Source organism: Achroia grisella, unplaced genomic scaffold (assembly GCF_030625045.1).
Source record: "Achroia grisella isolate CSIRO2021 unplaced genomic scaffold, CSIRO_AGI_Agris_v1 utg558, whole genome shotgun sequence".
NCBI lineage: Eukaryota > Metazoa > Arthropoda > Insecta > Lepidoptera > Pyralidae > Achroia > Achroia grisella.
The window spans coordinates 2,602,218-3,536,210 of record NW_026712938.1 but is presented as its reverse complement, the minus strand read 5'-3'; the positions used below and the strand labels follow the sequence as shown (position 1 = coordinate 3,536,210).

General features: G+C 31.7%; 21 protein-coding genes across 33 annotated transcripts; 9 read left to right on the top strand and 12 right to left on the bottom strand.

Moving 5' to 3' along the window:
• The first annotated feature begins 184 nt into the window (after positions 1-184).
• On the top strand, positions 185-1,773 carry LOC131848537 (uncharacterized). Its single transcript, XM_059198435.1, has one exon. It carries the CDS (start codon positions 241-243, stop codon positions 1,771-1,773), a length of 1,533 nt encoding a protein of 510 aa, XP_059054418.1. The 5' UTR covers positions 185-240.
• Positions 1,774-29,336: 27,563 nt separating this feature from the next.
• LOC131848493 (RNA-binding protein Musashi homolog Rbp6) lies at positions 29,337-545,498 on the bottom strand. Of its 4 annotated transcripts, XM_059198376.1 has the most exons (15): positions 545,299-545,496; positions 545,179-545,219; positions 364,646-364,727; positions 313,615-313,699; positions 292,624-292,665; positions 205,722-205,814; positions 152,227-152,275; positions 64,774-64,856; positions 50,782-50,866; positions 48,851-48,883; positions 47,300-47,380; positions 35,546-35,611; positions 34,932-35,152; positions 33,091-33,157; positions 29,337-32,943 (listed from the first exon to the last, which is right to left on the bottom strand). In XM_059198376.1, exons 1-14 carry the CDS (start codon positions 545,355-545,357, stop codon positions 33,116-33,118), a joined length of 1,062 nt encoding a protein of 353 aa, XP_059054359.1. In that variant the 5' UTR covers positions 545,358-545,496; the 3' UTR covers positions 29,337-32,943; positions 33,091-33,115. The 4 variants fall into 4 exon arrangements, with proteins under 4 accessions (XP_059054359.1, XP_059054360.1, XP_059054361.1 ...); XM_059198377.1 differs by lacking the exon at positions 35,546-35,611 and having other exon boundaries at positions 545,299-545,497; XM_059198379.1 differs by lacking the exons at positions 29,337-32,943; positions 33,091-33,157; positions 34,932-35,152; positions 35,546-35,611 and adding an exon at positions 41,645-42,185 and having other exon boundaries at positions 545,299-545,498.
• Positions 531,824-572,028, top strand: LOC131848492 (isocitrate dehydrogenase [NADP] cytoplasmic). Of its 2 annotated transcripts, XM_059198375.1 has the most exons (3): positions 531,824-531,828; positions 563,352-563,465; positions 569,762-572,027. In XM_059198375.1, exon 3 carries the CDS (start codon positions 569,769-569,771, stop codon positions 570,993-570,995), a length of 1,227 nt encoding a protein of 408 aa, XP_059054358.1. In that variant the 5' UTR covers positions 531,824-531,828; positions 563,352-563,465; positions 569,762-569,768; the 3' UTR covers positions 570,996-572,027. The 2 variants fall into 2 exon arrangements, with proteins under 2 accessions (XP_059054358.1, XP_059054357.1); XM_059198374.1 differs by lacking the exons at positions 531,824-531,828; positions 563,352-563,465 and adding an exon at positions 563,594-563,700 and having other exon boundaries at positions 569,762-572,028.
• LOC131848491 (uncharacterized) lies at positions 553,653-561,927 on the bottom strand. The gene is made up of 9 exons (XM_059198373.1): positions 561,699-561,927; positions 559,860-560,063; positions 559,558-559,626; positions 558,999-559,139; positions 558,355-558,561; positions 557,752-557,892; positions 556,850-557,575; positions 556,073-556,350; positions 553,653-555,130 (listed from the first exon to the last, which is right to left on the bottom strand). Exons 1-9 carry the CDS (start codon positions 561,840-561,842, stop codon positions 554,473-554,475), a joined length of 2,568 nt encoding a protein of 855 aa, XP_059054356.1. The 5' UTR covers positions 561,843-561,927; the 3' UTR covers positions 553,653-554,472.
• A 3,290-nt stretch (positions 572,029-575,318) lies between the features above and the next one.
• LOC131848417 (uncharacterized) lies at positions 575,319-618,610 on the top strand. 2 transcript variants are annotated; one of them, XM_059198263.1, is made up of 10 exons: positions 575,319-575,540; positions 601,308-601,443; positions 608,492-608,623; positions 612,262-612,912; positions 612,992-613,197; positions 613,889-613,976; positions 614,452-614,599; positions 615,199-615,324; positions 615,957-616,081; positions 617,570-618,610. In XM_059198263.1, the coding sequence occupies exons 1-10, from the start codon at positions 575,463-575,465 to the stop codon at positions 617,596-617,598; spliced, it is 1,719 nt and encodes a 572-aa protein (XP_059054246.1). In that variant the 5' UTR covers positions 575,319-575,462; the 3' UTR covers positions 617,599-618,610. The 2 variants fall into 2 exon arrangements, with proteins under 2 accessions (XP_059054246.1, XP_059054245.1); XM_059198262.1 differs by having other exon boundaries at positions 613,889-613,985.
• A 7,291-nt stretch (positions 618,611-625,901) lies between these two features.
• On the top strand, positions 625,902-637,911 carry LOC131848490 (uncharacterized). 2 transcript variants are annotated; one of them, XM_059198372.1, is made up of 5 exons: positions 625,902-625,951; positions 634,491-634,759; positions 635,077-635,332; positions 636,039-636,339; positions 636,598-637,911. In XM_059198372.1, exons 2-5 carry the CDS (start codon positions 634,519-634,521, stop codon positions 637,780-637,782), a joined length of 1,983 nt encoding a protein of 660 aa, XP_059054355.1. In that variant the 5' UTR covers positions 625,902-625,951; positions 634,491-634,518; the 3' UTR covers positions 637,783-637,911. The 2 variants fall into 2 exon arrangements, with proteins under 2 accessions (XP_059054355.1, XP_059054354.1); XM_059198371.1 differs by lacking the exon at positions 625,902-625,951 and adding an exon at positions 627,161-627,244.
• A 6,399-nt stretch (positions 637,912-644,310) lies between these two features.
• On the top strand, positions 644,311-661,328 carry LOC131848496 (uncharacterized). The gene is made up of 5 exons (XM_059198384.1): positions 644,311-644,520; positions 653,483-653,687; positions 657,295-657,553; positions 658,480-658,774; positions 659,937-661,328. Exons 1-5 carry the CDS (start codon positions 644,440-644,442, stop codon positions 661,137-661,139), a joined length of 2,043 nt encoding a protein of 680 aa, XP_059054367.1. The 5' UTR covers positions 644,311-644,439; the 3' UTR covers positions 661,140-661,328.
• A 2,100-nt stretch (positions 661,329-663,428) lies between these two features.
• LOC131848512 (sugar transporter SWEET1) lies at positions 663,429-666,106 on the bottom strand. Its single transcript, XM_059198404.1, has 5 exons — positions 665,996-666,106; positions 665,584-665,661; positions 664,670-664,896; positions 664,234-664,409; positions 663,429-663,649 (listed from the first exon to the last, which is right to left on the bottom strand). Exons 1-5 carry the CDS (start codon positions 666,070-666,072, stop codon positions 663,542-663,544), a joined length of 666 nt encoding a protein of 221 aa, XP_059054387.1. The 5' UTR covers positions 666,073-666,106; the 3' UTR covers positions 663,429-663,541.
• Positions 666,107-667,023: 917 nt separating this feature from the next.
• On the top strand, positions 667,024-667,461 carry LOC131848536 (uncharacterized). Its single transcript, XM_059198434.1, has one exon. The coding sequence runs from the start codon at positions 667,024-667,026 to the stop codon at positions 667,459-667,461; it is 438 nt and encodes a 145-aa protein (XP_059054417.1).
• A 5,016-nt stretch (positions 667,462-672,477) lies between these two features.
• Positions 672,478-696,770, top strand: LOC131848535 (GATOR complex protein Iml1). Its single transcript, XM_059198433.1, has 27 exons — positions 672,478-672,584; positions 673,146-673,283; positions 673,747-673,916; positions 674,172-674,438; positions 675,093-675,235; positions 675,747-675,934; positions 676,144-676,621; positions 677,001-677,143; positions 677,458-677,658; positions 677,925-678,068; positions 678,439-678,594; positions 680,709-680,723; positions 681,702-681,919; positions 682,654-682,865; positions 683,382-683,556; positions 683,964-684,161; positions 685,567-685,656; positions 687,423-687,508; positions 690,412-690,483; positions 691,298-691,496; positions 691,809-691,914; positions 692,632-692,859; positions 693,578-693,738; positions 694,116-694,284; positions 694,872-695,106; positions 695,840-695,948; positions 696,594-696,770. Exons 1-27 carry the CDS (start codon positions 672,542-672,544, stop codon positions 696,768-696,770), a joined length of 4,521 nt encoding a protein of 1,506 aa, XP_059054416.1. The 5' UTR covers positions 672,478-672,541.
• Positions 696,771-700,406: 3,636 nt separating this feature from the next.
• LOC131848401 (caspase-1-like) lies at positions 700,407-701,641 on the bottom strand. The gene has a single exon (XM_059198237.1). It carries the CDS (start codon positions 701,399-701,401, stop codon positions 700,520-700,522), a length of 882 nt encoding a protein of 293 aa, XP_059054220.1. The 5' UTR covers positions 701,402-701,641; the 3' UTR covers positions 700,407-700,519.
• Positions 701,642-702,198: 557 nt separating this feature from the next.
• Positions 702,199-711,334, top strand: LOC131848511 (protein PTHB1). 4 transcript variants are annotated; one of them, XM_059198399.1, is made up of 12 exons: positions 702,201-702,469; positions 702,710-702,950; positions 703,520-703,608; positions 704,096-704,360; positions 704,616-704,727; positions 705,049-705,190; positions 706,097-706,414; positions 706,639-707,121; positions 707,407-707,723; positions 708,606-708,781; positions 709,050-709,179; positions 709,982-711,334. In XM_059198399.1, exons 1-12 carry the CDS (start codon positions 702,424-702,426, stop codon positions 710,240-710,242), a joined length of 2,580 nt encoding a protein of 859 aa, XP_059054382.1. In that variant the 5' UTR covers positions 702,201-702,423; the 3' UTR covers positions 710,243-711,334. The 4 variants fall into 4 exon arrangements, with proteins under 4 accessions (XP_059054383.1, XP_059054386.1, XP_059054382.1 ...); XM_059198400.1 differs by lacking the exon at positions 709,982-711,334 and having other exon boundaries at positions 702,199-702,469; positions 708,862-709,143; XM_059198403.1 differs by lacking the exon at positions 706,639-707,121 and having other exon boundaries at positions 702,200-702,469.
• Positions 711,335-712,488: 1,154 nt separating this feature from the next.
• LOC131848534 (adenylate kinase 9) lies at positions 712,489-727,511 on the bottom strand. The gene is made up of 13 exons (XM_059198432.1): positions 727,327-727,511; positions 726,657-726,842; positions 723,930-724,134; positions 718,289-723,452; positions 717,092-717,155; positions 716,701-716,828; positions 716,281-716,456; positions 715,187-715,264; positions 714,762-714,859; positions 714,468-714,608; positions 714,040-714,136; positions 713,149-713,296; positions 712,489-712,921 (listed from the first exon to the last, which is right to left on the bottom strand). Exons 2-13 carry the CDS (start codon positions 726,839-726,841, stop codon positions 712,836-712,838), a joined length of 6,570 nt encoding a protein of 2,189 aa, XP_059054415.1. The 5' UTR covers position 726,842; positions 727,327-727,511; the 3' UTR covers positions 712,489-712,835.
• Positions 727,512-728,045: 534 nt separating this feature from the next.
• Positions 728,046-730,344, bottom strand: LOC131848505 (protein Asterix). Its single transcript, XM_059198394.1, has 4 exons — positions 730,183-730,344; positions 729,553-729,664; positions 728,917-729,032; positions 728,046-728,200 (listed from the first exon to the last, which is right to left on the bottom strand). Exons 2-4 carry the CDS (start codon positions 729,662-729,664, stop codon positions 728,102-728,104), a joined length of 327 nt encoding a protein of 108 aa, XP_059054377.1. The 5' UTR covers positions 730,183-730,344; the 3' UTR covers positions 728,046-728,101.
• Positions 730,345-732,085: 1,741 nt separating this feature from the next.
• LOC131848533 (uncharacterized protein K02A2.6-like) lies at positions 732,086-732,841 on the bottom strand. The gene has a single exon (XM_059198431.1). The coding sequence runs from the start codon at positions 732,839-732,841 to the stop codon at positions 732,086-732,088; it is 756 nt and encodes a 251-aa protein (XP_059054414.1).
• Positions 732,842-780,271: 47,430 nt separating this feature from the next.
• Positions 780,272-863,188, bottom strand: LOC131848433 (transcription factor Sp9). 4 transcript variants are annotated; one of them, XM_059198284.1, is made up of 3 exons: positions 863,066-863,188; positions 816,544-816,591; positions 780,272-781,486 (listed from the first exon to the last, which is right to left on the bottom strand). In XM_059198284.1, the coding sequence occupies exons 1-3, from the start codon at positions 863,105-863,107 to the stop codon at positions 780,356-780,358; spliced, it is 1,221 nt and encodes a 406-aa protein (XP_059054267.1). In that variant the 5' UTR covers positions 863,108-863,188; the 3' UTR covers positions 780,272-780,355. The 4 variants fall into 4 exon arrangements, with proteins under 4 accessions (XP_059054267.1, XP_059054270.1, XP_059054268.1 ...); XM_059198287.1 differs by lacking the exon at positions 816,544-816,591; XM_059198285.1 differs by lacking the exons at positions 816,544-816,591; positions 863,066-863,188 and adding an exon at positions 821,420-821,674.
• Positions 863,189-866,725: 3,537 nt separating this feature from the next.
• Positions 866,726-868,230, bottom strand: LOC131848434 (transcription factor Sp5-like). The gene is made up of 2 exons (XM_059198288.1): positions 868,087-868,230; positions 866,726-867,834 (listed from the first exon to the last, which is right to left on the bottom strand). Exons 1-2 carry the CDS (start codon positions 868,114-868,116, stop codon positions 866,845-866,847), a joined length of 1,020 nt encoding a protein of 339 aa, XP_059054271.1. The 5' UTR covers positions 868,117-868,230; the 3' UTR covers positions 866,726-866,844.
• A 10,141-nt stretch (positions 868,231-878,371) lies between these two features.
• Positions 878,372-884,968, bottom strand: LOC131848479 (endoplasmic reticulum resident protein 44). The gene is made up of 7 exons (XM_059198358.1): positions 884,776-884,968; positions 884,577-884,652; positions 883,951-884,193; positions 883,260-883,502; positions 882,186-882,452; positions 880,979-881,177; positions 878,372-879,269 (listed from the first exon to the last, which is right to left on the bottom strand). Exons 1-7 carry the CDS (start codon positions 884,827-884,829, stop codon positions 879,134-879,136), a joined length of 1,218 nt encoding a protein of 405 aa, XP_059054341.1. The 5' UTR covers positions 884,830-884,968; the 3' UTR covers positions 878,372-879,133.
• A 1,565-nt stretch (positions 884,969-886,533) lies between these two features.
• LOC131848515 (uncharacterized) lies at positions 886,534-888,214 on the bottom strand. The gene is made up of 3 exons (XM_059198406.1): positions 887,999-888,214; positions 887,624-887,922; positions 886,534-887,005 (listed from the first exon to the last, which is right to left on the bottom strand). Exons 1-3 carry the CDS (start codon positions 888,060-888,062, stop codon positions 886,934-886,936), a joined length of 435 nt encoding a protein of 144 aa, XP_059054389.1. The 5' UTR covers positions 888,063-888,214; the 3' UTR covers positions 886,534-886,933.
• Positions 888,215-888,423: 209 nt separating this feature from the next.
• LOC131848381 (pleckstrin homology domain-containing family A member 3-like) lies at positions 888,424-896,851 on the top strand. Its single transcript, XM_059198204.1, has 5 exons — positions 888,424-888,546; positions 888,646-888,762; positions 890,517-890,663; positions 895,595-895,722; positions 896,187-896,851. The coding sequence occupies exons 1-5, from the start codon at positions 888,507-888,509 to the stop codon at positions 896,388-896,390; spliced, it is 636 nt and encodes a 211-aa protein (XP_059054187.1). The 5' UTR covers positions 888,424-888,506; the 3' UTR covers positions 896,391-896,851.
• A 121-nt stretch (positions 896,852-896,972) lies between these two features.
• LOC131848380 (DNA polymerase delta catalytic subunit) lies at positions 896,973-900,490 on the bottom strand. The gene is made up of 2 exons (XM_059198203.1): positions 900,373-900,490; positions 896,973-900,298 (listed from the first exon to the last, which is right to left on the bottom strand). Exon 2 carries the CDS (start codon positions 900,229-900,231, stop codon positions 896,980-896,982), a length of 3,252 nt encoding a protein of 1,083 aa, XP_059054186.1. The 5' UTR covers positions 900,232-900,298; positions 900,373-900,490; the 3' UTR covers positions 896,973-896,979.
• Positions 900,491-933,993: the final 33,503 nt, after the last annotated feature.

Sequence of the window (933,993 nt, the reverse complement as noted above, 5' to 3'; positions counted from 1 at the left end):
ATATTACAAGAACTTTATTCAGTGAGATCGTTGCCGAGGTTAGGTAACGATAAAGATCTATCAACATTTGCTAGTAAAGTTCGTAATTGTGTAGAGACTCTACGCTTATTAGATGGCGGTGGCTATATAAAATCACCTGAATTGTTTAATACATTATTATTAAAACTACCTATTGTGTTAAAAAGTAGATGGTATGATTTTGCTATTTCTCATGAATATAGTGGTCAAAACAAGCTAGAAATGCTCGCTGAATTTTTATGTCGTGAGGTTGAGATTCAGGCTAAATTTGGTGTCACGGATTACTTTAGTTTTAACACAACTTCCAATATTGACAGGCATAAAAAACCGGAACATGTAAATGCCGCAGAAATATATGATTTGCTGGAGCAGTCATCACAAACATCCGAGACGGGTTCCTGTATTGAAACATCTTTTACAACGGCTGAAAATTCATTAAAAAATTCATCAAAACAAATTTGTACATATTGTAAAGGATTTCACGCATTAGTCAATTGTAATAAGTTTTTGGCATTGACAGTTCATAATAAATGGCATTTCGTTAAAGAAAATAAATTATGCCAGAAATGTTTAAAAAGAGGTTCACATAATTATAATACTTGTCGTACTAAAGGACTTTGCAATAAAGCCGGTTGCACACATAAACATCACAAGTTACTTCATAATCCAAATTTTATTAATTCAGCAGCTAATATACAGGTATCTGAAGAGTCAAGTCGGCCAATGTCACATGCAGGTAATGGTAATGCAGAGCAGTCTCCGTCGGAATTGGTAACACAGACGTCTTCTGTTAGTACCACTACTTCTTGTAGGCCATTACTAAAGGTTGTCGCTGTCACAGTATCTGGTCCCGCGGGTTCTGTTGATACTTTCGCGTTACTGGATGACGGGTCCACGGCTACCTTCATTGACTCAGAAATTACCTCTCAGATTGGAGTAACGGGTACAGTAGAACAAATTGAACTGCAGTGTGTTGGTGGCTTATCAAAACAGTCGCAAGTCGAGTATGTTGACTTTCAAATAAAAGGAAAGAGATCTGCTGATTCCTTTGTCATCAAACAAGCTAGATCTATTAGTAACCTCGGACTGGCGAATCGAAATGTCAATAAGAGTGATGTTCTTGCATTTCCATATTTGTTAGATATAGCTGACGAATTATGTTATAATGCCAAACCTACCATTATAATCGGTATAGATAATTGGAATTTGTCTGTTCCCATGGCAGTAAGACAGGGAACTAGTTCTCAACCTGTTGCCATTCTTACGGTACTAGGGTGGGTTCTTTTCGGGTTTGTAGCGAATAGAACAAATGCTGTTCATTTTGTAAATAATGTATGTGATTACGATTTAGGTAGTGACAAGTTACGAGTTGTCAATAATGCAGTCGCCAAATTAGGAGTTAGTTCAAATAAGTTACCTTTGCGTGAACCAGATTTCTTGAAATCTTTTCTTAATATTGTAAATCGTTTTTACGAGGAGAGTGTCATAATTAACGATGACATTAAAGCAATATATCCTCAGGTTAAAATCCACAACGTATATTGTGATGCGCAACGTTTTACTTGGAGAGACAGTTCTAAAGAACCATTGAAAACATATCTTATGTCTTCAATGATATATGGCGCTGCATCGAGTCCGTTCACGGATTTGTTAATTAATAATAAATCTCGTTATAAGTTTCCTAGAGTCACACACGTCATCTTTCATGATCATTATATAGACAACTACATTACGAGTAGGTATAGAGTCTGTTAAGAGATTTACTCGATTACTAGCTGTTATTCATACATATTGGGAGGTTAATTTTGAGATATTTGATGAACCAAGCGTGCTGTCACTGATATCAAAGTATTTGTGCTTTAATCAATCATTAGATGAGTTTCATGTAGAAGTAGTTAGCGCACCAGTACATGCACTTGGTTTATTATGACTCCCAGGGACGAGTTTATTGACTGACAATACTTATCTTCATTACTTTAATAGAACTATTTGAACTAAAATTAAAGTACATAGCTGCATTAATGCCAACGTTCATCAATTTTTCACATTTACATTTGTCACTCATCTGTGCCAGAACATTTTAGTTGATAGTTTACAACATTAATTATAACCGCAATTGCGTATAAATTGATTTTTTTATATTGCGACTGCGTAGTTTATGTTTACAATTTATACTTTTAAAATACTTGATACATCTAAATTAATTAAATTAAATTATTGTATTTTCTGTCGTTTATAGATATTTTTATTAATGTAACGGCACTAACTTCGCGCGTTAACGTCTTATATTTGAAATACCCTGATGGTTGAAGATTTCAATATATCTGAGATATACGTCATATTCAATATTCAAGAAGATGCCTTTAGTGATAAGATTGCTTGTGTTGCTGACCACTGGCTTCATAAACCTCAAAGTTAACTGTATTATCTCCACAGAATGGTCCTGACAAACTACACTGCTCGTATGGTATTTGTCTTAGATGTCAGCGACGAAGTCAAGTTTCCTCTTGTTTTAGATAGAGAACATATTAGTAGATACATACAGATGGTTCTCTGAGTTATGAAGGCAAGAGAGCGATAAGGAACTCCAAAGGTAGTGATCATTACAACATTAGCGGAGGTGGACAGCCTTATCAACAGATTTTTGTCCATGCACTTACATTTTTGAAGGAGTTTCTTGTCAGTCCGACAGAGATTGCGATTTCATTTCACACGATAACTGGAGGATTACAGTATGCTTAAGCTTTGGAGTTGATGGGTGAGAGAGTGCTTCCCAAGACTATTATCTCGTCATTCAAACTCAAACTCAGATTGAACTACCACTATTGGAGACATTCTTATAATAGCCGATGGAAGCTTTCCCCGAGGTAGATGGCCCCGGTGACGTGTGGTTACTTTTTCCCTGAAGAATTGGCTGATGTTCAAACAAGGATGTTCAAGCAGTTGAAGAAACACTAAAACGTTCTTTAAATAAGTTAGTGCCGACAGTGATGTCATAGTTCGTACTTCATATAATTTTTCTTTATGTATAATGATTCATTTACTTTTCTTTTAGTATTATTGTTTTGTCATTGTTCTAGTATGAAAGCTGTTTAGTTTAGTTCACTAAATTGAAGACTCTTGTTCTTTTGATCTTTAGACTATGTGCACGACGCACCTCTTTGTATATTATTTATGTATTTTGTCTATTATTTTATATAGAAAAATGTATATGACATTGTCATTCTTGTTCTGTTAATTATTATACTTTTGTACATAATATTATAGTATTGCTTCCTAAAACCCGTGTTTGCATAATTATATTTACCAGCCCCATATATATACAGTCCTTCGTTCACAAGTATATTTTTTGTATGTTAATTTTTATAAAGCTGTTTAAATGGAACTAAACTGTAAAAGCAATTATTTCTTTTAGATAGAAAGACATAAAAAATATAAAATCCTGAATGATTTTATATTTTTTCAATACATCCATAGCTACTAAAAAGCATTAAACAATTTCATTTTCTGGCAGTGAATATGTCGGTAAATCTATTAACTTTAGTAAAATAAGATTTATGGTGTTTGTTTATTCAAAGACGATACAATTTTATCCTTTAACCTGTCAATGTCTAAAGAATCAAGTCATGCCGTTGCTGGGTTTTGCTTAATAATAATAAATGAATTTATAACCTTTTTACGTTTAAAAATGAGAAATATTTTTAGTTTTAAATGTTTCCGTGACCTAGTTCAGGTGATTCCTAAATAAAGTTGATTCCCGTATTTGCTGTAAATTTACTTGAAACTTTTAGAGATATCAGGCAAAGTAAGTAGTCTTCTCATAGTGAATAATAAGTGTAGGTTAGCTGGAATTAACTTTATAATAGTAATAATAATATATCCACAGGATGTTAATTATTCATTTTGAAACTAAAAGAGACGAAAGAGACGAAACTGTTTTCTGTCAAATTGAGATGGTTAATTGTTTTTAAAATAATTCGTACTAGAAATCATATACATGTAATTTATGTAGCAATGTCAATAATGAATTAAAATTCTGACATATTTAGGAATTTTCAAGTTAATCCGAATTATAAAAGATATAAATTTTATTAGGCATATCATATACAAATATCTTAGAATCCAAGCAAAAACTCATTTGTAAGAAATAAAATTTGCAATTAAAACAATAAACGATCAGTCTGTAATAGTTCTTTCTTTCTTAGAAACTGGCAATTATGTCAATCAATAATGTACGAAATCATTACTACTGAAATTACGTACTTAAAATTTAATACAAAAAGTAATTGAAATGGTTCCAGAATTATTTCACAAACAAATTGCAGAACCATGAAAGTTAACATTTTTCGAGACTTCATCTCACGTTGCGAGAGAGCAATACGAAGAGTATTTCTGCAATGTCTGCAAAGGTATTTGTAAACGATTTACCTTGACATAATTTCGAGTAGGTACCTTAAATTGAAGAACTTACCAAATACAATTAAATGTCGTTCATTCATTAAATAATAAACAAAGCCAGCTATCTATATTTCCCTATTCATTAAGTTGCTAGTATATTTATGCCAGATCCCTAGGGAATTCTATCCCTATACCTACTGTCTGACAATAGATACAGTGTGAAGCTAAGATATAGGTAGACCTGATCATTATTCACTAGCTATACTTTTTCTTATTAACTATGAAATAAGTAATAATAATATACTTTCATTTGTTACCCTTTTAAACACATAGTACAATAAAATTGAACGAAATATACGTTATTTTATTATTTAAATTTAGGTAATATTCAATAAGATTAGGTTATATAACTCGATATGAAGTTATTAAAAAGAAACTAGGGTCGTGTCCCAATTAAATTTTCGCAACTTATTCATTTGACAACTGCAGAAGTTGAACGGTCATTAACAATTAAAAAGCTCTTGAAGTAATTAAAAATGGGCGCGTCCTCACAATTTGGACTATTTAAATGCTTATGCGGCCCGTTCCTGTCCAGGCACAAGTTGTTTGGAATGAAGAATTAATTATGAACTGAAGAAGGGCAAGTTGGCGACTTGAAGTTGGAACTGGGTACAATTTGTGGGAACGTAGCAGGTGCTGCGAGCAGGAAACTTGGTGAGACGCTCCTACACACGGTTTGTTGCCTTCTCGGATGATAAAGTTGATTTGAATCACAGATTGTAGGTGTTTTATAATTCTAGTAACTTTTCACTTTAAGACGAACTATATCTTACAGTTTTAACTGTTAACTTTGTTTTAGCAATTCCAAGTTTTAATAATATATTACAACATAAATATTTGGTTTTAATTAGTGGTACAGTATTGGGATATGTTGGTATAGTGTGTGTAGTCATATAACTCGTAATAGTAGCCAAATTTTGTGCCAAATTAATTTATGATTGCTGTTTACTCAAGAAGCGAAATGTTTTTGCCGAATTATAATTGTAATTAACAAGACTAACACATCAATTGACTCTTATTCAAATTAAAAAATAATTTATAGATGAATTATACATATATAGATATGTCATCTATGAATGTATTGTATGAATTATTCACACTAGACTTCTCATATGATACATGAAGCGACAGAATTTTACATTGTACAGAGAAATTAAGACATGAGTTACAGTTAATGATAAACATTTATAGTTAGGCAACTAATGTTTAGTTGTCAGAGAAGAATCTACTTTCCTGATAACAATATTGTATTTTTTGTAAAATTAGTCATTTGAACTCTTCGTGAATAATTTTATATACTTGTATATGAAACTTAGACAGTACAGATAATTTTTGATGTCGTACTAAGTTTTCTATTTAGATATTATGACAACAACAATTGCGCGAGTATAATGTTATTATTTATTACATTGCGGAGATTGACTGATAACCAGCAGGTGGCGAACATCAATTACATAAACAGTTTCTATTGCTAAGTTATGTAATGAATTAAGTAATGAACACTCAAAACATATAATGGTGACACTAAATAGAAATAGTTAAAATTAAGACAGGTCTCATAGTACAGTCAGTTTTATAACGTTTTGTAGTGGCAAGAATGGAAATATTTTAAGAGATACAAATACATCATTTTTATATTATTCGAGAAATACATAATAAATTTTAAATATACCTATATTTAAATCACTATATATAATTTTTCTTGCTGTTCTTTTAAGTGAAGAAATCCGTTATTTATATATGGTATTACCACACAGCCTTTATCCCGAATGGGATGATCAGAGGCATTGTTATTTATAGACGTCATTATAAATGCAACACTAGATATCGGCAAGGAGTCGACTACTGTTTTGCTGATTCACTTTTGTATTTGTGAGAGATTTAGAAATATTGATTTACAAAGTTTTTTTGGTATTAGCCAGATTTGAATTCATGATGTTTACTTTAAACTTCGACTGTTGCTATTCATAATAATATCAAGATAAAATCTGTAGTCACCCTGCCTATATCACATATTATTTTTTAAATATAAATAGCAACCGTTTATTTGACACGTAATATCGTCACATGGCTATGATTAATACCGGTCGAGCGGGTGACTCGTGCTCAATCGCCATCTGCCCTTATTAATTGCCATGTCAGCTGTAATCGCGTCCTTCTCTTTGCTGTCCCACACCCTGTATACAGAGCTGTAGAATAGAATAGAACAGAAAATTCCTGAAAAAAAAAACACGAATTTCACTCGTACCAGGAGAAAATAAATGATTGAGGTAGTAGGGAAGCAAAAATTTAAATAGAACTTCCCATCTAGATTACGAGAATGATAAAAGTAAATAAATGTGATTACTAATAAGTTTATTGTTCATAGTGAAGATTTTAGCCGCAGTATTCTGAATATTTGATGAAGAGAGAAAAATGATTGTATCTAAGAGATAGTTCTTATTTGTAATAAAATACGGTGAATATTATTTATATTGAATTACGGTACGTAAGTACATTTTTTATAGCTCTAAAGCGTGTTCACTCTACCTATATGGCCGTTCGATTAAATTAAACTCCACGATACAAACACAGCCTACGCTTATGTAATCTGAACAGATCGTTTTATATAGACATAGTAAATGTCTCTGACATAAATACGATTAGCCAAAGTTCTCCTAATAGGTTACGAATACACTACTAATGTGTCTTTAACAAAGCAATGGCAAAATTGAATGTTATTCTTGCGTCGACTTTATGAGTTTAAGATACTTATGTCAGGACGACACAAATATTCGACTTATGCTATATGTACTTCTATAAGCTAATTAATTATCGCTAAAACTAAAATTCGTGTTTCTGTCCGACCTTAACCTTATATTTCAGTTTTATGTGGACATTTAAAATATACTTTTTATATTTCTTTCTTCTATATAGACTGTTTATATAATTAACCGTATATTATTTACGTATTAATATGTATTAAGTATTAATGTATCTTACACACGACAGTTTAAAAATAACTATTTAGACTAGTACAAAGCCTGTATTAAATGTATGATTATAGAACACGTTGTTTTCATTTGCTATAAGAAGATATATCCGTACATTTTATTTACATGTACTAAAAATAATGTATTAATTTATTATTTTCTCTGTGATTACTATAGAAAATACCTTCGTTTTTATTTTTGCCCTGTAGGTCGCTTTTAGTTAAATTCTTTATTTTGGACGAAGTAAATCGTTCCTGTCGTTTGCAAAAACGTTCATGTATTTCGGCCGATTTCTCCACTCGTCCAGACGCAAAACAATTTCATACAAACAAATGGGAAGGAATGATATTTTTTCTGTTGAATATTGTATACAGAAAAAAACCTATATAACTTCCATACTTTTAACTAACATGTTTGAATAATAAATAACTCAAATATTTTTCATATTTTATATAATTGAGAATTTATGAAAGTATACTTTCATAAATTCTCAATTATTACGATATTGAGATCTTTAAAAGTTTCTTTTTCGTAATATGTATTGTATATATTTGTTATTTCATACATAACTGATTTAATTAAAAAGTTAAATGAATTATGAGATATATAATTTATTTTCTGCATAATTCTTTTTTTTATATACATCTTAGTATAGTTATATCAAATTAAAATTAATATAAAAATTATATTTAAGTGACATTTCAAAGCACATTTACATTCCCCTACGATCGACATCTTGGCTAGAAATTCAAGGGGAGACAAAATTATTGTAATATTGATTTCATAGGCGTGATTTAATTAACAGGGTAGATCGTGCGCTCGACTTATTATCAGCTAATGATATTAACTAATTAAGGTAAGTACACGTGGATATATATCGATTCGATATTCTGACTAATAAGTGGGTAGCACAATTCTCAGATTCTGATATTGTACAATTAGTAGAATTCACGAGAATTATTTCAGTTATAACTGTGGGACAGTACAGGGTACCAAACTTAATACTAGTACTAACATTAAAATACTGTATTTTGTATATATAATTAAATAATTAAAAGTATTTATTGTTCGTTTCCAATCTAGCTAAAAAAGTAAATGACTAATTGTCATAGATACCTGTGTATATAACTTTAAAAATATTTTTCATGTAAAATCTTACAAAACTTGAAACACAAGAAGACAATTTTGTAGAAATACTCTTATAAATGTTACATATTGAGTTCTATATTTACTATTATTAAAGTTTGTATATCAAGTACAGCCCAAGATATATGTGTTTATAGTACATGTACATATTTCCAATTTACCGTCTAACTATTGCTATTAATTTGTTGACGGAAATTAACGTTAAATAGGTACCTAAATTGGTGTACAGATCACTTTGCTGATGATAAATGTTGAAATTTGAGTTGTTCCATTATGGTCGGAATTAGAACGCAATTTATGTGGCTTCAAGCGATCGGCCGGCTCTATTAGAAGGGAGAAAATAAATACATTTGCTGGCCATATACGTTAACTGACTACAAATATTTGGATTTCTTTTTCTATCAGTAAATGGTAATATGAGTGTTTCTTTATTTTTTTAAAAACTTGCACTGAATGTTAACAGAACAGGTATAATAAAAAGATACTAGAATATTTTTTATACATTATTTATAGTATCAACCGGGTCTTAACATGAATAATTTTATGGCAAATATTGTATTTACCTGTCTCGACGTTTAAGGTAAGGTAGGAAAAAACAACATAGAATGCGTGTTCTAAACGCATCTTTTGGGGTATGCGACCAACGCTGATAATTGAATACTAGGAAATATTAAATCATGTTATCAGATCGTAATATATGGCGCATTTGGGCACTATATAAAGTCTTTTGTTGTATAAAGAGTTTTGTGATCAAAAATATTTAAATTCATAAAATTACATATGAAGCAGAACGTTATTCGTTATTATATTAGCAGCTCTTGTCTCGTGTCACGATTCTGCGTACCTCGAAATCCATTTTTACATTTACATGTCATCATCTTTATTTACCAATTTATCTATTACTGAACGTAGCGTAGCTTTTATCTCCTAGTTTTCATATTATTCAAGTTTTTCTTTTATATATTTTCTAATCTAAACTGATATTTGATTTACGCTATACAATAAACGGTAACGATATAAAGGCGTAGCGGTGTAGGCTAACAGCAGTAGCATACATTACGAAAAAAAATACTGGCAATACGTGACTGACCGCATTGATACTGTTTGATTGATTGTGATATTTACCGAATGCTAGGAATTGTGGAAATAAGCAATTTTTCTGACCAAAATATAGGCGAGCTATCAGGCCAATATACAATACTTCACCCAAGTTTCCACTAAAAGTATATTCATATTTACGATCTAAAATTTCACACCGTTCATTTGGTCTGAAGAATATTATGTTATTATTACGTCCTAGTTTAAATTTTCCATTTTTTTCTTTATTAACAAAACGATATTTTGGGGGAACAATTTCTTAGTAATGGGAAACTATCATGGCGAACGTGACACAATGCGCTACCTGCTGACCTGACTTCTAAGAATCAAGATCATCATCTCTCACTGGTGCCCACCAGCGTATACCGTTAACGTAGCGTATATTTACTATAATCATCGATTATAAAAAAATAAAGTATAATAGTATATTGTTTAATAAAATTTAATAAAGCATTTCTGTAAAATGCAAATATTCATGTCGATGTAAATTCTAATATCTTGACTATTTCATTTAAAAAAATGAACTGCGATTCTAGCTAAATTGGTTGAGTTTATATATACCTATACTCTTTTATAATATACACTTGAACTCGCTATCACAAAATGCACGTAGAATGCATTGTGACGGTAAATCTGACAGATATTATGAATTCAGCACTTTCACTTTGCTTGTGGATATGGTATGAATATTCAATATAGAAGTGATGGGATATACGTAAAAATGATCAGATATTCAGTCTGATCTGAATAAAATTGATATATAATAGTTACATATATTTTACAATATTATCATTACAGAAAATCAATTATCTAAATTTGTTAATTACATCTGTTATAATATGTAGCTTTATAACATTTAAAATATACTAAAGGTATATTATATATGCAACTGAAATGCAAAATCGTCATTTATCAAGGAGGCTAGACCAATTAGTTTATGACAATCAATCTGATTAATTTTATAAACACAAACTTAATAAGATAAAATGAATCTCACTGCGATATCAAAAAGGATTTATTTAGTTAATGAAGTATCTGAATTGCGATAAATATAACTCCATATTGTTAGAGCATTATGAAATGCATTCAAGTCTGTAATTCCATCAGGAGGAGAATATGCCGGGCGCAGTGATCTCGACGCCTTATCGGGCACCTGTGGACTGTGGGAATAAAGCCGTCCATTTGACGAATGAAAGCAGATCTTATGTGGAGTGCCTTGTTTCAGGAACAACGTTCATTTCTACTTGCACAAGTAAAGTAAATAGACGTCTAAGATAATGAATTCTGATTACTTGAATGTATCTCTGTACCTAATTCTGCTATTATGTTGTATCATAGGTATTGCATATATTTACTAAATGGGCAAACGTCGAAAGAGTCGTGGATCAATAGTTTACCATCCCGACTTATAACAAAGGTTATGAGTTCGATTATAATTGATACAAAAAACATTGTATTTCGATTTATATTACCAACTTACTTTCCGATAATGGAATCGCCGGTAATAAACTTAATTAATCCAAGACACTGTGATAAGATCGCCCTATGCTATTTTAGACTAGAATCTTTTCAGTGAAATGTCAATTTATCAAGTTCGACATGATATCTGTAATTGACAATGCCTCTGAGGACGCTATCTAGGATTACAACCGTGAAGGTATACTTTTCAACACATAAGTGTTATAAAAAATTAAAAGAAATTAAGACAAAATGACTGGCTTTTAAAAATTAAAGCTTTCATTCGCAGCTAACAATGTATATTATTTATAGTAGCTACTTTCTCTCCGTTGGCCGTAAGCGTGGGATGCATTATATTATTTTGGGTAGTATTAAGTACAAAATAATATAATACTACCCAAAATAATACTACAGTACAGTTGTACATTAGTTATTTATTTATAATCTTTTATTTATTTCAATTAAAAAAAGTTTTCCTTATGATAAATACATATTATCATAAGGAAGTTCATTTCAAATTGATTTATCGATGTTTATATAGTTTTAATAAAAGTAGAATTAAGACAATTTTTAATAACTATATATACATATCTTAATCGTACCTGTGTAAATTACACATTAAAGAGTAAGTTTGTTTAACAAATGTTTTTTTAAAAAAACATTTTTATCTTATGTTTTTCAGTTTTAAGGAAGCAATCACTAAGCGTAGTTTGATCAGTAATATAAGGAGCGTACCATTCTCGGAAATATACCTAGCAATCACACGAGATACCGGGGTTCGATTCCCCCACCCACCCTTGGTGGAGTGGGGGTGAAAGAGACTTTTAACTTGCAACACAGAAGTAGGGTGTTATAAGTTTCAAGGTTTTGTCTGTATGAGTGCTTGAAGCAATAGCAATAAATTTTTATATTCCTTAAGAATGTTTTATTTAGTACATTTATTGATACTAAGATTATTGAAATTAGAAATTCAACAATTAAGCGTTCAAAAGATTATTCCATAATCTATCAAAATCAAATGATATAACAAAAGTATAATTTATATTCCATTACAATGTATATTTTGTTATAAATGCAAAAGTATGTCTATTTGTCTGTCCACTATTCGATTAAATGTCTATACAATAACGAGAAGTGCTATTGTATGATTGACAGATTGATCAACGTAGGAAATTCCAAAACTAATAAAAAAGCACACAGTGAATGTTGAAAGAAACTTTATGATGTAAAATATAATATTGCTTATTATATACCGATATATTCTTATATTACAACAAATAGCGATTTTTGGAATTTGGATACACAGTCTAAAAATAGAAGACGAAACTGGGAGTGACATCAAATAGCCTTTGTTAAAGTTATGAATATGTGATTAATATAGCTACAAAGGCCATTAAAATTTACGTGGGAGGATTGTCACTTTTGGACTTAGTATTGTGGAATTTGGTATATTATGAATATATAAAAAAGAATGAATATGTAATTAGTACTTTTCAACCACTATTCTTAAAGATTCTGGACCAGGAAAGGTCTTATAAAAACAGTAGGTTAGGTTAGTTTATTATTCTGAATAGACTAGCCAACAAGTGAACAAGCTACCTGATTAAAAATAACTGTTACATATAAATTTATCTAGCACTTTGTCATCACAAAATATATTGTGACTTTCGTCGTAGATACAATTAGTGACCATTCTTCTATCATGTTCTATTATTTCAATGCTTTTTTATTTTATTTTACATTATAGATAAAATACGAAAATAAGTACGTAATTATAATATTTCTAGAGTTAATGGATATTTGTCTACTACCTATTTTTGTTAGGTTATGTAATCTAATTCTGGTGGATAGAATTTAATAAGACACTGTGGGAGATATAAAATATTTACATATACTCGTACGTAGTAATAATTTAATGACCACGTTTATATTTCCGAGATATCATAAATTCTTATATTTTAATAAAAAAAAGTAATTATATTTGACGATGAGTAAAACATTATATCAACAACGGCGCAGTGAAAAGTTTTCAACAATTTCGGACCAGTCCTGAATATTAATAACGTTAAGCAAAATCCATTTTAAAGCAACAAAGACCAGAGAAATAGCGACGTCCAGGTGTTACCATCTGCGTCTCAATTTCGAGGCTCTATAATACCACCAAATCTGTCGCTGTCGGGCGCCCGGTCTGCGTTCACTTGCACCGCTGCAAATTAATACCTGTACACGCCTCTGCTACCCTGGTACTATGGTTTTAATTTCGGTAGGCGCCGCTGATTTACGATGTCCATATGAAAGAGCGACCAGTGCGTACGACTTTTTAAATATGACCTGCAAGTTAATACGAAAACCCCCGCGTTATCATTATTAAGATATTCCAACAAGGGCAGGGTAGGTCAACTTAGAGTGGTGCTGACGACGCCGCCTTTTCAGGTCGGCAGCGTAGAATTAGTTGGGGCTATTCATTACGCGTAGGAAAGCGGTGTGATGTTGATTGCTTATTGAAGTTGTTAAATAGTTAAGGGGTATTGGTTGATGGTATTCGGGTGCGTTCAAACAGGTTATTTTTCAAAATAGGTAATAATAGCAGTAAATCATTATATATTATCATTACAGTATAGAAGAAAACGACACTACACAATGTTTAAGGTTGCTTCCCGGCTTTTACATAATGCAATTTCTTAACAACTACGTCGTATGATTTAATACCACTGTCGATTTTTAATAAATACATTTTATTTACTGCTTTAATTTAAAATCGTCTATTTATGAATATATTAAATAGAGTAAAAGTAATGCAGTTCCAGGAATTGCATTGTCATAGTTGTACTATGCGGTCTATTGTGTAACAAAAGTATTTTACTTTTTAAAATATGAAAATAGCCGATGTGATCAGGTAGGGCGAGCTAGGAACAGAAATAGCGGGATTTTATCTCGCGACGCGATGGCATGAAACTCGGGGATTTAGCTCACAGGTGTTTCTGTATTTTGTATAAAATATTAAAATGGAACGTTCACGGGCACGTTACAAATTAGAGTTCGCAATGACTCACATTATTGCGTTTTCATATTCCATTATTTTAAATTATGGTCATTTTAAATTATGATCAAAGATTCTTCACATATAACATTTACTCAAAATATTTATTTAATAAATAGCGGTGGACGTATTTCATTGGCATAACTTCGTCAGTGTTGACAGAATTAAAGCAAATTTAAGGCAAAGAAGAAATGTAAGTAACATAAGAATAAAAATGATTATTTTGCTTTAATCTGCCAAGCATAAGCATCATGATAGAAATGATATATTTAATAAACATTTTAATCAAAAGTTATAATTACTTGTACACAAAATTGATTAAAGTTATGGCCGGAAAATAATAAAATATATAATACAACGGCGCCGACTTCTCTTATTAAAATGCATATATTAAATAATTTATTTTATTATTATTTTCATTGTATATATATTTACATATAATAAAATTGTAAAAACCGTGATGATGTTTGTTTGTGTGTTAATATTTCACATGACTGGTGGAAAAATTTTATAAAATATGTTAAATATAATGAATAAAGCTCAAATGAGTTGGCAAGTATACATAGAGGTAGATACAGTTTTATTAATTAATAGTACATTCATAATTAGTGAAGTCTCGGGCATCACTAGTATTGTGTTACTAGAGTAGTATAAAAAAATATGTAGCGAATAAATATTTGAGATTAATAAAATATAATAATATTGTAAGCGAGTGTGTGTATAAAATATATTATGTGAACAGGTGCTTTATCATAACGCAAAGCCGCGTGTCAGAGCGCAGCGCTCGCATGATGTACAGAGACCTTATGGGCTTATATTTAACCCCAGTTTACGCGCTTCCAGCATATTAGTGGTTTCTATAATAGATTTTGAAATTCTTTGCAATTAAAAATATTTTATTTTATTATTTTGGTCAGATGGATACTTTCTTTTTCAATATAGTTTTTTTACTAGAATATGTACATATATCTCTATTTTGAACAATTGGCAATTATCAAAGTAGATTGGCGAAAAATATGAAAATAGGTCTAGAATTAAAACGGATAAGGGCACGCGTTTCGTACCTAGTCTTACAACTTCATTTGGTTAGAATGTATCTAGTTGGGTATCCGTTTACTTGGATTCTTCGCGCGTACAGTTATTAAAGAAGGATCACGTTCCATTCGTTCAGTGAATAATACAATATTTTGTCCAGCAATGTATCATTTATATATTTATGCATAGCACATTAATTACATGTCGAGTTGTAATATGGAGTGGGCAGAGAAAATGCCAGGTTATTCTTGATTCATCTGGAAGTGTACAAATATGTAACTAGCCGAAACGAGAGATTCTGTCACTCTCCACATAACATCCTTTCTTACTGGATAATAGATTTATCTGATTATGATGAGCAGATTGGAGGACGTCAACTGCTAAATAAAGGCTTCCCTCAAAGATCTCCACCACGATCGGTCCTTCGCTGCGCGGCACTCGGGCACTTGTAATGGGAATCTTTTACAACAGTTCTTTATATAATACATAAATAAGAAGGTTAATATATATTATTCAAAGTTAAATGTTTCTTTTAATATAATTTACTAATTTCCTTCTCTATTATACAGAAAAATTACAAACTAGAAATAATTCCGTATTCTTCAGATTACGCAATTACATGTCCATCTCGCGATCCAACGTTAATCAGTGAAGACCAACAAAAGGGAATAAGTTATTCGATTTTACCGCTAATAGAGCTACGAATAAACAAACAAGATTAAGTCGGAATAAGCTGCCTTATAAATTTATGGAGGAATCCCTTAATTCCTGAAACTGATGTCAGAATTTTAAGTTCTTTGCGGGAAGATTGCAAGGAAGTTTGTTAATCCAACTGAATGCATAGTCTACTGCTCCGCAACTAGTTTTAGATGAGACTTTTCGTTTGATTTGATTCGATAGAAGTAAGTAAATACTTGTAGTTTTAGTTGAATGCATACACGTATATAATAATAACAACGTTGTAGAAAGTATTAAGTTAACTAGTTGTATACTAATTCCATAATAAGATTTAATTGAGAAACATCCTACTCTGTACTGGAATAACTTTTAATAACTTAAGCATACAAAATATTTTTTAAAAGGTACTTTTTACTTCAGAAACAATAATAGGTAGCTACATAATTAGAACACAAAGAAAGTTAATTAAAGGGGAAAAAAAGAATATGAAATATTATAATAGTCTAGTCTGGAGCTAAGCAGAGCTTGTGTTAGAGGTACGAAACATGTGGGAGAAATAAATATTTTTCCGTAAATACATAAAAATAATCATAACAATACAAACAATCGACGAATACAAAAGTTTATATTGAACCAGGTATAGAAACCGCGGTATGCTGAACCACTAAACCACCGAAGTAGTTATGTATATTTATTTATTTTAATTTTAATTCGGATTACATCCATATTGTGTTAGTAAAAAACTTATAAAACTATGTTAGTAACTTATAATATACAGATATACACATCTATATCTCTTTTAAGATATATATCTTAAAAGAGCCGGCTTCTGTACTAAAGCTTCTTGCATTATTAAAGAAAGAAGAAATATCGATTAAAACTGAAATAGAATCTGAACTAAAGGCTAAGTCACATAATTTCCTTCTAGTTATAATTATTCAAGATTCATAAAACTTTGGACAGTTCACACTAAGTTGGTACATGGAATAGTTTTACCGTAATACTCGAGTGATTTATGTGACATTATTATTTGTTTGAGACAGCGAAAGTAACTTATGATAATATTTCGTAATGAATAGTCAAACTAATATTACTTATAGCAGAGTTATGCAGCCAATTATCTTTGAACTCCTTTGAGGCCAGCTATTTTCTAATATAGAACGTATAAGTCAAGATTGCGAAGGTCTCTAATAACTGGTGATACGCACGGCTCTTTCATATGGACGTCGTAAATCACAGACACCTAGTGAAATTAAAATACCTCACCAGATTTAAGGATATATGTATATATACCCCTTGGACTATAATTTGACTATTGAGTGTGTTATGTGGTCCTGGTATTTCGTGTTGGTTAGGTTATAAATTATAACTAACTGCGTGAAATTACTTGACTTGGGTCAGGTTATTATTGTTGCAATAAATTACTGTTAGTCTCTATTGAATATATTGTTAATATTATGTTTATGACTGTATTCGTATACTTGCATATCCGATAGTCTCAACTTATTCCGTGCACATAGTAATATGTATATTACCAATATACGTATAACATCGATTCTTTAAAAAATGTGTTTATTACAGGGCTTCATAAAATTTGGTGCAGAATATTGCAAATATATACAACTTTGCACTGTTTATACATTAGTGTATGGACATTGTTAAACATACATCTCGAATATCATGAGGTTAGTGAGGATAATTCAATTCCAAATATAAAAAGATTATAAAAATAGGCAGAAATGTATTAGCCTTGTTTATTTAATTTAAGAGGTCATTATGTCTTTATAAAAAACGATGATTGTTGATAATTTCTAAATCGAATTTCTGTTACACAAGTACTTATTATTTATTCATGTAATTACGATATTATAAACATAAATGTAATAGTTATGTTCTGTTACTAAAACCCTGTTTTAGTGAACAATAATTATTTTCATTAGCTCACTATTTTCTCCTTTAATTTAATACAACTATCTACATTTTATGTGCGACCAAGATGGAGTGACGAACACAAATAAAGTTTAAACAATTGTTCTGAAAGGAAACTTTTTGACGTAGTAACTTCATGAAATTCCTGTATATATTTATTTAGTTATAATTATTTAAATTAATATTATTTATATGATACTAAGTTTTAAATAGAATGTAATTAATTGTGTTGTTCTTTGCATACAGTTTATTATGGAGTAGAGCTCTGTAACATAAACCTGAGCGTAAACAGTATGCAGTCGGCACTGTCCACAGTCAGGTAAACTTTTTGACTTCCGTGCACCGCGGCACGCGGTAGTGGTTTTGGAGCCTTCGGCTGTTGGTTTAGGACCTCGTGCTGACCTTTTGATTTTAATATATATGTATTTTAATTCTCACATGTATATAAAACTAAATATATTTAATATGAACATTTAAATTAAACCATTACTAACCATTCGTTTCACTCTTTTTGGTTAGAAGAAAACAGCCATTAATTAATACATTTGTACATGTTTAATATAATAAGTAAAACAAAAGATGAAATTGCGATGATGATATTCATAAGTAATTTTTCATTAACATTAAAGTAAATTTTATTAATTCGTAAATTACTAAATCCTAATTAATAATTAAAAGTAATTCACAATGAATGAGGCCGCGGCGGACAGTATTTAATGGGACCCCACAAAGTTCTAAAACAGGCCGATTTGCTCGGATAATAATTATAAACAAAATTACAATAAAACTTGACCTTTTATTTTTCACACTGTGAAAAACATTGTTCTTTAATATTAGTGAATCTAACTATCTTATGTGTGATCAACGCTGACATAAATTAGATAGTACGTAAGTTGGTGTTATGCTACGCAGACAGTTAAGTCGATAATAAACAACAGTCCTTCTAATAATCGTTTCTAAATCCAGGCCATAAATAAATGTAGAAGCAGGTTGGTGCAATTAAAACTGCTAATCTCTACAACAACAAAACATTAAAGCACATTAGTAAGTACCAACAAGCAGTTAAGATATTACTGCAAATATCTTGTTTTAGCCATATAATACCGGAACTTGACAATACACGTTAGAAAAGAAGATTATCTTGGATTTGCCTCTACTACAGGTACAATATATGATATCTAAATGGATTAACTTATACATTAACAGAACTAAAAATGTATTTGTATTTACATATTAACTTATGTTAAGTTATTAATTATAGATATATTAAAACTTCAATTCCTGTTAATATGTGCTATTTGGTATGGTATTCACGTAAACGTATCAAAATATAGATTTGTATAACATTTGTTTAAAAGATCAATGGAAAAGTTCGTTAATAAAAAACAAATATTATTTAAGGGCGCTTATTTATATTAAATTTATTAAAATGTTGTTTTTGTGAAAAAATCCATTATTGTTATAACTAATATACAATTTGTAGTCTTAGAAACTATTGCAAAAATTGACAATAGACAGTCATTAGAGTCGTTTAAATATTTGAATATTTTTTACCCAATTCAGAAACGAACCTGAAACCACTAGGTAAATGAGTTATTCATGTATGAAATCGGAAATTCTCACCATGGGCATATATCCACAAGTACCAGTCCACAAATATGTCGTACTGCGCGTATAATATTGAATTCCAGAACGTAATAGGCTTGGCAGGATTATTCAGGCTACATTATTGTTATTTGCTTAAAATGATTATTGAAATTGTTTGGATATTTAGTCGTACTACTTTAAAATGTTCATGATCATTTGGGTTTAGGCTTGTTCAATATTTTACGAATATACATATTTACGAAATAATATGAATTGGTAATTAACAATTGAATAACTATTATATGACGATATTGCTATCAATAGTTGACATCATTACTAGGTTGTATTGAATGATAACTATTTCTGTATATAGGACGATATTTATTTTAATCTACAATACCCTGATATGTACCTATGTATATCAACGAAATATTTATATTATGCTTAACAAACACCAAGTATTAACTGACGCAAAAGGCACGCCAATGCCAGTTCTATTCTATTTAATTACATCTAAACTGAAAAAAACAATTTATATAATATATATTTGACAATGATGGAACATTGATTCACAATGATAAAATTATTAATAATTATTACATAAACACATAGACAAAGAAATTATGTTTCACATTTGCGAAATTCAACATATTTTCAAATAGATTAAAAAATAATTCTCGTAATACAATCACAACATAAATAACATATTATTTTATGTATTTTAATTTCTATCTAATCATTAAATAATGTCCTATACATTAAATACACAACTAAAATGATATACTTATGTTATTTGTATCGTAACATTATTATTTTTTATTATTTGCTAGGAATGAGTTGATTATGCCAATTGCCGTTTACTGCGGTTATGGTTTCGATACGATGAGCTTATGTCTCGCAACTGGACAACAATGAAATCTTATTTGAATAATAAACAGATAATACACGATCATCCCATATTATCGCGTAATCACAATTCAGAGCATTTATTTGATTATATTTTCTCTGTTACTTAATAAATTTAATAAAGTAGGGATTTACTACAAATCTCGTCATATATTTATATTACTTTACCTTTATCGACTTTGTAACAAGTCGAATGCACGAGTACCTCTGTATACTTATCTCAACTTGCTTTTGAATCCAGTTGAAGGGTCATATAAGGCATATGAAGGCAGTGAAATTATAAGTTAAGTGGCATGACATCTTAGGCATCTGGAATTGCAACGCATGAGCTGTGCCATGTAAAATTAGAAAATACATCTGTTCTAGTTTACTCATTATTGTACACAAATTTTCTATCTGTAAAGAAAAAGATTTGGACTTATAAGTTGTTAAAATCCATTTTCATATTTCTATATGAAATTTCATAATCTCCAATTTATTTTAATATACGTAATGTAGCAAGAAACATCAATAATAACAACATTTATATAAAAAAAAGATTTGGCGGTATTAACAGAGGAGAGTTAAAAATAAAATGTATAATAGTTTTTAGAAAACCAGTATTTTTCGTACAACGAATAAGTATTTCCATTAAAAGTGGCGCACTGCCCTCGGGCAGCGATTTGGAACAACTTTTTTCTTTGCATGTGTCTTTTTCGTTTTTATTTTTCTTTATTACTAAAGGTATTATTTATAATTCAATTGTACTATTTTGGAAAAAAAAGCTGTTATGCCGTTCAAAAGCAACAAAACCCATTTTTTCCTACAGGTCAATTAATTAATAATGTTATAATATCAGAATATTCAATCACACATAAAATCAATTTCAACTTAAATGCAATTAACCAATAGGTCAAATTGATTCGGTGTGAGTATTTTTCTTTTTACTAAACTATGCTTGCCTTCTGTCTACTACTGATTTGTTTGGCGGCGAATATATGATTGGTATTTTATATAATTTTGTACCGCAGGAAAATTATACAAAAATAAAGTAACTGTTAAAAAAGTATTTTAAAAATGCTCGACATTAGCTCTGTAATTCACTCGTGGGAATTCTCCAGATAATTTCTTTTGTAATTCTTAGTATTATAGTAATGGACCATTATTATTGGAAAGTCCATCCATGTATGCTTATTATACATGAATGTTATAATTTAGGACGACTCGACGACGATTTTCACTGCAATTGTCTAGAAGTAAGCACCGGCTTTGTAATTTGTCATAAATTTTAAAGATCTACGCTATTATTGAAGAATTTCATTTTACAATTTCTCCAATAAAGCAGGACAGTAGACAATTATACTGTATATATATATTAAAAATTCAAATATCCCTTATAAAAGATATGATTGTGTGAAAAACCATCGTTAGTAAGTATTTTGGTTTTAGAAATAATCAAATTAGTGTAAAGACACATTTCATATTACGAATTATACTAGACAATTTTCATAATATAGTTGGTACTATAATTGTATGTAAGTATGAAATTATTGCAATAATTTTCTTAAAAGATAATAATATACAGTTATAACGATTATAATAAAACTAAATGGGACAATCATAATTCGATCGATCATAAAGATAATGACGTAACAATTTACATGATTAACACTAATTTTGGTAACTAACTACATGTATATATACTGTATATACATATAAGTACGTGTGATCTATCATTACGCAAACAATATAAACCTCTATCATGTACATATTCTGATATATCTACTTCGTACCCGCTACATGTAATTAACTGGTAACTTCAAAATAACCTGTCATCCACAGCGCCTATAATAGTAAGGGAATGTACGACATGAGTTTCGTATCAAGTCGATACCTTAAGCCGACTATCACATAGGCATATTGTACAGTAATTGCCAACTTATGTCTGCCAACCAATCGCTTTAATTATCCAGTCCGTTCATTCGGGTGTGAAGATTATTTCGACTGCCAAATGCAGAGATTCGTTCGTTCAATATAGGCGAGCCTCGCATGGACCGACAATGCGATCCGCGAAATCAGATTACTTTATTGAATGCGAGCAGATCATGAATGAAATTGATAAAATCGTCTGCGGTGCGGATGGTGCAATTTATTCTCGTTCGAATGGTCCTGCTGCCATGGAGCTAACCGTATGATAAACATTATATTTTAGATATTCACGCGCAACTCGCTTTCTATTAGCGAATGTGTCAATAAATTACAAAGGAATTGTTTTAGTAGTTGATGTTTACAATTTCAGAATTTTAACATTTTTAGATTTTACCATCGAGTTAAATGTAGAATATTGAAACATTCTGTTACAATGTCTCAAAAAGAAGATAAAGTACATTTGTACCAAATGTTGACAAGTGTTTTTATTTCTAAAGATTTGTGATTTTTATAAGAGTTATTTTATCCACAGTTAGATTAGTGGTAACTATTAGAAGAATAATATGCTGAAATGGAAATACTTTGTGGCAGTTGCGATTCTCACAATATCTCTTACCTTACCTATCTTTTACCAAGCTGTATGACATAGAATGTACACATGTAAATATGTAGTGTATTGCAAAATGTTGTTTGCGTGGGCACCTCAATCTCATCTATTTCTTAAGCAGCTTATTTTGCAAGTTGTACTTTGGTTGTAAGGTGTGATTAAACAGTGAAATTACAGGATAAGTGGCATGGCATATTGATCCTCTGAAATGGCAATGTATGTGGCATTATGACCATTGTCTTACTTGATAATATGATGCTCGTAGTACTATTGATATGTATATATGCGACATTAACTGCTTGTTATGAGATGGGTCATCAATTTGTTTGACATTCAGATCATATAAGAAATGTACCCTTTTAATACAATTTTAAGCCATAACACATGTAAAGGGATCAAAATATGCTGTGCAATGTAGAAAACTTTAAACTACTACATTCTAAACAGTTTTAGATTCAGATTATAACTATTTAATTTAGAAATTAAACCTTAGGTACCTTAGGTAATGTTAATTTCGTCTATTACATTTATATCTATTCCTATATTACATTTTGACAATGTAAATTTTTAACCAATTACCGGTTAAAAAGGATATTCTCAAGATGTAAAGGAATAGAGAATTATCCTGACAGATGTCTTTTCATTAAGTACAATGTACTCGTATGTACTCATAGATGCGAATAAAAATAAATAATGATCCAATTTAAAACCAGGCCATAGAGTCTATCTAAAAAGTGCCTTTCGCAGCAGTGTATAAGAGCTAAAGTTACATTTTCATTTTATTGCGCCCGTAATAGGTATAATAGTAAAAAATGTAACAAACTGTTAAAAGATAGCCTGGGAATCCTTGAGGTACCATTACATCATAACAAGTATTCGGCTAATATAAAATGTGACAAGCTCTCAAGCCAGCAGTTAACAGACTATTATAAAATTTTACAACGGAATTCATCTCCGTTACTTAGTGCTACTTGTGGATAGTAATATTGTAATGTCATCTTTGTTAGATAAATAGCTTTTATCCGTGGTTTTGTCTGTGGTGGTAGGATTTCCCGTCTCGCGGGTGCTATTTATTTACGGCTAGATTGTAAAGTTTGTACATTCGTTACTAACAGCATCCCGCAGGTTTGTCCGCGTGGATTACGATGTAAGTATATTTAACATATATTTTATTGAAATTCTTGCAGCTATTTAGTATATGTGATCAAGTAGCAAAAGCTAATTTTACATAAAATCGTCTGCGTGGATTATTTCACCGTTTCAGTTAGTCGCAAAGTAGATTGGTTATAAGCTTCATTTCGGTTGGTTATAATTAGTACTTGTCACCAGATAGAACTTCTTTCCTATTTCAATTACATAAATTATCCTAACATCTTTACATACGATCAAACATGCATTTAAATTCTGTATTTATATGCATGTAGTGTCTTATTTTAATATTTTACATGAATTTTTACCATTCAAGCAGTGACAAAATTACTAAAATCGGTGTATGGTTCCAGATTTTACTTTACATAACAAAATCACGCTCGCGCTCTATATGTATTTAATATATAGTATAGATGTAGAGTTATATTATTTTCATTTAATAATAATAATAATATTTCAGGACAATTCACACACATTGTCCCAATCTAAGCAGAGCTTGTGTTATGGGTTACTAGACAACTGATATAAATACATTTTTTTGTAAATACATACATATGTATAGAAAACACCCAGACCGATACAAATAATCATGATCATTATCATATCATCATCACTCATGACCACAAATATTTGTACCGTGCGAGAAATTGAACTTGCGACCATCGTAAATATGGTGGTGTGCTAAACCACAGAGGTCGTGAAATTAAGCTACTATCATATTTTGTGCCAGACAATTATTATGCAGAAGTCCACAATGTAATGGATACGAAAACGTCAGATTTGATTCGTATGCTCATTCCAAACTCAAACTGATGGTATGTATGCATAGAAGCGTGCGATATCATACATTTATGCATAGCAGTAATAATATAACAATTGCGAATGTTCTGAAACTAGGGGATAATAGCATAATTAAGTACCCAGTCGTACGTACTCAACTGTTTCTAAATTTTATTCTAAAAGTAATTTGAAATATGTAAATTACTTTATAACTGTCCTTACTGGAATACTTATATCTTAATTTGAAGCTAGGTAATGGCTGTCATTTCGTCTATTTTTCTTTACATAAGAAGCCTGTATCCGTTTTAGTAATATACGTATCTTCACATGATTTAAAATAAGAACCTTTCAGTTGTTAATTAGTGAAAAAGTGAAAAACAAATAGGCAGATACACCTTTGCCTTTATAATGTTACTGTTTACCGACTGAACAAACTTTCAGCCCCTATTTCAATCCTTTTCCTGGTATATTTAAGATAAAAGATTGTCTATATACGTCATAGTGATACAATGTATTTTCATGTCAAATTACATTGTGTTGAAAGACAGACACACTTTCTCATTTATAATGTTACGTACCTCTAATTCTCTACCTTTCGACGGTCGTTGGTTCACTCACTTTACATAAATTATTATTATGATATTAATATTTGTATTCTGTTACTACTTCTAGTGGTCTGTTTGATTTAATTTAGTTTTTAAATAAATGTAATCATAAGTGACTTTTACCGTTAAATTAATAAATATCTTTTCTGATTTTATTTTTGTATACACAACAGCGGTCAAGTGAACAGGTATAATCGCGCTGCGGTTGACATTGTTGACATTGTTATTAAAAGGGATACTGGCTTTTTTTTACAGCAATGTGCTCCAACAGGTTGATCTCAATTTAAAGTCCTTTTTGGTAACTATCGTAGTTATTTCGACATGACAAGCTAAGCGTTACCAATCAATATTTACATTCGCGTTAGTTCTAATCTGACCGCCACAAAAAAATTACGTTAATTATGTTTCTGACTAACTCTCCAGTGATGCAAACACCAATAACAAGCAAAATTAATCCTACTAGAAAAGCGGTCGGCTCGCTCTTTAAAAAGTTAAATTCAAAATAGGTATACCCCGCGAATTATGGAGTACACCACGACTTCAAAAGTTGACAATGCCTCTTACTACCTCTTCTGAGGTGTAGTAATTACTACCACATTATAATATGTAATTTAGAATACGCTATATAGTCGTATGTATATTTGTGACATAGATAGCTTAAATATATTATAGCTTACTTTTTATTCTGGACTACCAATGTGTCGCGATCACACGGACGACCCGGAAGATGTCACAGGCACACTATTAATATATTTCTATAGATCAAGATATGCCAGTGTCGTTCAGCTACTCAGCTCCCTCCAATATAAAACTACGAGTAACAATAAAGGATATTTACGACCGACCGACGTCTAGTTGCAGCCGTAAACTTTTTAATAATATTTTTTATCTTTTAAAGCAGAGTAGGTATTACTAAATTCGTAAGGTGCTATTAATTTTCAATTTGTATAATTCTATTATTTCTGTTATACGGATATTTTTAAGTAAGCGGTGAGGAAATCTAATATTTGTTATTTACATAAATAGGCAGGTGACCGAGTTAGACTTTGTAAAAAGTCGTCTATGAAGGTATCATCTATTTCAGCGGCCAAGCAGCTGGATTTGTAAGCTTGTTTTTCAATTTAAGGATGATATAACATTACATGCATAAAATCTTAGTTTTCCAGAATGGTAACGGGTAGCATCGAGTAACATATATGTTACAAGATATTTTAAAGTTGTAAAAAAATATAAAAAGTAGATACATATACATGGTTTTATGTGATCTCACATATTAGATAAGATAAACTTGTTCACTCTAATGTAATTTAGAGTTCTTTTCTAAATCTAATAGAAGAATGTTATAAATTTGACTATACTTTTTCTTTATTCTACGATATAATAAATATAATTTTAATAATATTATAAACAACAACTATGGAAAGGATTTTGATGAAACTTTACAGTAATATAGCTTATACATCAGAATAACATATTTTTTATTGAAATTTAACGTAGGTGAAACTACGGGCACTACTAGTTGTCAATATTTTAGTATATGGTAAGTTGGTTTAAATACTATGCTATGTAACTTGTGCTATTCGTTATAAAAATACGTTCATTCGACATTTCCTTAAGACCCATTGAACGTTTTTGCCAATCGCATGCCAACGATATAATAATGCTTTAACAGATTGGACCAGTTAGGTCGAAAAGAGGTAAATTGCTCCCGTTCCTCTCTAAATAGAGTCACGTAACGTATAAGGAGGTTCTGTATTAAAGGTAAAGGCGAGTTTCTAATAGGCGGCCTCAAATAAAGGCCAGCAGGTTGTACGAATGAAATTGCCTAGTGGAACACATGTTCGTAAGCTAAATTTCTATTCTAAGGTACAGATTTTTCTGCGTCTAACTTGTGCATTAGCAGAGCACAAAGGGCATTGATGCTTTGTTTGGCAATGTACGTGTACTTGGTACCTGTTGTATTTTTTGTACACAGCTAAATACTACTACAGTTCTGTCTATTATGATTAAAATATTGTTTCTTTAATGTTATTATTAAGTACCCCATTATACTTGTTGTTTTCCACTTATCAGATTTGTTGTCACTTTTTGTAAACAATTCAGACAGATCGTTTACTACAAGCTTTTTAATTTCTTTCATCAGTCTGTTAAGGAATGTATGTAGAAACATTTAAAATAAGCAGCGACAATAATTTTGGCAGTTTTTCATTTAATCGTGAACAATGAAAAGATAATAATAATGAAAAGCAATTTCTTTGTTTACAGCAAAGACTGAGTACTACAGTTTATAAGTTTAATATTATTTTTCTTATCGAATACCAGCGATTTGGCTTCATCTTTTAAATTTAGGTAAATTATACTTACGAATACTTACTAAGTAATCCTCATAGAAACTGCTTAGTTGTGTTTTTCTGCTAGTCTTCTAATATTAATTAGCTATCAGAGAATCAACCACAATGACATCAATTTCAAGCATCTTATGATGGTACCAGTCATGAGATGCCTGAAATATTATGTTTTTATTTATGTTATCTGCGTACATTCAATACAATACATCACCGTATTCAGGTGATTTTTTTATTAAATAAGGTTTGAAACATAACAGGATGAAATAAATAAAACAACTGGTTATTGTTTGAACAATGTCCATATTATATTTATTACCACATACACACGGCACGATGTGAACCTTGTCTTAAATCATTGTATTATAATAGGTATATGTACATTGCACAATGTGTATACATACATCGCCATACACGCGCGCCCCGAGAGGCTGTATGATTATATATCTCATAGTATTATGTACGTTATATAATGTAATATTCCAATAAGAAAGTGCACTGGTGCACGGAATCGGGGCGGCGGACATACCCACCGCTTTTTACAAAACATTTTGATATTATCATTACTTTAATAAAGAGATGCCGTAAAAACTAATTTATTCATCATTACGATTTATATCCATATTGTATACAGATTCATGTAACATATTATACACGAAGAAATGACGAAAATAATGCGCCGATACCGCGACGGAGGGTCGCGGGCCGTTCGCCTATCGTTATCTCCTTTCTCTAATATTTTAAATGTACATGACACCAAATTCGAACGTATATAAATCCAAATTTATTTTAATGTAAAATCTTAGGTAATTGATTTTTTATTGCTATAGAAAATCAGTCAGCACGCGAAGCACGCAATCGAGAAGTAACCGCGAGAACGAAACCAAGCGGGCGGCGTTGCGCGGGGCGGGACAGGGTGCCGGGGGCGGGGGAGGGGTTGCGAGCGCCAGCGGCCGCGGCCTTCCGCCGTCCGCGACCAACGAGTGCGCTACCGTGGCGGAGCGTGCGTGCCGGCCATCCGGCTGACCGCACCACTCCGAGCAGCAGACGAGGAAGTCGCGCCCGCTACAGCCCGCCGTAATAAATTCTCATAGCTCTACTCATAGACACGCTCTGATGCTGCAATAAAACAACCGATCGGCTGGGGTCGGTTCGTGCGGAGCCAATGCGCGTCCGGTTCTACGCGAATAAGTATACCTTTGGTCCTTGAAACATTAAGTTGGCCATCGCCGAATATGCAAAGCTACTGATCTATGGCCGCCACAGCGACACTACGAACTTTACCAGTCTGTCACGTTATTAGATTAAAATTAATTATTATCTTTAATAACAATATAAAGTAGATCGAGTGTAAAATAACGTAGAATGTCATTATACAAAATATAATAAATTATCTTTTATATTTTTATTATATATAAGTCGCATTATTAGGATCACAATTAACGAATTTTTAAAATAAATTTGAGATCTCGCTTATCATTACGTAGTCTTTATTCTGATATAGAACACATTTCTAATATGGTGACTGAAGTAAATCAACTAACGCGTATACGATCAAGCGAGAGAGGCGACGTGGTTACCGCGACGACCGCACTGTGCGTCGGCGACTGTGCGGTAATCGTGCGGAAACCACCTCGCGATGGTGTGGCTACTAAAACACGGGACATATTACTTGGCGGTAAATACAATATATACAAATTATTAATAAAAAAACAATACTACAGTATGAAAACTAATTTATATAATTATGTATACATTTGAAATTTATTGCTATAATTTTGAAGTTAAATAATGTATTATATGCATATATACATATAAAAATAAGATGGTATATTTGAATGCGAGTGTGATTTTACGTGAGAGATAACCTCACAATATAGCCCGTGCTAGGTGCCCTAAGGGTGATACTAACGAAATAACCTCACAAACTCGTATCAACAAACCATAACAACAACAATGAAACTAATCTTTCGTCTAACTAATCCTGATTGCAGTTCGAATGAATCTAATATCGATCAGATGGTATCGACTAAGCGTAGCGCCATACAATGACCGATTACACGATGCTTTTTAATGACCTAGTCTGAAATACTTATTGTTCACAAGTTTCTTATTTATTGACGATTACGGCTATTTCATGTAGTTTTTTAATTTAGACTATTTTCTGTTGAATTTCGCGTAAAAAATTAAAATGTTTTAAGAATCTTCTTGAAAAAAAAAACCACAATTTACTTGTTTTTTTTTACATGCAAGAATACATTCACGATGTCCAAGGACAGAACTAGGTCATTAAAAAGTTAGCATACATGTGCCTCTAGATCGGTTATACGTCACGATAATTGACGGTGTCAGACGGACGGCAAAATCGGTCGCGCGTTACGCGCCAGTGTGGCGCTTACCTAAACGTCTTTTTACACATGCGGTTATCTATGTATATACAATAATTGTCGTTATGTATCGTCTCGATGCAATCGCGGCGAACCGATGGCTTCTCACGAACGCGGCGAAACGAACGTCACTCACTATGTCTGTTTGTTTGTACTCGTACTCGCACGGGGACAAGCGGCCGTGTGCGCTTTTCCTACATTAAAAAGGTCGGTAAGAAAATATAATTATAGTGAGGATGTGACAGTGAATGAGACGGCCGACGGCGACGAGGTGCGCGCGCGCCGCTCCGCCGCCGGCCCGGACCTAACAATTATAACATCTCATCGTAATAATTAAATATTCTAAGAAAAAATGTCTTAAATACCTATAACACCGTAAATATAAAACAAATAATTACGTTAATTTGTTAGGTATGATATCGATATTCCGATCGTCCTATTGACTTCACACCTTTCGATTTCATTATCAATTTCCTAGCTAATGTTTTTAACAACATAATCGCGGTCGCATCTCCAGCGGCGTGTGCGGCTCGGCGGTTGGCGCTCGGCGCTCGGCGCTCGGCGGGTTGCCAGCCGCACCTGACCATTTCAGCGAACGAATTCGGCACGAACGAACAAAAAACGCGAAGCGAGCGCGCCGCCCGGCGACGAGCGCACTCCATCTAACACTCCATTATTCAATTAACTACATACTCATAAGTAATAAATTACCTTTAAAAAGAATATTGATTTACTTCGTATCATTTTCAATATTTTTTTTTGTAACAGGAAACATTTATATTTATAACGTATTTATATAATAATAGCATTTAAAAGATTGTTTATTATTATTACCTAAAATTTAATACCTAGATTTATAATATTAATGTTTAATTGATGTAGGTAATGAGTAATAATAATAGTAAATAACGAATGAATGCAACCGAGTGCAAGTGTATAGCGGTTGCCAGCGGTTAGCGTCGGTAGTGTTAGCGTAGGTGCCGCGGTAATGTCCGCTACGCTACGTCTACGCCGTGTAGCGCTGCGTAGATGTGCGTAACACGCTCTACGGCGGTGATACGCAACTAACCGATACTATTCCGTGTTCGCTGCAAACTAGACAAAGTGGTCGATAAAATGTCTCCAGTACCTAACGAATATGATTAATGAATTGACTTCATATTTTATACTATTACCTCGAACCTGCGCCATTTCTATATATTTTTATATCCCTGTCTTTATTTTATTGAAATGTTTGTGACGTGTAGATAACTACTATACTGCCTGTACGTAAGTTTACTGTTAGTATTAATATTTTGATTAAAATTTAAAATACGACTAAGTATGGTGTTGCTCCTCGTATAAAGAGGAGGCTTGAAATTTTTCAACAGTGGTCTTATATTACGGTAAATACAATCGTAAGAAACAATGAAATATTTATTACGTAATGCACAAAAGTTATTTATTTATTATTAATTATATAATTACAATACCTACTTTCAAAGGTACAAGATAGAAACGAATTATTATCTTAACGCGATGAGAGATATTGTGAAATGTTCCGACCTATCTTTCCAAACGTCCCTATGAATCATAAATACGATCATATTATCCTTAGGATAAAATTTTATATCATAATACATAATATTAGAAAGTATGTATACGCGTAACTAACGTAGTCTTATACGGAAGTAATCGAGAAACTTGTTCGCTACTGAAACAGAACAGCCGTTCAAAGAGGTGATTTTATACAATTCGAATTAGGCGAAAATAATTACATTCATAGGTAAAATATGCATAATATATAGTAGTATAATAATTATGTTAATATTTGACATTAATATTAAAAATAGATAGAATAAAATATGTGTTGGTGGACGAGCGAGGAGGCGCGCGGACGCACTGTCGCGCACCGCGTTATTGTCTCCGGTCTCCAGCCGTCGCTTGTCGCCTGTCGCCTGTCGCCAGTCGCCAGTCGCCAGTCGCCATCGCGCGCGACACGGCCCAACCAGCTTAACTATCTATGCCGCTACCGACCAACTTAACTTTGTACACATGGAATACGGAAGGGCCAAGCTTATTGCGAATGTGATCACATTTCGATACTTCTATAATGGGTATTAAGTTATGGGTTTTAAATTATTAAGCATGCGATTGAAAATGTATTATGTAGACGCGAACGGTTTTTACTACAATTCTTACTCTCAGTATTATATTATATATTTATTTATCGTAATTCCATTTCCGCGCACGGTAAGGATAAGTATTACACCTTAAACTGTAATTTTTCTATGAATAAAATATTTTAAAGACATACCTCCCTGCAATAAAATCGTCTAGATGCACATTATTATTAATATGAAATGTATTTTTTTTTGTAGTTTAAATTGTTTTATTATTCTGACAACACATCTACGGTACAGTCGAAGCGAGAAAAATTTGAAAAAATACCTGTTCAATCGATATACTTTACTATCTTTCGTTCACACGACAAAAAGTATATTATTGTTATTTACAATAGAGGGGACGGTGAGGAGGGTGTTGTGTGGATGAGGAGAGGGGGGGGGGGGATAGGAATTTGGGAGGTGGGGTACGGTGCGAGAATAAGTTGCCGCGGTCGACGGATCAGTCCGCATGGCCGGACGGATAAGACGACCGTTGCCGCTGTGGCACGCGCTGGTGTGTTGTCGCGCCATGCGCTGGCGCACTCTTACGCTGGCAGCGATGGGCGCTGTCACATTGGCTAGAGAGCGCTGCGCGTGACCACGGGCGGGTGGCGGGGCGCTGGAGGAGGGTGGATCTTGCGGCGGCCGGGCTGCGCTCGGGGGGACGCTACGCGCCGCCACACCGCTCGCCACCTGCCAGTGACAATATAATACAATAATCAGCAATATACATTTGTGTATGAATTCTTGATATTAGTTCATACATTCCTACCTATTTACTCTCATTTAGACTATCATAATACTACAAGGTAACTAATGTATACTAAAAATTATACTTACGTAAAATATTTGTGCTATAACGCTTTCAATGATAACCGTTGGTAAAAGCCGCAGGAATCAGGGGTCCCTGAAATATGAGGAAATAATTTGATTAATTATTTATCAGTAGCGTTAACCTATCTCAAGTGAAGCTCAATGGAACCAAATAAAAGTTATAAATTATATTGGAAATTGAATGAGTTTATCCAGTTACCGAGTCATAATTGAATGAGAGTATAAAGCGTTCAGTGGAACATTAACCTCTCCAGGGGCAGATTTAAAGGTAGTAAGTTTGGTATTCGCAGTCGATAGAGCGGTAGCGATGTCGGTGGCCGACAAAATAAAAACAGTGAGTGGATGAGTTAGAGCAATGCGCGACCGCTACGCTACGGTAATTACACCGCTTGTTCTCCTTGATTTACGGTTATTGCCCGTAGGGCATTCCCGTTACCTAATAAGACCGTTTTACACCCGGGAACCACATGTGCCAGACCGGCCGACGGCTGGACCGTTCATTCTCTCATTAGCGACGTATTTGTTTTACCCAAGCGATTACGGACGATTGAGTTAATATCCCATCTGATATATGACGCGACTAAAACAGAAGTGGTTCACTATAAGCTCCACTGACTCTATAAAACATTATTTCTTACAATTATTTCGATGCAGTTAGATAATGACTTGTTTATTATACGTACTTGATTTAAGTATAGCTAGCGCCTAATATTGAGCGATGAGAGGTTCGGTACTATAAAAATTAAAGAATCTTTTGAGAGTGGTTTGAAAAATGTTCTTGAGATACGAGGACGTGAGGAGTTAAGATCTCAGCGGCGGCGGCGGTTCTAGAGGCGTCGACAAGCAATGAAGACTGATGGCGTCTCAGGAAAGCAGTTATGGAGCACGGTCGCAGTTTTAAAAAGCCATTACCCGCGGCACTGCACCGCGTAGATTGCCGCCCGCCGCCGCCACCACCGCCGCCGCCGCGATCATATTTCGGAACACTTTATAATCGCATCTCTCACGCTTCACTCGCTTGCTAACTTATGGTGATTACGCTTTAAGAGCGACAAGGAAGATCGGTTCCATAATGAGATTGGACCGTCTCGTCTAAAATTTTAGTGTCGTAGACTGCTAATTGCGTCTGCGGTGTTCGCACCACTTTCCGACGGCTATCGAGTCAGCGCTTACTCCCTTTGCACTTAATACCTTATTCTTTTATGACTAACTGTTAATTAAATTTTTAACCAGCTCGGAAGAGATCTTTGAATTTATTCGTTTAAGCTGAACTATCTGGTTGCTACTTGCAGCCTGCGCTAGGAAAGGAAAGACTGTCGCTATAAAATTTTAGGGTTAAAGACGAGAGAAAAAAATATATTTCAACATCTCAAATCTCGAATCAAAGACACCGAAGAAAAACAAAACAGAACAAACATTAATTTGAATTCCGTGACAGTTGAAACTTCTCGAACAAGGACAATTTTGAGAATTGCCTTCATTTGGGTCCTACTGAAATAGGCATTTGGAACATGACGTAATAAATGAAAAAAGTTAGAATCAAAAGTTAATAACTTTATCCCATTCATCACGAAATAAAATAAAGTACCTACGAAATTTATCTTATAGTCATTTTATACACAATATTATAATCTTGTATCATTCCGTACTGGTTTGCTCAATAATGTTGCAGATATATGCATGACATGAATGGACTACTTTTTTTATAGCCACAGTAAATAAATTGTACCTTGATATGTTGGAAAATGCATATACATATATATGTAGAAACAATGAGATTTATAGAGTATAAAAGGTGCATTATACACCTTGAAGTTAAACCTGGAACAATAAAGATGTGTACTCACTGGGGTGTAATTGAGGGGTGCACGGCTGACTGCAATCGCCGGGAAGCCAGATGGCTGAGGGCTGGCCGCTTGCACATATCCCACACTATCGGCTGCAGAACCATACACATCGAGCGCGGGCCCAGGCGAGCTAGCCGCCGGGAAGCCGGCCCTGCCACCAGCTGCGTGGGGCGATGCAGGTGGTCCGAAGCCAGCTGCTGCTGCTTGGTAGTTGTTCATCACTGTGGATCCGGCAATGTTGTAAATTAGTATTTACGAAGTCATCAAAAGTCTATTTAATTTACGTAATATTTATAATAATTATAATATAATTAATATTTGTTAAATTATATATATTTTGTTTTTTAATGTGTAGATAGTTGTTTGTTATATTTAAATATAGATTTGGTTTTCTTTGAAAAAATTGGGAATAGACTAATTTGTTTTCATTAATAAATGTAGTTTGAACATGGAACATAGAAAGCGACAAATCAGTGTGGCAGCTTGTCTTGATGCGTGTTGTGTTGAAATAATGAATAGGTAGGTGAGGTGTATGACATAACATCCCATGTAATGTATGATGATAAGTATGTTAGAGGATTTGGACAGGAGTAGAGAATGAAGGGCGTCCTCACCTGAGAGCGCCTGCGCGAGCAGCGGTGTGTTGTTGTTCGGTGTGAGTTGGCCGTTGGTCAGGTCAACTGCAAACATACACACGGTTCGCAGTCGCTCCACATACACGTGTGACGCACACACTTGTTAGTGATAGCACGCACACAAATCCATGACTGAACCATCGTTTAATTTTTAATTCGACAATTATTATCCGCTTTCTCCCTTCTTTCTTACAACACCTCATCTTCTCCGCATTAATATAACATACTGAACGGTAAAGTGACTATCGATGTAATCCCAACTCAATATTAAAGTTCTACAGCGCGGATAAAGTTGAAGCGCGTAAATGCATGAATAATTTAGCCGTAAGAGACAGATGCTGTGCTGAGGAATAAGGATATCTTAAGACTCCCGGGCTCAGATTATGTCGGAACAAAAAAATAACACGTATGTCACGTGCATTCAAATGAAAAAGAGAGCTCCAAGTTTCGCGGGTATAAATCACAGAGGGCGAAAAAACTTTTACAAAATATCCAGTAAATTATCCGACGTGAGTTCTCGCTGGCACGCGGCGGTCTGCTTATTGAATAGGGAGGCGCATTAGCATACGGCTCACGTCGTAGCATCTTAACGCCATTCTCCAAGACGCCGACACGGCAACGCTCCGCTCATGGCTTGTGGCCTCAGTCCGCGCACAACCAGTGCCAAACTACGTTTTACGCATTCCGCACAACGATGCAAATCGAACGCAGATATTTTGATAGCTTTTTAATATCGCGTAGAATTTTCTCACATAATAAGGATCGAAAGTCTTTTCAGCATAAAACTGTGCTCGGCAACCCCATAAAGATTTTTCGACAAGTAACTCGGTTTTATCAAGACGAAATCTTTACTCTAAATAGTTTTATATCTCAACACTAAACAGATCAAAATACATTCTATTTTTTATGCTTGCTCATAGTGTCACCATTACCCCTATTGGCTTGTACGACAAATTTTATTTTTGTCAGATGCGCGAGTTATGATTTAGTGTGAAAAATGGAGGTCCGAGGTCGCACCAGGTGATTACCGGCCTGCGAGTGACTTTGCAAAAAAAGTACAATATAAGTAATGGAGGATGAATGATAGATGGCGTGGCGGGTAGTCGATCCCGCGCCCGCGACCGCTCTCGCTCCCGCCCGCCACGCCTGCGCCCGCTACGCTACTTGTGTACCACACTAAAATGCTGACACAATTTAATAACATTACTTTGCGATGTAAGAGGTTATTTATTTGAGGGTCACGGAGTAATAAATAAGAATTTTAGTGGTGGCGCGGACGTCTTGCCGTCGTTAATGTATCGAACAGACAAACTTCATTCTTTCCTCATTATCAAGGTTCCCAATTCGTCTATTTTTACTAATCGATAATATAAAGGTATTATTAGTTGTTTTTGATTTTATAATTAGTTATTGTTATCTATTATAATTATTAAAAATAGACGATTTATAGCAGTTACAGTTACACGAAATTGTACCAATATATGTTAATAACATGAAGCCTTAAAATAAATCACATATATGTATAGCTGTGGACAGCGTCATCTGGTTCTATGCAAAGAGAGCATGGATGTGATACAGATAATTAAACTGTATAATTTAATCATATTTCACATAGAAAAGGCCTGGAACTATACAAACTGATATTTACAGTTTGTATGTGAACCCAATATTATCGAATTGCAAGATGCTATTTAAACCCGCCCACGTCACTGATACCGTCATCGTAATACGAATCGTATATTTAGATTTTTCAATCAGTACACGAACACTGGTGCTTCGTTTGCCAGAAGCGAGCTACTTTAAAAGCAATATTATGACGTATACATTAACTTCTTTTATTACACAACAAAGTTTTATGAATGTATACATGTTTATTCATCTTTACGGATCGTAAAGTCGTTCATAATGTAAGGGAAACGCTATGGTTACCTAAAAAGTCGGTAAAAAGTGGTTATAAACTAGGTATCGTCTCAATCATAATGTACGTACGGTTTCATAACACACAGTCACAACCAGGTCCAACTAAGTTATGCGAGGCGTGTGCCTGACCTCAAATAATTTACGACTTAAACTATTTACAAGCGAATGGCGTAAGCTTAGACTATAGTATCTATCTACAATGGTCATACATAGATATCTATCTGTATCGGACGGTAACTTTCAACAGTAAACTGCATCGTCATGTTAACACATGCTCCAAATGTAATTTGTGCGTGTAATAGTTTAAGTTTGAAGCTTTGAGCAGTCAAGTGGTTAAAATGGAGTTGCTTAAGTGGAATGAAAATTGTGCCCGTAAAGTTATGTACGTAACTTGAATTTACATATATTATTGACTTTATTAATGTAAACGTAAATAACCCTATTATATAGAAGTAGATTTAGCGATATATATTAGACTTTATGTGTGACCTTATTTTCTTCTATGGACTTTTCCATCCAATATATTACCTATGTGTATTTATCTACAGAAACAAATGGATTGGAATAATTCATATCCCAAGTGCGTCTCACCTTGCTGGAGAGCACACATTCATCTATGAATTCAGAGACCGTCTTTCTAGAGCTATTCGAACTTTTATAATTGCGAAGTTCGGGGAAACTTAATAATTCTTCTTCAGAAGTAGGATGATGCCCCGACGAAATATTCACGGGGCGTACTCACGTAAGACCCGCCCTTGAGGCTACTGTATTACGTCAGACTTTTTATAACATGTTCAAACTCAACTTTGTACAATGAACCACTAAAATTGTGCTCTGAGAAGATAATATCGTTTTTACTTTTATTTTGATACAAAATTATGATATATCTACATAAAACCTATAGTGTATAATGTTCGTAGACATACATGGAAATAACTGATCAAGAAACTTGCAAAAATTAAGTTTTGTTGCCTAATATACAATAAATAATAAAATAAACCGTTTATTAAACAAAATTAATAAATTATATTGCAAAAACTTTGACAATATCTTCTATAAAATTATTAATAGTTACTTAATTAAAAGTTTATTATAATATAAAGTAATGACATTAGGCCGTGACACAAATTCGCGTTATGAAAAATTTAAGGGCATAAAAATGAAAAAATGGATGTACAAAGTTGAAGTTTGAGCAAAAAATATACACTGCGAGATAGGTTACGAGCACCCATTAACGAAGTTCAGTAGGGAAATGGTCCCGTATATAAAAGTTGGGTGTTCCCATCTCTCACCTACGAGATCCTAATACTTCATTTCCCACTTGGCACGATTGAAATGTTTTATTTGGGCGTTTACTGGATATCCCTGCTACCGCACACGTCTCGCGCCGCCCAAAACGTATATTTAATAGGTGCCATCAATAACTCGCCGCGAAGATGATACGTTTTTGGTGGTTTTCGATCGTTTAGCTGGGACTTATCTCAATTGCAAATTAATCGAATTTCTATGCTAGTTCTTGCCGACCGACACGCACACGCCTTGCCCATTTGTAATTCAAAGAAGGAGCGGAGCGGTTGTTTTACTCAAATAGTACTTTTAGTAGGTAACTTTCATTATGATTCGCTGTTTCGTTGTAATCACAACGTGGTTCAGTCATAGATGAGAACATTAATCGGAAACACGTAAAGCGATATTAATAAAAGCAAAACGAAAACTGAGAAAATACAAATATCCGAAGGACATTGAATAGAAAAATTTAAAACATTTCTACTGACAATTAAAATGTCTTATGTTGATAAACCATAGTACTACCCATGTAGTCAAATTATAAATGTACTTGCGGATTATGTCCGCTTACAACTACATCAATAACTACAGTTCGAATTATCTTATTTTTCTAATCTATATAACCTTTTTCTTTCATCTACGTACTCGTACTAATTGCCAATTTGTATAATTTTTAACATTTTAATACAATTCTATGTTATATTTAATTTATCTAAGGCACGAGATATATAAATAACAATTATAAAAAAAACTATTCTATAAGTAAAATCTTAAAACTAAACATACTATAAAAGAGTTTGCACCACCAATTATAATATAATATTACCACAAATTTAAACTATTCAATACGCTTACAATACCTACAGTCATAAAGACGAAGCATTTCATAGTCCTACATCAATTTGATTTCAACTCTTATTAATACAATATTTAATGTTTACTAATCTCGAAGCTTTTCTATTACACATTAAGACCAATGTCGCCCGAAATAATTTTAAATTACTATTGACTAGTCTATTCGGAAAGACCTCTAATTCAAATATTGACATCGAGAGATAAACTCTACAAAACCAGCCTAATCTTTCTTTTCATACCTCTCTAGATTATCTGTCTATTCTAATATCTATTAAAATTTTGCTACATTTTACTAATTTACATCTTAATTCTGATATCACTATTTAAATTCTACCAATTTCTGAGTGTTACTTAAATAAAAATCTTTACAACAATTTTGCACACATTGTTACCTACACTATTCTAATTGTTCAAAAAATATTACGGTATATATAAACTGTATATTATGTTCAAAAATAGAAATTACTCGCCCTATTATTGAAGCGGACAGCACACTCCATCCACGAAACTGTCGTTCTTGTCATCAGAAACTTTTGGCACAGTATGTAAAGTATGCTATTTACAAATAGTGCTGTTATTATAAATAAATCCCTCGTCCCCGGTTCGAGTATATCGAACATTTGGCGATCAATAATCGACTGTAGGGATAAAGGAATGAGGATGATTGTCGTCGAATAACTAACTCGACGGCATGCAGAGGGAAAAGGACTTACTATGCGCAGTTCAGATGCACTGCGCGGGATTGTGCACTCAATTAGGCACTAACTAGAAGAGATTAGTATGCTAATAGTGTCCATTATGGTTTCACCGACACACTCGCATTCGGCGAAATTCTACAATAAAAGTTTACGGTCGATGGAGCTCGCTAGACTAGCGTTTTATAGAGAAAATCTATAAACTAGAACACTAACTAAATTAAATAATAAAAACAAATAAAAGTTCTGACCCATCCAAACAGCACTCGTCTAATCGGCGATGGATCATCGAATGCTATAGAGAAAACTATATTAGCTAATATTTACATGATTATCTAGAAAGTGCTGGAGATTAGCACGGAACGAGGTCGCACCGAGCTCCGACCTAAGCAACAAGCACTAAACGTAACAGTTACTAAAACAATTAACGGTCAAATATCTTAAATTACAAATGGAGTTGGCACTGTTCGCGACACACGGCCGCTCGCCGCTTCGCCAGCTAATTATTTGGACTCAAACCGACGGTCGTACGATCCTTTAACGGATTTCGTTTCAGAGCTGTAATTTGTCGTAAAGTACTTTCCTTATTTTATGTTTCGTGTGGAAATTGTACAATGGACTAGTAGATTCTATATTTTAAGAAATAAATCGTTTCGTGGAGCGTAATAATGTAGATAAAAGTGCAAGTGAGCGACTTAGAACTATGCAAAATAGTTGTGTAGCCGTCTGGGTCGCGGGCTGCATTCTGAGGGCGGGCGTGTTGAATGTTAGGAATGTTGGACATGCGGCGGCGGGCGGGCCGCGGTCTCACGTGCCTTCACCGGGGAGAACACCATCGCTTAGCATTGCTGCCGTTGCAATAAAAAATTAAGTAGGTGCCACCCCAACTCCGAACATGCACGGGCTTACCGGCTGGCTGCGCAGGGGCGCGCCGCGGACACCATGCTGCATGTGCCCCGTTGGATGAGTCAGAAAACGAAAAGCCACCGTTAAAATACATTAGAAACGCGAAGGAAGGCTTCGGATATGAAATAATCAAACTTCACCGCACGCTAGCCAACTCCACGCTAACACACTATCTCTTCCAGTTTATTTTGGTCGCAATCGATATGCGAACGAATGGAAAATAAGCGAGGTACTGATCGACCTCGATTTCTAAACGATCAATTGGACAATAAACGATAAAACGTTCTGCTTATACAACGGCAATTTCCTTTATTTTAAAATATAGCAGCTTCACAATATCATAAACTTATTTATTATTAATGATATAAGACGATATGTCGGAACAGTAATAAGAACAATATAAACCTTATAATTAGAAAAAAACTTATACATTATGAATTTGACATATGGGTTACATAATTATTTTAATGAAGAGATCTGAGCATATATCCTAAGCTTAACTAATGTTATTGGAATTACTTCCTGAGTGGTACCGCAATATAATATTTCTGATTTTATATATTAATTGAAAATTATAGTAATTTCGGGCTATATGGGCAAACCTAGTCGGGCATTTAGCAACACGCATCTGTGAATTCGTGCAACTTGTAGCTAACTCGCTTTGTGACATTGCATTCCTTGTTTGGGATTCGAGAGGGGAGTCTTAGGGCGTAATACCAAAGATCTATTCGCTTTAGAAAAGATTTATTTATGTTCGTAAGAAATTCCGGGAGCCGTTAACGGGTATTCCGGGTAAAAGAGTGGTATAACGTTGGCGTGGGCGTCGTGGTTGCGTTGGTGTGGCGGTGCCGAGGCGCGAGGGCCTTATGAGCTCTGCCCGAGCATCCCTGGCCCCGGGCTTACATATTCAGCACCGACCAAGAGACGACTTTCCGGTGGTAATACTCCCACTAAACCTGCGGCAACAAAATAAAAAAAGCTACAAAGCCGGCTTCGGAGGGTTCCGCCAACAAAACCGCGCTTATATAAATAAACACTCGGAAAGTGTCTCGAAAAAAGGAACGATACAAACGGAACCCTGTCAAAATACTCAGTCAAAATTAACATGAAAGGAAAAACAAAAGTTATAAAAAATATCATTACGCCGAGGAATAGTAGAAAAAAAGAAGAACAACGCCTGAAGCTCCACTCATCGAATCTTTATGGGGAAACTTGGAATTGATAGTTTCCTGTTTACTGTTTTCGGGCTATTTAAAATTGTTTGCACGCATATACACGGAATGATGGACTAGTTTTGCTATGTTTTCGAATTAAACTTAACCCTATTTATATATCACGCACAGTCACGATGCAGGGAACGGGGGTCATTACGTGTTATTCTGAGTATTGAATCGATCATCAAAATTGTATCAGGAACATGGTGTTATTTACTGAATAATTCATACGGTATTAGTATATCTTAACACGCAATAGATCACGTAACATGGAAAACGTCAATTTGATTGCCCGACCTTTAATTATGTCCATATTATAGCGATTAATGTTTATAATTTAAACGGACTGTAAAGTTTTATCATGAGTTTATATGACAAATGGGATCGAATAATGACGTGTGTCATTTGACATGTATAATGTAAACTTACATTACGCAATATAATATTATAGCTTACATGTATAACTAGTTTAGAGGATGGCGATAAGGACGGTCGCACACATAGCGATTAATGATCGAATGTTAACTTATATGTACGTAATAATTCTGTTTATCTTAATTTTGACAAATAATTATTGCGAGGTGTTTTAATGAAGCAGCAGATAATTATATCTTGACGTTGATTGTCCCGTGTTTAAATATTTGGGATCGGTTATTTGGCAACGTTTGCCATAACGTTTAAAATTACACTGAATCGCATTACGATAACAATAACACGAAGAAGATAGCATAATATAGATGTATCCAAAAATATGTAACAACAACAATAAATTTATCAATAACATTATTATTTACGCAGTGTAAATATTAATTAAAATATAATTGAGAATTAACTATTAAATTAAAATTACATACATATTTTATAATTACAGCAAATATATTAAATAAGATATTAAAATAATATTTTTTCAAGCTCGATGTAGAGTTCATATTTTTTACAATCACAATTAATAAATAATTAAATAAGAATCTAAACTAATGCTATGTTTAATGATAAACTACGCAAATGAAGATCTAATCGTTGGTTAATACTCATCCTCTAAACTTAGTAATTTATGAAATTAATACCTATCTGACCATCTACTGTTCTTACCTACCTAATTGATATCTATTTATATATTCTTACATTTAAAAGTACTGTATTACTAACTGAACACAAAGTATGATTTCAAATAATGTAGGTAATTTTTGTTCAATGTAATAAACAGTTACAGATTTCGTAAAAAAACTTAAGTGTTAAAAATATTTAGCCAGTCGTTTAGTCAAGTTTCTTAAAAAATATATATTTAGCGTGAGTAAAATATATATTTAGTCAGATTAGTGTGATATTTTTTAAACACTCATATTACTAATCGGGGGATGTTCCTAAATAAAATAATTGCTACAACGAACGAACATGTTTGTGTGAATATTTTAACGAGGTTATAACGTACGTTGAATGGAATGCGTCACTCATGTTGACACGTAAGGGCGATATTAATTATTTATACATGATGCCGTTACAGGTGAATCTACTTCTATTTACCGTTGGTTAATATAGACAAGGATAAATTACACTTGATTAATTTGTTGGTCTACAGTATTAGACTAGAATATTACATACACAGATTTAACAGTACCTCTTTTATGGACAGGTTTTTGAGACTACTGGAATGGTAATCATGCTATCTTATAAGAAGAGGTATCTCTAGTTTTTTATAGACTATAGACATGGATATGAATCACAACATATCCTCGAACTTTTTGAGTGTTCAAGGAATTAGGTACCATTACAAATAAATTTGCTTTCTGGCAAAAAAAGTTGAAACAGAGTATGTAGAGAAAATATTATATATTATATGTTCTAATGAAAAGTAATTAATATTCAAGGAATAGTTTCTAAGAGAAAAATATAAAAAGTTAAAGGCTTAGCCATGGCTTGTATAAACATTAACTATTTTTTTCATGTTGTCTATATTCTGCTAGTTTATCCAATATATGATTCTAGGACCTAATGCAACTATGTTTTAGTTGGAGCCGTTTAACTTTAATACATAAACAATAAACTAACTTTTATATCTTCTAAATTCGACAGTGTCTAAATAATAAATAAAAATTTAATGCTTGTTCTATATTATATTACACCCACGTACTATCTAAAATATCTTCACCATAATTACATGTTTCAAGTAGGTATCTTTTGAATTAATAATGTTGATTGTACATGTCACAGACACTTAAACTAGTTACTATATATTACACTACAAACATTATAAATCATGACGTTGTGTTCAGTTTACCTATGCCCTATTGAAATCCAAACACTATTCACTACACCATTCTATATAGAGGACATCTAAGTATTATATATGCTATAAATGTTCTGCTAGCCTATTATTATGCCGCTTTTATTGTTAACGGCTAAAGATAAAGAGAGCGAAAGAGATAAAATGTTCTAAAATCTATCCTACATATATCATTATACTACCGCAGAACTACAAAAACTTGCTTTGGTCTATTACCATTAATGTTTAAGATTATACAAGATTTATTATACTTCTATAAATCTTGATTATAAGATTAATATTAATATTAAATACATATTAGAACACTTGATTTTATTTTCTTATCGAACCATACTAGTATTAACAAGCCTGAAATGGCCTACATTTGTGAAAAGTTGGACTTCAATGCCATGCGACATAAAAAGTCGATGGATGCAAAAGAATAGAAAAAAATAGTTATTATATTAATTATGTTTTGTTAAAACGTAATAAAGTTGTTTGTATATTCGTGATAAGAAAACTGTCTTCCATCTAACCACTACAGTATGTGCAGTCATTTCACTAGTGGAAGACATTATTCTTTGTTAAAGGATAGCAAAAGACCTTCTTTCATTCCATTGTCAGCCGAAACGTCATTTCATAATACCCTTTATTATAGTATCATTATATACTACGAATTCTTATATACGCATCAATATAGTCACAACATGGCAATACAAAAACGAATAGTCCATGCGGCTTCATCTACCGCACACTGAGATATTAATATTCAAACCATGATATTTAATTAACCATTTGCGACCGGATACATCGGGGTATAATTTATGGTGGTCTAAATATTGGTGATGTAGATGATGTTACCAATAAGCTGGAAGCGGCGTCGGCTGAGGAATGCTAATGGGCAAATGGGCGCACATTAATTGTGGCGGGGTCGCGCGCCGGCGCACAGTGTACGCACGTTGCGGTCATATAACCAGCCACCGGCAAGGAACCGGATTTTCGTGTGCGGTAAATTCACATGCTGAATTTCAGACGTGGTCTGTGTTAAAAATTAAACAATAGGTCTGTATTTTCTGTAAATGGCCTACGAAACGTTACGTCGAGAAATGTGTAGGAGAGTTTTATGCATGCCTACATAGTTTCTTAATACCATTTTGCTCAACACGGTTTTAAGATTCTTTGGTTTAAGGCTGTTCTCATTCGTTGATTCGTTTATTTCAATAAAAGTAATTAAAAAGCTGCCCAATTGTTACTTTTTATATTTGAACTGCTATCTACAAATGGTAAACTTTTTTGTTAGCGCTAGAAATGTTTGTCTCGCGTGTCGTAAAACGAACGCTCGAAAGTAATTACTTGAAACAATTTATACGACTAATACGAGGGAAAATCTTGACCACTCTCCGATTGTACGACTATTTATTTTTTATATATCCTACTGCATTTTACTCACATTCAACTCGCTCAATTAAAAATTTCCAATAGTTTGCATTTCCGGTTTAATTTAAGTTCAATCGAAAAAATATACGGTTTGTATATTCGCCACGAAAAATGGGAAAGCCAAAGCTTAGTGGCGTAATTATGGTTGAGCGAAGGCAGCTCAAACACAGAGCGTGGACAAATAACGAGAAGAGTATTTGTGCAGCTGTGCTCGCCGCACCTCTTACCTAACTCCGCTCCCGCCCACACTTTGAAAATTTACTCGTATTCTTGTATATTAGGCTTAAGTACGATGCAACGAACTTTGAAATGCCGAAATTACCACAAAAATTAACATTCTAGTCTCATTCACGGGATCGACTAGAAGCCTCTGGTGGACTACTTTTAATTAGTGAAAATTCTTTTTCGTACGCCTCGCGATTTACATAGAAGTCACCACAAAAAGGACGTCACTTTTTCAGTACTTTTGTTTGAATCTGTTTAAATCTCTTTTAAAAGCTTTCTCTGTTAATGAGGAGTGGGTGATGGTGCGATACTAGACGAGGGCAAGAAAGGGCGAGGGGAGAACTGAGATACGAGGCGAGGCACGGCGGGCGGAGAATCGAAGCGAACGCGGTATTTGCGCTAGAGTGTTTGCCCGACGCGTAGCATTTGAGAATCGTTAGGGCGAATCATTTGTAAACATAGAGCGAGGCGCTCGCAATTGGCCGGATTGTCTCGACAAAATGCTGAAGATAAACAATAAGCAGCACTTCTCAAAACATGGACGTTTTGTAATTGACGGCGAGCCGTTTATCTAGATGGTTCAGTCATTGTTAGAGGTGTTAACTTGTTAGTAAAGTTGTTAGTGTGAGTTCACTCGAACTTTTGTCATAGGAGAAGTTAGTTGAAATGGGAAGTTAGGATATAGTCACCTTAGTAAAGGCGATTCAGCGTATGCATTGTTATTCCTGCATATGAGCGGTATGTTATTAAGCGAATTTGTGTCTAGTACGTTAGCAGTTAGTGGAATGCATTGTCGCGGCGCGAGTTCACAGATGCATGGCATGTACATTGTAAACCCCGCTGAGCTCGAGCGGGTGGTATGGCAGGAGTGTCGCCAGGTGGTGATAGTGATTGCCGGACAGTTGGTGGTGCAAGCTCGCCAGGGGATTACCTGCAGGATATGGTAGCCCGAAGCTAGGATAGCCCGAATAGCTACGTCCTGCCGCATACGCGGCATATGCTGCGGGAAAACCTGTACAACAAACAGTCAAATATTATTAGAAGTACACAGTAGCAAATATAATAGAAGTTAGTAATCAAGTCGCATGCTTTTGTATTTTATATTAGTTTAATGTCACATTCTGATACTGATTCATTGGTCGACATAAACATTTGGTATGTAACACATGTCCCTCTGGCCTCGTTCTAAAATAGAGCCGTCACATAGAAGGTAGGAAAGTGTATCGTACTCGATTGGTACGACACCGCTTTGGACAATGTCCAGCGGATGATATTTTGTAAACATCGTTGAATGTAGCGCAGTCTATGTGAACTAACGATGGCTTTGAACAGCAGTAAGAGATACCTACTGTATTCATTAACATATTTATTTCATTAAGAAACAAATTGTGATACTGCGTCTTATTTTGTTAATAATGAAATAAATTTGTTGAACCCAAAACTAAAGCACAATATTATTAACTACATTGAAACAAATAGTACACTATACGTCACTTCTGTTACCCGACTACCGTATTATAGATGTTACGCATGTTATTTGATGTCAAAAATAATTAAAGTGATATCAATTGTTATGATAGCGCCGCATTTTGCATAACTCTACCAATGATTTATGAAAAGTATGAAAATTGAAGATATTATTAATTTAAAATTATAAATAAGACGGACTGAATTGCGAGTAAACCATAAAATACAAGTCCGAACATAAAAAAAACATAACTAATAAAAAGTTAAACGTTAAGGTAATCTCCACTGTAAGCCCAAATTTCATGTCTATATTTCTTAGAGCTTTCTTAGCAGCTTCCATCGCAAGAGGAGTTAGTCAGGAATAAAGATTCTTTGACGTCAATCAAATTCGAACGTACAATGTTCTGAAACTATAAGTCTAGATAGTAAACCACTAGGCCATGATAACACTTAGATAGATGACATCATTTGAAACAAGATATTCTTGTCAATACAAACAAACAACTAGCCTGACAATTTTTGGTACAGTTCTCATAAAGGTTTTTTTATATTAACGATACACAAAAATATCTATAAAGTAATCGGGTTTGTTGAAGTCATAATACTTGATGAACTTAAAACATATGTATATTGTACTATTAGTTCCTTTAATAACATGAGGTTCGTTAAAATATAAAATGAATGATGATCCAACAACAGGCATCGGCAGACACTGTTACTACAGCAGACCGGACGGATCGTTTATCACATTATTGCCAATCAAAATAGTGTATCTGTTAGCCCATATCATCCATCATGCACCAGACGGACATACCTACGACACGTATTATCCCTTAATTAAATGCACCGACACCTAACACTTTAAGTAAATTAACTACGTAATTGATAATGCTCATGATCAGTTAGCACAATTAGGCCTATTAATATAATATTGTTAATAATGACCTGACAGATGCAGGAATGGCTTACGAATGGAGTGACTTGTAAATAAAAAAAAAAACGTGATATAACTTACCATCAGGAAGAGCACCCAATGACCACATGAAATCTAGAAATGTAAAAACATTTACATAAATCGATCTATCCTTATATCTTACATTTATTGTGTGTGTTTATTTTTTATATTATATTATATTATCTGAACTAGTGATGTGCCGTGAGACACTATTTTGCTTGGCGAAGTTTTTTTATACAAATAGTGAGTATATGGTCAGATATATACTTAATTTATATTTATATAAGAGCATTCAATATTACTAATATTCTACCATCAAACATTTTCTATATTGGCATTATAATAATGGGGTATGTTAGTGCTTTTCATCATTGTAGACAACAATGTCCAACATTTACTTTACATGTTAATCTATTCTACACATGGTTAGTCTAAAGCTAAACATGTTAAACAAAAAACGTCTTTAAATATTTTAGAAATGAATTTATTAATGTCATACTACTGAACCTACATAATAAGTTAATACAATTAATTCTATTAGTTTACGAGAGCTACTTTTAATACAAATATTTTTGAGTGTATTATGAACTTACTGTCCAAGGAACAGTAACAGTTAATAATGATGTATTGAAATAATTACAACTAAATAAAACTAATAGTGAACATAATATTTGGTCCTAGTTTGGCATTGCACAATATAAATAATATGTAAGGAGTAAAGATTCAAATAAAATAAATTGATTACTATAAACACACAAAATATTAAAGACATTAATTAAGTACACCTAGACTAGTATAATCATTAATCTTACAACAATATTAAATAAATATAAATAAAACATTTTTCTAAAGATCTCACAAACTCATATATAACATCCAAAGATAATAGGTACCTCTTTCATCCACTGATAACATTTTTTGAAAAGCCGACATCAAACTGTAAAACTATTCGTCGTAAAAAGCTAAAGAATAAATATCACTTACGAAAATAGATTATATATTAATTTCACCAATTGTTTATTTGCAATCAATGATGTAACTAAAAATTATTTCACTAAACTGTTTATTTATATTATGGATGGATATGTAGCAAAATTGGCAAGAATCAGCAGAACCGCAAGGCTCTTATTGTATATCCATTTTAAAAATCTACTTAAAAATAAGGTTAAATACCAGGCTCTGAACTATATTTCTATCTATTTGTAAATCAAACTGAAGTAAGCACCTACTACCTGGTAGAAAAATATTCATCTCTATCATCCCTACATAAAATTGTTCCAGTTTTCTTCTACTAATTATTAACAAATATATATTTATGTAAATTATTATAATGTAAAATAGCTGAGTCTATGGTATGACTAATTTATTTTGATATACATTTCGAAAATCTGCTATCTAACTGACTTACTAATGGAAATTACTAAAAATAAGACACTTTGGATATTATCAGTTTCCTTAATGTACATTGTAATATTCGTATTTTTGGCAAGGCAGGGGAGAGTAGGAATGTAAAAGATATCAGGAATGAATAGGATAAGATTGCCAGCGCAGCGTATAGAGGAATGCATTGAAGATGCACTACAAGTTAAATAAATATGACTATATTGAGTTGTCTGTCATGCACGTCAATTAGAATGGGTGATGCGGATGCTGTTGGAAAAGAATTGCGGATCAGAGAGGCAAAGGAGTCGGCAAAGTAGCATGAGTCAGGGGAGAGTACAGAGATGGAATATCAAGTGCATGAGCACCCAAAAGTTCAGAAACGGAATACGCAAGTGGAGGAATAGCGAGAGGAGCAAGGGCAGGTCGTGGGGGCCTTGGTGCTGGGCGAAGAGCGGCTAGAGCACGACGGTAAGCAGCTGCATGTGCGGCACCAGCGGTACCAGACCCCGCGCCCGCAACAAGAAGCTGCGCTGGTGCATGGACTGGATAAGGGGTATATCGGACGCCGCCTGTCACGCCAGCCGCTACGGCGGTACCTAACAACTCACCGTACGCGCCGCGTCCGGCGGCTCTCGTCTTTGCCAAGTTTGCTGGGAGCATTACTTCTTTTGGTTGGGCTTTTTTGCATTCCACCTGAAACAAAATTAAATTTTTAAGAAAATCTGTATGCATATTTAAGAATCTGTATATTTAAGCAGTTTTATCTTCATAAAAAATATGACCTAAGCTCGTAGAATCTCTTGAACAAGAGTTACTCTGGTGGACTACGACTTATTTCTAGTAAATTTTTATTAATCATTTATTTTACTAATTTCAGCAAGACACTTCGAATACTCATACTTTCCAGGGATCGAACGAGCCGAGAAATTATGGAAGAAAGGGGGTGACGAAATCGGTCGACAATCCGTTATGCTTCACGGTTCGAATCACAAATTGAATTTTAATTTGCTTTACCAAGTCAAGGAGCTTATCATTGAATACTTATTATATAAAACAAGGCAAATTTTACGAGTTTTAAATTATATAATTATTTGGATACGATACCTTCCAATAATATCTCTAATATCATAGTTTTATTGAAATAATATACAATGGTAACAATTATACACAATATTTAAAGTATAAGAATTAAATGATTTTAGTCTGTCCCTGGAAGTAATTTACTAAAATATATAATATTTTAACAATTTTGAAATCCACTTTAATCGATTGATTGAGTAATTTAAACAAAGAGTAGCTCTGTTTGGTACTTGTATATTCCTACCCGCCCCTGAAGGGAGGGCAGGAGGCAAGTATAAATTACCCAATCTACGCTAACCCAAACCTCTAGCAATAGGATTTTCGTTACCAAGTAGCATCGTTACAGAAAAGTACGTAGGCTTAAATTAAAGTCACGGGATAGATAGCCTTAAATTTCCTCCGAAATCCTGTTGAGGCTTTTTTATTTTTTCAAAAGTTAGAGTTGCGTATAATATAGAACGACATATTCTAAAATATACGAATATTAAAGTTTGCAGTTACATTTTTCATAGAGCTGCATAATCACAACCTATCTTCGTTGAGAATACGGAGGTATATAAAGTCGCGTCCACATTTGTCACGCGGACGTCACAAGCCGACAAATGAAGGCTTTGCTAGGCGTTAGCGCACTTTGTGCACTTTGCACAACTTTCTGCGCCGACATGGAACTACGTGCTTTTGCATTAACGCGACGAAGTGAGTACGCGGGCTTTACCGCGTTGAGTGTCTTTCCTCCAAGTTTTATGCCTAGATAAGGCTGAATAATCAACATGTAAAATAAGTTGAGGGACTCGGCTTCACATAAGTTATATGGAAGTTTTCATCTTTAAAACATAATAAAAAGTTACGATACGAACATACTAAGGTATGTATGTAACATAACATATATGGAGGTGTAAATATATATAAGGATATGATATGTAAACTTTATATTACGAAAATCGACTAAGTTATTTGATAAAATGAACTATAAGTAAAAAACATTCTGAAATATTTGAATATTTGTATGTCAGTTTAATCTATACAATTTAGTTTATTTTATGTTCCCTACTTTAATATTTAGGCAAGTCGTTTTTATAACTATATAAAGTATAAGTTTAGATAAAATAAACATGATTTAGATAGGTTTCAATTTCTTATTACAATTAACATATTTCTTTCTTTCATTGTATGTTCGTCATTATTTTATTTTCTCCTTTTTGCATATTACCTACCTGTTCAATAATGAAATCCTATTCCCTAATGTCGCCTTATTATTATACATGTACTTAAATCTATTTTCTACGTCCTTTCGTTACTGTATACATGTACATAAAGTATATTACATCTTCTATCTAAGTATTCTTCGATCGTCCACAACATAAAAATAGTGAGTGTCGCCATTTGTTAGGTCCGATAAAGCTTTACAAATGAACCGGCGCCTACGCCAGAGGCAGTCACTGCTGCCGTGGCACCCTCCATTTGTTCGGTAACACGCAACCGGGGGGACATACCAGAATAAATGCCTGCCCACTTTTAGCTAAGATAATATGACAACGAAATTTGTTAAAAGTCTTATTCCTCTTTGTCACTGCTGCTAAAATTAAATTAAAAACTCAGTTCAAAATATACAAACAAAATCTGGTTCTAAACCTTATTCAACAGTGGAAAATTGTTCCATTTTAAATCTACGTACAATAATACGAACGGCTATGAAGAAAATTCAGTCAGGGGATCCGACGTTAATTGATGTCGCGTCGTTGGCGAGCGGAGTGGGAAACAAAAGGTCACAAACAATTCGCATTGGAGTTCGCAATCCCGATCAAGCGTTCGAGATCGCGACGCAGTTTAATGACACGAAAAATAACAAAGGTAAATTGTATTTAGCCCCAGCTAGGTAGGCGCGCCCTCCGGCCGATATATTGATCTCACTGGAATAGTACCTAGTAGTATTCGACACCAGAGCTCGGCTTAACTCAACCGAGCGGACTTAAGATTTGCTCCAATACGCCTCCACTCGATATAACGCTGCTTCTAATCTCATCGATGTATGAGGAATTTAATTGTTTCGTGAGAAAACACTACGTCCTATGCTTCACCACTTCGTTGAACATTCGTACGTAAAGGTGAATTAATATGAATCTGAAAGCAGTCATTAAATTTTCGCTCGATTGATTTTGAGTGAAAACCTTTTAAGGTAAAACAGTAATGTCAATATCGTCGAAGGTGTAGAATTGTGCTTACCTTTTAAGAACATTGATTTTATAACCATTTGGTCGGAATACATATTAAGCATATTAAATTATAAAAAAATACAAAACATCTTCAGGTGAAAATGTGTAGTTTACATTATTTTACTTACTGGGAATTTCACAATTATTCCCTGTCGACACTAACGGAAGCAATTGGGCACCGGTTGATGTTTTTTTAATCCACCTTTACGAACCTTCAAGCGAACATAAAAAAGTGTGGAAATAAAAAAGGCAGAATAAAATACTCAGGAGTATTACGAACAAAGCCGATGCGTTTAAGTAAATCCGGGCGGGGTTCGAATTTTATTAATTCGCGTAGTATATACATCGCTACGTATAATACTATACTTGTGATGAGTTCTTGGTGAGCACAGTCGTAGGGACTTATAAAATAAAAACTCTTAATTAAAATCTTGACAACGGTAATTTAAGCGAATGAAGTTGTCAGTTTTATGGCTTGTGCTGTTGACTAGGACGTATTACTTTTAGAGTAGACAAAGTTCGAATTAGAGAATGTTATCGACCATGTCCAAGCTCAATACAGTATAAGAAAATGAAGCAAGTTTGTGAACGAGTTCACTGGAGCGGCTCGCATGTGTGTTGACGTTAACTGCATTTTATAAGATTTTGTATCTGTTTCCTAGTACTGAAATTTCTGTTTCCTTTGAGATTTTTGCTGAACTACGGGCAGACGGCCAAATAGACAACTTTATAAAGGATAAAGCATTCAATTTTATTTTAAACGAATACAGTACCACAACGTATTTATATGTATATTACAAAATTTTACAGACGACTGCTGTACAATATTTTATTTGACGTGAATAAAAATAAATAATATATGACCGGCATAGAACTGTACTATACTGTATTAAATGGACAGGGGATATATTACCGTCATGTTGAATAATTTCCTATAATAAATATAATCGAGTTGATTAAAAGGTTAAAGTATTATTTTCCGAATAATACTTGATTTTAAGAATTTGTGATAAATAGTTATTTAACTACGATTATGTTGCTTGTCTTGCAGTGTAGTGTATTACTGCACAATATTGCTGTGTCTGTTTTTAGTAACGTGATAAACATACAAGTATATAAGAAAAATGGATTCAAAATTATCAAAATTACTCTTTTGTTATCAGAAATTCAAGGCATCCATATAAACCGTTACGAAAGCACAAGTCAGGCAACTTTGTAAGAAAGTAACGCGGTGCGAGCGTAGCGTACGAACATACGTGAGAGATAAACGCAGACGACAGGGGGAAGGGTTAGGGGGTAGGGAGTGAGTCAGATAAGTTTATCAGGGAAACCTCTCGCCTGCGTATTGACAGAGCGTCGCAAGCCTGGGCCTGATTGCCGTTAAACGGAAGTCGGGGCGTGGGAACCGGAGGCTAGTAAGTGCTCCAGAAATACTATGATAAAAAATCACGGGTTGGGAGGTAACTTCGATATTTTCTTTGCAAATCCGCAACATTTGGGAAAATGCTGCGGATTTGCAAAGAAAATAGTTTCAAAAATAACTAATTTAATTCTTATAATACTTGTACTATGCATATGTGATACGGATATTTCTCATATATTGTTTAATAAACATTAAAAGTAAAGATCTTCACTTAGTAAATAAATTGATAAGCGAAATAAAAACATAAATTACGAACATATGATGTTGCGTAAGGAAGATCGAGTCACAAATCTTGCGCTCAACAGGTCACGGATAATGAAATACTCCGCCGCGCCCCGGGAGCTCTTTCCATATTTACGTAACTGTTGTTCGAAGAAATAAGATAAGCGCAAGTCGACGTTTTCCGTCGAATTTCAGCAGTTACTTAAAGTGTTGGAGTGTTTATACAGCGCGGTGAGGGGCGACCGAAGTACGATGGGCCGTAATGTGCGAAATTCAAATCAGATATAAACGATCGACTCGTCGCTCGTCGTCGATAAGCGACGCAGTAACGTTACCTGCCACTAGGGTTGACGCCTATCAAAATGAAAGTACCGTATATAAAAAGTAGCATACAATAAATAAAATGTCTTATAGATCAATTAATTTAATTTCTAATTTTATTGTATTCAATTAAGTACATAATAACGTTACTGAATATTTTTAATTGCAGAAAGAGTTATAACGTGACAACATCTTGAAAAGCCTTTCAAAGGTATTTGAGATTGGCTTAATGCTTGCCCTAATATATGTTATAAATTAAATGTGTTATAACCCTACCTACACTCTACAGATAACCGTCTAGCTATTGGAAGATAGAAGATATTTTATATAGGAACGTTGGAAATAGATTTGAACGCCGTAATGTGCAGTTTTCGTGAGCTTTCACGTCTTGTAGATTCAAGTACGTACCTACCTAGATAGAAATATGTATATGCGTAATTGAATAATAAATAAATACACACTAAAGCTATATTATAAAATTAACACATAAATTATAACAATACATAAAATATTGTTTTTGACATCAAGTCCCTTCTTATAAAATATCATCAATAAAATACTAATAAAACACATCAATTGAAAACAATCATAGGTTGCATTAGAGTAAGCAAACATTTGTATAATATTACAAAGCTGTAGCTAATAAACATATATATTATTTGTAAAACGTACGACACTCCGCAGACATAGAAAATAGCAGCTCCTGTCACATTCGCGATGAATTTTATATTACAGTGGTACACTCGCCATCATAGAAATGTTAGTTAGATATTAAATATTAAGTGAAGTACTGCGCTGCGCGGCTTGCAACATTCATAGCGAAGCCTGTCTAATACCGAAGGTTATTTCTGGAAAATCGATTGGGGTTCGATGAAACTGTGGTTTGGTTATGCGAAAGTATTAAGACATTTGTACCTAATATATGTATATTACGGTAGTAACAGAATTCGAAAAATATGCTGCCAAATTATATTTTATATCGTAGTTCAAAATATTGTAATACATAGTTATTATTTAACTAAATGTGTAAAGGGACTCTTTATCATAATGACCTATTTGCTCAGTAATATCAAAATGTATGGCATAGAATGTTGAATTAATACCTTTTCCGCTTCAACTTAAACGAGCTCTGAACACTAGCTTTGTCGAGTAATTTAACAAAGTTTAGTTTTCAACTTAGTAATTAGTCATATTAAATTACAGACTACTATTCCATGTAAAACCTACTGTGGCACTTCGATGGCGTCGTGGCATTAATTAAGATTTAATCTTAGCATGTGTACAATGCAATCCGGTTGTATAGTAATGGACGACTACTGCAAATTCCCATTGAAATCGTCCATTTGAAGTCAGCCGTATTAAGGCCGTTTGCAATTGTAAGTGAACACAATTTTCGCGAATGCGTTGCTTAACTAATTCTTATCACGCGTAAGGGGGCTCTGGAGTGTTAGAGTGGGTATAATAGAGGAGAATGACCATCGTGAATGGCGACCGCGTAGTTTAGCCAATTGGAACATATTATATAATAAAATTCTGTATATTAGCTGGAATTGAAGCCATGGTCTGGAATGTATTATACTAAGTGAATTGATTAATAAAAAAATGGAGCTGTGAATCAGAATCTTAAATTAATGGTTTGAAATGAGACATTGTATTAAGATTCGATTTTAAAGTTTGATATTTCCATCAAGTACCTATCAAGCATTGGTTCTTGGTAAATGCATTGAATATCTTAATCAGATTCCACATGAAAGTCAAACTATTGAGAATTTCAAATGTTAAACGTTACGATGTTACGTCTAGCGCTTGGTGGGGCATTCGTCTGAGGAGAATATTGAATTTATATTCTGTTTTGGACTGATAAATATGTATTTGATTTGACAGTAAAATTATCCGCACTGTTTGTTTTGTTTATTGTAAGTGGTTTCTAACTCAACACTGTATGTATTAGAGCAGCAAATAAAATATTTCTGATCATTTTATTATACTTCACTTGAATACATAGACGTGTATTAATATACTATAATACCTACGAGATCAATTTAATTCTGTGAGAGATTTATAAAGTAAATACAACGGATTCTTTGAAATATAAACTATTTAATATTAAAATAGTAGTAGTATAGTAGTATTTTAATTATTGCATTTCTACCTATGATAGTTATATATAAAGATTCAATAGCTGGAAATTAAATCAAATTAAAAGGCCGAAAATATTACCGTAGGTATTCCAAATTAATAATACCATGGGAAAGTTTAGGACGTACTTAAGCTGGAACAATTAGTAGTAATTAAGTAGGTAGGAGCACCGGCGACGGTCGCCAGCGGCAATGCCATATGGCAGTACCGACTACTAGATTAAGGTCTGCGGCACGTGGTCCCGTTCTCCCGACGCTCGTAACTTGTTTTGCATGAATCTGTACGCGACTTCCATACGACTCTCAGGAGGAGTTTCGGCTCAGCACCTCTAATGTAAATGAAATTGTGCGCAAGAAATAAAGCAGGGCTTCTCGGCCGCTATTTATCGCCGCTCGCGTCTCCTAACTCCCCCGTAATGGGAATGTGGAGACGCCGCGCCGAGCGCAGTAATGAACTGGCCTGCCCTAACGTATGGCCTTTATTGATGATACCCGCACCATCAAGACTGTCACTACTTTATTGTCTCCCTACGCACCGACACCGTTTCAATTAAGCAAGCCTTCTTACAATACTTTATGGCAGTTGAATCATTTCTCTACGTCTTCTATAGACTTTCATACTTATGTTGAGTTGATTAAAAATTAAATCAAGTAGAAGCATTACATGGAGCTGTATTTAATAATTAAATTCTGTGATCATATATGCAATGGATTGATAAATGGAATGGAATTGAACGTGTCATAAACATTGAATTACGAGACATTATTTGTATATTATTGATAAGGAAACAATCTCTTAACAATGTACAAAATAAAAATAGTTGGTTAAGAAAAAAAAGTTAAATTGTAGGCTTTTTTGTTCCGTAACAATATCACGGATATCACATTTGACTGTTGTTCTTGATGACAATGTTTATGCGTTGAGTAATAGAAATAGCGTCCACCTGTACTAATACAATCGATAATACAATAAATCTGTAAATTGAAAATATTTAATTTATCTATAGGTATATTTGTTAAATAATTGCTATTTTGAGAGTCATATGAGTGATATCACAGGTTTTCAATCATTTAGTGTTTACTCATTTTAGTTTGTATAATAATAGCTGTGACAAAGCTGACTTCTTATTTTAAAAAATGTGATTGATCTGCATTTAATTGCATGTAATTTTTATTCTGTTTCATTTTTGTCTAAATAATATTATAAATATATTCCTTTGAGAGAAATAAAAAAAAGGTCTTTAGATATATTATTTATACATAAATAGTAGATAATATAATATATGATTATTCAAATAAGGTCTATGTACATACAGAATATCTCAATAATCAAGTTCATGTGTACGATGCCCTATCGTGCACCACGTGTGATTAATTAATTTTCTTTCACGCTTCGAATTTAACTTAGAGCAGAAATCGTTAACGGCCGGAAAGGCCTGTTGAGCCATAATTTACGTCTTTGCATTCGACTTAGTTAGTTGCGTCATTTGAAAGTTGCGTGCCGTAGGGCTTATAACCATTAAATTTATATTGTATACGTACATAGGAAATTAGGTAGTTGTTCAAATAGCCATTGCCTAGATTGTAATCGAAATTATATTTTTTTACATATAGTAAATTTTCAATATTAAATATTTCTATAAATAGTTTTAACATAAACACGTTCATTATAATATATAGTGTATTGTCTAAGGTAGACTTGGGTTAATTCAACTTGAAGTAGTAAACTACGTATTATTATGGAGGTTTCTGTAGAGATAGTTAAGTAGGGTGGCTCCGAAACCTCGTTAGCAGCAAGTATTACATCCCAAGAACTCGAGGAAAGCCATGGTCCTGCTTGTATTATTAATGACACTCCGACACCGTGCCCGTTCTCTTCCCCTTATGTAATAATAAAATACAAAGTAACGGATATAATACAATTGTAGAAAAACAGTGTTAAAACAGGTACTATAAATAAATCAAAATTAATGTCTTGTGTGATTCAGATGACAGGTAATATCAAGATATAATTAATAAAATAAAATAAAACGAAATATTAATCAATATTGTCAGTGTAAATTACAATAAAAATAACTTTTGTTTATAAGTTAAAGCATTCCCGATAAAATATTGATTGAAGGATAAGAACTTTAAACAAAAAGGTCTGAATAAAGCCCATCGAAATCTTCAGAAACGCGACATGCCAATTGCAAGTTTCAATGAAAAGGGACGGTCGCAACGCTTGATATATAGAAGGCACAAAAATGGCCGCGGAGGAATCGATAAAGCTTAGAAGAAGCGCGCTGGGTCCTGCTAAAACGGGAAGTTTATGGTAATCACGCTTGTGGAGGAGCACGTGATTGATTGTTCGACGCAGCCCATAGTAGGGGGAAGGGATGAGCGGACACAACGAAGCTATACGAATCTTTGAGAGGTGCTTTTTAGAATTACTAAGTTAAAAATCCCTGAATCTCAATGGCAGTTGGATTGAATCTTGTATAATACAAAATTGGAGTAAAAGTATTTGAGGTTCAGATGAAACATAGTTTGTAATTTGTAGGGATTCGAATGTTGTAAATTGTTAGTAAGTTAAATTTTATATTTATAGAACATTTTTGGTCAGTGAAAATAATATCAAAAGTTACATACGTCACTAGGAACGTATTTATCTTATCTATTTGCTCACAATATATTGTTTAAGAATAGTATAAAGTATGAACATTATACACATATATTTGGAGTCGAAATGGCATTTTAAAGGTATCTTTTCTTATCGAGAGCAATTGTACGGTACACATGGGTGTATAGGCCATTCTTTGACGTAGCAGTAACGACAAGGGTGCGCCAGTTGGGCCTACCAACCAGTTAAGACGTTAAGAGAAATGGCGATCGAGGATCCCAAGATTTAAGTGGCAGTTTCAAATGTGCCTACTTTTAGTGTTATTTCCTAAACGGAAACCATTTGTTTGCCTCATGCGCGATCGAGGAGAATAATGTCTGTAATACCAACGAGTCTTTCAGAAGTGTTTATGTGAGTGCTGCTCAAAACATTTTACATACGTAACTTTGAAGTTTTTATATTGCCTTTTATAAAAGTATATAGGTAATGTTAATTGAAATTCGTGAACAGAATTTACATCTAATTATAGTCAATGTCATTGACTTTTAACATACTTAGGCTTAATGTCGAATAATGTATAACTTGAAATATTAAATGTACCAAGTTCGCTAAGAGTGAAGTCATAAAATTTACTTATTTGAAAACATTTTGACTTATAACAATGAAATGTCTTGGTAGCATGTTTGTTTAATCAGCTTCAACCGCAATCTACAAAAATAATATGTTACTTCGATTAGGCGTGCGTGTTTGTTGTTTTAGAATAAAAATGTGTACTCGGATGTTAAATGTCACATAAGGACATACCAATTGTATATTAGAAGTAAGCTTATTAGAAGTCATTAAATATTAATTTACCTAAAGTTTTTCATTTCTCATTATTAGAACTAACTTATACTCTTCTATTATGTAATTATTATCTATGAATAGATTATACTGAAATTATTAGAAGTTTTCGATTTATTTTCTAAAACTATTTCATTTCACTATATCTTTCATGTCACATTTGTAGTCAAAAGGTGTCCAATCGAATTCAACTACTACTCAAACAGCGTTAAAGTTGTTTTTCACTTTTACCTTTCTTAACAGGCTGATTTTAACAGGTGTGACCCCATAAAGAAACGCAGGTGTACATGTCTCAGGCTCGCTTAAATCCGGCAAATAGAAATTGATGTTAGGAGGCGAAATCTAAACTACACTATATTTTACCTATTTTGTGGCACGTCGGTGCTTTGTTGTTAAAATTCATGGTAAGCGGAAGCAATTAAGGGAGTAATGTGTAAGAACGTAATGGAGTGACGGGAATTTGTTGCGAGCGTCATAATGGAGGTCCTTATTTATGTTTTAAAATGCAACTCGAGTGCCTCTTTGGTAGTGTCTAAATTGTATAATCATTGAGCAATTACTTTTATAAATGTATTTTATTTTTTGTATACCACAATTGTTTAAAATAGTTGTTATATTATTAATAAATAATGATTGAAATTATTTATGTTGTATAATTAATATAATAATTGCATTGATGCTACAATTTACATTCAATATTCAGATTATACATAGGGCAATTCTATAAATTCTTAATATTTAAGTTTATAAGCTGTATGAATGAATTTTATTAAGTAATCCAATGATATTTTTCAGAATTTTTTTGTATTAATTTCAAAATACCATTTTTAGTTCCAATCATACAAAAATATGCCTATCAACTTTATAAAGTATTTATATAAAATGACAATGTTTTATTTACTTTACTTACAGTTTACTTACAGTATTTACGTTACTTTTCAGTTTCATTGATATAAATTAGTCCTTGCTACTTGTATCTATTGTGTGGAACCTATCAATATTACGTAAAATTTCCTTTGATAAATGTAAAAACAAAGCGATATTTCTGTAATTATTTATATCGTACTACATTTAAGTAAATTTTATAAAAACTTTACAACAAATAGAAGATTTTTTTGTTATTCGAAGTAAATTGCGGCATCACCCTATCACTCGTGCGGGGAGGCGGAGTCGCTATTAGCTTAACGACCATTTTAATATAAGAGATGACATATTAAATTTACGAGACTAGCTACCCGTAGCGTAAACGCCCATGTTGACGTGACGCCTCTGTCTTCTTTATTGCGTACGTAAATATAACTATTAGATGTGTTTATGATATGCTAAGGCGAATTTTTAATGGCCGGATTTGTTTACGAGTCACGTTTTCATTGTATATCCTTTGGTCGTAAATTTAAATATTCTGTAAAGTGTGTAACGTGAAGAGTTAATCCAAACAATGTTTCTTTGCTTTGTAACTGAAACATTGTTTACGAAAAAAGTGAAAACGGAGTTTAACCGTGGCGTTGATCATTTTGCTCGACACGCAACAAAAAAGGGGAAAATAATAAGCGATTAGTTTTCCGAGTATACACGGCGGTGGTAGGGAAGCTCGCTACATGCACATCTCACGTTTTCACACGGAAGTAAGCCGTAATTACTCTAAAACACTACCCATTTGTTTGATGTCTTTGTTCGTTGTTTGTATCACTTAGGGAGAGCATCACCCTTGTGATTTCGTCCGACGTACGCAGTACCGTGTTTCGTACTACCATTAGGCGAGGCACAATAGAGCAAGACAAAAAACAAGCATTAACAATCAGGAATATGCATCGACGACGGGTTGATAGAATCCCATAGGACAAGCACGATCATGTAATGGTTGAGAATAAGTAGAGATAATATTATTTAATGTAATATAGTTAAGTGTGAAACAGGAATTACATAATAATATTGGTAATCAGGCTTTATTTCATCAGTTTTCAGTATACGCTATGCCATAAGTAATGTGTCATGAATTTTAATTTATTGATGCCATTACTGAAAAAGTGTTAAGCTCCCAAAAGCTCTACGGATTGGTAGTAATACGTGAAAAAAATATTCATAAATGTTCTGAAATTTTATCGCTTATTTTCGAAACCTATGCGAAATTAATGTGAATTTTTAAAATTTGGCTTTGTAATGTCTTATTGTAAGGCGGTTGAACTTAAGGATTATTCGGGATATCATTGAATATTGAGTTGGTAACAAATCGCTAAACCAATTTTGTGATAAAGTTTCTAACATGAGTTATATTATTTAGAAAGTTGTGTTTGTCGCAACTAGGAGATGCAAAGATAACTTAAAGAATTAATGGAAAAATACTCTATCCCAAATACCTTCTTTTTTATAGTCATTATATGAACTTTTGGTTACTATTTTTATATTATATATTTTTTAATCAGATTTATTACAAGAAATACACTTCGTGTACTTAGTGTTTATTGCCTTAGCAATTATCGTAAAATTATTTTTATTGACACTATAAAATGGTGCGTGGATAAAGATAAAGTAATAATTAATTTGGATATGTCCTGAAATTTTCATTAAAATATAGTTAAGACAATAGATGTATTGTGTGTTTGTTCATCCCCCGTTAATAGGCAAGGTTTATAGCAGCACATGATTGTAATAGTCTTGTAAAGGGTGACTGGTAATGTATTGCGAAATAAACCGCATAAAAGCGTCTATGGTTGTTACGATTTAGCGTCCGGCAGGTCGTGCTGATATGTAGGGTATGTTGTGCGTCTAATCATCAAATGGAGTCTTGCTTAGGTGCTTATATTAGATCATATGATTATAACGTATACGTACTGTTTCTGACATATTATGAAATAACTCATTTTATTTCTTAAATATAAGAATAGATTGATCATTGTTAAGCATGTGAAAGAGCATTCGGTTTTCTATTGTTTCTATCCACTACAATAGGATGCAGTCGTGTATATATGTACAAGTTTATACGCAATTTCCCAAGAAAGGGGTTAAAGAAATTGATATTTACACAACAATACATTGACTCCATTCAGAATACACGTGTCGATTGACGGCTAACCCTCTCAGCGGGAGAAAAAATCTAAACATAGTAAAAGCTGGTTTAGTGGCATTTTATTGGCTCTGTTTGGATCGCCGCCAACTCTGTTCCTTCGCCTCTAATTGATATCTGACCGACAACGTTAGCACCGAGATTGACTTGCATAATCAAGATTTCTGTGCTGTAAATAACAGACACAAGAATTTCAGATTTCGTGTACATTCTGATCCGAACATCGGTAGTGCTATCAATGTATCTGAGCTTTATAGCCATTTTATAGATATAGAATATATTAGATATATTTCTACGTTATAAAAGATAATGGTCTAATATACTATTTTTGTTAGTTAACAATATAGGCTTAAACTAAATTTCAAGTATATAACCAATATATGTCAAAAGAATATCTAACATATGTCTGAACTCGAACTGTATTGTAGTTATTAACAAATAAAATATGAACAGAGTATATTGTAGGTAAAATAATTTAAAAAAACTATCGGTAATGCGTAGTGTTGAAGTCTTCAAAATTATAGTTATGTTGATTATTTTCTTAGTTATTATTCCTCAAAGACAAGAAGCTACTAAAGATTTTTATATTTATGAAATTTTTTTTGCAATTCCTTATAGATTTTAATAATTCTTCCTTGTCAAATAGATTTCTTTTACTGATAGTAAAAAAAAAAATATATCTTAAAATACTTACCATTTTGTTGTTGATTTCGTGAAAATGTATTTCGCACACTTTATCTACTATGTCTTCACTTTGAAATGTGACGAAACCGAAACCTGAAACAAAAGAAAATAGGAGAACGTTACTCAACTGTGCTACGATTTGTAATTACAGATTATTTTTCATATGGTATATTTATGATTGTAGAGGTTATCCTTTAAATACACATGAAGTCGCAAAAATTACACAAATATTAAATTGTTAATGGTAATTTAGTAGCATCGTCAATGGCAGGGTTTAGACTACAGAAATACGTTTAGCTTCAGTAGGAATCGAAAACTGTGTTTACAAAACTTTTTTGTAACTTTGAATAGTTTGATCTATCTAACCAAAGTTAGACATTTAACTCATTCCAAGTTGATGAAAAGTTTCATCTTTGATATCAATTTAATTAAGACTAGTTCGTGTAGAGTTAATTTCAAAAGGCACGTCAATCAGATTTTGATAGCACCAACGAGCGGGTTTTATGTTGAATCCACTGAATAGTATAACATTGAAAGTGGATAAAGTTTATGCCTTTATAATAAAGATTTTGATTATTAGATGGAAATCACCTAGTTTTTAAGTAAAAAAATTGTAACATACAAGAATGAATATATAGCAAACTGTACATCATGCTGTATTGTGATCAACTACTATATAAGTATAAAAAATCTTTTCAATAGGTCTGTACAAGTGAGGCATTTTATTAATGTAATAATAAAATGCGTTTTGCATGAGAAAGAACGAGACAGTAATGAAAAAGCATCTTAATTTTCATTGATTGATTGATACATTTATTTACTATGCAGTTTCTTACTTGTATTTCAAACCGAGATCGATTATTGTAAACAATGACTATTTAATAATGAAGTAATATTTGCTTCCAGTATCAAAATCAAACCTGCATAGTAAGTATCTATCGCAGCAGTTACAATGCTTGTTTTTATAATTTGTTATTGACAACTAATTTCTTGATCGTATATGTCACTAAAAAAATCTGCTAGTTTAAACACGTTCTACTAAATCACAAAATCACCTGATATTGGATGGAGTTTCTGTTCAAAGTGGCAAACAAAACAAGGTGATGAGCAGGCATGTTTCTGTCTAACGATTAAGATACACACACGTGACGTGACCACCCGCTACGACAAATAGTATTAGCGAGCCGCAATACAAACAGTAGGTGGCGTCCCGATTATGCTGACACGTATCGTGTACAACCCTGTAAAACTTTGGACTTGTTCTTCCCACTTCCACGTGTTGATATGGGCACGTGAGAGCAAACCTCATGACATGGGATCGATGTCACGCTCTCGCCAAACTTAGCAAATAAAGAGTCAAGTAGCTACAAAGTCTTTTTTATTCGCACCCTTGTATCCAGAGCCAATATGATGGATTTCACGCCTGTTAATATTTATAATGCCGAGAAGTATAGAATAACGCATTGTTATTATTAAGTCCATCACCTTTCGCGGGTTCGAGTGGCCTAAACAAACAGTGGGATCTGTTTCGAAACTAGGCCGTACTTGGTATTTCACGCGCGGCCGGGTGGCTTTGCGTAGGAATTGAGGCAGAGATAGTAACACCCCGAAAAGGCAAATAAGGGTTGAGTTGAGTTCCGTAGATGACCGTTTTTTCTTTATGCATTATAAGGTCGGCGCGGTATATCAAGAAAATCGTTTCTGCGTTATTGCTTTCCCAATAAAAACGATTGGAAACAATCCCCACTTATATAAAACATGGTATTGAGAAGATGTTGGGAACTTGGTAAAGAATTGTTTTGATGTTTAGACTATAAGTTTAACATCCGAGCGCCGCGGCAATACATAGATATATTAGTGGAGGCGATATCCTTAGTTATTAATGTGAACCGCTGAACTAGGTAAATAAACCAATATTCATATATAAAAAAATAGATTATAAGAATTATATCAGACTTATTGTATCATGACGCGAAAATAATATTTAGGAGATATTTTATATATTCTTTTATATCGTTTAAAAATCGAATCGTTAATTATGATACATTGGTAAAAAAATAATATCTGTGATTAAGCAAAATTACATTGAATAATTAAATATAATGTTCTTAAAATTACTTTATAAAAAACTTTACATAAAATTTCAATTTACTCAAGTAGTAAACTAATTTAATAAACCATGTTTCCTTCATTAAAGATAATATAACAACATCTACAGCGATAAATTTAAGAGTCATAGATAAGAGTATATATGGACATAACTTAATAGAAAATAGGTATAGGAAACACTAGTGAACTTATATGCGGGTGTGATGGCTGAACAAATATGGAATCGGACCACAGAATCAAAGTAAATTAAGTTCTTCTAAATGGATGAGTGCCGCGTTTCCTGCGTTAGGCTCGTGTACTTTGCTCCCATATACAGACACTGTGTAAATACAATACGTAAAAGTTGGAAATGAAACGTTAAGAGAAAAGAGAGAAATAGCATTGTCACTGACCACGTAAAAAGTTTTGGGTTTCGTGTTGCCTTTGTGTGCTCGCTCTAGATAAATGGGGCATTTTCGCGAAATTCGTCCGCGTCACTTCTCGTAACAATGGAGAAGATAAATAATCTCTGCGTAAGAAAAGGATTCCGTAAATATAATTATTTGAACTCGCAATTGTAGCTGTGAAACGCTAATGAAAGTTCTTCAGCGTCGCTCGAGGAATTAACTTTATTTTTCCTGGCTTCAATTAGGGCAGATACTTACCTTTATTTTTTAGAAGGAATACTTTAATTAAATCTGGAGGCTTACAGGTGATTTGCTACGGCTAGAGTCTGGCCCTTCACTCTTCTGACGTATTAAAGTCGCAATGCCAATTACTTGCCTTTCTATCTATTTCGTAGACATAAACATTTATAAATGAAAATTTAATGTAAATTAAAATATGTTTGTAAATTAAAAACTATATATAAATTAATATTTATTTATATTCATTTATCTTATCAAGTCATTTGCCTTATCGGCATTTTGATCCCATGTCCAGTATCATTGCATTCAAGCATGTTATGTTAGGGAGCCCGTGTTGGGCTTAGTTCAATGCGTTTATTTCCAATTTCAGGAGGGGATTTTCAAATCTCTGAGGGGACAAAATTCTCTTTCTAATCTCTCTAAGAGGATTATTACATTTTCATGTATACATATACAATATCATATTATAATGTTCATTTTAAAATTGCAGGATATACACACTACATAATGGAAATGGAACTCGATCTCACTTCTTCTAATAATCTAGAAACACAGTCAAAATTATACTAATTATAACTCGTGGTTAGATAAAATATGAAAAGTTTGTGTGGTGGTCGGGGATTACTTTAAAAAAATCCTCCTTTCTTTCTTTATAATATTAATAATATGGGTGTACATTAATTTAGATACGTAAGATATTGTCTAGTCACGTAAGATATTGTTCACAACCTTCCAAAGTCATAGGTAGGTAGTCATATTTTAATCATTGGCAGCAACGCATAGAATAACTTTAATTTACATAAATATACTTTAGAAATTAATTCAGAAAACCTACGCTTGTATTGCTTTTGATTTTTATTAATTCGCGTCAAGTTCGCACCTGGTATGACGCTCGTTACTTTAATATAAGAAGCGGGAGGTTTGAGGCAAAGATTATGAATGTGTCTCCCGATATCGGATATCTCGACACATCTGTCGAGCAGCACGTGGGGCTGACAGGGGGCGGCCGGCCCCCTGCCCCGCTGTGTAGGGTTGTCTTTGCGTACAAGTAATACTAAATTGTAATTTTCAACAAATTTGAAAAAGAAAGAAGTTCTAAATTATACTGTATTGTTGTGTGTATACATATGTAACGCAATATGAAGTACGTAATAACAATATTGATTGCGCTTTATTATTATAATGTGACACAATATTTTTTGATGATCAGTTTTTTTAAAGAATTATCAAAAGAATATTTTTAATTATGAAATGTCATTAATATACTTTTTTGGATTCTAGATAAGTATTTATTTTTTGAACAGGGTTACAGATGTCACAAACATTAATGTAGATACATCACACTCCAATCACACAATCCTTCTCTCTGTAATTTAAAAGTCATGATCAAGGCAGATATGATGCGAGGAGTAGAAATATAAGAAACCAGCGCTCGTATATAACACGAGCTACAAAGTGCATGCAGCAAAGGATATATGAAAAGATCGTGAATTTATTGCACTCGGTTCCCACTGCTTGTAAGAAACCTGGCGTGATATTAGAAATATATTGTTTTCCATTTTTATTTAACTTGCTTGCTTACATCGATATTTCCGTCTGTCTTTCCACTTCATTTGTGATCCATTTTTCAAGCATTTGCTGCCATCCAATCAAGCTCAAAATTTTACACCCGTAATTCCGATATATAGTGAGTAATGACTATGCACTGTTTTTAATAGAGCTGGAAGATGAGCTTTGATACGATATACGTACCAGTCTTGCTAATATCGTAAATTGAAAAGTTTACAGACATATATCAGTAATTTTTACTCAATCATGCTTACATTTAAATTTGGTATAGAGAGATTATACTGGTATTTAATTCTAAAATTCTAAAAACATATATTAGGTAGGAAAACTGTTAGTTGGATCTTAACTTAAATAACATTATGGTAAATTAATACAAAATAACGTAGATAAATACGTTATTTTTACTCTGGATGTTTCCATTTGGTCCTGTTGTCAAGAGTTAACTATAGTACAGCGATATCCATGTCGGTAGGTTGTTCAATTACTGTCACTAGTTTATCCAATATTATACTGATTATGAGAGTAGTGTGCCGTGATCTTTATATTCTGTCCTTATTGACCGACGCTACCGAACTTCATTTAATCTAATTCATCATTGAATTCGACGTATGTGACAATAGTTCATATTTGGTCATATTTATTAATTTCTATCAGTACTCATAACCTTCGAGCATATGGTATAGTACTAATAATGATAGTATAAAGGGATAAACAAATATATTGTAAACAATAATGAAATGGTTTTAGGAAAATAAAATTCTGATATTGTATATAGACCATTATATAAAATGAGAAAGATAACTGCTGAAGCACAATGTGCTTGACAGTACCTAATGTTATATCTGGCAGATAGAAATAGTTTTAAATTGACTTGAGACTATAGTTGCGGTATAAAATTGTATTGAACAAGTTTTCGAAGTTTGAAAGGTTAGTAAATCGTTACAATCATTTCCTTTTCCTTTATCAGATAAAATATGACTAACGGTAATCGTAACATAGTATAAAACATAGTCGCCGCCGCTTTCTTTACGTAAAGTTCAGAATTAGTGATTTTTAGGGATTAGATAGTGATTCAAGAGAATCTACATATATACATATGTATAATACTATATATATATATATATATATTTACAGAAAAGCCGAGAAATGAAAACATTTGTAGGGCACTCGTACAACCCTAGTTATAATTACGTACATAGTGGTCAGTGAACTTTTGATAGACAGGCAGATATTGTGTTTAGATTGAAATTTTATATGTATATATTCCGCTAATAATATATTATGTTCTAATACGGAAAGGGATTTGGCAGGAAGGATTAGGCATTTTGCTATATTATGTACATATGTACCCTGTATACATACAGGGTACATAATATACATAATATATGAAAAAATATAGAAAAATCGTTAAAATTTTAATATTGACTTGATTACAATTTCATATAATTCTATAGTATGGTATTCTTTATACTCATTCCGTAATAGTTAATTTTATTTCAATTACAATTTATAATAACTCCAAATCTTTAAACGAGGATGTGTTTTAAACACGAGTTTTCGGGGATAACCTCTAACTGGCAACCCTATCTACCACCCCCTATCGGAGCCATAGGCAGTATAATCTGGCCGGCAGTGTATGAAACACCGGCCGGTGGCGTTTATGGCGCTATAATAACCGTATAAAACGCGACTTATTGTAGGCGCCGATAACGTTACAACCTTAGCCCTCCACTTTGTGCTCCCCGCGCCTACGCCTGATGCCATTTTTTTTTTGGAATTCCGCAGGAAGAATGTCTTAGGTACTTTTAATGCAGCAATTAAAATTTAAATTAAATATTACCACCATTCTATAACGACCGCGGTCAACTGTATATAAAGTTGTCTGTATAACTTATTTCAATACCTAATAGGTTGCATTTTAATCTGTATTTCGGTTGGACAGTGAGATATGGCAGTAAAATAGCGTATTATCATCAGAGACAATATCTTAGTTCGTCGGAATGCCAATGCGACAATAAAATGAGCGTATTATGATAACGTGATGTGCATCATGCTGTTCATATATGAAGGTAACGGTTACCATTCCCAATCACTTAAAAAAAATGTATATATAAATGTAATGAAATCTTAAAAAAAAATTATAATTTATTATAGGTAATTATAATTATTATGACAAACGAAAATGTTTTATAATACAAGTAAATTAATACAAATTTGTGACCAAATATATATTAAAATTTATATATCGAAAATATGTCACTTGTTTTTATTTATTACATATTTTTTAGATACCTTATTGCGGGGATGTACTATATGCATATTCTAATCTTCGGCGATTCCTACACCTTTCTATATGGTCGTCAAGAACATACTCGACGGACTCACTCATTCGCTTTGCTCTTATATATCTGCTTACCCACCCGACTATCATTCAGCCTCTTGTCCTACACAAGGCACTGGAATATTTTCTTCTCTTATATTTCGAATCAAATGTAGGTGAAAAGGAACATTAGTATTCAAATTGAAACATAATAAGTTAAATATCTTCATAGAATTGGATTTTGGCTTATGCAATTAAAAAAGTATTTTCAACGAAGTTCGAAATATTTCTTATGATAGTACCCGGTTTTCAGAGTAGGTATAGAGATCTGAGCGCATAACTGTATATTTTATATTATATATATCTCTTGTATTATTCATTTTAATAGCTTGTTTCGGGTGCCTATATAAGTTAAGTATAGGTTTAGAAGTCGATCTGAGTATAGTATATTTAACCTGCCTTTTATAATATTTAAGTCTTACAAATACAAATTACAGTTCGAAATATATATTAAAATAATATACATTACACTAAAGCAAGGAGTGGAAAAAGTGGTTTTATTTCCAGGGCAATGTCTTATAGACAACTTTTGCTTAAAAGAGAAAAGGGTGGATGGTTATAACGCAATGAAAGTGGACAAAAAGCGTCGATTGTGCTTTTGTTTGTTCCAAATAAAAGTAATGTTCTATGTTGGCGGTAACTAGCAAGTTTTCATTAGTAGTGAGCTCAACAAGCACTCAAATGAGCAACTGAAGTTGCCGTTGGCCGCGCTCCGACGTCCAAACTTTTGTTATTGTTTCGCTTCATTATTGTAATACGAAATACGCAGCACAATAATTAAGAGATGCTCGGGAATTGTCCCTCCTGACGTAATAGTTGGCCAGAAGTTTTATCTACGAGCTCTCATCGTGACAGAATGTTTGCTACGTAAATAATTGCCGGATTGCTTCTGAGTTCGGCTAATAATAACAAGTTAATCGCACTAGTTATTAGCAAGAAAAAGACGGGGTTATGAGAAAAGGGAATTGCCACGCCAATAGCAGTCATTAGGCGACCAATGCTTATTAGAAACCTATTAACTTCAACAGACTTTATTATCGTAGCTACATACATAAATAACTGTGGTTTCCTTAACGACGGATACATTGCGTGCTTTTTTAAAAAATGTTATTGTTCTTGTCTGTAATATATTATCCAGTCTACAAAATATAATTATATTTCTTATTATCTATGAGTCACAACAAAACATTACCATTTTTCTTTAGACTTGAAATTAATAAAATGAATGAATTCAGATACAAGTATCATGAAAATAATTGAAAAATATAAACAAATTAAATAAGAAATCTGTATAAATGGTAAACACTTATAATAATAAAATAACATGGAGCTAATCTTTTGAGAATGCAAACAGTTTATCGAAATAGCAGTTCCGCAGTCGTTAGATGCCAAGACAAATATGTGTACACATTCTAATGCATTCACAACGAGGTTGAGTCAAAATGCAAACTTTCGGCAAACGACAAAATGGAGAATAAAAGCTCTTGCAGAAAGAATTGGCTTCTCTTCATTTTCTCTATTGTAAAGTTGAATGGGAGGCGAACAATCAACTCTCTCGTTGAGCTGATTGTGTGGAGACAACCTTATTGTCTCCGCTCAGGTAAAATAGAAATACTACTCCGCCGCTACTTTTTGCGTCGAGATGCTCAACTTTTGAATTCTCAAACTTTGTCAAGTTGTTTTATTGTCGGAGCAACATTTCCAAAGCTTTTGATATCGGAAAGATTTACTCGGCAAAAACATTCTCCGCCAATATATTTAGAGCAGAAACTTTGTAGGAAACTTATCAAAAGGCGTGAAAGGAAATTATGCCATAAATCAAACACATCGAAAATTTTTTTAGAGCGATATGTAACACGAGAAATATTCGAGAGAGTGGCCGTTAGGCCGCAACCGGCGGGACAATTTATCAACGGCAACGGAACCCTCGTCCAATCGGTTGATAGCAATGCCATAAATATTTACTTTAATAAGATTCCGTCCTTTTTATTCGCGACTGTGTTGTTTTACGATACACTTTGCTCCACATTGTAACCTCGAGACGTGTGAGCGTATTGTTTTTAGTTTCAACTTAAATAAATAAAACATCCTTGAAACTATGCTGTATTATTTCACACTTAATGGAAAGCAGAAATCACACTAAATATAAGTAGTGGTAGATGGCAAAATTATTAGGCGAAGCTGAGGAATTGGTGTATATCACAATATCGTCTATATGAATTCTCTTTGCTAGAATTATAATACCAGAGGTATTAGAGGGGTTATACGAAGTCAAAGTTTAATATTCTCATTTATTTATACAATGCATCTGAAATAAAAAAAAAACAAAATAAAAAGTATGTAATAAAAATTCAAATAAAAGTTAATTCAGTTAGAGTTGAAATTTCAATGGCGTGTAATCCCTTTAGATTTGTAGCAGGTTGGCAACTCGAAAAATAAAATTCACTTTATAAATTTGTTGGAGAAGGAAAAGTTTCGATAAAGTAAAATTAACCTAAACCGGGATATCTATAATCCATTTACGTCATTTCTGCGATATAATGATCTTTTGGTCTCTTTTCTGGACTTCAGTAGAAAATATAATAATAACTGAAATTTTTACTGAGCATCGATTAAATGTTTGAAATTTTTTTAATAGAAATAGGTACATAGAATTGGATTCAAATCATGACTTGAATTCATATACCTATATATTACAGAAAGCGACTCTAGTGCGATTGGTGCGGTCATTCGAGATGGGGGTAAGATCAGTGGGGAGCTCATAATCAGACTGGAAGACGTGCTCGAGACGTTGAGGATGGGATTAGTGGGATCATCGGACACAAGACGAGAATGTTGTAGTTACAGAACTGTTTCTTGTGAAATGTAATTGAGAGGTACTTGAGTGATGTAGAATTACAGAGCCCAGAAATTCGATAACAAATGTCATTTTATACTCCTTTATTTTAACTATATTGCTTATTTACGTTAAATATTCGTTTTCAAAACCATCTGTTGGTTATGTGGTCATTTGATCTACTTTTCATCTAAATTATTGAAATCGAACGCAGAAGGCGAACCTATTGCTCTCACTACTTCTTTTTTTTTAATAATGTTAGTATCTTAGTTTAACTATATATACGAACATTAATTATAATTATCCTTTGTTATCGAGCAAAATTGAATTAATGTCTATTGACATGTAAAGAGTTAAGAGTCGGAGGCTATTCTCATTAAACGTGAATTAAATTTACTTAGTTATTTCAATGAGCAAAATAAATTACATAGTAAATATTTAAATAAATTTCGAGGACTAAGACAATAATGCAATTTACTCATGTTTTGAATTGGATTGCGAGGTGCTCAAAATAGGAAATAATAGGATACTTAACATTAACAGCTAAATAATTTAAAGCTCTTTAAGACGTGCCAATCTCTTAGGTGAAATTATAAATCAATTACAGGTCAAACCCGAGACAGTGTCTTTAATAATATTAGTAAGAATAAACACTCGCCTGTGAATTTCTCTTCGTGATTCAGACTAATTTGTTTAGTTACAAGTAATTCCTTGGTAATAATTTTTAATATTTCGTCAATATTATTTTTTACATACTACAATTAATTTATTTGTGTATATGTATGTATAATATAATATTTGTATAGTATATATTATTATATTTCTTAGATAAATATTGTATTTATTCGTTTATATTTCGTAGCATTTTGTTCATTATATTTGCACCAACAATTATTCTCTGCATCACCTACAGTTTATAAGCCTGGTAGAAAATGCCGCATAATATTAAGATATATAATTGTGTAGTATATATGTATGTAAAAAATCGGAAATATTTTTTATTGACGAGTATTACATATATATTAATTACTTTTATATTTTTTTAAATATTGTTGTACATTAGATTTTTGATAAATGAATGTATAATACATTTAACTATCAAATAGAAATAATAACATATTAATATTTATAACATGTAAAACTTATAGAACAAGTAAAAATAACTAAGTAGTCTATTAGTAAGAAAGGAGAAAGTAGTATACTACGTATAATATACTACTACATATAATATCGTTTTAATTGCAAATAGAAGAAGGCGCAAGCAACTGGCAACATTGTAATGCGAGCTGCAAACTACGGACCCGCTCAGATTGAGAATGAAGATGCTTCACTCACGTACGGCACGGTTCACTTGTTAGGAAAACCGCAGTGAGAAAACTAAATATTTACAATTGCATCCAAAATACAAAACTTTGCACTCGAAAAAGAGCCATCTCAAAGTTTGTAAACGAAGTCTGGAGCTGTATTTTTGAGCTGTCCGGCTCCCTGAGTCCTCGAGTGACCAATTGCGCCCAGCTTGGATTATTACGAAACCACGCTTGTTTGTCGAACACTACAGAACAGTTTTCCTGCTGATTTTGGCAATATAGGTGTTGTAGGTCTCGCACACGATGCAGTTGTTGCAACTTTTTGTTTTTCGAAACGCAATTTCAACAGAAAATTTTGCTGGATAGGTGATTATTATTTATAAGTAACATCGCTTCACTTCATAGTGAAACTTGAAATAATGGAAAACCGTTTGAGTTTTTAAGCCATTTCTAGATACAGGAAGCGTTGTTGGCATACCGGGGCTTGTGCATATGGAGTACCTGGTACAAGTGGCGAGCATTGAGTGCTGAATGTATTTGCGCAGCGCGATTACGCGTAGGCGGGAAGAGCGTAATGCAACATTTCACATTTGCAAGAAGACTTTGTTAATGGTGAAATGAAAATACAAATAGGAGAAAATATAGTATTTGAGATATTTTTTGTTTATTATTAAAAACTATGTTATCACTTTAAAATTTTGATAAAATATGTGCACTAAATAAATACTATGGTAAGGAAAGTAATGAATGCGGATGATCATGAGCATTGAAGTTACTTAAGAAGAAGATGATCATGACTAAGCATGATTTGATTTAGTAACAGTATACAAGCTCATAAAGTTCATCTAATCAAAGTCGTTATAAGGGCATCAGATTACAAATTCACAGGTAGGCAGGCCAATAAAGATGAGCGTGAGAGAGAGTTAACTGCGGCAAGTAATCGCCGGTCGAGCTGTTTTATGACAATACTTTGCATACAACAGATGTTAGAATAATAAACCTGAAAGACTATATTACCTTGTTACTTATTATTCCGGGTAAATCCATTACTAGCTATTTTAAAGGTTTACATTGTAGAATACCATTTTCCGCAATCACAAGGTAGCCGTCGACAACTGTAAAATTCTTATATATGAGTGAGTAGAATCACCTCAGTTTAGATTGTAGTGATGGAAATGTTGCAAAATATATGAAAAGTGACTTTTTTTGTAACAGTACGAAATAATAATATTGTTGGTGTAATAATACAATCATCTAATGTAGTGAATAATATCGAAGTGATATATATTGCAATTTCAATAATACTAGTTTATGTAAAGAAATTTCTATAACATTCTAAAACAAGCATGTGGAAGATAAAATACCCGTTACTAAAAAGATTAAAAAATGAAAATACTGAATGCGGACAACAAAACTATTCACTCGTGTAGCATTGAGAGCAATTGCCTATTTCTATGCAGCTCCACTTAGTTTAATCGATTGTTTTCAAACGGTGTAGGAATTTACTGCATTGACTATTTCATTTGCAGGTGAAAATATAGATATTTTAAATATTTATATTATTATTTTTCGTATAAGATCTAGTGAGATAGATACTTGAGAATAAAATCATACTTGCGTGGAATCTAATTTTATAAAGTAATTAATATATTTAACACTATATATTTAAATACAACAGAATGATATAGGTACTATTTCTATTGATGCGATAAAAATAAATACCCATAGTTTCATAACGATTAATGTAGTCATAGACTTTCCAAAACTCTTATAAAGTTAGATTTTTACATGTAAAACGTTAGTGTAGTTCAAAATAAAAATCTCGTTCTCATTGAAATTCGTAAAGTTGTCCGTGCCGTTCAACCCGGTAACGGTAAAAGGGTATTACTTATGAATCAATAGTTAATGAGTATCAATGGGAGGCTTTTGAAACTCGGCAGCCTCTGTGTGCATTCTCGGCGCATCATTAATATTGGAAGTCACCCCCTCCCCTCCATCTATTGTCTCTCGAGTAGCCTCCACTTTGTATATTCTACTCCGATTTTTCCACAGAAACGAACTACTCATTGCCTTCACTCCAAAAATTTCCTTTGCAGCATTGGATAAGTATATTTTTATTAGGGTAATATAATGCCGTTTTTATCGGGCTATGTTCGTTTAATCGGTTCTTTCCTCATTATGGCAAAAACCTAAGTGCTTACTAAGTAACATTTTGTAATGCATACTAATATTTATTATAATGAAAATAAAATACAAACAAGCCACCTAAAAGTTATTTTAAAAGTGAACTTTCCCTTAAATAATATTCTCAACTTTTCGAACAGTTTAAAATTGTAAATTTTTTAGCAGCGTTTTAATACTTGGAATCAAATTTAACTGTTTATACACAGAATTCCACTAGAATAACTACGTTTGAACCGTAAAATCGCCAACGCACTTTCATACAGAAAAACGATGTTTTTCAAATGAAAACAGAAATCTCGATTGCAGGGAGTACATTTAAGTTAGTGCTTTATACTATATCTAGTATTTTTCCGATGGAACTATTTTAATTAAAGCCGGTCGGCTGGAAGGAGTTTATAGAGGGACAAATCGGGCGGGAGCCGATAGATTGGGAATGTCCAATTTCGGAGCCTGGCTCTCGATGAAGCTCCGAGTCTGCTGGTAATTGTCGTGGTCATTAACGTTTACGATAATGACTCAGATAGGATAGGCTTGACGCCACTATCGCACCGCTTCCGATATAACAAGCTCGAGATATCAGTCTAATCCCCGCGAATATGCGACGATATGCGACGTAACGTCGTGAAATCCTACGTAGTTCGAAGTAATTCGCCATTTGCTTCCAGCGGTTAATAATTGATCACGGTTGTTCTCTAAATGCAACTCATTTGTGTCATAGTGTAATGGAGTAAAGGTTATTTTGGCTTGTATTTCACTATGTTTATAATTTGAAGCACGTAACACTGGTTAAGTCTAAACGATGATAGTATGGAAATAATGAGATTCCATCTAATAAAGTAGAATTACCTTCGGTAAATGGAGAATAGTTGTATTACAATAATGAAAATATAGACTTGCGTGTTCGTGAAAAAAGTTGTAAGGAAAACTATTATGTATAAAATGAAAGGTTGAACAGATTTTAATCAACTAAAATGTTGTCCATGCGAAGGATTTTTGAACTTTCTATTCACTTCAACTTGGTCGGTGAAGTTTATTCTATTTTATTTAAAAGACTTGAATGTAGTATTTTTTATTCTACAAAAGATAACATTTTAAAAATTCTTAAACATAATCTATTTTATTAACTAAATAGACCTTTTTAATGATACTATTGTAATAAATAGTAAACAACCTGCTGACTCTCCTGATGGAAATTGGTACCATAAACTGCAACACGGATGTTACAGAATCAAAATAATCACTGTTTAAAAGCAAGAGTTATGAATACTGATCTTTGGCTACTATGATCAGACTTTGATAATGGCACCAATTATGACAGATTCAAATCAAATATATTCAACCTTAATGGGCTTGTTCTGTTTGATTCGAGTTCATAAGAACTCGAATCAAAATCGATGAACGAAAAAACTCGAATCAATATTACAGTAACTATAAGCTGGTCGGATAAAATTATACCAACGGTAAATTTAATATAACTATGTGACCATAAGGTCACTGTTACTGTAATATTGAATGGAGATACTATTTACACACCACATAATATGAAATATACAGGTTACAAATAAATACAGGTTTTAGTTTGAGGGTAAAAATGCTGGAAAAATGGATTACAAATGAGCCGGAAAGACAAAGCAAGTTAAATAAAAGCTTTTAAAAGTTCCGTATTGTCAACAAGGAATATCATCATGCATTCATAGCGATGCTGCTGTATTTTGCACTGGTTTTGTACAAGGACGTGTCATTAGGATTGGAGAAAGCACGTTCACATCCCAAAGATGCCATTTGCGCTTTTCGTTCGCAATATTAATAACTGCACTGGTCTATTGTGATGATATCTACATGTTTAGTAATATATTCGCATAATATTCTGCTATCGATTTAGTTAAATATATATAGTTAATTTAACACTAACTGAGCGATTTTGCATCTGTGGTACGTATATATAAGGTCGGAACATGAACAGTTAATAACTTTTTTGTTTGGGAACCGATTGCAATAAAATCCGAATAACCAATGGATTTCATTACGTTTATTACATTAAGTCCCCCAATAATAGTTTTACATTTATATTTTTCAAGTACAGATAGTTATTTATTAATAAAATAGATTTCGGTTTTGTAAAGTAATTTTGACAACTTGCATTGTTTAAAGATTTTTGAACATCTGTCAAACAAAAATGTCAAATGCATCAGAGGTTTCACGTTAAACACTCCTTAAAAGTCAAAGATGTATCCAGGAGTGCAACATGTAAACACACCTTTAAATGAGGCTTTAGATTGCGTGCTGCATAATAGCACATAGTGGGTTCAGTAAACATTTTGTGAAGTGAAATTATATTGCTCTTTTACGTTAAAAGTACAGGTACATGTCATGACGTAAAATATTTTGAATAATTATAACAAAACTTTGTATGGTATGTAACTATAGATTCATAAAATATTCCAAATACAATAATAAACCAATGAATAATTGGGCGATATCCATGAGATAGTAATAGGTACAAGCATTTGTACTCGTATATTGCTGTTGGTAAATGAGTTTTAGGGTTCTGATGTATGCGTCTGGGTTCTGCTTGTACTTTTATTATAACTATAATAAAAATTTCAATATACAACTATAACTGTATCTGTCTTTCTTATTACGTTGTTAGATAATAAAATAAAATGTACTAACAAGTTCTTGTATAATAAACGTCAACGTCACTTACATTATTGAAATTTTGCAATAACAAATGTATAGCAATTTACTATAGTTGATTTCCTAAATTAGCTATTCTACAAGTAAAAGTAGTTTAGTATTAAGCATGCTACTACGTAAAACCGTGAGAGTTGCCAATATGTTTCTTATTAATTTGGACAATATTTGATACAGTTGATATTTTCAATTGTTATTCATTCAATACAAAATGTTATTTCAATTTACCTATCAAAAGAGATTTTGAAAAGATGATAAAACATCATATTATCGAAGTAACTCATGTAATAAATTCAATCATCAGGGTTTAGAAAGACGACAAATGATATTTTCAATTCATTGAAACGGAAAAAATGGTTGTCATATTATGTAAATGTAATGGGAAAGGAATATATTATATTTAGTTACTTCAAAATAAAACAGAGTGGTTTCAAATTATGTACCGTTTGGAGTATTCAATCACGTGTGTAACTAAATAACAAAATAATTTTCTACTTTGTGCAATAATTCGTCCTCAATATAACAAATTAGTCACGCTGTACGTTCTTTCATTTTAGCTTGGCTGTACTGCCTGTTCTATTATTTTTTATCTCATAAACTGAATAAGCCTGACTGTCCTCAATATTCTAAATTACGTTAGAAAATAAACTATATAACAATTTATTGGCATTGAACGATATTTACGTACGTCAATTTACTATACATTTTAATTTATCTTTAATTCAAAATACCTAGTCATCAGTAACTAAATTACCTATGTGTATGATGTCACCAACTTAATGGTATTGTAGGGGTGAAATTAGTGACGTTGGCCAATCGATTAACCAAATAGTTTGTTGTATGATACGATCGCCCGTGGTGGAAACCTAAAACGTAATAATGGTTTGATATTACAATAATGTCAACAGTCATTGATTTATAATTTAAATGAAATTACAGACAGAATTGACGATTAATGTAATAACAATGATATCGTAACATTAAATGTAGCCAAATATGACTTACACATACTATAATACTAAAATTAGATACCAAATAAACAACTGTTTTAACAAATACGGAAGTACTATTAATATATTCTTTTAGGATTCTTTAAGGATTCCTGTTATGTTAAAAAATCAAACGGAATTTATTATATCCCTTAATTGAAATATAATAGACGAAAATGATGATTGCCACAAACGTTTATCCAATTACAAAGTCTTCATTAAAAATTTCATTGAGGTTTCTTACTCTTAACGAAACTACAAAAAAGAAAATACCAAGCTCAACTACCTACTAACTAAAACTCAACTACCAAGGTATTAAATTTATAGAAAATTACTTAATTATCGATATATTATTCGTAAAATAAAAAGTACATGTTACTTATTCCTTTTTCATACTACGATGGTGGGAAACAAGCATAATCACGCTCATCTTTACTATGTGAAATTAACAATACAAAATTTCTAACAAAATTTACCTAACACTAACATTATATGATTTTAAAAAAATATACGAAGTTCTACATCTCAACTACATAGTTAGTTTCATTCTGCTCCGAGACTTTGCACTCATTAGCGGTGAAGTATTTACAATAAAACTTTCAAGTTTCGTCGTTTACTTTGTGACTAAATTTACTACAAACTTACTATTTTCATAACAGTTTTATGTCCCATTAAATTGTGAAAGTACGAAATAAAATCATATTATAGTGCGCTTAGCACGCTTATTATAACTAACTAGTCATTAAAATGAGCGTGCTGCTAACAATTGGCATTATCAAGTCTATTGATTTATCTATAATTGTAGCAACAGTTGCTAGTGAAACGTTAGATATTATTTATGTAAATAACAACACGTGTTCGTATAATAATACAAGTTGTTGTATTATAGACTTGTTTGAATTGAACGTTGACATTTAGATATTTAATTATACACAAAGTATAAACCTTGGAATATCAGTATATATATACATATACATATATGTATATATATTCAAAGAACATTGTTAGTATGACTAGAAGAAACTCAAAATAATTCGTAATAAATATGTATAGAACGAATTGCAAGGATTGGAGACAAACAATTTCTTTTATAAATTTCTGTATTTGATACCTACTACTTTTAACACAGAATAATTTTCTATTACGTTGACTTTTTTCTCCTAAAAGACTATAGGCAATAAATGGTAGCGCAATATACGTTGCTTAAAGAGAAATAAAGTGCTTCGACTAGAATATTCTCGTGAAAAATTTATGTTCCTTTAATATATTTTACTCGACATGTACTTATTTAAACCCTTTAAGTCGTGAGATACCATGTAAAACGCTTTATCATTAATAATACACTTTCCTCGAGATTACGTGGTGAAACCACAAAAAATATACAGCTTTGGAAACACTCTTGCGAACTCTGAGATGGAATGTATTTTTCTGGAACCTTATACATTATACTTGCGGTGGCGTGTCCGATTCCCTACTTACGAGGGAGGAGTGACGTTGCATTCCCCCGGCACTCGATGGTCGCCTAATGAAGCCTCCTGCGGCCGGCGACAAAGCCTCCCCCATTTCAACCCCCTATTTTGTCAACAGGCGATATAGCTCTCAAGAATACACCGCCCATAGATAAAGATATCTTTATATTTAAGTGCCAGCTAATAATCAAGGACTTTTATAGAAGAAAAATAAGGATAAGTACTTAATCGGTGTATGTGTGTGTGTGTAAGTATACTGATCGTTATTTTCCAGGCATGCCAAAATTTCGGAGGCTTATTGGCTCCGCTGAATTTTTCATTCTTGAGTAATAATGTATATATATCCAATAATTCTTATAACTGGAGTACAGCATGCAAAGCCAGCTGCTTGAAAATAGGTGAAACAAACGACATTGTGGAAAGTTACCCGCTGGTACCTAAAAATCCTTTGTGAACAAAATTTCTATACACGTAAGCTACAGTTTCCGTGTCAACGTTTAACTAAGTTATGACAACGAAAAATGCGTAACATCGAAACATGTCTATGACTTGAAAGTTTTCATGCTCGAAACACTATTGCACGAACGAAAAACAGGAGGTAAGAAAATTCTATGTCTTTAAGAGTAACATGGTACAATGTTTCGACATGAGATCTCTCCACTAGGTTAACCCTTTCTTATTAATACTTAATGTATATGTGACCAAGTTAATTTAAACTTACGAAATATACCATTCTCATCTCAAACTCCGTAGCATATATGACTCTGACTATGAATTAACCCAACGCGTAAAGCATGTGAAATGCACTTTGTAATTGTGTAAATTAGAAAATCTTTATTAGAATATGTATATATATGTCTATGTAATCAAATAATGTCATTAAACATAATTCTAAACGCAAAAAGGAATGGTTAAAGTAGATTTGCACGAAACTATGGATAAGTAAAAAAAGATAAGTAGGTAAGTATAATTATTATAATATTTTTTTTATCATATTTATTCTCTTAATAATAATCTCGATAAAGTTTGAAATTCGTTTTGCTATTAATTATAACTAAGGTTAAAATTATAGCTGCCTTAGCTTAATTTATTCAATAAGTTATTTTTAACTTAATTAGTATTTTTAAATTCATATCTTATAAGATCGTGCGTTCTAGCAAAATTACTTATACACGCACTTGAATTTAATTCACGAATCCGTACATAGATGTCGCTACTGGAAAGGAAAACATATTTACAAGGAGCGAACTCGTCAGTAAATCCTCGAAAGGCGCGTCTTACAAATTGTCGCGCCGCGCCTCCGGCTACGTCGTGTTATGAAAACTCCTATCTACAGGTAAAGAGAGCTGAGAAGCAAACAATTTGTTCACCGCTTACACACTGAATAAACATTCTTATCTCGAATATGTTCGTGTAACAGATTCTAATATATTTTAAGCTGCAGTCGCGTGTCTATCTCAATTTTGGCGTTTAGTAGATACTTGTACATTGCTGCATTCAAATAGTTTTATTTTAGAATGTATAATATTTTTTTTAGTTTCGTTTTTTTAGTTAAATCGTCTACATAGCTTATCGTATCTTCATGCTAGATATTTCTGTCGTTAAACAACTTTGTTGGTACGGTAATCGTCATTTAAAGTTGCTTTACTACATCTGGTTGATGAAAATAAGCAGTTCTATTACTGTATTTCATTTCGTGAGCTTTGTCCAACTACCGAGCTAATATTTTATTGATATCTGCTGATTCATACAAAGTTATTTATTTATTCATGTCATGTAACAGTGTTACGCATCTAAATGATACATCATTACACTTAATAGTTCTGAATGAAAACATTTACAGTCCTCTATTTCGTATTTAGACTCTGTTTACATACGAAATAATACGATAATTTTATATTTACGGTTTCAATACAGAATAATACGATAGAAATATCTATTAGTTTGATATTATCTACCTATATTAAAATATAATATACTAATCCTCTCTCCACTTGTACTAGCAAACGGTACAACTCTTATTATAAGGGAAGGACTTTCTGCACCATAATTTTAACATTAAAATGCCTCTAGTCATTGTAACTTGAATCAATAAGACACATATAAACTGACTAAATTTTCAACACCAACGGGCATACGCAAAGTCGCGATAAATAGTAATATTATTTTATAAAACCAAAATTCCAAAACAGTGCGATAAATAGGGACGGAAATAACGATAAAGGGTAGCCATTGAAACCAAAATACAAAACAGGCATAATCGTTTTAATGAGGATTTTAATAATCTCAAACTATAATTGATTCTAATAATACTGTGTAGGTATACATTTGTGTTCTGTTCTCCTAGGGCTCGTAATGACAATCTCGACTCAATTATTACCATCTACTGCTGTAAAGCAATTACTCTAATAGTCCACTTAATATCAACGACGTCTCCAGTAAATATTACGTACAGTTATTGGCAAGTCTTGGTATTTATGTAAACAATTATTTCTCCTTAATTGCTAGACCGGGATACCGGTTCACATTACAACACTAATGAACACAATAATGTAATAGATATTTTCTGACCTCCCATAATAATTGTGTACATAAATTGTTAATGTTATTATAAGGTTCAACGGAGAGCGATGAGACCGCAACAAACATTTTTAAACCATTTCTTCGGGGTAACAAACCATTAATTTTACTGTTCATGTTTTCTTGGAATGTATACATTTCAAAATAGAATTATTCTAGAAAATTATACAAATTACATGATTTTTATTTTATTTTAACTCTTAGAAGCTGGTTTTGCGTATTCTTTACTCAAAGATTATAAACAATTCTTGGAAACACAAATATCATTACAACATAAATAAGTAAGAGGTTTATTAGTATTTCGTATGAAGTTAAATTTAAAAGAACACAAAAAAAGAACTATTTCAATACTACAAACAAGCAATTAAAATAAATTTATATAAATAACTATAATTAGGTATATGAATGCTAGTTATATTTGTGCGTTTATTCTATAACTATAATTATAATGTAATAGATAACGTTTTATGGAACACAATTCCTTATTGTTATTCTTCAAAGAGTGATGCTATCTTGAAATGGTAGCAGTGATTTGTTGAGGCTTTAATTACAGGTAGTTGCAAATTAATGATGTAGATCGGATTTTTATCGTTGATCTAGCGGTTATATGATGGTGGGGTGTTATGACCGAGGGGTTGGTGGTTGATGTGGCGGAAATAGATAATATATATCCCCGCAACTTGAAATAAAGTACGAATATATGTTCAAAAGATTCTATGAATAATAAACATATATAAGTATTATCGAAAATAAGTTCTCTTTTAGGGTTCAATAAGAAGTAAGTTCTCAATTCGACTCTACTTCCATGTCTATGCCACGTAATGTTTTCTACAATTCTAAACTGTTTCTTATATATATATATATTTGATATTAATTTTGTCAATAAGATAGCGATAGTAAATATGCATCAGTATTATTATTAGTTCATTTGACATTTGATAAACAAATTTTATTATTTGGAATGGGAAATTCGATAAAAAGGATCTTAAGTCAGTTCCATTTTATCAGAAATAATCAATATACAGGATCATAGTGTCTGAACGTGCATACTTGTGGGTAAAAACAAGTTTTTTCTAAATACGGAACAAACACAGCAATGTACACGATTGCAGACTAGTTACGATACCTACATTGTTATCTGTGTGATATCTCTCTCCGCTAATAGCTAAAAAGGACATTTACTGGTGTTGTTTAGAGTTATGTAAATATTTCTAATCTCGGGCACCAGCCGGCGACTTGCACGCAAGCTCTGCAAACTGAGGTGACTGTATTTTGCATCAAACAGCCCGAACTTTAAGTCGTAATGTGATTACAACGACACAAGAATACGCTGAGTTCAGTTTGAAAAGTTACCCAGTTAAGAAAAAATAGGAGAAGGTACTTACGTACGTACATCGGAAATATAAATTGAACGAATTACTTTTATTATTGATGTTCTTGGTGTAGTTGTTTAGAATACCACCTTCTGATGGTAGTAAGCTCATTTTCCATATAATACTCATATTCGTCTTTGCTTGGGTCTAGGTCTTGGTCTGATTTTCTATGTATAATAATTATGTACGTAATTACAAACATTAGTACATAAGAGTATCTTTGAGTCGTCTAGTACTATATAAAATCTACTTAGTTTTTTTTTCCAAAACGCTTATGTATTTTTTTTATTTTTCAAAAGCATACAACATACAGTTCTGATGACTAAGTTTGATGTAATATTGTTATGTTACGTGAATGCTAATTATTTAGACAATACCGACTGTCTATATATGTATTTTAAACTGAAATTATATTGATTTTGTAGATGCATAATATCAATCATTGTACAATCAAGTACCACTGTCAATATAATATATTAATTTGTATATTTTTTTACTATTTTATTATTGTGTATTTGTATTTTTAAGAAAACGCAGTTAATATAGGTAACACTTAGCAGCAGGTAATACTTACATATAACTGCAAGTAGACCAAAAATGATTTGGAAAGCAACATATATTTGGGAGTAAAACATACAAACAGGTAAGTAAATATATTGTAATGGATAGTTAGTACATACCAAAAGTTTCACGTATTGCAATGGGAAGTCCTTTATTCAATTTTTCTTAACTCCTAATAGAGGTGACATTGTGGGAGTTCGAAAAAGCAATTTCGCGCTTCTATCTACCCTCGCTTTATGGTAATGTCCTATCCCGTCTATAGTTTTATTTAAAATTGTGCAATATTCGTTTTAGAACTGCGATTCTGTTCTGATCTTACAATAGTGGAGGTTCAAAATCTTTGTTTGGCTAACGTAGACAGTTTGCTAATGCGAGTCGATAAATTTTTAATATGCACTTATTTTCAATAAAGGTTTGTTGATGTAATTTCTTTAGATAGTTTTAAAAAACAAAGTACAAGTCCACACACACACACACATAACGGTAACTGGCATAACAACATTCAACATCAGATAATATATCATGTAACAAATAATTTTGATTTACTACCTAGCTGCATCTAGCTTAGCAACAAGGACAGAAGTGAAATGCAAACGACTAAAAACAATATATGGCTCATTAAAATACTCTGCAATATAATAAAGGTGTCTAAAAAGGCGTCAAACACGAATTAACAGTATTTTGGTGGTGAAAATCAAGTGCGAAGTATAAAGTGTGAAACCAAAACGATGTTGTACAGAGGCAGATGTAATGTTCGTAGATATCGCCGGCGGCGGCGGGCGGGCGGGCGGTCGGTGAGGTTCCGGCCCGCGCGCGGCTTATCACCGCCGATAACGCGTGCCACATACGTACCTACACAGTGTACACGTTATTATATATATGCTACGTTTTAACCTAGTTATGAAGGAACATTTTATTGCTATAATTTCATTCTGTATATGTAGGCATAGATAATTATGTACATGTAGTTGTTTACACTGTAATATCTCAATAGAACGATTTACTGTCAATATTAGTTTTAGAGTTTATTTCGCTACAAAAACGTATTAATATTGTAAAGAGAATGTGGGAGAGAGAGATGTTTTTTTAATAAGGAAAGTAATATAGTTTCATTGTTAGAAATGCACTGATATGCATTTCATTCAATGTAAGAATTTATGTACAATGTATCGCTGGAATTATTCCATTCCATTTCAACTTTACATATTATTTTATGTTGTATATACAGAACTCATAAAGTTATGAGGACCTAGGTGAAGCGCACTGTGCAGGGCACTGTTATTCAGTTATAAAATTCTCCATATACACTGAAAGGTTCCGTTTTACAATTTTTAACTTGATCGAATCAAGATTGATTTGATAGTCTGTAATAGAGGATTATGGAGCAACAGATTGCTCGTATAAGCGACTTAGTTTCGATATCCTTCTGAAATGGATTAATCTATCTCATATCCTTATATACACTCTTTTAACGAGCCGATACAGAAACCGAGATAACTCCGCTTATTTCCGAAATTAGTTTTCAACTACAGTGTTATCGAAACTTGTACACGGCTCGATTGGTCCAATCTGCGTAATATTACACAAGTTCTTGATTAAATTTAATAAAACCAAGACTGTTACCTAATTGCGCTATGCGAACTTTCATTAACGACTGTTCGATTCGTCGAGTTCCGTAGTATCAGATCGATGTCCCTATATTACTGAGATCTTGAAATTCCCGAACAAAAGATCCGGTTTGAATTTTAATTCTGGGCGCGTCACGGTGCGCGATTGAATCATTTGGAAACGTAGAAACGAAATTGAGAACGCCTAGTGAGTGGATGGAGCGGTGCTCTGGTTTAATGAGATTTATCAGCGCGGTTGATTTCGCGTGCCGATTACGCGATTGTGGCGTCTGATTTCCTTATGATATCATTTAAAGTTTAATAAAGATTTTTCATCATAGTTAAATTTAATGTGGATATATAGTATAATAAATTAAATTTAAACATCAGTGTTAATATTTAGAAGTTTATAAGTTTTTTTATTGCGTTCATACAATACCAATTTGTATTGTATGAACAATAGATTAGAATTTATTATAATTATTAAAAAGTATCTAAATAATATGTATAGTAACTATTGGTAGTTATAGTTAATATTAACAAATTTTGAACAGGCAAATATAAGCAAATAAAGCGTCTTTAATTGTTTAAAATAGTTGAAAATAAAATATATATATATACCTTAAATTAGACTGATTAATTAATCGATATAACATCAAATACACGAGTGCTCGAGATAACTCGCTCGTGTTAATATCAGTTTAACATACGTATTACCTTGTTAACTTAAACCAGAAACTTAACAGTAACGAGCTCTCGGTTGCTTATTATGCTTCGTTTCACCTGCAACTTTAATATTACCGTTTACCTGGATTGCGGGAATAATGAAAATTTTAGCTGAATATGCTCACGTTATATAGACAGAAATTATTAAAAATCTGTTTAACGATTAACGTTTTCGCGAATCTTCTTTGTTATGTAAGTTTTAAAATAAATTTTACACGTCTACTATAACTCGCTGTTATTAAATGATTTCCTAGTAGCTTTAGGCAATACGTCATAGTACACCTCATGATAAAATAAATCATCATAGTTAGGAAATAAAAAAATAAGTATAGAGTAATATAGATATTTAAACTTCGAATAGCACTGGATTTTGTCCACCAATTGAATTAAATTAAAAAAATTGGTTTGTCAATGAAATTAGATACTTATTAATGAACACTACGTCACATAATAAAAAGATATTGTTCGGTTTCTAATGAATGCTGCTTATTATTTTTGTACTTTTAAAGTCATAATTTTTATATGTATTTATGATACCTATGATATACATGGTACTTATGATATGAAACATTGTCGGTGTTTATGATTAATTAAAAAACTCCTTTAGTCAGTCCCCAAGTGTGACAACTAGTAAGTCTATTTATTTGAATATTATTGAATTATCAAAATCAATATAGAAAATATAATAGTATAAATAATAATAATAATAAAAGAGAGTTCAAACAAAGACTACTGCATGTAAAAGTAACAACGAAAACAAACTGCGAGTTTTAGGAAAAACAAAGCGTTATAAACATTTCTCTAATATGTAGCAATATGAAAACAAATAGCAAGTACGAAGTTAAGTGTACGAATGAAAGCAACAATAAATTCAAACTAATGAACCATATTTTATCAATTAACGTTATGAAATATTGAGAATGGAATGGCGAAAAAAGCTATTACGTCGGTGTAGAGCGAAACTGAAATAAAACCGGTATTAATTTAATCGAAACTCCTCTTCATTAGTTTCAGTCGTGCGGTTGAATGAGCAAACAAATAAAAATGTTTGATCTGGCTAGTTATTGAAATTGGTTGATATTCGAATCATTACAATCGAACGAGCGCTTCGTCGTTTATGGTTTGCCGTCGAGCTCTATGCAACTTGCACTATGGATACCTGTTGCATTATGTATGTATTAGGGCTTTAAAATTACAGTTTACAGGTAACTTGTATTCTTGTTTAGCACGTAACTACTCGGATGATATCTCTTGAATAATAATGTTTGAAACATTATTACTGACGTGGATACGCAACGCAGAATATTAATTATTGTTGTTTTAATGAAAAATGTAAGGCATGTACTTATACTACTACTACTGTAGTATTTATGAATATAGTCATTAATACAGTGATTCCAAAAATTTTCAACGGATTTACAAATTTTTGTTAATAATCATCGGTGACATAAATGTAATTTCGATTGGACAATTTTTTAATTTAAACCAGTATCTGATCTATCAAGTGATGCATGTAGTTACTTTTTATATTTAAATCAATTTTGTATCCACATAGTAACATTCTAGTTAAATTATTCGTTGAACAGCCGATATCCGATTTTATCAAGCGTTTTTATTCTGCAACAAACAGCGGTCACGAAATGTTGGCAGCCACTAACGTTTTAGGCGTCAGTTGTAAATGTATTACGGGATTTCAGCTAAATGTCAGCTATTAGAACCTGTGAAATTTGGATGAATATTATTGTTGCTTTTATTTTGTATACAGTAATTTTATGTTAAACAGTTTCATAGCTTAAAATGGAAATATTCGATATGACTGAAATGTTTTATATATGTAAACGAATAACATTAGAACTCCCAATTATTTAATATGTAATGAACAATTATGCAAAAATACGAAGAACGTAATGAACTCTGTATATCGAATTAATGAATTCGATTCTATTTTTTAGTGTGTGATTTATTGATTCGTTTTTCGCTCAGTTCGTGGGATACTAATACTATCTAACATGAAACCTAAAGAAGTAGAATAATATACTAATGTATAATTTTTATCAGTTGATACAAACAATAGTTCATAATAAACTTGCAAACCCAATCACATTGTTCGAATGGAAGTTATGTTTAACTAACGATTTGTACTAAGGAGAAGTTATATCGAGTATAAATATACTCATGTTAATTAAATTAGTATTGTTCTATCAAATACTCAAAATTCGAACATTACAAATCTGTATGTCGGCAAAGTTTGCACTAATAAGCTAGCGAAGACTAGGAACGACGGCATACGTCAAGCGAACACTCGAGCGAGTCGAGTGCCTTCCCGCATTCGTTAGCGACCGCGTGAGGAATACACTTCTGGCCCACCCTGTCCCACTCTGTCCCACTCCTCGGCTCTTTTCATTAGGAAGTAATTCAGAGTGCCGGGCTCTCTTCCGCTTCATTCCTCCACGTTTGTACGTCGGAAGAGTGCTCATGGCCTCGCTGAATCAGGTAAGGCTTTTGTGACAAGATTAAAGGGAACACGATTTCTTAGCAGCTCTAACTACCGGGTTGTTCCAAATTTGAAATGTAGTTCTTGGTCGGTAAGATATAAATTGCTACGGAACAGTTTAGTGTTAATTTTATTTTGTGCTAAGGAATGGACGGTAAATAACTATGCATTTAGCTTAGTTTTCAAATTACCTGGTATTATCTGCATATGTTTTTCGTGAAAATAATTGAGTTTATGATATAAACTATGCAAATATTCATTAGATAGCTTCTTATGACCTTAGCCTTATAAAAAGGCTAAGGTCATAAGAAGCTATCTAATAATTTTTTTTTATTTACACTAAGTTAAGGTTGATCATTATAGCATTATAGCGTTTAATTTATTATATGACTTAAGGGGTAGAAAACCTATTGAATAATACCTAAATTGCAATCATTGACATAAAACTAACAGAATAAACTATAACGCCTCATGTATATTCTTAAGGACGGGCGTGTTTTTTTATTACCAATTACCTAGGACGTAAAAACTGTGTAAATAACATAGTTTTTTACTCCCAAGCGAAGCAGAGATTGTGTTACGGGTACTAGATAACCGATGGATTTTTTGTAAATACATATATAATATACATAAATAACATTCAAACCTACATATACAAATGTGTGCGTGTAATCGAACTTGTGACCATCGGAAGTAAGGCATGCTAAACCGATAGACAATTGTATTAACGCGTTCTTAGCTAATAATTTTAATGTTTCCACTATATATAATTCTCATCTTACAAAACGAAATACATGTATGCTGCTTGGCAGCAGAATAAATAGGTGAGACATGGTACTCACGAAAACAACTTTGTTCAAAGTTTCCCGCCGCTAGATGATATATCGTGGTAAAATTACTGAGTGCGACGTCACTTCCGAATTACTCGCTTGAACGCTAAAACAGTGTGTGAAAACAATTTGGTAATGCACTTTTATCTATCTATATTTCATGTGTTCCATTTACCAAAAGCGGAATGTGCACTCTACCTAAAATGTGGGTTGTAGTATTTAAACGCCAGGGGTTTTAAGGTAGGCACTCATTTAACCATCTTGAAAAAGATGACGGGTATATATTAAAGTCATTTCCAGTATATTTGATTGATATTGGATTCCTGCATATGATGTCTGATATAAAAATTCTTTAAAATAAAATATATTCTTATTATGCGACAGCACGTGTATTTCGAATTTAAATGTAATCCTGACTAAAGAGTTGATACAATAAATAAATTAAAAACAATACAAATGAATAGGAATAAATTGAAATTCTATTTTCATATAATAATGAAATAAATACATATGAATAAGATCAGAAGTCATTGCTTTAATAAGAAAAAGATATCTTCGTTTACCTCATAAAGGAACTGGCGGATAGATGACATATAAATAGATTATATTAAATAACCGAAATCCTAATATTGGTATTGTGATGAAATATTTATGTCTGGTACTATATATAGCTTCCCAGAAATGGGATAAAGGAAGGCTATCCTAGATATCCTATCTGATCCTAATATCCTAAATAAGGAAAAAAAATAGTTTGATCCGAAACAACAACGTATGCAGTATTTCAATAGAAATATGGAGGGAAATAGTACATAATCTATGCCTATTGTTGTATTATATAGTTTAAATTAAAACAATAGGTTTAAAAGCCCATAAGAAAATCCAATAATTTAGACTTTATTCTAGTTTATGTATATTTAATATATCATTTTAAGTTTCTGTAAATTTTAAAAAGTTATGAATATATAATTTTATATAAATAAAATCATATACTCATAACTTACTTGCATAACATAGCAGTTATATATTTAGAACTTCACATATTATTTAAAACAATATTTACCTACTATTTATAAAATATTAAAAACTAGCAGCAATCATTGATTGATATTAAATCATTTCAGAGTATAAGATGTCTATAGATGTAGTTATAGATATAATTTTCATATCAAAACTAAACCGAAACGAAATTTTACGTTGAAACTGGATAAAAACATAATATAGAAAGATCGGTTTGGCACTATATATCTACAGTACAACATACTTGCGAATATGGACAATAAAGACAAATGTTCTAGGCATCGTGACACGACCCTCGCGCCTAGAGGATGACTATTAAACGAGGTTAGCATACTTAAAATTACCCAAGGGACTGTAGACCCGATTTACTGGACATTGAATGAGCAATAAAAATATAATTACGTTGTTTTACTTTGGAATTAACAAAAAATCTCCAAGGGAAACGTAAAGAAATCTTCTCGGTTAAATTTACGGGCGAGTTATGTTTCGAATTGTTTCTGGAGGCTGAATGATTGCGCAATGGAAATTATGTGGACATTTCTATCTTTATAAAGATTGACTATATTTATATATAAGACTGACTTATTTTAAAAAATAGATAACAAATATGGGATTAAAGTACATACTATATTAAAAAAATATTGTAATGGTAATATAATAAATTAAAAAGGCCAACAAAATTAAGTTGATAATAACAATAAGTAGGAATACATTTACAACTATATATATTTGATTTGAAATTTAGAAACAATTGAAATTTAGTTTAAGCAATATAACATTGGTTTCTTTGACCACAAAACAGATAATAATCATGAATTTAGAACTGACAGGCGATTCATTTAAACAAATAGCTAAATACCGTGAAGAAAGCGTTATCAAGAATGTAAATGTAATGACCTATTAAATTTCTACAGGCTGCATAACACTAGCACAGGTATTTACGCAAAAAGCGTATCATACGGATCAATCGCGCTTTTATCGCACGATGAAATCTGTTGCGCGTGTGTAGGGCACGTACCTACCTCGCTTGTATCGCGGCTGGCGATCGCGAACCCAGCGATATTAGTACCATTCGTCTTTGTCGTACCATTTCCTAATTTGAATAATCGTAGGTGAGAATGCAGAATGATTTGCCGCAGAGTGGGAGGTCCTTAAGAAAGTTGTAGGGAAACATTTGTAATGTGTTGTAAGCAATAGTTACCTTTGTATTCGGACGCGTGACGTCTATTTTAAGCGAAAATAATACGGTATAAATGAATCGCATGAATATAAACTGTGAAAAATGAGATAGCGCGAGGAGGAGAAAAATTGCAAAGTGAGAATTTTCTCATTACACCACAAATCAACTGTTAAAACAAATATTTAAAAAAAAGAAAGGAATTCGCAGACAACAAAATGCTCCTCATCCCTGGCTACCGGGGAACGCGAAATCCGATTTAATTTATTTTTATCGCGGGGCTTTATAATTTCATTTTCGCACTTTCCATTTCGAGAGAACGCCGGCGCCGCGGACTGCCGCTCTATCCGAATGAGATCTCCACGAAATCAGGTACAAAAGAACGATAATGAACGCTCACTGCTTGCTACGTAATCTAAATTATTATACGAGTCGAAATTCTTACTTGGCAGAGAAAGAAATCTACTTTATCTCGGGCACCGGGAGATGTTTAATAAAATTAAAACGTCGGAGTAGGACCCTTTTCGATGTTTACGATGGCTCAGTAACAGTATTTCGATTCTAATTTTCTTTCATCTAAGAAAAACGCTTTAATAGTCTGCAGTACATTTACAATGATAAAAAGAATCTCGTTCGATACTCGGAACAATGTAAATAAAGTGATTTCAAAGTTTCAAGGCAATTGCAGTGTTCGAGAAGTTTTGACATACAATTACAAAACTCGGTAAAAGTTTGGCAGTTACGATAGTTGATATATTATATGATACAGGTTAGAATTGTTTCGTTTTTATTTTTAAAAATAGAGCCGGCCAGTTGTCTTGGCGAGTTAGACGTTACGCTGTCGGGGCGTCACTAGACATCATGTCACTTATGAGAATGCACCAGTTTAGCGGTAGGCGAGTCAAACTTTGTTTCCCAAAATACACGGGACAGGGACGTGGAACCTCCACCGCCATCGCGGCGCCGTTCATCGATTCTCCCTACCCTCTGCACTAACTCTATTTTTCGACTTCCTTTTTCCTGCCTGCCGTACGACTGACTTATATTAACTTCATAACTTGTTAAACACAACTTTTAGAAATATGAGATAAGTAAGAGCCCTGGAGAGATTTGAATGAAATGTTTCGGGCGACAGATAGCTATACAAAATATATAAGTTACTAAGGTTTTAGCGTCGCGGGTCGGGCGGTCTCCCTGTGTAAGTATCGTATTACTGACTACGAGTACAATTTTAGTATTTTATTTTATAAGTAATAAGAGGAGTCGTCGAGATAATGGCAGATGATGTCTGAGCTTTTCTGTAAAACATAATCCGAATAGGGCAGACGTCTCTGAAATAACCGTTTCGGTAATCACGAATTGTCACACCAGTGAACTGAGCTGTAATTAGGCAAATGCACCATGTAACGCGAACTCGGCAGGAGGAGGCCCGCGCTGCTCCGTTCGCTCGCCTCGCTCCGCTGCCGTATTGTTACCCGTAATCATTATATAACCGTACTTTTACTACACAATTAAAATTAAAGTGTTCCTAAAATTGTACGGAAGATTGTACAGTACTCTATTTCATATCAACGTAACGTAGCGAGTTTCTCTAAAAGGTTGTACCTAAATCCAGGAGCAAATTTTAATAGGACTACTATGATCGTATGAATTATTAATAACACATCTGAGACATTGTAATATCTCGGAGGATATAGTAAGAAACAATACGCGGTAGTCACTCTACGGGTAAACTAAATTGGACTTGCTTATATTTCGTCTAGCACGTTGAATTCGAAGTGATTGAGCGAGAGCGTAATATTGCATCTTGGATAAATTTAATTTAGTTGAATTTAAAGATCGTCGGTAAGAAGGTGGTAAAAAATAAAACAGTTTACTAAGAAAAGGTTAGTTTAGATTCGACAAAGGTTAAAATGTTCCCGGTGGCAAGTTCACCGCCGCGCTTTGAGTTTATAAAGCACCTTATTCGAAATAACAACGCGAACCGCCGCGGATGTCTAACTTAAATAAGATTTAATATTCCTATCCGGCAAGAAGTTTCCTGAAGGAGCGTGTGTAATCAAAATCTGCACTGGTAAACTTTCTACTGGAATCTCCTAGCAATTGCAGGAGCGGGTTGCCGGTAAAAAACTGAAATGAACCTGTCGCTTAAAACTAATTTCATTACCAACTTTCATGTTAGAATAGTTCTTTCGTGTTTTGTAGTTTTTTCATCCTAGACTTGTTCACAGTTTAAAAATCAATTTGTTACAAGTTGCAGAAAGGGCAACTTGTAAGGTGTTTACTCGGGGTAGGAGACGGTAGTTGCGACGGCGGCGGCTCACTCTCTACGAAAACTTAAACCACTCCTACTCGTACCAGAGAATTTCTTTTTGAAATTAACCAACTTTATGAGAAATATTTGCAAACAAGTTTTCTCTACACAAAAAAGAGTACTCTAACAAAATCTTTTCACAGGTTACACGAAGAATATTAAAAACAATTTTTTTTTAGAAAAAGTTAAATTTTCGTTCCCCGAATTTCTTTATTGAAGTTTTTGTCACGAGACGTTTCTTCCCTATATTTCTGTTTGGCGTCCCTTATTTGTTCATTCTATCGCATTTTCCTTATTATCATCTTACATTTTATTTTATAAACAGTACCTGCGGTCCCTTCTGGATATACACGAATAATGTGTTGATCCGTAATTTTTTATTTTTCGGACCATTTTAATAAGTGTATAAGGTTTTTAAGTAATTTTCTGTATACTGTAAGTAAGAGGGGAGATAAGACACTGACAGTGGAAGTATTCATTAATAAGTAATAAAAATGGCTCTTGAGACGTACTGAGGGAGCGAATCTTTAGAAGACAGAAAAACTATTAGACGTGACTAAGTACGATTGCGACAAAGCGAAGAGAGTGACCCTTGTCCTTCAAGAGCGCAATTAGTCCGCTTTTTGCTGCACTAGGATACTTTGAGTAATGATTGGACACTGAGCACGAGCGAGCTGTGGTTGTTTACTTTCGTAACAAACGCTGATTTATTGTTGGGTCTACTGTATATCTGACTCTATTTAGACATAATATACACATACATACATATACATTTTATAAAAGTAATATAAAAGCATTTAGACTCTAGACAGACATATATTTTTTTCTCTCTTTTAATGCAGAAACTATCACCACTTAATATATCGGTATACATTGAAATTTGGTGGTTAATCTCCAAGTTTGTAATTATAATTGACATTAAGAGCTTGGTAAAATGAAATGCAACTATTAAGGCATTATGATAATATCATAAGCGAAACTGTATTGCATGCAAATGTGTGGGCGGTTTGCAAGACTTGGCAGCGAGCTCGCGGTCGTGCAATCCCGCAAATCTGAGCACTGTGCTTATCAGTCGTGATTCATACTTATGTCGTATGCACAACAAAACAGTATGTAACTATGAAAATGGCACAAAAGAGCATGTACCAACCCGACGACTTTACTTAGTAACTGAGTGTCACCAGACTTCGTTTTATTTCGAGGATAAGGATGCTCATATGTCCCAGGGATTCACTGACGCTTTGGCGACGGAGAAAAGAATAGATCGTGATGAGAAATGTGCTGGAATAATTTATCTTTAGGTTAGTTTAGGGAATGAAGCTTGTCTCCGACAGAAGCAACGGATGACGGCTTATTTCTAATTCAGGGACGCGTTTTCGAAGAAAAGATAAAGCGATGCGGGTGAATAACTGAATAAAAACGATGACTCGCCAAGTTGCGTGGAGGCGAGCCAAAATATCATTCGATGCCGAACAATACCTGTATTGCAGTGAAACAACAGATACGCGACAATCTGGTGACGTTAACAACATTTTTTCACTTGTAGGTCGTTACAAAAATACAGATAACAGCGCACGTGCCGTTTATGGCTGAAGATGTTGAGGGAGACGCGAGCACAAAGCGGCTGAGATTTATTGGCCCACCGTAAACGCGCGTAAGAGGAAGTTTGTACACTGCCGCTCGACGAATCGCAATATTTAACGTTCAACTATTTCCATCAATTTGTTCTATCAAGAAAGGAAAAACTTAAATTGGAGCGATTAAAGCGCGCCCGTTCGTGATTGATTTCTTGTGAGAGACGTTGCCCACCGCCGCACCACACCTCCCGCTACCGGTAGAGCATTGTACCCATAGATTTATTTCTGTTTCGCCGTTTTTATTGCGTACTCGGAACTTATAACGAAATAGTTACGGCTGTTAAAAGGTTTTATTGGTTAACCTTCGGCGTGTGCGGTCATAAAATAGATTCGTAACCAAAGAAGCGTACGCACACCACTAGATTTATAACTGAATCACGTGGAAAAGAAACAAATTTGCCCTACAGAAGGATATAAAACTGGAGATATAGCAGGAATTTATCGGTAAATTGTGGAAATCTCAGTATAATAAAATATTTTCTATTGAATATTGTATGAAAAGAGTTTTACGGGGTCTCACTCATTTCACTCCATTTTAGTACTTACCTTTTTATGCAGGTTTCTTGAATTTTAGAATATCAACAACTCTTACAGTTAACGTGAAACTACACATTTATTACAATAAATATCATCGTTGGACAGCATTTTACTTACCTGAAACAAAATAAGACATTTATGAGACAAGTTTAATGAGTTAAAGTGACAGACTACAATTAAAATTGTTAATATGCCGTTGATCAGATTGGAAGTGGTGCGAGCGCGACCTCCCCTTGAGCCTACGAGCAAATTCACTTAATTTACCGCTCGCGTTGAAGCTCCGCTAAAACTTTACGCACTTAATAAACTCCGAGACGAATTAAAATTCCGTCGGTTTAGTAACAATCGTGTTGGAACGCCGTTAACTCTTTCGCTTTTCGCCGAGTTATTAATAAGGGACACGCCTCGGCCGCTGTGATTTATCTGCAAAAATAATGACAGTGGCTGCTAATCAGTATTATTAACAAGTTAATACTTGAGCGGATGGACAGACACAAATTGTGATAAAGTTTTCATAAATATGTAAATTATTTTTGAATGTGCGCGATGGTAGTTGAGTTGCAGGTTGTTTAGCATAAACAAATCGGCGGCGCCTCTATGTTGTTGTGCTATCCCAACCACTGGCAGAGTGTTAGACAAGCAATGGGAATAAATAATCTCACAGTTAGATGCTCCATCCTCGAGGGCCGATCGTAAATCAGGACGAGACGAAATTTCCGTCTAATGTGAATGTAAAATTCAGGGAACAATGCCGCTGTAGTTTGGGGATCTCTTTAGCAGAGTTGTGCGTATTTAAATAAGGTTCATCGTCGATTATCTCTGCCACATTTAATTCAAAATTTATATGTACATTGCTGGGAATTAATAGTTTAAATACTACTAAGTCTGATGTGTATGTGTTTCTGAGTTTTAGAACAAATTTATTATCTAATGTCTTGTTGTATTTATAAATACCAAACGAATTTATCGTAAATACTAAATTTAATGTGGTTTAACCTTTAGTTAATGTATTCTTTCAACGTTGCTATAAAGTTTCTTAATTTAAAAGTAAAATATGTATAGTAAAAAGTGTAATTTTTTAAACAATATTTCTGTCAAAAGGTTTAAATAGTAATTAAATTCCACTGGAAACATAATAATGTGAAATCATAATCAAATTGTTGCCTATTTGTTGTAAACAAAACAACAATCGTTTGTCAAGTTTTTGAGCATCTATACAAAATCCATTTTCACTGCGTTAGATATCATCATGGCTGTTACTAACGTTTTGTTATATGTTAATAATGAATATTCGAAGTTAATTGACTTAATTAATGCTGTAAATCCAAATACAATAAATTTAAACTGGTTTAATCAGATGCTCTCCTCTATAAATAAACACGGGCCACGTTATTCGCAGAGATTAAATTTAACACTGGTTTTAGTTCAATGTTTTGCTGCTTAAATAATAAATTTCGAATACATGTGACAGATAGAAATACATATTACGTAGAATATATATTAAGTATTAATGTCTTTATATAAGGTAGCGTACATTGTTAATATCAAAGATGGTGAGTTTCAATTCATATATAAACTCCATATTACACACATTACGCTATATTAGGATCAACTATTTTATCGGTATTTTCGCATGATATCACTTGAACCCATGGAACCTTGGATCATTCCTTCGCTTTTGACCCTTTCAGCTGTTATAATCCAAATCGAGATCCTGTTCTTATTTGCGTTATACTGTAAATCCTTAATTCGAATTAGGCAGGCATGTTGATTCAAATAGGTAAGTGGGCAAGTCCCATTGATTTAGTAGAATGTTAATTACATTTGAGTTAACAAAGAGGCTAGATCAGACTAGTTCGAACCGAGTGAAAGTTTAAGCTTTGTCAAGGGATGGATTAGACTTATATTGGTAATGACAGGTTGGGTAGAGATGGGATTAATCGATTTGTCCATCGATTAAGTGACATGTCCGCATATTAAGTTAGTAAGTAAAACTATTATTACATGTTAATCCTATTGTTCATTATGTTGCGAAGAGTATATAAACTCAATTTTATTATTGATTTTTACAAATTAAATTTAAATGTTATTGTTTGCTTTTCTTCAAATGTTTTGATATTATCATGGTACACTCAATTGTATAGATATTTTGCTAGTTGGTAGGAAGTGAAAAACTTTTATCATTACAACCATCTCGCAACCGCTCAGTTATTATTTACACTCCAACTTTAATAGAGTCTTGGTTTGTCTCAGAAACATCTTTAGCGACCACTGTCGGTTAATGAGCATCGCCGCCACAGACGTCCCAACGCTTATTAATATTCTATATTGAATTCCAGCTCCGCTGAATTTGAATTTAAATACTGGATCGTGGCTTGTATGAATACAGCCACAATATATACGAGAAACACTTATATCTCTAGTTATGGGATTCATCTTAAAGTAGTTATATATACCATTACCATTACCTATATATAATTTGTATTTCAGATCTAAAGAACTACCTCGTTAATATATATTATTTAAACTTTATTTCTTCTTTATGCATTACATGAGCATAGAAATCCGGCATTAGGCATGCTTAAGTTAACAATAAAATATTAATCTGAAAAATCATCAATCTTGCATCATATTAGAGTAATAAACGATCACCCTCAAGTAATATTGTTTTAATAAATAGAACATTAGGAAGTAACCTTCTCAACAAATTTCTTTCAATATAAAAGAATACGTTTATATACTAAATATAGATAATACTAAAAATTCTGTATACAAAAATTTAATTAAATACGACTTAATCTTTTTAATAGATAATGTTTATAAACGCTTTTCAAAAATTAAAAAATTCCACATATTACATGACGTAAAATTGTGAAATTAAAAACAAGTTTCGGTTTTGCGTTTTCATGCCGTCGGAAATAACGACCAATAAAACGTTGAATTGTAATGAGTATTTTAGCATGGAAGCCATTTTTATTGCCTTTTCTGGGGAGTGACGGCAGGAAGAAAAACAAATAAAGTGCACCCCGCCCAAGAGATAAATTGGGCCGTTTTTATTTATTTATAAATCACGCCTATAAGATATTTTGTAACAACCTTCGAAAACCTTTGGCATTTCGAGGCATGGTTATTTGGAGCGAAAACGGAAGACAAACATATCATTCACCGCTCGCCCAAGAAATTCATGACTTGAAAGTACTTAATTATTATATTTAAAGAAAATATATTTATATTTTAATCTTCACAATTATAGGTATTATACAAAAAATAAAACTTTAACAGTATTATCACAATTTGCAATAAGTAAATTACATTATATAGCTAATTCTATAGAAATAACTAATAATACTTTCAGTGCACTCAACATTAATATCTTATAGGAAACCGAGAACTTGTAAGCGGATCCATGTAATCCTTGCCGAGATTTATACCAACCGCGTAGGCAACGCAGTGCGGCTACGAGCTACGGTTCGTAGCAGGTAGCTACGTGCTACGACGTTATGTTGTAGAAATCTATCTGGATACACAATTACTATGTTTTAGATAGTGGTACATAAAGGTACGATCAATTTGAAGTGAAATGTAAACATAAATTTGTTTAATATATTTCATATGTAAATACATGTACCATTAACTCGGTAAATAGATACTGTTCATGTAAATTATTCAAAGGAATTCTTGTACTAAATAGTCTAAATAGACTAAAATGATGTCGTTACTCTAAAAGAAATGATAGATAATTGAAATTATTGATAAATTAGGTATTATTATTATAATTTATTTTAGTTAAATATTCATTGACATTTATGATTTAGTTACGAATATATTTTTATGCATGTTATACATACCAGTTGGAATAGGCTATTAATTTTTGTGGCTAATTTGACATTTATACTATACAAATGATTAACTTAGAAGGACAAAGTATTTAGCTTTATAAAATGCGGAGTTAATAATTCAAATACTATAACTACCTTTATAATTGGATTTTCGAAACATGATTACATCACGCATAGGTTTTAATATTAAAATGTACACCTTGGTGAGTAAATTAAGTGATATGTATGTTCATATCACCTGACACGCGTTGTGTCTTTCCCACGCGCGTTTGCACAACAAATCGAAAACATTAAGTTGCTTTGTTCTTATGGAATTTAACTGTTACAAGTACATTATTTGAATAAGACTATGATAAGATTAGTGGAAATTCTCGCTAAAACACATAAGACGATTGCTTTAAAATGAGAACTGTTTATTTTATGTCTTCTATTAAATAAATGAATAATATATAAAGAGATTTTACGTTCTTAGGTATTAAGTATTAAGGTATTAATACTTAAGGGCATACAAATTAAGTATAAAACAAATATTTTCATATTTGGTGGTAAATATATGTAATAAATAATTTCATTTCTTCCGAAATGGATTCTTTCAGTGAAGATATTTAAAATATAAAAATGCTGATTTAAAACTATGGACGTCAACAGAACGCTAAGAAATACCTGTATTAGAAAACATTTCTTACCCTTACAGAATTATAATACTATTTACTAAGCATAATCTACATAGCACTAACATTTGGATAAAGAAATAAAGCTTAATTTCAAAAAGGTTACTCAGTATCGATTAATCACATCCGAACAAAACTTTAGCATGGCTAATCAACAACCGGGAGATAAAACTAAAAGTTTAATCGTAACTCACGATACGATTACTTGATTCCCTCGACTCCCATCAAAGTTATCGAAATGAACGATGTAGAAAGCAAGCGTGAAATCATTAGGGCATGAGATAGTATGGCGGGGCTAATGAACCGACGTGTCCTCGGGCAGTACTATCATAACTCGATTAGAAAAACGTTTTACACGCGTTGAACGCTATAGTCACAGTCAACTAAGATGTTATTTACCACTAATGCTTACATTGAAGAAATGCTAGTGTCCAGTTTGTTTAGTTACGTCATTTGAGAAGACCTGGAGAGACTCGCAACTATATGTATATTTTTACCTGATTTAAGAAATACCTAAATTGATATATATATATATATTATACATAAAACATATTGTGTTTTGTCACAAACCAACTCGCCGATACATTATACATATTTGTAATTTTTAAATAGTATTAAGGGAAAAATGTTTCATTTTTTATTAGTCTTTTCTATATAGTTGAATCGTTCATTTGAAAATGTACTCAAACTTCGATCATTGTGGTAATCGCTCTAGTAAGAACTGGTACTTCAAGTTATTCTGTGATGTTTCGAAATTTGTTCGTGTGGAAACATCGAGAATAGTTGGTAAGACAGATGTGTGTACTCTAACGGCTTCCATCTCCCTGCTTAGTTGGATTAGGCTCGCGTCATTAATCGCTGAAATTGCGTTCACGTGACCCTCGCGAACCGGGAATCTTCAATTAGAGGCAACTTTCCAATTTCAATTTCATCGATCGGCCGTACCCTGACGCTTGTGATGATAATGACGTGTAATTTTGAAACTATGGAATTGTATATGTCGATATCATATTCTGTTATTTGTACACACTTGAACTATAAGAAATTTCATCGTCTGTCAACTATTTTATCATATATATGTATATGTATAAGTTTGTACCCAGAAATATTTTTATTCAATGAATTAATATGTTCCTCCGATAATCATTTTGCTAATTAAAAAAAAATAATATGCAGTTATAAAATAAGTAAATAAGGCACTCAGTATATTCTAAAAATATTATGTTATATTATACGAAATAAAAATTGATAGTTAATTTTAATTTGATTAATAATTAAATGGCAATACAAAAGTTTAGTTTACGAATAATACTTCTTTATAATATTCAAAATGTCCTTAGTGAATACTTATACTATTTGTAAAATAATGCACTGATATTAAAGATGGACAAATTAATATTCATTGTCGAGCATCTATAATTGATCTAATTAATTTTGTTTGAATCAGTCAAACTGTAGTATACAGTGGCTTGCTGTCACAGTATAACGAGCGAATGGCTAGACTTGTGGAGACGTCAACGATCAATCACGCGCGTCACTAACGCCATCTATCAATATGTCATGCCTGACGACGCGCCACACCAGATGGCAGCACCAGCTAACGAGAAATTAGAAAACAATTTTGGGCAACTGAAGCGGGAATTATTGTTTGCATTTGACGGCCTCGGTGATCTAGCGTTTAACACGTCGTCTTATTTCCGATGGTCGCGGGTTCGATTCCTCGCACGGCGCACATTTGTATGATTGTTTGTATCGATCTGGGTGTTTTTTATGTACAATATGTATGTATTCACGAAATAAATGTATATCTATGTATTCGTATCAATTATTACTAAATAATATGAGTACTAACTCATAACACAAGTTTTAGTCTAGATGGCGCTGTGTGAATTTTCCTTAGATTATTGTTAGTATTATTTGATATCTCTATTAGTTAACATCTATCTATTTTTATAATTAACAAAGATAATAGTCTGTTTTCGTAGTGGTACTTATTATACTTAAGTACCTACAAGCAAGTTTAATATTGTAATACCTTACATCAAAACCATAAATAAGTTGTCAATAATCCTTTGTATATTCATGACTTTAAAAATGTCAGATATATTTTTGTTAAGTACATCATGAAGTTTCATATATTGTCCTACTAATAGGGGATCATCGTAAGTATATTTAAACTCTCATCATTTCTTATTATAACCATGAAAAGCCTAATTATGCATTATACCCATAAAATTAATATTTATTTATAAACAATATTGCGTAAATTTATTAAATAGGTATTTAATATTTTAAGTTATACAGGTACTCATTTACTTCTTGGATATATAGAATAAACACTCGTAAACTATTACAACAACCGTACGTACTTTATTATTATGTCTGTAGTATATTTCGCATATTTTTTCGTTGAAGCGGAGGGACTTGTCAAACTTTAACAAAGTTGAATTTTTTTATATGGTTACTATTTACTAAGCAAAAATATATCAAAATTAATATCACATTGAACTTTGTTAAGAAACATATCTTTTGTCCTTGAGTAGATATGAATAAGAGACAGCGTAGAACTTGCGTTACACATTTAAATCACAGAAAAAAATATTCACGTTATTTTATATTTAATATAATTACTGAATAAGTAAAGTAAATAATGTAACATCCTAACTTTAAATTGATGATAACAACTTCTCTGAAATTAAGTATTTGAAGGTACATAATAAATTATATATTTTTAATTAATTTAATTCTACAGACGAATGAAGTCGCACAAACTAACTAGTGTAATATAAAGTAATACTTTGCTGCTGGAATGAAATAATGGAATCATGTCTATTGAATAGAAAAAATACGTCTCAACGCTAGCGAAGCTGCGATTGTTTTCTTGGAAATAATTTTGCATCCGATATTGAAATTTAAATCCAATAAGAGTAACAGACTTGAATAATTATTTTTTATTTCTAATTCCATGAATTCATTATTTTAATTAAAGAATAAAAGAAATATTACATCTCACGTGTGGCAAATTAATATTTATCTATTATGGCAGTAGTTTTGTCGATATTGTTATATTCTTACATATTTATATACATTACCTACATGCTAAGGTAGTAGTATTAATACAGATTAGAATTACGATATATGCGATATTACAGCATTTTCTTAATGTCATAATAATCCTACTATCCAGATCCCTCTGGGAAAGAAGTATACCTACAGAGACGGAAATTGCTTGTATTATATACATGTTTTTTAAATAAGGGTTATGAGAGTTATTTTCTTTTTTATAAAAATATCCATATATTTGAAAACAAAAAGTCTTGTCAGTTACAAAACAAATTACCAACGATTGTACTGTAAACGGTTTAAAGCCATCGCTTCCGCGCTATGAGAGTATCCAATATTCCGGCGATGTACAGAAAACAATTACGCCCACATATTTACAATTCCCATACACCTATATAATGCATTACGAGGTGATACTTATTTTTTATGACGAGAAAGAGGAGCGTTCGGAACAATTTAATCGCAAATTTAGCGTCCCCGGCACGTACCCAAATCGGACACTTTTATGACATCAGACACTTTGCGTTAAATGCGGCGGCTTAAAAAGGGTTGATAGCGAGTAGCCTTGTCACCTGGAAAAGCTGGGACGTACTACCTCCATCATGCGATGGCCGGACGTTCATTGATAATTAATGGGTGTTGCCAGTGTAACGAAAACAAACGACGGGTACACGCGCACGATAACGATTAATATCTTAGCGCAGCAAAAACAAACCTACGCTACGGTTGCTTTGGTGTGATAAATCATATCTCTTGAAGGCGCAAAAATAAATGAAGCTAATGATAAATGGTGAGGAATTCGCCCGTCGCGAGTGCGCGACTCGTCAATTGAGTGGAGTGAATTTGGAAATTAAAATTCTCGAAGACGGCAAGTGGGGGTGTAGGTTTGGAGGCAGTATAAGCTGACGCAGATGTAAGTATATTAGGAGAATATTTTAAAATTTGAATTCTTATAAATTTATTTACTGTTTTTATTCTCAATAAGCTAACTAATATTTCTACTATTTATAAATGCCAAATATGAAATAGTTGTAATAATATTAGTGTTAGAATTACCTTTACTAATTTATTAAAAAAGAGTTTTAATATTCAATTATTGACGCTTTAGTTCGCTAGGAGAGCATTTTTTATATAATTGTAAATAAATATTGAATAATATTTAATTGTGTATGAAAATTGATAAGTGTTATTGATGCTAAGAAATAAGGTTTGTTGTGTTAAGATATTAATTTAAATTCCATACCTATTTTGATGTTTGAATTCTGAAGTACACTATTCTTACATTATAATGAATTAATTACTTGTATTATTATTACGTATAAGCTTTTGTCACAAAATAATGACGTCACTATCCTTAACAAGGACGTCTCATTCAATAAAACTTTTATATTAACCAAAACTCAATTAAGTTAATTGTTGATTATTGCAAAGATTTCTCTGAGCACTTACAATCTGTGATTGTTACGGCACTATGGACCTAATATTATATTAATTCATGGAATAACGAAAGACCTTTATCATTTTGTAAAATGGAATTTCTCGCTTCACATTTATGTCAGTAATGATAAGGATAAGAATACGTATAAAAGTTATAAAAAAAAATATTGGCGTGTTATAGAAAAAATTCTCTCCGATATGAGATAACTACATTGGAGATTTAGAGGGAAAGCTCGACAAAACTCTCCGCATATATTGTCAATCATTCAGTGTGGAGAATTTCCTTACTGCGAACTGTCAAATATTTATCTTTTTTCTCTTATTCATGGCTATGTCAATATCTGGGAGTCGGGAACGCCGGAATGTAAGTATTGAGACTTTTTTCTTGCCAGTATTTCGAGAGATTTATCTTAATAAAATAAATATTATCTATTTACAGATAACTCGTGGAGATAATAGGATGTGCTATTTTTAAAGTTTCATATATAGTTAATATGCCTCTCAAAACTTGTGATTTTATCTCTGAAATTTATTCCACAACCTAATAGTTTTTATTAATTAGAGTCAATCTTTAATTAATAATTAAAATACAGTGAAAGTATCTGAGAGTACCTAACTCGATATGTCCCGATTCATTATTAAATATTTGACGTAAATACAGCCGAATAAAAGCAATCATTTTACAAAAAGACAACGAACTCTTCGTTAAAACACAAATGGCTTTCTTATTTTACAATGAGTCCTTTTTGTTGACAATTCATCTCAATCATGTAATTTGAAAAGACTTGGTATTTGATTTAACGATAACGGGGATGCGGGCCGTTCCCTGGATACCTCACATCGAGCCTCGGAAATTGCGTTAACCACATTCGAGAATCAGGAAATTAGAAACGTTCGTGGGTATAATCGAATGTCTCTCTCTAGCATAGAAATAAACTTGTCTTTTGTAACAATTAAATGACAACAAGAAACAAATTGTAGATTACAAATTTTCGCATTTCTTTGAGGCGATTGCTATATAAATATATATTATATACATGTACTGGCAATGTATGCTATATCTATATAATACATTTTAGTTTAAATAACACATTCATGTTCTATAATGTTCAGGAATTGTTCCCACAAGATTTAGTTTTCTCGTCGCGGCCGCAGACGCCACCGACCGACTGCGCTAATTACGTTAGTCCTCCGCCCCGCGCCCCCAAAGTAAACGACTCCGCTTTCAGTGTAAACAACTGCTCGACTTTACCAGGAAAAATTCGCAAACCCACTTATTTACGTCTCCAAGGTATACAGTGACAACGCGCCGACATAACAATGTTGTACGATGTACGAATATAATAGAGCGAATTGAGAGTAGAACACCTTAATTTCAAACTGTTTGTGGTAGAGATGTCACCCGTTGTGTCATCGTGATTGTCTGTTCAATCGGCATTTGATCAATTTAGCGTAGTTTCAATTAGATATAGTTAATATTTATGAAAAAGTAGTGAGGGGGGTATTATTTAAAAATGTATTATCACGAACTAAAAAGTGTTGTGTTGTGGTCGATTATTAGTTAATATTACTTTTCGGATATTATTCTCCATATTGACAATGTAACAAAATTCCTGTCATTATAATATTAGCTTTTCCTATGGTTTTGTTTATACACATTATTTTATCGCCTCTTCCTTTGGAAAGTTTCTAGAAAGATAATAAATAGTTATCACGTACGAATCATTCCTGAGAAATGCCTGTTTTTAAAATAAATTATTTTTAAATATATAGAGAGTCTATCGATTAGATTTTGATGATGTATACAAAGAATAAAATTAGTAACTAAGAGATATTGTTATAATTTTCCATGTCGAAGTTATTAAGTATCAAGAAAGTAGCCAGCAGCAGAGGAAAAAATAATAATATGGAGGTATAGTGCGCTTAAATTTAATTTTGGATGCCTTTTCTTGCAAGATTATATTTCATAAAGTGTTCAAAGTTTTCAACGAGTATAAGAGCCAGCATACCTAAGTTACAGCCCTGATCAAGTAGGGCTGTGACTGAAGTTACTTACTGAGATAGATAAGTGAGCGGAACTAAGTGAGGAGCGAGTGTTAGAAAATTGTGTAACACTTGAGGAAACATTACAATGCAGGGTTCTTGAAGCAAATGGCACAATTTAGTGAACGGACATGCATTCGCTATATACAGAAAGAGATTGAGGAGAGATTGAATTTTTTAGTTAAAAATGTATACATGGGAACAACCATAATGTTAACCCTGTTATTTTATACACTTCATTTTAGACTAAAAGTTTCTTATACTAGTAAATACAAGTAACATTTATCTAAATGTATGAACGTCTACTATATACTATAACAAATAAGTTTGTTTCCCGAATTGGGACAAATAGGATAAATATTTGTATGAGGCAAGTGTTTACTTATATACAGGGTGTTGGTGTTATTATTGGCCGGGTGCGGTTCCACTACCTTTCACCATGAGTAAGTGCGAAATGATAAATGAATACGGTAGACAGTGTTTTATTACTAAGGTTACTAGTAACGGTCAATAAGAATATTAATATTGATATTGAATATATAGCTATATATATGGATATTTTTGGACTTAAGATACACATCTTGAGACTTTGTTTTGCAATTTCCTGTGGCTTGGACCCGTGTTAAACCCGTTATCATCCGTTGTCTCGGAAATTTGGAACAGTCCCTTCTTAGTACACACTAACGTTATATAAGAAATTCATGTGTAAATTTTTGCCTTCTGGATTTAGCAGTTTTCTCTATGCTTTGATTGAGCAGTCAATCAGTTTCTCTAAACTAGGTCAGACTTGTATATTGCAGCTACAAGAGCGCATACCTGAATGTTTTAGTATATATAAAAAAAAATACTATAAGACTAGTGAAAATCTGCTGGTAGTTGCGACCATTATGATAAAAGTGAGATCATTTTGATACTAAAGATATATTTTCTAATATCGTACCAATTGTTCGTCGTAATTATTGTATCCGTCTGAAGTCAATAGTTCTAGTTATATGCCAGCAAGCAGTGCTCTGAAAGAGGGCGTTACAACTATTTTTACGCACATGTTTATACAGATTATTATATCTTAGTATATTTATTTATTAATGTAGTTGAAATGGCAAATGATGTTACTGTTATTACTCGTAAGTGTTAATTATTATCTATAACACGCAGAGCACCACGGACATCCCGCTACCATGTATCCATTGGTCATATCTAATCCTTCAACCGAAACATATATTATAAAGCAAGTTGCTTGGCGCCTGTATTAGATGTGATAACACCCACGCACACAACATTGTACAAAGTATACTTCGGTATTATATAGGTGAATAAAATAATATAAGTGTTATCTGTAATATCTGCATACATAATGGGAAGGAAAAAGTATATTTTATTAGCTAAATCAAATACATAGATCTGAATTCCAAACTAATAATAGTAGAACAAAATATGTCAAGATGTATCTCAAGTCTAGCGTGAACAATCCAGATATTATATTTCCGAATGTATTGATCCCCTAGGATAGTATGTTCGGTTTCGTTTCGGTGGAACTTTTCAATCCCTCTGCGTTTTGGGAGTTGCACTGGACAATCTTATCAGGGAGGGTAGGGGAAGATTTTCCAGTGTCCGGCACCCTCTCACCTTCCACGATTTCCCTGGACGACGTGAACATCCGATTGGATTTCAAATTATGCGTTATGCCTTTGCTTATATAGGGCCTTTAAAGGATTTACATTTTTACGTATGTTGCGAATATAATATCTCTAAAAGAATTGGTCATTTATTTATTGAGTTTTTGTTGTTTCCGATATCCTGTTACATGTAATATTTGTTGAAAATATAATTCTGAATATGCAGATTTGTACTTTTTTATATGACATATAAATTGTAATCTGTTCAAATATGTCGAATTATGAATATGTACAAGATAAAAAAACCAAATGTATTGGCATATAACTGTGTTGTTTGAAATTGTTCAAAATCGTGTTTAGAAAGAAATTTAAATATTCCTTGCATGGTAATTGCACTTATAATTTTCCAAATAATATTAAACTTACGTACATGAACACATTGCTTCATATTACAGCATTATCTGCTTTATACCTATGCCTGAAGCCTACCAAGTATATAGATGGAGTGGAAATTAAAAGTAAAAATAGCTTACATAACTTAGTAACAATATTATATGTATAGTGTGGACTATTATAATGATATATGAAGCATAAAAAATCGAACTAATAAAATAAACAGTGAAATCACTTTCAGTCTAAACAATGAAAAGAAGTCTTAAAATATAATTATGATACTATATAAAAATATAGGTAATATTTATTTTAATACAAGAGTCCATTTCCATAACTTTGTTATTGGAGACACATTTCTTTACTTAGGTTGTACACAAACCCTCAGAATACAACAAGTTCGTCATACTTGAATTCTATATTAAGATAAAATACTAGGTAACAAATTATATAGTTAATACAAATATGGCGTGATGCTTGCAGTAGTCGCTGGAACAACGAAAGTTCTTACTTAAATCGCATTAGAGACCGCGCGGGCCTCGGCCGTCTGAGATAATGCCATTGCAATACCCGAGATCCGATTGTATTGGCAAATTGGATCAAATGCAGCGCTCACCGCACAAAAGATAAGAGTTGGATCCCGGTACAGTAATATTATGTTGCGGTTATCGGCCAGATCACCCCCGTGTACCGCCCTTGGGATCAAATGATCCACCTTAATAGTTCCATACGGTTCTCTGACTTTTTTTAATCTCTATATTGCAATTTATCTATTCTTTGAAAGCCATCGATAATTTGCCGAGGAGATAATAATGCAGTTTGTCAGATATACGTACGTGTACAAGTTCTGTTTGTGACTGCTATTAGATAAAAGTTTCTAGTTTGTGTACTATATTTACGTAGATGTATTTCATAATAATATGTTTCTACTATTAGTTTCAAACAGGATATTCTGAGAGCATACATACTTAATTTTATTATAATATTTGTATGTACGGTACAATTGATGCAATAAATACTAACACTAAATCAGATAACATAACACCAATATAAACCGTTGCAATTCCTGAAAATATTGCTCAGTACTAAAAAAAATATTTGTAATAACGCTCCATATCAAACATTGCCGCCGACGGCAAACCATTCGTACCAGTGTTTTTGCGAGAAATGAAAAAATATTGTCCATGTAAACGACAATGCAGATTATTACTGCCCGTTGGGGACATATAAAGAGTCACATAAGAAATATAATTGAGTACTTTTACTCGCCAGATAAAGATATGGTTTTTGTCTCTCCACATGTTGTTTTATATCCGTCCACGTTTTAGTCATTGCTATGATTACGTCCAAACATCAGGTCTCATTTTGCTGTCATTATGGGGTGAATTTTAAATTTGTTGCGAGGGCGTCTCACTCAACTATGTATGAAGGACCAACCCTCAGTGAGCCGCATCCGCTCGCACGCATACAGTATGAACCCTTATTGTCTGCGTCTACTCCAGGTAAACCGATTATGTGCTAAAAATTCATAAAGCTATTGTCATCTTCGTACGGAGCACTTAATGCTTCGTAAGTGGCCCCGACGATTATGCCTAAATTTGCGTCAGTAGCAAAAAACAACTGTGTATTATATTGAAAAAGTATATCGAAACCGTTCGTGACACATAAATTATTTCATCGCATTCACTAAAACAAATCTCGATTGAAACGTGGTAAACAATACGGCACGGTCGGGCTTATCTCCCTTTGACTTATGATATCATCATTTCCCTTTTTGCAAAAATTTACCGAGCAAAAACAAGAACGCAGCTAGCATACTAATTTTCCTCGGTCAATATATTGGTATCGGCGCGCCTCCCGTCAGGCCCATCGCAATACGAATGGTAAAATCTATTCACAATAAAACAGAAGCAAGCAATTTCAGTGTTAAATCTCATAATTCAAATTTCTCTCGTTGTTTACCGGCCACGCTTCGGCGGGTATATAAACTCTCAAAATCTACCCACATCCGTAACGAAAGCCTGCTCCGTTATTTATGGAAAGCCACGTTTCATTGTTGTTGTCGGTTTTCATTTTAACGTTTAATTTTTTTCTATTTATTATATTTTCACCACTGTTGCGGTCTACATAACACAATAATTTGTTTTACGGTGTACTCTTCCTATGCAGTTGAATTCTGTGATTTACATCGTATATTGATGGTGAATCATAATTTCTAATATAACTGTAAATTTATCTACATGAAAAGTGATAAAAAACTAATAGTAACAATTATAGGAACTTACTTCCGATATGGAATCTCTATGACCCTACAGATCTCTTTTAAAATATATGGGATTAGACCAACTTACCTTGTTGCTTTAAATCGTAAATAAATATACTAAATAATACAATCTGTAAGCATTTTTATGAGAGTCTAAGGTGCTATTTTCTTAAGTTTTGCGAACGCAGATAATACCTATTTGCTGCTGGCCTAACATAAAGAGAAGTGATTTACTGGAATATACAGCTTATTTGCATTGCCAATACATCTCGGTGTGTGAACGTAAAACATTCGGACGTAAAATCGAATGGACGAAATAAGATATAAATGGCCGCTTGCACATAGAATCTCGGATTTTACAGCCACCTCATATATCTTTAAATGAAATATCTCATATTCAATCGTCTCGACATTATATTCTCGAAATTTCGATAAGTAGTAAGTTAACTGCGTTGTATATCTATTTAGCGACAAATTTTATTATTCGATATTCACAATGAAAATTTATGGTTACTAAATGTTTTTGAATATTTACAATGTATGCTTAGCTATAATAAATCTTGGCGCTGTCAACCGAGCGTAGATATCGCGATGTCTTGGGGCAAGCAAAATTCTATACGTGAATAGAAATTGTTGTGTTAGAAACATTGTATCAGATATTTTTACATGTAATATCTATTATGATTCGATGTTTACATATTTTAATAATGATTAAAACTGTACTAAAACTGTACAGTAGGATAAAGAACTTAACAAACGTGAATTCTTAAAATAAATAACGCAAAGATTCTTCGGTTTTTGGGGATCGTCTACTATAAGGAGGATTGTCCGCTTAATTGTTATTCTCGTCGTATTAGAAAAATCTCTATTCGACTGTATTTTTATACTTTTCTTTATACTATTCTGTATACTTTTGTATCTCAATTTCTTTGTCAATTATGTTTAGTTTTAAAGTATAAATATATACATATATGTAGGTATGTGTAACAATAAGTATATGTAAGTATAGATATATGTACGTAGCAATTAAGATGGATATATTTATAGATCACTTTTATATCTGAACTAGCAACTACATATTAGATTTTCTATAGCCATCGTATATGTTGGTAGCTCAAGTACGAACAGGGTCTCTGCCCTTCATAAATACTTGAGCGCGTACGCTTTAGTATCATAAAAATGTAATTAAAATTCACATCAACCGTCGGCCTTAGTTGCAGGGGTAGGGGTTGTAACTATTGTTTAACACGTGGAAAGTTTAAATATGGAGTCTAATAAAAAGTATGTTTTGCAAAATACATCGAGTAATTAAACCGTATAAATAAAAAGATCGGCCAAGTACGAATAACACTGGCATATGTAGAGTTCCGTACGAAGTTATTTTACATATTTCTACATACAAAGTATAAGTTAATTAAATAAACTTCTGAATTTTATATTATTTTATTAATAAAAATCACGCTACTTAGTAATCTATTACTAATTTTACATATAATATATAATTGAAGCGTGTATATAAATACTCGCAACAAGTATCTACATATAATATTCTCGTACCTTTTAATTAATTTGGTCATTGCCTAGCAGTAGGCAAATAAGATAGATTAGTTATTTCATATTTGTCGCAGTTTAGGATACGAACTAATCAAATCTAATCAAGGAAAAATCGTATCGAAAACACAACATGTATATTAATAATTATGTAAATTGTAAATATTATATTATTGATTGATTTTTATTATAAAATTATAAATTTATAAGTTGTCATTTGTAAGGAATGATTAATACTCCAAAGACTGAAAATAGCCCTCAATTAAAGTAATTATCTACATTTCATTATTGATGTGAAAATGTACTTGTAATAGTATTAACGTAGTTGTAAGTTGTATTTACCGGATATAGTAATTGTGTATTGACGTACCAGTTTGCCGTTTCTTGTTATAACCTATATATACATACCTGAAACAAAGAGAGTATAACATAAATATAAAAGACAAATTACACGTACAGACACGCGAACCATTAAACAAAACAGATAACGTTCAAATACAAGGCAAACAGTGAAAGATTGTGTATAGAACGCCAAGGTGTGGTGGAAATTCATTTTTCACGAAGTCGCCTGATATCAGCTAATGCTTTACGCCACTTCGTTCTACGGGCTCGACCGCCATTCTGATAGATAGGAAATGAAGACAGATTAACCTCGCGTGACTCATAAGGTTGCCGTAAACTCGACTAAGACAACGAGTTGGATAAATATTGCGTTGCTATCAAAACTAAGTTCGACGGGGACGGCAACATGTGGCTTCGACATAATGCGCTTGAGTACGGATGTGTAACATTGTTACAGTTTACTCATAAAATATATCATCTAGCATCACTCGGGATCTCTTCTTTTTTACGTTGTAAAAATATAAACGTTGTATGTTTAAAACCTTAATGTACCTGTGTACATTATAGTACCTACTAATAAGGAAATTTTTACTTTCCTTGTAGAGCTTATGACATCTTATGACACAGATTTTGTTTTTATTCTGAGCAATTCAAAGTATTTACTTCTATTAGTACTATAATTATTGCATTTACAGTTACCTTTACCATTCTCGATGGTTTTTTGACAAACATAAGTCCAGAAGAAAGGTGACTCTAACCTTTCTTCTGATAGGTCCTATATACAAATTATGTATCGGTCTGAATATAATTTATTTTTTCTATCAAAATTATATCATTACAGAAGTATAGACTAGAGGTGGATATAATGTACCTATCCATTTTTCTATTATACGCTTTTATATGGGCAAAGATTGGTATCTATCCTTCAATTACTGTTTTGGTTAGGCTAAGTCGAGGCATTTAAAGCACTGTGAAAATACGCCGAGTCACTGACGCATATAATAACATTGAACGCGGGCACCAGTTATGTTATGACCCATATTTGTACGTGCGTGCGTGTCGACAATCACGCTTTAGAACCAGTTTAATGTTTACACATATACAAGCTAATTATTATTATTTTTTTGCCCTCTATCTACCCGTCATGAAATTATGGCTCTATTAAGAGCTGTTTATGTTTCACTGCCACTTAACATAACAATTATTGAGACAACTAACAAAATATCAAGTTAATTAGAATTCACATTGATACTACAATTCGCTTTTCATCGTTGTGGAAAATAGATATGAAAATTTAGCGTTTATTAATCGAGTATTAAGTAGACGGTGAATAACAGTCAGCATTCATGTAATATTCAGATAAGGAAAGAAATGGAAATTTATTTTAGGGCGTATCACTGAATTCTCAAATTAACCTGCGTTTTACTGTAAAAGCCAAAAGCAACGTAACGTTAAAAATTAATACGAAACGCGAAACTCTCGTTTATTTTTATTTTGGGAATCATTTATTTTCGTCAAACAATTAGGCTGCGAGCCCGCGTCGCTCGCAAGGCCGGCTCGGCTCGGTGGAAGAAACTTCACGTCACATCGGCTCGCCCCATCCAAAAAAAGGGTTGTTTTAACGCACTTTTTTTGTTGCATAATCCCACGCAACGCGCGAAGCCCATTGCCCCCGGATAATGCGCGTCACTCGAGCGTCGGACGGTCTGAGTTTGAATATGTCATTTCCAGTCCGGAGTAAATCCAGATTTGTTCAAGTGACTTTCTAATTCCGCTCGCAGAAAGAACTTGTGAAACGTATACCGTGTACATGAGACCTGTAGCAACCGCGAACAGTTCCAGCTAAGCCGATCTCGCTGGCTGGACAGAATTGTTGCTAAAAGTTGTATGGGTCGCAACCACTGCACACCACACCCGTCGCAACCCCTTCAGACCTCTACATACTGAGTGCTATACATTGATTCACTTATACCGCAGCCGAAATAAACTTTCGTACTTAAGCTAAAACAGAACCGTTGTTTCTACACTCTAATCCTTATAAACGCCAACCGTGAAAGTTGATTGTTAATCTGAAACGGATACTTTGTACCTACAGCGGTATTTACTGAAGTTGACTCGTTTCGCCCACGTTTAGTGAAATCCTTTAAGTCGTGGATCGTGATTGAAGGTTGGCTAAACAACTCTGTTGGAAAATTAGGTCAATGAACTAAGCGATGTAGCTGACTGTATAGCCCATTCGAGGAAAGGATAGCATGATTAGTCGAGGGTTTCTCGAGTACTTCCCGTTAGTAGCAAGTAAAAGTTTAATTAAATTTCTATTATGTATATATTCAGACGAAGTTATAGTCGCTATGTCTATCTCCGTAAAAGTAATTCGTTCATTTCACAACAAGACAAATGATTAATCACTTTTTGGCAGTCAAACCATGGAAATAATAGTCACTACGCAAGTCAAACGTCTTTAGAATAAACAGACGAATGAAATAAATAAAATAACCTGATATCTGTAGATGTTATTATTTTATTGTGCTACAAAGGAAAGCTTTTAGAGTTATCTGGAATGTACATGTGAACGAATACAACTATGATACATATATTATAGATATGTAATAGATATCCAATTGAACTTTCATTTATTGTATACGTTTCTTAATAATTATATAGGTATATTACATACGAAATGTTTATGACTCGTGTTAACTTAAATCTCTAGATTTAAGTTAATTAATGGTAAATAAAGTTGCATAGATTTATATAAAAGTGTGTGTGTTAGATTTTATTTTATTGTTTTAAATTATTCTTGATAAACACAGTAGTATAGTTTAATTTGTCTAATAAACTTAAATATATTAAACCACAAATGAAACACTAACACGATTCATCAAGCTCACTCAAATAGTGCAGAGAGCGATGAGAAATTATTTGGTACTATAATTAGATATCGCTCAGTTTGTTTGCTTACTATCAAAAGCCAGTAAACCTTTATTAACCAACAAGACGGCAAACATAACCATTAATTCGAATTTGCCGAAGTTCCCCGTTTCGCCGTAATATGATAGATTGTATAAAGTAATCGATTCACGGAATTCGGACGGAAAGCAGAATGGGTAGCTTACAAGGCAATCAGAGGGCAGTAGGAGGCTTTATTAACCCGTCAGGGTAGAGCGGGCTAATCAATCGCTGCTCGCGTGTCTACCACGCTATCTGTCTTTGCCCGATTTCACCCAGATAACGCCGTCGACGTAAGATTACCTACGTATACGGGAATGGCCCATTTATAAAATTAACTTCTTTTATCTTCCCAAATAGACAGTATTAGGGGGAGTAAATAAGTCTAAAGTGCTTCGTAGGAAATGAATAGGCCGATATTAATGCTCGATCGGCTTCCTTGTACTTCGTATATTCGTGAAAGCGACGTGTAAAGAATCTAAGCCGCTAGAGAAATATTGTGATTTTTATCGGCGTCATACTTGGTCTATGCCAGAAATACTAAATATATTTATATACTGATAAACACCCGTGACTTCGTTCGCAAATATTCTTCCTGACGAGACAACAATTTTAAGTTGTATATATTTCTTTATAAAGAAAACACTTCTATTCTGTAATATATACAGTATCTATAGGTACATATATACAATACTAGCTGTCCCGACAAACGTTGTTTTGCCATGTAAATTTAAGTACTAATATCGCTATTGAAAAATAGGGGTTGTTGGTAGAAGGGTTGTGTGAAAGTGTAGTGTAGTAAAAGTGTTGTGTAAAGTGAAAGGAAAATTTAGGGTTATACCTATTTATTAAAGCTAAATCTTAATAAATAAAACAAAATTGTCTAAAAAATATAAATAAGTGGATAGAGATAGACAGCCCTTATAAAAAAAATATAGTAGCAGTAGTAGGATATATAAAAAAAATATAGTAACTGATTCTATACTAGAGAGTTGCAGAAATGTATATATAAGATATAGTTACAAATAACTATACATGATGACAGGGAAATATTTTTAAACAAGCCTTAATTAAAATCGTTAATTGAAATTAATTATTGAAGTTAATTGAAATTAATTCATAGACTCAATTATTGGTAACCTCCATTCCTTGTTTATCCTATCTCGGTGTACGAAGAGTTTTTTGTTGTGTTTTCTTAAAACCAATGGAAAACATAAGTCAATATGGACACAGTAATCTGTTTTCCAAAGTTTGAGTTTAACTTAAAAGCCAGAGATTTCTAACTTTAATATATGTAAAATCTCAAATTTACGTATTGAAACGCGTTTAAACATGACAACAAAGTTGCTCGAAGCAATGAAAAATACTTTATACACTTCAGAATTTTCTAGTTTTCATAAATCACCGAGCGCTGAATGCCAGAGCGGGAGAAGTTTAAAAGTAAAGTCGGGTAAATTCTCAGCGGAACTTTCTATGAGATTAAAGTCATAATTTAGTTGATGAGCGGGCATTATGTTGTCGAATATGAAACCGAGTGTACCCCATTTAGGGAGTTGGTTTCCTTAAATAGGAATTCACAGAAATTGAAAGCAAAAAAGAACCTTTAGGGTCGAGATAATTCCTAAGTATCGTTTATTTGGTATAACCGTACATCTCCGAGATAGGAAAAGGGACTGGATCATTAACGTCAACGCGGATCCGGAGGCAGTTTACGCGCACCGATACCTTTAAGGTATTTACAAAACGGCTAAGCGGGCACAATCTAGACAGGCGCAATGAAAAAACGCCGCACCCCGCGTAATCCTGGCGAAATACCCTTTAAGAGCTTCACAATTTAATGCTAAGTATCGCAATTTCAAGACGACGGTGAGCCGGTCCTCTGGAGAGGGTTGAAAAAATGATACACGAACGGGTAGAATGGGAGGGTAGGGGGCAATCACGGTTAGTTAGCGGGCCAGCTGCTCCCGGGACGCGATAACACTTAAGGTGTTTTACGTCATTTCTAAGTTCTTAGGGCGGACTGCAGTTTCAGTTTCCTCCGTGTTGTTATATACTTTAAACTAATTTACGTTTCTTTTCGTGTAGTTATGAAAAAACTAATTATTAATAATAATATCTAAAGAGTCTATTAACAACGATCGATAATTATACTTATTATGTATGCATGTAGGTCACTGAAACATAATCTTACAATTTTACAAGTAAATATTTCTCCGTTATATAGATAATATTACATAAACTCATGTAAATAGTCAAAATACTTTTTCTTAATTAAGATATCTTACAGATGAACGTTGTGTATGACGTGAAATAATAATATCAAAATTGCCACAGAGTCAATGCCTGAATACGAAGAAGACTTGTCTTCAGTTGATTCATAGAAGAATAGAATAGCAAATCATTTATTCATATAAACTTAATTTAAGCACTTTTGAGTCATAACAATTTCTTTTTATCTACCGCTCGTTCGGAAAGCTGTCCTAACACAAAAAAATGAGCAAGAAACTTGTGCGTTGTTCTTTTAAATAATCGTTGTAAGTTTACATTTACAAGTCGAAACGTGTGAATACAAACTACTAACCATCACTAATTTATTTGGGTCAAATATAAATATACAATAAGATTAAATCAGTCGTAGTGATAAGAGCAGTGCTACTTGTAGGGATTGGCCCTATAAGTAGGACTCGTTCACGAGTATGACGGATAACCCAGCCATCTCTGGGCTCGGCCATATTTTAGGGAGCCCAATGACCGGGGTTTCAGTTCTACATAAACAAGTGATAGACTATAATGGTGAACGATGGTGAATAATTACAATTCATGTACAAAAAGTCAATGTTGTTTCACGTACAAAGATTAATTAGCAGGAAAATTTAAAATATACACGCACGATAAATATAATTGGTTTTATTAATCAGTATATACGCAGTTTCAAGCAATTTATTGGACAGTGTGAGCTCGTTAAGAGGATGAGTGCTTAAGCTCTCAGTTTAAATAATGCGTTTCAATTTAAACAAACAAACTACCACTATGACAAGTCTATTTGAAAATAGGTATAAATATTTTTGTTTACCAATGCGGTAAGCAAATTATCAACTCCATGGGCGAGTTGTTGTTAGTAGCAAATGGACAATAAACCAAATTGATTGCTCTAATAAGTCACGTAAATTACTAATTGAAATACAATGGTTATAACAATAAATTACTAATATTGGGTTTATATACTATATATACTACGTACTTAATTTAGATTGCATAGATATGTTGGCTTCAAATATATTCATCCAAATGTGGGCATGTTAAGTATTGACTTCAGTATGACGTCGATATTTAGTTAATTAATGAACTATCTAATCTGGGATACAGTGGTGAACGTACATTATTATATTCCTATTTTTTATTGCAATATTAATGTTAAGACTTAGAAATTAATCGAAAAAAAAAACCTACATTTGAAATATATAAGGGATATTTGTTCAGTCAAGTACTGAAGAACTACTACCGTATTATGCCAGTGATATACACGATCTGTATCTTACGTATTTGTATAAATAAGTAACATTTTAAGTCAACAAAAAGTTAAAGTGTACTGGACCGTTTTAAAAGCAAGCCGTATCAAGAAATGGCAGTAACGTAGGAAACAGTTACTTCCGACTGTTAAAGTCGGTTAAGCAATAAAAGTTCTTCGCACGTTATGAACGACATTTTAATTTACAACAGGAACAAAGTGTAGGTGCAATACATTTGACGTAGGTAGCTCTTGTATGGGCTATTCGTTTGCTTTACTACCCGGTGCTATTAGTCACTTTACTATTCCTTACTAAGTATTAATTGTTAATACTTACTTTATGCTTACTTCAAATACTACATTGTCATTTTTAGAGTTCAGTAGAATGTATAGTATGCTTTGTTTTTAATTAGTACACATAGCATATAGAGTATATAATTGTACTTTAATAAATAGATTTTCTTGCCACAGATACAAAATCCATTGTTATTTCACAACAAATGCATCCAAATTAAAAAAGATCCCGTTTTCGTAGTCATTTTACAGAAGAATCCTAAAACAAGTTTACACAGACCGCAGTTGAAACCTTTTGGAAAACATGGTAAGTAATCAAACCTTTACTTTGCCCTAAATGAGAAATAACAACTAAGGTTTATGCCAAAATGATCGTAGTATCCCATTCCTAGTAATGGCAGCCACTGAATTAATTAGCTGGTATTGTTCAGAGTGGCAGGTGTACGCGTGGCTTTACAATGCCATTACACTACGAGTATACTCGTACTAGTGTCGGTTGAGGTGAGACTGATCATGTGTTTCAAAGTTTTATTCATAGTAAGTTAAAGTAAATTCGAACAATCGAGAATATGACATTTCATGCTATAAATTAAATTTCTTTGGTTCATAATTATTGTTACTTATTTATTTATAACTTGGTATAGATACTTTCCCAAGTGACGGTGTATATTTTTAAAGTTTTTAAACGAATATCTTTTAAGCAATATTTAAGATATTGTTTCACAAAAAACAAATATCTGTCGTAATAAAAACAGGATACCCACAACCATGAAAATGGAAAATAATCAATGAAATAAAACCATTTAGAATCGTAACTTGAACCTAATACTATTAGAATTAAGTCAAAGCTAAATAGTCGATAATGTTACTTCCATATTAATAAAGTTGACAGCTTTTGTAGGAAGGAAGGAAGATCACAATACCCATGTTATAAAAATCAAACATATAAAACGGATATTGCTTAGGAGGTATAAAAGTAAATTAGTGAAATCACTATCAAATGCAATAAAAAATAATAGGTACCAAGATTAATAATAATGTGACAATAATTATGTTACTATAGTTTGAATATAATGATATGTAATTTCAAGTATTATTCAAAGACAAGTAATGTAGAATTAGTATCTATTATTACTGAGACATGCCATATATGCAAATTACACTCTTGTTAGTATTACTATAAAATTATATTCAAACCACGCTTAGTTGATACATTAACCGTGTCGTGCCATTTAATCAAATCGCTTTCGAAATAAATGGAGCGTAGACGAATCAATAACGAGAATTCAATTTACAATTCTACGTACATCACTGACGTATCAATTGTTCAATCTAAGCGAAGACAGATAAACGCACAGATCCAATGATGCTTTCCGATGAAAAAGACGAGATTCATCGATACGATGCGCCAGTCCCGAAGTGAAAAATGTACATTTGGATGGCGTTAATTCGTTTAATTTCCGGTGAGAGGGCCGAGGGGGGCTGGCGAGTCCACCCAGATTAATTCAGCGCCGAGCCTGTCACAGATAAGGACACTGAAATAAATTGAAAATGTTCAGAGATTGATTTGAATACTCTCCAGGATATATCGAAGGCGGCTACCGCTAAATGCTGACAAACCGCATTCTTATTCCAAGATTCTTTTCCATAAGCGGGTAGGCTTATTATCAGAAAAATATTGCGGCGTTAATGAATAAATTAAACTTTGCTAGTCGCCGAAATAAGAGGGAACTTAAATTATATTATCTTGAATATAGAACAACAAATTTCAATTTAGCTAATTCTCTTAGCAAAATATTATGCCTATTTTCAAAGATTTTGTACAACGTTGCCAGACTTTTGATAGTTCACAAGTATCAAAATTTGAATATTGTGTATTAAATTGCTTATAAAATGGTTAAATTAATGCAATCGCCGGGAGTGAGTCGAGATGGGAGACATCGTTCGAAGCACTCGTGATACGAATGTCAAATGAAGTCTGAGGCACCCTCGGAGACCTCGGGACTTCGGCTCGCTGCTACCAATTCGACCCACCATTTACATATTACGATTTTGTATCGAAATAATTAGGAAATGAATATTTCTTTTACACCGCTTAATACTTCAAAGTACAGTCTTCATAAAATAGTATATAAGTCATTACAATCGTAATACATTTAAGAAAAAAATCCATCCAACCATCCATACGCAGTAGAAAAGTATATAAATAATAAAATAACTAAAGTAGTTGAATCGGACGAAGGTACAAGGAGAATTCATTTAATGTCATATTCCAGTAAAATTTGGAGAATCAAAATGTCCGAACATGAAACAAATTGATTGCTGCAGAGGTACTCGGTAGGCGCCAAGCTGGCCGGCAGATTGGTAATAGCGTATGCTAAACTTATTAGCCAAACGGAAAATGGTATTATCAAACGGTCTGCTGTCCAGCTTGCCGTAAAACTACGTTCGTCTGTTGATGTTGACACTGAAGCACTAAGTGATTGTTGCGACCAATCAAACGTTGGATTAATTGACTGCACTCGGTTCGAACAAGATTCAATTTAAATGGACAAGATAAAATGATAGGAAGAAATTTTGACATAGTTCGAGAGTTTTTAATTCGAAAAGATAACAAACTGTCAACATTCTGTGAAAAGGTTTTTGCGAAAACGGTAAAATAATTTATCCTAGGTAATCCTGAAGTGTCAGACGATAATAAGAGTGACGTTTAGAGCGGGCGGGCGCGGCGGTTAATTCTGCAGTGGCAGTGCCGGCCGATTGTGACACGAACTAAACCCTGTTGCTACCAGTAAACCCATCAGGTGCGAGTTGTACCGACCTAATATTGTAGAGACACTGAATGGCAGATCATTTAACTTTGTTGCGAATTCGGTTACTATTGTTGATGTTTATTGTCTTACATTGGTGCTTCTATTTTTTAATATTGTCTCTGGTTTTGTGTTTCTTTATTTTCTAAAAACAGTAGGATAGACAACTGTATCTATTATTTCATTACCTACAAAATTAATTTAATATAATATATAGAACAAAGCGGCTATTCATATTACCCTAACAAAGATGTATTTGTAGGTAGCAGAGAACTGCATAAAGAGACCATTGCATAAGTTAATTGCGTTACTAACAATAGTAATTATATAAATGCTACTAGTGACGAGATAAAATCGTATCGTAAAGAAGTACCTTTTACAGTTTACTGTTACAGATAGTATTCTATGCCATTATTTTATTCATATTATTAAATATCTTAATCAATTACAAATACAAATTGAAAAAAAAGTATTTATAATTCAGTTATTATTTTGTGTAAAAAATACAACTCATTTATTTTCAATTATTTTAATTGTTCTTTGTCAAAATATGTCAAATATGTTATAGTGTAATAGCAACCATTCATATTAAATATATAGTTTTCATTGGCTCGCATATTTATGTCAGTAATAATGATCCAAAAAAAGTGAGAAATATATTTTAATTGCGGCAAAGACAATTCCATCGCAATAATCAAGTAGACATTACAAAACTTCATTAAATAATGTATTCTTAATTATATGTTACTTTACGTCAGTAGTACAAATCTTTTGAAGGCATTTTAAATTGATAAAGAGAATATAAAGACATTAAAATGGCTGTAACTTACCTTATGTAACAAATCCAGAGGTAGCAATGCTGGAATCCTGGCCACAGAATTCCCTACGAGGATTACAAGCAAGAGAGAAAAGTAAGACGATTAATCCCACTGGGTGCGGGTGTCTGAGAATTTATAATAAAATGGTTTCGTTCTGTGGCTTTAAAGTGCACCGGTGTATTTGCAGTTATCGAACTTAACTGGAAATGTAGTTTATAGAGATTATCGGTCTTAATAATAGTTCTATTTACTACTATTTTTAATTTAATGTTTAAATGCTTATTGCTTTAGTTCGCTGTCGTCTATATTTCTTATTATTATGAACTATAATGGGAATATACTATAACTGTTACCGCTATTTTTAACTGGATAAAAGCTAAGTCATTTTGATATTCTTTATTCCACTATTAGTTTAGGCAAAATTGTGCGTGAATAAAGCGTTTTTGTTTATTTCAAAGATTTATATTATACACTCATATACAGAAATATGTTTATATAGTATTTGTTATAACGTGTCGTGCCAACATTATGCTAAATTATTTTAACCTTTTCAGAACGTGTATTGACCTTTATAATGTTTCTTTAGTATATTTACTCTATAAAAGAAGAAACCTTATAAACTATGCCGAAACCCTAACTAATGTTTAAGGGGAAATTGTTGTATATTATTATATTCCATATAAAAAGTTTTACAACTGAGCGATTATTATATATTGTATAATCTTTTGTGAAAGGTCACTGGTTTGAATAGAGTTTTTATACTGTCGTTTTAGAAATGTGTAATTGATCCACATTCGTACCATTTATCATTAAAAGTCACAACTTAATTTATAACAAATAGAAAAAAATCTTTACTAAATTACGCATGCCTACTACTTGCGTAGCTGAGGAATAGGTACTATAATTCTCGCATACATTTTCCATAAAATTGGACAGTGATTATTATGCCTATTATCTGCGCAGGTCTTTATTTTGATATCATACCCACATGATATATCTATGAAATCCATAAATAATAATAAGTCCAGGTAATAACTATATGATGTAATTAACAAATAATGGACACTTAATTGTATCTGGCTATGCGCATTTCCACATAAAAGTGACCTAAATTCGGTAAATAACAGTTATTGTGCGATTGCCATGAAACCTTTTCAAGAATTGCGTGACAAAATAAATGAACTAATACTTTTTAGTTGCCACATAAAAGGTTATTTAGTGCTATCGATATTTTTACGTAGCTTCACAATAATTTGTTCAATAGGCTAAATGTCGTACCCACCTGTTTTAATGTCAACTGACAATGCCTGGCATACTAACATAATATTACGTAGAACCTTCCTTAATAAGTATAGAATGATGCTTGAGGTACTTAAGTAATATCTACTGTATGTATTTGATTTGTTTGTTTAGCGTAGTAGCGTCACATAGGTAAAATACTTTTAATAAATTTCAGTCATTCAATTAATATACTTATATCACAAACGAATTAGTTAAACTGTTATATGATTCTTTTGAAGTAATGTAGGTAACATTAGTTATAAGTATGTTAATTGAATGATTGAAATTTATAAAAGTATTTTACCTATATGTTCTTGATTTTCAACATGCTACTACCAATGTTAACATTGTAGTTCATGTCAATGACTCTTATAAAGTTCATGCACATCTAAAACGTTTATAAGATCACTAAAAAAGAGACAACGATTTTGATGCAAACAGTAGAGAAAATCGAATTAACGGATCGTAATACTGGGATAAACTTAGCTCCGATGTTTTGTTTACCGAAATTTGATATGGAATTTTACTAACAGACGGCTGTAAGTCCCGCCCTAAGTCAACATTTTACTGTGGCTCACGAGATTACAGTGTTTGTGTTTTTATTCCTCGATATTTTAGCTACGGTTCAGTCGCAGTGGTCACAGTGTGCAATGTGGGAATGCGATGGAACAAAAGAGAAATAAACAAAAAAGTTAAGTCACTTTTACATACAAGAATTTAAGAGCCAAAGAGTAAACACTGTCAATGATGTTAGGTTCACATTTTACGCGATTCCATATCCTCTTTATATTTTCCTTACATGGAATTAAATTTAGTAGCAATCTAATCTAAGTAATTAAAACGCTAAAGGTTTTTGACACGATGTTGTACAATATATAATAAGATATTAATACATTTTAGAAATTAAATATGTATCTATCATAAAATTACATTATTGATAACATTACTTTAAAATTATCTTTAAACGATTTAATTAGAATTATCAAGACATATATTAAAATGTTATGAATGTGATCATTTATAATTATAGAAACACATAAGTAAAGCAAACTTTCTACATATGTGACAGAGTAAGACATCATGTCACCATCCTTTTCATCCCCAGGGTGTCGTAAGAAGTGACTTGAAGAACAAAGTAAACAAATACACCGGTGCAATAGAAGGAAAACTTGAAATAAAACCTCATACTATGCCCCTCGGCCAGAGTACGTATAGAGAACAATTGTACTGTTAGAAATCACAATTTCTCGAGATATTTTATAGCGGTGCCAATAAAATAGTGATCAATTTGTATTCGAAACATTCAGTTGTAACTCCCACGGCATTTTTGGAAGATCCTGTTGATATGTTCTCCCAGTACTAGTATTTTTTTATTGACCAAGAAAAAATGAAATTAAATAACAAAAAATTGTTCTACAAAATTGTATTATTGATTGTAGATATATTAACTATTCGTTATTTTTTATTTCATTACCCCTAACAACAGCTTAAGAGTAAGTTTTTGAAAGTATTTTCAATGATAATATTCAATATATAAAACTAATAATGCAATATAATTCACAAGTTAGGTTTAGTTTCGAAATTAAAGCGGCGGCTTGTTTTTTTATAATATTAGTAACAGTAAATCTCAAACTGATTATCTTAACATAAGTAACTTATCTCGTTATCTTAAAGAGAATAAGTAAGTAATACCGTAAGTGTAAGTTGTACACACAATATACACATCACATTGCTACTGGAATATAAGAAAGATGCTATTGGGTAATAAATAATATAATCACAGCACAGTTTACAGTTTATTCAGGGCGTATTAACGTTATCAACTATACGGAAGCTACTCAATCTAATTGTAAATTCATTTTCTGTAACGTCGGCATGACATTCTAATTTAATCCTATATGTCACTGTCAAATTAGAGACACTAAACCATAGGCATATCACCGCAGTGACATTTCTGAGCATGAGGGGAACAAATGGATCTGACATTCAGTAAGTATTTCAGCGACCTTGGCTGTAATATAGGGTAAGCAAAGGGTTGCCGACTCCAATTACGCGTGCGTAATATTATAGCCATCGGTTTTCAACTCTGTTCTTCTTACAAATTGAGTGACGTTATAAATTACAATAATTATTTACTTCGTAAAATTTATTCGACAAGAATAAATTAGTACGAGTTATTTCTATTATTAACATTTTAGACCATAATGGAAAACGCATATAAAAGTCTGTTTGAATTATTGTAATTATTTAACAAACTTACTCAAACATATTGTTCCACTAAAACACGCTTGTTCGTAAAGTATTCCGCTTGGTCCATTAGGAAATTGTCGTCCGTATAATTTCCGTTGTTTATTATTAACTAAAGAAATAAAGAACAACTGCTCCATGATATGCGATGACGGACGCGCAATTTGCCAAGTTGCGATAGGCTCCAAAAGAAATACGAAAATAGGAAAACTTAAAAGGGAATAACTTACAGTTTCCAACTATCTAGACAACGAAACAAAGTTTTGTTCTCAGAGGCAACGGCGGTGCGGGAGCGGGGAGTGACGTCACTACTGACGGTGTAAATAATTGCTCTGTCGAACACACCTGCCGGGAAAGAAAATTAAGCGAAACGCAATTTGACTGAGTGATGAAGCACCCAGAGTGGATCAGTTTAATGAGGAGCTACGAACGAAAAATTGTTCTTGTATAATAAATTCATAATCTCATTTACATTATTAACGCCTACCATTTATTCTCACATAATTATTCACAAATTAGAAGCTAAATGAAAAACCCGAGAGGTTTGTGTGAGAACGTTTCATAAGAAAATTTTATGTTAGAAAATACGGTGGATTCGCATGAGACGAAGCTACACTGATTTGAAGTCACAGCAACACCAACATTTTAGTCACACAACACACGCCGCACAATCGCGTTTATGTTCTCCTTGCATGATAACCCCCTCTAAAGACAACGATACTAACGCCAATCAAGTCCCCAGACCTCGTAAAAAGGGACTCTTTTACTGAAATTACTATCGGATTACTTTTTATTCGAGCCAAATAACCCACTTCGGATAATTAGCGATAACAGTAACGCTTCGCAGTCAGACAAATGAAAGTTTGTCGCGAATTTTTCGCTGGCCAAATTGCGAAGGGAACAACGCGCGGCGACTGTGTTTATTAACAAATTCATAAACATTGACTTGCGAATAAAACGGTGGCGAACTGTTACTCCCCAAACGCGAACGAGCAAACACGTTCCATATTTTCATGGGATTCAAATAAAAATAAAGTGGATGACCAGAGGCGGTCTAATTTAATATGAGCGCGGGACATTTCGTCATATGGGTGATGTACCTGCTTTTTATTGCCAAGCGTGTATGAATACAAAAATGTATCTCCGGACGGCCGCTTGTCAGCTGTTAAACAGTTTTATTATTTGTCGGACGTCCATTGGCGAGTCTATTTGCATAATTGAACAGCCACTTGGAGGCACTAGCATTGTTATACTCTGCCGTGTCATTTGTCAGATTCCCCGTTTCATTTATGCATGTGGCTCATAACGAGAGCGGAGCCCGTTTTCTGGACTATTCATTATTTCACCTTTTGTTGTTTGTTATCAAGCGGCTACTGCATGTACCTAGTCGGTATATCTATTCGATATTTTTGTTATTTGGGACACATAAAACACGTGTTCTGACTTATATAAATACAGCAGAAATTATTGATCACAGAAACATCAAATTTCATGGATGGATTAGATTTCTTATATTTTTAGTACTTCTAACGACTATGACAAACATTCGTGCTGTTTGTAAAATAAAGTTGAACAGGTTTAGCCAGAAATTTGGTTACGTAAAACAAATTTTGCATTATATGAGGCTGCAACAAGTTGAAATATGACTAGTGTTTGTTTTACAATACATATATGTAGTTCGTATGGTACTAAAGTAGATGAAAATGCAGTTAGGTAAGTTACATATGAAATTTACATAGCTACATAATATTATAGATTTTTTAAAAATAATAACCGAACAATAGTTTAGAACATTATAAATTTAAATAAATATAAAAAGAGAATCTATAGCGCTGGAAAAACATGTTGTTTAACTTACTGTTTTACAGGTCTGTATACTGTTAAATAGACATAAAAGCAGAAACATTTTACACCTCGTTGTATGTACCTGTTACTGGCTTTGAGCAAATTCAAACAGGGACTAATGAGGTTAAGTACCTATTTGCGCGCGCCAATCAAACTTGCCGATCGATTGTTTGTAAAACTAGGTAAGAAACGATGCCGATTAGATCACAGCAATAAAAGTGCTATAAAATGTGTAGTTGTACACAAAAAAACAAGCTTTATCTTTCAGACGTTAAGGTTTAATGGCACTAGTTGCCATAGCCACTCGATGTAGCCGTGTGCACCTTACGAGCCGATTTTAAAGTGATGACTTTCAGAAGCCGTAACGGAAATAGCTACTTAGCTCGTGAAATGCGAAGCACTTAAAGATTCACTACAAAACACCCAGCACCGCTCACCGAGTCTCTTCCTTTGATTTACGACATTTTTTTGCACGTAGAAATTCCCGAAAGATAAACCATTTCGCGAAAGTATAGCAGAGAATATATAAGTATTTTTTTAGTTTTGGGCCGTTTTACATAAACTTATATCAATATTGTAATATTTTAAATGATGAATATTATATTGTTAATGAATAATTTACACAAAATTATTTACTCATCCAAAATTTAGCACACGTAATTTCATCTTTGATATTGTTAGTGTGTCAAAATACTATATGTTATATGAAATAATTACTTATAAAATATAATAATAGACACTGATTATTTAATAACGTAAAAATTAACGATTGCCTGGACACGAAAATTATATTTTCCATAACAAGTTCCCATTATGGGTAACGCACTCCGGAGCGTCCCTTTGGGGGATTACACTCATAGTCGGTGTATAATGTTGATACACGTACTTAGCTGCTTTTCTAATGTATATATTTCGTAACTAGATTTTAACTGCGGCTTGGTTCACCATAATATTATCATTACAAATCCAAAATATATTATTTTGAGGATAGTTTAAGACATACCTATGTACATATATTTCAATTGTTAATAAACAATAATTCTGCAAGGTTTGCAAGACTCATAAAAAGTTCTATACAAAGATTACTGCTTCCCTTCATTCCACCCTCTAAGAGCAAAGATTAATGTAATTTAATATAATATCAGGACATTTCAGACAGCGCCATTTAGTCACAAGCTGAGGTGAGCTTGTATTATGGGTACTAGAAAACAGGTATAAACAGATACATGATAAATATAGAACACACCCAGATAGGTACAAACAATCAGTCTCATGAATACAAAAGTTTGTACCGTACAATGAATCGATCCTACAACCACGGGAAGTAAGGCGGGCAGCTAAACTGCTAGATCACAGAGACCGTCATATATAATATATAGTAATATCTAGTTGCCGATATATTAATATAGAAACAATATCCTGGAAATATTATATGGTATTATGTCTATGTAAAAAATATATGTGTATCTATGGCAAAGTAAGTCATCTCTTACTTCAAATACGCGAGCTTTGCTGCTCCTACCCATACGAGCCAAAAGAAGTATTATTACAAAACAACAAATCTAATAAATACTCTATAAACCTTATCTATGTAACGACTTTACCTGTGGACCCTTATTACCTGTGGACAGCGTACGTTTTCCTCTATGATATTTTTGGGTGTCAACCTTCATTTCTATATTTTCTCATCGCCCGCCAAATAATCATCTTTCGCATAATCTGCCCATAGATAATTTACTTTTTAGCACTGTACTATATTTTGTTATTTATATTTAATGTAATTCATATGATATACCATACATACATCTATTATAATATAATTATATATCAGTACTCTTTTTTAAATGAAAGAATCTGAATACAACCAATATAATATTCAATACGGATAATTTACATTCCGAATCTTTCCTTGAAGATTCTCAGTATTTTTCTGTATAATATACAAATTATATAAGCCGAAATTAATCGAGACCTTTTTCAGATATCAAAATACCTAAGGCTATTGTTAAGAATGATTACAAGAATGTTTTTACAAAGTAAATGTTAATTTTTATTACTCAAATACTTGTGTATTAAAGTATTTGATGTATTGTTATTACGAATAAAGGGCCTTTGGGTATTCCTTGTATTTGTTTCTGTTTTATTTGATATTGAATAAGATTTTTATTTATTGTAATTATAATATATTTTTAAATTTTATTACAGAACAATTACATCATATTCGACATTAAATACAATAATACACTTCAGATTCTAATTACGCGTAATCGTAACAATTTATTTACGCATTACATAAAGAATAGAGTACCCACAAACGAATGAAAATGGTTACTTCATTAATTTTCTTACAGTGAAACAGAAATGAATGAACTCAATTAAGGCAAATGCAATTAATAGCCACGAATAATGGTCTCGGTGATTTATCAGTAATAGCTACTATGTCTGATTGACGTTTTTAATTTACCATCAGCATTGTTGAAAGGCTGAAGTGAAGGGTTGAAGTCTTTAAGGCGCCTCGAGCCGTCACAGTTAGACAGCAAACGGTCAGTTCTTCAGGGGGTGAGTTGCTCGACAGCTGTATGATAGTTAATCAGTTCTGATATCGGTATTTAGTAGAACATTCAATGTAGTTTAAAGTGATAGTAAAGATGGCGGTGATTGAAGTAAGTTTGTAGATAATAATATTGGTGTTGCGGAGAAATATAGTATAACTTAGGTGACTAACTTTTTGGGCAAAATATTACCACTGCTATCGCAATTAAAAATACCATAGGCAGATATATAAGACTATACGAAAAAGGTAAAACTGTTGGTCTACGTGTGGTTGTGTAGGCGATGCCTACGACTCCTATATATTAACACTTCTAAGGTCTAAGCTGTGACTAAGTGTTGATTTCCAGGGAAAGACTGATACTTTTCGCCATACGTTATACAACGTTGTATAACGTGCATTAAAGTTAAAAAATAAATAACAGAAACATTGGAAGCAAAAAACTGGCAGTTTAATTTTGTCGCACTGTTATCGTCGATAATACAACTGTCAGTGAAACGTCATCGTTAATGAAAACAAAAAGGGGGAACGGTTAAATTAACGCCTCTACACAACAGCTATAACAATAACGTCAAACCGCGCCGCATAACGGGTTTAATTTACAAAACCATTATCGCGCACATACGAGTAACTTCTCATTCTACTGCCAATAAATCCACTTACCAGTAGCCTGTTGAAACCGACTTATTTTGAAACATGGGATAATAATATGTGAAAACGTTAATTAAGTATGTAAATGCGGTAAGATCTAAATGATCGGCCACGAGCCTCGCAAATTACTTTTGTGAAGCACCTACTAAGTGAGTGTTAGACCCACCACGACACCAGCTTAGTTACCTCACAGTGAAAACGTATCGCAAACGGAAGCATGATTCGAGCGATTATAGTAGCTATACCTAAGAGTTTAGAGCTTAAATTTAATTAATTGAACTGTTGCGCTTAGGTTGTTATTCGCTTGACACCAGTCAATTATAACCTTCTATTCGATTTGATGCCCGTTTGGTCCCTTGGGCTGTGCACTGCTCGCTTTGGCCAGCAAAGTTTAAATTAATTCTTGATTGACACATCACAGCTTGCCAACCTTGTATTTTTAAATACTCCTAATATTTAGTCATCAATGTAATATGTGTATTAGTTACAAGCATTTTGAACGTCTATTTTTATTACATTTATGGCTGCCATAAGTTACTGAACTTAGTAGTTTCCTGGCCAAAGCGAGCAGTACATAGACCAAGAGACCAAACGGATATCTATGTATATTAAATTAAAATAAATTAAAACAAAAAAAAAATACTGTAGCAAATTCAGAAAAACAGAAATAACTTTTCATAGAGTAGAAAATTAGAATTTACAGGATTTTCGTACTTTGCAATAATTTCAGTCTGATACCTTTTCTCATTTTACATAAAGTAGACGCGACAGATAAAGTGAGAGGGACAATAAAGTTATTTTTATCCTCTAAAAGCACTAAAATAGCCATTTATGTATAGAAAGAAAAGTATATTCAAGACCGAACCAGTTTATTATATGCAGTAGGTAATAACAGATATACTTATCAAGACGAGGAGAATGTTTGCAAAAGCTTTTTTTGTATACATAGTTATTATTGATTAAATTCAATTAACCAAAATTAATGTTATTAAGACTAGCTAAGTACACGACTACGTACTTGTATTTAAAACAACAATACTTTATAACTTTTTTTGGTTCCAGTGAAATAAAAAAAAGAACATATTTTATGTCAAGTTTACCAGAATATATTTGTAAAAACCACACCTAATCGGTTAGGCCATTTACAAGATGCAGAAATGCATACAGAAACAAGCGGACAAAAGTTCTATTAGTTATTATTAGACAGAGTTCTATTAGTTTCCCAGTGTTAAATATTTCCCAATATATCTTCTAGTACAGCAACATCTGTACTAGAAGATATATAGGGAAATATTTACGTACATTTTTATCTTTGTATTAATATTATAAAATTATATCATTTGGATGCTCCACAAACTATAATGATGTGTATTGTATGGAACTAGACAATGAACTACCCGAGAGAATGACTTTCCAAATAGTACACACATCCCTCGTACCTGAGCAAACATAGAAGAGTTCGTTTCACGAATAGGATATATCTTATTTAAGTTCCATATTTTCGCAGCAAAAGATATAAAATTAAATAATAAACCTTATCTGTATGAAACTATAATGTGTAAAAAGATAGTGTAACTAATAAATAGACAAGATGGCATGTGCCTTGCGTGTTTTGACATCAGATTTATGAACCAGATTTTAACAAAAGTTCCAAAATTGCCCCATTGTTATTACTATATAGTTTATATCCTATATAATCATTAAAGTTTATGAAAGGATGCTATACAAAATGTGAAATTCTTACTAAGACACGGACGAAAGAAGTATCTAACGTGCCTACTGAAATATCTGCCAAGTATATAATAAAAGTTATAATTAAAAAACCCGATCAGAACCAGGCGATTAGAGCTATTTTTGCCATATATAACATTACCATATATTAGTAAAACTATTAAATAAAAGTTTTAAATAAAACCACAAATATGGATACTTTTCTCCTTTACGATCTCCCCTTACGTAAAAGGATATACTGAATTAGAATCTGAAGAACGGACTTTTTGTAGTGTTCACACATCAGACTTATACATTATATTAAAAACCTTTTAAAACTATATTAAGTAAAGACTCAATTGTATCACTTTAATAACAATAACTAAAATAAAAACTTAAAATAAATACAAATAAAAGAGAGAAAGACAGAGAGGGGAAAAACTAAAATGATGCGCGGAAATACGAATAAACATCAGCCTGTGTAAGTATAAAGAATGCGAGCATCCCCAGTCATTGTTTTAAAGCCGGGTATTTACCTATATTTTTTCATGCAAATTTCCAATTTACCAGTTGATGTCCGGGAACGACTGAGTAAATTCAGAGCAGATCGCGCGCGACATTTAATTGACAAGTGAATCAAATGTGATGTACGAACGAATTTGGTAGTGGCATTATATTTTTTTTATTTATGTGATTATTTTAATGTGGAATCATATGTCATTGTCACGCACATTCATTTCAAATAACTTCAATAATTTATCGCAATAAAAAATACTACATACGACCGGTGAACGCCATAATGCAGAAATATTAATTAAAGTTGTTATAACAAAAGATGAATAGTATTTATAGTCGGACATTAATATTTAGTAATAATTCGATCAGTGGGTTTTTATTGATTTTCTATTTATTTTATACATGTGTTTTACCATACCATTTTTTATTATAAACTTAAGTTTTGTTTTTAACTTTTGTCAACGAGAATTGTTTACTTTTTAATTTTCTCTTTACCTATTATAGATAGTTGCATACATACACACCATACAGTACAACATATTACACGAAATCGTCGCAAAATTGCGAAAATGCAATACTTGTCAATCTTCTGTATGGTCTTAAGTAAGTCATATGCACTTGTATTTGTGCATTAAAGATTCGACGAGTAACTAAAAATCTATAAACGGTCTAAAAATTTTCTCCGACCTTTGCATGAATATGTTGACCCATTGACCTATTTTTCTAGTCTGCATTTAGAGTATTACAAAGAACTGTTACCATAGTCATGATAATCACGACTCTCCTCATTGAGCTCATCTTCTACACCTGTTGCCGGCAACGACTTCAACTAAAATTTAGTGGCATACGTGTTACAGCTTTATATGCGACACTTGTATATAATTTTCAAGGGGTTGAACAATAACGCTTTTGGGGATATCGCCTTCTGTTAAACATTACTGTATAAAGTTTTCAATTTTGTAGATATACAGAGACCACATCGAATGATAGTTCTGAGAAATACAAAATTATTTTAGTATGTTTTTTTATTTTGCTATAGAATATTACATGTTCTGTAGTAAAATAAATAAAGATGATGTTTATATTAATATTTATTTATCACAAGCGTTTATATACTTTTCCATTCTGAATATGAAAATTATTCTTTTTTATAATTTAATCATCAAACAAGAGTAGCTACGAGTAGTATGAATGGGCATTATAATAACATTATGGTAACTTAATTTTCTTATTGAAAAGAACTATTCACATAGCGGCTAAAAGTAATATTTATAACGAGTTTAATACTTGGAATCTATTTTTAACAATACAGAAGTTTATAAACTTTCTTGAGATTTCCTGGAGTTAAAAAGTGAGTTTGCAAGATCGAGGAGTCACGCGTCGCACGAATATGTTCCTCTCACTTTACCGTTGCATTACGTTATACCCTGTTACACTTTACTGTATTTCGCTTATGAAACGGCCCGTCTCGAACTGCCGCTGTAAAACTTTCAGTGGATTGTTACATTCGAGCCAACTAAATAAAGGCTATAGGTTTCCACCCGAGCCTTTTCATGGGCGACGCCTTTACGCCGATTTTATGTTGCATGAGCAAAATACAGCTGTAATTTCAACACGGGAAAATGTATATTACGCCGAATCCTTAGTAGAATCTGACAATGCGGGGATTTCTTGAGAGAGCCCCGGGCTAGGTGAGGGTAGGCGCGACTCGAGTTTGTTACATAAAAATCCCGTTATCGCGACAGAGGTCGACAGATTACTTTCTTGTTAAGAGGATGAAAACAAGAGTTAGTTCGTTTTCGACGAGGAAATAAATATGAACTTTTTAAGGGTTCTTTCCTTTCTTTTTTACCGTTGTACATTTCACGCGCCTTTATTGTGCTATTCTCTAAGCCAAGAACTTATTATTATTGTTATAAACGAGAATTCTCAAATATTTACTAACTTACACTTATATATAAACCTTGCTTCTTTTCGCTTAGACTACGTGATTGAAACTTCATATACTATACAAAAATGTTTGATAAAATCGATACAAAAACCAAATAATGCAAAAGTAAATAAATGATACCATTTATGTTGACGAGGGAAATTAAAGCAACTTATTCGAGCGAGTAAAACAATTTGCGTTACGAGTATGTTTCAAATTGTGCAAAAGTAATCAGTGGATTTATTTCTCTACTAGTAGAATGATCTCCCGGTTGTGTCCCGGCGGCAAACACGCAATTTGTCCTCAGCGTTAAATCGACCGCAAACAAAACGGCGCGCAACACTGGTGGCGTCATCACTCAGCTGTGGTCGTCCATGATAATGAGATGAACCTACTGTTCAACATATTAGGCTGATTGCAATTCTGTCCTTGCTATAGGTGAAACGGCACTGTGACCACACCTGCCCGCATGTTGGCCGATGGAAATTCGAACGAGAAATATATGTAGTACCTGTGTGAGGTTATTTATCAATGTTACATCTACATTTATATTGCAATTTTATGTATAGACTGTTCCTCACTTTTACTATAGATTATTAATATAGTAATTTAGTTGTAAATATTCGATCAAATAGGCAACTAGTTGTCTATCACATACAAGTGCAATTGGGTTATGAGCAAACCAATATTAAGTTTTTCAACTTGTATCGTAGACATGTATTTCTTTGTCCGGATTTTATTAATTAACTATGTATTTTACAATCACTAGATTACAAATTTATAATGTTAATTGCATTATGTTAATTAAATAATTTTGTAATAAAACAACTCAATTTCTGATTTGGTAATTACTTTTTGAAAGATATAATAACATTAGACGTAGGTAAGAAAACGTATAAAGCTCTTTTTTTAAGTTTATTTATAGGAATTTATTTTCTTTTGTCACAAAATGTTATACGACAACGAGTTTTAGAAAATACCAAAAACCACAAAAGGTTCTAGCAAGCGTTAGCGTGACTGTATTCAGAGCATTACCCGACTGCGGTTAATGAGGTATTGAGATAGGTCGTTACCGTGGCCCTAACACCTGAAATGTGTTTTCTTATTTCTTTATTGCTATTTATAAATTAAAATCTTATTACATAAAGTATTATCCCTAAAACATGAGTTGTCATTAGAATATTTTATTTATTGATGTTGCCGTTTATGTCACGTCATGTTATTTCCGATGGGGGTAGTCATTGTACATATAATTATGGTGAACGCAACACTTTGAGGAACATCTATGAGGAAGACAGCCAATCATCGTATTTCAGAGTAATTTTAATTTGTTATTGAAGTATCCTCACCGATTAATCATGAAAATCTAATAATACATAAAGTTTTGGTGTCGAAATGATCTAAATCTATGAGGTTCAATTTTGATAGTAAACTACCGAGACACGACGCTCTCTATATCTAACTATATAAATATTTGTAGTTCTATATTATTTGCGTTCTTCCAACATTTCGTATGGCAACCCAAATGAAGGTCTTATGAAATGTTCGATAAGTTCTAAGAGCGTCTAAGAGGGTATGGATTAAGCCTCTTGAATCTCGATCCTTCCATTAGGGTGTAGGATCTAGTAGTTCGAGTATAGCACTGAGTTGCCATTGTCACAACTTACTCCACTTATTTGCTTACTGACACTGTGTAGTCAGATCCAATAATTTAAATAAGAAGTATAAAAACATATTTCAAAGTAAAACGATGAAAAAATGTTGTATGTTTGTGTGTTGACTCTAGCACCTTAATTGCGCAACTAATAGTGATAAAAGTTAGCATAATGTGTAAATATAATAGTATTTAGGATAAACTATTAACCCCGTTCATGTGAACGAAGTAACGAGTAGATCCTAGCTAAAGCATACAGTATTATGCTACGCTAAACATTATCCGGAACTTAAAATTTTGAAACGAACACATCTACATAGTATAATCGATTTCACGGAATTTATACGCTTGATAGATAGAACAACACACTAATTACGTGAAAACAATAATATTAGTTTAATAAATGTCTACCATTATTTCTAGCGTGTCAGTAGCGAAACTTTAGGCGTGGCTGTTTGTGTACTAATTAATCACAGTAACAAAGAAAATTATATATTAAAGCCTCTATTGCTTTCCCATGTTCGTCATATAATGGAAAAAGAATAAAATACGCCAAACACGATTTTTTTATTGTATAAATTTATTATTATTCTATGCCAGGATATTCATTTAAAATAAGGAGTTCTAAAATTGACAAAACGGTTAATATTCACCATATAATATTTGAAAATGTTTACGATAAATGCAAAAATAAAATCGTAGTTATATATTTAATAAAATATGCTGTATAATCAATCTAAAAATGTTAGTATACGCACATTTTATATTACTGTGTACATATATTTATATAGGAGATAATAAATTAAATTATAATATTTTCAGTATCATTGTAAGTTCCAAATTTAAATTTATATTTCACACGAAAACGAGCAACAAAGAAAAAAAATCATTGTCCCGAACGGCGACGTTGCTTTAATTCTGGCGACAGTAATATATCGAGGGTCATAAATAAAAGTAATTGTTCAAAGTAGCCGAGGTTTTTTCCATAATTTTATTAAAGAAAAGTTAAGGACATTTTAGATACCATTTGAAATCATCTGTGGCAACTTTAGCTATGCCGTACAGGAGTATGACATAAAGAGATTTCCTCGGTACCGACTTCGTACTAAATTAAGGGGATAACGCTCTGTAGACGTTAAGTTTTAGCCAGTATAATTAACTTGGCCTTAGTAATTAAGATGGTTAATAAATGGGTGCGTAGTAAGTCGCTTTGTGATAATTATGCCAGGAATCCTTTAATATAGCCAAAACAAGCGCGAATAACTTGCGCGAATAACTTAAGTGTTCGTGTTAATGTGACAGAAGGATGTTGTTATGCTTTAGGGCGAAACTTACTATAACTGCGGTGTAAACTTTATTAAGTGCGTGCCAGTTATTCTTAAAGGCTAGTTAATACGATTTGATAGATACCACTCTATGAGTAATATAACTGAAGAAGTTTATTTCTTAAAATAGCAGTTACACATATTATCTTAAATTATAGATGCCTACTTATATCTATGTAAAGAAAAGTCTACATAACACCTAGTGATCGTAGATTTATGTATATGCTATTATTGTTTACTTCTATTGGATAAAACTAAGTTCCGAATATAGTAGTTGGATAAAAAAAAGTATATATACGTAAATTTAATATTAAATTTACTTGAATTACTATTACTCCTACCAAGTTAGAAATAGCACTTACATCATATATTTTTTATATTTTTATCTTATTTCCTGTGTATATTAACCTTGCCCCTTACATTCCCCTACGAAAGCTATATCTACAGTTTAACACTTCGTTATCAATATTTATTGTTTAGTTATCCTATATACAAGTAAATACTATATAAAAGAAGAATTTTATATCTGAAAACGTAATTTGATATTTTAACATAGAGAAGACAGTTATTATCCATTTTACGTTAAAATATCAAATTTTGTACTACATACAAAGTCAAAGTCAATACATCAAATTCATGAAGATCATCAATATTGGTACGTGCTGCATCGCTGAGCGAACGGAGTCTAAGTTCACCTGAATTATTGCACCGCTGTGAGATGTTATGAACACGGAACATTAGTAACACTGTTTTTTTTATACTTTGAATTTGAACAGAACTGTAACATATATTATGTGTAAATTATTTCTCTTTAAAGTCTCTATCTTTCTGTGTCCTTTATCTAATTCTTTTTACTAAATTCTAAAAATCTGTAATCAACATGTTCAAGAATCATATTTATAGTTTAATTAGATTGTACCCATTATTATTATATTAAATAAAATTAATTATGTAATTATGTTTTAGCAGTCAGTATTATGTTTCCTATTCGCTCTATATACGTTGCCTTGCCTTGTACTAAATCTTGTAATATCAATACAAATATTCAAGCAAATTTAAAAATCTTATCCTCAATATTCATCCTCTTATGTGCATAATACAATGTTATGTATTTAAAACTTACTTACTGAGTTAGACTGTGCTTCATTTCTCAATTAATGTCGAGTCTAAATTCAAATGGAAGAGAAACCAATATATCTGCTAATATCTACGTAATAATCTTAATCTATATTTCAGTAGATAGCACTCAATTTGCGTTCAAATCATCTCGAAGATCTCCAGTGGCCTTACAGAGGAAATAATATATGCAACTCTAGTCCCACAGGTCTAATGTAGTTTGATAGCATATGGACTAATCTATTAGTATTGTGAGCAAGCTATACGTTCAATATATTACTGCTACTGATTGAGGATGGAATCATTTATCAGTTAGATAGTTAGTAGAATGATTAATAATGTTTTCTTAAAAAAAATAAAACTTTGTCATGCTCACGATACCTTATATAATTGAATTAGCTAGATATTTCTATTATTAAACCAGAATGAGTGTATATATTAATAAGAAAGTAAACTCTAGGGCAGTGGACACCGATTTGGCAAATTCATTCACTATTTGAAGGCATATTATATCAAAGCGAAGCTAGCTAATATCAAAAATGTGAAAGTTGTTGTTAGAAAACTGTTTATTTGGAGACTAAATTAATCAATTGTCATAAAATTTCGTCCATACGTAGCGTTTGGTATAGCACAAGAAAAGAAAAGTAAATTTTTTATTCCGGCAATTATGGTATCGTGGTTGCGTGCAGACGCAGGTGGTATTGTAATATATACAGTACGATCAATATATGTAGGTACTTTATATAATTAATTCTATTGGAATAAACAACAATGAATTCTTAAGAATGGATAGCTATCGGAACCATTGTAATCGATCGTCAATGGCGCATTTAAGGAGTTGACGCTTCCACAATGTACATCGTGAGTGTGTTTTAGCAAATCACTTCCTCTACCCAAATACTTGGGACCGAGCACAAAAAAGAAAGGGTAAAAAATAGTGAGTATAGGAAATGACATCGTGGAAAATTATTGGGAGCTTAAAGGTAAATAGAGTAGAAGCGATTGAAATGTCATTGTGTCATACGAACAGTCTATGTAATATGGATTGGTGGATCGACGTCGCAGATATTTAGGAATAGCTTGAGTATTTCATATGGTCTATTAAGCCAATAGTATCTACGTCATTTGTTACGTGATACATAGACACTACTACTTGTACTGATACTGTCTTACTTGAATTTATATTCACAATATTTAGTTTAACCATTGACTCTCGGGTCGTACCACCGTATTGAGAATTCTAAAAAACAAAAAAAAAAAGATATCAAATATCATTCTTATTCGTTCTATTGTATGTTATTTTATAACTACTTGCAATAAATCTATTTTTAACAAATCCATTTATAAGTTTCTATTCAGTACCGAGTTTAGACGAGTCAAGAAGAGATAGACGTGGTAAAATCCGGCTATTTTCACCATTTCTCGGAGCGTTCTCCACTGGGCTTTGAAACTCTCAGTAACGTGAAAATAGACTTATTGCAACCAATATAGATTGTACCGTAGCAGCATCTTAATATTTTAGTACTGGTTATAGTGATAAATAATAATAGAATTTATATTCTAGTCATAACTGAAGTGAAATATCACACAAAGGATACTTTGTGAGGCTCATCTACAGAATTGTGATTATTATACATAACATACCAAGATTGTGTAGTGACAGATGCAGTAATGTTTTAAGAAAATACCAAATTTTGGATAGATAATAATAATGATTGATTGTAATACATACTCCAAGTTTACCGAACAGAAAAATGGATGTGAGTATTTAGAATTCTAAAAAAAGAATATTATATACTATAATACAGTACATAAATGTAGTAAGTACATTAATATTGCCGAAACTTATACTCAACTGTAAAGCACAGTATATGAGTTATGGTATATATATTTATAGTATAGAAACAAAATGTCGCCTCTTTTACATGTAACATCTTTTAGAATATAAATGCAGTATTAGTTACACTTGGTACTTGGTGTACACTAGTTTCCAGAACGATCGGTATCATACGTTATACTGCACTGCGTAGATACGAGACTAATCTACGTTAAAAGTTTCAGGCCTCTAACTTTTACCGTTCGGTCTGCGTGCCTGTGAGATTAAATCGAATTTTCTGGCGTAGAAGTTCCGTGTTTAGCCAATAAAGTAAAATATAAATAACTATAGAGACTATTTATACGAGGAGTAAGCAGAGATATTAGTCGATTTCAATATTTTTATCAATTTAGTCAACATACCAAATTGCTTGTCCACCATTTTGAGTATATTTAGGTATAACATAGCTTCAGATTAATTAGTATTGTTATTTTATTACTCTGGTTTTATTATCATTGAACCATATTGATCAATCTTTATCATTGCTAATAAATTGACACAAATTATAAATGCGGAAGTGTGTCTACCAGTTTGTTTGTTAATGTTACATGACAATACTGTTGAACGAATTTAAAAAAAAATTATGCGAAGATAAAATGTAAGTATCTCGAGAACGGACATACCTATAACTATCAAATATTGAAAAATAAATACGCTAAGCCGCGGGTAACCTTCAATTCAGTTAGCTCGTGATATTTCAATACGAATTCAGAACTGCATTGGTACAAAAACCGCCCAGTATGTAAATACGTAGAGAGCAAAACACAGATTGAACTTGCTTTAGTTCAAATTCTAAGTTCAATGTAGAATATTATACCCGTATCTCAGCATGGTTAGCGTTTATTATACAAACCCGGAACATTTTGATAGAATATCAATTAAGAAAACATTTTAATTAATTGAAAATTACTTCAAACTTCATAATAAACATTCTCCATCTGCTTCCATCCGCGACCACGAACTCAAAATTATCTGAAATATCGGGAGAAATAATTATGACAATAAATTATATTTAAATCTAATTAAAGCGTGTGAAATCCGGTCTATGTATTTTATTATTATATAGCATAAAAAAATAATAAGTTCCTGACTGTAAAAAACGTTGTGACTAGTGAGAATCTATTCTAAAAGAATGGTATTGAAAATTTCATGAAAAATGTTTTACCAAAAAAAGGTATAACAATAATTTATATGAACTTTCACCTTAATTTATTTAAATTAGTTCGATATTGATGCTAATTTCATAGGAATAACAAAAATAAAATCATTTATCTTCTTACCTTATAAAATATGAATAGTTAGACGTATACCTTTACTGTATATACATTTAAGTTTATATTTTGCTTCTATCTACCGTTGCAATCACAATATATCAGTTACAAAAGTTGCAGTCGTTGCGAACTTTTAATATAATTATTGACATTTCATCTCGGTATGTAAATATATCTCGTCACCTATATTATATAGATTTTTAGGAATATGTCTTTATGACATAATAACGGCTTCATTTATTTATAAATATGTAAAATTTTCGGATTGTCCATAGTATATTGATTTTAAAAATTATAAATATTAAAAATCTATAATGTAATAATGAAATATAAAGGAATCACATTGACCTGAATGTTTTTTTTAATAAACAGCTTCAAACAGATATAGGCTTCAATATTTTACAATGTATTTAAAAAAAATGTTCTAAGAAATAATTTGTCCTAGTGATTTTTGGACAGAGTTTCGAAAATAACAAGTTAAATCCTAGTTACATGATGTAATTGGAATATACATGATATTAACAAGGACTGTGGGTAACCCGCGAGATGCATCTAAACTCGGCGTATTCCCGTTTCTCCCTCGGGAGCCAACCACGTGCTTCTACTTAGTACTAGGTAAATACATGAACAAAACTTTGAACATCGACCTTACGAAACGGCAATAAAGACCATTTTACTTTTTGCTTACTTGTGAATAAAATTGTTCCGTTTACACAGTCTGAAAGCTTTGCTTTAGAACCCTTGCCAGTATTAGAATGCTTCGACATGTACAAAAATAGCTAGATAGAAGTATTTTTCCAATTCAGTTGAACGATATTTTGCTATATAAAAATCTGATTTATTTATCCACAATAATTTTTGTTATTGACTATTTTTTTAAACATGAAAAACCAGATAATATATCCATTGATATATTCAGTGATATGTGCTTTTCTTCATATTAAACAAATCAATAAATAGTAAATGCTAACTGTTTGGCCGCAGAATTAGTTTTCAAAATGTCGATCTGTATTTTTGTAAAGAATATATTATTAACATAATTGTTTTTGTAGTTCTTTTATAAACGCGTAAGCAGATATAAAACTCTAAGACTCTATTTTGCCATCATTTGATCTTACAAGTATTCCTCGTATTGTTATCTTATATGTTCTATGTAGATATGAAAATTTATGAATAAAATAAAAGGATGCATAGAAACTTTAGTACGTGAAGGGCATAAAGTTTAAACACTGTTATATAGAGTACCCAACTCGCTTCTTTCGGCTCACAGAAATTTTATAACACTCGAAGAAAACGATCGCCATTTATGATTCACGCGATAGGTGTCTTTACATATCACGCACGACGTCAAATGAAATATAGATAACACTACTCTTATGCAAAGTGAGAGGTGAAATTTTCACGGTAGTAGGCACGCATTCTTAGAAATGTCTCCCATAGGCGCTGGAGGCAGGCTGGTGCCGCCGTAAGAATACGCTCCGCTGAGATTGCTTGCGCTAGTTTTTTTGTTTAATATTTATGAACTCTGCCTCTTACGTCTCGTGTCTTACCAGTCTTACCTTTATGTAATGGTATTTTCTTCAAGCTCAGTTGACACTTTGAATGGCAAACGAACCCGAACATACTCTTGGAAACGGTTGTTGATCAGTGTTCGTTACTTTGCTGGGAATGTGTCGGGGAGAATAATAAGTATCTAAGTTATCACAAATTTTTGCCATTTATTGACTTTGTCAAATATTAGATATGAACATAGATGCCGACTTTTATATTTCATTCTTTTAAGCAGGAAATTAATATATCTTTGTAAAAAATAAAAGGTTTAATCATAAGTGTTTTATTGGCTCAAAATAAAGTTATTAAAAAAAGACAATAGAAATTTTGCAAGGGGTCATCGTTAATTATTTTTTTTGCCAGCAGGAAAGGTCGTAAATAAAGTAAAGGGTGCTATTAAACGCATTATTCCCGCATATTTAATGTACTGAAAAGGCTAAAAGGTTTTTATTTTTCACAGATTCAACAGCTTTAAACAGAAATCGCCATTTGAATTAAGTCCCTATTCAACATGTGATTTATTCGCTTAACATATCCATTATGAGAAAAAAAATGTTTTACTATAACGGTCTAGACAAACAAAAAATCATCATAATGTCTATTAAAAAAAATTCACTAATATACGTAACTTTAGTAATAATATTACAGTTATTCTCATACACATGTATATAGCTCAGAAAACAAATAATGAAACATTTCAAACGTTTCCCGATTGTCTCATTTAATAATAAGACGCTGGTAATAAATTTAAATCTGGACAGATTTCAATTTATTAACGGTATTGCCATTGACAAAATTTTCGTTAATAATTTAGATGATGAGAATACACCATTTTGCAAAGACGGAGGCCGGTCCTCGCAGCGAAAAATAGATAATAAAATGTATTGAAATGGCTGTGGGTCGGCTTATCCGGTTGAAAGTCAATGAATATTTGATTTCAATTTTTTTCCCGACGTCGCCGTGAAGTATTCAAGCCATACCTAATTTGATTTTCGCCATTCCGGCCGTTCGCAGGGGCAGTTTGCATTCATATTCAGTTTGAATACGCGTTTGGGTTGCCTCTTCTCCGAGTTTGATACAAATAAACAGCAGATATTTTTACATTTCTTGCTAGGATAACCCGACCCAACTGATTACGTTGTGGGGATAATAACCCGCCAGTGGTATTAGGGGCGGCCTAAGGAATATTTATATAAGATTATTGCTTACCAACTTATATTTTTATATATTGCATGTTTGAATAATATCGGATCTTTATGCTGGAGGATTAATGTAATTTGTATTTTTCAGGGCTACATTTTTATCTACATAATAATATATTGAAAATGATAATTTTATTACAAAAGTATGTATATGGTGTATTTGCATTTTATTTAATATGTTTAATGACATGTTTTTATAGTTATTGTTGTTGTACTTTGTTTCAAATATTTTAAATAATTAACAGTAGAAAGTTCTGAAAATATCAATCAAATGACATGTAAAGGGCACAACCGTACAGGCCAGTAAAATGGGAGCATATCATTTCATGTCTTATGCCAACAAGAAAGGAATGTTTTTCGCTTAGCCCTCAACGAAACAGGATTCGTTTTTGCGAACTTGCATAAATGACGGCGCAACGATATTTCACCGAGGCTGAATATTTGGGTCAACCTGTTTTTGTGTAATGGGGATTACAAAAGCAAATTTAACATTGTATTTGTTGTAACTGTTGCAAGGGAACCTTCGTTCGCAACAAAAGATGGCTTGCCTTGATACGATTTTCGTGGATTTTAATTAAAATCTTACGCGTTGCGGGGATAATGAAAGAAACTGATTACATAAGCCCCTGGACTTTAGTGTTTTGGGATAAATTTATTTACGCGCTCATTTCACAAAACTTTTAAAATAAGTTATTAATAAAAATAAGGGGAACGCGGAAATTGAAAATAGGACATCCCTCAAGCGGTCCCTTTTACCCTCGCTGTAATATAAAATCTGTACTAGGAAACCATATATTTTATCTGGGTGTCGATTTGTTATTTATTAGTCGGGAATAGTCGTATCACGAGGGAGGGAAGCACAATACCGAACCGAAAAACGGTGAACCTATTTAGTTGCGATGCCACCTTGAACCTCCGTTTCGCCTCGGCTCGCATGAGCCAACCGTTTCACCACTCTAACTAGAACTCCCGTGACTTTCACCCTTCATATACAATTTTATGTTATGAATCAAGGGGTGTAAACTGCGACAGATCTGTTTCAGCTGGCCGCATTTTATCGAGAGTTGTATTTATCTGCTACTCGTTAAATGGCTACGATTTTGTGGCGAAGATGCCTGAAGAAATGAGCCGAGACGCGAACAAAAATGATATGTTTCCGTGTGTGACATGCAAACCTTTCAATGTTGTGTTGTATTTGTTGAGAAAAACAAGCTGATACGCTACTGCTCGTGCGTGTCTTCTAAGTTATGATCAGTAATATATGTTATTATCCTAACAATTTATATTCTATACATTGTTCGGAATATAAGAATGGCCTTTATTAAATTCTATACAATTTACTTAGCATTAATAACAGAATTAAAGAACAAATTTGAGTCGAACGATTTTAGTGAGTTTTTGTAGTATGGATATTAAAGATATTAGGAATATTTTGTAAGTAAAAAAGTAAAGGTTATTTAAGACAGCTTTAATGATTTTGTATTAATTATGTCATAATTGTATATAAGTATTTGTATGATTTTTATATCCAAAATATAGTTGTACTATTTTCGATATAAACACTTTATTACTTTGTCACTTTGATATTATTGATTGATTGTTGTGACAAAGTACAAAAGACCCTAACCCAAACGAAATTATATTCTCTTGATTGTTGATAACAACTACCCTCTTCACTTTCGTGACAAACACATATGTAGTTATTTATAATAATAAATAAAAATAAACTTTAGGGCCAATATAAATTGAACTCATTATATTATATTTTTTCCACGCAGAAAATAAAGCTTTATTTTTTGAAAGCGAATCTATTACAGGATGTTAATGTAGGTAACAAACGTGAGTAGGTACAATTGCCAATTATTTTATTTAAGTCAAATAATTGCCTATAAGTATTAATAACACGCAATCTTTTGCTTTAAGAATAAAAGTAAATTAATGAAATATTCAATTGAGTTGAATCGAAACGAAAGTATTATTAGTCGTCGTCGAACGAAAAGTATTATTAGTAAAAAAATTACTTCTGCGTAAAGTCCTATTAAATCATTAATGCCTTATTATGTTTTATCGATTCTATTCCTAAAACAGTGTAGATAGCGTTGTATAAATAAATTAAGCAACACTTACCTCTGTGCCTATTGGTTTGTTTGTCGAACATTAACATGGCGTCTTCAATCTGCAACAAGAGAAAAGACATAAAATAAACTTCAAATCCTCAAAGATCGCGAGGAAAAATAGCGAAAAACAAGGGCGTCGTGCGCGATTTGAGCCCCGCCCCGGCAATAAAACACTCCGCCGTTGTAATAACGAATAAGCACCGGTACAGAGTAAACCACACGCTGCAAATAAACTTTGATAAGCGGGGGCGAGCAGGTAATAACGTATTCATAGAGAAATAAATGGAAAGTCGGCGGTTAGGACACGAACAATACAAGCCAGCAGATGCGCTGTCATCGCTCGCCTAACCCGCCTTGCCCGCGAACCTAAATTTGGCCACGAAGGAATATTTTTAAAACTCCCCGTTAACGCAAGCCAGTGATAAATGTGAAATAGAACGAAATTGCATTGTAAATATTCATGTCGACGGCAACGCGTGACGCCTCCGCATGCGAATACGTACAGGTTAATTATAAATTCCTTATTAACTTTTCAGATGCGTTAGATATGTCGTATCGCGGCATGGCGAGGGTAAACAGAGCGAGTAACGGAATGACCCACAGTGAAAAATGTGCGTGCGTATAAAAGCGGGCAAGTTGAGTTTGGCAGGCGGGGGCTTGGGAGCTTTGTCTCGACGCCGGCGTCGGCCGCTCCCCAGGGCAACATTACACGGGAAGGTCTACATAGCACACTCCCGATGATCGATGTCGAATACCCGTAACAGGTGACCTTTCGCTGAATTATTCCTACCTGTAGAAACGTTTGTTTAGTGGTGATTTGTTTAAGCGGGAATTGCTACGCTTTACTTGAGCATGCGTGAACTGAACAATCCCCTTTTGTGGTGAATAAAAAATTTTCCTTAATTTAGGATCGAGAGCGAGTGATTTATTTTAGATCTTTTGTTAAAAAATAAGACGCCCTACTTCATTCTTAAAACGAATAAAGAATTATATTTAGAGTTTCATTCTAATAAAGTGTTTCATAGATCATTAATATTAATAAAGAAGCGTAAGAGTTTTAGATATTTCTTATTTTTTACTAAATTAATAAATAAGGTGATTTTCATCACTAGTTTATACGTACCAATTACGTTAATAGCAAAATCGTTGCAACGATTTAGGGTTAATTCCATAATAAATTCTACAATACTGAAGTATGTATTTTTTTTATATCGTATTGTACTTCCTGGGAAAGTTTCTGAAGTATCATTTACTAAATATATGAGTATTACTAAAACTTAAATTTTATTTTATTAATTTCAGTTAAAACGTAATGTTATGCACTTTATATAATGTTTACCTTATTAACCATAAGAATAATTATTTGGCTGTAATGTCATGAAAATTACAGATTTTGAGATTGAGAATATTGTTACAGAATATACCTCAACTAAATATAACATATGCTTAATTTAAGATCTAAACTTGATTGTGTACATACTTCAATTTAATAATACAAAAACTCAAATACATTAAATGTTAACAGAATACACCTTTAAGGATTTCAATGAGGTTATATTACATATAGTATATGTCCGTGTACATTACGACCATTTATAATACAACAATGTATATAGTATGCAGATCCGGTCCGGCTATGTGCATAATTTCAAACAGGACAATAGTTAGCGCATTAATGAGGATTGTTAAAACCGGATATGACAGAGAATAATAAGTAGGTTTGGGACTGGTTGTAATTATCATATTTAAAAAATAATAACAACATTTATACATAGTACCTATGCTTAATATGACCAAGCCTAAGTATCAATATCTGTCAGAATATCCGAACTGAAGGTTGACTCTGCCGGAATTAGATATCAGATTGAATAAGAACCACGCTACTAATAGAATAAGTTGGATAACGAACGGATATAAAAGAAGAGTAGAGCCATGAATGGTTTGTGTGAAAGGATGCAATAATATCAAGGGTGTGAGAAATGAGATTACTGAAAAAACAACGCTAAGTTACTCTAATCTAAGATATCTGGATGTTTGTTACTCAATAACGCTTAAATGACAAAACGTATTCGAATACATTTTTGTAGACTTATAAAACAAATTTTGAATAAAATCGTAGAAAATCGGGAGTCACTTATATTTTTAACATTTTCCTCCTAACTTATAGATATAACAAGTGCATTCTTTATATCATATATATCGAGATACTACTTACACGATAAGAGGTTGTTGATGGTTTTCATCATAAGTTAGTGTGCCCGTTACTATCAAAATACGTCTTAGAAGACCCATAGTATTTTACGAAATGTATCTAATATTTAATTATGGTTTAAAATTGAAACATTAAACTAATTTAGTACTAAGAATAAATAAGTTACTAGAGCCAGAGAATACAATTGAAATACAGAAAATAATTTGAATTAATATTATTACATACGTAATACTCACCCAAGTAGCAAATATTGAGTTGAAATCTTGAATAGTCATGGATGGAACTCAAAATAGAATATGTTTACCTACACATCACATCGACACATCCAAATATTGTTCGTTTATTTGTAAAGGATAACTTGTCCCATTTCGTGGTATCTGGTTTACCTCAACTCGTATTTGGAGGCGTTGATAGGTAATTAATAGTGGTAGACGAATATAAAATGATATTCAGTATCTGTAAAATGGATACATTTTGTATATCTAGGGTGGAAATAATTAATTTCACAAGTATTGTAATAAATATTAGATATTATATGCAATTTATAATAACGATCTGGTGTAATATATAATATTTGACTATTACTATTACTCTATTCTTCTCCTGCTTATGTTATCCTGTAAATTTCCACTTTCATGTTAGTAAAATATTGGAACCTATTACCATCATCCGGAACAGTAAGTTCAATAACTACTGCATGCGAAAGCTATTCAATAAACTAAGAATTATGAAAAATTTAATACAATTTTGTTAGCCTACATGACTAAGAAAATTATATTAAATTAAGAAATTTAAATAAATTAAAAAAGCATAGGGTTTTAAAGAAAGAAATACTAAGAATTTTCTATATATAACTGTAACAATTCCTTATTTATCAGTAACCGTCCAATAAATACCTATCAAAGATGGTGCCGATGATAGTGGTATAGTAATATTTATACTAGATATAGTAATATTATTTTTATCCTTTACTCGGTTTTGTTACAAAAATACATTGATATATTTTATCAAATAAGCCATCGGCCATTGCCTGACCAAATCACTGAGGTTCCTACCGAAAAAATAGATTATGACGTATCCTACGACATAGATTGTGACCTAATGCGGTATTGTTACGGGCAATTTGTGAGGCCTATATCGCGTCATTACCTTCTTTCCTATTTGTAACTGGGTGTGTAGGACAAGGACAGTGACTGCCGCGATTCGGGGCCACTCCCTGGGGCGACGTTACGGCGAAACCGAAGTTCGGCTCAGTGATCAATGTCGAACCTCAGAGGTGTCTTTTGAGTTAATGCTTGTGTGCGATTACCTTTAGATTATGGTTTTGTTGGATTTAAATATTTGATCGTATGTGCAGCGATTACTTTTATAGGCATACAGTCGGATTAAAAATGGTTTATTCATATAAATATATTGTATGTATATAATTGTGTTATGTTTGTGTTGTGTATTTTATTATCTATGTCTTATTATTTTATTTAGCAATTACAACAAAACTTTGCTTTTTCATAAACAACCAAAGATGCGTGCTTTGAAGTCTCTAACTCATATTAATATGCAACGCGGGAAGTACCTATCGTCAGTAGGATGTGCGTAATGCAGAATGGTCTCAAGTCACGTAAACTTAAGCGTTATGAGTTGAACCCTAAGAAGAACATTTATGAACATATAGAGGCGTGACCATACTAATTCCCCTTTTAATATTCGGGAGATGTGTGGCACACTCTTGTGTTATTGCCGACAACTTTGCTAATTTCATACTTGCTGTTTTTCTACCTAACTAGTAAGGATGTCCAAACATGTTAATTAACATTCTGTAACTGTAAATTATTTTTTAATATTTTGGGAAAAATTCGATATGTTGATTGGGTACATTCTTGTAGAGTTGATATAAAAGTTTTTAAATATTACTTCAATGTAGGAAGTGGTATTAGTTTAACTAAAACGTAAATAATACAAAAGAATATACATATATCTCAATATGTGTTTACGCCTCCTCTTTCACTCTCTCTCTGTTTCCGTAGCCTTATAGTAAGTCAACAATTTCTCTTTGTAATTTCAAATGAATAGCTTTTCTCTAAATGTATATGAAAGTATATACGGTACCAACATTAAAGAAATTAAAAAAAATGTTTGTCTGTTTGTTCTTGTTAATCGACAGAAATAATCGAATAAACCGATAAATAATCGAAGCAATTTATCAAATAATTTTTGATGGAAATTTTACATGAAGCTAGTTAAGCAGTAACTTATGCTTTTAATTTCGAAATTTTATTAATTTTAATAAAAAAAAGTTAAAGTTACGGGTAACAATTAGTTTTATTCTCAATTTATACCACTACTTTTTGAAGTCTATAGAAAATTATTAATACAAACATCTACGTTTAATCAAGAATCTACTATTGCAAATGTACTGTCAGTTAAAGAACACGGAAACTATGTAGACTGCTGACCTCCAGCTACTTCGCTACTTGGACAGTTGTAGAACAATCGTCCAGTGGTAATGGTCAGCCGCGCGTCCATCAATGTGAAGTGTTACTAACCTGTTTAGTTGGGAACTAAGTCGAAATACTCACCAACTCACTACTGTTGTGATTTAATTAAGAAATTTTGAAGAGAAACCTCCATTGCAGGAACTGTAGATCGACTATCAAACAGTTCCTGTTATTAACTTGGTTTAATATAATTACTGATATCTCTAATACTGAATAAAGTAATAAACTATACTACATTTCAGCTCTACAGGTTGTTCAAATCATCTATTTACCATTGTAAGTTGTTCAATTAATCAAGTGAAAATATATTATGAATATTAAGAAAACATCGACAATAAAACCCAAGTATGTATCAATATTATAATCTAGTGACGATTTAATTGCATTTGAACAGTTTAATATACATATATATAACGTTATATTTAGAAAAACTCTTGTATGAATTTGCTTCTTATTCATGTATTGTTAAGCATTTTTTATTATATACAATACCTACATTTGAATATCTTTATAAGAAATATGTTGGATTCACGCTTGTCCGATTCTTTTAATGGCAAAGCTGGAGGAAACTCAATAAAAACGAATCACAATAAGAACACTCTTCGAGAAATGGCATAAAGAAAAAGTTTTCATTTGTTTAAATATTTCCGCGGCTCTGAGTTCCCTCAGTGGCTCTCAAGTTTCGTGTCTCGACATTAACTCGCCCGTGGCGGCCTAATGGGACAAGCCACCTGCTCTTAAAGGCGACATAACAATTAACTTGAAGAAGAAAATATTAGTTGAGCTAATAGAGCCACTCAGATACACTCCGGCCTCTGCCCTCCATAAATAACACCCCTTCCCAAGTCGGAGACGCTCTACAATTTTGTCGTATTTTCGTAATGATTCTCCGAGGAGTATCTACTACACTAACTCACAGAGGGTACCGTTTTGTCCCTGTGTTTTTATAGGCGAATTGATTGGGAACCTCTGGAAATAATCTCGGGATTAGTTTTCTTAGGAAACTTTTTGGTCGAGAAGTTGCCAAAGTTATTAACATACCAGTAAAGTAAATTTTATTGAATAGTTATTAAGTATAAGGTCACGCTAAAACAAGGGTGTTAATAAATATACGTTATTTTTAATTCCAAATTACGCGAACGCTCCAATTTCATAGACAAGAATATAAAAATGCTTAGTTTCATTATTATATTTCTGATACTTTACATAATACGTTTTACATGAGCGTATGCTATAAATTATATTCTAATGTTTTATAATTTATAAACACTATTTAAGGAAGGATCCATAAAATATAACTTTAGTAAAAATAAATTAAAATCGTATTTTTTAAATAAAAATATTCTATATTTTCGTCACTACTCTTACATGTACATGATCTTACAATCTTTAATATTAATAAAAAAATATTTTTGTGTATAATCCAAAAGCCAAATCTTATTAGCAATTACGTATTTCTCAAACCGTGAAAAATCTGTGAATAAAATATGAGGGAAGTTTAGGGAAACCCGAAAACGCTTTCCGTATTTGAATAATCACTTTAACAAACAAAACTCGGCCGTATCCGCTTCATTACTTATTAACCTGCGCCTGATTACGAGACAAATAGAGACGAATTCAATATTTTGAATGATTTGATGTTGAAAATACATAATACCTTTTTGACTTGTTAATTGCGATTAGTTATTAAATATGTACTTGTACAACAGAAAATTTATATCAATAAAATGGACTCTTAAGTAGTTTTATTGACTTAAATTAAATTTTCTTGACTATAATATCAAGTAGACGGGAGAACAAATTCGACTTCTAATTTTTGTCTACTATGCCAAATATTTAATTTTATTGTTCTATATATTTTTATAGATTCCTACATATTTGCTTTACTATACAGAACTATATCCTATTTTATTAATATATAGGTACTATGTATATAGTAAGAAATATGCTTTAATTAAAATGACTATATACTATTGTAAACTATTATTTCCAACTTCACCACAAAATATTTTGTTTCAATATCAAGATAATAAAACTGGGGTATCGATAGATTAATTATGATAGCTAAAGATGATTAAAAATCTGTGTTTCCGAAACCGTTGAAACACTTCAAAAGACAAATCTATTGTTATCTTTAGACTTCAATAGACATGCTCAGCTTCAAAGGAACATTGGTATTAGCACAAAGAAAGTCTGTACCCGTAATAACATCGGCTTCTTGAAATAAGTCGATATAAAAGTAAATAAGATGGAATCATTAGATTGAATTGAATGAGTCTTAAATTATCTTTCATGATGTAACTCTTATGTTGGAAAAATTAGTTTAAATTAACAGAACGGGCAGATTATGTAAAAATGAGAAAATACTTGTATCAACTCTGATTAAGGATTTAGGAGTAATTAAAAACAGCGTGTAATTAGAAGTAGTAATCATTAAAAATATGCATGTGGTGAATTAAGTATTATATAATACGAGACAATGTTGGATTTACTTCTATTTGATTACTTCCTGTGAAGATAGATAGATAAATTATGATATAATATTTTAAAGTAAATGTTTCAACCCTCAATATATTTATTGATAAAGAAAGATTAATATATATTTTGTAATCTTAAATTTGCTTGTTACCAGGATAACTTTTTAATTACGTGACTTATCTGATCGCGTGCGCGCAGCAAAAAAGACCAGTAGCCTATGCCCCTCGCTTTTAATTATTATTGGGGCATTTTTCAAACTTTATGAACACTTCAAAACTTGGGACCTGGTCTGGACCGCGGTCCGCTGTTAATTACCAACTTTTTAAAAACTGCAACTCATAATAGACAGCCCGGCTGAAAGATGAATGATGTGTTGGCGTTGTCGGCCATCTTTTTTTAACAAAGTTCATTGAAACATGAACGTAACAAAATGTATTAGCAGTATCTGAATAAATTATAACCATCTTTCTTAAAGTTTTATATTTTTAAAAATATTTTAAGAGTGATTGGATATTATGAATAGTATTGGTATTGCTAAAAATATTTTTTACTAATTAAACATCAAAACTACGACCAAACTTTCAGACCTATAGATTTTGTTTTACATTAATAAATCTATGAAGAGGAATTGAATTGAGAATTGTCTTTATATAACATGTCTTACCCCTATATCAAGTCAGAATTGGATATAGCGACTGGAATAAAATTGAAGACAATTTAAGAGCTTAATGTTCGTTAAAATGAACGCCATGACGCTTTACACTGCTTGTTAAATACCTGTACTATTTTATTTTAAAAGTTAAATAATTTCTACTGTAATCATTATTAAATTAGTAGTAATTAAATGTATATGATATTTAATTATTAGTATTTACAGAATAAAATAGATATATCCGTAACAATAAAAAAAAGATGTTGCATGATACTGAACTATGAGCATTTACGAAAATATCTACATATTTCGATATATTAAGAGTCGATATAACACCACGTTCATGAAATGGGCAAATTTCTAAGTAAACAGTTTAAATGCAACCTAAAGTTGCAGGTTCGCTTAATTGATTTACAATGGCCTGCATTGGATACAATAAATAGAGCTCAGATTGTATACCTAGTTGAGTGAAAAATTGCAATCGACTCAATACTTGACGTTGTGCAAGCGAACGTAAGCCATAATAATTGCTCCTGTTCATTAGCACGTTTACTTAATTCTGTTTTTGTTTTACAAATAATTTTATAATACAGTAAATTGTAAATTCTCGTGTAATCGTATAATTGTGTATAAATTAAATTGGTAGTTTATAGTTATTTGGCCCGCGTAATCTGGCTGCCGTGAAAATATTCGTGAGATGTTAATAAACTTTGTCTATCCAATATTACTCAGATATAGCGTATCTGTAATTTATAATAAAAAAGTTGTACTTCTTGTAATAGACGTTTCTATCTTTTTTTTTTTTTTTCCACATTTCAAATAAATATTTTTTAGCATGTACACGAATGGAAGTATACGAATTGATAAGTTTCATTTCACTAGTTTATAATTACATAAAAAATAAAAATTTCTAATCTAATCTAATCTACATTTTACCTACTTCACGTAGCTATAAAAAATAAATTATCCATATAGCATTCAATATTTATATTCAACAATAATATATATACTATAAATAAATATAGTTTGATGTTACTTTTATAATTATATATACCTAGAAATATAATAATAAAAGAAACATAATACTATACATAAGCTCGAAACAGTTCTCACAAATTCATTCGTCATATCTGATTTGCTGAAATATGCTACTGACGCTCTTCATCTTGGATACTTATCATGAATAGAGTTGACATCCATTGTGATATTTTATTATTACTCTGTGAAATGCAACGAGCCGGGACAAATTGTTAAATCCTTACAATGGAGATTCTGTCTTCGTCGGGTTGAGTGCGCAAAAGTTGAACGAGGATCTCAGTTCCAACGAGAATGTAAAGGGAAGGGATTAATTGTATAATCTTCAAGTAAGATAAAGTTGAAGATTGCGGTTGGTTAGTGGGGTTATTTATGTAGAGTGCGCTCGTAGACCGGGTGTCTGAGGCGGCTGCGGTAGAGTGACGTCACACCAACGCGCCCGCGCCGCTAGCTACTCCGCTCCCAATCTGCATATAAATCGGATATCGATAATGACGTTGCCATCGCAAGCATCCCGAAATTCGTTCAAAATCCGATAAGCCTTGCCCGTGAAAGCCCTAATCCACAGAAGTTTGGATGACCCCGATAGTGGATAGACCTACCGTCTTCTATTATGTAAATTATCAACCACATGAAACTTTTAGCCGGCCACTGCGGCTACTAAGTTTGTGGGCAAAAGTTACGATATTGACTTAGGGACGTATCTTTTGAGAGATCGAATTTGTTAGTAATTTAATATTGGAATGAAAAGTCAGTGGTCGCTAATAAATATCTATTAATGCTATCATTTTGGATAACTACCATATTTTTAAAAATAAATCCATTTTAGGTAGAATTTGCAAAAAAAAAAACTTCTATATGACTCTCAGACTCACTTATTTCAGCTTCCAAGCAGCCTGGTTTGCAAGTTATAATACTTCGATTTTAAGAATAGATAGTGAAATTATAGGACAAGAGGGATGACATCTTGATTCTCCGAAATGGCAACTCATGAACGGTATCACGAACGTCACATGAGAACATGATATTCATAGGGCCGTTCATGTATATAGGCAACGATTACTATTTACTATCCGGTTGGCCGTCTGTTTGTTTGCTATTCCAATTACATAATAGAAAAAAATATGCATGTAGAACGAGAAAAATATCTGTGAAAATATAGAACTGGGGTTTGCGCCTGTTGCGAATAACGACGGGAGCAAATGAGCAGAGTGTAGGCAAACATGGTAACGGCGAATTGTTTGAACCACATACATACATAGAGTACATGGCGGATTTTCCCACTTGTAAAATCTCATGATAAATATTTTTTATATACATATATTAGCACATTTTTATTAAAATATATGTTTTTGTTAAATTTAACATTTGGGTATCTCGCTAATACCCAAGAATAAGAAATAAATCTGTTTGTTAAGTAAATAACTGGAGATATTTAATACTGAATTAATGAAAACTATATATTTTTTTAAATAGATACTTAAATATATATTTATACATCACAACAATAGATCCAATATCGACGAATTTGAAGTTTAGTTTTGCAAAAAGGAAATGTCTTAAATAATTATATAAAACTTGACCCTTTTCCAACTTTGTAATGAGACTCGAAATAAGAATTTTAATTTCAATAATTATTCATTTGCTTGGAACAAGTGGACGATATTGCAAAGTTGCGGACTGCTTTTTCCATTGGCATTTTTAAAAGAAACTTTTTTAAGCGGTCCTCTATTGAGTGCATGTAACTTTCCTTTTAGGATCCGAGCGCAAGCTCCAAGTATTGCAAAGTTAGTGTAATTGTGTCGTACTTTTTGGATCTTTAAATATAAATCATTGTAAATTAATAAAGTTATATTATTTCTAATTACTGCGTAAATTAATGATAGAATGAATTAACCGAAAGGCTTTTGTAGCCTAAGGTGATTTGTATTTATCCCAGAGCCTAACTAGAACACCAAATACCCTATCTAGCTCAACTCAGCTGCAAATGAATCACCAATAACAAATCAAACTAATTCAAGATAATAATCTCAATATCACTTTGATTTTAAATATCAGATCAGGTCAGTTGAGTTTGCAAACGTAATATGTTACGGTCGCAGTAACACTAACAATTAACAATATTTGAGTACCTGATTTGCGATTTTTGTTATTTTATTTTTAACAGTGCTTGTATAAAACTCATAGAGGAGGTAATTATCATGCATTAGCTGTTCTTCGTTATCGTATAAAACATGATTCAAACTAAAAAACATTTGCTCAATTGTATTGCATGGTATTGCATGGTACCAATTGTTTGACTTATCAGTAAGCTCTACACACGCTTAACTTGGGCATGTTTACGTGGAACAAGTAGGCATCGATAGATAGATAACGCGATACTTCCGACTCAGACGGGAGTAGCCGAATCGCGTTATTTTCATAAGGTGGCCTTGCCCTGACCTAGTTCCTTTTAATCCATCGCTTACCTATAAGGTTTTATTGGCAATGGCCCATTACGACCTATACATTATCAACATCATCATCCGATTTTACTATTTCCAGTCACGTAATCTTGAACGACGAATATAAACCATACGACTGTAGGTCGACAATTCTAGGTACGGATTCCTAATGGATATGCGAAATGCGTGAGCTTAGATATTACAGGATCAGGGACCAATAGTAGCTCAGAGATAGCTAAAAGCGAGCATCATATTGGTCGTTGATCACGCCATATTCTCTTTACCTTTCGCACACAGGTGTGCGGAAAGAAACCAGCGTTCGTAGTTGTTTCCTCTCACTTCCATAACTTTAGAACAGGGACTCGATTCAATTTGTATGAATGGCAAAGTGAAAGAAATATGTTTTCACAAAACTTTTTCAATAACATCCCAGTCATAAAATATCATGTCATTTTACGTCCTCCTTTAGTCTTTTTGGGTTTTTCGTGCGTAGACCCCGGGTTGAGGAGTCAACTCCTAAGACAAATATGAATAGGGAAATGAATTATATGGAAAGCTCCTTCTATGTGACGTGTGAGAGATTGCGTCGCTTTGCGTCGACCTCTGAAATTTAACCAGTCGTTTGTGTGCCGCGCAAAACTTGCCTCGAGGTTACATTAAGCCGATTGCCAGCGTCAATCAAAACCCGCCTTTTTCCGAGATACCATAATATACGGAACCGCAAACCACGCATGCAGGCCTATGTTTTGATCCTTTGACTTTTTGCGAACATTAATATTGGTTGAGTGGGTACTATAGAATGTGCATTTCATTGAATTTTAATTTAATTGTTCGCCAATGTGGTTTATATGCGGTTAGTGACATTACCTAGCCTGTTTATTACAAATTAAAATTATTATCACACATTCACATATAATTAATGTTTTATATTTTAAAATTTCCGTCCATATTTATATTAAGTCATTCGACATTGGATTTTGGGCACTTGATAAATGACTTGTTTTAAAACCAGCGTCAGGTAATTTTGTGCAAATTTCTGCTTTTGCTGTTCTGGCTTGTTTTAAGAAAGTTTGACGATTACGTTCACTTGTAATAATTTATGTTTTGGACCAACGGTAAAACGATGGCAGCTGGTTACAGGTGAGGCCTCGTCATTTCCTCAACTTTTAACACCTTTTAATGTTTTTGAATATGTTGTTTAGATATTTCATATAATTTTACCAGTAAGCTTTACAACAAAGAGTCTTGAAAGCCAGACCGATATCATAAAGGACAATTTTTCAACATACGTGCAATTTTTATAATTAAAATATAAAAATTGCACGTATGCAAAATTGTCAATTTGAATAATGAAATGTAAGTAAGTATTTATGAAATCCTTTGAGTCGCATAGGTGACTGAAAAACCTACAATTACGTTTTATATCATCATTTAATTAAAGGGAGAGTAGTCAAGGTGCATTTTCAACTTTTGACTTTGTGTTGACGGTAATACTGATTCATTTCTATTTCTCAGTATGCATGATTTAATGTAGCAAGACATTTTTTGTGATTACAAATTCTTACCCTACCATCTTTAGAATAATTTATTATGTATTATTCTGATATAATCTCTATATCTACAATTAATATTTACAATATTATAAAATCAGCAATTTTCTCCAAATCTTAGGCGGATCGGTTAAGCCGATTGGTCCAAATTGATATATTTTTAATATATAGATTTTTCAATTTTAGAATCCAGTAACATATACACCATTTCAAAATAACTATAACCGTAGACGGAGTGAAATTCATATTAATAACAATTGAATATGGTATTGTCGCCATGAATTGATTGTAACTAAAATATACATCCGGTTTCGTCATCCACACTAGAAGAAAATTAAGAGTTCCGGCAGTACAACGCTGAATAAACTTGATTAATATTCGAGAGGCGAAGTGGGGGTCATGTAACTGATATATCGAGCGCCATCCATCACTTGCGATCGCAGCCGGTTGCATGCGTGCGCACGTAGCAATGCTGCAAAGCAAACAACATCCAGTTTGAAGTATAGTAACAGTCTTTAGTGGTATGCATTAGCGTCGAAGTATCCAGAAATTATTTAACGATAGACTCGAAATTCGATGTTACATACATATAAAATTATTTGCTTCGACAGTCAACAGCCCTGTAAATGTTAAATATATTTGCATACACATAGTTTTAGCACTTGATAATATTGGTACATACTAATAGTTAACAGATAAAATACAAATAATTTACAGAAAAAAATATATACACAGTTGAAGTGTAATTACAAATAATAAACTATGCAATTCATTAACATTACAATTTTTTAATTTAACTTTATCTCTTAAAACAGACAACATGGGTGTCCATATTTTAAAACTTTCCATGAAGTTGTTTTAAGTATACATAAATAATGTGTTCTAAATATAGCTAGCTATAATAGAATAAATAATTAATTTGTGCAGAATTATAAGTTATTTTACATATAATGTTATTAGTTAGACCCGTGGCTTTACGCGCTTGAATTGTAATAAAACGTAATATGTTGTTATCCAATAGTTATAAGCAATATGTTTACCAAATGCCTACATGTATTAATAAATCTACAGCCCTTGGCACTGCCCATGTAGAACTTCTCGTTACAAAACAATACAACGAGTTACACCATGAAAAGAAAAACTTCTGATCTCCATAAAATTATTTATGTACATAGGAATATAGTATATATATTGCAGAGAATTTTATTATTAGAAATAAATTCATTTTAATTAATATTATTACATTAAATTGAGAATTCTCTACTGTTAGTCGTCGATTGATAAAATAATGGAACTGATATTTTCATGCGTAATTATTAAATAACATTACAGTTACAATAGAATGATTTTTACAACCTGTACATATAAAAATACATAATACAAATAGTGGAAATATTCCACAATCAGTACTTACTGATGGTCAAAATGTATAGTCCACTTTAATATAAATGAAAAGCGCATTTTATCCACTCAATTATGAAACCTCGATACTGACTTTTCCTTTTACGCTATTTTAATTTCATTTTTGTACGCCGTAATCCTCTTACCATGTTTGGAATCGAGATTATGAAAACAAAAATATTTGTTCAGTAAATTCCGCATAAATCGGTATTCGTCCAAATTCCGTATTACGAGGAAGTGCTTCACTTTTAATTTCTTTAACCGATTTATTTATTGTCTATTTATAATTAATTGTTTTTTATTATTAATAAATATAATGCTGTGTATTACATAATAATCACTTGCTCTGTCGGGATTTGTTTGTTGTTTACCAATATAATTAAATAATCAATATAGTTAACTAACTGTAACACTCCAATAAAATGTTCGTTTATTAAAAACACAAATCACTTAAACCCTTATTACAAGTTTTTCAAAACAATATAAAGGAATAATAAGAGACAATTGCTGATGAAAGCAAATAAAAACGCCAATAACGCAACAAGGTTTGTGAAGAACGTAATCCATTTATTGCGAATGAAATAAAGATGGCGAGATTGGCTGGATCACAACGCACTTACACAAATTTCGTTGCCGTGTCTTCGGCGATGAATAATAGATGTTGGCCGCAGCTTCACTTCGACCTCATTGGTACGCCCACACGTGCAAACACATTTAGATATAGCTCTATATTTTTAGACTTCTGTGGGCAAAACGTATAAATTCGAAAAATGTGGACCCTCAGAACCGACCCTTCTGACATCAAGGCGAAAAACGACAGGAACTAGAGAATTTACCTCCATAAACAAAACAAAAAGTCGTGCATGAAGACATTAATTTTGTTATGGGAATGTGTTGTTTCAGTATTTTGTACTTTATCGTGTTATCTTCACGATTCCTCACTAATTCATTCTGAATTAAGAATACTTTTTGATTTGATGGTGATAAAAGAGAATAAATATACAATTACATTGAGTGGACATATAAACTTAAAGTGATTAGGTATAATTATATACAATAGTAATTGTTAACTCTAGTACCGCACTGTAAGAATTCTGATGAATCTTTACTGTTTCTGCCTCAATGTATGATTAATATCTATTATTAATGCTAATTTAGTAGCAATAGGTTGTTATTATATCTTTACACTTCAATATATTCAAGCTATAAAGTAAAAGAAGATTGAAATTGCTAATACAAGTGAAATTTTATCCTTAAGAGTATGAGAGATATATGGTTATTATAGATAAAACTGAAATATTTTATAATAATCAAATAATCATCATTTCATTATAACGATCACTACTTTAGATAAAGTGAGCTTTGATGCTTATCGGAGAAAATTAAGTAACTTCTTCTAAACTGACTTTTATTTATACAGTTATTTTATATAAATTAAAGTCAGCACGTCGCTGCTTACTCGATTAGTATATTTATTTAAAGATACAGTCAGTAAACTTTAACGAAATTTTTAAGCATACGTGTCCCTCTAGTTGACTGTTGGCTAGTAATAGCTAAATAGAGTTACTTGTCTCGATTGTTACATTAATTTATAGTGCCCGTGCAGTGCAGAATTAATTTGCTTTGAATTCTATGTAGCATCTGGTATATATTGGTGTTACAAGTTTGTCATAAAAAGTTTAATCGTGATTTATATTTCACAGTTCTAAAATGAATTTTAAAGTTTTGATTGCATACACAGATCAGGTTTGAAGCATATATATTCATAATAATGTTACATATGACTATGTACAAGATAATCACATGTAGGTACTAGTAATCATTGTGAATGAAGTAACTAGTATTAAAAAGACTAGCCTTATATCCTTTGAATGGCATCAAGACTATTCAACTATTATCTAGCATATGTGTAACTACAATGTAATGTTATAATATAATATGTAGTATGAAACTGAAGTTATCTATTACATATTCAAAAATAGAATCAAATTCGTTGATGTTAAGGGAGTATATCCCTCAAACTGTGATATGAATATCAAGCTATCATAAAGCTCAGTTTCAGGTCCCGTATTATATACCCTATTTACATAAATGAATTGCCAAACTATCTATCAAATGTAATAAGTAAGTTTATTTGATTACAAAACACGTTGTATATGAAAAAATGTGAATTATTTAGAAATAATGGAATTTAAACTAATATTAACGGTAAATTAAAAAATACATTATATTTAACGAAAAATAAACTCCTTTTATTTTTTTTATATAGGAAAACAACCGAATGTTACCTTTCATGTATAGTACCTAAGTATTATAGGCATTCTAAAGTACATACACCAATCAATATTAAATTGTTTAAATAATAAATATAATTAAGTACAATGTATTTAAATAAAATATAATAAGTGTAAATTATAAACTGATAGATGTGGCTATGTCGAGTCGTAAATTACAATGGCATTCAACTTGTATGCGCATATTGGAATTATTTGAACATTTAAGCGGTGTGTTGCGCTACCATCAGATTCTGTGTGCTTAATACCGTATGAGATTTATGTTGTCTATTCAACAATCTTGTTTGTCCATTCGGGAGGCACGCATACTAGCATCGATCGACTACGTTTAACGGCTAAAGTCACAGTTCCTGAATTCGTTTGTTCTGTTCACACCGACTGATCCGCACGTATGGTTTTTTTTCGACATACTGTTTTCTGGTAAAAGCGATTTTGTATAGAGCACGATAAATAAAAACGAGCACCACATTTCGTAGAGTTACTTTATAAGCGAGGCACATCGGCCGGGCGCGGGAACTGCAAATGGCGCGAAACGACAATTTTAAAGCACAACATTGAATATACTTATGTACCTACCTGGTGTTCGCACGTGCGCGGCGATTACTCGCTCCCCGCCAGTACTGAGCAACTTGTATACCGGCGCTTTTAACGCATTACCATGAATAATATATACTCAAATTGAAATGTCGCATTTGTGTCGCTCGAGTTGCCTATCTGCTTTCGGCTCCCGCTGCTGACGCGCGTCGTCAGGTTCCACCTATATGCCATCGCTCTCGATCGTTCCATCAATAGATTACACCTTTTAGCAAGTCTTTCTCTTTTTCTAACTCTTTAGTATTGCACATGCATACTGCAACGAGCACTTTGTTTGTAAAGAGTGCTTGATCGATTTCTAGTTATTTGCATTGCTCATTCATACGATTTGTTTGCACTCTGTAAATATATTCTCAGCACAAAGCAATATTCTTTGAAGGCGTGGCTACCATAAAATTTATAGGGCGTATAGATAAAATATTTTTGATGAGTAACATTTGACTCTTTATCAAGTACAATTTAACGTAAAGCAGAGCTTAATTTCCTACTCAAATTAAACGCTTGTTAAAGCAGACCAAAGATAATTATTACAAGATCCAAAGGCGAAGTAACAATATAATTTTGAAAATTACTTTCACCAAATAGTCCTCTCTTCTTTGTACCACGCTGCGTAAAACGGAAGCGCCACAAATTGCCGCCTTAAATATTTAATTTGAGAAGAAAATGGATTAGCGGGTAATTGTTAAGAAATTAATACGTACGGCCCATTAGATTTCGTAGTGAATCCCACCAATAGAGTGTTCAAATAGTCCTGAATTCTAGAGGATTTACGTGCTCGATTACATTTGGCTTTAAATTGGGTAATAATTATACGAATTAGGGAAGATTTCGTTAGTTACCATAAAAAGGGATCAGATGACCACGTAAGGAAGGCATAAAGCAAGGGTCACCTTGAGAAATCAAAGCCGGGCTTATTTATGACCTGGACTTGGCTGTCCTATTTGGTCAAGATAAGTCCCTGTATTATATATTACAAAGTTTATACTGTTTAGGACGGTCACCTTAGTCCATTTCGACAAAGATAAGATCTTCATTAGTCGCACATCTCATTCATCGTGTGCGTGGAGTTTACAGAAGGAGCGAACTCGAGCCTTGGTAATTACACTTGTAGGGTACACAGGCTCTGAACTACTGTAACTGATACGAACTCCTTGCCCCTTTAGTGATTCTTATTGTCCCATAATTATCCCTTTGCTGTTTAATTTTAGTTCCATTGGCTTCCGATTCAATTACTAGTGTTCAACGATTTATAAAGTCAATAGAATAAGCGAAGTATTAAAATTAATATACTATGACTATGAAAACATCATACTTCTTCCAAATATCTTTAGTAAGATCAATTTGTTTTTACTATTTAGATCAAAAACATGTATTGTATAGAATTGTAGCAAAGATCGTAATTGTAATGAATGCGCTGTATGGAATTCGTGTTTTGTTATTATTACTATAAAGATAACTTCATTAGTTATTCTAATCAGTTGTCCAATTGTAGGGAAAAAGAACTGATGCCCCTTACTATTCTTTTGTTTTTATCCTTTGGTTTGGTTTGCGTTAATCTACGGTAAGGCAACTAGAGCTTCTCTGACTAATCCATACAACTATACGGGACAAATAAGTTTGTTTAATACTAAGAAGTGGCATTAGTGTCGAGTGTTGCGTCGGCGTGCGGGTCCGTCCGTAATCAGATTAATTAGATGATTTTGCTGGCGTTATTAAAAGTTGAGCCGGATAGAGCGCAGCTCTGTTACCTTCGCCAAGATACCGGGCTTATGCGTCGAGTCTACATACTACTTAGTGGATATTATACGTGCTCCCGGAATGCTCTTTAATGTTTTAGTATTTTCAACTGAGGTTGTGAACTCGGTGCCGTTTTGTTTGTGCACCACAGTGGGCGGCTGGAATAATTCACTTAAGCTTAACTGGGAAAGATAATTAGGATTCTACGTCGGTTGATGCAAAATGAACGCGAAAAACAAGGTGGAAGATTTTTTGTGCTCATTCAGAAATTGAATTTTATATTTGCTGACTGAAGTTTTAACGAGATGAATGTGTATTTTTAACATTTAGCTACATTTGAAAACTATCCTACCTTTTCATTTAAATTAGATGAAAGGACTGTAATGGTATTAAAGTTTTTATAATATGTATTCAGTGTTTTCAAATTTAAAATACGAGTGATTTATTTATGCAATGTATAACAGAGTAAGCCGCATAGATAGACGGCTCTCTTAGCAGTGCATTACGGGCCGATGGGCACGGAACGCGCGCTCGAACACGAGCCGTGTGCTGTCAATCATAAAAAAATCATCACAAAAATTGGGTAGAATTCCAGTGGATAACCCTTATTTAGCATAGACGGGTAACTGGACGCGCGAACTTTTTAACACAAAGCGTGGCTGCAACTGAAATTACACAAAGCGGTCACAATGTAAATAACAGGCATAGAGATGTTAGCGGGGTCATACAAAGTGATTTTAGAGAGCTTTTCTACCATGTAAAATGTAAAGTTGAATACTCCATATTTTATACGTGACATACGATATAGCGATCCGCGTGTGATCATTGTTGTTCTAAAATAAACTATACAATTTTGCATGCGTTTTTTTAATACAAAATCATTTTATTCTCATTATTCTTCATGTAACGTTCTTGTTATAAATAATGAAACAAGTGTATGCTATGTATGTGCCTAATAGCGCAGTGCACAGCGATTCTTGTTGTCCATTCTTTTGTTATTTCTTCTTTGTTTCTATGAAAGGTATTGTTAAAATGGCCAGCGATTGCGCTAAGAGTTGAGATTAGCGTATATACGTATGTGTAACCTTAAGTTAAGACAGATAGCATGTGTATCTGGTTACAAAAGTATATTAAAACGTAGAATATTTTTACTTGTGTGAAAAATTCCGGATCACGTTCTCATGGGTCTTGTTAAATTGGTTATTTAATATTTAGAAATTACATGCTACTTTGTTTTTATTCTCTTAAATACTTATCGAAATTGAATTACATTTATTTCCTACAGGAAAAAGTAAAAGTACGATGATAAATATTTCATATGTAAATATTAAATCCATTACATTTGATTGTATTTACCGAGTGTAATTTGATTTCATACATTCGTTTATTTAAATGTATTAGGTGTATTTTTATGTACTTCATAAATAAGAGTGGTATATTTATTTATTAAATTTCTATTTTAAGCGTAGTGTTCGTCAAGGATATGTTTCCTTATTTACTTTCACATTTTTAAAAACTTTTATCGATAAGTAAATTATATCATGCATTCTTAGTTAAAATTAAATTCCACATCAGATCTCGACTGAAAAAACACAAAAGGCAGCGAAATATACACGCCTATAGGAGCTTATTTAATGTTAGGTATAACGTACCCGCGTGCCACGCGGCATTATCGGCCGAAATGGACAGTCCGGCCCCTTGAGAAGCCCAAAGGGTTCGGTTTTCGTAGGCACTCAATAATTGAAGTCGTTGAAATTCCGAGCGGATTGTTGCGGCACCTGAGGTGCGGCATGGGAGGAGGGGGTCCATTTAACGAGAAACAATAACGTTAATGTTTATTATAATGCCCGATTTATTGGTGATTCTCATTTACGGTTCACGTTTCGAATTAAATTCGCGTAGGCTTATTAACACGCCGCGCATCGCACGCGCTACGTAGTCGATTTTACTGCGCGGTCCGGCTTAACGGTCGACTGTAGCTTAATTAAAACTAAAACGACTCTGTAAATACATTGATCAGCCTAATACCCTTTGTATTCATTCGCGTTAATCAAGCAGACTGCTTTTTGCGGTGTAATCATTGCGAATAGAGATTGGTATCGGAGAACGAACTCCAGACGACCGTTGGGGGCGGTCCCGCAATGAATAATAATTAAACGAGCATTAAAATGATTGAGGTGAGCCGTTCCTCAGGTAATAGCACGCGTGCCGCGTTAAGCTTGCAATTATTGGACTTCATTAGTACCGGGCCCATAATTTTTCCCTTGTTAAAGTTTTAGTGGGCGCTGGAAGTAACCGCGTTCGGTGTTAACGAATAATCCGATAATATCGCATCGTTTCATAACGAGTTACATGTTTTGTTTAACAAGTCCAAATACTAAGCTTATATTATAATGTATATTTGACCTACTTTTATATATTCAACAATATCAATATTTTTAATCATTTTAGCAATAAGTTATTCTAACGCTGTCCTAGATGAGGCAGTAACTCTTTTTTCTCATTTTAACTCGATAGCCGCTGGCTATTACCACGAAATCCTTTATAATTAAAGGGAACAAAGGTATCCACATTAAAATTTTACAATGTCGACATGTCAAAAAAAAAAACAAAGGCGATTGCCGGTTTGAAGGGATAATCGTTCACACGTACAAGGCTTCCTTGGGGTGTGGGTAAGCGAATTTATGTGCAAATACGCCTCGGGACTGGCCAATGTGCTAATGAAAGGTAATACATTATTCAACCCTTGAATTATACAGTAGCATGTAAATCGATATTTGCACCGCATAACCACAATTACGTACCTACGAAATCATTTATTGAATGGAATTTTAGAAAGGTTTCGAAGGGATCATTCCTGTAACATGACGCCATGATTATTTTTTTTACCCGAAATTAAATTTTAAATTCATTAAAGCATCATATAACATAATAACTCAGGATAATTCACACTGCACCATCTAGTACCCAACTAAGCTGAACTTGTGTTATAGATACTAAACAACTTTCAGACTTGTTTAATATGTTTTTTTTTAAATACATGCATAATACATTTGTATATAGAAACACCCAGACCAATACAAGCAATCATACTCATAAATGCAAATGTTTAGATCGTACGAAGAATTGAACCCGCGACCATCGAAGAAAGTCGGTGTGCTAAGTCGCTGGACCACCGGGGCCATCAGTTAAGTCATACATAGAAACTACTGAATCTAAAAATATGTAAATACTAAATCACATAAAGGTGTGAGAACCCGCGTAAAATATAAAGGAGCTATATCACTATATTATGCATGACAAGTATTGAAATCCATCGAGAAATATGTATGATAAGGTTACCCGTAGAAATAAACGGGTTGGAATATTTTATTCAGAGAGACAAATGGAAAAAGCCAACCGGATGGCCATGTTCGGGCGTTGATTAGTCCGACAGAAACAAAAACTATTCCCAAACCGGGCCGCGGCCAACCAAGTGGAAAAAGTCGATACGAGAGCCACCAGTAGGATACTGATTGTAGAACGTAAGCGGCAATCGCCGAGATGCGTTGCACAGTGAATGCACACCATTTTTAAATGATTACTACCCCTACCCTACACCCACTCGGGTTGCTCTAGACCCCTCGACTCATAACCATTGATTGCATCTATCTACAAGCGTAGCGCACGCATAGACATAATTACAAAGAGCTATGAACCAATTAGAAAAAGAAACGAGTACGACATCGAAGACTTTAATTATCCCTGGAAACTTCTTTTTGCTATTAATCCTTAATGTTACTGAGAATGGTCTAGACCACGTGTTTTACTATCTTTTCATGTAATTGTATTTATTGATTTTGTATAATGTATTTATGCCTCATGGATTTTTTTCTGTCTACATATTAAATCTAACATTGTGTATTTTAACAGACTATTTAAAAATCGTACATTTCCATATGTATGCATCTTTTTAGTCTATTCATGAGTCTACTGGACATAAATTTGCAGTAAAAGCATGATTACCTAATCAATAAACATTTTTACAAAAAGTCTGATGTATATTATGTAAAATATTTTCATTCCAAAGATAAAATATATTCGAAACATTTAAATGATCTTTCATACTTCAGTTACATTTTGACATACATATTTTTATCGTAGATATAAATTTACATATAGCTGCATCTCTTAAATGAATGAAAAACAAAACAAAAGACAGATCGTTGTAAATAAAAACGTATCAAATAACTGAATAAAATAAAAAACCGTCTGTTGCGAGAATGAATTCATCTGTCGGATATGTAAAATGTTAAAGCATTCATCTATCCGCAACTCCACACACCGGAATACATGGCAAATGTAGAGCATACAAAACTGATACGACGGTATACCTTACCGCATGAAAACAGTAACTGGAACATTTGATTAAAATAAATAAAAGGAGACACAGTAGTAGGTATCAGCTTCCCACCCACCCACTGAAAATTCCGCAAATGTATCAATGTAACATCCCTATCAATATTAAAATATTTTCAGTCGCTTAAAATAAACGATCTCGTCCAACGTACTGCAAAATTGATGATTTTACATACTAAAACAGAAAATTCATATGTGAATAGTTAAAATGAACAAATACAAACAGTCATACAAATACTTGAAGTGCATATCGACACAAATGTATTCGAATTTCGAACGCATGTCGACCCAAGAGAGAAACGCAACATTCTAAAATGGCACATCTATTCTAAACAGAAACTGAAGTAGTGTCGAGTTACAAATGCTGTAGAAAATCTAGACATTTTTGGCCGTACTCCAATAGACAACTGATCATATCTGTCAATATCCTTTGAAAATGCAATGCTTTTAAAACAAATTTGTTCTAATACAGAAATTTAAATAATCACTTTGGGAAAAACGGCAAGAAAACATATGGGACGTGATAACTGTCATCAGGACTTCGGGTCACGCCTGTAGTTGCCTCGTAACCCTGACTTCGAGACACAGGTACGCGATGAGAAGACGAGTTTGTTTCGACAAAGTCTACTTCGGTAGACTAACACTAATAAGAAATTCATACTCGTAGTTTAATCAACTCTGTAATACGATGCTAGAGGTATGGTGTAGTGCGAATACAGTGCGCATTACGAGATCTCAAGTTGCTAATTTGTAGTAAAAGAATTTGTATATTAGTGTATAGAATACACCTGTTAGTTTAGTTTGCTTATTATATGCTTTTCAGTTGTTTATTGCAGAGGTTTTTCTTGTATACTTGCTCATAAAAGACTAATTACTCTTGCCAAAGTTGTCATACCCGTACATATACTAATAAATGGTTAGAAAATGATGTACGTGAATAAATATAAATGTACAAATCCCTGGTATAAACCTAGTTGATTCAAGTCACTCTTAATCTAATTATGACAATTCACTAAGTTACCACTTTCGAGGCCTCTGCAATTTCTTTTAATAACTTGGAGTTGTGAAGACGCCGAAAACAACTTTTTAATTAAAGATAATCAGGCTAAAACGTCAGAAATAAGGCGGTGTTACGAAGTCAACAACCAAGTTCGACTTCTGATGCAGGCCTTGTTGACAAGCCGTGAACTAAAGCTTAACTTTGCAATAAAGCGTATTTACTATGTGAAGAAAACACTAACTTTTGAATTTAGTTGTTCAATTTATTATAGAGTAAGACAGAAGGAACTAAAAAATATTATTATATACATACATATACATCAAGACAAGTATACATATCAAGGTGTATATTATATTACTATACATCTTGCTTTATTAAACCATAACAGAACTATAAAAAAGTGTCACTTTAAGTGAGTGCTATTTTTATTCAACAGATAGAAATCCTCTGAGTGATGGTTGCCTGTGTAGATAGGAAATTACCAGTATATTTACAGTGCTGGTGAAATGTCGAGTTGTGAAGCAATATTTGTTAGCACATTTATATACAATTTCATATTCATATTAGAATTAGGTGGTGGCAGGAGTTACCCGATGCTTGCGCAAAACATTGTTGTAACACCCAGCGTTTAATCAACAGTCATGGAAAAATATACGTAATACCACAGATAACATAATATTACATATAAAATATTTATAATTCACGTACTAGAAAGCTACATATATAGGTTTTATCAATCTTTTTAATCTTAATTAACGCAAAAACATCTTATTGTTTTGTTCATGCGAAATAAACTTTATGTAATATTATAAATATATTTAATTACGTATGTACTGTTTAGTACAGATAGTTTGTATATTATTTACCGTATATATGTAAACTAATTGTTGTCTCGACAGATACAAATAGTTACATAAATGTAATAATCTAGAGCAAAGGACAGGTTTAATAAAAAAACTAAAGAATATGTTATTTTTATTTCAAAGCGACGTGCTGACTAAATGCTTATTTTTACGACTTAAATATTTAAGTCAGGTTTAAAAAAGTTTTAATTAACGGTACAAGGTGAGATATAATAAACTTATATAATACTGATGCGGAAAAGACAAACGCGAGATAAAACAGTGCAAGTTATATTGAATAAAAACTTTACTCTTGCATACTAATGTTAAAATTTGTATTCGACTGAGTTTGCTTGACTTTTCATTAAGTTCCTCGTTCGTCGCTGAGATGAAAATCAAAGTAATCATTAAGTCTGATTAAGCGTCTCACAAATCGCAGTTGCGATGTTTTCTTTGTCTCATCTAATTACGGATAATTTAGCTTTGTCTTATATTCAAAATATTACATTTATCTTTATTAGTGAAAATGATTTTCTTAATTAAGAAACATTAAACGTTTATAAGTTGAGATTGTGTTGTAGATATTAAGAATATTTATGCTATTCATATTTTTTTGTTTTATGAATCTTATTGTTCTGGTTAGTCTGTGAATATTTCATAACTGAAATTTAAAAGTGAACAAGTATTGTGAAAGAAAAAGCTTTCATCTTTCCATACTATTATATTTCATTAAAGTAAAATTGGACGCGTATATTCAAGCTGTAGCTAAATAAACTGGTCGTAATACAACAGTCGATGTGACAGACACAGCGCGCCGACGTTGAAACCTTACAAGAGTGCACTTTAGTTAGGAAAAGACAGGTAGTCGGTGCATTAGGCGAATTAAAAACTTGCTAGCACGTCTCTTCGTTTGTTTTACAACATGAAAATGGGACGTGAATGAAAGAGTTGAAATCAAACGTTTCTAAACACGAGAGCTTCAAAGGGCGCAAAATGAACACGTTCAAAGTGGAACGCATTCAAATAAGTTGGAAAATGGTCCCTGTGAGCAGATAATCGCGATGATCGAGGTAGAAGTAAGTTTTCATGTGATGAGCATTGAACTGTAATCAACATTGGATTCAGTATCGAACAATAATACATAGATTGCAGTTCATTTATACGACAGCTATAGGTATTTGACGTTATGTGTGTAATTTACTTGTATTACAGAAAAAATATAATATTGATTTAAATTTAGAATGGTGCTTTGTCATTGTATTGTATACACCGTACATCATCTATACACATACAAAAGTAGATTTTTTTACAAAATCGTGAGTGAAAATGTGAGTTTGTCTCATGTACTTCTGGTGCCTGCTAGGTTGGCAAATTACATTCCAATTTTAAAAGTAAAATATGACAATTTATAGACAATTCTTGGTCCAGTCATACTTAACTAATAAATTAGTACAAGGAATTGTGAGTAGAAAGTATAAAAAAGCTAGCGACTGCGACTGTCAAGATTTGATAGTTATAGGAAATCTCTAAGTAAGTAATAAAATAAATAGAAATAGAAGTTTCATCATCGGCAGTAGTATTTCACTAGATGTGTTAAAATGAATACACGACTATATACTTATTATAATATTAATATTAAAGTTAAAATATGAAGTAAAAAAATATAAGTATAAATTACTTATACTTCTGCATAAACTTTCATTACAAAGAAATATCAAATTTCGCTCACAACTTAAATGGTTGTCAATTCGTAACCGCAGAGACCTGCGTATCCTTTGCACACTCTTCTCTATTATTTTCGACCTTTCTTCTCCTACTTATCTGAAAGATAGATTTCGGTTCATCAGCGACTCCCATCCCCGTAACCTTCGCTCAGCTCATAACCTCCTTCTCTTTACTCCTTCCCATCATTCAACCTTTATGTCCAACTCTTTCACAGTCACGGCAATTAACCTTTGGAATGCGTTACCTGTAGACCTGCGCAGAACACAGAGTAAACCCATTTTTAAAAAGAAACTTTTTAACTACCTACTGAGTCGCCAGAATGAGCTATAACTGTTTGGCGTTGAATTAAGAGTATTATATTCATATATGTATATATATATTTATATATATGTACATTATATATCACATTTATATTTATATCGTGTATATATTATTTTATTTTATGTAATTTTTGTATCCATATCATACATAGTATTTTTATTTATTTATGTATATTTTAGTTGAATATTATATTTATATATCTACTATATAGTTTTTATTGTCACAGTTTTTCGCCACTACTGCCCTACAACGCTATTTGTATATATATATATATATATATATATATATAAAAAAAATAATTATATAAAATAATTGCAAGAATATATATATAATTTATAGAGTTATCCATTTGAAAATAAATTTATAAAGATCCTCCATAAAAAACATAACTATTGCGGTCGCTTCTCAAATTACATATAAAACTTCCTGATCGGACATCCACTTAATGCCCACATAAATGCTTTACAGATAGGATCAAACCAAAACTCTGTCAGATCCTATACTTTTATACAACTATTTTGTAACTAATAAAATATTTAGTTGCGTATAAAACCGCAACGGACGAACGCGGGGCGTACCTTTGAAAGCCGTTACTGCCTACACATTTAGTATAGAAAACCTTCGACAAGAATTACTAAGGTCAAATGTAATAAATTTAGTTTTAGCCCGCAAACTATGTGGTCAGAGATTTTCGAGGGAGCCGGGCCTTTTGTTTTGTCGATGCCTACTTTATTCCATGTAATCCATTAAGACACATAACGAATAGTCGGAGAAGGAAGGGATTTCATTGACAGCGCTCTTAACCGTCTGATGCCGTGGCAAAGATTTGTAATGTGTTTACGAACCCCTTTTTGTAGGACAGTAAGGGTAGGGATGCGGTTTTCTAAAAGGCTATTTGTTATGATTTCAAACAAGATCCTGTCAGATGGAATGGCTTTTGTGTTCTATTTTCTGTATCCAATATTTTTAAGATCCAAAACAAAATAAATGTACTGATGTTATAGACAACGATTAAGCTTTGCGGTAGATTGTAGGTGTTTAAATTTAATGATACCTATATAGTAACAATATGTCACAGTGCTTTAGTTTATTATAAATTACTTAATAATTATATTTTGACATTTGAATTATATACTATTATATTTTTAAAAGCAGTTCTCATATATTCACGTTTCACAAATACGTCGATAAAAAAAGAATAATATATATGAATAAAAAGTTCTATAAAATGTATTTTCCTTATTTTTTTCTTCTAAATATGATTATAGCTCTAAAATTGAGTGTAAAAAGACGCGTTATAAAGCCACAAAGGCTAAATCATCAAATGCTACAAACGTAATAAATTATGTGAACGATATGAAGACATCAAAGGTGAAAAATAATTATTCTATATATTTCCGAATTTCTTGGAGCATCACGGGCGTTAAATGTCAATACCGCCATTTTCTGATTCATTTTATATAATACCTATTATTATAAGCAAAATACAAAGATAAAATAAATATTTTTTTGGAAATCGATTTTCCATCTCGGAGGGTAAAAATTTTGAAAATCAATTAACAAGAGTTGTAACCACAATTTGAACATTGTTGTAAAAGAATAATGACGGAGATTGTTCGTTTTAACTTTGAAACAAAAGGGTTGTTTTGGACTGAGTGTGCCCTGGGGTGTGATTTTGGAATCACTCGAAACAGCTCGATCAATATCCAGTGGGAAATTAACATCAGTGTAGACAAATCCAGATCTAATACAACTAAATGTCGAATTAGAAATAAATTTTGAATAGTATAAAATAATAAACTATTTTTTATTACTTCTGTAAATATTGCAATTGAATATAAATTTGTTTGTAAATATAATTTTTAGTTCAGAATATTTAAAATTATTCAACGCAAATGACTTTTACGAATTAAATTTAAATATTGTTAGCTAACGCAATTGAAATCCTAACAACCTTCATAAGTGTATTTAAATTAATTTATTCAAGTTCCTTTTACTAAGAAGCGACTAAAACTATACTATCTATTTTTTTATAACTATACAGATTTTCATCAAACCAAAATATAATAAATAATATATCAGTAATATTTATAAAACTCAACGTTGTTTTTAAGTTAAGAAAAGATGTTCCTCAGAATAAAAATAAATCACTCTCAGCGAACTTGCACAATTGCTTTATGTTTTTCTCGAAAAGAAACAGAAAAGTAATAACTTCTCAACCAATTACAACACTCTAGTTACATTAATCCACTGAACCCGGCCATTTCTTCCGAAAAGGAAAGTTTCAAAACAACTTACCCTCTGAAAGAATCCCGAAAAAAAGCATAAATATCAATGGCGAGGAGGGCTCAAAGCGATTTAAGCGGGAAGGGGACAAACACGCGGCCAAATGCGTTTTACGACGGATGATACCGAGATTCGGAAATGATCAATATGATACTCCATCTTCGAGTAAAAAGAACTTTGCCATGCCAAGTGCGTTCCATGAAATCATATCGCCATATAATTGTTAGACATCATGTAACAATTTTCTTCAAACATTGAAATTATTATGGAATCGTTAAAAATGTTCCCCTGTGTACTGGCGTCAACATGATTTCATTATTAACGTTTATTCGCACGCACACAAAACCCGCTAAATAAAGCTTACACTTTGATATGATAATAAATTAAATAAGCGTCATAAATACCACACCAAAATTAAATTAACGGATTATTTGCGTACGCAAATGTAAAGTAAGTGATTAAGCGTTACCAACACGTGTTCGCTCCCAAAAGACTAATACGTTATGTGGCATAATTACTTTAGGTAAAGCGGCGCGCCAGTTTAGGGTAAGATGAAGAAGAATCGCAGGTGTAAATGGCCGCCTATTGCGCTTTCCATCACGGCGTTCCCGTTTTGCGGCGCTTTTCGAATATCAAGCTAAGATACAAGAAGACGAGGTCTAATTTGGCTCACCACGCGAAATGCCTCGGACTATTACAGGGTAGCGCGTTTGCGGTGTAACCACGTCCCGGACAGCGGAACATTTAGAGCCAATTCCCCGCTGGCTTGTTGTATGAACAATTAAGTGTACCGACCTGCCACGCGGGAAGAAACATAATGAATGTTTACTGCTGCTAAGTGCTATATCTAATCGCTGAACTGTAGAGCAATATTGTCCCGCCTGCCATAGACGTTTCTCACTACTCACTCACCTTTGTAGCTCAAGTTAAGTTGTTTAATATTTCCACTTCCACAGAGAAATATAATAAGATGAATTTCTAGAGTCTTCAGTAAAGATACTTGGATCGTTGTCATTAAATATATTCAGTATATTCTGAAGATGTTCAAAGAAAAATGCTTACCGCATTGTATCCATTACATACCCGCAAACGTTCATGGAACTTACCTGTAATGATAAAAATAAACATATAAAGAACATCCTGTTCCATCGGGTGTAACAATATGTTGTCTAAGTCTGAACAAAGCCCGTTCACCATAATGAGCGTTGCGTGCGGCGCGTCAAACATGTGAGCAAACAATTTAGGCACGCCTGAGTAAATACGACTACGAAATATCTTTGCTCGGGCCTCGTCTGAGTGGGGCTTTGCTCGCATTTGTTCGTGGGCGGCTGTACCTCGAGTTTGTGCTGAACGTCATCTTTTCAACAAAGCTTTCATTGATAATGAAATACAAATACGCTACGGTCGAATTCTCGGTGCAGCCAGTTGTGTACGGAAAATGTGACGAATCCAGTTGTTAAAGCCACAATGTAGAGGCCAAGAATTCACGAAAAAAGAGAATATTATATTTTATAGAGTTTGTAATTTATTTTACATTATATTTAAGAGTTTTATTCCACTTACACGTGTCATGTAAATGGATTGTTTGTGTGTTTACAACACGACAATGAAGTTTAGTATGAAGGTACCAGGAAGAGTGGGGAATAAATTAATTTAAATTACTAAGCGAAAAGGGCCCAAGAAATGGCTCCAGCAGCTAGAATCCGGAACTTCGCCTGTATTTTAATAGCACCGAAACAAAGGTGTAGACACAAAGGGATTAGCTGTATTATTGTTCTATACACGTCTATAGAATTGAAAACAATGAATCACAGTATATGTACAACTTTTCAAAATTTTGTTGTTTGTATATTCTCATAAATATAATACATAAAATAAATTTAAAATTTAAAACGAATTTAGCTTTATTTTCTGTACATGTAATGAATGCAAAGTTGGAAATCGTAAATAGAAACAGCCGACAAACTCGCTGCATTAGGCAGCAATACGCAGACTGCAGGATTGCGCATATATTAACGTCTTGTCCTTTGGCGAGATATCTCGCGAAGTTCCTCGTAGCTCGGCGATTTACATTGCTTCCGAAATAGTAAGAGAGAGTCGCCAAGCCGTGGACAAAGTAGTTACTTTAGACCGGATCGTGAACTCCGCAAATGTACTCCTAAACTATTTTGGTTAAAAGAATGTCGGATAAAGGGGAGCCACAAACATACCTTCTATTTATTTTTCCTATTCGCTTTTTTTTATTAAGCAAGTGAATTTCAGAGATATTTGGTTTTCTCTTAAAAACAGTTAATTACAAACAATGATAATAGAATGCATAAAAATAAATAGTCATTATAAATATACAAGCTATTTAAATTAATTGGTTTATTTATCCAAAGCTGGAATACAAAACATTTGAAAATTCAATAGTACAGTCAGAAGTGATCGTACGAGTGATATTAAGATAACATACAAAATAACAAAGGTTAACAAAGCCGTTCTCATTACGCTAACGAGAGTGTAGCACTATCTAATCACAGCTGAGTTGCCAAAATTACGCGGTTCGCTGTATAAATGTGGGCTTACTTTAATCTCGCGATGTAGTCGGCAGTAATGCCAGTGGAGCCTGTGGCTGGCTGAGGAGCTTAGAAACCGGAGATATGCCATTTCCATGCCATCGATTGTACGAGACGTGCCATTAAAAACGAATAAGTTATGGTATACATTTATTATAAATTTAAAACATTCTTACTTCCATATTTAATTTAATGTACACTGTAATGTACGTGTCATTTTTTGTTTAGATATCGATTAACGTGACAATATATTTCTTGGTAACAATATTGTGAACACGAAAGTTTGTAAGTATGGATATTTGTTATTCTTTCAGACAAAAACTACTGAACGAATTTTGATGAAACTTTGCAGCAATATAGCTTATGCATCAGAATAACACATAGGTTTATTAAAATTATATATTGAAATTTAACGCTGATGAACCGTGGGCACAGCTAGTATTAAATAAAATCAATATACATACATACTTACTTTTCCAGACAATAAAAAAAATAAAGTCAAATAAATAAATAATTATAAATCCACTTGAAATCTAATAAAAAAATATTTTTATAAACTAAGTTGTAAGTACACAGGTATATATTGAATGGCGTAAATTTAACATTCGTAGAGGAACTTAGGTACAGACACAGTGAATTATGATTTGTGGCAACGACAGGTGCGTTCGATGTTATGTGTGTACACGAACCGACATACTGCTATGTACAATATAGACATGACTTATTGAGTTAGGGGAGTTTCGTCATAGTATTGTCACTATTTTCGGTTTTCGTGTCTATAGAGAAAATTTGGATGTCCAATTATATATATAAAATACTAGTGGTGCTTGCAGTTTTACTCGCGTGAAATTTATAGCCTATATATTATTCTGATATAAATATAAGGCTATATTACTGTAAGGTTTATCAAAATCCTTTTAGTAGTTTTTGCGTGAAAGACTAACAAACATACTCACAAACTTCCGCGTTTATAATATTAATAATTAAGATGGAAGTAACTTGCATATCCCACTTATTCCATATAAAGTCATTGTTTTTTTTTATTTATTAGTGACTGAGTGAAATAATACTAATAAACAATTTAATAATATATAATTAATAAAACGAATGATTATTTTCAATATACATAGAAGCTAGATGTAAACATACCTTTACATTTATTATACGGATAATATAAAACAGACAAGGACTAGGTATTTCACGACTTTGTTTTACGAAGGTTAAAAAGAGAGTGTGAAAATACCCCAAAGCAACCGGTCCTTTAACACGTCCTTATTTTGCGTTACGGGAGAAGTAATTTTAAAATAAATTAGTCTAATACAAGGTACAAAACAATTTTGTTTACACATCTTTACAGTACAAAGTTTTTATGTAATACTTTTGGTTATATTATTTGTATTTTATAATGGCATATTTAGATTAGATATTAGAATATTCTGTAAGAAATAAATTATTTTATCATGAAGTAAATGGAAATTTAAATATCTAATAGTATTTTCAGAGAAACATGTTCTAGAAATAAAACCACATGTGTCACATAAGTTTAACGCTCGCAATAAACTACTACGATAACTGAACTAACATGAGTTTTGAACAGCGAAAAGCATAAAGCAACCTGTTAAGTAGAACCGCAATTCATTTAAAACTCTAAGAAACAATCCTTATTTTCAGCAAGTGTAAGAACATATTTGCTTGGATATACACTTACGTGGAATGATACGTAACGTGGCGCATTGTTTTAATTTGTTACACCTTTCACTAACATATAGGTACTTTAATATTATCTTTATTTCTAAGTAGTTAAAACTTTCGTGTTCTTCATGCAGTGACTACCAGTTTTCTGTTCCTGATTGACGATACGTATTAAGGAAAACAACGTTTCGGAAGTTATTTGCGAATCCATGTTGGGCGACACTGGTAGTTTCAAACCGCGTAGTATGCCCCCGGCTAACTTATCACTTAGCCACGAACAAATTAATCCAAGAAGATTACCGTCTTAATACTATGACCTGTCTCGATAACTCAAGAGCGTTGCCGCTTGTCCTTTATCATTCTGGCTCGATATTGCCGTAATTTATTCCAGAGAGAGCCAAATTAAATATAAAATGTCGTTGCGGTGTATCACTGTTAGTGACTGTGATAAATGAAGCCATTAGTAACGCGAGCTGTACTTTTTTCGGTTCATCCGGCGCCGGGGGTTGCGGCGAGCGGGAGCTTGTGGACAATTTCATTAGAAAACGTTATAAGTGTGTTGTCGGGTGACGGGGTGACGTGGGTGACGCTAGGGTGGCGTTGGGCGGAATTACAAGCGACGCGATAAATTTCGTCGCCTCGCGACATTAGGCCCGCGGCAAAATACAGATACTAGACGCACTACGCAGCCAGCGGCGAGTAGAAAACGCGCGCTCACCCGCTCCTTGCTCGAAATTAAACAAGGAGCCTCTACAGCGAACTATAAAAATGTCCAATAAATCTAAGATGCTGGTCTCGACGTGCGGACTGCAGAGGTTTATCAGGACTCCCGTTATTTGTGTTCACGCTTTACAGGTGCTTCGGCATGATATTGATCGCCAATAGCGTTCCTTTGTAAGAGAAATGTTTTTGGATACTCGTTTCCAATATTTTTGTTTAGCGGTTCACATTTTTTAAAATATAAATCTAAAAACTATATCCCTGATCTTATGACTGAATTGGAATTAATTTTTCATATAAAAACCTTGATACTATATAATTTTCAATAAGTAAATTTAATAATTTTCTAATATAGTAAAATTTACTAACAATAATGATACATCAATTAGAATAGAAATAGAATAGAAAATCATTTATTCAAATAAACTTATATTGAAGCACTTTTGAATAGTCATTACATTTTTTAATCTAATTTATTAATTAAAATAATGCAATGTGTTACTTCATTAGTAAATAATAAAGTTTAGAAGGAACTATTTATACTTGATGTTAAATAATTGAGATCATTTATATATTTTTACAAAATATATAAAAATATCAGTGTTTCCTAGCACAAACATTTTTACAATAAGTTTGCACTGTAAATAGGTTTTGAGATATATTGTAGATATATGTATATGTACACATAAAAAATACGTGTCACCAGAAATAACATTATTGTAAATATTGAGATGAGTAAATATTCAATAACGTTCAGCCAGTTCGAGTGTGTCACTCAAAAAGATTGTCAGCTTTTGCATCTTGAACGAAAATTGACATAAATGTGATATACAACGGGAATGTGAACCCTTTTTACGAATGAAGGACATATCTTAAGCGGATATTAATGGATCAACACGTTCCTGGTCGATATTATAAGCACTACCAACGACAATAACCCCACTACCAGATTAAGTTAAGAGTTTAGATGACTTAGTTTTTAATATTATTTTTAAATATCTTGTTGCCAATAAAAACACTATACTTTGTGTCTAATTGTCTATAGGACAACTGAAAATTATTATAATTAAAGGTTATTGAACCTTCATTATCATCAGAAAACAATGAGGTTTCTTTATATTTTAATAACCCTAAAGAAATCGGTACTAATAGTAATATATTTATATTCACATAGTTAAACATATATATTTGGGTAGCCTTGTTAAGCAACCGCATGAAAGTAAACTATACTATTGTACAAATAGTCGTTTACTAAATAACACTGTGTAACTGCAATATGACATTTTTCAATTTCCACCACTAAACGAAAGACTTGACAAAAAAAAAACAATACATAGTTCGATCGAGTGTCACTTGATGCAATGTATTTTAAAGGAAAGTCGTGGAGCGCGGCACTTTAATTTCCTCGTAAAAATCAAGATTGCTACATGCGATTAATGTTCTAAATAAAGAACGATATAAAACCACCATCTCAGTTCATCCCCATTGCAGCAACTAACTAGAGACAGCTAATTCGAAAGAAATCAAAGAGGAACTTTATACGTCTTTAAAGTCACAGTGGTGGTCGCATAAAGACCATAAGGAGGAGGTAGGACTTAAAAAACAAAGTGGAAGTGAATAAACATTAAACACGAGCACTTAAGAGCGTTTTCATTAAGGAGCAACAACGTTGCATGGTTGTACCTCAGACAGCGATTACTTCAGAGGAAAAACTAATTACGGGTGACAGAGGGGGCTGTAAAAAGCTGGGATGGTGCTACATTCTATGTATCTAAGTATTTTCGCAGTCAGCTGTGCTGTATGTTATATTTTAGCTGTGTTTAATTATATAAAATAAAAATCTAAGCGGTACTTGGAGAAAAAGTTAATTATGTTAACGATCTGTTTTTATTCTTCTATTTTCAGGATTCCAAATAAATGCAGTATAAGACTTAATAAAACGTGTCGGTAACAATATTGTTGTAATTAAAAATGCTGATAGAATTATACAATTTTTTTCTACTAATCAGTACGCTGAACATTAAGAGTAAATACTCTTGAAATTATGCTTAATCAAAACTAAATAGGGAGACTAAAGTTACAGATATACTGATCTTTGTATATGTATTTAGACGAAAAATAAACGTATTACCAGTCTAGTACTAATTTCATAATATACTTAAGCTTTATAGTCACCTGACATTCATACATAGTTTTCGTACAAAATTCGATACTACAATTTTTGTTTCCTAACAATAACGGAGAAGTAAGTACAATTTACTTTTTCGATTACATTAACATTCAAATTACTACATAGTCGTGGTTAGGGAGACTTGGATTTATGGCACTTGTTGGATATCTGAAGCATAATAGAGTTGATTTTCGTAATAAACACGCTTTGTCAAAAAGGGAGTCCATACATCAGAGGTCTTCATAACTTCATTAATTTGAGCGTATTATGCGAAATTCTCTAGGTAGCGCAGCGTGAGCATATCAGACCTGAGTACGGGTAAATAAAGCTTCTATTGCTTGTTTTACTTATACATTCATATATAGCAAAATGTGAAATAAAAACTTAGTTCAGTCTCATGCTAATTTCCTATTTTTATTAAATATATATTGTTACAAATATAATATTTTTGATGAACTCTACTTCATCAAAAACTTCTATAAACTTTCTTATACAATACAAATTTCATTATATACACCTTGTTAGAATAATTGTAATTGTTTTAATTAAAATATTACATAATTCATGGATTTATTTATAATATTTTGACATAATTACGAAGATTTCGAGAAGAAGAGCAATTGTAACATTACTGCGGACATTGACCCATTCTGATGTGACATTTTTATAAAGCTGGTCGGTACATAAAAGTAGGATCCACTCACGTGAATACACACAAATCTCTACTACTTGTGAAGCAAATAAAACTCATTGAAGTGGCAACGTTATTTGAAGTACATATACTATTAATAAATGTGGTACTTGAAGCAACGAATAAAAATGTTCGTGTTCAAATTAATTAAGGCATTACATTGTTAGCATAGTCAAATTGCATGTTGGATACGTGTTAAAAACCTCGGTGATTAAAGATAATGATGTCGCTTCAACTATGAATGAACATATTAACTACAAATACATGCTTGTAACATATGAAATACCGTTTGTAATAACTTTGGATTGGTGCATTATAACGAACATCATATGTTATTAACATCGGCAAGATTGGAGAGTGGATAGTTTTTAACATTTATCAAATTAAATGCTGTTAATATTATGGCTTCGTTACTTTAAATATAGAATTTGTTTGTTCTGTTTATTGTGGAAATGGTACCCTCCTGATAATATTAATTATTAGGAGGGCAAACAAGCTAGTAATAGCAAATAATCATTACCAATTAATACTTGCAAAAAAAAAGAGAAACTAGTGGAATAGGTTCTATTTATGTGTTCTTTCTACTTTTTCTTTTATATCTTCTTAAAAATCCGATCAGAACTTTTGTCTAAATATCAATTCCATATTAAGGCAAGGTTATTTACAACAAAAACAATTTAAAAAGCTTCGACGTACGGAGGAAATGACAAATCTTCATAACTTTCCATCTGGGAACGGAGTCTAAACCTTAAATCATTGCTACAGTATGTTCTTAATGTCTATGTAACAAGTAGTTTGTCGTTTATGTTCCTTTACTGCCATCTCAAGTTAGACTGAAACTCTTTCCAGTTTGGCGACTCATATATTCGATCGAGGAATCCCATTAGGTTTTTTTTATCTAACTGGAATGGCAACTAAGCTGACGGCTCATCTGATGTTAAGTGACATATGTCGGTCGTCGTGTACATGAGTAACATCATAGACTTTACGTTCTTATTTCCGTGATACATCTCTGCGTTGTTATTCCAGTGAACCAAAATATCATTGAAATTTGAAATTTAAGTTGAAATTTGGTAGCAGAAATATTATAGGTTACGAAGGCTTAACATTAATGATAATGCTTGAGATGAAGTATCACCTAGGTACTATGACGATGTTATGTCCATATATGCTGTTCTAATACTTCCTAGCCTCGATAAACAGACCATGTCTAGATTTAATGACAAATTCGGATATTGATGTTCAATGAACAATGCTGTTCATGTATGTAGCAGACGTTATTTCTTTGTAGTCAGATTGTGTGAAAATTTCATTTCATAAAAATACTTTTTGTTGTAGTAATTTATATACTATATAATGCAAGTTTATATTAATATATACAAAATTAAAAAATTCAAATAGCATATTCACTAACGTTTTTGTTATATTATATAATAGCTGCTCATAAAATAATGCAAGAACTGTTTGAAAATAGCCAAATAAAAGGTACGGGGCAAATTATTGGCTATAGCTCGGTTGTGTATGCTCGTTTCTGTATGGCTTGCTGTGTTTACTACAATGTTATAACAATGTTACAAAACAGCACTATTGTAGTTCGCTTTGTTACTGTTAGCTTTTATTAGTGCGCCTTTGATATCTCGAAGTGTCGTAGTTTTTATTACATCACCTGCAGCGAGAGCCGTGCCATACCTAATCATTTTATATTAAACCTTACCGTACCAGAAATAAAATTAGTTTTTTTATATAATTGGACTGGCAAACAAGATGACGTCCCACCTGATGGTAGGTGGTAACCATCACCTATATACATGAATAGTATTACGACATCATGTTATGATGTTATTATTAATACGTTGCTATTCTGGAAAACTAAAATGTTATGCCTTTTATTTTCTAATGTAACTGCCTTATCCAATACTTAATGGCGGCTAAAATAAGTAGACATAGATTTTTTAGATAGGCTAACTAAATTATGAACTAATAGTGATAAACTAACTCAATATTTTAAACGAAAACGTTATTATGACTCAACTATCAGTTAATAATCATAACCTTTTGACCCCAAAATTATTATTGGTCATACCCGCGTACGCCTTGCGTGTGGCGTTTTACAATAAATTACATATTATAAGCCATTGTAAATAACACGAACGTAATGATTTGATAGAACTAATGACCACACTATAATGTGTAACTGAAATATAAAACAACGCCATCTCATATACTAATATAAATAATACACGAAACATAATCTGTAATTTGCAAAAGGTACAGTGCAGTTACCATTGCTTTTTAAATAATGTAATTATTTAGATATATCTGAAACATTTCGATATGCTTATTTATTCATGTTCTTTATTATTAATAAACATTTTCATTATTAATTTCATTTTGTAAAACTTCAATATTATGTTAACATTTAACGTTATTGTAAATAATCCACAGATCTTACTTCACGTGAAAAGATACTGTTAAGATTTAAGCTATTTTTCGACCCTCTATCGCTATATGTATGCTCATTTAATGATAAATATACATAACTCAGAGGTTACATAGTACTCACAACCTCTGTTATGTCCCTCTGATTGACATACCGCTTCAATATTCCTGTAGTGTTTCAGCTATTTATATCTCCTCCGTATATAAAGGGATGATGATATTACCGAAGCCTCGAAATGTATGATGACAGGAATTTGGTTTCTACAGATTCTGTGGCAATTCTAAGGGTCTTATTGGCATGCATTACGGAACCCAACGTGCCCTATCGAGATTCAGAGCGACACGAGCGATCCGACGGCAAATATTTATTGCCTAAAGCAATTAGATTTTTACTGCTTTAAAATTACTGTAAAGGGAACTTTTTACAAAGATACATTATCTAATTCTGGCGAGGATAACAGTAAAGCAGGTTTTATTACTACGACGCTGATGAAAGTAGGCGTTTTATTGATTTTAAGAACGGCATTTGAAAGTATTTAAGGCTTCGTGTTGAACGTAAAAAGTTTCGGATTCGGTACTTAATAGACACATTTTTTAAAGAATGCCAATTACTTCAAGGACGTGACAGAAGTACTTTCATTTTATTTACGTGAATGTATTACTTAATGTATATTATAAACATGAAAGTTTATAAACGTGTTCAGAAATGGTTTTATCTGCCAAATTGAATAAGAACTCGGAAAAATTTGGTTATCTTTTTTTAACATTGTCGTTTTAGTGGTAATAAGTATGTAAATTTGTTCTATTATAAATAATACACTCTTAACTCTGAACTAGATCTATACATCAATTAAAACAACTGAAGGGGATTGATTGGGATTGACTGAAATATTGTATAACTATTAGACACATTGTTTTTAAAATAAAAAGTATAATCCATCACATTAAAAAGTGTTCTTGTTAGTAAGTAACAGTTATATTTAAAGTGCAACTGTGATAACAGATTATATTATACTAGCTTTTACCCACAGCTTCGCTCGCGTTAATGTATCCCCTTAGGGGTGGAATTTATCAAAATCCTTTCTCAGAAGATGCCTACGTCATAGTAGCTTTATGCAAGCAAGGTCTCAGCCCGATCGGTTTAAAATTGACAAAGTTTCATACAAACTTTCATCCCCTATTTTATCCCCTTGGGGGTAGAATTAATCAAAATCCTTGCTTAGCGAATGCCTACGTCATAACATCTACTTGCATGCCAAAATTTCAGCCCGATCCGTCTAGTGGTTTGGGCTGTGCGTTATAGATCATTACGACAGTCACCTTTGAGTTATATATATTTAGATTTACAGCTGTATATCCACTGAATATCTCTATGAATAACTAACTTTTATGATTCTTAATATAGCTTATAAAAGATTTTATAACGGCCACTAAAAAAATAATTTAATATTAAAATTCTTTTATCAAAAACAACCTACAGCGTGGACCGCGAAATTCGTAGAAAAATACTGAGAAGGCGAAATAACAGAACTGACACCGTGAGATACTAAAAAATATAAGCGATTTATTGCTGAAGGAAAACGAACGGGTGCCGGGATTATATTAAGTGGTACTCTTTGCAATGCCTGCGGGCCTTAGGTCCTGGACAGCCTTTGTCTTACTCTTGCCTATATATCTATATACATACATTTAAAAGGAATTTCCATATTCGATAACAAAACATACTCAACATAAATATTTATTGGGAGTTGCTTTTCATACTAGTTTTGTATACATTATTGATAGAATAAAATATTATTCATTGATATAAAAGGTAACATATATGAAAAATTTATTTGAAGTTATATAATTTTTCAGTATGCACGAATGCATGCACGTCGTACAGTATTAATACTTACATTGCTGTATTGAATCTATGGACATTCTACGTTTTCAATATAGAGCAATATTATATAGTTTGATGTTACGAAATACATTGGAGATGAGATGATATAAAACACATGTTGCGCACAGTATGAGATCTCCCGAGCACCCAATAATTCAAAAATGAGTTAAGCTTCAGCTTGATGGGATAGTTTATTGCAGCTTATTTATTGGCAGTTTTGATTTATGACCTTTATATACTATAACCATAAACAGTCAAAGATTTTGATTTAACGTTTATTGTTTGGTTTTTGTAGCGCCTACGTATAACTTTTATTACTACATTAGCTGACCTGGCGAACTTCGTAGCGCCTAACAGTTAATGAATATCATATTGTCGCGACTTACTGACTGCATGATATAATGACAGCATGTCTCATTGATCGACTAATCTAGAACAATTTGAAATCCATTTGTAATTTCTATATTTCAAATTATACTCATTTATTTCCGATACTTTCATATTTATTTTACTATTCGGGGTGGAAACGAATCGAACAAATCAGATAATAGGAAAGCCGTTTTTTTTATCGAGTCATAACCCAACTTTGTTTTATACTATTATTAAAGAACGGTTTTCAAATAGATTCGCAAAGATTTTTAAAATTATTACTCATTATGCACCAACGACGTTAAGTAATATTTTTAACGTTTTCGTTACGTTACAATGTCCGCTCATTCTTTTGTGAGCACGTAAAGTAGTCACTCTTTGTTTAGATAAAATCGTAATGCAAAGTTTTCTATGACTTTCAAGATACATGTAAACGCTGATGGCTTATTTGGCTTTCGGCTATTTACCATTCACCAACCTACATTATCGAATCTTTTTTAAAATTTAATATTTGAAGTATTAAATTTAAAAAATTGTTGCTTTTCCTTAATATACCTATGTAGTTTTTCATGCCATTGTTATAAGCGAATGTTTTAGTTAGGAATAGATTGAAACTTCCCAAATTCCGTTGAAGTATCAGCCGAAACTGTCACCTGATATAAACCAGTACCGATCATTGTGTAAATTACTTAATATTTCCGTTGTGATATAATAATTTAATATAAGCCCGAAAGACCCAATTAAAATGCATAGACAATAAACTAAATTGAACGCAAAATGTTATTCTAAAGCTGGGTACAGACCTCATTTCAATTTATGTCCGAAATTGAAAATTTTGCGGTAAATTATATCAAGTGAACACAGCTTCAAAGATATTATAATAAGAACAATTTTGTTAGTCTACTCTCGCACGGCTCGGTCGCGTAGGTAATTCCATTAATCTTTGACATTAGCATTGGGGGGGACGGGCCGGCGCCATTTGATCTGACGACGGCCTTACTTGTAATGCTACATATTAATGTCCGTAATGAATTATTATAATAGGACGGTTCTTTTTTAAACAGGCACCGTAAACTAATTCAAAGTTAGAAAGACAAGCTTTCGTCTCGTTAAAAGAGGGGTTATAATAATTTTTTTGTACTACTTACTTGTTATTTATAGTTTTCCTACAATATTTATTAATATTTAAAGATAATGTTATAATCAATAAAAAAGACATATTTACTTTAGGTCATTTGCTGCTGCAGTCACTGCTCTTTGACTTTCCAAAGACCAATCGCGTCTCCCAGTTGTAGTCACGACACCTCCATTTATACACAAATTCGGGTGAACCCACTTGAATACCCGAATAATCCACCGAGGCCATTCTACGCTCTCGTTTGTTGAAACGCCAAATCGCAGAGCATTATTGTAATTCGCTTCACGATAGCTTTCGAAGAAGCTATTTATTTGCGCCGTAAGCCCAATCCTCGCGGACTTGCGGGCACGCAGTTTAAATTATGGACAGTAATATTTGAAATAATATATCCAACAAAAAGTAGTGGAATCTGTAAAAAATATATTTTGACAATAAACGCTATTTTAAGTTTCCAATATACATACATGAATTGAATCAAAAGGATTTAAATTGAATCATATATATATATATTTTGAATATATATCGGTGAGCAGTTTGGGTCAGATTACATCCCGTCATATACCTCACTGCAAGACAATACGTAGCTGATCCTGGAAACAAATATCGTCACAGCACCGCACAGATTTTTAAGTACCTATCTCGATATAAAATTAGTCAGTACTCGGTATGTTTGTAACGATCATGTCTCAATCAATATACTAAATACTTTAGGTATATGCAAATCAAATCACGATTGCTGCCCAGGTTTCAACACCGGTATCGCTACAATAAATTATATAAATGAAAGGAAATAACTTTTCTTATATATCATGATATAATGTTGGAGCACATATGGCAATCTTTATTCCACAGAAGTGCCGCAGAAGTGAAAGATATTTCAAATATAAAAACACGTGCCCAATGCTAATAAAGTTAGGCAATATCGGAAAGGTATTTTGTATGAACGGTTTCCCAAGGAGGCCAGAAAAAAGGGACATAAAACGAGAAGAAACGAAAGTGGAAATATGGGGAAGTCATATTTTATTTACTGCATACAATCGAGCCTTTATCACGGTTTGTATCGAGTTAGAGTATTTGCTAGTATGCGCCGTTTAGGGAGATGGCCGAATCGGTCTGTTACAGTTCAATTGCATGTTTATATTTTATCGTTACCTTATTTTGGACACATTGTACACATTTACATATGGTTAATTATGTTATGAAATAAGAAAAGGTTAGTATAAATATTATATTATTATTCAAAAGTATAAAAAGGTTATTTGAGTAAAGGTTATTTATATTTTATTCTTAAATTTTCAGCTAAATATTGCAAAACTATATAATATTGTTTAATATATCTACTTCAATTCGCCTAAAGTCAATATATTAATATTCTACGAAAACCAATTGCACACAGCACTCTTTTGTTTGATGCTTGCACAAGTAGCCAATTTAGGTACCCTCGGCCAAGCAAATTGCACATCCTTTTGTAGCTAAACACAGAACAAAATAAAATTAGAGTACGCCAAAAACATGTTTGGAAATGAAAGTAGATGGAAGCATTACTTTAGCAACCCTTTCAACTGGAGACAATATTCAGTTCAGTTAGTGCCACCTACTATTTGATATTCAGCAGTGGTAAAACGAATGGTAAATGGATTATGCATATAAACTTAACAAGCAGTGTTTCTGCTGGCTATTTGAAAATAAACTCAAAAGTTAGTCGAGCAAAATACGGAAATAAAGCTTCACAGGCCACACTAAAGACGCCAAAGCATTCTATCGATAAGGCTCAATAATTGGATTCGAAGGAACGGAATTTTTGCGAAAAAATGTTCGACAATTTGTCAGTCAGCTAGGCGGGGGATCTCGACGACATGATCGTGCTTCATCATGGTTTTTTCGTCAAAGTGCCTATCCCTGCCCCGCACGGCCCACCTCGACAGGGAATTCTTATTACTTACTCGCTTTGGATACATTTTGTGTATACTGAAGTGAACTTTCCTCAAAAGAACTTTAATTCTCTCAGTTCTAAATAGGGGGAAATCGAGCAGCTTTATTACTTCGAGCACGCTTGCTTTTGTTTTCTTTTACGATACCTAAAACACGACGTTACGACATTATGTCGTAAGTGAGGGATGTTGCGTTGCCTTGACTCGACGATAAGATTCTAAGAAAATAATAAAGACGTCCCTCTCAAAAGGCTACTTATACTTAATAACACTTTTTCCGTAACTATAAAAAAGAACGATATACTTCAATTAAATAGACTAAAGATTAGAAGTTATATGAGTATTCTATATATGAAATTACGTCGCTAAAATACAAATAAAAGTTTCGACACATTACTTTAAATATAAAAAAAAAATGCAAGGTTTTCTATTAAAGAAATAAAAATGTCTATCTAAATAACGAAAACTCACCAATCTATAAGGAAGAAGTTTCCCAGTGAATACAGCCAGAGTGCGAGGCATTGGCGCGGTCGGCTTCGTGTGAAAAATACCTTTTCATCTTGGGAATTCGTGCAGAGATGCCAAACTCTTATATTTATAAGGAGAAACGAGAAATAAACAAACTGAATGGATAGAAAAAAAGGAGTATACCGTCTCCCTCGGAATGGCTGTAGATCTCGCTGATTGTAAGATACGTCGTGCCGCACCTTGAATTATTTGACAGTTTGAATTGTCGCGGCCTGCCCTTTCCTGTTGTTATTTTTCGCCATTTACTACCGTGTCACTCGATAACACGTATATAATACAATAAATCGATACATATGTTTTATAAGATAATATTTATTTATTGTGTATTTAAATGTATAAAAAATCAATTTCTGTCAACAAAGTACATCTCTGCGGATTACATATTATTAAAAAAAATAAAGAGATTGTATTCGAGTGTAAGGAACGACTAGGTAAGGGATTATTCAGAAGTTATTACATTAAAATAAAATCATTTTATATTTGAACGAGAGACAAAACTAAGCGGATCAAGGTGAGTATCAAAGGATCTCATTCGGGTGAAATATTACGTTTCACGTGCAATTTCTTCGAGAAAGTGTCGGCGCGTCTCGTCCAATCAACATGGTCGTTTGCTTGAACGCCTAATTATGTTTACGGTGTCCTTTTTCCGCTATTTTCTGCACGGATTTATTTCGATCTCCAATACACTTCACAGTTTTAAAAGTGTTTTTTATTCTGTTATAAAACAGTAATTACATTTTAGTAGGTATTGTTAAAAACATAAAAATACGCTGGTCTTAATTTTATTCCTTCTCTACGTGTACCAATAAAAAAATTTTAACATTTTCAATACTAACAAATACCTACGTATCAACGTATGTTATATTTATATGAATTGACGGCTATGATTAATAATCAGGGGTCACTTTGTACAAGATGAAAAACACATCAATCATATTTATTTAGGTTATATTATAAATTACAGTTAGTTTACATATAAAATGCCAATTATAAGTAATGTAATAATGGAATATGACAAGCTGAAAATATTTTTTTGTATAGTTGTCATATCCACTACGTAGCCAGATTGGTTCTAACTGATTTACTTATGTATGACCACGCATAAAGTCTACAAATTAATCTATTTATTAGTATCTAAATAATTAAAACGGTAAATCTTAGTTATTTTACGTTTAAAATACATTATGCAACATACGAAAAGACAAAGTCCAGGCTACGTACATTCTTGAAATACCTTTTAACTTTTACAACGCTCTTAGCTAAATTTTTGAGGTGTAAAATAAATTGCATTTGTTCATTACTTGTTCCATAGATACAGCGAGGTAGGAGAATCTGTGTAACGGTTATCCTCAGAGGAGGGCCACGCACGATCCATTAATTATGGCCGCAGCGTGCCGCGTGAGACGTCAACCTACTCGTAGCTATCACCCCCATCCCCAATGAGCGCATACGCTAACCCCCTCCCCCTTAAATCCCAACACTGATCTTTTCTCAGCATTTTTCACAAAGCCTTCATAAAATAAATGAATTAGCATACCTAATTGTCCCTCGAAACGAGAACAAAAAATGAAGAGACCCTCCGCAGAATCCGGACGGATTTCTACGAGGCAATCAAAATTTAGGAATAATTTAACAGCCTGATCCACACGCAATGCTGGGTTTTAAAAAGTTAACGTGAATATAAAGATATGGAGGATGTGGGCTATCGTAGGATGAGAAGAAACTGGAGATATACATATAGTATGTTAACAATAGTAAATTACTACTAATTATATACTGCAACAACGCACATATGTACATAAATATATTGCAGTAATAAAAAAAATTAACTGTATATGTGAACGCAATTAATAAATTAAGTAAGAATAATTTAAAAAATCCTCTTAAATATTTATCACACTGCCATAAATAGCGATAATTTTTTTTTAAACAAAAATCTCAACGATGAACATATGAAATTCATTAAAAATATTCGAATAAATTTGACATGATTTTTTATTCCTCAAATAATCGGCTTTTATCCGCCCCATCGGCCTCAACATTGTAACAGGATCAAGCAGCTGACGCGTGAATCTCACTCACAGCATATCAATTGAGTTTATTGAGCACCAAAATGTATATAGGAACTCGAAATTATAAAATTATTTGCATCCAAATCATTTTATTCTTTTATTTTATCTATAATAAATCGAGTCTGTATAAGAGGCAACGAAAAAGAATTTCAAACATTGATTATAGGTCTCTCATTACTTTTTGGATTTACCCTCTTACGTGTTTGAGTGCGCAGAGATAGCCTCAAGCGCCTACAATTACGAGAACAGTGCTAGACGGCTAATACAAATCGGTAGCCCGAGGGTACGTTTATCCGGCCCTACCTTGCTTCTCTTACGCCTCTTACAGGAATAACTATTACATCAATGCTTAGGGCCTATTTTATCATAGAAAAAAGCCTCTATTAAATTTTTTTATATATTATAGTGAAAATGAAATAAATGTGTTTGTAGTTACGACTTGAAGCGGCTTAACTAATCGAGGATGACTTAGACGCAATCAATACATACATATTCTAGTTATTCTACGTCATAAACTACAACTAACGTACCGTTAACAAATATTTCACTACATCATCTTGTCTCTTTATATGAAAGTTTATGGGTTATGGTATTGTATTCAACTTTGTATATTTGTAACGTTGTTATTATATTATTTTGAAACCACAATTTTGACAAATGCTTGATATTATAAAAAAATCTTTCATTTTTATCTTAGGTATGTATACCTATACTCTATACTAAGTTTTAAATTTATGCATTTTGATAAAGTTTTTTGTTTAGACTTCGATTTTTATTTCTAATTATAATTTAGTAAATCTGTTACTGTGATGAGTAGTGAGAAAGATCTCGTAAAGAAAAAAAAATCGAAGGCTGAACAAAAAACTTTATCAAAGTGTATAAAACCTAAAACTTAGTACACTGGTATCTTTTTCTCGTTTTAGGAAATAGTTCTGAAATTCCTTCTCGTGAGGTAGTTAAATGGTTCAGAAAAACTGTTCTGAAGCATAATTAGTTCTCTGTTAGTATAATATATTGGCACTTTGCTGATACTACTTTCCATTCAATGCAAGCAAAAAAAAATTAAACGTGTCCGTAATTTTAGAGACGTGTTTTTCCTTTCGTTCTTTAGAAATACATTCAGTCGTAATTTTTACTTATGTAAAAAGAAACTTGGACAATTTGAATAACTATACAAAAGTATTGTTAGTAGACAAAGTAGAAAAAATTTAATTTAAATTACAATAAAAAGTTATTCACTGGATTTAAATTATTTTGGCTTAGTTCGCTAAGTTCTATATGAAAATTATATATAAAATATTTCACGTAAATTCATAGAGTAACATTAAAAATAGAAGCTAATACGAATTACATTGCTTCAACACGAGTATCGTTTGTAGCCGAAGCTTTAGCAGCCTTCGATCACCCGTCAACGTATAACCAAATTAGAGCAATTTAAGTCAGGAAATTGGAAACGTTATCGGGCGGCCAGTGCTCTGCAACGGGAGCAACACTACCGCGCTGGTATTTTAGACATCCACCGTTTCGGCAGTCGTGGCTAATGCCGGAACAATGCACAAATCTGGACAGCCAGATCCGAGCGGCTCCGAAGATAAACGACAACCGTGAAGCACAGTAACAACTGATTGATATACGGCCTCCGATGATATCGTATACCTAGTTGAACCAAATTCCGGACCCGCTTCAGTCACAGTTCGAGTACTGTTGACAGTAAACGATGTTTAGACAGTAAACGCGTAAGTTAACTACGTATCGGCTGAATTGTTTGTTTATCTCAGTTATCTATCGGATTATTCTCAGAGTCGAGCGTTCGAGAGCTGTTTTTGTGCTGTTTTGCTATAGATAACAGTAATATTGGGCAATAGGGGAAACTAATTTTGATGATAATAATAACTTATTTACTAATTTATACAAGATCTTGCAATTATAATAGATTAAAACATTACACAATATTATAGCCTTTTTTATTTTACACTATTTAATTGTATAAGAATAGATATTTATAGTGGCAATTTAGATTTGCTTCGAAATATTACGACGTATTTTTGAGAGGACTAACCAAATAAATATTGTTTTTCAATCAATATGTAACTACAAAAATAATAAATACTAGTATAATTTAATATGAAAGTTTAAGAACTTAAATAATAACTATTAAACGCATTAACATGGTAGCTTTTATCATAAGCTCCGATTATGTAATTATTCAGTCGACGTTCAGAATTTGGATTGGTTCAATACCCAAAACAATAAGCGAATCAAACATGCAACAGAACTTTCTCAAATACTCTCTCTTGTAAGGGCAACGCTGCCCGTATTTAGCTTAACGAAAAGGGGATAGTAGGTCCGCCAAGTTCATTGGATAAACTTGTTAAGTCATGTGATATAGTAATAAAAACGAGTTAGAATGAAACTGAACGATAAAGGCTATTATTTCACAATAAATAGATTATAAGATATTTATTCGAAAAGAAAATGCACATATCAACTACCGCACCGTGACACTATATCTAACATCAAAAGGCTCTGAATTTATCACAATTTTATTGTATTTGAAAATCGAATAATATGAGCAACTTTGCATGAGTTATTTTTTATCGTTTCTAAATCTAAAAATAACACAGATATAATAAATATTATTCAGAGAAGGAGGATGTTTTTACTTAAACATCGCAGCCAAAATTCTTGTGAATAACGTTGTCCGCTTAACATTAAATATAAGATCGCTTTAGCGAGGCAGATAGACAGATAAAGACGGCATACATTTTCATGAGAAGAGAAAAAAATAAAATATAAGCAATCTGTGGTATAACTGTAGGGCCAAGTGTGCGTTTCTGTCGACTAGGGTAGAGATTTGCAGACGGAGCTCGTGGCGTGTGGTAGAGAAGAAGCTTAAGCGACCCAGAAAGCCAATGGAAATACTACTTTGCTACGTCTAATTGAAGTGAACATTACAAAAACAGCGGTTCTTGTAGATAACACTTAATCGACATTGGCTTCAGCGATTACACCGGTCGTTCGGCTAATTAATTTTTAAGTCAGCATCCCGGAGCCGGTTGTGCCGACTTTCGAGTGAATTCGACTGCGATTTACATATTATATAAGGGGTTTGTTTTCTTGATTTCAAATCTCGATTTGAATTTTGTTGTTGTTTGAGAAAAGCGGGTTTGAAATTAATTTGTTCGTAACAAACGTTTAATTTCGACAATGCCTAAGCCTACCGATCTACTTGGTTACTGTTACTACCTCAATTTAGTCTTGTTACCTTCATAATTAGAATAGTATAAATAATATGCTCTTATTATATAAATAGATTTCACATCTCATTAACGGTGTGAATATTCTATTGTGTTTATGTAATGCGTTAAAAAGTTACTGTATTAACAAATGTGAATATTGAGGAATATGTACAATTAATTATTCTTACTTATTTAAGTTACTTTTTAGATAATATGAATAACAGATTAAATATAAAAATAAAGTAGTTCTATTATCAACTGGATTTCAATTTCATAAAATTATCTTGCACATTAATTAAGTTTATTTATTATTTTATTCATTTTAGGCATTTTGCATGTGTTTTTTAGCTTAGTTAATTTCATATTATAAAATTAAATTACTGTAATGTATCACTTATTATATTATATTTGATAGAAACATAACATATACCACGACATATCCATTACTAATTAGTGATGTAATAATTATTATGCATACGATGAGTAAGAAATGCGAAATTTTGCACGGACCGCGTCGGCCATAAATCCTACAGTTCCTAAATCTTTGAAAGGGCACTGTCGAGCAGCTTTCATCAGAAAATTCTCCATTATCTGAAGGAAATCGTTACCGGGGTTGCTCGCACACCCTTCGGCCCCGACCCATCGGGCTTTCATTTACGGCGTTGCGTGTACGCGTCCCCGCGGCTTTTGCTTCAGGTGGGTGTAGTCATTGTGTTCGGTATTTAAGTGGCTCATTTGATATTCCGAGACAGTTTGCATTCGGAAAGCTCGCACGTAGGGAGCCCGGGAGGTATCGAGACATCAGAGTCACGGATCGTACGCACACACTGGCGTTTTGTGCATACACGGCCGACAGAAAACGTTCAAGTGTGCCTACCCAAGGATTTGTAGTACTGAAAACAAAAGGTGAAAAATTTTAACGATGATGATTCAGTGAAATATTTGCTTATAATATGACTTCTGTTTGTCTCCTTAACTTGAACATCAAGAATTTAACGAATATCCTGACATGTGACGTATTGTCGCCGGCGGCGTCGCATACAAGACCCGCTGTCTACAAAACTTTACGAGGCTACCTACGCACACGCACGCATTGCGAATTGCGTCGTGTCGCGTTGCGCAATGTTTATCCACAAATACACTAATGAAGGCACCTACAAAAGCGACTAGATTGTTAATTAAACTTGCTCAAAATGTGACACCCTTACGAAATGATGCCGAGCTGGGAGCACAGTGCACGGCTTCAATGTTATTGAATTAATTTGTAATCAGAATTCTCGGTGTGCGTTCTTGGATGTAACAATGGTATTCCATAATTTATTTACCCTACACGCTAAGCTTCAATACATGCCATTGTTTCTAACTCATAGTTGTATTCATTACCAGGAACTCCCGCCCACTAAATATCCCGAAATTACTAATATCTCTAAATATCATTATCGTAATAAAATACGAGTATTTTTATATAAAATTGAAAAATATGAATATCTTTTGTATTTAAATAGCATAATTGCGGTTACATATTACAACGTAAAGACAAAAGTAATTCAAAAGACCCCATCATTAGGCTGCCGACCAAAAGGAATAACCATTGCCTTAATCATTATTCTTAAAGACTCTTCATTAAATTCCTTTTATCTCTCTCGGGATATTTCCTTCGCTCGGCATCAATCACATTCACTCCGAAAAACTCGTTGGCTTTATTCTAAACTCTCATAATAGGTAATGAAGGTTTTGATCGTCGCGGGCGGCTGGCAGGCGCCGATTACTTTGAGAGCTGCTACAATGACTCCGGACTATAGTCAATGTTGAATTCTGAAAAGTTTCGTAGTTCACATCCACGCTAGATACGGGGCTAATTACCAGGAAACTTTTGTAGATAGACACCTGCACTGAGCCGCGGCTGCCAGACAAAGACCAACTTATCGCAGATTTACAGGCCTGGGCAACGTGCTTAGCGAGTCTTAACTTTAATGCGTCCTATAAAAGTCCAATTTCGTGTGTTCTACTTCGCAAATTGAGACAATAGATTCTTGGAAGACAGTCTTATTCAATATCGACCTTAAGGAGTACGGAGACAAAGATATTGTTTCCTTTATATCTAAACTGTCGCCATACGATTATTCTAACATAATTTTATCATAACGTTTTCTGTAAAAGTTTATTTTCATTAACTTGATGAACACATTCATTAAAATAAACAATTTGAGGTAATACTTAATCTAACAGCTTAACGTTAATCTGTTTAATGAATTTCCATTGGAACAAAGTACAGTAGGCAAATATCATAACAGAGTTTACAAGTTTGGCTGAAATGCCAAATTTGAGGGTAACGTATTTAATATTATGTGCACGAAATGATTTAGCTGTGGGCAAAATTAGCGTTGCCTAATAACAAATGGGACATGACAGCGCAAATTCAGTACACTTTTCCAAAAAGTTGAGTGTAAATTAAATTTCGCGAGCGAAGTTGTCGTAACTTCGCGCTTTCAACTGACATGTTGCGTATAATGCGGCGTCGAAATGCTCCAAATATACATTTTGTTAACTTATCATCTTTAAAAGGAATAACCGGTTGTTTAATTGTTCTATAGACAATTTGTACTTACCGGTCCGAATTGTTCGAAGTAATTCTTTACGTCTTCCAGCGTTGTGGGTGCTGATAGCCCTCCTACAAAGATTTTCTTTGTCCTGGTAACCATCTGTAACAAAAATTACGATATTTAATATCAAGCACTAAAAACATGAGCAAGTTTATCTACATAATTATAGTACGGGTATGAAGATGCGGATAGTTAGTAACGCAAAAATAATTGGAAACAGATTGAACCGATGTGTGGCTGGATAGCGAAATGTTAAAATAATTAGTGTTAATATATTATGCAATCCTCCCGCGAATGTTAGCGAAAGATATTTATGTTTGTTGAATGCATAATATCTAAGGCCATCTTTGGAAAATAATCAACCACTAAACAATACCTGACTAATAAAATTTATTTTATTTAGTCCTAATATTTTTTTAATATATTTGGCATCAACTGTATGTAGTTAATTGGTTGATTGATAAAACGCTTACAATTTATCATAAATAAGTTATTTTCTCGATACGTTAAATATGCTTTGACAAAATAAATTGTAAAAGCATATTGAATACGGTAAATTGAGTATATAGAGGGAACTTCATTATACTGTCAATATCGTACCTACACATTTCTATCTTAAAGGCTGTAACTGTTTTCTTCTTGAATATTAATGCAAGTAATAACAAGGTATAAAAGCACGCTGTGACAAGTTAACAATAGCTGTCGTATTTTTAAAAGGCTTCAGATCAGTAACAATGTTTAAATAAGAGTCGGGTTACTGTAAATATGATGTTAAGATAAGCTAACAAATTTCGTGAATATAATAAAGACTTATTACTATTAGAATACATTAAGTAAAAATATTTATGACTTACAATAGCTAACACCTAACAAAAATGGCTGGACAGTGTGTCTTTTTGATAAGCAATAAATTACTTTTAACCGTTAATCTTATTTAAAAAAATCAGATTAAGAATAAATAGGTAGTAATTTTTCATTGTCCATGTACGTCTTTTTTAATTAACCCTATTGATGAAGATTAAAATCATTGTATTTGTATAATATTTGAATATGTATTGAACCGACATGGAGAAATAAGCTTATATCTATTTGTTAATTATTAGACATAGGCTTATATAATTGTTTTTTTACTACAGAGAATATAAACAAATTCGCGTTATTTTAATTTGCAGAATGTAATCAAAAATTATAATATTTTATGAAAGATAGGATCTATAATCAACTTTCTTTTCTCATCAAATTATTCAGATGTTTTGTTATGATCACGTTAGTTATTTGATCTTTATAGTAAATATACTTATACAGTTTCTGTGCGTACATAACTACTGCTTGAACCTTTCAAGGCTCTAGAAACACCCAATAAATATTATTACGTTTCTGAAAGGAATCCCTATTACTATGAGTGGCGAAAGATAATAGCTCTGTGGAAATTGAATGAAACAAGATTCGGTAACATCTAATGTAACTAATGTAAGTGAGTAAGAGGGCCGGAGTTCTGGGCCGATCCCAAACGAAATCACACTCAAATATACGTAAATGATGAATAAGTGGCACGGCGGAGGGTGGCATGGAGGGGTAGAGGGGGGGGGAGGGACGCAACGTGTCCAAGTGGCGGTCCTTTCCGCCCCGCTCTCTCCTGCCTTTTCCCTGTAAATCTCGAGTGTGACAACATTCCCTGTCTCCCATCACGTTGTCTCGTCAAATCGTCCTATTTTTAGTTCGTTTAATCTTGTCACGTTATATATATATTTACTGAACAATATTAATACACGCTTTAATAATATCTGACATTGAAACTACTACCTACCGCTTATTGATATGTATTAAGTAACGGCAATTTAAATTTAATATAATAACGCAATTTCCAATAAATCAAACAATACAATATTAAGAATTCAGAGTGAATCTTAAAGGTATAATGATTGCAACATTAATAAAAGATTTAAAGAATAATATGCATATTATTGATAATCTATAATAATAAAGTTGAATAAAAATTAGTGTAAATGTAAATGTATCATCTAGTTCTTCACAGATATCTCACCAATGCCACTAAACAAAGCACGGTGTTACGCATTACCATATGTCTACAAACATTGTTTCCGCAACTCAGCAATTCAGATTGGAATTTAGCCAGGGTATAGAAATTGACCACATTAGTGACAATATTTTCTAAGTATCTTCATCTGCATCGCGAATCACTGAATCGAAGAATTTCGCAGAATTTCCAGCATACATCAGTACAATGACAATTCAGTGCACAGTATGTATCTTCACTACTTCTTGCTATTTAAGTATAAAAATATTTTTAGAATGAATGACGTTACGACTGTAACTATCAATATCAATAACCATACTCGTATCGTTAAGCATTATATTTCTACCTTTTCCATATTATTATTATTGTTAGTTTAGATAGAAATACGATAGATTTTTTTATAATATTATTTGGTAACGATTGGATCATTCATAAGCACACAGAAACATGTATTTTATTTATATCAAACTTTGTAATAAATACATTGCAATTTGATATTACAATTCAATGTTAACTTCCGAATGATGTGATCCACGGAAAGGAATACATTTAATTCGGCAATGGTATAATTTAAATACTCACCAAACGATAAATAAAAATTTGATTAATCGGCATTTATAAATGGGATTGCAAAGGGTGTCCCATTGGGAACGAGTGTCAGGTTTACCTGTGGCCACGTCAGCCGAAACTGTTGGCAATTACCTTAAATGTGGACAACGCAGTCCAGTCCACTGGGAAAATTATTATTCACCGCATATCCAATTTTTGGTCCGCTCTAAATTGGTACACGCTACCTGTGATTGCCCGAATTAATTGTGCCACGAATAAGTTAAATTAATTTATTTGGACGTTCAATGAATTAAATCTTTGACTTAAAACGTAGTTTGAGTTAAACGTAGATATTAGTTTCTAACCTTAATTATTAAAATAAACTTTTTTCTGAGAAATAAAACTGTTGTGTTTTCTTAGTTTTAATTAAAACATTATATCTAAATGTCATTCAATATGAACAAATAAATTAATGATATGAAGGAAGATAATGATCTAAAACTCATGATATTCCAATGTTTTAGTGCATTCTATAGTTTTTTAAACTATCAAATTTTGGTAATTTAATAATAAAGATGTAATATATTGTTTATATTAAATTTACAAACGTATTAATTTAAATTTAAAATTCAAAATGAAATATAAAACATCTGAGTTGAGGAAATGAACGTGGAAATGGAAATGATGCGATGAATTTGTAGTGAAACTAGCAGACTGCCTTCACAACACAGAGAAGGTATGAAAGAATGTGTCTGTTTAAATATAGAACATGCCTATTATACTTCATTATATACTATGAAACAATATTCGTAGTTAAAAGAACGAGAGTGGAATGATACAGGGGAGATTTAGTCTAACTTATCTTGATTATATGGATGCTAAATAGTTGTATATATATATATATATATCTTTTAACAGAGATTCTTACATACATAAAGTAATAAGCAACGATATGTAATTAGAAAATATCAGGAAAAATAAATATTACAAATAATAAATCGACACATTGTGCATTGTTAACACAAAATGAAGAAGGTACGGAGTTATTTTAATAATAATTATAATACTACTACTATACTATATTGATGTTATGATATGATGTCAAAGAATTTACCAGTACAGTTATTTAAAACAAAATTACCAATATTGATAATGTAGTTGAATAATATTGTAAATAAAATGAAATATATTCCATTTTGCGCAAAGTACTTGTTTAACAAATACATAATAGTAGTTATGGTGACGTCACAATCAATAGATAGCTGGTGATTTCAAATTTCGAAAGAACAACAGCAGACAACAGTGTAGTTGCCAAATAACATTAACCGCCCCCTCGTTAACGGGCTCGGTTACTCGTCGTAGTAATTTCGTTGTGAAAAATACAACAATTTAATTTAGCCTAACTTGACCGCGGGGCGACGGCAAACACTGAACGGTATAGCACGACAAAAAGCTACACACATCAATTACGACGCGACGCGAAGCGACGCTGGAACGGCCGCGTTCGTGTGCCTTTACGTGCGGCTTACCAGTTGCTCTAACTCAATTCATAATGTGCCAGTACCGAGTTGTACGTTGCGCTGAAATTTTTACGTTTCTATCCACTGCAAAGGTAGACTATATAATATATGGATGTCATGTTGGCACGCCACATCGTGAAAGTTATGATAGGATACTATCCGGCTTACACAATATATAATCTCTAACTTTAATAAAAGTGATGAAATATGAGTAGATCCTCAAATATTTCATACAACTATATGCAAAATTATAAAAGGCATCTTCAAAATGGATATAAAATAAACATGTAAGAAAGAAAATAAATTAAACTACGGTATTAAATCGAAAAGTATCATGGTATACAATATTCAGTACGTATCAGTTAAGAAGAATTTGAAGCATGAAAGTCAACTGTTTGATATACCTAGCTATATTTAATCTGATAAATTTAGTTTGAATTGGCAATATATCAAAGCCGTCACATGTATAAAAGCAACAAATTCATTCCATATCAGACATACAGATTGAGTTTCTTGGGCAATAGAAACACGCTGAAATTGAATAATAAAATATAGAAGCTATGGTACAATTTTTTGTTACCATAACTTTACATATTACAGGCGCGCACTATCTGCACTACCGACGTGTATAACTGCATTCAGCGGGGGCAATCTCGCAATTCTTTTGAATAGATATTTTTATTGCTTAAATCCACTCAACAGTGTGCACCTTTTTAGTGTAAAAAAAATAAACTACTGCTCACGAAATCTAGCTGAAAACATTTTCTTTTACGAGTTTTCTGCAACATGAAAGAGTGAACATGCCATTTATTGCGGTACTAACAGTTGGGACAATATTAATCAATTTTTACACACACAGAATTTCAGAGGATCGTCGGCACAAAGGTCGGTCGGCTCAACCGGTGCTGACGTTGCATTTCATTTTTGTTTGCCCACAGCCTCTGCTCCGCTAGTCTGCTCTTTGTCTTTCTGAATAAATGCGTATTTTGAAGCATCTATTTTTCATTATTACTAAACTCGCGAGATAGATTTTATTATTTATTTTTTCAGTGGTCATTGAGATTTTTCTGTTGATAAATGAATGTACCGTACCATTCATATTGATGTCTATAATATTTCACCATTTATAACTTTTTAATTATTACAACATCGTCATTAATGTAACATTTTCACTTTTTGTCGAGAATATTTTGAATCCAATATGCAGAGGTTCAGTCTATTTTCATAGTAGAATTTGGTTTAATAAATAATAATGTTTTCAGAATTGAATGCTATATTTATTATTAGAAATACAAATATGTACATATAGATATGTTCCTCGCATTCACTACAGAACAGTGAGCAATGAACATTCCGCATAGATACGAGATGATCCCGTCTCGTCGTGTAGCACCTTATCTACTTCACAGCTCATTAGGTCTCGCACGGGGCGTCTTGGAACAGATCTGCGTCATTTGTAACAATACAAGGATTGCGCGGATGGTAAATGGTGATTCTGTAGCTTAGGGTGCCATTCTCGTTAGTTCAGTTGTAGTTGCCACTACAATGAATGTGCACTCACATTATGCAACATCACGCAATGCAAGATATCAACCGTGTATTGTTCAATGGGCACATTAATGAAACTATACTACATTTGGTTTCATCGATATTTGTACGGCATAATCCCCATTTTGTTCTGTATTCACTATAAGTTATTCAGTATGCGAAATTATTCTGCGGAAAGTTAAATATGTAAAAAGTTAATCGATTTACAAAATGGAAGTTAATAGCATGTATGTATGCTATTAACTTGCTTTTACTTTTAGCTCATAAAGTCTGATCATTATTAATGATCATATATTGACGTTGTTGTTACTGCATTAAATATTTTTTTTACTTAATTAATCTATGCAGTTGTCATAGTGGCTTTGCAATTATGCTTCATTGTGTTCTTTATTCAGTGATAACTGCACCTTTTACCTGTCTCTTGTCTGTGATGAGTTACTGTAAAAGGAATGTTTATTTTGTGTTAGGAATATGTGAAGTGGATACATTTAATTAAAAGAAAAAATAAAGTGGCTCGAATTCCTAACTTTTGACTTAATTAGGTTGGATCCCTATTTCCTTGTAACAACATAAACGACGGTAAAATATACATTTCGAAGTAATTGATCTAAAAGAAAAGCAAGCAAGCCCATATATTTATTTCATTTTACAAAATATGGATCAATAAAAATTCATAGAAGTTACCGTATGTTTTCATTCAATATCCGATAAAACGAGCGCAAACAAGTAAATATAAAAAAAGCGAATGCATGTAAATGAACAAACTTCTCAGAATTACAACGTGAGCTGAATAAATAACGGCTGATCGATGCGTTGATAAGCCCATGAAAAATTTAAAGAGGATCCGTACAATGGCAGAAAGAAACGGATGAAGTAGGTAAGAAGTGGGCTGGATATTGCTTCTTTCACTCTATTACCCGTACGGAGGCTCTCGACGCGCGAACAAAGGGCCACTTTCAATACGTACGTACACCTACCCCTAAATAGCCTATAGTCTTATTATTTCCGTGAATTGAATATTTATAGCTGCTGATGGATGTATCAAAAGATGTGGTTACATATACCTTTCAGTGCCTTCATAATTCGTCAAGAAAATTTTATATTTTGATTAATCCGGATTATACACATATATAACAAAGAGTATACTTCTGTCTAATAAAAGAAATAAAAAAGTTAAAAGTTTAAGGGTTACTTTTTGTGGGAAGCATTTACTGAAATGCATGTAAAACCAAATGTAAGGAAAATAGAAAACAACAATTAATGTCTGTAAGAATTAATTTATAAATAAATATATTTTGCACGTGTGTTGTGTTCTTTATAACCTTTTTTGATGTAAATTTACTTAGTGTTACTGACTAAAATAAATATTTTTATATTTGTATAATACATATTAGTAGTAATAATATTAGTAATAAAATTTTACTTGTTTAGTCCAAAAAAATCTGATAACAATAATGACCCAGGAGAATTCTCAAAGCATCATATAAATATATGTTAGAAATAATTTTATATTCTACATATTAAAAAACTAAATCAATACAAACAATAATCATGAAAAACAACATTTGCAACGTGTCAGTAATCGAATCCGCGATCACCATTAGTAAACAAACGCTATACCACTGAGGGAATCATCTACATCTATTAAAGATATAAATAGCAAAATAAGTTCAATGTTCAACTGTTCTGCGTTCAACGTTACAATTTGTTATTAATGTCAGTTATTCAAATCCGTCGTACTCAGACCGTCATTAAACTCAGCGTCGGTTACGTACGTTCAGCATCTCTTGTAATAAATATAATAAAAGTAATCTTGAAAATATGCAGACGTGTTGTTGGGTATAAGAATAATTTTACCCTCGTAAAACGTGCTCGGTAGGGGGCGAGCTCCAGAAACGCTTCGCTCGTGAAACAATAGGCGCATTTAGCCATCTAAAAAGTAGACGGCGTGTGCACTTGTCATCGAAAGCCATTCGGAACACATCGAAATGACTCCATATATGAAAGGGTATGTAGTTTTATATATGTAGTGCCTGTATATAGTCACTTTTCTTTATGCGGTAGCGCCCAGAGAGTGGATGAAAGCAAGCCGGGTTTTGTCGCTTTCTCCCCTTCTTGTAAAATGCAAAAAACTAAGCCTATAGCAACACTAGAGCGCTGTAAGATTGCTTTGTTCATAAGTACACAGATGTCAATGTTTTCTGCGATATAGTATGAAAACACTAGGCGTAACTCCATTGCTTTGCCGCGCATTTTAAGGAAAAAAATATTGTGTATATTACGTATGTTTCTTATACTCTAGTAACAAACATTTAAATAATTTAATAAACTATTCAACATTAATTTACAACATATAGCAGTTATATATAAAAGCAAAGTGGAGTGACTCAATAGGAGAAAATATTAATTATATTATACCCTACATTAACGTATGCATAAAATTCATTTCAAACGAAAACTATTTTTATCATAAAATTACATACGTCACATGTCTTCATAATTCAACTTAATCAGAAACTTCAGGCTAATTGAAGCACCTGTAATGCTGTTAATAAACTTGCCAATCAAAATAAATATGTATAATAATTAGTAACTACGCTACGAAAGTGTAATTACTGATTGGTCGAACAAAATAAATAATAACGTTCCCAAGTAAATCAAAACGTAAAGATTCCTCTCTCTATTAAAAGTGAAGGATATAAGATATTCTGAGTTTTTCTTTTTGCTACGCATAATCAAATAAACTTGATTTTATGTTTCGAGTCAAATTATAAGCCAAGGGGAGGGCGAAATAAAAGTGAATAATGAATGCCGTGCCCGAATCCAGGACTGTGCGACCGTGGCAATTATTTTGTTTCGAGTACCATCAACATGGTTCGTTCTTTCAAATTTTCATACATTAACCAAATGTCGAGAATGCGTAATAAGGGCTTAAATGTTGTAAGCCATCGTGGGGTTGCCAAGAGCATACATTAATATACCAGGGGACTGGACAATCGGACATGTTTAAAACCAAAGGTCGACTTAAAGAATTACACACAGGAGTACATCCGTTTAGAAACTAAATTTTAAAATAAAGACTGAGATACTTTTTACCGAAAGTATACAAGACTAATGCAATTAAATCTATGGAAATACAAAGTACTCTCTGTAAATCAAATCAAAGGATCTATCAAATGATAAGTATAACAGAGACTACTTACTTGATTTATAATAATTCAACCTTAAATACATAAAAATGACATATTTTCTACTAGTTCACATGTTTTATAGTAATCCTATTCCTTACAATTGCAAACTTTAATTAACACAAATTAATTGGAAATATCAGTAATGTGTAAGCAGTTCCGCAGTGTAATAATAACTAAAATAGCTATTTATATGTTCACTTCACATTATAGTGAATAGCGTTATATTTTCTATTTGCTACAATGATGTGAGTTATACCACTAAATGTTGACGAGATCTAAACTTCTTCAAGACACGAACCACCCACGCTACGTCAAATAAATGTATAGCGCGTCATTCGCAACAGTAAATAAATAGAAACTACAGAAACAAGTGTCGTGTATGACGGAGGCTGCCTACAAAACATGCAATCCCTATGAATGATTGCCGGCTGACTGAACTCTATATGGCTCCTAACAGTATTTTTTCTAAATCCCCACTAAAAGAAAATGACGTCCAAGTGGCATCCAATGCAAAATGATACGTCCTACGCACATATGACAGTTGTGTTTCGAGGGGTGTATGTCGCGTGGGTTGAGTGCTTTCGTTCGATACCGTACGTACGCGAACAAAATAAGCTCCCCTCCGGGTAGCGAGCGGTGTCAAGAGGCTATAGGATTAAACTTAAACTAGGTTTGCCCTTAGTTTAATTATACAAAGGTATGTACTCTTGTAACGTGAAAATGTGTTCTCCGCCACATATGCTAGAAATTACGTAATTATATCGTTTATATCAAGTTGAATGATAAATTAGTCATGTACAATGGTGATAAAATAAAAAAAAATACTAACATTGATTCTTATTATGTAGTAACTATAATGATAAAAACAGTACATTTGGTTAGACAGCTTCTATTCCGATGAAGGCTAGAAGATAAATTGACTTCGAAAATTAATAATGAATATCAAAAACTGATAACTATAGATATGTACATACATATATATAGATACATATGTTCTAACAACGTTCACATTACAAATTAAATAATTATATTTATATATGTGTATGCAATATATTAAAAAAGTGACGCAATAATTATGTATTTTTTGAGGTTGCAAAGTATTAGTCATAAACTATATATATAGAGAATTTTACATGAAAAACACTATTACAGGTATTCTATACATTTATGTATTATTGATAGAGCAATGTCGCAATAAAAGCTAACATCTTGATGGCATATTCCGCTAGTGTACATATATGACGTAGTATAAGAGCTTGTTCCCTCAGTAATAAAGCATTGAAGTGTGTATTTGTTTGGAAACTTTTATACCTATAGCTGTAGAAGAATTTTAAACGAGCTCGCTGAAAATAGAGAAGGAATGTTATATTTCAAGATTACGGGATCGTAATCTCCTTTGAAATTTAATAATAGGGATCATACGAGATAAAAGTTATATTATTCTACAATGCTATGTGTAATATTAGATTAAGTTTCACAATAAATGTTACTTTACGTTTTCATTTATAACTTTTAATAATATTGCATTTTTATTACTATCTACGGTACGAAAGATAATTAGAGAATTGTAAAATTGCGCCCTGATTTAAAAGTACTAATAATAGTAAGACTTCTAATGTTACTTAGTGCATAATAATATTACATCAAAATAAAATTGATTTAGATTTAGACCATATATAGAATGTATGTAGGTATGTACAGGGAGCTATATTTTTTTAATATTCTTTTTAGACTTCAACAAAACACAGTAACACATATTATAAAAATAAATCCGCCAAATCACGGTCAAAACTAAAAATTACATTAATAATGATCACATCTGTATCAAAACTCGTGTTCACAGCATATCAATTAATTATAAATAACGTATTTCTATACTGGTATTAAAATACCAAATAGCGAAACCTTTTATCTCATTTAAGACTCTCAATTACTAAATAATAATATAAAATAAATTTAATATACTTTAATTTCATTTCGAGAACTTTTTTGCCGCACAAAGCTAAACTAAAAAAACATTCAAATTTTCTACATCAGACATTCGTAGAACGATTGTGAAATAATGCTATATAAAATTAGGTATGATGAAATCGTCATAGCTAATTTACGGCATCCAGTCTCAATTGAATTAATCACCATAACCCCTTCAGTTCGCCATATATTTGCACCCTCGCCCTTCCAATGAATGTATTTGACGCATGATTTATACATCGTGCCGATGTGACCGACATTTACAATGCAACAAACAAAAGTTGGGCAGTTTATTACGTTTTTCTGTTACGTGAACGTAATAGGACATATACTGTCATAGAATTACATTATGTACATTTTATACCAGCACCATTTTAATGACTACACTATTATAACTTTTTATTACAATCAAATTAATGTATCGTCTTTTCACTGTTATAATATTATAAATAATTAATTACATATCCAAAAGACATTTCTCTGTCAGAATTTATCTGTAAAAATTAGTTATACTATAGTTATTTCAATCTTGCCTATAATAAGTTTATTGCCATTTTTATGTTAGACCATCCAACAGATGCAGTGACCGTCGCATTTATATTAGTAAGGATTTATTGCCTACAATGGTTTAAAAGTTATTGTCTAGATCAGATTGATTGAAAAGCGCTTTAAAACTACGTAGTAGACAAACGTACAGAGTTTTATGAGAGTTGAGATATAAAACTAGTTAAATGCTCTTCGCATAGTCGTTGAGCTGACGATGCTTCCGGGCGCGACCAGCTGATACGCCGTAATATGCCAAGTACGTTGCTATGCAACGGAAACTTGGTTCCTACATAACACTTATAAACATGTTTTTCGAATCTAATCATTATATGTTTTGTTAGTTATTTAGCTCCAATATGGTGTAAATATTACTTTATGAGTTCATTGTATTGTTAGTAAAATAAAATTATACAATTTACAGCATAATAAAATATATCAGATTATTAAAAATAAGTATGTTATTAAAAATTAAACTCAATAATTGAGTCCAAGTATAGTAATCTAAAAACTATTTCCGGTAAACCATGAATTTTGAAATTTTGTGATAGTAAAAACTTAGACAAAGACTTAGAACTTAGAAGTAAAACATAGGTTACTAAATTCTAATTACTTGAAATTGAAGATAGATATACCAATTTTTTTTAGTTACACATGATTATATGTATAATAATTGGCATTATAGACATTAATCATGAGAATACTAATGTCACTTCATGGTGTGTTTATTTATATACATTATTAATAAAGGATACACAGTGACAATTACATTTTAGGGTAATCTAAATCTATTAAAATAAATATATTTGATACATTTTGTGAACAAATATGACTACGTTAAAGTGTGAATAAAATCATTATTTTTAATTGTAATAAACTGGGTGTGGGGTACCTAATGGGTGGTATAGGGAGATAGGTGTTGCGCAGGCGCATCATAGGCAGCACTCGAGCACGCGCCGCTACTCGAGCATCCTCGAGCGGCCACTCGGAACCCGCCGCGTCGAATTGAAAAGATACCTACCCCGACACCGCACTGAATATTCGCTCAACGTATCAAAACCGTAAAATGCAAATCTATGCACTGCGGTAGTCTAGAGTGCTCAGCGAACCCCAGCTCGCGTACCGCATTTCATCAAATGCAATATGACTCAAATTATCATACATAAGTAGTTTGTCAACGGAGTGACATTGTAGATAATATTACTGCGTTCTTTTGCTATTTTAAAAACTATATTAAATGACATGATGACATGTAAGTACTTACGTTGCCTTTAGGTACTGAAATGAATTGTGTAGTATACATTTTTTTCTTTCTTCAGAGATACAATTTCAATTTTCAGAGTACTACACAGCTGCTGCAGCTTTCTTTAAATTAGGGAAAATACATTAAATTTAATTACTACATGAGTTGACCTTATAGGCTATAAAACGGTAAAAGGAAACGTAACCGCATGCAGTACAATATGTTATGAAGCACAGGGTCGCAGGACACGTCTTTCAGCAAATACCACACAAACTTGCTCGTGTACATATGTATGCTCCAATTTATAATGCGGACAAGCCGCATTGAAATGGATTTACAGCTGCAAACCTGCTTGTCTTTGATGAGGGTCTATTTTGAGATGCGGGCCGAGCGCACCGAAACATTCCAATATTTCGAGCCGATATATTATTATTACGTTCGAATCCGAATCGATGCCGTGTTATAAAATTTATTACGCACTCGTCTCCTAGATGTTTCTTATTTGTAAACAGGCGCTTGAGCAACTCCTCGCGGGGCCCTCGATAATGTTTGATGTCTCGTTAAAAATAAAATCCGCCGTCAATTGACACGTGTAAACCCATAACTAATTCGGCGAGTGACACGACGAGGGACGAACCAGAAATAATTTTGCTGACGTTCCATGTAAGAGAATCATGATTAAAATTTTAACGAGATTATCCAGAAATGCGGCGTGTGTTGCGTGTTGAGATGTGTCAAAAGTCGATTATGTTTAGGTATGTAAAATTATTTTACAATATTTGATATAGTATACCATGATTGAATGATAAAATTTCGACGAAACTGTAAACTAGACTTTATAGGCGCAGTAATAACAGGTTTAGGGCCGAGGTCTGATTTTATTAGTAGTACTGCTATAAAACTATTGGGTGAACCGTAGAGTTCAAACAGTTTGTTGCAGATTTAGGTGGCATGTTTAAGTTTCGCGTAATCCGGTGTAGGTAAACTGTAGCCCGCAGTGTCTTTTAGGCACGCCTACTCAGTATGCAAGCGTTTTCCTGCACATCCGTTGTACGCGACCGCGGAAGGACTTCCGTACACAAAATACTATGTTTATGTTCAGTTCTTTTAGAATTCCTTGTCGTAGTTGACTCTTCGTGCCGACATGTCGCGACAACGTACAGAAAATATAGTTACATTCTTTAAAATGTATTTACTATCAAGAATAATTTAAATAAGGTCATATTGTATTAGTAATTCTATTAGATTTGCAAAGTTGTTTGTTTGTTTATTAATAAATTGCTCTCTGCGGTCAATAAGTATAACATTTATTTATTTAGTTATGAATATAGGTGTATAACAAGGAACAGAACTTTAAAACAAAATCTACTGCTTAAATACAAAGCAAAATATATTATGTTATTGTCCTACTGAAGCAAATTATATCAATTTAAACAGCTTTTTTGTATTTAAGTACATAGTGTAATAGTGGCTTTATGAACGGATAGCGTAGTTCGAGATATTTGCCGCACTAATCTCCATTTTAAGAACGGTCGTACGATCCTCGAGCCTAGGATTAAGGAACTTGCGTGACACTAATTAAGTCGGAATTAAGGGCAAGCCTATATCAAGAACCACAGCGGGAGTTATAAATGAAAGGGTATTACGCGTGTTTACTAATACAAGCGGTGGATACTAAGAGAAATGGCAGAATACGTACTTTATAATAATTGTTGAGCTAAAATTCTGAGCCCCGACTCTATTTTACCTAGTACTACGAATAATACTATATAACAGTGCTCTCTGTGACAGAATTATAGTCTCTACATTTGTTAGAATTAGTAAACATTTACGATTCTATTTTATGCAGTAAATTTTTGAACACCTAATAAAATATGCGTATATCGAAAAATATGTTACCACCAAAATTTGCCTTGACAGTAATAAAATTTGCTAAATAATATGTTGTCAGTATGATATTCCCATAATCCTTTTGAGGAAACGTGAGTATAACACAAATCCTACTTAGCTGGAACTTTCGTCGAAGTAGGCAGTTGCTTTTGATGGCTCTCAACATTGACGAGCTAAGACGAGTTTATTCAAAGTTTTCTACTTATTAACTTGCCTATTAAAGACTTATTTACGCCAACATTTATGATGACAGTTATAGATTGTTCATTCAACTATCTTACAAGACACTGACAGCAAAAGAGGAAGTGTTCAATAAAGTTTGGTAAATTTATATTTTAATGTGCCTTAATTCGGAATTTTTACAACACTGTTAAAATTTCTATTTTAATAACGACTTTATAATGAAACGTTATAGAATAAATGAGATCAACAAATATAAAATCTATTAAAAACTGACCATGAATAAGATGAATATACCTACCGACATAGTAAAATGGAACGGTGCAAAGATTGGGCAGCGGTTGAGCGTGGTATTGGGGCTCTATCGGACGTTCGCTGCGCCCGAACGCCTAATCCCCAGCTCTAGCGGCTAGGCTCTGCACGTAAATTTGTGTAATTTCGTATCTAGGCCAAGTGCCAAGGGATCGAATCGCAATGGTGATTGATATGATGGTGTAAGCATTGCTACACCCCGTTGAGACGCTGTCACTCAAATGGACAGCGCGATGCATATATAATAGAATTATGATCGAAGTTGAATGTAGTTTAGTACTAACGTGATTTAAATAGATAAATATCTCAAAGGATTAATAACTCAGGACAATTGCGACAGCGCCATCTAGTATCAAACTAAGCTCAGCATGCACTATAAGTATTAAAAAGCAGATAAAAGTACTGTAATACTCTATTATATAACTGATTCAAACAATATCTATGAATAGACATATATGAATGTATCGAGCGAGAATTGAATTTGCGACCATCTGAAGTAAGACGATGTACTAAGTCACTATACTAGTCGCCGTGGTTGTCACTTTAAATATTTTTTTTATTTATGTTAGAATTCGTAACCATCACAGAACTAGGCATCTGAGGATCAGGGCAGACATTATATCAAAATAGACGTAGGCGTCTAAGTCACATCCCGGTGTGTGGTAATAATACACAGGAATTTGGTATTACCCTTAAGTAAATATTATTAATAATACCCTTAAATTGGTTTATTTATTGCTGAAGCTTGTATATATATGATACATTTAATTTATCAAATAGAATACTGATAATTCTATTCGTCATATTCATTTTATAAAATGTTGAATTGATACTTATTTAACATTCCTATTAAATCTAATTACTCGTACTCTTTTTCGCCATCTAAAAATTAAAAATATTTATTCATTTGTCATGAAAACTGATTCGAAATACATACAAATAGACGTGCATATTTATGTCAGCATCGCTAGACATATCGTCTTACGTCCACGGACAGGTGGATAATCACTTTAAATAAGACGCGTTTCTCTTTGAATCCAATATAGTATTACAGCGCACTTCCTCCTATAAAATTTTAACACAGCAATACTGAAATTAAATTAATTATAATAAAGTACATGGTCCATAAGATTATTTTTAATTGAATGTAAAGTCAAACAATAATCGAATTCTTAAGATCCTAATTTCCCCCTTATGTTATTTTTACCGTTTATTATAAGAAATTTCAGTACTCTAGCCCCAATTCAGTTATTATTTTGGCACTGATTTATTTGTTACTTTATCTATTAAGTATTATTATTATTATATCTGTGTATAATTTGTTACAATTTCTTGTTTTTACTTAGTGACAATATCTAATTTATTATGTACAATACAAATAATCTTACATCGTCCATAGTATAAGAGTGATACCCTCAAAATTACAGAAAGTTATCTATCCACTGGTTCAATTCTACGCTAACTGATCAGTCAGACAGAACAAGTATTTTATATACCTATACAGGTACATAGACATAAATACAAGGTACAGATTACAGTCGGTGTTCAATCAGTCGTTAGTTCTGAAGTCAGTTGTAACGATTGCACAAACACTGCATTCAAATTGCAAATGCCAGTCACTGACGTTTCAATTGAAATGTAGTTTGTATGTATGACGATTTAATTTTATCTACACGGATGGTTATTTTTATACCGCACATAGAAGTAAGTATGGAGAATGTATTTTATTGAAATATGAATATTACATTCTAATATAATATACAAAGCACTTTTGTAATGATATGTTTTGAGGAATGTAGGTATACAGATAAAAAGGTTTAGTACCTGTTGTGTTTTGTCACTAAAAATAATAGGTTCTCACAATGTTTTGCGAGACAACACAGTCATGATAACCAAGATAAAATAGATGTGACAAATTGTGTTATGTTACACTATGTATATAAAAAATGTTAAAATATTTGTATTACTTTTTTGTACAGAAAAAAAGAGGAAAATAATAAGATACAGTGACCTTAATAAATAAATAACTACCACAGTGTATATAGAACTTCAGGATAAAAAGTATTGCATTCATTTATAGTTCTTAGACTAATAACTAAGAATTTGTACTCGAAGGTTTAGTTATATCGGTAAAAGCACCATTGAAAGGTCATATATTTAATTTTTTTTTGTTGGTTGTTATTCTAATCTACGACAGAATGTATATAGTTTCCAGTACACGAGTTCATATTAGTTTATACAAGTATATTTATTGTGACTTCAACGAAGATCTGAAATAAATTTTACTATTTGATGTTATCAATCAATTGTACATTTAATATATAGTTTATAATGTTTATATATTGCATTTACATAATTTCATTGGTCTAGCAGTTTGAGATTCTCGGTTATGAAAATATTATGATACAGCTATTTAGTAAATGTTATGATTTAGCGAGAAACGTACTCAAGTATTCTAATAATAACTAAATATTTTAAGATATATTCAAAACTATAATTTTGAATCATAGAAATGGACTAGTTGATACAACTGGTACATTACAATGTATACTGTAATTAAATATTTGTCTATAAGTAAGACATTTTTAATTATATTGTGCCTGTATATGTATATACATTTATTAATATTTAAGTAATACAGTAATGTCATTTTGCCAGATAATAGGTCAAAATCAAACTCATAACGTCAGCAATATAAGTCGGAATAATTAACAACAACACAATAATTATCATAGATCAAATTAATGAACTGAACACGTATTGATTGAAGTACAATACAATACAATTTAGTGTAAGGTGTGCTTGCTACGATATTAAAATATTTAACAACTATGTACATATTTCATTTTATTCCAGTTTAGTTATCTAGGTATTCCATATCAATATAAAAGTCAAACCGATATGATCCAACTAGATGCAAATTTGCAAATTCTGGTTTCCACATTTTGAAGCTTTCCATCTCATATATAGAAATGTTTAGAACGTCGAATTACATAGTTAGGCGATCGCTCTTCGAACCCACGGTACACCGCGCACAGTGAGAAACTGAATTTCAAATACGTAAAATCCTGTGGTTCCGTCTACAGCGCTCGCTTTTCAATTTATGCCATTAGCTCTCTTTCGTATCATAGTTCATTTATGTATATCCGGCAATAAAAACGCTAAGGTTTTAGTAAGCTTTAGTTATAGAAAAGAATCAAAGACTACACAAGTATATAATTTGAAATTATTTCCATATTAATAATTGGAAACTTCGTTCACTTTTGTTATTGTTACAAGTTTGGAATACATTTAATATGTCAACGAAAACGCTATAAACGCGTTTGGGCGTAGATTTTTTGTGTCCACAAGTTTGGAAACTTATATTAAATTTGTAGAAAGTTTACCGAAGATATTAATATATATTATATTTGACAAAATACTTTTTGTATTCTTATAAAAGTTAGATATACTGTTTATTGATTATACGACTGAAAGTATGTAATTTATAATATAATATTTTGTAAAAATATTACCTCAACTTATACAATGAATTGATAGTTCAATTCATTGTATAAGTTATCGTAGCATATACGACATACATGCATAAATAATTAATAGCCAATAAAAGCCATTTTATCTCAAAAAGGCACCTTTTTAGATATCATCTGTTTAGTGGTTTTAGGCCTCATACTTTTCTATTTGCCTTTAAATATTAATTTAATCCTTACAATTTTAATATTCACTCTTACTATATCAACTCAGTATATCTAATTTATATATTATTTGTGTTATATTAGATATAATAGTATAATGTTACAAAATAAGTAGGTAGTAGCCGAGTTCAAGTTGTCCTGTCATAATAATAATAGGAAAATGCTCATCCTTTTTCAAAATAAGTCGTAGTGGCAAAACGGGCGTACCATACAATAGTAAACAAAACCTCTGTCAGTTTTATAAATTACAATAAACCTTAGTGATCGTGAGTAGAATTCGTGATGCCTCCTCTGCCGGCGACAAGGGGGCTTAAGTCGACCAGCCGCTCTCTATGAGCCTTATTGCAAAACTCAACTCTCTGTGCTTATTAACTAGACAATTTTACGAATAAACGGATATTACAAGTCTTGTCAATCAGTATCCTTCACTTAAGCCTCTTTTATCAATCGATACACGATAACAACCACTCACAAAACGATTGGCTAAACAACAATATATTATCATACAGCACAAAAGGTTTCACTGAATACAGTTCCGATATCGGACGACGCACTGAGTAAGACGAGCTCGTTATTATTTGATAAGTCCCATGATAAAAATCCTCGCGGCACGCAACTATCTTGGCGTTTACTCATCAAAATAAAAACGACATTGTATGATACTTTGTGCCCTGCCTTCAAAGCATGAATATGAATAGAACCTGGAACTCCGAAATAAAACAATCTTTTGACAAGTGATGAAGGATTGACCTTCATCACGCAAGAATTTCAGCAAATAAAAGTTACCGGGGCATGTACACTGATGGCTACACCGCTACAGAAATATAAGTTGATTGAAACGATCACAGGCGACGTCGCGCAAATGCCATCGTTAAAAATTGAATTTTTACCTTTTACTCCTCAACGATGTGAGGATTTGCCGTAGATTTACGTACAGGGTTATCTTATTTACAGTCTGGGAAATTCTATTTGCTTAAAGGTCGAGTGAAGGCAATATCGTGGACGTCGCAGCGCTGCGGGCGCGGGATGCAATAAGCGGACGACCAGTGGCGGAGCCGTCGCCAATTTAAAGAAAGCCCACTGAACCGAAAGACAAGCGCATTGGCGGCTCACGAACACAGCACCCGCACCCGTTCTCTAAGTCTCCTCATATAATTTTCAATCCAGCGAGCTTTAAAATCGATTGCTCTTTGGAAGTGCAAAACGAAACAAGGGCCCGTCTACCGTTCACCTCTACACGTTTTAATCCGACAATTTTCCCATGAAAATTAAACTAATAGTCGATAGGTATTAAATTTCAGTTAAAGTTACCAGTTTATTTTAAAATAACGTAGAGAATATTTTCATAGACAGAGTGTCGTTGACAAAATACAGAAACTGACGCTCGTTTTTGCTTACATTTTTAAATTGTAAAAATAAAAATCATAGATAAATTCCTACTGAACTTATATTTTATATGCATACAATATTGGTTTTAGTAAGTAAATAGTTGCAATCAAATATAATACAGTCGGTAGTGTAAGTTCGATTCATATCGCTATTGTATTAGTTGATATTCTCATAATGGATATAGCGTGATTTCGTTAACCCTTCTCATGTAGCACTATTGAAAGTTTGGAGACGTACCTACATATAAATTAAACCGCAACGTTTACGTATTAGGGTGGATAGTTGTATTGAAGCAGTCGGGTCGGGCAGTTTCGTTTGTCCCTACAAAGCTTTCATGCAAACTCCCAAATTGTATGAACAAGTGCGTAATGTCGAGGCTTATCTGTCGCCTTAATACCTGTTTAATGAAAGGGTTTGATCGTAAATCTACATGGTTAAACTTAATACACCGTCCTACTGGGCTTCGCTCCCGCCAACGGTTAGTAATTAATGTGCTACCACCATAGAGAAAGTTTTACAACTATGAGTATTGAAACTACATAAGTTTTAAAGTTTGAATCGAGGTAAGAGAGGTGTTCGAGTTCAACTTTAATTTGAGTTTAAATATGCTGGTATGATCTACGTACCGATTATATGAAATTATTAGAATAGTTTTCCAGGCTGTATAACTATTGAAGTTTCAATTTTAATGGTGTAAAGTACCAATAATTCTTCTCGTAATAATCACGACGTGTAAGAGATACGAAAGTTTTCGTTTTCCTATAAACGGGAAATTTAACAATTTTTATAAAATGATGGAGCTACATACTTAACTGGAAATTAATTTGACTTTTATTTTGGAGTTACATCGTAATTAGATTAGAGTTTTTTAATTATAATAGACAAAAAGAAAAAAAAAAACATTATCAATACATTACAATTTGGAATACAGAAATTTTACTAGAAGCTACACACGACTATACCATTATTATACACGGTATGTATTTGTAGTGAATTGAAAACACAAATCTAAGTCGAATTTATAATTAAGAGGCACAACAGAAGGGTTTTATGTTACAATTTGTGCCTCTTCACTGTAGTGACTGTGAACATCTATTGTAAAATGCTTGAGGCACTACAGCTGTAACTTTATCTTAACTTTAAAACTGGGAATTCGGTGCCTATCTAATACATGAATATTATTGTTGTATTTATTCAAGTGCTGTTATAATATTAAAGGTCAATAAAGCTCGAAACTTGCTAAATGTAGTGAAAATCTAAAATATTTGACAATATTATAATCGAAGTGTAGATTAACTTCCAAAAACCTATCGAATTTTTAATGTTATCGTTTTTGAGTTCAAATTGGAAACACAGGTTTTATTATAGCCAATTAGTTCTTAAGACGAATAATTTTATAGTAAGTATACTACCCCAGTCAATCCTATATTTACAATAAAATTGTTCGTGTTAAGATCCAATTATATAAATATTAATAATGTGTACTAATCGCAAAAGTTTAAAAATAACTAAATAGAAACTATTTTAAAAAGCTCCTACCTTCTAAGTTTCTAACTAATGGTTAACTTAATGAATTTATAAGCGTAGCGCTTCAAAATATCTGAAGTGGCTTATCGCATCATCCGATTGCGGACTAATAGATCCGAAAAGGTGAAGATATTGGGGCTTAACAAGTATAAACACGGAAAGTTGTGAATTAATAACGGCAACCTCAAACCCTTGCTTCCCAAGGGAACTAGTGGGCATGCTATAATAATAAGCTTCAAAACAAACTACAAGTAATTATAACAAGAACAAGCACTATTACCCCATCAAACAGCTTAAGGCGATGTCGACACTCGTTTTACATTCAACTAGGGTCAATTAGAAAGTAAATACGAGCCATTTGGCTAAAGGATAATTTGTTAGTCTTGCGTGTTTACCTGCTCTCCTGAGTTACGAATAATCTCGCAACTTGTTATCTCTCACTGAGAATAATAAAACAACAATGTTTGTCTATTCGCGTTTTTTATCTGACAGTAAATAAAATTTACAGCAGTTTATATGCAACTTTTAACTTAAATACAGTTTGCAATAACGCGGAAATACTTTTCCACAATTACGTAGAATAGAATTAAAACTAACGTTGCATATTTTAAACTAGCTCTTGCGTACAACATCAAAAAGTCATAATTTGTCGTTGTTTTCAATAGAAAGGTAAAAGAATATATAATATAGTATGTGTGATTGTTGATGCATGATACCAATGGTTGTAGAGCACTTGTACTATTCACAAATTAATAATTGATGGCAAAGTAAACTACAGTATTTTTTTATTTTCATGTATAGAAAAAACCAATATAGAACAGAAATGCTACATACAAAGTGGAACGGTATAACTAATAATTTACTTATCAAAGAAAACTCTTTGACAAGTTTGTATAGTTTTCTAATAGTACGTTTTCATCATTTCACTTTGTGAAATATACTTGATTCCTAACTAATATTTATTGTTTGATTTGTTTTGATGTGGTATATTAGATTATTTAAATAGGTTCATATACATATCTGCTAAAATAAAAATCTGTGGAAATATTGTATCAAAACAGCACTGGGAATGTCAATCTTAATAGTACATACTCTAAGTTTGTTAGTAACAAACACCCCTAAATTTTCGGATTATTGGAAACTTGAGAAATAAATCCGAATTAATGTTGGTCTATTAGTGAAGTTTTGTCAAAATACCTAGGTTTGGCTTACAGATAATAATTTAGCGGAAAATCTATTCTCCTTGACCCCGGATTATCTAAGAATAATGATTTCAAATAACCAGAATTCATTTATGAATGTTGTTGATATCTACGATATATATATTTTCCGAAACATTACGATATTTAAATTGGAGATGGATTCTTATTAATATGATTACATATATAATTTAAAGCAAACTCTGTATGGGTATCTTGGAAAAATAATTTCGAGAGATATATTTCAATATACTAATAGTTCGAGCACAATTAACTGTAGTAGTATATAACGATAGAACGGACACCGGTTCAGATAAGCATCTGTTATTAACATTCCATAAATTCTTTATCAATATCAAAAACTTATTGACAGCTGCTTTAAAATTAGTTTTGTATAAGGATAGTTTATTTGTTTATTTATGAATAAAAATACTACAACGAAGTCTCAGAGTACCACATCGCATTAAAACAAATATGTTAAATAAAATCTGATGACTGTCGACAGCTGCTTTGAAATATGTATTCACGTCAGCATCACTATTTTTAGAAATATTGATAAATATAATTTATTTTATACCAAGCTTAGATAATATATCACTAAACAAAGCGAAATAGATAATATCGTCCATTCCATCTATCGTTCGTGGAAATGTTGCTTTAATTTGAAATAACATAGCAACAGAAATAGATATGCTCTTTAAAATATCTATTGCATAAAGAAAACCAATATTGTATACTCTATTTAAGGAATACTAAAATGTAAGTTATTAAAATTTATATTTCTGGTTTTTAAAACAATAATTCTCTTTTTTTATAGGTATTAATTTATATACATATTACCTCAGATATTCGCCTTAATAAATACATAGTGTATAATTTTAAAAGGTAATAAAACCATAACAATTATAAATACAGGAGCTGTAATAACATGCCTATCGGTAGTGTAGTGTTGAGTAATAAGTGTTATTGGTTATTCATAGTAACGTGCAATATATATTTAAACGATTTAGTACATTGTAACAATAATATTATTGAGTTTATTCTATTTTAAACTTCCTACCATAATTTAAATTTATTGCGACCACACATTATTAGATTATGTGACAATACATATTTATTTCGCTGTTTCCATAATATATACCCTATACTATGTAATATTATATTATCTGTGCCTATACTATGTAGATTCACTCTTATATCTCAACCTTCAAATTTATACATAGCTTTGCAAAGGAAACTGCTTATCTGCACCAATGCACACACAACCGTAATCTTTCTCAGATATTTTTTTTTAAATAAGTTTATTAAAATGCAAAGTTTCGTTGTAATTGGCATATCTCATTTTAATCTAGTAATAACGTAGTTGTTAATAATCCCTAAAATTCATAGTTTTGGATTGAGAAAATGCCACGGTTAATAGTAATTCTATTATTTATCTACAATGGATAAACTGCGATTAAACGATCTATACTGTTTAAATGTTTAATGTTGTAATTATATATATAAATTGTTTTAATCTTTTTCTGTATCGTAAATTATTACTGCAGACTTTATAATGGTCAACTGACTACTACAATTCGTGTCAAACCGTGACTACACCAAAATATCTTGTAAAAAACAGTAAAGTGTAAAAATATACAAAATTGTATAGGATATATAGAGAGTAAGTGATGTGTGATGTAATATGATAGCTAGGTATATCATAATATAACAAACAACTGAGTTAGGTGCGTGAGACATTTAAGTTTCATCTATCATCCGTGCTCCTCCATCATTAGACATGTTTGCTTCTAACGACAGACAGGAACATCGGATTGCTGTTAAGGCTAACACAAGTTTGTGGAATTGTGATCTAGTTACTACTTCATCTATTGACCTTTGCTAATGTATAATTTAGAATTAATTGCTCACTCTTATATCGAATGACTACTACGGACAATCTCTTTAAGTATTTTCGTAAATGCAAATTGTTCATACTGATGTACGTATATAAAAAAAGTTTATTACTGTGTTATGTGTCTAGTTCGTATATATATATATGTTAAATTAATAAAATAAAAAAGTGATACTGAAGAGATAATCTTGTTCTTTCGAGTCAATGGTAATCAAAACATACTTATTCCAAAATTCTGCGACGTCTCTAGCGCATTCGGTCGCATTGTTCAAATCTTCCTTTGTGCAAAATGAGATGTTATGGTCATAAAGGATATGAGAGTAGGTGGGCCTTGAATAACAATGTTAATTATTTATACGTACTTTATCTCATATCTTATTTAATTATTTGTTCAAAACCATGTATTAAGGCAGTGAGAAAGAATGAAGAAAAGTTAATGTGTTAATAATAACGAGTTCTTTTTTGTGGCAGCGCGCTTCCGTATGACGAAGCAAAATTACAATAAGTTTCTTCTCTTTTTTGTTCACTTGACGTAAGTACTGTATAACGAAACGAAAAGCCTAAATACATCGGTGCAAGAGAAAGATGATTCGAAACAAAACACTATTGTAAGTTTGGTTAGAGAGGAAATAAATAGTAAGGTAAATCTCGAGGCCCCTTTTTATGATTATGATGTCATAATATTAGTATATTTAGATTTATGTATTAAAATACATATGAATTATTAAATAGCCTATACGATATTTAATAATTAAATATATTGTCGAAATAAAATATCTCCCAAAAAAATAATTCGAAAAGATGATATTTTCTGTGTTTGTTTACTTGTAGGTAGTTCTGAGTTAGGTACTAGTTCGTTACTTATTCTATTCTTATTCTGTTATAATTGTTCTGATTATTAAACAGTTCTTATCTGACAATCAGTGTGTTTCATTTAATCTTACATTGTTAATTTAAATTCATTGAACACTGACACATTTTTGAAACCTACATGATTCAGAATAGATAAGTAAATCCATTAGATGTAATTGTCATTTGATTCGATCAACAGGTACGCAACAGTTACGATTTAATAATTTCTGAACAAAATTGGGTCAGAGTAACACAAAAATCATTATCTAATTTTCTATAGCGAATGATATAATGGAAATGAAAAAAATAACTGATACGATAGTGTAGAGATTTGAAACAACACGCAAAACTAATATTATCAGACTAATATGTACGTGGTTACAATTCATAGATGTACAGAATCGTGATATCGTAACTCTACACATTATATTATTACTCAATATATGTATTGTATATAACTGTTTTTTTTTGTTATATAGTTAAGCGATTTTACCATAGCTATTTTCTTATATATATATCATATGCGACAAAGGAGCTTGCAGTCTAGTCTAGTAACCTCTTTGTGGGATGTCTATCATTTGAAGAAGAATAAGATCTTTTTTTAAGGTTCCAATATCATATACGTTCGTAAATACAGCTTCGGAAGGTGATACCATATTGTTGTTGCGCGTGCTAAGAAGTTTTGGAATAAATCATGGAGAACGACTGCTATTCATTCAAATGGTAAGATGGCATTTTAATTTCTGCCGAGTAGTACGATGATGAAATTAAGGAGCGGGTATCAATACTAACAATTCCTCAAAAAACTATATTATATATCGTATGGTAAATACAAATAAAAATATATGAATAAGCAGATAATAAAAAATAAGTATCTATTATAGGTACATCAGACCTATCGTACGTTGAGTACCGTTCTTTCAAATATAAGCATTAATAATTTGTAATATCTAAGCAAATGGCTTCCTTACAGAAAAGAAGGTTTGAGAGATGTTTGAATAAATGTTATATGGACAGGCATGCACAGGTTAATACTAAAGTAACAGTTTACTTCACTTACAACTCAATATCATGAACAACAATTCATTTAACTGGTACTTTTGTATGCGTTGATAGTTTCATAAAAATGAACTGGTTATTTAATAAGAGTTTATGTAGCAATAAGTTATACTGTTATACGTTTTTTCGGGGACCACAACGCGTATACGTTTATACGTGATTTATTCACGAGAGTTATTAAAAAAATTTCAACTGCTCAGAGGCTTCTAACGTCGTATCCTTTTTTATAGTGTAAGAGAAAAAAAAATGAAAATAAGGATAATATTTTTTTTTGAAGGAGCAATTTGCAATGACTTATTTTCACACCCAAATGCAATAAAGTTGTTATTGCTGCTTCATGAAAAATATATGTACGATGATAGGCTTTGCATAGAGTGTGATATATAACTTCTGTACTGATTAGATGCTAATTTTAGACACAGGACATTAGTGACAGACATGAACTACAATATTCAAAATAAAATTTACGTTTTATGATAATATTTATGACAATGGAATTTATACACCAAAATCATATAATTAGTTTAATCAACCAATATCTCACACAAAATAGTATAATAATAATAAATGTATAATGTAATGCATTCAATCTGCAGATCAAAATTTTATTTCGATATTATTACATTTTTATATAAATTTATTTGTTTATAATTAATAAATTACGCCTTTCATGTTGTAAATTTTAGTGCATTTTATAGTTCATTTTAATACAACAATACTGTGTTTTTGTGTGAATTTATAAAGACATTATACATTTAATTATGATTAAAAATCCAATTAAAGAATTTTTATTATTGTTTTGTTCATTTAGAGGAATTTTGGAATTCTAAAGATATTGATTGTAATTTTTTTTTCTAATTTAATCTGTTAAAAATATATACTAACAATTTCTTTTATTATTATAATTTTCAAGTAAGTAATACATAAATAATCTAATCGTTTTCAAAACATAGAACAAAAATTACAAGCATAGGACAGCCTGTTGATATTGGTCAGAAAAATCTTTTTACACACATATCTTAGGTAAAAAAATATATTACTAATTATAAATATTTAGTACTACTAATTATAATTATAGTCGTTATTATGATTGTATTTATTAAATATAATTTTCAATTAAAATTGCTACATTGTATGTACTATGATTTTGTATTGAGAGTGACTCGTATCTCTGCAGATATTGGGACGTTGTTAGATCGGATAAGAAAGACACTCGGTCTTATAAAGTTGGCAAACGATGTCTGCAGGTGTGTACCCATACATGCCGCTTGCCAATTCTGTTAAACAGACTTTTAACAAATTTACCTCATACTGCCAATAACAGTTATATACTTTATTTCAAAATTGGAGTTAATTAAAACAAATAATTAAAAAAATACACGAATTTATTAAAAAAATAAAATAATTATATTTGTGGCTTATTTATAATATCATTATTTTTAATAATAAATATTATTCATGAACTTATATGTGTAGAATTTTTTGTATATGTAAGTAGTCATTGAGGATTGAAACGATTATTAATACCAGTATATTTTTTTTTAATAGTCACTGCTTTCTATTTAAATTGTTAAAAAAAACATATATAGCAGACTAAGGATTACGCATTATATGTTTACGGGTTCTATTGAAAATATATGTACACTTTGCCTATAATTTGTTACAATAACTATAGGGTGTTACATCAGTAACATTATGACCAGTACAGTTTTATCAAAACAAAATATCCAAAACCCTTGATTTTACTTTCCGACAAATTATCCTACGAACGTAATTTAAGAAAAAAGTAGGTAAACTTGAACTGTTCACAGTTAATATCACCGTTACATGCGATTCCACAATTTTATTTCCAACTATTAGTGTTGTGACTCTTATCTTATCGCATAAAAACAAAATTCGTGGTTGTTATTTTCCGATTCAGTACTCCTCTGGCCGAATTGAAATATTAGTAGATTCGTATTTAGAAGTGTCTGTATGAATATAACAGGTCGATTGATCTGTTTGTTGTTTTTAGTGAGGGCCGAGAGGAGGGAGCGACACGACGGCGCCGCCCAGCCGATAGGAACCACTTGCGGCTGGGGCAATGTGCATCTGTGGCGCGCACTCTTAACTTTACAAAACTTTGCGCTCCCAAAATAAACTTTTTAGAAGTGCGTCATCCATCACAAACGGCACGTATAAACTGTGGCACGGTCACGGTACTAACCCTGAGCGATGTGCACGTCGGGTCCGGCTCGTGAGTTGGCTGGAGCACTCTCGCGGTCGCGATAGGAAGCACTGACTTTAACACTTTGGACATGTAAAGTCGGAGCGGGCACGCGAGTGTCGAGTCGCGCGGCGCGGGCCGGCGTCGGCGCGAGGAGAGCGGCGGCGCGGCGGCGCGACGGAGTGCGGACGGTGAGCGACGCGGGTACGCGGGTGCCGAGCGACGAAGCCGCTGCGAGTGTGGCCGCCGGCGCCGCGGCCGCCGGGGGCAGGTTCGCGCACGCGTCGCCCGCCCAGCGCCCGCCCCCCGCATCGACCGCCACCACCCACCCCCGCCCACCACCCGCGACGCCCGACCGACTGTTTTTCTCTCGGCACCCGACCGGGGGACGCACCTGATTTTTTCCGTGATATTTTTTCCTCCCTTCTCTTCGCGACGCGATCCGTTCGCTTTCATTACGGTTTCGAGTTTGATTTATCACCGCGGCGGCTCTGAAATATTCTTGCGATGGAACTGGGTGTCGAACACTCACCTCCCAATTAGCATCGATTGATCGTAATAAACGAACAGCTGACAATAATTTACAGCGTGTTTGATTAATTTTCTGACGTCTAATAACTAAGTACGTCATTCTTCTTTAATAACCGTTATTGGTTGCGGCAATTTAAATAGTTGATAGTATTGAAGAAAACGAAGTAGTAGGTTTCGTATTGATATGCAAATTAAGTAATAAACCGATCAATCGTGTCATTTCCTCGGAGTTACGACGCGCGTAGGCCTTCCGTAGCGCCTACGCCGCCCGCAGCACTTTGCCCGCTGTGCGTTTTGTATATATACGTTCGCGATTCATCGATTTATACAGTACACACATTACAATGGTTCAAGTTCACGATCTGCAGTGAATCAGAAATTTTAAATTAAAAAGAAATATACAAACTTTTGAATCATTCTACTACCAACTATATGTAATATATGAAAAAATAAATTAATAACAACGATGGATAACTATATTATTGCTTATTTCAACTTTATTGTCAGCTATTTTTGTAAACTAAGTAAAGTTCAATAATAAAACATAAAAATTTAAAACGATATAAAATTGTACTCATGATAATTATATAATTTTATATGGTTTTCAATACAAACTAATAGATGCTAATAAAAGAAATGTGAAATTGAGTCTATCTGTTTGTGTATGTGTGTACCTTTTGACTGGCGGCTTAAAAGATCGTAATGAAATTTATGTGTTGATAGCATACATCACAAGGATAGATATAAGCTATTTTTTATCTTTTACAAATGTAGATAAAGTTGCAGGTATCAGGCAGGCAGGTTGCTCGTATTTTATTTTAAAAACAACTAACTAGCTCTTACATCCGGAATCATTACGTTTTTTGGACAGACATAGTTAGGAATTTGCAAAATTAATATGGATTTGCTTTAATTTAAATAAAGTAATACCTCATTAATTAAAAACGTATAGTAACTATTTATTTATTAAAAATGTACTTGTATATTTTGCGTGTAAATTTTGCGACTCAGTTTTACACTTTTCTGCAGATATAATTGATTTCCATTAATTCTTCTCTATTAGAATTTAATAAAGTCTATTATTGTAAATAATTTGTGGTTATAATTAGATTCGTACAATAATTTGCAAAATTGCTAAAACGCAAGTAAAATAACTCCACCGTTCAAGAGAAGTCGCGTCGTGCATAACAAACAATAAAATTCAACATTATTTGGACGCGATTCAATTCTAATGTTTCCATATTTGTGTCATATCATAACTTACTTTGAGTGGAACAAAAATTACCCGAAATGTTATTTGTATATGACTCGCCGTTTTATTCGTAGCATGTGCCACAATTTTTGAAATTGTCGAGGCAACTTTACCTCAGTTTTATAGTTCAGAAGCTGAACCAGTATGATGCTGAAGAGATTGTGGCACCGTGTATCTATCATATTCCTTGCAATAAAACTTGTAGGACACTGACAAATGTAATATGGAGTGGAGACACACGAAATCGTATAAAACTTTGTCTTTAGAACTTTGTATTGTCTTGCAATAAGTTTTCGTGTACTACCTTGGCCGCATATGATTTATTTTTAAGTAAAGTAAGAACACATTAATATCGCAGAGTTGAGACATGTTGTCTATTATTGGAACTAAGTCACCACAAAGATGAAAAGTTTTAGTTTTTCTTTGTGCTATAGATATATTTACGTTTTAATGTACATTAGATATACTTTGACACTTGAGCTGTCATAACTAATCCAACAATATTTTAAGTTGAAGTAAGCGAGATACCATTTTTATTTATTATAAATAAATAAACAAAGTTAACCATAACTATAAAAAAGATTTTTTGTGATATTATTAATATATTTGAAAATAGATAAAATGAAAGAGAGCATCTAAGGCGCTTGGCTAATCCAGCTCCGATGGAAACACTTAGCTTTAAGCTGTAATTCAAGAAAAGTAGGATAATATTTCATAATACATGGATACTGTAGTAACTCATAATCCACAGAAAGCCGCTTGGAAGAGGTTATTAGCCCAGTAGAAAATATTAGATACACAGTTAATAATAATATAACCAAAAAGTTTGTTTTATGTACTTCAGAAATTTACATTTAATACTTTCTTCGTAATATGTACCGATTTTTTAATTTCCATAATAATATATTAAAATTGTGTTAAACATCATCAATATATTTTCATTACATAGAAAATATTTCTGTATGAGAGTCAATCTTTCGCAGTATCTGAACAACATTCTATGCGAAAGCTGCAAAACCATCAAGGCTGTCACTCTACGCAACAAATAATTAATCATGCTTACAATGTCGAGATGTCGAGTACATATAAGGAGAGCAGAGGCAATCTCAATGACATATCAGGTTCATTCTGATTCTTCAATTAAAAAGAGAAAAAAAAACTGAATTATTAACAATAGACAAACTCTTCAACTTTTATAAAACCAGTCCAATCGCAGTTTCTAAAATAACAATCAGTAATCGAATTGTTTTCTGGCTTCACTCAAGCTCAAAAAACTTGCACGTCACTTTTGACCGGTCAATTTAAACTGCATACGAACCACTCTCACATTCTCTTATTTCAACTATCTCTGCATCTGAGAACTACAGTTAACTATTAAATAGTAAATACAATATTATTTTATCACTACAATTTTATTTCCAAATAAGACATATAAATGTTAATTCTACTACTATTTAATTAGTAAAGAAATCGTAAGGTAAGAAAGAAATATTGGAATAAGTGATTTAGAAAAGAAATATATTAATTTTATTGTGCTGTCTTATAACTATATGTCTATATTATACGCATGTATACATTTTTGAAAAAAACTTTTTACACGATAGTGGTTACTAAATTAAATACAGGTTATTTATGTATTTTAAGATTTAAATAGTAACTAAGAATTATATTAGAATAACTAATTATTAAAAGATATATTCTATATAGGCAAAGCCAAAAATCACCTGAACTTGTAAATGCAATGGTAAATGAAAACCAAATAAATCTATACAATTAAATTTTAACAAAGTTTCATATCAAAGCATTTTAATAATAACGATGTTAAAATACACCACATTAACTATCTGTTGTTGGAATCATTTACGTGTAATAGTAACCGCATGATATCACACGTGGTTAACGCCTAATAATGATTGTACCCAATGAAATTAAACAAAAAGGTCTATACTAACAATACATTAATTATATTGACGGTCTCGGTGGTCTAGCGGTTTAGTATATCGCTTTACATCCGATGGTTGCGAGTTCGATTCCTCGCACGAGCTAACATTTGTATTCATGAGTATGGTTGTTTATATCGGTCTGGGTATTTTCTATGCATATTATGTATGTATTCATAAAAATCATTTTATCTTATATTCTTAATCGAAGTTTTTATATCAGTTTTCTAGTATCCATAACACAAACTCTGCTTAACATGGGACTAGATGGCGCTGCGCTAGTCCAGAGTTATTATTTATTTATTTACAAAATTACTACATGCGTTGGAGGGTGTTAGTTTTTCACTACAGAACGGTACTTTTATTAGGATAGGAGGCCGCATATAAACTACTTTTGTCTCAAAAAAAAATTTGAAATGAGGTGAAATTAAGGATGAAAGTTTGTATAGGTAAAGTACACTTGTAAGTAAGTTACATTTTTTTGTATTTTTATTAACATTATTTAATAGAAATATCCATGTATCTATAACGCTAATCGTGTCTATAAAAGATGTTCGTCTCTCGGTCACGTTAACTGTCACCTTGTTTTCTATTATAGTTACATATATAAAAAGAACATACATAATTGTAAACTTATTAAGTAATTATTTTTATTTTTACTAATATTAAACTGTCATAAAAATGTATTGTGTTTTCATTAACTTTTTTAATCATATTTTGTATTGATTATATATTTATTGTTCAGTAGCATAAACAGACGATCAAACTAAAAAGATCATTGTACGCTTATATAATTATGATTTCAGAAAGAACTCAATAAATTCTATCTTGATTCTGTAATGCGGGTATAATTTTCCTTGTCTCGATCATTTTGTGTCATTAAGATAGCCCAACCATATTCGAATTTCACTATCGAGAAAGGGTTAAATGAGTGCAAGACGTTATAATTTTTTTATATTTTCGTTGTATATTTCTTTTATTTTTAATGTATGTAAGATGTAAAAACATTAAATGAAGATTTTGATCCTATAATGTGTCAAAACCTTAACTCTGAATTAGGTGGTAGGGCTAAAAAATAATATAAAACATGCGTTTTATAAATATCTCAATTTATATATTAATAAAGCTTGAGTCTATGTTTCTGAAGCTTATCAAGAAACGTTAAAAAATAAATTCATTAAAATATAAAATAATTGTTTGATGTTTCTTATCATTTAAAATGTTTTCATTATTTTGACTGGCAAAATAGCTTTTTTCTCAAAATTAATTATTGCGCCTACATTATATTTAAAGTGAAGCTCCCTTAGATGCCCAATTACGACACTAATAGGGCATTATTTCACTTTTTTACAAGTGAGGCGCAGCCGTAATCGCGCCCGCATGTCCTGACCCACAGGTAATGCCTATTATTTTTCATATCTCTGCTTCCGTGCCGTGTTGGCGATTACTTTTAATTTCAACCGTTTCGTTGTTGAAAAGCGTGTTCTACAAACAGTTGTGAGCTTTTTTAATGAACGCCGTCAAGTTATGACTTTGATGTGTATTTTAGAGCAGCAGTGACACGATAGTTGAAATTGAAAAGCAAATAATTATTATCTTTTATGAATTTATGTTGCACCAATATGTTTTAAACGGAATAAAATAAAGATAAAAAATGTTATTTTATAGAAATAAACTTTTTATTATTATTTGTATAATATATTTTGTTGTAACGTTGGAATTATAATTGAAGTTATAGAATATATGTTAAGTAGATATGTGTAGGAAATTTAAAAATAACACAATTTAGTTGTTGACTTTCGGTCTGAACCTTTTATAAACCCTTTACGTTATAAAATATTAAGTTATAAGATTTTTAAATATAGACAGCAATATTCTGAAGTCCTCGTGTTCGCAGCTAAGCTGTACGTCTAGTAATCTTCTGTTATGACATGTACTGAAAAGGTAATATGATACTATGAAATGCATTCGCAATATGCCTAATATTCTTTCTCTAAAGAGAATCACATTGACATCAGAAAATAATAAAACCAGTCAAGTGCGAGGCGGACTCGCATATCGGAGGTTGCATGTAAATAGCACACATAGGTTTTTTATTTTATTCTTTTCTTGTATATTTGAGTACAAAGTAATTTATTTAGACTAGACTTATTTATGTTATATTATCCTATATTTATGACATGCTGAATAGTAGGTAATTTGAGTATTTGAATAAGATTTCATATTACGATTAACATTTGGGTGTACAGAATTTCTTTTCGAATCTTTGTGAAGGGTTTTATAGTTTTCATTATGTGATCGAATACTATGTAACAATATTACTGCAATATTATGTTCTATTGGACGGATGGACAGACAAATGAATACTGAATTCAGCCACAACATGAACCCTTGAAGACGATGCTATTATTGTAATGTTATTTATATTATATCTATTTAATTTGAGTCTTGGGTTTAGAATCCTAATATAAAAATGGAATATTTGATACACAACTTGGTCACCGTCGAAAGAATAAAAAATACTTAAAATTAAGGGTTATTAACATATTATTCTATTTAGGTAAATATTCAATTGTTATTCAATTTTTAAAAAAATCAATTTAGTTCAATGAATATTTTAATCCTGTATTATTCATCACATTATTTTCTTTTAATTTAATAAAATAAGATAGAATTTAGTAACATCATTAACGAAAAATAAGTAATATTGCTATTTTAAAGCTATTAAGCTGTTTGTTTCTAGTCTTTTCAATTATCGCTATATTAAATCGCTTCTTGACTGTTGTACTTTTACTTTTTATTTTTTGTATCTCAGCGACGAGTACCTATCTTGAACTTCTCACAAACTTAATATATTCTTCTGATACTTTCACCATTGAGCATCGTGAAAGTTTTTATCGCTTCAGTTTTTTATTGTTTTATTTCACGATATACGTTTTGCTGTTCCATTGTTATTAAGAAAATAACATTGACATTAAAACGGGAAAGATAATATTTTAGTAATATTAAAGAACTTAAATTTATTTTGGTATCATGATAATCGCAAGCACAAAATAATAAAATCCTTTTCTGATGATTTTAGAAAAATATGTCAGAAATAACATTTTAATTAACAGGAATATTTTATACATAATATTTTTTTTACAAACTATTTATACATAACAATAACAAATAAAACTTCGGGATATTTTATATCGATAATGCTAAAAGATGTTGAATATATCAGTTGGTAATGATGGACTAACATACATACAGGCATCATAATTGACTTCTAGTTCAAAAAAGACTAGGGTGCTAACGAAATAGGTGCTAGTGAAAAACGACAGTTTGCTTCAAAAGTACGAAAACTATACTGTTATTATTTAATATTGGTTTGTAATTAATATTTACTATTAAAAAAATCATTTAACTGAATCTTTGGACAGTCCAATAGTATCTATCCATGCAAAAATATTTTGCCCAAATGTATTATTTAATTAATACAGATTTTACTAAAAATAAACGAAATAAATTCTACACTTATAACAGTTTAATAAATAACGCTAAAATCCACATATTTTGTTCCTTAGGTTTTTTCCTTCAACTAACTAAGATTTTACATTTAAAAAAATGTTCATTATTAGAAAACTACACAGCGTTTGAATAATATAGACTATATTTCCCGTAGAAATTCCCAAAGGAACATGATATAAGCGGAGAGTTTGAGTAGGCGAATTCACAGGGAACACCTAGTTTATTATATTATACTTCAGGGAAGAGAATATAAGCTTCTCATCTATGTCTGTAAATAGCATAAATTATGTTGTTGCCATGACTATTGCAGATTAAGTCCCATGGTACATATTCGCGGCTTCGATTCCTCGCACGGGACAAATATTTGTATTCATTAGTATGATTATTTGCATTCTATGTATATTAGATATATATAAATTTCCAAAAAAAATGTATTTAATATATCAGTGACAATACAATATCTTCTTATCTTGATGCTAGATGGCTTTGTGTGAATTGTCCAGTGTAATTATTATTATTCTTGTTTATATGTGATACCACTTCGGATAAATAAAGTATCACGCGATGCATGTTGTATCAGAGAAGCAATGAATATTAAATAATATATAAAAAATAATATATTTTATAAAAACAATATATTTGTATGTTTGTCCTCTATGCATTCCGAAGTATGTCATTCAATTTTGATAAAATTTGAGTATTTACTCTAAGTATACCGGTGAATGTTACGAGAAAAAAATGTTTATCTTTATATTAATCGTTCAATCAACTGTCATAGAGTATGCATATACTAATTAAGAAAGACATGGATATAAGTTACTATTTACAGATCAATATTCCATATAACGTGAACAAAGCTGTGGATAAAAGTTAGTCTTTAATAACAATATACACTCCAGGATTATCGTGCTCTCTTTGTTAGATTACGGTAACAGTAAAGGACAAGTTTCATCTAAGGGCTTCTATTTTTTTCATTCTAATTCGCGTTGATTTAAAATTATTATTAAAATTATTCTATTATTTCTAAGTATTCTATAAACAAATTTATTTTACTTCTATTTTAATTACACCGGTACATACGGTACGTACTTATTACATGTAGGTACTGTGAAGGAAGGGGATCAAGACTAGGCGAGCAATAGAAAACGGCCCCAGTATAGTAGAATATTATATTGACTTACATCACATATGTAAAAACAATAAATAACAATGTTATAAAAATATAGACAATGAAAAAGGTATATAAAACAGTTTTCAACATGTACTTTGTTTTAATCGACAAATTGTCTTACCTTTGGCATTCAAACATCTATCTTGCTAGTTACATTTGATGGGTTAAATCAACCTCTCTGAATGTAAACGGCCAGTGTTCCGTCCATTTAAGTACATAAGGGGATGCACAGGCTGCCTAATTGGATCAGAATAGGTAGCAGTGACGTAAGGCACGCTCCAAGAGAACTCTACGGGGATCCTTATTGCTGTCTCTTCTTAACCCCCCGAGATGCTACGGTCTGATAATTTTAGCTGAGGTCTGTCATTCAATTTATTAAATCGTATGCTAATGTTAGTGTAGTACAAAGTTATACAATTTACTACCAAAGTTACGTAGCTATTAATGTTATATATGTTAATCTATGGTTGACGGTGAAAAATTGTCGAATATTAAAGTAATTTTCATACGGATTGTCTTCATATTATTATTGGTTTGAATACATGTGAATACAGACTCTCAAAATTACTGTTTTCAAGAGTGATAACTTCTGACATGAAATATCTGAGTGACAATAGCTTTTACAGATATCTGCAGCATACTGTGGTCGAACCTATTTCTTAACTGCCACCATATTTTTATAAAAACAACTACAATCAAATTCGTGTAAAGAATATTATTTGTTTTTCGGTATCTCATTATTTTACGTCTTTCTCAAAATAAATAACAACTTCGTGTATAAAACGGCCTATCACAAAAATAAATTAAAACTTTTGACAAGTGCTAATTAATTTTGTTAACACAGTAAAAACAGTCCAAAGATACTTTGCAAAGTCTAAAATAACACAAGCAATTAAGCGGTTTAACAAAGTTAAATCGTTACTATCAGAGAATTCGATGGTACTAAACAGATAAAAGTCTCATCAAATACAATCAGCGGTCGCCTGGACAGAGCTTAAAGCACTAGGCCCCTGTATCCCGCCATTTCCTCGGGGCGAATTTCATTACTACTAGCTTGTCCAATAATCCCAACTGGGCAAGTGCCTTAATCTGCCCCGTTCTCATTCAATTCCAACTCTTAAACGCACCACTTGCCTCATTTTTACTTATAATCCATTTTTAATTGCCTTCTCGCTATACCATTATTAAATTCTCAAACAGAAATTAATTAAAGAAACAAGTTCGAAGGCCGCCGATGCGACAATAGATTGTATCGGTGTTAATTTATTAAAGAAAGCCGCGTTAAAGACTTTCCTTACTGATTGATGTTAATTCGTGGAATAAGGTTTTTGATAAGCAAAAACGATCTATATTAAAGTTAAAACTGTTGCAATTGTTTTTCATAAATTATGAGTATATAATTTTCAAATAATTCGAGACTAAACAAACTTAAATCATGTATGTAAACTTAAAACATGGGTGTAACGCAAATATGTCATTTGTTCATTCATCATTCAAGTTTAATTTATTATATTACATATGTGATTAAAGTTGAAACATTACTGTGATTTATATTAGTGTTGTACAAGAAATATATTTATGAATGTTTAAAAGTAACATTAATTTTTAATTGATTTATATTAACAAAAATAAAATACTACTAGGTACTCTATGATGAAATTGTTGTTCATCAACATTAATCCTAGAGTAAACTGTCTTTCAGACATAAATGTTTTCGTAATTTTTTATAATACATATTACCATAACGTTTATTGGATCTTTCGTAGCGTAAATGAGCTATCAGTTGTTACCGTATAAAGGTTATAATCTCACTTAGATTGCAATCTGATTGACCAATATTTCTTTACATGTAAATATTAAGAAAAAAAAAATTTTGCTTATAAATTAAATATTATTTGTTACAGAGGTTTGGTCGAACAGAACTTTTAGTAATAAATTTGTATATAATCAATAAAGATGTTAACTGCAAAACCCTATTTACCTACTGTATTAACTACAAAAATAATTATCCATTCCATCTATTTTGGTGGAAATATTCTTACTTTGTCACGATAATTGGAAAGAAAAGTGACTGTCATAAAATTAAGAAAATAACTGAAACTGAAGTGTCTATGCACTACATAGGTTTCATTCGTATACATCGTTATTGATCTACTTTACTTACATTATCATATTATATCTTAAACAAGGTTTGTTACCAAATATCAGCAAATCTAAATTAACTATGCGGAATATTACTAGCGGGTGTATCTGAACGTCGCTTCAATCGAAGACTGCAGTTACGATTAGTCGATGATTAATGCCCGTACGGCGACGCCATCTGCTGTATTAATTGCTTCATTTCCTCTCTATGATACCAAATGGAATTTTGTGTTTCCATTTGTAAATTGGTCACAGTTTTTGTCTCATGTTTTAAGTGGATATAGATATCGGCAGACGTCAGTATATCATACTATTTGGCACATTTTCGTTTTCCCACACGTTTTGAAAGCAATTAGGTACTGCACTGTTGACTTTGATTCAGGGCCCATTATTGTATTTGTATAGGCTAAAAAACAAACAATTGCAATATACGGGCACGGAATTTGGCGCCTTAAGAACGAGTTAAGCTCCTTTGTAAGCTTCGAAACTTTTCACAAAAGGGGCCCGCATGATTTGTGAATGCGTGTAATTTTTCAAACGTCATATTTTTTGTAACAGTTTTTCCGACCTTCTGAATAAAGTTTGCTATTGTGCCAGTGAGACTTTTTGGTATGTGTTTTTGCCTTTCTTGGTGCTTTGTTATGAAAAGTTTGATAGTGTTGGACGAGTGAGTACCGGTGAGTTTCGTTTTCGGTTAATAAAATTCAATGTTCCAAGATTAAGGATTATTGGACTTTGTACAATAGAGTTTTCTACTTCATACAAAATTTCGATTGAAAACTATCAGACAATTTGCAACGTATGCTGTTCCATTTCACGAAATAATATCCTGCAGTTGTCATCAATAATGGAAATACTTCAGCTTTACAGTAAATTAAAAATACTTTAAAATATATAACATAAATGTACTAATTATGAAATATTTTAGTGACTTTGTTATGATGGACGACGATTGCATTAATCCAGAATTATTAAAAAACCATAGAAAATAGTATTATATTACTATTTCTGAGACATATAATCATGTTAATTTTAACCTTACTTTCTTACATTCATGAAATATTTTATGAGAACTAGTTAAGTCTTTAAAAATATATTCTACATTTCTTAGTATTGTATCTGAATAACAAGAAACTCCTCGTCATTGCTATACTCGTAACAGGCGATGCACTCATACATCTAAGTTTCATTCTCTCAGCTTACACTGTATTACATGTGGCAAATCCAAATGTCATAATAACGTACCGCACTGCTGTGCTATGTAGATTGTATTAAACAAAGAGAAATTAAGTAGAAGACACCGGTGTAGCGAACCGCGACCAGCACGTAAGAAACATTGTATTTTACCCTCAGAGATATGAGTACTGCTGGTACTTATGTCATGCGTTACAACTCATATATTCTCACAAAAATCTCTTGTATAAAGTTATTAAAGAATGTATTTTCAGACAACTTGTTTACGTTCTGGAGGTGGACGTTTAATTTTTCATAAACTATACAGGTTTCCATTTTAAGTTGAAACCCATTTTAAGGGAATTTCAAAGTAGCAATTTATTTCAAACGCTTAGCTTCAAAAGGTGTAAATAAAGTATAAAGTACCTATTTGTATTTAAATTATTAGGATAAGCAGGGTGAATTTGAATAATAAGAATTTCATTTCCGTAGGAACACAAAGGTAAGTTATGAAATCTTTTATAGCTACAAACACCGTGACCATGTCTAATTCATCACTGCGTTATAAAACAAACTGATTAGGTAAATAAATAGAGGCGTTTTCGATTACCATTTCCCAGTTGAAACGGCAGCTGCTCAATTAACATAATCCCGTTTGGGAATAAGCAAAGTTAATTTTGTAAAAACATTCAACATTTTAAATTCCGAGTATTCGTATTCAGGGAGGCGCTCCGATCATTCAGTATTTGCTGTGTAAGTGGTCATTTTTCAAAAAGCGATTTCACTTCGAACTACATTCATTTACACATAATAATTGTGTTCGCTTGCGGCTGCTGACTCATTATCATATAAATGAGAGAGAAAAGCAACGGTCAGCCATTAATCAAGGGAATGGAGCAACAACACTGGCTAATACACTTATCAACTTTAATTCAATAATCCGGCGCTCGCGCCGCGTGCTAGTCCGGCCAATGGACTTTTCGTAACGTGAAAAATAAACGGGAAGAGCAACGCACGAACTCACATACTAATTCCAATTAATAGTGTCGTACTGCCCCAGAACTACGTTTAATGGCGACACTGAAATATTTATAATCAATTTATATTATTATATTCTTCGTAATACTGTGACATTGCCATTATTATTAAAGTTTATTATGATAAAAATAATTATTAAATACTGGTTCATTTCCTGCTGATATTGAAATTTGTAGAGTCTATTAATTAACAAAAAGAGGTTTTTCATCTGTACGGATCACATCAACTTTATTTGTTGGTAATTGAAAATTGCGGATATCAATCAGCGGATATCCACAATTTTCAATTACATTAATATGTTTATCCGGCCATCCATAACAAGGACTTATTAAGCTGTATATAAAAAAATAAATTATGGATATCATACAAAGCTTTATAATCATATGTAGTACATTGTGCGTTACTATATTGAGATAAGAACTTCATTAAAATGTATAAAAATGAGACTATATGCTGCAAGTAAATGGTAAATAATAAGCACATAATTTTTTTTGTACCTTTAAGTCAACAGGTCATTGCAACAATACGAAAAATAAACATTAAAAATTCTAAAATCATTAAAACAACCGGGAGGTTGTCTCTACATAGACTCAGGTAACTGATAAATCTTACAAAAACTGCGCAAAATTTATTACAAGACATAAATAAGACGTGTCTACGGTACACGGGGCGTAGCGCTACGCTCCGAAGTCACTTGGTACGTTGTATATAGAAAATTGCCTGCATCTAAACTTCTTAAAACTATTATCATAATTCCATGCTCACATTCTGTGACGGCAGATACTGGACCGAGTTTTCGGTGTTTGTTCTCTGCGCACTATAATTTTGGCTTATTTATTTTGTGATTAATTTCCGCTGCAATAAGGTTCTACCTGAATTTAGTCGTTTTAGTACAGTTAAACTAATAATAAATATTAAATAATAATAAAAACAACTTTTGTATAACTCGGGTACATTTGGAAGGAATTCTCGAAATTATAGTAGAAATAGTGTCAAAATAGACTGAATAATTTGAAAAAAGCGAAGTAATAGACCGACGAAAACAGTAACTTTGTTCAATGCTACGAGTATTTATAGCATAAAGTACAGAAGAGACAGCAGGTAGTAAAAAATATTATTTATTACAAAATAATAGCATATATCAATATTTGTTTGTTATTTTAAATAATTATTGTACATTTCATTCTTGAATATTTAAGACGTATGTTCAATCACTCACGTAAGTTAAGTATAAGTTTTTATTTAAAAAATATGAATCGGTATATATGCATATATTGTTAAAATGGACTATATCACTAATTAACGATCTAGTCGATTTTAATACTAATATATTCAAGTTAGGACATTGTAACAGTGTCTTCATGTTATTGCCTCAATTAATCATAACTTTGTGTTAGTGAAATTACTCTGGCGGGGGACCATTGGTGCATGAGTTCACCAAAGCATGAAATTGGATCGCGAAACCTTAACGCTTGTCGTTAAGAACTCGGGCATATGCCTGATTTTAAATTTTCATTGTAAATCGGGGACACCTTTAAATGAGAGGAAAGGAAAATTGTTTTACTGTTACTTATCTTATGTAAAATTTTTCATCATTCCTAATGAAATATCGGTTTCCTTGCACTCATTACTATAAAATAATAAAAAATATTATTTGCATTGATGTAAAATTCATCGTAATTGCTTCAAAGGATAGAAAATTATTTAGGAGGTTTATTATTTTCATGTCGTATTCAAGAATGTTATTAAGAAATCTATAATCTAATTATTCTATAAATTAAGATGAAAATAAATAAAATCTGACTATGTATCTAAGACGCAGTAAATTTGCCACTTTACATAATTCTATAAGATTATAAAATATTACACTAAGGGTTGAAAGTGCCTGTAATAGGGGTTACTCGCTTTTAAACTACATACACATGTTATAATGTTGGATAGGTCTGGTATGAATTCATAACGTTTTATATGTGACTCGAACCCTTGTTTAAATTGATATAGTACCACTATAAAATTCTACAACTTTACTACTTCATTAAAATCTTTTACGAGGAAACCTATTTTCATCCAATGGTTTATAGAAATGTTTAACAACTTTAAATATTTAATTAATCAAGATTTCACTTACATTTAAAGACACGTGTTGCTTCATGCACGGTAGGTGGTGCACAAGTTTAGATTTTTTCTAAAAACAATGCCCGCACGATGTTCCGAGCTAAGGTATTCCTTACAACAGTTCTGACTTTCATAGCGAAGACAAAGAGACTTCCTACGTCCCAACAAAAACTCATCCACGCCAGATGATGTGTCTATGGCGAGAAATTGCAAAAAAAAGAAAAGAAGTAACTTCTACGTGTGTAAGTACGTACGCGTGGAATTTTAAAACGAGGCGTATTTTTCCTCCTATTCGTTGAAGAAAACTGTAGCGTATCCGAGAGGATAGACAAAAGGAGGGCTCTCTATACTTTGTTAGATATCTGGTGTAAGTAAAAGCGAATGTAGATGAGCTTTGCCCGCCTCACCCCGCTCTCCTGCTTAACTACTCGTACAAACACAAAAGTCCTTACATAAATCTTGTCCTGGCGAGGACTGGCGCGGCGCCGCCTCACCTCCGGAGGTACGAGTAACTACGCACTCCCCTCCCTGCGATGAATTCGATAACACAACAAATTAGAATTTTGCTTCGCGCCTCTGCGAATATACAATGATAAAAATGTGAATTTACCAACCTGAAGCTTTAAGCACAGTTTATTGAGTTTCTGCGTGAGTGGCTTCTTTATTTTTAAGACACGTTTTCATACACACTTTATTACAAATTACTTAAAGGTTCACTTTATAAATACAAACACCTATTCTGTTATAAAAGCAGGTAATTGTAGAATAAGGCTCATTGATAATACCGAAATATATATTTAAATACATAATTTCCTAGCATAACTACTTATAATAATATTTACATATATGAATATCAACATGTATTTTGCATTATATTTTACGGAACGACGATATTATTCGAAAATAATATATTTTACATAAATTTAACACTTATGTATATTATATAATACTCACAGTAACAATTTACAATCAGGTACTATTCAAATGGTGTCGTCGGAGCAATTGATAATGAGATCTTGCGCGTGATAACAACAACTTGGATAACTAATCCCAGTCAATTGGAGCTCTGTTCAGATCCACAAACAAAGGTATAAATTATCAGGCATAATATACACTCTACGACATTGAAATAGAATATATAATACTTTATCTAATAGTGTACAGTCTATGCGGTTGATGTTACACGCACTCAAGTATTTTAACGAAACCTTTATGCGAACAAAACGAACTCACACACATATCTCTGGATTTAATTAACAATTTCCTAGAAAGTCATTATTAGATGGTGAATGGGAGAAGGCGTATGTAATTGGAGTTATTGTACTTAAAATAATATTTATTTAATTATATTTATTTGGTGTGTAAATAAACAACAATATTATTGTACTCGCGTGTTTATTTATCATCAATAGAAACATTCTTTCATTCTTATTTTCACAATTATGTATAAAATCTCTCTAAGAAAAATCATTCTACGTATTTACTTCACTAATTGGGATTATTATACATCTGTCATCCATAGCTACAATCTTATATTAAATTATTACATTGTAATACGAATTTAAACATCACATACTGCAATTCTTAAATATGCCTAGTATATTAAATATACATAAATAGGAGGGGAAAAAACTTCAAAAGTCTTTCAATATTCTGATCTGCAACGTGAGAATTCATGTAATATTTAGATAAAGAAGGAAAGTTGCTGTCAAGAGCAACCGTGTTGATTAGTCGCACAAGGGTCTCCGGAGATTGGCCTTCTAGGGCTGTGCATCAAATATTCTACAAGTTTATTCCTACTAAACGCTTTCAATGAAAATGAGACTATAAAGTTTCCGGGCGACGCAGAATGATTCTATTACGAATATGAAATGTTATTACCTCGGACGGATTATAAGCAGAAGCAGGTTTCTCACAAATGAAATTGCTTCTCTCCTTTGGAATCCATTTTAAGGACGAATGATATAATTCTTACGAGTAAAGACTTTGTCAAGCGAAAGATGCGTTTATTAGAATGATAACTGTCACCATTAATTGTAAAATGTATTATTGTACGTAATTACGATTTTTAAATACTTGATTACTTTTATTGTTTTATTTCAAGGACGAATACGCTATATACAATTCTAGCATATTTGTGCGTGGCTCTTTTTCACTATATTAAACAGATTTTTCGTAACAAGTTTAGAGGGATTATTACTTGTTTAAAAGAATCATATTCACTTTCATTTAGGAGAAATAAATACTCAAAATAGAGTAAATAACACAAATAAGAATCATACACTAGATAATTCTCTAAACTAAATAATAACTCTGAAATTTTATAGGACATTAATTTTATTACAATTTTAATGACATAATTCATAAATTATGTCTATATAGTATTAGATTCTTATATTCGCATAGTAAAGTAAGCGAAATCCTATATATTTGCTAATGTAATTGCCCCCTTGATACTGTATAACTGTGTACTGTAAATGCGTATTTTGTCCACAGTCCGAATGTGCTGCACTTTGTCGTTGTAAAAGGTATGCACAGGAACTTTGGGAGATACTCTCACAGAATTACTATTTTGTTCACGAACATGAAAACATGTTCATTTAGCTAGAATGTGATCCACGTTTAGTCATTAAAATATTTGTATAAATTTATATGTCCTTTTGAATTGATTAAAAAAATAGATAGAACTGTCTTGTGAAGATTATGAGTATTTTTAAGCTAATCACTCTGTTTGCAATGAAGTCTTTGGACTAGTTGAATGGTTGGACTGATGTCCTATATTATACGACCTAGTTTCAAAAGGAAGATCAACTGTCTCTGTTAATGGTTTCATATAATGCATATTCTGCTATTTTTAAACCAATTTAGATTTTTTTTTTAATAATCGGATGTAATCTGTTTTAGAACTTAATCTCAAATTATTGTATTTTTTTTATTGTCTTACTGTTGGATAAATAACATTGTAGCTTGTAACAAACGAAACTGCAGTAAATAGGTTTAAACAGAATGTTTATTAGCGAAACTCCGACGCTTATCGCCGTTCAGTTAACATAAAATCGTTGGTAAAGGTAATTTGATCAGTATTCGATGTTATAGTTTTCGAGCTCAAATGGAAATTTGAAAGTAGGATTTTGCGAAACAATTACCAATTCCCACGGCTACAATTCCATTAATATTATTATAATATCATAATTGCGATAACAAAAATTACCAAATAAGCGGCTGTTAGTGTAAATAATACAAAATTTTGTTTTGTAGATACTGGTGTTTTATCTGAAGACATAGTAATTTGTAAATGTATTTATCAGTATTGCATTATAAATCAATTTATTTTTATTTGAAAATAGCTAAGTAAAATTAAGAGTTTCCTGTTAACCTACTAATTCTCTTTATGTATGGAGTTCAAACCTATCCGAAGCCAAAAAGATTCCTCTTGAATTCAGATTTGTTAAGATATGGTCGAGAACTATGTTTTCCATGTTAATATAATCCGACTACTCCATAGGAGCTAATATTTTTTCATTTACAAATTATACATATTGTATCATTGACCAGTGTAAAAAGTAGTATGTGTACCTCAGCCCTAAATCTCAATTTCAACCCCCAAGCAGCTTGCTATGTAAGCTGTCTTTCGGTTGTAGGGTGCGATTAGACAGTGAAATTACAGGGTCAGCCTTAGCCTTCTGAAATGGTAACACATGACTGATATCAGTGATGTCACGATACGAGTATAGGTGATGGTAAAGCTTATAATTAAGTACATCGGAAAAAAATACATTTCAAATAAAATTGTGTATTTATTAATAAAAAATATAGTTACCATAAGAAATAAACGTATTCAATCTTAGATGCTTACCTGTAATGAAAAAAAATATTTTGATTAATATAAATTATTTTAATCGGATAATATTTTACAAGACACAAGATTATTGTACCTATCATATCCTCATATAGATAATATCTATTATTTGAATCAATAATAGGAGAAACTAAAAGTGGTTCTCTTCTTGTATAGACAAATAAAGTTTAGAAATGTATATATACCACTGCTAAGATTTAATAAAATTTATTACGAAACTACACTGATCTGAAATAAAAAATAATGCAATATTCTTTATATAAGTATATTATATATATATATATATATATATATATATATATATATTTATATCTTTTTCATCACACGGGTAGATTTTCTTTAAGATGTTACAATATGTCCACATCATAGGAACCTATAAATATATTTCAAAGAGGAAACAGTCAAACTTTCTCCACCTAGTAACCCCATTAACTCTTATTTAAGCTAGAATAATAGTGATGAACACAGCGATAGTAAAAATAAGATAATAACCAAAATAAAAGTACCTATATTATAAACAGTAGGTAGGTATATTATAAATTATACTACTTTTTTATAATAAATGTATAATTAAAACGGCATCTAAATTGCATCATATAATCACTATATCTAACTTCGTAAATAGTTAAACCATATAAAAAGACAAAATGAATCCAAAATTGTTTATTTTTAAACCTTAGCAACTCTAATCCCTTAATATATTTTAGGATATAGACAGTATTATTTTAAATTCAAAATAATAAGATTAACTAGAACCCCAAATCGCTTCACTCGTGACTTTGTCATCAGGCTACTCCAAAGGCCGGTGCAGCCGGGCGTAAGGACGGAACGGGACCCACGACCTGCGTGTTCCTGACAGCCCATGGAAACAAATCGCTACTAATACATACAGCTAATATACCCCTTTGTTTTTGCTCAACTATGAACAGTATCCTTAATATACGAGTATACCTATATAATAAGTTACTGTTGCTATGTCGAAAAGCATAAAATTTAATACCGGCACAATATAAGTAATTTTTAATTCAATTTGTCAAATTATAGCAATGTTAATTGATCAACAAATCCGCAGATATAACTTAATACTGGTAATAATTATCTACTTAGGTATAAAGATGTAAATTCTTTAGATTTATACAGCTGCCTATAAAAAACCTTGAAGTGACATATATAGTCAAAGTTGGCACCGGAGGTTTGTGACAGATTTTAGAAAATCACTACAGTGATAAAAATTATGTTGGACAAGGAAATAGAACGTCTAAACGTCGTAAACTTATTAAAATTCTAAACAATTTACTAGGTAATAATATAAGATGTACAGACGATACTTAATAAAACAAATAGGGACTACATTATTAAACAGTTGCAGTTTATTTTTGTACCTGTCAATATTTATCCATATTTTATACAGAAATTGTTGTATGTATTTGTACAGAAGAAGAGAAGACTACAATTAAACCAGGTACGTATTTTCAGAATTTATAAATAATATAACAAGATTTCGCATTGCATTTATTCAGTTTTGTGTTCGTTAATCAAATGAAAGAATTATGTGTACTATGATTAACAGAGTATATATAACCTTTTAACACCTTAAAATAAAAATATATATTATATAATTTTTCAGTATCGAAAGGAGGACGATGTTATTATATTATTTAACAATTCCATTGGCCACAACGTACTTGACAAATTAGATTTTTGCAGGCTATTGCTGGCTAAGACGAAATTACTACCGACTTTGACTCAAGTGCAGGCTTTTAAACGCGAATTAGAAGCTGCGTCACTCAAACGTTAATGGCGTATTATGACGGAGTAGATGTCACTTACAAAAATTATGTAGCCATCTTGAGTTTTTCAAGCATAGTAAAATTTTTATTGCGTCTATAATCAATATATAATGGCCGAACACCAGCTTGGGTACGGGAGGTTGTAGAGGTCAGTATTAATTTTGAACAGAATTTATATATGCAGGGCCGTATGGAAATAGAATTTTCATATTCATACTATATTTCCTCCTCATAATAGAAGGGATTACGCCTTATAACCATATTTATACAGAAATGGCCAAACGGTTTGGCATAGTATTCTATTACAGTTTTTCTTCTCTTGTATGGGTGCGACGTATTTTGCTCTCTGTGTATGCTTAAAAATTTATCAAGGTGTACTTGAAAATAAAAAGAAGCAATGCTTTAAGATGTATATAAAAAGCAAGAATAAAATTATTATTATTTTATTTTTAAGATACATATTCCGTATAAATATTAAAAAGGATTACGTGTATGTTCAGTCCACAAATTGCCCGGCAATTATTTGTTTTTCAAAATCTGCTTATCAAACAAACGTTTACAATTTTGAATTCTGCGTACATATTGTTTAATGTGTGGTAATATTTAACAATGTAGGCCCCATGCCGTAGCAACATAATCGGGTCGGCCACCATCTGTCGGAAGTTTTACAATGTTTATGAGCTCCATCGGGAAACGTACATAAATTTCGACGATTGGACGTTCACAGACGATAACACGGTACAATGGTTTAACCCTATTAAGCTGGATAATTGTTTATAAGTTGCCTGTATCGCCTAATACATTTGAAGCGATAATATTTTGTATTCTAACATAAAATCTTTGTATTCTCCTACTTCATAATAGGCTTTATTTTTTGTAGATTATATGAGTTACGTATCTTCGTATATATTCCAATTCTATACTGATTACATTTTTTTATCACTGGAAACGTTCTAATGCTACAACTATGATTTTAAGTTAATTGTTGCCTATATTTTGTTTGATTAATTTGTTTTCCTTGCTTATTTAAATAGGAGTGAATGAGTGAACTTTCTACGAAACCCAAATAGCAAAATACGTATGCAAAGTAAGTTAGTGGTCCACAGAAAATTGTATTACGACACTTGAATACTTTGAAACTATACAAAGTCTCATAGAATTGATCCGAAAAGTGTTTGTTTATGTAGATCTTCTTTTAAAATCTCTAAATATTCGTGCACACCAAAACTTTACTAAGGAATTAAACTATGAACGCGCAACTGAGCGTTGAAGTTAGGCAACGATATGCAATAGTATCAAAGTTTACGGACATTTACAACACAAAAAAGAGTCTCAAAATAATTTTGAATTCAGTATTAATCCTCGAACTGAATCCCAGGCATCGTTTCTTCCATACTTTGTGGGATTTCCGAAAGAAAGCTGCTTCAAGAAAGTTCTATTCAAACTCCTGTGTAATCTTACTTATAAAAATAAACTTTTGCATTAACTGATTTCGGATCAGGGGTGAACAAGTTTCACAAGGTAGGCTAACCCACCCAGTCTCTTCGTGGAAGTTACGGAGTCAATCAACTAGAAAATAGATACAAATAAATACACGCTTAGCTAGTTTTGACTTGATAAGCGTAAGTACTATCTGGGGTTCGAATTTATGGGAAAGTTCGGCAGATAATGTAAAAGTTGAAGATAAGACATGATGCTCCAAGCTTTGTATGCCTACTCTGTCGATATTTTTGTGTATATATTTATTTATTTAATGTTCTGCACACAAAATTGTATACATGATATTCATGATACTAATATACCTATACAAAAAATATACTATAAATATAAATCTTATAATCTTATCATATCTTAATTTAATCAAATCCAATATGTATATAGTTAATCATTAATTTTATGCATAGATGGTGTCTCATATACGTAATTACAAAATTAATATTATTAGTATGTTGTTTCAATTTGAAATAATATTGAAATATTTTTTTTTATTATAAACATAATTTACATATTAATATTAAAAACAGATCAAGTTAGAGACATTGGATTTTCGGAGTAATCTCCGGTTCAACAGATCCGATTTTGAGCATTTTTTTTTGTGTTAGATAGGCCTTTTATCGAGCTTTGCTAAAACGAGCAAAATGTCACATAGTTCACCTATTCCATAATATATATTACTAGCTACCCACCCGGGCTTTGCACGAATGTACGTGTATTATACATATAAACGTTCCTCTTGAATCACTTTATTCTGAAAAACCGCATCAAAATCCATCCCTTTCATAGTTTTAAAGATTTAAGCATACATAGGCACAGACAGCGACAGCGACAGCGACTTTATTTTATACTATGTTATGATGAAGATTGCAACTATTCTTATAAATAAAAGTATATAGAATATACGTTTAATATATAATATCTGTATATTCCTTTCTCTTAACAGATATACTCGTATGTGCTTCGATACATATATTACCTACTTGGATTGTGATTGATTCATAATAGGGCTAAATTTAGAAATGGATTATAATATAATGACTTATTGTTTAGGTTTGAATATTCTGTAGAGTACCGTTAGAGGTATTCATTGTGTCGTTACTGATCTTGTGTTACAGAATGAAATATTAACTTTTGCAGAAGTCATAATGTTATTTGATTGTCACTTATTAATTTAATAATCAAGTTATTGTATTAAACTGTACGACAACGTGGATAATCAATTTAACTGTGGTTTAAAATATTAATCTCATATGTATACATATCGTTTTAAACTATATATAACTAAAGAAATAAAGTTATTGTAATACAATAACTGTTTCGTTGTTTTCATTATACAAATTACCATAATTAATTTAACATTTAATAATACCATAGACAAATAATATTACAGACAAACAATATCACTCTATTTTCAATTTGACTACAGACTTTAACAATAAACAGAAGAGTATGTATATATGCGTGTTTGTATCAAATACATTACGTTATAATACGTTTTTTAGTGATTAATATATTTTTTATGCCTATTAAAAAAAATATATATAAAAATTCTGCGCACTTCTACATAAACTATAAGTGTGCAAAAACATCATACTCCTCCGTCCGCGCAATATTCATAAAAAGGGGTATAAAGTTTTTGTTTAACACATTAATGTATAGACAATGATATTTTAATACAGTATATTATATTTTTATAGTATTTAAGTATAACAATAGTATACACATAAGTAATCATAGGCTTATATAGTATCACAGGCTTTGGAGGTAATTAATTGATACTTTCTCAGTTCAACTAGTTACTATGTAGCATCTTACTTACTCAGCTATGATATCATACCATATTTCATTATCACACTGAGCCATATATATATTTATTGTACTAAGGTATATAAAGGCCTCGATTTTCGAACGCCAATTCCATTTTCTTTTTCGTAGATACGTGTCGTACTTATGCGAAGCTAAGTGTAATTAAGGTGCAAAGATACCACGAAGTCTGCCTACTGGAGAGGCTCGAGAGCTCTCTATTGGTCGACTGTGTACTCAAAAACGCTGAGTGTTGCGTAGGCCGGTATTCCTGCATGCCGTATGATCAAAAGATTCAAAGCTAACTTAATTGGGTTAAAGTTTTTTTCTGAGTTTTTCCATTTTATAATTATTTATTACATTATAATTATTTGTTATATTTGAAAGTAATAAATATATATTATTAAACCTTTGTATGGACAAACAAAAAATAGTTTAAAACATTTTTTTGTAATGTAGGAAATGAACAAAAGTACCTACAGGTGAACATGTATTTAGATACTTATTTTTCAACAGTAAAACTATTATTATATTCCTTTACTCTTTCGCCAAAACAAAATTATGTTCATTGGAGCAATGGTCCGTAGAGATATATGAGTATTTATAATAAATACATAATATAACTGGTATCATCGGAGTATATCGCGCTCCTAAATAAACTATTGGATGAAACAGACAGAAACATCGAACCCAATCTTATTACGATGCTCTAACTTATATTCCACATTACATTAATTTCTCCGGAGACGTCTCGCAAACTAAGCAATAGCAGCTGCCCTCACGGTCGCATGTTTATTGAGAAATTGCCTAATCTCGAAGAGCTACAAAACAAAACCACAAGACATCGGAAATGTTGAACTAAAGTATTTCTTCTCTCCAAGGATGCTAGTGGTGGTACCCTTGTCTGCGCTAACCGATCACACCCTTAAGGCTCCCGAATTACTGTCCGGGCTGATTATCCCCCGCACCCCGCACACACCCGCGTTCATCACCCCTCCCCCAGCCCGCAGCCTCAGCCGTCCTCAGCCCCACGTCAACTATTATTTGTGTTTCCTACTTATAATGTGCGCTTTGGAAAAGTTCAACAAACACCAGTCATTTTATTAAATATAAGAAAACTTCCTCTGAACTTTTGTAGTGCGCTCTGGGATCGTTTATTATTCCATTAGTTCCTTACTTGAGTTGAATGAAATAAGACGTCTGTAATTGCCCGATTAAAGCTGTTATTCAATTTACGATGAACAACTTAATAATATCCATTTCAGCATAATAAATCTCATTTAAATAACTCGTAAAACCTGTTTTAATGAATTGCCACTGACTTTAATAAGTAATAAATATTTATGTAGGTATGTGTACGCGTTCCACGAAGAAAATAAATTTCAATTTATCGCCTGCTCTGCTTATTCTCATTAGAGTAAAAGATGAGAGAAACATTTTATCAGAAAACATCTCCAAATATTTCTATCGTAAATATCCTCTTCCCAAGACATAAAGGTACACACAAAAAGGCAAGAGATTTTAATACTCTTATATTCTTGATTTTTTTTCTTGAAAATGAAAAAATGTGTTCATTGGCGCGAAACGAAATCATCGTCCCAAATACATCTCAACAACAAAGGCTTGACTGGTGCGTCTTCTACATATTTTTCTTTAAACACAACGTAATATTTACTTGCTAACATATATCGTCTTAAGGGGATGAATTATTGGGTTGCAAATGTGTGGTGGGCGTACGAGGGACGTGAAGTAACAATACAATGCTAATGCAAATTATAATTTGACGTGGGAAACAAACAGAACCTTAAAATCACTTACAGAGTAAATGGAAATATACACGTACCTATTTTACGAGTATACTATTTAGTATATTTCGGGTAAAAATATTTTGCATATATGTACTGTGAAAACAAATTGTTGATAATACAAACAAAAATTAATTAAGTAAACCATTAAATATAAACAAATGACGAACATTGGGAAGAGATTTTAGTTGAATTATATTTTTACAATGTGGAAAATTAATGTAATATTTTTTTTACATATATTTTAAACTAAACGCATGGTAATCAATGTATGGGATCAATCTCCATACTAATATTCCTCATATTTCGGCGTATATTAGTGGAAGTAAACCTTAACATATGCCAACCAAAATTTCAATATTAATCGACATATTGAGCTCAGATACTGCTCAATAAGCAGGTCTCCAAAGACGTTGCACAAAGCATGTCAGACGCATCGGAAGATGGATAGTGGTTGTAATCAGTTAATGCATTATACGGTTTGCGTTCACGACGGCGCGGTGCATATAAATATTTACACGAGTTAAATGGCAACACCTTTTATCTTATTAGCTGGATGGTTTTGGCTTAATAGCTAAGTCGTCGTAGTGTAATGTAGTGAATATGTTGGACGCTTGTTGGACGTGACTGGGGTGGATTAGTTTTGAGTAGGTTAACTTTGCTCACAGATTAAAATATTATGTTATTAATTGGTACGTTCCTCAAAATAAATCCTATCTCAATTAATAGAAGAATCTCAATTATTGTTAATAGATTTTTTATAGTTCATAAAAACAAGTTCGTGTTTTCTTTTCCTCTAAACTAATACGTTAAAGTTAAATGCCGAAACAAATTTAGTTAAACAAATGTTATATGCATGAAATTGTTTTACGTAGGTATCTAAAGTTCCGTATAAAACTAAAAAGACAAATGATTTACTATTCATGATTGTTCCCAAAAGTCTTACGACTACGTGGGCGAGGCATCAACAACGCATAGTCCAAAAGTAAGGTGCACATTTAAAAGATAGATGGCGTCATTCGGATAATTCTGTTATCAGCAACGAGAGGGCGCCCCTGCGCTCGTATACTTAGACGGCCGTTTCCTGCGACGTTAAGTCCTTATAAAGGTAACTGTTCCACTGAAAAACTCCTATTTTACTGACAAAGTATCCTTTTAACCATCTATGTGAATAACCTAAAAGATTACGTGTTTACTCTATAATGTTTACGTATACATTAGTCACTCGTATAGTGATTGTTATCGTAGGAAGAACTTGACTTTTACCTTCTGATTTTCCTATTACACAAAAAAATAAAGCAACAGTGACAAAACAAATAATCTCGATTACATCACTACGCATACTCAGCAGATTACTAAGTGTAGCTATCTCAGGAGACAGAATATCGCATAAGCATAGAAACAGAATTACTTCTTCCAAAGTTTAGATTTATTGGCTATTGCGTAACTTCGCTCGGCAGCTTTTAGTTGTTCTTAATACTAAATCATATCAATATGATTACAAATTGCTGACGGATAAAAACAAGGTAAACTAGGGCGGGAAGAATGATTAATACGTATTAATAATCAATATGAGTGCATGATCAAAATAACAGCAATGAAAATGTTCAAATTCTACGGCGAGCAATCACAATACGAATTAAGATCGGAGCTCACATTTCAGCTGGAAATGACACATTCGTTACCGACAATGGGGACCGTTTTGTCGGTTCAATTCCTCCATTCATTCTGCCATGTAAAAAGTAATTTGAAGTGCTGAGACGCATGAGTGCTTACTTAGGTATCTATATTTGAAGGAACCCACTCCGCGATGCGTTAAATCAGACTTAGAATGAGTGAGGCTGACTTCCGCGCATGTGTGCGCGCTCATACGCACCGTCTCACTCGCATTTTCGTGTATCGCTCGCGAGAACACTTGAGATTTATAAACACACTACTAACAAGCATACTATATATATATATATATATACATTTTCATATTGCTTATGGCAATTTTACTTGTATATATTTTATTTTTAGTAAATGTCTCACCCACTCCCTAAATCACTAACTACTATAATATTATATTAGGTGTGTTATAGAACTCGTGTAGAAATATTTTAAATTACACTACATTTGTAGGTTTTGATGCAGAAGGATGAAGTTAGGTTAATTACAATATAGGACGTATCAATTTTATTTTTAAGTTTTATGATAGCGAAATATGAAATATGCATATTTTGAATAGTTCTTAAAATTAGTTATTTTAGTTTTTTAAAAAGCGGCATTGTTAGGCAGTATTTATTTTTTAGAATAATAAATTATAAACTGTCTCAGATAGCACTAAATAAAGTTAATTCATCATAACAGCACAGACTCTATAATACAAATTTTTAATTAGTTCTTAATGAGTCCTTAATATAATATTAATATTTGTATATCATTCCTATCAATTTTACTTTCAGGAATAAATAACTACGTGATGCTATATTTTTGAGACAGACGTCGATTTGGCGTGGAGCTGTGTGACCCACCTATTGAAGGGGCAAGGTGGAGCTCATGGAGTGGCTAGTAACAATGACGACGCAGATAAAGGGGGTCGATAACGTGAAATAGCAACGTGAAAACGTGGCGAGAAAATAGCATTATTAACCTCACGGGTATAATACGCGCGCCTGTGCGCCAGATATGGTAATGATTATGTAAATCCCTTCTCACAGGTACATCTTGGGAACGTTATATACTTATTAAAACCAAGATTGCGAGACTGAGGGGATTGTCTCTCACAAAAACTTTCTCCAACCTTCAAAGTGCTCCAAGTGTTTATAGGCGCTCAAATTTTATGACGTTAGCAATTCGAAATCTCAGGTTCCTGCAATCGGACCATCGACATTGCAGTCTTACTTGGCGACTCTCTTTTCAATTTTCTTAGTTTGCCGCTCGAAGCTGGAAAGCATTGTATGGCTAGATTCTTATCTCTCTCAAAAGCTATTTAGCTAAATGGAATTTACAAAGCCCGCACTGCAGTTCGACGAAGTACATTGTAATATTTAAAATCTCGAAATTTGAGTCTAAAACCGAGGCATTGTATTTATGTGTTTAATATTTTCCAAGATCCTTTAAATTTTGTCTTTATATTTTTTATTATCTTACTTTGCAATATTGCTTCTCCATTCGCTGTACCGAAGTTAATGTACGAGACAAAAGTTTAAATATTGAAGTATTTTATATAAGTACCTATATTGTACAATTTTCGGTAGCAGCTGATAAATATCTTCTAACAATTATACAGAAGCGCTGTTGAAAATGTTTAACTTAAACCACCTAATTGAGCCCCGTTAATCAAGAGCACAAAGTTTTCACAAGTGCTTAAATTATTTACCTCAAACATAAAACATCGACATTCAAAGCGTTTCTTGAATATTTTCGCTTACACAGACGTCGAGCAGACACAAAGTGAATTTGTACGAATAGAAAGTATTGAAAGCGAGCTGAGAGTATCAAAAATACTGACGCTGAATCTTGTTAATGAACTTAATGAGTGAAGAAACTGGGAGTTGTGTAGCGAGGGAACTCCGAGACAGCATCTTGCAAGTTTCAATTCCAGAATACTGTTACAACACTGGGGTGCATTCGCGTAGTTACGCGGGTACAGAATGAAATGCATCATAAAATAAATACGACTCAATTTATGTCTCATATTTCAACATTAGCTGTTTGTATTGAGCAGACGTTGATAAATAGGTATGTTTATTTGTGAAATTAACAGAGAACAATGACTTCCAACGCATTGTGAAATGTGCTTATGTGTATATTAATAAAATGTAATAAATATAAATATATTTAACAGGAAAGATAAAACTTACCATAAAGTTTTAACTACTTAGAAACCTGTAAAGAAACTTAGCTCTTTTTAAGATATATATACATATATATATCTTTTTATTTATAGCAAGTCACTTATTATTCTTTAATATTGTAAATATTACAGTAGACATTAGGGCATATGATATTCCCAGGAAACAAAAAAAATTACTGTGTCTACTTATTTGTCTGTTTATATTACAGGTTTTAAGGTAATAAGAAAATTATTACATTAAAAAACCTTTATTTAAAATACAGATATAGCGAATCAATTGATCATCATATTTTAGATATATAATAGTAAATAAAAGCTTTAATTTTATGTAACTATATATTATGTTAATATTAAATATATTAACATGATATATTTATAATATAATATTTAATAGATATTATAGACTTATTTATTTAATAGATTTTAGCGAAACATTTTCCATTAAAATTCAATGTTAATAGCAAGGCTTAAACAAAATACTGCGTGAATATAAATACGATATTTTGCAACGATTCTAAAAAAAATATGAAAATTGAGGCGTTATCCCATTAAGCCGGTGGATAAGCAAATAACAAAAGGGGAATAGGAAAAATTCAAATGTGACATTCAAATGATAAAATTGGCATGCACTGTGCGTTAGGGATAAGACTAATGTTGACGTACTTCCTCTATTATTTTTGGTAAATGTATGAGCTGATCCTCAGATATAGTTAAAAATATCCAAATATATATTTGGATGTTTAACTGATATTAGTTAATTAATTTGTTTAATTTATAATGCAAAACAACACATAAGCTCAAACTAAGCATTTAAACAAGTCAATTTATATATTAATTTGTATATATTGATATACGTTATAAGTTCTAAGATTGATGGTTAGTCAAACTTCAGTGGTAATATGTTACTATAAGGAGTATGGCTCATGTGACGGCGGGTGTACTTATTTCTTTTAATTTTAAATTTAAATTTTTGGTAGTAGTAAGTCGTTTATAAATTAACATGATTTTTTTATTAAGTATGAAATAAAGAAGTTTCCCTCAAAAAAAAATCTAGTACAAATGTTTAAAGGAATTTTTTAAAGTTGCTACGGATAAATGAGCAAAACTCTATTAATTTAATGTAAAAATATCAGTACGGACATTCTACAAGTATAAATGACAATACGACAATACACAGGGAGTTGGTAGGTAAGTCTCAACTTTTAATAAACACTGACATTAAAAATATATTTTAATACAATAAGATTATTATATCCAAAACACTATTTAACATAAAATACTATTTTCATATAAAACACGATAAAGTAACAAAAATAAATAAAAAGAGACAGAGCAAAATTGACACTAGATATAATAAAGAGATTGGAAAATAATTTCGGCAAAAAGCAAGTCTCAAAAACTCACGTCAGACACTCAGTAAAATGAAATACGTAGCCGGCACCGGCCTTCGGCAAACGGTTTAATATCGAAATGTGATCACTTAGCGCAATCTCTTACAAAAGAAAAAAACACAGGGAAAGTCCGAATGTACTTAGCTTTTACCAGAAACCGAAATATGTTTCAATTTTTACAAAAAAAGCGAAATTTGATTGATGGCTTTTCAATATATTAACAATGTATTCGCGATTTGGATAGATGGGGAAACATTGAGGATTTGTTAGTTTCCCCTAATTCTTTTCAACGTTGTTTGTAGGCAATTTGTTTGCATGTTCTTCTTGTATAGAATAACAATGAATACAATAATGCCAAAAATAGGAAACCAACCGCAGTTCTGTAATAGAAGTCACGAAATGAAAGCTTCTCAGCCGTTACTTACACAAATGAAATGCGTGCTTGTCCGACATTTTGGTTCATATCCTTGATGCCATGAACTTAGTCAAACCGACATCGACTTCTGAATTATATACAATCAATCTAGTAGATTACAAATGATTCTTATTTCATGATCGTTTACATTAAATGACCGGTACAAATTGTCATTCGTAAACATTTATAGCCTGTTAGTACGAGACTAACAATATACACGCTGAACTAAAACATGGTGTATATACATATAATTTACATCTTTGAATTTCGTTGGCGTAATTTAATAACTCAGAATGTTGAAACGGCCATTGAATTCTTCATCGTTGCAAAAGCACCCAAGAGGAAAATATTTACGCTTTTTCGAAATGCAGAAATCAAGTAACAAGGAATCGGTTTTAGCGAAGAGAAGCGTTAGGACCGACTGTTGAATAAAACGGGAGAGTGCGCAGTAATAATACTTACCTTTCTGAAGTATGAGTAGGAAATTCGAGCGTGCTGCATTGCTGGAGCATCATTGGGAGTAGCCAGTAATTACTCGGTTCGTGTTCCTTGAAATATTTTTTATTGAAATTCTTCGCATTGATTGTGGCGGCTGTTGTTGTATTTGCCGAGCTTTATTTAAAAGACAAATTGGAACTTACATCTATTGTTTCTTCTTAAAAATATTACACAGCTGTATGAGGATAAGGTCTTTATTTGAAATTTAAAAAATAGAATGATAATGTATTCATAAAAAGATAGGTTAGCGTATACACGAATGTCTGAGAGGATTAAACATAATTTAATTTTAATGTTAACGTCTAATTAGACATTTCATTACAATAGCTTGACCGTGTCTTCTAGAAAATTAAAAATACGATAAAATCGTCTAAAGTTTACTTTAATCAAATTTAGTTATGTAGTTTTCTATAAGGAAAATAAATAATTGTGTATCTTTTTTATATTATTAGTTTGGACATATATACGCAATTACCGGAGCGTCTAAACAATTCAGTAGCTGTTAAATATACATATATTATATTTTATATCGCATTAGTTTAATCGGTATTTCAATTAAAGTATAATACTTATAAGCTTAATTAAACAATATTACAATACAAATATCTCTAATTAAAGTTTGAAACAACAATTCTATTTAGAAAAGAGGATTATGTGCGTTTTGCAATGCAGTCCCCAACCTAATCACAGACAACTCCCGGCTGCTATTTGCGTGGCCGGCGCTTTTGATCGTCCGCTATGTGTAGAAATTGTTTGAGATCTTTACCATATTAAATGAAATAATATCATTTATTAATTTCACTACGTTACTAACTTATCTTTCATTATATTACTAAATACTATATCCTATTCTCATTCTTCATTCTAAGTCCTTATGAAAGTATTCCTGTATGTATCCAATCCAAAGTATTCTTAGGTATTATTATGTATTGTTTCCTTTGTATATTATGTTTATAATTAATAGCTAAAAAATTGTAAGAAGAATAGCTGAAAAACAGATTACGTGCCGATAGGAGTAGTTAATGTTAAAACTTTCAGCCAATCTTGAAAAAAATATTCGTTATTTTTATGATGTAGATATTCGATATTAAAATACTAACGATTTGTTTTAATAAAACTAACGTAACTTATCAACAATCACTACTAAGTAAATAGGTCCTAGAACCGATAATAATATATGATTTTTATCCTCGTCGAGATCAGTGGTAGGGGTTCTAATATACTTATTTATATCAGTTGATTGTTCGCCCACTAATTGAGCCTGCGTTCTGTGATTTTCCATTGTGGCGCTTCTTATTGTAATTACTTGCAATATTTATGCGCAGTCTCGGTATTGTTATGTACTCAGTATTATGAAAGTATTATTTATAAATTCGTAATCTTTATTGATTTATTTTCTAATAGTAACGAATAAATTAATATAATTTAATGAAGTGATTAATTTTCATTCGTTGTTTTCCATTGGTTGTCTGGAAAAAATAGTGCTAATCTGAAGTTTATTTGTCCGTTGTGATATGTGTTGTATTTTGATTGTTTATATGTCCGATAAAAATTTCTTTTGAAAATGAAGCATATATCTATAGTTCTTATAACCTTATTTTATATGTATGATATTATAATGTGGTATATTCATCATCTGTTGATCTTGTACTGCGCATTCAAATTAAAAAAGTGTAATTAATAAAAAGAAATAAACAAATGCAATATTAGACAATCATTATTCATAATTACGAATGCTTTTACCACTATTCATGTTATTCATTAAATGCAGACGAATTATATTTTTAATGCCGCAACCAATCAATGATGAATATCAAAATGGATTGGATTATCCCACTAATGCACAGACCAATTCAGACGTACATAAACGGTTTAAATATATTCCGAATTTCAATCACAAATTTGGTATTGGCCCGTAGAACCGACGAGGCAGGTTCGATGTAACTACTCAAATGCAAATAGAACTAACTGATTGGCTCACCCCCTAGGCAGACATAAATGTGAGTATTTTCACTCCGTCACCTGTCTTTTCACGCCGTGCCGTGTTGCGATTTGATAAATAAATTGATCGCAATGATATTAAAATGTTATAGTAGAAACCACTATTTACATATCATAAACGGTTTTATTATATAATAATGATCAGCCGCTGCTCATAACTTTGTAGGTTTTGTATACATTAACATATTATACATATATAATATGTCACTATGGAATATCGTATCAAATAGTGTAAGAATTTCTGAATTCGGTTTACTGGTTCCGGTGTTTACTTTCCTCATAACAATATATGCTTATATGCTCTATCTTTATAAGTGTAATAATAGAATAGACTATAATGTAAAACCCCCCAGCAAAAGTTACTGTTACCCGCAAGATTCTCCTGATGATTTAAATTCTTATTTGACCGTAAGATATCTAGTGTTTTTTTCTAATGTTCAACACATGTTATGTTATATTTCTATTATTAGTTTCTATTATTATTTGATTGATAAAAGGCAAAAATAGACAGTATTTTTCATTACGTTACACGATACTAACATTTAAGGACAACATTTTTATTTTTTTTTTGCTCTTGCTTTTATTACCTTTCGAACTATAGTAATTACATATCTTTATTATAGTAGCCTTGTAGAAATATAAAGTAACGTTGTGAGTTGACCTGCGCAACTTCGTCTACATCAAACGAAACCGCGGGCACGGCTGGTCATTACATAGTATAAAACAAAGTCGCTGTTGCTATCTGTCCGTCCCTATGTATGCTTAAATCTTTAAAATTACGCAACGGAATTTGAAGCAGTTTTATTTAAAGATAGAGTGATTAGACTTACTTGATATTTATCATTATAATTTGCCCAATTTACATAATATGTTTTAAATTCTAGCCTATGTGCTATTCTATAAGCTGTGAAGCTTCACCAAAATCCATTCAGTAGTATTCGTTTAAAAGAGTAATAAACATACATCAATGCATTCATACTCACAAACTTATAATATTACGAAGTAAGATTTAATATATATTTATGGATAGATATTTTTTTTAATTAAATAATGTTTTAGTAAGGCAACAAATCACAATATATAAAGCGTAACTATGTATGAAGAGAAAATCAGCACGGCGGGTTGCCAATAAAAGCAAACATTACAAGGGATATTTACTATCGACTGCTTACCCGAATATGATTTCAGACCTTACTTTACTATTTTAGGGGCCTGTTTGTTACTATTTCATGTTTGTTGCGTTTCATTTCACGCAGTGAGCGGCCGAATCGTAATTTGAAGCTGGAACATTTACGCATTGCAAACACGTAGGTAGGTAAACGAGAGTATCGGAACACAGATGCAGTATTCAAATTCTAAGCAACCCACGAGAATAGCTTAGTGAATAGATAAGATTAATGGCAGTAGATTTGGCTGGCGGTAGATTGACGCGTCGGTGGCCGGCCAGATATTAGCACGATACGTAGTCATTGATTGGTATCCAGTAGTAAAGATCTCCTATTTTATAGCAATATTTTAGTAGTGTAATAGATTTGTCGGAATAAAACATTAATATAGCAGGTTTTTACTCATATGTAACTTTTTTTTATTTGAAATTTCAGCATTTCCAGTTCAACAGTTCAGTAACTTTGTACACCTAATATTATTATAAATATATTAGGTATATTTATTAATGATCTGTAAACTTACGAAATACATGTAATAAAATAAATGAAATATTATACTTCTATTACCTACTATATGTCGATTAATTCGTTCATTCGTTGCGGAGGTCATATATGACATCGTAAAAAAAATAATATTGATATTATTTGTTAGGCCTTATATCAAGTAGAATTTGTATACAGTAAATATATAAACTCTACTTGATATAAGGCCCAACAAATAACATCAGGATACAATTTAAGCGGAGGCTTCAAAGTAGCACTGAACTTGATATCACTATGGTTTGGCAACGTCACGGTCACATTTAATATAAGATCAACTCTCTCTGAAAATAAGATCAACTCAGAACATAGTTTCTCAAGAAAGCCACAATATTTGAATATTTATGATAATTAGTAAAATTCGTAATTCATTCACTCAGCAAAATTTTATGATTACTGCTTCTCACTACAATTTAGATGATGTATGATAACATAGATTAATTAACATTTGTATGTACTGTTTATAAAGTAGAAATTAACTAGAGGTCATTTTATCAATACCATTATAAGTTGTAAGTACCGTTATCTGTATTATATTGTATCTACATAGGTCTGTACAGGGATAAAGCCAACCAACAAACTAGGATGTATGTTGTAGGTATTTCGAGTAAGAGCTTACCAGTATAATACGCGATGACAAAGCGCCCCGAGCCGTGCCCCGTTTCCCAGTATAACTTATTTGTTACATACTGTTGAATACAAGATTGTAACACAATGTTTAGTTTAATCTAAAAATTCAATCGTCATAAAATTATTTACGATATATATATTATTTTTGATATTTCAAAGTTCAATTTTATAGAATGTTAATTAAGGTAATATTTATTTCTTAAGTAACCTGCACTATATCTCCTGCTAGGTAAAGGTCTTTTCTTTATTTCACCTGATATTGCTATTACAAGCTAATGATTCCCATTACTTCTTAAAAGGGTTGAAGGACTAAGAATATTCAAATTCCAAGTGGTAATGAAAAATATTAATATTTCTATGTCTTGTGAGAACCTACCGCTATATCTCTGAGAAATTTGACTTGTTATCAGAAAATTAAACATTTGTATTCACGTTTTTTTAGATCTATGAATCGGTATTGTAAATCACTAGATTACAACTATCTCAAGCAGCAAAACTATCCTAAATAACGTTATACATAAATAAAGTTCATGTAGATTAGAATAAATAGATTATAAAATATAGAATATAATACATAGAATAGAATAGAATGGAAGAAATAGATTATAAACTATTAAGTAAATATAAAAATGTTAACTTGAAATCACGAGAAAATAACAGTTAACAAGCCACGAGTTTAGGGTTGAAGTTCATCAAACAGGTGTAGTCTGGGCATCGCAAAATCTTATATAATTGAATGATAACAGCCGCAAGACACAGCTCTGTTTATGTAAATTTGACTCGCTTATTAGACCCTCCTCAGACGATTAGCCGGTACTCGGTGAAATTGAGAGCTTTGTATCGGCCGAAGTTTCATTTTACTCCCTATCACTATTTAGGGAGACTCAACCGGATCAATTTTATGACTGTTAACATTTTGAGTTTGTTATTTTTATATTATACTCGTGTCTGTTTTAATTGAATAGAATACTAAGGTTTCTACTTAAACTTTACTTTCAACTATACATTTTTGAGTCAATTATATATATTATTACTTAAATGTTAACCACAATGATATTAGTTAATATTTTATGTAAAGCTATAGAATATCCTACGAAATAATAATCACTAAAATACACTATACTGATTCATTGAAAAACAATTTCCCCAACACAAAGGGTGTTAAGTAGGTACTTTTATCAGACACCCATTCAGACGGTCGAGAAGAAAATTTGCATTAAATCCATTTACGGCGAAGATTATAGGTTCTCGGAATAGTCTGCTTGGCGCCGGGATATTCTGTAGGCAGTATCGGAACGCACAATACACGTCGATTCGGATTACGCTATCGCCCGTCGCACGTAAGTGGCTACGTGGCCTCGTATAGGCACTTACCGGCACCGCAATGAGATGCCGCACAGCTTCCCAGCTAGATCGTGCCCCAAGATTGCGCTATCACCAACGATATGCGACGCTTTGCGCCATAATTGAATTATTACTCACTCAGAAGGTGTTCGAACGCCAATATTTATAGCACATAAACTGTTGACGCACAATTTATATGGATGATTTAGTAAGCAAAGTGTTACGAAGGATATGTTACAACTGCTTGATTGTTGAAAACAGTCACATAATATTAAATTGTATAAATGAAATATCAACGGTGAATGAAGTATAACAATACATACATAGGTCAGAAATATATAATTTTACTAAGTGCCGTTTTTGTTGAGAATGTATTTTTAACTATTTATTTTTCATTGCGACCACAATAAGGTTGTGTCACAAAATACAATATTAAGCCACCTGTATTCAATAACTACAGAATTTTTAGGGTCATCGCTCCGTCTCGCATTTTTATCCATAAATAAATTTACCATACATATTAGTCATTTAATTAAGCTTGTGTCAATTTGTATAAGTGACCTTATTACTGTAAGCAATATTTTCATAGCAACCTTTCACAAGGCAAACTTCATTAAGTTCATGAAAGAAAAAGTGACTGTGCAAAAAAAATAATATGAATCAAGTATTATGGTATACAAACCTTAAATAGAAATTAATAAAAAAATAAGAGCAGTAATCACAATAGTAAGAAAAATTTGGTGAGATAATGAGAGTTCAGTCATCATAGCAGCCTATTAACAGTTAGTTGGGGTGGTACTGGTGCGAACAAAGGGAACAAATCATGAAATATTATTTAAGGCAAAAAAGGAATCTAGGATCGAACACAGTAGTATAAAGTAAGGAAAGTATGTGTATATCTCCTAAAACTTATATGTATCAGGATAAATCCTGAACACCATCGCCAATTTGTCCCGTCGGAATGTTTCCATTCAACCAGTTACGGCAATCGTATTCGCGCCGGTTAACATCAAATTCTATGCACATTGTCGGGAAGCAATTTTCACTCAATCCCTCTCGTCAACAAGTACAAACTTACGTGGCGCACGTGCGTCCCTATCAATAGTATAACAAATAGGCTGATATTTCGTCAGAAATAACCCGAATCAAGTTTCAGCGCGAAAGCTTTTGTGTGTGGCAGGTGAAAAAGTGAGAGGCCTGATTTATTCGTGTCGGCGCCGCCTATCGCTGGATGATTGAATGGGGAACGTGTTTATACAGCATCGGCCAGACCGTGAAATATGACAACTGGAATACGTTTCCAAGTTCCTCTATTTTTAATAGTCGCATTCGACAGGCGGCGATCTTGCGAGGAGCGCCCGTGACTTGCCTTTTTAATATCAGAAATATCGAGTGAGTACGGATACAAAAATTTGATTTATGTCAGTATTGCACGTATTGTTTCTTGCGTATCGCGTCGGGTTATTCTGTTCCTGTCAAATGCTTCTTTCTTCTTTTTAATATACACTGCAGTATTTACATTGTCCGCGTTGTATTCAAATAAGTTTTATGACATAAAGGTCCGACGGCACTCCGATCCAAGTAACCAGCAATGTGTGCGGTTGATTTAAAGTTGTTCGGGCTAGTTTGTAAACATGTTAATGTCACGTAGATTTTGGAACGATACAGGGTTATAATATTCAAATTACCTTAATGTTAGGTATGATATTTTAATGAATATGATAAGTAATACCGTATTTATCTTGACATATTATTATGTTAACTATAATTTTTGCCACTAAGTATTAGAAAATAATCTATATTATTATAGTCAACCATGCATAGTGGATTTTTTTTTAATCGTTAGGACAAATTCACGTAATATTTATAATTTAACGAAATATTTCTATAATCAGATTGCATCATCATGATAATCAATGATATTGAAATTATTAATTCACATGATGATTATTTAAAGATAGTAAACGAAATATTATGTAAATATCGGTTTATTTGAAAAAGTGACACACAACAATTGAGAAGTACAAGTTGATAAAATACAATTCCAATAAACTTTCAGAGTAAACATCAAAATATACATAAAGACCGTGATATAGGCAACGATTGTGTTCACTTACAACATTCCACTTACTTGCAATAAACTGTATCAAACAAATAAAGAACTACCATAAGTGCTCTTGTTAGACGTAATATCACGTTAGTAGTCATAAAAACTACGCGGAAGGAGTGTAAACAAGGGTAGGGCTAGTACGAACCGCAATGCACCAAAGTAGGTGACGTTGCTTCTTATAGGACGACAGTAAGTTGGTCGTTTATCAAAGTCAATATCGACTGTCAAGTCGACGCCCAGACATATTACAGCGACCTATTACTTGCACACGCATGTATGTCGCGAATCGTTAGCTAACTTCATTGTGCTTCCAGATTTTCGTTCCAAGTACCTAATTGGGTTTAGATATACCCCGAGAGAGGTTTTATACAATAAGAATTATCAATGATGATAATAGTTTTTTTTTAAATATTAGTTTTTTTTTGGGAGATCAACAGAAGTAAGAAATAAGTTTTTGCTTAAATTAGAAGTATTATTCAATAATTATTATCATTTTAAATATCTATGATAAATAAGTATAATAGATAACTCTAATATATTTTATTAATGCAGTTATAAAAGGTAACTGAAATTTTATGTTAAATTATACTTATATTTTGTTGTATTCAGAAGATAATTCACAAAAGCTATAAGCATACGAAACGGATGTCATACAATAAACTAGATAAAAGAACGGACCACGTATTACGGGACCTCAATCATGCTAATTTTAAATGTAATTAACAAAACAAAAGCTCAACCAAAATTATCAGGTACGTTAAACATTGAGGTTATACATTGCAAAGTCGTTTGTGTGGGTGTCTATGGGTACCCACTAAAAGTACTACACGATATATATGCGAGTGCTATCGCTGGAGTCAGGATGTCGTGTTCTCGTTTTACTGCGACTCCAATGGTGCTGACCCGCTCTTTAGATGGTGTAGTATGTCTCACCTACTTGAAGCCTACAGCTTACCGTTGGGTGAAAGCTGAGATATTAATGAAATTACAAGCTATGCAGGCATGATACACAATCCTTTGGGATGGCATCGTATAAGAGTATCACGCTCATGTCGTTTAAGTAACAGTGGCTACTTACCTATGTAGTTGCATAAAAAACTTCCTTATTACAATTTTAGAAAATCATGTTTCTTAAATGAATCAGGCATTTCAATAAACGACAAATGAATTTCTGCTGTTTATTATCTTTAAACCCTTACTAGTTTAAGATCATATTTCTTTCTAATATCCACTATACTAAATAAAAAATATAGCTTTCATGAAATAATCATATAATCAAAGTCACGGGCCTACATAGTAATGTATAATAATAGCTCCATTACAATATAGTATCTATACGTGTATATACATTATGGAATTTATACGGATATGGTAGGAGCGTTCGGGCAACTGATAGAATTTGCATAATATTACAGCAAATATGCACATAAGCCTCATTAACTCTATCGATCTACTTATCATATCAACTAATAGTACCTTAGCAGAAAAGAAAGGTATCAATTACGTTTTTCAACGGTCTACGTGCATCGTCTTGTGGTTTAAAAATTGGATCAGTATCGAATAATAAACCCTGTACTATTTTTAAACTATTGTATAGAATTTTCGACAACCTACAAATCACGATATATTATATAATTTCGTATAGACAAAAGGTATTGTAATTAACAATAATTTATTTAATTTTGAAGAGTTTTAACAATTCTATCCAAGTAGATATAATCAAAATATACTGAAATTACTAATAAATAGTTATTTCGTTTTTTGTCATGTTATTTGAACAAATGTTATATTGTATTAAATATGCATAGTCTACTGTATAGTGACAGTTAGTAAGAAGGTCTATACCGGATAAAGAATCATCAGCACGTGGTAAAAAAATGATGATGTTGTCATCGTAATACTGAATTAAAAGATAAAGATACTCTTAATATACATGATATTTATAAGACTATAATATTAGTACCACTTCATTATGTGTCATTACCTTTCTATGAAAATGTGTCTTTATATACCGTAAGGATCTAAGATTTCATACAAAATTAACAAAATGAACATGAACTGTTATTACCACTATAAATCTCATTTTATTATTAAACTTATATATTATACAATAACTGCGTTAACATTTAAATGGGTTGGAATGGATTTGATTAAGCTGATTTATAAATACGTATTTCTGAGAAATTCCATTCGATAGATTCGTACTAAATGAATATTGGAATTATTGAATCAAAAGCAGAGAGACAGGAAGCAGTTAATGGAATGTCGCAGTCAATCGAGTCTGATATAATCGAGATATTGAACTCTAAAACGAATAAACGGTGTATTCTAAGTTCCACGAACACAATGAAGATCGAAATGACAATAATTTCCAGTTTACAAGGATAACAATGAATTCTTAAGTATGAAACTAATAGATCGAAAATAATACTTAATTTGTATCACTTGTACAAACCGTGAGATAATGGAAAATATATTTGTGTAAGAAAGTTAAGAGAGTTATTAAAGAAAGACAGCGTACAAACAGATCCGTGCAAGAAAAGAAAATCTGGAAAATATCGTACTAAGCCGCTTGACCAGCGTAATAGTACTAAATCTCACTGTCCAATAATCAGACAATAATAGGTCATTAGTTATATATATTATTTACAATAAATTTATAGTTAAATAAATACATTTTATAGCCCAATGGGTTCTTATCCAGACTTGGACCAAAAAGGTCGTGAGTTCATATACTGACTCAAAAAAATATTACATTATACATATATGTAATTTTCTTACTATCTCTGTGGTGATGGAAACATCGATGAGAAACCAAACTAGTCTGAGATCCGATTGTAGCAAATCTACAATTGGGTCTCAGACTAGTTTGGTTTGGTTTACCCCAACTACGTTACAGTTAAATAAACCGAGCTAAATGTGGACATCACAATTGCTACGTACCACATGTTGTGTAGGTAGTATATTTCTATACATTGTACAAATTAATATTGACTTTAGCCGATTCATAATACATCATAATAGTCCAATAGTCAGTATAGATGCAAATAAACGTAAGCAAATGCATTATATTGAATCATCAACAATATGGACCCCGCTAGCTAATTAACGTAATTGATCGGCTTTCCACCGCTCCCGAATCAATCGCACATTCTACCATTGATTTGCATTAATTACCACACTGATGTCACATATCGTACACTCATAAAGCAAATGATTATTTTGATGGAATAAACGTTTCGTGGAACTATTATTGTTGTAGAAGTTAAATTGAAAATTCTTTCAGTCTAAGTTAGATACTTATAAAAAGATCTTCAAATAATAAATTTCAAACTTTTGTTAATGCTACGCGCACTGCAGTTTCTTATAATGTGAGGAGTAATAAAACGTAAGTCATTGTAGCCATAGGGAATTTTAGGACATTATAATAAGCTATCTATTCAGTACGGTAATAATAATCTTATGAAATTCGTATGAAAGTATGACACCAATTTAATTAATTATGTAGAGTTTGATAGTGAATTCACTGCAAGAATTATGACTTAGGAATATGTAGTTGTATATATTATTCGGTTCATAAACAGGAAATATTATTATAATGAACTTAATACAGCGAGATATACTTTAAAAGTATTATGTAATATTTATGCATTTATCTATAAAAAGAAGATTAGAAAATAAAAATAAATAGGATGTCAAAAATAACAAAGTAAAATTTTTATCATCAAAATATTGTAATATAGAAAGAAGTTAGACATAGACAAAATAAAACTTACTTTATTATCTAAATGATAATAAAAAGAAGAAAACAAGTCAGTTTTTACAACTCAGGCTCTTTCCATAAGTAGTAACCTATATTTTATTAGAAATAGAACGTTACACATATTCGCTGTACGAAAATACGTGAAAGGTAACTAATGCCTACTATCTAGTAACAAACATCACAAACAACAGAGGCTCTGTTTCAAAACATACAACTTTGACATCTGCCAAACTAAAACAAACACAATCCAACCGAGGGCGGTGGTATACACCCGACTTAAATCAAATAACTGTATTGCTTTTAGCTTTGTAAAGCTTCAAGTGCAATAGCGTCAGTGGCGGATGTTCCCCCCATTCCTAGTCTGTAGTCTATGATATTGCTCCACGCCCTTTACGTGTTCGTCGAGGTCTGAAGACGGCGCGAGGCTTCACGACGCGGCGCTAGCACGCACACCGCGCGCCGCTCCCGCGCTCGCCTAACACGCGCGCTCTCGAGAGATATGGCAAGCGTGACGGCCGACCTAACTGCTCCAGTATATCCCTTTAATTGCCTTTTTTCTGGAGAGTGGCTTTAAGCGCTCCCGCCATATCTCCTCACGTCGCAATTACGGAGACGTCTTATGATAAATCTGCCGTAATTTGCATGAGATAGCATACGCTCTCAACTTTCACGCGAAGCTTCCTACTCTTGTCGTTTATTACGTTAGAGAACGTTTCCCAGACTGAAAATGAGCTATTTAAGTACTAACTAGATAACGTTAACTATAGTTTTAGATGAAAGACTTTTATTTGTAAATATATTTTTTTTAGTCATTTAGTCCTTTCTTTTGGATTAAACAAATTTGGAGAGGAGTAGGAAAATAACAATTTTAAGTCGGATGCGCTCATACAATTTCTCCAGGCGGAAATAAGACGGTAAGAGGCAAACAAAACAGACGGCACAATCTCCGTGTTGCAACGTGGCGAATCGGCCGACACCCCAAGGCAGCTAGCTCTTCGCCAATCTCGGCATTTTTTCCGTGTTGCTCGTGGTTGTAGCACGGAGTGGTGAGCGGCTGAAATTATAGCATCAGCAAACTCGGCGCATGGCCCGCGCCCTACGAACTGCAATGGCGGCTATTTGTCGAACGATGCGCCAAAACATCGCATCGCAATCGCACGGAAAAATCATTACTCGCTAGATTGCTACTCTGCTTTTTGAAGGTGCCTTCAGTGTGCACTGTGGGTTTTATATTTCACAGTATATAAGGTAGAGTTTGTATTATCTTGTTGGCAAGCGTTTCAATGCAGTTTCTCATTTCATTTCATGCGAATAAATGAGAGTTATATTAAAGAGTAACGTTGAAATTAATAAGCCTAATTGGCGGAAAAAATCTGTAAAAATGTGGTAGGTATATCATGATACAATGAATTTAGTTGTGTTGGAAGTAGAATTAGAATACGCTATAATCAGTCAAATGTTACATTACTATTTGTAGGTATATTTTACCAAGTAAAAGCTGTTTTATGGGAGACATTTTTTTGTTAATTACTGTATTTATACAGTTATAATTAGAAATCTCAATCCTGTATTATTATTTATTTATCGTGATGCTATTCTAAAGCATGTTAAGGTCATAAACAACATACAGAATAAACAATAATCTCATCATCTGTTTGATGACACCGACGGTGGTTTATAGCTCGTCATTAGCATTCTCGCTTAGGAAGTGGATAACTTCTGCATTTGAAGATAGTTTGTAACTTTCGGTTAAGATGATAACCAAGAGCATTATAAAGTGAGAGAGGATCCATCAACTATATCAGAAGTTACATGTGTTTGTACTAAATCTTTATCGTAAATTAAATATCAATGTCTAATATACTATTAATTTATGACCTATTAATATATGACCATAAACTAAAATTGGAATCAATATATAATAGGTTTTTATATAAATATTATAGTATATATATGCATAAAATCAAAATAAATAAACATATAATTTAACTTAATTATTTTTTCGGTAATTTTGTGCATATTACAATATCTGAATTTGATTAGCATCTCTACTATCTACGTTTCGGCCTATTTTTTATATTTTCTGTCCTAAATTTAAAACTTAAGGTAAAAAAAAATGATTCTTTTGTAGATAAACTATCTCTCTCTAAAAAATGCTATATTCAAAAAGTACGTTAAACAGTATCGATAACTATTTCAAACTTCAAATCGAGACGGATAAACGAACGTTCATTTCGTTCATCTTAGAATAATTAATATTTAGCATTATAATTAGAAATTCTGTAAGTGTTTTATGTTTACACCGTTTAAAGACTTGAACGTATCTCTATAATAAAATTATTTGCATATATTACTTTAAACACAGAACTAGCTCTCTTTGTATACGCATGCAGTTCTAATCTAATTGGTTGAGATTTAACAACATCAACATATTACACAAGAAAGAAAAGCAATTAGATCTTTTTTTTAAATCAGAATATAATAAGTTCTTCACTCACTCCACATCATACGGTACAATATAGTAATTTAGCAAACTTTACCTTCAGCCATATTTCATAGTAAAACGAGTGTCAATATTAAAGTGTCGGTTGCGATCGTGGCCGAGCTCCTGATGAGCCAGTAACTCGTGAGGCGGGCGACCCATCATGTACGATGACACCCCATTAACCCTAGCTGACTGCTTGGTAACTTACTTCACTAATACGTTTTGGGTGTTTAAGGAGTTGGGGTAGCTATATACCTACCTATATAAATGACAATAAAATAGTAGGGTTATATAGTCTTATTAATGTTTAAGATTATGTTGTTGCCAATTTGAAAATATAATATTACAACTAATTTGAATCTGTTATGTAAGACTGTAATGTCATATTAAATTTGATTATATATTTTTTTCTTTTTCATTGATATATTGTTTTTTTTGTGGTTATTTCCAACAACTTATAATGGATAAAAAGGCACGAATGAAGACGCAATATTTATTCTGAATCTATCGCTCATACATAATTATCTAGTTTCATGTTCATATAAATAAGTTTTAATTTATTGTTACAAAAGATCTAAGCATATTATCTGTGATCTAAGTATCTGCTATTCATTCAAAATATAAACAATTAACTGTTTCTGTCGACTTTGCTATTTTTGTAGATAAAATGTAGCCTGTGTGCATTATCCTGATATAATCTGTCTTCATATAAGTTTCATAGAGATACATTCAGTCATTTCATCGGGAAAAGTTAAAAAACAGACAAAGAGGCACAGTTTTGCTGTTATACTAAATTGGTATTGATTGAACAAAAATATATATTATATAAATGGGTATTAGATGTTATTTTTTATATTTTATTTATACTGTAAGTTTTGCTTTTGTAAGCTCAACTTAATAATTACTTTACATCTCAGAAAATAGCGGTATAATATAATATTCTTGCAAGCATTATAAAAATAATATATTGTCATTGTTAATATACGAATGAGTATAATATAGCATTTTGTAAAAAAAAATCTAGGTCAATCGGTACAATATTAACATATAGAATCGTATAAAATAAAAAAACAATAATAATACGAGGCAAAAATACACGAAAGTAATAACTTATTTTTTTAATTAGAGTTAAATTTATAAGGATTAAAATAAGCAACATATAAAAATGTCTAACATCAATATATGAAACTTAGTTACGTTTGACATATTGATGTTAGAATAGTTATTCTTAAATATAAACAACATGTATTTAATAGAAAAATGTTACAAGAATTTAAGGCACGAATATAAAAACTGGGGTAACAGTGAACAGTGACTCTTATGGTATAACGGACGTAATGTCTTGTTGCGCTTGTAAAATGAAGAGCCTGTGTTATGGAGATATACGGCGACGTATCCCAGCAAATATGAAGTAATCTTAGCTATACATGTCATAAAACATCCCTTCACTCCAAAGGTATTAACTTTGTATCACATACCGTGTGTAACTTGAATGAAAACATTGAAATATATTGATTTCAAATTTACAACAATAGTAATCTAGATGGATAAAAATTGCAGAAAAATATATTTATTCTACTTAAAGCCAACTTCAATCTTTGTCCAAATGTATATATACTTATATAAAAAATAAATAAATATTACCAAAATAGATTTATAACTTTTTAGTGACCAAAATCTAATAATAAATATCATCTCTACCTAAATGGGAAATTCTTTCTTAAATGTGTTATTTATTTAAATATAGAATGTAATTTTTCGTAATTACATACATATTATACATAGAAAATATCCAGTCCAATACAAACAATCATACTCATGAATATAAATGTTTGTGCCATGCGAGGAATCGAACCCGCGACCATCGGACGTAAAGCGGTGTGCTAGACCGCTAAACCACCGAGGTCGTCGACTACTACGTCGTATACTGTAAGTCTTTCGTATATACAAAAACTAACTCTACTGAAAGATACGATAAAGTGTAATATACTTGTTTTAAGACTGTAGCAAAATATTAGATCACGCTTTGTCCTTTACGCATTTCGTCCGCGTCACGGGTGACCAATTTTATTTAAGTATTAATAAAATGACAAAACGTGACCCGGGCAGTGGCCATCATCTATCACCGCCGGACGTCAAGTGTTGCCCGAGCGATTAAAAAACTGTACGTAGCCAATGTACCGCAGATTGCAAAAGTATTTTGGGACGCACCGACGGTAAATGTTTCTAGACAAGGGTGAGATTAAATATTAAAATCACGGTCAGGAATTTGGGTTCGAAAGTAACGGTGGTGGGCATGCGCACTGCTATTACAAAATTCACTTAACGACCCAATGGGTAATGGGCGAGGTAAAAATAAGTCTAAAAAGTTAATCGTATAATATACATTTATTATATTTATATTTAAATTATAAATTCGAGTGGTTTTTATTTCTATAATTCTGTGCCAATTATAAAAAGAAAACCCAAACCCCATACTAAAATTAAAATTAGCTATGAAGTAATAATATAGGAATAAAATTCTTAATCTAATATTTACAGTGTTTATGTTATAATATTTACGAACACACGATATTTATTTCCTTTTTTGTGTTCGTAAATTGGCATCGTTATTTTTACCAATTAAGATAAAGAAAGGAAAGTAATTCATGTAGATATAAAACAGAATCTACATTAGATTTATATCATCTGAAAGTACAGGATAACACCATCTTAAGATTACCGGATTAATTCGAAGACTAAATAACGTATGTAGATTTTAGAAATCACGTTTTCAATTCGAATATATCTTTTTATGTGCATTTTGTCAAATTTGTAGTTTGTATAACAAGATCAGAGGTAAGATCTTAATTCTGAATGGAAGTTCAGTGCTGTTCAGTGTTCGTTCATTAGGTGGCGGTTACCATTTACCATTCGGAAGGATGTCAGATTATTTACCATTCCAACGACATAAAAAAATTGGCGATTCTATATAAAATTAATGTAGTTTATATCCGTGTTGCCTTTATATAAATTTTGCCCAGATTAGTAATAGGCTTGATTTTGTTGGACAAAATATACTTGTAGTATTCTCGTAACAAGCACCACGCAACGCGTGTTATTTCAGTTCGGAATAAAATCTTCAGCGTGCACGCAAAGTCATAAAGTTCACATAGTTATGGTTATTAAGCATTGACAACATATAATCTAAAGCATTTATCGCAAATTTGTATTATTGATACCTACTTAGGTAGTATTACCCATGAATTTACTTGGATGGGATTATTTAGCTCATTCGCATGAATTTTTTTGTACTGTTTTCTTAGTGTGCACTTTTCGAACGGTATAAAACAGATGCTGTGTCTATTTTTTCTCCGCTTATTTCATCTCAACCACAAAAATATTATATATTAATCCGAAATACGAACATGAAAAAACCAAGTGTAAATCATATTAGATAAAATGATAAAGTATAAAGAATAAAACTCAAAGAAAAATGGACAGTTAGAGAAATACTTGTAGATAAGATATGAAAATAAACTAAAAATTAATACTTGCTCGCACTAGCTCTCATATGTATGTAAACGAAAGTACTTATAAAAATAAATGTAGAGGCATCAATTAATACAAGGAGTATAGTAAATTTCACATCAAATAACACAAACATGAGACGATGAAGTTAGTTGGAGGCGCGTCGTGTGCGGACGCGATAAGAGCAACTAATGATTGATATACCTACTCGTACGTCTACAAACTAATGACAGGGTGAGGGGTGTTGACTTTGAAGTTATTAATTAATACTCCTATTATTTAAGCTACGATGATTATATATTTTACATATTTATAAACGATCACCATCATTACCGCTTACTTTTCTTTTTTATTTCGCGACTTTAATAGTGTAGTGGTTTTGTACTGCTTTACTTACAGATGAATTCAGGATCGATTATCGGGGAATTCAAATGTTTGTATTCCTGAGTAAGTATTTAATAAAGTGTATAAATATTTCAGTCAATTGTCAGGTAAAGTATCTAGTCATATAATATCTGTTTAGTTTGGTTCTAGATTCAACATTTATTGACTTAATCGACATTTATTTATATTTATTATCAATTACGTACATCCTAAATTACTACATATAATGTAAATGTAGTTTCTAAAGAACACTTGCACTAAATATCTACCATTTAGAATACCTCACCTCATTTCGACATCACAGACACAACAGAATTAATTCTTACATTTTAGTGAAAGGATTTTAAATGTACAATTTAAGTGATGTATATGAAAATTAAAATTCACGACAGGTATTCGGATAATAATAGAAGACATTTCGCCTTGAACATTACTCCAAGTAAAAGCAAGCCAGGTATTAACTTGAAAGTTTTCGCGACAACGCGTGCAAAAACAAATCTTAATTTCGATAATGAGTATGCACTAGTTCCTGGTTACAAACTCAGAATACTTATTACTAAAGAAGTTAATTAATTATAGTAGTTAAAATATCATACTCCAGATTTTGTAGATATTCTTGGTAATGTGAACTTTTGAATTTTGAATTTGAATTCTTTTGATAATGTCTAATTTCATAATTTAGTGAACATTAATATGCAGTAATATTATGAACAGCAAGAATATAAATATTTGTATATTTGTTTCTAAAATCTTTCAAACTCTTTCCTAAATAGCTATGTTGCCAGTCAGTTATAACAAAAACTGCATCCATGTGTACAGCCCCACAGCATACAGCGCAGTTGCAAAATTGGTAGAATCTCATACATTAGAGTACTATGTAGTCTAGTACAAGTGTATAGGTACTGTTTCTTGAATATAAAAAGGTAAGGATTAAAAATGTTTGAAATTATATATTGATGTCCTTCATGGCCTAGCAGTTAGCACATGGCTTTATTTCTGATGGTCGTGAAGTCGATTGTTCATATGATGCAAACATTTGTATTCATGATTGTTTGTATCAGTTCGGGTGTATTCTGTGTATATTATGTATGTATTTACAAAAAAAAATATATACATATTTATACCTATAACACAAGCTCTGCTTACTTTTGGACTAGATGGCACTGTGTTAATTGTTCAGGGTTATCTATTTATTTATCAATAATATACTACTTGATACCTTGACGAATTACTAAAAGATTTACATACTAGTAAGCAAGACTATACTGTACATTTTGTTTCTATGTACGAGTACATACTAATACAGGAATATGTTTTCTAATAACTGATTTATTCTACTTCTTTCTCTAAAAATATTGATAAATTTTCTTAAGATACATAGGAGTTCATGATAAAGTTATTATTAAAAATACCGCATTTTCCTTTTCAACTTGGCAGAGACACTTGCTTCTATCCTGATATACTACTTCCCCTTGATTCATTCATTCTTTAACATACTTGAGTATAACCATAATGTATGTTTAAATAAGATTTACAGTGTCGGCCAAAATTACGAACTTTTAGGTAGGCATTTCTTACACATTTTGGGCGGTGCTCGAAAAAATGGAAGATTGGAGCTTTATGAAGGAACTTCGAAGAAAAAACTCCCGTTTGATCAATTTTCATTGAAAATCGCTGGCATCCTACAGAAGTAATTTATTGCAAGCCACACTCCAAGGAATTCAACCCAACGTGCGTTGAATGGTTGTCCTGCTCCAACTTTTGTCTACTTTGTTGTAATTTTATCGAAGTATTTGTCATAAAGGCGTAATATAGAAACTCTTCATACGACGCTAGAAGTATTAAAGTAATTGTTGACAAGAATTATGTAAGGAATTCATAAAATATACGAGCGGCAGCCAAGTTATGAGAAGGTCTCAACATGATTAAATGCAATTTCTTTACAAAGTATGCTCGGGCGTTCTATGTGAAACTTTTGCTTTCAATGAACCGTTTTCTTGATTCTGTTCTTACCTATGTATGATATATTGGAATTTGAGTGTTATTTAAAAATGATTGGCGTGCATATTAATTATACAAGAATACTGAAAACAAATTCAGAAACTTGATTACCACTTGTGATGTATGGGATTCGAAAGCTTTTATTGTTTTACTGGCTATCCCAGAATTCACATTTCCTTCTATAATATTAATATATTGCGATGACTCCTTTTCTGACATTATTCATTGTTGATTAATTACATTTTATCATAATTGTTCATCTGTAATCGAGATATAAAGAAATATAAATAATACTGAAATAATAAAACAATTATCATGGTAAGTGTTTAAAATGATTCATGTTATCTTATGTCATTTATTTGTATTGCTAATAAAAACATCATGTATATTTAAGTGAAGCTCAGTACTTAAACAATGTAAGTTACTGACCATGTTTTCGTTTAACAAAATAGCCTTTTTATGCGAACATTGTAACGAAGCACACTATGAAGTAATGAAACAGATGTGGCGGTTGACTTATGGATGGTACAGAGCTCATAACTACCGTCCGGCAGCGCATAAGTCCGCCGTACCGCGGCCGCAAACTAAATCGCCACAACCGCTTACATCATTTACAGATTTGTTTAGTTTAAGAGGGTTAATCTATTTTAAGATGATCGCAGATTCGATCCCTGGACTTAAATTATTTTAAATAATTGTAACAATGTATCATGAAGACTGTTATCGCAGGTGATGTAGTAGGACGTTGATATAAAACTTCACGTGCTAACTTTTTTCTGGAATTCAAGGAAGTAGAGAGGTGAGTCTGCTATCATCTATATAAAGATGAAGATTTTTTTTTATATTCGTATATAAATAAAATTGCTATTTGATGATAACGATTACCTAAATATGTATAATATAGATAAATCAAAATTTTAAGAGGACATTGATACAATTGCATAGTCATTTCTCTGTACCAAACACAGTCCAACTTCTTTCTAAGTTAGTTTCAAAGACACACTGGGTTTTGTCTGCATAACTAGAAAATATACTTCTGTACTTAGCAAAAGTATAGTCACGATTACTAACGAAGTACCTACTTGGTAACTTTATTTATTCAAAGTAGCCAGTTTATTATGCTTACGTGTTAATAATGTTCTTCATAAAAATCTAATTGATAATGGCGCGAACGTTTATCGCGTAAAAGTCTACATTTTCATTAAATCCACCCTAAATAGTTATAAGGAACTTTGTTATTTGGCTGTCAGTCAGCTTTTAAAAGCCCGACAACAAAGTTAAAACGAAGTAATTAAAAAAGAAAACACAAAATACTTACAAAGTCGGAAGCTCGGCTCTCTTCACTTAAATTACTTGCGATTACACCGACAAACCGTTTAATGAAACACGTTAAATCGCACGAAGCGAAGCGGGCCCGCCGGCTTGTGCCGTGCTCTTACGTCTGCCATAGTTGCCTAACTTCGCCACTTACTGTGGTAGGTGGCGGCTAGTTTTTCCTCAAATATCTTAGCCGTAAGGAGAGTTGAAACTACTTGTACAAAGTCCATTAAAGAGTATAAACTCACGCCGCGGTGATTACAAATGCTGCCGATTTTGGCGACGGCTTTGGGGTCGATTAAAGCTTTTTAATTGAAATTACGGCGAGTAAACTTTGAACAAACATTTCTGAATTAAATAATAAGTCTCTTCGAGTCGTAAAGGTGCCCAAATGGCGCAGTAAATCATCAGAAAATTTGGATAATGCTTTATACTTGTATATAATTTGGATTCTATGTGTATTGGATACGTCGATTTAATTAGTAGGGAAAAAGTTTTTAAGTTAAACAATTAGTTTGTTTTATGAATTTAATTTAAATATTGTTAACGATATTAGGAGTGGCATTATTATTCGCTAAACTAAGTTCACATAAAGAAAGCTATAGATGACATTCATAAATGTCAAATACAGGGTACGACGCATAAGGTTCTAAAGGTTGAGAGAAGCTCGTTGTCTTACAGTACATATATTACGATAACGATAGAAAACAATGTAAAAGGTAGTTATCCCACCCAGTGGATCTAAAATTTTTACTATGTAGGTCATAAGTCCAATCCAACTTTTCGGTCTGAGTACTTTTGTCAATTAAGGGTATAAAAAGACGAATGATAAAACTAAGTATAAAGTCGATCAAAGTTACAAGCGTTATTAAGCCTTTAAGTTTAAGGAAAGACTACCTCATTTTGTGTGTCTCATCACTTGAATAATAAAAAGACTTGATACAGAAGAATCATTCGATATGCCGTAACTCTTATAATTACATTAATTTAGGTTATGAAAGTATTGCTGCAATATATTTATTTAACATATTTTTTATATAATTAGAATGGCAAAGCTATCACGCTGCCTGATTATAGGTGGTAACCGTCACTAATATACATGGACATCGCATTATCATGTTGCTAAGGACTAAGGTGCCATGCTTCTTGTCCTGTAATTACACTGTTTAATCGAAATACAGCTTATAAAGGAAGCTGTTTGCTGAAGTACATAGGTGAGACAGAGAGTAACCTCAGAAAACTAAAAATTAAGCTAAGGTGGAATTTAAAAAAATATATATCTACATAGAGAAAGGATAAATTTAAACAAATATACCTAAGTAATAACTAAGTAACTATTATTATAGCTATTTACCAATATTTAAAGACATTGGAACCATTTTTATTAGGGAAACAATTCGCGGATTAAAAGCGAACAGGTATTATTTTACAATGTGCGAGTCAGCGCAGTCGCTTCATATAAATATGTAAGCGAAGGAAACGCTGACGTCTGCGTTCCGCCGAGTCTGCGGAAACCGCGTCAATTAACTTGGCCGCGATGACATATTAGCCTTTGTTCCGCGCTCGTTTCTCCGCACTACCCACTGGTATTCACTTGTAAGAAACTACGTATTTAAAAGATATTACAAACTTTCTCAATACTATTAGTACATTCCGACCCAACAATACAGTTTCAATTTAAAAAATTTGAAATTGTTATTATATTATTTTAATATCTCGCCTGGTCATCTGCCGGGTGGTAGACAATTAAATGCCGAATCAATTCTAAATTAAATAGAGCCACTGTGAAAATACAAAGTTTAGTAACTGTCAATGTCAAACAAAGAAGATGAAAAAAGTTTTTTCTTCCAATTCCATTTTCTTTCACGATTCCTCTTTCACAGTCTCTAAAAGTTTTCAAAATAAGAGGTTTTCGCGAGAGTCTCAATTATCGATAAAGACGATATTAAAAATTCGTTTGTTTTGTTCTTAGCTTGCGCCCGGAGAGTGGTGCCCCTTTTTTCCATTGTTTGCGTAAGAAGGGAAAGCAGAAGCGGCGACAAACGATAATCAGAAATTTGAATTTCGCCCCCACAAGTACTGACAAAATCATCCGATTTTGTGCGTCGTTTATCATCGCAATTAATTAGGCGAACAAAAAACTTATTATCTTCGTTCTAAAAGAAATTGTTTATGTCAGTGAACAGTTCGCGCCAGTTAATGTACCTAAAAAACTTTGCCTTTTATATTTTTCTGTAATTAATTCATTGAGGTAGCTATATCGGTAGTCGTCTTTTAAAATTACCATGCTTTATAGGTCTTGATTCTATACTTGTTGGGAAATTTAATATACATAGTTTACGTTGGGCGGTACTGCGATGTGATGAAGGAACATAGTCTATAAATGTATTCGTGAGCATTATAGTGTAACATGTACGAGGCAGTGCTCCCTTAATGTATTCATGTAATTCGCATAGCCGGCATCCCCTTTGACCAGCCACGCAACACCGCACTGGCTGCCCGGATAGAGTAATATAACGTGATGTTTTAAAACCATCCATCACGTTTAATGTCCATATAAAAAGAAGGAGCTAGCGTGCTGACTCTCTACGGAGTTTTTTTTCGCAATTCGCGAATGGTCTAATTCCATAACACATTCTGAAAATATTTGAGTCCAATATTTTAAAAAGATAAAGAATTTTAATATGTAAATGTAGTTTGTAGCTGGCTGCATTTTGGTATTTGAAGTTTGCGTTCATTTTAATAATACAATATTGTGCTTTAGTTTTATTGTATTCTCAGTGTAGTTCACCCGAATTATGAATTGACTGCACTTAAGCATTCAACAGTCCAAATACAAAAGCAAGTGGTTTCCAACTAGCCTTGGCGGGTTAAATAAAACCTCAAGCATCGGCTACTTGAATATAAAAACGGTAGGATGCGGACGAGCTGGCTCTGTGCTGACTCCAATTTGCATTAAATGCGGCTTGCCCCCACCAGTGATAATTCACATATATATCAGAATTGCAAAAGTAACAGAAGTTAATTCACATTCTGTGTGAAATTGTAGTCATATCCAACTCTACATTTTCACAATACGAACCGCAAAGTAACTTGAAATGTATGATCTAATAATTCTTTGTGCAAGTAACGCGAACTGGATTATTTAGCTACAGAATTATATGTAGTTTATAATGTACATAAAATTAGCTTTGACTATTTATTATAAAAATATAAACAAATACCTGATGGGCAAGAGTTTTATCAAAGTCAATGTTTCATAATAGCAATATTTTATGCTTTCAAAGCGGAGTGGTTTCTTTATTAATCTGGAAGCATATTTGTATTTATTTTTTGGAAAATTTTTACTTAGTGCAACTTAAGTTTTATTATTGAAAGTGATATTTTCTTTCAAAATTCAAATACATTATATAAACGAGATATTTAAATTTTCATTATTTTTCATCACAGAGACATTTTTACTACGGGCTGATTAGGTAATCATTTAAGCCAATTGTTGGAAACAAAATTAGTGTACTAATAATTTGCAATTTTTAGTCCTGTTATTTTTGTCCCTTATACATATTTCACATCTCATATTTTTTCAATTGACGATATGCATTGTACAATGCTCACTTCATTTACGTTAATGATGTCCCACTTTCAACTTTCAGTTTTACCATTTTTAAACCATCTTATCTAAATTAACATTAATCTAGTTGCTAAGAGTTAAGCCATAATTTTCCGTAACGAACAGTTGTTAGGTTTCTTATAATTTGAGATATAATTTTATAAGGTGTTCTTTCCGATTGTGTGTAGATTGAAAAATAAAAACTTATACGAAGCTATTTTATTCAGGAATATACAAATCTAATTCCTGTTCTGATATACTAGAGCTTTAAGCAAATCGAACCCATTCTACTGCTGGATTTGAAATTGATTTTTTACATCCCGATTTGAAAATCCATTTCAATCATATAAAGCAAATGGGAATCAAGGAGGGTTCCACATGAAAATCTGTTTTAACGGGTGAAGTAAATCTTCTATTTTACTCAAAATGAAAATAACTTTTTCTAAAATGAAGACGGAATATAATAATGTATAGAATAATACCGCAGTAGGATAACAATGTACAATAGCAAGAGGTTATTATCTTACTCATATTATAAACGCAAAAGTTTGTAAGTGTGAATGGATAGATGGATGGATGGATGTTTGTTACTCTTTCACGCAAAAACTACTAAACAGATTTAAATGAAACTTTATAGTAACATAGCTTATATATTAGAATAACATACAAGCTATAAATTTCATAAACAGCGAACTAGTAGGTACTTATTAATGATATAAGTCGAGTTTTCATTTTTAAATTTATTTCTTAAAATGTTTCATTATTGATGACAATACTACACAGATGCGTAATATAGTATGCATACATAGTAATGTTTTTGTGTTTAAATTATAATATTTATATAAAAATGGTACAAAAATGATTTCTATCCCGGAATGGTAACTGTTTATTTTTTTAATATTTCCAAAATATATCAGTAAAAATATTGCAAAAGAACAAATTAAAAATATTGTAAAAGAACAATAATAAATAATATGTATTTATTATTGTTCTTTTACAATATTATTCATAACTTTTAGTTTACATTACATTTTCTATCTTATTATGTCAATAGGTAGGTATCTCTTCTACCATGATAATTTAATAAACATACTATTATACACAAAAACAGAGGGAAAAGGAAATAGACTAAATACGTTGTTATTCGATTCAATCACAAGCCCATCTAGGATACAGGCGGGGCCGAGATCACAGCCCGCATACTAAATTATTAGCCCTTAGTTATTTATGCATCGTGAGCCAACATCTTAATAGCAAGTGAGAGTTATGTCCAGCCTAAAATAATATTTTGAGTAAATGTTTGAAAATAAACAAACGGTGTTCAAGCGGTATGCTTTACAATCACAATATGTCGTAACTTTGCAACGCTGCGCCGTTTTGTGGCAATTTAATGTTGAAATGAGTTATTATAAGGGTTTCATTTGAAATTTACGAACAAATGTAATGAGCTAAAATATTTGTAGAGCTTACCTTTGGATGTGCTCTTCTTGGAAAGGCCACTTTGGGGTCAATCTGTAATGAAAAAATAATGATTTATTATTAAATTACTTCTATCAGTTGTTTAGCACAAGATGTACTTAGTTTGTGATAAAATGGCACTTTATAAATTATCCTGAGGGTATGAAATTATTATATGTACATATATATTAAAGGATTAATACATTTAACTGGTTCTACTCAAATGAAATTTACCTAAATATTTACCTATCTACTATGAAACGAATTTAAAAAGTCAAGTTCAATATTCAAAGTGTACTCAAGATACAGTTAGTAACTGAGAAAGATACAAAAAGATATCGACACTACCATAGTAGTTAGTATAAAATATATTAGATTATATTATCTAACATGTTAAGATGAAGTTATTATAAACTGCATATACCTGTATCGATCAAACTCCATTTAACCTGTTTAGTTGTGCTCCGGTAATATGTATTAAGTAGCTACAAAAATATTTAAATATTTTTTTGACGAGTTTTATACAGTACTTGCTCTTGTTATATCATATATGCTGTTTCAGCATTTGATTTTATAAATAAAACGTGCATCAAAATAATACAATTTATTAATTTTCTGAAGTAATGAAACATAATTTTTGGAATTGATGCTACATATACCTTTTTTATTTTTTTTAATAGCACCTTATCTAAGTATAACAAAAGTCGTATTTTTATTAATAAAATTGTAATTATAAACAGAACACAAATGAAATATTTTATCACTAAAAATATCAAAGGTTCGTACTTCTTTGGGTGTATATTTTGCGTTTATAGCGGTCAACGGCACACTGAGATAGAAACAAAAAGACACAGCAGCGCTCGCTGCCGAGAGAAAATCTGAGGGCTTATACACTGCCACGTATGAAATAGCGCTCGGTTACATGAAAAAGACGAGAGGCGAAATCGAGTGACAGGACCACGGCGCAGGATTTTCAGTCCGATGGTTTTTTGCAGTCCCGGATTTTAAACTGGACAGTGCGGCCGCACGGCACGGCGTTGCGAATTTATCGTCCCTCGTTCCACAGCGAGAGGACCATAATTAGTTGAGACAAACACATCTAAACAATTTATTTTATTATACTTTACAACAATACCTACCATTTAATTAGAGCTATGACGGAAATAATTTATTAGGCAATAATATTATAAATCTGTGCACAAGACAAAAGATTTAATATACTTACATACATACGTACAATATAAATAACATTTCACTTTCTTTTAAGTAATTTATTTTTCATAATTTGCGTAGTAACAAAATATTAGCTTAAAATATATTTTCGCTGCATATTGGTACGAAGGTTTAATTTGACAATCAATCTGTATTGTAGTTTCTTTCAACGTAATATAGAATTTATATTATTGAGAGTAAATAAAATTTGGACCAAGTATATTTTTATTTTGTCACATAAACGTCACTGTGAATCGTAATGAAAAATTGTCCAGCGACAGGCCAGAAGCATGGCATGGTATATCGTAATTATGAGCCGAAAGTGCGAGAGAATTATTTAAAAGATTTTGCCCAAGAGGACTGCATTATTACAATATCAGGAAAACGGCTTTACAGCGTCATTCATACATTCTTAATTATTTAATTATCTTTTGAGTGCGCCACGGCATACCGCGGCTGCAGAGAATCCTGTACAATTTGATTAAATTGGATTTTGCACGGAGAGAAAATTCATTTTTACGTCTGAGTAATGATGTTATAATTAGGGACGTTGATAACGGGTACTCATGTCGACGTATAAGTAAAAAGTGCATAGAAAAGTAAGCGTATAATGTTGTTGGGAAGCTTTTGGTCGGCTCACGCAAGCAATTTTGTAAACGTTGTAAAATGACCACGAAAGTACACAGAGCAAGCAGAAAAATCATAAAACCCCAGATGGTGGCGCTAAAGCGATTAAGCGGGTCGATGATAAATTTTAACGAGTTATTTTAATGGAGGCGATCGCAGTCAGTGGCTAGCCGGCAGCCTGCGTCGATAGAAAAATAAAACGAAACTCAAAAACTCTGTTTAAATACGTGACTTGGTGATTTTTTTTATTATAAAATGTTTCGTGAAGTTTTAATGGTAATGACTTTTACAAACAGTCTTTTAAAACTGGAAGATCAAATTTATTTAAATTAATATCTTAACTTGCGTTATTAATAATTATAAAGACTTGAGTATGTATTTTTCGAGATTTGGGTTTATTTACAGTGTAAATAATACAGGATGTGATATTTAAACACGATATTAAATTATTTTAAGTGAAAAGACATTAAAACAATTGAAAAGACAAAGTGAAAGAGAAAGTTTATTTTCAATGAAATTATATTTTTATTGTACTTAGTGTCCTCTTGACCTTTTTTTGCTCTGATTTCTAGTATTAAGTATTGCAAGTCGGTTAAGGGTTTTTATAAAACTCAGCGATATGTATTGGTTTTTTCTCAGCTGGATTTAGTAAGCAATATTTTAAAAATATAAATGTTATCTTTACTTAATCTGATTACTCTCATCTGGGATTACAACTTTATATGTATATGTACATAATATTGCACTTCATTATTATTTTGCTTCTAGTACAATATGAAGTATTCCTTTATATATTGTCCAAAAATAGTAAAACTTTAGTCCTTTACTAAAAGTAAACATAGAAGCAATTTCCAGTCGATACTGCTTTTACGGTAACGAAAAGAAAAAGTATTCCCAGACCTGTTGACAGAACACATACATATGTAATATGCCATAACAGCACAGCTTGAAAAATAATACTCCTGCGCAAAAATGACAGCGAAACATCGATAGGAATGTGACATTTTGATATGGAGCCATTTGCGTGATTACAATCGACGCAGTGGCGCACCCTCCTTAGCCGCGTTCGACCTCCCCCTTCCTACAACTTCCCTTACGATAAAGATTGACATCGATGCTTTTAAATTTCAAATTATCCTATGTCAAGGTACAAGAGACATTCTAAAGTGCACCTCGGTATAACTATAATAAGAACTAAAGTCTTATAAACGCCTTACAAATTTTGGCGTGTCATCGCAAGAAAAGATTGTAGGCGAAAGCACATTAGTGGGATATCACTACTGGTTGGAAAGAGCATGTTCGCTTTATGTACTCGGAGCGATGGCATCGACATAAAGTCGATTACGTTAAATTTTATATTAAGCAAACAGTCAATGTCGATGTCTCGTGCGGTTTCATGAGACACGCTTTGACATGGTACAAAATGTTGTTTTTATAAATGAATTAATTAAAATTTCAAGCCCTAATGGGGTAAGGCATTGTGCAATGTTTACGTTGATAAATATACTTAATTACTTTAATCAATTAACGATTCAAAATAATCACTATAATTATAATTACTTTTTAACAAAATAGAAGTAAGTATTCTTTTTAAAATATTAATTCTGTATAAAAGATAATCCTCGAATAAAACAATGTTTCAAGTTGAAAGTGATATAAATGGAATACTTATGGTTACAATATACAAAACTAGGTAAAATATATGGTTTTAATTTTTTTTTATCATATAATATTTAGGACATATTTACCACAAAAGGTTTTAAAATTTATAACAGTATTATTGCGTAAATTATTATTTTACTGTAATAGTTTAATTAGTTTTTAAATAATTGTTGACATTGTCAATAAATAAACTATATACATAACTATAATAAAAATGTATGTGACTATTACTACTGTACTATATTCTAAATAGGTATTTCTAAATGTACGTACTCTGAATTACATTGTTCTAAAACTAAGATAGCAGCAGTTCTATTCTCTACAAAATTAACATTTAATTAAATTCAATGATAGGTTAAAACAGTATTAAATCCCCTATAACTAACAAATGTCACGCGCCAGTTGAATCGAGGACAAGAAAGTTTAATGATGTGCACTCAGTGCAAGCGGTAACTAAATTTATTTACGTAGACGACACGTAAGTGTCGCCGGGGCGATGTTAAGTGGGGACCGCATCATTTGCTGTTCAGTCAGCAACCAACGCGCACTCTAACTCCTAGTAATTGGAACGAATTTGGCTGCAGGTGCAATACTCGAGTTGGCTGGCTCAAGATTAGTGGCGAGCTATTGCAACCATATTCCAGGCTGTTCCCCTTGAAATATTTGATGTGCAATACGCGACCTGCGGCGTGGCGTCCGCTTTCCTCGCGCCATCACCCACCCACGTGCGCTCTTACTAACTTAAATTAAATTAAGAACAATATTTACCCTCGTACCAGGATAAATGATATTGCGCACTTACGTTAGAATTAATGTTAAGCGACGACTTATGTGCCCACATTCTTAGCGTAAGCTACTGCATGACGGCGACGGCTAGAGTATGCATATCGAATGGAAAGAGAGGCCGATAGCGCGACACCTTCACGAGATCAACTAACGAGGCAAAATAATAGCGACATTGTTACGTGCCATTCTTTTAATTGGTACAGTTTTTACTGCATACAGAAAAATGGTAATACGTTGCGATACGATCGGGAAACACTTGACATAGATTGTTTATAAAGTAGAGTTTAGCTTTAATACACGGCGAGACAAGGTGTAATGAAACCCCGCTAGGGAGGAGGCTCGACAAACGTCATTACTGGGGCACGCATAAATATGCAAGGCAGGTAACGCACATTTTCATGCGACGTCGCAAGAATTTTATCGCTCGTTTAATTCTGTGAGAAAAAATGGGATTCTTTTCGGTGTAACATGAGATAGGCGGCCGCGTGGGAACCGACACACTGGCCTCGCAGCCTATACGAGCTTCGCACCTAAGTGCAACCGAAATATATTTTATCCACTTTGTCAGATATTACTTTCTCTTAAATACTGACGTCGAAAGCGTAAACGATAGAAGAGAAGATACGTAATCTTATCCATCAGTTGAACCTTATTCGTTAGGCGCTAATGTGGGTGCTTTGTGTAGTTAGAGGTGGGCCTATTAACGTGTGTTTTATTCATTGCCCTTTTCCTTCACTGTATGTTACGCGTCCGCTACAATTGCCTGGGACCTTAACGACATAGTTCTATTTTCTTAATGCCCTTGTTAATTTCGTTTACATTTGTTTAAGTGTTTTGTTTGTTATTTACTTTTATCTTCAAGTAACAGTCTGTGGTTTTGGATATTCATCATTTTGTGGTTTTATATAAGATGAGCAATAAAATACTTTGTATCGTTATGACAAACTGAAGGATTGCGATTTCTGGGAAGAATGGCGTGACAATGATAGTGCCTAGTAAGCGAAACCTAACAAAGTAGTTTCGTACGGAGATAAACCGTGAAAGTCAGTTGTGCTTTTAAGTCCGATAGAGAGAAATACTGAGTTATTTTTCGACTTTTATACTAAATATACCAGTTGTTAAAATTATTACTCTAACAATGATATATTTTATCTATTTTGCACCATTTTTATAAAGAATACACCCCGTATATAGCGTATATTATTTTAATCCATTTATATTTTTCTAGTAGACTTATTTATTTAATAGTGTAAAAAATTAAATGTATTAGATAAACAATTTACACTGTAGTTTTCCATGACCAGACTTGATATTATATTCAAATATTTAATACTAGCTGTTACTCGCAACTTCTTTGGCGTTGAATTTAACTTTTTTTAATAATATAAATATAATTTACAAAATAAGGTAATAAAATCCACTCCTCTACTCGGTCCTGCCACTTCATAGAATAGCAAACAACCAGATAGACAGTTGAATTTTTTTTAGAGATATAAATATATCTGTACATTGTAACGTATTGCGTGAAAAACCGTTAATTTGAAATTACAAACAGACACTTCAACATTATTTATTTTTATAGATATAAAATATCTAAAATGACTTCATCACTTATGATACGAGTATATACCAACGGACATAATTAGAAACGATGTCATTAATGAGGCATTAAAAATCTCATCTCTATTCATTATCAAATACTTTAATAGCAGTCCACCCAGTCGTCTACTAACAATTGACAGGAAAGATTAGGTAAGGTGTAAAGTTTAAGCTTATCTAACAATTCATGGCAGCACAAAAGCGTCGGCGGCATTAGCACAATGTGGCCGGTGGTCTCTCGAGACAAAGATTACGCACTGTTCGCCCCCATCGTCCGAACGCGCTCGCCTAAAACGCTGATAACAATAGCTTGCTAACCACTGGATGAGGCTGTTCATTATCCGGTGCAGGCGGTAACGCGATTATGTTGGTTTGGAACTTACAGGAGGTTGGGTACCTGTGCTACTTTTGGAATAAGCCATGATAATGAAACATTAAAGATACATTTTCATTTTTAATTAACTGTAAGAAGCTAAGACCGAGATATATTGTGTAAGAAAGAATTTCCTGTAGAGTACAGGTAATCATACGCAGTATCAATTAATAATGTAGACCGTTCCTCTTTAATGGGGGACTTGATGTTGCGACGATTTTCATAATATTGTATAAAGACCGTTAATTTCTCATTTCATTTTTTCTTGTAATCCAAACACCTTAAAAGTGATGATAATGATGATTATGATGCTTAAAGATTACAGATTAAAATAAAATAATCTAGGGGTGTTCTCTGTTAGCCTAATCAGGGCACTTTCTAATAACTTTGAGAGCATACATACAAGTCTGCGGCGATCAACCTGAAACTGAATGTTTGCGGTGCAACTGCAATATAATAGCAAGTCAGGAATAAAAGTTATAAGGTCAGTTTAGCGGAAACTATAATACAATGAGATGGCTCGTCAGAACTATTCTGAAACAATAATTATTTAGATTATTTCTATATCAACAGTTTTAAATGGAACACAATTTCAAATAACATTTTTTATAAATACTTGTTATGTTCCTTTATTATTTACATATAAAACTGTACAATATGCATTGTCTATAATCTCTATTAGTAAGGGTTTTACTTGTTTAGATAGTAAATATATTTGCATTTATCAGTAGCACAAATGAATGCAAATATAATGAAATAAAATTCAATAATATAATTAAAAGCATAATTAACAAGCAGGGGATTAGTAGGTATTACGAGGTTGGTGTAGATTAATAGCATATTAACACAATGAAAACAGTATTTACTCTATACTGTATAAATAAATTATTTTCATCCATGTATATTGAAGTTTAAAATTGACGTGATTAATTAATTTAAGGATAAATATAATAACCAATTTCAGTAGTTATTAAACAGATCTGAAAAATAAGTGAAATTGTAGTCGTTTAAATGATCTGCATACATATTATTATTATATATCATAATATTAAAAAAAAAAAGATATGAGACTTAGTAATTGGACCATTGATTTATTGACAGAAATTATGGGAATGAACTTGAATTAACTGCAATCATTGATATATGTATTGTAATTTCAATCTCGTTAATGATTTATTTCCCGCTTCTAATATACCGTTAGCTCGGTGGAACACTTCATCATTATTATTATTCACAAAAAGTTATTCTATACCAACATGTGTTAATTCCTAGTATGCCTATTATGGTTGACACTTTTCTATAATATAAAAACCTTAAATGAAGATAGACGTTATGGGTTTTTTTGGATGTTCCTTGTATAGTGTTAGATAAAAACATAGGTTGTAGTCTGCAGCAGACTACTTAAACAAAACTATATATAATGTACCTTGCGCAGTTGATAATTTTATATGTTCATCATAATATTCATCTGCGCAGGTCACAAAATTATGTTTATATTATTTTCCGTCTATATGAACTATGTTATCTTGGACTCAAATACTTTTATATTAAATGGAATATGATTTTAATAGATCAACTGACTATTCAAATTACTATGTTTTAAACAATAAATTACGACAATGAAATAAATTGATCAGTATTAGACAATGTGCCAATTCCGCTAAATAACGGCCCAGTAGTGTAGAAACTCAATAGTTATCCTTCAATCGGCCATTTCCCTAGAGAATGGGTTATCCAATATTCAATGTACACGAGGATGGACATTTTCAACTGACGTTATTCAATATCGATCTCGTTGATTACTCAAAGGCGCATCCAGCAAATAGGAAGCATCTTTGTCCAGCAGTAGACATCCGGCGCAGATATTTGTAGTCAAAACAGACTTAGGATGCTGTGTGCACTCTGCGCATGTCACTCTACTTGTGTATTATTTATTAACTCCAACAAGCTTCCGATGTTACTTTATTCCATTGTGGAAATGTAGCTACTGTGTATGTCCGAGTTTTTGGACTGACAGCGCTGGGAGAAACTTTGCGTGCATAGAATGAATGCCTGTCAGCCAATGTAACCGAATGTAAACATCGTGAACTATTTTACGTTCCTTGACGGTTTGTTATTCGGACTACGAGTAAGCAAATTTTATAGATTTTTCATTTGCAAATTTATAGGATAAATTTAAAGTTCTATATTTAATTTATATAAAGACTATTTGTGTATTAAATACAACTCTATTTAAACATGGAATATATTATTATTATTATACGATTAGATGTAATGTATCTACAAATTAGAGATTAAATTAATTGAAAAAAATATAGTCAATCCATGGTATTTTTTGCGCTTTATTATTTAAATATGTGATCTACTAATATCATAAAATCTAATTCAAACACATAAAAAAATGTAAAAAACATTGTAACAGAAATTATTTCAGAAAATTTCATTTATCAGGAGTTTAGAACCACGCACCATTAATTGCTTTCAAAAGTAGATGGATAACTAATATTTTCAATATATATGTAAGTATTATGCCTATTTTTTAATTACTGTTAGTAATACAATCTAAAAGTATGAGTATCAAATCAGTCAAGATAACGCCGTCTGCGTTGGCAAAGCACGCAATTTATTCAGACCGGGTGCTAGTAAAGGACCCTATATTAAGCATTCTTGTTCCCAATGTTTTCAGGTGGGTCGTATGAACTCCACTTCAACTTATTATTTCGGGGTGGTGCCACCGACGTTGTTTTTCTACCTTCCTCTAAACTTACAGAGTACATACACTTAATCCTTTTATTAAATTCTTCTACTATTTTATACTGAAATGTGTACTACATATTCCGTGGAACCTATTTGAATCCAACGTAGAAGGGTATGCATACTGCCGTCTCTCGGATTAATTTGATTTGTTATCAGTGTTTTCCACCACTGGACTGGATTTACTTTTGTAATTATTTATTTTTGACTATATGTACCGTTAATAACGACCAACTGAATTGTGTCAGCTTTTTGTGCTCGTAGTCATATGATGAGCTGTTATTTATGAGTCTATGGAGAGGATATTCTGCTCTTTAACATCCAAATACATTTAGAATACGTATATGAGGGTAACTAAAGCGACATATACCTGCAGTATAAAAAAAAATAAAAAATTTTAATGATAAAAGGTTGGCTCCCACACTTTTATTGAAAATTATGGATATTATAAAAAACCAATTACTATTTCGTAAACCAAATGCATAATGAATTTAAAATGTAAAAAGGGACTGATTTAATATGTATTAAAAGGAGTAAATGAATGCAAGGACCGACGTCATGTTTTAAAGCGACAATATGCCTAAGAAATTACTGTATAAAAGTCAAGTTAGACTTGAAATTATTAACAATACATAGCTACATATGTTGAATTTTACTACAGATATTATTTGCATTTTGATAAAAATAATTATACTATTACTAAGAAACGTTGAATAAATGGCGTTAATTTGTAACATTGTAATTAAAATTATCAGCTAATATTGGTGTCTAAATATATTCGATCAGTGGCTTTTATTGGATAATCGATTTAATAACACAAATTATTTTACTAGAATCTATAGTAATAATTATGATATATTATGTAAAATCTAATAGTGATAAAATCTACACATATAAATAAAATTGGAGTGTCTGTTTGTAATATTGAAATAACTGTATTTTACTACATGCATGTGAATATAAATACGGTACATGCACCAAAATAACATTTTTTACAATTTTTGTCTGTCTGTCTATCGGTCTGTTTGTTCCGGCTAATCTTTGAAATGGCTGTACCCATTTTAACGGGACTTTTTTTGGTATCTGATGTAATAAAGAGTAACTTAGGGTACTATTATTTTAGAAAAATAAAGTTAAATTCCACGCGGACGAAGTCGCGGGAACAGGTAGTAATAAATATAAAAGCTTAAATTTGTAAAGGTGCTTATCTGGAATAGTTTTCATTTATATGAAACATATATTTTACGATAATTCGTTTTTGATTTCTCCCAATCTTCTATATAATCTTGGATCTTGGAGTGTACCTGCATTTTTCCACATCCGCATTAGGTAATTATCCGTTTTGTCCTTCTCATATCCGGAAGTTTCCACGCCATACCGGACAATCAGAACCCGGAGTGGGGCATGTAGCGGTGTAACATGTCTTTTACTTTTTTTTCATCGTATCCGAACTACCGCACCGTAGCATCGTAGGTGGGCTTACATGAGGAAAATCTTGATTCTCTATTGATATTTTCTTTCACATACACCTCACTACTCTACTATGAATAATTGCTATATACAAGGGTATTTGTTTTACTAGTATATAAGTTTGAATAAGCACATCTTATTATAAATACATTGTTTTGAGTTCAGTTGATAATTTCATATTGTTATCTTGCGGGACACATTTGTTCCGTAAAAGCAAATAACAGGGTTAAAATAAAGTAAAATACAGACGTGTATCCTTTTTATTTTAGCTCTTAAATGTTATTGAAAATAATTAAGGAACTTTAATTCAACCTATATTTAATATGAAATAATGATGAATTAATAAAAAATATTTATTTGCGACAAAATTGAGTAAATATACAGATTGGTATTGTGAATTTTATGAGCTGACTTATAAATATAATAATTAACTACATACATAACTACATAGTCTAAATATATATAACTAAAAGGTGACTGACGTAGTGATCTATCTACGTACAGCCCAATCCACTGGACGGATCGGGCTGAAATTTGGCATGCAGATAGATGTTATGACGTAGGTATCCGCTAAGAAAGGATTTTGAATAATTCTACCCCCAAAGAGATAAAATAGGGGATAAAAGTTTATATGAAACTTTGTCAATTTTAAACGGATCGGGCTGAGACTGCATGCATAAAGTTACTATGACGTAGGCATCCCCTAAGAAAGGATTTTGATAAATTCCACCCCTAAGGGGATAAATTAACGCGAGCGAAGCCGCGAGCAAAAGCTAGTTTATATACAGATGTGAGAGGCAGACAATTAATAAAATAATAAATATCGTTATTATTATTCAATAATTACATTAATGTTTAAACGCGATTAGATAATGAGAAAGCTGTTGGGCGGAATAAAAATAAATAATTGATCACTCCAAATCGTCCAAAGTATCTCATTTAGAAAATAATACAGAGACATGAAAATTTAATGATGTAGGCTCCAGCACAGTTTTATATCCTTAGTATTTTTTATCTCTCGATAAAAGCTGGGCCCTCGTTTTCTACATCATTAATGAACTCGTTATAACGCTAATTGTTGCCACAATCGTACCGAGGCGTGACATTAAAGCGACATCAAAAATGTATGTACACTATTTAAAGATTTCCATTCCGGTGTACTCGCGTGTAGGCGATTTACGAAAGCGACTGGCCCCGTGCCCATTAAAGCAGATTACGGGCGAAAAAAAAATCAACAAGCTCTTGGCGTTATGAGTTAATTTTGGAAGAATAACGCGGCCGTCGGTTAGTGTTTGCCTTTATTTGGTGTTCCGGCCGGTTGTTTAAACGGGTAATCCGGGGCAAAAACGGGTTGAGTCCGTTATGTGGTGGTGGATATTCGTACCAAGCAAATGTTCTCGCTACGTTGTCGGGCGTAATCGCCGGACGATAAAAATCACTTAGCGCTTAGAGTAACCGCACTAGACGTTACGTTAACCACTAACTACGGGTATTATATAACAAGTGGGTTTACACCCAACATTTAATAATTAAAGATTTTACTTTCACATCACCTGTGCTTTCCATTTATCTATGTGACTTTCCAATTATGTATGCATTTTTTTTCTTTCGCGAAGAAGTCGTGTCTTTACTTTTTCGTGAAGTAAACAGCATTGGATGTTTATTAAAATTGAGAGCCATTAAGTTTCAGATTCATTAAAAATGAAATTAATAAACATCGACCGTACAATTGATTTGTACGAATAGAAAATATAATGTTCATCATGCCGTATATCTCACCATTGAGCAAGTAATTACTACGAGATCTCTCGATGTCATAAATAAACATATTACGCAAAACAATCCTGTTTTTATTCGTTCACCAAATAAGTAGGCAAAATTTTATTTCCGTGACTTAATATAAATGTAATTATTCTGATTGGTAATAATACTATCACCAACATGAATCTGAATTACCTTTCAATTTTTATTACTGTTCATTCAATTATTGTGACAAGATAAATAGTAGTATTTCGTATTCATATATTTAAATACAGAACGTGTTTCATGGTGTGAATAAAATAAAAAAAAAACAATGCCAATATCGCGTACGTGTTTACAAGTTATGCAATAATTCAAATAAACGTTTTAAACCAATGCACGGCAACACATTCCAATAGCTGTAATATGAAATATTTCATTTTCATCAAAAAACCACAAAATTCGTGGATATTGTGTAGGTTTTTAAACGAAAATATAATTTAGTGAATGTGGACCATTCCTACGATGTACATTTGGAAGTCAAACAAATATTTTTAAATTATAACCGATTTCATAAAATATCTATTCAGACTGTATTCTAGTTAGATGTCATTTTTAAATTATATCATGAGCAACATTTTCTTCATAGAATATATAAAGTTCTTGATCTATATTATTGTAGATACTTCTCATCCTTTACACTGCCTGAAACTTGGACATCTAGGCAGGTACACATATTTAATGGTAGAACTAGATTTGATAGAAGTCAAGCACGGATGGAATGCCAATACAAAGTTTGTACGATGTACTTAGATATTATCTATACATCTATTCATATAAATAAAATTGGAGTGTCTGTTTGTAATATTGAAATAACCGTTTTTTACTACATGCATATGAATATAAATACGGTACATACACCAAAATATTTCTTTTTACAAGTTTTGTCTGTCTGTCTGTTTGTTCCGGCTAATCCCTGAAGTGGCTGAACCGATTTTGACAGGATTTTGTTTGGTAGGTGTAATAAGGCATAAGTTAGGCTTAACTTTATTTTAGAAAAACATATTTATTTTAGAAATATAAAGTTAAATTCCACGCAGACGAAGTCACGTGTACAGTTAGTTTTATTATATAATCAATCAATCACAATATATTATTTTTTCATTTAACAAATCTATTCCCACAATTTTTTAAAAATATAATGCTGAACAATTATTTATTCAAATGAGCAACACCCAAGTTTTTTGCTAGTTCTTCTTGTGTTGTTTTTGATCTATTTTTTTATTGAATATTATTTTTAATAAGTTAGATGACATCTAAATATAGGTACATTTTTTAATATTCAAGTAATTTTACATTCCATAATAGTAAATTCGAGTGGCCACAAAAAAATCCTTATTGTTAGATTTTACTACCATTAAATTCAGTAAGTTTCGCGTTGTCTCGTTAAGGCTCACTAGATGAAATTTAAGAGTCGCAGCCTCCACACAGATCCGGCCACGACAAAAGGCTGCCCAGGGGACCTGCGTATTGTAGCAAAAGGAATTTTTAATTGGCCTCGAAATAAGGGTCTATACAACTTTGGGGGAAAACGGCTTTTTTCATGACAAGCAATTCGTTACGGACGTCGCCCTTATCTATTTAGAGAATTTTGAAAGATGTATTATATTATATTGTATTAAAAGTACGGACATTATTTGACATGTATTCGTGTAATTTTGGGTTCTCTGTGATCTGTTGAATTTTAGATTTTATATATATAACAATCTGAAATAGTATTACAGATATTTTTGAAGAAACTATAAATTCTTATTAAAAGCTAGTAGGTACGTCGTAGTATTAATAGTGAATAAATACTACTTAATACTTTAATTAATCAGATTAATGCTTGGTTATAGGCATGAAAATATTAGGTATTTATTTACGTTACATTATTAACTGGCTTGAAAAATATCCAATTTTGATCAGGTTGTAGATAATAATTTATTCTTATGTCATTTCTCTATTAATTATATAATACTTTTTGGATAAATACAGGTACTTAAATGTTAATTAATTAGTTATAGAAATTAGGTACTTACTAATCTCTATCAAACATATCTATATATCACGCATCTAAACAATCTATTGTAATCGGATTTAATATCATAAAACAAGTCAGATTCTTAAAACTTATATTCAACCTTGTCAAGAATGGGTCGCTAGTAAACCTGAAAACTTTTTTCTTGTAGCGGGTGCCGCATTGGGATTGTAAATTGTTACATTTTTATTTTGTGTTTTGTACTTACTTTGTATAAATAGGTAGTATAGTAGTAGTAGTATAGATAATCTATGTAATTTACGTGATTTCAATTCATAACTGTCGATTTAATTATTGGTGAGAAATATATTTTAGACTTAATTAACTGAAATGGCTAACAATCTGAAGATGCTGGAAATAAATAACACTTAGGATGTTAAGACATCTATTGACTCTCATAATAAAAGAGGACTGTCATAACTTCGTTTCGTAATTTCATGATTATATAACAATATAAAGTCAATAGTGATAGATGTAAGGAAGAAGATGTGTGACAAGTAATATGAGAGAAGTTTACATTCTGTCATTGCTATTACAAACAGAATTTAAAAAAGCATGTACATATATATGCGTTTGTTATTTATAGGTTTTAATAACAACGAAACCTCAACCAACGTTCACAAATAACATTACAAAATTTCGTTAATATGAAAGGATAGCCAGCAATTGTGCCCGAACATCCGCAATGGTCGAGCAGTTACAGAGTGCATCATATTTTTGAACAACACCAATATAAAACCGCATAAAATATTGGACATTTCCCGCGGAAGTGAAAATTTTAATTTTTCCAAAAATTCCGCCGCTATATTTTAAGAGTCACCGTGATTTATTAATGCAGGAACGTAAATGCCATTTATACGAAATGTGAAGAGACATTTTATGTCCATTGTATCACATACTGAATGACATTTTAATCGTTGTGTTAAGAACAATTATTATAATATGTTGATATTATTTTGAACATAACGGTACTGTCCATTATCTATTGTTGATCAGACTATATCTCAATTTAATTATTACTACTATTACTACATCATGGTGCTTTCAAGACGGGTATGTTAAGATTTCTTAAGGGTCGGCAACGCGCACATGACACCAGTGGTGTTTGAAGCATGCATAGGCTACTGTATACGTTTACCATCAGATGGGTTGTATGCTTGTTTGCCACCATCATGGTATAAAAAAACATATATCAATATATATTGGCAGCCTTGGCAGTCTAATGATTTAGTACACTATCTTAGATGCGTACTAAATCACTAGACGGCCAAGACCTGATGGTATGTGGTAACCTATAGATATAAACACCACTACGAACATCATGTGGTACCCGTGAAACCATGTGCTGCCATACCACAGCACTTAAGACAAGATGTCTTAACCTCAAACTTCATACAGATACAAATCTTTAAATATTGAATATAACTTTACATATTAGTAAACTAAAAACTTCTCACAAGGTACATTCAAGAAAAAATCATCCAATATGTAAGTAACATAACGTGACCTCTGAATCCGCACAAAAGGAAACCGGCACATGTGCACGCTGTTTAGTGGTTCAATCGTAAACATCTCTATAAATATTGATGACGCAGAAAGCTATTATGTTCAGGCATACTCCCGAAAAATGTGCACAATTTACGACGTAAAGACATGCGATTAACTTTTCCGCTTAGAAACAGAGAGGCGAAACTAGTTTACCAAAGATGGGACCGCGATAAGGATAAAAGGTAAGGAAAAAATATGGAGCAAATACGGATTAAAACGATCAGTTTAATTAAGCAAGATCGTAATATTTTGCATGAAAAGATTTACCTATTTACATTAAAATTTCATAGATTCCAGTCCACATTGCGATAAGCCTGATTACGAAAAATATATTACATAAACATATATTTAATAAATTATTGAATATAAGTTGAATTTATGATAACTAATGAACACTGAAATAACTTTGGACGGATATTTTTAATTCAACATGATAATTATGTACCTATCCAGGTACAGTCGTCTACAATACATTTCGTAACGAGTGACAATAATCTAGTAGGTTTGACATTGACAGAATAATGCAATAATAATAGGTTTACATATTAACGTAATTTATATCTATATTTAATTGGATTTCTTAGGCCATTATGAAAGTTTAGAAGGCTTTTTTATTATTTAGGTTATCCAATTATTATCATTTTAACATTAGTATTTTACCATCATAATTCTTTTTACGTAGAATTTCAGGTTACTACTTACCTACACATTTTGAAGCAGTTTATTAATAATATTAATTATTTTTATAAACAAGGTTAATTTAACTGGAAGTAGAGATATACTGTTGAATATATATTCAAATCGTCACACATAAACCACTTATCGATGTGTTCAGCAGAGTATAAAATATTGATACAAATAACAATAGTATAAAGAGCCGATATAAGAACATTGAATGTAAACACTATCGCGATCTTCCGCGTTCGTTTTATGTAAATTGAGAAAATGCTCTCTCTTCTCGCTCGATTTGCGAGGCTTCAGCTAATCTTCCGCCAGTCTACTACAATTTAATCAAAGTAAACAACGACGGGAGCTGTAATTTATCTGGATTATTTCGTGGCGAGCGATAGTAATCGACTTTTTTCTCCATCTGTACACAGAATGGTCGGGATGGGAACTCGTAATGTGTCTCGAATCCCAAGATACAAAGATGATTATTATCTACATAAATGGCTAGACGCTATAGAAATAACGGTTTCTCTTATATTTTTGTTGCGGGATTTGGCGAACCAATTCGCTATATCGGAATAGCTATTCTATTTTTATAATAATAAAACATTCGCAACAGTTAACCCATTCGTCTGTGACAGGGATGTATTAAATCTATGGACGGACATATGAATTGATGTATATACACATTTAAAAATATATTTTGTACTTCAAATAAATTTAAAACATTTTTGCTACAAATATCTACCTGTAACAAGAATTTCTTAATATTGCAAAAATAATATAGCAAGAACGTTTAATCATACAGTACATATATTTCGAATATTATTATTTAGGAGTATTAATATATGTATATTAATTTGAAATTATTGATTGATTGATTGTTGAAGCGGCATATATTGTAACATGTTATAATTAAGAGATTATTTACGAATAACACAGTTTGCATGTTTTTTTAGTAAAAATTTCATACTATTGCAGATTAATCTTATTTTAATATAAATTGTGATTAAGTAATACTAATAACAAGTCAGGTAAATTTACACAGCTCCCTCTAGTTCCAAGTTCTGCTTGAACTACATTGTTTTTTGTAAATACATACATAATATGCACAGTAAATACCCAATATAATACAAACAATCATATTCGTGAATACAAATGTTTGCATCGTACAAGGAATCGAACACGCGACCATTAGAAGTATGGCGGAGTGCTAAACCGCTGGATCATCCAGGCCGTCTATTACGATTAAATTAATATACTTTCACACTCTACATATAATATACAGTCACGGCTCTACAACAAATTAAATAATAATTTGTACGTAAGGTATGTACCGTTAGTTAACTAACTTTAACGTATAATGTGTGTTGTATAACCGCTAATTTAAACGTAACTTCGTAATTTTACAACGGAAAAACAAAATTTACGTTAAAATATTAAAGGTAGCTGTGATTTAACGGTTTATGATCGTTGTAAACGCTATTCGTATGGGGACCGAGGGATTTATATTACCGTGGATGTGTCAATAAACTTCACAAGAAATGGACGTAGTCTCGCGATAAAGTCATGCTTGACGGCCTCGCTTGAATTTTGACGGAAATCTTGTAACAGAGGTAGATTTGGTTAAACAGGTCAGATTTCTCAAATTTAATATTACGCTTTAACAAGATTACAGATTGATTCTATTTATGTAGGCAACGTAAATCTTTAATTACATCTGACTAATATGAAGTCGAAAAATATTTACAATTTTACTAAACTTATGTTTCAATATGAATTATATGTTGTATATAACTTAACTTATTGATAGAGCTATATATTCAGCGAAAATTTTTTTTTTAAATACATAGACAATACTAAATTAACAAACTGACGTAATCATGAACACAAATGTATTGTACGAGAATCGTACCCACTAAATTCCAAAGTTTAGTGTGGATCGATAATAATTATGGCGCTTGTGCTATGTATTCTAATTTTCGAATATAACATCTAATCTAATTAATCAAGTCAAAATCTACGAAATCTCCGTCTACTAAATAATCGTCAATAATAATTACATATTCGGATTGCCAAATCTAGAACTTTCCACTGACTATTTATTGCCATTAATCCTACATTTATGTAGTTGTATGATAGAAAGAAAAGTATTCAAAGAGAGTCATTAAAAGAGAGTATCCTGGGAATGTTGGAAATATAGCGAAAGAGTTAGACCGATCGATGTCCAAAAGCGGAGGTGAGTACGCAAGTTAAAAAGTATTCTCGTGAAAGAAAAGTAAATAAACAGACAGAATTTGGAGCAGTTCACCTTTTCTAGTTTACTAGTATTACTACTACAAGAATTAGTTTGATAAAATTTATTAATGCTGAAATAAAAGATTGACTAAGGTATCTGTATAAGAAGAATGTCAGATGAAATGATGACTAAACATAATACATAATGCGACAGTGAAAGGCCCTAGACTGCTCTGTCATGCTTATATAAATTTTGGATAACGCACTTCTTTATACAATGTTATTATATTATTATTATATATTTTTTAAATATCTATTATTTGTCACTTCTTCTAAATTCACATCTTTAATAAATCCGAACAACGTATCTCTTGTCGTTAAAATATATAGTATAATAAAATATATAATAGAGTAACACACATGAAAAAAGAGAGTTATGCTTATAATATCTTAAAACTATACATGTTTCTCTCTGCCTACCGCATCATAGAAATTGGCGTGAAGAAATATAATACTAGTTACGTGTTTTCTATTTTAACAGAAGAAATGGCGCACTAATATTTAATCCGCTGGAATATCAATTATATTTAAAAACCTCTCCAATTTCTCTCAAACAGACTCGAACATTGTCGTAATTGCCAACATCCATTAAAGATAACCAGATAATAAGAAAATTGAATGCATTTCCTACCAGAAATACTTTCAAAAATATAAGTTGTAATCCTTTATATTTGTATTAACTATTTAGCATCCCTTTCGTAGACTTGATATTGATTTGATATTAAAAAATATACTATGATAGTATATATATATATAAGTAGTAACCAGTAAAATGTATATATCCTTCTATACTATATTAATCACAATATCTGAAAAGAAATCACAGGTATGACTTGTTTGTGTTAATGAAACTTGTTTTATTTTCAATAATTATAATTAATAATCGTATGCATGACAATCAAAAGTTGAAAAAACAGAAGGGTCTAATATAAAAAATATATTGAAAATATAATCGCAACAAAGATCAATGTATGTATATTTGGACGTCTCGACAATGACTTTAATTTACGACACTGTTGTTACTTAGATAAATTTCGTCGTACTAACCACATATTAGTTAACTTAGTTAAAATGTCAGGAATTGTGAGTAATGTCACTGAGCCAAGGTATTAGAGTGTTTACCTACATTACACGTAAATAAACAAATAATGTTTGCTTTTCCGACTTGTCTGCCAAATCTTATTGTATCAAATCCCCCATCTGTGTATTTAAGTGTGTTCATCACAAATAAAAGACAATATTTGTAATGGTTTCTAATATAAATAAACATTATATTTTTTTGTTGTTTTTTTGGGAAGAATAATGTCCGGTTACGATTAATTGGGAACCTTTTTCCTTATTATTCCAGACCGAAGCTTGATTTATTTCTTATTACGTTACGTATATCTATTAGATAGTAATAATACCTATAACATAAAATGTACGTAATGCGATTATAGTTCTTGTTTGTCTAGATATTGGCTTTTGGAAATGCCATATTTAATATTAAGTCTACATATATATACTTTGTTTTTATAATGATTACTATAATAAATAAGAGAATTTAGAAAACAATGTTAATGTGGTGTTTACGAATAACACGTTTATTGTTTGATATTTTGTTACGGAACGTACAATTTAACCTGATGTATTTATGTATGTATATATAATGCATTTGGGTAAGATCTGAATGCCAATTCTGTAACCTCAAAATACTAGGTGATCCCACGACTTCATCTGCGTGGAATTCAACTTTAAATTTCTAAAATAAATGTAGCCTAAGTTACTCCTTATTTCATCAGCTACCTGCCAAAAAAGTGCCGTCAAAATGGGTCTAGCCAATTCAAAGATTAGCTGGAGAGGCAGACAAAAATTGTAAAAAATGTTATTTTGGTGTATGTACCATATTTATATTCATATGCATTTAGTAAATAACGGTTATTTTAATATTACAAACAGACATTCCAATTTTATTTATATATATAGATGATATTCGTAAGTAAAAACCACAATAATTTTTATAAATCCCATTACCATAGAATCACAAATCTAAACTATTATATATACAAAAATTTCCTGAAAATTTACCTTTTATTTAGATTCGAACTTACGACCTTAGAGGTCAATAAGTCCGGATAATAAAGTACTAGGCAACAACGCTCACAACATCATAATAAATATAGATGATAAATATAAATAGACTTACCTTTTTGCCATCTAATTCATGTGTTCCTTGAGCTAATACTTTGTCTACGCTAGCTGGGTCGCCGAATGTAATAAAGCCAAAGCCCCTGAAACAATATAACAGCTCGCTTAATTAAATTATCATAACTTATTATTAATATAACGTAAAGATAGACAGATGTAGAAAAATATATATCCATCAGATATCTTATACGCATTTCTAGTACAAACTTCGCTTAGTTTGGACGTAAATATGGAGTTGTGTGTTATATATTATTTTATAAGTAAGTTTCAAAATAAAACTTCACTATATAGGTACAATATGTAGAGATTCAAGATAATATTATCTTTATTCTCTTCAATTTGTAACAATTCATTGCATAATCACAATAAAAGATAGTGCATTGACTTCGAATAAATTCCTTAGAAAGCTAGAATATATATTATATTTCGTTTGATATATACTCTATTCATTATAATAATCACTATATTAATTTCATTCACTAGTAGTATATCAAAAGTACTATACTTATAATTTTAGATACAATAGATAACCTTTTAATATTTGAATTCCATAAAGATAAGACAGCCGATTTAAACCAGCATTTGCTTTTCAGCAGATTAGTAAACATGCATGTTAAAAATTCATATATTCAAAATCAAAGTGTTTTGATTAACAACAACTCTGTAGCAACTTTGTAAATATATACAATTTATTTTGTCTATAAGAAAAAAGATTTTGTATTCCATATTGTTCGTAAACAATTTGTTGAATTGAGTGTAAACGATTTGTCATTTATTTTCCATAAAGTACTACGTGTCACTTGGGAGATAGTAGGATTCCCAACTCGTGTGAAACGTCACAATCGGTCACCTTTTCCCTCTTAGAACAATATACCAAACAAATTCGAAATTCTCATTATATTTTATAACTATTTATTGAATAAATTAAATTTAAGTCCACATCTTAAAGCTAGAAAGTAAGCACACTATTAACTTTGTGAATTGATGCACCCGTGGTAACGGTATTTTCCTCGCATATGTTATGTCGTCATCATAGATGCTTGCAGAAAATCTCTAGGAATTATTTGATTAAAAAATAATTAAGGCGACAAGGTAAGAAACAAAATTTCGTGAATAGGTACATTCTGACTATCATCTTGCAGTACATGAAATTGTATTAGCTTATATTTGGTTAAAATGTTTTAGTTCAATTTTGTTTTTAAGCAGCACTTCTTGTACTTAAATTTTGATGTAAATATTTCGTTACCTTGTGACTAAATATCTTTTTAATTAGTACTAGTGTACCACAATTAATGAGTCTCCAAAATTACGAAGAATAAAATAACTGATTAGTAGTTTGCCCAATCGTCGGTTGTCATTGTACAACATGCATGTATATAGGTTGATGTTTACAGATTACGTCAGTATTTAAAATCCGATCTTCTAATGGTATTTATTTATTTTAGGAAGATTAACGGTGTAATTTTACATGTTACTAATCATATAATAAATTACCCTATGCCAATTAATAATCTTCGCCAATAGTGTATCGTTCTTAATAATAATTAAATGTAAATAAATACTTAAAATAGTTATGAAATGCTGAAATTAAATAGGTACAATATATTTCTTCCTGTCTAAATACTATCTACTGTGAGAAAGTTATTATAATTTTAATGATGCTGTTATTTACCTTTTTCTGAGCTACACTTCAGTTTTCTCGTTTTAATACAGTAAGAAACAAATAAGGTTAATAGTGCTGGACTGCAGGTGGAATAAAAAATTAGAAACGTCTCTGTACTAGAGCTTCGTAAAGGAGAGGACAGGCCGATACGAGCTGTCTCCCTGATTGCGAGACGCAATCGCCGCTGCGACTCTAATGATGCTACTATTTATTTTGTTCAAATCTTTTAAAGTTTATTCAGGAACTTAAAATGTTAAATTTGATTTGATTTTAAACGTTTTTGCTCAGCGTGCCTATGTTTGTATTACTTAATTTTATATGGCCCTTTGACTGTAGACACTTCTATTACATTGAAGTAAATTGGTTATCAATTTAAACAAACTTTATTACACGTACATATAAACATTATAATCTCTATGCTGAGGTAATAGTATTATTAATAATTTGGAAATAGATATACCATACGACAATAACTAACGATAGTATAACCAACGTTTATAAATGAAAAGGTAAATGTTTCTACCGCGATGTAATAACTCATTTATTATTATTATATTATCTCATGCAAAAAAGGTATAAATTTGAGTTTTCTGTGTATTTGTGTCAATGCCTCTGTACATATTTTAATACGTATTTTTTTATGTGTGAACGCTGACTTGATGGTTTATAGCCACAATTTGTCATTATTATTTTCAGTATTTCTTTACCAGAGATTACTTAATATTTTAAATTTCATAAATATATTGTGTGACAAGGTAGAAGATAGATAGACAGTCAATAAACATGCTTTACATAGAAAAAAAATAGTTATGTTGGTTAAATAAGTTTCATTATATTCTAAATACATTTTTTAAATGTTTGTATAAGAACCGGTAAGACGCTGTTTCTATACAATTGATTATCACATTGTAGTACGGCATTCATTAACTGACGATACCATATTGATAATAATCGACTAAGGTGATAGACATATGTTGTGTCATGAATATAACATACATAATTCTAACTTCAACAATCAAATAACTAACTATTACGTAACTAACAGTCGAATTTTATCACATATTTATTTTGATTGAAATCCCATTCCAAACACGTATAAACATTTTTTTAAAGCGATGCACTCGGTTATATTAAAATATTTATTAAATATTGTTATATTCATGTTTCAACACACACGTTATTTACTGCAATATGTTTGTTGCATATGGACCTGTTTGCAAATCAAATAGTCCATTTATCGATGAAATTGTCGGTCAGTTTGGTAGAGTATTACATATGATATACAAATGTTTGGCCGAGGTCCAGGTGCTGCATAAATAGTGAAGTCCTTGTTACGGGTCGCTGTTAGCATAAGATGATCCAGTTCAAAACGAGAAAAATGTGGGAACGTAAAGAGTTTTATTACAATATTGTTATATATTAAATAGACTATGCTTTTTTGGCAATACAACATATATAGAAAGATTTAGATCTACTAATATCTGAAATTCACTTAATATATTAATTAACTTCAGTTTAACTGAATTAGTTCAGTTTGTCTAAAAATAAACTAACTCTAATAATAAAATTTTTTTTACACAAACAATCTTGTTTAGTCATTACTAGAGCTATTATTTTTCCTCACAATTTTTCAGTGACCATTAATCAGAATTTCGGTTTTTATTACTAAAGCTTCCTGTCACTTTTTCAAACCCTTTTCCAATATTGTAATGAGATGCAGACCTCCGGTCAGTAACAAGTATCCAGATACTTGTTACTCAATATAGAATAAAGTAATACAATATAAAATATTATACCACATTTATACTTTAACTTGAGAGGAAATTTTATGAAATTTAACCCGTGATATAACTGAAGTTTAAGTAATAATTATCGCAATTAATATTTTTTAAAAATACAATACACAGCCGCGGTCAGTTCAGCCCGCGGTTTGTGCCCACCGGCGAGCGAGCGATAAATAATAAAAAGCCTTCTCCACTTTAGGACTTGCAAAAATCACAATTTATAGAGCATTTTAATTTCACTTAGCCGATCCATATTTTACATGTGGCGGCGCGCCCAACCGTACCCGAGACTCGAATTAATACTAAATTGAAATTGTAAAAATGGAAATACCATTTTCTCGTTGTACTTCGCACGCTACCTACAGGTGTTGCCAGACATATTATAATAACACACTTCTTAATATTTCCAACAGAGTATTCCTAGAAATAACATACAAATTGAAATGAATTTATAATATTATTACGCTGTTGGAAAATTCTTTTTAAATATTAAATTAATCGCTTTAATCCTGCCCTCTGCCTGTACACAGATTAGTTAATATTCACTTGTTACTGTTATACTTGCTACAATTGTTGGGGTTATGGAGTTAATCACTTATCAAATAAAAGTAACGTATACGTGGATACTCTGTATATTTTAATTTAATTGTTTTACTATTTTTCCTAAAATGATATATTTCATTTTAGGAAATGGAAATCGATGGAATCGGAGCTAACTCGAGCTAATTTGCGTCAACATAAAAATTGACTACAAAGTTCTTTATGTAGTCAGTAATTTTTATGTTTAAGTAAGTTTACACGAATTTACTTTTTTTTTATAATTAAATCCTATTTTCTCCAATCGTTTTTATACTTCTACATATAAAGCCATTTTTTTATATCCATATAGGTATTTACAGAAATAATTATTGTTGACATTACGATTTGCATGAAGCCGACTGTACCTAAGCCGCAATGGAACAGAATAAAGCTCTTAATAATATTTCTTAGATTGAAATATATAATGTGTGAGGTAGCTCTTTATTATTATAACCGAATTTTCCTTGTGACACCCTAAGGCGGAAAGTCTTTTTATTTCTAAGCTTATTGTTAATGTGAAATATCTTTAAATCCGAATGTTTTTACATTTAGGCTACATTACTTTCTATTACTAGAGGGCGTTGTGGTCTAGTGGTTAGCTATCCGACTTGATATAGCGATGAAAAAAGATCGTGAGTTCAAAATCTGGGCATCATCAGGAAAAAAGTATTTTATTTCATATTTGTGACTAACTCTCCGGTAATAGAAACACCGATAACAAACCAGTATACATTTTAGGCATGTCGAGTGTTCCGTTCGCCATAAAGTCATGAGTAGACAACGCTTCTGACTACCCAATCTGGGATAACAGTCTTCATGACTATCATATAATATAATATAGGTATACATAATTTCTATTATTTAGGTATATTTTATAAACTCATAAAGTGAATTAACGAGAAACAAATCTTCGGTTTAATTGATTAAAAGTTAGTATAGCTACTAGATTCGTTTAGTTCATAAGTGTTTAAAGAACTTCGAACGGAATGAATGAATTCAATTATTGACTACAGTTATATAAATGTAAACAAGATGTAAAGTTCTGTTTCGCTTTATTCGGTTGAATAAAGTTAATCTTGTCTTTGTGATTTGAATTAATGTCTATAATATAAAATTAAAAATATATAGTAGTAATATTATAATAGTAAATGTATTAACATGTATAAATATTAAAGTACAAAAGGTATATACGAGAAAAATAAAAAATAAATTGTAACAAATATCTTTTCCTTAAAATATACTTACATTTATTAATTTAAATATTCCAGAACATACATATAAATGAAGTCTTGAATTATGTAGTTGGTTCTTTGTAAAATTATTCTAGTTAATATAGTAATTTTACAAAAATCGTGCGTATGTGATTGAGGTAAAAAAAATTCCAGATCCTATGTAGAGAATTTTAAATAGGTACCTATACCTCGTAGGTAAACATAAAAATACCGTCACGCTTGTTACCACAGATGAGGTAGGCAGAGACATTGCCAACAGTCAATGTTGTGGAGAACGCAACACTTGTCATACCCACATTTCGCTCCGTATACGCCTCCACGTGAGCGCCTCCTCGATTTGTTTTTGTGCGATATTGGTGTTACCTTCACCGGACATTAGTTAGAAATATATTTTTTATAGATGATAATGGAATGGTGCACCCTCCTGCGCTAACGGTTTACGCTGGCGGGGCACCAGTGGAGGATGATAAGATGAGGATGAGGTCAGGTCAGTTGGCCCATCGTGATAAATTCACCAAGATTTATCAAGATGGTTTTCAGGGGGAACTGCGTGGAGGTCAACCTGATATGGTACATTGCTAGCAATAAGATCATCAGTCCACATTACTAACAATCCCCTTTCCCCCCAGTTAGAACTATTAACTGGAAACAGATTCATTTTGTCGATAGTATACGACTAGATCATGACGCTGGTAGTACTTTTTAAATAATATTAGGTCAGGACAAGTCTTTATAAGATTCATGGTTTAATAAACTTCTTATTCTAGTACGAAAATGTATAGGAGGCGCTCGTGTATGGAAATTGAAAATAACGAGGGACTTCGTTCACACCGCGCATCAAGCCGGCTACGTGACTCGACCAATTATTATCGACCCGCTTCTGTCCTCTCAATAACCCCTATCTCGCCCGATCTTCACACCGATAGAGAAACGAGGTAGCTCTCGTGAACTTGGGTGCACTGCAGCGCCGAGTGGAGAGGCCCTTTACCGAATGGAGTTACGTCCTACTTATCTTTAAGGGGACGTGCCTTATTTTCTTCCTCTTACAAGAACAACTCAATTCTCTTTTGGAGATGTGATAATAGGCTTATGAGAGTTTTTATATGATTATTTTAAAGATACGTGGAAATATTAATAAATAACTTACTAAGTGTAAAAAAGCATAATGTATGTCGAAATTTATTTTCCTCAGAACTCAAATAATATGGCAACAATGTTACAATCATGCTTGTTTTAAATAGGTAAAAAAAGAACACATGAATACTATCATATCCTGCAAGTAGCGCCATCTAGTTTATTTGCCTGAACTACTCTGGTTCATCATAAAATCCTCATCTTATATAGGTATATATGTATATATGTATATAAAACTATCGTGTCACAGTGATAGTTGCCATATTTCTTCGTAACGAATTTGATAAAATTTTATGTATGCTCAGTAGGTTTAAGAATAGGTTACCTATTCTTATAGCCCTAAGTGATAAGGGTGGCCTACACGTAATAATTTATCTTTTATTTTTAAGAATAATATTTCTTGTGGTGTGGAGTTAAAAAATACTTTCCCTCTTTAAATTTTCATGATTCTGCCACCAACCTATGTAATTTAAAGAGAATTGAAGACTAATAACAGCTAGTAGTCGGATAATAGAAAATAATAGTAGTGTTTTTATAGTTGTTAACAAATTTTTATATTCCTAGTAAACTGCAGGATTACGTTAATCGTTTTCTGGACTTAATAGCACTGAATGGAGAGACGCGGGCATTCGTTTGTTAAGCTCGCTGCGATATTATTTCGGAAACCGATGTGCAATGTGAAATTAGGAGCAACCGATAATCCGGTTACCAAACATATACATACAGACACATGTGTAAAAATTAATTCGTAAACGATTTTAAGAATTACTTCCAGATCTATGCAGATAAGTACATGTATTCGTAAATGCTGTCAATTACGATGGTATGTTTTGATATTTACCATTACTATTATGATATTCAATTATAACAAAACTTTCATTTTATTACTGGTAACCCGCCCCGACATCGTCCAAATGTTTATAGCTTTGTGATTTTTTATACACCATACCGAATATGTCATTCTAGAAAATGTACCTTTGAGAATATTTTCCTCATTATAAAATGCGCTCTCTACTAATATAATATTAGTATACATTTGTTGTTAATCTTAAGCAGATGCACTGCTTATAATTTATTAAAACTTTATGATACGATATTATCTCTGATTTCAAAGGAATTACATCGAAATAACAAGCATAAAATATTGTAACAAACTACTAATAGCGGCTTATAAATTGTAGTTTTAAACGGGGTAGGTACATAATATAGTGCATTTCTGTTAAATTTTTAAGGGTATTAACTCATGGCTTACGGAAGCAGGGCCAGTTAAACGACATCATTAATTAACCGTTGACGATACAGCGCTAGTTTAGCGGGACTGTGTTGTGGTTTTCTGGCCTCTTCGGTTATGCACAATGGGGCTTAAACGGCCCAGCCGGTAGCTAGCACAACCACCTACTCTTAATTTATGGATGACGAGATTTTGATATTAGCATCCGTGTAAGGTTATCTAATAAATGTTTTTGAACATTTAAATTTAAATTTTACATATTTTTTCTCTTCTACTTCATTAACTTTATAAATATCGATAGCAGTAATCATTAACAGGGATTCTTGATTTGTTTAATGCTGTACGATTTTGGATACTCTAACAAATTACTAATTAAACTGTATTTATTTTGAATGTCAATTAATACTTATTTAAAAATTAATGTTGTGACTTGTGTTTTTGTATGTAGAACTATAGTTGATATTTTAAATTAATAAATGTGCTCATTCGTTTTTTAATTATTATAAACTCCGCGTGCCATTAAATATTTAATATACAAGTATATTAAATATATGAAGTATACTATCACATATATCATGGGAAACATTACATATATGGCGAGTTCAAATTTCAACAACTTCTAAATATATCTAATAAAAAGACAATATCGAGTATATATTTCCGCGGTGTTAATTGCATGTTACAAACAATAGTGTTATTTGAAATAAGCCTATTGTTTTCCGCAGCGTTAGGCCCAAACTATCGAAATGAGCCCGATAATCCACTCGCCTATTGTGTGTTTGGACAAAACTCGAAGAAAATAAATATAGGAACGGGCTCGAGGTAAAACCCTAAACCGCAACGTCAGGAACAAATAGCGGTAACTCCCGTATTCATGGCTCATGGCTGCAGCCTCGGGTGGAAACCGATAGCAATTACAGGCAGAATTAATATCACGCCCCGAATGTTACTCTCACATTTATACGTATCGAGTGCAATATTGTCTCCTTTATTAGTTGCCGGGACAAATGCCGCGCTGTCGTAATTCCACCCTTATTTCGCTCTTCGATTACCGACTTTCTTATTTAATCTTGACGGTAATTAATGCTTTGTATCGGTACGCCTGATATCGACTGGCCAAGCTTTCGTTTGTGTTAGTTAGCTCAACAGTCCACAAGTATACTGGCTGACATTTGACATGGCTAAATTGATTTACAGTATAATAAATTGACATTCAAGTAGTAACCGATAGCACCATTAATTTGTGTTAATTGATAATCCACCAGGGCGTGAATAATACGTCTATTTTGCATATAATATGGATGCATATATTGTTTAGCATTTGGGTAGACTACAAATATCCTCTGCAAAATTAAGTAATCCAATAATTAATCTAAATGGACCGTGTAGCCGAATGGTTCAAAACAATCAGCTCTGCCGCAAAATACGCGCATTAAATGAAGTGAATGGCCGCCTCTGGGGGATCCCTGATAAATTAAATTGATTAGAATCCCGTTCGATAGCGGCCGTCGATGTAGCTCCGCGTAAAAATAAAGCCAAGTGAAAAATAACGCGTCTAGCTGATCATGGTTTCTGTAGTCTTATTATTTACTCATGTGAACTGAACAAGCATTATACAACATACCTGTATAATAATTACAATTTATGTACTTCAAATAGAATTATCATACTCAAAGATTTTTGTATTAAGTCGTCATAAAAATGGTTAATTAAAAAAGACGATTATTCGATTTAATATATTATTTTTTAGTAATACCAAATGGTGTATTCACATGAATGAATAATGAAAGAACCTGGTAATGCCATTCATACACACATTAATAAAAACGTTCGGCTTTTGTGTAAATATTTTAATGAAAATAATAACTAGTTACTACCCGCGACTTAGTCCTTGTAGTTGGGAAAATTCACGACAAAAAAATTAACCTCTGGCCATCTCACTCTCGGCTCTCTTTTTTCTACAGAGCATACGAGTACTGCCAACTTTTAGAATTTTATTAACAATAATAGATTTTTCCTGAAGTTTTTCTTGTTATTTTGTCCTTATTCCCTAAACACAAAATATAACTAATTTATTAATGAAACATATTGATTTTACGATGAAATGAAGAAATTCATTTTACGATGAGCAAACAAGTAACATTTTTGATTGATACATTAAGTTTTGAAAAACTTTAACCGTTTAATAAATTTATAAAAGTAATTAATTAACTATTATAATAATTATACTTCACTGATAACATAACTAATTATAAAATATAAAGTGATAATAATAAGCCTAATATTACCTACATATATAAAACAATGAGCAAAAATGCTTGCATTGACATATAATATATAAATAATATACCAACAAGTCGACTCTTATATCGCTAGACTTTATATGAAAATATATATGGAAAGTGATAAACGTTGTTTACAGATACACATTAACAATATTAGAGAGTACTAAGCCGCACATGGCAACTATCGTGGAACAAATTTACAGCCTTGTCCATGGTCGGGGCATAATCAGTGAATATTAAGATGCCAGCAATAGTGTGTTATTTCTATGTAACTGAATTGTTAAATAACCTGACGGCCTGACTGATGGTAAGTAGAACTCGTCGTCAATATACACGAACAGCGCAACGTTAATATACGCAAAAACTGCACACGTTAGTCTTCTGGAATAGTAATGCGCAAGTGTACCACGGAATCGTGATATCCATAGTGCCTTTCGCTTATATTAAAGACGGGTACTACTATTAATTAATATGTAAATTTACTGCCATATTGATAAATAGATATTGGGAAATAAGCTGCTTAACAGCAAGAATAGATGAGACTGAGATACTTACGCAGTTTGTCTTTCATCACGCAGACGACTATTATTTCTGAGTTAGGCTTTCTGCAGAGGCTATATCGGTAAAAATAATATTTCAACATAAGCTTATCAGTTGGACCATACGGACTATACAGCGTGTGTTCTTATTACCAAACCATCGCCGAGTACCTAGTCTATCTAGTACCTCGCGAGTTGCATTTGTGTTAGTTGAAACTTGGGCGATGTTTGGAGCAATATCGTGCGAGCAGTGAGCCAGCTTGATAAGCTGGCTTCCATGTTTGCTTACAGTATTGCGACGTATTGTAATGCACAATTAATTCTCATAGCTTTACTAGTATACGATACCATATAAGATACCGTATGGTGTATAATATAGGGAATTCAAAATCATTTTAAACCTGTCTAAATTACATAAATAAATTGTGATTATAATAAGAATATATGAATAAATTAAATAAACTTAAGATATCACTATCGGAATGTCATTTTTTTAAATCTACTACTCAATCAAGCGTAGGTACTCATCACAATAAGAATGAGCAAAGGACTTGTATGTAGATCTTTTAATTTATACAGCAGTACATTTTTTTCATTTTGTATGAATACAAACTGCCAAATAGTAAAATTCATAAAAAAAACTAAATAGTTACATGAGTAACAAAATAAATCAGACATAGTTAACAGCGCAGACCTGTTCCTATAACTACATAATAGAAACTCAAATAATAATACATCTAAATTTATTGAATTTAAATATGAATTAAATAATTTTATTAACATTAAATATAAAAACATTTTATTGCTTAGGTAATTCTAAAAGAAAATAAATTTATTAAATTACGTTGTTAAAAAAACATATTACATACAATTATAAATGTTAGATCACTTTAAAACTTATACTTTTATAAGTTTTAAATACTTTAACTTTTGAGTACTTATCGTAGATCATCACATCATTAGAAAAATGTAAGAATATGAATGTATATGTTTTATGCTGAACTGAATACACTACATACAAACATCATATGCGTTAGGTATACGAAAAATACAAACATTGCATTTACATTTTGTTACTAAAATCAATGTCAAAATATAAAATAAAATGTTAAACGTTTCAGAAATTATCAACATACTTAATCTACAATGTTGCTCAATAAACATGACATTAATTTTACAATGCCTACATTACAATTTTTAAATTTAACATTGCATAAAGGTTTGGTATGTCAACAAACTCATTTATCTCTTCCAATATAAAATGAAATCGCGTATCAATATGCTTGGTTCGATTATGATGGACTGGATTTTGCGCTAATTTTATAGCCGAAACTAAATATCGTATATATAATTATATATTAGCGGCTGCTGTTAAAGCAACAACAAAGCCACTGTATACTTTCCCATGCAACTGGTCCATCTGCCAGCTTCATATAAAAACATATGAACGGCGCGTTTCAACGCAATTAATCAGCATCTGTTTAATAATCAATGGTACCTTTTAAATATTGTAGTACATGCTTTGCGGCTAACCAATGGGCCCAAATTGTTCCGGGCGTGCCGATCATCAGTTCCTGATAAGGATAAGAACAACATTCGTTCTGATCATTAGGCTCTAGTTTCTTATTTATTGGTGTGCGTACCGTTTTACAATCTTGCATACAATGTGTGTCCTTTGATTCATTTTCAATATCCCTTCTTCATTTGATATATTAATACCTAAATAATATTTTAAATCGCCTAACTCCTTTAAACTGAAATACTTTTCCACATTTTTCACATTGTCATATGTCATGTCATTTTTATAGAAAAGAATTATGTCATCAACGTAAATAGCTAATATTACTAATTCGTCACCAAAAAGTTTCGTATATACACATGGTTCCGAAGGAGTTTTTGTAAAATTCATTTTTGATAAAGTATTATCTAATTTTATATTGCATTTTTGATATATTATCCATATTTATTAATGTATTGTTTAAGTCCAATATAAAACCAATTTTTCTGAAATATAATACCTCAATTGAAAGTTCATTTGGATGATTTTCTAACTACAGGAGTTAATTTCTGATAACAATGTTCACAATACCCATTTACAAGGTAATCTTTCCTGATCTATCTACTAAACTCCACGATTTAGTTTTTGGAGAGATCTGTACTCATCTGCCATAAAAGTCTACAGTTTATTGCCTCCGTATAAGTTTCATCTGGTTCCATTATTTCATACCTGATAAGTTAAGAACTCAGGTGATTTTCTCGTTCTCAAAGGATATCGACGCTCTGTTTCTACGGTTTCTGGTGTTTCTCCATGCTGATTCGGATCTATAGGTAGGTGAGGGTATCACGGTCTCTTCATGAGTTTGGGCATCCTCAAATATATCCTCTTCAACTGCCTTTTCTACTTCTGTATTAGTAGAAAATATAATAGGCATGTGTAAATTATTAGAAAAATCAGCATTGGTATTACAGTTCTTAATACTATGAAAAACATTCTCAAAAAATGAAACATCTCGAATTTTACAACTTTCTCGGACATTGAACGAGATAAGTATTGGGTTCAGTGATATATTAGTTTATTATCTAATTTCCTCCTATTACATGAAGGAATATGTACAAATGCACAGCCAAACACACGAAGATGGTTTAAGTTCGGTTTATGATCATACCATTTTTCATAAGGCGTCATGCAACTTAAGGCACGATGAGGATCTATTCTTTAAGTATACAGCTGTCTCAAAAGCATCTTGCCAATATGCCTATATAAATAACTGTCAGCTAATAAAGAATGAATGCCTTTTCTGCAATCGACCTATTTGTACGTTCAGCCACACCATTTGACTGTGGGCTATAAGGCGCTGTGGTTTGGTGAGTAATGCCCGTCTGAATGAAGTATATTTATTCAGCTATCCGTCCTCATATGACCGTTTAATTGTTTTTCCACTAGAGCTTGATATATTTTTCACTTCTGTTTTATTTGAAATAAAATATACAAAAGTCATTCGTGTAAAGTCGTCAATGAAAAATAAAGCATATTTGTTACCTTGAAAAGAGACTTCAGGTAATGGGCCACATAAATCAGAATGAATAAGTTGTAGTGGCTCAGTCGCTCTTTTACATAGAATGCTTTTAAATGGTTTTCTGACCTGCTTGGCTTCAATACATGCTACACAAGGCTCCTATCTGCTATACCAAAATGTATTATAGCTTGACCTTTTAATGATTGTAACCCAAAACGACAAAGATGACCTAACCTCCTATGCCATAAACGATATTGTGACAAGTCAGTTACTATATCGGCATGATTTCAACTTTGTAATTATTAATAGTACAGTCCAACGTATACAGTCCATTCGTACCATGCAATATTGATTTACCTGCAATACAAACATTTAGAATTATAAAAATTACTCTCTATAACCTTTATCAACTATAGTTTGGACAGAAATTAAATTCGCCTTTAGTTCGGAACATAAGCAACATCACTAATCCTATCAAAAAATTTACTTTTAGTATTAATGGGAACAGTACCTATAATATCTGTACCGTTTGCTATTGTAACTTTACCAGAACAAGGTTTAAGAGACGTCATCCAATCTAGTCTCGAAGACATATGTTTCGTTGCTCCTGAGTCAATTACCCACCTGTTCATTTGTAAACCATCATTTGCTCCAAGAGCGTGAGCGCTCAATACGGAAGATTCTTGTGATGTCTTGCTTTTAAAGATTTTCTTATTTGGACAATCTGGGCGTTTATGTCCTGGCTCCTTGCAATCGTAACATATAATTTGCTTCTTCTGCTTCTTATATTTATCTGGACGGGTCCTTGTCTTTAATGCTGATACAGGCTCCATATCGCGAGATAACTCATTTAAAAGTTTAGTTTTGACCAAATCAGAGGTAATTTCAATGTTGCTATTCTCTAGTCCCATGATAAGGGGTTCATATTTTAATGTAAGACCGCCTAACAGAATCGCCGCAACGGAAGCATCTTCTATGACTTTCCCTATATCTGCGAGATCTTGGACGGTGCTCATTATTGCATTTATGTACTCTTCCATGCCAGAAAATTGTTCGAGATTGAATTTGTATAGTTTTCTCTCTAAAGTTATTCTTATGCTGCGGTTTTCATATGCCTTTTTCAACTCATTCCAAGCATCTTTGGCGGTTTTACAGTTCCGTACATGAGTTATGGCTGGGCCGTCTAACGTCAAATTAATTTTTGACAAGGCTTTCCGATCTTGACGGATTCTTGTCGCTTCTGGTACAACCACACCTTCGGGATATCCTACTATTGTCTCCCAAAGATCTTCATGCAGTAAGTAATTACTCATCTTAAATTTCCAAGATGAATATCCTTCTTTATTACAAAGATATATGGTATTACTTACGCAGGAACTTGAACTCGAAATTCCTCGTGTTGTATACACATATACAAAAATAATAGTAAAAATATGTAACAAAAATCCATATAATTTTAAATTATTTGTTAGAGCTATTTTGTTAGAAAGATGGAAAGCAAAGTAAAAATATAAAATAAAATGTCTATAACGTTTCCAGCCAATATTATCAACACATTTTCACTAAAATTAGTTAAATTTCAGAAAGACCTGCTTTCGTTGCTCAATAATTAATTTTGCCAAACAAGTATTATGTCATCATTATAATATACGTTAAACCAACCAAAATACTATATATAATTATATATTAGTGGAACAACAAGCCAATAATTCATCATACATTATTATTTGTTTACAGTCTGCATGGGCATTGTTTGCCGAATGGGTACAAGGATACCGCGACAGCCAATGTGTGCTTAGTTAATAATTACATAAGCTACGTCCATATTACATATTGATTGCCATTTATTTATTAATGTATTGTATTGGTCAAATAAAACCAATTTAAATATAATTCAATTGAAAGTTCATTTGGATGATTTTTGTTAACTTCTGATACATCACAAGATATAATCATACATACATGGGAGTATTATAAAAGTCTGTTTCCAGTTTCACCTATTTCAGATGCTAAGCAGCTTGCTTTGTGATCTGTGGTTCGGGTTGCAGGTTGAGATTAAGCAGTGGAATTACAGAATAAGAGGCATGATATATTAGTCTTCTGAAATGGCAATGTATGAGAGGATTCAGGGAGATCTCTAAAGTGCTGTTCATGTATATATACGATGGTTACCACTCACCATTGGTTGGCCCGTCAGTATATTTGCTATTTCAATTACGTACATATAAAACATAAGTAGATTAAGATTTACGACACAAATATAATTAGCTTATTAAATCATGGCTATTAAATTAATTAGCTTAAATATTTCAAAAACTCTTTATTAATAAACTCTCTGTTTCAGTAAAATATGGAATTTTAATAAACAATATAATAGTTGTACCTACCTAATAATTCTTTCATCAATCTTCTAAACTTTTTTTGAACATAATTTTACGTAGAAACTCGCAGCGAAATTTAGTTGAAGTTAATTAATAGCTACTGTATCTAATTTATTCCTAAAATCGACGCATAACACATCGATATCTATTTATATCTACATTTGCCATTGGAATGTTACTATTAATTATTTCTGAAAGTATTAAGGCGGTATTCCTTTTTAGAGGTGATTCCGTCTACATTTCTATTTTTAGTAAAAAAATTACAAGTAAGTACCATTAAGACTGCTCTAAATGCAAAAAACTCTACACTAGTGCACCCGGAAGGTAATAGTGAGAGAGCATTGCCAATATGTTGTAAAGTATGTAACAACGGCGCAACACTTTCAGTAACGACCACGACCGTCCTGCCTGCGTACTGAGTGTAGCGAACAAGAATTACAGTTAAAAAAATAAATGACTTCAATTAAAATATCTGAAATTTATATGTGATTCATTAATCATGTATATGGTTATTTATTTATTTATTTATTTACAATTTATTTATTTTATTTCAGATTTTGACTATTGCACTACTTCTTGCTACGAAATGTTTTCCAAACAACTTTAACTTTAATTTAAAAAATGAATGTACATAGATATTTTCTATTTTTTTTACAATATACTTTTACGTAAATTCATTTAGATCCATACAAAACAGTCATGATACCAATTTCTACTATTTTATATTTGCTGTTTGTTTCGATTTATTTGCTTGAAACTCGATTGTAGACTTAACTGTGTTTTGATTGTTAGTCTTTTCATAAAAGCAATAAATTAATTTGAAAATAACTTATATTCACATATTAAATACATCAATCCATTATTATTGCTTGCCAGCATGTCTAAAACGAACAGCCGTATAATCGACATTCAGTGGCAGCAATATTCAGACGTTCATAATCTACGTACTACGATGTAATTAATTTGTGGCTTGTTACGGAAAGCTTACCCGGCCTAGATTAATGAATTGTAATTATTGCAAACGCACTTTGTATACCCAATTGGACTATTTGTTGTTCTTTGCTTGAAAGATTAATTGAGTGGATACATTTAATGAAATTATTTTTATTTCAGACAAGATTTAGTAAAATATTCTACTAGGTTTTTTATTACTAATTATACGTGCAGATTATGGGTAAAGTGAAAATTAAATGAGTGTGAAGGTTCGAGTTTTCTGCTCTGATGATTTCTCTTCTACAGATTCTGCAGGTGACAAATACGTACAAACAGATCATCCTCCTTAGACTTTGTTTCATATTTATCCAAGCAGGCACACATCAGTATACTTCAAAATATTGTATTTAAGCAGTTCTTAGGAGAACTCTCGCATAAGCGTGCTGAGTAACTATTTATTTTTGTAACAATAAAAAACAAAATGCAACTAACCTTCAACCAAACATTATAAAAATTTGTATAGAAATGAGCAAAGTTATGAGCTTATTGTGAATAGTTCATATCAAAATATGTTTCGAAGACAAAGTCACGAAAAACAAATAGTATTTGATACTTTCACTTGAATCTTAAATTTCACGGATAATATATTCCCAATATCAAATGCTTAGAGCTGCCAAAGACTATTCGTTTATAACTAAAATGTATGTAACCGAAGCACAGATAAATTATCTGCAAAAAGTTCTTGGATAAGGTAAGTTTATTTGAGAATAATAAATGCAACGGTTTCCCCAAGTGAGTATAGTACAAATAAAATAACAAAACGGCGTTTTGTCAGTCCTCTACACTCACTTGAAGTTGATGAATGAACCTAATATTACATCTAGGTAGAAAAAGGTACACGAGTTTTTCCTAACCATGCATTTGTTAACCATTACTAACTATAGTATATAGAAGACAGGTATGTTCAGTTTTTTAAATTCATTTCTGAACAAAGGTTTTGTATTTAGGTCATGAACAAAATTTTGTAAAGAGAAAGGAATGGAAATGCTACATAATGTTAATTTTGGTAAGTTATGGTTATCGTGCATGTAATATTGTGAGAAGGTTTGTCGTTCTCACAGCCATGATATAATCATTTTCAATGCATGCAACATACATTTGCGAACTAGGTTGTGTACATATTTGAATGTTTGTTTTTGTTTATCATATTAAATTGTATAGTACTATTATGTTACTTTGTAGTATTTAACATCGCATTTTGATCTATTTTTTATCGATACCAGCAGCTTGTTATAGTAATTATAATGATTTTAAAATTTTCTTCTGTAAATTACGTTAATTATAAAATTTATTTTGATCATAGGGATATGAAAATTAAATAGTAGCTATAATATATTTGTTACTTAAGAATTGTATTCGTAGTAATTTAAATATCTCCTGGACGTATTCGAAATACTAAGGAGAGGTTTGTATTTTTAGATATGTATGTTTTGTAACTTATAGGTAATTTATTGTACTTATTTTATTAACAGATTTGAAGAATAAATAATAATTTCTATATGATAAAAATAATTATTATACACCTTGCCATGTCGTGTTAATTTTTTTAATGAGTTTTTAAACAGTTCATTATCAAATAAATTTAATGGTCTCTTATAACAGTATCGAGTTGGTCAATCAGGATAAATCTGCGTCAGATATTCAATAGTTGATCTTCCAATGGTAACCCTTTCAGTGACAGATATCGGATTATATTTTTTAAATTTATTTGCAATTTTTTTATTATATGTATAGAACAAAATTAGTAATTGTACTAAAAATAATATAATTGTCAGTATATATAATAGTCGAATTCTCAGATATCTGGTAGTTGCAAATGAAAATATAGTTACGATCACAATACATTTTAATAAACTGAAATTGAATAAAGCAGACGGGGTGTTTCCGACAGTCTCTACATTAAGTACGATCTAAATCGCAACCTCCGGTAAGGACGGGCGACGCTCCTGCATTATTCCATTTCGCCAAAATACATTAGGCAATAGTTAGCCATTACGAGGTATTATTTGACCAAGCAGAAGTGGCGTGCCGGACGGCAGTTTTGCTACTACGAAATTTACACTGGTAGATAAATACCTATAGAGCAGACGGTCCGATATTAAAACGTCTGCAGCTTTTGTGGGGGAAACTAACTGAAACCGTTTAAACGGAGAGCCTCAGCGTTGGCAACGAAGATAAAAGTTTATGAGTTATACATAAAACGATTTTCAAATCATATTTATGAGTGTCCGAACATCTGCAATGGCTAGTTCGCAAGGAAATTGAAACCGTCGAGTGCATAACGCTTTTACGAACAATTTAAGTTGGTATTGTGTTCAGGACACCGCGAACTATGCGCTTTTTGCAATGGTCAGCGCATCCGGCCACAACTTTATTGTTGTGTAATGTGCCCTCGGTCTTGTGCAAGCGTACAACTTTCTAAGGGGCATGTTACACTGTAAAAATATAGATCACTAATACATGCCAATGTTTTTTAATCTATCACTTTATGAAACTTTTGTTTTTGTTAATTGGGTAATTAATTTTATAACTGTTGTTAATTTTACTTGTGTATTTATGTTATGTGTTCCTATGTAATACAAACCATTCTCATTTATAGCATTCAAACTCATATCATTCAAACTCCTGAATATTTCGAAAATTATCTATCTGATATTTAAGTGACATAAGCTTATTATGATAATCTCTGATGGTCTCTGACACTAATATTTCTTTGACCTTCCTTTCCTTCTGCTGTCTCTCTTGACAAGTGGTGAACTTAGTATACTTTTAAGTGGTTTCGTATACACGATACTCTTAGAATTTTCCTTTTATTTCATTTAGTAACCTCACTCATAAATTAAAAAGGTGATAACATTGCATTTTTACTATTATTTGTTACCGAACGACTAATACCAAGATATAGATAACATTTATAAATTTTATAGTACCCTCGCAATAAACAATTTAATCCTATTATAATAGCAACTAAGTCAGCAAAACTTTAATATAATTTGCATCAAAGCCAAACTACAGACGTCAGCGGTTACACTGACTGAAACGAGAAAAGACAGTTTGGTGTTGTTAATATGGAAACATAGATTGAAGGAAAATATATCATTTCGTTATAAGTAATATATTTTAGGGAGTATAAATATATAAAAAATAGATTTTTATATGATAAGGTGAAAAGATCATAACGTGGTCATTTTACATTATATTTCGTTTATTATCGTCGTATATAATATTATGTATAATATAAGATAATAAATAATAACGTTATAACTATAAAAATTATTATATTATTATTATAGTATATATAATATGCGTTCACGGCGGAGTCAGCGGTTTCAGCGACGACACTGACGTCACCAGATGTGGTCTCACCGCCGGTCGCCGTGCCCCCCGTGTCCCCCGCCCGCTGCTCGCGAGCGCCGATACCGCTGCATGTGGAAGCAGCGCTAACAAAATCCTCGGTGCAACCACAGCGTCGAGATTTTGCCGCCGTCGTCGCTAGCAAACCGATTGCTTCAGTACAGCGGCGTGTGCCAAAAACGGCACTGAACATTGACCCTACGTGTACTGCCACTGGTAACCGCGACGATGATGGCTTCGTCGTTACAAAAGAAGAGGCGAACAAACAGGGTCCATAGGAATCATTGTGGCACTGCGCTCAATGGGCCCAACTTTCTGCTGCTTGCTGCTATACCGACCACGACAATGTACCTGTCCCGTCTACATTACGCCACTAAGGAGCAGGACATTGTCGATTATATTCATACCAAGAGTAACCTGACATTCAGGGTAACGCAGCTGAAGTCGAGTCACAACGCGAGTTTCAAAGCGTTTTTGGCCCTGGTCCCCACCGACTTGCTGCCCACCTTCATGAAAGAGGACTACTGGCCGAAAGGTGTGGTATATCGGCGCTACCGTGGCAGATTGCCGTCTTCAGTGCCGTGATCACACAGACAATATCATTGTATTAGTTTTTAAATATTATATTATATGTATGTTAGTCTATAAGGTATTTATAATATGGGCCTAGTTGCCTGAAATAAATGAATAAATAAATAAAAAATAGTTCTTACCCGTAACATTGTCAGCGCAAATGTACACTCTATTTTATTTCAATTTTAAACTAAACGCATTCATATAAGGTTACTAAGATAAGAAGTACCTATATTTAATTAAAATACACACTGGTAACAAAATAAATAGATAACCAAAATTGAAGTGTACTCACAATCATACTAATATTAACCGTGAAGTGCCATCGCTGAAAATGAAAGGCTCCTTTAATTTTCTCGAAATCACCCGAGCTCGATCTCGGTTTTAATTCGACAAGGAGAAGAGCCAGCAATCAAAAGAACTAACGGCGTCTCCAACGAGGCATTTCCATACGAGAGGGGGGTTTTGTAAATGACACGGTATTAGTTCGCAACTGATTACATTCCCCGCCGCCTTGCTGCAAACGACTCAAAATGAAGTAGCGACGAATAAACTTCATTACGCCGAGTTAAGCATGGGAAATTATATGGAGGAATTATCTTCGAATGGCAGCAGTGGCACGTACATACGTACACTTTGCGATTATGGCCTTAGGCACTTGTAGGACGTGTCGCTCGCCCCGAGTCTCGCAGTTTGTGAGACTCTGGTATCTTGAAATTTAATAAGTGCCTGATATTTTATGTTCCTAAAACAGTTTTATAACATGAATTTGCTTGTATTTTTTATTCTTTCTATCTTATTTATATCAGAAATAAACAATTTTTTTTTTTATATTTCCAACAATAGTAACTGTTACTTAACTTACATTGGTATAGTTAGTTTTATAACGTTTTTCAATAAACTTAATATAACCAATTTTGATAATATATTACTATAACTACTTTGACCATATTTTACTACACATCACAGAACGGAACTTTGCATGTTGCTATTTTAAATAAATATCGTTCCGAATTACATTATTAGGAATTTAGTATGATAGTGTATAGCATATCTCCTTAACTTATCGCGTGTCCCACCCAATATCTTAGAACCAGACAGTCCATTTTAAGGGTTTATAAAATGAGTAATATTTTTTTTTAATTCAGTACTTATTACAGTGAGGCGTGGGTGATGTTATACTAGAAGGAAAGAAATGAATATCAGGTATAAAAATAAAAGAGCAAACGTAAGATTACATAGAACTGAATACTGGGCTGGACGTTGAATGAATAAATCAGCGAATAAGTGAATGGAATAATGAATGATTTAGTAAGGCTAAGCCCACATATTCGTATCGTTATATAGAGATACTCTTATAAATGAGCCAAATATACTATATCCAAATATATCTTCAGTATTTGTGATTGACAAACATTGGTATGAGTGACAGTAAAACATTCTATTATTTTTTGTCTACGTGTAATGTTATAACAGAATATTATGTTGTGACTATATTATTATGCTATTATTTTAATTATTATACCAGTAGTGACGGCGATGCACAGGCATGTTCATAAATTGCCATCTATTGGTGATAATAATAAAACAACAACAATAAATAAAGCAACATACTACGCGGCGCCAATTTTATTTATTCATAGATAAATTTAAAAAATGTTCAAAAATATCACAATAAATTAGTGGTAGTGGGTGGGTTTTGAAATATTAACAAACAAACAGATAGATTTCGCTTCGTCATGATTTTACAATTCCATTATATATAAAAATATTAAAGATTCTCATATAGCACTTTTATTAGTATATACAATATATAGTTATAGTGCTTTAATCTAAGTAATGTCAATAGAGATCAAAGTACAGCTAAGATTTTTCGCTTTGTGGAATCGATTTCGGGTGCCACCGCTTGACGAAGTACTCAGTCCCTCGTGAAAAGTAAATAGTGGCCCGATAGAGGGCTGCAGAGATCTAAATCAGTCCTTATCTCGTGCTAAACACTATTCTTTTGAGAGATTTTCTATCTCTGCGGACACTTTGGAGTGGGTTGTATTGGATGTCTAAATTGGAGGTTGCAATGGATTTCCTAGACTCTTACTTGTACACGTTACGTGATTGTAAAATACTGATTCTGAAAATATTTTGAAATAGCTAAAAAATGTATATGCTACTTAAAATTACTGGACACAATTCCTATGTAGGTAGGTATTACAATTTGTATTTGCAAAATTATTATAACTAATGTTACAATAAGTAACTTTACAGTTATGTTTAAAGTTCTAAAATATTAAAAATCTTATCTATATAAGACATTATAATATTATTTACTTTAAAATTATATCGTTATAAAAGATAATACTTTTTTTAATCAGTCTATAAATAACTGAGGTAAAAAATGAGAAAAATAACAATAAAAATCTCAATTTTTTTAACCCGTTTAAATATTTTTATATGCATTTCTATTAATATAAGAATTAAACTCACTCTATCAGCAACATTGTATGAATGTATTTATTATTTTCCTATGGAATTATAAATATTAATATAAAATATAAGATTATGATTTACCTCTTCATAATAAATAAAGAGCCTGTGTAGTGTAATTTCAACCTTACAATAGTAACTTTCAAGGAACTAAAAGTGATCATTCTTCATCAATTATACTTAATCAAATTAATCTATTCTCCAAACATGCCTTAAACATAACAAGTTATTCTGAATTAGGCCTCTGAAATCTCTTTTAGTACAGTTCTGTTTCGTACAATATCATTGTAAGCATTGCTGACATACGTATTTTTTTACTTATACTTAAACTTAAACTTTATAATGTTTAATATGCGTATAGTATGCATGGTTTTTTATTTTAAGTTCAATGGTTGTTATTTTTCATAAGAAATTAGAGAATGTTAAGATTTATTGGAAATAGCATTCGAAATAGGTATAATAGCAAAGTCACTTTATAGATAATTAAGATTTAAATCTACCAAAAACAATATTCACAGCAAATATACAATACTTATCAGTAATAACTATACAATTAAGTAATAAGTACAATTGCCATATGTAATGTAATACAATATACACACGAATTAATATAATCGGAACAATAAATATATCATTTAGCAAGTCGATCAATATCGGTATAACTAATGAATTAAAATATTATTATTTGAAACCTAAACAATTTAAACACTACGTTATAATTCTTAATAAAAAATAATTACATTGTTCAAAATCAGCTTGTGCAAATTGTACTGCCTTCATACCTCTGTTCAGCTACCATGTATCATCTATAAATGAAGGTATATGTATAGAGTAACGAAATAACTTTTAATTAATGGATAGGTACTTAGAGACACACGTAATGATCGGGGACAGGGGATTTTGTTGGGAATATGTCAACTGGACATTGTTGCTTTGACCTTTTCTCCGCCTAAAATTATATATATTTGTACAAAAGGAAATTCTTATTATTAACGGAATAGAACAGTGAAATTTAAAATATATGGTTAAAAATTAAAAGTAATCATAAATCATCTTTTAATTAGTAATAAAATTATATGAAATCTCTTATTTTTTACTAAATATTAACAATTTAAATATGGATACAATACCTTAAAAATATTTAAACATGGGCAGAATAAGCTATATGCAATGCTCAAAACATAATAAGAAGGGTATATTATACCTATACGTTTCCTACCACTCGAAACCAGAATAAATAAGGATTTTCCAAAGGGCTCGTAACATGATTCAACTATTGTATTAGGGATCAAAATCGATGCGCACGGGGGAGAACGAGAGCGTAAGAAAAACAATTTGCCGACATAACTAATAACAGGAAGTCACCTCGTTACTCACAAGTGAACGTTACATCGACAATCTCGCGAGCGCGCCCTCCACTTCCCGGCTTAATGAATGAGAATAATTTTGGCAAAATACTTCGGAGAGACGGGACACACGCCTCGGGAATTTTTCAATTTGCAACTGACATAATGTAATAAGAGTTACACCGTGAGGATGCTGGCGTAACGTAATTAATAACCTGTGAAATATTACCTGTTACAATGAATTTACAGGATAAAAGTTGAGTGATAAATTTAAATAACAAGCCAGCGGCACCTAGTGGCGCGTTCAGAATCCCCGAAATACTTGCAAATAGTTTGTCAGGGTGATAAGTAGGTGTGTCGGGATAGCAAGTTTGTATTCGCGTGCCTAATGAACGCGTGAACGAATAACTTCGCGAAAGCTTGAATAATGTATGCTTTAACGAGATGTTTTTCTTGAGGGAATCTCATTAACCCACTTTCTGATTGTGTGAATGTAAACTTAGGGAAGTTCTTAGTGAGAAGAATCTTTTATGAGTTTCGTAAATTAAATCACCTTCCAATGTGCGTTACTTTTTTCTTCTTTGGTCATTAAGGCGAAAAAAAGAAAAAATAATTGTCCATTTCCATAAGAAATAATGTAGTCTAATATCTGGATTTCAAAATCGCAAGTTATGTAATCGCATATAGATGACTGGTCTAAAATCGAATTCCCTTTATTACAACCATAAAATTTACCGATATTATCTCAAGCGAACCAACCGGGCCATAAAAGTAATCCTTCTATTTTAATGGTCCTCCAACCTGTGGGATGCAACAATGTGGCCCAATTTGCTCCCGAGCTGTCCCGTTATTGTTCAACCGCCCCCATTCTTCTGTCACAAATATACAATTTGCATGTTATATACCTACTTTTGCTACTTGACACTAAAATTTATACAATTGAGTTAGTACATAATTTAATTTCAGATATTAGATCCTTATCACAAGTTTGAGGGTAAGTTAGTATTAGGCATTTCAAGTTTACGCACAAACAACCATAATAAATTTACACTACAAGATGTTTCATGAACAATGGAGTTGTTTGTTAGCACAACTACAACCAATATAACATTTTAAATATTCACATAAAATCCTTCACTCGACGTTGTTTAATCAGCATGCCAAATTCGAGAAAAGTCGAGAATACATCAAATATTAACATACCTTGAGCGTTGTTTCGATGAATGAGATAATATCTTGTATATGCATCTAAATCTGAATATACCATACATATAAAAGAAGTCTAAGCTACTGAAAAAACGATTTAGTCATTTGTACTCTATAGAAAATCGGGCGACCTAAAATCGTTTCTTTTTCTCGGATCCCCCTCGAATCACCATTAATCAAGTGGAACTCTGAAGTTTCACGCTACCTCCTGAATCTAATTTCGCAAACAAAGAAAGCGAAAACCTGTCTACCTTTATCAATCAAAACTGTTTGAAAATTCTATTCCGTTAGTTCGCACTGCGGAGTCGAGCATCGGAGACAATTGGAAAAATGTATCACGAATAAAAAGTCGTATCGGAATGTAATATCGAGAGGACGCGGCTCGGAATATTCTTGTCAAGTGAAAATAAAGGGTCAGGAAAATACCGTGACAGGTTGTGAGTGGACGGTGGTCATCCGGGCACAAGTTTCGAATAAATAAACCCGGGAGCAAATAACGTCATCTTCAGGTGCGGCATTGGCCTTCAGAAAATCGAACATCTGCTCTTATATTATGGCATATTTTTGACATCCAAATCGGACTATTCCTAATTTCGTAGAAATGAAATATTTTATTTATAACTGACGTCTATAAGGTGTCTAGTTTTAGTTATTTCTAGCTGTTGGTTTGCGGTTACAATTTCAACATTATTTGTTACTGCTCGGCTACTGAATGATACATAAAGATAATAAATGACTTATGTTTCAGACTTAACTGTAAGTTAGAATTTAGTAAGTTTCTGTATATTTTATTCGATGGTCTCTGTGATGTAAAAATAATATTTAAAATCACTATAGTAATATTTGTCTAATAATGAATAATAATCTAATCCGGGCTGCGATGCTGGTGATGATGATTTGTCTAATACTATCATATACCCTTGTAAATTTATTGAGACTAAACGTATAGATCAACCTGGTAAGAATAACTATCAAACCCTCAAGATAATATAAAAAAGCAAATATTAGGAATATATCAATATATCCAAACCATCTAACCCATAATACAGCGTGTCAACAAGAATCAAAACAGCAGACTAAGATCTGTTTTAGCATTGTCTATAAATATCTCATATTATGAAGTTACAAGTATATAATAGTTATTATTAGTTAATAGTATTTTTAAATCTACTATAGATAAAAAATGTACTTAAGTATATAAAATGTTATGCAAGTAATAAAAAATTCAAGAATCACAAAATGCTGAGCACTTCGCTACATTTCCATTGCATTTGACTAGACAAATATATCAGTGGACCTACTATCTGCCGACTTCATTGACTCCTCACATTGGGGAAAAAAACCAATCTCGCTTTTCTATCTACTACTTTTGCAATATCAAGAAAGCAATTCAATGCAAAGTTCATCGAAAATATCTATTAATGATGTGATTATTTTAAATATTAATATTAGTTTTATAACATTAGGCTTTAAGTTTACATGAAAGCGTTGCTATATAGTTTTATATTTACATATATATTATATATTAAGCTATATATTTTTTTTGTTTATACATTTTTTATTATTTATTATTACACTTTTTTCTATATAAACAATAAGAATTTTATTATATATTTTTGTATACCGAACTTAGTCTATCTAATATAGAATTTTGACAGACAACAACAGAAAGAATGTTCTCCATGTATGAATAAATCATAGGTTCCAAATTACATATTTCGATATCATACGTACGAGATTCCGAAACCTACTATTTACAAAAAATGTGGTCAATAAAAGAAATAGCTATTAAATCATATCTCAGTAATGGTTAGATATAATAACTTAATGTTATTTCTGTTTTTGAGTATTGTTGTCAATAGTTTTAACAACTGATGGAAAGCAATTGACAAAATACATTAAAAAAGGGTCAACTTTATTAGGAATAATATGTTTTACCAGATATTTGTAACCAAAATTATCATTGCTATTACTGATCTACAGAAACCGGAATATAAGTACCTTACAAAGAAGCTACTTAGGGTTAGAAATAGATGAGACAGAAGTATCTTTGCGGCCTGCTTTATACGAAATCTCAGGTATATATATAATATATTAATACATTCACGCAGATTCATATATATGGCTGTAACTATAATGTATATACAATAATTGCATTATGGCAATATTTTGGCCGCCTGCTACTTTATTTTTTATTTACAAATAAAGTACTAGGTGGTATCGTATCAACAAATGGTGGTCCACTAATAAAGTACACCACTATATCAATAACATAATTTAAGATTTTAATGTAAAAATAACACGACCCTAAATCCTTCCGACTCAATGGTTATAAATGAAATTGGTTCAAAAAGCGCTATGAGGCTCACGCACCTCCATACCCCTTCAAAGGTAGGATGTGCTCCGTTTTGTTTCATAGTCCAACAGAGGAATGTTAAAGAAGCAATATTATGCAAATCCAAAGGTGGAGCCCACAAATATAAAAAGCCCTTGTTCGCCTCTCACTTTGCATCTCAAGGCAATGCATTTGACTGATACCGAGATGCCCCTAGAGAAAAAATAAAACAGCTATTTGAAATTCTATGCGTTTTACAGCCACACAACATATGAAGTAGTGGTGGAAATTTAAAATATACGAGTGCATCAAAAGTAAGTGTTCCGCAATATTTACATAGTTATAAAGCACTGTATAAAGCACCTAAATTAAACAGATTATTATTGCGTCTTAAAATCTTTATTAAAAAGAATACTAGATGATATAGTGATTACGTTCAATAGATATTCAAGCAAATACATGTATAAATACAAAATTAATCAATGTTTGATATCTCTGGATGTGAATAATCTACATATATTTCAAAATCGATCGTTAGCAACACACTATTCATTATTTTTATACCACCTAAAATTATTATTATTATAAATTAATAAATTTCTCTAATGTCACGGTCACGGACAAAAAAAATTAAATATAAAGAATATATAATATATTATAATATAATCATATTCACTGGTAACAACGACAACGGAGAGTGATTTAACAAGGTTTCTAAATCTGACATCGTAACTGGACGTATAATCTCTAAGCACCATCAAAATAGCAATTTCTGTCCCATTCACTCCTATCAGTGACGTTTATTGTGAGAAGAAGATAGCTAAATACTGACATAACAAGTACGAAGGCTTGTTGCGTGAATCCATAGGATGTCGACCTGATAGCAACAGCCGATGTCGGTCGTCAACGTTGCTTTTGTCTTGTACACTGACGCTGCCAAACTGAACCACTGGCATTTGCATAACAATGCATAGAATTTGATGCTTACCTATATCCCATAATCTTATAGCAGATAATAAAATATGCCAAGTCTATTTTGTTCAACAAAAACACCGATTATCAATCGTAAAAATTTTGCATGTAATCAGCAAAGCAACGGTTGCAAAGTTCTAGTGAACACTGGATAGTTATTTAAAAAGGAAATGTATATTTAAAGGCAAGGGGTTTTCAATAATTCTAAGCTGGTAACCCTACTAGACTGACAAAGTGCAAGAGCCTTTAGTACATTGTACAAACATCGATCTCGATCTAAATCAAATGGAATAGCATTTCAATGCAAGTTCGGATCAAATTCATAGCTCGGATATACATATTGTATATACCAGTCAGTTTCCCTACATAGCCAATAAGATCAAGCCATTCACATAATAGTCCTATTGTCCCTAGTTGAAGATGTAATCTCAGAAGCAATTCGGGCGCAACTGCCGTTAATAATTTTAAATCTTGGAAACAATTATAAAAAAATATTAGCAGTAGTGTTGTTCATTTGTTTGGTATGGCGCATCTGTTTTGCTTTAAGAGAAAATGCAGTAAAATACGTACTCTGTAGCTTATTAAACAATATTATTTCATATTATACACGTGACATATACAATTATGTATTGTTACCAGACTATAAATAATATACTATTACATACTTCTTAAATATTAGTGTAATTAATACATATAAATTAAAAATACATATGCATTAACAAAGTAATGAATTACCGTAATGTGGAAAAAGTATACTATAAGTAGTATTATAGATATATTTGAATAAACTAGAGTGGTAGCAATTAATTATCAATTTATTGAGATGCTTTCCACATTTAAAACATAATATAATAATAAATAGTAATATTATTCTAGCTCTAAAATATAACACTGTTTTTTACGTGACATCAGAGTGATTTTTCAAACAACGCAAAGTAAAAAAATTACGTTAAAGTTAATTAAAATAAAACAACGTTAAAGTTAATTTGTAATTAATAACAAATTAAACTCTTCAACATAATATAATGGTACATATTACAGGTAAAATAACGTAGTATCTGCAACTACTTAAAAAAACTTACAGCCTCGGATAATTAAGCAGGTATTAAACTTTTTTAAACAACATACAAAAAGTTAAGCCACAAAAATGAATTCCTAAGAGTTACATTTTTCTCCGAGATACTGCCAGTAATCTGCTAGACCAGCAGGAAATCTTCAGCCTCCACTCCTTCCTTAATTAGCAGAATATTTCAGAGAAAAAAGGCAACAGGAAGCATTGCAGAGAGTAATAAAAGGAAGCGGCTCGTGGCCGTTATGGCTGCCTAATGGAGTCACGTCAACTATCCAAAGATATAGACAGATTTATAACAAAATGAGCAGTAAACGGTTAATAATATTTTTAATTTCATACTTAATTATTTTATCTGTATTTGTAACAAGCAAATTTACAATTCGGTAACTTTAGCGCTACATTATTACACAGCTTAAATTTATTAATTTCGTGGTCATGACACTGAAGCTGGCAGTGTAGTACGGTATCGCCAGTATACCTTGAGCTACGGATTACTTCATAAAGAAAAGGTAGCATTTATTAGTGGAAACTCTTACTACAAACTTCATATTGAAAACGTATCAGTTACCGGTATAATTAAAAATAATAAAATGATTAGGAAATGAAACTTTAAATAACATTTTTTTTAATTTAACGCCGCTCCTGCCCTATTCCTATTCGAACACTAGTACCTACAGGACGTCTATGTCAAAATTTAAATATTTCATAACCTGTATTTGAAACTGCTTTAGATAGTTTTAGTATTTTATTATAGATCAGATAATTGATTAAAACAAAATATATCAGTCGTCATCATCAAATCATCTTTTATTATTACCGAATAACAAATTTCGAAAATGCCATTTTGTTTTTTTTAAATAATAGTAAGTCATAAATGTATGGTATATTAACCAACAAAATAATAACAACTAACACTTACTAAAATACGTTTACTGATTCGAACATATATAAGTATTTATATTATGAAAATAGATAGAAAAAAATATAATTCCAAAATTATTTTGACGGTACGTTTGTAAAAACAAGCTAGTACCTAACTCCAATTCTTTTTATATGTAAAAAACCTCTACTAAAAAGGTCAAAAAAGAACTTGATTTGCGACTTAACTTTCATGCTTTGGCATTTAACTCAACCGTAAAAGCATCGAATAAATTGTAGGTCAGAAGGGACAGATAAAGCGAGTGCCGTATTTCCACAGCTTTTTTACTTTCGCGTTATTTGGTGGAATATTGACTAGCTAATTCTTATTTCGCTTCATTTTAACTGAATTTGTATTTAAATTTATCATGGTATTTGACATTAAATGCATGTGTATACTACATATTCATTGTAGGATTACAAATTTATCTATTATAACGATTACCTACATTACTATAACTTCCTGGTTTATTATCGAAATTAATAACACTGTGCCGTTTATTTGCATAAGAACACTCAATAGGGAACATATAAGTCATTTTTGCACTAATTTTAAATGAATACCCGTTATCTAATATAAATATGTACAATTCTTGATACTACCATCATACAATAAGAAAAATAAAAAATTCTAGGTGCAAATGTGGGCATGTTTCTCAATTATCTCACTATGTAGATTATAGGAAATAATGATGATTATAATTAAGTTAGTTAGAGTACGTTAGCTCGTAGAAGCTATTGCAAGCTACTTTTAGAATATCTAAATTACCATTTTGGTACAATTCTTTCTGTCTGCATTGAAACACTTTGATTTAGAAGAAACGACTTAGACATCTGAACTTGATCCTCGAAATGAGTATCGGAAATTTACATCAGCTCGTAATACCATACCGCCTGAACCTTTATTGTAAACGGCGTAATTTGAATTTCGTCTTTGATATTCAAATGAGTCTCTACTTGAGACACTGCCTTAGTTATTTGAGTTTTTGTAAAGCAATCAAGTTTGTTTATAGGAGCTCGTGTAATTGTAAATCTCGCTCTGTGGTCTTAATTAATGCATGAAATCACTTTCGGGTCCTTTGATGAGACCCTCTCTGGAAAAGTGAACGTAATACAAAACAACAAAGGGAAAATCGACTATGTCTCACGACTAATTTATTTTGATACGTCACATTGGTTCATTAAAATTAACGGCGACTATAAATATACACTGATAACATATGTCTTATTTACCAGTGTACATTTATATAATAATATATTATACTATTTACACATGTATCCACCATCGAGTATCGTAAGAACGAAATGTGTATGCTTAAAAATGACTACTCTAATCTAGTTCACATCAATATATGTACAAGAAAACCTATTCTAATATGAAAATAGATAATTTTAGTACAACTTTAATGGCCTCGCAGTCTAGCGGTTTAGCATACTGCATTACTTCTGATGGTTGCGGGTTCGATTCGTCGCACGGTACAAACATTTCTATTTATCTATTTAATTATAGTAATAGATTAACTTCGAACAATTTGTCCTAGATTTTACTTAGGATTATTTAATAAATGTTATCATAGTCTTAGATTGGCTTTACTATGTATTCTATTATACAATGTGTTAAAACCAGGACTTTATGATTTAAATTAATAATAAAAATAACATTGCCTTAAAAATCTATAATTATTAAATTAAGTGACTGTACAAGCGTTTCAATTTTCATAGCTACCTTGGTATTTACCAAATTTTTCATGTGTTTCGTGCGTGCTAGAAAGCTTTCCGTGTTGTAAAGTTTTCAGTCGTACCGTCTGTCTCGAGATCGAATCGATACCGAAGCGCGATCGACATGTCACGAATTTTAGTTTACCATGAATTGTAACTTTCTTGCTACAACGGTCATAGCTCGGAAGTACTATTAATACTACTAGTAATAATTAATGATAAATAATTAGCTTAAGCTGTGAAATTTCACAGTACACACCGATAGTTACAGTCTAGTTACAATACGGAACTGTACAAGTGTACAAGTTTATAATACAATAAAAAAATATGTAAAATCTGAAACAATCTTTTGTGATTTTAATGATGTTTTAAAATTATAAAATACAAACCCTAATAATAGGAAGTAAATTAAAATATTGCAAACACGACAATGTGTCGACAGGGCGTCGTGTTAGCACGTTAGCGTGCATTCTTTCCAAGCGTTCATTAGCATAACAAGTAGTTTCGTTAATCAAATGTACGAAATTAATAGCACAGTTTAGAGTCAACGTTCCGCCCGGCAATCACATGCCCATTACAAATTGCTTGCAATTACTGCGACAACACCCACCCCCTTTGAGTGGAAGTGGATTTTTATACGGCAAATATTAGATTATGTTTTGCATATGCGCGGTCATAAGTAATTGAGGTGTGACGTCGATTCGTTAGCGCGCCGTATGTATTAATTATTTTCGATTGTACAGATTTTCTCTTATATAAATAAATATAATTAGAACGTCTGTGTAAAATGGTCTCCCTTTAACTTTAAATTAAAGCGATTGTATGTATAAATATAGGTACTATTTATGTATCTAGTACCTAGTTTAGACATAAACAAGGTACTCCAAGATACTCGTGAATGAGTGCTGCTTGTGGGAACTGGTCTGCTTTTATCACGACGACTGATTTAATCTTATTGTGTTTTTATATTTGACCCTAATAAATTAGTGCAGTTTTTAGTTTTATTCACACGTTTCGACTTGTAAAATTTCACACACATACAACACACCTTTATTTATTACTCGTTCTTCTTGTGACGAAACAGCTTTCGGAATAAGCGGTAGATTAAAAAAATGTAATAGTCATAACTATTCAAAAGTGCTTAAATTAAGTTTATTTGAATAATTTTTTTTTTTTATATTCTATTCTATTCGATACATAAATAGCATAGGTTAATCTCTCTATAGATCTTAAACAATATAGAATTCCTAGAAGAAAGACATAATATAATAAGGATAAATTAACTGTAGTAATTATTGTTATGTATAATACATTAAAGCATTTTCAGATTTTCCGGTAAAAAAAATCTTGCATTGACCGCAAAGTGTAGACATATCACTACAATACATTTCTGTGCATCTACATTTTTATTAGGTATGTAATTCTAAACTTTTATGAGTTTTAGCAGTGAATCTATAGATCAGTTTTATTACAAAGAAACTGAGAAAACCTGAACAATTTCACTAATACATCTTCACACAATGTTGTATAGTATATTTATGTATGCTTCCTTTCAATTCCTTATGTAGTATAATATATTAATATTTGTTGTATGAAGTGCAGTAAAATAAGATTTTCCTTACTATAATATATACAAGTATACCATCCGAAGCTAAAATGAGGCGCTCCGGCATGTAGATCCGCAGATATTTATTTTTACTCACTCAAAGGTGTATAAAGCTTTCCATTCCTCATCCTTTGAATGATGTTATCACGATTTCCCAAATGTTTCGCTCTTTTTGATCTAAATTCTTTATATTTGGCTTTGCCTTTTCCTACCACACATTGCGATTCTTTTGTGGTACGATAAGGCTTAGTAAAAAATCGAATGTTTATTCGTGGCGCACTGCATTGCAAACGCGAAGGATTCTTTTAAATCTTACATTGTATTGTGCTCCCATTTTATATAAACTGAAAACTTCGGTTAAGTCAAAATAACTCCATAGTTTGTTGTGGGTATTTAAATGACTAGCCGTTCTACAGGCTTTGCCCGTACAGAGAAGTTATCTTCCGCTGCTGGGAAAATATCCTACAATATTTTCAAACATCTACTAAGATTCTAACTAGGACCTAATATCAACTTTCAAATCCGATAGTTTTTAATATTATATTACGAAATAGACTACCTAAATTTATTTTTTAAAATATTAGCAACTTACTTATCTTTCAGTAGTTGTAACCGGGATAATATGTATATTGAGTAGACGTAGCAACGGGTATTAATAGATTTATGAGCTGACTTGTCTGTTTGCTCTCACACATTTTTGTTTGTCGTCCCAACAGTAAGGTATAACTTTATAAAGGGGAAGTGTTCATATTAAACATAAACAATATTGATAAAAGTCTTAAAAAGTATACCAATTGTCAAATAAACAACAAAGCAAATATTCCTAATATTTGCATTGTGTTGTAATAACGGAGGCATTGTTTAGAAATTTCATTTAATTTGGCGTATATACTTGTGAATCCTAACCAAATTAAATTCCTTTATCAATTTCTGTTTATTTTTACTTGATACAATTATATTTTCATTCATTTGTGACATTCTTATTAAAAAAGTATTTATATATTCTTATCAAAGTAAGAATTGCGTAGTAGTAAACAGTCATAAACAATACAAAATAACTTACCAGCTGAGTACCAATATCATTAAAAGGAGCTTATCACAAAATTTATTCACGGTCTAACTTTTAAAGAAGTCGTTCATTCCAGGCTAAAAATAATCAAGATATTCATGCGATTAAAAACTGAAGAAAACAGACAAAAAAGAGAACTTTAATTAAACTTTCCAAAATCATTATCAGATAACATTATTCATTAATTTTAAACACTCTTATAGGGGAGCCGATGCTTGATAATTTTTGCCGAGTTCTAGAGTAGACAGGAAATGACGTAAAATTTATCTCCAGACCGGAGGAATTACTTTGTACCAACTCCGCGTTGGGATGGAAATCTGTGCAAGTTTATAACTTTGGAGAAAATTGTTTTTTTTTTTCAAATTAGATAATATTGTATTAGCTTTTTGTAATGCGACAACTTTGCTTGAACATTTATTAATTTTTTTATAGTCCTAAAATTATGTCTGTTTATATTAGGTGTATCGAGAATGTTGTTGAAGACTTGGTGTACTATTCCGCCTTATAGATCGCAAAGATCCTGCGTTTCATTGTTACCAAATCCCAAATGACAAACTAAATAGCTGATTATATATTATGATGGTACACGTAGTGTTTAATTTATATATGTCCTGCCAAATATTGTCACCAGAACGCAGACTGTTATTATAATATACTATATAATAATATTTTTTATCTATAAAATTATTATTATTTATTAGCTATAAAAACATATTGAAAGATTTTCATTATTTTATACGGATTTACAAAATATCGACAACATATTTCCAGTAGGTACCTAGTATTTATTAAAGGGACGTTCGTCCATGACCCGAGAGGAATATAACGCATTCAAATATCGACACAATTTATCAACCTACAAGCATTGGCTCAATATGTTAGGGTCGTTTATGGCATATTACAGTTGAAGACTCGTCAGCTCTCCGACGGAAAAGTCAATTTGACGCAGATTACGGGCCCGTTGAGGGGAGTCTTACTAAAATGCCAATGTTTGTAGACATTTCGTTTAATATGAATAATGAACAAAATGGTCATGAAAATTCGAACGACACTCAATGCCGAACAGTACATAATTTTAAGACAAAATTATATGACACAAATAACTTGTGTGTATGTAAACTGTTTGGAATAATACAAATATAAAATTTAAAGCTAAGTTTACCATAATACATTAATGAAAACCGCACTCAAATTGGTTAGGATCGTTGTAAGATTAGCTCGCACAAAAATAATAGACAAGAATTCTAAGAATCATTGTTTTGAATTCTATTATATGATAAAGACTCCCAATAATAGTTCTTCTAATATACTCGTATTTTCTTATACAGATAGCCATTAGTTACATTTTTATTACATGTATAGATTATTAAACATTAGACGTCTGTGTACTCGTACATAAATAAACAATATTTACTTATACTAATAAACTGTCGGTAGTACATGCGTGTGTGAACTGTAGCTAAGCTCTGAGTGGGCAGTGTAAGTCCATGGACGCGTCTCGCGACGATGTTCTATTACAAAAGGGAATTGGATCTTGATTCATTGGTTCGGAAAATCGGCAGCGTACCTTGATAATTTCATTTCTGTACAATTTGACCGCGTTCGTGGTCAGACGATTCTTGGGGCCTCCGCGGGCCCGAATACAATACAGGGACTCCCCTACGGCTCTCACACACAATACTAAGCTTTTATTGCCTCCTTTTACAATCTTCCATTACCTCCAAGGCTCCGGCGCTACTGGGAATCAGTTTCGTTACAGTTTTTTATCTTTCCCTTTGAACAATTTTCGTGTCGATCAAGTTTCCACGACGAATGTTATTTCATTTCTCAATGGAGTAATTCAAACACTTACGAAGTACAGTCACATGACTAGTACGTTTCTTTTACGTCCAATCAAACTAAACTTAGATGTAATTTTTTTGTTCCAAATGAATTTTCATTCGATTTTGAATGCAGCTATTAGATTTTTGAAACTTAGCAAAGCCGTTATCCTTTGCTAAGTTTATTTCAAGAAACAGTTTTTATACAGTTGCAAAATATATCTGATTTATAATGTAAATAATGCATTTACATTATTAATTAGATATATTTTGTTATTTAGTTACTATTATCAAATTATGATAAATTTATTTACAATCAGTGGAATTTTAAGAATAATATAGCGTTTTCAGAGAATCCATAGAATCGGATCGGATACGTTACATGTGTCACAATATGTTGGTACCAACTACCAAACACTGATAAAAAATTATATATTATTTTTGGTATAATTTATTTTGATTATTCGTCATTAAATAAACATAGAATATAGTTAATAATGGCCTCAATATAAATGTTTATATTAATTACAACATAAATAACGACTAATTTATTCTGTAGGAATAAATAACCTTTCACAAATACAATCTATCCAACATAAAATTTATTATAAAAGCTTCTGTGAGATTGTCAAATAAAAATTACAAAGTTGGAAAACCAAGCGACTACTAAAACTAAAAAATAAAATATTGGTTACTATCTCTGGTAAAGGTTTAGAGACATGTGACAGCAAATAACAACGGTAACAACGAGACAGCACTCGAAGCTATTGGAAGCACTAGAATCAAAAATATCACATTAGAGGCTACCTTTATCGCTGGTTTGCGCGGGAACGGACACTGGCTACTCCCAGTTCGGCTTTTACACAGATTGTATTGGCGCAAATACGAATTGGACACGGCAATAATGTAAATACACCTTGCTGCCGGCGCAAATTGAAAAATTTGTAAAATTCATGAATACGAATAAATGTGCCATTGCCGCGAATGAGGTATCATTTATGCAAAGTGTACGAATTTATATAATAATGGATCCATTTTCGGTATAAACTGTGATTAAATATATATTTCGTCTGTTTACTAATACAATTACTGTAATACTTGTATAAATGATATGCGATAGTTTTGTACTACATTAGATTAGATGAAACTATAAGGATTAAACGTATTAGTTGCATATACAATCAATGACGATATAAAAGGCCCCCTTTTCTAAGAAGAGGGCAATATCGGAGCAGTAGTGAGAGACTCACTATATCGCTTCCCAAATCGCCTCGTGCGTAGCAATGTCGGACCCATTTAGGAAGCAATCCAAGGCGCTCTTCATATATATATATCTACGTACTTCATAAGACAATCAAAACGTTATTTTATATAAATTATAAAATAACAGGATAAGTGAATGTTTAAACACTTATTAATACATTAACATTTATCATAACGTATAGTGACTTAGTGCAATTGGTAAATGCTAAACAAACCTCTCTACTTCGGCATAAAAAAAATATTTAAAGTAAAATGAAGGCCAAAAATGACAGTATGATGTCGAATCATTTTAATTTATTTTAATCCTAGATATGAAAGTTCGTAAATTAACAAAGACGTGGGATATTCTCGGCGCCAATTTTTTTTCTAAAGAACATAAAAGTTAATACTTTTATCTGACAGAGCTCATTTACTCACTGGAATTTTAATTCGTTTAACGCTTTGCATGAATTAAAGTTACTGCGTACTGTATAATTTTTATAGTAGCCAAAAAGGATTATCTTTAAAATGTTTATTTTTATCATAACAATGTGAAGTAATGTAAATGCTTCAGGAGATATTTAAAAGCAATTGATTCGTAACAGGGCTGCAGACTCCGGACTGATATCGTACCCTCTCCCTGTGAGCAACTCTATCTCGGCACGTTCCGTCAATAATTTTCTTTGAACATCACAGATCTCGCTCGAGAACAAATCGAGATGTAGTAAACATCGAATAAAGCGACTTGTCTATAAAATATCATTTCTAGCTCTTTTGTTTTTCCATCGAATCTCGTTCCACAAGTGGGCAATAATTGAAAACGAAACTGTTTTGCGCGGAGGCGGGATCGCGAGACACAGCATAAAGGCGCTCAGAATAGATTGAACGTATAAAATTTTCAGTCGAAATTCGCACGAACCGCCGCCGCGGGAGGTGCTCTGTATCTTTTTACTAACCTTACTTTTTATTCCATTAGCGCGCGTGTGAGGCCCCTCTAGCCAAATATCGTGGAATAATAAAAGCTGTTTAGTAATGATAATACGGAACGCAGCTCTATCCTAACTGAATTAAACTGGTGCGCCATACATTTCGTGTTTATATTTTACCTTCACTTTTCATGTAACTTTATTAGTGACCTTTTCGCTACGGGTATTAGTAATAATATATTACAAATGCGTGAAATCATAATGCTCTAATAAAACAAGTTTATGGCCACGCAGACTAAGTTCTACAATGGCTGACTGGTGTAAAAAGTTAGTCACATTTTAAGTCTGCAAAATCCTGGAGCGTTTCAAATTGTGATCCTCTTTGGAGCTTTCTCTTTGCTTTATATGCGCAATGTACAACGCTATTGCTCTAACACAAAACTTTTTATTTCCGTTTATACCGAGTCAATCGTCCGCGAACATTTTTCAGGCAAACTTTAACAGTGGAGGCAATCGCTCCTGAAATTCGAAAATGAAATCGTTCTGAGCGTCGCCAAGATTTATCGATGGATGTTCGAATTTACTTTGAAACTTTCGAGGCATAAAACTTATGACACGTAATCATATATTTTAGTCGATATATCCACGAATATATATTTGAAAATTAATTGTATTTTATTTCACTGCAAAATTTTGCTCGCATTACTCATTTTTTAATTATAGACGCAGCTTTTTGTGTTCAGTTTACTTTGTCTACTGGTACTATGTAAGGAACTCAAAAACACATTGTTTCTTTATCAAACTCTAATATACATTTAATAATATTTTAGAAGTATAAAAAGACCTTTGTATATAATAAGAATTAAATTAGTATAATGGCGAACTTATCACAAGAATTTCTTCTAGTCAACAGTATTGTAATATGATATATCATCTTAGTCATAAAGATGGTTTATCTACACATAACGAATTAATTGTTTATTCCGTTTTATATTAATAATATGACAGTATATTAAGTTATATACTGAACATGTCCGATTACTAGTAATTCATGTTATACAATGGTATGTATTGTATGTTATGAAAAATAACTTGCTAACATTTTTTCTTTAGAGAGTAGCAAACAAATATATAAATTTTCTGACTGGAGACTGAAGAGGAAAGTTCTTCATCCCGAGGGTGCTTGCTGTATCTCGATATATTTTCATATCTTAGCGTTATTTTCTCCGCACATAGGTGCTATTAGTTGTTACCTTATAATTTGTAATGTCTAAAGTTCTCACAACGCATGTATAATTTATTTCTAAAAATGCTGATTACTAATATATTGATATACCAATAGGATTGGAATCTGAACCTCTATTCGCTGACAATTTTTATCATTGAATTCTGTCCACTGGCTATAGATATTTTCTAAACCTCACCATCATACGTATATAATATATATTAAAAGTCGTATGATTACATTATAGGAAGCGAAAGCAGTAGGAAAAAACACCTTTTGTTTTAGAGCTTTCTGTCTACATTTTTTTATTACTAAATTTGAACTCATTTAACCGCATTTTAAGAAATCCTGCATATATTCATTATTTCTTTTCTATTTCTACTATTACAAACAGATACAATGTAGATAGTACCAATATTAGAACTTATATATACCTATCAGTCTTATAGAGCTTGGACGTTGTAATCGCATAGCCTATGTTGTTATTTGATAAAATAGCTATCAAAGATCAAATAATTTATAAACCCATCAAATAACTACTTAAGTTTATCTATTACAAACTAACAAACTTACATATCTTTCTACTCTATTACAAGTAGATATTGAAAAATGAGAGCCATCTGTCGGCCAGTGATAATATTGGGTAGTAGAAAACTGAATTGTCGTACCGACGCAGAAATCAATCACGGGTGATGTGTGGTATCTATTTGTTTGTGTCTTGTGTTGCAGTAGCACTAATCCTTGGCACATAGCTAGCGTCATGTTCCTATAAAAATATAAACCGATCGTTTTATTCTATAACTCTCTTTTTCCCTTTGCTATTCATTTTACAGCTTGTTTGTAAAAAAAGAAGTGTTATTTGATGCTCAAAATAGAGAAAAAATGAATGAAAATCATGAATTTCTAAAATATCTTATAATTAAATACATATATAAATTATAATAATAAACTAATATAATGAAAATTTGTTGACTTGGAATTAAAAATACAAAACAAACCAGAAAACCTAAAGTTTATAGGTGTCATGAATTCATTAAAAGTTCCCATAAAACAAACATTGTAGTATAAATCTAAATAATATCTTAAAATAATATTTTCTAAATATTAAGTCTGTGCATAAACATGACTTACTACCAAAGGAATAATAAAATGAAACCCACTATGGTCTAATATTGTACGTCAACATATAAAATACTTTTTTTCGAGGAAAACACGCAGTCCCTACGGGTTAATAATAAATCAATATCACTGAATCTAATCAAACTGATCCGCAGAAGTAAAGCTGCGACCTGCTGTATAGTCTGTATTGAAGATAAATGTGTTCTGAATGTAGTGAATATATATTACCTACGTTTTATGTTTGCAGATAATGTGGGATTGTTTCATTGTTAATGTAAACAATATATTCCTTTATGATATAATATGTAAAACACAAAAATATTTGTACCTATGTCTGTCTGTCATACACATAGTTTCAATGAACTACTGTTTTAATGAAACAAATATATTTTAGCGTTTAGCCTATTTTTTGAAAAATTCTATAAAACATCACGCTACGACTATATATAATGGGAGCGTAATATTATATTATAATGCGCCAAAACTGGTAAAATGTGATGCAGCCGAAGTTTCACGGGTATCCCAGTTATATAATAAAAGCATTAAATTACAAATTATAAATTAGTAGTATCATAAATATCTGTAGAACTAAACAAGTGGTTTATTATAATATATTTATCTAGTAACTTTAGAATTTTAAATTAAGTAACTAACTGTATTACTACATCCAAGACCATTAAATAATCATTATTTGTATCACCATTAATTCCCTACTCTACATTCCCCTAAAAACAACGTTAGAACGTTTTATTAAGCGGCAATTCTCTTATTCAACTTTCAAACAACATTATCTCGTGACCCGTTGGGAAAGAAATAAAAGAACGTAATATCAAATTCCAAAAGTTTTAAAAATCATAATTCGTTCAGTACGATCTTGTTACGAGGTGGAATTGGTAAGAACTCCACTCGATATCGGCGGGGCGCAAAATTTAACCAAATAGGTAATAGAAGTGTGTGGTGCACGAGACGCAACTGTACACGGGTGGTCTTGTTAGACCGACCCAATCTGGATTTGACTCAGCAAGATCGTAAGCGTGTGTACACACTAACATAACACTGGTTTGAAGGTTTTCGTTAATTTAACGCGCAGAGAGCGAGTTCAGTTGTTGCATAAGTGAGTTCTACGATTTCTATTAATAGAATTGTTCTAAAGTAGATCTAAGTAAAACATTGCTTGAACTAACTTTATATAGAATAGCATACACGCCTCCATAAATAAATACTTGTGAACTGATTTATTGATCCTTTACTGAGTATCTTCTGGAAATATTGTAGTTTGTAATCTTAATGTAATAATATTACTATAATTGTTGTTTGTGTTAGTGAGAGTATGATGTTGATGGTGGATGTAGTGGATTCATGAAAATTACCATAGTTACTGGTGGTAAGTGGTTGAGTTGTTAACTTTGTGAATTTAATATCTAAATAATATTGTAATTATCGTGCGCGGAGATGAAATAGCAAGTTCAAAAAAGTTTTCATGATTATATTGTACTAGCTTCTGCCCGCGGCTTCGCTCGCGTTAATTTATCACCTTCGAGGTGGAATTTACCAAAATTATTTCTTAGAGAATACCTAGGTCATAGTAGCTTTATGCATGGAAAGTCTCAACCCGATCGATTTAAAATTGACAAAGTTTCATACAAACTTTCTTTTTTTTCTCTAAATAGGGGAAATTTATCCCCTTGGGGGTAGAATTAATCAAAATCCTTTCTTAGCGAATGCCTACGTCATCACATCTACCTGCATGCCAAATTTCAGCCCGATCCGTCCAGTGATTTGGGCTGTGCTTTGATAGATCACTATGTCAGTCACCTTTGAGTTATATATATTTAGATATAGTTAGACACTTTGTCAGTAATTCGATGTGACATCTAAAATTTTGTAATATGGGTGGATAACTATAGAACTACTTGCATACTACTATATATTAATAATTCAAATATCCAGTATTTGTGATTGATATTACAGTTTACATATAGTTCCTAGTACATTACGTGGTTTGAATAACTAAAAAAATATATAAAACTACGATTTCCAAAGTAGATGACATCTTTTCGTGAACTAGAAAAAGTGACAGTTGTCAAATGCTTCATAAGATTTTGGTACGACCCATCTGGTAATTTTTGATGTCACATGTAATGCAAAATCTATGCATATAATCCTATATATATAGCAAAACTTTACCGACGTCACAAACACTCAACACATAACTAATAATATTCTGTAATATAATTAACAAAACAATTGTTGTTTTGTTAATTCTAAATAAGACCAACTTAAGTCGATTTAAATACCCGATTTTTCTAACTTCGTTGAAATACGTGAGAAAATACGTATATAATACGTACGTAAATATGATACATACTAAGTGACGTCGAATCCGGTTCTCTCACTAATACATGTAGATAAAACCTCAATGTTCTCTCGGATATAAATACCCAAAGCTTTACTCATCCCCTGATCTAGAAGTAGAATTGCTTGTTCGCTCACCGCAATCGCCTCTTGTGAATAATTTATGCAAAATAATTTCTTCGCAAATAGAACTTAATCTTTTACTTTTACAATTATATTATAAATCAAAATAATTATAAACAATTACCTACTATTGCTAATAATAGAATATATAAATATCTTTAGAATATGTATTATATTCAGTAACTCACTATGTTTAAAAAACTAACTTTGCCGTTTGAATCTCTTTGAATTAACTACATATATTACAGCTAGTAATAATATTTTTGTAATTTTAAAATCCCACGTCGTACATGTAGTAATAATATTCAATCCATAGTTTAGTGATCTGACTTAAAATATTCGAAATCTGTTGCTTCTGGAAGTATTATTTTTATTTCTACCACATTAGTAGTTCCAGTATATAGAACTTTTCGTTTCATTTAAATATGCAACAGACTTTTAGTATGATGTTTTAGTAAATGGATAATGAATTCTTGAAGCAATCCTCTTTAATAATAATTATATATTTGATATCATTGTAACCACAGGTTTACATGCTCCGGTGCACTGACGCACTCCAAACAGAATTGTTAGCTCGCTCACCGCTCGTCACGTTTCCGAATCAGCTTTACTCACGAGTATTCTCCTACCGGCTAAAAGTAACTTGATCTTTCGTTTTCTTTTACGTGCTACTTACCTCACCAAAGGTGCAGAAGGCATAGTTCAGATATTCAATCGATTTCCAACTAACTTTCAAAACAAGAAAGTTCTCAATTCGCGTGTGTTACATACATAATCTTCGCTAGAAGTGAATTGCGATAATTCATATTGCAATGAGAGATATATATTAATAAAAAAGGTCATTTTATCAAAATCCCACTTTATTCACTTATCTCCTGTATATAAAGCAACTAGCGATTAATTATTATTTTAGTACTTTCGAAGAATGTTAAGACAAAAATATATATATATAGATACGAGTAACCTATATACATTTTTTTGTCTTAAGTTGGTCATTCAGTGTCCCTATTTATTACACCACATAGTATAGATACGTGTAGAATTTTTTAAAGTTAACTTTAAAAAAAATCTGCATCACATGAGACATGTCCTTTAAAAATGTGTATTAAGTAATAATAATAATACTGGCTCAGTATGCAGCGTTCTAGGCTACGACTACATTAGCTTGACCAATGACCAACTATCCTCGTACATAGATAATAAACTAGCGGTTTATAATACTAGTATGTTAGCCTGCCCATATCGTAACAGCCGTGGATAGCTTCATGCGATGGCCGATTAATGAAGCCGCCTAGCTCAGAACTGCTGTAATAGTTTCACGAGCAACCCCTCCACTCTCCCTCATTCTCCTATCCTCGAACCCCCTACTTGATTATGCATCCGTGCTTCAAACCGATTATCGAACTAGTAATGAACGTTACCGCGAAGCAAATTTTGTAAGTACACTTAATACTTTTTCATCAAAATTTATCGGTGTAAACATAAATTAGGTATTCTAGTTACGATAGTTCGAAAATTTCACACAACCTTTCAGGTATGTATTTATATCTTACTTAGTTTGTATAGGTACTTGTACTTTTGTAATTTGTAGAATAATTTTGATTTCAAGTCAAAGGTCATTTAAAAAAGGACGTTCAAAAATCACGATTGACAATGTATATATGAACCCCATGTATTTCATTCCAAGGGGCACGATATCCATTTCACATCATATATAAAATGGGACCATAAAAATAAAATAAGATTGTTATAGGTTGCTAAGTAAATAAAATTTTAAAATGAAAAAAGTAATTCAACATTGAGATCAATAAAGTCAAAAATGTAAGTAAAAAAATTCCTATATTAATTGCAAATAAAAATTATTGAATAATTTTGTACCTGCCCTAACTATCCTTGGTATAAACTAAGATATTTTTGTGCATAATATATAAACAATAAAAAAGCTAGAAAAAGTTACAACAAAATTCATTATTGACTTTCTACGCTGAGTGGAAAAATTGTATGAAAATTATTGCAGTAGATATTTTAGAAGAAAATGAAACATCTTAATCTTAGTGTTATTTCAGACCAGTAATGATAACCCAATAGTTATATTAAATAACATTTGTGAACAAATCGTAGAGTACTATTTGCCTTTTATTTTCTGCGTAGGTTTTTATATAAAACATTCAGTCTCATGATTCCCAACGCGCTTTCTTCGGTAATCGGTCACTTTCCTTTCTTGGTGAATAATGTATTTATTAAATTCGAAACAGTATAAAAAATAAAATAATTTATACGATGTTTAAAAATTGAATAGCTTCAATAATATTTTATAATATACCACAATCAATATTATTATGCCCATATGTAAACACTATAGTTGGGATAATTACAAGTACAATTTTATAAATATATTTCATATGTAACTCGTGAGTGTCGTGATGTCTAAATTTTTGTATTGAACTTTTTGTTAACTTGTATTGAAATATAAATTATCTGTATTTTTAGCCCTTTGCACATCTGTTAAATATGACATCGTCTTAAGTGGCGGCGAGGGGAAACGGAGCGGGGAGAGGGCTCGCAATCCCTCTCATTTAACACCGCTCCACTTCTCTGTAGGTGTTTGCCGAAGCGATTCCAACGGATCCTCCTTTTATGGTGCTACTTACGGTCTCATAGTGATTCGCGGTTTTATTTTGGACGGCTCATGAAGCCGCGCGCACATTTTTCATGCTGCGAAAAGCGAACACAGTAATCTTTGCATTTATACCATGATCCTCTATTGATTTTAGATTTTTAGTGGAAAACGAAACGAATGAAATGGGTGTGAATGGAGACGGGCTCGCTGAAAGCCGATGTAAGCTCCGCTATGATATAAACATCCATTCAGTTGGGCATATATCACAAACTCAAAAGTTAACAGATATTTTTATATCTGATATTATATTTTAGAACTGAACTATTTTTAAATTTAATCCATCAATTTTAAATTTTTAAATAACAAATATTCTTATAAGTCAAATTGGAAAAATTTGCAACTGATAAATCATGTTCACTCCGAGAAACAGCAACTCGGCTTTGAAACTTGGCCCGTAAAATTATGATAAAAGGTTTTGTTACGAGTAAAATAATATAAGGAAATTGCCTCTAAACACTTAAGAAATAAGGTATTATCATCAATTTTCAAGTTACTTTAGAAATGTCCTCGTTTAGAGGAAGACATTTTAAGTAACATGAAATAATTAATCTTTATACAAGCAATCAAGATAAATTCAACAATTTTTCTCCCTTACATCTCCTTACATAAATTCCAATATTTTTAACGATACATAAACTTGCCACTTTTTTTTTGTAGATATCCTCATTTCCCTTAAGCCTAAAAGAAAGAAAAACAAAAGAAAGGAGACCTACCATTAAAATAAATAAAAGGAAATAAAGCACCGACCGCAAATTATTTCACTTACCTACTTCTTTTTATAAAAATGCGAACGACGCATTAAATTTTGGGGAGAAAGGAAACTCCCTTGTAAGCAATATCGAGGAGGCAAATTTTTCAGATATTGCCTTCAGGTAGCGCACATTTATTATGTACCCGAATATATTACTCTTGATTCATTGACTTTCGATATTGATTTACTTTGCTTGCATAAGCTGTAGTTGGGGAAAGTCCGTGGCGAGCAAACTAAACGGCCTTTGATCTGAAGAATTAGGGGTGAAGTTTGTCTGTACGGACACTTTGAAACATAGGATAAGTTGCAGAGAGTGGCGTAGCTACCAAATCTAAATCGACGCAAACATAAGCAGTAGTCGACGACAAATCTCACAGCACTCACCTATATACTATACCTACGTTTTAAGAATATAGTATTTTTTTATTATCGATATGATATAGTATTTTTGGGTCTGCCTGTAAAGAAGCTTCAAATAAAACTTTGCAATATCATTTTTTTTTTATTATTTTCTGGCTATTGCTATTTTGCTATCTGTACACAATATCTAGGCTTGCAAGGTACACAGTCTCTTAATATCGTTGTTTACTGCGGCAACTTCTAAACTGTTATCACTTTGAGGACACCGACCGACGGCGATGTAACATCTCGCTCTTGCCGATGTCCACTTGATTTACGGTAACGATAAGGTGTCGACCTAGAAACTTTGCTATTCCCTATACCGCTGACCATTTAAAATAAGACAAAAAATATATATACTCCTATTTGTCTTTAATCTTAATTAAACCTTGAAATAGGCTACATAAATTTCATTTTGTATTACGTAAAATCTAATTAATTATTAAAGTTTGAAGAATTTCAAATTGTTCTTGAATTATTTAAACCTGACTGACCCGGTGAATTTCCTATCACCTAAAAACGACATCCAATAATTTTTATTCCCGAAATTTTATACAAAACCATTCATACAAACTGTATTACAAATATATTTTTCTTGATAATCTTTATATTACATTTTCCAATGTTGTTCTGCTATTAAAGAGAAGATAAATGCAACAAATTAACCTATATTTATTGTGAATACTTAACACAAACTATATAATAGCAGTTTAAAGCACGATAAAATAAAATTAAAGTCAGTCCATTCAAATAGGGATAAACTAAAGACATCTACATTGGATTTGCGTGAGAGCTGCACACGTAATAGCAAGTTGCATTCAAATACCAGCTGAGTCAACCTAATATCGATACTGAGGGTATTATTTCTGGGCGCAGAGTCTAATATTGAGTTGTGAAACCGACGATTTACCTAACAGGAACGACGTTAACAGAGCAACTTTAGCTTGACACTTTGACAACTTATTTCTTGTCTCCAGAGTTGCTAAGCCACTCAGTTTGTGTATATAGTGGCTTGATTGTTGTTCCGTCGGATAGTGATTGTAAAGCGATCGACTTTTCATGATCTACGATATTTGATATGTGTAGAATAAAAATTCAATCTCTGGTGGTAAAGTATTTTTTTGTATTGAAGTTGTCCTGGTGAGCACATTCTTACTTTGCAAGTAGTATATAGGTCATCAAGTCTATACAAAATAAATTTTATATTTTAATAACGTTTTTAATTTTATATGTGGATATTAAAAATATATATATAATATTCAAATCAAAAATCATTTATTCATGTAGGACATCTTAGCCGCTAGTATTTTTTTTTTATATTTTTCTTTTCATATTCAATGTTCTTCAAATATACTATGTTAATTAAAAGAACTAAATGCTTTTAATTTTTATTTATCTATACCGTAAATTTTTAAATAATATGAATACATTCTTAATTCGTCAATAGATATTGCACAAATAATAATGGGGAGACGCTATTCCTGAATACGTATCAAAATATTCGAGGTATGTCTGTAGCAATACAAGCATTAAAGGAATTTAGTTTAGTATCCTGTTAAAGTGAATACCGAAATCCTCACTCATTCAACTCTACCAAATGCTTAATTCAGTTGGAATAATTCGAGTTCTATTGTTAAGTTCCTAAATTTGAAATCCAACATTTAACTACTTACAATTCAAAGGTAACCGCAAATTTCGAAACGAGTATGGTTCTCTATGGAACGAAACTTATTTGCAAACCGATAACTTTTAGCACGTTTCTATGTAGTCGGTAGTTACCTACACCGCCACCTGACTGACCGCTCTTCCTAACTATGCAATAAAAGCATTCCATGATTTCTGACCCCTACAACATATTTTTTATATTTTCAACGCAACTTCAAATAGAAAGAAGTTTTTAATTTGTATGCATTATTATATTTGATAAATCCTTTCTTAATTAATAGTTTAATTACATTTGTGAGTTATTTAGAATAAAATTATAAATTACAAATATTTTGAATACAACGGATAACAATGTAACATTCTAAGTAAAAAAACACATAAGTAACACATATATTTAAACATTCAACCTAGGATGTAAAAGTATGTATGTACATATATGTGTGTAATCTTACAAAGTAACCTAAAAAAAACAAACATAGCTTACAATAATTTTAATTAACTAACTGTAAACCTTGACGTCCCCACGCGAATCAAAACAGAAAGCAGACTATAGGTATGTTAATTTTGGACTTCCTCCATATTTATGCCGAATTTAATTCAAATTTGTCAGTGGATAAAGTGCATGCAAATATTTATGTAAACTTTTACATATAATATTTCTAGGATTATATTACTACAGTTACGATAACTAATTTAATATATCAAATTAATTAATTAAATCAATGACGTATCATCTGGAGTACTAGGATATTGAATTTATCGAGGTTCAGTTCATGGCTGCTTTATAATAATCTTTTAATGTAAGTAGTAAGTACTATTTATTTTTTGTTAACTACTGATTCGTTCCGGTTACACGCGGATATTTCAATCAATTTATATAAATCCTTAACGAACTATATACCAAAACCTATCTTAGAAAGCACTCTGATGATAGATGAAAACCGTATGGAAAACAGTTCAGTAGTTTTTGAAATTATCGCAAATATCCAGACAGACGTGTAGAAGGACTACAAAATCCTTCGTACTACTAAGTTATTTATATCTTATAGATATAATACATATACATATTTAGAAGTAATGCTAGCTATTATATCAATAAATAATCAATTATTCTATTTAATCTGTACATATAATATTTTAATAAAGAGTGTATTATATAATATTTATATGATAGAAAGTTATCATAGGTCAATAGAATGAATGTTTATAATAAAAGTAAGTTATATCAAACCTACCTCGACCGCCTCGTTGTTGGATCTTTCATAACCATAACTTCTGTGATTTCCCCGAATTTGCTAAAGTAGTCCCGAAGACTTTCTGCAAAGAAGAGAAATAACATTTCTATTTGATTATTAGGTTTATATATTTATACTCTTAAAAGTTAGAAACACAAATATACAATTTCATATTGCAGAGAATTTGATTTAAAAGGGAATTCCCTGCAAATCAATATACATACATAGCAATAATGTTCTATTTTATATATAAAGTACAAGAAATTAAATTATTGTCATTGTTGCAAATTAGTTTTAGTAATTATTAAAAAAGATCAAAATAATAATTATCTTTATTTAAAATTTACTACGATATTACCTACATGTTTTGATATTAATGAATATTTGGTATAAGCGCGGTTCGCTATACGGCGCCATTACACTACTTGACTTAATAGAGTTTTAAAATTTAAAACTCAATTGATTCTACAAGTGTTTGATCTTTTCAGAATATATACGGAACACTAAAGAATGTCAGCGTTGATTAATGGTGAAGTCAGCATGCAATCGTTACTTTTCATTACTAGTTCGAAGTGCACAACCGAAGGCTAGCCAGCGACGGCCAGATTAGAAAAGTTCTATCTGTAACAAGTCGAAAATCGACTTTAAAAGCAAGTACTAAAATTTGGTTTTAGAAGCGCTACTACGGGATTGAAGGCAACTTTAAATTGGAATGTATCCCGCAATAAGCCTCTCGTGATTGGCCTGTTTGTTCTTAATTAGTATTAATCGGAACTTTACAACCAACAGTAACTTAGAGTATTGTAAAATATTGCCTTAATTTTGAAATAACAGCAAAGAATGAGCTCTTTAATACTACCTAACACGTGAATTACTTTTCAGTTAATGTCGGAGTATTTTTTTTTATTATTTAATAATGTTATTATTGAACGCAGACACAGATTAAGTTTCAATTAATTACAAAAATACATTTCAACTTTCAAAGCTTTAAAACTTGTAAATTGGATACATTTTTTTATAGAACATGTAAAATATGTACTACAAATGAACATAGATGATTATTTTTGTTGCACTCTCATACTAAAACTGCAGCATTTTTTATGGAATAAAAATTAATGCTTACGTACATTTCAGCAAAATACATATGTATGTATTAATTTTTATGCATTAAGCAAATTACGTATTATCTATTTACATAACATCAAGATTAATATAAGTAATGCATCCGTTACTGACCGGAAATTATGTAAAATATATCTAAAAACACGGACGTGGGAAATCAGCATATTCATTTTAGAGGGGCCTACCCACCCTATCCATTAGTGAGTCATACAGCGCGGTGCGGTCGCAAACAAATCCGCGGATGCTCCTTGCATATATTTATACGAGACGTTTTAACAAGCCAATATAAATAAGGGAACGCGATACTAAATACTCGAGGTTCGCGTACAAGCAAATCTCTTGTGTCACGATAAACAACCGGAACGGTTGAGTCCTGTCGAGCGTGCTCGCTCAAACATTCTGTCTGACGACTCTTTCAGTCATTTGGAGGGAACGACTCTTATCGTCTTACTTTTATAGACTGCGAATCGAAAAGGCTTCGACGTTACAAAACGAGACCCTTCTATTGTGTGAAAGTGTTGAGTGAATGTACCATGAACGTTCTTTGTCGTTGTACCAATACGTTACGTTTTATGTTACATACTTGGAAAAATACCTTCATTTCTCTAATATGCAGGAGCATTCCATTTTTCAATGTTATCAATGAATAATTGTTGCTATTCTGATGTTGACTACTTTTTATTCTTTAAATATATTAGTGAAAGTTGCGTAGCAACATTGTAAATATTGACTATGTTATCTACATTGGACTAGTATGGACTATGTTATGAAATATCGCCATTCATGTAAATAATTAAAAAGTGTATTTCTAATAGCACTTTTCTTATTGAATTGTTGTTAAGAAAATGGAAGAAACGTTTAAATATGATATTATTATCGGTATACAATAATTGCTTTTCTCGAAATTAATGCAAAAATGTATAAAATAGTGGCTTTATGAAATAAAGTTTCGCTCAACTTGAATTCGGACTCATTCTGTTTAATGAATGTGCATCCCAAAGTTTCAAACTGCTGAATGTACTTTATGTTCGTATTTGTATCTTGGTACTAAGTTTTATTTATTTATGTGTGTAGATTCTGTTTTATTACTACATTACTAATTAACCGACTTCAAAAAGAAAAAAGTTCTTACTCAAAATGACTGTTTATTATCACTATACTCAAAACGATATTTTTGTGTATTATGTTAGACAGTAAATTCTATTCAATTTAACTTTTTTCTATTTAAACACCGAATTTCTTCATTTAGTTCTTCACTTATCAATTAGATTACTAACACTACTAACCAAATTTTATTACAAATTTATTATAAATTTACTATCAAAGCAATTAGTTAACTAATTTATGAGCAGTAAATGTAAATACCCATTCAATACAATGTTTATTTAAATTGTTAAGACAGTTTATTTATCATGTGCATTGACTGATATATTCCCGTTTACTTTCTGTGTAATAACTTTAGGCGAGGGGGTTACATTAGATATTATATTATTTCAAAGTACATGAATATCTGTATCCGGCGCATTAATTACGTAGTCAACAAAAACATGCCGTAATCCGCTAAACTAGAGAACCCTTATTTTGGATGTATATTTTATTTAGATGACGCCTACGAGGCAATACTGCGAAGGACAGCGGGTGGATTCGGCACAGTTGTTCAACCACCATAAAATTAGCATTTGGCTAGCTAGTAACATTTTCATCCAGAAACAAGTTGTATGGGCACCTGAATTATTCGACCGCACTTCTCAAGAAATTGAGATTCGAGATTTTATTACTAAAAAGTGAATGTTGTTTTGTTTTTTTCCGTCCATATATCAAACCACCACTATTCCTTATATTCCATTTTGAGCAATACAAGTAAAATTGTAATATTACTTAGGTACGTCTATCTAATTTATAATAAAATATATTATTGTTGAGCGTATTAACTCAATATTCGTGTACTTTTACTATTACTTTTAGTTTTATATTCCTTACTTGAGAATATATTAATTCCCCATAAAAACATATTTTACCCTCTTCATCATTTACTTTCGCATCATAGTATATGAATGTAAGATGTAATAATGAATAGGATCACGGACATATCGTTATCATGTATTCACGTTGGCAGTCCGGAGAACTAATGCCAAGCCACCGGACCTGATTTTATTACCTTATCGCACTCTTCAACCGAAAAACATAGAAAGCAAGCTGTCTGCGGTACTCAAATAGGTAAGACAGATAACATGCAGTCTACTTTGTATAAAGTCGACCTCGGTAAAAGATTTTGAAAATCATTGTATTCTTAATAAAAACATTTTATTTCCGTGTCAGTTTAATAGTAGTTTTATAATGATTAAAGTCGTTTCATTTGTGGAATAAAACCTCAACTTAGTTGTAGTGTCATAGTTTTAATTTATGCTGTTGTACTGTCTCCCATAACTAGAAGGGCGGAAGTCAGTTTAAACCAACTTTTCTTATTATTTTTCTGATTAAATTCATTACGGGTGCATTTTGTGAGAGCTTCCCCAGTAGACTGTATGTAAATTTATTAACTATTTGCTAAGCTCGTGCCTTTGCTCGCGACTATCCAATTACGAATTTATGCGGTTTATATATTTTTATATAATTAAAGTAAATCTGTATATCATAACAATTTTACTAATGACTTATGGCATGAATAGAATATATATTTTTTTAATTCTATATTTTCATATTAATTCTCTTGGATACTCATATATTTTATATGTCCGATAGTTTTAATTAATTTTCTTAAAATTAATTGCTAAGTTATTCGTATTGCTTAAAGATTAATAATAAAAATCTTAGACATACTAAAAGAATATTAACCCTGCCATAGTATTATATTAAATAGTGGTATAATGTAAAATAAATAAGCAAAGATGTGTACTAATAATAAGTGCATAAATAAACTGTATTATCACATTAAAAAATATTTTTACTCGCTAGCATTAATTTGATGATGGATTATAGTGGAGTACAATAATTATTATATAGTCAGCGGGTGTTGGGGTGCGACGCAGCACTTGCTCAACCACCATTAAATTGGAACTTGCCACATTTCCTGAACTAGCACCTTGCTACATATAATACCTATCCTCATTAAATTTAAAATAACTTCGAAATTAGATAGGTAGTTATCCAACAATTATATTTTATGCCACAAGAATGAGAACTTTATGGTTTAGTAGTTTACAACTCGACTTAACACCAAATATTGTAAATTCGAATATGGCCGAAACCAAAAATCTTTAATTTTATATTTCTGATTGAATCATCAGTGAAGCAAACATAAATAATAAACTGAACAATTTTGAAAGAAACGTTAAGCTCACCCGCTGTCATATACACACATGTAACATATGTAAGGTGAAATGTAAGCATATCAAGTGTTACATTAGCAACAGCATTGATATTTGACAGTACCCATTAAAATATATTATTATTAATATTTAAAATATAGGTATTATCAAAACTGAGTTCACGGATTGTCAAAACTTATTTTTAAACTTTCGCCTTTAGTATCGCGTTAATTAATAATATGGTTAAACGGGTTTTAACATGAATAATTTTAAGGCAAATAAGGGTATTTACCTCTGTCGATGTTTCGACTAGGTTATGTTAGGCGTGGTCACGAGCTGACTAGGGTAAAACAGCGTTTAACTATACTAATAATGATTGCAAAAATTAATACAATTTAAAGACAATGCGAATTCGTTAAGTTTTAATAAAATTTTGGCGTGACATGTGTATATCATGAATAAATAAAGTTTCCGTTGAATTCTTTTTGAGATAAGTTAGAAATAAAGTTTGTAAGCGTGTTTAGATGTTTGAAACTTTGTTATTCAATCACGCTTAAACAGCTGAAAATCCGCCCAAAATGATGTTCACACAGGTATCAACGGCATATAACAGAAAATATGTGAAATTATAAATACAGAAATAATAATAATAATACAGGACACTTCACATAATGCCATCTAGTCACATTATATTATGGGTACTAAACTATAAAAGAATACTTATATTAAATTTACAAAATGATGTGTGTGATTGATGTTTACATTTTTTGTAAATTTATATTTAAGTATTTAAAACAGCTATTGTATAAGCTATTATTATTATTATTATGGGACTAGATAGAACTGTGAACAAAAATGTATATAAATATATATATTTGTAGTTTATTACCTATATGGTACGGTTTACTTATAGGAGTAGCTTTTTCTATGGAGAGAATGATGACCTAAACACACGATAGGAGTAATATATGAAGTGAAACCTATAAACGTCTTCTAAACATGTGAATTACATTTTGTCCAAAATTAATATAGAGTGCAAATTCTTGATTATAATATCTTACGAGCTTTCAGCATATTAATAAACCATGTTACCTAATCCAAGAGATGGTAGTAGGCTTACTCCCGTCAGGTCGAATTTGAATATGCTCAAAATAACTGGCCAGTCGATCTATATTCATGAGCATTTTAAGTATGTACGTTATATACACATGAACACGGGCGACAGCATTAGTAACGAATTCTGTCTCTTACATTGTTATAAAATATGACTCCTGATGTAGTCCAATAAAAAAATGTCCATTGGTTTAGACTTTTTTTCTTTTTCGGACATTATAAAGATAATCTTTTGTATAAAAAAAAAATAATTATGACAATATTATGATAGTATTTTTTTCAAATTTAAATAAAATTAAATGTTTATTCAACACCAATTTTATTGATTGACATACAAAATCTACATGTTTAAAATTATTAAGATAATTTCACATAGAAGCAAAACAACGTTGAGGTATGGGATATCAACTTACCTACAGAAGTGGCATCCCTAATTTTCGCATTAGTCAGATATCAAAGTGGTGCATTAGAACTCGTATTCCTTTAATAAGATAAAATAATATCATTACATCTTCCGCAGGACTTTCTGTAATTGTTCATCCAACAATAATTACGTGAATTCTAAAACAACTTGAGAATTCAAATGCTCCCTAATTGGCAGTTTTAATTTACTAACTTTGGTACGGAATTCAGCAAAGTGGGCAAACAACTTGTCGTGGTCGGTTGCTGAACGAATCAAAATCGTCTAACTGAAATTTATAAATTTATTTCCACAAATTATAATGATTGGAGCGGATAATTTAGACGCCGTAAACTGTACGAATTTGTGCCGCCCAACCTTATAATTAAATTAAACAAGTTGTAGTTTGTTCTGTATTATATACAAACCTATTATGATATCATATTTTTCATTAATATAAATTAAGGAGTTTAATAATTTCCCAAATTCCATTGATAACTTGTAGAAAACTCTTGGTGCATAACAGAGCCAGTTTTGCAGACAAATGTCCTTCGTTTTATATATATAAATGTTACCAATATATTACCTCATATTTACATATGTGTTAACTTCTTATATTATTTCTTAATTTGGTATTATAATAATTTCGATATCTCATAATATTTTTTAACTAAACAGAAGTGATTATTGCCAAATTTTATTTGTTTAGGTATTATATCTAAAATAAATAGAGAATTTCAATAGTAGTGACATCATAAGTGATACAAATAATTGATAAAATACTCAACATTTATTTTTCACCCGCTGAAAGTTGGGTTTGTGTTTGTATACGAGTTGGACAGTCTGCCACAACACTTGCCCAACCACCATAAAATTGGAAACTAGCCCGGTGTAACCGGCTGAAATGACCGATCGTACACAACAATGTAGTAAGCACAAATATGCGTGTACATTAAGACTAATTTACATTACGAAAATGTGGTAATGAATCTAACTTCACATTATTATTTTAATTTAATATTCTGCAAAATAGTGTAAATTAGAATCGAAAGTGTATTGTGAAAATTTCAGTATTTTAGTTCCATAGCACAAATATATTTTTTGTAATCAACGTGACTATTTATAAATATTTTTTTTGACGTGTAGCCTAAGGAATTTCTTTGTATATCAATTATGTGAAAATAACATAGTCAACATTTTGATATCCTATTTTGTTACATTTGCATTTAGGTATTAAGAAAATAAATAAGTAACCCGGGGAAATGTTTATCACGAATAGCTGATAAATCAAAAACCTTAGGATTCGGGATACATAGACGTAAGATTGATAGATAAATAAAAAATAAATAGACATACATTGGCGATTTATCTTGAGGTTGTAATACCGCCGAGTTTTTCTGAACATATGTAGGTACAAAAATATTTATCAGCCACTCTTTGGTGAAGGGAAACATCATAAAATACGTCTAAGAACTTCTGCGGCTTGAATAAAAAAGGGTAGACAAACTGTTGTGGCCGATACATGGTTTGGTGTTATCTAAATAAAATGCAAGAGCAAATATGTTTTTATATGCATTATACAAAATGGTTATTTTCTATCGACGACAAAATGAAATTCTACTGACTGTAATTAGGAAAATCATAATTAGATAATATTTTTTGTACATTTTGCTTACATAATATCATTGCCATATTACAATAAATAGTTTACCACAGTTTTGATCTCATATATTTATTATGATAAGTTGTAGTCGTTTTTTTGTCAGGAACCTAATAATAATAAAGTAAACCTAAGCTGTTTCTTATAAACAGGTTTTGATATAGTTACATCAATATCAATAACACAATACATTTTGTAAAAGTATTTATAGGGATATGTAGATTTTATTTAATTAATAAATTAATATGAATGATACTCGCTCATATAATACGATCGATCACTAACTGAAAATATGCAATGCATCACAGCACACAGTGGCATTAATACACGGTGAAATCGTTTAAAAATAGCGTACACATGAATGCAGTAGATTCTATCTATATCTGCACACTGAAATAACTTTGATAACTCAATTCTCCAATAGTAATGAAGCAATCAATCAAAATGTAAACGAAAACAGTCCGCATTGCATATTTTATCTTTAACAATCCTTACCAACCGAACCAATTAACGTAAAAACCTTTCGTACAGTTCAATGTTATAAATTTGGCACTTACTCTGACGCAAATTTTCACTGCTGTCAGCAAATAAAACGTGCCGCAGTAATAGTTTTGCGACGCGATGCAATAAATTGACACATACATAATAGAATATTTCATTTTTATACAATTTCCAATGGTCATATTTTTTTGTTAGGTACTCCTGTATCGGTACGCGATTAATTTAAAATTTCAAATAACTGCATAAATTAATTTTTGTGAGCACGTTTTCATTGAAATCTGAGTATACGTATGTAAATTATATAAACTGAATTAGGATATTATTTGTCATTCTCGTTTAATCATAATAATTTGATCATGATAAATCAAAAGTAATTCGTTAGTCATTCACGAATTGAGCTATATTTTTTTCCATATTACATATATAAATAATTAATTCTTTATAATATAGTACTAAATATAAGATTTAATTAAATAAAAAAATACTTTCGCTTCAAATCCTTTGGAAAAGACAACAGCTGCCTTAATTTTAAATAACAATAAATCACCCTACCCAATCACGCAGAAATTCTTCGAAAAGAAATATGAGAAAGCAAATCACACTTAAGAATCTTCAATAAAATTTTATTATGTCAGTCTAAAATGTCGCGTGAAGAAATAGCTTCTTTTCTCATTTTATGACGCCTATATAAAAAAAGCATTTATATTATACACCAGCTAAAATCACAGTAGAAAAGGTAGCAACTCTAAAAACATAAACTGTACCACTACACTTACTCAACATTACATTTAATGTTCATAGACTACTTTAAAATTGTGTCCTGTGAATAAAATCAACTCGTTAAATTTGTATCGCGTTTGGCCACCTGCCAGCCACGTACATGTTCAAATCCACGAATCTCTCACCGGCTTCGCTCGTCCTAGATGATTCTACAATCGACACGTAAATACTGAATAATCAAAGACTTATCTAAAGAATCTCTAGGGAACCAAAGATTTTCGAGACTAAAGCGCTCAAAATTTCTTTGTGGGCCGCGCTCCCCGGGGAGGGTTACTTTCAAAAGCAATCGAATTTGAATTGAAATCGTCTATCGCTTTTTGTGGATACACGCTTCAATTTTCACGTGTTTTGTTTTTTATCGTTCCATTGCATTATTTCAATTTGTTTACGTGATATCAATCTGTAGGATTGTATTTTGTATGGAATTCAGGATAGTCTATTTTCAAACGCAAATTGCTGGCTCCACAATATTGTGTGTGAAACGTGACCACGTCATATCTCGTTTTACTTTTTGATGCCACTGAATATATTATAAGCAACTAACAATAAAATAACTAACATTTTTATATTCGCCATACCTACTATGCATGAAAATACATATTTCGTTACTGTGTTTCACAGATACAAAGCCACTGAATGTATTCTGAACTGCAATACTTCAAACACTTGTTAAGCCGAATTTATAACTACTCGAAGCGGCGGAAAGAACGCGCGCACATCAAAGTGATTACGGTAGAAAAACGTCACAGAGTTGAGTGGAAACGTTGTAAAAATCACGACGACGTGTGAAGTGTCATCCGGGCGTCTCAGTCGAGTGGCGATCGCTTGTTTTTCCCACTTTCGATGAGCGCCGCGGGCAAAACTCGCTTCAAGTGCCCTCGCCTCTGATTCCAGCCCTGCACCCGGCTGTGTTTTATGAGGTCAAGAGAGAGCCTCCACAAAAAACACGTACCGTTATAAATTACGCACTGACACATTCAGATTCGCCCATAATATACACGATCGTAATATATTGTTTTTTACGATTTTATACGGTTGATTGTTGGCGATTGCGAATTATCTACTTATTAGCTTTATAGGCTAACGTATTTTTTTTTTAATAATTCAGCAAATTATTAAGAAAATTAAATTACAATTAGGTACTCCTTTTTCACTTATAGAAGTTTCTACATACAAATCATCCTTATATGAGAAGACATGTGCTCAGCTCAACTAGTAATAGGTTGTTATAATGATGATGATGCTGATGACGATGGTATTGCATTGTAATACTATATCTTTTTTTACGATTGGATTTACTAAGTGATAGTAGTCATAATTTTTTAATTCTATTTGAAAGTCTACCTTGCAATTTAAACAACAAAGATCGATACAGTAAGTAACTGTTCCAATTAGGTTGTTTCTGTTCTTTGTTGTGTATCTACGCAAGCGAGTCAAACAAAACGAACCACCTAATAGAATATTACAAGTTAGTGTAATTTATGTATGTTTATTCAGATTATAAATAAGGCACCATTGTGGTTATTATACGTGTACGTGCTGCTGGTCGGGAGATTAGTTGACAATGTCAAGACGAACAAAGTTACCCAAAGTTCATCTCGTTGAACTTGCGCCGCTGTGTACCCTTAAATTGAAACAGTACAACATCTGCTGACGCTTTGATAGTTATCAGTATATATTTATGCATACTTCCGCCTTCAAGTACGTACCTATAATATTGTTTATATTTTTAACCAATTACTAAAAACAGGGATAAAATTTAACTTTTTTTTGTACATGAATAATATTGCTACTCTTAAACTGAACGTTTTTGAAATCAAATCATAGTATATCAAATAAATGAACAAAGATAATTAATTCAGAAACAAAATAAAATTGCCATATTAGTTACATTGTTAATATATATTTGCTCTCTGGTATTATTAAGTTCATTTTTATAATGCTTTAAAGCATAAATAAATAATTAAAGACCTTAATTATTAAAAAAATGTGTACTAGTACAGCAAATAGTGTAATGATGTTCTTAAATTAATTATTAGCCGTCATAAGCATGCTATAATTTATTAGCACTAGAGCCATACAGGACACGTTAACGCGTCCTGCTAACCAAGCTAAATCATATGATGTCACGTAAACAATAATCGAGGGGACGATAGTTCAGTCGCGTAATATATTACCAGGTAATACTGTGTAATTGTCGTAATCTCTGTCAACTACTGCGACTGTCTCCCATCTGAGATATGGAGCTGGCAAGCGAGACGTTGCTAATTTCGCGACATCCATTCATTTAGCAATCGCGAATGTGAATGGGTTCAGACAGCAGCTACAGGAAGTAGAATGAATTGTACACAACGCACATATATTAACATGCCAATATAATCTTAAAATACAGGCAATAACATTCACAATAGCGTGACGTTTAAAAAGAAGGTTAATCTGTTTCACGTCCTAACATGCGGCATAAATTATCGTTCGTATAAATTACATTTGAAAATAGAACCAGCAATTAAATACACGACCATAAATTCTGGTCTATTATGTTTCCTATTTAATAATGTTCCAAATTCGAAAAATCGAACAATAAACTCCATTTCTGGCCTGTAAAGCTGATTACAATGGATTTTATATCTGAAGTTATGAAGTGTAAAGATAGTTAAAAGCCGATATTCATTTCATTGTAAAACGATTGCTCTATTTTAATAAAACAAACAATATACTGTATAAGGATGTCGTGTTTTTGTAATGATTTATTGAAACCTGTATTTTTAAAATTGCTTCGAAATTCTGTAAGGTACTTTTTATGATAATGTAAATCGTCAAGATTTCCCTGGCAATGATTATGTAGCAATAATGCAGCAACGACATAAAATACACCACGATACGGATTTTAAAAGATGCTTAAAGATTCATAAACGTAAGCTTTCCACCTCAGTTCGAGTCGTAAACTTGAGTGTAATGTGTCTGAATATCGCGTTACGTGTAATATGACGGTAACTTCGGGCGTTAGGCCGTCTTTCTGCACCTGGTGACATGAATAAACTGTGTCGTCGCGGTCTAATATTAAGTTCGGCTTGTTTATAATGTTGCTTCCCGAGAGTTATAGAGACGTGTTGTGTTTGTTTTAAGTTCGGCGTAGCTACGTGTAGGTGTAGAGTAGTTCGGTAAAGACGTCCCAGGGATGACATTCAATGACGGACGGGACAATAATCAAAACCATGTCCCAATTTAATAATGAAAATATATCTTATATAATGTCAATCTCTTAAATAATTATATAAAAACGGATCCAATAATTTCAAAACTTATAGTACTTGAAATTAAATATCTTCGATATTGAATAAAACATTAAACTAGTCTGTGAAGATTTCACTCTAATTCGGAAACATGAGCATAAGACTATGATGTTGCATGAGCAGTTCATGAATAATGGTTATATTATGTCTCTTAAGAATAGTACTTCAGAATGATACACTCTGCCAACCATATTTAGAAAAAATAACATAAGATAAATTATTGTAATTGTTCTAAGTGTGTATGTATGTATGTATATATGTATATGAGTGTGGGTGTGCATATGTGTATGTATATATATATGTGTGTGTAAAGTGTATAATTGTCAAATGTATATGTAAAAATGGTTGACAATAAATGTTTTTCTTTCTTTTCTTTCTCTGTGTAGACATTTTTAATAATTTACTACAAAAAAATAAGAAAATACAACTAGTATTCTATAATAACTACATACCACAAGTGATGGGACAAATATGAGTAACCAAGTTGTTTTGTAATTTTGAACTTCCGCTCTGTCCTGATGGGACAAGTATTCGTGAGACAACTTGCCGAATTATTCAACATATGGATTAATACAATACGCTAGCGATTTGATATTGTTCTATTGTTCAAAACCACTTTTATTACCGAACCGTTAAGCTACGCATTTATGGTTCGAAATATCTGACTAGGAGCATGTATGTGGAAATGTTGTTTAGGAAAATTATAACGTACATAGTATGTGAATAGGTATGTTTTCCTGTTAACAGTAAGTGGTTTCTTTATATGAATATCTGTATACAGTATATATACACGTATTATATTTCGATTCTACATATATGTATTAACAGTAACTGATACGATTGAAGTCGAGAAATTTATACTCAATAACAATAGTCATTCATTTCAGTTTCCTATTGATGCCCTAAATGACAGTCAATATCTATTGTTAAATCTATTTCTATTATATAAGTAATTATATTAAAATATATAATAATACGGGACTTAAAAACACAAAGCAAACTTATACTTTTTTTAAATTTGACGTGGTCATTACGTAAAATAAAGAAAATATCGAGATCTTATCATGTTACACTTACTTTTATTGAGTTCCCGAAATTTTGGCAGTGATATAACCGCCATGATCATGAGACAATTGAAGAACAAACGGTAGATAGTAAATAAAATAATAGGCAGACATATTTGTCTACCTTAACAAGTCTTCATTTGTTGCTACTATTGAAACTCGCTCGATACTTATCTCTCCAAACTATACTCACAGTATCTTACCAGAATATTGAGTGTACTCTCAGTACACTTTCCAATCGCGATCGAACGATCATCGAATCTATCCTTGAATACAGTGATTGGTTTGATTAAACAAAACAAAAATCGTGATCGGAGAGTGGTTTAAATTGTTAGTACTGTGAAATTATTAGAACAAACTATAAAGCTGTGTCTCTACAATAGATATCTCTTCTCAGAGTTGTCGAGTCAACTAGTCTGAGTGACTTTAATTCATCGCAGGCGGCATCTGGGATTACTTGAGGCTGTCACGGGTATGGCACGGTTCGGGACGCTCGATCTTTGATCGGAACTTGTAGGTTAGTTCGAGGATATTGGAACCGTATAGATGAGATGCAATTTATATTATGTACTATATAAACGTGGATGTTGGAGATTTTGAAGTTTACCGATACTTAATATTACTATATAATTGAATAATATTAATTGATAGTATATAATGGAAAATGTATGTAATGTAAGTATACAACTATAATAGAACACAAGGTATCGACTTGCTTCGAGATAAGTGGTAATAATCCCTCATAAAAAGTTCAACGGACATTGTGATTAATCATTGAGACATCAGCAACTAGTACTTGGTTAAGAGGTGAACGTTTAATAAAGGTATTTTCGGCCGAAACAGATAAAACAGATCTATGCAGACAACCTTATCTGTCTCTGATAAATCACCAATGATAATAAATATCATCAACAAATATAATAGAAGAGATTGTAGTTTACTCGTTTCTTGATTTGTTACTATCCAATATATACGTTGAAATCTGGCCGAAATGTGTTGTAATCTCCACAGTGTACAAACCAACAATGAATCTTTCATAATGTAAACCTACGTAGTTTTATTTCTAATATTATAAACGTGCAACCACAGTTCCCGTAATAGGTATATCATTGTAGATTTAATAGACAATATTGCGGAGGATAGAGTTTCTTGTGAACTTTACTCGAAGTTGTGTAAGTTTCAGCTCAAGATCTGTCTGAAATTGAAATGCGAATCAAAATGTCTCTCTTGTTCTGTTTTTAAATACCTACCACGAAAAGCTATATAAATTATTATATTCTATTAATAAATTAGTTTAAGATTTTAGAATTTATTAGATTACAGAAGATTCGATAATGGCAGGGTCGCCATATAGCATGTACACATTTTTGTGTATACTGCTTGTTTATTGTTTTAATTAAAACTTTGATACTACTTACTTACAGTACAAACATCCTTATAATAATAGTTACATGTCTAAAATTTTATGTGTACTAAATAATGCAAGACAACACCCACATGATAACTCTGGTATTTCAGGCGTCCATAGTATATTATGCTAAATAAATGAATAAACGCGGACAATTAACACAGCGCCATTTAGTCTCACGGTAAGTAAACTTGTATTATCGGACAACTGATATAAATACTTAGTTTTTTTATAAATAGGTACATAATATACCTAGAAAGAAAATATTAATTAAATAACTAAAATGGTATTATGCCAATGTCAAAATTATTTATTCGCAGAGAATATTTTTGTTCCCACTTATGCAAGTCAAGTCTTATTAAATCACTATCTCTACTGTTCAGTTAGGCTAGATTCAATTGAAAAGAACTGGCAAAGAACTCAACTGGTATATCTTTTTTTACAATCTTGTAATATTATCAGTTCATTAAATCTGTTCAAGCCCCAATCGTTATACCAATCTAGGAAGGTTAGAAGAGTATTAAACTTTAATTATCTAGAAACACTATTTGTTCGGCAACGTATCTCTTCCACTCCACCGACATTCGACAATCGTACGCATGCATCTGTTTAAGTTTGTGACCGTAGAACCAACTCAGGCCAACAAAGCTTTTCAGCTTCATTTAACACATTGAAATGCATTATAATAAACTGCTACTGGATATACAAATGAAACCTCGCGCTTGAGGTATTATGTAAATTTTATTCAAATTTAACTGTAATTTAGAACTTCCTTCACGTTTTTTGCTGACATTAGATAGTTTCGGGAAATGAAAAGTACTGTCTGCTGACTGTGACTATCTACTAAGAATTTATAGCGGCCAAATAAGTTGCTACGTACCGCTCCATGTAAATATATTGAAACCGTTCCTCCTTTTTCATGTATATTAAAAAAATATCTTTTGTAAAAGATATTTCGATTGATTAAATGTACCTATTCTTATGCTTTATTATTATTATTATTATTTTATAGTCTTTTTTAATCTTGAACTAGGTGTTCCCGCAACTTCGTCCACGTTGAATTTAACTTTAGTTTTCTAAAATAAATGTAGCCTAAGTTATTCCTTATTACATCAACTACCTACCACTTAAAGTCACGTCAAAATCAGTCCAACCATTTCTGAGATTAGCCGGATCAAACACACAGAAAGACAGACAGACAAAAATTGTAAAAAATTTGATTTTGGTCTATGTACCGTACTTATATTCATATGCATGTAGTAAAAAACGGTTATTTCAATATTACAAACAGACACTCCAATTTTATTTATATGTATAAATTAATAAAAACCGACAGAGCTTTTACGAATTATAGGGATTCTGTTAGCTGCAACGGGCAATTGAAGGATAACTGCTCTAAAGTTTTATGTTATTCGATATTTAGCTAATGATAATGATCATGATAGTCAGCTAAAAGCACAAATGAATATGGAACTGTTACTTTCTCTTACTTCTCAGTTTATCCTGCTTTTGCAGTGAATACTATAATAGTATTCCTCACGATGTAGTACTAAAGCTTACAATATATTTTTGAATAGTTGATTACATTTACTATAAATTATTTTAAAAGTTGTTTTGCCTAAAATTTATTATAATAAAATTAAATTTTGGAGATAAAAGCAATAAAAAAACATATATTTTAAACCTGTAGCATATTAAGGACAATAAGACCAGAAGATAATAGCAAAGACGAGACTTTTGAAATACTTAAGTAGCCATTAAAGAAAATAAACAATGATTCGGTAACTTATCTAGATTTGTTGTGAAAGTAAATCGCTTACATTTTTACTGCTGAAAGTTTGCTTGAAAATAAGAATTTCTTATTTTATGACTACTAAAATGTCTGAAACAAAAAGAAGCATTCTTCTTGAATTAAAAATAGCAGTACTGTTCAAATAGAATTCTGTTCGCTAACACCTCAGGTGTAATGTGCATTCTTTATAGTCCTGCAGCCAATGTATTTTACAATTCAGACAAATTCACGAATACTGTTCATGAAACTGAGTGAAATCTTTCAAAGCTAATTTGATATAAAACGGCTTGGTCACATGTACGACTTGATATAAAAATATAGAAATCGATATATACATATCTCTTGCTAATTCATTATTTATTTTTCAGTTAAAGATTTTTGCCAATTACACTTTTTTATTGTGAGTTTTTCAGTATTTTATATTTAAGATCTATTTTAATTAGGTCGTATATATATGTTACTTGTACATATACAATTGTATAATAAATACTGTAGAATCATTTCAAAGAAAGTGTGACTGGAACGGGAAACTCAACTGATTGAATAAAAACCAATATATGAATATATAATTGTATATATGTATAATTCCCAAGGGGGCGAACAAAGAAGTCATTTTGACTTCTTTGTTAATAATAATATATAAAAAAATGAGATATCAAAATAATATAACTGTTTATAAAAAAATGTTGGAAAAGATGCCAGCAACAGATAGTTTCTAATTTAATCGACTCTTTAATGTCTCTATACCAATAAAGTGATTGATTTGAAAAACATATTACACATTTAATATACTAAAGCGAACAAATTGTGTTATATTTCAGTAACTTAGTAGTCAGCTCCTGGGCTATCATTTACAAACGATCAGCAGCTTCAGCCTATAAACGCTTTTATGTGCATCTTATAACCTCTTACAAAATGAAAGGAGAATAAAATGTAAACTACCTACATCATCCGAAGCAATTTTAAATTTGGAATTTTTTTACACACATTTTTTCACATAATAATGTTAACTATTTTAAATAACATTAATATTTTATATTTTTTATCTGACTGAAATGCTACAACAATTGACATCCTACCTGATAGTAAATGGTAACTATCGCCTATATTAATGAACAGGGCTATACTGTTATCACGTTATCATGTATCGACCAGATATCCAAAATGCCACCGACTCATTCTTGTTCCGGACGACTGAGATATTATGCCTCTTATTATTAAGTTAATGCCTTTATAATTTCACTGTCTTATCTATCAACTGAAACAGAGCTCAGGTCGCAAACCGCTTTTTACAAAAACTGCATCCGTGAAAACATATATAATGTACACGGTGTAATACGTCGAACATATTTTTATTTCCATTATATATATAATAATCATATTATATTTTAATGCACACAATATAAAAAATTGCAGTACTTTGGTGGACTTAACAATGCAAGCGACGCGCTAAATACGTATAATCTATTATATGTTTTTATATTATTTACGTAAATAGAAGATAAACATTTTTGTTTAGTTTATTGTTTCCAACTGCATGTTTTTACGCTATATTATACAATATTACCAACCTGTATTTTTTATTAAAGGTACAGGGGCAAGGAAATTGTTAGTAATCGGGATTTGTTGTTGCTAGTAACTGGCCTTCCTGGAAACCGTCGTAGATAATGCGCTGACTGGCCTGACTTTATGCTCATCCTATCATCATCCACTAGTGACCGCCATCAAAAACCAATAGCGTAGGTGGATACTGTATTAATGTGATAATATTATTATTCATATTTGAAACCATATACACATATTAAACAAAGTAGAAATAAAATATAAAACTACATAGGTATATACAAAAGATAATTTCTCCAAACTCTCACCCTATAAAACCTTTTTACGCGTATCCTGCAATATTTTGTACAATGAAAGTAAGATTAACAAATATCGTGGGCACTCTTTCTTGGCCGGTTGAGGTACTGCGCCCTATCACGCGATATAACCACTTGTTCCACAAGGGAAAAAAAACGCCATATAAATAACGAACCGGAAATAAAAAGAAAAGCTTTTGAGAAAAGTAAACGGTTTATGAGTAATGCTTCTAATTAACACCGAAGTGATTTAGATTTTTAATTCAATTTAAATAGTCCGACTTCTTTTCACGTACGAAACGCCTCATATAACGACGTGGTGTCTGTGGTGCTATTCATATATATATACAATGGACGGTTGCCACATTCCATTCAATTTGTTAATTTAATACTCTGTCTTCGTCTGGAAATAATTATTTGCATATGACTGTAATAATAAATTACAATATATAGACGTTGTAGTTTATAGTTGTAATGCAATAGAAGAGTCGTCGGTAATACATCAAAATTACCGTCATCACATTATTTGGAGGCATTGAAATACCCTGTAATATGAAAGGCAATCTTGTCCAGCGAGCTCTGAATGTGCCAGTGAAATATAATTTCGATCGGACGGCAATCAGGACCCGTTGAAGGCGGCGCGTGAGGCGACTTACTAAAATATTAAAGGTACAGCTTGGTTTGGGACGACATACGACCATGGCGGATCGTTCGACAGCAATACCGACATATCTCCTGTGGTATCACAATAATATTGGCATTGTCTGTTAAAGTTCAAATAGAAACTATAAGTTTTATCACTTTTTTATAACCAATTATAATGTTCAGAATGCAATAATAATATTCATTATTTCTAACTTCATTACTTCTAGTAACTCTTTTTTCCTAGAAAACAAGAATTACTATATACCAAATAAGTACAATAACAAATGTTATTTTATATACATAGTAGTAATATTTAGATAACTGGTAGTAACATGGAAACTATATGACATGTAATAGTATATTATTGTGAAATAACGATGAAGAATGTGGAATAACAAAGCACCAAAGAAATATAGATTGTTTGCTTGAAGCTAATATGGGTAAGAGGAAGTGGGAACTGAAATAATTGTCTCGAAAAATTATGTACATTTACGAAGGCGATAATATTTATATTATTACTACTATCATGCACTATACCTATCATTTATTCTGGCAAGTAAAAGTGTATTAATTATACTTAAAGGTGAGAGTCTGTAGTGAAATTAGGATACATGGATACGTCTTAGTCCACTGCAATGGCATTGCAAAGGTATACCACCACACGGGTGTCACATGATAACATGATTTGTTCATGTACATATATACGCCACGTTTACCGCTTATTACAGTTACATAAAAAGTATGAATCAGTAAGTATAATAATAATAATAATAATCTCAGGACAATTCACACAGCGCCATCTAGACCCAAGTTAAGCTAGCTAAAGCTTGTGTTATGGGTACTAGATAACTGATACAAATACATAGATATTTTTTTTTTGTAAATACATACATATTATACATAGAAAACACCCAGACCGATACAAACAATCATACTCATGAATACAAATGCTTGTGCCGTGCGAGGAATCGAACCCGCGACCATCGGTCGTAAAGCGGTGTGTTAGACCACTAGACCACCGAGGTCGTCAAGTATAGTGCATAAAAATAAATATTAAACATTAATTGTACTATGTTGTAAATAATTGGTTACTTAATAATAGTTTAGTTTCATGACGATGTTATAAAAGTACAAAATCAATAGTGCCAAGACGATAAATGTAACATATTACATTTATTATTCACAGCTACGACCGTGGGCACTATTATTACCTATTAGTCAATATAGAATCAAACTTATTATTAATTTTTATTATATACCTTGTTAGTTATGGTTTGATTAAAATTGTAGTAATTTTAACCTGTTTAATCAGGTAAATAAGGGGATTTACCTGATTACAAAGTTTAGGTCTTATATATGTATATAAATCATCTCTTAGTTCTTTTGTAAGTTACTTGCAAACTGCAAATTACCTGTAACAATAAAAATAATCTATTATTATCTGTAAACTATTCTAAATAGATCCAGATTACGTTTTTCACCAATTGCAAAGAAAATATATTAAATTTATTATTTTCATAATTAATTTTTCCTCGATTACTCCCTAATAGAAATGCCTGAACAATCCTTCTATGAACATTTTCTTATTATGATGTCCTTTCAATAGAATATATATGGAAATAAAGAATTTATAGTAAAAATAAATAAGTACTACCATATTATTAGAAAAGTTATTTTCTATTATTGTATCTTTCTATAAATTTTATATAGGTATATTATTTCGAGACATTATTAGCGTGAATTAAATATATACATAAATAAAATGAAAAAAAATTTTACAACATTTAACAATTACGTATAATAATTATTTTTCTTCCATTGGAGTATTCATAGTTATTGTAAATTGTAAATTATATACATATCAATTTACAGACTTCGTTAAAATAAATATTTAGAAAATATAATACTCATATTGCTCTTAAACGATATTCATAAAAAAGTTATGTCAATAGTAAAATGAAAGTGGCTAGTATATACTTCATTGGTTTTTAAATCGTTATTGTTATGTTACTGTAATTTCAAACATATAACATTGAGTATTAAGTAATTATGCTGCTATACAAGTAGAAACATATCTTGTATAACTACTAAAAATCAAAATAGATACATGTAAGAACGAGTCTGGACAAAGTCTTTAAAAATAAAGTAGAGTATATTTATTGCTATAAAATTGTAAGTACAAATAATTTCCTATGCTATTATCTATGGTATTGTATGTTAAACAGAAAATCTTTAATCCTCATCTATTCTGCTGTAATTCAAAGTTGCAAACTTGTCCGAAGCTGAAAAATTCTTCCAAGTGAAGCTGTATCATGGTGGAGGGAGAATAGATCACTCCCTGTAGGAAGGTGTCAATCGCACGGCTGATTTATAGGGGGCGCTATGGCGGAGCCGACTAAACTGTCGCGCGTTTTGCTCGTGTTGCAAAGCGCCGGCAAACAACTCACTCACCTGACGCTCCTCCCTCATCGAAAATGCGAACTCTAGTAAATGCCTTTATAAACGAATCCATTTTAAATTCTGAATAGTCTACCGAAAACACGAACGGAACTTCCAGACATGACATGCGTGTTAACGATATGTTGGCGCTTGGTCAATTTCAGACGGAAATTTCAGTGAGTTTACGTTGAATTTTGTTGTAAATTAAAACGTACCCATCTAATGGATCCGGCGCAACCCTATTCAAAGTTGTAACCGTAAACATTTTCTAGCTTTCTTTTTAATTACAGAAACTCTGAGACGTACAAAAACAAAAAGCTTAACAAGGGAAATTGTTAATTTTCAAGGGGGTCTTTTATGCAAACTTGGAGCGCAAACTTGACCTAAGAATTCAATCAGGACTCGGTTGGCAATAATTGCACAATCCAAGAGCGCACTATTGCGAAACTTTACATCCCGTTGTTGGCGTTCTATTGAAAACATCTTAACGCTATTCGGAGTTCTACACGCCATGCGCTAGGGTAATAAATTGTTACCGAGCAAACTACTTACAAACGGGTAAACTTAAAATTTAATCTCCAAATGAAAACAGAAATTTTAATATTACGAATTGAACTATGCTGATTACCAGATGCATCTAAATCTTGATTTCTAACATAGAAGAAAAAATCTTGATTAAAGATACTTTTTCATGCGAACTGAGTGCGTCAGTGACTGAAGACTAATTCGTTGAATTGACGTTGGTAATATTTATATTCGCGATAATACGAAATATAATTGAAACGTTTTAGAAGCATTGAAGAAGTTTTTAGTTTAATTTAGCGGCAATCAGGACGGCCGTTGAAGATGGCGCGTGAGCCGAATGCCTAAAATATTAAACGTGGCGGAATGACGGAACGCCCTGGGACAACCGACCACAAATTTGATGTTTTGCATTACTTCTCCAGCGAAATTTGTGAGTACCGAAATGAAACCTATTTATATTTAAACATTATAATTATTGCATGTCCTATGTTAATATTATTTTGTGTTTAGATCTCAGCTAAATTACCTGGTTTCATACGCTTTGCTACGTATTATTGTATATTTATAAAGTGACGTGTATATGTGTCTGTTCATTTATATAGTAGGGACTTTCTTAGAGTTATATTATTACAAATATTCCACTTCACAGTATTTTATAATAAATTTTACCAATAAATTCTTATTGTGTTCTTAGCGACTTTAAAAAAATTTGTCATTGGGCTAATCTTATAAAAAGTAACCTTAATCATAAGCATAAATATCCCAAGTGTTACCCCTCGTGTCGTTTCACGATATCGAATTGTACTGGTTACCTTGACATTCAGACAGGCACAATATGTGTTCCAAAATCTCTAGTAGGTAATTTCTGGAAATACCATATTTTATCAATTTTTATTTATTTATAAAATACCAACAATCGATTATCATGAAGTATCCTAAAATATGTGCAGTTTTCTTAGAGCGATAGAAAGTAGAGTAAGGGTTGTCACAAGTTATGATCTTTGTTTGATCAAGATTCTTGGATAAAATAAACATACACTTCGAGAACAGTTATAAAATTAAATGAACCAAAAGATGCGTGTAAGGTTTCATTGCTACATCATTTTATATTCTCTGTTTTCCGTTTTAGAAAGCTAACATAATGTTATAGAAATAAATAGAATTATAAAACAAAAAAGTAAGTAAATATTATTCTGTCTAATGACATTAATTAATTAAATCTCATTTTGCTTTAATTATTAAAAGATAATTTCTTACAAGATTAGCAATGAAACCGTCATAGATCATTGTTTATACTTCACGTCAAGAGTAAGTAGTGGGCTTTAGTTGTAATGTATAATTAAATGAAAATAAAACAAATTGCTACGTAAGTATTTGATAATTTTCACTAAAAGTTACATTATATACCATAATAACTCAACACGTATATTATTTTCATTACTTTAAAATGAATTGCTGTATCAGAGATTGAAATCAATCATTCGAGATTGTGCCAGTATGTATTTTGATTTGAATACTGCAGCAGGGTAATATTAAAATATCAATTTGGTTATGCAATCAATCGTCTTTCATTTAAGTAATATATAATTTTATATAGAATAAATGGAGCGATTAATTTTAAAATTTTACTTTCTATACTCTCTGGTTATACATATTTTGCAGAATAACAGAGGTATTATATATCTTCTTAACAGTAATTTTATGTTGCTTTATAATTATTATACAAGAAACAATATAATTATGACGTTTTTACATATTAACTTAAAATTAAAATAGCTTTAACTAATTTTAATATTTGAGGATACTTTATTGAAACATTCTATACTTAATGTCATCATACTTAGAGTAGTATGTAGATATACAAATACATTTTGTAATAAGAATGAGCTCCTAATATAATTGTGTTATAGCATAAAATGTTATTAGGCATTTATTTGAAATATCTTTCCTACCGGAACGCTGCCACGCCGGGCCGACGCAATCGCGACCCTCGGACAGAAAACGTCTTACTTTATTTGCTTCATTTTCAACGAAATACAGATTTTCAAGAAGTTTTGCGTTCAATTTATATAATATTACCTTCTTTCAAGATGCACAGCTCGTTTCTGTAAACGATTTTTCAGCTTAGTCAATTTGACGAACGTCTGTGTCGTAAAACGGAAAACAAGATTTAAAAATTTTTCAATCATTGTACTTTGTGACATTTTTCTTAAATACAAATCTTTGTGTCTTTCATAATTTCGTATCCTTCGAATCTGATTCAGTACATATTCGAATATATGTATGTGACTGTAGCTTACATATGAAGTGATACAAAAAAAAATACACTTATTCGAATTTCAAAGCTTTTCACATAATAAGTTTAATACGTAAACTTAAATAAAGTTAATACGTTAATAAAGAAATAACTACCATCTGCTGCAAACTACTAAAATATATCAGTAAATTAAAATTCAAACCCGTAAAATTGATTTTAGATTTAACGTGAAAAAATGTAAAAAATTACCTTGGTAATTAAATGGAATGAACTCCGCCGAGGTAAGACTATTGATTTTTCAAGAAGGGTATATTAACTTAAGGGTCGAAAACACGTGACACCCCTGGTGCTTCAGGCGTCCATAGGCTACGGTAACCATTTACCATCAGATGGGCCGTATGCTTGTTTGCCACCATAGTAGTATAAAAAAAAAAAATACAATGTGTGTAATATGTTCTTTATTTAATGTACAGGCAGTGCTCGTTTAGAAGTTTTATTATTGTATGTATGTATTATCTGTACACAATTGGTGAAAAGCAATACACGTATATGCAAAATTGTTAAAATAGTTATGCTTAAATGCTCAACAATAGTATGTATAGATATGCAATATGATACTTGTCATAGTCCGCTTCCGATAACCCCAAATCGATGAAATATAAATCCATTGTCTAAGTTTGCACAGACAGTGCTCCTCGCTGGACTCAGAAGATTAATTTTCTTAGTTTAGATTGTTTCGTGACCCATTGTGCAAGCGATAATTGGATTTTCTCAACTATTCGTGATTTAGTTACCTCTCCAGTTAACACTTAATATCATATTTTAAGTGTGACGTTGAAGTTTTCTTATTGCCATAACCCTTAAATTTTAAGTCAAGCACATCTCCGTAACAATAAGAAATACACACTTATCAAGAAATTTGCTCTTCTTTTAAGTCAGGTAAATAGTAACTACAAGCTATTTATGTCACATATGTACATAAATAGCTTGTAGTTACTATTAATTACGGTAACACTTCATAAAATAATTTGATAGAGTCAAAATGCGTTTTAATTTTATTTATTTATTTAAAGTTACGAAATTTTCTAATATTTCCTATAAATATATATTAATAGTTACTAATAGAAGCAAACTATACATACAGATAAGTAGGTAGATTTTAATAATAAAATGTATGTAGATTTATGTATAAAACATATTATAGAAATTTTAACTTTATCTGTAAGAGGCTTCTTATTTTATTTATTATTATAGAAACTCTTTGAAAAACCTTCCGTATTTCAAAAAGTTTTTGGTTGAAACAACCATCCAAGGCAATATAACTATAACTGTTCTGTCTATCTATGGGACATAGTATAGAGAATTAAGAATGTGACATAAGAACAGTTAGTATTATTTAGTGTTTCTTGAAGTGACCCCAATGGCTGTTACTATTACCACTGAATAAGTAAATACCTTTGATATTGATCTTTTCTAATTTTGTTGCGGTTGTGAAGTCGGTCGGCTTTTCATTAAATATTACTTAAAAGAGTTCGTAAGTGACTTGTTTGTGAGTATAAACGGAGGATCGTGTCACGATATAACAGTTCCAATTCTATTTAATTTTATAGCTTCAAAGTGTTTATTTGCACCAAACCAAACTTCTCAAAGGCGATAATAATTACGAAAATTGTTTTAGGACTCGATAGCACTCTCTAAGTATATATACATATATTGAACTGAAGATATATAATTAAAATGTCTTCAAATTAGACTTACTTTGTAACGTAGAGTTTTTGTCAAATTTGATTTGATTGTTTATCACACAAAATGTCAATAGCAAACTGAATATAGTGGATTATTCCTTATTTGATTGGAATATTAAACATCTTTCATAGAGTACTTATTTAGGTACTAATTATACACAGTATTTATATTATTATGAAACATTTTTCTTATTCGGTACGCTCTTGTCAGAACGGTCGCTATGTAGAATGGCATTATGTAGTAAAGTGAGAGGTAGATATCATTATAATGTGTTACACATTATTTAAAAAATAATTAATTAATATAAGAATTTGAACTTTTAATTTAAATAAGCATAGATAATAAAGCCTGTAAAATTCATGAGGATCGTGTATACTTATCGACAAGTCACTTTTATTCCGCCTATGTATTACGAGTACGATAATAATAGACGACGTAATATTGCAACAAAACACTAGAATGTCAGTGGCTGATAGGTATATTTATTATTCAGATAGATCGAAACAAGCGGTTGTAGAGGTACATGCAAAATAAATCAAGCAAGAAAAAGAGTTTTCATTTCAATTGGTAACTTACAAGTGATACTTAGTTATTAATTTGTAAAACGTCTGTAGCATTATTTATAGGCAGGTTGTATGTCGAGACTTATACTGAAGTACTATATTCTGTTCGAGTGTTCAACTTATGCTAATTAACACAATTATATACCAACATACTCTTAGATCAATATACTTTATATTGACATGTTGCTCAATTATCACATTCTAACAGCATAGTAGTGCTTATTAGCCAAATGTCGCATTCACCAGCTACCTCGTACACCCTTGTTGATTATCGCATCCATCAACTAACTCGTTCGAGTGTCCCACGATTAGCGAATCGTCGTGGGAGTGACAGTAATTAGTCAGACCACCACAAATCGGCCAGTCGATTAATGGAATACGCGTATCCATTCGATTTTGCTACTGTTTCGTGAATATATCTACGTTACTGTATGTGTATAAAGATACTGTTCAATTATACTTTTGTATGATTAATATTATATATATACCATATTTGATGCTTCCTTTTCAATCTAGAGAGCTTATACACTACATATTAGACTTCATTTCATACGAAAAAATAAATCAACATAAGAAATTAATGTATAATATATAGAAAGGCTAAATGCAAACATTAAATTTAATAACAAGCTAAAATGATAATATTTATTTTATGCAGTTAGACAATGATCAACTGAGATTGTAATATGAAGAGTCACAACGACCATTAGGTTTAAGTTTCAAAAGGTTCTTTAGAACAATACAGTGAAAATAAAATAATTTATACAGGAAAGCTTAACTTCAAAAGAGTCTTTCACTCAAAAATAAAGCGTGTTGTAGTACCTAAACAAGGTGGAACATTGTTTTGCATAACAAAGGGAAAAAAACACCTAAAGGAAAACATAAAGCCACACTTTATTCGCAGAATACTTATTCAAATGAGGCTGTCCCTTCTAAGTTTGTTTTCAATCAAAAACTCGCGCAGCTTTGTCCCGCTAAACTTTATAAATGAGACGATTATCCACGACGCGGTGCCGAGGTCCGACCCGCGATAGGTGTGTGGTCGCCGCAGCCCTGTCGCAGGCGAGACGTCGCCACACCGCTCCCGCGTCGCCTGCGGAGCGCTGATAAACCACTGGTCACCTGCGCTGCATGAATTGCAGCGCTTTTTAACTTTCATCCAGTCTAAGTCCTTTAAACTTCATCCGCTTTAAATGCTCGCATTTTATTTATGATTTAGACGTTGTCACTACTCCACAGAAAACTTAGTAAAGTTTTCGCAATATCCATGAGGAAAAAATCTTTTCTCTGTTATAAGTCGCAACGTCATTATGCAAAGCAGGAACTCTCGAGTTTACATTTAATGAAACGTGGTAACCTAGTTTGTTTTCGAATGATCTTTATAAATATAAGTAGGTAGTATATACGAAGTAATATACGAACATGAAAAGAGTACAATAACACGAACAAGCAGAGTCTAAGAATAGTGCATCAAGATTAGCTCGAGGCTGCAGACTGATTACGTCGCGACGTAAAAAGAGAGCTCCCCCGTAGCCTCCCCAATTCTAAGATGAATATTTGTATACCTACGTGTACATTTTCAAAAGAAATAACGTAATTTTAGACCTGTAATTTTACAAGTAACAATGATTGTCCTAGTTGTGCCAAAGGTATTTCTAAATAACAAATAAATTGTAAAAAAATATTACCTTATCCTAAAGGATGTTAACTAAGAGCATATTTTGAAGTGTATTGTGTGTGTATAGTGGATACAAATTACAAGATAACTATATAAATTCCATTTTCAAGACAAGTGTAATCGAAATACAATTAAATGCAATTATCGCAATAATAATATATTTTTACAGAAATTTTTGTTCATTAAATATATTGTTTAACCGTATAATGTCAGATATAGATATACATCGTAAACGCTTACGCTTGGTTACGCACCAAAATAAAATTTGTAATTTATTTAAGAAAGAAGAAAATCTTGAAGCATATCGTGTTATATTATTTCCATCTAGAACTCTACGGCTTTGCAAAATATTAAGTTAGTATCGAAGTGAAAAAGTAAATAGAATAAAAATGGGCAATCGCCTGTTCAAAATGAATTGCAAACAATATTACATTTTGGAAGCAATCTACGTTAAACCAAAAGGGAATGATGTGGCAGCTCTTTATATTGCAATTTTTGTGTCCAAACAAAACGAATTTGCCGCGCAATCAAAGCGGGAATCCGATTGATGACATGGCGGAATAATTGTTTCGTGAAATTGAAAATATCGCGGCTTGTATTGTGTAACACCTCATAAACGTATATTGCTCTCAAATTATATGCTATTCATAGACTAATACTGAATAAACAAGTTATTCATTATTTTATACTATTAAGTTTACGTTTTATTTACGCAGTTAGAGAGAGTCCTTTATTTTATATCAAATTCCAAAATATAATGTTAGATATTTGTTTTTTTTTATTTTTTATGAAAGTATGTTAATTATTATATGAAAATCAACATTAAACATGAGTATTACTAATTTTAAGATTTGGATTAAAACGTAAACTATAAAAATGACAGAGGTCGAAATCAATACAAAATAAATAAATATCAATAATCAGAATTCGTTAGTAAATTTATTTTCTTCCATATACTAAAATTTATTTTAGAAAAGTAGCCTACCCACCAGCTTTTTTGGCCATACTATGTCATAACATATACCTACCTACTTACCAGAAATAATAACTAAGTATCTAAATTATGTTGCGCCTTAGAGTTAATAATAAATAATTATAAAATTTCGGTTCAGGGTACAAATATTAGGCAGAAATTTTCCTTTTCCTAATTGTCACTGTACATTCGACTAAACAAATCATTATATGTTTTCTATAACAATTGCTATACAAAGATATTTTAAGTTCACAGAGCATTAGGATATATTTCGAACAGGTTTACGCAATCAAGATTAAAGCAAATAAAATGTGGTTGAATAAAGTTTTTGTGTTATTTTTTTAAAATTATCTGTTGTACTAAATGGATTAAAGTTAACAAATATATATTTTAGAAAAGTTCAGATACTCGTGTAGTTAAGAATAGACGACTACGAAACCGCAAAATCCGAAACCATGAAAGAATTTGGTTTAAATGTACATATATACATTCGACATTTTTTTCACAAACACAATACTACAGAAAATTCCTCGTATTACAGAAACATTCATGAACATACATACATGCAATTAGATACAACAATAAAAGGAAAGACTCTAAATCTCATCACACCTGCTACAAGTGCAATAAAACTTTACCAATAAACCATATTTCACAGTCGACTTCAATCTCAAATACCAATATATTATGAAGCGATTTCCTTCGTAGGTACATAAGTCAAAGAATTGGAGATAAGTTTATCGGGGAAGCTCTTCGCATATTCATTCTTTTTATTGGAAACGAAATTGTCGGTCTCCGGAGGTAGATTATCATGATCTGGCAAACCTACATTGAAAGGTTAAAATGAACAAGCAAACATAAAATGCGCGATCAGACAGCAATATACAGTGACATAAGTTGAACAATCACAATTTGGAAATAGGGATTGTAAACATTTTACTGTCGATACGCGAAACAGGATCAAAACTTAGTACTCCAGTAAAAAGCACTTTAAAATCGAAGCCCGCAGCGAAACATTTTTGCTTTGGAGTCGACAATGTATGTAGAAAGAAACAAGTTTACATAAATGTAATAAAATAAAACATTGTAAACCTAACGATACAAATATATTTTAGTATACATATAGATAATTATTCTGGATTTGTTTTCCTCCTCTAACTCTAACGTTGTATATGTAATTTATTCATGTTCGTCATTTAAATATAGGTTCCTGAATGATTTACCCGAATACCCGAGAGGTATGATGCAGAGATAATAATGATGATATAATATATAATAATAATATAATATAATAAGGCAATGATGATAATAATAATATTACAAAATATATGGGGATATTTATAACTTCGAAATAAGTTAAAAAAATAGAGCAAGAATTATACAGCAAGTTTTTCTAAACTGATAAGTTTGAGTAGATAATGTGTCAGGATAGCCGATCCATATTGTATATACTTAATTTCCTAGGAAAATAGTGAAGTAAATAGAAATCAAAAGTACTGTAATAGTATATAATGTAATAGTAATAGAAATAAAAAGACTTCTGTTTTTTTTTTGTCGAGGAAATGAAGTCCAAGTGATGACACATTGTGACAACTACATATACAGATATAATATCTCCAAATCATAAATGCACAGTGTACATCCAAAAACGGATAACCGAAATCTATTTATATAAACAGCAAAATCTATAAATATAAATAGATTTCGTAAGGCAGATTTGGATAAAGACACCAATTCCCGTTAGTTTACTAAATCAATGCAGACACATGTCGAATTCTCCTACTAAAATAACCAGGATTTACAGTTCCAATTTAATCTCAATACAGTTTCAATATTGCCGAGTGTTCATAACTTCTGTCTCCGTACGTCGACAGATTACTATGCGCTGTCACGACCGCGGCACACCTCAAAACTCGGGATCAGGAGCGACTAGTCGCTTCCTTTTCTAAACATGGTGTACACCAACGACAAGATAATTAAAAATTGATTCCAGTAGAACAAAATATATTTTTATTATTGTAGTTCGCTCCATTACTTCACCTATTTCTGTTATGTATAGATGTACGTATTATGACCATCAATATTATAAATTCACACAATCATATAGCTTACATAGCATAGCAGTATAATAATTACTAACCTAATGACTTATTATTATTATACTGATAACGGGTGTGTGAATTTAGTAATAAATAAAATATGCCTATACCTTCCTACCTATATACCTTCGAATAGAGACTCTCCTTTTTTGAAGTCAATTCAAAAATATTTAATTAACTACAAAGTGCTTAGATGACACGTAAACACAACGACAACCTTTCGTTACTTATTTATTTTCTCCATGTTTAACTAATAATGAGAACTTCCATTTGAATATTGTAGTGCAAAATTACCAATGAAATTATAGTAACGTGCCTGAATATATTGGCTGCAAACAATAATTGAATTATAAAACATTACCATACAGCGAATGCTTTTAAGCAAATCAGTTTATATTTTGTGTTGGAAGTTTTGCACATCTAGGTTGATATTTTTATTTATAAGCATTTTGCTTTGTAAACTATGTTTCAGTTTGAGGGATGAAATATCGGAGTAAAATTACTTGGGGCGGGACATTAGACCTTCGTCCTCGGGAATTATCATATAAAGGCATAATAACATTCCTCTTATTGAGTTTCTATACATAGCCCACGGTAGCTACTTTCCATCAGGTGAACTGTCAGCTTCTTTGCCGTTCCAGTTAGATAAAATAAACCATGTAGGTAAGTAACCTAATTAATTTTAGTTGCTCTCAGAATATCATAAGAGATGACTTGATGAAAAAGATCAGTTATTGTAAGTACAATTAGATCCATAAAACCTACATACCTACGTATATAAAAACTTTATCTGTGAAACTAGCACGTGAGTTAATTGCAGAATAGCAAAAACATATAAATTCGTTCACTTATAGGGAAGCTATCGTGTTGTCTACATTTAAAAAAATAGTTTATCAAGAACCGACTCTATTTAGTAGTCGATTGAAAAAAGAGAATGATACCTGCCAATAACAATACCGTAACCTGGTTTTTAGTCTAATACAATAGGTACGCTTCGGGTTATAGCTCCTAGTACAGTGTTATACCGTGGTATTAACGAGAATTTCTTCGGATATAGTGAAAATGCATTTTAGTTTGTTATATTCTAATCGTAACTCATTCGCTGGTAAACAACTATTTAAACTCCTATATATATGTTTTAAAAATAAGAATTCTATTCTCAAAGTTGACAAAATTTTAAATGAATACGAGTTTATTAAGAAAAAATACTATAATGTCACAGACATGCTACTTCAGGAAATTACAGTGTTTTGCTTCTACTACTTACTATTATATCAATACTGCTATATCTACTACATTGTAAGAGGATAATTAGATAATTATATTAAAGTATTAAGCAAAGTCAGTATTAAGTTTCTATGTAATCCAAATAATAGTTAATGTTTCTCGAAACTTAATTGCGCAGAATTCACCAAACTGACTCTAAGTTTAAGTTTTCTTGGTATTATCACAAACAAAACTTTTGCCAAAACAACACATAACTCGACTAGTCAATTTGGAATGTACCCGGAGATAATTAAATTTGTTATTAGTTATACCCCTCAATGCAGACCAGATATAGGGAGACGTTTAAATTGAATAAGAACTTCAAGTTTCTTCAATATTATCCCCGTGAGATTGAACACGTGAAATATATCGGCAAATGTAGCGAACAAAATCAGATCAATCGACGATATTAAATATTGTAACTTAATTTATTATGTGCTTATTTGCAACTAAGTTCAAGAATGAGTATCTTTTTAGCAAAGATGTAACATAACATACTCGTACATAGTCATATATGAGTATGTTACGCTATATATTTGCTCCTTTGACTAAAACCTTGAAACTATATCAAAAGTGATATATGATTTGTGAAATATTATGTATATAAAATTTATAATAAATCTGAAGCCAAAAAACCTGAAAAAACTAAAAATATGTACATAAGCCAGGATCAAACCGGATATTGCTGACTATGATGATATCAATAGACCACATAGATAGAATTATGTGAACCAATTGTTTATTATACTTCCAAATTTCTGTATTTTCTAATTTTAAAGGACCAATTTTATTCAGTACAGATTAAATAAATGAGCATTCAACTTGCAAGGTCACGATGTTCAATAATTCTCAGCAATTCTAGCAGCAATGTAACTGTCTCGACTCTTATTTAATATTCCAATTATACATTTATTACGGACTATTTCATAGAATGTGAATATATTTTAATTAAATATTTACACTAAATGATCTCATCTATTACTTAGATTTGCCCAAAGGAATTTTAATCATTAATTACATTTTCTTCAATAATATACAAAATCCACTTGGCTATTTCTAAATTTGTAAATAATTATACGAAATTCATATTTATCTTTATAAGTGTTGTTGGCGATATAACTTTTCTGATTATTTTATTTTTAAAACGTACCTTTGTAAATTTCATATAATAAAATTAATAAAAAATTCTTTTAAATTTTATCTTTTCACAATAAAATTGTCCTAGAAAACAATATATTTATCAACAATACATAGTGGCGAGTTTTTCATTATTATTTAATGGAAATTCAGTCACAGTACAACTGTAATAATTGTTAATGAACAAACATACATATTATTTTATTTTAAATTAAGTTGATATTCTTCAGTTGACTTATGTGTATGATTGTAACATAATCTTGTCCGATTATGTTACAAAGGTATCAAATCACCTACTAATTGACTAACTAGATAACAACTATTAATTCACTTATGTTCATTGATCTAAATAATCAATATATTGGCATTAAAAAATACTGACATTAATTTTTAAATGTAAGAAATTTATAATATTACAATATTGTCTTTAACTAAATGTATTTCCATATTATTAATTAATGTTATGAAATTCAACATACCAGTACATGTAGCAATGATGCAGCGATGGAAAAAGCGGAATAAACTTAATTTATTTATTCGCAGTTAATTATTATCTTGATGACGCAGACATAATTACGGGGACTAAATAGGAATGAATAGATACTGTCTATTATACTATTATATTTATTTTCAAATTTACTAGGAGTTTGTTGAAAACTTAATATTGTAATTATAAGTTTGGCATTAGAATAAAAACTAATATTTGATAGATAATTGTTTATTATTAAAGATTATATCAAAATAAAAAAATATATCACATAGAAAACTCAGTGAGAAAGAGGGGCTAATCGAAATATGAAATCGATTACAGGGTAGTTATTGTAGAATGCATGTACATTAGTGTAGAACAAATGGCCAGGCAAATACGAAGCATTACAATTACTGCAGTCTAGTGTTTGTACACAAAACGTATTTATTACTGTAGTATCGTTTGCGGAGTACAAATATAGCATAATCTGTCTTCGGTATCGATTTTGAATCGAATTAGAGTCGAGATTATTTAGTAACGGCTACCACGTGGACGAGCAGCAGCGTCGTCAATAATTCATGCGGTAGGCACGTCGTGGCCGCCAGCCGTTCCTAATTGATTTCTGATGCGGCCTGTGAGTTGATCGCATCACTGCCTCCTTGTACTGCCCTCTGAGGACCAGCGCGCCTCATTACGTACTTACAGAATCGCGTAAGCTGCGGACTATTAATAGGTAGATAATACTGTAAGTTGTTCAATACATTTTTATTCTATTAATATAATTTTACAGAACTGAAAACATTATCGACTGTGTTCATTTATCAACACTCTATTTAACTTTAGTTATTAAATAAGCAAAATGAATGATACATTTAATAACCACACTAAATAAGAGTAGAATAGACGTGTACAAAATAGATAGGTACCTAAAAGGGAAGATCAAATTAAGTATTAATCCGGGGATTACACACAAGCCTTCCTAATCCTTTTAAGTTATCAGCAATGAAAATGGTAGGTAGGTATATATACTTAGTTGTACGTAAAACAAAAGCTCCTACCATCGGTTATCTAAAATTCTTTAGAAAAGTCTCTAATAAATCATCCAAAAATTGAACACTATCACCATCGGATACTGAAGCTACTGGACCAACGAGGCGTTTTATTGCGCCATAAAAATATGGATGTCGACTTTATCTCTGTTTATAAATTGTAAAAGCGTCCTTATTTGTACCGAATGTAGTTCGCTGTGCACTGTTTGTTCAAGACTAATTGTCATTCTGAACACATACATAATCCCGCCAGAGAGGCCATGATCTTGAACAGGGAGTGACAGCGGGCCGGCCGTGTCCGTATTCCGGAATCCCATCATGATACGCATTCGTAATCGAATTTGAGAGGATAGCGCCGCGCAACATGTACTGCGTCACTCACAATTAACTCTTACTTACGATTGCAAATTGATATAATGAACCTATAGTACAAAAACGTTAGGACGAAAACATATTTTACTAAAATTCTTATTTACAGCGACTTGTATCTATACATAGTACAAACCATCTTCTTCACTGTCTGTCATTTTCTTCACTCTTTCATTATTTCTTCACTTACTTACTTCTGGAGCTACAAAGGATTTTGATGCGGTTTTTACTATTATTTCGAGTATGTATGCATGTTATATGACCTCCATCATATTAATTGCACACCTCTGCAATGCCAAAGTAGATCCTATTACTGAATAAACCTTTATTTAAATAATCTACCTACTTATTGCTGAACTTGAAGGGTAAGGTCAAATATGTGTAATTAATTTAAATTGTAATTTGGTATTAATTAATGTGGTAACCGATAAATATATCCTAAATCTGGTTAACTTTTTCATTTTAAAAAATACTATTTTCCCAATCAGTTACATCGATAGCCATGATTTAATTAGTTGTTATAAACATAACCTACATGCCGTATAAAGTATACCGTAGCTGGATACTGCATACATACAGTATTATGTTTAAACAGAACCAAAAATTAATATAAATTTAACATTATATATATATTAGTTTTAAATATAACCGATACAACAAGCTCTCAGAATACAGCCATAGCCCTTCCCGCTCGTAATGACGGCACTACGTGACTTATGGAAATAACGGGTTGTGACAGCCAAGATCATCAGCCATTACGCTCAACTTACAACTCTAATTGTCGCGCTCCAAATGTGAATCCCCTTTGTTAAATCTGCATACAACTAACGACATTGCCACGGTTGTATACCATAAAAGAAATATTCCCTTATTGTTAGCTAGGCACTATTACTCAGAATAAAATATTTCAGGAGAAACTAAAAACAATACTGTTGTTTTAGTTTGTTGATATCAAATTTGAAATTTGGTATATGCAATATTTTTTTTGCACCAATGCTTCAATTGTGTTAACATTATGAAAAAACATATGTTCTTTCTTTTTATTTTAATAAAAATACTTCCATAAAATAGACAAGTGAAAAATACTCCATATACCAATTTCAAATTGGATATCAACAAACTACAATAACAGAATTGTTTTAGGTTCTCCCGAAATCTAGTAATGCTAATGTGGTCTGCTCAGCATATGCCATGATGAGGTGCCACGACGCTGTTATTCTTATTCTGCGGATACTTACATACCACTATATACTTTATAAATATATAATAATAATAGTAATTTAAATACATATAGTATGGCAGCGCATGGCAGTAAATAAATATAATGTAGCTGCAATATGTTACTATTCATATTAATTTTAATTAATTGTGTAGTAATTACATAATGATTTCTTAATAAGTTATATCTTTTTTAATTTATCGATATTTTTAATATATTTTATAAACATATGAAATACTTGCTTTAAGTATTTCGATATCTTCGTAGCACATAGCAAGATCGGCATCACGAGTTTGACGCTTCTGATATTGCAATCTCATATTTAGTCTCTTATGAATATAACCTTCGTAGAAAGAATCCTAATTTTATTTCGTCTTAACTTCAACGTAAAATGATACAGTGAAATAACTACAAAGCACTTTGAAATAATTTTATTTTAGTTAACGTATCAACCATAAGCAACAAAATGTAATCGAATATCCGTTGCATCGTCACTCAAGAAAACTTATACCTGGCGACAAGCGACAAGCGACAAAAACACGAGCTTCCTCCGTGTCGCGCGTCGCCGGCGCTCTGAGTGACGTTAATGAGATGAGCGAACGACAATTTGTTTATCCACCCTCGTGCATACGTAATACTGCACTGCACTGCACTGCACTATAGCACGTCGTCACACACAGTTAGTGTCAATATATCAAAATATATTGAGAGGTATACACATTTCAGCTTTTCTTTAATTCAAGATAAAACTGAAAAGTTATTGTGCTATTTTGTAGATCTCTCCGCCGCGCCGCGCCGGTATGTTTATTACTACGTCTTATTATGGAATCTACTGATAGTACTGTTTGAAATTGTATATAATTTAATTAGATTAGGTACTATTGCTCTAATCTAATCCTTTTTGAAATACGAATTGTGTAATATTAACATAAGAAAATGTTTTATTTTCCATAATATATATAATAATTGTTGTTTATATTGTATTTTTACATTGCATTAAAATATTTTTCTTTCTTTCTTTCTTTCTATTATTATCTTTTGCTATTCTATATATTATAGATTGTCGTAATTGTTTTTGACTAGTAATCAGTAAATTGAATCTTCTGATCTGAATCTGAAAAAGATATTCTTTAAGCAATATCTTTATTTTTGTTTATTACATACTTCGATGATAAAAATATGCAAGTAATAATTTAGAAACCATAGATAAACAGTAAGTATATTAAAGTTACATTATACAACATTGAAGTTATAAAATACATATATATATATTCATAAATTTCAACGATATAAACCAGTTGCCCTGATCTCGGGTAGATTAAGAAATCGGGCATCTGTCGAGAATTTTGAAAATTGTTTTGACAGCTACTGTCAGTAAACTCAGTTGTCAAAGATTCCGAAATCGTTAATATCCGTCTTTAATGGTTACAGCGAAGCCTTATTATGTATCTGCCTATTTTAGTAACTTGTAACTAGGTAGTTTTATAATATCCTGTGGGTATATAGATTATACAACATATAACATCGACACAACTACATGTGTATTTTAAGTAATATGATCTTGTTGGTTTAGCCCTTTAGCACGGGAATATTGGAAGTAAAGCGGTTCGTAGCTTTACTTCCAATATTCCCGTGTTCGATTCTCGCACGCTACAAACCTTTGTATCTATGAATATGATTGTTTGTATTACTCTACGTGTAAAATTTTCTAAATGCAAAATAACATAAATGTAAATATTTATTTTATGTATATATTTATATAAAAATATTTCAGTATTTCTATTAGCTATTTAGTACTTTTATTATCTATATATAATTTACAAACTGAGAAAACAATTTTAAGACGACAATATTTTTATTCTACAAAAGGTAAGAGCCACTTTAAATATCAGAATAAGTAACATTACTGTTTTTACATTTACCATTACAAACTTTTAAATTTCTCATTCTGATAAACAGAAAAACAATTCTGCGTGTTTAACGGTAATTTAAATTAATTTTGGAGTAAGCATATACATACGTTATTGTTTGTATGAAAGTATTAAGCAACACATTGTATGAAAGTTCTTGTCAGTTTTGAGTTCATGTCAGAAGCAGAAATTGCGGGCATCCAGATGCCTATTACATTTAAACTGTTACTTGAATAGTACCACCTTCGTGCTCATTTGAAATACATCTGTTTTACAAAGTTATAGTCTGATTTTGCTCAGTTTGTCTAGAATTATTCACTTCAAAATTAATGTTACTTGGTCGTCATTTCTATGTTTTAATGTGTTCCTATTAATCCTAACCAATTTATAACCAACTGTTTTAGCATTTTCTTAATATAACCTTATATTATAGTAAGTACATCATTTCGTCAAGATTTAAGTCAGTTTTTATAGAAAAAAATTTTTAATATTTAAATTTTTTACCGCTTTCAGAGTAGTTAATAATAATATTCTAATATCTAATATACTATAGGTGTACAGATATTTGATTCTTCATCTTCAGTTTTAATAACAACTAAGTAAAAAAACAAAACAAATGTTTCCAACATAAACAGTTAATTTTCATTGTGCAAAATGAAATTGTTTTGATTGCCAATACGTCCAGGCTCGTATTCCTTTATATTTCATATTATCAACATCCGTGATATAAAAGTCGCGATCTTGTATGTCGCACACAATAAATGCCCGTCGCGAAATCCAGTTACGTACAGCGAGCCTCGACAATTGATAGAGAAACTGTGTGCAACGATGAAATTTAAAAAGTCATTTATTTCGAAATGCTTTTTCTCGGAACGCCCGCGGCGGAGCGATATCAATTTTATTTTCCGTTGTGGCTTCCATCACGTAAGCACAGTCTAAGCACAATCAGTGCGTTAAAAACAAAATATTATTTAAAATAATCTTTAGTCTCTAGTCATGAAGATTAGAATACTGTTTATTTTTTTAATTAAATACTCTATCTTGAGTAGATATTTCGACACACAATATTTTTCAAACGTCTACAAAGATAAAAATTCAGCTGTATGACTTAGACTAGACATTTTGTAATTGATATGATTTTATTCTTCTATTCATCCCGTAAAAATATTGTGCAGATTTGTTGGTCGGTCTGTATCTTTGTGAAATAAAATGTACTTATGTGGGTTCAGAAATATGTTCTCGACAGTGAAGATACAAAAACAAACTAGACACTCTTCTAAAATTATAATATAAAGTGGTTTACAATTGCGTTTAGAATACAAATGACATAAGTAATAACAATACATAAATTTAAATTTAAAAAGAAAATTAGTTGTATAAAATAGGAGTAGTTGTTTATGCGTAAGATGAATGAGGTCAAACATTAGACGTTCTTCCAATATTAGATCTCCACGTAACTATAGTTTGAAAATAATGAAATAATGATATTAAAATGGTAATTTAAAAACTAATAGGAAAATAGTGATTAAATTAAATTACACCTACTGTTTATTTTATTCTATGGAACAGGACAGAAGTATAGAGCAATTCGAGCAATCTTTATAGGACTGCTTACCATAGTTACGTCATGATATAACATTTCCACTATATATTTGTTAATAATTTCCAATATTTTGTTATTTACATTTACAATTAAAATAAATATATTGGCAATGAAGAAACTTTATAGTAAGTCTTCTAAATGCTTATCTCACTTATTCCTGTCGCCATGTAACTTGCAACAATATCTTCAAGGATAAGATATTACCTATGTCATTGAAATTGGAGAGTATAGAGTCAGATGAAATGACGATGATAAATTAACTTTGTCATATTCAGGGTGGTGTTCATTTATACAGACGACGATTATCATTTTCCACCAGGAGACTGACGTCTAATTTGGTATTCATAGAAAAATTAAACAGAAAAACTGTTACATATGATATTTATTTGGTCATGAAAGTTTATCTCTTATCGACGTAGCATATTTAGGTCGCAATATGTTCAGATATACACTTATGATTCGGTTATGATTCAAGGTTAGTGTCGTCAAGTCCAAAGTGAGAGAAACAGATTTTTATAAAAAAAGGTAGGATTATGATTTTGGGTTGTGATTGCTTCGATTTCGAAGTGAAACGAAGTGTTTAGTATAACTAATTAATTATTCTGAATTTGCGCCCATTAAGGTTAATTGCAAAATCTATAAAAATCAATTAATACATAAACGATTTGATGCCAATAGAGGTAATCACGGCTTAGATATAGGTGTATAGATAGGTCACAATAACAGTATTTCCATATTTTTTGTACCACTTTACATGAAATTACAGTATTTGCTATAGCTGATTTAATTTGAAGTATACAAAGTGCTAGTGCTAGCTATATTATCAAATTTAAGTCAGGTCATTCCTTTGTGTTTATATCAGCCAGTGATATGTATCTTATTACTTTCATATTATTATGTTAAAATACTTGTACGTTATTTGTTTTTTACATTTTGTAAATGCAATTTATTTATGTACTTTTCTGAAATATATATTAGTAATAAGACGGTAGTATAATAGTAATAGTGTTATTTCTAAATACATGATTTTATATCAATATATTGTTAAGAAAAATACATGTATGTATGTTTATGTATACTAAAGTTATTAATATTAAAATTATTAGTTAGTAAATAATAATAAGAAGCTGTAGAAAGTTGTGAATTAAACTAACTCAGCTATCTTAAACTAGTATATAGTACACAACTAGGATGTATAGATATACTCAAAGTAAACCTTTTTGTTATTTAAATACGGCGACTACTAAAATATTTCCTAATGTGAAACTGACATCAGCATGTTAAATAGTTTCTAGGTAGTTCTTGTACACTATTCTTCATAGCAGTAACGTATGCAAATACCAAATAATTATCTTAAAATAGGTAAGGAAAGAAAAGAAAAGAAAGAAGTAAGAAAAATCACTAATCACATTACTATAATAATAATGCCAAAGCCAATCCAGACTGAATAGACCAGAATAAGAAGGTCTGAGAAAGGTGAAATGATATTCCACTAAAATCGCGACACAACAACACTAACTATTCAAGGTGCCTACAAGGTCAACTTGTTTACTTCATCTTAATATAACTGTTACTTAATTTTGACTTTTAAAACTATGGAAATGCGTCACAGCTGCCCAAGCAGATGCAGTAGCGTAGAAATAAATAAATTACCCTGAGGCATCGAATTACCTATGCGTCGTACATAAATACTATTTTGAGAATATCGCAGAGATATTTTCAAGAGACTTTCTGTGACTGTATAAAATCAATTTTTAATATCAATTATTATCAATACATTTAAAAATGGAGATGATTCCCTAATTTTGTCCTTTTTATGGGTGTGCATATAACATTAGGTGTAGGTCTACATCCAATATATGTCCAATTATGAATAAATTATGATATTTTTAATCAAATTATTTACATAGTTTGTATACTAATTTTGTTATACCGAGTGTTTTATCTCAAAAAAAGTATGAAATTATTTATATCTCACAAAACTTAACAAAGGAATTACGAACAAATACTTATACACACAAATTTTACCTTTAATACACACAGGTCGTAGTTTATTTTCAGTTACCAGAAAAAACACCCAAACTCATAATAATCGTAAGGTACCTATTTGATTTACTCAAAGGACAGGATATATGTAATAGGTACATGTTGAAATGACTCAACAAGTGTCTTTTGAGAAGGAAAAATAAATACGATACAAAACGTTTCTCGCTTAGTAAATAATTGTGAAGTATGAATTGTATGTTTTCACGTACTCCACGAAAATTAATGGGACGATTATTATTTAGTTTCTAATATAATTTCTAATTAAAATAACAATTATCTTCGTATTAATTATGTCAATTACTTATAATGTTTATGAAAAGACCTGACAAATATTTTTAGCGAAAGAAAACATTTTCAACGACCGTCTCGTCTGCGGCTTTGTTTGCTGCAGTAACACAATACAGTATCGTTTTCGAGAAACAATTTCCTTTGAATCATGTTCAAACAAAAATTAATTTATATCGTTCTCCGCACAAAATGAAATCATCACGAGGGTCTGAGAACGCTCTCAGCGTTCTGTGACTATGACATATTACCCGAAATTTACGTAATACTAACACCATTCGGGCCCAAGGCGTCTATTACGAGATATGAAAAGTAAAACGTTTATAATACGAACGAGAATGAAGTATGGGTGGTGGAGTTAGAAAGAGAAAAGATAAGAAAATAATGCGCCCCCATATATCATCACAATCGCCAGAATTCTCAGGCCGGTTGGGTTTGCCGGCCACCGACCCTACTCAGCTGCGTGAATTTCCTGAAAATATTTAACTAAGCAGGAATCACCCACGTTGCTATAGTAACTGACCCCTACTTGAATTACTATAGATAAATATATATATGAGTATATTAGCAAAATTTATTGCGTTTTCGGAACTGAACAATTGACTACTTTTTTGTGAGTAGTGATTTTATTTATTTTTATAAAAAACTTTATTTAATTTACACGTTACTAAGTATCACGTTCTTGAAATACATTATGAAATACGTTACACGCATACTATAAGTATGCGTGTAACGTATTTCATAATAAACTTACATTTTAACTACATACATTTTTTTGGCATTTTATAGTTTTTTTTGTTATTGTAGTTTTTTAGGTATTCAAATCTAATTTTGACATTTAGTGCTAACAATTAACACCTCTAAGTATAACACAGTAATAAGTTTTTTAAATATTTCGTTAATAATAATATAAATCAATTCCATATTAAATTTATCGAAATGTTATATACAAAATTAACTTCACATCGAGTCGGCAGCATTTCGCTAACGAGTTCTAACCGAATGTTCGGGCCATTTCATTTGCTTACGAATACAACAAACTACACAAATTATTCTTGTAAAGTATGAGAAGTATGCCGTCACGCATAGTTGCGTTAGTTTAAACCCAAAACCGGTGACTTTGGACATCATTCATTCAGAAATTTAACCAACAACCCACTCTCCCTAATGGCAAGGGTTGTCAATTACATTTTGCGGTTCATTCAGAATAAGTCGAAGTCATACTTATGTAAACTAATTTATATTAAACAAATAAATCCTTAATTGAATTAGTAGAGCTCAGTTCACGCTGTTTAATTTTATTTTACTTTCATATGAGATTACAGTATTGCTCAAAAATATGTCATAGAGTAAAAACAATGTATTAATATATGACTTAACTAGAGATTATATTTACCTAATTATTTTAATAAAACATTGAATGTGAAAGATACTTTTTAGATAATTAAATGTAATATTTTTCTGTAGAAAAGTAGACAAATGATTATATATGTACATACAATGGTATAAACAAGAGCAAAGAAATCAAAGGTTTTGATTATAAGGTGAATCGAAATTCTTTCAGTTTTAGAAGATATCACTTACAATAAGTTCTCACAAAAAATATTGTGAATTGTGATCCTTTATTAATGGGATTAATTCCATGAATAAACAAATAAATTATGGTATTATAGTCTTTCTATATTTCGGTCTAAGTTGCTGGCATCAAAAAAAGAATACTATGTTCGACAAAATGCATGTAAGCGAAACTTCATGCGTTATGCATTTTTATACAGTTGCGTTTATAATTTATGCTACTCTCTCAAGAAAATGGAAACAACAGCGAAAGGCCAAGCTACTCGCATACAAGTAAGTGAATTGTGAACTATCCTTGTCCCTAATATGATAGTGACAGAGGAAAAGTACCTAAGCATCCACACAATATAGATACCTAAACAATTTTAAGCATATACGGTAAGTTTAGTAAATACATGTATAGTTTATTTGCAATTCTCTTCTCTATTCACAAAAATATCATAAATGAAACTAAAAATGTGTTCATCATCGTTTTCTTATATTAAATACATCTTTTTTGTAAGTAGCGCTACTCACAAAGTCTATGTAATTCTACTTAATTTATTTAAAAAAATCGCAACGAAAGAGACTAGTGTATTCTATCGTGTCAAAAAAATATCTTTTCAGAAACTTATATGTATTTTACTATTTTCGACCTACCGCTCTTAGTTCCTTAGTACTTACTGTAGTTTCATTGTATCTGTGTATTGACCAACTTTAGAATTGTATTAAATAAGGAATGAAGAGAAACTTAGTCATTTAGATGTAGTCAAATAAAAGATAAATAATTTACAGCGCTAGGATCCAACAAAACACTAAAGGTTCATTCAGAGTTCGACCAGGTTGAGCTATGTATATGTATAGTACATATATAGCCTGCGTCGTTCTGGAATAATTTGTATTTCATATAATAATAGAACTTTACAAATAGAAGAATAAAATTCAAAAGTTAGATTTATATATATAAACCTTTTTACATAAACTAGTATCAACTAAATAATCTATATACATATATAAACCGATAGTAATAGAGATATATATGAACTCCCTTTGATCTTGATTCTGTATATATTTTATATGATCGACTTGAATTTTTATTTAATGCAATGCAAGCTTTGATCATTTATATTATTTATTTGATTTAAATATAAATCTAAATTCATGACCACGAGTAGATAATTTAATAATCAAACAAAACAAACAGATGAAAAAACTTTTATCTTGTTATCATAAATTTTCCTGGAGAGTAAGCTACAGTTCCTACTGACTAAGTACCTACATGGGGTGACTAGCAGAAAATTATTTACAAATAATATACACCTAAAGAGCCCACTAAGTGAAATTACATGAGTCGATGACAATGCAATTTCAGTGTAAGGGTAGATAATACAATTAGTGAATGATTGATAGTTATAGAAGAACAAAAGTAGAAAACACACGGAAAAGATAACATACATTTATTATATTTTTGATCAATGGTGTTTCTGTAGTTTTATGCAATTCTGTATTCTGTATATGACTCGTCCCGAACGTCTGACTAATGTGCTATCACATAGTCTAAACTTAAGCTAGAAACTTTGAAACTTTCTTACATTTCTTTGCGTAGGCGACTAATCAAGGAGTTTCTGAAACTTCCACAGGAAGATATAACTAAGTGTTAGCTACTTGATGTAAATTGCTTATGCGTTTACCTAGAATACCTCGATGGATAGAATATTATATCAGGTCTTAATTTGTAATAGCCACAGTAGTAATAAAATGTTTTATGTGTCTAGAATAAAAACAAACTTTTGACGAGCATGATGGAAAATGGGAATTATTCTCTATATCTGACCTTCCAAAGTGTAAAGTAAGCTACTTGCAACATAAATACTTAGGTAAGACAGACTTAAGTAAGTAGGCAAGTTTTACGAACTCTATCTTTGGTCTTTATCAACTATAATTGACAAACCTATAAAAAATGGCATAGAATATTTTATTTGGTTTATTCACCACTAAACTTGGCACAAAAAGTGGACTTAATGCTCTCCCATTCAAACTTTGGGATGTGCAGAGATACGTAATTTTGGCTAAAAGAATAAAGAATTTATAACAATAAGTATCTATTACAATAGAGTGCTATATAATGAGATATTATATATTTTTTGTAAATTATAGAATAAGAATTAAATTGATATTTATTTATCAGAATAATAAAAACAAAATATATTTCTCGAATTAAATTATCCTCACGTATTTTTCAATGCGATGTGCACCCGTGAAACTCACATACATTGTGGTCAATTTGGCGTAATGTAATCAATTGCCAAAGCAATAATATAAATCAGACGAGACAGTTTTAATTGATACCGTTCAGTATTAACTGCGAATCCTCGCACGGGAGCGTACTTGTGTCCTACATCTATTTAGAAGATCAAAAAATGGTACAACTGTTGCTCTTGTTATACAGCAATTCGATGAAAAATGTTCATTTATAAATGATATAGTAATAATAATGTTTCAAGATAATTAACATATCGCTATCTAGTCCCAAAGTAAGCTGAGTTTCTGTTACGGGTACTAGATAACTAATACAAATACATAGATAATTTGTTTGTAAATACATACATATAATATGTACCTATGTATTAACTTTTTACGAATACAAATGTATTAACTTACTGATGAATTCAAATGTCTGTACGGTACAATCGGAACCGCGAGCTTGGGAAGAAAATTACTAGACGACCTAGGTCATCAAATTCTGTGTAAAGAAATTTGTGTAGACCGTTATCACCTAAACAATTGATAGAAGACCTAAACAGCAAAAGGACAGTGTTTATTTTTTATTGTTCCTGTTTTAGTTTTTGTTATTATTTAATATTTAAAAAAAAATATCCACTTTTTTATGAAATTAAGAAATAATTATTTTTAAATAGCTAATTGTTAATAACGTTTAAACTAATGGTAACGGTTTCTTTTTGTAACGGAATGGCAAATATGCTTACTGCTTACCTGATAGTAAGTGGTAACTGTCATCTATATAAATTAACAGTAATATAGATATCACTTCTGTTATCATGTGACGATAATATCGCCCATGTGTTGCCTTTACGAGGAACAAAGACATCATCATCATTACATAATATAAAACAAAGTCGCTGTCGCTGTCTGTCCCTATGTATGCTACGCAACGGATAAATCTTTAAAACTACGCAACAGATTTTGATGCAGTTTTTTTAATAGTTAGAGTAATTCAAGAGAAAGGTTTATATATATATAATACATGTACACCTGCGCGTAGCCGGGGCGAGTAGCTAGTCATAAATGCAATTTCATTGCCTTTGCTTAACAGCTGATATAGGTGAGACTGAGACATGAGTAAAAACTTAGGAACTTACAAACATAACTCTCCAATATTTCAGATAATGTATTCAACTAATTAAATAACATAATAATTGTATTTATACAATGGTACTTCTATAATTTCTATATTACTGTTACGAGTACTTCATTGCATTGTTGACTTTTGTACTTGTGTTCTGTAACGAATCGCGTAACGACTATTGTGAAGCACAAAAAGCGGATGATCTGACGTAAATCCCCTTTGTGTAAACCGTTTGCTTTGAATTGACAACATAATTATCGACTGACGACTATTGCAGTGAAGCGAACGGTCAACGCACTACCTGTGGAGTAGGCGACGGTAGACGATGCATAACAGCCAGTTGGTGACATGTATTGTATATGGCGAGATCGGAGTACAGATCTACCATCTAGTAATTTACCATTTAATGGTAGATCTATATTGCGATCTCGCCATATACGATTTGAATGTTAGGGGAAACGTATTGACAAGTGTTTTTATTTTAATGTATCACGACATGCTTAAATAAATCCATTAATATATGAAATAAATATAAAATAAAGCGATATAAAAATTACGACGATGAAAACACTTGGTTATTTAATAGATAGAACATCAATAGGTCCTGGTTGCCCAAAAGTGAGATCAGCTAGCTATAAAACTTTGGGTTTCTTTAAATTGCGTATCTTAATAGGAGATTTTGGAAACTCTCCTGCTATTGATCGCTGTTGCTATATATTTCTAAACAAGAAAGAGTAACATTAAACAATTTAAATATATATAGCTTTTATAAGGCAGTGTTTTTCAGCTTTACATTGAATTATTGCCAATTCCTATGACCAATTTAAATACATAAAATTATAATTTTGAAATTAAATTAAATAGTCATGCCCATGAAATGTTTTTCACTTGAATATTTTAAGACGTTTTATATAACTATCACTTTTGATTCATATTATGTTTTTTAGGATAACTTTAATTACAGTTAAAGTTATATTAAAAAACGATATTTTACATACATTAACGTGTTTCAATTACTCTATGATCATATACTATAATATCTAACAGCCATCATGAGAAATCTAATAAGTCGAAACTACATGGGATTTTATTATTTTAGTCTGAAGTTCTTGTGGCTATCTTCCAACTTCAATATATGATCAGCTCAATGGCATCATGACACCGTAGAATGAATGCCAAATTTTCTTAGCTATCAAACGCCAGCTGATGTAGAAAAATAGATTGAAAATTTCTGTAAGTTATTTTCCATGAACAAAACACATTGAAAAAAATTAATACATTATGTAAAAGTATATAAAATAGTCCCAAATACGGCCAAAGCATCAATTACGTGATACACGTTCAAATCCCTATAGATTTTTCAAATGTAAAATTGATATTCAAATTCATAACCTCCTTCTCATCTTTAAAGTTAGTTGAAAACTGTATTACTCCATCTATATAGACTCAATACATGTATAATAAAATGAAAGTTTTGAAGATCCTAAAAAAAAAAGAAAATAGGAGAATGCAACAATGTTAGGAACTGGCTTAAAGGCAGGATTATTAAAATGGAATCCTTTTCCATATACTGTGACATTAATACTCGTAACAGTAATATTTACATTATATTAATATTAATTAATTTTGTATATAAGTATCTACATATTTAGTCATGAATTGTAACCCACAAACGCCAATGTAACTAAGAGTAATGGCGGCTTTCCGCTGTATTTATTACTTACCTAAACTAATCTGACAGGATTAATATTTATTGTATTAACTTTAAACTAATTTCTAATTGTAAGGGTCAGTGTCCAGTGCAGAAATAATTGGCAATGCACTAAGAAGCACGCTGCAGCAGACGGTAGCGAGTAAATTCAAATACATGCACTAGATGGCGTTTTTAATCCTACGCTGAATGACAAAAGAAGAAATTCCATGCCGCCAGAGGTCGTTCATTCACAATGGGTAATTTAATTTAAAATTTTGTTTCATTTATCTAAATAGTTACTAATATTAGTCTTTGTATATCTTATATTCATTATTTCATTGCGCAATATTTCATCTGAAATTTAAAGTATGCATTGTAGTGCTAGTAAATGCTGATTTACACAAGTAACAAAATACCTTTGACTTGCATTATCTCTAGTCGCTTTTAGTGATGTTACCAAATATTTGGAGTCATGCGAGATGCTCTCGTTCTCTAAACTTCTAATCGGGATAATCCTGGATCAGGATAATCACAACTTAACTGCTGAGGCCACTGTATAGCTAGGATTTACAAACGAAGAGAAAACAAATAGAGGTAATGTCCGTCAATTTCGTTGAAAAACTAACGTTATCACGTAATATATAAACAATATAAATATATAAAACATATTTTGAATTTAATCATTCAGCAAATTAAAATATAATATAATAAAATATATTTTACAAAATTTGCTATATTCTTATTTTTTTATAATTCGATGACCATATCTTTAGTAGGTACAGTCCAATAATCAATTATATTACCAACAATGTCAACCACATCTTACCAAAACTTTTTTAGAGATTTATTAGATTAGAGAGATTTTATTTTATACAGAGTACCAAACGAATCTCATAATATATGGTGCTGATTATTATTTTAATTAGGCAGCTAATATAATATACCGTATACAAGAAAGATTTTCAAATACATAAATACAGACATTTCCATTTTTACAATCACAATTACTAACAAGGGAGTGTATTCATTAATGAAGCCATACAAAGTATTTCTCTATTGACTGCCAAGCACCTAGATGATGTACTAAAGAAGTACTCTATACATAAGTATAACACTGAAACCATATTTAGCTATTAAAATTGTTAAGTAACAAAGCGAGTGCTTGACACTTTGTATGCGTATACCTAATTTGTAATTAGGTATGGAGCGGGAACGTATCTTCATATTTTACCCAGAACACGTATCTACCATTAATCCGAAACATGGTCTATCTAATGCACCAAATTTCATACAAATCCAGTTACTTGCCTAATTTATGCGAGATTGAATAAGAAAGATTTACATAGCTTGTATAGTTAGTACTTATATAATGTATAGTATATGTGATATAAAATAGATGAGATAAGATATAATAATTTATCTCCACATGGTTACATAATTTATGAAGATAATAATACTAACTAATAATAAGTTACGAAATGGTTGTTCAAAATGCAATAGATACTTTTTTTAAGATTTTCCAAATAAATAAAGAGTAAAATTAGAAATTTTGGCGAGGAAGGTGAGAGAATTAAATTTAATACTTTATTCATTTATTATACTGGAATTGTATTAACATTATTTAGTAAGAGTTGTTTATATTATTGTTATAATTTAATAAGTAGTAGGTACCTAGCTTATATGTTCGCAATATGTAGAAAGTTGAAGTAAATGCAGCTTGAAAGAAGAATAAATATGAAGAATTACCATATACTCTTAAACTTGTATATTTATTTGTTTATCATTATCAGCTAAATCTACATTGAGAATGTAATGTTTAATCATCAAAAATTAAAAGTGATTACCATCAGTTTACCGCCTTATCTCCACTTAGTCCGTGTGTAATTAAACTTCCTTATTTATTATATTAAATAAATTTAAAGTAATCCTTATGATATTAGCTATCTGCGAGTGCAAGTCTTGTCATAATCGGTCTAGTATTTTCAAAATTTAAGAAGTACAAACAGACTAACAGACTTATTTTTATTAATTTTTTGATGTAAGTACCGTATATACTTGCATATGCATTAGGTTAAAAGCTGTTAATTGGGTATTATAACAAACACTTCAATTTTATTTATTTGTATAGATTGGAATATAGATTATTTTTCCGATATTCTGTTCCGTTATTCTGCTCGTATTCTGTTCATGCACTATTGATGAATACATGAACATTTGTCAATATCGGGCAACGTTGCCACAGTGAATAATGTCCACCTACGTATTTGCGTTCATTTGGTATGACTTGATGTAATTTCTTCTAGGCAGGCAAACATGTATGTAGTTAAGAATTTAATACAAACTGTAGACACTTAATAATTATAATAATAACGCTTCCTATGAGGCGACTACGTTGTTCATAATTCAGAGAACAGTTGTTAGCGACAACACACGTACTGAAGAAATAAAGTGCTTTTGTTAATAGCGCATTTATTTGTAATTATTATATACTATTGCTATATCGTGAACAAATAGCAAAGAAAATATATTTAACTATAAATATAATAAATATCGTTATATAAAAACACAACATTTATATACGCAATTCCACAATAAGTATACCCATGCAGAGCCGGGGCCGTTCATTATGAAATAATAAGAATAGGCATATTAAAGGAAAAATCTACATATATAAAGAAATTATCATATTCGTGAAGGTGTTGCTTCCCTTTGCATACGATGTGAAATCAGAATACATTGAAAAATTGAATAAGGAATATCTATAAGCAAATATCCGAAATAAAATTGCCTATTTAGGATTCTGTGCCTTCGCGTGAAATTCAAATATATTACTCATTCGTAATATCAAACAAATCACAATTTAACGTAAAAAGACAATAATGTAAAAATCTCCGTCTTTTGTTTATTCTTCACTAGTAAATAAACAAAATAGAACTTGTAATTATATAGATAGATAAGAACTGAAAAAATATTTATTTTAGAAAATTATAAAAGAAATTTCTCTCTGAATGTATACTTTGCGAATTTATCCAGTCAATCGTAAATAAACTTGACTTTTTCTTATAACTATCTATATTATAGTATTGACATGCCTACATAACTTAAAGTACGCGCTACCTATTCCCACTTTGCGAATTATTACATTCACTAAATTTCCATTACATTGAAACAAAGGGTCAAACTAAAAAGTTAAAGCGTTTTCAAAAGGTTCTAATGAAATACTTTTTAATCTTCATTCCTTCTGCAGTTCAACAATTGTCAACAAAGTTCGCCGCGTTTCCACTGTAATCTTAATTGAAAATTCAATCATTTATTCATCTGATCGGAGTCGTTAAGGCTCCTTAATGGCTTGCGTGCTTTTCACTTCATTTTTACTTCCCATTGAAATAGCCAGCCAATTTTCTCTAATAGGTAATCGAAAGTTATGACTGTACCCGCAGTATTATGAGATTTTTCGCATCCATGAATGATAGATATTAAATTATTACATTAATAAATTTAATGTAATAATTATATTATATTACTCAATTACCTTATAATTAATTATTAATGTTCTTATCGATATATAGGTACGTTATTTCTAATGAAGAAGGGACATTTCTATTTTGCGTAAGGTTTATATTTCATCGCTCATAAAATTGACGTTTTGCGCGAATAAGGTAATGACAGTTGATTGATGACACTGTATGTAAATAACCCAAATGGGAGTCTAAAATTGCTAAATGAATCTTTACTGCATCTTTGGATTTCTTTCATAAATAATAGAGACGCAAAGGTTAATAAATCTTCATTTAACACTTCATAATACTAATAAAAAGTATTTCTTGAAAAATTTTATGGACATCATTCGTTATATATTATAATGAATAGAAATTTTAAACATAATATATGACATGAGATATAATAATATCGCAGGACAATTCACACAGCGCCGTCTAGTCCAAAATTAAGCAGAGCTTGTGCACTAGACAACTGATATAAATACATAGATGCATTTTTTTTTAAATACATACAAAACACAAACAATCACGTTCATAAATACAAATATTTGTACCGTGCTAGACACCGAACCCGCAACCATCGGAAGGCGGTGTGCCAAACCGGTAGACCACAAAGGCTGTCAAAGTAATATCTTTAGTTTAGTTTTATCTGGATAAATGACGCTATATCAACGTTCTACATACTGCAGTTCGGCTTAAACGGTATGTATGAACATACCGTTTAAGCCGAACTTTATGCTTCATTATAGCTGGCATTGTTTATTAAAAAAATATTAAATATTCATACAATAATTACAAGTAGTAGTGTTATATGAAAGGATTTCGGTACTCCAGTTGTAGACTACACTGACGAATTGATTGACAAATAGTCGAAGTATCTATCATGGCGTTCGTGAGTATTCGAACTCACATTTGAATTTACGATTATGTCCACTCCTTCCTTTGGTCCATTAAATTCTAGTGTTTGCACACGACCAATCTAACAAATATTCGGATTTAGAAATAGTGAGTTTTCCGTGCAAATAAAAGGAATTTTACTTGCACGCGAGCAGAGGAATAAAATATTTCGACTGATAAGACTTCACAGTACTTGTTTTATTTCTAGGGAAGCTTTGAATTGCATGAATACTTAGAAAATACTATATAGATATTATACGTGGCAGAAACTATTAAAGTGATTGATAAGATCGAACAGAAGTCAAGTGTCTCAAAAAGTTATGACATTATGATAGCAATGGTACAAAGAAATAGCTAATAAAAAAATAAGTATATTTCCTTTGACAAAAAATTTACTACCTACCATCTGTATTTAAATTTATAAGTTTAATATTACCGTTTGAGTGAACGCTATACGTTGAAAAAATATTTTACTCAAATCCTTTTAGTTTTACATACATATCCTATAACTCAAAATAGCGTCAATTAGAGAATTTCTTTGGTATATGATTACATTTTACTTTTTTACTACAAATGATTAATAATAATAACGCAGGATAATTCATACAGCGTCATCTTGTCTCAAGTAAGAGTTTATGTTACGACATGAGCTAAACAATTGTAAATATCTTTTATTTATAAATATATATGCATAATATACATAAAAAACACTAGGACTAATAGAAACAGTCATACGTAAATATAACTCATGAATAAAATATTTATATTACGAGGTATTGATTATCTCATGTAAGGAGATGTGCTAAATCCGGAGACTAGAACCTAGAGTGAGGCTTTTTTTAAACAAAACATATTAGTAATATTTCCATAATAAAATGTATATAATTGTGTATGTTAATTCGTAGGAATCCGTATACTTAATTATGAAAAACTTCTTATTCATACTATAATTTATACATTAGTACAGAAACAAGCGAACAAATTAAATTAATGTGTACCAGCGTAATAAGTAAGTCCTTTTGATAAGATCTTCCGTATTTATAGGTCTGGATAATATAATAAAAGCGCTGTCTTACTCTATCCAATATTTATTTTGCCCCACAATAAAATCAGCAGACGAACGAACGAATATATCTGTTGTACGATTGTGATAAAAACAAAAGGTAAAGGAAAATGCATTTATTCGAGGCTTATCGAGTTTCCAATAACAGGTGATAATGAAGTGAGTGAGTAATATTGTGTCGTGGGCCCAAAGGCTTCATTTGATATTCATAACATTTTTTCTATCTAGCTTTAGCCGTTCACGTGTTCAAATTAAAACTTACTTATTTATCAAACGTAGTATATGTACTACTACTGAATTGAGTTAAACGTATATTGTTATTTGTATATCGCTGTTGCGCTGTATAAATTACGTTTAATTTTAACTTCCTCTGTATTCTTTCTTCGAGACGTATAATTTATAAACATAAACACTGAAATATTGTAGCTTTCAGTTAAAAATATATGGTTTCTGACTGAAAATAATTTCAATTCGTTCGTTATGTAATTTTATAAATGACATAATTCATTTGTAAATAATTTAGTCTCCCACATTTAATTTTTTTTATTAATATCGGTCTATTTTGCTATTTTACGATGCTTAATGCAAAGTTGTCATATCATAGAGATATGTAATCTAGATTAATGAATAAATGAACAGAATGGGGTTCAAAATCTACGTATTAAAAACTAAGATAAGTGTTTTAAAGTAGTACATATATTACATGTGAAAAACTAGAATAATATTTAAATTTTCAACACATATTCTTTAACTACATAACTAAGACCACAATCTATGGTGTCACTGTTATATAGAACTACGTAATTTTATTCACAATACTCTCAATTAAAGTACGTACGCCAGTTTCATTAACAAGAGATAGATGGAGCGTATCAGACAGTAGCCATGTCGAAGCTACCGTCACTTATCCGCCACACCTGCTAGTTTAAATTGTGCACTAAAGCTTGATTAAGCATTAATTCACTCCACTTGTTGGTACATTTCCATTTCCCTCCATTAAAATTGCTTTGATATAGTCGTGTATTTTAGTAATTTGCTATTTTTAACCAATTTCAAATAAATTCGCTTGAAGCCCGTAATAATATTTCGTAATATATATATATATATATATATATATATAGAAAAGGAAATAATCATTATTCGAATAAACACTTTTCAGTACTATATTTTATGATACCATCGCCTCATTCCTAATGCAAATTGAAAAATACGCTAGAAACTTATATATATGTATATATCATTTTACTGGGTACAGATTTTGTATGAATAAGTACAAACTACTAGACAGTATGGTTTCAGTCTACATTAACCTTTACGTTCGCCAATATTTTATTGCAACCCAAATAAACGTTTGACCTTGAAAGGAATTTAGAAATAATTGCCTCATGCAAAACACGTACAAGAAAACATTTTCACAAATGTGAAACAATAAGTGCTATCGCAGCTTTCAAGCGAAGCCAAGAACTCAAACTTTGTGAGAATTTATTTCATTCTTATGGTACTATTATGCCGTTCTCAGCTACACAACATAAATAATAATGCGGACCGTTATAGGGTCATTACAGTGAGAACGGCCCAGCGTCGGCACAAGGCTCTCCCTCTCACGTATTACACACTACAGTCCTCATTGTACTTGTTTTGACTGAGCTACTGAAGAAAATATATGTCTATGTGTGCTTCGTATGATTCTAGCTATATAAAATTGTCTGCCCAAATGACCTTCCTAAGGTAAGGATGGCCATTATGAAGGTTTATATATACGGAGTGAAAAATACAGCAGTTACTCGAAGGAATGATATTTGATACTTACCTGGACGAATGAATAACATATTTAATATGTACTACTTAAAGGAGACGCTGTTATTAATAAATAAATAATATTATGTTATCGTAGAAAATTAGACGTATACCTGAAATAGTTAGGAGTTGTTATCTTAAAAGTGAAGTAGAAATGTAGACATTATTTGTAAAGCTTAGCATTAACAATGGTGTAAAGTTACGCAGACTGTAGGGCCAGACTGATTTTGATGATTATTTTATATTACCTTGACATTGGTTCGAGGTTGATTTAAAAATAATATACCCTATATGGGTAGATGAAGTAGAAAAGAGTATTCTATTTAAAATTTAAAGTTTATCAAGGCTAGTTGTATGCGGGAGTATTATGTCCAGCTTCATTATCTTCATAGGTAAATACATCCGCATCAGTCTTGAGACAGGCTCGCGACATATACTGGTATCTGGTTGAAGTCTTTGCCTACACCCATTGAGGCCGAGATGAAAGCGGGGTCATTACCTGAAACAAAGAACGAAAGCCGCTCAAACTGCGCATAAATCGTGCCACCGTGTTTACATACGTCGAAGCTTCCTAGGACGCCGCCAAAGAAAAATGCAGCCTACTTTGCAGGAAAACGTCTACTTTCAACGGAAGCTTTTCTGAGGTCTTAATACATTTATGTGCTTTCAAAGACATTAATGAATGCGTAAAGTATTCTTTGAAATATCAGTGGAACATACGTATAATTATCTACCTATATTATTATTTACCTCATTTAGATTACCTACATCATATTAATAGCTTGCAGTTTAAATTGAAAATACTACACATCTAATTTTTAAGTTCAGAGTAAATTGCTAATTTTGTAAATTTCATTGTTATATTATAACCCACTCTATAAATGATCAAAGATTTATACATTTAACTTACCAAAAATAAAATGTTTTTAATACTGAGTTTACCTCTAGAGGTAAACTGCAAAAAGTCGTCTCCATGGGTTCCTCAGTCTCACCTATTTCATTCACCAAGCTGCTTGTTTTGTAAGCTGTGTTTTGATTGTAGGGTGTTTAGATAGTGACATTACAAGAAGCGAGACATTTTAACTAATTCTTTAAAATGGCAACGCATGATGAAGTGACGTCCGTAGTGCTGTTGATGTAAATAAGCGATCGTTAACCCTTACGATCAGGTGGCGAAGCGGGTTGTTTAGCAGTCAAATTAATTTCTATATTTTAAAATCTTATAATATAGATATAAATTTGAATTAAAGTTTGTGATGTATTGTCAAATCGTATACTATAGAGCTCATTTAAAATAAATAACCTCTAAAGATTTTTATAATTAAATTCTAACATTACACACCTATCAGTAAAATGTTTAAATAGACACTGTAACATCGTACACGTCAGTTCCCTAAAAGAAATAGGATACGGAATTTCTAGTCGAATAAAATTACAACTACATACCTATTATAATAAATAAAACAAAATAGCTTAAATATCAATTTAGTAAACAGTGGCAGGTACGTAAGTCTCGCTAACAATAGAACACGGTTGTAAATCAGGGAGATAGTGTGCTAGCTCACCTCTCATGTAAATAGGAAGTCAGCCAGATCCGCCCACTGTCTCAGATCTAGGTTCACAGAGTAAGCAACGATTAAATAATAATATTTAACACATTCTTATTATTAATACTGTTTGTCGGATCTCAATACTTTTTTGTATGTAAATAAGGTAGCCGTGGAATAGAAGTACAGCCATGTCATAGTCAGCAACTTTTTCAACTACCGTCAATAAATTGTCCAATAAAAGATTATAACTCAGAGCTCACGATATCTATATGAATTGTACTATACTACCAAACTTCGTTTAAACTTTATCACTGTATTTCAAGTCAATATCAATAAATCATCGCGGTTATAATTTGAGTATTTTTAATTTCTACCATAAGTGTAGCATTATAGTTGCAATCAGTGGAAAGGTCTTTTGACGCATGCCTCATTTACCACAAGAAAAAACCGAATAACTAGGTACATTAGAGATCACTGTCTTGTTCTAGATGAATTACTATTCTAGTTCTATCTGTTATTTTTCTAAAATTATGATGTGAATGACTATAAAAAGAAAATGTCTAAATATTTTTTATTGTCTAAGTCGGTTAAAAATTACTTTGTAGGTATTTATTATGCTTATTATGAGACTATACCAATTTAATTGTATTTAAATTAATACAATTTATAATTGTACCTGTTAATCTATAAATAAAATATTAGCATCTTTATAAACATTTACATATTTTATCATGTATTAATGTATTTTTTTATAATTTACTTAAGAGTGACAAACTAAACTTCATGACTTTTTATTTTTCATTAAATAGTCTATATGAAAAAATAGTTAAAAATAATTCTTACATAATACAACATACAATACAAAAATGTTAATTTAAAATATTCATCTTTATATTCAACATTTACATATTTTATCATGTATTAATGATATTTTTTTCTTAGGTTGGTTAAATAATTACCTAATTTAAAAATAGTATATAGTAATTTATCACATTATTTTTCAAGAACTTAGTAGCATTCGATTAAGCTGTTATTTTGTACTTGATAAAATTACAGCTTAATCGGAGGCCAGTAAGTACATAATAATAGCGTTATTAATAATATTATATTGTTTAATATAACATTAGATTAATATTTGCTTATTACATAATACATACCTAACTATTATAAATATATTTACAATAGTTACACTTTTCCTAAATTTTCAAAATTTTTACTGATATGAAAGTTCTTTTGTTAGAAGAATATTATTATGTTGGTAGGTATACATATTGCAAATTTCGAAAGATCTTAATAAAATAAAAAAATCATTCAATAAATCTTTACAAAATAATACAACATACAATACAAAAATGTTAATTTAAAATATTCAAGGAATGCAATGAAGTAGTATGATTAAAAATTTATAGTAAACATGAATCTTATTCTATTTGACAAGCGAAAACAAATTATAACAATATATTCACGAGTCACAAATATTTATTTATTTTATTTATAAAAACTTCTGGGTGCATATGGCGGACTTAACACCATAAGGCATTTTCTCCCAGTCGACAAAAGTATATATATATCTACATACTTAAATAAGTATATAAATATAAATATATTATATATATATATATATATACATATACATTCAAGTACATAATAAAATACATATAAAATTTATACATATATACCAAATACAAATCAACAATGTATATGTATATACTTCAATTCGAAATACTTTCGTTTGTTTATTTAGTCATATTTATGATATTGTAGAGATCAGCAAGAATAACCAAATAATCTTAGGTTGGTTAAATAATTACCTAATTTAAAAATAGTATATAGTGAGTAGTCCTTTTTTATTTTTACTAGTTTCTATTTTAATTCCATCACATCGTCATTCCTTTGCGAACTATTTTTCAAGAACTTAGTAGCATTCGATTAAGCTGTTATTTTGTACTTGATAAAATTACAGGCATTCAATCGGAGGATTTTTTCGACCTCAGCCTGGCAGTAGAGCTGCAAGTCAGTAGAGATAAGAGCAGTTATTAATAATATTATATTGTTTAATATAACATTAGATTAATATTTGCTTATTACATAATACATACCTAACTATTATAAATATATTTACAATAGTTACACTTTTCCTAAATTTTGAAAATTTTTACTGATATGAAAGTTCTTTTGTTAAACTCTACTCACATCATCAGCATATTATTATGTTGGTACTTAGTATACCTCTTGATAGACGCATTAAGCGGGACGGAGGAAGAGAAATGCCTGTTAAGGTCATTTAGTTGCAAATTTCGAAAGAGAAATGACATCACTGGACTGTTTGCATCTTAATAACAAATTTTTTTTTATTTTTATATAATAAGATGTTTAAATGAAATCCAGTTATATGGTTTTAAATTTACAATACCTGATTTCGTTTCCTGCTACTTTTCCTATGTTAATTTAATACTGTAAGTGCACATTAAATCAAAACAAGCATTGAATAAATCTCGTTAACTGTCGCGGCTTCAGTAACAATAAAATTGAAAGAATGTCTATAATTCCTCCGTTCAATCCTTGTGTATACGCTTCATTACAGATTTATGTTTAAATTTGATAGAATTGTAAGAAACGTAGATAACATCATGTCGGGAAATACCTGGTGCGGGAACCTGACCATGATTGAGAACGAAATCAGGGGAAGACACGTAAATATGGTCAATCCAACTATCGGGTGAATTTATATTGGTATGGGTGGGACCAGTCCGGAGCAACGTCAAGTCCACTGAATTCATGATGTGACAGAGCTTGCGAGAATTAACAGAATCGCGAATAAGGTCGGTATTGAAATCGCCCATGATGATATGGTGAATGTGCTCTGACATGATGGATTCGAGAATTGTTTCCAATTCGAGAAAGTAATCGAGAGAGGGGGGACAATAAATAACACCTAGAATTATTTTGGTACCCTATAAATGCGAATAAATAAAAATTCTGCGTTACCCGAAACAGTAGAAGATGCTACTATTTCAAATCTGAAACTACTGCGTAAGTAAATCGCAACACCACCGCCACGTTTGTCCAACCGGTCGTTACGAATAATAACATATCCAGGAAGACTGTAATGGGTGGACGGCATAGATGGCTTCAGCCAACTTTCTGAAACTAAAATAGCATCTACATTGACATTGAAAAAGGTATTAAAAAGCTACCATGATGCTGAGGAATACTTTGAGCATTCAGGTGACAGATATTAAGGCTATAAGGGTAACGCTGAAATTCGTCATAAAGATGAGAAGAAAGCGATACGTCTAAAAATACATCAGGAGATGAAGTTAAGGGACTATTACTAAAATTATAAGAGTCATCGAGAGCAGAATAATATGATTCATCATCTGACATCACAACTCAATTCAAAAATATAGTTTGCTGATTTTAATTATAAATATAAATAAATAAGAAGAATAGTATAATAATATAATAAAAATAAGAGTAAAAAAAAAAAAAAAAAATACTAAAATTAATCCAGTACAAATACTCTGCTAGTACCAGCCGGCCAACTGTTTACAATACAAAAGAAATGTTTTCGTACATACATTAAAATATTTTACACACTAGAATTATAGGCAAATACAAAAAAAAAAAAAACAAAAGCAATAAATTACTACCTTAACTATTAAGCCACTAATCACTAAGTTTAGTGTATAATGACAGGAGAAAATATGGCTATTTATATTCAGCTGACTAAATTAAAGTACTCTGTGAATAAAAATAGATGTCAACTAAATGTCAGATACCAAAAAACAAATACGTCAAAAATGAAAAATTTACCTATTATAATACAAACAAATTAAGTGTAAAAATATTAAAATGAGGGTGAATATAAAACAAGAGTAAAAGCAAATGTTACAGTTATATAAATCGATCGTATAATATAAATCTACAACTACTTAGTATGTTTCACCTTCATACCACGACGAGTTCTTGTGACTCCAGGAACCAAATTGTCATGCTGAACCGCTTGGGATGGTGTATGCAGTATATTGGACATAGTGGGCATGCTAGAATTGGGGACTATAGCGTCCAGGTCATCAATGATGTTAATACGGCAACGCCTGCCTTCTGGATCTTTAGCGTAGATGTTGCCACTGAGCGACCAAACATTTTTCATTCCTAACCGCTTGCGGGCCTCTAAGAATAACTCTTGTCTTCGTCGGGTTAAGAATTCAGATGACAAACTTTTATATATTTTTCCAAATAGATAAACCCAAAGCTTTGGCGAAGTCGGAAAACAATGAACCACTGTAGTCGATGACAGCGGAAATATCTGATAAGTTATATAAAATCACTGTGCTCTCTATTCTGAAACTCCACCAAGGAGGAGGTCTTTCATCTCAATTTCGTTGAGGAGTAGACTGAATATTTGATGTGTATAGTTTTTAAATTCAGATAATTGTGTGATTATTCAGATCCGTATATACATACGGGGATACGTATAATAAAAGTTTACTATCTATTATTTGTTTATCAGCCACTTTTTTCTGTCCACTTTAAATATATTTTTGTCTATAATCATACTCATATTATAAGAGGGAGAGCGGAATTTGTTATGAAAAAAATAAACTACGGAGCCACTCACAATGTAGGAATTTCTGAAATCTGTGCGATTTGAGAAATTCATTCACTATTTGAAAGGTATATTATTCCTGTAATACAAAACTAACAAATTTATTAACATCCAGGCTAGTATGTTAATAAATGTAATTTGTAGAGATACTTTTGTACACAAATTTATAACGTGTTTTATAATTTTTTTATCTTGATCCATTTTTTTCCACCCATGCAGATTATCAATTCTATTAAATTTGTGTACAAAGGTATCTCTACAAATTACATTCATTAACATACTAGCCTAGATATACACATTTTGTTGGCCTCCGTGGTCTAGCGCTAAAGGACACCGCTTTTCTTCCCATGGTCGAGGGTTCAATTCCTCGCACGGCACAAACATTTGTATTCATGAGTATGATTGTTTGTATCGGTCTGGGGGTATTCTATGTATAATGTGTATGTATTTAAAAAAGTCTATGTATTTTTAGTTATCTGGTGCCGATAATACAACTTTTAGCTAGCTTAACTTGCATCTAGATGGCGCTGTGTGAATTGTTCAGGGTTTTATATTTATTTATATATTTACGTTGAGCATATATGTATATATTTTTATTTATAAAATAAGGAAAAACATATTTATTGACCTTTTCTAAATCTTTTTGGTAATATTTAAACTGTAACAAAAGATACCGGTATGACATTTTTCTGTTCTAAAATCTATTGCTTACGACTAACCAATAAATTTTATTTAATACTATTTATTCAATTTTCAATCTTAAAGCTAGAGCAATAAAGATATAGGAATACACTATCGCAGACTATCGCACAAGGCGTTATTGAGACACATGGTCCGGGCTTTCTTAGCGATTCTGATTTACTGCATGTGAGGGGCAATTCTGCGTTTTTAATGACCATTGATTGTCGGAGAATAATAGATGACTGTAGATCCAGGCAATTCTTTCTAAGAAGCTTTAGAGGAACATTAAACACTCAAATATTACTAATAAGATAGTTGTATTAAGATGTGAGTGGACCATAGATCATCATGGCTGACGTAAATAAATAACAATAAACAACCGGAACAATAAACAAACAAAACAAAACATGTTGCAACCTAGTCCCAAACTAAAAAGAGCTTTTATACACATAGTCAACAGACAAACATGCTTGAATATTTTTTTTTACCTACAATACAAACAGTACTAAGGAAACTAAGGAATACAAATATTCAGGTAGCATGATTTTTCAATCCGAGTATTCAACGCAAAAGAAAAATAAATCGCCACCACTAATCCACTGTGGTATCAATCTTTCTCATACATCTTATGAACATAACTTTTTTAAACCTATTGTTAAGATAAATAATAAGTCATAAAGATACTTATACTTTCTCGCTACATATATGCAGTATTCAATAATATAGACAATTAATATAATTGCAAACAATTTCCACCACACACACTAGAGTAAAAAGTGTAAGAAATAATGCAAAGTTATGACAACAAAATGAATGTTTTGTTTATAAAGTTAAGTAAATTTTAGATGCGTACAAAATAAGTAATTACAACAAGAGTTTGTTAAAGGACCACCCGCGAACAGTTTTTATTAAATTCCTCAGCACATTGAAGAAAATGTACCAACAGCAACACACCTGCGGCCGCGTGTTGGAGATGATAGACACCGTAGATTAATTTGACAGTTTTATACAATTTTGTCTTTAAGCGACCTCATTAATGCATTTAATATTGCTGACATTTTATAAACTGCCTCATATATCTTAATATCCCTAAATACTTCTATCGTCTACATTGTGACGCTGCTGAATAGAATAATAGATGTCCGCTATATAGAATATGTAGGTTTGCATATCTATATAGGCTATGAAGCAATGTCCATTAACGAAAACAATACGCTGTTGACTTTGTTGATAGTCTTTCATTAATATTATTTCGTAACGTATTTTAAAATCTATTTCAAATATCTATTTACTACATGAATGTATAGTCCAATGTTTTTATTACTTATTACCGACGAAGAAATTGTAAAACATCAATTGCGTGGACATCTCACTTATTTCAGCCGCCAAGAAGCTTGTTTTATAACCTTTATTTCTATTGTAGAGCTAGACAAGACTGAAATTATAGGATAAGAAGCATGACATCTTAGTCCTCCGAAAGGATAAGGTATAAAGGGTATTGCGGCCATTACATGGTAACGTGATGTCTGTAATTAAGCTCATATGAATGACCTACAGTTACCATATACCATCAGGAGAGCAGTCAGCTTGTTTGTCACGCCAATTGCATAAACATTAGGGTTGTCAATCTAATACTGAAATATCCTTATTACAAGAGGCTTAACAGTTTATATCTACTAAAGTACACCTGTTTACATTTATTTTAATCTACATATTTATAGTTGTTGTTTCTGTTTTCAATTTATCGTAAATATCTTAAATCATCACACGCCGAGATTGTATCATATACTTAATTAATGTGACGTATTAAACAAGCCGCAACTACAGTTGGTTGGGCATACGCCAGCCACTCTTTTTATTCATCTTGTTCCATACATCGACAGTGTGTTTTGTTCAGTATACACTAGTACATGTTCAGATAACTATAATGCATTCTCTGTAGGAATGAGACACTGAATGCGACGATAGCTGCGACCACAAATCAGTAGCTACTTTGTTCTTTCACGGTCGAACGTTTCTCTTTCGAGAAAACGGTATTGATCTATTTCTAAAGTGATTACTGTCTGTTCGTTATCCTATTGTTCTATTTGAGCTTCATTGCTGACATTTAAATTTAGAATAGAGACACGACTACACTTCGAAAAATACTTCACGGCTAATGTAAAACTAAGTTGCGCTTAATTGGTTAGACAGTTTTGTTCTATTTAAATTTTTGTAAAATCGAGTAGTTGGTTTATTTATGCAAAATAGTTTTAAATAGAAGCATTATATCGCAATTTCTTTAGCGATTAATTTATTCACCAAATGCGGAGGAAATACATTATCTTCTTTATTTTTGTCTGATAAAAAATCAAGAAGAAAAGGTTGCAATATTAACATTTTATTAAATAAATGCATCTAATAAAATATTAATATTGGTTATGCCAAAATAAACTTTGCATAGTTTAACTTTTTAACAAATTCTAACTATGTAAATAATTCATTAGGTACGTACATACATTCAGGTAACTTACATATGTAGACCACCAGTTGAGACGAGCATAAGAGTATTTTAACTTGTTGGAATTAAAATATTTTACTACTTAATACACCTAATGGATTCAAAAGAAACGTGAAAATTTAATTGAATTCAGAAAAGGGCCAGTACAATAGACATGTCTGACAGAGACCGCAGGATGCCTGAATACGAACTACACCGACTTTATAATGCCGAAGCGACAATACACCCCCATTTATAAGGCGTTTTCCACATCTACGAGGGTCTAATTCAAATTCAGATTGACTACCTAAAATCTCTCCTTTCATATGTTAAAGAAATCTGTTTTCGCCTACACACTGCAGAGGAATTTACTTCGGTAGAAATTACTAACGGCCCATTCAATAGGATTTTATATAAAGCAAATGCAATGGAATTCTGAAGATATGCTCATAATTTATTTACAGTGGAAAACTATTTTAAATATTTGCATAGTTAAAATAGTAGTTTGTTTAGTTAGAAGGGACGAAAATTATAATACATTTATTACCTGTATAAAGAAAGTTACAATTTATATGAGTATTAAGGAAAACAAACAAAGATTATTAGAAATATAAGTAACTAGCTACTCGCCCCGGCTACGCCCGGGTGTAAGCATTATACATGTAAACCTTCCTCTTGAATCACAATATCTATTAAAAAAACCGTTTCAAAATCCGTTGCGTACTTTTGAAGATTTAAGCATACATAGGGACAGAGAGCATTAGATACAGAGAGCGACAGCGACTTTGTTTTATACTATGTAATGAAAAGATAATTTCGAATATTTTAACCCATGTATATTTTTATGTAAAATTAAGATAAGAAAAATAACCCTGGATAATTCACACACCTTCATCTGGGGCTGTACTTTGCTGTTTTCGTAGAACGGGGTACTAAGATAATAATGAAAATATTCTTTTATAATACAATAGGTGTGTGGTATATACTCGTAATATACATATAAAACACCTACCTCAATACAAATAATAGTCTCATCATCAATACAAATATTTGTATTATGTTATAATCGATCCTGTGACCATCAGAAGTAAGCTGATATGCTCACCGCCAGACCACCGAGACAGTTAAAATGGCAAGAACGAGTAATATTATTAAATCCATCCACTCGTAATCTAATTAGAATTAAAACAAGAAGAATAAGAAGGTAAATAGGAACAAGAAGAATCAAGAAGAAGAGTCAAGTCCGCTTCTTACTTCTACTTACCTATAACGAAGAGCTGCATTCTATTTGTAGACGATCACTACGCATGAACATTCACAGTAATGAGACAAATAAGGATCGTTTAAAACCAAGTATAACCATCACACGTGCGCTTCGTACGATTTCATGAAAGCACAGATAGCAGAGCATTTTAAAACTTGTAAAAGAACTGTCTCCAAGACTCGGCCGTAGAATGTTCTAACGGAAACTTGCACAATTCTTAGACGCAATAAATGGTGCGATCACTGCATGCACTACTCAGGAAAGAACCAATTTTATTTCACTTCTATTGTTCTACTTGAGTTTTGTAAGGATTTATTTCAAAGTATCTATTTATATAATTGGTATTACGGTTATTGTTGCGTTCACTTTATACGGACATAAAGTGTGAAATTTAACAAAAACATTCAATTTTTTATAAACTTCATAAATGTTACTCAATAAAGCTATACAAATAAAAACAGTCTTGTCTTTTAACATACAAATATACCGTAATTTAAATATATATATTTTTTTCTTTATAATACTCAATGTTCTGTACATTGTATATTATATAGAACATCTAATTTTATTTTATTATGATACATATAATAATAATATCGCAGGACAATTTTAACAGTCATATAGTCCCAAGATAAGCAGACCTTGTGTTATGGCTACTATACAACTATTCCAAGCAAATAAATCTTCTCTAATACTGAAATATTTCTTACTAAATGAAAGGTCCAGACCGATACAAACAATCATCACATAAATATTTTTTTTTGTACCGTTGAGGAATCGAATCCATCACCATAGGAGGTAAGGTGGTGTGCTAAACCGCTAGACCACCAAGGCCGTCGATATGCATATTACAGCTACAATACATATAAAATCACCGTTACACTATTGAATATAAAATATTAAGAAGTATAAAAATGTAAGAAGCTTATACACAGCAAAGATGTGTATTTCCACATCAAGTAACAAACAGAAAACTAAAAAGTTGCGACGCGAACTATTCGAGTACACAGCACTAACACGTTCCTTTTACGTATTGGCAAAATCCTCGTCGCAAGAGTGTTGCTTCACTTCCGCATAGCACCCCAATCACAGCCCGCATGCTCAGCTGAAAGAATCTTTAAAACAGCTCAATCCGATACTGAGTGTTTACTACGATTTCACGAATGAAACTCGAAACTCAACAATTTTGTATTATGAAAATAATTTTGTAATTCTGACATTTAAATTATATGTTATATGCGATTAAAATTCTTTTCTGAGACAAATACGGGACCAATTTTTTTCCTGAACTTATTACTATCTGTTAATTTAGTTAGGTTTAGTTTAGTTTTAATTGACAACATTAACCAAAACCCAATTTGTCAAATTGTTAATAAGATTCGGTGTAAATGAAATTAGATATTCCATTAGCTCTACGGTCAGATATTGTTGTTTAGAAATTGCGACAGTTTGCCTATTTTTCAATAGATATTAGACAAAGACTATATTTGTAAGTAGTTGAGTGTGCTCGCATACAATAGAATCACTGTAGGTATATTCTGTGATGCATATAATACTGTTTACGTCTGCAGGCGGCGGTTACCACTCTCCATCAATCAGGTGGGCCGTCTGCTTGTTTGGCATTCTTAGTAAAAAAGAAGTTTAGTGTTGGCATACCTACACTTTTGCTATGTTTGTCCTTTACAATAGTAGGCAAAGGGATTTTGTATTCTACTGAGAATATAATAGACGAAAAACTCGAAACTCTTTACCTAAATATTTGGCCAGTGCAGTATAGGAATCATTGATACAACCTTGTGTTGTTTTTAAAATTATTTACTGCATTTTTCTTGAACTTCGAGATCAAAAAGACTAAGTTCTTGTATTCAACATAGTCGATATGAGAAGTGTTCTTTTTTTATTAGGATCCCTTAAAAGTCGGCTTAGTCGTTTTAGTTTAGTAAGATGGCACGAAAAAGAAATAGGTTACATTTTCTATTCAGTCTGAACTTGGAGACCTGCATAAATTTGTTACGTATCATTATGGACTTTGACAAATATTCACATACTTACACCTAGTTGCTGTTAAGCTTTATGATGTTAGAAGCAAGCGCCTGGTAAATTTAAGCAGAAAACATTGTTTGGTAGAAATTAAATAGGCCCCAACAAATTGCGTTCATAACGACGGTGTAGGTCGCTTTGTGTTGGTGGCGATGCTTTGTGAGCCCCCACTTTACAGTAACTTTTGTAAGGTAACACTTCGTAGAATTCCCGTCTAGAAGCACTTCGAATTAATATGACTAAAGTTTAAAAGTTAGTTCGTTAAAGCAGTTAATAGGTATTAAGTACCTAATTATAAAATAGAATCCATGCACTAAAACTATTAATGTTGTACACGAGTCATACTACTTCCGTTGTTATACATCGATCTACTTACGTTATCTTTAAGGATTGTAGTCTCCTACTTATTTTTACTTATTCTACTTATTTATTAATAGCGCTAAGATCGGCTTTTCACATCCTTTATATTTTGTATCCTTATTCATTATTAGGATTAGATTAGTACTATAAGATTCGCAAATCTGCATATTTTAGTCCCTTTACATAAAAACACAAATGGCAGAAAAATTTATACGCTTAATATAACACTGACATATTCATCTATTCTACAAATATTACACCTTAGTACTTATGACGAACACAATCCAGTTGTAATGTTATTATGTCAAAACGAAACACAATATTCAAATACAACTGCTCTCACTTATAAAGATACAAACCATAATTTATTATAATAATATGCAATACAAATGAAACGGCACTGTCAAATCGGTGAGTACGTCTAATTAACCGCAATAGTGACTTTATGAATGAGAATATCAGAATATGAATAAATATAACGCTACGTTGCTGTGAAATCAACTGGCAATTCTATGAATTACGTCTGTCACAATATGAAACGTATAGTTATATTATCATGAACGTACAAAATAACACAGATGTCAAAAAGGCGTCGCCACGCGTGTAGGTACGCTCTGATTCCTTTCTACTTCTGTCATAGAAATAACCGCGGACGTTGACAAATAATAGCACGTCTTCAAATTCACGTAGGAATTCAGCGCAATAGATATATTCTACAGTTACAACAATTTCAATAAGATATACTCGACTTATTGCTGTGCGAAACAAAACGAGCTTGTCGCATATAGGCGATGGCTGGTTGAAGCGAGATTATATACACTTGACAAATAGAGCCGACTGCAACGCCGCTGCCAGCCAATTCACCAAATGTTGTGCATTGCATGTAGCAGATAAATTTAGCACTACTCTTGCCAATAGCAGGCAATAAATGCTATGAATGTTGCATTGCTTCAACTTTGACCTATGTATATGAGCTGTATTTATTTTTCAATGATTTGTATTATAAAATTGAACGTTGTTTTCAATTAATGTTTTATTATTGCATTCGAAATATATTCGTATTAGAATCGATATTTGTTGCGATGTTAATAGTAAGGATTTGTCTATTGTATTGCATAATTTTACATGACATTTGCATTAACTTATTATAGGACCTTATTCAAGAAAACTAGTCTATCATACAGTATTTAGTAATACTAATCCATAATAGGATATATATATAATATACTTATATATTACGGAAAAGAGAAAAAACTGATGATCAAAAACGACAACTGCAATGGATTCATTTATGCAAAATTTTCAGTACCATGAAAATTTCTGGAAATGCTTCCATTATGCTCATATGCTTTACATATAAAGAATTCCTTTATAAAATTTTTAATTTGGAACTCGAAATTTTTATCTGGGCGCTATCATTCAGTCTGCTCATTTAATATAACACAAAACATTTAAGCGTAGCTCTTTACGCAACGACTGTATAACATGCAGGTAATGTTACGATAAAAAAATATTCATTTTACACACGAAAGCGTCGCGAGTATAAAATTATTCCGCTATCTAGTGCTGCGAACTCCTGATTTTGCCATGTCGTAAAATTTTTACATCGTACCGTCCAAAATAGTTGGAATAATGTTGCTTACTCCACCTGACGGGATGCGATCGCTATCATTGTTATAGAGCATAGTCTCAGTACGCACCTGCCATGATCATTATTTATATACACAGAACAGGGAATGCAGTCTCAATTACTGCAAGGAAGAACGTCAGTGATTAATTTCATGTGAAATATAAGTGTAATGTAACTGAAAATAAAATAACACATCACAAATAGCAAATCATTGTTATTTTTTTTGTATTATCTATAACTAGATTTAACTCTTAAACAGTATATAAATATAATATATTCTAACATTTCCCTTTGCATACTGGAAGAATAGCATAAATGAGAACTATGGACTTTTATATATTCAGTGCTACTATTATCTTTATAATATTTCTTTCCTGGGTAGGTTACTAAAATATTTTCAGATTGCAATCATGATACACAAGTAAATAGAAGCAATTCTACTCATTGAAGTGTTAGACCAAAACCAATTTAAAAAATTAAGACAGTCTTTAAAAATATATCCAGAGAATCGATACAAAACGTAGAATCAGACTGCTATGACCGCATTTCAATGACGAGGCAAATACGGAAATAATTAGAGACGCTTTATCCAAGCAGATCGTATTCAGTATCGCATAATGAATGAATCGTCACGCCGCCACGTCACGAGCACTGAAGAATAACGTCATGACCTCATGACTTCTAGCGTATTTAAACCACGCTATTCGCGTACTTTCGTTATGTATACATTAAATTAAATTCATCATTATCGTAATTGCGGATGTGAAAAGTCACGGGCTGCCTCCCTTTGACGACACGATGCGAAATCACACGTTGGAAATAAATATTACGTAGACGCATTTTAAAAATTACTTTAATTTACATTTTAACATTAATTACGAATAAACATATAAACAATGCGATGAATGAAGGTATAATGATTTTTTCATATATTATATTCATGTATTGAAATATTTTTTTCAGTCTTTGATACATTTTACATATTTAGAAACATTTTATGTAGATGAATATAATAAAGAAGAGGTGACTTAACCTCTCCTTTTCACTCTCATTTTGATCCTATCCTATCCTATATATATTCGAGTAGTCTATTTAAAAGTTTGAACAGAATACAAACAATATAGAGGTTTGAAAGAGCTTTAGGTATATGGCTCAGCATTTCTGCCAATACAGCGCGATAGAAAGTCAATAAATAAATTGCAACACTTGTTTTTTTACAGACGAACATTTTAACCGGCATTTGCCAAAACAAAACGGAACGTCATAAATATCGCAAAACCGCAACGGATAGAATCGAATACTAGCTACGAGGGGAGTAAAAAATATTAAAATTTTGAACGATCACAATCCCAGCTATCAGTAACAAAGCACGTCCAATCAAATCGAGACGTGACAATGAATTGGGACCTTTTCGATTCTGCGAATATAGGTCCGTCCGACTTATTGGCTATTCTTTATTTGACGATTGCTGTTTGACACCTCAGCACGATCCGGTTGATATTTTTATTTAATTAACTTTTACTGTTGGTTGCGTTTATGGGACGCGAAGGACGGGAGGCAGGGTGAAACACAATGCTGACTAATTTACGCGCGGTTTCAGTTGCTTTTCATTTTATTTTTTATTAGCGCTTTTTGTGTTTAAAAACCGTTTGAATTATTATCATAAATTGGCTATTTGATAAAATTATTACAATACTAATATAGCTTTTGCCGTGAATAACTTTAACTTAGTGTTACATTAATGTATTATTACAAATCTATTGAACCTAAGATTTTTACGTGAAATAAAATATTTAATTGAAAGTAATTGCAATGAACGAAAATACAGACAAAGTTAAGTTTGCTTCTTCCAAAACTGTTGAAGATAAGACGATAATAATTCTTCGTGAAATGTCACAAAAGTTCATAACTGATAAAAGTTCAGTCCCTTTTCTGAAATTTTAATAGAGATTTAATTTTCGCGCGCGCCCTAGTCGGTAACGATAAAGGAACTGTTTAAGCTTAGAAGTAGCTTAGAATAATGTGGTATTAAAAGAGGAATATCCTAACTCACTTGCTATTTAAGCAAAACATTGCTGTGCTTTACTGACGGCTCCTCTACAAGACATTCTGTCGTATCGACTTCTCGTTGATTAATATTAATAGTATTAAAGATAGAAAAGTATTTTTAACATTTAGTTAGATTCCAAATTGATTTAAATTAAAGTTATCATATGACTGTACTGTATTTAAAGTACATTATGTCCCTAAAAAATAAATACAGATAATTAAAAATACACGTATTATAATATACCAAACAGTGCAACATTATGGAGATTTAGAATAATATATCAAAGGATAAGGCATACCTTATCCTTTGATAGATTATTTTATGCTTTTTATACTTTTGATTCTTATCGTTACACCATAGTGTAACGATAAGAATCAAAAGTCTCTAAAATAGAATAAGATAATAAAATTAGCAAAGTAAAGTTCTGATTTATGTTATCACTATTGTTTAATTTGTTATTTAATTTACTGCCACCTAAGAGAATCTTAATAAATAAATAAAAATAGACACAAATTATAGTTATATTTTAAGACATGTCCGAGCAGGTTACAACTCCAGACCACGACGCTATCGGGGAAAATAGTAATATTATGCACAAATCCCAATATGTGTTCTTTCACGTCGGGAATCGTACGGGAAAAACAAAATCAGCCCCATACTTACCGGCTAGATATCCTGCCCACGCTATGCAAGTTCGTAATTGAAAAAGTTTACGTCGTTTTTATCGAGGAAGCCTTTTATTTGTTTTTCAATTTGTTTCACCAGCCTCAAGTATCTCTTATAGTATATGGTTGACATAATATAACCATACGAGTCTTGGTATAAATTTAAAACTTTAGCAATATTATACTCTTCCGCAATTTCTTGTACTAATAAAAATGCAGTTGTTTTACGTAAATAAACGTATATGGTTTAAATATTATTAGTTAACTGTCATTTTAAATGTTTAAGTGTAAGGAGTGTAAGATAAATGCAAGTCATGCAATGCAAGTAATTCTACATGAGCATCGTCTCGAAACATATTTATTAGGAAATAAAAAATAAATGCGTTCATTTATTTCTTTAAAAATATTTGTTAAAAGGCATTAATAATATAATGGAACATTTTTAGTTGTTTGTTTTTAGAAACATTAATTGCATTTATTTTTTATAAAGAACTTTGAAATTCCATGATTTTGATGTCTCGAATTTTGTATATAATTTATAAATATTTATTAAAAATGTAACGTTACACAAACCTTTCCACATTTACTTTTAGTCACTAGGGTCGATACGGAACTTACGCTAATGAATAATAATCTCAACTCTAGCTTTTGCATTGACGTCAATGACTATCTCAATAATTCATGATGGATACAACCAAAATTATATTTTTTCATTTTTCAATAAATACCTTGTATTGATAATAATAGGTTTATTAAACCAAACATAAACATAAAGAGTGACTAGAATTTTTTGTCTACAAATACGTAGATCATATAGACGAGTAGGTATGTATTTATTAAAACTCATAACGAAAAATATTAGTAGGTATATTATAAAATCTCACTATTAATTAACTACGTTATTTAAAAACTACGTTTTTTATACATGTTTTTTAATAGTAGGTACCTCATTACTATTATTATTATTGCTAAAAAACTGTTACAGGTGACTTCGTCTGCTTTCATAAATTTATTTATATTTAGTTCTATAAATTCTTTAGTTCAAATTTCGTACATTCTGTTTCGTTTAATGGTGACACACACACAGACTGGCATTTATAATATTATTATATTATTGGTCTTTTCTATCATTAATTATTTTTGTCTAATTACTAATCAACAAAACATGCAAAAAATAATGACTAAACCAATTATAATGTTATTTGTTCGATTCATTATAACTATAATATATTACGTTAATATGTACTAATTAGTTTACAGTATGTTACTATAGAACTGACAGTTTGACCTCTTACTAAATTATTAGATTACATTTGAATTTATAAATCAATAATGAAAGACTAAAGTCTAAACATATTTAAAAAAAATACTATTGTACCAAAGTGCAAACAAAATTAATTAAATTTTGTTATATATTTTCTGACTGTATATTTTAGAATACCCGCCCAACATGAATTTACAAGTAAACAAATCACATGAAACACGATTCGCGCATAAAATTAACATTCGTACCTTTTTTACAAAACACTAATTCAATTCAACAATTAATATCACTTTTACGCCATGTAATTAAAGTCGGAAAATGTTGATTTACCATTATAGTTTCCATGCAATATATTCCACCTAATAAGGCTTATTTATGCTTTAAATCATAATGCAATAGAAATAGAGCTCTCAGTTGTCTAACTGCTGATACTAGCACGTATGCCTTTTCAAATAAGGTTTCTAGATAATCGAGTCATTAGTAGCAGGGTAACACGAGAGGTGAGTATACGTCAAAAGGTGTAGGCGATAAGTAAATGCAATTTCCTTGAAGTTTCTGATCTTAAATAACTGCATTTATTACTCTGCGCCGTGTAGGGTATGAATGAGAATAACTACATATATGGCTTCATTTGAAATACGATAGGGTAGTGTTAATTGCTTCAAAATAAGCTGGATAAGCTATTAGTTTATTCAGCAAAATTACACGGGAAGTTATGTAAGACATACGAGATATTCTGCTTGTAAACTAGAGTTTAAGTTAAGAGTTTAAGAAAAGCAATAAGTACCTTCATGTTACTAAAGATGATAACTGAATAACATAAGCTATATAATTCAATTAGAACTGTAAATAAGTGTAGTACAATTTATATTTTGTGCAAAATCAAAATATTTTAAAAACGATAAGTAATCCAAACTAACAAAGTAGCAAGAATTGACAAAGATAAATTGAACATTTTCCCCAACCTTACAAGATTTAACCTAAACATTACCTTAAAGTGGTCACCACTTACTGTAAAGCTTGTCCCTTGCTTACTTAGTCAACTAAGTAGTGCCAATCCAACTACTCAAATACAAGCAGACCTGAGACATTACTTGTCCCATCCTTACTCTCCATTAAACCATTGATAGATTATATCCTTTCAATACATGTGGTACTACTACTTTACCTACATTTTCTCCAATATCCTCATTGTACGTATGTAAATATTCACAGATTTGTCTAATTAAATGGAATGGCAAACAAGTCTAGTGCTTGTCTGATAGAAGCCTTCGCCTTAACCAGACCTCGCCTATATACAAGAATAGAAGCACATAAACATGACATAGTTGCTGCATCGTCTAATCAATCATCACGCTTTACAATTATTGTTATGGTTGCATATCTTATATTTTCTGTAGCCAAACTCAACCAGAACGTATCATACAAAACAGTGTGCTTGGCGTCAGAAATAGATGGTCTATAAACACGACTTTATAAAAAGTCTACCTCGGTTCAGTTTTCGATTCCAGTCTTACAACTAGAATATCATTTTATCTGTCTGTAATAAATGGTATGTATGTATAGCTAGTATCTACATAATTGTAACCACAATATGATGATCCGTGTATGTAAATAAGACATAAATATGAATAATAACATTCTTACGTCCAATAATAAAATATAATTTTACTAAAAATATTCAAGCACTACGTTTATGATGGACATACCTCTATCTAGCAGGCGATTTTTGAGCACCGCTTCTACTGTTTACCCTTTCTACAATGTGTATAAGAAATATAGAAGCATAAGGCGATCCTTTCTTTTGCATACAACATAGGATGACGTTTTAAAATATTTTACCATATCTATTATATACCTATATGCTATTGACGGATTCTAATTCAAAGTGGATTACGTTTACTCTCTGTTTGTGTATTTTTACGTGATGTCCTTTACAGGTTGGCAAAAACTATCGAATACCACAGATTTCTATCAACTAACTCTTATATTGACTCCGACATTCCATTTTCAAAATTATGATTGGTATAAAATCTTTAATCAGAGAGCATACAACCTATCTAATCATAATAGGTCATTACTTTCTTGTATCGTGTTTCTAAGCCTATCTTTCATCCTCTTTCTGCTCTTTCTCAATTACAATAAACTTTCTATTAAACCATAGAGCTCACGTGCATACGTGTATGTCAATCTACCAGTGATCATATCATTTTGGAATGAACGTGTTTTCTTACATGGTAAACGTTATCTACCCTGGAATAGTAATAATAGAATGAAATAAATAAAGACTACACTACACTTACGTATACATATGCAGGTAGGTTGAGGTAACCATGGCAGGCCTTATATCGAAATTTTCGATTCTTATAAATATCGAATTTGCGATGGCTATTAGGATTTATGAGTCTACGACGATTCACGAAGAGTACAACTGCCTGTCACTACTTAGTAGTTACCTAAAGGCTCTACGGTCTTCCCTAATAGTGATTGATCTCTCATCGTTAGCAAATCTACACCCATATTGCTATACGTGTTTTGTCTCTGAACTAGGTATCATTTTTAACTGATTGGCTCTGAAGCAGCTATTAACATTTAAAAACCCAATAAAATAATTTTGTTCACTTGCCTAGATTTATTTGGAATACTATAAAAAACAGTCGGCTAAAATGATTAATTACTTAGCTTTCTTCTTTTTTAAGCAGAAAGACATAATGTTTTCGGTCAAACCCTAAATATGAATTGAATATGCTATAAATTCGTTACACAACAACATGCCATGCCATCAAGCAAGTTTACCGTCTTTACCACGACCCAAATAACCCATTTCAATTTTTAGAACTTCGAATCGATACACTTTATCGCCACCAACATTTTATCAGAGCAATAGCGATTTAATTAAACTTTAAGTCGAGATCCCGATATCGTTAGATCACAAATCAACACCAGCGCCTGTTTGAATTCATAGAAATGTTTTCCCAAAGTAAAACAGTTATTCTTAATAATTTTGGACCATTTTAATACATTTAAACTTTGACCGGTTCATAATAGTAACTTCAACTCAGTTAATATATGATAGCTGTTTATCACGGTTTAGCTTATGTCTTTAATACCGATTACTGTAAATTTCTCTTTTTAGCAGATGCTAGTATAATAAAATAATTCAGTATTGTAAAGTATTAAATAATCGTTATTTAATCAATCATCAAATCTTTAACATAAATTTTAGCATTAATAGCTGGGGTTATAGACACTCAGGGCTTCGTTAATGTGTCTGAAAAGCTATTCACTTCGAATAATACCACAAGGATATTATATGTTAGAAAACAATCCCTTTCCCCCATATCCTTGTGGGATACTAACCACAATGCTAACAATATCAAGTTGACCTCCACGCGGTTCCCCCTGGAAACTATCATGATAAGTTCCTGGTTAATTTATCACGATTGACCGCCTAACCTTATGCTCATCCTATCATCCTCCACTGTTGCACCTCGACAGTATACTATTAGCGTAAGAGGGTGCACCATCCCATTATCATCTATTAAAAAAGGATACTTTTGCTCAATGAGTAAGTATATAGGGTATCAACAGCATGGCAGCTCAGACATACCAAGTCTTCTTAGTATTAAAGGAAATATATACTCATAACTTTAATTCCGATAATTATTGTTTTAATTACATTTAGTACATTACACATATGACCGTTAGGTACTTTTAGTTTTAAAGTCAAATAAATTGATAGAATGCAATGACTAAATATATCTAACTACTATACACCTACTCACAAAATTTTAATAAAATTTTATCCAATTCTGTATATTCATGTTAACTCGGGGATGAAACAGCTGTGACTATCTTTCTATGTAATTCAATACTGAGGGAAAAGGTATGTCAGCAAAATGTGAGTCAGCGAAATCAGCGAAACGCATTGTCCATCGGCGAAGCGGAACGTAGCCACTGCCACAAAATGGCATTCGTTTTTGGCAGCTACCTACTGCGATGCGCGCAAAACTTAATTGCTCTATTGTTAATTGCGTAACGTTTCAACGTTCACCGCATCGAATTGTGACCAATTTGCATCAAAACCGCTATTATAACTTTTAATTTCGGGATAACGCTATGCGGCTGCGTTTATGGATGCAGAAATTGTTGGTATACCCAGTTATTTGTCGACAACTAACAGTTACAATTTAAATTTTAAAATTCAATAATTATTATACCTAATAATAATTAATTTTTCTAATGTAAGTAATAAATTTCTAAAGCATGTATATTAAGCTATATTTAATTTTTTTTTAATATTAATTAAAATATTACAATCAAATCGGAGTTACCTAACAACGATAAACACCTTCAACAAAATTATTCCACGACATAGTACAAGATTTACAGGAACAAATCTTGAAATGAATTAAAATTTGCTCGGAAAAACGACTAAGTTTGGTAGACATTTACCATGATTGCAATAACATTGGAAAAGTGCACCAAACTCTCTGAAATTACAGTTATAACTAACTGGTGTTTGAATATTAAAGGAGTCCTTTAGAAACTTAAAATGAAACAAAAACAAATTATGAACCCTGATGATAACAAAAAATCGTAAAACTATTTTTGCAATTAAATCGTGTTCGCTACACGATTTAATTGAAAATATTATTTTCCAATATTAATTACCGTTGTAGAAACTACTAATTTACCCACATTTAATTAAATTTGAATTAAATAGGACAAGAGGCGAAGATCGGGTCTCTCAAATTAATATGCTTTCTTAATGATATTTGGGTACAGAATGAACTTATATTTTTAATAGCACATATGCAGGTGTTCCGGTTCGGGCAGAAATATCGGCACAAACTCATAACATATCCAATATTTATGTACAGTAATTAGATTTAATTATGAGCTATCAAGTTGGTATGATCAATGTGGTTGCTATCGTAATTAATTAACGCTATATTTACACACATGTGGATCGTAGGTCATCAGCCCCGGTATTTGGTATACTTTATTAGCACTATTAAAGATTTATGCATATATCACATTTTATCTGTTACTATATAGGTATATTCCGCTGTCTGCGTGACTTCTCAATTAAAGGTAAGAGAAAAATAAAATATATTTTTTAAATTTCATCCTATTCTGGAATATATAAGGGTTTGAATCTGGTATTACAGTTAAATAGCAATTTGACACCTTTCTTAATTTTGTTTCTGTGTTTTCTTGTCCTAGTTAAGGTTTTAAGTTATTAGAACATAATATGTTATTACTCTTTTCTTTTTTTATGTGTAATAGGTTTAGTTCAGATGTTATCCCTACATATTTTATAAAAAAACAAATTTTATTTCTAAAATACTATTAAACTACCCAGGTTACGAAATAATACTGAACACTTCTCTGAGTGTTCAGTATTATTTCGTAATGTGCCTTTTCTAGTAAACTTAACGTCCAAAAACGGAAATCGTTAATTGTAAAATAAATTCTGTGGTTTCACAAATTTTGAAGGCGACCCGAAGCTTACATCAAAAGGGTTTTAAGATGGGAATAGAATGGCACTATTACTTATCAAATTCCTTCTGTGATTTGGAACCTCTATAGATGCTGCTTATAGGGTCTAGCCTTTTTTTGAGGTCCGGATTATTTATTTTTACTAAAGTAACAATATATTCAATATTTTGTTCTTATAATTCAGTTGTTATAGTTGATTTTCTATTCAAAATGTTAAAAATATAAAGTTGAACAAGATATGTTTAAAATATTGTGTAGCCTAACCGCCCAAATGATGATAACTGGTAACCACCGTGTACCTTAAATACTTATACGTGAACAGCATCACGAATATCACGTTATTATTTGATACCCGATCGTCTCGTCGTTCTCTTCATGTGTTGCCATTCTGGAGTACTAAAATATTATAACAAACTTGATGGTCTGTCGATTTAGCACACTTTATCTATTTTTCTAATGTCGCAGATTCAATTCCCGACCAATACAAATTTTAGGAAAATATAAGTAGATAAAGTCTTGTATACATTGTATAGCGTTCTCTATGTACCTATAATAAATTAATTGGCAATGGATTTACAATACATACATCAAGTCTTTTCCAGCAATATCTGCTTGGTTAATAATAGCTACTTGATAGTGTGAAATATCAAAAGCTTATTTATATATTTATAGATATCGCGGTCACAGGTCATGTCAGAAGTAATTCGTTTTAGCCTTGAGTGAAGTGAAAAATTACAATTTAACCATTTAGTGTAAATTCAAGCCAGTTATCATTTATCTTTACCAGACAGTCCAGTAGATACAGAGTTGGGAATACAGCAGCTGAAAGATTATTTATAACGGGCTCAATTACGTAGGTCCTCGTGTCGGACCGAACGTCACAAGACACACTGGCGTCAAGCTTGTCTTTTGACGCGTATTGCTTAATTAACTATCCTTCATTTAGTATAGACGCAAATGTATGACTATTTTTATATTCTGTGACCACGAAGAATATAAAGTTGAGAGTGAGTAATTAATTAGTTAGTTTAAACTGATAATATATTCAATTTTGACAACTATTGCTTAATTAACTATCCTTCATTTAGTATAGATCCAAATATATGACTATTTTTATATTCTGTGACCACGAATAATTTAAAGTTGAGTTAAACTGATAAATATATTGAATTTTGACATGTATTACTTAATTTAATATCCTTCATTTAGTGTAGACGCAAATGTATGACTATTTTTATATTCTGTGACCACGAAAAATATAAAGTCAATATTAATTAGTTATTTTTATAATATATTGAATTTTAACATGTTAAGATTTCATCAGTATTATTTGCAAACATTCAGGCTGTTAAACAAGACAACAGGACTGGGTTTATTTGTTTTTAACTACTTACACCTCAAAACGAAGCAACTACTCAACGTTGAAACTACATAACATGTCTATCAAACGAATTCAAAGTAGAAAAATTGGTATACAGAATGTTATTTACCTACGCACTGCGTAAATGTCATAGCCAAAGACCATTTTTTTAAATTCTGATGAAAAATATTTCCACCTCGTTATAAGCGCGCAAGTTAATGAGAGCTGCAAATAAAACGTTGATCCTCTCAGAAAAAAAACTGTTCATTACAAAGTTATAGCGAGTGAAAAATTATACTCATACCGTATAATGTAAATAGAGCTCGTAATTCTGTTTATAATTACATTGTACAATATTTATTATGGTAAGACATTGTGTCGATGATGATGATGAATTAATTAAAAATACTATTTTAAAGTCTTTTAATTAATTTATTAGTGAGATATGCTTATTTACGAAACGAAAACTATTATTCTAATTTTTTTTATTGTGTTGATAGCAATATTAGAATTTGTATTGGTTATAAAAATTATGAGGAATATGAAGGAGTATTTCAAGCTGATGTTGTGCTTTGTTGTAGGTACCTACTACTAATATGTGGGTAAATTATGAACTAGTGGCTTCATCGACTAGAGGAATTTTTCATAGAGTATGTTATCAAATGTATGTACCACATATAACCACAAATAGACTAAAGATGATAGAGAAAAATAAATATCATTTTTTTTTATTTTATACTTATATTTTAAATAAGTTACTAATTAATTAGATGGCGTTGTATAAATGTTTTATCATTTTATAATGTAATAATTGTCGTCAAAAGATGGCGTATCACGGGCTCCGCTAGTATTTTATACAATTATAGTTGCTGGGATACTGTAAGTAGTATAAAATTTAAATATTATAGATAATATTATTTTTATTTTATACTACTAATATTACTATTGTGTACTATATACAACAAATAAGAAAAATAATCATTAATTTATATCTTAAATAACTCTAAATTCACATGTCATCAAATACATTTATCAATATTAGTCAGGAGAAAATATTATGAATAATGATAGTGGCAGAGATGCAGAGCCTTTGCTCCAGCAGAGGTTGCTCCATAAGAGCCAGAGGATGTCAATTTTGCTACGACGTGCCCGAGATGCAAAACCGCAGACCAAAGATATACTTACGTTTCCTCCGACATGTCATCATCATAAATAATGTATTACGTCCCGTGGCATCTGAATTATTCAACGTTGACGGCCACTTTATTAAATTTCTCGTTTCAGGAAAATAAACCACCACATATTTATTAACTTTGAAAAGGCGTCTTGCTTGTTAATTGATTGCAATTGCGTTTAATTAATTTGCTACTTGTAACAATAATGTAATAAATATAATAATCTATTTTGAGAATGGAGAGTAATATTACTAGCATTCAGTGCGTCTTCTTTACGATAATTGCTTTGGTCTAGAAAAATATTTAAGTATATATATTTACTAACATTTCAATTTCATTCGATTGGAATTGTGTTACTTTTTGTGATATTATCTAATGTTGGTAGATAATATTCTGTGTAAACATATCTTAGAAATTCAGATAAAAAATAATTAATGCAGTACATACTTACAACCCCATTTGTAGTTATATGAAAATCATTCCGTGGGGGTAAATTTAGCTGCATATCAAGAAAGTTTCGAAGCTACTAATTAATGCAACGAAAAGTTATGCACGGATTTGCAATTTACACGTTTTGAGGATAGAACAAGTAATGCGATCTATTAAGTCTTGCAAGAAATAACCGTTTGCATTCAGAATAAAATAAAAAAAATATTATAAACATGCTTTTTTTAAATATGTACATATATCATTATTTTGTATTATGTTTTCCGTACGCGTTATTGCCTGAAGGCCTTTGTATGAAATTTCTATACTAAACACACAGATTTTCTTAGATTAGCATAAAAGAGTAGGTAGGTACTTACTTGTTTAAATATACTTTGTATTTTAATATACCTAGGCAAATTCCCAAATTACAAAAATGACATACCACTTACACCAAGTGATTGATTAGCAATGAAAATTGGTACACAGTTAGATAATTGCATTACCATATAACCGTTATATACAGCCAGAATTACTACATTTAGAAGGAAATGTTTTTAAAACAACCTCAAATAAAAAACTTAATCGTAACTATTCCGGTTCAAAGCACTTCTTTCAAACATTTATGAATATAATAAAGTTTATCACTTGGTATGTATACTTTTTATATCCTACAATTGAACTTTGAGTCTATAACAAGCACATCTACCAAATACATACTAAATAGATAGAATAATACCGGGTAGCCGTCGAATGTTTTTGAGGAACCATCCACATAGAATTAAAAATTCAATATCTTAAAAGTAAAGTTACAATAGTTTTATTTGTAGATACTTATTGAACTAAACCGAAGAAGAAAAACTTATGTGTTACTTAATAAACAACTATAGAAGCTGAGTTAGGGACAATTGTTAATTATTATTACTGAACTTGTGGCCATATCGCTGGCAATATATAAACCATTGTGGTTAGTCCGGGTGAATTAGCTGTGGTAGGCTAACTAGTATGACATGATTATAATCCTATCACCTTCCATTAGTACAACCAATCAGTCCTTCGTTATCCTATTGTATATGTATGTATATACATATACATACATATGTATACCCCAGGAGAATTCACATAGTGCCATCTAGTCCTAAGCTAACCAGATTGTGTTATGTGTATTAAACGACTGATATAATAATGGTACAAATACATGGATTATTTTTTTTGTGAATACCGATACAATTTTAATAGAAAACACCTAGACCGATACAAACAATCACATTCATTCATACAAATTTTTGTACTGTTCGAGAAATCGAACCCACGACCAATGTAAGTAAGGTGGTGTGCTAATCCGCTATGCCACCGACGCTGTTATACATAACTAGCTTTCGGCTTAGTATCCTGTACCTATAAGACTAACCTACATACACGATTACCGCTACAAAAAAAGCTCAAATGAAGATGATTCATATGAAGCTCAAAATCGCTTGCCGCAGCAACTACCTAACTACATATATACGAATGTTAAAAGAAATATAGTTTCCTAACACAACAAATTATAACGAAATTTTAAGTTAGGCCACATTATAAAACAAACGAGTATCGCATGGATTAATTGTGATCTGTCACGCAATTTGCAACGTTATATAACTTCCATTCGTTAAGACTATTAATAATAGACTGACAAAATAAATCAAATTAAGCCGATTGGAAAATATAAATAAAATATTGTAGACTTTTATGTCACGACAGCAGCTATTATTATCATAGTAAGATAACCACAAATTATTCTATTAAAAAAATACTACGATCTTAAAAATATTAAATCAGTTTCGTATGGAATTAATTGTAATTTTTGTTAGTATCCATAAACATAAAAACTGTACTGTTTTCACAAAATCTTTGTTTAACATTCGCACAAAATATTCCAAATTTTTGGAAATCGAAAATTATATTGGATGGCAATCAAACTATGAGTTATAAATAACCACAGCAAACCGTGAATACACACTAATTCAAAGGAGTAATCCCATTGCTTATATGAGAATTTTTATTCTATACCCAGTAATTTCACTGCCAAATCTCACCCTTAAATCGGGACACACAAAGTTTAGTTTAAGTAGACACACACAAATCGCTTCTGTTAATGCTTGATTAATATTAATTGTCAATTAATCCTGCCATATAGATTCAAAGCATTCCAAAATACTGTAGTGACAATAAAAAAAGATGAACAAGACGAAAATGCAGTGAAAATGAGACTTTTGTCGCATTCAAAAATATTTGAAGCACCATCGACGATCACTTGCATATGAAGCAGCCATCCATTACAGACATTCTGTGGTGACAATGAATGGTTTTGCCTGCATCGTCTACCTGTAGTCCTATATCATAGATATAGCTTAATTTTAGTTGCCCTTTGTTCACACAGATTATAACAAATATATAGTAATACACTTGTTAAAAATATATATTGATATATATATAGTTAAATGAGTGACGTGAGGCATAACGAATATAATTAATAATTACAGAATACCATACAGTATAATTACAGTAATTAATATAATTCACTCCACAAAGACAATGAAATTAATTAGCAATTTTGGGAATACCTACGACTAATCTAGTTTAGATCAAAAAAGTATCTACGGTCATGAATATTAATATGTTACTACTACATAAATAGGTACATGATCATCAGATCATCAAGAAGTATTAAAGTGGGTCGATTGGAGCTAGGGAGAGCAATGCAAGGCGTAGCACATCTCACCACTTCAGCCTCTATTCATAAGCTCCTTGACACATTGTTCAAAGCACCCCACATACGTACAATTTCTACATTACCTCATTTTATGGGTCATATACACCTACATTTACTACTTTACGAGCGTAATTTTATGAATGTACACAAGCAAACGATGAGCCTAAATCTCTCTAAATCCTGTATGCCAATGTAAACCATATACACAACATTATCATAATTTGGAATATTATTCACTTATAGCCTAAATATATCCATATAATGTAGATGTAAACCAACATTTTGTAAACATTACTCTATTACAAAATTTACATATTTGATTTGTTTTAATTGATGTTATTGACTGATTCTCAGACGATAAAAACACTGTGAACAAACTAAAATAATTAATAATAAGGCTAATAGATTCTCTCTATACAGTAAGTCGAAAATATGTTCACCAAGTCTCAAGTGATCTCATATTATGATATTAATAATATATGCAAAATTTAATGCAACATTTTCCACATGTTCCATTACCTATCTATCTTCGTAATACTATACAATACTATTAGTATTATGTCATCTGGCAATACTAACTTACTAATAAAATTAGTGAATTATAAGAATGACAATAATAATATCAATGTACTACTTACAACCTGTTTAGTCATTCCATTACACGTATAATACTGATTATAAAAAATTCATAGTATATAATCAAATGTAATAATATATGGCAACAATTTCTCTTTTACTACTACAAGTGACAAGGAAAATCCGTTCAGTACAAAACTACATTGTTGGTGCGTGCTATTTCCAGTAATACGTTTCGATGAACTTTTTCAATAGAAAGCTCCTTCGATAGATCTCGGGTGCCTTTTCCTGAGAATAAACTTAACTTTGCTCACATGTTTTGACCTTGGACGTGCGGAAGCGTGCAGTGGTAGTAAAAAGAAATTTAAAAAAATAAAAACATTAAATTTGATTAATATTAGGACTACCATCGCTTTCGATACAATTGTTAAAAAACGTATGAACTTATTTCTTAAAATTATACGAGAGACTTGACTAGCGATTTGTAAATTTTGCAATAAACTATATCTCACTTTAACTGTACATTTATTGTATGACATTTTTATCATCGGAGATTCAATATCAAAGTATTAATTTACAAAATAAGTTTAGTATTTATACTTATAAATAGCACAAAGCAAAGACGCAGTTTTTCTGCCCGGTTCTTAGCAAACTTCCTTTTAAAATACGTATAAGATTTCCATACGATTATCACTATCGTTTCTTAGATATATAGTTATATAACCACTATAATAGACACTCTACCTCTGTGCAAAGCCGAATATATATATACATATATATATAATTTTACATTGAATGTGATCCATTAGATCTGCTGGTACATCTCACGCTACCAAATACACTTGCTAGTTTATAATTCAACTACATACTAAAAAGGTTTACATTGTACATATAATTTGAAGCCATCAAGACCGAGGTCAATTGGGGTTGAAATGTATATAGATGTTGAAAGTGAACAACCAAAATATTGGAGAACTATAAAATTCAATACTCTACTTACATCGTAGCTATATAAAAGGAAGCTCAAGCTAACAGTTTGTACAGTCAACCTAAACGTAATTCCTAAGATAGCCTACAAGACGTGACATCTACTCATTTTATTGACTCTGTTTTATTTATATCTACCATGTCATTTCATATGTATAAAACCATCTTATAAAAATTAAAAATTAACTTTAGATTTATTTAAACTGCCAAAGCAGCTTAAAGATCTTATCTTCAGGGTGGTTTTAAAATACAGTTAACTTACGAGCTCTACTTTTGAGCTGATTGAAAATTGATAAACGCGGACCTTGGTGCTTAATCGACGTCAATAAAATGCAAACTGAATTCACAGCAACGTGAGCAATACTACCCCAATATAGCAATCTCCGATGGCAATTAAGACTACGCCGGCCGTACAAGCTGAACGAATGGAGCTCTTCAATCAACGAATCAATCAACAATCGCGAATGGGTCGCCACTTGCCAGCGACAGCTGTACAAATTTATTGCTCCGAATGAAGCTAATTTTCAAATTTCGAAGCCTGTTGATCGCCGTTCAACTGAAAATACAACATGCTATGTGACTTACAACAAGCGAAGTACCTCTTACTTTGTAGATGCCAGCTATTCGCATACTAAAATAGACGGCTATGATCGGTGAAAATTTCTCTGTAATAAAGTACCGGGCAATAAGATCGTATTCTAAAAGAATAGAGCGCATGAATTCTACGGATAATATTTACGATTGAGCTTACATTTTAGTTTTTATTATATTGTAGCATTGTATACACTGTCTTCATCCAATTGCCACTTCAATCCAAATATAGACCTTCTCGAGGAACAAGTTCCGCGTCATCCACATCCATCGAACTCCTGTAGTAATTGTAAAGTTGTTGCTCTATGTAGTAACATACATTTTAGAATCTCTTTTACTAATGAGTGAGTTCACATGCTATGGAATTAGCACCTTCTTTGCTAATATTTCTTAACTTTTTCTGATTATTTCATACCGTTGCGACATTCCTGGCCTTTACTATACAAGTAGTGGCTCTATTCATTTAATGTAAGAATATTCTTCAGTTTCCTAAGTCGTCACTATGCTAATATAATAAAGTAAATTTTAATGTATATGTCATCTATTAAAATATTGAGGATAGTCATAATGCCACCTTCTGCATTTCGATCTATTTCGTATTTTAATATTGTATATTTTAGTACTTCGAATAACCAATAAAATAGTAATATCTTGTAGATTTTACAACTTTTCATTATACCGAGCACGTGAGTCATGTCTAGGAATATAAATTCAACTATAAGATTTTTTTTAACATTGTAGATTGTAACAGATGTTTCACTTGAATGGAGGATAAATAAAAACGTCAGTTTCAGTTTTAGTTTATCGAACTACTGACAAACTAAACGTAGCCATATATTCGTGTGCTTATATAATATAATACTATATATTAGCTGACATCAAGAAAGTACAAAAATTTAAAAAAATACTACGTTTATTTACATTTCCATTTTATTCATTTTAATTATATATTAATGATTTGAAAGTGTTATTTAACACAAAAAGTGCAACGTGTGAATTTCAAATTAGATGACATTAAAAAATCAGTTCAACCAGAAAATCTTTACACTAATCTTTACGTACCAATTTATAAATAAGACAAGATATTCTGAATGTCTCTTCGAAATTATTTCGAGACACAGCGGTAGATCCCGTTTCTCAAGTCAAATTGCATTTACCACTACGATAGTAGATAATGTTTCTAGCTACCACATCTGGGATAAAAGTTCTGAAGGTACATTAGATACTTTTAAAAGAGACAGACAAAATTATATTATATTACATTAATTATTAGTACTATTAGACAAAAGTTTTATAAATTGATTTTTATATTTTTAATCTACTACTTTTTAATCTTTATATTTATTCTCTATTATACCTATACGAATAAAGTAATAGTGAATATTTAATCACTATTCATAATCTACTCTAAAACTAATCTAAAATTTAAATCAATTTTCTACAAATCTAATAATGGAATTGCGACAGCGTGCCATAGACGCTGACTGAATTACTTCTTTTGCAATGATAATCGTTTTAGCATAGAACTAGTTAGCCCTGCTATCTTTGACGACTCTAGTTAGCCAGAGGAACATTTCATTGTAATCTTGCAATTTAAATATGAACTGTGAAGGAAGATTTTAAATTTATTTGAGCAATTTAAATTTATCAACAGGCTTGGACAGTTGTAGAAACATTGAAAAAAATTAAGACTAAATCTTCCTATAAACAGTATCTGTCAATATTTTTATTTTCTTTTATAACTCAATTTTGACTTTCATTCGTAATATTTTCTTTGATAAATGAAGTGTGTATAGAAAATACATTCAGCCTGATAATTACAAACAACAAAAACGCAAGTAAGTTGTTATGATTCAGATGTGATACACTTGTGACATATATCTATACATTCAGCAATAGATTTTATGAAATATAGATTTGTTAGCAGCCTAAACCTACAATTAAATAAATCGTTTTAAAATAAATACGTGTCCTATAAATATTCTATTATCTCTAATAGAGATGAAACTTTAAGTTATTTTCTTACTTTAAAATTAGTGAAAATTCATATTCCAGATATCTAGGTAAATTTAAGCTGAAGACCTTTCTCATGAGTACTTGAGCACGTAAAACGATAGCAAGTAGACTCTCATCAGTGCCGTCTCATTAGGACTTTACTGGACACCAGGCTTACGATGCAGTACCATTAAAGCACACGATTGCTCGACTATTCAGTGGTGCCTGCCAAAATCGTCTTAATCCTTATTTTGTATACTTATACTGCAAAGATGTAGGATATAGTATATATATTTTTATTTCAATATTATATTGTTTGAAATATTGTACTTCTCTATTTATTAGTATGGTATAGGTTATCACTTAAATACGTTTAGTTAATTAATACGATAAAATTTTATAAATAAAATAAAATCTAAATTATCATTTACTTTAATATAGTACCAACTTCTAATTACCTGATATGATTTTACAAATTTACTTATAATAATTTTATATAGTCAAATAAAGAATTTTAATTAAATATTATTTACAGTACAGAAAATCATGCATTTTCTATGTCTTGCCCTTTTTAATTACTTTCTCGACTATATATTAACTCTTTACATGTCCAAATAAAACTGCTACAACTATTGCTGTCTACAATTTATTACGTTAAATCACCATGAGTCAAGGGCCAAAATGGCTCGTATACACAATAGTGTTTACAAAACAAGTGATTTAAGCTATCGCGGTCACGTAGCACGGGGCCGCTAATCTTGAAAGTTTCCGCTCGTCCCTCAGCTACCTTTTACAGCGATTTACCTGAAAATAATAGAAAAAGGCGTTAATTTACAGCATTGGATACGAGCCAAACATTTCAACTAGCCGTCTAAGTCCGTCTGTAGCAAAATGAATGAAACAAGTGGACATTTAGACGGTCGTTGTTCCTGATCGGTTATCAAGGCGAGTTGAGAGATGGGCTTAGGTGCGAACAGACAATATAAAACTCATTTATATCCCGTCATCGTGACGCGAGAGGCGTGCCAAGGCGTTTTCCAATACGCTCATTTATCACACCGCCCCTCAACATAATGAGACGCATCTCAACACACGCCCAAAATACTTTAAATTTATTTCTTATTAAATATTTTTTCTGATAACAGTAATTATGTTTGGAAATGAAGCGAGGCTCTGATCTGTTCATAATCATAATTTACGCTAAGGAATATAAGCAACATTTATATAGATTGGTATCCACTTTGTTATTGGTATGCTTAGTCTGCAGAGTACCATTATTCTTTTATCAAGATATAACTAAACATACTATTTTGTGTTTCATTCTGACTGGGTAATAAGATCCATCTTTAGTATAAGAGCTGAAACAGTATAAGCGAGCCATCTATATACACAAACTATACTCATCAACTAATAAGTAGATTTTTAAGTAGTTCAACATCAGTAGTTGAGTTGTCGCGAGCGACATTAACCTAATTCGTCACAGAGATGAACACATCTACATCTGAACACATTACACTAAATGAATACAGAGTAACGAATTGGGGATTCCTCAGCTATTATTCATAGAAGCCACTGGCGAGTTTTCTAATACAATCATATAATACAACCATTTTTCTCTTTATATACAACATTAGAGATGCGTAATTTTTCTAACAACAACTACAATGTTATAACAAAATGTTGTTTCTAACAGTGCTAAAATAATATTGAGAAACCTATTAGTAGTCTCTAACTGTCTACAATAGTTTCAAATAGGTATTAGCAACTATTTTGATATAATACTGAAAAGACATACTAGCTGATAGACTTAACAGTTTGACTGACATTACAGTGTCTCTCGTGTAAATCTCATATTTTATTATTCCTGAGAAGTAATGTTATGTGGCTAATTCTCTATATCCATTAATTTCACTGCCAAAACCTACTCTACAAACAGAAACACAGCTTGCAAAGTAAACTACTTTACGACAGAAATAGGGAAGAAACATAAAGATTTTCATCATGAATAAAGTTAAATTTCAACTTCAACCTTAAGTTATAAAATTTAAATGTATTCTTTGATTTCAAATTTAAATATATTCAGGCCAACTGTTGATATAATATTAAGACATATTCAAGTAGGTATAAATTTAAAAAGATTGTCTGAGTTATTAATAAACTCAAGAATGGCATCAGCCCGGTGAAAATAAATCTGTTTAGTGAACAAAAACATACGCTTGTATAGATTACATAGAAAGCATGTGTTGCGATCATACGGTCATAACAAAATATCTCTGCAATAATTTTGACACGGAATGGCATGTGGACTTTAAGATCTGCCCCGCATTGTTAGTTTGTTCTAATAATTATGATGGCCAACGAACACACTCTCTCATATATTTTGTACTTCTAATCCCGTAAAGTATTTTTATTAGTTATTCTAGTACCTACTAGTATAAAAAAGCATTGACTGTGCATAGTTGTCCAAATATATAGTGCATGTATATAACTACTTATATCAGTTCTTTAATACCCATAACATATAATGTGCTCAACCTTAGTCCTGCGTTATTATTATTATAAATAGTTATGTAAGTATACTATTAGCATTAGTTAGAGTACTGAAACCAGCATTTAATTTAGTTTTTTTTTCATTGACTGACTATGTTACGGCAAATAAATAAATATTATTGAAGAACTAATGTTTAATATTAAAAAGTAACCAAAATTGTTAAATCAATTTTCTTAAAATAGAAAATTCTGGAGATGGCCAGATTAGTAACTATATCTTTCGTATTAAAAGATATTATTTTCATTTCTATCATGTAATGTAAAAACTAATTAAAACAGATACAACACCAATCTTTTAAAGATAAAACCATTTATATAAAATTAAATTGAGAAACGTTTTTGATCGATTTACTATCAATGCAACTGAAACTAAACACCTGAATATTTTTTGCCGCCATATAACCGATTGGCTTCATTCTCAATTTGACAATCTGCTGTCAGCAACGTTTGAATACGAAGCACGTAGCGAAATCAATTTTATTAGAATATAAAAATAAAATCAAACAAATAAGTATTTCAGTCCTATCGTCAGCTGTTATCGACAGTGCGTTTACATATCGCTTTCCAACTTTCCATTTTATCTGTCCCTAAGCCAACTAATAGGAACATTTAACAAACTAAATCTATTAGGCTATTCTCATATGATGCAGTTACTAACGAACTGAATTAATTTTTAATTATTTATACATATATATATATGTATAAATATTTAAAAATTAATTCAGTTCGTATATATATTATATACTTAATATATATATTATTTACTCATTATCTGCCGTGACCAACTGTTTTAGGAGAGTACTTCAATAGAATTGAATTCATCAACATTTCGCCAGAATTTAAACATCGTAAACAAGAGTAGAGTAGACTGCATAGTTGATTATAGACATCGCCATTATTTTTTGTTATTACCAAAACTTAACACTTCTCTCGATATACCTCACTCATTGTTTCGGCACGTATATACATAGAAGAAATTTTCCCAATACAAGTATCATATAATGAAACTGATTACTGTATTGCAGTTTTTAGGTTATTCGTCGTCATTTAAAATCAAAAGCAGTTAACAAGATCTCGCTTTTCTTCAATCCTAGGTTCAATAAGATTGATGTATATGAAAATGAGCACAGAGTTATAAATTCTAAAAATATATTCATGCACGTTAGCAACAAATCGTGGCTGCCCCTATTTAAAAAAAGAGTAGCGACCATCGCTTATCATCTGGCTTCTGACTGTCAGTTACTGTCGTATTCTTCCAAAAAAATTTTTTTTTGCAATACACATGTAGCGTCAAACATTAGAAATAACGAGAGTAAGTCGTAATAATCACATGACAGTCGAATCATCAGCCAACTAGGCTAACGCCTGATGACGCATGAGTCGGGAAAAACAATTTTAAATAAACCATAACAATATGCTCTCGGATTCAGTTTCAAAAGATTTTTGGCGTTCACATTCTGTAAGTACATTATTCTTTTAAATGGACTACAAAATTTGACAATCGAACTATTCCGTTTACCGCAAGGGGGCTCTCTCGGCTATTAAAATTGTTGCCAGATTTTTTGTATACTATATCAATTTACCCTAATGTACTTCTTTTATTTACTCAGATCATTAAGTTAATTGTTTGTAATATATTATATATTTAAAAACGAAGTAAAAGTAATAAAACTAATTCATTATTGGCAATTGATAGCACATCTTTTTTTTATAAATTGGAATACAAAACACCTATCTCGCCCATAGGAACAAAATTTCCATGTTAAAAAAAAATACAGGTCAGAAAAGATGTGACATTACGTTAAATGATAGAAGACATTAATTAATCTGATTATATTATATAACAACATGTAATAAGTACGAAATAACGGAATATAGTCATTATCTCAACATTATAAAGACAGTCAACGGTCACGCGCGCAGCGACGCGGGTGCGGTCAGTGCGTGCATGGTGACGCGCGATGACGTCTGAGGTGCTGACGTCACACCCAACCTCAGATGACTCTCATAAAACATTGCGGAATAACACTATCCAATTCGCCCGTGAACACTGCGTGATCTCGCTTATACTTTCAACTGTTCTATTTATGTCTGTTCAAATAATAATAACCAGTGGATATCGTGAAAAATGCTCGGAAATAAACGAATTTGTAAACAGTATAGGCATATTTGAAAATACACGAGTAATCAAAATACGATTCAATTTTATTAAGACCAATACAAACAGAGAAACATACAGCGATATTGAACAAAAACGTTCGTTGCCGTTCCTCAAAATACACGTGTGGAAATAAAAAAGATAATCCACTGTATTGGACGTAGGCAAAATATTTGGTTATTGTTAATAAATAAAATTGAATGCTGGATAAGTATAGAATGATTACAATTGGTTAAGAGTGCAAAACCAAGTGTTATGAGATGTTGGAAATTACATTTCTAAATACTTTTAATATACGTTTATACAATATTATACTATATATCTGCTCCTACATATTATTAATTTAAAAGACAAACACCTAATATTCCCAGATATCACTAGACGACTACATAATATTCTAAATCATTCAAATGATCATGGTCAGCACGTGATAAATTTTAATGTGTCGTTTTCATTAGTCCAAAGTATGACTTCCGCAATAATAAAAGTTTAGTAGTTTAATATGACAAAAAAATATAGAATAATAATAGAATGTAATAGAAGCTGGTTAATTAAAGTTATGACACTATATTGCCTATATTGTCGTTATTTTCTATAGAATATTGTCAAATTTAAATTATTTCCACATCGAATGATCAACAGGTTTCGAAATATGTTCCAATTATAAATTATAAATAAATCACTGCGATGCATATTTCTTTTGGAGATGTGGTGGTTCAGGTGATATGCTATATGATTAGCTATTTATTAATCATCAATCGATTATTTTATAAACTAAAAGTATAATATGTATATTTACAACTATGATGTCTACATATTTATTATTATCTAATAAAAACTCTATCACTAATTTCTTTATAAAATTAAATATTATTTTCATAGACAAGCATGAATGGTAGGAGATATATTTTTACCATCGTCAAATTTAAAAATAAGTAAGTACCCAATTTCAGCACTGTCATCTGCGTCGCTTCCGTTAAAGGGCACTTATTAGACGAACGTCATCTGACAGGCGGTTACAATTTTGATTTATTTAATTCATTATAGATAGGAGAAAAGACTCAATTTGCCAGTCATACTTTAAGTGTAGATATTGTAACAAAATTCACGTCTGGTTCTATCTAAATAATGTTTATAAATTGTGAGATTTTTTATGGAATGACAAACTCATGATGGTAAGTGGTAGTATTTGCCACGGTGCGCGTGGTGCTATATATATTATCAACTTATATATAAAATTCTCGTGTCACAATGTTAGTTACCATACTCCTCTGAAACGGCTTAACCGATCATACCCTTAAAAGGTAAGGGATATGCACCCCTAAATATATATGTTTTATTTTTCGACATAATATTTTATTTCCATTTTATTATTACTTAGGACAAACAACCCAAAATTTTCACCCTTCTACCACGAACCCCTATTTTTTAATAGCTATTTTAATTTATATGACAAAACAACGTTTGCTGGGATAGCTATTGTATAATACCATTGTAAGTAGCACCACAAATATACGTAAAATTGCAATTTCCCTTGATTGATAACCTTGGAATTTCACTGCCATATCTCACCGTTTAACCGAAAATAACTTACAAAACAAGTTTGCTGAATCTTTATGTATATTTACATAAAGATTCAATCAATCTAAGTATATATATTTTTTAAAGCTTGCTTTATAAAACAAATGTTGCTGCTATAGCTCCTGATATACTTTCCAATAGATAACAGTGCAAAAAACTAAACATTCCACTGAATAGAGACTATTGATAGATCTGAATCACATTTTCCGTTTGCATGCAATATTGAATATTACATTTACTTTTTCGATCTATTTGTTTGCATCTGATTTTGTACGTACGCGTAAGCATATATATAAATTTATTTCGTTAGAATATTTACATATATAGACGAGTCCAGGAACGATATACCAAAAGACTAATAAATTTATAGATGAACGTCTACAAATTTATTGCTCTTTTGGTATTTTTTATTATTTATTCTAATAAATAATAAAAAATCGTATCTACGAGTACCATGTCAGTAGGTATTAAAATATTCAATGATAATAATAAAACAAAAATTATTACAATTTTTATGTAAGATCGAATCTTAATTTAAAGAACATTTCTTGATAGATGGTTCTTATCTTCTTTTATTGAAGTTGGTTAAAAAAACTGAAACCCCTATTGTACGCTCCAATATATATTATCCAAGGGTTATTATCCACAATTCTTTTTATGACCAACGCTGGAACTACAAATGTTCATTTTAATATTAACAGGCTATTTGTGTTACAGGAAAGGGCGCCACTGGGACATTGCAGGGTTACACACGTGCGCGATCACGTGACCACACGTGTATGAGTTTCCACGAAAGTTGACTAATTGAATAACATAGCCGACTTTAACCACAGGTAATTCCTATGTTTCTGACATTCACAATTGGCTCATTAAAGTTCCTACACTGTACACTTCGAACAATGTTTTTATTGTACGGACCCATAACAATGGGGTATTTTGTGTAATGAGCGAACGGCATGCATTTGTTAGTTTGTAATTTACAGGTTGCGTTAAGGTATGTAAAAAAGAGATGTAAATAGTACAGTAATGTATTTTATCGATAGGTGAAATTATTTCTATTAAATTTCCAGCAAGAAGAGTTTAGAGAAATATTTATCAATGTAAATATTCACGACTGGTCTTTTTTATGGATATATAGAAAACAGTGCGCCCGCCTATGTTAATAGGGCACTAGTGGAAGATTATAGAATGAGCCTGAAGTCAGTTAACCTAACGTGGCTGATTCGCCAGGAATTAACTCCGATGATTTCCACCGCGTGGAAGTCGACCAGTTCATTGCTAACAATAAGGCCACTAATCTCCATTAGTATACCATCCCGTCCTTTCTCCTTCTATTATCCCAGATAAAATAGTCAAAGGCATTGTCAATAATCAATATCGAGAGATGAACACAAGACTTAACGTAAGTATATTTCGCTGGGTATATTTTAATACAGCATGCCAGGCTCGAGAGACGATGGTGTCTCCGCTTTATATTGTTTTGTTATCACTGTTGCTATGGACGAGTCAGGAATATAAAAGTGAAACAATTTTTTTGGTTGGGTCTAAGTGACTAGAGTACAGACAAGTAGCCTATGATGAATGCGTTTGGATATTTATAAATTCCCTTTTTTATCTAATAGGGTTCATATTCCTAAAGCAATTCCGGAACAGTTACGCCAAAAAAAAAGTGAACCTATTATACACCAACACAAACGGTACTAGTGATATTTAATAGCCCGGTAGCAGATGATAATAAAGTAATTTTATAGCGGATGGTATCATAATTAAACAAAAATTATAAATACGTAATGGTACTTAGAATGACTTAGAAGTGTTGGAGAGATTTATAACCGCTTTAACAGCCGCTTTTAACTTTGATGGTTGCTCTTGATCAGTGCCCAATCGAATTTTGCAAGGGCAGAGGCGATGGGGTGAAATTTGTATTGATTTTTTGAAAAATTAACGGAGTACGAAAAAAGAATCGTCGGTGGTAAATTACAAGTACATATCGAACCTCAATTTAACGGTATAGTCTCTCTCTCCTCAATTTTTTTTAATACCTAAATGTATCTTAGTTGTAAATAAAATTTATCTTACGTTGTATACTTTTCAGACTTCGATTTTTATATTTACATAACATAAGAACTGTAATAATGTATATAGATACGGTTTAATATTATCTTACTGTCATTAGAAATAAATCGGTAATAACACAGTATTAAAATAAACAAACTTTAAATTAAAGTAAAATAATAATAAATATTGTACATATATCAGTATATTGTTCTATTATTCAATATTTCATATACAGATAGATTTTTGCATGTAGGCATTATCTAATAAAGTTAAAGAGACATTGGAGTGTTATGTAATTTAGTCCAATTGACCATATTCACCCCTGCCCCTGCCCTTAATGCATCCCTGCTTTGATACTACATATAAATATAAGGTAATCTTACGCAGCGAAATTAAGAGCCTGACTAGTAGATGACCCTGACATCACTCGGGAATATTGTATTAATTACATTTTCTTTGATGGAATTTTGGATAACGTTGCCAGCCAGAATATGACTGCCTGTAACTGCCGGCTGATAAATTATACATTGACAAAACTGTATTTTAAAACAGTTCAATTTTTTTATATAAAACGTGTAATTTTTATGAAACAAAGTAAAAAATGTATGAAACGAATTTAAGATTATACTTTTTACTATTGTATAACTGTAAGTATAAATATATTTTAAATTCTATATTAAGTATTAATCTTCTCATATATAAATTCTGAAAATATTGCTTGTGTGAAAAATGAAGAATTCAGAGAAGCTATCTTCAGTATTTAACCTATTTATCCTTTAGAGTCCACTCATTCCATTCTATATAGAAAACGAAATATCTACAAAAAAACTGTCTGAAAATACTTCATGTAAATAGCGATAATTTACGGTCAGCCTTCGTCTTAATAACACCTGGTTTCTATTTAGGGTAAAATGTATAGGGATAGTGTTTACTTAAATCAATCAAGAGTATACAAGTATGCGACATTAGGTTGGGGCCCACGTCCCCAGCCCCTTCATTAATGGAAGGGATAAATCTCTTAATTAATGCTAGGTATTCCTACGACAGTCTTGTTTGTTGCTTGATTCTATTGCAAATACTAGCATTTCAGAATTATCTTTGTTCTATTGTAATTAATAATAATAATAATGTAGGACAATTCATACATTGCTATCTATTTCCAAACTAAACAGATCTTGTATTATCGATATATCACTTACGATGGTCGCGAATTCGCTTTGTCGCATGATGCATACATTTGTATCCATCTATACTCACAAAGTTTCGCGTTTATAATATTAATAATAAGATTCTTATATATCTCCTTGCATAACTAAAGACAGAAGCGATATATTCTTATATAAAAATAGCAATAGCTAAAGGCGCCCATATATTGTCTATACGTAAAGGATAAGCCATAAAGTTTTCAACAGTTTCCGGGGAAAAATTTCCAAAACTACTGCATGGAGTAAAATTCATAACGCGTTTAGCAGTTCCGCTCACCTGTCTCGTTATACTTCGGAATTTTTAAATGAAATTCCGAACGTCGCGGCCTCCGCCAATGTAGCAAATTCTATAAATTCGGTATCGCAATTAATCTTACGGTGTAATAAACATACAAAGGCGTTTGAATAAAGTACAGTGGGACGTTTATTCCTTATAATGGTAGGGATGACGCTAAATCTTGTAATTAATGCAGGTGCTCGCGTTTGAGCAAACTCGCCGAGAGGATCTTCGGCAATTATCGGAAATTCGCTTTCTGTTACACGTTACGCGGAAAATTATTATACTATTATTAATTCTACTAAAAGCTTCGTAGGCGGTGCGGCACGACATTCAAGAAATGAAATTGTTTAATTGAAAATCGTTTCCCAACTTTTATACCATAGCAGGTATTGTGTAGGTTAGCTGTTTAATGGTGAAAGCGTGAGAAACTGTGAAACCAAATACTACGTATCATTTATAGCAACTGGTGTATGTACACTCATAATTACTAATGGTTATTCCTTAATTTTTGCTAAAATATTATTGTTTATCAATCATATTGTGACTATGAAATTAAATAGCACTGATAAAGTTCATTTTTTATATTTACTATTTCTTATAGTTTATAATTAAATTGTTATTCAATTATGATTATGATAATACTCTACTAATTAACAGTATCTTAAAACCAATAATTTCGTTGCAAAATTGTATACAATAATTTAAGTAAATCTCACGTAATAACGTAAGTTTCAGTTCAATGTAAAGTAAAGCAAATAAAGAACTTTATGTTTTTACTTGTCTTGACGTATTAAAAAATTAAATCAGAAAAAGAAGTGATGATTAACTATCTAACTTTACTGCTCTGATCACGAAAGTGTATGTATATATGTATATAGACTATATACCTAAAATTACATAATTATAAAATTTATGACATTGATTTAGGTGTATAACACTTATACTACAATTTCAATGGAAGGAAATGTTGATTAATTACATCAAACCTTTCGAAAATTGATTAGGTATTCAATCAATTTGTTCTGTTTAATTATATCAGTAAACTTATTAACTGAGATCGAAGTTATTGGCGCAATGTAAATAGAATTGAAATGTCGATCAAACTTGTTTTCGAACTAGTAAGATCGATAGAAAATTAAGGCTCTTTAACAAAGAATTATCACGACCTATATCGTAATGCTTCTAATTTCAAATTTATGAATTATTACTTTTAGTGATTATCAGCCCTAGTAGTACCCAGTTAATTCTTTTTTAACATTTGTCCCGGTAGGAACTTCCGACACTGCATCGTTAGGCGAAAAGGAATCGAGTCAATTGTAACAAGTTTTTGCTTGTACTTTCAGACTGTTACATCGCCCGCAATCTACGTCAGCAAGGTAGGACAGCAAACGCACTTCTGGAGTGTGTTATTGATTTTCACCGCCCGATGGGCGGAGCCAAATCTGTGCGAAAGGGATCATACGATTGCCTCCTCATTAAATCAGAAGAAGAACCACCATTTTCCTCCGTACAGTTTCTAATTAAGGACGTACCCATTAACCAACTATTTAAAATAGGTAAGGTCTCGTGGAAAAACATTTTCGCGAAAATTATGGACGTCGAAGTTGCAATGTCACAAGTTCGAATCAGTAAATCACAGATCGGGTAGTTTTAATACATTTTAATTCTGAATTCTAGAACAGATAGCAGAATTAGACAAAATAGAATCGATTTTTAAAAATTCAATTTAAAATAATTTATTCTCATAACATGTTTCACATTATTATTATTGATATCGGAGTTTTAAGATTTTATTTTCTATTCTAAACTGAAATAACAAATATGCAATTATTGTTTTTTTTTTTTCAGATAAATATTAGTGATTTAGTCCTACATAGAAACTAAACAATATAATGTAAAAACAAATTTATTTCTACTAAATTATCATCATATTTCTAAATAGTTCTATTATTTGAATGGATAACACAACTTATAAAATAGAGCAGACATAACAAAAAAGCGATGAATAAATCTATTTTAATACAAATTCAATTACAATGGAAAACTATACTTAGTTGTATGAACAACAGTAATCTGAAAGGTTCAACCCTCCAGCTCGTCCGAGATGAAAATGATTATTTCGGGTTTGGACTGATATACCGTCACGAATATTTATTAAAAACAATATTATTGTGAGGGATATAAAGTAGTAAGTTTAGTAACGGCTAAATATTAATTATAATGCATATTCTTATAGTTGCTGTATACCACTCCACTAGCAGTTTAAAGCATAGCTCATGATGTTCGCCATCTATAGTTGAAAATATTTTCAAAATATTTCAAGCATTTTTGAGTTTATCCATCAAAACAAAAACAAATGCGTTTAGTTTATAACAATAATCTATATGTGTACTACATCTTGACAAGCTCGGAGATTAGGACACCGTCTTACTTTCGATGAACGCGGGTTCGATTCCTCGCACGGTAGAAACATTTTCATATATGAGTATTGTATGTAACGGTCTGAGGGTTTTCTATACATATTATGTACGTATTTAGAAATTATAATGTATTTAAGCACTTCTATCAGTTGTCTAGTACCCATAAAATAAGTTTTGCTTAGTTCATTGTCCAGTGAAGCTGTAAAAGCGAGATGCGGCCAACAGCATTAGAGTAGTCCGGAAAAAATGCTCTGTTTAACTTGGGATTAGATGGCGCTCTGTGACTTCTCCAGGGTTATTATTATTATTATCTAAATTAATATCTTTAACGTTATGATGTCTTTTACATATAATATTTCTGAACTGTTGCTACCCTAAAAACTCGTATAATTGTTTTAATAAATCGTTGTAAAGCAAAAAAAATAGTCCGTTCTTAATTTTTATGAACTGCTGTCCTATTACTGTGCTGGATGTCAACAACCCGGATACTAACTGTTAATGTTAAATAGCTCAAAATTATCGTTGGTAGGTATAATCATTGTACGGGCGTAATAATAGGTTTGTAAGTACTTCTACTGTCATTGTGCATACAATTATGAGTTAGTTGTAACATGTACATTTGGTATTTTTAAGACGTTACATACAGAGATTATCGTTAAAATACAATATAGCGTGTTTAAATAAAAAAAATATCTTTGAAGGACAAATTGTTAATTGGTTTTAGTTAAACAATGGAATAGAGTTTAATAAACATTTTTATATATGAAGAAAAGAACCTAACATTATTGAGTACCTAGTATTTTATTAAACAAATGAAAAAATAACCTTAAGTATATTTTAGTTACTTAATGGTAAGAATAAAAGATATAGATACTAAAAGTCAGATGAATAATAATTTTACAATGATAAATAACAATAACTTGATGCTAAAATAGCTGGATAGCATTTTTGATAATTAGTTTAATAATTTTACAAATATTATTTTCAATACAAAGTTTAATCTTCTATTTTATTTTACTCCCTTAAGGGTGAAAGTTTTACAAAAATTATATATTTATGTATATTTAATCAACAGGGTAAAAAATAAGACCCAACCTTCTAATTTTAAAAATAACGAAACTTCTATACAACCTTTCACCTCTTTTTCGCATTAAAAAGTAGCCTATATCCTTTTTTAGGGTCTACACTATCTGTGTACCAAATTTCATTTAAATAGATTCAGTAGTTTGGTATGAAAGCACGACAGATAGACAGACAGAGTTACTTTCGCATTTATAATATTAGTAAGGAAGTAAGGATGTATAATTTCTAGTACATACAATAAACTTAAATATATACTCAAATATAAATAAATTTCACTTTCTATGACTGGCATATTACTTTACATATACACTACATAAACAACACTATAAATGCCTCAAGGCAGTCAGCGATTTGATTTAAACGATAAGTGTGAAAAATTTAAAGCAAAGTCGTCTCGTATCTTGCCCGATGACATTTTAGAGTTCAAGAGGTCAGGGTTGAAGGGACGTGGCGAGGACGCGGACGTGACGCGAACGTGACACGCGGCGTCGATCGAGACAAGAATAACAGGAGGGTTAGAAGCCGTGCATCAGATCTGCATATTATATGACTGAGCTTACAGTGGCAAATTCATGATAAATTTGTCACAATATTTTTTATACTACTTTGGTGGCAAACAAGCATACGGCCCATCTGATGGTAAATGATTACTGTAGCCTATGGACGCCTGAAATACCAGGGGTGTTACGTGCGCATTGCCGACCCTTAAGAAACTTTAATATAACCTTCTTAAAAAACCCCATGCTGTAATCTCGTGAGATAATTATTTCCAGGAGGTATCGCGTGGAGGTCAACCTCTTAATAATCCCCCCCCCCCTGCCGATAATTAATATTTTAGATTACCACATAGTGCACATATACTCAAACTGACTCGAGCAATGTCACAGGTACAGTTTATAGAAAGAAACAAAATCAGCATATAGAAAAAGAGCTAATTTAAATAAGATGCAGATCTGACCTAGCCATACCACAGATCTTCATTATATATGACTTAGCTTTTTTTTATACTACTATAGTGGCAAACAAGCATACGGTCCATCTGATGGTAAAGAGTAACCCACTCATACTGAAACTGACTCGAGCAACGCCACGCGTTCAGCTTACATAAATAAATAAATTCGGCATATAAATTAAAAAATATCAATTAATATTAATTTATGTTAGCTTCACCACAACTATAATAATTAATAATGATGTTCATTCATCATAAAATACATGTTTGTTAACGGTGTTTTATCATTATCGGTTAAATAGGTGGATAGTAGGACGTCACTGAGACTGAACGCTGACTGCTTAAAGAATTACGACAAGTCTATTATTATAATTATTTCCTGTTGTGTATCAATTACTTCCGATTGTCAAACCCTTACAATTTTGAATTGGAGTCCAAGTGAACAATGTCCATTTGAAACTTGAAAAAAATAGAAAAGAAACTGGCCCAACTCAGCACAATCAAGACTCTCAAGTGCAGAAACATAAATGAAACCATTAATTATCCGCGATCCCAGTTATTCTTTCCTCCCGAACCCTCTCTTCGTCGCGCTTGCTTCTCTGACCCTCCTTTATATTTTTCTCTCCCGTTAATTTGTCGAAAATTAATTGAAGGGATATTTCTGACGTAAATAGCTTAACTTGAAATGATCCTGTCGTGAGTTTTAAGAACTGCATAACAAGATGATATCAAGTATTTTCACCGGTATTTTATACTAATAATCTTTTTCTTATTTGCGCTCTTTTTATCATTTTCATAAGATTCGTTACTTACAAAAGGACAGTAGTAAATATGTTAAAAGTAATATTTATTATAAAAGCTCCTAAAAAACAGACTTTTATCGCATATTATAGATAACTCAAAGACTAATAATCAGACGGTGTTTAAATTTATATAGGACTATAAAAGAAACACCAGCTATCAAATAAAAAGGAACAGGCCAAATTGTGTGATATAAAAAAAAAGTTATAATACAACACACAAAAAAATAAGCATACAACATACGGGCTAATTAGAAATCTTCTCCTTTTTTATTTCGGTTGAAAAGACAAACGGTTAATTTACTAGGGACTGTCGAATTGTGTAACAACTCATTTAATAACCAGTTCATTGACTTTAAAATAATTAACATTCGTCTTCTATCATTAGTAAGGATACGATTATGGTATCACCACTATTACCCGAAAATATTTTTTTACATTTCAACTGAATTTGTTTTATTGGTAAACTTTATATTCACAGCATATACTGTATTGCTATATAAGCAATTATAACAAATATTATAATGAAATAGCGTATTCAAATCAAATCAAATAAAGTGAAAATTAATTTATTCATGCAGGACATTTTATTCGCTTATGAACGTTTATTTTTTGTATTAATATTGTTTTCCGTACCGTTTTAACTCTATTATATGTATGTACATAAATAGAACATATATGTATTTTTATAACTGGAATTATTACGAGAAATCGTAACGTTCCAATACAAATGTGATTTAATGAAATCTAGCAATATACTTATTGCGAGATTCTTGGTGGTTCCATATTAAACTTGCTGCTAACCCAACTCTTTATAAATTTATATTTAGAACTCGAAATATTATAAGAAATCGTAGCATGCCAATATAAATGCGATTTAATGAAATCTCGCGATAAGTACCCAACTCTTTGTAACATTATTTTTGGAACTCGAAATATTACAAGTAATCGTAGTATGCCAATATAAATGCGATTTAATGAAATGACGTAATAAATATACAACTCAATATAACTTTATTTTTAGAACTCAATATATTAAAAGAAATCACATCATGCCAATTTAAATGCGCTTTAATTAAATGACGCGCTAAATATGCAACGCTGTATCGGTAAACCTGTTGTAATAACTCTGTATTAATTAATGTCAGTTTTTGGCAGTCCATTCGCTCTTCGCTACTCACTGTCAATATATATAAAATTATAAATGCAATGCCAGTGAAAATTTTAATGCTATTAGCTGCTGCCTGCAACTTCGTCCGCTTGACACAGTTGCATAAAAATGAACTATAGTCTCTACCAAATATTCTGTAAATGGCATAATATTATTATATTTCAATTAATTACATATTACGATAGTAAAATGTGAGAGAACAAACAAATTTCGTAACAATCATCTCCAACTATGATACATATCTAAAATATAATCCGCAATCGAAACAAAATTGTTGTCCTATAACACATGTTTAAACCATATCGATTAAAACAAGAATCATACACAACGTTCGATATTGACATGATGTTACGCACGCACTAAGGAGTAAAAATCTTCAACAAATATAAAAATACAACAAAATCATGATTCCATTGAAGTTCAAAAGAATCCGTCAAAATTTAATTAAATAATCGAAAAACGTTTAGCGCATTTTTCACGTAAGAGCTAAAAGGGTCGTGACACGTCATCTGTTGGACCGAATAACTGGAAGGATTGACGTCTCGCCGGCTGCATTGTTTACCAAAACAATAGCCGACCTCCGAGCCTCCGAGTCATTAACCCACCTCCGATGTCAGCAGTACCGAGGTGCCAGAGTTTGAAAATCTCTATGTTTTAAAATACTACATTTGCATTTAAGTAATGAGTTATATCGCTTAAAAATGTTATAATCATGCTGAAGCATTTCTTACTTTTTAAATTATAATTGTATACCTTTATTTTAATTTTATCCCTGTCCCTTAAAGTAGTCGCCTTAACACAAACTAATATTACAAATGCAAAACTGTGTCAGAATGCCTACTTGTTAGCTTTACATGACGAAATGATAGGCCAATCATAATAATCTAAAAATTAACATGAAGATAGCCTATGAACGTCATAGGCTAATCTTTAAAAAGGAGAACGATTTAATATCATAATCAGATGTAACTAGTTTAATAATCAAGAAAACTGTGGACTAAATAATAGAAATAGACTGAAGGTAAAATTAATAAATAAGACTGAGAGACTGAATGCCTACGTAGAAAGTGTCTATTCCAATTCTATAAATCTATACATTCAGTACATAAACGACGATGCGGGAAGTCAATAACATCGTGAGTGGTGATGGGGATTGTTAGTAATGTGGAGTAATAACCCCATTGCTAACAATGTATCATCTCAGGTTGACGTCCACGCGGTTTATTCTGGAAACCATGGTGGTAAATTGCCATTTACCAAGAAGGGCTAATAGATCAGATTTCTCGCTTATTTTACGTTGGCGCAGACGTGTGCATCATTCCATTATTATTCATACAAAAATTACATCTAGAAATCAACCGTTCTCCATACCATAATGCTCTTTGTATACAATATATACTCTAATAATTTCACATCATATTAGTGAAATGGATAATAAATGTCTATCATAATAACATGACAATGTTTAGTTCCAATGTGTTTAATTCATTAATATGAGTAGTCCCCGCTGACTTAAACATTAAACCGTGATTAACTATTATGATACTTGGGTAACAGTAGCTACAGTCGGCTTTATAAATATATTAGGTTATAGGCTAATCAATAAACATAACATAACATTGAAAGTTATTAATTTATTATGAGCTAACAAATCAAATATTTCTTTACTTCTGAAGTACCCGATTGCACAGTAAAGAAAAATCCAAATATTAACTAAATATTACATATAATAAAATATATACAGGCTGTACATTACACATGTACATCTATTGAAAAAAACTAAACATATGTTTTACACAGGTCATACAAAAACTAATGCATGGAATTTATTGTAGTTTCCACGAAAAGGTTATATTATAGGTTTAAGGTTATATTGATCACTCCTGATGCTTAAATCTATATGCAGCTTACTGTACCTATTATTACAGACTCTAATCAACCCTAACTAAATGGGGGAGGAGATTGTTAATAATAGGGATTAGCGGACTCATGACTGGCAAAATACACTCGAAACTTATGAGGAGTATATATTACACTTTAAAAACTAAATTAGTATGACAAAATATTCCAAAAAAGGTCGGTTAAACATTAATTTTTATATATTTTTTAAAAGAATATATGCCTTTCTTATAAAGTGGTTTTTTATTCAATATGAATTATAAACGAAAGTTTTTGGTAATCCTATTCACCTACATATGAATAAAAGATGGGCTGTTTTTGTTGGAGCATTGAAGGGGGACTGGACATTAGAGATATTATTATAATAAGTTATATTTTACTGTAATATCGTGTAAAATAAGCATAACACATTTTTTAATAACAGTGTATAAGATTCATTAATTATGTTGTATACTCATAAATGATATTACTGTCTGAAATGTGTACAGATTTTGTTGCAATAAAGTTAAGTATATAGCAATCTATACTGAGTAATTTTTTAAATTGGATCGCATCTTTTTTATTCAATGCTCTTGGTTGGCGTGCCGCTGACCGACTTTTGCGGGAATGCACCCCTAGGGTATTCTATAAGAATTTCCCAGTTCATGATTACAATCTCTATGATAGTCTATTTTGCTGAAATAATTCCAATTTTTGCGTTAATTTATGATATTCTATTATTAACAACAGAACTATAAAAAAGTGTTTTAAATTTCAAAGTTACCTGGCAAATAATTACGAGTATGTTTGGAATCGTTTACAATCGATATTCAGAAAAGGATTATTTATTTGACTGTTTATTATATAGGTATGTATTATGCCGTATCGTCGCAGACTACAATACTATACAACTTTTTAAACTGCACGTAGACTCAATTTTTAGAGAATACTCTTTTTTGATGTTTAGTTATATTAATTAGGATCAATAAAATAATTTAATTCTGTTACTTTTTGTGTATACTTAGTTAAATATAAAATACAGTATCTTTATTACATGTTTACATTATGAAAAACGGATATTAAACAAATTTTAAGGCCATTTTCATCAAAAAATTATGTTCGACTATAATATTATCGGTTTAAATCGTTAACGATATTAATCGAAATGCATTTCGCTCCACTAATGGGGTTGTCACGGCGCATATCAATAATTTCCGACGTGTGAACGCGTGCCGGTAGTCCAATTTACCGGAATTATCAAACTACTAGAATGATCTTACTTTGCTTACGTGTAGTTTATTGTTTTAATACAATGCGATCGTTGCAGTCGAAATTGACAAAATATTGTTTACATAAGACTAAATTATAAAGTAATGTTGGCGTACAAAAATTGACTCTACGTGTCGTAATTCTATTCTCATGTTCGGATTATTGCCAGAATTATAATCTGTCTCTGAAGAAAAAGTCAATTAAATCGAATAGGTCACACACAATTTGTGCGGAGACCAAAATCGCAAAGGTTCAAGAAGTGGTAGATCACTGACAACCTTGGTTAGTGTAGTATTTTAATACACTGCCTTCATTTGAGAGAAATCCTGCAGAATACGAATATTAATAATAAAGGTATGTTTAGTAATATTAGGACTTTCAAAATGTATTATGTATGTATTGTCAAAATTTTACTTAATTCTTGACTAGACGGTGCTAGTATAAATTGTCTATTAGTAGTTAAGAAATAATTATATATTACTTACTAAAAAGAAATAAATAATTCTGAATCTACATTAAGACAACAGTACAAAATAAAACAATCTAAATTATAAATGAAACTAAAGTATGATAATATAAAAAGAAACAAAAACACGTTTAAAAACTATAATAAATGTATTATTATCGGCAATACAACGACGCTATTTTGCTACCATTTAAGATGCTTTCTGCGAATATTTGCCGGCTTGCAACTTACATTTCTCGTACTTGTCCTACTTTGGAACACTCCAATACTACTTACTTTTCGCTGTCAAAAGTTTTTCGTAGCTACATCTATTCAGAAAACATTTTCCGTATAAGGATGAATTACTTAGGTATCAGAAATCTTTCGTAAGTATTCGACGTGGCCAAGAGTTTTATAAGTCAGTAGACTTAATATGCAGTTATATTCTTGTCTATAATGTAATTCTACAATTCTTTGGACAAGGCTCTGGTCGGGGCCTTTCGGCTTTATCCTGCCTTCATCCCTTTCATAAAAGGGTCAAGATATTGAAATTATTACCAACGTACCTCTCTCACTTCCCATAGTGCTCACCTTACTCAGTCTGATATCATAGTTGGGTGAAATATTACCCTATTAACAATCCGGGATTCGAACTACGACCATTCATTAGAAAATTTTAAATGGTTAAACTTGTGCGGTGTGGTATTAATTACTCTATGAAAGAACAATGTGGATTCCATAAATTGTTATGAGCTTTAGAATTTCTTTACACTCATGTCAAAGGTATTTATTCGAATATTATTTTAGTCTTTATTACATTATTTATTCTTTTCAGTTGACTGGAAAACGTTATTATAATCAACATTCATTTTCATTATTTTTTATTTGTATATTACGAACTACTTTCACAATAACTGAACAGATCCAGGCGAATCGTATAATTGCTAGAATATCCTATTTCCAGTGCCCGGAATATGTATAAATGAAAAAATACTCGCCACTACCTGTGTGTATAGATATAACATAACATGTTGGTCTATTAATTGCTTCGCTTAGATGGTGGTAGGTACTCTTAAGACTTCTTATCTGATCTCGCATTTTCTTTTATTATAATTCAATTCTATTAAACTTATAAAATAATTATTGTATCAAGAAATATAACAAATCTAATTTAGTACATTTACTTTAATATTGCTTGAAGTTTTGAATCGTACAATTGGAAGGATACCAACATAGTTCACCAAATTGTTTACAAAAAATAAACAAGAACTGGAATCAGGACCAAGCATATTAGGCAATAAAGTTAATTGTTTTAAACTTGGCTGTGTAAATGACCGTATTAGCTGGAAAAAGGCTGTTGGAGTATGGGCTTAGTGCAGCGTACGTATGAATGGAGTTAATTGGGCAATCGACTCATTGAGGCGTGCTGAGGCGGGCAGTTTGGCCGGCGCGGCAGCACGCGTGCCAGTTGGCGGAGGTTCCATGTCCGCTAATCAGTTTGAGGATATATTTCCGAAACGATTGTAAGTGCTCGTGTATGTGCGCTATTAGTCGAGCGTTAAAAGAAATAATTAAAGAAGTTGTATTGTTTATTAAGTAACATGATATCGAATATATTTGTATGTGGCAGGTATAAATGCTGATTAGCTTTATTGTGTTTTTTGGAACGTTTATAGATACTTTCATTTGTACTCTATTAGTTATGTATATTGTTAAAATTGACATATTTTGAGGTATATCTTTTACATAATACTCTATTTTATTTACATGTACTGCATCGGATTTCTAATACGTATTCGTTGAAATGTGAGGTAGTTGATCAGTAAAATTTATTAGGGTTTATTATACAGCATTCTTCATCTTACTTTGGTTTTGGGCGATGACAGTTATAAAACTAGTCAAAACAGGCTTATAACTTCTGAAGAATATTACTTTTACGAGTTATCAACATATTCTCAATAGGATGTTGTTGACTATTAACTAAAGGTTTGATATGTTGGTAAAACTAGGCTACAATCGTGCTGTTAGAGATAATATATAATTTCATTCTAACGTATTTCATATATTCTGTTTATTGTCATTGTCATTCAGAGTATTCTGATTGAAATATTTGCTAACGCATTATCTTGCCCTTAAAAAAACAAAACTGTTCCGAACGAATCGGCGTTGTTTGTATAAGAAGGTAAACACGATGTGTTTGTTAGATATAACTCTATTGATTTGAATGAGACGTAGACCAGAATAAAGTCGTTCATGAGGAGCCAACCTCTCTATTCTGTCGCGTAATTCTATATGCATTCGTTCAGGCGCACTCAAGTTGAAAAACCATCGCGCGTGAAGATGTCGCAACGCCAAGACAAGGATGGCAAATAGAAGAGGTGTGAAGCATAATTTTACGGTGCGCAGTCTTGCTATAAACAACAAATACAAACTAAAAACTAAATTCGAAGCTAAGTTAATTTATACGGAACTAAAAAATATTCCGTTTCATTATAATCGCCATTAATAAAAAGTACGTACAAGTTCTTCGAAAAAAACAATAATCATTTTAATGAATGTTTTTAAAATCTTTTTATAGGTACATTATCTGTATAGTGGTTGGCTACTACAGTATATACGCGAACATAGATATATCTATATAATGTAGGCTAGTATATGGCCTATACTAAGAAAGTAGATTTTATCCCAAAATGTATACCATTTACAACATTTTCCGTAGAAATAATTAAATTCATAAAGTATTTTCTTTTATAACAACTATGTTCTGGGTATAACTGTGAATGAAAAAATAAATGCAAGTTTCAAAGCAAGGCAATTAATTTTTATTTATACTATGGATTTAGAAATGCAATTTCGATACTGTATAACTTTGTTAAAAAGAAAAGCCTTCAATAAATTTATTTTCTAATTGTTATACAGATTATTAAAAAAACACAAATGTAAACAGCCACTTTCACATCATTACATTTATTTTCAATTTGTCATCTAACAAATAAATTGGAAGACTGATGTTAATTAATATAAAATACACATTATGACACCATTAAAGGGAATTTAATATAGGAAACGTACAAAATAGGTAAACGTTTGTGAAGACTATTTTGTCACCAGCGTTAAACGAAGCAATTTCCGCCCCTTAAATTGACTCCTCTCTCTGTGAAATTGGTTTGAAATGATCTTTAACGGTACTTAATTTTGTTAACTAAATCGTTCCTCCTAAATTAAGACCCAAAAATATTCTTAGACATTTTACTGGTATTTGTGTCCGTGAAAATACTAAGAGACGTTTAAATATTTACATTATTCTCTAAATTATAGATTTTTATTGTAATCTCTACAGAAGTGTTAGCTAACATATTTTACTTTATTTTGTATTTTTTTCTTTAAGTTCCTTTGTAAGTTACATGTATTACAATGAGAACTGACGGCTTACCTGGTAGGAATTGGGAATTTAACATGTTATTTTATGGTGCCCGTGTTTCCACTCAAGCATCGTGAACATTACGTTACCTTGTGACGCCTATGATTCCACTCATGTGTTGCCATTCCTTCATATTATGTTATTTTACTGCCTTATCTTCCCACCCTTCCAACCAAAGTACAGTTTATAATAGCTTAAATAGGTGTGAGCCACGCAGAGCCTTTTTTTTACAAAGTTTAATTCGGCAACTACATTTGTCTAGCATTATATACTCATAATAATATATATTATATACTCATAAGAATAACGCATAGCCTCACAAATATATTTCCTTACGTGACACAGTAGGAATTATAAACAATTCTAATGATATTTTAAACAAATACACTATAAAATTTTGTCACATGATAAATTTAAGCCGGCAGCTATTGAAATGCAGATTTGAAGAAGCTCATTAACACCAACATCCATAATACAATAATAATTTAAGTCGTAGTAAAAGTAGACAAATATGTAAAACAGAAAAGTATTTCATTATTTCCTAATATGGAACTTACATAATTCAGAAAGACATAAATCAATATTTCGCCCATTATAAGGATTCCATATATATTGCTTTTTTATATATGTAAGTCTTAGAAATACTACGTATTTCTACTTTGATGAGAAATTGTAAGTTGATAACACAGTAACTAGAGATCCATGGTCTTAATCTCCGGACCCAACTGTTTCTCAATACATTTCTAACTTTTCCATTCGCGCCAAGTTTTAATTTCATTTTATCTCCACAGCGTTCTGATATTTTATATTCAACGATAAATCAGATCAGTCAATTGATTGAAATTTCAAATGCATATTATATATTAGTATTCAATTGTTTGAATACTAGTTTGTTTGCTCCTTTATCAGCTATTGTATTTTACAAAATTACGACTAATAATATTAAGTATTAGTTCGATCTAGGTCTACATTATTTTACTGTGTTATGATCTGTTTGAGTTCATTTTTTTTTATCCGATACGCTTCGATAATGAAAGTTTTCACGTATATTATAGAATATAAATAACATGTTTAGACCTAGCATCCATCAGGGTAATTATTTCTTAAATAATTTATTTAATTTACCTATAAACCAGATTTGATGGTTTTACAAACAGATAAACTCATTTTACAAAAATTTGGATATCATAATTCCAAACACACATACTAAAATTTCTTATTGAGTGAGTTATAAAAATCGTCTTTTTTTTTTATTACGTTTGGGATACAAACAGTTTCACAATGTAGTATGTATATAAGTACATAGATATGAATTAATAATAGTAAAACCAATACAGATATCCACGGGTTAATACTTATGTTATGTTACTCTTATTATTATATATGTACATTATTTATTTACTGGTTTCTAACTAATATATCTAATAGGGTTTTCTTAAATTTAAAGTATGACAAATCAAATATATCAAAATCAGGAAATTTGGTGTTAAATACATCAACAATATGGTGAAGAGGTGCTCGTGCACCGGCGTACGTCCGATAGGTTGGGGTGAAGAATACACAACGTACCCTCACCGAACGACAGTGCACACTGGTTGGCACCACGTAGCACAGCTTATTAGTTAACTCAGTACAATCAAATATATTTGCACAAATTTTATACAGGGTCATAGTATTAAGCAAAATTCGTCTACGTTCCAAACACAGCATCCTGTATTTGTCTAATAGTTGTGTGTTCGATAGCCTGAAGCGACAACATTTAAAGTCAATTGTTCGTAAAAAATTACTTTGTACTTTCTCCAACATCTCTATATATTTGTTAAATACCGGACTCCAAACAGGGGTCGCATATTCCAGTTGGGATCTTATAAGAGATTTATAGAGAAATAGAAGTGTAGAGGGTCGCTTAAAGTCACAAGAAATTCGCATAACAAAGCCAAACATTCTCATTGCACGATCTTTAATTGAGTTTATATGTTCATCGAGGTGCAACTTTGAGTCCAACAAAATACCTAAATCTTTGACTAATGTAACGGTTTTCAAATCAGTATCTAATAATTTATAGTTATAATTAAATTTACATTAATTTTTTGTAAAACTTATATTGCAGCATTTAGTAAGACTAAATTACAGCTTATTATTGATGCAGTAGTGAAAAAATCTATCTAAATTTTGTTGAAGTTGGATATGATCATCAAAATTTCTAATAACTTTGTAAATCTTTAAATCGTCCGCATACATCAGAAAACTTGAATTTACAAAGCAATTTTTTACATTATTGATGAATAGAACAAATAATAAAGGTCCAAGGATCGAACCTTGTGGAACCCCAGATGATACATTGACTATATCGGACTTAAGACCATTGACGACAACTGTCTGTGTTCTGCCTGATATATAAAATGAGAACCACCTCAGCAGGTCACCTCGAATGCCATTATAAGCTATTTTATTGATAAGTAGTTTATGATCTACCTTATCAAAAATTTTTTTAAAATCAGTGTAAATAACGTCAGTTTGCAATCGACAATCCATATTTTCAAATAGATTATTAGTAAAAATCATAAGGTTAGTTATAGTCGATCGACGCTAACAAAACCATGCTGTTCACACATAATACCACGATGGAGACTAGGATAAACAACATTATGTATTAAGCTCTCAAATAGTTTTGCCAATATAGAAAGAATAGATATTGGTCGGTAATTTTCAATATTGTGTTTATCTCCGCTTTTATGCACTGGTGTTATGAGCATGTTTCCATAATGTAGAAAAAATACCCTGTCTTAGGCATCTATTATATAAAATGTGTAGAGGCCTAGATAAAGCGCTAGCTGTAGACTTAAGAAAAATTACAGGTATTCCGTCTGGACCTGGTCCTTTGGAGATATCTAGGTCACTTAATCCTTTCGATATCATTTTAAGGTTTAATTCGATATCATTTATAATATCACAATTATTGGCAAAAGAAGTTTTCGGATGCCATTCCTTAAGATTCAATGTTGACGGCTCAAAAGATGAATTGAAAAAGGAAGAGAATGTATTATAATTAATAAATATTACATATTTCTGTAGGTTCTGATACAGATGTATTCTCATAATGCATTGTGGCCAGTATTGTGGAAGTGTTTTTACAATTTGACATATAAGTCCAAAAATATTTAAAATTAGCTTTAATCCCATCTTCCACTCGATTAATATAACCAAAGTAACATTTTTTACTCTCAAATTTAAATCTAGAGCGATATTTAGAGAATAACTCATAATCAATTATATTACTATATTGTTTCCTATATTGTCTTGCTCTCATTAATTGATTTTATAGATGACAACCGCGCTCCTTAGATTTACGTAAGATTTGAATATAGTTGACATATCTATACAAGGAGAATTTTGTGACTTAATTTAAAACAACAACCAGTACAATATCTCACACTACCTCATTTAGCGTTGTAGTCGTATTAAAAATGTATATATTATGTATAACGTAAAGCGTTAATATTGTTATATTAAATTTTGTCAGCTGGCCGAATCGAGTTTATTTATATTGATTATTCAATTTCCTCGTTTAGTATTGGGTACAAGTCAGTGAATTATTGTTTCTCTTTGAACCTTATATTACTGAATAAAATCGAACACTAGAACCAAGGTGAATTGTAATTGATACTTATATTGTAACAACGACTCGCAAAAACATAGCCTATTCTCAAAGCCGAAAGTTCAAAATACAAAAACACTCTGTTACCATGAAAAAATCCCCTAAGCTGCACCTGCCTCGCAATAAACTCTCAAGTAAAACAAGACCGAACTACGATTAAACCGTAAACAAAACTGCTTCAAGTTCTCTTTGTAATCAAGAGCTAAGGCGACAACTTACTTAATTTCCATAAACAGTTTAACATAAACGACGAGAATACTTATACTTACAGCGAAAGTCGTACCTTGAAAACAATATCGCTCAAGTTTCGATATTACGTCAATTTTCGATGCTGGCATAATGTAGAGATTGAACCTACTTCAATAAATACCCTTTCCCTTAGAAATTAATTTACAACTTCAACACTGTACCTTCGAAAGCTAAATTTTTATAACTTATTATTTTTTTATATTCATTACTTTATATATTATTATATAAAACATAAAGATTTGCTAGTTTTATAAAGAAGGCGTTGGTTAACTTAGTTACTCTCATTTAAGCGTTGAATTAGTCGTCGTCTAACTACAGACTTAATAACTGCTGCGGTAAAGAAAATGCGCTATAAAATTTTATTAATGGCCACGCAGTTCACGCTTGACTCAATTAAAGGTTCGACTGAGGCTGAATATTTTAATGACTGTTAGTTAGATGGTGGTACTTTATATGGATTTTATAATTGTTTTCTTTAGGTATACCGCAGAAAAAGCATTCGTTATTACCAGTAATTAATCAATTTTAAATTATTATTTGAAATCCAAAATAAGATTGTCTTATTCTAGAAATAATTTAGTGATTTATTGGCCTTTGTCTATTATTTGCCTTTAAACACATCTATGATAAATTGGTAATTGTTTTCATTTGTTTACCAAATTATGAAAGCAAAATCGTTTTGTTTATGAAACAGCACTATCGATTATGAATAAATATAGAGCTACATAACTATGTAGGTATAAATGACTCCAATATTAACTAAACGAATAGTGGGTATGGGCTGTTGGCGACCGACCGATCTAAAATTTACACTTCTACCCTCAAATCGCTAATTCACGACATGACTCAGGCAATATTAACGTTATTGTAGCTCTAATACTAGTTGTATATTATTTTTGTTTCATTGTTGTTTTATGTAGGTATCTATCAAACCGTACTTAAACATTTTTAAAGAGTTAATTATTGATCGTCACATTTATTGTATATATTATTTGGGTACTGTTATATGTTTAAAAAGACTTATTGTCTGTGTAACGCAAAAAATATGTTTGTGTACTCTTAGATGTATATCTATTTGTATTGATTTTGTTATACTTAAATAAAGATGAATAAAGAAAAAAAAAATATATTAACTAAATTAAAAAGAGATCCATTAATAAATGATCAGATAGTATCACTGTATCTACGTGCTATACTCATATATAGTATATTACTTATCTGATGCACTGCTTGTGAAACATAACAGACTCCGTACGTTTAGTGCAGTATTATATAGAGGTGTTGGCTTAAAGTGCAAATTGTGAACAGTTCGCACAGTTTGGAAGGTAAATTCACGCATTCACACGTTACATTCGCCTAGGCTGAACTCAATTACTTCGTGAAATCTAAGTATCATGAATACTTAGATTTCAAGTAGTGATTAGTGTTAATACTTGTTTGCATATCTAACCTTTTTCTTTTCGTCTGTTATTGTTACTTATCTTTATATATTTTCCATAATACATAAATTCTCTTTTGTAAAGATATTCTCGAGCACTATGATGTTGGTTGGCCGCTAAAATAGACTTTGCTCGCAGAATACTTTTTACAAAGACTACCTCGATATTCCCGGTTACTCGCAACTTCGTCAACTTTTTCAGATAAAAGATAGATTAACCTATATACGTCCTAGTGATCTTCATGCCAAATTTCATTAAGATCCGTTCACATTTTTTTATACGCGAAAAGGTAACAAACAGTTAAAAGGGTAATTTATTTCTAATATTAGTATTGATAACGGATACACATCTACGATAAAGGAACCAAGGGCTATTTATTAGCTATCATGATAATAAAATCAAGAAATATAAAAAAAATATGTGAAATAAACTTGTTAATATTTGAAAAGCGACAGTTTGTAGACTTACTACCAACTGTAACCTGTACCTGTCTAACCAATTACAAGTATACAAACTCGGCTAGGCTGAATGTTGACAAGTGACATTTTGATATATTATATTACTATCAGATACGTTATTTATGAGGATACACGTTAAGAAGATTGACTAGCCTGTACATTTAATTGACTGCCATAGACTTGTGGATAATATATAGGAGTACAAATCTACATTAACTGTGAATTGAATATGAAATTTAATTGAAAACAATTAATTATTAACAAATAGTCTTACTGATATATTTATTACTACTGATTCAAATTTATTATTAAAACTGTTCAGTTTTGTTTTATTTTTTTTATTATTATTACAATTCTACAGATTAGTAAAAACATATTTGTGGAACTTTACATAAAAGAACAATGGTCTTATAAATTTTGTTAGATTGAAAAGTAATTATTATAAAAATACAGTATGATGAAATAATATTAATTAAGAAATAGAAATTATGTTAATCTAAGACGGTAGTGTATCAGCGTCACCGTAGCAGATTCCCGACGTAAGTGCCGTGACCACAGAGACAATTTATAATTAGATCTATTATTTAATATATGTATTAGTCTATAAGATATTTATAATATGGGCCATTAGTAGACTGAATTAAAATAAAATAATATACTGTAATGTCAACTGAAGGAGAAAGTTGTAAATTAAACAAAAAAAAGAATTAGATATCCTGAGTCAAACATAAATACTCTACAAATTAGTAACCGATTAGCCAGTGCATAAATACTCAAATAAAAATTATTGTACATAATCTTAATTGACACTTCCTTATTAATTGTTTCGTATATTATAACTATTATAAGTTTTGGCTCTCGTAGTTTTTTACATTGTAATCAAAACGAAACGTTAAATTTGTTTGGATTACAACTAATGTGATTGGTAGATGATAGTGATAAAAGATGTAAATAGACGATACATTCTCATTCCTTATATTTATATACTTTTCTAGTCGCTATCGATACACTTAATAAAAATAGCTGTCAAAGCGCTCATAGTCCAATAGCACTTTGCGGTCGATGTCGATCAACAACTTTATACAACGTTAAGTGCGGTCACCCCTTGGAGAGAATATACTCGTGATGTATCTAAGAGAAGTGAACTTCGTAGGTTTATGTTTCCAGAGCAAGTTAAGTGATGCGCCTCCAATCAATACCCTAACTATACCATCTGAGGCACGTACCAAATTCATCGAAAGGGGTCCTTCATCTAAGCGTTTGGCCTTAAAAGAACCTACACCGCCAGGTTCTTTTTATTAAACCCCCTTATTCAAAAACATCCTATAAACCTATTTTAACTATTACAGTGTTATTAAGCTTTAACCAAACAAACAAATTCTTCAAGAAAAATTGTATCTTATAGACAAAAAAAAAGAAGGACAACAAAGTTCACAGCTTAAACCACTTTTTAGGATGTGTGGCAGTGACATATCTGTGAATATAAATTTTTAACTAAATTATGTAATAAATGTTCTATACTCATTGGCTCTCAAACCAAGGCCCTCTCTGGGCGAGTGGCCGAACTATTTTATCAGCTTGCCACCGAATTGTTGTTGCGCTACTGATCTGAATTGTTCGGGTTTATTGTAGTATTCAAACATCATTATATATTTGAACGGTAATGAGTTAAATAATTAGAACAATCTATTCATCTATAGATACTGATCATCCATGGTAAATTGAAAACAATTAACTTATTGAGTAGCTTGTCTTATAAATACTTGTGTATATTTTATAAAATATATTATATCGTACTGGTGTGACATCAGTGAAATTTTCATTATTAAAAAATATTGGTTTTCGTATCAGTTCTATGTATGTAAGCCACAATAGTCTGTAAGCGACATTTATTAAGATTGTCATATATTTCCATGTTAATATTTAGAGTAGCACAAAACTGCAGTAGGTACGTGTCTTCCAATTCGTTATTATTGTCTCGTTTGTGATTGAAAATGAAACCGCATTAAACATGTTTATTCTCGCATTTAGCATGTGAACGTTATTAGTGATATGAATGCGGCATGGTTAGTGGTTTTCCATATAGGAGCGCATTGTTGGTCTCATCTTTTTATTCGTCGGTTAGTATACAGTATTGTCGACACCAGTTTCCCACGCCTCTCTTGACTATTGCAATATAAATTGCAAGAATGACACAGTTTCAAATGCTAGGTATTCAGTAATAGTTAGCTAGAATGAATTATCACAATTTGTAATACAAATATGCCAAAAGGTTACCGCTCATTCTGTTTTTAATACTCAGCACAACTGTGAATAAATTTTTAATTAATTAATATAACTAACTAATAAAATTTAAACCAATAATTTATGCATCTAATCTAATAATACATATTCTGACTGCTTTCATGATTAGAATATGAATACTGCTATAACTTGTGTGTTTCAATCATTCTATTGGTGTTATTAGGTATACCTTTTTGCTTTCTTCTTTTCATCTTTATATAGAATAAACAGACGAAAAGAAGAAAGCAAAAAGTCGGGATTAAAGGAGTCGATTTTATAAAAATAACAAATAATCTGTAAAGATTTGCAGAAGATATCATATATTGAGCTAAAATACCACCTTCCTTTTGAATTATGTGCGAATGTACAAATTTATTTGTAAAAAATGCATTTGATTTCTAAACTCAAATTATTATCCTAAAAATTATCGGATAATAGAATCATTTTTAGAATATAGAAAACGATCATCAGGTAAATATTATGTTACAATCTAATATCTGATGTTTATGTCTAAATTTAACAAACAGTAGTGTTTCCGTACTGAATATTTGTGGTCATCATGCTAATTGTAGAGGAATTAAACAAAATAATATAAATCCTTTAACTACTTATATTTGTTGTGATACAATTTCCAAAACAAATTTAATCATTAGGTGTTAGGTATAACAGACATCGTAACAAGATAACTGACAAGATAACTATTGTAAATAATATCGTATTATGATGAAACAATAGCGTAAACATAAATATTTCTTATGCAATAATTTCATCTTATCCTATGTAGTTTTCTGTTATTTCTAGTTATGATTTTGTTTCCCAACAAAATAAAACTTTAACAACTTCAAACTAATTTTGATAGTAGGTAACACATTTTGGCATATACACTATCAAGTTTCTCGAACATCGGATACCTACACGCCATGTTAAATTATGACAATCCAATAACAAGTTAGGTGACTCGGCTGGGGCCCAAATTGTTCACATCGACATGAGTGCCAAGTTTTGGTATCGTACATATAGGCTACACAGCACCACTCCCGCCTTGCCAACACAAAGACACGGTCGTCCAGAGAATGCTATAATATCACCAATTACTAAGGTTTCTACTTAGGAATCTATACACACATGTATAAAGTGTACGCCATGTTTCTTGATCAATTCAGTTGCTTGTTACTTCTGAACTGAACTGACCTGAAAAATGCACTAATTTAATACCTTAATACAGGCGTAGATGTAGGAATTATAATATGAATTTACCGAGATAGACAGTAAAAATCGTCTACGTGTGTCTCTGAATCTCAGCATTCTTTAGACACTGTGTTTTTGTAGCAGGGTGAATAAGGTTTAGTCCACGGAAATGGAAACCTATAAGCGATATGACAGATACCAATCATATGGTAAAATGATGCCAGTAGTGCTGTTCATGTATAATAATAATAATAATCTCAGGACAATTCACACAGAACTATCTAGACCAAGTTAAGCTAACTAAAGCTTGTGTTATGAGTACTAGATAACTGTTACAAATGCATAGATACATTTTTTTCGTAAATACATACATATTATACATAGAAAATACCCAGACCGATACAAACATTCATACACAGGAATACAAATGTTTGCGCCATGCGAGGAATCGAACTCGCGACCATCGGAAGTAACACGGTGTGCTAAATGTCGTATGGCGAAGGTTACTGCTTATCATCAAGAAGACCGTCAATTATTTTGGAATCTCAATTATAATAGATAAAAAATAATGTACAATAATTAAAAATCTAATTATTTCTAAATTCTCAGAAAGTATTATTTCATTTGAACAAGATACCTTTTTTTGTAATAAAAGTGCATTGTTTTAAATTTGGTCATTAAAATATAAGTGCTTATTATCCACAAATTTTCATATAATTAATATATTAAATATATATATTAACTACAAAATGTATATTGCAAATGATATTAAGATTGAAGTTGAAGCTACTGTAATTCAAACCATCGCTAATACCTGTTACGATGTAATTAACATTGGAGTTCATTGTTTTGTGTTGACGCTATCTCGTGCCATAGCAATATCCTGCATTAGTTACCTAATTAATTTGAATTGACATGATTATCCTAATTGAATCGTATTTGAATAATCTTGGCGGAATATAATTTACTGATACTAAATCCTTACTATTACTATTATAAAATAGGAGGCATATTATGTTTATACAATATTAGAATATATACAAAGAAACTAAAAATACATTTATCCATGGTCGCTAATACCTTATACCTACCTATAACGTGGCCGTGTTGACGACTACGTCAATGAACATAATATATTAGTCTGAACTAGAGGATCTAAACAAAAGGCGAATGAATCTATCGTTACCAATATAACATCAAATATCTATGTCTCAAGATAAGTATCAATAAAAAGCAAACGGCTAGTAATAGGTAGTAATAGATACTATTATTATATTATTATTGATAACAGCTGGCCTCATGACATATTCAATATTTCATTAAAAACCGTTCAACGGTTTAGTCCCAAAAAGAAAGAAGCAGACAGACAGAAAAACACACCTTCGCATTTATGGATAAACATGTCGCCTAAATAAAATACGAATAAAAAAAATCAGTTATGTCAAAAGATATATTTATACAGAAATAGGTAATAATATATTTTGTAGCCGTAAGAGGGTATAAATAGATACTTTTGAAAATAATACCACTTAAACATCTGTTAGTTTAAAAATAACCCCTAAATCTGAAGGAACGTAAAAGTACAGAATAGAGTAGAAGGGGATTAAAGATATCGCCACCACACACTCCAAAGTGTTCATAAATATTCTTTTATTTTTCTTCTTCAGCATAGGTGTCTGTTTTTGTATATACCTACTTATTTTATTTTATAAAAAAAATATAATATGAATTAGTATAAGTACAGATAAGAAATTATTACATAAATATAAGTGAATATTAGATTTCTTGATTGATTTTTTTATTGTAATGACTTGTCACACACCTTCACAAACTTCCATCTATCTGTAATCTTAGTTTTTTCTTGTCTGAATCTGCATTCAGATAGAGACGACTGCCTCGGTCGATATACTTTACTGTTTATATATAGTAATTTTTTAAATTTTCCTACATTTTCAATCATATGTTATATACAAACCTTACAGTATACTTTCGTTAATAACTGTCAAAATTTTCGAATTGGCATCCACAACCAGAGGATGCTGCGCCACGGATATCGAATACTGTCGGATGTAGTGGGCCACATGACGGCATCCGGCAAACTCGCCGGTCGCCCGGTCACGTGACACCGATCACTGAACGGTACAGACCGTAAAGCAAATGTTTCTTTTATTTCACATGTTGACATTGTTAATATTATCGTTTTTCGTAATTTATATTCGACTATGATTAATGAACGATGTAACACAAAAAAATATAATAGAAAATTCAATAATATTCTATAATATTATAATTAATTAATTAAGCAGCAGCCCTTTTTTCTAAAATAGAAACACTATAAATGCCGTATAATGCATTACGTTACTTATAATCTGTGCATCATATGGACCACAAATATAAAATACTCTGATCTACAATGCATAATTATGAGAATTTAAATTTGCAGAATCCATTAACAAGTTAGCATCTCGATACGGGAAGCTATATTAAGGAAACCCAGGAATATATTTCTGGAGTTTCAACTGTCAGACCCATTCACTACCGCAGGTGCATAATTTAAATATATACAGCAAGATCGGTTTATAGAGAGCGACGTGGCCTAGTGGTATACAACTCTGTATTACGTCCAGAAAGTTACGAGTTCAAATATAGCGGACACCAAAAAACACTTTGTGAGTCTATTTATATAGTATATCTGGCATACGTTTATCGCAAAAAATATGATTTGATTCAATTTGATTTGATTACTTTCCGGTGATGGAAATATCGATATCAAATTAAAAATTAATCCGAGTCCGAATCCGAAAATTAATATAATGTTGGAATCAAAATATACAAAGCGAAATGGATGTGAACTGTTGCGTTCACCATAACAACGACATTTGACAATGCCTTAGGCGGTAGGCTTGTTTGTTTGTCAGTTTGTATGAAAACAAAGCGTGTCATATTTTATGTATATATTGAGTGACTTACAAAAACTATTTATACTGGGACCAACCTTTTTCCGTATTAACTTGATTCGAAACTCTGCAATTACCATATTACCTGGTACTTCTTTTCATTCGTCAAAAATGTTCTCTATATTCATTTCATGGAAAAAGTCCGTGCTGAAATTAGAACTCCTAGTAGTGGATTTACAAAGCAGCAATTTTCAATTTCAGTGTTTATTTATGTAGGTATTGGTATATTACGCGATCTCGATTGACGAGCGAGCGACCAATCGGTGATCCCTTTGGTAATAAATACAATTATGTTCTGCTATTCTGTTATAAAAAAGCTATATATAACAATAAACCGTTACACAAAAATGACATCTAGAATTATACAGTAGGTATAATACAAAGATACCGCGCAAACTTCAAAACGTAAAACAGAAAATATTGTGTTCTCCTTTTCTTCATTTTTTAACGTGATTAAAATTTGAATACAGTATGGATTATTGGTGACTTTTGTATATTAAAAATCTACTTCAAATACTAATCCCTGATACTGAAATTGACAAAACTCTATATGACAGAATGGTACCAAATATTTTTGAGTAGAGTAGTAAACATATTGGTAGTTCTATTTATTGAATATTATTTATACGGTAGTCAATTGTTTGCACTTATCTCATTGATAAGTTGACACATGCATAAGCAATTAGCATTTTTTTATTGAAGTGTTTGGGCTCTTACTATGTATTTTAGGCCTGTAGTACTGCGACAAAGATCTAGTTTTGTACACAGGCGGATCCAAAATAGAATATAATTAATATACGGAGTAAAATCCAAAACCTGCGACTATATATATTAAATATATATTTTTTATATCATTTTATATATAATATATTAAAAAAATACGTCTCAATCTATCAGATAATAACCTACGCCTTAATAAAATGGTTGGAAATGCTTCAATCTGAATATACCTATACATTTATAGGACTAGCGAAGCTGCACTACAAGCACTTCACTCGTACGAAATCCAATCTAAACTCGTTAAAAACTGTATCTTGTTACTAAATGAAGTACGAATAATACGTTAGATCAGTTAGTCGAAAGTACGCTACCACGTCAAATTCATAAGATATCCTAAGGAATAAGAATTATTCCATTCCCAAAATGGAGAAGAGCAAAATTCCTTATAAAGGGAGGCACTCGGCACAACCTAATACTTACACGTCCTCAAGGCACTAAAAGGACCGTTTACATTTTTCACCGTGCTAATTTTATTTGACTCACCCTGAATATATTATGTCCTATTATTATGGCGCCCGCCCTCCGCTAGCGTTTAATGCTAACAATGAGGAATTCTTTCCTCTTTAAATTGTTAACATTAAATTTCGGAGAAAATGTAAAAAATCTGATATCATTACTTTTTTATTGCTCATTAAAAGTGGCATTAATTTCTGTTGATTAATTTTCTCTGGCGTGATTTTTCCAACGTAGAATATTTTATTCATATTTACGCAACACTTATTCAAATTATTACATTATAAATGTGGAATGATTTGTGTAAAATATATTAAGAAATGTTTGTTTATACAAATTAATCTTTTAAAAAATAGAGATCGTTATCATGTTTTACATATACAGATACTTATTGACCATAAAGATTAACACCTCTCATCATCTAATCTTATAGATACTAAACATATCCACGTTTGTCATTGTTACCTACCCCATAATCCCGTCCCTGTAGTGATTATGGTAGATTAGTTTAATTATAGGATCATCACCTCGTCAATATGGCGGTGAAATAACACAAAACCAAACAATAAAAACTTCTTATATTACTTTTAATAAAGATTATTTATATTCTATTGTATTCCATTTCTATAGCCAACTTATTAACCTTTTTATTTTACGCAGGAGTGGTTTGCTTTTGGGTTCTAATGTTTTTGTATGTGTCAGCTTATCGATAATTTCTATCTCAGATAATATATGTACATATGACCCACAATTAATAGATTCACCATAGCCTAAATATACAGTTATTTAATAGAATTTCTCATTACTCTAAAATAATAAATACTGCCACAAAATTTCAGACTTTCAATATCATAAATAAAGTATCTCAAAGGAAATCTTATCCGATTCTAAGTTTATCATTTGAAAGTCTTTAATATTTTAACATAAAAATAGCCGAGGTAAGACAGACATTACTTATACTGTGGGTCGTTAAGGACCGGATAATACATAATTCATAAAACTATACGCTGAAGATTTAATTTCATTAGTTAATATCAGGACTTACTTTGCTCCCGTATCTACGCCCAAAGGCACTAAGCCAAAGAACTTCTTGTGCAATTTATTGCATAATTCTACCTGGAACAAAAAGAAAACGTATTAGTGCTATTCTATTACAGTTCTCATTCGTCACAAATAATTCTCTGCCTGTAAAGATATCAAAGAAAATGCTTTTACTACTTTGTTTACATTCGCCGTACATTGTGGAAATCGATTCAGTGGTTCTATAAATAACGATAATCTAATAATAAGAGCCACGCAATCATACCAATTTGGTAACATGTGTTTAAAAAATCTGTGAAATATAATTTTAGTGGAATACTCTAATACAGGCTCATCTGACATAGGTTTACTTAGTTATACATTAGTATGCTAGGTTTGCTAGGACTTCAAGTATTTTAAAAATAGTTACTATGTGAAACACGGTGACTTCATCAGGAATCAGGACGTGGATATCATGACGATATTAATGAATAAAACGTTGTTTGTGATTTTAAACCGTAACTATTATTTTCTAAGATCGAATTTACATTAATGAAAATTCTAATATAGCTACAAAATTAACATATACAGCTAAATTGATAATGGTCTTTTAATTTTAATTAAATCTATTATAATATCCTCGTTTGAATATATATATAAAGCAATTTAATCGAAAAAAAAAACAACGTCATTACAATAATTATATTTGTTTTACATCATTTCGCCATTGTCAACTAGCCAAATAATGTAGTAAAATTTCGTTCGTTCGTAATTACTTAATTACCTAGTCGAAAATTTAAAAACTAACATTTGTCAAAATATTTAATGCCGCTGTCAACGGGTACGAACTCATAAACACATTAATGTCAACGTTTGTGCCATATTAGTAGTACGCAATAACCATTAAAGTGTTTATATACCTAGAACGCACTGTTGTAGTTATTTAAGTTTCAGAAATATAATAAAAAATTTAAATCAACAATAAATATAATATCGTTATTGTTATTATTACTTCCTTTATTATTCATAATAGGATATGTATATGTTTTAAAGGCTACTTAATACATTTTGTATCTTTGTTGCAAGTTTTATATATTTCCCAAAACATAGATATAATAAAAATATTTTTGAATGAAGGAACGAAGGAAAGAAATTCTTAAAGAAGGATTTCAGATATTCAGATGTAAACATTAATTTACCCGTAATTACATCTTATTGTTGTTACTATGTTGTATTTTTTATTGTATACGCAATTTAAATAATATGTGTAAGAAGCAGATTTATTATTACAATGGCAAATTTACTTGTACAATTAAAGTAATTATGTACGCAACGTTCGTGAAACCAAGTGATTTTTTATATAGATTCTAAAGACTGAGTACTCCTTGAGTATTGCTAAATTTCTGCGTGAAGAAGTATATTCTGATGTCGACAATAGTATAAATATATATATATAAATCCTTAAAGTTCCCAGGATACGTTACACCCCAAAATATAAAGAAATACAAAATTTAACAATCGTCATCTAAAATAAAAACAATGATAGCATAAATATTTATATCATTTAACATGCAGTAATCAATCTGCTGTCAACTTACAAGCAACAAGCATCTAATTAACATTGATTAAAACATTCGTGCCACATAATTACGTGCTACATGAAACGAATTGTCGTCGTGTTTTAATTAATCCACACTACGTAAACTAATAAACGAGTTTATAATCCCGCGAATCAACAAACAGACTGGACATGAATCACTTCGGCATTTATTCAACGGGCCGCGGAACATTATTAAAACAAATGGTAAACTACAATGCAGTCAAATACTAGAGGCGAGCATAGGAAACAAAGCGTCCAATAATAGCATGCTTCGATCATTCCCATTATAGCCCAGCAGGTCTGGATATACTTGGACATCTACCTGGAACACTGCAACTTTAATGGAGGCAGTATCATTTCGTTCTTAAATAAACTGTGTTGACCCAGTCCGTGTGACAGTTCCTAAATTATCCTGTATCTACTTTGGTAGCTTTTAGTCGAATATCGTGTTTTGTTGAAATAATTTTAGTTTTATTTCCATATAAGTGGTGGAATGGATATATGCTAAAATACATTGATATTTTTGGAAGCATGCTAATGATTTAAATAAATTCTATTGCATTGTTTAATATTTTTACATTTAGTAGGTATATGTCCTCGAAACTATATGGAGGTATTTATATTTTAATATATCATATGCTCTTGAGCTACCCTATACGGGATCTTGCGTGAGAATGGATAAATTATAAATAATAATTAAAAAAAGAATTAAACAAAATGTGTGTATACATATAAGACAGATACTTTTAAATGTTTGTACACTAGAAATATAATAAAAATATTATAAACATTACATTACTATCAATATACATTTATTTGATGAAATTAATAGGAACATTATTTTCTTCTTTGCAAATATATTCATTTAGAAAATGTTAGTATTCTCAATATTTAACCAGCAGATTACTTATTAGTTGCTCTAATCTCATTATAATTACCGGATAAAGATATATTATAATTCAATTGATAGAATTATTTCTATACAGGCAGTGTTAATACATTAAAGCATTGCAGAATGCAGTCAGGCTACGATAACACAAATACAAGAGCTTTAGAGCTATCTGTAACCTCATGCACCGCAGTTAGGCTACTTATGCGTAATAATCTATACCAAGCAAATACAGTGGATTTTAGCAAGATACCCAAATATTAAACGACGTACGATGAACTGATGGCTTTTAATGTTAATAAGTTTCTGTTCTGGAATATTCCGACCATTCAGTCCGACTCTACTATGCAATTAAGTTCATTGATATATACGATTAAATTATATTTAGTTACAATATACTTTATAGGAAATATTTTTTATTGGACTGGTTAATTGAGATTGCCAAAGTTAATTTCCGAAGTGTAGAAATGTCTCTATTATCTAAGAATTTTGAACATCGAGCTTTTGTATACAAGCTGTTGTGGAGTTTGATAGTTCTTTTTACAGAAAATACTATATTATTATGTATATTCATATTAATAAAACCAAAGATGTCGTTTCGGCATATCTTGCAATATCTGAGAAATAGGAAATTGTAAATAACTTATAATTAACTGAAGTCAAACGAAAATACTTAGGTAAACTTGGCCTGAGCATATTTAGAATATTGCATAATTAACTATTATTATTTAAAATACAGATTTAATAACGTAACCGTAAATTCATTTTACTAAACTACAGTTAAACTAGGCAAATAAATTCATGCAGTCTTTAGCTGAGTGAAAATATAAAATTCATTTTCTCCGAGACGTCAGCGGCTCTCCATAGAACACTTAAAGTATCTTAGAAAGATACTGCGTATAATTTTCTCTAAAAGTCTGAGATTCAAAAAGAGCGCTAAGAAAAGAGGAAAAATAAACAACACTTGAATCTCAACGCTGCCATCTCATCTAGGGAGAGCGACGTTTAGATGTCGGTCAGAGGAATAAACAATGTTTAGTGTTTACAATGCATCTCCATAGAAAACTAGGCGCTTAGAAATTTTGGAAAACAACTTTAACAATTATTATATCCCAATACCTCATTTCTTTGAGGCCGTTTTCATGGTTCCTGGAGAATAATTGGAGGAAAATTATTCATGGACAGAGCCAAATCAAATCGTTTTTGAATGTGCAATTGATATATATTACAAGTTTCCTTCAGAATTTTATGAAATTTTAAATCAGAACAAACAAATGTTTAAGTATGTATTTTATTATACTCGTAAGCTGAAAATATACCACAGTATATAAATAGTTTTAGCATCTACTAAACTAAAAATAACGTTTTGTTTTATAGACTATAATACTATCGCTTTCTATATGATGAATCCAAATTTGGCATCCTCTTATCCATATATAAGTGACTCGCCTTTGATTTGGATATATGTATGTATATAGTAAATCGTCCCAAAGAAACTCGATAAATATTATATTATTGAAACTCATACATTGCAATTTTTAGAAGAAGTAACCAAAGACACCTACAGGCGAAAAGCCATTTCTTTATATATCATTAAATTCTGTAGAAACAAATATGATGAGATTAGGTAAATATAAATTTAAAAGGTAAAAGTGCTAGCTAAACTGTGGCAATATTACAAAAAAAGGGGTTAATTTCCACCAACCTATAATGACGTAATCACTCTTAGCAGATGTTATTGCAAGGAACTTGACAAGAGCAGCTTAGTACGATGGCGGGAACAAAACAAACACCACTGGAGAGATATTGCAGGTTGAGGCATCTAAGCTTAGAAAATCCTTAGGATGTCTGCAATTCTGTCGCTATATCAATAATTTTCAATATTACCATATTTGTGTAACGTCTATATCGACCACGGATAAATTTAACCAGCAACTTGACACGAAGTAGATATTTCCAAAAGATGAAAAGGAATTAAAAGTGTTTTGCAAAATTATTTTATCATGAGTACTATGTTGCATTCCCAACTCTATCAATTTAGTGATCAAGCCTATAAAAATAACATATACTTACAAATGCAAATTAATATATACGCATGTCGGTTTGGTTTGGTTTTTATAAATATTTTAAATATAAAATTATTGGGCAATAAATAATTTATATGTCTTCAAGATTTACTATTAGATTTCATAGCAAAAACAACCAAATGATCTAAATCTATAAGATAAAGTCTATTTTTAAACACTAGAGCGAAACTCGGTTCCTGGGAATCTATGTGTTATTATTTATTTTGAGTCGCATCATATATTCCGCCTGGTAACTACAATTCGATCGTCAATACAAAACTTATTTATTTACTTTTCACAAGTTTGATTTATCATATTATTATTACTGAGTTTTTCATATTACACTATGGGTAGCTAAGGTTACTTTTGTTTATATCACAGCACATAAGAAACAATTCTATCCTAATGTGATAAAAACAAATGTAGAAATGGTTTCACTTTAATAAAACATGTATATTCTACAAAGTAAGGAAGTAAGTTCATAAGGCAAATACCACACGAATTTCAATAATTCTACAATTTTAATTCTACAAAAACTACATGCTTCAAAATAAACAATGAACAAAAATTATATTCAGATAAAGTAGTTGAAATTAGTTAGATATTGTTATGGAAAATAACGGTAGTTTGGATTAGTTATTTTCAATATCTGAATGCAAATAGATATTTGGGTAGATACTCTTGAGCACAGTTTAGGTAGTAAAATTATGTCGAACGCATATTAAAATTTAGCGGAAATATTTAAAGTTCTAAAAAGTAAACAAGATAAGTAGTCTGACGCAGGGCTAGTCTGTACGTTATCACTTTTATATATCATCACAGTTATGTGTGTGTGTGCGTGCGAGACAATATTAAAATGATCAACAGTCTATGCTGATGATGACGACAAATAGGTTGCGACATTGATCGATTGTATTCAACAAACATGTGGAAGTAAAAGTAATTTGGCAAAATTATGACATAGGTACCTAAATAATTAGGAGTCACATCTGCTACCCTTTGAGTTTTCCTGATGAATAGTAGTGTATATCATCGCTCTTTTCTTGAATTTTTCTATTACATGATTGGGTTCGGTATAAAATATTTTTGTTTCATTTCTGATCTTGAATTAGTCAGTTCACTAGTTATATCACTAAAATTCATTTATACAAAATTTACTTATGTACAGAAATGTACACATCTATCTAGATATATATTACACCAATACAATATTAAAAGTTTTACAGCTGAATCATTTGGCTATTTTATTAATATTTGTATTATTTTCCATTTCGGACGATTGCTCTGCAGTTTACTTATAATGTTCAATGTCTAAAATATCTATTTTAAGTAGATAGTTTACTTTGAGAATAGTTTTTTTTAGAATCTACTTATAATATATAATACAAATTGTTTGAAATAACAATGAAATAACATGAGTGAATCGATTAGTCAACATTGTAGTTTAGTTGTAGGTATAGGTAGCTTTCAACATTGTGTCCAAAGTATTTGTTTTATCAGTAAAAAGAATAATACATTACGATAATATATATAATAATATAAAAGTGAGTGATTTTCTTAAAATTACCACAAAAACAACGGAGGATCAAGTATGTACTATTAAGGAAAAAATTCCATAATAAAAGTTCAGGCTTCCGAAGATGTGGTAGTCAAATACTGGTCTGTATAGAAAAAAAAACGGCATTTTATGTAGCATAAGATACATTTCTACATATCAACAATCATGTTATTATCAGTGTAATGTCGTAGTATGGCAATAATAAGCGAATCACGAGTCACTGATCACGATAAGTAAGTTCGTCGTGCCGCCGGCTTGTCGGTATTCCGGTCTAGCGGTTATACTTAATTCACGAAAATAGTTCAGAACTCCAACTATGATGGATTGTACTGACAATTTATGTGATAATGTATTGACTATTAATTCAGTATCTTATAAGATCACGTTCACACTATGAAGCGATAACATTTAAATTGATACGGACGTACATAATTAAATCTAAAATTCATGTTATTCACAGCCCAATGAATGCATTCTAATTGATATTACACAGGCCGTATATATGAATTTATAGTAATTGTGCTTAAAAACTAGGATTATGTCCCCAGTCAACCGAGCGGTCTATCAATTTTCCAAATAATACTATAGTTCATATCTAATTTTGCCTGTGACAATGTTTGGAATGTATATATAACTATGTATTAAATATATTTCTAAAATCATTACTTTAGGAAATATAGAAAATTTTTAACAGTTTCATCTACATTTATAAAGTGTTATATGTTATCTGTGATAATCATATAGTTTGTACACTATTTGTGCTGGTAGATACATCGTCGTCAGTACCGTCTGCTTACCAACAATCGTAGCTACAGACTCAACGTAAAACAATATTGATGCATCGCAACATTGTTGTGCGATGCAAGTGTAGAGAATTATGCAATAAATCACCGCATGCGGACAATGTTATAGCAAGCTGTAAAATGGATCGACGTTATCGTTCACCACATTTTTAGGCTCTTACCATACTGAAAATATCTTATAATAATGTAATAACATATGAGATTATTTTTAAATATTGATAATTATGCTTTCTTAAACCCTCAAGCAAAAATAGGAGTGGAATCGTAGCTAGTAAATTAACGGAGCCCTCTTGATATGGCTATTTTGTTAGAAAGCCGACATGATCTGTTACTTACAATCATGAACTACATAGCTAATAAAATTTTTTTAAAACAATACTTTATTATAATCATGTAGAGATTTGTGTAAAATATAAAAGGAGAAAGAAAAAAAAAGGAAGTTTGTGTATAATATTTCTAAATTGTAGGTCATCTATAGACTTGCTTTGCAAATTCGTACATAGGTAGGTAAATGTATAGATAATATGACTATATTGAATTTTTTTTAGTAAATATGCATTAAAACCGTATTACTTTCTTGATTATGTTTTATTATGACTGCGAACGTTACGGTGAAATAAATTATGCGAAATAATGAAAATTTTCAGTTCAATTTGTTATCTGACAATATTACGGAATCGGAGCTCCAATGTGATAACACCCTTGATCGAACTTTGTGGTGTTCCCAGGGCCACATCCTTATCTTGCGGCTGTGTTTACGCGCCCATCTTGCAGGCGAATCGATTTTATTATTATTATATTCCAGTATGTTATACCTATATACCTACTACGTTAAATCTACTAGCTTTTATCCGTGGCTTCGCTCGCATTCATTACTGGCTGTTAAATGGCGCTGAAGTAGCAAAATGTTGATATTTTATTTTTTTGTCTTTTATAAAAATATTTCTTTTTTTAAATAAAAAATATCCTATGTTTATTCAACAATGTGTACAAAATTTTACGATGATCGGTTCAGTAATTTTTTCGTGAAAGCGTAACAAACATCCCTACCTTCACATTTATAATATTAGTAAGGATATACACACACAATCCAATAGCTACCATCTCCCGCTCAGTGGTGGTTTGAACGGAAGTGAGATCTACAATTTGATTCTAAATCGATCTGATTGAGAAAACGAACTTTTATATTACATAATAATTCTTTAAGCTTACTTATACGATACATATAAAATTTCGCAGTAAAATTTTAATATCAGCATTAATTTTAAATATTAATTTGGAGAAAATTACCTATTTATTAACTGTATAATACTGCAATAATACCACAATCATGATCGCTAGAAATATGAAGTGTATACAGTCTGCACAGATATTTTGTATTTACATTCTAAGTTCGTTAAAACATATTTGATAGTTATACACTATATTTGTACTATTATTTGTACCTATGTGTTTCTAGCATTTTAGCATATTAGCATATTTATGTTGACGTTGTATCTAAACTATACTTTTAGCAATAAATTAAATCCTAAGATTTGTAAAGCCCGTTGTAATTACATTATAGGTATAAAGCTTGCAAAATATCTAATTAACCATTTAAATTCACAGCGAAACATAGACTATGAGTAACAACTGTAAAGACTGGTCATGGGCCAAGGAATGGGATTGTTTGTAATGTGGATTAATAACCCCATTTCTAGCAATGTACTATATCAGGTTGACTTCCGCGCAGTTCTCTCTAGAAATCATCAAGCATCCTAGTGAATTTGTCATGATGGGCAAAATGACCTGACCTCATTTTCATAACCGACAGGACAGGTGCACCATAGCACTATCATCCATTAAAAACATATAAAGCAGTTAATAATTTCTTAATCTATCCAAAATTTTTTATCACTTAAGAAATTAATACAATCCTGATCTTTCTCATCTCTGTTAAGATGCAGTCAGAGAATTTATTAAATATATTTTATTTAAAACATATAAACAATCATCAAACTACATTATACACAACATCCGTACGTTCAATCGATCGCGCTAAATTTAATTTTCAACTTGGAATTGCGACGCGTCGTAGAATTGCTCTATCTATGTAGCTTGCTACATGTCACAACGCAACGTAACGATAAAAATAGTTCATTTAAAGTCACTTGAAACTGATTTTCTATAAAATTAAATACTACCTATGTACATACTACTTTATATACTAATAACTAAAACTACAAAAACTAAACTAAAAAACTATAAAATATTATATTAATTTTATATAATTTGATGTTTTGTTTTTTAATACACACGCAAATCAATTACTTACTCGGATAAGTTACTCGATATTAGTACGCGATATACATCACTGAACAGTTTTGAGGTTCTAAATAGGTAGGCAACTGTGAAATATCCAATATTTGTAAAATATTTTGTCGTGGTCAAAGTTTATTTACACCACAGTCACGGTCGTTAGTCGTGCCTCACTAATCAGAGGACACCAACATCTGATACTTCGACGAAGAAGCCATGGACCAGAAGTGCTAACGGAAACAAATGAACTGTTGCTTGCTGAAGGCTATCTAGGACTGGAAGATGTAAGCGACTTCCGCCTTTGCAAACATCCGTTAAAGTCCAGTTTCCTTTGCTTACTAGAAGATAAGCAAACAGGTCTGGTTGCTTTCAACGCGATGCATTCTATTGCAGCCGCAGCGAGTCGGTCGGAGAGACATTTGACACGTCCTCGCTGACAATAATATGTGTGAGCAAACCGGAGTGAAATAAATACAAGTGACATTGGCACGCACACACCTCCAAGAGAACTCTTCACACAACCATGTACACAAACTGAAACGGGGTTAGTTCCCTTTTATCTAATATCGGCTTGCTGTTCAAATATTTATAAGGATATTCACAGTTTTATGTTTCGCTAGTTGCTACCCAAAATGTTTGAGATACGAGTAGGTATTTACATTTTGATAAAAGAATCGACAACAATCATAACATAATTAGTAAAGCATTAATTCCAATATTCTCATCTAAATCCATTTCAAAAAACGTACCGAATTAGACTTTTTAAAATGTCGTCTGCGTGGATACCTCAGACTCATATATTTTTAGCCATCAAGCAGCTTGTAGTGCAAGTGGTGTTTCGGTTGATAAGGCCATGGAAGAACATATATGAAGACATAATATCTCAGTCCTGCCGAATGATAACGCATGTTTGGTATTAGGAAGGTCACATTATAACGCGGTTTATGTGGTTTTGTACTATATAACATAGATATTCTGTTATATAATACAACAGTCCCCTGCTTCATTTACCATCAAGTGTACCAACAGCTTGATTACCATTCCAATTACGTAAACAATCCGCCTTACTACATCATACTATCTCTTTGTTCCTTAGTTAAAACAAACCAGTCTTAAAGTTGAACGCGCCACACCTTCACAAATTATCAAATCTACCCATTCGTTCGCCTTCGCTTCGTTTATTAATTATACGGATGAGTTATCTCCTACCCCCGCTATGCCTCTCAGCCCCTGGTCCTTTACTAACGCCAGTAACTTGTTTATCGCGCGAGTGCGGAAACTAGATCCGTAACTTCGATCGGAAAATATCTTACCAAATTTCCGTCGTAGGCGCACTTTGGGAATAAATGGCCTTGCATTTATCTTACAGACTTTGAAATATAGGTAATCACTTATCTGCTATATATTTATCATATCTATAAATAGTAATATATATTATAATTATAAATAACATTAGTGTATAAATCTCATTGTTACTCTATAATGAACATAACGAAACGTCTAATAACTATATGTATAGCTTACAAAATTGTACGTATTCACATAGAGTTATTTCAGCAAAATTATAAGTTTCTGAAATAATGACTCTGACGCAGACATATTAAAAGCTAAAATCGTTAAATTAGGTTATAATAATATAGAAGGGTCGCAGAGTTGAAGTGACAGTGCAGCGCGGGTGGCTTCCGTACCTACCGGAGATTGCCTCCCAGACTCCCAGAACCCTCTCCCCGCTCTAAATCACGCGTCTAACTCAATCATCTGGGTAAAAAATCGAATATTAAATATATGCAGCAGTGTATGAGTATTCTATTTTAATTTAAAAATCACTATTTCTGTAGTGACAAACATCTTGTAATTTATTTCTCAAGACTACTACGATATCCAGTTTTATGTTAATTATCACAAACAATTCCACAAATCGTTAATTTTTTTAAATTTACAAACCAGTTGACTTTGGACTAGTTTTTTTATAACTAACACTATACAAGTAGAGAAAATATGTAGCTATTACAAATTTCATACGAGTTGATAAACAATGATTCTAGGCTAGCAATATTATATTTACTAGATGACTTATTATCTAATAGATACGATATCGATATTGTGTCAAGGATAGAAGAATATAACCCGCACTAAACAGCTATAACCATATAATATCATCTAGTTGAATCGACCCAATGCCAGCTAGATAGATAGGTTATCTCGTATATCATCGAAAGAAATACGTTTGCGACAGTTGGGTCAGTCAGAAGAAAAACAACCGCTCAAGAGCATTGTAATAAAAATTGTACAACTGTTATAATTTTATAGTGTTTTATTTTATTGGTACGGGAATAATTATATTTCTAGTTACACTAAATTATTAATATTTTGTCAAAACAAAGTTAGACAATAAGTCATAAGACCCAGGTCTATAGTAAGGTGTTAAGTTCCAAAGAATAAAATCTAGTACGAGATATTACTCCATACTCTTCTTACAAGACAGCTAGAGATGTCAAAAACAAGAGCGCGTGTAACTACACATCAATCAAAATAAACTTATTTTTGGACAATCTATGACGACTATATCGCATTAACATACTGAAATTTTGGACTCACATATTAAAATGTTTGTAAAGTGTAGTACGTAGTAAGTAGTACACAACTACATATATTGATATTTTTTTTTTAATGCTCTTATAATTTTCAGTAATTCGTCTAATTATTTTAATTAGACGAATCACTGAAAATTATAAGATGTATTGTATGCATGTAAGTTTACATTAAGGGATTAGTCAAGTACGTTGTTTATGCTTTATTGTTCATTTTGCTCTTTCAATTCCAAAATAACACATACTTACACAGACACACCAATAAACTTTAAAACAATGTTTACTTCTTTAGAAAAGTTTGCGCTCGGGCCTTGACAAAGTTAGGTTCTTGCCTGTTATATCTATGAACCAAAAAGGTTATTAAAAAACAAATAGGTACTAGATACATTCAACAACCATCCTAGTCGTTATTTATTTTTGAGAACTTCTCCTAATAATAAATAAGCTAAGTTTTGTAAATTTACTTAATAATTAAAATAACTTTAAAATCGTATTAACGTCTAAATCCTAAAATTTTTAATTTCTGATTTAATCCAAAAGTGAATGAACCAATAAACTAAATACATCAGTCCATTGATGTCATTTTCTAACAAAATCAAAGATTTTATAGTTACATTGAAATTTAAAAGCATAAATGCTAAACAAATTAAAGTAAATGATTAGATATGATTTTTTTAAATTTCCTACACCCTTTTGTAATTAATTCCTCAGAGATATTATGAAATCCTTATTTCGACACATCTTATTTGTACCACTATTTCTCTATACGATAATTAAAAATTGGTTTTATTAGTATGTATCATAAAATTTGCCCTTTGACTTACGAGTAACGAACATTAAAACGAGACATTAAAATGTTCAATACCTACAGATAATGTTGGAATAGTTATCTGACTTTTTAATATTTAGGTTACAAGATAATTTATATTATTTAGTGGTACAAATTCGGGAAGTCAATGTAGATTTATCTTTCTCAAAGGCGAGCTAAATATCAGTACAATGCACCCGGTGACATTAACATTCATCAGAGCAATTCACAAATTATTCGGCAATATACCGCCGACTACAGATGGACCGTAAAACCGAACTAAACATTTATAACACAGTGTGACACTGTGTTACAATCTTACAAAATTATATTTAGATACATTTTTTTCATGACACATATTCTATATGTATTCTGACAGATGTAAAGAATTCTTTTTATTATCGTTAGTGCTACAGATTAGTTAGATATATTTGTAATGCAATTTATAAATTATTATTTTATAATTGAAATACAACTACTTACTTACTACTCAGGATTGAGGTGTAATCTAGTGCAAATGATTTAAAACTGAATAGTTATCATTTTATTCACAGTTACAGTTATGGTATGCAATATGGATTAGAATCTATATTTGGCTTTTTATATTTGAATGCAATATCTAGCAATCCAAGCAATGAACTTGTATATCATATTGTCTCAGTTAAAATAGATTACAGATATATTTACTGTCACTTGCAAAATTAAATCGACACAAAATTATTAATGTCAGCCATATTCCAACTCACGATCGCTGTGGTCTCAGAGTTAATATATGTTATATGCAACGATGCTCTTAATGCATTATATACCGAAACTATTAGTTGTTACATGAATAAATTTACACTTTAAGAGTTTTAAGTGCTCTTGTAATTAGATACAAACTAAATTAATAATAGACATTTTTTTACTTTCACATAAAGGGTGGAATGTCGGTTATAAAAATGTATAATGCGACAAGATAAGATGTTCAGAATTCGGGTACTTATCCTTTCTGCTAAGACGGCAAACAATATTTCTGAGGCTTGGAACAACGCCAAAATTTGATTTTAATGACAGTTTATATACGCATATGTCCGCTCTCTTAGTATTTTCTCTCTTTAGTATTGCCCCTACAGTGTATCAAATAGAGCTTACTGCTAATGTATATCGCATATATAGCAAACAAATAACAATAAAACACTAACTACTGGAACTGACAAATCGGTCTCGTTCGCCTTTGAGATAACTCAAGCTGTTACACGTCAAGAATACATGTAATTATCCTCTGTTATATTCAATCTGTAGTTGAATGCATTAATCAAAAATATTTTTTTTTTTTATCTGAGCTGTAAATATATCTTGACCTATAACTCAACTGTCAGCTCAAAACGTCGACTGAATATTTATAAATACGGCAGCAGAGTCGGTAATGCGTCCCGACAGACAGTTGCTAAATTTCAATGTGCTCTATTTCGAATCCGTGGCTTCGGCTTTCACGGCGACGGAAAATAAGCCAGTCTGTGAGTCTCCGATTGGGACCGGTAGACTTCTACCTGAAGATATAAAGCTTAGCCTTGTGCTCAGCGCTGGATGCTATTGTTGCATTGGGCAATGAAAATTTATTGAGTAAAGGACCTGTTTCTGTGTGATAACAGATTTAATACTATTAAATATAGGTAAAGATTTCAATTATATTTTTGAAGTAAAGTATAATAGTAGTTAGTTATTTCAAATGTGATTATCAAAATTATTGAACTATCATTACTATGTGGTAAACGTATTGAGGGATCCCCAGTCCCATTCTACTCCATTATTATTCATTTATTAATCATTGAAAACTGAAGCAGTGTTTTAAATGGTTACAGGAATATTTTATTACTAAAAACTTATTAGGAAACGAAAAAAAATTTAATTTTATTACAATATAAGTACATAGTAAAACATGATTCAAATTATCAATATTGTTATATTAACAGTACCACGATTATATATAAACGCTAACATGCAATTGCAATCTAAGGTTATTTTAATCACAGAATAACGCTCAACAAAGATACCTTACTATGATGTTCACTTTTATTACCATTTCACACAGAAAAGATTCAAAAGGTATAAAGTCGTAACACTGGTGCCGATTTGAATACCCATCATGAACTTATACCCTAAATATATTCACAAAGCTTTGGAAATACCCTAAATCCGACATACATTGTAGACCATATTACTCGATGCTACAATTTCTGCTCGCTTTTGACTCCCAAGCCAAATTTTTGAGTTATGCCCATACGAAGTGAAGACAGTTTATGATCTCGTATCCTATTTTCTGAAAACGCTTCAGCAACCGTTACATACTGCAATCCATTTGGCTACAAGAGACGGTCGTGGATTACCCCTCGAGTGACTCATAGCCATGTATTGTTAGTACAATTAGATTTCGTCTGAACATAACATTTTAGTGTAAATTATTTCTGTTATTATATATTTTAACACGCGTTTATTAGTATTGTTGCTGACAAACCAGAAACATTGTAAACAAATCGTGCTACTCAATTTGCATTCCACGCTATTATGTCGCATGGATTTAAAATAACGAAATTATTTTAGTGATTAGCTATTTTACGTCTTGTTATTTTATACAAAATATTTCCCATAGTTGTCGGCTACATTTTGTTAAATTGTACTAAATAAATTTTGGTTAACAATATTGAAACTGCAGGTAATGTGTTTGTACATGTGTACACTAGCATAATTACAAAATTGTAGACACTAGTCATAATTTTACTATCGTTAACTTTTTGTATAATTGTTTACACAAAGTCGTATATGAACCAAATCACGATACAATATGTACTGACGAACATTTTATAGCCACATATTGTTATGTCCCCATAGAGCACGGCTGCGAACGTAATTGCATTTCTAGACGTTGTGACATCATTCCGCGTCTTTATAGGGCAATTACTGTCGTTATCTGGCATTGATATTGCATCTAATTTATTCAAGCTCCCATCTACATTTGAATAAATACATGCCAGCTGCAGTGACCTCCTGAATCTATTTTGTTGTTAGACTTTTCGTTTCTTGCAAGTCGTTCCATTAACATAAGACGTCTATTATTCCTTACCCTAGCCAAGAAACGTCTTAAAATGGAACGTAAACTACTACGGAATGCATTACATTAAGGAGTAGGTTTAATTAAATGGGATATTTTTGATCATATGACCCCTCATGGGTGGGTGGCGTATGTCGTCCGCTCAAGTTAAATTGTGGAGGAGCAGATTATGTTTGAATATTTCATGGAGTAGTATATAGTGCGATATGCAAATTTGGGGACATGTCCTCTTGGAACTCGATTTTGACGTTTCCCAGTCAAGCGTTACATATCACGCCTCTATCTGACACCCACATGTGTACCGCACTTCACTTAATCGATCAATACGATTCTGAATCTTATCTATAGTGTTTTATAAAATTTTTGCTTTGAACTATATTTGTTTGTAAACATAACAGTACCTACTTGTTCAAGATGCAGATGCTACAGGTACGCCCCATATGGTCATTATTAAACTTTCTACGTTTGTACCAATGTTTCCAGTGTATATAACCTAAATTCGTGTTTAAATATAAAAAAAAATAAAATAACTCAGTACTAAATATGTTCCTACTTTATATATCTCCGTGTATCATCTCCGACTATTATGACATGCTTCAGATGACGCAGGATCGATTTCTCGCACGCATATGTAATCATGAGTATGGTTGTTTATATTTTATAGTCTGGGTGTTTTCTATGTCTGTTTATGTACCCATGACACAAGTTTTGCTTAATTTAGGACTAGATAATGCTGTTGCAGTATATCCTGTGGTTTCTTGGTATGGTTCTGGGATGGTTATCATTATTATTATTAACAACGTTGCTTTAACAATTATTTCCAATATTAAATGGTTATTCCATGTTATTCTGTAGACAAGGTAAAAGGCAACAGAGAATGTAGAAACACAATTTGATATAGTTTTCCACTTTAATATAGGTACCTAGAAATACATTTTTAATATAAATAATGAATTCCATTCTAATATACGTAACTATTATTATAAGTTGTCTCGTTATCATAACACACAAACTATTAACGTAATAATTCCAGAATATATTCAAACAACGCAATAATTTAATATCACTTAAACTTTACTAATTAATGTAATAATTCAAATGATAATGTGTTCAGATATTGGTAAATTTTACTTTATAAGTTTATCATTATTGCAATAAAATCATGTAAGTGAAATAAACAATACTAAAGCTTTGATACATATGTAGTGATGTTTATGTGAGATTATAATATACTGACCACCTTCATGAAGGAGGAAGGACCACTGGCCGAAGGTATGGTGTATCGGCGCAACCATGGCAGAGTACCGTCATTAGTGCCGTGACCACACAGACAATTTATTTTTATTTTTTCTATTAATTTGAACATCTACGATATGTATGTTAGTATTTATAATATGGGCCATTAGTAGCCCGAATGAAATAAATAAATATAATAAAGTATTGCATATTGCACAAGAAAGTTGAAAAAATTATAACACCGTTCACACACATACCGTCGTCATCTATAAACAATGTTAAAATATTTTAAAGTTGATAAGTGCTTGTTATCACTGTGACATCCTGATTTTTATACACTAAGATTGTGTCGACTTATGTCAACAACATCTTATCTCAGGAACATGGTAAGAATACACATTAACTTTATCAAAATGATAGAACGTTTAGTTGTTCCCAAAATAACAAACGTCGGGTTTGCTACGAAATTGATGAGATACATGTCGTTGTGCAAGTTAAGATGGGCACACCAATAAAATAAACAAATTGTTGCTATGTCATACATAATTACAATTTTTTCTGTTATAATGAACAAGTGTTCATTACGAAAAAATAAATTCTAAATGCTGATGATAGAAGAACGTAGAATACACTTACACTACCTAATCTATATATAAAGACTTTTAAAATAAATAGATAATCATTAGTAAATATGCAAGTAGCTACTAATGAAAAACAAAATTAATTAGATTAATTAATTAGATAATTATAATTTTATCCTTATGTATCGAACAGTCATATTCGTAGTATCATATCAAATCAACCTAGATAGATCTTAATAATAAGGTTATGTTAATTGTTACGTTCTATATGTTTTGAGATTGGGTAGCCTATAATTTGATTATAGGAATAAAATGCCATCAGTGCTGCTCCAGAATTTCACTAACAATCATGGAATGAAATTAAATATTATATGATACTAATCTATTTATCTATATATATAATATTACCCCTCCTCCCGATCCCCCCCTCCCTCCCGCTTCTTTTCAATTTGACTGACAAATATAAATTGTCCAAATCTGAAAATATTTTTTGGACTTTTATACCAAATAGATCACATGACCATGAACACTTCCTTTTTTATAGTGTTGCACTGAATTTTATATTTGCTCGCTAGATTCCTTACGGTACAAACAAACCCTTTAACTAAATAGTCCTTTAAATGCTTCACAATAAGTGGGCCATGCCTTCATTTATTTGAGCAACAGGACAAGACTTTTTTTTTAATTAGCACATATTTTTTTCAATCAAATAACACATGCACAAACATATCGTCAAAACTGTCACAGATGGAGTAGCCAAAGGAATTGTCAATTATAGACGACACGGTGAACACATTTCTTGTCATGCTCACAGTTTACTAAGCATGTTTAAATCCAACGTACAACGGAAGGAGCGAGACTATTGACGTCTCCTGCACTGTTTTTGTTTTATAAATTAACATAGTTTTTTTGGTGTCGACCAGACATGAGTTATCATGACCTTGGATATATGTCGGTTACCTTTTGCATACAAGTCGGTGTAGGAAACCACTGAGTCGCGAAGCTTTCAATAGGAGTAGAGTAACCAGTCTATTTATTAAAATGTAAGAAATTACTTTTTATCCCACTTTGCTATGTAAAGTACTATGCTATGATAGTTACTACTCGTAGTACAACATTTTGAACGCCACTATCTGAATAAAGACGATGAACTTAAATTGACATTATGAATGCAGCGTGAATAATGTCATCTATGTACAGTTGTCCGCAGAAATATCTTGTAAAAACCCTTTGCTATAGAAAGAATCTTCGGTATTTTCTGACTGATATCTCTCAAAAGTCAAAGATAAGATCCGCTTATGACATCTATAAAAATATCTCGATATATAAACTTTATATATATGCAGATATATACTAAAAGACAAAACTATAAATGAGTTTTCTAATTAATATCTAAAATCATAGCGTCAACTATATAACTATACAATTTCTATGAGCCTATATTTATCTGTATATTTTTGAAGCTGAGTTCGGACGAAAAATTCTTTATCATCATCAATTTTCATATGACAACATCGCAGTCAAACAGTTTGGCGTGTAGTTCAGTTTTGTGTCTTTCCTTTGTTTTCGTTTTTGTGTAGACAAAAAAGTTAAAACATTTATTTAGATATCCATACTTCCATACTTAATGTATTGTTACAAATTCAAAAGCTTGTCTGTCGGCTTGTTTGTTATCAAAGGAAATATAACGTGAATTATGAAGTGATGATGATATTACAACGATGGACACAGACTATATTTTATTTCAAAAAGCAGATGAAATCGCGTGTAATAAGAAGTAAGTTATAAAATAAAGAATGTATGACTCAACATTAATAGACATAAATAACGATATTTACACAAAACATTAAAACTAAAACTAAACACATACCCTAATTTTATTAGGGACCGACATAAGTCTGGAGTATTCCACAATTTGATATCCTAATGGAATTTGCAATGTAATTTTAGAATATAAAATTCTGTAATCTTCAAGTCAATTTGACAACCTATAAAAATCTATTTACAGTGAGATGCTTTATCTACTTTCATATTACAGTAAATCACAAGCTACAATCAGCTCATCATATATTATACATACATACGTCTAGACTGCATATTTATCCCGCACCCTAAAGTGCTATGCTAACGCGTTTTGGCGTTACCAATAAAGTTGCGCATGGAATACCAAGGAGCTTTTAGTGGATAAAAATCGTCAACTTAATGCCTAATGGGTCAATATTATATTTATTATTCCCTCAAAAATATAACGCTGGAAATGTTAGCAATGGATTACAGATATCATCTGGTTTTTTAATGTAATTAGAAAGAAAAACCGGGTAACGGTTCACCTGATTATATTAACAGTACCACGGATATCACATTATCAAGCAACGCGCGTGATATCATTCATATGTTACCATTTCTGAGGACTAAGACTCTTATCTTGTAATTTTACTACCTTATCTTTACTTACCCCTCATCTAAAACACTTCTTACAGAGCAAGCTACTTACCGATATAAATAGATGAGACTGAGGTACTCACGCAGACGAGGTTAACTTTTACTTTAAACTACAGACGATGGTAGCTATAACTGTCGTATACACATAAACAGCACTATGGGCATTACGTTATTACAGATATTACAACCCGTGATATCACTCATGTGTTGCTATTCCATAGGGTAAGAATTTAAGATAAGATGACATCTTATGTCATACCTATTATCATGTTAAATCACTGTATTATTTCAAACTTCATCTGAAACACAACGTATAAAGGAAGATGCGTGGCGCCAAAAATAGGTACGGTAAAGATAAAAAAAGTAAAGGCTAACCTTACCTTAGCAACTAATTTTGTAACATATAGCGCCATCTAGTCTACAAACTAAGAAGCATTTTACACTAGGTATTATTATTATTAGACAAATGGGCATTGATATTTATAACCTTGACTAAGGGCAGTATTCACTAAAAATAGATAACACATGGGACACATTGACATAGATGTATAAGGAATTCTAAAAAGAAAATAAAGTCTCTGAAATAGCTCAGTAAACTGCTAACGATGTCGCGACTAAACTCAACACCAATAAACTTATTCTAAAATAATTGTATAGAACATTATTTTCATTTATAACATGATCGCTACACTTTCACCTACTTCTGCAGCTAGCAATTGTTTACATACTGTGCTTCACTTATGAAAGACGAAATGTGAGAGTGATGAGAAATGGCACATCTATATCTTAAAACCTGTATCCTTAGGTCTCTTAAGTTCGTAGTCCCCAGCATGCTCATTATGTCTATCCAACGAGTATTCCTTTCGACCAGAAGTGCAAACAGATTTCAATTACATAAATAAACTAAATTAGATTTATCTAAAGTAAACCAAATTGAAGCTTCAACAAGGAAACCATATAATGACTACGCGTCAAAAGTAAAGATAAACAGTTATAAATGAATCGTTTAAAAATAAATAATAATAACTACTATCAATCCGTCATTACTATAAAATGAGACAATCAATCAATATTCTCACAATAACTAACTCAACAATTTCGGATGTCTAACAGTTAATTTCTCCTATGACATTACATATTATTTATATTGAAATTAATATATAAAAAATGTATAATATTACACATAATTATATATGTAACATTATACATTTTTTATATATTAATTTCATATGTGTGTAACATTGATACATCAATGTTACACAATAATATTAGTGATACAGAAACATTAGTTATAAACCTACAATAATAAACTTCAAACAAATTAAACACCAAAATAAAAGTAGTTTCTTAAGTAATATTTTTTAAGTCACCTATTTCTACCGGGTTATAAGTATGAACAATGTTGGTCCTAGTTGTCTTGGTTCTAAAAGTTCTAAATTCTTGGTTCTTTGCGCAAATAATTCTGATCTGATGTGTGGTGGCCTAATGTGTGTCACACACGGTGTTACTCCAGCCGTTCAACCCGACTTACACCCAAAAAATCGTCACTGAATCTGGCCAACATCAAAGAAATTGACTCTTCGATGAGGGAGACTCCAATAAAATAACCAAAACCTAATACCAAAGATAGCGGAAGGCTCGCCTCTCGCTAGCCCCCTGCCACGATGTGTTCAAATACACCAAGCGATATGTGGGCACATCAAGTGCTGTGTTCAAGGTGAAAGGGGATTGTTAATAATGTGGACTAATGACCCCGAGAATTGCGAGAATTATACCACGTAAAATTTACCTCCATGCGGTTACTCCTGGAAACCGTCATGATAAATTCCTGGAGAATTTATGATGACGGGCAAACTAGCCTGACCTCATGTTCATCTTATCATCCTCCACTTGTGTCCCGCCAGCGTAAACCGTTAGAGCAGAAGGGTGAACCATTGCATTATCATCCATAAAAAAATAAAGAGCTGCCTTCGCCGTAACCTTAACAATTGAAAAAGCATCTGACTATCTCATCCGGTATAACAGTAGAGACGGTATGTTACATCAAAATTCAAGTTCGACAACGCCAGTAGCTACCATTTGTGGTGGTGACTGTACCAACATATGAGATAAGTGTTCCTTTCCTGTCACGGAAGTGAGCCGGCTTTGTTAATTTAGTTATTACCGGTTTTAGACCAATTTATTTAATAGTTAGCTAATAAGAATTTATGTTCATTATGGTTTTTTACACAACTAGCATTAAATCTCATTTGTTTATTACTTAGTATATGTATATGTATAACAAAGTATTAAAAAAAGTTTTAATATATATCTAAACTTGAATTGAACTTGTTATTCTTTAAAAGGAACCCATCGATTAGAGAACAACGATCTTATAGACATAAATCACATTTTACATTGAGGATTAAAAATTAAAGATGTTTCTGAAATACATGGTTCACCTAATTTAAAGTCCAATAAACTAATGCTAAAATCAACCTTGTCTGTATCTATAAATCAAATCAAACAATATTGGAACGCACAAAGCAAAAACAATACATCTGAATAATAATGTATAACGACATAAGCCAACCCATCATATAGGGGCTGGAACCTGACGAGAATGTATTATGACACACATAAGGAAAAACATTAGAAAGCCACAGATCAACAGATTATTCGAAATCTTTTCTAACCTCAGACGAAGATTATAATTCGCTATAAAGATTATAAAATTTGAAATGAAATTGCTGAAATTGAAGATATTATTTGAAACAAAGTGTTTTGACTCAGAGGATAAAATTTATAGAGATGTTATATTTAAAGAGCTTGATATGAAGTAAACAATTAAAGCTAAATAATAAAAACAAATATATAGAGCCTATCAGTGAATCATGAAATGAAAAATAAAAGAAATACACCTTGAACCTGGTTCACTTTTTACCAAGTCAACGTCGAATACACCATGCCATCTTCAGGTTTTCCATAAATCTAACATAGTAAAGCACGAAACGAATATATAAAGCAATAGTTTTACCGAAATTGACACGAATTAAGCGATATTTTTTTTGTTATAGTACTGTGTAGATCCTAAGTAAATTAATCTATCGTCACTAGTTATGCAAAACCATATATGAGAAAGAACTGTGCAAAATGAAATTATGGTCAATATATTTGATTACTTAAAAAGACCACAAGACTGAAAAATTGAAATCAACGGCTGCGACTAATGATTATTATTTTCTTAATGTTAATCAATTTATTATAATATTGATAGTCAGTATAGTGAAATTATTTTAAAAAAGATGATGCACTAAAATCAGGTAAAATCGATTCAGCCTCTGATATTGAACAAATTGCTTTCAGAAATGCCGTTAAATTTGTTATACGTTATGCACAGGATTCGAGTCATATTTACTCCATACAGAAAGATCTCGTAAAGTATACGTTCGACTAAGGATAAAATTGTGTAATATACAAAATCGACTTCAACAGAAGTAGATTCAATATGCATTAGGGGAAGACATTCTAGTTTATTAAGGAACAAATCAAGGCAGTAAAGGACAATATAAAATAGAAAACTGTAGTAGGTATTACTACAATATATATACCTAACTTGAGTTTCTGAATAACAGAATAACATAAGCCACAAATATTAACTAAGAAATATCATTATGTATAAGAATTTAAAAATATCATTAAAATTCTTAATGGGGATTGGTTGATGGATTGATCTGCTCATTATAACTATTTATATAAATAAGTACACTACAATCAGTACTGTAACAACTGAAATCTAAAATATTTGAAGTATAATGTATCAAAAATAAATAAGCAAACGATGGTAAAATTATATTAGATAATATCTAAAATATTCATAGGTATATAATATATCTGTATTTTAGTAAAGTCACATTCGCCCAACGACATTGGAAATGTTCAAAATTCTCGAAATTCTCACGGGAAAGTATGATAACACATAAAATACTAACCAAAATAAATAGATAAATAAAACTATTGCAGGCAGAATTTGAAATATCTACAGCAGTTTCGATGCAAGAAAGTTATGAAAATTATTCACAAGGTATTCTAGATGTTATGCTTTATGAAACAACTTCTTATTAACGATGCTTTAATTATTAATATGTTTGTTCATCACGTATGGTGGAATTTAAAGAGACGTCATGTTGGTTTTGTATAAGTATTTTAAGATGGGAAATAAAAGGGCTGCCTCGTCGCGCACATGTGTGTAGCTTTTAGAAATTGTATTATTAAATTTATCAATGTGAAGGATTAGAAAGGTCGAGAAGTGACATAACATTTTGGCGTAATCGTATTGCAAAGAGATATCAACTCGGCTTTCTACATGGACGAATTTATATTTTTAAGACAACTAATGAAAACTTTTTACATTCTTGACGAAAGTTTATTTGAATACCTAAGGATATTTATAATTTTCCTTATGAATTTTTATCTACTCTACAATATTTTAGTAGATATAGTAGATATTCTCTTCGAAATGGCTTTTTAACACCTTCCTTCATTCCTTCGTTGGCAGGTTTAAGAATAACAAAATAATACATAAACTCTATAAACAACTGATTATTAAAAAAATACTATAGTATATATTGATATCCGTCATACGTTGGAAATAGTTTTATTTCTTAGCAATATCGATTTAAACAGACGTTACCTTTTTAACGAGATTACAGCATTTCAGCTCTCCGAATTATTAAAATTGCTGAAAAGTATTAAACAACTGACAAGAATAGCAACTGTATATAGATAGTATATTTGAAAACTAATGAAGCAAAAACTATTTGCTATCAATGAGCTTTCATGACATCTAAATGAGAAATATATAACCCACTCATCTTTTATACAAATTAAGTCTCGTACGCACGTACGCACAAGGAACATTTATGATACAAGACTTTACCAGGTTCTTTTAACAGCGAAATACAACGACATTCACAACATTTGTACCTACCCAGGTGAATCACACAAAACAACATAACCTGAAACTCACCATTGATGATTATCTTCTTTGGTCATGATGTATTCCAGAGTAGACAGACATTTCATGACTGTGTTCTGCTGTGTTGATGAACATAATCAACGTATCCTTGCTTTGTTGAGTATAATTCAATCAAATGCAGCAAAGGATGAGCAGGCTCCTCTTACCACTGTTTATTTAAAGGAATTTGAGTTAGTAAGTTAGCAGAGTTTATAATTAACACACAAATTCTCCTACCTACAAATATTGTGAATTAAGATAATACTCGTATATCTACTACTGGACAACGAGGTTCGAAATAACAATGAATATTTAAACAATAAATATGATTTACTGGAGAACAAAAACAATATTGATATAAAGAAAGAGAAGGAAGAGAACTTTGTATAATAAATTAATAATGGTAAGAACTAGTTATTCTGTTAGAGTAGTAACCATTCAATTTCATTATACCTACTTACGGTACATACATAAGTGTCAATGAACTATCTAATAAAAACAGAATATAAATATTTTCCCAATTGTTTCTCATTTTACCCTACTATGTAATTTTATAATTCCTATACGATGTTACAAATTAAATATTTTTAATAAAAGAATCTCTTAATAATTGTAAACATCTTAACAAATCGTCAAATATCTTCACACCAATATTTATAGAAAGGTTATGGAACTTTCCAATTCCATTTATTTACGAAAAGCAATTCAAAAACATAACAAATAAAGATCGACTAAACAAAATTATAGAACTTTAATAATAAAGTAAATAAAATAATTGATTGAAAATAGAAAACATACATCACAGCACATAGACACATCTCATAGACGTTACATAAATGCGAACTTTATTTGACATCTCGAAAATATAAAAAAAAATCACAACGAACACGTGCTCCATAAAAATTATAATACTTTTCACAATATGAAAGAAATTCGAAATTGAAGATTATTTTATACCAGTTTGAGTTATAAGTAAAAAATATAATTGTGGGGTTGTTGTGGGCCTGCATAAAAAATCATATACTAAATATACGGTTACTTTCTATTTTTAAATGGGTAGTCCGCAGTAAATAATAGATGGCTAAAGATAATGATAGATTGAATCATAAATACACGTATTGCCTCACTTGATGCTCATTTTGTTTGAGTTATAAGCAAAGAATTTCTTATTGTAAATATTTGCTTGGTTATAGATCAAATATAATGTATATGAACAGAAACACCTAATAAGATTTCTAAAATAAAAAATATATATCCTAACAGAAAATAAAATGTATAAACATTGGCGATAATATACGAATAGAATCAAAAGATTAAATTTTGGCAAAATGAAATATATACGATGCATTTATATGCATTGAGAATGTTGAGGAGTAACTCAATAAGGCCAGACTCAGACTTTCATTACACGGATCAGTTGGCTTGTAATATGGATCACCGGGTAAAGCCTTTCTAGAGCCTCTAATGATTACTAGATAGCTTCCTTGCATCCAAATATTGTAACTTCTATAAGACATAAATACTAACATAGATTGTGCTTAATTTTACAAATAACTAATAATACGACAACTATTTAAAAAGAAATTAAGACTGTGCATTAATCACTAAAATACATTACAATATACATAGAAAAAACAATAAAAAGAATAAGGAAATCGTGCTCTTATCATATCATGCATAGCGTGACATCGACCGTGCGCGTGCGCAACTAACTAATAAGCTGTCTATGCTCCAAGCGGCTAGTCTACGTGAGATATGCTTCCGGTGGTTCCCGGGAAAGACTTATTTATGCGGTGATGTTCCGCACTGTTCACTGTTCGTGTAAGAAGCTGTGTTACCAGAGCATGAGCGGTACAACCGACAAAATATTTCTCTCCGGAATCACGACGGGCAGACTGTGTATAAATGGAGTGCCTCACTTACCAAACTTCGGAAGATGGCAACTAAGGTGCTCCACCACAATTACCGCTTGCGTAACCCTGGGAAAAATATTTTTCTCCGTGAATCTAACGTGTAAGTAATTTTTATAACAGTGGTTGTTCTTATACATAAGGGCATCATATCTCAACAGTTACTCCGTGAATCAATTGCTCAGGGGTGTGATATTGTCTTACAATTAACATGCTCATTTTACTTTACTAATAGGTACTCAGTGAAGAATTAGGATTATTTTAACGCTATGGAAGTTTAACTTCTGGTGTCTGTATTTACTTTAAAGAAAAACTGAATTTAATAAATTAATCTACTTGAATGTAAGAACTTGAAATAAAACACTAGGACCGCTATTCGGTACTAATTATATCTATAGAACTAAAACACAAGTAATATCTATTTGTAGGTATACAATCTAACATACAATTGCAACAATTGGTTACTAATATTGTTGATAGAACAATACTTCAACAGATTGAGACAATAGTAAAAGTATACGTAGGTAGATATATCGGTGTACATACTAATAGTACAATACATTAAAGCGTTATAATAAAATGTAATGGTATAAATCTCCTTAAAACTATCATATTTTTTATTTCTTTTACTCTCTAGCCCCCGTACTTATAAATAATATTATGATCTGAACAATAATTTTCCTACCTTGTATGTATATTTTAACAACAGTTTTGGCATAAAATATCAAATTAGTTGATCTATAAGTACAGGGATTAGGTGATTTGCTGTAACAATCACACAATTACCTGAAAAATATTGCAAATCAATAATAAACCAGCAAATATTTTTATATGGTACACTTTAAATAGTATGTAGTATACATTAACATTATATACGTGCTATACTATAAAAATAGTCTTACGGGGAAAGCCAGTGTTATATAAATGGAAGTGTAGATTTATTTTATTTATATAAATACTGTTACCTTTTTGGATAAAATTCTAAAGATGGTTTCAAGTATTAGTATGTCAAATTCATGACTGTACATAAAGAAGTGCTGGTATGTGATGTTACATGTCACGATGCGATGCTGTGACCTGTGTAACCATGAGAGATGAGTAAAGTCTGTCGCATTTACATTTTAAAAATAATTTTAATATATGAAATGACGACGTTCAAAATATAATATATTTTGCTTATCACTCGATTGTATGGTAAAAGTAAAAAAAATAATAAAAATTTAGCAGAATCTCTTGAATTACTTACATTATTATGATGACCCGTAAGAACCATGCAAAACACCAAAAAAGAAAATAATTCTGCTGGTTTCACCAAAAAATTGCCCAAGTTTAATTATATATGAATTCAAAATGGTATATATTTGGCGAAATAACTAAATAAAGGATTATTTGCCAAGTGGAAAAGAGTAAATTACCAGGAAGGTATTTCATATAATTATTGTTGTGTAAAGGCTATGGTGTAATGAATGATTATTAAACACTATTATTATTAATTGTTATCGTCACATACCGTTAGATGTCCTGCATTATAAAAAAAACCGGAATTCAAAACGTCATATAAAACAGCAAGTAATACGTGCTAGGGAAACTATATTTAGGCGACACTTACTATACAATGCAGGCATGATGATATCGTTATGTGATAAAGAAACCTTGTGTAATACTGCAGACTGCAGTTTTCTATCTTTAGTTTAAGAAATAGACTAAAGGCAACGTGGAATGATGTAGAGCTAAATAAAGTGCCCGAGAGCGAGATTTTCGAAAAGATTAAGAGTATAAAAATAAACTTCCAAGAATAAGGAAAACTAAGATTTGTTTAATATAGAATATATTGATGGTAAGAACAAGAATAATCATAATAATCAATAATGGTATTATTATGAGTATAAACGACGAAAATCAATGTTATCAACAAAGATCCAACTTGTTTGTTGTTATTATAAACAAATTTGTCAACAATATCCAAATAGGTACTCATTATAATTAAATACTACACGCATTCTGAGATAATTAAATACTGAAACCCAAGTACTATACAGATAGTAAAGAGATTGTATTCGCAAATAGACAAACAGATAAGATTTTTTTTATTTATGAATTGTTATAGCCGACTATAAAATAATATAACTAACAATTTAGATGTTTTGATGAATATTAATACCGCAAGACATTGACCTTCTACATACACACATACATAAATATCGTCACGACTATGCTCCGAATTTGGGTAGTCATTGTACTATCGGCGTTACAGTCAACGTAGCCCTTGATGTGACTACATTTTGATGAGAGTATCAGTTATCTTCTATTTTTAAACAGAATTATTGTTTTTTATTATCACACTCCGACAGGTCCTTGTACTAGGTACAAAGGTATCCAACGAGTACACAACTCATATGATGGTAAACAATTGCGATAGACAATGAATGTCTCCAATACATGACGGTTATGCGTGCATTGCTTGCAATTTATTACGCCTTTTTTATAGGCCCCACAGTGCAGTGCACAGGAAAAATCTAGAGACATGTACAGCATCACGGATATTACTGTGACTCTAGATATATTCGTATGCTTTTAAAAATACATAACTAATGTACTCGTATGAATGAACAAAAAGAATTGGAAACGTTAAGAAAGAAGAGAAAGTTAACTTTCGATTTTCGATTAACATTTTTTTTCATTGTACCTGTATTATTAGATATACCTATTGTACCTATATACCTAATAAAATTTTAATAGTTAGCTATAATATAATACATACAATATTATATGTATGTATACAAAAAAAATATGAGCGATCCTTATTAGAGCAGTTTTAGAATTTTTGTCTATCTGTCAATGTATTTATATATGCATCACGAAATAAATACTAATAACTACTGAATAGAACTGAATGTAGTATTCATCGATACACGTCTAGATGTCTTAGACAATATTTAAAACATCAGGTCCATTTTACCTTATTCCGTGTATATTAATCCGTCCGAAAAAATCTAATTCCGTGCGAAGCAAGGGCATGTCGTTAGTGACCAATAATAGATTTCGTTGCTGTCTAAAGCTAATCATTGATCCTCCGGTTTATTAAAACACGAAATTGTATCTAAACTGAAAAGCACATTGTTAAGCAAACAAACATGCATTGTAGAGCGGAGCAGGCGCGGTGTCCGGCTTCGGAGGTCGACTCTCAATGAGCACTCGCCAATTGAGATAATGGTCTCAAATGTAGATGATTACTGACCCATCCATTGGAAACTAGCTGTTAGAGGCTAGTTGTGTTCGCGATTTATAACATTATGTGCCGATATAGACCTACTATTACATTAAGTTAAAGTTACGCGTCGGTACTTAACATGCGTTTACATGCCATCAATATTGTTCGTATTTAACTGAAGTTGTCGTCTAATAATAACTAGTAATTTCATGCTTTTTGAATACATGTTATATTGTAATATTATATATTTAATAAAGACATTATTATAGACAAAATGCGTCGCGGATTTAAAATGAATTTAATTTTGTAGCATTTTTGACAAAACTGTATTTATAGTATTTCTATGAGCTAATTACAATTCTACTACTTATGTTACATTATATAAACAAATTTATTCACATTTATAATATCACAATACATTTTATTTCAATAATAAATTAAACCATTTTGAATATTATATTTACAGAATCGGTATACGTCCATTAATATTCCGTTATATTTCAAATGCTGGAAATAGAAATACTGTATGTGTGTGGAATATATGGAATACATGAAACATTCATGATTTGTCTTTACAAATGGTTTACCTGCAACTGCGACGTGTTATAATTTTATCATACCAACATGATGCATTTGTATTTACAAATGTGAATTAATTATTTAGTATAATGTGCTAAGGTATGTTAGAAATATCTACTACTACTATAACCTAATATGTCTTAGCACGTTAGAAAATCTTTAGTGGTATATCTTTGAAGACGCATCATAAAATTAGGACTAAGAATGGTTGTTCATTTTTGTATACATTTTTGTTTAAAAAGTATAGGTATCATTCTTAGAAAAATAATTACTTAACAAATCATATAGTGCTTGGAGAAAGAACACCAAAAATAATAAAATATAGGAAGCTATCTTCGAGAGGTTCAAATAAGTTCGTATGTATATACGCAGTACAAAAAAGATTACTTTTTTAATAAAAGTTATATGGTACATTATCCACATTATCCACATAAACATGTTTTACTTTCATTAATAAGAATAACTGTTTTAAAAAGTTAGCATTCCCCGGTCGTGAAACAAACAAAAATATTTTTAATGTACCATTAGGTAGGGTCAATAGTTCAATTTTAGTTTATTTGTCTGTTTATGTATTAACCATGAGATGTTCAATGCTGTATACACGAGTATAGCTATATCGATTATATGGAATACGAAGGACATATAAAAAATAACGTTTTTTATAGTGATAGTAAGTATGTATAATACTTATCCTTAACATATGTTGTAAAGACTGTGAATAAATAAAACATTTATTATTTACATTTTCTATTGCTTTTTATGAAATTCTGTAAATGCGATTATTTATGTTTTGAAAAACAGAGTATTTTCTTTGAACCCAATTTACTATCTTCAATATTTAATATACCTACCGTGGGCCACCTTTTCACTCAGTAAATAATGAGATAGTCATAAAGATTCAAGTAGATATAAATTTAATTATATGTCAAGTGTTGCATTTACCACGATGTTGAAAGTTAACAATGCCTCTGACAAACTTGTCTGGAATAACGGTCATAAAGGTGTACCTATATACTTATGAAACATCGTCATGGTTAATATTCTGTGGAATCGAATACTTTAAGATATGTCGCTTCTTCAGTAATGATCAGACATTTGTTGTTAATTGCTGTTTATGACATAATTTTATTATTATGAGAGTGCTATAAAATTCAATGTACCATTAAGACTGCGTAGCCGATGATTTACACAGTAAGTTTCGTCGTAACCAAGATTTACGGTGTCACACAAACGGTTATTTTTGAAGCAGTTCGACTCTCTTCACACTTTAATTATAGACGTACATACAATATAACAAAATATTATTTTAGTCTTAAAGTTGCCTTGAAAAGTTGAACCGATCAATGATTTAAGTGTTCGTGGTCATAATATACTTTAAAAATACTACAAATATATTACAGTACATTTAGAATGCAAGTTAAATGCCCTATTGGGAATTTTCTGATGTAAGTACATATGTATATTGTAGTCGTTTCTAATTGCCTATTGAGAATTGTGCCAAGGTATTGTACTTTTGTTCAATTGTGAGAGAGGTTAAGTTTATTACCGTTTATTTGTATCTCTAAAAGTATCTTTATTGTGATATATTATATAAATCATATTAAATTTTATTCACAGTAATATGAAGCCGTAGTGATCAGTTTAGTTTGGCTATATTAGTATATTTAATATCTTCTATTTTTTTAAACACCGGTTTAACAATGAGTACTTTAGATATAGTTATGATGAAATAATATTAAATATTACCTATTTGATTGTTTGAAGAGTTCAATTACGATTTTCTATATTTCAATATCATCATTTGTAGTACCTACTGTTTAGATATATAAGGAACAAAATATTTTTATTAGAGTAATATAATGCTACAGTTACTTAAGTCTAAATTTAAAATATATAACCACATTTCCATGGGAAATATCAATCACGATTGATAAAGCTTCAATAAAAATTAATCTCATAAAATCCACAAAGATTGGCACCAAACGGCGTCGTAGAAATGTCAACGCAGAGTGAATGGACTCGAGTTTTTGTTTATTTATTTCTGCATACGTCCGCATGCATGTGCCAACAGAGCAAAAAGATCAGAAGACTTAAAACAATGAAGCCATTAGCCGCAGCTATTTCCTGCAAACACAATATAGATAATTAATAATATTTATGAAAGTGCAATTGTTATATTCGCTTTAAATAGTGACTTCGATTATAAAAATAAATGAGTTAGGTTCCTACCTACTGCTTAGGCAGTTATTTTAAAGCGAGTAATTTTAATACAATATACGTTTTACGATGTATAAATAACTAACAATCTAATTAAGATTGATTAGAATATTTTCGTAGTTATAAACGTGAGGACATTGACATCGGTGACGAATTTGTCGGCACATCATTCTTGATGCAACATTGTAACGACTCGGCCGTCTAATTGTGCTAATGTATCTATTACTAATTCGATAGAAGAATACTTAGACTATACGAATCAGTCACATGATAGGTATGCCATCATGTTGTTTAGATATTATTAAACTTAATTTATTATTAGAATTAAGAAAAAGACAGTGATGGAAAGTAAGCAATTGACGTAAAATTAATTCACTATTAAATAATTTTAATTACTATTACTAGTTCAGAAATATAAGAAAAAATCTTTAAAATAATTAATAATAATGTAGTCAGGACAATTATAATATTTATTTAATTTCCTTTAGAATGTCACATTAAAAATGGCTGCAGTATGATGTGGACGATAACACCTAAAGGATAGGACTAGGAAAATAATAGAGTATGACCTCTCTGAGTAAGTTCCATAATGCGTACTGACCCTATTAAAACAGTTTATGGTCTAGTATCATATTGTATCTATATATCAACACAGCCTAAATTACATGGCCAGGCAATAGTATCCTATAGTCCAATCCCATTTAAAACAAAGACCGAATTCTCGTTCCTTTCCTTCCTACACGAATTTTAGTTTATCGTGAAAGTACACTAAAGGCTTTCTTTTTACTCAACTTTCGAACATTTGGGGCATGCTCTTTTTACACACCAAAATCGAAGACTACCTTCGGTTACCTTATCAGTTATAGTACAACAGCTCTAGTTTCTATTTCATATTCTGTTGTAACTGTTATTCCATATTGTTTGGTTACTTTTCGCATGATGTGAAAATTATTCACATGGCTTATCAGCTGAGATTGGAAGATTGGTCAGCCGATAAGCTGGGTCATGTGACAGGCGTGGGAATGATTCAAACGTAGTAAACCATTTATCCCGTCGTCTGGGCAGGCTAAGATTGAGAAGTAAAACTTTCAGCTTCTTCCTTCTGACAGAAATACAACATTAAGTTGTTTTGGTATGGATTCAATAATATACCTTAGATACTATAACGGGGAAATCACTTTAATTGAATATCAGAAAAATGTGGCATCGAGTAGGTACTATGGGATCAATTTGTCGAAATGCAAACTTTTACATTGTTAATTAAAGTATATTTAGTTAAATTACATAATAAATAACCTTCAATAGGTTCCTATTTTCATTCAATATGCTACACAGCCCCTCCTAAACATGCTGTTACTACTGTATCCCACAACTATCCAAATAATGGCATTAACTCATCTCATCTTGCAGAAAATATATATATATATATATATATATATATATATATATATAAAGATATATATAGAAAATCTTTCAAATTCTCTTGTATTACTTATGAAAGGAGATATTATTACTGCGTAAAATCTAGTAATACAAGATCTAGTCAAAATATTTATATACTCCACATATAAAAAAAATTCAAGGATCTAGTCAAAATATTAATTCCACATATTTCGTTTACTATAGAATATATAATAGTTCTCCCTTTCAATAGGACGCCACTGAATACAATCCCGAGCCATTTGTTTCTTACTACCTTTAGATATCATTCAACTTTTTAAACTATGTACATGAATCTACTTTCAAATTTATTTACTTATATATTAATTATAGTAATTATTATGTGAATAATATCGATGCATATAATGCATCCAATGTTAGTATATCTATCTATGCCTGTGTAATTACGCGTTATGTACTAAAGTTCAATGACGTGTCGCGACTCCTTGCGTTAGTTTCTAAGTGCAATAATGCTATCGCAACGAGCAGTTCATCAGCGGGATGCGTGTGCGCAGCGCAAAGGTCAACAAATAAGGTTGTGACGCATACTAAAGTTTTAGCTAAACTACATTCCCTGTTATTTTGACTATCATAACTAATTTAATGTATCAAATAAATATAAATCTATATCACATTCAAAAGTGTGCTTGGGCAGTTCTTTCTATGCATTCTTGATATCATTATGACACAAGTAAATAAAAACATATTTCTTATTGATTACATTAACTGATTCTAGCCTTTTACTTAGGAATATGCATTGCGAATTAATTAGTAACAGTAGTATCTAGTAGAGTACTACCAAGAAACAACTCTATTAAAAATGTATTTGTTGAAAATTACTTCCTCAAGATTTCATCTAAAAATAATATATTTTATAATGACATTATTTATACTAACTGCATACACAAAAGTAAAAATTACACTAATTAGCGAACTCTAAAATCTGAAAAATATCAATCTATTAGCAAACCTTGAAATAATAGAAAATAGGAAAAATACCTATATTAAAAGTTTATGTGGCAACCCTATGAAAAGACATCGACATACAAACAACTGCAGCGGAGTGTCACTCAACAGTCACAATCTCGACGCAAATAATCTCCGATGAGTCGAATATGTTAACAAGACATTTTCGGCTGAAGTATTTCTTTCATTAAAATGAAACAACTTCTTTCAGTTAAACATCAAATCGAACAATTGTTTATATTTTCTATTTTCAGATACCTATTTTCAGAATAAAAATTAATAATAATTAAATCCATAGAAATAATATGAATGGGGATAGCTATCAATCTGTTTGTTATGTATTCGGAACTAAGCGGTTGATAGGATATTAATGAATATTAAAAATAAGGTCTTAAAAAACATTACAACACGGACTCTCTTTTATAAAAAAGGATACAAACTCTGCCTGAGTTAATATAATATAACAGTAGATTCGTTTTATTCGTATTTAGTAAATATAATGTTTTTGGTTAGTATTATGCTATTATGTATTCACTGCTGACAAAATAAACAAGACTAGACACAGTAAAGTATCATGTATACACTATCATGTATATTTTTTATTATTTAAATATAAATATAAAAGGCGGAGGTAAAATGTAAAGTATTTTGGCTACATAAAAATAGCACTGTGTTAATTTTCAAATAATACGAGTACAAACAATATCGCAAGCAGCAAAAATATAAACAGAAACGACGTTATTTTGTGTTTTGTCTACATTAATGACACTTCACTTCATATTTAAAATGTTATCATTTAAAATGTTACAATTTTTATTTAAATTTAGACCGACATTGTAAATACAGAATTCTATAACGGTCAACTGACAAATCGGTGATAGGCCAAACTATTAAAATTAAAGGTGAAGTCTAGATATACCAAAATATAGTAGATTTGTAATAAGTAAATCGAATTAGTATATTTCGAAATGCACTTAATTGAATAAAAAGACAACCGCCTAGCCTGAAAATTTATTAAATGAGGAAATGTGGAAACAAAATATTTTGATATTTTCCTGAAGTAAAACGGCTTAGATCATAACTTAAAAATTAGTATGGAGCTAAGACAAGAGTAAAACTGCGAATATGCTAATTTAATCAACAAATCAGCAGATTTGGCGAATAGATTATTTTAAAAGCTGGATAGTACATACAAAGCCTTCTAATATAATGAGAAACAATAACAATCGATGTAAATTGGTAAAGAAATATAGCTGTAGTAACTAAGTTGGTTAGAATTACAGTGATTAGATTACACAGCGCATCTCATATTTTGTCAGTTTTAAATATAGGTAGCAATTTATATAAAAAAGTGACAGTGCTAGTATTTTGTAAGTTTCATGAAAAACTGAAAAGTTTGTAAGAATGTTATATATATTTTACTGCAATAGTGTTCTTATCATGACATCGAGATATCTTGGCTTTCATCCAAAACTTTCACTCAAATAATGGGACCATTGCATAAAATTGTGATAACATTTGCGATGCATAAAATCGCCATTTCTTTATTATCATTAAGGCGATGGATAGAGATATAGTATGGATGTAACAATTTAAAAAGTTTTTTTTAAGAGCTTGGCTGGCTACTTTAGTAGTCCCGGTTCTACTAAAATAAAAGTAACCAGCCAAGCTCTTAGGAACAAACGTTTACTGAAAGTCCAATACTATCTAAGAATAACTAATAACAAATCTGTTGATCGGAAGGAGAGGGGAGACAAAACATAAGGAACATATTAAGGAAAACATGTATTGATGTAATCAATTTTAAACCAAATAAATGAAAATCTCAGCCTCGAGTAAATATATTCGCTCTATACAATGCACTAATTTACTTGATGCAAGACTTTAATTTTTTAATCTAAATTTTGCTTTAGCGTATCCCTAGACACACAGAACCCCTGTCCCGAGTCGTGCGAGCGTGACATGGTGTCTGGGAGGCTTCCATTAAACGTCTTTAAAGTCTAGGGAAACTACCATTAATTGTGGCGGACGCAAGTCTGCATAAACTGACGTTGGCAGTGCCTAAAACCTTAATTCCTACCGTCTAGTATATGAATTAAGTGTCGTAGGTTTTACGATATTATCTGCTGTATAAGTAAATACGCAGTATAAATATATTTATGTACACTTCAATGAAGATACAATGTTTTATCACAAAAAATATCCTGACTTATCTGTATTTATCTGAAGTGTTTATTATTTAGTATTATTACCAACTATAGATAGCTATAAGTTTATGCTAAACTCCTAAAATTAAAAATCAATTTTAATAAAAATATATATATGAACGAAAAAGAGTTGGTTGTATTTTCAGGGTAAAACTATTAGATGTAGTTAGTAATATTAGAAGTATGTAGAAAACTAAATATTCTTGCATGTTGTCAGCAATTTGGATGGGTATATTTACAGCTGGATTCCAAAGTGGCATCGATATATCGATTCAAACATTTGTTCTAATATGTTCTTTCCGATAGGAAACGTTTTGAGATTTAGCTGATGTGACAAATAATATCCTGCTAGTTTTTTCTTACAATGACGCGGGGCAAAAATATGTGCAAAAACAATTAATTTGTATTATGAACTTGCAAAATCCTGTCTTCGTAGATCTATGTACATGATACATGAAATCTATTTAAATAATGGTCAGTGTCTACACAGTGATTGTTCTCTTAATCATCGACACGTCACATTCATTTGAATTCATTTATTAGCCTCCGTCTAATTCGCTTACTCTGTACCCACAGAATAAAAATTATTTGTTGGCTTATTGAGATAATTACTTCAGCCCGCATTGATCTTAATAAAGTTTCAATTGAATAGTGTATAAGCCATGCTCTGTGGTCTATATTAATACTTATAAATGCTACGTCATATAGGATTAAAATCATGACCAAATTATTTCCTTTGAACTATAATAAAACTTACAGTGAAAATAATACATAACATTTGATATTAACCTATAAAAATAACGTACTCAAGGTCGCTAGTCGCAAGAAATGCAAAATAAAATTTAGTTCAAACAAACAGATGTGCTTGATCTGGCCGAATCGCCTGAATCACATTATTTTCATATTGAAAATATGTAACGAAACCTTAAAATAAGCAAAGCAAAGAAGATGAGAACATCTTCAGTTCATCTTACTGATATAAATAGATAGTTTTACTGTGTGATACTAAATAATTTTATTGTAGAAAAGCGACTTCAAATTTAATTTGGCGGCGCTTATAATTTATGTATATGTATACCTATGTATATTTTAAATATCCTATATCAGTCTACATCGCAATGTTACAAATCGGTTATATCGTTTATTAAAGGATAATAGTTAGGTTTGAAAAAGAGAAAGAGAAAAATACACCTGAAACCATAATCATAATATATGCTTATGCTGCTAAAGAATTAAGTTGTCATACATATCTATCCTAAATCGCAATATACTCGTATATTGCCCTTCAGAATGAAATATGCACACATTGTGGCTTACAGAACGAGAGTCTCTAGCATGAGAAAAATATAATATAAATAATAAAAATAGATAAAAACACAGAGTATATTTTGAACAAGATTTCCCCTCAACTAGATTCATAATAAATTTGTCAGTCACGGTCAAATGCAAGAATAGGAGAATATATTTGGTCAGTACGTGGCTCAACACGTGCTAAGTACTGGTAAAATGAATATATATTCTTTGTTCAAATAAGTATTTCAACATAATAGATTTCTCCAAAGATTTTTAAAGCATTAGGATTTCTCTAACGCGTCGTCTACAGATGTATTATATAGGTAGTTAAGTAGTTTGGAGCAGTGACAGCTCGATTTGTGGGAAGCTGGATTGCGATTGGGATATCCTAAGATAGAACTCGGTCTAAATTCCATATTTTAAATTCTCGTTAAGTTCTTATTTTATACTTTTTTATGGAATCTTCGTGCTAGCGATATATTTTTTATTTATTTCTTTATATTGCTTTATTGACCACTTAAATTGTACAAATGGTGGACTTAATGCTACGCCATTCTCTCCCAGTCAACCTTTGGGGTGTATAGAGATACTTGAATGCGGTTAAAAGAAATAATCGCAAGAATATAAAAACAGATTACTCAAATAATAAGAGTAACTTAATGATGCGGGCATGAATAAGTACAATACAGGTTTATAATAACACTTGAATTCGCGTATACCTATTTGAGAAGTTATTATTAAGGGTATTTACGATGGTTAGTAATGAAGATCAATACACCCTAATTAACCTTATCTTACTTATATAACATCCAACATATACTTATTCTAGAACTAGAATATACTCTGTTCACCATAAAATAACAAAAATAGTATATTAACTATTAGTTAATATCATTATTAATTGTACCTACCTAATTATGTGTTTGGGTATCTTTAACCAGTTTATCAAATATTTCCTAATAAAATTATTGCAAGTCTAATTACCCTGACTTTTAAAGGCCTATTGCCATAAAATATAAAAATATGAGTACTCATAAAATCATGACCTAGAAGAGGTCAAACTAATATAATAATATGTTGAGTTAATCTATTAAAAAGTAATTAAGAAATCTATGAAACAATCATATCACGCGGAACATCAATGCCATTACGTACTTTTTTAATAGTGAATTCTACTACAAATTAAATAATTAGACTGACAATAATAATTACCTACTACCCATTATTTCAATTAATGTAATGAAATACTAATTATCACATACAATGATAAATTGAGAACCCGCGGTATGGCATTTGAGAAGAGACAAAGATAATTAATGCACGCTACGTGAGTATACTCGAACCAGAATCGAATATAGATACCAAAAGTTTCAAATATTTGCTTACTCTTGGTATAAAAAAATATCTCTATGCTTCGAAAGACATTAAATGAAATATGAAATGGCTGTGCTGTATGCTATACCTTACTTGAGAATGTCAGATATCAATAAATCTCTTTGTGTAAAAAGTAGATAGTTATTTTATTACATAAGTTGTTAAGGCCCTTAAGCAGCAATAGTATCCAATATGTAAACACTTTTTTAACTTGTCACAATAAAAATTATTGGTAATATGTGAAAATATTTTGAGTAGTCAATAACCTAAATGTCACAAAGTAGGTGTTTATGTAGTTATTTAGAATACAAGAAATAATCTATTCATCGTCCTTCCTTCTTTCGTAAGTTCTTCGCCGCGTCTTTGTACATTCTTTATAATCTTAAAGAACTAGTGAACGGATTTTCATGCGGTATACGTAGGTACATCAACACAGGTAATTTTATAGAAAAGTATAATATGGTATTGAAACTGTAGACAGTCGCTGTCACTTAATAAAATGAGCAAAGTATATAAACATACAATAAAAGGCAAGATTAAGATTCAACGATTATACGGTTTCATTTGATCTATATTTATCGATTAGCTTTCAATGAACGTGGTAAATATAAAATAACAACTTGACAGGACTGTGCAGGAAATTTGGATCGAATTAATAGACTGATGTTTATAAGAGTAGAAAATATAAAATATATTTTAACAATATATACGACTAAACCAATGATGATGATAACTAAAGTGTTTACATATAATGGCGGTATCAAAGTTTAGGATAGGATACATTATTATTATGAATCTCATATTAGTACCTACAGCTAATATTTCTACCTACAGAGGTAGAAATAGTCGCTAATAACTTAAAAAATGCTATAAGTTTGAATAGTAGTATCTGAACACTTTATAAGGCTGTGATATAATAATCCTAATTGATCGAATCATAGTCATAAAGACCATCTAGTATAAAATAATATGTGGTTGTCCAGATTTACCAATCTGGGTGGCGTCCGGCGTGCCCATTAGAACGTCAATGTCAAAGTTTAAAAAATGCCAACCATTTTCCATCACGCGTTACCAGATTGATGGTCATTTCCAGAGTTATAAAAAAATGAATGATCTTAAAAAATATCAGCCATTAAATCTTGACCTTATTTTTTGTAATAAGACTCGTAATTAAACTGTAATCGTAAATGTGTTTACTACATTTTTCGTGCGGCCATCTGCAGATACTATATAATATAATTGGTGTCATTTCTACGTCAGTATTCATCTGATAACACTTGACGCAGTATATGATACGTAGATCAGTATCACATAGGTGAACTCGACAGTCTGTTTTACTCGCGTTTATCTGTGGTACTGTTTATCGTCACAAACAAATAGACGCATTATGAAAGCATCTACATACATGTAGGAAACCATTTGAATTTACAGTATTTCATAGTCTTCTATTCCTATGATATTAAAACAGGCCCAAACATTTTTGCTTAAAAATAATCATTCTCAAGAATATAAATGCATTACATTAGCATTTATATTCTTGAGAATGATTATTTTTATCGGTCTGGATCTTATCTTTGTATATTATGTATTTAATCTATACATCTATCTATACATACAAAAAAATTGGAATGTCTGTTTGTAATATTGAGATAACCGTTGTTTTTACTACATGCATATTAAAATAAATACGGTACATACACCAAAAAACCACGTTTTACCATTTTTGTCTGTCTATCTGTCGTTCTGTTTGTTCCGGCTAATCTCTGAAATGGCTGGACCGATTTTAACGGAAGGTTTTTTGGCAGGTAGCTGATGTAATAATGAATAATTTAGGCTACTTTTATTTTGAAAATTTCTTTTATTTAAGAAAAATAAAGTTAAAATATTATTATTAAAATAAGTATAACATATGCTCCAATAATGATACTTTCGTACAATACATGAAAAATAAATACCTAATGATTTTCTCCGAAAAAGTAAATTTCTATAAAGAAAACTTCAGTAGTCTAACTATACATACCTACATATCTATAGAAACTGATACCAAATTGTGTTGTTATTTAGATATTCCAAAACGCCACGGTTTAGTTAAACACAAAAAAATAATGTCATCCTGCTGCCCGTTTCACGCCGATGTCAATTAGCATGTCGTTTGAAGATGCGTTGCTACTAAGTCGAACATTCAATACGTTACATCGACCCTAATATAATGCTGTAAATTAAACTCTATAGCCACGATATTACTTCTCATTATAGATATACGAGATGCAATATGTGGCATTTCATAAAAGACGACAGCTAGTCGGTTGCATGGAGTCGTGTGCGCGACATATGAGTAATGACAATAACGCAGCAACGTGTGTCTAAGCCGAATGGTCCCAGATGTGCGTCTGGATACGGATTGCACCAGTTATGCAAGCCACATAGTAATGTTCATAATTACACAAACAAGAATGTTAATATATATACATGCACATAACACTAAAACCTATAGAAAATTTAGAATTCCCAATACTGCGAATATGAATAATATTTAGCATACACATGAGTATATCATGTTTATCTTCCGTATAACTTTTGTCTAAATACTATAAAACTATTGAAAGAAATATAAAAAATATCTTATTCTTGAGTTAATATTTATATACCTATTAATTTTTAGCATCTAGTGCGTGGATATTCGATAATTTAAGACTTGTAAATTGAACTACACACAATAATCGATATTCTTTCAAAACGACTTCTAAAAATAGATTGTTCATATGAAGGTTTTACATTATAACTGATATAACTTCTCCAATGCAATTTCTACATGGAATAAAAAATATTAATGCTTTACTTCAAATTGCTCTTAATTTTCGGCTTTATGCTAAAGAATGTCCAGTACTAAAAAATAAATCTCTCCATTTTTAAAAACTACATAAGGTAATTAAATGTAAAGTCTCACAATGAAAACAAAGAGATTATGAGCAGGCAGATATGTAAATTCAAGACCACGAAAATGCCGCAACATATGACGTAAAAGTGTAGGTAACATTACAAATAATAAATTGTGTAACTTCTAGTAAAACAAGATTACAATTTGGTATTTGCAGAGTGACAAATGGAAACGTAAATCAAGAAAAGCATTAAGCACTTAATTTAAAAATATTGTTCGTAAATGGATATTTTTTTACCCAATATTGATCTATCCTCACACTATATTATTACGTGACAAACCTATGGATGATTATGCAAAAATGGAAAGACGTGAAGAGGGAAGAGTTCGGTTGATTGGTTGAATGCGTTAATCTCAGAAACTACTGGAATAAAAAATCTTGAAGATTAGAATCTGAATATAGTCCAATAACACTCATCAATCATCATCACCATGCAATATTCATACGTCAGTCAAACTCGAGACATCGTCCGCGAGGCAAAGTCCATTGACCGAACAAAATAGCCTATAATCTTTTTCGTACTAAATACTACGGGTATGCACAATTTCAATTTCGGTTACGCCGTTATTGATTGCCTTTCAGGTTTAAAATTTATTTATAAATATTATTATCAAAGTAGTGGTTTGTAAACATTTATATTAATAACAGTTTAAGAAAGTTCTTTATCATAGTTGTTTCTTAATAATTCTAAACTACCGTTATGAACTCTCAAGCACATGACATGCGAGTGGGTCTCTGTTTTTTTCTACACGCTCAGTGACATTTTATCGTTTGACGACACCAGAGAGAGATATAAAAAGTGCCACTTTGTGAATAGCGGAGGAGGCAATGGTGTGTGAAGAGCTCACGCGTCTGCGCCGGTGGCCTTAGCGTTTGTTTACCTATATTTGTTCATTTCGTTATTTTAAGTAAATCATTGATACTAAGAATCCAATTAAATTAAACCGAACAAATTAACAAAATTTGTATGAATAAAAAAATCATGAGTAACAACTAATCATACACGTCGGTTGGTAATAAAACCGATATAATAACATAATACTTTCTTCATATTCTGGCCTATGTTGGTTTAACGTATTCATTCGCCCAACTCTTACTAGTACTAGCTGTGACCAGCGACTTTTAGCGACTTTTTCAGATTTTTACATATAAAATAACTGTTTGTTCTCCTGTTACAATCTGTAGTTAGCGTCAAATATAAATAAGATCCGAACTAGCATTTAGTCCCGAAAACAGACAGACACAGATTATTACATTTAAAATATTCTTTAGTGTCTAAGAATAATCGCACTCTAAATGGTCAAACAATTACTGTTAATGTTAAATATGTAATATCTAACTAGTAACTTCATCGATCCAGGCACCTTATTTCAAAGAAATGTATTTTCTTTTCTATTCATATGTAATATTATGTTATCTGTGGTACAGGTAATACTGTACATACTCGTACACTACCTAGCGTCACATAGTAACAACCCTACACGGTTTCAGAGTAAATAAACCGCATTACTGTCCTTTATTACCAGCTAAAAGCTAAACGATACTCTGTGATTTATTATTTTTTTCAGAGCTTGATTTATGTGGACTAAAGAAGTGTTCGCATGCGCACACACATGTCTATTTGTGGCTAGGCCGAAATAACTGGCAAAACGAAACGTGTATCCGGTCCCTAGTCGTCGTACTGTTTACGCTCGCAAACGGCCAGTGCGCTTTGTAAAAGGGATTATACCACGATTTGTGGTAATGCGGTTGCTTCTTCACTGGTTATATTTTTCTTTGACCACTCGTTATCTTTTCCATGTCATCAGTTGGTATTATGTTTGTTAACGTATCGCATACTTCTATATGTAAGTCATACAATTTATTTCAATTAAGAAATAATAATACACAGGTATAAATAATAATACTTTTTGGCATATTCATACTTCTATAGATAATTAAAAAGTTATTGAGGCTTAAAAATTATCTAATATTAACGTAATATATTTACAACTAGTTTACAACTCACAATAGTCATGTTCTATGAATATTTGATTTTAGAATCTGAATAGTTCGTTGTTATTTTACAAAAAGATCTTAGAAAAACCACGCTATTTTAATATAGCAGAACTACTACACTACAATGATGTGAAGTCAAAAATAAATTACTCATTTTACTGACTGACGCCCACACCGATACGACATTTACAAAGCGTTTATTTCGATGCTTTTATATTTCACTCACTAGAGACTAATAATAATTAATTCAATTATTAATACATCTTACAATCTTAAATAATATTAAGTACCGAGACCTTTTGGATCTGTAGTATTTTTGCATTAAAAATAATTTTATTACATATAGGATTTTGAAGACGTTGTTTTTGTTTATGCATATATAAAAGATATAGGCTTTTGTATTCAACTGCAGTTATTTCTACGTCACGATTTTTTTGGAAAGTCAAATTCGTAATCTGTTAATAATCGATCCTGTTTATAGGCATTGTATTTTATTACCACATTAGTCTTATACTACAATAATTTTATGTTATTAGAAATATAATTTTTGGTGAACAAACTAACGTTACCAATCACATCTGCTAATTTAAGAACTTTTACGATTACTTACACGAAATTGAAATAGTACGTTATTAAAGTAGAGTAGCAATAAATAGGGGTCCGAAGCATCTCAGACGATAATAGCAACCACCAAGGACTCATAAGTCGGTATATTTATCTGGCATCCCGTCAAACTCAGATGCGATCTACTATATCCTCTTCCGGCAATTATACTACAATATACATATATATACACTATTTACTTTATTGAAACTGGAATGGCAAAACAAGCTCCAAATGATGGAAAGTTGTAACCGTCGTTAATTGACATGAACAATACCTACCTAACTTCAGATACAACAAAATATAATGCGACACCCATGCTAGCATAGGATTCCTGATGAGTAAAACTATTACTATTATTTATGCATACATACCCTGTAATTTTACTGCCTCACCTCATCTCACCCTTAGAACTGCAGCACAGCGTGCAATACAAACGGCTTGACGACAGAAATAGGTGAATTACAAAAACCGTGGAAGATTTTGTAGCCTCTATGTAGTCCGATCTTCTCACACATCAAATTACAAGACCATGTATCGCAAAAAGCTTCACGACCGCGTTAACGACTTAACTCGGTTATTTACTGTTCAACTTTTCTAGGTTTTTAGAGTAACTTCGCACGAGTGGCGAGTGATTTGAGTAGTCGTTTTATGTTGTTTAACTATCTGTACTTAATATTGGCGAAGTGTAGGGACATATCCGTATAGTAACCGAGCAAAAATATATGTCACTAGTCCATCCCGAGTTATATCCCGAGTATAGTAAAAGTCGACTAGAGGGATGACAGTACATGACAACAGTGCAAGAGAAATTGAAATACTTTTTCTATCAATCCGGTTTGGTCATACGAATAGTTTGCGAATAAATTACCATTATGTTTTTAATAAAAGTGAGACATTATATAATCTAATACATAATGACACTATAAAGTAGTTACAAAGAAAATTCATCACAGAGCATTCCACAAATGCTCAGTAAAGAAATTTCAAATTGAAAATTTAGGTCCAAAAAAGTATAAGGGGTGTACGTATAGATAATTCCTATAAGATTTGATTAGAACTTCCATAATGACTGTCAATGTGAAGTTTCTATGTAGCTGATGTAGATAGAATTGGTATCATACCACAAACCCATGTGGAGATTAAATAAGGACAATCCGTTCGTTCTGCATCAGAGACTCCGCTACTGCATTATTCAACGTATGCAAAATCTCTAGATTAATAATAGATGAATTCGAAGGTGAATTCCTCGCAATCGACATGCGAATAGAGTTGTGACCCTTTCAGCGTTTGAAAGGGGTTTGCGAGCTCATTGTTTTCGCAGGAAATTCAATGATAATTTCTCATATTTGAACAGAATTTTATGCGCCTGTACAGTTTGGCACTATTAAACTTACATTTTCAATTCTTAATCCATGTATATCTGCTTCCTATCATATATTTGTAGGTACATTTGTACAAAAAAAAAACAGAAAAACGACCTTCGTTCTGTGATGAGACCAGAAATAAAATTTAGTTTACTGTACTTCCATACGGAACCAACACAGTAAATATTACCTGCTGTAATAGTACAGATAGTAGTACAAAAGTAGGCATCTACATGATTCCGTCAAACTGAGTTAGTCGTGACGATGTCTCGTTTCTCGTAACTGCTCTTTGAAGATGTTATAACTAGATTCCCTTGTTTCTTGATTGCGGATCTTGTTCTAACTTATAATTTTATTATTCAATTATCGGCAGGTGCTAGCCATTCAAAACTTTGCGTTTTCAGAACTTGGGATTTTGGCATTTCTCGCGTTGCTTTTACAATTATTTTGAAGAATCTTTTAGTGAGTAAATTCTCCCTAAAAAATTTGAGAAATAGCACGGAAATAAATTTAAAGACTAGAGAAGTTTCTCACTATTTATATGTTTACACGAAATTGTTGCAATTAGAACCTTAAGAAAAATTTAAGAGAAGAGTCTTCTATTTTACTGTAATTTTTTTTTGGAACGTTCATACAAAAGCTACAACGTAACGGACTTGAATTATTTTTTCAATCGATAAGTACAATCTATGTCAGTTCCATATGACATATTCATGATGTGTAGTGGGTTTATTTTTATGGTAGTTAAATCAAGTAGAGTCTAATGGTCTGATTTTTTTAATTTAGGTATCAAAACCTTGGTAAAAAGGCTAAATTAAAAAAGCCTTAGATAATTCGGAATCCTAAACTACTTTCCTCGTCAATGCTTTTCAAACAGACCGGCAGTGCTACGTGCTACAAGTGACATGTATTCTAATTATCTAAGCCATTTTTTAAATACACTTAATATATTGTAATAGCACAATATCATAAATAGGTAATCGAAATACCATTAATATAATTATAATAAAATATTCAACATCTCATTATATCATATAGAATATAAATCAACATACATACAAATACAAGCTAAGGAAATCGTGTAACAAACGTAATGAAGACGCAATGCGCAAGAGCACGAGTCAAGCAAACAATCTACCTACTTGATAATAACCATAACGAGTCCAGTACCAATACCGTTTTCAACTGTATTGTATTCAAGCTAAATGAGCACGCAACGACCTTAAACATTAGAGAGTTATAACCAAAATTCAAAGAAAATGGTTTAGGAACCATAAAAGTAGGAAAACGACCTGGCAATCTAAGTGTACAATATCCTAGTAAGTACAACGAAATATTTAAAATGCTATAAGTAATTTAAGACAAACAAATCTGAAATTTGGCAGCCCTACAGATAAACCATATCCTGGATTAACACATAAATTTAAACTCCGGTAATGCAATCCTGTGAATAATTTACATTCGAAGTCCAAGTAGACGACATCGCGAACAAAAACTAATTAAGAAATAAACTTTAGAATTTCTCTAAATCTCTTTAGAAAATTACAATTTCGAATGTCTACATGTAACTATAAACAGGTTATAGATGTAATTACTGTAATTAGTTTTTTTATGTCTGGATTTGTAGGTTTTAATTTAATGTGTACTAACGGTTCGTGTACGACTTAGGTAAAATATTATATATTTTGAACGATATATGTTATATTAGAATACATAAAGTTCAGATTCAAACCTATAACAAAATATCCAAATATTATTAGTCCATTTTGTAGGTACAATACTTAGCGTTATTTCAACACACTAATCGAAGAAATAGACAGACACAATTTTGTTTTATACTAATGAGATACTGAATCTGCAAGTAACCAACTGATAATGTCTACTTTGTAGCACATTTTATCTGTTAGACACCTAGCTTAGTTTGTATAATTCCTTAGGCAGCGTGTCAGTGATACAGCCCCGCGAGGACGATGCAAATAATAGAGCTGAGCCTTTTGTCTAGCAAGTGTATACCTGCTTACTTGCGCTCGCAATGTTCAAATAATGAGTTACTTAAATAATCTAGAATATATTGTCCTTGTCTTATTTCATAACCACAAAACTATGTTTTATGTCCTATGTTCTATAAATACAACAATTGCAGAACATTATTAAGAAATAACACTAGTTACATTTTTATTACCACTTAATGTTAGAAGAATAATGGAATTATCGAGAAATTTATTATATTACTGAGATACTACAAAATTAGAAATTTTGAGCGCCAAGAATGCAGTCAAGTTCCCATTTTTAGAGCACTATTCTAGAAAACTTAATTAGAATTCAGCCAACTGGTAGTTATCTTTCATTATTATATTTATACGAAATTTTTTGGTACCAAATACAGGGGTAAGCGAGTACATTTATAATATTTCTTTAAAGAATGGGTTTGAAGTTTCTTTCGTAAATACAAGATGATATTTTTTTGCCCGTAAAGCATTTATTAAATTTTACATATCATTAAGAACATACCTTTCCCTTTTGGCATATTTTGTTTTGCGTTGGCATTATGATTAATTATTGTATTCAACCGAAAAGTTAGGCTGATGCTTATGCATTTAGATTTTTTTGGGAAACATTATAAACTGTTTTTTTAATGTTCTCTTAGATTTCGATATTTTAAGGATAATTCATCGGTACTTAATACGACGGGATTTATAAGGACTTTGTCGCCTAAAAAAATATAAGAATACATGGGTACAGCCGTTAGATATTAATTTAAAATTAAGGCTGTAAATTCAATATTGGGTAAATACTAGAACAAAATACTCCATTTCTATAGATAGATAACACATGTTGTAAAATAACTCTGACTCATTCAAGTACATAAATAAATATTTCTAAGTACCTAGAAATTTAAGTTATTACAAGTAAAAGTGATGTTCGTAACTATATAATAGGCTAGATTTTGAAAAAATTCCCACGAGATAGTAATCAAGAAATCCACTTAACTGATAACAACGGTGTTTAGTGCTATATAGGTGTTACAACATTGCCTTTTCATATTTTAACAAGAATATATTGCCATGTGTCATTATCACCGTACTTAAGCAACGTGTGTGTTATCTTGGTACCCTATGTTTACTCATCGAATTATTAAACTAATATAGTTAATATATTACCATTTCTACTCCCCTTATCTTAATAGAATATTTCAATAAAATAACGCTCTTCATATATAATTGCAAATTTGAAAATTGAATAAAGCACTTATGTGCTTGCTTCATCGTATATAATAATAGGTGATTTTTAAATTATAGTATAACCCGTATATAGGATACGGACTTTGTTATTTGTAGAAGGGAGATTATGGGGACCGGGCTACACCCATCAGCGATAACACTTGGTATGTCGTGATACTTATAATTTCAAATATTATCTTATCGACCCAACTGAGGCAAGGTGCAAACATCTCGTGTAAACATTTTACGCCACCCGAGACTGATTTCTGTTAGAATAAATTATTTTTGTGGGTCAACAACCATTTCTATTAAATTTTAGTAGAAAATTTTAATAATTGTTAAATATATTAGAAAGAATAATAGAACCTAATGGTAAGTTGATTAGATTGACATCGAACCCCATAATCATACACTAAAATCGAAATTATTATCAATTGTTTCAATACAAAACATTATTTAGTGACTTTGTCAACATCTTAAACCCTCATAGTCAAAAAAAGTATCTACTTACTAGTGACGAGGCAAAACTATTAACAAAAATATATTTGTATTTTTCCCTCGACCTTTCCGTCACAGTTAATCTGTTATTACATGAATATCATTAACTACATAATATACCTACTATAAATAACGTTATTTAACTGTTATCAATGTAGAGATAGTTAAATCAAATAAAACATTACAAAACTCAGTTTTTTACTCGTATTTCACCATTTTGAATATGTATTTCATTGTGAATCGATTGACGCAATAGGCAAGTAATCAACTACCTAATACTTGATTCGCATATGCAGTAACACAAGAAGATATGTACCTAAAAGATATTGCTCGTTGCTTACGATATATTTCTATGATTAGTGACTGTTAACTCAAAATGAAAAACATATTATAATACGTCTCATAATATAAAATTCTAATAACCGGATAAAGATAAGCCGAAGTGTGGGGTTAACGCTCTAAGTGTTCGTTATATATGCATTTCCCGGTATACGAGCTTGCGATCAACAGATCCGATAATATCTCAAGTGTATTGCTGATGCAGCGGCCTAGATATCTCCAGAGAAGAACAAAGTTGGCATAGATGTGGAGGATCAAAGTGCAGCGTGGGCGCCGACCCAATACCGCGGGCGGCATCACTCGCGCACGCGCACCGGACCTTTCCCGTTGCACTCACGCAATTAATTGATTTCAATGCACAATAAAGTTACTTCCAGCTACGAACACGAGGCATTTCGTTTTTGATATTTTAGGATGCACTCTAATAATAAAATTTCGTTTAAAAAAAATGTATTCATTACAATCAGTTCCATTTCATAAACTTATTTTAAGATTTTACTACTCTGTGAATTATAAGTTTAGCATCAGAACTATTTTTTGGATTGGATTGGAATAAAACAATCATTAAAATTTTGTTGTGTATTTAAAATAGTGTTACAAGTCTATATTATTGCTTATTGCCAATTATTCTCGCGCCCTACAATGATAGAGATGAACAAAACCGCGCCTGTGCCGGTGCCGTGCATTACGTACTTAAGATTGAGGTTATGTTGTGATAACTGTTTAGAGAAAAAGCCGGCTATAAAAGCCTTCTATAGGATTAACCACTGAAAATTAATAGAGATAAGGCCGAAAATTGTTCGCAAGCCTTTGGGGCGGAGAGGTTTGAGCGGCGGTGGAGGTTGCGCGCGCATCCGGCATGGCCGCCACCGTACACCTGATTGCCAATACACCTCAACAATATAACTGGATTAGAGCATATTACACGCGTTTACGACGCTGCAAACGGCCTCGATATATCACACATAGAATTCCTCATGTTCACTAATGAAACCATCACCGCTATCGATATTTTCCGATCACGAATAAGTAATCAGCTGACTATCAAACTTTTACCGGTGTTTATCTAAAACGATCTCGCGAAAGGTCGAAAGTTCATCACTGAAAACGCGATTTCGCGGTTCTTATCACGGAAGAGTAGATCTTCAGATGCCTAAATGGTCGACCATTGCCGATGAGTGCATCAGATGCATATCCGCCCGCAGCGCAGGCGGAAAGCGGCCGATGAACCGACGAGCGTACCTGGACTAGTCTGCCAGCTGAGTCCTCCGACGAACATCTTCCTGCAAGGTAAACATAGAGTTTAGAGGTGGATCAGACGTCGGGATGCAAGTAACACACACTTCCAGGAGGCGGACATACCCCGGATCGTTGGGCACCTCGGCGGGGCTTCGGGCCGTATCCTGGTTCTGGGTTTCCATGGGCTCTGACGCCGGCGGCGCGGGGCAGGCCGGACGGCGGGCACACTACGACTACGAGCGAGCGATGACGCGACGGGGACGGCTCCCGGAGTCGCTCAGTTACACTACCGACTACCGGCACGAGACTGGCGCGTCGCGCGTCGCGGCGCACCCCTCCACGCAGCGGCCGCCCGCGCCCCCGCCCGCGTTCCGCTACCCGCACTGCCCGCGTCGCCGCCGCATCGATTCATTCACTCCGTACACAATTATTCATACGGTGGGCACGACGGACGCCAGGAGTAGAGCAGCGCGCTCGGCACCACCACGTGAGCGCGCAGCACGTGCTCGCGCCCCTCCCCCCGTCCGCGCCACGCCGGCCCCCGCCCGCCACGCTGTGAGCACGCCCACCGCGCGCCCACACGCTCCTAGCTACGTAGCAACCCCGCACTGCAAATGTTATGTACTTCCGAACTTTGCAATAACGAATATTGATAATTACAAGTTTAACAATATCACTAACTTGAAACTTGATTTGATTTTTTCGGAAACTCGTACACTAGGATTACGTCAATTTATTAAGTCAAAATATAACTTTTTTCTGACGTTATTGTCAATTACGAATACAACCTATTTATAGCAAATTCTATGAAAGAAAACTCGCACATGACGCGTATACAACTTAAGCGTCCAATGAACTCCATAGCGTAACGGTATGCTACGAGACGCTACGCAGCTATCGCGTGCTACACATTGTAGGCTCCGATAATGGATTGACGGCTTTTATTGTTTAGGTATTATCTTAGGTTTACTATCCTTAATAATGTTCTACATCGGAAAGTTTCTAAATATATTTGACGAAAATTGACGAATAAAAATTCTGCAATTATATTACTGCGGTAATACAACAATTTTTAAATATTAATGTTGATCTTGTGTATTGAAGAAGTCAGTAAGGCAGTCGAAGCAAATAGGTACAGTATAGATAGGCTAGGAACATAATGAGCAATAGAAATTATAATTTGAAAATAATAAATGCAGAGGAAAAGAAACAGAAAGTAGTCTTACTTATCACTCATTCTATAAGATAATAAAATAAAAATTAATGGACACAGTATAATCATAATATAATAAATCTATACAACCTTACTGTCTGATTATACTTTTGCTGACTTGAATTAGAAATTTTGTCCTGTGACGTCACCAAAATATCAAGCGAATTCTTATTTTAAAAATAACGTAACGCGGATTCAATTAGCCCTGATTTTACCGGTTCTATTTACAAATTGATAATGTGCATACCTCACATGTTACAGGTAGTCAATAATATTCCTTACGAGAGTCTATGGTGTCCGTAGCGAACGGCCTTGGTATTAATTTAGCGTAACTAAACGATTTATTGACTTGTATTTCAGACAAATACATAAACTATATGTCTTGCTGTGGTAAGCTTATTCTTATCCACAAATACGATATGGATCTTATGATTAGCCACAACTGTCTACAGTAGCCCAATTTGAGTAGTAGTACAAATCACATAAACCTACCTCAACAAATTAATATTGAATCAACATGCGAAAACATCATTTCAAAAATAATTATCAAATTTTGTACAAAATTGGTGACGATATCAAAAGTAACATATTCAAATTATAATTATTTGTTAGTCATATAAAACAGATTACATTTAGTTGTGTACGTACGTATTCAAACTCAATATCCTTAAAAACATGGACCGAAAAACGAACTGACTGTTCAAAACTTGTTGAAAATATTCATGGATTAATTTACATTCATTATATCAATTTGAAATAAACAAAAATTTTATTAATAAATAAAACATACAAAATTATTAGTGATCACATCATTTATTACATAATTTTGGTATGAAGCTCGCGATGAGATATAGATTACTTTCACAACACTAGATTACAACCACATTTACCATTTGCAAAAAAAATATATATAAAGATCTCAGTGTAACATGCAACTTTGAAAATGATGCTGATCATAATATTATGTTCAACAATTGAAAAATTACCTAAGATTTACTGAAAAAATGGTATTGTCACCATTTTATCAGTAAACCTTTAGTTGAATATTCCTTATAAAATTATCATTTATCAGATAGTGAACTGACATACGCAACAACAGTGTAACGAATAACGTTAAAAATCTCTCTAACACTTTATCAATTCTGTCATACAAAGACAGATCGCATATACCTTGGGAATTTCACGGAAGGAATCTGAACTACTACAATTGTACATTTTTATCAGTATCCGATAAACTAGATTGGGATGAATATACACAACCGATAAAATAACCGTAAAATATTTTATATGTCTCAGTTTACAGCTGTTTTATCGCTTGTATTTATATTGGATGTGTTGAAATAATGTCATATAAAACTGATAATTCAAAATAACGGAACCAAGAGGTCGCGATGTTGTCTTATAGAAAGCGCCTTTAAATAAATATACCATTGCATCGAGCTATCAGAAGGACCGGTTTCAACTAAAATATCTACATATCACAGTCTTAAACTATATGGAATAAAAGATATTTTCAAAATTTACTAAAGTACCAAAATTAAAATCTGTAAGTAGTACTAATGGAATGTTATAGATGTAAAGGGAGAGGTCGATCGTAAAAAAACATGGATGGACTCTGTGAAGGATGATTGGCGCATAAGGCAAATAAGCTCAGAAATGACTATTGATAGGGATCAATGGAAGACGGTATCGGTATGATACGACTCCAAATAATGGGATTAATGGAAGGCAATGATGATATTATGCGATGTTTTTGCGTATCTTGGTTGAAACAATAGATAGTATTATACATGTATAAAATTTGTATAAACGCTTTACACATTGTATAAAATTATTATTGTGAGGAGACGCGTACTCTACATACAGCGTCCTAGTCGGTATGGTATATATACATATTTTCACATTTCCCTGGTACTAAAAACCAGTTTACTTCAGTAGGCAAAACTTAAAAGCTGTTACTATTGTCAATTTAACTTTATATTTCTCTTTAATAGTATCACATTTATACAAGACATTCACAAACAGCACTAAGCTATAAACCTTACACACACATATTTTGTAACTTATTTGCGTTCAATATATTGTATATAAGTTACTTCTAATGTGATGCTTAATAAAACCGGTACGAATAAAGTTGCGACATAAGCTTTTCTTTCATTCTTCACTAATAATTTTCACTACCTTTACAGTACGAAATGATTTTTTTTCGGACTATTCAGTTGGTCGTAGTTGGCCTGTTTTACTGCAGGAGAGGTGAGGGCAGAAGGCACCCGCAAAATGACTGACTGAATAGTGCGACTGAATACTAACTCCTGTCTGACGGATTTGACTCCAGTCTAAGGGTACCTCTAGGGGTTCGGACCTCGTCTGAAGCCGTCGTTATATAGATCCCTGTTTGACTAGGACAAAGGAATAGCGGCGAAATAAGGCCGGGCACTACTATGACATTGACTTATGACCTGACTACCTATGATTGACATATGACCAAAAACAAAATAACCCATAATTTTTTAGTTAGTGGACCAGCTAATTTCAATGACATTCATCGTCATGTTGTCGCCATATTGGAGATAAATAATTACACAAAACACATTGAAACCATTAAAGACATTAGACAAGACAAGACTATTTAAAATGAATAATCACATTTACAATATTACGACATTACAACATTCTCTATTCTAGAACTTCACTACACATAGTAACTGAATACAATTCTTAGTTACCATATTTTAAAATTTTGTTGTTTCCTCAGGATAACAACATAGAAAGTAGTATTGATACATAAAACATTGTTACGTTATATATTTCAGTGCCTAATTTTAATAATAGGAATATAATATTAATACGTAATAATTAAAACAACCCTTTGAATACACAGCCATAGTATTTAAACAATAAAATACATTTAAAAAAAGTCCATATATTATATATATAATAATATACAATACTCAAAATCGTTATAGGTCGTTATAATATGATAATTAATAATAATAATTAACTTAAAAATATTTCACGTAAATGTACAACCTATACAATTTACAAACGAGTATATAGTCTTGTTGATAACATAATATATCGATACATAGAGGTTGCATATTATTATATATATAATAATAAAACATGATGGTTTCTGATATCTATATATATATATGATATATGGTATTTATACCATATATCATAAACTTATTCGGACTAATGATCTGCCAGCATATACCTACATCACTCCCACATGACAATGCTAAAAATTATTACTCTAAATCTCCAACAACTGGCACAATAGCTTAGTGCAATTAATATCAAAGAAAATACGAACAGTGTACCAAATTACATTGACCTGTAAAATGGTATGAATATAAATATTAATACTAAGCAAATGATGTTCTTCCCGACTATCTGTTTATATCCTAAGAAGCCGGGCGTAAAGGAAAATAGAAGAGATCATAAAAAAATACCACAATGACAAGTCAAGTAACAAAACTACTAGTAGGTAGTACCAGTGAATGGGTGTTGGCAACAACTAAAATATTACGGAAAAAGAATATCATGTCATTCACCGAGATATGTAAATATCATCTCTAAACACATTTGACAATGATAGGACATTATGCAAGACTTTCATAGCGCATTAGTGAGGAGATAAGCAGCATCTCGGTTTATTAGCGGCGTACCCCAACGACGGGGCTTTTCCAGCGATGTAGTTGTGTAATAAAGTATATGGAAATGATCCTATCATAGAAATGACGTATTCATTTAAAAAGGTAATAAAAACCTCGGTGTGGTAAAACTTTCGTGCCAAAATTCGGACAAAAATTGATGAACCCACTATCAATTCGTTCATAATCGCATTAAGATAGCTATCTAGTTCGATGGTCATATTCTGACAAATATAGACTATATTTGTTGAGTTGACTAGTTTCGAATATTAAATATTCATAATTCAATTCATTTTTTACAGATCGAGGTGACCTATTCAATCGAATGCTATCAAGCTGAACTATTTTAAGCGTCGTTAAAATAGTTTTGCTCGATATGGGTTACTAGTAACGGCCGGCGGCCTCTTTTTAAAGAGCAAATCAATATGATGCAATAAGTAGAAAGATGCCATAATATTGTAGGTATACTATTAAAAATAACTATATCAGTTAGAGGAAAACGAACTAAAAATAGATTCAAACACGTTATTGTCAATCTGAATACGTTATACATATCATAGTTTGCTACTTCGATACAGATGTGTCTTCCAGAAAACTAAGAGAAGGATTATTATCTGTGAAAACTTTCATGTCAGAAGCTTTAGTAGTAATTTGCGTAAATCAGATACTTTCAAGAAACTCATCAATAAAAATAGAATTAAATAAACTAGAGATTAGGGTAATGAAGTAAATATACGAGAACAAATTGTAAATTTAGAGTATGATATTTTGAGATAGTTCTACTAATAACACTTAGTAGGTAAGTACTGCGTTTCCTGTGAGTTATGAAATGGAGAGGCATCCATTAATAAAAATAGATTTCTCATGCATGCTCTGCACGTAATATGCGTGTATTTTTTTGTACCGTGATTGTGTAAGATTTATATTAAAACAAAATATATGACGCATGACATTAATGTTGAAAAAATTTGTGCTACAACTAAATATTATTCCAGTGCAGAATAAGGATCTAAATTAATAAAGTAGGAACCGACAGATATAAAACGATATACTACTGTTTGCTCCATTTTATCTGCATAGCCGGTAAGAAATTTGGCATATAGATAGATAACTATTCATAATGTTTACTGAACAACTACAAAATATTCATAACTCAAGGATACCAAATTTAATCAAATATAATATAACAAAAAATCTGTAAATACCATACTTATATCGCATATTTCTTATTAACAAAAATCCAAATTAACATAAAAACAATTTTAAACCTTAATATACCAACTTGTACAAGTTATTTGTATGAATAACTAATAAGAGTCACAATAAATTAATATTACTCCACCGCCTAATGTCCTCATAAACACTATTGTCAAATCAAAAAAGGAAATATAAATGAAAGTACAGCCGACAAATATAACTTAAATTTCTATTTAATAATATAATTAAAGTAAGTCGTTTACCCAGAAGTTTAAATATATATAATAGGTAACATAAAAAATATCAGTCGTTTACAAAAATAAGTCTAACAGTTGTGACCATTTCGAATAATTACTGTGTTCAACGTCCATAATAACATTGCTATTACGTTGCTATTTGGCTAAAATCGTATAACATAAAACTAAAACGCGATGTTTATAAAACATATTTAGAAGCAGTCAGCGCAAACAACCATTTTTTTTTTATTTCTCTTACGCAGAAGATACATTACAGCTAAGCATATTATAGTGTAACTAACAAGCAAATACTTATACGTTTTTTTAAATATATTGCATATTACATATTGCAAGCTAATAAAGCCACTAATTGCACTGAAAGCAAGCGATTGCAGATAGACCGAATATTTAAACCCGACTAAATTACGACTTCTTACACAATATTACAGGAATATAATTTCACGCATACATAATTTATTACAAAATATTGCATCCAGAAATCGCAACACTATATAATAAGCATTCAAGACTATTAAAATCTCAAAATAAATCAAATTATCTGGTAAACTAAAATTATATATAAAAATAATCATTTTAGAGACTTTTTGATAACAGCATACATTAAATAAAATTTTTAATTAACAGTAAATAAATAAAAGCGCTTAAAACCTACTTGTTCTAAATGAACAATAAAAACCATATTTAGCTAAAAAACATTTTGTTGCTAAGCATTATATATAAAAGTTGTAATTTGAGTTTTATTGAACACATACATTCCATTCCAAACTACTTAATACTTGCATACAGGCAACAATAAATATACACACATATAGCGAAATTGACACTACAAAAATCGGCAAGTGATATATCTACTACAAATTACTAATACTTAGTAGTAATAGTTCTTTAATACTCTAGAAACTACACACAGCTCAAAATCACTAAAATCACATCCGTATTCGAAATTTTGAACACCGTTTAATAGAAATTCTGTCAAAAAATAGAGCATACAATAAAATCAAAACATATATTATATACCACAAAAATTTTTAACTGATTGTACCGTATGCATTTATAAGAAATTGGAATGTTCATATCCTTAATTATGTAGCGATATTACTAACATCCATTAACGAACTAAACTCTACAATTGCGTAGTTATGTACGGACCATTTAACAATTTCTTTTGCGAACCAGTTCATAGAAAATCGCAAGCCCATCCATTTTAATCAATTGAGAATTGGTAATAGCATAGTTCAATAATTAAGGACCGGTCATTATTCCCATTTTCATAATCGATATTATTCTATCTTACATGTGGTCTTTGGATAAATGAGAATATTAATAATTTACGAGTACATAAACATATATAATACAACAAACACAATATGTACCTACCTAAAACCTTATGCAGATCTAACAAATCTTATTTTGTATTTTTGTTAAATATTTTACATTTGACTGTAACAATTTATTGTATTACATTAAATATATTTATATCTTAGATTAGTAAGATAATAAAAAACTGAAGCAAATACAGTGGTGGACTTATGTGTTACTAAGTTACAACAACGTGAATAACGTTAACTTTTTTTTAATGAAAACTATTTAACGCAATTAATGCATATTATCCTTAAACACAAATAGGGATTATGTCATTTAATTATTTCCCTTTGTTCATATCCATAAAAATATAGATCTGCTTATAACAGGAATAAGTAGTTATTAAATATATTATATGTCTCACGATTCACACTACGAAATTGCCTGCTACAAGGTCTCATAAAAGAAAGATATCTTATTCTATTGCAACTATCATTATGAAAATGCAAACTTAACATAAAAACAATGACTGCTTTTCCTACTCTAAGTGAACAAACTCATTAATAACAATAGGACGAGATCCAATATTGTACTATTTAGCAAGTAATAACCACAGCCATGTAAGTTATAATTATGGAATTAGGATATACCAGTGTAATATCTTAGTTTATATTTGGCACTTTTAATTTTATAATAGTCTTATTATAATATTATATGTTCAAGCTGGTAAATATAATGGAAAAATATTGTTCGTATGTATCATAAAATGGAAATATAATCATTTTATTATTCACAATTGAATTTAATTGTGAAAATAAATTAAGTAACTATATACTATTACTAGTAGGCTGTCTATCATTATGAAGAGTTCTCATTGTGGGTCAAACTTTACAAACTATATCTTACCTATGATAGTAAATATGAATAAATCTTTTTTAGTACCTCCATTTCAACAAAAACGCATTATCACAATAAACATACGTTTAAGTACCTCGCACTCATAGATAAAGTGTAAACTTTTGTATTTACTAGCGCAGATTGGAATTCAGTAACAACTACTTCTTCAATACTGACAATGTGTTAACTTTTTTAATGAGTGAGTGCCAAATTAAATCACTCAGGTGGCAACACTACCCATCTGTCACTACTTATTATAATATTGTAAAATCATGCACAACCACTTTTTATTATTAATGTTAAATAAATGTTCTAGTCCTTATTAAAAACCGTTTTACACAACTACCTCGAATATTAAGCAGTACATCATTATATTAAAGAAAACTTCTTTTTAACACAATGACACAGAATTATTAATATTAGTAAATATTTGCACACTATGTACAAAAAATACTAAGTACCATAATAGATCCTTTTACTATTATATATAATTAAGTGTTATCAGTAACTGGACGCAGTATAGTTCTTTCTATGAATAAAATATATATAAAAGATTACATTTGCAGGTACATCATTTAGTTCAACTATAACATCAAGTCTTATTATTTTAGAATTAAACTTTGGCACACTCTAAGTCTATGACATCAAATTCAAATTATGATATATATACTAGGTTTATGAGTTTAGTGAATGTGGGTAGTCTTAAAATTATCTAATTATGAGATCAACATTCATTTTGCCAAAATATTATGAAGATGAAGATTTTGTATATGATTTAATTATTGCTCGGCTGAACGCTTCCATCACTTGACGCCAGTAACGCAGATAAAGTCGCGTGTGTAGCACTTAATGTACCTGATGTTGGGCTCATTATGTTGGATGTCGAATGACCAACATTGGCATTGCTATGCAAACCTCCGCCAGTACCCGAACTGACTATAGTTACGTTGGGTGGCGGTGTAACGCCATTTGCAAATCCAGTCGACAATACCTTTTGTGTGTTATGCATCATGAAAGATTTAGCTGCACCTGCACTACCAAGTGTCAGGACTTTTTTCAACATCACAGACGAATTGCAAGCATTATCAATCATATCCTTTGTTGTAGATATATTATCAAAGTCATTTGAACTGGCTGTTACAACTGTACTGATCTTTGGAGTACTTGTTTGAGAGATGGGTCTGACTGCAGCTACATTGAATGACACTCCAGAAGTAACTGCTGCCAAGTTCGTACGGTTAAGAATATTTCGGGAAACAATAGCATTATGCAGTATGTTACCAGTGGGAAAAGATTTAGAAGAGACATTAACATACTGTGGTGTGCCGAGAATCGTCGCGTTGGACGCTCTGGTTCCGAAGCCAATTATCGTACTCGCTGTCCCTTGGGACATCACTGTGCTGAATGTACCAGTTTTTGTGTTAATTGGTATTCTGTAAAATAAAGGTAACATATTTTTAGTTCAATAAAAAATAAATTAACAATTGAGTAGACGAATCATAGGGTAAAATTATTTAGTCTTAGAAATTTTGTAGGCACAGTATTTTTTCAATATCGTTACTTGTAAAACAAAATTAAGAATATTTAGAGTTTTTTTGTTTTCAAGGGGCACATATATTAATATAATAGTCTTTGACATTTTTTAACTTTCTTAAGATTGTCCCTAATTATCACGGTAAAGTTCCCTTTCTAGTGGGAAAGGGAATCTAATTACCTTTTAGAGTAGCTCTATAGACAAGGTAAATTACATAAAAGGACATCAAATCTTGTTCTCAGATATTGTTTATAGAACAGTATGTAGGTCTCGTTTATAAAAAAATAATGCTTACACGCAGAGAATGCGCTCAATAAAATATTGTTATGTTAAATCTACGTATATATTGTATGGATCAGAGAGCTGGCCCATAAAGGCGACGGATGAGAGACAACTGCATGCAACTGAAATGCGAATGTAGAGATGGATGTGTGGTGTGACGAGGATAGACAAAATAAAGAATGAATACATCAGAGGAAGTATGAAAGTGGCACCGATGTCGAAGGGTTAAAGAGTAATCGTCTATCATGGTATGGGCATATAATGCGTAGGAATGAAGATCATATCCTAAGGACGGTGTTACATATGAATGTGGATGGTTATAAGGGTAGAGGAAGACCGAAAAAGAGATGGATGGACTGTGTAAAAGATGATATGGTGAGAAAGGGAGTAAATAACGGGATGACTGCGAACAGAGATGAATGGAAGAGAAAAACATATTACGCCGACCCCAAATAAACGGGATAAGGAAGCAGATGATGATGTTAAATCTACGTATATGATGTATTTTATCATAAATGTACAATACACATAATTTTACAAAAAATATCTAAAAACTAACCCGCGAATCATCTGCGAAGTGGAACCCGGAATGCTTTGTATAGTCACAGTGGCTTGCGGTAAATGATGCACGGTTCGTGTTGCTGACGATGGGGCGGTTGGGCTAGCATGGGTCACGTGACCCGGGTGATTGCCGTGGCCCGTGTGGCTGGTGTAGTAGTGCAGGGTGCTGCCTGTGAGACGTGGCGGTGCTGCTATATGAGCAACTGGCACACTATGTATCATTCCGCTTGTAGTGGACGCCACAGTTATGCACTTAGTCGTTTGGTTGCTTGAGAACTAGAATATTATAAATAGAACTCGTTAAAATAAATAATAAATAAGCTTGGACATTTCATACAGCGGTATCCATTGCCATTACTATAACAGAACTTGTACTATATTCTAGATAAATTATTATGATTTGAAATATTTTTTTATGTTATATTTTATATATATATATATATATTAGTTATATATTTTTTAAACATATAGTAATATCCTTATAAAAGATTACATTTTTTAAATGTACACATATACATGAACTAGCTGTATCCCGGTTCGCGGCCCGCGGTTTCGCTCGCGTGAAATTTATAGCCTATATGTTATTATAAGCTATATTACTGTAAAGTTTCATCAAAATCCGTTCAGTAGTTTTGCATGAAAAAGTAACAGACATCCATCCATAGTCACAAACTTTATAATATTAATAAGATAGAGATCAACATATAATCCACAAATCTATATAATTACTAATCCGAATTGTTCCAAAACATGAGTGTGTGACTTATTAACTCACATTATTAGTGTTCAATGTTGTCCCCAAGTCAAATTCATCACCAACTAATGTTATAGTATCAGGATTTGCCCCAGTTAACTTTTCAATAGTCTTCCTAGCATCTGCATCACTCTCTATGTTGCCCAAGTTTCTGCTTAAAAACTCGATGTCCGCATCAAGCAACCCATCAACCAAGTTACTCTGTTCATCTTCAGTCTGTTTACATAAAGAAAATGCATCATCATTCTCTAACTTTATGTCTTCAACTTTGATAGCTTCAACATTTATGTCATCAATATTTTCAACTTTGATATCACTCACATCCAAATCTTCTACTTTGATTCCTTCAACTTTTATTTCATCCAAATCTTCGACTTTTATACCATCCATTTTTATATCATCAATATCTTCAACTTTAATATCAGCAAAATCTGCATGCTCTTTGATCTCTGCAAAATCTTGTGTGTTATCACCATTTATATACTGACTTGCATTGAAATTAGTATCATAATTGTCATCAAGAGGTTCTAGCTTTATATCTTCAGTTAAAGTTAATTTGTCATCATGGATAACACTGGTAGATGGTTGAGGACTTTCATCGCCACTTAAAGCTCTTTTCAGAACATAACTTTTTATTTTTCGCAACATGAATGGTGGCACTTTAAAGCCTGTTAGCTCTCCAAGCATTGGTAATGAATTGTGTCTGTATGCATCACTGTTTGCAAGCTCCTCTATGTCTTCTAAAACCTAGAATAATCATAGTTTGAGTTTGTTATATTATTTTATATTACTTTCATTTTATTACTACTTATTAAATAAAAAAGGATCATCACTATTATTTTATATTAAACTTTGTAACTATTCCTTCCTACAAATCCTCAAATTTTTATGTATAACAATATATCAATGATTGATAAACATACCATTATGTAAGTTTTTCCACCAACAGCATTCACCAAGTTGTGACTTGCTATCCATTCTTTGTCAGCACTGTCTGCAGGATATCTGAGTAGACCAGCATGTCTTGTGTATAAACGACCGCGGGAGTTACCTAACCCTAAAACCTAGAACACAGTATAAAATTAGTGCTGTTTATAAACCTCAAGATTATGTAGAATTCAAGAACATATTTCTTTTCCCAAAAGAGTACCAATGAAGTCAAACAACATCTCATATAATATCAGAGATAAATATTTTGAGCATGTGTAATTTTACTGTAATTTTACTCCCCTCATACCCAGAATGAAGAAAATAAGCAAGCTGCTTGGAACCAGAATACATCATAAAATGTCTATATAGGTCTTCAGGAAAAAATTCTCTGGTAGTTGATGATAAAATTATGAGGTATAACTATCAACTACTGAGAGTAACTTAAATAATAACATGTCTATTAGAAGTTGAAATTATGGTTATTTTTGTACAACAACATATTATTTGTATTACAATAAATTGATTGATTGACTGTTAAGTAATAAATGCTATTTTTGGTTTTATTTGTCAGTAGAAACAAATTAATAATGAATTACTTTGTGTGCGTGAGACCCCATAATAAACAATGTATCTTGAGTTAGCCTTGTCGGGTTCCACTTCTCAGGATCTCTGATGGCAGGCGACGGTAAAGGTGATGAAGATGCACTATCTATGTTTTCTTCTTGTTTTACCTTCTTGCGTTTTATACATAAATCAATGTCATTTTCCGTTTCTTTGCGTTTATTTTGTGATGGACTCTGCAACTAAAAGTAAGATACTATTTTAATATCATTATAATTATATGTTATTGTAAATAACCATTAAGTGTTGAAAACTATTTTTCGTCACCTTAACTGATGCAACTATTGAATTACAGCTACCTTACACCAGACAAACCAGAACAATATCATATTGAATTGTAAAAGACTGCAATGCCTGTAATCATAGTCACAAATGATTTAACAATACATATTAACTATGTCGTTGTGCCTCTGTACCAGAGTTTTCACTTCCATATACATATACTTCGAATCAGATTACAGCTAGTAACACTAGCCCAGCTACAGTAATGAATGAGAAAAAGGTCTAGGTTGTCTGTAGTCTAGGAGGTCTAATATTACAGTTAAATTCAGTCTTCTATCTACTATAACATGCTCTGATCATAATTGCAATGCATAACTTTTATCACTACTCAACTTACATGAATATGCTTTGTAAACTTGGAGTCAGTGCTGTTACTAGACTCTGAGTCACTTGTCTCATATGGTGATGGTGCAGGTCTAGGGGGAGTAGTGTACAGAAGGCGAGTAGCATCTAACATGGCACGGCATACTGCTCGAACCTGTAATATATGGCATATCAATTGAAGGAATAAATCACAAAGTGTCAATATAGATGGAGATTAACCAGATATATTTCATTCTAAGTATCACATTTTGTGTCGGTTTATGCCAAATTTTATTATAATTGGTGAAGCCATTAAGACACTATGACGGAATAGAGATAGTTTTAAATTTGTAATACTAAAGACAGAATAGATTTTCGTATAATTTAAAATCATTTACAATAAATTCTATTACCTGTTTCATTTAATATTCTGATGAGTATTAGCTAACACACAGGCATAAGTTATTGAATTCATTAGAATTTTTTTAGCTATAGTATAATAGCTACAGTAAAATCTATATTTTTAGGAATAATTATTGTACAATAGATTATTCATACATTTTTAAATAATAATATTAGAATAATAAACTTACCTGATCTTCACTTACTGACTCATCCCCCAAATTCAGCCTTATGTTATTAACAGCAGGAACAAAAAACTTCTGCAAATTAGATTTTTACAGAAATTAGTAATTAGTACATAATTTTCAAAGAAATCAGAATTATTATAAGCAAAATATATATTTAAATTAGATTTTTTTTTTATTTTATCATTATGTAATTGTATCCAAACAAATTTGAATAAATTTCAGGCATATTTGAGTACTAATCTCATAAATACAAGGAGTACTTTTATTCTGGTTTGAATTCAAAATTGTAATATGAAATAACTTACTTCCAAATACTTTTTAATAACTTGATCAATCTCCCGTGTAACAGCTGATTGTATAGTCTGGCGCAGCATGTCTAAAGATTTGTTTGCACTTGCTCGAAACTCAGCAATGGGTCTTGAATGTGGTTGAACTGGTCCAGGCAAACTGAACCTTCTGTGCATGGCCGCTAATGTATTTATAGCAATTTGGCGGGTGATAGGTTGTTTCTGGAAAATAATATTTATACTATAAAAATCAAACTCATTAACAATCAAATTGAATGGTTAATTCAACAGCAAAATAGTTTAAAATATTTAGATTTTTAACTATTTTAAAATAATAATAAATTACATTAATTTATACTATATTTTTTTACCACAATACAATTTTTCTACAACCCTATGTACCTAATAAAATATATGAAGAAGACATCAATAGTGTTATATCTAATTTAGCATATCACATAGTGTAGAGTCAAGGCCAATGCTACATCTGCGTGCTCTATAACTCCTCTACTAGTTTTTACATATCACATGTGTGTGAGACTGGATTATAATAACACGACCTAAGGTCGGATTTCACCAATCGTAATATAAACACATTCAAAGTAACAGATTTTCATTCCTTCAGTGTTACACACTCATAAAATAATATTTGATACAGTGAGTAATTTAAATAAAATAATGATTGAGTTATATATAATTCTAGGAAATATATATAAATCAATCATGTGATAATTAGGATAAATTTTTTAATTCTTAATTTAATAAAGAAATAAATTTAAGAAACTACAAAATAAAAAACAACAACCTTTACCTATAAACTAGTAAAATATTATTTTATTGAGGATTTTTTTCTACACTACTGGCAATTTTATTTTTATTCCCGAAATTATATTGTCAAAAATTTTATTAACAATACAATTTTGGCAGCTGCTGTAAATATGTCTAAAGAGTTAACTGTACGATATCAGACATTCAAAATTTATAAATGTGTTAAGCGAATTTTGTAGTGGTGAAATGCAAAATGAAGGTTTGAATATGTTTAAACATTTTAATGACGTTCAGTTGGAACTAAACACGATCAGTTTCTTTGGTGAAATCCAGCCGGAGATTACTGTAACTGCCATTGGTACTTAAAGATACTTCAAGTTCAATTTCAGGTTTGAACTTTGGAACACTATACATGCAAGTCTGTTGTTTCTGTGTAATAGGTATTTAAACAACTCATAATGGAGGCGCAGCAATCACTATTCCCACACTGTTGGCACAAAATAAAATTGCAACTATTGTCTAGATAGTTCTGGTAAATATTTGGTCTAATGCGCAGATTTTATGTGGCTTACGTTGTTCCATGTTTATGTACATCGAAACTATTAAATATAGTATAGCATGAGCCCTAAAATTGACCTCACAGCAATCAAGCTTAAAATATTTGGTCTAATGCGCAGATTTTATGTGGCTTACGTTGTTCCATGTTTATGTACATCGAAACTATTAAATATAGTATAGCATGAGCCCTAAAATTGACCTCACAGCAATCAAGCTTTAACAATTGAAGAGGAGAGGGGGGAGGGGGATTGTTAGTAATGTGGACTCATGACTCCATTACTAACAATGTACCATATCAGGTTGACCTCCACGCGGTTCCCCCTGGAAACTATCGTGATAAATTCCTGGTGAATTTGTCACGATGGGCTAACTGACTTGACCTCATGCTCATCTTATCATCCTCCATTGGTGCCCCGCCAGCGTAAACCGTTAGCGCAGGCTGGAACACCATCCCATTATCATCCATAAAAAAAAAAAAATTGAAGAGGAGATGAGCGGCTATGGGAATGTGATTGTTATATGGTATGGCACCTGCATATTGTTGGTATCGTTGACTCGTACTGTAATTGTTGTTTTTGCGGGTGCCGGGAAGTTCCATGAGCTACTTGAAGAATTCGCCGTAGCAGAAGTCTGATGGGACGCTTCAATATTATTCCAGTTCTTTTGAATCACCATTTCGACTAAAGAAATCGTTATCACAGTATTATAACAAGCTTCATAATAAGAATCCAATTAATGATTTTATTAATAATTTAGGAGCAAACAGATAAAACAACAACTACTATTGATTCATAATACAACATAAACTATAATCAATATTTCAATTTCGGTAACTGTCTTTTTTTTAATTTTATGTATGTTCCTAGAGCTGCGGATGGCTTGTCAATGAAATATCGATATATTCCAATCGAGTTATCGATTTAAAGAAACAATTCAATATATTGATTATATTTGATGTTGACTCTTTTCAATATCGATGATACTTTAATCTAAACTTAATAGCCAACTTAGCTAACTTTAAATTTTTTAGCCTCGTAGAGAGTAGTTAAAAATTGTATACCTATATCACAGATAACATAATATACCTATATATAAGCTAGCCTATATATAATTCAATTTGTCTCTGAATCTGTCAGTCAATCACAGTAATATTTTCATGACAGCTTACAATTAGAGTTGTTATTTATTAAGCTCTACACAGTAATAGAAAAGGTGCAAACAAAACTTGAAAGAAAATAATATATAATTTCCGCCGTAGTCAATAATTTACTCCTATATAATAAATATGTCGTCATACCTCGTACACTGTAATATTATCTTATCAGTACCACTGAAGACCAAAAAGTTCCTTAGTAGAAATTATTGATAAAACAATAGTTAGGGCTGTGCTGTTAGTGTTTCGTTTCTATAAAGGTACTCTTATATGATTTTGGTTATTTAATGAGATTATTGCAAGATTGTTTGTCATTGTGTGTCTATTGTTATCATCACTAGGTAACACTGACATGAGACGTCAATGTCAAAAAGCAACAATCAAAAAAATTATCTTTTTTTAGTGCTGTACATTTCAGTCTATAGATAAACATATATGTTACAATGTTGCTGTGCTTCTAATTTTACCAGTAAAGCTAGTAAATTCATTGAGACACTTTTTTAAAGCAATTTATTTTCCGGCGATATAGTGAGCTTGAAATACAAAAATGATTAGGTACACTTTAAATATAGACTGTTTATATATCTTTAAAATAACAAAGTGGACAAATTCAGCTATTCTTTTGAATACTCAGAGAAAGGCTTGAAGTATAATAAAGATACAGAAACTCATCTTTTTAAAATGAATATTGCTTAACTGTACAGTAACATGAGAAACTTGAGGAAACTTTGTTTTTTACTTAAGTTGGTGTTATTGTTGGTAGCTGTTTATACGAATATAGTGTTGAATTATTAATTAAAACTAGAATTACCCTTTATTATTCGATAGATAAAATGTAACTAAAATCTTCTTATATTTAATGGCTTCACGACAGTTGCTTTTTTTAAGAAAGTTTTTGGAGCTATAGTTTACCGATTATTTTAATTACTAATAATATTATTTATATAATATGCTGCTAATTTCAGTCTCTGTTTGTTGGCAACACTGGATTTGCCCCTCACTCCTCCCTCACCTAACTACTCTTTAATATACATATTACGTTCGTTAAAATTATTTTCCAATCCCTTTCTTTTCCTTACACATTTAGTATTATTAATTAGTTTATTGTTCGTCTCTCAGTTCGTCGTCTCTTCGGATTTAAAAAGGTAACTATCCCAATATTTCACACTAATCGCAACTTGATAGTATCACATTCATTATTGTAAGTAGGTATACGTATTCCAACTATCTTACAATCACACTATCACCACTTCAACCTTCCCTTTGCGGCTGTCAGGCAGGTTTCCTTAATCTCATTCACTCAGTTATATTGCCGTTGTAATACTGGTTAGACGAGTTTCTATCGTTTGCATTTTTTTTTACAACAATTTTGATATCGGGGTAAGTATTAATATACCTCCTTATATATTTATCTATATCCAGATTTAATTTGTAACAATATTAATACTTTTTTATATTTGCTTATTTAATGGCGTCATGTTTGAATTTACAATGTTGAACTTTGAACATTCTTAAGTAAACAAGTATTCAAGGATTATAGAATCTTGTTAATATTTCTTAGTAACTTAGGCCGGTACATAAGATTTTAATATCACTTAATAATTATTATGCTATGGTAGTAGCCATATTCTTCATTGCAATTATATTTTATTCAAATATATTATAAGTAATAATATATTCTAGACCACTCCATAATTGCCTAATTTCAATATATGAATACCTACTTGAACAGAGATAGAATTGATTTTGAATTTGAATAGTCGAAACAATATAATTTAAAATAAAATATATTTCAATTAATATTATAAAGAGTCAAAGAAAGTACCAATTTTATAACTATGTTGAGGGTAAGCATTTTAAAATTAATGTAATTGGTTTTATTAATCATAAAATGTACAATGATATGTGTAACATAATATACAACAAATATGAAACATTTATTTGTCTGATTGTACAGTTCCACTTTCACCAATACATTTACATATAATACATACTCTTTTGTACAGAATAGTAAATTTTATAATTTTATTTCTTATAAACAATATTGTTATGTTTGTTTAATATAAATTTAAATTTGGTGTTACCATGTAATTTGAATGAAAAGTTATATTTGTTCTGCAATAAAAAAAATGTGCCATCCATTTCACGATAAGGAAATAAATTCCATTGATTGCTATACTTTAATCATTATAAAAATATAATTTATTAATCTTGGGAAAGGTACACATAAATATAGCAAATATACTATACCCATTGGGTTATCCTGTAATAGTATGTAATAGCATACTAAGTGTTTAAGTTACAACAGATCTTTCTTAATTGTGTATTGTACATTTTTGTCCATGTGCCAGAAATCTTAATTTAGGAACAATTTCCCATTGGGCCAAAATAGTAAAAGGCTTAAGAGGTGTACTATAGTCTACTGAAAATTAATTTTCCAAGTTTTTACATGAAGGTGCAGGTCTTCAACTCACCCACGGAACCACAGCTGATTTAAAACTAATAGGCTTAAAATACTTTTCTTAAACATTTTGCAGATTTTTTGGTTTTATGAGGTAATGATTGAATAATTTTGGCCTGGTTTAGTGACTATTTGCCTGTGCACTCTCATAAATGTAGTTATTAATCCTTTTTCGAAGGGATAACATTGTTAGTATTTCTAGTTATACATACTAATCCAATATTATACTTGATATTATAATTGTGAAATATCCTGTCTGACAGTTTGTTGCCTATTGACAAATAAAATGCTAAAGGGATTTTAATGAAAAGTGACAAGAAGATTGTATCAGGAGTACGGACATAGGCAAACTTTTATCTCAAAAATAAATGTGCCGATGTGAAAGTTCGTTATGGGTACTATACAACTGATATAAAAACTTATTTTTTTAATTTAAAAACTTAAAATTATTGTTTTTAATTAAAAACTTAGATATTTTTTTTATTTTTCAAATACAAACAATATACATAGAAAACACCCAGACCTATACAAACATTCATATTCATGAATACAAATGCAACGCGCGAGGAATCGAACCCGCTATTATCGGAAGTAAACCGGTGTGTTAAACCCCTAGACTATCGATGCCGTCAATATATTACATCAACTATATACACCTATGTATGTTTGTCTTTTTTATTATCTTGTGGACTTTACTTCTAACTGTGGTATTCGGAAAAACAAAAGGATATAAAGTTTTTTTTGTAGGTCGATTGGAATAATGCAAACATTAAGTTGTTGCGTAAGTAACATTAAGAGGACTATTACAAAATGATGCCGCTCAACTTTAGGTTTAAACGCATGGATTTACGCACACATACAGTAATACACGCACACAGACGCAAATAACCGTGTAGCTCAATCGGTGTGGATTTAGTATGAACCATTTTGATCCTTGTAATATTTTAATTAATAATGTGATATGTTTCTACTTAACTGAGACTACTTATTGGATTTTTTTAAATAACGTGATTTATCTTAATTATCAAAGTGCTAATAATGACCATATTTTTTTATTATATTATTCCTAGAGGGTTGATGTCAGGATGCTGGCCGATTGTACAACTAAAAGCCAAAACCTTAAGTAATATGAGTAACAAATAATTGGGAGAAGGACAGGAAGATGAACTTACTATAACATAAATTTACTAATTAATTCTTCTTACATATTAATTCAGTTTATTTATTAATAGATACAATATAATTTATTATAAGATACAATATAATTATTTTATTTATATATAATAGTTCTGTTTTCAAGGCTTTGTTTTGATTTAAAGGTCCCATCTTTATATGTATATTAGGTGTGTCCGCGACTTCGTCAGCGTGGTATAATGAAATTGACCAAATAAAGGAAATATATTTAGATTATAACCTAAAAAAGTTTCTTTGTTTCAATTAAACAATGACGATACTTTTATACAACCTTTCATCTCCGCTTTTAATCCCTTACAATACTTTTTTCGCACTATAAAGTAGTCTATGACCTTTCTCAGGGTATACTATCTGTGTATATGTATATCTATCTATATAGACTACCTGTGTATATATATGGTAGTGAATTTACAAGATACAGGGGAATAACACCCGAGTTTTCAGGAATGGTAACGCATGAGGGAAACAATGTGCTGATATGAACATGGCAGGTACTGCTCATGTATATAGGCGACGGTTACCCCTTTCCATCAGGAGAGCCGTCAGCTTGTTTTCCTTTCTAAGTTGTAAAAAAAGCTTCAACTGCTATCATTGCTGTTCCTGCATCATTGACGTCGCCGCATGATATTGGCTGATATTGCAGCTTCTCGTTCTTGGTTGGCCGATTCTTGATTCTTGATAAATAATTAATTGTTAATGTCAAACCTTTTTATAAATTATTATAAGACGCCTCATTGATTATATGTAATGAAATCACCATGAGCTATAGGGATTTTGGACAGAACCTTAAAAGACCTTAGAAACACCTCTGCTCTCATTGGCGGGATTACTTTTATACTTTTGCTGGAGATTTCTGAAAGACTCTCTGTGTCATTAACATCGTCTCCCTTATGGACTTTAATTGAAAGTTTAAAACTACTGACAAATTTGAGAGCTCATTTTTATGGAAGCACAGATAGTGATTTCCCACACTAAATGCTCAAACTTGAGGAAGGAATTTTTCAAAAGCATGATCCAGTCATGAAATTTAAGCCCGCCGAACATGTGCAATGGCGTCCCATTGGATATATTGCTTACTAAAGAATTGAAGCTTATATACCAAGAATACCGATGATTCCAACTGATCTGCCAATACCATTTTAACGGCTTCAATTTCCGGTTAAAATATCATCTACACATGTAATAGATCTATGTATGTTTTGATCTTAAAAAACTACGCAGATTTTGATTCGTTGTTATTTAATAGACAGAATAGATAGATTCAAGAGGAAGGTTTATATATAACGTCCCAATACTGTACACGGATTTTTAAACGCGCGATAACCTATATATCCCATATTCACGCGGGCGAAGCCGCGAAAACTTTTCACCCAAACACGCATAATTATTTGACATAACTGTACAGTAATGAAAGTCCAACGAGTATAATAACAGAATAGCTACAATTTAGAAATATCTGTATTGTGTAAAATAAAATAAAATTGGATAAAATATCTCTAAACATTAAGGAATATAATTTATATATAATTTGGTAATTTATTTACAATCCACATTGCATACTAGATGATATACACTATATAACACAAGACAAATGTACGTAAAAATAATAATGGTATTTTTATAAACAATAACCCTATTTTAATTTAGAAAAAAGCTACAAAATAAACTTAGAGTAAAATTGGTTTAATTTTCTTACATTTTTTTTCTCAGATAAGCGTTATTTTTTAAAATACTAAAATGTTCTCTTTTTTAATTTTAACAATTAATTGCCATTAGTGTGACGAAATACCATTCTTGTGCTTTTCATAGTCCAGCAGGGTAGGTAGGTTTTATTTGTAGCATAACTGTACTTTTGTCTTGGCATGCTAAAATAAATATTATTATTATATATATATATGTGTATATATATTTAACAACAACTTTAAATTAATATTCGTAGAAATAAATATATTAGCAAAATTAATTAAATATTACTTAAATTATCAAAATGGTTTAGTCGCTCTATACTAATGTTCACTGACGAATGTCTTATCTTAGCGGTGTTGTAAAAAATGGCATAGGTACGAGCGCTAGCGCGCCACTGAGAATTTACTTTTGGCGCAACGGAATTTATACAACTTTAAATTATTATTATTGTTTATTTTTTTCTTAGAAACTTATATATTTTTTTTATATTTCTAATTTACAAGTATATTAACTTTATTATTATGTTTTTTTTATGCAAAAATTTCGTTGTATTTATGAGAAAATTAGAAATGATTATGGCAAAGTTTTGTTGAAATTTCGGGTTTCATTATGATCAATTTTTTAGATATTTAAGTTGAAAATGAAAAAATGGACGATATTTTGTAATTATCAAGTTTTAATAAATATTTTGTTTGTTTATTAATGAACGACGACCCCAAACTTCTGTCATAGAAACTATGTAGGAAGACTAAACATGATGTTGTTTTTATTATGTAAATAATCGTCTTAACCTTTTTAAAAAAATGTGAAAGGCCGTTTACAATATAATTTTACAAAAAAAAATGTTTGCTTTTTTTTCTCCTCGTAAATTAGATATAATTTAACAATAAATGAATAAAAAAACTCATTTTCTACTACATTATTTATTAAAAACATTAAAAAATATCCGAAAGACTATTTTGTGTTGTTTTCTTATGGTTATTATTATGTTTAATAACTATGTACTTTCGGTTTATATATTTATACGAACTTTCACAGTAACTTTTAAAATGACCCGTCTGTAGCACGTTGTCTATTTTTAGTCCACTTATGTCTCATTCAGACCCAATATCTCTTATAATTCTATATTCATCCTTCCTTAAGCAAATGATCAAACCTACAATATCCACTTTGTAATGTTACTACATTATTATCAATATGATATACTAAAAGAATGTAGGTAGATACTTACGATAGCGATTAAACATCTTCACTCATTCTGGATTCTTTTTAATAATTTTTGTATTAATGACTACTTTTTACAATTGTATTCTGTTTTGAGTAACAGTAGATACTCAATAGATAACGGCAGCACAGCACAGATAAGACAATAACTAGTGGCTTTGACTGACATTACTTCATGAAGCGATCCCTTTGACGATAAAAATGCGTGAATCTTAAATTTGTCAGAAAGTATCTCGACTAAAGTCCGTAATACGGACTTTAGTCATTCGATTAAATTAAATAATCAGATTTTAAATGTTTTCGAAAAATATCTCTCTAAGGTTATAGTTCACACTCGGAATATAAAAGTCCTGAAATTTTAGTTAACATTGATAACCTAATTTTATAATTAGGTTATCAATTTATCGTTGTTGCCAAAATTTTATCGGGAGCTGTTCACCGCAAACAACTAACCGCTTGTTAAATCTGATATTGTTATTAATTTTGCAAGTAATAAATATGTATGTATTAAGCAATTTCGTGAAGTTTTTCTATTTCCAAATATAATATAGTATTGCCTTCCACTATGTGCGGTGTTGCCTTCCGCATCCGTTCACATACACACTCGCACACAAAAGATAAGTGGTTTTTGTCGAAAATAATAAATATTTACTTGGTACATTTATATAAATTAAATATAATTATTTATGTACATAAATAATATTTTGAATGTGTCCCAATGCCAGTTTTACCTAAAAATATATTCTGCCAGGTATTAAAATTAAGACATACCTACATATCAATAGAATGTCAGAAAATAGAATGTGTGAATGAATAATGTCTTCTGTATTACTTTCTATTAATAATAGTTTAATATGTCATGTTCTTTGTTTACAGAGCTACCATGTCAAAGATAAAGGCCGGACCAGTCGTTGACATCCTTGGAGATGAAATGACAAGAATTATCTGGGATCTGATTAAAGATAAGCTTATTTTACCATTCTTAGATATAGAATTGCACACATATGACTTGGGTATGGAATACCGTGATCAGACAGATGATCAAGTTACCATTGATTGTGCTAATGCGATAAAAAAATACAATGTTGGTATTAAATGCGCCACTATTACACCTGACGAAAAAAGAGTAGAAGAATTTAAATTAAAGAAGATGTGGAAGAGCCCTAACGGAACCATCCGTAATATTCTTGGTGGTACCGTATTTAGGGAAGCTATTATCTGCAAAAATATTCCTCGACTTGTAACTGGTTGGGAAAAACCTATAATCATCGGTCGTCATGCTCATGCTGATCAGTACAAAGCAACAGACTTTGTTGTACCTGGTGAGGGTCAACTTGAATTGATTTGGACACCGCCATCTGGACAGCCAATCAGACAAGTTGTCAATGATTTCAAGGGCGCCGGTGTAGCTCTTGGTATGTTTAACACAGATGCTTCAATTGTCGACTTTGCCCATTCTTCATTCAAATATGCCCTAGACAGGAAGTATCCACTTTATCTGAGCACAAAGAATACTATTCTTAAGAAGTATGATGGTCGTTTCAAGGACATTTTCCAAGAAATATATGATAATCAATATAAGGCGCAATTTGAAGCCGCAGGGATTTGGTATGAACACAGATTGATTGATGATATGGTTGCCTATGCAATGAAATCTGAAGGTGGTTTTGTATGGGCCTGCAAAAACTATGATGGTGACGTTCAGTCGGATTCGGTAGCTCAAGGTTATGGATCTTTAGGTCTTATGACATCTGTTCTTATTTGCCCGGATGGAAAGACTGTTGAGGCTGAAGCCGCTCATGGCACTGTGACCAGACATTATAGATTCTATCAGCAAGGAAAGGAAACATCCACCAACCCTATTGCTTCTATCTTTGCTTGGACCAGAGGTCTCTTGCATCGTGCTAAACTAGACAACAATAATGAGCTAAAGAAATTCGCTGAAACTCTTGAGAGTGTTTGCATTAACACTATTGAATCTGGTGTAATGACAAAAGATCTTGCTATTTGCATCAAGGGCATGAATGATGTAAAGAGGTCAGACTATTATGAAACCTTTGAATTCATGGATAAACTAGCCGAAAATCTTAAAAAAAGCTTGGGCAAGTGACTATATATTCAAGAGCCAAGATGTAATCTATAAAGTGTATTTTTCTTTTCAAATCAGATATATTTTTGGCATATGGGTATATATAATATAGGGAAGGTATTTTTTTTATTTAATGCATTTATTTAATTGTATTTTTTTTTTCAATAAATGTATTATTGTACAGTGCCTTAAAAATAACATCATAGTCTTTCTTTGACTGTTACTAATTCCATTTCCTATAACAGGGTTCTTTAGCCTCCTAGACACCGATCCTAGAGATTGAAAGGAATGATACCGTATATATAACTCCATTACCACAAAGAGACACTAGTTCGTAATTACTTATAGTTAGACAAAACAACAATAAAATACAAACATTAGGTTGATCTTGCGTAATATTTTCTCACGCGACATCCAATATTATGATTTTAAGCGTATGGTAGTGTCACGGGCTTTCAACGTTAAAATACTTGTATCGGCAGTACATATACTATACTACTTGTTACTAACTGCGTAAGTAATTAGAAAAGTTATTAGTATTTTTTCATAGGCTTTGTATGTAAATACGTACAAGCATAAAATAGTGCGTTGTCATTCTCAAATACTTGTATTAGTTGCGTGACTGATATTTATTCGAATATTGTTAACAAAGTGGACTTCACTCAATACAAAATACAATACTGTACTTAAAACGTGAGAATGTGATTAGATTTGTAGGTAGTGAAATCTTATCAAAATATAATTATTTGAACAGAATTTGTTAGACTGATACTGAACAAATAAATATTGGAAACATTTTTCTTTTGCTAGTTTAAAAATGAGATAATTATGGCAGTGTACCAGGGTAACTATGGGGATAATACTTTATTCTTCAGGAGTGACGAGGCATGACTGCTGACGTGGATATCTGATTTATGGTATTTAATGCATACTTGTGGTCAACGATTGGCAGGAATATTTAGTTAATTATGTTTCTCATTCAAGTTTATTTATCTATATACATAAAATGAAATTAGAGTGTCTGTTTGTAAATAACCGTTTTCCTACAAGTATATGAATATTTATAAATAAATAAATACCAAAATGTCATTTTTTATTATTACCATTGGCTAATTTCTGAAATGGCTGGACCGATTTTGACGGGACTTTTATTGGCAGGTAGCTGAGGTAATAAGGAGTAACTTAGGCTACCTTTATTATAGAACAATTCTTTTATTTTATAAAGATAAAGTTAAAATTGCACGCGTACGAAGTCGCGTGGAATATATAGTATAATATATTTAGTAGCTAGTATACAATATATTTAGAGTACGGTTGGTTAAATTACCTAACATGAATATCAGAATACAAGTTATATTCAATAAAGCAAAGTGCTATAATCCTGAATATTCTTTAGTAGGGCAACTTCGGTGCAGATGAAATTGATAGGATTACTATAATGCCGATTTTTAAATAATATGCTTGTTACATAATTCATTGACTATTAGTATGTTGACATGATTTTATCTAACTAGGGCACTGACCGTACCATACATAAATCACGAAGTGTACAGTTAATTCTGAAGGTCAAGCTCAAGACCGATGTTATGCTTTAATTATTACTTTAGCGACCCACCCCAGCATCACACGGGTTATTTAATTAATTGTATTATGACATGCATAGATAAATGTTCTTTTTCTCATTAATCAAACCAATACAGCCTCTTCTTTGAAATTGGAACATATAAAGGTAGATCATATAGATCATAGACTATATAAAGTTGTCTGCGTGGGTACGTCAGTCTCTAATACCTATTTTAGCCGCTAAGCAGCTTGCTTTGTAAGCTGTGTTTTGGTAGTAGATTGAGCCAGAAGAAATGAAATCACAATAAAAGAGACATGACATCTTAGTCATTTGGAATGGCAAGGCATGAGTGTTAACATTATGTTCATCGTGCTGTTCATGTCTACAGGCGACGGTTACAAATTACTACGTTTTATGAGTTGATACTACCGTCATTATGGTGTCACCTTCATAATTAATCTATACAGTAATTGCTATCAAAATACAGTGGTAAGTAAAAGTGGTTGCATTGTTTGTTACACAAAAAATCTTTTTAAAGCAACACGAACTTGCATATTATTAACTAATTTCATATCTATAATTGACTAATGTCATTTACCTACGTGCGGTCGAAATTTAAAATAATGTAAATAAAAAATTTTTCACGTAGATACTTATAAATACTCTTAAATTATCTGATAGCTAATAGTTTTTGTTACAAATGTTTACTATATGAATGTAAAAACAAAACACACTACACTCAATTAAAAAAATGAATGAATAATTATGTTTATTCCAACTACTTGCAGTCGCTTCTTATGAGTTGGACTGTGGAAAAATTTAATACCTTTATATCAGGGATCTTATGGATATGAAATATCTGATACGGATAGGTTTCGGATATAGTAGTGATTATTATACCAGATACGGATGCGTATATGAAATTATTTTGGATTATCCGTTATTTTCGGTTAATTTCGGTTACGGATATTAATTTTTTAAAGAATTTCAAAAGATTGACATTTTAATATGGATTCAAGGCTTGGGTATTTACCTACTATGAATATAAATTTCATATAGCACTGTGTTTATTTTTTATCGCTTAATTCGAATTTTAAACAGATGAAATTTTCAGTAGTTCCAGAAATTACCTATCAATAAAATGCAAATTTTGTCAGTATGTATGTGGATACATACTGGCAAAATATTATATAACTAGCTGTTACTCGTAACTTCGTTGCGTGGAATTGACTTCTTTTTTAGTTAAAAATCCAAAATATAGTAGCCAAAGTTACTTCTTATAACATTGGCTATCTGTGAATGAAAGTCCCGTCAAAATCGGTCAAGCCGTTTCAGACATTAGCAAGAACAAAGAGACAGGCACACAAATTATTTTATTGGTATAAGTACTTACTGTGTATCTATATCTACATTACATACACTTTAATTATATTTAAAGTGTAGTAGTATACAGTTACAATTTTCCCATGTTTTGCGGAAATATTTGTATGTATAAGTAGTGAGTTCGCGTGCTTATTGTCGGGCATTATTCTATTGATCTGGTATTTCCGTGAATTTTAATCTTATGCATATTACATATAACATACCGCTTGTCACATGTAGGTAATAAATGTGCCAATTAGTGGATACTCAATCCATCATTCGAACGAACAAAAATTTTTTTGTTAAATATGCAACTAATAGGCCTCGGTAGTCTTGCAGTTTAACACATCGCTTTACTTTAGATGGTCACGGGTACGATACCTCGGACGGTACAAACATTTGTTTTAATGACTATGATTGTTTGTATCAATCTGAGTGTTTTCTATGTAAATATATTATGTATGTATTTACAAACAAAAACACGTAAGTATCTGTTGTCTAATATTCACAACACAAACTCTGATTAACTTGAGACTAGATGGCCCTGTGTGAATTGTCACGGTTATTATTATTATAGGCTACTTCTGATCAAGGCCAATCATGGTCACACGGCTGAAGTCGGGCGCTTAACCTAGTTTATATGTCAGACAGTAACTAGTCAGCACTAATACAATTCGAACAATGTATTTTAATATTTAACTAGCAGATCTAGCCACGCGTTGCTGTGGCTAAGGTTCTTGATAAAATATTGCAACTAAAAATTGAAATGTAAGATTCAATTTGGCTCAAATTGCATACAAATCAAATTTGCATTCTGTTCAGTAGTTTACGAGTCCATCGCGGACAAATAACGTGACACGTAATTTTTATATATGTAGATATGCTGATGACGGCGCATTCAATTGTCTTATGATTTATAGTATTTGACAAGAGTACCTACATTGGTTACCGTTTTTTCCTGTATTATATTATATTATATTACATATTGATTAAATATGTTCCATTAAAATCAACGAGAACTCGGGATAAACTATTATATATATTTGTAACGTGATAGGTAAAAAGTATAAGTTATTGAGTTATCGGAACGGTGACGATATATACTCTTTCTTTTCTATTTAGTAAAAGTAAACAACCAAAATACTTAGTAATCAAATACTTTCGTATCACAGTATCTTACGTACTTACAAATACCTATCTACAAAGATCCTCATCAAATCGATGTAAGTACACACTGTCCTCTCTTATGGCTTACCCTAATGTGGTGAATCGGTTAAATTTTTCTATTACTAAGTCCCTACGAGACGGGTCGGCAAATAACTTTTCTTAGTGAATTACCGGCGGTTTCCCCTACAAGATCGGCCCTCCCGCCATCTCTCCCTCTGAGTGGAGTGCGCCATTCAACGACGGTTCGCGAAGCTCTCACGGTGCTTACTGCTTAGTACTTCAGTTTGGCGGGCTTAGCGTACGCCAACAGACGCCTCGGTGTCTTCTTACCGGATTGGCGGGAACTCCTCGCGTGTCCTGTAACGTAACATAAATCCAATCATAAATTTTAGTTTATGTGTAAACCGTGTAAGATGTCTATAAAATCCAGCTTCTTGATGCTTTTGCCATTGCTCATCTTAAGTAACGTTTCGGTAAGCTATCTCGTTGTTTATTATTATTACGATTATTATACATTTTCATATTCTTATTCGGTAGTTTTGTACAAATTAGATTTTTTATAGTAAATAATTAAAGAAATATATAATTTAGCGAGATATAAAGAGTATATATAATTGAAAATTCTACATTACCGAATAGATAAGTTAAAGGAAGTATCCGCGGTAACATTTTCAGAAAGAATTTTTCTTACTTAGTTTAATTTGGTATTTATTTTCTTATTCTGTATAGATATCTAATCATACATAGCTAGATGTCTGTTTTATTACAAATATTTATTCAGGTTATTATTATTAAGTAACATATTTATCTATATCCTATAAATATACCTCTACTCAATTATATAAATATGAAAGTTTTAATAACAAATTATTTCAATTATTTCTAAAATTTATAGATATATATATTAAGCAAAATGAGTAAATGAATTATTATTTTTTTAAGTTATATGGGTAGGTAATTCAAATTAAGAAAACATTATACATTTTTTTTTATTTTCGAGTGTTATTGTAACATAAGTTTAATTTAGAATTTTAACTTAAAAAAATATTGATTTGATATTATTACTTATGGGATTCAACTATTTTACGAGTACAAAAATAGTTCTAGCTAACTGGTATGTAAAAAAAAAATACGTTAATCCTATTGTTTATCTCTTTGCTAATTTTTATTCATTCTCTCTAAGCTGTCGTTTTAACATAAGTAACAAATATCCAAACATCTTTAACTTTCAGGGTTATAATGTATTAAGTAGGACTAAACGTACGAAATACGAAATAAAAACGTTCTTAAAGTGTATTTCAATTAGAATAAAAAATATTACTAGTAAGACTTGAAGAATAATGGCTACTAAAGGTCATACAACATTAAATAACTTACGATGCAATGAAATGCATCTATAACTCAAGTTACATTGGCATCTCACATAGCCGAGGGCAGCTAATCATACAGCGGAACTGTTACTGAACTTAACCAAAACATACTTATTGGTACAAAACGTTCATAACCTACGTATAAGTGCCGACCACATACGTTTAAACATCCATTAGCAACGATATGCATCGGTACTAACTGTAATTGTTGCAACATCATAATATCCAAATCGATTTCCGCTCAAAAATCGATTGTGGACAACTCGAATATCGACATACCGTACATATAGAAGGGCGTATCCAGAAGTAGCTATACACCGATGAGAACCGCTAGTTCGTCATATCAATTACTACTGCCGCTCTGATGCACCCAATTACGGGCTCTGCTTCACATAATTCTTATACGCAGACGTTAATATTACCCGACGGATAATCGTTGAGTTTAAATCATTATTATGCGGTTAGAAAATTTGTTTTGAAATAGTGATAAAATTTATAAGTGTTTTAATCTGAAAATATTCAACATAACACAAAATAAATAATATCCTTAATATATTACTTTTATTACCTGTTACGCGTGTCGTGTTTTGATTTTTTGAGGTTAGTAGATACCTAGCTTTTGTCCTCGTAGGTACAAGAATTTTCACGTCAAATTTAATTAAACGCATCTTAAATATTATCTCCGCCGTTTAGTTATAAAAAGGTAATAAGCATACAGACAGACACAATTTTGCAGTTATAATGTTAGTATAGATTTGTTAAAACTAATCAACTTACAAATAACTATAAATAACGCGTCTTCTTTTGGATAACCTATATGTGTAGTTATTGCTCATGGTGTCCTACATAAAATACGATCGATACTCATCCGTAAAAGGATTTTCTTAGTAGTATGTTACATCTGTAGTAAAATAGAGTAATCCGACTTTAAGAACTAATTTACAACTTGTTAAGTTATGTAATGCCGTTTACCACAGTGTAAATTTTTCATGTAATGTCTACTACAAGTGTGTAGGTTAGATATATTCTTCTATTTAGTGGTTATAAACAAATAAGTCAGTAGAAATATATACAAAAGTTATACATATGAAAAATATCTGTCTATTAGTTGAAAAATATTGGAGAAAAATCATGATTTTATAAGTTGAATTGACTACAACAAACCTTATGTTTTGTATATCTGTGTCTGTACGACACGACAACAAAACATAAGGATCTACATCATTATGTTTTGTAGTCAATTCAACTTTTCATAAGTTGATCATGATTTTTCTCTCAAGCCTTAATCAATTTCAATAGTTTATTTCAAATATATACTTATATTGTATAATAATGAAGAGATAGTTGATTTGGTTAAGCATCTTTTAAATTTAGTGTGAGAATAGTTCCGGAAAACGGGTGGAACGAAATATTATTTTAATGTTGAATATCCTATTTATCCAGGAAGGATATATGCATAGGATATATAATGACGAGCTACGAGCAATAGCAACGTAGATGAAAAGATATTGCATAACAAAGATAATTTTACACAGAGGAAATTTCGCGAGTCTGCTAGTGTATAATAAATTAAGATATATAGGTACGTATAATAAAGTTAAAACAAAGTTCGTATTTACAGAATACTTATCGCGTATAAGTGCAGGGTTGCTGTGTATACATAAGCGTAATCATGATGACAATTATAAAACGACAATTTGTTACTTACCTGTAAAGTTTTTAATATGTTCACATTTGCACCATTATTTTATTTATTTATATAACTACTATAATTCTATGTATACTATAGTAGTTATATAAATAAATTATAGTAGTTATAGAAAAGGCTATATAATATGTTTAATTAACTCAATACCACGCGGTACTCTTTTATTATACAAATTATAATGAATATAGTATCAGATAAGAAAATAATAAACGAAAGCAGTAAAATATGCATACCTTAAATCATATCTAAACAGTAGTTGTGATTCACGGAATTTTGATTAAAGCTAGATAAAGCGGTATAAAGCTGATCTAGCGCGCGTGGGAATCGTTTCTGTCCACGCAATTAGGGAACGCCGGGAGCGGAGGTAGTTCAATTACCACATACGTTGTTTTTATTGTCAATCGTCTTGTGAAACCATTGAAAACTTCTGAAACGATTTAAATGTGAACATCCAAATAGAAATAAAACGTAGGTAGGTTAACTATGATAAAATTCTTAACATGTACCGTTGATAGAGATTATCATAGTGCTGTTTTTACTACTACTTTTTACTATAAATGAGTTTTGTATTTTGTAATTGTCATACATTTATGGAAGTTATTACATTATCAAATACCTATATGGTTATATCGTAGTATATTTATCGTAATAAATAGATACTAATATTATAAAGAAAAATTTTTTTTCTGAGTTTTGTACTTCTCGGCACACGAATATTCTTTTAGTGTTAGTGTTAAGCCTATTTATCTAGGATAAATAGGCTATCCTAACACTAAAAGAATATTCGTGTTTCGCTACGACTAATAAGATCAGAACTGCAAAATGAAAAATATTGCAAAAACGGGACAATGTGACGGAGGCGAAGTTGTGCAGGTAGCATTAGTATTGGATAAAGAGAAAAAAATCGGATTAGATTATGTCATATTGTTATTTTGCAATAATGATGCGTACGTACTTGTAAATTTGAATTAATGTCGTTATATTACTAGGTATATAGAGGTTTTCGAATTAAACAAGAATTGAACACATTACTATTTTCTTGTCTGTAAGTACCTATATGATGTACTTATTAAGGAAAAAATCTAAGTAGGTAAAGATATATTATACTTGGATTTATGTAGAAAAACCTAAGTTAATATGCAGACGGCAATAGACAAATAGATACAGATGATGAATGCAACAAAAAATAACTACTTAAGTAGTAAGAAAAATCAATATTCGTGCCATGTTAGACTCTATGCTTAATGCTTTCAATATCTCATGATCTCAAAGTAAAGATACATACCATATAAAGCACGATTCTAATAATTTCCTTGTATATCTGTTATAATTTCTTACGGAATGTGTTATCAATTAATCGATGCGCAACAAAACGCGTCAACGCAATGCAAATCACTCGGTACGGTAAGTGAGAAAGTGATTTGATGAAAAAATATATCTTTTCGTTTAGTGCCTACATGTGTTGCTACTCTAAGTCATCGACCCAATCCAATTAAAATTGCATAATAGAAGCTTTTTCATCGTGAATCAAATTGGTTTTTTAAACGTTAACAAATTTACGATAAGTATACCGATAATGTCAATGTCAGTTATCTGTAATCAATGAAGATAGATCATCAGAGAGTGTCTATTGGGGACGAGGTATGATGATGTTAGGCAAAAAGTAATACCTAGTCTCAACGCGATCCGTGTTGATTCTTTGTGTTTTGTATTTCCACTCAAACATATAAAAACGGCAAATATGTGTTCTTAATTTGCTTATCGGATGTTTGTAGAATGTAAAAGTGGTTACAAACACGACTAAGCTGGTTGTAAAAATTGCTAATGAAATCATCAAAGTCACACTTAAATTGAAAATAATATCAAAAATTAACAGTACAAATATTTTATTGTATTGTTATTTCCAAGAAACAAATCATAGAATGAAATTTAAAGTCAACTAGAGTTAAATAAATGATGAACATACTCATCTTTTATGTAAAATATAAGATAAAATAATGACAATAGTCGAAACAGTCAAAGGATTTGCTACAACTGTTAACATTTGTAATAAAGCCAAATATAGAACTTGTATTATACTTATTGGTTGTGAACGACAAGATCTGGTATCTACCTACTTAATATTTTATCCATAAGGAGTGATGGTGAAAGTTAAATATTTAGATCGCCCACATTTCGCGATGATATTGTAGTGTAAAGCTCAAAACGTGACAGTGAGAAGTCTATTGTTGTCCCACAAATAAAAATAGCATCACGTGTACTAATATTGTTAAGAGATATGATCTTATCTCAATTTAACAGTACGTTGAACTTAATACCAATCTAATTTCGATCGGGTACGTTTACTTTCGAAAAAAAATTCTATGCTTAAATAGAACTTCAACATACTACAATGCTATTGTATCGCAACTAAAGCCCCAATTAGGGGCACTGTTATCTTATTTATCCTATTGTTAAATCACTACATTATTAGTATCCATTATTATAACAGGAGCTACTTTTGCTTTGCCTTCTAACTCGAAAACTTCTTCCAAACGTATTTTAGAAAATATCTAGATACTAAGTCGGGAACGGTTTTCGTATTTCATTTCGTTAAAATTTATTACTACATATAAATTTAGTTTTATAATAAATTTCATTAAATTGTGATGTTTTCAAAACTGCCAGTTTTTTTTTCAAAAAAGAAATTTCCGAAATTAGACATATTTGGGAAAAGAAATATTATATAATGCATCATAGACAATTATGACATTATTAAATATAACAAAACTGAATTAGGTTAAGTAAATTCAAGTCCAGTCACATATTGAATGGTCACATGGATATGGTCAGTGAGTACCGTTGTGTTTGGACCTGCCGCTTGCCGTCAATGGTCGGGTCGCCGTGCCTACGACCCTGTGTGCCCTATCGATCCACATAAATGCAGTTTATAATGCTATCATCAACTTGCGGCCCGTAAGAATAGATTTACGTGTAGTAAACATAAAAAAAGGTGCCTTATATACATACATTTGTATAGAAGTAGCTAATGTAAAAGTATATACTACAATCAAAGTTATTATTCAAAAAGTGACTTATTCTTTTTGCACTTAAATTTTTCTTTGATCATGACTACACTTTCGTTTGTTTCCTAGTAAATCTTTATGTTGCGTAGTATGTTTATTAAATTTATATTAGTAATATTGGTTTCTATGTATTATTGCACTAATCTGTATGTAGTTATAGGTACCTATGTATTTGTAGTAATATGTATAAATATTTTATCCATATCCATACAATATCCATACAATGCAATCTATTTTCTTATATTTCATTATTTATATACAATCTTACAACATACAGCCTACAGTAAAGAATAATTGAGAAGTACTATTTTCATGCCTCCAGACATTGTGAATGTAGTTATTAGAACATTTATATGAACGTATCGCCTTTTAGGACCTACACTGTTGCAAAACCGTGAGAATCGTGTCATACCTTTGAGCAAGTGGATTTTGTTGTAGTAAGAATAAGTTCAAGTTTATTTTATAACAACACTAAATAAATTTATTTTTTAATTTTGTCGTCAACTTGATTACACTATTCTTTGATATTTTGGACTAAGTATCTAATTAGGGATTTAATACAGTAGTTATAGATTAGATACAAAATACATGCAATACTCTAGTACTCCTACATAAGTACATTACTAAACTTAAAGTCGATAATATTTACAGTAAATGCCATTTTATCTAAGACGTTTTTACAAAATTGTAGTATTCTAAGTTGGTTCACCAGAAGAAAACTTAGGATAAAGTTGTTGTCCTCCGTCTCACTTATGTAAGTTAATTTTGTCAACTCTTTTATGATTTGATGGATTAGTGAAGTTGCTGATTATGAAGAAGTCGTTGTATTCAAGTCCTCAGAAATAGCAATGCATGCAAAATTGCAGTTTATTTAATTAATTTCCATCATGTAACGATTACCACGTTTCGTCAAATAGACTATTGGCAAATAAGTCAATGGTTTATTTGATGGAACGTGTCACGTTCACTGATACCTACATAAATCAACAAACAAAATTACATTATAATACAGTGTTAGTCTTTGTCTAAAAGTAATTAATAATGTTAAAAAGAGATTAAAAACAGGGAGATCGGACTTTGTCATTAGAAAAATAAATTTTTCAACGACTGAACGGAATTGAGAACTTATTTCAATATTTAAATGTTATCATAATCTAGAGTGATTATTATATTAATACTACCACCAAGCTACATGTATCTTTAGGCTTTCACCTTAGTATTACGAATTTTCTGCATAAGTATATAGCACTACAAATACTATATTTGTACTAGTATTCTTAGTTTATTAATTAGTGTTCTCAACCGGAATATAGAAATACCATTCTAGTGAAGTTATCAGTAGGTACCTATTACAGTACCGTTATTTTATATTACAGTATATTATTATTGTATCTGTGGTGAGTACATAGATGTTCCACTGGTATATTGTTTAATTGCCAACTGAAAATACAAAATAAGACACACTTCATAGTGCTTATATTGCATCATGTTACTAGGTCATGATGACTAAGTATAGACATTTTAGTTTATATTTTGAAAAGCATTGTTTCACTTTTTATACTCGTTTCGATTTCTGTGGTATTATTGAAAATACTGTCGTGACATGACCAGCTCTGCAACTTGTGTACATCTTTGTCTTGTTTAGAGTTCGATACGATTGTATATAGAAGTTGTGGAAGAATATTTTAAGTCGATACTCTATGTAGAGATAAATTACATGTAAAAAATTCAGCTCAACCGAAAATTAAAGCCCAGGATATTAGGTATCATTTGAAGTACCACTGAATCATCCAATTAGGAAGTAAATCTACTTTCACAATTTTCGTGTTTTGTTGATTAAAGTATTACTTCGAATTTATTAATCAAAAATTTCTTAATGACTTCAAACGTAAAAGAATTGCTTATCTTTATCAAAACCTGTTAGAGAAACAGGAATCAAAATTAGAGTAGGTAAATAATGTTTATTGCTAGCTGTTAAATGTATTATAAATAAGTAACCGCAATACAGTTTATTTTTTAAATGTGGTCAATAGTGGTCAGAGTAAGTATTCTGTTACTGTGGACACGTTAAAAAAAACAAATGGCCAATAATAATTTTCAACTTTTAACCTAATAGCTATACTTTATAGTAATCTTAGCAACCGGTACCCTCGTTACAAATTACAAAATTAACCTTTTTTTATGGATTGAAAAATGGTAACCGTCGCCTGTATACGTGACTAGCACTACGGCCATCATCAAATAGAAGATGACGCCCGTGATATCTCTCATACGTTGCCATTCCTGTGGCTAAATTGTTACACCTCCATACTGTGTTATTTCACTGCAATAACTCATTATTTCTACTCTTTAAACTGCAAAATGCGTGATATTTTGGCATACTGATCACCAAGGTTTCCTTTATTAGTTTTTTATGTTGTTATACGACTATAGAAATGTGCCGAGTGCCTAGTAGTGCCTAGTAGTGCCTATTTGCCGACTCGCTACACACAAGTTCCTGTCCCTGATAAAAAGAAGTTTAAATGTATGTACATATTTACTATTTCACCGCATTAAGAAATCTGTCATGCTATCATTCAATGGACCAGTTAATAACGATAGAGGATATTAATTTCAAATTCAAATCAAATCTCATAATCACAACTTATCATTACTGTCAACACCAATATAAAATTAAACCATTCATACACACTTAATATTTTAATTGTGAGCTACATTTAATTGAGTTAAACTGTGATTATTACGAGAGGTAGACAGCCAACAAAAACTGACGGCCGCAGTGAGCCGCATAATCGACTGACAAGCAGAGCTGTAGCCTGTATCATACCGCTGACAACCAACCTACTTACACATTTCAATAATAACACTAATCAGGATAGCTGTAATGTAATTAATTAACACAGTTATCCAACACAATAGAATTGAGGTATCTAGGCAAAAACAACTGGCCATAATGTTTTATACCTACCAAAGGATTTTAAACCGTTATTTGTTATGGATCAGACGAAATTACTATCTCGTGACTATAAAAGTAAAATACGGACAGAATGACATGCGTTTGTGTAAGAATATTAAACTCGTTTCACGTTGATATGGTGTATAACATAAAAAGTTGACAACTGACGTGAACACGTTAGGGGTTCATTATGTATGTCTAATATCTACCTACTTATATTATGACATTTATCTATCTACTATCGTAAACAAATATATCCAGTAGATATTAGTTGTTAGGCTAGATAACATTTTTAAAATAATTTATACAATATTATTGTAATTCTGTGTAATGTATATATTCCTGGTATTTGATATTTGGTATATGCAAAGTAAGAAAAAAATAATCAAATACAAAATTGGTTTTGGCGTCCGTTTAAATGGTCGATATATTATTGCAGTTATTGTCATACTTGCCAGACATGGATATTTGACTTAAATCCAAGATATAAAATTTCTTTACCTTCTGTTATTGATACACAATAAAAGGTAATCTAAATCTGAATATTGAGATTAGGATTAGGATTTCGGTTGTCTTGTATACTTTAAGTCAGAACAATATCAATATTTTTTTATGTAATTATTGTCGATTGTAGCCTTAAGTATGGCAGAAATAGTTTTTAATAACCTCAGAAGCGTAGAAAAATACTGGTTCATTTTATTACAATGGTACAAAAGTTTTAATATAGTTACTTAAATTATAAGACTGGGTTCGCAAAAATGAACATAGTCGCAATGAAATTTTGGTAACCCAGAAATGTCAAATAAAATGCATCGAAAGTTAGCGGTCAGATTACTCAAAACTTGTTTCCCGTATCCAGAAATCAATGTGGTGTGTAAGTTGGGCAGTGCCCCTAGCGAGGGTGGGACCACCCCCGCTCTATAAATCACTGTCCGAATTACCGCTTTTCTATAATATTTGTAATCCGTCGGACGAGCGTACGCTTCAACAAATGCTACACCCCATACATACGGATCAGAAATTAATTGGAGCTGGTAGATTTGTCATCACTTTTGGTTACGACGATATTATATTATTAATATAATAAGTAATACCCTCGCCATATAGCCTAGGTATAGAACTAGAATTTTAAAGTAGTAACCATAATTTAAATATTATATGTAATTGTAAACTATATAATAATAATAATAAACTACAGTTTAAATTATGTTTATTACATAATTTAAATATGGAAATATTACTAAAATATGGCTAACAGCCACACACATATATATTTATTTGCACAGTCAAGCTGCTCTACTTGCACTAACAAGATTTGCAGATTTTTTTGTTAAGTTGAACAAAAACAGCAATACACATCCTATCTGATTGTAGCCCATTCATGCATAAACGATGTTGGTACCTTGGAAAGTACACGCTCTATCCTAAGGAAATAAAAAGCATGGCTCCTAAGAGTATCTTTTAATTCTTGTCTCTGACGGGTCTAGTTAGCGAACCCTAAAAAAAGCGAGCACAATATCTCTATAGGTCGTAGTACTATAGGTCAGAAACAAATACATAGTAATAGCCCAGACCCCACAATACTTTTTTTATATATCTATTTAGAAGGAAATAAACCACCTGATATATAAATACGATCAAGTGCGGCAATTCTCTTGTTGTACTATGTGTATTATTTTGAAATAAAATAGCTGGTAAGGAAAAGACTTCATTGTATAAAATAGGACGTTGTTAACATACATAGGTACTTACTAATTTTCACAATATATCTGTCTCTAGAAAGTGAAGATATTTAAGCAAATGCATTTGCGTTCAGCATTCTTGCTTAATTTGCATTTATAGATGAAGATAAAAGTTTATAATTATAGCGTAGGTACATGCACAGACACTTATTTCGTGCGTGTAGTTAATGCATTAAGTCAATTGGCACATGTCTATTTTTCATTAAAAAAGTAAACTTATTTTGTGAAGTAGGCGCTCGTTGATGGATTTTATTATCATAACAATGCATAGTATAAAAATCTCACAATCGCCGTGTGGGTCGAAAAAGTTGGTATTCAATACGTTTTATGGCTGCAAAAAAGATGATAACGTGTTATTTCCTAATTTTCTTGCTTGCTTCCTTTGCTTGTGTAGGTCATATTGTAAAATGACCCGGTTACGTGTGCTGTATGAATATATCTAACTGCCTATTTATATGACTCACACGCACGTCAAAGATATAGAATAATCATAATGTAGATTTATATCGAAGAAATATGTTTAATCTGACAATAGTATCTCTAAGCATCGCGTAATTGGAGTATTACCTTTAATGCGATAATATTTTACAAAAAATATACACATAATCTACTAATTACGACACGAGCTGTTACATACTACGAAAATGTAACAGCTCATAAATATTCAAAGGGCTTATTCACATTTAGCAACTATTAGGTACTACAGTCAACACTAGTTTATAAATAGTTTTTTAATCCCAATAATATAGTAAATCCGAAAGTGAGTTTCTCCGTTTGTTTGTTACGCTTTCACACCTTTAACAGATTAACCAATCATCTTGGCATATCCATTTGAGATAGTCAAGGACATTTCCTACATTTTTTCCGGTCGATAATAGTCACGCGATCGGAATATTAATAATTATTAAATTATTTATTATTTACAATAGTATGACTATTGTAAATATACTTAGGCTCTCTGGACATTATCATATACATTAAATATCGCATTAAGTAGAATATAGCAAATAAGAAATATATTTCATTATAATCTTATTCCGAATCATATATTTTTAATTTGTCTTATTTTGAAATTTGCTTTACAAAGTAAATTAAAGTATTAGAAATATATTTTTACGTAAAATAATTATAGTTGAAAATCAGTGGTTTATTCAATGAAAAATGTGCTACATTAACTTTACGACCTTTTTGTATGGATGCTGTTAATAATTTCATAAATCGAAAAATCTTAAGTGAGGTCAATTTATGTAAAGTTGTATATATTCATTAACCTGTAATTGTCTGATTTATAACAAACAAATAAACCATTTATCTCTACCTATGTGTATTTTATAATTTGACGCTCCCCTATCAAGTGAATCACAGTCTCTTAGAGCGGTGTATCTACCGATCTGATGCGAAGTCTATAATTGGGTATTAGCGTTAATACTTTAGTCGGATACCACCCGCTCAGATGGTACGATGTACGAGTAGGTAGGTACTAATTCACCACCCTGTAATACGGTACTACTTTGATAGTACTAACTGGATACCCATAATAATAGAAAAGTTAAAATTGGTATATAATAAAATCTTATACTTATTTATAATGCTTGTTTACATGTTATGTACATACAGGAAAATTAGTGGAGAATATTTAAGTTGGAAGAGGCAAGCGTGCATTAAAAATATATTTAGTGTATTTAAATAAAAAAAAACTTTATCCATAACCCTCTATTTTGAAGGATGGCGGAAGAGACCTTTACTCACTAAAAAACACACGATGTACCTATAAGCGCCTATACCGGAGCTGGGGATCTATCCACAACCCTAGATCTTAGACATATCAAGAACATTGAGTATGACAAAATATCCAAAAATATCAATCTACGTAACTCTATTCATGCATGTTTAACTTGCACTTAACTGGTTTTCTACTTACACTACGAGTACAAGTCACAACCACTTAGATACTATAGTCTGATTAGGTCAGATAATAAGGTACGATACTTAGCAAACTAAATTAATACCAGTAATCTACAAGACCAGATTTTCTCCAATATCTTTAAATTACATTATACTATCCTGTTACTTATTTTCTATGAGAGAGAAAGTCCCTTTCAATAAACATCAAGTTTCACAGCAAAATTCACTAGGGAATTAAACTATGTCTACAATATATCGAAAAGCTTACAATGTTCGTTCTTACAATCAACTTGTTTACAATTTTTCGTCGATTTTTTAAATTATTTAATCCGATCGTCAGTCTAGACGGAGGTCGGGTGGATCGAGGCGGGGATGCGTGCCCCGGGGAGATAGCAATATTGCAAACCAATAAAAATGTATCCATGTTTTCTTTGGGATAATAATCTCTCCACGCACAAGTCTCTATGTCATTTTTAATGCCATTTTCTATACGAATACGAAAATTAAAAATAAACGCTGACTATCACAGATATATAAGTTACAATTAGCATTATTTTTTATTTATTTCATACTTTGTAACTGCAACTTCGCCTGCTGACCGTATTAATAATTTGATTGTCCCAAATAATATGTCTATCTTTCATGACAATTAATATAACGGCTGAGTATAATGTATAATATTAGTAAGGATTATATACTTAAAATTATTTTAATTTTAATTTTCATAGAATAAAAATATTCTCCTTTATTTTATTTATGTAAGAATAAAATAGAACAATAATTTTACTTTATGTTAGCTGTGGATTAAGTCTTATTGTGTCAGATATTGCTTACTGACTTACCTTTTAGATTGCGCGACTTATATGTTCTTTACTACAGGTGCTTCATTTGCATTAATGAGACCCTACAATCACTTTATCAAATTATAGTAAATGCGTTAAAAACTACTTACTCTAAAACAGTAGTGCCTAATATAAACATAAGTTTTTAACGTTTTAAACGCTGATTCAAATTTGTCTAAGTATAATCATTTTATTATGAAACGACCAAGCACGACGAATACCACATCAAATCATAAACAAAAAATATCTAAATAACTTTGCGTCTGAATTCCAGCTGAGGTTCCGTAGATATAATAATATTATTCTCATGTTATCTTCACTCAAAGTTGTTAGTACATTGCTTATTTCTTTCTTTCCTTTCTTATGGCAAAATAATTACGTCAATTTTCTATTTCTCAAACTAGTTGCCTTTATCATGAGAAACTAGTAACGCACATCCATATCGGCGCTAGTAAATACTCCGACACGGTTCGTAGATAACGATGGCTGTTTATCATTAAGCTTTATACTTGTTTTATATTGTTGTAAAATAGTGAAAGCTCATTTGAAATCATCTATATTTTTACATTGTATAAAATGAATTCATTTCCGCTGTCTGTTGGCTTAGATCTTTTAAACTACTCAACGGATTTTAAAACAGATTTTAGCATAGAATTGAGTAGTATTAGATTGAATGATTTAATATAAAGGATTATATGTATCATAGATGTACACCAGTGTGAATCTGGGGCGGATAGCTAGTATATATATTATAATATATATACGAGTAGATATATAAATAAATCGATTGCTGTTTACTAGTCTTAACAATGAAACTACTTTGATATTTGTTGTACGCGTTGACAAAAAATTTCGATGGAATTTTACTGAAAAGGTTATTTCGAATTAATTTTTATCTAGGAACAATTATAATTATTAAGATCTATTAGATGACGTTCAAAAATCGCTGAAACCTTTCTCATTAAAATATATATTTTTTTAATTATAGATCAAAATTAAATATATAATAGTTTGAAGATTACGTAGAATTTTAAAAATGTATTTATTTTACCTACCAGGTTTCCCGCAGTTTGGTCAATGTAAAATTTATAGTCTATGTGTTATTCTAATTTATAAGCTATGTTATTGTAAAGTTTCATTAAAATCCATCCACACTCTCAAACTTCTACGTTTATAAAATTAGTAAGATAGGAATGTATGTACCTACTATTGTGATCCTACGTAATTTGTATTTGGTTGGTAGTTAAATTATTTATTTTTTTACAGAGCCCTAAAATTTTATTAGTATGTACCATTAACGCAATTATTTTATTCTAAAATTACGGCTATACATAAAACGGACAAAAGAGTTAACTCGTGCAAAAATGTCCATCGTATATTAAAGGACAATTCCGTGCAGTGTCATTTTTTACATCCATTTCATCGCTTAAATGTCTGCTTTATAATTTGTACTCATCAAATTGTTGAGTAATAGGTACCTAACTTCATGTTACAATTTCTATTGTTGTGTTTGGCGAAATCGTGAATCTCGTCGGCTCAGTAACTGCACCTCTTAACGGTTCAACTTTGACACACAAAACGAGGATTTCACATAAAAATTCCCAACTATTGAAACTCGGATCAGAGATGAGATAGCCATGTGAGAAATGTGAGATGCTACGCGTTTATAAGAGTTAACGCTAGTATGTATACTTATTTAAGTACCTGAGTATAACAGAGAGAATAAGTAAACATGAAATTAAATATTATTAAAACCCATAATACTTATTATAACAGTGTTAAATCTACCAATCTACCTACGATTATTATTAAGGTCGTATTGGAATAGTGACTGAAAATAATAGAACAATATGAGCACGAACCCAACCATAAGGTTCGTGCTCATATTGTTCTATTATTTTCAGTCACTGTTCCAATATACTACATAGTGAGGATTGAGAGGAATCATTGTATGACATTTGGTATACCGTATAAGACTGTGACCAATGATACAACAAAAGGTGAGCTAATCCAGAAGTGTATAAACTTTACTCAGTTTTTTTTTAATAAAAAAAAATACTCGCACTATCCGACAAAAATATGTAAAACAATAATGTGTGTGAAAAATCGCAGTTTTACCTACTACACTACAGGCTTACCCGCTGTGGGACCAGTTAACTGTTACTTTTGAGAAGAAGAACATGTAGGATTATGACCTCATATATTACTTAAAGCTACCTTTATAGCATCAGTAGTACTAATTGAACCCCTAGGTGAAAACGTTTGTAGACACTAGCAGCACATTAAGAGCATTCTCTGTAATTCACTATAGATTGCTATTACTGAAACCGTCATATCCAGTTATTTCTTTGCATTCTGAGAAAAATATAGGATTAATATAACAATAAATTGTAAATCTATATCTTCTATTCTATTAATTTACACTTGTATTCAATAATACAAGTGTAAATTAATAGAATAGATATTTACAATATTTTGCATATAAGTTTCATACACACATATATGATTTACTAAGAAAGGTTTTTCTTGAAAATACCCACGGGAACGTCAGATGTGGGTTCCGCTCGGATGAAACCACAGACTATCTTAGTCTTCTTTTTACATTACCTATAAGATGTAAACTCCTAGCAAATTGACTTATGGTTTTCGATTGCACAGTAAATTGAATTAGATATTTTGATAATTCGTTATGTTATCAAGTGTAGTGACATCACAATAACTATAATAGCTGCTAAACGACTGCATGATGAGGAGATTTCAACTTGACAGTTTTAGTGTATCCTAGTAATTTTCTCAGTTTCCGATTCTCTTGAGGAACAAGGTATACTGGTTCTACAAGTATGTCTTTTAAACCAACCACGCTCTATTTGTTATCTGTCAAAAATTTAAACAATTCTATGTAGACTTTATCGTTTATCGTCATACTAAATTGATTATATTTATCTATTATATGTCCATTTTGTAACCGTCTGCATGAGTATGCAAATGCTTGTAGTGCCTGTACACAATTTTACACAATCCAATATTTATTGTAGGATGAGAAAAGATTTTTGTTTTTAAATCACGCGCTAAGGATTATAAAGGGACTTAATAGATTTGCCTCAATTTTCTACTCGAAGAATAGAAGAAGGCGTTTGTCTTATTAGAAAATCGCTAGATCCGTTTTACACCATTGATGCTAAACAGAAATATCACACGCCATGCGCTTATCAGATGGAAAGTGCTGGAAGCAACACCAAAGATATCATTGAATGAACTATTATGTCGCCTAGTGCATATCTCACATGCGTTGCGATTCCTGAGATGAAAGCTCTTATCTATTAGACCTGAGCGTACGGGAATATAATTATATCTCAGTCTATTAGTTTTTCGTTGATTATTATTGAGTAGATTAATTACAAATATTATACCTAATTACGAAGTTACTACTGAATAGATTGATGAATGCATGCTAAATGCAAGTTTGTTACTCCTTCACGCAAAAACTACTGAAAGGAATTTAATGAAATTTTACAACCGTATTATAGCTTATATGTCAGAATAACACATAGGCTAGAAATATCACGCGAGTAAAGCCGCTAGCACAGCTAGTAAAGTAATATTTAAAATTGAACTACTTGCATTACATAGAGCAAACTCGTAAAATAAAGAAATAAATTAACATTTCGTGCTAAATTATGATTAATGATTGCGTAGGTTGTGTGAAATATTCAAATTAAATTTTCATATTTCCACTTGTTTCTTGAGGGAAGTATTTTCGTTACATGAATGTTATTCTGCTGAACTATCTACGAAATGGTTATTACTATAATTATTTTAATATGCTTTTTTATTCATACTATTCGTTAATTAACTACTGCTACTAAATATTAGTTATTTAGTAGCAGTAGAAGGTATGCGAGGTATATAATAGTTTAATATGTGTAATATAGAGAGTTGTTATTTTGCCTAGCTAGCTGTTTTAGAAAACTCATCAGTGATATCTACAGGCTGATCAAAAATTTTATCCGTGCAATGTGCAATGTCCGAACAAACTTCCTTAGCTTAAACATGCCCATCACATTATAAGGATGCGGCGCCTTTTAAAAATGCACTACTTTTTCTCGTGGGACCTGATAACCTGCATCATTTGATATAAGACTCAATGACGACGTTGAGAGGGCGCGTGCGCGGTCAACGACCACGATGTGCAAGTTCACTCGTACATGGGAAGTGAAGTTGCGCGCAGACACGCGCAATGGACTCACTACCACTAATCATATAGGGATGCCGTTACGAAAGTACGTAACTAAAAAAAAAACATAATTCAATTTTTTATTTTAGTCATCGGGTGGTCAAGATTTCTGATTCGCACAAGTTCCACCGAACAACAATATTGGCATTATTGATATTAGGTTCGAAAAACAATATTGCACAAGGTTGTAGTGCTCAGTTCTGTAATATCAAATATAATTTTTGTAAGTTTATAGGCATTTGTTTTTGTTTTATATGTCTTATGTGAACTTTATCATAATAGTTAGTTTGTCTGGACATTTGTATACATCATAATTTGTCTAGACATACTTTGCTAAACAAATAAAATGTAACCTACCCCAACTGTTTATACTACATTTATTAAATTACTCATTAGTGATCTCTATTTCCATCGTATACTTTTATACTAAATAACAATGTAATTATAATCATAATGTTCTTCTTATAAGGATATCGAATACAGCATTATACTTTTTTCCATAAATCATCATTTATAAAACAAAAACAACTACTTTTAGGGTTCTATTAATGATTAATATGATAATAATAATAATAATAGACTTTTTCTATGTATATCTATTTAGGTATGATGTTCATTGCTTAAATCCTACGACGAGTGGTAACCCTACTCGTAAGTGGTAATCCTAAGACCAGTAGTGACCACTGTGTCCTTCTAGTTTGTTGGTAAGGCCCAGGCCGGCCGCAGCGGCCCGCGGCGACCTATAGACATAATCCGGATCAGGTGTCAGTCATGTAACACGCAATATACGAATATCAGACATTATTGAAGGATGCAAAAGATAAAAATAAATCTTATCTCCTACAATGACTTGACTATTATATTGTATATGTGTTATGTAGCAAAGTTACCACTGCGCTTGGACGGACATGATATTGCTACCGTGTTAAATAATGTGTACACTTTATACCGCGGGTTCTGATCTAGATTTTAGAAAAATAATACGTTGATTAGTTATTGAAGAGTAGATATGTAGGCACAAACTGATACCATGTTCATCATCATCATTATTGTTATTATAATAAGTACCTATATACGTGTAGAATTATATGATAGAGTACGATAATTTCGTTTATCTGTATTATTCATAGATTAGAAAATTTTTCATTGTCATCATTTTATATAAGTTACTTTTACATAATCTATTCAATAACTGTACTAGGGAATAAAATTTGTGTAGGTAATAAAGAATGTCAGCAACGCTTTTCCTTTTGAAGGTCTTTCGGATTTCAATAATTTGGTTTGCTACTTATTTTTACAGATTATACATATACTATGTAATGAAAATTACCAATATTTTTTTTATACAGTAGATGGCATGATAAAATTTATTGTGTTAATTTTGTAAATATTATAATTTACGTAACTGAGTGTTTAGGAATATGTGCTCAGATCTGATTTCGTACTAACTTCGTATGTCTAAAAACCACTTAATTGCTATCAATATAATCTTAAAATATGTATTGTAAATAAGCGAACAATTATTGCAATATTTGAATAGTTTAAATTAAAAATTAAACAGAAAAACAAATCTTTTCACTATACAAATCACGATTCACAGACAATATTACCGGGAATATAGAACGGCTTACATTATGATGAGCACAACAGCGGATAATAAAGATTTCATAATTATCTTGTCAGTTCGCACGTAACTAACTTCCGTCAGAATTCATTTTGGTATACCTACTTAGTTAGATCTCACTCAACTCAATTGGAACTTTCAAGTAGAGCACTAATTTTACAACTATGAATACGTACATACGTAATGATGGTTCGATACAGTATCTCATATGTTTAAATTAAATATAGAGTTATATAAATGAGGGGATTTTACAATATTAAATTTGAATTGTTCTATTCTATTTGTCTGCTCTAATCACTATGACTGATTTCCTCTTATTAATTGTTTAACCAGTTAGCTATATATTCAATATTTTTCTATTTGAGTATTTAATTGAATTAGTGCTAATTGGTGGTTTGTATTCACACACTTAAACTTAAAAATGTAAGTAATAATAAAATAATTTAAAAGAGCGACATGCAAGTTTCTTGCTCTTTCTTCTTGTGATAAGACAGCTTTCCGAATGAGCGGTAGATTAAAAAAATGTAATGACTATTCAAAAGTGTTTCAATGTAAGTTTATTTGAATAAATGATTTTCTGTTCTTTCTATTCTTTCTTTCTACTTACAGGTAGTTTTTATTAAGTACTTTATTATATTTTAATGTCATAATTTATATTCAATAGACCTACAGGAATTTATAGGATATTCCGATTTTATTAGTTTTATGAATGTTTAATTACTTATAATACACGTAAGTTATGTCTGTATATCAATTGAGTAAACAGAAATATTGTAATGCCAACAATCAAATTAACGAAGGTTTACCCAACCTTTCATTTCGCTTACTCTACCGCTCTTTTAGGGTTCCGAGCAATAATTCAGAAAGTTCTACTGCAATAGATTTGAAATGTAGAATAGTTTTAAATACTACTGACCCAAGTAAAGGGATGGAAATGAAAAATTAGAAAACAATCCTTTGTTAATAAGATGGTCCGAAAGTAGGGATTCGAAACGATGTCAAACGACCTTCTACATGGATATTATAAATGCTTTAGGAGTTTTTCTGTCTTTGTTTACAAAGCTTCTGACAAGATTATTATTATAATATTAAAAATGTGAATATATTTATTTTATTTTATATGTACTTAATATTTCGCCACCGCGAAGTATAAAATAAACTCCAATGAATTAATATGAATATCGTCATAAATTAAATTTAACACATTGATACGAAATGTTATAAAAACAGTTAGTAACTGGTTCAGAATAGAACCCGCCACAAGTTAAATGCCTAATTTATCTTATCTTATACATCGAAAACATCCAATAAGTAGTGTTCATTGACCGTATATGGTAATTCCAGATACATATATCCACTTTGGATTTATTTGAGATATTTGCGTAAATTGTTCTACGTCATACCGATTTAAATAGAAGGAAAATGAATCTTAGTTCGAGATAGCGTTGTGAAATTGATAAGCATATTATTAGAACATTTATATGAAGTAAGTAAGTACATATTATTGTCACAGTAAAGTATTAGGCATAACATGATAATTGCGAAAATTAACACCTTCAAACATTACAAAATATTATTATTTATTTATTTAAATAATTATGTTTAGTCACGATGTACGGAAATTAAATGAAATATGGATAACGTAATGTTATTTAGAATTTGTATATATAAATAAGAGCTTATACGAATTTAGAATACTTATCAAAATTGTTTAAGGACGTTAAACTAGATGGAAGGCCTAATACGCGATATAAAAGCCAACCAAAACCAACATATCTTTTTAAATGTTTTCAAAACATTTAATAAGATATGTTGAATTAAAAATAATACTGAACCCCAAACCAACAAACGATTATTACTTTATTTTACGTTAGTTCAAAGCACAAATAAAATTCTTTTAATCAAATTTGTCGTGAGTCTTAAAGTACATTCAGAAACTTTTTCATAAATGTTGACAAAAAATAGAATTTATACTTTATCTATCTTCAGATAGAATACTGAACTGATAAACTTGCAGTTTTAAAAAAAAGTCGTCTATAACAGCTGAACCTAATTGTAAGTGGCGAGGATAATAAACTTATTCAAATTTCTAAACTAACTTGTCGTGACATATTGAAAACAGTAGTTTTGGTATCATACTGGGTATTACAAATTACTATCGATTACAATGTCTTTGAAAGTGTAATTGTATCTCGATTTAATTTATTCAGAAAATCTAGTCGTGCACGTTTAACTTTTATTTTTCGTATGATTTATGTTTCTGTGTACATAAAGATCATTCAGAATTGATGTAACCATAAATTGTGTACGACGTTTCTTGTGGTTATCTATTGTTCTCTGAGGAACGCGCATAAAACTTTATATTGTTTTGCAACCGAACTTAGTTCCTGGCTCATCCTTTTACTTACCAGCTTACGACTTGTGATGAAACAATAGCATTAAATATTTAGATTTTATTACTGGTATTTCAAAACTTTCCAAATGGGTAGTATTACAAATTAAATCAAATATGTTCGTCATAATTATTAAATTAATCAAGAAGCTATAACTTATATACATTGTTTTATGAATGACAATTGAATGGTGAACCCACCCACAGTGCTTGCGGGGCACCAGTGGATGATGATAAGATGAACATGAGGCAGGTCAGCGCATCGTGACAAATTCACCAGGAATTTGATCACGATGGTTTCCAGGAGGGACCGCGTGGACCACCGGTTCACCACGTGGGAACAGGTTGACCTAACATGGTGCATTACCCCATTGACTTGACTGATATCCCCATTACTAAATGTCCACATTACTAACAATCCCCTTCCCCCCAAACAGACCATTACACACTATAAATAAACATATATAAGATGTCTTATTTGTACTAGAATTATATTATTTTCTTGCGGCGGATTATATAAGACCCATAAAACTTATACCGCATATAAGATGCAATAGTTTGGCGTCTAGTAAATACTGTAGGGCTAGGAATTGGGCACCGGTATTTTTGTGTCACTGGCACTTGAAATATTAAAATTCTAAAGGTAATCCTGTCGAAACACGCAGCATAATAAATTCTCGAAGTACCAACACCGCAGCCATCATCTATTACGTGTTTTCCTATATTCTTGTCGTGTTTGTGTGAATAACGACACGCCACCTATAAGCTACTTTCTCAAGGCGTACAAAGATACAGTTACCTTTTTGTAGAGTTCAATGTCATCAGTATAATGTTATATAGTGAAATATCTTCCTGTATATGTATATATCTATATCTAGATCAGTATATATAGATATCTATAACAAAATAAAAACGTACTAGGTCGCATAAGTGCATATAACTATATTTTACTCATTTTACGCTCTTGTGGATACGTTAATTGAAAAATTTACATTTCATTTGCTCAACAAATATTGTCTCCTGAGGTTAGTAATTATAAAGTAATCGTTTGTCTTTTGTCATCACGAAACGCACTTTTTATAATTATGTTGTATGCAAATATACACGATGCTATCATAATTTAAACGTCTTTCAAAGTTACGATACATAAACCTATTACAGAAAAAACGTATGTATACTTTTTTTAATAGTGTCTTTCATAGTGATCAAATTAAAGCGAAATTTATTTATTGTAAAAAATGTTCTCTTTTGCCGCAATGTATTATGAAAGACATTAGGTTTTTAGGTGTGAATGTACCTAAGCATAATATTATAAAGAGTAATTAATAACATTTATATCCAAAACCAAGTTTAGTTTGTTTGTATTGTTCATTTAAAATAAAATTAATTACCAAAGTTATTTCTTTGAAAATAGTTAAGTTTAAACAGTTAGCAAATAAAACATTTCTATATTGATTTTTGAGTTCAAAATAATTCAAAGTATTATATTTTGTATCGGATTTTTTACTAATTATTTTTGATTTGAACAACTTCATATAAATTAAAAACTTCATCTCTGCCGCCATTTTTAACCTAACCAAACTGCGCGAAAAAAATAGCCATATTTCTGGTTCATTTATAAAACAATAGCTTTACTTTTGTAGTACGTAGTTCCGTCTTGACTTCTTTGTTGGTCTGGTACGTTATAATTTTACAATAACATTTCTTCACGCGTGCAGTGATCCTTATATAGGCGTTCAACTTTTATCCGATAAGAGCCGCGATATAGGTATACGTTATTGTGCTACTTAATAGATATTCAATTGCATCTGGAATCCAAATTACATAGCAACAACCAGCACGAATCGATCCCTAGATATCGAATGTAGCAAGTGGTTAGGTGATTTACCAGGAAATTGATGAAAGCCCTGGTCGTGCTGAGGTCATTTTGCTCGCTTCGACTGTGGTATCACATCTATCACTCGATTTGGTCAGTTAATTGTTAACATTACTTACAATTGGCAATCGAAACAACCGCAATCCGCGTGATAGGTAATGGTAACGGACGCTTTTTTGCGTTTGCTCGTTTGATTTCTGACAATTGAAACTAAACAAGAAAACGGTTATATTGGAGGAAATAGGACACAATTAAAATGGTACCTACGTAGTTATTGTATGCTTCGATCTGCTACTAATTCGATAATACAAATAGATTTATTACTATCGATAAATGATAACGGGGGTAGAGTGCATTGCTATATAAACATTACAATTTTATAGTTACCTAAGGGTGTAGATGTTTTGATTCGTTATTAACTTAAAGCAAAATATTGTTACATCACAATTGCTCTTTTGAAAAACCTAGGTGATATTATTTGCTATTATTGTAAATTTTTAATTAGTTTCACTAAATTAAAGACTATAATTTTATGATAAAATTTTTATTTGAAAGTACAAACAAATACGGTGGTATCTGGTTTAAAAATATAGAGGGACAGAAACGGTAAGAAAGGTTCAATTTTATTATTTACAACAATTATTAGGATTCTATAACAAAAGTGGATATTATCACATAGAAAACCTAATACATCGAAAACTTACCCAAAATATTGTATTTTTAATTATAATACAAAGGAATTTCACGGAACATCAAGGACTGTCTACTCACATTCACCAGTTTTCTTTTACAACATTGTATATTTCTATTTTATCAATATAATGAACATAAACAATTTGCTAAATGAAATTCTTTGATCCAGAATAATATTATTGTATAACAAAACTGTTGTTCTCATGAATTATTTAATATTATGGCATTGTATGTACATCCACATAGGGACCCTTCTTCCGGTATAATGCCATGTATCCGGAGCTTGAATAAGTTATGCCAAGGAATCCGAACCGACTCGTAAAATTTTAATTTCGGTAGATATGGAATAATGCTGCTTCGTTGGGGAGGATTCATAATTATTATCATGACTATAGAGATAATTTTAATATATACCTAAGTATAAATAAAAAAAAATATTCCAAATGATATATGAGAGTTCAGTGTAGGTGTGACGGATATCCTCATATATGCGAAGACAACGATAACTATCACGTCACAGCAATTTGCAACTATGACCTAATGTATATTAACACGAATAGATGCAAAGTACTCGAATAATCATGTTTCATATTTCTCATACATACGTACTCATAATACAGTATAACCAGCTGTAAAGTAAGATATTAATACAATCGTATAGGTACATATCTTTTACAGCTATAAAAGTAAGATATAAACGAGCTAAAGTAAAAATAATAAGGTTATAAAACAAATAGGTACAAAATAGTTCTTATTTTAACATTAAAATTCTAGAAGTTTAGTTACAACTGTATGCTACAAGTTACCAAGGCCAATTACCAAGGTCATCTTGTGAGTATAAGATAATTCTTACTATATAAAAAGAAAAAATATCCTGAGTGAAATTTAAAAATAGCATGAAATCTTAAAAGTGTATTAAGCCGCGCGCGACGTTAATGTCATACTACAGACCAAGACGCAGTCATTTACTGCTATGGAATCATTATTACCTATTGCAGGTTTTATGTTTGTGTTTAACATTATAGTAATAATAATGCAGTGTATAATTATACCGATTGTCTGAGAATACTATATTATATTTTTTATACGATCTGGATTAATAACAAGCTCAAGGCTTAACTTATGAAACAATACAATAGATATTCGCGATAATAAATAAATTTATGCTTTTATTCTAGTCATTTCTCATATCGCAGACTGACTCAAACTGAAACTAATTGAAATAAAAACTCAAAATAAATAAAAAATAGGAAAATAAAAACGTATATAGGCACCTCACCTTCAGACTAGCTTATGTACGGGATGCACATAACATCATTGATTTCAATCCTCACACACACTTCTTGCTTCTTTTATCTTAATAAATTATCTACTTCAGTCTTCCAATTGACTGCACTTAATCGTGTGCGGAGCTAATATAGATTATATAGCTTTTATGAAAAAATATTCCAGTATTGTTGGTTATTGTGAGAAGATTCTTATGAAATAAAATTACTATGTTACTACAGCGGATGAGTACACAATCATTAAAAGGGTATCAAAATAATATAATGATTTATGAACATAATGGCGAACGAGCTGCCAGGTGCGTAGTACGTACGACTTCCCCACTTAGGACTATACTAATTAGATAACTACTTTACATTCCCGAATGTTTGTGAAAGGCGAGTAGAGACTACTAAGTGAAGAAAGAAAATACGAATAAAATCCTATACCAACGCCTGTTCTAATATTTAATAGTAAAATAAATTAAATACTAAATTGCTTTTTCACTTTATGTAAGTAAACTGCAATTGTCTGTAATCTTTTGATATAATTTATCTGTCTTTTCAGAGAATAAAAGGTGGTATACTCGGTGAGCAGTGTAAATCAAATAAAGACTGCAGCCCGTCAAAATCACATTGCGAAAAAGGTGTTTGCATATGCGACCCTTATTATGCTCGAGTTGACAACATTACTTGTCTGGAATGTAAGTAAATATTATTGTATATACGTATGTATCTGCTAATTTCTCGCTACTAAAACTGTGTAAAATAAAAGGAATGTAGTCCTATTTGGATCAACCATATTGATTTTAAATTATTTGAATTATTATAAACTAGCTGACCCGCGCAACTTCGTCTGCATGCCACTTACATGACATTTATCGTTATATTGCGCCCAATATACATAATATCATTTTAAATTATAGCCTATGTGTTATTCTAATGTTGTAAATAAATTCTAAATAAGCTATGTTACTGCAAAGTTTCATTAAACTCCGTTCAGTAGTTTTTGTGTGAAAGAGTAACAAACATCCATCATACTCGCAAACTTTCGCGTTTATAATATTAGTAAGATTTTAAACCATTTTAGTAGTTTCTGAGTTATTATAATTCTTCGACATGAAAACAAAATGTTTCTATTTTAAAATAATGAGGTAGGTATATGGAATTACTTTTTTGTAATCAAATCAATCTCAGTAATCGAAACACTTCGGTTGTAGCTTTCATCCCTAACTATAGATCAGGTGTTAACTAATCGTACTCATGTGGTCTGTGGTTTTTCAAAGAAATTACTTTCACTGCAATAACGTCTGCCAATTGTCGGTAGTTGTCATCATAAGGCACCCGAAATTAACTTCTGCTCGATAATATTTCACTTTCCAATAACCGAACACAGACATCAATCAAAAAATAATACAATAATATACAGCCGTCATCACGTCGCGATTCCTTTGCAGTTGAAAAAGGTGAACGTATTTATTCATATCACAAGTACTTTATAGGACCAATATCTCTGTTCATTTACTTTCACAGATCGCAATGTCTTCTACTGATTAATGAGAAGTTAAAATTGTTTTTAATAAATCTGTAATATATTACATACCCATATATATGTAGGTATCCCAATCTAGTTAAATTGAAAGTATCTCAATTCAGGTACATATATTTAAAATAATATTCCTTTGAGACAAAAAATGGTAAAGTGATATTCGAAACGTTTTCCGACAAACTCAAATGTTTTTATGAGATTTGCCTAGGAAATATTTATTCATATCAAATACACATTTATCTCATTTTTTCATTTATACTAGGAGACAGAGGTATGGGAAATAAATACCTACCTAAATAATTAAACATCATGTCACCTCATGATAAAATATTGATTTTTGCAATAGAAAAAGGGTTTATTAGATAAACCCTTTTTCTATTGCAAAATTTCAACTTCTAGTATAGTTTATATATACTTGTAGGCTTAGTATTATTATGTAATATTATGTTATCTGTGGTATTATGAAAGCATCTTGGCCCAATGATTAACTATCTGGTTCTAATTTGGCAATCATCATAAAAATGTTGTATGTTACTTTACATTCCCATATCTCTTTCATCACTTCAAATGGAAGAGATGTCCATCACCGATGGTCGCTGACTATCCTGCCAGCGGTATAATAGCAGAGATTGTATATTACAAATTATAATTAATTTAATCATATTTCTTAACATTATGGAAACTACCTTAATGACGTTTTGTCGAATTCTAAGGAATGTTGTCGGAGTTCCTCTATATGCGGATGTGGTGAATAACACAGTACCACTTAGCGGACTGGTGCATCCAGTCTAGCGGCATTTCAAACCAGGATAGAACTCCATAACCGCTAGGCGACCACACCGCTGCCCCGTGCCGATTTATTTATAACCTAAGACCTCACATCGTATTTTTATAGATGAATTATTTATTTAGATGTATAGTACCGTTTTATGTTAATACTTACGACCCACCTCAGCCTTATTTTGATGCATTGTAGGGCAAAGATTACTAATTGCAATATTTTACAGCCATTACAATTAAAAATAACATGTAATATTATTTGAATGATATAGAAAGACATAACACTATTCATCAATACGCCAAAGCCTCACACATAAAAATATAAAAGCATTTTATGTGTGCACAAATGGACGGACGCAGCGAATAACATTGATTATTCAGATATTTTAAATGTTATATTAGTTCAATCTGTTCTAATAGTAATAAAAGATATATAAAGTGACATGTTACATGTAAATGAGATACGAATACGAATTTTATATTTCATATATAATTTCATAACATTCTACATATTTTATCTTTCTACTGCTGGACGCTGGTGTCTCTTCATACAAGGATATAATACATTTACTATTGCTATATACGTACACTTACTTTCATTGTTTGTTTATTATAATTCTATACATAGAAACTTACATAGAAAAATTGAAAAATAATATACAAGTTTATATCTAAGTTTATGTTTATATATTTAACTTGATTAAATATGAAACGTTCGCATGCGCTATGGTGCTGACTATTATTGGAAATCTTGAAATAAACAAAATGTGAACTCTATGAAGATACTGATTTACTTTTATATGTAATACTACTCTACTAGATTAGTTATATTTAGTAGGGTAGTATCAAATTCAGAAGTCAGAGTAGAGTAGCAACTGCATTATCAATTACAGTAGTATTAAATACCGGGCCAATAATGAATCTAAAGTCTAATAAACAAATAACTAGTAAATCCGTTATTTCTATGTAATATTATTACGTCTAGGTTACTGCTAACTATAAAATTTGTTCTACAATCGTCTTATGTTAGTATATAGTTCGCAACAGGCCTATTACATTGATTAAATTAATCTTATTTATTATATTTAATTTAGATAACAGTGGAGTGCGACAGATGGAGTCATTTAAAAACAAAGGCGTTCATTAAAACTTGTTTATAATATTCTGTAGATTGACCAGACTTAAACAATTTAGGAAATTAAGATTATTATACATAAAATTTTATGATTGATATAAAGAGGTTTTATTAGAGAAAATATAACAAAAGCCTTTCAGATACAGAAAAGAGGCCACGTCTATCTAGTCTCTAGATGTAAGCTGTCAGCCTGTCGACCGAAACTTCCTCTGGCTATCATGCTGAGCTATTATCGGATATATGATATTGCAAATAACAGTAGGTAAATACCGTTCGCTGATATCTAACCTTGTCTTTTCAACTGCTAAATGTACACTGTAATTATATTATAATTATTCTATTATGTAAACATAAACCCTGATTTCTCGCTCTCGCACCCCAATACATCTACAAAGATATAATAGATATAAAACATTAGCAAAGGCATTTAATTAGCATTGAAATCAGTTATTATCCATATTCTCCGTGATTTTGAAATTTAATCACCAGATTATATGCTTACATATAAGTAGATTTAAATGAGTTAATATATGAAAAACTGAAGAAGAGAGGCAGTAAAAAGCTATAGAGACGAATCTAGGTTCTTATTGTACAAGTTTACAATTTTTGCTGTAATACGCAAATAATATACTTACTCGTAGTTTGTTCGGAATTAGTTAAATATTTTATACCTTATGTACATCTAATATTTGAATCCCTAACAGAATTTTCAAACATGCGTTTCAGCTAGTTCATAGTATAATCTATTATAAATGCGAAAATGAGCGTGATTGTTACCTTTTACAACTAAACAGCTGAATTAATCTTAATTAAATTTGACGTGAAAATAGTCTGTATCACAAGGACGGATATAGGCTATCTATAATAATAGGTTATGAATTATTTCTTTGTTTTATTGATCGAACTCGTTCGTATGCTATTAAATTTACTGTGATGAAGCTCGGATGTGTCGTCACAATTGTCTGTATCGTTTATTTGCGGGGCCAATTTAAATAAACTTGTCGATGTATACAGCGGTCGCACTTCAAGCTCCAATGAGTTATCGTCTGTTTTATGCGTTGTACAGCAGTCTTGATGTTCTTTATTTACAAGGATATAAAACGGGTATGCAAATACAATAAGCTGTTGTTCTCCTTCATGATAAGTGTGGCCCAGAGTTGCTTTGTTTAAATTAACTATGTATAATATTTGCTCTAATTAAAAATTCCTGTATATTTCTCTGTTGCGAAAACTTTATTTTTAATGACTGAATTACTATTTTTTAACAGTTAAGTACAACGATTACCTACTTAAATTCCAAAGGTGCATGATGCCATCAATTATTTATGAGTAACTAATATCATCATACATCAGACAATTATTATGTTACTTACTTTTAAAAAGAACAATAATTTTTGTTTCTTAGGAGAACTGGTCCTCCCTATTGAAACTGTAACCTGTCATGAACTGTCATGTTCATGACTGTTTTAGAAAAAACAATATAAAAAAACTTTTATTTAAGTCTTACTATGAATTACTACTATCTGTATACGGATAGACAAAAAGCTTATTATTTTCCAATTACAGTCTTTGTCTGCCAAAACACCTGTCGAGGTATGTCTGCAGGCATGTAGTTCTATCTTATTTACTAATATACATTTAAAATACTTTATTAATATTATGAAATAACTTTGAGACTAAATTGCTTTCTGGGAATGTGTTCCAAAATACGTGGATGAAATCGCAGGTATAATCAATATAACATAATATTTTTAGAATAAATCAATGCGATAGTCGGAGAGATTAACACAAATCCGTATTTTCGTAGCCGTTTTAAATGACCCATCGCACCTCTATGATGAATCAAATCGACCTTGACTTTGTAGCTAGATTACGATTACAGATTAGAAATCGAAAAGTCACGCACATCATATCCACTGTTACGCCTGTCAGTTCCGTGCCCAATGTAATAAACCCAGTGATCACCTTATTGGTCCCCGTTTCTAGATTAATATGTCAGCTAAAAGATAGGAGATGTAGGTACCTACAAACGTTTAGATGCAGATACAATATACTCGTATATGACGAGTACAATATACGAGTATATTGTATCTGAAACTAAACGTTTGTTGTGAGTCCATTCAAAGTTAGATCTAAATATAAGCTCGATTCACAAACATGGTAATTACGTTACAATGAATGTTTGCGAAAGTAATATACCTATATATTATAATTAGCGAAGTCAATGTTTAAGTACTCGGTTATATTCTAAAAGTTGGAATCTTTCAAGTTTTCTGAATAGTATATTTTTGATTTAGCTTACTCCGTATTTTTGTGCATTGTATTTGGATATAAATAATTTAACAGAAATGAAATTTATTGCGACTTGAAATATATTACTATATCAGATGTTACAGATAATCTAAAAGATATACTCGTTAGGTATTTTCCACTCTCGTAGCATCTGCATACTTATGTTGCGACAATGCAACAAAATTACAGTATCTATAGTCTGTTAAAAATGAAAATGACTCATTTCACGTGACTATAATTATAACGGTTTTAATTTGGTAATATAGAAAATAAAATATTGTTAATTTCTAAAAGTAGACAATTGAGTAAGTATAAATTATGGTAGCAATTTAATTTCCCGCCGTAATTACGGCGCTGTTTCAAAATGATTTATTAGGTGTTAGCATTAATTACTCTGGTCACGCGGAAGTTTTCGTTGAAGGAATCATCGATAATTCAAGCATGTCCATTGAATTGGTAGGTACCTTTAATTTCCTAGTACTACTACCGATTAAGCATAATTACGTGGACATGTCGTTTGAAAGTCTAATCATTCTAAAGTCACGATATGCATAATTATGAATAATATACCTAAGTACCTAACAATGGTACTATACAGAACCGAAGACACTAAATATATGAAGAAATATTCGAGTATAAAAGTGTATGAAGCTGTACTCAGTGAAAAATAATTTGCAATGCGAATAGTTTCTAGAAAAATCACATACGAGTACCTAGACCATTTTTCATCAGTTTTATAGGTAGATACTACTAACTGAAAGGAAATGTATATACTCCTCGATTGTATAATTTTCTCTTTGTACAATCAGTTTACTAAATAAGGAACTATTTGAATTTGTCTAACAAAGAATATATATTAGATCTAGAAAGTGCAAAAAAGGCATTACAGTTTATAGTAAAATGAGCATAAGTGACTTCATGCATTAACTACAACGTCTTTTTAAATTTCACCGGAACCTTATTCTACGGAACATTAAACATTGTATCAAATAGGGTCAAGCGCAGGTCGCGAACTTGTCTCTGTCGGTGTTCATTCGCTGTGCCATAAAATTATGACGCTCTTGTTGTACCTATAGTACATTCACCATAATTGACCATACATAAAGAACCAGAGTCGTGGCCTAGTGGTTTACTATTCCGACTAAAATAATATTAAGTGGTCGTAGGTTTGTTGTTAGCTAACAATGAAACGACGCGGCCACGAAATTGCATAATGAACTAATACTACACTCGAACTAAAGCTATTTTTTTTTTAATTTGTAACTTCAAAATTATGAGGCTTGTGTTTGCTTTTTGTCGTAGAAGATTGATCTGTATATGTCTATGGCGGCCTAGCTGGTCTAGCGGTATAGTACATCTATACTACTGTACATCGTTTTACGTAAATGGTCGCGGAATTCAATTCCGCGCCCCATACATGAGTATGAATTTTGTATTGGTCTCACTATTTTCTATGTATTTACAAAAACAATATATCTGAGTATTTATATTACTTGTCTAGTAACCATAACACAATCTCTGGTAAGCTTGGGACTAGATGGCGCTGTGTGATTTGTTCTGGGTTGTTATTATTATCATTATATACAAGAAGCCGTAAGTCCTATTTAAGTTTCCTTTTCAAATTATTAGGGAATTATTAAATTAGTAGGGAACAATATACAAAAAATATTCTTCCCTACTAATTTAATTTATTATTTTATTCAATAATTATTGTGGAAAATATTATGTAACACAATTGCAAACTGTTTAGCCTATTAATTTAATAACTATTCGTCTCTGACATATTTTAAATTTATTATTTGATTATATCACTAAATATTAAGTTGTTTGTTAAATATATATAAAATAAATCGTCACGACTGTTATCCTAGATGAAGTAGTTGTAGAATCAAGCGTCGATAATGTTCTCAACGCAACATTTCACACGCCCAAATTACATTGAGTTTCTACGTGTATAAATATGCTATACTCATTTGCTAATTATTGTTAATTTCAGCAACACTTTTGGGATCCGAATGTTCAGTTCCAGAGCAATGTACACTGAAGGTAGCATACAGTGACTGTTTGGATGGTGTTTGCCGATGTACCGATGGTCATCTACAATTCAGGAAACACACATGTCTCTCACGTAAGTATTTATTTATTAATACTACAATGCACAAATTGCGAACTTAACACCTCGAGGGCCAACCAGTCAACCATTGGACAAACAGCGATTCTAAAAGAAAATTTAATTTATACAATATTATATAATGTCTACAATATTAAGGCTTAGGCTTGCTGTATACTTTACAAGTATAGTAAAGTTTACTTTATTTTTTATTTACCATCTGTCTCTATATAGTGGACTCGAAGTTACAATGGGGGCCCCATATTTCTAAATTAGCCAGTAGACTTAGTTCTGCTGCTTACGCAATTAGAAGGATAAGCCAATTAACAGACGTGGCGACGGCAAAACTTGTATATTTTAGTTATTTCCATAGCATTATGTCATATGGCATACTGCTGTGGGGTAAAGCTGCCGATGTAAATACTATATTTATTTTACAAAAGAGAGCCATACGTTCTATTTATGGTATGGGTTCTAGAGAGCCATTACGTCAATGCTTTAAACAATCAAATATCCTCACCGTTGCCTCACAGTACATTTATGAAAATATTATGTATATAAGGAAAAACTTAGATAGTTTCAAGAAAATTAAAGACTGTACAAGTAGAAACTTACGCAATAAAAATAAGTTAATTTTACCTAAATGCCGTCTACACAAAGTTAGTAATTCATTTTATGGTAATTGCGTAAAATTCTATAATAAACTGCCAGAATCTACGCTAAATCTGACAGAGAGACAATTCAAACTTTATATTAAACAGATTTTATGTAAAAAAGCCTATTATAGGATAGATGAATTTATAGATGATAGCAATATATAGCAAGTATAAGTTTATTTGCGGACAACGTTATAATTTATTTTTCATACTGCTTTCTTGATATATGATAGCGTAGCGGCTTTTGAATTGATTGCCGCATGCATCCTCATGTAAAGTGCGAATACTGTAACTACCATATAGTAATTTTTGTAGCTGTGACGTGGTCGAATGGAATGAGTAGTCATGCTCACTAAAATGTCCAGATATGTGGCGGCGTGGTGGGCCGGGTCTTTGGGCTCCCTAAAATATGGTCAAGCGCAGTGATGGCTGGCTCATCCGTCATACTCGTGAACGAGTGCTGCTTGTAGGGACTAGTCTGCTCTTATCACTACGACTGATTTAATCTTATTGTGTCTTTATATTTGAGCCTAAATAAATTAGTGCTGGTTGGTAGTTTGTATTCACACGTTTCGACTTGTAAAATGTGAACTTATAAGGATTATTTATAAGAGCAACACACAAGTTTCTTGCTTATTCTTCTTGTGATGAGACAGCTTTCCGAATAAGCGGTAGATTTAAAAAAAATTGTTGACTATTCAAAAGTGCTTAAATTAAGTTTATTTGAATAAATTATTTTCTATTCTATTCTATATATGTATCTGTCAAATAGACGTTTTCATTAGACCTCTGTAATTATTTATATAAAAAAAACATCTATTAAAAAGAGCAACACACAAGTTTCTTGCTCATTCTTCTTGTGATGAATCTGCATTCCGAATGAGTGGTAGAATCAAAATATGACTATTCAAAAGTGCTTGTAATGAGTTTATTTGAATAAAGATTATTTCTATTTCTATTTCTATTTCCCTTGGATAATATCATGATCCATATCATCTTCCATTTCTTCAGAAAATGTACAAATTATTATCAGGCATTTCTGTACGAGTTTCGTTTAATGGAAAACACATAAACGTAAATGATGTTTTATCTGGGTTCCAAGTTTATTATGATGTTGATATAAAGCTCTTACGACATCCGCAATCAGTTGAGATGGGTTTTCTTTTGATATCGCCTCTAATGGTGTAGTAAATGAGCAGAACTTTCATTTTCGAAGTGGCTGTGGCGCGAACGGCTCGCGGCTCTACTGCTTGAACTTACTCGTAGGTTGTACGCCGGCTAAATATCCAAGTCACGGATTCTATTGTCGTACTAGATCGAAAGTATATTAAACTGTCATGTAATTTTATAAAGTCATAAGACGAAAATGTTAATAATATTGTTCTAAGCAATTATTTATATAATTAATAATAATAAAATCCCTGGACAATTCACACAACGCCATGGGACTATTTCCAAGTTAAGCAGAGCTTGTGTTATAGGTACTGGACAATTGATACTTAAACTTTTTTTTTTTATAAATACATACATAATATGCAGAAAACACACAACAGACTGTTGTTTGTACAAATGTTTATACCATGCGAGGAATCGAACCCGCGACCATCGGCGATAAGGCTGTGTGCGGTAGGCGCTACACCACCGAGGCCGTTAATTGGAATCACAAACAAGCTGACGGGATACCTGTTGGTACGTGTTAACCGTCGCCTATATACTACCGTCGCCTAATACTTATCTGCGGACATTACGTTATAATGTGACTCTCGTGGTAGCACTCATGCGTTACCATTCCATACGACTCAGATATCATGGCTCTTCTCCAGTAACATCAGTGAGTTATTTCACCATGCTACCGAATCCCAGCTTACAAAACTGGCCGCTGCCAGCCAACATAAATTGGCGACTGAAATAGGTCCAATGACGACTTTTATATACATATATAGATATTATTGACACCATAATTTGAAATATTGAGTTTGAAGCGTTTACCAGCGTACGGAATATTTCCTTGAAATTTTCTTAATAGCCATATTTCTGCTATAAATCGAATAAGTGTATGAGAAAACTATGTAATTGTTCCATAAATATACTTTGTTGGATGTGTATGTGAACCTTTGTTATCAACATAACTTTATGTGGGAATTTTACTTGCTACCTACATTCTCGACTATAGTGTTTAAGTTTTATAGTTATCTGAAAAATATTTTCAGTTAAGTAGGGCAGTGTAAATTTAGTTTACCCGGTAGTCGGGTTAAGCATCGGTTTTATATCTTATAACGAAAAGCGTTTTATAAAAAAAATTATGTCCCTAAAATCGACTAAAAATTATAACTTTGATAACAGGTCTGCAATTGTTGAATAAAGAATTTATCTATCTATCTAAATTTATATTAATTCAAGAACTCAATTTTCTACTTAATTATGTGTTAATTTTTTTAGGCAAATTCTAATTTGTTTACAAAATTTTATATACTTGAAATGTAATGTATATAAACATTATTGAGTAATATTTCATCTCAAGTAGGTAATCACTAAAAATACTGTTTTATGAATGGATATTAAGGTCGATTGAGCACTGAGAGTTTGCGTGTAGTACTTTACGGTTCCTGATTAACATATAATGGCTAATCAAATTACAATTTAAGATTTTCATTCTCAACGATTGTTTGAATTGTCCCCATTATATGTTTATAAGAAAATAGTTTCGACATGCAAAAAAACTTTACATAACGTATCTGTATCTATATATCTGAAATTTCTACATACAAGAATGCGTGTCATATGCGTGGACGACATACATAGAAAATAACTTAAAACTGTATCTTGGCTATTAGAGCATGTGATAGTATGGTCGAGAAAATTGCCAACCACTCGCTGCAGCTATAGCACGAGGTCAACAAAGATTGGCTGGTTGCAACGGTCAATTAACGTTCAACAACTAATTTGCCTAAAGCACATTACGTACTTAAAAGTGTTCCAACCAATGCTTTTCTGTTTCAGCTGCTCCACCCGGCCACGTATGTTATAGCAACGAACACTGTCGATTATGGGATAAAGAAAGTCATTGCGAATATGTCATACCAAACCTTTTTGGACGATGTGCATGTAATTTATATTTCCGACAAGTTAGCGATAAATGTATTATAGAAAAACCATCAGGGTATGCAACAGAAGCGGTCGTTGCTGAACAAGAAACTATGATTGTTGATGCTACTAACGGGTCTATTATTTATAATATGCATAAACCATCAGTAAGTTATAATATAGATTCTAGAAATCCACACGAACCCCCAAATATAATTGACGAAGATGGTATACAACCTAGCAAATTACCAATGTTTACTAACAAAAACGAATTATTTAGCACACAAGAGGACAGTCCATTTATGCAGGCAGTCATGAAAGTACCAACAGCTGATCCACTAAAACGTTTGCCAGTGTCAAACAGAAAAGATGGTGATCCAAATGAAACAATAAGCGTTGACGAATTGACGGCCAATTTACATGCAAATGATCAGCCTATCTATAGAGTAGTGACACAACCATCAGTTGATAAAAAAACAAATAAAAAAACTAGCGGTTCTTCGAAGGAACAAGGTTCAGGAACCAAACCTTACAAAACAGGACACCAAAAGAAATCTTCCTTAAAAGGTTAGTCTTCAGAATTTATTTAAAATAGAATCATATATTAAAAAATTGGTCTTATCTTGGTTCTCATATTTTTTTATAGATAAAAATCGTTTTCGACCTGACGTGGCTCCTATGATTGATCTTGGACCAGCTTCGCTTGGAATGCCTTGTATGAGAGATTCGCAATGCCAAGAAATTGATCCATATACCAGGTGTTTAAATAAAAGATGTGATTGTACATATCGTACAAACTCTACATCTGCTTGCTCGGCCCGTAACAGAGGTTGTTTACCAGGAACTTTCCAAGTTAGTATCTTATTACAGAATACTGTCACAAATGTTAGACGAACCGCTGCTACCGATCGTAGTTAATAAACTCTCGATGTTATTCGAAAAATATATTTATTTGGCCAATACAAAAGAATGTTAGGAAACTTATAACGAGTAAATATCATTATCATTATACATAGTTTAATGTCGATGTCGTTGTCTGTCCGTCCCTATGTTTGCTTAAATCTTTAAACTACGGATTTTAAAGCGTATTTTTGTAATAGATAGAGTGATTCAAGAGGAAGGTTTATATGTATAATACATGTACACCCGGGTGAAGCCGGGACGAGTATCTAGTATTATTATGAACGTAATTTCATAAGTATATATTTGAGGTATACAGATGCGACCAAATATGTTATCACTCAGCTTTATGTTTAGGCTGTAATGCACAAACGCTGATTTTCAGTGGAACCAGAGATGGTAGTAGTAGATGGCTTTATGGCCTGCGTGAACGTGCGCTGTTGTTGGTAGTTGGAATATCTTTTGTCACTTGTATATTTGTAAAAATGTATATGTTCTGTTAAGTGAATGAATTAAATATATAGGTAAAACAAAGCAATACGGACAATTACAGACACAGAGGAAATTTTTTTTTCTAATTTTTTAAAGTTTTATGTTTAAATATAACTACAGATTTATTATAGTGTATTATTGTTTATTATAGTGTAGATCAACGGGTACATGTATCAGTTGGTACTTCGTCTGCGACGGCCGCAAAGATTGTCCAGACGGGTCCGATGAAAAATGTCAAGGTAGTAAAGGTAACTGTCTATGCACCGATTCCTTTCATTGCACTTCTTTTTACTTTATGCTTTCACTTCTTTTGAAGTGTAACGATATTTCACTAGAAAACTATTCAATCATTTCACTTATTACTTATTTCTTTATACAGCCAGGTACCTAAGTACGTGATGAAATATATGTATTTATCCACCATTACGTACATCAGTAATATGCTTTTACAATAGGTACATTTAATAAGTCTCTATTGCTAATATAATCAATCTATACCTTAATTTTAAACAAAATTACTTCGGATAGTCACGGGTTCGATTCCTCGCATGGTCCAAACATTTATGAGTGTGATTTTTGTATTAACCTGGGTGTTTTCTATGTATATTATATAAGTATTGAACTATTTCTATCAGTTGTTTATTACCGATAACACAAGATCAACTAGAGTGTAAAACGGTGCATATATTTATTGCCAATCTTGCACGTTTACAGACAGATCAGGCGAACGCTGCCCTATGCATGCTTTCCGCTGCGGAGGTCCCGGATCGCAATGCGTGTCTAGGGCTTCAAGGTGTGATGGAACTCCACAATGCCCTGGAGGCGAGGATGAAAGAAATTGCCGTTCAACGCGTCGTAGAGGGTAAGTTTACACAAAACAGCACAATTCCGTAATCCGTTATTGTTACTGAATTGTGAAAATACAGAGATGGTAGTGTTCCCTGAGAATCGGAATTGGCATATTAAAAAGTGTTTTTCGGGGAGGTGATAGAATTATAATGGGGACTTGTAGCCACATCGTCAGGTCAGTTTCGTGGCAATCAAGCATAGCCTATAACACGTCTGAAGTACCAGAGGTGTCACGTACACGTTAACTACCTTCTTGTAACTCAACTGCCTCTCGGAAACTTGGTTATCTCGCAAGGATGGGGTACATACTCTAACTTACCTTCCATACTGTTATCGTCAGCTGATGCCCTTCCACCATCATTAGCGCAGGCAGATGCACTATTCCGTATGCGTATAAAGTTATTATAAATATTGTGTTTACTGTATTAAATGCTGAATCCACAACTAACATTGCCCGTGCGTTTGTTTATTGAATGTAACATATTTGTTTTTTCATCGCTGTACATTAATAAAAGTACAGATAACATAATATTGTATAAGTGAATCAAATTTAGATACCTTCTGTAAATATCATGAAAGTTTATTTAAGCCTTTTATTTTATTACATTTCAGCTGTCCACGACACACTTTTCGATGCAACTCCGGTGAATGCCTTCCAGAATTCGAATTCTGTAATGCCATCGTCTCCTGTAAAGATGGATCTGACGAACCACCACACTTATGTAATGAACAGTCTAGGTAAGAAAATCACTATCTATCTAACTATATGCTATATATTTTGTCTGATATTTATTGAAGTTCTACTGTACGGTATTCCTTTACATTAGATAACTTTATCAAGTCTTTACTGGTTATAATAAATTTATACCTTAATTACTTCCGATAGTCACTGGTTCGATTCATTGCGCAATACAAATATTTATATTCATGAGTGTGAAAGTTTGTATTTGTCTAGGTAATTTCTATGTATATATTGTATATATTATTATTATATATTGTATGTGTATATAATATTATGGATTAAAAATAATATTGAAGTATTTCTTCTTTTCTATCAGTGTCTAAGACCCAGAACACAAGCCTGGGACTTGAAGGCGCCATGTGAAGATATTATTATTATGAGGGGAAAAAATGTAGTGTTAATGTTATTAAGCATTTAAATTTTAGGAACACGTTTTAAGGTCCCGTTTTTCTCTTTCACAAGTCATACAAAAAGTATATAATATATACATTTACACAGTACAGGCGGTGGGCCTACTTAAAAATTTCATAATCAACACACGTGTGACCTAGAGTGTTTGCTCAAATATTTGACCCATACCAAGACATTTTAGTACAAACATTTGACATCACTTTGAATGTTTGTGCAGATGGCGCGCCGCGGACTTCTGCCCACTGCGATGTGGGAACGGCCGGTGCAGGAGTACGGCTGTTGCGTGCTCAGGTCGAGACGGATGTGGCGATAACAGTGATGAGATAGCTTGCACAGTTTGTAGTAAGTACTATTAACAATAATTATAATTTGATATATGTAATCAGGTAGATATGGTATAAGATAAAATGGTATATCTTATCTGAGATGACCCTGTACTTGCACGATGCACTTAATTATAGAATTATTGTTGTTTACTCAGCGAGAGGCAATTTATTAAATGGTACCTACTCTATTTTTGAATTTATCACACACATATTTTCAGTTTGTATATAAATACAATGAAGGCAATTTATTTGTAGCTAATGTCAGAACCTTAATATATATTTATCACGTTGTTATGTTTGTCAGTAGACAAATAAATCGTGTCATTTCTTATTTATGTCTGACAATATTCTATGTAACAATACAAGTTAGACAACCTTCCCAGGCCATGTTTGATGGGGATGAAATAGGTATATGCCTTATTATTTCAAACGTTACTTATGCTTGATTGCCACCACAATAATTGGTGATGTCAAAAATCAAATCATACCAAACAACCTACATTCACATTTCAAATATTAAGTAAGATTATTGTGTTATTTTGTCTCGTGTTTTTATAAAAAAATATTTCTACTCACATTATTGTTATGAAGTAAAAGGAGAGAATAATTAGGTCGGCTCTCTATTTATTGTAAAACGGAAAATTCGAAATTTATGATTTTTAAAGAATACAACCAAAGAAATTTCACTGAACAGACCGTGACTTAAATATGTGTGTGCCTACATATTATATGCGAGCAGAAAGTAAAAGTTGAATGAATGCAAAATTGAAGTGCCGTATTCGTTAGGGGTAAATATGTCTAATGGTTGACTGGCACCATGTCGGTTGGACCACCTGACTAAACATGTGAAATAATGACATTCTGTATACATCGTTGATTTGACACGATAAAATATTCCGTTACTCGAACAATAGACACAAAATGAATCAGTTACGCCGCTTTTCAATGCTATATTTTTATCTAAATGGAATGGCAAATGCCCCACCTGATGGTAAGTGGTAACTGTCGTCTATATATATATATACATGAATGCCACTACGTATTTAAAAATTGTTATGTGAAACCCATGGCACTATTTATTGCCATTCCGGAAGACTAAGACAGCGAAATTAGGTATAGGATCATCTCACCCATCAGACAAAACATACTACAGTCTACTGGCATCATTCTGCCATTTTCAAATAATTATAAACTGAATTATATTTGTATTGATATTTAACGAAAGTCGTTTATACGCGTATTATGTTTATTTGTTTGTCAAATATGTGAAATGTAACTATCACCCAACAGTGTTTAATTGTAAACCTAAGCCAGGTGTCCATTTATTACAAATTCAGAGGACTAGGGTAGTGAAATTACTGGATAATTTTGCAATTTTACTACTCCATCTTACACACATGACATGAAACATATAAAAAAACTATCTGCTTGTCGGCTGAAATAATTGAGACAGAGGTGCAGACGATTTTGTACAAAGATCTAACAATATTTTATTTCTCTGCAGGATGTCCAGGCCCCGTTCATTCGCCGTGAGTGACTCTGTGAAGACTTTTATGAATTTCTACACATTTATTAGCGACTAAGCGTCGCTTAATATTGGTTCTTGACGGTTTATATACAATATAAGGTCCAAACGCGAATACTTAAACTTCCCGACTATACTCATAGCAAAAGAGGCTTAAAATAGACAAGAAATCATAATTTATATTTTTTTCTATGACATTACTTTTCTGGTAGCTATATATTTATTTTCATAACGTTATTGCACTAAAAACACTGACACTTAAGTATATTAATAGAGTGTATGTTACTATGTTAATAATTTTCATACTACAGTAAAAAAAATATATACGCATATATTTCTGTTATAATGTAAACATGTATTACAATTTACAACGCATCATAAGATTGCCTATATCTATATGAATAAGTTCTTACTCCATCCAGAAATTGGTTTATTTTTCTATTAATATTGAACGAAAATCGTTTGTAAAATGACTACAAATGTCATACGCGTGTTATATTTATTTATTTGTCAAATGTGTGAGATGTAACTATCGCGAAAGTGTATTTAATTTTAAGATTAATTGCGCTCAAAAATGTATTAATTAATGGTATTACATATTTTATTTATTATAGGTAGGAACCAATAAAGAATTGACAAACAATAATTATTTTACGATTATGTTGTATGTAGATTAATAACCCTAACCGATTTTTATTTATTTAGTTGTACTATTCTACTTTATATTTAAATTCAAGCTATACCATTTGCAAAATCTTTTCAATGAAATTCTGCACTAGTTATTTTTTTCCACAATAAATAATCTGACGGCGTGTAAATTGTTAGATGCCTAATTATTATTTTTTTCACTTGCCATTTTAAATTATTATTCATCAATTAAAATCACTATTTTAAGTATTTAATTAGGCGATGGGCGCTATAAGACTGACGAGTGAGTTACTCTTGACACTTTCTATATATGTAGATGTAGAAAATTTGAATATACTTACTGCCAATTCTGATCAATAGCATTATTGTAAACCTAATATTATTGTTCTTTGATGTAAATATTGAAACGTAGTCACTTATAGCACTTTTATGTTCGTAAAGAATTGTGTGTAACATAACAAAAATTGTCATAAAAGTTTTTGTAGGTTACCCTCTAAAAATACTTTTGAGTTGAAGTAGTACTTGGAGTAGTACTACTTCAACGTAGAGCATACGAGTAGACTACACTTTCTAGTGTGAGATCCACATGGTTAGTCATGACTCTAAGTTTGTAATATAGTGTGTTTATGTGTGTGAATGTGATAAATATTTATTAAATTAAATTAATTTTAACATTATTTTGTATTTTTTTACTACAGACTCAATACATGGGTTGTCAGACGTACCATATATTTTATCCCTTTAGCGTAGTTTTCTAATCTGTGGGCGAAATAAAATAGCGAGATATTATATTTATATTTATATATTTTCGTTTATTGACCAATATTCTTTACATATATAGAGAGTCATAAATCATAATATATAGTAATGATATTTATAAAATTTATATTTAATTACAATGTATTAATAAATAAAATTAAATCCGTAGGTACACAATACACGGTATAACTAGTTACAATACATCGTAATATTATAATAAGGATGTTTTTCGAAATAATATTTTATTTTAAATTAAATTTATTTTGGGGGTAATTCATAGAAATAGATTCATAAAATAATTTGTACATTTTTGTTTTTAAAGTAATGCCTTGTTTAAAAATTTTATCAGGTTTGGTTTTTGGCAATTGAATGTTATCTTTTATTCGCGTGTGGTAATTATTATTATCGAAAATCATATTTACCTCATTGCTATGTAATATTATGTTATCTGTGCTTTTATCGTATATTTTCATTAAACTGAGGTAGATATACAATGAAATTACTATCATATTTTTTTAATTTATAAAGTATGGTCTGGCTGATAGGCGTTATGGAGACCAAAAATAATCCTTATGGCTCGTTTTTGTTTCCTGAGTATTTGGTTTACATCGCTAGCATTGTCCCATATTGGCCCTGCATAAGTAATTAAAGACCGGATGTAAGCATAATATAGAGACATAAGTTTTTTATTAACTCATGATTTTCATTTACTTACGGGAAAATTGGCTGATGCAACTTTATTACACAGTTTTTCGATATGCAATTTATGATACTACATTATCTATCAATTTATTAGCTAGAAAAAGTAGATTAGAATAGAATAGAAAATCATTTATTCAAATAAACTTAATTTAAGAACTTTTGAATAATCATAACAATTTTGTTTTATCTACCGCTCGTTCGGTAAGCTGTCTCATCACAAGAAGAACGCAAAGAAACTTGTGTGTTGCTCTTTTAAATAATCCTTGTAATTTCACATTTACAAGTCGAAACGAGTGAATACAAACTACCAACCAGCACTAATTTTTTTGGGTCAAATATAAATATACAATAAGATTAAATCAGTCGTAGTGATATGAGCAGATCAGTCCCTACAGGCAGCACTCAAGTGTATTCTTCATATTTTTTATGTAATTAAAATAAAATCAAAAATACTTTATTCAATTTGAGTAATACACTTTCTTACTAAGTTCTATAGAGTTATGGGAAGCTCCTTTTTTGTATAAAAATGTCTGTGTCCTGTGACTCCTCATTGAACTGGCATTCGTTATACGTGAACAGCTCCTCGGATCCCGCATCATCATATGATGCCCATTGATCATGTGTTGCGTGTTATCGGTGGATTATATTTCTTATGTATAATTTGTTGGTAGTGTTATACATCACAAGATCATTATTTATCGGTATTAAGTACAATTCCATTAGGTTTAAACCAATAATTTAGAATCGTAGTGACCGAGTTTACTTCGTGTTCTAAAGTGTTTTTACTTTGGAATCTTACTCCCACGTTTGTATCATCGGCAAATAATATTACAAGGCTATTCGGTGGCAGATTTGCCGGTAAATAATTAACATAGACTAGAAATAATAGCCGACCAAGAATAGTACCTTGTGGTATTCCTATATCATCTTGTGCTTTCTGTGAAACAATAGTATTAACCGAAACGGAACTTAGTACCTAATAGAACTCAAGTAGAGTTCTATTGCTTAAATAGGATTTTATTATTTTTAATGTTTTACCTCTAAGGTCATAAAAATTTAATTTGTCAATTAATATATCATGTTTCAAATGCTTTAGATAAATCACAGTAATACTGGCATACTTCCACTATTTATCTAAAGATTCATGAATATATTCAACTGTATTTTGTATGGCCATGGTTATTAATACATCTGAAAACACACCAGTTCCTATACAAGTATTGAGTACAAGTATTAATCCAAGCGTTAGTTTTTCATTACTCAATATCAGTTTTATTATTCACATTCCATATCGAAAATGTCTTTTGACTTCTTATTTTTCAGTTCTCTTATAATTTTCTTTAAATCTTGCAGCATAATTATTTCTAGAGCTACAGTTCTTAATATTTTTAGCATTATTGAGATATTAAATATATTTGGTTTTGCAATTTTATATTACCACTTATATTTTATATAATATTACAGTAAAATTCCTTTAATATATTTAAAATAAGTTTTGCATTAGTGATAGGTACACCATTCTTGCCATTTATTTTTTTCTATTCTAACTTTACTATATTTAAATATATTTAGTTAATATAGTTAATTAGTCTGAGATTTATAATTATATCCGAGATTTGCAGTTTTTTCGCCGTTAATAAAACTTTCTTCAAACATTTTCATTTTTTAAATTTTATTTTACTCTTTATTGCACTAGATACAGAAAAATATTAATTTATATATGTAAATATTATTATATACAATCATAAGTACAAAAGGCGGCCTTATCGCTAAGCAATCTCTTACAGGCAACCTTTAGGTAAACGGTGAACATAGATATATGAAAAAATGTAGGTGGTGCAAATAACAACACACTAATATATTATATAAATAATACATGCAAATATACATAAATATAAATATACTATTATATGTACATTATTATACATACCTCCATAAATTTAATAATACACATATTCATGAAAAGTTTGAAGGAAGGAAAGGCATTACAAGAAAAGAATAAATAGAACTAAAGGGAAAGGCAATCTGAAATTTCCTAAATTTCTTTATCTTTACCTTACATCTTTCAGTAGGATATAAATAATAGATTGCAATATCACAAGTTTATTCAACGTGTCTTTGGAATTTATTATGCCTTTAGTTTTCCAGTAACTTTTCTTATTTATAATATTATATTTTTTTTTTTGAGAATGCGATTTCGTAAAAATATTTTAAGTTACAGCCTGCATGTTAGCGTCGTCTCAATTATAAATATCATAATGAAATGTTTGGTCTTTATTAAGTAAGTAAGTAGTGAAAGAAATTGTAGTTATCTTTTGAGAATTGCTGTCCAATGTAACTATTATTTACCTCCCTTTTATAATTATACTGTATTTTAATATTATAAACTAATTCGATAGTTTTGTGGTCAGAGATATTATATTCAAGTACTTTAATATGGATACTGTTGTTACATTAAATTGTAATAAAATTGTCAATAAATGTTGCACCGCCTTCGACTATGCGCTTAGGACTAGCAATTAAAATATGATTCATGTTAAGGGGGTCTTCCTATGTGATGGGTTGAAAAAATCGATTTTTTTTTTCATAAATTGCTCCCTTAACATGTCTAGAATACGGTAGTAAAGCGATTTTAGAAAATTCGAAGTCGTTTTAAAGATACAGCAGGTAAAAGAAAGAGCGGTTCGGAGCGGTGAGTTGGCAGTTAGAGACCGGGCCTATTGTGTACCGTCGGCTTTATACCTGGCCTCCCTTTTATTAATATATTTGTTTATACAAGTTTAGACACGTTTCTACAGACTTAAACAGAAATTTCTATTGTTATAATATTTTACCGAAGTTATTTTAGTCTTGGTTGAACTTCGAAGAGAGCAACAGCTACAAATTATTTTTTTTCATAATGAGTGGACGGAAAGGAAGTACGAGTGGAGTATGAGAAAGGAAGTTTGGGCAACGTACTATCACAAATGTTCTTCTGATGAAAACCCTCAGCATCAATTTTGTCCAGAAGGCGAAGACAGTTGGTGTAAGGCTGAAGCTAAAATGAACTGGACCAATTTCATCACGATAAACCACCTCTAATTCCGCAAGTCCAAGAAGCTATCAAACCGGTTTTCGAAGATTTATCGAAAGACGAATTATTAATTCGTTGTTTAGGAGCAGAGACACAAAACAATAACGAATCTTTGAATTCTTTGATTTGGACTTTCGCTCCTAAACATCTTCATTCTGGTCCCAAAGTTGTTGAAATTGCTAGCTACTTAGCAGTTATTATCTTTAATGAAGGTTTTCAAGGTATTTTAAAAGTTATGTCGATTATGGGATGCCCTGTTGGTCGTGAAGCCCAAGCGTATGTTGAGAAACGGGATGAAAAGCGAATCTTACGCTCTGAGCGGCGCGTAAGTGATGTCGTTAAACAAGCCAGGATTGACTCAAGAGCTGAACAATCTGCTTTAAAAGAGTTTCACGAGGAAGAGGAAGGAATACTCTATGGACCAGGCATCGCCGATTGAGAGTAAGTTGATATTTTAATAGTTTTTAACGGACTTGAAACTTTAAACGCGTTTTTCTCAAAACTGTGTTTTTCAAACTTTCCTCCATTGTATCTCAGAAACGGCTGGACCGAATTACTTGAAATTTACAGGGCACACTCAATATATGTAAACGCATGGAATGAACTATTATCAATCGAAAATTTTCAAAACTTCGATTTTTTTATAGCAAAAAACAAAAAAAAAAAAGCCTAATTTGCAACTTCAATTTCAAATGTCTATCAAAAATCCAATTTTTTTTATATTCATTTGATTATAGGTCATTCCGTGCTTTTAAGCCTACAAATTAAAACGCCGTTTTTTTTTTTTTTTCAGATAAGCCGATCAGCCGGAATCGTGGAGGAAGTGGGAGCTCTTTTTTTCGAGGCGGGGGTGTTCAGAGCGCTGTAACTCTAGTTTGACTGAATATTTTTAGCTGAAATTTTATATTTATACTGTCCAAATATGTGTTAATAAATGATAAAAAACTTGAAGCTCTAAATATTTACTGGTCGTAGAAAAAAAAATCCTAAAATATCCCTAAAAAACAGGCCGTCACATAGGAAGACCCCCTTAAAGTCTTTAAAATTAATTTAAAATTATAATTATAACAATGTCATTTGTATCGAGATCAGATGTATAAACTTTTGAAATTTTCAAATTTTTAATTTGCACTTGCATATGGTTTACAAATATTAGTTATATTTAGTTTTCTTGAACATTTATGGTTTACATATTTTGCAGCATTTCTCCCTGGTATGTGAAAAAATTAACACCTTTCTCTCACTTTCTGTGTACGAATTGTTATGATAGTATTAATTTCGATGTAGCAATTATTTGTTTGATCAGATTGCAGTTTGTGTTTTATTAAATCTTAGCAATCTACATGTTTTGCAGTGTGTTTTGATTTTGTTCGTCTGATATTTTATCTTTTTAATCAATCTGCGGTTTGTTTTAAGTTTTTATCAACTCCAAATTTATTAATTGATGATTCGAGGAATAATGGAATATTTTTAAATGCATTTTAATAAAGAAGCTTTAACCACCAAGGGATTATCATTTTTATATTATATTGTTTTTCATGTTATACTTCGATGACAAACCCCAACTTGCGCGAAAAAGTCATGAACCCGAAAATTGCCAAAATTCAGACATTGAAAAATTAAAAGATAAACTCGATATTGCATAATTATCACATAGTGTCTTTGATGCATTATAAAATATTTTAAACCAGTGGTGATGTAGTAAGTATAAATGATCCGGATGAATAATTCCGATTGATTATGAAACACGCCATTTAGACTATTTTCTCTCACTTCTGACGATCTTAGTAAGAATGTAAACAGATCATCATCATCATCAGTACGTAGACGTAGCTCTACCTAGAAGCGTGGGATACTACGGTTGCCAATTCGCGGTCTCCACTCTAGAACACGTCTATTCGTACTAGCGAGCATCGGTTCTGCGGCAGATATGACTAGCCCACCACCACTTCAATTAGTAAACAGATAGAAGTTTTTTTTAAATAATAATGAGTACATACTATGTTTTTTCTTTAAGTTATAGTTGTATCCTCGCTATATAATACGGTTGACGACACGCCTATACATGTGGGGAAAATCCTTACTTCCTTACTCCTTACTATATTATAAATGCGAAAGTAACTATGTCTATCTGCCTTTCTTTCACGTCAAAACTACTTAACCGATTTAAATGTAATTTGGTACACAGATAATCTAAACCCTGAGAAAGAACGTATGTTACGGAAATATTGTCATTTTTAAGTTAGAATAATTGAAGGTTATATATTAGACCATTGATTAAATATATCTAAAGAAAAAGAGTTCTAAGGTGTTGAAAGAGAGATGAAAAATTATATTGTCATTTTCAAAGCTATATGCTTAAAGCTTATTTTTTAGGCTGTTGATTATGGAATTCTGTATCGTCATTTTTGAAGCTAAAACTTTTTCATTTGGATTTTATTGAGTTAGATTATTAAATATTTTTTCATTATTTGGTCTCTATTTTACGCGGACGAAGTTACAGCTTGATATCAATTACCTCAAATGTTAGAGAAGAAGATATAGAAGAGAAGTAAAAGTAAGGTATATAATTGGTTGTACACCGAATAATGCAGCACTATTTTCGTTGTGGCTGAATACTTGAGGGACCACATGTCTCCACCACTTGTTCATAGATTTTAGAACAAGAATGTTCTGAATTAAGGTCAACAGCGAAATACAATATAATGAGGATTAGACACAATTGGGTTGAACATATCTAATGCTAGTTAATTAATAATTTGAACACCTGTCATTTTTATTTAGGTAAAAGAAGTCCAAAAGTTATCGCATATTTTTTTTATTTAGTCGGAATATATTGGTTCTGTATCCTATAATATAAATAGGTTAACAGATAACTACAAAACAATTCCCACCAATTGTTAGTTAGTATATCAACCTACGCAAGGAACGATAACAATGATAATAAATTAGTTGAAACAATAACTGCTATATAATTTGCTCAGAAACGATTTAGTATCAGACGATAGATATACATAATAATAATAAAGTTTAAAAAAAAAATTAATAATAAAATTTTAAAAATAATTTATCATAATTTTCTACGAAATTAGTGCTGTTTCTGGCTTTAGTTTAAAAATATACAATAATAAAATGTTTGTTGTTCGTAGTAAAATGAAATTAATGCAATAAAATTAATGGTGAGTACATTATCTATACCTACTATGTATTTTATCCAGTTGCGAAATATCAGGTTGAAATTCACCGCTATAACTATTATGCGGTTGTACAAAATGCTTTTGGAAGGGAAACGTTTCTTTTGGGCAGTGGCATTGAATGCGTTAAATCGAATTATAAAATGTGATGAGATTTATTGACGCCCACAATCAGTTCTTTCTGTAGCTACTGCTAAGTAACTAATAGAAGAATGTCGACCTACCAATATAGTAATATGGTACTTTTTTACTTATCTAATATTTAAACACTGCTTATTATTTTGCGGACAATTAGTAGTAGGTCGACATTCATTTTATAATTCGATTTAACGCATTCAATGCCACTGCCCAAAAGGAACGTTTCCCTTCCAAAAGCATTTTGTACAACCGCATAATAGTTATAGCGGTGAATTTCAACCTGATATTTCGCAACTTTATAAAATATGTTGATGATGATTCATTAAACATTAAAAATGTTTCTTTTTTCAAGCACGCTATCTCTGCTGATTATTGTAACCCAACGATAATTTAACCTATTGTAGGCGTTGTAATTATAAATTGAACGTACATAGGTGTTTAATGCCTAAAACTAAATCTTTAATTCTCAATAATACTGAGTGGGTTATTGACTTTTCAATGTAGTAGTCCGCCTCAGCTTCTCTGGGGTAATCGTAACATAAAATAAAGTAGTTAGGTATACTATGAGTATACGTACAGAATATTGACTCTACTGCTAAATATGTAAACTCAAGTATGCAATCTACAAGTTATCCTGATTTATTCTGGATAATTTTCCCTTGATGGGCTAATACTATTTCATTATCATACATAAAAAAATTGTTAAACCAGTTTGACTATAAGGAAAATATTTATTGCGAGTGATCAATTAGTTGAAGAAGTGTTCTACAATAAAATAAATACGGTTTACGCTGTCTGCTTTTAATTCTATAATTAAGTATTGGTATAAGTATGTAATATTATGTTAACTGTGGTATAAGTGAATTTTCATGACAGTCACACAGATTTTATTTATAAATTAAATAATTAATTAAACAAAGGTTCCGTATTTGATATTTATACAAGTTGTTGTACCTGTATCTACTCAATAACCCTACTTGTATTGTGCGCATGCGTAAACATCTAAAAACAGTAATGGCGGTACAGCATCCTAGTCCGTATCAATACATACAGCTTATCTCCAAAAAAAAGGTTTATTTCTGACAGATGGATTTGTTACATTCCATATTATAACAAAAACAGGATCCGTAATAATAGCGAGTAAGTACTATAGTTATTTTAAAAATAATAGCTACGTAAGTTATAAGTAGTGACAGATTTACATAAATCCATTAAAAAAATAACATAATTAACTGTATATTCGAAATGTCTACTAATAATGTTATTTTTTATTTTTATTATTGTCACTAAGAAATATTTTATTTATCTATTCAGTTTTGACAATTGTTAATTCTGGTTAGAACTGTGGTAGCTTCTGGTTAGAACTGGCAAGAAACGATCTGTTTTCTTTTATATTTATCTGTCAAAATAATGATTAATATAAATTTGAATGTTTAATACATTCTATGTATTAAAATATCCATAAATAAACATCTAACGTTATATAGAACGTTTAATTTTGTAGTATTTAATGTAAGTTCTGAATATAATAAGTATATCTGTATCTTATATTATTGCAAATTTTCACATATCTATGTCGTTATAAATCCCATGCCTATTCTCATAAAATATTATTTACGTCTTTAATTAATTTTCATACACATAATTGCACACGGTTTTTCCATAATAATTATTATTACACTGGACAATTGACATAGCTCCCATCTAGTAACAAGTAGAGTTTGCCAAACAACTGATACAAATACTCCTATACTTTTGTTTTTGGAAATACATAGAAAACATATATTTACAAAACTATGTACTTACAACTCTATGTATTTACGAAAATAATCTATGTATTAGTATCAGTTATCTAGAACCCATAACACAAGCTTTATCTGGCTTATATTGGGTCTAGATAGCGCTATGTGAATTGTGCTGAGATTATTATCATTATTATCAAAGTCACTGATGCTTTCTACCAGACATACATTTTCGCTTTGTACATATTAGTACATTTGTAATATTATTTTGAGATGAATGCAGTAAAATTAAACTATAGCACTTGTGAATAATAATACAATCAAGTCCTTGACTCTTTGTGTATATATATCATATTGTCCTTCTTCGTGCGTCAGTATGCTTCCTGTTACCAGCCGTGGTCGATCGGTATTAATATTCAGCCTTTCGTAGATTATTTACTTCTATGGTTATATCCTGTGCAGTGCAACGTATTGTGAAAGTAGGTAGGCACCACTAAACAAATGAGATAGTAGACGTTGTTGTTACTGGAAGTGGGCGAATATGATCAGTCTGACGTGTTGGATTCTTATGTTTTATCTGACGCCTTCAACTTGGTAACTATCAGATTCTATGGGTTTTTGTTTTCTAGGAATGTAACTAAAGTATTCTAGAATTTTCTCGAGGCAAACGGCGGAGATTTCGATTTGATACATATTTGCCAACTTTGTGTGCTTACATGGAATGTATCTACATAATTTTTCATCACGGCCAAATCTCGTAAGCATTGAAGCGACGATAATAAACCTTTTTCAATGTCGTATTATCGTATATACTTCAATAAAAATTTACAATAGTACAATAGTAATTAATAAAATTTACAATAGTATATACAATATATAAAATGACATGTAAGTCTCTTGTATAAAAATAATTGTATTGTACGATTTGAACAACCAATATAGCACCAACGTTGTCAATTATATCATGCACATATCTACCGATACATAGTCAATGAATATGTTCAGAATTAATAATACATTTTTTTCATTATTTATAAGTATAATAAGTAACATCATTATTAGCAATTACACAGACAATAAATCATTTTAAACGTATAACATAAGAAAATAATATATACAATAAATAGGAAGATCAATGAATAACTCTTTCAAAATATTTATATATTTTAAAAAGAGTTTTCATTGATCTGGTCGCCGATGGATTGGTTTCATAAATTACGATTATAATTTTTGTTTCATCGTTGCATTATGTAGGTTACCTAGTACAAGCATAAAGCAAAACTTATATGCAACCAGTATTGGAGCTACAATTACAACTTGAGAGACTTGCACTTGCTTGAGAAGTGTTGTCATTAATAGATATATTAAACATATTTATTGTCATATAAATACATTTAAATTAATATTACACATTTTCTTAAAAAAGTATTATAAATGAAAATTTATATAGAAACTGTTGTTTTGTTTGATAATGTAATCGTTTCTAGGTGCGAAATTGCGTAATGAGAATATTGAGTGACGATGGGGAAGGGGTGAGGGGGATGAAATCATTAAATTCGTATAACGTAATTTATGGATATTTACGTCTTGTTACACGAAAATGATAAAGTAACAATATCACTAATGTTAAAATGTTCAACTTATTAACCGGTCATCATACTTATAATTAACTTCATTTATAAATTGACAACTTACAAGTAAATATAGTTACTCAATAGAGTTAGATGTCTAACCGATTCAATATTTGGAAATTGCTACAAAAGCGTATAGGTACCTACAAAGAATAAATTGCAGTGACCTCGCAATGTAGATATGATTGAATGATTAAGAATCGTGACTGTTCTCAACATCTGAACATCCGCTACATTGGTATCTATGTACCTATGAAATCCTTACGTTTTGTGGAAAAAAAACTAATAGTCAATCAGTTAAGATACCTATCAGTGAGCTTGTTTATAACCTTTAATTATCTACTGTAATGACTCAACTAATCATGATAAAATTTGACTCAGAAGTAATTCTAGGAAATACAAAAACCGTTGTAATTGAACGCTATTTCAGACTGCCTCAAGATATTTTATCTAAATCTAATGTATTGTAGATCTTACGTTAACCAATAAATTTCAAAATATATTACCAACAATATTTATACCTATATCTATCTACATTCCAGACAATTAAATTTTATGATTAAGTAAACTAAGTGTTAATATTCAAGTGAAATTTTTGCAGTCCAGTACAAAAATAAAATAGTATATTATAAGATTAAATTATAGTAAGGTGGATAGTTATTTATATTGATTTAAAATGAATAGTAAATGAGGTAACAATCTATCAGTACAAGCACTTGTGTTAAAACAATTTGGTCATCACAGTGAAAATAGTAGATACACTAGATACATACTGTGCCGGTCATAAATATATATAACCCTAGTCAGTCACTGCACTGAATTCTAAATACAACTATGCACACAATACTTATTCAGTGCTGTTGCTGCGTGTTGTACCTACTGTAATATCTAAGGAATGAGTGCAGCAAAATTATGAAAACACCAAAGTAAGTGAGTAAGTCACATAAATATTTGTTTACAAAATATCGAAATTGATTATGATCATAACAAAACAATAAATATCCATACGATCATATGACAGTGCTTTTATCAGACCGACGAAATTTCATTAATGTTTTGTTTTATACGTGTGTAACATTGCGAGATGTTCTTTTGGAAACAATTAATATGTTTTTTACCACGCAGGTCAAGGTAGGTTATTGTTATTACAGTGACTATGATGAGTTTTTGTGGCGATCAATTAACCATTAAAATAACCTTCGTTTACACATTTCTAAAGCCGTTGCAAAGTAGTACTCAGAATAAACAACCACAATTTTATTGGACAAATATAAACATAAAGATAATATTCTATAGCTATTTATTAGTTATATATTTTTAAGGTAAATTTAATAAAGCGTAAAGAATAATCATTCTTACATGCATTAATATTACATTACCAGTGTCGATAACACTACAAGTGTTGTTTAAATATAAACTATTTAAAAAATACCTACTTGATCAAATTTATTATTACATTAATTTTTGTAATGACAAAATAATACTAACACAATTATTATGAACGCCAGAAATATCATGTTTATAGAAAAATACTATAAAATGTAGGCGTGTCACAGGTGTATTTAGACAGCATGGCCGAAATTATACTTAATCCATAGAGCGTGCACTGCGTAGATACTATTCGTTCGTTCGTTCTAGAACCCCGAATTCACTAAAAAATTATTGAGAAATAAGGTTTTGTGTGATATAGCACGGATTCGGATTTAGATAAAGGTAAGGTAAACTATATCTATAATAACATCATTTAGATTTTTTCTAGGCCCAAGTTGAGAATCGTATTTACCTGTTCATTAATAAAATGCGAGAAAGTTTGTTTGTTATTTAACATTTTTATTATTAGGAATTAGATATTATTAAAATTAGCTCATTAATTTTAAGATTTAAAGTATTTCAGATAATAGTCCTTTACAGGTATTATTAGTCATTTTAAGTAATTTAAGTAATAGACAGTATGAAAGTTATGACGATAAAAGTAAACACTTAGCCTGTAAACGCTAGTGCAAAACCAAACGCGAGCAGATATAAGTGGTTATCGTTGTGCAAATTGTCTGTTATTATAGAGTACCTAACTAATATAAAAATCCTGTGTATCTTATATACTCGTATAAACTATAACTGTAGTTAACTAAATAAATAGAAGCAACACTAGTTATATATTAAATTGAATAGCCTATAGAAGAATTTTAAAATAACATCTAATTCTTTGGTATGTTTATTATATAACATTTTCATTTTATAGTATTGAGTATATTAGTAGTATTTATTGAGTAGACATACCTACATTGAGTCAGTCTAGTGATGTTATTGTTCAGTGATGTATCGTACACGACTATACGAAGGTATGAGTAGGTAAATGATATTAACAGGATTGTTCTAAACAAAAGAAAAAAACATGAATAATGTAACTACCTACGTATCTAGTCAAGACGTGTCAATTTTTCAATAACCATGTTAGCCTCACCTTGATTTCAATTAGATATTTACAATAACCTGAACATATAACATTTGCGTGTGACAGTTGTGTAGTTATATCTCCATATAATTAGATACCTAAGTATATTGAAAATTTATGTCCATATCAATCGATATAAATCAGTTTTTCTAAATACAGTGAATTTACCAATTTTCTCTATATTCGGCCTATGAGTAGGTGACAAAAAATTAAATGTTTAACAATAAATAATTCTAAGTGTCATTGTCCTATGATATAATAATAATAAGTATCTATTAATATTAGAATAATTTTTAATTAGGAACATTCTCTTAGTTTATTGTAAACAAATTAATATTACTGATTTCTAGTATATATATTATAACTTAATATATAACTTTATAGTAAAAATTCATAAAGTTATAACTATAGTAGCATTAGTATAATGACTTATGATATTCGTCTCGTTATGATTATTCATAGATCACTGTCCTCATTTTGCTGAATTTCAACAATTCTTTCGAAACAGTCAACATTGACATTATCTTGTTAGGTTGTTGTTCAATTTCAATATACCCCATCCAAGAGTGACTGGCTGATGTGAAAATTACCGACACCCATATTGGTACTAGTAGTTATATATTTTTTTAAAATTAAGTATGTATTTTATTTATTTATTTATTTATTCTTTTGCACACAAAAATGTATACAAGGCGGACTTAATGCCTGATGGCATTCTCTACCAGTCAACCGTCGCGTTGATCAGAGATAATAATAAGGCGGTGCAATTTAACAATTAATATATAAAGAAAAACAAATATGGATAAATACGGAAAAATAATATTATATATATTATTATATGCAAATATATAACATACTAATATACCCGCATAAAATACATATACAATTACATAAATAAACAAAAATTAAGGCCTATTGATTACATACAAAATAATACATATATATGTATATATATACACACATACATATAATAAAATTATATTAAAATTGCATATATAGTCTCATGGGATATTCTGCAGTTAAAAGTTTGGCTGAATACTCTTACAGAAATTTTGAATAATGTTCACGCAATGATCTCTTCAAGGAGAATTTGGATTGACATCGTCTGAGGCCAACAGGAAGTGCATAGGTGCAAGGTATTTTAGGATAACAACAGCTTATATTATCTACTATTTTACAATTTAAAAATATACTAATCTTATCCAATTATAGTAATTTATGACATAATTTTCACTGAACATAAAGAACTTTACTATAATACGATTAAATAGATAAATACAAAAGCAGATAGTGCATCACCTGCATTTGCGTACGTTGGCAGAAGTATACGTTGGCGGAGCACTAAGGAAAGATGAAATAATCAGGATGAAATCTAATTCCGGACCACTACAGGTCTGCCTGATTGCATAAATAATACATAGTAAGGCCGCTAGTCCCTATTACTAAAATCCTCCTCCCTCCATATGTGATAGTAATGAACATCAGCGATAGCGATGAAGAATGAGTTTTCGTTATGGAAGCATACCTTGGATAGATATTTTTATTTATTTATTTTTGTTTTATTTTATTTCGGATTACATCCATATTGTGTTAGTAAACAACTTACAAAATTATGTTAGTAACTTATAATATACAGATTACAGATACACTTAATTCATATAACTGTGTCCACGTCGAGAAGCACTGGATCCGCAATGCAACGATATCCAGTGCCTCTGAAGCGGACAATCAGATATACTTGCTACAGTTGTTAGGATGCTGTTTGTGCTCCCCCGAATTCTAGACATCAGTGATGTAGCTCTTTTGCGCATTCGCGCCGCCGCAAACATCTCTGATGCGCTACAGAACCGAGGGAGCCCCAATAACAGCCTAAACCCATTATTGTACTGTACACGAAGATCGTTGTATTCCCTGCGCATACTCAAATCATAGGCCGCACGTGTAAAACGACTGACAATACGCTTTAAACAACGTTGTCTTCACGTCATTATTACACCGTGCAAACCTATGGGCCAACATATTACATGAGACCGACAACGCTCTTTGTTCTTTCTCTATATCATAGTCATCATTCAAGTACTCCGATACAATTTGACCCAGATATTTAAACCGCGACACCTGATTCAATGGTGTGGGACATAATGACATACCGCTGGCATATTTAATGATGATATCCTTAAACCTTTTTATGGGTACTTTTATCTTATTACTTATTTGCTTTGATTATTATTCTTCTTAAATACATAGTTCCATATTCAGCTTTATTGTTGTGCATGCAAAATTAAAACAATGTTAATATTAAATTTGTAAATTTAATAAATATTAATAATTAATATTAGTCATAATGATTCCCTGTAAAAAATGTCAAAAGAAAATGTATGTTACAATATTGCGTCAGTTATTTCAAAGTAGCATTATTATTGTAGCTAAATATATCAATTATTTATTATCCAACTTTCAAATTTAAAAATAAGTATATATGGCCTAATTTTGTATCAAATTAAAGAAGGAACTTTAATTAGGGTGGCTTATCCCTTATTATCGTTATATTATTGTTTCAGGTTACAGAAACTCAAAAGGAAAATAATCATGAAACAGTATAAGATTAACGTCGGTGCTCTAATAGTTGGCTCCATTTTTATCACACTTTTTCCATATTATTGGTACCAGTATTCATTGGACAAACCTCGCACGCCGAGAGCTAGACTAAAAACTATCAATTCAACTCCCGCGCAATATACAGTGAACCTACCGATGCATCACGTGCCTCTTGATGAAATATATCAAGACCAAACTGAAAATTATTCATTTGAGTTAGATAATAAACGCGGTATGATATCTCTTTTAAAAATAAGTTTGAATAAAGATTATGAATAGGCAATCATAATCTCTTTTAGAAATTGTTTGCTATTTCAATTCTTCGAGTTTTGCACGTAACTTTTTTATCATGCTTTGTTTATTAATTGCTTCTTAAAACCTATTTGGAAAGTTTTGGAATGTTATTAATTTACTCAATCAATACTCGCAAAGATATATTTATTATTACATAAAGATTATTAAATATCTACATCACAATCTTGATCTGATTGTATATCGTATTTGACTAAAACTAACGAGATATAAAATTTTGTTCATTAATTTTTAAAGCTGATATGATTGATACACCTGGATGCCAGATTCCTGTGTCTATGATTAACTATAAAGAAGAAAACTCTTCAGCGAAGCCTGGATCTTGTGGGAAACGAGCAGTATTTTTAAAGAAAATAGGAACTGACAAAGTTCATATTTCAATAACGGCAAACGTAATGAAAAAATATTTGAGAAAAAAAAATGGAAATTTTCATTGCTGCTACAGATTTATAAGTAGGTCAACTCAGCCTGGTCATGAACATACAAATATTAAGTAAGTACCTACACATTTTCAATTCCACGTGTTCTAAACGGTTTATTTTCACGGGTTTCTCGTAAATACTACACTAAACTGAAAGCTAATGATATTGTTTATCAAACAATCTACTAGTTCCTAAAAGAAATAAAATGTAAAATTCAAAATAATTTTTAAACCATTCACCTGAACTCATAGATCTCATGATAATTTTTTATGAAAAGTTCAAACTTTGTTTTTTTATTTCCACTTTGTATATTGGTGACAACTGTACAGTTTCATGAATATTCTTATTTAAGTTTTTTTTATTCATATTCGCGATATACATAATTTCCTGGTACCTAAACTAAGTAGAAACCTGTATTTTAGGTACCAGTTCTTTGTATATGTTACTACATTTGTATAGATCAATACAATGTATGTTACTGCACAATTACTTATTAGCTTACTTTTTTACATACCAACTGTTGCTCGATTTTCAACACTAATAAAAAAGGCTTGAGAAGTCAAATTACATTTAGTTCAAGAATCATTTTTCAAACTTTATTATTAAATTTTTACATTACTTTTATCAGTAATTTTTACAGTACATTTTTCACGTCCATACATTTTTACATAATTATATACAGTAAAAACTACACTATCTCATTATTAACTACTTTTTATTGTTTGAGTAGGTATTATGTTCCTTGAATTGCAACTCATATTCTTAATCATTTTACAGATACACAAATTGTCAACAGTTCGAAGATGGTGCCACTGTATTATTGGAGACAGACTTCATAAACATCAGATGCTTTGAACATAACAAACAAAATACGACACATGTTATATATAACGATGTGTATGGATTCATTAAAAAGATCGACGTTACAAAGCCACCAGAGACTGGTTGCAATGAAAAATACAATGTTTTGATGATAGGAATGGATTCAATGTCGTTACCTCATATCGTTTTTACAATGCCACGCACGGTTAATTTCTTGAAAGAAAATTACTGGCCGGGTTTCAGAGGTTTTAACAAGGTATTTAAAATAATGAAAGTATGTTCAATTATTTTCGCAAATAACCGCTGAACAACTCTTAATATTTGACATGTAGATAGTGTCGCGAAGACGGATATAAACTATTTTCTATTTTATTATTGTTGTATGAATATTGGATTTGATTAATTAATCGGCGTCTACTTCATTGTAATACTAATAACTATTTATATCCCATTATTTAGCTTAGTCCACACGAAAAGAGAAAGCTATAAAAATATATATGTATATTTATTACAGGTGGGTGACAACACATTTCCTAATTTAATGGCTGCTTTTACTGGTAAAAACATATCAACAATATCAACAATATGTTCCGGTAAAATGGATGAGTGCAACAATCTCCTAATTTGGAGCACGTTCAAGGAAGCTGGCTATGTGACTGCGTATGGAGAAGATTTCATAAAATTACCGGACACGTTTAGTAAAGACTACGTATTTAAGAAGCAACCTACTAATCATTATATGAGACCTTTATTTCTGAGTGGAGAAACTGAACCAGGTGGCCAAACAGTATGTGCAGGAAAGGAATCCTCCGGCCAGCAAATATTAAATTATGCTCTCGATTTTACTACCACATATAAAAATGATTCATTTTTTGGTATGTTCTGGATAAATTCCTATAGTCATAATCCAAACAGCCGTTCCAAAAATGCCGATAAAATGTTTGAGAATTTCTTGAATCAGTTAACCTACACGGGAGTTCTGATGAATACTTTTATCATATTCTTTAGTGATCATGGCATTCGTTTCGGCAATCACCGTTTAAAAGTAGAATCACATTACGATGAACGACTGCCATTTTTGTTTATATGGACCCCTACTAAATTTAGAGGCAAACATCCCGAATTACATAAGGCGATAGCAATCAATCAATTTAGGTTAGTTACTCCCTACGACTTGTACAATAGTCTCATAGACATCAATAGAATGTCCACTTGCAATAATACTAACAAAGATATTTCAGAAGGATGTCCTAACTGCCAAAGTTTATTTAACGTTGTTAGCGCCAATCGCACTTGTCAAGACGCTGCTATACACGCTAAGTGGTGTAGTTGCCACAAATTATATCCTCTCGACATTCAAGATAGTGCGGGAGTGAAAAGTGTACTGCACGTAGTCTCACATATACAATCAGTAATAAAAACTATAGAGCCAAAGCGATGTTGGGGTTGTAAGTCTCTGTCACTACAGAAGATACATAGGATACATTTTTATTATGATAACAATAAAGTTAATTTATATTTTGTGGTTGCATTCCTTATGTCTCCTGGTAGTTCATCTTACGAAGCGACAGTAATGGCAAAAGGGAATGAGTTTGAAATAATAGGACCTATAAGTTTTATTTCAACATACAACGGGCTCGGAAAATGTGCTCTTAAGGCAAGGGATCGATTGTTTTGTGTGTGTAATAAAATATGCTAATTTAATTCTATCACTTACTGTACGATCATTCTTTCTGATCTGTGATATTATGTAATATTTACATTCAATCTATATAAATAGTCATATTTTTTACATTATATAATTACGATTTTCTAATCTTTGTGTTTTGAATAGTGGTAAAAAAACTAATTTCTATTTTTTATAAAATTAAAGAATTTATTAATTATTACATCTGTTCATGAACTACTATGCGTATAAATCTGTTACAACTTCCATTATTTAATAACCTGCCTTCTAATAGTTATTAATTATTTTAATACCTATTAGTTAATTTGCATAAATTTTAATTATAACAAGTAAAAATAAATTGCCGTCGAACTATACAAGGTATATTTGATCATCCACATCAATAAATAAATTATAATATAAATAATAACGCCCACAAGAATAGTGCTACTACTTTAGTGGAAACATGCGAGTAGTGTTGGAAATTTAAATTCTTATAATCCTAGATAAAAGCACCTAACCTATGCCAATAATTCACTATGATACTTTCTTACCAAGAGTGTGTAATAGTATATTCTCTGTGGCAAGAATAATACTACCTCTGTCTTGCTATCTGTGCAATGGGTAATTATGAATGCCTTCGTACTTCAAACGGTAATAACTCTGTAACAACTACAACAGATTGTTTTAATAAATTATCGATAACATCTTAGTCATAGTCATTATAACACCCTACAATAGGCCGGCTGATGTTGTGTTTACTTTCAATTCATCGTAACATTTCTTCGTAAGTAATATTATATTTTGGTCATTTGTCTCTATAAATTGTTGGATAAATATAGACATCATATTATTTCTTTTATATTTACTGCCATAGTAAGTAGTAATTATGTCAGAACGAGTGAAAAAAATCCAGAAAAGAAAGGTCAGTATATATCAGTTTTAAAAGTGTCTTCAACTATCTTCTATATTTCTATTGACAACCCAGTTACTTCGTATTTTAAAAAAGGTATATTATGGTTTTTAAGAGTCGGCAAAGTGCACGAGATAGCCCTAATGTTTCAGACGTTAGTGGGCTAAGGTTACCATTTAGGATATTAATTATATAAAAAAAACTGCCATTCAATTTTTTCTCCATATTCCATAGTATCTATTGATGCTTACTTATTTAATTGGAATGACAAACAAGCTGACGATTTACCTGATGGTAAACAGTAACCGTCGCAGTATGCATGAACAGCACTACGGCACATCACGTTATCATGTGACGCCTGTGATACCACAAATGCCATTCCAGAGAACTAAGGTGTCATGCCGCTTATCCTGCAATATATTTACGAAAAAAAAGCATTATTACTTCTGCACTGTTTCTATGCTCTGCTATTATTTCATATTTGCTAAATAGCCCATTTGTTTATGTAGATATATGAAAACATAAAGAATTTCGAACATAAATGATTATCCTTTGACAGTTACAATTTTATTTTAATGAATTTTAGATCTCAATCAATACCTTATAAATTTTCCCGGCTGTGCAATACCTGAATACAAAATGCCATTTAAAGACGGCAATGAAGTAGTCTTGCGGTAAACGACTAATACATATAAAAAAATATCTCAAGACAGAATGAAATTTGTATTTGAAAAGACTTTTGTAACCTGCTGTTATGAATACATATGTAGATCGACCACATACAATAAGGAAGACAAACTCGTAGAGTAAGATAAACAATACATTTTATAATACTGTAGTTATTATAAAACGTTTTATAGTTTTATAATAACTTGAAATTTTATAATAACTTGAATGGTAAATAACCCACGGTACATCTGATGAAAAGTTAATCTTTAGGTGTCATTTTTAAACATGAATAGTACCAGGGGCACACCTGAATATACTGTAAGAACCATATCCCTCATGCTTTGCCATTCTTTAGGACTAAGGGGTCATACCTTCGTACGCTGTACATTCACTGAAATATCTCTTTTTCCAACCAGAACACAACATACAAAGCAAGATATTTAGCGGTAGAGACATATAGCAGACAACTCGAAATAAAATTCTAAACCAGGTCTACTTGTCACCTTCTAGTCATTTTTCATAAAGTAAAATAAAATCATACACACATGCTTACTTTTGGACTTTAGGAACGCTGTTAATAGGGTAATTCCTTCTTTTATGAAGATTGATCCATTGTTAGTGGTGACACGGTACTGTATAAGGAGATATAAGTAGTTGTAGACTTAGCTATCTATTGCACTAATATCTCGTATATAACCTACTACTATTTACTATTAGAGCTAGTTCCATAAATAAAGCATTTATTAGTAACAGTAACTTATTGCAGGTATTCACCTTGTCGGCCGTTACACAACGGTACAGAAGTATTTCTAATTAGTGATTTTATTAGAATAAGATGTGGACCAGCTTTAAGCCCTGATTATGAAGATGTATACGGTGTATATATTTGTTTATATTATGTAATTATATTTAAAGAGGTTCGTGAATCGTAAATAACATTGAAAAATAAAGACAATCTTATAATAATATTATTTTAGGTAGCTTTGAATACATTTCCTAATTTGGGTCTGAATCTACAAGAAATGTTACCCAGATATGTATTCGTGTAATGATTTTATGATTTGGAAGATGTTTTAAGAAGCCGGTTACGTCACTGCGTTTGGAGAAAATTCACTTCATTTGGTTAGTTTCCGCCTAAAACACGGCTTTAAAATACCACCTACATGAAATCATTATTCATTTCAGGAGAGTCAGAACTCGGTTCTTTATTTTGTACCAAACAAATCAGCTGAACAAAATTTAAATTACATTCTTGATATTACGGAAACCTACAAAAACAATAATTACTTTAGGTTTTTTTGGATCAACTCTGACATTATTTATTTAGCTATTATTTAAAGCAATCAGAAAAGAATTTCGACAAAATACTAAAAGGTTTCCTGCAGAAACTAACGAGCAAAGGTTTAACGATAAATACATTTATAATATTATTCAGTGATTATGTTCCAATTAAAAAGTATAAGGAGTCGTACTATGCGGAGCGGTTGCCTATGTTATTTATAAAGGTGCCGAATAAATTTTCGAAATATTATCCACAAAAACGCTAACCTTGAAAAAAATGAACACCGCTTAGTATCGCCTTATGATTTACACCTGACATTATGAACAATAGAAACAATTCGCTTCATGTTCCACAACCTGAAAAATGTCAGCATTGTAAAAGCTTATTTAATTTAGTACCTGAAAATAGAACCTGTAGAGATGCCGGTATCGACAATAAGTGGTGTAGTTGTGATGCAATGAATGACGAGTTTTTGTACGATTACGGAACACAGTTTGATACGCGCGGCTATGCACATACATAATTTAAGTTTAGAAGTCCCAACAATACCGTGTACTTATTGCCAAAAACTTACGTTTAAAAAGCTTTTAAGAATAAATTCGTATACTGACAACAGCTACCAGTATTACGTAATAGCACACATTTGTAATGTCACCGGGGGATGGTCAGTTCGAAACCACAGTTCGAAAAGATATTAATTATAAATACGAAATTCTTCCACCAACGAACACCATAAGCTCTTACAGAGGTAAGGGGTGGTGCGCTCTTAATTATAGCGATCGTGATATCTGTAGATGTATACGGAAACTAGATTGCTTTGAATCTAAAAATAATAAACTTAAAAGTAAAGCCGAGTGCCGAGGCTTTACTTTTAAGTTAGATCTAAATTAGTAAGATCTAAATCAGTATTCAAAACCAATTTAGATATTTACTAAAAAATATAAAGTGAGTATCTATCTACTATAATATAATAATAGTAAGAATATAGGAGTCAACAGAAATTTAGTTATAATCAAACACTTTACTGTATACTTACGAAATAAGTATATTTATACCTATGTTTTAGTATTTTTATTAAGATACATTTTGTAATAGTCATAAATGCTTTGCTATACAGAGTAATAAATAGTTTAAACATATTTATATTTATTTAGTTTACACAGACCTTACTTCTTAACTCCATCAGAGCTGCAATCTGCATTTATAATATTTATTATCAACTGAGAGACTGGAGGCCTTTTAAAGAATTTATGAAATCCAAGTAATAGTGTGATATCGCCAACACTAACTGATAGATATATATATTATTTCTGACTGATTCTCCAGAGATGGCAACGCTCCAGATTCAGCCTAGTTTGAATTCAAAATATACTAACGAAATAAGCATGTCATTAATTATATTCACCACGTTAACAACTATCCCATAACCCATCCTTAATCTCATGTGTACTAGTAACTTTAATATGGTATAAAATAAAATACTCAAAGAAAAAAGTAATGTCACAGGTATGTACACCAAGTACTAAGACTGCTAGGTAGGTATTATGTAATAGGCAATGGCGATTATAACTGTATATGCTTTCAGTTACAGCCAAAATTCAATAGTACACATTGCCATGCAAACAAATAAAATAAAATGTCGGCCTACATTAGTAGAGCCTAATTAATTTGGCACTCCTTTTAAGCTGACCGTACACCAAAGCTACCACAGCACAGATGGCGTATAGGTAAATTAATTTAACTAAGAATAAACTTTAACAAAGCCACATACTGTGATGGCAGTGGTGCTATTTATCTAAGTACTATATAAAGATGAAACGGAAACGGATCAGTCAGAATCATCGTCAGAATCAAATTCTCCAGGTATCATCGCATTGATGACGTAACGATCATGTACGGGTGGAATCTGTACAGATACCTACCGCAGCCTTTTTTCTGAAATGTGGCAGGTACAAGGTCAAAATTTAATAGCATTAAAAGTATATTTTAGATATGCGTTCACCTCTACACTTCGTTTATAATTATATCCATTTTCCCTCTTGGGTATAACGTAGGTATAATGAAATGAACGCGTAAGTCATTAAATTACTAAAACACTGTTTGAGACGGAAGTAGACAGTTTCGTGTATCACACACGACAAGTACCTAAATAGATCACCTGATGAGACTACGATCAACACAGATGACTTATGGTCCTTGGCGTCGCGCCGAGGACTAATCCTCTTCTTGGTAATTCTTGGCACACGCCCGGAACCCGCGAACGCCTTCACCGCTGCATGTGGAAGTAACCCCAACAAAATCCGCAGAGAATCACAAAGACAACATTTTTCTGAAGACGTTGCTAGCAAACCAACTATACTGTGGCATGTACATAACATCATACCTAGTATGTTACGAGTGCTAACTCTAGTAAACTGGCAATTATAGCTTGGTCATTGTATAAAAGAAGACACAAAGAGGTCCAATCTGAACCACTGCACCCTCTGAGCCCAACATAACAAAAAAATCATAATAAACAATTTTGAAGTTATAAAGGAATAAACTAACCTATATACATATGTAGTACTCGTACATACCTGTGAAAACAATTATATTCCATCTTTTTTTCAAATATAAGTAAAAAAAAAATTATTTCCCCCTATACTTGTTTTACTTGTTTAAATTTTGATACGGTATACCTATTGTAAATAATATTCTAAACAATTGCAATGATTGTTCGTTATAAACTTTGTATGCCATAAATTATATACAAAAATTATCTAAAATCTATTAAGCTATGTACATACTGTATTCTGAATCTATAAATTTACCTCTAATTTTAAGTTTTTAAGTTTCGTGTCAAATTTTGAATCCCAATGTACTTATACCTACGTAATTGTAGATAATATTTTAATTGTGTAAATCATTAGCTTAAGTCGCTGGAAAAAAATAAAATAAAATTGTCTATGGTCTATTTTCTGCAATGTAGGTATCCTAAGTGATAACTAGGACATTAAGATTATATGAGTTTGTAAATTTAGTACCAAATAATTAAAATATTATTAACTTACTATACTAAATAACTATTATTCCTTAAGTCCGAATTTTATCCGAAATTTTCCATCGAGGTAAAATGTAAAATGTTATTTGCATGGCTATCTCACTCTCTACTATTTGAACCGTTAAGCAACTTGCTATGTAAGATGTGTTTGGTTGTAGAGTTCGATGAAGCACTGAAATTACAGGATAAGAGGCATGACATCTCCTCTGGAATGGAAGCATGAGTGGTATGATAGGTTTCACGTATTATCATGATGTTATTGAAGCTGTTCATGTATATAGGTGACGGTTACTACCTATATCACAGAATAGATTATCTGGTGCCTCTATGTTGTTCTTCTGTTCCGTCTTATTTGCCTTCCCAATCACATATAAAATATCTCTACGCCATAGTAATTGAATAAAACCTTATTAAGAAATAGATGTCCCCTGTTTCGAAATTATCCAGCAAAAAAATACTTTACATTTCTGCCTAAATAATGCCTGCGTATTTTTTATTTCAATAAATATTTAATACAGCACGTGTATTTGTTCCTAAATACATTAAAGTTTTACATCCGTTACCTCAAACAATACGCTATAATCATATTGTACTCGTATCACTATGACTGTCCACTGTACTATGTAGTGAGTTCATAACAATCGCAAGAATCAGACGCTTCTATCTAATATAGTGCTGTTTATATGTACAATATTTATATATATACAAAATGTTCTCATAAATATTTTGTGTTAGAAAATTAAGTGCATATGAAACGTGTTGTTTGTGATATAGATATAAAATATCATGATATCATTTTACAGGAGAATAATTCATAAAGTAAAACGATTTAATAATTGTATAAATGTTAAATGGAAAGATAATCTGGTAAGTTTTCATTCCATTTTAATTATTTTTTAACATTATTTATTACATTTTATTAGGTAACTAATTTTATGACTACAACAATACAAGCTTAAGGACGTTGTAAGTAGAGTAATCAGTCTATATGCGTAAAATTATAAAAATTACACACAAGTAAATCGACATAAACAACAATAAATATTTTCATGTATTCAATATAATTTATTATTGCTACAAAAATATTATAGTCATAAAAAGAACGTTTATTTCCATTAATAAATATTACCGAGACAGACTCCATCATCCATTATCATCAAGAACAAATCATAAATAAATATTTATTATTTGGTTTAAAAATCAACATTACAAGAGACTGAAATTTAAAAATATTTCAAATTCCAATTAACCCACGGAAAAAAAAATCTTTTAAAATTTAGGGACTATCGTACAAAATAAAAATACCCTACTAATTACTACTTTACCTCACAAGTGAACAAATTGTCTAGGATAGTATAGGAGCTCTATCTGAGATGGAACATATACCGCCTAATTTGCCAATCTAACATTTTAATCGGCTTAGACACGTTATTAAAATCACAGCAATATCCAAATTGTAGCGGAGATGACTCTAGATGGCTCTGGAACGAATATGAAAACTTTAGGTTATGTATACCACAAAACAAATATACCATACCATGGGTAGGAGGAGCTACTATACATACTATACTATCTACTATATATAGATTTTTTATTTTATTAACTTAAAATTTTCACTTTGACGTACGATTCCGAACATTTTCTTTCTACAAAAGTAGTCCTGATATGTAATTACATACTGATAATTATCAGGACTACTTTTGGATCATCACATATTTTTTTTATTGAGTAATATTTTAGGCATATTTATTTATGGTATAGGTTTATTCCTTTTCTGTTTCGTATAAATCTTAACAAGTTTAAAAAGTTGATATTTTTACGGAACAATATTGTAGTAGCAAAAGTTTCTTAGCAGTCTAGTGGAATTAATAATAATTTATAACCATATACAGGATTTTACTAAACTTAAATTTCCATTCTACATAAGTTATAAATTACTTGTACAAAAAGAACATAAGGTTTAAAAATTATATTGATATTAATAATATGATATCTTATATAAGAAAATATTGTTGTAAACTGTAATATTATGCCTATGTTCTATTATGTGTTTATTGTTTGTTTGAATGGAGAAAATAATAACAACTGCATTATGAAAGAAAAATGCGGTGCAAGCGTCCTCTAGAACGTTTAAACAAACATTACCAGTATCATACCAGTAAGGTGAATTTAATTCACACACGCGATTCTCTCACATACAAATTGTAATAATTGCATTGGTTTTATAAAATGCTATATTTTATAAATTGCTAATTTTTTGATATAATCGTAAATACAAAGATAATCTTCTTCTTATTTTATTTATATTACAGTCCCGTACTAAACTTTCTTTTCTAAGGCTGCTTTTCAATAAAAGTATTATAATAAATCTGTGATTTCTTCTGCTATATAGTTATAGTAATTTAATATTTTTAAAATATTTAACTATTTAAATTTATCATTTAACATAGGCCACTATTGATCACTAACAAGGTAACCATTTTCTTATTTATAAAGCTTACTGTGCTTGTTCATGAACTGGTGAACCTTTCGCAATTAAATGTAACTAGCTGTGACTTCGTCTGTGTGGAATAGTGACCTTGACCAAATAAAGAATAACATAAATTAAACATTTTAAAAATGACATATTTCCATAAAAACTTTCATCCCCTATTTTATTTTAGCCACTTAAGAGTAAATTTTTCACAAATTCTGAATGTCATACTTATTTAATCGAAAGCTGGAAGCTTGAAACTTAGTATGTAGCCTACATACAAAGTTTCAAGCTTTTAGCTTTACAAATGACGATATTTCTATACCTTACATCTTTCAACCCCTTACAACCTTTTTTTATTAATATCTCACCTATGTCCTTTCTAAACAGTCCAGTCTATACTATCTATGTACTATCTGAGTACCAAATTTCATTTAAATGGGTTCCGTAGTTTTGGCGTGAAAGCGCAGCAGACAGGCAGAGTCTCTTTCGCATTTATAATATTAATAATAAGGATTATATATCTTGCGGACATGTCGCTTTGAAATATAGTTACAAAGTATATACCTACATAATTTGTTTTACAAACAAAATTTACACCATGTACACAATTTACTTCTAGAGTAGTTTTTAAGTTTAGAACCTTCTCCTTAATACAATTTATCTTTTTGTCAAATTTCATCAAAATCCGTTCAGCATTGAATCATAAAAAGTAATAAACAGACAGACAAATACACTGTTGCATTTATAAAATATTAACATGGATATCGCAGTTAATTCGGAATACAAAGGTTTATTTTATAACTGCTGTCTGTCTGTTTATTACATTTTTATGATTCAATGCTGAACGGATTTTGATGATTAGACATTTTCATTCATGAAATTTATCAGTATAAACTTTTGCATTCTGAATTAACTGCGTATTATTTGTTAATCTAATACCTCTACTAGATTAACAAATCCGATATATTTATTTTATCATAATTAATGAGAGCAAAGTCAATACTTAGTTAAGCTAGCTACTGTACACCTAGTAGTTCATTATCTTTATAAGGAATTACAAACCGGTGTCACAATATGGACACCAATGGAGAGTGAGGGAAAGGGATTGATAGTAATGTGAACTAATTACTCCATCGCTAACAATGTACCAAGTCAGGTTGACCTCGACGCGGTTCTCTATAGGAACCATCGTAACAAACTCTTGGTGAATTTGTCACGATTCGGGCTAACTGACCTAACGTCATGCTCATCCTATCATCCTCCACTGGTGCATCGACAGCGTCTACCGTTAGAGCAGACGGGAACTCCATTCCATAAACATCCATTAAAAAAATCTGTGGAAGTGATAGATTGAGCTGGAAGACAGGTCAGTTACTACGATGGTTTCTAGGGGAGACCGCGTGCAGTTCCCTCCTTGCCTAAAACATGTTAGTAGTACAACGACACCAATCGCAGCTTGTATGTTTTCTTATGGATGACAGATCTGTGCTATTATACGTTGTCGGATGCAGAGAAAAAAGACAATGACCGCGTCTTCTCCACGCGGTTTTATTCTGAAAATCATTGAGAATATTTTTTAATCTAATCGCCTACCATAACAGAAAATAGGTGTTAGTAATGGTGTTTAGTGTCCCATTTGCGAGTTGCTATTGTGGTGAGAGAATTGGCCAGCTTAGACACTGCGTTACTGTGTTTAGCTGTTTCCATGTGAGCCGCGGGGAGGCTCCTATGTTGCTAATAACTTTCTATCAAGTCAACCTCTACGCAGTCCACCTTGGTCAATACCGTGGTTAATTCGCCACGATGGGCTCACTGACCTGACTTCATCCACATCCAATTATTCTCGACTGACGCCCTACCAGAGTAATCGATCAGTACAGACGAATGCACCATTTTATATTCATCCATTGCAAAAATACACATCCACCACACAAATGTATGTTTGTTGCGCTCCAGTACGTCAGCACTGAAGTACAACTACAGGGCAGGGCGGCGATAACTACATAATATAATATGTTTATTTTTTAAACAAAAACAACGTAATCAACATAGTGAAACGATATGATAACAAAATTATTAGTCATTAATTAAATCTTTATTTTAAAGGAAAAACTGCTTGTGATTTTTTTACCTACTACAAATATTTATTTATTAATTCATAAGAATAATTATTATGTTGATTTTAAAAGTACAAAATTAAATCATCTAAATCTAAAACTACAATGTCATAATAATAACAATACCAATAACAATAATAATAAATACATATATAGGTCTGAATATGTCCTTATCAAATTGTAATTAAAAAGACATCTTGTTAACATAACTTATTATTGATTAAGTGAGGATTATTTTGTAATATTAAATTGTAATTATATGTAGATTGTATTGTATTTGAAGGCATTAATTTTCAACCGACCAATCTCTTTGCCATGAGTTATCTTATCTAATTGTACCATAACGAATTGTTTTTGTAATTAAAAATATTTATATCCGTAAAACAAAACTCAATCTAATACAAAGTAGGAGTCGGAGGGAAAGGGGATTGTTAGCAATATACCATGTCAGGGTGACCTCCACGCGGTTCTTCCTGAAAAGTATCGCGACAAATTCCTGGTGAATTTGTCACGATGGGGTATCTGACCTGATGCTCATCATATCATCCGCCAGCATAAACCGTTAGTGCAAGCTGGTGCACCATTCCATTATCATCTATAAAAAAAATACAAAGTCGTCTGCGTGGGTACCTCTGTAGGCGTTATTTATGTTTCGAAAGATGAGATATGATGTGATATTACATGTACGTCGTATAGGGTACAGGGTACATAATGTACCCTGGGTACAGACATGAGATTTCTCCGAAATGACAAGACATGATGGGTACCACGCACAACAGATGATGTGTGACGTGTTGTCCATGTTGCTGTTCATTTATATTGGCGACGGTTGCCACTTACGAATACCATCAAATGGGCCGTCAACTTGTTTGCCAATACACATAAAAACCGAATCCTTTCAGTTAGTAACAGTGGAGGTAATCAGAGGTAGTTTCAGACAAAGAGAATCCTTTTGTATGCAGGGCAGTAAATTGTTTTATTTGAATTTTTGAAGGGGCACAGGCATTTCTTACTTCTAAGTTTTCATATGAAAATGTTTAGGTTCTTATATTTATTTACATTGTTTTATGAGTAATCGTGCTTGATAGTGAAACTGATGAAACTATTTAATAACGAAAGAGTAAAAAAAGGGATTTTCTAGCACGTGTATATTTAGTCCACTGTTTAGCATGTCTCTTTAGTTTGTGGTATTATATGCTCTGACTATTAAACTACATATTGAAATAGTATGAAAGTAATTATTTTAAACTCTTACCTATAACGACGCATCCGTTATCAATCAATTGATTGATTGGTATAAAAGTAGGCTTTAATACTTATATGCTTCTTCATCCCAAATATTCATATTCTAGATTAAGTCAACGACAAGATTAATGTTATCAATATTACGGCATTATGTGAACATTGATTTATCAGTTGCAAGCAAATTCCTTTTACGTTTTTAATATTAATGTGGAAGTAGGAAAAACATCACTCTTGCATGCATTAACAAATCAGTGTAAATATAAGCAATATTGATAAGAATAATCTTCTAGTTGATTAATCTTGAACAGTAATAAGTCCCTAAACAATAAAATATCTATCATGTATTACGATCAACATCCATCGTAACACATGATTGATCTTTTAATAATAGATAACGTCTAGCAAAGTTTATTTAAAACTTTATTTCCATATTTTCATCATTGCCTTGCCTTTATCCCATTATTTGGGGTCGGCGCAGTATGTCATTCTCTTCCACTGCTCTCTATCAGTCGTCATATCTAAACATACTCTTCTTTTATTCATATCATCTTTCACACAATCCATCCATCTTTTCTTAGGGCGTCCCCTCCCTTTACATCCATCCACATTCATATTATACACTTTCCATAAGACATGGTCCTCATTCCTCCGCATAACATGCCCATACCAGCTCAATCTGTTACCTCGCAACTTTTCTATAACCGGCGCAACTTTGAAACTTCCTCGTATATACTCATTCCTTATTCTGTCATTCCTGGTAACCCCACATCATCAGTATCATCTTGTAACTGAATATATATCGGATGTTAATTAATTTAATTGGAATGATTATTCATTCATTTGAGGAAAATACATTATGGTGACAATGTATTATGGGTAGAGATGAAAATAAAAACTATGGAAAATCTACACAACCCCATTGAATTAGATTGATTTTTATCGATAGATACTTAGGATGTCAACAGGGAAGCAGTTTAAACTACTATAACCATTTATAATAATGACCAGGCTAATTCACACAGTGACATCTAGTTCCAAGCTAAGCAGAGCTTGTGGTTTTTGTAAACACATACATAATATACATAGAAAACACCTAGATGCAAACAATCATACTCATGAATACGAATGTTTGCATGGTACGAGGAATCGAACCCTGGTCCTGACCATTGAACCTAAAGCGGTGTACTAAACGGCTACTGGTCTTTGCTAACTATTTTCCTAAATATGTAATACTTTACATCAAGTAGACGAGTTATAGACTAGCTATATAGTTGATGTAGTTTATATGTGATAGTGTCAGCTGAGCTCTAGCCTTTGCGGCCCCCCAAAGGCCTGACTGGCCTGGCATGGCCGCTAGCGTAGACTATGCTACCTACTACCTAGTAGGTGGCAGCTAGCTAGCTAGCTGGCAGGAAGCTCGTAGTGGCGAGTGGAAATAGCAGTCCAAACCCGCGGAAGGACTTATGGAGCGTATAACTGCAATTCAATTCACTTTTTTTAAATATTCAATAACAAGCTCATATGTCCTACATATTTAAATCGAATCCGAGCATTTTTACATTTTACACGTCCACTGATTGGCGATTCGAAGATATCCCAAACAAGCAATTTGCTCCTAAATCCCGGCATTTATAAAAATATTCTAGGTACTTAAAAATTACAAACAAATGACAACTGACAACCGCTAATTAAAACATTTTAATGATAACATAACCAATATTGAGTGATTTGTGACGAGTGAAAATACATATAATCATATAGTAGTAGATGTAATTATATATTTTATTTTCAGTGATGACAGCTTTTGCCTCAGTAGTGCGTAAATAAATAAAATCATTTTAAAATATAATATATAAATGTCATCTCATTTGTATGTGTGTCAAAGGAAGTTTCGTTAATCAACAACCAAGTTTCCTGTATCTACACTAAATAAAATAATTTATTGTAGTTATCTGATATTATAAGCTCTAACTTGTTTTCTTAGTTACTGCCTAAATTAGACTTTCCACAAAGTAATCTGCGCGGTTATCTTTATCTCAATTAATAGAATCGCCAAGCAGCATGCTTTAGAAGCCATATGGTAATAAGATAGTGAAATTACAAGGTACGAAGACATGACACCACATTCCTCCAAAATAGCAGTGCATGAGGAGTCATAGGTGTCATAGATGATATCCGTGGTAAGTACACAGGCGACGCACACTGGGTTCAAAATTAAAGAAGGAACATCGATTATTTAAAATTATTAAACGTTTAAGTAAATATGCCAATCGATTTGCCAATTGTTTCCTAAAACTAATATTTGTATAGATAAAAAACCATTTCTGCTTTTCTTATAATGAACGCGTCAAATGACCGTCAATTTCTTTAAGGGCTTAGTCGAACCCGCTTTGAAACGACATTAGTTTTAATCTATCGCTGTTTTTCTATGATTCCATACCTATGATCCGATATACATACGATCGCGTGCATAACAATGCACAAAGGCTACTTTTTAACACGAAAAAAGGGATCAAAGGTTGTATGGAAGTATCGTCATTTTTAAAGATAGAGCTTGTAACTTATATTTTAGGCTGTTGATTAAATATAAATAAACATGACATTCAGAGTTTGTAAAAACTTTACCCTTAGGGGAGGAAACTTTTTATTTTGCTTAAATGAAATATAAAGAAATGAGATAATACATATATATGCAATACATATATATATATATATATATATATATAGTACGTTATAGATAGATGACGTCATCAACAATGTGACTCGTATGATTAAATATAATAATAAATAAAATTCCGCAATTAAAACATGAAATCAATCAATATATGAATATTTATAGATTTATTTTTATCTATTCTACTTTACATAAAGCATTTTTGTGACAAATATATAAATTAGTACTTAGCTAATTAATAATGTCAATGCCACTAAGAGCTTAAATATCTACTCGTAACTACCATAGTGACGCATTCGATTTTACAGTCTCATAATCCTCACAGATAAAAGGGATTATATGTTTTTGTTTATTCGCCTTCCTGTAGAATTAATTAATATTGTGTTATTTCAAAGATATGAGATTGCTATGATTAATGAAGAATAAATACATATAGATATACGTGCCTATAATTGATATAATAATATTAATACACAAAGCACCACTAACAACTCTATCGGCAGTGCTGGTCCAACTCCGGACTGTGACTGATATTGTGCGAATTAGATACGAACGTCGACCAAATAATAAATACAAAGTAAAAAATAGAAACGCTCAATATGTTGCCCATATCTATAAATTTAAAAGTACCCCGTAGACCTAAAAAAAATAAATTACTAATAAAAAATTTGGTAATTGAAAGGACATACAAACTGATTACTGGATGGTAAGCTGGAACCGTAAACATCAAGTTATCATGTGATAACCATGGTATGCTCATTGCCTTACCATTAATCTTTGATACGGACTTACAATTCCCCTGGTGTTGCGGGTGCTCATGGGCGACTGTAACCGGGTACCATTAGGTGAACCGCAAACACGTGTGTCTCTTGTGCTGCAAAAAATCTTGATAACTACGATGGCATCCCACTTATCCTGTAACTCACTATCCTAATCACACTCCAGAACCGAAAGACAAGTTATAAAGCAAACTGCTTACCGGCTGAAAAGTACCTGGGTAGGTAACTTTTTTGAGCATTCATAAATGTTATATTGTGCATCAGACAGTGATACCCACATTGTCCTATGATGCATAAGTGCAACGACCGCTGATCTAGAATATTTAATCGGTGCATAATAAATAATAATAATAATAACAATCCAGGACAATTCACACACGACACGATACACGACTTCACACGGCGCCATCTAGTCTCAGGCCACCCAGCTTGTGTTATGTGTAATAGACTACTGATAGAAATACTTAAATACATATTTTTTAGTAAATAGCAGCTAACTGTCGTGGAATTCAGTAAAATGATTATTCTCTCATTTCAGAATCATCATTGTATCAACTGGCTCTACAAAATGAGAGTGTCAAAAACAACCACGACCGCACTGATCACGTCATGGATAATACTCTCAATGTTTTATTATAACATCTACAACTTAATATCTTACAATAATACTCTAAAAAATAAGTTTTATGATATGCAAATTGATAATAATAGATCTAGTCATCAGTTCGTAAATGTTAATAACAGTAAGTATATTTGATATTTTTTAAACTTTGATAATACTCGTACTCTTTCTGTCTGCAGTTATAAATGTTTATTCATCACTGCAGATAACGATCAATTATGTAGTCATCTATATAACATATATTATCCTTACAGATAATAAAATCGTAAAATAGGGACGAGACGACGACTCTGTCTGATTGTATTATGCTTTTACCAGCCAGGAGGAATAAGAATAAAATTCTCATATTTGTAAGAAAACTCGTCTGAAACGGCTTGACCGAATCTTATGACATTTTGTGTGTATATAGAGGAGGTATAAGAATAGGACGTAAACTATTTTTCATCTTTTCTCTATTTTCCCTATGTGATAATGTGATAATGATGATCACCCCAATATATAAATTTTATGTTTTAGCATAAAAAATAGATATAAGCTTAAATGTTTCACCCTTTTACCATTAACTTCTTTTTTAATAGCTATATGGCTTTTAAAAAACACAGTTAGATTATGGTAAAACCGCCGAGAGTAGAAAATTGTTAAAATAGTAGGTAATAATAAGAATATAAGTAGGTACTTTAACAAATTTCCACTCTCGGCGGTCGGTAACTGATTAATTTATATGGCAAACCACGTTTACTTAGATTAGTTATTATATGTATATGGGTTAAAATATATACGTCAAAAAATTATTTTTTATTTTTTATGACCGAATTTTGACCACAGGGCGAGAGTTATTCTTGATTTATCATCAATAGATGGCGTCTTCAAATACACAACCTGTATGCGCACGAAGTCGTGGGCTCCGCTAGTATGTAATAAAATGAGACAAGAAATTCTTATTGGTACATTCGTATATACTCATAAATAACTATAAATATTTATTCTTTTCTATTTTATTGTCAATTAGGATAAGTATTATGTACATATATACATACACACATTTATATGTACTTATGTACATATATACTTAAATAAATAGATTTTTTTAAATTGTGTATATAGTATGGTGGATGTGTCTGCACTAACGTTATATTGTAGTGGGACGCTAGTGGAAGATGATAGGATGATCATAATGCCTGGTCAGTTGGCCGACCGTTGCGAATACAATAGCAATTAACCGCGACGGTTTCCACAGAAAAGCTCGAGAGATCTGAAATAATACATTGCTAGCAAAGGACAAATAACAAACAACCACGTCTCTCCCGGTATGTAGGATTCCTTTTATTATCTAAGTACCTATACAGTAATCACTGAATGACTGAAATATTCACTGAAACTAGTGAAAACACGTTCGCGGGGTAAACTAATAGTTTGTGTTATATAAATGTATATATTCTGTTTTTGATTATTTACTTCATTATATGACAAAAATATGGGATAATAGGTAGGTACGATTAAGATATAAGATTAAGCGATTTGAATTTTATTATTAAAATTAGCTGTACCCGCGACTTCGGCCGCGTAAAATTGTGACTTAGACCAAAAAATATTTAACGACCTAACGCAATAAAAGCCAAATGAAAAAGTTTCATCCTTTTCGCTTCAAAAATTATGACACTTCCATACATAGCTATCATACATAACACAATCAACCCCTTATAACTCTTTTTCTAAATATATATTTAACAAATGGGCTAAAAATTAAACTTCAAGCTTCTAGTTTTAAAAATGACAATATTTCCATATGAATATTTAACTCTCCTTTAAATTCTTTACAACCCATTTTTCTTTATTTATATTTAACAACAATCAACAGCCTAAAAATCAGTTTCAGGCTTTGAAAATGGCAATACAACCTTGCACCTACCCTTTCAATCTCCTTACAATCCTTCTCCATATTAAAAAGTACCTATATCTATTCTCAGGGTCTAGATTGTGTGTTCCAAATTTCATTTAAATCGATTCAGTAGTTTTGGCGTGTAAGCGAGATCGAGAGTTGTATGTAATAAATAAAACCAATAAAGCCAATGAAAAAATCATTCTAGCTTAAAAAGTCATGATTTTACATAAAACTTTGATCCCTTATTATATTTTACCCCCTTGAGGGTAAAATTGTTACAAACTGTGAATGTATTTAATCACCAACCTAAAATATGAGTCTGAAGCTTCTAGTATTAAAAATGATGATTCTTACGTACAACATTGCATGTACCCTTCCCCTTACAAACTATCCCTCGCATTCAATGATGTTACCCATTTAAGGGTATTTTTTACAAACTTTAAATGTCATATTCATTTATATTTAAACAACAGCCTTAAAAAGAAGTTTCAAGCTTTTGGCTTCAAAAAAGACGAATTTACATAAAAACTTACATCCCCTATTTTATTTTACCCCCATAAGGATAACATTTTTATAAACTTTGATGGCCTATTTATTTATATGTATTCAACAGCCTAAAAAATCAGTTTCTAGCTTCAAAAATGACAGATTTACATAAAAACTTTCACCCCGTATTTTATTTTACACCCCTAATGTTAATTTTTTTACAAACTTAGAATGTCATATTTACTTATATTTAATAAACAGCCTCAGAAATAAGTTTCAAGCTTCTAGCTTCAACAATGACGCATTTACATAAAAAAATAATATCCCCTAATTTATTTAAGGGTAAGGGTAACATTTTTTAAAACTTTATATGTCATATTCATTTATATTTAATTAGCAGCGTCAAAAATAAGTTTCAAGCCTCTAGTTGCAAAAATGACGATTCTTCCATACAATCGTTCAACCCCTTACAACCCTTTTTCGCAATAAAAAGTAACCTATGTCCTTTTTCAGGGTCTAGACTATCTGTGTACCAAATTTCATTTAAATTGGTTCAGTAGTTTTGGCGTGAAAGCGAGACAGAGAGACAGACAGACAGAGTTACTTTCGCATTTATAATATTAGTAAGGATTTAATAAACTTGTACTGTAATATGAACGGAATTTTGTATACATTATTACTAATAAGTTAATAATAGATATTGTCAAATATAGTAAATGAAATGTCTTGTTAAACGCTAGCTATAATTATAGTAGGTATATTAAGTACCTACTTATGCCGGAACTAAAGTTGAAGTTTTATTAAATGTTCCTATATCATATCAAAATACACATTAAAAGATAAAAAAGTTTATTTTTTATAATCCCATTATTATCTTGGATCAAATCAAAAAAAATATATAAAGTTATTAATTCGTCATTCGTGACGCTTTTAAGTAGCTACGTATATAGATATATAACGCATAACTTTCTATAATGATGAAATGATTGATATTAAAATTTATAAAAAGATATGACTTTATATAATTGGAGGCTTATTTAATTATTTAAACAGTTATTAGCGTAACTTTATTAGCTTTTGTGAAAAATGATACTTTCTCGTTGTATTTAAGTCACAGTCGCCTCATAATTTAGTCAAAGACCATATGCGCTGCACCATATACTATATACTATGTGTAAAGTGGATTTTACTGTATCTACCTAGGTTTCAGAGAAAATTGATGTCGCTTATAATTTCAGTTTGACTACATAATAATCTAGAACCTACTTATACTATTTAGCCAGATTATTTACCTACTAAGCATCTTTCTTGTCTATTAAATAGTATAGTCAATCATTTTTTTATTGCCTTAATTTTTCAGATCCCCAAGATATACTGTTAAACACACCCGGATGTTATATACCAAACTATGGGAAAAAAATAATATTTAAAGAAGCAGATTACCGTAGCAGTAAATGCGGCCCCAGAGCAGTGTCCATAAAGAAGGTATCTGATGACGAGATTGTATTCTTAATAGATAAAAGCAAATTAAATACTTACACGAAGAACAAACATTATTCTTGTTGTTATAAATTCGTCAGTAGATCTACAGATCCTGGAGTAAGCGACGTGAAAATCACGTAAGTTTTAAACGATTCCATAGATGAATAGAATTCAATTTTACAAGTTGCTCTGATAATATATTGAGGCAATCTCGAAGGGGTACCTAAATGGAATAATTCCCGCTAATATCTATGACTTCTGTATTGCCAGAGTCTAATAAAAAGAAGTACTAGTACAAGCAGCAACAAATTCATTACCATATATTGTAAACAGCTACACCAATAGGCTGGTCAACAAACTAGGTCGACGTTTCACCTAATTATATATGTAAGTAAATATTTCATAAAAAAAATATACCTATTTAATGAAATAATATTGGAAATATATTAATATTTATTTATTATGATAAACACGTGCATGTGGGGATGGAAATATGTCTGTAACGAATTTGTATTGGGTGGAAAATCAAACCAAATTCGTTTTAGTGTAAGCAGTACCTAGGTACTATAATATACTAGGTGACCCGACAGACGTCCTGTCTTAACTATGAATTCGCATTGGGACCTATCAATAATAAAATAAATATCCGCGCTACCTTTTTAATTTTTTCTTTTATAAGAACCTTCAATTGCAATAACAATCACAATAAACAAAAGAATCAGCGAAATCGGTCCACGTGATACTGTTACCAAGTAAATTAAGGATTAATTTTATATATATACATTATATAATATATTTGTGTATACATGGTATAGACAAATATCTTTTCTTTCCCCTTGGCATAGATACAATTTGAAAGTAGGTAGGTACCTACATATTACAACAGTTCTATAAATAAATAATTGAAAATATTTTATTGTAAACGTGGAGCACAAAATGGGTCTAATTATGTTCTTATGTAAAAATTGATTGAGCCTTTTCAGCGCTAAGATGTAACAAACTGAATATATATATTTTAGAAAATTATAAATTTGTCTAAATACATTATATATATTTCGAACAGATATACATCGTGTGTTACATTCAACAATGGAACAACAATAAAATTAAATGAGGAAGTCATTACGGTAACTTGTGGCGTCAGCCCTGACAAAAAGTTCAAAGTTATTTATGAAGATGCTTACATGTTGATAAAGAAGAAAAACAGCAGCAATCATGAAGAAAACAATAATAAGTCCTGGAATGTACTACTATTGGGCATGGACACGATGTCGCGAGCTAGGGCTTACTACAATTTGCCTTTTACTATGGAATACTTTCAACGACAGGACTGGCTAGACTACAGGGGTTATCATAAGGTATACTCACTTTTTTAATTGGAGGTTAAGTTTGATTGGTGTACTTACCGTTACCTCTAGTTAACAACTATTTGCGCTGGCGGGGCACCAGTCGTCTCTTATCTCATCCTAAGAATATATCAGGTCGGTTGGCCTACTGTGGCGTTTTTACCAAGAATTAAAACAAGGGTTACAACTAGTCCCCAACATCCTTTTTATTAACAATTCCAAGCGCCATAAGGAAATTAAAGTTAGTTTGAAATAAAATCTGGAATTTTGGCCTTTAGTTTAAAATTAAGAAGTAAGTGTCAGAGTCACATAAAAGTCGGTAGCATTTTACTGTAAGGGGTAATAGGGAATGAAAGTTAAATTCCATATAAATGCATTCTTTTGAGTAATATCTATAAAAATGTCATGTACATATTTTCAGTATTATTTGGAAACTCTGCAACTAGCTTGTATTGGAGAGTACATATTTGAGTATATATGTCTTCTGTAAATGTGTTTGTCATAATTCTTCCTAAACGGCTGGACAAAGTTGGACATAATTAAGTGTACATTTCAAAGCATTCCTGCATGTTTGGAAAATATAATTGCACTGGTATATGGTGCTGTTTTACTGATCAGGTCGACATCTGCTGGGTCAGCTATTATACCTATATATTGATATTCATTTATGCCTAATATCGTCAATTTAGTAGATAGGTACAGATAGTGGCCACACTCAGGTATTATAACGATAATCTGTAATCGAATGATTACTTTGACAAGTGCCCTGATTACTGAGTAGTGCCTATGACGAAGGGAGGAGATTACCTATTATTTGGAAACTCTCCATTACGTCATGACATTATTAAAAATTAGGCAATTATGTAATAATAAATATTTATAAAATGTACTATGATCGTATATAATATATTTCGTTACAACAAAAAAAAACAGTCAAATGGAGAAAGTTTTCTTTACACTCGTTGATAAATAAGTATTTAACAAATTCGCTCTCAAGTAACAGCGATTATATTTGTGAATTTAGTTATTAAATATAATAAATTATGTGTACCTAAAACTTTATCCTCATTCAAGTAGTAGGTAGGTATATAATGTTGTACTCATAACTTTGTCTCATGTCTAAAATTTAATTCTTGATAGTAAATCAATCAATTTATCAAAAACAATATTTCAGGTGGGTTTCAATACATATCCGAATGTAATGTCCTTATTAACCGGGAATAAAGTAGAAAAAATGTACAGAAAGTGCAAACCGAACATGAATCATTGCAACGACCATATAATCTGGACAAAATTTAAAAACGCTGGCTTTAAAACGGCATATGGTGAAGACAATTTATCACTTCCCGATACATTCTACAATTATGGCGGCTTTGAAAGCGTACCGACTGACCACTACATGCGACCCTTATTCTTAACCGGAGAAACATCTAAGGGCAATGTTGTATGCACCAAGAAAATGCCTTCTGGCAAACATATACTAGATTATGCCCATCAATTTATGCATGCCTATCAGGATGAAAATTTCTTTGGTTTCTTTTGGATAAATTCCTACAGCCATAATCTAGTGGACATTCCTGGTCTGTTAGACAAACACTTAGTCAATTTATTTGAAAACGTATCCGATACAGTTTTGAACAACACTTTCATTATATTCTTAAGTGACCACGGTATTAGGTACGGTGAAATGAGGTATCAAATGGAGTCGTATTACGAGGAACGTTTACCTATGTTTTTTGTATGGGTTCCATATGAGTTTAGGGAACGCCATAAGGAGAAATATAACAATCTCCAGTTGAACCAATATCGCCTAACAACACCGTACGACTTACATGCAACTTTTTGGGAAATATTAAAGATGACCAATGACTCGATAGACATAACTAAGCCCGCGGCATGTCCCGAATGTACTAGTATATTTGAAGAAAAACCACCCCATCGTACATGTGCGGATGCAGCAATCGACAAAAAATGGTGCGGCTGTCACAATTTGGTTCCGGTGGACACAAAAGACGTCGATGTCCACAACAGCTTACAATTAACAATTTCACACATACAAAATATATCGCAAAATGTTAAAACTAAAGACTGTATGAAGTGCAGTGAATTTACATTGAAAACAGTGCTGAGAAGTCATTCATACATTGACAGTGCTTATAACAAAAAGTATTATGTAGTGGCGTTTCTACTATCGCCTGGTGACGTAGGGTACGAGGCTACTGTAGAAAAAGACAACGCTGTGCTTACAGAACTGCAGCCTACAACAACAATAACCCAATACAACACCAGGGGAAATTGTGTCATAAAACCTAATGACCGATCGTACTGTGTATGTGAAAAGGTTCCAAAATGTTTTAAAAAGCACAAAACAAAATAGTTTGTTATATTTAGATTTAATTATAATTACTTAGTGTATAATATAAACGGTTTTGTCATTTCGAACCCTGCTCGACTTATCTATAGCCATTATCACACTGAATAGGCGTCCTACTAACTTAATAAATCTGAAAGTGTGTACAGATGTTTGGACGTTTGTTACTTTATTCACTCTTAAACGGCTGGATTTTAATCAAAGTTACAAGTGTAGACTATGTCACTTTTTAAAAACACGGAAATTTCTATATTTACTAATATATTTGGCCTGTGGCCTACAGTTAATAATAGTTATAACAGTTATCGTGCTACCTTCTGAAGTTTTTTTTAATTATTATGGCTTGCCAAATTATAATAATATAATAATAGTCTCGGGACGTTTCACACAGCACCACTAGACCCAAGTTAAGCTAGCTAAACCTTGTGTTATGGGTATTACATTACTGATACAAATACATCGATATTTACTTTTCGTAAATACATATTATACATATAAAACAGCCAGACCGATATAAACAATCAGACTCATGAATACAAATGTTTGTGCCGTACATCCGATTCGAGGAATCGAACGTGCGACCATCGGATGTAAGGCGGTGTGCGGAACCGATAGACCACCGAGGCAGTATGTAATAAATATGTCAATAAATATTTTAGATTATTTTCTGTCAATCACACGTACATAACTTAGATTTATTGATGAACAACGTATTTATAATTAATTTAGTGAATCAAATCGAAACATTCAAGACTGATCTTATCACCTTCACCTTATTATCAACCATAAAAATAATAAGAACTAATATTTTATGTGTACTTCGTTAGGTACGCTAGGTATACATTTATGCATTTTAATAAAAATACATGTTTATATCGAAATACCTACATGAATTCTGAATGGTTATGTGTCGACTTTTACATCCCAACCCGGTCAGCCTTCAGATTTTCTTTCAATAACAAGTGTCCAAACATTTTCACAAAACTTCTTTATTTATAATTTTAGTCGGTATTATTCTTCTATAATTTGACGCACGGACGACTAAAATAATTTGTACAGCATAACAGAGAATATATGTATTATACATTATTACTACTTATTTTGAACAAGCGTAATTATAATAATAAAATATTTAAAAATATATATATACAATAATTGACATAAAAATATTCCGGAATTTATACATTATCATAAATTTCTTTAACAAGAGTTTAACACATATATTCTTTTTAACACGTTGACGGACAGTAGGAACAAGCGAAGTTCGAAAATTGACACTATATGTTTTTGTGATTTTTAGAATGTTAGAAGTATAGTTTTACTCTTTCTGCTTAAATAAACTTATATATTATATATTATATTATATATATAATATATATTTATCATTTACATTATCATTATTTATTTATATTTCTAAAAATAAATTTTGTTTTTTTATTTCTGTTTAAAGTATAAAATGAATAATAAACAAATACATACCAGTATAGTTATATAAATAATAATAAATATCGTTAAACGTATCAATAAGAACTATAAATTCAATAGAAAACACGATCGCACTACTCCCTTCACAACCACCTGCATAATGAATCTGCAACTCGTATAACAGGTGAAATATGAACTTCAACCTAAAAAGATGTTTTCAAAACACGACACTATGCTTCTACGTATACGCCAGTAAGTGCACATTTGTGCTGCTATAGCCGTAGTGTCTAAAAACGACCGTTCGTTCTGGACGGCTATAGCAGTCATGCCACATTGTGAACTTCGCTTTGACGGCTATAGCCGCAATTGTCCGTCAACGTGTTAAAATACAACACTCCTTAATCATTTATATAGTTATACCTATTGTATATTTATTGCACTCAAAAATACAGTTATAAATTTATCAAAGATAATGTTTAGCAACAAATAAATACATTAAGGACATAACAAATTACTGTCATGGATTCGCAGAAAAAAATTAATCTAGATAAAAAGTTGAATTGCTTGAATTCCTAAAAGGCAATTTATTTTTTCTAATATATATATATTTTAATATTTTGCATGTACCTTTTCAAGGTACAATATTATTAATATTTCGTGAATGCAGTGATATTAATCTCAAATACTTCATTGCACATAATATGTCATATTAGAAAAAATTATTACATTTTTGGAATTCAAGCAATTTATCATTTAACTTTTTATCTTCTATGGTAAAATACTAATTTTGGTAAAGATTATACCAGTTATCTTTTAGTTATATATATAATAAAATTATATTACATTTTAAATATAACGATATTATGGGAGATCTATTTACACTGGAAAAATAAATTAGTTAAAATTATGACAAGTTTGAAATGCAACAAAATTTCTATGAATAGGAACTAAGATAATTATACTACCATACAAAATATCACAATTTATGCTAGAATACTCTTCGTGAAACTTGGAGACTGCGGATTGCGAGGATATATCAGAAACAGGGACAGTTGACTTGCTGCTAACACTGCACCAATAAAATTTGGCAACTACAAAAAGCATAGAATAGAAACATGTACTAGTTATAAAATAAATACAATGCCAAACATAGAAAATTATTATTTTTTTCTTTTTGCGATTACGAGGTTTAATATTAAAAATCGAATCTGTAGGTATCTCAATCTTACCTATTTCTTCCGCCAAGAAGATTGCGTTGTAAACGGTTTTCACATCAGATTAGCAGTGAAATTACATGATAAAGTACTCCTAACTTCTAGTCCTCTGAAATAGCAACGCAGGAGTGGTATCACAGGTGCCACATGATAGCGTGAGAGTAGTGCTGTTCATTCAGATAAGCGATGATTACCAACTACCATCAGATTAGCAGATCGCCTTACTTCTGATAGTAGAGTGTTCGTTGCCTCACCTGATACAAACATTTGTATTCAAAACTATGAATAGTTTGCATTCAAATCAGTACAAACAAAAAATCAATTACATAAATTCATTTTTGCATTTACTAAATAAAATTGAATCTATCAGTTATATAGTACAGGCTCTGCTTAGTTTAGATGTTTGAATTATTCTGGGTTATTTCTGACTATACATACTAATATTGTAAGTTATTACTCACAATTAAATAGGGATCCTCTTCTATTAGTCCATATAAAAACCATAATGCAGACACGAAAAATGACATCAAAATCATTGGAAATGGTAAACACTCTGTATTCTTCACCTTCAATACATATACAAGCTTACTCATTGGTGCAGCAATTGTAATTAAAGTAAGAGAGCATGCTATAAGACCTGAAATTAAAGAATAAAATATAGACAAATTTGAAAAAAACATTTTTTTATTCATAATTCTAAGATTTGTATATTTTAGTTTATATCTGCCGAACAGTCAATGTATACTCATATAAACTTGCATCAAAATTGGACCAGTTGTAAACACCAAATCCACAGCCAAATATATTTTAAAACATTTTAATATCCAATTAAAATTATTACATATAAAATTATTTCATAAATTTTACCATTATTAATATTAATCAATTATTACTTACCTAAACGACTCAAGAGCAGGTCATTATCCTCCTCAAAAGTCACATAACCAATGAAGAAAATTGATACCAACACTGTCAGAAATATTTGTTTAAGTAGAGAGGACTTCTTAAAAGTGTAAACATAAAACACAAGTGTGTATGATGCCATTAATGAGACACCAATAGTATTGACTAGTACTATTTTGTCATCATGTTTTGTTAAGCCATAAAGAAGCCACAAAGCACATCTAAAACAAATTGTTTCTGTAAATATTCTTCCATATGCAAGGTATGCACTGGTGGGGCACCAGTGGAGGGTGAGCATGTTTTTAGCAGGTTGGTTAGCCTGTCATGATGAAATCACTTGGTTTCCAGGGTAGCCGTGTGTCCAGGGTCCTAGCCCACATTACTAATAGCCCTCTTTTCCGCCATACAGGGATTGAAAACTCTTGAGTTCATAATGAACAACAATAGTATATTTGGATCCAACAAAACACTTTTTTATTAGAGGGGTTTCGGCTATTGTCAGGTGCTTGGACTTGAAGCACTGCGACCTACAGAGTACTATTTTACTCACCCTTTAGCACAGTTCCTTACCTGGACCTGTCATATTGCAGGATATTCTTTGGAACGAAATATGCAGATACTTGTTGTGCCTAGGCTTGCCATGTTTGTTCAATTTGCATTGTCCTGTGAGGGTTCTAGTTATAATGCATTTATTGTCAGAATACATATAACAAAACACTTGTTACTAAATTAAACAATCTGTTCAATTAATTACGTTATTATTGTTTACATAGCTAGAGAGTTAGGCGGAAGTGTTTAACGCAATCCAGATTAGAATTTGCATACTTTTTATTTAAGTTTGTTTGTAGACCACAGCCATAACCTCTCAAGACAACAAAATTTTATAATTCAAACTGTAATATACTTACGATAATACACCACACAGAAATGGCAGTGGTGATGATTCTGCAGTTGTTTGGTTCTTTACATACTGTTTACAAACAAGCCTGCAAATAAAAATGTCAACAATCATTCATAAACAATCAAACATCATTACATGGGTATCTCTATCAAAAACCTACTACAGTTTGCAAGTGATTAATTTGTAAGTTGTGTTCTAGTCTAGTGATGTAGCAATAAAATTTCAGGATAAATCTGACATCAAAGGTTTCTGCATTTACTTCACTCACCCCCCCTATCCCCCCCCCCCCCTCATGTGAGGGTGTTGTGGGCATCACATGACAGAGGGACAACCATTTTCTGTACATATTGAAAAATTCGCATAAGTTTGGGCAAAATATAGTCAATAAAAAATATTAATTTCAGCAAATTACTACTTACGTGCCCGATAGAAACTGTAATACTGTTGTTATAACAGCCAATCCGCTAACTAAATCCCTCGCATCAGATAAATGCATCTTTAAATTCTCCTGTCAATACTTAAAACAAAACATTTTGAGTTCATTGTGTCATTGGTTTGAAATAAATATTTTTCATTGCATTTTAAATACAAGTATTAAAACTAAATGTAAAAATTTTTAGCAGTTGTTGATATTATTGAGAAGGAAGACAGATGTACGGAAAAATTACAGGTAGTACATTTGCGCGTTATCGCCACAGAACACCAATATGTTATCGCTGACTGTCAATATCTCTCAGACTGACATTAAAGACCAGTGGCTAACTATTAAAAGGAAGTGCTGTGAACTAATTTTAGATTAATAAATATATTTAAAGTCTACGTAACTCCAACATATTTATTAATCCAAAATTAGTTCACAATAGCAATTTATATGATTGTAATATTTTTAAAACCCCCATTTTTATAAATAAGAATTTATACAATAAATATGATGTTTATGATTACATATCTCAATGGAACAATTATAGGCATGTGTATACGGATGGTGCTAAAAATAAAGACTGCACGGCTATTGCTGTTTATGATGACAAGGAAAAAATTTCATTCGGTAAAAAATATCGAATAAATCGAGCATTTACTGCTGAAGCTTACGCTATTATTTCAGCGCTGGACTATATTGATGAAACGAACAATAATGATAAATGGGTCATATTAACGGACAGCATGAGTGTCTTTTTGGCCCTTGGGTGTTGAATGAACATAGAGGTTAATATACATAATTGTATTTGAGTAATAAATTCTGTCATTGTTAAAAAGAATATATTGATAGATTAAAAGTTACGTTTAACATCATGTTCGTATTTTATTAAAAATATCCATTAAAATCTAGGTAATTTTCACTCGGAATATCTCCCAATTCAACAGGTTATGGGCTAATAACTACAAATAATATAAAAAATATTAATATTTACATAAAATATAATAATTAAAATTAAAAACATTAAAAATGGCGAGATCGGGTAATAGTAATGAAGACCACATAACAAGACTAGTAGATAATGAATCGTATAATATCTGGAAGTTCGAGATAAAAATAATACTAAAAGCCAAAGGATTATTTGAAATAATAGCAAGCAATAATGAATTGAAAAAAGATGGCGACTGGGAAAGAAAAGATGCTCAAGCTCAGGCTATTATAATTACATCTATTGATAAAAAACATGTACAACACTTATTAAATTGTGAAAATGCAAAAGATATGTTCGACAATCTCTGTAGTTTATATGATGGTTCAGAAGAACGTAATAAATGTCAAATCTTACAAGAATTCTTCAACTATAAATATCGACCTAGTCATAACATTAATGAATATCTGTCAGAAATAGAAAATCTCACTTTTAGACTAAAAAAAAACTTGGACAAAAATTGGATGACGAAGTTATAACATCAAAAATATTAAGTTCATTACCAGACAACTATTCATATTTTATTACTGCATGGGAATCAACACAAACAGATGAAAAGACCCTTAAAAACCTAAAAAGTCGACTTTTAACGGAAGAAAATAGGCTGAATAAAACTGAATATATGAATACAACTGCTACTGCTTTTAAGACGCAGAAAGTTGTAAAATGTCTAAATTGTAATCGCATGGGTCATAATGCGAAACAATGTAGAACAAAACCATGTTCTATTTGTAAAAAGACAAATCACATAGAAGCTAATTGCTATTTTCGGAAATACCACATTCAAAAGAAGAACAACTATAGTACAGATAAAAAACAATTTGTAAATAAATATCAAAAGGATAACAAACACGTTACCTTTCTATCTAAAGAAATGTCAAATGACCAGAAAAGCATACAATTTATAGTGGATTCGGGTTGTTCAATTCACATGATAAACAACCGAGATACACTACATGATTTTCAAGAAATTCAATCTGAGATCAGTGTTGCTAAACATGATGAAACTATGATGGCACAGGGTCAAGGTATAATAATTGGTCGAGATATAATACTGCAAAAAGTTTTGTTCGTACCCAGTTTAACTCAAAATCTTCTATCTGTAAACAATATAACAAATAATGGCGGTGAAGTGAATTTCTCAGATCAGTCTGTAATTATTACTAAAGATTCTGAAACAATCCTACACGGTAAAAGAACAGCAGAAGGATTATATGTCATAAATTTAGAAACATTTATTGACAGAAAAGATATGTCACTATATACAACAAAGAAAGACAACACAAGTATGTGGCATTTTAAAATGGGACATCCGTCAAATGAATCTTTGTTAAAATTATCAAAATTTGCAACTGGTATAAACATAGATGAAAAATTATTAACCAACATTAAATGTGAAATTTGTATTATGGCGAAACAAACTCGAAAACCATTTTATTCTAGAAATAAAGCTACTAGAAAGTTAGAAATTATTCATACTGATGTGTGTAGTATCGAAGATGAAACTTGGGATGGTAAGAAATATTTTATGACTATACTTGATGATTTTACACATTTCGTAAAAATCTATTTAATGAGAAATAAGTATGAAGTGTCACAACTCCTGAAAGATTATATTAACGAAGTTGAACGTGAAACAGAGAATAAAGTCAGTACTATAAGATGTGATAATGGTGGTGAGTACACCAATAATGATCTTAAAATCTGGTGTCAGAGAAAAGGGATAAAACTAGATTACACTATTCACCATACACCTCAGTTAAATGGAAAAGCTGAAAGGTTAAATCGAAGCATTATGGAAAAAGCTCGTACTTTATTATTCCAATCTGGACTTAAAAATGAAATGTGGGGTGAGGCCGTTTTAGTGGCTACATACCTACTTAATAGATTACCTACAGTTGGAATGGATATTACACCATATGAAGAATGGACAAATAAAAAACCAAATCTTAAATATGTCGAATGTTTTGGCAGTACAGCATATGTAAAAAAACTTGGTTATTTAAAAAAACTTGAACCTAGAAGCAAAAAATTAATAATGGTTGGATATGCTCATACAGGATATAGATTGTGGTCGGATGAGAAAAGAAAAATTTATGTAGAGAGAGATGTAATTTTTCATAATGATGTTAATGAAATAGCCAATGATTTTGATATGAATATAAATAAGGAAAAACATAATAATACACCTTTGTTAACGGATTGCCAAAATGACAATGTAGAAATTAAAAACTTTAATGATACGGTAGAGATGGTACGTATGAATGATAAGTATGAACAAGATAAAGAACAGTCACAAGACATACAAACAAATTTTTTACAGAATACTCCATGTTGTTCAAACAATAATAATATTATAGAAGAAGATGATACTTTACTAGGTAGAGGAAAAAGAGAAAAGAAACGAAATATACATCCAGATTTCGTATATTTAACATACAAAGAAGCAATATCTGGAGATGATAAATTAAAATGGAAAAAAGCTATAGCAGATGAAATGCAATCATTAGAGCAAAATAATACGTGGAATATAATAGATGTGGAAGAAGTAAAAAATAAAAATATACTAACGGCAAAATGGGTATTTACAATTAAGGAAAGTGGTCGCTATAAGGCTAGATTAGTAGTAAAAGGTTGTCAACAAAAAGAAGGAATCGACTATACGGAAACGTACAGTCCAGTAATAAATACAAGTACATTAAGAGCAATGTTTGCTATTGCTGCATATAAAAATTACAATATTATGCAATTTGACATTAAAACAGCTTTTTTATATGGAGAGTTATTGGAAGATATATACATGAAGTTACCAGAGGGTTATGAAGAAAAATATGTAAAATTAAAAAAATCACTCTATGGCTTAAAACAAGCACCATTAAAATGGAACGAGAGATTTACATCATATTTAAAAAATAAAGGATTGTTACCTATAAAAGCTGATCAATGTTTATTTAAAATGAATCACTTATATTGGGTATTTATGTAGACGATGGAATACTCATGGGAAAAGATAAAAAAGAAATGGAGAAGTTGATAAAAGAGCTGGAAAATGAATTTGAAATGACGTTGAATACAGAACCTAGTTTATTTCTAGGAATAGAAATTAACAAAAATGAAAATAATCATATTACATTAACACAAGAAAATTACATTAACAAAATAATAAATAAATTTGAAATGAAAGATGCTAAAAGTACTCCAATACCAATGTGCATCGGAGCAAACAAAATAGAGACAGAAGATGAAGAAGTTGATTTTAATAATTCGTATTTTCCTTACAGAGAACTTATAGGGTCGCTATTATATGTTGCTAATAAAACTCGTCCTGATATAGCATTTGCGGTCAATTTTTGTAGTAGACGAGTGGAAAAACCAACAAAGCAAGATGTCATTAATGGAAAACGAATATTAAGGTACCTGCTACGGACATCGAATTCAGGTATTAAATTTTATAACAGTAATCTACATTTAGAAGCTTATTGTGATGCTGATTATGCTAATGATCCACATACAAGAAAGAGCACAACAGGCTATATAATCTTTCTATGTGGAGGACCTATTACATGGTCATCAAGACAACAGCCCATAGTTGCCATGTCATCATCGGAATCCGAATATATAGCTGCTGCAGATTGTTGCCGGGAGTTAATGTACCTAAAAAACTTAATTAGTGAGGTAGTAAAAGAAGAAGTTAATGCAACGCTTTATGTAGATAATCAAAGTACAATTCATTTAATTAACAACGGTATTATGAACAGAAGATCAAAGCACATCGATGTCAGATATCATTATATACACGAAAAAGTCAGTGAAGGACTTTTAAAAATAAAATATTGCCCCTCTGAGCATCAAATAGCTGATATTCTGACGAAGCCTCTTGGAAATGTAAAATTTTCTTATTTAAAGTCCTATATTATTTCTTAGTTTATAAAACAAAATTAAGGGGGCAACTATACAAGTAATTTTATTTTATTTTAAGACAGAAGTTTTTTTTTATTTGTTTATTGTAATAGTTATAGTTCAGTGAGTAAGTAATATTAATATTTTTTTTAAAGTAGTTTTCTTAAAATGTTTAGTGGTGTTCTTAATTACTTAGTTCTTAAATACATGTTAAATTAAAATACAATTAAGGGGGCATGTTGAATGAACATAGAGGTTAATATACATAATTGTATTTGAGTAATAAATTCTGTCATTGTTAAAAAGAATATATTGATAGATTAAAAGTTACGTTTAACATCATGTTCGTATTTTATTAAAAATATCCATTAAAATCTAGGTAATTTTCACTCGGAATATCTCCCAATTCAACATTGGGAACGTTTCTTTTAGTAAAATATCTTTTGTTATACAAAATATTCAAAGGAAAATATATGATTTTAAAAAACGCCTTAATATGGATATTAACCTTATCTGGACTCACTGCCAACAAAAAAGCTGATGAACTGGCTAAGTTCATCACAAACTGTAAAATTCAAGGAAAAGAAAAATACATGTTAATCCCAGCTTCATACTTTATCGTTGAAATAAGAAAACAATTAAAACTAAATGGAAACAACAGTGGGAAGAATCCATAAAAGTTAAAGATAAATGGTTCAGAGAAATACAGCAAGAATTTAAACCGCCATGGTTCGTTCAAGGAAAATATGCGGAAAGGAAATTCTATTCAATTTTATGTCGTCTCAGAATTGGACATGGAAGATATAAAAAGCATTGGCATAGGATGAAAATGGTTTCGTCTCCTATATGTGACTTTTGTTCTACCGAGAGAGACGAAGATCAATCATTAGAACACTTATTTTTTGACTGTCAACATTTCGCAATCCAGCGATTAATATTTATTGATAAATTGATCAATATATATGATAAAATGGAGATCCCGCGCTCCATCCAGAATCTATTGAAGAACCCAGAAACTTACAAACCCATTTTTGAGTACGTTATATCAAGTTTTCAAGATTTGTAACTTCTGAAGACAATTATTGGAAAAAAAAATTATATAAGAAAATATTACTGAAGACAATGGCTGTATGGGCTGAGTCCTTTTGCCTTTCCCTATAAAGGAAAACCCGAACCAAAAAAAAAAAGGTAGTGCTGTTGTAATCTAAAAAGAATTAAGATACAGCAGCTAAGCAATATTAGTGATATTTATAAAGTAATTATTTTAATAAGTTATTTGACATCAAAAATTCAAATGTTCATCCTAATTTCCGAAAATTGTTAGTTTATCACTGACAAAGAATATAATACTAGAGATCACTGACTTCCATACATATAATACTGTCAGTATTACACTGCTATACCATTTATTATTACTCTCTGTAATCTGTAGTTTAGTTTGACAACAGACAAATAAATCTATACCTTGTGTCAAAAATAAATAATTTGTTTATTGTGCAGAGGATATTGAAGTTGTCTCTCTTAATTATTAATTCAACTAATTATTTTTCAGTTTTTTATCTTTTATATTCTTACTGTCTGATATAAAGAAAACAATATGAATGCGTAACTAATTATCTGTAATGTATTATTTTTTCAAGGATTAACAATGGTACTAATATGAAGGCCTTTAAGCTTATCGTACATCAATCTAGTTTTAGTCGTAAGTACTATTTTTAAAGATATCCATTCTGTAGTTTCATTTCAGAGCAATATAGTTTTTTATATATTTTATTAAGCGTTAGATAATTACAAGAATTGCAGTAGTTCTGCAGTATGTGCAATTTTATCTTGACCAAGTTTATTTTCCAATTCTAAGAAGCAGAGATTCTCAAATAGACTATATTGAAATATTATATCACCAACTATTGCTATTTCAAGAATGTGCCATGAAATACTGTTATTTTTAGCTGCTGTTAGCTAAATTTCAACTATTATTGGTGTATAATCATACACTAAAAGAAGTTGAACTTTATACCACATAATGAGAATACCTGTGGAAGCAATAACTAATTGACTTCAATATAAATTCATAATTCATACTAAATGTATAAGGGAAAGAAGGGATTGTTAGTTCTTGATGGATTTACCATAATGGGCTTATGGACCTTACTGTACCCTCATCCTATCAGCATCATTAGGCAAGCAATCATTGTATGTCTGTATATCAAAGGAAATACTAAATGTATAATAAGTAATATAAGAATTACTTAATTGTTTTCAGCGGAGGATTTAATAATAAACCTTAAGGATTACCCCGGTCTAAAAGAAAAAGATATTGTGGAAATTTATCATCCTGAAAATGATTACCCAAGGCTGTTGTTACAAGTCACTAAGGTGGATGCACCGGGTCGAGTCAGAGGTTATACATATTTTTCTGTAAACACAAATTAGCACTGGGATTCTTTTTACTGTGAATGTGTAATGTGTGTAACTGTGTAATGAATTGTATTCAGTTATCATATAGACAGCACAGATTTAATATTAATATTTATAATGTTTAAATATTTCTCAACAATATAACATAGAGTATAATAACATTGTTAATTTATTTAAGATTATTTATTATTATAGTACTATTGAGGAATTGACTATGAATTAATTAAAATGAAGTAAAATATTTTTGTATGTAGATTGACAGCATAGGTGATTTATTTATTGACTACCCAGCAAATAGTTTAAATTCTAATTTTTCAACTTATAACAAAATGCCAACTCATGTAGATATGTAGATAAACAATAGGCAAGAAAAAACTAGAGTTATGATTACACTATGTATGTAATACATACAACTGAACATGACCATAAATATTATATTTTTACAGACACAATCAGTGTGGAGCATAGTATAGCAACAACTTTCCAGTTAAGAACATTTGCTGATGTGTATGTCAATATTGTCAATGTTGCCGATGTGGCTCTGGACTCTGTTGAACTCACATTCAAGGATCTGTACATGGGAAGGTCTGAAATGTGGAGGTTGAAGAATCACTTGGTAATATTATTAACATTACATTTTATGTAAGATGTACTTGTATAATTACCATATTACTCTGGTTTATCATTTCATTTATAATTGTTTAGGAAGATATCTTGTAGGTCCTGTACAAACAATATTTATTATTTGTGAACAGATGTGATGAGCTATTAAACTGTAATAAGCTGCTCTAAAATAAAAATCATGGGGTAAATAGGATACTAGTGAATATGAATAGTGCAAAAATCATCAATTTTATTAATTTCCTTACAGGTAAACACATGTGTCTATTTAAATAAAAAAATTGAATATTGTGGTGGGGCAATTAGATGCCAAGTGTATGAAATGTGGTCACAAGGAGACAGAGTGGCTTGTGGCGTCATTACTGAAGACACAAAAATAGTTTTCCGATCATCAACATCTATGGTCTACCTATTTATACAAATGTCTTCCGAGATGTGGGACTTTGATATTCATGGAGATTTATATTTCGAAAAGGCTGTGAATGGGTTTCTTGCTGATCTCTTTGCTAAGTGGAAGGTAAAAATTATTCATTAAGTCTAGCATGTAATTAATTATACATATTACATATTATCTATACATCGTAGACAATAATTGGGTATGGAATATAATTTAAACACACAAAGCGTTAGTGGCCTGAGTGTTTAAGCACACCTTAGATCAGATGGTTGTGAATTCAATTCATACAGTAATTTGCTTTTACAAGTATGATTGTTTGTTTTGATCCCTGCATATACCATCTATATACATAATATACATTGCAAATGTATTTACAAAGCAATGTATTTAAGTATTTCTATCAGTTGCTTAGTTACCCATAACACATGGACTGTTTAAATTGGGACTCCATGCATTTGTGTGTTTTATCCAGGGATAATTTTTATTGTTTACATTACAGTTATAGTTTTTGGTGGACTGCCAGATGGCTCCATATATTTGCATGAGTCATGTCTATGATGATTTGTGCTTATTATTTTTTTTAAACTGAAAATTTATTATGAAAAGTAGTAATAACTTCTTATTCTAAATGTTTTCAAGATTACAGTCTGTGATATATACTATATAGTGTGATTTATATAATTGTAACTGTAAAATTAATGGAACTGCGCCATATAGTCAGCTCTATGATCTTCAATACCCAGCTTGAAGTTATGTCTAGTTTTTATATTTTAGAAAAATGGAAGCAATCATGAAGTTACAATAGTTTTATTTTCAAGAACTTTCTATAAAGCTAAGACATTAGAAGAGTTCCCTCAACACATGAAGGAGTGTCTACAGCAAGATTATAGAGGACGATTTTATGAAGATTTTTATAGGTATGCAAAGTTATTAAAAATTTATACACAAATGTATACAATACTAAAAATCTTAATCCTAATCCTAATAATAATAATATTATAAATGCGAAAATAGGGATGTTTGTTAATTTTTTCACGCAAAAACGGATGAACGGATTTTGATGAAACTACCGTAATATAGATTATGCACCAGAATAATACATAGGCTATATTTTTTATAGAAATATAACATTAACATTTAACAAAACAATTATTTATAATCCTATCTATAAATAGGTAAATTCATATTGAAGGCAAAAATGCACCACTTATCTCTTAGATTAATTTGGTTTACTTAACCACTAAAAACTTAAGAAGTTGTCAAGTCTCTTTAGTGATTGTTAATATCATGTATAACTAAGATGTTTCTTACATGAAAACCTTTCTATTTATACACTTCCATTACATATTGAGGGGGGCATAGTGCGAAAAGTGAAGATACGTTACATTTGTAGTTTATTTTAAACACAAGCACATTTTAATCTTACAGAGTAGCTGTTCAAAACGAGAGATACGAAGACTGGTCCAATGTACTCTTGCAATTAAGAAGACTGTTTACGGATTATCAAAAGATTGTATTACAATACCATGAACGACCTAACATGGAAATACCTACTGCAATAAACTCTACTGCTGCACAAGGGAACTTTTTAGAAGTGCTTAATATGAGTTTAAATGGTAATTTTTTTTATATGTGAAAATACTAAATAGTTATGTAATGCTGTATAACAGTGATATAAGAGAGCAACATATAAGTTTCTGAAGTGATCATTCTTCATGTCATGACTACATTCCAAATGAGTGGTACTCCACTAGTGCCCTCGACCCTATTTTCGGTAGACTAATGACCCAATTTTAATAATTCATATGTGGTTTCTTTGTTACAGTGTTTGAAAAACATTACTTAGATAGATGTTTTGACCGAACTGGCCAATTGAGTGTAGTTATAACACCAGGAGTAGGTGTGTTCGAAGTTGATAGAGAACTAACTAATGTTACCAAACAAAGGATTATAGACAATGGAGTTGGGAGTGACTTAGTCTGCGTCGGAGAGCAACCATTGCATGCTGTGCCATTATTGAAGTTTCACAACAAAGACAATAATTTGAATTCTATCGATGATTACTCTATGCCTCACTGGATAAATTTATCATTTTATTCCACGAATAAAAAAGTAGCATATTCAAATTTTATACCTAGAATTAAACTGCCGCCTAGAAAGAGCCAGGAGCCACTCAAGAAAATGTATGAGGATGAAAAGAATGGAAAACTCCTTAAGGAGGACGAATATATGCACAACTCTATTTTCGATTATGATGCGTATGACGCTCAAGTTTTTCAGTTGCCACCTGCACATAGTACGTGGTTAGTATAATAAAAATCATGTTACATTTGTTTATTTCAGAAACATTCAGCTGTATTTTGATTGAATTGACTAATTCAGATTTTATATTCATATTTTTATTTAATTAACTCAATTTCTTTCAATGTTAATATTATTTTAATTATTTTAGGATTAAAAGTGAAATAAACATATTACAGAAAAAATATACTAATTGAATTTCTTGCCAATTCTTCTCTACTGAAGTAGTTAGGGATACTGGACTGTAGGAGTAGTGCTAATAAATATTTCGTGTATATTTTGCTGAAAGTGTCAAGAAAAGTCACAATTATTTAATCACATAGTAGTAACCATGTGAATTCATTTCATAGTAAATTTACTATGCATCGTATAATATTTCAGTGTGCAAAGGGTGGCGCGTACGAAGAAGACGTCTGTAGCAGGTTTAGAGGGCATGAGCAGAAGAAGTCCGCCTGCTACACATCATAGAAAAATGTCAGATCCAGACATACATCACAGTTTGGGTGATATACTAAGTATAGGAAGTGTGTATATTGTGTTAATACGGATTTTTTTATTTAAGTGGCGAATAGACAAGTTTAGGATGTCAAGTGGATCCTTATTTCTGTTTAGCTCTGACAATAGTTCATTCTCATCAAATTGTCACTGACATAAGAATATAGTGGCCTCTGATTATATTATCCATTCTATGATGCTAAAATTCGAATTAATATGTTTTTTGTAGTACATATATATTTATCTTTAATTTGAATGACAGCTTTTATAACAAGAAATATTATCAATAAGTTTCTAGAAAAACCTTATATTATTATTTTACATTGGTAAAAATATTTTTCAGATAAAGCAAATGTATTCGACTCTAACAGTGACGCAACGGATAGCCCTCTATCCAATAAGCGACTGTCGCCCCGCAGTTCGATCTCAAACCACAAGCCGGTTATTAGGACTGGCCGAGCTCTCATCAATCCATTCGACCCGTCACATGTTACCGTCAAGCTTACCAGTAATAGAAGGAGATGGACACATATATTCCCTAAAGGTATAATATTTTTAATTTAAAAATTAAACCAATATGTATATGTATATTCATTAGGTCTCAATAATAAAGATGCCAATCGCATAGGATTTATTTACATAATCTACACTTAAAGTGTGTTTATGACAAAGCCAAAGCTTATAGTACAAATAAATAAAATGCCAATTACTATTAATTGCATATTATTATATAATTTATTACAAAATGCTACTGCTAATTGTAATAAATGTGAACAAACTGGCTTATGAAATTGGTTATAATTTGAACAGGCCCCACCGGTGTGTTGATACAGCAGCACCACTACCAAGCGCGTCCGGCTGGCGAAGCTGCTTCCCGTACCGAACCACGGGACAACAACAAAGAAAACGGTTCTGCCGTTGTGAATAATAACCATTCTATATATCAAGTTGATGGTAAGTATTATCTACTATGTTGCCCATATGATAGTTGTCTGTCTACCACAACCTTCGATATATTTACCCAACTTCATTCGAGATGAATAATATATGTTTTAGTAAACTGTAACATCATTCTTGTTCTATCAGGAAAAGTCGGAACGGTCTTTAATTTTTAAATTTCTGTCAATTTTATCTATATGCATTTTAAGGCTACATGTCCCTGACCCCTCTCCACACACAGGTTTTTAGGTAGGTTAGTAGGTTAGGTACTATGTTTTTTTTTATTAAATAACTAATAATGTCCATGAAATTTTCTCCATAATATCTTACAACTTAGGCAACATTTTCTTTAAACAAAATTGTTTTAAAATTATATAAAATCTAGGGAACATCATGGGTCGCAGGCGGATGATTAGTACATCGGTTGCTATGACGGTTTTGGGGACAACATTAGGTGCACCGTCCACCACCAATAACGCGTCCTTGGCATTACTATGGGGCGCCACTGGTGAACAGGAATGGACGCCAGCCCTTACTACAGGTGTGTACTTTTTAGTTTATTTAAAGTGTGTGAGTGTTATATTTTTTGTTGAGGCTATTGCAAAATTTCAGTTTAAAGTATTTTGGTTTTCTCTGTCCATTTTATTAAGTTTTCATAAGAACGCGGTCACATTTCTAATCGTAAGTTAACAAACTTAATAGTAATGGATAAGATATGCTAATGTTTTACGGACTCCATTGTACGGTCGACAATCTGTCATGTTTAACGAAAGGATTGTATCTTTAATAAACTGCAAATTTTAAACGTATACTTTATAAAACAATATTGGAAAAATATATTAGTTGTTATATTATATGTACTTTCTGTGATATAAGTATAGACTATAAATATAATTTAATTCATATACATGAGACGTAATTTCTTTCTTACTAGTGTTAATAAAATTATTTATGAGGTTCTAATTCTCATTTAGATTGTACTACATACAATATCGTTTCATTGTATTTAAATACCTAGTTTATAATGTTCATATAAATCTTATGATGAGTGCTTGATTAATAAGATGAGTAAAAGAATATTATGGTTAACTGCTAAAACAAATTAACGTTCTAGTAACATGAAATTGAAAATAATAAAATGGATTAGGAATAATATTGTTTTTACGTAATGAAAATAAAGTCTAGATACTTGTTTTCTTTTCGATATTTTATATTTTTAACTATTTATTAGATAAAATTATAAACGGAGCATAAATACTTTATACAGAAATTATTTATCTTAGAACATTTACAATAGAAAGCGATATTAATATACAAATATTGTTCCATAAACTTCTATAACTTAACAAGTCAATTTGAAACTTAGTGAGTCTGTTAGTAACATTTTATTTATGACTGTTTGTCACTTTGTCCTATGATATTTTAAAAATATATTTTATTTTTTAATTTTGTTTGTGTGTGGTAACTGGCAATAATAGAGCTTATTGTTTGTATATTTATTATTTGCAATACAGTAAACTAGTACAAAAACAATTTACTTGAATAGTAATCACCATGTTCTATTGTAAATGGTATAAGGTTGATTATATCTGTGACGAAAAGAATGTAATTAATGATGAACTCTTCATACACAACACTTGTAATACTATAATGCCTTTTATCTAACTTCATAAACTTTTACAAGAGTGTACATTTATCTATCTTGATAAATTGGCTTGATAATTTCTTAGTATAGAAGCTGCCATCGTGGTCCTAATTATCTTTATTTCATCTGAGATTTTATTGTCAATAACTAGAGTTGTCCAATAACAATAAAATACTAATGTTTTGACACAGATATACATTATTTATTAAATTAAATACCTAAATCTATATCATTGCTGGTATTTAGTTTAGTAAAAAATTAATATATGAAATAATTTTATTTCAGGCAAAACTTAAATAAGAAACTGAAAAGTTTGTTTAATGTATCATTCATTTATTGTAAAACCATTTCAATATTTCATTCTAACTATCACAGTTATAAGGGTACCTTAAGGGACAAGGATCAATTTAGTTCACTGTTCGCAAGGGAAAACGCAGGGTTTATTTAGAGTTTATAATGTTACACTCTTAGAATTTTATTAAATGTAACAATCGATATAATATATGTAATATCTGTCAGTCTGTTTACATTATTTTATTCAGAATACTGAGTAAGTGAGCCCGGCTTCCACTTTCCTATAGTTTTTTAATTGTAATAATAGTCGCTTGAACCTAATTTATTTGTTAATATTGAATAAAGGTTTACAATTACTAATTGTTTTACATTAATTATGTTACTACTACTATATTGGAATTTAATTTGTGTTATCAGTAGTCCCTGATTGATTACTTACTAATAGTAATAAAAGTTGAAATTAAACATGTACGGGTATCTATCTCGTGAATTCATTAAATACTTTTATAGGAGTGTACGTATTTATTAATATTATAAAATAAATTTATTCACTTCAGTTTGAATTTGTTAATATTATGTTGGTAGAATGAACCACTATTGTATACAAATCCTGCGAATGCCCTTGTTTACAGTTTAATAAATACCCATCTCATTTTTAATGTTTCATGATGCCCATCGTCGCATTGAAAACGCGTTGGGATGATCACCACGCAAAGCGAACCGAGCCATAGGTTTGATATAATTATTGGATTTACGTCGAGTAGTTAATGCCTATGTCTTAAAGTGATTAATTGCCACGCTAAAGGGGATTTGTATTATTGTACTAAAACAAGCAAAAGTGCTTCCTAGTATTGTATTATTTAGCGCAAATCCAGTATCTATTATCGCAGTTTAAAACACGTTTATAAGTTAATAATGAATATGCATTAATTTGAGTAATTACAAAATAATAGCTCGGCTTTTCTACTTTTTGCATGGATCACCCTCTAATTCGCATGCGTAATTTCATACGCTTAAACTACGCTTGCACTAAAAGCATTTTGATATGACTATTTGAACATTTTTTTGTTTTTAAATTACAGTTTCACTATTTTATAAATTGTATTTTTAAAATCAATCTGCGACTGCAGCCTTTTGTCGCATGATTTCAAACTTTTGTCACACAATTATAAATCAGCTGATTTTTCATGCAATTGAATCGTGATCAAATCTTATTATTATAAATATAAAAATGTTTGTTATTTTTGATTAATGTATTTTTACTCTTTCGCGCAAAAACTACTACTACACTAAAACAAATAAAATGAATATTTAATGCCACTAAATAGATGTCGTTTATTTGATTTGATCGGAATTCGATGGCATGAGAAATCTGCATGATTAGTTAACACAAAGTTCTTTGTATTCCTATCTGCCATTGAAATGTAACTAAATTGCTATTTCTATTATTTAATAACTTTAAATATATATCAATACATATAATAATACTAATACAAATACCATGCCACTTCTATTAGTATATCATCAAGAGAAAAATATTAAAATGTAATTTAACATTAATCATTATATCGTAGACCCATGTAGGTATACGTAACATCACAGTATTATTTTTTAAATTGTATTTGTTCACATTACTTTTAAATGACATATTAATACAAATATAATGATTAATTATTCCTAAATTCTTATAATATCTAATCTTTATATAGGTGTGGACTGGAAATCACTAACAATTCCTGCGTGTTTGCCTATAACAACGGATTATTTCCCGGATAAGCGTTCGCTTCAGAACGATTATCTAGTTTCGGACTACAACTTGTTACCAGACGACGTGAATGCAGATTTCGCACAGAACCGTGCTATATATAAAGAACCACTAACAACTATGGAGGTGTTTAAGGAGTTGGTATCCCAAAGATTGGCGCAGGTTAGTATATATTTATTATATTCGAGTAATAACAGCACTTCTACTATCCGGCTGAAGATAATATAAGACACGAATATCTTCAGTCAGCGCTACTTTATTTTACTAGTATCGTTTAGAAAAAGTTATTTATGGGAATGGGTATAAAATTTTACAATAAGATACCGAAGGATATACTGGAAATACCTTTCAATAAATTCAAAACATCTATTAAATCATAGTTTTTCAGCAAAGCCTATAACACAACAAATGATTACTTGAATGACAGACGTGCATGGCAATAATAGTTTATGCCCAGGATTTCTACTTAATGTTAGACATATACACCTACATAAGTACACAATGTAAAAATAAACTGGCTATTAAAAAAAAAGCCTGTTGAGTTTCTTGCCAGTTCTTCTCAATTGAATCTGTATACTGAACTGGACGGTAGGAATAAAATATTAATACAAAAAAAAACATTCATACCCACGTAAAATGTCCTTCATGAATAAATGATTTGATTTACTAGCTTATAACTGCCACTTAGTTTGCACTAGTGTTCATGTCAATGTTGATATGAAATTTTTCCATGGTGTAGATCACCATGCTGTTCTACATGGTATTGTGTATATATAGTTTGGTTAGGTTTATAGTACTGAAAGTTTGAAGTCGGATACAAGTTCTAAAGCAATAATATGTATAAAGCGTCTAATTCTCGTATGAACGAAATTAAAGGTTATGACATTATATTCCAGGGGTTTCAATTAATAGTGGGTGTGAGTGAGAATGACGTAATCGAAGCTCACTGTCCTTCGACGCCGGCGCCGCCACCGTCGAAGGTGGCTCCGCAGTGCGGTAAGCCTGCCAATGCCGCGCCTACAAAACGATACCTGCTTTCTATCGGCAGGATATTCCACAAGCTAACATTATTTGGTTCTACCATTACCGTTACTAGATACAGACCGAGGTAAGAAATAACATATATTTAATATTTCTTTTTTATAAGATTTTTATAAAGTAAGGATATGAAATCCTTTCTTTATAAAAATAGCATAGAAATAACACACTGCTGAAAATCTAGTCTTACACTGCTTTATGATATGATTAACTTATGCCTATTCAGGACATATTTGTTATTTTTTTTTTTTGGACGATAGAACGTACCTGAAATTATAAGATGATTTTTTAAAAACATTTTTCGCTGTTACACATAATACTAGCTGATAACGATCACAAACAGTAGGTATAGATAATTCGGTGTTTCCTTTTTTATCTAGAGGTAATTTGCGTGTAATGTAGGAAATTAATATCATTATATAGTATAGAACAAAGTCGCGGTCGCTGTCTGTCCGTCCATATGTATGCTTAAATCTTTAAAACTACGAAACGGATTTTGAAGCGGTTATATATATAATATATGTACAACCGTGCGAAGCCGGGGCGAGTAGCTAGTATTTAATATAATGTGATTTAATAATTACAGACATCCGTATCCGCCTTTCAATATACACTACCGATATCGGTTCCACGCACCCAATCATGACACATACGAGGTTTCATGGGTGTCTTTCACTACTGAAAAACTAGAAACATACAACTGGAATTATATGGACCATTACATTTGCACCAGGGGCGATACAGACTTTGCACTAGTAGAGGTAAGAATTCTCCATATTATTATATTACTCATACATACTTACTTACAGCTATTTATTAAGTTCGGAAATACATATATATGTCCACAATTACGAAACCTTCGTTATCGTAGATAGACTGACTATATGATTCTTAAGCTGTATAGGTGCTGTAATATATATTGTATATTTTAAAACTTTTTTATGATACTAAATGTGAACCAATAACACAAAAAGAACAGGCAGCAAAAAATTGTGTTTAATTATAATTAGTAATTTGACAATTTGGCCATTCTATATATTGATAAAGTAATCTCACAAAGATGTTTTACATATAATTTGATGATGATGTGTTACATATAAAAAAAATGTAATATTTATATAATTTTTTAAGCATATAATTAAACTACTATAAAACTTCTTCCCATAAGGCCCTTAAATACTGGCGATTCCGAACGTTACTTTTGCCGCTGCCCTGTCCCGCCACCAAACAGATACTGGAAGATGAAACTACACATTGTGACATCTATCCGACTTCAACACGACAAGACCTCGATCAGCTGACCGATGGATTTTTAAAAATGACAGAATTATACTTCAATAAGGTCAAAAGACCTAATAAACAGAGGGTTAGTACACCACACACAAACATCTATAAAGGATAGAGTATTTTAAAAAATTTGGATTTCATTTATATTCTTCTTACTGTCTTTTATTTTATGGGAGTAGTTAGTAGTATTTTGAGATAATTAGTCAATCATCATATGCTAGTCTATTCATATTGAATGCGTTGTTTCAGAATTAATTCTTAGGTTATCAAATAAAAAGCAATGAATTTTACTTGAATAATAATGCGTTTTATATTTATGTAGTTATGGATAGACTATCTATAAACTATCAATATATAATGTTTACGAACTAAGCAATTAGTTTTAATGCTGTAATATCTAGCCACCATTTATTTATTTTTTCTTTCATAGAAACACTTAGAGTGTAGATTTTCCGTATTGATTTGTAAATGTATACTTGAATTTTCATTTCAATTCATTTATAATAATTGTATAATCTTACTGAATGTATCTTATTCGCATATCCCACTATATTAGTAAGTAATATAAATTATAAATATAAAAAATATGTCATTTAGCGATCACGTCACATCGAATCATTCGAAATTCACAATTTTTGATGCATTACATCAATTATCATTATTCTTAAAAATGAAATCCAAATTTTATGGTTATAACGGAGAAAATAACTTTATTTTTTTATTTTTCGATATACAGTTGCAAAGGCTCTATACTATATGAATATACATGTTACACTTACATGTTTCTGTACATATTTGTTGTATACATACTATTTTAATACATACATAATATTTTGTAATTAGCATGATATATATAGAATGCACTTAGTATGTTTCACTGCATGTTTTCTGTAAAGCACAACATTAATAAAATTGACTTTCCAATCTAATAACTGTATATGTAATATACAGATTGTCTAAAATGCTTGCAACATTTGAACATAATGATTCACTAAATGGACGCTCAAACATGAAATTCAATATCCTTTGATGTTAAAAGCATGATTAAAAATAATACGTGAATCCCATGGTAGTGGAGAATAAATTACAAAAAAAAACACTTAGCACATGTATGTTTGTGAAATGCGCATGTTTTTCGTACAATTTTCATGGACTTAAGTTAAAAAATATATTTTTATGTTGCATTATACATATTTGTAATTTCCTGTTTGGGTCCAAATGCATGGTATTAACTCGATAATAATTATATCAAAGGTAGAAAGCCCCGTTATAGGCCCCATCGCCACTAGGCGAGACTCGTTGCTGTGGCGAAGATAGATATAAATTCGGCCATTAAATGCCTCAAGACACGGACTCTCAATATAATTATTGAGCAGCCGATCTAATAGAGGCGACAAAACCGGAAGCGAACGGATGCGCCCGAGTGCGATCAGGCGCGATCGTATGCGACCGAACGCGACCGGCTGTACGCTCGCGTGCTGCAGATGGCGGGCGCGGTCGGCGCGGGCGGCGCCAACGACTCGGCGCTAACGCGGCGGCGACATTCTACCTCCATCCTCACTAGGAGCGCCCAGGTACTACCCGTCTGCTGGATAATAACTGCACGCCTCTACTATCCGCAACTGTCCATGATTGTCTATACCGTTTGTCGATTTCGTATCAGAATTGAAAATTATTTTTTAGTGACGTTGCCGTAGTATGCGCGCGTGTAACGTGACCTTGATACAGTATTTGGTTCTAAGTGCACACAGCACTGGTATTATCTATATCATATGTAATATAATAAATAATAATAATAGCAGTGTTTCCCAACGTGGAGTCCATGCCCACAGGGCTGAAATTAGATTTTTAAGGGTGACCCCCTTAATGGACGAATTCGAAAATGGACTCGACACTTTCGGTACGGGCCATTTCAATGTCATACTAGATTTCGATGTCAAATTTAATGGGAAAACAATTTCTTATATATATATATATAATACTAGATTTCAAAATATTTATATACTCGTATTTATGATAACAAATATCAACGCGTCATCAGCGATCAATCTAAATGCAAAGAGACACGACACTTGCTGAATATAAAATACTGTAATTATATATTATTAATGACCATATTGTATCAAGGTTTACGTAGTTATTATTTAGTGTCATGAGTCCGCGACCACACCCCGCCTCCACCTTCGCTCCGTATCAATAGAGCACCAAGCCGATAGGACTATTTCCAATAGAACAATTTGTTTATTTATGTTATAGTCTCGTATCGTAATAAAATGTAACTGTGCTATAATATATTCTTATAGGTTTCACACACAGATTTCCCTGTAAGTATTTTATAAGTCAACCATTGTTTGTATATATATTCAATAGCTGATTATCTAATTGTTTTCATTATTAAATAAAAAACGAATATTATCGTAATACAAATTGTATTGTTTAACGCGAACAGAGGGGTTAGTACTACATTTAACTAAAATTGGAGTGCAGTTTAGCAATTTAATCTTCAAACCTCAATATACATGAGGACTAATGCCAATAATAAGTAACAGTTAATAGAAATTGTCACAATACTAATACACTATTTACTATAATCTTCAGCCGTAATTTTATATATAACAGTGCATATGCTGGGTTTTTGTGAGGTGGTTGCGTCTTCTCTGTTAATAGTAGCACAGTTTCATTTGCAATTATTTATTACATGTCCAATTTATTTGATAAAAATCTTTTTTCGGTTTATTTGCAACAATATATATTAATTGGCATATTATTTATTTCATGAAATTATTATTATCACTAATAATTGTTTACTTCAGTACATTATTACATAATTCAACAAATCGTCTACGATATTCAGGTAAACTCGGGTTGTTAATCTTGTGAATGAAATCATTCACACTGTACATGTGAAATGCGTATTTATCTGCACTGCTTATTATAAAATTATGCAAATATAATGCACGGAATGCACCTATGATACTGTGAGTTATATTGTTTGCTGGCTTCTTTTGTTTATATATATATTATAGTTTTAATTCCTAAAGGTCAGATCAATTGCTTAAACAAGTACAAGATATAACTATGTAATATTCAATATGTTATTGACTTATTTAAGTTGTCTGAATCTATTACCCGGTCACATTGTGAGGAGCCACATTTGAATCTTTGGTGATTGACATTGAGTCATCAATCAAATTAAATTGAAGGCAGTTTCAGTAAACCGTCCTGTGTACACTTAACATACATAGTATTATAGTTAAATTTATGATCAAATGCATCCAATGTGGCCGGAGCACAGACGACTGTTTCGTTATATTCTAACATAACATGTGTGTGGTATCAGGGAGGGGGCGTGTCGAACTCTCCATTCAGGGAGCGTGTGGGCAGCACGCGATTGCCGGACCGGCCGCGGCTCCGGATCGAAGCTGTGTCAGTACCACGTCATTCACAACTATCTACATAATACTATCTTATATATATATTTCTCCTTCATACAAATTGCAGTCATAAGTAGTCTGCCAAAGATCCATATTCACTTGAATAGGTTTTAACTGTTAAGTCGATACAATCCCAATTCATTGCAAAGTAAGTAATTATATTCTACAGTTGTCGTGTACTGACATTCACTATTTTCTAATATGAATAAATAATATAAACACAATTTTACAAGTACATAGAGAGCATATTGCGAAACGCTTATGCTTGATATGACTTGTAAAATTTTGTAATAGTCTATGTATTATAACTTTATATTCTGAACAATTACAATTATTTCTCTTGAATTTTCTAAATTTACCTTTAATTTAAATGTAACGGTTTCTTATTATGTCTATTCAGATACTTGTAGTTAACTTTGAAATTACAAAATATTATAATACTATAAATTCATAACTAAACTTTTCGATCACTAAATTATTTTTGGACTATAGTATCGTAAAGTATATTATGATACTGTATCTGTATCATACATTATATAGATAATATAGTATACCCCATATATGTTCAGTAATAATATTATTAATTGTAGTATTAGTTTATTATGTTTATTATACACATACAAAAATCCTTACACAATTGGTATTCTTTCCAAATTAGTACTTAATTTTATTCACGCATGGATTGGTTTACGTTTTGATCATGCTTAAGCTACAAGTGGTGTCGGTTATTGTTGTATGCTTTTAGAATGTTTTAATTATATTCATTATATTCATCCTTCATTATTAATTTGTATATATGTATAAAAGTGTATGCGTACTCATGTATTTTACAGATAGTAATAAAAACTTAGTATAATAAATGTATGTAATTTAATTAGTATATAGCTATTAAAATATAAAAATCAATATGTAACAGAATATGGAAACGTAATCCAAAAAGTTTTTTCCGAATAAATATCTGATATAACTTAGTTTTGAAAATAAAAAACATGGCCATCTATGACACCAAAGTCGGAAAATAAGCTGCATTACAAAGCTTTATAACGCAAAATTCATATACATAAAGAAGCCAGGCTCCTCTTATTACACAAGCTCAAGTTTTGAAAGGCTCAAGCTTTAAATAGTACTACATATCGCACGACTGAGAAACAGAGAGAAAAAGATCTCACTCACAACTACATTAGTGATAACAAAACAAACAGACGACGTGCAATTTATATTGTCTTGTATTACTATTGCTAATATTATTTTCTTAAGGTACTAGTAAGATACCTGTTGTTATGAATATTCTGTACGAAGTATAATTTATTCTGCGATAAAACAATTTTATTTATAAAAGGTATATAAGGAATTGTGTAAATTCTGTAACATATTGCTTATCAGATAAATATGTATGTATTAGAGATTGTAGTTGCATTATTTTTGTTCACTTAAAATTCCATTATACATCTTATTTAAGGCTAGTAACAGACATTCTGTTAGTTCTCAAATTGCTCGAATGCGACTAACGTTCGAAGCATTGGCGCATTTGGCTATGCTACCCATAGCCGATGAGGGGGGCAGAACGTAGCGACCAAATGTAGCAATCGGACTCCATCAGAAAGTTACAAGGAATCGGGTAACCTGACGACTACTAAGTACTAAACGCATGTCTATTACCAGCCTAAATATTAGTTTACTAGTAGTGCCCATAAAGAATTCCTATTTTTTTAACTAAAATTTTCTATTTTTTACAGAGCCTTCTAATATTAACGCTATTTCAATGCCATTCTTGTCTTTTGAAATGCCATTTGCTTGTTGTTCTTATCCTTTTTTGAATGTTTCATTACAGCAAATATCACCTACTAAGTCACTAAACACTATCCAATGCAACAAGTAAGTCGCTTTCATCATCCATATTATTATTTATGCCATCTGAAATTATATTAATCATTACTTAAATTTCAAAAGATAGTACGGTTTTGATAAGTCGTGAGTTAACCAATGACTATAACTATAATATATCCCTAAACCGATTTTTCTGGTAATTGTGCAGTAATAAATTCATTTATGAATTTAAAGGCCTACGTCTATTGCATTGTCATAATTATCAATAAAATACACATTTATGTTAGAAATATCGGATTATAGAATATATGCTAAGCATGACATTTAGTGCTGAAGGTCTTGGGACTTTGACGTATTTTAACTTGTAAACAACGAAAGATTTTTGTTAATAGTGGACAAGACAGAGAAATATTCAGTTTCCAAAAATTGCCTCTACAGTAGGTACTAAACAAGCTAAATATAAAAAATAAATAATAAGAATAAAAAGAAATTTCATATTATAACTTAAGGCTGTATAGCATGTTTACTTTAAATAACTGTGTTACTTTGTAAAACACAAAAAGTGGCATGGTCGAAATAACGATGGAATAATTCCATGGAATAAGGTAGATAAACGGCTACTGAAGCTGACCGATAGTTTTTATTTATTTTAATTTGCCAATACCTTTAAATTTGAGGCATTTAGTAAGATTGCATTGATATTTTTATTTAATAATTAATAGTGTAGTGAATTTTCTATAGTAACGATATAACCGGATTTTTCCAGAGAGCTATTATAGTTTACTTTAACTCATTCCACCTGTAAACAGTAAAATCATGTTAATTCATTATAGATGCAAAAAATATTGTCGAATACTCAAAACTTCAGCTACGAGTAGTTGCAACATCTTAGTTCCTAGTTTAATAATAACTATAAAACTTACATTAGTTATTGCCAATACAATTATATATAAGTACTAAAACGCTTAACAGCTTTGGCTATTGCTTTGTTTGCTAAATTGAAGCATTGGAACATACATTAAATTAAAAACATAGCACGAAATTTAATGATTCTCTATTAAATTTCAGGGCCGCTGCAAAAACCGTGCTGGAAAGAACACACTCACAATCTGGTGAATGCGACGACACGTATGATGACGGGTATTTTTTTTTTATCTATTTTAACGCTGCGTTATTACGCCATTATTATGGGTGCTTTTGTTATCGACATAGGCATATCGCAGGAAACCGTGGTTTCTATGTCCTATTTTGGCAATTGGTTACAATCGCTACACACTATTCAGCGGTCAGTTTAATATTAATAGTGTGAAATCAATATTTTGTTATTCCTTTTATGCAGAATGGAACGAATATTTTCGTTCACAGAATAAGGACTCGAACAAAATTATAGACATTTAAGTTTACGTACTGTACTTATTTTAAATATAAAAAAACTGATGTTACAATCTATTTGTGAGAGGTATTAAAGAATATTTTCGTACACGTCTTTTGAAATATAGATGCAGTCAATATATATCTCAGTAATATTAGATTAGCTGACGCGCAATTTCTTTTGTGTTACATTTTCTCCGATTGTATCACATTTTTATTGGTTATTTTCTACTGGTCGTAGAATGATTTATATATGCTACTCACAAATAACGTGGCTTTCTATTGGAAAAAAATATTTTCGGGTCGGTTTAGTAGATCCCTAGATTTTCCTTAATTTTCATTTGGAAATACACCGAATTATATCTCTGTTTGATATTGAAATTAGGTACATCAAAGTCAGTAAGCAATTTATTACCTACTTAATTAAATAAATCAATTTTCACTTGATTGTTTTATTATTGTTTCATTGAGTACTATTTATATAAACGCTATTATTTAGAAATCATTTCAATTCATTTTTCCGCGATATTTGGTCTTTTTTTATTCTATTCTGATCCAGAATTAATAGTTTCGTATCTTACAGCGTAATAGAACCAAAATTAAAAGCGAATGCTAGCCTATCTGATATCATCGACCGCATGCGCCACCCTACTCTTGGTGTGGGCTTTCTACAGCAGACCGTCAGCTTGCCGTCCCATACCTTTGTATCCATATACGCGATACATTGGCTACAAGCTAACATGGAAGGTGTGAATTCTGAAAAAGCAACTGCTATTATGGAGGTAGGTATAAATAATTATAGGTATAAGTATATTCCGTATATCTTTATTTTGCGTATAGACAGATATTTGATGGTCTCAACTGATAAAAAGAAAGCTAATAATTATATCATTTGCCCAGATGGAAATGACACTTGAAAACTTTCAGATTACAAAGTTTCATATAGGAAATATATATAAATTAGAAAAGCGTCATCTTATTATTTCGTTCTATTTAGTATAGGATGAAATATGTATACCAAAAATATCAATCCTTTTTTTGTTATCCTAATGGTAATACATATACAAAAAGCTTTTGATTATTGTTTATTACAGAAAATGCTTCAGGAGAAAATGATATGCCATGCGTCCGGGGATACAATGAAACGTTTTGTTGTCGGATACTATATGTATCATATTCTTCCACAGAAAAAAGAAAAAGGTGAGGTCAATTCACAACATCTCAAAGTTAAGATGTTTACTACAGTAATATATCTTAACTTTTTACATAGATTATTATGATAGCCTCAGTGGTCTAGTAGTTTAGCGCACCGTTTTACTATCCGATGGTCGTGGGTTCAATTCCTCGCACGGTACAAACATTTGTATTCATGAATATGATTGTTTGTATCGGTCTGGGTGTTTTCTATAACACAAACTCTGCTTAGCTTTTAGCCTTATGAGAATAATGTTAAGTATTTGACGGATTTTAATAATAATAATGGCTTTACTACATGTAGGCATAATTATTACTGTTTGTTGTTAGTCTGCGTTATCTGCCAATTAGTAATAGCATGAGTCTTATTACGTAGATAGAGTTAATTAGAAATCATTTATAACAATATTATTATGTTTAATATAATAAATATTTTTATTTTTATAAATCCTAAATTTTAATTCATAACGCTGACAATTTTCCACTCGCTACGCGGTTTTTATGCTGATATCGTATCCCTAATTCTTGTTAACTTGTTTTTACTTAGAACGGCATTTATTTAAAAGAGCAACACGGAAGTTTCTTTCTGTTTCTTGTGATGAGTTCCAAATCCAAATCAAAAAAATCTGTCCGTTCCAAATGAGTAGTAGAATAAAAAAATGTGACTATTCAAGTGTTTATATTATTTGAATAAAGAATCATTTCTATTTCTATTACATGAAGAAGTATCAGACTACGTGAAACCCCTCGGTGATTTACAAAGCTTTGAGAACGAATGGATGGAAGTGCAAGTCCTGGGGCCGCGCTCCCCACTCCTGCCGGTAGACACCACCAGCGGCGCCATTGACATATCGGGCTTATGTCCGCTCACCAACGACGTCGGCGTGCCTGCTTTCCTATGTGACAACATCGACCCAAATTATATGCAATTGGAAAGCGACGTCGATTGTAGTATGTATATCCTTATTTAACTATTACTATGTACCTACCTATTCATACATAAAATTAGTCTAAAGTGCAAATACCAAAACAAGGGAATAACATACGCTATGTTTAGGTTATTCTCCACCTTTATCTTAAGCCCAATTTACACTCAGCCCGAATGGGCAGGAAAGCACGGAACGGAGCAGCGCGAGAGTGTAAACACGATACTTCTACTATACTCGATTGTCGGGTTTTCGTGCGCGAGTCAAAGGAGTGGCAGCGTGTGTTTACATTCAGCCCTCTCGATCAGTCGCCCGGCAATATTTCCGGCCCAGCCTAGCTGTAGCAACTTCGAGTGGCATCGACCGGTTCCGGACGAATGGAAGACGATTCGGTTGTAAATCCTGCAGCGACTGAATCAAACGTAGCAATAGAGATAGATACTCTCATTGAACATGATCTTGGTTTTGTCAAATTCATCCGATAATATGTCTAATCATAAATCATCATATTAGTGTAAACGTCTAAGTAATCTTTTTATATCAAGAGTTTTAAGAATACACCTAATTTACTATTTAAAAAATAGAGTTTCATTATGTAGTCGTTATTTTTATAGAAACACATAAACGTCCCACGGCATGCATCTCTGTACATAAGAGATCATAATACAGCGAACAATACCGAACTCTTTTTATATTCTAAGTGCTTCTCATCTTATTTATATTAATAAAATGTTTGTCCACAGTACCATTGTACAAAAATACTCATCTGGACATAGACGTGAACAACAAGAGTGATCGCATTGAGTGGGGCCACGCGCGTTACCAGGCCACGTTCCGGCCCGACCAGGCTTACGAGATGTGCATACAGTGGACGATTGCCAGCGGAAATATTGTAGCTGAATTAGTCAGTAGCTTAATCAATATATTTATTTACTTACAACACATACATGTACAGGTGGCATGCCACCAATTATATAAAATTAATTTAGAAGTAGTCATACTTTCAATTTAAATTTATTATAAATTAGTTTTCTTTTAAGTAAAAAGTACATACTGAATGCCCACCTGATAGAACGTCGTAAAAGCCTACAGACATGAACATTACAAAACATTGCATTATTATGCCAGTGCTGAATGATGTGTATTGCGTTCTTCTCATTAAATTCGAGCAGCCTGTCTTATCTTAGCGGATTGCAATCTCAAATATACTTCAAAGGGTATGTATATTTTTATAAGAAAGAATATTTATTTCCTGATGTTAATGACGTTTATTTATGACAGATATTTGGATGGGCCAGAAAAGCTCAAAATTGCCGACTTCAGATGGTACCAATCCCTGCGGACCCACTGGCATTGCCGTTTACATTGAAATCAGATCCATTGCGCGGACCTATCTACGTCCCCCTCAACGAAGAACCGCTGCTTCGCAACAGGAGTGGTTTATTTGAAGGTAAATGACTAAGTAATGTTTTTACATATACTAATATATACTTGTGTGTTATAATATAACCGGTGAAGACGCAAAGAGGCTTCGACGCTTCTCAGAGGAGCTTGGTTTGCTACTTTAGTAGTCTCGGCTCGACACACACAACTACGAGAGGAGAGGTTAATGCAGATAATAAAATTGATTACATTGTATTACATACTTGTGTACTGTATTATGTCATGGAGCCTACATCTAGCAGTAAACCCCTACTTGTACTGTTTTTAATATTCTTTATTTTATGTCATTTGTCTTTAAAAATAAGCCATCACAGAACTCCTGGTGCTTCTTGTATGCTTGTGTCGGTTTATTATATGTATATAATCCATTAACATATTAATAGAATTGTGCTTCCGCCTACACTAGCGGTATACGCGGTCGGGATACCAGTGGAAGATGTTAGAGTGCACATGAAGTTAGATCATTATAAATATAATTACTTATAATTTTTACAAACTACCTGATGCGACCGATATCTTCTAAATCTACTTTTATGATTATCTTTAAAATCTAGATATTACTCCAGGTTTGTGCTCATCGACCTAAATTTTTAGGTTTCCCAGAAGACACATGGCTCGAACGACTGTTTCTGTTCCAAGAAGCAATCGTTGGTCGTTTCGGTTTTATTAAATGCACCGTAGAGAGTACGTCGCACGAGGCCGGAGTGGGTGACCACTTGTACGTACATGTCACTGGCAACATGTTCATACTGATACCCACCACTGTCAAATCAGAACAAAGATCGTTGCCCGTGAAGCCGGTAACAAAACAAGTGAATAGTGATAACAGGTGAGTGGATAACGCAAATCGATATTATTTGTAGCTTTTCGGAATAATATGATAAAATTCGAGGACATTCTACACATTTTCTATAAGTAGGTACGCCTAAACGTTATGAAAAAGACTGCAATACAATAATTATTAGTATATTTAACTCAAAATCATATTGGGGATATTTTATTAATATTATTTTTTTGTGCATATTGTTATTAACTTATGCATATTTACTAAAGATTAAAATAATAGTAATTATAAGTATATATAATTATTTATAAAAACGTTGTAAACGGGGAAAATAGGACTACAAATTGTCACATTTTCCCCGTTTACAAAATTTTTCATATATACGCAGCGACTACCGATACCTGTCTGTGATACCCACAATTAATGTGGATTTCTATTGGTAAAAGAATTTTCAAAATCGGTTCAGAAGATATAGAAAGTACCTACTTTACTAGTACAATCTCTCAAACTTAACCTGTTTATAATATTAGTATAGATTGTAATTGTAAGGGTACTAAATCAAGAAAGAGGCCAATGGAACTCAAAAGTCGCAACTTTATCCGTCCATTGGCGTCGATAATACCATTATATTTCAGAAAGCTAAAAGCTGTTGATTAGATACTTGAAATAATCTTAGAAACTTAAAAAAGTCTATAATCAAGTAGTGTCTCATATGAAAAAGAGATTTTGATACATTGCAAAATTATTGTCATATATAATATTTTTATATCTTTTATAGATACCCAGTGCATATGGATGCAGTTCCAAGTCCACACGAAGGTTACATTACCCGACATGTTGTGCCACAAAGCGGCAAAAATAAAGATGACTATGATATCAGTCGACGAGTAAGTAATGTGTCTATAGTCTTATATACTCAACTCTTCGTGGTGTCCACGCAATAGGAAACGAATAAACATAATTATAATTTATTGATATATATGAATAAAAATAGTAATGCATATTAAATAATTATAAGGACCTCGAACCGAAAATGTAACCATTACCGATAGAAGAAGGATCGTGCGTGGCAGGAGTGTCGGTGAAAAAAATAATATAAATATGAGAAGCTATTTTATATTCATATTTAGAAATGTATTTACGCAGTACCATTTTGATAAAATTAATATAAAGTGCGTTTAATCTTATCAGTCAATTGAATGTGAACGAATTGAGTGCTCAATATGAGTAGTGACGTTATTTCGAATTATTACAGAAAATGGTTCCTATCCTAACTCGGGCTATTCTTCGGGCTATTTTATTTCGCCACCGTAGCCGCTAGATGTCGCTAGATCTGAAGCAGTTCGGATTACTAGTGGGTGCTTAGTAACAAAGCAAAAAAATAGATGGAAATTAATGGCTTATGTGCCAATGATATACCTATAACGTGACGTTATTTCGGATTCAGGGAAAATTAAGATAACGTAAGATGTCATTAGCTCTTTCATTTATGAATCGTAGCAGAGACATACTAACTCAAATTTATGTTTCAGATGGGCTTCCTTTGGTCGTGGAACCACATGATATCTAAGAAGTGGAAGTCGTCTCAGTTTCCCGCTACAGGTGATGAGTCTTTCCAAACAAGAATGTTGCGAGATTTCAAACACTTCTGCGCAAATCAAGAACAAAGACTGAGTCAATTTTGGGATCAGTGCTGGGAACTTAATTAAAAATATATTCATCTAATATTTTTGGCATTATTTTTAAGTTTCTTCCAAATATAAGGGTCTGACATGGGGTGTTATGTACTACATTAAAAAATACTTTTTTGAAATGTATGAAAGAAACAAAGACTCTGTCGAGGTAGGGTTGTTATCTATTTTTTAAATGTGTGAAATCATATGGCCTACATTAAAAGATAATTTTTGAAATGTATGAAAAAATTGTATAATATGAAATTTTTTATTTATTTAAATGTAAGGAAAATACATACACGCCTAATTTTTGACTGATTGAAGTCCTGTTAAATTATTATTGTTAATAAATTAATTTTATAACAGTTTTAATTTTTTTTATGACTTTGTTATGTATATGTTCTTTCATATTATGATATGAAATGTCTATCCAATCTGGTCTGAGTACTGCCCATAGTTCCTATGGCTATAGGCTGTACTAACATTATACCAGGAAACAAAAAAAGAATGAAGAAAAAAAAGCATCATAATTTTCAAAGTTTATTGCTCAATTAAGCCTTAAGTAGAAAAGAGAAGTTTTAAAAAATATTTCACTCTTTCAAATATCCATGAGAGTTTATTATAAATAATTCTGCCTCTAGTTGATTATTATTGGGACAAGTGTGAATCAAGGCACAATTTTAACAGATCGAATACAGATTGGTGGCTTGTATCTACATATATCTATAAAAATTGAATCTGGTCCATAAATTTCCTCATGGATAACTTGAATCACAATCATATTCTAATCAAGTATAAAAAATCAGTCCTCATTACTATCACATAATCATTCCTCTAATTTATAAAGATAAAATGCATAACACCAGTAGTAAAATAGCTTTTTGTTAATATACAGCTAAGAAATAAAAGGGGTCCTGGAGGAAAAGTAGAAAAAATAATGAAAATAACAAATCAAGGAAGTATGTTCTTATCTTCAGAAAAAGTAATACTTGCATTCACAGCTTTCTTTCGGAAAGCTTACCTGTTTTGATTATGCATATTTTATGGATCAAGAATAAATATTCTTATACATGTTGCCTTGCAATTACAGAAAACCATGAAATATCAATCTTTGTATATATGCAACTAATCTAAGGGAACAATATATAGAGTACATACGCTTAACTATTGAATGTAATAAACTGATTTTTAACCTAAATCTAAATAAATAACAATTGTTTCTTTTTGTCATCAAAAATCATCATTAAATTTTATTTTATTGAATGCAGATTATATTAAAAATAAAATATGCTTAACTAATATGAAATACATAAAAGTAACCTGCATGTATTGAAACTATAAAATATAGGGTAGAAAGCCAAAAATATGGGGTTATAAAAAGGTTGCATGCAGACTTTCCAAATAAGACATTATATCCCTCAAATTTGTTATAATCCATAATGCAGGTACTCAGGTTTATTTCAGGACCCTTTCAGTTTTTCCTTGTTGTATACATAAGTTATTTATATTGTTTCAGATAATAAAAAGTACAGAAGTATATATATATTTATATGGATGGGCATATTTTTATCTTTGCTATATACTATGACTGTAAAATTCCATGTATATGTTAATTAAAGAACTCACCAGCACTGCTTTACTCTACAAACACATATTAAGCATATAGAAATTGCACCATAATTGGACAATAAAAGAATTCATGGAATGCTTAAATATAATCCTTAAGTTTGATAAGTTAACAGTTTAACAACTTAAAGTTATTACATAATGTTGACTTTAAATTATACTTACAGATATTGTACTTATGATTACTAGTGATTAATTAGTTCTTACCTACAATACCTCTTTATTCCGTGACACATTATAAAAATTGGAAAGTTCACTTTAATAGAAAAATATAACATAAAATCGTGAGCAATAATTCACAAGGAATGAAAATAACTTCCTAAAATGCTATTGGGACGAAAATTGGTCAGCAGCATTGGGTGCATCATCAAGAACATTGTCAATGAACTCTAACAATGTTCAGAATGCTTAAATAGAGAGATACACTTAAAATATCAGATCACACAGAAAAATGTGCCCACTGCTACTAACCATTGGTTATTCCAATTAACGAGAATCTACATCTCTCTCATCATGCTCATAATTAAATTATTTATACTTAAACATAATTACTAAAATAAAATTGTTCTGTATTTGTGACATTTGATTTAACAATGGAAATATAACAGACTTATACAAGTAGTACTTAATACTTGTAGTAGGTATAAAATACTTTACAAATACAAATGTTATACAATATAGAATAAGATTAAATATCACACTATAAATTCTACATATAAAAGTTGTTGTGCAAAATTGACAATTGTATAATTGTAAAAATAGTGAGTGCATACACCAATAGATAAATGTTTGTGCAACCATCATATCAAGAGAAAAGGCTTTTTAAAGAATATTTCATTAATAAACAATACAAACAAAAAAATCTGAACACAATATTAAATGCTGTCTGCAGACTCTGCAGCACATATCCAAATACATAGATGATATGTACCAGGTATATTTTTATATTTTTTTGGCTATATATAACATGAACCTATTAATTATTATAATACCACAATGACTATGTCTCAGTACAAAATATTATAAATGACATAATTTCATAAACATTTAAGTACAATACAATGAAATATCAGATCATATTACACAAGATATTTTTGTTTTGTATGCGAACCTGAACATATCATTATTACTGTCATTGTCTGACACTAATAATAGACATATGAAAATACCTACTGATATTCTAAAGAAAACAATTATGCTTACCTAGTTATGAAATGGTACTATAGTTAAAAATTTACTTCTAAGTGAATTCATTTAAAACTACTTCTAAAGCTTTATAAAAAAATGTGCTATACTTTACTTTACTAGCACAACAAATGGCACCAGTAATTGCTTTCTTTCATCATGTTAACACAGCACAAATTACATTTTCATTTCTTTATCACCAAGTTTATACAATTTTAAAATTTAAAAATAATTACATGTATTTGTTATTGTGTTATTGTTTTTATCTTATGCCTTTTTTATGGCTAGATTTATATACAAATGTTAAACCATTTGCCATAACTATTTGTTTTATTTCACAACTTTTCATTTAATATACACTAATTGTTTTAGGTAAAAACTTAAATCCAGATCCTCCCTCAAGGAAGGAAATGAAATGATGTAACACTACTCCATATTAAATCAGTATGAAAATATACAAAAATAAAAATAACTACACTTCAAATAACACTATAGTGATGCAGTTTTCTGTAACTAAATTTGTGCTAATAAATATTGTGGTTAAGCTTGAAAACATATGCAACGAATATGTAACTGACTTCACATCTTATTACACACAGTATATTTTTTTATTTAGCTACATACATTTTTTAAGCAAGTTGCTATAACAAAAGTTTTGTTTACCTTCCAGTATGTATTGAATACAGACTATAAAAAAAATAATCAAATAAATAGTACAAACACAAATGTTACAAAGAATTATTGAATGAATGCTGATAGAGATCAATGGCAAAGGAAAAAAATATACCAATTTCAAATATAGTCAATAAAATAATGATGGTGATGATGCAAAAGACATTGAACTTCATTAGTTTATATTTATATGGCAAGGACACATAAGTGGGATTTAGGAACTATTTTCTAATGAAATGTAAGAAAATGTAGAGAAAATTAATAACAAATTAGTTCAAATATAAAATATAAAGATTTATCACCTACTTCTTCCCAAAAACAAGGAGACGAGTCAACATGCTGGTGATACATGGAACTTGTTTTTGTTGATGCATTGATGGCACATCAGGTGTGTTAGATTCATAATCGAGAGCTACTTTTTGATTAACAAAGGTCAGGAGCTGTAGGATGTCTCTCTCAGTACCATAAAAACGCAGTTCTTCACAGAGAGCTTGCATAAACCAAGATCCTCGTGTTGTATTTCTCCAAGAGAAGTAACCAGGGACTGTAGAAAACGCAATTAAGAAATCTGCATGGACTGGAATTCGGTATTGTGTGCTTGAAGATCCATCAGTCTCAGTAGATGACAATGTAATACCACCATCAAGTCTATCACCCTGACAGGCTTGTATAAAGAACAGTTTTGGTTTTCCTGCTAAAGTAGGGCATCTATCAGCTGTGAAGTGGTACCAAAGGTTTTCTGCTTTGTAATGAGTGTCTTTAGCATATAGGATACCCATCTCACCATGAGTCAACACTGCCATCAGTAAGCAGTCGTCGTCGGAGTAATCCATGTCGGCAATTTCCAGCACACGAGCATTAAGCTCGTGGAATCTTAAGTTGTTGAAAATAGTGACACGAAAGCCCAATCCTTTTAGAACTCTAGCTAAATTATCGCTATCAACATTAGTTCCAGTGCGTGGCTTTAAGCTGTGCACATCAAAAAACTCGTGGTTAAATATAATAGCAACTCCGCGTCGCTTGTGGTCCATTTTATAATAGGGTGCGTTTCTGTTTACTGGCATTTTTGCATATCGTGGTTTATCTGAAGATCCATGACTGCCCCATGCGTCACCTTCATCATTCGCACCATTAGTTCTTTGTTCATCATTTCCATTGTTCGGTTGTTTAGATTCATGTGACATTTTCAAAGCTGTTGTTGAATTTTAGTTATACAAATAGTCACTTAATAGCTTCTGACGTATTATCGTACAGTACTCAAAACATATGCTATTTATTAAGCTGAGCTTATCAGAGCTGAAGCTATGAACACAAGTTGTATTGAGCGCAATGTGGAAGAATTTGGATAAAAAATATTCAAAACCCACAAAATCACCAGTCACAACAATACACAGATAAAACTTCAAGACAGTGTTGCCAAATAACTATCTCGTATTCCCCAAAATTTTATCCACACCGTTACATTGTTATGGAAAAAAAATCCACAACCAGAAGTGCTTATTAGTATTTTTATTATGCTTATTACAGTTTTTGTGCATTTTAGTTCACAGTCTTGTGTACTTTTTTTTAGATATACATAAATTTGTTAAAAAAAACATTGATATTTTCCTATTATGATTAAATAGCACTACTTTGTATCAAGTTTATGCCTAATGTTGTTACTGGAGTTACAATCTTTGTTATTCTGTCAGTTAAAAAAATCATTTGGTGTGTGTCACACATAAACCTACGTTCAATAACGTATGAACTGCAAAGAATACAATTAATTCAATTAATATATCGGACCCAAATTAATCGGTCTTGTTCGATATCCGACAACAATGTCGATATATTTTGTTGTAACATCTCTAAACAGGGTTGCCAATTTTAGGAATTTCTAAAGTAAAATAAAACCGAATTTTTATTGTTACAAAATAAAAATTCCGTACCTACTTGTAGATTGAACCTCATACCTAGTGACTAGAATAGTAATATCATAATTATTATTGTTTAGCGACCCTCACGTTGCGCGTCGTTAAAATACGCAAATAGAATAAAAACAACTAGACCATAAACCATCATAGTCATATTAACAAAATTTTTACACCGTGAGAGAATCGAACTTGTGACCATCGGAGTCAGACGGTGTACTAAACGACTAGACGTCTTTATTTTGTATCAATCCATTGGAGTATTCTGTAAAGCTCACGTTGGAAGAGAAGTTTAGATGCAAAATGGAGTTAATAATTATTTTATCATAGATATGGCTGTTTGTAAAAGGTAGTAAACGCATTAGTTTGGGACATCTAAACGACATTTGTTTTGATTAGTATTACGTTTCTATGGTTACTAAATCAGTAGTTTATATATGTAGATAAAACAGCAGCTCAGTAAGTTTACAGTGTCGTTTAAAATTAACAAACTAATCTATTTTAAATTATATTGCTTGGTTGAATGTTCGGTTAAACAATCAAACTTCAGTGTATTGAATACAAACATGTCAATTTTTAAAGTAAAGCCATGGTGGACCAGTGCTAGGCAACAATTAGACGAGACCGTACCAGGTGTACAAAATGCGTGCTCGCTTAAAGTGGAAAAATTTAATTCACACAGTGATAGTGACTGCATTGTAATAAGTGAAGAATACTTGCTGAAAATATATAAACCACTTCCAAATCAAGATACATCAAATATAGTATTAGAAAGTCAATTAGGCGAAATTATATTACAAATTGAAACAGGGAAGTTTTTAGCGTAAGTTTTCTGTTGTACAGGTATTTTTTCAAAATCTATATAACTGTGAAATTATACAAAGAAAATTTATATAATATATAAATATAAAATAACCAGTAACAAAAAAGACATATATCATAAATCGAATCTGGAACACTTTAGAATTAATTACCTATGTATATATTGATCTACCTATTAAGGCTAGTAGGTATGTGGTTTGTTAGTACCTAATGGGGAATATCAGCCATATTGTTATACATCAGGTTGACCTCCGCGCGGGAAGTATGAAAGCTAAGAACCATTTTGGTTTTCGATGCGAATTCGGCACTCTAACTTACTTAACTGGCTTGACTTCATGCTAATTCTATTTATATTCTATATGTTCATCCACTAGTGCTTCGTCAACTAGCGTGTTTCCTGCAAAGATGAACTATTAAAAAAGAGCTACTATTAGATCTCCAAAAACAGTTTGTAGTTTGTATGTATGATATAAGTACGGTATAGATATAATAGTAGACTGAATATAATTTTATCGTGTCCAACCATTTATTATAGGTATTAACTGCTTAATATTATTTTAACGGTTACAGTGGTTCTGTGGATCGACAAATACTTGTACTGCATCCACAAAGCTATGCGATTTATACGTTGGAGAGAAAGGAAGGCCATACTGATGCTGGTAAGTTGAATAAATTGTATATACCTGCTATATATGTAAAGCTAAATGTTTTTTTTCGAACGCACTTAAGAATGGAAAAAGAAAATATTTGTGTTCATTAGAACAATTAGGCTATTATCTATCAAGCTAGGATAGGAGACGAGCAAACAAACGTTATCACGAAAAGTAGTAGGTATTGGCGGTATACGTATCTACTATATATTGGCGCGGATTACATTAAGTTTTGTGCCTATTCTTTGTTAACATTTATAATCATGTCTATGTTTGTTTGTATTGGTAGGGTGTTTTCTATGTATATTATGTACGTATTTAAAAAAGCATTCTATGTATATCAGTTGTTTAGTAACCGTAAAATAAACTCTGCTTAGTTTGCGCTTGAGTGAATTGTCCAGGTCGATTTTATATATGTGTACTTATATTTCTTGTTTATACCTACTAGATAGGTACATACCTATAACAAGTACTTACCTAATTATAAATGTTTTAGGCGACCAAAATGTGTTGAAATTGATGATAAAACATTCGTTTACAAGAAAGGCTGAAAGTTTAACGCATGGACCTTTTGGGAATGTAAAATCAAGGAATTTTATATGCATACAAGGAATAGAAGGAAGTTTAAGTTTTTTTGATCAAGACACTTTTCTTTTTATGTGCATATTAGATAATATTATAATTCCAGGGCCGATTTGTTACATAGCAAGTTGCGACTCATTTGTAATCTGCAAATCTACGTGGATATTAGAAATATACAGGTAAAATCCTTCTTTGTTTGTAACAAACAAAGAAGGATTGCAATATATACCATCATCATTATATTTACATGTAAAAAAATCGTAAATCAGGACGAGATATAAACTGTCTATTTGGTTGTTAGCTTTCACGTAGAGACGGCTGTAGGAATGTGAATGAAATTTCACAGAATATGAAATATATTTATAAGAAACATACATATTTCTAATATTGTTTTATTACAAGGTTACTAATAAATAACTAATACTGTATTATAGCTATCAACAGTTACGAGAGTTCAGTGAACTGAATGTACGACAAAATAAGAAGAACATACCGCAATGGATATATAATGCCGGAGAGGAGGTAACATCCGTTCAAGTAATTCAGGTTTGTACTGTAATATCGGTAGTTTTCAATGAGGTTTTACAAGACGGCATTCAGTTTAACTATAGATAGGTGTATTTATAAACCTAATATTATTTTGAAAGAATATAAATGAGATTACTGCACCATTAGTATGGACACTTTTTAAAAAATCAATGTCTTGGTTTTAATATAGAAAATTTTCTAGAATACTGAGGATATTTTCTGACTACTTATTATGTTATTATTAATGATGTAGATACTCAGATAGTAGAGCATCTGTTTAATGCATGTAAAATATACTCTATTTTTTGGTATCGCATTAACTAATTTATTGTTTTGCAGACTAGCAACAATTTTTCCAGCATAATTGCATTAGGCGAAAGACATTTGTACTGTTTCCAAGATAATGGACTTATGAAATTTATGATTAAATTCGATTATATGCCTACATGTTTCTATGCGTATCTCATCGGCTGGTTCTATGGTATATAAACTTATATTATTTGTAATATCTATAACGAATTTCAGATTAAAACATGTAAAAATGGTATAATGATCATAGCAGATCACAACCACTCTGCAATTACTCGTAGATAAAATATTTGCAAGCTACGACTCATTATTAATCCGTATGTACAAATAGTGTAATCAGATAATATTGTGAGTCATATTTTGATTCTACCACTCATTCGGAATGCAGATTCATCACAAGAAGAATGTGATAGATGTTTTTTTATATAAATAAGTAATTACAGTATAACAAGTCAGAGTGATAATTTCTATAAAAACATTATTATTGTTAACGAATTCTTCAATTTTATAGTAAGCTTTTTTTGCAAAGGAACTATTTTATTTGACATTTAAATCTTTTTTCTAGCAGATTTATAACAGACTCTGGTATTTTATTGTAAAACCTTACGCAATTGCCATAAAACGAATTACTAACTTTAGCCAAACGACATTTTTTTAATATCAGTTTGTTATTGTTACGTAAGCTTTTATTGGTGCAATCAACTCTTTTGAAACAGTCTATATTCTTCCTGGCATAGATGATATTTTCATAAATGTATTGAGAAGCAACGGTGAGGATATTTGATTCCTTAAAATACTCTCGCAATGACTCCCTGGAACCCATACCATAAGTAGAGCGAATGGCCCTCTTTTGTAAAGTAAATATTGTATTTATATCAGCTGCTTTACCCCTTACCATACGATACAAATTTTCATTATAATAAAAAGGTTTCTAAATCAACGAAGTGGCATACCTACTTATTATCGTACTTATATAGATATTTTGTTGTATTTAGTGAAGAAAATAGTTTAGTTTCGTTATTGCAGCATTACCCCTATATAACAATTCTAGATTTTCCAGATTAACAATTATTTTCAGAGCCTGGAGCACGTTTACTGGTTATGGTAGCATCGGATGATGCTAAGTTGTATGTTTACGAGAATACATCATTGTTATGGTCGTGTGACTTGCTCGATGTTCCTATATCTATATCCCGTTGTTTTCTGAAGACACTACCCGGTGGAATTGTGACACTGTCCAATACAGGCGTAGTTACAGTCTGCTACTTAGGAACGGAACCTGATCTCAATTCTAACGCTGCACCGATGATTAATGAAGAAGGAGATCCTGAACAAATTCAGTCAGAATTAGAAACAGTAGAAGAAGCACTGCAAGCCATAGTAGAAAATAAAGAGGGTAGGTAACTGAAATCACTAGTGTGGGAACATTTGCTGTTTTGCTATACAAAAATCAAGACTAATAGTTAGTAAAAAATCCTATATAATTAGGAAATCTTTTATGCATTTTATGTAAATAATCTTATTCTAGATTTTTATAATAATTTATAGGAAATTTATTCATACATAAAAATAATTACGTATGATTAAATAAAATTAACTTTTTTAAATTTATTATTCCAGATAACAGTAATGAATCGAAAATAGACGAAATTATAAAAATAAAAGCGGATGTCAGTAAACCAGTACAAAACCTTAATAACGACTTTAAACATGACAATAATGAAGCTTTACATTTACTTATGTGTCCAATAGTAATAATAATGACTTGCAAGGATCCAAAACTTATTCAGAATGTCCAAATTACATATGCATGTTGCGCCCCATTTACATTTTCTGAGGCTATCATATGTTTAGATAATATTAATGGTACAGAAATAATAGAAACACAGATATTCTTATCAAGCGAAGGTGACGTATCGGAAACGGCAGTGGATATTCTTTTTACCATAACAGATTCCGCTGGAAAAATTTCTGTGCTCTCTCGAAAAATTATGCTTCCAATATCCCTTTATTGTTGTCCCATCGACGTGGTCCCGGAGAACGAGATAAAACTTTTCATTAACTCCAACCATTCGTGCGTAAAATTTGCTGAAATATTTACAGGCAAGTAGTGGTATTAACACAACTATTTGGATCTCGTTTATTGACTATTGAAATTACAGTCTTATCCTGCAGTCTTGGAGTCCGGTTTAGACTTTTAATTCATAAAAGAAATGCATAGGTAACTTATTGTAAGAATATGTTCAATTCGCGTGTCTGAATATCAATATTTAGATCGTCATTTAGTATGCAGTTAGTATACTGCCGACTAGCTGTAACATTATAGTTTTATACATAATTAATAATTATTTATTTTATTTTAAAATTACATATAATATAAATTTACAGATTTTTCTGAAAAAGAATTGTTCCAATACGGGGGATCATCGGAGATTGTTACATTTTCATACAGAGCAATTAAAAAAACAGTAACATTTAAAAGCTCCGGAGAACAATATTCTATAGAAGCTGATGATTTTCCTGAAATTGCATCCATATTAGATTATTTCGTAGTCAAGTTAATGGATCATTTTGCGCGTATGGGTCTCACTGATTTTCGGTTTTACATTAAATGTGATAAAGACTTTTTAAAGCAACTCATCCACAATTTTTTAAAGAGCATCGAAGCTCATGCAAGAGAAAGAATAACACTTAAAAGTTTAGAGGTCAGTTACTTTTTAAAATGTATTTTTTCTAGTTATAATTTTTTATACTTAGATACATATCATTTGTCCTGACAGGCAAAACTAATGAAACTCGAAAGTTGAAATGTGGAACATAGGTTTATTTTATAACATATTAAACATTTGACAAAAAGTATTTTAGAAAATTTCAACAACAATACAGGTACAAAAAAAAACTGGTGTGAGTAACGTAGTGTGTGTGCATAGCTCATACGCAAAAAGACAACACGTGTGAGAGGGGGCAATGAATAAATTAATAATCCTGTCGCATTTGTGAGAATTAAATGGTGAGCCCGTTTGCGCTAACAGTTTCACGCATGAGATCAGTGCTGTATGAAGGATGAGCATAAAGTGAGGTCAATTAGCCCATAGTGGCGCATTCATCTAGAATTAACCGCGACAGTTTCCATATGGTTTCACGACGGTTCCTATGCGTGGAGGTGGACCTATCTTGGTACATTGGTAGCCCAAGTAAGTAGTCAAAAACGAGTCCGCACAATATAAACATTTCTATTTAGTAGTATAGGTACATTCTTTATAATGGGTCTGGGTTTACTATGTGTATAACCTATGAAATAAAACTAAAAAATAGTGGGGTCGGTTTTATGTAACACTGGGATTAGAGAATTCATTCAACTGGAGTATCGCACGCGCCGGGCGTACGCAGACCGCGAGGCGTGAGAGGAACATTGGTTAAAGGGTAGATATTATGGAGATAAGAACAATATATTAGAAAGATATTGAAGACTTAAATACTAAGTGCAGACTATAGGGACGACGAGTGTTCATGATGTGTGATGATGATTGCCAGAATAATGTTCTTATTTACATTTATATGTAGATACACCAATTTATTGCTTGCAGGACGATTTAGACATATTACAGAAACAATTCACACTGATACAGAAACGTTTGTTGGTACAATATGGATCGCTGCCCCCAGGCGACTGCGATCAGCTCGAGTTTCTCATGAAGGACACGCATAAACGTATTCAAGATTCAGTTCATAAAATTATACAATCCAGGGAAAACGTTTGCAGGTTTGTAATTATATAAAAAAGAGACTTAATGCTAATATTAAAAATAAAATGATAAGATTTTAAGTATTTCTTAATTGCAGATAACTACTACTTAAATGTTACGCAAAATATTTACTTCAGTAAATATTTTACCTCAGTTTCTTGAGTCATTCACATATACGATTCAATACGACTAATACATGATTAAGACATATAGGAACAAGTATTCTGTTAATAAATTTAAACAAATGACTACGACAAAAAATTAGCTATTAAGAATTTTTTTTAGGTCAAGTACAACACTAATGAGTATTGGACATCTCATAATTCACATTCTAAAGCAAACTACTCCGAATGATTTCAAAGTGAAACTAATTGAGGAAATGCTGTCATTAAGTACTATTTACGAACTGCATCAAGTAAGTCTTTTGATGCTTTATATATCCACACACGGTCCTCCTACTTACGGCATGTGGTTCCCGAAATACACGACGACATATTTTTTCATATGTTTACATGTAAAGCTGAAGAGTTAGGATCGAAACTAACCGAAAGAAAAATCTAATTAAACAAGCATGTGCGAGGTGATTCCCGCTCGCCGCCACCGCGCTCCGCCAAGCCCATGGGGTATTGGGAAACAATTGACTTATGCTTTGAGGAATAGTGTCAAAACATTGTTCGACGTAACTTGAAACGGCGTAACTCGTGGACAGCCTGCTAAGTGCAGGCAGGTAGTATGCTGTTAAAAAATATAAATACTTATATACTTTAGTGAACCATGGAGCTTTGTGTGTAACAAACTGGTATGTTTTTGCCTACCTACATACCTATCTATCTGTGATAAAATCACTTATTCCATACATTCCCGCTGTAAACAAAAACATTTCTTTTATGAATATAAGCATCTTCATCATAATTAGGTGGCTCCTCATTTTATGTAGGTCAGTAGTATCAATATACAAATCTCTTTTAAGTTTCTAAGGGATAATGTGTCAATTAACATCTTCATTCATCCTTATCCCATTTATTTGGGGTCGGCGTAATATGTTTTTCTCTTCCAATCATCTCTGTTCGCAGTCATCCCGTTATTTATTTCCTTTCTCACCATATCATCTTTCACACAGTCCATCCATCTCTTTTTCGGTCTTCCTCTACCCTTATAACCATCCACATTCATAATTAACATTAAATATTATTAAGGTTTCTATTGTTTAATTATAGGAATGGGAGGAAGCTGTTACACAAGCATCTTCATACATAGTGAATAATGTCTTACAAAAGTCTGAAAAAGACAAAGAAAAATTGGCTCCAGTTACTGAACAAGGAATATTATCTCATATCAATTTAAAAAGATTTCTTAAACAAATCCGCATGTTACTGGACAAAATGTTTTCAGATGCATGGACTGATGATACAGAAGCTACAGCTCACACAACAAAGGAAAAAGTTACACGTATTGAAGAGCTTGTAGAAGTTATTTAAAACTTATAATTATATTGTACATCTAAAGCGATAATTATTAGCGTCATATCATTTTATTGATATATATATTTTAATATATTAGAATTTATTTATTTTAATCTAATGCAATTTAATTACTCGTATTTGATATTTTTGAAGATTATAAAGAAACAAATATCTCATATTAAGATATTATTATTACTATTTTAAAGCCTACATATTTTAACTGCAATAGAATTCATGTTAATGTATCGGTATAAAATAATTATTCTACTTATATTGTTTGTTTATCTCTCATTCGTACTTGACATTGGAGACAATATGTGTTAGAAAATAAAAGTATTACGTCTATTTTTATTACCGGTAGTAACGGTTACTTATTCAATTTTTGTATTAAATAAAACAAAAAAATCTTTTAAAATTTCTATAATTTTTATATTAATACAAGTTAAATATATAATAGTACTTAAATATTTTTATACGTGTATTTATGAAGTTATCTCTACGCTATGTCTATTAGGATGAAGGCAGAGATGTGTGCATTCAAATATTATTATAAATTTTACATTTTCATGACTGAACAGTATCAAGAACTGTTCTAAATTTTAAATCAATAATAGTAGTTGTGAAATAGCGCGGTGACAGACAGATGGACGGACAAACCTACAGTGTACTCGTAAGTATTCCATATGACCTTTTTTTTCGGTCTGGTTTCCTAAAAATCGTCCTGAGGAATGTGATTAAGAGATTATTTGCTTCAAGCACATTGCAATTATATTTTCATAATTCGTGCGAGGTTAGATAAGATTTAACATGAATATAACCATGTCCAAAAACAATAAAAATTAACCATGTCCAAAGACAGCTGGTTGCAGTCAAAGTCAACAATTCTAGAACGAAGGAAGAGATCTATTACTTTACGCTACTCATAATAGAGCGAGAGCCGAAAGTCGCAAAACGTAAAATACGGCATCGCTTGGCAGGTAAGGTCAAAGTAGTTGGTGCAATATTAGATATTCTGAATCGCAAAATCAGTTTCGAAGAAAAGCGGTTAGGTCCAAGTTTATTGAGGTTATAAAACAAAGAAGAGATAGATCATTCACCACGAAATAAATCATTAAAAAAAAGATATCGTCTGTTTCTTAGCGAGTTTTTTAAACGTGGTGAAATTCAAAGATGGAATTTTTTTTTTGATAAAATGTACTTTATCAAATAATATAACTGCCGTCGCATTGTTATAAAACGAAGAGATGCCTATAAATCACGAAATTAATTAGTGAAAAAAAAGAGAAAAACATATTATATTTTTTGGATAAAATATATTTCATCCTTAAAAATCTTTCAATAAAATTCAAAACTTCTACCAAAGTTCCCTAGTCATTACACTGATCTTAGGAGACGCGGTTTCATGACATAGTATGTAAATACTTCTGTGCGCGTCGTAATTGAACCCACATTTCCTTTCAAAATATTGATCTTGTCGTTCCATAGCGGATTTTTACAGGAAAGTAAAATTCAAATAAGGGACTCTCGCAAATTATACAAATCGCTGGAGGGGAACACCAGAAAACTTTTTCTACAAAGAAGGTTTTTCTAAAAACCTTTCGAAGGTTCCCCGAACACAATTTTTTTAAATAACTTTATTTAAATTTAAAGTATCAAACAAAACGCTCTCTTGTAATAACGGCAAAGATAAAAAGCTAAAGCATCGGTCGATCTGAGCACAAGAAGTACGCATATCTATAAGGCTTTATATCTACAATTTATCTGCAAAAAAATACAAACGTATTATCCACTTAAACCACAGCGTACTAGCTCCAAAATTTCACTCAAACTATCTTCAACAAATTCGACTACACCTCAAAAAAAAGGCACTTTCATGATAATAGATAACTTCGATGAAAATAGATATATTGCAAGCATATTTTCACATTCCAGTGACGCTAAACCATGCAAAATCTCTTCGAGATCTTGAGCTTAGCCTGTGCGTCATCAGCATTACACATTAGGTTACAAAATACCAACTGAGGCAGAAGAGGCTGCGCGTTGTAGTCACATTTTTTTGATAATACACGAAATAGTAAAATATCCTCGAACATCCAAATTCATCGTTCCTTGTGAAGTTCAGTAAAATTCAGAACCCACGTAACTATTGACTGCCTTGGAGGAAATATTTCCTTTTTTATTTTATTAATATTCCATCGGTTCTCATGCCATAGCGTTTGGAATTCCTATTTAGTTTTTTTTTAAACTATGAACTTCACTTATTATACTTATTTACAAAATGTGGTCATATTTACGCAAAATTGTATACCTATTGTTTTCTGTTATTAACATAGATACTAGTTTGTAATTTATATATTTTGAAATAAAGTAAAATATAAATATACTGGTATCATTATTATTTTATTTTATTTAAGGAAATTTTTAAACGATATACAAATAAACTGCCCTGTACAAACATCAACAAGCTTTATTCCATTAGAGAGTTGATATAAATATTAATATTATTTTAAAACAATCCTTAAAAGTTAATTTAAGCGACGTGTAGTAACGAATAGAGTACGAGGTTAAAGTATAACATATGTACTAACAGCAGAAGTACCTTGTCACGTCATTTCTTTTTTGCATCCTTCAATCCTGCCCCAGCGTTGAATTTGAAGAATATAATATCTCCATCTTCAACCACGTAGTTTCGGCCTGCCATTAAAAGTTTTAATTTTTAATTACGACTAGCTGCGCCTTAATACCCATGGTATTCAGAATTGTTTTTACTAAAGACGATTATAATAAAAATAAGTCCTTCGGAATAGCAACGTATGGAGATACCACGGAATTCACATGATAACGATAATAAACGTATTTCAAGTATATAGACGATTTTTAAAAACATTATTTTCGAAGAAGTTCCCAAAAATTTGATGTACCTTGTTGACGATATTTGCCTGCTGCTTTGCAAGCCGCTTCGGTACCCTCCTCCTTGAAATCTTTATAATGCATTACTTCAGCCATAATGAAGCCTTTCTCAAAGTCTGTATGAATCCTGCCTGCAGCTTGAGGTGCTTTTGTACCTTTCTGTTGAACATAAATATTTATAGGTAGGTTAATTAGTTAGTTATAATATAGCAGTTTTATATTACATTCAAGTTGTTACGCTAATGATGTAATAAAGAATATAGAATATAGAAATAAAGATAATAGGATGTGGATGAAGTCAGGTTAGCAAGCCCATTGTGGTCAACTCACCAGGATGGTTATAAGGTAGGACTGCGTGGAGGTGGACCTCACTTGAAATTGCTAATTCCCTCCGCACCCTCTTAGTGGTAAATGATTACATTAGTCAATATATCATACATCTATCATAGATTAAAAATCTTTTCCGTATCCTTAATTATGATTGATATAATACGATCAAGCATAACTACATCATGCTAGTTATGTAGATATTTATTTGAAGTAAAAAGAAAATATTTCAAACATTTCTTTTGAATACCAACTGTCTGCCCTACACCTTGGACTAACTAAAAAATAAAATGATATGGGGCGTAATGATGAATAATGGTTAGAAAAATTAAAGTGATTTCAATAATCGGCATAATACACCCAAGTGATAAGTTTGACGTTTTAAATTGCGTTTGCCACTATAACTGCAAGGGTTTTTATAATATACATTGTAAAATATTTATCATTAGGTATATTATAGATCTGACAATATTACAAGTTATTGCTACATGTTTGTACATGTTGGCCTGATACGACTGAACTCAGAGTAGAGAAGAGTTAACACTTGAGAGCAATTTCTATTTATATCAACATACCTGAATTGTCCAAGCTTTAACTTCATCAGGACCAGCGGTAAAGAAGTATTCTAATTGCAACGCTTTGTAGCCTTGCACAATTATTTTGTCCAATGCACTAAAATATAGGTGGTAATATTATTAAGATATAACATGATATAAAAATATAACGGGTTTTTAGTGGTACCTACTCATTTTCTAATTCTGCTAAGCAACTTCGTCATAAGCTGTGTTTCAGTGTAAACGGTGAGATATGGCAGTGAATTTACAGAGAACGCGGCATAGTCTTTAGGAATACCAACACCTATGAGGTACCATTGGGAAAACAGTGTATTTTACGATAATCATTTTGTACATGAATTTAGGCGATACTTGCCATTTTACGTCAGTTTTTATCAGCCATTTCAGCAATTTAAATACAAATCCGATGTTATACATAATAATTATACCTTGTAATGTTTTGTTCTTTCAAAAATGCTTGTTTTTCAGCAGCCTCCATATCGAATAATTTTGTTTCTAAAGCCCCAGAGAAAGGTATTAATGGCGCCCCAGGGTCATTCTTGTCGATCCATTCCTTTAGTTTTGGTAACCTATATTGAAAGAATAACAGCAGATATTATTATATATAAAGTATTCATCGCCTGTATAATATATACTGAGCATTCGTAATATACTAAATCACATAATCGCAATATGAACAAAATATTGAATACTAATGTATGTGAATAAAACATATATATTACCATTTGTTCTTTTTCCTAATGTAGTCTTTTTCAGATAAGTTGACAAGATACAAAGCTGGCTTTGATGTCAGGAATAAGTATTTATTCAGTACTTCTACCTGAAAATATTCAATAATATATATATATATTATAATAAAGGTCTATTGACGCTTTTGTCTTTTACAAATGTATGTGCCTATGTCCATCTGGAAGACTGAACATTTTTCAAAAAGAAACAGTGCTAGAAATTGCTATACGTCCATATACCTCATGAAGTTTTAATCACTATGAAATATAACAACAATCCTTATATCAATCAAGTAAAAAATAAATAATATTATGCAAAGTATCTATTTGTATTAAAAAAAAAACATGTAATTTCTAAACTGTATAAATTATTCAAATAAATGTGTAATATATTAACTTGGACACAAAACAAAACTTACTTCTGCAGCACTCCAATCACCGAATCTAATGTGTTTCTTTTCATCCACCAAAATAGATTTAATCTTATTCAGTGCATCCTGAAAACATACAATAACAATTAAAATCCGTGATGATTTGTCGAATTTATTACACAACAATATAAATGAGACAAGGGAGAACTATTTGTATTGTGTGCTACTGGATTTATATTATAAATTTCCACACAGTCCCAAGGAAATATTGTGGCGAGTTCGCTACAATGGAGTATTTCTTCTGACTTCATATTCATACTGTCATCTTTTCAGAGGTCAGCATATACCGTTAATGCAAGTACGTTCATTATTTTTAATAATCACTCACAAGAAAATCAATGAGTGGGCAGGGAAGTGAGTAGCGCGAGAGTGTATACACTATACTTCCCATGCCATTGGCGCTGCCACACGCGCTGCCCGGCGCTCCCTCGATTGTGGGTTTTTCGTGCGCGAGTCAAAGGACTGGCAGCGCGAGTGGCAGCGTGTGTCTTACATTCAGCCCTCTCGCTCAGTTGTCGCCCGGCAATATTTGCGGCAGCGCGGGAGGCAAGCGGCTGAATGTAAACGTAACATAACAATGACAGCGAATGTTAGTGCACGATGATTCGTCAGCGGTGGGTTAACGTGCAACAATGCATGCAGTTTAATAACAAAATGGCGGAGGATGATGTTAAAATATGTAATTTAATCTAACATTATCCAATTGAGCATATCAAAAGCGACTTTTGGGATTCGTGTGAAATATTTGAAACGGACGACATTGTTAATGCTAATTTTAAAAACGTGCCATCTCTAAATCGTTCGTTACTAAGTTATTCCGTTTCTTCAAAAAATCTGTCATTCCAATTCTTCTTATATTGTGCTTTTTCCTTGCTCTTGTATAAATATGCTAGCGGCTAACCAACGTGTAATCTGCATGCGACAGCCGTAATGTGGACGGTAAGCTGCATGCATCTTATGGCACAGCACTTAAGCGAAAATTGGTACGGTAATTCAACATGAAAAACTTATGATATACTTATTAAAATCTAATTAATATTTTTAGTTTATGACAATAGAAACAATTAATTAATAATACATACATATTCTGGCTTGAGTTTCTTATCATTGCCGCGGTTAACTACACGGTCTAACTTTTCTAGATTTTGCAACAGTTGTTCCTCATCCTTGAGCCTCAGCTCTTCGCCAATGGTTTCCAGGTCTCTTACAGGATTAACGTCACCATCAACATGAATGACGTCCTCATCATCAAATGCACCTGTAATGTAATTTAATTTAGTGGTGTAGGACCCTGGTGCAATTTGTCTTACCTAGACAATTTAGAATTAGTGTTTTATCGCACGCACTATCCATGACCATGATCCAAACCTTGATTTTTGGACTATGCATTTTCTACGTATTTCTATTCAAAACCTTTAGATACAATTTATGTTATAAGGGTGTGATTAATGTAAAATTAAATATTTTAACTCTGAATAATAATAAATAATGTTTATACTCACGGCATAAATTGAAAATAGCATCGCAGGCTTTAATATGTGACAAGAAAGCATTGCCCAGACCTTGACCTTCAGCAGCACCGCGCACCAACCCAGCTATATCAACTACGTTCAAAAATGCTGGTACTTTACTGAAAATTAAATATACAAACACTAGGCACAATAATTCTTGTAAATAAATATCAATAAAATTGTATGCAGTTAATTAAAAAAATATGGAAATAATTTCAATTACTTATATTAGATACTAGCTGTTACTCGCGGCTTCGTCGGAATTAATTATTTTTTATTAAAATAACTAGTTTAAAGACTTTTATTTAAATTCTATTATATATTACAAATTAATAATCAACTGAGGGAATTGGAAATAGATAATAATAACAAAAATAAGCACCTGGCAGGCTTGTGGTATTCACAAAGATAGTCAAATCTCTCATCTGGGACTGGTACCCTACTTGCTGAAAGAAATAATATTGTTAGGTTTATGAATAATAACAAAGTTATAATCGCAATTGCTATTCAATAAACTGGTTTGTTGTACCTAGTTTATTTAATTACATACTTGAAAATAGACAATAATTCTGAATCTTCTCATAAGGAGGGATAGAAGAAGGTAAGTTGCAAGCACTTGAAAAGAGAAGTTCGAAATAAAAACTGTGGACACTCCTTGCCCATAGACAGTGTAGTTAATTTAGAGAGAGACTTAATTCCTCTTTTATGATCAGTGTCACGATAAGGGTATGGTGGTGACCCATAGGAGATAAGACAATTAAAACTACAAACTAAGAGTTACGTTTATTGTGGTATAATTATCATATATTTTAGTACAATTATTGTATTCTAGGTAACATATAGTCTAGATATTCTGAGACACTCGTAGAACTTTGTTCAATTGTGGAAGGTTTGCGTACCGTTCCGGAATCAGAATTATTTAAATAGCAACATATAGGATATTTTGTGAAGGGGTTATCTATTGCTCTTAAGCGCGATCCAATATCTATCATCAATTTACATCGAGCTTTATATGTATTAAGGATTTTAATATATATATTTATAACAGATGAATCTAAAGCAGGATTATTAATTTTTAAATACAAAGCTACATACAACAATGCGGACACCTTAATATTAAGTCCTGGATATTTTGGTCTCAACACATTAACTGAACAACAAGCATCAGTTATAATATTACCAACAGTTTGTTCTAAATAACCCAAATTAGGCAATTTTCTCAATGTGAGCGTCGGGAAAAAATTATGCTCTTTAAAAACGGAGATGTCAGAGTATATATGAGGTCTAGCCATGAATTTACGCAGACATTCAGGGCTGCAAAATAAATATATTTTTCCATGAAAATTCACTGCATAATTTTTATTACCCCTTTCAATTTTTTGGGCCGGTAAATTTTCAGCATAAGTTACTATACAAATTCCATTTTCATAAACGAAAGAATAATTTATTGTATGTATTATAACAGGGAGTTCAGGAATATCAACATTCTGGTTGATTAGATAAAAATGAGGATTTTTCAAAACTTCTCCCATGTGATCCTTACAAATCCAATAAAATATATTTCTATACTGTACTATACCTTTTTTATCTAAGACGTAAGTGTTATGACTTAAAACATTTTTTTGTAAACATAGTGGACACATATTTTTAAAATTTGACATTCGTTCTCGAAAAAGATCATTAGAAATACACATGACATCGGCGGGTACAATATTTAAGTTTACGTTATTAACATAATTAAGAACTTTATTAATTATCTCTTTAATAATATTATCAGCGTCTCGGAAACATTGCCATCTTGATTGGTTTCCGTCAATAACGTAAATATTTTGATAGTCCTTGTTTATCCAATCTCTAATTCGATGACTAGTTTCAAACCATTTCGTATATCGGTATTCAATGAAAGGAAACGAGTAGGGTGGCTTATTTTTTAAAATATTATAATAAACTTCATTTTGTGAATTCTCCAATACATTATTTTTTGTTGCAGATATATCAAACATTATAAGTGGATAGAGACCTATTCTTGACAGTTCCACTGCTTCGGAACATGTTTCAGGAAACCCATCCATTATAAATCCGTTGGTAATAACGCGATGATCAATTGTGATAGTTTGTATGGCTTTTACTACAAGATCAGTATTAACTAATTCTCCGTCGCGCAACGCTTTCATAATTCTAGAAGCTAATTCAGTCCAGTACATATTTTCTAATATATACCTTAGAGCCATGCCTTTGGAAAGACATAATAATCCATACTTATTCGACAACCTTCTTGCTAAGATACTTTTCCCAGATTTTGGTGGTCCAATTATTCCAATTCTGAGAGGATAATCCAAATATAGTTTCATAGGACTTTTTTGTACGTATTTGAGCGGATTTTGCCTGAATTTCTGCACATATTCTTCGCTAATAATAAAGTAAATGTAAGATCTATATATTATCGGAAATATATTACTCTTACGTTTGTTTATTTTATATGGATTCAGTACAGCATTTGGGTTTTCATATATGTGTACAGGACAAAACCGATTAAATTTACTTAAAAAATAAAAGCCTTCCAATAATAACAATTCTGCGATGTCACAGTCAACTATAAATGTTTGTTCAAAAAACGATTCGCAGCGATGTCTTAGCTTTGTTAACTTAGATAAAGTAACTGTCAGAACTTTGTGTAAACTTTTTGTGCTATCGACTGATGTTAGTTTAATTTTTTGTTCTGTTAACACATCCTTCAATGTTAGAATATTTTCATCGTCTATTTCGAAAATACTTTCTAATCTCGAGTTCAGCCTTTCACGGGCATCGTTTGGTTTTTCCCATTCACTTTGATCTATAGGTTCCGGGTACATCTGAACCATTTCATTAAAATTATTAAATAGATTAGCATCTACATTAGAAGATCCTGATGGATTAGCATCCATTATAACACTTTCTTTAGAGACAGCTAGCGCAAGTGACCTTTCAGGGAAGAATATATTTTCTATAAGTTCATCACAAATTAGTTTAATAACGACATTCTTCGTAATAAAATCACTCCACTTCTTTTTCTCTATGTCGAATTTTATTTTGGCTCTTGTTTTAGTATCATTCAGTTGATTTTTCCAAGTTCTAAACATATGAGGTGACATCCTTTGTAACATTGTTTCTGAATTAGATTCCAATTCAATTATTAAGTCTGGAATACAGAAGCATGCTATCATATCATGTACATCAGCTGGTAATCTAGGATAACCATCCAACACAAAACCTGTTACCCTATAAGGATCATCAAACCATATTTTTTTAATTAGTTTTTGCATTAATAGAGACATTATAGGTGTTCCTTTTTCAAAATAATTATATACCATACGGCGTAATTCCATTTCGTTTGATAATATATCTGAAGCTAAATTTTCGTTTTCTTCACCCATTTGGAATTCTAATACGCCTTCTTCATCTATTGGCATATCAGTAAAACTATTTTCAAATTGTCGTCCCACTTTTTTGTAATGTTTTGGTATTAAATATTCATGGACTATTTCTGAGAAATCTAAGTGGATCAAACCCAATTCTCTAGCTATACATTTTGAAACAGTTGTTTTACCACTACCAATACTACCGATTATGCATATTCTCAATGGAGGTAGACGTTTAAAAGGATCGTTATAATGTTGATATGTAGTTATATCCTTTTGAAATAATTCTAAAGATTCCTCGTTACAAAAATAGTAAATTTTATTGTCATATTTAATACTGAATTCTGATTTACCTTCCCACAATGTGCCGTATTTATGATAAGCTATTGGACAATATATATTAGTTTCACATAATTTTTGGGCATCATTATACGTAAGGATATCTTTTGGCAGTTCATCTTCAACATCTAGTATTTCATTTTCATCATGTTCATGAATTTCGGGAGTTATATAATAACTCTTACGTAATTTTAATAAAACTTCTTCAACTATTTCGATATCCGTTTTAAGATCAAGCTCTACTTCAATAAAACATTTAGAGTATTCCTCTAATTTTAATTTTACAGTATCCCAGTTTTCTCGAAATTTATCCAAAGATTCGACAAATGATGACAAATCTGATTGTAGACTCTCGGAAATTGAATTGCTTTCAAAATCTGTTTGTGTAACAGATGTAGAATCAAAAGCAGTATTTACTAAATCGTGAATAATTATTTGAATATCTATCTCTTTGGTATCAACCACTTTGTTTCTTAATAGTTCCGTTTTAATGAGTGGATCATTTGCTAAAATAAATCTTTCTTGATGATTCTTGAGGTGCTTTTCAATTTCTAAATAATGCTTAAAAATTTCTGGCTCAACATCTTTATTCTCTATTACTGCAATAGTATTGTCAGGTAACATATTTGATTCACTAAGATAATTCCAATATTCTGGATCAGATGGAAATCCGTCTATTACATATTTTCCATAACATTTATCAAAATCTGTATTCATTTGCATTTCTTTGTCCAAACTTGACAATAGATTAATTATTTCCCTTACCAATTCTTCAATAGTAGGTTCAATTTCCTGTTGTAAATCATTAGCTACAATGTAGGCTGTGATAGCTTGTGTTACATCTTTATCACCTAGGACTGGTATCATAGGTTTCTTTGTAATAGTGGTTAATTCAAGAGGAGCATACTGAATTAAATTCTTTTCATTAACAACAGTTTTACATAATTCAATATTATCTAAAAATGGTAGAAATGACAAGCAATCCTTTAAGAATTTTAATTTGTTCAGAAATATTGCATCTGGTACTTCAGTTTGTTCTTCCATTTCATTATTCTTTTGCTGCATAGAATTCAGATATACAGTTAATAAAGATATATATTTTTTTAAAAGAGGTAAATTTAAATCTAGCCATAAATCCAGCTTCGCAAGTCGGTCCGTTTCCATCTGTTGCCATTTCTCATATCTGGTATCCTCTATTGTAGCTATTATTTCAGATAATATAGTTCTTGCAAAACTATCATATTTTTTCCATTTTTGCTGTTGTAAAAATAATTCATAACTTATAACAGGAGCATCAAAAATCCAGGAGAGACATTGTGAAATCATAGTTTTACCTGAAGACCTAGTTCCTAACACTATTATTCTACATGTGGGTTCTAAATAATTCAGTTTTAAAAATGGACGAGGATTTCTACAAAATTTTATCATGGATTCTAAGGAAGATAAAAGATAAACATGCTTAAAGAAGCTAACAGCAAATTTGGTATTTCCTAAAACAGATTGCCTTTTTTTAAGTTGTACAGGACATCTATTAAACCAAGGAGATGGGTGACAACTAAATTTAATAACCCCACAATTAATGACATTTAATTCATTAACCAATCTCCAAAAATCTTCAATATCTTGTGGGGGTTCTTCGATATAAAGAGGTTTAGGTATAAGAACAGGTTTTATTGGCAAAGTAAAAAATATCTCATTTAAAATATGAATCATACAATATGTTGAAGTTCGTGCATCCAACTTTATAACATGCTTATGATTAAAATCCCCAAGTTTTTTTTCCAGATATGGTAAAATAATTTGTTTATAGTTATATAACTGGTCTATTGAATTCTCTACAAAATTCATTGGATGCTGGCAATTGTATTTAGGGTTAAAATTATGAGAATCGTAAGGTGTCAAATAGTCACTAATTGAATATCTTTCTGGCCATCTAGTTTCTGATTCCTGTTTTACAAGAAAAGGTGTAATGCTATGTAAATTATTTAAATAATTTAAATATTTATGATTCTTTTTGGTTACTAAATCAATATCAGTACAAGTCAAGTAAACTATAATGTCTGGTTTCATTGCTAAATTGAACAATTCATTTAATTGTTCAAGTACTATAGTTTGCTTAGTACCACAAAAAGTCTTTTTAGGTAAAAAAACATTAGAACAAGGTTCAAGTAAAAATTTAGGCAATGCAACTGCTTGTTCATTAGTTTCTTGTATTTCTTCTGCATGTTGTTCCTCTTCAGATTCATCCTCTTCACCTATTATTACTTCACTACTATATGAAGTAACAGGGGATGCCAAATTATTTTTCGTTTTTCTTGGTTTCCTTTTCTTTAAGTTACAAATTAAATCTAGTAATAAATCCTTCACTACTTTTATTGCTTCTTCTGAATACAATGTATTTACAAAGTATAATAAATCTCTACTGGATGTCACAAGAGGTAATCCTGATAAAACATAGCCTCTATGCTTTACTGCAGGCGATTCTAATTTCCTTTTTATTATGGTCATTATGTTATCAAATTTCAACACATTACCAAGTCTGAAATTAAAGTCTAAACAGTCTCCAGTCAAACTTGCTTGTTCTATTTCATCATTGATAACATTCCATGGACACAAATGAACGCAGTTGTATTTCTTTGAAATTGCCTCACCAAGAGAATATGCTCCTGCACCAGGTTTATTCAGAATTAAATAGCATGTAGGTTTTGCAGTTAGATATAATTCCTGTGCATCAATGTCTGTCCAACAGTCACAAAATTCTGTATTATCTGGAAGTGGTATTGTTGTATTATTTATACCCAGCACTGCTGAAGCTAATGGCTTAACTTTACAATCTGTATTAATAGGCACCCTTTTATCAATAATATGCATGGGTCCATTATATAGCATACAATTCTTGATTTCAAAATTTTGCAAATCATATTTGTCATAAATAACCAAATTATCTTTATAATTCTCAAATCTTATCATTTTAGAATAAGGATTTCCGTATAAAATTATTTTTGTCTTTAGTTGTCACAATAATGACAGTAATATAATACTCATAATTAAACTAAAGTTATTAATTCACTGTATAGAAATTCCAAAAAGGTTACAATTGTAATATTACCGTATAAAATTTTGTTTAGGTTTGTTTAAATGTTGATGGGAGATAATTTTATGGTATTTCTTTATCCATATGTTCATATATATCTTTATACATATATTTATATCAACCATATACCATAGTACAGCACCCCAGAAAACACCAAAATGCAACTTACTTGACAGTATCTAGATTGGCTAATATATAAAATGAATGAAAGGAAATATTTTTTCATTTTTTGAAAAAAGGCCAGAAAAGAAAAATTTCTAATTGATGTTAGTTCTGCTGATTAATGCGTGGTATCATATAAATTAGGTTCAATTCAAAATTACTAATTATTTTTGTAACTTAGTTCATGACTGATAGTAAAATCCAGCCTTAGATATTCCAGCTTATGCCAGGTTGTTGAAGTCTGGTATTTTATGTCTCTTAAGACGTGTCATATAATCAGGCAATGTCAGTTGAACAGCAAGTTTATTTGGATGTCTGTTCCGCTTGATTTTATATTTTTTTATTGTTTGAGAGATTTCCTCCTTGAGAGTTGATCCCCAGGTGGTGATGAACCTCAGAGTTACGAATAAACCAGGGTGCATTACAGGTTTGCTTCAATATGTAGACACGCGGCAGCGTGTCAAGCCGATTTCAAGTAAACTGGCCTGCAGCACCGTGTGTATATTTACACGAACCATTTGGAGCCACTTTTGACCCCCTCATAACTCAAAAACTCTTTCACATAAACCTGTCAAATTTGGTTCATATATTGAGACTTGCGAGATAAATATGTGTTCCAAATTTCATAAACATATCTCAAACGGTTATTTCGATATTAATGTCCAAAAATCGTCATTTTTATCACTGATCAACTATAGATCAAAATTATAACCCACTTCCAGATGACCTAGGAAGTTCAAATTTGGTATGCAGATAGGTAATTAGGTGAATATAAAGGAAAAAATCTGAAACTGGTAAATTGTTATCATTTTACTACAATTTTTCACTTTAATTGATTCTATTTCAACTTATACTGGACGAATACTAAAATTCTATGAAAACGTCGATAGCCACCAATTGATATTGATCCCTGGCGAAATATCTCATCTTGTACTGGACGGAAAGTAATATTGTATGAAAACGTCGATCATTACCAATTTACGTTGACCCCTTCACATCAGTGTCGATAACTAGCAAACTTCAAATATTGCATTGAGCGGTAAACACTAGTTGCTATAATTTAGATTCTGTCTAAAATATACTCGTACTTATAACTAGGAGTATAGTCGAATTTCGTATTTATTATGTTATTAACTGAGATTTGGTATTAATTATTGTTTCAATATTTAGCGCACATCGATAGTGTAAAATCATTATTTTTATAAATAATTATTAAATAATAGGCATTTCGGTATAGGGCGTGTGGGAGCGGTGCGATAAAACGTTGACGCGAACCTGTCCGAGCGAATGGCAGCCGCCCTCATATGTCTCAATGTTTTGTTTCTCGATATCTAACCTATAAGGTTGCGATTTATGCTACGAAATTTATAGCTTCCTTAAATTATACTTATATATTTGTGATTATATTATTATTACATTATTTTAGTAAATACGTATGGTATAGACAATAGTTTAAACCAAAAATTAATAACAATTTTAGTATAGTTATAAGTAGGAATGTATAGTTAACTCGAGAATGAGAACTCATTGGTAACAAATTGTTTTCTTGAGAATTCAATAGATAACAGTCAATTTGTTACATAGTCGTCTTTACTAACTATAACGTGTCAATACCAAGTTTCAGATATTAAATAATGTATATGTTGAAAGAGAACAATTCCGTATTTGCTTAACATATGCTATTACTATCCACAAATCACAAGGCCTTAGTTTTGGCAGTCCTCTTCTCAACATAGCCTCCTCTATATTTATTAAAGGGCAGGTTTACGTTGGACTCTCCAGAGTTAAAACCTTAGATGGAGTACGTCTTAACAATTTAGATCCAAGTCACGAGAGCTCTATTGTAGAGTACAACCATCTGTGGACGTTATACCGCCCCGATTTGCCCAAAAATTCCTGATACTGAATTGGCATTGCACTTGAACATTTAAAAGTTACAAGAAAATATAGAAAATAACACAAAAAAAAGACAATTATACCCCGTAAATATACGAAAATACAGTAATTTATCAAATATAATTTGTTATTAATTTAGTTATAAATAAGTACCTCGTATAATTTATGTACAAAAAGTAATGATATCCCATCAAAAACATAAATGTGAAATGATAGCCGAGTTTAATATTATGATATATGCCTTGATTGTTGACTTCTACGACAAAAGAGATGAGATCTAAAGGGATGCCAAGTTCAATGGTCTGTCCTGAAATGTATTTATAACAATATAAAATATCATTTCTTCTTATAACTTAGGATAATATACTGTAGCCTAAGGTCTAACTTGGCTAGTTTTCATATACGAAATATACTGTTATGTTACTTGTCGGTTCCTATTTTAATATTAATAGTAACTAGCAATCGAAAGTAATAATTGGTATATGAGAACTGGCCAAGTTAGACCTTAGGCTACAGTATATTATCCTAAGTTATAAGAAGAAATGATATTTTATATTGTTATAAATACATTTCAGGACAGACCATTGAACTTGGCATCCCTTTAGATCTCATCTCTTTTGTCGTAGAAGTCAACAATCAAGGCATATATCATAATATTAAACTCGGCTATCATTTCACATTTATGTTTTTGATGGGATGTAGTTTTAAGCTCTTTGAATTTTATGTACATATATATATAAATAGAGTAGAGAACACAAAGTAGTTGCCATATCTACCTTATAACTCTATTTTTATCGCTATCTAAATATATTTCTTCAAACTTGTTAATTTAATCATTCACAAAGAAGAACAGCAAGGCGAATGAATGTTCAATACCAGAACAGATTGTATTTATAACTTGTGTGAGTGTGTTATAAAGCTATCTTATTTTTGCTACCATGAAATAATAAACCTGTTAAAGTTCTGGTAGGTACTACTACTAGGGTAGTGAAGCAAACTTGCCATTGAAGAAACAAGTTATAGATAATAATCACAGCTAAAATATTAAAATTAAATACTTATTTTCATTGGGATCAATGGTGCAGAATGGAAAATTTTCTGCTGCTGCTTGGCTTTTTGTTAACACATTAAAAAATGTCGACTTCCCAACATTGGGGACCCCAACAATGCCAACTTTTAAATTAGTTCCTACTCTTCCAATAAGAGGCTTCTTTTCGGGTTCTTCAACCTTCTTAGGAGGCATCCTGGAAATAAAAATGTATGATTCTAAAATTACACTTACTTTTTGTTACAGCACCAATCTTGGTGTCTCCAGTCAATTATCACACTAATTCTCGTAGAGATCAAAATGCCATAGATTTCTAACATTTCGGCATATGCGGCCGGGTTGCGATTCTTAACACTCCTTTATAACTAATTTATTATAATTACCTACGTTGAAACTATCATTAACACTATTATTAACAATACGTTTCAACAGGGAACTTTGTTTAGATACATATTGCAGGTCCACGTAACAAACTGTGATAGCATATGAAAATTGGACACAGCAAAATAGGTTAGGTTACAGATTATAACAGATACCAATTTCTTCGGTCAGGAACTAACACCTCTAATATTCATATGAAATTAGGATTAATTGCTGTATTTATGTCATACTAATTTTAATATAATATTGTATTTGTTGGTTATTAACCTCTCGTGAAGTTTAGAAACAATAGCACTCACCTGATAAATAATAATATGTACTTGTAAGTACCAATATGAAATTAGAAGCGATTATAGATACAAATAATAAAATGTATAATTTTACTTTTATTTAATTACATTTACAAGAAATTGTATTTGTAAAGAGGCATGTGAAATGGAATAATTTCTTTCAAATTTGACCACCACAGTCACAGATTAGACAGAATTATTGATCACAGAGTGTAACAGACTATGTAGACAGTGTTGCCAAATTACCACCTTTTTGTTTCAAATTTTTTTCAATATTCCTCTGAAATTCATGGTTTTAATGATATGGATGTTATATAGATTGCATCAATGGGAAAAAAATAACTGACTTCAACAAAATGCCCAATGTTAGTGTTTTTAATATCTACCTCTATTCTTATTTAGTTTTTATACACAAAGGAAGTTTTCAGGATCACAATATAAAATAAAGAGGAGTAGCTGATAACCGGAGATGAAGTTTGGCAATTCCGTACAGACAGATGAGTTGTGGGACGACCTCTGCGAGATGTACTGTCCTTAAAATGATTGAATAGAGTCTGTTAACTAATCTACATCAGCAGTAAACAACGGTTTGCAAGCGAAATATTGTGATGACTATGCATTTTATAAAAGACTAAAGTATTGCATGTTAATTAAAGATTACTTAGTATGGCGGATGGTACATGGAAGGAACAAACAATAAGACTAATAAATTAAATTAAATTTGTTTTATTGTTTAGTAGTAATAACAAACCTATAAGAATTATGCTATATAATAATTATTATTCTATGTTATGAGTGCAGCCCATGGTGGCGACATAGGTGCAGGATTCTGAAGGTATGACATCACTACAGCTGATATTGACAGCATGAAGGAGCTTACAATCTGAAAAGAATAATTGTTATAGTTACAAGATGCTGTTAGATAATAGATTTACTAGCAATAATGATCAGTTTAATTAATAAGTAATTACTGTCATTCCATTAATCTAACTGAACCTGTGAATATTTATTAATCTTTATTACTACTGCCTACATTTATATACAATAAGTTATATAAATGGATAAGTTATTAGTATAGTAACAGTATGTTATTAGTATGTCAATACACTTCAGTCAGCTTGTGACCATGGCTATTGCTACCTAGTTGAAACATTGACAAAGGAAAATATTTAATTTATCACAAAATTATTTGTGTTCAAATTGATTTAACTATATTGATAATGTGTCCTAAATGTGAGAATTTAAAAATAAGTCCGTGTGGGATTTTATTTTATTTTTCTAATTTTTTTTTGTTTCTAAAATAAAAGTAGTTTAAGTTACTCCTTATTACATTAGCTACAAAATCGAATCAAAATCGGTCCAGCCATTTCAGAGATTAGCTGGAACAAACAGGCCGACAGACAGACAAAAATTATAAAATATGTTATTTTGTTATACGTACTGTATATATATTCATATGCACATAGTAAAAAACGGTTATTTCAATATCACAAACAGACACTCCAATTTTATTTATATGTATAGATTAATAATTTATCACAATTATTCAAATAAAACTAAAGTCACCGTAATTTCAGATGTATTAAAATTTTTCAATACCTGTTTAGTATCATCAGACACTCTTGAATTAGCAAAACTGATACTAGAGCAAAAAACAGCTGTCCAAGCACACCATTTTAGACGCATCATGAGCCCACACATAGAAAACACCATACCTGAAATGTATGAGCAATTTTTTAAATTGACTATAAATAAACAAATAAGATTAATTTTATTTTGGTATTCTATGTACAATCTAATAATAGGAGATTAATTAATAATTAGTTATTTTTAAACTCTACTATTACTAGAAATGTAATTAAAGTACATTGTCAAAATATAAACAATTATTATTTTTCTATATTACATATAATAATTTTTTTGTTTATAGACAAAAGTAGACATTTATCATCAGATGTTTAGACAAAAAGAGGACAAAAATTGTGCATTAACTCAAAAAATTTAATTTTAGGAAATTGACTCAAAATTTTAATGTCTGTGTCTGTCGCAGCCACTGAAAGTGAAGAGGCTGAATGTGACCTAATTTTTTTGTTTTAAATAAGGATAAAATTCGTAACAAGATGGTAATAGGGTTTAAGAGGGATGCACAGATCTGTATTAGTGCAGTATTACATTGATCATACAATATGCAACTATCTGTTTTACATGATTTTATTGTGTATAGTTTATGTTTACCCAGTATATTCATATAATCAGTTGTAAGATCTTCAGTTGGAGCTGTTGTCGGGGGTGGTGGCTTGTAACGCCTCTCTCTGTCTGCACGTCGTGGATCTGATGTGAGCTGCATCTAGAGCACATGCAATTGTATTTATCACTTTACTCAAAAATCATGGGACTTTTAGTACCCAAATATATTTAAGAATAATTTTTAATTCTTTAAAAATTTAAATTTTCCAGCAGGAATTTGATATTGAACAGTAAAGGGCAAAATGAAAAATAAGATAGATGCTATTCTGCAAATGGATTGACAGAAATTATTAAAAAAACCTTTAAAGGAAATCCTGAGCAAAATAGCGTAGAAATTACAAAACAATAATATGCTTGCATTGTATTTTTTAAGATACATAGGCATATTTATGCAAATTTATGATTATACGTAGAGAACATATATCAATGTAATCAACATTAAGATGAAATACTAAATAGTATGACCAATCAAGCAGTTAATTGTAAATGATTATAGAAAATCAATCAGAAACAGGGAAAAACATATAAATTACTCAATTATCCCTGTACATATACTATATAGAAAATAGGTCAGGATAATAACGATATAATAGACATCGATCAATACTCTTTACTTACTTTATGAGTTTTTAGTACTGGCCCACAAATAATTGAATCTTTTTATTTCCTATCCAAGAAAATTTTACACTTTTTACAGATCAGCTATGTGTAAATTGCTGAAAAGTAATAGAGTACGATCAATAAAATATTTACTCAGATGAAAGATTAAAATTTGACAAGTTGTTGAAATTTCACTAGACTTTTTTATTTAGACGGTTTATTTTTTTATTAAGTATCTTTACGGCTTTGGATATTATTAATAGCCAAAAAATATAACCAGAGTAGCTAATAAAGTATGACCAATCCACTTCATTTTTGGAGAGGAACATCTAAATCTTTCATATATACATATTAATAAAATACTGAAAATATTATGAAAGATAGAATAAACACCATTTGTGTTTGATGATAAATATTGTAAACAATCTACAATAAAATATTAGAATATTTTATGCGGTCCTTTCTTTATTTTTATTATCATCTTTATCTTTACCATTTTGTTTTTGATCCGTTACAAAAATTTATTTAAAAATTAAAACGTTGATTTGATTTTGACTACCAACAATTGATATTGTAAAACAGGGTAAAATCACTTAATAGCAACACTAACAGTGACATTTTGTTACTGGCCAATACTGGCGGGCTTTTCAAGGAATTAGAAAGAGTTAAAAAAATATATTTATTTTACTAACAATGTATTATTGCACTGTACTGTTATTTATTTAGATGATAATTACATTACATAGAGTTTTTAAACACATATCCTAATGTAATGCCATTTCTTTTGTTTTAATTTTTCAAACATATCCAGTGATTTTACTTTCGAAATTCTTCCTAATCTCCTTGTGTGTACAAGGAGATTAGGAAGAATTTCGAAATTCATTCATATAATCATCGAATTCATATAATTTTAGCTGGAAAATATCTTCTGTGGAAAATACTAATCTATACATATAAATAAAATTGGAGTGTCTGTAATATTGATATAATCGTTTGTTACTACAAGCATATGAATATAAATACGGCACATACACCAAAATAACATTTTTTACAATTTTTGTCAGTTTTGTTTGTTACGGCTAATCTCTGAAATGGCTGGACCGATTTTGACGGAACCTTTTTTGGCAGGTAGCTGATGTAATAAGGAGTAACTTAGGATACTTTTAGTTTAGAAAAATAAAGTTATATTCCACGCGGACGAAGTCGCGGGAACAGCTAGTATTAAATGTGTTCTCATTTATACCGAACCGTATCCCACTTTTTTATGTGTATGTTTTTATTTGTAGTATGTTAATATAATATGTATAGGTAAGTAGGTATCTTTTACCTACCTAACTAATTTTGTGAACTTTTATCTATATCTACCTAGACTGTTTATTAATATCGGAGGCGATTTCACAGGTGTAAATGTCTAATTTTCAAAAATGTTACCAGCTGTAGCGGGGTAGGTAATGTCTTGCACAACACAAAGTGTATTAAATTTACGCTCTCCAATGTAAGGAAGGTGGACTCAAAAATCGTATTGAACAATAAACTTATTAACTTTGTTGATTATATTGTGTTTCCAAATTGCATTGGGGTGTTCATATTTCGAAATTGACGAATAGACTTAGTTCTGCCGCTTATGCGGTAAGAAGAATTAGACAATTAACAGAGGACGCAAGGGCTAAACATATTCAGTGCTCACCACTCGGATTCGAGTATGGCAGGGCCATAGTGGCGGTGCCTCCCACTCGGATCCGAGTATAATATCACTGATATGACTACAAATATTCTTGAATATTTGTAGTCATATCAGTGATATCTTGCTTATGGGGTTTATCTAATGAATTTGGTAAAAATGGACGTATGTGTATTAAGTCTCTTCTGTAAGTTGTCCCATTTATATCAACAAGATATGATCGATCTGAAAGAATATCTGTTAATCAATTATTCCTGGAGTCCAAGATTTATTTGAAGATGGTTGAATCTGAACTACTACGGGTTGTCCTATTTCTAATGTAGTTGCTTTTTTTGCTTTTTTATCATGAGAGTATTTGATCATTTCCTTGTTACTCTTAATAGTTTCTGCTACATTTTTGATTACATTTGGTTTTAGCAAATCTTTAATAACTAGTGAAAAACCTCTTGTTCTACGTGAAAATAATTTTTGTACAGGACTAGAGTTTATTTTGTTAGGAGTATTTCTTAAGCAATGTAGACTTGACCAGAAATCTTCTCCGCTTTCTGTAGCTTTCAATAGCAGTTTTTTTGCTATTTTCACTGTTGCTTCAGCTTTACCATTTCCTTGAGGGTGATGGGGAGAAGATGTTACTTGTATAAAATTCCATTTTTTACTAAAAGCTGAAAATTCTTGAAAGATGAAATTAGTTCCACCATCCGTAATTACTATTTCTGGCACACCGTGATGTGAAAAATTTCTTTTACAGGCTTCTATTACTGGTTTAGATGATAAATCTTTAATCTTATCAATTTCAAAAAAATCCGAGTAGTGATCAACCGTTATTAAATATTTTGACTGTTTTCCATTTTCATTGAAGAAGAAAACATCCATAGATATTATTTGGAATGGATATTCAGGTATTTTGTGACTTTGCATAGTAAATTTTTGTTGACTTGGTTGATGTTTTATACATGATGTGCAACCTTTAATTAGGTCCTTAATGTCATTGGACATAGATGGCCAAAAAATTGCATCCTGGGCTAGCTTTAAGGTTTTTTCGATTCTTGAATGTGCCTTATGCAGTTTATTTAACATTTTTTCTCATAAACTTTCAAGTATCACCATAGCCTGGTTTTTTAATATAAGACCGTGGTAAAGAGTTAACTCACTTTTTAAGTTGTAGAATGATTTAATAGCATCGGGAATATCTTTCAAATATTTTAGCCATCCCTGTAATAAATACTTCTTTAGGACTGTCATGTTATGATCGTTCAATGTTGCATTCTCAATTTCTTGAACACAGCTGTCTTGCTACAATTTTAAATATTTTCATATTTTTTGATTTATCAATATCTTTACAATCTAAATAAAATCGAGATAATGCATCTGCCACAATCTTTTCTTTTCCAGATACAAATTGCAGTTCTAGACTATATCTTTGTAACATTAAAAGCATTGATTGAAGTCTTTTTGGAGCATGAAGAAGAGACTTTTTGAAAATGTTTAATAATGGTTTATGATCTGTCTTAATAATTGTTTTTTATTGCCAATAACTAACTGATCAAACCTTGTGCAGGCGAAAACCACTGCGAGGAGTTCCTTTTCAATTTGTACATATTTCCTTTCAGTGGGTGTCAAGCATCGTGACGCATATGCAAATGGTTGATTTTGCTGGAACAATGCCACACCCAGAGCTCCTTCACTGGAATCACATTCAATGACAAGTGGTTCATTTTTGTTATAATATTTCAATGTTTTTAAGTTACATATTATAGACTTCAGTTTGTCAAACTCTTTTTGAGCTATTTTATGCCATATCCAAATTATTTTTCATATGTCAAGTGTCTTAGATATAATGATTCACCACTCAGATTAGGGATAAATCTACTAAGATATGTCACAACACCCAGAAACCTTTGTAACTCTTTTTTGTTTTTTGGTATTGGTATGTTTGTGATTGATTCAATTTTAGATGGATCTGGTTGAAGACCTTTATTAGTGAATATATGACCATTATATTTTACAGATGTCTGAAGAAGTTTGGTTTTAGCTTTGTTTAGTTTACAATTGAATTTAACTAATCTGTCAAATAACTGTTTCAAGTTTTTATTATGATCTATGATAGCTTCAGCCATTGTATCTCTAACTCCATACACAAGCAAATCATCTACTAGCGCTTCTACTCCATTTAACCCTTGAATCATTTCACTCATTTTTATTTGAAAATGATCTGGTGCTGAAACAATACCAAAGGGGAGAACCTTCCAACGGTACTTACCGAAGGGAGTCCAGAATGTAGTAAGCCTGCTGCTTTTTTCAGATAGCTTTAAATGCCAAAATCCCTTTTTAATGTCTAAGGTAGAGAACACTTTAGCTTTTCCTAGTTCTGGTAATATTTCTTCAATTGTAGTGAACTGATAATTAGATCTTTGTATAGCCCTATTCAATGGAATGGGATCTAGGCATATTCTAAAATTGTCTTTCTTTTTAATGATTAAAATATTGCTTACCCACTCTGTGTGATTATCTTCTTTAGTGATTACACCCTCCTCCTCTACTCTTCTCAATTCCTCCTTCAACATTGGTCGCAGTGCTATAGGGACACGTCGAGCCTTCAGAATTACTTGTATAATACTTTATTTGGTGGTACTGCATGATCAATTTCTAGATCAATTTCACCTGAAAAACTCCCTCTGCCTTCAAATAGTGATCCATATGTATTTAATATTTTGTTTATTTCTTCTATGTCCTGGGAGTGACTTATAACTTCCTTGCAAAATTTTACAATGCCCATCTGGATGCAAGCCTTACATGACAATAGAGGAATATGATTATCTTCTACAACTTGGAATGTTAGAGAGTAATTGTTTTTATTAGTTTGTGTTTTTAGCATAATATCTATTTCCCCATGCACAGTAATATGGTGTCCACCAAAACTGATGGTCGTATCTTTTGTTTAACATAGTCTTTGCCAAACATTTGTTGGCCATTTTGAAGACCAGTAAGACACTCATCAGCAGCTGTATCCAGGAGGCATTCTGTTGTTTTCCATTTATTATTGACTAGATAATTTAGTACACATTTTGCTGCACTTCTATGTGTATTATTTGTAATTTTATTAATAATATACTCAATATCTGTATCCGAATCAGTCAGATCACTGATATCATTGTCAGTCACATTCTTCACCATCTTTATTGATTTCTTTTTTTTACACACTTTATCCAAATGGTTTCTGCCCTTACAATTTTCATATTGTTTGCCCCAGGCTGGGCATAATTCCTTTTTATATATATGAATATTTCCACAAAATTTATATTTGCCTTTTTTAATCTTTTTTCTTCTACTTTTTTAATTTCTGAAGTAGATGACACATACATATCTTTCATTTGTTTATCAGAGGCTTCAGCTGCACGGCATAAGTTTATAGTTTCTTTTAATGTTAAGTTATCCCTGTTTAACTATTCTTTTTTTAATGATATGTCTCTTAATCCTAAAACAATTTTATCTCTTAACATTTCCACTTTAAACATTTTATAGTCACAATCTTCAATTAATTTTAATAAATCTGCATAGAATACTTCAAAATTTTCATACTGCATTTGTTCTCTGCTTAAAAATGTATATCTATTGTATATGATGTTTTTTTAGGTACCATTTTTGAGCTTATGCTATGTAGTATTTCTTCAGCCGTTTTTGTTTGTTTGTCTATGTCTGTAATTCCGAAATTACCATATTTTTTTAAAGCTTCCTCACCTATGGCACTAAATAATATATTAACTTTTCTTGGTTCTTGGTCGGCCGGCCATTCCTCCATTTGTGTAGCGCGACAATAGTTTTTCCATGACGAATAAAAAGTTTTGAATGCATCTTCAGGATCTATATTTGTTTTTATTGGTGATAGCCATGGTACATTTATATATTGTGCCGGTCCCGGTTGCGGATTTTGTATGAGTCTTGCGATTTGTTCCTGCATAGACCTTAAGAGCACAGTTTGTTGTTCAACTATATTTGCTAGAGATGTGTCCATTGTGCTGAAATTTCCGCCTTCTGTATTATTTGAATGTTTATTTATAGAATCTTAATCAACTAACAATATTAATTATAAATATATTCAACAGTAAGCCACCGGATTCTATGTTGTTACCCATATTTCTATATATTCGTATACCTATACTTAATCAAAATTCGCCTTAAAATAAATTGTTTGAAAATAGCTTACTTACACAAGTGTACACATTCAATGCGGACAAAATAATGAAAAATAATAGCAGGCTATTTTCGTAGCATTAAGTCATACGTTCAAATGTCTTATAAAATATTTTCTTTGTGAAAAAGAATATTATAAAATTGAAGAATTTACAAATGATAATAATGCTATTTTAGAAAATGTCTAACTTGTAATTCATTGACAATGTAATCTAATTGAAGAGAGATCAAGTGCGTTGCGGTTTCTATTTGTTTCTATTGTTTGATTGGTGTATGCCTAATCTTTCTTAATCTAATTAAAACAACATTTATTTAAAAGGGCAACACACAAGTTGCTTTCTCATTCTTTTTGTGATGAATCTGCATTCCGACTGAGCGATAGAATAAAAAAATGTGACTATTCAAAAGTGTTTATTTTAAGTTTACTTAAATAAAGATCATTTCTATTTCTTGCAATTCCGATTAGTGTATCCGTAAGTTTTTTTTTTAATATTTTTAAATAAGTTTTAAAACTTTACAACATGTTTCTACGACATACTTTCAAAATTAAGAATGCTAGTGTTTCAATTACTGAAGTTTTATTATAAGTGTATAATTCAGAAATATTTTTTCCGTAGGTACATATAGTACCTATCTAGGTACTTTTTAAAGTTTTAAGCGAACAACATTTTTTTTTCTTTTAAACAGGTAAATATTTTAAATAGGTGGTGTTTTAGCAAATATTACACCATACACTTTTTAAGAAACAAAATATGATTTACAGAATTGGCATTTTGATACAACAACCCTAAATTTATTACAACCTATACTAATTTCGATAGATACGTTATTAATTTTATGTTATTTGACGACCGAATAGAAGATGGAAAAGATGAAATAGTCAGAGGAGGCCTTTGCTTTGCTTGGAAGTAAGCAGACGACCAAGAACTACTAGGTATATACGATATAGTATCTATGAACTCCAACTACCATTAAAATATTTGCTATAGATATTAGATAATACAATATGTGGTAAAAGGGAAAACAGTTAATATTTTTTTTGTTTAGCATGAGATTTCAAAGTAATGGAGGCTGGCCCATAGTAATTATCTACTATAATGAGGCACATGGGTCAGCATTAGGTTCACAAAAAAATAATAGTTTGTCAGTGAGAAACTAACACTTATTTGCTACCAATACCTACCTATACCATTTCAGCTTCCCGCTGGCTGGAGTAGACCTCATATTTCAATAAAAATAATATACATTCTGAAAGGTCTACATTCTTCTATCTTTAAACGGTGTAGGTAGGTACTTACCTCCAAAATTGGTGTATGTTGAGGGCAAGCGCATTACCTACATAATGTTTTACAATATGTACAGGTAGCTAGGTACCTACCAACTTGACTGTTCTATAGATCCTGATGACTTTGACTGACCTGTGTAGTTACCTACCTGTATCTATGTAGATATATAATCGTCTGCATTACATTTCCCGAGTTTAATTGAAATGGTCAGAAAATGCAAATGTGATCAATTAACGGAACTGCTGTGTGTATCCAAACCTTAAATATATTCGGTGTTTTAGCATTTTATTTAAAATGGTATGGACATGGTGTGGCTTGCTATTGGCCGATGACTCGCACGCCTACCGCCCGCGGCTCACACGAACACCGCCTCGTCCAACCATTTAGAAAAGTACATGTGAAATCTAAAATAACATTATATATCAAAATTTTACATACCTATCTAAACAACTAAAAAGGAAATAGACAACCACATATTTAGTGTCTCAAAAAAAATACCTAAGTGTAGAGTAGGTATTTGAATATTAAGTAAATGATTTGCAATGTAGATTGATTCAAGATTTAAAGGTGCCGGTTTGGTGCTTATTTGAACAAAAGTTATAAGACTTTAGATGCATGAAAACAACAACCTATAGGTTACACGACACTAAAATCGGATGCAATATCAAAGCAGTGATGGCGAGATCCCTGAACAGCTTCCTATAGCTCACTTGCGGCTCGTATGTAGCGAAAGGATAGATTGCACATGTATGATATGGCAGTGAAATTACTGGGGATGATATTTTAATCTTCCAGAATAGCAACATAATGAGGGGTACAACGAGATGGCCGAATGAACCATTAGGAAGGGAGTAAGGAACTGCCTAGAGGCTCTGTATCGGATGTCTTATGGGCCCATGGGGGCCATAGGGCCCTCATGCCCGCATACAAGACATTGAAAATACATATTGGTTTTTTATTGGGATTGACGGTGCTTCTAAAAGTGCCGCGCCTATACCTGAATTAATTATAACATGCTGTAATACGTCCCTCCATGCTATAATATAATACTCCACGAGTGTACCAGAATGGCAGACAGTAGAGACAAAATATGGCGAGCTGTCGTGCGGCGGATGACAGCAGCCTCACATCCCACTACATAATGACCACGATCGTTCTGACAAGAACTAAGCGAATAAGAAGAAGATTAATACGTCCCTGTAGATCACAGTTACATAAAAAAATCAAGATTTGATAAGACGTGACCAAGATATTCAACTTTGTGCATACCTATCAGGTAGGGATATTTCTGTGTCACAAAATTATACTTAGGTTTATTTATATAATTATACCTACATAGGTATGCGATATTGATAATAGTTATTATAGACAATGTAGGTATTTCATGGAAAACGGATGATTGTTAAAAAACATAATAGTCTAACGGATACTGAATGTGCAATTATATCTAAGTATGGTACCGAGCGGAGCGTATCAGGCGGGGACAATTAACTAATATGGCGGGATTAATTAGTAGTCTCACAGCGAGTTCGTTATTAGTTCTCTTGCTGTATTATCCGCAAATGTAATTGTGCTTGATGCACGAGTAGATACAGTCACTACCACATGTTGAAATGTTGCCATAATGTGGGGAGGGGTATTTGAACACTGATGACGACATATACATCTATAACATAGGAAGATGGGGTAATTGCGCTTAAGCGACATTACAAATAAAATTCATACTATTAATAATAATCAGTATGTATGTCTTTACTAATTATTAAACTATAGTTATATACCTATAAAATCAATATTAATTATTTTAAAATATCAATCAACATTGATTAAATATCAATAAAAAACAACATAGATGTCCATAATTACCCTTAGCTATTGGGGTAAATACGGACAAGTGTTGGGTTAATTGCGGACAACATCCCATGTATGAAAGAGGTCTTATTTCATTTGCAAAATTAAAAATATAAAGTCTTGAAGAAGATCCAGCACTGCAATTCTCATGTGCTCAATTTTTATATTTTAAATATAGAAAAGTTTTTGGTCTTCTTTGACAATACTTTCTGATAATAAATGCAGAAATATTCATTATTTTCTTTATAACATTGAGAATTATTTAAGTTTCTATTACACTTTTGTCGATTTTCTCTAGTATCTTTTGATTTCTATTTGTAGTTTTGGACTATTTTTTGTTCCAGGTTCTTTCTCTTTCACTTTTTTTTCATTTTCACTTTCTTTTTTTTTATTCTAGATTTACTTTTGCCGGCATCGCGGCGTGAAATAGAAATAGAAATAGAAATAGAAATAGAAATAATCTTTATTCAAATAAACTCATTACAAGCACTTTTGAATAGTCATATTTTGATTCTACCACTCATTCGGAATGCAGATTCATCACAAGAAGAATGAGCAAGAAACTTGTGTGTTGCTCTTTTTAATAGATGTTTTTTTTATTTAAATAATTACAGTATAACAAGTAAGAGGCATGCGATAATCAACATAGAAGTCGCTACGCACTCATTATTAATGTAATCAGATAATATTGTCAGTGCTATAGATTTAAAGTTTTTCTATAAAAACATTATTATCGTTAACGAAATCTTCAATTTTATAGTAAGCTTTTTTGCAAAGGAATTTTTTTATTTGACATTTAAATCTTTTTTCTGGCAGATTTATAACAGACTCTGGTATTTTATTGTAAAACCTTACGCAATTGCCATAAAACGAATTACTAACTTTAGCCAAACGACATTTAGGAAAAATCAGTTTGTTATTGTTACGTAAGCTTTTATTAGTGCAATCACTAACTCTTTTGAAACTGTCTATATTCCTTCTGGCATAGATGATATTTTCATAAATGTATTGAGAAGCAACGGTGAGGATATTTGATTCCTTAATGCGTGCTGATGAAAATAATGAAACGCTTTTTATTTTAAATAAAGTTTTTTCATAACTACATTACACCTATTAGGCAGAGTGCGGGCGAGTTCCAACAGTGTCCTGAAGGCAATTGCTTGTAAAGTAGACTGTCCCATTCTAAGACACTGGGTGGGACGGGTAATATGTTAAAAGTTACATTTTTTAGTTATTATTATTATTGCGAACAAAAATCTTCGGCATGTCAAAAACTGAAAGTTTTATGCTACAATGTGAACCTCTTACTCTCCTCATAATAGTAACTAGAGGTATCTACGATTAAAGTAAACATTTGTTCAACTGTTCATCTAGGGCACCTAGTAGGTATCTACTCTAAGTACCTAATTAAATGATTTATATTTTGTTTTACGCCAATTACGGTAGTTCCATGCTGGGGGCATAAATAAAACAAATGATTTTTAACTTACATTTAAATATTATAATAAAATATTATATTCTTAGTAACTAAAATCACAGATACTATAATATTACATGTATAATCTAGAATCTTAAATCTAAGTCATCGGCGCGTGAAGATCTGCTCTTCAGCACTTTTCAATAGTAGCCCAATGCATTACCTCTGCATATGTACTTACCTAACATGGGCAACCTATGTATTAATTACGTCACGATTGATACTATTAAAATGTTTTAAATGGCTAAAAATGTTGTACATAGCATTCTTTCTTTTAGGCATCTTAACGTTATATGGCATAGATGCTTATTTCATATAATGTTTAAACTAATGGACTATAATACCACCACATATCTAATAACATATCACAACACTTTGCCGATTAATCGACAGAGTTCTCGAAATTTAATAATTCCGCCACAATTTGTATTTATAATTTGCCAGTTTGAATCAGACGCGACTCTGGCAAAATTAAGTCAAATTACGCGGCGGGCCTAATTTTATTAGCGGCGTGAGTTAATGTACGTCATTACCCTGTGATCGTCGAGGGCAAAACAATGCTTGGGTGTTATTTAGATAAGATATTTATTATTTAAATCGGCCCCGTAAGTATAGGCGAGGGCGGATGGTAATTCGGTAATCAATGGTTGTAAGTTCATGGCTGGGAAGGTCACCGGACAGACACAACAAGATAATTTTTCGTCTAAGCAGGGACGGTCCAGTGTCTTTTTTCGGGTAGTCTGTAGGTATAGTGTATAGTTAAAGACCATGTGATGGTCTACCTATGAAGAAACCACGCTGAAGGAACATTCGATTTTATACCCGCAGCTACAATTTTACCACCTCTTGCTCGCAATTGCAAGTGTCTTTCTCTGTGTTCACTGTCTTATTGTCATATAGGTATATGTCGCTTAAATAATTATATTGTAGGTATATGTAGTGGATTATAATGCACTGGTGGTAATAGAATAAACATTCAGAACTGACACAGTCTTTGAGAGACATCGATGGTATAATATAAACTTCCTCTCAAAGATACGTTATAAAATGATTCACTGAAATAAATTAACTTTTTAATATTAATTTATCATAGAAGCTTGCATTACCTGATAGGTGGTTATTATTGTGTAGTTCTACAGTAGATACATATATATCTAATAATATACCTATCTAAGTATGGACTACCCTAAATAGTAGGATTACCCTAAATATGGCATATTGAGGTAATATTTACCTATGTTAAAATAAGTAGGTACCTAAATGAGTGCGTAACCATTAGTCATTTGTTGTAACGGTTCCATTCAACAATTCGTTACTGAAATTTTAAAGCACCGTTTTCTTAAGAAAATAAAAATAATCAAAGACGGGTGTCACGTGCTGACATGAAACACCAAAATCTTGCGGGGCGGAGTTCAACAACAATATGAGTCCTGGAGAGTCTAAGGACTCTAATTTCAGGGCGAGAGCTCCACTTCCGGAGCCTGCTGTTCGGCAAATTGTCGAAGAAAGGGTACCGCGGGCAGCCATTGTCAACCGATTCGGTCGAATAAAACATATTTAACAGAATGTAGCCGATCGTCCTTTGTACTGTTGCGCACTCCTTAATTATGTGGCACAGTGAAAGGGTCATATTTTCTATTAAATTTGTACAATAGTTATACAGGTTGTGTCATTTATCGGTCAATATTATTTAAAACAGCATTTGAAGTGGCCGATGTAAGTGAATTGCAGTGGCAGTAACATGACAAATGATACATTCACTTTAGTGTCTATCATATTTTTAACTTTAAACACTTTATATCAAACCTATTCAAAATAATGTTGTAATTTAATTATTTTGTGGCTGAAATAATGGAAACGTATCCCCGCACCATTTCATATCCCTTCCATTATTTTTCTCGAACCGCTAACCATTGTTCTCAAAACGGATCCTTCTGTTTAAAATTAAATATTTGAAATATAAACTGATTATTTGTGAAACTATATAAATATTAACTATTTAGATAGGTAGGTACAAGGTAACATTGAAAATGTGACTCCAATTCTTCCAATCCAATTTTCTTATAATATTTCCAAGGAAAACGACATATGTTACTTAAATCAGAAGCTTCTGTAAATATAAAGTTTTTTCATTCCACAATGAACTTTGTCCAAAAATATACGAGTAGCCACCTTAATCTAAATAATTAGGTATAGTATAACATATTCGTATTGTTTATACATTAATATAAAAAACAAAAGCTGATTCGTGGAACAAAGCATACTCGATTCGCTGAATATCTTGTTATTATGCACTTAATATGTTATATAATTTAGTATCTACTGTTATTGACCTACATTTGTATAAAATTTAGTTCATAATACACTGAAAATTTATCGTTATTTATCGTAACGATATTAAAATTGAACATCCTGTATAAAACACGCATGTAGTGGCAAGGCATTGCTATTGTTCCCTCATGAGTAGATTACTATAATCATTGGCCACGTAACATGGTAAATGATAAGGTGTGCTCTAGCGCTCAAAACATATGCTTTCGTAACTTGCTCGTTCCAGCGAGCATGGCGGATCCTGTTTTCATTAAACAACCCTCAAATTGACGTTGTGAACGGTATGTATTGAGTTATGATGATATATTTATATCTACTACCAATGCAGATTGACAAATAGATCTGACATCCCAGCTAATAAAAAGTGGTAACCGTCCCTCATAGATTTCATAATTCTATACTCTACAGAAAAGCGTCTTTTGAATGATCACCATTTGATCTTTGTAAAACGAAATATGTTATACCTGTGTACCTTGTATACAAATATTGTAACTTAATTGAAGTTGTATCCATTGGTTCCTATTTCTCCTCGTTCTGCCATAAGCACCTATATTTTACAAACAAAGTTTAGAATTTAATATCTATCTTAATATAACAAGATACCTACGAAGGTATCTCTTACTCCTCAGGAAATGGAATGCAAAGTTTAGTATGGCCGTTACAATATAGGTAGTTGGTAACATTCGTGTTATTGTGGTGGTTGCCACTTTTCATAAATGGGCTATCAGGTTATTTTAAAAATAAGTTTCGCTTTAAAAATGTGTGAATAGAAATTTAAAATATATATAAAATAATAATAGTCTCCAATCAAGTCAACACCTCGTAAATATCTATAGGCGTTTGCCACTTCTTCTCCTACCCGTACTGTTGCAAGCTGGATAGTGCATGCCTTCAAAAGGCAATATTGCCTCATTATGCAACATCCATGAGCAGACACGCGGCCTGTCATTACGGCAAATGGAGGCAAATTGCGTAGGTTACATCTAACGCACTGCCGACGTATTGCTACGCCGTGTTCAATAATGCCGACTCCCGGTGAAAAGCGCGAACTTAAAGCTGTCAGTATTAGCGTATGGTAATGAGGGACAAAGTTAAACGTATTCACAGTGACGAATAGTGCCGATTTATTGAATGAAAATTGTAAACCATCAATGTCAATTTAAAGCAGCGAATATGAAGTTTAACAATCAATAGCGTCACGATTGCAATCCAAGGTTGGGTCTTGAGATGACATGATAATATAATTCAAATGACAGACAAGTTAATGGTCCATCTGATCGCAAATGCTAATTGTCACACATATTACTTGAACAGCACCATGGACGTTACGTCATACATCATACCCTTAGTACCTCTCAGGTGTTGCCATTCTGGAGGACTACAAATTCATGCGTCCATACCCTATTCACTGGCAACAACTGTACTGAGCAATGCAGTGCTTCGCGATTAAAATAAGCGAGACCTCTGCCTCATGCAGATAATTTTGACAAAGTTTACATTTGTATTTTATTTTAGTGTTATTTTAGGAATAAAGACTATTTTAGATTAAAAATGGAAGTCAAATTTTGCTTCAGTTATATATATACTTGCACTAGCTGTGATAGTTGCATAGTACCTATAGTGTATATAAAAACAACTTTAATATTTTTTATAACTTATCTATATTTATTTAATACCTTTTCATAATTAGTAATTAATGATTTAGGTATTACTAATCAATCTTTAATGATTTACTACTAATTGATCTTTATGTTTTTAGTCTATGCTCAAAAACAAAGATTGAATATAGAGACAAAATCATAATAATATTTAATGAGGCAGTCCAAGAATATATCAGCTACTTAAACTTCTATGAAATTATAGAATCTACGAGCTTAATTTCTATAATGCGTGTTGTACTTTCCTTTAATACGCCTAGTTGTATAATGTCAACCAATCAACCAGTTCTGATAAATCGATTTTATTATAGTATATCATAAGGTCATATGCACATGGTTTTGCGTGTTTAATACCTATATAGGTGAAGGCACAGTCAACGTACGTATTCATTAAAGAACATCACCTAATTGTCGCGGCTCTATTATTTGCTGTAATTTGCGTAATAGCTGCCGCCTCCGCGGTACCTTTTGACTTATTGAAGAACGAATGTTACCCATGATCATACACATGAAATGCTTAGGTATACGTAGGTATAATTATATGGTTAAATATTTTTTTGTAAACATCTCATGTTTTTTGGACTTAAATATTTCTATTTTCTTCTACCTAGTTATTGTTACTAGAACTGAAGAAATATTTAATTTGTTTTGATATTCTTAACACACATGACTAACCTTTTTTTATATTATGACATAAATATTAGCGTATCAAAATGTTAACGTATCACTATGTTAACATTTTGCTACTATTGTCTACCCAATAGGCCTGTCTAGTTAGTAATTAATAGAATAACAACAGCTCATTTAGTTCTGTTTGCATTTTTAAACGTCTTTATTTAATTTCTATGAAGATCTTGTGTTTAGTTGAATTTAATCTGATGGATTATAGTAATTAGATTAACAAAGTTAATAATAGAAAAACAAAGAAGCGTAGTATATGTATTAGGTAGTGGTAGTATAAGCAGTAGAACATTAGATAGTAGTTAAGAGACTTTTATGATGACATGTAGGTTTCAACCATTACCTACAACCAAACTAGATTTATTTCTATAAAGCCTAGATCCATAAAAACTTAGAAAGTGCTATTGCAAGAGAAACCTTTGTTTTACCTAGGTATAGGCAATAATATATTTCTGTACATAAAGGTAGGATAGCAGTAAAATTATTTTTGGAAATTAACGGAAACATAACACTTTAGTATTTTGAATTTGTGATTCATTAGTTTATATTTAATGAGTTACGGATTCCAAAAATATTATAATTATTATAATATTTAATTACTTTGTTTTTTTTTCTATTGGTGCCATTCATATCTATAGGTTACGGTTACTTTTTATTAAGTAAGTAGATCAACTTCTTTGCCATTACAGTTCGTATAGAAAAATGACAAATCCAGCTATGTATTCTGTACGCTGCCTAGCCGTAACAGAAGAATTACCCGCATCACAGCGTACGTTAACGAGCGAAATGACATCAAAAATGAAAATTATTTTTAATCGTGTCCAATTGGCGTGCTGGCCGATGTAACCTCTAACTACTGGTCGGCGTGTAGCCAACCGTGGCTTTAATTAAACGGTACAGTCTAGCAGTGCCTGATGTCCGGAGTCCGGACCAACGACATTTAGACATAAATGGTGAGTACTTACCTAGATTACATTAGGGCTGCTCAGCGGCAGCTATATTACTGCAAAGAAAATTAATAATGTATCGCCACAATTGTAAATTTTCAATTTACTTATATTTCAGCGTGTTCATTACATATCTACTTGTATTTGTATAATACATACATGAGCTAACTGACCCTGCAAACTTTCGTTTTGCCACAGAAATTAATCAGTTATCAACCGCAAAATCATTAAAGTAGTAATATCGCTATTAAAAAATAGGTGTTTATGGTAGAAGGCTGAGAAATTACATACAACCATTATTTACTGCAGAATCATAAAATAAAAATAAAAAAAAAAATCTAAATAAATTTAAAAAATGACATGGTATGAAATGGCATGAGACAAACATACAAAACGTCATTAGAATTGGTCAAGTCGTTTCGGATGAGTTTTATTACAAACACTATATATTTATTACCACAACCTAGACAGTAGAAATTTATTCGCTAATCAGTTATCTAAAAAAACATCGTGATCTGGCACTACCTTATATATAGGAACAGTCTCTGTTCATATAGGATATATTTCTTTACTTGGTTGACTACTTGTCTTGCACATTACGAATATCATTTATTGATAACAAACTTTCGTTTGGACATATTATTGTTTTTGACAACATTTAAATTTACTTCGTGATTAGTAAGAATCATTAGACACAATAGCATTTCGATAAGTTAGGGCCATCCATTGGCACGAAAAGTAAGTAAGTGTCTAAATGTAGTTACGACATCTATTTAAAGCAAGTACCTATATGTGTATTTGTGGCAAGTACCTAATAATAAGAACACATGTAGGTAGCTACTGGTGAGCGGTAAATATTAAAAGCATCTTGTTTTTGTTATTCGTATTGCCGACTTTATCAGGTTGAATACCGTAGCTAACCATATAATCACTACTGAAATATTTCAGTCCACTTATAGTAATTTCGCGCATTAAGCCACTATCGTGTATATAATTTGGTACCTACCTATGTATAGTTTAAACAATGCGAAATAATAAAAGTGAATCGGGCGTGGGCCATTTGCATTTCAGACCAGCAATGTGGATGGTGTTTTTCCTTTCTTTCGAAGCTTTCGTGGTGTAGCTAGAGCGAGAGGAGGCGGCAGTGAACAGTCACGCGGTATCCCACTCGCTTCGTACCAAATTATTATTTTGATTACGTTTAATTTGCATACGGCTGGAGCCGAGGCCCGGGGGCGCGCCGCCCGGCGTCGTAACGACCCCTCTACTTTTCTGTAATGTTTTCGCCATTTTCAACAAAATTCCACACAAATCATATAATTTCAGGCATCATTATGATCATTACGAAGAAGCGCTTGTAATCCTCGTACCTCCGTAATAGGTCAGACGATACCTATTCAAATTCTTGATAACTACGAGCAATCAACATAGAACCTGCCCCGGGATCAGGTTTAATAATGCGATGTCTTCAATTATTGGTAATATCGAACTCTTAAACGTTCTTAGGAAGCTGACTGGCGGGTCTGGTGGGCTGTGAACCACTCATTTGATCAACGTAAGGTCAGTGAACAAGACAATGTAGAGTTATGTTAAAGGTCTATCTACCTTTAGATATCAATATCTATACCTATAGATATTCATATCTAAAGGTAGATAGACCTGAGCTACATTTGTGCTCTATGGATACCTATCTATAGAGCACAAATGTAGCTCAGGTATATAAGCACAAATTGTGAAGTACATATTATTATGCCACAACTCCTACCTACTAGTAAAAAGTACAGCTACAAAAATATAGGCTATATAAAAGTATAGGCTAATCTGACGGTAGCATCAGGAGTAAAGGACCGTTAATACTTTTTGTAACTCTTTGCTGTAGTCTGCAAGCAAGTGTAGTACCTACCTTATTCCATAATCAGAGTGTGCGCCCAAGACAATATCTCTGAAACATCACTAGATATCAACATTTAAGAGATATACAGAGTGTGTGGATGAGTACCCTATTGATGTCTAGCGGTGCAATAGTAGATGTTAGCTGTTGGCTTTATATGCTCATCTTTTTAATAGTAGATAACTTATACTTGAACTAGTAGGTTACATTTAAAACGAAATATTCCAAATAGGTATGTAGCACAAAAGTGTTAAGGATATAGTCTGTGATAGCTCGGATCTTATCTAATTCGCAGCATTCATAGTGATTTGTTTATTTTATGAAACCCTGTCTTGTAATTAAATGAACTAAATATAATAGGTATTTACTACTTATTCTGTAAATTATTTTTGATTGTAATGTGCGTGTTTGATGAAAATGTGTAAAATTCTACGCTACTGTGCGGCGCACGCGCATTGGCGCCGGGTGCTCCAATCGGCGATGTCCGCCACGCCCACGCCGACTGAGCTACATTTGTCTTCATGCGCAGTGTATGGTCACATGAACACATCTCTAAAATGTCCAAAAATATAGAGAAAACTGACTATATTGACGATCAAAACAACAAACAAACTACAATTACAAAAAGATAAATAAAGTTATAGTATAAAATTTTTACCCAGGTAGATTTTTTCCAAAGGCCGTCAAAGGCAGGAAGTCCGTGTATACTTTTTAAAATGTCTGTATATTAGGTATATATTTTAGATGGCATGCAGCTAGCTTTGTAAGTTATTTTTATTTAGGTAATTAAGAGGCAAAACGACAATTAAAGTATCTATAGAGAGCGAGAGAAAATTAAAGGCAATTAATATTCAGAATACGGAGACATACCTGCCTAGGTAGTATATCTATAGATAGATACCATAACAATCCTCCGGAAAGGCAACACATTAGGGTATAATGTAGACGACAGCTCTCACTTAACTAACAAGTGAGCCCTTAAGAGTTAGCATGGTTTGCAGCATGGTCATTCTGGTTAGATACAGCTATTTACAATGTCACTTTTTGAATTCCAAATTACCTAATCATAATGTGTCATGGGTATAGGAATATTTTTTATTTGACACTTGTTACTTATCTATAACCTAAAGAATTTCGCATCATAGTTAAAAGAGACGTAGGTAGGTAACATCGCGTAAAATGCGACTCTAAATATGATAGGTATCAATTCAATCAATGTAAAACTGGCCAGAATCAAGAGATCTTGATTGAAACATAAGAGTCATAATCAGTTTCAGGCACAAATTGTCGTGAATTTCCCATAATTTTAAGATACATACTGACACTTTATGCATTTTAGTTATATCTAGGTAGGGCAAATGGGTAGGTAGGTAGGTATCCTGTTTTTCGGAGGCACAGGTGATATAGAACAATTACCTTATATATTTCATAGTTCTGTGAGATACATTTATTCGGTCTGTTAAATGAAATACTATTGTTCTGATATCATAAATATCAGTTGAAATCCTTTGCTTTGTACATGGTTTTTATATGAGTAATATTTTTTTAATAATTTTCTGCTTTAAATATGGAAGAATATAATTTCTATGGCATTAAGATATACCTATGTATATTTTCTAATTCTAGTAAAAAAACATTTCCTTCTCAATCCATAGGTCCTTTTTATCATTGTCATAGAACCAACTTTCCTATGTTTTTCGTGGATTGCCTTAGCTTTTTTGATGAAAGGTCGATAACCATTTCTTAATATTCACAGACTGATTCTTTTGTCCAATTGCATTTGAAGTATAATTAAAATAAGAAATATTAGATAAGTAATTATTAAATTAAACAACAGATCTTTACTGGACTACCTATATGTGGGCATCTTCTTAATTGACCGGGAAAGATATCCATATTGATATAATTACAGGATAAGGAGACATGACATGTTTCGGCATTCTGGAAGGGCAACTTCGGCTTCACATGCTATGGTGCTATAGGCAAAGAGTGATTAATTGTTATTCCCTTAGACTGGCCAACTTATTAGTAATCTGTATACCAGCTTTGAAATGTTAAAATGATTTCATGTTTTGTCCATGACAATGTTACATATTAATGGAGTACTGGTGATGAAGACAAATATCTGAGTTACCTACTTATTGTATCGTAGTGATTGAATTCCCGTAGCGGATTAGGTACGCATCAGCTATAATAAACTCAATAACTTAGAAATCAAGCTGTAAACGTATTATTGGGGACAATCGACGACGATCGCTGTCGGCTACGTTTCGATTGAGCTTTTCAACGGCTCGATATCCGGGACATTCCGAGAGTTGGGCCTAATGACATAATCGCAGCCTGCGGCATCACGCTGGACCACTCGCGAACTGATAACAGTGATTACGCGATAGCGGAGAGCGGAGCGGTCAGCGGGGCGGGCGTCGGAGCAGAGCTGCTGCAAATTGATTCATAGCTAGCGGCACTGATCTGGGTATGCAAGTGCACCTGACCGCTATGTTGCCTATGCAAGCACTATTTTATCACTAAATATTTTGTTTATTATTTATTACATTTGCACCGCCAATAATTATTCTCAGCACCACCTATGGTTGACTGGTAGAAAATGCAGCATGGTATTAAGTCCGTTAAATGTCCTGTACTATGTTTTGTATTGTGTGTATTGAAGTTAAATAAATAAATATTTCAGTTGATTTTTAAGTCATAATTAGATATACTGAGATTTAACGAAGTAAACTGTGTATGTAGTCGTCTGCATGGCTCTCTCGTCTACGTCTATCTCACCTATTTCAACAATCAAGTAGTTTGCTTTCCGCGGTGCTGTTGTTGTTGCAACATTCCATCAGGGGGTTCAACTTGTTTGCCTATACCTAGAGCTTACCTTGGAACAGTCAGAATAATTTTTAAAAAACATCCTAAAAATCAATAGACTCTATCTGTTATATATTTATGACTTGGAACAGTAGGTATTTTTATTAAAGTTTCCTTATATTCTTGTCTACTGGTGCACTATTCTTTGGTACAAAGCACCGTAATAGACGACTTGAGGTATCAAATCGTCTTTTACGGTAAGTAGGTACATGGAGTATAAAGAAAAGTAATGGAAAATTGCAAACTAACTGCGTAATTGCATAAATGTAGTGTCTAAGGACAATGTGAAGCTAAGTTTAGGTACGTGTACAATTATATAGACAGTATTAAATTATGTTCCAACTTATTTTTCAGTTTGGCTTTTTATTGCTACTATACAGTGAAAGTGTCATGAAAATTTATATTTTCATGACACTTTCACTGTATAGTGAATTTTCACTGAACTTTCACTGAATTTAACGCCTTCATAATATCCTTTATATTGACTGGATTTATTATTTACTATTAGGTCCGTATCTTAAGAAGATTTCCATGTCTATATGTTTTCTTTATTAATTTTGTACGTACTTAGATTAACTACTTATCTACTACAGTCTGATAGACCTAGGCATTACACGTAAATGTCTTCATTAGATATGCTGAGACCTAACCTACTTGCTGAGAAACACATAGCTACTAATGTAATTAAAAATAACTTTTCTGTGTTATTTATTACATATAATTTGATTATACCCTGTAGGTACCTTCCAGTTCAGATGCATGAAAACTTCATTCAATGCAGCTGTAGGTATGTAAAAAATTTCTACGACAAAACCTTTGTGTGTAAATGAAAATCGAACACAACTACTCAAGTAATCATATCTTTGTATACTCATGTGACGATACAAGTGTCACAACTGTGCCGTTTCTGCATAAAATATGCAATGAATTCACACTGCATTCATTACAAATGTACTTACAGTTTACATTCGAATAATAGAAAATAACGGCTTTTGATTTTTCCTAGCAGTTTTTATTGTCCAAACCGGTGTTTTTTATGCATAATAGGTAAATCGCGCAAGATTATAGTCTATGCGGAATGATACCGTGTTGCCGTGGGACTAGAAACGGCAGTGCATTAACAAAGGACGTCATTTGATTGTAAAGGCAAACCTACTATTTTCTAAGTAGAAAATGACAAAGAACAGTACTTACCTTTACCTACTTTCATAATTTTTATGGGTATTCACAGATGGTTTCGCCTTGTAGTCTAAGCACTAGTAATTTATGCTTGCGCATTTTTAAAATGTTACAATACAGTAAATGGTTATTCTATTTTTATTGCCTTTATTTATCTACCTATTAGAGCTTGCATTAATAGAAACTGATTAGATTTAGGTGGAAACTTTAACGGCTGTTTGAACGTTTCCGTACCTAATAATTTCCATTATCGTAATTTAAAATATCTAAGGGTTACTTCCATGTTGACCCGGTACCTACTATCATAATAAAATAATTGTGGTAACAAATGTTATAAAGTGACTTCCTTTAAGAACGCAAATTTAAATTAGTTAAAAACCATGTTTAAAATAATAGTTTATTGATCAATCTATATTATGGTCTTATAAAAAATTTAGCCCTTAAATACAGGTAATAAGTTCTAGTACTATTATGGACTCGTTGCCCATAAATATAGCTAATACCTACCTCAATTAAAAAAAATATAAATACAAGCATATTTGGTCGAAATAAATTGCATTAGTTAAGCATTTACTCAATACCTAATAAGTATTCGAAATCCTCCACACAAAACACCTAATACAATAAAAATTGTCATGAAATATACACCTATTAATATCATAATAATGATTTATAGCCGTCTTTAGAAGATTAACAGCTAAGTAATCACAATATTAAAATGACATAAAGTGGGATACAAATGTCGTCATAGGTAGGTCGTAAATGTGGGTCTCATAACCCAAGGAGGCCCTTTGTACCGTAATTATAGCTTAGAAGAGACCGAATCAAAGTAAATGCGACATAAAACTTTATTTTATTACTACAAATTGACTCAAATTGACAAAGATTGCATCGCAATCAACACACTTATTATTTTTTAGAAATGGTCTTTCTATTATATTGAGCAGTAGATATAAGAATAGCCAAGTAATTATTGTGTATTACCTACTACAATATTGAAGTGGTTCTAACATAGATTGCTTTAGTTAGGTAACAAATTAAAATAATTGTGGATGGTTATATATTTTTTATTAAGTAGGTATCATAATTCCAAAAAAGCTTCTAATGAAGCATGAATTTGGTTCCCTTTTTGAATTGTTTGTCTTTCTACCACGTCTAATTTTTATCATACATACACAGAATTTTAATAAATTCAAATTACAAACTTCGATAAAACCGTAACTTGCGATAATTCGCAAGTTACGGTTTTATCGAAGTTTGTATACCTACCTACTGGAGTGTTTCTAATTTATGTTTTGTGTTCAGGTTCTTTAAAGGGGGATAATAAGATTTCATAAAATTAGGTCGTGTTTACGTTATGAAAGCCTACGGTGGGGTACCTAACTATATACATATTTTCAAACATTACGAAATAAAAATGTAGTTGTACTAATACAAAAAAGTAATTGGATTTGATTTTTTAATTCTTAAGTTCCTAATACTTAATATATCCCAGCAAAAAGTTACATACCTACCTATTTAGATTCTGTAGGTACACGTCTACATGTACAGGTAAAGTAGTGCCTATCTATGAGCGCTTATATAGACTAGATTTAGCGCTAATGTAGATTTGTTCTGATGTCTACACACAACACTGAAGTAAGAGCAATACGTAGATGGCGATCTATGAAACGATCTAGCACTCGCCGATACGGCTCTGACATTGTTTTTAATTTTAGGGTCAGGTCAGATTACTTACCAAATGCACATTTAATTAAAGACATACCTATTAAATAACAAATTCATGCTATTTGGTCGGTTGTGTTTATGAGTTGTCATACAAATTTTGACAAAAATCTGTAAAATTTTACAATTATTTACAACAGGAACAGGAGAGTTTTATTCTGATCCTACTTAATTGAAACTATATTCCGAATGTGTGGTGGTGTAAAAAAATCTTCATTTATATATTAATAATCATAATACTTCATTCACACCTGCCTAAATTTAATAAGTAGGTATTATTTTTTTAAAGAGAATAATTTTCATTAAATTTAATAAACCTATTCTATTTATTATTTACACAGTTATTACGTACACATTGAAAAATATCTTAATCGTCTTTATCGTCACAATTTAAATTCTCGCTAAATAGCATCTATTACACTAGAAACATACTGGTTCCCCTATTACACACAAGATGGCGTGTATCGGTTGAGTTTTCAAATAATGAATAATATTTTACTTCTTAAAGTTAGTGTAGAGTAGAAAGTGTTGTGTCCACTTTTGGTTTTGTGTTGTAGTGGATCTCTGGCGAATCCCAGGTTGAAATTGCGAGAAAGGTAATGGTAGAAGCTGGAGGACGCCTGATCCTCTTTTCGCTAGCGCGTCCGCGGCATCGTTACTAGATATATGATCTACTGTGCCCTTTATTCACTGGATAATTACTCGATTCCGGTGGACTAAGATGTTACACCTCAAAAACACATCTTATAGATAGTTCATATAGTACCCTTAACAATTCTGTCGAATTAAGAATCTTGCCTTTTATGAACTTGGTTGAAGATAGAGTTTCTATTACCATCAATAGCTGCAGTGAAAAACAATGTATCCGCATAGTTCTACAAATCCTCTCACGTTGGTATAGCGACATGCAATTAAGACATTAATTGATTACTATCTGAAACATTCATTACTTGCTTGAAATGCTAGTTTTTCTACTTTTTTATTAGAATTCTCAGTCATTAATTACCTACATGAACGCTCTTTATTCTTTGCAAAATGTAACCGTCGTAGAAGTTATGTACCATGTCAATGGATGTATAGCACCGTTAAATACTTTGGTAATTCATTCGTGTACTTTCTTGTACTTATACCTATTTATTTGTTTGTAATTATTAGTAATTTAATATTGGGCTGTTGGTCAACCCAAACACTTTTACTATTAGATTTTGATGCTTGTCGGATTGTTATTATTAGTATTTATTTATTTCATCCAGGCCACTAATGGCCCATATTATAAATATCTTACAGACTAATATACATATACCTAAATGATACTGAAATTAAAATAAAATATAAATTGTCTGTGTAGTCACGACTCTGGTGACGGCAATCTGCTACGGTAGCGCCGATACACCACATCCTTTGGCCAGTAGCCCTCCTTCATGAAGGTTCTGGTTCTAGCTTGTTGAATGTGATTGTATCTGTTGATTGGATGTTTTGTATGTATATTATGTATGTATTTAAAAAATATTAGTATCAGTAGTCTAGTATCTATAACATAAGCTCTGCTTAACTTGGGTCTGGATGACGCTATGTCAATTGTCCAGGGTTATTATTATTATTAATTGAATTTGTATGAAAATGTTTGTATTGGTAGTTGGTTTCGAAGTTAGTATAGCACGTGTTTGATGTCCGGGGCGGCTGTGGCCTCTGCCGGGGCGGTTGGGACGTCCCACTCGCACGCCTCTTACAATTGTTGCTTTCAGTATTGAAGTCGCCGTGAAAATTAATTTCGTTCAGTTAAGTATGACTATGTTGTATATTATAAACATGTAAGCCAGTTTGTACGTTTTTGTACATTAGATTAGAGACCTGAACGGATGAAACTTCATAGAATTTTGCAAATATGTAGTATTTGGAATAAGATGGATTTAGGATACTATTAATCTTAGTTACGCGGATGAAGTCATGGGAAAATGCCAGTTATTTTCTATACAAAAATCACAATATTTTCTTAGTAAAAGAAGTAGTAACGAACTAGTAAATCCAAAGTTGTATTTAAATCGCAGAAGAATTAGTAGACATATCTAGATGGTTTGAGTGTAGAGAATGAGTAAAGCAATAAGAGAACGAGCAAAAATTACTCTTTTTTAGTTATCTGGAATAGCATACTAGTATGAGGTGACCGCCCATACGGTAATTGGTCAAGCCTAAAAAAGTTGTAAGTATACGTCGTAATAATAACCTCTAAGATTTTATGCCTACATTAAGCAGCAAGAATAAGAGACACAAAATCTTCAACCATATAGATAAATTTCTACATGTTCTCCCTATAGTAAATATGAGAAGAAATATGTCAAATTTAGCTTTAGTTTTAAGTTAGTGCCTACCATAGACAAGTAAATGTTTGCACATACCTAACTTTTTCACAAACAATCGGTCATAAGTCGGCGCAACAAAGTTAACGCGTCGTCATCACGTGTAATACACGATGTTGAATCGTTCCCGCAATAAAACCGACGTATTTTACTACGTACCATAAATAATGGTCAATATGTCGAGCAGCATTGTCGATAGTGACAAATTGCGCCTCTCGCTCGCCGCCGCATTGTCGGCTACCGAACCAGAGACACGCTATTGTCATCCCAGCAGTACAATGCCTTACGGATTTGCCGAACAACTTTTGTCGGCTATCATTTTCACTTCTGCGCTTTGAGGGAATGTCGATTAGTTTTATTACGTCTTGCGGGTCGCGAATATGTCCTCAGCTTTAAAGTTTGTTTGATAAATGGGAATTCTTTTTTGCATTGTGTTATGTATGCTTGTAAAGATGATAATAGGAAAATTGATTGAATTTTGAACATAAAAACTCTAGGCCTTCAAATGTAAAGTACAAAGCAAACAAAATTGAGTATAATAGAAAAGGTTGACGTTTTGTATAAGCAGAGAAGGCATAGTTTGTGACATTGTTATCTGATAAAATATGAACTTTATTTTAAATTATAAAGACGATATGAGCGGCAGATTAAAAAAAAATTATGACTCTTCAAAAGTGCATAAATTAAGTTTATTGGAATAAAGGATTTTCTATTCTATTTTTATATATAAAAATTTTGCCATTGCTAGAGCATGGCAAATTGTTTATAAGTATTGAGAATAATTGTTAACATAGCTATAGGTACTTACTTATGTTGTAATTACTATGTTTTTTATAATAGTAAAAAAATATACTGAAAATCTATCCTAAACCTAAGTTTGATTCGTGCGTTGCTGCCGCCACAGATCAAAGACATTGGACTACCTACTATGTATTATTGCTCTTTTTGGCAGAAATATTATCAAAATCCGTTCAAGAAATAACTAGATGAAGATAAGACTTATTACAATTAATTCATTGATACATTACAACAATCATACGAATAAAAATTAATGGAATTTCTATAACGTAATCAGTGTTAGTCTCCTATTTGTTGTCTTGTGTACAATTACCTATTATTATTTGCTTATTTGGTCCACACTAAATAGGGTGTGAACCGTATCCCTGGCACTCCCTACTTCTCATACATATTTGCTTTAAAATCGAGCTGCATAATAACATTATTGTAAACTAACAAAAGCAAATTACTGTGAAAATGAAATAAAAACCTTCTCTTCATCCCCTACTATTAAGCGATGATGTAGCGATACTCTGCGCAAGCACAAACTGTGAATACTACCCGCTATGCTACATTTGTACGGGGATCTGTCAGTTTGAAAACCATCTCTATGATTTTAATGAAAGAGTCTTATTTTATTACTGTCGATCATTCAGTATTGCTTCAGTGTAACAGTCTAAAGTAAGCGTGACGGGTGAATAGGGCATAAAAAAACCATAAATCAAAGTCAAAAAGGCATAGAGAATGGGCATAGCGGCGGTCGCGGGTATTTGTCACCAGCTGGTGTGCGCGGGCCGAGTTGCTTCTGGCTGCGACAACGCATTGTTCCCGCTCCCATCAATAATGAGGGTAATTTCGAGCATTTTGTCACATTAGCGACATACATATATTGAACTATTGTTGTTTGCTCTATTGGTGAATTAGTCGTATTTTTGTTGATCTTGTATATTATTGTACTTTTAATCTGATATTTTAGCAGTTTCTTGCACAATGTATGCCTACCGACTTTGTTTGAAACACAATTATGTAACTATAATTATTAAAATTGTATTAGAAACTAGAATATTAAATGCGAAAGTATGTTTGTTTAATTTGTTTATAAAGTTTATGAGATTTTATAATTCCTGTACAAAAAAAGTAGGTACAATATAATAGAAATAATTTGAATTTATCATAGAAATTGCGACTCTATTCAAATAAACATTTGTAGAGGCGTTCAAGTGTACCTACCTGATTTTGAGTGTCGTGTGTAGGTTCTTATAATGTAGTAACACTTTTATTCAATAAATACTTAATGTACCTAACGATTGTATGGAATTTAAATGTTGGTATCCCAATTCTAAATATGGTAAATACTTACCTACCTTTTTTTACATAAGGTAATCCGTCATGCAGATCCGCCAGCACAGGGGAAGGCGATTGGATACTGCCGGATGCCTACCGGCTAAAACTCCATAGTGTCCTTCTTTTGCTACTAGCGCCAGGATCACGTGATTGAAGTGCATTCACCGTGTCCCTGGCAGTGCAGGCTCTGCAGCCTCCTCCTCTACTTACATGTCTGCTTATCACAAAAGTTCCCTCTTGTTATCTTTACATCATATAGGTACATCTTACATGCTATAACTGAATATTGGTTGGTGTTATTCGATCAAATTATTATTGAGTGGGATTGTAGATTATAAATGGTAGGTATAGGTAGATACTATTAATTTAGGTACATGTTTATAAAATTGCTGTTTACTCATCAGTACCTACTACAAAACTTATAACACAAATCTTGACCATTGTTTAGTGTTTTTTTTTTGAGAGCAATCTTTGAAATTCTAAGACGATTTAATAATCGAGTCGTGGAAATAATTTATATTATACTAACTAAGTAAATCGTTAATGAGTACTGTGAAGGATGGAGATCAAGATGACGAGCAAAAAGTAAAACGGCACCGTAATGGTAATGAAGATATAAAAACTTAATAAAATATAGTATATAAAATAGTTTCCAACAAGTACCTAATGGTAATGAAGATATTACTTAATAAAATAAGTAAAGGTACATTCATCTATAGATAAACTACATATCGTTGAACACATCCGTGAATGCTACGGAGTAGAGACTCTGTACAAAAAGTAGCTACTTATATTCGTAATTTTTATGTATTTAAAATCCCTAAAAATAGTTATAATTAATGCTAACATTTATTTAACCTACTTACTCAAATAAGTACGTAGGTACATACTGCTAAATCATCGTTACAGGTTTAAATCTTTATCCTTTATGTCAATTTTAACTTACTTGGTTAAAATATTTATTTCCGAAGTCAAAACCATATAACGTCACGAAATTACCGCATTTGTGGTTAGACTACACAAGAGACCCGTGCGCCATCTGGCGAGCCGTAATGACTTCCCTGACATGCCTCTACTCTTTGTGTAGGCTATTTACTCGATATTTTTTATTTCTTACTTCCGATGCCTTTTATCTCTGTAAGTACACCGCTACTGCTTTTGTTGTATTTAAGTACTTAATGTGTTTTTGAAATGTAATTATGTTATAAGAAAGTATTGCGCACAATGCGAGAGAGGGTTCAAGTAGAAAGTCGCCCCTATTCAATTCGCGATGCCACTTTTCAAAATACCGTGAAATTGATAGTTTGCGTCTAACCGCAACTTATTTTTGTTAGTGAAAAGCATCAACGTCAATATTTCTGTAGTTATGTAAATACTTACAGGTAGCTATCCATATAACTAAAACAGTTATCAACTAAAAAGACTCGTTTAAAATCTGACATACGTAAATTGTACTGATTGTATCTGTACTTCATTATAGTTATACATTTTTAAATGTATTAAAATTTATATTAATTAATTAACTTGTTAAAATACGAATTACTTAATATAGCTTTATAAACATGATATGTTAGTTACACTCAATTGTGAATAACTACTCGCCGCTAGATGGCGGTGATTACTACAAGCTTAAATCACAAAATTTATGTTAATAAAAAATAGTTTTAGATTTAATGTATATTTCATTTTTGTGATGTGGTAATTATATGAAAATCTTTAAATAAATCGTTTTAATCGTTACAATACTTTGCAGAAGATAGATAAGTAACAATATTAGAGAAGAGAATAGAATTATTAAGAGCAACTTATGTAACACATCAACAATAACATAATTATGTATTTATTACCGTACTCGAAAAACAATTAAATGTACCTAATTTTTGTATACAGATACAGTTGCAAAAAGTCAAATGTTACTTATTACCACATCCTTTAGTTGGAATGAAGAGTAACTAAAGAGTGCATGTGCAGATGATTTATGGTGGTGTTCTTTTTTATATTAAATGTTACTACCAATTGTTAATTGTTATGATAACCAAAAATCCTTTGTTAATTTTTACTCTTACCTACCTATATATCTTATTACCTCACCGGTGATGAAAGCACCGACTACAATCCATATTGATTTTAGAGAATGGCGGTAATCTCGCCCCCTTCCACTAGATCTCCACACTTACCTACCCTACAAAATGTGAACAAATTAAGTGTTACATTCAGTACAACGATGACAATTGACAAAGCCCTTGAGCATCCAATCGTCATGACTGTGTATCTCCATAACAGTCATAAAGGTACCTAAAAATTATATTAAAATTCGTAGGTGTACAATTAAGATCAACGAGATGTAGCCTGCCCTACAACATCTACATGGCGGGCCATAGCCATCGCACTCGGGGTAGAATGCAAATGCGAAACCCCTGGCTCCGGCATAGGCGCTAGTAGGTACACCTTGTGGTTATTGGTCGGTAAAAATTCTACACACTGCCTTATCCTCCCTCCGGCGTGGTGATGGTATTTTGAAGATATTCCACACGTTAAAAAAGTGTACAATTAAGATATAAGTCCTATATAAGATTCCGTGGGTATGATTGGTGTATAAATGTTTTATACACAAAGGCGTGGCCATTCATACTATACAGATTCATTAAGCGAGTGAACGATTCACTAACCCGTGAATTTAATGAGCGTATAAATCACACATATGAGAATGATATTTTATTTTAAAAATACATTAATAGAATAAAACTAAATAATACCTACTGATGCAATTAAATTACGTAGCTATGTTCTTTACGATCTTACCTATGTTTTTCATTAATTGTTGTCTATTAATAACAACAGAAGCACTTATTCGTATAGGTAATTTTTACCAATTATGTACGATATATATTTTTGTTTGGGCATTGAGAAAAATTTATAAAAAACTCAATCAGTATAGGGAACTATTAGGTAAGTTTTCTGTCGCTATGTTATGATAAAACTTATTCGTGTATACAATTAATTACAAAAACGTTAGATATTTACAAGTAAATAACACGTACCTAACTAAAACAACGGAGTAAATGCAATATTCTTGTAGGTGAGTATATTGAATATATCAGATTTCAATTGCATAATGTATGAATCAATGACTAATACCTAATTGTTATATATCAGTTTACATAATAGGATCTCATTCGCGAGTCGGGAGCATTATTGTCGTTCTAACATTTTTTGATATGATTTTCAATTGCATGAATAACCATGTGCTATGTAAAAAGTAAGTAGTTACTCGTGTTCGTAAATTTTTATCTACTGCTGCTGTAAGGGATCTGAGTGAACAGTATGTGTGAATGTGAGCGTTTCTGTTTTTAAAGAATCGGTCAATGCTTATAATAATAATTATCTTTGAATATTATTAGGTATTTAAGCGTTATTAAATTAGTTACGTTAGTACATATATAACAAAATGATTACTAAGATGATATAATGCGATCGAATCGCAGTATCAATCTAAATTAATGACTCATACAGTTTAACATTCGTGAGTCAACGGACAACCACGTCTGTTCATAGCTTACTCAACTTATTACGGTGACCTTTGATATAAATACATGCCAATGTAATAGAGGGTGTGTTAAGAATAAACAACTTTATAAATTGATACATCTTTAATAGAAATGATGCATTCCAAAGATAACAGTGGAAACTTATAGTTGCAATAATTTATCGAATGTCTTGTTAATTCAGTTAGAAATACTTGAAAACAATGAATTATTTTTATGCCACAGTTGCTAACAAGCCTGCGCACCATATAATAGTTCATAGTTCATGGAAACGTCCTATGCCAAGGGTTTCATTATGCTCCGTAGTTCCCATGTTACGTTTTTAACAAACTGAAATTAACATTTTTTTATACATATGTATATACATTTATAATTTTGTGTCTCTTAAAAACTTTATTACTCGAATTGTAACAGAAAGTATCGGATGGTTCGTAATCACGATTAAGCTAATTGTCATACTCATTATCTATCGAATGAGAACTCCTAATAATTGGGGAAGAGGGATTGTTAGTAATATATTATATATATAATTATTAAATAAACTCCTATCAATTGCCTTACATAATGAACACAGGCGTAAGTCTATGTCAAAATCTCCGGGATAAACCTTAATCTAGAATCAGAACCTACAATTTATCTGTAGCATTTACGAAGAGAGTTCTTCTGAATACCGTTCAAGAGTATACAGATTAAAAAAGGTTAAAAAAGATAAAATAGATTTGCATAATTTTTCGTTCCGCAAAAACCGTCTATACAGTTTAAGAAAATAAAAAAATGAGAAATTGAATGTCATCTATTATGTTGTTCTCAAGTTAGGGTAAAGGGTCCTGGGAAATGGGATTTAATTTATATATACCTATATAACTTACATATACTTAAGGGTAATACGTCATCAAGTGCCAAGCTTTTCTTCTAGATTACATTGAATATTCTTAAGGCAAGTATAATATACTTTGATTTATGAAGGAATACGAATACATGTTGCTATACCTTTTAATCCCTAGAATGTGGTATGAGAGGAGTATGAGAAAAAGGATGTCAAAACCCGTTGTAATAAACATGTACTACCTCAATTTTATAAGCCCTATTTTGTAAAACAAAGTCAGACGCTTATTAAATCAACGCATATGAGTAAACATGTAAAGCATCTTAATTTACGAGATGTCCAAACATTTTACCAACGGACGTGTTGGCTCTGCTCGAGCGGTCTAATTCGATTAATTTATTTTGGCTACCAATTAGCGAAACAACAGCGAAACAGAGCATGGAAAGCGAACAAAATACGACTATTTATTATTTTGCGCATTGTGTCGTGGCTGGGCGGCGCCGCGAGCACAATGGACCCAACCATTATGCCGATAAAACAATAAGCTCTTTATTAAAAAGACATTCAATAATTTATTTTATTCATATTTTATTCGCACGGAATCAATTTTGAACAAAAGTGTTCAATAACAGAACCACAGATGAAATATTTAAAATTATCAAAAGGGTTATGCACGGACATATATAAGGTTTATTTAAATAACACCTTACTACGAGTATCTTACTTATATGGAAAATAGGTATAGGTAATATTAGTAGTGTAACATAGTATTATCGATTAGGTAGGTACACTATTTTAATTCATTTTGAATCATCAGAAAATTATGTTGAACATAGGTATTGTGTGTTGTTTTGACGGATAATATAAAAATATGTAGGGACACTAAGTATATATATATATATTAATGATATTTTTTTCGGGTAGTTACTTTTACATAATACTTATTATTTTATTATCAGCTATATGGCCGGAGTTGTTATTCCGCATAAATCGTATTGTACTGTCAGTCGTATGAAAAATAAAATGGGCGGTGTGAAACCACACAAACAGCTGAACTATTTGGGGAATTTTAGCTATTCAAGTCACACGCCATCTGCTGGGGGTCGATTGAGACATTTTTGCGAAATAGCGCTATAATTATGCAGTTCCGCTTCCGGCGCGTGCGCTTGCGTCGCCAAATACGCCCACTACATTTTTGGATTTTAGCCATTTTTGACTGCCTCAGACAACAAGGCATGAATAATTAATATGTTAAAATACAAATATGCCAATCTTAAAATCAATTTTATTAGGTAAATGTCTTTTCAATATTATCAGTAGGTATACATAGCTACATTACCAGCACTTAGGATTCTGCAATGTAAAAACTATTATGTTGTAACATTTTTTTCAAAACATATTCATTTAATGAAAGCCAGACTTGACAATAAATTACTTACGCTCAAATTGAAAATAATTTACGATCCAATGACTGGAATTCACATTATTAATTATGTAAGTCTCGACACCACATTGCAAGATTTATATTACTGGCAGGAATTTGTGTTTTTGCTTCAACACGCGACATTCATTAGCTGCTAACACGTTGACTGAAAAAAGTATCGCACCTCCACTAATTAGCATATTATGTACAAATCACGAATTCACACAGCAACGGTAAGTGATACTATAAACACGATTTGCTCATAAACATAGGCTAACTCCTAACATGCCTACAAATAAATGGGGCGTCTGTGGTTTAGCGATTTAGCACACCGCTGTACTTCCGGTGGTCGCGGGTTCGAGTCCTAGCAAAGTACAAACATTTGTATTCATGAGTAAGATTGTTTGTATTGCTCTGGATGTTTTCTATGTATATTATGTATGTAGTTAAAAAAAAATTACCTAAGTATAGCTTTCAGTTATCTAGTACCCATAACACAAGCTCAAGCACCAGCTTGCGATGTGTGTGTGAATTGTCCAGGGTTATAAAAAAAATAAGGTGAATAATACAACATTTATTATCAGCGATATAAATAATGTAACACAATATGACCGTAGAATAAAAAACAGTATTCAGAGGTACTTAAAATTAAGTTTACTGTAATATTGACTTCAGTCTAAATTGGTACCTTTACTAATTATGATATGGAAGTGTGAGGTGCAGCTTTGAAGGATCTTCCATTATTTCGTAGATACAAATATTTTGTCGAGTGAACCTGTGAAGCCGTATCCCTGAAAAGTACTGTGTGGGATTTTAGATTCTTATTATTTCAGTCGCCATGTAGCATGCTTTGTAAACTGTGTTTTGGCGGACGTTGGATATTGAAAATACAGGATAAGAAACATGATAACGATTGAGTGATGCCATGGATGTCACAAGATAACGTAATATCTGTATATACGACGATGTGCCATATATATATATAGATAGGTACCTATGGCGACCTCGGACCGTCCGCTGCCTGTCAACTTGTTTACCATTCTAACTAATCATTGTTTTTTCTTAAGATATGAAGCACCAATCTACATAAAGATTCACAATAGGTAAATATGCAAATTAATAAAAAGTTTCTAATACTTTATGTTATGTATGAAGTTACGTACCTACGGTTGTTTGATTGGCGACAGTCAACTCGGAGCCGACAAAGCTGCTATTTGCATCCACTTTGTCATTCATGTCGTACCCTGGAACTCATTCCTATTCTGTTATGCCTCCCGCAGTATGTAGGGCTATGGTAATGAGATTCGTTTCCGACTTTCTTTATAACTTAATGATGTGTGCTTCATGTACGTAATACGTTTCCTTTTATGTAGGCGAGTTGGGCTGAAGTTACTGAAAGTGAGTTCGAAAAATTGCTCAATAAGTCAGAAGAATTGTGGCTAGATATGTACTTACCCGAAAGAATTCTACATGCATAGATAGTACAATACTGTAATTTTAATGATAATTTAGCGCTAATGTTCGTTATAAGGGGCTGTAGGCACTAGTCAAACTGTTAGTATACTGAGTCATCACCATCATCATCATCATTTTAGCCCGGAAGACGTCCACTGAGTTCTAAATGAGACGCTAGAAATATATTCAAAATCAGTTCCATTTTAATTCTAGATATAAGGTACCATATAATAATGCAGACATGGCTGTAAATAGGTATATCAACATTCTTCGGTTGTTTATAAATCATTCAAATCCATTTAGCCTTATTGGCAAACATTATTTTCAAACATATTCAAAACTTTCACATTTTAAATAATTACACCCAATACAATTGCTTATATACTTTTAAGTAATGTATATTTTAGCATACAATACTTACTTGTATTGTTATTTCTATGTATATTTAACTATAAACACGCCCACATTGTTATAACGCCTCTATTTGCATAAAATATTGACATTTGACATAAGAAATACATAGATAGGTAATGTTGATAAATATACAATAACAATAGCCATGACTTTATAATGTAGGTATGTATGTATCTATCTGTCAGATACAGACAGCTACAATGTCATTAGATTTTATATGATTCCATTAAGTTATATTAACATAGAATATAAAAGGGTCACACATTTAAAGTATTAAATACAGATAGATTAACCTATTAAATATATTTTGCCCTTTTCTTATAAGAAGTTATCTTAATTTGATGCTAAGTAAAACAACAGGTAAAGTAAATGTAATGGGTCGGAGGAGGTTTAAGTTTACATTATTAAAATATGCTTGATAAATTAATCTGTAGTTATTACATAATATACTAATGCTATAGGTATGTATATACCTCCTTGTACGAGTAAATAATTTAATATGTATATAGTAACAAAACCCCAAAACCAAATGCGGACCCCGCGTAACGGGAAGAGACGAGGTAGAAGAAAAAGTATATAGTAACCAAAAAAAAAACAGTACCAAATTGTAAATATTTATGTTATCGTGCCATTAGCTCTAATAGATCAAACATTTCTTCTTTGTGTAAGTTTACCTGGCGATGTTTTGATAAAATGTTTGAAAATAATGAACTTTTAACAAGCCGTTGATATTCACATCTGGTGACATTAGACTTGTTTAGATATATTATCAATGTGTCCACATGAATTATAAAAGCAATTAGATACAGCTATCATTATACAACAAACAAAAAATGGACACACAAAAGATAGCTCGATTACTTTCAAACATCAAAAGGATAAAATAAAGTAGGAACTAATAAAGTGACGCCATTGAAGATTGCTTTAATGTTTAAAGTCCCCAACCGAGGGTTGATTGAAACGCTCCCCTACAAAGACCTAAAATGACAGAGTCGAGTTCTCATTTTGGTGAATAGATTCGTTAATTTGCATCATCTTTTCGTATTACTAACTTGCAATTTAATATGAGGTGACATATAGAATAATATACTAAATGCGTAAAATAAACACATTTGTAAAATAAACGTTTGAAATGAAAATTATATGTTAGTATTATTACTAGTTTTAATAGCATTAGTTTGAAAAAGTTACAGTGGCGGCATTTTTTGTATTATGTACGTTAAGCGATCATTTCATTCCTGACCAAAGTATATTAGTTATCAAAAGTGGACCCATGATCAGCACAGTCCTTGTTCTGGTCCTGGCGTTTTTTGTAGATATCTAAAATATTTTCGTCAATTAGTTATTAATACACTATTTCAAATAGTAGGTATAAAAATATTATGGTTAAACAATTATATGTATAAATATGATCAATATTTAGACGGGCTACACTATATGGCATTGTAAATCTCTTGTTTAAATAAACAGCTGCCAAAGTAAAGTTATCCTGTCAAAGGGTAGAGGGCACGTGACAACTGAGTCACAGTAGCAATTTGTCGTCATTATTTTATCACGTAACAAAAAGACGCAGATTAGCAAATTTTCAATTCCCCCGTCACTATTTGAGGTCTAGTGATGTGATTCAAATACATTTGATAAGTGTTTAATTTAGTTAGTTATTACCGTATCTGAATATGGTCTTTATTTATACCTAAGTATAATAAAGATGGAATGGAAAGATAATTTTACTATTTATAAGTAGATATAATAAAGACGCAAAGAAAAGAGATATGGTAAAAAAAATACGTTTTCCATTGCATGGAAAAAACTCAATTCTTGACTTTGAGGTGGTCCTTCGGCCTCAGAGTCAGTTTATTACTTAGTCGACGTAAAATGTTTTTTTCTTGATGATATCTATTCAACGTTCTATAAGGATATGATGATTGACAGTAATGCAATGAGAACACTTTGAATTACAGCCTTATACTACAACTAGCTTTTGCCCGCGGCTTCACTGGCGTTATTTTCTCAGACAAAGTTTCATACAAACTTTCATCCCCTATTTTATCCCCTTAGGGGTGGAATTTATCAAAAAATTTTCTTAGGGGATGCCTACGTCATAGTAGCTTTATGCATGCAAAGTCTCAGTCCGATCGGTTTAAAATTGGCAAAGTTTCATACAAACTTTCATCCCCTATTTTATCCCCTTGGGGGTAGAATTAATCATAATCCTTTCTTAGCGGATGCCTACGTCATAACATCTACCTGCATGCCAAATTTCAGCCCGACCCGTCCAGTGGTTTGGGCTGTGCGTTGATAGATCACTACGTCAGTCACCTTTGAGTTATATATATTTAGATGTATATTACAATAATATTAAATATAAATACATTTACTAACGTTACGTTGATTAACTTATTTAATCAAAGTAACGTTAGTAAATGTATAGTAGATAGTTGACAATCTATTATATTAGATTATAACTGCACCACATAAAATAGATAATATTTTGTTACTTATTTCATATATGCAACAACAATTACTGTTACGCAAGGACTTTGCGTTGTTCCATATGACAAATAACGATGTATACCTAATGTATAAATAATACCGTATTATAGGTCGTTAGTATATTATTTAAAACCATTCTTACGGTCCATACAATTTAATGAAAAATAAGCTAAGTTGCATCACTATTGTGAATTGACTGCTCGAATGCTTAACGCCCCTTCTCTATATTGGCGTCGTCGCGCGTCGCCGATGCATTATTAACTACTGTTTGATCTTTAAGGAAATAGATAAATTGTTTATATTGCCATATTGCCTCTGTGCAAATATATTTAAAATAAAAAATATGTTGACATTTTATTTGAATATCAATTTTTATGATCTTTGAGAACAGATTTCAGCTATAAAGACTTTGTAATATGTAAATCGTATGCACGAGTTCCTCAGTCGAATTATTTCTTGCTTTGTAAGATGTGTTACTTTGATTGAAAAGTGTAACTCACTTTAGGCAGTGAAATTGCATGCAGGAAAAGATCCATAACATCTTAGTCCTTCGGATTGACAACTCATGACTATATCACGGGCGTCACACAAGAACGTGATGTCGTAGCGCTATTCATGTACCTATGTATGTGTATATTAGGTGACGGTTACCACTTACCATCGTGTTCCCACCTATGTACTTCTTCGGCATTCCAATTACATTAAAAAATAACTATATCATAATAGTATCAAAGTGAATGAAGGAAATGGCTGTTAGAAACTTCAAGAAAAGTGAAAATATAAAACCTTGCAAACATTTAATTTTTTAATTTCAATAAGGAAATGCTGTGTATTCTCGACCAACTGATATTTGTTTTATATTATTTTTTGTATACTAATTTTACACTAAGTAAATCCATATTTATTTGAACCAGTCACTAGTCTCGGTCCGGTCACCTAGTATTCGATATTCTACCTTAATTAATTTAATATTATTAAGATTCTTCAAATTGTCAAAGATTATACTTCTATGCATATGTGTGTCAAATACATGGCAGTATTTTTATGGATTCTAATACTCCGTATTAGAATGATTCAAATAATCCATAAAAATACTGCCATGTATTTGAGACACATATGCATAGAAGTATAATCTTATTAGATAGTGTGCGAAATTTCATAGTCTTCCGCGCAATTTTCGTAAAAAGGGGTACAACGTTTTTGCTTTACCTATTAATATAAGTAGATACACATAAGTTATGTGCAAGTAAAATGAGAGACAAATCTTTTTATAGCTCGGCAATAATATCTGTCGGTCGAGACGTCCTCGTTTGAGCGGAACATTAAACACGAACGAGCAAGTGAAGGGTTGTTTTCATTTCCGTGATTAGTGCCGCCGAGTTTGGTGAAGATTTATCACCGTCGCAGTAAGTAGGTTCGCCGTATTCAGTTGACGTAATCCGAGGATCCTCTGTCATAATTTAGAGCATATATAGTTGTACTATATAGGTAATACTATTGTGTTTTAGTTTTAATAACCGATAGTCAGAGAAATTTCGAACATAATTGGCATTATATTGACATTGTCATTATTTTGACTCTGATATTGCATTCAATTATATGATAATTTAATACACAACTTCTTACAAGATAATCCCATTTCGATTTTTACTCGTATTACCCACAAAAAAAACATGACGTTCTCTTTTAGCTCTATAAATTGTAAAGATGGGTACCTAGCTACGTCATATTATAACTCGGTTATTATGAGAAAGTCTCGCAATAATCATAACATCTGGCAACACTACTAAGAGTGTCAAATGACGCAGCGGATGGCGGATGGCGGATGGCGGATATGCCGCGTGTGACGAACTGCGCCACTAAATTAAAACATTTTAACTTGACAGTTTCGGTCATGGTTGTATTGAACACGTTTTAACGGGTATTTATTCTTTAAACAGAGGAGAACCCATTGAATCATTTATTTAAAAAATACTGATTATAGGTACTTTTCTATTAAATAATAATATGTGCTATGTTAGCTCGTAAAGTAAATCGCTGAACGATTGATTGCACGCAATGACGCGCTTTGAAGGACCTATTCAGTAGCGCATTACAATGTGCTAATGATTTCTAATAATCAGGACATTATTTATTTTGCTTTCACGTTACTTCAAAATATTTTGAAAATGCAATAAAAATACTGCAGTTCCTTTAGGTATTTCATTTAAGCTTTTACTGTAACTAAAAAGAAGAAAATCTTTATCGACAGGGAATTCATCCTCACACGCTGGAACCTAAGTGGTCCCGAACTATGCGCTTACAGAGGAGCTTCTTCCCGCGTACACTTAGATTGTGGAATGAACTTCCTGTCGAGGTTTTCCCACAAGACTACAGAATGGGTTTTTTTAAGAAGGGTGTATTAAGGTTTCTTAAGCGTCGGCCACTCGCACGTGATACCCCTGGTGTTTCAGGAGTTCATAGGCTACGGTAACCATTTACCATCAGATGGGCCGTATGCTTGATTGCCACCATCGTAGTATAAAAAAAAGAATAATATCCTCTGACGACCACGAAATACGAATTATTTCTAGCGAGATGTATTTTATAACCGGGCGCTTGTTCTGAGTATGAAAGACGACTCCATTCTATCTATATTCCCCCACAGCAATATGTCAGTAAGTCAAAATGATCATCACAGCCACTGTTTTATAAAGCACGCTGACAGTTTCAATAGTCGTGTATCCTTTTCATAATAAGTGTCAAAGAAATGCAATGACTTATGTTATTGTACGTGAAATTAGAAATTCATAAGTTTATTAAGTTTTCTCGTACAACAAAATAGATACTTACATGAGCATATTTCTTATGTTTGCGTTCCCCAAATTAATGTTCGCTTTGTGCTTCAACGTTTCCTTTCTCGTATTGAAGTATGGCAGATTAATGTGAGTTCGAAGAAGTCGATATTACTTCTGAAGGGGTCTAAACTTTGTGATTTACTGCGGCCGGCCAGTGCTGTTAAAAAGTTGTAAACTGCCTGTGTTTCCGCTGTGTTCTGCAACATTGTCTCAAGGTTTCATCTAAGTATACTGATTACCAATACCAAAACAATGGTTGTAAAATAGTTATCTGTATAATCTGTAATTATTTTAATTTTAATATGAATAAAATGGTCTCCTTGGTAACAATGCAGCTTTGCCTAGTCAAAGTTCCAGGGTTGATATATATAGAAATTCAATTTAAGAAATAATCTTTGCACATTGTCTTGCGGTTTAGGCATCTATATATTTATCTATTAATATTAAAGTATACATTTCATCTGTAAAGAAAACTAAAAATTCTGACAAAATAATTTGCGAAAAGAAGAAGGTGTGAGAAAGAATTAGTGAAGCTAAACAAATTTAGTCTACCATTACGCTGCAGAGGCTAATAATATTAAGGTGATTCAAACAAAATTAAGAACCACAACTTGTAAACTACGATAAAAGAAATCAAAATAAACATGATAATCTGGCACAATGTAAGACACTAATTAGAATTGTCTAATTTATTGTTGCCTACTTAATTTGTGGCAGATTGTCGGCATTTCTCGGAAGGTGATCGTGTCCTCACCATATGCACCCACGCCGCCTTTGACCCGCTGCGACCATGTCACGATTTATGAGCCTTTATTAATCATAACGTTTAATGAGTACTGCTTCCAGAACTTGTTTCAATGTTACTATAATATATTTAATTATTTAGTGCTATAAGTGTAAAGATTTTACACAAAATTTGAAGTAAGAAGATATTCAATATTTTTTTATGATTTTAAATTATTATATGATGATGATGATGATGATGTTATAATTATTATATTTCCCACTTAGCTTCATGTATTACTCCATTCAGTTGCTTATTTGTTTTCCTTATTTGCATACCTACCTAAGAGACAATCAAATCTGTGTACTTTTATAAATTACAAGCTAACCCGTTCAACTTCGTCTGCATTACGCTTACTTTTTATACACATTTATTATTATTATTATTATTAGTATTTCGCCCAATATAAATAATATATTTTTAAATTAGTAGTATCCGTTCCGTAGTATTTGCGTAAAAGAGTAAAAAACATCTATACTCACATACTTTCTCGTTTATGTACATCATACCAGTACACAACACTAGTGTTAGTCATAGTAGTAACACAATATTAGTATTAGTAAGAAGACGTGTTATTTTTTTTATAATACAAATAAAGTATAATTGATGGCCTCGCCAACACACCCCTAACTTCCGATGGTCGTTGGTTCGGTTCCTCACACAGTACAAATATTTCTATTCATGAATACAATTGTTTGTATTTATCTCAGTGTTTTCTATGTATCAAAAAAGTATTTAATTATTTATATCAGTCGTCTAGTACCGATAACACAAGCTCTGCTTAGCTTGGGACTTGATGGTGCTGTGTGACTTTTTTTGGATTATTATTATTATAATCGATGCAATCTATCTAATATGATTAATTATAAGGTAGATGTAATACAGTAGCATAGAAATATCTTTAATTTGAAGAAGAAATTGCGCGAAAGTAAGTAATAATCTGTTTGTATCTATACATATACATATGCGAGCTTTATTTATCTCTTTTTCTATTGTTCTTCTTTGAGATATAAAATTATATAATATCATTATAATACAATATAAATTTATCAATATACGTAGTATATATACACTTTATGTAATTTAAGTAAAATTGGCTTTCGGCTTTTTACAGAGTTTGTAGAAGTAGAGTCATATCTGTAAATTAAAAGATATAACTAATATTTTAAAACAACAATTCTTAAAAAGCTAACGTTATCATAATGTTACTGGGCTATAGGATATTATAGTATTTATTCATTATTTAATTTCGTTACAGTTTCGTGGCACACCTATTTAAATAATATGTTTCACGATAGGTGGCACAAAACCAACAACATGCTTCAAACAATGTATGAAATATGCCTTTGATGCATCAACCATCGTTGTACAACTGGTGAACATTCAGTAGCGAACCGTTTCGGCTCATCAACTCGAAACGTCAAAGGCTTAAGGAAACTTAACTGGTCACCGTTGTTGAACGAGTAAACCCACCTGGGCGAAGGAAACATAAATAATGTGTCCGTATGATGTGAAAGTGCCAGTTTGTGTCACAGTAACGGATCATTACCTAGACTATGATGAAAGATATTCTAATATAGCTATTTCAGTTTGGTTATAATAAACTTGAATTACTTATTCTGAAATTTATAAATATTATAAACAAAAGTGATTTAACATTTGAGCCCGCACTAGACGATCTTATATCGCGGAGTCCACAAAACAATTGGCAGATGTTACAGATGAGTGAGTGCAGTAGATTTAACATGTCATTAGAGTCTGTAATAGATCTGAATAAAGATATTTCAATTTTATTTGATTTCAAAAACATTTGAGTTCAATTCTACAGAACATGTTTAAAGAAAGGTATTTAAAATTATACATACTAGAACTAGATAGACGTAGACTCGTAGACTAGAGATTAATGTAACTCACCATTAAGTGGATTATTGTGAAAAACCTGATATACCTTAAGCTTGTTTAGTACCATTCTGCTACAATGGTGCATCTCAATATTCATATTTAAATGTGATGTGCAGGCGAACGAGTTATTAATTGTTAAATAAATATCTATATGCTTAGGTATCACTGTTTCAAATTAATAATTGGATGTACTAATTTTGATATTTCAGATTGATTAATAAACTTGCTTCTTGACATAAGATAATATGATATTAAAATATCATATGATATTAAAGTACCCGAAGAAACGTTTTATAAGTCGAAGTTCAGTATAAGATATAAATTTGGTTGCTTTTGGAAACAGGTTTCGGAGATAGGGACTTAAATATGTAAATAAACTTAGTATTGTTTTTTATTTTTTGTGAAATTGTATCAACCATAATCATCAACAGGTTTAATATTTCTATTATATTACTAGCATATTTAGTACATAGTTACATCTCCTAATTGCGAAGTTTGTGGGAAAGAACATCAGTATTATATTTCGATAGAATATGTTCTTAATGCATCTAAAAGAGACTATATTATCCAACCTCTGAAGTTAAATATATTACTCATATATTCAATGCAATAAAGGCAGAACCAAAATCGGATACAGCCAAGTTATTGTACTGGCTGGTTTCGCAATCGATTGTTATTTCTTTGTTATTTAATATAGGTACATGGGATTATCATCGTCACATTTTGTGTAAAAAAATAAAAAGGAGCAAAAGAACAAATTACCAGTATAATTGCAAATAATCTTTGAAATGGTCACATCTATTTACCTAGCTTCCCAAAAAATTCAAACTAACCAATGCTCTCAGTGTAACTTACGGTAATAAACATTTTAACGAAAACAATAACAAATATGTACCATCCACGTAGTATAGAACACCTATTCATAGCTGCCCAGAAGCACATGCTAGCCCATTTAGGTATTAACTAAACAGACAGTATTACAAATATTAACAAAAAATACTATGATATAAGGCCTAAATTTTAGCAGTCACGTAACATTTTATATGCTATACTCTTTTATATTGTCAAAGAAATTCTTGAAAAATATTAATACTTACCTAACCGAAGAATTCCGAATCCGTCGAGGTTGCAGACAGGGTGGCTTCATGAGTGGAATATAAAATAACAAGACCCCTCATCTCCGTTCAATCGTGTTACTCGTAATTCGCTTAGGGGTGATAAATCACTGTTTAGGGCACGGGTTTTAACTTGATTAGGAAGGTTGACTCTGATAACGACTAGTTTATGTGATTATAGAGGTCAACATGCATGATTAAATTGTGAAATTTATGGCACTGTTACCAAGAAATTATTACAAGATTATTAAATTATCATGACTCTATTAAATGTAGGTACCTACGTCATTTTGTTATTCTATAATTATGTTCCGTCTAATTTCTAATAATAAGGTAATTGAACTGCCTATGTTAAGGCTCGACAATGCACACGTTGACCGTTGGTGTTTCAGATGTCAACCAGGCTACCATAACCATTTACTATCAAAAGGACCATGTATTTGTTTGCTATCATCGTGGTATAAAAGTAGTTATATATTCACTCGTATACTAATCATTATAACTATTTAAATCTCTTTGAAGTAGTTTAGATTGAGTCTCTTATTCATAATTGTACGTATAGCTTGTAAGATTGGATGCTTTTAATGTACAATTCTTAATTTATTAGCTGTCAGAAAACGTTTTATCCATAACCTAAACTTTCACAGACTTTTTACTTTCCCTTTGGGTAGTACGATATTTATTCAATTCCAATAGGTAGGTACAATATTAGGTATATCATAATAATTAATATCGATTCAGCCTTTTTTACTTTGTAATTATTTTATTTGATCCAAATTTATTTATTTATATAGAAGATAGATAGTATATTTGAAGCTGATAGAAAAATTCTTTGGCTTCAGTAACGCCTATCATTCCCAGGATATAGACATCAAGTGCCGTAAATCCTCGGGACCACCATAGAATGTGATTAATAAACAGAAGATTAAGCTAGACCACGTCGTGATTACGGACCACTGTCGCAGATGAGCTTGGTTTTTACGGCACGAGCTCTGAGCGCCCACCCGCCGCGACGACACTTACTTCCCCTCATTATTTGTGGTTTCAATTCGCTTTTTACGACGAACGTCGCCCTCATTGCGGCTGCTCCTGTAAATTGTACCCGGTCGAAAATGACGTAATATACTTTCACTGCTACACGAAATGCTACTTTGTAGGTGTGCAATAAAACTTTTATTTGTTTTTAGATTAAAATCTGATGACATTCTCTTGGCTTGCGTAAGCATCTGTATAAAAATTCATTTGTTGAATGAGCAGTGATGATAAAAAGTTGTCGTTGTTTATCAGTTCGGATGATCTGTCAGTAATTACTGCAGAGGTTACCAATGCTTTTATCGACAATAGGGACAAGATATTAGTATGATTTTATACTAAATCGTCTGGTATTTTGGTTAAAGGATGAAATATGGCAATGAAATAATAGTCAGAAATTGCGTATGCCCCACATAAAGTTGCTTTGCTTGAAAAAAGCATGTATGTAATGGCTCCACGACTAGGTAGGTATATAATAAGCTTGCATCATTTATTAAATATTAATGATCTTGTTGTCCTAAGTAAATTTAAAATTGCAGGAAAGATTTTTTAATAACTAAATTAATATTGACATAAATATAAAAAATAAAAATATTCATATTGTAATTTGAGTGGATTATTTTTATTATATACTGTAAATACATTTGCATAAATACTAGAACAAATAAAATGTTCTAAGTATTATATTCTAAAAATTAATTTATATCCATGTTTTTGTAAATATAGTATGGAGTTGAATTGAAATGATAGGGTACATGACATCTTAGTTCATTGGAACTGTAACTCATGACGGATACCACGACCGTTAACGTGTCCATGTGAAAGCGTGGTGGTGCTGTTCATATATATATGTATGTTTAGTTAATGGTGACTATTTATCATCTTTAATGTCATTTTATTACCTACATACAAAAAATGTTATAGTTGAGCAATTAAAATAATAAAGACTCTCGTGGTTTAGTATTTACTATAGCTAACTTATATAGGTACATCTAAAGGCATGAAATTGAAAGCAGTTAAATCAAGGACACAATTAGACTGTTAAAATTTGTCTGAAAAAACAGCTTGCATTGTAAGCTGTGTTTCGGTTTTTAGAGAGCAGATAAGGCAATGAAATTATAGGATTAGAGTTACGCCATCTTCACCCTCTGGAATAGCAACTTATGAGTGGTATCAACTGTGTCACATGATAACGTGATGTTCCTAGTACTGTTTATGTATATAGACGAAAGTTACCGTTTACTATCAGGTGGGTGACGGCCCACCTGATTGTTACTACAATTACTTAAAAAAAAGTTTAGCATCACTATAAAATAACTAACATTAGATGATATCATAGTATCTGTAAAGAAATTTACACTATCGTTACCGTTTCCCTTAACTAGGTAGTTAAACTTATTTATCCAGATTTCATTCAATAAACTCTATATATTGGTACTTAAGATTATTATATACTGAGTTACATTACCTATCTATGAGTAAAATAATTCTTAAAATGCAACAAGTAATTTTGGATATGCAGAGACTAAACATACTAAATTAATGTTAGGTGTTTATAATATTAGTATAAATAAAGGTAAATTTGGAATAATTATTTTGATTTTTCTAGATTCATCTAAATGCAACCTACCGTTTAGGACTCCTTGAATTCGGCGTGTTAGCACGCCGAATTCAAGGAGTCCTAAAAGTCCAAGGAGGGCACGAAATACTCAAGATTTTATAATTCGTAATATTATACACCGCTTTACGACCAATAGTCGCGGGTTCGATTCCTCGCACGGCACAAACATTCGGCGTGTTAGCACGCCGAATTCAAGGAGTCCTAAAAGTCCAAGGAGGGCACGAAATACTCAAGATTTTATAATTCGTAATATTATACACCGCTTTACGACCAATAGTCGCGGGTTCGATTCCTCGCACGGCACAAACATTTGTATTCATGAGTATGATTGTTTGTATAGGTCTTGGTGTTTTCTATGTATAATATGTATGTATTTACAAAAAAAATATCTATGTATATGTATCAGTTATCTAGTAGGTACCCATAACACAAGCTCTAGCTAGCTTAACTTGGGTCTAGATGGCTCTGTGTGAATTGTCCTGAGATCGATATTCGTATTCCTTTGGCTTGCTCTTGTTTACATTTATTAGCTACCTATTATTTTTCTATAATACCATAATTATATTTTAATGTCGACCGTGCGATGTAGTAGAAAAATATAACTAACAGACTTTTCGAACCCTTGTTAAATCAGCACAAGATATAACGTGTTCCTAAAATTCTATTTTTTTTGTTGTTCATTTTACTTTAGTATGAGGGAAAAATGATAAATTAATTTTATTTTAGGTATACTACTTTTTGTTTTCACCCTCGTTTGCCTTTTTACCTTTAACCAATTACATATCTACATATTTTGCTTTTGTATTTCACTATGCCTACACTGCGGACTACCCCTACGAATATTTTTAGTTATTTGTATTTAATATATATACTAAACTTAGTATGGGTATCATAAATATAAGTAACTAAATTATAAAAAAAAACTTTTGTTTTCTTATAATACAGTAATACATTTAAGAACAAGTTTAACATGAGGGTTGTCTGGGTTATTTTACTAGGTACTGCATAATAAAGAAGAAGTAGAAGAAGTAGGATTTGTCTTTATAATTTTCTTAAGTATGGGAAGTAAATAATAATACAAATATCCATTCGGAAAAAAATATATTCAATTTTTATAAAATCAATATCAGGCATTTTTAATTCGCACAATTTTGTACAATATACATTATAGGAGTAGTTTTACACTTAATTTTAGCCAACAAAACTTTAAGAATATTCGGCTTTCTTAGATTGCAATATTTCGACATATTTTTAATAACATAAAGAGATTTCATATATATAAAACCATACATACAATTGTACATATAAATATGTATACGGAATATTTACCATGATTGTTTTTATTGACATTTCGGTATTTCGATGTTATTAAAATCAATAAAAACTTTATATATTGAAGTGATTCTTCGTTTCATTTTAATTCCAAAGAAATAAATATAATCTCGTATTCTCATATATTTATCAGAAATTGTATGAAATTTAGAGACTAATATATAATATAAAGAAATATAAAATAATATTCTAGACAAGAGATACCTACCCATACTCCTGTCTAAAATATTATTTTATGTTTTCTATATCAATTCCAATTTTGATTTACGTACAATGGTATATCACGTCTGTTCTTCTTGAAATATTAAATATATTGAATTAGTATTACAGTTTTAGTAGTATATTTACTGCAGGTTGTAACTGTTAATTAACACTTTAACTGATTTTGGAAACAGTACAAAATTCGCTTTGATAATTGTAAAAAGGAATATTGAGTGTAAGTATATATTAGGCTAATAATTTGAAGTAGGTATTTACTACCTCTAATTATTTATTGTTCAAACATTTTAAATTAAAATTACTTTGATATAAAAGAGAATAGTTATCTGTGTTAAAAAAATTATGATGATAAATAAAATGATTTGACAGATATTAAACTAGTAAATAGACTAAATGCATTTAAGAAGGTGTACCTATCTGTATACAACATTATAAACATATTTCGTATTAATATAACATGATTTCGTATTATTATAATTATAACAGGATTACTTTTAAAATTGTAGGTATATTTAAATAACTTTCAGAAATCTGGTCTGGTATTCTGTTCGAATACTTACATAGGTCAATTACTGATATTACCAAATTTTAAATAAATTATAACTGCAATTTTGGACTAAGTGTCATTCTACTTACATATCTAATTTTATTAATTACCATATAGTTTCTAACTATCATATAATGAGATAATTATATTCAACATTATCTATACTGTACAACACTTTTAAGTCTCACAATGAATACGCACACGAGGACTGCGACTGCGTGCAGCATCGTATCGTCTATAATTACAGGTCCACATTAATTTACAGTGTTTGATATGTGCTATGTACACGTGACAGCGGCGGCAACGATGGCGGCGGCGGCGGCGGCGGGGCTAGTATCACAGGAGCGGCGGTGCGTGGTGAGGATGCGGCACCGCGAGCGCCGCCGCCGCGCGCCCCCGTCACACCAGCGCGCTCGGCTTCACGTCCAACGGATGCTCGGGCGACCGGCTGCCGGCACCGCCCTCGCCCTGACTGTTTTCTTCCGAATCTGAACACGACTCCGAACTACCCTTCTTTCCTCCGTTGTGGGTTTTCACGTGTTTTGCCAGGTGGTCTGACCGCATAAATCTCTTATTGCAAACCGGACATGCGAACCTCTTCTCACCGGTGTGCGTGCGTAAATGTCGCTGCAGCTCATCGGAGCGCGTAAACCGCTTTCCACAAAATAACCAATTGCAAACGAACGGTCGCTCGCCAGTGTGCCAGCGTAAGTGGGCTTTCAGGTGGGATGTCTTTCCGTATACTTTACCGCAACCAGGAATATGACAACTATGTATATTTTTCTTTCTAAGGTGTGCTCCTGCAGGTCCTAGTCGTTCAGCTTCTTGACAGTTAGGGCAATCGCAGGTAGCTCTCCCCGCGTAGCGGCGTTGAGATCGAGGTGAAGGTGCTTGTGCCGGTGGCGCTGGGGATCCGGGTCCATGCAATCCGAAAGAGCCTTGTGTTGGTAAAACTGATTTATATGCATCCTGAAGAAGATGGGGAGCAGGCGGCAGTAAATGGGCTCCACCAGAGAGGGAATGCGTGAGTTGGGAGTAGTCTTGACCGGCATAATTTGCCATCTGTCCACCAACGTCTAACCAGCCGCTGTGTACATCCCACCACGTACTGCCTACAGCACCAACGCCACTCATTTCAGCAGCTTTTAGTGCTCCGCTGCCGCCTCCGCCTCCTACATTAAACGGCCATGATTCGTACGGATGCCGCGAATACATAGAACCAAGACTCGCACTAGATTCACTTTTGCCTAGAAGTTGGTCTCCAGATGACGGAAAATAAAGGTCATTTCCATAAGCTGATGGTGCTGCAGCGCAGGAGGTAGGTCCTCGTGCATACGGTGTACACGCAGGAGGCTGAGAGCGGGGCGTGCTGCTCCCACCAGGCGGCGAGTGTGCGCCGGGACTTTTCTTCCAGGGATGGAACCCTTTCCCTACTGCGGCGTCCGCTAACGGAGGAGGTGACTTGCTGGATAGCTTGTTACACTGCGCGGCCAACATCGCCAAAGGCGTGCCACGTAAGCTCGGATGTTCCTGGAAAGAACAGACAATAGACAGTTAATTATTTTGAATAAAAAAAACTATTCTATATTCGGGTTTAATTAACGGATCATGTTGAGACCGTGAGAATCGGTCTGACTGTCGACTCAGATTTATAGTCTAATTTATATGAGAACTGATGCTGCGGCGTTCGACTCGTGCCCGAGGCATTCGGAAATAATATAAATAAATTATGAGGGGTTTATACGTAGTGTATTTACAATTAGGAGCCCAGTGACAGCTCCCGGTGGCTACCATTCGGAAGCCGCAGGATGTCGTAATTAATAAGTATGGTCTGCATTAGTTTTACTTTTAGTAAAATTTTACTTACATACCTACTTTGATTGTATGTTGCAAGTAATTATAATATTATAGATTTTCACAAATTACATTAGTGTAGTAGGAGAGAGGGGGGCAGAACACCCCGTCATTACGTCACGTCATTACGTTACGTCACTTAAGGTTTGAATTTTCAATAAAATTAGGAATGTTAATCTTTTCTAAGTTTTTATACTTTAATTATAATAATTGCTAATTACTCTTTTATAATTTGTACTTATTTGTAACTCTTGTTTAATAATTAAATGGAAATATGCAAAAAGTCATATCTCCCCACAATCATCTAAGAAATACTTAGGTACTTATTTTAATTGTTAGCACAGATAACATAATATATGATCGATATAGCTCTGTCTCTTTCGTTTAAGTTGCAATAAATGTAAAAACCAATGTGATATGATAATGCTCTGGTCTGTCAGTTTTATCCAGTGGGTGCAAAATAAATAAACTTATTGAATAGACGGATTTACATCCAAATTCATATGAGTAAAATAGCGAATTACATCCTATAAAGGTATAGGAGGAGAAATAAATGGCCAAAGAATAGAGTAATCCTTTCATCGTTGTTCATTTTCGTGGGTAAAAGGTGAGTACATCCGGCCGGATATTTCACCCCAATATGACACAATGGCTCAGTAAAAAAGTCCCATTGTGTGCAATAATGTAATCCGAGGATCAACGACACGGGGCCAGTAGAACGGTGCGGGGTTCGACCACGCCCCCATACATTGTGATTGGCGCAGCTGTCATGGAACGGTGTGCACCAACCCTTAGGACTGTTAATCGGTTTATAGATAGGTAAGTAGATACTTCGAACCCAAACTAAGATTGTGTAAGAACGCTAACTTAAACAAATGTTATATATATAGCTACACTATAAACTATTATAGTGTAGCTATAAATTAAACAGATAACTTTATTTTCTATTTGTTGTAACCCACGAATGAACGTCCGCGCGCCTGACTTTTTTAGACGCCGTGTATTATTTCATTGATTGAACAGTAGGTGACGTATTAAAAATATTCACAATAATAATTATTGTGAATATTTCATTCCATTCTCTACTTTATTATAGTAAAAGAAGTTAGATAAAATAAAGGTATTTAATACACGCATTCGTCGGAGGCCGGCGAGTTCCAGTAAATAGAAATAATGGGGCCGGCCCAGTGCGCTATCAGAGCCGGCATCTGCCGAGTTGTAAATATGGCTGCGCTCTCAATTAACCACGACAATTACGATTTACATAAAAAAATAATAAAACTCCGCTAAACTGCCGCGGAGGCGCTGACGTCGCGTCGTTCGTGTATGGTATGCTTTAATTTGAAAAAGTGTTTGATAAGCATGTAATTCGTAGAATAAAAATGCAAGATACCGAGTAGTATACATAGAATGACTAACATAATCTAAAATATTGTATGATACAACACATAAGTTATTAATACTTAGGTATTTGAAATAATACAGAAGTACAAATTTGTGTCTAGATAAATTATTTTGTGTAATAAAAACCTATTAATTAGACTAATGTAGTTAGATTGTTTTACAGATATATTACAATTATACAGATAGTTGTATATTGTACCTAAGTACAAGAATGGTAAGTGCCAAGAGAAGAGCGGATGATACACCATGGCCCGTTGAAGTCATAATTATCATAGGTATTATGTTCCATTTGGGTGCCCGAAACGAGTGATATCGGGTAATTGGTCAACGTTCGGAGTGGATCAAAGTGTGGATGACGGTTCACGCCGCCACGCTGGCGCCGTCCACACATTACAATGTTGATGGCCTTTTCCTTGTCAAAAATGACGAAGATCTTTTCTCGTAAAAAATACGAGATGAAATAAAACGAGATTACCTAATGTGAGCACAAAATTGTAATATCAGTCAGGTAGCGACTCTCGGGATGATTTCACCAGCTGTTACATTTATTTTGTAGTGTCTGCTGTACCATTTGTTTTTGATGCATGTAGTTGGTAAACCGAATTCATAACACATTTGTAATTACTACAAAGTATTTTTTTTTTGTAAAGAATATCGGTGCATAGCTGGTTTACTACCATGTACCTATTATATCACTAAATAAATATTTTTTTCATTTCTGACTGATACAGTCAATGAAACACTGTCGGTATTCAAATCAAAAATTATAAGATACTGTGATAGCTACGTTGGCTTCAACAATAGCACAATATGGGCATGTGGCAAATGTAACGTTCACCACAACATCAACATTTGCTTTACCTACATCCTAGGACAAGAATCGTGACGGTATGTTTGAATTAATTTTTTTTGTAAGGTTCAGTTTATATCATATTTATTTTATTATAGCATAAACATACACATTTAAATACATATACCTATAAAATATTACCTGAATTGTAGTAGGACAGAGAGAAAAAGGAACGCAAAATACTACGAATCAAAATGAATCTTATTTACTAACATATTTATCTTTTAGGCATAGCTCTTTTTAAGCACGTAATTCATCCATTTGGTTGAAATCTAAGCGGCTACCAACATCTTTTTCATATTTCTCCATTTATAGCTATTTACGGATATACTTAAAATATCATTGACTAGTTGTTTACTTTATTAAATTTATGGTTGGTACCATCATTACTGTCACTACTGGATCAGGCTGACACCAAAAGTTTATTTCTTACTAGGCAATAATTAAAAGCTTTAAATTTTATACTACGGACATTATATAATAATATATATATATACAGTTGCAATAAAATTACATTTTTTATAAAAATAATAACAGAAAATTGCTTCAACAAGAATTTGAAAGGCGACCGGATATATCAATGGCCAAGTGTATCGGATTACTTAATTATAGACAACCATTTATTAGTTTAGTAGGTCAGTGAACAAACCACCAATTTATTCGATGCAATTCATAGTAAAATTGCACAAGATTGCCCAAAACATTAAGTCTCTTGTTTCAAGTTGCACTATTACATTAATTATTAAACTCTGTATCTATTGGTGGCTATTACAATTATTTGATGATAACAGAATTGATAAAAGAAGCAACTTTAGAGCCCTAATTGAAGCAATAAAAGTCATAAGTAGATATTAATACAATACATTTGTAACAATAATAACTACTTAATATAAGAAATAATATATTCCTTACAATAATTACATACCACAACTTAACTCAGAGGGAGTTACTGGGCATGCTCGAAATGAAATAATTTTCTTGTTACAGTTAGTTTAAGAAGTATAAATAGGTATACCTATTGCTAACTAATAACTACGATATATCGTAGTTGCTAGCAGTGATAGTAGGTAAATGAAGTGTCATGAAGAAATGTTGCAGTAAATATACGTTTTACGATTTAGATAATGTGTAACAATGTTTAATAAATGCAGGTACAATAAATACAGGTATTAAGTAATATGACGTGATGAAAAAGAAGCGAAATAAACGTGAGAAGCAATAAATCGTTATAATTGGAGGTGGTATACATGCTATGTTCACAGAGCAAAGCTAAGTTGGTACAGCTTCGTAAGATTGGATAATTTTAAATTATCTACCAAAATAATGATGAACTGAGATGAATATTCAAGCGAAACGCTTAGCTCTCGACGTGTTATTAAGATGATCGTGAAGCTGTTATTGACCAAATTGTATTTCATAAAAATCATCACTATACTTAAGAGTTAATATTTTTCGACAACACATCATTATTGAATATAAGAGACTAGTAATATTTTTCCGTATTAAGTCTTACAAACATAGGTAGGTATAGTGAAGAATACACATATGTCCTGCATAATTGTAATCCCAGATGAGATAATCCAGTGCATTGTTAACTGTCGACTATACCTCAATAATATCATATTAATTTTAATACAACAACTTTTATGATAGAATACTCATAATATAAATGAATTAATTACAATTAATTAGTTTTAAATTGCAAATATCCCATCACAGGGCGGTCAAGTTCGACTTAATAATCCCAAAGCAAATTGGCGACGTCTAATTACACAATTAGGATATTATCGAGTTAATTCCGGGTGAAACCTAATGCCGTCGCGCCGTCGCTGTCGCGTCGCTGGCGTCGCGCGTCATTACCACGACCCCACTCTATTGTGATGCAAACTAATGCCACATCCACGATTTATGACATTTTGTTGCGTTTGATATCTCGGGAAATAGGCAAGAGAGGCATATTGCCATATAGAGTTGAGACTGTATTCAAATAATAAGTAAAAATGCAAAATAATAAGTATATGTACTTATATTATAACGAAGAACCTACGTACAACTTTATTACTTATATAAAATAATTATTTCATTTATCTCTATATCAACATTTCACTATTATGAAATAAAAATGAGATCAATAAAAGTCTTTTAAATTTGAATTTCATTAGTTTGCTTGGCTAATTTCATATAATAGTGGCAATTGAGCCTGTTAACCATTGCCATTGAAACTTCACCTATAATTTGCATGCACTCTAAGAAACCTGTCTAATTTTAATAGCTACATAAGTAAGTAGGTATACTAAGGTCATCTCAATCAAGAGCGTAGAATTGCATTACGAAATAATATACAGATACATTAAATTTCATTGTTAATCCAGTGTACAAAAATAATTTGGTAGATACCTTCTCTAAAATATTATTTGTAAAAAAAATATTATTATATATAGCCCGTTATTAGAATCTGCTAAAATAGTAGGTAATTATTTTTATCATAACCTAAAACTTTTATATATATATATATGTAAGAACGCTATGCAATCTACGAGGACAATAAATAACTACATCACCATACGCACCATACGCACTCACAATTAAAATGCTTATGTTTTGAAGTTTGTTTCAATAAAGATTAATTCAATTTATCTGTAGCTAGCAAACAAATTAACATGTTCTCTTTGATAAATTACGATGCTCGAATGTATATTAATGATAGCATAGTATAAACGTGAATTTAGAGCAACCAAGAGAGAATTCTTCATTCATTTATTCCATACTTCTTCTAAGTCAAATAGGAATATTATTATTAAGATCTTTCTTGGTGTACACAGCTGCATTCGTTAACAAATTCTGTTATTTGACGTGTAATTGCATTAATCCGAATCTTCATGCTTTTCTCGTTTCATCTATTAATTTTTATGTATGAATATTTACATCAATTCTTTTTGAAGAACCTACTTACCTATGTTAGATAAAATTATGTGTTTGTCCTTTCCCACCACAGCCCATCAACAGCTTTGAGTTTACCCAATGCTTAACCGTAGAAAATGCCATATCTACTTTACTAATTACTTAACTGTACAATTTTATAAGAGCAATAAAGAATAAAAAAGAACTTAAGTGACATGAAACTCACCATAAAAAAAATAACTAGGTACTATGAACAGGTTTTATGTAATGGAAATACATAAAACCTGTTCATTCAGTTAAAGTACTCATTTGCTAAGAATTAGTAAGTAGACTAGTAGTACTTATTCTAAACAGACAATGTCGGGAACATCTAGTTTTCTATAATACATAAATAGAAAACAACTGTTGTAGGTATCAACAAAATTAATTATCATATCTAATTAGGGTTAAAGCGTTAGGTTACGAAATAATTCGCGACGCTAGTCGTCTCCGTTGAACTAATTATTGTCAAGGGTACCGTTCGCTTGACATTTGACTCTGTCGAAGGGGAATATTGATTGGTCGTCCATCGTTGTATTTCTATACAGAACGAATAATTTTCCTTTATTAGTATATAAATTTTATACCTACTTTCATACTATTTATGTAGTTACATAGTATTATACGCCGTAGTCTGATTTCAATAATTAAAAACACTCGTCCGTTACCAATTTAGGAATATAAAAATAGTTTATAAGGTTTTCATGTCAAGCAAATTATTTTTTTATAAAAAAATATAACAATATAACTTCTATTAATTCTATTAGTATAAAATATAAAGCATTAGAAAATCGGAAGCGTAACTCATTTATGTGCATATTTAAAGAAGAATGACGTCATTAAAATATAATCGTATAGATATAACAAGGGTCTACGTTGGTTTCGGGAAACATTTTCGGTGTGTCAAGGCGTGAAACCGCGCTAGTTAGCTGTGGTCATTACGCTTCACGCCGCCACATGGCTCCTCAAATTGAGCCGAAACAAATTATTTATTTAAATGGAAATTGCCTTGTGACCTGACGCAGTCCGGCATTGACGCGCATGTGCGTTTAATTCGACCGCCACGACATATGGGCCACAGCGTTACTTTTTGCCTATTGTAGATTCAAATTGCTGTGGTCTTATGGTGTTGAATCTTTACGACAACTAGGTATTGACAAATGTAAAATATCTCTTATTCTTAACTACAAAAGGTATATATATTTATTTTTAAAATAATATTAATCAGATTAATAAATGCAATGTTGTAAATAATACCTACCTGTTGAGAATACATAAATTATACCGAGAAATTTGTATTGCTTAAATCTACCGAAGTTGGAGGTCGATGTTAAAGTGATTAAGCTGATGAGTGGTAAAGTGACGAATGTTTTCAAAAATGGGTTATGTTACCTACCTCATTGTTTAAATCTCATATATCTTTTCAGCTCATTATATGGGAACTATGACTGATTAAGTGAATCTAATTATACTATTTCATATAACTGTAAATGTAGTAGTTAGGTATTGACGTTTATACATGCACACACACACACACACGATACAAATAGGTGTTTAATGGGCAGGCTTTTGAACATCGTCGGTAATGTGTTGAGTTCAAATTTGTTAAGTCGATCAAATTGTGTGGTAATGTGTGGGGCACGGCCGCTTGGCGCCCAGAGTCCGCTCTTTGCATGAATATACTCGTACATATTTAGCCTGAGGGCTTGACGGCTTCACTAGACCGCTATTGGAACAAAGATTATACTCAAAAACAGAATATATAGAGTTGTATATTAATAAAAAAATATATTACATTTTGTGTCGCAGATAAAACGAACTTCAGTTACAAAATAATATGAGACTAATACGGTAACAAACATGTTATCAGAGAGAGAAGAAAGAAAATAAAGGTTTTAAAACATTATGTTACAAACAAAACATATTTAAATAATAAATACTAGTTACCTACGTACTCAACTAAAAGTTTCTACCACCCAATCACATTACCTAATCATATCACACGACTATTGTTACTAATATACTGTGTATCCATAGAAATTTTCATCGATCACAATAATAACGACTTTGAATTACACGGTTTGAGTGTCAGAATTTGTCAGTCTTCATAAATAATGTACCAATATTTTGCGTGACGGAATTTGCTCCAAAATGTTAAGGCGACCTTCACCGCCGGGACCAGATAATAGGTGCACCGATTTGAGAAACCAGTTCCACTGCGATAAAAAACAAGCGAACGTCGAATGGAGCAAGGGACCCCCTTCTCTTCAGCCTTTGTTCAGTCTCTATAAAACGCTACACGTATTGTATGTGACTGACTTTTGTTTTATTGTAAGAGTTTATTTGTTGATCTTTTGTTGTTATAGGCCGATATGTGTGTCCATGTTATACATATATAATATATGTAATACATACAAATATTATAAATCTGTAGTTTGTTAGTAGTTCTGAATTAATAATTACTTAGTATCCTAGGTACCTACTAAGTATAATTTTCATCACGGCTTTATCATAAACTTGTGCATGTGGTTTATATTATTAGGTTACATAAATTAAGCATACGTAAAGACTTATCGACTTTAGGAATTATTATTGAAATCTCGGAACCAAAAAGTATCAACGACATCAAACTTTTGTATGTTTGCTATTGTTAATTTAATAATTACTTATTCATGTTTTCTGTTTATTATTTACTAAATGATTCAACATATATTTTAAAAATAACCAGCAGTTCACTCAAAGTAATGGCCTCCACATTTCAATGATTATCTGCATTTGTAGGTAGGTATAAAATAATAAATACTTTATTAAATATGTAACTGTTTATAGTTATTAATAACTATCTGTTGGTACAATTTTGTTAAATAATACAATAAAAAAGTATATAATTGGTAATAATTCAAGGTCAGAGTGCGAATGGGTGCGACTGACAGACGTGACGTTGCGTGCGCGGCTGTACAGCGCCGACGGGTCCGCGTCTCTCTGCCGACACTTCCAAGAATACGTCGTTAAAACACAAGTATTTTTGGTAGCGACTTAATGCCAGTAATTTCCATTGAAATTATTATAATTAGCTGCATTTATACTACAGTAACAAACAAATGGAACTGTCGGAACGTAGAGGTAGGTATCTCGCGGCTTTTGCGATTGGATTTCTGCTTGTATCTTTTGCTTACCAATCGCTTTAATGTCTAGTTACAAAATGTTATTATATTTAAATACTTAATGGATATATATTATTTTGTTTAATTATTTTCACCTCCACCATTAGCATGTGTGAAATTACATTTACGAATAAGTTATTCAGTGCAGAAATATGACCACCGACACTGGAAGCGTCATGACCTTTTTTATCAGAAATCAAATTACGACGATATTGTGACACGTGTTTTGCCTCTTAATAAAGCATTATTAGGCAATGGATAAACTGGCATATAGCTTAGAAGCCTAGTGGTGCCTGTTCGGAGATTAAATTATGACCTAGAGTCGTTGTCATTAAATGAACTATAACCTAATGATATCGACTTACGCAAAATAACACCTAAATTAATAAAATATTAGGAATCACATTTGCCAAATTTGAGTCAAATATACAAGGCAATTATTTAGAAAACATAAGTATGTTTTCTGATATATAATATACTTATATTAGATATGTAGAAAAAAGAATCATATAGCGGAAATACATCATCTTCTTCAAGTTATTTAGGTTCTAAATTGAAAATAGGTTTCATTAAAATCTATTTATATTGTATGTCAGTACAAGCAAAGCTATATATACAAACATTTTGTTATATAAAAAAAATATTTGGGATTAAAAGAAGATACCTATTCACTGTGTCAGAATAAACAGTAGGTAGTGCATGCAAGATAATGAATGTATTAGATATACTAAGTGGCATTTAATAAAATCATACATTGATACACGCTAGGAAAATGTAATACGGGATCAATTAGTAGACATTTTATCCAAGGCACCTCGGGTAGTATCGTGGAAATATTTTCAGTGGATGCACCATTGTAATTTCTTACATTCTTGTTTCACATTTTTTTACATTTAACTAATTGACGAACGTATGATATTAATTGCTGAGAAAATTACTGACGGACTGCCCCCGAGGGCCTAAACCACAAAGCCTTGGCAACGGCCCAATGCACTCGCTCACTCAGTAAAAAACGAACAATTATTATGCACTCGTGTATTTCTTTCCAATTACACCTATCCGAGACCTAACGTTTCTATAATATTTTGTATTCATACTGCGTTCTTACCTCTAATTGTCTCTCTTGATTCGGAACAGCCATACCAACCGTAGCGTTGAATACGATAAAGATTGAAATATTAGAAAAATAAGCCTCGTAACAACAGCAACAATTAGATAATAGAACAAAATACTATAATTTAGCGACGCAATAAATGGTTGTTTTAGAACAATTGCGCATCACTAAGATTGAAGACGATTATAGGCGCTGAGTGTTCGATCGTCACGTAGTTGGCGCGGCGGAAGAACAAAGCGCTCGTATCAAACAATTGAACAGCCACAAAAAGTCCCATAATTCAATTTGCATTCCGCTAGATGGATGTAATCGACGTCGGCAAGAAGTGTGGGTATGGTTGCGGGCCGCGGGCGGTAGTGCCTGAGAACAGCTTTCGCCACTTTTCAACACTTCTGTGAATCGATTAGTGCTGTTTCTTTTCTTGATTTTTACCTAGGTTATTGCTCATAATAACATTATGATACTGTATTTTTTTTGCTTTTATTGCGATTAGAATATTTCACTTAGATGCTATAATGGTATAATATCTATAATTATTAGTAAATGTATCTACCTAAGTCACAGTTATAATTTTTCATACTCTGATTAGAATTAGTAGCACTATTTACATCATCGCACCGACCACAATCTAAAAGGGTCTATATAAAATAAAAATTAAGTAGGTACCTAATTACAATTAGATGTTCTATAGCAGACACACTACTAAGAATATAGAAAAAATGTTAACGTTAAATCTTATTAAATGAATACGTAAACAAATATAATACATTATTTATCTCGATACGTTCTGTTACCTATTAGTGTGCTGGAGATATATCGACAAGAACAGCGTCGGTTATGTATCGGATATCGGTTGGATGCGTGTCGACAGGCGCGAGGCGTCCGCTAGGTGACTCGCGCATTATTATGATAATGCGGGCGGCACCGATGGTATCGCGCGCTATCCGCTCTCGTAATACAATTGAATTAGCATAGTGCAATGTCGGCCGCGGCGGGCGGTCCGCCACGCGACCACCAATGTGTCCTCATCTTTGATTTCATTTTAAAAAATCAACCGTTAACATTTACTATCTCCGAATTTAATCATTGAAAGTGCGATAGAATAGTTCGGTATACGTTCGTATATATAATTTAATCGAGATCAACACTTTTATGCAGTTGACAGGTAATTAATGCACGTACTTATCGGTAAAATGGGATTTATTATCTCGTAGCTCAGCTTCAGTAGGTACTTTCAGATTCATACAATTATGTGGTATTAAAGTTGGTCAAATTAAATTTAGTAGAAGCACTATGATTCTACATTCCTCCAAGTACTAACGTACCTTGTCAGCCATAAATATAATTATTATCAAATAAAAAGAAAATGAAAAAGCAGTTAAAAAGTCTTACATATTTCAAACGACGTATTTTATATTAATACATTGAGTCATCGTAAATAAAATAATGAAACGCACTGAATACAGTTTCCGATTGTGCAAGTAAATTGTGCAAAAGTACTTTACATCTACATATACATGTAGATATACAATTACTATGCAACTGTACGCAAATTGTCCTAAACGTTTCCACACGTCCGTTAGTTGCGGTGTATTGAAGTTATGAATGAGGAGCACCGGTCGTTGGTTGTGTTGAATGAGAGACCGCAAGCACCGCAGCATGCTTGTCAGCTGCGAGTTCCACGTAAGTACTACCTACATATTTATTAAAAGACAGGAGCAAACATCTGCCAATAAATTGTTTATTGCCGTTAATATAATTACTACCTAGGGTTTAGTGCCCGTCGGTGGTAGAAAATGATTCTTCTATTGTAATATGTTACTAATAGGTATATTAGGTACTTGTAATACATATATTAGAAAATAAGGCCTAGACCTATCTGAATTGTGTCACTTACTTATCTTATTATATTACTTTGTTTTTAATACATATTTATAAATTGACAAAATTATATTTTGTACAAAAGTAAGCATTATAAATCTTAATAAGAAAAGGTATAGATAAAAAAGTTTGTGAAATATAGTCGGACATACTTCTGAGTATTACTAGTAAGTATATTTAGTACCTAAATGAATAATATATACAAAAAACCAAGCCAGAGAAACCTATCCGAAAATTAAAATATAACATTGTGAATGGGCGATTTTTTACCTTCTACTAATTACTGTAGCCAACTAATTTAATGATTCGTTTCATACAAATGTCGATACCACTTTACTACTACCTTAATGACATCTTGATATGACAAATGTTTACATATCAACGGGCCCCTCAAGGATCAACAATGTGACATTAGCCAGGCCATCAACGACAGGCGCGGTTTAAACCCTCCAGTGCTCGTATTCATGGAGATTCGCATCGACGCGGCGACGTGAAATATGGCACTCGGAGGGGGCTAATGGCGTGCGACCCTCTTAGTAGCGAGCTTAAGAGGAAGCTAATAGATACTTGCCCGTTCATAACCGGTTTTTTTAAAATGGAAGTATACTTAGAGAATAAGTATACATACAGACATAGATTCTTAATAAAATCATTACACTTACGTAATTATTTTTATATAACTGTAACGTTTAACAAGCTGTTAATTAATTACCTACCTGATGAATAGCGACAATATGGCTTATAATCTGCTGAGTTAAAAGGTATAATATAAAAACATTTATTCAGCATTACTTCAGCATTCGTACATTATATACCTAACCGCATAGAAGACTTGGATAAAGTGTTATCAAAAATATCTTCCTTGGGGAAAATTATTCAGTTTTATGAAAACCATCTTTGAAGATTTCCTAATATAATTCCCTTTCTCTTTTATTTCTGCTTTAGATGATTACAGTGATTTGCCTAAACCATATATTATGTACAAATACAAGATTTTACTTTATAGAATGTCAAGCGTGAGTGCGTTTAATGGCCACTACAATACAAGGAGCGCGGTCTGACCCGTACAGGGCGACAAATTGCAAACGGAAAATTTACACTTAAAAGCCGGATGCCGCTGATAATAGTTGCAATTTCCGATAGTTTCTATAATAGATGTAATGGGACGTGTGCACTGACTTTACGGGTCGTAATGCATTTAGATTTATGATCTGTCCTTCTATCTATGACCATATATTTACATTATGATGCTGCTTACAGTCTCTATCTTTTTATACATATACATGAGCAGACTACAGACCAATCAGATCGATTCAAAAGCAAACTTGACACGAATATCGCCACGTATACACTATTGCTGTAACTTTTCATCTCTACGGAGCTAGGAGAAATCTAAATGTCTAAAATCACCAGTAAAAGACAGTGAAAAATAACATATTAAAAGCAATATTGCAAGAAACTTATCCTATACCTAATTATGACTTATCATTATTATTTTAAAGTATTAATAATATATAAACAGCTCAGGTTTACCTACACGGATTTCGGTTGTTTATTTGGATTATCCAGAGTAACAACAATCATAACTAACGATTATTGTCAATTCTTATAATACGACGAAGGTGTTTTTTGTCATAGGTTTCCTCGTTAACCGTTTTATTAACCATTACCTATATTATAAACGTAGACTCGAGGCGAAGAAGTGACAGTCACTATTAGATGAAAGCAAAACAATTTGTTGTTATGGTGATGTGATAAGCGAACAAGCGATGTGGTCCGCAGCATGAATGGTGCTATCTCGTCGGGGCGCTAGCTCACTGCGGGCGGCGAGGAACTCTACGGGGTGCCCACCAGGGAGTCACCACAAGTACCCATCTCCTTTTGTACCTCTAGTTAAGTGTTAAATTAATTGTTGCCCACACACCGCTATGCGACAGACACAGAGAGGGTTAACATTAATCTTTCATATTGTCATTTTTACCTTGTCATCACAGGTTTCTGAAGAAATGTCACTAATCAGCAGTCATAATATAACTTCAATATTCAATACTGCTCAGTGATCTAAGACCTAACTCTAATCTATCTAACACCATTTATTTCCTGCAGAACTACCGTCAAACACTCCAAGTTAATCTAGTTTCGCTACCATTATTTCAAAAGCTCTCAGCCTCCATTCAGGCACTACAATATGTCCGAACAATTAATGTACTCTAGTTGACTATAGAACAAAGAAGTAACCGCTTCTTGAAAGTTTTCGTCGAAGGCATTAATTAGTGGTGCTGTATCTTCGAAAATAACCTCCTCCGTTGTCGGGCCATCACATATTGACAGGGCGCGCGATGACGGCGCTGACGGGCGGCGGCGCGGCGGCGGCGCCTGTGCCCCCGTGACTTGCAACTCGACTTCATTACGTGCCAAGCCGCTCGCGCTTCGTTCTACACACTAACAAGCCGGCCAGCCGAGCTAATGCAATGAGTTGCAAAACTCCGACCATCATCGACTCGAGACTATCGACGACCAGTATCGACTCTTTGTCCTCTCAATAAAATCTACCTTATCGAACAATTACATCTAATATTCCAGAAGCCGATTAGAAAGATTCCGTTGACATTAATGACTCATAAATCGATGATTTTCCGATCTCGGGAGATGCCTTGATGGGGATGCTGACAGGAGTCTGTTTTAACTGGCGGTAACAACAAAGGAGTAGCGATTGTCGAGTTATTCTGTTGTAGTACATAATCATTGCAGATGGTAGAGTTTGCCTCGGTTATTGAATATCGAGGTTCTAATAATTTTGTTATTTTATGTTTTTAATTGCTGTGTTTAAGGTAATTAAAATGCTTATATTTTAAATATATTTTATATGATTTATTTATTAGATATTTGGAAATATTAAACAATTTTTACCTTGTTAATTGGTAATAAATGGTACGATATGATGGTTTAAATATTTTGGTACACGTTGATTACTATATTTTTGTTCTTGTAAATACGTGTTTTAGCTACAGAACATATAATTTAGTAAATTGGACTGACGACAGTAAGAATCCTTTTAAGTACAATTACCTCTATGTAAGTAAGGAATAGGTCAATAGCAATTTTATTGTAGGTACTTTACAGTAACAGTTGTTGTTTGTTTGACAGTACCTACAAATTGTTAAAAATGTGAGTTACGAATAAATGGCTGTACCTACTTTTTATTATCACATACAATTGCATTATTTATTCTAAACTAGTCAAAGCTTAGGTACCTATACTATATTTTATTGTAGTTCTAAGAATATGGCTATTGTATTAATATAAAATATGTAAATATAGATAGCTATATTTTGCATGTGTTGGCAGTTAATTTGTTTCCCTTCCAATTTAAACAATAAGAATAGATTTATTCTTATCTGAATTTTCAGATAAGAATAAATCTATTCTCAGCTCAGAAATTTCTATATTTTTTTCAAAGATCGTTACTTACTTCTTTTCAGAGCAATTAATATTTTCAAAATATATTTAACTGGATTATTTTAATTATACTAACACAAAAATTTAGGTAAATTATAATTTCACACACCACATGATTGTGTTTAATAAAAGCAATGCGTTTAATAGTCAGATGTAAACCGCGTTTACAGATACTATATTATTATATGCTACTAACTGTATATTTATCTATACTTATCTTGTAATGTTTTACAATAACGTAGGAATTCTAATTGAGACCGCGATGTGGATTATCTTATTAATATTACAAACGCGAAAGTTTGTGAATATGGATGGATGTTTGTTATTCTTTCAAGTAAAAACGGATTTTGAGGAAACTTTACAGCAATATATCTTATATATCAGAATAACATATAGGCTATAAATTTAATGCAGGTGAAACCGCGGGCATAGCTAGTGTTCCTAAATTAATTAATTCTACACAGAGTAGTGTAGCTAATGTATAAATTACCTAGGTATCTAATTAATACTTTATGTCATCTGTTAATGAAATTTTAAATAAGATTACTTTAATAAGGTCAGTCAGTACCTTTACCTAGTGTTAAACATTAGGTAAAGATACTGACTGGCAAAGTACTTCTTCATTGTAACGGATCGGTGGACTGAGTAGGTGTCTAAGTGATGAAAACACGTGGATTTGAATAGTAAAATATATTGTATTGGATTTGAACAGTAAATTAATATAGCTGCGAGCTAGTAAAGCTAATAGCATAAATAATATCAAATAATGTCATATAAAAAGAACAGTTCTGAAAACATAAATTTAATAATAATAAAAATATCAAAAGAGTCAGAAGCGGTTGGTCGCCAACAGTCATTACTACTAAATATAAAGTGAAAATAACTGACATTTGAAATATAATGAGACCTCATAAAATATGATATGAATACATGAGTTTCTTAATTTATTACAAAATTTGTAAATTAAAGTAAAAGTAGTTTGTATAATTATACGTAACATATCTTCCACGTTTTATATGAATGGACTGCATATTATTTATAAATACAATTATGTATCACGTTAAATATAGATTCGCAATAATAATTGTAGAAATATCTATATTATAACAAGAATTCTATTACTTAGATATTGGACTTGAGAGCGATTTCTCTCAGGTTGTTCCGATAATACAGAGTAACCACTGTATAAATAGACTTCTCGTATTCAAAACACGTCGCCGAGCAAAACACGCAACATCTAATAATTATCCACTCTTAGTAACGGTTTCAAATTAACATTGGTAACACGCAGTATTAAAAGACCATTTTGCGGTCGCGAGAGGAAGCCATTTTAGAATTGTGGTGTTGAATATAACAGCTAAAATGGTTTTTGCTGGGATGTGCTCGGAATGTAAAGCTGGCTCAAAAAATTGGCGATATAATTGGACGATCGTGTGATGGGTAACACTGCGGTGAGTAGGTATTAAACATACGTGTACCTAGTACGTGACGCTATTCTCGTCTATTTGGAACAGCCTTTTCGGGACAAAAACGATAAGCTATTTAGTGTACGTGTAAGTGTATCATATACATACAACATTAAAATGTGATGTTTATTTCAATACCAATTATAATTGTTATTATGTAAATTTAAAGCTAAAAGTATAATCACAATATAGACTGTTGTGCTCTTTTAAGGAATTTTATTTTTCCTTTATATATAACCTATTGAATATATAGATATATTATATCCCTAAAGAAGCTGCTGTCAATTACAATAGGTATTGTAGAATAAAAAGCAAAAATTTATTTAATTTTTTATTTTCTATGGTGTCAAACAAAAGTAACCTAGTAAGTTTCTTCAAAATCATAAATATTACACGACAAAAGTTATACACACTTAATATAGAATAACAAAATATGATAAGTATAGGTACCTAGTACGGCGGAGCTAGACCTAGAAAATGCAGGCGTTTCATATTAAGCGGTGATTAGTAACTTTCATATTTACATGTAAATAAATTATGGTACGTGTAAATATGAAAATTATGATATGATACTCAGCAGCTCCTGAGCTATATATTACATTAATATAATCTATTATTTCTTAGAAACAAGAAATAGGTAATTATAAATTAATTACTAGTGATAAATATGTAGGTCTATACATTGCTATCACAAGAATCAGCCAATAAATAATTACCCTAATACATTTCATTAGATGCTAACTTTAGAAATTGTCGTCTGATTAATTTTAAATGAACCTTAAAATGTCGATGCGGACAAGATATCCCTGAGGCGTTTAGACTTGTGACACCAATAAATTTAAGACAACACGCTCACTGACAGATTTGCACATCATTAATTATGTTTTTGTGTTAAAACGAGCCGCATGCCGTGAAGCGACGACTGGGCGACGAGCATTGTTAAATTTGTCGCGAGACACCGATGCGTTGATGGATGACCGCGTAAATAACTTTAACGAACACACAAAAGACAACTTTTAAATAAGTACTTACTCAGTGGATGTATAGATAACAATAATTATCCTGTTTTCGCCTACGAGATTTATTTTTATTAACCATGTAGTACCCTCAGTACGACTAGCCATTCCGCACACAATATTAAGCGTAGTAGGGGTAAAAAGAAAAAAGTGGGGAGAGCTCTCCCCTCCACTCTACTTCGCTACAGTATCGTTGAGCAACCTCATTCCTTTGTGCGCAAGCGCCAAGACCGCACGCAATCACGAATATATTTAGAGTCTAAAAAAAAAAAAAAAAAAGAGCAAAATGCCTAAGCGATCCCACGAAGAAAAAGAAGAACGTTGGCGTCGAAAATTGAAGAAATACGAAGCCAAACTTCAGGGAACGTCTGCTGTTTATAGAAATGACGAAGAAGTTATGGAAGGTTAGTGATTTTACTTTAGTCCAATGGGTGTTAAGAATCACTATAAAATTTTTTTTTTTTTTTGCTCCGAGTTAACACGTGAGGTTAACCTGTAGCCTTTTTTGCTCCGAGTTAACACGTGAGGTTAACCTGTAGCCTTTTTTGCTCCGAGTTAACACGTGAGGTTAACCTGTAGCCTTTTTTGCTCCGAGTTAACACGTGAGGTTAACCTGTAAGCATTCATTACTCAGAGTTAACAAGTGAGGTTAACCAATAGTGCCTTTTGTTTTTTCTCCTTAATGTTAATGTGAGATATTAACAGAAAGCTTATTCTTTTCTAAATTATAACTTTATATTTACTTACCCACAAGTTATATATATATTTATCATACATTTACCAATAATACATTCTCTCGTTATCAGAAAAACGAGATACGGAACCGGAAGACGAGTGGTATCCGTCTTACGAAGAAACCTCGGATACCTTCAATCTTGGTACGCAAGACGTAAACGAGGTTACCCTCGCCGAGAGCTTCGCTCCAGCCGCGGATTGTATAGCCACCGCGTCCCCCGAAGCGATAGTTCAGACTGTAACACCCAGCGTCGCAGAGGCAGCAGATACTGGTGCTGCCACAACCCTAAACATCGATCCTGATCTCATTGAAGCTCTGGGAAGTTTTGAAGAGAAGGAGGCTGATTGGGGCGAACCCATAGTCGACCACATTGCTATGCGACTCAATCCTTTATTAATAAATGGATTAAAAAAGGAAGACAAGGAGACACTATTAAAGAAATTTCCTTTCCCTAAAAACGTCCCGCTTGCTAAACCCCCAACTTTAAATGCGGAAATAAGCACCATGCTAAGTGACCAGAACCGCAATAGGGACAAACGTATTTACACTAAGCAAACCCAACTAGGAGCTGTGATAAGTGGAATTACTAAGGCAATGTCACTTTTATTATGTAAGGACCCCAAAATAGTCGAGATTTTGAGTACTTTATCCGACACCAGTAAAATATTAGCAGATTCCCACTATCTCGAAACTGACACCCGACGATCTCTAGTCCTACCTTTAGTGGATAAAGATCTTGTAAACTCATTTCAAGACCGTAAACGAGATGAATTTTTATTCGGGAACAATATAGGAGAGGTTGTAAAAAATAGTAGAGGTATCAAAAAAACTAGTCTGTTTATTCAGGCACCTACAAATAATTTAAACTCCAGGGGACCTCCGTCTCGCGGCCGTCCACTCAAGTCTTATGTGAACCGTGGCGGAGGTCACCATCAACAAAGGCCGTATCGCCGGCGAACTGCACCGTTCCCGCAACAGCCGGCGCCAGTGCCAGCACCAGTTCGACGGCAGCCATATGCACCGTTGCTACGGCGCCCACCGCATGCCACCGGCTCGAACGCGAACGCGTCTCGACCTCAGACATCATCGATGGTACAGACAGCGAGGACACTCCGTTGACTTCACCACAATTACCACAGGTACATGCGGGACGTTTACAATACTTTTATAAATCATGGTCATCTATTACAGATGATCAATATATTTTGAACTCTATATCCGGCTACCGAATTCCTTTCATAGAAATACCAATACAGAATCCAAATTCAATTCAAACTCGCCTTTTTTCAGCTAAGGAAAGTAAATATATGAAATCAGAAATATCTCATTTACTGAATATAGGAGCTATACAGAAATGTGTTTTTGTCAAAGGCCAGTTTATCTCCGATATCTTTTTAGTAAACAAGAAAGACGGTGGTTTTAGATTTATTTTAAATTTAAAGAAATTAAATAAGTTTGTCGATTGCAAACACTTTAAAATGGAAGATATCAGAACTGCTACTAGGCTTTTAACTAAAGATGCATATATGGTAAATCTTGACTTAACTGAAGCCTATTTTTTACTTCCGGTACATAAAAGTCATAGAAAGTATTTACGATTCTGTTTTCAACAAAAAGTATACGAATTTACTTGCTTGCCGTTCGGTCTATCGTCGGCACCATATATTTTCACAAAAATACTTAAACCAGTGATAACTAACTTGAGATCTAAAGGTTTCTTATCAGTTCGATATTTAGATGACATTTTATGTATCGGAAGTTCCTATGACGAATGTAAACACAATGTCAATGAAACAATTGAATGTTTAACTAAACTAGGCTTCGTTATCAATTACAAAAAGTCTAACCTAATTCCTAGTAGGTTATGTAAATTCTTAGGCTTTATATTAAATTCCGAGAAAATGATTTTAGAACTACCCGAGAAGAAAAAAATACATATTTTAAAAAGCATTAATAAAATTTTTGTGTCAAATACAATTAAAATTCGCGATTTTGCTAGTTTTTTGGGAACCCTAACAGCAGCATGTCCAGCTATAGCATATAGCTGGATGTACACAAAATTATTCGAGAGAGAGAAATTTTTGGCATTACGTAATAACGGCGATAACTATAATGCAGTTATGAATATCCCAAACAGTTTCTGTGATGACTTATTATGGTGGAAAAATAACATTTTACTTACTCAAAACCCTATCCGACGTGGAAAATTCGAATTAGAAATTTTTACGGACGCGTCTAAAACCGGTTGGGGGGCCGCATGTAACGGCGAGAGAACTGGCGGTCATTGGTCAATCAAAGAACAAACTCATCACATAAACTACTTGGAATTGCTAGCTGTGTTTTTCGGACTAAGATCATTTGCTCAGGATAGAAATAATTGCGAAATTCTACTACGTATCGATAATACCACCGCTATATCCTATGTAAACAGGATGGGCGGAATCCAACATCTCCATTTAACATTCATTTCAAAAGAAATCTGGCAATGGTGCGAATCCAGAAAAATTTTCATTTTTGCTTCATATATAAAATCCTCACAGAACTATGAAGCTGATTATGAATCAAGACGGCTAAATATTGATACAGAGTGGGAATTGTGTAATAAAACTTTTTTAAAAATTATTAATCGATTCGGTCAACCTGATATCGACCTATTTGCTTCTCGCTTAAATGCTAAATGTGACAAGTACTTATCCTGGAGGAAAGATCCGTATGCTTTCAATATTGACGCCTTCACGGTAGATTGGCATCCTTTCTTCTTTTATGCTTTCCCACCATTTTCACTTATATTAAAAATCCTAAACAAAATTGTTAGTGATGACGCATCAGGTATATTGATAGTACCATACTGGCCTTCACAACCTTGGTACCCACTGTTTAAGTCCCTCTGTGTAAGCGAAATTGTAATATTTCCACCTAGTAAACATCTCCTTTCATCTGCTTTCAGAACAATACACCCGCTGCACCACCATCTTTCATTGGCAGCGAGCATTGTATGCAACAGGCGTTCCTCAAACAAGGTGTACCAAATTCTGCAATAAACACTATGTTATCATCCTTGTCCAAAAATACCATAAATCAGTATTCATCCAGTTTTAAAAAATGGTGGGAATATTGCATAGAAAAGAGAATAGATTTTTACGATGTCGAAATAAGTTCATTATTAGATTTTCTTAGCAGATGCTTAGATGGTGGAGCGTCCTACTCCACTTTAAACAATCATCGCTCAGCAATATCTTTAATTTCAAGAAATTGTATAGGCGAAAATTCAATGATTAAAAGATTTTTCAAAGGCGCATTTAAATTAAAACCAACATTCCCGCGCTATAATATAACTTGGAACCCTAATATTGTGTTGGATTATCTGTCGTCTTTACACCCAAACAACACATTGTGTTTAGAAAAAATAACACATAAATGTACTGCTTTGTTAGCTTTGGCAACAGGGCAAAGAACTCAGACAATTTCCCTAATCAGATTAGAGAATATTAATATATATGATGATAGAATAGTTATTATGATTACAGACTTGGTGAAAACATCAGCCGCAGGTCGAGCCCAACCGGTGTTCGACCTCCCGTTCTTTATAAGCAAGCCGAGTATTTGCCCTGCTGCCTCAGTAATCGCCTACATGTCAGCAACTGCTTCAATCAGACCACAGAAAGAAAATAATTTATTCCTGACTTGTAAAAAACCTCATAGGGCTGCTTCACCATCGACCATAGGGCGGTGGATTAAGCAGATCTTAAAGCTAAGTGGTATCAACACCAATGTATTTCGAGCACATAGCACCCGTCACGCGGCGACCTCGGCTGCACTACGCGCTGGCGTCAGCGTTGATACAATCCACCGTTGTGCCGGTTGGACTGGAAACTCTACCACTTTTGCCAATTTCTATAATAGACCGATTATCAATAGGAATACTAATCTTTTTAGTAATATATAAATAGTTCATTGTTAATTTTAAGATGATTAATTTATAAGTAAGATGTGATTGTTACATTTATACCTAAGTACATTTTTTGTTACAATAATAAAGAAATATATTATATAATAGAAATCTATCAATAATATTCAGTATACTTGCCTTATAGTTTTATTTTACAACATTGACTTTTCTCTAAACATCTACATGGTTAATAAAAATAAATCTCGTAGGCGAAAACAGGATAATTAGATGATCAAACGAACTTGCAAAAGTGAAGTTCGATCTTAATTATCCTGTTTTCGCCGAAGAGATTTAAATTCCCACCCAATCCCATATTTTGATCCCTTAAAACAGGCGAATGTTGTAAATAAACCCAAATCTTTTTTCTCTAAAAATAATGAGGTTGCTCAACGATACTGTAGCGAAGTAGAGTGGAGGGGAGAGCTCTCCCCACTTTTTTCTTTTTACCCCTACTACGCTTAATATTGTGTGCGGAATGGCTAGTCGTACTGAGGGTACTACATGGTTAATAAAAATAAATCTCTTCGGCGAAAACAGGATAATTAAGATCGAACTTCTCTTTTGCAAGTTCGTTTGATCATCTAAATATTACCTACATGTAAGTTAATTACTGCCTATATAATCATTGTTAATATACTATGTTACGATAATATTATGTTATCTGTGCTGTGCAAGTAATTGACCCGCTTTTAATTGTAATAAGTTGTTATTAAAGTAAAAAGTTATTTACTTTTCCGTAGAATTGAATAATTTGTTATATCTTGATGATATAAGTAGGTAGTTTGCCTACTAATAAATGTATATCTAGGTATGTAGCTGCGTAATTTCGTAATTACTTATTATTACTTAGTTATACATTTTATAACGAAAAATAGAATGTTTTCCACCATGGCACATTATGAATACAAAAATAATAACCGTTTTTTGTTAGATATATTTTTAGGTGAAGTAATAGAATAAATTATAAAAAATAATAATAAAAAGGAGAATTAAATACATAATAAAAAAAATGACCTACTAAAAGTCTCATGGGTGATGGATAGAATGTAATGAATACCGAGTTGTCAGTTTGCCCGTCTACTCGTACTTATGTAGTAGATATGTCAGGGCACTTCACTTTGTATTTGTGTACAATTTTGTAAAATATACCTAAAATTCCTTTGATATCTATATATTAAATTTTAACAGAACGTACAATTTTTATGACTGAGATAAGGTACCTATATAAATATGATTATCATGTATAGTTTCCTCATTTATATTTATTCATAATTTAGGAGTAAGAACTCTTTGAAAATATAACCAGATAATTGAAATTCTGACGCACTAAAGTCACAGCTATTGACTAATATTACAATAAAGACTAAAAATGTGTTGTAGTCAATACCAAGATCGTTTAATGGTTGACAAGAATGTCGTTGCGCGTACGCAGTAAATATCGCTTCCCGACAGCTTAATTTAAATACCTTTTGTCAATGAACGGGTTAAACAAGACTGTGCCGAGTGATAAAAAAGAATTATGGCGGCTGCTGTGACTGGCGACGGATTTTATTTTTCTAATTGGTGCATGTGACAAATATTTTAATTAAGTACACATACTTTGGAACGTGTAAACAGTATCTAAATCATTATCTATATTGGACCAATATTTTTTCTAAATTTAACTACAATTCCAATATGTATTCTTTATGTTTGTTTACATACGTTTTAGCAGATCTAAATAATTACAAACCATAAACAACACATACAAAAAATCAAATCATACAATATATAGTTAATTATTTCTTATTATATCTTAGTGTATCTGTATTTATTTTTATTACTTATAAATCTAGGCAAGTATTTACCTATAGAATAACTAAACAAGGAGTACAAGTATTTATGTCACAATAGCATAATAATAAGATAAATTAGGACGTAAAAATGGTGAAGTAAGAGAGAGAGGTAAGACTGGTGAAGGGATTACATAAAAACATAATCTAGTTTCACGTCAAGAGCATTTTAAACCAAACAAATCTACCCGTAAGTGGCAGAGTCTTCTCAAGTGTTTAATCCTACGTGTAACTTCTTGCAAAAAAGCTATCAAAAGTGACATATCTCGAGAGCCTATTGTGGGTATTAGGCTAATGCTATTTCGCCGAGGTTGTTATTTGTGGAGTATTGTCAGATTTGTCCATTTCGTCCCGTGACAAAGCACCTTAATCCTCACTGTAGCCATTTAGCGATGGTACACATAAAAGTTTCGGCGGTGGACACAAGGCACAATAGTCATTCAGATCGACTCACGCTGAGCCCTTGAATGGGCGGTCGGCAAAAAAATCTATTAGACACGCATAATGCTTTCAACGTATTGAAGTGTTGTCCTAGTGATTGACACACGTGTATCGGGCGAAGTATAATAACTGAAAAATCTGTCTGTTCGTCATAACTTTGGAAACTTAAGTGATTTAGGTAGTGTAGGCATTGTAAATAGTATAGTAGTAGTTTTTTTGTAAATATTTTAATGTTATTTAATACTTAAGGAGATTTCTTCGACTGATTTTTACTTTTTCTATTATAATAGATGCTATATCTATTTATTATTAACATTCTTTAATAAAGAGCATTCGTATTGCATTTTTCCTTTAGTCTAACACTAAATTCATCGTAGGAATATTTAGTAGTCTCTTTTATTACTACTGATAATAGATTCCAAGTACTAATATTAACCGAAATATTAAAACGTAGATAGCTATCCATCGATATATAATATTGTATTAAGTAAGTAGGTAGGTACAACTCTACCATTGAATTCATTTAAAAAAAATAACATGTGTCTTTGTCTTATTAGCTTTAATTCCAATACTGGCAAAGCATTATCTAAAAATATCATCTTTTGTAATACTACTGATAGCTTGCTAAGAATAATATTACAAATACATACTAATGTCTTGGGACAATGGCATTACAAGTAGCTTCAAGATCTAAATTTATGGTTGTGATGTTGAAGTTTATAAAATAATAAATGTGTATGTCAAAATAGAGGCTTAAAGCAAGTAGAGAGCATCAAGTATATTCATTCTTAGTACCTTGAACATAAATATGCTAAAAATATTAATGTAGATAGATATATTTCTTTTTTTAATTCGAATATATATATATATATATATTTATATATTCGAAATTAAAAAAATAACATAAGTAGGTGTATAGATATACCTACACAATGAATAATGAAAATATAGACACATTTGAAGCAACGGGAAACAAAAATAAACAGTTATCCACTAAATATCTATCGATTTTTATTATACGTTACACATTCAAAATAATAGATCAATATCATCAATATTCAGTAATAGTATCGTATGCATCTATTGTTCGTTATTAAAATTACCAAATAATATTATATATTACTTATGTAGTGTACAAAAAAGATACTTCAATTTGAATCGATACTGTGGAACAATACCTCATTGTTCTCTTACTGAATCTAAAGCTTTGGGCACACTGCACAATTTTTTGGGAGGAATGAAATATTCATTTAAAGTAGATACTGAAAAGATTGCTTTTAGCAATAAGGTCGCCTTATTGTAATTATAAATGTGTTCTTTAATATATTGTTCGTCTTTTATTTACTGTATGTTACACATAAAGTATATTCTATCTAGTACATTCTATTGAAGCTATAGGATTAAAGAATTGTTAATTTCTATTGTCTAAAATGGAACCTAATGAACATAAAATAAAAATAAGTATTATAGGTACATCAATAGGTTAATCCGTTAATTGAGTAGAACTAAAACTGTGTTTTTAGGGTAGATATTTAAAATTATGTACCTATTCTAATTTTGTTATAAAAAAATGCCACAATATTATAAAAGCTAATGCCAACAAAAATTTTAGAGCAGAAACTTGCCTAAGAAACAAGTGCTTGAATGGTACATAACCTACATATCTGGATACCTACTGAAGATTCATATTTCCAGCTATGTACCTAGTATCTATTCTTAATAAGTGTGTATACACTTATTAAGAATAGATACTTACTAGGTACATAGCTGGACAATATATCAACATTGAGAATGTATGTATATACATTCTCAATGTTGATATATTGTGCATGGGTAGGTAATTTTTTTATTAATAAATATAGTTTATTATGTTAAAGACTAAAAAGTAAAGTAAGTAAGTGTTAAAGAGTTAAAGTTATAGTAAGTTAAAGTTATATTTGTGGATGCCTCCCAGTGTATACTCATCCTAATCCAAATCAAATACGGATGGATCTTTCTACTTTCAATGTGTTCTCTACAATTCCCAAATTTGTGCTCGTTGATATTATTTTGCGCTTGAAGATGAATTGTTACGAGTATTCGACGGGACACGGAAATTGAACGATACTCAATTCATCATAACCATTAATATTCAACATCTAATACTGATTGAGCTATAGGAATGGAGATTTTACAATATTTGTATTTATCTACCTAAAGATTTTTTTAAGAATATACCAATAGGTAGCTATCCTAAGAAGGTAAAAACCATCGCTCCTAGTCCTGTCCCTGATGGGTCTATAGGTAGCGGGCTGACTCTGAAAAAGGGCGAGCACAATAAATCTATGTACCTAGATCGCAGTGTCAGCACCAAGCACCTGACAATAGCCTAAAACCCGCAAGAAAAAAAAGCTAGAATAGCTATGGTGCACTCGCTATGCTAAGAAAAAAGTAACACATAAACCAGGTTAGTAAAATGAATGATCTACTGCGATATTTTTAATATAAATAAATTTGTAAATATGATCTATAGGATCTAGGTGGTAGTATCTACCACCTAGGAAGGTATGGTTGTATGGTATTTTCTTAAATACAAAGATATTTTGTTATTAAAAGTCAGCTGTTTTTAAATCCACATTGCGTATGTGACGGTAGAATAAACAAGGACATTTCAGGTGTTTAAAAAATTCTTGTTTATAATAAAGAGTAGGTACTTACCTAAGCTACCTATATGTGTCTATTTCCGGTAGTACCTACCTAGTAGAGTAGAACGCTAAACCTATTCAGGTAGAGTTCATTTCCATATTTTGTTTTTGATGAGTTACAGATTTATCATTATAACAGAAACGCTATAGATACAGAAACCAAATTAGCTAAATTATGTATTAGGAGGCATAATAACAAAATATTTTCTACAAAATTTCTACAAAAAATCTACTTAGGTAAGTGCCCTGGATGTAAATGTTCACAGAATTAACAAAATTTTCAAAAACTGCCTATTGTTTATCTAATGTGTTCTATATAGATAGGTAGGGATACCTAATACTTGTAGATGTATATCTATCTACATATATAGTAGTTATAGAAATCTAGGAAAATTTTATGAGTATAAAATGGAAAAATACTCACAATGGCCTTGGTGGACGGCACCGCGGGCAGCGGTGCGTACATATCGGTAATCATTGTCCACTAAAAACAAACACTGAACATTGCAACTAAAACAATATCCGTTCGAAAAACAAAACTCGGGTGTCAGTGCGCGTGGCTGTCAGCGCGGAGCCGGCGCGGTGTCCACATACTTGACGTTTTGTTGTGTCAGTGGCGCGTGGGGCTCGGAGCCGAGAAGAGTCCGGCACGCGGGGCCCCGCGGGAGTGGGCGGGGCGCGCCAATCCCGGCCTCTTACGGCGCCCCGCCCACGCCGCGCCCCGCCCGCAAGGTCGCCGAGCGGGCGTATCGATCGCACGCGCTCCTACGAGACTCCATTTTATTTCGGCTCCCTCGATTTGCATAAACTTTTTGTTTCGAATTGTTGCTTAGTACGCGCACTTTCGACTTTTTTCTTTATTTTCATTATGGTATGGGTTCGATTATTTTTTTCGTTTTAGTAGGTAGGTATCTATAAACCTCGAAGCCTTTGGTGTATTTTTAATACACTTTTTAGGTATGTATTTTATTATATTATTTATAAAAGTTATTAATCGATAATGTGGACACTTATACCCGAGAATGAAAACAATATGGTAGGCATGCCTTTTTTTTAACAGTGAAAGAATTTTTGTAATCGATTCAGTGGTTCCGGAATTTATTTTCCTTATAATTAAAATCTTTCTCCTTATATAAGTATATCTAATGTTAGATATTATGTTATCTGTGGTATAGATGACACATTTTATACTAAGTATTTAACCAATAACTTAAAGTAAGTAAGACTGTTTAGTTTCCTTTGTAAAAGTGTAAACAACTCATTTAGGTAGGTATACTAACGCCTAAATTTAATTAAAAATTCGTGCAAGTTTGGTAATACCTGTTAAGCGAAGGTATCTACATTTTTTAAATAGGTACCTACCTATAAGTAGGTGTACAAGCTTTGCCCACGACTTTATATGCATGTTTGAATGATAGGTATTTCTATGGGACATACGATAAAGATTTTTTTTATTCTGAAGAATAATATTAGAGACCTATCTAATTTATTTTTTTAAATCGATTAATAATAATCAAACACTAGACACAGGAAACTTAATTATAGTTAGGTAGGGAGGTCTTAGTTATGTCAGTGAGAAAGCGAATTCAAATCAATTCAGTTGTTTCTATGATAAGCACGTACAAACGCACAGACAATCTATTTAAAAAATCTCAATGAACAGCATAGAATTGCAACTACCTATATCGTCTTATAGATCTACCTATCTATATTTTATAACGGCAACTCCCCAACAAGGTGTTAAAGATAATGAAATATAATGTTCACCACAAAAAAAAACATTATAAACACCACCAAATTCGTAATGGAACATAAAAACACCATAAAGGTATAAAACACCCCGTGAAAAAAATACGATGGCGCCCTTCCGCAGCCGTGTTCCCGAACCGCTAAACATTATCTGAAAACGTCGCCTTAAGAATAGCCTAAGCGGCTAATAGTTTTATGACACGCATAACACGAGTGAAATATCCTATTAACGGCATTCTATATTGTGCCTTGTTGTGTAGTGCCAAGGTGTAACATCGCGTTCACTTCCTAACGGAAATGACAGACGCGAAGCATTATAGCGACATTAGACAGGGTGCCATCGGGTTCATAAAATAGTGAAATTGTGAGGGGGTGTGCGCGGCAAGGGGGGGAGGAGAGGTGGGCGTGTCGGGGTAACGAAATAAAAATGCTCGGGGCCGCTCACGAACGACCGTGCGAACTCCGTTTAACGCAATAAACATTTTAATTTGAACACGAAATTCACGCTGAGATGCAAAATTACGGTATGAGAGGGCGGCATGTGCGAAGAAATCAAATTAAGAGGAAATTTTCATGAGAGGCAATATTTTTAGGGGTGATAAATTGGACGGTGCACATATTGAAATATTAGGCATCTAAATTCAATGATAAAAAAGCTCGCTTTGGCTACAAATAACATAGATATACTTACATATAGGTATCTAATTAACAATAAAACATGTATGAAGAAAGTTTTAAGAGTAGAATACCTATAGACTATAAAATAAAGAGCGTGCACAGTTTTATCAAAGTGATTGGGCCTGTGTGTCTACACGGATTTTTATAGTCAGCTAGTTACTTCAGTTTAGAAGAACTAGCAAGAAACTCAATTGGTACCTACCTGCATATTTTATGTTATTACCGATTTTATTTCTAATCAATTTTAATGCTTAAATTTATACTATAATATTGATATAAGTAACATATTTAAAATAGTGAAAATTCCTTGTCTAAACATCTAACGCTGTACAATGTCGTCTCTCACTTAATAGTTTACAGAGTAATAGATTATATTCAATAAGTAGGTATTTATTAGTTTACATATTAAATGGCTTAAAATCACTTTAATTTTTTTCATTTGAAATATTTTAAGATAACGATCTGTATAAATTTCTAATATTCCGAAATATACCGACATACTATAGCTACTAACTACAAAAACACATTTACAAATACTCAGTGTAGAACCTGATACGTGCCTACGTATATGTAGATATATATATCTACATATACGTAGGTATTCTGTGCGTAAAGATTGATGGCTGTCGTTGGGCGCATGACCGGCGGAAATCGGCGGATGTTGGAGGCGCCGGAACGTATCACTGCCTATTACGTGCTCTGTCCGTTATACGGATTATCTACTAGAGATCAATACATACAGATATACGTAAATACCGACAATTGTAAATATTATGTAATTGCTTACTTATATTACAGTTTACTTTATACTATTATGTAGAGAAAGTGCGGATTTTCTTTCGAGGAAAGTAAACTGAAAAACAACTGCGCTTATATGACACTTTTAAACTGTTTCAATGGTACCTATATTATTCCAGAGTTTATAACACTCTATATAACTATTGGATTAATAAAAAATAATTAAGAAAGTTATAACCATCAAGCGATAGACAGGGGTGGGCCAGTAATAGCGAAATAAAGAAAGACATGGTAGAGACGTATAATGACTACAGACAAGAATCTTATGTTATCCGTGATATTATATGTTACCGTGGAATGATTCAGTTCAGTCATTCTCATTCTTATCTTTCACGAGTGTTTTGCGTTGGCGACATTCCAATCCTCAAAAGAAACAATCATATGATAACGTTACAATTACCAAAGTTATAAAGGTTAATTATATTACAGTTTATCAACTACATGGATATGTAGGCGAGTACTGAAATACTGATGAGAACTGCAGTCTATTGTAAACAATAGTTAGATATTCAAGCATCAACAAAGCAAATATTTTGATAAAAACTACTCAACATTTATTAAACTATTTAACACATGTCGCAATGCATTTTGTATTATTTGACGATAATGTCCTATGTCTGTAGTATACGTGATATATCTAGATTAAGCAAATGACATCCTAATTAATAATAAAATAATTACACACACATCCAGACTATGAAAAAGCCCACTTCAAACATTAACGATTTTATACAGCGACAAATTTCAGGTTTCATATTTATAGACGTAAATATCTGAACAATTAATTTTTATTAATATCAGATTGACAGATTGTTTATTAATATTTTCCAATTTTTTATTTTATAAAGATAACTTGGCGTAGTTTGTCTTCTAATACAAATTAAAATTATAAAATCTTACGCCATTCTCCTGTAAATATTTCAGCTATTTTGTTCCAATACATTTCAGTATTTGTGTTCTACTTATAGCAACTTTCACCTATCCTCATATTCACCCTTTCCATTCCACTTACGGCCACTCACGGTTTTCCCCATAGGTATACTTACAAGGAAATACCTATAGTGTTACCAGTTAGGGTTGCCACAGCTGATACATTACATGAATTATACAAAAGATTTAAGATTAATTGGAATTCTATTAGAATGTGTGAAAAGATTGATATAATGAACGCGAGTTGTTGGCGACCGAACACCTCGAATTACTTTTGATATTATTATTATTTTTCGATTTATAAATTTATATTCATTCACATATCTTGTTCTTTCATAAATTTTAATCGTAATTCTGTAATGTTTTTTCATCATTTAGACACCAATACAGTCCACCGATCTATTACCTACTCGGGTATTATTTCAAAGATTAGGTAGTTAATAGTTCCTTCTAAATAATTATCATTAATCATTTATTTCCAAGTCATTGCTACGGACTCAAGAAGTCAAGATTTGTCTGGATATTAAATCTCAGATTATTTATTTATTTCAATTAAGTGCAACCTATATTTAATTGCTTACTCTTATAAAAAATAGCTGGTTTGTTTATAAATTCTAGTAATTAATTAATCTTGTGAGACATATAGGTAAACTATGGAATAATTACAACAGTAATTACAAGAAAAAAGCTCCTTAACATCCCACAGTGTACATACCAGATAGTCAAAATGAGCAGTTAAGCTTACGAGTAGAGGGAAAAGTTATTTGCAGTTGTAGCATAACATATATTTTCACGGAATTACTTTATTTGAATTCATAATATTTTAACTTCGAAATAATATAGAGTAGAAACAATAAATTCTAGATATTACATAGTGAAAATCCTTCAGTCCTACACACGACAATATCGGAACAGTCGCGAGGCGCACCTTGAATTGGTAACTATATCGATAAATGTGTAGTGAAATCAAATAAAAAAATATGTATATGTGTATGTACCTATATATGTGATATATTTTCACGGAACTTTACTGCATTTTATGCACGTCGTAACTATTTATCACTATCCCTACGTTCGTATAGGTAGTGTGATTTTACCAATACGGGAAGTCCGTATTGGTGCTTATTTTAGTACGTGTTGTTTGTGGGCCGTCTTATTACGTTCAAATTACCTATAAGAAAATTTCACAATTGTTATTGCATATTATTTATTTACTAAAAAGAAACTAGACAAAACAATTTCCAATGAATTAGTGTAATTAAAGTACGTAATAGTATTTAGTACTAGTTAAATACGCTACATAGTCAAAAAGAACTTACTCCTTTTAACTATTAATACCTATTTAGGCATGTCTGGAATATCTACGATATCTTCTGTTTTAAATTAATATTATAAAAGGAAATGGTATTTGGTTTAAAATGTTATTTATTTGAAACACATGCCCTTAATATATTGATGTGTGTAATACAAAAAAATAAACCATCGGAGGTAGAAAATTACATATATAAAGCGAAATAGCTATTTCGAACTTTTAAATTGGCAACCCTATTCTTAGCAAATTCAGCTTGTGGAGTATTTCTTAAACCGACTGTGTTTTGTAAGTGCCAGGACGTAGGATCCAGGATTTTTATTCGTATCTACTGTAATGGATGTGTTTTTCGTTTTTATAAATAGATAAGTCTATTTGGCATATACCTACCTAATATCCACAGGCCTACCTACATATTAATTGTCTGCAAATAATATATTAATAACCACAGCGGTAGTAGAATTTAAATTTACAATGAGATAGCTATACCTGCTTCATGCCTCGTTAGATTCGAACATGTTCAGTGAAATATGTAGCTACATTATCTGGTCTACAGTCAGTATTCATTCAATTTTAATTTTATTAAAGAGAATAAATTTATAGGTATCTAGTATTAGTACAAAAAGCTAAAAAGTTTACGATTCCTCTGATTATAGGAAAAAACGATCTTATATCAACTAAAAATATACACGGTGCTAATGAAAAAAACAATAATTACCTAGTTATTATTATATATACCTATTAGTAATAGGCTATTATTACCATTTTACTTTAGATGGATCATAAGTTAATTTGCAAATCCGAGTAAAAACCAGCTCTTTCACGTGATCAATTTATATGAGTTTTGAAAAAAAATATTATTAAAAGTTTACTGTTTATGTCTATAAATTTCTATTTACATTTTAGGCCGAACAGTATTGATATTCATTATCGACATATAAATTATGTGACATTATATAATCAAAGTATATACCTATCTAGTATAATTTTTGAAACAATGATTTCTACATATGGTGTTATAAGTGTATGAATATATATGTACCGCATGTGTATGATGATCACATCATCAATATAGGTATACCTGCAAATTTCATACATTTTCATACAATTCGGCCACACGCGGACTGGCTGGACGCAGCCTGCGGCGCCGCGCCGTTCAATGCATATTGTATGCAGCCATTATTCAATAAGCTTTTCAATTGCGCTTTCTCTAAGCTTCAATCGGCGATTGTTATAAACCAACACCTAAGAAATTTTATAAATAGTAAAAACAGCGTTTGTAATTGTTCTATAACTAAGTAGGCGGGATAGTGTATAGTATACCTACCTATTACAGCAGATCACAGTAACAATATGAAGTTAATTATGTTTTTAACGAAAAATCACTAGGGCCATTAAGTAGGTATTTAGTACAATATTTACTTACCTACTACATGTGACAAAAATATTTGTAAATTAATCAAATTTGGTAGGAAATCCTTTCGATTAAAGTTGATTTGAGAACCCCCATTTTATAAATATTTATGTTAATTGTTATTAAAGCAAACTAACAAATGTCAAACACCGACTGCCAAAACAGATACCAACTTGACAACATGATTGGCGTCATCTAAATTAGGTAGTTATTGGTATACCTACCGGTCAAATTAAGCAATCATTGATCAACAATCAATTAATTATATAGAAACAAATTCGCAATTCCACAACCTTGTAGGAAATCGCCTGCAGATTCCTATGCGTGTTGCACATTACGGTATCACGTCACGCGGTATCGTGGTGCGCACGCGCAAGAGGACCGCGTATCGAATGCATTACTCGCCTCTCATCGCTCGCACAATGCCCATTTGCCCATTTCACAGTGTCCATCGAATCGATGACGACTAATCAAAATAAATTACCGATTTCGTTGTTCGATATTCGTTCCGATATAATTTTCTAAGTTCGTGCACAATGGACAGTGATGGCGTCACTTGGAATTACTGGTCGGAACCAAGAATTAAGTGACAAAACTGGCACTGTGGTTATCTGGACATTTATTAGGCCTTTATTCTTACAAATAGCAATGAAATATTATTATATAAATATAAATAAATACATATTATAAATAATAAAATTAATCTCTTATTTAGCAAAAAATATAATGTACTTCATAATTCAAAATATACATCTTTTAAACTCTTTATATTATTATACAATTACATACATATAAATATTATATATATTAAAAAAATACTTAATATTATTTATAAATATATCATCGTAACATTAGACTAAATAGTTAGTACTAAAGTTACAAATATATAAATATACATAATACCAAAAGCGTTACTTACTAATATCTTCATATCCTTGTGATCCGTAGACACAGGGTCGATACTAACCTGTAAGAGAAAATTACGAATTATACATCTTTATGTAATTTTTTATGTAGATTTACATTGTGGAACATATTGAATATTGTTTATAGGAATGAAAAACACATTAAGTAATGACTAAATAACACATTGTGCCGTCTACGATAACCATTATTATGAGTACTGTATAGTACACCTACAGAGCACATAGTATTCTTGTAAAATAAAGTGTTACCGAGGCAAGGGTCAAATACCTAGCCTACCAACTTAAACACACAGTAACACCTATACATCTCAAGTGTTATCTAAAAAATATACTACGACTACTTGTACCTTAACACAAAAGAAAAATTACATATATCCATTAAACAGTCATCAAGCGCCGAGCATAAAATAAAACCAGTGTATCTACAACAAAGTTCTGGGAAGTGTAATTTAGGACGGTGTGATCCCTGCTCCTATTTCCCATAGGTGGGTACTAAAAAACAAAAACTAATTAGAAAGTCCCTAAAAAGTTAATATCATAAGTCGGACGATGTACACACGAGCGAATTTAATTTGGAACGTTTTTAATTACGGCAGGAGATTCGTTCGAAGCGGTCGGTTTGGGCGCCGCGCGGCCGCTAGCCCTGTAATTATGGGGCCCGTAATTGCGAGACCCAACAGAGTGTACCCCGCACCATACCCCCACCCCTGCACGCTAGCAAAGTGTAGTAAATAGTATTGAAATTAGAAAATCCCCTGCCATAGGATTTATAGATTCCTGTTTGAAGTGAGTGTGTAGGTAGTAGGAACCAAGACCAAAATTATTATCTATACAACTGTCTCTACAACCGCGAAGACTGTAAGCTAGAGGCAAAGTTTAGAAGACATTTATGAGTTTTAGTAATTATAACCGTATTAGCTTTTTTAAGCTATGAGAGACAGCATCTGACCATTACATATTCTATAATCTATCTTAACTTAAAATTTATGTAAGTCCGTTCAACGTTTATGCGTGAAAAGACACAAACAGACATACACACTTCTGAATTTATAATATTAATATGGATGCTTTTCTAATTTCAGTAGGTAACCTTTAAGTAAAAAACAACAATGTAGCTACTATTATAAAATGAAAATATTACATATATTTAATAATAATAATCTCAGGACTATTCACACAGCGTCATCTAGACCCAACTTAAGTTATCTAAAGCTTGTATTATAGGTACTAGATAACTGATACAAATATATAGATAGTTTTTTTTCGTAAATACATATATAATATACATAGAAAACACCCCAGACCGATACAAACAATCATACTCATGAATACAAATATTTGTGCCGTGCGAGGAATCGAACCCGCGACCATTGGACGTAAAGCGGTGTGCTAGACCGCTATACCACCGAGGTGGTCTATTTAATGACAAAAAACGAAATTATAAGGATTTTTTTTATTAAAAAACATATATACATAATCTGAGAATATTTACACATAACATTATGGACATTAAGCAATTTTCGAAGTCGATAAATAATAGGATATTTTTTTTCTTTTTGCCATATTAAAACTAATATTTGAAGTAGGTATTACAAACATTTCAATTTTATTCTACTGTTTCAAAAGATATTTTCAATTAATTATACATATACAGAAACCCTATAGAAGCAGTTGCATAGTAAATAAATTAAACATAGTAATATTATTATGATCATATTATTAACACTTTTAATACACCGTAATTACCATTTCCTAGAGTTAGGTAGTGCATTCGTCAAACCACTGCTTTCTATCAGTTCAAAAGGCTTGTATTTACTTAATCATGATGACTGGCTTATTGTGAATCGAAATGTATTTTAAGTCTACATTAAAATAATTATACATTCGATCTAAGACTTTGAATGGACTCTCTAATTAGGGTAGCTACTATTTGTTGTCGCTTTATATGGCAGTATTTATTTCATAATAATTATAACATTGTAAAGTATGAGAAAATCATATAATTCTATTTTATTGAGCTGATTGAATAGCAAACATAATACTTACAAAAGGCATATAGATAATCTAACTTCTATAAATTACATCTAAGATCGGTCAATGCAGGTCTAAGTGCAGTCAATAAACATTACGACATCAAGTAACGCCGCCGCGATAACACGTTGCCATTCCAGGGGACTAACAAGTTATGCCTCCATATCCTTGAATTTTGTAAAAATAATGCAGTAGCCTTATTTCACCCTACAACCAAAACACAGCAACAAAGCACACTGCTTGACAGTTGAAATAGGTGAAACTGAGGTAAACCACTGCAGATGTGATTTTACGAGATCTGCTTGGAGTTATCATAGATTATTGTGTTCAAATTGCGTCTATGCTTCAACCTTAACTATATTTATATCTTGAACAGCACACCTAAGTAAATAATTCTTCGAATGCCACAAATGATTTTAAATAATTTCAATTTGATAACATTTTATGTAGTGATGATTTCCAACATTGTGAGCATTTGAAATGGAAACGGAAATGTAACAATGTTCAGATGGTACTAAAGATAAATAAAAACACGACCTGAACACTGCATAAAAATACGACTGCAAGTTTTATTTTCGTTATTCTACCTTTAATTTTATATCTTTTAACATTGACATGCTCCTGTAAATACAATTCTAGAAATTGACGTATTTACCTAATATTAATTAAAACTTAATGTCATAAAGGTTTAATTACAATTCATACTAATGTTGTAAATGTTTGTATAGGAGGAAGAAGATAAGCAAGTAATATGGACAAATGAACCTATACTATATCAGGATGAACTCCACGCGGTTCTTTCTAGAAACCATTGTGATAAGTTCCTGCTGAATTCACCACGATGGGCTAATGACCTGACTCATGCTCATTTGGTCATCCGCCTCTGGTGTCACACCAGGGTAAACCGTTAGCGCTAGCGTTAGCGATATGTATCACAAGGACGGAGATGGACTATCTTTACGACGGGTAAAAGCCAGCATATAAGGAACAAACAGCTACAATAGTATTAAATATTGTAATATTAAAAGATTTGTACTTTTATAAAGGTTTACTTTTTATTCACCTAGATTGTTTTAATATTAATGCTTCTTTGCGTATTAATTTTATTCATTAGATTTCTATACCTAGATATGTATTCACAATAGAATCGATATCACTACTAATTAAATCAAATCAGTCATATCAAGTGAACATTAAAGCCCCATAAAATCAAACAACAATTAAATTAGCTTTCTATCGCATAAAAACTTGTCTTACTGTGAAGTAGCCGACGACAAAGGAAGAAAGGCAGGTCGCGTCATTGTCGGCGAGCGAGGCAGCGGGAGGTGTTCGTACCGTAATCACACCACGTAATCGCACCAATTAAATATTTTTATTCCCATTCTGCTTTGTTGTGCCGAGGTGTGCCTTTGTTGGCTCATTTTCGTGAGCGTCTTTTGTTTGTCATGCAACGTTTTTTTTTTTGCGGATATTCGATCTCATTTGGTACGTGGGATCAAACAACAGTCGGTGTGAATTCTATGTTTGTGTTCCTTTCAAGTTATGTCAAAAACGAGCAGTTTTTAAATTATATTTTATTTTTGTGTATAATATGTATCTATTATCGGATATTTTCAGAACTGATTGTAATATCTTTTTATTTATTCCATCACACGAGTGAATGATTCCTTTATAGATTCCATATTAATGTTGATTACTTCAAAGTTCCTTTTTATGATATTTTATGAGAACAAATTTCTAAATTGTAAATTAACTGAAATAATCAAAAGACTGGTACTGAGTTTTTTGCTGTGTGTGATTTCTTTGAGTATTGTACATAAAATTAAGAAAGTTACGATATCTTATCTCGTTGTATTTATTATTATTGAGTCCCCGATATTTCGGTAATGTTATAACCGCATATTACGGGTAAACTACTAAACGAGCAGCGGGTAGATGGTAAATATATAAATTATGGGCAGACATATTCGTCCACCTTCTCAAATCTTCGTTTGTTGCTACTATTATACATAGAATTACTACTATAGACCCTCGCTTGATACTCATATCGCCAAACTATATCTACTCACTATATCTTCACAAACTGCAATATTGTTTCCAATTTTGTTTAATCAACCCAACCACTGGATTACAGGTATTGACGGCATATAACCGTCTTACAGATTGAAATCTTTAACATTCCCGATTGAAATTTGTAACCCAGCTGAAATATCAGGAACTTAATAATAATAAATAAAACATGTACAAGTAACAAGTAGAGGACTTTTTTTGGGGAGGCCTTTGTTCAGCCGCGGACGTCTTCCGAGCTAAAATGATGAAGAACCCGATTTTCTTAATTTTACGCAGTAATAACCGCATCAAATTAAAAAATTTATACACCTAACTACATTTTCCGAAAATAGTTACCAGAGCTATTTACATACTGTAGCGTTCTATATAATAATCAGGTTGACTCCTAATTAGTAACTCAATTGCACAATATATTCATTTAAAATATTAGGAAACCTTTTTTATTTTATACCATACCTACCTATCAAAGGAATATATTGGTCATTGTTAACTTTTACACTTTACTATTCATTGAAAGATTTCCCTAAGCCTTTATATTATTTTTTAATGTACATATAGATTATATAAATTAAAATAATTAAAAAAAATCTAAGTAGGTAGGTGCTACGACGATAGGTATTATCTGTGATAAAGAAATCGCTATCTTGTGATTTATCTAAATGAATTAACAAATATACCGCAGTACATTTTTGACTTATTTATTTTTCAGTTACAATATGGATCATAAATAGAGATTTATAAAAATTAAATTTTGAAAATATAATTTACCTCGTTGAAATAATTATTGTTGACATTGTGCGGTGCGGGGTGCGAGCCCCCGTGCTGCTGGTAGTACGCGCAATTCATGTCAGCCCATACATCTAAGCAAACCCACTCACTAATCCTCGGCACTCGCGGTCAAAATTTTCCGAATGAAAATTCCTCGGAGCAATTATATCGTAACGAATCGATGCGGCGAACGAATCTCGCCTACTAATTGCAGGGTAGGACACGAGATGCGGCGGCCAGCGACGGCGCGAGTGCGTCCCTCTCTCCTCGCGTTCACTACCGGCGCGCGCTTGTGTTGTGAACGCGCGCCGCTAGGTGGCGCCTATGCGCGTTGTTTACTCGCGGGGCGGCGCGATGGCGCTGGGCGGACGCGTAAGGCGGGCACTTTTATGGCACACGCAGAACTAATATAGTCCGATAACGCACTTTTTACTGTAATCAAAGCAATGAACTTGATCCAAAATTCTGGGGGCATTTAAATTTACATAAAAATAAGGATAGCAACTGATTGATGGTATGGTAATATACCTAGGGCGATTAAAGAAATGTAAATAGTGATTTGATTTCGTTTGTTCTGCAACATTTAATGATGCCTTTTAACGAGAATTAAAAGGATTTCTAGTTTTGTGAGGTAGGTAATTATCATAGTTTATGTCTAATATTTTAAGAGATCACTATACAAATAAATAAAATAGACATAAATTCAATTCAATTTATATAATCAGTAGGCTACCTACTCTGAAAGATACTATCTAATATTTGGAAACTTATCATATTACAAAGCTAGGTATTTTATTACAATTAGTATCGCCCCTGGCCACCCCATCGAAAATAAGGAGTGTACTTACGTACTTTAATTTTTATATAAGTAAAATTACTTATTACCGGTTTCACAGAGAAAGTGATAACAATCAAGTCGCCATCATATCACAACGCCAGCTGGCGCTCACCCTAAGCTGTTACTGAGTACGAATTTCGTTACAAATAGGTATTTTTTCACCGCTTAATAGTAATAAATGTTTCCGGTTCGTAATAAAGAGCATTGGGATCGTTACCCCAGCGTCTATTATAAAAATTGGTCCATTTTTTACGGTTCCAATCTGTGCGGGGGCGGATACGGATCGTATGACAGGATACACTTTCCTTTACTCTTGATATCACGCAAAATCTCGTCACGTGATACCTAAACAGATGTTTAAGTGAGATTTTACATCATATCTATTATGCGTGTATATGCAGTTATATACATAGATACGAACTTATTTTTATATAGGTACTCCTATATGAAAGTATATAAATATATACTGATTTAATACTTGTTTTCATTTCTTTGTACAATTTTTCATAAAAGCTACCAGTTGCAAATAAACTGATAACAATTTATCTAGGTAATAGAAAATGAGTAATTTATTTTTTTAAGTAAACTCCTCCTATCTGGATAGGCAGGCCATATGATTTTTAGTCGGAGAATAAAAAATGTATTCACTACAATTAATGAATACTTGATTGGACTACAATTGAAGCCTATTTTTTAGTCCAGCTCAAATTCAGTCAGCCACCCTGAAAGATAGGTGCACAATTTCATAATCCGAGTTTTATTGATGCCTAGTAACTCACTATGCTACAGTGACCATACGTTCTTTATTGATAAATAATAGAAATGTAGAGAAATCAATAGGTCTATACAGATTTTACCCCTGTGCGGCACAGTAGCTTTTGCACACAGTTATTAACAATTTGTTGCCGTGTGTTGCGACAAAGCGTGTCGATGTCGCCGGCGATAGGGCGTGTTTTGTATGGAACATAGAATAACATGAGTGAAATGATAGTGATTAAAGGCGAGTAAGTACGCGAACTGGGCGCGGCGCGTGTGCGCGTAATTATTGTAATCTGCGTATGCGCACGCTGCGCCGGCGACTAACCCGCAGCGCTGCGCCTCCTCACTTACTGTTGTTCCATTGTTTCTATTAACACATTCACGAGTTTGCGTTTAGTCTTTCTTAACATTTCCTATTGTTAGTCTGGTCAACGCCTAGGTCTATTGGAGCTACATTCGTACAATAAATAAAGAAAGGTCTTATTAAGCACAACGAATTCAAGTCTTTAGATTAACCTATACATATAAGTCAGTAAACTATTTTATATGTGTATATCAATACAACAACAGTTAAAAACAATAATACGCTATAATTTTCTTGACAGCCTCGCTGCGTAATTCCTTACTCCTTTTAAGTAGGTGCCTAGACGTTAGGCATTTTCATGGTTTAAATATTCAATTTAATCTAGTAATATTAGTCGCGGTAACACGTCAAAATAATATTATTTTTTTAATTAAATTATTTTCTTTTTGTAAGTAAAATTCATGGAACATGTACGTCGCGTGCGCATATGGGATTGCCGCCCACTGCCTCCGCCCTATTCATAATATCAAATTGCAAATGAAAAATAACAAATGATATTTCTTTATATTTATAACCATTGCAATGATTTACTATTGTGAATGATTGCTAGGGAGTGCAAAAGAATCATATTTGATAGAAAATATTTTATATATAATCTACATTAGCAATATAAAATAGAGCATAGAAGAGTGTTGTTGTGTGACTTGGAAATCAAAAGGTAACAATCACATTAATTAAATAAGCATAATAATACACAAACCAAGTAGGCACTTAAACACTATCAATTACGTCGAATTTATGTTCAACAATGTAATTATATCTACCTACCTATATTTTAATTTTCCTCTATAAACTGATAATAATATACTATTACCTGGTAGAAGATTGTAAAAATAATTTTCCTAGATAGTAAAAACTGGTGTAATATGACACTTTTTCAGTAATCAATAAAAAAATATCAAGAAAAATTTTAAGTTCCTCTTGCATAAGAGGAACTTAAAATTTTTCCTTTCCTCATAATCTAAGTCAATTATTAGGATTGAACTATTAAGTATATATTTTTTAATGTAATACTGTACTTGTTTTCTTTTAATTGTCTATGGAGATAAAAAAATACATATTGTAGGGAACATATTTTTTATTATTAGAATAGGCAAACTAATTGACAGCACATTTGGTGAAAAATTTTGCGTCATCTAAGAAACCACGAGAAACCGTGTCGCATCAATATATGCACATATATACCTACTACGCCGCATATAGAGAAGAAAAATAAAATCATGTTAGGCGGCATATACCTACTCGGGAGGATCGCACAAAATACTTTTTATTAATTATTGTCAATTATGTTAATTAATACGTGAGATGAGACTTATCCACATTGCAAATGGTAAATATACATTAAAAACTGGGGATAACGTGATAAACTATTAGAACCTTATAAATTGTTCATATCAAACTCCATTCGAGTAATTTATTTATCTAAATAAAATAAGTGTTCGAATCTAGATACAATTTCTTGTCAATGAAATGTTTGTTGTTAGCAGATAAACAATCTGATATATTCGTAGTTCAGACTATATATCTATATATACGAAACACTAGAACAAAAACTGCAAAATGTATAATAAATAGTCCTACTATTCCTAGTCGTACTCAGGAATAGTGTAACTGTCACATAATCGAAGGATTATAAAAGGTGGAAAGTATTAGGGAAGGTATGTATCTAGAAATGGATAGATACAAGCTATGATATCAATAATTATATGAACAAACTAACAACTGACAACCCTTGGTCATCGTAAGGAAGGGTGTGCGGAATCCGGTTGCAATCTTACACCGACTTCCGCTGTGTATAACGGTCTACATTTACAAATCTCCAGTTCTATATTGTATGAATGTTGTTATTTTTACAGAACTTACTTGAATTGTATGCGACAAAAGTTAATACTATAAACTGGTTGAGTTTAATCATTAGGTACGTAGTATAAAACAAAGTCGCAGTCGCTGTATGTCCGTCCCTATGTATGCTTAATTTTTAAAACAACAAAAAAAACTAATTGAAAATCCTATGCATATAAGTATATGCATAGGATTTTGCAGTTTTTTTTTAATAGAAAGAGTGATGATTCAAGAGGAAGGTTTATATATATAATACATGTATACCCATGCTATGCCGGGGCGAGTAGTACGTACTACTAATAAAATATAAATACCTACAAGTTTCAAGTTTTATAACATTAAAAACATTTAAGTATCTACATATATCGAATTATTTTAACGAAAAAAAGAGAAAATTTTCATAATTATTAAATATGTATATATACTGGTTGTCTATTATTTAAATGTTGTTAAAACTTATTTTATTTCCACCAACTTGAAAAAAGAAGGTCTCTGGTCGTTTATACGCATATATTTTTTGTGTGTTTCTAATTTTTTTCTTCATTAAGTTATTTAGATTTTTTTTATTTGTAAGCTGGTGCTTCTCACTCAAATTTAATCATGATCTGACTAGTACTTTTTTAGTTATCTTTCATAATGCAATTAGTCGGTTTTTTCGAGGCTGACATTCGGTATTATCTTTTTGATATTCATATCTAAGGGACATAGATAGGTCTATTTTAGATCGAAATTTCCACTTAGGTACTTACCTATTACGACCAAACTGACTAAATTTTATGTCAATAGATGCTAAATTGCCTGCATTGATTACAGCAGAAATAAAAGAGTGAGTTTTATTATTAGGACGATTAGGATCACTATGTTGGTACTATCTATCCAGTGTAAGTCATAAAAACACTGTCATTGTATAACTGTAACGAATATTATGAACCTTCTGCTATTTCACACAATACCATAGATAATCTATAATATAGATACCCAAAATATTGTCCAAACTGTTACACGTGTGATTTTAAAGACGTATTGTCACCACACTCAGCTCCATTCATGTCGAGGTTTCAATGAATGTTCCCCGTTTCCTATGCAAAATCGTTTAATCCCGGAATAAAGGCTTCCATTTGAATGTTTCCGCTGGGAACACGGATCACAATGAGATGTTCACTTGACGGGATCATTTAGATGTCAGTACTCGACTCTGTTTACAAGCATAATAGGATTAAATATGAAATGTGAATTGTATTTTGTAGCATTTACTTGTAAGTACCTACAAGCTTTGCAGATTTTATTTTTGATATGAGAGTTATGAAGTATCTACTCACTTGTGTGAATAAAACGGAATTTGAATTATTAACATTATATTTATTCTCAGTGTTATGAACAAATCTGATGGCGAATCGTTTCTATAATACATATAGAATAACTTTACTATGTCGAATAGATGTAAATATCAGTACAGTTACGTTTGATACAATAAAAAATATTTGAGAGATTTACGCTCTGTTAATATTTACTACTCTTTATTTACAGAATATTAGATATTATTCTATTAATTGATAACATTCAACAGTATATAGCAATATCTGCTGATATTTGAAAAGCTTTTATGTTAATTAAAACCACCAGTATATGATAGAATTAATTAGATGTAATAATATGTTTTACAATTACATTTAGTTAAATTACACTCTTGGTATCTGAATTATGTTAATACTTTATATAGGCATAACCTCCAGAAGAAGCGAATTAGCGAGGTGCGGACTATAGGATATACTATACATAGTTATAGTAAGAATATGGTATTTACCGAACATATTTACGAGTCCACTTCTAATTAATTTAGGTTTTTATACTGTTACAAATACTGCAATTTACTGAGTTATTGATAAAACATTCACTACTAGAATCTGTTAAAAAAGATAAACATATTCAAATAAAATACGACATTGCACAAAATATTGAGTACCAATTTTGTGCAGTTTCGTATTTTTTAGATTTTTTTTGCATGAGTAAGTATATTAGGTACTTTTATACATAAATTGTGTATATTTGTATACAACTTATTTTAAAATATGGTTAATATACATACAGTACCTTAATGCCACTAAGTGCTCTTAATATCACCAGAAATCCAAGTTTCTATATATCAAATTCAATTTAATTACGTGCTCTAATAAGAATTAACAACAATAGCGTGTATATGTCAGCGAAGTATGAAGAATGAAGCCTAAGGTGCGAGGTACACCGTCGAACAGAACCTCACTCCTGACAGCATACCAGACGCGACGCCGACGTGCCAAACAACAAAATAAACCAACGAACCCGTGTAATAATGGTGTTTCCACCCTGTAACAATAACTACATAATAGTCGAGAGCTTTTACGAGCTTTTGTAAGCTCGTCGAAGCTTCTACTTGCCGTTTTTTGTGATGAATGCCGCTTGTTGCACCGCACTTCACTTTATGACTGGGAATATTTTATTGAATACTTACTCCGCGTTTAAAGATCGAAGTTTCTGTATGAAGGAAACTTAAAATCCGTTTACAGTACTTTGTGCCATCATCATATGCAGTTGGACAAATGATATATCTGTTTTCTCTTAAAGTATCTTCTTTTTCATTGACATTACAGGAAGAATTCTTTTTATATATGTTACTTTAAAGTAATTTGCAATCTATATGTAACTTAATAAAGATTTCGTCAATTCATTATTATTAATGACTGTAAAATTATTTACAAACATTAATTTATTTCATATATATTTTAGTGATGAAACTCCAAGTTCTAAATCTTAATACGTGTAATGTTCATTAAAAAAAACTATTAGTATAGAAAAAACATGTTTATATAATATAGGAACATAAATTTAACAGTTGACAAAGAACCTGAACGTGCAGTGAGACACTGACAAATTATCTATTTCCATATAAGAGGGCCCGCGCAGCCGATCAATGGAGCGGAGGTATCTGATACTGAGGATAAATTTTCCAATTACATGAAGCGATAACTGCAACCATTAAAGAAATAATAGCAGTTATCCACAGCAAATATTAATTGAACATTTCAGTTCAAAACACATCGAATTTTAGATACATACTCTTTTGAGCCGTAAACGGTATTCTATTAAATTCAATTATAAAAACATACTTAAAATATGCATATGGTATACTGTAACGTTTTTATATAGATTGACTGGATAATGTTTGCTCAAAATTATAATCATATAAAGTTAATGGGCGAATCATTTTATTAATTCTTAGCATATTTATATTCGATGTGAAAACACGCGGCGATACCTACAGACGAGGTAGTGGCGTGAAGATGCACCGTTGTTGAGATAAAATTAATGGCAGCTATTAAACCGCGAAACACTCTACGGAAGACTTCATTAATTTGCCGCAATAGAATATACGCCCCTAAATTGCAGCGATCCAACAATAGATTTATTAATTATTAAAGAACATTAAAACTCATGAGATTAATCTACATAGTTTTAATTTAAAAGCATGTAACTATCAGTTGATCATGTAAATTTTGTTCTTCAGTATGATTTCACAGATTTAAATTGTATTCTTAGGAATAACAGTGGACATTGCAACTTTGTTTCGCGAATACAGGTAAGTTTGGGAGGTACACGCGGAGAATATATGTACGAGTATGTCGGAACGAGTGAGAGATGGTGGGGAGGTGATGGTCGATAGCCGCAATAAATCAAGATATTATCTGCGCGCGAGCATTACGGCCACGCCGATATCAAAGGGTAAGTCTGCTCCACACGAACCCACCTCGCGTGTTTAGATTAAACGGGACTGAATTAAACTTAAACACTTCTTTATACTTCAAAAAATATAAATTTATAAAATTACTTGGATTTATTTTTAAGTCGATACCAAACAATATCTTGATGTTATCTTTTATAATGTCGCACTATGTATCGATTCACCGACATAAATTAAATATGTGCTATTTTAAAAGCAATAATCAATGATGCTACAATGTATAATTACACATCGAGGTATATAATTTTAAAGCCATTCATTAAAATTCAACTAAAGATGAACAAAGTTCTCCGAGAATCACAAATCAAACGCAACTCGCCGATGGCCGCAGGGCCCATAAATCAGAGGCGCGCTTAGGCCTTCTTAGCTTTTCTAGATAGAGATTTATCCTGTAATAACATGTTGCTTTTCACTAAATCAACCGCCGAATTATCCGGTAGAACAGCAATGATTAATCGGCGAAGCTGCCGATGTAATGACGGGCCGGGATAGCAAGACGCTTCAAGGACCTACTGATCTGTGCAATATCCAGATATTATGATTGCATAGCTACATAGATAGATAGAGATTTGCTGTGAGTATCAGGAGCTATGTGCCTTAAGTAAAGAATATTTATCTAAAGTCTAGTTATACTTTACGAAATCTTTAGTTTACTTTAGAAAACCCAAAATAATTTACATATAGATAAAGTAACACAATAAATGTTATTAGCCATTCACATATAATGTAGAATATATACATATTCATGTCTTCTTTCATAGCAATTAAACGCAAGGACTAGGTATAATGTATTTCTATCCCTTAAAAAATGACCGAAACCTTAAACTTTGGTATTTTTTAATATCCACTTTATCTGTTTACTTATTACTAAAAAATGTTTAAACATAAAATTTTGTAGTTCGATGTCCTTTTCTAGATATTTATTTGTGTATCACATACGGTTACTAAATATTTATTTCGGTATTTCAAAGAAAAGGATTTCATGTTAAATAAAATCTTACAAACTTACTACTTCATCATAAGCGAAACTTTATTGTATTATAAAACAAGATATTAAATGAAAATTAGTAATTATATAGAAATACAAAGGCAAATAGCAATTAGAATACAATGAAGTATATGTGGTAGGTAACTAGTGGATTCGCATTTAATACAATCGACATGGCTCTCTCTGCAATAGCGATTAAGTTTAATTAAACGTTATCTTTAATTAAAGTTACATGTTCTGAACGATATTTCATAAAAATAAAATCGTTTTTAGTGCATCTAGGAAGTCTTTATTAAGATTGCGACTGCAAAGAGGCGGGACAGTCTACTTGTTGGAGAATTTGAATAATCACCGAATTACATATTAACATTGTATTACATGTTATACATATAAACGAACAAACATCCAATACTTCATTTCATACTATTTATATCTAACGAAAGTATGTACAGCAAAAAAAAACTATTATATACTGTACCAAAATAATGTGTATAAGATATATAAGACAAATGTTAATCTATTTACTGACTACTTCGGACTTCATATACCTACATACATGAATACGTATAATTTGAATATTAGTTTAGATTTTTTAAATAACAACAAAATGACAATCTCCTTGTCATGAATATTATCATATCAACGTCTGGTATTAGATTAGATTTATCTACACCGTCAAAAAATTACGGAAAAATCACGTAAAATGTATCTGGATATTTTTATATAACTAGCCTGTACATATTATATGTAGGTAATAAATAGATTTTTAATAAATCATTCACATTAAATTTAACTGTCTCCTATTTTCATAGGCTACACTATACATATGAATCTAATAACTTGCATACAATATTTATTGTAAACTACGAGATTCACGTAGATAGAAATACTACGTGTGTAAGACTGCATAAGTTGATTCGCCGCAGATTCTGTAGTTTGCATACAACGCGCGCCTCATCGGCCATATTTCAACGATAATGATAGCGAGCGAGCGTGATAATAATTGTTATTACTATGATCCACATCTGCTATTATTTTATAATTGAAGCCTTTTGGGTGAAACCCTGCAATTATAAGGAGAGCCTCGAGCAACTAGGGGAACATGCAACAAGGTGCTCGGGTTTTTGGTCCGTTCCCTAATTTATTAAAGATTTAGGAGATTGCATTCTTGTGTAGATCTCGTGAATAATCCCGAATACGACGTAAATACAAACAAATATACACAAACATTACTTTGTATATTATAACAAATGCCTAAAAATAGGGTATGTATATATATATTTATAAAAAATATGCCGCATTTAACCAGATGACCTGACGATATTGTTCAAATGGGCAACAGTATACAAATGCCATGTAAACAAGATATTTAACTATTTAAAACAAGTAATACTTTTTAAAAGTCGACAACTCATTTGTATTTGCCGAACTTATTTATATATCTATACTGGAAAACAGGCATCATACAGTTACGTCATAACTGTGGTAAGTCAATCAAATTAATATATAATATTCTAGAAAGAAACAGAAACTGCAGATGAATACTCTCTCTTGAAGTGACCCTTTAATTGTTCATATTATTAATCGGCCTAAAATCTATACATAATCCCTCTGAATCTCTGAGAACTGAGAGTTCATTATTTATTATGAATATTAGTCAATTTTTATTTAGCCCAAAAAAAGCGGCGAGCGACGGCGGGACGAGCGGCCGCCTGCAATTAACTTGAGCAACCCTGTAATTATGGACAGTAAATTTCTGGACGCGTCCCTGGCCACGACTGGCCATATATTGTTCTATCTGTGCTTATTTTGGATTAGCTCACTGATGACGATCTTTTGATCCTCGGCTTCTTTGTCTTATTTTTAAAGACACTATATCACTAAAAACCTTTCAACGTTGGCTTTATACTCACCCTAACGGACGACCTCTGCTTGATATGTGTATATGTTATAGTGGTTGTATTACTATTAACTATAGGCAAATATAGTATATTATTCACCTTATAAGAACCTTTTGAAAGAAATTCTCCATATGATAGTGAAAGACTCATAAACACGTAAATAACATAATAGAATATCCGTTAAAAGAATTAAATAGAGAGGCTAAAACAGACACTTTGTTTTATACCATCAGAAATGACTGCCGTAACATGCAATTTCAGTGATGTTTACAAAATACTACATAGAATAAAAAGGTACTGCAAAATTATAGTCATAATGTATAACATAATTATTCAAAGCGTCTACACACAATTTGGCACCCAGTCAGTTGGGTCTATCTGTCCGATCTTGACAAATTTTAATATTTGTTGGGCAGATATGTTGATGTAATGTGTGTAGAGAAGTGGATTTGATATTTAATCACACTTAAAGGGCTGGACGAATTTTAATAGTATTTCTCATGCATTCAAATCATTTCCCAGTTTAACATATAGAGCAATAATTTCGTTGCTTTATTACCCGATTTCCGGCAGGTAACATACGGGATATACACTAGCACATATTTAAATATTACAACATTCAACAGGCCGAACAGTCGGTAGTATTAGCATCAATTTTCCGGCTATCATTGAAAAAATAATAATAAAAGTTTCTCTCCCCTATTTCAACGTGACCGTTAAAATGTTGAAAACTCTTAAAATAAAGGAGGCGCAGAAGAAAAAACGTAAGTTAATTATATATGTGGGCGCTATCTACGGTTAAAATCGCTCTGCGACCGTCATAATTGAGTTTCCTATTTAAATAATTTAGACCGGACACTCAAATCTCATATTCATAATAAATAATATCATAATTACACATGTAGGTACGTCTCCTACTTTTATATATTTAGATTGACACAACGAGATATATTACTTTGGTCCGCTATAATTTAGTACGTTTTCGTGCAGGTGTAGCCTGTCAATTTTGTCATGTAACGTGAAAATGATATTCATAACAGGAAATAGGTATTAATATTGAGATATGGCGATCTCTGACCCCTATTCATTCACAATTAGGCTCGTGTCGTGTCGTGACATAGTTCGTGTCGTGTTTAGTCGTGATTTCGAGACACAATGGAATTCCCGTCATGACTCGGCAGAATACAGAGTCATTCATGTTCTTTGCGCCATATGTGTACATGTAAGTATGTTATGTTGTGGAAGTATCTATCACGTACGTCGTCTAATTGATATTTTTTAAGGTATGATTATTCTTCTTGTTCAGCATAGGATAACCCACTGTTTGCTTTATGGCTCTCCTATTCGTTTCCACGCTGCAGGGCGTCTGCCTGTACGATAGTTTTCTGGTTAGCGGTCTGACTAAACTTCTTTTAATGTTTTGAACTCACAGGGTTTCCACTCCAGAGCGCATTCGGTTCTAACGGCCCTTCAATTATGCATTTGTTATTGACGTAGGTTTCATTATACCTAGTATCTCTTTTACCATAGTATCTATGACAGCATAATAAAATCTCTGTACATAACATAGTGCGCAATGCGCAATGATACGAATAAGAGAATGTAGTAGTGTACTCAAAAGTTGATCATATTGAATTATTAATATATGCATATAACTTTAGAAAATACCGAAACCAATACAAAAAAATCAACTCTAACTCTTATTGGAGTTTTCACGACCGCACTGTTGCTCCTAGCTTCATTTCCCATATTATTTGCCAAAAATCTAAAAGTGCTTTAGTCATGTTTTGTATTATCGAGATATTTGACTTACAATTCGGTACATATTAATTTATGATGTACATAAACGTGACAAACATTGATCCAAATAGGATAAAAACGAAAACGGTCCGGCCGTGGGGGCCTAGCGACCTGCGACCCTCCATTTGCATACAATGAAGGCGCGCGTGGGCGACGCGCGCATTCTTCGTTTGCACGCACCTCGAGCAGATCAAGCGTCGTGTAAGTTTCAAAATGAGTATATGTTTCTATTTGCTTATTTATACGAGCTGAGGTCTGAGGATAATAACGAATGATTTGATATGAATTATTCTTCTAAATTTAAATTGTTTTAATATAAATGTTTAATTTAGAACAAACATTATCATAATTGTATCTGCTTAAATGTCTACTTTGTATAGGTTTTTGTTATTCATTTATTACACTGTATATTAGTATATTGAATCTGTACCTACTAAGAAAAAAATAGAGAATGGATCGTATTTTATGAAAAGAAAAGAAGTTTTGTATAAGGTAGAAATATGTTTTCATCTGAGAAATAACGTTTTCACTCTGGTTACTATACATTAAACATTGTAACAAGAAACTCCCCTTTGCTCAGAAAACTTCTTACCATAAAAGTACCTACTAACCACGTACTCCAGATATCAGAGTAATAAATATATTACTTCAATATTTTCCTTATAAAATAGTATTTTCGAAGCGTTCGTCTTGTAATAATTCTAATTTTTAATTAAATTATTTTTTCTAAATTTGAATGGCCATGCGCTTTTCTTAGTGGCCAGTATTGCCAAACGCCTTTAGCACGATCTAAGTGAGCTAGTGATAGAAACTTTTTATACATCTTGGCATGTCTTTTTTGTAATGATTTTCAGTTCCGTTTTAAATATAGCATTAAATGTGAAAGCCCAAAGATAAGAAGAAAATCACGAGGATGATCTGGACTTCCTTAACACTGATGTGATTGTCTCTTATTTTAAATAAACAATCCATCGGTGATATAGTAAGAAAATAACCTGTCGTTGCTAAATATTTGAGAATATAGGAAATGGCGTAAGTACTAAGTAGGGAAGGGTAGGGCAAGACGGGGTAGCGAAGTAAGACGGGGTACCCCCCTTACAGAGAAAACCAAATGAACCTCAGTCAAAATAATAATACTAGTAATAAGCTATTACCTCTCCCCTTCGGTCGCCTGAGTACCACCGCAGTGAGACGCCGCGCCGCGTTTAGAAGTTTGAGCGAAAAAACAAGTTTTGACGAGTTTACTTATTATTTTCAATTTTGTTAACTATATGACAAAAATATTAAGTTGTTGAGTGGTTGCTGTTATTGCAAATTTTTTTGGAAGAGTAAAAAAGCTTAAAGTAAGGAGATAATATTTCGACCGCTTAAATTTATTGTTCCTATCTTTTATTGTTTTTTTTATAAAATTAGTACCCGAAGGGGCAAGATGGTATATGGGATACCCCATCATGCCTCGTTCGAGTTTAATGTTGTAATTTTGTAGAATGGTACAGACCTACGTGCGGAAAACCAGTAGGGTGAGTTGGTCAGAGGAGGCAAATGGCACCCCGAAATTTCAATTAGAAAACCGGAGAACACATCAGCGGTCTTGCCGCTGCAGGACTGAATAAAATACCTGTAGTTAGATTTTTAATTCATTAGGCGAAACCCTCGACCTCAAGAAAATTTCTCCTGACAGAATATATAACAAAGACGAGACTGGGGTATCCATCGTTCTTAAAAGTAAATGTAATATTATCACCAGAGCAGGGAGTAAGCAAGTTGGATCTTTATCTTCAGCTAAAAGGGGAACTACTATCACTGTAGTGGTTTGTTTCAGTGCAGTTGTGCACTAAATACCACCAATGATGATATTTCCTCGTAAAACGATGAAACCAGAACTGATAATAAATGCTCCCCAAGGTGCGTGGGGTGCTTAAAGTAAGACAGGCTATCCTTGTAGTTCCTCCCCTTAGTAGTTTAGTCCATTACTTATAGTCGTATTAAACTTGAGGCTGTTTTGTTATTTTTTAAAACCATTTGATTTTAATTTCTAATTGTATTTATCGTAGCAGCTATAGTTGTTTTAACAAACACCGTCGTGCCATGTATGGGGTAAGGTGGGGAAAAGTGACCTTTTCGCTTTAACTATTAATTCTGAGAAAAATAATAAGCTAATTTGAGTCTATTGTTATTAATACAATAAACCGATTACCAAAGTTTGTAAAACTAAAGAAAATATGATTGTCCCTATTTAAATGTGAGTTTTATTCAGTGTCAAACCTTTACTACCCCGTCTTGCTCCACCCTCCCCTACTCACCTTTACGTAAACTTTTTGGTTTGGAAAACCGCAAAAAGCAAGCAACCTTATCAACTCACGCTACAAACGTTTAAACTCAAAGAGTACAAAACTCTATAATCAATATATATATACCACTATTGCGATGAAGAAATCATTAAAAGATTTCATTATTGGCGAAAATTAAAAAAAAAAACAAGCATAAAGAACAAATGAAACATAAATAAAAAGATATGTCTCTTTTTTATTTATGGTTTAAAACATACAGTACGTTACTTACCTACTATCGACGTGTACAATGCGTAAAGTATGTTAAGCCGCAGTGGGCGTGCTCACATCGGCATGTTTATTTCAATCGGCAATTTTTCAGTGCCGCACTGCAATGCTGTTGCCAGTAAGATTTATTGCGTCACAATGCTCTCCCTCGCCACGTCGCGGCGAATCAGACGATGTGATTAATGGCTGACCGATCTATTTACTGCCCACATACAATAATCTATGGACTATCAAATTACTGTAGTCACACTTATAAAGTAACCTAAACAGAGTTGTAAAACCAGTATATTAAAGTTAATACCTAAATAAAAATAAGCATGAGCTACTTTAGACAGCTTAAAGTTTATTTAACATGTGCTAAATTAATAAATTTAAGCTGTTTAAATAAAAAAATAATAAATATTAAAATTAACCGTAACAGAATTAAGTGGCAGTAATTTCCCATGAACTCGGGTGTTTCTCATAGCATGAGCTACGAAGGGTATCTATCTGCTAGGGGTACGTTAGGGGACGCGATTTGACCGCATTACGAGGGACAAAGCGTCAGCACCCCCGGGGACTATTTATCAAATGATCATTTGATTTTCTTGTGTTTGATCACTGAACACATTAGAATTTGCAACAACGATGTTGATTTGGTAGCTTTACTTTTTATGGTTGTTTATTTTAGATATTACAGAAAATGCTAAAGAAATATCATCATAGTTCTGTGGTTGGATTTGGTCATAAATACCTAATCAAAAAACATAACTCAATATTTATATAACACAATACATAGCTCAATATTTTATTTACCAAAATAAATATATTTATTCTGTATTTTTTATTTCTGTCTGCCTACTTATTTTTGCCATATTTTTCATGTAAATTTAATTTATATAAAAATTGTATGTAGGTACATACATGAAAAAATAAAATGCTCAAAACAATTTAATAGGAAACTAATATACATTCGAATTAAAAAAATGAAGCAAATTTACTTAGGTATAACTTTACCAACGAAGAATCGATCCTAGTCATAAATAGGGCTCCACTTTACTAAACCAAAGGGCAACCACTCACCCTCTCCCTGTCCTCGGATACGTCTTATAAAATACGATCTGTTTTGATTGTGGCCTGGGGCACAAATCAATTAGAGCTCCCCTCGGCCTCCCGCGGTGCAACGCCCGCGACACCCGAACCAGTGGCTCGTTTTATGACACATCTCCTAACCGAAAAGCGATTCATTAACATTCACAGACTTTATTAGCAGCAATTGACGGCAACCGTTTTACGATGCACACAATCATTCATTGATTTCGGAACTGTTTCCAAATGAGAAACGTCATTCAGATGATATTATTTGTAACTTGTTAACAGTTTCTGGAATTGAGTCAAGTATGTTACATGCTAATTTAACGATAATTTTCATTATTTAATGCACTGCACCTGTCTGCAAAGTAAATGACAGTATTATTCCATTGACAAAAAATAACAGCTTTTCCAGTGGTCGTTTAGTCTAGCAAGTTGATAATTATGTTTTGCAAAAACAATGTCCTGAGTATAAAGTAAATAGCGCTTAATTTTTATGTTCTCAGGTGCCCTTGAAAAAGAAGTGCGATAGAATGAAATATACTACCAACTTATATGAGTAATAGGGAGACACCGTTGTTGTTTACCGAGTAAATTGTTATAGTTTCGAGCTCATACCGAGCTGTAATCGATGCGGTCGATAAACTCGAAATACGTCTGTATCATTAACCGTATCGATTTACTATTAATCTTCAATTTAATACACTATCTAATATAGAAAATAATGACGTAATAGAGGCCGCCGGCGACAGGGTCGTTTCCCACGCCGCAGCGGACAATTTTAATATTTTTTTTAAGATGAAAATAAATTAAGTTTCGGTAATCAGACGCCGCCCGATCCCTGACCCGCTTCTTCGCAATATTTCTAAAAGCTATTACAAATACATTTATATAACCACACAAAAAAGCTCTCGAGCAATTTTCGCCACATAATGAGGCCATTATGGGGAATTTTGTTTTACCAACATAATAACACCGCCTTTTATTTCAAGCGATCCTGTCTGCAAGGACTTCGGGTTTAAAAGGACAATATTATTCCGAGCTTGATGAGATTTTCGTGCTAAAATTTTAAAACTAAATTGGCGTCATTATCTCTTTAACGCAGAGGATTAAGACTGACGGTCAAATAGGTCATAAGTATGTATTAATAAAACGACAAATAAGTATCTTTTATGAGAAGGTTCTAATTCTTTCAAATATTTTCAAAGTTAAATTTTTCTATTTATTTAATTACAGTCTCATACACTCTCTCTCATTCTCTCACCTACACCATAAAAAGTTTTTACATATAGGTACCTAGTTTTATTCTTTAGTATCAATACAATTATAAACATCACAATTAAAAACGGGAGATGATATAGTAATATATCTTGATATTTTCATCATCCATGATATCATTGTTTTTACAGAGGTCGATTAACAGTTTCTATTAGACAATCTACGAATGATAAGCAAATAATATGATGCCAATCGTTTTTTTAATAAGAGATTTAAAAAAGTAATAATCATTCTATAAGATACTTATACGGTATAATGACATGTAGCAAATATTATTTTACACATTTAATAAAAGTATTTTTCAAATTAATACTTTAATTAAGATAGCTGTACCTACTACACACAAGTTCATAACATAAAAAAAGTTCGTAACATATATCATAATTGTGTGATAGTGAACAGGGAGTCACTATTTGATCTTAAATAGTGGTAGATTGAGTTGATTTTGGCACGTTATAAGTATAACCAGTGTTTGAGCCTGATACGTGCGCTCGCGCAGCCTTCGCTCCCGACATTATCCTTGTAATTGGTGATTTTGTGCAATTTATGGCGATATGCGCAATTTACGAGCAGCGGACAAGTGGGCGACGTTGCGATTTCCCTGGCACAAGCGAGGACTCGAATGAATACTGGGGTTTTAATTAAAATTTTATATTACACAAATTACCTGCCAATTATATTCCATTAAGCTTCATAAAAAGAAAATAATTATAAACATAGTCTTTATTTAATAGAGTAGGTAGGTACTCTTGCAATAATAATACAAAATTTCGTAAATGATCTGCAGTTGTACCTAGGTCGATTGTACATCCATATTTGTGTATTTTATGCGTTCACTTTATGGCAACGAGCCCTGCCTGCGTGGTGCGTGATGATCATATTTTATTACTGATGAAGAAGCACATATATTTGTTTGTTGAGTACACCATAGTAGAATATGAAATTCGAAAAAACCAAAAATGTTTTTTTCGTTATTTAAATGATTTAATATTGAGTTGATAATTAGACTGTTTACATATTTACAATTGCCTATATAGAAGCAATAAAAAAAGTTCATTAAATATAGTATACACGAAACATCTTAATTTTCGAGTGAAAAATTATGATCAGCGAAATAGTCCAATATAAACGCATCTAGTGATAATATTTGTTAACCATCTGCAGCTATACAGAAATATCAATGGAAGTTGAATTTAACTACTGTATATACCTATAAATAGCAATTACAATTTTCTATTATTGAAGTTTGCAATCTTACATACAGAAAAACAAAAAAATATTAGTTACATAGCAAGGGTTGTTTGCTAGACAATACAATCTTACATTCTACACCGACTAGCTTGTTTTCTCTAATATGGTAATAGAGCGTTACATATAATAAGTTTTAATGCAATTTACGTTTTGGGTGAATTTTCGTTGAATTAACTAGGTACTTTAAATTGTAATGAAAGAAGTAGAGTGACGTTCGACGTCAAAATATTCTAAACCTACCATTGAGGTTACATACAACATCCATTAGATTCCAGCTTGTTTGTTGTCCTTAGTGAATACAAAATGCATTAAGCATTCCAAACGTTACTTTCAGAATTAATGTTGTTATTATCAGCGCAAAATATCGACTGCACTGAATTAATGAAAACATAAAAACGTGATCGATTTGAGCCGGCTGGCAATTGTGACACCACTTATAGTTTTGATGAAATAATTGTTTGCAAATTATTATATGTTAATTTAATGTGGCCCTTCGGCCATAAATTGCACGTAATTTAACCTGGAGAGGACGCAATCGAGCATCGAGCCATATCACGCACCCACCCAAGATAAATATTGCGTACCTTCATAATAACTAAGTTGTAGCACATCTTGCAGACCTGCTTGTTAGTTTGTATGTATGTATTAAATTATAAATTAACCGCTAAATTGTTTATCTTAGAGATAAGTACTACCTTTATTAACATTTATGATATTCTGTTATGCGTACGTTTTATTAGCGTTTTGTGTAATACTTATTATGAATGCTACAAAACTATAAATCATGCGATAAAAATTTTATATTTATTTTAATTTCACTATATTTTTGTATGTTGCTTATTTAGTACGCATAAGTTGATTTAGAAATGTGAATATAGTGGGACTAATCATTTTATTTGTTTACATACTTACCTAAGTACATTAATTTAAGTTCTTTGTATACATTTTCATAAAAATCAAATAGGGTAAGTGTAAATAATAATTCCACTGATTGCTCAATCTGACTTGTAGTATTAATAGTAAGAACATAATAAATTATTTCAACTGTAATCCCAGTTAGTTTGAGGTAATATACCTTTGAATCTCAACTCGAACTCAACGAAAACTCAACTTTTCGTTGTTGAAACCGTAACACATTTTTTATTTCGTATGTATGTACTTATATTAATGAATATGCACCTGTTATCTGTTGTCATAATTCGTACTGCATGATCAAAATAATATGATTTCATCAAACTTTAATTCAAATTTAAGTAAATAATGTCATTAGTGAGGGAGTAATGTGATTGTTAGTAATGTGGACTAATTTAAAAACCATTAATAGCTATGTACCATGTCAGGTTGGCCTCCACGTGGGTCCCACTGGAAACCATCGTAATAAATTCCTGGTGAATTTGTCACGATGGGCAAACTTAACTGTACCCATTTTATTATCGTCCACTGATGCCTCGCCAGTGTAAACTGTTAGCATAGCATAGGTGGGTGAACCATTCAATTATCGTCAATTAAAAAAAGTAGTATCATTAGTGATAAAACATTTAACAGAAAATGGAAACCAAGCTCATTGTTATTCGTAAATACATAGATATGTATGTAATACAAATTATATTTTATTTCCTATTTAACAACCGGTACCTGTAATACAGTAATAATACTTAATGAAATAACAACATTTTTAATCTACATCTTTGAATGACATTTTATTGGCATTTATAACAAACTATTAATATAAATTTTTCAATATATTATGATTACATAATAATATATTAAATGAGATTTACGGGGAAAATCTCATTCATTATTATTTCATTATTTTTCATTAGAATTCTTCGGGAAACTCTTTTAAGTCTATTTTCTAGATATAAATTAATATTATAGGGGAAACACTTCATTTTTTCTTTTGTTGAGGAACTAAAAAAAGATTATCACCTACCTATAATACATTTTCACCCATAAATATAGCAAAAAATCAGTTATACAAAACAACGATAGGACAATATTTTTGAATCATTATTAGGCATTGATAGAAACTGCTTAGCACCTAGACCAAGACCAAGTAGGTACCTAATGGATTGAAAATAGAGTCGCACAAAATACCTACCTCCTGTTTTTCACACAGATTGTTACTGTAATTTAAAACAATGAATAGCGTCTAAATAATTTTATTTGTACTATTGGATAGATACAAAACAATCCTATATTGTAGAGATCCAAAAGGCGTCCGAATTCAGAAATAACCGTGCCCGCTCCGCTCAGTGCGCTCAGCCCGCTCTTATGACAGCGCGGACGATATTTATGTCGCGCGGCCCCGCCCACCGTCGTGGCTCCATTCAGCCTGTTTGTATTTATTTCGTGCCTATTTATTTGTATTTGAGTTTGCTTTTGAATAATGCATGAGCGGAGCGTTTCCGTGGTGTGTAGGCAGCGTGACGCCGCCGCTGTCGCTCCCGCGCGACCCTCGTCGATTGTTCGGCAGTTTTCTAAAAATCAAGAACTGTTAGATGCATCGACATCAGCATATTTGAAATTGGATCAGTGAATAAATGCAATTGTAAAGTAAACGAACATACAGTTATGGTTAGTAGGATCCTTGATCCATGATATCAGGAATGATTCCTAAAAACAATGTCAGTATCGTAACGAAAACCATCGTAAGTAGCTGACGTAGCTAAGTAGTTTCATTATATACTTTACTAATGTACATTAATGTGGAATCGTAAGTTAATATTAATAAATCAAAGACCACACAATAAGAATCAGAATTTGAATAGGTAGGTACCTATAGAACCGAACTGGATTGTGATAAAGAACAACCTTTAATTGTTTTTAATTGTCGAGCAAAGAAAAATTCCCTCACACCTAGTAGAAAATACTCAAAATATTTTAATGAAAAATGATAAGAAAAATATTTTGAACAGTTGGTAATAATTCACATTTAGAAGTTAAACTAAATTATCTATTAATCTTCTGGATAATAATTATATCTAATCTATACATCCTGCTTTATAACCATCAAAATGTTTATACATTTAACAGTTAATAAATACATAAAAAGCATAGCTACGCTATACACATATCTATCTACTCGTAAAATATAATAGTATGTATAAGTAAGTATAATTTGCATACATTATTTTATATTCTCACGGAGTTAATTAACAACCGATGGGAAATAACAAAATTAATTATCGATAACAGCATTCGATTCGTGTATCGGTGCGTTCTTTATTCGGTGGGTAAATCACGTCGGCTATCGCGTTCGTATCGATTCGCCCCGCCCACACGACGCGATCCGTGGTTGCGTCACCGCACCGCATCACTATGGACAGCGACCGCGCGGCCAAGGGTTCAATCACAGTACTTACATACCTCTACTGTTATCATAAAGACCCATTAGACTTAGAGAAAATGAAGATCAAGGTGATCTTTGCGGAATATAGTCTTTTGCGTAAAGGTACCCAACCTTTGTCACACCTATTCCTGCTGCCAGGTAATTTGCTTAGTAAACTGTATTTCTTCTCCTAATCATTTCTTATAGCATAGTAGGTTGTATGTCGCCACACCCAGAGAATACCGATATTAGACTATTATAACGCCAAAAGAAGTGTGAAAGGAATGTCAAACAAGTCGCCCTAAGAAAACTTGATGAATTTTCCATACCATTTCCAACACATAAAAACAATTAGGATATCGTAAGACAGGTGTATAATGAATATTTCATGTTAGCCATAGCGATGGCACTTACAAGACATCGTAATACAGACTAGACTATCCCGCAACGCTGCCCGCGTGTCTTAGGTACAATGTTTCCTCTGATAATGTACTTACTAGTCTAATTACCTATAGGTGAAAGAGCTTTTAAAATCGATTAAGTGTTATTTTTGTTTATTCATCACAAACAAAAAATAAAATTAATAAATGGACATAGAAACAAAATATTTCCGTTTTATAATATTAAACTATACATTAATATAAATAGGTATGGTATATAGGTAAGGTATGAACAGAAAACAATGAACTCGGTCAATAATCTTCCCAGAGATCTGCCGCAAGCAGACGCAAGACAACACGTATAAAATCATAAATCACATTGGTACGCAGTGCCTATGCACGCGACATTAATCGTCCACTTTACAAAGATTAAAGCCAGGCGCCGCGCAAACCGAAATAATGAACTTATGTAAAGACATGATACCTACAATTATTCATTGACAACGTGCAATTGTTGATTTATAATTACCACCTTAGCTAGTAGTACTTCTAGCAGTTAGTACAGCCATGCAACAGTTTACGAAATCTGCTATCAGCGACTATTAGCAACGCAACTCGACCGCTGCACTGGCAACTAGTAGGTAGATCGTCAGATATCAACGTCAACTTATTTTTGCTAACGGCTATATTTTAATGTATTTAGATTGAATGTACTTAATGTGTCAGATGTTACCTCACAACTCGCCTCGATACGTTTTATCGATTATCATCTATAACAATTTGCATTTATTATATCATTTTTATGCGACATACAACTTCATTTTGATAAATTTCGCATGGTTTTTTATATCTGATACAGTTAATTAATACCTACTGCGGGTTCAAAATACTTACATTAGCATAAGCAATTTGGAGGTTGTATTATTTTTAAACAAACATACCTTATATAAACATGTCTTACTTCCGATGGTCGCAGGTATGATTCTTCGTACGGCACAGATTTTTGTATTCATGAGTATGATTGTTTGTATCGGTCTGAGTGTTTTCTGTGTCCAATATTTACAAAAAAAAACTATGTATATGTATCAGTTGTCAAGTACCTATAACATAAGTTTTAACTAACTTAATCTGGGACTAGATGGAGCTGTGTGAATTGTTCTGAGATTATTATTATTATATTATATTCGAAATATTGCGCTTAGTACAAATCAGGTAACTAACTTTAATAATAAGCTGTTGTGTAGCAATTAAGTGGACAATAGCAATAGCTACACTTAAACGTAAGCACTTATGTTTTCTTCAAAATGACAGCATAATAGGTATAATAAAAAGCAACACGTGCGCGCAGCATCGCATGATGGCGCTCATCAGAGGCCCTCGACCCGTTTCACTATCTCATTGATTGTTTCACGACAGGAAAAAACATCATCTCGCATGACGCTGCCACTCTGCGCCTTTTTGATTAACGTGTATATAATTATGCAATTAAATTTGTAATATATTTCATGTATAAACCACAAATAGATACAGATTCGATACTATTGTTTGGATACAGAATTAACAAATTTTTCAAATTGCATCATTTTTGTCTCAAATACGTACACTAATTGTGTCATATAATAACTTGATGTTCATAAGCGGCTAAAATGTCGTACCTACATGAATAAATGACTTTTTATTTTGATTTTGGATAAGGTAATTTAGTTACGCTTCTTATGTTAATTATAACTATGTATAAGTAAATAGGTAGGTACTACAGCATATGCATTATGACTACCCGTTACCCACATCTTAATAAGGAACCTAGGTACCATAGTTAGCGGTCATATGATTATTACCAATTTTGAAAATATGTTCAATATGTTCCGTGGTCCAGCTGTTAAGCACACCGCCTCACTTTCTATAATCACAGGTTCGATTCCACACAGGATTCAAACATTTGTATCCGGAAGTATGATTGTTTTATCTTGCTCTTTTATACGTATATTACGTATTTATAAAAATAAGTATTTAATCGTTTATACCCATCAGTTGTTATAATAATATATGACAGTAGGTACCCATAATATAAGTTCTAAGTATTTGAGAATGGAGCTGTGTGAATTGTTCTGGGATCTCATTATTATTAAGTTTTACATATTTTCGAATTTCAAATTTGGTAAGTTATTAAGGTAAAGCTTTGTTAAAACTACAATATGTAAAAATGCTTTGTTAATATACAGTGGACAAATGACTAACCTTTGTTAATTGTGACAAGTTGTCATGGCAACAAGGCCGTTTCGGGTCGCTACCTCTCCACAGTTTATGTGTTCATTAAATGCTCCCACCTTATTTATATCCCCACAGGCTATTGTTACTGCGGGGGATATTAACTGGCGCTTTGTCTATAGCTGACTCTGCACTCAGTGAGGGGGAAACAGAAGTCATTTTATTTTCTCAAGAGAGATGTAAAAGTTGTTAAAGCTAAAAGCAAAATACCTTTTACTATTTACGGCAGACAAATAATATCCAAAGTCGAGACTTGACAAGACAAACAGTCATGGCCATTTTTTCAAGCCAACCGCCGACATCTCACAGTGTAACTGTCACAAATGTATGATTAACGCTTCGCAGCGCTCGCATTCCTTGATGGCGGCAGCCCGTTACAAGTTCATCCTATTTAAATTTAGCGCGGCGCGTGCCGTTGGTGGGTGTCTCAGGGGTTTACGGTGCGTAGGGGGGTGGGGTACATGGGCGTGACGCTTCACCATCACTCAAGTGACGAAAATTGACGGAAAATGGGCGGACACCGTTTGCCCGCGACGTCATCAATTATAGCGTCCCGACGGTCACCGTCGTGCACTCTCGCCGGTATCGACTGCCGAGTGCATACTTAATATCCTTTCTAAACTCGATGCCTACCTATTATTAGATTAGCTGTGCCACGAATTACAATCTACGTTGGTATTACTCAGAAATACTTACTGGTTAATACTCTAAATATAATTTTAAACAGGGGAATAAAGATGAAACTAGCCAAGTCAACTCCTTATTTTCTTCTCTAAAGCAACAAAGATCGTTTCCAATAAAAAGACATTTTATTAGATACCGGAAGGCGCAGATAGTAGCTAGATGCATCTCTAGCACGCAATCTTCGTCGATATCTCGAGCAAAGATTATTGAGATGCAGTCTAGAAGCCATCAATCGCTTGATAATTCGATCTAACCGAGCGCGCTATTGCACAACCATTCATCAGATCAAAGCTTGGATATGACGATGATACCTTTATTAAATGGTAGCAATCACAAACCTCAATACTCCTCCTCCTATAACCACACTACATATAAATAGAGGTAAATGTTAGATACATTCGGACACAAAAATGGTGAAAAAACTTTACAATTAACGTCAACCACAACGAGATGGTAGTATTTTAAGATGTTTGCATAAAGTTTCTCGAGAACGAGCTAACGCAGGAAGCCACAACCAGTACAAAAGCTCGGCGATCGATTTTAAAAATTACCCATAATTAGCATGTATCTCTGGTCCGAAGGATTGTACGAGTCTACATTTAAAACTGGGAAAACAACCACAGGCTGAAGTATATTCCAGTAGCATTTACCAAGTAACGGCAGGCGAAGACGACGGACGTAAATTACTACCGGAGCTGCAGTGCTGCGCTATTACAAATTGTAGTACTCCGGGATCAATTGTTTCTGGACGTATCTCGAGATGGTCGAACAATGTTTAAGCCGGATGGACAAACTGGATTGTTTAACTTACTTGTTTTAAAGCCACAATTTACGGTGTAAGTAGCAAATACAGATATACAGTAATGTATATACTATGTAGTTAAAATTGTTTAAAAAAATCATGTTTTTTTTAAAGATGAAATCTTCATCATATCCCCAAACAGGTACAGTAAGATACGTAATCAATTAAATACTTAAATATATATAATAATAAAATCGAGGTAAGTCCGTAAATATTCCATTATCATTTCAGTTTGCAGATATTTTATTTCCGTTCGTGAAGGAATACTTGTTAGTCGAAGGAGCCATTTCGTACTTGAAGTCCTTAAACAAATGGGAGATCAATTCTGCTACAGTGCATATACTATATTTCGTTCAATAAAATTATCAGAGAATGTTTTCATAAGATATCATTCGGGATATCGATATCATAGATTTCCTTAGGTAGCAAAATCATAAAAGTGTGTCAAACAACTTGACGGATTTTTTTCTTAATACTAAAAAAAATTGTATTTCCTCAATTGAGTCTCTTTATATCGACTGCTTAGATCGATGTGTGATTTCATATTATAGACATTTTTAAAGTACATTCCGACTGGTAGGTGCCTAGCGGTCGTGCCTGAATAAAGTTGATTACACACAGTGTACTCTAATTTATTCAATTAGCTTGATACTTAACTATTTCTTGAGGACGTTGTTGAGATGGATGTGTGGTGTGACGAGGATAGACAAGATAAAGAATGAATACATCAGAGGAAGTATGAAAGTGGCATCGATGTCGGAGAGGTTAAAGAGTAATCATCTATCGTGGTATGGGCATGTAATGCGTAGGAATGAAGATCATATTTTAAGGATAGTGTTACATATGAATGTGGATGGTTATAAGGGTAGAGGAAGACCGAAAAAGAGATGGATGGACTGTGTGAAAGATGATATGGTAAGAAAGGGAGTAAATAACGGGATGACTGCGAACAGAGATGAATGGAAGAGAAAAACATATTACGCCAACCCCAAATAAATGGGATAAGGAAGAAGCAGATGATGATATGTCAAATTTTGCCCGTTAATACTGAATGCCATAAGGAAAGTAAGAGAAAGCATGTAAAGTTTTAGGGTCAGTACTCAAAATACCTCAGTTTTGCATCGTTGCTCTTCTTCTACAATTCACATACAAGTCGTTACTTACATGTGAATTGTGAGTCCAAGGCGTTCCGATCAATATTTCTAACTGTAATGGCAGGTAACAGAGGGTACTGAAAAAGTATTTTTACCTACCTTATTGAACCCTGAGAAACATAGTTATTTCTAAATTTTAAATACCTTTATTTGCCATAAAATTAGTTCCTGTTAAGACCCGGTTAATACCTAATATAAATAATGCTGAGAAATATTTAAATAATTTATTCAGAGTTACAATATTAACATTGTAATAGGAAATAAATTACAATGTTATCAATAAAGCTATTCATTATTCATTTAGAGAAAATTTAAAATAATTTAAAGGCTAAACGCAACGCTCGCTACTTGTTCGGACAAAGTTAGTAAAGTATGAATAGAGGAAGATTTGCCTTCTTAAATGCAAATTAATTAAGTGCAATATAAGTAGATATTTTACATCACACGAGATTTAGATAAACTTTAAATTGACACACATTTATAGTATCGCTGGGATTCATACTCATGTTCTTTGTAGGATATATGCCCACTGAGATTATATACATAAAATAAAGTAACACTACATTTTACTGTAAATTACCATGGTTATAGAATAGTAGGTATGTCTCTACATTAGATTAATAATGCTGAATTTAAATAAAGTGACATTAATCCAATCAACTCACGAAATTAAGTCAACAATACTTCATACTTAGAACGTTGACTTATGAACGTTGGCATGAACCTTAATACAATACTTCAAATGTCCAAATTTAGCATTTTTAATTTCAACGTTGTAAAGGCTTAACTCCGGCTCTTATATTAGATAGTATTGGATACCTGGCTACAACAGCTAACGTGTGCATTGAGCTTAATTTAAGTGCTATCAATGCAGAAAACTCTTGTTATTCAGTCACGTCTAAGACATTTGATCGTGTAACGAGAAATACGGTATTTGCTATAATGTTGCGTAATTATTCAAACATTATCGGCTAGTCTCATATTGTGGTTAAGTGTTAGGCGATACAGGCATCGCCTGGGGCTTTATCGGTACTATCGAACTGACCTACTTGTTAGTAACATTTTAGCACCAGTGAGAAATTGTTTTAAATTGAACTAAATATTTTAAAATATTTTTTATTTTACTGTTTTAATGTTTGTTTCTATTACGTGAATATTATTAAATGGGTTGTTTTTCTAAAAATATAATATAAGTACTTATAAAAATTCAGAATAGTTTCTATACAGTAATAGTAGCAGGGTATATTTTCCCGTCTAAAAGAAAAAGGCACATATCATTAAAATTCTGTAAGGTTGTTAATACTTTCAGTCAATTATATTAGTATCAACAATCTGAAACTACTATTACAGTTCTGATCAAGAATCTATCAATGATATTTATTCGTACTAAAAAAAAAATTAAAGTAAGCATGTAAACCAATCATATAAGAAGAAAAGCATTAACTCTCTACAACTTCCTATACTAGAAAAATAATTCAGACTCCTTAGCTACACATCTCAGTTTTGCCCAAAAAAAAGTATTAATTATTACGAACTTTTTGAAAAAGATCAGTGCTAGTATTAATAGCATTTCTCAACAATATAATCATATCTAATTGCATATTTAATATATCAGATATATGTATTGAGGATAAAACCCCACTCACCTCATTTATGTTACTAGGATACGACTTTTAACATTGCTTTCTACGAATATGCTATAGAGGTTTTTGCTAAATAAGCTAATTAACGACCTCTCGGTCTGGACCGTTCTCTTGTTAAGTACAAAATATTGGGATACAAAGAGACATAATGAACAGACAGAGAACTGCGCCCGAGCGTCGCCGACTCTTTGATGTCTCAATTAGTAATGCGAGCGCGTAATTGTGGCGAAAATTAATTCGCGCTCGTTCTCCGACAGACGAGCCGCATAGCGATTGTATATACTATTTGATCTTAGTCTTTAAATGCATAGTTAACGTAAAACGACTCTTATTATATCAAAATTAATTACAAATAGACCTGGATACGAACAAGCAAACACGATGAAGTGTAGTAGGCACTTCCATAAGTAAATGTGATGAGTAGAGTATTCACTCCTATATTTTTATTTGTATATAGGTAGTTAAATATACCTAAGTAGGTACTTGATATTATAAGGTTAAGGTGGGGAGTCTTGAAATATTCATTTTTTTAGTAAATGTGCGTTATAACAGAACATATGGCGGCTATAAAACGTCTTAATATTTAAATTAATATTTCATATCTACATTCCTATAAAAATAATAAATTTAATGGCTATTAACGTTATAAAATCAATGAATAAAGAATATTAATTAATTTTACATTACAAATAACTTCAATTTTTGTATTTTTTTTACTATTAGTATAGAATTACGATATGTTGAAGAGAATATATTAGCATATTACACATTTTACACTTGAAAGTTGTCTTAATAAACCAATTACGGTTCATTACCTAATGCTGGCCGGAAGAAGAATATTACTCGCTCATCATTACCGCCGCCACAAACTCCCCTTTGTAAAATATTGCATTACACATATTTAGATAGGGTTGCCACGTTTTGCAAATTATATAGTTATGCTATACATAACCCAAGATAAGTACATTTTATTGTAAAAAATACTACCAGTATAGTATTATCATTAGTTTTAAATACACATTTAGTCAATAATACAGTATAAAATTGTATTAACAACCCTAGATAAAAGAAGAGTCAATAAAACCATAAACGCCCTTATTTCCAAAGGCTTAAAGGTTGCTGCTTTTTGTACGTAGCAAGTGAAAAACAGCGTGAGCTATTTGTGGCAATATGATGAATGGATGTGGTCATTTCCCGCCCGTTGGCCTCCATTATACTTGTCACACCATATGGCTGATTTGCCTGAACCGACAGTACGAGGGGAAGGGACATTGTTTGTTTTATAACCATCTGAAAGGTTTCTTCTTGTGTTACTATTTCATTAACTTAAGATCTGTTATATTTTTTATTAACGGAATTAAGAAGAAACGAATAGAAAAGTATAAAGTAAGCAATTTTCTATAATAGTAAGTCAAAAAGTCTACATTATCTGTATTTATTTATCTATTAATCTCTTACAAAGTTAATAAGACTAATTTAATAAGTTCACTATTGACTAAAGTTTTTAGCTCCGAAACATTTATTCCCCAGCATGTAAAGAAGATCATACAAATCATTTCTTGTATATGTTGTACAAAGTTATAAAGTTATCAAGTTTCAACTTACCCCTAGTTTGTTATCCATTCCAGCAGCATAAAAAACGTAAACTAAAATTGAAAAAAGTTACTATATACACATACCTACCACATACCTAAATATGATGATGTAGAATATATATATATCTATCATAGTTGATGTAGGTAGCAATGTCCACTAAGAACTGGGAACATAGCACGTAGTTGATAAATGACGGCATTCTTGAGAAAGGTTTAGGCTATTATTGGATTAATACAGGTTGATGGTCTGCTGGTAGATAATGATGATTATGATGACTTTATTCCAATCTCTATTCATCATATAGCTTTATATAGTTTAGACGTAATATTTCATTGCCATCAATGCTGGCACTTACCTGAATGTAAGGATTACAAATATTACATTACTATTTAAAACAATATTGTCTCTGTTGGATACCAGTACATTTGATTTGTAGATTTTTATATGAAAACGAACGTAAACCACATTTTAATAATTAGTGATCATCACTGGGCGAGTTGGTAAATTGTTCTTCTGCCTCGTATTAAGTAGTATGTAGCAATAATTTGTTACGTACCTTTTTATGTTATGTAGGTACATAAAGATAATATCGTCAATTTGGAAAGTTCTAACAATAATAGAAGCATGGGCAGGCTTATAGCTCCGTATTACGTATTTCACAACTAACATAATATACTTCAATGTATTCAGCATCACCATTTCAGAAAGCAACGTAACTGAAAGCGTCCCTATAAAGAGGGGAGCACACAATGAAACTGGAAGTTGAATGCAATAAAAGTCACATTAAGTCAAGAGCGAGGACCTTTGCGACACTGTTACTCGTACAGTTGCATTCAAACTGCCGGGAATTTGAACAGGCTCTGTCACCTTAGGCCGAAGGTATATCTATTCTACACCCACCATTATTGGAGCACATATAGATAGGTATATTTTGTTTTCCATGGATGAACATGGAATGGTGCATTTTTTTGAATTACCAACATAAATACCTGCTTTGTGATATATAGATATTAACCTTATTTTGTGTTAAATGATTATATTGTTACTATTTATTTATTGCTATAACACTCTAGGTATATTTAAATGACTGATATTTAGTAAATATAACATATTTGTATAATTCGACATTTTTTGTTTCCAATTTAGATTAGTCTAAATTGACAAATTGTAAATAGAAAATAAGAGGATTGAATGAAGACAAATATTTTCGGTGGCGTGCCCAAGATTTAAAACAATGTTATGCTCATATCAAGCTCGTTGCAGTTAAATTTGCACACCGGACTCCAATGTGTAAAAATTAAAACAATGTTGATTATATTATGTTTTACTTTTACGTTCAAGTTTATAGTCAACATTTATACCTCTTAACAATGTTTTTTATTGTCATGACGTCGCTAGACATGGATATTACCAATAAAAAACGGTGGCCATTTTTAACCCCGTTACTGAGAGCTAAAATAATGTGGTAACTTCTAGTTTAACTAATGAGATTTCCTTTCAAATGAAGCAGCTTGCAACGTAAGGTACTGACGGCAACTAGCAGTACATTATTCAGAGATACCTACGTTAAGGACTAGTACATAGCCTCTCTTTAGTATAAAAAAGAACTAATTCATGTGTCTTATTTAATATTCCAGGACGAAGAGTAGATTTTATGAGTGCACTGCCTGGACAGTCACCTAAATTATCTTCGGGGCAATTTACAAATTTCTATACCACTAGTCATTCGTGTAAAACGACCTATACTATCCGTAATTAACTATCCTATTGATTAATAATAAGGTTAATCAAGTAAGGTAGTACAAAGATTTCTTCATGGACTATCATTAAAATAATTCTATAATGGTCCCCTTTAATTACTGGGTCATTATATTCAGTCTGTGTCTTGCTGAAGCTTATTTCAGGTGTTATTTTATTAAAAATTCAAACTTGCCACAATTAAATTTCCACTTTCCTCAAGTGGACGGATAATTTGGTTGTTCAAGTATTCCGTGAAGTCGATTTTAAAGACATTCTAGCCTATAATCACGTAGAATAATTTCAGCTGAACAATCGCGGCAAAGGACATAATTATAAGCCAGAGAATTTAATTAAAATCACTTATGAGAAAGGTGTTCTGTTTCACGCGTAGTACGCGAGAAACGCGCACAGCACTCCCTTTGCCATCTGATAGTTTATAATTATTTTAATTGTCAAATTGTAGAAGTTTTAATTACTTGAGTTTATTACTTAGAATTAAGTTTTGCTACGTGATATTTATTTATAGTAATAATTGATCGATACATTAGCATTTTATATTTGCATAGGACCAAACAGTGCGTGTTCAAGTAAGAACAGTTTTGATACATAGCGGGCGATTGTAACCGCTACACTGATGTTGCATTCGACCTTTTCAAATTTACAGATAGATAAACTTTTCCCACAACAATTATTAAAAATTATATACCTCTCATGATTTTTATTTTTCTAAGTTTTCTGATGACGTAAATCCTCAACACACGTGTAGGTAATAAATCACGGGGTACGCTGTAATTAAAAGCACGAATTCAGGTAACATTTTAGAGCACATAGTGTATAATTAATTTTTGTTTCGTTAGATGAATCACTGATGATTAGATGCGCCAGTGGAGGAGAGCCACGACCATTTGTGGATGCAGATGTTTATGTTATAATTACCATTGTTCTTAATGATCTTTTCACTATGAATAACTGAGAAATTATTCTATGGAATTTAGACCAGGTAAGTATTTGCTCATCATAAGGCAAGCCTTGCTTTGTTTACTACTTAAGTTTTAGACGTCTATCGCTCTAACTAAACAACTGAACGGATCTTAATTAGAAACGTGACAATATATTGCATTACGTCTTTCATCTGACAAAAGCAGACAAAATCGCGGGTCACATGTAGCTTATGAGGTTATAAATCTATATAGAATTCTCAATAGTACAATTCGAATATATTTAAGCAAAGGCCATAAATCAGTATGGATCGCGTTTTAAAATTGTTTTTTCGCACGTCCTTATGGGCTCGATTATAAGAAAATTATAATAATTGTGCGCGCCATAATTACGTGATGTAATGTAAAGTCAGGATATATAGTGGCCAATTTGAATTTATGTAAAATATCGCGCAATAAATTAATAAATTTGCATTTTATAACTTTGCCCTCGTGGCCGATGTGGGCGCTATATCTCTGTTTAGGATCAGAAGCTTGTATCTGCAAATTACGGTATCGATCTAAGAGGTGACTTGTCCAATCAATTTCATCGATATTACATGATATAGCTAAATTTCCGTAAGTATTTTTTAGATTTGCAATATGAACATATGGGTATATTCTTTTGTCAACCATTCCAATACTCAATAAATTAAACCGCATGATTACCAGATTATGTTTTGCAGTCCCTTGAACAGACTCTTATTAGATAAATTTGGTTCATTTATAAACACTAATTACCAGTAGGTGATTTTTTTATGTACAAAAAAAACTTTTTAACATGTCTTATTTATACAGAATTGCAAACAATAATAATATGTAGGTAATTGATTTCTAAATGAGTACATTAGGTACGATACCTAAGTATAAATATAAAGTTACCATTAGATTACTGTACATACATAGCTAGCATATAATGATACCTACATTTGCCTATATACTATTATCTTTATATGTTGTCTATATCTTGATCAGTTCAGATTTTTTTATTTTTTCGTTTAATTTTTATGTAAAGAATCAATCTAAAAATGTTATATTCGCCATGATAAGAGTTAAAATACGTATCATGGGTAACATAAAACATGAAAGTATTCTACAAACTTCTTTACCATTGAACTATGCGGCTTACTAAGATTTTAGCGATATAATTAAAATGAATTATATGTTTTTCTTGACATTCACAATATACATACACTGTATTCCTAACACGAGGCACTGAATTGTAAAATAATTGATCAAATTAGTGTTGGATTCCCGCTTATTCTTTTTGTGTTTGATGGTTATCGGCTGTATAAGTCACGATTTATTGAGATTCGCTTGTTGCCACAAACTTGACATAGTTCACGAACTGCGATTATGGTAACATTATTTTTATCCGAGTAAAATGTTTTCTTGGTATGATAATGCTTAATTCTTGACATATTTTATATAATGCGAGCCCGAGGCGAACCGGCCGACACTATGTCTAATAAATTTATGAACCTTCATTTTCATGTTGATCGGCGCTCGAAATTATAATCGTCGCGCTCGGGGCGCGACGGCGCGTGAGTGGTGTGACGCGACTACTCGCGCGAGATCGCGCTGCATCGTGCTGTCACACTATACCGCATGCCGCGTGGTACACCAGCACTTTAAGTCTTAATTCAGTTGTTATCCAACCACATACAGAGAAGAAAAATATATTTTATTATTATTTAAAAAAATCCTTTACGTCTTAAAAATTATATATCTATAGAAACCTAAACCTAACCTAGCAGCGAGTAACATATCAGTCATAGTTTATTAATCAGAATAGACATCACTACAATTATTGCAGTAATGCTCCAGTTCGAAGCTCGAATCTCTACTTTTTATATAATAGGGGTCCTTTATATTCATCGGAATCTTGAATCACCGGGGTTTTTCGAAGTGGTTATAGCACCATAGATCACATTCACACAGTTAGGCAGATTATACAGAAAACAGAAGAGTATAATCAACCGCTGTGTCTAGCCTTTGTTGACTATTAGAAGGCCTTTGACACTATCGAGACCTGGTCTATCGGTTCCAAGTCGACTGGCGATACATCGATGGCGATAAATGCTGATGTCTCTATAAAGCTGCAACAAGGACCGTCCAAGTAGAAAACCAACAGACTAAGCATATCCACCAGAAACGTGGAGTAAGACAGGGATGTTATATCCCCTAAGTTGTTTACAATTGCGCTGGAGGATATGTTTAAAATGCTGGATTGGAAAAATTATGGCATTCATGATAACGGCGAGAATATCTCTCACTTGCGAATTGCTGACGACATTGTCATCATGACTGCAGGACTTACTACAGATGCTGAACGGCCTGGCTGAGTCGTCTCAACGCATCGGTGTTCGAATGAATTTGGACAAAACCAAGATCATGTTCAATGATCGTAAATTCGAAACCGCCAGAGAACTAAGGTCATCAACGTAGCTCTTCGTATTCGCAACATGAAGTGGCAGCGGGCTGGTCATATCTGTCGCAGAACCGATGCTCGCTGGAGTAGGCGTGTTCTAGAGAGGAGACCGCGAATTGGCAAACATAGTGTAAAACGCCCCGTAGCTATGTGGAGCGACGACATACGTAGGTTTACGGGTAAAAACTAGAAGAGAAGGGCTGAAAATCAAGCCCAGTGGCGTGCCTTGATAGAGGCCTATGTCCAGCAGTAGACTGCAGTGGGCTGATGATGATGATGATGATATTCATCTGAAACGGCACAATTATGCGCCTCTTTTCTGATAAGCAGTGATAATACTTATTAAAAATGGTAAATACCTCTCATATAAATTTAAATTTACTTAAATTGGACATTTATTTCGCGTAGCTGACTGTACCCAACCGAGTTGTTATATTTATAATCCTAAATTGTATAACCCGTTCGTTAATCGTTAATATTGATACTTCGATACTGTACACAAAAATATACACTGTTACACACACCACACTATATAATTTAAATTTATTGCACAATATAAATTACAGGTTGAAAATAAAAGAAACACATCACTCAACAAATTCAGCGAATCGTGTCCTTCTCAATAGTTTCCGAGTAAACTAGATTCTACGAGTAATACTTATTCATACGTGATATGGTAATGCTAAGTAACATTTGTATTCTCACGCGATCACAACATGTTGAGGAGTAGGTATAATAAACAGAAATTATCACAAAAATGTGCAAATATAAATGTCACATTGAAAGTGTACAAGTGAGACGATGTGTGGTGGTTAATGATCTGGAAACCGGTTACAAGGGTGAGTGAGGAACACTATGTTTTGACAATTCTAACAGGACACAGCTCTAACTAGTCAGTATTAAATATATCTGTTTGGACGATGTGAAACTTTGTACCTAAATTTAGTTAAGGAAACGTAGACCAAACTATAAAGTAGGTACTTACGCACTTTATTGTCATATTTAAAATAAAAATATATTTTAATAAAAATGTCTAATGTTTAAACAAACTGTTTTTCAATAGACCTTCTAAAACAATGTTTTTTAAATGGTATGTGCCTAATGCGAGCTTAAACAGAATTGGCTGAACTATTCGTTATTATCTAATTCTTATTGTACCTTTAGTGTATATTGTGTTTGGATACAAAATATCACAAGGTTAGTAAGTTTTGTAAAGTATAACTAAACTTTACTTACAGCAAACATATGCACCTAAGTATAAATCTGTGTAAAGGGAAATGTCACAACAAAGTTAGCACGTGCCCGGCTCTCGGGATACAAAAAAACAAACTGCTATTTTATGGAAATAACGCCATTTACCCGCGAAAATATGTTCAACAAAGCAACTTGTCCCGGAAATGAAACTGTGCGAGGGTATGTAGATTTATCTCTATTCACATCAAAACATGATTTCAGAAAAAAGTAAGTAATAGGTTACATAGCTTTAAAGGTGAACTTTGCGATAGTGTGCTTTCATTCACTAGTAGTTTTTTAACGACACAGACTATCTTACTATATTTATGACATACAAATAATGCTGCTTTCTAATCATGTTAAGCACCAAGAATGACGTCACAGGACCAGTCTTACAGGTTGACATCGACTTCACCAATGGAGGGCCGAATGGATCGGATTGGCCGCGGCAGATATAACTGCGTTTTTCTCGTTTTGCTTTGCTGTGGAACAAACATTGTGTGTTGGAATTTAGATGTCTGATAGGACACTAAAATACTTGTTGTTACTGACTATAAGCGCATTAAAATAATGGTTCAAGAATTATTAGTAAGTTTTTATTAAAGAAATATCTATGAATTACATTACAGAAAATTTACATTTATTCGAAATCAAAATACCTACGTATAACGCATACGTAAAGTAAGTTAATTTAAAAATGTGCAAATCTGAAATAATCTCTAGTGTGTGCATACATAGGTTTAAAATATTACATAAATGTGTTATCTAGTATTAGGATCACGGATTTAATGAGTAAATTAATTGGATTGCGAACAGCGGCCCTGAGATGTAATTTCTGGAACTGGTTCTGTGCAACAGCGCGTTTGGAACTGATATTAAAAACAGACGAACGTCTAACCATACTAAATAATTATCAACAGATAAGGTGATGACATTCAATAATGTCAAAAGTTTGTAATGAAGTGCGGGACACATTTTCGATTCAATTTAAAATTATAAAAATATAATAACGACACTTGAGTTTCTTAAATAACTTTTTTAACTGTCCTAGTTGAGCTAAGAGACTCATTTAAAAAATAGCAATAAAATTTAACATTTCATACTTCCAGACTAATATGATGCTGTGTCTCTTATCTTAATAAAATTTGACGAGAAATCGTATCACGAGGACATATCTCAAAAAGCCCCGCAAACGACAGTTAGTATTCTCATTATTAGGATTTTCACATTGAATATCACAGTCATTCGAAACATAAGAGTTAAAATGATGAGTATAGTAATATTTAAAACATATATAGTTATATACAAATATAGATTTATTTAAGACAAACTAAGCAGTCAATATTAATGGAGAGTATACATAATTCAAATTAGTCATTTCATTGCACTCAAACGCTCATTGCCTTCAGATTCTAATCTAGTCTGCAATATTTAAAGAATATTAAAATTATACTAGACATTTCAAGTGGACTGCAAATAGCAATGGTGCCTGCAGCCGCATGCGCACGCACCAGTGTGTACGCTATTAATGCGAAATAACTATAATTTAGGCGATGCCAGTGTTTGGCGTTCAACCGTCAGCCTCTGGAAAGGCGACGGAAGCCTGTCACAGGCGCAATTACAGTACCGAGAATCGGCATTAGTTCGTCGAGCTGAACTATTTATGTAAAATAAGAGCAACCTCTCGTACGGGGAAACAGCGATTGCACGCATCGCTCATTAAGCACTTTAGAGCAATTTGAGAAGAGAAAAACTCGGACGAAACGCGGCACCACATCGCGTGGTCAATTAAAATGTTGCCGCACGGTTGCCGAGCGTCAAGCGACCACTACGCAGTACGCCAGCTCGCAACCAACGGTATTTTTGCGTACATTGGCAAAATAACACAGCTCACTTGTTTCTGAATTGCTTGCATCCTTTTATCTAAATATATACTGATAGAAAATGACGAGGGTTGTGATGGCGTCGCGGCCCTCGTCTGGATATGAAGCTTCCGCTGAGACCGTTTAGGTACATATCACGCAAGACGTTAATTACAAAGAAATTAGCATTGGACCGACCATTATTTAAATGAATTTTCTATACTATTATATATATTTTTTTGTCATGTTTCTATTTTTTTTATTTATCCTGCAAAGAAAATAGATTAATACTTTTTATGCTTGATTAGTCTATATTTTTTAAGATTTGTATAAATACTAATTGCTAAATAGCATAACTGACATAAGCAAATAAATAATTACTTGAGTAACGAATAAATCAGTCACAGTTATCAGAGCAAACCCGTTCTTACAAGCAACCCATCCTTTAGGTTAATGGAAATGACAGTTCATAAAACAAAGGGAAGCAAAAAATAAATTAATAGATAAGTACCTAATGTTCTTTAAAGCACGTTTGTCCCATAATTACAAATAAAATATAAAAGAAAGCAGCTGGAGCAGCTCTCATTTGCTTGTCTATTGTTTAAGCGAGTCATTCTGGTAGCCGCTGCCATTACAAAACAAATATTCGTGGTGTGCTCCATTACACCTGAACACCGTGACTTGTAGGTTGTGCGGTCGAAAGGAGCCAGTGCGCCTACGTAGACCCCACGGTAGGTTCCGGTGGAACTAGTTTCAAAATATATACTCCATTCTATCAATAGTACGGGCAAGTTTATATTAGGTATAGTGGTTTATGCTCTTTGTATGTAGGTAATGGTCGACTATAGTGGTCCATTAATTCACAATTGTCAACTCGAGGCAGGGTATAAAGTTTAGCACTGATTGTTATATTAGAGTAGTTAATATATGGAAAATTAAAAAAGTAATTTAGAAAAACTACATTATCTGCACCTAGTCCAGTTAATTAGACACACTAAAAAAGGCTTTTGGTGAGTATTTATTGAGGGAATACGTGTTAGGCATTTTTAAAAACTAATTTACAAACTTTAATTTTTGCTTATCTTCTTATTCTAAAAAGACAATGTCACATACTTAGGTATATGTTTATTTTATTATTTCAGTGTTATAAATAAAAAGGAGCTTAATATACTAGAAAGATACACGTACAATAAAGTGATGCTTTATGAGTTGTTCTTTTTCATTTGACTTTTACAGTAAAATTAATGTAAGATTATGTTCAGTGTACTTACACTTAAATTGCTAACGTATATTGTGATGTCATAATATAATAAAATCTGTTAGGTATTATGCTAATGACTCAGCCTACCTATATCTATGTATATATATTGAAAAAATAGAAGTTTAAAAAATGGGTTACTTTTTTGGGACTAAGGGTACAATTCGGTCCCATTTGATCCGTTAATGTAAACTAGGTATAACATCTGGTATTTAAAGGTACGTTATATTAATTTAAGTATAACTATATCTACATACTAATATTTTATGTGTAGAAAAAAAAAATTAAAATTATTTATAAAAATAATTTACAAGTAACAAGACAATACATAGAAGCGATTAAAAATACACTGTAGTGTAAATTAATAAATAGTAGGCACTCGTACTATTAAAAACTTTAAAAAAAATACAGCCAATATTTTGCTTAAAAACAAAAGGTTACCTAGTACATAATGATTTTGTTACATATACATAGAGCACTTAACGCTATGTTCACTAGCAACTAATTGAAGCTGTCCCAGCGGACATCAATCACGAGTAGACGTAACAACGAAAACACTGTTAGTTTTGCCGCCGAATTATTAATTACATTCTCACAAAAAACTCACACACGACGCCGAAAAGCATAAATTTCTACCTTTTTCACCGCACAAAGGAGCCGTGCTCTACACAATATAGCGCTGAACAGATTAGCCTCCCGCGCCGACACGCTCGTCGCGGCATAATTTTTGGCGCCAGTAGTCCTACCTTCAGATTAAACTAATATGAAAAGGAAATTGACTAGAAAATGGACGGAGGCCTATGTGTCATTAAGGATTGGATACGCCGCTCGAAAGCGCCGGCCTACCTTTATTTATTTGACTTCGTTTAATTGAATTAGCATTTCGGTAGTTTTTATGAACTGTCAGTAATGGTCGGAACTAAACTTAATAGGCAATTTTTAGATAATAACAATAACCTTTATGTGACGGCTATTGCTTTATAAGTAATTTTATATTTTTAGTAATAATAGTAACTTATCAGTATAGTGAGGTAACCTGTAGAGACAGGCTTATGAGTTTCGTGACTTCTATAATATTATTTACAGAAGTTACCTATGCCTTACTGAGTAAGGAACAAGTTCTTGTAAATGCTACTAATTAAATAGATTCCAGAAACAATTTTGTTACTGAAATATTTATTACTAAATCATTTACAAAGAGGCAATTGATCAATTATTCACTATCCTGTGTAGGACTTGAATTCGTATTCAAAGGGAAAATATCAAGAAAATTTCGACATAATACTCCGATGGGACATGCGGTACGGTAGTTTGGGTCCACTCGACCCCGGACTCCATGAATAGTAATAGAGGTTAGGACTCCAGGGAGGGGTCCAGAGACTCAATCGCAGTTAATATGCCGCTTATGGTGCGTGCTAAATCGACAATACCCAGGGGTGCTCTCGACACGGAACCAATATATGGACCTATCCGGGTCGGTTTGTTCTTAAAATTAAACTTTATTATACCGTGAAAAACCGTGACCAGTTTCGTTTATTTTGTTCTTTTAAGGGTTTATTTTAAAGAAAGAAGTGAAATGTATCTAATCTATTTTATTTACAATGTTTGATTAAGTCATATTCTTCCTACTGAACTATGTACTGATTTGAAATCTATGCCTATATACACACGCAGATACCCACTCCAGTGACTTTTATAGGAATCAAGATTCCTTTAGAATGATAATAGAGTATAGTGAGTTAAGGTTATCAATCATATTTTTGTAAAGTGTTATCTTGTAATCACATGAATGTGTGTAGAATGGGATGATGTCTCAGTAGGAACAAAGCGTGATGTAAGCACTGCCTGCCGGCTGGACTCACATTCATGAGCAGGTCCGGAGAGGAGGTGCGGTTGCCGCTCATGGCGCCGGCGGTGGTGGCGCATGTCACACACTCACAACACTCGCGAGGCGCGGCGCAGGCGGCGCGGGCGGTCTGCGTGCGCCGAGCGACCGCGACTGCCGCGCGCCGGCCCCCACCGCACCACGCGAGCCCCCACCGCTACCGGCTGCCTCATTTCTCACTATAATTTGCGTGTTGCTTGTTTTTTACCATTATTACTCCCTCGTTTTGTTTTACGTATTATCGAGTGCATCCCGCTCGCACCGGCCGCCATGCGCGGCGAGCGCCGCCCAGATAATAGCCGCGTGCAATTACGCTGTGGCCGCGCGCCACCACCGTACCGCGGCGAACCGGGCTGTAATGCGAACCTGACTAAGTACACCCAGCGCCATCTCGTGACGAGCGGCACAACTAAAAGATGCCGAAACATTAAATACAATCGTAAACTACCGAAGCAGACTTTGTACGAAGTGGCTCTCAGTGTCATCAATTACAACCGCCAAGTAATTTGCTGTTTCACTTGAAGAAAAATAGAACAGTAAAGTTACAGGAGTAATGTCTAAATTAAATACCTTATCCTGACTGACAAGGCAGGAGTAGTAGATATAGTATGGGGCATCACATGGTAACGTGATGTCCGGTGTGCTATTCATATATATATGTGTGCGCAACAATTACCACTTACCATCAGGCAAGCCGTTGACGGTCATTCAAAACATGTAAAACATCTCATGATGAAACATGAGATGTTGTGTAATATAAAATCTATTATGTAACACAAATTAAAATGAGACCCCAAGACCTTCCAAGACTAATAAATTAAAACCTATTACTTATCTACCTTAATACAGTCAAGTCGCAATATATGTAGGTACATTACTAAGTAAATTCTATGGAAACCTGTCCCATTAATTACATTCCAGTTTATCGAATCATAAAAACATAATATCGTTAGCTTTTTTATGGTGAAACAGACTGACGCTGATTTTGAAAAACAATAAATTGATTATAAGTATAGGCGTTGTTGCTTTCAATAAGGAAAAATCGGCAGGTCATCACATACTATGATAATCAGAATATCTATATGGCTCGTGTTCCTGTAATACGTTTTAATATCGTCTATCCATATTTGTACAAACACAAGTGCTTCCGAACTGAAAAACTTTTATACGATGGTTTTACATTTTCAAAGATTGATCGCCCACCAATTCTTGCTGGAATTACTTTGGATTATATCGATCTTGAACTCGAATTCAAAAGCGTTCATGTAGGATATTTTACTAACATATCTATACAAGTAATTTTTTTATATTGCTTCTCAAACCGACCGTAGATCTTATCTCTTGGACACATATACTTATTCGAATATTATTAAGCAACGAATTTTGTTTTTTGTCTTTGAGAAGTGCATACAAAGTAATGGCCCACCTGATGGTAAGTGGTATCTGTCTTGATACACGTACGTCGCATACATGAACAACACCACGGACATAACGTTATCATGGTGATGCCCGTGTTACATTTGTAATAATGATGATAATAAACATTATATACTCAAAAGTCCTGACTCACATTCTGAAATTTCATTTGCCTTCAACTGAAACATACCTTACAAAGCTGCTTCCTGGCTGAAATAAGTGACAGTAAGATATGCAAGCAGACAACGTTTTTATAAAGTCTATATTAATAAATTAAACATATATTTACAGCAAAATACAAATGAAATTTTACATTATGATTATATTTGTTTATTTTACGAAGCAATTTTATCAGGAATCAAAAGGTGAAACGGAAACAATTTTAAATAGGCAACGACAAACTTGCATTTAGATGATACTATTTATGATTAATGGCTAAAAGGTTGCATCGACGCGATAGCTAATATCAGTCATGTGCAGTAAAGTTATAAACGTGGATGTATCAGTACTGTGCAAAGTTACAATATGCTACGCGCTTACTACACTAACGCTACGCTGCTACGAGCAAGTCCTTTATGTACTGTTAATATTAACTTATTATCATAACTAACAGTAATTATTCAAAATAAATAAGTCTACGTAAGTGTAAAGATATCTCTATACTATGTTTATCCAATTACATCCAATCCTGTATAGGGAGATTTTATTATATTGAATAGGCTACTTATAGGGAAGTAGCCTATTCAATATAATAATTCATCCGAGAATATAGACATTTCTTATAATCCCTACTTTCTAAAAGTAAGAAATCTAACGAAAATTTGAACATAACGAACAAATAGACTATTTGTTTCTAACAATTATTACAGTACTGTATATATAGTGCAATAAACTTGTACCTACGTAGTTTTGACATATATTGGTATATGATAAAGTTTGGTTAGAGATGATTTAATTTTTAAACTTTTATTTAATACACAATATTATATATTTATATAATATCTATGTTATTAACCGGGTCTGAAAACGAATAATTTTAATGGCAAATAAAGGTATTTCGACTAGGTCAGTCAGCTCGTGACCACGGCTATATTGTAGAAAGTCGAAAGTGGCAAATATCTTTATTTGCCATAAAGTCTTTTCGTGTTAAGACCCGGTTAATAATATAAATAAGAGATGATTTAAATTAAAATACTTATTCATGAAATAGTATGTATGTAAATAATTACATACATACTATTTCAGAGACAAGACTTTACTACTGATGGATTTTACTACAGTTAGTATCTATGTATATTTTTTCAATTGGGTTGAATAATAAAACGTATTTCAATAAAGCTCGAGACTCATGTTAGCATTTATTCCAGTAATAACTGTGTTTTTATTACAATACTTGAAGTAGATAATAAATAATTTGGATAGAGCTTTGTCGTTGCATGAGTGAATTCAATTGTGGACTGGATTCTGACCAGTGTAAAATTATTTATGCATAATTATTTTATTCTTCTTCTTTATTTTAAATGGCCACCAATAATTATCAATTTTCTAAGTAAAATATTATGTCATATTTTTATTTTGATTAGAGACGTATAAGGTGGTTGCACTATGACAGGCCATGATAAGGACAATTATTATAAAGACAACTTTTAATAATTGGCTATATGAGGAGCATGGCCTAAATGGCCCATAGTCTACCTATCTTAAATACAAATGTATACATATAGAATAAAAAATAAACTCATATTACACTATATTTCTAAACAATAGAAGACATATAAGATTTTGGAATTAAATGATGATAAAAAACATTATGAAGGTTCGCGTCATGAAATCCTATCAGACAGTTAATTAGTTTTAAGTGTGTATACTTATAAACGATACTACGATGCCATATGATGATGTACTTACTATCAATTAAATGTAGAAATTTATGCACTGACATAATATCAATAAATAATCATCGTATTTAGTATAATATTTATTACTAGAAGTTCAAAAGCAAGGGCATATTAATTTCATCATTAGTAATATTAAAAGTCATAGATATTTTGATACAACTTTCTTTATTTAAAAAAAAAGAAACAAACCTAGTTAAATAACATAAAAGGCACATGTACTCTTATATATACACAACATAATAATTCTTTTTAAAATCACCTTTATGGTAACTAAACAAACGGCTATAAACAAAACATAGTTTACATAACGCTAACATCGCTAACACCGATAGCAGTCACAAATTCTGTGCAAAAAGCGAATATCAGGAAAACTCACTATTCATTTGAAGTTGTATTAATAAACATGCACAGTTATGTAATAAAAGATATATTTTATATGTACTCATTGTCCCAGTGCAACAGGAGGCTGGAGATTATAATGTCCTTGGAATACAGCGTAGTTATCTTTTGTTGCACACTGGTATGTACTCAAATGAGTAGTCGGATATTGTTGATATACTCGGTGATCTCTCATGGGCGCGCGGGCATAGAAATCTTGCCGTACGTCAGGATACCATCCACTCATTACACCACCACCGAATGCCGCACTGTTGTACCCACTCGCCGCACTTGACACTACATTAGGAGCAACTGAGGCATAGTTAAGAGACATTTGTTTGGGAAAGCTTGCAACCTGTGGCACTGTTCCGTAGTTAGTACTACCAACTGACGTAGGAGGTGGGGATGGTTCGGTTCTCAATTGTGATTGTTCAGATTTCTCCGTCACTTTAGCCGGTTCGTCTTTATCATCTTCTTTCGCTTTCTTATTCTTCCTGGACACATTCGCATGAGTCTTGACATGTTTCGCGAGGTGATCCGACCTCATAAATCGTTTAGCACAAAGTTGACAAGAGAATCTTTTCTCGCCAGTGTGTGTCCTTAAATGCCGTTGAAGCTCGTCAGAGCGCGTAAATCGTTTGCCACAGAACAACCAATTGCAAACGAAGGGACGTTCTCCGGTGTGCCAACGAAGGTGAGCTTTAAGATGAGACGTCTTCCCGTACACTTTTCCACAGCCAGGTACATGGCATACGTGTTCTCTCTTTGCGCCATCTTTTCCATAATTGGGTCCGAAGCCAGCGGCTTCTGTGAGGCAGTTAGGACATCGGCATTTAGCACAACGACGCTGAAGTTCACGTGCTTCTTCTGTAGCGGCGGGAGCTGATGGCCAGTATGCCGGGTATTGGGGTGGATAAGGTGGTAATTCACGCCACGTAGGTGCTCCACACCAAGCGCCTGACGAAGCACTGCTACACGACGATAAATCCGATGCCGGCGATAGTGCGTCTCCTCGACCGTAGCCGCAGGAATATCCTCCCATCATATTCATCATCTGCAACAATTATGCATATTAAATACACATTTCATACTCATCTACAATTACATCTCCATACTTGTAAAAATAACAAGATGTTGTTCTAGTTTAGGTAATAGAGTTTAATAAAATAGACATTGAAATGAACAGTATTTCAAATTCAAACAAGAATAATAAAATGTAGTGATTATAACTTATTCCATAATATTTGACACAATTATCTATCAAATTGTCTTTTAATAGTGAAAAGTTGTGGGCGGGCGGACGGACCTGTTGAGCGGGCGGATCCACGTATTGCATTTCCGGCGAGTGTGGTGACAACGTAAACGCAACGAAACCGTCAACTGGATAATTACAGGGCGGCACTCCGCTCACGCCGAGACGTTTTTAATAACTGGCTTGGAATAGACGTAACGAGCGGTTGTCACCTCGTCCCGGCCCCGCTCCACCGCCTGAGGGTCCCAAGAGCTGCGCGCGCGCACCCAGACCCCCCTCCCTCCGAGCACCGGCGCAGCCTTCGAGATACCCCACCCCGATCCGTGAATTATGAGCTTACGAGCTTTACCTCGTAAGAGAACGAGAACTCCCGAGCGGGACAGCCGTAATACCGAAAGGTTATGTTTACATTGCCCGCCTTAAAATTAAGAGGTGGTACTATTATTTATTTCAATTGACGGTTAAAGTCAAAGATTACACGTGTCTTAAATGGATATTATATAGTAAAATTAAACAGTATTTCAGCGAACATATAAATTATATTTTCGTAGTATTTGACAGCTCATTATGAGCATTCTACAACAAATTAACGCAAGTTTATTGTAATGTATGTATGGTATACATATGTAACATACTAATTGACAAAAATATAAAATGAAATCTACTTGTAGCGAGTACCTTTGAAAAACTTGTAGGTATTTACTTATTGGGTAGGTACGTACTAATCATGGCAATGTGGAAGATTTACTAACAATACCTAGTAGGTACTATATCTATGTTATTGTAAACAAAGTGACGACGTTGTAAACGAAGTTATATTAAATCCTCTCTTTGTAGAAGTAGAACCGACCAAATATATTATTGTTGTTGGCCCTAGACATATACGTATATATATACTTTGTTGACTTAGACATATATGAAAGTTAAAAAAATAATCTGTTAATATAGGAAAATTTATAATACAAACATGTGTCACGTACCTAAAGGTAAAAATATCTATATTTTATATATATCAAAAAAAAAAAATTGAGCATATTAGATACATTAATATAATTTTTAATCTACGTGATCAGATACGATATAATCTCTCAACTACTAAGAGCACCTATCGATATTATTTTTATGTATCCAAGTCCGGAGCGCTTAATGTTTTTAATTTTTTCTCTATTTCGGTCGGCAGTTCGCGGCGGACTCATGATTTATGCATATTCGAGCGGAGCCAAACCTTTAATTACATGTTGTTAAAATATGGCAGTTTGTTATATCGTTCCCGTGCTTTTGTTTTACTAAATGCCGCTCTCTCTAAAGAGAACTAACTACGTTTCCTTTCCCTCACGACCAATCATAATTTGTTTTTATTTCTATAATTACCCATACATCTGACAACCGATGATCTTATTTACAGGAACAGAAATGAATGATTTTTTAAGTACTTCAATTATAATAGTAATACATTAGTTGTACTATAAGATATTACTCTTATTACCTATAATTATATTAATAATTTTCAATATAAATATAAATAGCCGTCATTTAAAAAAATGATTAAAATAATACTCGCAATAGACCTCACAGATTGCGATTATTATTTTAATATTTTTTTTACTTTACAAAAAACTATGATATACTTAATACCAATAATTATTTTCAATGATGATATAACGACAATTAGCACAAATCGCTGCATTAACATAGGTGACCAGCTATAGATATACAATTTTCAAATTCAAATTTGCTACAACAAAGTAATTAATCTTAAAATTTATTTAGTTTATTTTAATTTTATTTCATATTACACTTTTACTGTAGAAGATATGACATCTACAAGGAAACAGAGAACATATTTACAAAATTTTCGAAACTTATATTAAATAAATTATCATTAATTAATTCATTTTTCTATTGTCTAACTAAATCATGACGCAAATTAGCTACGTAGGTAGCTATATTACAGTTTCAAATGTTTTCTGACACACCTACACAGATTCACCAATAACAACAACAACTGTACGTGAATTTAAATTGAATCGACTACACTTGTTCAAAGTCATTGTGTATTGGAACAATATTATTTCTAGGAATCACAGTGCTACCGTTAAAGATAAAAACGCTAACCTGTCGACATGTTTACGACTTGATAGAACAAAAGTTCGTCACTGGATACATAATGTAGGTAGTACAAGGAGCTACTGTAGCCTAGTCGGCGTCCATTTGATCACAAAGGCCACATGCAGTGGACAACAGTTGCTACTAATGCGCTATGATCGTTCGACTCACGCCATAAATCTTGACGGCTACCAATTTTTTCTCACCAGCCCACATTCAAATTTAAAAATATAAAAGAGAAGAGCTTTAAAACTGTAAAAAAAATGTACTAAGCATGGAGAAAGGTCCTCTTTACGAGATGAATTTATCGATTTTTATTGAATATTCACTTAAGTTTGCTTTGAAATTATCTAAAAAACAGAAGTAGTCGGAGGCATCTAGAATAAAGGTATTTAAGTAAATAGTTTTGAAAAATCCAATAGTTTTTAACATTGGCCTCGTAATTATTTATATCTTTTTTGAAACTATAACACGATACCTATACAAATCAAAAGCTATATTGGATCGGCAAGCACACTAGGCGATAAAAAGCGCTCCACAACACTTCTCCAATATTGTGTTAGTTATACCAATTAATCAGTAAGTATAAAATAAGTTATTATTAGCATTCGTCGTTTTTACAAAAATAAAAATACTAGATCCAATTTAGTTGCGGGTTGCAACAAAATGGCACTATTGGGAGACATTCCTAAAATGTTTTAGGTAATTGTTAATGTAGTATAGGTACTGTAATTATGTACCTATATTGTCATTACTAACCTGACACAATATAAACTTACATAAAATATTAAAAACAGTCAATAAACTTTATAATGAATGGTCAATTTTCAATACCAATCAAAAAGCTTTCGTTTTAGTACCAGGGATATTTTACACTAATTATGGGTTTCCTATATCATGGGCGGGTAATTGGGCTTTATCGCACGTTGTCCTTCACTTCCTGTCTTTTGGGCGTACTCATGAATGGTTATAGTACTTTATGGATACCGCCATGGTGTCAAGTTGCATCTATTGTAGCACTGCAGCCAACGTGGCACCCACGCATTCTATAGTAAGTAAATCGTGTGTATAACCTTCCTGTGAAATGTTGAAGAGTTTGACACAGGGTTGCCAACCGTATGTGGTTCCTCGTACAAAACAAATACGAGAGTTTGGCTATTTAGTACGAGCACATTTTTACCCTCATTCAACTTTGTACGAGATCTTGACCTACGAAAATCGGAAAATATTATGACTTGAAGTAAGATTCTATAAGATTTTTGTTTTCGTCATATGAGGCGAAGGAAATGAGGAGTAGGTATTTTGAAAGCTTAAAAGTTGGCAGTTAAAACAGTTTAGTTATACAAAACTTTTTTAAAAATCACAACCACCCACAAACATCATCAAAATCCCATAATATTTGCATCCATAAACGACGGTTACCAATTTCCATCACTTAACCGCCATCTTGCCATCTCTTGTTGGTCGAATTGTAGAAAATGATACCTTATAAGATAGTAAAAATTACTACGTAGGTATATGATTCCGTTGTCTGTACCAAAATCAAAATCTTTGGAATTTTAACAGTGATAAGAAAATATAGATACTATATAATAAATTGATTATAGGTACCTATTAGCAAATATTAAGACCTATTTATAATTAGCAATATCTACAGGGAATATTATAAAAATATTTCCTTCACCGGAAAGTTAGTCAGTCAAAACTATAAATCTATAAACAGAGATTTTTTATTAGCTAGATTAAAACCCACGACCTTTTAGTGTGAGTGTGAGTCGTGCCCACTGAACAATCAGCTCTCATACACGGCTATCTATTATACATATCAACATATCTAAATATATATAACTCAAAGGTGACTGACATAGTTATCTATCAACGCACAGCCCAAACCACTGCAGGGATCGGGCTGAAATTTGGCATGCAGGTAGATTTATGACGTAGGAATCCGCTAAGAAAGGATTTTGATTCATTCTACCCCCAAGGGTATAAAATAGGGGATGAAAGTTTGTAAGAAACTTTGTCAATTTAAACCGATCGGGCTGAGACTTTGCATGCATAAAGCTACTATGACGTAGACGTAGTTAAGAAAGAATTTGATAAATTCCACCCCTAAAGGGATAATTTAACGCGAGCGAAGCCGCGGGCAAAAGCTAGTTTCTTATAAACTTCTTTATTTGAGAATCAACCGAGTCTCTAAAAAAGTTACATTTGTGACATTTGCACATTGAGGGTATTGTTAGTTTTGTAACGTGATATTTTGCGTCTACAAAAGAGGTAAAAAAACTCAAATGTAACGTGAAGGAACTTGAAATTAGTATTGTATAACTCAAACGATTAGTGTTATCTGATCGGAACTGATGCTGTAAAGGAGTGAATATCGGGATGTAGCTATTGTCACGGCTGTACGGTGTAATAAGATCTCCAATGTACCTGTTTCGCACAAAAGACACACAGGTTCGCACCAATCCAACTTTACTATAGTATGGTATACCAGTATTTTTTTAATATTCGCTGTTGCTTTTTTTTTAATAGTCGCTGAGATCAGCGTGACAATTTTGTAACCAATTTCAAAATGGAGATTTTTAAATCGACTGTATATGTGTATAATGTAGATACATATTAATATTTACTTAGAGTCACGTGGGGCAAGTGTGCGCAGCGACCTAAGTGTACGCACTCGAAGTATTTCAAAAACGGTTTATAGGTACGAACTGATAACACCCCTCCTCATTAGCGCACAAAAGGCTATACTTAGTGCAACTTTTTCACTGTCCGCCGGTGAACCATTTTGTTTCCGTAAGTGAGTATTGTTTTTTGTTTGAATTATTGCGATTTTTGTCTTAAATGAGAGACTCATTCCTTTGTAATATATTTATATTTTGAAGTTATGCTTTATACCATCGAACAGTACATTTTATGTAATATAAGCCGTGTTTAATCTTTTGGTGATGACGATTACGTAATATTGCTCAGTTCTGGTTAAATTTTATTTTGATGGTTTGGGGCAAGTGTGCGCATACGAATGTCGGGAAAGAGTGCGCATGCGAATACTTACCCCGCTCCGCTTTGGCTTTGTATTTATGATGCAATTTGTTATTTCAGAGTTTAATTATACATAAAAAATGCCTCGATTATAAAAGAAATATGCCAGATAGAAGTGTTGTCACAGAGGAACAGCTAGAAGCTGTTAAATGATTAATTTCGGAGGTTAGCAGCAAACGACAGTGTGGCACCCGCAATAATGAGTGTACCTTCGTCTAGGAATGAATATGTACGACTGTCATCCATCCAAGAAATGCCGAAGTTGGCCTTAGGCATTTCTTGGATGGATGACTGTGATTCAAAATCGGCGAAAGAAAGGCAAAAAGTCAATCATTGATACTGTAAGTCCTTATAAAGTAGAATTGGAAAAAAGAAAAAACAAGAGGAAGAATAAATTGCCAAAAAAGAAGATACGACTTGATCTGAAAATAAATAAAATGACGAGCAGGAATTATTTTGCCCACTGTGTGGAGAAAAATACCTACATATTTCCACCGAATAAAGACTGGATCCAATACAGCATCTGTAAGAGCTGGTGGCATGAACAATGCAATAACTTTGAAAAGGAAATATTTGAACTGATGTATTATTAGGTTGAGGATGTCTATTTTCTGATTTGTCGTATGAGTCTGACTCTATTTACTGTATGTTACATGTTGCGTACACTTACCCGCACTACTGCGCTCAGTTACCCCTATGCTTGGGTACGTGTAATTTAAACAGTTTTGATTTTGTTGATTTCCAAAGAATTTGTGTAAATGATAATTATTTATTTTGCGTTTAAGTTGTTGATTATTAAATATTTTATATAATAAACCTTGTTTTGTTCCAGTTAACTTCATATATTTTATTATATGATACTTCAAACCTTAAGTGCGTACACTTGCCCCACGTGACTCTACATCTTTTTTATAATGGATGACTGATATCCTATGCACATCTGCTGGTGGGGCACCAGCGGAAGATGGTCAAGTCAGTTATACCATAGTGACAAATTCATCAGGGATGACCACGATAATTTTTAAGAGGAGACCATGTGGAGGTCGTCTTGATGTGGCGTGATCTACTTACTCATTACTAGAAGCTGTTCAAAATTAATTAAAATTAATGTAAGCAAAAAGTGAATGTGAGCAAAATCACATTAAAGATAAACCCAGTAGTCCATCTTATATTAGTCGTCTACTAGGATATATTAAACTTGTTTTAAGTAACTAATCTATAAAATATTGTTCATATGTGACATAAAGCCACTACAGACTATAAATTTGGTAAAAATCTTATTCATAAACTTATAAACATAATAAGGGAAGAGGTCGTCACCATAGTCCATCGTAAAAAAAGTAACGTAGGTAAAGCAATTCTGCGTAGCACAGGCACCCTGCGGCGCCGCGGCGACCTTCAAAAGCTGCCCTTTACGCCAAGTGACAGCCGAAATTGCTCTACATCAGCAAAAACTGCCTCTCTGTCGTAGTTTGTTTTACACAACAAACTGTTCCGAACAGATATGAAGACTGCTAATGACACATTTGACGCCAGTGCATCGTGCTGAAATTGGACCTTGCATCTTTTTTTCTGACCACGGTCACTTTTGCTCTCTTGATGAATGGTAAATGAATACAGATTGGCAAAATTTGCTTTTTTTGCAATATTTTTCTACTAATGATCACCTTCGTCTATTACTTCGTATTATTTCGGGCTATAGAAACAAGTAGGTTTAAATGTTTTAAATTTAATATTATTATTATTATTTAGAACTCCTATTTTTGACGGCCTATTATTATGTAGTTTATGTGTCTAATATCCATAACACAAGCTCTGCTTAGCTTGGGACTAGATGGCGCTGTGTGAATTGTCATTAAATATTATCTATCTATTTATGTCCTTACGGAGTTATCATAGTAAATATATGTAACATATTTTATAAGATAATATAGATATGTATATTAGCGATTCTATATCAAATAGGTACGTTATTTATGACTATAGGCAATGGTTTTTACATTTTTTCATCAGATGAGTCGTCGGGTTGATAGCCACTCCATGTCATACGTTTTGAAAGTATAAAATAGGTATATCTACCTACCACACACTCCACACTATTTCTTTAGGTACTTATTATTTATAGTTTCTCAAGGTATTAATTTAGACATACCTAGTTTTACAAAGATCAATTCACTAGTTGGTGAATTAGGTACCTTGTTCTATACTTAGACTTACCTACTGCCAGTGCCTTGTGTGAGTCCCCACATTGATTACGCTAAAACCTATATTATTATAGTCCAGCAATTCTAGCGGCAATTAATTAGGTCAATACACAAGCGAATTGAGTTGCCTTTACACGTACGCTCTTTTACGAGCGAATAGGTTAGCACGCAGGAATGAATGTGCATATAAAAGCACAGAAAGAGAACGAGAAGACTGCGCAAGCCGCCAGCATGCGTAGGTATTGCGTTCTTTAATCGAATTTAAATAATTAATTTTCATTACTAAATGACGAACATCTGACTATGGAGCAAAACCATAATTATAGAGTTATTGAGAAAATATATTATCTTAAACTTGTCTCTAGAAAATAAAATTTGTGAAAATAAAACTTAAAAATTTAAAAGTGAAATTATATTCATACTCGAAACACGCGCGAAAGTAAGAGTGAACATACTAAATAGTTGAATCTTTCACTATTGCACGCGCAAAATCGCACGCGCTGATTATCGCTTCTGAAAGAAATTAAAAATTTAGAAACAAAACAGAGAAACACTGATAAGGATCGAAAAATTTATTACAACACACGTCGTGATACATACATTTTGTACAACCATTTCATATCATACCAAGCATTGTATTAAGTATACAACCAATAATAGATAATGATAGATAATATAAATATCGCGGAATGTTATATTTCATAATCAATTGTATATAGCGTGATATAAGACAAATTATTTTTATATTTAGGTATTTATATATATATATTGTTAAAATTTATTATCGAGTGTACCGCCGTAAAAGAGCAAACGGCCAGAAGGATATACGCAGTTCGCAGATACGAAGCTCAATTTCTGACATTTGGAACTTAATTGTTAATAAAACCTGGGACTGTATTGTTAGTACAATAGAAAATGTTATCCCCATTGCTAGCTATGTAGTATGTCTAATCAAATTCAGATTATATAGGGTACTATGTTTCTTCTCGTGATACAATCCAGGATGGATTTCATCATCATGTAAAATTTCTTTAAAATCCGTTCAGCTGTTTCGTAAAAAGGTCAATCCAACAAATTATTCATGTGAATGGAACTTAAATTGGTAACATATATAAATAGGTAGGTATGCAATATTGGGACATTACAAACGACACAGCTTGACACACGGTTGATCGTCCTGATATGTTGAGTTAATCTCTTACGTCCTGGACCAAGTACCCTGATAACATACATTACTAGTGTCCCGCCATTACTACATATCATTAGGTCAGTCAGGTTGATCATCGTCCTCAACTTATTTCTAAACAGCTGTTGGGTAGGCCGTCAGTCCCTTTGAAAACAAAATTGATTAATTACTGATAAATAATTACAATGACCTAAGTGGTCTCCTTTGATTCTATACCCTTCACTATTCCTTCATGCTATGCCAGCATAACCCGTAAAAGCTGGCACAAGCACGCTTCTATACTAACACAAAATGCACATGGAACAGTGTCTTGCTGTGCATGGTGTTTCATGCATAATACCATAATTCTATCATAAACAGTTACCCTAAGGCATTACGTGTGTTACAACCTTTATAAAAACATTCCTACTTTGAACAAAGATTCTATGTTTAAAATGTCAAATTATTTCTACTATAACATTATCATGCCTAATCACAATTTAGAAATTAGTTTTTCATTTGTATAATGTATAATTGGAATATATCACATACAATAAAATAGTACTTATTTGCATCAGTATGGCGTAATGGCGTAGCCATGTAAAGATGCTATATTCGATTATATAGCGCAAGAAATTAAACATTCATGTAATACAATACAAGGAAATGATATCTACCTAAGAAAATTATATAATACAAAGTTCTAGTAGTTCATGTTAAGTAAATTAGGATATTCACTGTAAAAGTACAATTATTAAATTTTAGATGTGTTAGAATAATAAGAAGCATATTATTGATCGATTCCAGTATGTGTACTACTGGAATCGATGTACTTATATTCGATTTTTATGAAATTAAACTGGAGAAACATAAGATTTGTGGGAATCTGCGTATTTCAACATTCTGCGTATTAAACCATATGTAAAGAAAACCATAATCCAATTAAGAATCTATCCCTTATGACAATGTGTTGAAAATATAGTTAATGAATGAATCATTATATTAATATAAGTATTTGATATTGCATGTACGTCAGTATAGATTTATTGATATTTTTAAAGAATATAATATATACACGACTGTAATCCCAAATGGGGTAATCAGAGTAATTGTCAACTACTGACATAATACACTGCATATGCATGGTTATATTTAAATGCAACATGGTGAGCCTACAACCGTGTCTCGGATTAACAATAGAAATGTATATTAAAACCAAACACTATTTACTATATTTAATGTTAATTTAAGAAAATATTTTTTACAATAGTAATAGTGTATTGAATGAGTGTGAAATATTTCAATGCTAATATAGGATTACCTAAGGGAGTATGTGCAAAGCAAATTTTCATTTTTGCACTTAATTTACTTCACAAATTATTTTGGTGCCATTTTCCGTATATGCAGTACATGGTGAAAAGTTGGCAATAATGAGTGGGGGAGATAAATTCTAAAGTCAAAATGTAAAGGAAGATCTGAAAAGTATATACTTTATTATCACCAGTTTGTAATAGAACGCGTATAAACAGTCCTCTTTATCACTGTTTCAAACATTGTCCGTTACTTTCCCGATCGATTAACTGACAAATTACCATAAAGAACAATCCTACTTGTACATAAAATGAACATATTAAACATGTTTCTGTATATCGTAAACAAATCTTAAATCAGTACTTTTAATATTTTACAGTATTGAAATTTACTCACTAAATATATAGCATATATTTATATAATATATTATTAATACCTGACCATACTATAAGAGGCTTTTAATCTAATAATTGGTATTTCAAAAGTAATATTGTCGTGTGTGTATGCAAAATTATTTCATATTAAATTTATGTTCAATGTACATAAGTATATACCAAATTATATAAAGTATATGACTTATACAAAATGACATGATTTCTTTGTTTTTAAACCACCGACTTTAATCACTAAAAAACATTTCATCAGAATATAACTGAACAAAACTGAATTAATATTAATATAGGTTAATATTATTATAGGTTCAGATTGACAAAATGAGAACCTGCTCCCTTTTGAAATGTTATCAATAATTATAGAATTTGCGTAAATAACAATAATTCCACAATATTATATATGTTAATCACAATATTTGAAGAATATTGAAAATTACCTTAATTATATATCAAATACCCCAGATTACTGCAGTATTCTTTCAGTGCCATATAAGTGGAAAATACTTTCCAACAAATGTATATTAATGCATCATGATTATATAATATAAATATTTAAAATAGAGTGAGAAGTCTAGAGATTAAATTAAGTAATGATAAGAAATTGAAAACAGACTAACATAAATAATAAATTGTATTTAAGATGGAGGTATTTATTATTTTTATGTGTTAACATATTTCAATGATTTTAACTACGAAAACTAAATACAGCTGTACAATTTTGTCGAGCTTTTCATAGAAAAACAATTACTAAATAATTCAATGGAACAATAAAAAAAAATCCGTTCATTATTTCCTAAAACAAGTTAAATCCATTTATAAAATTATATCTTTAGTGGCTTGTTTCTTATACTAAATTACATGACCTAGACACAGTAACCTTATAATTCATCTCTGAGGAGGGTGTACCGATTCTTGGATGGTGCTAGTTTCTTGAAAGTGGACTCTGGTGGAGTGGTTACTTTCACGTCTGAATCCAATAGAGCTTGGTCTGGGTCCGGGCCGTAGTGGAATTCTCTGTAATGAAATAATTAACAATTTAGTACAGCACCAATTTTGTATTACATAACATAACATTGATATACAGTGGACCCGCGGTAATCCGGCCCCTCTCTTATCCGGCCCCCCTTGTAATCCGACATGGTTTATTATTTATTATTTAATATTTCTTTGACTCCAGTAAAAACATAATTTTCTAACTTTGGTTTGTTAATGTTTTATATGTTTAAAAAAAAATCTGACTAATAACCCATAAGGAAACTTCATTTACCCATAGGTAAGGTAAAACTAGAATACATTAAGAAACGTTATGACGATGACGTGCCGATAAAACCATAAAATGAGGGCTTAGTCATAACAATGATTGTAGAACGGTCGATTATTTCCAGTAAATCAATTTAAAATCAATAACAAACGTGATAAATAATTCTACTACTATTACTACACTTGACTGAACATTAAATAATTGCGCATCAGTCTGTTCGCAATAATCGCAAAAACTACTAAGCAGGGTTTTCATCTTTCATCGTATTTTATTGAAATACTCAAGCAAAGCAGCGACGAATCGCTAGTGCCAATAAAAAATAGTAGAAAAGTCCGCTTTTCTACTAAATCTATGGCCATTCCATAAACCAATAGCATTATATCTACTCAATTTCGTCAGACAAATAAGTACTTTACGAAAAGAGGCTATTTTAAATTAGACGACCCAAGTCCGCATTATGAAACATATGACCATGAAAGATGGGGGAGAATATCAAAATAGAAGAAATAGTCTGACACACAGCCTTATCCAAAAAAGATGCAAGGTTCTCCTAAAAACATAAGGAAACAACTACATAATAATGTCAAATGACAATACAATATGAAATCTATTAATACATGGCCATATTTATATTATGAAAGATATCAATTAAATATAACGTAACTTGAATGCAAGCATAACTTAAAGTGGTACTCCGATAACATTAAACTCCACACACAATAGAATTAGTAAAAGGTATTACATTAAAACAACATGTTTGGCATGATAAACTTATCAGTAGGTACAACACAAAGCCGCAATATACGAAACAAACACGTGCTACTAAATAGTACTTTATGTACAAGAAAGACAACGACAGGTGCATTATAAGCCAGCTGTGTAGATATGATGTAAGAACAAATAATAAAAGTTAAGTTATCAATTTCAGCTTTTACAAAACACTTTTTTTAAATTTAATCTTGTTTTACCACTATCGTGTTTCAGTTTTCATGCGGTTTTTTTTGTATTTCTAAATTTTCATTTTAATTTTCGTTCATATTGCAAGATTTTAATTAACAACTGTAACATTCATAAGTTTGGATTAACTATGTATAAACATATGACATAATTTCTTGGTTAATTATTTAGATAAGTAATTTTTTACAACCATTGTAACATGTATGTCAAAATCTCATTGTAAAGTGTTACCACATTTTCATGTTCTAAGATAAAATATATCATTTTAACGGTCCTTTTACATTCTACTTAAATTAGTATACATAAATAACTTATGTTTTAGCTTCACAAGTTCTTACTGCTGCTTTCTGATATTATTAAAGATACAACTGTTTTCCTCTAAATTACAATATAATTGTTTAACCGTTGGTAAAACCAATATTCTTGAGATCTAGTCTTCCAAAACCTCAGTTTAATACTATAAACATTTTGTAAGTATATAAATCAATATAAACTGTGTACTAACCTATGCAGTTTTCCTGAATATAAATCCTGTAGGAATTGATACAACCTTCCAGGTTTCTCCATATCTTTGTAGCTTGGGAAGAGGTACATGTGACGGAATGAATCAATAGCAATAAGAGGCAAATCCGAAATTGACTTGCCAAGATGATGAAGTGGATGTTCAAACCTAACTCCATCAGCAGTCAAAAAGTTCACATTCTCTGAAATAACAAAAAAAAACCATATTAAAATCTTAAATAAATAATAAATAACAAAAGTTATATTCATTTATAAATAAATACAATTATTATTCTTTACTTCTCATTAGAGCTCATACTATGATTACTAAGTTCATAGTATACATAACATGTAGTAACTAATGCAAACAGCCATACTCATAAAACAGACATCATGTACTGAAAAAATGCAGTTAAAATGCAACTCTTCTTTTGATTGTAAATAGTGTTGAATGCTACTATTTTAGTTGAGTTCATATTGTATGTTTTACTTTCATGAATTTAATCAAATTAGCAGTGATATCATCAAATACAAAAACAATATATAATACATATAAATAAAATTGGAGTGTCTGTTTGTAATATTGAGATAACCGTTTTTCACAACATGCATATGAATATAAATACGGTACATACACCAAAATAACATTTTTTACAATTTTTCACTATCTGTCTGTTTGTTCCGGCTAATCTCAGAAATGATTGGACCTATTTTGGCGGGACTTTTTTTGGCAGGCAGCTGATGTAATAAGGAGTAACTTAGGCAACTTTTATTTTTAAAAAATCTTTTATGTTAGAAAAATAAAGTTAAATTACACGCGCACGAAGTCGCGGGAACAGCTAGTATAATGTAAATAATAAACATAAATGATTAGGTAAATTAGTATACCTATTTGACAAAATTGATTATGATTTTAAGAATAAATGTGGCATTAAAAAAATATTAATATTAATTTAAAAAAATTATTTGTAATGTTATTTGAGTGTAAATAAAAATAATAATAAAATCCTAGACAATATACATAGAGCCACTACTCTCAAGCTAAGCAGAGGTTGTGTTATGAGTAGAAGCCTACTAATATAATTTAAAAAAATGTGAGAGTTCAAATCTGCAAACACTGAAAGTAATGTAGTGAATGATTAAAACTTTTAGATCAATAAATTTGGCATTGGTATAATAAGTTCAGAATATAATTAAGAATTGATACTTACGCTTTTCACCAACCAAATCTCTAGTAATTAATTCTTTGTATTTCTTCACGCTTTCTGTGTCTGTCGGATGGTGGAACAGAATAAGGAAGGGTAGACCTTCTTCAGTTAATTCTTCAGCATTTTCAAATGTTATTTCACGAACCAGGGGTATGCACTTTTCTTGAACCCAGGCATATAACTCATCAAAATTAGTCAATGATCCCCTGAAGGTTTCATCAGGTTCTGTAGAGGTTCTTTTGTCGGTCCTAAATACTACCACTGGTTGACCTAAAAGTTTATTATTATGGTAAAAGGGTATTATTTCAATTGGTTCTGGTGTTCTGTACTATACTACTCTGTATTTAGGTATAAAAAGGAGTAATAACACATTATTATAGTATGTAGTATTCTTATTCCCACATCAAAACGACCTATAAAACAAATTGTGGGACTTAAACTTTTTTGTTCTACATTTCATTTTTTATCTATTGATCTACATAATCAAGTTTTTTTTAACTAATATATGTGCCAATTGTTATTAATTACAAAAATTCACAGATAATAGATATCAAAAACAGATTATACATAAATAATATATGATCAATAAATAAAATATATTGATTCGAATATTTTTATGATTATCTTACATTATTATTATGATAACAAGTAGACATTTTATTATCATAGCTTTATATTTTTTAACCTGCTATGAGTGTGTGCCAGGACACTATGATCCATGAATAAGAAAAACTAAAACAGAAGGGAAGTCAATTTTGAATTCTACACTAGAAGCATTCAAGATCAAATGAAAGAAGTCATAAGGTGTGTACACATATGTATAACATAAGAGTAGAAAAATTTGTTCCTTATTATTGTTACAACATGGTACTCAGGGTACTAAAAAGAACCCCTTTGATTTCAACTAGAAACAAAAAAAATATGCAGATTGGGGGCTGCATAACTTACACTATTAATATTAAATTAAATTGGGAACTTATCTTTTACATAGTCAATCAAAAAGTGATCTGCTTTTTACACATGAGTAAACATTTACAGCTATATTATCACACTTTAAATGTAATATTATTCAATTACCTGGAGGATGCATTTGTTGTGAGGCATCTCCAAAACCTGCATGAAATTGACACTCATCTTTTAGACTCGCTGCTACCTTTCTCAAGGTTTCATACTCAAGTTGATCTCTTCTGTCCATATAGCCAATAATATGTCTCTTGTCCTCACTCAAGTCATGCAGTTCTTTAAGAGATCCAAAGTTTTTAACGGGATCTGTCAGTTGCTTTTTGATGAATTCAGAAAATGCTTCTACCGAGCGCTGACCTGTAAAAATAGTTACATTTAATGTGAATACAAAAGTGAGACTTTTTTAAAAATTTCATATACATATTTTACAGTTACCGTTACAACAAATCCATACATTACATCTGTTTGTAGCCTTTTCATGACAAAACAGCTAAATAGAATTAAATGAAATTTGATATGAAGAGAGACTTTAGTACAATGATGACCATAGGCTATCTTTAATCTCAAGAAGAATCAAATAAATAAAAGGAAGGTGTGAAATACTGGATGGTTATGAGAATAAGTAAAGTTATGGGAAAATTTTGTCAAAATTACAAATATCTATAATTTCAGTTAGTTGGCCATAATGTCACACAACACAGCCAATAATGTCCCATGAATTACTCTTTAATGAAAATTAAAAGTGAAAATATTCACAGTAAAGTGGTGTATATTTCAATAATTTTAAAGTTTATATTTCTCTCACCTCTGTATTCTTTTTTTGCAGGTATGCCATTACGAAAGAGTTTTAATGTAGGATATTTAGTTATATGAAATCTAGTAGCTATAGCCCCTTCTTTGTCACAATCCACTTTTCCCATAACAACTTTACCAGCATCATAGCCAGCTTTTGTCACCTCATCAGCAGAATCATCAAATATTGGCATCAACATATTACTGAATCTACACCACTCTGCATAAAAGTTGATGAATACTATCTCATTGGAAGCTGAAAATAATATGAAGTAAGTCAAATGCTGTGTGTACCATTGAACATTTGTTTGGAATCTTAAATTTAACAATGTTGTACATGTGACATTTAAAAAATATATAATAACTTATACACAGATAGATATATATACATAATATCATAACATACAGATTGGATTTTTTATAAACTATGTACTAAATAGTGCAAAGATTGCAAGCCAAACATCTCAACTTTAAAGTTCATTAACTTTGGCAATGTAAATTTTCTGCTTTTAATGTGATAAACAGAAATCTAATGATAAATAAAATGTGAAATAATTGGAACTATAGAGATGGAAAAGAAATATATAGTGTATATAATTGCCAAAATTGCCGGTTCTATACAACTACCATGGCACTCACCTAAGACCATATCTAAATTATTCTGTGTAATTGATACTGCACCGCTATCGGTTGGGTTGTAAAAACTATGGCAGAGCTGAAACATAACAATTGTAAAATCATTAGTACAGCTATTAAATGGACAAAAGCGTTGAATATAGCATAAAATCAAACAATCATTTCACTCAATACGATTAAGTTACAATATCATTTAAATTACCAAGACTAATGCACATGCTCCGAATCTGAAATTAAATAAACTGTCCCAATTCATGATTAAACAAGCGAATTGCTTTTATTAAATCTTGAAAGAAGAAAACAGTGTTTGTTAATAAAGAATATTCATAAAACAGTTAAAGCCTAATATGATAAAATTTGCCTGTTGGCACTGAATTGAAATAGTTTTTATTCATTCTCTCTATGATCTGTGTAATATATCAGTCTCTCAGTCACAAAACTCAACCCATAGAGTGCCACAATTGACATATACAGTGACAGCCAGTGGACTGACATTAAAAAATTGCCTTGGTTGACAAACCGTAATATTGGCGCAGTGATTACTTACTATATACGGATTTTGTTAATTGGCACGGTACACTCGGGGAAAACTTACGTGGCAATTATTCCTATCATTTGTAGATGCCGTTTTCTACATAACAATTCTCACAGATTTTTTATATACCTTTATTTATTTTATACTCGGCCTAAAAGGCTTTAACCTTTTACCTAACCACGGAGGTTGATGCCCGAAATCGACGCTGGTCCAGAGGTTCGCGTCGAAGTCCCAACCTCCCTAGGGGACTGCGGATGACCAGTTAAAAATAATATCGTTTATTATTGTCAAATCCGTTCCCGCAACTTCGTCCGCGTGGAATTTAACTTTATTTTAGCCTAAATTACTCCTTATTACATCACCTACCTGCCAAAAAAGGTCCCGACAAAATCGGTCCAGCCATTTCAAAGATTAGCCGGAACAAACATTTTAAAAAATGTTATTTTGGTGTATGTACCGTATTTATATTCATATCGTAAGAAACGGTTATTTCAATATTACAAACAGACATTCCAATTTTATTTATATGTATAGGTTGTGCCACAATCCAAAATTAATAATAATTACAGATTTATATCAGTTACACTCAATTAATATGCGAGTGTTCAATTACCACGCATTAACAGTAATTTAAATTCAAATTCATACAAATTTTTACTACATGCATATGAATATAAAGCCGCTGTCTGTCCCTATATATGCTCAAATCTTTAAAACTACGCAAAGGTTTTTTTAAATAGATAGTGATTCTAGAGGTACATTAACATAATAATATATAATACATGTGCACCCAAGCGAAGCCGGGGTGAGTAGTTAGTTAATAAATATAGTAGAAAATGTTGGTATAATGTCATATTTGATAAAATCACAGATAATATGATATTTACATAATAAAACTAATTTATTTGAAAGAAAAAATGGTTTTTATATTAATATATATATAGTAAAAAATACTATATGTAAGAAAACTAACTACAGTACATAGCATGAGTTAGGAAGGAATAATTTTCTAGTGTATACATAAACCTTTTAGTCTTCAGTTTCATTTATTGTCACATATAAATTTACAAAAAAGATAAAGTTATTTCTTTAGATACTATTTAGATATACATTACATGGTTTATAAAGTTGTAGGAGTAAGTTATAGAATACATGCAAATAACAAGTCTGAATCTACAATTAATATGTATATAAAGTATAGTCTCTGCTTATAGTATTAAATAATACAATTACTGAATTTATTATTTTACCTTTACAATAAATTTTAGGTAAAGAGGTAGAATTAGAACCTTGCATGGTAAATAGGCAAGGCAGCAATAGATTTCAGACAGACTACTAGGCAACTCAAAGTTATCAAATATAATAAATACCTTTCATCTATTTAAATTTATTGTTTTCCTTAATAAATATATTCACTTATAAGTATATAAGGCATTTCATGATATAGACATTACAAGTAAAAAAAAAATTGGACGGAATAAAATTTCATTACAATTACCTACATTAGGTTACTCCCGATAATACTTATAGTGCAAAACTAAGTATATAAGGCATTATCTTATATAGACATCACAAAGTTACAAAAAAATAATTGGACAGAATAAGATTTCTTACAATTACCTACATTAGGTTACTCCAGATCATACTTTTAGTGTAAAACTAAGTATATAAGGCATTTTATGATATAAACATAACAAGTTACAAAAATAAATTGGATGGAATAAAATTTCTTAAAATTACCTTGCTACAATTAATTATATTAGGTTCATCCAGATAATAGTTTTATTGTAAAACTATTATCTGTTAACTATGTGTGCTTAATGTCTTAAAATAAAATTGATAGTAGTGCTATTCCAGAAATTCCAATCAATATTGGTTTAGTTGATGTGCTGGCACTCTGAAATAAAAAAGTGATAAAATTTTAGTTTTGTATACAGTAAAAATAGAATATTATATAATAATATACTGTGTTTAGGACAGCAGTTATTGTTAGTCTTGCACATAATTGTTTGTGGTTGGGGTCACTCAATTTAGTTTACAACTCTCTTAAGAACTAGTTCCCTTTAGTTGGTTTGCTCCCAATGTGAAACTGACAAAGTAGGCTGGTCAACCTCTAGGCCTATAAATATCTTTTTTCCTGCCAATATGTGTATTTGTTTTTTTTAGCAAGCAAGACTTGTGTTTCTAAACTAAAGAGTTAAAAGAGTTAAAAGAACTGAGAAATACTTTGTATAGTATGTTTTTGTAAGTGCTCTTCTGGCACCTGAGAACTAGTTCCTTTGTGAAATACACAAGCCTAGTTGAAGGTATTTAATTCTTAAGATACTTTGTAATAAACTAGGTGTGAAGATAGATTAATATTATTATGCAGGTACATATGTTAGGTACACTAAAATACCAACAAACAATTTTTTAGAGACAATAAATGAAAAAATTAGCTGTAGGCTACACATAATTTTATCATTTATTGTCTCAGTAGTACACTATTGTCCATGTTTACATGTAAAATACTTACAATAATATAATAGTTACAACGATCACCTTGACAGCAATCTGAACACACCCAATCTTGGTACCAGATGTGCGTACACAGTGGCATATAATGATGTCTGGTAGTTGCACATTCAGTTTTGTTAGAACATCTCTTGGATACATAGTACTGTTTCTTAGCGCCTTGAGACCAGTAAGGTGTACTGCCCCATTTAATTTCAGTCAAACAAACATCTTGATTATATTCACATGTCTTTATAGTTTTTACACATTTCTCAACATTGTCCTCTTGGTTTTCACAAACATAACATTCTAGGCTGGACACTGTGACAAAAAAAACAGAATGCTATGATTCGTTTTAAAAATTAAAGAAATTACTCTACCAAAAACAGTTACATACCTCTTGTGAATGTTATAATAAAAGTCAGTAGAGTTACAGCAATAATTATACAGTAATTGGTCATGATTATTTCAGTTTATATATAAAAACTATATTAATACGGTTTTAATTTATTATCTGAAATTCCATTTCGCTTCCTGAGATTCAAACGTTTCACTAATGTTAAATTAATTAAGTTTTTGAATCAATAAATCTCGGGCTCTTTTTCTCATATAAAGCTATTTTGCTTAAGAGTAAGAATAATAAATTAAAAAGTTTGATTCTGATTGCTAGAATCCGTTGCCACAAACCACACCCTCGCGCTTTTTTCCTTACAATGGCTTGGTTGGCTTGAGCATGTTATCAAAGTACTCTGTGGCCTGTGGCAACTCTAGAACAGACTATGTATACTATTGAGAGATTGTGTTGTCTTGTTTGATTAGATCTAATCTGTGCGGAAAATATATAAAATTTCAGTTTTCTACTTCACATTCCATATTTTATTTATTAAACATAATATTTTAATGTAATGGAGGGAATTCTGTGGAAATGGACAAATTATTGGAATGGTAGTTAATATTTTAGAATTTAGTAATTTCCGATATTGTTTTACAATTAGTTTGGTCAATGTTGTTTATTATTGTTAATTATTTAATAAACTCCTGCAGGTTGGCAAACCAGATGGTTTATACTAGAAAATGGCATATTATCGTATTATAAATCACAAGAAGAGGCAAATCAAGGATGTAAAGGCTCAGTAAAAGTATCTGTTTGTCAAATAAATGGTAAATGTCCCTTGTAAATAAACAATTAAGAAAACTTGATTACATGCATGTCATACCTATTTTGCTATCTAAAAACCAACTTACCTGCTATATACCAGACTTGTTGTGTCTTTACCATTATAATTATTTTGTGTCATAACTTATCTCTGAATTTCATATCATAAAGTTCAATAATATATTAGTGTTGTATCTAGTATTGTGATCATAAATAACACAGTAGGTATCTTTTTATAAATAATAAAAATATTACAAGAACAACAAATAATTCAAGAGGTAATATTACAAACATTAAAATAAACCATCATCATCTCAGGCCAGAAGACATCCTTAATTAATATGTTAATCGCCATGTCAGTCATATGTGTCTGATACTAAGTTCTACATGAGCCATGTCTGACATACGCAACTTGGCAGAATGCCATGGCAATCACAGATGTCTGACACAAACAATAAATTTGCATTATGTTTCAGAAGCTTGGCCTATCAGGAACAAAACCTGAAAATTTCTTGACTTACTACAAACAATAAAATGAAATAAATTAATGTCAGATATATAAGACTGATACGTCTTGTTGGGGGGAAGTGGATTGTTAGTAATGTGGACTAATAATCCCATTGCTAGCAATGTACCAGGTCAGGTTAACCTCCATGCGGTTCCCCTGGAAACGATTGTGATAAATTCTTGGTGAATTTGTCACGATGGGCTAACTGACCTGATCTCATGCTCATCTTATCATCCTCCACTGGTGACTCGCCAGCATAAAGTTAGTGCAGGTGGGTCCATTCCATTATCATCCTTAAAAAAAAAGATATGGCTTGTTGAGAAAAAAGTTTTAATACAGGGCCATATCAGTCATATATGTGTGACATAAAAAATAGTGGCTTTCTAGGAATTTTGGCTGTGTTACCTTAAGTTTCCTCGATACATTTTTAACTAAATTATCTAATAAAGTTACCATGGCCCATGTGAAACGTTTTCTGATATTATAGTGGCTATTAATGTGTTAAACAAATTGGAAAAATCCTAACTTTTAAAATTTAAATTAAACCATATTCAAACAAAAATAAATTATTTCACACACCTATTTACACATAGAACCAGACTCATGTCAAAGATAAACTATGAACATTTGTCAAAATTTAGATCACTAATCACAAAAAGTTTTTGAAATAATCTCTAGTAGTATCCCTTTTTAAAACTCAATAATAGCAAGTCTATAATTAAATTAATCTGTAATATACATTCTGTTATTATTTCTATGATTAGTACCATTAAGAATATAGCAATATTAAGTTTAAACTTTACAATTTTAATGGGTTTTGTTGGACAGAAGATGTTATTAGGCAACTTGAACTTATTTTATTGTTGTTAAGTTAATATTGCCACATTATGTAATATATACATAATGTGGCATACTCATTAATTACTTAGCTACTTATGTATTCTATGTGGCATTGTAGTGGTGAATGTCCAGTGCAATAATTTCTCTGTATAATATATAAAATTATATCTTAATTATTGAACCCTTAAAAAATGATTCAACAACAAATATCTTAAAAGTCTATACATTCACTATTACACACATTGGATGTAGAGATCAATCAATTGGATTAAAAATATCACCAAGTTTTTAATTTATTTATTCTAAACATAGTGATCATTTTCAAGAAATTAAAATTGGTTTAATACAACTTTTTGGTATATCCTCAGAATCCTGGTAATGCATAATATAATTTTCATGTCTTTATTTCAGTAAACAATATTGACAATAGTCGTCTAGATCTTGTGATACCCGGACAGCAGCACATGTACTTGAGAGCACCATCACCTCAAGATAGACAGAAGTGGCTTGTTGCACTGGGAAGTGCTAAGGCTTGTGTAGACTTTAAAGAAACAAAAGGTGTACATCTATCTTAATTTAAAATAACAAAATTATATATAAAGTAATTCCCATGATTATTTCACAGAATAGTGATAGATGAACTTATGAATCTGTAGCAAGAAAATCAGTCCTTCAAAATTATGACTTGGTTGTGGACTATGACATGCAGATATGTAATTATATATATATATATCGAAAAATACGTGTTTTAGTGAGTATATAACTCACTAAAACACGTATTTTTCGAAGCACACATCACACTGGCCAGAATGACATCTATTGACTCTTTTTTACAAAGTACCCACTTTAGTACATAACATATCTTTCCCCCGAGATTGGTAAACATTTACACAACACAATTTACGTTCACTTTTAAATTTCATTGTCCATGCACATTCTGTTAACACTTAAATAACTAATTACTAGGCTATTGATTTTCTTTATTAGAATGGTCGGTGAGTTATTCTACTTCAAATGATTCGTCTGTTTCAACCTCAGACTCTTTGTCCTCTAAGCTACACTCTGCCCGCGATCTTACTCTCTTGGAAGATAGTGTAGGTGGGGATAATGATAAAGCTCTCTTTGTCCTTAATATTTCACCTGAACTTCCTGGCATTACAATGTCTTGTGGCCCTGATATTCCAATGATGTCAGCCCATTTCTCTGGTATAACCACATGACTTTCATCATCACTATTATATTGGGTTGCATCAGGCCTTGAAGTATTTTTTAAACTGTCTCCATTAATTGTTATCCCTCCTTTATGCATCTGGTTAATGTGTCTCAACAACAACCTTCCATTCCATCGTACCAAGTATCTACATACCCCTACTCCCTTCTCCACCATTCCTCGTAACCATCGAGGTCCTTTGCTATAATTGCGAACATACACAGACTCACCAATTTCAAATGACCGTACTTTAAGTTTTTCATTGTTTTCATTTGCACTTAATTTTCTATCTGTTTTATACGATAATGGATTTAAATAGTCGAACTGTGTTCTGAACTGACGGTTGTTCAGAAGTTCCGCAGGTGTTTTTTCATTAACACTGTTAGGTGTGGCTCGCAATCCATATAATAAGTTCGGCAATCGGACATGCCAGGGTTCTGATGTTCTTTTCCTAAGTTTATTTTTTACTGTCTGCACTGTACGCTTGCCCATTCGATGATGGATGATAAGGAGGTACTAATATCTGTCTAATACCACAGGTCTTAAGATATTTCTGAAATTCTTCTGAAATGAAACTTCGACCATTGTCACTTACAATAGAATCAGGTAAACCTTGTTCAGCAAAAATATATCTTAATTCTCGAATCAATGTAGCACTGCTAAGATCATTTACTATTTTAACTTCTGGTCACTTAGAGTATGCATCTATGAGTATTAAAAAAGATTTACCCTGAAAAGGTCCAGCGTAAGCAACGTGTACTCTTGACCACGCCTTATCTGGTTTCAACCACTGATGAGTAACTGGAGCAGGCATGTTCCTATTTTCTGAGCAAATATTACAGTTTTTTATCATCTCTTCAATTTGTTTATCCATACATGGCCACCAAAAATAACTTCTAGCTAAAGCTTTACTAATACCTATACCATCATGGTTCCGGTGTAATTCTTCCAATATATAAGAGCGCATTTTCTCTGGCACCACCACTCTATTTCCCCACAGTATACAGTCACTATGTACAGATAATTCCTCTCTAATTTTCATAGACATTTTATAGTCTGTATGTACCTTAGAAGGCCATCCATTTCTTATCCAATATAATATTTTACTTAAAACTTTATCTTTTCTCGTAAGTTTTGCTACATCTTTAGCTGTAAATTCTAGTTCCATTGGTGTCTCTTCAATTAATAAAACTCCTGAATATTCCTTTTCTATAGTTGATTCTTCTGCTGGCCACCGACTTAATACATCAGCATTTCCTAACTTCCTGCCTTCTACATATTGAATCTCGTAATCATATGAGTTCAATAAAAGTGCCCACCTCAGCATTCTGGGTGATATAATTGTAGGAATTGGTTTTCCTGATCCACAAATGCCTAACAGTGGTCTATGATCTGTTTTAATTATCACTTTCCGTCCACTTATGTATTGATGGAATTTCTTCAAACCAAAAACAATAGCAGCTGCTTCTTTATTAATCTGAGCATAGTTTCGCTCATGGCTATTCATAGTACGTGATGCAAACATAACTGGTTTCACCATAACATTGTTTATTTCCTGTTCTAGAACAGCACCAAGTCCATACTGAGAAGCATCACAAGACATAATCAATTTCTTGGTGCCATCATAGTGAACCAGCGTATCTTCATTAGATAACATTGTTTTCAATTTTGTAAAAGCAGTGTGTTGTTCTTTGTTCCATTTCCATTTGGAGCCTTTCTCTAATAATCTATATAATGGTTCAGCAATGGTTGCCTTATGAGGTAAAAACCTATCATAAAAATTAAGAAGTCCTAGAAATGCCTGTAATTCCTTTATATTTTTTGGTGCAGGTGTCTTCTCAATGCAATCAATTTTCTCTTTAGATGGATGTATTCCTGACTCATCTATTAAATAACCTAAAAACTTGACCTTAGGTACTGCAAACAAACATTTTTCTTTATTCACTCTTATACCAGCTTTTTGTGACCTCTGTAACACCATCTCCAGTCTTGCATTGTGTATGTTGATATCCTTACCAGAAATAACGATATCATCTAACAGAACAGCTATTCCTGTTATTCCTGCCAGTAATGAAGTCATCAGCCTTTGAAAAATACCAGGACAAGCTTTAACACCGAAGGCCAACCGCTTTACTTTGTATAATCCTCTAGGTGTATTTACTGTAAGCAAGCTGACTGTGTTATTATCGACAGCCACCTGTGTGTATGCTTGCTCCAAATCAATTTATGAGAATATTACTCCCCCCTGAAGCTGCACAAAAGCTTCATTAAGTGTAGGTAAAGGGTATGTATCTGTATTAGTAGCTGCATTCACTGTGGACCGATAATCTCCACACAAACGTACTTGACCATTTGCTTTTAATACTGGGACTATCGGAGTAGCCCATTCAGAATGTGTAGTAGGTTCTAGTACCTCCTCTTGAACCAGTCTGTCTATTTCTTTAAATACTCTTTCTCTAATTGCAAATGGAATGGGTCTACTTTTAAGGAACTTTGGTACAGAACCGTCTTTTGGTGTAATATTCACTACTGGTCCAGTGTATTTGCCTAAACCAGGCTCAAAAATCTGTTTGTATCTATATAACAATTGTGTTGTCTGTCCCTTATTAAAATCCATTGATTTAACATTATTTAATCCTTCTATACTTATACCCAATTGTGCAAACCAATTCCTGCCAATTAGGCTTGAACCACTACCTTTTGTAATTAATATATTCATGTTTACTTATTTGATTATATTTTACATGGACTTTCTCACCTAATAATACTAATTTACCTTCTGTGTAAGATTTTAATGCAATATCTGTTAATTCTAGTTTAGGTAATTTACCCCTCCAAATTTGTTTGGCTGTTATCTCATTTATAATTGTATATGGGCAACCTGAATCTACTTCCATCAGTAATTCCATTCTATTAAGGAATACTCTAATCACAAAAGGATCCACTTTGTCTTGTCCAATGCTGTTGATTCCCACTTCATATAGCCCATTACATTCTGAATTATACTTCTTACCTTGGCTGGACTTCAATAAACAGGCTGCCTCTATATGACCAATTTTCCCACAATGATGGCATTTAGTCCAGCGGAACCTACATTCACCCCTATGTGGTTTCGCACAACGAAAACAGGTTGACTTATTTTCATTATTCTTATTTGTGCTTTGAGAAGACATTCTCTGACTCACCCGTACTTTGTTAATATCCATTGGCACTATTGTATCGAGAACTGGAGTATTTGTACTACATGGTGTGATAATATTTGCATCAAAATTTGCAGTTTCCTGTGATAATACTATGTCACAAACTTGTTCAAATGTTAATTGCCTTTGATGAAGCAGTTTCCTCCGAATATCTTTATCTAATATTCCACACACCAATCTATCTCTCAGAGTACGATCTAAATCAGTGAAATTACAACCTATACTTAATTTACGTAATTGAGCAATATAATTTTTTATCATTTCACCTTCCTCTTGATTTCTTGTGTGAAATTTATATGATTCTACAATTTCATTAGGTTTCGGATGGAAATGATTATTCAAAATGCCCACAATAACAGAGAAAGTCACATCACTTATTTTACTTGGAGATATCAAAGAAATGATTAAATCATATAATTCAGGGCCACAGACCGCCAATAAATTCGCTTTTTTCTTTGTATCTTCTTCAATTTCACTAGCTTGGAAGCAAAAACATAACCTTTCTATGTAATTTTGCCAACACCCATGTGCTATATCAAACTCGTTAAATTTTATGCACATTATTCTTATTTATGTAATTAGTTAGACAATAATCACTTTATTGCACTTTTCCACTATTTTCTCTCGTCGCCACTATTATATACTCACTAAAACACGTATTTTTCGAAGCACACATCACACTGGCCAGAATGACATCTATTGACTCTTTTTTTACAAAGTACCCACTTTAGTACATAACAGTAATCATTAACCAATATTTTTAGTAAGCTATATCAATACAACCCTTAAAAGAAAGAACTTTATTTTAATATTAAATAAGCATGGAGCTAAGTACATGCAAATTTGCCTGGTATTTAGCTCATAGCTTCAAAATAGAATTAGTCTTAAAGGGATAGTCTATGCTGCTAAACTATTAAGTTAAAATACAAGTAATAGTACTGATACATAATATCTAATTTGTATCATTATATGTATGTTTGAACACTAGAGAAACTTGGGTAAACCAAATTTCTCTAGTGTTCTAACATACAACACTTTGATGAACCTGAAACATTGAACTCAGTTTATCTACATTACAGCGACTTTGGAAGATACAACATCATTGGGCCACAAAAAATCTGAGTTACGACTATATTGTGATCTACTGATGCAACAAGTGCATGCTGTGAAGAGTGCAGCTACTGCTCAGGAAGGACCTGAACTTCAGGTATTATTTCTATACCATTCATTGGTAATTTAAGAGCTCTTGTTGGTGAAACTCTTGCTTAAATATTAGTTCAATAAATGTTTATTGAACTAATATTTAAGCAAGAGTGTAAAAAATAATAATGTTATTATTTTCCATCATTATTTTTATGTTGATATCACATGACTCTAATTTTATCCTTAATTTGTTTTAAAAAACTTGAACACAAGTGGACAGCCCTGTCATACCCATGTTTAATTTTTGCGTTTTCCTTTACTTTATTATGCTTCCATGCCATTAAAGTTTGCCATTTGCATATTTTTTTCCGCGTTATACTATCAAAGGCCTTTACTAAGTCTATTAATGCAACACTCATCTTAACGCTAAGTTCTAATCTTCTATCTATTATCACACTTATAAAGTCAGTTTATATAATTCATGTTAATGTAAGTATATATAGATCAGGTTATGTATCTTTTTTTCAGAAAATTGAAGATGCGTCAAGTCTTCTAACCGCAACATGTGACACATTTATCAGAACCCTGGAAGACATAATGCGGCTCTCGAGCACAGCTGGAATAAATTCTGCAACATATGAAATGCCATTGCCTAGTTTACCCAAGAACAACTGCCCTAGTAAAACACCGAGGCAGAGCTTAAGTAGATCGTTATCACAGGAAAACAGATGAAATGCTGTGTAATAATTGAAACTGTTGTATTTAATTTAATTTATGTTTTAGCGTGCAATTTATTCTGTATATATACCTATAAAATACAACAGTGAATGAAAAAATGAAGTTCGTGACCATTATTCCCTAAAATTGTGGAATATTATTTATTTATTAGTACTCAGTTAAATCTTATTGTTACTACAAATGTGATTGACTGTTTTGTCTATTCTTATATTAGTGATCGAAGGCAGCATGAATATAGTCAAATTAATTATTGTAATATTTATTATCTACATTATTACACCTCAATATATACAAAATTATATTTATTTTAAAAATGATGTACGATTACTGTGTTTAAAAGACATCATTTTATTAGGGTATAGGTACTTAATTTGAAGATCTGATTAATTCAGATGTTGAGTGTTGCCGAATAAATCATTCCTTCTAAAGTATTTATTAAGGATGATATAAATTTTATTGTATTATTTTAATAAAAACTGCAATACAATCATTTTTTTATTTACCTAGTTCAGTACAAGAGTTTACATAAGTATCATAAATGTAGAAGTTGAATTTTTAATTTTGCAGTTACATAATTTCAAATTCACCAAATTGGTTCACCAAATCTTAGAATATTCTTTTCTTGAGTGTCAAGTTCCATTCCTATTTTCTTTCGCATGTAAAATATAGTACAATCTCTATTTGTGCAAAGGACTTCCTCATGTAAACTTCCCTGGCATCTTTGACATTCTGTCCAAAGTCTTGAAAATTTGTCTTGAAGTTCTCTTAATTTAAAAATTTCTGTTATGTACAATTGACCTTCCTTATCTAAACAATGATTACACAGAGCTTTGGTTGCATCATTAGGCATTATAGATTTGCATCCAATGCATTTTTCTTTTTTCTTTGTAAATGCAGCAAGTGCACCAACTTTAGAGGTTACCATAGCTTTAGTTCTAGTGTGTTCTCCTTTCAACAAAAGTGATTCTGCCTTTTCACCAAGTATTGGCTCAAAAATTCTAAGAAGCGGTTTTGCTAATTGGTTTTCCATATAATAGTTGAAATCAATAGGTACACTATTTTCCAATACATAAATTGGATCTTCCGCTTTCATGTAGGCGGGCGTATTTTTTGCAGCAGAACACAGCACATAAGGTACTCTATCTCCTAATTTAGGTGCTGTACCAGGATCACGTTTTTTCATTTTGTTTGCTAATTCTACATGGGCTTGTTTCGCTGCATAGTCATTTTTGGTTAATTCTTTTGTGATTACAAGTTGAGATATATCAATGCGATTACATAATAAATCTGCTATTACTTGCTTAGCATATCTAAGTGCACCATCTGGATCTCTATCTATAAGCAACTTCTGGAGGCATGTACTCATCATATTGGAAACTAAAGGACAGTTATCTCGTCTAACTGTTTCAATTCCCTTGCAATCCATTTTATCATATTTTTCTGGTTTTGTGAAGTACAAGCCAGCATATCTCTTTTTGTTTATAAGTAAATATGGATAATATACTTTTTCAAATTCTAATTTTATGGGTTTTACAAACTTAGTTGAAACAAATTCTGCAGCATCTTTACCTAATTCCATACTCTCCTCTAAGGATTTTACACCAAATTTTACCATGACAGAATCTGTATCTCCATAAATGACAATAGCATCTTCTTTATATCCATTAGCTTTTGTGTACCTCTTCTCAACTTCAGTTTTGGTGAATTCTATCATGGTCCGACCATAAGCTGTGACACTGCCAGAAATTTCAAGACAAGGCAATTTGCCCACTTGAGCTCCTGTAAAACCATACACGGAATTAGCGCTGATTTTTAGTGCAAGTTGACGACCATCTAAGACAGATCTTTTGAAAGGATCTTTTTCTTCCTTTAATTCTGCCTTTGCTTTTTTTCTAGCAGCAAGTAATGATTCCAAAATCTCAGGTAATAGACCCTTTCTGACATTTGCTTTCACAAACATATTTTTAGAGGGTGTTATAGTTACATCATTAATATTCATATCTTTCTGCATAGTTGGTGGCACTAAGGTAGTATAACATAAGTTATGGGCCATCATTATGCTTGGATATAAAGAGGCAAAATCCAGGGTTGATATAGGATCTGCATAATATCCTTTTTTTGGTTCAATAACAGTTGCCCCTTCAAACTGATCATCTGATCCTTTCCCTTGATGAGCTGGCATTAAATATCCTGCATCTTTAGCTTTTCTTAATAATTGACTAACTACTTTTATTTGCTGCCCTCTAGTTAGCAAACTTAACAAAGAAACTCCTGTTACTCTAGCCATCTCCATGTAATTTACAATACACATTAACTTATTAAGTAGTTTTAAAGGCAAATATGCATCTTTAAGACAATACATGGCTAATCTTCTTCTTGTTTGCTCATTTTCATTTTGCAAATCACTAATAATACTATGGTGAACATCTTCTTTTTGTTCTTGTAGAAAGTAATAACTTACAGCATTTAATGTATATGACCGAAGTTTATATTCACGCACGAGAAACAGTAGCAAGTCAAAAGGTACTCTGCCTTCAAAATTGATACTTTTATTTTCTCTACGCCCCATTTGTTTTGACTGCAACACAACATCTTTGATAACAGACCTTATATTCTTTATGCGTCCCAAATAATCAAAATTGTCAACTTTCAAATGTTTTGCCCTATTTATTAGATATGGCCAATCAAAATTACCAATATTATAGCCAGTTATAATATCAGGATCTAATTCACGAAAGAAGTCAGCCCATGTAGCAAGCATTTTTGCTTCAGATTGAAAACTGAGTACTTGTGATCCTACTATTGGAGCACATGTATTTAAGGTGAACACATTTCTGAGATATGGTTCCTTCTCACCTTGTCTAATTACCATAGATGCAATTTGTATAACAGGGTCATGATTCGGTTCTGGAAAAATACCCTTTCTGCCCGCACACTCAATATCAAAACTTAATATTCTGATTGGAGCAACTTTGGACCATTCTCCTTCTGGTTGATGGGTAATAAATTCATTCCATGCAACATCTACCTCTATTTGACATCTGGACTCTGGTTTCATAGTAGTAGTTTTTGACCTCAGTAACCATTTTCCAACAGGTAATTCAATCCAGCTGCAGCCGACAACATCAGTATCTACCATGAAACGTACATCAAAATCAATATTTGTCTCATAAAAGGATGGATCCATCAATCCAAATGTTGTTGGCTGATTTTCAATAAGTCTTCTCGAAGCTGCTATTAATTTTGGCAATGCCACAGAAATTTTTGCAAATGTCATGTCATTATTGCCTTTATAATACATAATTGAGCGAGCATTTATAAGTCGTACATCCAGAACGGGTTCTTTTATATTGTCCTTATTTGATCGCGAATCTTCCAATAAACATTTACTTAAATTTGATTTTAGCTCTTTGCAGGAAGATTCTGTGAAATTTGTAGGCACAGTCACATAAAAATAGGGAGTAAATCCATGAACATGACAGCAAACAGAATTTCCTTGTATTGTAATTCCATACATTCTCATAATAGGAACAGGACCTAGTTGTGAGCCAGGCATACCTTGAACTGGTTGGCCATTATAGTGATCTATATCCAGTTGTTGGAAAACTAATACATCTTTTTTTGGGTTTAAATCTGGCGGTGAAGGTCGAGACCACTTCATATTTGTAATTTGATTTTCAGGTCCTTCACCGATACATTCTTGTGAGTCAAACTCACATTCCATTCCAGCCAGTTGTTCTTCAAAAGTACATGGCATGTCATCATTATATTCGTCATCATCACGAGATTTAAATCTTTTTGCTGGTGGACCTTTATGTTGGTTTCTTTTGTCCATTATGTATTAATACATAAAAGTTACATGTAACTCTATGATTGATAAGAATAGATTTCCCGCCAAATGCCTAGAATTACAAAAACATTCGTTTGAAAAAAACAGCAATATGTTATTATGTTCAAAAGATTTAAAATAACTTACCTAATATTTTCATATAACCAGATGATAATTCAATTACAATTTTAGTTTTTAAGTAGTGTTTTAATTAAATTATAGTAATAAAAATGTAATTTAAGAACTAATGAAATGACAGCCGTGAGCCGGTACAATACGTACAGAGCAATTAACACAGATATAACCACAGACTTGGGAATTCAGAAATCCGAAACTTGACATATCTGTTCCTAAGAACAAGCACTCAATAATAGCAAAACATAAAAACAATAAAGTAAAAGAGAATAAAATAAAAAACCTAAATTTGTGGCTAAATTGCAATTATGTGTACGCTATAATAACACAAATTACAAAATTGTTAATAGCTCAGCTTAAATCATGCAAATAACTACAGAAAATCCAGGTTATAAAAAGACCATTACTCTAAAAACCCCTACTTTCACCACAAAACAGTTTCCTTTCAGATAACCTCCACGCGGTTCCCCCTGGAAATCACCGTGATAAATGTTTGGTAAATTTGTCACGATGGGCTAACTGACCGACCTCATGTTCACCTTATCACCCTCTATTGGTGTCCAGCGTATACCGTTAGCGCAAGCGGGTGCACAATTCCATTATCATCCATAAAACTTCTTCGAGTCAAAATCATTAAATTTTCCTCACAACTTGGAGAATTTGAGTCGGAGGTAATTTGAGAGGAAATGAAATGGCAACCTATAATAACCTGGCATAACATATATAAGTATCCCCGTACAGTTGGCAACTTTGTATTTAGTCATGTCATATAATTTTTAATATATTAAATTACAGGTAGTTTAATTTAAAAATAAAACTCGTTTTTCAAAAATTCGAAAATATGTTTTTTTATTATTTATATAGGGTTATATTCCACCTCAGCCTATGTCGATGGACATTAATGTGCAAAAATCTTGTTTACTGTTGGATATGTAGGGACGAAAACTATCTACGTGCTAAAATATATAGTACCTACTTCTACAAGTAGTGTGTATATTTTAAGAACTTTAGACTATTATTTTATTTATAGACTATTATTAATATTATAATATAATATTTTCTCAATTAACTACATATTATGTAGTTAATTGAATAAATATTATATTATATTCAGGTTTTTAAACAAAATGGGGAGAAAATAGTTTTAAATTGGGCGATTTTTACTAATTCAGGCGGAAGGTCTTCGCCATAGAGCGAGTATACGAAATCTATGGTGTCACTACAGATAACATTCTTAGACAACTTGTTTTGATAGAGGGCGTTACATCATCAGGACCTTACTAAATACCGCTGATTTAGCTTAAGCCAAAGAGTAAAGTAAATATACCAGGCATATATATGCGCATATGGCGTAATTATTTTATCACTTTTCCAATTTATTGATCAAGTTTAGCATCAGATAATTTTTTTTAGAGACCGTCACAAGCTCGTTTCTACAGATAATATTCTTAACGAAAACCTGTGGAGTGCTAACTGTGTCACCTGCACCATCCTGTTTGACCGATATGTATACGCCTAGGCCAATAGGCAGTATGGTGGAGTCGAATAATAAAAATTTTAAAATGTTATAGGTCGTGTAATATAATTTATAAATTAATGTTAAACTAAAAATGCATGATTGTAGTGGTATTGAGTTTTGAAACTTAGTGAAATTTGTTTCTGCTGCTTTATTCAATATCTATTATAAGACTCCAGATGTATCGTAAATCCCCAACTTTGCCTTTCTTAAATAATTTGCTGAAAATATGAAGACACTTGTGAAAAGAATACTTATTCTTGATTGGTTGTATCACAAATTTGTAATCAAAACGGGATATAACGTAAGAGTTCATTGATTATTTTCTAAGATTCATGTATCTGATTCAATATACCTCCTCGAATACACTATTCCTTATTGCTACTTTTTATAATGCTTTGTTATTTGGTATTCCTCAGAATTTTTCTATCTTGTTACCCATATATTTGGTACATCGACACGAGTACTAACCCAGTACGCGCCTGAACCTACCCGCTTTTTACTTCTTGCTATCATAGCGTCGCGCGCCGCCACGCCGCGCCGCAGCCGCCTTCCACGGCAGTTTTAAATATACCTACTGCAAATGATATTAATAATTAATGTTATTAAAACATTGTAATTTAAAAAAATTATGTACCTAAATAAATGAAAATAAATTCTGTAGTATTATGTGTTATATTTAATTATTACAAAAGAACTACTAGGTATAAGTATAAAGTACATACATTTGTTAGCTTCACTAACTATAAGGCAGTTTACGTTTTACTGTTACCTTCTTCCCAAGTTTAGGTAAGTTTTTTTTATTTATTAACACTAGTTCATAGATACCACACACTATTATAGGTATTGCTGGCTTGCTATGCTCTACTAGCATGAAAATTATTATCTTCTTCTTCTATATGCTGAATATATATTGGTCCACTGCTGGTATGCCTCTTGCATATATTTCCACATTTGTTAGTCTACGGCGCATCTTGTTCAGGCCGGCCCTTCCGTCTCTTGATGACGTCCAACTATCTGACAGCTGGTCTCCTTACACTTCCCATCCTAGATCGTCACATTAGTAATCTGTATGTCCATCTATAATGTCTACTTGTTGAAGTTGAGCTGAAGTGGCATCTGAAGTTGTATTGGGCCGCCTTCAGGTGTACGATTCTTTTGATGATATTGGTAACTTCATCAAAAGAAAAAGAAAAAGTATTTTTTCATGTTTGTATTGACTTCTGTACTGGTGCCCGTTATCATTATACGGCAGAAGGTATTAGAATAGTTCGAAAAAAATCTTAAATAGTCTAGGTATACCTAACCAATATTATCAGTAACATAAAAGGGAGGTGACGTGTATTACGGTAACACCGTAGACTAATTACTTGAACGTAAGTAGGATTATGATCAATACTTTGGACAATGAGTTCATTAGTGATTACCATAACAATAAGAAACTGGAACAAATATGAGTAGAACTTACATAGTGAGGGTTCCCTATAGACATCTTCATGGCCTTTTTCGAAATTGCCTATGGTAGGTACAGTTTCACATGATGCGCGCATATAGGGATACCTACGGGATCTGAACTTAATCTATAGATTTGGTGAAGGTGAAGATAAGGATAACTTCCATATAGTAAATGATAAGTATAATTAATAAAAACATATAAAAAGGTTAATTCAATGAATCAATAAAAAATGTTATAGACTTATGAGTCGTTATTGTATGATTAAGACTGATAATGCATTTAAAGACAAATGAACAATTTAATGAGATAACACAAGTCGAACTGTCTTACGGTGCATTGCACTCTGTAAGGCATTTGACAGCAAGATGATATAGGTAGGTAATTTAAAGCATTTCTTCGCATATTTTCCTTATTAACTAAGCCTTGTTTAATATGCTTATATTTTGGAACGGTGTTTAGGTGGCACCATACTAAATAATTATGTTAGTAAAACAATATTATAATATAAAAAAATAAATAGAAATATTATAATAGGTTTGTTTCTTATGTGAGTAATTTGGTGTATATAAATATTAATTAATTTGACGACCTAGGTGGTCTAGCGGTCTAGTACTCCGCTTTACGTCCAATGGTCGCGGGTTCGATTCCTCGCACGGTACAAACATTTGTATTCATGAGTATGATTGTTTGTATCGGTCTGGGTATTTTCTAGTGTATAATATGTATGTATTTACGAAAAGAAATTATTTATGTATTTGTATCAGTTGTCTAATACCCATAACACAAGCTTTAGCTAACTTGGGTCTAGATGGCGCTCTGTGAATTGTCCTGAGATTATTATTATTATTATTAATTGACAAAAAATTAACTCGCAATGGTAAAATAAAATGTGAAATGAATGCGTTACGTCCTAAAGAGTAAAATTACCTGATCTATATTTCACGTTAACATGTTTATCATTCAATCCAAGTGACGACGCAATCAACAACCTACAGAAAAGTAATTAAATGACAAAATCATGGAACAGAAAGAACATGTCAAGTTTAGTAAAACATCCTAAAGGCAGTCGGCGCCGGAATAAAAAGCACCTATTTAAAGTCTTTGACACTAATATTCATGTGATAAATCTCACTTGCATTCCTACATAATTATAGTCGAGCGATTAAACTTCATAAATATTTAATTTTCGTCTTAGTAACAGGCTCGCGGAGATTAATGACTCATATATTCACGTTTTTCTTTTACACTGCTGTAACCGTTATGCAGACAAAGCGTGCAGATAAGTGTTATTGAATTTGAAATAACAAAAGTTTGTCCGTCCTTTGCGGCATGACGCTAAGTGGCAACCCACAGGGCTCTACGAAGGATGGCACATTCTCGAGATAAGATAGTGGCCCTTCATAGCCGCATTGCAATGTGATCAGTCATCCTATTCCTTCTATTTAAAGGGAAAAATATATTTTATTGGAAAGAAACCTTATAACGATATGTACATTTGGCCGAGAAATGAGAGTACTGTGGATTTATCGGAGTCACCAAAAAATGTGTCCATTAAATATTTCCACGAACATTCTCAATATATTACTGTACAATACAACAAACAAGAGACAGTGATAAGTCCTCTAGATTTGGTCACGTTAGATGTTGGATTCTAATACATAGGTACGACATAATAATGATATATCGATAAAAAGCCAACTTAATTAAGATTGCATAAAGAATCACTTAAATTTTGGCGATCATATCAGGTACCACATACACAAAAAACTAAATGAAAATACAGTCACATTGGAAACCTTTGCGTTTTTTAAATTAGCTGAAAAAAGTAAACGTGACGGCACGTTTTGAAGCAGCAGCTCTCAGGCTAATAACCTGTAGATATACCTATGTAGGTATGCCACTGAAACTCAAAGATAGATAGAGTAGTTCATTCTAAATACATCTATAATGACAAATAATTGGATTTTTTTCAGGCACACCATGTACCTACTATAAATTTACGACTATTAGTACTAACAGTATCTCATAGCTTTCCGAATATTAAAAAGTGTCTTATTTATTAGTACCACAAATAAGACAATATTGCCTATTATTACTGATCTATCTGTGTATTAAGATTGATTAAAATGTAATAAAAAGTGATTGAGTAACAGGGACGAAAACATCTTTACAACATGTAATATTCATAACATTAATCCTTACTAATATTATAAATGCGAAAGTAACTCTGTCTGTCTGTCTGTCTGTCTCGCTTTCACGCCAAAACTACTGAACTGATTTAAATGAAATTTGGTACCCATATAGTCTAGACGCCGAGGAAGGACATAGGCTACTTTTTAATGCGAAAAAAGGGTTGTAAGGGATTGAAAATGGTAATGCAAGGTTATCTTTATGCGGTTGAATACACACTTATTATAATAATGGCTTAATTAAAAAATTTGATATTTTGGAAAGTCTACTTTATAATTGTGTTATTAAGTCTATTTTCAAAAATTTTTAATTTCTGAATTACACCAGTATTGTACTAGATATGCGACTTATTAACGCTCATATGTCATAAATAAACATATATGTCATTTGTATAAGCAGCGCGCATGCGTTGCGTTGCGCGCGCAACTGATTATTGTCAATCCGTTGTCTCCTTATGAATTTAAATGAATAAACGTTTGCTCTGCAATTTTATTTTATAAATACATAAATATAATCCTGGTATAGCCTATAACTGATGACCCTGCTCTTGGACAAGAGCGTAAGAACATATTATTAATATTTTTGAAGAATAAAATAACATATAATATTAAAAATGTTGTCAATACATATGAACAACATTTCCTTGGAAGAAACAACATCTACCGTTCCATCCGAGCTATTCAGGTTCGGAATACGCGTTTCTCCATTCTGGCCAGTAGAGTCAGAGATATGGTTCGCGCAAGTAGAGGGATAGTTTGCAATTTAGAATATCACATCTATTATTTTGATTTAACAAAATTTTATTATGTTATTGGCCAACTGGACCACCAATTTTCAAAAGAATTTAAAGAAATGTTTAAACTGTTTATTAAATATAAATAAATATGACATTTAAATTTGTAAATATCACATTGTCACCATTCAAGGGGTAAAATAAAATAGCAGATAAAAGTTTTTATGGAAATTCGTCATATTTGAAGCTAGAACGATGAAGCTTTTTTCTTACGCTTTTTTGGGTCAGTTTATTTAATAAATACCTTACTAATATTATGAAAGTGAAAGTGACTCTGTCTGTCTGTCTTAAAAGCCAAAACTTCTGAACTGATTTAAATGAAATTTAAAGTCTAGATCTTGAGATAGGACATAGGTTACTTTTTAATGCTAAAAAGGGTTATAAGAGACTGAAAGAGGAATTTTTTAAAAGTTTAAGCTTCAATCTTATTTTTTTGCGTATTGATTAAATATAATTAACGAAAATGGGTTGTAAGGGTCAAAAGGGGAGTTAAAATGCTGTATGTATGTATTGTCATTTTTTAAAGCTAGAAACTTGAAACCCATTTTTTAGGCTGTTGAGAAAATATCAGTACCTACCGCCACAGGACTCAGCCATAAATGGTTACAGTATAGCGACATCTTATCATTGGTACATGATGACACTAATATAAGTAGCATTAAAAAAAACAAGAAAAAGGGTTATAAGGGGTTGAAAGGGGAGATGTAATGTATGTATGGTATGTATGGAAGTATCTTCATTTTAAAGGTAGTAGTTTGAAACTTAGTTTTTGGCTGTTGATTGAATTGTATGGAATTACGTATGGAAATTTCATTTTTGTAGCTAGAATGATGAAACTTTTTTATTGGGTTAGATTATTAATATATATTTTTTATTATTTGCTCAAGGTCACTATTTTACGCGGACGAAGTCGCGGGTATAGCTAGTATAAACATTTAAGTTCAATAATTACAATTGATTAATGCAACTGTGTACCCTTACAAGCAATTATGTTATCAATTTGTATTTTTTCACTGTGACAACTGCAAGCATTTACAAATTACTAATTTTTTTTACCTATTACTGCTTAAGAGCAATGTTCACATCAATGTCAGTACAAAGGACTGTAATAAGCATTGTCATACAGATAACGATTAAGACAGTGAACTCCCCGTCGGTCAGTCTACGTCCACATAGCGGTTTGTGGATCCTCAGGCATTACAAACTGAGGTCAATGCAAGTCTAATAAAGATAGTCGAGTAATGCAGCTGGGTAGACTCGTAAAACGACACAATCGTGCCGTTTATACCACCACGTTTTATTACTCTATAATAATGAATGAGTTTATTCAATTATCGATACTGAGAACTAAGGAGCAATGTCGGAGAGATGAGTGATTTACGTTGCGACTACTGTTGTTCCACGACGATGATGTCAATGATGATTTCGTCGCCATGCTAAGTATTAGACTGCTGAGTGCAGTATTTAAACAAATAAAAACTTCAATCTTAAATGGGTAGGTTTTTTTAAACGGAGAATACTGTTAGTAAAGTTATTTCATTTCAATATTTCTTATCTTTGTAATAATTATTATGCTGTCACATAGGCCAATTTTGAAATAATAAGTCTAATTAACGTCTTATTTGGGCAGGGTACTCAAAAGACTGACATAATTTTCTGTATAGCAAAGATACGCTGTACAAAATACTACTTAAAAAAATATTTGTTGCCAGAAAAAACTTAATATCAATACGAATAGTCTCTTAGTGAAGAAAACTAAAAGAAATTTATTTCTTAAACTACACAAAATATAAGAGAAATAGTAATACCTACATTCTGGGCAAAAGCATCTGACTCAGCTGATGCTGTGAGTGTAACATTTACACGTACACTGCACAGTGCTGATTTTGTGTCAGTCCCTTTCATCGAAAAAATATAACCTTCTGGGGGTTTATTGTTGTCTTATAAAATAAACAAAAAATATAGACGAACCATATCGCATTGGTTAAAAACAGGATTCAGTCTTGATAACAGAAATAGAGAATAAGATGTACATACATAATATATAGACAGTATAAAATGTAAAATTAATCAATATGTTTGATGATATATAAAACACGTAATATGTAGTGAATATATACTGAATATTAAATAGTCTTTTAATCAAGAAGAATCTGGGATGGTCAATTATAAAAAAATATAAACGTACATCTTAGTATATTTCGCAAGCACATAATACATATCTAATAGTGGCAAGTCCAGATCAAATTAATTAATTGGGAAGGTTTCGTAGCCACCCAATTGTCTCTGTCTGACACAGTCATATTTATTATCACTGTAAACATACGAGAATGTAATGTTTCGAGCAATGGGCACTATATGCAGTTTTCACTTTACCTATAAGCACATGTAAGAAATATTGCAAAATAATTCAATAACATAAATATGTTTAATTATATAGTATAGACGAACTTATGCTGGCCAACAATTGAACAGCTGTCATTTGAAACTTGAAATTTATATTTCCACTAGCTGTCCCGGAAAACTTTGTTTTATAGCAAAACAACAAATACATTAAAGTCGTTATTAAAAAATAGGGGTGAAAATTTATTGTTGTATGTATTTTTAATGCCATATTATAAATAAAAAAATTCACAAAAAATAAAAAAATATGTTAGGGGTGAACTACTATGAAATATAGATAGTAGTCGATTCTCAGACCTACTGAATATGCATATAAAATTTCATAAAAATTGGTCAAACCGTTTCAGAGGAGTATGGTAATTGAGATTGTGACATAAGAATTTTATATATATGTATTAGTAGGAACATCAACAACATAAAAGTAGGTATTTCCTTTCAGAAATAATTAATTAATTTTTAGGACAACTGAATACAACGTGTACTGCTCGGGTAATGGCTAGAGCTAAGAACAAGTTTAATTGGACATTTTACAAAGAATATCTATTTGTACGAGTATATTAGTAAGAGCAAAACAAAATCCATGATTCATATATGAAATGAACTTTGCTATATATTTAACACAGACATAATCATGGCAGCAGTTCTAGTATGAAATCCGCATCAGAATCCGTTGCGTTGTTTATGAGGAATACCTACACTGAGAAATAGACGAAAGCTATTGATATATTTATTTTTATAAGACGATCATTATAGATATTAAGACGATTCAAATAAAATATATAGGTTTAGTAATTTTGTTTTATCATCCCTTATAATAATATAAAATAAAATCTTTGTCTATATCTGTCGTTTCCTTTAACATTAATACCTTATAATTTTATAAGAGTATTGACTTAAAAAATATATTGATTAAGTTGTTGTAATTTGGAACCAAATGATTACAAGATTATGAAAATATTTAACACGCAACCATCATTTATATGTAAATCTCAATATGCTATAGCTAAATTTTATTGCTGAACAGAGGCGTTTCTAATGTCAATCGCTGTATTAAATGTCCGACTACCGGTACACTCACAACATTAGCGTTCTTATTATGTGCTTCAGATATATATCTAAATATAGTTTTTATTTATTCAATGAATCATTTATAAGTCACCGATGTTTTTCACAGGGGCCTGTACAGATCATCTGGAGAACTGTTTTTAAGTGGATTTAATATACACTGGACGTTAGTCATCAAGTAGATTACTTTCTTGTGTTAGTACCTATAGACGTATTTATAATTTAATTAAATGCAGGCGTATAGATGTGCTGTTCAATCTGATGATTGATCTTAAAAAGGAAATCGTCGCCATGTTGTCGTCTAAAAATAAAATAAAAAAATAGAGTGCTAGAGCTAGTTTAGAGCATCTTTATGGCCAATGTAATATATATCTTACAGACTGACACAATATATGTACGTATACCTACGTCACTAGAGAAAAGTAGTTTATTTCACAATATAAGTGTACGCGGGAGGATGAATTGCTATTTGTCAATACATAGTTCATTATATATATGTATATTCGGTAGAACACATAAAGCGATGCGAAGTCTCGCCTTAAGCTAAGTTGTTCGATACCGCCTAAGAGATCGGGATCGTAGACAATTTTCATAACTCTGAACCGAGTCAAAATTACCATCTCCAATAATAGTGAGCATCTCTGACTCCACTACTATCTTCTGGTGGTCTGTATGAGGGCACATTTGTTAAAAGACCTTGATGACAAACCCGATCTAATTCACCTATTAATTCGAATTTGCCTTTACTCTCGATGGTAAAAAACTAGCGTTGTGTGATATCGAGAAAGAGAGATTATCAGTCGAGTGTTATATTTTTACGTATGCTCACAATTTGCGGTCATCAACTCGCCCTATATGAAATGGACGTGTGAAACTAGCTAATTCTCATGACTAGTTAGTACTGAAAGCCGTTATGTAAAATATGATATTATTTACGGATTATGTTACGTGACCATGTACATCAAGTCATCTATGTGGGTAGGTAACTCTGTTTCACTTATTTCAGTAACAAAACAGTTTGCTTTGTAAGACGTTTTCTGGTTGAAAGAGAAATAAGAAAACGAAATTGAACGGAGGAAATATTAGTTATATATTTGAAATAAACAGTAACAAAATGTAAGTAGGCAATAATGGAAAAGTTGAAAGGCATTTGTGCATTTCCTTTGTGTTGTTGTATAGATTTATGTAGGTGTCTTCAAAATATGTCGTTTATAAATCTAACGTATCAGTAGTAAAACACAAGTAAAATGAAACGTTTATAGGTTTTTCCTGATTTAATTCTATTTTACTATCCTATCTTAACTTAACGGCTTTCTTTCCCACGGTCATAACAAATCCAATGGTTAGATAGAACAATTTATTGCGCACTAACAGAAAACATAGCGTTATCGTTACTTGCAAAATACTCAAAGAATGATTATTCACAAAGCTGTTTTTATTGTTTGTCGTAAAATTGTTTGTTTTATGTGGATGTCCATCAAAATTTATGCGACCCTATGTATATTTCAGTTTGACTATAGATAGACATGAATGAATGAATTAAAGTATAGATAATATTTTGAAACAAATATTGCACCATTGCGTTAATTCCAAATTATTTTCCTACTGCAAACTGCAAACGTTCTACTTAAAATTAACTAGAAAACTAGGTTTGAAATAATTTAATTTTATGACGAGAGAAAAATAAAAAAGTTGAACCATTATTATTCATCCCGGGTTTATAGCGGTTATTAAGTTAGGTAGGTACCTACTACCTACCTACTCAATATCTAAATCTAACTGAAATAGGTAAGCCCAGAAGTGCCTACTTATAAAATGATGTTGACCTCATTTAGTCATGAATGAATCTGTACGATAAAACTACTTGTCATGTCTAGTTTATTATTAGAATGTCGACTCATCGTTATAATGGGTAACTCAGCCAGCCAGCTGTCGCCAGTTCACCGTGTGTTCCTTCTGTTTCCCAGAAAAATATTGACGTGGCCCCACTCCACTAAACTTCCATGATATATTTGGGATTATTAGATACATACGCCGTCTTATATATATTAGAAAGTAACTAATCCCTTTATGCGTACATGGAACATATACTTATGAGAAAAACTATTACTGCCAAACTAACCCAAAATAATGAGTGTTAAATTTTTTCTTTGAATTCTTTGTATCTGAAACAGCTGATTTAGATGCGATTATCCTTAAGCAATGTAGTAATCTACATTTTGAATCAATTGTTTATTATTCCAACCGGTTTACAATTAAATAAGTTGTAATCTATTGTTATTTCGTACACTACGGGTAAATAGCCGCTGAGTTCAATTATTCAGTTATGTTCAGATTTCAGAGTGTCAAGTCGCATAAATAAATTACTAGAGATAGACTTTACACGAAATTGTCTGCGTGGCTATATGTTTTTCATCTATTTTTACCAGTCAAAACCTTTGTGGTTGGAAGGCATGAAATAGCCGTAATCGATATCGATCGATATGCTCGTGTAATACCCCCTATAGGATGTCATTACATTATCAGATATTTAAATAGATGGATATCAATTTTACTTCTATCCTGTGTTTGAACAAAATGTACATATTTTGACGATGCAGTAAACCCTTTTCGTAAAACCATAAAATCCGTAAAAATAGTATTTGTTTACTATCTACCTGTATTCTTATTTAAGTCAAGGTAGTTCTAAATTCAATATATGTGCATTTATAAATGACTCTTAAATATTAATAAACATAATACAAAAGAATCCTAATTTGTTATTACAATAATGTTCATAACAAGTATATAATCAATATTAAGTATATAAAAAAAAATATATCACAGCTTACACTTATACAATTTGAATGTATTTCCAGTTACCTTTTCCACTTACCTTCCAGGTCAATGCTCCCAGTATCCATGCGCTGGACCACAATTGACTGTACTAATTACTAACGTAAACTATACAATTGAGTAATTTTTTAAGGTATTTTATATTTGTGTGTTCAAATATATAGAGTCAATATTTTATAAAGAAATTTTCTATAAATAAAAATAGATGGAATGGTTATTATAGGGTAAACGAATATTTGTAAGTTGCCACGCGAAATCAATTTATTATTAGATATTGACACAAGTACAGTCAGTGTGCTATCTATATCCGACTTTTGTACTTAATTATTTTCCAACCGAATTTGAATTTATATTCACGTTTACTTATAAATACCTAAAGAAAAAGTGAAAATATTTATATATAATGTGTTACTAAATTAAATACATTACCTGCTGTAGAACATAGTGTAGGTTTCTTACATAAATTAGTATAATAACGGAATTTTATATCTCGACAGGGTTAAATTATTAAAACACTATTTCTTCATATTATTTCTTCACTGCATGTAAATAGAGGGCTTTCATCGATCCCTCAGTTATTTAAGCATATTGTCAGCGATATCACAACAGCTGATTCTAAACACCAAATTACTTGGAAGTAATATTTGCATTTATTAAGGATACATTTCGTATGAAAAAAAAAAACCTACATTATATGTGTCCATCTAGTACTTGCGATGCTTTGTAGAAGGGAATGCTGATAATTTGGTAGACAATGTAATTCTATTGTCAGATGAGTACTTTAATCTCACCTTATTCAGCCCCCAAGCAGCTTGCTTTGTAAGATGTGTTTCGGTTGAAGGCAGTGAAAATATTTGTAAAAGAGGCATTGTTATCTTAGTCTTCAGGAATGGCAACGTATGACTGTATCGCGGGCGTCACATGATAATGTGATGTCCGTAGTAACGATTACTACTTTTGGTTTACCATTCCAGTTATCTAAAAAAAGATCATCTGTATTTTACCATAATACCTATATGTATTTGGATTTGTCATCCAATGTATCCATAATTAAAATATCGATGTACTAGATTCCGTGTTGGAATACTGTACTTTGTAAGATCTGATTACAGACACCGATATTCGAAAGTATATTATATAGGTACTTGTTTTTACTGTAATTTTTATTTTTTATTTTTAATTCGAAATTTGAAAAGAAAGGATGACATTTCAATTAATAATAGATACCAAATCTATTATATCATACTCACTACAATTTTTGTGTTTTTACATAGACCAATATATTATTTATATCAGTTCTAACTTATATTTATTACTGGTCTGATATATGAGATCAATAAATAACAGTAATATTAGTCCTACTTTCGCCCTCGAGGTTTGAAGTGGTGGCAAAGGTTTTGATAACATACAGTTATATTGTGCTGATAGTCTTTGGCAATTTGCCGGATGCATCTAGATAACGTTCTAATTTTGCATGTTGAGTAATAATATATATATCTATGTACATACATGTCTACCTTTAGCTCCCAATACGCGACATATTACTAAATAAAAACAAATAAAATTGATATCATTAGACGAAACGGATCTAGAGGAAATAAATGACACTTGAATGGTCTCTTATCAAGTAATTGAGTGTTGACAGAAAAGTCACAGAGATACGTTTAATCTTTGACCTTTTTATCTACAATCCAATAGTAAGTAATTTATGTAACTTTTTCTGAGTCAAAATTAAATAGAAGTTAAACTATATCGATAACGTCCGGCGTCATATTTATAGCTAAGCGTTGGTCAAGATTATCATGTTGATATTGACATATGCAAGTGTATTATAAAAGTGCGTAGGTGGTGTTGTAAGCTTCGTTTAGCCTATTCATTGTGCGTCAATTTGTTTTACTTAATCGCTGACTGTCGTCACTACCCTTTATGGATTGTTTTTCAATGTGACGTCATACCACTCTATTATACTACAGATAAAAGAAGTTAAGTAGGTAAGGCACAAACATTTATTTCAGCCTTTTTATTTCATATCGTTTATTCAACAAAAATCATCATATGTTCATAATTCTATTCATACACCCTGTTATATACCTGATATCAATAATTCCTTATATAAATCTCTATCAGGACAAAAATCAAGAAAATTTGATAATTATTTGACATGAAGTGTGTTATCATCTGGTTAGGGTGTATTTGAATTCTTAGATATTGATAAGCTAACAATAGTATTTAGAAAATGACCAAATATACATTTTAACACTCTCTGTTAATGATAAAAAAAAAACAAATGGTCTATTAAAAAAGATATTATATTCTTTTATTTATTTTACGACTGTAAGAATCGTCGTTGGTCATTATTATTACTATTATGTAACTCTTTACGAATGTTATTTGACGTCTTCTGTTTTCTAAATTGTATCGTAAACTGATAGAAATGATTGGGAAAATGCATGATGTCTCGGCTTTGGCTGTCGGAATTTCGATCTCCATTTGAATTGGACGAGGTCTTGAACTCCTGATTCTAAGTAAAAATCGTCACTTTTATTCGAGTATATGAATAATGCTACGGATGCACCCTTCAAATTGAAATAGTTTTAAAAGCTGTTTGGTGGCTGTAATATGTGATATAGACATCAAGCATACTGCAAAAAAGAAAACTGTTATTTACAGTCCCAGATCTCCTTAAAACAGTATATCAACAAAAATATCGGATTAGTTAATGATATTAACTCACAGCCATACATCTCGAAGTTGGACAATAAAGATACCGCAAATATTATTTGGCAAAAGTTGATACATTTATATCAAACATAAGGGCTTGTCTATAATGAAAAGTAAAAATATTCCGACACCGTTTGCATATGAATATAACATAAGAGTCTGTATAAGGCACTGCTACTATTAATCAACTATATTGTAAAATGATTTGTTTATAATTCTATACATAACGAGATCCGCTGTCTCTCGCTTACTTGTAGAGTTATATTAGGTGTAAGAAAGAGAGTGGTTTTGTTAGGTACAAAATTATTCACAGATATTGATCTCCGAGTAATGCCTTCACTATTTTAATATAATTATATAAAACTCAATGTTATGTCCATCCGGGATAGTCAAAAGTAGTTTATAATCGTATATATGTAGTATAAAAACTATAATTTAACCACTAACATTTTAATTTGTGTTACACAGTTGTAGTTTAGAATTCGATATGTTATTGGGATTATGTGATGAAATATTTAGGCTATATACTATATCACATAGTATTCCACATACTGGACATACGCATGCGCCTTGTAACCTAACTTATTTAATTTAAATCATATGATGTAATCACAAGTTACAAACAGTTAGTAGAATATTTGAAGGTATTAGTTTGTAACGTAAAATGAAGTAACTATTATTATTTAGATTCATTAATATATTTACTGATTTTAAACGATCTGATCTCTGAGGGCCACGTAAACTATGTGATGTTTTATATTGCACGTGACAATGTGTTAGAGCCCTAAATGCAGTGAATGACATTTGCTTGTGCGATGTTATCATGCCAAGTAAAATGATCCCATGATCCCAGACAATTGAAGCGTATCAAGGCTTCACTTCAATTATAGGTTGACAAGCGGTGATCTTGAGGTTAATAGAACCAAACAGCCCCTTGAGTTTGGTGCGTTTATTAAATGACTGGCACAATAATTATACATTGGTTTAATTATATGTCAATGGAGATAGTTTTCAGTAACTTTGAACGGTAGTATTGGTTTTTCCCGGTTGATTAATCATAATTTTATTATTAAAATTATAAACGCGAAAGTTTGTCAGTATGGATGTATGGATGTTTGTTACTATTTCACGCAAAAACAACTGAACGGATTTTAATGAAACTTTACAGTAACATAGTTTTTGCACCAGAATAACACATATACTATAGTTTAAAATGGAAGACTAAGATTATGCCTTCGTACCTCATAACAAAAACTGAACAAAGCAAGAAGTACCGTAAGTATCAACCCTCTCATTGAACGTTGTTTACTGAATGGATTATTAATTATAGAGTATTTAGTATATAAATTAATAATGTTAATTTATTTTAGAAAAGGAATTAAACATAGACAAATTCGCAATTTTATGTTTTAAACACCCTTAAAGATACAGCCTTATCATAATAGATACGGTCCAGAAAGTATTTTATTAATATGTATATACCTACAAGAGAGATGTTATGTGCTTTGTAGTCGTAGTATAGTTTATGATAGTTATGAGTAATATTTTCATAAGCTTTTGTTTCCTAAACGCGACAATTCGGGCAGCTAGCCAATGTACCACTTTTCAGTTCTCTTTAGTATGAATATATTAATTTCAAGTAGATATTTTATAAATATTTTTTCATTATTTCAGAATAAGTATTATAATTATCCATATCCAAATTAATACTATAAATACGAAGTGTGTCTGTCTGTTTGTTAACATTTCGTGATAAAACGGCAGTACGGTATGTAATGAAATTACATTTCATTATATTTTATATACTGAGGACGAACATGTGCTTTTTTATCTTAAAAATAATCTAGAAACCTGGATTTTAGTGTTATGCAGTCGAGGTCGCGGGTTCCTCCCGCGGGTTACTACTAAAATAATCGGTGATAAAAAATGCTGAGAGAATAGAGATAGAACGGATAAATCGGGTACCATTATAAAGAATGCTTCATATATAATTGTGATTCCTGTAATCGTAAATAGTGGCATGCCGTGTTGCAGAGATCATTGATATGTCTACGAAGAAAAATACAAAATTCAATTCACGCAATAAAGACTCACATTATCCCCACTATAAGAGCATAGTGGCGTTCTATAGGCCGCCTTATTTTTTTATTTTTATATATGATGCTATAATTCTATTTACAATAACATTTATAATCTTTTAAATTATGTTTCAATATTAAACTGAAATATTAAATACTACGTATTAGTGTCAACTTGATAATGTTGGCTTGTATTATTGTACTAATCAAGTTGACCTTCATGCGATTCCTCTGGAATTCAACGTAGTTAATTCCTGGTGGACTCGCTACGTGGTGGTAAATGACATGATTTCATCCTCATTTTTTTTCATCGGTTAATGTAGATGGATTCAGTATAGTCACAGTATGGTGTGCCTTAAACCGTCTGGGTATCCTAGTTTGACTTCTGCCAAGCAACACCATTAATTATCGCCATTAACAAGAACCATAAGTGTGAATGATCCCGAATACGGCTGTTGGCCATGTGGCCAATTGTAGCTATGGTCTGGTACTGTCTGGTAGTGACAAAAAGAGCTAAGTGTCGCGTCGCGTCGCCTCCGTGCCGCCACGAAGCCTCTGTCATTAGGAAAATACACGCACGTTAAATGAATGGAGTCGAGGGGCGCCCACGCGCTGCCTATAATGCGAATCAACTTTGTAATGTGTCGGTATATGCTTTATTTGCTATTGTTCTTATAAAAGGAACCTAAGTGTATTTAATTTCATTTGAATGAATGTGGTTGATTTTAATTATGACATCTACTCACTATGTATGAATAATAATTCTCAAAATAAATCTGTCACGTGAATTCTAGTAGATTTAATCTTACGAAAAATCGATAATAATGCATGTATATTATATTTAGAGATAGAAGATAGACTTTGTGGTAGATTTGTAGAAACGTCGTCTTGTTGAACGTGGGAGACTTCAGTTTCACTTGTTTCCGTAGTCAAAGTGTGAAAGGCAATGGGTTGGCACTGAAACTGAACGGTACGGTAATCAGTCAGAATTGTAACGCATAGGAGATACTATGGGCGTCACATTACCACGCGATGATGATTGATTGACATGAGATTATTTTTTCATCATCTCTTTCTTTTTATTGACTTAATTAATAGAGTATAATTTATATGGTAATGAGTTACCTATTTTTAAGATCATGTAACAGTATATTTTATCCTACAATCTTAGCATATAAATGTTTTCATGTTTATATTCAATATCGCTGTAAAGATTAACTACGGCTAGCAGCATAGAATAGTTCGAAAAAATAAACTCAGTAGGCAGAATGTATTTGTACGAAATTTCATGCACGGACCAGTGTATAATAGCCTTGTTCCAGACAAATACACGGTTTAGTGCTAGTATCCAAATTATAAAGAGAATAGGTTTCTAGAATTACAGTGCATGCGACACGTGTTAAATTTAAGATGGATAAATGCTTTTTTTACTTCCTCCTTTCTCAATACTCCGAATAGGACTTGGGGAGAATATATATCCAACCACACGAATAAAGACAATTATAACACAATTATCTTAATTACTTAAATGTATGTTCTACTGGAACATTTATGGATAGGAACAAAACCTCTACTAGGTTTATTACCTACACCTATACAAAGACGAATATCTGCACGAAATATAAACTACTCTGGAAAATTTCTGGTTTCTAGATTAGATGGGTTTAAGCTGTGCATCGTCTGTCAGTCAGTGTTGATATTTTTATTATGTGCATAATATACCGTAAACGTTATTTGAGTTTAGTAAAAACTACCAATAAATACATATTAAAATAACGTTTCAAGGACGCTATCTCCGTTTTTTGGAACGTAAACTCTCAGTAACGGATAAAAATATTATAAGTAATACCAGATGGATCACGGTAACGTTACGAACTGAGAAAGAGGCTAACTGCTAAACAATGATAAGTAATGTCTGATGTAAGTAATGTTTGAAAATGTAATGCAAATAGCCGTGGAGACGTTGAGCCCATAGAGCCCGGAAGCGAAATTGTTTTTAACAAGTACTTCAGCACGGCTCATTGAGGTTACTTGTGACCCGAAAGGTGGTAGCTACTTTACCAAGAGGTTAAGTATGGCCATTGAAAGAGGCAAGGCTGGCTGTATCTTAGGTTCGCTGCCTCGATGTGGATTACAATGATTCTTTTTTTTGCGAATGTTTATATATGTCATTATTTATTTTCAAAATGTCTAATTGTTTTTACATATTTTTTTAGTTTCAAATAGCAAATAAGTCGTTCGTTCGTTATCTGTAATTTCACCGATTTTTTTCTTTTTGTGTTGCTTGGCGGCTGAAATAGGTGAGATTTAAATATTTCACTTCTCGTAGACAAATCATAATAAACTACCTACTTTAATTAATGCTGCTCCTATAAATTTATAAAGTAAATGAATAGGTACACCTAAATATTATCTTAATTATGGAATCGAACACGAAGACCTAAGCAGATAATTTGAACTTTGAAGTAATGATAGCCTTTGATAGATAGCCCAGATCTAATATTCGTAGCCGTGCATGTCTCTAACAAGGTACGCATCTAATATTTATTTATTTTTATTCATATGTAATATTAATAATTTATTTTATTGAAATAATATTGATATAATATACTGCTCCATAATAAAATACACACTACAATTTTTTTATCTTCATTTTGTTACTGATCAGCTACCAGTATACGTAGATACTGACTTCTAATCAAATATGATCATAGCACCTATCTAACTACTTATCACATATTAGACAAATTAGTGCATACCAGCCAAGGTTATAGTCTTAACAATTATAACGGTAATTTACAAATTTTATATAGGTAGTAGGTACATACTGTCAGTTACATCTAGGTCAATCATAAGCCATGTCAATTTTGGTGTTTGCTCATTATAACTATGTAACGAGAAAGACTTACATTATTGTCTTTACTGGAAAGATATGAAATGAAAAAAAAGATTCCCTCTCCTTAATCAACGTATCTTTATCCAAAGGTTTGATTTGAGTACCAATAGCACTAGCTCTGTTTAGCTTGGGACTAGATAGCACTGCGTGAATTATCCTGAGATATTATTATTGTCTATACCTAGTTGTTTTTTTTTAAATGCCTGTAAACCCATTCCGGAAAAATACAAAGTCGCTAGCTCAACTAGTTACTGAGTAAATGTAGCAAGTAGTTAGACATGAACAAAAACCTAAACAATATTTTGCTAATCGCAGAATGAATAGTTTCAGCATGTTATGTTGTGTCTAGGATCGCAACAATGTTTCATTGATCGAAAGCTGCGCGAATAATTCATCAGTAATTCTGTTGGTGTTTGTTATAATTCGCTTAAACGATCGGTAGGTTTTATTTTAATAGCACAATTAAATGATCGTTAGCCAACTGAGATACGATCCACGGATCCACTGGTGTCATTCAGATACGTTCGTACACGTCCGGAGTGAAACACTTGGGCACGTTCAAGCATGTGCACTGAATAATTTAAAAATAATACAAGAAAAGAACTCCAATTTTGTTAAGAGCTACGTAATAATATTTCTACAATATTTGTATAGTACACTGAACGTTTAAAGGTTTATAAGTTATCGCATGAATTCTAATTATGTATTGTGAAAACTTAACTGCACTCTTTCTTATAATAAAATTAAATTGGTTTTTTAATATTAAATTCCGAACGGCGATTTGTTAGTAACTGCTATTTGCGACATAATATGCAATATAATCCACGCGGTCCCTCATCAAGCACTAACTCACCTAACTTCACGATCATGCTATCATCCTCCGATGGTACCCCTCCAGCGTCTAGCATTAGCGCTGGCAGGCGCACCATTACTATCAATAAAAAAACCTGACACGTATACACTAATCTGTATGTAATATTTTTTTATAGTTCGATATATTAGGCCTATAGGATAAGTCATGATAGGTTTCATGGATTGGTTATCGGGTTTTCCATTCATGCCTATAGAGTAACTAATATGCTAATTTGTAGATAGACATGTGCTAATTATAATTGCTCAATTCGGATTTACCGACAAACTGGAACAAGTCCACGGCCTGGGTACCCTATATTCTCTGGAACGACGATAACCTCGTTATTCAGATAATTAAACTATATGTAATTTTCCATTTATATTACAATCCTTGTACAACAAATATGAGTACTGTTTTATATCATTGTTTTATTATTGAATATACCTATTTAGCTAATTTCAAAAAAAGAGGACCACAACCTAGCTGATGCCTAAAAAAATTTCAAACGTTAGTCAGAATAATTCTATTACAATTGAATTTTAGTTTATTGTGATATAAAATATATTTGTGCTGATTCCTTTTCTAACCGACTTCACACAGTGAGGGGTGTTGTTCTAAATACACAAAAGTCTCGAGATGAGACTTTTAACTTTATTTAACTTCAAGATTAAACGGAACACAATTCATAGTAGCATACAATCGCATAGTTCTTCATCCACTTGGTCATCAGCTATTAATAATAATATTTATATATTTAAATCATCATCTTATCCTATGTATAATATGTATGTATTATGTGCTCGGTTACCAACGTATATTCATACTGTTTTATTAGGCATTTTGTATGTAAGACACGCTTTTATATGCTTCACCAACAAGATTTGGGTACGAGTCATGTCCGAGGTGTCTGAGTGTATCAGAGGCTAGACCATCTGTTCAAGTAAGTGCGACAAAACTTTAGCTGTTTATGGTTTTTATTCGGCAGTTTTGTTACAATTTGTACGCAAAGTGCGTTTAGTGCGTCATCTAATTGTTGTTAATATTCAAAAGTATGTTTGCATCTGGAAAAAACATGAATACTTAAGGAATCAACCATTGATAAATATGCGAGTATATTACCCTGACAGAAAATTATTTAAAAAAAAATTGTTATTCATTTTTTTATATCATTGGAAGGACAAACAAGCTGATGGTAAGTGGTAACCACTTCCTGTATCAATGAATAGCATTACAGATATCACGTCATCATGTGATAGCCTTGGTTCTTCTCATGAGTTATCATTACATGATGTCATACCTCCATACCCTGCAATTTCACTGCCTAATTTACACCCTTCAATCAAAATACATCTTACAAAGCGAGCTACTTATCAGCTGTAATATTTGAACAAGGTAGACCGCTTTGTACAAAGAGTACCTCAGTGATCTGATACAATAATAAATAATACTATAATCTATCAGAATTTACTCTATTTAAAATATTTATAGCGTATAGTTTTTTTTAATAATATTATCCGCTGCTTCTTTTGTGGCGACAACCTATACGGTACGTTAAAAAGATATACCTTAATATAGTGCTTGTGATAAACTATATAGACAGAGAGAGTAGTAGTGATATTGTACTGGATATAATTAGGTATAATGTTTAAACAATGTATAGATATTAACCATGTGTTTTATATGGTGACAGGCTCAATGGTCTAGCGGTTTAGCACATCGCCTTACTTCCAATGGTTGCGGGTTCGATTCCTCGCACGGCACCAACATTTGTATTCATGAGTATGATTGTTTATATCGGTATGGGTGTTTTCTATGTATAATATGTATGTATTTAAAAAAAATACCAATGACACAAGCTTTAGCTAGCTTTACTTGGTTCTAGATAGCGCTGTAATTATCCTGAGATTATTATTATTATTATATAATTTTTAATAACTTTTAGATACCAAAATATAGCGTAACATAGTATATAATATTGATATATTTGATAGTTAATATTTTTTGTGTGTTGATATTGCACTACTAATGACGATATCTACGTATGAGATGATTATGAACCGTGATATGTATGATATTGGAAAAGAAAGTTATTAAATTGATTGTATAGATAGCGTCCTAATGTTATGTAAAGTAGTACTCAATTACACATTACATTAGGCGGGTGCTTATTTTGTTTGCAAAATACAAAACTTTATATTGCATTATTTAATTCATGAGTATAATTTATTGCTTATCTTTATAAAGTCAAATTACTTGTTAAGATACCTACGACAGAAAAACTGTCGACTGATAATGATTAATTGATACGAGAGCGATAATTAGAACTTATTCAATAATTTATAAGGTGTTGTATCGAGAAATCCCTTGTACAGTGGCCAGTGGTTACTCGATAACGATTAGCATAAACGTCTTTTATATGAAGCCGACGGCGTTGGCGCCGCGTCGCGCTGATCACATTAGATAGAACACGGGAAATTATATAGCTCGTTGAGATACTTGCGAATAAACAACTATTTGCGAGATAATTGCACTCGTTTATTTACCTATTTGAGAGATTATTAAATGCCGGCGCTGTGTTGTGGTCTGTCGAACGAGAATCGAACGCATTCATAACGTCAATCATGATAGGCGATATGACAACAATTTATTTTATTATTACTATATATATATATACATATATATAACATGTTTTAATGTTTGTCATAATTATTTCTTATAAATAATATATCGTCACGACTGCCATACCAAATGCGGCAGGTAAAGGCATTGTATAGAACTGTAGAACGAATGGTACATTTGTACTTCTACATTTCTGGGTATATTTGAAATCCCATCAAAAACATAATTGTGAAATGATAGCCGAGTTTAATATTATGATATATGCCTTGATTGTTGACTTCTACGACAAAAGAGGTGAGATCTAAATGGGTGCCAAGTTCAATGGTATGTCCTGAAATGTATTTATAACAATATATAATATCATTTCTTCTTATAACTTAGGATAATATATTGTAGCCTAAGGTCTAACTTGGCCAGTTCTCATATACCAATTATTACTTTCGATTGCTAGATACTACTAATAATAAAATAGGAACCGACAAGTAACTGTTGTAAATGTTTAGAACTTGCGAAGGCTACAGTATATTTCGTATATGAAAATTTGACAGGTTTATGTGAAAGAGTTTTTGAGTTATGAGGGGGTCAAAAGTGGCTCCAAATGGTTCGTGTAAATATACACACGGTGCTGCTCGCCAGTTACTTGAAACTCGGCTTGACACGCTACCGCGTGTCTAGATCATATTAGCAGCGGCGTGGTGAGTCTACTACTGTCACATAATGGTAACACGGATATGAAACCAAATTCCTGATGAATTTGGTTTGATATCCGTGTTACCATTACACAGTTATTCAGAAATATGAATGGATAAACATATTTTGCGTAGGCCAGATTTAAATATCAAAAATGATCTCCAGGGTGTAAGTCGGGATAATTAGTCATTAGGCCACGATGCTATCAAATTTGAACTTATTTTGTAAGTATAATAAATATTAATATTGCATTATCCTATTAACCTTTAGGTACAAATGTAAAAGTGGAGATTTTTGTTACGTACATCTTTACGATTAGTAATAGAAAGAAAAATAATCTTTATTAAAATAAACTCATTACAAGCACTACTGAATAGTCATATTTTGATTCTACCACACATTCGGAATGTAGATTCATCACAAGAAGAATGAGCAAGAAACTTGTGCAAATAATTACAGTATAACAAGTAAGAGGCATGCGATAATCAACATAGAAATCGCTATGCACTCATTATTAGTGTAATCAGATAATATTGTCAGTGTTATGGATTTTAAGTTTTTCTATGAAAACCTTATCGTGTACGAATTCTTCAATTTTATAGTAAGTTGTTTTGCAAAGGAAGTGTTTCATATGACATTTAAATCTTTTTCTGGTAGATTTATAACAGACTCTGGTATTTTGTTGTAAAAACCTTACGCAATTGTCATAAAACGAATTACTAACTTTAGGCAAACGACATTTAGGTAAATTCGAATTCATAATCAACGAATTCGATTGTCATGTTATACGAAATAAATTCTAAGAAACCAGCATCTTATTGAGATTTCGCATACACGTATTGTAGGCTTGAAGCACCTATATACTTGTATCTATTGGACGACCTTGGTGGTGTGGCGGTTTAACACACTGCTTCACTCTTCGAGGTCGCGGATTCGATCCTCGCTCAATACAAACATTTTTGTTTATGAATATGAACTGTTTGGATTTATCTGGGTGTATTTATTAATATTACGTACATACTAGTTGTTTAGTACTAATAGTACAAGTATTGCTGTGTTTGGTTACTGCACTAGTTATTAAATAGTGAATAGAGAAGGCCATATTATAGTTTATCTAACGGTGATTAAGGTATGGATTGTAGTGGTGAATTAAAATAGTAAAATAATGTTTATATGTTAGTTACTGTTAAACAACTGAATTCTTTTTAAATAAAATTGATCGAAGACGATCTCTATCTTCTATATTTTTTATTCAAAAGTTTTATGGTAAAAGCTGCAGACTACATCAGCAACTAAATCCTTTATCAGTTTAAAATTTTGCGGCTCAATGAATTGTAATGAAAGTTTTAGATTCAATTATTTTTCGAACATCATCAATGGTAACATATTTAATAAGTTACAGAAATTATATGATAATTTATAATGCATTAAAAAGACAAATAAAAAAAATACTTTTTGTGGGACAAATTTTTACCTGTGTGTATTTTGTACCTTGCCTGCGTGACCAGTATTTATCTATATTGATAAACCGGTAAAATTAGACTATGTCCTTCTTTATTCGAAATCCTACGTCATATAAACGAGGAAAATGGTCAGTAAAAAAAATAAAGTGTAATAAGTGCATGTGTTATGTGCATTAGTATAATATATTAGCAAAGTACAGATACCTATATGTTAAAAATTATAACTAACAATATAAATGTTGTTTCATAAGCTACAATATTATAATACATTTATCTCCTATTGTTTTGACAAATATGTACCCAACTGTGGTAGGATAATATACTTTTTTATTATTCGTGTATATTTATTAAATATAGAACCGTAAATAATATTATTTTGTAAAAATTTGTAATTAACCCCTTGTAGGTATAGCAAATTACATCAATATGTCTCTAAAAATTTAAATGGTGTTAGAATTTGGACGACGCTTCGTCCAAATTACAAAACGTCGCGACGTTTTGATTATTTATGTTTGTATCGCTTTTTCTATTTTACCTATTCGTATTATAAAGAGAAGGATATTTTTCATCATTACATAGTATAAAATAAAGCGCTGCCGCTGTCTGTCCCTCCCTATGTATGAAATCTTTAAAATTACGCAACGACATTTTGAAGCGGTTTTTTAAATAGATAGAGTAATTCTATAGGAAGATATATATATATGGTAAGACAATGATCACAATCCATGTTTCTTACCGCTAATAATGAAGGTTATTAAAACAGATAAGGGAATATCTATAAGTAAAATAGGTCAAGCGTTATTTTAGTTATTTAGTATATTCATCACTAGCTACTCGCCCCGGCTACGCCCGGGTGTACATGTATTATATATATATATATATATATCCTTTATCCCAATATTCTTTAATGCATATATATTTCGTATAGTCTATCTTTTTTCGATAGTTTTCTCCCTTCACATCCATGTTCATATTAAGTTTTTTCATTAAGACATAAAATAGCACCCGTGCAATGACGGGGCAGGTATCTTGTATTAAAAAAAAACCTGCATGTAGTCGTAATAAAGGGTATTAGTATTCAATACACATTTTGTTTTATCAGCTATTACTTGGTTAATTTAATATACCTATGTATATATTACAATAATTGCAGTTTGTTTTCTTTAGTTTATGTAGACACTAATTGGTTTACGATTAATATTGATTGAGATGATAATTCAAATCCTCGTTAATCTCATGGTAAATGACGGGGAGCAATTAAATGAAGTATAATGATAAATTTACACTGTGATAATTGTGATTCGTAATTTATGCTGCTTATAATGTTGTATGCATGCAAGTAATATAATTGTTTCACACGCATTTTAGTCATTATTAATATAACTACGTACCTATTATGTTTTGCATAGTAATTACATGAAATAGATACGTAGTTACATAGACCTTCTTAATACCTAATGTAAATGTGTCATTAGGAAACGATTAAAAAACGTTTAAACATAACGTCGTTAAATAGGCTTAAATAATAGAAGAAACATGGCTTTTTTTACAAGTAATTAAAAAAGAAGCTACTAAGATTAGATACGTACTTACAATACAACTTATTACTGAAAAAAAATAATCACTTAAAAATACTTATTTCTGGAAAAACAATTTAAAGTTAATACCTAGTAAAAACGAGTAGGTATAACTTAACAATCTAGTACAAGCAACTCGAAATTTTTTTTTCCCAGATTTGTCAAATAACTTTGCGATGTATAGGTCATATTCATAAGACCCATCAATTTGAAAACCGCCTCCTTTATGAAGTCGGTTAATAAAGACAGACGCTTTAATCATATGTAAGATCACATTTGTGTCACCGCGGTTACACAGGCAGACAAAGACCTTAACCTGTAATATGTACACAGAACAGTATCGTTTTATGATTTGTGTACCTAGTGTTAATAGTAGATTTATTATATATAGAACCATCATAAACTTTTTAGAAATTGGTTATTCTAATTGTATTCTTCTATTTGTTTATAAACCCAACATAGACATTCAAAATTATCAAAAATTTACGTACGTGTTCTTAGAATTTAAATGACGTTGTAATCATTTAAGTCTACCCCTTTTTTGTGCGCTCTTATTACATAGAGAATAGTTTTTATTTTTTATAATACCAAAACTTTATTTGTTTTTAAAATGATTTTACTTATTCAAACTACATTATCCCAAGATTATAAACTTAATTAACCCGTCGCATTTACAACTTCTCTCTTTTTCAAGTCGGTTATTAAAGACAGACACTTCAATTATTTGTAGCATCAGATCTGTGCCACCACAGTCACATAGACAGATAAAGGCCCTAATCTATAATACACGTTGTTTATTTAAAAAGGAAAAGCCGACCCCTTATATGAACATTCGTGTATCATGTCTGTTTAACTCAGATGTTTATCTCAGAAATTGTTTCAGATTAGTTTAACATGTACTCGAAAATACATGAGTTTTTTTAAAGATAATGACTAATAAATGACAACGAATTAACATTATTATACATAAAAAATGAAACAAAAAAATAATTTAATGGTTTTTCGAGTATTGTACGCTTAATAATAAACTACACTGTATAAATGAAATTGAAAAATCGATTTTAAAATACAATTTAAATCGATTTTCCGAAGTTTATTAAAAAAATATATAATATATTATTAGAAAAATATTTTGAATGTAGGTGTAAGAAGTGGGAAGGGAATAGACATTTCTGATGACGGTATGTAGTCTGTTGACTTCTCTGTGGATTTCTTATACTTGTATTCAGTCTTATTGTTTACTAGCTGTACTAGCCGAATTTAACTTTATTTTTCTAAAAAAAAAACGAAATTTTCTAAAATAAAAGTAGCCTAAGTTACACCTTGTCCATACTTATAGAAATATATACATAGACGTTATTATCTCTTGATTTAACTAAGATGCGAATAACAGGTAAACGTCGAGAGGTCTAATCAGCAACAAAGGCAATTTGCCATTTACGATCAATCTGAGGTTTGTCTCGTTATAACCAGTAATTTCTTGTCCCATTATCACTTTGCTATAGTTAATCACGTCAATCGGTAATGTAGGATAATAATCTGTTACTTATAAGGTACAAAACTAAAACGTAAATCATGATATTACAGTCTTTATGCGCCGAGTATGGCGCAGTTACAATAGTAACGTAATAATTATAACAATTGCCTTTTCCTCAAAATAAGATGGTCTGTTAATAAGTAAATATTTCTTACTGAACTGAGAATCTGATCTGTCTTATCTTTTGCCTAATATACTTATCAATGAGTCACTAAATCCACCATTAAATTTTTGTATTTATTAGATTTTTATGAAAGTAATATGATTATTTATTGTGCAATCATATCTTTGTAAATTGTATGATATCAACATCCGATTTCAATCTTCGAGTTGTCAGAAAGTTTTAAGTCAGAATCAACAATTAATTGACATACGTGATTTAATGACCGGTGGCCATTAAATAACGTATGTCAAAAAATATGTAGTATGGTAGAAAATATAAACCACGATATTAATAATTTAAACTATTTTAAATAGTCATCCTTTCTTTTATAACTGTGTACGGGATTTAAAAAAAAATAGGACCAAAATGAATACTAGTTTCAAACTATTTTTTAAATATATTATATTTATATATTTTACAGACTAATTAAATTATCTGTTTAAATAATATTATTTTACAGTTAAATATATTTTTTTCTCGTTAAGCAAGTTTATTAACATTATTAATAGAGTTTCTCTTGTGGTCTTGTGACCATGGATAAAGATATTTAGTAAAAACTACATGTGAAGGAAGTATTTTTTTATCATAAATTATTCATGTGAACACTCAACAACCTATGCGTTTAATAATAAATACAGAAATTTAATATGTATTTCCTCATTTCTATATTGAAAATCCCTTACAATTAACACTCAGCGATATACACAATAGTTTTGTATTAACTTGTTTAGTGAGTAATCGCTTTTTTTTATTAATTTACAACTATTATTGCGTATGTATTGCGTACATTCATACTTAATGTTTTCATATTTAAAGCTATTTATTGCTCCCTCAATAAACCATTGCTAATATTTTCTATTTGGATTTGCATAATCTGATAGTAGATACCTACTTATTCTTTGTTACATTTGTGTTATAGTCGTATAATTATTGCAATGTCACCTATCTACGCTTTATCAATTGAAAATATATGTCACGAATGATTGTATTCATATACACCCTAATTCAATTGTAGATATGATTTGTTATGAATAATACCTGCATTTTACGTAATATTACACAAAATTGTAGTTATTTAAATATGAAAATTAAAACAGCACCTGAAATAGTTGCATCAGTGTTGCATAATATTATACAAATTTTTAACAAAGACATTGTTAACAGTCTTGATTCAAGTCTGATTAATGTTAATGTACATAATAAATAATTATGCATTAGGTATTTCAGTGGTCTTCATAAGGAGTAAGTTCTCAATTCAACTATATTTTGTATGTATTGCACAAAAATTGTTAACGCATTTCGATATATTTTTTAGTCAATTATAACAGTCTACTTTGGCCTATGCCCTATGTGGACTTTATATATATTGATAATCTGAAGTCATTCTGAATCTTATTTACTTTACTACTAGCAATCAATCTCTACCAATATTTTCTTCATCTATAATTAAATTCGTCATTGAAAACAATGTTAGCAAATTTTCTAGTTTATTCCTAAAGGATTATATACAACAAGACACTAAGTTTACAAGAATTTAAACACATAAATAGTGTATTTTTTTTATTATTTAGTGCATATACATTATAGTTTTAATGGGAAACAAGCTGATTAATCGTAAGGAGTCATGCCTTTCACTTACTTACGTCCCTTCAACCGAAATACATCTTATAAAGTTGCTTGCTCTGTTAGACGTGTGTGCTGATAGGCTTAACGACTGAAATAAGTGAAACAGAGTTACGGCAGATTATTTAAAAAGAAATAGATATAAATATTATTATGTAGAAGATATATAAATATTAAATTGGTCAAGATTGATTGAACAGCTTCATTGAGCACAGACAATTTGTCAATAGCTAGAATACCAACAATAATTATAATGAGTTTAATAAGGCAGCGTAATCTTAAACTGAACTGATTTCTACAATTGTAAAACAGTAATCATAGAAATCAGATCAGTTTTCGTGAAGATAATAACTAATTTATGCGTATTCTAGTAAGGGAGGTATTCTGTAGGTATAAAAGATACCGTTGAATTTAAAGCGTTCTTTTGCTGCTGGGTTGATTATGTAGGTTATATAAATTTAATATTATTCTTATTAATTTCATAATTTTGGTTACGAAGTCTAAATGAATATTGATATTTATTTAGAATATGTGTTACTTATAGTGATAGTAATAATAAAGACATAAAATAAATATTTTCTGAATTGAGGGCTACTAGGCTAGGGAATACTACGAAATATATAATAATACTCTGTAATGTAATGTTATCTGTGATAATACTTTTTATAATATAAACTATCTCTATAAAACAATACCACTTTATGACAATATGTTCAGACCCTATTCATAGCTGTCGGAAGATTTATATGAATTTCCGGCCTAGTGTTGGTAGCAATCCAAGACTGCTGAGTAATTTATTATATTAACATGGTCGCGTAAAATAAATGAGCGTTGACGGTCATGAACAAACAAAGCTGACAGTAACCGGAAATATATTGGATAAACCTAGTTAAATATCTATCTATCTAAATAAATATTAGAAATTATGTATTCCTACATAAGCCTTAAGTCTTATTGCATCAAATTACTATTATACAATAGTACCTCGCAGTCTATAATAATATACTCGCCTATAAAATATGTTAATATTATTTAATAATAATTTTAACATGCTTTTATTAATATTTTTGAATGTGAATTGTGAGAAAGAATGATTAAGGTGAATTTGAATTGATGAGTTTTGAATTGTCCTGGGTTATTGTTATTATTATTATTTTATTCAATCAAATAAGATACTAAGACACGTGGTATGGCAATATGAAATGTACCTATTCACAAATAAAAACAAACATAATTATACATACATGGAACTGACCGCTGTCCGTGTATGAAAGATATTTATGAGTGAGGAAAACTAATTATTATGTGACCTTATCATATCAATATAGAATAGATACCAAAACAGTGATTATAATTATTATCTGATTGTATGGGGTAGTCAGTGCTTTAACATCAATCTGCAGATTTTACCATGGAACGCCACTACACATATGTGGTTGTAGCCCACTCATGCATAAACGAAATATCCTTTGGATAATTTGAAGTATACACTAGGTATATCCTGAGGAGATCCCTCATGGGCCTAGGTAGCAAACTATGAATAATAATAGACATATACAGAACGCTGTGTTACAGGTCTTAGCACCCGATAATAGCCCAAACCCCCCAATAAAAAAAAAACTTATTTCTTGTCAATAATTACTTTTCTATAAAGATCAGACTGTCAAAGGTCACTACAAATTGCTTATCGTATAATAGCAAAATTTATTTGCCATAAAGATACGTTAATTCATATCTAAAACATATATGCGTATTTGTCAGAATGTATGACGTAAAATAAAATACGTTATCTGGGCCGTAGAAATGCGACACTGATTAGGCCTGTGTCAGCTGGTGCTATGACCGACTCAGGCGCTATCATCGAGAGGCTTGTACCAAGACGTAGGAAATCTAATACAAGTCCCTATAATAGCGGTCTCCGAGTTTTGGAGTTTCATCGTTGCTCACATCTTCAGCATTCCTGACACAACATAATTTTCCCCAAGAACTGAAATAATACAGAATTAATTATTACGTCAAACAAGCGGTTTCATAAAATGTGATTTTTTTATGTTTGCGTGAAACGGACTGACTGACTGACTATGATGAGATAACCTTGAAAAAATAGGTATTAATTTTTTTACAAATATTTTCAATATACAGTTTTATTTTTGTTTATCTATATTGACTTTACCCTTATCAGTTAAAACTTCGGAAATCCGGAATGAATCATAATACCTACTTATTATCTATAAGTGGGTAATGAAAATATATTTAACTCACCTATGTACTAAACACGTCACAACATGTAACGTCAATGATAATACGTATATAATATTCCTAGCATGGTTAAACGATACTAAATTGTTGGGTGATATTGCTATAGCACCTATTTTACCCTGTCTCATTCTCGCGCACAATCATTATGTCAAATAGTCCCTGTGTTTTCTATGCACGACGACTACTTCGATATTGCCCCAAAATTTTATGTCGTGTTTAGGCCGGTTTGTAGGCTACGGCTGCCCACAGTTGCATAAGTGTAGATACGTTTTTATACGCTATTGAAGTCTTTAGAATCAATATTACAAAATGAAAAGATTTTTAATAGTTTAACATACTACAAAATAAGAGATACAGTTGTGAATCGATTATATATTATTAGGTATTCTTTTTTTTAACTCACCTATTTGAAAAGTTTCAATTGTATTTTTTAATGTGTAAGGTTTGGGCTTTTTGCATCAGTTAAACCTAAAGACATAAGAATGAAAGAAAGAAAGAAAATTGTTTAATTGGTACACTGAAAATAATTTTTAAAATTAAATTTACATTTTATATTAATAATTAGAGTACCAACTAGGTCTCCGCTCGGCATATGTCGTGACGGGGTGCCACAACGCTGGTTTTCAGCGGACACCTTATATACAATAAATATAATAAAATAATAATAATAATACACATACATACATAAATCCAGGCGGACAACACAAAGCAAACATTTACGACATAATACCATATATAAATAAAAATCAAACATAAACTACACACTGAAATCATAAAATAAACATAAATTCTGGTGATACTAGTATTACCCTGCATTACCCCGCTCTTGGAGTGCAGACACATCACGGCACAGTTTTCTGAGTGAGGAGGAGTATTTTTTTAAATTTATTTTTAAA

Coding starts and splice junctions, on each gene's coding strand:
- LOC131848417 (XM_059198262.1), top strand. CDS start 575,463: ATGTGTAAACCGTGTAAGATGTCTATAAAATCCAGCTTCTTGATGCTT. Junction 601,444..608,491: donor CAACATTACTTGTCTGGAAT/GTAAGTAAATAT, acceptor TGTTAATTTCAG/CAACACTTTTGGGATCCGAA. Junction 616,082..617,569: donor GATAGCTTGCACAGTTTGTA/GTAAGTACTATT, acceptor ATTTCTCTGCAG/GATGTCCAGGCCCCGTTCAT.
- LOC131848537 (XM_059198435.1), top strand. CDS start 241: ATGCTCGCTGAATTTTTATGTCGTGAGGTTGAGATTCAGGCTAAATTT.
- LOC131848496 (XM_059198384.1), top strand. CDS start 644,440: ATGATATCATTTTACAGGAGAATAATTCATAAAGTAAAACGATTTAAT. Junction 644,521..653,482: donor TTAAATGGAAAGATAATCTG/GTAAGTTTTCAT, acceptor CTCTCATTTCAG/AATCATCATTGTATCAACTG. Junction 658,775..659,936: donor ACTACAGGGGTTATCATAAG/GTATACTCACTT, acceptor ACAATATTTCAG/GTGGGTTTCAATACATATCC.
- LOC131848512 (XM_059198404.1), bottom strand. CDS start 666,072: ATGCATTTATCTGATGCGAGGGATTTAGTTAGCGGATTGGCTGTTATA. Junction 665,662..665,995: donor TTACAGTTTCTATCGGGCAC/GTAAGTAGTAAT, acceptor TTTTATTTGCAG/GCTTGTTTGTAAACAGTATG. Junction 663,650..664,233: donor AAGAGGATCCCTATTTAATT/GTGAGTAATAAC, acceptor TGCTTTTTGTAG/TTGCCAAATTTTATTGGTGC.
- LOC131848515 (XM_059198406.1), bottom strand. CDS start 888,062: ATGACCAATTACTGTATAATTATTGCTGTAACTCTACTGACTTTTATT. Junction 887,923..887,998: donor TATTATAACATTCACAAGAG/GTATGTAACTGT, acceptor TTTTTGTCACAG/TGTCCAGCCTAGAATGTTAT. Junction 887,006..887,623: donor GTTGTAACTATTATATTATT/GTAAGTATTTTA, acceptor TTTTTATTTCAG/AGTGCCAGCACATCAACTAA.
- LOC131848511 (XM_059198399.1), top strand. CDS start 702,424: ATGCAAAATGGAGTTAATAATTATTTTATCATAGATATGGCTGTTT. Junction 706,415..706,638: donor CATAGTAGAAAATAAAGAGG/GTAGGTAACTGA, acceptor TTATTATTCCAG/ATAACAGTAATGAATCGAAA. Junction 707,724..708,605: donor TAACACTTAAAAGTTTAGAG/GTCAGTTACTTT, acceptor TATTGCTTGCAG/GACGATTTAGACATATTACA.
- LOC131848380 (XM_059198203.1), bottom strand. CDS start 900,231: ATGGACAAAAGAAACCAACATAAAGGTCCACCAGCAAAAAGATTTAAA.
- LOC131848434 (XM_059198288.1), bottom strand. CDS start 868,116: ATGCAATACGTGGATCCGCCCGCTCAACAG. Junction 867,835..868,086: donor TGGATCCGCCCGCTCAACAG/GTCCGTCCGCCC, acceptor TAATTGTTGCAG/ATGATGAATATGATGGGAGG.
- LOC131848505 (XM_059198394.1), bottom strand. CDS start 729,664: ATGCAGCTCACATCAGATCCACGACGTGCAGACAGAGAGAGGCGTTAC. Junction 729,033..729,552: donor TGATTATATGAATATACTGG/GTAAACATAAAC, acceptor CATACATTTCAG/GTATGGTGTTTTCTATGTGT. Junction 728,201..728,916: donor TGTCTGATGATACTAAACAG/GTATTGAAAAAT, acceptor TATTCTTTTCAG/ATTGTAAGCTCCTTCATGCT.
- LOC131848491 (XM_059198373.1), bottom strand. CDS start 561,842: ATGGTGATTCAAAAGAACTGGAATAATATTGAAGCGTCCCATCAGACT. Junction 559,140..559,557: donor AGTCAGTAAGTGAAGATCAG/GTAAGTTTATTA, acceptor CATATATTACAG/GTTCGAGCAGTATGCCGTGC. Junction 555,131..556,072: donor ACTTCGCAGATGATTCGCGG/GTTAGTTTTTAG, acceptor TTTATTTTACAG/AATACCAATTAACACAAAAA.
- LOC131848490 (XM_059198372.1), top strand. CDS start 634,519: ATGAAACAGTATAAGATTAACGTCGGTGCTCTAATAGTTGGCTCCATT. Junction 634,760..635,076: donor TGAGTTAGATAATAAACGCG/GTATGATATCTC, acceptor TAATTTTTAAAG/CTGATATGATTGATACACCT. Junction 636,340..636,597: donor GTTTCAGAGGTTTTAACAAG/GTATTTAAAATA, acceptor TATTTATTACAG/GTGGGTGACAACACATTTCC.
- LOC131848533 (XM_059198431.1), bottom strand. CDS start 732,841: ATGTCCAATGACATTAAGGACCTAATTAAAGGTTGCACATCATGTATA.
- LOC131848479 (XM_059198358.1), bottom strand. CDS start 884,829: ATGAATTGGGACAGTTTATTTAATTTCAGATTCGGAGCATGTGCATTA. Junction 883,503..883,950: donor TGCAAAAAAAGAATACAGAG/GTGAGAGAAATA, acceptor CTATTTTTACAG/GTCAGCGCTCGGTAGAAGCA. Junction 879,270..880,978: donor TATTCAGGAAAACTGCATAG/GTTAGTACACAG, acceptor ATTTCATTACAG/AGAATTCCACTACGGCCCGG.
- LOC131848534 (XM_059198432.1), bottom strand. CDS start 726,841: ATGCCTCCTAAGAAGGTTGAAGAACCCGAAAAGAAGCCTCTTATTGGA. Junction 717,156..718,288: donor TTACGTCTTAGATAAAAAAG/GTATAGTACAGT, acceptor TATTTCTTTCAG/CAAGTAGGGTACCAGTCCCA. Junction 712,922..713,148: donor AGGCAAATATCGTCAACAAG/GTACATCAAATT, acceptor TTTTAATGGCAG/GCCGAAACTACGTGGTTGAA.
- LOC131848492 (XM_059198374.1), top strand. CDS start 569,769: ATGTCAAAGATAAAGGCCGGACCAGTCGTTGACATCCTTGGAGATGAA.
- LOC131848381 (XM_059198204.1), top strand. CDS start 888,507: ATGGAGGGAATTCTGTGGAAATGGACAAATTATTGGAATG. Junction 888,547..888,645: donor ATGGACAAATTATTGGAATG/GTAGTTAATATT, acceptor AAACTCCTGCAG/GTTGGCAAACCAGATGGTTT. Junction 888,763..890,516: donor ATCTGTTTGTCAAATAAATG/GTAAATGTCCCT, acceptor TCTTTATTTCAG/TAAACAATATTGACAATAGT.
- LOC131848536 (XM_059198434.1), top strand. CDS start 667,024: ATGGCGAGATCGGGTAATAGTAATGAAGACCACATAACAAGACTAGTA.
- LOC131848433 (XM_059198284.1), bottom strand. CDS start 863,107: ATGAGCGGCAACCGCACCTCCTCTCCGGACCTGCTCATGAAT. Junction 816,592..863,065: donor CTCCGGACCTGCTCATGAAT/GTGAGTCCAGCC, acceptor TTTCTCTTACAG/GTTAGTATCGACCCTGTGTC. Junction 781,487..816,543: donor ACAAGGATATGAAGATATTA/GTAAGTAACGCT, acceptor TGTTCTTTCCAG/GAACATCCGAGCTTACGTGG.
- LOC131848493 (XM_059198376.1), bottom strand. CDS start 545,357: ATGGAAACCCAGAACCAGGATACGGCCCGAAGCCCCGCCGAGGTGCCC. Junction 64,857..152,226: donor ACAAACCAATAGGCACAGAG/GTAAGTGTTGCT, acceptor CTTTTGTTTCAG/GTTTCGGTTTCGTCACATTT. Junction 33,158..34,931: donor CACCCCTCAATTACACCCCA/GTGAGTACACAT, acceptor CTCATATTTCAG/GGACCCCTGATTCCTGCGGC.
- LOC131848535 (XM_059198433.1), top strand. CDS start 672,542: ATGAAGGCCTTTAAGCTTATCGTACATCAATCTAGTTTTAGTC. Junction 675,236..675,746: donor TTTTATGAAGATTTTTATAG/GTATGCAAAGTT, acceptor TTAATCTTACAG/AGTAGCTGTTCAAAACGAGA. Junction 691,915..692,631: donor TCCACAGAAAAAAGAAAAAG/GTGAGGTCAATT, acceptor TATTACATGAAG/AAGTATCAGACTACGTGAAA.
- LOC131848401 (XM_059198237.1), bottom strand. CDS start 701,401: ATGTCACATGAATCTAAACAACCGAACAATGGAAATGATGAACAAAGA.